This window comes from Phycodurus eques, chromosome 3, assembly GCF_024500275.1.
Source record: "Phycodurus eques isolate BA_2022a chromosome 3, UOR_Pequ_1.1, whole genome shotgun sequence".
NCBI lineage: Eukaryota > Metazoa > Chordata > Actinopteri > Syngnathiformes > Syngnathidae > Phycodurus > Phycodurus eques.
Genome location: NC_084527.1, coordinates 22175641 through 23324933, shown reverse-complemented (window position 1 = coordinate 23324933; position 1149293 = coordinate 22175641). Strand labels below are relative to the sequence as shown.

Genomic DNA, 1149293 nt, shown 5'->3' with positions numbered 1-1149293 from the left:
TATTTTTCTCATTTCCATATTTTCTTTTTTTTTTTTTTTGCAAGAGGCTACCTTTGTCTGAAAGTTATCATGTCGCCAAGCCTCATTCTCCAAATTAATGTTTTGGAAAAGATGAATATTTGCGTATGAGTGCTAATTGTGACATGTTCCACCAGGCCGCTGCGCAGCACCGCTAATTCAAAGGCCAGAGCGATAAAAAAGGGAAAAAGCTTCAAATAAAATCACAGAGGGGATGAAGGGATTGTGAGGCGGAAAAAAAGGAAACATAAAAGAATGTGCGGTTTTATTGCGTGTCGTTAACGCTAAGAATATTGTTGGAATGCATTTTCAAATACTTTGACCGAGTTAGACTCACATTTTCATATGGATGCTGAATGAATTAAATGCATTTGTAAGCCTTTGAGGAAGAGAACAGATACTAATGTTAGTATAGTATAGTATACTCGTGAATTCCGTCATTCTAGATGAGCCAAATATTGATTTTGAATCACATCAAAACTACAGAAAAAAATCTTAAAAATGAATGAAATGAAGGATAGACAAGCACATGACAAATGTCATTCTTGAATTGAATTTTATTGTAGGTGAGCCAAATGTCATTCTTGAATCGAATCATATCTCATAGTTGAGTCAAATGTCATTCTTTAATCATATCACAACTTTGGTTGTTACTGTATAAAGTAGTTGTCTTTGAATTGAATTGTATAGTACAATTTCACTCAAATCCTATTGTTTTCAATACCAAATATCGTTCTTGAATTGAAACATATTGTATTAATCTAGATGAGCCAAATATCGTTGTTGAAACAAATCGGAACTATGGTAAATCGAATTGCATTACAAACAAATCACACAGCATCAGTTTATAGCCAGTAAGCAACTATTTACGAGTCCAAGAATATTGTTCTTGAATCAAATGGCATCGTTGCTGATGAGTCACTTTGGTTTTTGAATCAAATTGGAGCTATTACAAATAAAGGTAAAAAGTTACTGTTTCAATCAGTTGTCCTGAATCGAATCGTATCGTCCTAGATGAGCCAAGTATATTTCTTTAATTAAATGGTATTCTAGTTGAGCCAATTATTGTTCTTGAATGGAATCCTAATATATCGTTCTAGATGACTCAAATATTGCACTTAAATCTATTCTCATATTATTATACAGAAGCCAAATATTGAATTGCGTTGTATTGATCAAGGCCATTCAATTATTTTTTTATTCAAATCAAATTCTATTGTACATAGCCAAATATAATTTTTGAATCCAGTTGTCTTTTTCTAGATGAGCCAATTATCGTTCTTGAGTAAGATCATATTGCATTGTACTCGATGAGGAAATGAATCATATCATATATCATTCGAGAAGAGCAAACTGTCGTTGTTGAATTGAATCAGATTGTATTAATCAAGATGAGTCAAAAGCACTCTTAAATCGAATCATATCATTGTAGCCAAAGATGAGCCAAATATTCTTGAATTAAATCGGAACTATGTACAATCGAATGGATTCATAAAAAGGAAACTCACTGGATATGTTTTTGGCAAAAATAGACAAGTCCAAATCAAACATAATTGTTTCATGGAATAATCAAATCCACTGTATAGACTTCTATGTGAATAATTACTGCTACTCTCCAAATCGAGGGCAAGTGTGCTTTAAAAGTGTTTAAAAAAATAAAAAAACGAAAAAATTCAAAGTCACCTCTGATGCGTCGGTGGTTCGGATTTGATTAATTCACGACGCCACCTTGACAGGCCTAATGAAGGCACATGCATAATAGAAAGGTCCCCCCCCTCTTCATGGCGGGTGGTTTGGCTTCAAAGGAATTAGCGAAGGGGAGGTGTCAAATTACAGCTGTTGTCTCGCTTTGCTCAGACTAAAAGTGGAGCAAATGGGCTTCAAATGTGACAAGCTCCCCAAAGATGGAAAAAAAAGGCTTGAAGTAATGGGAGCGTAATGGCAGAAAACCAGCAGAGGGCCCGAGTGTTGGCTCCCAACTAGTTGGCTGCCTAAATGGGCCACAGAAGAAGTGGAAACAGGAAGTCAATTTGAAGTCCTCAGTGTACTTTTATGTAAACAATGACTGTTTTGTGGTCTTTAACAAACATAACTTACACTTTTTCGTAAATGTCAAAGACAGTTTAGTTTCTGTAACATCAAAGTTAACATCAAAGATTACTAGACTTCATACGGTACATTCTTTTGTACATAAAGACGTCGTCAATGAACTTGCAAATTGTGCTTTTTGTAGACATGAGCAATTAACCTAACGTACATCCATCCATCCATCCATCCATTTTCTGAGCCGCTTCTCCTCACTAGGGTCGCAGGCGTGCTGGAGCCTATCCCAGGTGTCATCGGGCAGGAGGCGGGGTACACCCTGAACTGGTTCCCAGCCAATCGCAGGCTGCCCGACGATAGCTGGGATAGGCTCCAGCACGCCCGCGACCCTTGTGAAGATACAGCGTTACGGAAAATGGATGGATGAGGTTCTTAGAATATGCTAAAATGTCTTTGATGTTGATGAAAATCTAACTAGTGTTGTTTAATGCTTAAAACTGGCGACAATGTTAACTCAAATGTAAATTGTCTTTGACGTTTTCAAAAACAAACGTTAGCTTCATTGAATATGCTAAAATGTCTTTGAAGTTAAAGACAAAACAAGTCAGGGTTGTTGAACACTCCAAGAGGGCTAAAATGTTGAGGCAAAGACGCACCTAATTGGTCTTTGATTTAAAAAAAAAAAAGAAAAACCTTAGGTTCATTGAAGTCTGTATATTGTCTTGGATTTGTAAGCATTTATTTAAAACTGACTAATAGTCTTCGATGGTTGCATAAAGTGCATTGGCTTAATTGAGGACTGCATTATCAGAATCAGAATCATCTTTATTTGTCAAGTATGTCCAAAACACACAAGGAATTTGTCTGAAAAAAAAAATGCTGAAGTACGACAACAGACAGTTTATCTTTGTTTAGAAAAAATGAACACAAAGTTGAATTAAGATTTCTCTTCGTTCTAAGTTCTATGTTTCTGAAAACATATTTGCTATCTCCATTAATAATTTCAATGTAATTGTCTTTGATGTTTCTGAAAACACCTACGTTGGATTCATCGCTAGCTCTGGCAGCGGCAGCAGTAACGAGCGACCGCGTCGGCGATTCGTCAGTTCAGCAGTCAAGTGACCTTTTCTGTGTTGCGTCCGCTCACTCCACGTTGTGTGACAGACTTGTTCGCCACGCAATGCGACAAACATGACAAGTGAATCAAGCTTCCGTCGAGACCTCGGGCGGCGGGAATTTGTGTCACAAGAAAATAAGCCATGAAGTTTGGTTTTGGGCAATCTGACCGCTGACACCGCCAAGCTGCCACCCCGATGCCCTTCCCCTCCATCAAACACCGCCACCCCATCCCGCCGCCACCCCCGCTCGGCACCTAACCGGCACCCACCAGGGCTTTAACGTGCCGGTCCGCCAGCGTGATTGACACCTCGACCGATCTCCTGTAAACACCTTGAGAGCGCGCCTCCTCCGGTGTGGGGAGATCGATAACCTGTCGGCCGGCCGCCCTCCCCCCTCAGGCCGGGGCTCCTCCCGACTTGTCAGCGGGCATAACGAGATGCCGAGTGACTTAGCACCTCTGGAAATGTCAGCCCCCGAGCCGGAGTGAGCGTAGTGAGTGTGGGGCGACTGGCTCAGCTGCTGCTTGTAAAGCCTGCTGGGCCGACACGCGCACTCGACTGGACTCGCAGCAGAAGACGAACACGACCGGGAACGTCCGCTCGCTTCTCTAGACTTAACGTGCATCTGTTGCGGTCCAGCTGCCGCCGCCTGGCTGTGATGATGATGCGGACAAAAGCGGACGCCGGGGTGCGCCTAAGTGCTCCGCCGTTGCTCTGGCGAATCAACTTAAAGCAGACGAGGCGGCAAGGAGACACCCGACAACCGAGGCACGACACGACATGTCAACACCAGCTTATTATGCATGCTGACAAACACTGCAGTTTCCTTTTTATAACACACCCCCAACACACGTTGAAAAACTATGAAATAAAATGTCTTTAATGCTTACAAAAAAAAAACAAGTTAGGGTTGATGACGACTAGAAATTCATGGACGTTCACAAAAAGCTAGATTAATCAAAGACTAAATTGTCTTTTATGGTTACAGAAAAAACTTTTGGTATTTTGGCTGTGTCAGACACTAAATTGTCTTGAAAAAAAAACTTGAAATTACAGCGTTATACAGTCTGTCAACTTAATGTAAGTGTCATCGAAGAATAAATTGTCTTACCTTTTTAGTAAAACGTATGTCAGGTTCTTTGAGCAATTAAAATGGTATTAGATATTTTGCCTTAGATGTCTTTGATGTTTATGTAAAAACCTTAAGTTTGACTAGAAATAGTCTTTACTGTTTATGAAAAGGTGCATTAGAACGTTGATAACAAAACTATCCAAAAAAAAAAGTTTTTTAAATGTACCGGCATTACCAGATAACTAGCAACAGTTTATTGCTCAGTGACTGTTTTTCTCAATGCCTTTATGTCTCAAAAGTGTTATCTGTCAATTGACTGTCTGTTGTCGTACTAAAGCGCCTCCAACTATCGGAGACAAATTCCTTGTGTTTTTTGGACACTACTTGGCAAATGAAGATGATTCTGATCTTTGATGTTTACAGAAAACGTACGTTAGGTTTGTTGAAGATGTGGGGGTGAACCTCAGGGGCCTATGATTGCGCCGGTAAATCAACTTAAAGGTGGCAAGCGACAACAACAAAATCACAGTCAACACACACACACGCACTTGTCATGCTGTACTTATTAAGCATGCTGACAAACACATTCTCTTACACTGCACCCCCACCCTTCGCCTGGGGAAAGACGTGGATGTATAACGCGACATATTTAGCATCACAGCTTTGCAGAAGTCAAGCAGAAAGTCGGAGCGCTGGAGCAGAGAGCATTCTGGGAATTTTCTAATGGGCTGTTTATCGGTCGCCTGCTGGGATTGCTGTCCGCCACATTGACTCCTGATTCTTTTTAATTCACGGCGACGCACACGCGTCTCACTTTAATCAAGCTCGTTCCCAACACACACGCGCGTGCACCCCCCGCATTAATGGTGACAAAGTGTAATCGGTTCGGTGACAGACGACGTTTTTAGCACATGATGTGTGAGGAGCACATTTTCAAAATGGCCCGTCGATGTTCCGGAGTCGCTGGGATGGAAATCAACAACACGAGTGCGCGTGTGGATGAATGACTGCAATCTGAAGCCTTTCCTAACAAGACAACACGAGATGGTTTATGATTTTTATAGCCGATCGTTAGTCGCTTAGCAGTATGACACAAAACACGACTTAAGCAGTTCATGCAAAACTTTGTGTAAGCGTAGCGTAGGGGTGAAGGAAGACACAATTTTTGGGAGCAGATCTGGTGACTTTGAATGGGAGTGCGCGTTTCATAATCATCTATGACAATTTATCGTTCTTTTATTTTTTTTTCACAAACCTGAAAAATATGTTTTCGAAAACATCAAAGGCAATTTAAATTTAAAAAATGTACAACGTTATCGTATGTTTTTCCCATAAACATCAAAGACAAATGAGTGTCCCATTAAGCTAACGTACAGTATGTGTAACACAAACAAAGAGTCTCCAACAAACCTAACCCACATTTTTTGGTAAACATCAGAGACATTAAAACATATTTGATGCACCTAACATATGTTTTTGACAACAAAGAAAATGTGGAGTCATCAAAGACGTCAAGATACATTTTTTCCTAAACACTGAGGACTTTTCAGGTATGTTTTCTGTAAACATGAAAGACACCAGTTTTTTATGAAGCCAAGGCAGACTTTATGCAAACATTGAGGAATTACAGTACAGTATTTATTCTTTCAGACAAACTAAGCTTACGTAATAGTTGAAATGTTTGCATTTCCGACAAAACTAACGTATGTAAAACATCAAAGACGATTTAGTTTGCAAGACAAGTTATCTAAGTTAACTGTCCATTTTCAATTATGTGTCACCCGTGTATTACACCAAATATTAGTGACCGTTTAAAACTCTCCAACAAAGTAAAGTCAATGATTTAAACTAAAAAGTTAAGTCAGTGAGTGATTGATTTTGATATTGTGTTGGGTGTACATCAGCAGAGTTGGTCCAGTGGATGATGAAAGGTTGGCTTACTCGCCTCAGGCTCTGTGTCATATGCTGCTTTGCGCTCTGGGGAGGAGGATGATGGAGGCTATGATGCGGGGGATGATGGGGGATCCCAGTTGTTCTCTAATGGAATCCATCCTCCTCCGTGACATGCTTGTCACTATAGGACGTCGCCTGGAATTGGAAAAGCGTTGTCGCCAGGGTACGTACTGAGTGCCGTTTGATTGACTGGTCACCTCGTCGTGGAGACAGTTGTCAAGCGGGGGATCCCCGGGGTCCCCAGGAAAGAGACTACTTGTTTTAGTAAAAAAAAAAAAAAAAAAAGAAATGACTGATTTGGTCGCTGAACACTAAATTTACTTTGTTGTTTACAAAATGTTAGCATAGTCTAAATAGTCTTTGATTTAAAAAAACAAAAAAACCAAACAAAACAACATTTAGTTCATTGAAGACTATGGGTTGTGTTTTTGTGAGCGGCATAAATCGGGCTCGGTCGGCAGCATTAATCTGTGCGGAGGCGGGTTAGACCAGGAGTTGGCAATTTTGCAGACGGCGCAAGCTGGCGTCTCTAAAAGGGAAGTCTGCGCCGCTGTGAACACAGCCGACTTCAATCATGTCCAATCAAAGTGGCTCCTCTCATTCCCTTTAAAGGCGACACACCAGTCGCACACTGTGAGTCTTTGACATGGCGGAGCACAAGACAAGCGCGTATACACATTAGCTTCATGAAGGAGTAAAAAATTGGTGATGTTTTGAAAAATGTATGCTATATTTGTCGAAGACTAATTTGGCTTTGATGTTTTAATAAACACGAATGTTAGGTTCCTTGGCGACACAAAATTGCGTTTGATGTTGATGAAAATGTAAGTCAATTTTGTTGGAAGACATTGATAGTTTTGTGACCGTGTCAATCAGTCCAGTTTGTGCGTGTTACTTGCTTGCTGTTCAGCTGGAATCTGATCGTTAATTGCGTCTAATGAAAGCGCTCATTAGTCATAACAAAACGCCACCGCTTTGTTTGTGACCTTTCTCTTCACGCTGGCTGTCGAGTCTCCTGCTCAGTCGGACGCCCCACCACGCCATCTTTGATGCCCCCTTTAATTGGGAATGATTTGAGCTTTTTCTTCGCCTTTTGTTGCCCGTTAAATTCAGCGAGGAGCTAATGGCAAATGTCACCAGGAATTGGTCAGAAAGAGGCAGAGCATATCATTCCGCTAATATCCCGGCATCACTGGAGCGGACCTTGGGAAGGCCTCATTAACGGGGGGCTCCCTTGGAAGCAAAAGGGAGGACAGTGTCAGGAAGCGGGATGACCGCAACTTTCCTCTAATGAACAACAACAATTGGTAAAAAAAATATAAAGATTAAAAAGAAATTCAGATCCAATTAAGTGTGTACACCTAATAACAATGTGACATTTGGTGGGAAAAGGTCAAGAGAATTCCCCTGACTTAATCCATGGAAAAGCTGCCACTTCCTGCCATTCTGATTGGATAGAAGCAAACTTTGACTTTCCTTTTGTTTTTACTTTACCTTTTTCCCTGACTCTGTTTTCAGACCCATTGGATGGTCTGTTCCATTCAATGAAGACACTAACTTGTCTTTGATGTTTTCGAAAACTTATGTTTGGCCCGGTGAAGGCTGGAAATTGTCTTTTGAAGTTTTCGAAAAATGTGTGGGTGTCCTGAGTGTTCAAACTTCTAGATGCAAAGGAAAGACTGATGTCTTTGGTGTTTATAAAAAAACCACAACATACCTTTGGGAAATTGTCATTGGTTTATTAAGAAAATGTTTTTGGGAAGATAGACACATAAGACCTGAGGTTAATTAGGCTTTGTGAAGATGCTAAATGGTCTTTGATGTTTCTAGAACTAGATACAGTGATACTTTGACAAATGAACACACTCATATATCAAATTCATTTTCCCTATTGAAATAAATTGAAATTCCTTTAAACAGTCATCACATTTTTTGTCAGGTTTTAGATAAAGAAAAATAACACTGTATTGTAAACTACATATATAACAGAGAGAGTATGGGGATTGCAACAGCAAAATAAGATGGTGGACATAGGCAGAGAAAATGTGGCAAATTATTCATTGGTGCAACCTACTCACACAGCTTGATTGCTCCTCCCACAAATGCATGTTCCTTACAAATGTGGCACCATTTTAAAGGGCTTTTCAACGGTACAATATTCCTTCCCAAGAAGCGTTGTAACAATAAAGAAATAATCTACCAAATTCAAAATTTGTGCATTTTGTGCTATGGAAAAATAGTACTATAACCTACAGAACACTAAAAACAACAAAGAAACTACACAGGTACTTTGACTTCAAAGTGCCCCAACTTTCAGGTTGTCAGAGTTATTGCACTCAGTCAAATGGTGACTGTAGAGACGCTTCTCCCGGCTGTTCTTTTCTTCATTAATCCATTGCTCGATTTGGTCTTCCAACTCGGGCCACCTCGCCTTGTTTCCACGGAAACTCAGCTTCGTCTGCTTCACTTGGCAAAGCTCGTTTTCCTGCTTCCTCCACTTGCGAACCATGGATTCGTCTGCTCGATTCCCATGTTCCTCCTCCGCGTAACTGATAGCTTGGAGTTTAAACTGTGCTTCGTAAGCGTGTCTCTTCGTAGGTGCCATTTTCGGGCGTCCTTAGCCAAACCGATGCACATACCGGAACTATATACCTACTGGGGGCGTGTCTTTAGCGTCCTCTGTCACGCGCACCCTTCCCCCTTTACGTCCGCATGCTGTCCTCAGTCATGTCCACCTTTCCTCTATATAAGCAGCGTGTCGGAAGGAAATGCTCCCAGTCAGTCAAGCTGAGCGCTCATTAAAGTCACACAACAACGTTTAGAGATTTTGGAACTCGGTGCACACATAAGGCGCACCGCATTATAAGGCGCCCCGTCCATTTTGGGGAACATTTAAGACTTTTAAGTGCGCCTTATGGTCGTGAAATACGGTATTCAAAGTTACCTGGCCCTGTGGGAAAAAGTAATGGCCCGCTAAACCTAATACTGTAAATGGTTGGGCCACCCAAGTTCTTTCTATAACTGGGAATGAGCCTTTTACATCTCTGTGGAGATATTTTGGCCCACTCTTCCGAGCAGAATTGTTTTAATTCAGAAACACTGCAGCGGTTTTTAGCAATAGCAACATTTTTAAGTTCACGTCACTGCATTTCAACCAGATTCAGGTCTGCACTTTGACGAGGCTACTCCATAACCTTTTTTTTTTTTTTTTAAAGCCATCGAGAAGTTGACTTGCTTGTGTGTTTTGGATTGTTGTCCAACTGCAGATCCCGAGTGCGCTTCAGCTTTAGGTCCCAAATTGATGCCAGAACATTCTCCATCAGGATTTTCTGGAACAGAATTATCAAGCAGCCCAAGACTATCACACTACCACCACCATGTTTGACTGTTGGCATGATGTTCTCTTTCTGAAATATTGTGTTACAATTCCGCCAGATGTTAGAGACACACAACTTCCAAGAATTTTAACTTTTATCTCATCAGTCCATAGAATACAGTTTTCTCCCAAAAGTCTTAGGAATCATCCCGATGTTTTTATTTTGCAAAAGTAAGACGAGCCGTTATGTTCTTTTTGGTCAGCAGTGGTTTTCGCCTTGAAACTGTCATGGATGCCATTTTTGCCCAGTCTCTTCCTTATTGTTGTGTCATGAACTGACCTTTTTTATGATTTTTAGAAAATGCATTTCATGTTTAGTGTGTTACCTTTGTCTGATATTTACTTTATGTTTGATGAACGTAAACATTGAAGTGGGGAAACTATGCAAATAAATAAGAATTGAAGGTGGTAAAAACTTTAGCACACTTCATAAAAACAGTTTATTGCTTTACATTCTCTTTTATTATGTTTAGTTACATTTTCTATTTTAAAAGTCAGTGCTATTTTTCTGCATTGCAAATACAGTTGTTTGTTTCCATTCAAATTTCAGTTCCTGGAGCCAACGTGAGTGACATCATGCACGATGTGTTCGAGATTACAATTCCAGCAACACGGCATCTTCATACTGGTCAGTACAGACTTCGGTCTTGTTCCTCTCTCTCATCTACAACTTCATACAACATGTAGACTGCGCAACAAGAGGGAATCAAACTCTGGACCTCCTGTATCTAGTGTATTGTGAAGAAAAAAAAAAAAAAAAAAAAGTCATAAATAAAATGTAAAAGTGCATAAGAAAGATGCATAATGGACTAAAAATTACGTACTACACCACAATTTATCATGTTTAGGGATGAGGAAGGAGGGTCACACGGGGTGATGGTGATGGAGGGTGAGGGTGAGGGGGTAGGCACACAGAAGTTGGCATATGGTCACACGAGAGGCACGACGAGCTGCCCGAGAGCCAAAAAGCGTAGCGTGTGATGATACGCAGGGCGGCCATAAACACGGATGGCGTGTTTCTGAAGGTTGTACGCACGGCTGGTTGCAGGGTGGAGGAGGGATGGCGGACGGTGTGTGGGGTGGGGGGTTGGGGTGGAGGGTGGAGGCCTGAATCTAAAAGAGCCACCTTTTGATTTTGGACCGAGGCTCGGCTGGCTGGCAGCACGGGGCCGGGCCATAAGGCGGGGCGGGGCCCCGGGATAATGGCGGCAGACGGGGGAAGAGGAGGCGGACAGCTGGCGCATTCCGCCCCAATATGTTTCCATCAAAGAGGCGAGGACGTTTCACAAGATGGCCCTGCACCACCACCACCACCACCACGAGAGAGAGACAGAAAAAAGAGATTAAAAATAAAATTAGCCGACATCTTGCCCATTTCACCCCGCGATGCACATTTTGGCACAAGATGGACAGGGGGAGGAAGAAGGGGTGGTGGGTGGGGGGGGGGGGGGGGGGTGCGATGCAAAGGGGGGTGCGTCCTCATTGTGATGTGCAAAAATGAATTAGTCATGCGCCACCTCCCCGAGCTCGTCACAGATGTGGCCTCAAGTGTTTGAAGATACTTTCTTTTTAGAAATGCAGCGCATATTGTATCATGCAAATGGCTGCCGGACCGCCTCCCATTACCTCAGCCCCCCTCCTCTGCCGCCAATCAGATTGTTGCTAATGAGGTGTAAAATATTTGCAGTGATGACCAATCAGTGGTGATGCTACAGTATAATGATTGACATGTAGCCCGACCAATCATTGCATGAACAGTGACTGAAAACACTAGGTGGTCTTACGACCAATCAGTAATGCCGCTAAAATGATTGACATGTAGATTGACCACTGACCGGTGACGATGCTACTTGTGTACGTTGATCTGACCCCCGTTTGTTTCTGAAATAAAGTTTTTGAAAGAAAAAAATAAAATAAAACAATCAAGTTAGACTGACCAATGATTCCATGAACAGTGACTGAAAAAACTGAGCGCCGTCACGACCAATCAATGCTACTACTATAATGTTTGACATGTAGACCGACCAATGATAACATGAACGGTGACTGAAAACACCGAGTGACGTCACGATCAATCTGCTCATAATGATTGCCATGTAGACCAGCAAATATTCGACCGAGTATTAGTCAGCTCCCGGAGCTCGTCACAGTTGTGGTCTCAAATGTTTGAAGACAATGCACTTTCTGCTTCGAAACACCGCGCACATTGTAACATGCGAATAAATGCCAAACCCCCCGTTCCTCGATCCCCTCCTCTTCTAGTGCCAATCAGCGTGCAGCTAATGAGGTGTAAAATATGTGCATTAGCCGCACAAAATTTATTTAGATCAGGGGGTGGGGAGACTTAATTGGTTATAATCAGGGACTACATCCATCTGCTTAGCGCCGATCGATTACTTCTGCCTGACGCCTCCCGAGGTGGGAGAGCTCATGCACGTAGCAAATACATAATTCTTTTTTTCTCATTTGTTTTGATGAAATTCAAATTAAAAAGTCAGCCCCTCAAAAAACTGCCCTTTCTGTCTGTCTGTGCTTGGCCACATTGCAGGACAAATAATGATGATGATTGACAGGTACAATGACCAAAGCTTGCATGAACAGTGACTGAAAACACTGAGTGACATCACGACCAATCAGTGGTGCTGCCAAAATTATTGACTAGCAGATCAACCAATGATTACATACAGTAAATACAGTGAACCCCCATTTATAGGTGGGGGGGAAAAATCTGCAATATAGAGAGAATATATATTGTCAGATTATTATTTTTTTTTTTAAGCATTAACCCTCCAACCAGCTTCAAACATATTTAAACTAATTAAAACACACTTAAACTGTAAAAAGTAAATAACTGAACAGTTTTTGCATCATGATTTCATGCTTTCATTCAATGGACATTGTGCTGCTCTTTCTGGTGTGCGCGCCATTGCCATCAGGGGGCAGTGTAATATATACATTCATACAACACGCAGATTCGATGACAACACAAAAGAATAACGTCACAACTAAGCTGCAGTAATATTTGTCATTTTTCGCACATAATAAAGAATATACGCCTGTGAGTATTGTCTGTCTGCATGTGCTGCTACCGTTTGTGTAAAAATGTAAGTTGTTAAAAGATTTAAACTCCCGCAATATCAATGCTAGTTTTTTTTTTTTTTTTTGCTTGTCTATGGCATTTCCCATCATGTGTTAGCATTGAGCTAGCACACTTATCCAAAGTTACAACATGTGTAATTCTCATTCTTTTATGTATATTTTTAACGTAAACTTCAACTGCAGGTTTTTGTAAAGTTCGCTGCCACCATCTGAGCGCTCGTGTCTCAAATTTAAAAAAAGAAAAAAAAAAAAAACCTTGTGAGTCGGGTCATTCTTAAGTTTAGGTGCCACTGTATTAAAAAACATGTTTTGACTCATACAGAAGTGTTCGTGTCCGAGACGTTCGTAAGGCGAATGTTCCTAAGTAGTAATACAAATCTATGATATAGTGAAGGATGAACCACGTTACAGTGGCGGAACACTGTAGTGACTAATATTCTATTAGAAGCAGAGTCTCGTTGTCCGTCTAAAAAGCGGTGTTAATGAACCCCGGGGGGAGTTTTGATGCCGCATTGTTGCCGGTTCGAAGGGCCCGGTCCTGTCTCTGTCCGTCTCCCCCCCCCTAAAGATGACGGTGCCATCTGTCCTTGCTGAGTCTGCGTCCAAAGGAGCATGTTTTCTGGATCTTGTTTTCTGGATCTTGTTTCCGAGGTGCCCGGTGCCAAGGACTAAAATGTGTGAAGTGCGAGCCTGTTCATCATCTCGAGTGGCTATCAGATGCTTGGAAACAAAACGCCGGCCGGAGATGCTTCTGTGCCACCAATTGTTGTTGGGGATGTTGCCAACACCACAAGTTACTCAGTGCTAATGTCAGTACTTACTTTTTTTATAATTATAGCTTTATTGATTTAAATATGGAGGTTGGGAAAAAATAGCCTTAAAAAAATCACATCTTTTGCTTCATGCTTCACTTGTAATATAATGTATAATGATTAATATACTTTTTGAGAATTACATTCTAAAATGAATAAACATTTTTATGATGCACAGATAAAGTGACCAAACATGTGACAAGTTTAAATTTGTTTTTAAAAAGTAAAAATGATTGAGGTCTAGTTTTACTGTTTCAATTTCAAATAAATTAAATCATTTAATTACAAATAAATTACATCTTCATTTAATTTCGAATGAATTAAATAGAAACAGTAAATGAATATTGACTATCCACTATTTCGTTTTTATTCAATTCCAAATTAAAGTGCCGTTTAAATTTAAAATGCTCTGATTTTTGTTTATTTTTGATATTTTTATTTCAAATTCAATTGAAATAAAATAATATGACATTTAATTTGGTTTGCTGTCATGGTTTTGCTTTAGTGGTCTATTTTTTAATGACTTTTAGATTTATTTTCAAATCAATTAAAAGATAGATTATTTTTTAAAATACAAGCAATTTCTATAAAAGATAATAAAAGTAAAAAAAAAAGATAAATCAGTGGCCCCGGCACGGTGGATGGTGGCTGGTTGGCACATCTGCCTAACAGTTCTGGGGACCGGGGTTCAAATCCCAGCCCCGCCTGTGTGGAGTTTGCATGATCTTCCCGTGCCTGGCTGGGTTTTCTCTGGGCGCTCCGGTTTCCTTCCACATCCCCAAAACATGCGCGGTAGATTGAAGTTGATTGAAGACTCTAAATTGCCCATAGGTGTGAATGTGCGTGTGAATGGTTGTTTGTTTATATGTGCCCTGTGATTGGCTGGCGAGCGGTTCAGGGTGTACCCCGCCTCCCGCCCGAAGATAGCTGGGATAGGCACCAGCAGCCCGCGACCCTAGTGAGGAGAAGCAGTAAAAGAAGGATGGATGGATGGATAAATCAGTGGCTTTGCCTAAATGACTGATGTCTATTTTTATTAATGTGTTTCTATTTAAAAATCTATATAAATTTAAATTATACCATTTGTAAACATTAATTTAATTAATTCATTCATTCATCTTCTGTTCCACTTATCATCACTAGGGTCGCGGGCCTGCTGGAGCCTATTAATTTCAAATTAAAATTAAAATTAAAAAAACAGTCAGTGGTTCTGCTAGATAGATTCAAATATATTTTAAATTAATAGATGAATGTAAATTTAAAACATATATAGGTTTGATGTTTGTTTTTGATATTTTCTTGTATTCAAAAAAAATATTTTAAACTGAGTTGCATTACATTTAAATAAATAACAAGAAGTAAAATAATGAAAACCCCAATGAGTGGCTCTGCTATAATGATTGGCATCAATTTCATCCAATGATTTATCAACACTGACTCATATGCCAACCAATGACACTGCAACGCTGCGACGCAAGCGTGTGTTTGGTAAGCAGTACTGTAGTCTACAGCTGCTTTTCCCTCACCAGCGTCGTTAATCGTTAGCATTTGGCTATCTAGGTGGGACATTTGGGGGTGGGGGGCGTCCTAATGTGCCCCCATGATTCATAGTGTCACTTGCAAAGGAGTCTATCTTCATGAAGACAGTGAGCCCCTAATGGCGCCCATTTGTCAATTCAAATCCAAACTCCACCACAAGGAGGCTCATCAGTGTGATTCGCTATACCTCTTTTCAGCCAGCATCGTTATCAACCATCCATCCATTTTCTTCTACCGCTTAAACTCGCAATGGTCGCGGGAGTGCTGGAGCCTATCCCAGCTATCTTCTGGCGGGGGGCGGGGTACCCCCTGAACTGGTCGCCAGCCAATCGCAGGGCACACAAACAACCATTAGCACACACATTCACACTTACGGGCAATCTAGAGTCTTCAATCAACCTACCATGCATGTTTTTGGGATGTGTAACACCCGTTCCCCAGAACTGCCGTTATCAACAAGTTTTTTTTGTAAATAAACGACATTGATCTTAGTCTTGTTTAACTAGTGTGGTCCATTTGAGTCCATTTGCTTGATGTCTGGGAAGGAGTGAAAATGTGGACTGCTATGTTAGCTTTTTGTGCCGATACTGATCAAAACAAAGGACGTTGAGTTCAATCTTCTGTGACTGGTGTGGTGCATTTGAGTCCATTTTGTTGATGTTTGATTAAAAGGAGCACTTGAGTGCTCATGTAGATTGCTATATTAGGGTTTTTGCACACCCATATTTAGCTGCTTTTTGGGATATAGCTCCTTGATTTTGATGCAACACTCTGGCAGGGGATGTTGGGCAAGAAAGAGCATTGAGTGAAGATGTATAGTGCGTCAGTATTTAGCAGCTTTTTGTCAACAATTTAGATCTTCTGTGACCGGTGTGTTGCGTTTGAGTCCATCTGTTTGTGATGTTTCACAAGACGGCGCATTTGAGCGAAGATGTAGACGCCCACATAAGCTTTTTGACGGTATTGAGCAGCTTTTTGCGAACAAAGGATTGATTTTGATCTTGTGTGAACGGTATGGTGCATTTGAGAGGACCTGCTTCTTATCTTTGACCACATAGTAAAGCTATAGACTGCTACCATAGCTTTTAACTTTTTAAAATTTTGTGTCACCCATTTGTCTAATGCTAACATGTAGCCACCTAGCATGGTGATTTATGGGTGAGCGCATGTGATGAACCCAGGAACTCTCCGTTTGTGTCGTGACTTGGCAATTAGGATGACCTAAGCATATTTTGCCAAACTAGCGAGCAGCGTCCATATTGTACCTCGGCTAATTTGTAAGCGGAGTCAAAATGTCTCCCTCCATGTCGACACTACGTGAGCGTTCAGTTTGACTGACAGTTCTAACTGCGCTTATTTGATGAATTGATCGTTAACGAAACCCCTCCATCGCACCAATTTGATGTGTACACTGAGAGCTCAGAAACAGTATGAGAGCGCTACTGATAATTATCTGTCGCACTCACACAACACAATGAAGCAAAACTCAAGCTAATTGGCATGCTGGGACTTTTCTATTTTAGCTTCCTGAGACTCTTTTTGTGGGTCTACTCAAACTTGACATGCCTACCAAATTTCATGTTGCTAAGTGAAAAATTGACTTTGGGGGGTGAATTTTCAAACTTTTTGAAGGACCCCTGAGTTTTTTTCACGCATGGCTTCTTGAGGCTGTCAATCATGGGTGTGACGCCACCCATGATTGACATGCCTACCAAATCTCATGTCTTTAGGGGCAAGAATTTTAAAATCAATTCTTGTGGTTGTTTTTACATGGCAAATCATCAAACCTTACCACCACGCTCTGCCTATACGTAATGATGAAAATGTAAAAAAATTCAGAATTTAGTGTCGTCCATTTAGTGTACGTGTTTCAAATCTGGTCGCAATTGGTCAAAATATCTGAGCAGAGTCCAATTTTAAAGCACCACTCAAAATGATCCTAAAATGTCTGCTTCAGACCAAAATTGCAGACTTCCTGTGTCAGGGCTTCTCAAAACAAGTGCAGAGGCTTTGTCTCATTATTTTTGATGTGCCGCTCGCGCTTGTGTCAACACGCCAGGCGCGATGCAGCTGGACCCGAGCGAAGGCGTCCACTCACACAGCATTAATGCGCTCCTGCCAGAGTGCTGCATGATGGGAAGCGAGAAAAGCACTGAGGCTGTAAAAAACCACAGTGGACTTTTACATCTGTCTGCCCTCATTGCTGTGCACCAAGCAGCCGCCCCCCTCCTTCCCGCACGCACGCACGCACGCACACACACACACACACACACACACACACACACACACACACACACACACACACACACACACACACACACACACACACACTATCCCATGCCCTCTCCACTCCACCGCGGGGGGTGTGTGGAGCACATTGGCTACGCCGCCTGGCTGACAGATTCCCGCCTGGGCCACTCGGAAAAAGAGGCCTGCCAGCAGCAGCTGTCCGGTAGCATCGGGAATGCTAATCTGCGCCTTGACAAAGACGGAAGGGGAGTGAGCGTCAACAACACTTTGGACCCGCAGCCCTAGTTGAGTTTTTTATTTATATATATTTTTTTGCCTTAAAAATGCTACGCTAATTTCGAGTCTCTCAGACTGCAGGCAGTGGTATCAAAATGCAGGGATGCCGATGCTCTGAGGATGCAAGAAAGTTATGTTGGAATCATGTGTTTACTAAAACGACTTAAATAGAAATCAACACTTTTGGAGTCAAACTGTCATCATACAATCGTCAAATTAATAACATTAAACATTTGAATTGTTTCGCTTTAAAATTTCCCATTTTTAAACTTCATATTCTTTATTTTTTATTTGTTTATTATTTTTGGGCACTTTTCAAATGTTCAATATTTTAATTGATTTTCAAACATTACGTTGTTTTAATTTGTTAGTTTGTTTTTAACTAAATTTTTACTTAATTTGGACTTGATTTAATTTCCATTTAATTTGGATAATTTTAGAATTAGAATTATTTCAGTTTTTATTTTAAAATTATTTTTGTACTTTTAAAATTGCAATTATTTTAATTTTGTAATAACAAAAAAAAATTCTACTTTTTTTAAGGTTTTAAAGTTTTGATTCTGTTTTAATTTAATTTTTGTAATGTATTGATTTTATTCATTCATTTTCCATACTGCTTACCTCACGAGGGTCGCAGGGGTGCTGGAGCCTACCCCAGCTATCTTCGGCGAGAGGCGGGGTACACCCTGAACTGGTTGCCAGCCAATCGCAGGGCAAAACAACAATTTGCACGCACATGCACACCTACGGGCAATTTAGAGTCTTCAATTAACCTTCCATGCATGTTTTGGGGATGTGGGAGGAAACCGGAGTACCCGGAGAAAACCCATGCAGGCACGGGGAAAACATGCAAACTACACACACAGGCAAGGCCGGATTTGAACCCGGGTCCTCAGAACTGTGAGGAGGATATGCTAAACAGTCGTCCACCATGCCTAAATCGTCGTCGTTAGTATACCAGTGCAATCCCCATTGATGGTGGGCTTCACCTGGTTCCGTTTAGGGTTAGATTAGGAACTGTAGGGACACCACAGGACACACGGAAGGAGAAAATGGCTGCCGTCACCATGGTGATTCAATGACGGATTCCTCATCTTCCTGATCCTGTGCAGAACATTCAGTCAATCACATGACTACAGAAAGCCGGTTGAGCATATCATCCTTAAAACGTTTGTAAGTTTAAATTGTATTTATTTATTTACTAATTAGTCATGTTTATTGTTACTTTTCTATTTGATTAATTTTTATTGATTGTTTTTGGTTGGATTTATTTTATGTCTGTCATTGAATAATGAATACAAAATTGAAATAAAAATAATAATAATAATAATCTCCGGGGTAAAATCTGTCATTATCTTAACTGACATGACTAATAAAAATTGTACTTTTTAAAATGATGTATTAAGTATTCCTTTAGTTTTTATTCACTAATGCATGTGATCATTATTTAATAACAAATAAAGAACATAGAAACAATCCATTCCAGGTTCAAATTGTTGCCGTCACACTACTAATTACTCATTATTTCATTTTACTTATTTAATTTAATTCAGTGTGTAGTTATGCAAGCGATAAAATTAATTGTGTAATTTATTATTATGATTATTGACAACAACAAACGAAATAATATAAGAAAGCATATAATCTTTTTCTTCTCGAAAATAATTACATACAGTATATATCATATCATTTTCCTTTCCATTCTTTCCTATGGGCAAATGCATTCAGTGGTTGTGAAGTGCAGCAAGCCATAAGGTAAAAACAAGCGCACTGATTTCTCTGTGCGCCCACAATGCAACGTTCCGTCATGCATATTTCCAATGGGCACCCTGCTGTGTCATTTTAATTGGTGGAAGATCTTGGGCAGACCAAGACGGAGGCATCCCTCTGTCATCGCTCCTGACACGTGCACTCTGGCTTTCACTGGAGCGCACTCCGTGTTGTCGTTTTGGAGGGAAAGCGGGAGGATGCAACCCAACTTATCCGATTACCCACGATTCATCACGCCTTGCGCGAGGGGGGTGCTTGTAAACAAAACTTGACTGACATGGAGGCAGACGCTTGGTGAGGCTCAGCTGAAGATGGCTGCCACACGGCAGGGAGACTTCATCACAACATCCTGACCGGTTGCGTTTGCCTTACTGATAACAGCTGAACTCGACACAGCTGACGCACCCTGTGTCCTCACACTTACTGTTTCTTTTTCGATCATGGCTCCCTGAGACTTTTTTATGGGTCTACTCAACACAGACACGCCTTCCAGATTGTGAAATTGGCTTCGAGGACTGAACTTTCAAACAATTTGAAGATCTGCTCGAAATGGCCAGAATTATCCTAAAATGAAAAACCAAAACCAAAATAGCGCACTTTCCTTGTCTATTACATCATATCTTCACAAGAATTTGGTGGTTTTGCGCAACACAGCCTACCTAATTCCATGTTTCCAAACCAAACCAAAGGGCAGTCTTGCTGTGTCTTTTCGGCCGTGGCTTCTTGTGACTTTTTTTATGGGTCCGCTCATGATAGACACGCTTACCGAATTTCATGTTGCCAAGTGAAGCTGTTGTTGGGGGCTGAATTTTCAAACAATTTGAAAGACCCATGGAAATGGCCCAAATGATTCTAAAAGACACCTTACCAAAAAGTCATATTTTGCATGCTTTTAACATTCTGACAGTGTTGTTGCAGCCCCAAAGCAAAGAACTATATGTGCAGCAACACATTGAGTCAGACAATATAATAATACTCACAGGCTTCCTTATTAAACTCTGCGAAGAACGAGTAATACTACTGCAGATTACTGAGTCACAGGCGTTATGAAACACTTCCTTTTTTGACTGTATTATACTGACCCCAGTGGCCAAGTCGCACTCACCAGAAAGAGTCACAAGGAATTAATCAAGATGCACAAACTGTTTAATTCTTTACATTCCATTGAATTATGTTATGTCTTTTTTTTTTTTTGCAATACATAGTACAATTATTGAGTGTTATTTCCTTGATTTAAAAACCAGATATTTTATTGATTTATTTTAAGCCTGGAACAGATTAATGACAATGAGGGAAGATGATTTGAGATACAAGTGTCTTTAGTTACGTCCTTTTAGTCCTTTCAAGCATTTCACAAGCGACACAGTGATGTTGTGGCGCCCGTTTGAGGCGGTCACAAAACATATTGCATTTTAGTTCAGGACACACAACCGCCCTAAATAAATAAAGAAATAAATAGCGCTTGGGGCGACCCGTGTTAGCCGTTAGCATCCGTTAGCAGCCATCATCTCAATTTGCATTGCATATGTTTGGGGAAAGAAAGGAGCCCCGCCTGCAGTAAAGCGAGCTGATAAGGGGCTGCATGAATATGCAGACAGTCGATTTGGCTAAAAGCTCCAACATGACCTACATGACAAGGTTGGCCACGCGACATGCTGTTAGCCATGTTAGCTTCGTTAGCGGTGGAGTGGAACACTGCAACGTGAACCAGGGTGACCACTCTCATTAGATGATCATAAGGGGGTGTTTGTGACAACATGGATTGAAGCCCTAATTTGAAACCCTCACACCGTCTTGAAGGCTTAATATGAAATCCTAACTTGAAAATGTAATGTGGAATCTTAATCCTGAAACATTTGAAATTTGAAACACTAACCCTGGCTTGAAACCTTAATTTGAAACCATAACTTGAAAACCAAACCCTGTCAAAAAAGACTAATTTGAAACCTAAATCAGGCTAGTAGAAACCCAAATGTGCAAATTTGAAACACTAACCCTGGCTTGAAACCATAACTTGAAAACCAAACCCTGTCAAAAAAACCTAGTTTGAAACCTAAATCAGGCTAGTAGAAACCCAAATGTGCAACCTCTAACTGTTGTTTGTATCCCTAATTGTATCTTGAAACCCTAATTTGAAACCTTGACATCTTAATTTGAAAACCTTCCTCAGACTTGAAACCTTAAATTCAAAACTAAACACAATTTTGATAGCCTAATTTGAAACCCTACCCCTTGTTTGAAACCCTAATTTGAAACCTTAATCCAGGCTTGAGCCCTGAATTTAAATCCCAAACCGTTCCTTGAAACCATAAACCTGTATTGAAACTGTAATTTGAAACATTAAATGTCTTAAAACCATAATATACCTTACTGGAAAACATAATTCAGCCTCGAAACCCTCACCCTGCTTTGAAACCCTAATTTGAAATCTGACACGGGTTTGAAACCCAAATATGCAACCACTAGCCATTGTTTGAAACCTTAACTGTGGTTTGATATGCTAATTGGAAACCCATTTTATGAATAAACTAACCTGACAACCTATTTAGTTTGAAGTCATAACTCAGACTTGAAACTCTAACCCTTGTTTGAAACCCTAATTTGAAACCCTAACCTTTGCTTGAACCCCTAATTTGAAGCCCGAATCATTGTTTGAAACACAAACCCAGGCTTGAAACACTACCTCTGCCTTGAAACCCTAATCAGGGCTTGAAACCCCAACCCTGTATTCAAACCCTAAAGTGAAACCCTAACCCTATAACAGTCTTTTTACCTCAAAAACAAGCATTGACTCTCATTGGCTGAAGCCTGGTGACATCACAGGCTCCTCCAGCTGGCAGCCTCTGTTCAGGTTTGTGAGGTATGGCGCAAACATTACGGCGTGCCAGCAGCAGAAATGAAGCGCCGCTCATCCAAAGTCATTTGCGGCCGAGTCCATTAGCGTCATGAGCGGAGCTGATGAATTCCCCTTCGCCGTTATGGTGTGCTCACGCTACTAATGACATTCTGCACTCCTTGGCAGCGGCTTCGCGTCGCGTCACACACGACTCACAACAGCAGCCAGCCACTGAGTCACACTGAGCGCTCTTACTTGAAACCCCAACGATTCCTTGAAACCCTATTTATACCATTGCTTGAAATCCTAATATTGTCGTAAAACCCTAATTTGAAACTCTAACCTTTGCTTCAAACATAAAACTGAAACTCTTGAAATCTTGAAATACTAACCCTTGTTTGAAACCCCAACTAAGGTTCAAAACCCTAATTTAAAACCATAACCCAATCTTGAAACCCTAATATTGTTGTGAAAGTCTAATTGGAAACCCTAATTTACCTAAACCCTAACTTGGAACCTTAATTTGAAACCCCAACACTGGCTTGAAAGGCTAAACTGAAACCATAACGATGAATCCTGAACCTTGGTTTGAAACACTTTTGACATCCTGATATTGGCGTGAAACGTTAATTTGAAACCATAACACAAAACGCTAACCATGGATTGAAACCCCAATTTGAAACCCTAAAACTATCCTGAAACCCAATTTAAAATCCTTAACACAAAATCCTAACCTGGCCTTGAAACTCTAACCTTGTTTTGGAACCATAATTTGAAACTCCAATTCCTGTTTGAAATCTTAAACCAGGCTTGAAACTCTATTTTAAAAGCCTAATCTTTGTTTGAAACCGCTTCATGGCTTCAAAGCTTAAATTGAAATCTTAACCCTTTTTTGAAACTCGTATTTGAAAATCCTAGACGAGGCTTGAAATACTAATTTGAAACCGTAATGCTGTCTTAAAATGCTAACTTTAAAGCCTAACCCTTGTTTGAAACCATAATCCTAGGTTCAAACTCTAAATTGAAACCCTAAACATGGCTTGAAAACTCAAATTTGAAACCATAACTCTTGATTGAATCCCTAACCGGGCTCAAAACACTAAATAAACCTTACCCTAGTTTGTGAACCTAATTTTTAAACCCTACCTAAACCATTTCAAACCCTAACTTTGGCTTCAAACCCAAATTTGAAACCCTAACCCTGTCTAGAAACACTAACTCAGGCTTGAAACCCTAACCTTATTTTGGAAACCTAATTGGGAAACCCTGCCAAACCCAAATTTGAAACAGTGACCCTGGTTTGAAACCCCATCCCTGTCTTCAAACCATAATTTGAAACTCTAACCCTTGTTGCTAACCCTTAAAAACTGTTAGACCTGACGGACTTCCTTGGTTCAGATCCGGAAGCAGTCTTTGCTCTTCACAGCCCATCAGCCATTTTCCAGTTCCGTCCAAAAAGCCCCACCCTCTTTCCCTCTGTCCTGATGATGTAATTACTTGCCAGCAGCACCTGGGAGGGGGTTTGGGAGAAGGTGTGTGTGTGTGTGTGGGGGGGGGGGGGCATCAATGGCCGCCAAGCGTGCAGATGTTTCTAATTGCTTTCCATTAGCAAGAATAACAGCTGTTTATATCCATCAGCACATCACTCAGCAGACTTAGTGGCTAACATCTCCCACCTGGTCAGCATCAGCCGGCCTCACAAAAGACCACCCTCGAACCCCCACCCGCCACTGTTCTCGTGCCAAACATCGCAGGCTGACTGAGAGTCACCTTCAGGTTCACGTGTAAAATTGGGATATTTAGCTCTATAGTGTGTAGATTTGGAGCACCTCGATCAATAGATCATTTCATGTGCTAAGTAAGGCTGCATTTGGTTATTTATTTGGTCAGCAAGCAGTTGGTTTGTCATTTGGTAGTCAATCAGTCAGTCAGTTGTGGTTGGTTGGTTAGTTGTAAGTTTGTTTGGTAGATCGTTAGTTATTTTGTTAGTCAGGCAAGCAGTCGTTATTGGATGGCCAGATTATTTGCTTGTTAATTAGGTGGTGTTCAGTTGATAAATTGTGTTGGGTTGGTTGGTTGTGAGATCAGCTAGTAGTTGGTTTGTTGTTAATTTAGTCAGTCAGCCAGTGAGCTAATCGGTTAGTCTCTTGGTGGGTCAGTTCTGGTTGGTTGGTTGGCATTCCTTTGGTTGATTAGTCACTCAATTGTGATTGTTTTGTAATGAATTAGATTGATAAATTAGTTTGTTGGTAGGTAGCCAGTTTAGCTAGTTAGTAAGCCAGCAGTGTGGTTGATTGTTTTTCTATTTTGATAGTTAGTTTTTTGACCGTCCCACAGTTCTTTAGTCAGCCGGTTCATTGGTTAGTAGGTTGGTTGATCAGTGAGTGAGTTAGTTAGTTGTTTGGTGGGTCTGCCAGTCAGTCACTTAGTTGTCCTGCCAGTTAGTTAGCAGCTTTGTCAGCCTGTATGCTTGAATGATGATGATTGGTCGCTCGGTTAGCTGGTTAATAAGATTATGCAAAAACAACAACTAATTTCATCAATGAAGAACACATTAAGTTTTTGTGTGAAGGAATTATGTTCTTTTGCTCAAAAGAACTTGGAGTCTTAGGTTGTAGCGCCACCTGTTGCTTTGGCATTTACTTGAAGCGTGCGTCTGTGTGTGCGTGTGTGTGTGTATGCGTGCATGCATATGTGTGCGTGTGTGTGTGTGTGTGTGATTAAAGAGTTTCTGTAGTGAAGTGAATGAGTGTGACACGGCTGGCACGGTGCACCTGACAGGTGCGAGCTGACAAAGCTGTCAGACTCGGCAGCGGCGAGCATCTGCGGCCTCAACTTGTCCGTTTGTTTCCGTTGCATTCCGCCATTGCGGGGTAAAGAATGAGGATATTATTCCCTGCCAAAAGTCCGAAGTGTAAAGAAATGCTGCGAAAGTGTTCCGTCTCCAAATGTCTGAGCGTCACACAAGCACATCCTCCCACAGAGCAGGACAGCAGACATTTGTTGTGGTGATAATTAATTCTGTCTTACAAACCACACACACATGCAGGAGATCTGTTGCTATCTTCCAGAATGTTCCCAAGAACACAAAGATGCTTGGGCATACACATAAAATAAATACTGAAACTGTAAAAACTTAGTCTAAAGGGCTGTTGGTTGTGTAGTGCTGCACATTGATGACTCTCATGCAGCTGACTCTGGCTCAGTTAACCCTAAATCTAACTTCAACCCCAAAATTAATCCTAACCCCTACCCTAAACTTAACACTATTACCCCTACTTAAGCTAATACCTTGACACTAAACAATAGTCTTAACCTAATCCTGTCCCTAACTCTAGCCCTAACCCCAACACTTATTTCAATCCCAAAAGCTAACTTTAACCCTAAATAAACAAAGACCAACCGTAAACCCTGGATGAAAAAAACATATTTTCCTTCAACTTTAAGGTCAAACGAAGACCTTGGTTGCTGTGGTGTAAAGGTAACGTCAGTCATGCCTCTAACTCCATTTCCACATGGACCCACTGACCCTTTGTCTCCCCCCATTACAAACAAGAGCGTGGAGACCCCCAACCGCTCGGTGGCTGCGAGTGGAAGACCGTGACTGTGCGCATACATCAAGGCAAAGACCCCCGCTGCGTTGCGCTCATCAGCTGTAAATACCAGCGATCAACACAAGTGCATTGTGGGACATTCTGGGCTCACTTGTGTGAGGTGGCAGCTCGCGAAGCTTTAAGAAGGTCCCCAAATGTGAAGGTCACACCGAGGATAAACGTAAATGCATCCTGACTTTAACGACACACACAATTACCAAAAAAACATGCTCAACTTTACACAATACATTGATTTACTGTTACATTGTTATATAAACCCTATTCAAACAACTCAAGATTCTGCTTTTAAGATAAAAATGTACCTGAACGCTCGAATTGAGTTAAAAACAGGGGCTCTATTTTCGTAGACAGCGAATCTGCGGCGGGGCGCAAATGTCGCTATATACTAAATCTTGTGCAAGCGCAGGGCTCGCTTGAGTGTTTGCCAATTTGGCAGACCGGTTTGCACCACGCTGGGTGTTCTGGAGCAGTGAGGGTGTTTCCTTGGTCATGTGCTCTGGTGGAGTAATAATTTGGTGGCAGAAAGTCAGTCTAAATTTACACCTGTTCAGACCATGTCCAAATACACTGCATTCCAAACTATGTTTGTATTATGCAAATTATATTTTTCTCTGATTCTCCTAAATAGTTGATTCAAATGATAGTCAGCATAATTTTCAAGTCATCAACCTTCAGAATATACTTGAAATGTTGAGCAATTAGCCAACATCCCAATGATAACAGTATTTTTTGGGAAATATAAAATTTCAAACTGCACTGTTCCAAATGATTATGCACAACAGAGTTTCAAGACATTTGACAGGTTGTAAAGGACTGAAAATAGTAATTTATTGAATTTTCAGCATTAGGAAGTCATATTTATTGAAATCAAAAGCTATTTCAATCAAAACATCATCATAACAAGTCAAGTTACATTTTTATGTAGGACCCCTTATTTGATAGCAGCTTCACAACTCTTCCATCCATTAAACTGACTGATTGACTGAGTTTTTGGAGAGTTTCTGCTTGAATTTCTTTGAGATGGTACATTGTCATGCTTGAAGAAGATTTTTGCTAATGAAAGCATGGTTCTTCTTCTGGTACCACTGAAGAAAATGGTCAGTCAGAAACTCCACATACTTTTCAGAGATCATTTTCACACCTTCGGGGACCCTAAAGGGTCTGACAAGATCCCTCCCCAACATGTTTCCGGAAAACTACCTGACTCCGCCAGTCCGCCACCTCCTTGCTGACGCTGAAGCCTTGTTGGGACACGGGGGCCTTCCACTGACCATCCACTACTCCATCTGTCTGGACCATTAAGGCTTTCACGACATGCAACAAGATATACCGCTACATCATTTGCTGCTATGCATAAAAATAGAGAATGTTGTGGCCCCAATCCTCCCCTGACCTCAACCCTAGTGAGAACCTTTGGAGCATCGTTGCGGGTCATAGCCAATTGACGTCCAAACAGCAGCCCAGGGAGGTTATTCTGACATCCTGCAAAGAAATTAAAGCAGAAACTCTCCATGAACTCACATTGTACATTTTGTATTGGACCGAAAACCAGCCGAGGAGAGAGCTTGTCGGCCCCTTTAGGGTCCCTGAAGGTGTGGAAATGTCCTCTGAAAGGTTTATGGGGTTTCTGACTGACCACTATCTTCCATAGTACCAAAGGAAGACTCGTGCTTTCATTGACAAAATCATTGTAAGCATGACAATGCTTAAATCTCAAATCTCTTAAATCCCATCTCAAAGAAATTCAAGATGAAACTCCCCTTTTTTCCAGCTATTTCAGAGAAGACAGCCGCTCCCCACCAAAACATTACGTTTGCGCCTGGGCATTGGCGGCCGGGGCGGTGCCGGCAGCCCCTGGGGCGGATGGGCGAGCGGCAGAGAATATCCGTCACAACGCATGAACCTGAGGGCCGGCGGGCGGGCGGCGGCGTGGCGGGATACGCTGATGCCGCCTGGCGTACCTGTCACCCAAAGCTGCGAGCCCAGCTTCAAAAACGAGGTGGCTGGTGTCACATTAGTCTGCCCAGGGGTGCGCGGGCATCGAGGGGAGGGGTGATGAACGCCAGCACAGTGGTGCGTCACTCGGTCAGCACTTTCTAGTCCTTACATGCCTTTGCTGCTTTGTGTCTGCAATGGAAATTTACCAGAAATACAAGAGAGACCAGTGACACAATATTTTGGCTATCCAGCAGCCACTGTGTACATATGCTATGCTACGCTATTCATTGTGCCTGTATAAATGCTGAATTTTGGCTCGTGCCCTGCGTTCAGGACATCAGCTACGTGCCCCCAGCTGGCCCCCTGAGATGAAAAACAATATTAATAATTGAAGTCAAACAACAACAAAAAAAAAAACCAACATGAATCCAAGTAGCGGTTGCAGATGGTCCGCTGGTCCTTTTTTATAATAACTAAATCTGCTTTTGTGTTATTTAAAAAATTATAATAACCTTTCCGCTAATCCCGCCCGATTTAGGGCCTCGTACACCTGGATTTAAAGTCTGCACGTAACTCCCTCTAAAGCTCCCCCCGCCTTCCCAATCTCTACATATTAGGATTATATGCTCCTTTAATAAATATTTGAGATCTGTTTAATTTCAACTGCGGGATTAGAACGCGCCATCATGCTAACATCTGCGCAACTATTCATCAAAGGAGGAGAGTTAGGAGCGAGCAGTCGCTGCGTAAATAACAGAAAGCCTAATTGGTTGAGCATCTGTTCTATATGGCGTCATGTTAGTGTGGTATGCTAAATGCGTAGTGGTTCATGGGTTGTGGCCACATGAAAGCACAAAGTTGATTTTAAAGGGGTCAGACATACTGTATTTGCTTTATTCACTGAAATGACTTCATGAAGAAGCTGTTTGCTGACCAGACTTAGTGATTGTGTGTGCGAGTGCATGTGTGACACCACAGGATAGGGCTAATGCTGCCATATGCACTGCCAAGACAACAATAGAAACATCTGCAATTTACCGCAAGGTTTTTTCTCAAGTTAGAAATGGGCTGAAATATCCAAGTATGGGCAGTAACAATTGAAGAGCTGCATGACAATGCTGCTGTTTTTGGGAGTCTGTAAAGTAAACACACTCGTGCAGCTGTTTTTTTGTTTTTTTTTCCCACCACAAAATGAGTCATTTTGATTGGCTCGCTAAGGCTAAGTGATGTTATGTGACATGACTGTGGTCACGTGACTGCCTTGTGTCATCTGATTGGTGAATTGGAGTCAAATAACTAGTGATCACTTTGGATTGGGGCACTGGGTGCCCTATGCGGAACTCGAAGCTAGAATCTAAAAATGGACGCGCACACGCAAGAATGGATAAATAAAAGTAGCGAACGGCATGTCAATCACTGAGTAAAAGTATCGATCCTTCTACACATACTGTGAATATTCAAGTAAAAGGTACGGTGCATTTAAAATACTCTGACAAGTACAGTTTATCGAAAATGTTACTTGAGTAAATGTAGCGCATTACTACCCACCTCTGGCTATTTGTATGAAGAACACTTCAGAAATATAAAATAGTCCAATGAAAAACTAAGTACGGAACTGACGGTGCCTTCTCGTGCCATGTGACCACGTATTTTTATGCCACTGTGCAAACTGGTTAATTGAGTGCCATTTTTAAACCTCGAAACATCGTATCTTGGTACCGTCGACCTGTGCACGACCCACCCATTATGGGTCCACGACCCACTTTGGTGTCACGAGCCACCAGTTGACAATCACCCCACTTTACTATTCCATATTATCCTCTGCCTTCCCATGGCAAGGCAATAGGTCAAATCTACACATAGCTAAGGTGGTTTATGTTTTGTTTAGTATGTAAGGCTATGCTGTGCTAAGTTACTCTACACTGTGATATGCTAGGCTAGGTCCAATCAGCATACTTTACACCTCTCAACAGCCACCATTTCCACGCCACGCTATGCTAGGCCATGTTACGCTATCTTGGGGTTAAGCTATGATTTGCAATGCTATGGTAGGCAAGGCAAAGCTAGACTAGTTCATGTTCTGGGTCATTTTAGTACACATTTAGTCATCATTTGGCTCCTGCTGAGACCACCTTCAATGAAGCATGACTTGACCATGAGGTCTGACTTCACACCCTACTCTCTGATGGTGACGTCACCACCCCCACACACCTTATGTATATGTGTAGCTCGCGTGTTAGCTACGTAGCGATGCACCTGCATGTTAGCAAGGCCCCGACAGATGGTCGTCACCCTTTGGTGAGCGCACGCTCCATCACCTGGGACACGCGGGTACACGCACATAGCAGTGAGCATAGCGACTCGCGTATGCTTATATAAATATATATAAATAAAACAACACAAATTAACTCTTTGACTGTTCGTGTCTGTTAGCACGTCTGCTAGCATTGGTTGTCTTCTGATTATCATTTTTAGAAAACATAAGAATTATGAGATACACTAAAGTATGTTTCATTACATTATAGTATGTAAGGCTATGATATGCTAGGCTAGGTTAAGTTAGGTTATCTTGTTTTTATAATGTTATGCCAAGCTTGGCTCGGCTAGCTAAGTTCAAAGATAGACTAAAATCTTGAGGTTAAGTGTTGACTTTTTCAAGTGATTTTGCAAGGAATTGTAAAAGTTGGAAATATTTCGATAAAGTTTAGCAATGTTAATTGTTGTTATTATGTTTTGGGATCATAGTTTGGGGTATTTTTAGGGTTTGAATGATCAACATGCACAAATTATTGCTATTCGCAATGGTGTTAAGTTAAATGTCGCATAAGAAACTACTTGTAAAATATTTTTGAAATATATCGATTTTTTTTAACTTGTCAATGCAAAAAGCATTTGTACTTTGTCGATGTGGCCAAGACGCTTGAGGTCATCTGAGAAACGACGTCTTTATCCTTGGCCTGTCATAAATATTTTGACAAACTGGACTGCACTTTTTTTGTTCCGCCTTTCCGGGGCGTTTAATGAAACCTCATAGGATGTTTATTCAACAACGTCAAACGTTAAATCAAGTCAAGTCAAGGGAATGCGGTGGTAAATCCCAGGAAGAAAGCGCTAATGCGTCCTTACACTTTAAACTTTAATCACGCCGCTAAGAATCACTCTCACCGCGACTCTCTTTCAGGTGCAAGACCTTCACTCCTGTCCCACATCAATCACCCTCATGGATGCTTTTTTCATTTTCCCCCACGGCGCGACCAGACCTTGCCTCGCTTATTTTTTTTATGTTTGCTACACACTTAACCGAGCAGCTGCTTTGAGCACAGCCACACGTGCTATATGAAGCTTACAAAATGGACTGCTGGGACACTTGTATTTTTAGGATTTGTTTTTTTTTTGTGAAGAAAAAAATACAAGAAAATAATATTATGACGTATAAGTAATATTTTACAAGGTAAAAACTCATATTTTATCAAGATAATAATTAATGTTTTAACAAGTCATATTTTAAAAATATCTTTAATAGAAATATTTTTGAGAAATAAGCCTTTTAAGTTATTATTTATTTTCCCCTCGAATATATATTTTTTTCAATTGAAAAACACAGAACATTATACTATGACGTGAATATTGTATTTTTATTAGATATAAAGTAATATTTTTAAGGAAGGGTTTTTGTAATTGTTCATTTCCCCCCAAAAAGTTTATTTTATTAAAATATACAACAAATACATTGCAATATAAGAATATGATTTATCTTTCAAGAGAAAACAACATATTTATTTAAAAATAAAAATCAGATTTATATAGAAAAGTAATCCACAAAAAGGTTATTTTTAATGGTATATTCTTCAAAAATGAAAAAACAATAAAAAAAATAAGAAAGATTTACAATGTCGTGAGAATAACATATATTTTGTACATTAAAAAGGCATATTTTTTTGAGAAAAAACATTTTTACTCTCATAATATTAAAAGAATAAAGATGTATTTTTCAAGATATAAACTCGTATTACAGAAAAAAGGCATATAAAAAATACAGCCAGATTTGTTATTTTTATTACATTACAATCGTGTTGTGTTTTTTTTAATGGAGCCACACAAATGGTTGTAGTATTAGAATAATAAAATGGCATTTTTCCTTATCTGGGGCTTTATGCCCCTGGTAGGGTCACCCATGGCAAACAGCTCCTAGGTGAGGGATCAGACAAAGCAGGGCACGAAGACCCACTATGATATATATGAACATTGGGAGACGTTTTCCCTCATCCAGACGTGGGTCACCGGGCCCCCCCTCCGGAGCCAGGCACAGCCGAAGAGGCAACGTGGGTCCCCCTTCCCATAGGCTCACCACCTCTGGGAGAGGCCAAGGGGGTCAGGTGTGTAGAGAGCTGGGAGGTGGCCAAAGGCAAGGACCGTGGCGATCCGATCTTCGGCTGCAGAAGCTGTCTTTAGAGACGTGAAATGTCACCTCTGCGGCAGGGAAGGAGCCTGGGCTTGTGTGCGAAGTTCCAACTCGATATAGTTGTGCTCTGGTACCGGTCCTCTTGAGAGGGCTTGGCCTATGTTCCACTCTGCAGTTCCCCACGGTGAGAGTTGCCGAGCATGTGTGCGCATACTTTCCGCCCTCTGGCTCAGTGCCTGTACATTGGGGTTCACCCAGGTGGACAAAATAATAGCCTCCCTGTGCCTTCGGAAGAGGGGACAGGTCCTGCCTGTTTTTTTTCTGCCTATGCACTAAACAGAAGCTCAGAGTACCCACCCTCTTTGGAGTACTTGGAAGGGGTGCTGGAGAGCACTCCCATTTGGGACTCCTCTTGTTCTTGTGGGGGACTTCAATGCTCATGTGGGAAATGTCAGGGAGACCTGGAGGGGCCTGATTGGGAGGAAGTGCCCCCTTGATCAGAACCCGAGCGTGTGTGGTGTTCTGTTATTGGACTTCTGTGCTCATCACGGATTGTCCATAACGAACATCCTGTTCAAACTTAAGGGTGTCGATATTTGCACTTGGCACCAGGATACCAGGATACCCTTGGCCACGTTTTATTTTTATTTTTTGAAGAGGAAGAAAAGTTAGAATATTATGAGCGGAAATGTGCAATTTAACAAGGAAAACGTAGGCCTATTTCTTAAAAAATAAGACTTGTCTGTACATTAAAACATTATGCTCGGAGTATTTATTTATTTCTTGTTTTACATCCTAGGTTTTGTGAAGTAATGCCTCATTGTGACTCATAAGGCTTGAGTTCTGTGAGCATCAAAGTATTAGCTCTGCAATGACTCACCGTATTACTCCTTCGCTATGCGTCAACACCAGAGGATTTTGCAAATTTTTACTGCTGGCTTTTTTTCCACACTGGAGACTTTAACCTCACATTACCCCTTAACACATGACATTATCCTACATTCTGTTGTTTTTACACGAGAGTAACTTCCTGTTTTTCATGCCGTCGCCACTATTAAAACCTGATCTTCACTGACCTCCCGAAAGGCTTAAAATTCTGAAATGCAATATCTTTTCCAAGGTGGTCTTTAGATTGGATTACGCGACTGACTGTCCATCCAATCAGCATGGTTATGTATTTTTTCTTTTTGGGGTGATGATGATGGAATTAGATAAGGACGTGATGAGGGAACAAACAGATTTGGGGAAAATGACATTGCCAAACGTCACAGCGAAACATGTGGAGAGTTCGCAAAGGTTAAAAAAGCAACATGTCTGATAAAATCAGGATATGATCAGAGTAAAGTTGTATTTTAAAAAGAAAAAAGGCGAACTGTTACAAGAATAATAAATTACAAATTCATAATATTCAATTAATCTGAATCTTGCAAAAAATATATAATACTTTCAAAATTATATTTCTTGAGATATTAAGGATTATTAGAATAATAATAATAATTAGAATAAACATGCATCTTTCGAGACACAAGTTTTTTTTTTTTTTTTTGAGAAAAAGTCAGAATATTAAAAAGTCCGAGTATTACAAGAATAATGTTGTAAAGCGGAGACTAAAAATTGGTTGGGCAAAACAAAGGTTGTACTATACTATATATACATAACATAGATATAACTAATATACTATACACTATTGATATATTTTGAGATGAAGTTATATTTTACAAGACAAAAGTCATAAATGGGTGGAACGGCGGACGACTGGTTAGCACATCTGCCTCACAGTTCTGAGGACTGGGGTTCAAATCCCGTCCCCGCCTGTGTGGAGTTTGCATGTTTTCTCCGTGCCTGTGTGGGTTTTCTCCGGGCACTCCGGTTTCCTCCCACATCCCAAAAACATGCATGGTAGGTTGATTGAAGACTCTGAATTGCCCCCAATGTGTGAATGTGTGCGTGAATGGTTGTTTGTTTATATGTGCCCTGTGATTGGCTGGCGACCAGTTCAGGGTATACCCCGCCTGTCTATATACCTAGTGAGGATAAAGCGGTACAGAAGATGAATGGATGGAAGTCATAAAGGACAAGAATAAATTATTTCAAAAGCTATACATTGTGATTATTTTTCAGAAATTATTTTGTCACTTTACACAATTAATTTTTTTCTACATAAAAATGCATTTTTAAGAAAACAAAGTAGAGAGAAAAATAATGAATTTGTATTTTTCAAGATAAAAAGTATTTTCTTCTCCAAAAAAGAATAAAGATAAAATATAAAGTTGGAATATTACGATAGTTGGGACTTTTGCCTCAATAGGGTCACTGAATATTATTTTGGGGGGGAAAAACATGAATATAAGTCACTGATGGAGTAGTGGTACATTTGCCTGACTTCAGTGCAGGCACCGTGGCTTCAGTTCCGACTCAGTGACGGTGTGAATGTGAGTGCGAATGGTTGTCCGTCTCTATATGAGCCCTGCGACTAACTGGCATTTTTCAATAAAGTTTTATTTAAAAATTGCCCACTGCTGACTTGATAAAAAACGTCCAATCTTTTCGCAAGATATTGTAGTTTTTCAAGAAAGAAGTTCTATTACGAGCATGAAGTAAAAAAGGTCATATTGTATAAAGAATAAGTCTTTTTCAATATGTAGTAGCATTTTCCCCACTAAAAAAGTCATACTGTTACAAGAGTAAAGCTTCATTTTCAGAGTTAAAAAGATTTTCCAGAAAAAAGTTCTACTATTACGAGAATAAAGTACAATAAAGGGTACAAAAAAGTCATAAATCACCAAGAATAAAGTTGTAATTTTATAAGCTAAATGGTCCTTTTCCCCCCGATTATTTTACTTGAAAAAAAGAGATGAAAGATTGAATTTAACCAAGAAAACATCTTTGAATTTTAATCTTCTGCTATCCTTGGTGCCATTTAGCATCTGTTATTAGCAGCTAGCACTAACTCTCACATTGAAATCAAGGTGTTAGCATGTTGTTGTGCCAAATGTTAGCACACTAAAGGATTTAGCGAAGACTCATCGTAGTAAAGCGAGACCTCTGCGTGTGCCTGTTAAAAAGACGATCATTCTTTCTTTACGTAATTATTCTGTGATGTTTTATAAGAGCTCATTGATATGCGCACACGCCACACTAACACCAACATGTCTCTTTAACCCCACATTACCATCCTTAATTGCATGCGTGCCGTTTGATTTAACGCCTCTTAAAAAAAATGTTTTTATTTGCCCATATTTCTTTTTTATGTTTGTTTAGTTCCTGTTTGAAGATCTCTTTACAGCATTTCATATGATGGTTTTAAGACAATGTTAGGGTTTGAAGTCTGTCTGGGTGATGTTTTAAACAATTATTAGGGTTAGTTTCAAATTATAGTAAAGTTGGAAGCCACGGTTAAGGTTTCAGATTAGGGTTTCAAGCCTATGTTAAGGTTTCCAATTATGGTTTTAAATCTGGGTTAGAGTTTCAAGATAGTGTCAGGATTTAAAAGTCTGGTTTAAAGTTTCAAACAAGGTTTATGGTTTGTTTAGAATTAGGTTTTCAAGACAGGATTAGGTCTTTAAATTAGGGTTTTAAGCCTGGGATAGGGTTTCAAGATAGTGTCAGGGTTTCAGGACGGGGTTAGGTTTTCAAATTAAGGTTTTGCCAAGCCAATTTTGGGGTTTCAAATTTGGGTTTCAAGCCACTGTTAGCTTTGAAGTTGGAGTTTCAGGGGAATGTTAGGCTTTCAAATTAGTTTTGCAAACCGGGGTTAGGTTTTAAAAGAGGTTGTCAGGGTTTAATAAGGTGTCAAATTAGGGTTTCAAAAGCAGGGTTAGGGTCTAAATTTAGGTTTTAAGATGGAGTTTCTAAATAAGGTTTAGGCCTTGGTCAAATTGGGGTTCAGGGCAGGATTCAGGCTTCAAATTAGGGTTTCAAAATGGGGTTATGGTAAATTAAGAGTTTCACGTTGAGGGTTGAAGCCAAGGTTCGAGTTTAAAATGAGGGTTGAGATTTTGGGTTAGGGTTTCAAATTAGGGTTTTTAATTAGGGCTTTGACATCTGTTGATGATGATGATGAAAGGTGCTGCTGCTGCTGCTGATGATGATGATGATGATGACAATGTCATTGTTGGTGTTGGGTGTTAGTGTTGCTATTATATTAATCTGATGACCCTTAACTAAAGTGATGTTTGAGCTCTTAATCCGTGCTGCGCCTGCTCGGTAAGTGAAACCAGAAATCGGATTTTTGCATTCACAGACAATAGGAGAGATCACTTTAATGGGGCGCATGGTGTTGGGGGGGTTCAATGGAGGGGACATGGGGGCGGTGAAGGAGGTGTAGGGTTGAGGGAAATAGGCTAGGACACATTTGTTTGTAATAAAATGAGCAGCGATCCCGTTTTATGGACGTCTTCACGTGTGGAATTTAAATTCTCTGTCTGGATCTTCAGAAACATATCAAATGTGAGCTTGAACAAGAGTAAGGGGTTCAAGGGGGGATAAGGGTTAATTTTTTTTTTTTTTTTGAACAAGGTTTAATGTTTTAGGTTTGTGTACCAAGGTTTGTGTAAAGCCTGGGTTAGTGTACCAAATTAGGGTTTTAAGACAAAATTAGGGTTTCAAATGACGCTTTCAATTCAGGATTCCAAACCAGTTAGGGTTTCAAATTAGCGTTTCAAGCCAAGTTTAGGGTTTCACATTAAAGTTTAAAGCCGAGGTTAGTGTTTCAGATGAGGGGTTTAAATTAGGTGTCTCGAGGCTGTTTTAGGTTTTGAAATCAGGGTTGAAATCTTGGGTTGGGATTTCAAACATTGGTTGGGGTCTCAAATTAGGGTTTCAAACCTGGTTAGGGTTTCAAACCAGGGGTTCGAGTTTCAGATTAGATGTAGTGCATTCTGTGCTCATCTTTGCAATAGCGCCTCTTCCTCTAACTAGAGCATATGTAAAGTAGATGTCTCGCATTTGCCTGATCCCTAAATCTCCAAAAGTAGGTGACCATTAATTCATTTGAAATAATTATGTTGGGATTTGGGGGGGTCATGCTCTTGATATTTGGGGGTCTTGGAGACATATTTGCATTTTGGGATTATTGCTTCTTGATGATGTGACAGATGTTTGCAGGCTGGAAGTAAACACAAGGTCAAAGGGCGTAAGGAAATTCACAAACTTCTCCATTAGGTGTTGCAATTAAACTCTTAAGTGTACGTTTACACAACCACAAACTTTTAAAACCCGAATCCTGATTTTGAATAACTAAACCGTTATTAACAGATTTAAAGCAGATTGTTTTTTCAAATTAAAATTAAAAATCCAAAATTAGGAATAGGACTGATTCTTCTCAGATTCTTTTGAATTACATTTCTTGAAAATCCCGATTTTGAAAAATGTGGCTTTTATGAACAGATTTAAAGCAGAATCAACAACAACAACAACAACAACAAAAAACAATCGGTATAAACCAAAAATACAGATTTTTGTTCACGATAAATCAGGTCATCACGAACAGGCTTTAAGGTCCCTTATTTTTGCGATTTACACCTCCGTAGAGTGACTGCCTAATATGGATTTAGTATAAAAGTGTCAATTTAATATCAAAGAACACCTTGGTTTTGTCATACCAGTGTCCAGAAAAGGCTCCTCTGACCAAATTTGTTGCAGGACCAAAAATCCACATTTTTGAAAATTCAGCTGTTACAAACAGACTTTAAAAAACAAACCAGCTATTTGAGCTATGTCTCTCAAAGATAGGTACGGGGAAAAATATCTATATTTTTCAAATTTGGCCCCAAAACCAATCTTTTGAGTCACAGCTCACATAACCAATACGCAAGAAGAAGAAAAATCCAGTTGGACCTATTTAGCCATTATGAACAGATTCAAAGCAATCGTTTTCTTGTGAAGAAAAGATTTAGGAAGGATAGTCCAGATTCCTTTTTTTCAATTTAGCCAATTACAAATAGCCTCAAAGCACAACCGACATTTTCAGCCATATTGCGTGAAAAGTTTGGCGAAAATTGTGTCTGTGACAAACATATAATGCAGGACTGATCTTTTTTCTCCCAAAAATCTAACGAAAATCCAGAGATTTTTTTTTTTATTTTTTAGATACATTTCCTAAAACAAAGTGCGGGGACAAAAATCCAGATTTTGAAAAATGTGGCCATTCCAATCTTTTATCTGTTAGCAAGCCACATCTCACAAAAAAAGCTAGGCCCAGGAACTAAAATCAAGTTTTGAAAGAACAAATGATGATGTTTTGAGACTCGGCAAACCTGATGACATGCCATAAAACCCAAAACTCTCCAAGAGTGTTTTTCAGCAAATGAAGCACCTGATGCTCATTTCACTTATCAGCATGGAATTTGGTAAACATGTTCATCTAGAGTAAACCCACCAAAAAAGTCTCAAGAAGCTTTGTCTGAAAAGATGCAGCAAATCAAGCATTTTGCTTTAAAGCAGACGATCATTGCGAACTGTGGGCCTGTGAAGCCCTTTGAGACTCTTGTGATGCAGGGCTATACAAATAAACTCGAGTTGAGATTTTGGCCATGTACAAACATAGTGAAAAGAAATACAATAAAAGTAGCAAAACATAAAACATCAAATGAAATGGCAAATGATATGGGAAATGTTAAAGTGAATAGGCAGTCCGAAATAGGTGTGTCTTATTATATTAGGATATGATGAGGGTTAAAGGGTCAGTGTTTCGCAGGTCAGGTGGTAGTGAGTTCCATTGACGGGTAGAAGACCTGTGAGAGCGGGACAGTACGGCAACGTGAAGGAGGACAGCAAGATATGGTCGGGCGAGACTATTGATTGGAGACAGGTAGAGCTGTAATTTACTCTCAATGAGCCATGCTCTAAAACACGTGAGGTCTGCCATTTTGGGTTTGAAGCAGCCATTTTAGGGTATTTTTGGCCTTTTCCAGAGGTCCTTCAAAGTATTCCTCCCTGAGAATTTTTGAAAATTCATTCCCCGAAGCCTGTTTTATTTAGCAACATGACATTTGCTAGGCATGTCTATCACCAAGAGACGCAATAAAAAGTCTCAAAGTCCATGCTCAAAAAGACACAAGCGGTCTGCCATTTTGGTTTGAAGCGGCTATTTTACCATCAACTTGACCATTTCGAGGTATCCTTAAGATGGATATGAGAGATTGTTACCAAATTTGAACCATCTAAAGCAGACATTGTTAGCTGCGTAAGAAGGCAAATGCTCCCCCGGCGAAGCTCATCAAACTGCCAATTGAGACGATTGTCTTTATCAGAGTACTTTGAGCCACCAACTTTGACTCCTCCGCATATCTCCAATGTCATCCCGTCCGCTCGGGAGCTCGCTTCTCATTGGCCGCCGTCCCCGACATCAACATCAATCTGCCCCGACTGCTGCTTAAATGACTGTGTAACCTTTACGGCACCGTTAAAGAAAGATGTATCATTTCTGCGTATAAAAAAATAGAAAGGATGGGGAAAAAAATGTCGTAAAAACCCAGCAGTCTTTATGGGGGGTGTTTTTAATACCCGGTCAAAGAGCGGCGGCCTCCGGAGTCACTTTGTAAAAAGACTCGCTGATATTTTACACGCACATTAAGATATTCACTGAATTTGAACAGATTTCAAAATGGCTGACAACAACAACAGACTGAGAGGCATAAAGACAGTGGAATAAAGCCTTTTTTTTTTTTTTTTTTTTTTTTTTTACGACGACCCGCTGACATTCTGCGCATAATGGAAATATTTAACAATGCCTTCCCCCATTTATGGAGCTCTGGTGGCTGTAAATTACAGTGTGGAAGACACATCATCATCATCACGGCCGTCGGCATTAACTGCCTTATATTAAAAAGCTTTCCAGAGGGGAAGGAAGGGACTCGCCATGAAGAGGACCCCAGCAAAACTCAATCTGCTGCCATGTTTAATGCCACCTTTTTTATTATCTTGTCAGCATATGTCGGAAGGGCTACACAGGAGAATGCGAGCTCCTGGCCAGCCAATGAATTGAAAATTCAGCTCACGAAGACAACGTGACTTAGCAAATGAAATTTGGTGGGCATGTCTATGATGAGTTAACCCACAAAAAGACTCAAAAAGCCATGCTTAAAAATACACAGAATGTCTGCCGTTTTGGTTCAAAGCCGCTATTTTTGGGTCAAGTTGGTCAATTCCAGGGGTCCAACTTAAGACAGACCTCAACTGGAGAATTTTGGAAAATTCAGCCCGTGAATCCAGTTTCACCTTACAGCAAAAAAATTGGAAGTTAGGTCAATCATGAGTAGACCCACAAAAAAAGTCTGAAGATGCCATCGTACAAAAGATGCCATTTAAGGAGGTCATTATGTCCATTTCCAGGGGGCATTGGTGGAAAATTCAGTCCCGAAGCCAGTTTCAGTAAGTAACATGAAATTTGGCAAGCATATCTATCATGAGAAAACCCACAACAAGTCTCAAGTAGCAATTGCCGATAAGACACAGGAAAGCTGCCATTTTAGTTCAAAGCACCCATTTTAGGTGTTTTTGTTTGTTTGTTCCATTTCCATACATTTCCTTCAAATTGTTTCAAAATTCAGCCCCTGAACCAATTTCCTCTTAGCAGCATGGCAGTTGGTAGGCATATCTATCTTGCGTAGACTCACAAAAAAGTCTCAAGGAGCCATTTTGGTTTGAAATGGGCGATGTAGTCGGTCCTTTTGAGCATTTCCAGGAGTTCTTCAATTTGTTTTCAAAATTCGGCCCCTGAGCCTAGTTTCACAAAGCAATATGTATAGAATTTGGTAGACATGTCTCTCCATGTAGACCACCAAAAACGTCTCAAGAATCCATGCTCAGGAAGATGCAGGAGCTTTACCGATTCGGTTTGAAACAGCCATTTTAAACAGCCCGGGGTACTCCCTGTACATAAGACGAACTCCTTCTGGAGAGTCTTTGAAAATGAACGCCCCAAAGCTAGTTTAACGTAGCTGCATAAAATGTGCTAGGCGTGTCTATCACGATTATACCCACAAAAAAAGTCTCAAGAAGCCATTCCAGAAAAGACACAGCAAGTCTGCCATTTTGGTTTGCAACATCTATTTTAGAGACAAGTTGACCATTTCCGGGGGTCCTACATAAGACAAACTCGGAGTGGAGACATTTTCTAAAATAAACCCCCAAAGCCAGTTTAAATTAGCAACATAAAATGTGTTAGGCCTACAAAAAAAGTCTTAAGAAGCCATCCCAGAAAAGACGCAGGAAGTCTGGCGTTTTGATTTGAAGCGACTATTTCTAGGTCATCATGTGCATTTCCAGGTGTCCTCCAAAGAGGGACCACTCCCGGGTGGTCTCTGTCAAGGAAAGACAGAAGCTAGCATCATTGAGCTAGCTGGCCAGCGGCACCAACAAATATGCAATGCTGCCATTTTTCCTCCCCTTATTGTCCGAGATGGGAAATACTTTGGAAAACTTTTGCCCGGAGGGTTTCTTTGTGATGCTGAACTCAGCAACAACGCTTGATGGCGCCACCTTAGCTGAGCATATGCCACATTGTGTTTTAGGGACAGCGTGCTTGTGTGGCACAACATGCCGACGAGGATGTCACTGGACATGCGTGACCTGTCCGAAAGTGCAAGGTAAGCAAAAACACGCAAACAAGGCCTCCATGCAAGTATGCAAGTTCACCTCCCCCTCAATGTGACTCATTGTTTCAACTAGACACATAGTAAGGCTGGGACAAAAAAAAAATTAAGAAATTCAAATCACAATTATGACATGTTAAATGGTCAAGGTTATCTGAATTATGGCAATATTGTGAAAAGAAATGTCATGGATTTGATCATTGGAGCGGCACGAGGCAAAATAATAGGTACACATGCAAAATCTAAGGGGAGCCGAAGTAATAATGCTCCAAATGTTATGGGAAAAAAAATACAGTTCTATTCGACAAACATCCATCCATCCATCCAATTGATCCTCACTAGGGTCACATGTATGCTGGACCCTATCACAGATGACTTTGGGTGAGAGGCTGAGGTGACCTGGTTAATGGCCAATTGCAGAAAAAACTATAGACAAACAACTATTCATACTCACATTCACAACCACAGACAGTTTCGAGTCTTCAATTAACCTACCATGCATATTTTGGGAATGTGGGAGGAAACTGGATTACTTGGCGAAAACTCAGGCAGGCACAGACAGGGAGAACATACAAACTCCATTGAGCTGGAGCCTGGATTTGAACCCACCACCCTGAACTGTGAGGCAGACATGCTAATCACCCTTAAGGCCATCCACTGCCTTAGAGAAACATTAAGAAAAATACAAAAATGCTGCATCAAAAAGACAAGAAATACAAAAATATTAGACAAAAAATGAAAAAGAATACTACATGAAAATTAGTATAATAAATAAATAAATCAAATAAAATGATTCTAGTTCTAGACAGAAATACAATATTATATGAAAAATATAAAATAATACAGACATGGTAAGGAAAATAGAAAAATGCCAGAGAAAAATACAACAAAATAAAATAATGTTATTCCCGCAACCCTTGTGAGGATAAGAGGCTCAGAAAGTGGATGGAAAATAATGTTATGACAAAAATGCAAAACAAAAACTGATTGAAAAATACACAAATACTAGACAACAAAAACAAAAATATTATTTAAAAATAACCAAAATATAAGATACAGTATTTCACAAAAATAACCAAGTATGATTTAAAAAGAACATACATATGAGGGAAAATACTAGGCAAAAGAAATACAAAATACTCGAAACAAATATTCAAATATTTTAAAAAACTAAAATATTAGACCATAGACATTAGATACAAAGAGGCAAAATTATTATAAAATGATGCTAAGTATGAAATATAAAAATAAAATACTACATGAAAAATATATGAAAATGTATTCGAAGAAATACAGAAATATTAGAAGAAACGGAAAAATATTAAAGAAAAGCTTTAAAAATATACAAGTATGTTACAACAAAAATAATATTTAAAAAAAAAAAGCACAAACCTTATGACAAAAATATTATTAAAAAAAGCCATAATGTAGGAGGAAAAAATATCAGAAAAAAAATACGAGACAAAAACCACAAATAGAATAAACAAAAAATACACAACTATCATTAAAAAATGCAACATTTTTGACAAAAATATTTAAAATAATTATAGAAAATGCAAACAGATAATAGAACAAAGAATATATTGGGAAAATATATAAAACATGGAAAACGTAAATAGAAAAAAAGGAAAAGAAACAGGAAGCAAAATGTTAGATGAAAAATAGCCCAAAAAATATTAGACAAAATTACAGTGAAAAATATTGTCAAAATCTGGCCGGCTTCTGCCATAGTTAGAGGGAGGCAGAAAAACTGATCTTTTTAGCTGGCTTAATGTTAGTTGCAAGAATGCGTATATGCGCCACACATACTACCTGCCAGCCCACCTGGCTTCCCAGTTATTCTGTGTCACTAGACAACGGACTCTGAAGAATGAACTGGAGTAAACAGTTTTACAAGACGTGCAGGCGGTATGGCGGTGCATCTGCCCGCAGCAGAAATATTGACAGACATATTTCCCACAGCGCTGTGTCACACCCGGATCATCACACATGATTAGGGCGAGGGGGGGGGGCTTGGCTAGATCGGCTGTCGGTGACATCTGTCGCCGAGGTGATACAAGCTGTGACAAGGATGGGCCCAGACACGAAATCTTGAGCAGCTTATGAGCCACGCTGACCGAGCGAGCTTCCGCGATACTCCATCTGCTTCCTCGAGTTGCCACGCAGCACTCGGGACACGACTCCTCAAAATGTTGGCATCCACGTTGCTTAGTTACACAACACGCAAAAGTGTACAGAGTTGGAAGGAAATTGGGTTTGTTTTTGGAGGACACCTCCAAATGGACAGAATGACCCTAAAATGGCTGCGTCAAATCAAAATCAGGCTTTGTGTAGCTTTTCAGGCATGGCTTGTAGAGCCTTTTTTGTGGGTCTATTCATGACAGACATGCCTACCAAATTTTATACTGCTAAGAGGAAATAGCTTCAGGGGCTGCATTTTTAAACAATTTGAAAGACTCCTGGAAAAGGACAAAATGGCTGCTTTGAACTTAAATGGCAGCCTTCTTCCTCTTATGTCTTTTGGCTTTTTGGCCTGAGGCTTTTTTTGTGGATCTACTTATGATAGACCTGCTTACAAAATTGCATGTTGCTCCGTGAAACTGGCTTTAGGGGCAGAATTATCAAAACGGTTTGTCTTAATGATAACGATACCTACCAAATTTCACCTTGTTCAGTGAAGCTGGCTTCAGCGGATGAATCTTCCGAAAATATTAATAAGAGATTCAAAAAAGCGCTTTGAACCAAAAAGTGGTTGATTGATAAGAGATTCAAAAAAGCGCTTTGAACCAAAAAGTCAAACTTCCGACATCTTTTCAGGCAGTAACTGTAACCACTCCCCCCACCCCACCCTTCAATGCTAATGAGCGGTGCCACAGCCCGCAGCCACAGAGACCACCCACATTGTGCAGGGACCCCCGCTCCGGGGAAACTGCAGGATGACATCCCTGGGGGCAGAGCGAACGCACCTCCCAGTGAGGAGGCTCCCATCAGGAGACACTGGAGTAAAACTTAAAACACTAAAAGACAATATGACAGGACAATAAGAGCTACGATAAAATAGGAATAAAACAAATTTAAACAAGGGATAAATTGATAAAATAAAAAAGAAATATAGAAATCAATAAGCAAATAAGTAGATAAATAATTGTTGAAATGAATAATAAAGAAATCAGTTTAAAGTTAAACCAAACAGGTGAGTCTTGAGCCTCCTTTTAAAAGCATCAATAGACTCTGCGTTCCTGATGCCCTCTGATAGGCTGTTCGAGAGGCACAGGCCATAATGGCTGAATGCAGCCTCTCCATCGATTTTTGTTCTATCCATCCATCCATTTCCGTACCGCTTCTCCTCACTAGGGTCGCGGGCATGCTGGAGCCTGTCCCAGCTATCTACGGGCGAGAGGCGGGGTACACCCTGAACTGGTCGCCAACCAATCGCAGGCCACAGAAACAAACATTCACACTTGCATACCTACGGACAATTTAGAGTTTTCAATTAACCTACCTTGCATGTTTTTGGGATGTGGGAGGAAACCAGAGTACCCGGAGAAACCCCACGCAGGCACGGGGAGAACATGCAAACGCCTCACAGGTGAGGCTTGATTTGAACCCGGGTCCTCAGAACTGTGAGGCTGACGCTCTAACCAGTCGTGTACCGTGCCGCCGAATTTTGTTATAGTTTTTGGAATAATTAAAAGGCCGGTTCCGGAGGACCTCGGGACCTGCTAGGGTTGAAATGATAAAAGCATATCTGATAGATATGATGGCCCAAGACCATTAAGACGTTTAAAAACTAGTAAAATAACCTTAAAATCCATCCTAAGACATCTTAAAGGGACACCACAGACCCCGTCCCACCTCTGATACTACTTCAAAATCCAGAGAGTTTACGGGTCAAGAGCGCCCGCGTCACTCTGACTCGGTGAGTGAAAGTCGACGTAATCCACTGATGTCGCGTCTGCTACTACAAGCAGCTTGAAAAAAATGGATTATTCATCCCAGCGTATGTAATTACATGGCTCGTCACAATGAGACGCGGATTAAGGAATTCATCACAGCGGCAAGAGATGAAAATCATTTCACCAATATGGAGATTCCCCCCCCCCGCGCGAACATAAATCCTTCATTTCATCTTGGAGATTGCAAGCGCATCCTTAAACATATGGCTTAGATTGCAAGTAATAGCTGGGTGGAGGCCTGAACTCTGTTTTTGTTGCGAGGTCCATCTTTGATTAAATGTCTTGATCTTTATCACTGGGATTTTCCAGTATAAATTGTTTTACTTTTTACAATGATGGACAAGTGCTGGGTGAGTTACTGTACAATGCTGTTGTCTCTGATCTGGAATTTTTTTCCCCCAAAGTATGACATTTACCGTAACTTAATTCATTGCTGGCGGCACGGTGGACGACTAGTTAGAGCGTGTGCTTCACAATTGTGAGGACCGGGGTTCAATCCCCGGCCCCGCCTGTGTGGAGTTTGCATGTTCTCCCCGTGCCTGCGTGGGTTTTCTCGGGCACTCTGGTTTCCTCCCACATCCCCAAAATATGCATGGTAGGTTCATTGAAGTCTCTAAATTGCCCGTAGGCATGACTGTGAGTGTGAATGGTTGTTTGTTTATGTGTGCCCTGCGATTGGCTGGGAACCAGTTCAGGGTGTACCCCGCCTCCTGCCCGATGATAGCTGGGATAGGCTCCAGCACTCCCGCGACCCTTGTGAGGAGAAGCGGCTCAGAAAATGGATGGATAATACATCGCTCCCATGCACTAGTCACATGGAATGACCAAAACGTGTACTTTTCACCATTTAGCGTCAAATACAGTATTTGTCTCTTATGCTGTATTGGGGTCAAATTTGGTAGCAATGAGACAAAATCTCTGGGACGTGTCTGCTTTTGAAGGACACCTAGAAACATGTAAAATGGCCGTTAAATGGCTCCTTTGAGACAAAATGGCAGACTTCCTATGTACTTTCAGGCATGGCTTCCTGAGACATTTTTGTGGATCTACTCATGATCATGATGTCTACTAAATTTCACATTGCTGAGTGAAACTGGCTTTGGGGGCTGAATTTTCAAAGAGTCTCCAGAACAACTCGTCCTTGAAGGACCACCGGAAAATTCAGAACTCTCCCTAAAATGCCCACCTCTCACCAAAATGGCCGACTTCCTGTGTCTTTTGAGCAATGACTTATTGAGACTTTTTTTTGTGGGTCTGCTTTTAATATGCATGTCTTCCAAATGTCATGTTGTTAAGTAACACTGGCTTCTGGGATGAATTTTCCAAAACTGTCGAGAACAACTCGTCTTTGAAGGACCACTGGAAACTTCCCAATTCTCCCTAAAATGGACACTTCAGACCAAAATGGCTGACTTTCTGTGTCCTTTGAAGCATGGGTTATTGAGCCTTTTTTGGGTCTACTCATGATAGACATGTCAACCAGATTTCACATTACTAAGTTGAAACTGGCTTCGGGGACTAAATGTTCAAAAACGGTCAAGATGAGCTTTTGTACTTTTTTACAAAATCAAACATCAACCATTAGATGTTTTTATGCCTTTTGTGATGAATGTAATGTCACAGGGACATCACGACCAATCAGGAGTTGATTTTGTCGAACGGCGTCCCAGCAGCCGCTGAAAAGTCAGCCAATGGCGGTACAGAAAGGCAGGACATACAATATTGTACCATGGATGCTAAGCATTTAGGTGGTCTGGCTTGTGTCTGTTTATCCTTATAGATCATTTTGAGTGTGTGGCGGGGTTGCGCAGCCCGCTGAAATCAGTGCGCGAGGCCTTCCGTCTTTGTCACCAAACATGGCGTAGCAAACAATTTATGACTGTTAAGCGTGTCAGCACATATTATGACAAACAACACATGCTCTGTTATGCCAGCTGGTGTAATGATGTGGTAATGCCGGATTCATTAACTCGGCACACACTTTACGGCGGCCTTCTTTTTTTTATTGCAGCGGAATTAATTGATTCACACATGCATTAAAGGCAAAATAAGTGGAATGGAAATGCAGGCCTCTAATTTGTCATAAACACTCATTCAACGGCAACCCATCATTCATGCAAACGGCCGCTCATATACTGTATATTTGTACAGTATACACAGAAACAAGCATTCACTGTGAAACACTTACACTTTCATCAAAGAAAGAATCATTATTGTTTGTCCTGATTTATACCGGTACAGTTTTATTTGTTTGTTCATCTGTGCTGATGAACTCTGTCATCATTTATTTGATATGAACTGCTAAATGTAAGAGATTGATTTGTATATATCACGTGTGGGGAGTAGCTGGACCCAAGAGCAGGCGGAGGCAGATGTAAAATGATTAACGGTTCATTGAGCAAAAGGTTACGGAGGTGGTCCTGGATGTGTTGGCAGGCGGCGGCGTTGACAGGGGGCAGGAATGACGTGGGTCAGGAACACAGGGGAGCACTGGGAACGAGGAGACACAAGAGTTAACAAGGGGTCGAGGCGTTAAGTGGCTTACTTGAGTACGGTGGGCCGTGGTACCGCCAGGAGAGGCTGCAATACTTTGGCGAGGATTTCCTGGAACAAGCAGGCTTAAATACCGGTGGTGATGAGGCTGATTGAAGACAGGTGCTGAAAACAGAGAGGGGAGGGGGGAAGAGAGAGAGAGGACGCAGAGAGTCCTCCAGGCTACTATAATGGAACTGCAGGGCAGCATATGACAGTATATACAGTATATCTCTCAGGCTCTGGATGACTGTCTTCTTTGCTTGAAATTTCTGGAATCCAAGATTTTTTATGGCGTCATCAACTTTGGTTGCCATGCCTCATCCACAAGTAAGGACAAAATATCAACATTTTCCCGATTTATTGTCATCCATCTGTCTACTGTATGTGATGCAAATTTGGTAAGAATGAGGCAAAGATACCGGAGGACACCCAGAAATGGCCAAAATGGTCACCTAAGATGGCCGCTTCAAACCAAAATTGCAGACACCCTGTCTTTTCTTGAGACTTATTTGTGGCCTACCAATTATCATGTTGCTTAGTAAAACAGGCTTTGGGGGATTTCCAAAAACTCCCTTGGCTTTTTGAGCATGCCTTCTTGAGAGTTTTCCTCATGTTGGACATAGCTACCATCCATCCATCCATTTTCTGAGCCGCTTCTCCTCACTAGGGTCGCGCACCCTGAACTGGTTGCCAGCCAATCGCAGGGACATAGCTACCAAATTTCAAATTGCTACGCATCTAGCCCATTTTTGGGGGTGCTGAATAGGGGTGGGAATCGAAAACCGGTTCCGACTTAGAACCGTTTCTGTTAGCTGACGTTTTTTTTTCGAGCTTGTAAACGATTCAGTAGGTCAAAAAGAGCGGCATTGTCCACTCTTTGAATTGGAATGAGAGTTAGTTGTACATGTGATAATATTAAAGCCAAAGCGCTACTGAATAGCTTACTGATTGGCATTGATGTTTGTACCTCTAAACCGCTTATCCTAGCGTCTCCCCCGTTGCTATGTGAAACATGTTTCAGGTCCTGAATTTTCAAAAACTCCTTTGAAGCAGTTTTTCTTTGAAGGACCACTGGAAACAACATGACCCCCGAAATAGCCACCTTCTTGTGCCTTTTTGGGGATGGCTTCTTCAGACTTTTTTGTGGGTCTGATCATCATGGACAGATCTGCCAAATATCTTGTTGCTAAGTGAAACAGGCTTCAAAATCAGAATTTTCAAAATCTCCTTTGAAGGAGTTTTTCTTTGAAGAACCAATATAAACGGCCAAAATGACCCCTGAAACGGCCGCTTCAAACCATACTGTCAGACTCCCTGTGTTTTTTGGGAATGGCTTCTTGAGACTTTTTTGTGGGTCTGTTCATGATAGACATGTCTACCAAATTTCACATTGCTAAGTATAACTGGCTTTGGGGGGTGAATTTTCCAATACTCCCACAGATTTTGTCTTTGAAGGACCAATGGGAAATGGCCAAAATGACCCCTGAAATGACACATAATTGCCCAGAATTGCTGCATTCGTGTATCTTTTGGGGACTGGCTTTCTGAGACTTTTTTGTGGGTTTGCTCATGACGGACGTGTCTCCCAAAGTTCGTGCTGCTAAGTGAAACAGGCTTCGGGGGCTGATTTTTTGTTTTCGTTTACAGCGTAGTGAGGGAGGGAGGGTGACGATGATGACGACGATGTCTTCTCTGAAGGCGTTGTTACCAGCTAATAAAAATAAGATAGTTTGTGCGGGCTCTTCTGTGAAGACGATGTTGCTGTGTTACAAGATGTGTCACGCTGCGTGATGGCTTCAATCAGCACAGCGCATTCAAACAATCAACAAGACTTTGCGCTAACGGCCTCCGTGCCTGATTTACACCCTCGTTAAGGAGATGACTTTCAGCCCTTTGTCACTACTCTGGCATCCATTAATTTTCCTTTTTTAATCATCCCAAGTCATACAGACCTCAATAACAGCATTAATAGAAAAGCTAACTATGTCTGTACATGCCTCTAATGTAGCATATTTATACAATATTGAATGTCTATGATTTCGATTGTAAAATATTTGCACATGATTTAATGGTCAGTGATCTGTAATGCACATGTGTCCATCATACTTAATCGTTTATGATCTTTGATGTATGTTTACATCATATTTAATGTTCCACACACCTCTAATTTAACATATTTACATCATAGGTAATTATTGAAAGGTCTATGGTCTGTAATGTACGTTTACATAAATGTTTATGCCCTCTTGTGTACATGTTGACATTCTATGTAATGCTCTCATGTACCATATTTACATCGTATTTAATAGTCAATAATGTCTAATGAACAATATTTGCATCGTATTGATGGTCTCTAATGATGTCTGATTTGTAATGTACGTGTTTACGCCCTATTCGTGGAAATCCAGCCATGTTGTTTGAACAATTAGAGAGCCTTGTTTCTTGTTATGTTTTTTGTTTTGGTTTCGTTTGTTTCTGTATATTAATCTCCATAAATGGCAGTGCTAATAGCTATGCTAACAGCTGGGACCGCTAAGGGAGCAGGTGACTCTGGCACACACACACACACACACACACACACACACACACACTGCTACAGAAATTGCTCCGTGAGGAGTCTTCATAAATAATCTTGCAGCAATCTGCCTCTCGCCGTACTCTCTTATTATTAATTACTTTTACGGCCAAAATCAAACATCTGTCATGCTAGAATATACAAATTAATTATGCAGCTTCTCCCCATCAACACCCATATAACCTTGGAGTTTGCTCCTCAATGCCCCGCAGCCGCCTCAAGAGGGGACAGGGGGGCTACGAGGCAGCAAGTACGCTGCGTTGGATTAAATAAGAAATTTAAAACATACTTCACCAAATTAGGATTAACTGCTAACTAACACAAGTTTTTTTCCCCCCCCCACAAACTTTAAATCGCTCTGTTACAAAATGAGCAAAATGGAATTAGTCCATACTAGCGCTCAGTGGCTCACAACACGATCGAGCCTCTTAATAATCTGTAGAGTAAAATAAAAGTCCACGGCATGCACAGGTACTGTGCATACGTGTGAATATTTGATCCAATTTGAATGCGATCACTTATTTCCACTCGCCGGCTATTAAAGCTAACAGCCACCTTGCACAATGGCAAGAAACAACTACAAATAAAAATACAAAATAAAAATCCACGGCATGCTTGGTCATGTGCGCACACAATTTTTGCGTCCTAAAATTAATATGATGGCTGCTCTTAATAGTTATTCATAGCCAGTGTTGCCACAGTTACCTTGAAAAAGTAACTTAGTTACTTTACTGATTACTTGAGCTTAAAAGTAACTGAGCTACTTTACTGATTACTTAATTTCAAAAGTGACTAAATTCGAAAGCAGCTGCCAAGTGGCAGGAATATCACTTATCCACAGTACAAAAAAAAAGCATTAACTCCACCGTATTATTATACGGTGGAGTAACTCCACCGTACCCATTGCTTGGAAATGTACGCGACGTCAGCCGTGCAGCACGTTAAACCACCTCACAGAAATGGAAAGTTATCACTTTTCATTGTAAGTGTTATTTAAGATAAGTATTGTAAGTCCTTCAGTGAGTCGGTCCTTATCGTACCGCGCTCTTCGGTATGAATAAATAAACCACAATGCGTTGCGCGTTTAACACGCCAGTAACACTGTAGTAATACTGTGTAAATAAAAAAGTAACAACAATCAAATCCACTTTTTACTCAAGAAAATAACATAAATAGTGTGGCGATAGTGACATCGTGTATTTCTTTGCACTTTTATGGTACGGTACCGTTACTGTGCATTGTACAATAAACAATCACCTCCCCATCGCTTTCTCCTGTGAGTTGAGAAATGTGTGAACTGTTTCAGAATCAGAATCAGAATCAGAATCATCTTTATCTTTATTTGCCAAGTATGTCCAAAACACACAAGGAATTTGTCTCCGGTAGTTGGAGCCGCTCTAGTACAACAAACAGTCAATTTACAGAACACTTTGGGGACATAAAGACATTGACAAAAAACAATTGTCCAAAAAGATGCAGAGTCCTCTAGCACTTAGAGCAGTTCAAACGACTAATATTGCAATAGTCCGGTGCAATGACCATTGTGCAAAGGGCGCCGAGACTTCAAGGAGTGTATGCGGTTTAAAGTGACGAGTAGTGCGATCATCTGGGACAATGTCGGTTGTGCAAATGTTACAGATACTCCTCAATCAGTGTGCAAATGGAGCAGATGCTACTCTGGCATGAGTGGCCAGTATATGCAAATAGTGCAGCATGGCGAGACAACTACAGTGAGTGCACGAGTAATACATAATTGGCCCCACAGAAATGTGACAACGAACTCAAGTCAAAAAATTGCCAGCTTGTTGTAATGGAATGATAGGTTAGGCGTTTAAGAAGTTGATCGCAAGAGGGAAGAAGCTGTTGGAATGTCTACTAGTTCTAGTTTGCGTTGATCGGTAGCGCCTACCTGAGGGAAGGAGCCGGAAGAGCCGGTGACCGGGGTGCAGACGGTCCGAGAGGATTTTGCACGCCCTTGACTTAGTTCTGGCAGCGTGCAAGTCCTCAATGGTGGGTAGGGGGGTACCGACAATCCTTTCAGCAGTTTTGATTGTCCGTTGCAGTCGGAGTTTGTCCTTTTTTGTAGCAGCACCAAACCAGACTGTGATGGAAGAACACAGGATGATTAATGCTATTGAATAGTCGGACTGCGTTTTGTTCGAATCACAAGCCACAAATTAACGCTTGATGAGAGACACTGATGACTCGAAAGAAACTGTTGCTGGTTTGAAGAAGTAACTGTAGTCTAATTACTTTTCCCAAGAAAAGTAAAGCGTTACTTTGCTCGGTACTCAAAATGGCGGCATTCTGGAGAACGTCACCACTGTTCATCAATCATTTTATACTTGAGACTGTGTGAGTCCCGGGCTAATGAGTCCCAACCCGGTAACAATGAGTCCCTGCAACTTAACATCACGTAAGCGATATCGCGATTCTTCCTTTGCAGTCCCGCTATATTGCAAATTTTTTTATTACAGTTGTTACTCTTTTTTTTATACTGTTTGTACAATGTTTGTGCTATCCATTGCTCTTGCAAACAATATAACAAATTGTGAAAGACATTTGCATTTCAGAAAACAAATCAACAAAAGTCAAAAGGAATTTACATTTCAGAAAAAAATATAACAAAAGTCGTAACACTTTTCACTTTCTGAAAACAAATGAATAAAAGCCGAAACAAATGTACATTTCAGAAAAAAATGAACAAAGGCCGAAACAAATTTGCATTTAAGAAAACAAATTGACAAAAGGCGAAACTCTTTTACATTTCAGAAAACAAATTAACGAAAACCGAAACACTTACATTTCAGAAAAAATAAATAAATTGTTTTGCACTTCCCAGCCACCATAGTTTTGGCCTGTCAGTATAGCACATTTTTCTGGGACGGTATATTTTCCCAAAAACTATCACGACAAACGATAGTATAGTTGATGACTTATTTATGCCACTGATATAATGATATTAGAGCACAATAATGCAAGTACATCCTTTTAAGAACAATTACTTTTAATTCTAAGAATAGTGAACATTGACATTGTAATGTGGAAGAATAAATAAAGTATCTTGGATAAAAAATGTAAATAAAACAGACTCAGGCTCTGCTCACAAAAATTGCATTTCAACAAATGAAATGAAACATTTGGCACAGAGGTATAAACAGTCATGAATCCCTTAACGGCAATGTACTGCCAATCAAGTGTCAAGTTGGTTAACAAAAAGTGCAAATTATAGCAAGATTAACAACAGCACAAGTAATTCAAAACAACCTGTTTGATGCCAATTTGTACTACTTTTTAAAAGTCTGCATCCTTTCTTTAAATGCTGCTTGGGTGACACGGTCAATGCTATACTGTATATAATGTGAGCATGCGTGCAACATATACGCTGTCACCTTTTTATTTGCATTGTTAAGCAAAGGGTTCCATGACTGCAAGCTGACGGGAAACTGGAAATGTCCCACCGTGTTTTTTTGTTCCCAGCTGACGAAATTGGGTGGGGATGGTTGGGTTTAAAATGGATTTTGCCACTTTGAGGTTTTAAGTTGTGTTGTTGTGTTTCGATTTTATACAAATGAGACGTTGGCGTTAGCGGGACGGCTGCGTTCATCTGGCTTGAATCCAAGATGTTCCCACATCGTCGCGGTGGAACTAATTCAATTTATGCCGCTCAACTTTCTGCAACTGCAGCTACCGGCTTAACGTCGCGTACGCTTAAACTTAACGTCGCGTACGTGAGCGCCCGCATTTCAAACGCACACAGACATGCGCGGGGCCAATCGGACGGAGGCTCTTCGCCATCGCTGATTGGTTTAGAGACCGTGATGATGAAACCCATCCTGCGTCTGCTTTCAAGTTGCAAAAAAAAGAAATGGTCTTCCTCAAATGACCGGGCAGCCTCTCTTTTGTTTTAAAAAAAAATAATCATAATAATTTATACACCGGATTTCCAGCACCATGCCAGAGTACTAAGCCATAGCTCTACATCCTAAAACGCAGATTGAACGTACTTCATGCGGCCCTGCTAATTTTTGTGCATCTCAGACGCGCGCGACGCACATCAAACGAGATCCCTGGTTATTCATGATCGCCACCACTGTGCACAAAAGAAATAACAACAAGGACTACAAATAATCCACATTCACTGTTAGTGCTTCTATGCGGACGCCTGCAGAAGCGACGATGTCGTCGCTGGGCTGACAGCCGACATCTGTCCGCCCGTCCTCCGTGTCAGTATGCAGGTCAGGGCCCCGGAGGAGAGGCGCCATTCGGTACCGGTTAGTGAACGGCAGTGGGGCCGCCCCGCCCTCCCCGTCCCCCGCTCTTCCGTAGGTCCGGTCATTCAAGGTAACGAGGACCGGGGAGACCGGGAAGCACGTAATGACTTTGAGAGTTGTCCCGGTTGGGACAAAACGAAACGCGCCGCATGACCGGAAAGGACGCTGACTGCAATGAATGAAGAAGAAGAACAGACAATTTACAGATTGATTTTTTTTAGCATTTTTAAAAAAAAAAACTGGAACCCAGGCAAGAAACCTAACATTTGAAACCCTGAACTCAGCTTTACACCCACATTTAAAACGATAACCCTTCTTTGAAGCCCTAAGCACATTTGGAAATGTTCATTTGAAACTTTAAACTAACCCTAATCTCATCCTAATTTGAACCCCTTTTTGTTGTTTGAAACCCTAACTCAGGCTTAAAACCCTAACCTCGGTGTAATCTTACAACAATAAAAAAACAAGCTCCGTTTCAAAGTTGTTGAGCCAAAAGTGAATTGCCGTCCAAGTGGAGCAGAGTTGACTTCAAAGCGAGCGTGTCGTCCAAACCGCAGCGACTGAACGAGCGAGCGAGGGGCCCGCGTGTCTCCTCGGATCCATTACGGCATCGAAACTTTGACGGTGATGAAAGCGCTGGAAGCTTTTGTAGTAATTTCCCTTCCGTCTGTCCCTGGTCTGCGTCTCATATGTAATTAAAGTGCTGCAGCATATTCTCTAATCCTAAAGGCTATTACACATTCATGCACATTGTCTCAGCGCCACAATGCACTCTTACATGTCCTTAAATGGGTAGATAAAGCTCGGCTAAGCCTTTTAAATCGGCCCCACTACTAATGGGAGTGCTACGGTACGCGCGCTTACGGGACGGGACGAGAAAGAGAGAGAGAGAGAGAGAGAGAGAGAGACCGGCTTAGGATGGGACGGACGCCGCCGTAATTAGAATGCATTCAACTTCTCATCCCTGACATATTTCCGAGTCGAAAAAACGTCAGGGAGTGCTTGTGATGGTGGCGGGACAGGATTAAAGAGAATGAAAGTGTTCCACATTTCAGAAGAGAACAGTGTGATTAAATAGGAGGTCTCGCCGTGGACCCACGCGTCCAAACCATATCAATACTTTACTTCAGTGCCACCTTTGGTCATTATTCTCTCTTTCATGGAGAAGAACAAAGATATATATATATATAGGGTCCCAGTTGTCGGTGGGGCCGGCGGACCGCCCTGGGCCCCTCGGTGTGGGACGTGTCCCGTCCGCCGGGCTGCTCTCGGGTGGACCCCGGGCCCGATCCCGCCGGGCCCGATCGGGATGTGGGAGGAAACCGGAGTGCCCGGAGTAAACCCACGCGGGCACGGGGAGAACATGCAAACTCCACACAGGCGGGGACGGGGATCGAACCCGGGTCCTCACAACTGTGAGGCTGACGCTCTAGCCGGTCGTCTACCGTGCCGGCGTCTACAATTTTGAATCACCAATAACTTTTCAAAAGTAGGACTTTAAGTGTGTCTGTTTCAGTATGGGAGACATTTACCAATATAAAACCAAGGCGGTGTTTTTTTTTTAAATTAGATTTATTTTTTAGAAGTGTCTTTACCATTCTTGATCAAATTGTATGAAAATAACCCAATAACACTTGATAAAGAGTCTGATTTAGGGCAATGGTAAAGTTTCACATTTTTAAAATAGCAATAAAATCAAAACTTTACAAGAATGAAGTAGATTTTTTGTGGCTAAAAACAAAACAGAATAAAGTCATACTTTTTGTAAGAAAAGAAATTACTCTGAAGAATACAATCTTATGTTAAGAATAAAAAACATCTTTTCAAGAAATACTGTCAGTCAGGTATTTACAATAAAGATATTTTGCATGTTGCTATCTGTCAGATATTTACAACAAAAAAGTAATATTTAAAAGAAATAGCTTTATTTCCCCCCCAAAATTGAGGAAAACTATTTTAATCTGTTGAGAATAAAGTTGTATTTTTTTCAACAAACAAATTGGGTTTACAAAAAATAGGATTTCGTAAAAAAAGTGTTCTTTTAGGAGGTAAAACGATCGTATTTTTAGTGTAAAAAAAACGTATTTATTAAAGAAAAACGTAATGTACTGTTTTCAAAGGGATGGTTACATATGACATAAAAAGAGTCAAAAAGTCTGTTTTTTTAAAGAAAACAAATCCGGTGTTCTGCAACTTTGAATCTTACAAGAATAAAGTTGTTTAAAAAAAAATGATAATCTTACGTATTGCAATATTTGATGTCCATGCATCAAATTCCCAAACCAGTCCAATTTTCCAATTAAAAAAACCCCACACATTTGTGACCCTTAATTAATATGTAACGTGAGTGCTTCCATATCATTCTGCTTTGAATCTACCGTCTTCTCTCTCTGACTTGCCCCACGTGCTTCCGCCTATTTTCCAAAAGTAATTATCCCGACGCGTTTGTCAGATGTGCGACGAGCGGGAACGCGGGAAACAAGAGGAGGTCAGTGGCTTCTGAGGTGTTGGCACGCGGCCGGATGTCACCCCCCGCCCCACCATCACCCCCCCCCCCCCCCCCCATCTCCCTTTAAGTGATGATGAATGTTCCCCTTGAACATGATGTCAATATGTTGACGTGTGGCCGCCCGCATCAATACACCACACCGCCGCGAACAAGTCCTGCTGTGAGCATCAATAATGAGAGCGGGGCAGGTGGCCAAAAGACCACCCCGACCCCCCCCCCCCCCCCCCACTCCCCCAAAAAAGAAAGTAAAAGGAACCATCTGTTCTCCACAGGGGGAGCGAAGAAACACTTGAACATACGTTATGAAATACACGCTTAATAATTTAGCCGCAAGAAGCGCAAAAAAAAAAAGATGCGCTCGCTCGATTGTCACGCGAGTTTCTTACTTTGACGTGCAGCGACTTGACTCACAAATTCTTCCTCTTGGGAGATGAGTTGGATTATTTTTTTTAAGAAAATAAACGTCTGATATTTAAATTTCAAATTCTAGATTTAAAACAAAATATGTTTTATTTTCTAAAGATTTGGGGGTGTTTTTTTCAAAAAAATATTTTGAAAAAATCTGAATATTCCAAGAATAAAGTCAGATTTTTTATTTTCCTTTTTTTTTTTTTTTAAGTAAGTGCTGACACTTCACTTTTCAAAGTAGGGTTTGAAGCCAAGGCTAAGGTGTCAAGCCAAAGTTATGGTTACAAAGTAGGGTTCTAAGACAGGTTTAGGGTTTAAAATTAAGATTTCAAGTCATGTTTAGGGATCTAAATTAGAGCTCTAAGCCTGTTTTAAACAATTGTTAGGGTTTCAAGCCAAGGTTACAGTCTCAAAGTAAGGTTCCAAGGCAGGGTTTAGGTTTCAAATTAGGTTTTGAAGCCACGATAAAAGTTTCCAACATTCAAGTTATAGTTTTAAGACAGGCTCAACTTTTCAAATTAGTGTCTTAAGGCTGTGTTAGGGTTTGAACCTGAAGTTATGATTACAAATTCGGGTTCTAAGATAGGGTAAGGGTTTCAAATTTGAGTATTAAGCCTTTTTCAGTGTTTGAAGCCAAAGTAGGGGTTTAAAATTTGGGTTTGAAGACTGGGATAGCGTTACAAATTAGAGTTCTAAGTCAGGGTTAGGGTTTCAAATAAGGGATAGGGTTTAAAATGTGTGTCTGAATCCAAATTCAGGGCTTGAAAGTAAGGTTTTGAGACAGGTGTAAAGATACAAACAAGAGTTTAGGTTTCATATTAGGGGTTGAAACCAGAGTTGGGGTTTGAAATTAAGGGGGCAAGTCTGTGTTAAGGTTTCAAACTGGGGCTAGTGTTTCAAATGAAGGATTACCTTTTCATATTAGGGTTTGAGGTCAAAATCAGGGTTAGAAATCTTGGTTCGGGGTTTCGGATTTGCTTGCTGTATTGGCAATTCAGTAAGAAGTCAGTAACATTATTATCAACGTTATTAAAAGTTGTATTGAGTGTCATCATGTGTTGAGTTTATGATGACTTCATTAGTATGCAAATGAGCATCTTCGCAACAACGCCTCATCTTTCTTCTTCCTTTGTTTATCCTTCAACAATCGCCATCATTTTGTGCTTTTGTTCTCGCCAAGTCAATAATTCTGTAACTCGCACGCCCGCACATCTGCAGCGAAACAGCCCACCGCTCGCCGGTCGGCTGTGATTGACAACCCGCGGAGGTCTCGGGCGTTTACTTAAGAGCTAACGAGCTAAGTGCTGCTTTCTAACACTTCACTTGAATCACATTCTGTTTTTTTTTTTTTTTAAGGGAAATTATACACAGCTGCAAATCACAAGCAGACAGAAATGTCAAGAAAAAGCTTCAATACGATGAATTCATTGGACCATCTTTCAAACCCAGAGGGATGAATGCGGGGTAGGGTTTCAAATTAGGGTTTCAAACCAGGGTTGTGGTAGCAAAATAGGATTTCAGACCAAGGTTAGGGTAACAAATTAGCATTCAATGTCAGGGTTAGGGTTTTGGGCTTTAAAGCCAGGGTTACGGCGTCAAGGCTAGGGTTAGGTTTCCGACATTGTCAGTTGAGCCACTGAGAACGAGAGTGGATTAAGTCCAATTGAACATGTTTTAAGTTATGTTAACTTCCAGTTTTGACATACAGGGGGCAGTTCATGATTGCCTTCAGCACTTTTCCTGATTCATCAGCACAACACTGAGCCATCTCCCGATTCCAAAGAATCCACAATTATCTGCACCATGAAATAAAACATGGAAAATATGCTTTACCAAAGGATCCAAATTAGGATGAACGACTAATTACAAATTCTTTGTTTTTGATGCTTGTTAATTTATTAACGGAAGTATGCAACAAAAAATGCCTCAACTGACACTGTCAAATGAGAACTCGAAAATTAAGAGTAGGCGAACTCCTTTGTACCATTTTTAAATTCAGTGCTCAGTTAAATTCCAATGTTGACATATAGGGGGCAGTCCTTTGTTGGTCTCGGCACTTTTTCGGATGCATCAGCGCAACACGGGGTCAACTCCACTTTCCGAGACAACCGCACCCACCCCAGTAATTCGTCATAACCGCCGCACGGCACAATAGAAACAAACAAAAAAAAAAACACGAGAAAATAATCCACTGAGAAAAAAAAGTAGCGAGGCTAACATTATTCCTGCTAAGAGGCAGTGCGTTTCCTGCGAGGGAGACGAGAGCAAACGAGAGAGCTAAGGCGGGCCGTCAGACATTTATTAGGTGTCATAATTTATCCCACGCGCCCCCAAAAGTGTTCCTTAATTAACTGTGCACCTTAATGAATTTTTTAATTTGATCCCTGTAAGTACTTTGCCATGCTAATTGCAATAATCCACAAATTACTTATCCGTCATTGCCCTTGGCTACGCGCTGTCAGTGAGAAGGGTCCCTCGCCATCTGATAACCCCCCCCCCACACACACACACGTTCCCCCTGTGTCTTATCTTTGCAACATGGCCGCCACGGTGCAATAATCTAGTGAGCTATTTTGCGTGACGGATGCTACGGCACTGTTAGCGGCGCTATCGCTAGCCGGCAGCCTCATATTGTTGCCGCAATTTATCTATTTGTAATAATAATAATAACAGCGGGCTGATGAGTTTATTCATCAAGAGCAATTAGCGTAGCAGCGGTGGCTTGTCCTTTCCGTGACTTCTCGCTTGCTCGCTCGCACGGGAGAGAGTTAGCGAGCAGAAGCAGGAAATCTGTTATCTTAGCAACGTAGCCCGCAAATGCTACGACAAGAGAAATGACAGCAAAGACAATAACATGGATGAGCAACACATACTACGTAAATGTCTGTCTGTCCCTTCACGTACCAGCATGCAAAGTAAACATTTGCTCATCCGTTCACATGTCATTTAAACATACGTCTCTCAACTCACATGGAGGAAACGTGTCTGGCCGGTCAGACACTAACACACAAAGTGAACATCTCTCTGTAAATTCACATTTATATAAAGTATAATTCCAACGGCAGTCTGTCATTCCATTACATATCATGTAAAGACAGCTATGGCTATTCACATGTACAGTGTTCCCTCGCTATATCGCGGTTCACCCGTTTTTGTTTTTTTTCATATTCTTATCACGCATAATGTTTCACTAAATTAAATAAATTGCCACTGTGGATGCTGTAATTTTTTGGGTGGTAAAATAAACACTTCCTTGCCTCAAACATTCAAACTGGGCGGAAAAAATACCATGACAATGAATAAAATGCGTACATAGCGTACAATACTACCGTGCAATAGTATATGTTTAAGAGTGAAAGAGGTGTTTGAGTATGGAAAGTGTTTCTAAGCGTACGGTCGAGGTTAATACGACTGCGGCGGTCTGTAGGATTCAAACAGCTTTCAAATATGAAGAAATAATCCCCCCAAAATGTTTGGACGCTAACCCCTGTGATCAAAATGAGGAATTACAGGCAACATTTACAGTGAAGACATCTGTATGTCTGTTTGCATAGAATGTAAGTATCTGTCTGTCTGGGCGGCACGGTGTGCGACTGGTTAGCACATGTGCCTCGCAGTTCTGAGGACTGGGGTTCAAATCTGTCTGGAATTTGCATGTTCTCCCCGTGCCTGGGTGGGTTTTCGCCGGGCACTCCGGTTTCCTCCCACATCCCAAAAACATGCGCGGAAGGTTGATTGAAGACTCTAAATTGCCCGTAGTGTTGAATGTGAGTGCAAATGCTTGTTTGTTTATATGTGCGCCCTGCGATTGGCTGGCGACCAGTTCAGCGTGTACCCCGCCTCTCACCCGAAGATAGCTGGGATGGGCTCCAGGACGCCCGTGACCCTAGTGAGGATGAGCGGCTCATATAATGGACGGATGGATCTGTCTGTCCATTCGCATACACATATGTAAACTGTCAGTTCAAGTACTAACACACAAAACATTTGCCTGTCATATACATACGCGCATGATATTAATGTGTATGTCCATTCACATGTACACACATAGAAGCTAAGCTCTTTGGAAACAAAAGGCCATTAGCACGCACAAGTCGTGACATCCCAGCCCTTAATGGCAACTGTTCTGACGGGTAATTCGCCAGCATATGAAGAAAGACGTGGGGAAAAAATCTGTCGCTGTTATCCCGCCGCCGCCTGCGCCATTGTCACGGAGCATCTGGGCGGGGGGGGGAAAAAAAAGCATTTTGATATTCTCCGACATTAGCCGTGCACGCTAATCCCGGCTAAGATTAAGTAAAATGTAGGCTGCCGCTATTGTTGACGTAAAATCCTCGGTTTATTGTTACACTTTCCATCTTCACTTAGCTGCGAGGCTAAGCTAAATATGCATTAGACTCCATCTTGTGTCGGGATAAAAGCAGAAGGTGGCGCTTAATACCACATTTCCTTCTCGGTCGTCGTCGTTAGCTTTTCCCTGGGGTGGCGGTGTTTACTTTCGACAGGATGCACGAGAGGAACATCTGCAAGCGTTCGTTTGTTATCAGCTGACAGATGTTTTGATGATTCATCTCTGCACAGGCGAGGCCCCTGCGCTGGACATGCAAAAAAAAAAAAAAAAAAAAAAAAAGCTTTTATACTCGTAATATCTGTTTGTCCATTCAGATACACAATAACTTTAACTGCAAGTTGTCTATTCAAGTAAATTCATAATTAGGGCCCCACAGATAAGGATTTTTTCAGGCTGCATAACATTTCGATAACCTATTAGTATGGCGATTCATTCCAGAAATAGGTTTTACATAAATGCTGAAACTTAGCGAAAACTTGGTATTGTTGTTTGTTTGAATGTCATTGTCCTTGTCGCACGTTGTAATGTGCTAATGTGTAAAAAAAAAAAAAATTGGGCTGATATCAAAAGGGCTAATATGTGCCGTTTAAACGGTCTGGACTATTAATCGATCTGGCCCCTATTCATAATATAAACATCGATCTTTCTTTTAACATACACGCATGCACAAACTATAAACTTCTGTCTGTCCATTCACATACACACGTCATGTACAGTCAATGTCAGTCTGCCAATTTGCATAAAAGCATGGCGTCAACATCTATCTGTGCACATCCATGCATTACGTAAAAAATCATTCACAAACATTAAGCCCGTACTGTATCGAGTACACGACATAAATGTTTTGTGCACGCGTCGACGCTACCGGTCGTCTGCTCGTCTGTCGACCGAACACCCGAGATGTAAATCCCACCGCAGACGTCCTATCAAATGCGACGGACGGACGGGTGTCGTCCGCACTCCGGGCAGCCATTAAGATAATGAGCATGGCGAGGGTTACGCTCATCAACGTCTGATTAGCGTCCAATCAGTTGAACGTCCGCGTGCCGTCATGTCGATACTTCCGGTGCGTGACTAGCGCGCCGCATTGAAAGGGGATGAGAGGAACCGCTTTGATTGGACATTGGACACGAAGTCGGCTGTGATCAGTCCCGCAGCGGCGCAGACGTTCCTCTTTTAGATTCGCCGGGCTGCACGGGGCCACGAGATTACCAACAGCGGGACTAACCCGCCCCCGCGCAAAGTTACGAAAATAGGGCTTATCATGTCAAATTTATTGGGACGCTTCCTTGTCAGGCTGGTTGGTCGCCTCCGCCTCAAGAAGATGAAGCCTAGCGAGTGCCCCGCCCTAACAAATGGCGTTAGCGGCATAATGAGCCGCGAGCGCTAACAATTATGAATGTTTTTTACATTTTTACGGCCTTCAAAACAAAACGCTCGTTATCATTAATGAGGAATCATAAATAGAGGCTAATTAACCCCGCCCCCTCCTTCCTCCATCACAAATGCTAATGGTCTAGTTGCACGCTAACATTAACGGGCGTTGAGTGATGTGACTTCCTGTTTATCATTTGTCAAAGAACGCCAGCGTCAAAAGTTTATCTTCATTAGCGACAGACGCCGCCCCCACCTTCCTGACACGCCGCATTCACAGACGTTGCTTTTTATTGCACAGTTGTCTGTCCATTCACATATCATCGCTTTGTTCATTTGCACACACACACACAATCAAAACACGCCCCTACCGCCAGCACCTCATAAAAGTGCACAAATAAGCACTGGCTTTTATTCTTTTTTGTGCAATTGTCTGTCCATTCCTGTCCGATATCAGTTTGTCCAATCACCCATACGTAGGGTGAGGGACGGGGTGGCAATTGGGAAATTGGGGACAACTCCAACTCCACAACGGCCGATTCATTCCAGCCCGACGTCCTGGCCCACCATTTATTTTTTGTCTATTTTTTTTTCAGGCTGTAATTCCGATATTTTGCCAAGACACAGTCGCCCGCTTTTAACAAAACGTAATTACAGACTACTATTCAACAAATGAAAGAGGAGTTATACAATAGGGTAGCCTGGCTCATGTCAAGCAAGCCAAAGCTGCCGCCGCGGCGGTCCGAGCGGCCCGGCCAGCGTATCGGAAAGTGTCAGGCTGTAACGTGTGTTTATGCTCGTGGCGCGACCAACAATGGAGGCAGCGGACTTTACAAGCCCGAAGCGCGTCGCAAAATCGCACTCGCTGCTCATTGGTTAGCGCCATGCCTCTCCATCTCCAATCCCCGGGCTGAATTTCAGGCCCAGCACGGCGCTGCGCATGATATATAAACACGTCTTCCCGTTTCCGCCGCATTACAAGCGGATACATAAGCGCTGGCTTTTCTTGTTTCGCAAACAAAAGAGGTTTATCTTGGGCGGCATATCGCCACTCACCTCTGTATGGAGTGTAACCTCCATTTTGAAATGCGCTAATCCCCATTTAAAGCCAGTCGTGTGTCCTTAACATGGGGGGTGCAGTGTGAAGGGGTGGGGTGGGGGCCCCTCTGCTTATCCGTGTTTGCATGCTGAGCGACCACCAATTTACCGGCGGCCTGCTTAAGCAGCTGAGAGCCATCCTACCGTCACGCGACAAAACCGATATCACAACGTTAAGGAGGGAATTGAGATCGCATGGTCATTCTACTAAATGCTTGTCGGCATACTGATGGGGAAGTCGGAAATTTGTGTTTGTTATTTTTGTCGGGAGAAAAATCACAATATTTTCGCACGTAAAATGTATGGGTCAGGGTTTCAGGTAACGGTTTGCAGACAGGATTAACTTTAAAGTCATGTTTCAAATAAGGCTTTTAGGCCAGAGTTAGGCTTTCAGGACAATACTTTGGGTTCAAATTAATGTTTCAAGGCTGGGCTGTGGTTTCAAACAACCATTAGGGTTTAAAATTCAATTTAAAACTAGGGTTAGGTTTTCAAATTAGGGTTGTTATGCACATGGGTAAAGGTTTTAATAAAGGCTTCAAGACAGGTTTAGTGTTTGAAATGAAGGTTTTAAAACAGGGTTAAGGTTTCAAAGTAGGGTTTGAAGACAGGGTAATGGTTTAAAAGTAGGGTTTCAATATACTTTTTGGGTTTTACACAAGGGTTAGTGTTTCAAAATAGGGGTTGAAGCCCGAGTAAGATTTAAAATAATTGTTACAGTGTTAAATTCAGTGTAAAACCAGGGTCGGCGTTTAAAATTAGGATTTCAAGACAGGGCTAGGTTTAAGGGTTTTAAAAAAGGGTTTCAAGACAGGTTTTGGCTTTTAAGACAGGTTTAGGGTTCCAATGTAGGGTTTTAAATGAGAGTTTCAGAATTGGGCTTTCAAAGACGGGTTTTAAAGTAGGGTTTCAAATTAGGGGTTGAAGAGATATAGTGCATACTGTAGTTTGACCCAGAATGTAGACAAAGCTTGAGTCTTTGTAGATTATTGATTTATTCACAAAAATCCCTTTTTAATACGAGTTATTTGTCGAGATTTCACGTCGGTTAGTCCTTAATCTAGATGACGTAGATTAAAAGCACTCACCATTAGGATTAGAATTGTTGGTATTTAAGGTGGTCCAGCATGAGGACGTTCATTTGGGTTATTGTTCGGACGCATGCACGTGCATTTTTTATTCAGTTTATCGTCATTATGACGATGATGATCATTCATACACGTGGATTACATTCGGCATGCTCCGTCCATTCAAGGATTAAGATTATAATACTTTAATATTCCTATGTATTTACATTTGCGTGTGTGACGTATGCCGTGTGCGTAATTTGGTGCCTGATGAACGCTTGCGGCAATTCAACTTTTAGAATTGAATGAATCGTTCCTAATCATTCTTACTCTGCGGGCGCTCAGGGGCAGAGGGAGCCCTCTGTTGACCATCGCCGGTACTCCCGTTCCATTCTTCCCTCGCTCTTCCCAAGATACTTGAACTCCTCCACTCGGGGCGGGGATCTCATCCCCGACCTGGAGAGGGCACGCCCCCCTTTTCCACCTGAGAACCACGGTCTCAGATTTGGAGGTGGCGATTCTCATCCGAAGGGCTTCGCACTCGGCCGCCGACCGCTCCAGTAACCTCACCACGATTAGGTGATGGCTCAAGGAGGGGTTCATTCATTTCATACTCAAAATGATCTCTTGCTATTTATCATGTCACATTAAAAATGACGTCATACTATCCATAAAAAAGGATTTTTCTTCATGTCAATCAAAATGATGCCTTATGCTACATTGTGTCTGGTAACATTTTGACATTTTGGTAACATATAACATATAAATATATGTCACATATAAATCGTGTCTTACATCATGTCAAATTGAAAATATTTTACTACACGTCATTTAAATTCATGGTTGTCGTTTCAAATTTGGGTTTGAAGCAAACCTTTCGGTTTAAAACAAGGGGTAGGGTTCCGAGCCACGGTTCGAGTTTCACATTAGGGTTTCAAGCCCGGGATAAGGTTTTTATGTTGGGGTTTGAAGCAAAAGTTGGGGTTTCGGAACATGGTTAGGGTTTCAAATCAGAGTTCAGGTTTAAAATTAGGATTAAAACAACGGTTACAGTTTCAAAAAAGCGTATCAAAGTATGGTTTCAAATGACAGTGATCATTTTTTATGATGACGGCGAAACCTTTGAAAAATGCAAAGAGAACATTTTCATGACTTCATCATAGAGAAAACTGAAAGCTTAATTTTGATATTGTGGATACTGACATGAATGAAATAGGGTGTGGCGCAAACATGCACAGTTTTTCTGCATTTCTTCCAATAAAAAATGAGTCTGGTACGCATGCGTGAAAAAAGGCTAACATCTGTTGATCAATCAGCGCATCCCAGCCCCTTAACCTGACGCTACGAGGCATAGCGTCAAGACTGTCGGCCATTACAAATTGTCTGTGAAAGTAATTAGTTGTGTTGCTAATTGTCGCCGCCGCCGCCATTAATTAATTCCACGCTTGAATAATTCAGGACGCCTGCCTTCACGGTCTGAGAGTCAGGGAACATTTGTTGCATTCATTTAGCATCTCCCCCCCCCCCCCCCCCCCCAAAGTTGTTTCATTAAAATGTATTAATTAATTTTTGTTGTAGTTTATCTCATTATAATTAGTTAACTGAATTATTGCAAATAATGCATTTTGTTAATATTAGTAAAATAAACTAGTTTATAAATTGTAGTATTCAGATAGACTTTTACATTTCTGACATGTATATATGGTGTCACGGTGACCGACTGGTTAGCACGTCTGCCGCACAGTCCTGAGGACCGGGGTTCAAATCCCGGCCCCGCCTGTGTGGAGTTTGCATGTTCTCCCCGTGCCTGCGTGGGTTTTCTCCGGGTACTCCGGTTTCCTCCCCCATCCCAAAAACATGCATGCGAGGTGAATTGAAGATTCTAAATTGCCCGTAGGAGTGAACGTGTGCGGGAATGGCTGTTTGTTTCTATGTGCCCTGCGATTGGCTGGCGACCAGTTCAGGGTGTACTTCGCCTCTCGCCCAAAGATAGCTGGGATAGTCTCCAGCACACCCGTGACCCGCGTGATGATAAGCGGTATGGAAAATGGATGGATGGAAATGTATATCTTCATTTTTTCATGAATGTCGCTCATAAAATTTCTTGATTGATTGATTGTAAATCATAAAAAATATTGGTGAAATCAACAATTTGTCATATACATGCTTTAAATTTTGTATTTACTTTATTAAATCATTGCTTAATTAGTTATCATGACCATTAATTGAAAATGCCTGAAATATGACATGCTATTATTTTATGATTATATTTTTACATATTCTACAGTTATTTATTACGGTGGCCTGTAAGTGCAAAACAATCTAAAAAATCGTGAAACACTTTTACATTTCAGAAAACAAATTAACAAAAGCAGAAACACTTTTACAAAAGCCGAAACACCCGGAAATGGAACGTCGCATTTCACAGACATTCTTAGAAATCACCGCTGCGTTACAATCTGAAACGTATCAGGTTCGTTGCAGGCAGGATGGCCGGGTAGTCGCATTTAAGCGCCCCTGCGCCGGTGTACCTAATGAGGTGGACAAAGGGAATGAAGGAATTTAATTGTCGTAGTGAATCTCGTGTCATAGATAGGCACTCCAGACTACACACACTCACAGTCAAATAATTCATGACTTTTTTTTAATATAGGTACATCTCAGTAAATTAGAATATAGTTGAAAAGTTTTTCTTCAGTACTCATAGCGCGATTAAACACTGAAGTACTTTTCAGAGGGCAAATGCCAGCTTAATTTCTACATTAAAAATCACTTTTTTTCTTGAATTAATTCACTATTTCGTTTGACGTTATATTTTAGTTTCTCAATATGGGGAATTTGTTTTTATTTGCTATGTGCTATAATCATCAAAATAATACATATTTTAAATATGAAATACTTCACTCTGAGTGTGTGCAGTTCATCTCTATAATTTTGCTTTTTTAATTGAACGACCTAAGAAAAGATTTACGCTATTCACGTGTGAGCATAATCGATGTGTGCGTGAGCATGATTGACATGCACTCGTGAATGCCAGTGATGTGTGCGAGAATGTGATTGACGTGCTCGCGTAAACGCATTTGAGTAGTGTTAATGAGAGTCTTTGAGTAGTGTGAATGAGAGTGTTTGAGTAGTCCTTTTGAGAGCAAGAGTCGTGCGTATGAGAGTGTTTGAGTAGTCCTTATGAGAGTAAGACTACTGCATATCAGAGTGCGTGAGTCGTGTTAAAGAGTTTTGAGTATTGTTAATGAGAGTGTTTGAGTAGTGTTACTGAGAGTGTTTTAGTTGTGTAAACGAGAGCAAGACTCGTGCGTATGAGAGTGTTTGAGTAGTCCTTATGAGAGTAAGACTACTGCATATCAGAGTGCGTGAGTCGTGTTAAAGAGTTTTGAGTATTGTTAATGAGAGTGTTTGAGTAGTGTTACTGAGAGTGTTTTAGTTGTGTAAACGAGAGCAAGACTCGTGCGTATGAGAGTGTTTGAGTTGTGTTTATCAGAGCCTTTCAGTAGTTTGTGTGTGTGTGAAAGCGTTTGAATAGTAAAGGCTTCTTTATACCCGCGCGGACGACGACCGCGCTGACGTCATTGAAAATGTACTTCAGTTCTCCTCCAAGTCGGGGGTGTCGCTACGGCTAGTATTGGCTAGGGCACCGCAGGGTGACTCCTTTGCATTTTTGGGCCATTTCCGGTAGCCGTTTTTCCTTTCCTTTCAGTAACAAGGAACAAAGCAACAACAATGGCGACCAGTGGATCAAATGGACCTAAATGACCAGATGATACGTTGAATTATGCTGCAAAATCAATCGAGAAGTTGGCGGTGTAGATGGTATGTAGAACCAAGGGGCACGCTGAGCACGTCATCACAGCATGTGACTAAAATGGACCAATCACGAGAGATGATCTCTGCGGTGTTCGACGCGCAGCAACTATTTTTGTCGTGAGCGCGGCAAGCTACGCATAGGTGCTGCGCAGGGCAATTCGTCGTGATGCAATGCGGGCGTTGTCGGCCGCGCGACCGCGGGAGTATGAAGCGGACTTAAGTGTGAGCGCTAATCCTGAATAATGTCCCTAGCGGCCCCTCATACCTATCCCAGCTGACTTCGGGCGAAAGGCGGACTACACCCTGAACTGGTCGCCAGTCAGTCGCAGGGCCCATATAGACACGGACAACCATTTGCACTCGCATTCACACCCTCACTGAGTGGGAACTGAACCCACGCTGCCCGCACCAGTCAGGCGGGTGCACCACTACACCATCAGTGACCAAGAAAGAATTAGTTTTATAAAATGGAAAATTTGTAAAATAAACAATTTTATTTATATATGTACCATTTTTTTATTTTATTTTTCTTAAATATTTGGTGAATTAAAGTCTCTTTTTAAAAGTGTTTTCAATAGTTGGTTGATTGTAAATAATGACTATTACAATAAATGATTATCGTAAATATTGAAACAGAAAAACACAAAAATAAATTACAAATAAAACCTGTCAAAAAGAGAAATAATTTTACATCTACATCTAACATTTTCTTATTCATTTTATGACATCATTTGTTACTTTTAAATAATAACATTTAAAAACAAGAATGCTTATTATTATACATTTATTTTAAAACATTTCGACATACAAATTTCATTTTATTTTATTGTGCAAAGCTCAATTACAAGTGTCCCTTAAAAAAAAAAAAAAAAACAATATATATATATATATATATATGTATATTGTTGAACACAAAAATGTACATTGATATACATCATCATCATCATCATCATCATCATCATCATTTCCACTGGCTTTGATCAATTATTTAAAGAAGCCATCAGCGACATGCGGCGTGGGCCACCAGGAGGTCCGGGCCCCAGCGGAGGTTCAGGTTCAGGCGACGGCGATGTCGCGTCGCCGTACCTTCAAGCTGTCACTCGTAATATAAGCCCACCTTTAATGCTCCCTCGATGGCGCTAGTGCTACTTCCCCGTTAAAGCGAAAGTGAATTAGCGCGTCTCTGAGGAAATCGCGTTAGACACTGCCGCCTGTCTGACAAACGGGCCATATCAGAAGCGCTCGGGTGGAACAGACGCTCGGCTAGCGATAGCGGGCGCAATGGAGCCTTAACGCCCGATATGAGAGATTGTCTTTTAAATGTTTTATGTACAGTATAACTAGTACAAAAACACAACAACAACATGAGAAAATAAATGGATGAAACAATCTTTATTATTAAGTTTGGTCTCGACTGATACTTCCTCCCAATTTACCACCACATTATTAGTTAATAATCTGTAATGTACATATTTACAAGCTGTTTTATGTTCCAGTCATTATATTTACATCATATTTAATGGTCTATGATCTCTCATCCATGTACATATTTAATCATCTCTGATAGCTAAAACACATTGACATCATATTTAATGATGTATGTCATGTTGTTGATATTTACTTCATATTTGATCTCTACTGTACATGTTCATGTATTTAATAGTCAATAACCTCGAATGTATTATGTCTACATCATATTTCATTTGATCTTGAATGTACATATTTAATGTTCTATCATCTCTAATGCATGTTTGCATGACATTATTATATTATATTTGAACATCTATGTCTAATGCAAATATTTCCATCATATTTATTGTTTTTATGAAGGCCTACGATCTCAAATGTACTGTACATAGTCTATGATGATCTCTAATGTATATTTTGAATGGTTTGTTATCTCAAATGTAAATATTTGTCAGCAATCTCGAATATACATATTTATACATGTTCACATGATGTGGTATGCTTTGGATAACAGGCACGCAGCGTGTACGAATACTTTCTGAAATCACACGTCTCCAACCGTCTGACATTTTCCGTGAGTATGCCAAAGGCCTCGAAAACAGCGGTGCCTTTTTTTTTATGGGAGAGGAGCGTGGCGGCGGCGGGGGAGAAGCGGGCGTGCTAATCGCCGCAGCGACGACCCGGATGCCGGCCAGCTGTTTCCTTCAATGTTTCATGCTCTCAGCTCAGCACAGCTGCTGCACAAATGAGAGTTAATATTGCAGGGGGCGCCGTCCACCCGGGGTCCGGGCCTTGTCGCATGCTCTCAATGTCAACGGTGCGGCCCCTCAGCGGGGTGACGCCAAAGGACCGCGCAGAAGATGAGGACGACGATGAAGAAGATGATGAGGACGACGTGCCTTCCTTGCCCGCCTCGTCGCATCTTCCTCACGCCGGGATGACATGTTCATTTTTTTATGGATTCGCATGAAGACGCCGTGTCACTCACTGGCGTGCCAATACTGCGCTGGTGTTAAACATCAGCACATGTTTACAACGAAGTGTGCGGTTAGGATGCTGTTGCCATGGCAACAGGCGAGCAAAACACTAAATCACACGCAGAGAGAGATTCTAGTTGGCACGGGAAACAAAATGTTTCCCGTGCCAATGCAAAATAGCACATTTTCTTATTGTTATAATTTTGCATAAAATAATACTTTTATTATTTTGAAAATATATATATATTACTGTATAATTTATTTCTTACTTATTTTTTATTGTCATAGCATATTAAAAAAAAGTACACATAAAACCAAACATCCTCACGTGGCAACACGTCAAGAAAAGTATTTGTCATAAAAAAACATTTATGAATACAACAGTACTCCGGTTTCCTCCCACATCCCGAAAACATGCATGCTAGGTTCATTGAAGACTCTAAGTTGCCCGTAGGTGTGAATGTGAATGTGAATGGTTGTTTGTGTATATGTGCCCTGCGATTGGCTGGCGACCAGTTCAGGGTGTACCCCGCCTCTTACCTGAAGATAGCTGCGATAGGCTCCAGCATGCCCGCGACCCTAGTGAGGAGAAGCGGGACAGAAAATGGATGGATGTTATCATGTTCAAAATTTATAATAACTAAGTATATACACACACACACACACACACACACACACAACCCCACTTCCAATGAAGTTGGGAAATTGTGTTAAACATAAATAAAAACAGAATACAATGATTTGCAAATCATGTTCACCCTATATCTAATCGAATACACTACAAAGACAAGATATTTAATGTTCAAACTGATAAACTTGATTGTTTTGAGCAAATAATCGTTAACTTTGAATTTTATGGCTGCAACATGTTCCAAAAAAAGATGGGAAAGTTGAGGAATGCTCTTCAAGCAGCCCACAGGTGAACAGGCTAATTGGGAACAGGTGGGTGCCATGATTGGGTAGAAAAGGAGCTTCCCTGAATTTACAAGCGAAGATGGGGCGAGGTTCACCTCTTTGTGAACAAGTGCGTGAGAAAATAGTCGAACGGTTTAAGGACAATGTTCCTCGACGTACAGTTGCAAGGAATTGAGGGATTTCATCATCTACGGTCCAGAATATCATCAAAAGGTGCTGAGATGCTATTCATTGATTCGTTCATCTTCCGTTCCGCTTCTCCTCACGCGGGTCACGGGCGTGCTGGAGCCTATCCCAGCTATCTTTGGGCGAGAGGCAGGTTACATGCGGAACTGGTCGCCAGCCAATCGCAGGGCACATAGAAGCAAACCACCAGTCGCAGTTGCATTCCCACCTACGGTCAATTTAGAGTCTTCAATCAACCTAGCTCGCATGTTTTTGGGATGTGGGAGGAAACCGGAGTGCCCGGCGAAAACCCACGCAGGCACGGGGAGAACATGCAAACGCCACACAGACAAGGCCGGATTTGAACCTGGGTCCACAGAACTGTGAGGCGGACGTGCTAACCAGCTTTTTTCAAGCTTCTTTAGTCATTTATTTATTTTACAAGAACTTCGTACTGTACTGGGTGTTTTTAGGCGTTGAAAAAAGTGTTTCGAATGAACAGACAAACAGCTTCAACTGACGACGCCTCTCCCCTAATGAGCGAGTTCATTTGAGGTTTCGCTGTGTTTGTCCAATTGTCTTCTAATATTTTGCTATTTTTCATCAAACTGCTCTCGTCGGCTTATGCGGGTGTACCTCATGTTTTGACGGCGAAAGAAAAGATCGGGGGAGGTGAAAGGATGATGGACGTCTTTTCATTGTGTCACAGCCTTCACACATCATTCTTCCTCCACCGCCGCTTTGGAGTCACGTTGCTAATTAATAATGTCCTTCAGGTCCTAAACTTCATTATTACGCCTATATATTGTGTAAAGGTAACCATCTGCTGACTCCACACAATTACAAAATGCGTGTCGTGGTATGATTTCATGTTGGTTTTTTTTTTTGATTGATAGAAGTTGTCTCCCTGAGGTGTATTGAAAAAAAAAGTGTTCATATTTTTAATGATGTCTTTTAATGGTCGCTTGTTTTAGCCCAAAGCGTGGAGGCGAAAATATTTTGACACCTAAATGAGCCGCTTCAAGCTGCATTACGTTATTATTATGAAACATACCCATTGTTCACCGCAGGGTATCATTAACATTGAACACTTTAATCAGGACTCTCTTTTGGGGACTACCGTATAAGCGCCTCTATTGTGGATAGATTAAACTTGAAATTTCTAAATAAAAATGAATACAGAATGTTACAAAAATAAGTTTGATTAATTACCAAAATATAAATGAAGTCACAAAACTAACTTTAAAAAAATATACCACACTCATTATGGCTGATTATGGTGTTAATATACTGTACCGTATGCTGTATTATATATATATATATATATATATATATATATATATATATATATATATATATATATATACACACACACATACAAACCCATCCATCCATTTTCCGTACCGTTTATCCTCACGAGGGTCGCAGGCGTGCTAGTGCCAAGCTCAGCTGACGTACAGTCTATTTCTACAACAAATCAAATTATAGTTTCTGTTCTGCATTCTATCATTTATTGTTATCTTTTTATTATTATCTAATGGATGTGAGGTATTATAGATGGCAAATATTGCAAACACGTACTGAATTGTCCAAATGAAATCATGTCAAAATTGCTAAAAAGACAACATGCTAGCAGAATAAATCAAATCAAACATATCATAGCAGATCATTTTTGGGGTCTATTTTCCTGAAAAATAACGAGTGAAATAATCTACTATACCTGGGCTTGTGTGTGTTTTGTTTCTGTATCCATATGAACTATTAACCAATTGTTTGTGATCTTTTTGTGACATTAGAATTTTTTTACTTAAAAAAAATAATAAAATAAAAAAACGGGATCCTCGCTTTACAATCAAATTTTAAGATGACTGATTTTAATGTTATTTTTAAAAATTATTTTCTCCCTCTGGCTTTTTTCCTGCTAAGCCTCCAAAACTTCTCGCTAATCCTCCACGGCGGAATCTCCTTTGGACAAACAGGATCATAAAACATCGTCTCAATTATGATGCAAAGATCAAATATGATTGTTTGAACAAAGACAAAGAAAGGGTGCCCACATGGCGGGATTTAGCCCAAATGTTTTCCCATTGTGTGTGTGTGTGCATGTGTATATGTGCCACATACAGTATTTATGATGGATGGAATATGTGTCCCAATAAATATTTTCAAAACAAACAAAAATGTAATGTTTACTTATGATGAAAGAATACCTTACTTGGCTTGAGGGTTTTGATGTAGAGGTACAAAGTCAGAAGGAGCTGCATTTTGACTGATTATCGGCTCGGCCGATTATCAACGTTAATATTCGGCATTTATTGATTTATGTATTTCAGGATTGCCCCTTGAGATGCATTATCTCACTTTCGAGGGGTCCTTTCACCACATACAAATAATAACCACTATACAAAATTATAATTAAAGATCAATTCAGAACATAACACAGGTAAATAAGATCAGTGTGCATTATGCTACGAATTAGAAACTGTTTCAAGTATGGAAGGAGAATCAAGGTAAAAACATTTTAAAATAAATAACAACCAATGAAATTTCATTCTGGTCTTGGGAGCTAGCCACTTCAAGGACTCGTACATTGTACAGCGGTGGGTCCTATAAGTACACTTAAGAATGAATCTTCACAAACTATTGTATAAGATGAAAACGTGTTTCTGAGGTGCTCCAATATATAATGTCAGCATCGTCAAGCATTGGGAGCAATAGGTCAGCAATGTCACAATTATTTTCCATATTGGCAAAGAAAAACATTCAACTGAACAGTAGAGTAACTTTAAACGACTACGTATTTTACTTGAGATTGTGTTAATATGAGATTTAAAAGATCGATGGGAATCCAGCCAAAGGCCTAAATATTTCAATTCATCTACTTTTTCTAGTTCTGTTCCATCACAGAAATGAGTATACCGGTTGTGTGGCAAAGACAAATCTGGTCGAGAACAAAACACCATGAAATATGATTGTTCTGTTATTCAGTAGAAGCTTATTGTGACATTGTTATTGTTGTTAACTTGATTAAAAAGCGGATTGCAATGTTTGTTGAATTTGCGTAATGTCTGAACTAGAGAAGTATAATACTGTATCATCAGAAAATAAATGACTTTGACAGTCAGAACAGACTCGTGGGAGGTCATTAATAAAGATAGAGAATAATAGAGGACCTAAAGATGAATCTTGCAGTATACCTTTATTGATAATCTTAAACGTTTGACTGGCTGCTCTGAACGAAAACACATGGACTTCTTTGATTAAGAAAATAATTGAAAAATAATAAAGAGTTGGTCGAGAGACCAATGGCATATAATTTGTCTAAAAGGAGATAATGATCAACCATTTCAAATGCTTTATCAAGATCAATGAATATAGCACCTGCAGACATATTGTTATCCGATGCAGATGCATTTTGATGCACATCACCAGTCGCCCTTTTTGCTGCTGACCCTGGAAACTCCCTGCACTTTTTGTTTTTGTTTGAACTTAACAAAAATAACTGACAATGTATATTTAAATTTGGAAAGAATTTAATATACGGTAGAAAACTTTGGGGAGCTATTTATTTGTTTAAGTTTGTCTCATTCAAAACATTTTGATGCCAATATTTTCCCTTTAACATCAGATGACTATCTGCTCCAAATATCAGTTATCAGCCTCCTTGACGACTACTAATGGATATAAAAACATATCTCTAGTGTCTTTGTAGATTTTGAGAAAGCCTATGACAGGGTACCCACACTTTGTCTAAATAGGTTTTTAGGAAAGAAGGAAATAAGGTCAATACCAATTTTAAAAAAAATATTTACGAAGCAAGGAAATTACGTAAAATAAAATAACAAATAATTTTAATACATACTTACAAGGTAACGAAATTGTATCGAATCAAACATTGATATATTAAACATTTACTTACAATATTATTTTTAAATAGCTATCTATCATAAAAGGAAAGTATGTAAAAACATACTTTGTACTTATGATAGAAGGACATTATGTACAAAATGAATACAAAATACATATTCAAATGTTTACTGATTATAAAAGTACGTTATTTAAAAATACTTTTTAAATTCAACCATGATATGAGAAAAATATTAACTTTTTTATGAGAAAATCAATTCCTTTAAATATTTATTTATAACGGAAGGAAATGATACATTCAAAAACTACATTACTTTGGAAATGATGATAAGAATTCATTTTAATACACTCATGATGGAGGTATATCATGTTTAAAAAAAGTTTTTTTTAATTTACAAAGTCTTTTTAATATGTACTTATGGAGGTAAAAAAAAAAAAAGTTCCTTGGAATATGTTGCAACCTATATAAAATACAGAACTAACATGATTTATTAAACTTTTGAGGCCACGTTCATACACTCGACAGTATATCTTATACTGCCCCAAAGTGCAAGGTGTAACAACTAAAAAAGTCAACATGATTTAACAATGTCAAGTGTACTTCACAACTCCAAGATCCATTTAAAGACGTCAAAAAAGTGTCGAGTGCCGAGTTGTCTGTCAAGATTGATGGGCGACATTGGGCCAAATGAAAACGATTACAGAACGCCTTTAAGATGCGCGGGCTCGTTAAAAGGTCCCACTCAATTAAAAATGACCAGCAGAGGCAGCAATTATTAAAGACACGACATATAAAAGCGTAAAGAGGAGCGATTGTTAAAGACATTAGAAGCAGAAAAGTAACTCAGGTGACCTTGTGGGAAGGAAGGTTTCGGAAACGCTGACACCTCCGCTGCCTCACTGAGCTACATCGCTATGTTGCTAAGCTATATTGCTATGCCGCTAATCCATGTTACAAAGCTATGTTGCAAAGCCATGCCACTAAGCGGCATCACAAAACCACATCGATACATCGCTAAGCTAATGTATGTTGCAAAGCTAGGTCAATAAGAATCAGAATCAGAATCATCTTTATTTGCCAAGTATGTCCAAAAAACACACAAGGAATTTGTCTCCGGTAATTGGAGTCGTTCTAGTACGACAACAGACAGTCAATTGACAGGGAACACTTCACTGACAGAAAAAACAGTCACTGAGCAATAAAGGGTTGCTAGTTATCTAGTAATGCCAGTACATTTATTATTATTTTTCAAAAAGATGCACAGTCCTCTAGCACTTAGAGCAGTTCGAATGACTAATATTGCAATATTATTGTGCAAAGGGCGCCGAGACTTCAAGCGAGTAGTGCAATAATCTGGGACAATGTTGATTGTGCAAATGTTGCAGATACTCCTCTGATACTCTGGCATGATTGGCCAGTATTGGTCAACAACAGATATGCAAATAGTGCAGCATGGCGAGACAACTACAGTGAGTGCACGAGTCATGTATAATTTGCCCGACAGCAATGTGACAACAAACTCAAGACAAACAAATTGCCAGCATGTTGCAATGGAATAGCAGGTTAGCTGTTTAAGTAGTTGATTGCAAGAGGGAAGAAGCTGTTGGAATGTCTGCTAGTTCTAGTTTGCACTGATCGGTAGCGGCGACCTGAGGGAAGGAGCTGAAAGAGCTGGAGGGTCCGAGAGGATTTTGCATGCTCTTGTGTTAGTTCTGGCAGCATGCAAGTCCTCAAGGGTGGGTAGGTGGTTACCAGTAATTTTTTCGTCAGCCTTGGCTGTCTGTTGCATTCTGATTTTGTCTTTCTTTGTGGCAGGACCACATTGGACTGGGATGGATGAACACAGAACCAATTCAATGACAGCTGTGTAACAGCTCCTGTGGTAGGCCGTGCTTCCTTAGATGCCGCAGGAAGTACATCCTCTGGTGGGCCTTTTTGAGGATAGAGTCGATGTTGGTCTCCCACTTCCGGTCCTGAGAGACTGTAATTCCCAAGAACTTGAAGGTCTTGATGGTTGACACAGGGCAGTTGACAGCGTGAGGGGCAGCTGTGGCGAAGGATGTTTCCTGAAGTCCACGATCATCTCTACCGTCTTGAGCGTGTTCAGCTCCAGGTTGTGTCGGCCGCACCACAGCTCCAGCCGCTCCGCTTCCTGTCGATATGCAGACTCGTCACCGTCCTTGATGAGGCCGATGACAGTGGTGTCATCTGCAAACTTCAGGAGTTTGACAGTCGGCTGCGTTGAAGTGCAGTCGTTCGTGTAGAGAGAGAAGAGCAGCGGAGAGAGGACACAACCTTGGGGCGCCCCAGTGCTGATGGTGCGTGTGGATGAGGTGGCCTCTCCCAGCCTCACCTGCTATGTCCTGCCGTCAGAAAGCTGTAAATCCACTGGCATATGGCAGGCGAGACGCTGAGCTGGAGAAGCTTGGAGGAGAGTAGTTCGGGGATGATGGTGTTGAACGCGGAGCTGAAGTCCACGAACAGGATCCTCGCGTAGGTCCCCGTACCGTCGAGGTGTTCTAGGATGAAGTGCACTCCCATGTTGACTGCATCATCCGCAGATCTGTTCCTGGTCTATGTCTAAATTATGTCACTAAGCGACATCCCTCAGCTATCTCACTATGTCGCTAAGCTATGTCGCCACGCTATTGCGCCACGTCACTAAGGTATGTCGCTAAGCTAAATGTGATTAAACAGCATGGAAAAAATGAATTAATCCTATTAGCTTGTTTATTTAGCTTGTTTCACTGACTGATTATTTAGCTTGTTTCACAATGCCAGTCAATAACACAAGTGAGTGTTATTGACTGGCATACTGATTTTTATTTTTTTATTTGAAGAATTTATCTGTCCCTGGGTCAAATTGTGGCCATTATCCAAAAATCCTATTAATGGTACAGGCAATGATTTAAGTCACATATTTACATCAGGGTTCACATGGTCATGAAAAACCTGGAAAAGTTATGGAACTTGAAAATGCATTTTCCAGGTCCTGGAAAAGTTATGGACTTTTTATTTATTTTATTTTTTTAAATAAAAAGTTTTGGAAAAGTCATGAAAATATTGCGTGGCTAATATTTAAGATACGTAAAACATAAATAAAATGGTGGAACGTGCGATTAAAATTAAAATGATTACAATTCAAATTGAAAGCGCAACGGAAGCGCAACGTTGCACAGCGGTGTTCGCTGCCATACAGGAAATGCGACAGTTCACGACATTGGCGAGAGTTCACAATTAATGTTTCCCGGCAGCAAGATAGCGAGTAGGTTTGTGTGTGGTGAGAGAAAGTCCAATTGCGTGTACACATATGAGCGCGCCCCATATTTTAAGAAGCTGCTACTGAAAGAAGTGTCGCAATAAACACGCGTATGCAGTTTTATTATATAGTTTATCAATAATTTCCTGTGGTCTGACTGAAATGTGCAAATGTTTCGGTGTTGGAAATAAAGGGAAAGGTTTTAGAAAAGTCATAATACAACCCCAATTCCAATGAAGTTGGGACGTTGTGTTAAACATAAATAAAAACAGAAAACAATGATTTGCAAATAATGTTCAATATATGTATATATACAATATATATATTATATTTAATCGAATACACTACAAAGACAATATATTTAATGTTCAAACTGATAAGCTTTATTGTTTTTAGCAAATAATCATTAACTTAGAATTTTATGGCTGCAACACATTCCAAAAAAGATGGGAAAGGGTCATGTTTACCAATGTGTTACATCACCTTTTCTTTTAACAACATTCAATAAACGTTTGAGAACTGAGGACACTGATTGTTGAAGCTTTGTAGGTGGAATTCTTTCCCATTCTTGCTTGATGTACAGCTTCAGCTGTGCAACAGTCCACGGTCTCCGTTGTCATATTTTACGCTTCATAATCCGCCACACATTTTCAATGGGAGACAGGTCTGGACTGCAGGCAGGCCAGTCTAGTACCACGTGTTACCACGCTGTTGTAACACGTGCAGAATGTGGTTTGGCATTGTCTTGCTGAAATAAGCAGGGGCGTCCATGAAAAAGACGTTCCTTGGATGGCAGCATATGTTTCTCCAAAACCTGTATGTACCTTTCACCATTAATGGCGGCTTCACAGATGTGTCAGTTACCCATGCCATTGGCACTAACACAGCCCCATACCATCACAGATGCTGGCTTTTTTTTTATTACATTAACAAACATCCAGTCCGGATGGTTCTTTTCCTCTTTGGCCCGGAGGACACGACGCCCATAATTTCCAAAAACAATTGGAAATGTGGACTCGTCGGACCCCAGAACACTTTTCCACTTTGCATCAGTCCATCTTAGATGAGCTCGGGCCCAAAGAAGCCGGCGGCGTTTCTGGGTGTTGTTGATAAATGGCTTTTGCTTTGCATAGTAGAGTTTTGAGTTGCACTTACGGATGTTGCGCCGGACTGTATTTACTGACATTGGTTTTCTGAAGAGTTCCTGAGCCCACGTGGTGATGTCCTTTACACATTGATATGGGTTTTTGATGCAGTGCCGCCTGAGGGATCGAAGGTCACGGGCATTCAATGTTGGTTTTCGGCCTTGCCGCTTACATGCAGTGATTTCTCCAGATTCTCTGAACCTTTTGATGATATTATGGACCGTAGATGATGAAATCCCTAAATTTCTTGCCCAGCTTTTTTGGAACGTGTTGCAGCTATAAAATTCTAAGTTAATGATTATTTGCTAAACACAATAAAGTTTATCAGTTTGTTTTTATGTATGTTTAACACAACATCCCAACTTCATTGGAATTGGTGTTGTAATAATAGTCAAACTATTGCTAAAAAAAAAAAAAAAAACCTGTTACATGCTTATTAACAGTTATACAAGTGTAAAAAACAAATGCAAACATAAAGAATAAAAATATATGTGGTGTAATAAAACTAAAATAAAGTAAGACTACGAACAAGCCAAAATTGCAGCTTTTGTCATGTTTCAAAATCTGGTAACCTCCCAATAATTATCTTTTATTTTTAAAAGTTTAAATTATCATACTTTAAAAGATATTACATTAACAAACATGTGAAACGTTTTACTTGTAAAAAAGATGAATTGATGAAGTACAGAGAAGGTCAGAAGGAGGTACATTGTGTCTCTGTAGATCTAGAGAAAGCCTATGACAGAGTACCCCAGAGGGGAACTGTGGTACTGCATGCGGAGGTCTGGCGTGGCAGAGAAGTATGTTAGAATAATACAGGACATGTACGAGGGCAGCAGAACAGTGGTGAGGTGTGCTGTAGGTGTGACAGAGGACTTTGAGGTGGAAGGTGGGACTGCATCAGGGATTAGCCCTGAGCCCCTTCCTCTTTGCAGTGGTGATGGATAGGCTGACAGATGAGGTTAGACTGGAATCCCTGTGGACCATGATGTTCGCAGATGACATTGTGATCTGCAGTGAAAGCAGGGAGCAGGCGGAGGCATGCACTGGAATGGAGAGGAATGAAGATTAGCCGAAGTAAGACAATATATGTGCATGAATGAGAGGGGTGGTGGGGGGAGAGTGAGGCTATAGGGAGAAGAGAAAGCAAGGGTGGAGGACTTTAAATACTTGGGGTCAACAGTCTATAGCAATGGTGGGTGTGGTCAGGAAGTGAAGAAACGAGTCCAAGCAGCTTGGAACGGGTGAAGGAAGGTGTCAGGTGTGATATGTGACAGAAGAGTCTCTGCTAGGATGAAGGGCAAAGTTCATAAAACAGTGGTGAGGCCAGCCATGATGTACGGATTAGAGACAGTGGCACTGAAGAGACAACAGGAAGCAGAGCTGGAGGTGGCGGAGATGAAGATGCTGAGGTTCGCTCTCGGAGTGACCAGGTTGGATCAAATTAGAAATGAGCTCATCAGAGGGACGGCCAAGGTTCGATGTTTTGGAGACAAAGTTAGAGAGGGTAGACTTAGATGGTTTGGACATGTCCAGAGGAGAAATAGTGAGTATATTGGTAGAAGGATGATGAGGATGGAGCTGCCAGGCAAGAGAGCTAAAGGAAGACCAAAGAGAAGGTTGATGGATGTCGTGAGGGAAGACATGAGGGCAGTTGGTGTTCGAGAGGAGGATGCAGGAGATCGGCTGAAATGGAAAAGGATGACGCGCTGTGGCGACCCCTAAAGGGACAAGCCGAAAGGAAAAGAAGAAGCAAAGCAAAGTAAACCAAATCGTGCCTAACCTGCCATTCATCTAATGAATTAATAATGAATTAAAGATGAAAATTACAATTGTTTTTATTTATGCAAAATAATTTATTTAAAAAATGACAAAATCCAATTCTATATTTTTTTTAGGGCAATGTGTTTTGTTTCACTTTTACAGTGAAACAAAACACTTTTACAGGTCAAACAAAACACATTTACAGGTCAAATGTAATCATTCTAATCATTTTTAAAACTGTCGCCTTCATTCATTAAGCCTTTAAGTCTGTAATTAAACAATCCAAATTCTAACATTTCACACCTTTTCATCCACAAACATGTTTTTGCCCGTAAAGCTTTGTTTCTTTTGGTTGTTCAAACATGTTGATGTCCATTTTTATAATCAGTCCACATGCTAGCAAGTGCCGCTAACGGCTAGTGGTCGGATTAACCAGTTGGAGGTGGGTGGACACTTTCGCTAGTCATTGGAGGCATGGCTTTTGTGGACCAATCGGAGGGTGGCATAGCTCGCCACCTTTAACCTATGTTGCCCTTCACTGCGGCTCAAGCGTCGTTAATCTGTGGAATTTATTTTTCATCTGGCAAAAACAGCTTGGAGCCATCACCAAATTGCGTCAGCATACGGAAATTATTTAAATATATTATATTTACTCAACGGCAAAGTAGCACCACAACACATCGGAAACTACTCATGAAAGCCAACATGTCTACCAATTTTCATATTGCGAAGTGAAGTTGACTTTGGAGACAACATTTTCAAAAATTTGGGGTATTTTTCTTTGAAGGACCCTTCAAAGTCATTGTAAAATGGTCGCTTTGAACCCAAATGGCAGCCTTTCTGTGTATTTTTGGTAGTAATGCACCAAAATGAAACTGAGGGACCCAAGGCCTAAAACCAAAAGTTGAAACGCTGAAAGAAATTATCAATCAATCAATGAAACTTTATTTGTAAGCGCTTTTCATACAAAAAAATGCAATAAAGCGCTTCACATTAATTAAAATATACATTAAAAAAAATCAAACCAACCACTTATTAATTATAAAACTATGCCAATTACTAGCAAAATTGCATTTATGGCAATGACTGGAGAGCTGCCAATTTGAATTTCCAATTTCCTGACAAATATTATGTCAAGAACATTACCGCGGGACAGTTATTGCAGTATGTTATGTAATAGAAATAAAAAATTCTGCATACTGTTCAATTTCACAACATAATCATTACCCTATAATCATAATCGTTAACAAATGATGGCTTCAATATTTGACATTTTGAAGTATTTATTGCATCAACCTGGCAGTTGCATTTGCAGCCAAATGTCTTCTCTCGAAAACTCTTTTTGTATTTCCTGTATCCACTATTGCTGCTGAAAAGATGCAAATTTCCACATTGTTGGACTAATAAAGGTTATCTTAATGTGCTTTTAAATTACAGGGTGATTGTGACGTAGCAGCGGGGACATATTCATTTCCGGTTTTTGGTCCCTGTATGTATGTCGATGTCTAGCGTTATCGTATACATATTTCAGTGTTTCCCTCTATAAACACATATAAATTTGTCTGCTACATTGCTCTTCAAAATTGGCTAATCTCTGCTATAACGCCGTTCCAGCCAGATCAATGTGACAAGTATACTGTACCACCCAATTACTTATTTTGGTGTCTCGCGATTTCATGTGATAACATTGCGATTAGCATGGTTTCCCCGTCTCTTGTCTTATCGTCCGCCCTTTGTTATTACAATTCCTGTCTAAAAAGTGTAGTTTATTTTCTGTCATGGAGGCGATGATTCGTGACTTATGCTGCGTTGACAACGGAGGCGAGGCGCACGTTCGCCTCTGTGGCTCAGCATCGTATTTAGCCGCGTTAGTTGCAGCTCGTAGGTAGCTGGGGCGGCTGCCTCAAAATAGCCTGCAACATGCATTCCCCTTTGTTGAATGTACAGTATGTGCTAGTTAACATTTATGCTTATTTGACATTTATGCTTGATTTATGGCAGTATGGCACTATGTCATTATCAAACCGTGAGTGTAGCGCGTCTATAATATATAATATTGGCATTTTATTTTCCCATTGTTGTCACCCATTCATCTCACACTAGTAGCCAGCTGCAGCTTCCACCCTACACTCAAAAACAAGAGGCAAAACTTGTTGCTTGAATGTTTTTGTTTTTTTAAATAGGGAATTAAAATCAAAACAGCACTTTTGTCCTTAATGTGGAAACAAAAACATGCAACACAGTATGACAGGAATGATGGTGAAAAGATATTGATCACTACATTCCCAGGAGCTTTGGCTGACTATTTTAACATCTAGCCATATTACAAAACAGATTCCATATTATGACAGTGTGATCATAGAGTGTTTTAACTAACCATTCAAATACAAATAACAATTTTCCTGAGAAAAGAACAGATTCTCTCCCATTTACGGAGTGTCCCTGAATGCACCTCGCTCATGTAAAGGTGAATGGCGGCCGCACTGAATCGGTTGCCAAACACGGAGTTTATTCCCCGGTATATGGAGGCTTTTGTCCTGGAAGTTCAAAACAAAACCTGGCACTCTTGAATGAAAATGAACTTTCATTCGAAAACCGTTCACAGATGCCAGAGTGCGCACGTCCTCAATAACGTTCGTCAGGCAGAAATGAACTAAGTTCAGTTCACATTCGCCCAAAATATGAATTAGTTCATGAACTTTTTTTCATTGAACTGGTGAGCAACATGTGACATGTTATCTATGAGACATGTTATTTTGGTAGTTTTATTTCGATGCAAAAAGTATTTCCGTCCGAAACCGAAAATCCACATTTTGGGCTATTTTTGGCAGAAACAATTCAGCGACATCACTAATTTTTGGGCGTGACTTCTTGAGACTTCTTTGTGGGTCTACTCATGATAGACAACGCGACCGAATTTCATGTTGTTAAGTAAAACTGGCTTCTGTGACATAATTTTCCAAAAAGGCTGGTGGTTAAAATGTTTACCTACAGCTATATAAATGTCCACATTTCTTTCTTGCTACTTGCTTTTCATTGGCTAATGACAACAGGCTGAAAATTGTCTTGTTTTTATTTGAGCTCTGCTCACAATCGGTTTCCCCCACTGCCCATCGTGGCGACAGCATGCTCACATTAGCGCCATTTCCAAACATCTGCTGACCGAGTCAGAAGTGATCTGATGCCCCTCGCGTCATGCCAACGTGACATCAGCTGCAGCAGCAACACCTCCGGACACGCTCCCCCTTCGCCTTCATTAAAGCCTCATGCGGAGCGCTTCCGGCAAGGTGACGAGCCCTATGCCTATTCCGACCATTTCCCGCCGCGCTATTGGGTCACACGCCCATCCGTCAGCTCAGCAGCCTGTTCGGTTCAGCCCGGGTTCAGATCGGCAGCGGAAGCACAAACGAGGTGTGCCGACGTACAGGAACATGATGTAAGGGGTATGGAAAATGGATGGCTGGACGGATTCACAAAACAACCAGTTTGACTGTGACATAAATAAGTGGATACTGGACAATGCAGATGAAATTTCCTAAATTCATGTTGTTTCTTGTAAGGGAATCGGGTAGAAATTAATTATGGATATAATAGCCAAACAAGTAAACAAAAATAACTGGGAAACCAACATTAATTCAGGTTGAATTAACAGTACGTTTACCTGTGACATCTGCTGTTGTTTTTCTACATCGAAATAATACAAATACAAAATCCATCCATCCGTTTGCTACACCGCCTATCCTCCCTAGGGTCGCGGGTACGATCTTATCCCAACTAACTGCAGGTAGGCAGCGGGGTTCACTCTGAACTGGTTGCCAGACAATCACAGGGCACATATAAGCAAACAATCATTCAATTAACCTACCGTGCATGTTTTGGGGTTGTTGGAGGAAACCGGAGTACCCAGAGAAAACCCAAGCAGGCACGGGGGCGAACATGTAAACTCCACACAGGAGAGGCCGAATTTGAACTCGAGTCCTCAGAACTGTGAGGCGGATGTCCTAACCAGTCGTGCAGCCACAAATACAACATTAATATAAAAAATAACCAACATTTCTGCAGGTTAAACCAGGAATGGTCAACACAGTACTAAAAACACAGACACCGTTTAGAAAGGGGAATTAAGGGTAGCTCAAGTTTTTCAGCTCAGTAGTGGAGGCATACATGCAAACATCAAAGCCATGAAAAAGGTGACCAAAAAAAAAACTGCAGAGATGTTTTGATTTTAATATAAATTAAGCATTCTGGAAGACTTTGAAGAGTACAATAAGGCAAAATAAACAAGCAGAAAAACATTTATTTACACCGCTCACGTACATGTTGATGTACGAATTTAAGATTAAAATTAAATTTGCCTCATTTCTTTGCTTTTTTTGTTTTGGCCTCCAACTTGAGCCAGGCCCATCTCCACCCTCCACCTGCTTCAAGCTGTGCCACATGAATAGCATCCTCCTCTTTAAGCACTCTCATTTTGGAAAAGAATTGACTAAAATCATTGTCTGTTTCACTTCATTTATTACTATTACAAACTTCAAAGGCTAATCCCAAATGCATCCTCCAGGAAAATATTAAGTACAATATTCCCTAACATCGCTCCGTCGCTTAAAACATTTAATCATTAACATCCGTAAACTAATTAGATAATTGTAGCTGCGTTTCCAAATTAATACAAGATGTACTTCCGGATCAGCTCTTGTTGCCGATGTTACGTGTACTTCGCGGTTCCGCTGGGACCACAACCAGTGTGCCACTACCTGCGGCACCTCAACGTGAATATACAAAAGACCAGTGGAACAAATACGACGCTGGCTGATCTGATGAGCAAAAATGTTGCTTAAACGTAAGAGTAGCAATAGAGGATGTCCGCTCCAGAGGTGGGTATGGTAGCCAAATATTGTATTCAAGTAGGAGTACTGATACTTGACAATAATGTGACTCAAGTAAAAGTAAAAAGTAGTCCTCCAAAAAATTACTTGAGTAAGAGTAAAAAGTATACAGTGAAATAATTACTCAAGTACTGAGTAAATAGTAACTTCTGATTTTTTTAACCACAGCATGAACATCAAAAAATAATAATAAAATAAAATGTGAATGTGCAAATCATGATGTGTGTGTGAGTGTGTGCATGCGTGGGCGTGTGTGTATGCACAGCCAAAACTACAACAAAACATTTGCAATTTACTGAAAGGTGTTCTTCTCAAGTTATAAGTGGGCTGAAATATCCACGTTTGGGCAGACAGTGCCAGACAAATACTACAATACATGAAAGTTGTTGTTTTTGTTCGTCTAAATGTAAACAAGAGCATTGCGCCGTTGCCTTCATGGTAACCACGACCTTCCCAACATGGCCGCCACGTAGGCACGACGATCAGCCGGGCTGGTTTATCTAGTGGTAATACCTATGCCCGGGAAGGCCAATAGAAGACGTTGTGTGAGGTCGTGTGATTTTCTTTGATTGGTGGACTAACCTTAAACGTCACTAGCGTCAAACATTGGATTGGAGCAAACAGCGCCTAATGCGGAAGTTGTAGTCTCGCGAACGAAATAGTTTATAATAAGCAATAATTGATCAATAAAAGTAGCAAGCGACATTTTGATCATTGTAATGGAATTAAAGTACCGTTACTTCTTAACAGCAGAAGCGTGTTTTTTCTGGTCTCGTCAACTCCCGTGACTTATCCAAACCAGGTCCCGAGTGCACAGGCGGAACCTCAGGGTGATGCGCTCGCATATTAATCCGCTGCGGCGCAATATTCAGAAATTACATCTCTGTGTGGATGGTGGATGTGTGGAATGGATCTAGCTGCCAGCGTTCAAGGAGTACGAAACAGCCTATGATGACGGCGATGGCGACCCCCCTGCCCCCCCCAGGAAAAACTCCTCGAATCTATACGATTCACGTAAATGGCCTATTTTGAGTTCATAACGGCGAATTTCGCTGAAAGCTAACTTATTTGCATGTATGTAGAGGATAAAGTGTTTTGGGTTCGTACTGACATCTAGACATACTATTGAGTAAAAAGTGAGAGTACTTTTCTGCTGCTGTTGTTCTGAAAGTCACGTTCCCCACATAAAAACAATGCCGTTGTCATATTTGAGGCAATAATTTGAAGCGAAAATGTTTTTTTACCTTGAGGTGGGTGGGTTGCAAGAGGTGGCAAGGGTGGCAAGAATTGTGAAATTCCCATGGCGCCTTCGTATAGTAGATGGTTGGCGAAAAAGCGAGCATGAAAATTTCCGTCTTTGCAAAAGGCAAAGTGTTTTTGTCTGTCGGCCTCATCGACAGGTCAACTTTCAAGCCATTGTTTACCATTTTAAACAATTTTTCAATCAATTGATGTTGTCCGGGAGGTCAACTTGCCGAGCACAGATCAATGTAGCTGGAACGTAGCGATATAAATTGATACAGTGATGTAGCGAATGAATCGTTACACCACTACTAACAAACCAACAGATTAAGAGACTGACCGACTGACAGATTGACAGACAGAGAGACTAACCTACAGTAATACAGACAGGCCGAAAGATGAATCGTTAGACAGATAAGACTGACCAACCGAAAAACCCGACAGACGGATACATAGATACACTACTAGACAGATAATTATGTTATTAATCCCAAAGGAAATTGTGACCTCGTGTTCGTAGCATAACGTTAGCATTTCAGCCATCAAGCTAACAGCATGCCATTTTATTTACAGACAATAAAAGCGCAGGGCTAGTCTTGTTAGCTAACTTGCTTAAGATTGCCAGTGACCACAGATAGTAATTAGGTGTTGAATTAGTAGCATAACATTAGCATTTTGTAAATGAGCGAAGACCATACTATTGTTTTACAGATAATACGAACATGGAGCTAGTCTTGTTAGCTTAGCTGGCTAAGATTTGGCTGGTTGATGGATGGCTAGATTTTCCAGTACAGCTTGCGTCTCATCTCTTAACGAGCTGGATGATGGTGTGTCCCTCTGCCTTGGGGGAGGTTCGCCAAGTATGGTTTTCCCACCGGCACCTGTTCAAACGAGGGCAACCCGGCGAGCCAGACGGCTCGGGCGGGCGGGAGGAATCGTGAGCATCGCGCTGTCAAAACACAACCTTGTGGCACGAGCTCAGCAGCGGATTTAGCGGCTAGCTGTTAGCTGCCGCGCCGCCTGCGTCGCCTTGAAAATAGACGGAGACAAAGACCACCCTCATGTCCCGCTTCGCTTCCAGGCTGGTAAACACTGACACACTTTTACGGAATTCTACCACATATAGCGAACATATAGGCAAACAATGGACTGGTGGGCAGTCAATTTCAAACCTTCATTTGAAACCCAAATTTAAAAAAAGATACCTTGAATGGCGGCAGGGTTGATGACTGGTTAGCACATCCGCCTCACAATTCTGAGGACCCGGGTTCAAATCCGGCCTCGCCTTTGTGGAGTTTGCATGTTCTCCCTGGTCTCCATGTGTTTTCTCCGGGTACTCCGGTTTCCTCCAACATTCCAAAAACATGCATAGTAGGCTAATTGAAGACTAAATTGCCCGTAGTAGTGAATGGTTGTTTGTTTATATGTGCCCTGCAATTGGCTGGCGACCAGTTCAGGGTGTGACCTGCCTCTCGCCCAAAGATAGCTGGGATAGGCTCCAACACGCCCGCGACCCTCGTGAGGCTAAGCGGTATGGAAAATGGATGGATAAATACCTTGAAACTCTAACCCTGTCTTAAAACCCTAATTTGGAACTCTAACTCCACACAACCACACACCCACAACCATGATACGCACACACACCCCCACAAAGAGAACCACCTCACACACACAGACGACCCCTACACAAACCCACACACAGACATATACATAAACACAAACACACACACACAAAACCATCACATGCACATTCTTCCCCACTCAACACCACACACAGTTACACAAATCACCACACACACACACACACACACAATCTCCACACATAACCTCACACCAGACACACAAGCACCACAACCGAACACACAGTACCTCAAACACATACACAACCACACTCACCCATCCACTTACACATGCACACATGTACACAACCCCCACACAAACACCCACATGCAACCACACAACACCACACAAACAAACAACCACACAAACACACACATGCATGCACACAGCTACCACACACACACACAAACCCCACACACAACTTCCATACACACAACCACCACCACACACACACACACACACACACACACACATCATGTAAATGTGGATAAAGCAGAAGGTGCACGAGTGCATATTTTTTTCTAAATGCGAGACCTGATTTTTGAGGCGATGAAGACCTCGGAGGGATCGTAGGTGCATATGTGTGTGTGTGTGTGTGTGTGTGTGTGTGTGTGTGTGTGTGAGAGCATGCCACCCCTCCGGTGACTGGACAGGCGGAGAAGTTGCACACTGTCCACGCTGTCCAAACACACACACACGAACATGCCCAGACACACACACAAAGACAGCAGCGTATAATGGCGGTCCCTGTCGGGCCGCATAAATCTGTGAGGGCCCAATTAAAGATCCCCTTTAGCGTGTTCACCACCAGCACACACGTGTTCAGACGGACACAACACAAACAACAAAAAACACATCCATACACAACTCACTTTACATTCAGTATGTATTTGACTTCGAAACATAGCTGTTTTTTTTTTCCCAAAATGAATATTTGTAAAAGTGTGCTTTGAAGACAAACTGTAAAATCTGCATCTTTGGTAACGCTTTTAAACATGTCATAATATAATTTTTAAAAAGCTTAATAGAATAGAACATTATTTTAATACAAAGGAAAACATTATTTTGTCATAAAATATTGTAATATATTTTTTAAAGCTGGTCTTATGAAGACATGACATGAAGTTTAATTTAAAAAAAACATTTCTAATAAGGTCATCAAATAATTCAAAATGAATATTTGTAAAAGTGTGCTTTGAAGACAAACTGGAAAATCTGCATCTTTGGTAACGCTTTTAAACATGTCATAATATAATTTTTAAAAAGCTTAACATTATTTTTAATAATACATATATATATAATGTATAAATAATACATAATAATACATTTTAATACATTTCTAATAAGGTCATAAAATAATTTGTAATTTTGCATCGTATTTTGTATTTATACATTTTTGGGACAATGGACAAAATGTGGGTCGTAAAAGACGTACGTGTCGGTAGTGGCTTGGTGAGTTGGGAACAAAACATTATTAGAATGGTATAAACGCTACAATACCATTTCAATATCCATAAGTAAAAAAAAAAAAGAAATAAAAATGAAAAAACATTTTATAATTGAGGTCGAGACAAATTTGTCACATTTAAAGAGACATTGAGTTGTACATTTAAAAAAATGCATTTTTTTGTTTTATTTTACTTTTTTTTTTAACACCACCATATATTTTTACAAAATGCTTGCAACAATTAGTGAAATAATCTGTGAATAATTTTTTTGTAATTTTTTTTTTTTTTTTACAAACCAAAACATTTTGCTCCCAAAATAATTTTCTTATTTGAACGTTTCAATTAAAAAAATATCATCTTCGGTGGCTAAAATATTTAGAAAAATGCTATATTAATGAAAGAAAAATATGTACGAAGGGCAATAAAATAAAAATGAAAAGTCTTTTTTTTTTAAAGTACACTTAGTTACAAAAAACTTTTTATACGAAAAAAATTGTCAAAATAACTGCTTTGAATGTGAACTGTACAATTTTAAAGATATGTCAGGTTTTATTTCAAAAAGGCTAAAAATAATGCCATAAAATTACATGAAACAATAATCTATAACTTTGGAACATTTGTATGTATTTTGTAACAAATGTTGTAACAAATGTATACCTTTTTGGTGAAAATAGACCAAATGTCTATCGTCGAAGACGTCTTTGTTCGCCACTTGACGAGTGGCGAACAAAGGAATAATAATTAGACGGGTACGTCTGCATTGACGGCGCTTGTACTTATTTTTGGTGTCATGCACGTCAGGCGGGCGAGCGGGCGGGCAGCCGCCACCTGGTCACTGTCCATAGCGCTTGCCGTCAAAGGGGCGGTGGCCTTGTCAGCTTTTCCACTCCAATTTCCACGTGGCCGAATCGCAAAGTGACTGCGTCGTTCCATCCTTTTTCTTCACACAGCGAAGAAGAAACAACAAGGACACCCGCCCCCCGCACACACCCCGTCATTTGGGAAAAGCAAAAATAGGCTACATGATTTCTGGAAATGAACAATACTTATCCGTCCGTCGCATCCGTTGCTTTGGGTTTGCGTTTGGGGTGGTGGACATGCTGGACAAGGCGTGGCCCTTTTTTTTTTTTTGGTCTATTATCAGTCATTCAGGTCATAGGAATCGGCAAAAGTTAAATGGAGGCAAATGAACGCATTTTGGTTGTGGAAGACGTTTCAATTCCAAAAGGCTTTTTCAGTTCTAAATGTATTGTTGAATTGTAAATGAACTTCAAAATGGAAGCAAAAAAGACTTTAAGGTTTAAAGTTGAAACGTCAACAATCGAGAAGAGCCCAGTTATAATAAAGTCATACCACAATTGGCAATAATAAATAAAGCTTCATAGATGATAACCCTGACTACTTAAAAGGTCAACATATTTTGTAAATAATGATGAAAAAAATTAATGAAAATTAAATGATTGTCAAAAAATTACTTGTACAACAATTAAAAATGTTCACAATAAAAAATGTCATAAAATACATAATTTTATTTTTCTTAACTGTAATTAAAGAAAATCATCTAATATTAAAAAATACCCTTAATGCTGATGTCATAAACTGTACTTTTCTATAAAAAATAACATTTATATCAATATGTATATATTTGTTTTATCTTAAAAACTAATTTTGTCTAAAAATGGCATGAAATCAATAATTTTGTTTTTGTAAAGTGATTTAAAAAAATATCTAATTAATGTTAAGTTATTGCATTTTTAATGCTTATGTCATAAAATAAGTTGTATTTTTCAATAAAAATAATATTTGTTTATATTAAATTCCCAAATTTTATGTTTTAAATTGTAACTCAAAGAAATCCAAAAATATTAAAATGTAACTTTTTCATGCAATTTTTTTTGTATATATATATATATATATATATATATATATATATATATATATATTTTTTTTTTTTTACTGCTCATGAAGTCATAACATTAAAAGCAGTAGTCCGGCTACCATTCAACTTTTTATTGGTCGTTATCTTTCCTAACTGAGTGGAGATTTTAACCCAGAATCTCAACTCTGAGGCAGACATGCTAACCACAATTTCATTGTGCTGCCTTACACTGTTTTTTAAAAAAAAAATTTTTTTTTTGCATTTTAAAAATTATTCCTGGGTTGTTGTGATCATTGCAAATAAATAAATACATAAATTTACATAAAAAATAAAAACAATCTTTTCCCTCTTTCTATTTTCTTGTGTCTTGACCAAATAATAGAGAATTCGGAAAGTCACTGCTTTTTTTTTTTTTTTACATTTCAGGTTTTGACCACAATATGGTTTTAACGACTGAATAATCCACATGTAAATATAAAAATATACTTAATAACATAATTGACTTTAATTCAAGTATAATTCTGGTTATGAATATTTTTCCTATCGCACATGCCCCCATTTTTCAGCGACGGGTCACTTCACGGGCGGTTTTAATTATTTTAATGAACATTTCCGATGCTCTTTGTTGTCCTAAAAAAAAGTTCATGCCTTGCCGAGCACCAGCACACGTCAAGCAAATTCAAGGCATCAATCCTTCAAAATGCCAACCATCAGTCCGTCCGTTCATACGTTGCTCTGCCCGCCCGGGCCCCGCGGTGGAAATACGCTCTATTAATTTCCTGACATCAAACAGGGACGTGTCTCGGGATGTCTTGTCTTAAAACACATTAAAACATTTTATTTAATATTATTATTATTATTATTTGTTTTGTCCAAACAAGTGTGATTTAACAAATGAAAATAGTATAATAAGAATGATTGGTTATTTTGTAAGATTATAAAATTAAAAAAACGTTCAAAAATGTATGTAAATACAAGTGTGCATGACATTTTTGGGGGAATTTTTAAAGAAAATGAAAAATTAAAATGGTTATAATAATGTAATGAATCTATAATTAATTTTTTTTTTTTTTATTATCAGTGTCACTGATGGTGTAGTGGTACGCTCGCCTGACTTTGGGGCGGGCAGCGTGGGTTCAGTTTCCACTCAGTGACGGTGTGAATGTGAGTGCGGATGGTTGTTCGTGTCTATATGTGACCTGCGAGTGACTGGGGACCACTTCAGGGTGTAGTCCACCTTTCGCCCGAAATCAGCCTGGATAGGCTCCAGTGCCCCGCGACCCTCATCAGCATAAGCGGTGTTGAAAATGGATGGATGAAATGGATGGGTAGAACAAAACATTTTTGGTCCAAACGAGTGTGCTTTGAATATACAAACTGTCCGCAGAGACGTCACAATGTTTTGTAAAAACCACAAATGAAGATGTTATGGAGTAGTTTTGAATTAAAAATGTTTTTGGAAAAAAAACAAAAAAACTTATATAACAAGTTTCATTAAAAAGTGTCATAAAATCTCACATTTAGGTTATGTGGTAACATTATATATTATAAAAAATAATAATAAGTACTTTGAATAATTGTGCTTTGAATACAAGTTGTACTTGGAGACATAATATTTTGCAAATATACACTTATAATTATGTCATAAAATAGAAATTAAAAACAACTGGAAAAATATAAAAATTTTTTAAATAAAATATTTTTTCTGTTTTTATAATGATTATGTATTATAATTATTAATTACATATTCTAAAAATAAATTTCTTTGTAAATACTTTGACGGCATACAGTATGCTTTGAATGCCAGCTGTTCTTAAAGGGACATCATAATGCTGTGTAAAACAAACAAACAAAAACAATTTATTCATAAAAATTAGAAATGTAATTAAAAAATGTGTAATGTAAAAAAAATAAAAATGGTGAATCAAAAACCTTTCAGCGGCACGGTGGACGACTGCTTATCACATCTGCCTCACAGTTCTGAGGACTGGGGTTCAAATCCCGGCCCCGCCTGTGTGGAGTTTGCATGTTCGCCCTGTGCCTGCGTGGGTTTTCTCCGGGTACTGCGGTTTCCTCCCACATCCCCAAAAACATGCATGGTAGGTTAATTGAAGACTCTAAATTGCCTTAGGTGTGAATGTGCGCGCGAATGGTTGTTTGTTTACATGTGACCTGTGATTGGCTGGCGACCAGTTCAGGGTGTACCGCGCCTCTCGCCCGAAGATACCTGGGATAGGCTCCAGCACACCCGAGACCCTTGTGAGGAGAAAGCGGTACAGAAAATGGATGGATGGAAAAATATTTCACAGTCATTTTCTTTAATTATAATCATGCCATAAAATATTTAATTCAATACTTCCGGAGATTATTTTATAATGTAAAAAATGACTTAAAAGAAAGTAAATAAGCCTATTTATTTTGAAAATATTTTTATGGCAAAACCGTAATAAAAATGTAAAACGCTGTTAATGTCATAAAACAATAGCGAATGCTCATTTGAATGGCATTTAAATTATGTGTAAGATGACTTAGCTGAATGTGCCAAAGTGAATACAAAAAACATTCAGTATTTGGCTAAAATATTTAAAAACAAAAAAAAGCAAAATATGTACAAAGTGCATTATTCATTTATTTTATATGAAGTGAAATTAGTTTTGGATGATGGACAAAACTAATAAAAATAATGAGACGGGTTTGGCCGCTCGCTTTGTGTGGTGGCGATACGCTCTATTAATTCCCTGACGTCGGACGGGAAGGTGTCTCGGGAAGGGCAGTCTTGCCGGGGTCCGAATAAACCTCGGGGGCGTCCGTCCTGTCCGCCGGCCGTCACGCGTGAAAAAAAGAAAAAAGAAAACAAAAAAGGGACGCCGGTGGGTGGGCGAGTTCCACGTTGACGAGACGTCGCCGAGAGGAAGACGGTCGGGATTGTCGGGAGGGCCCCCACTACCCCCACTGGAATTGTTCTGACAGACTCTTGTTTTTCCTTCAATATGCTTGTGATGTGTTCAGGGTCCGGGAATGATTGTGGGATAATATTGACAAAAAGCGCCGGGAAAAAAGTAAGAGTAAACATAAATATCGAAAAAAAAAAAGTCTGAAATTCTTCTCTGGTCCATGGCGGCGAGCCTCTGGCGATGTCGTCGTCATCTTCTAACGCCGAACACGGTTAAAATTTACGCAGCGACCCTAAAAGCAACACAAACAAATGAAACACATTTCATTCACATGGTTAAAAATAAAATTTTTATTACATAGGAGAGACAAAATTATTATTATCATGTCAATATTACTATTAAATAATGTGAATTATAAAAAAGAACATAGAATAAAAATTTAATATTATTGTAAACAGTAAAATCTAAACTACAAATACAATATTATTCATTCATTCATTTTCCATACCACGGTCGTGCTGGAGCCTATCCCAACTGACTCTGGGCGAGTCCTGAACTGGTCGCCAGCCAATCGCAGGGCAATAGAAAGAAACAACCATTCGCACTCACATACAATATTATTCCAATAATAAATTACAAACTGCTACACAAACTTGCTAAGTAAGTAAATAAATAAATCTATATAACACTGACATATAGAAATCACACAATTTTATGAATGAATAATGGTTTTAATACATTTTTAAATATTTGATTAAAAAACAATTTCTCCATTATGTCCATTAAAGTCCATAAAATACAATTTTATACATTTATTATTATGGCTATGATTATGATTTATTATTATTAGTGCTAGGATTATGATAATTACTATCATGTTTATTGTAATTATTATGATTTCACATCATATTACAATATTAAAATATCTATAGTTGCATTTAAAAATAATTTGAGGTGATAAATAACTCATATCTGTAATACATTTTTAAAGAATAGTAAAAAATGTATAATGTCAAAAACACATTTTAAAAAAGGATATTTGTTAAAAAAAATTATTGTCCATCATACATTTGAATGATAAAGCTAACTCAGGAATTACAAAATGTATTTGGAAAATATTATAAATACATTACGTCTGTCATACATTCTAATAGTATTTGATAAAAATAATATTTCAACAAATAACGCCTATAAAAAGCTAATTTGAGCTATAAAAACAAAATAGTAAATATGTTTACAATACATTTGATCTATAAAGTTAATTTTTAATATAAAATAAAACAAAAAAAGACAAAATATTAACAAATAATGAATAATATTTAACAATATTGGGAAAAAAACCCACAAAGTAAAGTCAAAAGGTCCAATTTCACAATCTCTTCATTTCGTCCGTGTGCACACAATGCGTGTGCGCGTGTGTATTGTGTGTGCTCGCCAACAGTTGTCAAGCTGACACCAAGAGGGAGCTCTCACACTGCGAATCCCTCAACAGCATGTCGGCAACCGCGCGCGCGCACACACACACACACACACGCGCGCACGCACGCGCACACACACACACACACACACACACACACAAATGAAACTAGGCATGTAATACTTGTAAAACAAAACGTGCGGTACTGGGTCACATAGCTGACATTTTGCGTTGCAAATGTAGAATCAGTTCCAGTGTTGGAAAGTCACAAATACTTCATTACCTAAGTAGATTTTTCAAGGTTATGTACATTACTAGAGTATTTAGATGACTTTTTACCTTCCCTCTCTTTATTAGAAAACAATATCTATAGTTTACTTAAATATTTATTCAGGGTGTAACGATTCATTCATTATATCAATGTATTGATTTTTTTTTTTTACCTACGATCCAACTGCATCGATCACTGCTCAGCAAGTTAGCCTTCCGGACAAATATATATCGATTTAAATCGTTTTAAAAGGTAATCAATCAGTTGTATCGATATTAGGAAATAACGCGTTGGATTTATGCACGGCAGACTTTATGGGGAGGTGTGTATGTGTTGTATTTCCAAGAAAAACATTTGTAATTCCTTTTGCTTCGCTTTCTTTTTCAGTTAGCACACAGCAGTTAGGACAACGCTACCTTCTTCTACCTCTCTTCCTTGTATCCCATCTATGATTCTCCATCTTGACACTAGTTACTAAAACGAATCGTTGGACCCCTAGTATCTTCTTTTTATTTCTGTACTTTCTACTCCTTTGTAGAAAATTTTTTTTCCATTTTCGCAGATGACAACATAAAAAAGTAAAGAAAGTAAATAGAAAGAAAGCTAATGTACAATATTATTCAGGTTTGTTTTTTTATTTAAAAAAAAGTTAAAGAAATGGTTGGTGTTTAATGGGGGCTTGAATGGATTAATAGCCCCCTTTCCTCTGATTGGTTGCCTCCGTATAGAAAACCCACTTGTGAGAGCCCACGTTTGTTATGTTTGACAGCGCTTGCTCGGGAACGGAAAGGGAAGGCGGAAATCTTAGCTAGTGACATAGATTTCAGGTCTCTTGGCAGAAATACGTCTGGAACTCAGGAAGGCGTTAATTATTTTAATTCACATTTCACATGTTTACTGAAGCACCACAGAGACAATATTACAATTCAAATACTAGAAAAAGTTGGTTTGTCAAAATATGTCCCCTTTAATAAAGGTTATCTTATCTTACAAGCTACTTTAGCCTTTTTTGTTAGCCAGTTTACAACGTTAAAAAAGTTATGGAAAGAAACAGACAGAAAATGCAGAGAAGGACCCCAACTAAGCTCCAGTAATGTAAATTGTCCTTCCCACAGTCTCGTTCCATGTTCTGATTGTATGTGCTGTTGCTCCGTGGGTGTTAAGTAAGAATTGTTTCCAGATTTACAATTACCGTAATATCAATGCTAATTACCGTTAGCCGTGTATGGCGTTTCACATTATATGTTAGCATTAAGCGAGCTGACTTTCATTAGACCAAATTATATAGTTTGGTTGAAAATGTTGTTGATTAAACTGAAAAAAAAAAAAAAATAGGACGGGTCAGCCTTAGAGGAGGCTTTAGGCAAGCTTCGTAATCTTGCACGGCTGGCTCACTATTTGCCAGGTCATAGGTCAATAAATAAGGCAAATCAGATGCCATCCGAGTTATTTTTTTTGCTCCACAGCCACCTCTCCGAGATGCTTCCATACCTACACCGGTATGTCGTCAGGACCAAATGCCTTTCCAAAATATACAAACCCTTTCCAAAAAAATTCTCATATCATGGAAAAGTTAGTTTATTTCCATAATTCAATTCAAAAAGTTAGACTTTCATTGATGATAGATTCAGGACCCACAATTTAAACAGTTTCAAGTATTTATTTGTTTATTTTTACATAATTAGGGCTTCCAGCTCATAAAACCCACGAAATCAGGAATTAAAATAAATTGAAAAATTTGAATACAGTGAAGAAATTACCATTTACTTCTCAGTTTTTGTTGAACAAAAGAAAGAAATTAGAGTCGCATTAAATCAATCAAAATATTCCACTTTCAAAACGATATGTTAATCTTCAATACTTGGTTGGGAACCATCCATCCATCCATTTTCTGAGCCGCTTATCCTCACTCGGGTCGCGGGCGTACTGGAGCCGATCCCAGCTGTCATCGGGCAGGAGGCGGGGTACACCCTGAACTGGTTGCCAGCCAATCGCAGGGCAGATACAAACAGACAACCATTCGCACTCACAGTCACACCTACGGGGAATTTAGAGTCTCCAATTTATGCATGTTTTTGGGATGTGGGAGGAAACCGGAGTGCCCGGAGAAAACCCACGCAGGCACGGGGAGAACATGCAAACTCCACACAGTCGGGGCCGGGGATTGAACCCTGGTCCTCAGAACTTTGAGGCTGACGCTCTTACCAGTCGGCCACCGTGCCGCTGGTTGGGAACCACTTTGCTTTAATCACTGCCTCGATGCGCGGTGGCATTGAGGCAATCAGCCTGTGGCATTGCCTGGGAGTTATGGAAGCCCAGATTTCCTTGATGCTTGCTGCCAGTTCTTCTTTGCTTTTGGCTCTGGTGCTGCTCATTTTCCTCTTGATAATACCCCATAGATTCTCAATGGGGTTTAGATCCGGCAAGTTGGCTGGCCAGTCAAGCGTTGTAATGGCATGGAGATCAAACCGGGTTTTGGTGCTTCTGGCGGTATGGGCAGGGGCCAGGTCCTGCTGGAAGATGAAATCTGCATCTCCATACAGATCCTAAGCAGAAGGAATCATGAAGTCCTTCAAAAAATTAATGTAGACTGTTGCGGTGACCTTGGATTCAAGAAAGCAGAGTTTACCAACACTTGCACTGGACATTGCACCCCAAATCATGACTGGCTGTGGATATTTCACACTGGACCTCAAGCAGCTTGGGTTCTGTTCTTCACCAGTCTTCCTCCAAACCCTTGGACCTTGATTCCCAAATGAAAGGCACACTTTACTTTCATCAGAAAAGAGGACCTTGGACCACTGGCCAACAGTCCAGTCCTTCTTCTCCTTGGCCCAGTTGAGACGCTTCCTACGTTTGCTCAGGCTCAGAAGTAGCTTGACCCGAGGAACCCGACCGTTGTAGCCCATCTCCGGGATGCGTCTGAATGTGGTGGTTTTTGAAGATGTGACTCTCGCCTCATTCCACTCTTTCTGGATCTCTGCTAGGCTCTTGAATCTTTTGTTTGATAATCCACCCACGGTCATCTCTTTTGCTGGTGCATCTTCTCCTGCCACATTTTGTCCTTACACTAGACCTTCCATTGATATGCTTGGACACAGCACTCTGTGAACAGCCAGCCTCTTAGCTATGAACCTTTGTGGCTTACCCATCCTATGGAAGATATCAATGATGGTCTTCTGGCCAGTTGTCAAGTCTGCAGTCTTCCTCATATTGAACCCAACTGAAGCAATTTAATGATACCTGGGGAAACCTGTGCAGGTGCTTTGAGTTGATTAGTGTGTGACACTCAGTTTCAAACATTTATGGCCTGCAAAATTTGGGCAGATTTCTTCATAGTATTAACATTTTTTGAATTCCTGATTTTGTGGGTTTTATGAGCTGGAAGCCCAAATTATGTAAAAATAAACAAATAAATACTTGAAATTGTTTAAATTGTGGGCCCTGAATCTATAATCTATGAAAGTCTAACGTTTTGAATGGAATTATGGAAATAAATAAACTTTTCCATGATATAAAATTTTTTTGAAAAGGGTCTGTAAATATTTCCCAAAAATATACAGTATAAAGCAGTGGTCTCCAACCTTGTTTCAGTGATGGACCGGTTCAAGGATGGACATGTCTTTTGCGGACCGCCAAACATCCGGCGACAGAGGGGGTGACGAAGGGGGGTGCCAAGAAATCCCAGAAACTAGTTTCTTTACAGATAGCACTAGTAATAGAGAATGTAAAGTCACACTGACCACTTTGGGGAGATTCTCAACCAATGGCAGTCATTTCCCAGAAGTCTTTACAGTCAAAAATGTGATATTGAACAAATAATAATAACACTGTAGTAATACTTCAGTTTTCATAACACTGTAGTAATACTTCAGTTTTCTTTTTTAATAAATCTGCAAAAATTTAAACAATTCCGTTTTTTTCTATCAATATGGGGTGCTGTGTGTACAGTAATGAGGCAAAAATAAATGATTTTAGCAAAGTGCTGCTATATAACAAATAGTGAACAATTGAAGACTTTCCGTGCCCACTGTAAATTAATAATGACGTAAATATGAAGTATAATCACCTGATGACATGATTAATAAATTAATTATGATGATTATTATTAATTATTTGATTACTGGGAAGATGTTTTTGTCAAATTCTGTTTGGTTAGTCAGTTACTTTCCTTGCATGGTTTAGTAAATAATGAACAAATCCAGCCTGATCTACAAATCAAAGAAAAAGTACAAAACGTAAATTAGCCAGCCATGTGTTGCTTTTTGCACAGACAGCTTGATGGCGAATTAGACACCATCCAAAAGCTTTTTTTCTTTTCTTATTGGCTTCTCGTATGAACTGATGGATGACTTACTTCTACTAAACAGATCACAAAACAGAGTTAGACGGAATCATCTAGGAACAATCGTCCATCTGCAGTGTGGAAAAAGTCGACGTGTAATCCAGTGGCAAGATGTTTATTTTGCACTGATAAGCTGCTGTCTTAAGAAGATTTCAGCAAGTACTACTGATACTTTTCAACTTTGCTAATCAGGGATTTAGCGAGTCCGACTGAAACGTTCTGACTAAACGCACTCTTCGTTTCATTCTTTTTGCGGTATTAGGGGCGGTACAGACATAAAGACAACTGGGCTGTTTTTTTGTCACGATTTTGCTGCTTCCCGACCAAGCACGTCAAACTATTTCATATTATAAAAGATTACCCTATAAATTCCTCCTTAGGTCTGAGTTGTGTTAAGAGGGGCTTTGTCCCGATAATAGGGTTCCACATGGGTCAGGGCCGACAATCTCCAAATAAAAATCTTAATATGTGTGGGGAAAGCCGAAGTCTCCCCGAGTCATGATGCTGTGAAATGTGACATGAAACAGAATGTAGTCAATCAAAGAAGCACCCTGACTCACAAGACAGGAAGGCTACCATTTTGGATTAAAGTGGCCATTTTGGACATTTCGAGTGGTCTTTCAAAGACAAACTCCTCCAAGAGTTTTTCAAAATTCAGCCCCCTAAGCTAGTTTGACTTAGCAACATGAAATGTGGAAGGCATGTCTGTTACGAGCCAACCTACACAAGTCTCAAGAAGCTACCCTGTATGTCTGAAAAGCCACAGGAAGTCTGCCATGTTGTTTTAAAGGAGCGATTTTAGGGTTGTTTTTGGTCTTAAAAATCAAATTTGGAGGCAGCAACACCGCAGCTGCAAAGGACAAAGTGTGTGAGCAATCCTCCCTCGTCCACAAGACTGCTGGCCATCTTGACGCTAGCCCCTCATACACGCACACACACGCTGCCCACACAGTGCTGCCATCTGGCCTGCTGGGAAATGGCAGCCACCTGAGACTCGGCCAAACGCGTGATCACCAACCACTCGGACATTTCTTCTCTTTAAAGATTGATGTTGCTTCACGTGGACGGCAACAGTTACGTAACATAAAATACAAGAAATGATAGAATGCTAACATGCTAATGGGAAAATGTGCCATCATAAAGCTAGATAATCTTAGTAGAAAAAGTGCTAAATCGTATCAATAAGCATTCAAGATCATGCCATGATAACTAATAAAATGTTAACAAGCTAACAGTTGATATGCTAAACTATAGTAACAGAAGAACAAAAAGCATGAAGGCAGATTGAAGAGTTTGCTGTGCCGCCAAAGGCATATTGCTTGCTGTGACGTCCGCCATCCAAAGTGCTAAGCTGCACTGTATTTATTTACAGAGAAAGTAGTGGCTAGAGAACAAGGAAACTAGGATTCGTGTAGGAATTGAGTACACCTCTGTACAGTGCCGAAAAAAAAATAAAATAAATAAAATAGGAAAACATGTACCGTAATTTCTTATGTATGACACGCTCTCAAGTATAATGCGCCCCCCCCCCCCCCCCCCAAAATCAGGAAAACACTTCTTCTTATGTATAATGTACACCAATGACTTTCTATCCAATGACACGTATATTTATATGCAATAAATGTTAGTGGTGATCCCCTCCGAATTTCCATCCATCCATTTTCTGTAGCACGTATCCTCACTAGGGTCGCGAGTGTGCCTGTGCCTATCCCAGCTATCTTCGGGCGAGAGGCGAGGTACATCCTGAACTGGTCGCCAGCCAGTCACAGGGCACATATAAACAAACAACCATTCACACTCACATTCACACCTATGGGCAATTTAGAGTCTTCAATTAACCTACCATGCATGTTTTTGGGACGTGGGAGGAAACCGGAGTACCCGGAGAAAACCTACACAGGCACAGGGAGAACATGCAAACTCCACACAGGCGAGGCCGAATTTGAACCCGGGTCCTCAGAACTGTGAGGCAGATTTTTCTAACCACCGTGCCGCCCCCTCCGAATTTGTTTTTCTCATTAAGTCAACGCATTACTATTAATACTAAGGTTTACTTGTTCTTTAGTAATTTATATATTACTGTGCCAGACGCTAGTGTTTAGCCTAAACATTGCGGCTTTGCGGAGGTATTTTCCACCTCCCACGTGAGTGACCACTGGCATAACAGCCGGCTTACACAATGTACTAAAAGGTAGAGAGGTCATGTGCCCAGATAACACGTTCACTCCTGGTGCAAGATGATAAGAAAACAGTTAAGACACAAATAAAGCTGTGGAGGGGGAATAACCACACATAAACTCGATTAACATTCACATTATTGCAACTATTTCTGGGATTACGGGACGAACTGATTTAAAACAGCATTTTAACAACTCTGTTGACTGTTGAAGATTTTTTGCGCATTATACACAAGAAATTACAGTAATTTATTTTATTACCTGTCCGCAAAATGGGTACGTGGCCCTCTTTTGGCTCCCGATCCACCAGTTGAGAATCACTGGTCTAGATTATGCTCTTAAATCATGTAAACTTTCTAATGAGAACTGATCAAATGCTAACATGGGAAGAGTTGATAGAAACCTGAATGCAAAAAAAAGTGCTGAGTTTGACCAATAAGGTTTTAACATCTTACCCTGTAGTTGGGTCCTATTTCTCGTGAGAATTGATAAAATGCTAACCAATGTTAGCATTTTATCAATTCTCATGAGTATTTTCAATGGGACCTTGTGTCAGTCATTCGTGAGTTAGCGTTATGCTAAACAGATAAGTCCACAAACAGATAGCGCTGATGCAGGCACCAGAGTTAGCAGCACAATTTACGGGAGGGTATTAAACCGTCTGCCTATGATGCAGTGCTTGAGTATCAAACACTCCGAACGGGGGAAGCTGACAGAGCGGAATGTCGCCATCGGAGCTGTAATCAGTTGACCCAGGGATCAGCCGCGACAGCTTGTGCTAAAAAGTTAGCAAACGGCCGCAACATATGCCTGGAAGTCTGGAAGAAGCATCTCTGAACTTGAGCGTCTGCACCAATAAGTCTCTCATGGTGCACTTTTTATTTATTTTTATTTTTTTAATTTACCCACAAGAGAAGATGTCAGCCAGTTTTGCTTAGCAACATAACATTTGGTAGACATGTCGATCATGGGGTGGAACAGTGGACGACTGGTTAGCACATCTGCCTCACAATTCTGAGGACTGGGGTTCAAACCTCGCCTTGCCTGTGTGGCGTTTGCATGTTCTCCCTGTGCTTGCATGGGTTTTCTCCAGGTACTCTGTTGTCCTTCCACAGCCGAAAAACATGCATGGTAGGTTAATTGAAGACTCTAAATTGTCCATAGGTGTGAATGTGAGTGTGAATGGTTGTTTGGTGTCAAACTCAAGGCCTGGGGGCCAGATGCAACCCGCCACATCGTTTTATGTGGCCCGCGAAAGCAAATCATGCTCGTCAACGTCCGTGATTTTTACTAAAATCTATACCCAAATTCCAAATTGTCATAATAAACAATAATGTTGAGATATTGCATTTTTGTTACCAAACCCTTCTTCTACAGTAACGTAAACAATACTTGAACAAACTATTATTCTTGTCTTCTGATTTCAAAACTAGTTATCCCTCAATTTGTTGTGTAATGGTAATAACGATTTCTCTGAGGGAAATCCTAACTACAATGCGGCCGAGACAAAAATTAGCTTGACACCCCTGCTCTAAATTGTCCATAGGTGTGAATGTGAGCGTGAATGATTGTTTGTCCCTGGCAACCAGTTCCGGGTGTATCCCACCTCTCGCTCAGTGTTAGCTGAGTTAGGTGCCAGCACGCCTGTGACCCTAGTGAGGATAAGCGGTACAGAAAATGGATGGATGGATGTCTATCATGAGTAGACCCACAAAAAGTCATTTCGAGTGGTCGTTCAATCTATCGTAGGGCCAAATCGTTGGCCGTGGATTATGTCACACTGCAAGACGTTTTGTCGTTCGTGACTTGGAAAATTGCCTACGATAGCTAATTGGGGCTAAAATCCTGTAATCTGATCTACGCATTAGCTACATGACATTTGGTTAAAAAACAAACAAAAACAAAAACAAACAAAAACTCTCAAGAAGCCATGCCCAAAAAGACAGAGGAAGTCTGCCATCTTCGCTCAAAGTGACCATATTAGGTTCATTATGGACGGTTACATTGGTCCTACAAAGACGAACTCCTCCTGTAAAGTTGTTTAAAATTCAGCCCCCGAAGCCAGTTTCACTTAGAAATGTGAAATCTGGTAGACTTGCCTATCATTAGCAAACCCACACAAAAATTCTCTGTAGGACATGCTCTAGAAGACACACAAAGTCTGCTATTTTGGTTTGAAGTGGCCCCAAAACTCAGAAAAAAAGTCAGCCCCCAGAGCCAGTTTCACTTAGCAATATGAAATTGAAATTGAGACCGTGGACATCTGCCATTTTGGTTTGAAGTGTCCAGTTTATGCTTATTTTGGCCATTTCCTGTGGCTCCAAAAAAGTCAAACTCCTTCTCACAAAGAGTTTTTGAAAATTCAGTCCCCTAACCCAGTTTTAATCAGCAGCATGAAATGTGAAAGACAGGTCTATTATAGGTACACTAACAGAAAACTCTCAATAAGCCATGTTCCAAAAAGACAAAGAAAGTCGGTTTGCAGCGGTCATTTTGGCTGTTTTCTCTGGCCCCGGAAATGTCAAACACCTCCTCCTGCAGTTTTAAAAATTCAGCATAGGAAACCAGTTTCATTCAGCAACATGACATTTGGTAGTCATGTAAATCATGAGTTGACCCACAAAAAAGTCTCAAAAAGCCATTTTTCTTTGAAGTCAGTTATGATTCGAATGAGAACTATTTAAATGCTAAGTGCTGAGTACAAATCAATGGTGTTTACCTCTTGCCTTGTAGCCATTTTGTAGTGGTTGCAGATGTTTGGTGCCCATCTGCTTCCCTGGAGTTGAAGCCTTCTCCTCTCCCTCCTTTTTTGTGTGTGTGTGCGAATAAGTACACATCATTGGCAGCAAAGTGCTCTCGGCATCGTCCCTGCGCTTGTTCCAGAGAAATGCCAATGGTTTTGGCACGGGTGGCGGGGCCCTCACAGACGGCGCGGGGACGGCACAGATGGCGCTAATGGACGAATGGGATCCAACCGAGGGGACCCGGGTGGAGCCGCCCCGCCGCAACATCCAAATCGTTGCGCGGTGTGTACGCCGCATAGGGCCAACGTGGATGCTCCCACTTCGCTAGCCGCAGAGGCGCGCATCAAGAATTTAGGAGTATGAAATAGTTCGAAGCGGTGTGGAGCCAGGCCAATGCACAGAAGAGATTGGTCTGCTTCGTACAAGTAGCTTAGTGGCTAATTGACTGGCTATCAAATGTATATTAGCGCTATACATATACAGTAAACTTTAATCTTGCTGATTAAAAATTACTTCGAGTTAAATAAAAAATTAACTAATTTTGCGAGATTCAAGTTACATTTCGAGAAATAAGTCATTGTTTTAACAGAATTTGGTCATTATTGCGAGAAAAAACAATTTTCTAAAAATAAAATAAAAATAAAAATCATATGGGATTTAAATTGGGAATATGAAAAAAAACAACGGTAATTTTATGAGAGTGAAGTTGCATTATTACAAGTAAAAACTACATTTTGTTTGAATAAAGTCGTATTGCGAAAGAAGGCACAATATTACGATAAAACGATTTTTAGAAGTTGTAACGTAAGGAAACTTTAGAATCATGTCTTACACCTTTTTCTAATTATATTAGTGTATTTGAATTAATTATAAATCTGAAAGAAATTAAATTTTGTAATATGAGGAAAAAGTGGTAATTTTATGAGAATAAGAATTGCAATTTTATGAGAATAAAAATCAGAATTTTGCTAGAATGAAGTTGTAATATTGTGAGAGAAAAAGAAAAAATGCTGTCTGCTTCACCACTCGCTCTCTTCATTCACTCTCTACCTCCCTCTACCAGCTAATGCTACAGCATGCTGTAAACTGCTTTGCTGCTTACCGACATAGCAGCGCTGTCCCAGACACAACAGTGAAGTGGAATTAACTGTACTAGTATTCCCACATTGAATGAACTCAGAGCAAATGAGAGCCGAGAACTGACGGCAAACAGCTGAGGCATTGTTAGCCGTTTCTTCCCAAGTCGCTAACCATGGATTGTGGATTTGTTGTCAATGTGGGTGTACAGTAACTTGTCTCAAACTGTCTTAATTTGATCAAAACAACCTTACTGAACTTTAACAGCTAATTTTACTTTATCTTAACACTTCTGACTTTTCTTTTCCTATCTGAAATATTTAAATAGAAGGAAAAAAAATCTTAAAATGTATAAATGCCCAGGGGGCCCCCTGTAACGTGTACCCCCACTTCGACACCCTTGTATGCACACAGACACACACACACAATATATATATATATATATATATATATATATATATATACACATTTACAGACATACACACATACACATAGAAGAGTTGTAATATTACGAGAAAATAATTGTAATTGTAAAAGAATAAAGTCATGATATCATTTTATGAAAATGAATGCGTAATATGAGAATAATGTTTTCATAATACATTGAAAAAAGTCAGGATTTTACAAGTAAAATTGTAATACTACATGAAAATAATTTTATGAAAATGAAGTTGTAATAATGTGAAAGTTATTTTTTTATAAGACTAAAGTTGCAATATTACAAAAAAAACTATTTAAGAAGATAAAGTTGTAATATGACAAAATACTACATTTTAAAATTTCTTTAGTATATAAAAGTCATAAGAGTATGACAAAGGTGTAATATAAGAATAAAGTTGTAATATTGTGTAATTTTAACAGATTAAAGGTACAATTTTACAAGAAAATAGTCATCATTTTTATGAGAATTAAGTCATAAAATTTTACTTTAAACAATCACCTTACAGGTAATAAAATGCTTAACGATGGCAACACCATGAAACCGATCATTTGTCAACCGTCGAGACCTTCAAGTTCCTGGGAATTACAGTCTCTCAGGACCTGAAGTGGACGATCAACTTCAACTCCGTCCTCAAAAAGGCCCAGCAGAGGATGTACTTCCTGCGGCTTCTGAGAAAGCACGGCCTGCCACGGGAGCTGCTGAGGCAGTTCTACACAGCGGTCATCGAATCAGCCCTGTGTTCTTCTATCACAGTCTGGTTTGGTGCTGCTACAAAAAAGGAGATACTCTGACTGCAACGGACAATCAAAACTGCTGAAAGGATTGTCGGTACCCTCCTACCCACCCTTGAGGACCAGAACTAAGACAAGAGCGTGCAAAATCCTCTCGGACCCTCCACATCCCGGTCACCGGCTCTTCCGGCTCCTTCCCTCAGGTAAGCGCTACCGATCAATGCAAACTAGAACTAGCAGACATTCCAACAGCTTCTTCCCTCTTGCAATCAACTTCTTAAACACCTAACCTACAATTCCATTGCAACATGCTGGCAATTGTTTGTCTTTTTGTCTTGAGTTTGTTGTCACATTTCTGTCGGCCCAATTATATATTACTCGTGCACTCACTGTAGTAGTCTCACCACGCTGCACTATTTGCATATCTGTTGTTGACCAATACTTGCCACTCACGCCAGAGTAGCATCTGCTCCATTTGCACAATGACTGAAGAGTATCTGCAACATTTGCACAAACAACATTGTCCCAGACTATAGTACTACTCGCTTGAAGTCTCGGCGCCCTTTGCACAATGGTCATTGCACTGGCCTATTGCAATATTAGTCATTCGAACTGCTCTAAGTGCTAGAGGACTTTTGCACAATTGTCCAAAAAAATAAAGTAAAAAAAAATTGTACCGGCATTACCAGATAACTAGCAACCCTTTATTGCTCAGTGACTGTTTTTCTCAATGTCTTTATGTCTCAAAAGTGTTACCTGTCAACTGACTGTCTGTTGTCGTACTAGAGCGGCTCCAATTACCGGGGACAAATTCCTTGTGTGTTTTTTGGACATATTTAGCAAATAAGGATGATTCTGATTTCTACCTTCACGTTTTTTTTCCATTTGTATGAAAGTTAAGTATATTCAAATGAGTTTTCAAATCATTGCCTCTACAGTTTAGTCTTCAGTAGAATAAAAAAATAATGTCAACATTCAGGGAAAAAAAGCCATGCTGTCTGCAAAACACAAGTCCAAACAACCACCACAAACGAAAAACTGAGGCGGCGTACTTTTTGTTAATTTCCCCTGTGTGTGTCAGGACGTATCAGCGTCCTATCAGCGTCAGTGTGTGTGTGTGTGTGTGTGTGTGTGTGCGTGTGTATGTGTGTGTGTGTGTGGTGGGGGGCCATCAGGCTCATGTGTACTTTGAAATTATGCGTGGGCTTCACAAAGCGGCCCCACCGGAGATGTCACAAACACTTCCAAAATGCAGCAAAAAAACATAAGCTTGCATGTCTGCAGGCGGACACGTACCAACACCCTCAACGCGTCCCCATATAAGTCTTTTTAATGGTGTGCTAATAAATACACATAATTCAGCATGATGAGCACTTTTACAAGGAATTGCAGCTGTTTAACACTAAGTTGCATTCATCCTGCTCATACAGCTAAAAGGAGCAGGCACATACTATATTGTATGACATAAAATTCTATTTACAAATACAATAAAATAAGACTAAATAAGCTTGTCACCCTAATGTGCAATTAAAAAAAAAAGTAAAATGCAATCGTGTAAATATGACCCCAACTTACTTTTATAAATCAAATAATTAAAATGATAGTGATGACAGAACATTCTATTGTTATTTCAATGTACAAAAATGACAGTTAGTGTGCGACTTATAGTTATTGTTATTAAATATTTTCCAAAAACATTTTTTAAACACATAACTGATAAGCAATATTGTGATGTAGTATTGACTTAATATAAGCAGATTGTGGATATATATATATATGGTGAAAAAGTAATGATAACAATTATTTTGATTGATATCGAAATCGTGTCTAATAAACATGATTAATCATTGATTTCAAAACGTTGTATTTATTTGACTACCAATACTCAACTTTAAATATAAATTAATAAAACAGCCAGAAAATAAATTACTAACAAGTAAAATACTAATATATTAAAAAATAGAAATAAAAACAAAATAATAAAAATAAATACAGCCATAGCTAAAAACAAAGGAACGCCTGGGGTGACTGTTCTGAAGTGTTCCTGAGCCCATGTGGTGATATCCTGTAGACATTGATGTCGGTTTTTGATGCAGTGCCGCCTGAGGGATCGAAGGTCACGGGCATTCAATGTTGGTTTTTGGCCTTGCCGCTTACATGCAGTGATTTCTCCATATTCTCTGAACTTTTTGATGATATTATGGACTGTAGCTGATGAAATCCCTAAATTCCTTGCAATTGTACTAATTGTAAACTGTTCGACTACTTTGCCACGCACTTGTTCTCAAAGAGGTGAAACTCGCCCCATCTTTGCTTGCGAATGACTGAGCAATTCAGGGAAGCTCCTTTTATACCCAATCATGACACCCACCTGTTCCCAATTAGCCTGTTCACCTGTGGGGTGTTCCAAACAGGTGTTTGATGAGCATTCCTCAACTTTCTCAGTCTTTTTTGCCACCTGTCCCAGCCTTTTTGGAACGTGTTGCAGCCATGAAATTCTAAGTTAATGATTACTTGCTAAAAACAATAAAGTTGATCAGTTTGAACATTAAATATCTTGTTTTTGTAGTGTATTCAATTAAATATAAGTTGAACATGATTTGCAAATCATTGTATTGTTTTTATTTGTTTACAACTTCATTGGAATTGTGGTTGTAAAAGTAAGTTTGTTTTACCTTAATGCTCCAAATCGTGAGATGCCTAACTGATTTTCATTATTCTTGTGACAGTGACAATTAAGTTCTTTTCTATTTTAATTCTGTTAGAGATATTTTCTTCTTATTATTATTATTATTACTATTGTTATTATTTAAAAATGTGTTCATAGAGTACATAAAATGAAATATAGAAAATTAATGAACCATGTGGTAGGAAATATTTATTATAAACAACAATACGAAACAGCGAATGAAAAAATATGAGACCCTCACCTTTAGGAACTGCACATACCCATTAACTGCCAGACAATTTTTTAAAAAAAGCAAGCAATTTATAGTGGTAACATTCATTTGAAACAAGATGGAATCTCGGAAATGCAAAGAAGTCTGCCAGCAGAGGGCAAGGAGTGATGACGTGGCAGTATTCAAGTGTCGTCTGAATTCCTAAGGCCATTATCTGAACCTTAACCTCTGTTTGGCGGGTCAGGATGAAGGGGTATGACATAGAAGAAGGGGTAGAACTGGGATTGGCCCTTAGATTCGGTGGTGAAGCTCGGCTTGCTGTGTCGATTATGAGGGAGAGAAATGACAACACATTGGAAGTCGGACAAGTTTAGACACCTCAAACTTGAACAGAGTATGTACGTATATGTATGGTATAAAGAGAGCTTGTGTTACGGTAGGTTGTAGAAATTGTGTGTCGCGATTTTGAGAAAAGACGAGACAGTTCATGGAGTGAATGACGAACGCCATGTAAAAAAGTCACAGACATTCAACTTGAGCCCTGCGTCGCTCACGGTGAGTTTCTTAGTTGTATATCTGCAAATAAATTATTTTGGCATCAAAAGCCTTTTTTCAGACTTGTTTTTGTTGTTTTATAGTTTGAGGTGTTAAAATAACAACAAATATTCGTGCCAAAGTCACCATTCTGCTTGTCATGTTTCTTTTCACAAAAAGCTTGTTTCCTCTGCGCTTTGGTCAGAAACCGGTTTTGGTTAAACCAACCCATGTTTTACTGCTGATTACTCAAGAACGGAAAAAGTTAGAAACAAACTTTGAGAGTCTACTCTTTCCTTTGGTAGGTCCCGTTCTTGCATTGCTATAAAACACAATACTGTATTCTATGAGTCTTGAAACATCGGTCAAAATGTTCTATAACGGCTGCAAATTTATAGGGAGCTTTGAAAACTGCTACAAATGAATGAGTTAATAATGCGCTCTGAAATCATTCTATTTACACATACATATAATTGTATTGTATTTCTGTTAGTATTTCTGAAAATTAGTTTTCAAAGGCTAGTTTTAAACAATACAGTGTTGCCTCGCTAAATGGCGGTTGACCTATTGAGGAATCATTGCACTGCCATTTTTTTCCCCCCATATTCATATTACAGATAAGGCGGCATAGAGCGTCTGCCTCACAGTTTTGAGGACCGGTGTTCAATCCCTGGCCCCGCCTGTGTTTAGTTTGCATGTTCTCCCCGTGCCTGCGTGGGTTTTCCGGTTTCCTCCCACATCCCAAAAACATGCGTGGTAGGTTAATTGAAGACTCTAAATTACCCGTAGGTGTGAATGTGAGTGCGAATGGTTGTTTGTTTGTATGTGCCCTGCGATTGGCTGGCAACCAGTTCAAGGTGTACCCCCCCTCCTGCCCCATGATAGCTGGGATAGGCTCCAACACGCCCGCGACCCACGTGAGGATAAGCGGCTCAGATAATGGATGGATGGATGGATATTACAGATAATTCACCATATCGTGGGATATCGAGTGCATACTGTAACATTTTGTAGGGTATAATTCTGTCAATGCTCCCTAACCTGAAACATTAAAACCATTTTTTTTTAAAAATCATTTGAACACAATAAAAGGAATAAAATATACAGTACGTAGTGTACAGTACTACTGTGGATTACTGTATGTTTAAGCATTTCAAAGCAGTTTAAGAGTATAGAAAGTGTTTATAAGAGAATTGTAGCTGTTAATAGGAGTGTGGGAAAGAATAAGAGTCTGGGGAGGTTCATACAACTTTAAAATATGGATAGATAATCGAAACAATTTGTTGCTGCTACTTCAGGGTTTTCACCTATGGCGGGGGTGGTCCGGAACCTAACCCCCACAATAAACAAGGGATTACCGTACTGTGTATGTTCCAGGGTGACACTAGTTGATAACCTCTGGAGTTTAAAAACAACAACAACAAAAAGTATTATTTTACTGTATTAAATGCATAATATGACCCAAATTAAAATGAGTTCTCCAGTGAGTCAAGCAGGGCAAAACAAGTCGCATAAAAACGTGTTCTGTAGAGTGAAAAACTGCGGCGACACTCACCGGCTGATGGGCTAACTTGCTAAAGACGACGAATAGAGGACTGTATCCGTCGTGGGTGACCTGATTTTGCCGCGTAAGCTTTTTGACGACAAACTGGAGGAGGAGAGGTCGCCGTGACGACGGCGGCGAGAGTGCTTAATTAAAAGTGTATCATCTTTAATTAAGTCCCAGACAAGCTATCAATGGTAAAAGATCACCTTGTCATTAAGGTTAATAAGCTGGTTTATTAACTAACTCCACCAGTATCCATCAAAGCCAAAAAAGACAGCGAATGCAGGGAATTAAAGTCGAAATGCGGCGTTTTAGTGTGTGTGTGTGTGTAGGGGTGTGGGGGGGGGGGGGGGGTTAAGACAAGCACATCTGGAAGGACTCCAAGAGTGTTTTAAACAACGGTCGCGCCAACTATTGTCACATCTGCATCTTTTTTCCATCATCAATTATGGAAGGCGGTGATTTATTCATAAGAAGAGATACATCCTTCAAAACGACATCTGCTACGGCATCCAGTCTCCACATCGACAAGGTTGTTTTCTATAAATAAAAGCGCTGACCTACGAGCTACGGGACGAGAGCAGAACACAAGTGGCGTTACGTGTAGCATTAACTGTCAAATACTCAGAAAAACATGGCTTCTTGAGACTTTTCGGGGGTTTACTCATAAGTCAAGTCCATAACAAGTCCATAAAATTTCATGTAGTTAACTGAAACAAGATTCCTGGCTGAATTTTCAAAATGTCTCAAGCAGGAAAACTAGAAATAGCCAACATTAACCCAAAATTCAAATCAAAATGGCCGACTTCCTGCTTCTTTTAGGGCATGGTTTTAAGAGACTTTTTTGTTGCTCTACTAAGGAGAAACATGGCTACCAAATTTCATATTGCTGAGTCAAACAGCCTTCGGGAGGCAGAATCTTTAAAAAACATGCAGAATTTTATCTTTGCAGGAAAACTGGAAATGGCCAACATTACCCCCAAATTCAAAACAAAATGGCAGACTTCCTGTGTCTTTTCAGGCATGGCTTCTTGATACTTTTTTGTGGGTCTACTCATGGTAGACAAGCCAACCAAATTTTATGTTGCTACGTGAAACGGGCTACGGGGGCTGAATTTTCGAGAACAAGCTAGCAGTTTTTCTTCAAAGGACCATTTTGAAATGGCCAAAATGTCTGCTTTAATCTAATATGGCAGCCTTCCTTTTCAAGCATGGCTTATTGACACTTTTTTGTGGGATAACCCGTGATAGACCTACCAAATTTCATACTGCTATCTGGAACTGGTTTCAAGGGCTGAACATTCCACATCTCTCTAAGAGTTTATCTTTGTAGGACCACTGCATGTGGCCACAATGCCAAAATGGCAGCTTTCCAGTCTTGGCGAGCATGACTTCCTGAGACGTTTTGTGGGTCTATTCATGATAGACATGACTACCAAACCTGAAGCAGGATTTGGGGGCTGATTTTCTAGAACTTTGTAGGAGGAGTTTGTCTTTGAAAGACCGCTAGAAATAGTCAAGATTACAGATTGCCTGTGTGTTTTTTAAGCATGGCTTCCTGAGACGTTTGTGTGTGTCTGTTCATAATAGACATATCCCAATTTCAGGTTGCTAAGTGAAACGGGCTTCGGGGGCTCAATAAAAAAAATAAAAACAATAAAAAAATCTTCGGGAGAACTCTATTCATTTCGGCCTTTTGGCTTTCTGCTTGTAGAAGGTAATGAACGCAACATGTTGACGTCCGCATGTGTATTCATAACGCGGTGGCGGTGTTCGAAACGCTTTTTGCGTGCATGCGAGGGCCCTTCACTCCGCATTAGGTAGGGCGGCCACCTTGTTACATTCATGTATACAAAATAAGCACGCACTCATTGAATATTCACTGTGAACATATTCCCCGCATAACATGACGTCCCCGCTTCCACCCTTTTAAAAATTCAAATCAACGCAGGAGAGCATTAGAATACATTACGGAGAGGATGTGTGACACATCCCCTTTGGTCACCCCCTCTCCTTCTCCTCATCCTTTATAGGTCTGTCAGGAAGTAAAGGAGAAAGAGGAGGAGGAAGGCAGAGCGCATGAGCCCAAGTCGGCCCCTGCGACGCTGACGTTAACAATAATGTAATTTAATTAAAGCCAAGATCCCGCCGCCTCTCCTTCTCGTTTTGATTTTAATAGGCGATGAAGAAAAGAAGCCAAAAGAGGAGCGGCGGGAACATCAGGTCAGATTGGATCAGGCTGGGGGGCCGCCAAACTAGCCCCCCGACCACCCTCCCCTCGCCTTTGTCCGAGGTGCGGGTACCAGCCCAAACCACCCAGATACCACATGAGCCATCAGTTAATGGAGAGGAAAGAGGAGTGGCATCCAGGGGTCGACAAAAGACCACAACAACCATGGCGAGAAGGCCAAAAACATATTTGGGATTAAGTCTTTCAGCGAGGGATGAGATTTAAGAGAAGTAATCCCAAACTTCATGAGAGGGGATCACAAATACATTACATTAAATCTAGATAACCGTTGACATTTAACACAGGATACCGTTAAACTTGTTTTTCTTCCAAACTTAAAAAACATTTGTTAAACTCCACAAAATCAAGAATATTTTGAACAAATATTGTTACAAGAGGGCAATAATTTAAGACATATAGTAAAGATGCAAAGCTCACAATAAAATACACAAAATTTAGAAAACACCTGGGAATAACAAATCTTGAGAGCAAATGCAAATTCAAGAAAGAGGAAATCGAAGAATTTAAAATTGTTTATTTTATTTTAATGTAGTAATTAAAACCATTTAGATTTTAATGTCATTTGTCAGATATATTTTGGGTCTAAGTTTGTCTGTTATTTCATTCTAATTTCAAATGTTTTATTTCATTTAAATTTAATTGGATTTGTTATTTTAAATTAATTGTATTTATTGTTCAGCTGTTTTCATGTTTAGTTTTTTTATTTAAATGTTTTTTTAATCTCATTCTAAAAAATAATTTGATTTTGATTGATTGATTTATTTTGTGATGAAATTTGAATTTGGTTTTAATTTCAATTACATTTTTAATTTAACTCTGTCTTTATCTTCATTTTACTTATTTTTAATTCAATTTGATTTTCATTTTATTTGTCCTTTTATTTGAATTCATTGTATTTTGAATTTCAACGTTTAGTTTATTTAAATTTTACTGTAAAGTTTAAATTTATTTTCCACGTTATTTACTTTATTTAATTCTATTTTTTGTAATCTAGAACATAGAATTTAATCTTGATCTGATTTCTTTTCGTTTCATTTTTAAATCCTTTTAATTTGTAACATTTTTAAAAGTTTTACTTTTAAATGTGTCTTACAAATTTTCATTTCTACCTGTGAAAATGCACATTTACTCAATGAAACCATTAAAACATTTTTTTTTTTAAATAACTATGTACTGTATGCAGAGTAGATTTGATTCCAAGCGACAGGATGAAACATGTTTCCAAATCATAGCTAGCCAGTGTTAAAAGAGCGACCTGATTTGATTCGGTACAAAATAGCTGCTAGCACTAACATTAATTAGCATGAGTGCTAACGTCTTGTGGGCTTTTTGTTTAGGAGTATTATTTTAATTTGCTACACTAAGCTTTGTCACGTCGTCCAATCGGCATTCAACAATAACAAGAGGCTTCCTGCTTTATGAGGTTAATCCTGTTACCAGTCAGGTCCGGAGCAGGAGAGGAGGCAGGCCGGGAGTGTGGGGTGGGATTAACATGGCGGTCATTATCAAGTTTACAACCAGTCACACAGACATCTGCCCTACTTTTGCTAGCTTAATGTAAAAAGAAGTCATCTGGTTAAGAGAGAACGGTCGTCGCTCGTACATGGTTGCTTGCTATTTCCACCATGGTTAAAGCTGTCATGACACAGGCAGGAGGGGGCACGGGAGGGGGACGGAATGGAGCTGTCAGCTGGCTACTTGTTAGCGGTAACAAGGACATCCACTGATAGAACTAATGAGGCCCAGCTCCACTCAAAGAACTAATGAGGCCCAGGGCTTGCCGCACTGCTAGCAAACCGCAGTGATAGAGCTAGTCGGTCAAGCTGCATTATTGGGTGGCGATGAGAACGGGAGTGAAGGCTCAAACACATTTTACCTTCTTTCTAAATTAGCGATTTGTGGTTTGCTCACAGCAGCTTTAATGAAGACACATTTAAAGATGTTCGTTCGTTCTGTGACCACTCAAATCACTCGTATCTCAAATCAACTTTCACCTTTGAAATGAATGGAAATGCCGTTAATCTGTTCCAGAACACTCAAATTTCACACGAAAATTAAACGTTTTTTTTTTTAATAATACAAATATCACTCTAAAGTATTATACTTCATAAAAAGACATGGTAATAACAATGTAAGCAACTTTAAAAATCTAACAGTTTTTGAAACACAGTCTCTTGCTTCAAATCAACGGACATTGTGGTACTCCTTTGTACTTTGGCCACCAGGGGGCAGTATAGTATACGGTATACATATAATACACAGATTTGATTATGAAACATGAAAAAGACCGTCGCAACTAAGCTGCAGTAATATTATAGCTGTTTTTCACAGAGGAAAATTAATATATGCCTGTGTTACTTGTTAAATTGTTAGCCTGATAGCATAATTGCCCAGGTCATTTTTAACTTACTTACTTACTTATGTCACAATAAATACCAATGTGCTTCCTGAAACTTTTTTTTTTCTTTATGTATGTGTACATTCTTGGTCATCCAGCTCATGGTAATCCACAAAGGTTGAATCAAGGCAACTGGACTCTTCTTCGTTGTTAAATTTGTTGTGTTTTTTTCTGATTTTAGAAAAAGATTTAGATACGATTGAGGCAACTATGCTATTGTGGTAACAATATGCTCTGGCTGCATGTGGTGCTGCATCAACTGTCTTCCAATATTAGTGGTTTGAAGGTTTTTAATGACCGCAATATGGATGCTGGTTTTGCTAGCTCGTCTATGGCGCTTCTCATGATCTGTTAGCAGTGGCGGGTGGTACAATTCTGACGTAAGCCTTCATTCAGTACCCCACCACCCTCCGACCCCCTTTTGTTGACGAATGTACTTCGATGGGGAAAACCTTACAATCTAAAATTGTGGCTGGTCAAAATGTAAAGTGGCTAGTTACTCTTAAAAACCTGTAGCCACAGTGACCTAAACAGTTCATGTCAAGCCCTGTATATCTTCTATTACAATATTAAACTCTGTCGCGAGCCTACCAGACTAATTAATTATACTGTCATTATTTGAAATTGTATAAAACGGCGCCAGACGCTGCCAATAGCGGCAAATGACCAGTATAGTTGCTTAGACACTGCTGCCGGACTACATTTTAAAGGCAGTTAATTAGGCGAAAAAGAATGTGTACACTTTTAGCCTGACAGTTGCAGTTCCTACCGATCCATCCATCCATTCATTTTCTAGAGCGCTTACCCTCACAGGGTTGCGTGCGTGCTGGAGCAATTTAGAGTCCTCAATTAACCTACCATGCATGTTTTTGGGATGTGGGGCGAAACTGGAGTAGCCGGAGAAAACCACGCAGGCACAGGGAGAACATGCAAACTCCACACAGGTGTGGCCAAATTTGAACCTGGGTCCTCAGAACTGTGAGGCAGATGTGCTAACCAGTCGTCTACTGTGCCGACTCCTACCAATCCATTTTTAATAAACCAGGCTTACTCAAGTCAAGCGTGCTTATTTTAGCAGGCAAAAGTGCTACTGTGATTCTGATGCCACATTTTTACACTAAAGTAGAGCAGTTCACGATCATTATTTATCTAATAACATGACAAAAACCTAAACATTTTCTATAAAACACACCATACTCACCAGAGATGTGTATTATTTATACACAAACTCCATCCACTTTTACTAGCTAGTGGTGGGACTGCTGTGTAGTTGTTTAAGTGACAAATAAATCCTTGATCGGGTTATCTAGGATTTATTTGATCAAGGATTTATTAAAATCAAGGATTTATTAAACCAGCCAGCTACAAGCATTGTCTGACTTACTGTCACAATTGTCTTGAAAAGTACGCCTTTAAAATAAATTTTTAACCATTATTTCCGTCATGCTCGTCCTCTTGCTCAGCTGCCGGCTTCACGTAATCCACTCGAGTAGCTCTAAACTAATCAGAGGACGGAAAAATTGTAACGTCACCGAGGACCTGCTCTCTGGCAATGTTTATTGAATATGAAATGGCAAAGGTTTTTGGGCAAGAATATGTTGTTTGTTCCCCAACTAGTCTAAACACTGTATACTGATTAATATTGTGTTTGTGGAATAAGAATTAAACATTAATTCATCAATCGCACCGATCCCAGAGGGCAGCCCTGTTGGGCAATATAACCCTCTGCTGTCAATTGAAATTAACGTCACAAGTGCCCTTGCACTTGTTTTGTGAACGTCTGACTAGACCCGGAAAGCAGGCTCCGGTGTTTGGTGCGATAACTTGCAGAAATCTTTTGATTTTAGCTGTTTAATTCTTATTCCACGATTTATCAGAATACTGTGTTTTTAGACTAGAGGGGGCACATACAACATATTCTTACCCAAAAAATGTTTGTGTTTCCTTCCACTTTAAAAACTCATTGAAAATACATTTAATCTTGTCCTAAGGTTTCACATTGTTTCATTGTTTTCTCTTATTGCCATGAAATCCCTATTCTGCATTCTTGCATTCTTTACATGTTTCTGTCTGTAGTATTTCTAGATTTTCTGCAAATCCATTAATTTACATTTGATATGATTTTGTGAGGCGGCACGGTGGCCGACTGGTTAGAGCGTCAGCCTCACAGTTCTGAGGACCAGCATCTGTATAGTATGGGGCTGTGTTAGTGCCAATGGAATGGGTAACTTAAACATCTGTGAAGGCACCATTAATGCTGAAAGGTACATACAGGTTATGGAGAAACATATGCCCGCATCCAAGCAACATCCTTTTTCATGGACGCCCCTGCTTATTTCAGCAAGACAATGCCAAACCACGTTCTGCACGTGTTACAACAGCATGGCTTTGTAGTAAAAGAGTGCGGGTACTCGACTGGCCTGCCTGCAGTCCAGACATGTCTTCCATTGAAAATGTGTGGCGCATTATGAAGCGTAAAATACGACAACGGAGACCCCGGACTGTTGAACAGCTGAAGCTGTATATCAAGCAAGAAAGGAAAAGAATTCCACCTAGAAAGCTTCAACAATTAGTGTCCTCAGCTCCCTAACGTTTATTGAATGTTGTTAAAAGAGAAGGTGATGTAACACAGTGGTAAGCATGACCCTGTCCCAGCTTTTTTGGAACGTGTTGTAGCCATGAAATTCTAAGTTAATGATTATTTGCTAAAAACAATCAGGTTTATCAGTTTGAACATCAAATATCTTGTCTTTGTAGTGTATTGAATTAAATATAGGTTGAACATGATTTGCAAATCATTGTATTCTGTTTTTATTTATGTTTAACACAACGTCCTAACTTCATTGGAATTGGGGTTGTATGATAAGTGGAAATCAGATGCATCTGAGCTTAAGTTTGAGTGTCATTGCAAAGGGTGTGAATACTTGTTGAATGTTGTTAAATGTTGGAACTTCATTGGAATTGGGGTTGCACTAATACTAATAATCATAATACTACTACTACAACTACTACTACTAATAGCCTCTGAATATTACAAGCGCTACTTCACACCTGGATATAAATTATCCCAACTCCAAAGGCAAACATTTGCTGGCTACTCTACTGTTAGCACCAAGCGCTAACGGATGCAGCAGGCATTTCACGCCTTTTGTCTTGGCGTGTGACAACAGTGCTACTAAAAGGGGCTATTGTTCCAAAAGACACATCTTAAAGGTTTCAATCACGACTTTAGCTAGCTAGCTACACGTGTAAGGAGACAATATGCTAATGCAGCGCTAATTTATGCTCAAAGAAAGAGTTGACGTACAACAAAAACACAAGAGATGGCCGCAATGGTGGTGAGATGTTTAGTACACGCACCTCTGTATGACGCCCACATCGCACTAATTTCCCAATAAAAGGCTTTTAATGGAAAGTAAACAAGCCAGCTTATCATGCGCCTCCGGATCAGCGACCGTGATATTCCGTAATTAATGTGTCTAATTGCTACTAAACTGCAGCGGTGCGGCTAATAAAGCGTCTGGAGACCACAGACCAGGCCAGAGTGGTGGAAAATGTGAAAAAATAAATAAAAAGAACGTCATCACAAACTTACAATTGTTGACTTGTAACCGTAGGCAATGAACCATATGCTGCTTCGCCATGTTTTAGGCAAATATATGATAATCTAATCACATGGCACAGCCTATTCTGGTAAATTTCCTGTTCTCGTTTTTGGTCATGGTTAAGGGTTCTGGTCCTGGGTTTATGCCCTTAAGCTCCATATGTCCTGGTCTAGCTCTTCATCCAGGCAACGGACCAGATTCATTTGTAGGCCATGGGTCTGTTCTATGCTTTTACCGGGTCTAGATCCTGTTCCCACTCTATGTAACGTAGGTCAGCCGTGACCCGATGGTTAAGATCATTGCCTGCCACCGTGGGGGACCCATGTTCAAGACCCCGAGTGGACCATCCACTAACATCCTCCGGACTCACGGCTGTGGTGTCCTTGAGCAAGACACCGATACCCCGAACTGCTCCCCGGGATCTTAAGTTGCCCCCTGCTCCAGTGTGTTCCACTAACAAGTGTGTGTGTTCACTGTGATGGGTAAAATGCAGAGAACAAATTTCGTGTAAATGCATGCATGGTCATGACAATAAAGATGATTCTAACGGTTATTGGCCTTGGTGCTGCTCTAGCCCCCTAGGTCCTGATCTACGTCATTGGTCTTGGTCCACTTCTACACCCTGATACAGTGCTAGGCCACTGGTCAATTTCTAGGCCTTGGTCCATTTCTAGACCATGGCCATGGTCTAGATCCTCCGGGTCCCGATCAAGAACGTGGTCTGTTTGTAGGTAAGGACACAAAGACAACGCACTAGCCCAGGACATTAAGGCAAGAGTAGCACCAAGATAAAGACCAAGATTAAGACCATGACCTTGATCAGGAGCAAGGAAATGGACCAGGACCTCGTATAGGACCACTGCATAGATATGGACTAGGGCCGAGCTCACGACCAAAGCTGCTAGACTGGGAGCAAAACAAAATGACCTAGATCTTGATTGTGACATGACTGATTTATCTATTCAATGACATTTTTATTGACTGATTAAATGTTGTTATTTCAGATGACATTTAACAATGCAACTAATTAGTGAAAGATCTAATGAATGATTTCAAATTTGAATAAAATATCAACTCCTATTTTATATCTCAGCACTGTCAGGCGGAAACCCCATATAGTGGACCCCCGCTCTAGGATGGATGTGGACTGGGCCGGACTGCGAATGGCGAAAATCCGTGGATAATTGACGGCCATTATAATTGCATTGTAAAAAAATATATATATGTATATAGAGCGGCTAGAATGAGGATTTAAGACTACCTTTTTTCTCACTAAATATACTTTCAAAGGTGCTATTGATCTAAAAATTTCACCAGATGTTGGGAACAACACATTTAATCCATACGTACAAAGAAAGTAGAACAAATAAGATCAGAAATTAAGTTGTGTGTAAAAATGTGAAACGACACAGCAAAAAGGCATGGAAAGCCAAGACAGCACCTAAAATCTATCAATAATCAAACAGCAATCCAGCCCCTTGTCAATGCAAATGAATATCAGCTGGTTCAGTCCTAATTGTTGGCCTACAAAAAGGTCTCATTGCCAAGGTGTGGGTCAAGACACATCTCATGATCGGTAAGACCAGACAGCTGTCTCAAGACCATCACAAACTAATTGTTGCAAAACATAATGATGGCATTGGTTACAGGAGCATAACTAAGTTTCTGAAAGTTCCCGTAAAAAGTGGAAAGGCAATCATACCACCATATATTTGCCTCGATATGGTTCTCCTCTCAAGATTTCTGACAGAGGAGTGCAAGGAATAATCAGAAGTGTTGTCCAAGAGCCAAGGACCACTTGTGGAGAGCTTCAAAAAGACCTGGAACTAGCAGGTACTGTTGTCACAAGGTAAACAGTGAGTAAAGTACTTCGCCGCCATGGCCTGTATGCACAATCACCACGTAAGACCCCATTGCTGAAAAAAAAAAGCATGTCAAAGCTCGTTCAAAGTTTGCTGAACAACATTTGGGCAAGCTAGTTAAATACTGGGAGAATAGAGTCTGGTTGGAGGAGAGCAAAATTTTACTGTTTGGATGCCATAATGCAAATCACATTTGGAGGAGAAATGGCACTGCACATCACCCAAAAAACACCATACCAACAGTGAAGCTTGGAGGTGGGAACATGATGGTGCAGGCTGCTTTCCAGAAAATGTTACTGGTAAACTTCACATTATTGAAGGAAGGCTGAATGGCCAAATGTAGAGAGACATTCTTGACAAAAATCTGCTGCCATCTACGGGGATGACGAAAATGAAACGAGGGTGTCCAATTCAGCAGGATAATGATCCAAAACATAGTGCCAAGGAAATTCTCAATTGGTTTCAAAGAAAAAAAATAAAGCTGCTAGAATGGCCCAGCCAATCACCTGATTTGAACCCAATTGAAAATCTACGGAAAGAACTGAAACTCAAGGTCCATAAAAGAAGCCAACGGAACCTTCAAGATTTGAAGACTGCTTGTGTGGAGAAATGGGTCAAAATCACCCCAGACCAATGCATGCAAGTAGTTTCTCCATACCAGCGGCGCCTTGAAGCTGGCATTGCAAACAAAGGCTTTTGCACAAAGTATTAAATAAATACCAGTTGGCGTGTTCAATTCTTTCCCCCTGTGTCATTTCACATTATTACCCACAACTCAATTTCTGAGCTTATTTGTTCTGCTTTCTTTGTATGTATGGATTACTTGGGTTGGTCCCAACATCTGGTTAAATTTTCATGTCAATAGTACCTTTAGAAATCTATTTAATGAGAAAAATGGTGAAGTGTTGAATACTTATTTCAGCCACTGTACATACATATATATATATATATGTGTGTATATATATATATATATGTATATAGGTATATATATATATATATATATATATATTTATATATATATATACCTATATAGACAGGTGTGTGTCATTCCAAATGATGTTCAATCAACTGAATTTACCACAGGTGGACTCCATTCAAGTTGTAGAAGCATCTCAAGTACAACCCCAATTCCATATATATATATATATATGGTAAATGGGCACACACACAGTCCCCTTCAAAAGTATTAGAACAGCTAGGTCAATCCCTTTTGTTTTTTGTTGTATACTAAAGATATTTGGGTTTTAGATCAAATGATGAATATGAGACAAAAAGTCTACATGATATATATATATATATATATATATATATATATATATATATATATATATATATATATATATTATTGTTTTTATTTAAACCGCCCCAAAAACTTATTTCTTATTTTAAACCGCCCCAAAAACTAGAAAATCTTAAAACTTATTCAAAATCTTGAATAAGTGGGGATTAATCACCAATAAGCGTTATCGAAGTTGGTCCGCCCCAAACAAAAACAGTATAAATATTTTCTGCTTTTAATTTGACAAAATCTGCAAATAGGTGAATCTGCTGATGCAATACCACGAGTATGCGGGTGTCAACTGTATGCCCAAAATGTTAAATTTAAAAAAATAATAATTTATTTGTCTGTCCCCACGTCGTCTGTTATTTTTATGCATTATTAACCAATTAAAAGTGTTGAAAAAAGCTTCTGAACAAATCTATTAACTGTCTTGGACACTTGAGGTGTCGCAAAACTCTGCCTCTTCCCTCACTCTGTGGAAGCCGTGTGGCATTATGTCACCTGAAAGTCAGGATGTAGAGTTGCGATTGAACATGATTTTTGGGTGGTGTTATGTTGCTGTTGGTGCACAACAGTACATGATATCAATTAAAGATACACAGTAATACCAACAAAGTAGTCATTCTGGAGATGTGCGGACTCCACCTGACAGCAATGAGACATTATTTCTCAACTTTATTTAATTTGGGCACCAGAAAGCCCCCCCTAACCAGCATCGTGTTGGTAGTGAATTATTTACCTGTACAACCTTATTAAAAAAATATGTTCTACAGGGGAAGAAAAACAAAAAATGATTAAGATATTGTGATCGCACAAGTGCGACACTCTTAAAATAGGGATGCGGCTGTGTTCAGGATTAACTAATCACATTCTAACTCAAATTGGAGTCAGCACACACCTGCCACCAGTTAAAGTGCCTCTGATTAACCCCAAATAAAGTTAATCTGTTATAGTAGGCTTTTCCTTACATTTTTGTAGTCACATCTGGCAGCACGAGTCATAGTCTTTTGCTAGAGAGCATGAAAAACATCAGGAAAAGACAACTAGAACCTCTGAACTTTTTGGGGGGTTATTCCAAATCCAGTGCATTTTTTTTTAGAATCAAATCACCTGTAAGCCTTGTATTTTTAAGGGTAAAGCTATAAGATGAGTTTGAAATGGTTTTAACATGTTTTGAGATCATATCTATTAATATAGGCAACTACTGTATAACCATCAATTACTCACAGTTTTTCACTATTTTGGTCACTATAATGATGATGTGAAACTTTCACACCGTCTCATCTCTACTTAACAAACCACGCAGAGCAACCGCAAAAAAAAAAAATTATTAAAAAAAATAAAAACAAAGCATACAAAAATAAGACCTGATGAGTACTACTTTAGTAAAAAGACTATTACATAAAGATGTTTCCCACATACAGACACTAATGCACACACAAAAAAACAACATTTTAGCATCATGGAGGTCCGGCAGCTCGTACCGTTAACCTCCACCAGCACTCAGCCTACTCGTTCCCCTGGTGAGGAACAGATGCGAAGCGAGAGGAACAAATGGAAATCCAACTGGAAGCCCACACACACACAAACATACACACACCAGCAGAACAAGTCCGCCTGTTTCGTCGCAGCTCGCCTACTCGCGCCTGGCTTCCTGTCAGACGCCGTTGGGGGGGGGCTGCTATGTTTGAACGCACAGCTGCTGGGGGGGCTGCTAGAATAAGGATGCCCTCCCTCCCCCATCCCGCCATCTTGCTCTACCTGCCGTCCCCAGCCGATCCCAGGAAAAACTTGGCGGCAGATGTTGCGAGCATCAAGTTGGCTCTGAAGTGCCTCCCCGGTTCCCAGCTCTTGCCCGACAACACAGTCAAAACGCATCAAATCTCTTTATTTGCGCCCGGGGCGAGTTCGGCACCGCAGCTGTGGATGCCCCCCGCCCCGCTGCTGCCTACCTTTGGTGTCGAAGGCCCTCAGGCGCTAAATGTGAGACCCCCAGAAACATTTTCCCTCTCATTTACTGTCTTGCTCGTCGTCTGCATCTACTGGAACATGCAGCAGTGGCTCAGGGCAGTGGCACGGAATTCGACTGTGTGAGTGAGTGCATGTGGGGGGCAAAAGAGGGAACGGTGGGGTGTTCATACCGCCGTGCGACCGGTTGGAGGACTGTGACCCGTGCCGAACAGATGTTGGTGACAACCTGCTTCCTTACACCTGTACGAATACCCCAGGAAACATTCGCTGAATGATTCATGACCCGGGAGAGTTCCTGTCCGCCATCAAAAGCAGCCCCCCAGTCGCACTTTTGACAGCCACCTGCAAAGGGACGCTTTGGAATCGTCATGTTGAAGTGAAAAACTAAAAAACTAACCAAAACTAACCAACTGATATTCTGTGAAACTTCCTCAGAAGACCGTGTTATATTTTGAGGCAGTTCATGCTGGGCTTTTACAGTCCATTTTCATTAGAACCAAGTGGGCCCCACCCTATCCAGTAATGGATCTTCAACGTACGAGTACCCAAGAACTTGAAACCTTCACGAACCAGGAGGGTTCCTGTTCGCCATCAAAACATGCTCTCACCAACAACACCTGGTACCACCCGATACACACCATCAACTATAGGAGTGTGGGTGGGAGGGGGCGGGTAAAGGTTTCATACCATTGTGGGACCGGTTGGAGGGCGGCGACACAGATGCTGAACAGATGTCGGTGACAACCTGCTTTCTTATATCTGTACGAGTAATAGGGATGGAATTGATAAGAATTTAATTATTCGATTCCATTATCGATACTGCCTATCTATCCGATTCCTTCATACCGCCGGAGGACCGGTTGGAGGCCGGTGACATGTGCCGAACAGATGTTGGTGACAAACTGCTTTCTGACATCTGTACGAGTACTAGTGAGGGGAATTGAAAATAATTTAATAATTTTGATTCCATTATGATTGAAGACTCCAAATTGCCCGTAGGTGTAAATGTGAGTGCGGATGGTTGTTTGTTTCTATGTGCCCTGCGATTGGCTGGCGACCGGTTCAGGGTGTACCCCGCCTCCCGCCCGAAGATAGCTGGGATAGGCTCCAGCAGCCTGCGACCCTAGTGAGGATAAGCGGTAAAGAAAATGGATACTATCTACTATCTATGCGATTCCTTATTGATTTTCTCATTGGGTGAGGGAATGAAATAATACAAATGGGTTTGTTTGCTCTCTTGCGCTTGCTCCGCTCCATCGGTCAAATCATACCTTAGAACCAGGCGCGTTAAGTGGCCTTACCAGCAGCCGAGCCCCTGTCAGGTTATATTTTGTCCTTAAAGTACAATTACTTGTTCACAAAATACTATATTAGACTACAATTTCACACTAAAAAGCTATATTTCACCAATAAAATTAAGGATTTTTGCCGTAAAGGGCTAGTTTCAGGTGTTTTTTGTTTTGTTCAAAGAGGCTAGTTTTCGGTGTGAATGAGAAATTTAGTCACGTTTGTTAAGAAAAAGATTATACTGTATCAGACTGTGATTTTTATTGTCTTTAAAACACGACATTTGTTCACAAAAACCCCATCAACATTATATTTTGCCATTAAAATTAGGGATGTCACGATCCAATTTTTTCACTTCCGATCCGATACCAATATTGCAGCCTTAAGTTTTGACTGATACTGATATTGGTCTGATCACATATCAGCAATAATCATAAAAACTTTACTTCATTGCTAATTTTCGTTAGCTCGTCAATGGTGTTTTTCATTCATTGTATGTTAGCTTTGAGCTAGCAATTTTTGTGAACAAAAACGAAGAGGACTCTGTGATGTATTTGAACATTCACTAGGTGTAATTCCTTTGTTATGTGAGTTTAGTTTTACAGTGAACTTCAACTGGAATGTCAATAAATGTCTTAAACCAAACAACATTCACTCTTACTGCTTGCTACTATGTTAGGACTTTAGCAACCTGTTCTGATCACATGGGCTCTGCATGCCATCCGGGCGCTGCTGGATTGAAGTGCTGGAGCGGAGCATGGAATGGATAGCTTGTATAAAAGTGGTCAAATCTGAGATTTTTCATCCATTCCAATGTAATTCGATACTGTTTTTTTTTTTTTTTTTTTTTTTTGCTGACATCGGACCAATTTCCAATGTCAAAGATTGGATCGTGACAGCCCTAATTAAAATGATGGTGTCAAAATGAGTGTGAATAGTTGTTTATATTCGCCAATGCGATTTGCTGGCGAACAGTTCAGGGTGTATCTAGCCTGTCGCCCTAAGTCAGCTGGGATAGGCACCAGCACACCCTAGTGAGGATAAGTGGTTCATAGAACAGATGGATGGATGATGGATTTCTGCAGCTACTATTTTCTGGTGTAAATTTTATATTTTTGCTATTAAGACACTACATTTGCTCACAAAGTGACTACATTAGACTGGAAAACATATTTTGACTTTAAAACATATTTTGACTTTAAAACATATTCTTTAGGGAAAAAAGATGGAAGCAGACACTGTGGTTTGTTTGTTTAACGTCTCCGTCGGTTTCTGTGGTTTGTTTTTTGTTGCTCCAATATCCTCTGTTGACCACAATCACAGTAGAGTCCCGCTATTCCGTTCACATTACTGCCTCTTTTTAACCTCTCCTGTTATGCTTTGGGACAAATTAACAATTGTAGTTTAGAACTGTTGTTCTTTGCTTTTTATTGTCTCTCATTTTTTTTAATGGTTACACATGGAGCAGGTCAGACTAAAGCCATTTTTGGTTAAGCTCACCCAGCTTCACTTGTGTGGAATTTACTGCTGTGGTTCAGCCACACACCTGACTGACTCATTACCCTCTGGCTCTTTTTGTGTTAAAAATAAATAAATTAAGAAATAAAAAACAGGGTAGTCTCCAGGTAAATGTGAGTTGTTTTTTGTTTTTTTTTTTGCCATAAAAACACTTTCTTCACAAAAAGGCTACATTAGACCATAAAAATTAGACTACATTACATTAGCCTGCAAAGGCTACATTAGACCATAAAAATTAGACTACATTACATTAGCCTACAAAGGCTAAATTAGACCATTTAAAGTTCATATTTTGCCATTAAAATTGTTTTCATTTGCTCAAACAGGCTAATTGCAGTGTAAATGTTATAATTTGCTATTAAAACATTTGTTCACAAAATGGCTGTATTTGACCACAAAACCATTATATTGTGCGATTAAAATGAATTTTTTTCTTAAACGCTTATTTCCAGTGAAAATGTGATTTGAAAGTCATTATAACACTTGTTCACAAAAAGGTTGTATTAGATCACAAAAACATTCTCAATTTGCCTTGAAAGACAATATTTTATCATAATATGATTTTCATTTTTGCTGAAATGACAGAGCGAGTTTGGAGAGAATACACCAGAAAAGTTGGAAAGGATTTTAATAATCAATTGGACATCAACTGTGACAGGTCTTTGGAATCAAAGCCAGCATTCACTGCAGTTAAGGGCAATTACTTCACACTTCACAATCAAGGGGGTCAGGCTTTGAAGATAGCTTGATCTTGGCCCAGACGATGCATCCATCCATCCATTTTCTGAGCAGCTTCTCCTCACTAGGGTCGCGGGCGGGCTGGAGCCTACCCCAGCTGTCATCGGGCAGGAGGCGGGGTACACCCAGAACTGGTTGCCAGCTAATCGCAGGGCACATATAAACAAACAACCATTCGCACTCACATTCATAACTACGGGCAATTTAGAGTTGCCAATTAACCTACCATGCATGTTTCTGGGATGTGGGAGGAAATAGGAGTGCCCGGAGAAAACCCACGCAGGCACGGGGAGGACATGCCAACTCCACAAAGGCGGGGCCGGGGATTGAATCCAGGTCCTCAGAACTGTGAGGCTGACGCTCTTACCAGTCGCCCACCGTGCCGCCCAGACGATGCAATGGTATGTAATTTACAGATAGCTTGTCGGAAATGCTCAGATTTCACTGTTACCTTAATCCACGACACCAGAAAAGAGAAAACGGGAAACTCACACTGAGTTGACCTTGTAGCAGAATCAGAGATTTAGCATATTTGGCTCTAGGTCATAAAAGAAGGCTGGTCCAACAGCCACAGCAACAGGGAACCTTGAGCTAGCAGAATTTCCTGGCGCAGGCGAAATTCAGAAGGCTGGCCAGCCAGCCAGCCAACAGGAACAGACAAATTTGAGAACTGCCGGTCATGGACAGTTACCATTCTCGCGTCTTGCACGGAAGCTCATATGATACTCTGACAATGATTGCATCATCAACCTGGCCTTAAATAGGGAGGTGTCACTGACTCTGGCTAATAGCACGTGATTGTTTGAACTGAAATCTTAAAATGGTAAATAGTATATGGTGTGTATATATATATATATATATATATATATATATATATATATATATATATATAGGCTATATTGCCTTTTAAGGCAAAAAATGTTTTTGTGGTCAAATATATCCTTTTTGTGGTCAAATATATCCTTTTTGTGAACAAATAGTTTCAATAGCAAAATATGACATTCATACCAGACACTAACCTGTTTGAGCAAAAATATAATTTGAATGGCAAAATGTAGCCTATAAAGGTAAAATGTAATGTTTTTGTGGTCAAACAGTCTTTCTGTGAAAATATATCGTGTTTTAATGGCAAAATATCACAGGAAATTTGACTTTAAGCTAAAATCTAAAATTCTAAGGACAAAGTATAGCCTTTCAAGGCAAATATAATGTTTTTGTGGCCAAATATACCCTTTTTGTGAACAAATGTAATGTTTTAATGGCAATTTTTTTTTTATTTCATACCACAAACTACGCTATTTGAGCTACAATAAAATTTTTAATGGCATCGTATAACCGTTTAAGACAAAATATGTTACTGGAGGACCCAACAAGCATCTTCAACGGAATAATGCTGAAAATCAATAAATTCACTGATAAAATCTCAAAGGCTTTTACTCCGAAATACCTTATCAGCAGAGGTGGGCCTCAGGAGGGATACTCGATCGTACTGCCGTCGCAATAAAGCCCACAAAGCGTCCAGGCGACCCTGATAGAGCAAAACATTAATTGCTTAACTCTTGTGTGCCTGTGAATATTCACAATTATCCACTTCATTTCATTCTCAGGGCATTGACTCAATCTCTGTTTGTCTTAGAAGATGTTTTGCCTCTCATCTGAGCAGGCTTCATCAGTTCACGCAACAAGGCTAAGTTAGGATGCACTAGCCAATGTTTGTGTGGAAAACTCAACTACTTATGTCCAATTTAGAGGCATGCCCCACACCACATATTTGATCACTCTTTTGGAATGCAAAAAGGAGGAGAGCTGTTAAGCGTCTTGGCCGAGAGGCCATTGTCAGTCCACCAGAGTCGTTGGGTGGAAACTCCCTCATTAATTTTACATTCAGTTGTGAAGTGGTCGTGGAGTTACCTGACGGTCAAGGAGGTCGTGCTGTTTGCTGCAGGTAGAATTATTGAGGTTCTTTGGAATGGACGAAAGGACAGCTCTCCTCCTTTTTGCATTCCAAAAGAGTGATCAAATATGTGGTGTGGGGCATGCCTCTAAATTGGAGCATACAGAAGCGTTTTCCACATAAACACTGTCTAGTGCATCCTAACTAAGCCTTGTTGCATGAACTGATGAAGCCTGCTCGGGTGACCGGCGAAACATAATCTCAGACAAAACAGTCCAGTTGCAATCAATTCAATGCACTGGGAACTTAACTCGAATAGTTCTGTTCCAAAAGCTTAAAAAAAACACAAGTAAAGATGGTTCACCTTAATGGGCGTGTACCACTTGTTGTCCCTGCGGTGGAAGGAGGAGGCATCGGGTTTGGGAGTGGGCCGCTTCACCATAGGCTCCTCGGCATCCTCCGGCATGGACACTACAGCGTTCTTGGCCTTTTCCAAACGGGCGCCCTCTTCTGTGGAACCCTTCTCACCCCAGCGCACCTGCAGGTAAGAGCTAAGGCACTCAGAACCCTTTCAGTTTTACATTTGAGTGAAGCAGTACTACATTTACCCAGTCTATTTGTGCACAAAAATGTGTATTTGACCATAAAAAGTTGTATATTAGCACAAAAAGTAATATGCTGTCTTCAGAACATAATACTTTGTCACAAAAAGCTATATCAAACTATGGATATTATATTGTGTTTTGCCTTGAAGTAAAAAAGCATTTGATTAAAAAGGCTTTATTAGAGCACTTTGAGATTCATATCACTGTATGAAAAGTGCTCTATAAATAAACTTTGATTGACTGATTGATTGATATAGCACCAAAACTCTATATTTTGACTTGTCATCTTACATTGGCTACCTTTCAATTATCGGTACAGCCAAAGCTGTTTTTTTGGCGAAATACAATCTTTTTGTGGTGTAATGTAACCTTTTTGTAAAAAAATTGTTTGTGAACGACAGTTTCCGTGATTTCTCGTGTATAATGCCCATTTTATCCCCCAAAAAATTGTCAAAAAACTTTCACACATCTAGAGGTTATAAAAAAAGCTGTACCCTTTCATTCTAATATGCCACCGCCTCCTAGAGGTTATGCGAAAGGTGTACACTTTCATTCTAATATGCCACCGCCACCAAGAGGTTATTAACAAGGTGTAGCCTACACTTTCATTCTAATATGACAGGGGTACATATGACTGCATATTTGTACAGTTGTGCTCATAAGTTAATATACCATGGCAGAATTTGTGAGATATTGTTTTATTTGTTTTTTTAAATATGACTAATGACTGAACAACAACCATCATTAATGTCTTTATGGTTATGTCTTGCAGGGAAGTTAAGACACCGTGCAATGGAGATTATAATTTTGAATCGTGTCAAAACCAGTGGCCGACCAATCTGCCGCTCAAGGAAACAGTTGCTAAACCACGCACACTGCGCCATAGTTCAGTCGAGTTTGGCGGCGGGCGGTGCTCAGTGTGCGCCAGCATTAACCACCATAATCCTAACCTTAACTCATCCTAAACTGCATTAAACCCAACTCTAGTCCTAAACCTAACCATAATAAACTTCTAAGGTTTTTTTGTTTTTTTTAATTTATATTTGGGGGGGACATCTCGTTACATCTGCGTAGCCTACCCTTCCCGCGATCCAGGAGCCAATCATGTTGAAGCAGGGCAGGTCTTGCCGAGAAAGGGCGTGGGATTTCTCAGAATGTCTGTGAAATGGGACGTTCCCTTTCCGGGTTGTCTCAATTGTAATTTGTTTCGTCTTTTGTAAAAGTGTTTTCCTCTTTTGTTAATGTGTTTTCTGAAATGTAAAAGTGTTTCAGTTTTTGTCAATTTGTTTTCGGAAATGTAAAAATGTTTCGGTTTTTGTTAATTTGTTTTGAACTTCCAGGCCACCGTATACACAGGTAGAAGGGTTTTCCAGAATTTTGAGGTCAACTTCGGGGGTGGGTATTATACATGGGTGCGCATTACACACGAGAAATTACGGTACATAAAAATCTACCTTGTCGCAGCAAAAAACTAAAATTGTATTGTCAAAAAGTAAAATTTTAATGATAAATATTATGTTGTATGTTCTGCCTTTACTGCCTTTTTGTGAACGTACTTAGTGTTTCAGTGGTAAGACAAAACATTTAACTAGACTGTACGACTAGACTGTATAACTGAAAACAAAACTAAAACATTATGGCGAAAAATCTAATATGACAGTCTTTTCTTAACAAGTGTTTTTCAATGTCAGTGTTTTGCAAAACACTGATATTTTTAAAGCCTTTTTATGACCAAATATAATGGCTTAAAGCAAAATATTAATTTTTTTTGGTGCCAAATACAAGATTTTGTGTTCAACCTTTGCATTCTTGTGAAAAAATATATATTCTTTTGTGGCAAAGAATAGCGTTGCTAAAAGACTGATTAGGCAGGGATGCCTTTTTGTGACCAAACCCAGTGTTTCAATGGCATGGAAAACTAGCTTGTTTGAGCTCAAACCTATTTTTTTAATGACAAAATATAGCCTGTAAGGCAATATATAATGTTTTGTGTTCTAATATAGCCTTTTTCACAAATATTCTACTTTTGAAAACATAGTTTTTCAAAGACAAAATATTTCCTTTTGTGGTCCAATAGATCTTTTTTTAAAACAGATAGTGTTTTACTGGCAAAATTTTACTTTTACAAAGGAGGCCAGCATGTTTGACCAAAAATATAGCATTTTAAGGCAAACATAAAGCCAAATACAGTGTCGCAAAACAAAATTGCATTTTTGTGGACAAATAGTGTTTCAATTACAAAATATAGCTTTTAATGCAAAATGTAACTTTTGTAGTCCAGTACAACCTATATTAGAAAAAATAGCCTGTTAGACCAAAAATATATTAAGATGAAAATGAAGCCTGATATATGTTGTAAAGCCTTTCTGTGAACAAGTAATATTTTTAGATGGAAGACATAACATTTTCATAGCCTTTTTGTGACAAAATATCATGTTTTGATGGCAACATATACCAAAATATAAATTTGTGTGCACAAATATTGCACTTTTGTGAACAAATATACCATCATTATGCGAAACAGCATTGTTATACTTTAAAGGATGTTTAATGTTTGAGACCTTAGTGGTGGGATTGTTCCATTAGAAGCGAGGACGTGACCTGACAAGACTAATCAAGACGCTATGCTAAGACTAAGGGCGAGGTATCGAGCGCTCCCTGCTCCGGCGTGCTCGCGGGGGAAATGAGCGAAGAGGTACCCACTCCCCGAGGATGCTGGGAAATCCCTGTGATGACTTACAGATGATGGGGAAGAGGAGGAGGAGGCGGACACGTTGACAGCGGACATGACGTGACGGCATTGCGACGGAAGGATGAAGGACAGCCTGTCACGTCAAAGTTGTCAACATGCAGATTGACGGACGGACAGAGGGCAGTCGGAAAAAACAAGCGTAAGCGCTTTTCTGTTGACCCGCATTTGGTTTTCACGACAACACCCCTGACTTCAAAACCAGAACATGACTTTTAGATGAGGTCACTTCTTTGAAGATGTTTTACTGGTCAAACATCTGATTGGGCGGTTGAAGGAAGAGAAGGAAGAGGAAGAGTCGAAAGAAGAACAATGAGAAGTGGAGAAGGAAGAAGAAGAGGAAGAATGAGAAGAGGAGGAAATGCAGGAGGAAAATGAGGAGAACAAAATGTAGGATACAGTGGAGGAAGATGCGAAGGAAGAATAGGTGGGTGGAGGGAAAATGGCAGAGAAGGGGGAAGAGGGGAATGACCATGAAGAAGAGCAAGAGGAGGAGGAAGAGGAGGAAGAGAAAGGAGAAAAGGAGGAAGTGGATAATAGGGAGGAAGAGAAGTAGGAAGAAGAGAATGAGGAAGATGAAGAGGATGAGCAAGTGAAGGAGGAAGAGGATGAAGAAGGAGGATGAACAAGAGGAGGCAGAAAGACAAAAAGGAGTAAGAAGAGGAGGTTGGAGAATGAGGAAGAAGGAGACGAGGAGGAAAACAGAAGACGAGGAAGAAGAGGAAAGAGCAACAGGAGAAGGCAGAGGAGGATGAGAAGGAGGTGGAGATAGAAGAAAGAGAAAGGAGGACTGAATGATGGAGAGGAAGAGAAGTAGGAAGAAGAGGAAAATGAAGAGGTGGAGGAAGAGGAAGGGAAGGAGGAAGAGGAGGAAGAAGCAGAATGAAGAGAGAGGCGAAAGAGAATGAGGAATACGAGGAGGAAGAGCAACAGGAGAAGGAGGAAGAGGAGGAAGAAAAGGAGGCAGGAAAATAAGGAAGATTGGATGAAAAGGAAGAGGCAGAGTGGGGTAAGAAGAAGTAACGGGAGAGGAGGAAGAGAGGAAAATCAGGAAGAGGAGGATGATGAGGACATGGAGGAAAAAGAAGATGAAGACAGGAAGAGCAATAGGAGAAGAAGGAACATGAGGAAGAGGGGTTTGAGGAGCAAGAAAGGGGGATGAGAAATAAGAGGAAGAGAGATGAAGATGAGTATATCTTGATGCACTGTATACTGTAGCTGTATTTTCTAGTGTCTGACCTCCATGCGTTTGATGCCTCCCGCTCCTCGTCCTCCATAGTAAGATGCATCCACAGTCGGCCATTTCTTCTTGCCCACTGGCTCGGGCTCCTGAAATGGAGTCGTTACACATATTTACATCATCTTCTTATTATAGGATGGAACACAGGCTTCAAATCCTTTTTAAAAACCTAACCCTTGTGTGAAAGCTTTACCCTGACTTGAAACCCTAACTTAACTTCAAACCCTAATTTGAAAATCTAACTCTGACTCAAAACCTATCTTGAAAACAAAATTTGAAGTCCTCACCTTGTCTCAAAACCTTACTTTGAAACCATAACCCTTGCTCGTAATCCTAACTGTCTCGAAACCTAAAATAGTCTTGAAAAGATCATTTGAAAATCTTATCTTGGCTGTAAATCTGAATTTGAAACCCTAACCCTTGCTTGAAAACATGACACTTCTCCTCACCTCATCTAAAAACCTTACATTGAAATCGTAATCGCTGTTTCAAACCCTAAACCAGAGTTGAAATGCTAATTTCAAACCCTAACCCATGTTTGAACTGTCTTGAATCCCTAACTTGAAAACCAACCCTTAACCCTTGTTTGAAACACTAACACTGGCTTTAAACCCTAATTTGAAACCCTAACCCTTGCTTGTAGTATTAACCCTGTCTTGAAACCCTAATCCTTGTTTCAAACCCTAACCCAGGCCAGGAAAACAAATTCTAAACCCCAACACAGGTTTACACCCAAACTTGAAATCCTAACTTTGGCTTTAAACTCTAATTTGATTCCCAAACCCTTGCTTGCGACTATACACCGATCTGTTCGACTTGATCGGTATTGTCTGATAATTAGCATTTTATGCTGATCGGCTTTAATGTCATAATTCGACCAATCCGATTCATTGATCGGCTCCACAAAAGACATTTACTCTGCGTCACCATCGTGAAGAGTATATTTAGAAAAAAAAGAGAGTTTATTTTTAGCCTTGTTGCGTGTCTTTTGATGTACTACTATAAATATTTGACCGCTATGTTATTTAAAAAAAATTAAAATAAAAATGTTAGCGTTGTGGGACAGACAACACGTCTGAGACAGACGTAATGCGTAGATCAGACTACAAGACAAATTAAATTTGGTCTTTCATGACTGCACTATGTCAGACTACTGCAACAAAATCTTGTATTCCGATACCACCGCATCCCGTCTTTTACGATCACTGGGCTTTATCTTGTCAACTCAAACACGACTGGATACACCCGTTACCATGGCGACAACAACAACAATTGATCGGGCAAATTTATTGTGTGTGGGTGGGGGGATAAGGGAAAACGGGTGGTGGTCATCACTGGTGCTCGCGAGAGGATGTTCATTCACGGATTGCTTGAGGTATGTTTACGTACTTTTAATACGATACGGCTCGCAAGCAGGCAACAAAACGTTCTCTAGCCTAGGAAGCTAGTGCTAGCACTAACGGTTGTTCGTAAACATGCCACCATTCTGTCGAATCATGCTCTAAAGTTTCAGTGTGTGCGAAGTAATTTAATTTCACTAAGTTAGCACCCATTATTTCTGTCATGTTGTAATGTTGGTTTGACCTGACTGAAAACTTAAACTTATATCAGTGGCCAATCCTTGAATACCCCCTAGAGGTCATTAATGTTTTACCTGTTGTCTAAAATGCTAGAGAATAATTTTGAAGATACTCAGTATACAGCACACAGGTATATACAGTAAATGAACAAGTCATTTAAATAGACACATTGCTCCATCTTGTGATCGAATCGGTGAGGTTTTTTTTTTTTTTTTTTTAAATAAATCCCATAAATCCTGATTGTGTAAAGTCTACTTGAAACCCTAACACTTGTTTGCAACCCTAATTTGAAGCCCTAACCTCTGCTTGAAACCCTACTTTTGAAAGCATACAATGTCACTCACAGGTGGTGGAGGTCTTGATGGGGGAAGTGGTGGCGGTGGGTCTTTGATGACCTGGATAAACAGGAAGAGAAAAAAAAAAAGTGACACATTTCACCAGAAAGTCTGTCAGGAGATAATGTCCACTGACGTTGTGACGGAGGCTTGATGGCTGACAGGCCACTGAGTCAAAAAAGAGCACCCCCTGCACTCCCACCCCCCTTCACTGCTGACTCTGATTAGTGTTCTTGTAGAGCAACATGAGGGCCCCTCATGAAAAATGAACAATCAACTTGTTGACGTGGGGAAGACTCTTAAATTAATTGGACGAGGTTCAGCGCATTCGAGCAGACCAATGTCCTGACGAGTTAATTAACTCCAATAAGATGGGAGACCAACAGCAGGATGAAGAGGAGGAGGAGGACAAGGGGAAGGATAAGGAGCAAGAAGGGGGAGGAAGAGGAAAAGGAGGAAGAAGATGAGAATGCCTCGAGGATGAAGAGGGAGAATGAGGATGAGGAAGAATTTGATAGTGAAGAAGAGGAAGAGGGGATTGAGCAGGAAGAGGGAAAGGAGGAGTAGAAGGATAAGAAGAAAGGAAGGAAAGGGAGGATAATGAAGAGGAAGAGCAGGATTTAAAAGGAAATGAAGAATGAAGGAGGGTGAGTAGGGAAAGAAAGAAGGAGGAAAAGAGGATGAGGAAGAAGAGGAAAGAAAGAGGAGGAAGAAGATATGGAGAGAAAAAAGAGGATAATGATTACAAGGATGAGGAAGAAGATAAGGAGGAAGACGGGGAGAAAAAGGAAATAAGCATGAGGATGAGGCAGAAGGGAAGGATGAAGACGAGGAGGAAGAGGAGGACGAGTACGAAGAGAAAGGAAGAGTCGTTATATTTTGGTATCTTTAAATTATTTGTGTCATATTTTTCCTTTTTTATTAGTATATTATAGTTACTAGTTTAATCGTGTGTGTAATATATATATACATATATGGCATGGTGGAAGACTGGTAAGCACGTCTGCCTCACAGTTCTGAGGACCGGGGTTCAAATCCCAGCCCCGCCTGTGTGGAGTTTGCATGTTCTCTCCGTGCCTGCGTGGGTTTTCTCCGGGCACTCCGGTTTCCTCCCACATCCCAAAAACATGCATGGTTGGTTGATATAAGACTCTCAGTTGCCCTTAAGTGTGAATGTGTGCCTGAATGGTTGTTTGTTTGTATGTGCCCTGCGATTGGCTGGCGAGCAGTTCAGGGTGTACCCCGCCTCTCGCCCGAAGATAGCTGGGATAAGGTCCAGCAGGCCCACGATCCTTGCGAGGATAAAGCGGTACAGGAAGTGGATGGAGATATATATATATATATATATATATATATATACACACTTCTTTTTTAAATTCTAATATTTTTATTTATTTATTTTTATTTGAATACTGTTTGTTTTCTTATATTCTTACTTCTTAATTTGTAATGTAATTTTTGCATGTAATAATTTTCAATTTAAACATTTGAACATATAAAGAGATTATTTTTATAACATAGTTTTCATTTAATATTTTTCTATTTTTTAGTAGTATATATGTTTTTTCTATTATTTATGTATTTTACGTTCATTTATTTATTTTCACGACAGGGGACACAACAGAGTTCCATTCCTACGACAGCGACTGCCTTATAACCCTACTTTGAAACATTAACCCTGACTTGAAAGCCTAATTTGAAATGCTAACCCAGCCTTAAAACCCTATCACAGAAATTTTAAACCCTAACCCCATCTTGAAAGCACAACCATGGCTTGAAACACCAACCCTCTCTTGAAGCCCTACTTTCAACAATGTAAGCATTACCTTGTGCTGCCTGATGAAGTCTTCTGCTAAAACGCTACCCCGTGTTCATCTGGAGGACATCCATTGTGTAACATCCGCACTCTGCCCTGTCATGGGGCAGCCATTTTGAGTGCTCTGCATTTAATTGGTGAAGACGCTTCGTGTAAGGCATACCTTTTGTCCGTAATTCACCTTAGATGGAGCATTACGGCATTTACTAGATGCATTTCTGCAGGAGAGGAAATAAATTATAGACCGCCTACTATAGACACTAACAGCTGTTCCTCACACCACATTACCATCAGCATAATGAAATAAAATTAAGGTTAATTAATTCCTCTTTGACATGCTCGTCTAACCCAGACTTGAAACCCTAACCTTAGCTTTAAACCCTACTCCCAGCTTGAAACCTGAACTTGAAATCCTAAACTTGTTTTGAAACCCTATGACACTTTTAAAACACTGTCTTGAAACCCTAATTTGAAAACTAAACCATTGTTTGAAACGCTAACACTCTCTTGAAACCCTACATTGAAACCGTAACCGTAACATTGGACATAAACCCTAATTTAAAACCCTAACTTGAACCCCCTAACCCAAGCTTGAAAATGTAACACCGGCTTGAGACACCAGCTCTGGTGTGAAACTCTACTTTGAAACCGTAATCCTCAAAGGTTGATCAAGGCAACTGGACTGTTCTTGTTTGTTGAAAACCTTGAATCCAGAAAGCATCTTCAGTTCAAAATTTCCAGTGTGGAGTCCCTCTATTTATGCCACAGGAGTGTGTTCTTTGGGAGTGGTCAACATTAGGGAGTTGCTGTTGTTGCCCAGTGCGATTAAACGACTGTCCTGCCAGTGTCCTATCGTTCACACGTCTCGTGGCAAAACAGCTCGTTAGGGCCACTCTTCCCTTTGAATGAGGCGATCTTTGAGGCAGAGATGTCAGGACTTTGTAATACGCAGGTGAAAGATGAAGCCTCAAATCTCCTCCTCTCTTCAGAGACTCCATTTGTAGTTCAACATAGATAGCTTCTTTGACACCTTTTTCAAACCAGCGGCCCTCCCTATCCAGAATTTGAAAATTGTTGTCCTCGGAGGAATGTCCTTTCTTCTTGAGATGCAAATGAACCGCTAAATGTAGACCTGAAGCAGCAGGCCGCCGGTGCTGCACCATGCACCTGTGCAGCAACTGCTTAGTCTCTCCAATGTAGAGATCAGAATCAGAATCAGAATCATCTTTATTTGTCAAGTATGTCCAAAACACACAAGGAATTTGTCTCCGGTAGTTGGAGCCGCTCTAGTACGACAACAGACAGTCAATTTACAGAACACTTTGGAGACATAAAGACATTGACACAAAAAAAAAAAAAAAAAAAAAAAAAAAAAAAACAGTCACTGAGCAGTAAAGGGTTGCAAGTTATCTGGTAATGCCGGTACTTTTTTTTTTTTGACAATTGTGCAAAAAAATGCAGAGTCCTCTAGCACTTAGAGCAGTTCGAATGAACATTAGGGACCACCATACGAAGCCTCCCATTTCAAGCTTGAGGCTCGGGCGGAGGAGCTCTTCTTCTCTTGGTGGATTCAACAAAGGTCCGCTTTGGATACCCACAGTTAGTAAGAGCCTTCCTGATGTGAGTCTGCTACTTCTGTTGTCTGTTGTCAGTGGAGGGAATTTCCTCTGCTCTGTCCTCGAGGTTTCTGATAACCCCCGGCTTGTGTTCCAGTGGGTGATGGGATTCAAAGAGAAGGTACTGGTCAGTGTGGTGAAGTTTTCTACAGACCTCAATATTGAGGTTTCCACCCTTCCTTGCCCACACCTCACAGTCCGAAAACGGCAACCTGTACTCTGTGATGTCTTCTCGAGTGAAACGGATGTTTCTGTCCACAGAGTTTGTGAGTTCAGTAAAGAAAATAATAATTTGCAGACTTAGGTCTTAGCCCATGTATCGTCTGTATACCTGAACCACTGGCTGAGTTTAGTTCCTCTGGGGGAGTCCAGTGTTTTCCCCTATTGTTGACCATCCTCAGGGAACACACCCACCCAGTCCTACATAGAGGGACTCCACACCAAAAATTTTGAACTGAAGAAATATTTTGGATTAAAGGTGAAATCTCTTCAACAAACAAGAACAGTCCAGTTGCCTGACATCAACATTTGCGGATTACCATGACCAAGATGACTAAGAATCTACACAGGCATATATATTGAAACCATGAACCTCACTTGAAACCTTAATTTGAAACTCTAACCTTGTTTGGAAACCCAACATGGGCTTCAAACGCTTCTTTGAAACCCTAAACCTAACTTAAACCCTATTTTAAAAGCTGAACCCTCGCTTGAAACCCAAATTTGAAAACCTAATCCTGTCTTGAAACCCTAACATGGGCTTCAAAACCATTCTTCGAAACCCTTCTTCTTCTTGAAACAGAATTTTCTGCAGAGTGGGAAAAAAAGTATTGACAACCTACCATAGACGCTAACAGCCGTTTCCCACACTCTGTTTAAAACATAGGGCTGGTGTGGTCATTAGCGTAATGAAAGAAAGTAATCAATTAGTGTTAATTAATTCCTCTTTGACACGCTCGTCAGCAAATCCTGTGACCTCTCCATACGCTGCCCGGCGTCATTCCCACCGCCACCGTACGCTCGCCGGATTAGCTCCTCCCGAGTAATTACCGAAGCAGATTTTCAGGACATATTGCAGGATAAATAGAGGGGACTTTGTCCCAGCTATTCTTGTTGGACAGATGTGATGCCGAATTAAAATCCAATGAAAAAAAGACTACAGACACGCAACCATGACGGGGTAAGCATCCTCATTTGAAAATGGAATGAATTAATTTTTTCGCGTCAAAATTCTAAAAGTCTCTAAAAGTGAAGCTATATGAATAATTTCCAGATGCACTGCTTCCACATTTTGTTGTGTTCCAACAAAAAAAAAAAACCTGCTTTGGTCTTAACCAAAACGTGTTTTCACACTGAGGCCGAAATTGGATGCGATCTGTATTAACAGGGAGTTAAAAGATGCTTGTTTGAAGACACTTTTAAAAGTATTCCTTAGTGCCTGTTCTTACTCATTCGCTCTCAAAGAAATGGGAGACTATCGTTTAACATCGCTTTGAGGAAATGAAAAGACTCTTGCTTGCATATACTTCTCCAAAAAAGAATGCGCAGCTCTTTCTTCATCACTCCCAAGTTTACTGTAAAACTGCTGCATTAAACAATACTGACAGGATGGAATAGAGTAGAATTTATTTCCACTGTAACAGGAACAATGAAAACCAGTTGAGCATCTCAATCTGCAGCGCTGAGGTAAAAAATAAATAAATAAATGAGTACACAATTATCCAAAGATACTGAAAGAACAAACAATTGGTCATATTTGTGAGAATGACATTATTGCATGTAGTTCAATAATTATTTATAGATAGGTATTGCACATTTTTTTTCCAGATGGTATTACACGGTTCTTGTTCATTATTTTGCACTTGCGTGTAAAATGGAGTTGGTGGGTGGGTGGGAATTACTGGTTTTTACTGCGGGGGTTAGGGCATTTCACAGCTTGGTGGTAGAAGCTGTTTTTGAGCCTCGTGATTGTAGACTTTAATGTCCTGTGGCGTTTTCCAGTGGGAAGGGGGCAGAAAAGTGAGTGTCCAGAGTGGGAGGGATCCTTTATTTCCTTAGTGGTCTGACAGCGTAGGTGTCCCTGAGGGTGTGCACCCAATCACCCAGTCTGCTGTTTTCACTACCCGTTGCAGGTCCCTCCTGTCCTTTGCAGTACAGTCTCAAAACTAAAAATTGCGATATTCTGAAGACATGAACTTTTAAATGGCAGAACCGCGACACACGCTTTCCAACTCAGTTTGTGCTGCCAATCCAGATTTAGCCATGCGGGCTCATAGTGCTACCAAACTCAATATAATTCACATTAATATTATTATTATATACTATTATTATCCATTTACATCCATACCGGTCACCCTTGATGAATTTTTCCCCCTCATCCTTCTCACCCCGCGAGGCTGAGACTAGACTGCATAGACTGCACATTGTGCGCATTTGTGTCAGCGCAGCGAGGGTGTGCCCTTGGAGATGTGCTTGGCGGAACGAGATCTTTGTGCACAGAAAGTCTGTCTTAACTTAGGCCTGCTCATACCACGCCTAACTTGTGGAGCAGGGATCTAACACGATATTGGTGAATCTGATCGGTGTACATGCAGGCATACAGAAGGTCCTCGGACGTGTGTGGTGGATAACAGACTTATTATTAACAGACTTATTAACAAACCGCTTAATCATTGTAGAAATCAATTCATTGAATGCATTAATATTACCATCATCATTCTTATATTTTTTTTTAATCCATGGACTAAATCCCAGCTATGGGGGTCTGGGTGGAAACGAACAATCGTTGGAGGGGATATACCGTAGATCAATGAGGTCAGCAGACACATTTCAGTGACCAACGATTTTATAACGCTAAAATTCAATACTCCAGTACCGCACGGGTCACTGAGTCCCCTTCCGCATACATAACGTCACCATGCGAGACTATTTGTGCTGCTTTTAAAGGATTGAAGCCAGCTGTGGTGACACCAACACGAGCACAGACGTCCCATTTTAAATAAGCTGGGCGTGCACAAGGTCCGTAAAAGTACCAAAACCGGGTCTAGCCCGCCTCCTCGCAGAATGGGCAAACATACACGAGGTCCGCAGACATGGGGGTGGATCAGGCATATTTCATTCATAAATATGTGAACAGCGGAACTCGAACCTTCTGAATCATTGTACTTGTAGAAAGCTGTTCATGAAACGCGTCATCATCGTCATTATTAAAATAATAATAATTTCTTTAAATCACCCCACTGGCCAGCCAGCAGCTATGGGGGTGAGGAGGATCACATGCACGAACGATCGTGCATGGGTGGGGATAGATTCATGAGGTCCACGGACTTATTAAAGTCCCCTGCGGTTTTGACCAGCTCTTTTCAGCTGTCTTTTGCCACACAGTCCAAGTGACAATTCTCCAGTCACGCTTGGTGTCTCTCCCTGCCGTCTCCATGCATGCGAGACTGTCATTGCACCTCACCTAAAGGGAATGAATGAATTAATTGGTGGCGAATAAAGTCCGCTGTGTTTGTGCTCACCGGCGGAGATAGCCCCTTTTGTTAAATACGCCAGCTGCGTGCATCTGCAAGATTATGACAACCCGGTTTAACCTGCCCCCTCACAGAGTTACAGCACGTGCCGTGCTGGATATGCGCTCGTTAGGAAAATAGAGCCCCTGGTTTCAGCTGTATTTAAGTATTCTTGTAAAACACAATATATGTATGGTTTATATATTGTATTTGTATGGCTTGGCAGTGACTGCCCAGATGGGTTGCTCACTGAAAATCCGGAGATGCACATCCAGCAGTGTGTAAGAGCTTAAGTTTATGAAGTCAGTCTCCATGAAATGTGCATGAACACAGCAAAAGTCTGGTTCCGAAATGCTTAGGAATTTCCCCAACAATAAATTGAAGGTTGGTGGCACGGTGGTTATCATATCTGCTTCACAATTCTGATGACAAGGGTTCAAATCCCGCCTTGCCTGTGTGTGGAGGAAAAAAATTGTTTGCTTAAAGCGGAAGTCTGGAGGGAAAAACTTCCTGTTATATTGTAAATGTCCATATTTTCTTTATCAGATGCAGGTTACTTAAATCTACTAAGTACTTCATCCATCCATCCATTTTCTGAGCCGCTTCTCCTCACTAGGGTCGCGGGCGTGCTGGAGCCTATCCCAGCTGTCATCGGGCAGGAGGCGGGGTACACCCTGAACTGGTTACCAGCCAATCGCAGGGCACATAGAAAAACAAACAACCATTCGCACTCACAGTCATGCCTACGGGCAATTTAGAGTCTCCAATAAATGCATGTTTTTGGGATGTGGGAGGAAACCGGAGTGCCCGGAGAAAACCCACGCAGGCACGGGGAGAACATGCAAACTCCACACAGGCGGGGCCAGGGATTTAACCCGGGTCCTCAGAACTAACGCTCTAGAACTGACGCTCAAACCAGTCGGCCACCGTGCCTACTAAGTACTTATTCTAAAAAATACTTTTAAAACACTGGATGGTAAGTCACCATTTTTACATCATTTCATGTGCAGAGGTCGTAAGAAAGTGACATCACAGCTAATGTACCTACTAGCTAGCACGTTCCCTTACATTTGAGCAAGCCTACTATGTTAAAAATGGATTGGTAAGAACTGCAATTGTGTCAGGCTGTCAGCCTAAACTGTCTCAGAAAAGTAGTCTCCTGGCTGTCGTGAGCCTACTGGGCACTCATGTAGCTCGCTGCTAGCCGTTAACGTCGGCGAGCTAGCGCCTTATTCTACCATTTAATCAGTGACAGTGTAGTAAATTTAGCATATTAAATTAGCGATTGAACTTGATTTCGGGATGGTGTTGTGTTGATGTTGGTGTCAACAGTATATATATAAATATAAACTGCAGTCAAGACAGCATCCAGTCTAGGAGTTCAGGGCCGGGGATGCTGCTTATGGCCAACTTCAAAATAAAAGTGACAATTCTCAGGGCATTGAATCTATGACAACTGGACTGCTCTGTTTGTCCAGTTAGGATCGATTAAATGCCATTATAATGAAATGACCTGGATGAATGAGAATATTCACAAACAAAAGCCTTACAAGGCATTGATGTCCAACTTTGGAGCTTTTATTTTCAAGTTGGCAGTTGACCTCTGTGGCGAACTGTTGATGTCCGGCGTGTTGCCATTGTGCTTTTGTTTTTTTTGTTTTTGTTTTTAATGCCTTGGTTCTTAATATGAACAACCTTGTTGCAGGTGGCTTGATTTCGACTCTTTGACTGGAGGCAGAGGTTGATTACATGATGGTTTGAACTCAAACTTGCTAGAATATTCTCCAAACCATCATGTAATCAACCTGTATTTCTGCTAGTTATTGCAGCAAACGGGAGCCCAATATCCTGACTGCTGGGTTTGGTCACGTGACGTTATCGAGGGCATCTGTGACGTTAATTTCAGTCGACAGCAGAGGGCGACATTGCCCCACATGGCCGCCTCCAGGAATAGTTGAAAATTGATGAATTTACTGGATCTGTTTAAATCTTATACCACAAACACAACACAGAATTCCGTGTTTAGACTAATGTGGGGACACGGTGGACGACTGGCTAGCACATCTGCCTCACTGAGGACACGGGTTCATATCCGGCCTCGCCTGTGTGGAGATTGCATTTTCTTCCCATGTCTGCGTGGGTTTTCTCCAGGTACTACGGTTTCATCCCACATCCCAAAAACATCCATGGTTGGTTAATTAAAGTCTTAAAATTGTCCGTAGGTGTGAATGTGAGCGCGAATGGTTGTTTGTTTACATGTGCCCTGCGATTGGCGACCATTTCAGGGTGTACCCCGCCACTAGCCCGAAGATAGCTGGGATAGACTCCAGCACGCCTGCGACCCTGGTGAGGATAAGCAGTATGGACAATTGATGGATGGATGGACTAATGCAGGCACATACAACATACTCTTGCCCAAAATCTTTGTCGTTTTCCTTCCGCTTTAAAAATGAACTATATAGAGGGGGTTCATTGTTACTACCGTTAGCAACACATCAATCGGGAGGCAAATGTGTCCAAATGTGGCTCCAATTGATCTCCGATTGCACTGGGCCTTTGATGCCGGCGCCATTTTGCGTTTCATTTCCACAAATAAACGCCAGACAAAAGAAAATCAACACTACGCAGCTTGTGTGTGTGTGTGTGCGTGTGTGCGTGTGTGTGTGTGTGTGTTTGTGAGACCACTCCGCTGGCTCTGCGCCGAGCCGGGAATTTGCGCCTCATTCCAACTTGCCGCAGACTGGCAAGGGGTATAAAGGAGGCTGGAGGGGGGCGGAGGGGGGGGTTTAAATATTAACAAGGCACACATGGCCCTCCTCTTGTGCCGCGTTCCCCGGGTGCGGGTGCGAGGCGACAGCAGCTCCCCGCACCAAGACAAACACAGCGGCGGCCAGACATGCTGCAGGGGGTTTACATTTTAATGCCTTTGTTGCCACTCCAAAATATGCTTCCGTCTCATGCTGGACGCCGACCCTGCAGGTTCCACCCATGCCAGGTAACGTATTTCTGGTGAAGGGGGCAAGAGGGGGTTTGCGTTCATGGCTAGAAAAAGCAGGGACACGGGGAAAAAGAGCGCCATCTGTGCCCCCCATAATCTGTTGTGGATTTTTCTAAAGTGGCTGCGAGTGTTTTCCAAAGGGCTTGAGGGTACACTGAATTTACTCTAGCACAAAGTACAAGCGGCTCTCAAAGAGAACAATGGAGGAGGTCGGACTCTCACACAAATTGCAACTACAGAAGTGATAAGAAAAAGAAACTGAGGGGCCGCGAGTCGTAACTTTGAGATCGGCAAAAAGGTCCTTTGGGTGGGACGGTACCTGGTGTCGGTATGCTCTGCATGGTACCGCAGTTTTTCAGTCTTTGTGTGGACGCTACATGTGGGCATGCCTGTTGCAGTATCGTAGTTTCAGAGTATTATGGCACTGCAATTACAGCTATAAAATTTCTTATTTTAAATGTTTTAAACTGTAAAAACCTTTTCTAATGAGCACGCTCTGCAGGTACATACAGTCGCCACCAAAGGTATTGGAACGGCAAGGTCAATTCCTTTGTTTTTGGCTATACTGAAGACATTTGGGTTTCAGATCAAAAGATGAATATGAGACAAAACTTCAGAATTCCAGCTTTTATTTCATTGTATTTACATCTCGATGTGTTAAACAACTCAGGACAGAGCACCATTTTTCTGAAGCCATCCACTTTTAAAGTGAGCAAAAGTATTGGAACATGTGACTGACGGGAGTTTCTCGTTCACAGCTTCACATCTCGCACGTTTCTGTTATCAACTGCTGTTGATACCCTTCGCCGAGCTGTTCGATGTCTATTGCTCACTACACCAGTAGTGTCTTTCTTTTCCAGGACATTCTAAATTGTTGTCTTGGCTATGCCCAATGTTTGTGCAATAACTCTGATCGATTTTCCCCTCTTCTCTCAGCTTCAAAATCGTTTGGTTTTCTCCCATAGATAGCTCTCTGGTCTTCATGTTTGCTTAACAGCAAATGCAGTTTTCACAGGTGAAACCCAAAGCCAAAAACAAGCAACATCTAATGTTTAAGCAATCAATCTAAAAGGCAACACCTGAACAACTAGAAACACCCATCAGTCACATGTTCCAATACTTTTGCTAACTTTAAAAGTGGGTGGCTCCAAACAACGTGTGCTGTCCTGAGTTGTTTAACACATTTAGATGTAAATACCATAAATAAAAGCTGGAATTCTGAACTTTTGTCTCATATTCCTTTTGATTTGAAACCCAAATGTCTTAAGACTACAACAAAAACAAAGGAATTGATCTTGCCGTTCGAATACATTTGGAGGGGACTGTACACTATTGTCATCTTTATTATTTTTGTACTCCATGTGCACATTAAAGTGCAAATACTGTATGTATTTCCAGTTTATTTGCTGAAGAAATGTGACATGACATATGATACATATGTTTTACACAGCATCAAAAATAAATATTTCAAAATTGACAAAATTCACTCGTTTGTGTATTTCTACTTCTTACGGAATCAGTATCAGAGAATTAAAAATCGATATCGAATCGCAACCTAAAGAATCAAATTTTAATCGACTCATGAGGTTCTTAACAATGCCCAGCCCTTAACAGTAAAAGTACTTATTTCTCAGAAAATTATTAGCTATTTCTTTGCTTTTCTCCTCTTTGTGAGTTAACGTTAGAGCACAAACAAACTTTTGTTGCCCAAGCTAGTTATTGTATGTAGTTACCTGCCTCGGTAGTAAGTCTTTATTAGTAAGTATTTATTTCATCAACTGTAGACGTGCTGACTCTTGTAGCTGGTTGCAAATGTTTATTTCAAGACAGCATTACAATAATATCTTAATGTTATCTTGGAATTTGTTGGAGATTGATGAGTGGCACTCCTAAATGTGATTTTGTCTTGGAAGAATTACACATTTTGTGTATCTTGTCTCTACCAAGATAAAAAAAAGTACCCAAAAATCCCAAAAGAGACAACTAATATAAGGGGAAAAGTTGTCTGACTCACTGACTGCTCGCACCAAAGACAAGAGGGAGAGGGGTCGTGTCACTTTGCCTGCAATTACCCAAAAACAGCTCATACCGCTGATGGAAAGTTTAGTTTTTTTTTATAACTGTAGTATACCTTTAAACCGGCAATAGGGCTATGACTACACTCGACCCACTTTATGTTAAGCTTGGGTCAATTGATCATGCCCGCAGAGCGAGGTGCAAAGCATGACCAATCGACCCACGTTTAATCCAATTATTTAACAGGTATTGTTTTTCTTTTACATTTTTGTATTTGTGATATATATTTGATACTACTCTAGTGTCACGTGTATACAATTAGTCTCGTAGTAAGATGCAGTTTACCATTTGAAAGACGTGTTTAAATAACGGATAACTTGAAATAGGTTATTTATTCTGTGCAGTAAAAAATGTAATTTATGCTGACAAGCTAAATAAAGGCAATGTTGAGAGATAAAAAAGTTGATGTCTTTATGCACAAAACACATACTGAAAATGTACTAACCCGTCACCCAAAAAAACATGTCACAGACCGCACCGTGGGTTACCTGTACCATAACCGGTAACTCTATAATAGTATTCTCATTTAGTATCTGTGTGTTTCACAGTTTGAGCCGTTCAATAAACTGCTCTCAGTGCATGGGGGGCTGTGGCTCTCCTTGCCCACATGCAAGAGCATTACAGTACCTTAATAACTCCATTTTTGTTTTCACTTGACTGGAGCTGCGGCATATCTGAAGTTTCCTCATAACTAAAATTTTGGCTCGCAATACAAAGCGAGGGCAGACTTGCGTATTTTGAAAGTGAACTTGCCACCAGTCTTAATTTTAGTGAAAAGGTTTTGCACCGACCAACCAATTTTAGTGAGGCATCCGTGTTGTTTAATGTGTTGTGATCTGTAGTGAAAGCAAAGAGCGGGTGGAAGAATATTTAGAAAGGTGGAGGCATGCGCAGGAAAGGAGAGGAATGAAGATTAGCCAAAATAAGACAGACTATATATGCAAGAATGAAAGGGGTGGAGGGGGGAGCGTAGGACTACATGGATAAGAGATAGCGAGGGTGGAGGACTTCAAATACTTAGGGTCAACAGTCCAGAGCAATGGTGAATGTGGTAAGGATGTGAAGAAACAGGTCCAATCAAGTTGTAACATGTGGAGGGAAGTGTCAGGTGTGTTATTTGACAGAAGAGTCTCTGCTAGGATGAAGGGCAAAGTTTATAAGACAGTGGTAAGGCCAGCCATGATGTATGGCTCAGAGATAGTGGCACTGACAGACAACAGGAAGCACAGCTGGAGGTGGCGGAAATAAAGACGTTGAGGTTCTATCTCGGAGTGACCAGGTTGGATAGGATTCGAAATTAGCTCAACAGAGGGACAGCCAACCTTTGATATTTTGGAGACAAAGTTAGAGAGAGCAGACTTCGAGGGTTTGGACACGTCCAGAGGAGAGAGAGTGAGTATATTGGTAGAAGGATGATGAGGGTGGAGCTGCCAGGCAAGCATGCTTGAGGAAGACCAACGAGAAGTTTGACAGATGTAGTGAGGGAAGACATGAGGGCAGTCGGTGCTAGAGAGGAACATGCAGGAGAAAGGCTTAGATGGAAAAGGATGACACGCTGTGGCGACCCCTCACGGGACAAGCCCAATGGAAACAAAGAAGAAGGCGCTTTATTTATTTATTTTTTTGCTAAACATTTCATTGAAAATCGAGGGTGCATATTACATAGTACATACTGAGAATGAAAATTACCCAAATTAGGTAGCCTTAAGATGAAGAAAACCAATGCATTAAATTTCCCTGCAACTACCTCTACATTGTATAGACGTATACCAGTACCTACGGATGTTTGACGTAATACAGCATGGGATTTAGCGTCTTAGTTTACAAAAGACGGCAGAAACACTCACCCATGAATTTCTAATATATCTTGCACACATGCAATTAAAATTCCTGAGACTAACTAACTGCCCCCTCCTTGAGCCGTCACCTTATCGTGGTGGAGGGGTTTGTGTGTCCCAATGATCCTAGGAGCTAAGTTGTCGGGGGCTTCCCTGGTAGGGTCACCCATGGCAAACAGGTCCTAGGTGAGGGACCAGACAAAGCACAGCTCCCAAAACCCCTATGATGAATACAATAAATGGAAATAGGTTTCCTTTGCCCATACGCGAGTCACCGGGGCGCCCCTCTGGGGCCAGGCCTGGAGGTGGGGCTCGAAAGCGAGCACCTGGTGGCCGGGCCTGCACCCATGGGGCCCGGCCGGGCACAGCCCGAAAGGGTAACGTGGGTCCCCCTTCCCATGTGCTCACCACCTGTGGGAGGGGCCATGGGGGTTGGGTGCTTTGTGAGCTGCGTGGTGAACGAAGGCAGGGACCTTGGCGATCCGATCCCCAGCTACAGAAGGTGGCTCTAGGGACGTGGAACGTCACCTCTCTGGCAGGGAAAGAGCTGAGTTGGTGTGTGAGTTTGAGAAGTTCCGACGAGATATAGTCAGGCTCGCCTCCACACACAGCTTGGGCTCTGGTATCAGTCCTCTTGAGAGAGGTTGGACTCTCTTCCACTCTGGAGTTGCCCATTGTGAGAGGCGCCAAGCAGGTGTAGGTATACTTATTGCCCCCCGGCTCGGCGCATCTACGTTGGGGTTCACCCCAGTGGACGGGAGGGTAGCCTCCCTCCGCCTTCGGGTGGGGGGGGACGGGTCCTGATTGTTGTTTGTGCCTATGCACCAAACAGCAGTTCAGAGTACCCACCCTTTTAGGAGTGGGGTGGGGGTGCTTTAAAAAGTTTCCACTGGGGACTCCGTCGTTCTGCTGGGGGACTTCAATGCTCATGTGGGCAATGACAGTGAGACCTGGAAGGGTGTGATTGGGAGGAACGCAACCCCCCCCCCAATCAGAACCCGAGTGGTGTTCTGTTATTGGACTTGTGTGCTCACCGTAGATTGTCCATAACGAACATCATGTTCAAGCATAAGGGTGTCCACACATACACTTGGCACCAGGACATCCTATGTCAAAGTTCGATGATCGACTTTGTGGTCGTGTCATCAGACCATCGGAGAACGATTTCCGGACAGCTTTGAGGAAATTCTGGTCCACCATCCAGTGTATCAGGAGGGGAAAGCAGTGCACCATCAACACTGTGTACAGTGAGTGTTGGATAACACTTAAATTTTTGAGCATGGTCCATCCTAGCAATTTTGGGGTATGTATATGAAGAAGGAAAATTCAGCTTTTGTGAAAGAGCGGCTTTGGGGATGGGTATTATGGATCGGATTATTACGAGTGTATTATATGAGAAATTACGGTAATTGACTTCTAGCTATAATTGTCATTCCAGTGGTAAACTAGTCATTCCAACCCCATCATCTTGTGTTTTCTATGCCTCTGACACAATCTCGAAAGCCAAGAATTTGCCAGGCTGCATTTTCTCCAAGAAAATACACAAAGGACACAAGCAGAATTAATTCTTTGCTCGCTGAACTTCGCTTTTATCCCAAATTTTGGTTAGGAATTTGGCACAAGACAAACATAACAACCACATCAAAACACCTCAAAGGAAAGAAAATGGCCTCTCTTGTTGGGAAACTGTGTTAAGAGCACAGAGCAACCTATGGACCTCAGCCGGCTGCCCGCTAATGTCGCCTAGCAACGGCACACAAAGAAGCTCAAAAAGGAAGCAAAGATGGTGACCAAAAGATGGCAGCCGCCTGCCGGTGACAGATTGCATGAAAGTGAACAAAATCTTTTGTTTGAGCGGCACCGGCATCACGGCACTACCTGGGGGACCGACGTCATTAATAATAAGCGCAGAGATTGATGGCGCTTTTTGTCGGATTTGCAGCCGTTGCTATGCTGTTCTGTTATCAGTGTGTTTGCTAATCCCGTCATTCGCACTGTTTCAGTCACAATGATTGGAAGACAGAAACAAAAGAACCGTTTACGCTGCTTGTAAAAACAGTCACTGACCAACTGTCATCCTATTGTATTAAAATCAGTTGTCATGTTCTGTGTGAAAAGAACCGACAATGCTGGGACCAACGTGACCCAGCGAAAACCCGCTTTTACACTGTGTAGAACATTCTTCTGTCGTTTTTCCAAGCGTCACTGTTCTGTTTAAAAGGTCGGTAGATTGGGGGTACAAAGTTGATCCAGCAATTGTAAACTGACTGTCTTCCTGTTGCGTTGAACGCAGTTCCCTTTTCTCTGTGTGGAATGGTAGGTATAATGCGACCCAGAAAAAGCCGCTTTCAGACTGCCTGTAAAAGCTGGCATTTTTCCAGCGTCGCTGTTCCGAGTAAAAGCCACCAACATTGAAAGGGGGCCATGAAGTCGACCCACAAATTGTTATTGACAGTCATCCTGCAGTTATTCCTTTCTATGTGAAAGGTGGGACTGATGTGACCCATCATAATCCCCTTTTACGTTGCCTGAAAAAGATGGAATTTTTCCCTGGAATCATTGTTTCTGTATTAACAGCATCGACGTGGAATGGTGGGTGGACCCGGCAATTTTCCGCTTTTGGGGATACTAGTAGAGGCGGGATAGTATTCCTGTGTAAGGGGCCGCCGGGAAGGCGGGACACGAATGTTGAGTTCCACATTCGACACTCAAATCTCCTGCCCTGTTGTGTTGAAAGTGGTTGTTGCTGTTCTGTATGAGAGCCACAGACATGTGGGACAAATGCAACCTAGCAAAAAAAAATAAAAACAATTTTAAAAAAAGCTTCACACACCACCTGTAAAAGCTGGAATTTTTCCAGTGTCACTGTTCTTTATAAACGTCACTAGCGTAGAATAGGGGTATGAAGTCAACCCAGCAAAAATCCATGTAAAAAAAACAGATTTTTCCCAGCCTGTGTCTGTGTGAAAAAGTATTATTCTTCAATGCCGGAACCAGGTTGTTACCTTTACCACTCCATACTCACTTCCTCCACAAAGTTGTTGTTCTGCGTGAAAGGCATCTACACAGAACTAGGAATAATGGAACAAGGCAGAAAGTCCCTTTCACACTGCCTGTAAAAGCTGTTATTTTGTATTGTTTTTTCTGTGTTTTTGCTCTATATACACATCACTGACGTCAACTCAACAATTTTTCGCCTTTGGCGGTATTTTCAGAGGCAGGATTGATATGATTGCAGGATACCAGGTCCCTTTGCCCTTTTTACGCAGTCAGTCTAGAATTGTGTGCTTTAATAGACTCACCACAGTGCAACATAGGGGCCAGAACCACCACATGAGGGCCAGAGCCACCAGAGCAAGAAGCACCAGGAACACGATGGCCACCACCAGACCGTTGGACTGCAAACATGTCTTCATTATTGTCAATGTCTCTTGTCTTATCACAAATTAACAGATTGGCACTTTTTGACTTACAAATGCCCTGACTTACCAGCTGTTGCTTGCACAATTTGTCTTTGTGTTGTGAGCCAAAATATGAGAATTGAGTGAGCTGGATGGAGTAAGCAGTAATTTGTATCTGATGCGGTACTTAGTGGAAAGCGTGTTTTGCGATCGTGAGAAAAGATGGAGTGAATAGCTAACACCATGTAAAGAGGCAGATGAAGTTCAACTCCAGCCATGCGGTGAGTAAACATCGCTCATGGCGTGTTTCTTCGAAGTTTTTTAAACATTATATATCTTTAATACATTATTATTTTGCCATCGAAGCCCTTTGTCAGTCTTGTTTCTGTTGTTTTACAGTTTGATGTGTCACAAAAGCCCAAAACATGCGCATCAAAGTCATAGTTCTGCTTGAAATGCTTCATTTCGCAAAAAAATTGCGAAAAATGGAAATTGAGTTGCTATGCGAGTAATTTGAGTTAAGGAACCAATTCAACTCGTAAGTCAAGGTAACCACTGTATTTGTATTCAAATAAAAAAACTCACACAAGTAGAGGCGGTGATGGTGTACGCACTGGAGATGAACGACTTGCCATTGTTCAAGCTGATGAGTACATCCATGGTCCTGGGAACAAACAAATGAGTCAATTTTGCTTTATTTGATGCTTGGAGAAAAAAACTAAAATCAGCAAAAAATAAATAGTTATGACTTTCCTGACAGCTGTCTATTCGACGGGAGATGTTTATTTATTCATTTATGGAAAAATCACTTCCATTATTTGTCACACCAAGTTGAAATTTATTGTAAAACTGTTGCATAAAACAAAAGACAATTCAATTATTGTATATTTAAACACTAAAATGTTCAACCGAACCATATCATTTAATCTGATGAAAGTCTGCACGCTGAATTCTAACATATGATGGAACAAGGCGTAGACATTCTAACACAAGCATCAATATTACATTAATTCTAAACCTTCACAATTGCTAATTTAACACAAATGGACCACCAACACATGCAAACACAGCATACAACAATACTCACAGGCAAATATTCTCCCTGTTCTGTGGGGGAAAAAAGCTATTAATGGATCTGGAATGTGGTACTACACTGAAGGGGCACAACTCTAAACTCGGACTTGCGAAAGTATTTAACTAACAGAATATTTTTAAGTAGTATTAAAAATCTACAGTATATTGGGGTCGCAAACAATGAACCACAGCAAAGTGATCAAACAGTGTAAAATGAAAACAATTTCCCCCCCTGGCTAATTTAACAGTATTAAGCGAGAGGGGAGGCATCAACAAGTTGCGCAAAAATCGTCATCAGAGTGCAGTCGGAAGTGGAGGGGTGCTGTGGGGAGGGGGTCGGGATGCCGTGCGCTGCTTAAATATTTAGCGTGTAAATAAGGGGTAAGGTGCCAAGGCAGCAGAATATTTATGGGGGGCGTAATGGACACACGGTCTGCTCGTTCATCTGTTGAGATCCACGGGAGGATTGGCCGCCTCAGGCCAAATCCAAAAGCAAAGAGACCTCTCCTTGTTAGTATTCTGCACTCCAGGCCGGGGCCTCGCCATTCGGCAACACGCCTCCTTTCTCCTCTCCTCCTCCTTCTTCTTCTTCTACACCTTTTTTGTCAGGCAGAGGATTTGAGGCGTTTCCGAGCTATCCTGAATTCTCATTAAGGCAACGGTAACGGAGTGTAATAGACATATGGAAATTGCGGTGCCGTTCATCATTAGGGTTTTAATTGCGGGCCATTACGCACCGCAACCCACGCCGCCCACCTAAATAAGTCATAGTACTTTGTGAGGCTTGCTACCGCACACCAGCTCAACATTCAGTGATTTTGCCACACTTGGCTATGCAAATGAAAATATATCAAATAAACTACCGGTACTTCAATCACTTGAAAAAACGAAAAAACGATGGCATCACCATCATCACTGAGTATATTTACAATATTATTAATATTAAACCTCTCAAACTTGGACGTATTACATACACGTGATGGTAGGCTATTTAAAATCTAGAAAAAATATTTTTCAAAATTGAAAAAAATATATAGTGAGAAAAGTTTTTTTTTTACTATACATATATAATTTTTATTATAAGTATCATTTATAATAACACTCGCTTTATGTTGCAAGTCAAACTAACCTCTTAAAGTTTACAATTTTTGAAACATATTGCCTAGTGAGGATAAGCGGTAGAGATAATGGATGGATGGACTGATGTTTTAATGTTAAAAATAATATGTGGCAAAAAATTTGAAAATCTTAATGTATAGACAGTGGAATCTCAGGTTACGAACGCCTGTGTTTACGAATAATCCGGGTCATATACCAAATTCCCGTACAAAAATTACCTCTAGTTATGTATTATTTTCAGCTTGCGAACAGACTTAGTATGGATGAACAGAAGGATCTATGTTGTGATTCTACTCGTGCCACATGACGATCACTGACTGTGCATAACGCTTGGAGCCTTGGATGTATGCTGAAAACTAGTTGTCTGCTCCGCGGCGCAAGGCGGAAATCGGTTCTTGGCTGACATTCCGCCTCAACATCCTTGATCATCCAATCACAAATCTAATAGCGTTTGTGATTGACATCGTAAAAAACATCCAGAAATCATTTTATTTTCATCAAAAAATACAATTAACAGTATGTATGTTGTTTAATCAATTGTAGCATCTCTTTAATTCAAACAACAACTGGTTAATGTTGGCGTAATCATGTCAAAATAAAATAGCCCGCGTTGGCTGAGCGGAAGTTCCGCCTATATGCACATTCAGCCAATCAGATGCGACCAGCAGCCGCCACATTACAAAAGAGGAAAGAGGTGCGCTATTGTTGCATGGCATTTCTTCCAAATAAAACCCCTTTGTTGGGGTTATTTTGCTCTTTATTCCACTGACAATAATGAGAACGCGCTCGCTGAGTGAGCGAGGCAATTTAAAAAAAAAATTATATATATATATATATATATATATATATATATATATATCAAAAGAAATTTGCTGCAAATTGGCCAACAGAGCAATACATCTTTTAAATGACAATGTGGCGTCCCACTTTAAGATTTTTTTTTTTATAACAGAAAAAGAAAAGTTTCCCTGGATCAGTCTTTTGTGCCACAATCAACCAATGAATTGGAAAAGAAACAGACAAATGAAAAACGACCTGAATCAGAATTTTCTCGTGTTATTATGGAAGAAGGGTCTTCTTCAATGAGAAGCGATAATCCTCCTCCTCTTTCACCTCCCTAGTTAAAGTTAATGCGCAATAAACTGCGATCATATTTCTTTATAATACTGTATTTTCACTTATTTCTATATTGCGCTATATTTTTAACCACACACTGATCAAAAAAGGTAAGCATTATTTAATTTGGGGGGATGGGAAAAATTACGTTGGTTTAAGAACGTTTCGGGTTACAAGTGAGGTCACGGAAGCAATTAAGATCGTAACCTGAGGTTCCACTGTATAAGGTGCGAATGGTTGTTTTTTTTTGTATGTGCCCTGCGATTGGCTGGCAACCAGAGGTGTTCCATGCATGTCCCACCGGGAGGAGACCCCGGGGACGACCCAAGACACGCTGGAGAGACTATGTCTCCCGGCTGGCCTGTGAACGCCTCGGGATCCCCCCAGGAAGAGCTTGATGAAGTGGCTGGGGAGAGGGAAGTCTGGGCTTCCCGGGGAAAGCTACTGCTCCCGCGACCCGACCTCGGATAAGCGGAAGAAAATGGATCGATGGGCGGATGGGAATGACTATGCTGATGGCCGCCTATGCCGAGATCAGACTACAGGATTTTATCCACGATATTGGCCCGATTAGTTATCGCGGGCGATTTCTTCGATCAGGTCCAACATATTTTGTCGGTAACGACAAAAGCTTTGTTTAGTGTGACATAAGACACGATTTGACCCAACAATAGCCCTATGACGCCAAAATAAAAAGTCTGTTTTAGATTTTTGGGATATATTCTGTGTAGTCTGCGATTGGCTGGCAACCAGTTCAGGGTGTACCCCGCCTCCTGCCGGATGATAGCTGGGATAGGCTCCAGCAGGCCCGCGACCCTAGTAAGGAGAAGCGGCTCAGAAAATGGATGGATGGATGGATGTCTCAAAAGTATTCTCTGTCAATTGACTGTCTGTTGTCGTACGAGAGCAGCTCCAACTACCGGAGACAAATTGTTAACATACTTGGCAAATGCAGATGATTCTGATTCTGATACTGTAACACGTCACATTATTAAACCTCTTATTATGTTGTGGGTCAAATTTACCTCAAAGTTTAAAAATGTTGAAATATATATATATATATATACCATCCATATGTAGATGATATATTAAATACGGGAACATAACTGACTATTGACCAGTAACGTCTCTAATGACTCTACTGTTTGTTATGGGTCAAATTGACCTGCAGTTAAAAATATATATATATATAAATATATATATATATTTCTTGATAGGAAAAATGTCTTCCGATGTTTTTTTTATTATTATTACACATATTTCTGAAATTATTATGTATTTTATTTTTCTTTCACCATCTTGTCATGCTCCCGGTCAAACAAGTAGTGTTCAAAAGAATCAAGGATAAAACCTGCTCTGCTGGCGTTATGTTTATACTTTTCTTCTTTTTAGTAGATTTTATTATTATTATTATATTTTTTTTATTTTAGAATTGGCCAGCACCACCATGCTCCCACACCCCCATACAGGGCATATTAAAGAGTGCAGAATGTGTCCATCCCTTTGTGGCATGCAAAGGAAATCTGAACTCTCCGTGTTTGATGTGACAGCAGAAGTTCATTAAGCCAATTAATTTAACCTGAATTGGTGATAATGGCGGGCAGGTTATTAACCAGACAGGAGGGCTCCCATGTGAGAAACACTGATGAATGCCCCCCACCCCCACCCTCACCTCAACTAAATCCCACCACCTCCTGACACAGCTGGACATCCCAAACGCAAGCATCACCAGCAATCTTTTTTCCCATTTACCTCATGAGCTGCAGTACATGGTTTATGATAGTCATTTTTAATATTTGGACTTGCTCGTTTACGGTGCGTTTAATGATTCTATTAGACCAGCAGCCAATGTCACATTTATGCCCTTAATCAACAGCATTAGTGATAATAAAAATTATTTTCTCGAATATTAATGCACTAGTATGAATGTACACCCTCTTTGACCAAAATTCATGGGGCCCAACTATAGTAACTGTTATAAATTTATTTTCAGATTTACTGTTCAACAAAAAAATGAAATAGACTTATTTCTTTACGAATAATGTACTGTATGAGAGCACCCATCAAAAACTAGAAGCGAGCCCATCCAGGATTGTGAAGTGATTTAATGCAGATTATTTCAAATTCTGTGAGCGTCAATACGGACTCTTTCTATTTAGGCGAGCTTTAGCACGAACAGTTTCCAAATTTGGTGAGCTTTACCACTGACTTTTTCCAAATTTGGTGAGCTTTAATGTGAACTCTTACAAATATCGGTGAGCTTTAATCTGAACTCTTTCTGTTTCTGTGAGCTTTAATAAGTACTGTTTTGACTTCCAAAAGCTTTAATGCATACTTTTTCCAAATTCAAGTAGCTTTAATTAAAACTCTTAATATAGGTTATCTTTAATGCAAACTCTTTGATTTCTGTCAGTTTTAACATGGACTGTTTCGATTTAAGTCTGTTTTAAAGTGGACTGAATTTTGGCAATCTTTAGTCAATGTAGTTTAATGTGGACTCTTTCTATTTTTATGAGATTTAATGCAGACTCATTCCAATTTCAGGGAGCTCTGATGCAATCTCAACTTTGGTGAGCTTTAATGTGGACTCTTTAGATTTTCCATTCAGCCATTTTCTGAGCCGCTTATCCTCACAAGGTGTCGCGGGAGTGCTGGAGCCAATCCCAGCTATCATTGGGCAGGAGGCGGAGTACACCCTGAACTGGTTGTCTTTAGATTTTGCTGAGCTTTAAAGCGGCCTCTTGGGATTTAATGTGGACTGTTTTGAGTTCAATCAGTTTTAATGTGAACTTTTTCAAATTTTGGCAAGCTTTATTCTGTGAGGTTTAATGTGGACTCTTTCCAATTTCGGTGAGCTTTAATGCAACCTATTTTAAGGTCAGCGAGCTTTAACGTAGACTCCAATTATCGGTGAACTTTAATGCAGACTTTGTGTGGCTCAGGTGGTAGAGTGGTCATCTCCCAACCCGATGGTTGTGCGTTCGACTTTGAGCCCCAGTAACCATGTCGAAGTATCCTTGTGCAAGATACTGAACCTCCAGCTGCTCCTGAAGCTCCGTCATCAGCAGGTGAATGAGGAGACAGTGTTAAACCCAAAGCCCATTTGGGTGTTTATTTTATTTCGGGCACTTTTGATTTTTGTTTTTCTCAAAAATAAAATGTCACAAACACTATATATACCTACCTTACCTTAATTGTCATCTTCTGTGACTCAGAATCTGTTCATGTCCATATTTAATATATTTAGTTCATGTCCATGATTTAAGATATATTTTTTTTAATTTGGTCTTTTTGTCAGATACCCTCGAGAAATGCCATTACCGCCACAATGGCATATTGATTAAAATTTTATTAATCTTGTGATGATGTGATGGTAATGACATTTCAAAGTTTTTAGCTAACTGTCCTATGCTGGTAGAGTTATCTGAAATTGTTCTTTTAGCTAGCTAGTCCTGTACAACATTTTATATGATTATCAAGTTTTTACAGAAAAATCTTTAAACATATTAACACTATAAGTCGTTTGGTCATGACATGCAATAAAAATATTGTGACTTCTGGGTACAAATGAGGAAAAATGTCTGACTTCTCTCTGCCCTAGCATGTGCTTGAGTGACAAGACAAAATTACACAGGGAATTAAAGAATCAGATTTTGAATAAACTTGATTGATCTGAAAATGGTCAATGTGGCGGTAATGACAGCAACTTTAAGGGACAGACATATTTTAGTCAAATAAAAGAGAATTTGAAATGTTTTGTATATATGATGAGAAATCATTAATTCTATTATATTTTAAGGAATTTATGGTAAAAGTTACAGCATTTTAGCATTTTTTAGTAGAATGATAGAGCTTCATATATCCAAACCCTGTGCTAGGGACAGGGTGAAAACTGTAAAATACCACCATAAAATCGCTCGAAAATGTCAAAATATACTAATATTAACATGAAATTTTAGACAACACTTATAATTAGGCACGTCCACTGCTGGTTATTGAAAAAAATCTATTCAAATATATTTTTTCTTTAAATTTTACATCAAGGACACAAAAAGGCCCGTAATCAAATAAACACCCATTTACCAATTACTCTTTCGATTTCTGTGAGCTGTATTGCAGACTCTTTCCGTTGTGCTTTAACGGGACTGTTTGGATATCAGTGAGACACATCTGTGACCAGGGTCCAAAATTAACACTCGCCAGTTGCCAAATGCAACTAAATTAACCGTTTGGCGAGAGAATCTCAGAGTGCTACTCGCCCCATGGCGAGTGAATGTTTGTACCCACGTCCATAAACATACATGCACAAATCATAGTGCAGCAGCCTTTGTTCTGGAGCCAGTAATATTGGAGCAGGGCATGTCCTGCCAGGAAAGTGCGAGTAATTCCTAATAACGCCGATCTCAGTTATCAGTTGTGTGCGTATTTCCTCGATCTAACTTGATGGGATGTGCGTGACAACAGCCAATCAGAGATGTCCTTTTCCTACTCCACTTCCGTTTGCAAGTAGGGGGAGTAAAAAGAAACCGCGCCTCCTAGGCTAGCTCGCTGCCTTGCCCTGTACCGAGATCAAAATGCTGCCTTAGCTGTCCTCGGAGCCTGCTGAGTTGGGGGCCACCCGTCCTCGCCCTGGCGACATGTCAGACGTCGGTTGTGTGGTGGCGTCTCCAAAGCGACATGGAGAAATGCTGTTAACCTGCGGATGTGTAAGGTATGTCTGCGCCCTCAAAAACGGACAACGCTGTTTATTCATTTGAAGAAGTACCACCCAAGTGATTATGTGGAAAGCAAAAAAAAAATTAAAAAAAATACAAAAATAAATTGTGATTGCAGTCAGTACAGCCTGTCACTCTCTGTTGCTCGCACAAGTAGCATTCAGAGTTATCCACTACTAGCGGTGAGGCCACCAGTCCAAAGCAACAACAATTAATCATGTCATCATTATTCAGGTGGTTTGTAAAATGTCAAAACTAGTTATTCTGTATTGATATTAAATATGATGTACATTTGAAAGTGACAATAATTTTAACAGGGTATGTAGCATCATAAATGGAGAATGATAATGTTTACAATTCAAGGTATTTTCACTATCCCTGAGGGGGCAGTTTGTTTATTTTGTATCTTGTACCTCCAAAAAATACTCAGAACTTCAAACTAGCGTTATAGTTTTCAACATTAGCTGCACTGTTTAGTGAAAATGTTTCTTATATTTTTGTACATGTGTTTTATTTTCTTAGTAAGTATGCTAATATCATGGGGTTAGTGTTATAATTATTGACTATAAGGAGTGTTTTTAACAAAAGGCGTTAATAAAATGTTGAACTACTTCTTTACTTCTATTCCATTTCAATACAGGCTATTTAAAAAACGTTTTAAAAAATTGTGATAATAATCGAGAAAAAATTAATCATGATCTTTTGCCAGACCGAACAACCCTACAACAAACACATAGGTTTGACAATACAAGCTAAAAACATTAAAATAATGTCATAATACAACAATCAATAGTTTTACAAACCAAAATCCAAACTCTTTAAAACCAAATTAAATGAAACATCGACAGCCTGATGTTTCAGCCTCCTAGCTGCTAAAAATTTCTTAAAAAGTGTTCAATGATGACAAATTAAACCAACACACACGTGCCAGCGAGTATGATCCCACGAAGGCTGTAATGCTGTCGCACGAGGACTGTGTGAGGCTAAACTTTATGGAGCTTAAGTAAAACATCCATTTGTCCATTTTCTTCCGCTTATCCGAGTTCGGGTCGCGGGGGCAGTAGCTTTAGCAGGGAACCCCAGACTTCCTTTTCCACAGCCACTTCCTCCAGCTCTTCCGAAGGGATCCCGAGGCGTTCCCAGCCAAGCCGAGAGAAGTAGTCTCTCCAGCGTATCCTGGGTTCTCCCTGTGGTCTCCTCCCAGTGGGACGTGCCCGGAACACTTCACCAGGGAGGCGTCCTGGAGGCATCCTAAACAGATGCCCGAGCCACCTCATTTGGCTCCTCTCAATGTGGAGGAGCAGCGGCTGTACTCTGAGCCCGTCCCGGATGAGCGAGCTTCTCACCCTCTCTCTAAGGGAGAGCCCGGACACCCTGCGAATGAAACTCATTTTGGCCGCTTGGATCCGGGACCTTGTTATTTCGGTCACGACCCACAGCTTGTGACGATAGATAAGGGTAGGAACGTAGATCGACCCATAAATTGAGAGCTTTGCCTTTCGGTTTAGCTCCTTCTTCACCACAACGATATAAAGTCTGCATCACTGCAGACGCTGCACCGATCCGCCTGTCAATCTTCCGTTCCATTCTTCCCTCACTCGTGAACGAGACCCAAGATATTTGAAGTCCTCCACTAAAGCAAGGATCACATCCCCGACCTGGAGAGAGCACTCCACCCTTTTCCGACAGAGGACCATGGTCTCAGAATTAGAGTTGCTGATTCTCATCCCAGCCGCTTCACACTCGGCTGCGAACCGCTCCAGTGAGAGTTGGAGACCACGGCCTGATGAAGCCAACAAAACCACATCTGCTGTTTGGTGCATAGGCACAAAAAACAGTCAGGACCGTTCCCCCCACGCGAAGAAGAAGGGAGGCTACCCTCTCGTCCACCGAGGTGAACCCCAACGTACAGGCACCGAGCCAGGGGGCAATAAGTATACCCCCACTGGCTCAGCGCCTCTCACCATGGGCAACTCCAGAGTGGAAAAGAGTCCAACCCCTCTCAAGAGGACTGGTACCAGACCCGAAGCCGTGCGTGGAGGCAAGCCCGACTATATCGAGTCGGAACTTCTCAACCTCACCAGTTCGGACTCCTTCCTGCCAGAGAGGTGATGTTCTATGTCCCGAGAGCCAGTTTCTGTAGCCGGGGATCAGATCGGCAAGGTCCCCGCCTTCGGCCACCGCCCAGCTCACACTGCACCCGACCCCTATGGCCCCTCCCAGAGGTGGTGAGCCCATGGGAAGGGGGATCAACTTTACCCTTTCGGGCTGTGCCCGGCCGGGCCCCATGGGTGCAGGGTTAGGGTTAGGCTTCGAGCCCCACCTCCAGGCCTGGGTCCAGAGGGGCGCCCCGGTGACCCGCGTCCGGGCAAGGGAAACCTAGATCCATTTGATTTATTCTTCATAGGGGTTTTTGGAGCCGTGCTTTCACACACATACCCATATTGCATGTGCCATTTGGCTGGTAAAAAATATGCTAGGCCAGTGGATTTTTTCATCTACCAGCCAACTTAGCCGGTGAGTCAAAAAGTTAACTTCAGCCCTGTTTGTGAACCATATCACCTGCGCATTACATTGTTGTCATTTAAGTTAAGATCAAGTGTTTTATAATTTTTTTTATGTTGTAATATTAACAGAGGTAAACGTCTTTCATTTATATGAAAGTTACAAATGCAACATAAGTACATTGCCTATAAGTTTTTTTTTTTTTTTATATATATTTTGATGCTTTTTATAAAAACGTGACAATAATTGAGAGTGGCCCGAGAAAGGCATTGCAGCTGTTTGGAGTCTCCGAGGTTGCATTCTTGAGCGACGGCTACCCGAGGGGGCAGCGAGTCGGCTCGTCGAAGGATCTGTCAAGAACGCGACAGAAGATGATCCGGATGCCACGGAAGACGCTAAGCTTTGCCGATGCCGTACATCTGGACGTGACGGCAAGGGATTCAGGACGCGCTAATGGCTTTCAAACTTTCCCGTAAAGACAGGAATATGGAGGAGGCTGAATAATTGACGGCGGAGCATATGCGAGAGCTGTCAGCAGGCATCACTCTGCTGAGACTTCTGCTGACAGCGGAGTGAACCTCCAGAATGTTACGGAATGACAGACGTGCACGTTGGACTCCTGACAGATGATACAGAATTCATAAGTATTTTACATGCGACACACTTTGAGTGCCTTAGCTTCAAATAGGAAAAATTACTTGGAATGCAAAATTTACAGGATCATTAGCTCTGGATAAGCTATGCAGGATAAAGCAATGCGGGATAAAGCTATGTGGGCAAAAGCTGTCCAGTATAAAGCTATGCAATCATCTGCATAGTCACTTGTCTTTGGATAAAGCTTTGTGGGATAAAGCTATGTAGTATACAGCTATGCTGTCATAAGCATTGTCATTTGGCTATGGATAAAACTATGACCAGCTACAAGTGGACATGGTGTACATTGGCTCAGGATAGGTCATTCGCATAGTAATTTTTTAAGCCATTTGCGATGTGGTCGTTAGCATTAATATTTGTCACCAGATAAAACTATGTGGTCATCTGCATAGTCATTTGGCAGCGGATAAAACAACATATAGCTGTGCAGCGGTCACCATCATCACTTGGCTCCAGATAAAGCCATGCAGCTTTCCACATAGTTATTTAGTGCTGGAAAAAACTATGTGGTTGTCTAGATATTCATTTGGCTCCAAATAAAGCTATAAAGATATGATATCATCCGCAAAGTTGTCAAGGCTCCACAAAAAGCTATGTGGTTGTCCGTAGTCTTTTTGGCAATTTAAAGAAAAATGCATCCAAACTAATCGGGAGAAGCCTCATCTCATCATACAACAAGACAATGACCCAAAACACACTCCCAACACAACAAAGGACTTCATTGGGGAAAAAGTGGAAGGTCTTAGACTGGCCAAGTCAATTATCGGACCTTAACCAAATGGAGCATACATTTTACCTCCTGAAGAGGACACTGAAGGGAGAAACTCTCAGGAAAGGGAAGCAGTGCACCATCAACACTGTGTAAGGTGGGGATGGGCACTGCTCAATTCCACCAACACACCTTACCATGAGGAAGCAGAGTCTGGGATCTCTGAGGCGGGCTCTCCTATCTCCGGGGTTGAGGTCATCGAGGTGGATAAAAGGTCCTGGGTGGCAAGGTCCCGGGGGTGGTTGAGATTCACCGGGAGTTTCTAAGGCTCTTGATGTTGTGGGGCTGTCCTGCTTGACACACCTCTGCAATATCACGTGGACATTGGGGACAGTGCCTCTGGATTGGCAGATTGGGGTGGTGGTCCCCCTTTTTAAGAAGGGGGACCAAAGTGTGTCTTCCAACTACAGGGGTATCACACTCCTCAGCCTCTTTGGTAAGGTCTATTCAGGGGTGCTGGAGAGGAAGGTCCGTCGGGACCTTCTCGGATCCAGGAGGAGCAGTGTGGTTTTCATCCCGACCGTGGAACAGTGGACCAACTCTACCCTCTCAGCAGGGTCCTCGAGGATTCATGGGAGTTCGCCCAACCAGTCTACATGTATTTTTGTGGACTTGGAGAAAAGTGTTGGACTCCGCCAGGGCTGCCCTTTGTCACCAATTAAGTTCATAACTTACGGACAAAATAAGCGTGGCCAAGGTGCTAGAGGCGGACCGAAAGAACAAGATCCTGGATCTAACCGGTCGAAATGAGTTTCCTCCTCAGGGTGTCCGGGCAGAGAACCTCGGTCATCCAGTAGGGACTCAGAGTAGAGCCGCTGCTCCTTCACATTGAAAGGAGCCACATGAGGTGGCTTGGCCATCTCATTAGGATGCCTCCTGGACGCCTCCCTGTTGAGGTGTTCCATGCATGTCCCACCGGGAGGAGACCCCGGGGACGACCCAAGACACGCTGGAGAGACTATGTCTCCCGGCTGGCCTGTGAACGCCTCGGGATCCCCCCAGGAAGAGCTTGATGAAGTGGCTGGGGAGAGGGAAGTCTGGGCTTCCCGGGTAAAGCTACTGCTCCCGCGACCCGACCTCGGATAAGTGGAAGAAAATGGATCGATGGCCGGATGGGAATGACTATGCTGATGGCCGCGTATGCCGAGATCAGACTACAGGATTTTATCCACGATATTGGCCCGATTAGCTATCGCGGGCGATTTCTTAGATCAGGTCCAACATATTTTGTCGGTAACGACAAAAGCTTTGTTTAGTGTGACATAAGACACGATTTGACCCAACAATAGCCCTATGACGCCAAAATAAAAAGTCTATTTTAGATTTTTGGGATATATTCTGTGTAGTCTGCGATTGGCTGGCAACCAGTTCAGGGTGTACCCCGCCCGCCTCCTGCCCGATGATAGCTGGGATAGGCTCCAGCACGCCCGCGACCCTAGTAAGGAGAAGTGGCTCAGAATATAGATGGATATTCTGTGTAGTGTGACAAGTCAACAACAAGTCTCCTACAGCACACCTTGACGTCGACCAATAGGACTGCGTATTGTGACCAGCGCATCGACTCCCATGCATGTACAAACCAATGTTTACCGACGCTTTAGAGCATTATTACACAGCACAACGCCGGCATGTTTATGTACAAGGATTTGTGCAGCACTAGCTTGCCAGGCTACATAACATATTGTTACCTGCTTGCGAACCATATCGTATTAAAAGTACATGAGCATACCTTAAGTAATCCTTGAACGGATAGCCCAAAATGTCATCTGTTGAGCACCCGGTGACACTGCATGTTTTTGTCCTCTATTTGTTCTTTTTTTTCCCCCCCAACAATGCCGCAGCGATCAATTGTTTGACAATAACTTGTCGTTGCCATGGTAATGGTTTTATCCGGTTGTGGTGAAGGGTGACACGTTTTCTGGTCACGCCTCCCCAACAGTGTTTGATTTGACAAGATGAAGCCCAGTGATCGTAAAAGACAGGATACAGTGGTATCGGAATACATGTCGTGTAGTGTTGCCACTGTCTCACCGAGATACAGCAAGATTTTATGGCAGTTGTCTGACATAGTGCAATTGTGAAAGACCGAAATTGTCTTTTAGTCCGATCCAGGCATTAGCTTTTGGATCGCTTTTGGGTAATTTTGCATAGCTTTATCCAGAGCCAAATGAAAGACCACAGATTTGACTGCATAGCCAGTATATCCTGAGATGAATGAGTATGCAGATGGCCACATAGCTTTTCTCCAGAGCCTAATGATTATGTGGACAACCGCATTGTTTTATCCGGAGTCAAATTGTGGATAGTCCCATAGCTTTGCATAGCTTTATCCGGCACAAAATGACTATGCATACTGCCACATAGCTTTGTCTGGAGAAAAAAACGACTTTTCAAACGGCTAAGCTAATGAGGCTACGTAGGTGCTCCTGTAGCTGTCTTTTTCATTTAATCCTAGCGAGAAACAGTCAAAGTTGCACACGCTAATGTTCTCATGAAAACAAAGGAGCGCACAAAAACAGGAAATGTCTTCACATAGCAGATGGGAGCAACTGCCCCCACAACACCACCAGTCTTAATAATTGACAAGCTTTAGCATTAGCACTAGCATCAAACCCGCAAGTGTCAACGGGGCTCCTCTGTTATCTTTTAACCCTCCACCCCCATTGGGAAAACACCAGGTAAGGAGATGACAGTGAGGGGCCCCTCCCAACATGCGTCCAGGCATGGGTCCCCGAATGGGGAGTTGGGGGTTGAAGCAGATGCCAGTATTAAGGGGACGACGCCCCAGCTGTAGGGCCAGATGATGCCGCCAAAGTGACGCCAAGATGTGGGGGACCTTCCCGAAACGCGAGCCCCCACCCGAGTGTGACGGAACATGCGGAAAAAGGGCGGGGGAGAAAACGCTGTTCCCTTAAATGACTGCAGTCGGAGTTTCCAGGCACGGGTTGCGCCCGGGCCGACAGATGGGGAGCAGAGCACAGGCGGCAGGAGTGGCAGGAGGGTCCCACTGCCGGGATTGTCAGAGTGGTGAATTATTTAGAGAACACGGGGGGGCTGGCATCTGTCACGTACCATTTCTAAAAGGTAACCCTAACGCAGCATATATGTTTATTCCACTGACTAGATAGCTCTGCAGCATAGTCATTTGTCTGAACATAGTCATGGATTAAGGTATGTGGTCGTCCGCATAGTTATTAGATCAGTATAACACTATGTGGTCGTCCGCATTTGGCTCTAGCTAAAGCTATGTGGTAGTCGAGATAGTCTATGTGGTTGTCCCCATAGTCTTTTGACTCTGGATAAAGCTATGTGGTCATCCGCATAGTAGAGGTTGAAACAGTTTGTTGATTAATCGACACGTCAACTTTTCCAGTGCGCAATGATGGTTATCGCTTGTGGTTGACTAAGGTTGACTAATTGCCACTGACATGTTTTGGACATGGACACCTAGCTGACAGGTGTTAGGTTCATGTAGCAAACTAGCAACGGTGCCTCAAGCATGTGGCAATATTTGATTAAAAATGAGACTGGTAAGCAAGGTCACCTGCAAAATGTGCAAGTCTATCCTGAAATATAAGAAAAGCATAAGTGCTGCCTGTATGCACGCCCTTTTTAAAAGGCTAATGCGAAAACTAGCTGATGAGCTGTAAATCCTCACCACCAAACACCCTCCTGTAACAGTAAAAAGACAGACAATATACTCTAGCGTCTGCTTACACAATGACACGGAGGCAAGCCATGGGAGATTAATAACCTCTTATTCTGCGGGCCAGCCAAGGAGGTGCGGTTTCTGTTTACTTCCACAACTTGCAAACAGAAGTGGAGCAGCAAAAGGACGACTCCGACCAGCATTTGTCACGCACATTCCTGCCATGTTAGTTTGAGGAAATACGCACACAGCTTATCGAAGAGATCAATGGGAAATTTATCAAAATCTCTAATCGCGATCATATAATCAGCCAGCCTTACGTTAAAGGTACCTGAATGTGATTGGATGAACAAGTCGGGGGTGGGGTGTTAAGGTCATTGGAGCAGCCAGAGAGTGAGAGAGTGAGGGAGGGAGCCTTTGCAGAGCAATTATTTTTATTTTATTATGTTTTCACATTGGCGCACACAGTGAGTTCAGAAAAATATAAATGATGTCATCAATTAGTCGATGATGACTGAACTATAATCACCTTAGCATTAACTACAGAAAAATGGTACATCAAGCAAGAATGGGAAAGAATTTCACCTTCAAAGCTTCAACAATTAGTGTCCTCAGTTCCCAAACATTTATTGAATGTTGTTAAAAGTAAAAGGTGATGTAACACAGTGGTAAACATGACCCTGTCCCAGCTTTTTTGGAACGTGTTGCAGCCATCAAATTCTAAATTAATGATTATTTGCTAAAAACAATAAAGTTTATCAGTTTGAACATTAAATATCTTGTCTTTGTAGTGTATTCAATTAAATATAGATCGAACATAATTTGCAAATCATTGTATTCTGTTTTTATTTATGTTTAACTTCATTGGAATTGGGGTTGAAGTCTAAGTGGTTGTCTGCATAGTCAATTGGCTACAGATAAAGCTATGCAGTCGTTTGCATAGTCAGTTCATTCTGCATAAAGCTATGTGGTCATCCACATAGTCATTTAGCGCTGGATAAAGTTTTGTGGTCGTCTGCATAGTCATTTGGCTTGAGATAAAACTGTCCAAATTTGGCTCTGGATACAGCTATTTGGTTATCCAAATAGTCTACAGTGGAACCTCAATTTAACGGACCCCAATTTAACAGACTTCAGATTTAACAGCAAATAGTGTCCAGTTGGAACTCAAGATCAACCCTTTCATGCACCAGTGAGGTAAGTTTGGCTAAGCTATAAAAGCTTTCAAATATTTTAAAGCTTTTTTATATTTATTTACAATAACTTTGAACTCTACTGGTGTTTTTAGGCCACCAAGAAAGTGCTTCAATTTAACTGACACTCTGATTTAACGGACCCTCGTCCTATTGGTCCGTTACATCAAGGTTCCACTGTATGTTGCTGTTTGAATAGTCATTCGGCTCTGGATAAAGCTATGTGGTCGTCCACATAATCTTTAGCTCTGGATAAAGCTATGTGGTTGTCTGCATAGTCATTTGGTTTAGGATAAAGCTCTGCGGTCATCTGCATTTTGCTCTGGATAAATAAAGCTATGTGGTTGCCTGCATTGGCTTCAGCTAAAGTTATGCGTTCGTCCACATAGGCTATAAGATTGTCCACATTGTCATGTGGCTCCAGATGAAGCTATGTGGTTGCTCGCATTGACCTCCGGAAAAAGCTATGTGGCTAACCATGAGTTTGTCCCCATAGACATTTAGCTTTTGATAAAGCTATACAGTTGCCTGCATTTGACTCCGGAAAAATCTACGTGGATGTCTACGTGTGGCTCAGAATAAAGCTGTGTTGCTCTCAGGATAAAGCTATGCAGTCATCCACAGTCCAAGCCGTTGTCTCCATAGTTATTCGGCTCCACATAAAACTGTGTGGTGGTCCACATAGTTATTCGTCCCTGGATAAAGCTATGCTGGTATACATCCGTGGTTAGCATCTGTGGCACTAACAAGCTAATTTAGAGAATGCAGGGAGGAAAAAAACGGTTGGGAGACAGCCTGGCAAGCTGTCTCCCAACCGTTTTCAAACCCTCCAGCAGATGTGTTTACCACCAGTCCCCCGACTAGTTAACTTCTTAATGGGGCTGGCAAGCGTTAATTAAGCGCTGGGCCTCGGCGTGGCAGGAAAATGCAGCTTTACAGATGTCAGCGCTCTACGAAAAAAAAAAAAAGTTTACGGCATACTTGGCAAGCGAAGAGAATCGGACGCTTGCGGCGGCAGATGTTCATTTCCTACTTTAATGGCCCACAGCATCGACATTCGACGAAGCTCCTAAACGTGTACTTACCCAATGTGCATGTGTGAACGAGACCACATCCTAGGAAAAATAGTGACCTTTACTTACGCCTTTTTGCTCCAGTTTTATTCCTTCAAATTTGTGTTTCTGAATTTTATTTCAAATCCCTTACACCCCAATTGAGGGAATTATTATGTATAGACTTTGTTTACTTACTTATGTGTTTAAATATTTATATTAAACTAATTTATTTTCATTATATATATATATATATATATATATATATATATATATATATATATATATACACACACACACACACATACAATATGTATGCATGTTTGTATATAACAAAATAACGTGAAATATCCATCCATCCATCCATTTTCTGAGCTGCTTCTCTTCTTTAGGGTCGCGGGCGTGCTGGAGCCTATCCCAGCTATAATCGGGCAGGAGGCGGGATACACCCTGAACTGGTTGCCAGCCAATCACAGGGCACATACAAACAAACAACCATTCACACTCACATTCACACCTACGGGCAATTTAGAGTTGTCAATTAACCTACCATGCATCTTTTGGGGATGTGGGAGGAAACCGGAGTGCCCGGAGAAACATTTTATTTTTTTCAATATTTTATAGTATATTTGTCCTATTTATTTTTTCATATAGCTCTATAAAGTTAATACATCTGAATAATAATATAAAAATGTCTAAATAAATAGCAATAATTATTGTATTTAAGTAATGCAGATTTCATTTTTGTAGGTAATATCTTACAATGACACACATGCATCCAGGCGTATGATCAGGTGTACAAAGATAAATTTGTCATATGTACTCTAATACATTTGTCATAACACTTGAATAATAAAACAAAGCTATTGTTTTTGTGTTCCATGTTCATATCTAAATACCAAACAAACATATTCCAAATAAAAGTGTAACGTGTTTTCTAAACGCAAAGCAAATATCATTGCTGCTATAAATCCCATTTATTCAAATCATATTTCTTCTAATTAGATGGCCTTAAAATCAGAGGATTATAGCATATGTAGCCTACTGTAAGTATACTAAGTATGACAATAATTCTGCATTCCTGCTCACAGTCATACGTGTTTGACTGGATTGCAGGCAAATGTTTGCGCTGTGTTTGGGGATCATCACGGAAGATGACAACCACGCCAGCACAAAAATATGTCTACTTACGGTTCATTTTGCAGCTTTGCAGATAATATCACTACATTCTTACTGTACATGTATAATGTTTATCTTTTTATTAAAATAGTTAATGGACACGAAAATTCAGGAATGTCACAATAAATATATTTATTATGTTTATTGTTAACCCTCTTGTAATGTCCAAGATTAAGATTAGCAATAGAGGATGTCCACTCCAGACGTGGGTAGAGTAGCCAAACATTGTACTCAAGTAAGAGTACTGTTACAATAATGTGACTCAAGTAAAAGTAAAAAGTAGTCCTCCAAAAAATTACTTAAGAGTAAAAAGTACACAGTGAAACAATTACTCAAGTACTGAGGAATAGTGAGTAACTTCGGATTTTTTTTTTAACCACAGCATGAACATCAATAAAAGAAATTACTAAATAAAATGTGACTGTGCAAATTCTGATGTTGCTGTGTGTGCGTCTGTGTGTGTGCCAAAACCACAACAAAACATCTGCAATTTACTGCACTGTTTTCTAAAGTTATAGGTGAGCTGAAATATCCACATTTGGGCAGACAGGACCAGACAAATACCACAACAAAACATTTGCAATTTACTGCAAGGTGTTCTTCTCAAGTTATAAGTGGGCTGAAATATCCACGTTTGGGCAGACAGTGCCAGACAAATACTACAATAAATGAAAGTTGTTGTTTTTGTTCGTCTAAATGTAAACAAGAGCATCGCGCCGTTGCCTTTATCGTAACGACGACCTTCCCAAAATAGTGGCCACTTAAGCACGACGATCAGCCGGGCTGGCTTATCTAGTTTTAATACCTATGCCCGGAAAGCCCAATAGAAGATGATGTGTTAGGTCATGTGACTTTCTTGTGTCGTTTGATTGGTGAACTACACTTAAACGTCACGAGCACTTAAATTGGATTGGCACAAACAGTGCCTAATGCGGAGGTCATAGTCTCGCACACGAAATAGTTGATAAATAAGCAATAATTGATCAATAAAAGTAGTGAGCGACATTTAGATCATTGTAACAGAATAAAAGTACCGTTACTTCTTAACAGCAGAAGCGGTGGAAGTGTTTTTTCTGGTCTCGTCAACTCCTGTGACTAATCCAAAGCAGGTCCCGAGCGCACAGGCGGAACCTCAGGCCGATGCGCTTGCATATTAGTCCGCCGCGGAGTAATATTCACAATTACAATCTGTCTGTGAATGGTGGATGTGTGGAATGGATCTAGGTGCCAGTCTTCAAGGAGTATGAAACAGCCTATGACGACAGCGACGGCGACCCCCCTCTGCCCCCGCCCCACAGGAAAAACTCATCAGATCTATACGATTCACATAAATTACCTATTTTAAGTTCAAAAACAGAAAAAAAATATATTTTTCTTTAAATATAATCAAAAAACATGATTTTACCAGCAACATCACTAGAGTGTTAATAGCAGTACATAGATCATTTTACACTTGAGACTATGTGAGTCCCAGGATGCACATGTCTGGAAACAATGAGTCCCAGTCCCACAACAATGAGTCCGTGCAACTTATCATCACTGAGTACAGAACAGTAATCCTCCGTTATATAACGGTTGTTGCTTCGCGGTGCCGCTATACTGCAGATTTTTTTTGTACAATTTGTACAATATTTTCGTGTTATCAATAACTCTCTCGGTCAATATATTATGTTTCAGCCTTCAAATTTTTTGGGACAATATATTTTCCCAAAAACTATCACGATAAACGATAGCATTGTTGATGTTTTTTTTTAGCCACTGATATAATGATATTATAGAGCATAATATTTCAAGTACATCTTTTTTAAGAAAATTAACTTTCAATTCTAAAGAACAATGGCATTGTAATGTAGAACAATAAATACCTCAGCTAAATAAAAAATATGAATAAATCAGACTCTGTCTGCAAAACTTGCACTTAAACAAATATTAAACATTTGGCACATAGGTATAGAGGCATTAACCTACTAAAGAAGCCCAAAAATAATGTCTTAATCCCTGCCAAATTGGAATGAATTAAAACAAAAAAAACAAAAAAAACAAAACAAAACAAAACAAAAAAAAAACTGTATAATTTCTGCTCCCTGTATAATTTCTGCTGCCTCTTGGGTTTTGAAAAAGAAATTTTATCACAAAATAAGGTTTTACCTGGTTAAATAAAGGATAAATAAAATGTAATATAATGTCCGCTCTCGAGCTGCTGGACTGTGATGTGTGTCAATCCAATGACACTCAAAATGAGTTCACTGAAGTCAACTACTGCCTGAATATTGATATTGTGTGCCACTGTGGGTATGGTTTATAAACAGTTAACTTTCCCGTGTATGTGTGTGTGTGTGTGTGAGAGAGAGAGAGTGTGTGTGTGTGTTATGTGGAGAACACGAACACACGCACACAATTAAACATGCAGCGAGTCATATTGACCCACAAATATTTCCGCTGTAGCTAGGGCTGGGCGAGATGGCCTTCAAATAAAATCTGCGATTTTTCCCAAAAATCCCATTTAGGATTTTAATCATTATATTTCCTCTTCAATAAAAAAAATATTAAATGACAATGACATCATTTAAAAAAAAAAAAAAGAAGGTGGCCCTTTAAACACAACCATTAAACGGTACAGAACATGGATGGATGGATTATCTTTAAGAATAAAATGTAACAATAAAACTGTCATTAAAAATAATATGAATAATCAACTTTTTGATTGCCTTAGATCAGGTGAAGTGGTCAATCTTTGTCAAATGTGGGCCTATGAAGCTCTTTGAGACTTTTGTAATTCAGGGCTATACAAATGAACTTGATTTGACTTAAACGTTGTAGGGCTGCAACAATGAATCAAATGCAATGCAAAAACCACTGTGCACGCCTTGACCTCTTCAGGTTGCCGCACACCAAGCGATGCGGCTGAAACTGACTGAGCTGTCTCGCAGCGTGCCTGGTTTGCCAACTGTTTTCATGAATGGCCGATCAGTCTGTCACTGGTGCGGCAAAACCATTCAAAATTTTAATCGCCGGCGTACAATATCGCACATCGCAGCTTACAGCCAATCAAAATGCACATAGGCTATAGGCTGTCTATTTTAACGGGAAATGTCAGATTTTTACATGATGATGTCATTAATAATGACGTTCACAGTCTGTTTATCACTCACATATTCACCAAGCTTTAACGCCAAATATTAAAATGATTACTTATTAATTGGCGATAAGCACAAGCATATTACAGTACTTACTGTCCCACGTCGTAGAGCTTGGGCGCAGGACAGAGCAGGTAGTCGTTACGCACGGCGCTTGGCTTGTGATCTGGAGGGAGAGAAAAAGTGTTCACGTTAAAACTTATATGCGATTCATTGTTCATTGGTTGTTGTCCTCATAGAGCAGAGACTACTGTATAAGCCTGTGAGTATTGTATGCTCTGTTTGTATGTGCCATAAAGAAATAAACTGGTTTTATAAAGTGTAATTACTGTACATTGGGACAAGCAGAAAGTCACAACAACAGCAAAATTGTTGTTGCCTTAAGGGGTGTGGCCTATCATCAGGGCTCCTGGGAAGTGTTCTCATTTTGTGTCTTTGACTGTTAGTCCATCCATCTATCCATCCATCCATTTTCTTCCGCTTATCTGAGGTTGGGTCGCGGGGGCATTAGCTTCAGCAGGGAAGCCCAGAGTTCCCTCTCCACAGCCACTTCATCCAGCTCTTCCGGGGGGATCCCGAGGCATTACCAGGCCAGCTGATAGACGTAGTCTCTCCAGCGTGTCCGGAGTTGTCCCCGGGATCTCCTCCCGGTGGGACATGCCCGGAACACCTCACCAGGGAGGCGTCCAGGAGGCATCCTAATCAGAAGCCCGAGCCACCTCATCGGGCTCCTCTCAATGTGGAGGAGCAGCGGCTCTACTCTGTGCCCCTCCCGAATGACCGAGCTTCTCACCCTATCTCTAAGGGGGAGCCTGGACACCCTGCAGAGGAAACTAATTTTGGCTGATTGTATCCGGGATCTTGTTCTTTCAGTCACGACCAACAGCTTGTGACCATAGGTGAGGGTAGGAAAGTAGATCGATCGGTAAATTGAGAGCTTCGCCTTATAAAGTCCGCATCACTGCAGACACTACACTGATCCACCTGTCAATATCCCGTTCCATTCTTCCATCACTCCTGAACAAGACCCCAAGATACTTGAACCCCTCCACTTGGGCCAGGATCTCATCCCTGACTTGGAGAGGGCACGCCACCCTTTTCCGACTGAGGACCATGGTCTCAGATTTGGAGGTGCTGATTTTCATCCCAGCCGCTTCACACTCAGCTTCATCAAGCCGTGATCTCCAACTCTCACTGGAGCGGTTTGCAGCAAACAGAACCACATCATCTACAAAAAGCAGAGATGCAATACTGAGGCCAAAAACCAGACCCCGTCTACGCCTCGTCTGCGCCTAGAAAGTCTGTCCGTAAAAGTTATGAACAAATTCAAAAGGGCAGCCTTGGCGGAGTCCAACCCTCACCGGAAACGAGTCCGACTTGCTGCCACCAATGCGACCTTGAACACTGTTCTTACAGGGACTGAAAAGCCTGTATCAGGGGGTTTGGTACCCATACTCCCGAAGCACCCCTCACAGGACTCCCTGAGGGACATGGTCGAACACCTTCTCCAAGTCAAAGCACATGCAGACCGGTGGGGCGAACAACCATGCACACTCAAGGACCCTGCCGAGGGTGTAAAGCTGGTCCACTGTTCCATGGCCAGGACGAAAACCATACTGCTCCTCCTGAATCTGAGATTCAACTTTCCGACGGACCTTCCTCTTCAGCACCCCTGAATAGACCTTACCAGGGAGCTGAGGAGTGTGATCCACCTGTAGTGAGAACACACCCTCCGGTGCCCCTACTTAAAAATGGGGACCACCACCCCAGTCTGCCAATCCAGAGGTACTATCCCCGATGTCCATGCGATGTTGCAGAGGCGTGTCAACCAGGACAGCCCCACAACATTCAGAGCCTTTAGGAACTCCAGGCGAATCAGCATTTTAACCACCTCGGTGACCTCAACCCAAGAGATAGGAGAGCCCGCCTCAAAGACCCCAGACTCTCCTTCCTTATAGGAAGGCGTGTCGGTGGAATTGAGGAGGTCTTCGAAATATTCTCCCCACCTACTCATAACGTCCCGATTCGAGGTCAGTAGTGCCCATCCCCACTATACACAGTGTTGATGGTACACTGCTTCCCCCTCTCGAGACGCAGGATGGTGGACCAGAATTTCCTCTAAGCCGTCAGAAAGTCGTTCTCCATGGCCTCACCGAACTGCTCCCATGCCCTGGTTTTTGCCACAGTGACCACCAAAGCTGCATTCCGCTTGGCCAGCAGGTACCCATTAGATGTCGCAGGAGTCCCACAAGCCAAAAAGGCTTGTGGGACTAACCCTAGGACTCCTTCTTCAGCTTGACGGCATCCCTCACCGCTGGTGTACACCGACGGGTTCGGGGGGTTGCTGCCAGGACAGGCACCGAAAATCTTACGGCCACAGCCCAGGTTGCCCGCCTCAGCAATGTTTGTCACATTCAATTAACTGCTAAAAGTGCATGGGAGACTGTTGCCCACATGCTAGGTCATTGCTCCATTTTTTTCTTTTTTTAACCTTACTGGACCGACGGCGCAGATGAATCTCACTCTAAATCAAAAATTTGGCTCACAACACAACCCCCCCCCACACCAAATACATATATACACATTTACACACACACACACACGTGTGTGTGTGTGTGAGCTCCAGAGATGCAGTCGTTTTACACACACACACGTGTGTGTGTGTGTAAAATATATATATATATGTGTGTAAAACACACATATATATATATATATATACACACACACACACACACACACACACACACACAACACACATACAGGGTACGGAAATTATTCAGATCAGTATTCACTCTTTGTTATATTGCAGCCATTTGATAAAATCATTTAAGTTCATTTTTTTCCCACATTAATGCACACACAGCACCCCATATTGACAGAAAAAAACTTAATTGTTGACATTTTTGCAGATTTATTAAAAAAGAAAAACTGAACTATCACACAGTCATAAGTATTCAGACCCTTTGCTCAGTATTTAGTAGAAGCAACCTTTTGAGGTAATACAGCCCATGAGTCTTTTTGGGAATGATGCAGTTTTTCACACCTGGATTTGGGGATCATCTGCCATTCCTCCTTGCAGATCCTCTCCAGTTCTGTCAGGTTGGATGGTGAATGTTGGTGGCAGCCATTTTCAGGTCTCTCCAGAGATGCTCAATTCTTTTTAAGTCAGGGTTCCTGCTGGGCTATTCAAAAACAGTCACAGAGTTCTTCAGAAGCCACTCCTGTATTTTAGCTGTGTGTTTAGGGTCATTGTCTTTTCTGAAGGTGAACCTTCGGCCCAGTCTGGGGCTCTGAGCACTCTGGAGAAGGCTTTTGTCCAGGGTATCCCTGTACTTGGCCGCATTCATCTTTTCTCCGATTGCAACCAGTCTACCTGTCCTTGGAGCTGAAAAACACCCCCATAGCATGATGCTGCCACCACCATGCTTCACTGTTGGGACTGTATTGGACAGGTGATGAGCAGTGCCTGGTTTTCTCCACACATGCCACTTACTAGAATTAAGGCCAACAATTTCTGTCTTGGTCTCATCAGACCAGAGAATCTTATTTCTCACCATCTTGGAGTCCTTCAGGTGTATTTTAGCAAATTCCATGCGGGCTTTCATGTGTCTTGCACTGAGGAGAGGCTTCCGTTGGGCCACTCTGCCATAAAGCTGCGACTGGTGGAGGGCTGCATTGACTTTCAAGAACTTTCGCCCATCTCCCGACTGCATCTCTGGAGCTCAGCCACAGTGATCTTTGGGTTCTTCTTCACCTCTCTCATCAAGGCTCTTCTCCCCAATTTGCTCAGTTTGGCCAGATGGCCAGCTCTAGGAAGGGTGCTGATCATCCCAAACGTCTTCCATTTCAGGATTACGTAGGCCACTGTGCTCTTAGGAACCTTAAGTGCATCAGAAATGTTTTTGTAACCTTGGCCAGATCTGTGCCTCGCCACAATTCTGTCTCTGAGCTCTTCAGGCAGTTCCTTTGACCTCATTATTCTCATTTAGTCTGACATGCATTGTGAGCTGTAAGGTCTTATATAGACAGGTGTGTGGCTTTCAAGTCCAATCAGTATAATCAAACACAGTTGGACTCCAATGAAGGTGTAGAACCATCTCAAGGATGATCAGAAGAAATGGACAGCACCCAAGTTAAATATGAGTGTCACAGCAAAGGGTCTGAATACTTATGGCTGTGTAATATTTCAGTTTTTCTTATTTAATAAATCTGCAAAAATTTCAACAATTCAATTTTTTTTCTGTCAATATGGGGTGCTGTGTTTACATTAATGTGGAAAAAAATGAACTTAAATGATTTTAGCAAATGGCTGCAATATTAAAAGGAGTGAAAATTTTAAGGGGGTCTGAATACTTTCCGTACCCACTGTATATAGGAGGAGACAGCCCGTAACTCTCATAAGTTGGGGTCACTCACAAGTCAAGGTACTACATTACTATACTTTAGAAAGTGTCTTTTAATAAGTTAAAAACATGTTTACCATGTGTGTAAAGGGGAAAACAAATGCAAAAAAATAATAATAATAAATAAATTTTTACATCGTCTCTTTATCGTGGATGTTCACCTACTGAGAGTGTGTCTGGAATGTCTCCCTAGTGATAAAAGGGGATTCACTGTATTTAAAGGCACACAACATGTAATGTAATCGTAATAGTCGATATGAAACAGACTCATTTAAGGTGCATAAATAGTACAGAATCACAGTATTTTACCTATTTAGGGTTAGGTCTAGATTCATGTGTGTGTGTGTGTGTGTGTGTGTGTGTGTGTGTGTGTGTGTGTGTGTGTGTGTGTGTGCGTGCGTGCGTCCGTGCGTGTGTCCGTGCGTATGTGTTCTAGTCTCCGGCCACTGAGGTCGTTTGTTTGGCCCTCCAACTGCCGAGGTGACAGACAAGACGGTGGCATCTGTCCGGCATATGTGGCAAATGTTCGAGAGCCGTCGAGACACCCCTCCCTTCCCCGCTACACCAACCGTCCGTAATTAAAAACGTGGCCCCCGCCATCAAAAAGGTCGTCAGAAACACATGCGGGGGAGCCAAAAAAAAAGAGGGAATGGCGGGCCTTTCCCCAAGTGGGCGGCGGAACTGAGAAAGGACACGCACGAGGACATCTGCTGATGACAAGTTGAATCTTTATATAAATAAATTTTAAAAAACACACCAAAAAAAAACTGAAAATATGCTGCACAAGTATTTCAGTCAACAGTCAGAAAATAACTTTTTGGCATTGGCACATGCCAAACGGGTGTTCGAGAATATAAGCTCTGAAGAGCCAAACGTGGTGGAAACAGACTGCAGCCCAAAATAAGAAGCATGCTGACCCACACAGAAGCTACATATTGTACTTCATCATATCTTATTTTGTTTTTTTTGAACAATGATGGACAACACATTGCATTCTATAGCGCTTTTTACATTTGAAACCAGATGTTTACATACACGAAATAAAGACATATGCCTTTTTCACTGCCTGACATGAAATCTTTTCACCATCAAGTGGTGGGGTTGTTTCGGTGCAGGAGAGACTGGTGCACTTCACAAAACAGATGGCATCATGAGGAAAGAACATTATGTCAAAATACTGAAGCAACATCTCAAGACACCATCCAGGAAGTTAAAGCTTGGGTCTTCCAAATGGACAATGATCCAAAGCATACTGCCAAACTAGTTGCAAAGTGTCACAAGAATTACAAAGTCAATGGGCCTCATTCACTAATAAATGCATAGAAATATTGTCAGCGTGCGCACAAATTGAGCATATTGTAAGAAGCTTGTGGAAGAATATCCAAAACATTTGACCCAAGTCATACAGTTTAAAGGCATTGGTACCAAATACTAATAAAAGGTATGTAAACTTCTAACTTTGACTCAAGTAATGAAAAACTGTCAAAAGAAAATCTTTCATTATTCTGGGATTTATACATTAAAATGCAACACAAAGTACTTTACAGAGATCAAACAGACAATTAAAATGGAACGAAATATACAACAACCCACCCCTTCGTCCCCATATGTATCCATCCTTCTTCTGCTAATCCGAGGTCGGATCGCGGGGGCAGTAGCTTTAGCAGGGACACCCAGACTTCCCTACCCCCAGCCACTTCATCCAGTTCTTCCGGGGGGATCCCGAGGCACGCCAAGGCCAGATGGGAGACATAGTCTCTCCAGCGTGTCCTGGGTCGTCCCCCACCTCATCAGGAAGGTGTCCGGGAGGCATCCGAATCAGATGCACGAGCCACCTCATCTGGCTCCTCTCAATGTGGAGGAGCAGTGGCTCTACTCTGAGCTCCTCCCGGATGACCGAGCTTCTCACCCCATTTCTAAGGTAGAGCCCGGACACCCTACCGAGGAAACTAATTTCGGCCGCTTGTATCCGGGATCTTGTTCTTTCAGTCACGACCCACAGCTCGTGACCATAGGTATGGGTAGGAATGTAGCTCGACCGGTAAATTGAGAGCTTCACCTTTCATCTTAGCTCCTTCTTTACCACAACGGACCGATAGAAAGTCTGCATCACTGCAGACGCTGCACCGATCTGCCGCTCGATCTCCTGTTCTATTTTTCCCTCACTCGTGAACAAGACCCCAAGATGCTTGAACTCCTCCACTTGGAGCAGGATCTCAGCCCTGACCTGGAGAGGGCACGCCACCCTTTTCCGAATGAGGACCATGGTCTCAGATTTGGAGGTGCTGATTTTCATCGCAGCCGCTTCAGTGAGAGTCGAACCGCTCCAGTGAGAGTTGGAGATCACGGCTTGATGAAGCCAACGGAACATCATCATCTGACAAAAGAAGAGATGCAGTACTCAGGCCACCAAACCGGACCCCCTCTACACCTCGGCTGCGCCTAGAAATTCTGTCGATAAAAGTTACGGACAGAATCAGTGACAAAGGGCAGACTTGGCAGAGTCCAACCCGCACCAGAAACGAGTCCGACTTACTGCTGGCAATGTGGACCAAACTCTTGACAGCGGTCGTACAGGGAATGACCAGCCCGTATCAGGGGGTTCAGTACCCCATACTCCCGAAGCACCCCCCACAAGACACCACGATGGACACGGTGCATCCATGCACCCACGAGGACCCTGCAGAGGGTGTAGAGCTGGTCCACTTTTAAACCACGCTGCTCCTCCTGAATCTGAGATTCAACTTTCCGACAGGCCCTCCTCTCCAGCACCCCTGAATAGAGCTTACCAGGGAGGCTGAGAAGTGTGAGCCTCCTGTAGTGAGAACACACCCGCTGGTCCCCCTTCTTAAAAAGGGGGACCACCACCCCAGTCTGCCAATCCAGAGGCACTGTCCCCGATGTCCATGCGATGTTGCAGAGGCGTGTCAACTGGGACAGCCCCAAAACATCCAGACCCTTTCGGAACTCCGGGCGAATTTCATCCACCCCCAGGGCCTTGCCACCAAAGAGTTTTTTAACCCCCTCGGTGACCTCAACCCCAGAGATAGGAGAGCCCGCCTCAGAGACCCCAGACTCTGCTTCCTCATGGGAAGGCATGTCAGTGGAACTGAGGAGGTCTTCGAAGTATTCTCCCCACCGACTCACGATGTCCCGAGTCCAGGTCAGAAGCACCCCATCCCCACTATACACAGTGTTGATGGTGCACTGCTTCCCCCTCCTGAGATGCCGGATGGTGGAACAGAATTTCCTCGAAGCCGTCCTGAAGTCTTTCTCCATGGCCTCACCGAACTCCTCCCAGGCCCGAATTTTTGCTTCAGCGACCACCAAAGCTGCATTCAGTTGGCCAGCCGATACCCATCAGCTGCATCAGGAGTCGCACATGCCAAAAAGGCCTGATAGGACTTCTTCTTCAGCTTGATGCCATCCCTCACCTTTGGTGTCCACCAACGGGTTCGGGGATTGCTGCCACGACAGGCACCTTACGGCCATAGCTCTGGTCGTCCGCCTCAGCAATGGCTATCCTCTCGTCGACTTGGGCGAACCCCAACGTACATCCGCCGAGCCAGGGGGAAATGAGTATATCCAACACCTGCTCGGCACCTCTCACTGTGGGCAACTCCACAGTGGAAGAGAGTCCAACCCTTCTTAAGAGGACTGGTACCAGAGCCCAAGCCGTGCGTGGAGGCGAGCCCAACTATATCTCGTCGTAACTTCTTGACCTCACACACCAGATCGGGCTCCTTCCCTGCCATAGAGGTGATATTCCACGTCCCTAGAGTCAGCTTCTGTAGCCGGGTATCGGATCGCCAAGGTACCTGCCTTCGGCCACCGCGCAGCTCACACTGCACCCGACCCCTATGGCCCCTCCCACACATGGTGAGCCCATGGGAAGGGGGACCCTTGTTACCCTTTCGGGCTGTGCCTGGCCCGGCCACCAGGCGCTCGTCTTCGAGCCCCACCTCCAGGCCTGGCTCCAGAGGGGGGCCCCGGTGACCCGCGTCCGGCCAAGGGAAACCTTAATTCATTAATATTTTTCATCATAGGGGTAATTTAGCCGTGCTTTGTGTGGTCCCTCACCTAGGACCTGTTTGCCATGGGTGACCCTACCTGAAGCCCCAGACAACTTAACTCAGAGGATCATTGGGACACACAAACCCCTACACCACGATAAGGTGACGGCTTCCAGGATTCGTCCCCATATATAAATGCAAAACACACGGACAAACACGTCCGCCCGTACACACACACCCACACACGCACGCACACGCACACACAACAAATATTGGTTATTAGTGTCGAGACATGGCAAGGCACTGAGGATCAGAATTTGGAAGATATAAATAATTTTAGTAATCCGAATTGACCTAAAACAGTAAAGGTTTAGTCCGATTTCATGTCCCACAATGAGAAAAAAATAAAGCTCATGTGTCTTTATATAGTGTATCTAAGCATCTGGTTTCGTTCTAGTTTAGTATGGTGTGGTAAGATGTTACGGTATTTTGCGGACACATAGGCTACAGACACTTACTGAAGGTTTGCTGGTCCACGATGAAGCTGCACACCACACTCTCGCTGCTGCGGCCCAGGGCGAAGCCATTCCCGCGCAGCACAATGTCGAAGGATTCTGGAGTGGAAACAGTTTGGAGATTTTAGGAGCGCTTTAGGACTTATTTGGGCTGATTCCTTCGTTGGAATCAATCAAAGTAAGAGGCCTGGAATAGCCCCAAAGGGCCCCTCCAAACCAAAATGGCCAACTTCCTGTTCAATTTCGGGCATGGTTCCTTGAGACTTTTTTTATCTGTCCTGTTATGATCGACACATGCAAAAATTGTCACGTCCATCTGTTGGGGGCTGATTTTTATTAACGTATAATAAGTCTTTTAACAGGCTGAATGTTTTTTTTTACTTTCCACGGGTGTGCTGCCCCCTTTCCAAAACTTGCCAGCAATTTTTTTCCTAAACATACTAGTTACCTGCCCTTCCTTGAGCATGCCAGTATCCCCCCTTTTCCTACACTTACCAGCAACGTCCCCCCCCCCCCCTTCCTAAACATACCAGCGACTCGAACTTTCCTAAAGATAACAGCAAACCCTGCCTTACCTAAATTTAGCAGCACCGTGTCCTTCCCCAGCAATTCCCCCTTTTTCTACACATACTGCAAATCTTCCTTTTCCTAAATTTACCATCAATCTTCCGTTTCCTAAATGTACCAGCAAACCCTGCCTTTCCTAAACCTACCAACAAACCACCTTTTCCAAAGCTTAAACAGCAATTGCCCTTTCTTAAACTTACCAGCAATCCAACTTATCCTAAACATACCAAAAAAAAAACACTTTCTTAAATGTACTAGACACCCATCCTTCACTCAACATGCCATTATTCCCCCCATTCCTTATTCCTTACCAGCAATCTCCCCTTTCCTAAACATACCACCAACATACACTTTCCTAACCGATTCAGTGAACCGCGCCTTTTCTAAACTTGCAAGCATCCCGCCCTTTCCTAAATATCTGTAAAATCATCAAAATTTAACAGGCTGAATTTTTCCAATTTTCCAGGGCTGCTACTGAGTTATGGGCACCAACACTTGGTTCAAATCCACTCACCGTTGACACAGACACTTGAGGGCTCCACACTCAGGATCTCTGTACAGGATCTTTTCAATATCTGCACACAAAGAAAGACGCCAGTGACACATTATCATCATGGTTGTGGTTGGTTATCGACTGTGTCAGTTTTGAAAACTGATTAAGGTGCAACACCTGAGAAACGTCTCCGGTCTGACTTGGGGTGGGGGGGGGTGGTCTACTCTTGCTTTTATGGGGAAATTATGCGAGGCGATTACATCCGAGGCTTGTATTTCGAAAAAAATATCTGTGGATGCCACATTAACATTTAAAGAGGCTTGTGAGGGTCCCACTGCCTGGATTCAATAAATCAACAAAGGACAACGTATGCAAATGGTGCGTGGTTAAAAAGAAGCATATTAAGCCAGCGTAGCACGCGCTTGCACTTTTCATCCCAGGTTGGTCGCAGCTTCCATCTGACAAGTGAGATGTATTTATTGCCAAGTGTATGAAATAAATGTGACAGCGGGCTTTGGAAGCATTAAAAAAAGACAAGGGTGCATGGAGGGATGCTACAGGAAAAAGGAAGTGTGGCATTTATTCCCAGATAATGACTTCCTTGGCAGAGTGGAGATAAAGACCAAAGATGTCGGGATTGTTTGCCTTCACCAATCAGTCCGATCGAAGCGTCCCACTGCATTTGTCAGGAATACTTAGCATCTACCCCCTCTTTCTGTAACGTACCAACTATGCCCACATCTCTAAACTTCCCCTCCCCCTTCCTAAACTTTCCAGCAATATTTTGGCCAGGACTCCCTTGCAAAAGAGATTCTGAATCTCAATGGGACTATTCCTGGTTAAATAGAGGTTACATTTAAAAAATAATAAAAAAAAATTAAAAATGACCTGCCTTTTTTTTTTTTTATCTGCCTTTCCTAAACATACCAGCAAGCCACTTTCCTAATCATCTAATAATATCACATTTACAAAATCTACCAGTCATCTCATCTTTCATACATGCGCCAGCAATACCACCGCTCCTAATAATAATAATTATTATAATTATAATAATAATAATTTCCTTTATTTAACCTGGTAAGGCAATTGAGATCAGTCTCATTTACAACGCTGACCTGAAGGCAATTTAAGGTTCAGTGTCTTCCCCAAGGACACTTCGACTGCGTAGAGTCTGAGTCGGCTTTCAAACGACCGAGCCTTTTTGGTCAGTGGACCAGCCTAATCTTACAAGTAACCTCCCCTTTCGTAAATTTACCAGCAATAACCCTGCCCTAAATTTTTCAGCAATCCCCCCTTTCATCAATATACCAGAAAACCCCCCATTCCTAAACTTACCAGCAACCTATTTCCTAAACTTTCCAGCAATCTCTTTCCTAAACATATAAGCAACCCATTTTTCCTAAATCTGCCAGCAACCCCCCTTTCTGAAATTTACAATCAATCACCTTTTCTAAACTGACCAGCAACACCTCCTTCCCTAAATTTACCAGATTAAATTCGAACCAACCAAATTAATGTACTTTAATAATATTAAAGGTTAAAAAGAAATTGTTTTAAATAAATACAAAAATATTGAATAATGAAATGAAATCTAAACAGATTTGTACATGTTTCAACATTTAAAAATATGACAGGATGCGATTCACCTCCATATCTTTGTCATTTGTCATTAAAGTTTAGACTATTTTTATTATTATTTTTAATATTAACACTATTCAAAAAAAAACATTTTAGACTTGTATCAACATTTAACAAATGGGTTATGTCAATGACTTTGCCCCAAACCGTTGGGATTAAAGTTAAGACAGTGATTTGTTATTACGTCTGGTTAAATAGTTTTACATATTTTTTTTTACTTTTATGTCTGACATTTCCCATACAGCATCACAGTGTCCACCTCGGAACAAATTATTTCCATCCCGATTATTTCCTATGGGAAAAATAGTTTAGCAATCCAATCAATTGCGAGGTCGACAAATTGTGTTAACAAAAACAACTGTTTTGGTCTTGCGACCGGCCCGGCTGCACACGTGGCAGCTCCGTGTTTGCCTAAAAACAGCTGGAACATCTCAAGCAGATGTTCCTTCTGGCCTCGCCTTCAACACATCATGCAAACAAATTTTCCATGTGTGTGTGTGCTTGAGCTCCAAATGCAGTTGCGCTCTGTATTTTATTGCACCCCAATTCGCTCTCACAAAAGCGCTCACATTCATTACTGAAAATATGATTAGCCCATACACACTACTGAACACTCTCAGCCACATTAGCAAAAATTCTGTCGCTCTCTTTTACAAAAAATGTATCTACTCATATACACTGTTTAAATGTTCTCACTCATTACCGAAAGATTATCTGCTTACAAAAAAAACCACTCAGTCACACACACTTATGAAAATTATCTCACAAACACACTACTGAAATAAGCACTACCAATACTAAAACGCTCACAAACACATGAAACACTCAAGCACTTCTGAAATGCTGACAAACACACCCACTACTGAAACACTGTCACATATTACTGAAAATGACTGTAGCAAACACGCACACTGCTAAAATAACAAAACTCACAATTAAAATGCTCACACTACTGAAAGGCTCTCACACTAACGCTGAAACACTCACATACAGTATAACTGAAACTCTCACACTCACTACTGAAAAATTATCCGCCCAGAAACACTGCTACAACGCTTTCACACGCATTACTGAAAAACTATCTGTTCACACAAACTACTGAAAGACTCTCACACACTCACACACTAATGAATCACTCTCACAATCACTACTGAAATATTCTCCCATTCACACGACTGAATCACTCCCACATCATACTAAAACATTCATATACAATTCGTACACACACACACACACACACACACACACCACTGAAACGCTCACACACAATATTGAAACGCTCACACAGACACACTTCTGGAAAGGTCTCACACCTACTGGAACGCTCTCACACCCACACAAATACATACACACCACTGAAAAGCTGTCACACATCACTGAAACGCTCTCACACACGCACTGTGTGTGTAAGTGTGCGTGTGTGAGTTTGACGCCTCACTCAGGCTTTCTCTTTAGCAGCGTGGGTGAAGTTGGGTACAGGAAATAAGCAGTTTCCTACTTTTAAATAAAACACCAGAAATGTGAGAGTGGAAGAGAGACAGCGAGAGAGAGAGAGAGAGAGAGAGAGAAAGTGTGAGAGAGAGAGAGAGAGAGAGAGAGAGAGAGAGAGAGAGAAAGAGAGAACGAGACGACGAAGGCCCCACTTACGGAATTAACGATCCCTTTGAGCGCGTGGAAGCCATCTTTGACAGGAAACACCTGGTCCCTGGTGTCAGCGATGTCGGCGAGCTGCGGAAGGGGTAGAAAAGGTTTGAGAACGGCGTGGTCCGGGTTGGACTGAGCCTTCACTTTTGAGCGAGTCGGGGGCAGGCGACGGAGCAGATGGTCCAACTGTGGCAAATGCTCGATGGTGGTGCAAAGGCAGACTAATGTTTCCTTTGTTTCGGACTTAACAGGCGCGGGATGGTTACCAATGGTTGCCATGGTTACCGAGGGGGGAACAGGACACTGTATTGGAGCCAGTGCGCATGAAATCCTGACGGTGGCCAAATGTGGCCTACAGGGTTTGCTCCTCCTTAAACTGCTGCTAGTGAATGAATCTGTCTTTTTTTTTAATTGGTGAAAAAATTATATATTTGAAATGAAACCGAGCATAACAATAAGCTGATTTGACCTTAGGGCCTGGTCACCATAAAACATTTTAAAACATATATCTTGGGTTAGCTATGAGGTAAAATCAATGGGAGTCTTGCTCATAAATAATGTCTGTATATTTGAAAATTGTAGGTGGAGGTTGCGTTCAGTCAGTCGGTTGGTTGGTCATTAAGTAGGTTGATAGGTAGGTCGATGATAGTAAGATAGGGCAGATGGTTAGTTGGGAAGTAGATAGATAGGTGGGATAGCTGATCAGTTGTTAAGTAGATAGGTTAGTTGTTCGATCAGTACGTAGTAGGAGAGTAACAATTCGTTTTAACAATAATTCGATTCGTATCACAATTCGTGGTCGGTTCAAGGACTATGGCTGTGTTCCGACGTGAGCGCAGTATGGACGCTCACGTGGCGCGCATCCGACCTGTACTGTCAGTCATCAAAAGGCGACAAATGTCACAACTGTTTGACAAAACAGACACGCCACAAAACGGCAATGGCGGACGAAGGAGCAGAAAACAATCAGTGGCGAAAATAATACGCTTTAGAACTGATAAATATTAGAAAATGTTAGTTACAGTTGCACAAAATCGCAAAAAATACGTCATAACGAGAGCCACGAGAGGGGCGATGTTTACTTCCGTCAACACAGTGATTCGTGTTTGCACGCATGCGCAATGTGACGTCCTGTTTTGTGTCAATGTGTGTGATGTCACGGACACATTCCTTCCACAGCAGAAACCGCATGTGTTTTTGTAATGTAAACGACTACATTAAAAGATCGGATTAAACAAAAAAATCCAAAGTGGTGATCTTTGTCAACGTAGCCATGATTGGTTCATTTAGATTGACACAATCCAAAACGATTTAGTGGCTTGAAATAGATTCAGAAACTTTTTAGACATAAATTTGACCAGTTTGACTGTGAAATAAATACCTGAATACTAGACAGTGCAGTGGAAATTTCCTGGATTCCTTTTGTTTGTTTTAACGGAATCAGGTAAAATTAATTATAGCTATAATAAACAACTATTAATGGCAAATGCAGTCACACTTTATTAAAATAAAGTTCAACTAACATCTCTTCAGGTTGAATTAAAATTACATTCACCTGCTAGTTCTGATTTTGTTTTTCAACATACAATTAATGTTAGATCCAAGTGTTCTAAATTGATACATTGATGTAGTGAATGAATCATTACACACCTAGTAGGTAGGTATTTTGATGGGTCAAAGGTAGTAAAAGGTAGTTAGATGGGTGGGTACGTCGGTTGGTCGGTCAGTAGGTGGACAGGCAAGTTGGGCAGTTGGTCGGTCAGTAATTAGATAGGTAAAAAGGTACAGTAGGTCAATGGGTCAGTAGGTAGGTAATTAGTTAGGTGGGTGGTTGGCAGGTCAGTAGGTATTTTAGTGGGTAGGTAGGTCAGTAGCTAGGTAGCTACAATATGTAGCTAGGTAGGTCAGTAGTTACAAGGGTAGGTAAGAATTGTCAGAAGGTTGGTCAATCATTAATTAGTTAGGAAGGCAGATAAATGGGTGGGTAGTTTGGTCGGTAGGTAGTTTGATAACTAGGTAGGTAGGTAGGTCAGGCAGTTGGTTTGCCAGTAAGTAGATAGGTAAGTATGTAAGACAGCTGTTCGATCAGTAGGTACTGTAGGTAGTTTGAAATGTCGGTTGGTCAGTTGGGTATTAAAGAAGGTCGGTTTGTTGGAAGGAAGCAACGTAGCTAAGTAAGTAGGTCGGTTGATTGGTCGGTAGTAGAAATGTAACAAATCAATTATGAACATCTGGAACAACCACTCAGTTGTTGTGTGAGAAAATCTAGGATTTCACACCATCCTTGAAGGCACTGCCTGACTTAATGAGTGAATGAAACCTTGATGTCTCTCCTCGTCTGTGTGTTCTCCCGGTGGGACGCCACAAAAGCAACCCTTAATGGTTTCACATGACATCCTGTAATTTTGGCCCATTTAGACCAGGGCGGGGTGCATGAAAGTGGGTCAGGGGATTCACTCAAGCGGCAAGGGACACTGGAGGCTCTTTTTTTCATACCCCTTTTCACACAGAGCTGGTGCCAGTGCTGGTTCCACTCCAAAAGCAGCCATTTTGTGTCAAGAAGCAAGCCCACTGTGTCCAGTGTTCCATTGCCTGTGAATATTGTTGTATGATCTGTTTGTATGTGTTGCTGTTCCGTGTCTGTAAAGTAACAGTTGTCTGACGGTTTAGAATAACCGTGACATCAATGTTCATTTCTGTTAGCCTGTCGATGGCGTATTGCATTATGTTAGCATTAAGCAAACTATTCTCTCACCTGCTGCTCGTCAAAGTCCTTGATGCCCACGCAGTAGACACGAGCGCCGTACTTCCTTGCTTCCTCTGCCTGCAGGAACCCCGAAAACAAAACAAGAAATGTGAAATCCAGAAAACCGCCGGGAAAAAGATGATGAGGACGGCACCTGTTTGACGGTGAGCTCGTGAACAAACACTTCCAGCTTCCCGTCCGTCAGTGCCAGGATGATGCTGGACGACTTGATGGTCTGCTCCTGGATCTGATCCGTGGCCTGCAGGGTGGAATGAGGGAAAAAGTAAGACCAATTTCCCGCAGCTGTTACGACTCTGATAAAGTATCTCCACGTTAAAGGGTGGCACTCACCTTTTTGATGCCTTCGTGCATGTAAGTCTCGCCAGCTGGATTGACGGCACGCAGCTTCTCCAGGCCTTCTTCGATCTCATACCTTAAAATACAAAAATAGTTGTCGTGTTTTTGTATCCTAAGATACTGCACTGTTTTTTTCTTTGAAGAAAATTGGATAAAAACTGTCTCGTTTTTATCATTTTAGAGCTTTAAATGCTAACATGCTAGCACAAGAACAATAACTTACCGATCCCCGGTAAGCGGAAGGAGAACGTGAGCTTGGGCCGAGAACACAATGAACGACACTCGCATTCTGGGACTGAAGGGTATAAAAAAAAAAAAAAAAAAAAAAAAAAAAAACAATGGCATTATTAATAAGATTGTGTACTAACTTTAGCTCATAATAACATAAGCTAAATAGCATTTTTGCGATCACAACGGATGGCTATGAAGCAGAAATTTTCAAGATGTGGTGTTAACATTTTGTTAGCGTGTCTTAGGGTTAGGTGATTAATTGAATTCATCAATTAATTCATATCTATGGCTCAGGCGAATTTTTGCGAGAAAAAAAGATTTTGGGGGGACAATTTCTTAGAGGAAAAACTTTGTGGGGGAAATTTTCTGAGGATGAAAAGATTTTCTGAAGGGGTGAAAATATTTTTAGAGTGGGAACGAGATTTATTGTGGGGGCAAGGATTTTCTTGGGGCAATAATTTTTAGGGATGAAATAAAGATTTTGAGGAACATTTTAGGGAGGAGAATATTTGTGGGATGATATTATTTTGGGGGCAAATAACATTTTCTGGAGGGGTGGAGTATTTTTTTTAGTGGGAACAAGATTTTCTGGGGGTGAAATATTTTCTGGGGGGTGAAGATTTGGGGCGATCTTTGGGAGGAACTATATCGTGAGAATTTATTTTTAGGGGAGATATTTTTTTAGGGGAAAAAATATTTGTGGGGAAACAAGATTTTTTTGGAGAGGGGGTTTAGTTTTTAGCTGGGACTAGATTTTCTGGGAGTGGGTAAATATTCTCAAGGGAGTCGGGAAAAAGATTTTGACAGGGAAATATTTTGTTGGGGGAATTATGGTGGAAGAATTTCTGGGAGAGGAATATTTTTTCAAAATAAAGATTTTGTGGGGAAAGAAATTGGGGGTGATTTTTTTTAAGAAAAAGATTTTGTGGGGATATTTTATTTATTTATTTATATATAAATTATTTATTTGGGGAGAAGAGTTTTGGGTTGAAAGATATTTTTGGGGTACCTTTTTATTTTGAGGGGGGGAGATTTTAGGGGTAGAGATTTTTTTTGGAGGAAGGTTTTTGGGAGAAAAAGATTTGTTTTATTTTCTACACCTGATGTAAGCATAATACTAAATTTAGCATTTTATTTATTTATTTATTTATTTTTAAACGCAGCTTCTGTGCACCCAAAGGAAGTCACAGTTAACATGTTGCTGCGATATGAATCACATCATGCAGAGCGCAAATATGTACACAAATCTGTATCTCACACTTTTAACGCCACACCGGACAAAGTTAGCTGCATTTGATGACTCACTGTATAAATTTAAATCTCAATATCGAGAGACAAAGTCACGCATGTATACATGCATATACTCAATTTTTACCGCTTTTAAAAGGACATTCACACGCTGAAAAGTGACAAATGGTGTGTTCTGTTTGGAAAGAGGATCTTAGTTTTTCGCCAAATTAAGCTCATGCAGCTAAAGTTGTTCCGACACCTTTTCCACGATCAACTTTCAGCATTTCCGCGACCTTACATATGTAAACGACATTTATTTTAAAATATGTACCGAAACAATATCAGTGATAATATTTGTACTTGAAGTAGTACAAAGAAAGCGTTAAAGCCATATAGAATCAATGTATTAAACACTAACATTCTGCATAACGGTGCACACTGTAGATAATACACTTTATATGGTAATGTCGCGGCACGGTGGACGACTGGTTGCGTCTGCTTCACAGTTCTGAGGACTGGAGTTCAATCCCTGGCCCCGCCTGTGTGGAGTTTGCATGTTCTCCTCGTCCGTGCCTGCGTGGGTTTTCTCCGGGCACTCCGGTTTCCTCCCACATCCCCAAAACATGCATGGTAGGTTGATTGAAAACTCTAAATTGCCCATGGGTGTGAATGTGAGTGCGAATGGTTGTTTGTTTGTATGTGCCCTGTGATTGGCTGGCAACCAGTTCAGGGTGTACCCCGCCTCCTGCCCGATGATAGCTGGGATAGGCTCCAGTACGCCCGCGACCCTAGTGAGGAGAAGCGGCTCAGAAAGTGGATGGATGGATGGTAATGTCTATTTACACTGGAAAATCGTATTTTATACATTACATATTTTATATTTTTGTTCTTTTAAAGCTTAATTGAAGTTTATTTCGACTCTAAATTGCCCGTAGGCATGACTGTGAGTGCGAATGGTTGTTTGTTCCTATGTGCCCTGCGATTGGCTGGCAACCAGTTCAGGGTGTACCCCGCCTCCTGCCCAATGACAGCTGGGATAGGCTCCAGCACGCCCGCGACCCTAGTGAGGAGAAGCGGCTCAGAAAATGGATGGATGGATGGATGGATGGATGTAGTTTATTTCATTACAGTTAACATCCCTATTTCATGTTAATAACACCATATAATTTTATTTATTAATTTATTTGGATGGATTGGCGGCACAGTGGACAATTGGTTAGCACATCTGCCTCACAGTTCTGAGGGTGTATCCCACCTCCCACCCGAAGTCAGTTGAGATAGGCACCACCACACCCTAGTGAGGATAAGCGGTTCAGAAAATTTATATTTATTTGGATGTTTAAAATCTATATTTATTTAGTTCTATTTAGGATATCTGCTCGTTGAAGGAAGCCAGATTTTTTCAACAAAGATCATGTCGGTCAAATTTAAGATCACAACGAGCAGGTTATGTGGGCCTCAATATTATATCACAATATTTGTCATTTTTAAGAAATGCTGTCCTATTTTTGGTTGTATATTTCTAACGAAAATATAGCAAAGTTGTGCATTTTTAAGATCGTAGAATGGCAGATTTCAGGAATAAAAGTGTCACTTTTTAAAGGAGAAATAATCATCTTGGAGATGTTTGAATGTAGCGGCCAGTTTGTATGTTTTGTTCCCTTTGTGTTAAAAGTGTAAAATGGAATTGTAAATGAGGACATATTGGGTGGAAAGACAAAATGTGCCACTTTCACTTTGCCGGGCGTGAAGTTGCAAATCACACCGGCCAACTTCCAGCATTCCCACAGGCCTTTGTGGGAGCATAAGGTACAGATACTTGGCACCGTATTTTACTTTTTAAACTTGTTCCATTTTAAGTTTTGATATTTATGTTTTGTGTTGTTTTTTTTTATATCCTATTTTTGATAAACCATCCTGACAACACAATGATTGTTGCTTTAACGATTAATGTGACATTTTAAAGGCTAAATAAGGCCTTCATTTTGGAATACCACATGTAAAAACTTACGGACTTTTTCAGCAGCAAAAAATAAGTGTCTATTGACTCAAGAGATTACGATTTAAAAAATACTTCTTACCTTGGAATTTTCTTTGGGAAAAAAATTTGCTTTTAATCTCGAAAAATATTTGTTATTTTACCTTGGTATGTTGATTTAATAATCAATATTTTGTCTAATATATATATTATGTATATATGACTACTAAGGTGAGATCACATTCTATTAAAAAATGCTTTTTTTTATCTCAAAAAATATATAATTTTACTTTGAAAAAAAAATACATTTATATCTGATGAAAACTGTGAACGAAAATATTTGTTTTCACCAATTTTATACTTCAGATTTCTAATACAATTTTATAAGACTACTGTCGTAAAATTAAGACTTTATTTTAGAAAAATTACTTCATTATGATGACTACTTATTCTATTTAAAAAGGTTTTATTTTAAAAAAAAGTAACATTTAACAAAGAGTATGTAACAAATGATCAGAAAAAGAATGTTGTCTTTAAAAACGAACACTTTACCTTGTAAAAGAATAACACTTTCTTCTGTAAGAGTAATATATATATATATATATATATATATATTATATATTTTAAAAAACATCTTGTTTCATCCAGAAACAGACAAAAATTTATTTTTTTTGTCTTGAAAACTTTTTAAAATGTATATTTTTTTTCCATTTTTATGTTGAAAAAATACACACTTTTGTCTAGAAAAATAATTTGGTTATCTCCAAGAATAAACATTTAATCTCGAAGAATATGACTTTATTCGCGTAAAAGTACGACTTTAAAATAAAAACTTTTTTCGCAAAAAAAAAAAAAAAAAAAAAAGACTTTTTAATCAATATTTTCAAATAAAACATAGGAGCGTTACTCATACATTTCAAAGGCTTTTGAGCAACAGCAAGGCCTTCATTTTATATAGCAAGGCCTTCGTTTTATAATTTTACATGAACACCCTGACTATTTTGTGTTAATTTCTCCTAAATTGCTCTTTAATTATAACAGGGGACATATTGGGTGGAAAGAGAAAGACAAGTGTTTTGAACTGAGCATCTGGCCAGAAACAATCAGAATTTGGCTTAAAGTTGCACACGGATGCTGTCCAATGCAGCCACTTTAACTTGGAATTCATCCACAAAACGGCCACAGTGTACATCCATGTAATGACCTCGGCGATTGTATACATGAAGTTACGCCAAAACGCACAGCGGGGGGGGTTGGATGACTTCCTGTCGGGATTGGTCAGACGTAGTGTAGCCATTAGCCACACATGGTGGAACAGAAGCGTTCCTGGTGTGCGGCAATCTTCAACAGATTGTCCTCGTCGCCTTCCAGCTGTATTAGTGTACATCGTGTACATTTTGGTGCAGTGGGAGGGGGTCTTGGGGGGAGGGCTGGGGGTGGGCTTAATGGCTTCTTGCTTTAACACACAACAATGTACACTGAGTTTTTCTCAGTAGAAAAGTGCTTAACGAGTGACAAGGAACATGTCTTTTATAAAGGTATCCTTAGTCATAAAGAATTTGATATTGTTCAAAGTTACTACAGTTCTTGCTCCAATAAAGGACAAAAAAATTGTTGGTGAATGTTACCGAATTCATAACTGGGGAAAAACCGTAATCTTTTCAGAATTAAGTCATGTTTTAATAGGAGACAAAAGTGGCAAAAAAAAGCTGTATTTGCTGTATGTATTTGTATTTGTATTATTTTTTCAATTAATCGATCAATCGGGTAAAAAAATTTTTTAAATGTCCATCCCTTTATTCAAAAGCAGGATTATTTCAAATTGACAGTGCAGAAAATGCAAAAACAAATTGGGATAGGCTCCAGCAGCCTGCGACCCTAGTGAGGTTAAGCAGTGAAGAAAATGGAAATTGATTATGATTGAGTTACTGGTTTAAAGGCAAAATGTTGGTCATTGTTTTCCAAAGTAAAAGCAGATGTTTGCATGTCTTATTTTGATTCAACACAAAGATACTGTAATTTCTCGTGCATTTTCTCTTCAAAAAATTGTCGAAAGTCAATACTGCCCATTATACATGGGTATTAGGGGAAAATGGGAAAAACTTTCACATTTTATAAATGTGTGATCAGAATCAGAATCATCTTTATTTGCCAAGTATGTCCAAAACACACAAGGAATTTGTCTCCGGTAGTTGGAGCCGCTCTAGTACAACAAACAGTCAATTTACAGAACACTTTGGGGACATAAAGACATTGACAAAAAACAATTGTGAAAAAAGATGCAGAGTCCTCTAGCACTTAGAGCAGTTCGAATGACTAATATTGCAATAGTCCGGTGCAATGACCATTGTGCAAAGGGCGCTGAGACTTCAAGGAGTGTATGCGGTTTAAAGTGACGAGTATTGCGATCATCTGGGACAATGTCGGTTGTGCAAATGTTACAGATACTCCTCAATCAGTGTGCAAATGGAGCAGATGCTACTCTGGCATGAGTGGCCAGTATATGCAAATAGTGCAGCATGGCGAGACAACTACAGTGAGTGCACGAGTAATACATAATTGGCCCCACAGAAATGTGACAACGAACTCAAGTCAAAAAATTGCCAGCTTGTTGTAATGGAATTATAGGTTAGGTGTTTAAGAAGTTGATCGCTATCTAGAGGTTATGAAAAAGGTGTCGCCTACACTTTCATTCCAATTTGACAGGGGTACGTATGACTGCATATATGTACAGTTGTGCTCATAAGTTTACATACCGTGGGAGAATTTGTGAAAAATTATTCATTTATTTTGAAATACGACTGCCGACTGTGCCCTGCGACTGACTGGCGACCAGTTCAGGGTGTAGTCCGCCTTTCGCTCGAAGTCAGCTGGGGTAGGCTCCAGCGCCCCGCGGCCCTAATCAGGATAAAGCGGTGTTGAAAATGGATCGAAATGGACTGACAACTGAACAACAACCATCAATTTCTTTATGGTTATGTTTTGTTTAATGATAATACTTTTCTGAAATGGTTAACAGTTTAATTTGAATCCCATTAAAATAAAATTAAATGTCTTTCGCCTGGCCCATCATGTTTTCTTTAAAGAATTGTGCCCATCTTACAAATTCTTCCTGGGTAATCAAAATTACAAGCACAACTGTGTGCTTTCTCATTTACTAAATAAAAGAAGGGCTGTGAATTTCAAAATAAGAGCAAGTAAATAAAAAAGCAAGTATTACATGTTCAAATAAAGTGCTCAATTTCAGAATTATTATTTGAAAAAAAACAAACAAAGTACAGATAATACTTCATTTTGATCATATGGGAAGAAGCAAAAACATGCATTGTAAAAATGCATTATACATAGGAAGAAGGGTCGTCCAGAATTTTTAGGACAATTTTGGGGATGCGTATTATACATGGGTGCGCATTATACACGAAAAATTACGGTAATCTGTCTGCTCGAGGACTACAGATATCTCAGAAAATTTACTCTTGAGAGGCTGAAATTCCAAGGATTAGGACAACTTTAAATTAAACAAGATCTTTAAACAATTATTTGATCATCAAAAGAGTTGTTGATTAATTTGATGATTCATTGTCAATTAATTGATTGTTGCACCTCGAACTGGAATCCTAGAAGACTATATTTTTAGATTAAAAAGTCGCAGTTATTCAAGAAACAAATTAGAATCTGACGAGAATATAACGAAACTTTTAGAGAAAATGTTTTCGCAAATTAGATTTTAAAGTTAGAAATAAAATTGTCCTACATTTTTTTGTCAACTAAATATCTTTGTCTGTGAAAAGTCATATTTTGAGAAATATTTTGTATTAATATTTTGTCAAGAAACAGTAACATTTCCAAGATCTTTTTTTTTTAAAGCTGTTTTTAGCGGAGAAAAAAGTTGCAAACCTCTTGGAGGTCTTCATTTGTTTATCAAATAATTTCTAATAATAATTTTGAAGAGGAAAAAAGATACTTTATAATCTGACAAGAATGGACTTTTTTTAGAAAGGAAAACTAAGGAAAAAATATGTACTTTGAAAGGAAAGCTTTGCATAAAGAAATATACTTTAAAAAAATTTTTAAGGTTTTATCATGTCTAGAAATAAGTTGTTTTCAGTGAAACAGTAGTAATGTTTTTTTAGAAGGCGAATTTTGAGGGGAAAGGAGTCGTATTGTTATGATAATATAGATATATTTGTTTAAAAAAAACATTTTGAGGGAATGGTGTATTTTATTTAACAAAGTTGTATTTTTACAAAGTTTTTTTCAAATCATCTCATGAGACTGTTTTTCCCGATGAAAATAATTTTTTTGAGAAAAACTGTGGAATTTTATTGGAAAAAAAGTACTATTTTTCAAGAAAAGTCACAATCTTGTAAGAATGAAAAGAAAAGTGTGATATTTTTCAAAAGAAAGTAATCTTACGAGACTATACATTTTATCTCAGGGCACTGAATCAATTGCAACTGGACTGTTCAGACCAGAACAGTCGAGTTGCAAATCAATTGAATGCCTTGAGAATGAAATGACCTGGATGAATGAGAATATTCACAGGCAGAGATATTTTTGGGTGATTTTTTTTTTAATCGTGTCTTATTTAAAGAATAATTAAATTTATAAGTAAACTTACGAGAAAAAATACTTTTTTTAGTAAAAGTTGTATTTAAAAAGTTAGCATGTCCAGTAGGTTCTGTCAATCGGAGACGATATGGTGGAAGTCAAGAGAGTGTGTGTGCGTGTGTGTGTGTGTGTGTGTGTGTGTGTGTGTGTGTGTGTGTGTGTGTGTGTGTGAAGGCGGGGTAGCAGGATTGGCAGTGGGGGGGGGACGTGTTGCGGCCACTCCCGTGGCAAATGGCCGTTCTCACAGCACAGAAGAGTGCCCGACTCCGCCACCCACTCCCACCTGCTGCCTTTGCTATTTTTTTCAAGCGAGCGAGCAAGCAAGCGAACAAGCGAGCGAGCAGCGCTACTGGCGAGGCCGCCGCCGTCTGTCCTTTAGCTGAGCTGGCAGCCGGCGGCAGCGTTAACACTTTGAGTCGGACAATTTTTGGGTCTGAAGAGGACGTGTGGCCTAGTCGTCCATAAGTCAGGAGGGGAGCCGCAAGTGTTTTTCAGAGGCCCGCGCCAGCAGCAGGCAAATGTGAAAAAAACGTGACAGGATTTCAACCAGGAACAAAACTACTGGATTATGCAGGACATCCATCCTCGTATTGTTTACTCCATATTGTATGTAGTTTTAGAAAAGTTACCAATAAAGTCATATTTTTCTTAAGGGGACAAAGCCGGAATCTTGAGGGAATATTTTTATTACCAGTTGTAATTCTACGCAATTTCTTTTCCTTATAATAATCCTTATATTAGAAGTATAAAATCATATTTCTTTAAGAAAAAAAAGAGTAATATGTTTTTAATATTTTAAAATTGTTATCATTTAATTATTTTATACATTTCTTTTTTTTTTTAAATGTTGATGTAATTTCTAGGGGGTGAAAAAAGTTTGTAAGGGGGAAATGTAAAATGTTTTCCCCCCCAAAAAGAAGTTGTAGTCTCATTCAATTTAAGTTAAATATTTCCAGTAATTTATGTATTCTAAACAAAAAGTAGCATTTTGTTTAAGTTGTAAATTTTAATGAAAATTTTGAAATTAAAAAAAATATATATTTTAATATTACACGAGTATCAAATCCAAACAACCTTGAGTAAAAATAAGCACTTTTTTAAATAAAGTACTATTTTTCAAGAAAAAAAAACAATTGCATTTTTACCCCAAAAAAACTGGAATAGAAAGGCTAAGAGCTAAATCTCTGGATATTCAAACAGACTGAAGTGTCATACCTAAAGTGAAACAACATAATTCTTGTAGAGAGTGATTACAACGTGTTATTGTGTTCAACTTTTCGTTCCAAAAATTTTCCTTTTCGTGATGTGTCTTCTAATTTTTACTTCCCATTTTGATTTGAGTTGTTGCTACATACGTAGCTGTGACTTGTGTTGTCATCATCGTCATTAGCACTCATGATCATTATCATTATCAATAACATCATTATTATTATGATTATTATTGGAGCAGATTGTAGCTGTTTGTGGCCTGGAGTTTAGGGACATAATCCGTGAAAGCGTGCAAATTTAGCCACTTTGGACGCTTGCCACTTACCTCACAAATCTGTCAGTTAGATTCCTGACAAAAGAGTAAATCTCAAACCAGTCGGCGGCGACGCTTCCCGACCTGAAAGGAGACAAAAACGCTGCTGCTCATCTTGTGGCATATACTGTATCACCAAAAACCAATAGCATTCTTGCTCTGCTGTACAGCAAAAGTTAAATCGCTGAAAGATCGTGGAAGTGTGACTAGGCTGAAATTCACCACACAGGAAGCATCAATGAATTTGACATCATGTTATCTTTTGGTTTGGTGGCTTTTGGGTTGGTGGCTCATTGCCTGTGGTTATTCTCTTATGCTCTATTTGAAGTAAATTAGTAGAACAGTGGCAGAGAAAATATCAAAGTAGAATTTGTTTTCAAGAAAATTTGCCATTTTACGAGAAAAAAATCGTGTTTTTTCAAGAAAGATTTGCAGTTTTTAAATTAACGGAATCATGCACAAATACAGACATTTTTAGAGAAAAGGTCACAGTTTGTCAAGAAACATTTTATTTTATAAGGATAAGGATATTTTTAAAGAACAATTCTGAGAAAAAAGTAATTTCACATTAAGGCACATTTTGAGAGGAAAAAATATCAAATAAAAATTATTTGTACTATTTCAGTGAAAAGTCGTATTTTGAGACAAACAAAAAACCTTTTTTTTTTTTCAAAGAAAAGTTGCAATTTTACCAGGAAACAAATGTTATTTTATGAAAAACTTGTAAACTATTTTCCAAGAAAAAAAATCTTTTTTTTTCTTTAAATTAAATTGGCATCCTACAATAAATATTTTTTTTAGGTCACACTTACTTTTTCAAGAATATTTCTTTACCTTACAAGCATTTTTACCTTACATGAAACATTTTTTAATAGAAAGAGTTAATTTTTTTTAACAAAAACTCATATATTTACAGAAATAAAGACATTTTGAGAAGAAAATCCTCCATTTTAGAAATAGTGTTATTTTTCACAAAACTTTAATATTTTTTTCTGTGAAAAGTAGTATTTTGGGAAAATACTTTTTTTCCAAGAAAATGTGGAAGCATAGAGTAAACATTTTTTTCGAGAAAAAGTCACAATGTTACAAAATTAAAGTCAGATTTATTTTTATAATTATTTTTCGAGAAAAAGTCATAATTGTTATAGAAATCGTTTTTTTTAAAAAATTGAATTTGAATAAATTAATTAAAAAACTTCATTTTGCCATGATAAATTTCAGAATTTCACAAGAGTAATGTTATTTAGCCATTCACATAAATAGGGTTGGGAAAAGAAATATTTTAAGAATTCTATCCATCTTGTATCTAGAAATCTACAAACCCCAATTCCAATAAAGTTGGGACATTGTTTAAAACGTAAATAAATGAATACAATGATTTTCCACCTATATTCAATTTAAAACACTACATAGACAAGATAGTTAATGCTCAAACTGATAAACTTTTTTTTTTTTACAAATATTCACTCATTTTGAATTCGATTGCCTGGAACACATTCCAAAAACCTCGGACAGCTGAGGACACTAATTGTTGAAGCTTTGAATTCTTTCCCATTCTTCATGGATGTGCAACTTCAGTTGCTAACAGTCCAGGTGCTCCATTGCTGTATTTTGGACTTCATAATACGCCACACATTTTCAATAGGAGACAGGTCTGGACTGCTGGCAGGCCAGTCTAGTACTTGCACTCTTTTACTACGAAGCCATGCTGTGGTAAGATGTGCACAGTGAGGCATTTTCTTTCTGAAATAAGCAGGGATGTCCCTGAAAAAGATGTTGCTTGGATGGCAGCATGTGTTGCTCCAAAACCTGTATGTACCTTTCAGTATTAATGGTGCCTTCACAGTGTACAAGTTACCCATGCCATGGGCACTAACACACCCCCATACCATCGCAGATGCGGGCTTTTGAACTTCGCGCTGATAACTTTCCCGATAGTCTTTTTCCATGATTTCTCCAAACAATTTGAAACTCATCAGACCACAGCACACGTTTACACTTCCGCGTCAGTCCATCCCAGATGAGTTCATGCCCAGAGAATCCGGCGGTGTTTCTGGGTGTTGTTCAGGTATGGCTTTCACTTTGTATGGTAGAGTTTTAACTTGCGATTATAGCTGCAGCGGCGAGCTGTGTTAACTGACAAAGGTTTTCCGAAGTGGTCCTGAGCCCACGTGACAATATCCCTTACACAATAATGCCGTTTTTTAATGCAGTGCCGCTTGAGGGATCGAAGATCGCGGGCATTCAATGGTGGGTTTCCTCCTTACAGCTTACATGCGGAGATTTCTCCAGATTCTCTGAATACTTTGATGATGTTATGGATCGTAGACAATGAAACCCCTAAAATTCCTTGCAACTGTACATTGACAAATTTTGTTCTTAAAATGTTGGACTATTTTCTCACGCAGTTAGTTATTCACAAAGTGGTGAGTCTCGCCCCATCCTTGCTTGTGAACAACTGAGCCTTTCCGGAATGCTCCTTTTATACCTAATTATGACAATCAACTGACTCCAATTAACCTGTTCAACTTTGGAATGTTCCAAACAGGTGGGTTTTTTTTTTAGCATTCTTCAACTTTTGTTGCCTTTGTCCCAGCTTTTTTGGAACGTGTTGCAGGCATCAAATTCAAAATATTTGCAATACATGAGAGAATATTTGCAAAAAAACAATAATGTTCATCAGTCTCAACATTAAATAACTTGTCTTTGTAGTGAATTTAATTGATTATAAATTGAAAAAGATTTGCAAATCATTGTATTTTGTTTTTATTTACGTTTTACATAAAATCCCAGCTTCATTGAAACTGAGGTTTATATATGAATTTAGACGTCATCCTAAAGCCGCACAAAAATCAAACTTGACGCCATCTTACAAACATTGATGAAACAGGCTGACTAAAATGTCCAGCAATGGCATCAGCATTCAGTCCTTTTACAGGAGGGAGAGGCGCTGGCTCAAAAATGGCTCAACGGGAGCGACACTGACACAGGAAGTTGAGCGTTTGCTATGTGATGATGCAACTCTTTCTTCCTGTGTTTGCATCAACCCCACAAAGGGAACACATGAAGTTGTTTTGGGTTAGAAGTAAGATGACATCCAACAGAAACATGTGGCCCGGAACCGATCCCCATCGAGTGTCCATCCATGTCATGATGTGGACGGATGCCAGCTGGCGGTCCGGCTGGAACGCCAACAATGTTCCAACTTTTTTCTTTAAACCTCACAAACTTACTGTGTCTTTGGACTAATTATTAAGTATTGCTTTTGTATTGCTTATTTCAAGGAACAAGGCCCAATTCCAACGAGCACAACACTTTTTTTTAGGAGGAAAAAAAGATTGGAGAATAAAGTTTTCTTTCTAGAAAATAGTCACTTTTTTCAAGAAACAAAGTTGGAAAGTTGCATGAATAACATTTGGGGGAAAGAGTTAGAATCTTAGAGTACAATAAATCAAGAAAAAAAGTTTTAATCTTACAAGAATTCAGTGAAAATAAAGTTAAATCTTAGTTAAATTTTAAAGTAAAACTGTGTGTTTTAATTCCGTATTCTCAAGAATAAAATTTGGATTATTCATTAATACAATTTGTAATATTACAAGATTAAAGCTGTATTTGTATATAATTTTTAAAAATTCGATTTTTCAAAATCATATTTTTAAGAGAAAAATATCAGAATTTCGGTGGAACAGTGGACAACTGGTTAGCACATCTGCCTCACAGTTCTGAGGGCCGGGGTTCAAATCCCCTCGCCTGTGTGGAGTTTGCGTGTTCTCCCCGTGCCTGCGTGGGTTTTTCCGGGTACTCCAATTTCCTCCTACATCCCAAAAACATGCACAGTAGGTTGATTGAAGACTCTAAATTGCCCGTAGGTGTGAATGTGAGTGTGAATGGTTGTCTGTTTATATGTGCCATGAGATTGGCTGGCGACCAGTTCAGGGTGTAACCTGCGTCTCGCCCGAAGATAGCTGGGATCGGATCCAGCATACCTGCGACCCTAGTGAGGATAAGCGGTACAGAAAATGGATGGATGGATATCAGAATTTCACAAGAATAAAGTAATTTTGTTTGTAAAAGGACTAGAATCAAGTTGCATTTTTTCGAGGAAAATTTTACTGTAGCCTACATGTATGTGCTGCACGCACACGTCTGCTCGCGAAAGCATTTGGTTCCACTTTGACTTACGGCCTCAAAACTCAATGATGCTTGACTTTTGGGATTTTAACAGTTGCTCTGAGTTTGAGGGACTATACAAAACCGGCACAATGTTAGTACTCAGAAAAGCCACATTTTACGTCTTCTTTGGCGTCATATAAGGATTTCCACAGCGACAATCGATCTTTTCATTTCGTCTGCTACTCGGTAAAACACTTCCCCGACATTTCAGTGAAAAAAAATCCATCATTAACCTCATTATGGAGGATTATAGAGGGATTTTAAGTTCTCATTCCATGTTTTTTTATAGACTTAACACCGATCTGATCGGCCTGATCGGTATCGGCCGATTATTAGCATTTTATGCTGATCGGCTTTAATGTCATAATTTGCCGATCCGATCACTGACTCCACAAAAGACATTCACTCCATGTCGTCGTCGTGTACAGTATATTCGAATCATAAATCTAGTTTATTTTTAGCCTTGTTGCGTGTCTTTTGACGTAGTACTGTAACATGTGACCACCAATAAAGTTTTTAAAAATTTTTTTTTTTTTTTTTTTTTTTAAACGTGGGCGGTGTGGGACAGACAACGGGTAATGCCCGGATCAGACTACAAGACAAATTTGGTCTTTCACAATTGCACTAAGTCAGACTACTGCCATAAAATCTTGTATTCCGATACCACCGCATCACATTTTTTGCGATCACTGGGCTTCATCTTGTCAACTCAAACGCGACCAGGTACACTCGTTACCATGGTGACAACAACAATAATGGATCACACCATGTGTTTATAAGAACAAAATGGCGAAAAACGTGTGTCGGTGGTCACCGGTGCTCGGAAGAGGACGTTCGTTTAAGGCTTGCTTGAGGTATATTCACGTACTTTTAATACGATACGGCTTGCAAGCAGTCAACAAAACGTTGTGTAGTCTAGCAAGCTAGTGCTAGCACTAACTGTTGTAAGTAAACATGCAGGCGTTCTGTCAAATCATGCTCTAAAGTTTTGGTGTGCGTGAAGTAATTTAATTGCTATAAAGTAATTTAATTACAGTAAGTTAGCACCCATTATTTCTATCATGTTGTAATGTTGGTTTGACCTGACTGATTAGAATACACGATCTGACTAGAGCAGTGCTTTCCAACCTTTATGGAGCCAAGGCACATATTTTACAATTGAAAAATCTCACGGCACGCCAACAAACAAAAATGTCACAAAAGGTGGATACATTATTTACTGTATGTACTTCCTGCCATCTAATAGAAGAACATTCATTTGTTCTGTCTGTCACTGTGCCTCACTGGCATAAATAGATGAACAAAGATACATTATTTATATTGTAAATATAATTTTTGGAGCAATTAAGTCCACAAGTATATCCAGTAAATGAACGAGTCATTTAAATAGACACATTGCTCCATCTTGTGATTGGATTGGTGGCCAGTTATCGGTTTATTAAACTCGCTGATCGGTGATTGGCCCCAAAAATCCTGATCGTGTAAAGCCTAGTTTTTTAGAACATTCCACCAAGATGGCGACCACTTGTCACGTTGCTAATCAAAGAACACAAATTAGCTTGTCCAGGAAAGGTGTGCTGTTACTTTTCGGAGTCTACTTATTAGAACGAAAATATTGGACTTATTTTCTGTAAAAAAAAAAAAAATTAAAAAAAAAAGTTTACTAAAAGCCTATTGTTATGCCATATACAGTATTTAATAATGTCACACTGCCCACGCCAACAGGGGGACATATTTGAAAAGCATCTGGAGTTGTCATGACATGTATAACCATCCATTTATTTCTTGTTAGGTAAGTCTTAATTCTCATGCAAATTGACATTTATCGCATAATAGCATCTCTATCTCTTAATGGATTCGAATGCAATCGAGTAGAAAATGTACAGCTCGTCCGGGACAGATGTGCTATTACACTACATATTCCAATGATTTAACAGAATTTAAATATGTCTTTTACAAAAAAAAATCATTATTATTATTATTAAGCCATCTACAGCATTTAATATTGTCAAGCTGCCCACAGCCACTCGTATATGCATGTCACCTAGGATTACTACTGTATGATATATGCTGAGTCAACTGTCAGTGATTTTCTTCTTTGGGCAGTTAATCTAAGACAGTGATTCTCAACTAGTGGTTGGGGACCCAAAAGTGGGCCGTGGACCCATTTTGGGTGGGTCGTGGATGGCTATTAAAAATGTACATGTATTCGTATTTAGATTTTTTTCTGGATTGTACAGAGGCGTACCAAGTTCCCACATGGAACGTACTTGGTAAGGGAAATGAAATGCTGTTCACTTGTGCTCTCGTCACAAGTTTACTCCGCAAACAAATACTGTACAGTGCAGCTCAGCCTGTGGCTAGCGGGCATCATGGCTAGCAATATGCCTTTGTCGGTATGTCAAACTCATTTGAAATGGTGTTTCAAAATATAATATACTTTCCATGTGTTTTCAGAGGCTTTTTCTAAACAAAACAAAATAATCTTTATTGTTCTTAAGTGGGCACGGTGGACGACTGGTTAGCACATCTGCCTCACAGTTCTGAGGACCGGGGTTCACATCCGGCCTCGCCTGTGTGGAGTTTGCATGTTCTCCCCGTGCCTGCATGGGTTTTCTCCGGGTACTCCAGTTTCCTTCCGCATCCCACAAACGTGCATGCTAGTTTCAATGAATACTCTAAATTGCCCGTAGGTGTGAATGTGAGCGCGGATGGTTGTTTTTTTATATGTGCCCTGCGATTGGTTGGCGACCAGTTCAGGGTGTACCCCGCCTCTTGCCAGAAGATAGCTGGGATAGGCGCCAGCACGCCCGCGACCCTAGTGAGGAGAAGCAGTACGGAAAATGAATGAATTAATGTTCTTAAGTGGGTCGTGACTTTGCAACAATAGGAAATTGCGGGTCCCAGGGTGACAACAGTTGGGCACTGCTAGTCTAAGAAGTAACATTTTACGTTCAAACGCAATTTCACATTTAGCATCTCCATCGTTTAATGCATAGGTGTCAAACTCAAGGCCCGGGGCCAGATGCGGCCCGCCACATCATTTTATGTGGCCCGCAAAAGCAAATCATGGTCGTCAACTTCCGTGATTTTTGCTCAAATCTGTACCCAAATTCCAAATTGTCATAATAATAAACAATAAGGTTGAGATATTGCATTTTTCTGTTGCCAAACCCTTCTTCTACAGTAACTTAAACAATACTTGAACAAACTATTATCCTTGTCTTCTGATTTCAAAACTAGTTATCCCTCAATTTGTTGTGTCATGGTAATAATATGATTTGGTGATGAAACATTTCACTGTTCTAACGGCCCTCTGAGGGAAATCATAACCTACAACGCTGCCCGAGACAAAAATGAGTTTGACACCCCTGGTTTAACTAATTCAAACCCAATCGAGGATCAAATGTACAGTTTGTCCAGGACAGGTGTGCCATTGCTTTTGGAGTTCAAACACTTATCACGATAAGCCATATTGTTATGCCATCTACAGCTGGCCACAGCTACTCGGGGGAATATTTACATGGTACCCGGGGTTGTTATGGTAAACTGTGATGCTATTAGCGCTATCAGCATTTCTTTTTATTTTTATTATTATTATTATTATTTTTCCACAGTATAGCTGATTTCTCAGCATTCCCACGCGAGAGACATGATTAAAAGAAGTACGACTTACTTGTCCAGGACGAAGTAGAGGTCGTAAGCGCCGTGGCAGGATGTTTCCTCCGCCCAGCCCGTCGAGGCTAAAACACCCAGCAGCAGCACAGCGAGGGCGGCCACACGCCACCAATGCTGCCCGGGGATAAGTTGACTCGCCGGGGAGATGTGAAGCGACTTTTTGGACATTTTCGAACGTTTATCTCGAGACATTTGCGTGGAAGAAGCAGGCGGCTAGTGACAAGCTACATGTCAGAACACCACATTAAAGTCCTCAGCGACATGTGAAATAGAGGAAATTACCGCTGAGACGTCATCGTTGTTGGCTCAGAGTAAGCTCACTAGCATCACCGCTAAACTCCAAACGAACTCCATGATTCGCGTGGAAGTCACTTTGGAGGAAAATGTGAGAAAAAGCGGCGTGACGGTATGACACAACTAAACTTTGTCGAAGTCGAACTCCTGAAGTTGTGATGCGTTCAGGTGAAGCTCGTATTTTTGAACTTCTAACTACAAGGAAGCTAGGGGGGGGGAATTGTAAAATCTTAATACAGTTTATAATAACAACAATAATAACTGCTGTGTGTACAGCGTCTTTTCAGGGAGCAAAGTAAGCTTATTACAATGAATATTTATGAAAATTATTCAATGTTGGTGTTTTAAAAATAAACTATGTATCCAGGAAAAACAGCAGAATCAGAAGAATAAAATACTTTTTTTCAAAATCAAAATTGTCAAAGAAACACTACTAATAATAAAACGAGCATAAAATATTTTTGAGGGAAAACAGTCGGATTTTTTTTTTTAGTAAAAACACAAGAACCCTTCAAAGAAAAATCTACAATTTTTTTCAAGAAGGAAAAGTTGTAATATTAAAAAATAAACAGTAGATTTTCTTTTTGGGAAAAAAAGTTACAGTCCAACAAGAATAATATGTATATATAATATGTATAAAAAAAAAAACATTTAAAAAATATTCAGAAAAAGTTGTATTTATTCGAGAAAAACAGTCAGAATCTTACATCGTTTAAGTCATATTTACAAGGAAACTGTTGTATTTCATGGGGCAACGCCATAATCTTAAGAAAATGAAGTTGTCTTTTTTTTAAAATATATTTCAGGAAAACGGTTCTATTTCCTTTTTTTAAAGTTGTACTCACACACACACACACACACATATCATGTATTTTATGAGAATAAAGTCATATTTTCTCAGGAAATGTTGCATTTTTGTTCTAGGCAAGGCAAGGCAAATTTATTTGTATAGCACATTTCATACACCAGGTTACTCAATGTTAAAAACAAAGAGCAAAAGACATTTCAAAACAAAGTACAGAAAAATAAAAGACAGCTTACTGAAATTACTAAAAACATACAGTGCAATCATTAGCATAAGAAAAAGGAATAGTTTTTAACTTGGACGTAAAAAGATTCACACTTGAGGCTGATTTCACATCTGTTGGCAGCTTATTCCATATATGTGCAGCATAACAGCTAGATGCTGCTTCACCATGTTTGGTTTCAACTCTGGGCCCCACTATCTGACCTGAGTTTGTAAATCTCAGAACCTTACTAGGTTTATAGTCCATCAGCATTTCTTCCATGTATTCTTGACCTAAACCATTTAGTAATTTATAGACCAGTAGCAGAACTGTAAAGTTCATTATAAAGCTGACTGGGAGCCAGTGTAAAGACTTTAGAATTGGGGTAATAAGCTCTGATCTCTCTGTACTGGCCAGAACCCGAGTTGCAGGGTTCTGAATGAGATGCAGCTGTTTAATGCGCTTTTGGGTGAGCCCTGTCAGAAGAACATTGGAATAGTTAAGTTTACTGGACATAAAAGCATGGATGAGCTCCTCCTGGTCTGCTTAGAACATGTAACCCTTCACTTTGGATATGTTCTTCAGCTGGTAGAAGGGTGTTTTAATGATTGATTTGATATGACTGCTGAAAGTAGATTGGAATCTATCAGCACTCCTAAGTTTTGGACTTGGTCTGTGGTTTTTCAAGAGAGTGATTCCAGGTATTTACTAACAGCAATCTTTTCTTTACTTCCAAAACAATTACCTCGGTTTTTGTGGTGGTTAAACTGTAGGAAATTCTGGTTTATACAGATATTTATTTGTTTTAGACAGTGACACCACACCTCAAATTAACTGTGGTCATCTGCAGACACCGCTAGATATAACTGTGGATCATCTGCATAGCTATCATAGTCAACATTAAGGAATTTGTAACATACAGGCTCAACAAAAAGGGTCCGAGAACGTATCCTTGAGATACCCCATGTCATTACCATTTGATGAGACTGAAAACCTACAATGATACCGAAATAACTCCTTTCATTCATGTCGGACCTGAAGCATTTAAGAACTGTTCGACTAAGTCCTACCCACATTTCCAACCTGTTCAAGAACAAAAAAGTAAGACAATAAAATCATATTATCTTCATGAAAAAAAAACCTTAAGTAGACATAAACATTAACATAAGTAAATATTTTTTTCAAGACAAATTTCAGAATCCTATGACATTTAAGACGTTTTCACTGAGAAAAACGTGGATTTTTGAGGTGATAAAATGTTTTTTTCTTCTGATACTAGGTCATATATGTTTTTGACAAAGAAGTCATAATCAATCCATCCATTTCCTGTACCGCTTATCCTCACTACGGTCGCATGCATGCTGGAGCCTATCCCAGCCACTGCGGGCAGGAGGCGGGGTACACCCTGAACTGGTTGCCACCCAATCGCAGGGCACATACAAACGAAAAAGCCATTTGCGCTCACATTCACATCTACGGGCAATTTAGACTCTTCAATTAACCTACCATGCATGTTTTTGGGATGTGGGAGGAAACCGGAGTACATGGAGAAAACCCACACAGGCACGGGGAGAACATGCAAACTCCACACAGGCGAGGCCGAGATGTGAACCCCAGTCCTCAGAACTGTGAGACAGATGTGCTAACCAGTCGTCCGCCGTGCCGCCAAGAAGTCATAATATTAAAGGAAAATGTATATATTTTCAAAATAATCTTATGAGAACGAAGACCCATTTTTGACAATTGTTTTTTCTATTTATTCAAAAAAGACAAAGAAAATTAGTCACAAGGAATATGCTTTGTGTAGTTTTCAAGACATCGCCATCTAAGTGTTTATAACAGTAATCTTTTAAACATCCCCTCAGGTTGACTACAAGATACCTTTCCTGACAAGGTGTTTTCCGGGACAAACAGGAAATTCCAGGAACATTATCACTCGTCCGTCTTGTTCAAAGAAGAGTTGGCAACGTGGATGGAAGAAGACATGATTCCGGGCTGTGAAATTAAAACACGGATTGCAACATATAGTACCTGTCACGTACTGAAAGTCAAAGATATGAAGTGTGAAGTGAAGATAAGCGGTACGGATGAATGGATGGAATTAAACCACAATCTACCTACATTACTATTAGAATGCAATATTGCTTTCAATATAAATTGTCAGGTGGCTGGAAGGGGAAGTGAAACATCACAGTTTGTTTGTTGTTTGACTGACACACACATTAGCAAAATTGTCGGATTTCGTAACATTTGAGAGTGAAATCCACTGCAGACGAAAATCTTTTTTCCCTAAAAAATGTTCACATTTGTTCACAAGCATTGAATTTTTTCGAGAAAAAAGTGATACCGTCAGAGACTATGTATGATGCCAAACTTCTTTGTTTTTAATGTTAACAGTTAGCCAAACTTCTTTTAGCACTTAACACTTTACTAGAGATTCCGTCTTCTCGGCTACACCTGAGTTCTCTCTCTCTCTCTCTCTCTCTCTCACTCACTCACTCACACATACACACACCCACGTATACACGCGTACCTCCACCCCTGCTAATTACGGCAAACAGACCTCATCAAATGTGAACATCAACACAGCAGTATAATTATCTGGCAAATCAAAGTCTAATTGGATGTTAATTACAATGTGAATTCGTCTGCACGCCGTTTGCTTTTGACGGAATATGACGCCATACAAACTAGTCTCGCTCTGCATGTGTGTGTGTGTGTGTGTGTGTTTCTTACGGTTGTTACTAATTCCCGCAAGCGCTGAGGCGATTAAACTCATTGAGAAAGAAAAACAACAGAAAAAGTCAACAAAAACAAAAGAAAAGCATGGTAGCGTGTCACTCAATTGGCAGAAGATGATCACCAGCAAAATGAATTGGAATGAAGTTGAAATTCTAGCAAAATCTTCGCTTTTTTAAAGTTGTTTGGTTGTCGTCAAAAGCGCTGTCAAAGGTCAAGTGCCTCCAGTTTATTGCAGCTTTAGCCATATCAGACTGAGCAACTCGGACATATTATCTTTTTTATTATTGTTTATATTTATTGTATCATTACGAGAGTAAATTAATTAATTTAATTAGTTAAATTAAGGCGGCACGGTGGTGACTGGTTAGAGCGTCAACCTCACAGTTCTGAGGACCCGGGTTCAATCCCCGGCCCCGACTGTGTGGAGTTTGCATGTTCTCCCCGTGTCTGAGTGGGTTTTCTCCGGGCACTCCAGTTTCCTCCCACGTCGCAAAAACATGCATTCATTGGAGACTCTAAATTGCCCGTAGGCATGACTGTGAGTGCGAATGGTTGTTTGTTTGTTTGTATGTGCCCTGCGATTGGCTGGCAAACATTTCAGGGTGTACCCCGCCTCCTGCCCGATGACAGCTGGGATAGGCTCCAGCACGCCCGGCTCAGAAAATGGATGGATGCGATAGTTAAATTAATGTTTTCAATCAAAAATGTTTAGATTTTTTAAAGGCAAAAAATGTCAGAATCCTACGAGAATTAAGAAGAACAAACATCCATCCATCTATCTTCCTCCGCTGATCCGAGGTCGGGTCGCAAGGGCAGTTGCTTTCGCAGGGATGTCCAGACTTCCCTCTCCCCAGCCACTTCATCCAGCTCTTCCGGGGGGATCCTGAGGCGTTTCCAGGGCAGCCGGGAGACATAGTCTCTCCAGCGTGTCCTGGGTCGTCTCCGGGGTCTCCTCCCGGTGGGACGTGCCCAGAACACCTCACCGGGGAGGCGTCCAGGTGGTATCCGAATCAGATGCCCCAGCCTCGATGTGGAGGAGCAGCGGCTCTACTCTGCGATCCTCCCGGATGACCGAGCTTCTCACCTTATCTCTAAGGGAGAGCCCGGACACCCTGCGGAGGAAACAAATTTCCGCCGCTTGTATCCGGGATCTTGTTCTTTCGGTCACGACCCACAGCTCGTGACCATAGGTGAGGGTAGGAACGTAGATCGACTGGTAAATTGAGAGCTTCGCCTTTCAGTTTAGCTCCTTCTGCAGCACAACGGATCGATACAAAGTCCGCATCACTGCAGATGCTGCACCGATCCGCCTGTCGATCTCCCGTTCCATTCTTCCCTCACTTGTGAACAAGACCCCAAGATGCTTGAACTCCTCCAGTTGGGGCAGGATCTCATCCCCCGACCTGGAGAAGGCACGCCACCCTCATTCATTAAAAAAAATAGCACTTCAACATTTTTCTTTCAAGAAAAAACTCACTGTTTTTAGAACCGAAGTCGTAACATCATCAGAATTTAACCACTAAAAAAGTGATTCCCAAAAATACGTATAATTCTTAAAATTATTATTTGAAAAAAGTAATGATCAAATGTCTTAAGCCACACTCTTCACATCCTGACATTGTTGTTCGCGGCCTTTACGACCACAGCAGACCTAATGAGTGGGGGGAAAATGGCCTAATTGGACAACGCAACATATAGACACTCACGCACACAGACCCCCTTTCACGCACGCGCGCGCACACACACACACACACAAACTTGCAGAGGCACACACAGTCATGATGGATTGATGGCGTTTATGTGTGGACTCTGCTCTTCTGTTTTAACTAGACACATCGTTAGCACGCGATAACAGTTTTCCTCGAAGGAGCTTCTAAAATAACAGCCACTCAGCTAATTATGAATTATGGAAGTTATTAAAGTTTGTCCTCAGCACTGATAATTGTTTTGCGACTCCTCGGCATTTGTGAACCCATAGCTTTTTGTCACCTGGGTAAAGAACTGCTATTGTCAACATACAAGAGTAAATCAGAGCTACAGTCTTGTTGGACACACAGATGAGCTAACACTACTCAATAAGCATTATTTAATAACCAGCACGCAATATGTAATGCTCAAAATATGACCAAAAATTAAAATATGTAAAATATTAGACCAAAAATACACAAATATTAGGAATTAAAACAAATATTGGGGATAAAATCTAAAAAATATTTGATATAAATACACAAAAGTAATACCACAAATACAAAAATCTCCAAAAAAAATATTTATAATATTTTTGAGAAACAATAAGGAAATAATATACAGTAAAAAAAATTAAACAAAAGAATACAACAAAATATAAAAAATAACAAATATCCATCCATCCATCCATTCTCAACACCACTTAACTCGTTCAGGGTCGCGGGGCGCTGGTGCCTATCCCAGCTGACTTCAGGCGAAAGGCAGACTACACCCCGAACCGGTCGCCAGTCAGTCGCAGGGCACATCCATTCACATTCACACTGTCACTGAGTGGGAACTGAACCCACGCTGCCCGGACCAAAGTCCCACTGCAACATCAGAGACTCAAATATTCTAATAGAAATACAAAATGTTGGATGAAAACAAAATAAAAAATAGAAAATAGTGTATTAACAATATTGTAAAATACTACACAAAACTACTACAACAAAAAATACAAATGTATGTTTTATTTTTTTATTTTATTTTTTTTTTTAATTCCAAAAATGCTAACTGAAAACAAAAAAAACAAACAAACAAAAAAGATAAGTTCAATCCAAAATTGTGGAAACAAAAAAAAAAAGATTAGATAAAAGCAATTACAACAAAACAGTAACAATAGGATGAAAAAAATTCCAAGAAGAATAAAAAAAAATATTACATAAAAAAATACAAAAATAATAGCCGAAAATGACAGTGGAACGGTGGACGACTGGTTAGCACATCTGCCTCACAGTCCTGAGGACCCGGGTTTAAATTCGGCCTTGCCTGTGTGGAGTTTCTATGTTCTACGGGTACTCTGGTTTCCTCCCACATTCCAAAAACATGCTTGGTAGGTTAATTGAAGACTCCAAATTGCTCGTAGGTGTGAGTGTAAGTGTGAATGGTTGTTTGTTTATTAGTGTCCTACGATTGGCTGGCGACCAGTTCAGGGTGTACCCCGCCTCTCGCCCAAAGATAGCTGGGATGGGCTCCAGGACACCCGCCACCCTAGTGAGGATAAGTGGTATGGAAAATGAATGAATGAATGAGCCAAAAATGATGAAAAACTAAATTAATATGATAAAAATATTCGATGAAATATAAAGGGATAAATAAAAAAGATTAAACAAGACAAAAATATTTGATGAAAAATACTAAATGAATCCAATAACAGAAGATGAAAAAATATAAAAATAGTAGACAAAACCAAATAATTCAAGGCACATTTAAAAAATATGAGATTTGATTATTTGATGAAAAAAAAAATATATATATATACTTTTAAAATTACAACAAAAGAATATGATGGAAAAATACAAAGACTAAAAATAGCAGACAAAAAGCGAAGATGTTATGTAAAAACAATACACACGTTTTGGAAAGGAAATGTCAAAATACTGTTTAAAATTACTGTAAATTTAGGCAAAAATATCAGTAACGAAGTGTAAAATTATTAGGGGGGAAAAATGGCAAGTGACCAATTCAACGACATCTTGTTTTGTCTGTCGGATTCATTGGCACACCCCACAGTAGAGGGTGACGGGGTGAGCAGTCAAGTCTGCCCCCACAAAGCGAGCTGATTGGAGGATGAAAAATGTGCCGTAATTCTTCCTCCTTGTGCTGTTTTGACCCCGGAAGACACATTGGAATTGTTTTAATTCGCGGGGAAAATGGACTAAAACGGCATCCATTAAAGTCCCCGTTTGACGTCGCCGCCGTCCCCCCGAATAATTGCTCTTGATTCCCCCTTTGTGTTTCACGCTCGAATCCCCCCCGACATCGCGGCGTATGAAGATGGGAGCGCTCGCTGACAGGTCTCCTCGTGATGAACAAATTAAGGATGGACTTCGCCTTAATCTGTCTGGAAGCTTCCTTTTGCGGCCCGACGTCTTCACCGGTGGCAGCCACGCTTGCCATAAATTGGACATGAGAGAAGTCGGCGGCATTTAATACGAGACGAGGGCGGAGGGAGGAGGGTGGAGGGGGGAGGGGCGGTTGGGGGAACAGGTGATGAAGTCGTCGGCAAATTACCGTCTTCTTGTTGCCTTGGTGACTGATTAAGTGAAACATTCAAACTCGCGCATTAACAATTTTCTTGGATTTTATCTGTCCAGAAGCTTCCTAAAAGGTCTCTGAAATAAAACTAAAATCAAACAAAAGCGAATAAAAAAAATAAAATAATAATAATATATATATATATATATATATATATACCCATCCATTTTCTGTGCCGCTTATCCTCACTAGGGTCGCGGGAGTGCTGGAGCCTATCCCAGCTATCTTCGGGCGAAAGACGGGAGACACCCTGAACTGGTCGCCATCCAATCGTAGGGCACATATAATAAACCAAGTAACCATTCATACTCACATTCACACCTCAGAGCAATTTAGAGTCTTCAATTAACCTACCATGCATGTTTTGGGGAGGAAACCGGAATACCCACGCAGAAAACCCACACAGGCACGGGGAGAACATGCAAACACCACACAGGCCTGGCCAGGATTTGAACACCGAGGACGAGGGTGAGAGGATAGCTCCAGCAGATGCCAGGAACAACAACAACGACATCTCCATCAACAAGAGTACGATACTTCTAACAGCTAAGATCCTGCGCAGAACCGTCAAAACTCCCAGGCCTCTGGTAGAGGACCTGAGCTTTAAGGAGATACTGGCTAGGTGGGCAAGAATTGTTTTTTTTCTTAATCCAAAAATACAAATGAACGTGACAAAATAATTCAAAAGAATTTCTCTCCCCTTTTTTTTTTTACATTTTATTAAATTCTTGATGGCGGCACGGTGGACGACTGGTTAGAGCGTCAGCCTCACAGTTGTGAGGACCCGGGTTCAATCCCCGTCCCCGCCTGTGTGGAGTTTGCATGTTCTCCCCGTGCCTGCGTGGGTTTTCTCCGGGCACTCCGGTTTCCTCCCACATCCCAGAAACATGCATCAATTGGAGACTCTAAATTGCCCGTAGGCGTGACTGTGAGTGCGAATGGTTGTTCGTTTGTATGTGCCCTGCGATTGGCTGGCAACCAGTTCAAGGTGTACCCCGTCTCCTGCCCGATGACAGCTGGGATTGGCTCCAGCGCGCCCGCGACCCTAGTGAGGAGAAGCGGCTCAGAAAATGGATGGATGAATGGATAAATTGTTGATTATTTCCTTTTTTTGTTTATTATTGTGAAATGTTTTTGTTACTATCATACCCAAATGTCATTCTCCTTATAACTTCATTAACTACATTCCAAATTCTGTTGACTTTTAATTGACACATCAAATCTGTTTCTAATATTTGGATCCCCTGGTGTTGATAAATTTGATATACTGAGTATTATCTTGTAATTTTCCTAACATGCAGCAACATGGCTTTTTCCCCGAGGCGGGAAAGTCGCTTATTCCTCAACGGCCCTGAAGTTGGTGAGCAGAGACACACGAAGGGAAGACTTTGGAGCGCGCTTTGTAAACGCAAATGTGTGTTTGACTGAATGAGTACGGAGGAGTCGGCGGGCAGAAAAAAAGCGGATGAGCTGTGGCTTCACGTGTCAAGAAAGCGCCACGCTGATGGCGGCTGATTGCTGAGGAGGCCCACCACCGCCCCCTTCTGTCCCCTGGGGGGCCCAGAAGACTTTTTTTTTTTTTTTTTTTGAAAGAGAAGCAGGAAGTCTCAGTCGCTCGAATGGGCAGCAAAGAATCCTCAGAAGCTCGTCACCTCCAGTGCGAGAGCCTCGGGCCAGCTTCATCTTGCCGATGTTTTTGCCAGCCTGTCACCGAGTAGGAATCACTGCATTTTTCTTCACTTGGCTGACCTCGCATTCAACTTCAACTATGTTGCACTTAACTAAACACATGCAGGAACACTAAGTGAAATTTAAATGGAGCTAAAAGACACAGGAAGTCGGCCATTGTGCTTTGTAGCAGCCATTTTAGACTCATTTTGGCCATTTCCAAGGGGTCCTTCAAAGACTGACTAGACAGTTTTTGAAAATTCAGCTCCAAAAAGCTAGTTCGACTGAGCAACGTGAAACGTGGTAGGCATGACTATCGCAGGTCGACCTACAAAAATGTATCAAGACACCATGCCCTAAGGGACACAGGAAGTCTGCTATTTTGGTCTGAATCAGCCAAGTTCATGAACATTCCCATGGGGCCTCCAAAGACAGACGATCCCTAGGATTGTTTTGAAAATTCAGCCCCCGAAGCCAGTTTTGCACCATGACGTTTGTTAGGCATGTCGTCAGTAGACCAACAAAAAAGTCTCAAGAAGCCACACCCAAAAAGACACAGGGAGTCTGCCATTTTGGTCTTAAGTGGCCATGTTAGGCTTGTTTTGGTCATTTCCAAGGGTCCTTCAAAGACAGATGACTCCTAGAGATTTTTTTAAAATTCATGCTACGAAGGTTGTTTCACGAAGATGCATGAAATTTGGTAGGCTTGTCTATCATGAGTTGACCCAGAAAAAAGCCTCAAGAAGCCATGCTGGGAAAGACACATAGTCTTACATTTTCCTTTGAGGCGACAATTTTAGGGTCATTTTGGCCATTTACAGGTGTCCTTCGAAGACAAACTTGTCCTAAAGAGTTTTTGAAATTCAAGCCTGTCTCACTGAAATTAAATTTGGGGGCAATGTCTATCATGCAGGGGCTGTTTCTGATATGGGCGATATAGGCAGCCACCCAGGGCCCCCGTTGATGATTGGTCAGGGAGGAGCACAGGGTGTGCTTTAACATCGAACTGCTAAACTTTGCCACCTTCGTTAGGCTAAAGAGGACAGAGCCCTGTACAATCAGGCCAGAAACAAGCTGACAAAAGAAATCAACATCCATCCATTTTCTGAGCCGCTTCTCCTCACTAGGGTCGCGGGCGTGCTGGAGCCTATCCCAGCTGTCATCGGGCAGGAGGCGGGGTACACCCTGAACTGGTTGCCAGCCAATTGCAGGGCACATACAGACAGACAACCATTCGCACTCACATGCACACCTACGGGCAATTTAGAGTCTCCAATTGATGCATGTTTTTGGGATGTGGGAGGAAACCGGAGTGCCCGGAGAAAACCCACGCAGGCACGGGGAGAACATGCAAACTCCTCACAGTCGGGGCCGGGGATTGAACCCGGGTCCTCAGAACTGTGAGGCTGACGCTCTAACCAGTCGGCCACCGTGCCGCAAAATCAACTTTGCAAAGAGAAATTATGCAGAAAATCTGAAAAACCTGTTTGCTGCTAACGACTTTCCATCAGTATGGCAAGGATTACAATCACTGCGAGCGATCACCCCCCCAAGCAGAGAACAATAAATGACTGGCTGTCGATTTGAATACCTACTACTGCAGATTTGAAAAGGACACTTTCACTCCCCACACCAACTCCGCCGCACCACCAACGACCACCATCTCTGACTCCCCCCCTCCGCATTGACCGTTCATGAACAGGACGTGAAACGTGTCTTTAAACAACAAAAGACCAACAAAGCACCAGGCCCGGAAAGTGTGTTCCCCTCCTGCTTGAAAAACCTGTGCGGGCTGGCTTGCTACAGTTTTCATACAGATCTTTGGAACTGTGTGAAGTCCCATCCTGCCTCAAACGTGCCACCGTCATCCCAGTCTTCAAGAAACCTGCAATTTCTGGACTCAATGACTACAGACATGTCACCCTGACATCTGTGGCCATGAAGTCCTTTGAACGCCTTGTGTTGGACCACCTCAAGAGCGTCACGGGACCCCTGCTGGACCCCCTGCAGTTTGCCTATCAAGCAAACTGGTCTCTGGATGATGCAGTCCACATGGGACTGCACTTCATCCTGGAAGACGTCGACGGCGCAGGAACCTAAAACGCGGATGTTGTTCGTGGACTTCAGCTCTGCGTTCAACACCATCATCCCCAACCTCCTCTCCTCCAAGCTCCTCCAGCTCAACATCTCCCCTGCCATCTGCCAGTGGATTTACAGCTTCCTGACAAGCAGGACACAGCAGGTGAGGCTGGGGGACACCACCTAGTCCACACGCAACGTCAGCATCGGGGCCCCCCAAGGATGTGTCCTCTCTCTGCTGCTCTTCTCTCTCTACATGAACGACTTCACCTCAATGCACCCGGCTGTCAAATTGTCATGTAAATGTAAAAATGTCTTACATCTTAATTAAAAAAAAAATAGAGTTATTTTTTCAACAGCCCACATTTTTCTCTATAGATATAAAAAAATGTAATAATTGTTTTAATAAATCCAATTACAATGCTTTTAATCATGTAAAGCACATTGAGTTACCATGTGTATGAAATGCGCAATATAAATACATTTGCTTTGGTTTGCTTTGCTTACTCTTCTCTGTGGTGTGTCAAATTTACATGCGATTTTTTTTGGGCCTGCTTAGTGTCACTTTAAACAGTTGACTTGCAATTTCATTGTAACATGCTCCCAATTTTGCACATCTCTGTCAGGACACTTCTACATAATTCGTGTACTTACTGTTTTTATTACGTGGCACTATTTGCGTACTGTTGTTGATTACTACTACCCACTTATGTGTTTTGAGAACTGTCTGCACCATTTGCACAATCCCCACACTACCAGATCATTGCACTATTATTCATTTTAAATTGCTCTAAATTGCTTGAGGACTGCATAATTTGCGCAATTGCCATTATGTCAGCATCACTACACTAGTGGTACACTTCAGTGCACCCCCCGAGGCCACGGCGCACCTACCATTTGCTAATGTTGCCCTAAGGGTGGGCCAGCCCTGGATACAAGAGGTCAGCCATTTTGGTTCAAAGTTACCATTTTAGGGTCATTTTTGGCCATTTACAGGTGTCCTTCGCAGATTAACTTTTTTAAGAATTTTTGAAAATTCAGTCCCTGATGCCAGTTTCACTCAGCAACATGAAATGTGGTAGCCATGTCTATCGTGAGTAAACCAAGAAAAAAAAGGCTCAAGAAGCCAGACAGGACAAAGCTCAATTGCAAATATTTAGGGTTTCCGTAATCGCGAATCAATACAGCAAGGTGGCAAAGTTTGACAAATCACGATAAAATACTAAAGTCCATACTTCCACTGATACTAAAACATTGAGTCACATTATGATGACAAACACAGCATTTTTTACCTTAACTCATTCAGGGTCAGCCCTCCCAGTTAACATGGATATTTGACTTCTAAAGCAGTCAGTGGCACTGAATGTGTTAATGGAACAAGGTGTTCCAAAACGTATCTTGGGCAAAAGAGCCACATGCTGCTTCACCAAGTCTAAAGACAGACAGAAATGCCTGAGGAAGTTGGACTTCGGGAAGTAGCAAATGCTTCCACAACACACTTCGCACACTATACCACACTACACACGTTACCCCCACCCCCTGGTTGTAGTGGAGTGGCATTTGTCGTTGAGCTAACGCGATTTGAGTGTGCGGTGTGGCAGCTCAACGTCCAGCAAAATATTGCTGAGATTGGCCCAGGCGTGCTGGTACCGTTAAGTGCGGCCATTAATCCCTCACATGGGCCAACCCATCAGCACTGTCGCAGACCCTTAATGTGACATTAGCGAGCCTTTGGAGACGAGAGCAGGACCAGCCAACGAAGGGGGGCACAGAGTGGCGAGTGAGCACCCATCCTTTATCCAGCATCCACCCATCCATCCAAAGCTCTTATGTTGGCTTTTGGGAAAACGGACGCCGGGGCCGCCTTGGCCTCGTGTCAGCCCCGGTGGCGCGTAATCGAATTAAAAGTTGACTGAGATGGGACAAAACTGAGCGAGGTCGGACAGGAGGAAGCTCGTTAGCTGATGAAGGACAATCGGGAGACAAGTGAGCGTCCGACAGCGTCCAACTTTAGCATTCGCAAGTCTCGTCTCTCCGATATATAGCAGGAGCTTTTCTAAATGTTTGTACATAAATAGGTATTCATTGGTCAGTTTATTAGGTTACAGAGTTTGAAAACATCCTTGACTAAACTAGAAACTTTGAAGTTGTAACACATTTTTGCCAGGACGTTGGTCGAACTAGATTTTGAAACAATTTTGCCCATAGGAAATGGGCACAGCAGAAATTGAGTGGAACCGACAAATTTGAACGCGGTTAAGGTTGAACAATTGTCAACATTTTCAAGAAATATGAGCAAAAGTTACACAAAGCGCTGACTTCCTTTGTCTTCAGGCATGACTGATGTCGAACAAATTTCCTATTGCTAAGTGAACCTCATATATGATGGCGAGTCATCCAAATTCGCCGCCAGGCTTCAACCCCACGTAATGATTCGTCAAAATATTTCACAATTTAGCATCATCAATCTGTCAATTATGCTCGCTTCAAATTTGGTCGCAATCAGACTAAATCTCAATGACAAGTCCATCTTTGAAACGGCCAAAATGAGCCTAAATTGGCCACTTCAAAGCAACATAGCTCACTTCCTGTGTCTTTCTTCGAGATTTTTGATTTGATGTACTCAGACATGTCTATCAAATGTAATGCTGCTAAGTGAAACCAATTGTCTACCAAATATCATGTTGCTAAGTGCAACCAGCTTCAGGGGCTATTTTTTTGAAGACCCCTGGAAACAGCCAAAATGAGCCGAAAATGGTCGATTTGAAGCGAGATGGCAGACTTCCTGTGCCTTTTCTGCATGGCATGTCTTCTTTCAACTTTTTTGGGGGTCTATTCGTAATAGATATGTCTACCAAATTACATGTTGGTAAGTGAAAATGGCTTTGGGGGACTGAGTTTTTCAAAACATCATGTGGTTGAGTTAGTGTTTCGTGTTTTATGGTGAGTCAACCGAATTTGCCGCCACATGCAAATTTGAAAACTCAAAAATATGTTCACAATTTAGTCCATCTGAGATGTAAACGTGTTTCAAATCCGCTGCATGTGGAACGTCAGGTGACCAATGCGGAACACGGAATAGCTGACTTTGTGTGTATACTATGCTCATGAGCCGAACTTGATTTGATAACATTATTGTTTGAAGCCGAACTTGTTGAAGTTGTATTTTCTTCATGGCTGGTGTCTTCGGACAAAAGTTAAATACATGTATATCATTTCTTTATACAAATGTTACATTATACATGTAATCACAAATGAAGCCGAAAAATCTTCTGTCGTCATCTTTGGTGGCTCTGTGGCGACATCTTGTGTTTAAAAAAGACATGGTTACCAAATTTCATGTTGCTAAGTAAAAACTGGCTTCGGAAGCAAAATAAAAAAAAAAAAATACTTTTGAAGTTCCATTGGATGTGGCCAAAATGACCCTAAAATGGCGACATAAAACAGAGAGGGCAGACTTTTTTTGTATGGATCTTGCCATGATCGACATCCTTACTAAATTCCATGTTGCGAAGTTAAACCTGCTCCAGGGGCACACATTTTTTTCAGATGTCATTGTCGAACAATTATTATAACATGCGAAACAAATTTCACAAATTAAAACAGATCGTCATCACATCTCCCGCCTCACTCGTTCACTCCCATGCGTCCCTTCTTGACGCACTTCCCTTGGAGGAGGCCGAGAATATGGGGATGATTAAAAGCGGGAGCAAGTCCCGGAGTTTGGCAGCCTTCCTGCTAACACATCTTTCGCCACACTGCGCCTCATTTAGCAGGACAAAGGAGATGGCAGGGTGGCATGGCGGGAGGCGGCACGGCGGCACGTGAGGTAAATCTGCTGTGAAATCTGTCCAGGAATGAGGTCGCGGTGGTCCGGAGCGCCCGGATCCCCGGAGGGTCCCGAGTGCCGGAGGGCTATTGCGGGGTTCGTTAAGACTTGGGGGGGAGGGGGCGGGGTCACTCAGGACCAGGACCATCCCGACACACACACACGCACGCACGCACACACACACACACGCTCCAAGAAGAAAAGGGGGTGGGAATTGACAGCGATTATCATCAGATGCTGCTATCCATGTCGGCCAGGGTCAGAAGTTAAAGGATCCCTGGTGACTGCCGGCATGTCCCGGACTGGGGAGCGCGCACCCCCCGTGCCACCTAACCTACCTCGCCTCCATTAAAGCAACCCCGACACCCCCAAATCCCTCAGGATTGACTCGCGTTCTATTAAAAGCATTCAAATCCCATCGACCGTGTGCCTGACGGGAAAGTATGTCAGCTCACAATTCTGGCCCTGAACTAACACTAAGCCAATTCAAGATTCAACAAATAATATAGTCCTTTTTTTTTTACTGGCTAATAAAACATATTTTTAACAAAGTACAATGGCTCCGAATGGAAAGTATATTATATTAACCATAAGCTTATTAAAGTTGATTTTATGACGTGCTAAAATGATAACCGATCAATATACCCCACACCACAGGATAATCTATCTTCAAGCACCCCTCCCCAAACCACACGGAAATCAATCATATCACACCTCACACTTTAGGATAATCAACCTTAACGCACCCCTGTGCAAACCACAGGATAATCCGTTTTAAAGCACGCCACACCACACGTTCATTGATCAACATACACCACAGGATAATTGCTCGCGATCGTCTTTCGAGACATTCGGCGGGCATGGACAAAATCATTGGTCTCATAGAAAAATCTTTTCATTGGTTTGGCGAATCTGATTGTTGGTAAAAAAAAAAAAAAGTCAAAACGACGATAAATACGACAGCTATGAAAAATGTCATGTAAAGTGGTTGAATGGAAACATGTGGAGCGCAATGGACAAATAAAACGTGTCAGCACATCCACAATTAGCGTGCTAACTTGGTCCCACTTGCAGCAGTATGACTCACATTGACCACGCTAACACAGCTCTGTGCGCGCGTGTGTGTTTGTGCACATATGCATGTGTGTGTTGACATCTGAAGAATGATGTGGGCCCTCAGTGAACTAAGCATTTCTGTCAAAACGAGTCCTGAATGTTCCCGTGCAAAAGCTTAACACAAAGCTGAGGATGCGTCACTTTTTACAAGAACCTCCCTGATGACTTTTTTTGTTGTTGTTTTTCTTTTACTTTTAATCATTTTTTTTATTCACTGTCACACTATTTTTCTGAGTCTCTCTTTGTGATCAAATTTGCTGACATGCTTGTGGGAGGACGAGGCCTGCCCAGCCCAGGGAGGCTGGGAGGAGACACGCACGCACGCACGCACGCACGCACGCATGCCTTGCATTTATACGCATACAAAAACATATTTGTCTCACACACACACATGCACAAACACACGCACACACTAACACACTTTGCATATCTATCTATACATTCATTATCAACACCGCTTATCCTGGTTAGGGTCGCGGGGCACTGGAGCCTATTCCAGCTGATTTCGGGCGAAAGGCGGACGACACCCTGAACTGGTCGCCAGTCAGTTGCAGGGCACACACACATATACAAAAACGCATTATGTGTACACACAGAATTGCACGAAGACAATGATTCGGCGACGCATCGGAATTTTCTTTCCTGCAATACAATATCGATTCTGCAAATCTGCTGAATCGATTCACCTTATGTCCACTACGAGGCGCTGTGCGTGCGGTTCGCGTGGTCTGGACGGAAGCCAAACACAATGGCTACTTTTAAATCTGCCATTTGGGGTCATTTTGGATTCCCCTGTAAATCCAGAACACAGAAATGAGCAAAAGACACTCAACCACAACACGCAATTTCAACACGAAAACACACCAAAAGGCGCCATCCCTGAACTGTACACGGCGTTAAGACAGTTTTGGAGTCATTGAAGTCGACAGAAAGAGCGACTGACCGCTACGTACGTAACTATCACTTCTCATTTCCTTTCTAACAAGGGGGAATTCGTTTCAAATGTTCTGCAGACTGGAGCCCCATACACAGAAGCCGCACAGGCAGGGAGCGATATACTGTCGCTAACTTGCTGACCGACGCTATAAATAAATGGGCTTTGACTAGCGATGTTACGAGATGCGCCGAGTCTTCCAAGCGTGTGTCGGGTAATGGAAGGGGCGTTTCCGTAAAGCGCATATCGAGCCTTGCTTCGTTTAGGGGAGGAGGTTTGACAGCAAGATAAACCCTTCGTGCGGCCTCCATTCGTGGATCGATCGATCGATCGATCGATCGATCGATAGATAGATTTGCAATCAGCTCAGAGTTTGGGTAAATATTTTATAGTTTGTATAAGCTACCGGTTTGGAGAATGTTTCTAGTGTTTATTGAGTTTGGAGATGGCTTGGACAGTGGAGAGCGCGGGCAAATGTACGGTATTCAACGTATTACAGCTCGGCGGTGCCCGACGTCATGCAGGCGGGACTGTTCAGGATGAATAACGATCATTACTTCAGATGTGTTAATTAGGTTTGTTTATCAAGAACTTTGATTTTTCACCAGTTCTTATTTTTATTCAAAGGTGAGGTGTTGACTGTGTTCCAAAGAAGTAGGGTACAATAAACACCTTATTGGGAGAGGGAAAAATTACTGTTCCCCAATTGCTATAATCCTGCGGTTTAATGAATCCCCTAAAACAATAACAACAAAAACTGTTGAGAAACTATTATTTCTGAATTTTTAAAAAACTTGACAATATCTCCCATTCCTTACGCCATTGTCAAAGTTACACCAACAAAGGCAGTGCCTTCTTCCTGGTTCCACAAGCACTTTCACAATCTTCTGTCTGCTTAACGTGACGGAAAAAAACACACGATACCACCTGACATATGATACTACCATTGTGGAAACAAAATACGCGCACAGAACACGTTCAAACCTTCTATATTATACAATCTGAACCTGATGTTAATGAAGGTTTCAGTGTGTCTAATGCAACTGTTGCACATTGTGGCAATGTCTGTCCCTTGTGAGAAAACTTTCTCCCAAAAAAGGAGACGGCAAATAATAGCCGACAGAAGAAACCGGATCAGCACGTCAAAGCTGAGGCACTTGCTTTCTCAATGCCAATCTTAACTATCGGTAAGTTATCTTAATGCCAATATTTTTATTTTTATTTTTGTTTTACATATTCTAATTTATATTTTCTTGTGTTGTGGTTTTTTTGCAGTGATTCTGCGTCGCTTAAAATATTTATTAGTGCAATTGTGAATTGTTTGTTTTTGTATTTTATTGTAATGCAGCACCATGTAGAGTGAATAAATAAAGGTATATTGTTATAATAAATAATAATAATATATAAAAATATAATGCATTTTTTTCTCCATTAGTATGCATAATTTTACATTATTTTTCTGTGATAAATTAATTTAAAGGACAAAAAATTCTCAAGAGCCGTTCGGGAGCTGAAAGAGTCAATTCTCTAAGAAGAGCCAGAATTCCCATCACTAACTAGCTTGTCTCACAATGCTGCAGGTATTACTTAAATACCCTGCAAATAATAATAGCAGATCAAATAAGTAAAGAAATATTGTTTAAGTATACCTATATTTTACTTTTGCAATACAGAGCTGTCAACTCATTTTAACTTTTGCACTCCATATGAACAAATACCTTTTTTATTCTGCATTTTTTATGACACTTTCTAAGAGGAAGTAAACCTATTTGAAGTTCACGTGCACTTTACCTTTTCACTGTTTATAACACAACTGCAGTATTTTTTTTTTTTTACTTATGTACTTCATATATCCAAATACGTTATGCAATTTTTTACTTTCATATGATTTATTGCTTTAAATATGTGATGTGACATACGACATATTTTTACACGGCATCAAAAACAAATCTTTTCAAACTTGTCAACATCTACTCTTCATCCTTTGTGTATTCCTACTTCTTACTGAATCAATGTCGGAACATTAAAATCAATATGGAATCCAATTGCAACCCTACCGCATCAAAATCGAATCGAATCGAATCGTGTGGGTCTTAACAATGCCCGGCCCGAATACACAAACACATTTTACATGGATGCAAACACACATACAAAAACACATTTTAGATGCTAACTCACACGCAATCACCTGCGTACAGATGCCTTTACACACACACTCGCATTTTACAGACACACAAACATAGGTCTCCTGATGCATGTCACACACACGTAAAGACACGTTTTGAATACAAACACACAAACACATTTTTCACATTTGTGCAGTAGACACACAAGCATTTACGCGTGTACCAAAAAGAACAGCACAAACAATCACATACATGCAGATACACACACTGATGCATTGGAACACACACGTGCACAAACAGCTGCACAAAGATGTATTAACTGTACACACACACACACACAAACACAGTGCAACACAGCGCGCGTGTGTGCTGGCTTTGATTTGTTGTTTTCCCGCAGCGGTCGCAGGATGTGCGCGGCGGGTTCGAACGAGGTGTTAGGCTACCAGGGGCGGAGGGGCACTACGGCGGCTGATGTTGTTGTTGAACGTGCGACGTGTCTGGGGCAGGGAGCCGACAGCCCCTCCCGAGGGCCCGGCCGGCTCCTGGCACGTCAGGCGCGGCCCGGCACCACATCAAAACGAGCCCTGGCGCGTCGGACCTGCCGGACACGTTCAAACAAACTTTGGTCATGAAAATGAGCGACGTGAAGCGCGACACTCAACGTGCAAAAGCCTGAGTGTTGCCGAGCAGACCGGGAGGCTCGTTAATAAACACTTTTTTATAAAAATGTGCATTGCGTTATCACCTTCCGTACGCCGTCAAGCGACTTAGAAAGAGGTAAAGGTGATTTAAAATGTTATTTTATGTACTTCATTTGTCATTTCTATTTCTTTCACATTGCTATCTGTCCATCAAATTATTATTCTCTATAAAACATATTCATATTTTAGCATTCATTTGATTTACATTAGTTCCTATGGGGATTATTACTTTGGTTTTCACATGATTCCGTTTTAGTCAGACTTTCTAGAAGGGATAAATCACAAAAACTGGAGTTACACTGTACTTTAAAAAAAAATAAAAAATAAAAAATCAATGTACAGTAACTATAAGTATTTGTACTTGGTTACTTACCCCCCCACTGGTGTCGGCCTGCCCTTAGGAGACATCGAAGAAGAAACTTTGAAACGCAGTCGGAGCCGATCGGCCCACTTGTGCCAGACGAGTTGACGGCAGTGATGGGCGGGGCGGTCCTGACATAGGCAGACGTGCACATTTTGCGTGTGCGCGTGTTTTTGTGTGTTTTATGGAGGACGCCCTGAGGCGAGACAGGGTTGGAGACATTAAGTGTTGCCACGGCGCCTCAGTGGACCCCTCAGCCTTGAGCCGCTCTGGCAGCTGGACTGGGAAAGAAGGGACGGAGGCTCAGGTTTAGGAAACAAAAAAAGGAAGTCAAAAAGGGATGTTTTTCTTTTTCTTTTTTTTTTTAACCCTAAAGGAGGACCTGATATGTATTATAAACTATATTGTCTGTATCCATCCATCCATCCGGTACACACTCATTTGGTAAAACCTGCTGAACTAATGTCATATGTTCGTTCATATTTTTCTGATTCAAACAAAATCTATTTCAGCCAGTCGTGTTTGTTATATAATTTTGTGGATTTTCACTATGTAAAGGCAACATTTTTTTTACATGTCAAATTATTTCAGTCATCTACCTTATTTCCGAGAAGAACATTCTTTTAAATCTGTGTGTCTTTGTGCGAGTGTCGTACGAATGTGTTGTAGGTTTGTGTTGCATGAATGTGTGTATGCTTTTTTTTGCATGCAATGTGTGTTCTGCATGTGTGAGTGTTATGCAGTAGATATTTGGGTCATGTGCGTGTAATGGGTGTTGTACGATATGTGTATGTGTGTTTTGGATGTGCTGTACTGTGTATAATGTGTGCTTCAAGTGTGTGTGCATTGTGTGTTGCATGTGTACGTGTGTGTGTGTGTGTGTGTGTGTGTGTGTGTGTGTGTCTATTGTACAGTATATAGCCTGTATGGACGTTTTCTTTTTTTGCGCCTTAATCTTTACAGTGGTCAACTTCCTATAAAACACGTATGGTGTCAGTTTGACACTGGAACAGATTCAAGCCATTTCCATATTATTTTCTATGGGGGGAAAAAAAGGATTCCAAACGCAAAGTGGCTGGAAGTGGACGGATTGTCGCGTTCCTGGTGTGTAGGTTGGTGGCCCACGATGTAACCATCTTTCATTCCCCACCCCACCCCTTTCCTATCTTCTTCTTCTGGTTCTTCTTCTGTGGTGATATGAACCCTCGCCAGCCTTCCTCACTCCTCAAGCATCTTCCTCCCCCTCCCGTGCTGGGGCCTGGCTGTGTTTTTGGCAGTTGCCGCTGACCATCACGGACGTCATTGCCAATTTTAGTGAAAAGTGGCACATATGGCAGCTGAAGTGCCATATGTGCCCTACACAATATTTCTTGGCCGCGTTCCCCCTTTGGATAAATCGCCGGTTTAAACGGAGAAAAAAAGTGGCTCATTATTAATTCATCTTTTTTGAAATCCCCTTTTTTTCCCTCCCCTCTGAGGTATTTATGTTATTTGCCTCATGATGACTGCCAGTCACGATTGATGGGTTTATCTTGTTTGTGCACGCAACAAAAGCAACCATTTGCTTTTAAATCCTTTATATGAACACGGAACTCATTGATCGATAATTACACAACATCGTAGGATGGAAGAACGAGAATCATGACATTATGGTTCAATTAGTCCTCATCTGAATGACTGTGTAAGGCCTCTAAGGCAGTGTTGTTGTGTGTGTTGTATGTTTGTATGCATGTTTTATGCTGTATACAGTATGTGTATGTGTTGCATATGTATATGCATTCTATGTGTTTATGTTTTGTGTGTCTGGGTTAGGGTTAAGTCTGTTATATTTGAATATGTATTGTATTGCAAGTGTGTGTGCGTGCGTGTGTGTGTGTGTCTATGTCTGTGTGTGTCTTATTATATACTGTATACATGTGTTGTTTTATGTAATGTGTGTATACGTTTTAAGTGTTGTGCTGTATTTTGTGGTGTGCGCGAGTGTGTTATATGTTGGCATATTAAAGAAGAATGTGTTGTGTGTGTTGTATGCATGTTTATGTGTGTATGTGCTGCGTGTGTGTGTGTTTTGTGTTGTATTAATGTGTTTTAAATGCATGTGTGTGTCGCTTGTTTGCTCGTGTTGTATATGCGCATACACTATGTATATACGTGTTGCAACTGTTGTGTTGTATGTCATTGTACAGTATGTGAGTGTGTTGTAAATGTGTATGTGTCTTTTATGTGTGAATCTGTGTATTGTAAATGTATGTGTTTATGTGCACATATGATATGTTTTTATGTATACGTGCGTCTGTGTATATGTTTGTTTTAAGTATTGTGCTGTATGTAGTTGCGATTTGTGTGTTATGCATTTGGACGTGTGTTCTGCGTGTATTATGAATGTGTTTTATTTGCATATATATTTTATGTTTTTGATGTATATGTGCACCTATGTTCAATGTGTCTGTTTTCCATTTGTGTTGTATAAACGTGGGTGTTGTGAGAGTTGTTGTACATGTGTGTATGTAATGTTTGTGTATTTCAGAATCAAAACCATCATGTATTACATGTATGTTGTTTTTGTTTTATGTGTTTGTTTTATAAGTGTGTGTGTGTGTGTGTGTGTGTTGAATGTGTCTTTGTATGCAAGTTGTATATGCATGTTGCTAATGTGTGCGATGTATGTTCGGTATCTATTTTATTTGTGTATGTTCATGTAGCTTGTGTGTGCGTGTGTGTGAATTGTATGGGTTGAATGTGTTTTGTGTGTCTGTAGTACGTGTGTTAAATGTGTGTATGTTATACATGTGCGTTATTATTAAGAATATGTAACATTATATCTCCAATCTATCTTCTATGTTTGCTCTTTTCAAAACCCCAAAGGCCAGGGTGATGATAATCAAAATAAAATTGTCATGGCTAACAGGGACAATTTTACTATTTGATATAACAACAAAAACATAAACAGAATCTTGGTAAATGAACTGGGATTTTTTTTTTTTTTTTTTTTTAATAGTATGACAGCTCTCCTCGGCCAGCACAGTTTTGTTTTTATATAGATATAATTAAAACCACATCGAGCAGCTTTCCGGTGCATTCTGTTTGTTTGGCCAATTTTGATTTATTTAGAATAATCCAAAAAGATGAAGGTCTTATTTGTTTATGCGCCGCCGCCATTGATCTGATGGATTTATGATGCAGCACAAGGGCAAACACCTAAAAGGACGAGACATCTTCAAATTGTGTCATTAGTCGCCTCAAGTGGATCTTGAGTGGAAATTATTGAGCTAAAAAAGTGTGTGATTACACTTTAATACCGTCATCAATTTGTCATCATATTCCTGCCTTTAAAAGTGCTTATGAATCATGCACTTGACATCAAGGTAAAAAAAATAAATCAATCAATCAATAAATAAATAAAAAAAAGCCTCCCTCGTCTCACACAGCCACGAGCATTATACGCTGGCGCCCCCTGAGCGCGCCTCGGGGTATTGCCGGAGAGTTGACCACCGCCCACATCACTCCGCCGGGACGCTGAGCCAGGCAAAGCCGCATTGGGAGCCTCCTGAGTCGGCCGCGTTTCGCGGGCGGGCCCGGGGCTCGGAGGTGGAGGCTGCAGAGGGACAGGGTTGTGTAGCAATTCGAGCGCGGATGTGTGTAACAATAAAGGTAATGAGCGCTCAATTCTGGTTAATATTTACGATGATATATGAATATGAATCAAGATAGACCACCATAAACTGTCGGGATGCAGAGCCGAGCGAGGCCGTCTGAGGAGTCTCCCGGGTCGGCTCCTGTTCGCGGAGCGGACTGGTGTTCTGGGGGTAGGGAAGGTCCGCTCAAGTTGCAACTTGAGCGGAACACAAAATACATTGAGGTCAATGATATATGAATTAGTGTAGAGGACCAACAAAAGCCGACTGGGATGTGGAGACGTTCCTGATCCGGCTGGTGCGCAGGGCTTGACTGTGGACATGGTTGTGACGTCAAGCAAATTGAGCATAATAGAATGTCAATTTGGGTCTTCATTCATGAATATGTATGAGAATAAATGAACGGCACAGGATAGTAGACCACCAACCATCACAACTGAGCCACGTGGGCCGCTTGAGGCGTCTGTTGACCCGGCTACTGCTCACGAAATGGACCGATATTCGGAGACGGAACTCGGTAGGTAGAGAATTAGGCGAACCGGGCCGGCCGAGAAGCCACCTGAGCCGGCTTCCGGTGCACGGAGGCGGAACCTGCGTGTGGAGTTGAAGCTCGCTGCAACTGGGGCAAAGGTCGACTCGGCTCTGTATTCATTCATTCATTCTGATCGCGTATGTATGGAAATCAATAGGAGCGATAAGACTTCATTCGACTGAACATTTGATTTACCCAAAGTGGGTTAGTGAGCATCAAGGCTTTTGATGAGAATTACAATAATAATGAGGAGGGCGAGTGGGGGGGGGGGGGGGGGTTGATGGGTTCGTGGTGGTGGTGGGGTGGGGTGGGGTGGGCCGGGCTTGAGTGCCGTCAAGCGGCGGTCGGCCAGTGAAGAGTTAAAAGGAGGAGACGCGGACTGACACGCCTCATCGGAGAGATGATGTGCGGCCAACAAAACGCGCGTGTCGCCCCGCGAGTCTTCCACAGCCCTGGAACACGTCGTCTCGTGCGCGAGCGCCACGAGGCCGGAGCCGGACGGGTCCTGGTTCTCGTACACTGAGGAAGCCCCGCAACCTTCCCCTCTCGCTTTTTTGACTGCTTTTTCTTCGTTCGTATTCGTCGGTTTTTGTGGCTCCAGGTTGTGGATTACTTGGTTCCGATTCTGCACAAGAGGTAGGGGCTGAAAACACACTATGGGGGGTGTTTATGGGGGGTCGTGGGGGGGGAGGGGAGGGGGGGGGGGGTCGGCAGATCGGCACCGAGCACGCCGAGACCGATGAAGCCGGGTGAAGCAACCCGAGGTCCCGTGCCAAGTCCTTCCTTATTTGCAATTGCAAATCTTTCCATTTGTCGGCAAAGCTGCTGAAAAGTGTCACTTTCGTGATTAGCATTTGCAAGCGTCGTTTCATTTCACAACGAATCTATTTTAACTGCACGTCGTTTCTATCGAATTGAGCATTCTGCAGGTACCGAAATCCTCTCAAAACTGCAAAATTCTAATCGTGTTTACACGTACACACAAACAAGCCACCATTTCTGCACTTGTCACGCGATTCAAATGCCTTTTATTTCATTTAAAATAACAGTTTATTCAATAAAGCATCATTTTTGTTTAGTTTAAAATGTTAAAAATCCCTTAAGTGTTTTTTGTTTTGTTTTAATTATTACGCGCGTCAAGTGCGAGTTTAAGCGAGGATCTTCGCGAAAGGGGGAGAGAGAGCAAAAGAAAAAAGAAAAAAAAAAGAAAGAAAGAAATCATCATCACAATAATGAAGCGCTTGTGCTGCTTTAATTACTCTCTCCCGCGCCGGGTGGAAAGTGGCGGATTATGCAAATGAGGCTGCTATATAAAGCGTGTAAAAGAGGATAAAAAGAGAATGGATGACTTTATGACGGGATCAGGATTAAGATTATTTTGATTATTATTACAGAATTAAGACTCCTTTTTGTGACTCCTGCTTTCGTATAACTCCACGTAGCCCCGCATATATTATGTTACACCCATATTAAAAAATAATTTTACGAAAAGGATGAAGGATTTTTTTGAAGTTGTTTTAAAATCGTTTTCTTCACTTACAGCGATGTCAATAATTGCAATTATACGCCATTTCTTTGCCATTTTACGATGTAATAATGTAATGCAATCATTACATTTGTATTAAACTGTAGAATATTGTCTTGAATACAGTAGAAAAAAAACCTCCGTACGGTGCGTGGGACCCCAAATCTACACGCACAATAATTAGTACGAACAATTGTTAGTAGTAATAATAATAATATCATCATTTTATTTATAACTCATTTTACACGTGAAGCAAATCTCAGTAAGAGTAATTGAAGTATACAAATGTGAATATGGAAGTATGATGAAGTGACGTGTAAACGTGTGAAACGAGAAGCAATAATAATAATATTAATAATGAGCATGAGTGTTCTTAATACCGTTAGCGGCCAATATTATTGTTTCAAAAGAGACGATATTTTTGTTCTTTCATTCATGTCAGCGCTTATAAAAACAGGTTGATGTCGTAATGAGGTCGAAATTGCAGTGACGTATTTTTTTTTTTTTTTGCCTTAACATGTAAAAAAGCGTCTTGAGAAACACTTTAAAGGTGTTATTTATATAATCTTAGTTTTTTTTTTTATTTAACCACGTAGAGAAATAAACCAGTTTTCAGTTGCTTCGGCGTACAAGAACTGATTTATTTCCCCTTCTGCGAGCATTGTGCATTTATTTTGATTTGTTTTGCTGCGAGCTACGTTTTGCTCCTAAATGCGCATAAATATGACCTGATGCGTTGTATGTCACCCAGAGGCCGGCCATGGAGGAGTCGAGCTCGCACCACAAGGCGCAGCTGTGGGACGGCGACGCCAAGGCGGTGCAACAGTGTCTGACGGACATCTTCACCAGCGTCTACACCACCTGCGACGTGCCCGAGAGCGCCATCTTCGGGCCGTGCGTGCTCAGCCACACGTCCATGTACGACAGCATCGCCTTCATCGCGCTCAAGGCCACCGACAAGCGCACCGCACCCTACATATTCCGGGTAAAGGCACGACTCCGCATTCCCCACCCACCCTTATTTTATCGCTATTTTGATATTTCATCAGCGATGATATCATGATGCAGTGACAAGTAATATATTCGGTCGGGGGGGAATAAAATAAAAGTCAGGATTTGTAAATCTCGTCTCACGATATTTGGATATTTTGCCAACATTACTATCATGGTACTGCAATAATCTCATAACAGGGGGGTGAAAGAAATCTATAATACACAATACGATGGAACTGAAAGGAAGGAACAATTCAATTTAAATCATTCAATAATAGGTGAGAAAATCACAGTATAACTCGTGATATTGCAATATTTTGAAGGGGAAAAAGACATTAAATGCACATCATGATATTGATGAAATTTAACTTCACTTTAATATCACGATACAGCGATACACTTTTTGGGTGGGGAGGGGGGCATCAAAGGCATATTGTGATACATGTTAAACATCATTTTTTTTACAACAATCAACAACAGCAAAAAAAAAAAAAACGTGAATGCAAAAATTGTGTTGTATCTGTGAACACAAAAAACGACATAAACGTCAGTATCAAAATCTGATATTGGTCACGACTCCGGAGTTGTCAGAAACCGAAATGGACCACAAAGAACAAAATCCGCTTTCAATGTGAATTAGCAATTTGAACACAAATAGGAATCTAATCTGTTTCATTTTTTTAAATGACTACTGTATTCATTATAATATTGTCTGGAGTCTGTGTACCATTCCAATAACCCACCAAGATCACCTTGAAATGTGGTCTCAATTCAGATCGATTAACTTGTGCAATGAGCACACAAAGTGTTCCACATTGATTTGATTGAATTTTGACCAATCAGAACCAAAAGTAGATCACAGATATCGTTTTGAAATTTTCAATTTTGCAAAATCTCTTCCGCGACCCTACTGAGGAGAAGCGGTAAAAGAACATGGATGGGTGGATGGATGAAAAATCTCTTTTTGAAATTGACAAAATGTGAACGCAAAAATAATTAAATCATTTGTCTCTTTAACCCACTTTTTTTTTTGTATCTGCTATTGTCACATGCAAAAAAACAATTTATTTTAAAGCCTACATTTTTAGTTTACTCTAAATGTAATCTCTATATTTTGTAGTTTGAGTTCAAATAGAAAAAAACTTTGCTGAAAATTAGATGTTTTCTTTTCTATGTATGCATATATATTTAAATGCATCAAAATGATTTAAAAATGTCGATCCTTTCCTAAAATGTCAACATGTATGTTTGAGGATTTGTTTTTAAAAATGTGTTTTTAAAAAAAAAAAAAAAGATTTGTAATAGTGAATGACCAAAAACCCATGAGTAATTGAGGCTCCCTTATAATTGCCACGATCCTTTTTTTTTCGAGAAAAAAACCCCAAGAACAAGCAGGGGATAGGGTCAGAAAAATGCAAGAAAGCAGGGGTTTCTGCAAATAGGCAGGGGATCGGGAAGCGCAAATAACATGGATTGGTTCCAAAAAAATCTACACAAAGGTGACTTTGCAAATGCCGAACTGCGAATATGCAGGCGTCCATTGTAGCGAATGGGCACCGTTACTAATGATCACGTGCATTTGATGCCTTTGACAGGTGGACACATCCGCGGCCAACAGCACGTCGGAGGGCCTGACGTGGCTTCGTCTGGTGCAGTCGGCCCGCGACAAGGACGAGCAGAACCTGGAGGCGTACGTGAAGAACGGCCAACTCTTCTACCGCTCGCTTAGGCGCATCGAGAAGGACGAGGAGCTGCTGGTGTGGTACGGGAAGGACCTGGTGGAACTGCTGTTGCTCACTGCCGCCAGGGTGTCGGCCAAGAGCAAAGGTGACTCTCAGGTTTACGGTAGCTTCGGAATGCGGGGAGGTTGCTGCTACAGTGCCTTTTGGAGGTCTTCTCTTGTAAAAGAAGAGTTTCTCGTGTTTGTGGTCACCACATTACATTAGTGAGGTTGCTACAACACATCTGGAAGGTCGTAATTTAGTATCTAGGCTTTGTGGTCACCAGTTTGTAGTGTTTATACATTTGGGAGGTCTTCTCACAAAAGAGCTTGATATAGAGTTTCTAGTTTTTGTCGTCACCAGTTCCAAGGGTTTGTGGCAGCTACAGTACTGTATGTTGAGGAGGTATTCAATGACAAAAGATAATTTTAATCTAGCTTCTAGTGTTTGCAATCACAACAGTAGATATGGGGGGTGGGGGGTGGGGGGGGTCTTCTCTTGCAAAAAAACAAACGTTTAAGCGAGAGTTTTGTTGCAAGCAAATCTGAAGATAAATGACTAGTTTGGTCTGTGAAAGTATGACGTATCATTAGAAATTAATGTTTGTGTCTTTCTCCCAAAAAAGGTTCATCCCACCACTCGTGCCCGGACTGCAGTCAGAGGTTCCAGTTCGAGTTCCCGTTTTTGGCGCACCTCCGCTTCCGCTGCACCAAAAGACTGCAGAGCCTGACGGGGGCGGACGAGGAGCCCAGCAGGGAGCGCAGCCCGGACCGTCCCAACGCGACGCCCACCAGGAGCAGCCCCAAGCACGGCCGCTCTGAGGGCGACGGAAGCAAACCCTCCACGGACTTTCACAACCTGGCTCGGGACATGGAAAACAACCGGACCGGAAGCCCGCTGCGCGACAGAGAGGCAGAGGTGTGCAGCGAGAGCTCGGGTAAGAGGAAGTTCTCCGCGGTGGAGGACCGGGAGTGCCGACGACCCGGCCTGCCGCAGTCCAAGTCCAAGGAGGAGCTGGCGACGTCGGCGCAGAACTACCGGGGAGTGTACGGCTTAGAGGAGAATCACCGGTCACTTTCCTCTTCCAGTTCCTCGGAGACCAAGTGCAGCGCCTTCACCGAAGTCAAGAAGTCGGTTCAGACTCTCAAGAACCACGGCGGCGGCAAAAGCCCGTCGGCCGCCAACTCTGAGAACAAAGACCGTCCCAGCAGCAGCCCCTCGGAGAAGCACCCGAACATCCGGCAGGTTCTGTCAGAGACGCAGCCGCCCCAAACCCCACCCATGGGGAGCGCCTTCACCTCGGTGAGCCAGGGAGGCAGCGGCAGCGAGAGGAAGAGCGCCTTCAGTCAACCGGCTCGATCCACCTACTCCCAGATCTCCCCGCTGGTGTTGCCGCCAAAGCTGCTGGACTGCCACCCTGCGGTGGGCGACACCATCTCGTCCAGTCGTCTCTACCAGGCCGACCACCTGGCCGCCAAGCTGCAGGGCGCCGAGCTGGGCGCTAACTGCCCTGTGCCGGGCGGCGTTGCCAAGCAGAGCCCCTTTGTGTACGCTGCCGCCGCCGCAGCAGCTGCCTCTTTCTGGCCCAAGAACTCAGGCGCCGTCCAGTTGCAGATGCCCTCGGCGCTCACACTCCTGCCGCCCTCCTTCACGTCTCTGTGCCTGCCGGCGCAGAACTGGTGCGCCAAGTGCAACGCCTCATTCCGCATGACTTCGGACCTGGTGTACCACATGCGCTCGCACCACAAGAAGGAGTACGCCATGGAGCCCCTGGTCAAGCGGCGGCGCGAGGAGAAGCTCAAATGTCCCATCTGTAACGAGTCCTTCCGAGAGCGCCACCACCTGTCACGTCACATGACCTCGCACAATTGACTTGAGGGCCCCGGACCTGGCGCTGGGGGAGCTGTCAGGAATTAGGTGGATTAAGGGGGCCCTGCCCCTTCAGTGCCGCAAAATAACTAAAATCTTTAAGGTCCCCCGTCAGTCATGTGCTCTTTGAGTAGGGGTTCTCAAACTATATTTTTTTTTTACGACGACAACATTTGATTTGATTTCGAAAAAATACACCCTAAGTGTGTGTGTATGTACATCCAGCAAATACTCTTTGTAAGCTTCTCTTACTAACAACACAGGCTAAACCGAGCTCCTACCAGACATACAAGGCTTATCTATCAATTGAAATGTATTACTTCAATATACTTCTTTGGAGCAATTACCGCACTACTTTTTTTTTTTTTTTTTTTTTTTTTTACATAGACAGGTCTTCAGTTCTATATTGTGGCATCTTGGGTTGTTTCAAAAATAGCAACAACAAAAAAAAAAAAATAGTGACTAGACGAATGCGGAAATTGCTGTGTCTTTTCAGTAATGGCTTCTTGAGACTTTTCGGTGGGTCTACTCATGCGACACTCCTGCAAAAGTTCATGTTACTAAGTATAACTGGCTTCTGTGGCTGAATTTTGGAAGACTCTCTCGGCGGAGTTTGTATTCGAAGGACCCTTGGAAACGATGTGGAAAAAAAAAAAATGGCAGACTTTCTGTCTCTTTGCAATCATGGCTTGCGGAGACTACGGGTCGACTCATTGTAGACATGCTGACCAAATTTCATGTTGCTTAGTGAAACCTTCTCCAAGGACTGACTTTTCAAAAACTCTCTTGGAGCATTTGTCTTAGAAGTAACCCTGAAACAGTCCAAATGAGCCTCAAGTGGCTACTTTGAAGCAAAATGGCAGACTTCCCGTGTCTATTCAGTCATGGCTTCTTGCGACTTTTTTTGTTGGGTCTACTCATGTCTAACAAATTTCATGTTGCTAAATAAAGCTGGCATTGAGGGCTTAATTTTCAAAAACGTTGGAATTTGATACATTTTATGTCGGGGAGGAGCCAAGTTTAGCTTGGGTCGTTAGCAGAAGCCATTGCGGAGAATCAAAAGTTTGAGAACCAATGCCTTAGAATCATCATCACTGACTTCGCCACCCCCCTTGTGGCGCCCCCGTCCCCTTTGCACTCCTTTTCTGGAAGGTTCCTTTTTGTGTCCAAAAAACAAATGTCACGTTTGAAATGAATCTATTTATGAAGCACTTACCCCGTCTCAGAAGGGAAGATGGAAATATGTGTAAATGTACAGTGAGTTGTATTTTATATCCTACATGATTATAGACACAATGTGTGTGAGCGAGTGCATGCACGACTACGGGAAACCATATCCACTCCACATGCAGACCGTGTGTAAATACAAAGGGTTCTGATTTGAAATACAAAGTGTGACAATGGTATTGCTAATAATAATAATAATAATCATATTTTGTGTCTGTGTGTGTGTGTGTGTGTGTGTGTGTGTGTGTGGAGGGGGGTTGGTGTTTTCCGTTTGGGGGGAAATTTTACTACGTACGACAGTTGATCTAATCATGTTGAATGCATTGACAATAAAAATAGCTTTATTTTCAAACGGCACCCTGCTCTTTTGTCCTCTTATTGTACATCAATGTATGTTTATTTCTTTACATTTTTCATAATTTGAAGGAATACAGACACGCTTTATTTAATGAAACCGTTTGTTTATTTTTTATTTTTTTACTCATTGCACCTTCTAATTTTCATTGAAAACAATTGAATTCAATATATTTAATGAGTAAAAATCAGTGAGTGGTTGTTGCCTGTAGATGCAGAATTATAGCTAATTATACTTTACGTCTGCAGGCAGGCCTAATTAAAACATTTTACATTTGATTTTAATTGTTCATTATGTACAATTAGATGTAATTAGACAGCAACAGGCTGTAAAAAGGGTTTTGAGAAATGTATTTCATAAAAAAGGATTGCATTTAAAAATAAATGGGTAAAATATGGTTTTTATTAATAAGTATGATAATTTGGTGCAGTTATACATGTACAAGATGCTACAACTATTTTGAGATGTGGATTATTTAATCTTTGAGAATATTAAATACAATAATATTTCAGAATAATTATACATCTACTACAAGCTGCAAGTGTACTGATTTTTATTTCTTACAAAATATAACCTGTAGACATAAAGATGAAAAAAAATATTCATTTAAAAACACACTTGAAAACATTAAATGCGATTATAATTTTGAAGTAATACAAGTAGGCTGCAACAAACATTTACTGAATGTATTTATTACAAAATCATGAAATAATAATAATAGAAGTACATAAGAAATAGTGTAACTATTAAATGCAATCCTGTAGACAGTAATTGCAATTAATTACCTACACCAACATAGATTTGTACTTAATACAAAATATACAATTAAATATATCAAAAAACAAAAAATATTATTACATGCGATTATAGGTATAATTAAACAGTACAGATTTCTTTCTCGAGACTTAATTATCTACTTAAATCTATACGCGATACGTCGAGGTATAATCTACAAAACACATAAGAGCGTTTTTATCAATTTATCATGAAACGTTTCGAATAAGAAATAACTGCGAGTGAAACATGTCTTTATTATACTATTAAGTAGTATGTTTATTATGTTATGTATTTGTAAAAAATTGCTAAATGTTTCATGCCACATACCCTTTTGAATGCGATACAATCCAATCTGACGCTTGGGATACAATTCTTGTTTTTTGTTTTACTTGATCAAGAAAGCAAGGTGGCATCCTGTAATTGTGATCAACGACGATACCATAAACACATCACGGCGTCAAGACACGGAAAGAAAAAGAAGACATTTTCCTACGCAGTATTTGAAAAACAAAGAGGGTCGACGTACCTGTGTGTGACGAGCTCAGCACAGGAGGGAGAGATTTGGAAAAACAGATCAACAGCACCCCTAAGTGGTAGAAAAAGGAAGCGCCGCCCGAGAGCTGTAAGAAGTCAAATGAAATGTGTAAAAGACATAAATATCTACTTTACATATATACACGACCCATAAAAAGTCCAACTGTTGAATAAAGCAGTACTTTTAGAATTTTTAAATGGGTTTTCACAGAATATTTGCTGACTGCGATGGAAAAACACAACGTCACGTTGCCCATATACTTTTTATTGAACGCTGGGAGATGAGGAATGCACACCAAGTACACTCAAGCAGGAGTTGCTGTAGCCCACAGCTCACACCCGGACGATCACACGTAGACTTGCTGGCGTAAACCGCCGTCTCACCAGGCCCCTCCTCTTAAAGGCACATGCATGTAAACAGACGCTACAATACTGTACGCATTTCCTATACCAGTGATTCGGAACTGGTCGTGGGTTCAAACAGCGTTTAAAAAAATGTAATATATTGTGTTTGTGTTTTCGTAGGCTCTTTTTAAACAAACAAACAAACAAACAAAAAAACATCTTTACTGTTCTTAACGTCTATAAAAGCTGGTTGCGACCTTGCAAAAATAGAAAAATGTGGGTCGTAAGATGACAGCAGTGGACAACCACTGTGCTATACTCTACATTTGTTGATTGATTACAATTTGTATTCTGCAAGATGTTTACCATGTGTTTAATACTTCTCCACTCACTCACTCACTCACTCACTCAAAACACACACACACCGTGTGTGCGTGTGTGTGTGTAGATTTGGTGAAAATGTGTGGGAGGAATAAAACTATATACTGTATGAACAAGGATTGCTATGGTGTTTTGAATATCGCAGATTTTCAGCTCCAGTGAACTCCCGCTATTTGCGCGGGATAGGGGAGTGTTTATACCAGGGGTCACCAATGTGGGGTCAAGTAGCCCCCAACCGCCACATGATTAGCCCATGGGCCTGTTCTCAAAATAGCTCGCCAGTGATGGGACATTGTGATTTCCGAGCAATGTTGGAGAAGTGATCATTTGAAAATGTAAACACGAGCAGAGATTTAGAGAAACAAAGGGTTTCCTTAATATTGCGAGAAATGATTAACAAGATCAGTGTCTCCACATAAATTCACCTAATATATTAAATGTAATTTGAACACATTTGTTATTTCAGAGGTGTGTATCAAACTGGTAGCCCCTCACATTAAATCGGTACAGTACCCAAAGTTGGTGACCCCTGGTTTATAATGTACTGCAAATGCCTATAGCTGCCGGATGCGCTATGGAGTATTTTTGTTTAAATGAAGTTCCTCAACTCACTTCAAATAGTTTCCTTGGCATCAAGGTGCCACCAGATTGCACCATAGCAATACAGTAAACCCCCACTATCTTGCGGTTCACCGATCGCGCTCCCGCTGGGTTATTACAGCAGTTACTGTCCTGTTCTATCTTGTCCTGCTACAGCCCCATGCGACACTCATATTTAATGTTTCATTGTTGTCCATAATGTAATGATTCACTTCTCTCATCCTGTTTACAATTAGTGCTTTGTCTTTTGTCTTTGCTTCTCTCTCTCTCCCTTCTAGAAACTTTGTCGTGTTCGACGAATCAAGTCCGATTCTCAATAAACCTTAATTACAATACTAAGAAACCAAAGCGGAAGCTTAAAAACTCCACTGTGACACAGTAAAACTGTTCCGGCATAAAAGGGATACAGATTTTCCATTCTGCTTGACCTAACAGCCGAACAGGACCAAAAAAAAAAAAAATTAATTAAAATCACTATTTTTTTTATACTATTTGTATAATATTTTGTATTATCCATTGTTCTTGCTCTCTCTTAGTATATTATATACGTTTGAATGGGTTTGTATAGTTTTAAAGATCTTTAAAAAAAGTTGGAAGTGCTGTTAATGCTGTTAATGCCACCTTTGGCAGTCGCGAGCGACACATCTGGGGGAAGGAGATAAGAGGCCAGTGGAGAAGATATGAGGCCTGGCCGTGGCGGTCACGGAGTGATGAATTACTGCAGTGGTGGGCACGTCGCTGCGGTTGCATCTCATTTCACATCAACACGTGCCAAGCAGCACACACACGCACACACTTCCAAACGTAAGCACATTAACACACGTTGCACTCACACACACTCCTGCACACGTTTTTTAGTGACCTCATACAGCTGACACACACACTCGAAACCACACACACACACAAAATTACACACACGCATATGCACCAGTGATATTTAGTGACCTCATGCTTCCTCGCTTGTGTCATGGTGCCCCTCCCCGCCAACACGAGGAGGACACTTTATGTGTGTGCTAAGCTGGCACTTCCATTTGGCCCCCGGCCCCGGTGGTCACACGACATTTTTACCCGCATTTTGTTGACAGGGCCCAGCGGCTCCAATCCAGCAGGTAGCCAGGCCCCAAAACAACACTCCATGCCTTCATCTGTAATCATTAAGGATCCTGCAATGCGGTTGGTCAAATTGATTCGTAGTAAAGTCGAGCTATGCTATCATGTTATGCTACGATGTCACACTGGTGTCACAGCATGAAGTCATGCTGTCAGACAATGATGTCATAGTATGATGTCACGTGTTTGTGATGTCATGATGTCTATTCGGTATGAAACTTGATCTGTTAGTAATCGAAACAACATTTGTTTTGTTTTGGTTTTTTCGTTTCTGACACTTTTGGGTCATTATTAAACATGCATTGGGCCAAATTGACCTATTTTAAAGTTCAACAAAAATATAAATAAAAAGGTTTAAAGTAGTTTTATGTATGAAACTTCATCCGCAATTGATATAACAAGTCTAAACAATAATTCGAATGTCTTTTTTTTTTTTTATATTAACAAGGAGAATAAATGTCAAAATAAACGTGAATTAATGTGGTTGCATAAGTGTGCACACCCTCCTATACCTGGGGATGTGACTGAGCACAGAATCAAACAATCACATTCAAACTCATGTTAAATGGGTGTCAACACACACCTGCCACCATTTAAAGGGCCTCTGATTAACTCCCAAAGCTCATAAAGTTCAGGTGTTCAAGTAGGCTTTTCCAGACCTCAGGGTTTTGTGCTGTTGTACTGTTCATAATCCCCCATTTAATTCTTTCCCCATTTTTTTTCAATTATTCATACAGGTTATAGGCCACATTAATAGTGGAAATGTTTTGAAATGACTTATCTTGGTCTCATTTATTTTTACATCACAAAAACCTGGTATTTGAATAGGGGTATGTAGACTATATCCACTGTTTTTGGCTCAATAATGAGATGAAAACAACGTTTATTAGGATTTGTTGTTGTTTGTGACACCGTTGGATAAACCTAACATGCTCTGGTTCAAATTGACCCATTAAAAAAATTATATAGTTCATTTTTTGGTTTGAAATTTTACGTAATAATGAGATTTAAACCTTATTTGTTTGTATTTTCTTTCCCATTTAAGACACTTTTGAATCAAAACACGCTCTGGGTCAAATTGGCCCATTTTAAGAAAAAAAAGAACAAAAAGTTAAATGTAATTTTTGGTGTATTACACTGCCACATTTGTTGCGATTTTCTTTAAGTTAAAAGTAATTTTGGGGGGAGTGAAACCTATTCTGCTTGGGTTAATAATTATGTAATAAACAATGTTTATTTGGATGTTTTTTTTTTGTTTGTTTCTGACAATTTTGGATGATTAAACAAAAACTGTACAGTAGCTTTACGGTATGGAACCTCTGCTGCGTTTACAGTCATAGTGAGAGATCAACAATTATTGGTTTTAATGGGATATTTCTCCCTTTTGCTTTAAATAAACGACGTCTTCTTTCTTTGAAGTAAAAATAGACGGGCCGTGTTCTATTTTTAGATGCTGAACTGTAGCTCAGATGTAGCCATCATGCCCGAGTGGCGCGAATGCTACCTGTCTTCGCAGCACTTCCTGCTCCGGAATTCCCGGCGCGTGGGAGATTTATGTCACAGCTGTTTCCTCCGAGCCCGGCAGAACTCGACAACCCTCGGACAAGGACGTTTTTATAATTAAGACAGAGCAGGGGAAGAGGTGTGCTAACTGGGAGAAAAAACAAAGCACATGCAGAGAAATATCTTTTGAGCCTAGCAACTGCAAGATTCTTCAATAGGATACTCAAAATAAAAAAGCTCCCTTGGGAGGATTATTCCGCAAAATCAATAGGGTTCCCGTTCATGTGATAGAACAATATTCCCCCCAAGAGTTCTCAAAAATCACTCGGTCTCCCTCCGTGTGAGAAGACAATATTTTCCAAGAGGTCTTCCATTTTGATGTGATAGAACAATATTCCCTTTGAGTTCTTGACAATCAATAGGATTCTTGTTCAAGTGCTTGAACAATATTGCGTAGGAGTTCTTCAAAATCAGTAGAGTGCTTGTTCAAGTGATGTGACAATATTCCCAAAGAGTTCTTGAAAATTGTCACCTTGCTCATGCGATCAAATAATATTCCTCAAGAGTTTTTTGAAACATAAATAGGGTTCTTGTTCATGTGACGTAACAATAGAACCCAAGTGTTACTAAAAATAAGTTGGTTCGCGTTCATGTTATCAAACAATAATCAGGAACAGTTCTTCAACTTCAATAGGAGCCCTTACACATCCATCCATCCATCAATTCATTTTCTGAGCCGCTTATCCTCACAAGGGCCCCGTGAGTGGCGGAGCCTATCTCGGCTATCAACGGGCAGGAGGCAGGGTACACCCTCAACTGGTTGCCAGCCAATCGCATGACAACTCAATATTCCTAGGAGTTGTTCATAATCAATAGTGTTTTTGTTCATGTGACAGAACAACATTCTCCAAGAGTTGTCAATATCAATAGGATTATTTTCACATGATACAGCAACATTCCCAGTTTTTCAAAATCAAGTGTTCTTGGTCAGGTGATTGAACAAAATTCTCCTAAAGAGTTTTTTTTTTTTGGTTTGGTTTGGTTTGGTTTATTCAATTAGCTTTCAGTCAGTTACAAAATAATTTCAGAAAACCAACAACGGATGGACCCAACTGAAAAGGTGTAGGGTAAAGCCATGGCTTATTTAGCCTATGCCGAGCTTTTACAAAAACATAGTTCGGCAAAAAAATTAATTAAAAAAAACACAAAAACTAATTTCAACATCTTACAGAGTGAAATTGCATAAAATAAACAAAAGACTTATTTTAAATAAACGAACAACAAGAGTTGCACAAGTTTGTTCCAAAAGTCAACAAACAAAAATTACGAGATTTATGCAAGTTCTTTGTTTACACCTGAGTCGTATACTTTTCCAGTACTTTAGATTTAAACATACATTTAAAAAGTGTATGTGAACCAAACATTTTCAGGTCATTGTCATAGTCCTTCCACATTGTAACAGCTCCAACAGAGTAAGGCGTTAGGGACATTATTCAGGATTAGCTCTCAGACTTACTATTCAAATGCTTTCACACACACACAAACTACTGAAAGGCTCTCATAAACACAACTCAAACACTCTAATACGCACGAGTCTTGCTCTCATAAAGACTACTCAAACTTTGAAATGTATTATTACGGTAGATACGCTTTCTATATCAATGGAATGTGATTTTAACCTGTTTTATTTGTTTCGTGCCAAAAAATGATAACTTTGTTTTGTTTCAATTTAGTGATAAATTATTTATATCAAAACAGTTTTTCAGTGTTTAGTTAATTTTCCATGGTATTCAAAAGCTCTTGCAGGTTCTTGTCTGAGTCGTGGAGAGCTGAATCATCAGCAAATAAGAAATGTAAGTACTTTAGAGACATTTCAGATATCAATGATATATAATATGAATAAGTTAGAGGCGAATACAGACCCTTGGGGAACCCCATAACTGACCTCAAGTAGTATGGATCTTACATTGTTAACTTGCACGTCTTGATATTGATCATCCAAATAACTTTTCATCCACTTATGTGGCAAACAAACCTCTTATACCATATCTCTCCAGTTTTCCCATTAATATACCATGACCAAGAGTGTCAAATGCTTTTTTTCAGACCTAAAAAAACTCCAACAGAAAATTCTTTATTATCTATACGACTACATATTCTTTCCGCAAATTCCATCATAGCCACTGAGGTGGTCCTTTTTGCTCTAAAGCCATATCGATTTTCAAAGAGAAGATTGTTTCTTGATAAATGTATCGCCTTGATGCAAGTAACTTCTCTAAACTGTTTCGCAACTGTGGAAGTAGAGATATCGGTCTCTAGTTAGTAAATTGATGTTTTACTCCACTTTTATAGATGGGAATTACTTTGAAAGGGAATATACCAGTTTGAAAAGATAAATTACAGATGTGAACGGTTTCACTATGTTCTCTATAATACTTTTTACTTAGACCATATCAATATCAAAGTTTTTACAAGATCTAGAATTTATGGCATTTACAAACAATGAGTTTTTAAAATACATTTATTATACTATTAAATGCATTGGCTATGTCTCAAATGTTTTCAACAATGACATTTATAAAAGATTCAGGATAATTATTTTTTTTGGAACCACAATTATACTATTGAATACTTTCCAGATTTCTTGTGTATTGCTCTTGTTTTGCTCTAGTTGCTTGTAAGCATGTTCTTATGATATCTAGTCATTTGTACTTTATTTCAACTTTTTGCATCCTAAACTTTATGACTCTTTTATAGAAAATATTTGTCTTTTTGCATGCATCTTCTACCCTTTCGTAATCCATGGTTTATTGATACAACACGGTTTCCTGGTTAAAAAAAAGAAAAAATGAAATCAAATAAAATATTTTTGTTAAAAAAGGGCAATGAGTCTCATTGAATTGGATTATATTCGACAGGAATGCATCATATGCATGGTTGGGGTTTTCGTTTCCATAAACCTCATTCCAATTTTGAGAGGTAGCAGCGGATATTTGTTGTCCAACTCTTCTGAATTCTGACGCGCAAGTGTTTTGATGTATGTTTTTCTCAAAGGAATTCTGAAAAATCGCAAATACAGGAAGATGATCCTTTGTCATTTATGAGAAGTCCACTCACAACCGCGACCCCAACCAGCATAAGCGGTGTTGAAAATGGATGGATGCCTGCATCACACTGCTCTATGCACATACATAGCAACACCACCCCTTTTTGTATTCTTCCTGTGCATTGTAAATAATTCATATCCATCTAATCCCATATCACATGCTTTCACTTTGTCAAACCAGGTTGCTCCGTTTGCAATGAGATGCCACTTTTTGAATTCATTCAGCTATTCTTTCATTTGAGAGATATTTGTATGCAGGCTTCTGCTATGAATTTAAGTGTACGATAGAAACTGAATTTCCCATCTGACATCTTACTGTATAGTCCACGTTATCAGAGATTTGGATGGGATTTTTGATGTGTGTCCTCCTTGACAGTTTCAGTCTCTAATTTGCTTTTGGCTTAGGCTTCTGAATGGAAACACGTAATCCTCATCCAGGCTCGTTGTTTGCGTTGCTGTTTTCAATGTCTGCATTTGTTGGCTGTCACCATGTGTCGTAACATTTGCTTGTCCATTTTCCGTGATATCCACTGTTAACGCAGTCATAATCAGTCATCCATAAGCATTACACGTTTTATTAATATTGTTCTAGGCCTTTGAGTTCTCTTATTACGACTATTGCGTCCTTGCCCCATTCACTCATATTAAAACTTTTCAATTCCTCGTCCGTGTCACCTGTATCTTGCTTTGTTTTAGGCTGTGTGCTTGTCTTGTAATTTCAACATTGTTTTTTCGTTACATCTTCATTTAAATGCACACCGGTTCTCTTTCATTTCTTGGCCTGTCTCAATAGCTCGGCCTTGCTCTTGCGGCTCACAAGCCCAACTGCAATTGTCGGCTTTATCCTGGTGTCTCTTCTGGGAAGTAGGGTCGAACAGCTTGAACTGTTCTGACTGTGGATATTTACGTTGTGTGTGTGGAGAAAGTTTCAAACTTGTTGCTCAAGTGTTAGCTCTTCTGGTGGAGCATCTTCACCATCCCGACATCCACAAGTAGCTCTGGCATACAGGATGTTGTGCGTAGCCTCCAAGTTTATAATTATATCGTCAATTCGTGTGTATTGTTCCAAGGTCTTCAATTCGCTGCCTCAAAGTTTCTATTTTTTTTTTTTTATCTCCCTCTTTTATCAGGTTATTTAGTTGTCTTATCCATCAGTTTGAGCAGCATATTCGGTTGTTTGGCCACGCTGCTCAGTTTGTCAGACATGTAATCAGTGATGCCGGTAATGTGTTACTCCAAAATGTCGCCATTTTGAGTAACGAGCAAAGTAACGCATTACTTTCCCCGGGTAAGTAGTCAGACTACATTTACTTCTTCGAAACGACAACTTCCTTTTGAGTCATCAATATTTTTCGCCAAGTACTAATTTATGGCTAGTGATTTGTACAAAGAGCAGTCCATCTGTTCAAAAATATTATACCTATCAGGCAGCCAGCTCATTACTCAATAAACACAACAAAGTTATTGGGACGTGATTGTTTATAGTTTGTTTACAGTACCAGAAAAGTGCAAAGACAATGCACGATTTCACTTTCACCACACTATTTTTGTTATATTCCTTAGTAAAAACTGTATTTGACTGTTGTTACTTTTTTATTTACACTTCAGAATACAGTTTTACTGTCGTGTTCAGCTCGCAATACATTGTGGGTTAAATGTGCGGTCATAAATCGTCATACAATAAGGACTGACTTACAATACTTATCTTAAATATTATTACAATGAAAAGTGAGAAGTTTCAAGTTCGTATGTCGTCCGGATTGTGAGTTGCTTTAACGCGCTTCATGGCTGACGTCACGCAAGTAAGTGCTTCTCCGCCGTCAATCACCCACAGCTATGCGAGTTAAACAGTGGCATAATTTTGCCATATTTTCTCACTCTTTGCAGCAGAATTACGATGGTGGTAGCAATGATGTGTGTGTGTGTATATATATATACGCCCAATATACACGCACGTACACGCAAACACACACAGTTCTTGCCTTCATGGACCACAATCGGCATCTATCGAGAGTATCTATCAGTGAAGAGAATACTGAGAATGGTGTGCTTGATTACACGTTTATGTACTTACTGTATTTGGCATGTCAAGTCTGCACTAAGTTGCTGATTTAATGTAGCTTCAACTACACTAATATTAAAGTTATTGGTTCATGTTGAATGACATCATTCTGCAACTTGTGTGGCGTATTTGACCAAATAATGGATTTGGTTAAGCTGATGCTTTTTTTGTACTGTGGATAAGTGATATTCCTCCCACTTGGTAGTTGCTGGAAGTTACTAAAATGTTACTTTTTTTTTTTTTTTTTTTTTAAACTTAGTTACTTTTGAAATCAAGTAATCAGTAACTAAGTTACTTTTTCAAGGTAACTGTGGCAACACTGCATGTAAGTTAGCGATTTCTTGATCTCCTCCAACTCTCCCTCAACTCCAGATATGACTTTGTTTGGCATTTTTGGGATCCTTGACGTCGTGGAAACACGTGGCAGCGTGGAGGCGGGTGGAAAAGCGGAAGCGCGGTTTCCGCCTCTGGCGGTTCTAGGCGCCGTTGGCGGTGCTAGCCGCCTCTGCTGGTGCTCCCTGCTGGCGTATCCCTCGATGTGATAGAACAATAGTCCCCGAAAGCTCTTTAAAATCAGTAGGGTTGTTGCTCATGGGACAGAATATCCCCCCACAATCCTTCAAAAATCAACACGATTATTGTTCACATCATGAAGCAATATTCCCAGTTCTTCAAAATCAGTAGCTTTCTCGTTCATGTGACAAAGCAATCGTCCCCTAAAATTCTTCAAAATCAAGAGGATTCTCACGCACATGATAGAAGAATGTTTACCAAGATTTCAAAATCAGTAAGAATCTTTTTATTCTAATAGAACGCTTATCCCCAAGAGTTCTTTGAAATCCATCAGGTTGTTGTCCGTGTAGTAGACCAATAATCCTTACGAGTTAAAAATCAATAGGGTTCTTGTTCATGTAAAGAAAAAGAAAAAAAAGATTCCTCAAGAGTTCATCAAAATCAATAAGATTCCTGTTCATTCATCCAGACATTGAGAAATACTGTATTCTCGAAACCGTCTTCAAAGGCAATGGAGTACTTGACAGTCTCGCTGACACGAGCCTTCTACAATAGCCTTACAACAGTAATACAACGACAAAGCCAAGGAAAAAGCAAAATGAAGCTCCATCGTCATCTCTGGGCTCAGATGCAGAACCAGGCGGCGGGGGTGTTAAAAGCCAGGATCACGCGGGGACGCCGCTCCTTGTTTATACGGCTGGGCAGGGATTAGCTCGTCGGCTAACGGGATGCCGCTACGTTAGGAACAGTGGCGCGCTGTTTACACAGCGGCGACGCCGGCCCTGCCCGAATGGCAGGCTCGAGCTCGGCTGGCTGCAGACAATTAGCTTAGTTTTGCGGCTCGTAATCCGCTGCAGGGAGGGGTGGGTAGGTTTGGGAGACTGAAACATGGCTGACAACAATGAAAGCGCTGATGTGACCCACTTTGAAGAACACGTGGCACTACATTTTGTCTTGTCTCTTAAGGCAACAAAAACATGTTTTTGGGTGATTGTGTCCTCATATGCGGTGTTATTTCCAAAATAATGACAGATCCACAAAGCATTCGTCATTGTTTTTAGTTTGAGATATGACTTGATGTGGTTTGTCACATTTGTTTTTAACTCTTCACGCCGATGTTGCATGGCACCCATGAACTGCTATTCCAGCCCCTGGACCATTGGACTATAATATCCACAATCATTTTTATACTGCTATTATTCTAAACACTAAACCAGGGAGTGAACCGTTTTTTTTTTTTTTTTTTAGAGCTGCTTCACATCTGTGTTGTAGGGAGTCAATGTATCTACGTACCCAGCTGTGCTGTCTTACAAACTCATTTACTGTTGAAAGGGTATAACGTGAGAAGGTTTTGCTTTCCTGTGAGCTAATATTTAGTTGCATAAGGACTGCTTCAAAGCCGTGTTGATGGAGCACTTTGTGCTTCCTTACAAACTCAAACAATATTTGCATAAAGTGAAAAATGTGTGTAGATTTAGTATTCCTGTGAACTAATATTTAGTCGTACAGTCTTTTCTGACAACATGCTTCACACCTTTGTTGCATGGAGTCAATTTATCAACTTGGGCTTTTTCACAAACGCAAACATTTTACTGCTGAAATTGAAACAATGTTGTTTCTTTTGTTTATGCTTTAGTGGGACTCACTGAACCCATATTTAATCATATAACCACAGTTTCTTTGAAGTACTTCACACCTGTGCTGTATGGCACCTACAAGCTGCTATTGCAGCTCCAGGACATTTGGGTTCAGGCATTTAGTGTAGAACGTGAAAAATACTTGCTTTTCCGCGAACTACTATTTAGTTGCATAAGGCAGTTTCGGACAACCGCTTTATACCTTTGTTGCATGACACCTGTAAACTGATATTGCAGTCCCAAGACAATTGGATTCCATTTTTTAATGTACAAAGCGAAAAATGCTAAAAGATGTGGATTTCCTGTGAACTATAATATTTAGCAGTTTATGGTAACTTCTTCACACCTTTGTTTCATTGAGTCCATCTAGCCATGTGACCACAAATTCTTTACAAACTCTTTATGATACAAACTGAGAAATGCTCAAAGATGACATTTTTCTTGAACTAATATTTAGTTGTAAAATTAACGTTTCTTACATCTGCTTTACTATACAGAGAACAATTCTTGAGAATGTTGCTTTCTTTAACTAATAAGTTGTAAGACACACTTTTTGAAAACTGCTTCACACCTATGTTGGATAGAGCAAATGTATCAATTATACTTATAAACGGAAGCATTTAAGAAATTGAAAAATCATTGAAGATTCAACTTTCCTGCAAAACTAATATGTACTCATTTTAGCACCGTTGATTACAATTGCTTCGCACCTGTGTTGCATGAAGTCAATTTGTCCACTTGAGCTTCCTCTGAATTTCTAACGTTTATTGCTGACATTGAAAAATGCTTCAAGATTGTTGCCTCCTTGTGAACTATTTAGTTGTATCAGGACCTTCTCTGACAATTGCTGCACACCTGTGTTCCATGGCGTCTGGAGTTGTTTGTTACGGTATACACTTTATAGGTAACGCATCACACCCGGAGGAGTGGACAAATTGAACAGAGTGATTTCGTCGCCTTCTCACTGGTGTGTGCGTAAAACGCGCTCTGCGTGCGTCCGGGCTGGCGCGCGGGACCTTGGCTTCAGACGCGCGGCGTGCGTCGCTCCAGCGGCCGCCGGTGATGGTGGTGGTCGCGATCCGGGAGTGAGGACGGAGGCATGCCCGGAGCGGTGAGATCATCGGCGGTATAAATATCCTGTGGCGGCTCGGCAAGTGCGTGCATACTAGCGTGCGTATAGAATTTCAAATGGGAATGTGAGTGGTTCGACTGGCGGGTGGTCGAGCATGAACGTCCCGCTTTACCTGCTCACCGTCGTGCACTTGGTGGCCGCGGCGCGTCGCAACGGTGAGGCGGCGGCGGAGAAGCAGGAGGTCCGCTCGGGGCGCAGGACGTGCCGGCTCTACTGCAGAGTGGGCATCGGCTTCCACCTCCAGCTCCACCCGGACGGCAGAGTCAACGGCAGCCATGAGGCCGACCGGCTGAGTAAGTTGACGTCTTCGTCCCTAACCTCCGTGTGTGTTACGCGCAGCGTGCGTGCACGCGCATCGACTCGCGTGGGTTGCACCCACGTGGTTTTCCGACGTGCAGGCGTGTTTTTGTTTTTGTGCTTGAAACCCTATTTGTGAAGTCTTGAAACTCTACTTTTAAGCCTTAACCCTGCCTTGTAACCTACATTTGAATCATTAACTCTTTTATGAACAGCTAAACCAGGCTTGAAACCCTACTTTCAAAGCCCTTACCCTGTCTTGAAACCTTAAATTGGAACCCGAATAATTTATACCGGTCCAACTTTATTAACTGGACAGGCAATGTTTTAAGTCAAATTTGAGCATTCGTCCCCATCATACAAGTGTAACGAGACGGTAATTTGTGTAATCAAATAGAAACAGCAAGATCATGGCAGAGCCATGTGGTAAGCCAACATATATGATTCATTTCCGAGGGGAAAAAAAATCACGATGGATGAACATTATCAAATTATGTATTTTTTTTTTTTTTTTCAGTTTTCAATTTGAGATTTGCTTACATTTCGCATGACTTCATTATAGTTATGCAAATCCACCAAGTGATGGCTGTACAATATGACATCGTAACAACCCGGAAGTGAGCGAGGGGTTCAAAATAATCACCTGCCAATCAATCAGTTGTTCGTATTTGTGTTTGCAGGTGTTCTGGAGCTGTTTGCCGTGTCCCAGGGCGTGATCGGAATCCGCGGAGTCTACAGTAACAGATTTCTGGCCATGAATAAGAGAGGACGCCTCCATACCACTGTGAGTGCCAACCACCGTGCTATGCTAATATGCTCCATATAGATAGTACAGTGAACCCTGCAATATTCAGGGTTAGGCATTGGTGAATTTGCATTTTTATTTTGGCGCCCATCTTCCGTTCTTCGCTGAAAACACATCAGGACATCAGTTTGTGTCGTTATGTTATTTAGGCTCGTGGGCTAGCGAATACGTTCGCCATCTTGTGGCGTCTGAATCCAATTAGAAACCCATTTTAGGGAGTGTCAGTTGTTTGCAGATTTTCGCTATTCACGGAGGTCTTGGTCCCTATGCTTTGGTATTAACATGTTAAGTAAACATGGTCCAATGCACCGTTGCGGAAGAGCTGCATGAAGTGGCTGGGGAGAGGGAAGTCTGGGCGTCCCTGCTAAAGCTACTGCCCCCGCGACCCGACCTCAGATAAGCGGTAGAAAATGGATGGATGGATGGATGGATGGATGGATGGATGGAACCTTGTTGAAATTCCTAGTTCTGTCTTTAAACCCTAATTTGAAGCCCTAACTCTGGCCTGAAACTTTACTTTGAAACCCTCACCATGGCTTGAAGTTGAAAGCCTAATTGAAAAGTCTAACTCTGGCTTGAAACCCTTTTTGTAATGCTAATCGAGGCTTGAAACCCTAACACTGACTTGAAAGCTTACCCCTTGTTTGAAACCATAACCCAGGGTAGACCTTAATTTTAAACTCTAACCCAATATTAAAACCCTAATTTGATACCTGAATCCGATCTTGAAACCCAAATTTGAAATCTAATCCTTGTTTAAATACCATAACAAAGGTTTAAATTCTAATTTGAAACCTTAACCCTTGTTTCAAACCTTAATATAAAAACCTAAACCTTGTTTGAATCCCTACTCCAGGCGTAAAAGCCTAACTGACTTGAAAGCCTACCCCTTGTTTAAGACCCTAACCCAGGCTTCAAACCCTAATTTGATACCTGAACCCTATCTTGAAACCCAAGTTTGAAAACTGAACCCTGTCTTGAAATCCTTTATTGAAACTCTAACCCTGACTTGAAACGCTACTTCGACGCCCTAACTGGTCTGAAACGCTACTCAAAAACCCTAACCTTGTTTTAAAGTTGAAACCTTAACCCTGGTTTGAAACCAAATCGAAGCGCTAACCCCAACTTCAAATGATAATTGGAAAACTTAACATGAAAACCTAATTTAACACCAAATGCTGAATCATCATGTTGAATTGATCAATGTTTATGGTTCTATCTTTAGCCACAGAGCGAGCGGTCCTCCATTTAGTGCGTATTACCGGGCAAGGCAGATTACGTCCTGTCTGGGATGGTTGATAGCACACAGCTGAAGTGGAAATCAATACGCGGCGAATAAAAGCGATTAGGGGGCCCCCCAGGATCCCTTCCGAGGACCCCGCTTTTGTTCCGACAAATCCTGCCAGCTGGGAGCTAAGCGGCCACTTCAAAGGCGACATGTATTAAAGTCATTTAGTGACAATTCAAAGTCATCAGTTCAGTCAACTAAATGGTGAATTGCAGGACATGTCCATTTGGGCAAATTTCATGGAAGCAAATTCAAACTTTCTTGCTACACCCTTGCTTTATTTTATGCCGTTTTTCAAATTTAAAAAAGACAACATTAATCTTCCAATAGCTTGAGTTTAAAAAAAATAAACAATTTTATGATCGTCTATGACATTTTTTTTCTGACCAAATCTGACTTTAAAGTGGTGATTAAATGGAAATTTTCTCCCCCCAAAATCCTGTCACATTACAATTTATTTCCCTTCAAATACAAGTTATTGTACTCTTATTTTTCTCCAAAAATATCAAGCTTTAATTTTGTAATATTTTGTTATTTTTCTAAAACAAATATAATTTTATTGTGTAAAATTCCCCCCCAAAAATAAATAACCCTCTTGTAATATTAGTCCTAGCCCTAACCCTAACACAACCCTTAAAAATTATTCAACTTTCATAATAGTACCACTTCTTTAATCGATATACGACTTTAATCTTGTGTTTTTCAAATCCTTTGCAATTTACTTAAAATGTTTTGTTATAAATTCAACATAAATATATTTTATAGAAAACAGGAATTTGATCTTCAAATATTATGGACTTTTTAATTATTACAAAATATGACATTGATCTTCAAATATTATGCATCTTTCGACTAAAAAGTTAACTTTAACCTTGAAATATTATGTCTGTTTTTATTTCAAATGTTGCTCTTGTAATAATACATTTTTATATAATTTTATGACTTTTTTCTGAAAAAAAGAAAACACCTGATTAATTTCTTTGTAAAAGTACCACTTCTTTATTAAAATACAATTGTAATCTTACATTTTAGTGTTTTTAATGTTTTAAAATCTATTTTAATTTGTTTACATTTTAAATTCAAGATTATTTTATATCATGAATTTTTTAAATATTAGGCTTTTTTATGAAAGAAAAGTCCAATTTAATCTTTTTTATTTAGAATAATCTTGTTGATTAATAGTCCAACCTTTTCCCTAAAAAACAACTAATATCATCTTCTAACATTGTCTTTTTTTCTGAAAAAAAAATTAAACCTTCACAATATTTTTTACTTTTTTATTAAAATAGGATTTTGTTTGTTTTCATTCATTTAATTTTTTCCAATTTATTTCAAATTTTTCACGAGACTTTGATCTTGGAATATTATGCATTTTTTAAACTAAGAAATCTTGAAATATTAAAGAAATAATAATTACAAATTTAATCATCTAATATTAAAATTTTTAAAACAAAAGCAACACAAAACTTGTAATATTAAAACTTTATCTAAAAAATAAGACTTTAATTTGTAAGAATATTTGTAGTTTTTTAATCAATAAAATTTTGTAAATTTACTTATTTTCTAAGGTTCAATGCAACTAATCTTATGAATATTGTATATTGAATATTGAAAAATACAACTAATACTGTAATGTTCCCATTTAAATTTATGACTTCACTCTACTGCATTTTTTCCCTAAAAATTACACAACCTTAATCTTTTTTTCTCTGAAAAATAACGTTTTCTGTAATTCTAAAAAAATAAAAACATATATTTTTCAAACGTTAACTACAACTTTATTCTTGGACTATTTTTCGATATCAAATAAATAGAACTCAATAGATAGATCTGTTATAATTATTGAGTTCAAAGCTAGTTCTCATGTGACGGCCATGTTTACTCTCAGCCGTCATGGCTTCAGTTTCTGCTACGCTGCACATGAGCGCCAAACGTTTGTTTTGTTTGGGAACGGCGGCACAAAACAGCAAGAACACACACAGTTTGGTTTGGTTCCCACCGGAGCTATTTTTAGCCTCCAAACAAGGAACACGTAGCGAACATTAGCGTGTGGCCAAATGATTCTTACAGTTTGTGTTAGCGGTTAGCACATGTTAGCATCAAATAGGTGCGAGAGTAACTCACCGACATGTCCCAGTGTGCAATTAGCTTCAGTTTACGATCCAAGATAATTAGGCTAATGTGGGCTAATAACGTGGGAAATGTTTGTGAGTGTGTCTGGTAGCTTTCAGACTCTTCCTCGTAAATTTGACGGTCATGACATCGTCTTTCCCTGACTTCATAGCAATTAGCTAAACACTGAGTTTACATGAAGATGAGAACAAAAATTTGGAAAGTCCCATCCATCCATCCACCCATCCACTTTCTGTACCGCTTACCCTCACCAGGGTCGCGAGCGTGCTGGAGCCAATCCCAGCTGACTCTGGACGAGAGGCCGGATACACCCTGAACCGGTCGCCGGCCAATACCGAGGGCACATAGAAACAAACAACCATTCCCACTCACATTCACACCGAAGGGCAGTTTAGACTCTGCAATTCACCTACCATGCATGTTTTTGGAATGTGGGAGGAAGCCGGAGTACCCGGAGTTAACCCACGCAGGCACGGGGAGAACATGCAAACTCCACACAGGTGAGGCCGGATTTGAACCCGGAACCTCGGAACTGTGAAGCAGATGCTAACAGATGTCTTCCAGTCTTCCGTGCCACCAATATGGAAAGTTGCATTTTTTAAAAGAAAAAAATGTTGTAATATTACAACCAAGTAATAGGGAAAAGTCATAATATTACAAAACTTAATTCATGATTTTTCACAGTGAAAAATTAGTTATATTACAAGATTAAAGTTGTATTTCTTTAGAGAAATAAAGTCAGAATATTACACTATTTAAAATGTAATTTTTCACAATGAAAACAATTTATAATATTACACAAAGTTGCATTTCTTTTGGGAAAAAAGTCAGAAAAAAAGGTTGTAAATACTACAAAGTAAAAGTTGACATTGGCGTATTGGTTAGTTTACATTGGCGTATTGTTTAATTTGAGTGTATATATATATATATATATATATATATATATATATTCTATATTTAATTATTTTTTTTGGGGGGGGGGGGAGTCAGACCATTACAAGATTAGTCGTATTTTCTGACAAAAAACTCCTTGTATCACAAGACGAAAGTCTATTTTAAAAAAAAAACGTTATAAATATTTCAATGTCGAAAATACAAATAAAAGTTGTATATTTGTAGAAAGTCCTAGTATTACTTGTCATTTATTAATCACATTTTATGACTAATAAAACATTATTATTTTTTTTTTTTAAAGTCTGAATTTTACATGATTAGAGTCATTTTTGTCTTACAAGGTGGGTTTTATTTGAAAGAAAAAAGTTAGAATATTATACAACTAAAGGAACTTTTTTTCTTTTTAGAAAAATATTACTTGTTAAATGTAATTGTTTAAACCCCACTTACATTACAAGGAAAAATCTTTTTTCTTCCCCCCAAATGTTTTTCTTGAAAACTATGACTAATCCTCTAATATTACAACTTTTTAAAAAATATATAATTTTATTTTCCCTTAAGAATTCAACTTTAATCTTGTAATACTGAAGACTTTTTTCTTGAATAAGTGGAACTGATCTTTTTCTATGATATTTTTTTCCTCTTATAAAAAATATGACTTTTATCTTGTCATAGTAATACCAGTAAATTTGACACTTATTTTGTTTTCCTCCATAGGAGTCATTTACGGATGACTGCAAGTTCCGCGAGCGTTTCCAGGAGAACAGTTACAATACGTACGCCTCCGTGGTCCATTGGAACCGCCGGACTGGTCGCCAGTGGTTCGTGGCCCTCAACAAACGAGGCAAAGCAAAGATGGGCTCCAGCCCGCGAGTCAAAGCCCAGCACATCTCCACGCACTTCCTGCCCAGAGTCGGCTTCGGCACAGACGGGGGCAGCGAGCGTGGGTTCGCTGTCACGGACGGGAAAGGCGACGAGCGGCGGGAAACGCCACCCAAGCCGCCTCCCTCTCCAGAGAAACCAAAGGTCCGGGACGGGACGCGGCCCAGACAGGTCAAGTACTGGCCCAAGTATCGCTTTGGATAGAACACGCAGCTTCAGAAAAACTTCCGAGCATTCCCGACATGATTAACCTTCGACTAAAGACTCAAAGGTTTCGGAAAAAGTTATTTTGGGTTGACCATTTCTGATGACACTAGCTCTTAACGTTGAGTGTTCTGCTACATTTTTTATCTCTGATTGTAAAAATTAGGGATGAGCGAGGACCGGAACAATCATACCAGGTACCAGGTATCGGTATCAGGCCGATAATGGTATTATTTCAAGGAATTGGGTACTCGTGAAAGTTTCCCACATCATCCAGCGTTACTTAAGGCAAAAACAAATCTGACATCGAGTAAGTCCTCCTGGCCAGTACTCAGTGCTACACTGCGGCGGCTTGACACATCTGCAAATCGTTATTTGCATTAGAAAGAAAGAAAGAAAGAAAGAGAAAGAAAGAAAGCTCTTGTACACAATTATATATTATGGTGTTAATTGAAATTTTAGTTATCAAAAGTACTAGTGGTATCGGTACTCTGTATCGTTATTGGTGAGTAGTCAAGAGTGAATACTTGTACTGGTATCGGTCTGAAAAAAGTAGTACATTTTTTCTTGAAGACTTTATTCTTGTAATACTACAATGTTTTTTTTCCTTGAATATGTGACTACTCCTGTAATCTGACTTTTTTCTCAGAAAAAAATACAATTTTAATCTTGTAATTTGATTGTTTTGTAATATTAGAAAATAAATTCTCAAAAATACAACTTTAGTCTTATCCCCAAAAATGCATCGAGTAATTTGAATATTTCCTTAAAATAAAAAACACATCTAAAAACAAATCTTGGATTCTAATGCCTTTTTTAAAATAATATATAATTTTTTTTTTACTGGCAAAATATGGCTTTGGTCTTCTAATATTACATCTCAATTTCTCACAGATAATACAACTTTAAACTTGTAATATCACGACTTCAAACATTCCCAACATCCATGACCTTCGACTAACGAGTAAACGTTTCAGAAAAAGTTGCTTTGGATTTATGATTTACAATGTCTAAATGCTGGCTACCATATGTCCTTTGAGAATTTTGCTGCATTTCAGGAAACTGCCAAGTTGGAAAAGTTCTGATCGCTGATTGGAAAAGCAGACAATTATTACTAATGAACCAATAACTTATAAACTAATCGCTTATTACAACTTTTTTTCAGAACAAAACAAAATGTATCTGACTTTAATCTTAAAACGTTAGGTCCTTTTCTAAAAACAATTACCACTTTCTCGTTAGAAAAAAAAAACTAGCATTATTACTACTTTTTCCTGATAAAATAAAAATTGAATCTTGTAGTATAACACCTTTCCCTGAAGTTTGCATGTTCGCCCCGTGCCTGTGTGGGTTTTTTTCCCGGGTACTCGGATTTCCTCCCACATTCCAAAAACATGCATGGTAGGTTAATTGAAGACTCTAAATTACCCACAGGTGTGAACATGAGTGGGAATGAATGGTTGTTTGTTTATATGCGCCCTGCGATTGGCTGACGACCAGTTCAGGGTGTACACCGCCTCTCCCTCAGGGTCAGCTGGGATGGGCACCAGCATGCCCGCGACCCAAGTGAGGATACGGTACAGAAAATGGATTGATTTTAATCTAATAAGAATACGGATCGAAAAAACAACTATTTTAATCTTGTAATTTCCATTTATTTTATAAAAAAGTTCATTTTAATCCTGTAATATCATAAGAGTAAAGCTGTATTTGTCCAAGACAAAATAATATGACAAGATTCAACCAAATTAACTTAACTTAAGGCGTTTATCGTTTAATTCCGATTTCTCGGCATTTGGGAAAGATCAGAGGACAATTGCGTCGAAACGTAGCTCTGAGTGCAAGCAGGTCGGGTTGAAAAAGTGTTACACTGATTCCACAATAAGATACAGTGTTATTTGTGTGTATCATCTACGAATGTTTTATGTTAGTATTTCCATTGCTAAACTGAGTGTAAAAATGTAAAAAGTGTGCAATCATTTTCAAAATATTGTATACTGTCTTTACGGCTCCATGACATCACCCACCTCCACAAAACAGCTGCAGGGGGCTCAAGAAGAATACCGTCCATCAAAACTATCATTTTAACCAGCGGCTGTCCCCCGCCAATGATCCTGAGTCACGACCTTGCCGAATTCCACGCAGAAGGCGCAACGCCAGGATAAAGAGGCCAATGAGGTATCGAGCTGTCGCTGGATCGGGTGGCAAACAGCCGGGAAAGACTCCCGGGGTGGGAAAAGCGGAACAATCAAGAAAAGTAAGTCGGAATCTCACGAAAGAAGTCGGATTTTGCCCGAGGGGAAAAAAAATGATTTTACAGGACTAAGCTTTCGTGTTATTTGGGATTACTAGAGTAAAAAAGTGATTTTTGCAAGGGGAAAGGGTGTAATACGACAAAACTGAAGTTGTATTTTTTTCAGCAAACAATTTGAATATTACTAAATTAAAATCTTCATCTTTTTAACCATAATATTACAGGAAGCATTAAAGTCGTATTTTTGCGGTGGGATGTGGTCGTTGAAATACTACGAGATTATAGTCATTTTTTTGAGAAAAAGTCATAGTACTAGATTTTCATTTTATTGTTATTATTTTAAATCATAATGCCACCAGATTGAAGTTAGATTTTTGCTGTGGCAAAAGTTTTAATACTACAAGATTCAAGTATGATTTTAGCAGATGGAAACGTAATACTACAAAATTGTCTTTTTTTCCCAGGAAAATGTAGTACTATCGACGAGATCAAAAACCTTTTTTTAAGTAGTTATTGAGGATGAAAGTAGTGTATTTGCGGCGACTTGTCCCATTAGGGGTCGGCACAGCGTGTCATCCTTTTCCATGTCTCTCTCTAACTTTGCCTCCAAAACCTCTCACCTTGGCCGTCCCTCTGATGAGCTCATTTCTAATTTGATCCAACCTGGTCACTCCGAGAGCGAACCTCAGCATCTTCATCTCCGCCACCTCCAGCTCGGCTTCCTGTTGTCTCTTCAGTGCCACTGTCTCTAATCCGTACATCATGGCTGGCCTCACCACTGTCTGATGAACTTTGCCCTTCATCCTAGCAGAGACTCTTCTGTCACATAACACACCTGACACCTTCCTCCACCCGTTCCAACCTGCTTGAACCCGTTTCTTCACTTCCTGACCACACTCACCATTGCTCTGGACGGTTGACCCCAAGTATTTAAAGTCCTCCACTCTTGCTATCTCTTCTCCCCGTAGCCTCACTCTTGCCCCTCCACCCCTCTCATTCATGCACATATATTCTGTCTTATTTAGGCTAATCTTCATTCCTCTGCTTTCCAGTGCATGCCTCCACCTTCCTAACTGTTCCTCCACCTGCTCCCTACTTCCACTGTAGATCACAATGTCATCTGCAAACATCATGGTCCACGGGGATTCCAGTCTAACCTCATCTGTCAGCCTATCCATCACCACTGCAAACAGGAAGGGGCTCAGGACTGATCCGCGAAGCAGTCCCACCTCCACTTTAAATTCGTCTGTCACACCGACAGCACACCTCTCCACTGTTCAGCTGCCCTCGTACATGTCCTGTATTATTCTAACATACTTCTCTGCCACTCCAGACCTCCGCATGCAGTACCACAGTTCCTCTCTAGGTACTCTGTCATAGGCTTTCTCTAAATCTACAAAGACACAAAGTAGCTCCTTCTGACCTTCTTCTGCACTTTTCCATCAACATCCTCAAGGCAAATAATGCATCTGTGGTACTCTTTCTAGGCATAAAACCATACTGTTGCTCACAAATACTCACTTCTGTCCTGAGTGTAGCCTCCACTACTCTTTCCCATAACTTCCTTGTGTGGCTCATCAACTTTATTCCTCTATAGTTCCCACAGTTGTGCACATCACCCTTGTTCTTAAAAATGGGCACCAGCACACCTTTCCTCCATTCCTCAGGCGTCTTCTCACCCACTAGAATTCTGTTCAACAAGCTGATCAAAAACTCCAAAGCCACCTCTCCTAGATGCTTCCATACCTCCACAGGAATGCCATCAGAACCAACTGCCTTTCCATTTTTCATCCTCTTTAATGCCTTTCTAACTTCCCCCTTACTAATCATTGCCACTTCCTCTTCCACCACACTACTCGAAGTATTCTTTCAAGCTATCTAGCACACTGCTGGCACCAGTCAACACATTTCCATCTCTATCCTTAATCACCCTAACCTGCTGCACATCCTTCCCATCTCTATCCCTCTGTCTGTACTGTGAGGTTCCACCACCAAGTCTGCTTCTCTCCTTTCCTGCCACCAAGTACTCTCCCCTGCCTGTCTCTCTGATGACCTTGGCTGTAGTGGTCCAGTCTTCTGGAAGCTCCTCCTGTCCACCGAGAGCCTGTCTCACCTCTTCCCGAAAAGCAGAGGAACACTCTTCCTTTCTCAGCTTCCACCACATGGTTCTCTGCTTTGCCTTTGTCTTCTTAATTTTCCTCCCCACCACCAGTGTCATCTTACATAACACCGTCTACCCACCATGCTGTCGAGCCACACTCTCCCCTACCACAACTTTACAGTCAGTAACCTCCTTCAGATTACATCGTCTGCACAAGATGTAATCCACCTTCATGCTTCTACCTCCGCTTTTGTAGGTCACCCTATGTTCCTGCCTCTTCTGGAAAAAAGTGTTCACTATAGCCATTTGCATCCTTTTTGCCAAGTCTACAACCATCTGTCCCTCCAAGTTCCTTTCCTGGATGCCATACTTACCCATCCCTTCTTCATCACCCCCGTTTCCTTCACCAACATGTCCATTACAGTCTGCACAACCACTACTCTCTCTCTCTCTCTCTCTCTCTCGCTCTCTCTCTCTCTCTCTCTCTCTGTGTGTGTGTGTGGGATGCTCAGAACTACTTCGTCTAACTCCTTCAAAAATTTCTCTTTCACCTCTAGGTCACACCCTACCTGTGGGGCATATCCACTAATCACATTATACACAACACCCTCAATTTAAAGTTTCAGCCTCATCACTCGATCTGATACTCTTTTCACCTCCAATACATTCTTAACTCTTCTTTTAAAATAACCCCGACTCCATTTCTCTTCCCATTTACACCATATTAAAATAATTTAAACCCTGCCCCTAAACTTCTCGCCTTACTGCCTTTCCACCTGGTCTCCTGGACACACAATATATCAACCTTTCTCCTAATCATCATGTCAACCAACTACTGAGCTTTTCCTGTCATAGTCCCAACATTCAAAGTCCCCACATTCAATTCTAGGCTCTGTGCTCCCTCTTCACTTTCTGCCTAAGAACCCGCTTTCCAGCTTACCTTCGTCATCGACCCACAGTAGCTGAATTTCTACAGGCGCCGGTTAATGGTGCCGGGGGCGGACGTTGTTAACCCGGGCCACGACCGATCAGGTATGGAATTCTTTAGATGAACGCTCATATTTGTTTGGCAAAGTTTTAAGCCGGATGCCCTTCCTGATGCAACCCTCTGCATTCATCCAGGCTTGGGATCGATCTACAGTTTGCACTGGCTTGTGCCCCCCATAGGGCTGCATTATGTATTTGCGGAGTAATACTACACAATATAAGTTGTATTTATTTCAGGAAAAAAAGTTGTAATATCACTAAACATATTTATTATTTTTTTAGAAAACTATTGCAAGGTTAATTTTTTCTAGAATTTATTTTGTAATATCACAAGATTAAAGTAAATACAATTTTATAATCACAATCAATTTTGAATTAACGTTTTTTATTTGATTCTCTGCAGCACTTTAAGATATGTGTATGTAAAGTGCAATACAATTAAAATGTATTATTATTATCATTACTTTTTTTAGGGGGGGGGGAAAGAGTAATATGACATGATTAAAGTACTGTTTTATTGAAAAAACTGTCAGAATAGATTAAAGTCATATTTTTAAAGGGGAAAAGTTGTTAACTTAGGAGAAAAAAATATCTTTTTTCAGGAAAAAAGTTCATTTTACTCAATTAAAATCTGTCTCTTTTTAAAAAGTCATCATAATACAAGATTAAAGTTGTGAATTTTTTGATAATGAATTTTTATTATTAATTTTTAATATTCTATTCAGTTCTGAGGACCCGGGTTCAAATCCGGCCTCGCCTGTGTGGAGTTTGTATGTTCTCAACGTGCCTGGGTGGGTTTTCTCCGGGCACTCCGGTTTCCTCCCACATTCCAAAACATGCATGGTAGGTTAACTGAAGAGACTAAATTGCCCGTAGGTGTGCATGTGAGTGCGAATGGTTGTTTATTTTATATGTGCCCTGCGATTGGCTGGCGACCAGTTCAAGGTGTACCCCGCCTCTCGCCCAGAGTCAGCTGGGATAGTCTCCAGCACGCCCGCGACCCTACTGAGGATAAGCGGTATACAAAATGGATTGATGGATGGATATTACAGCATAAGTTGTATTTTCTCAGTTGTATTACACAATATATTTTCAATAAAAAATAATAATGTAACAATGTTGTATTATTTTCAAGAAAAAAAAGTCTAATAGTAATATTTTCTTGGAAAGAATTATGTGAAAAATATGACCAAAATCATTATCTTGACTTTCCCTCTCAAAACATACTTTTCTTAAAAAAAAATACAACTTTATGTGTATATAAATATTGTAATATTACTACTTTTTTCTCGTAGTATAATTGTATTCTGTCTTTCTCATGGCCTAATACTCCTTTATACAAAACCTGTAAAAATGTCTGACTTTGAAAGGTTGTTTCCTTTTTAGATCTTCTATATTTCAAAGTGTAAATCTGACTGTCTGCCATGATGTTAACACATTATGATTGCACGTGAGATTTCTTTGTACTGCAATTTTATAACAAAAGCTTGCAATGTATGCATGAAGGAGAGTTTATATGACATTTATTTTACAAATAAAGACTTTAAAATGATGCTGTCTTTGATCAAAAGAAATCTAAGACATCTTTGGTTTGCCATGCATAGTGGCCAAGACTTCTGCGATAAAATCAACCCCAAAAAATTTTCCATCCGCTAAAATCATACTTTAATCTTGTAGTATTAAATGAGCATCAATATGCAAATGCTTCCCACAGAACAATCAACAGCTGGCCCAAATTAAGTGTGATGTATAATAGAATGTGATGACTTGGTATCCAGAAATGTAGATTTCTGTTACAGGATGGTGTGTAATGTACCACGAACCTACAGTGCAGCCATGCACTCGCCAAAGTTGAACATTTGGGCTCAGGCTATGGAGGAGGAAATGGATTCCCTTCAGGAAAATAACACATTCACATTGACCACACTGCCAGAGGGTAAACATGGGGGGTGCAGGTGGGTTTACACAATCAAAGAGAAACCAGATGAGACTGAAACATAGAAGGCTCGATGTGTGGCAAAAGGATACAATCGGGTGGAAGGAATAGATTGCAAGGAGACATTTTCTCCAACTGTAAACATGACATCTGTACGTACTTTGATGATCAGGTGGGTGTTAAAACAACAATAAACCCTATTTGCATGCTCTTATTGATTGAGAGATGTATATAGAGCAACCCAAAGGATTTGAAACCAAATGCGACGAAGGTGGGAGAATAGTTTGGAAACTGAACAAGTCATTATATGGATTGAAACAATCCGGAAGAAATTGGAATAGGATGATAGAATAGGATAAGAAGGTTGTTCTTGAGTATTGTTCAACCACAGACATGGTGGCAGATGTTCTCACAAAGCCTATTACAAAAATGCAAGATTGAAACAGTTATTTGTTTGGAATGTGAAGTATTAGCATCTCCACTGGTACAGTACAGTGTAAGAACAAGTGGGGGGTGTTAGGATTCTTGGACGCTCTTACACTGAAAGGGTCTGATTGAATTCATATTCAGTGTGCGAGTGCGTCAACGACTTGTTTTCTTCAAAGCGAAGCTGTTTTAAATGCACTGCAGCTTTGCTTTTCGCCAGGAGAGGTCGCTGTAACTGAAGTTTCAAGAAATGAACCCATTTTCGAAACAATTGGTTGAAGTTATTTCCAGAAGCTTCATTTGCCCATCATTATACATCAAGATAAATTGAATACGTCTAGGAATCCACATTATATGAAAAGGAAATGTTTAATTCAACTTACCAAGCATATTATTTCAAGGGAGCGTTTTTCAAAGCGCCCATCCATGACGGGGCCTCCTGATTTGTCCAGCTGAGTGCAACTTCCGCTTCATTTCAAAGTGTCGCAAAAAAAGAAGTCCCGTGGTTGCCACGGCAACCTCACAACACACCGGCAAAATGGAGTCTCGCCAAACGAATCATTTACGAGACCCGGTGAGCTGCTTTAAGGACTACGAGGATTATTTGGACTCCAAAGTCACGCCGATGGATTTGTTTTTCCTCAAAGTGAGAGACGTTGTCTTCGTCGTGTTAAAGTAGCCACGTGTGCACCTGTTTAATGTCGGTTTGCTTCGCCAAAACTAGACCGAGGGATAAAGATCAATTTTCACACACCGAATGTTCATTCGATTGAAACGAATGGGGCAACTATAAATACGCTTTTCAAGTCAGGCATCAATTGTAAAAGTAACTGTGAGCTACTTATTTGTCTTTCAATTAACTTATATTTGTCTTTCAATTAACTTTTACAGAGTATGATAGAATGGTTTTATTGTTACACGGCAAGTCTCTTAAACGTTACAAATTTGGACGCAAACGTAAAATCGCCGAAATTCTTCAAGGAATCTGGCTGCGAGCCTGTTTTGTTGATGTAGTTATTGAAGTCGCACGCTAGAGGGAAGCAACGCGCAAGTGACACCCAAAAGAGCAAAAGAACGGTATTGAATGGTTCCTCTGTTGGACATTGAGCCCCAATTCCACTAGATGGCACACTCGTGGATGATATAGTGGTACACTTTGTTTTAACACCTGTGTCCACACAGGGCACCGACGGGCAATAGCCGACCTGCTAATCAGCTGTCGTCAATCACTGTTTAACTGGCTCGGGTCGGGCCGGGTCACCACCGCCACGACGAATGCCCGAGACTCTGATAAGTCGCCCCGCTGCCCAGACCTGTTTTTCCTGGCCGCTGCTGTTTGGGGCTTTTCAGATGGTGGGAGAGGTCACGTTACAAAGTCATCACCTCGGCCGCCAGGGTGGATGTTGCGGGTATGCATCCAGCATAAAGAGAAGGCGCTTCGGTGCCAATTTTGGGACTGGGGGATCGTTTCTGCCGAGCTGCATCAAAAGAGCGGTGGGAGGGTGGGCGGCGGGGTCTGGAGTTTCCGGACATGAGGCGGCGAGCTGACAGGCTGCAGTGGACGAACTGACAGCTCGGTTTGCACTTTGGACGCCGACGTCAATGACGCTTCGGCTCCAAGAACACCTGCACGAAAAGGCTAACAAAGCGCTCCGTTCAAGATTTGAAAGTACACTTTGTGCAAAATATCGCGCTATTAGTGCTTGTATTCTGAAGAAAAAAAACCAACTTTTTTTGTAAACATCCATAAATGTATCTGAAAATGTCTGAATGTTTTCTAATATAGGTTCAAATGTGACAATGGTCAACTCACCCGGACTGAAACGGTGCTTTAGGAACCAGAACAATCTAGCGAACAACGTGAGCTCTAAAGTACGAAAACGAGCGCTACTAAGCGTTGTTCTCTGGGGAAAAAAGATGTATTCACATTTTTTTTAATCAAACTTTGTTTTTGTAAATCTCAATCCTGATTTAGCAACGCGAGTTTGTCCTTGCTAAAACGCACACCCGTAGCTCAGTAACGCGCTGAAAACTGCCAAATGTTTTCCACTGATGACGGTGCAAACTTGGTTTGCAGGTTGGACTCTTGATTTGCTACCCAAACTTTTGACCAAAGAAGGTGTGTGCGAAAACACTAAAAAACACACTTTAAAAAAAAAAACTCAATCCAAGGGTAAACATTTTTGTAAAATCAAGGCGTTTAGCAGATCTATAAAATTAGCTGAAAAAAACTGAATGTTTTCCAGAATATAATTCCAATGTGACAACACTCAACTATCAAACTTTGTTTGCAGTTTGGATGCAGACGGAAGGAACAATCGACATAAGAACGTGTAAAAAAATAGCTAACAAAAGCTGTGTTCAGGATTTGAAAGTACGGTTTGTAAGGAAGAGCAAAGCAAATGTGTTTATATAGCGCATTTCATCCACAAGGTAACCTTTACATGATTAAAAGCATTTAAAAAACAAAGCGAAAAACAGCTCATAAGCATTCAAATCAAAGAGAAAAATCAAAATTCAATAAAAACGGCATACAGTGCAAGAAAGATCATTTAAAAATCGAATTGCTCTAAAAAGCATGAGAACAAAGAAGTTTTCTAGACTTAAAAACATTCACACTTTGGGTTGACGCCGCTTCTGTTGGCAACCTATTCCATCTGTGTGCAGCATAGTTTATACAAAAACTAGTACTGTTAACGTTTTGTTTTCCCAAAAAAAAAAAAAAAGTTTTAAAGTCCTTTCTTGGTAAAACTTGAGCAACATGTGTTTAGTCTGTCTAAAATATAGCTAAACATGACAAAATGTTTTCAGAAATGTTTTTCCGCCGTGACGATATTTGACAATACCTACAATGCTTGAATTTCGGTCCTGTACCTGAACGATGCTTTCGCAACTGGAACAATCATCCAAAGAACGTGTGTACGAAATTGCTAAAAGTGCTCTGTTCAGGATTTGAAAGTACTGTTTGTTAAAAAACAAAGTGCTATTACTGTTTTTACTCTGTTTGTAAAACCCAATCAACGTGTGTTGAGCACATCTATAAAATTAGCTGAAAACAGCAAAATGTTTTCCAAAACAAGTTTATTTAGTGAGTTACTTACTTAGTTACTCTGTTGATCAGTAATTGTTTTTTAGTGAGCAAAATTACTCAATAACTGAGTAAAAGATTAATTTATGAGATGAGATGTAGTTGTGTTTGAGTTGATTTGTTAGCTTGTCATTTACAGTGTTGGGGAGCAACTGTACATTTAACTACATTAAATAATTTAAAAAATTATGCTATTGTAATCCATTACTTTGCTGTGAGAAAATGTGTAATTAAATTTATTACTTTTGGAAATTTCCATAATTACAATTTTAGTTACAGTTGAAAAATATCTGCTGAAGCTCAGATTTTTATTTTTTATTTATTTTTTTTCATATCACTTACGGCTTCTCAAGCCAATAGTTGTGATTGGCTCTCTCTGGTCATGTGCCATTCTGCCTTAGTCCCCACCATAACACATTTTTTCCAAATATGACCTCGAAGCGCCACCTTGTGGTGCAGTCTATTAGTTCGTCTGAGATTTGAAAAGGTTTCCCAAAAACATGCATTAATTGGAGACTCTAAATTGCCCGTAGGCATGACTGTGAGTGCGAATGGTTGTTTGTTTCTATGTGGCCTGCGATTGGCTGGCAACCAGTTCAGGGTGTACCCCGCCTCCTGCCCGATGACAGCTGGGATAGGCTCCGGCACGCCCGCGACCCTAGTGAGGAGAAGCGGCTCAGAAGATGGATGGATGGATGGATGATTAATAATTACACTTTTGAACACATAAAAGTATTCAAAAGTGTAAAAACATTGCTTTCTAGCAGTTTCATCTTGATAATTTAAGACTTTTTTTTTAAATGGAAGATTCACTAATCTGTTATGTCGTATGAAGTGATATTGTCTAAATCAGGGGTCCCCAAACATTTTCCTGTGAGGGCCAAATAATTTTTCCTTTCTCTGATGGGGGGCAGTTTGTAACAGAGAAAGTGTGACGATCGCAGGGGGTGCCTAAAGGTAAACATATGTTGTTTTCGAGAAAAGCCACACATTACCAAATATCAATAACCCTTTCCGGGATCTTTACAGAAACAAAAGTCAGGGAATACGTTCAAATGTATTCTGCTGAGAAAGTGTGACGATCGCAGGGGTGCCTAAAGGTAAACATATGTTGTTTTCGAGAAAAGCCACACATTACCAAATATCAATAACCCTTTCCGGGATCTTTACAGAAACAAAAGTCAGGGAATACGTTCAAATGTATTCTGCTGAGCTAACAGTCCACTTTTTAGCTTTGAGAGTTTGTCTGCTCACATTTGGCCTTGAAAGCTATCATACATGTCTTTGTGACATCATACATGTCTTTGTGACCGCATTATCATACATGTCTTTGTGACATCATACATGTCTTTGTGACCGCATTCATAGTGTCGGTACAGATTGTATTCTTTGAATACCGCCACTGCCTCTCGACAGATGAGACAAACAGCTTTTGCATTGAACAACGAAATTATCGTTTGTCCACTGCAGGTTAAATACCGCCCACCTAATCTTTTTGCCATTATTCCTGTCAGGGGCGAGTCTAGGATTTTTTTTTTCTGAGGGGGAGGTTGCAGATAGGGGCACAGACTGCAGAAGGGTGGAATAGAATGTCACGTTCTATGCGTGTATTAGTCTCGATCGTGTGGCCAGACTGAAAAAAAAAAAAAAATCATAACGCGTCTCTGGTATTGTTCAGGGGCCCGGGCCAAATGTGGAGCAGGGCCGTATCCGGCTTGCGGGCCGTAGTTTGGGGACCACTGGTCTAAATTGTCCACATTTGTAGTTAGGTCAACATGGTATCATATTTTCAAGATGCTGTACAGATACAAAGCGATGAACACATTTTTATTATGTATTTACCTTTCATCATGTTTTGCGTAAAGAACAAACGTGGTTACTTCCAAAATAATGAGCTATGGTTTTAATATACATTCTTAGCAGAACCGTCCAAGGATCCTGAGGATGCATTCATTCAAAATTAAGAAAAGTAATTCAAATGTAAAAAAATAAATAAATAAACAAAAAAAAAAAACCAACTCAAATGTATATTACTTCAAGAAAGTAATTGAAATAGTTACACTACTGTTACATTTTCAACAGGGTAACTTGTAATTGTAACCAACTACATTTCCAGAGTTGTCTGCACCACACAGGTCACTTAGATAGCAGAATTATTCAACAACTGAAGAACAGATTTTTTTTACCACGTGATTATATTCCCAGTTTGTACGTTAGTTAGTTAGCTAGTTAGTTGAGTTTCCTCGGTAAGCTGACGCGGGGTTTCCTCTTGTGAAACAAAAACAAAAGTCGAAAGCTGGTGGTAGTGTCCAGCATGTCACTTATAACACACAATAACCCAATAAAACCTGAATCTTTTTTGTCACCGGTAGTTCTGACTTTAGCTTCAATGGAATCACTTTACATTTTTTTTTTTTTTTTTTTTTTTAGCATTTTAGTAAGTACACATCCAAAATGGACACTGTTGTGCTCTTCCAGAAAAAGGAGTCGGCCCGCAAGCTGGTGGAGCACGGACACAAGGGCACTGTGCTGAGTCTGCAGGAATTTGAGCAGCGGAAAGCAGCATCGCCATCGGCGACCCGCCACCACCAGAACCAGACTACGTGAGTTTTACTCTGCTCGGAGGCGTTGCCCGCCTTCTGACTAACGCTCAGAAAACCAGCCGCGACATATCTGGAAGCACTTTCACGCTCTGAAATCTTTATGCGGCTGTGGCTGACTTTTTCTGTGTGTGTGTGTGTGTGTACAGGAAGCTGCCGGGTATCAGTTTCCGCAACGGTTTCACTTCCAAATCCTGTCGCACGACATGAAACGTACAAAATGATTTTGACACAAATGCAAAATATCCCAAAATACTCTTGGACTGTGGACCTTTTGTATGAACTATCAGTTAGTCAGTTAGTTTACTCCATTTTACATCCAGTCAGTCAGTCAGTCAGACAGTTCAATAGCAAAGTTATCCAAAGACTACAGATTATTTCCCATTTAATGTTTTTCACAGTTAGTTAGTCAGTTAGTGCGTTCGTTATCCATTCAGTCAATGATCCAGTTAGGCCAGGTACACACATAAAGAAAATCAGGTGGTTTTTTTTGTGTTTTTTTTCAAATTTTGCCCCCTCCTGACCAAGGACGTCTAACAGCAGACTATCTTATGTCTTAAAAGTAGAGGTGGCACTTTAATGCGTTAATTATGCTTAAATTACGAACAAATAAATTTGTGGTGGAACGGTGGACGGCTGGTTAGGACATCTGCCTCACAGTTCTGAGGACCTGGGTTCAAATCCGGCCTCACCTGTGTGGAGTTTGCATGTTCTCCCTGTGCCTGCGTGGGTTTCCTCCTGGTACTCCGGTTTCCTCCCACATCTCAAAAACATTCATCCATCCATCCATCCATCCATTTTCAACACCGCTTATCCTGGTTAGGGTCGCGGGACGCTGGAGCCAATCCCAGCTGACTTCGGGCGAAAGGCGGACTACACCCTGAACTGGTCGCCAGTCAGTCGCAGGGCACATATACACACGGACAACCATTTGCACTCAAAAACATTCATGGTAGGTTAATTGAAGACTCTCTTGCCTGAGTGCGAATGGTTGTTTGTCTTGCGATTGGCTGGCGACCATTTCAGGGTGTACTCCCTCTCGCCCAAAGATAGCTGGGATAGGCTCCAGCACGCCCGCGACCCTAGTGAGGATAAGTGGTGTGGAAAATGGAGGGATGAAAATTAATTTGTTTTAAAAATTAACACATTTTAATCGCAGAACCTTTGTCAGTGCATGATTTCCTGGTGCACCAATTACATGTCAGAGCTAGGCAACCAAAATGGAGGCAGACAGACAGTTAGTCAACGGAAATATTCAAATTCTGCTTTTGCGACATGAGAGGTGGTTTTCATTTGCAATTAGTAAGTTCGCGGTTAGTTTGTAAATTGACTCTGCCGGTTAGTTGTTTAGTTAGGTTGTTAAACAAACTTCCATTTGGTCATCTGTCATAATGTGGCATGAGAAGCTTACTTTGCAGTCTCCACTCAGCGCTCCTCATCAAACATCGCAATCAATTGTACTCAAATTCCAGTCATGCAAAATCCAAATCAAGGTTGTTTGTTTATAAAAAGCATCTGAGAGTCTTATCACGCTAACAGTTGTCTGCATTGATGCGATTTGAAGCTAACGTCCTCCACAATGCATTGCGTCCGGTCCGTGACTGTAATCAGGCTGATGAAGCGCCAGATGCTCGCTCTAGTCACAGGAAGTCAATTTATTGCTTCTTTAATCAGCACGATGGTTTACAGCTGCACCTTAACCATCAATTAGTCTTTATTGCCGTTTGTTCAACAAGAGCCGCCATGATGCTCCTTCCCCGTGCTGTGACGCTCTCTCGCGCCAGTTTGCCATCACTTTTTGCGGGTTTTCATTGAACCACACAAAGACAAGTGGGCACTGTCTTGTCACGAACGTATGTCACTGTTATGTCTTAACGGGGTAATATTTGTAGTTCTTCTGTTTACAGCGCTACATATCAGAGTTCATCGTTCACTTCCGGTATTTACTGACGGAAGCCTCTCCTCAGTGCAAGACGCATAACCCTGCCATAAAGCCCCGACTGGTGGAGGGCTGCAGTGATGGTTGACATTCTAGAACTTTCTCCCATTTCCCAACTGCATCTCTGGAGCTCAGCCACGGTGATCTTTGGGTTCTTCTTTACCTCCCTCACCAAGGCTATTCTCCCTCAATTGCTCAGTTTGGCCGGACGGCCAGCTCTAGGAAGGGTTCTGGTCGTCCCAAACGTCTACCATTTAAGGATTATGAAGGCCATTGTGCTCTTAGGAACCTTAAGTGCAGCAGAAATTGTTTTGTAACCTTGGCCAGATCTGTGCCTTGCTACAATTCTGTCTCTGAGCTCTTCAGGCAGTTCCTTTGACCTCATGATTCTCATTTGCTCTGACAAGCACTGTGAGCTCTAAGGTCTTATATAGACAGGTGTGTGGCTTTCCTAATCAAGTCCGATCAGTATAATCAAACACTGCGGGACTCCAATGAAGGTGTAGAACCATCTCAAGGATGATCAGAAGAAATGGACAGCACCTGACTTAAATATATGAGTGTCAGAGCAAAGGGTCTGAATACTGAGGGCTGTGTGACATTTCAGTTTTTCCTTTTTAATAAAACTGCAAAAAATGCAATAATTCAGTTTTTTTTCTGTCAGTATGGGGTGCTGTGTGTACATTTAATGAGGAAACAAAAGAACTTAAATGATTTTAGCATATGGCTGCACTACAACAAAGAGCGAAAATTTTAAGGAGGTCTGAATACCTTCCGTACTCACTGTAAGTACAGTGGACCGGCCTGGGCCGCGAACTGTAAAAATCTGTGAATAATTGTGTCCATAGAATTGTATTGCAAATAACTAAATATAATAATAATGATAATAATAATAATAATACTTGAATAAGTGGGGATAAACCACCAATGAGCGTTTTCCCATTTGGCTTGCCCTCAAAATAAGAAAAAAAAAAATTAAAAAAAGGAAAATCATTTGGAAAAAAAATAGACAAAAATCCACGAATAGGTGAATCCACTGTACATGTTTGAGCTGTGAAAAGGTATCGGTTTAAAGCCTCCTCTCGTGTTGTGTGTGTACTCGCGGCCGACAATGAGGCGCTCTAAAGCAGCCATACCAGGGCACCCGGTCCGCACGCTGGCTGTCAAATCTTGCTTTCTATTTATCTTTTTTCCCTTCTTTTTCCAGCCTCGCACTTCCGCCTTTCTCACTGTGGTGTGCATGCAGGGCCGGCAATGAGACGCTCTGGAGCAGCCACTCAGGTCCACATTATGGCCGTCAAGTCTGGCTTTTTTTTCCTTCACTTATTTCTTCACACAATTTAATAGAATGTAAAGGCCACTGTATTATACTACCACTAAAAGGTAGTATAATATAGTCATGCAGACACAAAGCTTGAAGCCTCGTTTTTGATGAGTTGTTCACCGATTGCAAAACTGTTGCTTATTGTGACATGAGTTGAATTGAGTTCGCTGCCACCATACAGCACTCGTATCTCAGAACTGAGCTTGCAAGTCAAAGCAAAATAAAACAAAATAAATAAATCGTCCGAATAATAACTCAAAAAAAGTCAAGCCTTTTGTAACTCAAGGCACCACTGTACAAATGCATTGAGTTACGAACATATTAAACGTATTTCAGACGTATAATACAGAACACCCCTGCAATGAATGAAATCTGTGAAGTATCGGACAGGTTTTATAGTAATGTATATATATTAAAGCTCCATGCATCCATTTGATCACCAACCAGCAATACAGTGCAGGTACTATTTTTTTATTTATCGCCATTCACACATTCTACACCATAGTAACTATGACTGTGAATGTGTCTGTTCCTCTAAAGGGCGGGTCTACTCTGTTGAGTGACGTGGAAGTGAACATATGTGGACGTACTTCTGGTCTGCTAGTTCCCTGCTAAAGCATTAGCCACTGTGGTGTACAGTGAGGCATCAGTTGAGGCTACCAGCAGGTGTGCTAAGATTATACATTGGACTGTATTTACTGTATTGCGCTACCATTTGTTTAATAAAGCGATTGAAAGAGCACCGGCGACACAATTCATTCTGTCTAGCGGTGGTAGGCTACTGTATATTCAATCAGCTAACAATGTTTACTTTACCGGAAACATATAGTTGAGTTACTGTATTGTACTGCACAATCGAAGAAATCTGCGATGCACTGAACCTTCAATAAGTGAACCGCGATATAGCGAGGGATGACTGTAGCATAGTTTCACTGTTTTTCTATTGTGCAAGGTGGCAGTTGTCAGGAATAACTGCTGGTTTTTTTAATCACACATCCACCAGCGCTGTCTTGTAGCACCTGCCAAGTGGATCACTAAACACTCCCAACACAAAGACAACTTTTTCCTGATGGATCTGTTCGTCCACATTGTTGTTGTTTCTAAAGCGTTTTGCACCTGCGAACACCAAAGCGCAAACCTTCCCCCCTCCTCCTCGCGCTCCTCCTTCGTCCTGCTGTTCAGGGAACGTCTTTCACCTTCCAGCCTGGTGTCTTTTCTCACCATTCTGTCACTGTTTTTTTCCTACCCCTCCTCCTCCTCCCTTTCCATCCGTCGTGCTCTCCTGGAGACCTTTAGTGCCTGCAGGTGTATAAATAGAGCTGTTTTCAATTAAGCCGGCCCGTAGCGTGCATCTGATCAATGCGTGCTCTCCCCCCTCCACCATCCTTCTTTTTACCCCTGCACCTGTGGTAATAAAATACACGAAGGAGTGGAGACGTTGCCCCGCCGTTGGCCCGACTCGCCTCGCCTCTCCTCTCCTCTCCTCTCCTCTCAAGGACGACGCGCTTTTTTTTTTTTTTTTTTTTTGCTTGCAAGCACTCTAAAGAAAGGAAGAAGAAGAAGAAAGAACAAGAAGAAAAAGACAAAACAGAGAAGCTTCCAGTGCAGTGAAATTCAATAGCAGGGAATGAATGGGATGCTTAGTTGTCGTTGTGTGCTTATTTGGTTAGCAACAAAAAATGAGGAACGGGAGAGCAACGGGAGTCCAATCTTTCGACTCGAGATGGGAGCCCGAAATGGAGGAGAAATTAAAAAATACCACTGACTTTTTATTTAGGCACGTTCAACCTGGAGACCACCTAGCGTGACTGACGTTTCGCATTACTTCCCCAGGAGCTTTTTGCTGTGTAATGGAAATGTAGTACAGCAGGCTGTTGGATGTGATTAGATAATCATGTCTTTAGACAAGTCACTATAAACAATTGTATGTTTGTGATCACGAGGCAGTTCCATGGTTACATGTACGTGTGACAGCAGCTGCAGAATTAGAAGAGCTGCCGTACTGCACATGGCGTGTCCGTGCTTTGCAACTTCTCTTCAATATTTGTGAGGAATAAACGACAACGAGGTTTCAAATGAGGGTTTCAAGCATTGATTAGAGTTTGAAATTGGGGTTTCAAGCAAGGGATAGGGCTTCAAATAGGGGCTAAGTTTCCAAATTCTAGCTTCAAGCCAGAGTTAAAACCTCAAAGTAGAAGCTCAGGCCAGTGTTGGGGTGTCAAACAAGGATGAGGATTCCAAATTAGTGTTTCTAATTAGAGTTAAGTCTGGGATTTTGTTTCAAACTAAGGGTTAGGAGTTCAAACAATGGTTTCAAGCAGGGATTAGGGTGTCAAATTGATGTTAATGTTTCAAATCCAGGTTTCAGATCTGGGATAGGTTATGGTCTCATGTTAGAGTTTCAAACTAGGGTTAGGGTATCAAATTAAAACAGTTTCTCATTCAATAATGGCTAATGTTAGCCCTTCCCTTACTGCTACGCTAGCTGGCGTGCTGTGGTTTGTAAGCTTTCCATCACGACTTCCCCACAAGTCCAAACCACAGGCAAAATGGTTTGTCCGTTTTTCTTTTTCTTCCCATCCACCTCAAAAATTCCTGCTCTCTCCCATTCACCATAATTCATTGCGCCAAGTGAAAGCAGTGGCGTGAACACACAGTGCCTGCACCTTTAGCGGAGACAATTACGACGGCCGACATGATTGACAAAATTGATTTGATTGACGAGATTGATGTGATTGACGAGACTGCCGTGATTGATGTCACGGACAGGAATGTCGTGATTGACAGAACTGATGTGATTGACGTGATGGATGAGACTGACAAAACTGGCATGACTGATTAGACTGATTAGGTCTTTCTTGGGTGGTTGGTTTGGCTTTGTTGGTTTGGTTCATTTGTTGATTGATTTGTTTGGTTGGTCTGTCCAATAATTAGTTGTCGTTATCTATTTTCATTGGTGAGGTTGTTTGGTTGCTTAGATGGTTGGTTTGGTTATCTGGTTGGTTGATTTGGTTGTTGTGTTCAGTTGTTTAGTTGGTTTTATTCAAATGGTTAGGTCTTGGCTGTTTGGGTCTTTAAATTGGTAGGTTGGTTAGTTTGTTGGGTAGGTTGATTGATTGGATTAGATGGTGTTGGTTGGTTCATTTTTGGTTGGTTTGTTAGTTGGTTGGTGTGGTCACTTGGTTGGTCTTCGTTGGGTGAATTGCTTGCTTTTTTTGTTTGTTTGTTTGGTTACTTTTATGGTTCGTTGGATGGCCAGGCTCCAATGGAGGCCGAGTGGGCATCGTTTATCACATTGTATGGTGTATACAAGGTTAGTTAAAACAGCATGTGGGGTGGGGATAAGCGGCAATAAAACAGGCAGTGGTGTAATCAGTGCAGCTTTCCTCATCACCTTTTCCTCAGATCTTGTCCCGGTCGGTCAATGCAAAATCCATACAACAACAGTCTCACTTTGATCATCGCCACCTAGCGCCTAAAAGGAGGAGACGAAGGAGAGAGGAGAAGCGGCAGCAAAACAGGCACTGGTGTAATCAGCCCAGGTTTTTTTGGGAACCCAAGTTGTTATCGTTACAAATCCAAACTGTGACCAAGGATAAATTCTGTAGGGTTCAACTTGATGTTCCACTACAATCCCCAGCAGGCCTGAAAATCTGTCGAAGCTCCCAGAGCAAACTCTCATGATTGACAATACCATATTGAATGGTTGCCAGGATTGTTCCATCTGTGTTTCTTCAGGGTTCTTTGTCATGTTTCCACTTGTCCTTCTCCATTTTTCTCCCCCTCTTTTTCTGTAGTGATTTAGCAGGGATTATTTTTATGACTCTCAAATCCTCCTGCCTCTTAAATCAGCAGAATCCAAAGCCATGGATCCCCCCGCGCCCCCGCGGCAGGCTCAGTGGTCTGGATGAAGGGCAGGAAGTGGTTTCTACATCTTTATAATGGACGAGCAGCCTGCACCCTCTTCTGCATTTCTTCTTTCAAGTGCTGCCGATGGCGTATGACTGATGGGTGCCACATGTAATTATTGCCATCCTGTTGTTTTATTGGTTTTAAAGTGTTGGTGTTTGGGGGCGGGGGGTGATGGTGTTTTGGGGGAGGGGGGGGGGGGGTGACAGGCAATAAAATAGAGGGCTTTTTAATCAAGGTCTAAATGAAATCATGTGCGTCCCCAGATAAGCTGATGAGGAGCAAGACTGGAAAGATAACATCTGTGACGCAGCCTCAAATTTTACATGAATCGACATTACTTTGTCGGGGTTACATTTGAAATCCTGAATTCAAATCATTTAAATCTGGCAGGCTTTTATTTTCTGTCTTTGCTCGCAACAACGTAAGCAAATGGGAAAATCAAAGAAATGTTTACTTTTAAATGTTGGGTTTTTTTTTCAGTCTTAAAAGTAAATGGTAAATGGATTGCACTCATATAGTGCTTTATCTGCAATATCACAGTGCCCAAATCGCTTTACAAAGCCTCACATTCACCCATACACACACATTCATACACCAATGGACGACTCCTACCATGCAAGGCGCTGCCAGGCCCACTGGGAGCAAATTAGGGTTTAGTGTCTTGCCCAAGGACATGCGGACAGTCGGAGCCGGGATGGGAAGCGGCTACCCTTCGGTCACCCCCTCGACCTACTGAGCCACAGCTACCCCCACACAAGTGTGGACTGGACTGTGGATCAGTCGGTTGAGCGGGTCGTCCAGTGACCCACAGGTAGTTGGTTCGAATCCCGGCTCCGACGTTTTGCATGTCGAAGTATCCTTGGGCAAGATACTGAACCCTAATTTGCTCCCAGTGGGCCTGGCAGTACCTTGCAGGGCACCAGCTGTATGAATGTGTGTGTGAGGCTGTGATAGTGTAGATACAGTGCTATATAAGTGCAGTCAATTTACCATTTTATCGAGTCACATATTTTTTGCATGAAGTTGATTTTCCTAAACATGGGAATAAATGTATTGTTTTCATTTGATCCATTTTGTAATCATTTCTTTTAGAATTGGTTGGTTGATTGAATATTAATACAGTTAAATAGATTTCACATGATTGAATATTAATACAGTTAAATACATTTCACGACCATAAGGCGCACTTAAAAGTCTTACATTTTCTCCAAAATGGACGGGGCGCCTTATAATGCGGCGCGCCTTATGTGTACACTGAGTTCCAACATCTATAAATGTTGTGGTGTGATGAGCGCTCCGCTTGAGTTTTTTTTTTTGTTTTTTGACTTTTTTTGACCGCTTGACTGACTGGGAGCATTTCCTGCCAACACGCTGCTTATACAGAGGAAAAGCGGACGTGGCTGAGGACAGCAGCGGACGTTAAAGGGGGACGGGTGCGTGAAGGAGGACGCTAAAGCCAAAGTGAGAAAATCCATATTAAACACAACCATCCCACCCAATTTCTTCACCCGTCAGCTTGCAGTTGTGGAACCCTTTGCCCAACAATGCCAATATAAATGTGGCAGTGTATATGTTGCATGTATGCTCACATTATAAACAGTATAGCGTTACTATTGTAAGAGATGTAGCCATTGAACATGTTGACAAAGCTGCATTTAAACAAAGGCTGCAGACTTTTGAAAAAGTTGTACAAACAGGTTGTTTTGATCTACTTATACTGTTATTAATATTGCTATACGTTGCACTTTTTCTTAACCAGCTGGAAACTTGATTGGCAGTATATTGCCGTTAAGGCATTCATGGCTGTTTAGACTTCTGCGCCAAATGTTTAATGTTTGTTCAGTTAAATTTTTGTGACCGGAGCCTGAGTGTTTTAGTCATATATTTTTTATTTATCTAAGATGTTTTATTGTTCTACATTACAATGCCAATGATCAATATATTATTTGAGTTAATTGTTCTTAAAAAGAGGTACTTGAATTATTATGCTGTAATATCGCGATATCAGTGGCATAAACATCAACAATACTACCGTTTGTCATCCTAAAAAAATTCAAATAAAAAAACTAAACACTTCTCATATATATTGAGAGAGAGAGCAATGGGCAATGGATAACACACAAATATTGTAAAAAAAAAAAAAAAACAGTGTAACAATTGTAATAGAAATCTGCACTATAGCGGGACCGCGATGCAAGAACCGTGATATAGTGTGTGATGATAAGTTGCAGGGACTCATTATTCCAGGGCTGGAACTCATTGTTTCCAGACATGTGCATCCTGGAACTCACATAGTTTCAAGTGTAAAATGATTTATGTATTGGAAGTAGTATTTTATTTTTAGTATTTTATTAACATTACTAAAATAATTTTACATATACATTTTAAATGTTAAAATAATAATAATTTCTTCATGAATCATCATTAAAATAATTTGAAATAACATTTAAAATCTAAAATCTCTTTTTTGTTTAGTTTTTATTCATTCATCGAAGAAATAATTGGTTAACAGATTTATTGTAAATACAATAAAACAATATTTTCAAAGAACCCAATATTTTTTTTTATTCTAATAAATCATTTTAACGATTTCTTTTGACCTCATCTCCAAATGACCTGGCCCATCTGTCCATTTTCAAAATCTAATGTAACGCTCGCGCACAAAAGGTTTGCTCCCCCATCAGTCTAATTGGATGTCATTTTGGCTTCCAAATGTGACGTGGATGGGGCACGTCATGCATATTCCATTTAATTTACTGTATCTTCACATAGACATTACATTTGGGTCTACAAATCAATGACACAAGTATGTCAATAACATTGTGTTCAATAAAAATGGATTGAATGTTAAATTAATATTTTCTTTATTAATAAATGCCAATTAGTATGAATAAAATGAATGCATTGAAAGTCCGCATTCACGTGTGCATTCTCTTTTTTGTGACACTTCTGCGGAAGCGTTACTTGTTGTTTTTTAAGGAATATATGTTCATATCACGATACGTCTTCATTAGCACCTCATAATCCAAGGGAGAAATAAGTAACTTTTTTCAATCTTAGAAGCAGAGTTGTTGATATGTCAGTAATAGAAACTTGTTGATTTTGAAGGGTTTATAAAGGGTTAGGGTTTCAAATTTGGGTTTAAAGCCAGGTTTAGTGTTTCAAATTAGTGTTTAAAGTTGGGGTTTCTATACAAGGTTGGGCTTTCAAACTATGGCTAAGGTTTCAAGCCAAGGTTTCAAGACTCGGAAAGTGATTGAAGCCAGGGTTAGGTTTTCGAGGTGTGATTTCAAGCTAGATTTAGGGTTTCAAAGTTAGGGTTTCCAAAAGGGTTAGCATTTTAAGTTCAGAGTGTGGTTTAAAACGATGGTTATAGTTTCAAAGTAGGGTTTCAAACCTGTGTTAGGGATTCAAACTAGGGTTTTAAGACAGGGTTAGGGCTTCCAGTTAGGGTTACAATCCAGGGTAAGGGTTTCAAACAAGGGGTTAGGGTTTCAAACTACTCAAGTAAGGTTTTGGAGCCTTGCTAAGGGTTTGAAGAATGGATTAGGTTTTCAAAGTATGGTTGCAAACAAGATTTTGAATTTCAAGTCAGGGTTTCAGCCAGGCTTGGGGTTTAAAGAAAAGTTTAGCGTTTATAGTCAAGTTTTGGGTTTCCAATCGGGGTTTCAAGCTTGGCATATGGTTTTAAACAAGCATAAGGGTTTCAAGACAGGACTATTGTTACAAGACAGGGTATGTGGTTTAAAGAATGGTTTCCAGCCAGGATTACAGTTTCAAAGTAGGGTTTCAAGCCTGGGTTAGGGATTCAAACTATGGTTTCAAGACAGGGTATGTCTTTCAAAGTAGGGTTTCAGGCTAGGGTTAGGGTTCCAAATTGGTGTTTCACACTCGTGTTAGCTAGACTATAGACAATGGAAATGACATTGTACAGCAGTGGAAAACTCACTGGCGACACCAACAGGCCCCATGCTGAACAGCGCCTGCACAGTTTTGAACACAAGCAGATGGCATTCACTTCAGTTGACTTAACTTCCCTTTTCCTCCACTCGTAATAATTTCACGGGCCATCTGCTTTGACGGCACGGCGGTGCGAGCTAATTAGCAAGTCGTTAGCTGCTAATAATGCTAATAACAACAAACGGGGCTAAATGAGCCTGGCTGAAGAAGAGACGGAGAAAAAGAAGAGGGTGTTTGTGCTCCAGTGGTGTTCACTGGCCATGTCTTTATGAGTATGTGTTTGTGGGTAACTGGGTAACACCCCCCCCCTCCCCACCCCACCCCTTGCCTCCATAACACCTGTGTTTACTTTGGGGCCGCCGGAGCACCACCCGGCACACCCCCACCCGCCCACATGTGACCCACAACAAGATGGAGTGCGCATGGAGGAGCCTACAACTATGTGCTGCCCTGGCACTTTTTTTTTTTTTTTTTAAATCCTTTTTTTAAAACCAGCCTGAGACTCCCAGCACACTTAAAAACGACACAAATAAATGTAAATCCAAGACCAAATTTTTTGTGTGTGGGGGGGGGGGGGGGGGCGATAAGAAATGTAGAGGATTGGACAATAATCTGTTCCTGTTGAACCTTTATTGGCCATGCAAAATTCCAAGATTGCAGCCCCAAAATCTAAGATGTCTGCCTCTTGTAACATAGCCTTGGGTGACAAACCACATGCTGCGTCATCAGAAGTGTGAGGATGGCGACTAATCAGCTGTTTAGTATCTTAACAATCCTAAGAGAATTGATCAAACGGTAAGATGTTAACTACTTTTTTCCAGGACGCTCGCGAGCTCAGGATGTGATGTCCAGGACAACTTCCTGAGGGCGCTGGCCGAGCGCGAGGAGGCCAACCGCCTGGGGAAAATGACAGTGAGTGCATTCGTATTACAAGGGATGTCCCGCTTCAACTTTTTCAGTTCCGATACAATACCGATATTGCAGCCTTAAGTATTGGCTGATACCGATATGGATCCGATACGATATCGGCACAAATCATACATACTTTTACTTATCATACATACTATTACTTATTATATACAGTCCGAGTCTCCTCACTCATCAAGCACTGGCGTAAGCATTGACCTGATCACTGACCTAATAGCTACCTGCACTACATCTCAGATATCCATCCACACACCATCCACAAAAATAACCTCAATAAAACCAATAAAAACAAAAATATATATTTAAATTGCGACATAACCAGTTTAAATTTAACATAAGCATATTGTACAATTGAATCAATTGAATAAAAAATAAATTAGAAGACCATGACAAATAACCTCAATAAGTCCAATAAATACAAATTATACTTTTAAAGTGCAAAATAACAATTCAAGTTTACGTCAATAATTTTTTTACTGTCAGTATATGGTAGGAACAGCATTTGTTTTCTCCACATGTGCAGCAATACACTTTTGAACTACTTCATGTGTTTGAGATAAAGTTTTATCATGGCCAATAGAAATAATGTAGTAAGGCTTGAGGTACTTGTACTGCCCCTGTCGTGGGAGCGCTGTTCCTACTGTGTGCATCTTGACCACTGAGGGGCAGTGTGGTGCAGAAGTGAGATACACAATTGCAATAACATAAAGAAAGTAGAGGAAGAGAGTCACACTCCAAAACTATTAATGTAACTCATTATTCACAGAGTTTGAAGAATATATGCCTGAGAATATTGTTTGTACAGCATTTGTGTATTAATCATTATTTTTTTGAGAAAGCTAAGCGCCGCAAGTTCGATGTTAATTTTCGTTAGCTCGTCAATAGGGTTTTTCATTGTGTGTTAGCTTTGAGCTGGATATTGTTTTTAACCAAAAAAAAAAACCAAAGTCTGTGATGTATTTGAACGTACAATAGGTGTAATTTTTTGTTATGTGTGTTTAGTTTTACAGTGAAGTTCAACTGGAGTGTCGATAAACAACTTTAAGCAAAAAACATTCACTCTTACTCCTTGCTACTTTGTTAGCACCTAAGCAATCTGTTGTTGTGATCACATGGGTTCTGCGTGGCGTGGACATGGTCCAGGCGCTGCTTGAAAGAAGTGCCGAGAGGAGCTTGGAATGGCCTGCTTGTATAAAACTGCTTATATCTGAGATTTTAGATCCAGTTGGACATAATCCGATAGGCTTCTCATTTTCTCACTGATATCGGACCGGGACACCCCTAAGTATTATTGTTGTCAAATGGACTTTTATGGACTGTGGATAATTTGTAGTCGTTGTTGTAGAGTTACTTAGTTATTATTACTCAGCCCATTTCTACCACTACAGGATGTAGTTAACTAGCTAGCTATATCTACATCCCTAAAATTCATCTACCCTGGATGCCACAATTTACAGAACAGTTCAGTGTTGTAATTTCAATTCCCAAATGAGGAAGTGGAAAGCCCCGCAACGACCCAGTGGGACATACAGTTGTCCCTCATCATATCGCGGTTCAGTTTTTTGTGGTCTCACTGTATCAGATTTTTAAATCATACATATTGAATTTTGTATTGTATATTTCTTGCTATATCACGGCACTTTGCTGTGCTAATTTGTCACGTGTCAAGAGGAAACAGTGTGTAAAAGACAGATAATGTTATGGATCGTTTCACATTTAAAAAAAAAAAAAAAAAGATAAAGGGCAGTGTGTCAACTGCAAAGCAGAACTGGCTTACACAATTGCACGTCTACGGTAAAGTAAACATCGGTAGCCAATTTGATATAGCCTACCGCGGCTAGTTAGAACAAATTGCAATCCGTCCACAGGTGGAATCTCCATCACTTTGTTGAACAAGCCGGAACAAAATGAACATGTAACAAGCACGTTCATTCAATAACTGCACGGCCACAATTTCCATTGAGTTAATCAACATGCAAACTGGCTAACAGGTTAGCCAGGTAACAGCCAGCCTACTCTACACTCTTATTCGCTGACTTCCACGTTCGCCACCCATCACACCAAGCCCCGCCTTTTAAAGCCGCACACAAACTCATAGATACTACAGTTAGAAGTTGAGGATGGTGACCCCAACTGGACAAAAATAATACCTGCATCTCATGTGCATATTTCGCTTTGGTATTATGCATTTTTTCAACATGAGATTACTTGAATAATCAATGGGATGATCGATAAAATAAGTGATTCTAAAAATATTTTAGACTTGGCAGTGGAATGTGTTAGCAGAAGGGAGGCTCTCTCACCAAACCCGCCAATCCCCGTCTCGTGAAAGGAAACGCTTGTGGCGCACCACTGCTGGTGCGCCGCTCTGGATGTCCAGGATGCGTCCAACTGGAGGATAAGCCCCAAACGGAATGTTGGGCGCGAGAGGCTGGGGAGGCGCATATTTCGACGCAGCCAGTAACAACACTGAAAAGCTGCTGTTGAGACAAGGACAAGCCACAGGACGTTCAAGGTTGCCTGCCTCTTATTGGTACTTGCCGCACATTCCGGAAATATTCCCGCGTGTCGGGATATTTCCTGAAGCTTGTAGCTGTCAACCGAGCACGTGAGATTTTCTTTGGCCGGGATGATTTACATGTCTACAGCACATGAACTTTTTTGACTCTGTGGATTATTTGGAGGAATTTCTTTTTTTCCTTTCTGTTCTGCAAGGTGACGTGCATGTAGCAGAGCATGTAGTGGAATAATTGATTGTTTGTAGTAGTGGTGTTTATTTCTATTGTTTTACTCTGTGGATTATATCTAGCATTTGAGTTTCTTTTACTGTACAAAGTGGTGCTTTTTTTGACGGTATTGTAGTCTTTTTTTAATTTCTATTGTGCAAGGTGGCCGTTACCACAGACTTTATTGACTTTGTTGATTATAGCTTGTCGTTTTTTTGTTTTTTTTTCAATTTCGTGCAAGGTGGCAGTTTCCATAGACCTTGGTTGACTGTGAAGATTTTTATTTTAATTTTTTTTTCATTTCTATTCTGCAACATAGTGTTTATCGCAGACTTGTTTTGACTGTGTGAATTATTTCCAGTAGTTTTCATTTCTGTTGTGCAAGGTGGTGTTTACCAAGCACTTTTTTGACTGACTGGATTATTTCTAGTCTTTTTCGCCCTTTTTATTCTGCTAGGCGGCAGTTACAACAGATGCTTTTTGACTGTGTGGATTATATTCACTCTTCTATTATTTACATTGTGCAAAGTGGCGGTTACCATAGACTTTTTTTTGTCTGTGTCGATTATTTCTATTCTTTTTTTTATTATTTCTGTTGTGCAAGGTGGTGTTTATCAAGCACTTTTTGAATGACTGCATTATTACTAATCTTTTTTTAATATATATTTGTATTCTGCAAGGTTGCAGTTATCACAGACATTTTTGGCTGTGTTCATTTTTTCTTTTAATCTTTTTTTTTCCCTCTATTGCTCAAGGTGGCAGATATATGTAATGCACATTTGGCACACTTTCTTTTAACTGTGTTTAACTGTGCATTATTTCTAGTCTTTGTGTTTATATCTATTGTTTTACCCAGTGGAGTTTTTGTAGAGGTTGTGTTTATTTCTGTTGTAAAAACCCCAATTTCAGTGAAGTTGGGACTTTGCGTAAAGTGTAAATAGAAACAAAATACAATCATTTGCAAATCCTTTTCACCCTATATTCAATTGAATACACTACAAAGACAAAATATTTAATGTTCAAATTGATGAGCGGTCTTTTGTTTGTTTTTTTTTTTGTTTTTTTTTGCAAATATGCTCTTATTTTGAATTTGATGCTAGCAACCCAGCTTTTCTGGAACAGAGAGAACAAAAGACTGGCAAATTTGAGGAATGCTCAAAAAACACCTGTTTGGAACATGTCACAGGTGAACAGGTTAATTGAAAACAGGTGAGGGTCATGATTGGGTATAAAAGAAGCATCCCCGAAACGCTCAGTTGTTCATTTCATCATCTACAGTCCATAACACCATGAAATCTGGAGAAATCACTGCACGTAAGCGGCAAGGCCAAAAACCAACATTGAATGCCCGTGACCTTCAGTCCCTCACTGTATTAAAAACCGGCATCATTGTACAAAGTATATGGCCACATGGGCTCAGGAACACTTCAGAAAACCATTGTCAGCTAACACAGTTTGTCGCTACATCTACAAATGCAAGTTAAAACTCTACCATGTAAAACAAATACAATATATCAACAACACCCAGAAACGCCGCTGTATTCTCTTGGACCCGAGCTCATCTGAGATGGACTGACGCACAGTGGTGAAGTGTGCTGTGGTCTGGGAATTCCACATTTCAAATTGTTTTTGCAAATCATGGATGTCGTGTTCTCTGGGCCAAAGAGGAAAAGGATCATTCAGATTGTTATCAGGGCAAAGTTCAAAAGCCAGCAACTGTGATGGTATGGAGGTGTGTTACTGCCCATGGCATGGTTAACTTGAAACATATGCTGGCATCCAAGGAACATCTTTTTCAGAGACATCGCTGCTTATTTCAGCAAGACAATGCCAAACCACATTCTGCACGTGTTATAACAGCGTGGCTTCATAGTAAAAGAGTGTGAGTACTGAGTACTGAGCTGCCAGCAGTGCAGACCTGTCTATCATTGGAAATGTGCAGCACATTATGAAGTGTAAAATACGACAACAGAGACCCCAGACTATTGAGCAACTGAAGTTGTACATCAAGCAAGAATGGGAATTCTTCCACCTACAAAGCTTCAACAATTAGTGTCCTCAGTTCCCAAACGTTTATTGAATGTTGTTAAAAGAAAAGGTGATGTACCACAGTGGTAAACATGACCCTGTCCCAGCTTTTTTGGAACATGTTGCAGCCCTAAAATTCTAAGTTAATGATTATTTTCTAAAAACATTCAAGTTTATCAGTTTGAATATTAAATATCTTGTCTTTGTAGTGTATTCAATTCAATATAGGTTGAACATGATTTGCAAAGCATTGTTATTATGTGCCCTGCAATTGGCTGGCAACCAGTTCAGTGTGTACCCCACCTCCTGCCCGATGAGAGCTGGGATAGGCTCCAGCACTCCCGCGACCCTTGTGAGGATAAGCAGCTTAGAGAATGGATGGATGTATTCTGTTTTTAATTTATGTTTACCACAACGTCCCAACTTCATTGGAATTTGGGTTGTACGTCATGTGTAAACGATGACGTCGCCACGCATTTACGTCGAGACGAAGCACCCGCAGACACCTTTTCCTTCCTCTATTCTGAATGATGGTATACATGACGAAAATTTACTTCTGATCGGTTTGTCAAAAGGAAAATTCCACCCTTGTGAAACGGAATGAAATTCCATTCGGATTCCGCCTGTTTATTCCGATTGAGGTTTCTATATGGAGCATTTTCATACGATTTGGGCTTCTAAACCGACTGTAATCGGAATAGAAGGTTCCATGTAAACCAGCTAGTCTTGCAGCCCTTTGTTAATTTCAGACCCAGGCGGATCCATATCACAGAGTAAAGAAAAAAAAAATTGAGAAAAAAGAAAGGAAGTTATAGTAATAATAACGACAATAATAACAACAACAACAATACTGATTTAAAAGCAATAAATTAAAATAATTAAAAAAGTGCGATTTTAGCCATTTAAAAAATTATTATTATTATTGTTATTATCATGATTATTATCATTGATCTTGATAGTTAGCAGCACGGCGGACGACTGCCTCACAGTTCTGAGGTCCCGGGTTCAAATCCCGGCCCCGCCTGTGTGGAGTTTGCGTGTTCTCCCCGTGCCTGCGTGGGTTTCCTCCGGGCACTCCGGTTTCCTCCCACATCCCAAAAACATGCGTGGTAGGTTGATTGAAGATTCTCAATTGCCCGTAGGTGCGAATGTGAGTGTGAATGGTTGTTTGTTTGTATGTGCCCTGCGATTGGCTGGCAACCAGTTCACAGGATGTACCCCGCCTCTCGCCAGAAGATAGCTGGGATGGGCTCCAGCACGCCCGTAACCCAAGCGAGGATAAGCGGTACAGAAAATGGATGGATGGATGGATATTTCTTGCATTTTCATGTTTACAATTGTTTTCATTTGTCATCATTTTCTATTGTTTTCTTTTTTAATAATTTTCTTTTTCTTAATTTTTTTTTTCTTTTGACATATTATTTGAACCGGGCCACTTTTGTTAACAAAACGGCGAGCGTGTCGAGTGTCCAGTCCATCCGTCACTCTCGGGTATGACAGAGTGAGAAGAAGCTTCCATTTGAGTGCCCACAAAGGACGACTTTGAGGCACAATGATTGTCTTTCCTCGCAGCGGAGGACATTTCCTTTGGGCCGCTGTGTGTCATTCTTTATGCTTTTGTTCCACTGCCTTTCAACAAGCTGTCTTGAAATTACACCTGTCAGTTCACCTGTTGCTTCAGTGCAGCCCCTGCACCCTCTTCCTCGTTCTCCCTAAAAGCTTCATACAAACACAACTACTTAATATGAATGGGCTACCATCTCAACTGTGTATATTGACATCATATTTAATGTTCTATGATCACCAATGTATGCATAAAATCATCTTTAATGTACATATCTTAGCATCATATTTAATGTCTTTGATCTGAAATGGACACGTTGACATCATATTTGATGTTCTATGGTCTCCACTGTTTGAGAAAGTCGCAGACAAAAAAGAAGATGCATCTGGGCAGGATAATTTTTATTAGTGCAAGGTTTGAATACTTTTTTTTTTCTTTTCCACCCTTCTGAAATCAATTCAGTTCGCACCTGCACAAGGCGCCCGAGGGGGCATCCATTGTTGTTGTGAGGTGCGCCTGTGAAACTAAAGGTGTGCTCGCCTACCAGCGGGGGACAGAGCAACACATTCAAAGTTGGTGAGGCTTCACTGAACAGCCTCAGTAAAGTGTAGCCGACATGTAAATTGAGCCCAAACTAGCGGCCTTTCTGTGTCTTTTCGGGAATGGCTTCTTGAAATTTTTTTGTGATGCTTACAGGCTTCGGGGGTGAATTTTCAAAAACTCTCAGAGGAAGAGTTCGTCTTTGAAATACACCTGAATATAGACAAAATTAGCCTGAAATGTTCACATCGAACTGAAATGGAAGACTGTGTCTTTTCGTGCATGGATTCCTGACTTTGTTGTGGGTCTACTCATGGTAGACATTGATATTACATTTCATATTGTGAAATGAAAGTCTCCAGAGGCTGAATTTTCAAAAACTCTCTTGAAGGAGTTTCTTAGGCAATGTTCACACTGCAGCTCAATTCCGATTTATTTATTATTTTGTTTCCCAATGTGACATATAACTGTTTTTTTAATGTCAATGTGAACAGGAAAATTCCGATTTTTTTCATATCCGACTCAAGCACCTTTCATATGTGGATATAAATCGGAATTGTATCTGACGCAAGTGCAATGTGGACGCTCAGGGCATGCTCATCCTACCCATCAAAAGACGACAAGCGACACAATTATTCGACAAAAGCAAACTACAGACAACGGAGCAGAAAACAGTCAGTGGTGAAAAGAAGATCCTTTACAACTAAATAAATACATTTAAAATACATAAATAAATAAATATAAGAAAATGTTGGCTCCAGTTGCACGAAATCCTTGAAATTGCCACAAATTTCGTCCACAGTACAAGCTGCATTATTTTTATGAGAATGACTACATAAAAAGATCAGATTGAACAAAAAATCCAAATTGGGCACCAGTGTGACCATAGGACTGACCTGAGAATGGTGACTTCTTGTCTTGTCAGGCATAGCTTTTTGAGACTTTTTTTTGTGGGTGCATTCTTGATCGACATTTTCTACCAAATTTCTTTGGGGACTGAATTTTCAAGAACTCTCGTGGAGGCGTTTCTCATTGAAGGACCCGTTTGAAATACCTAAAATGACCAAAACTAGACTTCCTGTGGGTTTTTAGATTTTTTTTTGTGTGTGTGTGTGGGTGTACTCATGATAGACCTGCCTACCAAATTTCCTGTTGGTAAGCCGAACTGGCCTTGAGTTATGAAATTTAAAAAATAATAATCTTGGATGGCTTCAGCGTGGTAGAAAACGACAACATTTACACTAAAATGACTGCTCCAAACCAAAATGGCAGACTTCGTGTGTCTTATCTGGCTTGTCTTCTTGAGACTTTTTTTTGGGGTCTACTTGTGATCGAACTCTTCCAAATTTCATGTTGCCAAGTGAATCAGGGTTCTGGGGCTGAATTTTCAAGAACTCTCATGGAGGCGTTCCTTGTTGAAGTACCCCTAGAAATGCCCCAAATGACCAAAAATGGCAGACTTCCTATGTGGCCTCTTGACTTTTTTGTGGGACTACTCATGATAGACATGCCTACCAAATGTCATGCTGCTAAATGAAACTGGCATCTGTGACTGAATTTTCCCAAAAACCCAGGTAGCACTACCAAGTCAATTTTTCTCGAGTTAAAATGACTTCTAGCTTTGTTCACACTCCTGATTATACTATCTGCTCTGACTTTTTGTGTGATTTTTCGTCTCTCGTCGAGGAATTTGTCCGGCGGGCCTGTGCAGGGCGTCCTGTGCCCTGAGGGGACGCGGCGCATAAAGGAAGTGTTTGTCTTTGGGGAAGGCTGTGCGCCCGGCAGCCAGTCGTGTATTGATAAGCTCCTGTCACTATAGATAATAAGCTGCTCGTTCATGCGGCCCACAGATCAAGTGTAGCATTGAAATTAAAGAGGAATTCCCAGCGCTATTGCGTTACACGCTCCTCCGTGTGTGCATGTGTGTGTTCGTCCTTTGTGGTGGCCATGGGCAAAAAAACAATGGCAAGTTTGATTTCAAAGGCCTAAAGGTGCAGGGCTATCATGTGACCTTGACTTGAATGGCATTAAGGAGTCATCCTGGAGAAGGGAGGCAAAAGCTCCACTGGTTGGCATCTCTCAAATTAACATTTTTAAATAATTTTTAGTTTTCATTAATAATTGTACTTTTTGGCGGCACGGTGGGCGACTGGTTAGTACGTGTGCCTCACAGTTCTGAGGACCTGGGTTGAAATCCGGCCTCGCCTTTGTGGAGTTTGCATGTTCTCCCCGTGCCTGCGTGGGTTTTCTCCAGGTACTCCCGTTTCCTCCCACATCGCAAAAACATGCATGGTAGGTTCATTGAAGACTCTGAATTGCCCGTAGGTGTGAATATGAGTGTGAATAGCTGTTTGTTTATATGTGCATTGCGATTGGCTGGTGACTAGTTCAGAGTGTACCCAGCCTCTCGCCCAGAGTTAGCTGGGATAGACTCCAGTACGCCCGCGACCAGTCACGCGGGTCGCTATTATTATTCATTCATGAATGAATGAATAATAGTACTTTTTTTTCTTTCTGCCGTCATTTTTATAATTTTCTTTTGTTTTCAATTTTTGCAATTTTTTATTTGGTTTTGCTTTTTGTTTTTTGTTTTTTTTGTAAATTTCCTGTTTTCATTTTTTAAAATAATGTTCCTGCATTTGACTTTATATTGATTTTAAAAATATATAATTTTATTGTTTTCATTTTTTAATCATTTTCTTATGTTTTCATTTTAAAAATTGTAACATTCCAACATTAACGTTGTATTATTCCCCCCAAAAAATAAATAGAAAATGTATTATTTATTATATTGAGAGAAAATCATACTTTTCCAAGATTTATGTGGCATTTTTGTGAGAAATAACATTTTAAAATCATGTTTGATGAAAAAGATGCAATATTACAAGATTTAAGTCATATTTTTCCAAGAGAAAAGCTGCAATATTTCGAGCCTAAAATCACATATTTTATGTAAAATGCTGTAATATTACTGGATTAAAATCCATTTTTTTAAATTACAGTAATCTGATATTACAGTCATATTTTGTGGGGTAAATTCATTTTACAAAACTAATGTCTGGGGGTCCTGACTGTCGTTTATGCGTATGCACCAAACAGCAGCAACTTTCATCAAATTTGCTGTTGTGTCATCAGACTTGCAGCCGCATGTCTTGGATACTCGGGTGAAGAGAGGGGCGGAGCTGTCAACTGATCACCACCTGGTGGTGTGTTGGCTCCGATGGTGGGGAAGATGCCGGTCCGACCTGGCAGACCCAAAGGTATTGTGAGGGTCTCGATACGATCGTTTGTCGTGATAGTTTTTGGGAAAATATATCGTCCTAAAAGATTTGCTACCATGACAGGCCTGAACACAAAATGTGGGACCGCGACACAAGAACTGTGATATAGTGTAGGATTACTGTATCTGTATTCCGTGATGATAAATTGCAGGGACTCATTGTTCCCGGGTTGGGACTCATTGTTTCCATGACATGTGCATCCCGGGACTCATATAGCCTCAAATGTAAAATGATCTATGTGTGTGTGTGTGTCTGTGTGTGTGTCTGTGTATATATGTATATATAAATATATAAAATAAATAGTTAAAAATGCTAACGTGACTTAAAGCATTGCCTGTACTGTACAGTTAATACAGGTGTTATAATGGCCACAGTTTGACCGTGGATTGAATGAATTTCATTTCCATGATGTCCTATGAGGGGAAAACTGTTTCGTGATTGCGGATTATATGTTTCCACCTTGAGGGATTTCAGTCGACTTGACGTGCATCTGGCCTGGAAGTTCACGTGTCCTGAGGAACTGAAGGGAAAACGGAGGCCTGCCTGCGATGTGTCTTTGGCAGAATGTTTTCCCCGGACTCAAGGTCGCGTGCAGATGTAATCTTGGAGGCTCCGTCGCTGCAATCCATCATCATTTGCGGCTCTCGTTATCTTGAGCGTTCCTTTCATTTACAATCACTTTCAACATGCTATTGATTGGCATATGTCGATAACGATGGTGCTACTTTCATCAACTTTTATGCTTTGGTGCCACTTTAGGCTCCTCGATAAGCCCTCTCCTTGATGTGCTGCTTTGGTGCTCGTGGAAGTGCCACTTTATGCTCCTGGATGCGTCATTTAGCGCTCCTGGATGCATTTCCAGGAGCGCTAAATGATTTGCATTTCTGGATGAGCCCTCTCTTTCATGTGGGCTTTGCACTCCTGAACACACCGCGCGTTTTGGTCTTCTGGACGTGCCACTTTGCAGTCCTTCTCCTTGACGTACTGCTTTGCTCTCCTTCATGGATGTGCCGCTTTGTTCTCGCGTACGCGCCATGTTGCACTCCGAGACCCGCTACTTTGCGCTCCTGGATGCGCTGCTTTTGTGATCCTGGACAGCCCAGTTTGCACTGCTTGATGTGCTATGTTGTGCTCCTGGGCGCGCCACTTTGCACCCTTGGATGTTCCGTTTTGCACTCCTGTCTGAGCCACTTTGCACTCTTGGATTTGCCACTTCACACTCCTGGATCTCCTGGTTGCACCGTTTCCTGAATGTGCCGCTTTGTGTTCCTGGATGACCTTGATTAACAGATTATTTCCACTTACTTAGGAGAATGATTTTTTCAAAATGAAAACAAAATGAGGACAAAGTGAAATAAAGAGTTCATGTAGATAATCATTGCAAAAAATGAAAAAAAAAATGTAACTAACTAAATGAAGGAATGTCTTTTATTGATCAGTGGAGCACGTTACCGTTCATGACAGTGACGCGCAAACACGCCGAGAATCTGAAAGCTAATCCATTAGCTCAAATCCTTGGTATTTCAGCACAAGTGCACTGATATTCACCTGACAGCAGAGTAGCCATCAGTAGCAGCTTTGTGCGTGTGTGTGTGTGTGTGTGTGTCTGAGACTGAGTGAGTGACTGATCAGTGACTTGAGTAAATGAGTACGTGTGTGTGTGTGTGTGTGTGTGTGTACAAGTGAAAGCAATGCTGTGCACTATTTATTCAGGTGGAATACTCCAGTGTGTGTGTGTGGTTATAAAACAAAAGAGGATTCCGAAGAATGCGCTCCATATGTTGTCCACAGTGGATCAGCAGCGGCTTAGGTGGCAGATTGGATGTCAATGTTTTCACCCAAAATTGATTCCTTCATGGGATTCTACTTCCTCAGCCAGCACGGTTCCACTATGAGACCCAAGCACTGGCCATGCTGAAGTGATACTAGGCTAAAACACAGCTAAGAGAGGCTAAAGTGCAATCAAACTCATTTTCGTTTTTGCTTTCTCAATATTTTAAGTGTTTGAAGGTAAGTGTTGAAAATGTGCAAAGACGGAGAACAATATAGTACTGAATTGTTGAGATATGGCGTAAAACTCTTTTTCACCTTCTAAATTTTCCTGATTTTGTGGGCGGAGTTTTTAGCCCCATGACATCACGGGGCTCGGTCCCGTGATGTCATCAGTCCACTCCACTCCACCATATAAACACCAAGCACCCTTATTCCATGCAGTAGACAAGTGACGGACACGAAAGTTCTTTTGAGTGTACTGAATCATTCGAATCATTTTTTTTTTTAAAAGATTTGTTCAAACGATTCATTCACCGAATCGTTCAGTTCTTTTTCACAAAATCATTCAACTGCTTCCTCATTCAGTTAACGATCCATCCCTGAGGTTCACGTTCACTCAACACATTCACCGAAAGACTGTGCGTAGTTGTAACTGTAGTTTTAACAAAAAGAAACAAGCTAAATGATCAACTTGCGATTGGCTGGCCGACCAGTTCAGGGTGTACCCCACCTCTCGCCCCAAGGTAGCTGGGATAGGCTTCAGCACGCCCGCGACCCAAGTGAGGATAAGCGGAACGGAAGATGAATGAATGAATAAATGATCACCTACCTATCGCTTTCTCAGCAAGCTCTCGAACACCTGGCTTTGGTTGTGACTCGTGAACACGTGTGCAGCGAGCTCAGCTACCGAACATCCTTCCGTGTCCACTTACGTCCAGCTAGGCTGTCGCCGGCCGGCGTGCCTTTTCTCCATTCCACCGCGGTGGACAGCATCGCTGACACCAGCCCCCGCCACCCGGGCTTCCTGCTTCTGGTTAGTGGAAAGTGTATTTTGAGTGTTTTGAGAAGCGCTATCAAAGGTTAATGTTTTATTATTATTATTTTTATTATGAAATAAAAAGCTTTAATAATCGCATTAGAGACACAAAGGGAATGAGATGTATGTGTATGTATATACATTTATCATTGATTTACTTTTATTTTAAATATGTGTGCTTGTTTTCGTGTGCTTGACTGACTCAACATTAGCCATTAGCTTGAAGAAACGGCTGCTAGTACGTTCACTCCGTAGTACGTCATTCCTTGCGCAAATGAATCATTCTTCGTACTAGTACATTGTACTTTCCGGATCGCAAACGTAGTTCAACGAATGAATCACTCGTCAATTCTTCAGTACACCAGTTCACTTAAGTCCCTCCCCTGAACGAATCACTCTCCAGTTCTCCAGTACATTCAATTCACTGAAGTCCCTCCCCCGCCTGCGCGGCACTGCCTGATGCTGGCTGCTCATTGGTAATTCGCCAAAGTGAATGACAACGCTGGTGAATCGCAAACCACATGGCAGTACGTTTAATGAATGAAATATTTGCGAACGAAACAACACTACAGTGGACATTCGGCGGAAGTGCACTTCCTCGTTCATAAATAACTTCACCCAGTTCTACCAGTATAGCATGCAATTGGCCATGAAACTATACCCACAACTTGGAAAAAATACATCCTCCCTGAAGTGTAATGTGTTTTGTGTTATTTGGGCAACGCGTCTTGCCGTTTGGCACCCAGGCATAAACAAACAGGATCTGCCAGTGGTTAGAGGTCCAGCATAACAGCATTAGTGCTATTAGCCCCAGAGCCTCGGAGGCTGTAATTCACCCGCGGGATGGGAGCGCATCGCGCAGCTTTAGCCCCTTTATGGAGCACCATTCGGTGGCCACAAAGATCCGCTGAATTTCAAAGGAGGGAAAATTGTCATGGTGCCGCAGTTTATGGTCATTATGCCGTCTCAGAGGATGCTTCTCTGTTTGGTTGCACTTTAAAGAGGCGAGATTAAAGCTAGAAGATGCTAACATTGGATTATACATTGCTAAGAGAGGCAAACACAGGATAGAATAGGGGTGGGTGGGCAAACTTTTTGGCTCAGGGGCCACATTGACTTTTAAAATTTGACAGGCGGGCCAAGCCAGAACCAGATGCTTACATAACAAAAGTAAAAACAATAAAAAGGCATTGTAGTGTTAATACTTAGATTTACTTTTAATGGGAACAGTGTTTTGTTGATGACCTTTTTTTGCCAGTGCATCAAAGTCTGGTGTTAGTTTTGTTGTGATCTGACGTGTTCATCACTCAGCTGGGATCTTTAGGATGTTTTCTTGGTGTTCATCACACTAAAAGTCTGTTCACACACATATGTAGAGCCAAACAACACCAGCATCCTCTGTGCCATTTTCAGGATTTTTGGAAATTTGTCTGCGATGCCAGTTTGAGAGTTGAACTTCTCTTTTAAGACAGCATCACATTGGAGATCAATCAATACCACCTGCAGCTCCCGTGGCGCTGTTTCAGGGTCCTGGGTGACTGAATTTTGGATGACAGTTTGTCAGATAAAGATATTTTGCTGGGCCTGCAAGCCTGATTTTAACTGCTGAGCCGTAGCCATCAGTTCCTGCGTTGATTGCCTGTTAGCATAATCAGTATGCTAGGTAGAAAAGTGACAGCCGATGTTATATTGCTCTAAAACCGCAATGGTTTCTTAACAAATTAGACATACAGCCTTGGACCGGACTTCAGTGAAAAAGTAGTTAGTAGTCCATTCTATATTAAGCACTCGGCACTCACTGTCGACATTTCTTTTCTTTGGCCCACTCATGGTCGAAGAAGGGTTCAGAGCAGTAGCAGAGTAAAACCTACTGCGCTACCTGGTGGAACCACTGAGCATTACAGGACAACCTGGTGGAACCACTCGGCATTACAGAACAAATGAATGTATCCAAATCATGACGATTTGGATATGATTTGGGCGATTCTGTACCAATCTTTGGCGGGTCGGATTTAAATGATCAACGGGCCTGATGTGGCCTGCGGGCCGTAGTTTGCCCACCATTGGGCTAGAACAAAGCTGGGAACATACGTTAAACCAGAGATAAAATAGACCGACTTGGGTCTAGATTGGTTTAAACACAGCTAAGAGGGGTGGACATGGGCTAAAACACAGCTGAGACATTCTAACATGGGCTAAACAAAAGGTGCTATTGACATGAAAATTTCACCAGATGTTGGGAACAACCCAAGGAATCCACACATACAAAGAAAGTAGAACAAATAAGTTCAGAAATTACTTTGTGAGTAATAATGTGTAATGACACAAGGGAAAAAGTATACGAATGGGGGGTGCCCATAGCAGTGGTATATGAATGAATGTGGTTGGATGTTTGGTGGTGGTCAGAGGGGCCACAGTGTTGGGAAAGTTCATTTTCTATGCATACAAGTTCAAAGTTCAGTTCATAGTTTATAATTCAAAATTTTGAACTAAGTTCACGTTCCAAAATGACCAAGTTCTGAGTTATTTTTCTTTTCAGTATGTTGCTGACAGGCTATTACACTCAAAATACTGACGTTACATTTCCTCATTGTTGCTACCCATTCAGTCCACACTAGTAGCCAGCTGCAGCTTCCAGCCTAGTATCTCAAAAACATGACAAAAATCTTGTTGCTTGTGAATATATGAATGTGAGTGCGAATAGTTGTTTGTTTCTATGTGCCCTGCGATTGGCTGGGGACCAGTTCAGGGTCTACCCCGCCTCTCGCCCGAAGATAGCTGGGATAGGCTCCAGCACGCCTGTGACCCTATGAGGATAAGCGGTACAGAATGACATCTTCATGAATGAAAACACTACTCGAGCCCCGTCTACCCCTCTGCCTTTGGTACGCAAATGCGAAGTGACACACTTGAATCTGGTGCGCTTGTCATATTTTCAGTGCGCGTTACCTTGTGTTTAGCCCATTACCCTTTCTCAATGTTTACAGTGTGTTCTGTTTCAGTTATGCAAAAGTTCAGCTAATTAGCCTTTATCAGCCTATCGTAGCTGTGTTTTCATCTGTTTGCCACGTGTTAGCGTTTCTTAGCCATGTTAGCCTCTGTCGTTGTTTGGATTGCGTTTGAGAACAAAAGGACATTCGGCTTACATGTTATCTTTGAAGTAGAGCTGTTTAATGAGCTGAACTTTAATGAGCTGTGAAAAGGGCGGCATAGTGCACGCCTGTATTTGTCAGAGCAACAATGTGTCACCTATTTATCTCGGCTGTCAATACCAAATCATGTGCGAACTCCTTATATTATATCACACAGTGGCGGGCGGTGAGTTTCGCACCTGGGCCTTTCAGTGACCTCTTCACACCATCAAGTCCCAAAAATAATGTACAAAAACTCTACATAACTTTGGGTGGCATTAAAGAAGAGACAGATGCATTTCACATATTTGAGGATGAATACCATTATTACTAAAGCAAGAAACACAGTTAACCTTCATCTTCCAATAGGTCACCTCCAAACAACTCCGAACCTCTACAGAGGTTGTAGTGTCCACTACAATACACCAGTTCACAATCAATATTTATCTACTAACATTACAAAAACATAACTTCAAATAGATGATATTTTGCCTTTCTTTGCTAACTAGCTGCCGTGTTCACACATGCTGATCTGAAAGTGACCAGAAAATCATTTCCCAGGTAGAAACATATTTTTCTTGAAAACTGGTCTTGAAAAATTATTTGTAATCATGTCTGAAGTCTTCCTCCCCAGTAAATAGATCTCATGCACATATTCAGCTCAACCAATCAGAGGGGTCAACAGACTATTTAGCTGAACCAATCAGAGGACGGAAAAATGCCGTTGTTGCTCAGCCGTCGTGGAGGCACAGAGTGGTGAATCTAAAATATGATTTGTTGAAAAAAAGAAACCCCCATTTCACCAATGTGTGTGTGTTTGACACCTGCACTCGGGATTCTGAAAGTCTTGGTTAGATTACATTTACATGTCAACAGGTGAAATCTGGTTGGACAAAAAAAATAAAAATAAAATACATATACTGTACACGACCGGAGCTGGGCATCCAAGACACTCTATGAAATGAAGACAAAACACTTTGGAAATAAATGAATATATATATTATTAGACATACAGTGGAACCTCGATAGAATGGGCTAATAGGGGCGGGGGGTGGGGCCGTCCGATAGAGTCGATTGTCCGTTATATTGAAGCACTTTCTTTTTTTTTTTGAGTCCACATGCACCCATATTACTGTACAGTACAGAATTATAGTTTTTGTTTTTCTTACGTGGCCTATGTACGCCCAGTGCAGTACAAAGTTATTAAAATATTTTTTAAAAAGCTTCAAAATATTTGTACATTTTTAAAAAGCTTCAAAATATTTCACATTTTATCCAAATTCACCACGCTGCTGTGCTTGGTCATCGTGACATTGTTGACGTACAGTACTCATCGTAGGAAAGTCGTTTTCATGCGCTGCTGGGAGTTTGTGTGGTTTCTAGTGCCAAGTCTATTGCCAAAGGTGACCGGTGTGACCAAAAAAAAACTTAAAAAAAAAAAAAACTGTTATTGTCCAAAAAATAGCATGTTCCAGACCCCAAAGACTTGTTTTGTACTCCTTAGAGTTAACACTGAAGCCATCACTCTCTCGCTCTCTCTATCTACAATAGGCAATAGATATAACCATCGTCACATGGCCGCTACGTCAATGCGCCACAGGAGAATCTAGCATTATTGTATATCTGTGACCCAGAAATACTTCAGTCTCATTCTCTGCCTGCAATGCGCCATAGCGCCAGTAAACAGCAGCCAATTCTGGAACTAACAGACTTGTCAACGGCAATTTAAGTGACAAATGGAAAATGTTTTTGGACACATTGTTCTGTTGTTGTTGTTTTGTCTGATATCCGTTTTATCGGGGTCGGTTCTATCAGGGTTCCACTGTATTATATTGTAGGGATGTAGTAAATAACAAGACGAGGACATGAGAACAAGTCAGGTCACTTCACTCTCCACATACAAACGGTGTTTTCACATCAAACAGCCAACCACTCTCTTGGAAGCCAACAACTGTATTTGTTTTTTTCAAATCCCGCCCCTCGCTTGAAAATACATGCACCTGGTGAATGTCTCCATCTTGTGGCTCACCACAATATATGATTTATTATATTTTTTATATATATATATATATATATATATATATAATATTATATTATAAGATAGGCGCCCGCACTCCAGCGGCCCGAGTGAGGATCAGCGCTACGGAAAATGGATGGACGGATAATCAAAAGTAATCATTCATTAATAATTAAATTGGGCTATAATTGTAGGTCAGTGCTTTTGATAGTGTTTAGGCCCTCGCTGTACACCACTGATATCACACTATAATAGACCACAAAAGCATTGTTTCTCTTTGAAAATGATATTTCGCTTGATTTGTGCTATAATGGGCTAGTGTCTGGTTTAAATTGCTATTAAAACAATATATTTGTCCACAAAAGACTATTTGGTCTAAAAGGCTATGTTTGACCACAAAAAAACATATTTTGCCTCACAATATTATGTATTACCATTAAAATGGATATATATATATTTTTTTTAGACTCAAACATGTTAGTTTTCTGTATAAATGTTATAGATGTTCACAAAAGGTCATCTGCAGCCACATAAAAATGAACACATTTGCCATGTTTGCCATTAAAACACTTTATTTGTTCAGAAAAAGGCTATTATTTGGAATTATTATAGTATCCTTTAAAAGGCTGTATTTTTCTATTTAGAATGAATTTCCAGTCCAGCTAGTTTCTGGCATAAATACCAATATTGCCATTTTGTGAACATGTTTGTTCACAAAACGGCTCAATTAGACCACCAAAAAAATATATTTGCATTTGCTGTGTCGACAGTGCGTGTCCAGATGCTCTCATGTGGTGTTTATGGGTTGCTCCAAACACATCCTGTCAGGAATCCTCAAACAGGAAGTCTTGCACCTTGGCGTAATCTTGGACATTTGCATGAATATTTGGACCACTGCTCTAGCCGCTCCTTTGATGTTTCCCCACTTCTGACCCCCAAAAAGTTGCAGCTTTCATTCCACAAGCCACCTGCTGCTCCAGATAAACCTCCAAGCCCCCTCCACTTCTCATCCATCCTACTTCCATCTTGTTTATCAGCGAAGTATGGCCAGCCACCATCTGGGCTCGCTGATAGTGCGACAGTGGCGTCCGTTCACGGTGTGGAAATCCGGACGCTTATCTCACGGCGATGCTCGCCCCGTCCGAACACTGATAGACCAAGAAGGACAAAATGTTTTAAAAATCTGTTTACGCCTTGAAAAACGCGTACGCTTGGTTTCCAAAAAGATGTTAACTGAAGAATCTGAAATGTCTGTGATGGTTACAAAAATGGCTTTTTGGTTCATCAAAGACCAAAATCCACATCAGGGATTACAAAAAACATAAATAGGGTCACTCGAGGAAAAATAACCTTTTTAATGTTTTCAAAAACACATACGAAAAGTTCATTAAGTACTCAAAATTGTCTTTGATGTTCACTAGAAGATGTACATTAGATTCTTTGAAGACACTACATATATTTGATGTTTACAAAAAATGTATGTTGAGTTCTTTGTATAATCTGAATGCATTTTATAAAAAAAACTCTAGATTGTCTTTGATCTGTAAAAAAAATATTAACATTAAAGGTCTTTAATATGGAGGCACGGTTTAATATGGAGGCACGGAGGGTTGCTGGTTAGCACGTCTGCCTCACAGTTATGAAGGCCCGGATTCAAATCTGGCCTGGAGTTTGCATGTTCTCGCCGTGCCTGCGTGGGTTGTCCTCTCACATTCCAAAAACATGCATGGTAGGTTAATTAAAGACTCTAAATTGCCCGTATGTGTGAATGTGACTGCGAGTGGTTGTTTGTTTATATGTGCCCTCCAATTGGCTAGTGACCAGTTCAGGGTGTACCTCGCCTCTCGCCCAGAGTCAGCTGGGATAGGCCACAGGACGCCCGCGACCCGAGTGAGGATAAGCGGTACGGAAAATGGATGGATGGATGGTCTTTAATATTTACAAAAAGATATGTGTTAGGTATGTGTCAAAAAACAATGTACGTTAGGTTGGTAGAATAATATGAATTGTCGATATTTACAAAATGAGGTACTGTACGCATGTTGCCGACTGGAAATTGTCTTTGATGTTTACAAAACACGTATTTTAGGTCAATTGAATGTTCAATGTTTACAAAAAGTAACAAAAACAGGTATGTTAGGTTAGTATGTCTTTAATGTTTACAAAAAATGCTTTGTCATTGATGATTTTTAATTTTTTTTTAGTAGAAATCAGCTGCTTCTTGCCAGGCCAGTAAGCAAGTTCTTATTTGTAGTTTTTGTAAAATCCTTGCATAATGTTCACTTGTGTGCAAGTTTGAACACCAGGCTTTAGATAAAGACACTATCGTCTTCCTGGCTCGCTTACATCTCCATCTTAGATGATACTTTTTTCGGTATCGAGACGTCAACGCGCTGCAGCTAGCAGTCCATGTCCTTTGGCCCATGGAAGGCAAGAGACTGCCGCCCTCCGCAGTCCCCCCTTGGCCATGCGAGGGCGACAATATTTGTCTTGGCAGAGTTCCGGGCGATGAGGCCCTGCTGCAGGCCTCCTGGCACGTCATGCCCTACTGCTCCAGAATAATGCTGATACGTGCTCGGATCCACTGCTCCTTTTTTCATTTATTTTTATTTTTTTTTACTTTGCACATCTCAACTCAGATGATAAGATAGAAAAAAAGTTTGTCAACATCAAAGACCGAAAGTGTCTTCAACCAACCTAAGTGGCTTGTCAACTTCAAAGACAAAACTATGTACACATTTAGTCTTCAGAAAATACATAAACATCAAAGACAATTTTAAACAACATAATTTAGAGACAAAAAAACCTACTGCGCATGTTTTTGGAAACTGACATTTTTTTTGTCAACATCAAAGAGAATTTGGAGTCTTCGGTAAACCTAACATGCGCATTTTCATAAACATCAAAGACGATAGTACTACATAAATCAAACCATGTTTATGTAAAAATCTAATTTTTATGACCAATTTGTAACTAATGAACCCAATATACACAGTCTGCAAACAAAGACAATTCAGAGGTATAAATTAACATAATATACTCGCCTTATATATCAAAGCCAATTGACACGTTTGTAAACATCAAAGACACCCCGAATGTTTTGAAGCCGAAAGCTACAATGTGACTGTTGAAAATTCCTGTGCGTCTGGATTAGCAGACTCTCCCTCATGTTAGTCATCAAAGAGCGACGCTAAGATATGTTGAACAGGCCCACCGCGAAGGCCATGCTTTCCTTCCCGACACACTTGTAGCTGACACTTATTAGCCAGCTCGTAGCCAATCATAAAATGATATTGGATGGCTGGACGGGAGAATTTACGAGGGTGTCGGCGTTGAGTTGAGTCAAGGAGCTCTGCTTTGTGTCACGCTGCAGGGCGGCCATCTTGTGTTTGCTCAAGAGGTGGGACCACTTGACACGGCACCCTAAGGTTAAATCCCCAGAGAATTTTAAGCCGCTCATTATTGGCCGCCGCGCGTTTGTTTACGCTCAGTTTACAGCCGTCCGTCAGTGGACGTCACTCAATGGTTTGAGCAACACTTAGTTGCTTTTCTCATTGATTTGCTCGAGATTCATCACATCGAAAAGGTGATTTTTGTAAACAGCCGCAACAATTTTAAAACACAATTTACAGGGTTTAACAAGCCTAACTAACCTATGCATTTTAAAAAAAAATCAAAGGCCTTTTGTAAACATCAAAGACAATTTTGATTCTTCAACAAGCCTAATATTCATCACAAAGAATCTAGTCTTCAAGTAACCTGTGGTTTTTAAACAAAGACAGTACAGTCTGTAAGCGGTTTTGTAAACATCAAAGATTGTCTAACATGTCTAACGTATGCATTTTGTTAATAAAGACAATTTTTTTAAATATCAAAAATTACTTTGATTCTTCATTAAACCTACCCGACGTGTTTTTGTAAATGTCAAAGATTTTGTTTGTCAAATCTAACTTGCCTTTGATAAACATCAAGAACAGTTTTCAACAAAACGGACGTGCATTTCTTTAAACCTCAAAGACGATTTAGAGTCTTCATTTTTCAATCATCAAGGATGATTTCAGGTCTTGAACAAACCATGAAAGATGACTTTGATTTCTGCAAACCTAGCATACAATTTAGAGTACAAAAATGTCACTAATATGCTTAAAAACCATCAAGCAGGATGAAATACTTTTTACTTTTTCAAATTATTATTATTTTGTTTTACTTTTTACTAGCTCATGTTTTTTCCCCCCTCCCCTGACCCTCAGGCTGCAAGCCGTCACTCGAATGTGCAAATGTTTGTCATTGGCCGCTTTCACTTTTCCCTGTTAACATAAACAAAGGTCCAACACAGCGTCCGGAGAGCTCAAGTTCATTTTCACTCTTGTGGAGCTTGTTACGCAAATGTTTGTTACGCAAATGTTTCCGCTGCAACTTAAGCTCCATGTTAAGAGGGAGCTCATCCAGCCATGTAACATTTTTACTCGGGGTAAGAGGGAGAAGAGGGGGCCCTGTCGGGTAAACACGGCTAATCGTGGCTACTCCAAATAAACACTCCTGCTGGTGCTTTAAAACAAAATGGCGTCAGTTGTCGTAGCTAAAAGGTTAGCTGACTGACCTGAAGTTCGACAAGACACTCATATTACTTTTGTGTGTACTAAAAATTGTGTTTAAAGCACAACATGACTCCCCATACAGGTGTGCAGCAGTGAAAACATCAAAAGTGTTTTTGTGAACATGTAAGTCTTCAATGATCCAATGAATATTTTCAGTAACATCAAAGACAATTTAGGCTTCAATGAACCCAATCTATGTTTTTTGTTAATGTCAAAGACTAAATAAACCTGCTGTCCACATTTTGTAAACGTCAAATGAAACCGATGTGTGTTTTTGTAAATATCAAAGACAGGTTACAGTATTTGATTAATATAACACAGTTTAAGAAGTATCCCCAAAACATCCATCCATCCATTTTCTGAGCCACTTCTCCTCACTAGGGTCGCGGGCGTGCTGGAGCCTATCCCAGCTGTCATCGGGCAGGAGGCGGGGTCCACCCTGAACTGGTTGCCAGCCAATTGCAGGGCACATACAAACAAACAACCATGCGCACTCACGGGCAATTTAGAGTCTCCAATTCATGCATGTTTTTGGGATGTGGGAGGAAACCGGAGTGCCCGGAGAAAACCCACGCAGGCACGGGGAGAACATGCAAACTCCACACAGACGGGGCCGGGGATTGAACCCGGGTCCTCACAACTGTGAGGCTGACGCTCTTACCAGTCGTCCACCGTGCCGCCATCCCCAAAACAATTTTAATTAAATCAACATGTTTTGTGAACATCTAAGACAATTTACAGTCTTCGATGACCCTAACGTGTTTTTGCAAATATCAAAGAAAATTGACAGTCTTAGACCAACCTAACATACGTATTCTTGTAAATATCCCAGATGTTTTTGCAAATGTGTCAGACAAGTGACAGTCTTCGATGAATCCAGCATGTTTTTGAAAATATCAGACAATTTACACTCATCATGAATCTAACAATGTTTTGTATATATCAAAGATACCTTTAAGTCTTTCATGAAAACAAAATTAATTAATTACATTTCGGGCTCTGAATACTTTCCGTACCGTACCCACTGTATAGATAAACAACTATGCACAGTCACGTTCACACCTACGGGCAATTTAGAGCCTCGAATTAATCTACCATGCATGTTTTTTGGATGTGGGAGGAAACCGCAGTACCTGGAGAAAACCCACGCAGGCACGGGGAGAACATGCAAACTCCACACAGGCGGGGACGGGGATTGAACCCGGGTCCTCAGAACTGTGTGGCTGACGCTCTAACCAGTCGGCCACCGTGCCGCCACTTGTTGTAATAGTGTAAGAAAAAACAAACAAAACAAAGCATTATGTGAATACTACAATGTCTCATTGGATTCAAGTTTTATACGGGACAGTAGTGCTACACCCTGTTGGGGAAGAACCGCACAATAAAAGATAGGACAGGACAGGGACAGGAGAAGAGATCAGGAAAATGGTAGTGGACCCAGCAGTCCAACTGGAGTGTGGTGGGAGTGGCTACGTAAATTCTAAACATCGTTAGAAAGGGAGTGCAAGTGAGGTGACATCCCAAGAATTTTGCAAGGTCATAAGTGTTGTTTATAGCAATTAGGGAGTGGCTCCACACCAAGCAACTGAAGACCAAGGGTGTGTGTTTGCGGACAGATGGAAGTGAACTGACACCATGTCGCATGCACAATAAACGTCAGATGTGTCCTGGAATTGCTGTGCCAGGAAGATGGGAACGGAGGACCCCACCCCCCCTAGCCAAGAAGAGAGGGCCCAGGGGCTCACCCGAGAATGGCCTGGCCAATAGGACACCACCCACACCAAGCGATCGAGGGCAGTCCACCAGCTACACCGAAGCACCCTAAAACCGGCCTTCAGGAGGAGAACGCAGGGACCCACCACCACCTCCCTGGCCAACCATCACTCCCGCCCACCTTTAAAGATTTCCTGAGCCTTTAAACGGTCACTCAGTCTGGGTAAGTAGGCTACTCATGGGGAAGACTACTGACATGACAGATGTCCAGAAGACAGTCATCGCCACCCTTCAAAAGGAGGGTCAGTCACAAAAGGTCATTGTTAAAGAATCTGGTTGTTCACAGTGCTGTGTATTAACAGAAAATTAAGTGGAAGGAAAAAAGTGTGGCGGCACGGTGGCCGACCGGTTAGAGCGTCAGCCTCACAGTTCTGAGGACCCGAGTTCAATCCCCGGTCCCGCCTGTGTGAAGTTTGCATGTTCTCCCCGTGCCTGCGTGGGTTTTCTCCGGGCACTCCGGTTTCCTCCCACATCCCAAAAACATGCATGAATTGGAGACTCTAAATTGCCCGTGAGTGCGCATGGTTGTTTGTTTCTATGTGCCCTGCGATTGGCTGGCAACCAGTTCAGGGTGTACCCCGCCTCCTGCCCGATGACAGCTGGGATAGGCTCCAGCACGCCCGCGACTCTAGTGAGGAGAAGCGGCTCAGAAAATGGATGGATGGATGGAAAAAAGTGTGGTCGGAAAAGGTGCATCAGCAACAGGGATAACCGCAGCCTTGAGAGGACTGTCAAGCGAAATCCATTCAAGAATTTGGGGGAGCTTCACAAGTAGTGGACTGAAGCTGGAGTCGGTGCATCAAATGCCACCACGTACAGACAAAATACTAGCCATTGGCTATAAATGCCTGATTCCTCGTGTCAAGCCACTCCTGAATCAGAGTAAACATCAGAAGCATTATGAGAAAACGAACTGGACTGTTGCTCAATGATCCAAAGTCATCTTTTCAGATGAAAGTGAATTTTGAATTTCATTTGGAAATCAAGGTCCCAGGGTCTGGAGGAAGAGCGGAGAGGCACAGAATCCACATTGCTTGAAGTCCATTGTAAAGTTTCCATGCTCAGTGATGATTTGGGATGCCATGTCATCTGATGGTGTTGGTCCATTGTGTTTTCTGAAGTCCATAGTCAATGCAGCCATCTACCAGGAAATTCGAGAGCACTGCATGCTTCCCGCTGCTGACAGGAGCTGTATGGAGATGCTGATTTTATTTTCCAGCAGGACTTGGCACCTACACAAACTGCCAAAGGTTGGTTCATTGACCCGGGTGTTACTGTGCTTGGTTGGCCAGCAAACTCCCCTGAGCTGAACCCCATAGAAAATCTATGGGTTGTTGTCAAGAGGAAGATGAGAGACACCAGACCCAACAATGCAGATTACCTGAAGGTAGCTATCAAAGCAACCTGGGCTTCCATTACACCTACGCAGATCACCTCCATGCCATACCGCATATTTGAAGTAATTCCTGCAAAAGGAGGCCCAACCAAGTATTGAGTGCCTAAAAATGAACATCCAGTACTTTTTTCTGCTTAAAACATAATTTTTTGATTGCTTTTATGTGCTATTCAACTTTTCTGAGACACTGAATTTTAGGTTTTCATTATCTGTAATCCATAATCATCAAAATTACAAGAAATCAAATCTTGAAAAGGTTCAGTCTGTGTAATGAATCTACATAAAATAACTACCATTTTCTGAACTGACACAAACAAAATGTGACATTTTCACAATATTAACATTTTTTTTTAGATGAGCTTGCATGTTCTCCCCGTGCCTCTGTGGGTTTTCTCTGGGTACTGTCCGGTTACAGCGAATGCGAATTACACTATTTGTGCAGTGTACATGTAGACTCAATGCAAAGGTGCAAATTCATGACGGGCAATGTGAAAGACGCGAGCATTCGATACGACGCGAGTTGGACGAACAGGCAAAAATTATCTTCTTCGCTGATTTCGCTAGGTTACTAAGTAAAGTTCACTTCAAGCCACAAATTCGCGTGACACTACATCGCGACAGCCAATCGGTCTCGGAATATACTGTGTCCTGGAGTTTTTGAGTACAACAATGGAGGATGAAATTATCGTCGCTGTTTGTGGACACCTCACACTTTTTGATAAATCCTGCTACCAATACCAGGACCAGGCCTAACGATGCCGAACGATGAAGTTGGCGTATCTGGTAGTATGTTTATTCGTGTTACGAGTTTAGAACTGTCGGTTCTACTTTACTGTGAACCGTGCTAGCCATAGCATTTACCTAAGTTTTAGCACAATCACTGCCCACCAGTGATACCAACACACTGTTTGTCAGACTTGATTGTCTGATTGACTAGTTCATACGGGTTTTTTTCTGTCAAAGGAGATATGTCGCAGAAAGTGAAATGGTCCCTCCTCAACCCCAATTGCGCGTGGTGTGAATGAAGCAAATTCACATTCAGTAGGTTTGTACACAACTCCCACAATCAAGCTTGCCCGAGTAATGTGATGCACAAGCCTAACATGTTTTAGTAAACTTAAAAGACAAGTTTGATTTCAATGAACGTAACGTGCAATTTTGTCTTGAGTGATATTTATAATTTAGTATATTTTTTTGTAAACATTGAAATAGATTTTGCCTCCTATAAGAAGCAGAAGAAGAAGGGCGAGAGGCGGGGTACACCCTGGTCACCAGCCAATCGCAGGGCACACACAGACAAACAACCATTCGCACTCACATTCACAGCATTCAAGTAACCTACCATGCATGTTTTTGGGATGTGGGAAGAAACCGGAGTGCCCGGAGAACATGCAAACTCCACACAGTCGGGGCCAGGATTTGAACCCCAGTCCTCAGAACTGTGAGGCAGATGTGCTAAACAGTCGGTCACCGTCCTGCCTGTTGTAAACATCTAAGACAGTTTTTCATACAAACTGTCTGTCAAAATAAAAGCCTAGCATTGTCTATGAAATATGTTAAGCTAACAAATTAAAAGAACTTTGACCATCAAGTTTGATCCTTAACAAAATACTGCTAACATTAAATATTATTCCAACAATACTGCTAACGTTAAATATTATTCTAACAATGTGACAAAGACTTGCCCCATCTGCAGTTGAGTAAATATACAGCGTGTACCTGGATATAAATAGTCCACATCTTGGTCCAAGTGTGAATGTTTGTCATTGTTGCAACTCGTTTGCTGCGTAACGTCGTTTAGACTAAAGCTAAGACTAAGCCAAAATCATCTGTCAACGCAGGTGCATGCGTCACCATAGCAATGGGTCAAAAGAATTAACCTGAAGCTCAGTGCTTTTGTTTTGAGGCGCCGCCCACACTTGACTTGATTTTGGACAGCTCACTTTGGTATGTTTGACATTTCCTTGTTTGTCCACAAAAGGGACACTTAGCATTCTTTCCCGCTTTGTTTGTTTTTGCACTTTCACCAGTGCCACCGCTCTGCGGGCTGTTTTCCAAAATGCATACCTTTATTTTGAAATTCATATTATTTTGACCAGTGTGACCACAAGTTAGGTTGCAAAAAATGAGGATACATTTTTTCTGAAATAATTTAACTGGGATGACAACATTTTGGTTTTGAAAAATGTGGACGCTTTTAATGTGATATGTTTATCATATTTTGTTTTTTTTTAAAAAATAATGCTTTTACTGTGGAATTATCTCTCCTTTTTTTAAAAAAAAAAAGGGTCACCATATTTTAGAAAAACGAGGATACTTTTATTCTGAAATTCCAATTCTTACCATTGTGATGGCTGTATTTTGTTGTTTAGTTAGTTCATTGTATGTTTTTTTTTCTAAAAACGACACTTTTATTCTGAAAATAAAGGGTAAGTGACTATATTTGAGTTTGAAAAAAAGGACAAATTTTATTTTATTATTAAGTAGACATTTTATGCTGAAAAGAGTATGCCTTTTATTGAAATACTTTATTTTAATAAAGTATTTCCTCTTGTATCCCAAAAACATGCATGGTTGGTTCATTGGAGACTCTAAATTGCCCGTAGGTGTGAATGTGAGTGCGAATGGTTGTTTGTTTAAATCACCCTGCGATTGGCCGTGCGATTGGCTGGCAACCAGTTCAGGGTGTACCCCGCCTCCTGCCCGAAGATAGCTGGGATAGGCTCCAGCACTCCCACGACCCTTGTGAGGATAAGCGGCTCAGAAAATGGATAGATGGATGGATGGATGAAGAAAGTTTCCGCCTGTTGTTTGGAATTCTTGGAACAGTTCATCACGTGTCCTAAAAACATTATTGTTGAATTGTTGTTGTAGGTGGTTAATTCCATGTTGTTCCCCATGTACTAAAATGAAGGGGTATATTATTAATTTTTTCGAAATCTGGATAATGCCAGATAGGGAGGAGCATACTGGGAGCTAATTGAGATCCTGTAGATTCTAAATTCTAGATTCTGTGTAATTAAAAATAATAGAGGCCCATGTTGTACTTCAAAGTAATCGACAGTCAAAACAAAGTGAACTAAAGTCACTAAAGCTTTAAAAGTCTTGACTCACACACAATGCAGTCCAAGACAAAGAAGAGCACCTTGGTGAGCTTTGCAGTGCCCGTGTTTGGAACGGAGGTAAACCACGGTTCAATCGTGGGTCAACTCCTTCCCATCACAGCTGCTGTTTTTTTTTCTCTTTGCTCTTTGCTTCTGTTTTCCACACCTGAGCTCCAGGAAGGATTTTTACACCCTGGCTGCCACCCTCGTGTTGTTGCGCTATTTGTCCTACATTTTCTCACACAAACTGTTGCGGCCCGCCTACAGCGGCCAACATTTTGGAGGCTTTCGCACCTCTGCTACAAGATGGCAAACGCCAAAAAAAAATGCTGTCGTTGTAATAACATAATGTTATCAGAACATCATCATTGTGACGTCCCACAAATGTGCAAGATCATCGTGTTGGAGACATGAATGGTCACAGTGACTAGCAGCCAAGGCTAACACTAACAGTAAACATTGAATCCCCATTTTTCGCGAGGGATACAGTCCGGAGCACTGCGTTAGGTGAAACTAGAGGTGTGTTGTGGTCAAGTAGTTGGCTAAAGTTAATGCTAATCTATGGAATATAGAGCGGTGCACTTTGGTCATGTTAAATGGCTAAAGCTAACTTTGTATTCAAAATAGTTGTACTGTGGTCATGTTAGCTGGCTTCAGCTAACAGTGTTATAGAGTGTTAAATGGCTACAGCTAATGCTAAATTGTATGTAAAATTGAAGTGTGTTGTGATCGTGTTAGCTGGCTAAAGCTAATGCGGTATGTAAACTAGAGGTGCGCTGTGGTTACATTTACTGTTGTGACTAGCAATGCGCTAGTCACAACTCGCAATCCTATTGGTTGACGTCAAGATGTGCTGTCGGAGAGTTGTCATTGATATGTCACACTACACGCAAGATATCCCAAAAAATCAAACATGCTAGACTTTTCATTTTGGGGGTCTAAGCAATATCATACGGCCAAATCTTGAATTTTGTCACATTACAAGAAGTCTTGTCGTTTTCACCAAAATATGTCGGGCCCGATCTGGGAAATCGCGCACGATAGAAAATCACAACAATATCTCGGCTAAAATCCTGTAGTCTGAACTAGGCATGAGCTCTGTTCGTTAGCCGGTTAAAGCTCAAGCTAATGGTAATGCTGTACTGTGCGCGTAGTTGACCAAACCTTCCTGGTTTTTAATTGGATATCTATTATGTGTCATATCCGAACTTAAATTTCGTCATCCCACGATTGACAAACTTCCTGAGTTGCGGTGACTGCTCCCAGATGACATTCCTGATTGGAGTTCCTCACTTGGTGGGTCACCCTTTTAAACAATTCTTGGTCACAGATCGGAATGTGTTTATATTTAAGTTAGCAAGTGTTAGCAGTGTGGCTAACAATCTAGAGGCTATTTGTCTGCCTTGAAACATCTGCTGCTGCAACAACAGGAAGGGAGTGCACTGCTTGAGGTGAGTGTGTGCGTGTGCGTTTGTGCCACCTTGTAATTTGTGCCCCGCTGCATTGTGGGTAAGTGCCACTGATGGCTTTATGAGCATGTTGTCCGCGAGGTGACACTTGACAAGCGCAAAAAACAAGTTATTGCAAGTTAGTTCTTTCTGGAATGTCACCTCAAAAAAGACAGAAAACCAGTAATCTTATTTTGAATATAAAGTCATAAACGACATCGGGATTAAGATTACCAATGACAAGTATATTCATTCTTGTAGGTGAGAGTTGCATGGGAAGGTCACTGATACCAGACAGTGTTGAAAATGATGCTGTCATTAAGAGTAGTTATACAGTATTTTAATAATGTCATAAACAACTTCTAGTTGGTGAGAATAGTTGAGTCACATGGAAACAGACAGCCCTGAAACTAATACAGCTACCTTTAGCATAAGTCAAGGAAAGAATGTGTAGGAAAAGATTTGAAACCCTCACAGGATCAATAAAGTTTGCGAGCCAGGAAAGATGACCGGGGTTCAGTCGTCCTCTCTCTCTCTCGGAGCGACCGTTCCTGTCAACCACGTGTGCTGGGAATTTCAGCCCGTGGATGACGGACGCTTCTGGCAACGTCGTGCTAACAAGTCGCTTTGGAGTTGGCAGTCGCGGGCGGTGAGCCGGCGTCAAACCACAGAGCGACACCTACCTGGCACGCCCCCTTTTTCACACGCGCGTACCACAGTGGAAGCAGCCAGAAAACAGCAATTGTTGCCCGCAAGGTCTTTGAGCATGCCAGAATCTCAGTGTCGAATTTTTTTGAGATAACAAAAACGTAAGCATGAATTAGAAGATTTGTGAGCATGAATTTAGATTAAAAAATTGTGGGGGTGAATTTACATAACTAAAGCTCACAGTTCAGTACGTACCTCGGTTTTGGGGTCACATTCACAAGTTCGGTTCAACAGGAAAACGCAACAAAAAGTTCCAAAAGCATTATTCTAGTTTTTTTTTCAGCAGACAGTAGTTTAAGAAGTAGAAATAGAACATTTTCTAACTACCTGAAATAACTTTACGCACCAGTTAAAGGTAAGCTAAATTCTGTTATTATAGAATTGTGCATTTGAGGACAGTTTCTCATTGACATTTACTGACCTGTCAGCAGACAGCAGGGCGAAACAAGGCAAAATAAGAAAGCAAGTACAAATAAATATAATAAAAACAGATACATACATATATATACAGTACATCAAACTGTACAATGTGATGTAGTTACATATTTACATAAAACATTACATTGGATCATAGCATATGATGAATAAAAGATTCATAGGCTAAAAACGTGCAACAATCAACAATCACGTACAATATTAAGCGATGATATTGGGATGAATGAGGTGAGTTCAGCTTTTGTTCGAAAATAAAAAAAATGGCTTGTCTACATTGTCAGTCGTCAGGGCAGAGTAGTGCAGGCACCTGCTGTTGAGAAAACCCTTTCTTTGGGGACTGAGGTTACAGGTACGGCCAGGTAAAATCTGGTATAATTATACATTTTAAAACTTGCTTTTATTTTGCCTCGTTTTATATTCTGCTGCGTGCAGCTAGGTCAACATTGCTAAAGAGAATCTGTCCTCAATTGTCTTACCTGGATAAATAAAGGTTAAATAAATAAATGGGTAATGTGCCAACATGGCTTGATTTGGATAAACAGACTTATTAGCCTTCCACCCGCAAGGGTTTTGGAATGGACAAAAATGCACTCCTTTGCGCTTGTAAAGGCCAGAAACCACAGAGAGTTTTACGTGCGCCCAGGATGGGACATTTTAACGAGGCTCAAGCGCGTTTAAAAAATACTTAAATGCCGGGTCCTCTACTACTGCATATGGGCACGTCGCTGTTGAAATGTAAATGCCAATAGCTTCGGTAATGTCTTTGACCCTGTCTGATTTCAGATCTAGAAGTGTCTTAAAGCCATTGGGATAAACTGTTGGACTCACATTTTCTTTTGTCTGGCTTAGTGACTAATACAGTATGTAATAGCATGCTCGACGTGTCCATGGACATGCAGCACAGCTAATGAACAGCGCCGACACACTGTCCTCATCCGAGCCACCACTTAAACGCCACCACTCAAACGCCATCGCTGTTGTACTCCAGAGGGAACACCAAATTATCCCACACGGCTGATTTGAATGAAGTGGGTGCTGCAGCTCTATGGGGGCTTAATGCAGCCCTACAAGCCAGTGCAAAATGTAGGCCAGTCCCAAGCCCATATAAATGCAGAGGGTTGCGTCAAGAAGGGCATCCGGCGCAAAAGTTTGCCAAACAAATATGAGCATTCATCCAAAGAATTCCTTACCGGATCAGCCGTGGCCCGGGTTAACAAGGTCTACCACCAGTGACGTTAAGGAGAATAGATAGATATAGATATGTGATGAGGCTGAAACTTGAGGGTTTTATGTCTAATGTAATTAGTGGTTATGCCCCACAGGTAGTTGTACACACCGTGCCGGTCTTACCCGATGTCGTTTTATGTATAAAACTTAGTAAGAAGTAGTTTCCAATGCAAGTCGTTTTTTTGAGAACATCGCCATTTACAAGGCTCTCAGCTCCAGCAACCTTTGGGAACACTCAGGACACATCGGCGCATATCTGGAAGTGTTTCTTCTTCTTAGGTTTTGTGAGATTTTGTGTAATCACGCGAGACTTTGAGATCGGTGATGCAATTGAATCTTTATGTGTGTGGTCTGCTGTGTTGAGATTCTTGGAGCACACTAGAAACATGACGACCAAAATTGTTGAATGCCCCAAAATATATTTTAAGAGTTGGAAAATCATTTTGTGTACCAGGCCTTATAGAGAGCAGACTTTGATGGTTTGGACACGTCTACAGGAGAGATATTGAGTATATTGGTAGAAGAATAATGAGGATGGCGCTGACAGGCAAGAGAGCTGTGTTCATTTTGGTGATGAAGAAATGTTCATCATTGTTATAGTCAACAACCATTTTTTCTGACTAAAACGAGATGATGACGACATAAAACATTCTTGAGGACCAAGACAATTATCAAGTGTATTGACATTTTTGTCAACAAATAAAAATAAGACTGAAATGCCTGCCAATTACGAGATCCAAATCATCACTAATTTTGTTTGAAGAGGCGGGAGAAGTTGACAAGAGAACCAATCAGAACAACATGTTAAGGAAGTAACGCAAGAGCCAGTTTGAGATTGATTCCAGCTGCCACGAGTTGCCGCAAGCATAGAGCTATATAAACATAAACTAACTCCATACATTATCTATGGCCGCTATTGTATTAAAATGCATGTTTAGAAACACAACCAACTGGAAGCGACAATTACAGTCGAGTCATCCTGAAACCCACACACAGGTGCACGTTAAGTAATTAAAAATACGATTTTTATCTATTTTGTGTCGAAGTCTGGTGCCTTTTCTGCTGTTTTGCTAACCCTCCTTTCCATTTTGCATCGGTGTGCGGGAGACATAAATAATTGTTTATCCTGTTCATAAATCAAGTTTATATTGTGTTGCTCTTTGTCCACAGACAACCCACACTTTATTTTTCGTAGTTCTTTTCTGTTGTCTGTTGTGTTGTCTTGTTTCCAGATTGCAATTGAAGGCGTCATTAATGCAGTTTTTCGTGTTTGTGCTTTGAAAGAAACTCTAGTTCAACCATGGCAGCCATGACAAAAAGCGTCAGGATGCGTGTATTTGGACTTCGAAAATAAAGCTTTTGTTAAAAAGGCAACTCTGTAGGCACTCGTGCCTCGGATCTGTTTGTTTGTAGTTATTCAAGAGATGACAGTTCCAGAGACTATATAGCTTATTATTTTTCTTTTTAGACTCATACGTGAGTTTCACTCATTCAGAAACCTTAGACCTGATGGAATTACATCTTATGCACTAAAATGTTTTTATTTTTGCACTAATGGCTCTGCTGATTTTACAATTTTACGTCTCAATATTTTTTTTCCAAATAAGTTAGATCCACTGCGATTGACGGGCGACCAGTTCAGGGTGTACCCCGCCTCTCGCCCGAAGATAGCTGGGATAGGCTCCAGCACACCCGCGACCCTAATAAGGATAAGCGCAACAGAAAATGGATGGATGCATCCAAACTAATCGGGAGAAGCTTCATCATGACAGTGACCCAAAACACACTGCCAACACAACAAAGGACTTCATCAGGGGGGGAAAGACAAGTCAATCACAGGACCTTAACCCAATAGAGCATGCATTTTACCTTGTGAAGAGGAGACTGAAAGGAGAAACTCCCAGAAACAAACAAGAACTGAAAGAGGCTGCAGTAAAGGCCTGGAAAAGCATTTCAAATGAAGAATGCAACAGTCTGGTGAAGTCAATCAGTCGCAGGCTTGATGCAATTATTGCAAGTAAGTGTTATGCCACCAAATATTAAATGTTATTCACTTTGACTGAATTGAATCATGTCTGTTCCAATACTATTGCTCACTTAAAAACTGGGTGGCTTCAAACAAAAGGTACTCTCTCCTGAGTTGTTTAACACGTCTACAAACCCAAATGTTTTCAGTATACAACAAAAACAAAGGAATTGACCTTGCCGTTCCAATACTTTTGGAGGGGACTGTAACTGGAAACAATTGTATGTTTGTTGTCCATGTTTCAAGTATCTTTCAACAGTTGTATGATTCTTGTTCCACATAACTGTAAACATCTATCCATCCAGCCATCCATTTTCAACACCGCTTATCCTCACAGACACGGGCAACCATTCACACCATCAACTGATTGGGAACTGAACCCACGCTGCCCGCACCAAAGTCAGGCGAGTGTACCATCACACCATCAGTGACCAACTGTAAACAATTGGATATTTCTAATACTTGTTTCATGTAGCTGTAAACGTGTGTGTGCGTGTGTGTGCGCGCGTGTGTGTAATCCTTGTTCCACGTAACTGCAAAACAATTGTATATTTGTGATCTTTGTTCCACATAACTGGAAACAATTGTATGTCTGTGTTCCTTCTTCCAAGTAACTGGAAACAATTGTATATTTGTGATCTTTGTTCCACATAACTGTAAAAAAAAAAAAAAATCTGATCCTTGTTCCACGTAACTGCAAACATGTTTCTTATCCATGTTTCTAAGTATCTTTAAATAGTTGTGTTTGTGATTCTTGTTCCGTGTAACTGCAACCAATTGTATGTTTGTGATCCTTGTTCCACGTAACTATAAAAACGTTGTATGATTGTGATCACGAGGCAGTTCCCGTTTAGTCCAAGGCCCTGTTACCTCCAAAAAGTGACCAATTGCGTGTAATTCAATTGGCCTTTGGCAGAGGTATTTGCACTGCATTTTTGTGGCAGACAGATGCGGGACAAAGGCACGGTTCCCGCTTTTTCCGCCGCGTTCAATGGCGAAGGCACAGTCCCGTCACACGTCGGGAAAATCCATTGAAAAAGCTCCACCATAATTCCCTTCCCTTTTTCACGGAGCGGGTATTTTGGTCCCTTGGACTCATAATCGGCTTCCCACTGGTAATTTAAAAGCCAGCGGAATGTGGGAATGATTGTCAGAGGCGGGGGAAAAAAGATACGGTGGCGAATGGCGTAGGACGCATTTGCCCGGACCGCATATGCGCTGGAGTCGCCTACTATTCCCGACGCAGGCATGCCGCACATTTACCGCAGCAAGAACCGTTTTTTCCCTCGTTTTTTCGTTAACAGCATGCTGCATTGGAAACGATGCCACCTGTCAGCCTGACAGCTTATTCGGCAACCCAAAAACACTTGGATGGATTGACCAGGTTATCATATTAATAATTTGTTATGAAGTGGATTTATAAAATGATCATATCTTGTCATGAGTGGATTTACAAGGTTGTCATATCTATTATGTTGTCACCAGTGTTGGGAAGATTACTTTGGAAATGTAGTGGTTTGCAATTACATCCTGTTAACCTGTTAAAAATGTAAAAGTAGTGTAACTATTTCATTTACCTGTACTTTCTCTCAGTCATATAACTAATTGCATTTCATTAACAATTTTGATTACTTTTCATAATTTTGAATGAATGCATCAACAGAACCCTTGGATGTTTCCACTAAAGAAAAGTGGATTAAAACCATAGATCATTATTTTTGATACATTACATATTTGTTCTTTACACAAATAATACACTGATAACAAAAAAATGAATGAAACAAAATGTTCAAATGTGTTTGTTGCGTAAAGCACGTGGAAAACCACCATACGGTACCAGGTTGACCCAATGACAAATGAGCACAATTTGGACAATATCGTTTCATATGACAAGCCAGATAAGTGAATGTTCCAGAAAAAAAAAGTCCCCAATTATCACGATGCAAATGGTTGTTATCATATCGCCATTTTCATAAAGTAGATTTGCAAGATTATTATATGTTGCAATGAAGTTGATTTATGACGTTGTCTTATCAATTATGTTGTCACAAAGTGAACTTACGAAGTTGTCATATTGAATTCTTTTCATTCAGTGGAATTACAAGGTTGTCATATTCATACAAAGTCATAAAGTGGATTTGGAAGGCTATCATATTGATACATTTTCATGAGTGGTTTTACAAGATTACCTATCGTATGTTGTCATAACGTGATTACATCTATTATGTTGTCACAAAGCGGACTTATGTGGTTATCATATTGATATGTTTTCACAAAGTGGAATTACAAGGTTGTCATATCGCGATGCTGTCATGAAGTAGACCGGCAAGGGTTTCACGTTCATTGCCGTGTCATAAAGTGGATTTATGTGTTTGTCATATTAATTAATGCATTGTGTTGTAACCAAGTGGCGGTTATCGCATCTATTATCACGACATGGAATTATGAGGTTGTCATACCTCTATTATGTCATCATTAAGTGGACTTACAAGGTTATTATTGAAATCATGTTGTCTCAAAGCGGAGTCACAACGTTGTCATATCGATGCTGTCATAAAGTGGACCTACATGCTTATCGTATTGATAGGTTGTCTTACAAGATTATCATATTTTGTCATAAAGTGGATTTTCTGAGTTTATCATATCTATTACGTTGAAATAAAGTGGATTCACGAGGTTATCGTAATTGATATGTTGCCATTGTGGACCCACAAAAAAGTGTCATAGGTGAAGCAAAACGTTACAGATGTTTTCATGGAAATTGGGAAGATGAAAAAAAAAAAAAAGGAGTCTTGAAGTTAGTGATTGCAAGTGGCCTGTAATTTGGAGTGCGTGGGTTCAAGCCTCTTATTTTCTGACCGCGACTTCATTGGTCGCTCAAAGGCGAAGACAGAGGCCTGGTCCACCAAAACCCTTTTTGGGTTTGTGCACAGCCCTGAGGCCTAACTAACCTCAGTGGTCGCCATGAGGAGGACACCTGCCCACCATATGGAATGCATCTGTTTGTGCAACCACCCACATGGACAGCATATGAGCTAAACAAGTGCGCTTTCCCCTGAAACACACTAGAACAATGTTTTCATATCTATTATGATGTCATTAAGTGGAATTGCCAAGTTTGTTGACTTTGGATCACAAAAACTTTGATACAAACTTGTAAATATGCATTTACATCAAGACGTGTCAATTTAGATAGCAAAAAGTGATTATAGATAACAAAACAAGTGAGAACTAATTTAGATAAAAACCTGAGCGTGAATTTAGATGAGATAGAGTTTAGATTAAAAACTTGTAAATCCATATTTGCATACCAACAATTTGTGAGGGAGTGTCAATTTAGATACACTTTTTAGCATAAATTTAGATAACAAAGAGTTGCAAGTGCAAATTTAGATGACAAAACTTGTGAACTTAGATTTTTTTTTTACAAGTGTGCATTTAGATAACAAAGACTTGTGAGCATGAATTTAGACTAGAACTTGTGTGTGTGAAAAGATTGTATACATTTAGGCTTATACATTTTAAAAGCTTGTACCTTTAGACTTGTGAGCGTGACTCTTGATTAAAAACTTCAATTTAGATTAAAAAAAAAACTTTACTTTGGACAGCCAAAAAGGGCACCTATTTTCTATATACTGGAAGTGAATTTCAGTGAAAACCTTGGAAATCAAATTCAGATAAAAGAAACTTGAACTTAAGAGTGTGAATTGAGAAAGCAAAACCGTGCGTCAATTTATATGATAAAAACTTAACCCTTAAAAACTATATCAAAAAACATCCATCCATCCATTTTCTGAGCCGCTCATCCTCACTAGGGTGGGGGGCGTGCTGGAGCCTATCCCAGCCGTCATCGGGCAGGAGGCGGGGTACACCCTGAACTGGTCGCCAGCCAATCGCAGGGCACATACAAACAAAACAACATTCACACCCACGTGCAATTTAGAGTCTTCAATCAACCTACCCTGCATGTTTTTGGGATGTGGGAGGAAACCGGAGTACCTGGAGAAAACCCACGCAGGCACGGGGAGAACATGCAAACTCCACACAGGCGAAGGCGGATTTGAACCCAGATCCTCAGAACTGTGAGGCAGATGTGCTAACCAGTCGCCCACCGTGTTAAACAATAAAACCAAAAAACTGAATTGTGAATTTTGATCATGAAAAAACAATTTAGAAAATTATATAAATATTCACAAATGTATCTTAACAAAAGCTTGTGAATTTAGATACAAAATTGAGATAAAAATGACTTTTGGTCTTAAATTTAGACCAAAACTTTGAATCATAAGCGAATTTTGATCAGATCTTTTTTCAAATTTAGATAGCAAAAATTTGTGAGTGTGAATTTAGATTTAACACATTTTTAATTTAGAATACTCAAACTTAACTTGTAAGCACTAATTTAGATTGGAAACGTGTGAATTTAGGTAAGCAAGATAATGACTTGTAAGTAGCAACATTTTGTTAACATCTTCTTCTTTCTTTCTTTCCTTTGGGCTCGTCCCGTTAGGGGATTGGATCAATTCAATTTAGATAACAAGAACTAGGACCAAATTTGGACCTTTGGGCTTAAATTCAGTCAAATATCAGCAATTTTTCATCATATTTTTTTAACTTAGAGAACAAACATTTGTGAGTGCAAATCTAGATTAAACAACTATTATATTACAAAAATGTAACTTGCAAGCACTATTAGATTACAAACTAGTGAATTTAGACAACAAAAGCACGTTAAAGCAAATTTGGCTTGTGAATTCATATGACAGTCGTGAGCTTTGTTTTCGATTAAAAACTTGTTCATTTCGATAAAAATAACATTTAAGGTCCTGTCAATAACCAGTTGTGTTCATGTATTTTTATATTTTCCTTTTCACCACCACATTGAGTGTAAACATCAAAGAAACACATTTGAGTATTTGTATGTAAAAATACGTTTTGCTGTTTTTGTGAGTGCGCGTGAAAGGAAGATAAAACGGTTGGCAACCACAGTGCAGAGAGCAACGAGGTCCTTTTGAAGCATCCATTTTTTCCCCCCGCATTTTTTGTCTCTGCTGCCAAGACATCTGTCTACTGACACACCCTGTAATTACCAATGCCCGGATAAAAATGGCCTCCCATTATTTCCACACTCCCGGCGAGCGCACACAAACGGAATACTTTCGATAAAGTCATTGAAATACTTGATTTTTTTTTTTTTTTTTTCCACATGACCGAAACAATGCAAACCGCATTCTTGGATTTGTTTGTAGATGTAAAAAATAAAAAAACTTGGTTGTACAGTCATGTGGAGGCTAACACAACATTGTGTTGACAAAAGACACACACTGGATTTTAGTGTTGTTTTCCGAGAGAGCTAGCTAGCCCCCTCTCGGCTGTAAGAGGCTGCCCTAGTTTAGATAACAAAAAGTTGTGTGCGTGAATTTTGATCACAAAAGTTGCAGATTTAGATAAGACTTGTGAGTGTTATTTTAGGGGGGAAAGTGTTCATTTAGATACCCAGGTTTAGATAACAAAATGTCAAGAGTGTGAATTTAAATAACAAATGCGTCCAAATTCAGATAACAAAAACCAGTGACCATAAGTGTAGATAACTAAAGGTTGTAAATTTAAATGACAGACGTGAGGGTGATTTTACATAAAAGCTTGTTAATTTAGATGTCCCAAGTTTAGATCAAGTTTTGAGTGTGAATTTTAAGTTTTACAAAAACTTCTGAGCAGTAATTTAGATAGCAAAAAGTTGTGCCTGCAAAAATCTTGTAAATTCAGATAAACACAATTTGTAAATTTAGCTAACAAAAGCATCACCGAGAAATACATACACTTGTGGACATCAATTCACATAAAACGTGATACAAGATTAAAATTTAGCTGCCCAAGTTTAGATTGCAAAAATGTGTCAGTGTGAATTTAGAAAACAAGCATCTAAATTCAGATAACAAAAAGTTGTGAGCACAAATTTAGATAACAAAAAGTTGTGAATTTCAATAAGACTTGTGAGCGTGATTTTAAAGAGTGCGACTTTAGATAACAAAAACTTGCAAGTGTGAATTTAGATAAGCATCCATCCATTTTCTACCGCTTGTCCGAGGTCGGGTCGCGGGGGCATTTGCTTTAGCAGGTTTTTTAGCAAGTTTGAATTTAGAAAATGAAAACTTGTGAGCGCATAGAGAAAACAAAACTTTGTAAATTCTGAAACAAAACTTGGCAATTTAGATAACAACAACAAATAAATTGTGAATCAAGCAGAGTAATTAGCATGAATTAAGATGGAATGTGTGACTACGAATTTAGATGATCAAAACTTGAGCCTGCAAATTTAGATAACACAATCTTGTGAATTCCGATAACCACAACTTGTTGAATTGAGATAACAAAATCATAGATGTGACTTACAGAGACTTATGAACATGACTTTAGATGGAACGTGTGTTTGTTAATTTTGCTAAAAATGTAAATAACAAACGTTATATAGAAGAAGAGAAGAAACATTTTATAAAAATAAAAATTACAAGAAACGTAACGTTATTAGGGTGAATTTAGTAACTTGTAAGTCCAACTTTAGAGAAGAAGTGTGTAACTCCAGATGAGAAAAACTTGTGAGCACAAAATTAGGTAAGAAGAAGTTTGGGAATTTATATAACAGGCTGGAGCATGATTTTAGAATTTTTTGTTTTGTTTATTTCGGTAAGAAAAACTGATCTTAGCTAACAAATACTTGTGTGCACAAATTTGGAAAACAAAAACGTGTAAGTGCAAACTTAGATCACAATCTTATTCATTCAGATCACCAAAACTTAAAAAATCCAAAATGTAAATTTGGATAACAAAGACTTTTTGGGGGAATTTTAGATTACGTGAATTTAGGTGAACCAAACTTGTGCGCAGTGCAAATGTAGATCACAAAACTAAGATAAAGAAGTGAGCGTGAATTGAGACGACAAAAGCAGAAATTTAGAAACAAATTTTAAAGTAGCTTTTCAAGCATGTGAATGTGTTCTTTTTGGGTGGTAATACAAGTGTAAATGTGTATTTATTTTGTATGATGTTCATTTTCGAGCGTGTCATCCATTCCGCAGGCCGAGTGTGTGAAGCGACTTCCATCCATCCATCCATTTTCTGAGCCGCTTCTCCTCACAAGGGTCGCGGCCGTGCTGGAGCCTATCCCAGCCGTCATCGGGCAGGAGGCGGGGTTCACCCCGAACTGGTTGCCAGCCAATCGCAGGGCACATACCAACAAACAACCATTCGCACTCACAGTCACACCTACGGGCAATTTAGAGTCTTCAATTAACCTACCATGCATGTTTTTGGGATGTGGGAGGAAACCGGAGTGCCCGGAGAAAACCCACGCAGGCACGGGGAGAACATGCAAACTCCACACAGGCGGGGCCGGGGATTGAACCCCACTCCTCAAAACTGTGAGGCCGACGCTCTAACCAGTCGTCCACCGTGCCGCCTGAAGCGACTTCCAAGTGAAATAATCATCTGGCACCACCGGCGAGTTTGACACAAGCACACACACACGCGCACGCACACACACACCCCTCCCCCCCCCGGTGTAAACAATGGCGCAGTGTGAGGGCACCGTGCAGGTGTCTGCCGCTCAGCATTTCGCAGTTGGAGCACAATTCAATTACAGTTGTTATATCATATTCTTTTAGCGATGTTATTATTATTATAAGAAATAATCAAATAATTTAAACATTCTTGTATTCTACATTAACTGACAGGAATTAGTAGTAAACACACAATATTTTTATAACAAACTATATTTACATTAAAAATAATTTTGAATGTAGTCTTTATGTAATATTAATTAAAAATATTAAAATGTTAAGCATAATAATGACTGAAAACAAAACAAAAAACGAATATATACACACACATACATATATTGATATATATAATAGTGTATATAATAATCACACTGATCAAGCATGATATTCAAAGTTTTTGTCATGTTAATTTCAAAATTGTATCTAAATTTAGGTTTGTCTTATCTAAATTTACAAGTTTGATCTAAATTTACAAGTTTTAATCTCAATTCATGCTCACAACTTTTCATCTTAAGTAGTCATTATTAGTAGTCTGTTACCTAAATTCACGTTTTGTTATCTAAAATCAGTTTTTGTCATCTAAGTTTGTGTTACGTATAAAATCATACATATCTAAAGTCCCAAGTTATTGTTATTTAAATTTGTGCTCACAACTTTTTGTTATGTAAATTCACAATTTGTAGTGATATAAGTTCATGCTCAAGTTTTTGTTATCCAAATTCACGAGATTTTATCGAAAATCACATCCATACGCGTTTTTCTAAATTCACACCTTTGCATGTACAACAGGTTTTCATTATCTAAATGCGCAAGTTTTTAACAAAAATCTTGTTCACAAGTCTTGTAATCTGAATTCATTTTTGTTTTCTAAATTGTTTGTTATCTTAACGGACACCCATTGCGTTCTTTTAATTCCCACTCACAAGTCAGCAGTGTTCAGTTTTCAGTGTTTGTTTGCGATGTTCCAAGGGGCATGTTGGGCGGGCGGGGACCTTTCCTTTTCTCTCTCGTTTTGGTTTACGTAACCTTCATCTTGAAGGTCACAGCCCCGTGGCGTGTAAGACGAGCGGCCATCTTGTATTGGGTGTCACAAAGAGCAGGAAATCCACCTGGCATCTTCGCCTCAGGAGGGGGGTGTAGGTTGGCGGTGGGGGTCTCTCTGTGAGGTCACTGCACCTGTTTGGGTTAATTGCTGTCAGGTGACGTAAGGCCTGTTGGGGTGGGGGGAACACACTTCAACCTGTTGTTATGGTTTGCAGACCTCAGCCAAGGCTGCGCTTTTATTTGAGGGCCGGTGGGGGTGCAGGGCTTGTTATTTTATTGTCAGGTTATACTGCTAGGCATGAATTTAGTTAACAAAAAGTGTGTAAGCTTGACTGGATAACAAAATATTCAGTGTATGAATGGGATAGACCTGTGAGCAAGAATGTAGATAACAAACACTCGAGTACCAACTTCGATACATTGTGAAATGAGTTCATCAAAACGTGTGATTGCGAATTTAGATTGCAAAAAACTTCTGAGTACTTTCTGTATAAAATCCCCAAACACCCCCACAACACCCGAAAGACATGCTGAAAACACCCCCAAAGGCAACCTCAAACACCCTCATCATCCCCAACTTTTCTCGATTTTTTTTTTTCTCATCTTTATTTGGGGATTTTTTTTTTTTTTTTTTAACGGGAGCGATTACCACGTGGAAGCCGGTGCATATCCCACCCTCGCCATCACATCTGCCGATCGCGTCACAGAGCCCCGCGACATCATCCGTCCGTCTGCCTCCAGACTTTTAAAACAGATGCTAGCTATCAGCTCAGCACACGAACGCACGTATAGACGCTGCCCAGCCGCTCCCGTCTTGAAAAGCAATCAAAGATGATTGAGAAGGATGGGAGTCAACGTTGTCCTGAGGAGCTCGAAACGCCATAAAACATGGTACAAGACTCTAAACTATTATCTCATTACATTTTTGTGAGGAGGTCTTATATAATAATAATCATACTATATATTTATTAGTGTGATCAAATAATGTATTTTTTTTTTTTTTTTTTTTTTTACCTTTGAAACCTAAACCCCGACTTGAAACCCCAACCCTGTTTTGAAACACAAACTTGAAATCCCAACCCTTGTTTCAAACCCTAACCAAGACTTGGAACCCTAATTTGAAACCCTAACTCTTGTTTGAAACCCACGCCCAGGCTTGAAACCCGAACATGAAGCCCCCAACCTTATTTGAAACCCTAATTTGAAAGACAAAGTCAGCCACTGAGAACTAGAGTGGGCTAATTTTACTGGGAAAAGCCCAGTCAGGTTTTCAGTGGCTCAGTTGGAAACCCCAACCCTTGTTTGAAACCCTAACTTAAAACCCTATACAAGGGCTCACCAAGCTTTTTGAAACCGAGAGCTACTTGTCAGGTACTGATTAATGCGAAGGGCTACCAGTTTGACGCGCAGTTGTGTCATTTTAGATTATTGATGTGAAGACACTGATCATGTTAATGTTTTCTCAATTATTATCAACAAAGATTTAACAAGTTAGAAAATGGATAAATATCAATATGCAACACTTTATTTCTACAAATCTCTGCAAGCGTTTGCGTTTTCAAGTGACCACTTCGACAACATTCCAAGGAAATCACAATGTCCTATCAGTGGTGAGCAAATTATTATTATTATTTTTTAGAACAGGCACATGTGCAACTCAGGTGGTTGGTCCTTGGGGGCTACCTGCCCCCACCAGGTTGGTTAACTCCTCCCCTAAACCTTGTTTGAACCTCTAATTCAGGTTTGAAACAAGGATTTGAAAGCCAAAAACGTGAAACCGTGTCCCTGACTTGAAACCGTACCCCTTGTTTGAAGCCCCACCGTGGACTCGAACCCCTTTCCGTCATCCCCGGTCTGGGTCTATGACAGCATCAGTAAATGTGTATTCGGAACTTGGCCAAAAGACTCTTGAAGAGTTTTGCGTTTCCGTCCCCATTTTGTCGACCGACGGGTCTTGTGGGTGTATCGGAATGAATGAAAGGATCTTTTTTCGGCGTCCATCGGGATATTCCACCGTGGGCCCACGCGGGCGACGCTGGCGCTGGCGGTGGGAGCGGGAGTCTTGACCTTGCAGGGTTCCTCTCACATGTGATTAGTAACACAGACACTTCTTTTTTTTTTTTTCTTTTTTTCCTCCCATTTTTCCTCTTTCCTTTTCTCCCACATCTATTAGTTTTTGTCCTTTTCTTTTCCCATCTTTTGTGCTTTTTCATTTTCTTCTCCCGTATCTCTTCTTTTTTGTACTTTCCCTATCCCCGTATTTCTTTTTCTTTTGTCTTTTTCCTTTTTTCCTCCTACATCTCTCTTTTCATTTGCTCCTCATAATCTCACATTTGTCATTTTTTTGTCTTTTCTCCTCCCGTCTTTCTTACTCTTTCATGATTTTCGTCTCGGTCTTTCTTTTATCCCTTTGCGTCTTCCATATCTCTTTTTTATGTTTTTCTCTCATCTTTTAATTTTTCCCTCTTTTCCCATATTTCTTATTTTCTCCATGTTTCGCTTGTCTTTTTTCTTCTTTTAATCTATTGCTTCTCCCGTCTTTTTTCCTTTTTTCTTTTCTTTTCACTTCATGTATTCCTTCTTTTTTGTCCTATTCTTCTCCTTTCTTTTTCATTTCTTCTCCCATCTTTCGTCGTCATATTTCCTTTTCTTGTCCTGTCCTTCTTTCATCCCTTACTTCTCCTTTTGATATTGTCTTCTCTCATCTTCCTCTTTTGTTCTTGTCCTGCGTCTCTGCAGTCGCTGATCTTCATGCGCGATGCTAACACTCTGGGACAGGAAGTGTCTGGCTATATCGACTACGCCCACAGACTGCAGACGCAGGACTTTGCGCCATATTTCAGCGGGAGAAAGAAGCTGGTGCCAGGACCCTCGGATTTATGGTGAGTCCTCCTCGGACACGGCTCTGGGGTCCGCAGAGGCTGGTGGGTGGTGGAGAAGGAAATCTTATTAGTTGGGATTAAATGTGAGGAGAAGTTGAAAAGAACTCTACCGTGAAGGCCTCGACAGGGACGACACTGAGAACTGAGAGCTGTTCCTAATAATTTGACCCTCTTCGTAGCCAACTCCAGTCAAATAATTCTTGAAACTCCAATTTTAAACCCTCCTTTGAAAACTAAAGAACCCTATCTTAGTGGCCTGGAGACTATTTAGCGACCTATTGGCGACTTGAGCCTCCGCTAGTTGCAGGAGGTGACGTCTCCTGGAGTCTCTCCTGGAGACTAGCTGGGTTGCCAAGGAGTCGTGGTGAAATCAAGCATTTGATTTCATTGGGGACCTTTTGGAGTCTCGTGTATACGCTCACTATAGACTGCGATCACTCATCACCACCATTGATGTTGATATCTCTACCTAGCCCACTTCCACCTTTGAAAAGATCAGAACGATTAAGCGTTTTCCTATACAGGGGTGTCAAGACATATTGTGGTTACGGTTTCCCTCAGAGGGCCTTCGTGACTGCAAAACCATGTACATGTTTAATTAGCTCATCATGTTATTACGTACTATGTACACAACTAATTGATGGATAACTAAGTCAGAAGTCAAGGATAATTGTTTGTTCAGTTATTGTTGAAGTTACTGTACAAAGGAGTTTGGTAACCCCAAAAATGCTTTTACAATAGCTTAACATTTATTACATATGACAACAGATTTGTACAAAAATCATGGAGTTGACATGATTTTCTTTCGCGGGCCACGTAAAACGATGTGTTGGGCCGTGTTACAAACGACGCCCTGGCTTGAAGCACTAACTATGTCTTGAAACCCTATTCCAGGCTGGAAACTCGAATTTCAACCCTTTCTTTGAAACCCTAACCCTGTCTTGGAACCAGATTTTACACTTTGAAATTTGTATGAAACCTAAACACCGATTTGAAATCCTACTTTGGAACCCTAAACCTGTCTTGAAACCCTACTTTGAAATCCTAAACCTGTCTTTAAACCATACTTTGAAACCTTAGCCCTGTCCTAGATTCCAGGTTTGAAACCCTAACATTTGTATGAAACCTAAACACTCATTTGAAGTCTCTTTCAACCCTGATTTGAAACCCAAACACTGACTTGAAAGCTTTACCAGTCTATCAAAACCTTCATTTGAAAGCCAAACCCTAAACCGAATCCTCGTTTGAAACCCTAACACTGGCTTGAAACTCTACTCCGAAACCCAAACCTTGTGTGTCGATCTGTACAAGTTCTTTTAATGGAGTCCCATGTGAGTTCATGTTGAGTTCATGGTTGTTTTACATAGTAAAAGCAAAGGAGCACTCGTGTCTCAGCGTGACGTGGTTACCTCATCATGGCTCTCTGCTCTTTTCATTCAAGGAGCTGTGGCAGGTTGCTCGCTTGCACGGAGAGGTCACAGAGTCGTCTGCTTCCAATTTGGTGCTGGGGCACGGCGAGCATTAAAGCTAAGCTGCAGCTAAATAATAAGCGCATGAAACCAAAGAACGGCTCCCATTGCTAAATAAACCCGCCCAAATTTTACAGCCCGCCACTGGATACCTGCTAGGTCGTAGAACCCTACAATGGAACCAAACACACATTTGTTTCAACACCCCCAAAAGCAGCCCCAAATCACCCTGAAATCTCTCCAAAAACATCCTAAGGCACCAGTACAAATACCTCCATAACGCTTTAAAACATCCCCAACGGTCTTTCAAATATACAAAAGACACCCCCAAAATTCTTCCCATCCAGCACAAACAACCCCCAAAACAGAGCAAATTATCTCCGAAAAACATCTACAAATACCCTCACATAACCCTGTAAAACTTCCCCAAACCATCCCTGAAAACACCCCAAAACTTCCAGAAAACATTCATAAAACATCTCCAAAAGCATCCCCAAAAAAACCCTGAAAACAACCCAAAAACATACCCAACACACCAGCCCAAATCCCCCCGCACACCCTAAAATGCCCTCAAACGCAACATCCCATCCAAAACATCCCTGAAAAGACTCCAAACACCACCTGCCAAAATATTCTTAAAACATCTCCAAAAGCATTCCCATCAGACCTCAAAACATCCCTAAAAAACACCCAAAAGTACCAGCACAAAACAAGACATTTCCAAAGAGCCCTCCAAAACTTGCCTGAAAACACCCAGATTACAACACACCGCACCAGCTCCAATACCCCCACCACACCAAACAACATTCCCTAAAACAACCCTATAGCACATCAATAGTGTCCCCAAAACATACCCAAATACACCCCCGCAAATACGCTCAAACACAACATCCCCTAAACACCCGCACAATAGTCCAAAACACCCAAATACATCTCAGAATATCACCAAACTTCGTCGAAAGCAGCGGCCAAAAGCATCCCTGAAAACACCCACAGCCATTGCAAAACATCCCCACATAACCCCAAAATCATCCACAAAACACTTCCGAAAAAATCCCAAACCACCCCAAGACCATTGCCAAAACATCCCTGAAAACAACACTACAGCACACAAGAACATCCTCAAAACACACCCAAATACAATATCCTCAAAAATACCTCCAATGCATCCCCAAAACATCCCTGGAAACATCCCCAAAATCCCCTTAAGCACAACATTCCCAAAGCAAACACATAACAGGCCAAAAAAATAACAAATTCATGCCAAAACACTACAAAGCAGCCTAGAAAAGACCCCCACAATACCTCAAAACAACTCCTAAAACAACCAAAAACAACCATAAACATCCTCAAAAATTCCCCAACACATCCCAAGTTAACATAACCTCACAAATATTCCCAAATTAACCCCAAAACCCCCACAACAAACTTTGGCAACAATGAGGTCCACTGTGTCTGTAAATGAAATCACATGCTGCTCTCTGGACCGCTGCCATCTTGTTTCATCATTTTATCACAATAAGTGTCAAGAAACGAGAAAGAAACAAGAAACAAGTCTCAAGAAAGAATCCCGCCAAAGACAGAAAGTCTGCCATTTTAGTATGAAGCAGATATTTTGAATGGCATTGTTGGCTATTCGCAGAGGTCATACAGACAAAGTCTTCCATGAGAGTTTTTGAAAATTCAGCCCCTGGAGAGAGTTTCATTTAGTTTGATGAAATTTAGTAGGCATATCTACCATGACTAGAGCCACAAAGAAAGTCTTTGAGGGCCACTCCTGAAAAGAAAGGAAGTCTGCGATGTTGGTTTGAAGCAGACATATTACGTACTGTCATTTTGGTCATTTCCCTTCGGCCTACAAAAAAATGTGTCCAATTGCTAGCAAATTTGAAAAATGTATAGTAGACAGATGGACAATGCTAAATTGTAAAAAAAAAAAAAAAAAAAAAAAAAAGAGTTTTTGTCGTATTTTGTTGGTGGAGCGTGGTGGCGGAGCTTGATGACTTGCCATGAAAACACGAAACCCTAACAAGTCCAGTCCACACGGTCAGAGCTTGACCAAATTCCAAGAAAGAAAGAAGAATGCTGACACAGCACGCTGATGCATTAAATTATAACCTAGCAAAGGTTGGCTCAGCCAGTGCACTCGTTCGGGTGGCTTGGGAATAGAATGCTTGCACTGCACTGGCCCAATTGTGGAATACCAATTAAGGTTTTTCCCCTTTAACGAAAATTATATTGTCTGTGACTGGTACACGGATGCACGCATACTTGCACACCGAATCGGAATCTACTAAAATGTCACATTTCTCTGGTGGACTACTTTCATTTTACGGTCAACCACTCGGGCGATCCGAGGCATTTCGATGGACAGGGCGTTGCCATGGCAACCACCGGAACACTCCGGCAGCTGGGCAGCTGGGCAGCGCCACACCCGGCACACATGCACCAGTGAAAACAAGCGTGACGGGACCGATTTGGTGGAAACGATGACGCAGGGGACTCCTGTGCTCTATTGTTTCCATCCTTAGAATGTTTTCATTGCCTATGTCTTGTGTTTTTAGCAGGGTGAATGATTGAAGAAAACTTTTGTATGGTGTCACTCAATTGAATCAGAATTGGAGTCATAAATACTAATATAAAAATACATCAGTTCATATTCCTCAAGTTGTGTTTGACCGGTGCCTTCAAGGCTAATAGTGCAGGGAAATAATTGCCTCGATAATGTAGCAGGCGTGTCTAGCATGAGTAGACCCACAAAAAAGTGTCCAAAATCACACAGGTAGTCTGACATTTTGGTTTGAAGCAGCCATTTTAGAGTTATGCTGGCCTTTTCCCGGCCGTCATGAAAAACAAACTCTTTCTAGACGGATTTTGAAATTTCAGTCCCTGAAGCCATTTTCCTTGAGCAACATGAAATTCGCTAAATGTGTCTACCATGAGTAGACACAACAACAAAAAAAGCTTCAAGAAGCCATGCCTTGAAAAGACACACGATGTCTGCCATTTTGGTTCGAAGTGGCCTTTTTACATCAACCTGGCAATTTCCAGGGGTCCTTTGACTTGTTTGGGAATTCAGTCCCCAAAGACAGTATCACTTATAAACATGAAATTTGGTAGACATGTCTATCATTTATAGACCCACAAAAAGCCTCAGGAAGCCAAGCCTGAAAAGACACAGATGTCCACCATTTCTGTTAGAAATGGGCATTTTACATTAACCTTGGTCATTTAGTGGACCTACAAAGAAAATTCTATTCCCAAAGCTCTTCTCACTTTCGAAAATGAAATTTGGTGGGCATGTCGAGCATGAGTAGATCCACAAAAAAGTCTCAAGAAGCCAGGCCCAAAAAGGACGTCTGCCACTGGTTTGAAGCACTCATTTCAGAGCCTGCTACCCAATTTGAACCTTTGTATACTAGAAAGATAGGCTAAATGACAAAGTTTTTCATTTTTCTCATGGCATGTGGACAGAGCATGGCAGTGAAGTTTGATGACTCGCCTTCAAACACAAAACTCATACACTTCTCCGCATGTGGAATATTTCCACCTCCCCGGCAAATATTTATCAATCCGGGGCCACAAAGTGGGCCACAAGTTCACATTATGCCACGGCACAACGCCAGAGTCCCGCGGGAGCCGGGATCGTTTGCAAAGTTAATGCGACAGGACAGCGGTGCAAATGTTTTCACAGCGCAGAATGAAGCCAGGCACGCAGGTGCACTGTGGCCATGTGCTGTTTGTCAGTGTCCAAGTTTCATGCCGAGAGCAAGCGAGCTGCCTTCCTTCTTTTTTTCCACCCCCTCTCCGATAACTACAGGTGGCAAGAGCACCCCACTCGCTCAAACAACCACTTTTTCCAGTGAGTTTTATGGTTCTTTAACATATTCTTGTTTTAAAAGAACATGCCACCTCTCCTTAAAAATACTTATTTATTATTTATACTTACTTATACTTACTCAGGCGGCACGGTGGACGTCTGGTTAGAGCGTCTACCTCACAGTTCTGAGGACTGGGTTTCAATCCCCGGCCTCGCCTGTGTGGAGTTTGCATGTTCTCCCCGTGCCTGCATGGGTTTTCTCCTGGCACTCCGCTTTCCTCCCACATCCCAAAAACATGCACGGTAGGTTAATTGACAACTCTAAATTGCCCGTAGGTGTGAATGTGAGTGCGAATGTTGTTTGTTTGTATGTGCCCTGCGATTGGCTGGCGAACCAGTTCAGGGTGTACCCCGCCTCCTGCCCGATGATAGCTGGGATGGGCTCCACAGCACTCCCGCGACCCTTGTGAGGAGAAGCAGCTCAGAAAATGGATGGATGGATGGGTGGATGCTTACTCATACTGTTTATACACAATTATTGGTTGTTTTATCATCTCTAAGAAAAAGCCAAAAACAAAACTTTGTCATGCTCCTTTAAGGTGTTTTTTCTGCAAAAAAAAAACAATATTCAAGAAATTGTCAGACACATTGGCAATAGAAAGGAAAATTCGTTGATGGTTTTAGGAGTGACTTCCAACTATTTCTGATACGGAATGCCGCGATCGCAGTTAAAAATAACCCAACTATTGCAATACTGGTGCGATAATAACAGTTTTCATGATGTCAGAGCTTTTAGAGCTGGAAGTGGCCCGAAATTAGACGGAGTAAAGTACAGATACCAGAAAATTCTACTTCAGCACAGCATTACCCTGACTTACAAATGCCCCAACTGACAAGTTTTTGAATTATGAGCCATGACTTGGTCGATTTTTTGCTCTGTGTTCTGAGCCAAAACTTGAGTTATGAGTGAGCCTCAGATATGCCACCTCTTGAAAGAAGCAAAAAAACATGAGCAATTAAGGTACTCGCATTTGGGCAAAAAGAGCCACAATCGTCAATAGTTTTTTTTTCTTACAATCTCTTTTTATTATGTTCTGTTGTTTCTGCACAATAGTCCTATCTTTCTTTGTTGAAAACACCTAACAAAATAATTGTGGTGTTAGGGGGCTGAATTTTCTAAAATTAGAAGGACCCCTGGAAATGACAAAGATGACAGCGAAATGGCCACTTTAAACCAAAAGGACTGCCTTCATGTGTCTTTCCAGGCATGGCTTCTTGAGACTTTTTTTGTGGGGTTACTCATGATAGACATGTCCACCATATTTGATGTTCCTCCAAGAAACTGTCTTCAGGGCCTGAAGGATTTGAAAGACCCTTGGAAATGCCGAGATGACCCCAGAAAGGTCGTTTTAAACCAAAATGGCTGCCTTTTGTCATTTGTCATGTCATTTCTGTCATGGCTTCTTGAGACTTTTTTGTGCGTCTACTCATGTTTGACATGTCTACCAAATGCTATGTTCCTATGAGAAACTCGTGTTGGGGTTTGAATTTTCCAAAGTTTCAAAAGACCCTTGGAAATGGCTAAAGGCTTCTATATACCCGCGGGGGCGGCGACCGCGCTGACGTCACTGCGGCTATCCCGCACGCAGTTTGCCTTTATACTCGAGCGGAACCCACGCGCGCAGTTTTGAAAATGTCCTGCAGTTCTCCTCCAAGTCGGGGGTGTCGCTACGGCTGGTATTGGCTAGGACGCCGCAGGGTGGAGTTTTCTCTGCATTTTTGGCCATTTCCGGTAGCCGTTTTGACGTCTTCCTTTCCGGGACAAGGAACAAAGCAACAACAAATGGACCTAGATGACCAGATGATATGTTTAATTATGCTGCAAAATCGATGAAGAGGGCGGCGGCGTAGATGGTATGTAGAACCAAGGGGAACGCTGAGTACGTGATCACAGCATGTGACTAAAACGGACGAGAGGTGATCTCCGCGTCATTCTACGCGCAGAAACAATTTTTGGAGTGTGCGCGTCAAGTGATGCAGAGGGGCCGCGCGTGCCAAGAGAGAGGCCTTAAGATGACAGCGAAATAGTCTCTTTAAACCAAAATGGCTACCTTCCTGTGTCTTTTCAGGCATGGCTCCTACAGATTTTTTTGTGAGTCAACTCATCTTATACATATGTCCCAAATTTCATGGTCTTTTGTGAAACACCTAACAGAAAATGGTGTTGTTTTTTGGGTGGGCTAGAACGGATTAATGTAGTTTCAATTCATTTCAAAGGGGAAAATTAATTTGATTTCAAAAGTCAAGGTACCACTGTACAGTAACAAATCCTGGTGCCTTCCCACCACTGCTGACAAACCACAGATCCATGGAATCTCAAAGAGCTCGCTTTTCTTTGCTTGCTTGGCGGAATATCTAGCGAGAGACCAAAATACCCGGCGGGGCGATTGTTTGCTCAGAAGGAAATGGTTTTAGGTTTGACGCGACCACGTGGGCGTGACCCACCGCTCACTCGCTGGCTGGCCAGTGGGCAGCGAGCGCATAAACAGATGGTCAGAAAACACCAAAGAGACACTGATGATAGACACATACAAAGTCATTAAAGGCACACTTATGATTGACAGGCTGTTCACAATATGGCTGTGTCTTTGAAGTTACAATGCAAAAAAATAAGATGTTTCATAATTTTGTAAACAAATGACACCTTAGCACTGGATCTCTTTCGTGTCTGTTTCATGAAACAAATAAGTTTGTGGACAAAGTTCTCATTTGGTTTGAAAATGATTTGTTTTGAAAAAAGCTGAACAAATGACTAAAAGAAACACTGTGAGCAAAGGACTGACTTGGATCGGAAGCCGCTGGTCTCGAAAGAAACACTTTTTGTGAGTAAAGGAATTTGCTTTGGATCTGCTTCGATTAGTTCTGAAAGAATCACTTTTTGTGAGCAAAGAACTTTGATTTGCATTTTCTGTAACTAGTTTAGAAAGAAATGCTTTTTTAAACCCTTCCCGACCTTTTGTAAACAAATAACTTTGATTTGGATAAATCAGAACTGGTTTAGAAAGAAACACCTTTTGTAAACAAAGAACTTTGATTTGGATAAATCTGAACTGGTTTTGAAAGAAACACCTTTGTAAACAAAGAACTTTGATTTGGATAAGTCAGAACTGGTTTTGAAATAAACACTTTTTGTTTGCAAAGAACTTTGATTTAGATAAATCAGAACTGGTTTTGAAAGAAACACTGGTTTGTTAACGAATGACTTGCATTTGGACCTTACGTGACTGGTTTTGTGACTGGTTTTGAAAGCAACACTTTTGTCAACAAGGAACTTAAATTAGGTTCGTCCTTCATTGTTTTTTTTTCTAAATGCCTTTTTTAAACAAAGACATTTGATTCGGATTGTCAGCAACTGGTTTTGAAATAATTTTTTGTTAATCAACAAATGACTGTTTTTGATCTTCCATGATTGCTTTTGAAAGAAAAGCTTTTTGTGAACATTTGGATCTCGTGTGACTAGTATGATGCATTTCAGTCCATCTCGTCCGTGACGTTTGACAAGAAGGAGCAATGTGTAAAGATATAATCACTACGTTACCTTCTCACACCAGCCACTTACAATAGAATGCTGAGCATGTGGAGCAGCTTTTTGTAAACAAAGAACTTGGATTCAGAATCCTTTGCGACTGAATTTGTGCATTTGAGTCCCTTGTTTAGTCATATTTAGAGCTACTAAATATTTTGGTAAGTTTATACTACCTGTTGGCTTGAAAAGACTGTCAGTATGAAGTAGCTTTTTGTGGACTACGATTTGGATCTCGTGCGACCGGTGTGGTGCATTTACTGTATGTGCATCTCATCCATGAAATTTGAAAATAAGAAGCACTCAGTTAGCTGCTTACAACAGGACTCATAGCCAGTGTGTTGAGCAGCTTTTTGGAAACAAAGAAATCCATCCATCCATCCATTTTCTGAGCCGCTTCTCCTCACTAGGGTCGCGGGCGTGCTGGAGCCTATCCCAGCTGTCATCGGGCAGGAGGCGGGGTACACCCCGAACTGGTTGCCAGCCAATCGCAGGGCACATAGAAACAAACAACCATTCGCACTCATAGTCATGCCTACGGGCAATTTAGAGTCTCCAATTAAAGCATGTTTTTGGGATGTGGGAGGAAACCTGAGTGCCCGGAGAAAACCCACGCAGACACGGGGAGAACATGCAAACTCCACACAGGCGGGGCCGGGTTTGAACCCGGGTCCTCAGAACTGTGAGGCTGACGCTCTAACCAGTCGTCTACCGTGCCGCCGTAAGCAAAGAAGTTTTATTTAGATATGGGTGATTATTTGGATTCCATCTCGTCAGTGATGTTTGTCAAGAAGGAGCACCTAGTGAAGTCGTAAACCACCACATTAGCTTTACAAGCTAGCCACTTACAATAGACGTCTCAGCCAGTATGTGAAGCAGCTTTTTGTAAACAAAAAAACAAGCCGGTGTGGCTCTTGCTCTGTGTTCTTAGTGGCAGGAGGAGGAGGGACACTATTGCGAGTGCATGTGGTTTAGTGGAGTTGAGTGCAGCGAGTGGGCAGCAGATCCAGCAGCATCTGCTCCCTCTTAGTGGCAACCACACTGCCTGTTATTGTTCCCCACAGAGGAGGAGGGGTACATGGGAGAGATGGAAAGAGGACAGAACACAAGGTGAAGAAGAAGAAATGTTGACTAAACATTTCCCACAATTCCCCTCCGTCAGTACCAATCAAGTTAATCAAATCAACAGAACATTTGAGAAGCTTCCTCAGTCATCTCCACAATCAATTTGGGATGTTCAAATCACGGTCAGGGTTTGAAGACTGCACCAAATTAGGATCTAAAGCCATTGTAAAGGCCTCTGTATACTCTCGCGCCCGCATTGCATCACATGACCGACACATTGGGCCGCGCAGCCCCTATGCGTCACACGGCAAAAATTGTTGCTACGCGTAGAATGCCGCGGAGATCATCTCTCGTGATTGGTCCGGGTTTTCAACCAAGGTTACGGTTTAAAAGTTGGGTTTCAAACTGGGGTAGGGATTCAAATCAGAGTTTAAAGTTAGGGTTTCAAGCCAGGGTTAAAGCATGACATTCAGGCTTCAAGTCCAGGTTTGGGTTTCAAAGTAGGGTTTAAAGGCAGGGTTAGGATTGAAGTTAGTGTTTGAAATTAGGGGTTTAAGCAAAGGTTAGGGTTTCAAATTTGTGCTTTGACTACTTTCCACACTGTAAGTGTTGTAACTACCTGAGATAACATGTTTTACCATGTTGGACAAAAATCAGCAGGGTTCTTGCTTTGCCACAGCGACCTCATCCAAAATCAATAAGAGTTCTGGCTAGTAGCTAACTGCTAACTGTGTACGTTTGCATGTGTGTCGTCTGGCTGAACTCTTGAGCCGCTAACTGGCACTCGACCTCAGTGGGATTTTTAGCAGGTTAGCGAGATGTTGGCTTCGGGCTACTCGTTCCTGTGCGGAATGTGTCGGACGCTTTTTCGCTCAGCCTCCCAAAAAAAGAAAAACAAAAAGACAGAAAAAGATGTTTCGAGCGTTTCGACCTGCCAGGATTTTTTAGCTGACACGTGTGAGGTCAGCAGTTCATGTGTCCTGTGATTGGCCAACTGACACGAGCTTGAACTTGAGTCACTTGCAAGGTTTTAAACTAGGGTTCGGGTCTTCAATTAGGGTTTCAAGTAAGGATTTCAAGTCTGTGTTAGGGTTTCAAACGAATGTTTCAGACCTTTCGAACATGTAAACCTTAAAACGTGTTGTTGTTTTGCTCGACCTTTCAGTTACTATAATTGGACCAATCAGGTTTCAGCTTCCAGCTGCAGCTCAAACTATGAACCGATTTACGACCACCCTGACGGTCTTCTGTTCAGGAGAAAGATGGACAGCAAGATTCTCAATGTGGACCCCAAGGTAAGGGTCACCTTCCCCCTCATGTAAAAACACAGACCACAGCTAACGTTCTTAGCATGAGACTACAGACAAACGGCAAACTGTTCATGGTCTGCATGTCAAGTAATGGGCTCGATGCATGTAAATAACCTGCCTTGCAGAGACACAGGTCGATGTTTTCCGGTTTGGAAAAATTGCGTCTTCTACATGTCATGGAGAAATGACTCACACGTACATCATCGTCTTTGTCAGGCACATGCCCAGACATTTTGGGGGGCAAGTGCGAAAGCCAAAAAAAGGGGGCACCCATCAGCAAAATTATTCATACAATTCAGAAAGAAATAAGTCATATATGGATCATGTATTTTGTATTTATTTCTGTTAACACAATCAACACAGTCAATAATACAACAATTAATAAAGGTGAAGGGAATATGCAGTGGATATATAAAAAGTCCACACACCCCTGTTGAAATTGTAGCTTGTTGGGATGTACACAAATGAAAACAAGATAAATCTTTTTTCTTTTATTCCACTATTACCCTACAACCTGTAAAAATCAAATGCCAAAAAATACAATATATCAGAGGGCCCTCCGGTTTAAGCTGCCCTGAGACCCTGGGCAGGATAAGTGGTGTTGAGAATGGATGGATGGATGGATGGATGGATGGATTTACAATTTGCTTCAAACTATTGACTGGGATCAATGTCTTGTTTATTTTGGCCATAGAGTATTAATTGTATGTGTATTTTAGATTATGTTTCTGTCTTTCATTATTATCTGTTAAATGTCCTGAGCCCCCACCCTATAACCTTTTAAGTACAAACACCAATTCCAATGAAGAGAGGGTGTTGTGTTAATAAGAACAGAATAAAATGATTTCAAAATCCTTTTCAACCTATATTCAATTGATGTACTCCAAAGACAAGATATTTAATGTTCAAACTGATCAACTTAATTGTTTTTTGCAAATATTCATCCATCCTTCCATCCATTTTCAACATCGCTTATCCTGGTTAGGGTCACGAGGCGCTGGAGCCTATCCCAGCTGACTTCGGGCAAAAGGCGGACTACACCCCGAACTGGTCGCCAATCAGTCGCAGGGCACATATAGACACGGACAACCATTCGCACTCACATTCACACCGTCACTGAGTGGGAAATTAACCCACGCTGCCCGCACCACCGTCAGGCGAGTGTACCACTACACCATCAGCGGCCTGCAAATATTCACTCATTTTGAATTTGATGCCTGCAACACGTTACAAAAAAAGCTGGGAGCAACACTCAAGAAGCAATTTTTTTTAGGCTTTGAAGGTGGAATTCTTTTCCATTATTGCTTGATGTACAACTTCAGTTGCTCAACAGTCCGCGCGCTCTGTTGTCATATTTTGCACTTCATAATGAGCCACACATTTTACATTGGTGACAAGCAGCCCAGTCTAGTACTCGCACTCTTTTACTTCGAAGCCACGCTGTTGTAACAAATGCAAAATGTGGCTTGGCATTGTCTAATAAGCAGGGATGTCCCTGAAAAAGATTTGCTTGGATGGCAACACATGTTGCAAAAACCTTTATGTTCCTTTCAGCATTATGGTGCCTTTACATATATGCATGCCATGGGCAGTAACCCACCCCCATACCATCACACATGCTGGCTATTGAACTTTGCGTTGATAACAATTCGGATGTTCCTGTTCCTCTTTGACCCAGAGGACACAACGTCCTTGATTTCCCAAAAACATTTGAAATGTGGACTCATCAGACCACAGCACACTTTTCCACTTTGCGTCGGTCCATCTCAGATAAGCTCGGCCCAAGCTCGGGTGTTGTTGATATATGGCTTTCGCTTTGCATGGTAGAGTTTTGACTTGCATTTGTAGATGTAGTGACAAACTGTGTTAACTGACAATGGTTTTCTGAAGTGTTCTTTAGTCCACGTGACAAGATCCTTTACAAAATGATCCCGGTTTTTAATGCAGTGCCACCTGAGGGATTCAAGGTCACGGGTATTCATTGTTGATTTTCGGCCTTGCAACAATGGTGCAGATTTATCCAGATTTTCAGAAACATTTGATGATATGATGGACCGGAGATGATGAAATCCCTAAATTCCTTGCAACTGTGCATTGAGAAACGTTCTTAAACTGTGGTAGACTATTTGCTCACACAGTTGTTTCCAAAATGGTCCATCTCGCTCCATCCTTGCTTATGAACAACTGAGCCTTTCGGGGATGCTCCATTTATATGCAATCATGACACTCACCTGTTTCCAGTTAACCTGTTCACCTGTGGAATGTTCCAAAAAGCAATTGTTTAAGCATTCTTCAATTTTCCTAGTTTTTTGTTGGCCCTGTCCCAGCTTTTTGGGAAGGTGTTACAGGAGTCAAATTCAAAATGAGAGAATATTTGTAAAAGAAACAACAACGTTCATCGGTTTGAACATTAAATATCTTGTCTTTATAGTGTATTCAATTGAATACGGGTTGAAAGGGATTTGCAAATCACTGTATTCTGTTTTGATTTACGTTTTACAAAACAAAACTTCGTTGGAATTGGGGTTTGGTGCTTCTATAGGGTCTCTTTTCACATGTGTAGTATACCCTGGTGCTGAAGTGTGTGCAGCTGTATGTACTACTTGACGTGAAGTAAAATAAATAACGGCTTTTTTTATGGAGCATTCATTTATCGAGAGCTGCCAAATGTTACGGAACGTCCATATTGACTTGTTATGGGCGTAACACTAATTGTTCCAGATATTGGGAAAAGAAAAAGTCTATCCATCCATTTTCTGTACGGCTTATCCTCACTGGGGTCGCGTCGCAGGGTGTATCTAGCGTATGATATTACCGTCGCATCCACTTAGAACAGCTGCTTGGTGCACGCAATTTTATTACGCCGCGCCGGCTGCCAAGCCTCGGAGGTAAACGTTCTCTTTGCGTCCAGTATCAACGCATTGTTAGTCACTGATCATCGCCTCCATGGTACATGAATCTTTGTAATATATTATTTTTATGTGCTTATTTTGTAATTAACCAGATAATTCCCAGAAGGGGCGGCACGGTGGCCGACTGGTTAGAGCGTCAGCCTCACAGTTCTGAGGACCCGGGTTCAAACCCGGCCCCGCCTGTGTGGAGTTTGCATGTTCTCCCCGTGCCTGCGTGGGTTTTCTCCGGGCACTCCGGTTTCCTCCCACATCCCAAAAACATGCATGAATTGGAGACTCTAAATTGCCCGTAGGCATGACTGTGAGTGCGAATGGTTGTTTGCTTCTTTGTGCCCTGCGATTGGCTGGCAACCAGTTCAGGGTGTACCCCGCCTCCTGCCCGATGACAGCTGGGATAGGCTCTGGATGGATGGATTCCCAGAAGGGTAAATACACTCACTGGCCACTTCATTAGGTACACCTGGTCAAACTAATCTCATATCAAGAAGTCTATCTTTGTATCTTTGTCATCACCAGGCAGCTCCATGTGAAGCATTAGTGTGACTGCATACTGTTACTATACAAAGTCATAATTCCTGCATGTGTGTTGCAGTGCGATCCCGGCGAGGACTTGAGAAGGAGCGTGGTGCAGTCGGGCCTTTACGCGCATGTTGTCATCCTGGACCACGACATGACAAGCGTCTGAGATGTACACACACATACACACACCCTGTAATTTGATGGGGGGAACAAAGGAAAAGGTCCACCCGGGGAGGCAGACATATCACACATGCCATCTGGGCGGAGGCACAGCAACATTCCATTTTTAACTTTGTTATCATCTTAATCATCAACAGTGTTACTTCCACAATGTAAGATGTTATAATCGGCCTGACTTGCCTTTCATCATTTTGCCCTTTTTAGCTCAATTAATCTATTTTGGTCACAATCTGACCCTGTGGAGTTGAGTTGTGTGTTTTTTAGCGAGTCATCAAAGTTCTCCCGTGATGCTGCGCTCACACGCAAGGATGGAAAATGGTTTTTTTTCAGACAATTTAGTGTCATCTGTCTAGAATACATGGTTAAAATTTAGTGGCAATCAGATAAAATCTTTGAAAAATGTTTGTCCTTGAAGGACCCCTGGAATGGATACTTCAAACAAAAAAGGCAGAAAATCCTGTTTCTTTTTGGCAATATGTTTTGAGATTTTTTTGTGGTCTCCTGCTAGACGTGTCTACTAAATTTCATGTTGCTAAGTTAAAATGGCTTTGGGGGCTGAATTTTCAACAACAACAAAAAACATTCAAAGGACCACAGAAAATGGCAAAATTGACCCGGAAATGGCCAATACCAAGAAAAACAGTAGACTTCCAGTATGTTTTCTGGCATGGCTTCTTTGGACTTTTTGGTGGGTCTCCTCGTGGTAGACATGTCTACTAAATGTCATACTGCTGGGTTAAAATGGCTTTGGAGGCTGAATTTTTAAATAATTCGAAGGACCATTGAGAATGGCCAAATTGGCCCCAAAATGACCGCTTCAAACCAAAATGGAAAACTTGCTGTGTGTTTTCAATCATGTCTTCTTGAGACTTTTTTTGTGGGTTTGCTCATGATACACATCTTTAGCAAATTTCATCCATCCATCCATTTTCTTTACCGCTTATCCTCACTAGGGTCGCGGGCTGCTGGAGCCTATCCCAGCTTTCTTCGGGCGGGAGGCGAGGGAAACACCCTGACCCGGTCGCCAGCCAATCGCAGGGCACATATAAACAAACAAGCGAAACATTCACACCTACGGGCAATTTAGAGTTGTCAATCTACCTACCACACATGATTTTTTGGGATGTGGGAGGAAACCGGAGTGCCCAGAGAAAACCCACCCAGACATGGGAAGAACATGCAAACTCCACACAGGCGAGGCCGGGATTTGAACCCCAGTCGCCAGAATTGTGAGGTAGATGTGCGAACCAGTCGACTAGCAAATTTCATGTTCCTGTAATTTTGTGACTTTGGGGTCTGAATTTTCAAACGATCCAAACCTGAAAATGGCCAAATTGACACTATAATGGCCCCTTCAAAGCAAAATGGCTGACTTCCTGTGTCTAGGGTTCTTAATATTCCAAAAGGAATCAAACATACTGAGGGGGTGATAGCTTATATGATGTAAAATCATGCTAGGAGGGTCAACGTCAAAATTGAGTGGTTATTGTGGATTCTAATCATAAAAATAAGCACACAAGTTAACTTACCCTCGTTGTTGGTGACATCATGTACACAGCACCTGACGACAGCGGGACGGTAGGAGGACGCCCAGGTAGTTAGACAGTCGGCACTGCCTCATTCACTAGTCTCAAGTTACCCATGAAGCCATATTGTCTCTGGTGAAAATTTACAAAACTATCTGTCATAAAATGCGCACTGCCGAGTCTGAGGGTGGCGACGTTCAGCTCACCATCTGCTTGTGTCTTTAAAGTCAATCCATCGCTTTTTTTTTTATTTCCTCATTTTTTGGGAGCTTGAAAAAAAGTCACTGAGCTCCTCGGTAAATTGAGGCATCCCGCGAAGACGCATTTTGGGCTTGTAGCCATCGTTTGCTTGCTAACTGCACACTGGAGTGGTAAATGGGCCTTTTTATGGAGGCTAAGCACAGCTACGTCACTCACAACTGAGCAGCAGCCAAATGAAATGACGTTACTTTGTCCTTAATTAGTGGGGGAGGGGACTCGCGCTAAAAAGTGTTTTAGCCCCGCCCACAAAATCAAGAAAATTCCAAACGGTGAAAAAGGTGCTTAAGCTACTGTATATTGTTATAAGTCATCGCATATATTTTCAGCATTTATCTTCAAATATATGTAATGTATTTAGAAACACAGATATCTGCTTAGAGCCTCTTTAAAAAAAAAAAAGAAAAGTGGTTGAGTTGTTAAGAGTTTCAAGTCATCAAATTTCACCACATGCTCGGATCATACGCAATGCCCGAAAAATCACAATCTTGGCAATTTAGTGTTGTACATCTGTCTAGTATATGAGGTTCAAATTTGTTAGCAATTAGACAAAATCGCTCGTAATAGCTGGTATTTGAAAGACCCCTGAAAGACAAATTTTAATATAGCAAGGGGGCATTCAAGAACATAAAGCATACATAAATTAATTGTGGGTGTCATTGGTTTACTTTTTTATTAGAATTATAATGGTTTAATTTTGGTACAAATGCAATTAAAACGAATGCAATCCATACATTCAAAGTATATTTTTTAATACCAACAATTCTAATAAATAACACATTGTGTGTGTCACTGTAGTTTTGCCAGCATAATGTTTCGTCCGTTCCATGTGTCATGTTCTTTCATCCTTGCGAGTTTCGCTGAGTTTATCTAAACAAATTAAAGACGTAAGAGCTTTGTGAGATTGGGTGAAGTGGGAAGGTGGGGGTCCCTCTGCTTTTATGTCCCCACTCACACTCACAAGAAGAAGAAGAAGAACGTTTAATGAGCTTTAAAGCATTCCGCATGTTCCTAGCATGCACTGCGAGGCACATCTAAAGACCTCTGGCATTTAATAGTAGTCACATGTTAATTCTCTGAATTGGAAATGCAAGTTTATTACTGCATTATTACAATCTCGCTTTTGATCGAGTTGTTTCCTGAGTGTGTGTCTGGAACGACTCTCTCTGTCCTTTTTCTGTCTTGTGTGGCAGCAGAACAGCAAAGTTATAGTGACTGTTTTTTTTTGTTTTTTTTTAATGTAGCTAATTCACCTTTGTTCAGTGCATCACATAGTCAGTCAGTCAGTCAGTCAAAGACTCTGTCAAGTCATTTCCGTGATTTGTTTTCTAAATACATGAAATATTTTTGAAGATGACTGCTGAAGTTGTGCAAAGACAACAATTTACTACTGAATTGATGAGCTATAGTGTGAAACATTGTCACCATCTCAAGTTGTACAGATTTTTGGGGTGGGGCTAATAACGAACCCAAGTACACACTTGGGCTTGGGCGTAGGTTCTGGCCATGAGTCGGCCCTCATCCGCTATACAAATACTGAGCGCCGTCATTTCATCAGTGGATGTTGAGCTCGATTGCGAGTTACTAATTAATAATAACTAAATAATAAATAACTAAATTAATAATAACACTAAAGTGTGGGAGTTAGCCATCAAGCTATGCTTACAACCACACACACACACACGGAGGAAGGTGATGGCTAATTGGGGAGCTCCAATGGAAATTGGCCGCTAGTCGCCGGGCAATTTGCGTTGGGGTCTATCTAATACTCCACAGCCTCGCGCCATGCGCCGCACATACAGCCACACAACAAAGACACTTAAGGGAAAGTTAACATTCGTGATCTAACGAGCATGCAAGCTAATGAGCTAACTAGACCTGCGGCAGGCCGTCTGTTACGTCAGCGCCTCGCTTGGTGCAACAGAGACTCTTAAGGGAACGGTAAGTGTTTGTGAAACACAGTAGCGCACGTTATTCAGCCAGTAGCGGCCTACGGTGAACCAAGAAGCTTATTTGATTGACAGGTGAAGGTCGAGCAGGGCGTGTTTTCTTTCCATTCAGTGAACACGCCCAAACCGGGGCTCTATTGTTCATAATTTTGGAGCCTTATTTCATAGAGTAAGTGATTTTTTTTTTTTCCGTCAAAATTTGACAGCCTTGTTAGCAATACTCTTCTCTGTGGTGTGTCAAAAAAAAAATTTGTTACGGTGTCTTTCATCTGTTTGTTTAGTTAGTTAATGAGCTGCTTCATTAGTTTATTAGTCTGCTACTTTATTAGTTCAGTTAGTTATGGCTAGCTCATCGGTTTGTTATTTGGCTCGTTCATTAGTTTGTCAATTAGTTAGCTTGTTTGTCAGTTGGGCAGTCTGTTGGTTAGTTAGCTACTTCATCAGTTACTAAGCTAGTACACCAGTTTGCTTATTTGTTCACGTTAGTTAGGTGGTCGGGTGCGCTAGTTTGTCAGTTACTCAGCTAGTTCGTCAGCTACTTCTTTATGGATTTACGTCATTCTGCTACAGCTAACTATCCACTAGCATTGGATGTGTGACATGATTGGTCTTTCTTCCAGTTGTTTTCTCCTGTGTACTTTGAAGTTTTAAGAAAGGGCTTAGTGCATTCAAAGTTATCTTGATGAACGCGACAAACTGGAGCGACAGGACCGAGTTGTGCGTTTAAATATATCAACACAAAGAACGTGTCTGTGCTCGCATTTCCTGGTCGCTTTTGTAAATCCTGCGCCGGTGGTCTGATTTGGCTAACAAGCGTCAGTGGGTCATCAGCATTGTTAAGTCGGTATCTCGTGAAGAGTGTGTGTCACGCGTGTGTAAATAGTCATGATTGGACAATAAAGTAATTGGCATGTTTTGCTTTTTTTGTCGTACTTTGACCGAGTGACGCAAACGGCACTGACGACAAGATGACAGATAGAGTACACATACAGTACTTTGGCTTCTCAACAAGACAAGCTCAGCTTTTAACTTGATTTTAATTTACTTCAGTGAGTTGTCGAGCTAGCTAATTGGCTACTAAAATAGGTTTTCCAGTTAGTTATTTCTCCGTTCACGAGTTCATCATTTACTCGCTTAGTCATTAAATTTGAGTTAGCTAGTTTTCCAGTCAGTCAGTTACTTCATTAATTCATCAGTTAGGATGTTCATTAGTTGGTTGCATGCATGCATGGAGGGAGGGAGGGAGGGAGGGAGGGATGGATAGATTAGTGCGTCATTTTTAGATAGCTAGTTCATTTGTTTTGTTTGTCATTTGTTTATATAGCAAATCCCATACCTTTAGTTAGCTATTAGTTAGTCATTTGTTTATTATCTAGTTTGTTGGTTCACTAGTGAACTAATTTAGTCATTCTGTTAGCTTGCTAGTTCTTAAGTTCAACAGTTCACTAGTTTGCCAGTTTGTTGGTTGGCTAGCTAGCTAGCTAGTCAGTTGGCTAGTTGGTTAGTTAGCCAGTTTATTAGTTTTATCAGTTGGTTAGTTGACTAATTTGTTAGCCTGCTAGTTCATTAGTTAGGCCATCAGTTTGTCAGTTAGCTAATTGGTAATTATGTCAGTTCACTAGTTAGTTTTCGAGCAAGTTCATCAGTCACTTACATACTGGAGCAAGCTGGTCGATGGTTTGTTAGTCAGTTCACAAGTTAATTTGACAGCCAGTTAGTTAGTTGTATCATTTTTGCGATGAACAATGAAGAACAAAAACAAAAGAATTGCAGAGTTGATGCCTGACGTGTATTTCAGACGTTTTCAGACGACAGGCGCGTTTTCCACGAGTCGAGTGGCTTTCCACTGTTGTACAACATTTACTCTTGAGTTCCTCCAGCTGGACCCCCCTCCAAAGTGCCTTTCCACCCCCTCACCCAAAGACCCCCCATGTGAGGGTCTTAAAACGCGTTCAGTGTGTGGACGACGTTGCATGTTCAAATTATTGCAATCAGATGTCAGAGGCAGAAAAATTTCCTCATCGTTTCCTCCCCGGCGCCCCTGAAAGAGAACGTCAGTCGTGGAGGGGTAGAAAGTGGGGGGTGCACACCATCCGGATGGGAGCATGATGGTACAGGATGTGAGTGCTTAATGCCATTGAGGTGTGCTAAATGGGAGGCCGAGCCTTTAATGCGGACAATAAGCTGTTGCTTTCACACGCGTCAAGAGGGGTTGGCAGACGTGGGGGGGGGCGGCAGACGTTTGTGTCTGGGATTCACTAAAGTGTGTGTGTTGGGGGGGGGGGGGGGGGCAATGAGATGGTGGAGTGTGTGCGGGGTGCACCAATTCTGTCGCCATGTTGCATGGGGTTTGGAAAAAACTACTAAACATTTTTTGAGGGTGTGCGCGGATGATAGGTGGTGTGCCAAATGTTGGAGACAAGGTGGGCCAAAACTGTCAGGATGTTAAAGAGAGTTTGCTAAAGACTGTACTAAGCATTTGTTGTGGGTGTGTGCAGAATAGAGGTGGTGTGCCAAATGTTCTTTGAGCGGCTGTGCACCAACTCTGTCGGGCTGTTTAAGGGAGTTTGCAAAAGACGAGTAAAAAAAATTTTGAGGGTGTGGGTGAATGAAGGGTGGTGCACCGATTGTTGTTTCAGAGAGTGGGCGTGGTGGGGGGGAATTGGGTCCGCCAACTCTGTAAGATGCAGAAGGGAGTTTACCAAAAAACGGGACAAAACGTTCTTTAAGAGTGTGTGCTTATGAGTGGGTGTGCCGAGTAAAAGGGGGGTGCGCCAACTCTTGTCAACCTGTTGAAATGGGTGCACGCTTCAAAGAGGAAGCGCACCCCAGCTCTCCCTGCATAACACCTCAGCAACTTTTTTTTTTTTTTTTTTTTTGCACAACTCTGTGTATGGGGAAGAGGGTGGGCGCCATTTCGTTTCTGCAGAAGAGGGTGCGCATCTTGGAAAGAGTGATGCGTGGAATGTTATTGAATTCAACTAGAGGAATCAGCTGCTTTTTTCCCAGGGTTTGGGCGTGCGTAAAAGTCTCCTGAACAGGAAACTGTTCTCTCTCTCTCTCTCTCTCTCTCTCTCTCTCTCTCTCTCTCTCTCTCCCTCTCTCTCTCATTGGGTGCGTGTGCGTGCGAGAGAGAGAGAATCCCAGCTGGTCCCAGCAGCCTTATAATAGCGAGCTCAACATCCTGGAGCTTCAATGAAAGCTGAGCTAAGCTGTCTGACTGCTTGGTCGGTTTCTCTTCACTTCAGCGCGGAGTTGCCTGGGAGTCGTAGCCGAGCGCCGCGTCTGATTTTTCGGTCACCTTGCACTGGTCTTTGCCGTGCCTCTCGCTGGCTGTGATGGTTCCCCACTCGGGTGATGCTCAGTCCTGCCGGAGGTAGGAAGCGCTTGTGGGAACTTGTGGGAAGCTTCTAAAAAGTCCTTCAGGTCGTCTTCGCGTCCACGTCCAGGATGGCTCTTTTGGTTCTGGTCGTGCTCTCCGCGTGGGTCTGCTGCGCACGCTTCGGATACTGCGCCCTGCTCCGAGCGGAGGCGGATTTTACGCACGATGCCGAGCGGAGGCATGCGGCTCCAGTAGCTCCGGTGGTTGCGGGGGACCGGGAGCGGCTGTCCCAGGACACGGTGACGGAGCACATGCACATGCTCTACGACAAGTACAACAAGGCGGGATTCGCTTACAAGAACGGCAACACGGTGCGCAGCTTCAAGGCGCACTGGGGTACGTACCACAACCTTTATTTTAACGCACAAAAAATGGCTTCTGCAAAATGAACCATTAAAATGTTTTTGTAAAGCTCCACGGATGCTCAAATGCTCAAAAAGTTGACGTTTCTTGTCCTGCACAAACTCGTTACAAATGGACGTAAATCCACCTGTCGCAACATTTTGCCTTCACTACAACTTCATCTTCAGCCAGCAAAGCATGCTGAAATTCTCTTTTCCTCTCATTTTTAGGACAATTTTTTAAATGTCACATCAAATACGCATCATGTTATATCTCCTGCAAAACTGTTATAATTCCTGTTTTGTAGCTTACAATTGACTTAAATGGTGGTATTATTATTATTACTTTGCTATATGGTCTAACAATTTCATGTTTTGTTAAAACGATGAAAGTCAGTCAGTTAAAGCGTGAAGGGTCGCTATGCTTTGGTTTTGTTGTCTTTTGCTACCCCCTGTTGATTGGAACGAGACATGCTTCACAGGTCACTTCATTAGGGACACCTCCAATTATTGAAAATTGTCTTTAATAATTTTGATAATAATTGTATAATTTTGATAATAATTGTAATTGCATTTTTGTTTGTTAAGTTGGTAGGTAGGTAGGTGTTTAGGTCAGTCCAAAAGTCACAGTAACCTTCATTAAATGCTACTGTAGGTAGATAGGATGGTAGGTAGGTCACTAAATGCTACTGTAGGGAGGTAGGTACTAGGTAGGTAAGTAGATAGGTAGACAGGTAGCTAGGTAGGCAGGTAGGTAGGTAGGTAGGTGAATGAGTAGGTAGGTTTGTAGGTAGGTAGGTAGGTAGGTAGTAGGTGATTAGGTAAGTCCATAAGTCGCACTAACCTTTGTTAAATGCAATTGTAGATTGGTAGGAAGGAAGGTACAAATCCCAATTCCAATGAAGTTGTGACATTGTGTAAAACAGTAATAAAACCAGAATACAATAATTTGCAAATTCCTTTTCAACCTATATTCGATTGAATACACTACAAAGACAAATATATTTAATGTTCAACCTGATCCACTTTGGGGTGTTTTGCAAATATTTACTCATTTTGAATTTGAGCACATTCCAATAAAAACTGGGACGGGCATGTTCACTCTGTTACATCACCTTTTAACAACACTCAATAAGCATTTGGGATATGAGGCTTTGTAGGTGGAATTCTTTCCCAATCTTGCATAATGTACATTTTCAGTTGTTCAACAGTCCGGGGTCTCAGTTGTCATAATTAGCGCTTCATAATGCGCCGCAGATTTTCAATGGAAGGCAGGTAGTCTCGTAGTCACACTCTTTTAATAGAAAGTCACACCTTTCTAACACATGCAGAGTCTGGCTTGGCATTGTCTTGCTGAAATAAGCAGGGGCGTCCATGAAAAAGACGTTGCTTGGATGGCAGCATATGTTGCTCCAAAACCTGTAATGTACCTTTCAGCAGTAATGGTGCCTTCACAGATGTGTAAGTTACCCATGCCATGGGCAGTAACACACCCCCAAACCATTGCAGACGCTGGCTTTTGAACTTTGCGCTGATAACAATCCGGATGGTCCTTTTCCTCTTTGGCCCAGAGGACACGATGTCCATGATTTCCCCCAAAAAATTTAAATGTGGACTAGTCACACCACAGCACACTTTTCCACTTCGCATCAGTCCATCTCAGATGAGCTCGGGCCCATATCCATTTCTGGGTGTTGTTGATATATATGGCTTTCGCTTTTTTTACCTTGCATTTGTAAATGTAGCGACAAACTGTGTTAATGTTTCAACTGCGCCTTTCTGGGATGGTCCTTTTATACCCAATCATAACAGTCAGCTGTTTCCAGTGAATCTGTTCACCTGTGGAATGTTCCAAACAGGTGTTTTTTGTTTTTTTTAGCATTCTTTAACTTTCCCAGTCTTTTGTTGTCCCTATCCCAGCTTTTTGAAAAGGTGTTGCGGGCATCAAATTCAAAATGAGAGAATATTTGCAAAAAAAAAAAAAAAAATGTTCATCAGTTTGAACATTGCATATATTGTTTTTGTAGTGTATTCATTTGAATATAGGTTGAAAAATATTTGTAAATCATTGTATTCAGTTTTATTTACATTTTACATAACGTGCAACTTCATTGGAATTGGGGTTTGTAGGTATATGAGTCAGTAGATGGGTTGGTAGGGTCATTAATTGGTAGCTATCTAGGTAGAAAGGTCTATATAGGAGTTTGATTCTTTGGTTGGTCGGTTATGTAGGTCGGTTGGTCGCTTGGTTGGTTGGTCGACAGGGAGGTAGGCCGTCTTGCAGGTGTGCAACACTTTTGAGTAGCTATCTACTGGAAGGCTAACCTGAAAATTTAGCTTTTAAGTTTGTCCCTCGATCCTGGCTGTTGTCTCTTATCCGCGTGTTTGTACTTTCAGGGGTGATCAACAAGAAGCGGCTTCAGATCTTCAACCTCACGTCGCTCACTAAGTCCGAAGATGTCCTTTCTGCCACACTGCACTACTATATCGGGGACCTCCACAATGGCAGCTGGTCCTGCTCCAGACCCCAAGGCTGCGTCTTCCACGGCCCACGCAGGCACAGCCACATCCACATCCACGCCGTCATCTGGAGCTTTGCCCCTGAGGCTGACCAGATGAGGACTCTAGGCCAGTTCCGCATCAATGTGTCCACACACAACCAGGACTTCATCTCCTGGCAGTGGAAGGACATCACCAGGGTGGTCAACCAGGCCAAGGCACATCACCAGCTCCTCATCGGCATCGAGGTGGCCTCGCGGGGACCCCGGCCCTGGAAGGAGCTCCTGGCTGACCGCTCCCCTTACATCCTGGTGTACGCCAATGACTCGGCCATCTCTGAGCCCGAGAGCGTGGTGGCCACCCTCAGGAGGAATCCCTCGGTGGGGGACCCCAAGGTAGGGCAACGTGGGCGGAACGCGACGGAACCGCAGAGGAGCTCTTCCAGGCCCAAGCGTGCCATCAACGTCCTGCTCCCCCTGCAGAACAACGAACTCCCTGGACCTGAGTACCCCTATGAGACAACCGGTTGGGATGAGTCCAGTCCCTATGAGCCCTTCCAGAGCAAGCAGACCCGGCGGCCGTTGCGCAAAAAGAGCCGCAAGAACCCAAGGCACAAGATGCCCCTGCTACAGTTTGATGAGCACACTATCAAGAAGGCCCGGAAGAAGCAGTGGAATGAGCCCCGGAACTGCGCACGCCGCTATCTCAAAGTAGACTTTGCTGACATCGGCTGGAGCGAGTGGATTATTTCGCCAAAGTCTTTTGACGCCTACTACTGCTCCGGATCCTGCCAGTTCCCCATGCCCAAGGTGAGACTTTCTGCCAGTCTTCCTCCAGACCTGTCTGGATTTACCCTCCCTATCTCCAATTTAGTGTGTAAATCTTTTATTAATGCACCTAAAATGCAACTGAACGACTACACACTGGTACAAATACATGTAAACTTCATGGATGACAGTAGGTAGGTAGGGAGGTAGGTGTCTACATAGGGCCAAAGGTTGTGGTAGGTGTCTAGGTAGGTCCTTATATTGCACTCACCCTCGTTAAGAAGATGGGTAGGTATGAGCATGAGTAGCTGGGTAGGTAGTTAGGTACTACCATGACTACTGCTCTCGGTCCTCCTAATTCCCAATGCCAAGGTGAGACGTTCTGCCAGTCCCCCTAGTTGGTATCGTCGTCGTTCTCCGATTTAGTGTCGAGATTAGATTCGGTGTCTAGATTAGATTTACTGGACAGTTTACCAACGATTTCTGATTTTAAGATGTGCCATGCACCGAGAGATGTGGCTAAACAAGACGGGAATGGACAATTGCCAACAAATTTCAGTTGCTGACTGACCCTCCTCCACCTACCAACACATTGCAATGAGAAAAACTGCAAACCCTAGAGTTCTTCTTGACAATAGCGATGTCCCAATTAGTAGATGGCTTTCAATTTGGGTAGACAGCTCGGTAGGTAGGTAGGTAGGTGGTTAGTTAAGTGGTTTGGTTGGTGCTGCGTAGGTAAGTCAAAAATTCCACCAACCCTTCTTAATGCAAATGTAAGAGTAAAATTCAGGAGATTCCTTTCTTTACCTTGCATCACAATGCTAGGTGGCTACATGTTAGCATTACTAACGTCACATAATAGTGGGTGAGATGCATTTGATAGGCTGGTAGGTAGGTGGGTAGCTTGGTAGATAGGTGGGTTGGCCTGCCGTTAAGTAGGTAAATAGGTATTGAAGTGGGTAACGTGAGGTAGTTTGGTCGGTAAGTATAATTTATTTTCTCACTGTTGAGCAGAGCAGCATGGTTGATGTGGCCACTGATCCAGTAGCATGCAGCATCATGCCAACAACCACTTTTCCTCCTATAGATAATGTAGCCCACATTTTGCAAACAGCAAAGATTCTATCAACTTAGTTAAAAGGTCCTTGAAGCCCTCATGTCATGTTTCTATTTAATATACACAAAAAATAATAATAATAAAACTTGCTTCCGATCTAATAAGACGGCAAACTTTCTAAACGTGGCCGGAATGCGCACCACTTAATTCACTCCCACTTGGCATTCCCGGCCTTTGTAGTGCATGCTAATTATTGCCAGGAGCGGCCCGGGGCATCGCGCTCCTCCTCACCTGCAGGGGTTGCTGTTTTAAAAGAGGACACGCCTCCTTTAAAGCTCATTGCTCTGCGAGAAAAGACGCACAGAGATCCACTCGTAGCATTCCACCAAGTTGTCCAACACTTGATTTTAAGAGTGGTAATACTGAGAGGCAAGAAAAAAGAAAAAAAAAAAACTAAACGTTTATAAATTGTTTGTAATAATGTCCCCGTTTTTTTTAGCAGATTGCAACGCAGTCAAGAACAAAATGCGAAATGGTTGCATGACAAATGTGCTATTACTTTTCTCAGTCCTAGCACCCTCACTCACACCCGCATGCACCTCAATTTGAGTTAAAAGTGAAGTTTTGTACAGGAAACTAGGACGACTATTAAACTACTTTAAATTATTTTCAGAGGTCTTATCGTGAAAACATTGAGGAATCAATTTGTTACAAACGTCTTAAACCAGTGTTTTGTGGCTGACTTTTTTTGGGGGGGGGGGGTGCGTTATGCTTTCAGGCGCTGAAGCCATCGAACCACGCCACCATCCAGAGCATTGTGCGGGCGGTGGGTGTGGTGCCCGGCATCCCGGAGCCGTGCTGCGTCCCGGAGAAGATGTCGTCCCTCAGCATCCTCTTCTTCGATGAGGACAAAAACGTGGTTCTCAAGGTGTACCCCAACATGACGGTGGATTCCTGCGCGTGCCGATAGTTCCCTTGGCGCACCCCTCTTTTATCCCCACCGCCTGCTGACTCTCGTCGCCATGGAAGCAAGTCCAGAAAAGATGCGTTCCTCTTCTTATTTTTAAAATTGCTCACATTGACGCCGGACCTGACTGACAGGGCACTCTAAGGGAGTGCGCAATGTGGTTACAGGTGATGGGGGTGCGACAGCAGGAAGTAGTGGTGGTCCTCGAGGAAGATGCTCACATGGAGGAGGAACACTGAAGGATAAATGCCTTTTTAGGGCAAATTTTCACAGTGCTTCAATTTGGACCCATTCTATTTGACGGGCTACACCTCTTCTCATCAGCCATGCTAGTCTTTGTCCAAACTTTTGAAGCCACGCACCTCCTTCCCTACCGAACTTGAGAAGCCACGCACCCCCTTCCATCCGTGAACTTTTTCAACCAGACACCGCCTTGCACATCTGGACAGAGTTGGCACACCCCTCTAAAATGCGCCCTCCCTGCGGAGCACCACAAAAATCAAGACAAAGATCATTTAAAGGCATCATATTTCATCATGTAAACATGATTGAATGGGATTAAAAAGACGCTTGTTCCATACGTACACCCTGGGGTGCGCATACCAAAGTTACCCCTCTGTAAGTCTGTATTTCATCATAATATCATAATATCATCATAACATAACTTCGTAGTATAACATTATGGATTCTAAAGCCAAGCCCGAGTGATGTTTCTAAGGGGGTCCACCTAACCATATCAGCTAAGTCCATCCATCCATTTTCTGAGCCGCTTCTCCTCACGCGGGTCGCGGGCGTGCTGGAGCCTATCCCAGCTATCTTCGGGCGGGAGGCGGGGTACATCCCGAACCGGTCGACAGCCAATCGCAGGGCACATAGAAACAACCAACCATTCGCACTCCCATTCACACCTACGGGCAATTTAGAGTCTTCAATCAACCTACCATGCATGTTTTTGGGATGTGGGAGGAAACCAGAGTGCCCGGAGAAAGCTCCACACAGGCGAGGCCGGGATTTAAACCCCGGTCCTCAGAACTGTGAGGCAGACGTGCTAACCAGTCGTTCACCATGCCGCCCCATTTGGCGATCCCATGACCAATTCATTCAGTTTTACTGTACAACTGTATCAGTTCCAAAAGCTAAACTGTGTTCCTCTTCGTATCACCTTTATCAATCTTTTGAATCCATGCACCCCCAGTTAGCACGCCTCCACTAGCCCTAAAAAGTTACTACAAAAGGTTTAAGCAGGCAAGTGGTGGTGTGCCTCTCATTCTCAGCTTCTTCCCCAAAAACCTTTGAGGCCACGCACCCCCTTCAACATCCTGTTGGTGCATCCCCTCTCTCCCTTAAAAAAGGCAATTTTTTTTTTTTTAAACAAAACAATACATATCCTCAGGTTGTTTTTCTAACTGTTGAGACCACAGCAGCAAAACATCTATTTATGCAGACCAGATACTTCCCGTACGCTTTATATTGTACATTTTTGTGTATATATTGCAGCTGACTGTATGCTGACGACTGTTTGTTGACAAGTGCCTTTTCTTTCCAAATCTTGGGAATCCATTTGTAATAAAAAGCTGTTATTGTGGAATTTATTCTTTAAAAAAAATATATATATACAGTATTTCAAAACTTTTTGATATTTCAGAGATATTTGCTGTATTTTGGGTTAATAGATGTTTTTCTTTTGTTGCAACTTTTATATATTTTGTACTTTTTGTTAGCAATGCATGCCATAGAAACACTGTGGGCCATGTGTTGTCTTTTGTGTGAATGTTAGCTTGAAAAAAAGAATATGCTTGTACAATAAGCTTGGTGAAGTATATTTGTATATGGAAATGTCTTTATTTATTTTTGTCTATCTGGTGAAGGGGGCGGAGCCTGGGAAAGAGGGGCGGGGTCTTCACATGTGACGGACATTTGACCCCTGACCCCTCGACACTGGCAACGCCGCCAACTCACAAAGCATTCAAAGAAATGAATAAAAGTATGCAAAATTCAACAATTTTTGAGATCATGGTTTGGGTTTATGCCTACAGATTTACAAAAAAAACAACAAAATATCATTTATGTAATTTGTTTTTGTGTCATCAATACAACAAAGCAAATACATTTACAATATTTACATTTTATACACAATAGGTGTGCATGAATGACACTAAAAGGGTGAATATAATATAAAAAATCTATGACTAATTGTATAAAGTAGTAAAAAGTAGGAATAAAACATAAACGTAGCAAAGTCAAAAGTAAAAATAAGAAATTTGTTTTTTAGGGAAAAGTAATATCTATGGAAAAAGTGTTTGTTTTTTTTACTGAAAAAAATTAATTTTCTAAAGAAAAAAAAAATTGTTTCTGAAAACAGTGTTTTTGTTTTATTTTTTTTTACATGAAGTCGTATTTCCATCCATTTTCCGTACCGCTGGAGCCTATCACAGCTGACTTTGGACAAGAGGCTGAGTACACCCTGAACTGGTCACCAGCCAATAGCAGGGCACATAAATAAACAACCCTTTGCATTCATATTCACACCTATGGAAAACTTAAGAGTTTGATTAACCTACCACGCATGTTTTTGGACTGGGGGAACAAACCGGAGTACCCGGAAGAAACCTGCATGGAGAGAACATGCAAACTCCACACAGGTAAGGCTGGATTTGAACCCGGGACCTCAGAACTGTGAGGCAGTTTTTCACCGTGCCACCCAAAGGTGTATTGCTCATGGAGAAAAATATTTTCTGAAAAAAAAAATGGGGGCAGCACGGTGGGCGACTGGTTAGAGCGTCTGCCTTACAGTTCTGAGGACCGGGGTTGAATCGCCTGTGTGGAGTTTGCATGTTCTCCCCGCGCCTGAGTGGGTTTTCTCCGGGAACTCCAGTTTCCTCCCATATCCCAAAAACATGCATGGTAGGTTGATTGACAACTCTAAATTGCCTGATTAACAACTCTAAATTGCCCATAAGTGTGAATGTGAGTGCGAATGGTTGTATGTTTGCATGTGCCCTGCGATTGGCTGGCAACCAGTTCAGGGTGTACCCCGCCTCCTGCCCAATGACAGCTGGGATAGGCTCCAGCACGCCCGCAACATTTCTCGGTACTAGCGATACAGCGAATGGATAAATATAATATAAGAGGGGGAAAAAAATATTTTATTATAATAATTATTATTATTTTTAAAAAATACATTGATAAAGTCATATTTCTTAGGGCAAGAAATCTTTTCGGAAGAAAGAAAAATTTTCTGAAAAAAAAAGAAATTTTTGGTGGGTGGTCAATCAAACAATCTGATAAAAGTAGTTTTTTGGGTGAGAGTAAAGTTTTATTTTATCAAGGAAAAAAGTTCATTTCATATTATTACACCTTTTCTTTCTTGAAAACTATTACTATATGACATTTTGACCCCCAAAAAATTATATGAAACTAAATTCTTGGGAAAAAAAACACAACTTGAATCTCGTAATATTATGACAAAAATACTTACGGCCCAAAAATACTTACGGCCAAAAGTGCAGTTATCATATTAAACGTCAAATAAATAAAACTATGAAGTTTACCTCACATAAAAACATTTATTCAAATGTACAGCAATATTTACAAAACAGGACGTTTTTATGGTTTAGCCAGAAGAGCATAAATTAAGAATACAATGTAGTTACACAAAGTTAACAAATTAGAAAGATGCTTCTGCCTGACAGTTGAACAGGACAACAAACAATTCGGCTCAGAAGTCGGCATCCCATCCTGAGAGCTCGTCGGGAGGAATCTTATCATCCGGAGGATAAACGTCGAAGTGGCTGTGGTCCAGAGGGCCCGACACCTGAAAGAAAAAACACAAGGTCAGCTTTTGCTCAGGCGATTTTCTTTCTTGAGATAAGAGCAACATTTGCGTTACGAGCGCTAGTTGATGGCAGCCAACTTCGCAACGAGCAGCACTTTAGCAGAGAGTGAACAGTTTACTGTCAAACTAAACGTAAAACAAAGAATTACAGGGTGAGTATATAACCAAACCACCGAACTTTGCGTTAAAGTCTGCGAGCTTAATGCTAACTCATTATAGGGAACGCCATTGAAGGGCGGATGAAGTTAGCATTGTTATCGTGGTACTACAAGTTATCGTTAGCGTAGTAACTAAATCATTTTTTAACATTTTCGTAACAAGAAGAAAAAAAAAAAAAAAACTAGTACAGCCTAGTTGCCTCGATTCAACCTTTGCCGATTACCATGACTTGGATAACTTACAATCTATGCAAACAGAGAAACAAAAAGCACTCCAGTCACGTGACGCTCTGTGGATCCGAGAGAACTCGTCACGCTTTACCCTCGTCTACTTACATTTTTACATTTTACTTTACCTTTGTTTTTACTTTTTGAGACTACTTTGAATTTTTGAGCGCAGAGTCGCCGGACACCGACGAGGCTCTTCAACTGTCCCACAGACTTCGCCTCCAAAACTCCGACCGTTGTGGACTTGTGCACTACAGTACTTGCACCCTTCTCCTTGAGAGACTTTCCTTGCTAGAGGGACGTGTCTGCCAACAAGAGCAGAGTAGTTTGTTAACTGGAGATGTGACGGGCACACCTGATAGTGTAAGTTGTAGCCCCCCTATTAGGCCCAAGCAGATAGCTGACTGCAGCAAGCCTGTTCAGACGCATAACAGATTCACTTTTTAGCTAGTCCCATTCCTCATCAGTCTACTGGCTCCTGCGCGTTAGTCACGTGACTCCATTACGAGTGACATCATGCTTAAAAACACAGTCACTGTTATGTGTATTCCTGGGGCCAGAGCACCCGACATCAAAGCGAGCCTCAGGGATCTGATTCGCATTAGGCCAAGACGCCAACGTGGGGCTAACAACACGAGCTACTAGATGAGAGGAGTGCTGGGCCGTGACCACCCACACCATTGCTGGCAGTCAACGGCTCCTCGAAAAGAGGTCAATGTTCATTTGTGGCCATTTTTATGATTGTTTTTGTTGAAGCAGTCATTAGTCTATGACTATTTTATGCTATAGAAACACAAAATCATATTTTTAGTGAGCGTTTTACAACTACGCTCCACCCATTGCTCGGCAAAAGGCTTCATTTGCGTCCTGTCATTTCCTGCAACGTCATTTTCGGTGCACCCTAACATGGGCAGCAAGGGAAATGAATCGGGCATTCACTAATTATAAAAAAAATAAACGATTAAAGAACCCAGCAAGATGTTAGAGGAGCTGACATGCGTAATCAGCATTTTGTCATCTCCTCGAGTACTGGCTTGGGCGAAAATATTTTTTTGGGAACAAAACAAAACAAAAGTTGTGGATTTTAGCTTTAAGTACAGATAAAAGATGGCAAACTTACGTGTGTCTTGAGGGGCGACGTCAAGGTCTGAGCCTTTAGCCCCACCCAGTTGAAGCCGTTAAACCACCTGTACATATGCCATCATTAATAATAATAAGAAGAAAGTTGTTTAAGTTGTATTTCCTCAAAAAATAAGGAAAAAGGATATATATATATATATATATATATATATATATATATATATATCTGCGATTGGCTGGCAACCAGGTCAGGGTGTACCCCGCCTCCTGCCCGATGACAGCTGGGATAGGCTCCAGCACGCCCGCGACCCTAGTGAGGAGAAGCGGCTCAGAAAGTGGATGGATGTGTGCGTATATGTCAAAATACTTTTTTTCTCAAAAAAAAAAAAAAAAATTCAATCTCGTAAAATTAAGAATTTTTTCTCAAACAAAATATGAAAACATTTTACTACATACACCTTTTTGGGGGAAAAAACGAAACTTTTTTTCTTGAAAAATTACGAATAATGTGTCTTTTTTTTTTTTTGTATCTTTTTTAATGTGACTTTAAATTTGATGATAATTTTCATTGAACAAATAAACCTTCATAATAATGATAAAATTACCCTTTTTAAAAATCTGATGCTTTTTTTAGGGAGGGGGGAATACAACTTTAATTGTAATGTATGAGACTTTTCAAAAGAAATAATTTTTTCAGAAAAAAATATTACTTTAATATTTGGAGATTGACTTTTCTCTAAAAAATGGTGATTAATTTTATGATATTCCACCCCCACCCTCCTTTTTTTTTAAATACTTTCTTCTTTTACTTTGGGCTTGTCATGTTAAGGGTTGCCACAGTGCATCATCCTTTTCCATGTGAGCCTATCTCCTGCATCCTCCTCTCCAACATCAACTGCCCTCATGTCTTCACTCACGACATCCATCAACCTTCTCTTTGGTCTTCCTCTAGCTCTCTTGCCTGGCAGCTCCATCCTCATCATCCTTCTACCAATATACTCACTATTTCTCCTCTGGCCGTGACCAAACCATCTAAGTCGACTCTCTCTAACTTTGTCTCCAAAACATCGAACCTTGGCTGTCCCTCTGATGTGCTCATTTCTAATCCTGGTCACTCCGAAAGCGAACCTCAAGCATCTTCATCTCCGCCACCTCCAGCTCTTGCTTCCTGTTGTCTCTTCAGTGCCACTGTCTCTAATCCATACATCATGGCTGGCCTTTGCCTTTCATCCTAGCAGAGACTCTTCTTTCACACAACGCACTTGACACCTTCCTCCACCCGTTCCAACCTGCTTGGACCCATTTCTTCACTTCCTGACCACACTCACCATTGCTCTGAATTGTTGACCCCACGTATTTAATGTCCTCCACCCTCGCTACCTCTCCTCCCTGTAGCATCACTCTTCCCCCCCCCCCCCCCCATCCCTCTCAGTTCATGCACATATATTCTGTCATACTTAGGCTAATCTTCAGTCCTTTCCAATGCATGCCTCCATCTTTCTAACTGTTCCTCCACCTGCTCCCTGCTTTCACTGCAGATCATCTGCGAACATCATGGTCCACGGGGATTCCAGTCTAACCTCATCTGTCAGCCTATCCATCACCACTGCAAAAAGGAAGGGGCTCAGGGCTGATCCCTGATGCAGTCCCACCTCCACCTCTGACTCCTCTGTCACACCTACAAAACACCTCACCACTGTTCTGCTGCCCTCGTACGTGTCCTGTATTATTCTGACATACTTCTCTGCCACTCCAGACTTCCGCATGCAGTACCACAGTTCCCCTCTGGGGTCCTCTGTCATAGGCTTTCTCTAGAAAGCTACAAAGATACAAGATAGCTCCTTCTGAACTTCTCTGTACTTTTCCATCCATACTACCCTCAAGGCAAATAATGCGTCTGTGGTACTCTTTCTAGGCATGAAACCATACTGTTACTGGCTAATATTCACTTCTGTCCTGAGTCAACAGTTTCTTACTCAAAAATTAGGTGAAATTACTTTTTACCTCAAAAACTACAACTTTAATCTTGAAATATTGCTGTTTTAATCACTTTATCTCATAATATTACTATTTTTCGCAAAAAACCAAAACTTTATTCCCATGACTTGATGAGTTTTTTTAAATTAGAAAAAAATAAATCCCCCCCCAAACAATAATTTTGTGATGTTTTTCTTTTTCTTCAAACTATTTTTTTTCTAGTAACCCCAGCCCCTTTTCTTTCTCAAAACAATACAACTTTAATCTCTTACTATTACTATTTTCCTCTCACCCTTTTCCCTAAGAAATGTGACATTACTTTTTTCTTTAAAAAACAATTTGAATCCATTCATTTTACTTTTTTTTATACATTATATTACTTTTTCTAAAAAATATATATACAACTTTAATTTTGTTATAGCACTCACTACTTTTTGTCACTTTTTTCTCAAAAAATGCGTGATGTTACTCTTAATTCTAAAAAACCAAAAAAGAAATCCATGTGACCTGTGCTTCTTGATGTCGCCTATCCCCCCTTTCATGTTTCCCAGTCGCTCGGATGGATTTCCCCTGAAGAAGATTGACAAAACAACAACAAAGAGGCTTGTTAAAAATCCTTGTAGATGAGTGAAATTTCCTGATTTCCAAAGCGCCCAAAGAAAAATCTGCACAATAAATGGACCTGCACAGCTTCCGTATGAGGTCCTCGGGCCGCTTGCCGATCTTCTTGGGGAAATCCATCTTGTCCACGCCCTTCAAGATGATCGTGTACGTGGCCATTTGGTCGCTTCCTGTGAAAGGGGGACTGGTCGCCACCGAGCACACCAAGTCAGTTTTTATTTGCATCAAGGGATATTTTTTTTTAGGCATTCACCTGCCAGTCAGAAGCTCAAACACCAGGATGCCCAGGGACCAAAAATCCACGCTGAGATTATGGCCCTTGTTGAGGATGATCTCCGGCGCCACGTACTCGGGGGTCCCACAGAAGGTCCACGTCTTCTGGCCCCCGCGGAGCCTCTTAGCGAAGCCAAAATCCACCTAGGGAAGGAGCGTTGGTCATTGGAACATTAGCCAGTGTCTCCAGAGTCTCCACTTGGCTGCACTTTGCCCTCAGTTTCCTCTTGGATAACAATTTGTCTCTAACCTTTGATGGTCACTCATTGATCAGGCAGATTTATGATTGTGGAAACACATGCTAATGTTAACTTCTTCTGTGGCTTTGCCTTAGCTGTGAACACTATTCCACCATCTCAAATTTGCCCACAGTCTCCTCTTGGATAAAATCTGTCTGGTCCACTCACCAGTTTGACGTAACCCTCAGAGTCCAGCATGAGGTTCTCCGGCTTGAGGTCTCGATAGAGGATTCCTTTGCGGTGCAGGTACTCGAACGCCTCGGTGACGCAGCCTACGCAGAACTTGGCAGTGGTCTCGTTGAAACTCCCCCTATGGAAAACGCCGGAACCGACAGAGTGGAGCAAAGCACCCTCCACCCTCTAAAATAGAACCATCTCCAAACTCACCTGTCTCTAAGAAGACTCCAGACTTCTCCTCCAAGACAAGCCTCCAGCAGCATGTAGACATATTTGTCGTCTCGGAATGTTCGGAACAGTCTACAGCGGAGGAAGCGCAGAGTGAAATTCCGTCAGCTTGCTAAATGACGCAAAATGTTAAAGACACCAAAGACACAGTGTCTTTGATTGGTGTAGGCTAATTTTTTTTAAACGGCCCGTAATAGTACAGTGGTGCCTTGAGATACAAGTGACGCGACTTATTTGTGATACAAGTCGTTCTTTGGCCGATTGTTTGCTTTGAGCGCCGTATGATGGCACTGAATCGCTAAGATACGGCCCATCCTATCTGCTAGTGAGGCAGAGATCATAGTTTACGCATTTGTTTAAGGCTCTCTTCAACTATTGTAACGTGCTGCTTTCTGGTCTTCCTATGTCTAGTATTAAAAGCCTGCAGTTAGCACAAAACTTTTGATGAGGATGAGAAAGTTTGATCATACTACCCTCTTTCTGGCCAACTTGCATTGGCTGCCGGTCTACTTGAGATGTGATTTTAAGGTCCTCTTACTTACTCATAAAATACGACAGGGGTTAGCTCCCTCTTAGCTCGCTGACTTAAATGTACCGTATGATCCGTCCCGAAACCTACGCTCTTAAAACGCTGATCTTTTGGTGACTCCAAGAGACAAAAAGAAATCTGCAGGCTCTTGAACATTTTGTATTGAGGCTCCAGTACTCTGGAATGTCCTACCCGCAGATATGAGAGCTGCTACCTCAGTAGAAGTGTTTCAATCTCGACTTGAGAGTTATTTCTACTCTTTGACATTTAGTTAAATTACATTTAGGCCGGTTTTACTGTCGCTTGTCCTATCTCCTCCCCCCTCGTCTCCTGCTCAGAGAGAGGGCTAGGTGACGTTAACCGAATCTGAGGCTGTTTCTGTTTGGGTTCTGCACCGACCAACTGGGACAAGATCTGAGGTGGACCACTCCCCCTGGATTCGTTGCCATGGAGGACTCTGCTCTGACCGACCGGGCTAGGTCCTGAGGCTAAACCACCGAAGGAGTCTACCCTGCGTTGCCTTTTCTCTTTTAATGGACTCTTATGTCATCTTAATGAACATTGTACAGCGCCAGACTATGTGATAAATGACCTCCACTGCAGCCAGGCCATCCCGGAAGGGAGATCGTCCCCCATCTGCAGTCCCTTCTCAAGGTTTCTTTTTTCTCCAAATGGGGTTTTGAGTTTTTCCTTGCCCAACTGGAGGATTTAAATTGGGGGATGTCATCAATTATTTCCAACTGTGAGCCTGTGATGTGATTAAGGGATAAACAAATAAACTTGAGTTCAGTCAACTCAGGTGGCACGGTGGGCGACTGGTTAGAGCGTCAGCCTCACAGTTCTGAGGACCCGGGTTCAATCACCGGCCCAGCCTGTGTGGAGTTTGCATGTTCTCCCCGTACCTGTGTGGGTTTTCTCCGGGTACTCCTCTTTTCCTCCCACATCCCAAAAACATGCATTCATTGGAGACTCTAAATTGCCCATAGGCATGACTGTGAGTGCGAATGGTTGTTTGTTTCTATGTGCCCTGCGATTGGCTGGCAACCAGTTGAGGGTGTACCCCGCCTCCTGCCCGATGACAGCTGGGATTGCCTCCAGCACGTCCGCGACCCTAGTGAGGAGAAGCGGCTCAGAAAATAGATGGATAAGTCTACTCACTTCACAACAAGTAGCAGGTGGGCAAACCTCATAAATTTGCCTTACTATGCTCTCATATCTTAATGCTGACACACAATATAAAACGCTACAGACAGCCTAACAAAACTAGCATCGATGTTGCGGCGTTATAACCCTTTAAGCGACAGATATTTGAACACAAAACAGTTGAGCAACACGTCGACAGATAACATAACCAACTCACGGGCGTATTTTCTTTCTCCTTTATGATGAAAAAACTGATATCTCTGCGACTGACTGAGGACTTTTGACCGTCTCTATGGATATCCCAATGTTTATATTATACTGCCACCAGTTGGCTAAGGAATGCATGAGAGAAGGAGCAGGACAATGTCCATTGAACTGAAGCAATAAAAAAAATGTGGCAAAAACTGTTAACATTCCATTTAATTATGTCATTACACCTACCCACCTATTGTTCTTATTAAAAACACGTTACAAACATTTGTTGTTGTTTTTTGGGGAAACTGAAAAGGATTGTGGATAGATGATTTAAGATACGAATGTTCTGAATTACAAGGTCACAGAACGAATTAAACTCATATCTCAAGGCACCACTGTATTGTCATTTCTCGACAGATTCGAAGTCAATCAAAGGACAAATTGTCCGTCTGTGTGTGTTTTTCCAGTACTTTTCTTATCAGTTTAGCAGAACTATTGGGAAGATGAAAGGTAAAGCTGGATCTCAGATGTCCCGGCACAGCCAGGCAGGAAGATGGCGGCACCAACCGGACGATGAAGGGTGAGCGCGCCTCAGCGAGAATGCGCCGCTCCGAGTGGATGTGCTCCTGCTGCCGGTTGTCCACCACGTGCTTCTTCTTGATCACCTTCAGCGCGAACGTCACGTCGTCGCCCTTCACCTTCACCTGCCGGTCACCACAGGGGGGAGCCACTTACATATCAAATAACATCAATCCATCCATCCATCCAGCCGCTTCTCCTCATTTGGGTCGCGGGTGTGCTGGAGCCTATCCCAGCTATCATCAGGCAGGAGGCACCCTGAACTGGTTGCCAGCCAATCGGAGGGCACACAACCATTCGCACTCACAGTCACACCTACGGGCAATTTAGAATTGTCAATTAACCTACCAGGCATGTTTTTGGGATGTGGGAGGAAACCGGAGTGCTCGGAGAAAACCCACGCAGGCACGGGGAGAACATGCAAACTCCACACAGGCGGGGCCGGGGATTGAACCCCGGTCCTCAGAACTGTGAGGCTGACGCTCTAACCAGTCGTCCACCGTGCCGCCTATCAAATAACATATTTTTATATTTTAAAATAATTTAATATGATGACACCATTTTTTGTTTGCAATTTCCCCCCAACCTCAAAATACCTCACCCCCCAGAAATATCAGATTTTTTTGTGAAAAAATATTAATTTAATCGTGTCACATCAGTTTTTCCCCAAAAATATTTCTCTCCTAAAAAAAAAAAGAATCTGTCGTTAATTTTTATGATCATGACCTTCTTTGTTAACCTTGTAATATTCTACAAATGACTTTTGTAGAATAAAAATCATCCCTTTTTTTTTCTTCTTAAATTTTTATTGGCAAAACATGACAAGTTTCACAAAACGACCAATTTATTTAAACCTCCGTAGAGTGACATTCCAACAGGGACTTAGTAAACTCCACACAGGCGGGGCTGGGGATTGGACCCGGGTCCACAGAACTGCGAGGCTGACGCTCTAACCAATCACCCACCGTGCCGCCAGCGTAAAAAAAAACACCTTGGTTTTGTCATACGTGTGCAGAAAAGGCCCCTTTGACAGCTACTTCTGTTTGACCCAGTTTTGTATCCACTTTGTCCATATATGGCTAAGACCGCCCCCTTTCCTCTGATTGGTTACCTCCATGGAGAGGACCCACTTTTGAGAGGACACGTGTTCGTGATGTTGACAGCGCTGGTTCGGGAGTGGAAAGGGAAGGCGGAGAGCTTCGCTAGCGACATAGATAAGCTCGAGAAATTCGAATTACTTAATTTGGCCGACTGGTTAGAGCTTCAGCCTCACAGTTCCGAGGACCCGGGTTCAATCCATCCCGCCTGTGTGGAGATTGCATGTTCTCCCCGTTCCTTCGTGGGTTTTCTCCGGGCACTCCGCTTTCCTCCCACATCCCAAAAACATGCATTAATTCCCCGTAGGTGTGAATGAGAGTGCGAATGGTTGTTTGTTTGTATGTGCCCTGCGATTGGCTGGCAACCACTTCAGGGTGGACCCCGCCTCCTGCCCGATGACAGCTGGGATAGGCTCCAGCACGCCCGCGACCCTAGTGAGGAGAAGCGGCTCAGAAAATGGATGGATGGATAATTTCAGGCCTCTCAGTAGAAAAACATCTGGAACTCATGAATGCATGGACGATTTTAGCTCATATTTCGCGTCTACTGAGGAGAGCCAATAATATAGACAATAATACATCCCAAATACTAGAAAAAAGTTGGTTTGGCAAAATACAGGACCTTTAATTGTTTTTTTTTCTGAAAATATGACTAATTTCTTGGTTCGAAATTTTCATGACTAAAATACAATTTGAACTTGTGATATCACATTTTTTTTTAATTTGCCATTTTTCTTGGAAAAAATATTTTCTCCCAAAATAAAAAAAATAAATTGCTTTTTTTGGGGGGTTAAACATTCTAAAAACAGTTCATTAAAAAACTAACTTTAATCTTGCAAATGTTCTTTTTTTTTCTTTACCAGTTCTACTCTTGCGAATCCGCCCACACCGAGCGTGGCGACGATGTCCATGTGGTCCAGCGGTCTGAACGGCGAGAAGGCGGCGGCCAAGTTGCTGAGGCGGACCACGTCGGGGGGCGGCGTGGGACTCTGTGGCCGCGACAACGACGACTTCCTGTGCGAGTCGCAACTGTTACTGAGCGACACGCCTGGTGCGGCGGGCGGGCGAGTGCCATACCTGGCGTGTCGCTGGAGGTCATCCCGGTCCAGCGTAGCCACGTAGCCTCGGAGGGACTTCTGGAGCTCGGCTAAGGTTCCCACCGTCTGATCGAAGGTCCTGCACCAAGACACAATGGAACACTTCAAACTCTAACATAATCGAAGGCCTTCTTTGAAACTTGAAGCCATAATCCAATTTGAAATCCAAATCCTTGTTTGAAACCCAACCCCAGATTTGAAACACTGATTTGAAACCCTATCTTGAAACCCTACCCCAGACTTTGAACCCTAACTCTTGTTTAAAACTCCAACCCCGGCCTGAAAATTTGAAATCCTAACCCAAACATGAAGACCTAACCCATGTTTAAAATCCCTAATCCTAATTTGAAACCCTAACCCTGTCTCAAACCCTATTTAATAAAACCCTAACGCTGTCTTGAAACCCCAAATTTAAACCATAGCCCTTCCTGCCTCTAAACCCCAATTTAAAACTCTAACCCTGGCTTGAAACCCCAACTCTTATTTGAAACCTTAATACTTGCTTGAAACCTTAATTTGAAAACCTAGTCCTGAAAACCTAAACCTGTCTTGAAATCGTAACCCTGTCTCAAACCCTAATTTAAAGCCTTAGCCCTGTCTTGAAACCCCAATTTGAAAATATAACCCTGGACCTAAATCCCAATTTGAAACCCTAACTTTAAATTTAAAAAACTAAACCCTGTTTTACAACCCTAATTTGAATCCCTATTCTCATCTCAAACCCTAATTTGAAACCACTGAACAACCCGGTGCTTGTTGCGTGCATTCACTCACTGTCTGTCCATGAGCAGACACTCGACCCCGTCGTCATCGGCGACGATGTTAGCGGACCTGACGTCGTCACTAGAGCGAACATTAGCATTAGCGCATTATCATTTTAGCACCTAGCAATAAGCATGTTACAGCTAGCTACCTGATGAGCGCCTTCTCTCCGAAGTAGTCGCCCGTGTGCAGTGTGTTGATGATCTGAGGACTCTCGCTGTCCTCCGTGGTCTGGGTCACTTTCACCTGTGGGGTGACAAGCATGCTATTGCTTTTAGTAGAGGTAGGGGCTTTACAGGCAGTTGTAGTTCTGTAGATGCCTTACCGTTCCTCGAGCGATGATGTAGAAAGTGCTGCCCTTCTCGCCCTCGTGGATTACGTAGTCGCCCTTGTTGTAGTATTCCTACAAGGGAGGGAAAGTTAAGGCATCAATAACAACCCAAGTTTGAAAACCTAATCTGGCACCCGTTATAACCCTTGCTTGAAACACAAGGCTGGCTTGAGACCCTAACTTGAAACTATTAACCCATGTTTGGAAGCCTAACCCCGTTGAAGCCCTAACCAAGACTTGAAACTATAACTTGTAAATCTAAACATTGTTTGAAAGCCTAACCCTGGCTTGAAACCCTTGTTTGAAACCCTCACCCTAATTTGAAACACTAATGCTGATTTGAGGACCTAACTTGAAACCTTAACCGTTGTTGTGACCTAACACCTTTGAAGCCCTAACCCAAATTTTAAACTAGAATTTGGAAATCTAATCTAATCATAATCTAATCTAATCATAATCTAATTTGAAAGACTAATCCTGTCTTCAAACCCTACTTTGAAGCCCAAACACAATCTTGAAACCCTCATTTGAAACCCTAACCCTGATTTGAAAGCCAAACCGCTAACTTTAAACCTCGCACTCACATTCACACCTACGGGCAAGTTAGAGTCTAGACGTTTTGGGAGGTGGGAGGAAACCGGAGTGCCTGGAGAAAACCCGCCCAGGCACGGGGAGAGCATGCAAACTCCACATAGGCGGGACCGGGATTTGAACCCCAGTTCCCAGAACCGTGAGGCAGATCTGCTAACCAGTCGTACACCGTGCCGGCCCGGTTTGAAATCCTAATTTAAAACTCTAACCTTTGTGTGAAACCTTTATCCCTGTCTTGAAACCCTAAATCTACAGTTTATGTTAAGGATTCATGCATATGACAAAGATGATGTGAATGCTGAACCTTACCACCTCCAGACAGTCTACAATCTTGCTGAGTTTGTCTTCGGGAAGATTAGCCAGAAGTGACACACTGGTGGGAAAAAAAATACAAAAACATTTGTCAAAACAAATTTAATCCAGATCTGATCCAGATTCGGTCACAATGAAAACGTAACATTTAATTTCCAATTAAACACTTTAGTTAAATCTCTAACTTGAATCGCTAAATTTATTTGAAAACTTTTTTGGAAAGTTTCTTAAAAACATGAATGTTCTCTGCGGCCCTGAGGTACTCCGGCAGGCTGTTCCACAGACGGCGGCCATAAAACTGGAACGTCGCCTCACGCTGTGTATCCTGACATTTGGCCGATGACTAGATGACTAAAACTTCAGTTTTACCCTGATTAAGCTGGACAAACTTCTCTGACATCCAGGGTTTGATGTCTAAAATACAGTTTAGAAAAGTATCAATTGGACTGGTGTCATCATGAGACACTGTGATGTATAGCTGCGTATCATCAGCATAGCTGTGGAAGTGCACGCCATACCTCCTGATAACACCGGCAAGAGGGAGCAGTACCAATTGAGGGGCCAAAATTGATCCCTGTGGCAGATCACGTTATTTCATGGATTTCTGAAGAAATTTTACCATAAAATTTCTGTTGGTGAGGTAGGAAAAGAACCATTTGTGTATAGCGCTAGCGAGGCCAACCAGGTATTTAAGTCTGTTCAAGAGAATAGTGTGGTCTACTGTGTCGAAGGCAGCGCTAAGATCCAGTAAAACCGACAGTTCATTTACGGTTATCAGCACTGACTCTAAAATCATTGAACCTTTTTACGAGGGCCATCTCAGTGCTCTGATTCATCCTAAAACCAGACTGATACTTTTCAACAATATTCAAATTTGCTGAGAAGTCAGTGAGCTGAATAAAAACGACTTTTTTTTCCCTCTAACTTTGGTCGAATACAGGTTCGGTAACTGTTCAAATCATTAAAATCAAAGTTGCTCTTCTTCAGAAAGGGCCTCACCACTGCTGTTTTGAACGCAGTAGGGAAGGTTCCCGTCTGAAGAGAGCAATTTGCAATCTTCAAAAGCTTTTCTCTAAAAAAAAAATCCAGAAGAATGTTTTAAAAATTGTTGGGATTTGGTCTAAAAGACGTGTGGTGGCATTCACTGTGGAGAGAACTTTATCAAGCATCTCAGCATCAGTCGGGACAAAACTGTCCAGTGTTTCCTCAGCTAAAGACAGGCACTCAGATGTGTTTAAAACCATGTTACGATTGGATAAAATGTTACATATGATAGTGTCAAGCTTTCCTCTGAAGTGGAGTGCAAAATCCTCACATAGAGTCAGTTGAGGTTAGAGGGAGGCTATTAAAATCACGATTAAATAAATGCTTTACAGTGGAGAATAAAACTTTGGGGTTATTGATATTGTTTGAAAGGATCGTGGAGAAATATGCATTTCTGGCGTCGTTTACACTGTTGTTATAACGTTTCAATTGTTCACAGAATATTGCAGTTGTTCTCAATTTCCTGTCAACCACACTAAAGCTTCTTTTCATCTTTTTGACCACGTCTGTTTTACACAAGGATTTACTGTAGTTTTTGTTGATGTATGTTTTGTTTTTAGAGGGGCAACAAGGTCCAGGCTTGCCCGAAGTCTGCTGTTAAAATCATCAACAATAACATCACACTGGGTGGGGGACATGTAACAACTTAGATGTTTGCAGCCACTTCAGAGGTAATATAGCGTTTCGACACAGTTCGTATGGAGGCCTCCAGCTGGATAAAACCGGTCGGTGATTTAAAAAAAACACACACAGTGCTCGTCAGAGACACCCAAGTCGACAACAGAAAGCACACTTGTAGATACCCCATGGGTGATAACTAGATCGAAAGTGTGCTCCACGTTGTAATCTTGAAACGCCAACTCTGTCTTTAAAACCTAACTCTGGAAGAAGTGACAAATTGATGGAAACACGACAAAAAAAATGTCAAACCAAGTTCGATCCAGATCTGATCCAGATTAGGCCACAGTGTAAATGTAATTGGAAATTACTAATTGAACACCTTGTTGAAACTGTAAGCCAGAGGAGTCCAAAGTTTTTCCCTGGGGCCCATATACAGAAAAGTCCAAGGAAATTCTTCAACTTTAATGTATTCAATACAGTAAAACTAATCCGTGAGGTAATCATATTTTGTCTTTATACAGTATGTACAGGTCTATATGACTAAAACAGTACAAAACAAATGTGATTCTGATGGAAGGGGAACTTTAACAGGCCATATGCAAATATGTAGCTACTATAGTTTGGCAGATTCCCAGCAAGGACCACCCAAATGTTGACCTTGTGTAGCTGGAGGCAGCAGTTATATACAGTACTATACTGTATGCATATACCAAAAAAATGACTACAGTCAAGCTCTAGTAGGGGGTCATTTCTTAGCTTGACCACATATCTGTCGCAGTGGAGAAAATGCAATATCTTTGATTTTCTTTAATGTCATAATTCAACTCTGTCGTAAAGTTGTGAAACTGCCATTCGTGGAATGTATTTTCTCCCCGGCAATTCGTACTGTCTGTCAAACGTTGGCTTTTCAGCTATATTGAAGGGCAGCATTTCTTTTGCGATGCATTGAACTCCACTTGTGAACGCACACTGATTCGGCTGTTCCGCTTTTTTACATATAGTCAACCTAACGCCGCAGTGAGTGTTTACTTTCGGGATAAAAACTGCATCTCGAGAGGCAGTTTTTTCCTAGCTGGGAAAACTCGGTCAGGTGGTGACGTTAGTGGACTCGCGAGTTTGTTGTGCTGGCACACTTGCCACTACTTTCGAACAAATTCTGCATTCTGGCTGGTCCGTGTTGATGGGCTTGCCTTGCTAATTTGGTTTACAGGCGAAATATTCCCACATCAGGGCTGATATTTGGCTGAGTAACCATCGTTTTTACTCTTAATTTCTGCGTTGCTCCTCGGTGCCTATGTTGTGTGTGTATTAGTGCTGCACGATATTGGAAAAGAATGAAATGAAGAATGAAAAGAATGAAAAATGAAACGTTCACCAGTCCAAAAATAAGTAGCTCATAGTTCTTTTTTTTTTTTTCAATGTTGCTGACGGGCTATTAACCTCAAAATACTGGCATTTCATTTCCCAATTGTTGCCACCCACTTAGTCCACACTAGTCGCCAGCTGCAGCTTTCACCCTACAATCTGAAAAACATGAGGAAAAGCTTGAATGGTGAATTTTAAAAAGGGGAATTAAAACAAAAACAGGACTTTTGTCCTTAACGTGCAAACAAAAAGATGCAACACAGTATTACAGGAACGATGGTGAAAGGACATTAACTTTGCATTCCTCGCAGCTCTGGCTCACTATATTAACAAAATAATGTATTTACTCTTATATTACAAAACAAAATAAATTCCATATTATCATAGTGTGATCGTACAGTGTTATAACTGAAGCATTCTGATACAATTAATAATTGATGACAAATTTTAAACACATTCACTCCCATTCACCCAGTGTCCCTGAACGCACCTCGCGCACTGACGAAGCTGCCCGGTGCCTGCCTCGTTTCATTCTGAAGAGCGAAATAGGAAATGTAGCAAGCGTACATTCTTTCAATGAGCATGTCCAAACAGTGCCCTCTGCTGGTCACTTTTTAATATTACAGTTGATTCATTGTATAGTCCAGAACACCGACATCGCAGCAGACCCTGCGATGCTCAAACAAAATATCGTGCAACCCTAGTGTGTATGCTAGCGGTAAGTTACAGCAGCCCCGCTCCACCATAGCTACAAAGATACGAAATGACTGACAAGGTAATTTCCCCCCCACCCCCCCTTACATTACGCTTTGGAACTAACGCGCCTGGGTGTTTAGATTGATGCACAGAGTGAACCATCTTGTTATCTAGTTTCTTTGGAGGCGACACAAAAGGAAAACAAACACATTTATATCGAGGGCGGGAAAATTTGTCATGGGCCGTGTTCAATGTGATTCTTAGCACATGCCACGGGCCGCAAAAAAATGGACGGTGGGCGACATTTGGCCCATGGCCGTAGTTTGGACACCACTGATAGAAAGCCTAACTCTGTCTCAAAACCCTCCTAAAACCAAATTAAATCGAGATCCGATCCAGATTTGGTTACAATGTAAACATGACACGTAAAACCAACCTGCGCAGGAAGTGTCGGTACTGGTCATGACGCGTCTCGGCCGTTCTCCTCATGATGTTTTGGAACGCCTCGCGCTCCAGAGCCCACGCACACACACGGCTCACAGCTGCCGCGGAAACAACAAAAACACACAAACGTTTTGTGAACAAAGGACATGGATTTGGATATTCTTTTTTCTTTTGGTTAAAAAAAAAAAAAACACTTTTTGCAAGCAAATAACTATAATAATACTTTTGTGAACAAAGCACTTTGACAGAAACAGTTTTGTGAAGAAAGGACTTTGATTTAGACTTTGACTGATTTTGAAAGCAGCAACTTTTGATTTGGATCTTCCATGACTGGTTTTGAAATTAATACTTTTTGTGAACAAATGACTTTCATTTGGTCCTTCATGACTGTTTTTGAAAGAAAGACTTTTTGTGAGCAAATAGATTTGGAGATTCCGTGACTGTTTTTTTTTAACAAAACACATTCTGTGAACCGTGGATTTTGAGTTGAATCTTCCATGATGGTTTTTTTTGGGGGGGGGGGGAAACACTTTGTGAATAAAAGGCTTTGAGGGAAAATTTTTGTGAATTATCAACTTTGATTTAGATCATTGAATGGTTTGAAAAAAAAAATTTTTTGTGAACAAACGATTTTAATTTGGGTCCTTCATTACTGTTTTCAAATGAAACACTTTTTGTGAGCAAATAACTAACTTTGACTTGGACCTTCCGTGACTGGTTTTGGGGGGGGGGGGGAACTCTGTGAACAAAGGGCTTTGACATAAATACTTATTTTGAACATAGGATTTTGATTCGGGTTTTCCCTGTGACTGGGTTTGAAGAGAGGGGGGGAAAACAAAACTTTTTGTGAACAAGTGACTTGAATAAACACTTTTGAAATAGGAGTTTGATAGAAACTTGTTTTGTGAACACAGGACTCTTGTGTGACACCTTTTGAAAGAAACACTTTGTGAACAGAGGCATTTGTGTTGAATCTTGTGTGACTGGTTTTGAAACACTTTGTAAACAAAGGACTTCGATTTGGATCTATCGTGACTGGTTTGTTAGCATTTCATGCTAGCCACTACATAGCCAGCTAGCCGCTAACTAACGCACGTGCCACAGTTGTGTCACTTGGGATCGAAAGGTAAGAGTGGTGTGTTTTTAACATTCTACGTCGGACTCTCGGCTAGTATTGGCAGATTTTTGGAAACAAAGTGCAGTAGACCCTCATTTATGGCAGGGGTTACGTTCCATAAAACCCCTGCAGTAAATGAAATCTATGATATAGAAGCCACATGGCTACTTATGCACCGCTCGTGCATTTTAAGTAATAGTCATTCGTTAGCGAGTCATGCCATTTCAATTCTCCCCGGACATCTGGCCGAGGTGAAGGAATTGCGACTGTTTTTCAGAGTGATTTTAAATGCAAACACATATCACTGCCATCTCCCGTCAGCTTTGAACGGCGTCTATTTGAACTGGGACATTCACACACGTTGTAGTGTGCTGTGGTTTAAATCTAAATTCTAAATATAACAAAGACTTTTGAACAGACTTCCCTATGTTCTTGGCGGATATTATGCCTAATTATGACCGGGTTCTTGTTGTTGGTGTTTGTAATATTCACGTGTTGCCCCATGAACCCAGTAGCGAATGACTTTCTAAACATCATTGAGTCTTTAATCTGTAATTGGGCCTACACATGAACGTGGTCGAACACTTGATTTTCTTTTATCCTATGGTTTGTCTGTTTTTAATATGGAGATCTGTCACGCTTTTTTTCACTGATCATACGCCTTTACTGTTTGAAGCCTCGCGCTACCGCTCGTACTCGTCGAGTTATTGACTCTTCCACTGCTACTTACTTCTTGACTGCCTTCAGTCAAAAATGTGTCATACCTGTAAGCGTGTATAGTGATCCTGAGGCTCTGAACTCTCGGTTCCTCGACACCTGTTACACTGCTATGGACATTGCGGCTCCATTAAAAACTAGAAGGCAAAAAACTAAAACAGAGGCTGAGCGCTGGCTGAATGAAACAAGCCGTGCTTCCAGACAGGCCTATCGAAGAGCTGAGAGAAAGTGGAAAAGGGACAAATTACAAGTGTTTTTCAAATGTTGAGAGACTCCTGGCATCATTACCAATCCACTGTGAAAGACGCTAAGAAAAAAATACTTTTCTCATATTGTCCTGTTAAACTCCCACCAGCCTCGTGTTCTGTTTAAGGTTATCAACTCTGCCTTGAATGCACCGCAGACTGTTGGAATTGAGGGTTTGACGGCTGTGTGTGAAAACTTTCTTCACTTTTTCCTTGATAAAGCCGGAACACTTATTTCACTCCCTAGTTTTGATCCTTTAGTGTTTGTGTTTGTCTATTCCCAGGTTATGGAGTTTATTAATTCAACTTCACTTGAATTAATTAAGTAATTAATTAATTGAGCCTTTCCAATCTGGTTTTAAAACATTGTACAGTAACGCATCAGCGCTATTAAGAGTTTTTAATGACATCTTTTTAGCTACTGACTCTGGTCACTGTTTTGTCTTCGTACTTTTAGATCTGACTTCAGCCTTTGATACTGTGAACCATGCATCCATCCATTTTCTGAGCCGCTTCTCCTCACTCGGGTCGCGGGCGTGCTGGAGCCTATCCCAGCTATCAACAGGCAGGAGGCGGGGTACACCCTGAACTGGTTGCCAGCCAATCGCAGGGCACATACAAATACAACAACCATTCGCACTCACATCCACACCTGCAGGCAATTTAGAGTTGTCAATTAACCTACCGTGCATGTTTTTGGGATGTGGGAGGAAACCGGAGTACCCAGAGAAAACCCACGCAGGCACGGGGAGAACATGCAAACTCCACACAGGCGGGGCCGGGGATTGAACCCGGGTCCTCAGAACTGCGAGGCAGACGCTCTAACCAGTTGTTCAGCGTGCCGCCCAAAATTTCAAATTATTTGTTTGGTTTTGTTTTGTTGCCACACACCTTATTGCAATAACCTGAGCAATAGTTGAACAAACCATTATTCTTGACTTCTGATTTGACAACTAGTTAACCATCATTTTGTTGTGTATATATAATACAATGTGTCAGCTAATGAAACATTGATATGGGTTCACAGTAATGATGGCCCTCTGAGGGAGGCCGTACCAATGTGGCCTGCGACAAAAATGAGTTTGACACCCCTGAGTCTTGAGGATGTTTTTTTTCAAAGTCGAGTTTGCCACCCAGTGGACATCAGTTGAAATGCAGTCTGTCCAATACAGCAGAGTATATAAATAAACAATTATACCTGTATGTTTTTCATCGGTAAAGTATGGTGTCACCGTTTATTTTTTCATGATTTTTATTTATTTATTTATTTATGTTGTAAATAATATTCTTGTAGTGTTTAAAGTCAAAGACTCCCTTCGACGTTTGATAAATGGAGAGTTATGTGCAGAGGTGGCTAGTAACGCGCTACATTTACTCCGTTACATTTACTCAAGTAACATTTTCCGTAAACTGTACTTGTCAGAGTACTTTAAATCCACGGTTGCGCCAATCAAACGGGATCACTAATGTAATTTGACTGGTCCAATTCATCAATCAGACGACACAAGGCAGTCACATGACGAGACACGTAGCCTTCGCGAGCCAATCAAAATGACTCATTATTTGGGGAACAGCCGCACGACTGTTTTTTTTTTTTTTTACAGACTCCAAAAAACAACAGCTTTATCATGCAGCTCTTAACTGGTGACTGCCCAAAAACTTGGATATTTCAGCCCAATTCTAACTGGAGAAAAACACCTTGCGGTAAGTTGCAGATGTTTCTATTGTTGTTTTGGCCGTGGATATGGCAAAATTAGCCCTAACCCTATGGTGTCGCACGCGCACAAGCACACACAATCAATAAGTCTGGTCAGCAAAGAGCTTCTTCATGAAGTCATTTAAGCGAAGAAAGCTTATAGTGTTCCTCTAGGGCCCAATGTACGTGTTGTTGGTTTTTGGGCAGTTCGAAATTGAAATGGTGGCAGGTATGTGTCGACTCCCATATATTATTATTATTTTTATTTTTTTGTATTTGATGTTCATGCTCTGATTAAAATATAATAATAATCATAATTTACTTAAAAAATACTCTTGTAGTTCTTTCATTGAGAAATTTCTTACTCTTATTCAAGTAAATATTTGGATGACTACGTACTTTTTAATTTGACTTGAGTCATATTATTCTAAAGTAACAGTACTCTTACTTGAGTTCAGTATTTGGCTACTCTACCCACTTCTGGGTATCTGAACTTGACTGTGACTCTGTGAATTCAGAAAATGACCAGGATGGGATAAGAGGCATGTTTTTAAATCAAGTGTTTTTACCTTTTAGTTCGACTTTTTCAACAATTTAATGTCCTATAACTAAGATCTAAATGGAATGCATAATAAGAGTGAGAATGTGATTGTTTTGTCACTAGATTCACACAGAGAGATGGTGGTGATGTTACAGGTATGAAAAAAAGCTTGATGTCATCCTCTGACAAAACAATATTTTTAGCAGATATTGTACAGCATCCATTTGTACTGTATGTTTTTGTGTGTTGGCGTGTCCTGTAAAGTTATTTGACCAAAACATTAGGGCTGTGAAAAAATAAATTTAAAAAAATAAGCTAACACCACAAAAATTGGGCGACGCATAAATTTCTGCCTCGAGGCAATAAGAATTATTCATTTTTAAAGGAATGTTTGTACCACCTGGAACCATTCGGTCACTGTCCAGATAAACCCTACGGACTTCTGTTGCAGATGGACGCGCTGTTAGACCAGTGAAAAACATTGCCAAACACGACAAAGGAGCATCTGTAAGTGATTTTTAAGACACTATTAGATGTGTAATATACATGTAACATGATGTATGCGGGAGCTGAATGGTAGGTGGCGTTTTTTTTTTTTTTTACCAAGAATGGTAATCACTAACGCGCTAAAGTTGATCGACACACACTCAGTATGAACATGTGCAGTTTAAGGATAGAAGTCCAACCCTCATGAATGAAAATAAAATGCATGTTAGTTGTTAAAAAAAATAAATATATATATATATATTTTTATTAAATTAAAAAAAAACAAAGGGTTGGTTGGCAATTACTCGAGTAATCAACAAAATATCGATTGGTTAATCAATTCTAAAAACGTTCAATTGTGACAGCCCTATTCAACATTGAGTTGTTGTTTTTTTAATTCATAATTTATTACTTTAAGAGCGCTGGGATTGTCATACACCAACCTACTTGTGACTTTTTTTTCTTGCACCGCCAATAAAAAAAAAAAGTTAACAAAGGGATAGGATTTTTTTTTTTTATCCCATTAATCGAAAAAATAATCACCTTATTCATCAATTATTAAAATAATTGTTAGTTGTTAGTTATGAGTGTGTGCAATAGCTATTCGTACGGAGCCCCCCTGGTGCCAAGGTATGAGGAAAAATAAAATTCATTGATAATCTGTTCCCTCAGTTTAGTAATCCGTTCCCTCAGTTTAGCAAATGTCTGGGGCTCCGTATACCTACGTATATCTGTCAAGTGAAGTAAATTCTATTTGTATGTTATATTCTTACTCGTGTCAATTCTGTGTATAAATTGTCATGTCGTGATATATCCTATATCCCATTTTTTCAACTGAAAGGCAATATTGCTGTAGTTCGAGGGGGTTGATCATTATATAGCAGTACTAGCAGGACTGGCTACAATTAGCCTGCGTGTTTCCTAAACACAGTACTAAATTGAGGGTACGGATTACTGAATTGAGGGTACAGTTTACTAAACTGAGGGTACGGTTTACTAAATTGAGGGAACGGATTATCAATGAATTTTATTTTTCTTATACCTTGGCACCAGGGGGGCTCCGTTTATTTGTCAGGCCAATATTGGTATTTGTGAATTTATTTAAAAAAAAAACTGCTTGTGGCCTGTGTTTTAAATGGATACTCTGTAAGGTTTCTTTATCTGCTAAGATCATTAGCCCAAATTACCTTCTGTGAGTCATTGCTGCCAAATTTAAACCGATTGGCCCAAAACGCTGACTGAATCAAAAATGTTCAGGTGAGTAATTGGACTACACAGACCTTTAAAAAAAATCTGGGATGGACTGAATCCACAATAAATGAACCGCGATATAGCAAGAAATGACTGTACTTTGGAATTGGGATCTGAATCGATGTTGCATGTCACAAGGTTAGCATTAGCATTGGCCAAAATTGAGTTAATTTCATCATCGAGTGAACGTGTTTTTCAAAATGAATCTCAGCCCGTTACCCACAATTCCTCCAAAGTGACACCCAATCTTGCGGCCAAGTTTACCTCGCACTGAAGCGGTGCGCGTGCAGTTGTAGAGGATGGCCAGCTCGCCAAACGCCGTCCATGCAGCCATTGACGACAGCAGCGTGTCCTGCTGAAACACGTCCAACTTTCCATCTGGGTGTGTGTGCATGTGTGAGAGAAAGACATCATAGATTATTGTATTACACAAATACACACACAATCACACATTACATGACAGTATCACACACATCATCATCATCATGTACTGTATTTACAGTATGCAGTGCGTGTGCAAGCCTGTATCTGGGTGTGAAAGAAAGAGGACAGGAGTATTGTATTACGCATACATGCACACATTCACTGATTGAATTACAATATCTCATCATCATCATAATGCCACTTTTATGTAATACAATCACCTTTTGTTACAGCACAGTCTAGAATGGTTGTCATGACAACTGAGAGAATAGGAAGTTGCAAGAAGAGCAAGACAGATGAGTCGTCTTCTTGGTGAGCGTCGCAGGAGTGAGGAGCTAACCGTTAGCGCTTAGCGAGCACATGTGTTTAAGTCAAAAAAGGGTCCGTGGGGCCTGCTGTGGGGTTTTGTCACTGTCTGGTATTGGGGGCGGGTCCACCTCCCGCACTCCAGGGTGGGTAGCGGGTGCTGGATGGAATGAGGTGGACACCCGGGGTTGGTACTGCTGGAGTGGGTATGGCGGCCCTCTGTCCCTGCAAGAGCCATGCCCCTTAATCACTCACTTAGCACACACTCACACCATTCACTGTAAATATTTTTTTCCACTAGTCACTCGGGCACACACACACACACACACACATATTCAGGGTTTCTTGGGAGGCTGGTGTGGGGTCGGAAGACTGCGGGTGTCGGTATGTACAGTCAGTACATCAGTGCTGCTGTTTCCCTGTTTCCTCGACGCCCAAGATTTTAATGCATTACACACATTCATCTCCTTTTTTTTTAATGCACTACTATACACCCATCTCTGGAGGGCAGCCGGTGTCGGACTGGGGGCATAATTATAGGCAATATAGGACAGGACTGGATAGGACGGGGACAGGAGGACAGGGATTCATGGAATCGGATGTACAACTAAAGTGTGGTGGAAGTGGCTATGTAAATGATAAACATCTATAGGACCAGAATGTAAGTGAGGGGATACCCAAAAAATTTGCAGTTTTAAGTTATTTGTCGGTGGCACGGTGGCCGACTGGTTAGAGCGTCAGCCTCACAGTTCTGAGGACTGGGGTTCAATCCCCGGCCCCGCCTGTGTGGAGTTTGCATGTTCTCCCTGTGCCTGCGTGGGTTTTCTCCGGGCACTCCGGTTTCCCCACATCCCAAAATCATGCATGGTAGGTTAATTGACAACTCTAAATTGCCCGTAGGTGTGAATGTGAGTGCGAATGGTTGTTTGTTTCTATGTGCCCTGCGATTGGCTGGCAACCAGTTCAGGGTGTACCCCGCCTCCTGCCCGATGACAGCTGGGATAGGCTCCAGCACGCCCACGACCCTAGTGAGGAGAAGCGGCTCAGAAAATGGATGGTTGGATGGACTTTTATGCTGTCATTGTTATCACTATGTGTTTGTCGGGCCACCAAAAGTTATTGGTAAACCTCACCCCAAACGCGGAAGTGGTGCATTCATAGACTCCATTGCATTCATTAAAGCACCCGTCAGGAATAGGGGCTTTACTGAAGTCACCTGTCCAGAATCAGAATTTTGAGCAAAATCACCTGTCATGAATAAGAAGAGAGTGGTACCTGCCAGGACAAAGAGGTGGTTGCCATGTTCTCCCTGCTGTACGACGTAATCCCCCTCCTGGTAGGTACACAGGTACATGCACTCTACCATGTCTCTGAGCTGCTGCTGCTCCAGACGCTTCAGATACTGGTTCCTATTCAGGGTATCCACCAACTGCTTCTTCACACTGTCTCACACACACACACACAAACACAAAGAACGCTGTTGATTTTCAATCACACCTTCCTATTGATTTGGATGTTTCTTCAACAAACACTCAAACATGGAGGAATTAGGCAGACTTAGTTGGCGATTTCTATTGTTGGCCCTCGTCGGCATGACTCATCATATCGTCGGCAGTGTGAAAAATGTTTCGTCCGCTGTGAAAAGAGATGAGGACACAGCCTACGATACTGAAAAGAAAACCAAATTTAAAAAATTAATAAAATCATCACAGCTGTGGCGAGAAGAAGGTGTCACTTCACGTATGACGTCACTTCCTGTGTGCTAATGACACCTGCATTAACCTGCAGGTGGTCCACTCGCTTGGACGGCAGGAACAAGGACAGGATTTTGCTATAAAGTCTTCCAGGAACTTTGCTAAAGGCTACTGTTTGGAACAGGAATTTGTTCATGTACACTCTCTGTAACAAGGACTGCTAGTCTCATGCCAGGAACAAGAACTTTGCTAAAAGTCTCCTGTCAGGAACAAGGGACACAATAAAGTAACCTGTCTGGAACAGGATCATTGGGGAAGTCGTCTTAGGAACGAGGATTTTGCAAAGGTCTGACAAGAACTTTGTTAAAGTCTACTGTCTGGAACAAGGTTTCTGCCAGGAACAAGAACCTTGCTAAAAGTCTCCTGTCTGGAACAAGTGATACGACTAAGTAACATGTCTGTAATAAGGACTTTGCTAATGTCTCCTATTTGGAACAAAAACTTTGCTAAAGTGCCATGCAGGAAAAAGATCATTGGGGAGTCATTTGTCAGAAACACGGACTTTATACTAAACTCTACAGTCAGGAACAAGAACTATGGTAAAGTCACAGGTCAAGAACAAGAACTTTCCTAAAGTCTCCTGTCTGGAGCAAAGGAAATGATAAAATAACTTGTCTGGAACAATGAATTTGCTAATTTCTACTGTCAAGAACCATACTCGAGTTTCTTGCCAGGAACAAGAACCATGGTAAATTAATCTTTCAGGAACAAGAACTTTGTTTAAGTCAGCTGTCAGGAACAAAAACTCTGCTGAAGCCTACGCTCTGGAAGAGGAACTTTGCTTAAATCCCCTATCAGGAACCAGATTATTGTGCAAGTCATGTCAGGAACAAAGACTTTGCTAAATGTACTGCCTGGAAAAAGAGTGTTGCTAAAATCTCCTGTGTGGCACAAGAACTTATGTAAACCATTCTGGTTCTGCTAATCAATCTGTCAGAGGCATCTCACCTGGACTCTTTGGGTACTCGGGCCTTGTCAAAGGAGAATTTTGGCAGGTGGCTACAGTCGTAGGTTCTGGATGTAGGTTCAGCAGACACTCCGGCTTTGGCTCCCTTCCTCTTATTGAGGGTTTCCTTGACGCAGACCCCCAGTACACTGGCGCTCGTTTGGTCCCTGTTCTGGTTTTTGACGTCATCCTGCTGTTTTTTGCGCAGCTCCTGGCTGAGGTGCGCAAGAGCCTCATCCTGCGTGATGAGCTTCTCCTCAAGAATTTTGAGCAGCTGCTCTTTGGCGGCCAGCTCCTGGTCTTTCCTGCGCACTTCCTGCTCCAGCTCATTTAAACGCACTCTCAGAGGGTCCGGCGAGGGGCGCTTGGAGCGCTTGGCTTTGGCCGAGCTGTTGCCCATCCTTGAAGAGCAGGAACAGAAACGTCGGGATCGGACAAAGCGGAAGAAAAGGAGCTTGGCTGTCATTCATAATTCAGGAGGCAGGAAGTGTTAGGTTACACAATAAATCAGTACTCACCAACACACACACAGATATACAGTACATGCACAAACACACACACAGACACGTTCACAATTAGGGCTGCACGATATATTGTTTGTGTGCGACAGTCTCATCGCAGGGTGCTGTGAAGTTGCTGTGCTGTATTGCTGTGCAGTGAATCAAATATAATAGTAATAATAATAAATGATCAGAAGAGGGACCTGGTTGGACATGCTAATAAGATTAGCACCCATGTAACGGTAAATTATAAGGCATCAAACAACGCAAACAGCACAGCCTTGAGGGTTTAACACACACACACACACACACACATATATATATATATATATATATATATATATATATATATAGTCTTTTAGTTATTTTTGTGTCATGAACACTTACCTTATCTGAGGCTAAAGCTTTAGAAATTGATTTTTTTAACCCTTTCCAGACTGATAGATGTCAATTACTTTATTTCTCGACTATTCTGGAATTTCTTTGAATTTTGACATTTTGTCACCGCTTTTATCGATCTTTTGTCCGCCTTGATTTTGTCATAACAGATTCTTTTTAAGTGATTTCTGGATTGAACAGATCTGGAGGTAATCAGGCTTGGGTGTGATCAGTGAAAAATAACCCAAAATTGTGATTTTGCACAAATAATGAATGACTTAACAAGAGGGGGAGGTGATTACTTTGTCACACATGGCCAGGTATCTGTGAATAGTTTTTTCCTTAATAAATGAAATCACCTTTAAAAACAGCATTCTGAGTTCACTTGGGTTATATTTGTCTGATATTTACATTTGTTTGATGATCTTAAACATTCAAGTGTGGAAGCTTTGAAAAAATATAAGAATTTGAGAAGGGGGCCAATACTTCTCCACGACACTGTATTTATTTTATCACTTAGGTTGCTTAGATAAGCACCAACGTCTGGAAGGAGTGTCCCCTAAATAGAAAGTCAAACTATAAATCTGCACGCTTTTTTAAAAAAAATCAGTGGTGATTTGAAACAACACGAAGGTCTAGTTTGCTCTTGTACTTAATGAATAAAATGTAATTGATTCAAGTTAATTCATTTCAAAATCATGTAATCCAATTCATTACAATTTCGAAAGAAATCCAAGACATTTGAATTTAGTTAAACCATGAATGTTAATATTCATTGCGCTTTTTCGAGTACTTTTGCATTTTCAGTATGTAGGCTGGTGGAAGTGCAAAACAATATAACAAATTGTGAAACACTTTTACACTTCAAAAAAACAAATGAAAAAAAGCTGAAACACTTTAAAATTTCAGAAAACACAATAACAAAAGCAGAAACACTTTTACAAAAGATGAAACACCCGGAAAGGGAACGTCCCATTTCACAGACATTCTTAGAAATCCCACAGCATTTCTCAGCAAGACCCGCCCATACTTCAACATGATTGGCTCCTGCATTCGCGGGACGTTCCGCAGATGTAACGAGATGTCCATCTCGAATATAATAAAAATCAATCAATAAATAAGAAGTTTATTATGGTTACGTTTAGGACTAGGGTTGGGGTTAAGGCAGTTTAGGTTGAGTTCAGGTTAGGATTATGGTGGTTAATGTTGGCGCACACCGAACATTGCCGCCGAACCCGACTGGGCGTGGTTTGCCAACTGTTCGTCCACTCTTTCTCGACTCCACTCTTTCCCTTTCATTCTCGCCAGCATCCTCTCTCTTTAGCCACCTGCTTCTTCCTTAACTTTTATGGTTTAAGAAATGTGACCAAGTACAATATATTGTATGGACAGCATCAAACGCCTATACAGGCTCGCTGTTCAGGGCGTCCATATATACAATCGCTATTTGGGATGGACATCTCGTTACATCTGCCCTCGCCTAACCCTTCCCGCGATGCAGGAGCCAATCATGTTGAACTAACTGCAGCACTACTGGGTACATTTCTCATTCGTGACAGGATCACTTTGAAATAAAGTGGGAAAAAATGTGTTATGACAAAATATAGTCTATGTAGTCTTATATTGTCCCATAGATTATTATATTATCTCATAGCTTTGTGTGATGATTTTATTACTTCAATAGTCCTTTGGTCTTGTGTAGCTAAATAGTTTCTTGTTCCTTTCTGTCATACTGTCTCGGTGGCTGTACCAACCTCCCTTTTCTCTCCTTTACAAGATAAGATAACTTTGTGAATAGGTCTCTGTCTTTCTTTTCCTCATTCCCCTCCCATTTTTAATTCGGCATTGTTTTCGGATATGTGTCGCAGAGACGGGCAGAGACCCAAGCACCTGTAACCTCTCTTGACTCTCTCTCTTTGCGAGGATATTATTAAAACTACAAAAGACAAGATTGTTTTCTGATTTTATTTCCAAAACAAAAGTACGCAGTCGTACTACTGTATGTCTGTATCATTTTTCATAGACTAGCTCAAAACGTTCCATATTGTGGTATATCGTTATATAAAATGGTTCATAGAGTGACAGCTTTTTTTCCACATTGCCCAGCTCTCATCACAGGGTTAAAAAATAAATAAATCAATGTCATCTTTTTCCAATACCGTGCAGCCCTACTGACAAACATCAATACACACACGCACACGCACATGAAGAAAGACACAATGCCACCCACCCAAACACACACACACACGCGCCGACACAGGCACACACAGAAACCCAAACACACACACACGCTCACACAGTCAAACACATATACAAACACAACACAATCACACACAAACACACACACGTTGTTCACACTTAGGCACACACACTACTAAACTTTTACATACACAGAGAGACTTACATACAGAGGCACACAGACACACTGACAAACAGAAGCTGACATACACAAACAAGCACCCAGTCACACACACGCATACACAGAATGCCACAGTAACAATAACGGTCTTGTTCCTCACGGTTTCACGCTTCTCCTCCTGCACGGGACCTTTGTTATGACATCACGCATGTCAAATCAACACCAACGACAACGGAATGACGTCACGAGCAGCCAATTAAAGTGCAGAAAAGTAACAACAGGAACATAATAAGATTGAAACGAGGGGACGCGCACGCACATCCGGAAGCCGCGTCCGATACCTGCAGAGTGACGAGTCCCAGGTCCGAGTCCCGGCCGCTACAGCCCGGCGCGGTCCAACCGCTGCATCACGGCTCTCCTCTCCTCTCCTCTCCTCTTCTGCGCCTCCGCTCGCGCATGCTCGGTGCGTGCCGGGCCTGCCTGAAGGCGCTCCCGCGTGCGCGCGCCCACACGTAGGAGTGGACTGGGTCACGTGCGTTTTAGAACCAATAAAATAACTTCATCAGGAATATTCTAAGAATGTTTCATCAGTTTTGGTCAGTGGTCACTCCAGTTGGTTAGTGTGTGTCTGCTGGATATTCCATCAATGACCACAACAAAGATGGCAGGCGCCCAAAGATGACGTTGCATGTCTACAATCAGGTCAGCAGAGCTCAATCAATACATACGCACGCCACAGGCCAGGAACAAGAACTTAGACAGTCATGTGTCAGGAATTTAGGAAAGTTAGTGCTAAGGAACAAGCACATTGGGAAAGTCATCTGTCAGGAACAACGTCGGTAAAGTCCCCTATCGGGAACAAGAACTTTGTGCAAAAATCACCTGCCATGAACAATAACTTAAGGGAAAGTCGTGGAAGGAAAAAGGATTGTGGGAAAGTCACTGCTCGGGAACAAGAAAGAACTTAGGGAAAATCACCTGTTAGCAACAAGCACATTGCTCAAGTCACCTGTCAGGAACAAACACTGTGTGAATGTTGACGAATGAACTAGAATGCTGGGAAAGTCATCAGTCTGGTAGAAAAAAAAAACCGAATGTAACCTGTGAAGAATAACAACATTGCTAAGGTCACATATCAGGAACCAGAACAATGTAGCATTTAGCATGTAGCGTGTTTGCTATGAAGGTAAAGTGGCATTTAGCACAGGTCATCTGCTAGTCACTTTGAGCATATTAAATGTCATTTAAAAGTTATTTCAAATGTTATTTCTTGTATTTTTTAAAGGTCACATTTCTGGAAGCGTCGTCAGTCAGTGAGACGCTCATCAAACTTTGACCCCTGAAAACCTCCTCCTCCTCTGTGTGCCCAGCTTGTGTTTCCTCCGGGTCACGACCTCCTCAAACTAAATTAGTGCTGCTGTTGGATGATGTCATGATCACCATAGTAACGGTGGGGTCGCAAACTGTGGAAATAGTCTGCTGCAGTGACCCCACGTGGCCTTGTAGGGGGCGCTAAATACCCATTTATCATTCTACACAGCCATGTCTCACTTTCGGTGAAACGGTGGCCGACTGGTTAGAGTCTAACCAGTCGGCCACCGTGCCGCCAACTAAGATCATTTTTACTATATTTTTTCATTATATTATGTCTGTAAAATAATCTTAATACATATAGGTATAAAATTACAGTATAATATAAAAATGACATTCTTAAATGTTTGTTGACAAACAACTATCTTTAGACAGATTTAAACATATTTGGGTATTTTCAATGAGAAACACCAAGTCATTTTGCCTTTTTTTTTTTTATTAACTTGCTCTTGGTGACAACAAAATAATTTTTACATTCGTGAGGATAATAAATGGAAAAATTAGGCATCATGTACACAAAAACATCAAACAAAAGATTCACAGGAATTTTAACGTGAAATCATAATCTCATTGACATCATAATTAAATAAGGTGAATATCGACGTGGGGACTCCACATAAAGACACAAAACTTTCATTACGTAAAGAACGTTTTTTCAACAACTCAACGAGCAGGGGAAAACATGACAATAACAATTAGCATAAAATATGCTAAAGCATGTAGCTTATCCACTGTGTTCAGACGCTAACATGCTAAATTAGCATCCGAGGCGTCATTGAAATGCAGCCCGCGCATTTAGTTTGTCGGAAAAAACGACAAAAAAATAACAGCTAGCTTTAGCTTAGTGACATGGCACGTTTTAGCCAACCAGCAGCTAGCGCATAGCTCCACCTATTCAAAGAGAGCATCGTAGAAAAGGAGACTAGAAAAGTCTTACAAAGAGGTGGAAAAAGCTGCCAATTGCGTCGTAGCAACGTGCGCTAATGCAAAACATAACTTTTGTGGTTTCCTCGCAGACACGGAGGATACTTATTTTTTAAATGTTTTTATTTTTTTCATTTTTATTTTTTTAAGTCTCTTTAGGGACGTCTGGGGTCTTCATGTTGAACGTTTACGCTCGATTTAGCAGCGTGGATCTACACAGATGGAAGAAAAAAAAATTCAGGTAAATTCAACAAATCGATCAATTACTCCAAATTATTAGCAGTGTTTACTATAGTATTAATTGATTTTTTTACAATTATAATATATAGAAATATATATTTAGATTTATCTCTCAACTTTATTTATAGACCACTTAAAAAAGTAAAAATACCAAAGAAATTTAAATTGTGTATTGAGAGACATAAATAGTATATTTAAAACATAAACAGTATATTTAAAACAATAATAATCTAACAAAAGGTTCAAACCATTTTTAACCTGTACATATTTTTTGCATCTTGCGATTTGTAAATATACCTCCTGTAATTGGTAGAAATAAATTTTTATGCTTTCTACTACTTACTTTCGACCAACATAAGTGTCGTAAATGTGTGTGTACATATTTTAAAAAAAGTTAATTCATGCATGTATTGCATTTTATTATATGCTACTGTCATCATTGTATTTGTTTTATACTATCAATTTTATTTTATATAAATAAATGTATTATTTAGTTTCTATATAATTAGATATAAAATCTTACATTTTTTTATAAGTTTATCGAATAATTTGACCATTTAGTTTTAAAAGATGTATATTTAATATAACTAATATATATTATATAATTTCAGTCAATTCAATTGATTGTTTTATGATATATTATCATTAGTATTAAAAGAAATGATTACCTGAGCGACTTCCATCTGTCTTTCTCCATGTTGTTGTCGGGACCTTCGCTCTCGTACGACGCCAGATATAACGCTACAAATAAGAAAACATCATGGAATAAACATGAGCTCACACCTGGCACCATTTCAAGCGCCTCTGAGCAACCCCAAATCAAGTTCAGATGTTCTAGTAGGCTTTTCCTGACAAGTCTTTTTCCAATTCAGCTTATTGGTCACATTAATGGTGAAAATGTTCTGTTAATGATTAAAGGGTCATTTTTTTTGGCGTAAAAAGACCTGGCATTTAAACAGGGTTGTGTAGACATTTTACAGCCACACTGTATGTTTAGACTTGAGGATGCTCCCCATCACCTGCGCTCACAGGCAACGCATCTTTGTCAGGTCTCTGATGAGACGCTGATCGGACGCTTTCGTGTGCTAACCGCGTGTGTGTCCTGCGTACCATCTTCGGTGCAGACGGGCGCAGTCAGCAGATAGTGCAGAATCTTGCGGTCCTTGTCAAAGGGACACTCGACCTTCTTCCAGCTCATGAACTCGCTCACTTGCTTGGCCAATTCCCACAATTTCTACAATAGAGCAAATAAAAACATCGAAGTCACAATTTGCTTTTCGACGTTCATACTTGCATACATATGAATGGCTTCTCCAAATAATAGCACTTTATTTCTGTAAAATAATGACAATTCTTTTATTTATTTATACTTTATGGTTTTGTGTTTTTTCATTTAAAATGACTTTTGTTTGTAAAATTTGGACTTTATTCACAGACTTAAGAGTTTCTCTCTTGTAAAATGACAACCTTTTCTCATATTATGACTCTTGTCATAATTGTAAAATTTAGCTGTAATAGCTATAATATTACTGAAATAAAATGATAACTTGTTCACATACGTTCTTGTGAAATGTCAACTTTCTTTATATAAAATTAGGACTCTCAATTTTAAGATTTTGTCTTGTAGTTACAAATTTATTTTCCATAAAATTAGGACTTTTCTTATAATTTTAAGATTTTGTCTTGAAAATTTTTAACTTTCATAAAATGATGATGACTTCCATAATTGTTAGATCTAAAATATTTTTTTCTCATAAAAATAGGACTTTGACATAATTTTAAGGTCTGTGATATCTTGTAAAATGAGAACTTTGTTTATAATATTTAAGACTTTTGCTCATAATTATGTCTTCATTTTATGAAAAAAAAAAAAAAATTACATTTTTTTTATTATTATTATTATTATTTATTTATTTTTTAATAAAAATGACTTTATGATCCAATTTTACAACTGTCTTAAGAAAATACTCCTCCCCCCAAAAAAACTATTTGGACTTTTGTCTGATAATTTTAAGTCAAGTAAAATCACAACTTTTTCCCCCCAAAAATATGGACTTTCCTAGTAAAGTCATGATTTATTCATCAAATGAATTCCAATGTTTGATTTTTGTGTAATCCCGTTAACATCAACAAACAGGCAGAAGGTAATAAAAATAAAGTGTGACGATGACTATCACAAAATCTCCAAACGAGTGGAAAACACCCAAAGTGTGACTAAACTGTGCGCGTGACTTCTCTTTTCTATTACGAGGCATTCTTTAGGGAAGTTGACATTTCAAGAAACTGGAGTAAACCAGCTAAATAAAAGCCCCATTTTTTTGGCCCGAGTTGGTCACCTGAAAGTTGACGTGTCCGTTGTGCAGCCGGTTGGCGCAGCCTTCGTTCAGAAAATAGATGTCTTTGATGAGCAGGCTGAAGAACGGGATGACGATCTGGAATTGAAAATTGCAATGTATTCATATTGAATTTACATATTGTATTTAATAAAGTGTCCAGCTCAAACACTGAGGTCATTTGTCATCAGTGTCATGGTGTTAGTCACGGCGGCTGTGTCATTCCAGCGAGGTCGTGCGTGTTTGGGATACATGTTGCTGTTATTATTATTATGATTATTATTATTAAGAAAAGCCAGCATGACAGGACAGCATGTTGCGTAACCGCAGCGGACGCCTTGTTGTTGCCGCACGACCAAACCACAAAACAAACCAACAACATAGTGACTGCCAATTATCGTCGTGCAAAGCAACCCTGGTACACATTACAACAACAACACATTAATGATAAGTAACTTTCCTTTGATCCGTTCTTTTTACGCTAAATCAAGCTTTTTCATAGCAATATATAATTTTAAAAAGTATAACAGTACTAAAAGTACATATTTCGCATATAGAAAAAAGAAATATTTTTGAAAAATTAAGATTCATTTTTTTAAATGACTATTAAAACATTTTAAATTAAGACATGACTTAAATGTTAAAACAAAAATATTGAAAATGGAACAATAATCTTTTGTTAAATAATAAATCTAAATCTATTAATGATGTTAACACGCTTAACATCCATCCATTTTCTGTACCGCTTATCCTCGCTGGAGTCTATCCCAGCTATCATCGGGCGAGAGGCGGGGTTACACCCTAACTGCTTGCCAGCCAATCGCAGGGCACGTATAAACAAACAAACATTCACACTCACATTCACGCCTACGGGCAATTTAGATTCTTCAATTAACGTACAATGCATGTTTTTGGGATGTGGGAGGAAACCGGAGTACCCGGAGAAAACCCACACAGGCACAGGGAGAACATGCAAAGTCCACAAAGGGATTTGAACCCGGGTTCTCAGAACGGTGAGGCAGATGTGCTAACCAGTCGCCCACCAACAACATTTCATCATAATAAAATAAACAACACCGTGGAGGTCTGTAGAGAACCAGTAACCCACCCACTCCTCCCTCGGGTGAGAGGTGACAGTAGCAGGCACATACCAGACATGCTGGAACTTTCCACTTGGTGACCCCCGACCTCTCGCCTGCTTGTGTAACCCAATCTCCACAAACAAATCAAACATTCCTCCCAGGGAACTTACGCCGCTTATATAAAAATCTTACTTATGCAACAAGCGAACCGGATCATGTTGCTAACATTCGCTAAGTGATCTGGAGGGAGGCCATGTCTGTTTTTCCAAGACGAAGCAGAGCGTGACCAGTTTACGACTTGGCCACAGCAACCACTCAAAACTTGCGTCACACTTCTGTCCTGGCTTCCCGGACGACAACGATAGCGGCGACGTGACGGACAACGATGCAGTGTCCCAGTCCTCTCCCTCGCACATACCCGCAAAAAAAAAAATAAAAAATGGCGCACCTATATCCTTTTAATCTAAGGGGGTGCGCCAACTGTGTCAGAATATTAAACGGCGTGCGCTGCTTCAAAAGTTAGAGCACACTCTAAAAATACGGAAAAAAAACACAGAGTAGTTTAAAAAAAAAAAAACAGCGAAGTAAAAACAGCAATTATTAACACGAAAGTCAACGAATAAAAACGGTTTTAATATGTTTTGAAAAGAAAATATAATTTAAAAGACAGATGGTACACCTCCTCAAAAAACATTTTTTAAACTAAGCCCAGTTAAAAGACAAAAGTCCAAGAAGGGACGCTCACATTCTAAAAAGAGAAGGAAAAAAAAAAAAAAAGTCAAATTAAAAACTACAATGATTAAAAGGCAGAACACAGTGATGATGCTCCGTTGCACACACCAGCAAAATAAAAGCCCATTTGGACGAAAATTTTAAAAGACAAAATTACAGCCATTTAAAGGCAGAAGTACAAGATGGTGCACCACTTCTTTCCAACACACACCCTAAAAAATGCAAATAAAAATAAAGCCTATTTAAATGCAAAACACAGAGACGGCGCACCCCGTTCCGCAATCACCCGCTAAAAATAAAAATACATTTAAAGGCAGAATATTGAGGTGGTGCACTTTTTCTTCTACCCTAAAAGAATTAAAAAGCCCATGAAACGCAGACGAGCAGGCATACCTCCTCTTCCAAAACACTTTTTTTTTTTTTTTTTTTTTTAATTAAATAAAAGATCATTTGAAAGGCTTAAAACAGCACTGGTGCACCCCCGATCTTTGCACACCCTTAAAAAAGTAATGCCAAAACTCATTTAAAGGCAGAAGAACGAGATGGTGCACCCCTTCATCACACATACCCAATAAAATGTAAAATTGAACAAAAAAAGGTCACTTAAAAGACGAAAGACAAAAATGGCACCCCTCTCTTTTGCACACCCTTCCAAAAAGCAAACAAAAAGGCTATTTAAAGGCAGAAGAATGAGATGGTGCATCCCTTCTCCTTCACACAAACACCCTACAATATGTAAAATTGGGGGAAAAAGCTCATGTAAAAGGCTGAAGGCAAAGATGGCGCAACCCCTTTCCTTTGTACACCCTCAAAAATTGAGGAAAAGAAAAAAGCCATTAAAAGAGACTCCATTGCGACTCCAAGGGGACCAAAAGAATATCTGCAGCTAGCACCGGCAGTTATGTTGAATAATGCAAAATATTTCTTTGTCCGATTATTTGATTAATTGATTAAGTAATCGGTAGAACACTCCAATTGAAACATTTTCAATAGCTGCAGCCCTAAAGTAGACGTTTCTGACACGGCAATGTTTGCGTGAACTGACAAAGGAGGTCCTCACCTTCTCCCTGCTGCTGTTGGCCGTGATGGACCTCTGGGTGGCGCCACGGAGTGCCGTCCTGTAGTTGTAGAAGTTTCCGGAGGGATCCATCTGGTGCTGTGGAGACACATGCATTCCAAAGAAACCATGTGGACAAAAGTATTGGGATGTTGCGTTTATACGGAAAGGAGATGACAAAAATACGGCGTACCTCTAGGATGTCAAACTTTGCCGTCTTAACTTTGCTCCACGTCTTCTTGAGGCGGGACACGGGACTCATGTTCATCCCGGCTGGAACAAAAAAAATGATACAGCCACATCAAAGACATGCAGTCTCCCCATTCGGGCACACAACAACACACCCCCACCTTTACTGCCCAAAGGATAACGGCGTTAAGGTACGCCTCTTCACAATCAGCCGGAGTTAGGTACATAATGAACAATTCTTCAAAAATGAGACTTCAAGCTGTTTAGTTTACAGGCAAACTAAACAGAACAAAATGAAAATTATACGTTGTGTATTTAAAACAACCACAAGTTACAAGCTTACTTAAGTCCACTAGCTTAATGCTAACACACAATTCAAAACTCCATAGAAGGACTAACTAACAGCATCGGTGTTGCAGTGTTATAACCCTTAAAAGGAATGGATACTTGAACATAAAAAGGTAGAACAACATGAAGACAAAACAACAATATTCACAGGCATGTTTTCTTTATCCTCTGCGAAAAACGACTAATATTGCTTTGGCATACTGAACTTAGTTGTGACCGTCTCCAGAAACAGTATATCTGTTTTTATACTGCGCCCCGATGGCCAAGGCGTGCACACCAGAAGGTAGCGGCACAATGTCTATTGAGTTGAGGCAAAACATATGGCATAATGTTTAATTCTTACATTTAACTATGTCATTACTGTATGTATGGATAATGTACAACATTATACACTGCTATTTTTCTAATTAATGGCATTAAAAAAAAATTTTGTTTTTGTTTTTTGGGGGCGGGGGGGGCTGGAATAGATTAACAGCATTTGCATTCATTTCAATGGGGAAAGATATTTAAAGTGTTTTGAATTACAAAGTATAGTCACGGAACAAAAATTTGCATCTCAAGGCACCACTGTATATGCCCAATTCCTTTATAACATATTGTTTTTAACCTCAAAAAAAAAAAAAAACATTTAAAATATGCCTTAAAATGGGGGAAATGATCTGAATGGAAACGTCTTTCCTAAGGTCCGAGAATTACCAGACTTAAGAGCACGCTACCTAACCACTCTCTACGGCCGGGTAGTGCATTTGTAATTTAAAGTGCTCCACTTTCTTTACGAGTTAGTCCGTTTAAAAATAATAATAATAATGACATGTCCTTATCCTACCCCCAAGCACGATGGCTTTATTGGCTTTGGGCATTGGTTTTGACCGAGTAAAAAGTCTGGGAAAAACTGATCTTCACAAATTTTGCTCACCACTGGTTCCCAGGAGACATTTTGTTTGAGTCTCACTCACTCAGTCATTAATTGGCGAACGAACAGCTGTTGTCCAAATGGCCCCGCCTCCACTCAACACCCCCACCCTAAAAAAAAAAAAACATCTTGACCCCTTCTTCCGTGCGATTGGACTTTCTCTGGTCAGTTGACCATCTGCTTTCTTTGTGCACCCCCAACCTATCCTACATAGCGCAGGCTAACCAGATGCCTGCCCGCCCGCCCGCATCCCACCACCACCCACCCACACACACACACACACACACACACACATCGCACCCCCTCCTCCTAAAGCCGGTCAGCACCAATTGTGTGAATCTCATCTTCATACGTTTTCATAATTTTTAATCCCAAATTGTGATGCGCACCATATGGGAATTAACATGTAAAGGAGGACTGGTTAATAATGATATATATATATATTTTTTTTTTCTCAAAAATTAAAAAGCGAGACAGTGCACTGTCGGGATGAGGACAGGGGTGCGAAGTAGATCAACTTACAGATGATGGCCATGAGGGAGTTGAAGTTGCCAATGTTGAAGCATTCACGTGCCACGTCGATGAAGAACTCCACCACCCGTGCACGCTGCTTCTTCTTCACTGGCTGCCAAGAAAACAACACAAAAACACTTTCAGAACAGTTGCTAGTGACGAACATTACCACCAAAGCAATCATCTCAAAGCTAAATGTTTGCTAATGCTAGCCAGGAGTGCTATGTCAATATAGCATTATTAGGATTCCCACAGAGTTTCCAGGCAAGACACACCCCTGCTGAAACATGGCTCCTGCATCACGGCAAGAGCAGGCTACACAGATGTAAAAAGATGGCCATCCCAAACATGAATCATATTTGTACAAAATAAAAACAAATAAGTTTGTTATGGTTAGGTTTAGATGCAAGGGTTGGGGCTTACAGCGGTTTATGGATAGGTTAAGGTTAGGATTAGCCTGGGTTAGGTTTAGTGGGAAACATGTTAAGGCCGCCACACTTTAGTCATAGATTTCTTTTCGTGTCTGGAAGCAGGAGGGCGTGTTGTACCAGGATACAGCAGCCAATCATAGAGCAGCGGCGTGTGTCCTGGAGCCAGTTATATTGGAGTCGGGCGTGTCCTGCCTGGAAGCTATGTGGGAATCCTAATAACGTGTCAATACAAGACACATTTGGGTCAGAAAACAGTCCAATTTTAACTTTTCGGGGTTTTTCAACTACTTAGCAATGAAATTACACCATTACCTTCACCGCTAATGTCTAGAACAGAATGCTAAATACTTGCTACTGCTACTCAGACATTTAAGTGAGTAAAAAGTCAAATTTAAAAGACTTAATGGTTTGTAAAAAATATGCTTTTTAACTAGTTGATGACACAAACGATCATTAGCTCTAAAACTGTTGTGTCAAAGCTGATGCTAAAGGTCTCATACATTTAAGTCTAATTAAAAACACTTGAGGGTTTAAAAAAATTTAAAAAATTAAAATAAAAAAATTTAAAAATCATGCTTTTCAACGACTTAGCGACACAAATGACCATTAGCTCCAAAACTGTTCTGTCAAAGCTGATGCTAAATGTCTGCTAATGTACACCAAAAGTGCTACATTTATCAGACAAATTCTAAAACTTCTAAAGTAAAATTGATTTCGACCACTTAGCGATGAAAATTATCATTTGCTTTGCAGCTAGTGTCTCAAAGCGAATACTAAATGTTTGCCTGTACTTCTCAGAGATTTAAGTGGGTAAAAGGTGAAATTTTAAAAATGTGTTGTTCAACTAGTTGGTGACACAAACAACCATTAGCTCCAAAGCTATTGTTTCAATGCCAATGCTAAATAATTAAATAATAATCATAATAAATGCATTTTCACGCACTTCAGGGTTTTTAAAAAAATGAAGCGTTTTTCAACAGCGATCTCGATTAGCTTTAAAGCTAAGGTCTGATACTTAATGCTAAATGTTTGTTAATGCTAGTCAGGACTGATATGTAAATACAAGAAATTTAAGTGGGAAAAAGATTCATTTTAAAACTTCAGTGTTTGAAAATAAAGCAATTTTCGACAACTGAGCAATGACGATCGCGTATTAGCTTCAAAGCTAATTCTGCAAAGTTTATGCTAATGGTTTGCTAATGCTAACCAGAACTGATATGTCAATACAAGACAAAGCGGGTAAAAAGTCAAACTTAAAACACTTTTGGGTTTGGAAAAATTAAGGTTTTACTTCTTGGCAAAATTAACATCCATTAACGCCAAAGCTAATGCTAAATATTTGCCAACACTAGCCAGAACCGATAGATCAATATAACACATTTAAGCATCAATATAGTCTATTTGGATTTGGGAGGAGGAAAAAAGGTTTTCGATTACTTAGCATTGAAAACAACCATTGGAATTGAGCGCTAACAGCTGTAGCCACTCACCATGCAGATTTCCGTAGCCACTAGGTAGCTGAGCCTGTTAAACCAGTCCACATAGGCCTCCAGGTTAGCGGCCTTCTTGTGGTCACTGAAGCGACTCTGCAACAACAACAACAAAAAGCAACAAATACTTTTGAGTGTCAGTTTAGCTACTTAGCGTAGCATCACTGAGTGTAATCTGAAGAACAATCAAGGCCAGTGTAATTCCTTTGTGTGTGGAATCTTCATGATTTAATTCCGCACATTCCTTTGGCCTTACGCCATTCACCCCATGGAGGGGCCCCCATCCACCTTGGGGGGGACGCCCTCCACTTTCTGGGCCCATTGAAGGTACGAGACCGGCTGCCCCGAGGCACAATGGCAACCTTGCCTCACCCTTCATTACCTTGCATCCCAAAGCAGCCTGTTGCCTAGCAGCTCGAGAGGCTGAACAGACTAGCCCCACACCCCACCCACACCACCTACCCACTGCAGCAAATGTGGTTGCTAAGCAATGCCCGTCTCATTCAAGATCCCGCCGAGATTTGAAGGAAATTGCCGGATGAGAGTGTTTTAGTGTTTTTTTTATATTTTATGAGCTCGGCAGCGGATATTTCTTTTGTCTGTTGGTGTCACCCGACCCCTGCATGAACCAGAGACAGTCGCCCCTACGTTGTGTAAACTCCAAGTCCGTCTGGACCCCGAAAAGTGGGTCAAACCGCAGCCACCACATTGCATAATGGATGCCTTATCTGCTGATTTATTCAGGGAAAGGCTTTCTTTTACCTTGTTGTTGTCCACCGGATCTTTCTGGATGAATGCTTGGACAAACTCCTCGGGGCCGATGTAGCTGAGTCTTTCCTGGGGAAAGGAAGAACAACATCCTAAATCCATAAATAAAACCCACCAAAGTCTTTTTACGAGTTTCTCATTCACTTTCAAGAGTGATTTGCACCGAAACGGGTGATGAACTGATGCAACAGTTATGTGAACTAACGTTTTCACTGTTCATTTCAAGGGTTAGAGTACAAGAGTTATCTTTTTGGAAAGCTCAGTGTCCAAAATGGGGGTTGCGAGGGGCTAGGATATGGTTCCAAATGGGTTAAAAAATCTGGGGTGTTATCAACCTGAGGACAGACAGGAAACAGGGGCGTGTAGGCAAAAAGTTTTTTTTTTCTGATGTTTTCCAGGTCAGGGTCCCCCCCCGCCCCCATTTCAGGCAAAATGTTCCAAACACAGGAACCAAAAACCTAAATTTAATGTCTCTTTATCCGTTTTCTGTTCAGTTTCAAGAGCTATTTGCACAGAAACAGGCGTTAAAAATGATGATTTCAATGTTTGGGGATTAGGGTACTAGAAAGGTGTAGGTTGTCTTGTTGGTAAGCTAGGGAAAATAGGGTTCGTGGGGGGCAGAACCCCTCAAAACACTTTGACCACCAACAAGCCAAAAGTTACAGCTAAAACTACACACAGACAACTGGGATTTGAGGTTTTCAAGGTCCAAGGCACACCAAAAAAATTGTAGCCTCGGAGACAGGAAGACGGGCCAGAAATGAACCTGGTAAGGAGTTCTTTTTGGTGGATTTCCAGGTCAGGAACTACAGGGTCAACTTCAGGACAACCATACAGCCTTTCTGACCACAACAATCTCCCTTAAATTATCCCTTCATTTTTCACTGACTACACAGATCAAATAAAACATTGACACTGATCAGTCTGCATTACTCCAGTTTTGGTTCTCACCAGTTCTATGTGGGTCAGCTGTTGGGCCACGGTGAAAGGGTCGTTACAGATGGACATTATGTCCCTCTGGAGGGCGGGCTGGGGCTTGGCCTTGAGGACGGTAAGACGCTCGGCCACTGTGGCATTGATCTTGACCAGAGCCTCCTCGTATTGGCTGAGAACAGTCAGCCTCCGGATCAAACCCTGGCTCAGCTGGCTCACCGCCTTCCTGTACATCTGCCAGTGGGGGGGAAACACATCCATCAGTTAGGTGATTACATTTTATTCCGGGAATCAGATTATCCACAGAAGAGGATTTGGATGGATTACACAGACAACAGAACCTTTGAAAAAAGATGATGAGTCAATTAAAATGTGTTGCATATAAAAGTTGAATAAGAATTTTTCCTAAATAAAAGTTCAAAAACAAATAGTTCTTAAAGCTTCCATGCAAATGTATCGAATTAAATACAACTGATCTGTGTTTTTTCTTTCAGCTACTACACTTGGAATATCCCTGTTGTAGAATGTTACCTTAGCAACAGACCACAATGAAAGAGCGGCACAGTCGGAGTCAATTTCTGTACTACAGTGTACAATTTAAACTTTTTGGGACCTTCCCTAGGAGCAAAAAAAGGGTACAAGGTACATTCCTGGGCTGTAAAAGTCAAGTGTCAAGGGTACCATGTAGGATACCAACCAAGGACCACAAGAACAACAACTTACTGTCATACTGTTTCACACTAAACAACTGTCACACAGAAATACCAAAATGTTAGTCATATTTACAATCATGTTTTGTAATGATCTTTAACAAGAGTGACATCTTCACTCGTCTGTATCGAGTAAGCATAACCACACTAAGTCAGCAAGCTAACAATTGTAGCAAACTTATATTCAAAATGGTAAAACGTGAAATAAACAAATAGCATTTACAGCAGTGGACAGCAATTATAGATTTCTTTTTATTTAATTTTGACTTGAAAGGAAGTAATGGGATGACCACCGCCAGTGGTGGGGCGGCGCCTTCCTGTCCTCTGTTAGCTAGCCGCCACTGCCCAGGAACCTTCAGAAAATCAGATCGCAGAATACAAGGGTTGAAATTTAATTCGAGGTTTATCTAACCCTTCCCAAAATTAGGAGAAAAAAAATCTACCAACAGATACATTTGGAAATGCTGAACCATGAATATGAAGGAGTTTTTTTTTTAGTAATGTATGGAAGTTTGGTTTTCTGTTAGCGCTGATCTGACTTGATCCAAAACCTTTTTAGCCAGCATCAAGCCTTTCCCCTTTTGGCTCGGCCCAAGTTGTTTTGGACTAATGGCAAAGCCACGGCTCCCTAAAGAAACTTGAGGGCGTTTGTTTTTCACCAGGATACTCTGAGAGCGCTGACATGTGAACCGAGCTGGGCCAAAACCACAAAAACCACTCGTACAACACATCACCGTCTGTGTTTGTGTAACGCAACGGTGTCCTCGGGGTCAGTTATGCAAGCTCCTTCCCGTCGGGATCGGTAAGGCTTCTCCAGTGGACAGATGTACCTTTGACTTCTTGGCTTCGGGGGTTAAAGAGGCTCTGGTGGCCTGGACTCTGTAGAGGCCATGATTAGATAACCATTCCCGCACTGACACACTTAACTTGGTTACATAAAGGGGGGACTAAAAAAAGGGTGGGGGTGCACATATGTTTCACTTTATGGATTTCTCACCACCACATCCTGCACAACTTTAAGCCAGGTCAGGCTTCCAAAGTCTGCAAAAACAAACCCTCGTAACAACGTCAACAACAACCTCCAACAGGGAGGAACAGCCGCAACTCCTTTCAGGGTGTGACCATGTGATGACATTTTGAGCCAATCAGGCGTGGCGAGACTGGATTCCAGTGCCATGAGACAAAACAACCGATGACTTCAAGCTGACCTACAGTGAAAAGAACAACACCCGCTGATTTCCCATCAATCGCAAGACAGTTTAGTCATTGAAAACGGCAAAAAGAGTGAAACGTTAAAATTTCCTAGTAAAAAGTTAACTACTGTTTAAGTCATTTTTTTACTTACGGTCACAATATCAATATGAATGTTTTTTTTGGGGGGGGGGGGGGGGGGGGGGACATGTTATTTGTCTATTTCCGTGTAGATTGTCAGTCATCCAGGTCATTGTAATCCACAGAGGTTGAATCGAGGAAATTTAAGTCTTTTTGTTTTTTTGAATTTGGTGTTTTTTCATGCTTTCTGAAAACTATCAAATTCGACTTAGCCAACTATGCTATTAGAGGCGAACAATGTTGCAGAGAGATAGTTGTAATGGTACGAGAAAAGTATTTTCTGGGAAAACATTTTTTCAAGGGAATAGTTACTATTTTAAAAGATTATGGTTGTATTTTTGTAATGAAAAAAGTCAAAGTATTACAAGATAAAACAGCCAATTTTAAAAATATATTTTTTTAAATATTACAAGAGTAACATTGTATTTTATCAAACAAAAATTGTAATTTACAAAATAAAACTGGCAATATATATAATTTTTTATTTACAAGAAAGTCATTTTACCGAGAACAAAAGCAATTTTAAAAGATAGAACTAGGATTTTGTTTTGAAAAAAGTCGTAGCATTACAATATGAAAATATTTTTTTCAAGGAATTGAAGTTGAGGGAAAAAAAACTTAGAATATTAAAATATTAAAGTTGAATTGTTTTCAAGAAAAAAAACAAGATTGAAGTCACATTTATTTTGTAAAATGTAATATTACAAGATCTTATTTTTGTAAGGAAAAATAAATTACAGTATTAGTCCTTTTTTTTAATAATGTTGCAACAATAAAGTCCTACATTTTATAGAGGAAAAAAGTCTTACTACTATTACAAGATTAAAATTGTATTTATTTTGAAAAAAAAGTTATATGAAAGACAAATATCCAGCCTAATTCTTTTCCCCCCAGGAAGAAAATGCTGTCATATTAAAAGATTAAAATCGTTATTTATTTTTAAATGTTGTAATATTACAATATTAATATTGTATTTTTAATGGTGCATGGAAGTCAAAATATTAAAAGAGTGAAGAAGAAAATCTGTCATAATATTACAAGATTAAAGTCAGATTTATTTATTTTTTTATTTATCGATGGCGAACATTATCGTGTGTTGGTCCTGGAAATCAAAATTAGCCGAAGTATAAAGATTTACGAATTGTTTTGGTTGCGTTGAAAGAAACAAGTGGGAAGCATCTGTTCCATAATTTTAGTAAATAAAAAATAAAAAAAGAAGAAGGAAAAAAAAGCAAGGAGAGACTCATGAAAGGAGGTCCCATTTTGTCCATTTCTCTCTCCATTTATCCCACCACATCCATAATTACAGTCTTACTACTCAAGCAGTGCGGTCTGGATGCACATCCCAGCAGATGTTCTATTCTCGATCCTTCTTTCACCCTCACAAGATGCACAAAATGTTCCAAACAGATAACAACAAAGACAAATGTGATAAGCAGGGTTAGCTCAAGGCCAAGTTTGAACTTTTGTGAGAACTTCTGAGAACTTCACGTGTACGCTGTAAGCATCTTCTAAAAGGATGCTTTATTTTATTCATATTACACTTCTCTTGTGATTACAAAACTTTTTTTAATTTTTTAAAACTACATCCCTTTTCCACAAAAACATGACTAAGGAGCGCACACTGTTTTTGTAGCCATGAATTGCCTGGTCATCGCTGGGATAGGCTCCAGCACTCCCGCGACCCTTGTGGTGATAAGCAGCTCAGAAAATTGATGGATGGAGGGATGAATTAGCTTATTCATTTTCCATTATTCATTGTAAATTTAATTTCTACCATTTGTCACAGTGCTTAAGTATCGTATTAAAAAAATAAAAAAATAAATACAATTAGAAAAGGATATTAAATGATATAAAATATGAATAAAATTGCATCTTTTTTTAATAATTGAAAATATCATTAATTATCAATATCATTAATTATTATCATTATTACTCAATTATATCAAAATAAATGAAGCAACAATTTTGAAAAATTATACAATTGTATGAATATAAGAAAATGAATAAAATTGCATCTATAAAATTTGCAAAAAACACTGTGGAATGTTTTAAAAATTGTGCCAAATCTGGAAAGAAAAAGCTCAACATTTACACATATGTAAAGTAAAATTGTAACTACAAAATCAAACCATTTTAAAATGTTTAAAAAAGATATTAAAATTTTACCAATACAAAACGTTTTTAATGTACAAATAAAAATATGATTACAATTGCATAAATACAATTTGCAATAAATTTAATTGTACCAAAAAAAGTAAAAATATTTTTTTCAGTAAGATATTTAAATTAAAATGACAAATAATACAAATTATATTAAAAATTATAATAATTCTAAAATGTTGGAAGAATTATGACTTCAAATTGTACAAATACAAGACTATTTTTTAAAAAATGTACAAATAAGAGATGACTAAAGTTGCATAAGACAAATTTGCAAAAAAATGCAATGTAATGTCTATATCCAATGTAATGTCTATATGTCCAATGTTTGTTTCTTTTAATTACATTTATTTTAAAAAATTAATTCAAGTTAAATTGTATCGAAAAATTTGAAGTTTTTCTTTTAAATAAAAACAAATGAAAATTGTATAAAACAAACATTTTAAAATTTTAAATATGTATAACCCATTTTAAAAATGGGTTATACATATAAATGAATGAATACAAGAAAGTACAAATACTGTTTTTTTTTTAAATTTATTAAATACATTATTCGACAAAAAGTGACAAATGTATGACTATGTAGTACCAAATGCAAAAGACAAGACTGCCGCATCTGGGAATGAGCGTCCATCTAATGAGGTTGATGTATCACGTGTTGATTTTGAGATGAAAATGGGATCCATACTAATGACGAGTGATGTGAAACCTGCATGGAGTTACACACACCAAGAGTCACACACCTGTGTAAATTATGCTAACTGGTAGCACAATGGTAACAGGTGGTGCTATGCTAACAGATGATGCTTTGCTAATCCAACAATAGAGCTAGAAATTAATTGTATTAAAAGGACTCTAGGCTCAAATCGGTGACACCACAGTCGATGGCACTATTCTATGCTAATCCACATGGACTGAACAAAACAGTTCATTCCACTCCAATCGACTTGACGACTCAAGGTATTAGGTACACTATTCTAACTGCAGACTCGATACTAATAGTTGGCACTATGCTAACTAGTAACAAAGTAATGCTAACTGCTGACTTTATGCCATTAGGGTCGCAGCAAGCTTACCAATGATGCTACGCTAACCAACACAGACACAACAAGGACTGTCGACAACACTACAAATGGCTTGGTGACTCAAGCGCAACAGGGTGACACTGTGATGCTATGCTACCTAGTAGCACTATGCTAACTGGAGACAAAAATAATGCCAACTGCATATTCTGTGCCAGCAGGTGGCACAATGCTAATCGGCGACTCAATGTCAACTGCTGACTATGTCCTAACTCGTAGCTCTACTCAGACTGATGATGCTAGGCTAACGGGCAGCTCTCTGCTCACCGGTGGGTCCACACAAACCGATGACACTATGTCAGTGCTAACAGGTGATGACTGAGTTAACGAATGATTCTGTGCTGCGTTACTGGGAATCCCACTCATGTTCTAGACAGGACACGCCCCACTATAAGATGATTGGCGCCACCATACTGAAGTCACATACTTATTTTCCCATCTGTAAGCAGTAGGGCATGTCCTACCGGGGTACAACCGCTAATCATATTGCAGCGGTGAGTGTCCTGCAGCCAATCATATTGCAGCGGTGAGTGTCCTGCAGCCAATCATATTGGAGCAGGGCGTGTCCTGCAGCCAATCATATTGGAGCAGGGCGTATCCTGCCTAGACCACGAGTCAGATTCCTAATAACGCCTGTTGGATTCCATTACATTTGTTTGGCAACTGGAGGCTAAAAACATTGCTCTGCTAACCAGTAAACCTGTACTAATAGATGGCTAACAGCTACAACTATGCCCGAGCTACGAGGTTTGTTCTATGGCTAAGCGCCATAAATATTCCAAGCAGGCTATTTTAGCATTAGGATCAGGTTTTTACTGTACCCACCTCGTCTCCAGTGGAGAGCCGGTGCGTGAGCTCCTTCAGACTGCGCATCATCCGCTCGTCCCGGAAGTCGTACGGGAAGGTTTCTGTCCACTCAGTCAACAGCTGGAGGATCTTTGGAGCTATCTTCCTGAGTCTTATCTAGAACGGTACCAAAGATCTGTGAGCTGCAGATTAACGCTTAACGGGAACGGTTTAAATCCACAGTCGGGAGTGTGGTGCCCACCTTATCGGCTTGGGGATCCCCAAGTCGTTGCTGCTCCATGCAAAGGTGGCACACTTTGGACATGAGCTCGTACGGGTGGATAAAGAGGCGAGAGCTCAGCAGGAATGTGAAGATGTACGTCCTCTGTGGATGGAGGAAAAAATTCATGCCACGAATGGAGAAAACTGAAGGAGTAAAAGGACACCTGGAAATTATTAAAATGAGCCTAAAATGGCCACTTCAAATCAAAACTGCAGACTTCCTGTGTGTTTTCTGTGTGGCTCCTCTTAAGACTTTTTGCAAGTCAACTTATGATAGTCATGCCTACCAAATGCCATGTTGCTAAGTGGAAACTGGTTTCGGGGGCTGAATTTTCAAAAACTCTCTGGGAACTGTTTTTCTGAAGCACCCATGGAAATGGCCAAAATGAGCCGACAATGGCCACTTTAAAGTAAAATGGAAGACTTCCTGTGTCTTTTCGGGCGTGGCTTCTTGAGACTTTTTTGTGGATCTAGTCATGACAAACATGTCTACCAAATATCATGCTGCTAAGTGAAACTGGATTTGGGGGCTGACTTTTCAAAACATTTTTGGGGTTGAGTTATGAATTTCAAAACGTCTGCTTCAAACCAAAATGGCAGACTTCCCGGGTCTTTTTGGGCATGGCTTCTTGAAACTTTTTTGTGAGTCTACCCATGATCGACATGCCTACCAAATCTCATGCTCCTAAGTATAACGGGCTTCGGGGGCTGACTTTTCAAAACATTTTTGGGGTCGAGTTATAAGAATTTTAAAACGACTCGTTCAAACCAAAATGGCTGACTTCCTGTGCCTTTCAAGGCATATCTTTCTGAAACTTTTTTGGGGTTCATCTCATAGACGTACCTACCAAATTTCATGCTGTAAAGTGAAAGCCGCTTCAGGGCCTGAATCCCCCCCCCAAAAAAAACCCCTTACAGTCAGATAATACTCACATCAGGATAATAGTCGACGGTGGGGAGCAAGTGTCGTATGAGGGCCTCCAAGGATCCGGACACCAGGTTGTTGTCATGGTAGTAGAGTCCAGAGTAGACCTCCTCCTTGGCCTGGTAGAGGTTTTTGTTGTAGCCTCCAGTGCTGCGTGGCGTCTGAGGCATGTTTTTGTTGTCCTGCAAAAGCAAGACAAGCGGGTCAGAACCGCAGACGCTGACGCAGGATGGTCAAAAAATGAACAGCCAGCGTAGACGTTTTTGTTTGGGACGCACAGTGGACAGTTATAAAACAAACTGCCTTTTGGCTTTGCTTTGTTTGGACATGAGCGCTGAAGAGGAAAACCATAGTCTTCAGGATGAGGAACACCACACCAGATTAGAGATTACCCATAATATGCCTCAGAGCCGTCCTGTGAAACTGAACCCTCCACGACCTCGTCGAGAACCGCAGGAAGCTAAACGAGCGTCGGTCGACGCCCCGAAGAAGACAAAACAACTGAGGTGGCTGAAGAAAGACGGGTAATGACAAAAGATTGAAAGTTGAAAACAGTGTTCTTTATAAACAGTGTTTGTTATTTGGTACTGTGGAACTTTTAAACACACATGACGTACAGTTCAGAATGTTTAAAAATGTCTCAAAAGTCATGATTCATATGGCAAAAGAGACAATGTTATTACTCTTTGATTTTTACTTTTTTTCTGCCTAGGTTTGTCCCAAAATCTTCTTAAGGTTTGCAAGAAGTCTTGATCATTAACAAAGTAAACCAAAAAGAATGTCTTCACGCTTCGTAGTAAAAAGTTCGGATGCAAATTAACAGACCAACAAACAATCAGCAAGCCAAAATACTCTGGTTTTGTAAACGTGATTTAGATGGAATTGCATTCAATGTACGATCATAATTTAGTAAATTGATTACAACAGATTTGAGATGAAAACCCCATATGGTTAGTTTCTCGGATTTCATTATTCAAATGTTTGCTGTAGCTCGCAATTGAGAATCAGATGACGTTACGTTAAAATTGCTGTATTTTGAGTTTTGCTTTTTGTTATTTTTTTGACAGCATTTATTACAAAACAAGGAGTAGACTCAACGGCTGGCATAGTGGTTTAAACAGCCAGAGAGAAAATTACCTCAACTTTTTTGCCAAGATTTGTTCTTAAATAAGGGGGGTTGGAAATCATGTTGGTGTAACCGTACTAGCTAACAAAGCAACAAATCGGCGAACAAAGGCAATACCTTGCGTAAAATGTGTAATGTGAAAAGAAAAAAAAAAGTCAAATTTTAGGACAATATACTTAAACAAAAATCAAGGTCCAATGTTTTGACAAAAACAACATACTAACGTGAGCTAGCTAACAATTAAGAAACTAATGATACCTTAAATTTGATAAAAAAACAAAACAAAAAAACCAAAAAAAAACAAACATCCAGCTGTATCTTAGTCTTCGTTACACTTTTTATCACCGGTGTCCTCGACCATGCAGCAACAATAAACCATGTCTGTTATCTGGCGACGCTAACATGCTAAACCTAAAGACTATGATGGAAACAAAGATGGAGTTTGTTTTTTTGTTTTGTTTTTTGCATTCAGTGTTTTTATCAGTCTGTGTGAGCATGGAAGCCACATGGCGCAGCAGATGCTCCCACCGCCCGTTTCTCTTTTCTCATGGAAATGTCCCGTCCTTGTGTTCGTCAATAGCTGAGACGCACGTGGACTTAATGTGTGTCTGTGGTGTGTGTGTATTGGTTTGTTGAATCACGTTGTGTCTGTTCAAATGAGGCATTTATTTCTAGGAGTACTGTACTTGGTTTTTGAAGCAAAATTAATAGTATGGCTGCTTCAAAGAAAAATGGCAGACTTCCTGTGTGTTTGCAGCTATAGCTTCTTGAGACTTTTTTGTGGGTCTCTGTCCTTTGAAAATTCAGCGCCAGATTCTAGTTTCACTTAGCACCATGAAATTTCAAAACATTCAAAGAACTCCTGAAAATGATAATATTGACCCTAAAATAACAACTTAAAACCAAAATGGCAGACAGCAGTGTGTTTTCGGGCATGGTTTCTTGAGACTTTTTGGTGGGGTGCTCATGCTAGACCAGTCTACCAAATTTGATGTAGCGGAGTGAAATAGGCCTTGAAGGCTGAATTTTCAAAAACCAAATCGAAGAACCCCTGAAATGGTCACTTCAAACCAAAACGGCAGACTTCCTGAGTCTTTTTGGGCATGGCTTCTTGAGACTTTTTTGTTGGTCTGCTGATTATCGACATGTTTACCAAATTTCATCTTGCGACATTCATTCATTCATTCATTCATTCATCTTCCATCCCGCTCATCTTCACTAGGGTCACGGGCATGCAGGAGCCTTTCCCAGCTGACTTTGGGCAAGAGGCAGGGTACACCGTGAACTGGTTGCCAGCCAATCGCAGGGCACATATAAACAAACACCCATTTGCACTCACATTCACGCCTACGGGCCATTTAGAGTTGTCAATTAACCTACCATGCATGTTTTGGGGATGTGGGCGCAAACCTGAGTACCTGGAGAAAACCCACGCAGGCACGGGAAGAACATTCAAACTCCACATAGGCGAGGCCGGATTTGAACCCAGGTCCTCAGAACTGTGAGGCCGACGTGCTAATCAGTCGGTCACCGTGGCGCCTATGTTGCTACATGAAACTGGAATTTTTCAAAACATCCTAAGGCCCCATGAAAAATGTACAAAATTGGCCGTAAAATGTCTGCTTCAAACGAAAACGGCAATTTAAAATAATAACAACAATAATAATAACGATGTATGCTTCTAACCAAAATGGCAGACCTCCTGTGGCTTTTCAAGCCTGGCTTCTTGAGAGCTTTGTGTGGATGTACTCATGATAGACACACCAATCAAATCTCATGCTGCCAAGTGAAACTGGCTCCGGGGGCTGAATTTTCTTGGACGTGAATGTTACTGATATGAAGTATCAGGAGCGACATTGCTCACCGCTTGTTTGATCACATCGAGTGGAACTAGCCAAAAGGGAATGTCGTGTGTGACATCACTCTGGAGAACAAACGAGAACAATTCCAAAATGCCGAGGCAGGATGATCTCATCTGAAGATAAAAGTGCTTTTCAGACACGCGTACACCCCCTCCTTGGATTGGATCAGGTGTCGTACTTTGATCTAAAGTATCACAGAGTACAGGTCAATAACGCCGAGCGACGACTACAGCAAGAGTCGCCATTTAATTCAATAGCATCTGATGGATATTTTATACTCATGACAAACTGATGTTATTTCAAAGTATGCCATATACTGTAAGGACAAATAAATATGAAAAATTACAGACCATGTCGGTATGCTCTTGGTCACGCATAAGCTAAAATGGTAGTGAAATCAAATAAATAGCAGTAAGGCAATTAGCATGTGGCTACCAGTTCAGGGGTTGATGGCGGTGTCAGGGGTGGGGGCACAGGGGGTTTTGGGGTGGGCCACATGTCCTCCAGACTGACAAAAGCGGTGTTTTGGCACGCCGCTGTTGATTTTGCATGCTTGCTGGCAGGGTGCCAGCTGAGAGTAAACAAATAAACTAAATGTGTGGGGGGGGGGGGGGGGGGGGGGGGGGGCTTTGTTTACAATTTTTGTGTGAAGCCATCTGGCGACATGATTACAAATATGATACAGTGGGTTGTAGAACATGAATTTGGACTGAATTAAGTTCTTTCAACTCAACTCTTAACTCCGTTTTATTTATAGAGCACTTTAAAAACGACCAACTCTAAAGTGCACAGGCAGCCAGTCTTAAGGATTATGTGCTCCCGCGTAAGTGTTCCAGTTAAGAGGCGAGAAACAGCATTTTGAACCAACTGGTAACGTTTGAGGGAGGACTCATTGTTGGAGCATCCAAATGATGAGTCCAAAATTTTGTGTCGACCATTTAAATTGTCTTTGGGAACCAAAACAGATCTGAAAGTGAAGCGGATCCACTTTCAAAGTCCTTTTCATTTTTTGGTACACATTTTTTTTCTTAGTTTCAAAATAAAAATGAATTATTAAGAAAATAGAAATCAAAATATGATTTGGAATATTTTTCTTAATTGTAAATATGCTTTTTTTAAAATAATTTGAGACACTTTCCATTTTCAGAAACCCTATTACCTTGGACATTGAATATATGTCACGATTTTAAATGCATTTTAATTATTTCTAACATTCTAAATGTTTCAACTACCAAAAATACAAGTGTTTTTCTTATTATTTTTCACTTTGAATAAACTGTTACATTTTTGCTTCAAGAGGATTAATTAGACCATTTTTCTTATAAATTTTATATTTAAAATTTTAAGATTAAATTGGCCATTTCTTTTCGAATTTATTGAAAAACTAATTTCAATTTCGGCGGCAAAGTAGCCGACTGGTTAGAGCGTCTGCCTCACAGTTCTGAGGACTGGGGTTCAATTCCCGGCCCCGCCTGTGTGCAGTTTGCATGTTCTCCCCGTGCCTGCGTGGGTTTTCTCCGGGCACTCCGGTTTCCTCCCACATCCCAAAAACATGCATGAATTGGAGACTCTAAATTGCCCGTAGGCATGACTGTGAGTGCGAATGGTTGTTTGTTTCTATGTGCCCTGCGATTGGCTAGGCAACCAGTTCAGGGTGTCCCCCGCCTCCTGCCCGATGACAGCTGGGATAGGCTCCAGCACGCCCGCGACCCTCGTGAGGAGAAGCGGCTCGGAAAATGGATGGATGGATGGATGAATTTCAAATGTCTCTTAGTTGTAAATGTATTTACATTTGTCTTTAAATTGCAGACGCTCTCATTGTGTTACGTGTTTTAGTTTCACATTCGCAATTGCCAACTGTGCTGCTATTAGCCATTGAGCTTTTATTGATTTGACCTTCTACTTTTCACACGTGAAGGCAGCGCAAGCAAACAGCAGCTAACAGGTCCAACACTACATTAAAGTCGTAAAAAGCCAGCGTGAGAATTCCCAACTTCAGCGTAGCTTGGCATTTCACACCCAGGTGGCGACAACAGCGCCCGCATCAGGCAACGAGACAACATGCGACACTATCGTGGTGGTGACCCACGGTCACATTTCAGCTGCACACAAAAACAAACTACCACGTGCTTTTCAGACGTGAGGACATCTGCATGAAAACCCAATTACAGCGCTACGTTAGCATCCCCAATGCATTTATACAGTCGCATAAATTGATACACTTAAATATTAACAGTATGCTGAACAGGATCTGTGAACCTATTAAAAATTTACAGACAGGCTATTGTTTTGAGGTACACAATACAAGACCCAATACAATAGTCCGGCTAAAGGTCAACATGTTTTAAATGAAAATGTACATTTCATTTCAATTTCAATTTCAGTTCTTAGTTGTAAAGCGTCTTTGCGTGCCTAGAAAAGCCCGATGTAAGTGTAATGCATGATTATTATTGTTATTATTATTTTAATTAAACTGCGATTGGCTGGCAACCAGTTCAGGGTGGACCCCGCCTCCTGCCCGATGACAGCTGGGATAGGCTCCGGCACGCCCGCGACCCGAGTGAGGAGAAGCGGCTCAGAAAATGGATGGATGGATGGATTTTAATGAAAATTTATCAAATGTAAATTTGTTTAGATTATTTGAAATATTTTTTTAATTAACAAAAATACAATTTGAATGAAAATTTACTTTACATTTAAATGTAACATTACAAGTAAGGAACAAAAGAAAATGCAGATTACACTGAAAGTATTTAAAATAGTTTTTAATTCAAATTTGAATGAGAAATACAATTTTAATCGCAATTTACATTTGAAGGTACAATTAAGATTTTAATTCTAACAAAAAAAATTAGATTTTTTTAAAATTCTTATTTTATTTATTATTATTAAGTTATATTATTGATTATATGTATATAATATATATTATTATTATTATATGTATGTTATTATTATTATGTTATTATTATTTATATATATATATATTATTACGTTTTTAATCATTATAAATAAAATAATTTAATTGATGTTTAATTAATGTTTACATAATTTAAAATTAAGTTTACAAACAAAATAATTCATTAAGTCTAAATTTGAAAACAGGTTTATTAAAATATTTTTTAAATGTTTTAAAACAATGTACACTTTAAAATGAAGTTTGAATTACAAAAATAAATTTCAAATGAATCTGTAGCATCTGTAAATTAGAACGTTTATTTTTAATAATAATTTAACAAATGTACATCATATTTAAACATTATAAAAAATAAAGTTTTTAATTTCAATATTTTTAAAGGAATATGTACATTGTATTTAAAATTCAAGTTTTTAAATTAAAATACATTTAAAGTGAAAATGTTATATATTTAAATGTGAAAGTAAACTTGATTAAAATGTTATTAAAAATGAGTACATTTCCACTTCAGCGATCAGAGGAATGAGTATAATAGATCATAAAATAAGAATAATAATACAAATTTGTCCGATTGAAGGCAAATGGGCCATCAAAAAGTCCATCTTGACCCAAAGATAAGTAGAAAAGCAAAGTGGTGGATGAGCACAATGGGTCCCACTTGGCACCCTCCATGTACTACTTAGAATTGATGTACACAGACCACTGGCCACAACGTTAGGCACGCCCCACTGTGCACTCCAATGAGATCCAATACAAAAGTTCTACCTTCACACAAATGATAACTGGAAATGCGTAAAGGTAGACAATCACGTTGTACCCCGTTCAGCATTTTGCAACCATAAAAAATTTAAAGGTGTACAAATCAAGAGGAGGTTAGGGATTAGCTTGATCTTGCAGGAGAAGTGGCGGGAATCCTCTTAGCCAGAAGGCGTGCGTGTGCTTGTCTTTGTGATTCCAAACCCAAACAAACACTAGCATTGAAGACACAGCGCCAGTGACTGAAATCATAGTCAAACTGTGACATTTGTTTGTGAATACAAGTCAATTGCACTTGGCCCAAAGGGGGCCAAAGAGGCACTTAGTCAATAAATGTGCCATTACTGCAGGAAAAAAAAAAAAAAAACAATAAACCTGAAAGAAAGGTGCAAAGCATAAACACACAAATTCTTTGTTTACTATATTTTACATACTTTTATTTCATTCCTCCAGCCTGATTTTTTTTCCATTTATTTGTGTTGTTTTTTTTCACCCGGTACTTGCTAATTATTGTTCATGTTATTTATTAGGGATTATTTTGTTCTTAATTTTCTTGCAATCTGGTACATGCTATTTATTTTGAATTTAGTTTTATTAATTTTTCTACATTTATTTTTATTCTGAATTGTTCTTTATTTTTTTCCCCCTTCACCCTGGTATTTGAAATGTACTGTTTTTTCGCCTTCACACTTGCTATGTATTTTTATTGAATATTTTTTCTCTTCATGGTACTTGCTATGTGTTGCTTCTTTGAGTTTATTCTTTCAAATTTTGATGTTCATTTTAAATTGTCACTATTTTTCCTCCACTCTTGGTATTTATTTTTAGTTATTATTGTATTCTTTTTTTCTCCGTTACATTCCATTTCGTGCATATTTTAGTTTCCTTTGTTTAATCCTAAACTATTTTAAACACAGACGTACTGACGCACACACAAATAAGTGTATTTAGGTTACCTCGGTTCCAGGTGCGCGTGCTTCCTTTCCCCCTTTAAAAAAAAAAAAAAATCCCTCAGTGTCCCTATACCTTTGTCCACCTCCCGTCCGAGTCAAAGCACCAGCGAGGCCGACAATGCAACCAGAAAAACAAACAAACAAAAAACAGACAAATAATCAGAAAAAGATCCAGACAAGTCAGCCGGGTGGCCGCGGCGTGGAAGCCGCGTGAAGGCGCCTGATCTCCGGCGTGAAAAAGTGATATCTCCCGTGCGTCTCTCTGGCTCGATGTGGGTTTTGGAGCGCCGCACGGACTCGCGGCTTTTAAGTGTGAGCCGGGCAGCCAATCAAAGAATAGGAACACCGCCCTGCCACGCCCCCTCTCCTCTCCAATTGGTTTCTGTTTCTTTCTATTGTCTTATTTTCCCCATAGGTTTTTCCAGCACTCTCGCATCACTTCTTCTTTGCGCACGAGTTTCTGTTTCGCAGAAACTGGATTCTGAAAGAATTATTCTACAAAGGATAAACAAATAAAATAAATAAATAGGGAAAATATTTTAAACCATAATCCTAATTTTGACACATTTGATTCCTATTTCAGAGGAGTCAAGTGTTCATGTTATGTAAAGTGCCGATTGAAGTTTTCCCCTTAATCAAAATGACCACGTAGAGTTCACCACGGAAAATCACATGGGCCAGACATAACAACCATAATACTCACACTGTCAGTAAGGACACCTGAAAATGGCCTACAATGAGGTGCTTCAAACCAAAACACGAGACTTCCTGAGTCTTTTCAGATATGGCTTCTTGAGACTGTTTTGTGGGTCTATTCATGAAAGACATGGCAGCAACATTTTTAATTGCTAAGTGAAACTGTCTTCCAGGGTTGGATATTCAAAACACTCAAAGGACCCCTGAAAATTACAAAAATGTGCCTAAAATGGCCACTTCCAAGCAAAAGGGCAGATTTCATGTGGGTTTTTAAGCTTGGCTTCTTCAAACGTTTTTTGTGGGTCTATGCATGAACGATACACCTTCCTAATTACACGTTGCTGAGTGAAACTGGGCACGGTGGACGACTGGTATTTCTGCCTCACAATTCTGAGGACCGGGGTTCAATTCCGGCCTCGCCTGTGTCGAGTTTGCATGTTCACCCCGTGCCTGCGTGGGTTTCCTCCCACATCCGAAAAACATAGATGATGGTTTAAATGAAGACTCTAAATTGCCCGTAGGTGTGAATGTGAGTGCGAATGGTTGTTTGTTTGTATGTGCCCTGCGATTGGCTAGCGACCAGTTCAGGGTGTACCCCGCCTCTCGCCCGAAGATAGCTGGGATAGGCTCCAGCACGCCCGCAACTCTAATGAGGATAAGCGGTATGGAAGATGAATGAATGCGTGAAACAAGTTTTGGAGGCTGAATTTTCAAAAACTCTTTAGGAGTTTGTCTCTGAAGGACCCCTTAAAATGGCCAAAATAACCCTGAAATGGCCACTTGTGGCAGACTTGTCTTTTTGGTTTGTTGTGACTTTTTGTGGGTCTACTCATGATACACGCATCATCCATCCATTTTCTGAGCCGCTTCTCCTCACTCGGGTCTCGGGCGCGCTGGAGCCTATCCCAGCTATCATCGGGCACGAGTCGGGGTACACCCTGAACTGGTTGCCAGCCAATCGCCGCTCATGATACACCTGCCAAATTTAATTTTTTCAAGTCAAACTGACTTTAGGGGTTGAATTTTCAAAAAAGAAAAGGTTTGTTACGGTTTTGGGTTTTGTGGCTAAATTTACCCTAAAATGGCTGGCGACCAGTTCATGATTTATTGAGTTTTTTGTAGGTCTACTGGTGATAGACATGTCTACCAAATTTCAAGTTACTAAGTGGAAGGGGCTTCCAGGTCTGAATCTTAAAAAAGACAGTGTGGTTCAGTTACTAGTTTCTGGTTTCGTGGCCACAACTTCCCTAAAATGGCCACTTCGAACTAAACTGGCATAACTGTTTCAAGAAATTCAGGGGTGACTACATCAATACCTAACCAGCATCAATGTGATTTGATGACTTTTGACAGAAATATACACGGTATCTGATCACCATCAACATGAATTTACATGTTTACATTCCAGAAGTGCAATCCAGATTAAATCCGGATTGAGTTATGATGGCATCACAGCAACAAAACCACAAGCAGTTTAACTTGTTTTTTTTATGTCCATAAAAGTGTTCAAAGGCAAAATTTGAGGTTTTACAAGTGATAAATTACAAATCATATCTTAATTTTCCCCTTTGGTGAATAAGTGATGGAGTTCACTTGACACCTCCGCTGCCCGCCCGCCGGTGGTGGTGGTCACCCCACTTCCGCATTTGCACTGCTGCTCCCTGACCAGACATGTGAGGAGCTCCAGCACCTGGATCTGGTGGTCCATGTGGGCCTTCTCCCGCCTCTCCTCCCTGTCGGCCGCCTCCTGCTGCCTCTGGATCCACTGGCCCAGGAGGTCCTGGTGCCAGGTAGCCTGCTCTTGCCGTTGGCGCTCCAGCTGCGTCAGGAGGGCCCGCGTCTCTGACAGCAGCTGCTGGTAACACTGTGACAGGTGCTGGAGGGCCGGCTCCATGCGGAGACAGGAGTCATCGGGGAGCCGAGCAGAGGCGGGCGCTGCTTCATCGGGTGCGGTCGGAGCAGCCACGATCACCGGTGGAGGAGGAGAGCTGGCAACTTCCAGGGATGGTGCTGCTGTGACACAAGGATACTAAGGTTAGAATGAGTTGAGTTAAACATGTATTTATTAGTCGTTCTGCTTAGGGTTAGGGCTAGGGTTCGGGTCGCGGGGTCAGCAGCTTAAGCAGGCGTTCGAAAACTATATGCCTTTGGACATATCAAATACCTGTATACAGTGGGTACGGAAAGTATTCAGACGCCCTTAAATTTTTCACTCTTTGTTATATTGCAGCCATTTGCTAAAATAATTTAAGTTCATTTTTTTCCTCCTTAATGTACACACAGCACCCCATGTTGACAGAAAAAAAAACAGAATTGCTGAAATTTTTGCTGATTTATTAAAAAAGTAAAACTGAAATATCACACAGCCGTAAGTATTCAGACCCTTTGCTGTGACAGTCATATATTTAACTCGGGTACTGTCCATTTCTTCTGATCATCCCTGAGCTGGTTCTACACCTTAGTTGGAGTGCAGCTGTGTTTGATTATTCTGATTGGACTTAATTAGGAAAGCCACACACCTGTCTATATAAGACCGTACAGCGCATGTCAGAGCAAATGAGAATCATGAGGTCAAAGGAACTGCCTGAAGAGCTCAGAGACATAATTGTGGCAAGGCACAGATCTGGCCAAGGTGACAAAAAACATTCTGCTGCACTTAAGGTTCCTAAGATGGGGTCCTTTGAGTGTTTTGAAAATTGAATCACTTAGCAATTAAAAATTTCATCAAGATCATTAAAGACATTATTCCCATGGGCTCACCACCTGTGGGAGGGGCGATAGGGGTCAGGTGGAATGTGAGCTGGGCGGTGGACCAAGGCAGGGTCCTTGGCGATCCGATCCCCGGCTACAGAAACTGGCTCTAGGGATGTGGAACGTCACCTCTCTGGCAGGGAAGGAGGCCGAGCTGGTGTGCAAGGTTGAGAAGTTCTGACTAGATATAGTCGGACTCTCCTCCACACGGCTTGAGCTATGGTACCAGTCCTCTCGAGAGGGGTTGGACTTTCTTTCACTCTGGAGTTGCCCGCGGTGAGAGGCGCCGAGCAGGTGTGGGTATACTTATTTCCCCCGAGCTCAGTGCCTGTACATTTGGGTTCACCCCGGTGGACGAAAGGGTAGCCTTTTGGGTGCAGGGACGGGTCCTGACTATTGTTTGTGCGTATGCACTAAACAGCAGTTCAGAATACCCACCCTTTTTGGAGTCCTTGGAGGGGGTGCTGGAGAGCGCTCCTGCTGGGGACGCCATCGTTCTGCTGGGGGACTTCAATGCTCACGTGGGCAATGACAGTGAGACCTGGAAGGGCGTGATTGGGAGGAACGGCCCCCCCTGATCAAATTTTTATTTTTTATTTTTGGACTTCTGTGCTCATCACGGATTTCCATAATGAACACCATGTTCAAGCATAAGGGTGTCCCAGATGTGCACTTGGCACCAGGACAGCCTAGACCGCAGTGCGATGATCAACTTTGTGGTCGTGTCATCAGATTTGCAGCCACATGTCTTGGATACTTTGGTGGAGAGAGGGGCGGAGCTGTCAACTGATCACCACCTAGTGGTGTGTTGGCTCCGATGGTGGGGAAGATGCCGGTCCAACATGGCAGGCCCAAACGTATTGTGAGGGTCTGCTGGGAACGTCTGGCAGAAAACCCAGTCAGAAGGAGTTTCAACTCCCACCTCCGGCAGAACTTCACCCACATTCCTGGGGAGGCGGGGGGCATTGAGTCCGAGTGGACTATGTTCGCGCCTCCATTGCTGAAGCGGCCGAGCGGAGCTGTGGCCGTAAGGTGGTCGGTGCCTGTCGTGGTGACAACCCCCGAACCCGTTGGTGGACACCAGGGTTGAGGGATGCCGTCAAGATGGCCTGTGGGACTCCTGAGGCAGCTGATGGGTACCGGATGGCCAAGCGGAATGCAGCTTTGGTGGTCGATGAGGCAAGAACTTGAGCGTGGGAGGAGTTCGGTGAGGCCATGGAGAAAGACTTCATGACTGCTTCAAGGAAATTATGGTCTACCATCCGGCGTCTCAGGAGGGGGAAGCAGTGCACCATCAACACTGTGTATAGTGGCGATGGGGCGCTGCTGAACTCGACTCGAGACGTTGTGAGTCGGTGGGGAGAATACTTTGAAGACCTCCTCAATTCCACCGACTTGCCTTCCCATGAGGAAGAAGAATCTGGGATCTCTAAGGGAGGCTATCCTATCACTGGGGTTGAGGTCACTGAGGTGGTTGAAAAGCTCCTTGGTGGCAAGGCCCCAGGGGTGGATGAGATCCGCCCGGTGTCCCTAAAGGCTCTGGATGTTGTGGGGCTGTTCTCATTGACACACCTCTGCACCATCGCATGGACATCGGGGACAGTGCCTCTGGATTGGCAAACTGGGGTAGTGGTCCCTGTTTTTAAGAAGAGGAACAGGAGGGTGTGTTCCAACTACAGGGGGATCACAGTCCTCAGACTCCCTGGTAAGGTCTATTCAGGGGTGCTAGAGAGGAGGGTCCGTCAGGAAGTCGAATCTCAGATTCAGGATAGGGTTCGATAGGGTTTTCGTCCTGGCCGTGGAACATTGGACCAGCTCTACACCCTCAACAGGGTCTTCGAAGGTGCATGGGAGTTGACCCTACCAGTCTACATGCGGTTTGTGGACTTTGAGAAGTAGTTTGACCGTGTCCCTCGGGGAGTCCTGTGGGGGGTGCTTCGGGAGTATGGGGTACCAAACCCACTGATACGGGCTGTTCGGTCCTTGAACGACCGTGTCAGAGTTTGTCGGATTAATTTATACTGTGGGCTGGACTCAAGCCAAGGCTGCCCATTGTCACCGATTCTGTTCATAACTTTTATGGACAGAATCTCTAGGTGCAGCAGAGACGTAAAGGGGGTCCGGTTTGGTGGCCTCAATATTGGATCTCTGCTTTTTGCAGACGATGTGGTTCTGTTGGGTTCATCAAGCCATGATCTCCAACTCTCACTGGAGCGGTTTGCAGCCGATTGTGAAGCGGTTGGGATGAAAATCAGAGCCCATGGTCCGCAGTCAGAAAAGGTGGAGTGCCCTCTCCCGGTTGGGACCAAGTTGTAGAGTTCAAGTATCTTGGGGGTCTTATTCACGAGTGAGGGAAGAATGGAACGGGAGATCGACAGCCGGATCGGTGCAACACCTACAGTGATGCGGACTTTGTATCGGCCTGTTATGGTGAAGGAGCTAAGCCAAAAGGCGAAGCTCTCAATTTACCGGTCGACCTACGTTCCTACACTCACCTATGGTCACAAGCTGTGGGTCGTGACCGAAAGAACAAGATCTCGGATACAAGCGGCCAAAGTGAGTTTCCGCCGCAGGGTGTCCGGGCTCTCCCTTAGCGATAGGGTGAGAAGCAGGTCAGAGTGGAGCCGCTACTCCTCCGCATTGAGAGAAGCCAGATGAAGTGGCTCGGGCATCTGATTAGGATGCCTCCTGGACACCTGGTGGTGTTCCGGGCACGTCGCACCGGGAAACTAGGGACGACCCAGGACACGCTGGAGAGACTATGTCTCCCGGCTGGCCTGGGAACACCTCAGGATCCCCCCCAGAAGAGGTGGTTGAAGTGGCTGGGGAGAGGGAAGTCTGGGCTTCTCTATTGAAGCTAATGCCCCCGTAACCCGGCCTCGGATAAGCAGATGATGGATGACATTAAGACACTGACAAGTCAATTAAAACTCAACACTCTATTTTACAAACAAATAACATCATTGACAGATTAAATTGGATAGTTTATGCATGGACAATAATTTAAATTCCCATTTTGTCAATGTACTTGTAGAGGTCTTCTCTTGCATCCTATTTATATCATATATTCATATTTTCTATATCCACTATTACTACTGAAAAGATTGTGGGACTAATAAAGGTTATGTTTTCTTATATTACAAATATTTATTATTAATAATAGAACTTTAAACTGACCCTGTTGTCAGATGACATCTCCAGTGATAATTCATTTCCGGTTCAGCGGGCGTCTTTGAGGCTGTGAATTATTTTACGTTTATATCTCCAGACGGGTATTCATTGGCTTGGTATTTTGTTGTTGTAACTTGGTTACTCTTTGCTATAACGCGGTTCCAGCCACACCGATGTGGCAAGTGTACTGTATCACCCAATCACTTATTTTGGTGTTTTGCGGCTTCACGACACATTGCTTAGCAATTAGCATCATGCTTTTCCGTCTTTTGCTACCCACTCCTCGGCCTCCCGTTGTGATAACATAATGCGTAAGAAGCATGGTAAGAAGTGTAGATTATTCGCTGCCATGGAGGCAATGATTAGTCACTTACAATGTGTTGACACTAGACACAAAGAGAACTTTCACCTCCGTGGCTTGGCAGCCAGGGGGCGGAATAAAATAGCATGCCCCCAAGTAGCTACCCCCACCCCCCCACCTTTCTTTTTTTTTACAATATACCGTATTTTCCTGACCATAAGGCGCACTTAAAAGTCTGACATGTTCTCCAAAATGGACGGGCCGCCTTATAATGCGGTGCGCCTTATGTGTGCACTGAGTTCCAAAATCTGTAAATGTTGTTGTGTGACTTTGATGAACGCTCCGCTTGACTGACTGGGATAATTTCCTGCCGACACGCTGCTTATATAGAGGGAAGGCGGACCTGACTGAGGACAGCATACGGACGTTAAAGGGGGAAGGGTACGCGTGAAAGAGGACGCTAAAGTCAAGCCCCCAGTAGGTATATAGCGCCGGTATGTGCATTGTGCAAAACAACATCGGTTTGGCTAAGGACCCCCGGAAATGGCACCTACGAAGAGAAACGGCATCATTGCTGAACAGCCCCGCGGCAACGAGACTGACTCCGACAATGACGAGAGGGAACCCGGCATGCTTGATGGAGAACTTGCCCAGCTGTTCATTTCGGATGCAGAACATGAGGACTTTGATGGATTTTTGGATGAGGATTGATAAAAAAATAACGTGAGTACATTGTTAAATACTTCAATAAAGTACAACCGAACTCAGTTTTGCTAAAAAAATGCTAGCGTATGTTTTAGCGTGCATGCATGCTAGCGTATGTTTTACCATGCCTGCGCCCAATACGGTGCGCCTTGTGTATGTGTTAAATACAGATATAGACCCTGTAACTGAGACTGCACCTTAATACAGTGCGCCTTATGGTCGCGAAAATACGGTAGTTTATTTCATCAAATTAATTTATGAAATTTTCATCACGTTGGCTGGACATAGCGCCACAGTGGCCGGTAATGTCTGACGCTGGATTTTTTGTTAGTTATAACGAGTTAGCGTTGAGTGATTTCCATAACAAAATACGGACATTTCGTAACATTTGACAGCTCTGGTATATAAAGTATGACCTCGCCTAAGGAGAAATAGGCAGACTCTTTGGAGAGCAAAGTGCTTGTTTTGACTCTTGTATTTTTCCTTTGACAGTAGGGAAGCCCAGACTTCCCTCTGCCCAGCCACTTTATCCAGCTCTTCCTGGGGGATCCCGAGGTGTTCCTAAGCCATCCGAGAGACAGTCTCTCCAGTGTATCTTAGGTCTTCCCTGGGGCTATTGTGGATAAATCAGACAAATTAAGACACAGACGGTTGGAGGTTGGACATATTGGCGTTGTCAGCAGGGCAGATATGACGGTTGGAGGGCCTCCTCCTGGTGGGACTTGCCCATAACACCTCACGAGCGAGGTGTCCAGCCGCGACTAAGGCCCCCCCCACCAATGACCGAGCTTTTCTAAGGGAGAACCCGGACACTCTGCGGCAAAATTTCCTCCGCTTGTGTCCGTGATCTCGTTCTTTCGGTCACAACCCACAGCTCGTGACCATAGGAGAGGGTAGGAACGTTGATTGACAGGTAAATCGAAAGCTTGTTTTACGCGACCATTCAACAACAGTTTTAGTCTACATAATAGACAAAGAGTCAATATAAAATAGTTATTACATACCAGCGCTGTTTCCAAGCTTTTTCGCTTTAGCTCTAATCATTTCAGTACTCCTCGGTCTCATCCAGCTTATTATTTGGATATGTTACGGTATTTATAAGGATGATGTGCTCTTTAATTCTTTCCTAAACAGACACGTCATCGCTAAAAAAAACTTGTGACATCATTTGTTATTAACTTCGTCATTGACAATAAAGCCTTGTGACATCTCCTATTCATGAACAAATAATTTCTTATAAGCAAGTTATGTTTTTTTCAACATAACAATAGTAGACCCCCATTCTCAACCTGTGCATGCGCTTTGTGCTTTGGAAACCTCTGGAGTTCTACGTGCCACAGTATCAACTTTACTGTCCTTTGCCCTGAGTCTCTTCCCAGATAAACTGTACCATGCAGGAGGTCACAATCTTAGAGGTAAATACCTTCTCCTTACCCTGTTGCTACGCCGTAGCTCCAGACATTGTTATACTCCACAGTGTGCAATTTGCTGCACTATGCCCTCAGTATCCTCTCAGATAAAACCTTACGATGAGAAAGGCATTCACAAAAAAAAAATACATAATTTAAGACGCATGCCAATGTTAGCTTACCCTGTTGTATTATGCTCCACGGTCTCTGCTTTACTTTATCCAGCTCTCCCCGTGGATAAAATACGTCTCATCACGGAAAAAGGAACATTTTGTTTTTACTTGAAGTAAATACGCGAGTCCTCCCTCAACCTGTTGCTATGCCTTAGCTCCATATACTGCAATGTTATACTCCACTAGGTCCACTTTGCTGCACTATGCCCCCAGATCCCTCTCAAATCTGTCCTTGCGAGCGTTCTCATTTTGTATCTGTGTTTGATTGTATGTTCCATTCAATAAAGGGTTGAAAGTGCATCGGCGACTGTGGCTCTCCTGACACACACATGGAAGGGCATGAGAGTACCTTTAGTTGCTCCATTTTTTTTCCCACTTTACTCAGGCAGCCTATATGACGCTCACTCATAACTAAGACTTTGGCTTGTAACAGCAGAAAAAGAAAAATTGATGAAGCGACAACTCATAATTCAAAGATGAATAATATATATAAACATATTGTAAGGACATAATTAAAAACAATGCAAAGAAATTAAACAGTTTTTGAAACACTTTTTTGCTTCAATTCAATGGACATCGTGCTGCTCTTTTTGGTGTGCGCGCCTCGGCCACCAGGGAGCCGTAGACTACAGACAAACGGATTTACAGCGGCTGAAGTAAGTATTTACCACATCACCATTTTTCTCAATAAATATATTCCCCCCCCTCCTTGAGCCGTCACCTTATCGTGGTGGAGGGGTTTGTGTGTCCCAATGATCCTAGGAGCTAAGTTGTCTGGGGCTTTATGACCCTGGCAGGGTCACCCATGGTAAACAGGTCCTGGGTGAGGGACCAGACAAAGCACGGCTCCAAAAAACCCTATGATATAAAAAAAATAAAAATAAAAAAAATAAATAAAAAATCAGCACACTTGCCCGGACACAGGTCACCAGGGCCCCCCTCTGGAGCGAGGCCTGGAGGCAGGGCTCGAAGGCGAGCGCCTGGTGCCCGGGCCTGCACATATGGGTCCCGGCCAGGCACAGCCCAAAAGGGTAACATAGGTCCCCCTCACCACCTGTGGGAGGGGCCATAGGGCTCGGGTGCAGTGTGAGCTAGGCGGTGGCCGTAGGCAGGGACCTTGGCAATCCGATGCCCGGCTACAGAAGCTGACCCTAGGGACATGGAATGTCACCTCTGGCAGGGAAGGAGCCCGAGCTGGTGTGTGAAGTCGAGAAGTTCCGACTGGATAGATTCGGGCCACCCTCCACACGCTGCTTGGGCTCTGTTACCAGTCCTCTTGAGAGGGGTTGGACTCTCTTCCACTCGAGTTGCCCACGATAAGAGGCGCCGAGCAGGTGTGGGTATAACGGCAAGGTCAATTCCTTTGTTTTTGTTGTATACTGAAGACATTTGGGTTTCAGATCAAAAGATGAATATGCGACAAAAGTTCAGAAATCCAGCATTTATTTCATAGTAATTACATCGAGATGTGTTAAACAACTCAGGACAGAGCACCTTTTGTATGAACCCACCCAGTTTTCAAGTGAGCAAAAGTACTGGAACAGACATTATAAAATGAATTTAAAGTGAATAAGACTTAATATTTGGTGTCATAACCCTTACTTTCAATAACTGCATCAAGCCTGCGACCCATTGACTTTACTAGACTGTTGCATTCTTAATTTGAAATGCTTTTCCAGGCCTTGCTTCTCTGGGGATTTCTGCCTTCAGTCTCCTCTTCAGAAGGTAAAATGCATGCTCTATTGGGTTAAGGTCCGGTGATTGACTTGGCCAGTTTAAGACCTTCCACTTTGTCCCCCTGATGAAGTCCTTTGTTGTGTTTTCAGTGTGTTTTGGGTCATTATCTTGTTGCATGATGAAACTTCTCCCGATTAGTTTGGATGCATTTTTCAGTAAATTGGCAGACAAAATGCTTTTGCAGTCTTCAGAATTCATTCTGCTGCCACCATCATGAGTTACATCATCGATAAAGACTAGTGAGCCCGTTCCAGAAGCAGACATGCAAGCCCAAGCCATGACATTACCTCCACCATGCTACACAGATGAGCTTGTGTGTTTTGGATCATAAGCAGATCCTTTCTTTCTCCATATTTTGGCCTTTCCATCACTTTTGTAGAGGTTAATGTTGGTCTCATCAGTCTGTAAAACTTTGTTCCAAAACTTTTGTGGCTCATCTCTGTACTTCTTTGCAAAATCCAATCTGGCCTTCTGATTCTTTTTGCTGATGATTGTTTGGCATCTTGTGGTATGGCCTGAATATTTCTTCTCTCGAAGTCTTCTATCAACAGTGGCTTGTGATACCTTCACCCCTGCCCTGTAGAGGTTGGCAGTGATGTCATTGACTTCTCTTTGGGTGTTTCTTCAGAGCTCCCACAATGTTTCTGTCATCAACTGCTGTTGATACTCTTAGTCGACCTGTTCAATGTCTGTTGCTCAGTACACCAGTAGTTTCTCTTTTTCAGGACATTCCAAATTGTTGTATTGGCTATGACCAATGTTTGTGCAATAGCTCTGACGGATTTTTCCCCTTCTCTCAGCTTTAAAATTGTTGGCTTTTCTCCCATAGACAGTCACATGTTCCAATACTTTTGCTCACTTGAAAAGTGGGTGGGTTCAAACAAAAGGCGCTCTGTCCTGAGTTGTTTAACACATCTAGATGTAAATACCATGAAATAAAAGCTAGAATTCTGAACCTTTGTATCCTATTCATCGTTTGATCTGAAATCCAAATGTCTTCAGTATACAACAAAAACAAAGGAACTGACCTTGCCGTTCCAACACTGCATATACAAACCATTATTCTTATCCAAAATAGCATCAAACACATGATACTGATACGTGTCATTTTGGACTCACTTATGGAAAAGTGTAGGCTCCACTCATGCGTCTCAGGGTTTAAAACTATTGAATTTCAATTCATTTCAATGGGGAATATTGATTTGATATACAAGTAAAATCAGTTACGAGCTTGGCCACGGAACAGATTTAACTCGTAAGTCAAGGTAGTGCTGTAATTAAATATATTTTTTTTATTTTTATTTTTTTACATAAAAGCCCAGAGAACGTACCAGGAGGCTCAGGATGGACGGTCGATGCCAAATAAACGTCCTTGTGTCTCTCTCGCGGATGTTCCGGGAATCCGGCATCGCTGAACTCAGAATCTTCGCCATTCTCCATCTTGACGTGGAACCCCAACTGCCACGGGTGACGGCCTCCCTTCTCTTCTGAGGAGCTCAACTGGTCTCTTCCCGGGGAGCTGAAAAATTGATCGCTGAATTCTGTGATGGGTGCAGGGAAGCGAGGACCGACTCCCGAGCCATCCGCTGGCCTCCCCAACACTGCGTCCATTTCGTCAAAGTACTTGAAGGTGCACATCTGGGATGCGTCCGACTTCCTCTGGAGTTTGGCCCGGGCGTAGTTGGCCTTTAGGGTTTTGACGCGAAGCCGGCACTGGTGTGGACTCCGGCAGAAGCCCATTTCGCTCATGCGCGCCGACAGGTGCTTGAAGACATGGCGGTTGCGCAAGTTTTCCAACAAACTCTTCTGAACGCGCTGGTCGCTCCAGGCGCAAAGCAGCACCTGTGTCTCCTCCACCGTCCAATTGACCGAGCGCTCAGCTTCACGCTTACCTTCAACACAAAACCACACACCAAACTGTCAAAAATAGGGTTGCAAAATTCCAGGTATTTACTTTCCATGTGAAATAACAGGAATTTATGGGGATAAAGCAATAATTTCCAAATTCCATACAAGTACACCTTGACTTAAAAGTAGGGCTACAGTTATCTAATATTTTTAGAATGAAGTATTCTACCACTTATTCCATAGAGTAATATGATAAAACTTGATTTTGCAGTATTAAACAAAGTGTGTATGTGAGGTAGAGGTATTTTTGTATTTTTTCGTCAGTGCTAGCAGTAGCTTGCTAGGCTACATAACGTTTCGTTGCCTGCTTGCGAGCCGTATCATATTAAAAGTACGGGAACATACCTCAAGCAAGTCTTAAATGAACGTCCTCGCCTGTCTTGAGCACCGGTGACCACTAACACACGTTTCCCCCCATTTTGTCCGTATAATAGAGTCGGCGCGATCCACTCTTGTTCTTGTAGCCACGGTAACGAGTGTATCCGGTCGCATTTGAGTTGGCAAGATAAAACCCAATGATCGTAAAAAAATGGGATGTGGTGGTATCGGAATACAAGATTTTATTGTAGTAGTCTGACAGTGCAATCGCGAAAGAGCAAATTTGTCTTGTAGTCTGATCTGGGCAATAAATGTGGTGTCTGTCTCAGACGTGTTGTCTGTCCCACACCGCCGACCTGTTTTTTTTTTTTTTTAAATAACTTTATTGGCCGTCAAGATATTTACAGTACTACGTCAAAAAACATGCGACAAGGCTAAAAATAAACTAGCTTTTAGATTCAAATATACTGTGCATGATGGCAACGCGGAGTAAATGTCTTTTGCGGAGCCGATCAATTATGTCATTGATCGGCTCCGCAAAAGACGTCATTGATCGGATCGGCGAATTATGACATTAGAGCCAATTATCGGCCGATACCGAACAGACCGATAAAATCGGTGTAAAGTCTAGCTGTAACATTATTCCGTGTTGAAAAATTTTCCCTGCCAAGCTTGGAGTCAAAGATTTTGCTTGTATCTTTTGTGATGAAATGATTCATGTTATTCGATTCAAAGGCTGCAAGCCTTGCAAGGCCCCAATTTACCTTTTGTTTTAGTTAAGAGTCGCCGCTTGACTGATTTATTTGACTTAAGATAAAGCACTATGTGAATCCTCTCTGAGAAGCTATATAAAATAAATGTACTTACTTTTCAGAAGTAAACTAAAGAATGAATACCCTGCGAACTTTACACTACAGTGGAGGAGTTCAAGTATCTTGGGGTCATGTTCACGAGTGAGGGAAGAATGGACCGGGAGCTCAACAGGCGGATCGGTGCAGCGTCCGCAGTGATGCGGACTTTGTATCGGTCCGTTGAGGTGAAGAATGAGCCCTCTGTCAACGGAGGACCCTCTGTCAACGGGGAGGGGCTCAGAGTGGAGCCGCTGCTCCTACTCATTGAGAGGAGCCAGACGAGGTGGCTCGGGCATCTGATTAGGATGCCTCCTGGACGCCTCCCTGGTGAGGTGTTCCGGGCACGTCCCTCCGGGAGGAGACCCCGGGGACGACCCAGGACACACTGGAGAGACTACGTCTCTCGGCTGGCCTGGGAACGCCTCGGGATCCCCTCGGAAGAGCTGGAGAAAGTGGCTGAGGAGAGGGAAGTCGAGGGGTCCCTGCTAAAGCTACTGCCCCCGTGACCCGACATCGGATAAGCTGACAAAAATGGATCGATGGACTTTACACTACACAATGGTCAAAGGTTTAGAGACACGTTCCCACATTAGCCAATGGAAAGCTCTTTCTAAACGTCTGGGACAGCTACATAACGCCTTCAGAAGTAAACTATGGAACAAATACCCTCAAAACATTCAGTCAAAGGTTTAAAGACACGTCCTCACACAATTCAATGGGAAACTAAAGGTTTGACTGAACCTTTTTAAGAAGTAACCCATGGAACGAAAACTTAAAATGTACAGTACACATCTGGTTAAAGGCGCTTTCCCATATTATTTAATGGGAAGGTGTCTCAAACCTTTTGACTAGTGCTGCATTCTCAACTAAAAAAACAACACTATGGTCACATATGGTAACTTAAGTATAGTTTCTACGGTCACAAAGTGAAAGTGGTAGTGTCTTCATTTAATATTTTTTATAATATTAATTATCCAATAATAGAAGTAGAGTACCAGTCCAACGTTTTTAAACACCTCCTCACTGACTAGCATTTGGTCTTTACACCTTTGACTGGTGTGCTTGTCGAGTTACCATATAATTTACAAATCATCTACTATTTACATCTGACACCACTATAAACAATTCTTTTTAAATTGAACTCAGCTCATGTTATTTTATTATTTTTCGATTGCTATATATATTAGAACCTGTTGTACACTGTTTATGCATTTTTCTCTGTTTGTGCCTATTACTACTTTGCTACGAAGTCACCGTTGTGTGTCAAAACTGCGACTCGTGTATGTATACTTTAAATTTACTTTTTTTGTTGTTTTTTTACAACAAAAACACAAAACGTTTATTATCGAATTAGCTTAAAACTGTTAACAACTCCTAGCGAGTTAGCTCATATCGTATGTAATTCCTACAGGAAATGGCCAGTTCAAACACTGGGTCAAATTAGCACTAGACCACGTTTAATCAAACGGTCGATGAATATTAGTCACCAGATGGCGAGAAAACAAGCCTGCAAGTCGCGATGCTAGACGCCAGCTAGCATGCCTAGCTGGCGTCATATAAGCCGGCAGAACAAACAAAGTGTGAGGAGTACAGCTAGGATAATAACGTTATTAATAAAAGAGATTCTTACGTCTGGTGGTGGAGTTGATGGTCGGTAGACTCATTTTTGGAAGTCGAGCTGCGTGGAATGTAAACAGCGCCCCAGCTTCCGGGTTAGGTGACCTCAGATTTTGACATCATCAGCTGTGCGACGGGATCACGAATTCACAAGATGCAAATATTTTGGGTGATTTAAAAAAAAAAAGCGTGTTGTTAGTTTTTATCTAAATAAAATAACTAAAGCAATATGTCATCATTATTTACTTGCTTAAAGTATATTTTACAAACACTAAACTTTAATGTTTTTATTTTTAAATATTTTGTATTATTTAATTGTTAATATATATTGTTTGTATATATAAAGTGGATATATAATATGTATATATTATTCTGCTTTACAACAGCAATTATAGTAAGAAAGTATAACTTCAATGTTTTAATGTATATATATATATAAATATATATATATATATTAATTACAAAATATATATATTAATTACAAAATGCTCCATGACTTAAAATAAATTGTATTTATTTTTATTTTTTTCTCACTGCTGAGAAGCATCTTTGAGTATATATTAAAAAAAGCGCTATATCAACCCAATGTCTCACGAACATGAAATAAATTGTGATTAAAAAATCCATGTATAACTTCCTATATAAATACAGTTTGTTGTAATTAATTGTTGTTCTGTGTATATGCAATGAAGCTGTATGAGAAAATTCATTTTGTTTGTTTGTATTTTGCTTATTTAGCTACACGAGAGGCAGTCAAAATACTAGAAATGCCTCTCAGGAAGGAAATGACTTGCAGTGCAGTGGAGACCAACAACAATGACAGTCGTGTATTTTACATTACTTTTTGTTATTAAGTGTGAAACTATGCCTGCACACACGTCAAAATGTGTTTTGGGATAACAAGAGAGGAAACATGAGGTGTAAACGTCTCCTCCGGGTGTTAACGGCTCATCCCTGGATGTCTGCGACGTGTCCCTCCTGTCTCTGCTGTACTTCCAGGCTGCAACCCCCCCGTCACAGTCCTCCACAGCAAGCCCCTCTTTCCACAAACTTAGTTGGTGGGGAGGTGCATGCATGTCTGAGCTCCTGCTGGAACATTTGCATGTTCACCATTCGGCTTTTGTTCTTTTGGACTATGTGAGTCCATCATCAGCATGAGAATCTTTACTTTAAAAAAATGGGAATATTAAACAGTTTACACGTGCTTAACCAAAGTGCATAAACATTGAAAGTTCAATTATAGGACAACAATACTCAGACAATTATCTTCAGTGGAAGTGATACCACTTGTCAGGCCTATACTTACTTTAAAATGAAAAATAAAAACACAAAAACAGACTTTGAGGACCAGTTGTCTGAGGTCCAGTTGTCCGACAATTCTTTGGGCAGGCAGAGTACAGCCTGAAGTGGGCGCTAGCCAATTGTAGAGCACATATAAACAAACAACTACTCACACCTATGGACAATTTAGTTTTCAATTACCTACCATACATTTTTTTGGAATGTGGGTAGAACAGGCAAATTCAAAACAGGAAGGCTGGAGTCCACATTTGAAAGCAGGACCTCTAAACTGTGAGGTGGTTGTGCTAACCAGTCGATCCCTGTTGCGCCTCAATTAATAAAATAAATAACAAAATTATATATTTTTTTTAAATTAAAAGGAGTATAATGGAAATACATATAAGACAAAACAAATCCATCCATTGATTTTTTGTACCGCTTTATCCTCACAAGGGTCGCGGGCGTCCTGGAGCCTATCGACAGAACAAATAAAAACTAATTTAAAAAAATGCAAATAATATAATGAATTACAAAATAAATACATTAAGTACACATTTCAAAGTAGTACATAAGAAATCCATCCATCCATCCGTTTTCTGAGCCGCTTCTCCTCACAAGGGTCGCGGGCGTGCTGGAGCCTATCCCAGCTATCATCGGGCAGGAGGCGGGGTACACCCTGAACTGGTTGCCAGCCAATCGCAGGGCATACACAAACAAACAACCATTCGCACTCACATTCACACCTATGGGCAATTTAGAGTTGTCAATTAACCTACCATGCATGTTTTTGGGACATGGGAGGAAACCCATATCCCAAAACAGGCACAGGGAGAGCATGCAAACTCCACACAGGCTGGGCCGGGGATTGAACCCTGGTCCTCAGAACTCTGAGGCAGACGCTCTAACCAGTCGCCCACCGTGTCACTTCATAAGAAATAATGTATGAAAATAAAAATAAAACAAATGCACAAGTATAACGTTTATTAAAATATTGGAAAACTAGTGGTTATCGAAGATGTAGTGGTACACTCGCCTGACTTTGGTGCAGGCAGCATTGGTTCAGTACCCACTCAGTAACAGTGTGAATGTGAGTGCAAATGGTTGTCTGTCTACAGGTATATGTGCCCTGTGACCGACTGGCGACCAGTTCAGGGTGTAGTCCGCCTATCACCCGAAGTCAGCTGGGGTAGGCTCCAGCGCCCCGTGACCCTAATTAGGATAAGCGGTGTTGAGAATGGAAAACTAGTATGAGTAAAATAAGAGAAATTTCAATAAAAGAAAGCAAAAATTTAAATAATACATGCACTTGGAAATTGGAGAAAAATATATATTTTTGAAATTACTCAGATAAAATAATTCATACAATAATGCACCCTCACAGTACTCATGGGTACCCTCCATATACACTTGAAATCTTGACAGACAGTGACTCCCATTGGCTCTGTGGCACGGTAGCTCGGCTCGTTCAAATCATGTGCATGTATGGTTAAGCCGCAAAGATACATCTGTAAATACAGTACATCTAGTTCGGTGGTAGAGCATTTACTTGCGGATCAAGAGGTCTCCAGTTCAAATACAGATGTCCTCTTACATACAGTTGTGGTCAGAACTTACTTTGTATCCAGAATTTGTGATATGCCTTTTCTAATGTAAAATATACAGTACAATGTGACTAATAAAGGTTGGAAAACACTGTACTTACCAAACTTGGTTGCGGACCAGGCCAACAAGTCGTCATCGAAGTGATCTGATCCAACTAGTGGTCATCCTAACGCTGATGTAACAACAGGCTAATGGTCTTCTGACCAGACTCTAAAGTCTTTACACTGGCTTCCAATCAGCTTTAGAATAGATTTTAAAGTTCTGCTACTGTTCTATAAATCACTAAACGGTTTAGGTCCTGAATACATGAAAGAAATGCTAATGAAATATAAACCCAGTAGGGCGATGTGATCGACACTCGGATCAAATAGTGGAGCACGGAGTCCAAAGCAAACACGGTGAAGCTATTATGCTGCACACAAATGGAATAAGTGATGTCAGGACCCAAGTGTGCATGTTTTTAAGTCCAGGTTAAAAACTTTTCTTTTTTTCCCATGCTTTTTAAAGCATTTCCACTTTTAAATGATATTTCTTGCACTGTACGCTGTTGTAATTGTCTTTTAATTTTTTTCTCTTTGTTCTATTTTTTTTCTTTGTTTTTAAATGCTTTTAATCGTGTAAAGCACATTGAGTTACCTTGTGTATGAAATGCGCTATATAAATAAATGTATACATATATTCTGCTGGACTTCCAGGCTGTGAGAGTTCCCACACATTTTGCTCCCCTTTGCCACTTTTGAAAGAAACTGTGTACTCTAAGGCGCTAAAGTTGACAATCTGCCGGATTGAGAGAGCCTAGATGCGCTGCAGGAGCTTCAGCAATGCTCTGTAAGGCCTGAAAGAATTCCATGAATGTATTGAGGTCTTAGTATGTGTTTGTTGTGGAAACTAGATCCAAACTGGGCCGGACAGGAGGATGACGGATGATGTAACACAACCTCATCTTTATTTGCTGACCTATAGACAGGAATGATGACAATTAGTTATTTATTGTCCTTTGAGATTACAGGTTTAAAGTGACACAATTTCCTCACTATCTTTCCTTCTCATTCTTCTGGTACTAAACAGGAAGCATAGTCGCAGTTTGGCATTTGAAAATTCAAATATTTGTAGATTCACTCGCGTGGTACATGAAAGAATCACTGAATTAAATGTTCAAACTGTGCCACGTTACAGTTGGTTTAAATGTTTTAAAATCCTATACAGTACATACATTTACAGTTCAGTTGAATTTAACTTTTTAGTAAAATACATTTGCATTTAATCTTTTAGAGCTGTTTTTAAACATTTATTTAGGTACCAAACGGTAGCGCGTCTAACACTATATCAGAAAGGGCTATTTCTTTTGTGGTATTGCACAAAATTTGACTGATGATCAAGTGACGTGTGCTGATACACTATTCTGTATCCAGTCATCAAGAATGCAGTTCTCCCTATTACTAAGATGGGAACTCCCTTATTCAAAGTTGTGTTCCAAGTCAATAAAAATGCCTGAATTCATAGACTCAAGTCAGTAGACTTTAGAAAAGCAACTCCCCCAACAGCTGCAGGAAACTTATCACAAATGTCATGACTGAGGTTATTTTCACACTAGCAACCACGGGGCAACACTTACTGTAAGTTTAAAAGCTGTTGTTTCCTTTGCACCACATAGTTCATGATTCAGTAATTTTGTCCAGATAGCAAGCACAGTGGTAGGTTTCTGAAGCAGGTCTGTGGGAGAAGTGAGTGTCAGGAGTTAAACTTCACACCTACGGTCTGACTGTCCGCTAAAATGATCTGGAGTATAAAACAACAACATTGGAGCTAGTTGGGACAACACTTATCTTGATCCTGACATGACTCAAACATAATTTTCACAACTGGAACCAGATGCACGACAACAACTCCAGAGTGTAATTGTGCTGAGTGTAAGTTGACCGCCAGTGAACTCTATATAAAATACTCGACAGACGGAAGAGTTGACACTGTGTCGTGGGGGTATAGCTTAGTGGTAGAGCATTTGACTGCAGATCAAGAGGTCTCTGGTTTAACTCCAGATACCCCCTTCTCCTGACTTCTGCTCAGAGATGGCATGAATTCAAATTTCAGACAAACTTGAGGAAAAAAGAAATCCCTTCCCAGATGTGAGAAAATTGTCCACTGCTGACTTGTCTAGCTTAAAGTGGCTTAGTTTTTTCTCAAACTGATGCAGTGGGAGGGCATCAGTCAGTGACCTGCAGTTTTTCAGATTAGGTCCCTTACTACTGCACCTATACCTCGACAGAAACCTCTTTCCACAGACTCTGTGGTGCAGCGGTTGCGCGTGTGACTCCAGATCAGAAGGTTTTGTGTTCAAATCACATCAGGGCCATTTGTTTGGACATGACTCAAACATAATTTTCACAACTGGAACCACATGTACAACAACGACTCCAGAGAATAACTGTGCTCAGTGTAAGTTTACCGCCAGTGAACTCTATATAAAATACTCTACATACCGAAGAGTTGACACTGTGTCTTGGGGATATAGCTCAGTGGTAGAGCATTTGACTGCAGACCAAGAGGTCTCTGGTTCAAATCCAGATACCCCCTTCTCCTGACGTCTGTTCAGAAATGGCATGAATTCAGATTTCAGACAAACTTGAGGAGAAAAGAAATCCCCTCCCAGATGTGAGAAAATTGTCCACTGCTGACTTGTCTAGCTTAAAGTGGCTTAGCTTTTTCTCAAACTGATGCAGTGGTCGGGCATCAGTCAGTGACCTGCAGTTTGCCAGGCTGATTAGATACCCTACTACTGCACCTTTACCTCTAAAGAACCTGCTTTCCACAGACTATGTGGCGCAACGGTAGCGCGTCTGACTCCAGATCAGAAGGTTATGTGTTCAATCTACATCAGGTTCATTACTTTGGACATGACTCAAATGTAATTTTCACAACTGGAACCACATGCACAACAACAACAACTTCTCCGGAGTATAACTGTGCTGAGTGTAATTTGACCGCCAGTGAACTCTATATAAAATACTCTACAGACCGAAGAGTTGCCACTGTGTCATGGGGGTATAGCTCAGTGGTAGAGCATTTGACTGCAGATCAAGAGGTCTCTGGTTCAAATCCAGATACCCCCTTCTCCTGACGTCTGTTCAGAAATGGCATGAATTCAGATTTCAGACAAACTTGAGGAGAAAAGAAATCCCCTCCCAGATGTGAGAAAATTGTCCACTGCTGACTTGTCTAGCTTAAAGTGGCTTAGCTTTTTCTCAAACTGATGCAGTGGTCGGGCATCAGTCAGTGACCTGCAGTTTGCCAGGCTGATTAGCTACCCTCCTACTGCACCTATACCTCTAAAGAACCTGCTTTCCACAGACTATGTGGCGCAACGGTAGCGCGTCTGACTCCAGATCAGAAGGTTATGTGTTCATATCACATCAGGTTCATTACTTTGGACATGACTCAAATGTAATTTTCACAACTGGAACCACATGCACAACAACAACAACTTCTCCGGAGAATAACTGTGCTGAGTGTAATTTGACCGCCAGTGAACTCTATATAAAATACTCTACAGACCGAAGAGTTGAGTCTGTGTCATGGGGGTATAGCTCAGTGGTAGAGCATTTGACTGCAGATCAAGAGGTCTCTGGTTCAAATCCAGATACCCCCTTCTCCTGACTTCTGTTCAGAGATGGCATGAATTCAGATTTCAGACAAACTTGAGGAAAAAAGAAATCCCCTCCCAGATGGGAGAAAATTGTCCACTGTTGATTTGTCTAGCTTGTCTAGCTGTCTAGCTCAAACTGATGCAGTGGTCGGGCATCAGTCAGTGACCTGCAGTTTGCCAGGCTGATTTGCTACCCTCCTACTACATCTATACCTCTAAAGAACCTGCAACGGTAGCGCGTCTGACTCCAGATCAGAAGGTTATGTGTTCAAATCACATCAGGGTCATTACTTTGGACATGACTCAAATGTAATTTTCACAACTGGAACCACATGCACAACAACAACGACTCCAGAGAATAACTGTGCTGAGTGTAATTTGCCCGCCAGTGAACTCTATATAAAATACTCTACAGACCGAAGAGTTACCTCTGTGTCATGGGGGTATAGCTCAGTGGTAGAGCGTTTGACTGCAGATCAAGAGGTCTCTGGTTCAAATCCAGATGCCCACTTCTCCTGACTTCTGTTCAGAGATGGCATGAATTCAGATTTCAGACAAACTTGAGGAAAAAAGAAATCCCCTCCCAGATGTGAGAAAATTGTCCACTGTTGACTTGTCTAGCTTAAAGTGGCTTAGCTTTTTCTCAAATTGATGCAGTGGTCGGGCATCAGTCAGTGACCTGCAGTTTGCCAGGCTGATTAGCTACCCTCCTACTACATCTATACCTCTAAAGAACCTGCTTTCCACAGACTCTGTGGCGCAACGGTAGCGCGTCTGACTCCAGATCAGAAGGTTATGTGTTCACATCACATCAGGGTCATTTCTTTGGACATGACTCAAACATAATTTTCACAACTGGAACCACATGCACAACAACGACTCCAGAGAATAACTGTGCTGAGTGTAATTTGACCGCCAGTGAACTCTATATAAAATACTCTACAGACCGAAGAGTTCATACTGTGTCATGGGTGTATAGCTCAGCGGTAGAGCATTTGACTGCAGTTCAAGAGGTCTCTGTTTCAAATCCACATACCCCCTTTCCTGACGTCTATTCAGAGATGGCATGAATTCAGATTTCAGACAAACTTGAGGAAAAAAGAAATCCCCTCCCAGATGTGAGAAAATTGTCCACTGTTGACTTGTCTAGCTTAAAGTGGCTTAGCTTTTTCTCAAACTGATGCAGTGGTCGGGCATCAGTCAGTGACCTGCAGTTTGCCAGGCTGATTAGGTACCCTCCTACTACATCTATACCTCTAAAGAACCTGCTTTCCACAGACTCTGTGGGGCAACGGTAGCGCGTCTGACTCCAGATCAGAAGGTTATGTGTTCAAATCACATCAGGGTCATTTCTTTGGACATGACTCAAATGTAATTTTCACAACTGGAACCACATGCACAACAACAACAACTACTTCTCCGGAGTACAACTGTGCTGAGTGAAATTTGACCGCCAGTGAACTCTATATAAAATACTCTACAGACCAAAGAGTTTATATTGTGTCATGGGGGTATATCTCAGTGGTAGAGCATTTGACTGCAGATCAAGAGGTCTCTGGTTCAAATCCAGATACCCCCTTCTCCTGGCGTCTGTTCAGAGATGGCATGAATTCAGATATCAGACAAACTTGAGGAAAAAAGAAATCCCCTCCCAGATGTGAGAAAATTGTCCACTGCTGACTTGTCTAGCTTAAAGTGGCTTAGCTTTTTCTCAAACTGATGCAGTGGTCGGGCATCAGTCAGTGACCTGCAGTTTGCCAGGCTGATTAGCTACCCTCCTACTACATCTATACCTCTAAAGAACCTGCTTTCCACAGACTCTGTGGCGCAACGGTAGCGCGTCTGACTCCAGATCAGAAGGTTATGTGTTCAAATCACATCAGGGTCATTTCTTTGGACATGACTCAAACGTAATTTTCACAACTGGAACCACATGCACAACAACAACAACGACTCCGGAGAATAACTGTGCTGAGTGTAATTTGACCGCCAGTGAACTCTATATAAAATACTCTACAGACCGAAGAGTTGCCACTGTGTCATGGGGGTATAGCTCAGTGGTAGAGCATTTGACTGCAGATCAAGAGGTCTCTGGTTCAAATCCAGATGCCCCCTTCTCCTGACTTCTGTTCAGAGATGGCATGAATTCAGATTTCAGACAAACTTGAGGGAAAAAGAAATCCCCTCCCAGATGTGAGAAAATTGTCCACTGCTGACTTGTCTAGCTTAAAGTGGCTTAGCTTTTTCTCAAACTGATGCAGTGGTCGGGCATCAGTCAGTGACCTGCAGTTTGCCAGGCTGATTAGCTACCCTCCTACTACATCTATACCTCTAAAGAACCTGCTTTCCACAGACTCTGTGGCGCAACGGTAGCGCGTCTGACTCCAGATCAGAAGGTTATGTGTTCAAATCACATCAGGGTCATTTCTTTGGACATGACTCAAACATAATTTTCACAACTGGAACCACATGTACAACAACAACTCCAGAGAATAACTGTGCTGAGTGTAATTTGACCGCCAGTGAACTCTATATAAAATACTCTACAGACCGATGAGTTGATACTGTGTCATGGGGGTATAGCTCAGTGGTAGAGCATTTGACTGCAGATCAAGAGGTCTCTGGTTCAAATCCAGATGCCCCCTTCTCCTGACTTCTGTTCAGAGATGGCATGAATTCAGATTTCAGACAAACTTGAGGGAAAAAGAAATCCCCTCCCAGATGTGAGAAAATTGTCCACTGCTGACTTGTCTAGCTTAAAGTGGCTTAGCTTTTTCTCAAACTGATGCAGTGGTCGGGCATCAGTCAGTGACCTGCAGTTTGCCAGGCTGATTAGCTACCCTCCTACTGCACCTATACCTCTAAAGAAACCACTTTCCACAGACTCTGTGGCGCAACGGTAGCGCGTCTGACTCCAGATCAGAAGGTTATGTGTTCAAATCACATCAGGGTCATTTCTTTGGACATGACTCAAACGTAATTTTCACAACTGGAACCATATGCACAACAACAACTACTCCGGAGTATAACTGTGCTGAGTGAAATTTGACCGCCAGTGAACTCTATATAAAATACTCTACAGACCGAAGAGTTGCCACTGTGTCATGGGGGTATAGCTCAGTGGTAGAGCATTTGACTGCAGATCAAGAGGTCTCTGGTTCAAATCCAGATGCCCCCTTCTCCTGACTTCTGTTCAGAGATGGCATGAATTCAGATTTCAGACAAACTTGAGGGAACAAGAAATCCCCTCCCAGATGTGAGAAAATTGTCCACTGTTGACTTGTCTAGCTTAAAGTGGCTTAGCTTTTTCTCAAACTGATGCAGTGGTCGGGCATCAGTCAGTGACCTGCAGTTTGCCAGGCTGATTAGCTACCCTCCTACTACATCCTATACCTCTAAAGAACCTGCTTTCCACAGACTCTGTGGCGCAACGGTAGCGCGTCTGACTCCAGATCAGAAGGTTATGTGTTCAAATCACATCAGGGTCATTTCTTTGGACATGACTCAAACGTAATTTTCACAACTGGAACCACATGCACAACAACAACAACTACTCCGGAGTATAACTGTGCTGAGTGAAATTTGACCGCCAGTGAACTCTATATAAAATACTCTACAGACCGAAGAGTTGCCACTGTGTCATGGGGGTATAGCTCAGTGGTAGAGCATTTGACTGCAGATCAAGAGGTCTCTGGTTCAAATCCAGATGCCCCCTTCTCCTGACTTCTGTTCAGAGATGGCATGAATTCAGATTTCAGACAAACTTGAGGGAACAAGAAATCCCCTCCCAGATGTGAGAAAATTGTCCACTGTTGACTTGTCTAGCTTAAAGTGGCTTAGCTTTTTCTCAAACTGATGCAGTGGTCGGGCATCAGTCAGTGACCTGCAGTTTGCCAGGCTGATTAGCTACCCTCCTACTACATCTATACCTCTAAAGAACTTGCTTTCCACAGACTCTGTGGCGCAACGGTAGCGCGTCTGACTCCAGATCAGAAGGTTATGTGTTCAAATCACATCAGGGTCATTTCTTTGGACATGACTCAAACATAATTTTCACAACTGGAACCACATGCACAACAACAACAACTACTCCGGAGTGTAACTGTGCTGAGTGAAATTTGACCGCCAGTGAACTCTATATAAAATACTCTACAGACCGAAGAGTTGCCACTGTGTCATGGGGGTATAGCTCAGTGGTAGAGCATTTGACTGCAGATCAAGAGGTCTCTGGTTCAAATCCAGATGCCCCCTTCTCCTGACTTCTGTTCAGAGATGGCATGAATTCAGATTTCAGACAAACTTGAGGGAAAAAGAAATCCCCTCAAAGATGTGAGAAAATTGTCCACTGCTGACTTGTCTAGCTTAAAGTGGCTTAGCTTTTTCTCAAACTGATGCAGTGGTCGGGCATCAGTCAGTGACCTGCAGTTTGACAGGCTGATTAGCTACCCTCCTACTACATCTATACCTCTAAAGAACCTGCTTTCCACAGACTCTGTGGCGCAACGGTAGCGCGTCTGACTCCAGATCAGAAGGTTATGTGTTCAAATCACATCAGGGTCATTTCTTTGGACATGACTCAAACGTAATTTTCACAACTGGAACCACATGCACAACAACAACAACTACTCCGGAGAATAACTGTGCTGAGTGTAATTTGACCGCCAGTGAACTCTATATAAAATACTCTACAGACCGAAGAGTTGATACTGTGTCATGGGGGTATAGCTCAGTGGTAGAGCATTTGACTGCAGATCAAGAGGTCTCTGGTTCAAATCCAGATGCCCCCTTCTCCTGACTTCTGTTCAGAGATGGCATGAATTCAGATTTCAGACAAACTTGAGGGAAAAAGAAATCCCCTCCCAGATGTGAGAAAATTGTCCACTGCTGACTTGTCTAGCTTAAAGTGGCTTAGCTTTTTCTCAAACTGATGCAGTGGTCGGGCATCAGTCAGTGACCTGCAGTTTGCCAGGCTGATTAGCTACCCTCCTACTACATCTATACCTCTAAAGAACCTGCTTTCCACAGACTCTGTGGCGCAACGGTAGCGCGTCTGACTCCAGATCAGAAGGTTATGTGTTCAAATCACATCAGGGTCATTTCTTTGGACATGACTCAAACATAATTTTCACAACTGGAACCACATGCACAACAACAACAACTACTCCGGAGTATAACTGTGCTGAGTGAAATTTGACCGCCAGTGAACTCTATATAAAATACTCTACAGACCGAAGAGTTGCCACTGTGTCATGGGGGTATAGCTCAGTGGTAGAGCATTTGACTGCAGATCAAGAGGTCTCTGGTTCAACTCCAGATGCCCCCTTCTCCTGACTTCTGTTCAGAGATGGCATGAATTCAGATTTCAGACAAACTTGAGGGAAAAAGAAATCCCCTCCCAGATGTGAGAAAATTGTCCACTGCTGACTTGTCTAGCTTAAAGTGGCTTAGCTTTTTCTCAAACTGATGCAGTGGTCGGGCATCAGTCAGTGACCTGCAGTTTGCCAGGCTGATTAGCTACCCTCCTACTACATCTATACCTCTAAAGAACCTGCTTTCCACAGACTCTGTGGCGCAACGGTAGCGCGTCTGACTCCAGATCAGAAGGTTATGTGTTCAAATCACATCAGGGTCATTTCTTTGGACATGACTCAAACATAATTTTCACAACTGGAACCACATGCACAACAACAACAACTACTCCGGAGTATAACTGTGCTGAGTGTAATTTGACCGCCAGTGAACTCTATATAAAATACTCTACAGACCGAAGAGTTGCCATCTGTGTCATGGGGGTATAGCTCAGTGGTAGAGCATTTGACTGCAGATCAAGAGGTCTCTGGTTCAAATCCAGATGCCCCCTTCTCCTGACTTCTGTTCAGAGATGGCATGAATTCAGATTTCAGACAAACTTGAGGGAAAAAGAAATCCCCTCCCAGATGTGAGAAAATTGTCCACTGCTGACTTGTCTAGCTTAAAGTGGCTTAGCTTTTTCTCAAACTGATGCAGTGGTCGGGCATCAGTCAGTGACCTGCAGTTTGCCAGGCTGATTAGCTACCCTCCTACTACATCTATACCTCTAAAGAACCTGCTTTCCACAGACTCTGTGGCGCAACGGTAGCGCGTCTGACTCCAGATCAGAAGGTTATGTGTTCAAATCACATCAGGGTCATTTACTTTGGACATGACTCAAACTGTAATTTTCACAACTGGAACCACATGCACAACAACAACAACTCTCCGGAGAATAACTGTGCTGAGTGAAATTTGACCGCCAGTGAACTCTATATAAAATACTCTACAGACCGAAGAGTTGCCACTGTGTCATGGGGGTATAGCTCAGTGGTAGAGCATTTGACTGCAGATCAAGAGGTCTCTGGTTCAAATCCAGATGCCCCCTTCTCCTGACTTCTGTTCAGAGATGGCATGAATTCAGATTTCAGACAAACTTGAGGGAAAAAGAAATCCCCTCCCAGATGTGAGAAAATTGTCCACTGTTGACTTGTCTAGCTTAAAGTGGCTTAGCTTTTTCTCAAACTGATGCAGTGGTCGGGCATCAGTCAGTGACCTGCAGTTTGCCAGGCTGATTAGCTACCCTCCTACTACATCTATACCTCTAAAGAACCTGCAACGGTAGCGCGTCTGACTCCAAATCAGAAGGTTATGTGTTCAAATCACATCAGGGTCATTTCTTTGGACATGACTCAAACGTAATTTTCACAACTGGAACCATATGCACAACAACAACTACTCCGGAGTATAACTGTGCTGAGTGAAATTTGACCGCCAGTGAACTCTATATAAAATACTCTACAGACCGAAGAGTTGCCACTGTGTCATGGGGGTATAGCTCAGTGGTAGAGCATTTGACTGCAGATCAAGAGGTCTCTGGTTCAAATCCAGATGCCCCCTTCTCCTGACTTCTGTTCAGAGATGGCATGAATTCAGATTTCAGACAAACTTGAGGGAACAAGAAATCCCCTCCCAGATGTGAGAAAATTGTCCACTGTTGACTTGTCTAGCTTAAAGTGGCTTAGCTTTTTCTCAAACTGATGCAGTGGTCGGGCATCAGTCAGTGACCTGCAGTTTGCCAGGCTGATTAGCTACCCTCCTACTACATCTATACCTCTAAAGAACTTGCTTTCCACAGACTCTGTGGCGCAACGGTAGCGCGTCTGACTCCAGATCAGAAGGTTATGTGTTCAAATCACATCAGGGTCATTTCTTTGGACATGACTCAAACATAATTTTCACAACTGGAACCACATGCACAACAACAACGACTCCAGAGTAATAACTGTGCTGAGTGTAATTTGACCGCCAGTGAACTCTATATAAAATACTCTACAGACCGAAGAGTTGCCACTGTGTCATGGGGGTATAGCTCAGTGGTAGAGCATTTGACTGCAGATCAAGAGGTCTCTGGTTCAAATCCAGATGCCCCCTTCTCCTGACTTCTGTTCAGAGATGGCATGAATTCAGATTTCAGACAAACTTGAGGGAAAAAGAAATCCCCTCCCAGATGTGAGAAAATTGTCCACTGCTGACTTGTCTAGCTTAAAGTGGCTTAGCTTTTTCTCAAACTGATGCAGTGGTCGGGCATCAGTCAGTGACCTGCAGTTTGCCAGGCTGATTAGCTACCCTCCTACTACATCTATACCTCTAAAGAACCTGCTTTCCACAGACTCTGTGGCGCAACGGTAGCGCGTCTGACTCCAGATCAGAAGGTTATGTGTTCAAATCACATCAGGGTCATTTCTTTGGACATGACTCAAACGTAATTTTCACAACTGGAACCACATGCACAACAACAACAACTACTCCGGAGTAATAACTGTGCTGAGTGTAATTTGACCGCCAGTGAACTCTATATAAAATACTCTACAGACCGAAGAGTTGATACTGTGTCATGGGGGTATAGCTCAGTGGTAGAGCATTTGACTGCAGATCAAGAGGTCTCTGGTTCATATCCAGATGCCCCCTTCTCCTGACTTCTGTTCAGAGATGGCATGAATTCAGATTTCAGACAAACTTGAGGGAAAAAGAAATCCCCTCCCAGATGTGAGAAAATTGTCCACTGCTGACTTGTCTAGCTTAAAGTGGCTTAGCTTTTTCTCAAACTGATGCAGTGGTCGGGCATCAGTCAGTGACCTGCAGTTTGCCAGGCTGATTAGCTACCCTCCTACTGCACCTATACCTCTAAAGAAACTGCTTTCCACAGACTCTGTGGCGCAACGTTAGCGCGTTTGACTCCAGATCAGAAGGTTATGTGTTCAAATCACATCAGGGTCATTTCTTTGGACATGACTCAAACGTAATTTTCACAACTGGAACCACATGCACAACAACAACAACTACTCCGGAGTATAACTGTGCTGAGTGAAATTTGACCGCCAGTGAACTCTATATAAAATACTCTACAGACCGAAGAGTTGCCACTGTGTCATGGGGGTATAGCTCAGTGGTAGAGCATTTGACTGCAGATCAAGAGGTCTCTGGTTCAAATCCAGATGCCCCCTTCTCCTGACTTCTGTTCAGAGATGGCATGAATTCAGATTTCAGACAAACTTGAGGGAAAAAGAAATCCCCTCCCAGATGTGAGAAAATTGTCCACTGCTGACTTGTCTAGCTTAAAGTGGCTTAGCTTTTTCTCAAACTGATGCAGTGGTCGGGCATCAGTCAGTGACCTGCAGTTTGCCAGGCTGATTAGCTACCCTCCTACTACATCTATACCTCTAAAGAACCTGCTTTCCACAGACTCTGTGGCGCAACGGTAGCGCGTCTGACTCCAGATCAGAAGGTTATGTGTTCAAATCACATCAGGGTCATTTCTTTGGACATGACTCAAACGTAATTTTCACAACTGGAACCACATGCACAACAACAACTACTCCAGGAGTAATAACTGTGCTGAGTGTAATTTGACCGCCAGTGAACTCTATATAAAATACTCTACAGACCGAAGAGTTGAATCTGTGTCATGGGGGTATAGCTCAGTGGTAGAGCATTTGACTGCAGATCAAGAGGTCTCTGGTTCAAATCCAGATGCCCCCTTCTCCTGACTTCTGTTCAGAGATGGCATGAATTCAGATTTCAGACAAACTTGAGGAAAAAAGAAATCCCCTCCCAGATGTGAGAAAATTGTCCACTGCTTGACTTGTCTAGCTTAAAGTGGCTTAGCTTTTTCTCAAACTGATGCAGTGGTCGGGCATCAGTCAGTGACCTGCAGTTTGCCAGGCTGATTAGCTACCCTCCTACTACATCTATACCTCTAAAGAACCTGCTTTCCACAGACTCTGTGGCGCAACGGTAGCGCGTCTGACTCCAGATCAGAAGGTTATGTGTTCAAATCACATCAGGGTCATTTCTTTGGACATGACTCAAACATAATTTTCACAACTGGAACCACATGCACAACAACAACTTCTCCGGAGTATAACTGGGCTGAGTGTAATTTGACCGCCAGTGAACTCTATATAAAATACTCTACAGACCGAAGAGTTGCCACTGTGTCATGGGGGTATAGCTCAGTGGTAGAGCATTTGACTGCAGATGAAGAGGTCTCTGGTTCAAATCCAGATGCCCCCTTCTCCTGACTTCTGTTCAGAGATGGCATGAATTCAGATTTCAGACAAACTTGAGGGAAAAAGAAATCCCCTCCCAGATGTGAGAAAATTGTCCACTGCTGACTTGTCTAGCTTAAAGTGGCTTAGCTTTTTCTCAAACTGATGCAGTGGTCGGGCATCAGTCAGTGACCTGCAGTTTGCCAGGCTGATTAGCTACCCTCCTACTACATCCTATACCTCTAAAGAAACCACTTTCCACAGACTCTGTGGCGCAACGGTAGCGTGTCTGACTCCAGATCAGAAGGTTATGTGTTCAAATCACATCAGGGTCATTACTTTGGACATGACTCAAACGAAATTTTCACAACTGGAACCACATGCACAACAACAACTTCTCCGGAGGACAACTGTGCTGAGTGTAATTTGACCGCCAGTGAACTCTATATAAAATACTCTACAGACCGAAGAGTTGCCACTGTGTCATGGGGGTATAGCTCAGTGGTAGAGCATTTGACTGCAGATGAAGAGGTCTCTGGTTCAAATCCAGATGCCACCTTCTCCTGACTTCTGTTCAGAGATGGCATGAATTCAGATTTCAGACAAACTTGAGGGAAAAAGAAATCCCGTCCCAGATGTGAGAAAATTGTCCACTGCTGACTTGTCAAGCTTAAAGTGGCTTAGCTTTTTCTCAAGCTGATGCAGTGGTCGGGCATCAGTCAGTGACCTGCAGTTTGCCAGGCTGATTAGCTACCCTCCTACTACATCTATACCTCTAAAGAACCTGCTTTCCACAGACTCTGTGGCGCAACGGTAGCGCGTTTGACTCCAGATCAGAAGGTTATGTGTTCAAATCACATCAGGGTCATTTCTTTGGACATGACTCAAACATAATTTTCACAACTGGAACCACATGCACAACAACAACTTCTCCGGAGTACAACTGTGCTGAGTGTAATTTGACCGCCAGTGAACTCTATATAAAATACTCTACAGACCGAAGAGTTGCCACTGTGTCATGGGGGTATAGCTCAGTGGTAGAGCATTTGACTGCAGATCAAGAGGTCTCTGGTTCAAATCCAGATGCCCCCTTCTCCTGACTTCTGTTCAGAGATGGCATGAATTCAGATTTCAGACAAACTTGAGGGAAAAAGAAATCCCCTCCCAGATGTGAGAAAATTGTCCACTGCTGACTTGTCTAGCTTAAAGTGGCTTAGCTTTTTCTCAAACTGATGCAGTGGTCGGGCATCAGTCAGTGACCTGCAGTTTGCCAGGCTGATTAGCTACCCTCCTACTGCACCTATACCTCTAAAGAAACCTGCTTTCCACAGACTCTGTGGCGCAACGGTAGCGCGTCTGACTCCAGATCAGAAGGTTATGTGTTCAAATCACATCAGGGTCATTTCTTTGGACATGACTCAAACAGTAATTTTCACAACTGGAACCACATGCACAACAACAACGACTCCAGGAGAATAACTGTGCTGAGTGTAATTTGACCGCCAGTGAACTCTATAAAAAATACTCTACAGACCGAAGAGTTGAATCTGTGTCATGGGGGTATAGCTCAGTGGTAGAGCATTTGACTGCAGATCAAGAGGTCTCTGGTTCAAATCCAGATACCCCCTTCTCCTGACTTCTGTTCAGAGATGGCATGAATTCAGATTTCAGACAAACTTGAGGGAAAAAGAAATCCCCTCCCAGATGTGAGAAAATTGTCCACTGCTGACTTGTCTAGCTTAAAGTGGCTTAGCTTTTTCTCAAACTGATGCAGTGGTCGGGCATCAGTCAGTGACCTGCAGTTTGCCAGGCTGATTAGCTACCCTCCTACTACATCTATACCTCTAAAGAACCTGCTTTCCACAGACTCTGTGGCGCAACGGTAGCGCGTCTGACTCCAGATCAGAAGGTTATGTGTTCAAATCACATCAGGGTCATTTCTTTGGACATGACTCAAACATAATTTTCACAACTGGAACCACATGCACAACAACAACTCCAGAGAATAACTGTGCTGAGTGTAATTTGACCGCCAGTGAACTCTATATAAAATACTCTACAGACCGAAGAGTTGATACTGTGTCATGGGGGTATAGCTCAGTGGTAGAGCATTTGACTGCAGATCAAGAGGTCTCTGGTTCAAATCCAGATGCCCCCTTCTCCTGACTTCTGTTCAGAGATGGCATGAATTCAGATTTCAGACAAACTTGAGGGAAAAAGAAATCCCCTCCCAGATGTGAAAAAATTGTCCACTGCTGACTTGTCTAGCTTAAAGTGGCTTAGCTTTTTCTCAAACTGATGCAGTGGTCGGGCATCAGTCAGTGACCTGCAGTTTGCCAGGCTGATTAGCTACCCTCCTACTGCACCTATACCTCTAAAGAACCTGCTTTCCACAGACTCTGTGGCGCAACGGTAGCGCGTCTGACTCCAGATCAGAAGGTTATGTGTTCAAATCACATCAGGGTCATTACTTTGGACATGACTCAAACGTAATTTTCACAACTGGAACCACATGCACAACAACAACAACTACTCCGGAGTAATAACTGTGCTGAGTGTAATTTGACCGCCAGTGAACTCTATATAAAATACTCTACAGACCGAAGAGTTGCCACTGTGTCATGGGGGTATAGCTCAGTGGTAGAGCATTTGACTGCAGATCAAGAGGTCTCTGGTTCAAATCCAGATACCCCCTTCTCCTGACTTCTGTTCAGAGATGGCATGAATTCAGATTTCAGACAAACTTGAGGGAAAAAGAAATCCCCTCCCAGATGTGAGAAAATTGTCCACTGCTGACTTGTCTAGCTTAAAGTGGTTTAGCTTTTTCTCAAACTGATGCAGTGGTCGGGGATCAGTCAGTGACCTGCAGTTTGCCAGGCTGATTAGCTACCCTCCTACTGCACCTATACCTCTAAAGAAACTGCTTTCCACAGACTCTGTGGCGCAACGGTAGCGCGTCTGACTCCAGATCAGAAGGTTATGTGTTCAAATCACATCAGGGTCATTTCTTTGGACATGACTCAAACGTAATTTTCCCAACTGGAACCACATGCACAACAACAACGACTCCAGAGAATAACTGTGCTGAGTGTAATTTGACCGCCAGTGAACTATATATAAAATACTCTACAGACCAAAGAGTTGAAATTGTGTCATGGGGGTATAGCTCAGTGGTAGAGCATTTGACTGCAGATCAAGAGGTCTCTGGTTCAAATCCAGATGCTGACTTCTCCTGACTTCTGTTCAGAGATGGCATGAATTCAGATTTCAGACAAACTTGAGGGAAAAGGAAATCCCCACCCAGATGTGAGAAAATTGTCCACTGCTGACTTGTCTAGCTTAAAGTGGCTTAGCTTTTTCTCAAACTGATGCAGTGGTCGGGCATCAGTCAGTGACCTGCAGTTTGCCAGGCTGATTAGCTACCCTCCTACTGACATCTATACCTCTAAAGAAACCTGCTTTCCACAGACTCTGTGGCGCAACGGTAGCGCGTCTGACTCCAGATCAGAAGGTTATGTGTTCAAATCACATCAGGGTCATTTCTTTGGACATGACTCAAACGTAATTTTCCCAACTGGAACCACATGCACAACAACAACAACTACTCCGGAGTATAACTGTGCTGAGTGAAATTTGACCGCCAGTGAACTCTATATAAAATACTCTACAGACCGAAGAGTTGCCACTGTGTCATGGGGGTATAGCTCAGTGGTAGAGCATTTGACTGCAGATCAAGAGGTCTCTGGTTCAAATCCAGATGCCCCCTTCTCCTGACTTCTGTTCAGAGATGGCATGAATTCAGATTTCAGACAAACTTGAGGGAAAAAGAAATCCCCTCCCAGATGTGAGAAAATTGTCCACTGCTGACTTGTCTAGCTTAAAGTGGCTTAGCTTTTTCTCAAACTGATGCAGTGGTCGGGCATCAGTCAGTGACCTGCAGTTTGACAGGCTGATTAGCTACCCTCCTACTGCACCTATACCTCTAAAGAAACCTGCTTTCCACAGACTCTGTGGCGCAACGGTAGCGCGTCTGACTCCAGATCAGAAGATTATGTGTTCAAATCACATCAGGGTCATTTCTTTGGACATGACTCAAACGTAATTTTCACAACTGGAACCACATGCACAACAACAACTCCAGAGAATAACTGTGCTGAGTGTAATTTGACCGCCAGTGAACTCTATATAAAATACTCTACAGACCGAAGAGTTGCCACTGTGTCATGGGGGTATAGCTCAGTGGTAGAGCATTTGACTGCAGATCAAGAGGTCTCTGGTTCAACTCCAGATGCCCCCTTCTCCTGACTTCTGTTCAGAGATGGCATGAATTCAGATTTCAGACAAACTTGAGGGAAAAAGAAATCCCCTCCCAGATGTGAGAAAATTGTCCACTGCTGACTTGTCTAGCTTAAAGTGGCTTAGCTTTTTCTCAAACTGATGCAGTGGTCGGGCATCAGTCAGTGACCTGCAGTTTGCCAGGCTGATTAGCTACCCTCCTACTACATCTATACCTCTAAAGAACCTGCTTTCCACAGACTCTGTGGCGCAACGGTAGCGCGTCTGACTCCAGATCAGAAGGTTATGTGTTCAAATCACATCAGGGTCATTTCTTTGGACATGACTCAAACGTAATTTTCACAACTGGAACCACATGCACAACAACAACTCTCCGGAGTAATAACTGTGCTGAGTGTAATTTGACCGCCAGTGAACTCTATATAAAATACTCTACAGACCGAAGAGTTGCATCTGTGTCATGGGGGTATAGCTCAGTGGTAGAGCATTTGACTGCAGATCAAGAGGTCTCTGGTTCAAATCCAGATGCCCCCTTCTCCTGACTTCTGTTCAGAGATGGCATGAATTCAGATTTCAGACAAACTTGAGGGAAAAAGAAATCCCCTCCCAGATGTGAGAAAATTGTCCACTGCTGACTTGTCTAGCTTAAAGTGGCTTAGTTTTTTCTCAAACTGATGCAGTGGTCGGGCATCAGTCAGTGACCTGCAGTTTGCCAGGCTGATTAGATACCCTACTACTGCACCTTTACCTCTCCAGAAAACTCATTCCACAAGACTCTGTGATGTAACGGTAGAGCGTCTGACTCCAGATCAGAAGGTTATGTGTTCAAATCACATCAGGGTCATTTCTTTGGACATGACTCAAACGTAATTTTCACAACTGGAACCACATGCACAACAACAACAACTACTCCGGAGTATAACTGTGCTGAGTGTAATTTGACCGCCAGTGAACTCTATATAAAATACTCTACAGACCGAAGAGTTGCCACTGTGTCATGGGGGTATAGCTCAGTGGTAGAGCATTTGACTGCAGATCAAGAGGTCTCTGGTTCAAATCCAGATACCCCCTTCTCCTGACGTCTGTTCAGAAATGGCATGAATTCAGATTTCAGACAAACTTGAGGGAAAAAGAAATCCCCTCCCAGATGTGAGAAAATTGTCCACTGCTGACTTGTCTAGCTTAAAGTGGCTTAGCTTTTTCTCAAACTGATGCAGTGGTCGGGCATCAGTCAGTGACCTGCAGTTTGCCAGGCTGATTAGCTACCCTCCTACTACATCCTATACCTCTAAAGAAACCTGCTTTCCACAGACTCTGTGGCGCAACGGTAGCGCGTCTGACTCCAGATCAGAAGGTTATGTGTTCAAATCACATCAGGGTCATTTCTTTGGACATGACTCAAACAGTAATTTTCACAACTGGAACCACATGCACAACAACAACTACTCCGGAGAATAACTGTGCTGAGTGTAATTTGACCGCCAGTGAACTCTATATAAAATACTCTACAGACCGAAGAGTTGATACTGTGTCATGGGGGTATAGCTCAGTGGTAGAGCATTTGACTGCAGATCAAGAGGTCTCTGGTTCAACTCCAGATACCCCCTTCTCCTGACTTCTGTTCAGAGATTGCATGAATTCAGATTTCAGACAAACTTGAGGGAACAAGAAATCCCCTCCCAGATGTGAGAAAATTGTCCACTGCTGACTTGTCTAGCTTAAAGTGGCTTAGCTTTTTCTCAAATTGATGCAGTGGTCGGGCATCAGTCAGTGACCTGCAGTTTGCCAGGCTGATTAGCTACCCTCCTACTGCACCTATACCTCTAAAGAAACTGCTTTCCACAGACTCTGTGGCGCAACGGTAGCGCGTCTGACTCCAGATCAGAAGGTTATGTGTTCAAATCACATCAGGGTCATTTCTTTGGACATGACTCAAACGTAATTTTCACAACTGGAACCACATGCACAACAACAACAACTACTCCGGAGAATAACTGTGCTGAGTGTAATTTGACCGCCAGTGAACTCTATATAAAATACTCTACAGACCGAAGAGTTGCCACTGTGTCATGGGGGTATAGCTCAGTGGTAGAGCATTTGACTGCAGATCAAGAGGTCTCTGGTTCAAATCCAGATGCCCCCTTCTCCTGACTTCTGTTCAGAGATGGCATGAATTCAGATTTCAGACAAACTTGAGGGAAAAAGAAATCCCCTCCCAGATGTGAGAAAATTGTCCACTGCTGACTTGTCTAGCTTAAAGTGGCTTAGCTTTTTCTCAAACTGATGCAGTGGTCGGGCATCAGTCAGTGACCTGCAGTTTGCCAGGCTGATTAGCTACCCTCCTACTGCACCTATACCTCTAAAGAAACTGCTTTCCACAGACTCTGTGGCGCAACGGTAGCGCGTCTGACTCCAGATCAGAAGGTTATGTGTTCAAATCACATCAGGGTCATTTCTTTGGACATGACTCAAACATAATTTTCACAACTGGAACCACATGCACAACAACAACTCCAGAGAATAACTGTGCTGAGTGTAATTTGACCGCCAGTGAACTCTATATAAAATACTCTACAGACCGAAGAGTTGATACTGTGTCATGGGGGTATAGCTCAGTGGTAGAGCATTTGACTGCAGATCAAGAGGTCTCTGGTTCAAATCCAGATGCCCCCTTCTCCTGACTTCTGTTCAGAGATGGCATGAATTCAGATTTCAGACAAACTTGAGGGAAAAAGAAATCCCCTCCCAGATGTGAGAAAATTGTCCACTGCTGACTTGTCTAGCTTAAAGTGGCTTAGCTTTTTCTCAAACTGATGCAGTGGTCGGGCATCAGTCAGTGACCTGCAGTTTGCCAGGCTGATTACCTACCCTCCTACTGGACCTATACCTCTAAAGAAACTGCTTTCCACAGACTCTGTGGTGCAACGGTAGCGCGTCTGACTCCAGATCAGAAGGTTATGTGTTCAAATCACATCAGGGTCATTTCTTTGGACATGACTCAAACATAATTTTCACAACTGGAACCACATGCACAACAACAACAACAACTACTCCGGAGTATAACTGTGCTGAGTGTAATTTGACCGCCAGTGAACTCTATATAAAATACTCTACAGACCGAAGAGTTGCCACTGTGTCATGGGGGTATAGCTCAGTGGTAGAGCATTTGACTGCAGATCAAGAGGTCTCTGGTTCAACTCCAGATGCCCCCTTCTCCTGACTTCTGTTCAGAGATGGCATGAATTCAGATTTCAGACAAACTTGAGGGAAAAAGAAATCCCCTCCCAGATGTGAGAAAATTGTCCACTGCTGACTTGTCTAGCTTAAAGTGGCTTAGCTTTTTCTCAAACTGATGCAGTGGTCGGGCATCAGTCAGTGACCTGCAGTTTGCCAGGCTGATTAGCTACCCTCCTACTGCACCTATACCTCTAAAGAAACTGCTTTCCACAGACTCTGTGGCGCAACGGTAGCGCGTCTGACTCCAGATCAGAAGGTTATGTGTTCAAATCACATCAGGGTCATTTCTTTGGACATGACTCAAACATAATTTTCACAACTGCAACCACATGCACAACAACGACTCCAGAGAATAACATGTGCTGAGTGTAATTTGACCGCCAGTGAACTCTATATAAAATACTCTACAGACCGAAGAGTTGAATCTGTGTCATGGGGGTATAGCTCAGTGGTAGAGCATTTGACTGCAGATCAAGAGGTCTCTGGTTCAAATCCAGATACCCCCTTCTCCTGACTTCTGTTCAGAGATGGCATGAATTCAGATTTCAGACAAACTTGAGGATAAAAGAAATCCCCTCCCAGATGTGAGAAAATTGTCCACTGCTTGACTTGTCTAGCTTAAAGTGGCTTAGCTTTTTCTCAAACTGATGCAGTGGTCGGGCATCAGTCAGTGACCTGCAGTTTGCCAGGCTGATTAGCTACCCTCCTACTACATCCTATACCTCTAAAGAAACCTGCTTTCCACAGACTCTGTGGCGCAACGGTAGCGCGTCTGACTCCAGATCAGAAGGTTATGTGTTCAAATCACATCAGGGTCATTTCTTTGGACATGACTCAAACATAATTTTCACAACTGGAACCACATGCACAACAACGACTCCAGAGAATAACTGTGCTGAGTGTAATTTGACCGCCAGTGAACTCTATATAAAATACTCTACAGACCGAAGAGTTGCCACTGTGTCATGGGGGTATAGCTCAGTGGTAGAGCATTTGACTGCAGATCAAGAGGTCTCTGGTTCAAATCCAGATGCCCCCTTCTCCTGACTTCTGTTCAGAGATGGCATGAATTCAGATTTCAGACAAACTTGAGGGAAAAAGAAATCCCCTCCCAGATGTGAGAAAATTGTCCACTGCTGACTTGTCTAGCTTAAAGTGGCTTAGCTTTTTCTCAAACTGATGCAGTGGTCGGGCATCAGTCAGTGACCTGCAGTTTGCCAGGCTGATTAGCTACCCTCCTACTGCACCTATACCTCTAAAGAAACTGCTTTCCACAGACTCTGTGGCGCAACGGTAGCGCGTCTGACTCCAGATCAGAAGGTTATGTGTTCAAATCACATCAGGGTCATTTCTTTGGACATGACTCAAACGTAATTTTCCCAACTGGAACCACATGCACAACAACAACAACTACTCCGGAGTATAACTGTGCTGAGTGAAATTTGACCGCCAGTGAACTCTATATAAAATACTCTACAGACCGAAGAGTTGCCACTGTGTCATGGGGGTATAGCTCAGTGGTAGAGCATTTGACTGCAGATCAAGAGGTCTCTGGTTCAACTCCAGATGCCCCCTTCTCCTGACTTCTGTTCAGAGATGGCATGAATTCAGATTTCAGACAAACTTGAGGGAAAAAGAAATCCCCTCCCAGATGTGAAAAAATTGTCCACTGCTGACTTGTCTAGCTTAAAGTGGCTTAGCTTTTTCTCAAACTGATGCAGTGGTCGGGCATCAGTCAGTGACCTGCAGTTTGCCAGGCTGATTAGCTACCCTCCTACTGCACCTATACCTCTAAAGAAACTGCTTTCCACAGACTCTGTGGCGCAACGGTAGCGCGTCTGACTCCAGATCAGAAGGTTATGTGTTCAAATCACATCAGGGTCATTTCTTTGGACATGACTCAAACATAATTTTCACAACTGGAACCACATGCACAACAACGACTCCAGAGAATAACTGTGCTGAGTGTAATTTGACCGCCAGTGAACTCTATATAAAATACTCTACAGACCGAAGAGTTTCCACTGTGTCATGGGGGTATAGCTCAGTGGTAGAGCATTTGACTGCAGATCAAGAGGTCTCTGGTTAAAATCCAGATGCCCCCTTCTCCTGACTTCTGTTCAGAGATGGCATGAATTCAGATTTCAGACAAACTTGAGGGGAAAAAAAATCCCCTCCCAGATGTGAGAAAGTTGTCCACTGCTCACTTGTCTAGCTTAAAGTGGCTTAGCTTTTTCTCAAACTGATGCAGTGGTCGGGCATCAGTCAGTGACCTGCAGTTTGCCAGGCTGATTAGCTACCCTCCTACTACATCTATACCTCTAAAGAACCTGCTTTCCACAGACTCTGTGGCGCAACGGTAGCGCGTCTGACTCCAGATCAGAAGGTTATGTGTTCAAATCACATCAGGGTCATTACTTTGGACATGACTCAAATGTAATTTTCACAACTGGAACCACATGCACAACAACAACTTCTCCGGAGTATAACTGTGCTGAGTGTAATTTGACCGCCAGTGAACTCTATATAAAATACTCTACAGACCGAAGAGCTGAATCTGTGCCATGGGGGTATAGCTCAGTGGTAGAGCATTTGACTGCAGATCAAGAGGTCTCTGGTTCAAATCCAGATGCCCCCTTCTCCTGACTTCTGTTCAGAGATGGCATGAATTCAGATTTCAGACAAACTTGAGGGAAAAAAAAATCCCCTCCCAGATGTGAGAAAATTGTCCACTGCTCACTTGTCTAGCTTAAAGTGGCTTAGCTTTTTCTCAAACTGATGCAGTGGTCGGGCATCAGTCAGTGACCTGCAGTTTCCCAGGCTGATTAGCTACTCTCCTACTGCACCTATACCTCTAAAGAAACCACTTTCCACAGACTCTGTGGCGCAACGGTAGCGTGTCTGACTCCAGATCAGAAGGTTATGTGTTCAAATCACATCAGGGTCATTACTTTGGACATGACTCAAACATAATTTTCACAACTGGAACCACATGCACAACAACAACAACAACTACTCCGGAGTATAACTGTGCTGAGTGAAATTTGACCGCCAGTGAACTCTATATAAAATACTCTACAGACCGAAGAGTTGCCATTGCGTCATGGGGGTATAGCTCAGTGGTAGAGCATTTGACTGCAGATCAAGAGGTCTCTGGTTCAACTCCAGATGCCCCCTTCTCCTGACTTCTGTTCAGAGATGGCATGAATTCAGATTTCAGACAAACTTGAGGGAAAAAGAAATCCCCTCCCAGATGTGAGAAAATTGTCCACTGCTGACTTGTCTAGCTTAAAGTGGCTTAGCTTTTTCTCAAACTGATGCAGTGGTCGGGCATCAGTAAGTGACCTGCAGTTTGCCAGGCTGATTAGCTACCCTCCTACTGCACCTATACCTCTAAAGAAACTGCTTTCCACAGACTCTGTGGCGCAACGGTAGCGCGTCTGACTCCAGATCAGAAGGTTATGTGTTCAAATCACATCAGGGTCATTTCTTTGGACATGATCTCAAACATAATTTTCACAACTGGAACCACATGCACAACAACGACTTCCAGAGAATAACAATGGCTGAGTGTAATTTGACCGCCAGTGAACTCTATATAAAATACTCTACAGACCGAAGAGTTGAATCTGTGTCATGGGGGTATAGCTCAGTGGTAGAGCATTTGACTGCAGATCAAGAGGTCTCTGGTTCAAATCCAGATACCCCCTTCTCCTGACTTCTGTTCAGAGATGGCATGAATTCAGATTTCAGACAAACTTGAGGGAAAAAGAAAACCCCTCCCAGATGTGAGAAAATTGTCCACTGCTGACTTGTCTAGCTTAAAGTGGCTTAGCTTTTTCTCAAACTGATGCAGTGGTCGGGCATCAGTCAGTGACCTGCAGTTTGCCAGGCTGATTAGCTACCCTCCTACTACATCTATACCTCTAAAGAACCTGCTTTCCACAGACTCTGTGGCGCAACGGTAGCGCGTCTGACTCCAGATCAGAAGGTTATGTGTTCAAATCACATCAGGGTCATTTCTTTGGACATGACTCAAACATAATTTTCACAACTGGAACCACATGCACAACAACGACTCCAGAGAATAACTGTGCTGAGTGTAATTTGACCGCCAGTGAACTATATATAAAATACTCTACAGACCAAAGAGTTGAAATTGTGTCATGGGGGTATAGCTCAGTGGTAGAGCATTTGACTGCAGATCAAGAGGTCTCTGGTTCAAATCCAGATACCCCCTTCTCCTGACTTCTGTTCAGAGATGGCATGAATTCAGATTTCAGACAAACTTGAGGGAAAAAGAAATCCCCTCCCAGATGTGAGAAAATTGTCCACTGCTGACTTGTCTAGCTTAAAGTGGCTTAGCTTTTTCTCAAACTGATGCAGTGGTCGGGCATCAGTCAGTGACCTGCAGTTTGCCAGGCTGATTAGCTACCCTCCTACTGCACCTATACCTCTAAAGAAACTGCTTTCCACAGACTCTGTGGCGCAACGGTAGTGCATCTGACTCCAGATCAGAAGATTATGTGTTCAAATCACATCAGGGTCATTTCTTTGGACATGACTCAAACGTAATTTTCCCAACTGGAACCACATGCACAACAACAACGACTCCAGAGAATAACTGTGCTGAGTGTAATTTGACCGCCAGTGAACTATATATAAAATACTCTACAGACCAAAGAGTTGAAATTGTGTCATGGGGGTATAGCTCAGTGGTAGAGCATTTGACTGCAGATCAAGAGGTCTCTGGTTCAAATCCAGATGCCCCCTTCTCCTGACTTCTGTTCAGAGATGGCATGAATTCAGATTTCAGACAAACTTGAGGGAAAAAGAAATCCCCTCCCAGATGTGAGAAAATTGTCCACTGCTGACTTGTCTAGCTTAAAGTGGCTTAGCTTTTTCTCAAACTGATGCAGTGGTCGGGCATCAGTCAGTGACCTGCAGTTTGCCAGGCTGATTAGCTACCCTCCTACTGCACCTATACCTCTAAAGAAACCGCTTTCCACAGACTCTGTGGCGCAACGGTAGCGTGTCTGACTCCAGATCAGAAGGTTATGTGTTCAAATCACATCAGGGTCATTTCTTTGGACATGCCTCAAACGTAATTTTCACAACTGGAACCACATGCACAACAACAACTCCAGAGAATAACAGTGCTGAGTGTAATTTGACCGCCAGTGAACTCTATATAAAATACTCTACAGACCGAAGAGTTGATACTGTGTCATGGGGGTATAGCTCAGTGGTAGAGCATTTGACTGCAGATCAAGAGGTCTCTGGTTCAAATCCAGATGCCCCCTTCTCCTGACTTCTGTTCAGAGATGGCATGAATTCAGATTTCAGACAAACTTGAGGAAAAAAGAAATCCCCTCCCAGATGTGAGAAAATTGTCCACTGCTGACTTTTCTATCTTAAAGTGGCTTAGCTTTTTCTCAAACTGATGCAGTGGTCGGGCATCAGTCAGTGACCTGCAGTTTGCCAGGCTGATTAGCTACCCTCCTACTGCACCTATACCTCTAAAGAAACTGCTTTCCACAGACTCTGTGGTGCAACGGTAGCGCGTCTGACTCCAGATCAGAAGATTATGTGTTCAAATCACATCAGGGTCATTTCTTTGGACATGACTCAAACTGTAATTTTCACAACTGGAACCACATGCACAACAACAACTACTCCAGAGAATAACTGTGCTGAGTGTAATTTGACCGCCAGTGAACTCTATATAAAATACTCTACAGACCGAAGAGTTGCCATCTGTGTCATGGGGGTATAGCTCAGTGGTAGAGCATTTGACTGCAGATCAAGAGGTCTCTGGTTCAAATCCAGATGCCCCCTTCTCCTGACTTCTGTTCAGAGATGGCATGAATTCAGATTTCAGACAAACTTGAGGGAAAAAGAAATCCCCTCCCAGATGTGAGAAAATTGTCCACTGCTGACTTGTCTAGCTTAAAGTGGCTTAGCTTTTTCTCAAACTGATGCAGTGGTCGGGCATCAGTCAGTGACCTGCAGTTTGCCAGGCTGATTAGCTACCCTCCTACTGCACCTATACCTCTAAAGAAACTGCTTTCCACAGACTCTGTGGCGCAACGGTAGCGCGTCTGACTCCAGATCAGAAGATTATGTGTTCAAATCACATCAGGGTCATTTCTTTGGACATGACTCAAACGTAATTTTCACAACTGGAACCACATGCACAACAACAACTACTCCAGGAGAATAACTGTGCTGAGTGTAATTTGACCGCCAGTGAACTCTATATAAAATACTCTACAGACCGAAGAGTTGACACTGTGTCATGGGGGTATAGCTCAGTGGTAGAGCATTTGACTGCAGATCAAGAGGTCTCTGGTTCAACTCCAGATGCCCCCTTCTCCTGACTTCTGTTCAGAGATGGCATGAATTCAGATTTCAGACAAACTTGAGGGAAAAAGAAATCCCCTCCCAGATGTGAGAAAATTGTCCACTGCTCACTTGTCTAGCTTAAAGTGGCTTAGCTTTTTCTCAAACTGATGCAGTGGTCGGGCATCAGTCAGTGACCTGCAGTTTGCCAGGCTGATTATCTACCCTCCTACTGCACCTATACCTCTAAAGAAACCTGCTTTCCACAGACTCTGTGGCGCAACGGTAGCGCGTCTGACTCCAGATCAGAAGGTTATGTGTTCAAATCACATCAGGGTCATTTCTTTGGACATGACTCAAACATAATTTTCACAACTGGAACCACATGCACAACAACGACTCCAGAGAATAACTGTGCTGAGTGTAATTTGACCGCCAGTGAACTCTATATAAAATACTCTACAGACCGAAGAGTTGCATCTGTGTCATGGGGGTATAGCTCAGTGGTAGAGCATTTGACTGCAGATCAAGAGGTCTCTGGTTCATATCCAGATGCCCCCTTCTCCTGACTTCTGTTAAGAGATGGCATGAATTCAGATTTCAGACAAACTTGAGGGAAAAAGAAATCCCCTCCCAGATGTGAGAAAATTGTCCACTGCTGACTTTTCTAGCTTAAAGTGGCTTAGCTTTTTCTCAAACTGATGCAGTGGTCGGCATCAGTCAGTGACCTGCAGTTAGCCAGGCTGATTAGCTACCCTCCTACTGCACCTATACCTCTAAAGAAACCGCTTTCCACAGACTCTGTGGCGCAACGGTAGCGCGTCTGACTCCAGATCAGAAGGTCATGTGTTCAAATCACATCAGGGTCATTTCTTTGGACATGACTCAAACGTAATTTTCACAACTGGAACCACATGCACAACAACAACAACTACTCCGGAGTATAACTGTGCTGAGTGTAATTTGACCGCCAGTGAACTCTATATAAAATACTCTACAGACCGAAGAGTTGCCACTGTGTCATGGGGGTATAGCTCAGTGGTAGAGCATTTGACTGCAGATCAAGAGGTCTCTGGTTCAAATCCAGATGCCCCCTTCTCCTGACTTCTGTTCAGAGATGGCATGAATTCAGATTTCAGACAAACTTGAGGGAAAAAGAAATCCCCTCCCAGATGTGAGAAAATTGTCCACTGCTGACTTGTCTAGCTTAAAGTGGCTTAGCTTTTTCTCAAACTGATGCAGTGGTCGGGCATCAGTCAGTGACCTGCAGTTTGCCAGGCTGATTAGCTACCCTCCTACTGCACCTATACCTCTAAAGAAACTGCTTTCCACAGACTCTGTGGTGCAACGGTAGCGCGTCTGACTCCAGATCAGAAGGTTATGTGTTCAAATCACATCAGGGTCATTTCTTTGGACATGACTCAAACAGTAATTTTCACAACTGGAACCACATGCACAACAACGACTCCAGAGAATAACTGTGCTGAGTGTAATTTGACCGCCAGTGAACTCTATATAAAATACTCTACAGACCGAAGAGTTGCCATCTGTGTCATGGGGGTATAGCTCAGTGGTAGAGCATTTGACTGCAGATCAAGAGGTCTCTGGTTCAAATCCAGATGCCCCCTTCTCCTGACTTCTGTTCAGAGATGGCATGAATTCAGATTTCAGACAAACTTGAGGGAAAAAGAAATCCCCTCAAAGATGTGAGAAAATTGTCCACTGCTGACTTGTCTAGCTTAAAGTGGCTTAGCTTTTTCTCAAACTGATGCAGTGGTCGGGCATCAGTCAGTGACCTGCAGTTTGCCAGGCTGATTAGCTACCCTCCTACTACATCTATACCTCTAAAGAACCTGCTTTCCACAGACTCTGTGGCGCAACGGTAGCGTGTCTGACTCCAGATCAGAAGGTTATGTGTTCAAATCACATCAGGGTCATTTCTTTGGACATGACTCAAACGTAATTTTCACAACTGGAACCACATGCACAACAACAACAACTACTCCGGAGAATAACTGTGCTGAGTGTAATTTGACCGCCAGTGAACTCTATATAAAATACTCTACAGACCGAAGAGTTGCCACTGTGTCATGGGGGTATAGCTCAGTGGTAGAGCATTTGACTGCAGATCAAGAGGTCTCTGGTTCAACTCCAGATGCCCCCTTCTCCTGACTTCTGTTCAGAGATGGCATGAATTCAGATTTCAGACAAACTTGAGGGAAAAAGAAATCCCCTCCCAGATGTGAGAAAATTGTCCACTGCTGACTTGTCTAGCTTAAAGTGGCTTAGCTTTTTCTCAAACTGATGCAGTGGTCGGGCATCAGTCAGTGACCTGCAGTTTGCCAGGCTGATTAGCTACCCTCCTACTGCACCTATACCTCTAAAGAAACTGCTTTCCACAGACTCTGTGGCGCAACGGTAGCGCGTCTGACTCCAGATCAGAAGGTTATGTGTTCAAATCACATCAGGGTCATTTACTTTGGACATGACTCAAACGTAATTTTCACAACTGGAACCACATGCACAACAACAACTACTCCAGGAGTAATAACTGTGCTGAGTGTAATTTGACCGCCAGTGAACTCTATATAAAATACTCTACAGACCGAAGAGTTGACATCTGTGTCATGGGGGTATAGCTCAGTGGTAGAGCATTTGACTGCAGATCAAGAGGTCTCTGGTTCAAATCCAGATGCCCCCTTCTCCTGACTTCTGTTCAGAGATGGCATGAATTCAGATTTCAGACAAACTTGAGGGAAAAAGAAATCCCCTCCCAGATGTGAGAAAATTGTCCACTGCTGACTTGTCTAGCTTAAAGTGGCTTAGCTTTTTCTCAAACTGATGCAGTGGTCGGGCATCAGTCAGTGACCTGCAGTTTGCCAGGCTGATTAGCTACCCTCCTACTGCACCTATACCTCTAAAGAAACTGCTTTCCACAGACTCTGTGGCGCAACGGTAGCGCGTCTGACTCCAGATCAGAAGGTTATGTGTTCAAATCACATCAGGGTCATTTCTTTGGACATGACTCAAACGAAATTTTCACAACTGGAACCACATGCACAACAACAACTACTCCGGAGTAATAACTGTGCTGAGTGTAATTTGACCGCCAGTGAACTCTATATAAAATACTCTACAGACCGAAGAGTTGCCACTGTGTCATGGGGGTATAGCTCAGTGGTAGAGCATTTGACTGCAGATCAAGAGGTCTCTGGTTCAAATCCAGATGCCCCCTTCTCCTGACTTCTGTTCAGAGATGGCATGAATTCAGATTTCAGACAAACTTGAGGGAAAAAGAAATCCCCTCCCAGATGTGAGAAAATTGTCCACTGCTGACTTGTCTAGCTTAAAGTGGCTTAGCTTTTTCTCAAACTGATGCAGTGGTCGGGCATCAGTCAGTGACCTGCAGTTTGCCAGGCTGATTAGCTACCCTCCTACTGCACCTATACCTCTAAAGAAACTGCTTTCCACAGACTCTGTGGCGCAACGGTAGCGCGTCTGACTCCAGATCAGAAGGTTATGTGTTCAAATCACATCAGGGTCAGTTCTTTGGACATGACTCAAACATAATTTTCACAACTGTAACCACATGCACAACAACGACTCCAGAGAATAACTGTGCTGAGTGTAATTTGACCGCCAGTGAACTCTATATAAAATACTCTACAGACCGAAGAGTTTATACTGTGTCATGGGGGTATAGCTCAGTGGTAGAGTATTTGACTGCAGATCAAGAGGTCTCTGGTTCAAATCCAGATGACCCCCTTCTCCTGACTTCTGTTCAGAGATGGCATGAATTCAGATTTCAGACAAACTTGAGGGAAAAAGAAATCCCCTCCCAGATGTGAGAAAATTGTCCACTGCTTGACTTGTCTAGCTTAAAGTGGCTTAGCTTTTTCTCAAACTGATGCAGTGGTCGGGCATCAGTCAGTGACCTGCAGTTTGCCAGGCTGATTAGCTACCCTCCTACTGCACCTATACCTCTAAAGAAACATGCTTTCCACAGACTCTGTGGCGCAACGGTAGCGCGTCTGACTCCAGATCAGAAGGTTATGTGTTCAAATCACATCAGGGTCATTTCTTTGGACATGACTCAAACATAATTTTCACAACTGGAACCACATGCACAACAACAACTTCTCCGGAGTATAACTGTGCTGAGTGTAATTTGACCGCCAGTGAACTCTATATAAAATACTCTACAGACCGAAGAGCTTGAATCTGTGTCCATGGGGGTATAGCTCAGTGGTAGAGCATTTGACTGCAGATCAAGAGGTCTCTGGTTCAAATCCAGGTGCCCCCTTCTCCTGACTTCTGTTCAGAGATGGCATGAATTCACATTTCAGACAAACTTGAGGGAAAAAGAAATCCCCTCCCAGATGTGAGAAAATTGTCCACTGCTGACTTGTCTAGCTTAAAGTGGCTTAGCTTTTTCTCAAACTGATGCAGTGGTCGGGCATCAGTCAGTGACCTGCAGTTTAGCCAGGCTGATTAGCTACCCTCCTACTGCACCTATACCTCTAAAGAAACCGCTTTCCACAGACTCTGTGGCGCAACGGTAGCGCGTCTGACTCCAGATCAGAAGGTCATGTGTTCAAATCACATCAGGGTCATTTCTTTGGACATGACTCAAACGTAATTTTCACAACTGGAACCACATGCACAACAACAACAACTACTCCGGAGTATAACTGTGCTGAGTGAAATTTGACCGCCAGTGAACTCTATATAAAATACTCTACAGACCGAAGAGTTACCACTGTGTCATGGGGGTATAGCTCAGTGGTAGAGCATTTGACTGCAGATCAAGAGGTCTCTGGTTCAAATCCAGATGCCCCCTTCTCCTGACTTCTGTTCAGAGATGGCATGAATTCAGATTTCAGACAAACTTGAGGGAAAAAGAAATCCCCTCCCAGATGTGAGAAAATTGTCCACTGCTGACTTGTCTAGCTTAAAGTGGCTTAGCTTTTTCTCAAACTGATGCAGTGGTCGGGCATCAGTAAGTGACCTGCAGTTTGCCAGGCTGATTAGCTACCCTCCTACTGCACCTATACCTCTAAAGAAACTGCTTTCCACAGACTCTGTGGCGCAACGGTAGCGCGTCTGACTCCAGATCAGAAGGTTATGTGTTCAAATCACATCAGGGTCATTTCTTTGGACATGTACTCAAACATAATTTTCACAACTGCAACCACATGCACAACAACGACTCCAGAGAATAACAATGTGCTGAGTGTAATTTGACCGCCAGTGAACTCTATATAAAATACTCTACAGACCGAAGAGTTGAATCTGTGTCATGGGGGTATAGCTCAGTGGTAGAGCATTTGACTGCAGATCAAGAGGTCTCTGGTTCAAATCCAGATACCCCCTTCTCCTGACTTCTGTTCAGAGATGGCATGAATTCAGATTTCAGACAAACTTGAGGATAAAAGAAATCCCCTCCCAGATGTGAGAAAATTGTCCACTGTTGACTTGTCTAGCTAAGTGCTTAGCTTTCTCAAACTGATGCAGTGGTCGGGCATCAGTCAGTGACCTGCAGTTTGCCAGGCTGATTAGCTACCCTCCTACTACATCTATACCTCTAAAGAACCTGCTTTCCACAGACTCTGTGGCGCAACGGTAGCGTGTCTGACTCCAGATCAGAAGGTTATGTGTTCAAATCACATCAGGGTCATTTCTTTGGACATGACTCAAACGTAATTTTCACAACTGGAACCACATGCACAACAACAACTACTCCGGAGAATAACTGTGCTGAGTGTAATTTGACCGCCAGTGAACTCTATATGAAATACTCTACAGACCGAAGAGTTGCCACTGTGTCATGGGGGTATAGCTCAGTGGTAGAGCATTTGAATGCAGATCAAGAGGTCTCTGGTTCAACTCCAGATGCCCCCTTCTCCTGACTTCTGTTCAGAGATGGCATGAATTCAGATTTCAGACAAACTTGAGGGAAAAAGAAATCCCCTCCCAGATGTGAGAAAATTGTCCACTGCTGACTTGTCTAGCTTAAAGTGGCTTAGCTTTTTCTCAAACTGATGCAGTGGTCGGGCATCAGTCAGTGACCTGCAGTTTCCCAGGCTGATTAGCTACTCTCCTACTGCACCTATACCTCTAAAGAAACTGCTTTCCACAGACTCTGTGGCGCAACGGTAGCGCGTCTGACTCCAGATCAGAAGGTTATGTGTTCAAATCACATCAGGGTCATTACTTTGGACATGACTCAAATGTAATTTTCACAACTGGAACCACATGCACAACAACAACGACTCCAGAGAATAACTGTGCTGAGTGTAATTTGCCCGCCAGTGAACTCTATATAAAATACTCTACAGACCGAAGAGTTACCTCTGTGTCATGTGGGTATAGCTCAGTGGCAGAGCGTTTGACTGCAGATCAAGAGGTCTCTGGTTCAAATCCAGATGCTGACTTCTCCTGACTTCTGTTCAGAGATGGCATGAATTCAGATTTCAGACAAACTTGAGGGAAAAAGAAATCCCCTCCCAGATGTGAGAAAATTGTCCACTGCTGACTTGTCTAGCTTAAAGTGGCTTAGCTTTTTCTCAAACTGATGCAGTGGTCGGGCATCAGTCAGTGACCTGCAGTTTGCCAGGCTGATTAGCTACCCTCCTACTGCACCTATACCTCTAAAGAAACTGCTTTCCACAGACTCTGTGGCGCAACGGTAGCGCGTCTGACTCCAGATCAGAAGGTTATGTGTTCAAATCACATCAGGGTCATTTCTTTGGACATGACTCAAACGTAATTTTCCCAACTGGAACCACATGCACAACAACAACAACTACTCCGGAGTATAACTGTGCTGAGTGTAATTTGACCGCCAGTGAACTCTATATAAAATACTCTACAGACCGAAGAGTTCCACTGTGTCATGGGGGTATAGCTCAGTGGTAGAGCATTTGACTGCAGATCAAGAGGTCTCTGGTTCAACTCCAGATGCCCCCTTCTCCTGACTTCTGTTCAGAGATGGCATGAATTCAGATTTCAGACAAACTTGAGGGAAAAAGAAATCCCTTCCCAGATGTGAAAAAATTGTCCACTGCTGACTTGTCTAGCTTAAAGTGGCTTAGCTTTTTCTCAAACTGATGCAGTGGTCGGGCATCAGTCAGTGACCTGCAGTTTGCCAGGCTGATTAGCTACCCTCCTACTGCACCTATACCTCTAAAGAAACTGCTTTCCACAGACTCTGTGGCGCAACGGTAGCGCGTCTGACTCCAGATCAGAAGGTTATGTGTTCAAATCACATCAGGGTCAGTTCTTTGGACATGACTCAAACATAATTTTCACAACTGTAACCACATGCACAACAACGACTCCAGAGAATAACTGTGCTGAGTGTAATTTGACCGCCAGTGAACTCTATATAAAATACTCTACAGACCGAAGAGTTTATACTGTGTCATGGGGGTAGAGCATTTGATTGCAGATCAAGAGGTCTCTGGTTCAAATCCAGATACCCCCTTCTCCTGACGTCTGTTCAGAAATGGCATGAATTCAGATTTCAGACAAACTTGAGGAAAAAAAAAAAAAGAAATCCCCTCCCAGATGTGAGAAAATTGTCCACTGTTGACTTGTCTAGCTTAAAGTGGCTTAGCTTTTTCTCAAACTGATGCAGTGGTCGGGCATCAGTCAGTGACCTGCAGTTTGACAGGCTGATTAGGTACCCTACTACTGCACCTATACCTCTAAAGAAACAGCTTTCCACAGACTCTGTGGCACAACGGTAGCGCGTCTGACTCCAGATCAGAAGGTTATGTGTTCAAATCACATCAGGGTCATTTCTTTGGACATGACTCAAACATAATTTTCACAACTGGAACCACATGCACAACAACAACAACAACTACTCCGGAGTATAACTGTGCTGAGTGAAATTTGACCGCCAGTGAACTCTATATAAAATACTCTACAGACCGAAGAGTTGCCACTGTGTCATGGGGGTATAGCTCAGTGGTAGAGCATTTGACTGCAGATCAAGAGGTCTCTGGTTCAACTCCAGATGCCCCCTTCTCCTGACTTCTGTTCAGAGATGGCATGAATTCAGATTTCAGACAAACTTGAGGGGAAAAAAAATCCCCTCCCAGATGTGAGAAAGTTGTCCACTGCTCACTTGTCTAGCTTAAAGTGGCTTAGCTTTTTCTCAAACTGATGCAGTGGTCGGGCATCAGTCAGTGACCTGCAGTTTGCCAGGCTGATTAGCTACCCTCCTACTACATCTATACCTCTAAAGAACCTGCTTTCCACAGACTCTGTGGCGCAACGGTAGCGCGTCTGACTCCAGATCAGAAGGTTATGTGTTCAAATCACATCAGGGTCATTACTTTGGACATGACTCAAATGTAATTTTCACAACTGGAACCACATGCACAACAACAACTTCTCCGGAGTATAACTGTGCTGAGTGTAATTTGACCGCCAGTGAACTCTATATAAAATACTCTACAGACCGAAGAGCTGAATCTGTGCCATGGGGGTATAGCTCAGTGGTAGAGCATTTGACTGCAGATCAAGAGGTCTCTGGTTCAAATCCAGGTGCCCCCTTCTCCTGACTTCTGTTCAGAGATGGCATGAATTCAGATTTCAGACAAACTTGAGGGAAAAAGAAATCCCCTCCCAGATGTGAGAAAATTGTCCACTGCTGACTTGTCTAGCTTAAAGTGGCTTAGCTTTTTCTCAAACTGATGCAGTGGTCGGGCATCAGTAAGTGACCTGCAGTTTGCCAGGCTGATTAGCTACCCTCCTACTGCACCTATACCTCTAAAGAAACTGCTTTCCACAGACTCTGTGGCGCAACGGTAGCGCGTCTGACTCCAGATCAGAAGGTTATGTGTTCAAATCACATCAGGGTCATTTCTTTGGACATGTCTCAAACATAATTTTCACAACTGCAACCACATGCACAACAACGACTCCAGAGAATAACAATGCTGAGTGTAATTTGACCGCCAGTGAACTCTATATAAAATACTCTACAGACCGAAGAGTTGAATCTGTGTCATGGGGGTATAGCTCAGTGGTAGAGCATTTGACTGCAGATCAAGAGGTCTCTGGTTCAAATCCAGATACCCCCTTCTCCTGACTTCTGTTCAGAGATGGCATGAATTCAGATTTCAGACAAACTTGAGGATAAAAGAAATCCCCTCCCAGATGGGAGAAAATTGTCCACTGTTGACTTGTCTAGCTAGTGCTAGCTCAAACTGATGCAGTGGTCGGGCATCAGTCAGTGACCTGCAGTTTGCCAGGCTGATTAGCTACCCTCCTACTACATCTATACCTCTAAAGAACCTGCTTTCCACAGACTCTGTGGCGCAACGGTAGCGTGTCTGACTCCAGATCAGAAGGTTATGTGTTCAAATCACATCAGGGTCATTTCTTTGGACATGACTCAAACGTAATTTTCACAACTGGAACCACATGCACAACAACAACAACTACTCCGGAGAATAACTGTGCTGAGTGTAATTTGACCGCCAGTGAACTCTATATGAAATACTCTACAGACCGAAGAGTTGCCACTGTGTCATGGGGGTATAGCTCAGGTGTAGAGCATTTGAATGCAGATCAAGAGGTCTCTGGTTCAACTCCAGATGCCCCCTTCTCCTGACTTCTGTTCAGAGATGGCATGAATTCAGATTTCAGACAAACTTGAGGGAAAAAGAAATCCCCTCCCAGATGTGAGAAAATTGTCCACTGCTGACTTGTCTAGCTTAAAGTGGCTTAGCTTTTTCTCAAACTGATGCAGTGGTCGGGCATCAGTCAGTGACCTGCAGTTTCCCAGGCTGATTAGCTACTCTTCTACTGCACCTATACCTCTAAAGAAACTGCTTTCCACAGACTCTGTGGCGCAACGGTAGCGCGTCTGACTCCAGATCAGAAGGTTATGTGTTCAAATCACATCAGGGTCATTACTTTGGACATGACTCAAATGTAATTTTCACAACTGGAACCACATGCACAACAACAACAACTACTCCGGAGTATAACTGTGCTGAGTGAAATTTGACCGCCAGTGAACTCTATATAAAATACTCTACAGACCGAAGAGTTGCCACTGTGTCATGGGGGTATAGCTCAGTGGTAGAGCATTTGACTGCAGATCAAGAGGTCTCTGGTTCAACTCCAGATGCCCCCTTCTCCTGACTTCTGTTCAGAGATGGCATGAATTCAGATTTCAGACAAACTTGAGGGAAAAAGAAATCCCCTCCCAGATGTGAAAAAATTGTCCACTGCTGACTTGTCTAGCTTAAAGTGGCTTAGCTTTTTCTCAAACTGATGCAGTGGTCGGGCATCAGTCAGTGACCTGCAGTTTGCCAGGCTGATTAGCTACCATCCTACTGCACCTATACCTCTAAAGAAACTGCTTTCCACAGACTCTGTGGCGCAACGGTAGCGCGTCTGACTCCAGATCAGAAGGTTATGTGTTCAAATCACATCAGGGTCAGTTCTTTGGACATGACTCAAACATAATTTTCACAACTGAAACCACATGCACAACAACGACTCCAGAGAATAACTGTGCTGAGTGTAATTTGACCGCCAGTGAACTCTATATAAAATACTCTACAGACCGAAGAGTTTATACTGTGTCATAGGGGTATAGCTCAGTGGTAGAGCATTTGATTGCAGATCAAGAGGTCTCTGGTTCAAATCCAGATACCCCCTTCTCCTGACGTCTGGTCAGAAATTGCATGAATTCAGATTTCAGACAAACTTGAGGAAAAAAGAAATCCCCTCCCAGATGTGAGAAAATTGTCCACTGTTGACTTGTCTAGCTTAAAGTGGCTTAGCTTTTTCTCAAACTGATGCAGTGGTCGGGCATCAGTCAGTGACCTGCAGTTTGACAGGCTGATTAGGTACCCTACTACTGCACCTATACCTCTAAAGAAACAGCTTTCCACAGACTCTGTGGCACAACGGTAGCGCGTCTGACTCCAGATCAGAAGGTTATGTGTTCAAATCACATCAGGGTCATTTCTTTGGACATGACTCAAACATAATTTTCACAACTGGAACCACATGCACAACAACAACAACAACTACTCCGGAGTATAACTGTGCTGAGTGAAATTTGACCGCCAGTGAACTCTATATAAAATACTCTACAGACCGAAGAGTTGCCACTGTGTCATGGGGGTATAGCTCAGTGGTAGAGCATTTGACTGCAGATCAAGAGGTCTCTGGTTCAACTCCAGATGCCCCCTTCTCCTGACTTCTGTTCAGAGATGGCATGAATTCAGATTTCAGACAAACTTGAGGGGAAAAAAAATCCCCTCCCAGATGTGAGAAAGTTGTCCACTGCTCACTTGTCTAGCTTAAAGTGGCTTAGCTTTTTCTCAAACTGATGCAGTGGTCGGGCATCAGTCAGTGACCTGCAGTTTGCCAGGCTGATTAGCTACCCTCCTACTACATCTATACCTCTAAAGAACCTGCTTTCCACAGACTCTGTGGCGCAACGGTAGCGCGTCTGACTCCAGATCAGAAGGTTATGTGTTCAAATCACATCAGGGTCATTACTTTGGACATGACTCAAATGTAATTTTCACAACTGGAACCACATGCACAACAACAACTTCTCCGGAGTATAACTGTGCTGAGTGTAATTTGACCGCCAGTGAACTCTATATAAAATACTCTACAGACCGAAGAGCTGAATCTGTGCCATGGGGGTATAGCTCAGTGGTAGAGCATTTGACTGCAGATCAAGAGGTCTCTGGTTCAAATCCAGATGCCCCCTTCTCCTGACTTCTGTTCAGAGATGGCATGAATTCAGATTTCAGACAAACTTGAGGGAAAAAGAAATCCCCTCCCAGATGTGAGAAAATTGTCCACTGCTGACTTGTCTAGCTTAAAGTGGCTTAGCTTTTTCTCAAACTGATGCAGTGGTCGGGCATCAGTAAGTGACCTGCAGTTTGCCAGGCTGATTAGCTACCCTCCTACTGCACCTATACCTCTAAAGAAACTGCTTTCCACAGACTCTGTGGCGCAACGGTAGCGCGTCTGACTCCAGATCAGAAGGTTATGTGTTCAAATCACATCAGGGTCATTTCTTTGGACATGTCTCAAACATAATTTTCACAACTGCAACCACATGCACAACAACGACTCCAGAGAATAACAATGCTGAGTGTAATTTGACCGCCAGTGAACTCTATATAAAATACTCTACAGACCGAAGAGTTGAATCTGTGTCATGGGGGTATAGCTCAGTGGTAGAGCATTTGACTGCAGATCAAGAGGTCTCTGGTTCAAATCCAGATACCCCCTTCTCCTGACTTCTGTTCAGAGATGGCATGAATTCAGATTTCAGACAAACTTGAGGATAAAAGAAATCCCCTCCCAGATGGGAGAAAATTGTCCACTGTTGACTTGTCTAGCTGTCTAGCTCAAACTGATGCAGTGGTCGGGCATCAGTCAGTGACCTGCAGTTTGCCAGGCTGATTAGCTACCCTCCTACTACATCTATACCTCTAAAGAACCTGCTTTCCACAGACTCTGTGGCGCAACGGTAGCGTGTCTGACTCCAGATCAGAAGGTTATGTGTTCAAATCACATCAGGGTCATTTCTTTGGACATGACTCAAACGTAATTTTCACAACTGGAACCACATGCACAACAACAACAACTACTCCGGAGAATAACTGTGCTGAGTGTAATTTGACCGCCAGTGAACTCTATATGAAATACTCTACAGACCGAAGAGTTGCCACTGTGTCATGGGGGTATAGCTCAGTGGTAGAGCATTTGAATGCAGATCAAGAGGTCTCTGGTTCAACTCCAGATGCCCCCTTCTCCTGACTTCTGTTCAGAGATGGCATGAATTCAGATTTCAGACAAACTTGAGGGAAAAAGAAATCCCCTCCCAGATGTGAGAAAATTGTCCACTGCTGACTTGTCTAGCTTAAAGTGGCTTAGCTTTTTCTCAAACTGATGCAGTGGTCGGGCATCAGTCAGTGACCTGCAGTTTCCCAGGCTGATTAGCTACTCTCCTACTGCACCTATACCTCTAAAGAAACTGCTTTCCACAGACTCTGTGGCGCAACGGTAGCGCGTCTGACTCCAGATCAGAAGGTTATGTGTTCAAATCACATCAGGGTCATTACTTTGGACATGACTCAAATGTAATTTTCACAACTGGAACCACATGCACAACAACAACGACTCCAGAGAATAACTGTGCTGAGTGTAATTTGCCCGCCAGTGAACTCTATATAAAATACTCTACAGACCGAAGAGTTTATACTGTGTCATAGGGGTATAGCTCAGTGGTAGAGCATTTGATTGCAGATCAAGAGGTCTCTGGTTCAAATCCAGATACCCCCTTCTCCTGACGTCTGTTCAGAAATTGCATGAATTCAGATTTCAGACAAACTTGAGGAAAAAAGAAATCCCCACCCAGATGTGAGAAAATTGTCCACTGTTGACTTGTCTAGCTTAAAGTGGCTTAGCTTTTTCTCAAACTGATGCAGTGGTCGGGCATCAGTCAGTGACCTGCAGTTTGACAGGCTGATTAGGTACCCTACTACTGCACCTATACCTCTAAAGAAACAGCTTTCCACAGACTCTGTGGCACAACGGTAGCGCGTCTGACTCCAGATCAGAAGGTTATGTGTTCAAATCACATCAGGGTCATTTCTTTGGACATGACTCAAACATAATTTTCACAACTGGAACCACATGCACAACAACAACAACAACTACTCCGGAGTATAACTGTGCTGAGTGAAATTTGACCGCCAGTGAACTCTATATAAAATACTCTACAGACCGAAGAGTTGCCACTGTGTCATGGGGGTATAGCTCAGTGGTAGAGCATTTGACTGCAGATCAAGAGGTCTCTGGTTCAACTCCAGATGCCCCCTTCTCCTGACTTCTATTCAGAGATGGCATGAATTCAGATTTCAGACAAACTTGAGGGGAAAAAAAATCCCCTCCCAGATGTGAGAAAGTTGTCCACTGCTCACTTGTCTAGCTTAAAGTGGCTTAGCTTTTTCTCAAACTGATGCAGTGGTCGGGCATCAGTCAGTGACCTGCAGTTTGCCAGGCTGATTAGCTACCCTCCTACTACATCTATACCTCTAAAGAACCTGCTTTCCACAGACTCTGTGGCGCAACGGTAGCGCGTCTGACTCCAGATCAGAAGGTTATGTGTTCAAATCACATCAGGGTCATTACTTTGGACATGACTCAAATGTAATTTTCACAACTGGAACCACATGCACAACAACAACTTCTCCGGAGTATAACTGTGCTGAGTGTAATTTGACCGCCAGTGAACTCTATATAAAATACTCTACAGACCGAAGAGCTGAATCTGTGCCATGGGGGTATAGCTCAGTGGTAGAGCATTTGACTGCAGATCAAGAGGTCTCTGGTTCAAATCCAGATACCCCCTTCTCCTGACTTCTGTTCAGAGATGGCATGAATTCAGATTTCAGACAAACTTGAGGATAAAAGAAATCCCCTCCCAGATGGGAGAAAATTGTCCACTGTTGACTTGTCTAGCTGTCTAGCTCAAACTGATGCAGTGGTCGGGCATCAGTCAGTGACCTGCAGTTTCCCAGGCTGATTAGCTACCCTCCTACTGCACCTATACCTCTAAAGAAACTGCTTTCCACAGACTCTGTGGCGCAACGGTAGCGCGTCTGACTCCAGATCAGAAGGTTATGTGTTCAAATCACATCAGGGTCATTTCTTTGGACATGACTCAAACGTAATTTTCACAACTGGAACCACATGCACAACAACAACAACAACTACTCCGGAGAATAACTGTGCTGAGTGAAATTTGACCGCCAGTGAACTCTATATAAAATACTCTACAGACCGAAGAGTTGCCACTGTGTCATGGGGGTATAGCTCAGTGGTAGAGCATTTGATTGCAGATCAAGAGGCCTCTGGTTCAAATCCAGATACCCCCTTCTCCTGACGTCTGTTCAGAAATGGCATGAATTCAGATTTCAGACAAACTTGAGGAAAAAAGAAATCCCCTCCCAGGTGTGAGAAAATTGTCCACTGCTCACTTGTCTAGCTTAAAGTGGCTTAGCTTTTTCTCAAACTGATGCAGTGGTCGGGCATCAGTCAGTGACCTGCAGTTTCCCAGGCTGATTAGCTACTCTCCTACTGCACCTATACCTCTAAAGAAACCACTTTCCACAGACTCTGTGGCGCAACGGTAGCGTGTCTGACTCCAGATCAGAAGGTTATGTGTTCAAATCACATCAGGGTCATTACTTTGGACATGACTCAAACATAATTTTCACAACTGGAACCACATGCACAACAACAACAACAACTACTCCGGAGTATAACTGTGCTGAGTGAAATTTGACCGCCAGTGAACTCTATATAAAATACTCTAAAGACCGAAGAGTTGCCATTGTGTCATGGGGGTATAGCTCAGTGGTAGAGCATTTGACTGCAGATCAAGAGGTCTCTGGTTCAACTCCAGATGCCCCCTTCTCCTGACTTCTGTTCAGAGATGGCATGAATTCAGATTTCAGACAAACTTGAGGGAAAAAGAAATCCCCTCCCAGATGTGAGAAAATTGTCCACTGCTGACTTGTCTAGCTTAAAGTGGCTTAGCTTTTTCTCAAACTGATGCAGTGGTCGGGCATCAGTAAGTGACCTGCAGTTTGCCAGGCTGATTAGCTACCCTCCTACTGCACCTATACCTCTAAAGAACCTGCTTTCCACAGACTCTGTGGCGCAACGGTAGCGCGTCTGACTCCATATCAGAAGGTTATGTGTTCAAATCACATCAGGGTCATTTCTTTGGACATGTCTCAAACATAATTTTCACAACTGCAACCACATGCACAACAACGACTCCAGAGAATAACAATGCTGAGTGTAATTTGACCGCCAGTGAACTCTATATAAAATACTCTACAGACCGAAGAGTTGAATCTGTGTCATGGGGGTATAGCTCAGTGGTAGAGCATTTGACTGCAGATCAAGAGGTCTCTGGTTCAAATCCAGATACCCCCTTCTCCTGACTTCTGTTCAGAGATGGCATGAATTCAGATTTCAGACAAACTTGAGGATAAAAGAAATCCCCTCCCAGATGGGAGAAAATTGTCCACTGTTGACTTGTCTAGCTGTCTAGCTCAAACTGATGCAGTGGTCGGGCATCAGTCAGTGACCTGCAGTTTGCCAGGCTGATTAGCTACCCTCCTACTACATCTATACCTCTAAAGAACCTGCTTTCCACAGACTCTGTGGCGCAACGGTAGCGTGTCTGACTCCAGATCAGAAGGTTATGTGTTCAAATCACATCAGGGTCATTTCTTTGGACATGACTCAAACGTAATTTTCACAACTGGAACCACATGCACAACAACAACAACGACTCCGGAGAATAACTGTGCTGAGTGTAATTTGACCGCCAGTGAACTCTTTATAAAATACTCTACAGACCGAAGAGTTGCCACTGTGTCATGGGGGTATAGCTCAGTGGTAGAGCATTTGACTGCAGATCAAGAGGTCTCTGGTTCAACTCCAGATGCCCCCTTCTCCTGACTTCTGTTCAGAGATGGCATGAATTCAGATTTCAGACAAACTTGAGGGAAAAAGAAATCCCCTCCCAGATGTGAGAAAATTGTCCACTGCTGACTTGTCTAGCTTAAAGTGGCTTAGCTTTTTCTCAAACTGATGCAGTGGTCGGGCATCAGTCAGTGACCTGCAGTTTGCCAGGCTGATTAGCTACCCTCCTACTACATCTATACCTCTAAAGAACCTGCTTTCCACAGACTCTGTGGCGCAACGGTAGCGCGTCTGACTCCAGATCAGAAGGTTATGTGTTCAAATCACATCAGGGTCATTTCTTTGGACATGACTCAAACATAATTTTCACAACTGGAACCACATGCACAACAACAACTCCAGAGAATAACTGTGCTGAGTGTAATTTGACCGCCAGTGAACTCTATATAAAATACTCTACAGACCGAAGAGTTGATACTGTGTCATGGGGGTATAGCTCAGTGGTAGAGCATTTGACTGCAGATCAAGAGGTCTCTGGTTCAAATCCAGATGCCCCTGATTTCTGTTCAGAGATGGCATGAATTCAGATTTCAGACAAACTTGAGGAAAAAAGAAATCCCCTCCCAGATGTGAGAAAATTGTCCACTGCTGGCTTTTCTAGCTTAAAGTGGCTTAGCTTTTTCTCAAACTGATGCAGTGGTCGGGCATCAGTCAGTGACCTGCAGTTTCCCAGGCTGATTAGCTACTCTCCTACTGCACCTATACCTCTAAAGAAACTGCTTTCCACAGACTCTGTGGCGCAATGGTAGCGCGTCTGACTCCAGATCAGGAGGTTATGTGTTCAAATCACATCAGGGTCATTACTTTGGACATGACTCAAATGTAATTTTCACAACTGGAACCACATGCACAACAGCAACGACTCCAGAGAATAACTGTGCTGAGTGTAATTTGCCCGCCAGTGAACTCTATATAAAATACTCTACAGACCGAAGAGTTACCTCTGTGTCATGGGGGTATAGCTCAGTGGCAGAGCGTTTGACTGCAGATCAAGATTTTTGCCAGGCTGATTAGCTACCCTCCTACTACACCTATACCTCTAAAGAAACTGCTTTCCACAGACTCTGTGGCGCAACGGTAGTGCATCTGACTCGTTAGGCGGCACGTAAGATGGCGCCTACCAGTGTGGCCGCCTCGGTAACGCGCTCTCTAGTATTGTCTTTGTTTTTGTGTTTTTCGTCCGTCTTTGGAGACCTTACACGACTCACTTACACAAGGGGAGACCTGCTAACCATCAAGGAGGCTACTCCGGACTTTCTGTCACCAACTTTCGAAAATCCGCTCAGTTTTTTCCCCGAGTTACTCACCGGAGCGGCGTCCGCGGTTTTCGGCGCATGGATGCGGAAGCGGCGCCACAGAGGAAAACGAGCCGGAATTCAGGTGAAACTCCGCAAGAGAGGACACAGATTGGCGTTCCCGTCGATCCACCTCGCGAATGTACGCTCCCTACCCAACAAAATGGACGAGCTTCATCTTCTGTTAAAGACCAGTAAAGACTTCGGACGTTCCGCGGCCATGTGCTTCACGGAGACCTGGCTTTGCGACGCTGTACCCGATGGCGCCGTCACGCTTCCCGGCTTCAACATTCATCGAGCGGACCGCGACATGGAATCATCGGGAAAAACGAAGGGCGGCGGGATATGCCTCCATATAAACGAAAAATGGTGTACGGACGTCACGGTGCTCAGCACACACTGCAGCCCGCATTTGGAGTCGCTGTTTCTGAACTGTAAACCATTTTACGCGCCACGTGAGTTTGCATCGTTTATACTGGCTGGAGTCTATATCACACCGCAAGCTAACACGAGCGCCGCATTGCTAACGCTCGCCGAACAAGTCAACGAAATTGAAAAAAAACACCCTGACTCACCCCTCATTATTCTCGGGGACTTTAACAAAGCTAAACTCAACCACGAACTCCCTAAATACAAGCAGCACATCGACTGTCCTACCAGGGAAAATAATACTTTAGACCACTGCTACACTACGGTAAAAAACGCATACCGTGCTATACCTCGTGCAGCCCTGGGCTCGTCTGATCACTGCTTAATTCACTTAATACCGACGTACAAGCAAGTACTTAAATGTGCGAAGCCTACAGTGAAAACAGTCAAAAAGTGGACCAATGAAGCAAAGATGGAACTTCAAAGCTGTTTAGACTGCACAGACTGGAGTGTCTTTGAAAATTCAGCTGGCAGCCTGGATGAATATACGGACACTGTCACATCCTATATCAGTTTCTGTGAAGAGGTTTGTGTACCAACAAAATCATTTCGGACATTCAACAACAACAAGCCGTGGTTCACTGCTAAACTTAAGCAGCTTCGCCAAGCTAAGGAAGATGCATATCAGAGCGGGGACAGGGCCCTGTATAATCGAGCTAGAAACCAGCTTACTAAAGAAATTAACATTGCAAAGAGGATCTATGCAGCAAAGTTGGAAAAACAGTTTAGCGCGAACGACTCGAAATCAGTCTGGCGTGCATTCCAATCGCTGACTAATTACAAGTGACGATCCCCCCAAGCTGAGAACAATAGCACACTAGCCAACGACTTGAATACCTTCTATTGCAGATTTGAAAAGGACAGTTTCACTCCACACACCCACCCAGCCGCACCCGCGACCACAACCACACCTCTGACTTCTGCGTTAACCATCCATGAACAGGATGTGAGACGCATCTTCAAACAACAGAAGATTAACAAAGCAACAGGACCGGACCATGTGTCCCCATCCTGCCTCAAAGTCTGCGCGGACCAGCTCGCTCCAGTCTTCACTCAGATCTTTAACAGATCTTTGGAAATGTGCGAAGTTCCATCCTGCTTCAAACGCTCCACCATCATTCCAGTTCCCAAGAAACCTGCAATCTCTAGTCTGAATGACTACAGGCCTGTCGCTTTGACATCTGTGGTCATGAAGTCCTTTGAACGTCTCGTGCTGGACCACCTCAAGAGTGTCACAGGTCCCCTGCTGGACCCCCTGCAGTTTGCCTACCAAGCGAACAGGTCTGCGGATGATGCAGTCAACATGGGACTGCACTTCATCCTAGAACACCTCGACAGTGCAGGGACCTATGCGAGGATCCTGTTCGTGGACTTCAGCTCAGCGTTCAACACCATCATCCCTGAACTCCTTTCAACCAAGCTTCTCCAGCTCAGCGTCTCACCTGCCATCTGCCAGTGGATTTACAGCTTTCTGACGGGCAGGACACAGCAGGTCAGGCTGGGGGAGGCCACCTCATCCACACGCAGCATCAGCACTGGGGCGCCCCAAGGTTGTGTCCTCTCTCCGCTGCTCTTCTCTCTCTACACGAACGACTGCACCTCAGCGAACCCGACTGTCAAGCTCCTGAAGTTTGCAGATGACACCACTGTCATCGGCCTCATCAAGGACGGTGACGAGTCTGCATATCGACAGGAAGCGGAGCGGCTGGAGCTGTGGTGCGGGCGACACAACCTGGAGCTGAACACGCTCAAGACGGTAGAGATGATCGTGGACTTCAGGAGGCATCCTTCGCCACAGCTGCCCCTCACGTTGTCCAGCTGCCTTGTGTCAACCGTCGAGACCTTCAAGTTCCTGGGAATTACAATCTCTCAGGACCTGAAGTGGGCGAACAACATCAACTCCGTCCTCAAAAAGGCCCAGCAGAGGATGTACTTCCTGCGGCTTCTGAGAAAGCACGGCCTGCCACCGGAGCTGCTGAGACAGTTCTACACAGCGGTCATCGAATCGGTCCTGTGTTCTTCCATCACAGTCTGGTTTGGTGCTGCTACAAAAAAGGACAAACTCCGACTGCAACGGACAATCAAAACTGCTGAAAGGATTGTCGGTACCCCCCTACCCACCATTGAGGACTTGCACGCTGCCAGAACTAAGACAAGGGCGTGCAAAATCCTCTCGGACCGTCTGCACCCCGGTCACCAGCTCTTCCAGCTCCTTCCCTCAGGTAGGCGCTACCGATCAACGCAAACTAGAACTAGTAGACATTCCAACAGCTTCTTCCCTCTTGCGATCAACTTCTTAAACACCTAACCTATAATTCCATTACAACAAGCTGGCAATTTTTTGACTTGAGTTCGTTGTCACATTTCTGTGGGGCCAATTATGTATTATGTATTACTTGTGCACTCACTGTAGTTGTCTCGCCATGCTGCACTATTTGCATATACTGGCCACTCATGCCAGAGTAGCATCTGCTCCATTTGCACACTGATTGAGGAGTATCTGTAACATTTGCACAACCGACATTGTCCCAGATGATCGCACTACTCGTCACTTTAAACCGCATACACTCCTTGAAGTCTCAGCGCCTTTTGCACAATGGTCATTGCACCGGACTATTGCAATATTAGTCGTTCGAACTGCTCTAAGTGCTAGAGGACTCTGCATCTTTTTGCACAATTGTTTTTTGTCAATGTCTTTATGTCCCCAAAGTGTTCTGTAAATTGACTGTTTGTTGTACTAGAGCGGCTCCAACTACCGGAGACAAATTCCTTGTGTGTTTTGGACATACTTGGCAAATAAAGATGATTCTGATTCTGATTCTGATTCTGAGATCAGAAGATTATGTGTTCAAATCACATCAGGGTCATTTCTTTGGACATGACTCAAACATAATTTTCCCAACTGGAACCACATGCACAACAACAACAACTACTCCGGAGTATAACTGTGCTGAGTGAAATTTGACCGCCAGTGAACTCTATATAAAATACTCTACAGACCGAAGAGTTGCCACTGTGTCATGGGGGTATAGCTCAGTGGTAGAGCATTTGACTGCAGATCAAGAGGTCTCTGGTTCAACTCCAGATGCCCCCTTCTCCTGACTTCTGTTCAGAGATGGCATGAATTCAGATTTCAGACTAACTTGAGGGAAAAAGAAATCCCCTCCCAGATGTGAGAAAATTGTCCACTGCTGACTTGTCTAGCTCAAAGTGGCTTAGCTTTTTCTCAAACTGATGCAGTGGTCGGGCATCAGTCAGTGACCTGCAGTTTGCCAGGCTGATTAGCTACCCTCCTACTGCACCTATACCTCTAAAGAAACTGCTTTCCACAGACTCTGTGGCGCAACGGTAGCGCGTCTGACTCCAGATCAGAAGGTTATGTGTTCAAATCACATCAGGGTCATTTCTTTGGACATGACTCAAACATAATTTTCACAACTGGAACCACATGCACAACAACGACTCCAGAGAATAACTGTGCTGAGTGAAATTTGACCGCCAGTGAACTCTATATAAAATACTCTACAGACCGAAGAGTTGCCACTGTGTCATGGGGGTATAGCTCAGTGGTAGAGCATTTGACTGCAGATCAAGAGGTCTCTGGTTCAAATCCAGATGCCCCCTTCTCCTGACTTCTGTTCAGAGATGGCATGAATTCAGATTTCAGACAAACTTGAGGAAAAAAGAAATCCCCTCCCAGGTGTGAGAAAATTGTCCACTGTTGATTTGTCTAGCTTAAAGTGGCTTAGCTTTTTCTCAAACTGATGCAGTGGTCGGGCATCAGTCAGTGACCTGCAGTTTGACAGGCTGATTAGGTACCCTACTGCTGCACCTATACCTCTAAAGAAACAGCTTTCCACAGACTCTGTGGCGCAACGGTAGCGCGTCTCACTCCAGATCAGAAGGTTATGTGTTCAAATCACATCAGGGTCATTTCTTTGGACATGACTCAAACATAATTTTCAAAACTGGAACCACATGCACAACAACAACTCCAGAGAATAACTGTGCTGAGTGTAATTTGACCGCCAGTGAACTCTATATAAAATACTCTACAGACCGAAGAGTTGATACTGTGTCATTGGGGTATAGCTCAGTGGTAGAGCATTTGACTGCAGATCAAGAGGTCTCTGGTTCAAATCCAGATACCCCCTTCTACTGATGTCTGTTCAGAGATGGCATGAATTCAGATTTCAGACAAACTTGAGGAAAAAAGAAATCCCCTCCCAGATGTGAGAAAATTGTCCACTGTTGACTTGTCTAGCTTAAAGTGGCTTAGCTTTTTCTCAAACTGATGCAGTGGTCGGGCATCAGTCAGTGACCTGCAGTTTGCCAGGCTGATTAGGTACCCTCCTACTACATCTATACCTCTAAAGAACCTGCTTTCCACAGACTCTGTGGCGCAACGGTAGCGCGTCTGACTCCAGATCAGAAGGTTATGTGTTCAAATCACATCAGGGTCATTTCTTTGGACATGACTCAAACATAATTTTCACAACTGGAACCACATGCACAACAACAACAACAACTACTCCGGAGTATAACTGTGCTGAGTGAAATTTGACCGCCAGTGAACTCTATATAAAATACTCTACAGACCGAAGAGTTGCCACTGTGTCATGGGGGTATAGCTCAGTGGTAGAGCATTTGACTGCAGATCAAGAGGTCTCTGGTTCAACTCCAGATGCCCCCTTCTCCTGACTTCTGTTCAGAGATGGCATGAATTCAGATTTCAGACAAACTTGAGGGAAAAAGAAATCCCCTCCCAGATGTGAGAAAATTGTCCACTGCTGACTTGTCTAGCTTAAAGTGGCTTAGCTTTTTCTCAAACTGATGCAGTGGTCGGGCATCAGTAAGTGACCTGCAGTTTGCCAGGCTGATTAGCTACCCTCCTACTGCACCTATACCTCTAAAGAAACTGCTTTCCACAGACTCTGTGGCGCAACGGTAGCGCGTCTGACTCCAGATCAGAAGGTTATGTGTTCAAATCACATCAGGGTCATTTCTTTGGACATGACTCAAACGTAATTTTCACAACTGGAACCACATGCACAACAACGACTCCAGAGAATAACAATGCTGAGTGTAATTTGACCGCCAGTGAACTCTATATAAAATACTCTACAGACCGAAGAGATGATACTGTGTCATGGGGGTATAGCTCAGTGGTAGAGCATTTGACTGCAGATCAAGAGGTCTCTGGTTCAAATCCAGATACCCACCTTCTCCTGACTTCTGTTCAGAGATGGCATGAATTCAGATTTCAGACAAGCTTGAGGATAAAAGAAATCCCCTCCCAGATGGGAGAAAATTGTCCACTGTTGACTTGTCTAGCTGTCTAGCTCAAACTGATGCAGTGGTCGGGCATCAGTCAGTGACCTGCAGTTTGCCAGGCTGATTAGCTACCCTCCTACTACATCTATACCTCTAAAGAACCTGCTTTCCACAGACTCTGTGGCGCAACGGTAGCGTGTCTGACTCCAGATCAGAAGGTTATGTGTTCAAATCACATCAGGGTCATTTCTTTGGACATGACTCAAACATAATTTTCACAACTGGAACCACATGCACAACAACAACTCCAGAGAATAACTGTGCTGAGTGTAATTTGACCGCCAGTGAACTCTATATAAAATACTCTACAGACCGAAGAGTTGATACTGTGTCATGGGGGTATAGCTCAGTGGTAGAGCATTTGACTGCAGATCAAGAGGTCTCTGGTTCATATCCAGATTCCCCCTTCTCCTGACTTCTGTTCAGAGATGGCATGAATTCAGATTTCAGACAAACTTGAGGGAAAAAGAAATCCCCTCCCAGATGTGAGAAAATTGTCCACTGCTGACTTTTCTAGCTTAAAGTGGCTTAGCTTTTTCTCAAACTGATGCAGTGGTCGGGCATCAGTCAGTGACCTGCAGTTTGCCAGGCTGATTAGCTACCCTCCTACTACATCTATACCTCTAAAGAACCTGCTTTCTACAGACTCTGTGGCGCAACGGTAGCGCGTCTGACTCCAGATCAGAAGGTTATGTGTTCAAATCACATCAGGGTCATTTCTTTGGACATGACTCAAACATAATTTTCACAACTGGAACCACATGCACAACAACAACAACAACTACTCCGGAGTATAACTGTGCTGAGTGAAATTTGACCGCCAGTGAACTCTATATAAAATACTCTACAGACCGAAGAGTTGCCACTGTGTCATGGGGGTATAGCTCAGTGGTAGAGCATTTGACTGCAGATCAAGAGGTCTCTGGTTCAACTCCAGATGCCCCCTTCTCCTGACTTCTGTTCAGAGATGGCATGAATTCAGATTTCAGACAAACTTGAGGGAAAAAGAAATCCCCTCCCAGATGTGAGAAAATTGTCCACTGCTGACTTGTCTAGCTTAAAGTGGCTTAGCTTTTTCTCAAACTGATGCAGTGGTCGGGCATCAGTAAGTGACCTGCAGTTTGCCAGGCTGATTAGCTACCCTCCTACTGCACCTATACCTCTAAAGAAACTGCTTTCCACAGACTCTGTGGCGCAACGGTAGCGCGTCTGACTCCAGATCAGAAGGTTATGTGTTCAAATCACATCAGGGTCATTTCTTTGGACATGTCTCAAACATAATTTTCACAACTGCAACCACATGCACAACAACGACTCCAGAGAATAACAATGCTGAGTGTAATTTGACCGCCAGTGAACTCTATATAAAATACTCTACAGACCGAAGACATGATACTGTGTCATGGGGGTATAGCTCAGTGGTAGAGCATTTGACTGCAGATCAAGAGGTCTCTGGTTCAAATCCAGATACCCACCTTCTCCTGACTTCTGTTCAGAGATGGCATGAATTCAGATTTCAGACAAGCTTGAGGATAAAAGAAATCCCCTCCCAGATGGGAGAAAATTGTCCACTGTTGACTTGTCTAGCTGTCTAGCTCAAACTGATGCAGTGGTCGGGCATCAGTCAGTGACCTGCAGTTTGCCAGGCTGATTAGCTACCCTCCTACTACATCTATACCTCTAAAGAACCTGCTTTCCACAGACTCTGTGGCGCAACGGTAGCGTGTCTGACTCCAGATCAGAAGGTTATGTGTTCAAATCACATCAGGGTCATTTCTTTGGACATGACTCAAACATAATTTTCACAACTGGAACCACATGCACAACAACAACTCCAGAGAATAACTGTGCTGAGTGTAATTTGACCGCCAGTGAACTCTATATAAAATACTCTACAGACCGAAGAGTTGATACTGTGTCATGGGGGTATAGCTCAGTGGTAGAGCATTTGACTGCAGATCAAGAGGTCTCTGGTTCATATCCAGATTCCCCCTTCTCCTGACTTCTGTTCAGAGATGGCATGAATTCAGATTTCAGACAAACTTGAGGGAAAAAGAAATCCCCTCCCAGATGTGAGAAAATTGTCCACTGCTGACTTTTCTAGCTTAAAGTGGCTTAGCTTTTTCTCAAACTGATGCAGTGGTCGGCATCAGTCAGTGACCTGCAGTTAGCCAGGCTGATTAGCTACCCTCCTACTGCACCTATACCTCTAAAGAAACCACTTTCCACAGACTCTGTGGTGCAACGGTAGCGCGTCTGACTCCAGATCAGAAGGTCATGTGTTCAAATCACATCAGGGTCATTTCTTTGGACATGACTCAAACGTAATTTTCACAACTGGAATCACATGCACAACAACAACAACTACTCCGGAGTATAGCTGTGCTGAGTGAAATTTGACCGCCAGTGAACTCTATATAAAATACTCTACAGACCGAAGAGTTGCCACTGTGTCATGGGGGTATAGCTCAGTGGTAGAGCATTTGACTGCAGATCAAGAGGTCTCTGGTTCAAATCCAGATGGCCCCTTCTCCTGACTTCTGTTCAGAGATGGCATGAATTCAGATTTCAGACAAACTTGAGGGAAAAAGAAATCCCCTCAAAGATGTGAGAAAATTGTCCACTGCTGACTTGTCTAGCTTAAAGTGGCTTAGCTTTTTCTCAAACTGATGCAGTGGTCGGGCATCAGTCAGTGACCTGCAGTTTGACAGGCTGATTAGCTACCCTCCTACTGCACCTATACCTCTAAAGAAACTGCTTTCCACAGACTCTGTGGCGCAACGGTAGCGAGTCTGACTCCAGATCAGAAGATTATGTGTTCAAATCACATCAGGGTCATTTCTTTGGACATGACTCAAACGTAATTTTCACAACTGGAACCACATGCACAACAACAACTCCAGAGAATAACTGTGCTGAGTGTAATTTGACCGCCAGTGAACTCTATTTAAAATACTCTACAGACCGAAGAGTTACCACTGTGTAATGGGGGTATAGCTCAGTGGTAGAGCATTTGACTGCAGATCAAGAGGTCTCTGGTTCAACTCCAGATGCCCCCTTCTCCTGACTTCTGTTCAGAGATTGCATGAATTCAGATTTCAGACAAACTTGAGGGAACAAAAAATCCCCTCCCAGATGTGAGAACATTGTCCACTGTTGACTTGTCTAGCTTAAAGTGGCTTAGCTTTTTCTCAAATTGATGCAGTGGTCGGGCATCAGTCAGTGACCTGCAGTTTGCCAGGCTGATTAGCTACCCTCCTACTATATCTATACCTCTAAAGAACCTGCTTTCCACAGACTTTGTGGCGCAACGGTAGCGCGTCTGACTCCAGATCAGAAGGTTATGTGTTCAAATCACATCAGGGTCATTTCTTTGGACATGACTCAAACATAATTTTCACAACTGGAACCACATGCACAACAACGACTACTCCGGAGTATAACTGTGCTGAGTGTAATTTGACCGCCAGTGAACTCTATATAAAATACTCTACAGACCGAAGAGTTGCCACTGTGTCATGGGGGTATAGCTCAGTGGTAGAGCATTTGACTGCAGATCAAGAGGTCTCTGGTTCAAATCCAGATGCCCCCTTCTCCTGACTTCTGTTCAGAGATGGCATGAATTCAGATTTCAGACAAACTTGAGGGAAAAAGAAATTCCCTCCCAGATGTGAGAAAATTGTCCACTGCTGACTTGTCTAGCTTAAAGTGGCTTAGCTTTTTCTCAAACTGATGCAGTGGTCGGGCATCAGTCAGTGACCTGCATTTTGCCAGGCTGATTAGCTACCCTCCTACTGCACCTATACCTCTAAAGAAACTGCTTTCCACAGACTCTGTGGCGCAACGGTAGCGCGTCTGACTCCAGATCAGAAGATTATGTGTTCAAATCACATCAGGGTCATTTCTTTGGACATGACTCAAACGTAATTTTCCCAACTGGAACCACATGCACAACAACAACAACTACTCCGGAGTATAACTGTGCTGAGTGAAATTTGACCGCCAGTGAACTCTATATAAAATACTCTACAGACCGAAGAGTTGCCACTGTGTCATGGGGGTATAGCTCAGTGGTAGAGCATTTGACTGCAGATCAAGAGGTCTCTGGTTCAACTCCAGATGCCCCCTTCTCCTGACTTCTGTTCAGAGATTGCATGAATTCTGATTTCAGACAAACTTGAGGGAACAAGAAATCCCCTCCCAGATGTGAGAAAATTGTCCACTGTTGACTTGTCTAGCTTAAAGTGGCTTAGCTTTTTCTCAAACTGATGCAGTGGTCGGGCATCAGTCAGTGACCTGTAGTTTGCCAGGCTGATTAGCTACCCTCCTACTACATCTATACCTCTAAAGAACCTGCTTTCAACAGACTCTGTGGCGCAACGGTAGCGTGTCTGACTCCAGATCAGAAGGTTATGTGTTCATATCACATCAGGGTCATTTCTTTGGACATGACTCAAACGTAATTTTCACAACTGGAACCACATGCACAACAACAACAACTACTCCGGAGAATAACTGTGCTGAGTGAAATTTGACCGCCAGTGAACTCTATATAAAATACTCTACAGACCGAAGAGTTGCCACTGTGTCATGGGGGTATAGCTCAGTGGTAGAGCATTTGACTGCACATCAAGAGGTCTCTGGTTCAAATCCAGATGCCCCCTTCTCCTGACTTCTGTTCAGAGATGGCATGAATTCAGATTTCAGACAAACTTGAGAGAAAAAGAAATCCCCTCAAAGATGTGAGAAAATTGTCCACTGCTGACTTGTCTAGCTTAAAGTGGCTTAGCTTTTTCTCAAACTGATGCAGTGGTCGGGCATCAGTCAGTGACCTGCAGTTTGACAGGCTGATTAGCTACCCTCCTACTGCACCTATACCTCTAAAGAAACTGCTTTCCACAGACTCTGTGGCGCAACGGTAGCGAGTCTGACTCCAGATCAGAAGATTATGTGTTCAAATCACATCAGGGTCATTTCTTTGGACATGACTCAAACGTAATTTTCACAACTGGAACCACATGCACAACAACAACTCCAGAGAATAACTGTGCTGAGTGTAATTTGACCGCCAGTGAACTCTATATAAAATACTCTACAGACCGAAGAGTTGCCACTGTGTCATGGGGGTATAGCTCAGTGGTAGAGCATTTGACTGCAGATCAAGAGGTCTCTGGTTCAACTCCAGATGCCCCCTTCTCCTGACTTCTGTTCAGAGATTGCATGAATTCAGATTTCAGACAAACTTGAGAAAAAAAGAAATCCCCTCCCAGATGTGAGAAAATTGTCCACTGTTGACTTGTCTAGCTTAAAGTGGCTTAGCTTTTTCTCAAATTGATGCAGTGGTCGGGCATCAGTCAGTGACCTGCAGTTTGCCAGGCTGATTAGCTACCCTCCTACTACATCTATACCTCTAAAGAACCTGCTTTCCACAGACTTTGTGGCGCAACGGTAGCGCGTCTGACTCCAGATCAGAAGGTTATGTGTTCAAATCACATCAGGGTCATTTCTTTGGACATGACTCAAACATAATTTTCACAACTGGAACCACATGCACAACAACAACAACAACTACTCCGGAGAATAACTGTGCTGAGTGAAATTTGACCGCCAGTGAACTCTATATAAAATACTCTACAGACCGAAGAGTTGATACGGTGTCATTGGGGTATAGCTCAGTGGTAGAGCATTTGACTGCAGATCAAGAGGTCTCTGGTTCTAATCCAGATGCCCCCTTCTCCTGACTTCTGTTCAGAGATGGCATGAATTCAGATTTCAGACAAACTTGAGGGAAAAAGAAATCCCCTCCCAGATGTGAGAAAATTGTCCACTGCTGACTTTTCTAACTTAAAGTGGCTTAGCTTTTTCTCAAACTGATGCAGTGGTCGGGCATCAGTCAGTGACCTGCAGTTTGCCAGGCTGATTAGCTACCCTCCTACTACATCTATACCTCTAAAGAACCTGCTTTCCACAGACTCTGTGGCGCAACGGTAGCGCGTCTGACTCCAAATCAGAAGGTTATGTGTTCAAATCACATCAGGGTCATTTCTTTGGACATGACTCAAACGTAATTTTCACAACTGGAACCACATGCACAACAACAACAACTGCTCCGGAGAATAACTGTGCTGAGTGAAATTTGACCGCCAGTGAACTCTATATAAAATACTCTACAGACCAAAGAGTTGAAATTGTGTCATGGGGGTATAGCTCAGTGGTAGAGCATTTGATTGCAGATCAAGAGGCCTCTGGTTCAAATCCAGATACCCCCTTCTCCTGACGTCTGTTCAGAAATGGCATGAATTCAGATTTCAGACAAACTTGAGGAAAAAAGAAATCCCCTCCCAGGTGTGAGAAAATTGTCCACTGTTGACTTGTCTAGCTTAAAGTGGCTTAGCTTTCTCTCAAACTGATGCAGTGGTCGGGCATCAGTCAGTGACCTGCAGTTTGACAGGCTGATTAGGTACCCTACTGCTGCACCTATACCTCTAAAGAAACAGCTTTCCACAGACTCTGTGGCGCAACGGTAGCGCGTCTGACTCCAGATCAGAAGGTTATGTGTTCAAATCACATCAGGGTCATTACTTTGGACATGACTCAAACGTAATTTTCACAACTGGAACCACATGCACAACAACGACTCCAGAGAATAACTGTGCTGAGTGTAATTTGACCGCCAGTGAACTATATATAAAATACTCTACAGACCGAAGAGTTGATACTGTGTCATGGGGGTATAGCTCAGTGGTAGAGCATTTGACTGCAGATCAAGAGGTCTCTGGTTCAAATCCAGATGCCCCCTTCTCCTGACTTCTGTTCAGAGATGGCATGAATTCAGATTTCAGACAAACTTGAGGAAAAAAGAAATCCCCTCCCAGATGTGAGAAAATTGTCCACTGCTGACTTTTCTAGCTTAAAGTGGCTTAGCTTTTTCTCAAATTGATGCAGTGGTCGGGCATCAGTCAGTGACCTGCAGTTTGCCAGGCTGATTAGCTACCCTCCTACTACATCTATACCTCTAAAGAACCTGCTTTCCACAGACTTTGTGGCGCAACGGTAGCGCGTCTGACTCCAGATCAGAAGGTTATGTGTTCAAATCACATCAGGGTCATTTCTTTGGACAGGACTCAAACATAATTTTCACAACTGGAACCACATGCACAACAACTACTACTCCGGAGTATCACTGTGCTGAGTGTAATTTGACCGCCAGTGAACTCTATATAAAATACTCTACAGACCGAAGAGTTGCCACTGTGTCATGGGGGTATAGCTCAGTGGTAGAGCATTTGACTGCAGATCAAGAGGTCTCTGGTTCAAATCCAGATGCCCCCTTCTCCTGACTTCTGTTCAGAGATGGCATAAATTCAGATTTCAGACAAACTTGAGGGAAAAAGAAATTCCCTCCCAGATGTGAGAAAATTGTCCACTGCTGACTTGTCTAGCTTAAAGTGGCTTAGCTTTTTCTCAAACTGATGCAGTGGTCGGGCATCAGTCAGTGACCTGCAGTTTGCCAGGCTGATTAGCTACCCTCCTACTGCACCTATACCTCTAAAGAAACTGCTTTCCACAGACTCTGTGGCGCAACGGTAGCGAGTCTGACTCCAGATCAGAAGATTATGTGTTCAAATCACATCAGGGTCATTTCTTTGGACATGACTCAAACGTAATTTTCACAACTGGAACCACATGCACAACAACTCCTCCGGAGAATAACTGTGCTGAGTGTAATTTGACCGCCAGTGAACTCTATATGAAATACTCTACAGACCGAAGAGTTGCCACTATGTCATGGGGGTATAGCTCAGTGGTAGAGCATTTGACTGCAGATCAAGAGGTCTCTGGTTCAACTCCAGATGCCCCCTTCTCCTGACTTCTGTTCAGAGATGGCATGAATTCAGATTTCAGACAAACTTGAGGGAAAAAGAAATCCCCTCCCAGATGTGAGAAAATTGTCCACTGCTGACTTGTCTAGCTTAAAGTGGCTTAGCTTTTTCTCAAACTGATGCAGTGGTCGGGCATCAGTCAGTGACCTGCAGTTTGCCAGGCTGATTAGCTACCCTCCTACTACATCTATACCTCTAAAGAACCTGCTTTCCACAGACTCTGTGGCGCAACGGTAGCGCGTCTGACTCCATATCAGAAGGTTATGTGTTCAAATCACATCAGGGTCATTTCTTTGGACATGACTCAAACATAATTTTCACAACTGGAACCACATGCACAACAACAACTCCAGAGAATAACTGTGCTGAGTGTAATTTGACCGCCAGTGAACTCTATATAAAATACTCTACAGACCGAAGAGTTGATACTGTGTCATGGGGGTATAGCTCAGTGGTAGAGCATTTGACTGCAGATCAAGAGGTCTCTGGTTCATATCCAGATGTCCCCTTCTCCTGACTTCTGTTCAGAGATGGCATGAATTCAGATTTCAGACAAACTTGAGGGAAAAAGAAATCCCCTCCCAGATGTGAGAAAATTGTCCACTGCTGACTTTTCTAGCTTAAAGTGGCTTAGCTTTTTCTCAAACTGATGCAGTGGTCGGCATCAGTCAGTGACCTGCAGTTAGCCAGGCTGATTAGCTACCCTCCTACTGCACCTATACCTCTAAAGAAACCACTTTCCACAGACTCTGTGGCGCAACGGTAGCGCGTCTGACTCCAGATCAGAAGGTCATGTGTTCAAATCACATCAGGGTCATTTCTTCGGACATGACTCAAACATAATTTTCACAACTGGAACCACATGCACAACAACTACTACTCCGGAGTATAACTGTGCTGAGTGTAATTTGACCGCCAGTGAACTCTATATAAAATACTCTACAGACCGAAGAGTTGCCACTGTGTCATGGGGGTATAGCTCAGTGGTAGAGCATTTGACTGCAGATCAAGAGGTCTCTGGTTCAAATCCAGATGCCCCCTTCTCCTGACTTCTGTTCAGAGATGGCATAAATTCAGATTTCAGACAAACTTGAGGGAAAAAGAAATTCCCTCCCAGATGTGAGAAAATTGTCCACTGCTGACTTGTCTAGCTTAAAGTGGCTTAGCTTTTTCTCAAACTGATGCAGTGGTCGGGCATCAGTCAGTGACCTGCAGTTTGCCAGGCTGATTAGCTACCCTCCTACTGCACCTATACCTCTAAAGAAACTGCTTTCCACAGACTCTGTGGCGCAACGGTAGCGAGTCTGACTCCAGATCAGAAGATTATGTGTTCAAATCACATCAGGGTCATTTCTTTGGACATGACTCAAACGTAATTTTCACAACTGGAACCACATGCACAACAACTCCTCCGGAGAATAACTGTGCTGAGTGTAATTTGACCGCCAGTGAACTCTATATGAAATACTCTACAGACCGAAGAGTTGCCACTGTGTCATGGGGGTATAGCTCAGTGGTAGAGCATTTGACTGCAGATCAAGAGGTCTCTGGTTCAACTCCAGATGCCTCCTTCTCCTGACTTCTGTTCAGAGATGGCATGAATTCAGATTTCAGACAAACTTGAGGGAAAAAGAAATCCCCTCCCAGATGTGAGAAAATTGTCCACTGCTGACTTGTCTAGCTTAAAGTGGCTTAGCTTTTTCTCAAACTGATGCAGTGGTCGGGCATCAGTCAGTGACCTGCAGTTTGCCAGGCTGATTAGCTACCCTCCTACTACATCTATACCTCTAAAGAACCTGCTTTCCACAGACTCTGTGGCGCAACGGTAGCGCGTCTGACTCCAGATCAGAAGGTTATGTGTTCAAATCACATCAGGGTCATTTCTTTGGACATGACTCAAACATAATTTTCACAACTGGAACCACATGCACAACAACAACTCCAGAGAATAACTGTGCTGAGTGTAATTTGACCGCCAGTGAACTCTATATAAAATACTCTACAGACCGAAGAGTTGATACTGTGTCATGGGGGTATAGCTCAGTGGTAGAGCATTTGACTGCAGATCAAGAGGTCTCTGGTTCAAATCCAGATGCCCCCTTCTCCTGACTTCTGTTCAGAGATGGCATGAATTCAGATTTCAGACAAACTTGAGGGAAAAAGAAATCCCCTCCCAGATGTGAGAAAATTGTCCACTGCTGACTTTTCTAGCTTAAAGTGGCTTAGCTTTTTCTCAAACTGATGCAGTGGTCGGCATCAGTCAGTGACCTGCAGTTAGCCAGGCTGATTAGCTACCCTCCTATTGCACCTATACCTCTAAAGAAACCACTTTCCACAGACTCTGTGGCGCAACGGTAGCGCGTCTGACTCCAGATCAGAAGGTCATGTGTTCAAATCACATCAGGGTCATTTCTTTGGACATGACTCAAACGTAATTTTCACAACTGGAACCACATGCACAACAACAACAACTACTCCGGAGTATAGCTGTGCTGAGTGAAATTTGACCGCCAGTGAACTCTATATAAAATACTCTACAGACCGAAGAGTTGCCACTGTGTCATGGGGGTATAGCTCAGTGGTAGAGCATTTGACTGCAGATCAAGAGGTCTCTGGTTCAAATCCAGATGCCCTCTTCTCCTGACTTCTGTTCAGAGATGGCATGAATTCAGATTTCAGACAAACTTGAGGGAAAAATAAATCCCCTCAAAGATGTGAGAAAATTGTCCACTGCTGACTTGTCTAGCTTAAAGTGGCTTAGCTTTTTCTCAAACTGATGCAGTGGTCGGGCATCAGTCAGTGACCTGCAGTTTGACAGGCTGATTAGCTACCCTCCTACTGCACCTATACCTCTAAAGAAACTGCTTTCCACAGACTCTGTGGCGCAACGGTAGCGAGTCTGACTCCAGATCAGAAGATTATGTGTTCAAATCACATCAGGGTCATTTCTTTGGACATGACTCAAACGTAATTTTCACAACTGGAACCACATGCACAACAACAACTCCAGAGAATAACTGTGCTGAGTGTAATTTGACCGCCAGTGAACTCTATATAAAATACTCTACAGACCGAAGAGTTGCCACTGTGTAATGGGGGTATAGCTCAGTGGTAGAGCATTTGACTGCAGATCAAGAGGTCTCTGGTTCAACTCCAGATGCCCCCTTCTCCTGACTTCTGTTCAGAGATTGCATGAATTCAGATTTCAGACAAACTTGAGGGAACAAGAAATCCCCTCCCAGATGTGAGAAAATTGTCCACTGTTGACTTATCTAGCTTAAAGTGGCTTAGCTTTTTCTCAAATTGATGCAGTGGTCGGGCATCAGTCAGTGACCTGCAGTTTGCCAGGCTGATTAGCTACCCTCCTACTACATCTATACCTCTAAAGAACCTGCTTTCCACAGACTTTGTGGCGCAACGGTAGCGCGTCTGACTCCAGATCAGAAGGTTATGTGTTCAAATCACATCAGGGTCATTTCTTTGGACATGACTCAAACATAATTTTCACAACTGGAACCACATGCACAACAACTACTACTCCGGAGTATAACTGTGCTGAGTGTAATTTGACCGCCAGTGAACTCTATATAAAATACTCTACAGACCGAAGAGTTGCCACTGTGTCATGGGGGTATAGCTCAGTGGTAGAGCATTTGACTGCAGATCAAGAGGTCTCTGGTTCAAATCCAGATGCCCCCTTCTCCTGACTTCTGTTCAGAGATGGCATAAATTCAGATTTCAGACAAACTTGAGGGAAAAAGAAATTCCCTCCCAGATGTGAGAAAATTGTCCACTGCTGACTTGTCTAGCTTAAAGTGGCTTAGCTTTTTCTCAAACTGATGCAGTGGTCGGGCATCAGTCAGTGACCTGCAGTTTGCCAGGCTGATTAGCTACCCTCCTACTGCACCTATACCTCTAAAGAAACTGCTTTCCACAGACTCTGTGGCGCAACGGTAGCGAGTCTGACTCCAGATCAGAAGATTATGTGTTCAAATCACATCAGGGTCATTTCTTTGGACATGACTCAAACGTAATTTTCACAACTGGAACCACATGCACAACAACAACTCCAGAGAATAACTGTGCTGAGTGTAATTTGACCGCCAGTGAACTCTATATAAAATACTCTACAGACCGAAGAGTTGCCACTGTGTCATGGGGGTATAGCTCAGTGGTAGAGCATTTGACTGCAGATCAAGAGGTCTCTGGTTCAACTCCAGATGCCCCCTTCTCCTGACTTTTGTTCAGAGATTGCATGAATTCAGATTTCAGACAAACTTGAGGGAACAAGAAATCCCCTCCCAGATGTGAGAAAATTGTCCACTGTTGACTTGTCTAGCTTAAAGTGGCTTAGCTTTTTCTCAAACTGATGCAGTGGTCGGGCATCAGTCAGTGACCTGCAGTTTGCCAGGCTGATTAGCTACCCTCCTACTACATCTATACCTCTAAAGAACCTGCTTTCAACAGACTCTGTGGCGCAACGGTAGCGTGTCTGACTCCAGATCAGAAGGTTATGTGTTCAATTCACATGAGGGTCATTTCTTTGGACATGACTCAAATGTAATTTTCACAACTGGAACCACATGCACAACAACAACAACTACTACTCCGGAGAATAACTGTGCTGAGTGAAATTTGACCGCCAGTGAACTCTATATAAAATACTCTACAGACCGAAGAGTTGCCACTGTGTCATGGGGGTATAGCTCAGTGGTAGAGCATTTGACTGCAGATCAAGAGGTTTCTGGTTCAAATCCAGATGCCTCCTTCTCCTGACTTCTGTTCAGAGATGGCATGAATTCAGATTTCAGACAAACTTGAGGAAAAAAGAAATCCCCTCCCAGGTGTGAGAAAATTGTCCACTGTTGACTTGTCTAGCTTAAAGTGGCTTAGCTTTTTCTCAAACTGATGCAGTGGTCGGGCATCAGTCAGTGACCTGCAGTTTGACAGGCTGATTAGGTACCCTACTGCTGCACCTATACCTCTAAAGAAACAGCTTTCCACAGACTCTGTGGCGCAACGGTAGCGCGTCTCACTCCAGATCAGAAGGTTATGTGTTCAAATCACATCAGGGTCATTTCTTTGGACATGACTCAAACATAATTTTCACAACTGGAACCACATGCACAACAACAACTTCTCCGGAGTATAACTGGGCTGAGTGTAATTTGACCGCCAGTGAACTCTATATAAAATACTCTACAGACCGAAGAGTTGCCACTGTGTCATGGGGGTATAGCTCAGTGGTAGAGCATTTGACTGCAGATCAAGAGGTCTCTGGTTCAAATCCAGATACCCCCTTCTCCTGACTTCTGTTCAGAGATGGCATGAATTCAGATTTCAGACAAACTTGAGGAAAAAAGAAATCCCCTCCCAGATGTGAGAAAATTGTCCACTGATACAGTGGTAGGGCATCAGTCAGTGACCTGCAGTGTTTGCCGTTAATTAGGTAACCTACTACTGCACCTAGACCTTTGCAGAAACATCTTTTCTCAGACTCTCTGGCGGAACAGTTGTGTGTCTGACAGAACGCTCGTGCTGGAGGTCTCAGCATCTTTTTGCACAATTGTCAAAAAAAAAAGAAAAAATTACCGGCATTACCAGATAACTCGCAACCCTTGACTGCTCAGTGACTGTTTTTATTTTTTTTTTAATCAATGTCTTTATGTCTCCAAAGTGTTCTGTCAATTGACTGTCTGTTGTCGTACAAGAGCGGCTCCAACTCCCGGAGACAAATTCCTTGTGTGTTTTTTGGACATATTTGGCAAATCAAGATGATTCTGATTCTGATTCTAAATCTGATCAAGTCAGGGTCATTTCTTTGGCATTGTGTTTTGAATCAAAAGATCTGGTTTCAATCCAGATGCTATACACCTTCTCCATAACTTTAGTGAAAGTTTGTAAAAATTTCAGTTTGGATGCTTTTGATACAAGAAACTCCACACAACAGCTGCTAGAAACTTTGACGCTGCTCAGTTTTTATTACTAACCTTGTGTTTTAAGATTTTAAATCCTGTCATGTCTTCACACTTGCAAGTATTTGTCTGCAAAAGAAAGGACCCTGAATGATTTAAACATGCAACCTTCTGATCTGGAGTAAGACGTGCTAAAGTGACACCTCAGAGTTTCTATTTTCTGAAAGTAAATGTGGTAAAAGCACTACAAAAAACCATTAGGTGGGATGTTCTGGTCATCTGCCACATCACAGTAACCGGCTGATTCGGTACCCTTCCATTGCACTTATACTATACCTCCACGGAACTGGTTTGACATAGACTGTGACGCAACACTAGCGCCACTGACTCTACGTGAGACGTTTGCGTGTTCAGCTCATGTCAGGGTCATTTCTCTTCTCATTGAGGTGTAAATCAGAAGTTTTCTGATTAAAATCCAGTACTGTGGAGTTTTGTTTCAAGTTAATGGGAATTCATGATTTCGTTTTGGTTTTTATGAGTGAAGCAACTGACAAAAAAAGCTGCGAGAATCTTTACCAGTGGTCAGTCTTCCTCAGTCAGAGTGTGCTTGCTATATTCACAACTCTCACGACTTCTCACACACACCACTATTAGTCTGCAAAAAGAAATTGAAAAAACTACGAGCCAAGAATAATAAAAAAAAAAAAACACTCGACGATTTGTTAGAATACATAGTATGTAATAAAGATAGCACAGCAAAGAGGCATGTGTATAAAATTCATGAAATTAGTTTTGGAACCGACAGACAAAATATAAGACATGCCACTCGGAGTAATGTCACAAACAAGCCAGCGGCGATGTGTGTGCCTCTGGATCTTTTTAACAGACATTTGTCAACTGTGAGTTTGGAGAAATGTTTGAGATTTGTAGCATGCATATGTACTAGATCCATACGAAAACTGTGAAGCTGGATTAATACACACAAAATAATGTTGCGTGACAACAGCCCCCACAGACAGCGGCAGATACATACATACATACATACATACATACATACATACATACATACATACATACATACATACATACATACAGCATGTGCAAGCACTTGAACAGAACCAGGGTAAAAGTGATGTGATCTTTCCACAGTAATTTAGGGCATTACTCATTAGAAAACACCTGACTGAAGCGTTTATCATTAAAACTATTATTTTGTTTTATAAATGACTAGTATCAATACGTTGTGAATCTTGAGCAAAAGATGGGTTTTGACGTTTTTGTCAAAAGCTGTTCCTTTATTTGCACATACGCATGGTCTGAAGAGGTTCTAAATTTGTTCGCAGAGTATGAACAAAAACAAGTACGAACATATTGATAAATCACAAATTTGTGCTTTTAAATCATTACTGTTGTTATTATTTTTATTGTTTTTATTATCATAATTTCCTTTCTTGTTTCTCTTTTAAAATGTGTTTCTTTACACTGTGATATGATAAAGAGCTGAAAGACTAGCCTGGTTTACATGGAGCCTTCTATTCCGATTATAATAGGTTTAGAAGCCCAAACCGAATGAAAATGCTCAATATAAACACCTCAATCAGAATAAACAGGCCGAATCCAAATGGAATTTCATTCAGTTTCACAATGGTAGAATATTCCTTTTGCCAAAACAATTAAAAGTAAATTTTTGCTCTATACCGTCATTTAGCGCATGCTTCGTCTCGACGTAAATGCACGGTGACGTCATCGTTTACACACAGCGTAAATATGGCAGCTCCCGACGGACATATAAGTATTTTTTATCAAGTGTTTTTTTTTTAAATAAACATAAAAACAATCCCAATTACTGTGCTGAATAGACGACGGACCTCCATCTTGATGAATGACGTGACGTTCATGACGTGCGCATGTCTCAAGGCTGTTCTGATTAAATGTAGTGCATACAATGTATATACCCGATCAGAATAGATCACATCACGTGTCGACAGATGACCAGAAATGTTCAATCTGAATGAGAAAAATGTCTCCATGTAAACCTGCCTACTGTGTGGTTGGTCTGCTGAAGACAAGCCCCTTACTTGTCAATGAAATATCATCCATCCATCCATCCATTTTCAACACCGCTTATCCTGGTTAGGGTCGCGGGACGCTGGAGCCAATCCCAGCTGACTTCGGGCAAAAGGCGGACTACACCCCGAACTGGTCGCCAGTCAGTCGCAGGGCACATATAGACACGGACAACCATTCGCACTCACATTCACACCGTCACTGAGTGGGAACTGAACCCACGCTGCCTGCACCAAAGTCAGGTGAGTGTACCACTACACCATCAGTGACTCCAATGAAATATCAAATCAAATATATGTTTGATTTTATATGTAGCCCACTAGCGGCTATATAATATGGATGTTGATATTCACTGTATTCAACTACAACAAGCTGACTAACGTCTGCCACTGCAGTTATGCTTAATAAACAGTTAATGTTCCCGTGTTTGTGTTAATTGGGGACAAACACTCACAACAACTCGGAAAGGCACTGACATTTTAAAAGCGAGCCGTTTAGCTCCTTAACTCGCTAGCTCGTTAGCTCGCAGGCTACCTCGTTAGCTCGCGGCCGGGCTAGGGACCACAACAAACAGTCAACTTTAGAGAAAGTGTCTCTGTTGTGTGAATCTATGCACTGCACATGGAGCAAGGCTGTGGAGTATTGGACAGAGACAACACCGGCAAGTGTTCCGGCCTGCCGGCGTTCCATGAGCCCACTAGCGGCTAATGACACAGCCGTTCCGACTCTGTTGGCTCACTGTGTGATACGCACGCCAGCTCACCACAACAATGACCATTTATCGAGTCCGGAAAAACTATCGTTGTCCATTTTATTTAGCGAACGATAAGTCGATATAGTAATTATTGTGACAGGCCTAGCATTAGGTGTAAAACTTCACACCCACGGTCTGGTTATCCGCTAGCCCCCTTCACATAGGCACTGGCCCGCCTCTCCTGGTACCTTCAAAGTCAGGAAACCCTCACACATATTAGATCCCATTGAGGAAACATGCTGGCTGTGTATGTCCCCTACTTTCCAGCGAATCACATCATAAAAATGTCCTCTTCCCAGCTGCCAAGCACGTACTGCAGCACCAGAGTGGGATGCCCGACCGCGAGACCTCCACGGAGGAATCCGGCCCCTCTCTAATTTGCCAGCCATTTTTTTATAGCAGCTGCCAATTTACAGAGGCCACTCTAACCAGATGCTAAACTCATGCCATAGCCTCCCAACATCCGCAGAGAGAAGCAAAACACATGGCTGGATAATATAGTCAACCACTTGGAGATGAAGGGCCGTCTGGGAAGGCGTGTGGTGGGTAAGGTCCTAAATGCGCACGTGGTTTTCAGGGTTCAAAGCGACACACTTACTGAATGATTTGGCCGCCGCAAAACACGTTCACTTGACCACAGACAACATCATCTAGGGGCCATCTAATCTACCCAATCGACCTACTAATCTAATTGACCTACCTACCTAGCGATGTAATCTATATATAGTAACTACCTAAACCATGAGAGTTTCAGGTGTTAAACCTTGTCCCATTTCTGTTACTGCTCCATTATTACCTCAGAAGGCAGGAAAACTGCCAGGTAGACTTTGAACCGCCAAGCTGTGTCAGTGATGTTCACTCAGAACTTCCAAGGAAAAAGGTGGGAAATTCCCATCTTTATTAGGCACCGTGAACAGAGCTATAAATACTGTACTGTAGACACACGTCACACACACACGCACACACACACATACACGCACACACAGTTTAGAAGACGACGTAGAGGAATTTCTACTTTGACTTCTCACTTCCTATGCTGCAAACAGGAAGTAAGAGGCTAAAAGTGGAAATAAAAGTTCTAAATTCACACATGCGGACCAGAAACTCGCCATGTTTGGTCTTTGCTTTGGGGGGGAAAAAAGGTGGTTTCTTACATAATAGCTTTTACGTAATGAGGAATGTAGGGCAGACTTCATGCTAATATCACTACACCATTTGTATACTGTGTGGAATGACCTAGAACACAGCACTGGTCCATTATACTATACAGTACATACATCAAGACAAGGTCCTAGACAGGACCAGGGCTATAACCGGGACCAAGGCCTAGACTGGGACCAAAACTTTGCGCAAGCTCAAGGCACGGACGAGAACAAAGGCCTAGACCAGGCCTCAATTTTCAGCCTTAGTTGTTCACATGGTTTCAATCAGCTGTACTCACACTGTTAGCTGCTGATTGACAGCAGTGGTGGGAGGGAGTATGTGGTAAAAAGGGGGTGCGGAGGGGGTCTCCTCGATGTGTGGTCAGGATCAGTTTACCATCAGAAAACAAAACGGGCCAGGGGGACGCCAGACATTTCTCACTCGCCAAAAGGAGGTCGCCACGGTGACCTAGGTGGGACACATTCCTCCCAGTGGGGGTTGGGGGATGTGGGGGGTCTGGCTGGAACCCCACACTGGAAATAATGAGATGTTTTGAAAATTCAGCTTCCCAAACCAGTTTTAATTAGCAACATGAAACTTGGTAGGTGTGTCTGTCATTAGTATATCAACAAAAAAGTTTCAAGAAGCCATGTCTTAAAAACACAGGAAGCCTGTCATTTTGGCCTAAAGCGGCCATTTTAGGTTAAATATGCTAATTTCAGGGGGTCCTTTAAATGTTTTGAAAATTCAGCACCTGAAGGTAGTTTAACTTAGCACCATGAAACTTGGTAGGCATGTCTCGCATAAAAAGACCTCCACAGCCAAAAAGATGCAGGACGTCTGCCATTTTATTTTGGAGCATTGGGTTTAGGTTCAATTTGTCATTTGGAAGGTCGTTCAAATGTTTTCAAAAATTCAGCCCCTGAGGTTGGTTTCACTGAGCAGCATGAAATTTGAGAGGCAACTCTATCATAAGTCGACCCACAAAATGTCCAAAGAAGTCACGCTTGAAAAAACACAGGACATTTGCAATGTCGGGCGATGAACCACATGCTGCTTCACCAAGACATGATCACACGTGGTGGCCTGCTCTGGTCCATTTCCATTGTACTCACCGCTGTACATCATTCGTATTGGTCTAGTGCAGGGGTGTTCAAACTTATTTCTCTGAGGATACGGAAAAATCGAAGGATCTTTGAAATCCTTCAACTTTAAATGATTAAACACGCTAAACCCGCACGAGTCACCGAACCCCGACACCACTGCTGATGACGTGGAACACCTAGTTTTAATCAGGACTTTGAAATTTCTCTTTAGAGCAAGTACACACCTTACAATTCTCGGAGAACATTTCCCAAATTTTAATTTGACAAACCCCCCTCGAAAACTTCAACATTTCCAAATCCATATTGTAATGTGTATTATATATTTTTCCACGCCTCTGCCAAATGTGACGTACATTGGTCGATATGCAGACACATTTTTTGGACCCTCCAGGTCGCTTGTGATATTATTCTGACCCACCATGATGGCTCATATTTTCCGCCGCTTGCAATGCTAACTTAAGGAATTTGATCAACTACAAATGCTTCTTAACTGTGCTCTATTTATTCCTTCCTGTGTATTTGAACAACTTACAGAGTGTTTCTTCATTCTTGAAACTTATTTTTTTAATGTGTGTTTGAGTGCCAAACAAAACCACACATCACCTGACTGCCACCTGCCAACTGTTTGGCTCTTGACCATTATTTTTTTTGTCAACTTTGGCCCTTGGCTTCTCATAATTACTTAAAGTTCATCATTATTATATGTTATCTGTTTCTGCGTTTAGCAAGCTTTCCAACGATACCGCCGTTTTGAAAATAAAATTATTTCTTTTCGTGCAAATTAGGGTTGCGGGCTGTGTTCAATGTTATCTGTAGTACATGCCGCGGGCCACAAAAAAAATGGACGGCGGGCCCTCATGGCTTGCGGAGCACAGTTTGGACACCACTGGTCTAGCGTGTCTGGTGGAGTAATCCTTCATGACCCGAAGCGACTCCGCGGCCTGCCACTGTTGTTACTCATTGTTCTTTAAACATCTCTTTATTGTTTCACATGTCGTTAGCATTTTTTCCAAACATTTTCTCACCTGCTAGCTGCTAGCGCTGGAGCAGGTGGCAAAACGTAATTGACGCATGAACACACACACACACACACAGTCACTGTTTTCTAATTAGTCTGAGCAGCTGTGTTTTGTCGTGTGTTTCTGTGTGTGCATAAGTAAATGTTCATGTTATGTTCACACGGGTGAAGCAGTGGATTTCGCTTGGTGGCCTCACAGCGAGAAGGTGCTGGGTTCAAGTCTGTGTCTATGGGAAACAGCTCAGCATCACAGCTTGTCAACATCAAGTCCGGCGGCGCGCGCACACACGCGCGATTACATAACCTTAAGGTTTTACATAATGGTGAAGGAGGGGAAGCGGGCCAGCGTCCATTTTAGGTCTCCGTGGACCTTCTCAAGAGAGTGGACAAGGAGCACAGACGGTGACCTCATCTGAGGTACTTTCTTTTTCTTCTGACGTCTAAATAGAGCGAAGACGTGGCCGAGCGGTTCAAATTTATAATGGAACACGAGTGTGAAAAAAAAGACAAAATATATCTATGAATATATGAAGTTTGGAACATTCTTTGAAAGGTCCAGTTGGACCTCACGGTGCCACCCAACTAAAATCATCCTCCCATGAAGCCAAATAGTGGAAGTTAATAGAACAAGTCACAATTTCAAATCATAATCTTACGAGAATAGTGTTAATGTGTTTTTTTCTCAAAGGAAAACTAGTATTTCTTATTTTGGGGAGGGAGAAAAAGATCAGGATGTTTGTCTTATTTGTTTGAGAAATAAGTTGAATTTTTAAGGAACATTTTCAATTTTTGAGGAAAAAGATATGGGTTTTTTTTTTTTTTTTTTTTTTTAGTAAACCAGTAAAATACTATTGAGTAAAGAACTACTTTTTGGGAGAAATAAATTGAATATTTGGCGAGAAAAGCTAGGTTTAAAAAGAAAATTGGAGGATCCAGCTGCTTATTCTGCAAGGCTGTTTAAACAATCTCATTTCATGAACGCGACGCACGACTGAATTTGTTTTAAAAATATTTCAAGATGAGTGAGATCTCGGAATGAAATCCTATTTTTATTTTACAGACAACAAGAAGATGGATGGATGGATAATTTGAAAACATTATCTGTAGTAACTCTCAGTCCATTTGTTCCAAAATGATATATTACTTGCAGCTAACAGGAGCTTGTTAGTCATTCGTCTTCCATTTTCTTTGTCTGTCTTGAGACCTAATTTCCATTTTTCTGTCTTTGATGAAGTCATCTTTAATGAGCAAATGTCACACAGGAACATTAAGATATTGCTTCCATGGTGTTACCATGAATTAAAATATTCCAAACAAACCAATAGTGAAAGGCCATAAAACGTCTAAGAAAGATTAACACGCAGCCACTTCCTCGTCCGGTTGCGAATATTATGATATTTTGGGGGAGGGGGCAAAGCACAAATGTTATCATCATCAGAGGACGTTCACGACACATTTTTATTGATTTAAATTATTTTTCTGTCACATTGCCACTTCGCATCAAAGCGAAACGACGTCGCTTATCACGACTGCGCACAAAAGACAAGACACTCGTCCAATTGACGCGTTGAGTAAACGCTTCGGGCGAAGAAGATCAAATTGTCTTTGTGGACGTGTGTGCATGTTTGTGCGAGGGTCATTGTATTGTACAAAAGCCTCATGCTTTATTCATGATGATGAGCCTAGCCTGAGCTTTATTCTTCTTATTTCTATTATCATAACGCTTCGTACAGCAGGATCAACAATATACAAGCCATGGTAGTAGGACTTTATACTGGTGTTACAGTTGTATTTTGGAGAAAAACTGTTGTGTTTTTTTCTTTAAATTTGTTTCTTTTATTTTAAATAATTCATGTTTTTATGAGTTTTCTTTTTCAGATACATTTGGATTTAAGTCTAAAGAAGTGAATAAATATGTAAAATACACAATTTTTACATGAAAAAATGTCTTTCAAATACAAATGTAATCTTTTTAATATATTGTTTCCAAGAAAAAGTCATGGTTTTTTTTAATGTTCACTTCAGAATCTGTTAATATTTTTTTTCCTAAATAAACGTTTTTCGTAGCCGGCATGGTGAACGACTGGTCAGCACATCCGCCTCACAGTTCTGAGGACCGGGGTTCAAATCCCGGCCTCGCCTGTGTGGAGTTTGCATGTTCTCCCCGTGCCTGGGTGGGTTTCCTCCCATGTCAGCTCAGACCAATGAAGCCCAGTGACTTTTCAAACCTGCTAAGTAGATTGAACAACTTTTGATGAAACCATTTTTTTTTTCATTAATCCAACCATGTGACAGCAAGCACAAAACCCGAGCTACGTTAGCATGTTAGCCCGTAGCAATGCAAATGAAATTTGCACGACTGTCGTTTGAAAGTTGAAAGAAGGTCAAACAGCGTCCATAAAGTGCAACAGGACATTTGCGGAATGTGCCGTGTGTGCGTTCTTACAAAAGCGAGTAATAATAAGAATAATGCTCGATATTCATATGCTAAGCCGAGTTTTAATGAGATTAGCACACAGCACGTTATTGAAGTTAATCGGCTTAACGCGGCCGGCCAAATGCGAAGGAAAAAATCACCCAAGCAAATTCATTTCCTGCATGGATTGAGGGAAAGAGAGAGAGAGAGAGAGCGGGGAAGGGACGTCAAATACTATTGGACGAGCCTATTGTTAATCAGGCGGACCACCAAGACCGATTCTACCATGCGCAATTCAAAAAGTAGCATTTAAAAAAATAATAATAATAAAGTCGTAATCTTAAAAGAATCAAATTGGATTTTTTTCGAGAAAGAAAATTGCAATTATGACAAAAGGCTGTATTTTCTTGAGATACAAGGTCGCTATAAAGTTTTCATTAAAAAAAGGAGTACAATTTTACAAGAGAAAAGTTGTATTTCAAGGAAAAATATTAGATATTATACTATAATACAATAAATTCAATTTCTTGCAAAGTTATAAGAATAAAGTAAAATAATTAAGTCTTTTTTTCCCAAGAAAAAAAATTCATATTTGAGAGTCATGGTATTTTTCGAGAGAAAAAGGCATACTTTTTCAAAATACAATAAAATAATATTTTTCAAAGAAAAAGCCATTCTTGTATGAGTATAAAGTCGTACTTTTCAGAGGACCAAAAAAGCTATCTTACGAGTGACACATCCGGTGAGGACATGCCATAAGATAAGATAAGAGAGGACATAAAAAGGCAGGACAGGATGTGGGAAATGAGCAAGGCAGTGCTACTGACGACTGGTGCGGTGGGATTCTTTTTTTAGTGTCGAAACACCTGGAAGAACCTGTGAATTGATACGTTAGTATAACCTGTGTTGTCGTTAGTGATCCCAGCACAAGTAAAGTCTAGGATGTTTCTATCACGTATTGGTGAATGAACACCATCATATCACATGCACGTTAGTCAACGGGTGTACGGAGTTGCTGAGCTGGCACATGGAGGAAGGGCGGGCCACAAGGGGGGCTAAGCCAGCGAGTCATCTTATTCTGAACAGAAAAGTGAAAATCTTTCATGAAAAAAAAAAAAAGTATTTTTAGAGGCAAGCATCTTTTTTTCTTGGAAAAATGTTGTAACATCATGAGACTGAATTTTATCCTCTCAAGAAAAAAGAAATAATCCTAAAAAAAAAATAAGTAATTAAAAATGCATTCACTAATTTAAAAGTGTATTCATTTGAATAATTTAATAAAGGGTAAATAAAAAGATTATAAAAAAGACAAGAAAATCAAAATAAAGGAATATTTACTTAATCAATTAATGAAAATGCATTAATGAAACAGTAATGACAATAGTCATATTTTTTACACCTTTTTGAAAAAGGTCATATTATTTTGAGAATAATGATTTTTTCTTTCAAGAAAAAGTTTCAAGTTTAAAACAAGTCATATTCTTCAAGAAAAAAAGTCATAGTAGCTATTTTATGACAATAGTCTGATTTTTCGAGAAAAAAGACAATATTTTGACAATAAAGTTGTTTAATCTTGAATTAATTTATTCCTTTATCTTCGGAAAAAGTTGTCTTTTTCTAAGGAAAAAGGAAAAAGTAATCACAGTAAAAACACACAACGACATTCCCAGCTGGCTAATTCCGTCCTCGTGCTTCAGTGTTTATGTGCATACACAGTGTACTTCCTTGTTCACACACACTCGGCTTGATGCCATTACATAACGTGTGTGTGTGTGTGTTTTAGCCTCCATCCATCCATTTTCTGAGCCGCTTCTCCTCACGAGGGTCACGGGCGTGCTGGAGCCCATCCCAGCTATCATCGGGCAGGAGGCGGGGTACACCCTGAACTGGTTGCCAGCCAATCGCAGGGCACATACAAACAAACAACCGTTCGCACTCACATTCACATCTATGGCGGGGGTTCACTGTATTGCTATTGCCATTATTTCCCATAGGGGGGAAATCTGAACAAAAAGTGACATTTTGATGTAAGTGCTTACTTATGTAAGTGTGGTGCGTTCGTAAGAGAGTTGATATGGTTTGACATCCTGAGCCGAGAGAGTTGTACATTAGAACCTTTGGGATGCTGAACACATCTGACTGGAAACCACAAAAGTTCCTCAATCACGGGAACCGAGCCCTAAAAATTTGTTTTGGGGTAATTTATCAGGACCAAAAGAACATACGCATTGAATTCATTTTGTGACCACTAGGGCTCTTCACGAATCGGTGGTGACTCGAATTGGCATTCAAGTCGACCAGGAAAAAAAACTAAGGCCAAATCAGAGTTTTCGGGACCGAATCACAACGAATGAAAGAATAACATACTACTTACTTTATTCTGACAAGAGCTGCAACTGCTGCCACACTGCATTTAGTTCATAAGTATTTCACGATATTCAGCCTTTACATATGGTGGACGCCATTTGGACTTAGCGCACATAGTGTTTGCGCGTGCACGCAGTCGTAGTCACAGATATGAAGACGAGGTTTGTCAGCGTGCTGTCGCAGCCCAGTTACGTGGCTACGTGGAGGCCATACGCCACTGTACTTTTCTGATTATGAACATTTTTTTCTCCATGATAACCTTTGGTGAAGCAAATCCACATGTGATTGAGAGATTTATGGATTATTCTGTTCATGCAACTGTCGTCTGACTTTAATACAGCGGGTCATCTTCCGTTTTTCGTCATCCTCTGACACTTTCCCCCCTCATCATTTCATACTCCAGTGACACACACACACACACACACACACACACACGCTACAAATCCACTGGATTGCAATGACGTCTGATGGTTTAGCGCCTGTGCTGTTTCTGGATTACAGCTGTGTGTGTGCATGTATGTTTCTGTGTGCGTGCGTGTGGTAATGTAATGTCCAGCCACTCTAATTCCACGCGAAAACAGCATAACAAACAACAAAAACACAACCTAAGGAGTGGAACGTCAACTCTTAAGATACAATCTTTGCATTCAAAATCCAATATATTAACCGGGAATATTACGAATAAAAATCCCACAAAGGTGAATAATAATAAGAACTAAATCCCACCGAAAAAAAAGGCAATTTTGGTGCGATAGTAATGAAAAGATCTAAACTTTAGATATTCTTATTAATCCACTCACACCACAAAAACAGAATAATAAGAATTAAAGCACCCCAAAAGGTGATTTAGTTCATAGAATAATTTGAATTAAAGCCTACAAAAAGATGATTGGAATATTAACAAATAAAGCACCACAAAGGGTGATCTCGCTGCTGAAATAATAAGAATTAAAGCTCCCCAGGTCAGAATAATAAACCAAATTAAAAATTTGAAAAGGCAATTTATTTGCTGCACTAATAAAAAGAAGTCCACGCAAAAATGTTATTCGGTTGTGGAATAATAAGAAATGAAGTCTCCAAAAAGCTGATGTAGTTGCTTGAAAAATAATATCAAAAGCTCCAAAAAGGAGTTTTAGTTACCAGAATAATACAAAGAATTGCAGACCCCGAAAAGGCAATTTAATTGCCAGAATAATAAGAATTAGAGCCTCCAAAGGGACACAATAACATGGATTAAAGACACCCCATTAACATCACCCCAAAAGGCCAGAATAGTAAGAAATTCACTGTCGTAGTAAGAAGTCCAAAAGGCAATATAGTTGTGGAATAATAAGAATTAAAGCCCCCAAAAAGGCAAATTACTTGCCTGAATAATAAGAATTAAAAACTCCAAAACGGTGATTTAGTTTCTTGAATAGTATTAAAAACAATAACAATGTGTGAATGCCGAATGCACAATGAAAGCCCCCAAAAAGGTTGGTATAACATGTATTAAAGCCCCCCCGCCCCCCATCAAAAATTAAATAAAATAAAAACAGAAAAAAAAGGTGATTTGTCTGCTGTAATAATAAAAATTAAAGCCCGCAAAAGGTGAGTGACTTGAATCATATCAATTTCACTTGTATCCTCCTCAACCAGGATGTGAAACTGAAGCTGCGCCCCATCCCTGCTTCCCAAAAGCCTTCCTGCTCTGACGGGCTCCCGACCGTGTCACCGTGCGGCCCTCGCCATCCGGATCATCTGGTCTTAGCCTCCATTAAAAGTGACTTTTTTGTATGTGTGTGTGTCTGCAGCTGCTTCTTAAGTGCAACGCAGATTAAACAGCAATTAGTAGAGCAGCGTGGACAGATCACAGCTGTCAGGATGACATCATCGCCGAGGCGACCAATCCACAGGGGCCCCTATTCCTCCGAGCTAACGTGCTACGATAACCTCAAAAAGCAACATGATTATGTATTGATTGTTGCTGTGTATTTTTTTTTGTATTAATTTTTTTCCTGACGTTTAGAGTCTGAGTGTCCAGAGAGATCAAATAAATCAAATGCATTATAAAGTTTAAAAAGAGAGAGAGAGAAAACAAGTTGTAACCTTGAAAAATACATTCGCTTTTTCGAAGTTGTATTTTTTGTTATGACGCCATTTTTAATATTGAGACGTCGCATCATATTTAAATGAATCACATGGTCATTATTGTGTGTCTAGTTATTTAAATTATAATATACATATATAAATTATGTAAAAATTCAACTCAATAATTTGTATCGTTCCCTTCTATTTTTTTAAATACATTTGTACACAAAAGATGTCCACTCAGCTAGACCGCTGCCTCTCTCTAGAGGCAGAAAGATGACACTACAACAACATTTTCCTGTTAGTAATGATTAAAAAACAACAACTGATAATTCAATGAGGCTTACTTGTGCTTTTAGTAGATCAAAAAGCTTTTACTTTCACAACTGAGTAATTTTAATCGAGTGCGTGAGACGTCGATCTCGTCGGGAAACTATTTACCATGACGCGCCATTGCTGATGTCTGGCACTTCCGCATCCGATTGCCCCGCCCCCTAAAAGGTTGTTTGCAAACACAGCGGCGGCCCGACGAGCTCCGCGATGGGCCGACACGAAGACGAAGACGACGACCACGCGGCGGAAGAGGAGCAGGGAGAGGAGCGGCCCGCCTCTACTGTCTCCACAGAGAGCCTCCTGGCCGCCTCGGTCGACGTCGAGGAGGAGGGAGCCCACGGAGGCACGCAGTCTTCCCACCGACTGCTGGCCTACAGCGACGCGCTGCTCTCCATCATCGCCACCGTCATGGTAAGACGGCGGAAGACACGCAAATCAATGGCTGGCCGGACAGTTGTTGCGACGGTGACGTAATACAAGTGGGCGGGTCTTGCCAACGGCGGGAAAGTCAAAGACTACAATACAATGGCGGTTCTGCGGGGCCTTAACATGGACCGTAGATGATGAAATCCCTGAATTCTGAACAATTGCACTTTGAGAAACGTCCGTAACTTGTTGGACTATTTGCTCACGCAGTTGTTCACCCAGTGGTGAACCGCACCCCATCTTTGCTTGTGAACAAATGAGCCTTTTGGCGGTGTGCCTCCTGTTTCCAATTAACCTGTTCACCTGTGGAAGGTTCCAAAAAGTTTTTTGTTTGTTTTGTTTTTTGTGTGTGTTTTTTTCCCCCCAAGCATTCCTCAACTTTTCAGTCTTTTATTGGCCCTGTCCCAGCTTTTTTGTAACATGTTGCAGGCATCAAATTCAAAATGAGACAATATTTGCACACACACGCACACAAAAAGTTCATCAGTGTGTAGATTAAATATCTTGTCTTTATAGTGTATTCAATTATTGTATTGTTTTTATTTACATTTCATACGTCAAAAGTGTATTGGAATTGGGGTTTGTAAAATCAAATGTTTTCAAATGTCTTATTTTGATTAAACTCAAAGATAATCATCTGCTTTCATGGAGTACTGCAGAAATCTGAGGATATTTACTGTTGAGAGGCTGAAATTCTGAGGATTTTGGACCATTTTAAGCTAAGGTCTCTAAACAATTATTCCATCCGTCCAATTTGCTGTGCTTATACATAGTTATGATCATTGAGGGACTGGCTAATTAATTGACTTTTCTGATGCACGGATTAACGGCACAAATGTTCTTTTGATGATGAAATGGATAGGGTGCATCGAACTGACGTTCGCTAGCAGGCTAGCCATTATTGTTTTGATAAATTACTAAAAAGACAACCAAAGCAAACATTTTATACATACCTGTGAGAAAATGTCTTTGAGGCAGTCTTGCGATTTTCCCTGTTCAACTCTGCGACATTCACTCAATTTATCCTCCTCACCCACAGTCATTTTAATATTTTTGAAGGCAAAAAAAAAAAAAAAAACCTAAACCCTTTGGGGGTATAAATATGGCTGCACATTCCCAAACACAAAAACATTTTGTCATTGTTTTCAGCATGGCTAAAATGAGGTGTTTTATCATAGCACTATCATTTTATTATTCCTTTGTTATAGCTCAAAATGGCTTATGTGAGATCTTTCTCTGTCTTGATCTTTTTGCGTCCTTTCAGTCCAATATGGCCAACATGAGCAACATTAACGTGTGTGTGGATGTGCGTGTGCGTGCGTGCAGATTCTTCCCGTGGCCCACACCAAGATGGAGGATGAGAAGGTAACACGTGACATGATAATCGTTGTCAAGTGTTGCCGTGGTAACGCAGTCTCCATTTGAAGGAGCTGGACGAGAACCTTCAGCTTCTGCTGGGCACCAAGATGGCCGTATACCTGATGACTTTCCTCATAGTCACTGTGGCCTGGGCGGCGCACATCAGGTGGAGAAGAATAACTACAACATCGTTCTTCTTTTTGGACCGGTCTTGTTCCTGCTCGACTCTTTGTCCTTTATTTTTTTGTAGTTCATATTTGACTTGTATTTTGTTCCAGTTTGAGTTGTTCCTGTTTGATCTGTCTTGTTCCTGTCAAACTATTTGTCACCTTTCATTTCTTATGTGACTTTTTGTGGTTCCTGTTTTGACTTGTTCTTGTTCCTATTTGTGTTGTTCTTGCTCCAGTTTTTCTTTTTCTGGTTCCTTTTTACCCGTTTTTCTCCAACCCAACTACAGTATTTGTGGCATTTTTTTCCTTGTGATTAATTTTTTTTTAGATCCTGTTCTTGTCCCTGTTTAACTCATTCTGTTTCAGTTTGACTTGTTCTTATTCCTTTTTTACCAGTCTTGCTCTTGTCCGACTATTTGTCATCTTTCATTTCTTATGTGACTTGTTCTTGCTCCAGTTTTGTCTCATTCTTGAGCTTTTTTGACCTGACTCGTCAGTACAACTAAAGTATTTGTCCTTTGTGTATTCTTATGTGACATTTTGTAGTTCCTGTTTGACTTGATCTTGTTCCTTTTTTACATGTTCTTGTTACAGGTTATTTCAGGTGATCGTTCGGATCGACGACACTCTGGCCTTGCTTAACCTCGTAAGTAGAGCAATGTGGATAGTGTTCTTGTTCCTGGCATGATATTGCTGTTCCTGATGTGTTCTTGTTCCTGTGTGGTGTTTCAGGCATGCATGATGCTGATCACCCTGCTGCCGTACACGGTCAGTATCCGTCTCGCCATTCATTGACAGACGACATCACTGACGGCATAACAGCAGATGTTTTCTGCTCTGTGCAGTTTTCGCTGATGGCGACCTTTCCTTCGCACATCCTGGGAATTCTTCTATTCTGCGGCTGTGTGATGGTCATCGGCGTCATTCAGGTCTTCCCTTAGCATTAGCATCGGCATCTCCAAGCTTGAGTTGTCACTGACGTTGTTGTTGTTTTTGTTCAGTCGGTGATCGTGTTGTATGCCTTCGGCCGTCCGTTCCTGCTCCAGGATCAGATCAGAGCGAGTGAGGATCACTCGGTGTACAAACGTCACATCCTCAAAGTCCTCCTCAGGGTTCCTCTCATGTGTCTCTTGGCTGGACTTTGCTCATTCTTCTGCTACCAGTTGGTAGGTCCCGCCTCCCTGGCTTGATGTTCTTGTTTCAGAAACAATGTTGTTGTTCCTGGCCTGATATTTCTGTTTGTGAAGTTGCAGATCCTGATAGCATGTAGTTGTTCCTAATATTAGTTTTTTTGTTTTCCTGAGATGAGGTTGTTCCGGGCTTAATGTTGTTGGTCTTTAAGTGATGTTGCCGTTCCTGACTTGATCTTTTTCCCGTCGTGATGTTGCCAATTGTGAGGTTGCAGTTCCTGATGTGATGTAGTTATTTCTGATGTGAGTTTTTTTGTTTTCCTGATATGAGCTTGTTCCTGGCTTGATGTTGTTCTTGATGTGATGTTGCTGTTCATGATTTGATGTTGTCCCAATTGTGCTGTTGACCTTTGTGAGGTTGTGATTCCTGATGAGATGCAGTTGTTCGCCACGTTAGCATGTTCTTCTTCACTTGATGTTGTTGTTCCTGATTTAATTTTGTTGTTACTAACTTAAGGTTGCGTTGTTGCCTGATATATTCTTGTTCCTGATGTCATGTTGTTGTTGCTGTTGTGAGGTTGCTTTTCCTGACATGTTTTTCCTGATGTGAGATTTTTGTTGTTCCTGTCATGAGGCTTTTCTTCCTGACTTGCGTTGTTCATGATGTTGTTCCTGACTTGACGTTGCTATTCCTAATGTGTTGTTGTTCGTGGCGTCATTTTGTTGTTCTTGACGGATGATGTTATTCCTGATGTGATGTTGATATTGTTGTCCCTGATTTGAAGTTTTTCTTCTTGACAAAAATATGCTGTTCCTAATGGCGTATTGCTGTTCTTGACGTGTGGTTGTTGTTCCTGGTGTGATGTTGTTCGACATGTTCTTGACGTGAGGTTGCTGTTCATCTTGGCATTATGTCGGTTTTGTTCCTGACATGAGGTTATTCTTCTTCCTGACATGTTATTGTACCTGACTGGAGGTTGTTGTTCCTGATGTGATGTTTCTGGCATGATTTGGTTGTTCCTTATGATGTTATTCCTGATGCAACGTTGATATTGTTGTTCCTAATTTGAGGTTGCTGTTCCTGACAAAGATACTGTATTTCCTGACTTGATGTTGCTGTTTTTCCTGAAGTGAGGTTGTTGTTCCTGATGTAATATTGTCTCTGATGCCACGCAGTTGTTCCTTATGTGAAGTTCTTATTGTGTTCCTGACTTGTGGTTGGTCTTTTTCCAATGACAATGTTCTTCCTTATGTGACTTTGCAGTACCTCATGTGTTCCTGATGTTGTTCCCGAGGTCCTGTTGTTCTGTATTGTTCCTTTGTCAGCATTAGCGACAGACAAGGCAGTCACTAAGTAGATTTTGTTTGTGTTTGTCAGTCGTACGTGTTGCTGGCTCTGGTCATCTTCCTTCCATACATCTCGCGGGGTGTCCTGTGGTGTCGGGACAAACTCCTCGGTAGGCACCTCCATCTTCATTTCTGCCAACGAGGACTTTTCAAGTAACGTCTAATAATAAATACTAAAAGTGGGTGATTGATTTGGGTGTGGTTTTGAGGTCCTGTGGAGGAGGATCCGGAGCAGGTGATGTTGTACAGCTTCCTGCCCAGTGAGCCGCTCAGTAAGGAGCGTGTGGAGGCCTTCAGTGATGGCGTCTACGCCATCGTGGCCACGCTCCTCATCCTGGATATTTGGTTAGCATCGTCATCCTCACTCAGAAATCTGAAAAATCACATTTTATTTGAAGGCCAGCTACTGTAATTTCTCGTGTATAATGCGCAAAAAAATTAATTTCAGTAGTGTGCATTACACATAAGTATAGTAAAGTTAGCACGTCACGCAATACACCCTACAGAAACGCCTGTGTCAACTCTTTTCTTATCTCATTTGTGATGCAATCAATACAAAATTGAGCAGACGAAACCTGTTTATATATATTCGGAAATGAATCTGCAAGCACTTATGGGATAGCGTTCTTTCCTTAATATGTCACTATTTTCACTCATTATTGGCTTTAAAAAAAATGCCGACTTTCAATATAGGCAAAATGACACTCCAGAAGACAGTAGTTCAACGAGGAAATGGCCTCGCCTGAAGTTGAAGTGTCAGGCCGTGACAGGTTGACATGGGTAATCCACAATCTAAAATACTTCCAGATTTTTAATCTTGCGGCGACATAATGAAGCACGGCTGTGGCAGAGTGAGGGAAGAGATTGAGTTTCACAACACTTAGCAGACCGTGCAAGTGTCCAACAGTCAATAGATGTGTTCTCAAGCTATTTCTAACACTTTAAATTGGTTAGTATAGATAACATTTTCTTGATTTAAATTTGTGGGAAAAAAATTGTAATTTGACCTTATTTGGACAAACAGGGTTTGCGTCCTACAGCGACGACAATAAACACTGATTATGCCACAGCCCTAATTCATTGTTTTGTTTTGCAGTGAGGACAACGTCCCCGAGCCGGCGTCGCTGCAGCAGCGCTTCAACAACAGCCTGGTGGCGGCGCTGGGCTCGTACGGGCCCGAGTACCTAGCTTACCTGGGCTCCTTCGCCACCGTGGGCCTGCTGTGGTTCGCGCACCACTCGCTCTTCCTGCAGGTGTCTCGGGCCACACGCGTGATGGGCCTTCTGAACACGCTGTCTCTGGCATTCGTCGGCGGCCTGCCGCTGGCCTTCCGGTTGACTCACGAGCTCCCTCGCGCCGCGCTCCGTGATGAGCGGCGCGCCGTGCAGGCCAGCTGCGTCCTGGTCTTTGGCGCCGGCGTGTTCCAGCTGGCCACCTGGGTGGCGGCGCTGCAGGGCGGCGGGCGGCAGACGCTGCGGCCGGCCGTGCGCTATGGCGGCCCCGAGCACATCTTCATGCTGGCCAAGCTGGCACTGTACCCGGCAGTGGCCCTTGCCGCCTTCCTGCTCACGTGCGTGTTGAGCCGCTTCAGTGTCACCATCTTCCACCTCATGGAGATCGCCACACCGCTCGCCTTCCTGCTGCTCAGGTTGATGGTGCGAGTCGCCCTCGCCCTGCTCAGACGCCTGTTTTGTCCTCAAAGGAGACAACCGGAAAATGGCGAGGAAAACATCACCTCGAGGGTGCAGTTTAACCCATTGATAATCTAGTTGTTTGAGTACTGTAATTTCTCGTGTAATTTTTTCCCCCCCAAAATTGTCAAAAGTCAGTAGTGCGCTTCTACATAGGTATAGGGGAAAATGAAAAAAACTTGCACATTTTATAAATGTATGCCGCCAACTAGAGGTTATGAAAAAGCTGCACACTTTCATTCCAATATGCCACCACCACCTAGAGGTTATGAGAAAGGTGTAGTCTACACTTTCATCACAATATGACATGGGTACGTATGACTGCATATATGTAGAGTTGTGCTCATAAGTTTACATACCCTGGCAGAATGTTAATTATTATTATTTTTTAATAAGACTAAACAACAACCACCATTAATTTATTTATGGTTATGTTTTGTTTAATGATAATGCTTTTCTGAAATGCCTCTTTAATTTGAATCCCATTAATCTGGCCCCTTGATGTTTTCTTTAAAGAATTGTACCCATCTTCCAAATTCTGCCTGGATAATCAAACATGAGCACAACTGTGTGTTATCTCATTGACTAAATAAAAGTAGTATTTCAAAATAAGAGCAAGTAAATTAATAAGTATTACGTGTTCAAATATAGTGCTCAACTTCAGAATATTTTTTTTGAAAAAAACAACAAAATACAGATAATACTTCATGTTTTGATCATAGGGGAAGAAGCAAAGTCTTGCATTGTAAAAATGCATTATACATAGGTTGAAGGGTTTTCCAGAATTTTTAGGTCAACTTTGACCCCCAAAGTGGGTACGCTTCATACACGAGAAATTACGGTAGTATGACGCGCTATGCATGCCTAATGAATTTAAAACAATGCGCTTTGTAACATTTTGGTGCTGCTAATTGTTGTTTTAACGTTAAGCGGTATCTACGTTAAAACATTTAAATGTTGTCCATTTTCATCACTCCAAGAAAAGTCTTGACAATGGTGAATGGACAAATAAGGCCTAAAACGCTAAAAAGGAAATTTGAGGTGGGAGATTTGTTTTTCATTAAATACGTAAAATATTAGAAACAACTGACTGACGCGCTAGTTAACTTGGGCATGCTAGCTAAATTGAAAACATCAGTCGCTGTAAAATTCGTAACGTTGGGAAATGAAGATAAAAGTAAAAAAATAATAATTCTGACATTAACAAAAAAAAAAAAGGCAGAGAAATCAGTTTTTAAACATTTGCTCAAGCAAACACGACACAGTGCGCCAGTAACTGTTTTAACGCTACACAGTGCCTATGTTAAAAACATTTTAGCAAATCAGGTCAAAGAAAATCTGTTTCGAAAAAGTCATGACAACGATGAATGGCGGGAAAAGATGTAAAACACTCAAATCCCAAAAAACACGCATAAAAAGATCTGTTTTTAAAAATGGTTACACATACATGACTTGACAAGCTTGTTTACATGGCCGTGCTAATAATTTAAGAGACGTTAAAAAACGTTTTAATGATGTCCATTTAGCAGATTCATAAGCCAGAAGAAAGTCACTTCAGGAAAACTTGAAGATAATGAAATGATGTAGAAGGCTTAAAACACTAAAAATGTATTTGTGATGGAAGTATATTGTCCCCCCATAAAATTAAATCCAAAAAATGCTGAGAAAAAAAAATCTGTCTTAAAATACATATTTGAACACAACTAATTGACAGACATTCACAAAAAAAGCATGGAGGAATCAGTTTTTAAACATAGCGGCTGAAGTAAGTATTCAACATGTCAGTATTTTTCTCACTAAATATATTTCCAAAGGTGCTATTGACACCATATGTTGGGAACAACCCAAGTAATCAATGCATACAAAGAAAGTAGAACAAATAAGATAAGAAATTAAATTTTGTGTAATAATGTGAAATAAGGCGACACGGTGACCGACTGGTTAGACCGTCTGCCTCACAGTTCTGAGGACCGGGGTTCAAATCCCGGCCTGTGTGGAGTTTGCATGTTCTCCCCGTGGCTGCGTGGGTTTTCTCCGGGTACTACGATTTCCTCCCACGTCCAAAACCATGCATGATGGGTTAATTGAAAACTCTAAATTGTCCAAAGGTGTGAATGTGAGTGCGAATGGTTGTTCGTTTCTATGTGCCCTGCAATTGGCTGGCGACCAATTAGCTACCTGGGATAGGCTGCAGCATGCCCGCGACCCTAGTGTGGATAAGCGGTACAGAAATGTGAAATAAAACCGGGAAAACGTATTGAACACGCCAACTGGTATTTATTTAAAATACTTTGAACAAAAGGCTTTGTTTGCTATGACAGACTCAAGAGGCCTCCTGTATGGAGAAACTAGTTGCATGCATTGCTCTGGTGTGATTTCGGCCCATTCCTCCACACAAGCAGTCTTCAAATCGAAGGTTCCGTGGGCTTCTTTTATGGACCTTGAGTTTCAGTTCTTTGCCTAGATTTTTGATTGGATTCAAGCCAGTTGATTGGCTGGGCCATTCTAGCGGTTTTATTTATTTTTTCTTTGAAACCAATTGAGAGTTTCCTTGGCAGTATGTTTTGGATCATTATCCTGCTGAATTGTCCACCCTCGTTTCATTTTCATCATCCTCGTAGCCTCGTCTTTTCATGCCTTTTTGCACCTCCCTTCATGTGTTCATTACTTTTCCCTCTGACATTTCACATTATTACACAATTTCTGAACTTATCTGGTCAACTTTCTTTGTATGTATGGATTACTTGGGTTGTTCCCAACATCTGGTGAAAATTTCAGGTCAAGAGCACCTTTGGAAATGTATTGAGTGAGAAAAATGTAGTTTGATTAAACACAAAGATTATGAATTCTGCTTTCATGACCAGGACCAAGATAGATCATTTCAAAAGTTCTTTTCGGTTACTCCCATTTCCTGTTACCAACCTTGTTGGACAGAACATGACACTTGTTAACATCGATGCACCAGTCACCGTCTTGTTTTAAGGCTAGGCTACATTAAAAACATTTTAATGTTGTACATTTTAACCAATCTCAAATCAGAAAAAAGTCACGGCAGTGATAAATGGAGCCTAAAGACATAAACCCCCACATCAGAATTTGTATGAAATTTATGAAAAATCCATAAAAATCTTATTTCTGAAAAATAAAAAAAAACACTTCTATCACACTAACTATCATGTATTACAGCGAGGCTACCCAATTTCATCCCAATTGGTGAACTTGGTATCTTTGCTGGAGAGCCTTTAGAACAAAGTACTAATTAGCCTTGGAATTCACCATAACTAGCCGCTTTAACCAAAAATGGCTTACTTCCTATTCAATTCCGGACCTGGGTCTTTGAGACTCTTTCGTGCGTCTTGTCACAATAGATATGTCCACCAAATTTTGTGTCGATTGGTGAAAATTAAGAATAACTGATACACTGATTAATGAAGTAATAAGAAATATCATTAAGCCATAATAATGTCAAATTGCACTTTTTCTGTTGTTCCAGTTAAATAGACCACAAATGACTCAAGATGTCAAAGAAAGCACTTTAAATATTAGAGTATAGAAGAGTATTCATACTTTTTTATATTATTAAGTCTTCTTTTTTATTGTTGTTACGATTGAGTAGACAATTGTAACGTTAGCTTCAGAAATTTGTGTTTAGGCATCTGGAATGTTCTTCACAATGATTGCGCTGCTTAAGTACGAAAAACCTTTGTGTGTAATTTGTCATTTTCCAAAATGTCTACATTTCATATCTGTATTTTTTCTTTGTTCTGTATAAACATTTTACAACAACACCCAATACAAATGTTTTAAAATGACTTTATTTACCCCGTGTTCATCTCAACCCCTTCATCATCACCATAATAAACATCAAATTAAATATTCACAGAATGATAAATAAAAAGCAACACCACCACTGAATGTTCGTTTTTTTTCCTGAAATAATTATTCTAAAAAACAAAAAAAACAACAGACAGACAGAATAAGAGTTAACTGGCATATGTAACGATGTTACACCCAATCATAATCAATTTCTAATGTGCAAGTCTGTCAAGAGAACAATTGAAATGCACATTATGGGGGTAAATGTTATATAAACATTTTTAAATTTTACAATAATTTACTTTTTGGCTTCAAAGAACCTCCCTAAAACGGTTTCCCAAACTGGGGAAAAAAAATAGAAATAAAAAAATTGGGGAGCAGATTGTCAGTCAAAATTTTTCAAGTTTATGTGTAAATTGTGACGATAAAGAAACAAGGCTGACTGCTGTCACAGTGTTCTGCAACATCTGGACACTTTCCACCATATGTTTATGATGTCATTATCTCACTCTGTGCTTTTTTTCACGCTTGTAACACAAAACACTTGTATCTCAAATCATCTTCCCCCATCAAAATGAATGGAAATACATTGAATCCATTCCAGCCACCAAAACATTTTTTTTTTAAACAAAAACAGCACTAAATAATGTAATTTAAAAACAGATACAGTAATTACAGAATAAAATAGAATGTAAATAGTTTTTTGCAAAGTTATTTGCTTCAATTTAATGTATATTGTGCTGCTCCTTTTGGCCTTGGCCACCTGGGGGTAGTATAACCCATCCATCCATAAATACGGATATACAGTAAATGGTGACGGACGAGATTGTCACAACTCCTTCGTAGGCTGCAGTAATCTTAGTCATTCTTCGCAAAGGATAAAGAATACATGCCTGAGTATTGTTATATTATCTGTCTTCATGTGTTGCAGCCCCGTTTGTGTTCAAATATTCTTTGCTTCAATGGTTATAACACGGCTACACCGACGCCATCTGCTAGCCTGTCTACGGCATTTTTGTTTGTTTGTTGAAAACAAACCACGCAGAGCAAGATAAATGAACAAATCAGCATTGAGATGTGTCGGCCAATTGGCTTCGAGTTGTGAGTCTTGTTTCTTAATTGTCACACCTCGTATCGTTTTGACTTTTTCAAATTTGGGTCTGAAAAGCCTACACCGTATGATTTATATGAATATTGACATATTCAAAATCAAGTGGTGTGCTTTCACAATAAAGCACCCTCGTCTGGTCCCAGTAGAACTTTAAAAATAAATGTCCTGGAGGAAAAAAAACTCGAAGTTCATCTGGAAGAAAGCAGCAGGAAGTAAAAAAAACAAACAAAAAAAAACACGACAACAAAAAAAATGCTTTGGTAAACCTTTTCCCTGTCCATAACATCGCATCGACATTCGGACAAAATTTGCATAAAATATTAACTGCACATCTTTTGCATAAAATATCGTCTTCATGGCAAACTACATTCAAAAACATCCTTAATATATTTGATGTCACGAAATAAAAGCCTCTAGAAAAAAAGTAGCGATCAGTGCGGCTCGCGTCAATTGCGGGTAAGAACATTTAGTTCTTATTCGTCAGTAGTACAATGCTAACGGGTTAGCAATTTCACAGCAGCCAGTCTAGCCTTATGCCACACACACACACATGCTCAAGTGTAGCTGAACAAATGAGTGCTTTGTAGTTTAACGTGACAAACTTGCAGTCAAGAAAATGCTAACTTGCGTAGCATGAGAAACTCTAAAAAAGCGGTGCTGCAAGTCACAGTATTAACTTGTTCATCAGCCAATGACTGAGCGGCTAATGAAGCTAAATTAGGAACACGAGTGACTACTTTTAATTTTTAAAAATAGTGTAATTTTAATTACTGTATATCCTTTTCGCATCTCTGCTAACTGCTAGCATTTTGGGGCGCTCAGTGCGGCTAGCGTCATTAGCGGTAGGAACATTTTAGTGTTTCTTCAACTTCAGTAGTAAATGCTAAAGGGAGAGTTTAGCGTTTTGCAGCCACACACATGCTCAAATGTTGTTAGTAGAATGAGCTAGCACTATTTAGTCAAAACTAGTAACAGCCAAGAAACTGCTAACTTCCCTAGCAGAAGAAACTTGTATTGCGTCTAAAGTTTTGTCGCCTTATGTGTCTTATGCCCCTGTCCAACTACTCATAAATAAAACTATAAAATTTAGCTATGAATTTATAGCCTTTTAGTATCTCTGCTAGTTGCTAGCATTTTCCCACCCTGTGCAGAACATACTCGTTATTATAGCATCTAAAGTTTTGTTAACTTTATGTAATTTGACGCTCTCGTCTAACTACTCTTAAAATATAAAACTTTTTTTCACCTTCTAAACGTTCAAATTTACTAAATGTGTGAATGCTAGTGAGCTACATTGAAATGCTACGTTAGATTTTTGTTGTTGTTGCATATATTATCATGGGTAGCTATATATTAGCTCAACATTTTTTATGCACATTAGCATATAGCAAGTGTGTGGTCTACTTTGGTGACTTGAGTGTGCGGGCTAAAGTGGCCGGTCGTCGGTTAGCACATGCGCTAGTCCGCTAACCAACTTGATTCATTGTTGGATCAGTGCAACGTGGGCTTCGACCACTTCCTGGTCAAAGATGGCGGCTGGATGCAGTGCTCCAAAACCGGCGGAAGACTTTGTTGTTGTTTTCAGTATTTTTGACAGCATTTTTTTTGGTTTGTTTTGTTTTTAGCTAGCGCAGGGTTCCAGTCAGATGAAGAGTCCTCAGTTTGACACACTTGTGTGTTGTTGTTGAGTACATAGTTGTACAATCACACACACTCTCCTGTCGCCACCCCCTCATCACTCCGTGGGGGGCAGCAGCCCTCTGTCCTTCAAGTGCGTGGTGAGCGTGTTGAAGATATTCAGCTGCTGCTCAGGCTGCAGCATCAGAAGCTGCTGCAGGACTTTGCTCGGGTTGGGGCCCCTGGGGCGGAAAACAACAATGGCAAGTTAAGCTTTGAGCCAAAATGGAAGACTTCTGGTGTGTTTTCACGCATGGCTTCTTGAGACTTTTTTTAATGGACTACTTATGATGGACGTCTACCAAATTTCATGTTGCTAAAATAAACTGGTTATGGGGCAGAATTTTCTGAAAATTTATAGGACCATTGGAAATGACCAAAATTAACATTAAATGGCCGCTTCAAACCAAAATAGGTAACGGTCTTTTCAGGTAAAGCTTCTTGAGGCATTTTTGTGAGTCTACTCACGATAGACATGTCTACCAAAATTCATGTAGCTAAGTGACAGCTTTGGGGGTTGAATTTTTAAATACTCTCGAGATGTTCATCTTTTAAATACCCCGGAAATGGCCTTATTGTACAAATGGTTTTGTAGCTTCAAAACCAAACAGCAGGCTTCCCGTATCTATTGGCTAATTTTTCTCTTTTCACCTGATGAAGCTGGCAATGTAGACATGGGTGAAAGTGGCCATCAGGTACTGACAGTCGAAGCGGTCCATGATCCCTCCATGTCCCGGGATGGTGCTGGCGAAGTCCTAGGAGAGAAGCGTGGCAGTTACGTTCAGCACCGTAAAACTTGACACCAAAATAACACTTAACACCGTAACAAGACAATAGTGAGCGAGCGACTGATTCACTTTGATCTTAAAGGCTCGCTTAAAGCCGCTTGCGAAGAAGCCGCCGAAAGGGCCAATGAGCGACGCGAAGGATGACAGGAAGATGCTGTGGATCTGGAACGGGTACAATGTCATCGTTTCCTGAGGAAGAAACCAGCAAACAAAACATATTACCGGTACGTATTCAGAATTCATTAAAATGTGTATGTCTTTTACAACATGTCGTCATGCAGCTGTTTCCCAACATTTTGGCTAAATAATTAAAATACTATTAAATGTTTTAAAATGTGTTCAGGTTTTGTTCATGAACTTATCCCCGTTATTCATAGAAACCTCTGCTTATTCCAGTTGTCTTTGTTTTTTGTTTTGTTTTTTAACCTGATCGTTCTGCTTATTCTTATTTTTTTCTGAATGTTTTTCATGGCAATTATAGGGGAGCATCAAATATTTGTGGTCGGGCTCGGTCCCCCACGCTGTTTTTAATTGTTTGCTCGTAAAAATATTTGGTTTGGTTCCCATTTGTTTTAAATTCAATAAAAAAAAATTACAAAAATTGCTTTTTATTTCATAAAAAAATGCTATATTAAAATATTTCAACCACTTTTATGATGATTTATAATATATATGTATATATACACCTTTTAAATTGTTTTATCTCAAAAATAAAAAACAACTGTTAACTTAGAAGCTAGATTAATTAGAATTAAAAAGTTCAATATTTTAATTGTTTTTATGTTGTACTTAAAACAAAATACATTTTGTTATCTTATTCATTGAAGTATTTTAATTGTTTCATTTAAGTTGAATTAAAAACCTTACTACTTTGTTTTTTACTTTTTTTATTTTTAAAATGTTATGTTAAAATGTTAAAACCTTATGTACTGCTATTTAATAAAATAAAAAATTAAAAGTAGTTGTGTTGTTCGAAACGTTTGGTATTTTATTATTCAATTACATTTTAAAAATATATTTTACATCATTACTGTAGTTCAAAACTGTTTTATGACTCAGCTGTTTTAATATCAGTTACATTACTTTCTATTGCCATTTCCAATATTGGTTACATTACTTTTTTTTAAATTAATCATATCAACTGCATTAATTTAATTTATTTTTAATTTTACAATTCTATTAAATTAAAAAGAAAAAAAATCACATTTTATAAGAAAAATAAATACTCGGATGTTACTAATACAATTGTTACCTTAATTTATTGCAATATATTTTCTAACCTTATTCATTTAAAAAAAAAAAAAAAGACATACGTAATTATTTCAATAAATAAATTACAAAAATATTGAGACCTATTTCAACTATTTGGTTCCCTTATTAATTAAAATTTTAAAAAAATACAAAAATGACCTTCCACCGTATTCATTAATTTCAAAGTATGAGATTTTAAAAAATACCGAGATCTGCTTCCACTATTGTGATAACCTTCTTACTTTAATTTTGTACATCTACAAAAAATGTGTAGGTATGAGATGACGTTTGACACTTACCCAAGGCAGCAAGTTGCGTACAAGTGCTGGCAGTTTGTACTGGTACAGCACAAACAAATCGGACGGCTCGCATTCAACCGTGAACAAGCTGCCGCTCACGCTACTCAGGCCCACCGGACACACGAAGTACTGGAACTGGGACAGCAGCGACGACAACTACACAACAAATAAATGTTATCTGCTAGAAAAGATGGAAAAACTAAAGTTTTCAAGTGTTGAGATTAGAATCAAAAGGTATTTTACCCACATCTTATGATTCAGTCAAGAAAATGACAAGGAATTAAAATGTGTACTTGCCATAGTATGTAGTTGTTAGCTTTGTGTCGATGTTGTGTACATTTTATTGTATGATGACGGAGTTGAAATTTGTTTGTGTGTCATTGTTGTGTAAATTTTAGTTGCATGTCAACATGTACATTTTGTGTGTTTACGTTATATGCATTAGTTTTTCTTTTGTTTACATTCGTTTGTGCGTTGTCGTGTACATGTATTTGTGTCTGTGTTGTATCAGTGTACATGTAAGTTGTGTGTTTATGTGTACATTTTAGCAGAGTGTTAGTGTTGTGTACATTTTAGTTACGTCGTTGTGTACATTTTATTTTGTGTTTATGTAGTGGAGTGTATATTCAGTCATGTGTTGATGTGGTGTACAGTGGGTACGGAAAGTATTCAGACCCCCTTACATTTTTCAGTCTTTTTTATATTGCAGCCTTTTGCTAAAATAATTTAAGTTCATTTTTTCCCCTCATTAATGTACACATAGCACCCCATATTGACAGAACAAAATGGCCATAAGTATTCAGACGCTTTTTTGTGACACTCATATTTAACTCAGGTGCTGTCCATTTTTTCTGATCATCCTTGAGATGGTTCTACACCTTCACTGGAGTCCAGCTGTGTTTGATTATACCGATTGGACTTGATTAGGAAAGCCACACCCCTGTCAATATAAGACCTTACAGTGCATGTCAGAGCAAATGAGAATCATGAGGTCAAAGGAACTGCCTGAAGAGCTCAGAGACAGAATTGTGGCAAGGCACAGATCTGTCCAAGGTTACAAAAATAATTCTGCCACACTTAAGGTTCCTAAGAGCTCAGTGGCCTCCACAAACCTTAAATGGAAGACGTTTGGGACGACCAGAACCTTTCCTAGAGCTGGCCGTCCGGCCAAACTGAGCAATTGGGGGAGAAGAGCCTTGGTGAGAGAGGTAAGGACGCCAAGATCACTGTGGCTGAGCTCCAGAGATGCAGTCGGGAGATGGGAGAAAGTTCTAGAAAGTCAACCATCACTGCAGCCCTCCACCAGTCGGGGCTTTATGGCAGAGTGGGCCGACGGAAACCTCTCCTCAGTGCAAGACACATGAAAGTCCGCATGGAGTTTGCTTTAAAAAAAAAACAAAAAAACAAAAAAAAAAACACATGAAGGACTCCAAGATGGTGAGAAATTAGATTCTCTGATCTGAGAGACCAAGATAGGACTTTTTGGCCTGAATTCTAAGCGGTGTGTGTGAAGAAAACCAGGTACTGCAAATCACCTGTCCAATACAGTCCCAACGGTGAAGCACAGTGGTGGCAGCATCGTGCTGTGGGGGTGTTTTTCAGCTGCAGGGACAGGACGACTGGTTGCAATCGAAGGAAAGGTGAATGCGGTCAAGTACAGGGATATATCCTGGACGAAAACCTTCTCCAGAGTGCTCAGGACCTCAGACTGGGCCGAAGGTTCACCTTCCAACAAGACTAAGGAGTGGGTTCAGAACAACTCCGTGACTGTTTTTGAATGGCCCAGCCAGAGCCCTGACTTAAACACAACTGAGCATCTCTGGAGAGACCTGAAAATGGCTGTTCACCATCCAACTTGACAGAACTGGAGAGGATCTGCAAGGAGGAATGGCAGAGGATCCCCAAATCCAGGTGTGAAAAACTGGTTGCATCATTCCCCAAAAGACTCATGGCTGTATTAGCTCAAAAGGGTGCTTCTACTAAATACTGAGCAAAGGGTTTGAATACTTATGGCTGTGTGATATTTCAGTTTTTCTTTTTTAATAAATCTGCAAAAATTTCAACAATTCAGTTTTTTTCTGTCAATATGGGGTGCTGTGGCTACATTAATGAGGAAAAAAATGAACTTAAATGATTTTAGCAAATGGCTGCAATATAACAAAGAGTGAAAACTTTAAGGGGGTCTGAAGACTTTCCGTACCCACTTTATATGTAGTTGCGTCTACGATGTGTAAAAAAAGTGTTGGTGTACATTTGGTTGTGTGTCCATCTTAAGTTGTGTGTTGATTATGTATAATTTAGGTGGGTGTTGGTCTTGTGTACAGTTTAGGACAGTGTTGTGTAAATTTTAGTTGTGTAGGTGTGTAAATTTTATTGTTTGTTGATGTAGTGTACATGTAGTTGTGTTAGTGTACACTTGGTTGTGCATCCATGTCTAGATGTTAGTTGTGTGTTGATGTTACGTACATTTAGTCACGTGTTGATGTGCACATTTGATAGATGTAGTTTAGAAATGGTGTAGTTTACATGTTGTGGACATTGTGTAGATGTGTTGTGTATCTGCACTCACAATGAATCCAAAGACGACGGTGGAGAAGTAGCCTCCGATGAATCCCTCCCACGTCTTCTTGGGCGAAAGCTGTACACACACACACACACACACACGCACACACAGTAGTTTTCATTGATGTTGATCATGTCTCATGTTCCTGTTAAAACATTACCCTCTTTATCTTTTTTCTGGGCCAAGCTTTATCTTTGCCCTCAAGTTTCCGTTGCACAAACTCATCAATTCAATTGATTGTCTATTGATCATTGTAAGGACACAAACCACTGTTTCTCTCCTTTATTTTAAGTCTGTGTTTCCAAGAAAGGAAGAAGCCGATATTTACACAAGAATATCAGATATAAACATAACGTATGGGATTTTATCCATTTAGAGTTTCACCAAAATTCTTTTGAACTTTTTTTTTTTCATCAAAGCGAGTACCCCATTTATTTTTTTTCCACATATTTCACACCCAAAATGTAGGTTGACAGGTCATTGTCATATAAACAAAACAAAAAACTAAATGAAAATTAGGACCATTTACAACCCCAATTACAATGAAGTTGGGATGTTGTTTGTGTTAAACAAATAAAAACAGAATACAATGATTTGCAAATCATGTTCAACCTATATTTAATTGAATACACTACAAAGAAAATATATTAATTAATTAATAATCATTAACTTATAATTTTATGGCTGCAACACATTCCAAAAAAGCTGGTACAGGGTCATGTTTACCACTGTGTTCCATTACCTTTTCTTTTAACAACATTCAATAAACGTTTGGAAACTGAGGACACTAATTGTTGAAGCTTTGTCGGTGGAATTCTTTCCCATTCTTGCTTGATGTACAGCTTCAGCTGTTCAACAGTCCAGGGTCTCTGAAAATGTGTGGCGCATTATGAAGCGTAAAATACAACAACAATGGGAGACAGGTCTGGACTGCGGGCAGGCCAGTCTTGTACCCGCATTCTTTTATTACGAAGTCACGCTGTTGTAACACGTGCAGAATGTGGTTTGGCATTGTCTTGCTGAAATAAGCAGGCACGTTCATGAAAAAGACGTTGCTTGGATGGCAGCAAGCATATGTTTCTCCAAAACCTGTATGTACCTTTCAGCATTAATGGTGCCATCACAGATGTGTAAGTTACCCATGCCATTGGCACGAACACAGCCCCATACCATCACAGATGCTGGCTTTTCAACTTTGCGTCCATAACAGTCCGGATGGTTCTTTTCCTCTTTGGCCCGGAGGACGACGTCCACAATTTCCCAAAACAACTTGAAATGTGGACTCGTCGGACCACAGAACACTTTTCCACTTTGTATCAGTCCATCTTAGATGAGCTCAGACCCAAAGAAGCCGGCGTTACCCATGCCATTGGCACGAAACATCACAACATTTGGGAACTGAGGACACTAATTGTTGAAGCTTTGTAGGTGGAATTATTTCCCGTTCTTGCTTAATGTACAGCTTCAGGTGTTCAACAGTCTAGGGTCTCCGTTGTCATATTTTACGCTTCATAATGCGCCACACATTTTCAATGGGAGACAGGTCTGGACTGTAGGCAGAAATGTGGACTCATCGGACCACAGAACACTTTTCATCAGTCCATCTTAGATGAGCTCGGGCCCAAAGAAGCCGGCGGCGTTTCTGGGTATTGTTGATAAATGGCTTTTGCTTTGCATAGTAGAGTTTCAAGTACTTACGAATGTAGCACCGAACTGTATTTACTGACATTGATTTTCTTAAGTGTTCCTGTGCCCATGTGGTCCTATCCTTTACACATTGATGTCGGTTTTTGATACAGTGCCGTCCGAGGGATCGAAGGTCATGGGCATTCAATGTTGGTTTTCGGCCTTGCCGCTTACATGCAGTGATTTCTCCAGATTCTCTAAACCTTTTGATGATATTATGGACCGTAGATGATGAAATCCCTAAATTCCTTGCAATTGTACGTTGACGAACATTGTCCTTAAACTGTTTGACTATTTTCTCACGCACTTGTTCACAAAGAGGTGAACAGCGCAAAGACAGCGCTCTGCTCTTACCAATCATGTGTTTTGACTCACACCTTGGCAATGAGACCTTTTTGTAGGCCATCAGTTAGAACTGAACCAGCTGATATTCATTTGCACTGACAAGGGGCTGAATTGCTGTTTGATTATTGATAGATTTTAGGTGTTGTCTTGGCTTTCCATGCCTTTTTGCACCTCTCTTTCTTCATGTGTTCAATACTTTTTCCCTGTGTCATTTCACATTCTTCCACAACTTAATTTCTGATCTTATTTTTCTACTTTCTTTGTATGTATGGATTACTTGGGCTTTAGTGAGAAAAATGGCGACCTGATACTTATTGCAGCCGCTGTGTGTATGGTTTTTTTTTTTTTTTTTTTAAACCTATTCTCTCTCTCTCTCTCTCTCTCTCTCTCTATTTAAAAAAAAACACACAGCGGCTGTAATAAGCATATGTTAAAAGTGTCACTTTTTTGGTTGTGTCATTGAATTTGGTTATTTTATATTCCTATTTATTTTTTTCTTCCATGACTTTCTTCCGGCTTCTGATTTTTATAGCAGTTTTTATAGCACCACCTGTTGCATTTTGCTTGTGAATGTGTTTTCATGTGGATTTTGTATCTAAATTAATGTATGTCACCTTGATGAGTGGGGTTCGTCCAAAGAAAAAGCCGAACAGGTAGGCTCCGATGTCATTGCAGATCACGATGGAGATGGGCACGATGAACCTTAAAACACAATTTCATAAAAATAATTAGAATTATTCAATAACTGGTATGTTCAAGTGATGTACCATAAAGTGCTCGTGTGCATATTTGTATGATGTCACATCAGTTTGTGCTAGCCTGTTATTTAGGCTAGTATGCCAACTATTAATATTGATGCGCCTCATGTGAAGGTGGTTTGTAAGTGTTGAGTAATATAACAACCGAATATAGTCATTTAAGTAACATGGGTATTTGGTTGTGTACATGCTAGATGCATGGTGCTTTATAATACTCTCCATTTTAAGTGCTTTGTCACCATTCTGTGCCATCGATAGGCAATTAGAAACCCCTTTTCGGAGAGATGTTAATTATTGGCAGATATTCACGGCAGGGCTCGATCCCAATTCGCTGAACACAGTAAACATTATGCATGGCTTACCAGATCATTCCTTCAAACAGGTTCTGAATGACAAGGTGTGACTGAGTCACCACAATCAACAGCGTCACATGGGTCCACGCAAACTAGAATGGCAAACACACACCCACACAATCACACACACATTTTTACACACAAAGTGTCACAGAATTGGAATGTGGTGACATGCATTTCAGTCCAATATTTGATTGACAGTGCATCAAAAGCACGACTATATGCAGATTCTTTGTCAATCAATTAGTCGTTGAATAAACAATATGACACAGCTTGTGTATAGCGTTAGTGGTTAGCATTGCTGTTTGTATACACACCATGTAAAACTGCAGGCGGTAATGTTTCTTCACTAAACTCAGCACAAACATGCAGAAACCTACAAAAAAAGAGAAAACGTGCCGTCAACGTCAAAGAGAGAAGACATCAAAATGTCCAAGACGACATGATTAAGGTGACAGGATTCATGATGTATGTTTCTTTCTCATAGAGCCTGTTGTACACGGTACCATGTTTGTAGTCTTATAGGACGAAACACACGATTTGGCTTATGTACAGCCTCAGCTTTAGACAGCGAGCATAATCATAGCACACCACACAATTAATGTTATGACTCCAGCATTCCATTTTTAGAAAAACACCATTAGTGTGTGTTTTCACCATTAACACCATTAGTGTTAGCTTTAGCTAGCTAACACAACCACAGTGCACCTTTATTGTACAAATATTGCATAAGTGTTAGCTTTATCCAGCTAGAATGACCACAACACACAACACTATTAGCATTAGATTTAGCCAGGTAGCTGCAGTGCATTTGTATTTTCCATAAAGTTAGCTTTTGTCAGCTCAACCAACCACAGCACACCTCTATTATACATGAACTGTCAGTGTCAGATTTTGCCAGCTAGCATGACAACAGCGCAGCACACCATTTAAATTAGATTTAGCTAGCGAACCAGAGCGTATATGTATTTGATATAAACCATTACTTTGAGACAGCTACAATGACCACAGCATACCACATTATTAACGTTAGCAAGCTAGCATTACCACAGCATACCTTTAGTTTACATACACGTTAGCTTTAGCAGACTACAGTGCAGCTCAATTTTACAGATACCATAAATTAGGTTCAACCACTTTAACATATTCCTCTTAAGTTTTAGATTTAGCCAAGCAACATGACCACAGCCATCATTTATTTTTCATGCAACATTAGCCAGCTGGCATGACCAGCACGCATTTTACCACCAGTTATATTTAGCCAGCTAACATGACTCCAGCATTCCATTTTAGAAAAACACCATTAGTGTTAATTTAGCTCGCTAAAAAAAGCGCAGCGTACCACGCCATTACCATGAGCATTAGCCAGCCAGCCAGCATAACCACAGCGCACCTCAATTTGACATGTTGCAGATGAGGATTTTAAGTATGAAAAGTGAAAATTGAGTATTAAATTGAACAGTTTAGGTCAGAAAAGTTGCATCAAAACATTGAAGCAGATCTGGGGGTGTGGTGAGTGCTCAAAAGGCACGTGCAGGTTTGCTTACCTGCCAGGTACAAGGCGAACGAGATGAATCTGTGGTAGCGAGACAGGAACTGCAGAGGTTCCTCTCTCCGCACCAGAGCGCCAAAGTAGTCGGCCAGTGTCTCACCGTAGAAGAAGTAGTTGACACACACCAGGAAGTACCTCAACACAACAAAACATACACCTTTAGAATCATATAAATATACCACAAAACTCACACATCAACATTTATAATCATCCCACAGCACACACACACACTTTTATGCAGAGATTTTTTTGTATGTACGTGTTTTTTAAAACACGTACATACGCATTTTATGCTGCAAATTGCTATATGCTGAACGTCACTTGACCAACGCGGAACACATAATAGCTGACTTCCTCTGTGTGCTATGCTAATGATCATAACTGGGAGTGATGAAATGATTGTTTGAAGCCGAACTTGCTACAATGTTTGTTTTCTTTATGGCTGGTGTCTTCAGACAAAAGTAAATACACAATTTATTTATACAAATATGATATCATCCATGGAAACATGTACAAATCCCAAATAACGGATAGTCATCTTTAGTGGCTCTGTGGCGATATCTTGTGTTTAAAAAAAACAAAAACAAAAAGTTCCTACAGGTGCTTTGAAACGATCCCCTTCCCCATTCACCCAAGCGCTGCTGAAGTGCTTTTACGTGATTTTCCAAATGCGGAAGTAGTTTGTGCATATCTCGGACTCTAGGCATTTAGACATACCACAACACAAAAGACACAGATACACTCATGCCACAACAAACAAACATATTTGGTGCTGTGATTTTAAGGATTTAATCAACCCACAACACACACACAATCTGTGATTCCAGGGACTTAATCAGTCCACAACACGTTCACACACATAAGCGCACATGTGGGTTTAAGTTTTTTTTTTCCAAAAATGGGATTTTACACATTTAATCATCCCACAAAACATACATGTGCATGAACGCAAAACTCAACACACGCACACTATGTGGGTGTTCAACGTGAACATCCGTTCACGCTCCTTGACTTCCAACAGAGCAGTGATCTTTGAACCCAGTGCTAGCACTCTACTCTGTGTGTGTGTGTGTGTTGTGTGCCCTCCTCTACTCACCAGCTGAGCGTCCTGAACCAGGGCAAGTCGTAGGAGCGATAGACCTTGTAGCCGATTGTGATGATTTCCTGGAAACACTTGATTTGCACCGTCATCACCTACAACCACAGACAAGTATTTAGTTTATCATTTTAAGCCCAGCATAAAAAGTGATTTAGTCGCTGCAATAGTAAGACTTATTAGCAATTTAATTGCTGGAATGATAGGACCCCCCCCAAATTTCATTTAGTCATTGGAATAATAACAGGAATTAAAGGCTGCCCCAAAGGCAATTCAGTTTAAGGTATAGTAAGAATTAAAGACTCCATTCTCCCAAAAAGCAATTAGGTTTGAATAGTAAAAAAAGCATCATTAAAGCATCCCAAAAGAAAATTTTGTCGAAGAATTAAAGCCTCACAAAAATATGATTTGGTTGCTGGAATATATTTAAGAATTAAAGCTCTTACCAAAAGGTGATTTAATTGCTAGAATAGTAAGAAGAAATAGAGCCCCCCAAATAGAAAATTTAGGGTGTCAGAATAATAGTAAGAGTTAAGGAATCCCAAGAGGGCAATTAAGTAACCAGAAAAGCAATATGAATTGAACTCCCCCCACCCACCCAAAAAAAGACAAATTAGTTGCCAAAATAATAATAATAAACCCTCTCCAACAGGCGACTTAGTCACAGGACTAATAATAATAATTAAAGCTGACAAAATGTTTTTGCTGCCGGAATAATAAGTATTAAAGCCCACAAAAAGACAGTTGACTTGTCATAATAATAATAATAACAACAATTAAAGCCTCTCAAAACCGGCAATTTAGTCACATACTAATAATAATTAAAGCCCATAAAAAGACATTTTATTTTAATAATTTTGTTGCAGGACTAATGATAAAGCCTCCCAAAAAGGTGATTTAGTCAAAGTATGAGGCCTGGAATTCAGCCAAAATGGCTCCTTCAAACCAAAATGGCTGATTTCTGTTCAATTCCGGACATGGTGCTTTGAGACTTTGTTCTGCACCCATTTGTGTGTCGATGGGCCAAACTGGCGTTAGGGTCTCATTTTTTTTTTCCAACTTTCAAGTTTTTACTGAGTTTTGGGGGTTCGAGTTGGGCAACCCTAAAATTTCCACCGGGCTTATAAAAACTGGTATGTTTTAAGGTGTGCTGACCCGAAAAAAAGGAGATTCACTCATTATTGCTGGCGCAGTAATAATAAGAAAGTCCAGTAAAAGAAAAGGATTCATACAATCAAAATGAGAGCGATTGGTCCCAGGTAGATGATGAGAAAGAAGCCAGAAATCATGGCAAGGGACAAAACTCCTCGGATCCAGTAGTTTTTCCATCTGTGGACACAACAACAACATACATTAATTTAGTTACACAATGTTCAAAATATGCAAGACGGAAGGAACAACACAAGCTGATATTTCTGTCCTGAAAACAAATAATAATAGTTCCAGGAATATTTTTGGCTATGTCAGCATGCAAAGCAAAAGCAAAACAAAAATAATGCCAAATAAAGTTTGTTTTGAAAGCGACGCAAAAAGAAAGGAAATGAGTGTTATGTGCATGCCGGGCCTCTAGTTGGCGATGTCACTTTGTGCGTTTTGTTTTCATGCCTTTGGGTTTCCAGGCTAAACATCGAGGTTTTGTACCTTTTTCGGTTAAAAACTGTCTGCCGTTAAGGGCCCCTTCGTGAAAGACCTCCCCCAAGGCAAAATTGACGGCTCGAATTTGCGTTTCTCCATTTGTCTGTTTGCAAAGTGACTGTGCAGAGCTGGGTTGTGTGTAAAAAAGTCAAAAGGCGTACCTCGGGTGCAGTCCCTCTAGAGCCTTGTTGAGACACTGTGGTGTGTTATCAGTGTCTGCCGTGGACGCTGGTACCTCCGCAGCGTCCGCCTTGGTGTCCACGTCGCACTCGCCCTCCATGTCGCCCTGCAGGCCCAACAACCTGTCTTCCTCGCCCTCCTACACACACAAAGCAAACAAATGTTTGAGCGACTGACATTGACAAACGTGAAAGTAAAGAACAGATTAGCAGTGATGGGACTTAATTTCTTATCTTATTTGTTCTACTACTTTGTATGTATGGATTACTTGGGTTGTTCCCAACATCTGCTGAAATTTTCAGGTCAATAGCACCTTTGGAAATATATTTAGTGAGAAAAATGGTGACATGTTAAGTACTTATTTTGTTCATTACAACTTTTTGTCTGAAGAAAAAAAAAAGCAACTTCATTTTGGTAATGTTACAACTACTTATTTCCCTGAGTATGGCATTCCTATGGGGGAAAACAAATCCATGCAATGTTTTCTTCTGCGTTTCCTCTTCCAGGAAGCCTCCACAGCTCTTGTTTATTCATTCCTTCATTCATATATTGGGTTCTTTTCATCACAAAATCAAGAGTGGAAATAATCATTGCTGCTGCCATCATCACATGACATGATCACATTTCAACACAAACAACAATCAGGTGATGAAGTGGCAGAAAGCGCAGCAGCTCTGACCTCCACCAAGGCCCCAAAGACACTGGTATCGGATCAGGAATGTTTCATCAATCCTCCATTTTTTATTCATGCATCAATACGTTTTTTCCAATTAATAGTTCTCATCCTTATTTGAAAATAATGGCATCCGGCAACAGTGCGTCCAATTGTCACGAAATCCGGCATGTTTTCCTCATGACAGGACACACAAAAATCATCATAGCACCTACGCTGTGAAATGCACAAGTAGTCAGCCAGTTTGGTTTGAAGGCGTCATTTTTCAGGGATTTTGGCCATTTTCAGTTTAATATCTAGGTAAACTTTTTTTCGTCTGAATGTTGTTTTCACATGTTAGAAATCTTCCTCACTCGTCCAACTGGTTCCAACCTCAATGAGGCAATCTGGTTCCACCGAGGCCACCACCACACCCTCCGGAGCAAGGTAGAAGCTCAACCCCCGGTATCCCGCCAACTCTTGACCTCGTCTCGCCTGATATTTATTGCACATATTTATCATTACAAATGGAGCTAAATTAACAGCAGAACATAATATAACATATGAACTGAATTGAGGAGAACAGAATAGAATAAGGCGCACAAAGTGGAGATTCAGGTTTTCCAGGAGCACAGTGGCACTTAACAGCCAGCAAAATATATTTATAACACCAGGCTGTACAGGAATAATAAATAGTAGCCTATTTGATATATGTGAATATAAATGGAAAAGTATATTAGATAGAGAGATGTGTGTATGTTAGAATAAAAATGTTTTATTTTAGAATAGTTGTAATAAAAAACAGGACTTTATGCTCTTATGATTAGAACCTTTCTCCCCCCAAAAAATTGTTTTCTTGAAAACTTTTCAAAAAAAATTGATTTAATTCTATTAAAAGGTCTCATGGCATCAGAATCCATTTATTTCCTATAGTTTTATGCATAACATAGGTCAAATGAGTCTGTGACATGGTTTAAATTCTGAAACTATGCAGTTTGTCAACTGAATCCAAAAGACGATAAACGGCTGGCAAAATGACTGCATCAGATTTGTGTGTGTATTTGTGACGTAAAAAGTTAACACGTTATACAAGTGCCTGCCCACGCAACTGAACGGCAAAACGGAATTTCCGGGTTTTAAGCGAGCGAGCCTCAACTGCTACCGAACCAAACAAATGCAGTCGATTAAGTAAACATATATTGTGTTTTACAACAATATTTTGTATTCCCAATGTATGATAAGACATTGGATTAAATTAGCGAAGCTTGCATTCATTGTTGCCCGCGATGACAATCGTGGCAAGTTCAATTTTAATCAATGGGAGCGGATGGTGAGCATAACCTCAAAATACGCCCCTCTCTTTTTATTTTCACCCACCCCCCCTTCCGATTTAGATTTCAAATTCCCTATTAGAGGGCCAACAATCAAACCCACCATTTCTGGGTTTTCAGCAAGCGGGTCTAAGCCATACAAATACAGTCTATAACAATACTTACTTTATTTTTTTATGAAACTGTGGTCCAACAATCCAACGCTTGGTGAATTGTCTTCACAATGACAGTAAGACATTGAAGGATGTCACGCTTGGCTGCCCCCGGCTTCATGGCAGTTTCAATTTGAATGAATTAGAGCTGATGACGTGCCTAACCTCCAAATACTGCACTCTGTTTGAATTTTCACATATGTCCCCTCTCAGCTCACATTCCCAATTTATGGGCCAACAATCCAGCTCTTGGTGACTTGTGCTTCACAATGATAGTAATGGGGGAACGGGCACGCCGCTGGCCGCCGTACAAGGTCGCCGCACATCTTTGACGAACGGGAGCGCGCCAATGACCTGCTGAAGAGGACCGAGGTGGGAGGAGCATATCAATGTGGTGCAAAAGAAGCAAACGCACGTTCAGTGTGTAAAAATAACTCTGCAAGCAAACTTCACTCTTTTTTTTAAAAAAAAAAAAAAAAGGTTTTTTTTCAAAAAAATATGACTATTTGCCTAAGATTAAGACAGTTTCACAAAACTTCATTCTTGTAAATTTCCAATGACTTCACTCCATTTGTTTAACAGTCTCAGAAAAAGTAATATTTTGTCCTTTAAATATTGCAAACTTATTTTTTCTATTGAACTTACTGACAAAAACATTATTTCCTCCCAATATAGACCCTGATTATTATTCTAAGAGTAATCTCTTAGAATGACACAAAAACCCTCATACTTTAGTTTTATAACTTTTGCCTGAAAAAAAACAAAAGAATACTTGTAAGGTTAGTAAGTTATCAGTTTCTTTCTAAACTTTTTTTAAAGCATCTTATTCTCCTAATTGTGACTTTCTAAAGACAATTTCTAAAGATAAAATTACTGTCATAAAATGGCGACTTTAAAAATAAATAAATAAATAATACATTTTGATTTAAAGTGTTTTTGTCTTTTGTTTTCTCTCTTCTTCTTTTTTTTTTTACCACCAACAGTCCACTAGCAGAACATCAGGTGATCAACGTAAAGATTGTGACAGTTTGGTCTAAAGACCCAGGGGACGTGTTTACATGTTACGGACTGGATTTATGTTTTTGAAGAAATACATTGTTGATAGTAGAGAAAATGTTATTTATTATTTTAGTTATTTGTTTATTGTTATTATTTCATTATTGTGTTTAGAGGTGCAACAATTCATCATTTAATTGAAAGCTAATTGATTATCAATGTATTTGACTATTTTGATGATCAATTAATTCTTTTGAGACAATGTTAAACTTAAAATTGTCAACATTTCAGCATCTCAAGAGTAAATATCCTCAGATTTCTGTAGACCTCCATGAAAGTAGTGATTATCTTTGTGTTAAATCGAAAGACATTTTCAAACCTCTGCTTTTACTTCTGAAAACAATGATCAACATTTTGCCTATTTTCTGACATGTTATGGACCAAACAATCGTAATACATTTTTGCTTTGTCTGTTTTCTGCATTGTCATATGGTTGAGTAAAGGGATGGAAATCAAAAGATGTTTTTAAAAAAAAAAATCTGATTTATCAATTAATTGGAAGAATAATCAATTATTAAAATAATTGTTAGTATGCAGCCTTAATAGCCGTTTGTTTTATGAATGATCTTTATGTGCAGCAGCACTTTGTATCAGCTTCAGATATGTTTTTTTTAATAGTTTTTTAAAAAATTTATTATTGTTGTTATTTTTAACTGCACAGTCACACGGAGTCAACTTCAAATATTTTGGGTTGTGTTTCTTGTTTAAAATAAAAACATCTTAGTGTGTGAAAATCTGTAATTTCATGACTAAATGGCGTAATATGTGAGCGTTGAGAGAAGTGTGGAAGTTGTGTTGTAAACACTGAATCAAAGCGAGGGAGACTATTTTTAGACGAGTGGACGGATTAGCCATTTAGCTCGCTAACAAGCTAACAGGCTAATAATTAGCCTCCCGTCGAGTCCCGTCTCGGGTTGACAACCTCTACTCTACCGAGTTGTCCAATCGACGCGGAAGCAAATTTATTTCATTGTTTTATTTTTATTTACCTTATCGCTCATGTTGTCCGTGCTGTCCAGGTCTTCCCCGCCGCCCCCTCGCCGCCGGAGCTCAGTCATGTCGCCTCAGCCGCCGGGACCTTGGAGTAAGCCGCCCCCCGAGGAGAGGTGAGGGGAGCCGGGGAGAGGAGGTTCGCGAGGACGGCCGCTCACTCGCTCTCGCGTCGGTTATTCCTTGAACGCTTGGTCAAACGTCAAAAAAAGCGTCCCCGGTTTCGAAGCGTCAAAGGCCGCGAGCAGCGAGTGAGAGAAGCCAGTGAAAGGAGAGGAGAGCAGCGATAGATGTCCAAAAGCTCCACAGACTGACGTCGCCGTTGGCTGCCTGTTAAGGCTGACTGACTGACTGCGTGTTCGTGTTTATCACTGCAGTCCGCCGTCCAGGTAGCGGCACTGCGAGGAAACCACTTCCTAAGTGGGGACTTTCAAAGTAAAGCAACAGGCGTTACATTACTTAATATTGCCAATAAATTGGTGAGTAAAACGATTTTGCTTCCGGTATGGCGCCCCAAGCGTCATCTTGACGCGCGTTTGCCGCAGTTATTCCCGAGTCCTGACTGCAGATGATGTGTACGCATGCGCGAGACGCTTTCTGACGTCACTTAGCAACCAAAATCAGACTCCGAAATGAATCAAACGTCTCCTTCAGAAGTTGAAATGATTATTTTGTACACATTTATGTATTCATTTTATTATTCATACAGTGTTTTTTTTCAAGAAGAAAAACTTAATATTGTGAAAATAAAGTTGACTTTAAAAAGGTTTTAAGTTTGTGGGGGAAATAGTTATATTTTTTTACAGTAACAAAGTGTAATTTCATGAATACATTTGTATTTTTAGAAAAAAAATTGTAGTTATGCAAATAAAGTAATATTTTCTCTAGAAAAAAGTTGCACCATTACAAGACTAAAGTAGTGTTTTTTTTATATCAGCCCCCCCCCCCCCCCTGAAAATAAGACTTTCTCTATCTTTAAAAGTGAATTGGTTTTCTTTAAAAATGTGACTTTCTTGATCATGTGACTTTTGAAAATGTGACTTCTTGATGTGTTTTTCTTATTAAATCTGACTTTTTCTTGAAAATCTGACTTTTCTTGGGGGGGGGGGTCTCTTATTTTTTAATATGAGCTTTTTTTCTTGAAATGTTTTTAATTTTTTGCTTGAATTCTTCATTCTTAAAAACGTGTTTTTTCCCCTGGAGAAAAAAAACAGTTGAAAATGTGAATTTCTTAAAAAAAGATTTTTTTTTAAATTACTTCTCTTGAAAATTGTACTTAAAAAAACGAACTTATTCTTGAAAAAATGGACTTTTATTGAAATTGTTGACTTTTAAAAAAATCCTGTTTCTTGAAAAAAATGCTTTTTCTTGAACTATTAAACTTTTTTCTTGAAAATTTATGTGACAGACCTTGCTAGTAAACAGCAATTATGCATTGAAAAGGCTTAAGAAAAGGTTTCAGCTCTCTTGCATTATTTTAACATTTTGATTCCATTGATGTTGATGAAGGTATGAGATTTTTTTGTTTAAATTTTCAAGTTCGTGGCATGTGAACACGCACAAGGAGAAACATTCATGTAGCGCAGATTGCGTAGCAGATACTTGCAGTCTTCTAATAGCAGAGAAAGAAGTGACATCTTTGAAAAAAATTGACGGTATTGAAAAATCTTACTTTTTTCTCAAAAATTGACTTATTCTTGATTAATTTGACTTTTTTGTTTTAAAAACACAGCTAATTACCATGGAAAATAATACTTTAAAAATGTGACTCTTGATTCTTGAAAAAAATAGATTTCTTGAAAAATGTCACTTTCCTCAAAAGGTGTCTCCCCCCCTTGAAAGTAAGATTTACTTTTTAAAAAATGTGACAATCGGGTCAAATGCTAACTTTTTCTTGAAATGTGACTTCATTAATTGATTTTTTAAAAACTTTTTTTGTGACTTTTCCTGAAAAATGTCGATTTCTTTCAAACGTTTCCCATAAAAAAGAATTTAAAAAACGTGATTCTTGACAGATGGTAATTTTTCTTGAAAAATCTGACTTGGAAAAAAAAAATTCTGAAGAAATGCGACTTGCTTGAAAAGATGACTTCAAAAACGATCCTTACACTTGAAAGTGACTTGAAAAATGTTGAAATTTTCTTGAAAAATTTGAAAAAAACTTCTGGAGAATGTGAAAGTTTTTTTTTTTTGAAAATTTTGATCATTTTTCTTGAAATGTTTTTACTTTGTCTTTACTTATGTAAATGAACGAGCCATTTGGTGGTAAACAGCAATTTATTGAAAGGCTAAAGAATAAGTATCAGCTCTATTGCATTTTTGTAACATCCTGTTTCCATGACGATGACAAAGGAGTAAGATTTCTTTTTTTTTTACAACATGGTTTGTGGCTTGTGAACACAAACACACAAGAAGAAGAAGAAGAAGAAGAAACATTCATGTAGCACAGATTGCACAGCAGATACTCGCAAAGTCTTCTAATAGCAGAAACCACCCAGAAGCCACACGCTACTGTCTTTTCTTTTTCCACAAGTCCAGCAGGCGGGCAGGTGGTAGTGTCTTCTTGTCCTTGTGAGTGTCGAGTGTGGGGCCCAGCCCACAAAAAAAAGTGTCTTTTACTTGCAAAATGCGACATAAACGCACAAAAAAAAGACGACAATGGCGACAAGAAGAAAGTCTTGTTGTTGTTGATGTTGTGGTACTGATGCACAAAGTCAGTCCGCCGTATTCATGCAACAATCTTCCTTTTTAAAAAACCAAAATGTAAAAGCAGCCATCTTCGCATAAATACTTTGTACATGTGAAATGTCATTAGGAACCACGCTAACATTTCATAGAAAAACTAAAAGTCTACTAAAAAAAAAAAAAAAGCTCTTTGTACACTGCTGATTGACAAGGACGTCCAACACAATGACGTCACCAACAAATGCTGCCACCACAGTGTGCGCGTGAACGTGTGTGTGCGTGGGTCTGAACCTGGCTGCAGCCACCTCATCTTTTCATGGCCGCCAATCAAATCCAATCAAAACCAAGAGGGTTCATGATCTGATAAAGAGCAATGTGTAAAGAGGCTCGAGTGTCACTTGGGATTTGGCGTCCTCTAATGGTCACTTTAAAAAGGACACTTGGAAACGTTACTAGAAGAAAGTTGCATTTGTAGGGAGGGGGAAAAAATTATTGTTATATTTTTTTGTGGGAAAAAATTGTAAAACAACAAGATTTAAGCCAACAACAAAAAAATATAGATTTTCGGGGGTAAGAAATGTAAAGTTAGGAGAAAAAAAGTCAGATTTTCTTTTAATACTTTTTTATTTTTTGAGTAAACGTCTTTTACATAAAAAAACTTTTTTTTCTCGAAGTTGTAATATATGATGAGCCATATTTGTCAAGAAAAAATAAGTATTTTTTGGAGAAACAAACTAATATTCATATTATTACTAACATTCCGCGATTCAAGTTCATATTTTTAAAGAAAAAAAGTGGTAAAATTACAAAAAAATATATATAAAAATCATACTTTCAGGAGGAAAAAAGTTGTAATATTAAGTAAAAAAATCAAGAAACAATATAATTGACTATTCTCGTAATAGCCATTTCCCCCCCAGAAATAACTTGTTATTTTGAGATTCAAGTCTTTTTTTTGGTCTTTTACAAAAAAACATTTTCTCATGAAAATAGTATTTTTTTAAGTCGTAGTATATGATTAGTTATAGTAGTTTTTAAAGAAAAAAAGTTGTAATATTACTTGCATGAGATTAAAGAAAAGAAGTCCAGAAAAAAGTCGTAATATTACAAGAATTAAGTCAGATGTTTTAGGAGTAAAAAGTTTGAATATTACGCTATTAGTAACATTTTTGTGAGAAAAGCATTCATAAAATTATGAGATAAATATATATTATTTTTTTAAATAAAAAAGTTAACATTACAAGGGGGGGGGAAACACTTTTAAAGAAAGAAAAAGGAAATCAATATGGAATTAAAACTGTAATATTACAAGATTAAAATTCAAAACACAATTTGAATATTATAATATTGCAGTCAACTTTTTAGGAGGAAAAAAAGTGTAATATTCCAAGATAAAAGTGACAATTTTCAGAGAAAAGAAATCGTAACATTCCAAATTCAATTTATATATTTTTTCTATAAATATCAACATGACAGACTACGTTTAGGACACATTTTTTCAAGAAGTAAAATTTTCAAAAAAAGGTAAGTTACAAGAAAGAAATTTGGAATATTACGATATTTCCCTAGCAAAAAAAAAACACTCATATTACCCGATTAAAGTCTGTAAAAGTTTCAATATTACGTGAATCAAATTGAAGAAAACTGACTTAGTTCTTTATTGGGGAAAAAAAATCGTCCCAAACAAATGTAGATTTTTTTTCACGATTAATATTTCAATTCATTCATGACATATTCTGTCATTATTTTCAACTGATTTGCATTATTTTTTTGTCTGCAACCAGGTTCAAAACGTAAAAAAAACAAAACAAGTAAAGATGTGTTTAAATGTGTGCACATTCCTGCTGTTTGCAACCTAAACAACATCAAGAAGCATATGGAACAAGTTTGTTTTTTACATGATTAATCAACGTGATGACGATGACGATGATAATCACGCCTGTGGGCACAGTCAACAAATCATATATATTTATATTAAAAAAAAAAAAAAAAAACACATACAAGAAGAAAGTCCCTTTTTGTAGAAAATCCTGTACACTTACTCAAGACTGACCAGACATTATTAATAAAGTTATTTTAAGATATAAGATATGATATTTGAACATGTCCCTCCATCCAGTCTCTTCAGGAAGCAGCAACTCAACAATTTGGCAAAAAAACAAAACGTGGAGACAATTTTGCATAACGAGTGACATTATTATTCATGAGTGACATTCATATCTTTTTCACGTCCGCTATTTTACATTTTACCTTTTTGTGGGTGTGTGGTTGGAGTTAAAAAGGCCGTGGTTACATGTATGTACATTATAAACACCTTGCTGGGTGGGGGTGGGGGTGCGCTCAGTTCTTGTGTTCGTCGTTGGCGGCGGTGTGCTCGTGCTGCAGGTTGTAGTAACAGTTCTGGCACACGCGCACCGGAGACGAAATCTTCAGGCGCTTGATCTCCGACTGGAAGCGACTGCACCTGGAAACAGGAGGTCAAGACAGGCACAGAGGTTCACTTCAGAGCAGGGGAAAGGGGTGTGCCAACTTTGTTTTGTTTTCATCTCTTTCATTATTTTTGTCACGTTTTGTTCACATTTTGAAAGTTTTGTGAGAGCATGTTTTGAGGGTATGTGCAGGGAGACAGTGTGCTGGAAATATTAAATTTTAAATTGAAGGTGTGCGTAAGGGACAGGGGTTGTTCCCACTGGAAAAGAGGCATTTCTGCATTTCTTAGGTTATTTTGTCATGGTTTGAGAAAAATGTACTGTATTTGTGTGAAAACGTATCGTTTTTCTTTCTTTAAAAATGACACTGGAAAATGTGACTCAATTTTTTTTTTTTAGAAAATAAGAATGACAAATATGACATTCTTGAAAAATTACTTTTTTTCTTGAAAAAAAGTGACTCGAAAATTTGACTTTTTTCTGAAGAAATAGGACTCTTGAAAAATGTGACTTTAAAAAAAAAAAAAAAAAAGTGTCTCATCGTTGAAAAATGTGACCTGTTTTTTTTTTTTTTTTTTTAACGAGGCTTACTTAAAAAATGACTTTCTTACAAAAGTTGACTTTTTCTGAAGAAGTTTGACTCTTTCTTAAAACTTTTACCCCCAAATATGTGACTCTTATACAAGACAAAGGTAACTTTGTTTCATTAATTCATTAATCTTCCGTACCGCTTATCCTCACTAGTGTCGCGAGCGTGATGGAGCCTATCCCAAGTATCTTCGGGCGAGAGGCGGGGTACACCCAGAACTGGTCGCCAGCCAATCACAGGGCTAAACCTCGTGCAGCACTGGGCTCGTCTGATCACTGCTTAATTCACTTAATACCGACATACAGGCAAGAACTTAAATGCGCGAAGCCTACAGTGAAAACAGTGAAAAAGTGGACCAATGAAGCACAGATAGAACTTCAAAGCTGTTTAGACTGCACAGACTGGAGTGTCTGAAAATTCAGCTGGCAGCCTGGATGAATATACGGAACACTGTCACATCTTATTAGTTTCTGTGAAGAGGTTTGTCTACCAACAAAGTCATTTCGCACATTCAATAACAACAAGCCGTGGTTCACTGCCAAACTTAAGCAACTTCGCCAAGCTAGGGAGGACGCATATCAAAGCGGGGACAGGGCCCTGTATAATCGCACTAGAAACCAGCTGACTAAGAAAATTAACATTGCAAAGAGAAACTATTCAGCAAAGTTGGAAAAACAGTTTAACGCCAACGACTATAAATCAGTCTGGCATGCATTCCAATCGCTGACCAATTACAAGCGACGATCACCCCAAGCTGAGAACAATAGTACACTAGCAAATGACTTGAATACCTTCTACTGCAGATTGGAAAAGGGCACTTTCACACCCCACATCCACCCAGCCGCACCACTGACCACAATCACACCTCTGACTTCTGCGTTAACCATCCACGAACAGGATGTGAGACGGATCTTCAAACAACAAAAGATTAACAAAGCGGCAGGCCCGGACCATGTGTCCCCATCCTGCCTCAAAGTCTGCGCGGACCAGCTCGCTCCAGTCTTCACTCAGATCTTCAATAGATCTCTGGAACTGTGCGAAGTTCCATCCTGTTTCAAACGCTCCACCATCATTCCAGTCCCCCAGAAACCTCCGATCTCGGGTCCAAATGACTACAGGCCTGTCGCCTTTACATCTGTAGTCAGGAAGTCCTTTGAACGTCTCATGCTGGACCACCTCAAGAGCGTCACAGGACCCCTGCTGGACCACCTGCAGTTTGCCTACCGAGCGAACAGGTCTGCGGATGATGCAGTCAACATGGGACTGCACTTCATCCTAGAACACCTCGACAGTGCAGGGACCTACGCGAGGATCCTGTTCGTGGACTTCAGCTCAGCGTTCAACACCATCATCCCTGAACTCCTTTCATCCAACTTCTCCAACTCAGCGTTTCGCCTGCCATCTGCCAGTGGATTTGCATCAGCACCGAGCGCCCCAAGGTTGTGTCCTCTCTCCGCTGCTCTTCTCTCTCTACACGAACGACTGCACCTCAAAGCACCCGGCTGTCAAACTTCTGAAGTTTGCAGATGACACCACTGTCACCGGCCTCATCAAGGACGGTCTGCATATCGACAGGAAGTGGAGCGGCTGGAGCTGTGGTGCGGCCCGACACAACCTGGAGTTGAACACGCTCAAGACCGTAGAGATGATCGTGGACTTCAGGAGGCATCCTTCGCCACAGCTGCCCCTCACGCTGTCCAACTGCCTTGTGTCAACCGTCGAGACCTTCAAGTTCCTGGGAACTACAGTCTCTCAGGACCTGAAGTGGGCGATCAACATCAACTCCGTCCTCAAAAAGGCCTCACAGAGGATGTACTTCCTGCGGCTTCTGAAAAAGCACGGCCTGCCACGGCAGCTGCTGAGGCAGTTCTACACAGCGGTCATCGAACCTGTCCTATGTTCTTCCACCACAGTCTGGTTTAGTGCTGCTCCAAAAATGACAAACTCCGACTGCAACGGACAATCAAAACTGCTGAAAAGATCGAGAGGACCCCCCCCCTACCCACCCTTGAGGACTTGCACGCTGCCAGAACTAAGACAAGAGCTTGCAAAATCCTCTCGGACCCTCCACATCCCGGTCACCGGCTCCTTCCCTCAGGTAGGCGCTACCGATCAATGCAAACTAGAACGAGCAGACATTCCAACAGCTTCTTCCCTCTTGCAATCAACTTCTTAAACAGCTAACCTACAATTCCATTGGAACATGCTGCCAATTTCTTTTGTCTGAGTTTGTTGTCACATTTCTGTCGGGCCAATTATATACTACTTGTGCACTCACTGTAGTAGCCACGCTGCACTATTTGCATATTTGTTGTTGACCAATACTCGCCACTCATGCCAGAGTAGCATCTGCCCCATTTGCACAGTCACTGAAGAGTATCTGCAACATTTGCACAATCAACATTGTCCCAGATTATTGCGCTACTAGTCACTTTAAACTGCACTCCTTGAAGTCTCGGCGCCCTTTGCACAATGGTCATTGCACCGGACTATTGCAATATTAGCCATTCAAACTGCTCTAAGTGCTAGAGGACTCTGCGTCTTTTTGCACAATTGCCAAAAAAATATATCAATAAATAAATAAATTTTACCGGCATTACCAGATAACTAGCAATCCTTTATTGCCCAGTGACTGTTTTTGTCAATGTCTTTATGTCTCTAAAGTGTTCTCTGTCAATTGACTGTCTGTTGTCGTACTCGAGTGGCTCCAACTACCGGAGACAAATTCCTTGTGTGTTTTTTGGACATACTTGGCAAATAAAATGATTCTGATTATAAAATGTGACTTCCTTGAAAAATCGGGCTTTCTTGGAAAATTGTGACTGTTTTCAAAGACTCTTTCTTGAAAGTGTAACCTTTTGCTCAAGAAAAGTTACTTTTATTCTTGAAAAATGTGATTGTTTTCTTGATGTTTTTTTTTTGATGAAATAAATGTTTTCCAAAGAAATTTGATTTATTCTTTCCTGAAAATCTGACTTTTTTTCTCCCCAATAAAGTGTGACTCATATTCTTGAAAAATGTGACTTGAAAAATTAACTTTTTCCTTTAAAAAATGTGACTTTTTGTTGAACTTTTGCACTTTTTATTCTTACATAAAAATATTTTTTTCCTGAAAAATGTCACTGTTTTGTCAAAACGTTTTTTTCCCCACTTGAAAATATGTCTTACTTAAAAAAAGTGACTTTTGTCTTGGTTGTGGAGCTTCAAAAGTTGGACCATTTTTGACACAGACTTCTGACAAAACCTCTACTTATTTCTTGAAAAATATAACTTTTTTTGCAGCTGTAATTTTTTAGGGGAAAAAATAAATCTTATCCTGTGATTGTTTTCTTGAAAATGTTGACTTTTCCTGAAAAATGTGAAAGAAGTGTTATATTTTCTTTTCACATTTTGATCGTTTGAATGTTGTTGTTTTTTTTTTTTTTAAATCATGTTTTGAGAGTGTGTGCGCCAGAGACAGGGTGCCAAAATTGAGGGTGTGTGAGAGGAAGTATGGCAACTCCTACAAAAATACATTTAAATTATTTTTTTTTGTGTGCATGGGGGGGTCGGCGGGGTGCACAATCTCCTGAAGAAAAAGGCATTTTCGCATTTCTCTGGTTATTTAGTCACATATTTTAATTGTGGGAGAGGTGCACCAACAGAAAAAAAACAACCTTTCGGGCCAAGTGTGAATTACTTTTTTTAATTTTTTTGAAGGCGAAGAGGTGTGCCAACTCTTGGGAAAATTGTTGCATTTTGATGATGTTTTTCTGACTTTTTGAGGGTGCGTGGGGAGGTGTGTCAACTGCTGGGGAAAGACAAACAATTTTGGTCATATTGTGAGAAGGTGAAATTGAAACAAAAGTTTTTGGGTTTTTTTCATCATAATTTCACATTTTGATCATGTTTAAATAACTTTTTGTTAGGGTGTGCGCCTGCGGGCCTGGGATGCGCCAACCCTGTCGGAATGTTGAAGGGGGTGCGCAACTTAAATTTTTTTTAAAATTTTTGATGCAATATCCCGTTGGACTTACTTCTGACAAAACAGCTGTCCACAATTCCGGCAGTGGTGGCGTCTCTCGGTGAGGGAGAATCGCACCGCGCACCCCGAGCAGCTGTCCACCACCTCGTCCTTCACCCAGTGGTCAGCGGCCGAGCGTCCCGGCTGGTCACTCACCGACCAACTGAAGACGCGCCCCTGCCCGTCACCCACCAGGATCTTGCTGTGGTCCCTGATAGGTAAGGAAAGAAGGTAACCGCCGTATGAAAAAACATTTGATCATTTATTTCACATCCATAATATTGAGATACATGTACTACTATGGCTTTTTGTCCTCACTAATAAGACAATTCAGCACACTCGTAGAATGACTAGGGTGTACAAGCAGAATAACTGTCTGTATAACATTTCTGCACATTAATAGGATAATTTTGGCATACTAGGAGAACAACTGTCACTCATGAGGCAAAACTACAAGAGAGCACTTGCTTTGTCCAGGAGGCTACAAGTGTGTGACACATGCTTACTGGTTGGGCCTAGCAGTATTACTTGTCCACCACAATATTTTACTTGTAAGGCTTAATTGTAGGCGGCACGGTGGTCGACAGGTTAGAGCGTCAGCCTCACAGTTCTGAGGACCGGGGTTCAATCCCCGGCCCCGCCTGTGTGGAGTTTGCATGTTCTCCCCGTGCCAGCGTGGGTTTTTTCCGGGCACTCCGGTTTCCTCCCACATCCCAAAAACATGCATGAATTGGAGACTCTAAATTTTTTCGTAGGTGTGAATGTGAGTGCAAATGGTTGTTTGTTTGTATGTGTCCTGCGATTGGCTGGCAACCAGTTCAGGGTGTACCCCGCCTCCTGCCCGATGACGGCTGGGATAGGCTCCAGCACTCCCACGACCCTAGTGAGGAGAAGCGGCTCAGAAAATGGATGGATGGATGGAAGGTTTAATTGTCTACTGATTGGTCAAAAGTGGCATTTGTAGGGGGAAAAAAGCAGTACTTGTAAAACATAGTTGAGCTACTAGTGCACCCTTATGGAAAGACATTTTAAGCATTTATTCAATATCAGCTTAGGGTCCATGTATTATTATGCTCTTTGTCCTCACTAGTAAGACAATGACACTAGTAGAATGACTGTGTCTTACTAGTAGTTATTTCCACTATAGATGCCACTTTGGGCCTACTAGTACACAATTAAACCTTAGTAGTACACTACTGCGCTGCACTAGTAAGACTACTAGGACCAACTAATAGGCATGTGTCACACTCTAGTACAGGGGTAGGCAACCTTTGGCACCATAGTTGGCACTCCGTGGCATAAACACTGACACGCTGGGTGTCATGTCAATCGTCACTTTATGCTTGGTTCGATTTATTGGGCTTGAGTGACAGCTCCTGTACACACAATCCTCGCAGCGCTGTAGACACAGTCCCGCCCACATTCCCAAAGACCCGCGCATTACAGATGTTACCAATGGCAGCGCCGGGTACTAAAAAGGGAAAAACGAGGGCATTCCTGTTTTCATGGACACAAGAGTTGGGTTTTGTATTTATGAAAGAACGCGCTGCGTGCACTTTATGATGGGAGAATGTTGCGTGCCGAATGTTTAAGGGCAGAGGAAGCACAAGAAGACTTTCAAAAACCAAACAGAAAAAGCAGAGTCAATTAATATGGTAAACAAGCTAGGTCCCTCAAAGTCTTTACCACTGTTAAAAATCACGGGACAGAAGCACGCTATCGCATAGCGCATTGCTTTGCAAAGCTAGGGAAGCTGGATGTTTTTGTTTACCACATTAAGGACAGAAGTCCTCTTTTTGTTTTAATTCCTCATTTAAAAACACCTTTCAAGCAACATGTTTTTCCTCATGTTTTTTAGATTGTAGGGTGAAAGCTGCTACTGGGTACTAGTGTGGACTGAATGGGTGGCAACAAATGAAATGCCAGTAATTGAGGGAAATAGTCCGTCAGCAACATCCATCCATTTTCTGAGCCGCTTATCCTGACAAGGGGGAGTTCTGGAGCCCATCCCAGCTATCATGGGGCAGGAGGGGGGTACACCCTGAACTGGTTGCCAACCAATCGCAGGGCACATAGAAACAAACAACCATTCGCCCTCACATTCACACCTACGGGAAATTTAGAGTTGTCAATTAACCTACCATGCATGTTTTTGAGATGTGGGAAGAAACCGGAGTGCTCGGAGAAAACCCACGCAGGCACGGGCAGAACATGCAAAATCCACACAGGCGGGGGCGGGGATTGAACCCCGGTCCTCAGAACTGTGAGGCAGACGCTCTAACCAATCGTCAACTATGCCGCCCGTCAGCAACATACTGAAGAAAAAATAACTATAAACTAGTTTGTTTTTGGACCAGTGAAACTAGTTCAAAATTTAGAATATTGAACTATGAACTGAACTTTTAACTGGTTCACGTAGAAAATGAACTTTCCCAATACTGGTCTTGATATCCAGCTTGAGCTCCATGTACTAGTACGCTCTTTGTCCTCAATAGTAGCAACTTTTCCATACTAATGGGACAATTACATTACTAGCGAGGCAAAATGACTACGAATGACATTATAAAATTCTACTAGCTAATATCTAGCGCTTCACGAGTAGTAACAATAGCACACAGATGTCAGCTAGTGCACAGTTTTGTAGTTGTGCTACTAGTATACCAATGTTGTCTTACTAGTGAGGACAAAAAGCACACTAGTACATGAACCTTAAGCGGCGAGACAAAAAGGCGACACAGAGACAAAATGGCGTCTCACTTGGAGATGGCGAGTGAGCTGATCTCGGCAGGGTGCGCATTGTCCTTGCGGTCGAATGCCGTGTGCATGGTGAGTTTGCTGCGGAAGACCAGCTGTCGCTCCCACCTGTAGCCTGTCAACACATGTTAGCATGCTAGCAGTTAGTAGGCGTACCTCTCCACGTCGGGCGGGTGCACCAGCAAAATTTGGGGAAATCAGAATCAGCACTATTTGCATATCTGTTGTTGACCAATACTGGCCACTCATGCCAGAGTAGCAACTGCACGACTTTCACACTGACTGAGGAGTATCTGCAACATTTGACATTGTCCCAGATCATCGCACTACTAGTCATTTTACATTCCTTGAAGTCTCGGCGCCCTTTGCACAATGGTCATTGCACCGATCTATTGCTATATTAGTCATTCAAACTGCTCTAATTGCTAGAGGACTCTGCATCTTTTTGCACAATTGTCAAATAAATAAATAAATAAATTATACCGGCATTACCAGATTACTAGCAACCTTTTATTGCTCAGCGACTGTTTTTCTCAATGTCTCAAAAGTATTCTCTGTCAATTGACTGTCTGTTGTCGTACTACAGCAGTTCCAACTACGGGAGACAAATTCATTGTGTGGTTTTTTTGGACATGCTTGGCAAAATAAAGATGATTCTGATTAAAATCTAAATAAATAAATATTTTCTTTTCTTCTCTGTGTCGGGGAAGGGGTGCACAAACTCGGTTCGAGTGTTGAAGTCAACATCCGTTTGCAGTTAGCGGGCCAACCCCTGCACGGTTGGCAGATGCGGGAACAAACGTTTGGAAAATATTGTTCTGTGACATCAAATCTACATAGCAATATGATAACAAGATTTCAGACTTTTTATTTGTGGGTTGAGGGAGACAGAGTGAGCCAACTGTGACAGGGTGTTGAAGGAGGTTTGCGGCTTAAAAAGTATTTATATGGTGAATAGGGTTTGTTTCGATTTTTTTCTTCTGTGGGTGGGGGGAGAAAGAGTGTGCAAACTCGTTAGCGTTACGCTTTAGTACACGCACCCAAGGAGTCTACAACAACACCCACCTGCCCTGAGCTGGTTGAAGGCGCGCGCCTCCACGGCAGGCGGGTGCAGAAGCTGAGTGTTGGTGCCGCTGATCCCGTGGGGGTGCATGTGGTGGCGGTGCGCACCCTTGTGTTGGCCATCTGAGTAGTTGACGAACACAAAGCCGTCCTTCTCATCGATGCTCAGGCTGTCCGACCAGCGGTGGGAGTCATCCGAGCCGCTGTCCATTGACCACGACGCACCACCTTGTGCCGATGGACCTGGAAAAAACATTTACGCTCATGCTTTAGTTTCAGGTATTCATAAACTGTGGTGCGCGCTCCCCTAGATGTGCGATTCGTATGTATGATATGGTAAACAGGCTGTGTTTGTATTTTTGTGAGTGGACTATGGTGTGGTGGTGGGTTGGGGTGCCAGAGATATGCGTGTACCAACTCTGTTGGTGTGTTGAAGGGAGTGTGCAGCTTTTGCAGGTTATGGAAATACTGCTACATCGTAAAATCAACATAGCTATAAGCTAGGTTTGTTTTGAATGTTTTCCATTTTGACAGGTTGGAGTTGAGATTGTGGTGTGAGGAAGAGGGGTGCGTTGATATCTGTGGGTTTGTGGAGAGGGAGTATGCCAACTCTGAGGGCTGTATAGCAAAAACATCCTGGGAAAGTTTGCTCTACAACATAAAATCTGTGTTTCTCTAGGCTAAATGTTTTTGTTTTAGTGTGGGGTGGGGGGTAGGAGTGCTGCAGCTAAAACATTTTGGAAACATTTGTTCTGTGACAAAAAAAACAATAAAAAACATCTACATTACTCTAAGTGTTGAAGGGATTGCACAGCTTAAAGAACAGCATAAAATCTATGTTGCTCTGTGTTAAATATGGTTTGTTTTGATTTTTTGTGGGTTTGAGAGTGGGGGTGTGCTTAAAGTGAAAAAATAATCGATTTATCGAAATGCTAAAATTAGCTTTTCCTGCGTGTTACCTCTGGGTCTGTGCACAGCACTGCCTGGCTGGCTGCCTGGCTGACTAGACGGGTTGCGCACTGCTTTGTGTTCATGGCTCAGACTACTTCCTGGTCCTTCTTCTTCATCTACGTCTGATTCGCTGCTGTCCTCATCGCCGCCCTCTGGTGGACCACAGAGAAAATCCCATGAGACTTCCTCACAGGATTTGAACATATATATATATATATATATATATATATATATATATATATAGTGTGTGTGTGTGTGTGTATATGTATGTATGTATATAATTCCTACTCACCAAGTTTGTCGTCTCCACAGCAGTCAGGAACGTCGGGCTCCACGGGTTCGGGAGCAGGGGTTTCTGGGACTTGGAGGAATTCCATCCTCCAGAACTACGACAACAACAAAAGAGCACTCAAGTTTAGCTTCTCACGCTAGCCGGCATGTTTTTATTTTGTTCGTTTGTTTGTTGTTTTTTCTCCTGTTTACCCTGACAACGCCATCCGAATGTCCCGTGACGATGACGTTGTGCGTGTCCCACTCATTCATCTCGGATACGCAGCAGCATGCAATGTTCTGACTGCGTCCGGTGAACGTGTTGGCACTGGCGATGGGGCTGCCGTTGATGCTCCACACGTGGATGTACGTGCCTGCGCACGATACAATGTCACCCTGCGTACACGCAGACAGACAGACAGACAGACACACACACACACACACACACACACACATACCCAAGCTAGCATTAGCATGTTAACTTTCATAGCAGTATTGTGATATAAGCCTTAGTAGTAGTTAACATGCCATCTGCATTAACAACAGTGTCAGCTGTTGGATGTCAGCATTTGTCACAGTAGCATTTTGGGATGTTAGCATTAGCAACAGTAGCGGTTACATCCCCATTAGCAGTTTTGGGAGTTGCAGTTACAGTTGCAGTTACATATGCGCTGTCTACAGTGGCAGTTTTGGCAGGTTAGCATTAGCTGCAGTGGCAGTTTTGGGATGTTAACATTAGCAATTGTAGCAATTTTAGGATATGAATTTTAGTGGCAGTAATAGTTTTTAGATTGTAACGTTAGCAACATTAGCAGCTCCATCTGTATTAGCCACAGTGGCAGTTTTGGGATGCTACCATTAGTCGCAGTTGAGGTTACATAACATCATCATTAGGTCTAAAAGAGATTTTTAAATGTTAGCAGTAGCATTAGCCAAAGTTGTATTTTTTACCGCAATGTTTGTATCAGTGACACAGTTTTGGGATGTTTTTATTATTTCATTGTTACTTTATATATCATCATCATTAGCTTTAATAGCAGGAGCAATATGTGTTAGCATTAGCCAAGTGGACATTCATGTTAGCGGTAGAAATAATTCTTTTTCTACCGCTAAAAAAAATTAGCCACTGTAGCATTTACACATTTTTCCTTTTTTTTTTTTTTTTTTTTTTAGCATTAGTAGCAGTTTCAGTTTTGGGACCCCTCCGTTAAAAGTCTTCTATGGACGAGCATTTTTACTTTATCTAAGACGTATAATACAATGGCTAAGTTATTTTTACACTTTAGGAATGTCACGCAAAGCATTGCCTTTTTGACCCAGGGACAGACTACAGTGGAATATCGGTTCACGAACTTCATTCATTCCGTGACTTGGATTGCACGGTAATGTTTCCCACTGAAATGACCGGAAATGCAATAAATCTGTTTCAGCCACAGAACAAAGTTATGTTTACCTTGTTTTTATTGGGGTGTACTTAGAAATTAATACTGTACAATACAGAAATAAGTGAAAACACTCTTTATTATGAAGAAAGAATTGCCCATTGGCAAATCACTCTTCAACGCCTTTTCATGTACAGTACTGTATGCTTTGGGAAATGCATTGCATGATAGGATTTGACAGCCTTTTTTGATATCAGTATCCATGGTGAACATACCAAAGGATGTGCAGTTGTACAGTTAAAGACGGCATGTTAAAATCAATGAAAGGGAAGGTGATTTAGAAGGAACCATTGGACCATGAAGCCTCACTCACATTATCACCAGCGAGCTCTTGCACAGTGGACAAAGATTCTTTGAAAACTGAGTTGTTGATGAACTGGGGTGTTCGTGAATCGAGATTCCACTGTATTTGTCTTGGCACCCACCGTGAGTTCGTTGATGCACAGCGCAGAGACGGGAGCGCGGTGTCCTCGTAGCTGTGTGACGAAGGAAAGCTTGTTGAGGTCCCACACGATGCAGGTTCTGTCCCGGGAGCCACTCACCACGATGTGGTAGGCAGACGACGCCGTCAGACATGTGACGCCGTCCGTGTGGCCCAGCAGCGCCTGCCAACACACGTGGGAGGGGGTAATAATTATATCATCACAGCATTAAAACAGACGAATATTGCTAAATTCACCTGCTTGAGCGTGAGCGTCTTAGCTCTCTCTTTGGACGTTCCTGTCTCCCAAACGCAAATGGCCGTGCTGGTTCCACCTGTGATCACCAGCTTGGGGTTGGGGCAGATAGCGCACAAGATCTGACCCCATTCGGACAAACACTCATAGACCACCAATGCCTGGAAAAACATGGGTCCCTTATATGAATGTTAAAAAAAAAAAGATTCAACTATGAAAATTTTTTTTTCCTCAGGGCAAAGTGCCCAGTCCTGCTCAGATTATTGCCCGCCCAAGAGGTGTCTCGGCGAGGACACTTATGCTCAGGCAGGCCCTGCAATGATTGGATATTTTTCCTTGCTCTCTTTGATCACTCTCTTCCTTTTTTCTCTATAAATGCAATGGACATACATATATTTTTAGACAGATACTTATTTTTGCTGGGAGGGCTCCAGAGCGAAGTGCATATATATATATATATATATATATATATATATATATATATATATACACACACACACACACACACACACACACACACACACACATACATACATACACACATACATACTGTATGTATAGCTGTATACTTTTTTTTGCTCTTCCTCTATATTGGGTGAGCTCCAGAGCCAAGTGCCCAGGCCTACTCGGATTGTGGTCACCCAAGCACCCAAAATCTGGTTCTTTCGAGGTCTTTAGAGGACCATTACTGACCTTATCAGACTCGTAGTTTGCAAGGCGGCAGCTGAGGTCAGCGTAGCCCCACGCAAACGTCTTGTTCCACGTGGGCGGAGTCAGCACTTTGTTTTGCTCCACGGCCAGGATGCCTTTGTCGGTGCACACGATCTGACCCACCGGCTCCTTCAGCTCTGCAACAAACATAAAAAATTAACATTATGAATTCATGTGTTATTATATCGTGTGTGTGCATGCGCGTGTGTGTACCTTTGACAGGGGCCAGCGAGGGTCTGAGATTGTCCAAATGATAAAAGAAGATCTTGTCGCCAGTGGAGCTTGGCGGAACATTGGCGGAATCACCGTTAGCTTTGCTCCGCACCCGTTTAGGCGGGTGGGGCTTCTTAAACAGCTGAAATACACATCCACACACACCCATGACATTAGCATTAGCTACGTTAGCTGTTATTTTCTTATTATTAGCTGCATTGGCCACTGCCACTATTTAGATTTTAGTATTAGTAGTTTTGTGGTGTCAGCATTAGCACCTGCTTGGGGATCTGCCCAAAGTTGTTGATGAATCCGATGGTGGCAGTCTCCTTGAGGGGGTCGTTTATGTTGTAAATGTCCACCTGGCCTTCGTAGAAGAGATGGTGGAAAACGTTGACGGCCTCCACGGCAGGAGGACCTTGCTGCTTGTAGCCGAATATCAGATCGATCCATTCGTGGAGATGCGCCGACACGTAATCGCACTCCAGTGCCTATACAAAAACACGTGAGAATGAACGCGGGACCACAGACAAAACATAAATATTGAATATAGGACAGGCATTCCCAAACAGTGCAGATGGCACACCCCCCCATGTACGGGGTGTGCGAGATTGAAAATGTCTAACTGGTGGTGGGTTGCCCTCAGCCATTCAAACTCATGGGGGTGTGCAAGATATTTTATAAAACTAGAATACAAGATAATTAAGACTTTCGTTTGTACGTGTGTATTGGGAAGAGTAGTGTGCTAACGCTTTTGGGATGTTGAAGGGGATGCTCAAATTTGAAAGTTTGTAAAAGACTGTACTAAACTTGTTTTCAAAGGGATCGTGCAGGAGAGAGGGGGTGTGTCTACACTTTTGGGATGTTGAAAAGGGTGCGCAACCCCATGAGTTTGGTAAACTGTACGAAATGTTTTTTGGAGAGAGTGTGTGAGAGGGTCAGGGAGTGCACTACCACTTTTGGGACGTTAAATGGAGGGCACGGCTTCAAAAGTTTGGGAAAGACAGCACCAAACATGTTTTTTTCAGAGGGTGTGTATAGGGTAGAGGGGTGTGTTAACACTTTTGGAATGTTAAAGGGGTTGCGTGGCTCCAAAAGTTGGGAATGACACTACTTGATATTTTTTTCAGGATGTCCAAGGGGGTACAAAGCTGAAAGTGAATGCTAACTAACGGCTCACCTCTCTGTGCACCCGGATGAACTCCCGCGGGTCGCCCTTGGCCCACAGAGGCAGGATGACATCACCCAGCTTGGTGCCATTCTGCTTGGCACCTGTTAGCATCAAAGAGGTATCCTTTAGCATCACTGATGTCGTTTGTTGTTATGTTACCATGTTAGCCGCTACTGACCCAGATCAAAGTTGTTGGAGTTGAGCAAGAACTCTGGCAGGTAGAAGAACTCTGGGATGAGCTCCTTGACATCGGCCATGTTGTGCTTGGCAGCGGACAGCCAGGCTTCGCGCACGCTGTGGAACATCCTGTCGGCCAGGTCAAAATGGCCACCCTGGCAGAGGGGCCCGTTACCTTAGCTTGGCATTGTTATCTTGGTTTTATTTTTATCAAGATTTTCTCACCTGTAGTCTGAGGAAAATCTGCGTGAAAGGCTCCATGCGCACCAGGTAGGAGGCGACAATCATGGCAGATGAGTAGTGTGTGCCATAGTGGTAGGCGGGAGTTTCGCCTATGTGAGAAAGTCATTGGTCGGTCTGTCAATCATTCAGTCAGTGCTCATCCAATCATTGATCGGTCACTAATTACCATTGGGGTCCTCCCAGTCCTTATAGCGTTTCTTGTACTGCGTCAGCCTGTCGTCTGTCTGCGCCCCCATGGGCTTGGCGAGATTGCGGAACGTCTTGGGGTTGTTCAGGTCCAGCTCCTTTGCCAAACAATAAACCCAAAACCTGAATCAGCTCGACGATATTCAAAACAGAGGGCCAGTGAATCTTCCGCACTGAATCAGCTCGACGATATTCAAAACAGAGGGCCAGTGAATCTTCCGCACTGCGGAACTCACCTCAGAGTCGAAATCAGCCAGGATCCAGGGGAAGACAGGGTACTGCATCAGGTCATTGTAGGAGCGACCCGCCAGCGTGTTGAGATGCATCAGATACTGGAAGTTACTTATCTCCCCTCGCTGAAAAAAAAAGGAAGTAGAACTTGAGAACCAGGCCAGGACTGAGGATATGGGTCCAACTAGAGACAAGATGGCCGCTTCTTACCTCCCAACGCTGAGTCACAGACTTTTCTCCCACCAAAGTGCTGAGGAGACCAGACCTAGTGACGACATGACAGACACTTAGACTTAGCATTAACGATGATTGCAGTATTTTTATGATGTGACGTTTGCAGTAACCTAAATAGCAGTTTTTCTGATGCTAGAATTAGCGACAGAAGCAGTTTCTCTGTTGTTAGCGTTCAGGGTTGTAGCAGTTTTTCTGATGCTAGCATTAGAGGTTGTAGAGCACAGGTGTCAAACTGGTGGCCCGGGGGCCAGATCCGGCCCGTCACATCATTTTATGTGGCCCGCGAGAGTGTGCATCGACTTTCTGTTTCTTGCCAAAATTGCAAATCGGCTTCACTTTTAAAAATGTTGAGATATTGCAAGCATTTTTTTGTTACCAATCCCCCTTTTAAAATAAAATTGATTCATACTGTAGTCGAACAAACAGTTTTGACTGGCTTCTGATTTCAAAAGTGATTATCCATTAATTTGTGTATATGTAATAATATGAGGCAATCATATGGGTTGTAGCCAGAACGACCTCCGAGTGGAACCATAACTGTGATGTGGCCCGCGACAAAAATTTGTTTGACACCCCTGCTGTAGAGGTTTTATTGATGTTAGCAGTAGCAGTTAACATTTTTCTTTTGTTGTTAGCATTCAAGAATGTAGCAGTTTGTCTGTTCTAAGTATAAGCTGCAGTAGCAGTTTTCCTGATGTTAGCATTAGCAATTGTAGCAGTTTCTTTTACAATAGTGGCAGTAGCAGTTTTGTGAGTTTGCATTGACCAATACATTTTTCTGATGTTAGTATTAGTGACTGCAGATGTTTTTTCTTATGCTATCATTAGCGAAGATAACGGCTTTTTTGCTGTTAGCATTAGCCGCATTTTTTTTTTTTTTTTTTTTTACACAATAGAGAAAGTAGCAGTTTTTCTGTTACTAGCTTTCTACGGGCTTTCGGTTGTTAGCATCAGTCAATAGCTTTATACTGCATTGCTTGCGTACTTGCTCTCTACCATTTCTCCCCTTCTTAGAATGATAAATGAAACACACCCTTGTTCCACGCTGGTGTTTGGCCTCTGTCCCGAAACTGACTCGGAGCTGTCGGCCAGTGAAGGCACCACTGCCAGGAACCTACGGGAATCACTTTTAGAATTAATACAGAGTTCACAGTAGATGAAAAAGGGGGTGTTAATACCTTTGGTAGACTTTGTTGCGCACCCCCTTCTGGAAGGCCAGCAGATAGTTCCTCCCATCAGCGGAGAAAACCTCCACCGCCATTGGCTGCCACACAATAACAACACACTTTTATTTCAAGCCACATATGCCCTTTAACACCCTGATAAAGATGGCGTACCTCTGTCAACACAACTCATCCAAACTCACCCCATGAAGCCAAAGAAAAAGTACCTGCAGCAGGTAGCGTCGCTTGTGCACCTCCTTGATGTCCTCGTAAGCGAAGATGCTGCACGTCCGCTTCAGCTGACTCTGACCCTGGCGCGCACCCCTTGGGATGATGGCCTCGTGCAAGCTGGCACACAACAACAGTCACAGCATTAAGTCCAGCATCATATGGGGAAGAGGTGGTGCGCCAACTGGGTCAGGATGTGGAAAGAAGGTGAATGGTTTTAAAGGTTTTGGTAAGACATCTAAACTTTTTTTCAAAAGATGTGAGCAAGCGAGAGCGTTGTTGCTGACTCTATCAGGATGTTAAAATGGGTGTACCAAATCTTTTGGGATGTTGAAAGGGTTTGGGAAGACTACCAAACTTCCTTTTTTTTTGGGAAAGACTGTACTGAACTTATTTTTGGAGGGTGTGTTTGTTCAGTGGAGAGAGGTGTGTCAACTGTTTGGGGATGCTGAAGGGGTTGTGACAATTCTTTCGGGATGTTGATGGGAGTGTGCCACTTAAGAAGTCTGAGAAAGCGTGCACTAACCTTTTGTTTGATGTTGGAAGGGGGTTCGGGAAAGACTGGACTAGAAGCATTTGGGAAAGAATGGACTAGATTTTGTTTTCTGTGTTCTGTAACGGTAAAGAAGGTGTGCCACCTCTTTTGTGATGCTGAAAGGGGATGGATGGCTTAAAAAGTTAAGTGAAGATAGCGATAAACTGTTTATCTAAGGGTGTACGTGGGGTAGAGGGGTGCATCAACTCTTTAGAGATGTTTAAGAGGGGTGTGAAAACTATTTGGGTATGGTGAAGGTTGGCTTACGTGGCTTAAGAACTTTGGGAAAGACTTTCTTTTAAGGATGTGTGCGGGGTAGAGGGGTTACGGACAACTCTTTTGTGATTTTTGAAAGGGGTTCCTCTTTTAGGAAGTTAAAATGGGTTTTCCTTTTGGGATGTTAAAGGGGGTGCGTGACTTAAAAACCTTGCCAGCGATTGTATGTATTAAACTTTTTTTCTGAAGGTGTTTGCTGGGGAAAGGGGGTGTGCAAACTTTTTTAGAGATGTTAAGTGAGTGCATGGCTTTAAGGGGAAGGAAATGCAAAATTTGGGGGGGCAAGAATATGTTGTATGTGACCTCACGAGGCTAAACACGGTATACTGATTAATATTGCGTTTGTGGAATAAGAATTAAACAGATAAATTCATCAATTTTCACCTATCTCAGGGGAAAGCCATGTTGGGCAACTGAAATTAACGTCACAAGTTGCTTCGTGCTTGCAAATGTCACATGTCCAAACCCTGAAATCAGGATATCGGACTCCCCGTGTTTGCTGCAATAACTAGCACGTTGATTACATGATGGTTTGCACCCAAACTTGCAATCCATAGTTCTGCTAGTTACCGCAGCATACACACGGAGCCCAATGTCCTGATTTGCGCGTTTGGTCCCATGACGTTTGCAAGGGCAATTGTGACGTTAATTTCAGTCGACATCAGAGGGCCATAATGCCCAACATGTCCACCCCCTGAGATTGATGTAAATTGATGAATTTACCTGTGTAATTCTTCCTGGGCGGCACAGTGACCGACTGGTTAGCACATCTGCCTCACAGTTCTGAGGACCGGGGTTCATATCCCAGCCTTGCCTCTGTGGAGTTTGCATATTCTCCCCGTGCCGGCGTGGGCTTTCTCCGGGTACTCCTGTTTCCTCACACATCCCAAAAACATGCCTGGTAGGTTAATTGAATACTCTAAATTGCCCGTAGCTGTGAATGTGAGTGTGAATAGTTGTTTGTTTATGTGCCCTGGGATTGGCTGGCGACCAGTTCAGGATGTAACCCGCCTCTCGCCCGAACATAGCTGGGATAGGCTCCAGCACGCCTGCGACCCTTGTGAGGATATGCGGTACAGAAAATGGATGGATGGATAGATGGATAATATTTATTCCACAAATGCAATATTAATCAGGATACAATGTTTAGACTAGTGGAGCACATACAACATATTCTTGCCCCCCAAAAATGTTGTTTTCCCTTCCTTTTTAAAAAGTTTGGTAAAGATGGTATTACACCTTTTTAATAGACGGTGTGGGTGGAGAAGAGGGAATGTGGCAACTCTTTTGACATGTAAAGTGGGTGCGCCAAATCTTCCCAGCTGTTGAAGGGGTGCGCCAACTATTTGGGGATGTTGAAGGGGGTGTGCCACCTTTTTGGGCCTGTTGATTATGATGTTAATGATGTTGGGGTGTCTACATCTTAAAAATGTTTGGGTAAGACTACTCAACTTTTTTTAGTGCGCCAACTGCTTTGGGATGCTGAAGGGTGGTACGTGGCTTAAAAAGTTTTAGAAAGGCAGTACTAAAGTCTAGACGTACTTGGGAGGAAGCGTGTCGATGTCCCTGATCTCTCTGGACACGGTCATGGTGTACCCATCAATGACATAGAAGTGTTCTTTTCCAAAGAGCAGCAAACCCTCGCTGGTGTCCAGACCCTGAACACGGGCACAGCGGTACATGTGCTGGATCTAAACACATATCACACAAACAAACACCACATCAAAATGTGTATATCTCTTGAGATTTCCGTAGCAACTTTACAAGCGGCTGCCATCTTTGTGGAATTTTATAAAAAACATGGAACGAGCACTTAAAATGCCTCCAAAATCCTCCATAATAAATAAATTTGTGCAAAAAACAATTGATTGCTAAAGTACATGACCTATTCTACTGCCTACACTGCTCTTCTCACCAATAAGGTTCCATTGGTGCTAGTGAAGTTGAGTTTTTAGGGCAAGTGACGCCATTTGAAATATCACAGTAATTTTGACGCATCAACTTCTTGGAATGTGTGTCTGTACGAGCGATTGGTGGATGTGAATTCCCCCACAGGCACGATAAACAAAAGTTGTTTTTTAGGAACTGGTTTAAATAACCCATCCAATCTCCATCATAACGTGAAAACTATATACAAATAATAATACAATTGATAGTTAGAAACAGACAAAAAATGTGGCAACACACAGGTAGCTAAAAATCTCCCATGTTGAAAATAATACTAATAATACTACTACTAATAATAATAATACTAACATAAATACCTTGTTGCCTGCTGCCGCAAAAGAGGGAATTGAAGTGTCCTGAAAACTGAATTTGGTTGTCCTTAAAGGTCCCCTTCCATCAGAATCAATTTTTTCCTACTGTTTCATGCATAATATGAGTCTGTGACATGGTCTAAGATTGACATCCATGCGGTTTGTTGTTTGAAGGCAAAAGCCCTTGGAACCCCAAAACCGCTTGCAAACAACGATTTGAAATCGGCAAAGGTGTGATGTAGTTTTGATAATTATACATATTCATATATTATACCTGACCTCTTTGTGGCTGTTTCCCGCCCACTCAACTCATCTGAACGGCAAGATGGCATTTCTAGGTTTTAAGCAAACGAATCTCAGCTTCTGCAGAGCCATAAAAATACACTCTATAAAATATGCATATGTTGTGTTTTACAACAATAACTAGTATATTTGTAATTTTTAATGGAACTGTGGTGGATGAAATAGCAAGGCTTGCATTCACTGTCGTCAGCGATGGTCATCGCGGCAACTTCAATTCACATGATTGGGACCGAAGTATGAGATCAAAATAGCCCCTCTTTTAAAAAAAAAAAAAAAAAAATTCCTGTTCAGCTGTTAGGCCAAGCAGACTGGAGAATCTGTATCCATTTTATGCAGGAAGAGTTTTACTGTGCAACAGTATAGTTTTTCATAGTGCCGCTGTGTTTTTTTTTGTATTATAATGGATATTTACTTAAGATTTCAGTCAGACAGAGCGAGGTTTTAAATAACAACAAAAGACAGGACATTAGCTGTAAGAAAGCGTTGCATTGTTGGCCAACTAACAGAGAACGTTAGTTGGTTGAGATTGGACGTGTGGGTGACATAAGAGAGGGAGCTATTATGAGCTCTTCTCCCACTCCCATTCATGTGAATTGAACTGGCTGCGAAAAAGGTACGATTTGAAAGTAAAACTATTTTTTCACAAGACAAAAGTGTAAACAATAATTTATTATTTTTTTTCAAGAAATTGTTTTCTATTTCAAGAAGAAAGTTAAAAAAAAATTCTGGAAAAAAGTGGAATTAAAAAAAGGTCATATTTTTACAGGAAAAAAAACCTACTTTTATTAAAAAAAAAAAATTCTAGGATAAAGTGTTTATTTTATTTTATTTTTTGCATTTATGTGTGTACCTTTTCCCCCTCCTCCAGTAGTCGCAGCAATGCTGTGTTGTCAGTGCGTTGCTGCTGCTGCTCCTCCTCTAGCCCACCCGACTCCAGAAGCTGATCCTGGATCTGATCTTGAGCATCCTCGTCGCCGCCATCCGCCGTGGACCGAGAGCGCTTCAGTGGTGCCTTCACCAGACCTGAGGAAAGAAATACTGTTATATATCCAGAAAAATGGAGTAGAAGGCATAATATTGCATGAATAGTTAGTTCTCCAACAGGCAACATTATGTTAAAATAATGTTAGTCGTATTTCAATAAAGTTGTATTTTTTTTCCTACAAAAAAAGTAATGTATTGGGAATAAGTGGTATTTTATTATATTTTTTAATATCACATATATATTATTTTATATAATGTTTCAAGAAAAAAAAGGTAAATATGAGAATTAAGTTATATTTTTCTAGAAAAGAGACATTAAGAATAAAGTGTTATCTTTTTCGAAGAAATGGTAAAATTTGGAAAGAGGCCATGGGGTAATTATACATGCCATATGCCATTTTTTTTTTTTTTTTTTTTTTAGAAAAAAATGCCATTTTATTAGATGAATAATGTTATTTGTCCAAGAAAAATGACAGTTTATGAGAACCCCCCCCCCCCAAAACGTGTAATACTTATTGTAACATGCCTGGAAATTCACCACATTCAACATGGTCACAATGGCCACACGATATTGGGAAAAAAATGACATTGCAATTTCTTTAAACCTGCGATATACTGTATATTGAGATGTGAAATAATACAGGATCAGTGCTGGGAAGGTTCATTTTCTACACGAACTAGTTCAAAGTTCAGTTGATGATTCAAAAATAAAATAGTTAATAATTAAATATTTTGAACTAAGTTCATCGGTCCAAAAATGAACTAGTTTATAGTTCCTCTTTTTTCAATATTGTATGCTGCTGATGACTTATTATCCTCAAAATACTGGCATTTCATTTCCCCATTGTTGCCACCTATTTAGGCCACACTAGTAGCCAGCTGCAGCTTTCACCCTACAATCGCAAAAACGTGTTACTTGAACGGTGTTTTTTTTTTTTTTTTTTTTTAAATGAGGAATTAAAACAAAAACAGTACTGTAGTAAACACGCAACACAGTATGCCTGGAATGATGGTGAAATTATATTGATAACTTTCGATTCCCAGCAGCTCTGGCTAACTATATTAACAAAATATTTTATCTTATCTACTCTTATATTACAAAAAAAAAATGTAGATTCTGGAACTAACAAACTTTGTCGGCGGCAGTTTAAAAGACAAATGGAAAATATTTTTGGACACATTTCTCGATTTAAGCTAGTCCATGGAGGCTCCTCGACGCTCAAGGCTTGCTCCTTCATGTGCATTTAAGACACTTGAGATGCTCCTTAATGTGGTGGCGTTACAACAACTTGCAGGTCGCGTTCAATGTTTTAAGGAGCGAGGAGCTAGGAACATTGCATTTAAGGGACTTGAGATGTACCCATTGTTTGGACCTGACGGTCCATTTTTATCCGATATCCGTTATATCAGGGTCCATTTTACCGAGGTTCCACTGTGTAGCTAGATTAAAAGCACATTTTTATTTTAAAAGAAGCCATCGTACACCAAGATTTCTTTTTTTTATTCTTTCTAGAAAAAAAAGCAGAATATATCAAGAACAAGTTGGTATTTTTCTCTAAAGAAAATGCACAATTTACCAAGCATTAAGTATTTAGGAAAAGTGCAATAGGGGGATTAAAAGTGCAATTGAGGATTAAAAAAAATATTATTTTGAGGGGAATTAAACCACAATATTCCAAGAACAAAGCGGTCATTGGTCAAGTAGCCCCTTCAACCATTTCCTGTCCTGTGTGTGTCACCTTTGACCCTGGCTATGGTGTCCTCTCCGTGCTCAGGTTCGTGCTGGGTGGTCTCGCCCACGCTGCTGTGCTCCACTGAGTGTTGGTACATTCCGGGGTTGCCCGACAGTAGGCGCATGTAGTACTCTTTGCTGTCAGCGCTGATGGCTCGGCGGTAGCGCACTGGCTTCTGCCCCGGGAGGGGGTAAAAAATTTTTATTAAAAAATGGTATTAAAAAAAACAACATTAGTTGAATTTAATTTTAAATATAGATTGTTTTTAATTCTGCATAGCAACAAGTGAATGATTAGGCATGGCTCATTTGTTCAAATTTTCTTTACCGGTTTGTTATTGGGGCTCAAAGAATTCTGGCGAGCAACATGTGGCCAAGTGGGTGTGACTGGTACATGCCAATTGTTTAGTGGTCTTTGGGGCACCAATGATGGTACAAGACAAATTCTTTGTAAAAATTTTTAAAATAATAATAATAATAAAAAAAAAAAAGTTTCATTCCTACTTTTAAGTTTTTTGTTTTAATTAAATATTTTACTTTTTTTTTTTTTTAATTTAATTTTGTATTTAAATATATATATATATATATATTGGCTCTCAAAAAAGTCTGCCTAGCAACAATTGGCCTAATGAGGTGACTAGTATATTGAATTGAATTGAAAATTGTACTGATCTTCGGGACTTATTGAATTCTACCTAGCAATAAGTGACCACATGAGGGGACTGGTATGCCATGTCGATTGTTTTTTAATTAATATTGGGTCTCAAAAATTTCTACCTAGCAACAAGTGGCCCAGTGAGGTTATTAGACCGTTTCTTGGTTTTACAGGACTCTACGCTAACCTTTGCACAAGTCGCGCTGGTGCCAACAACTTCTTCAGTTGGTCGTGCCCTATTTTGACGAGGTAGAGCATGAACATGGCATACCATAGTTAAGTATGAAGTAAAGATTAACAGTGACTTGAGATATGAGATTTGCAAAATATTTTACTATGAACAAGTTTGTCAGCAACAAGCAGTGGCAGTCAAAACAGGTCAATTCAATTAAAAAACAAACAAACAAAGGCTTTTCTTTTATGTGATAATTAGTTTCAGAGGGTCCAGCTCTTATATAGTGAAGGCTCCTAACCCTCTTCCCCTGGGAAAATCACTTAATTACTACAACCAAATGATTGCCATACATTTAAAAATGACTCTCTCTCTCTCTCTCTTTCTGGGAGTGTGCAGGAGGAGGAGATTGCAGTGGAAAATAAGGTGAGTCTCAACCATTAAAACATGGACTTGCGCAAGTGCGACAAGATTAAATTTTTAATCGCACAAGCTGACAAAAAGGTTGCATGTGCGACCAATTTGGTCGAAGTCTCCAGCCCTGCTTTAGATGCACAACTGATGGTGGGTGAGAAATTCTGCCTAGTAACAACGGGCCTAGTGGGCTTGACTCTTATTTTTGCTTTTTTTTTTGTATTGGTCTTGGTGACTCAATAATTCTGCCGTGCAACAAGTGGCCGATTGAAGTGACAAGTATATTAATTTTTTTTATTGGTCTTTGAGACTCAATGAATTCTGCCTAGCGTGCAGATTGGAAAGTTTACTTAAAAGGCATACCTTTGCCGAGTTCATGTTGTTTTCTGTCTCGGGAATGTATGGGTAGTGGATGTAGAACATGTCGTTGCGAACCATCTTCTTGCGCATTCGACACGGGCCCTCCGTCATCTCCAATATGAACTTGTCCAGGTGGGAGCCGATAGGCGGGCCCCAGAGGCCTCGCTCGCGAAGAAGCTCGTACTCGATGGACGCCCACTCCTCCGTCACGTACTTGAGCGCGTTCTGCTGCCGCTGGGAGAAGACAGGAAAAAACACAAACACCACATGTTAGACTTACACATACAGTATTCTGCCTAGCAACCCTGGTTATTATACTTAATGAAAACCAACGAAAAAACGTACCTGCCTACAATACAATGTAAGAAAAAAAAGGCATAATATACAGTATCAGGAATAAAGTGGTACACTATATTGCCATTTGTGAGGTCACACAGTGATGTTGGACGAGAAGGCCTGGCTCTCAGTCTGCACTCTAATTCATCCCAAAGGTGTTCTGTCGGGTTGGTATCAGGACTCAGTACAGGCCAGTCAAGTTCATCCACACCAGACTCTGTCATCCATGTCTTTATGGACCTTACTTTTGTGCAGTGCTATAGCCCTGTTAGAAATGGAAGAACCCTTCCCCCAAAGTTGGGAGCAGGGCTGCAGCTATCGAATATTTTGCTATTTCAGTAGCCTACTAAAGATTTTATTGAATAATCAAGTATTTGGATACATTATATTAATAATAATACTGATAATTATGAATACACAAGAAGAAATAAGCCAGTTCACTTAAAAACGAATGACCAATTGTTTTTCATTTTTAGATTAATCAACTGTTTTATTTCTTAAATTCCCATTGAGCAGCAAACTGCATTTTCCTGTCTAGAAATATTTTCAGTCAGGCACGAAAACACATATATAAATAAATTTCTTTTTAAACTTTTAAAACAAGCATTTTTTTCTTCTTAGCATTTCTTGTAAGCATAAAAAAAACCCATAAGGCATTAATCAAAAAAGGCATAAGGAGGTTGTTGTGCAACTTTACTTGAGCAGCTAGCATTTTATTGGTAGTACATATTCATACAGTAGGTTTGTGGCTGTGTGTTTATTAGCTAAGACCAGACTAACTAAACTAAAATGCAGATGAAAATGAAGGTGCTGAAAAAATTTAGCCTAGCAAAAATTGGCCTGGTGGACGTGAATGGTATATTCCAATTTTGATTGGTCTTAGGGGGCCCAAATGATGGCGCTCAACTAATTTTGCCTAGCAACAAGTGGGGGGGTGACTGGTATATTCTAATTAAGTTTGGGGTATTTAGTGACTTTCTGTGTCATTTTCTAAACTTGTTGTGCTAATAAAGTTTGTTGAAGGCAAAGTAGATACCTCTTGGTGTTCTTTATACTGCATGGCCACCAGGTCTCTCACCACGGCGATGTGCGTGAACATCCACTGGAAAGCTTCCTGTGGTGTCAAAATAAAGTGAGTGACACTACTGACAAATTGCCATTAAGAGCGTGAATTTGTATTTGCACTGGCCTGCGCGGAGAGGCTGTTCTTGTTCAGGCTGTTCTCCTTCTTGTGGCGCCGCACGCCCGTCAGCTTGGACAGGCCGAAACCGCTGCTGACCCGCGACAGTTTGGACTGGGTCGCCATCGCTGGCGCCGCAGCCTCGCCACGGCTAATGTACTTCCTCTCGTGGACTGAAATTAAAGACACTTACGTTGTATGTCTTACTAAGCGGTTTGTCGTTCGTGCCACCACTATATTGCAGATTTTTAAGCGAGCGTTGATTGTGGGATTTTTAAACAATACAGGCAAGTCCGAATTTAGAGTTATGCGTGTTTAGTGTAGTACTACATTGTGCCACAACATGCCAGGGGATTGAACCCAGGTCCTCAGAACTGTGAGGCAGACGCTCTAACCAGTCTCGCACCGTGCTGCCGCTGACCTAATTATTCAACTAATTCAAAGTTTTCCCAGTTTTTATTCAAATTTGGTAGACTGTATTTGGCACTGTAGACGACTGGTTAGCACATCTGCCTCACAGTTCTTGGGACCGGGGTTCAAGTCCCCGCCTGTGTGGAGTTTGCATGTTCTCCCCGTGTCTGGGTAGGTTTTCTCCGGGCACTCCGGTTTCCTCCCACATCCCAAAAACATGCATGGTAGGTTGATTGAAGACTCTAAATTGCCTGTAGGTGTGAATGTGAGTGCTACTATGTGCCCTGCGATTGGCTGGCGATTGGCTGGCAATCTCTCGCCCGAAGATAGCTGGGATAGGCTCCAGCAGCCCGCGACCCTAGTGAGGATAAGCGGTAAAAGAAAATGGCTGGATGGATGGATTTGGTGGTGCACCGAGGTAAATTTAAAATGGTATGTTGCTAAGTTTAAACTGGTTTATTGAAAGTTATACTTTTGTAAAAGTTTTGTTTATTAGATCAAAAGTAGAGTGTTGGCATTCTGCTCTGGATCAATTCATCAATTAATCATACATTAATTAACAACCAATTTACACTACACGACTGAGCGACAATATAAAAATACAGGTTCCAGGAACAGTTCAAAACCACGTTCTTGCACAAAAAGACAAGAAAATGCCACGTTCTTTACCCAGGTGGTTCTGCCAGCTCTTGAGAGCAGGTTCCTCCAAGGCGGGCCGGGCCGTGGTGATGTCCACGTGGCCGCGGTCGTTGCAGGGCAGCGACACCTTGAAGATGTCCTCCAGCATCTGACGCTTGCTGTGCATCAGCTCCGTCCACACGCGGTTCACCGCCTTCAGCAGCAGCTGGCGTCCTGCAAAAGCCCATCCATTCCAATGAAGACCTCCACAAAGGCAAACAATGGTTAAAAAAAACAAATCTGTCTCACCTTCACTGACGTCGTGGTTGTGCGCTGCGTCGCTCTCGTTCTCCGGCGACATCATGACGTGCCACGTGGTCATACGGGCCTCCGCCTCCAAGCCGAAGCCCTCCGTGCTGCTGCACACGCACACGTACACACACACACACACACACACACACACACACACCACAATTAAACCGTAAACCACAGACTGTGTCCTACATGTGCCAACAATCTGCCATATCTTTCTCAAGCCAGCCTTACCTGCCGGTGTGCAGGCAGATGAAGCTGTGCGCCAAGCAGGCCACAAAGTCCTGGTCGTGGTTGCCTGGGCCGAGCACCAGGTTGCGGTTGACGGTGAGAACGCGCAGTGCGTCCAACAGCGCCACCTGCTGTGCCACCGTCTTGTGCGGCCGGCACAGCTGGTAGAGTACTGTGCGGTTCAGGCAGTGGTATACGGCGTCCAGAGATAGACCCTGAGAACGCCTTTTGGCCTGAGGACCAAAAACAAGATTTGCTTAGTATTATTTATAAACACTTCGGCCAAAACCTAACTTTTGGTGGTTCACCATGGCATATTTGTGCACAACTAGGCCAAAAATATCATTTTTCTTACAATACAGTATATAATGTTATAAGTGAGCAAAGGGGAGCATTTTTGCGCCAAAATGCATCTTTTTGTGGTCAAATCATCGTATTTTTATGCACAAATCTTGCATCATTGTGTTTTTTGGGTCCAAAATACAACTTTTTGCTTGCCACCATTGCATTTTGTGCACAAATATTATACTTTTGTGGTGTTTCCATTCAAATATTTTACCTTTGTGTGTTTTGGAGGCAAAGTGAAGCATTTTTGTGCCCAAATACTTATATATGTTTCCTCCCACATCCCCAAAACATGCATTGTAGGTTGATTGAAGACTAAATTGCCCATAGGTGTAAATGTGAGTGTGAATGGTTGTTTGTTTACATGTGGCCCTACAATTGGCACATATGCGACCAGTTCAGGGTGTACCCCGCCTCTCGCCCGCAGATAGCTGGGGTAGGCTCCAGTAGGCCCGCAACCCTAGTGAGGAGAAGCAGCTCAAAAAATGGATGGATGGAATTAGTTTTAGGCATTTTAATGACACTATATTTGGGTTTTGGAGCAAAAGTTTTGTGGTGAATACTTCATTTTTTGCCCACCTTTGTGAAGAAATATAGATTTATACCTCGAGTTTTATTAAATCATGTTCCAATGTGTGTGTGTGTGTGTGTGTGTGTGTGTCTACCTGTCCAATGAGCTGCACGATGAAGTCCATCACCAGCTTGGAGTCCTTGTTGAACATGCCCTGCCAAAGCTTGTCCACCACGCGCTGGCTGAAGTAGAAGACATTGTGCACCAGGATCTGGTAGCTCCCACCACTGCTCAGGGGCAGGGATGAGTCCTCGCCTAGGAGAAGGTGTTTTGGTTACAATATATTTTGTTTTAGTGGCAAAGTGATAATATAAAAAATAAAATAAAACATTTTGTGGTCAACAACAATATACCATTTTGTTGCAAATAAAATTGTATCTTGGGATAAAATATTACTTTTTGTGGTCAATCATTGGAATTCTGTATATATAAATGTTAACCTGTTTGACCAAATATAGCATTTCTTATTTTATAATAGTGTTCTGGGGCAAAGTAAGCAATATTTCTGCCGAAATACTACATTTTGCGAACAACTATTACATTTTTGTGAATAAAGAGTACAGATTTGTGGTCAAATATGGCATTTTTGTTACAGTTTATGGTGTTTGGGGCAAAATATGGTATTTGTGGTCACTCATTAGAATTCTGGACACAAATGCTAACCTTTTGTGGTCAAAATAGCATTTTTGTTAGTGTTTTTGTTACACTATATTGTGTTTTGGGGCAAAGAGAGGGATCTTTATGGCAAAAGATGACTTTTTGTGGTCAACTAGTGTACTTTTTGTGAACAAAGAGTACATAAGAGTCAAATATAGTATTTGTGTCACAATATATGATGATATGTGGGTTAAGTGTATCATTGCTGTGACAAAGTACAACTTTTTGTGGTTTACTACTTGCTATTTGAAGGAACAAACACACTTTCTGTGGCAAAATACAGCACTTTGGTAACAATACAGTATATTATGTTTTGGGGCAAAATAAAGGTTTTTGTGGTCAACCATTCCACAAATATTATACTTTTGTGCTCAAAGATATCATTTTTGTTCCAATATGTAGTGCTTTGGGGACAAAGTGCAGGATTCTTGTGCCAAATTACAACTTTTTGCTGTTAGAGATGATTATTTACTTGCAGCTTGATTAGTGTAAAGATCGCATCTTACCAAGTAAAACATCAGCAGCCAGCAGATGCTCCATAACGCCGTCCAGGATGTTGGACTGGAACTCCTTCTGCTGAGTTCTGGTGGAACGCTCCGGAGACGCCTTTAGATCACAAGATAATGAGAGCACTAAAGAGAATGTAGACAAGTGTAATGGAGAAAATTAATAACTACAAATTGAAATTTCTGTAGAAATTGCGTGTGAATGCAAACGAGCTGATGTGAGACTGAAATGCTAGGGAAGTCATTAAAATGGAAGAAACATTCAACGAGGGACTGAAAAAATTATCATTTAAATGAAAGAGGTATTTCTAAAATGTTTTAATGAATTTTGGCAATTAGTAAAGGAAAATGTAGAATACTGAAAAAAATGTAGGTATTTGGGGGGTGTAATTATTTAGTAAGATATTCTGAATGAGGTGAACATTTTTAAGTTTCAATCAATGAGAAATGTGGAAGAACAAAGTAAATATTTAAAACATGTCTTGATTTGGGAATTACATGTTGACAATGTGGGGATTTGGGGACTGTAGTAAGTAGTTCTGTCTTGAATGAGCTGAATATTTTGAAGTTAGAAGGTTTGAATCAGTCGAGAAATTTCCGAGGAGGAGGACAAGAAGGACATACAATATCTCGTATTCTGGGAATTGTATGGTGCAAATGAGGCAATTTGGGGAATTTTTCTATGTCCTGTATGACCTGAACATTTTGAAGTTTCAAGGTTTGAATTGGCCAAGACATTTTGAATAATAACATGGAATATGTGAAATACTGACAAATTTGTTAATTTTAGGAATGTGATAAACAGTTTGGTATATACTAACTACTGAATCAGCAACACATTTTTTAATTGGAATGGTCAAGGAATGTGGTTACACGTGTATAAATTGACATGGAAAATGTAGAATAAATGATCAATTTTGTAATCTTGTGAATGTTAAAATTAGTTCTGATTATGTCATGAATGAGCTGATCATTTTGAAGTTTGCATTGATGGATAAATGTGGAAGGACAAGGGATTTTTTTGTGCGAAAATGTGGCAATTTTGGGAATGGAATAAGTACTTCCATGTATGCTGAAGATTGGTTTTCGGGGGCATAGAGCTGTGATCAATCACCCTTTGATACGATTTTTAACAAAACAGCCTTACACAAATGTCTCTCACCTCACTGTTTTCACTCGTTATAGTCTGAATTAACATCCTGAGTTTAAATCTTGAGACGACAAGAAAACACAAGTGAGGAAGGGGCAGAGTTTTACGACACTTCTCAGACAGTGGAGCGATCAAGAGAGATAAAAGATTTGTTCTCAAGCTATTTTCAATATTTTTAAATACTTAATAATACATAAAAATAACAGACCGTATTTGGACATACGAGGTTTCCACCTGACAGTGACGATGTGTCAAATATCTGTATTGTTTTGGGAACATTTGGAATCAAAACATAATAATAATAATATATAATAATATAATAAAAAAAACAACAACATAAAACTGGGAATTTAGGGAATGTGAAAAATGAAAAGTTTGAAGTTGGAACGGGAACACCCACCTCGAGCAGCAGGTCAATGACTGGAGTCTGCTTGGTGGCGGGCATGACGCACATGTTGTCCATGATGAGCGCCCTCATGAAGTCAAAGACGTACTTCTTGGCCGGGTGGTTGGTGAGCGACGTCTTGGAGCCTACGTTGCAGTACTCGGACTGGCTGCGGTTCATGCCAGAGTCCGAGCCGAATGCCTTCAGCTCCTCGATGGGCGAGCCTGCCTCGTCGTCCAGGTCGCTCACCTGCTAACCGTCACGCTGTTAGCGCTGGCTGCTACGTGCTAAGAGCGAGGCTACGCTGTTATTACCATTGTGCTTGCATGTGTATAACTTGCTGTTTTAGCATTTACTTAACAATTTAGCGTAGCTGATACACTGCTTTCAATTTTGTGGATTTCAATATTTTAAACGCCAGAAAACACACATATACACAAATAGTAGAAACACAACTCCAACAATCAATCAATTGCAACACACACAGTTGTCACTAGAGCAGTAAGCCACCATGTGTAGTAAAAGGTAAAGTAAAGGGTGTTAAATGTCGCTGTTTGCTTTGAATGTGCGACAGTGTCTCCCTCCGGTGGCCAAATGCAACATTACCATCTCAGAGTAGGGTCTCATGTTAAAGGGGAAGACGGCGGCGGCCAGGGCACACAAGAATTCGGGACTGTGCCACATGGGGGCAAGGTCGGGGACGTTGTGGTACAGGTAGCGGAAGAACTGCATCAGTGTCACCGGGTACTCGCGGAGCCACGATCCCTCCTCCTCGGACTGCCACGGCTGTCGCGAAACACACATTTTTGCCTTCAACCACTGCATTTTGGGGCACAATATGAGGTATTTTTGTGCAAAAATAAAACTTTTTTTGGTGAACTATATTGCATTTTCATGTTTTGGGGAAAATGTTTGTGCACAAAGACTGTACTTTGATGGTTAAATACTTTATTTTTTCTTACAATATTTTGAGTTTTTGGTGATAAAGTTTAGTACTTTTATGGCCAAATATCTGCTTTTTGTCAAAATATTCATAGTGGAACCTCGATACCATAGACTATTAGGGGCGGGGGGTGGTCAGATATTGCTGATTGCTCGTTACATTGAAGCACTTTTGTTTTTGAGGCCATATGCACCCATAGTACTATACAGTACGAAATTATTGTCTGTCTCATTGCCTGTCTCCCATTGAAAATGTGTGGCGCATTATGAAGCGTAAAATACGACAACGGAGACCCCGGACTGTTGAACAGCTGAAGCTGTACATCAAGCAAGAATGGAAACGAATTCCACCTACAAAGCTTCAACAATTGGTGTGCCTCAGTTCCAAAACGTTTATTGAATGCTGTTAAAAGAAAAGGTGATGTAACACAGTGGTAAACATGACCCTGTCCCAGCTTTTCGGGAACGTGTTGCAGCCATAAAATTCTAAGTTAATGATTATTTGCTAAGAACAATAAAGTTTATCATTTTGAACATTAAATATCTTGTCTTTGTAGTGTATTCAATTAAATATAGGTTTAACATGATTTGCAAATCATTGTATTCTGTTTTTATTTATGTTTAACACAACGTCCCAAGGAGGTATGTTTTGTGTGTGTGTGTGTGTATATATATATATATATATATATATATATATATATATATATATATATAAAACAGTAAAACATGTTTGTACACAAATCACTTTTGTGGCCAAATATGCTGTTTTTGTAATAATATATAGTGTTTTGGGGGCAAAGTGCACAAATTACACTTTCGTGGCTCAATATATCATTTTCAATACAAAATAGAACACTTTGCCTTTTTGTGGCCAAATGTAGCATTTGTGTTACAATATTTTGCCGTAACTGATTGTGGACAAACAATACACTTTTGTGCACAGATCTTGCGGTTTATGTCTTACCAGGTTGAGCATGCTACGCAGCATGGCGAGCAGCAGGAAAGCAGCCTCGGTGCAGAAGGTGTGGATGGAGCCCACCACTGTGGCGCTGGACGCCGGCACGCCAAAGATGAACATCCACATGGAATCAAGGTCGAACTGAAACACAAAGCGTTGGGCAATGGTCAACATGAATATTCATGAGGTTAATTAATATTCATGAATATGCAGCGGAGCCTCCAAAGCTGAACACCCTGGGAAGAATAAAGTCGCACGAAACTTCAAAGCCACCCATTGAAGTACTGACTGTTTTTCTTTTTCTTTGGCTTTTTCAGCAACTCTTCTTACTAAGTGCTGAACAGCTTTTTATATGAGATACAATGGTCACAGTTTGACCGAGGAAAACACTATTTCTATTTCCACATGCAGCTGTTATAAATTTTTATTCACAAAGCATAATACTTACCATTTCAGTTTAATTTTATTGTCGGTTAATTATTATCTTGGAACTGTCTGGTTTTGACAATGACAATACCCTAAGTAAAGATTATTTGCTTCAATGTGGAGCCAGAAAAAAAAAAAAAAAAAAAATAATAATTGTACTCAATTCACAAAACAATTGAGATATCTACTTTTGCGTTTCAACTCTCCATTTGTTTTAGTTTGTGTTCAACTTTGGACATTCCACCTAAATTAGTTGTAAAATAATAAAGTAGTATAAAAGGTTTGTGGTACTGACATGTACCTGCAGGCTGTCTGGCAGCTCAGTGACAGGCTGCTGCAGGAAGAGTGCCATCAACAGGAAGTAGAGGTCAGGTACGTTGGTGTGCTTTGGCAGCAGTGTCTGTAGCACCGGGAATCCCGGGAAGTGGCAAGCGTCACGGTTGATCTCTCGCACTGTGGACCGGCCACCGGCGCTGCGCCCCACATTGAAGCCTAGAAACACCACGGAGGGGTTAGCTACTGGCCCCTAGTGGTAACTCTGAGAATGAAAGAGTTGCAAGGTGGTTGGTTAACTAATGATTTTGCCTCTATTTGGGAATAAACTGGCAACATCAAGACAACTTAAGCATTATATTGAGTTAGTGATGGTATCACCGTATCGATAATTGATATCCAGTAATCTCTCATTTATACCGGGGGTTACATTCCGCAACCCCCCGTGATAGATGAAAATTCACAAAGTAGTGATCACATACAGCTATTAACATTCAAATACTGAATATTCACACAAAAACGTCGTAGTAACATACGGACAGTTAATATAACAACACTCACTAGCGTACTGTATATTCTTTCTAATCTGTGAAAAAGGTTATTTAAGTCATAAAGCGACTTTCTTCTTCTACTCTTTTTTTTTTTTTTTTTTTAGCTTACAGAAAATGAGTAGTTCAATGCATGCACCGAACCACACTGCCCATAAGAGACCAAGCCGCGCACAGCAGGAACAACAGATACAGTCATTGAAGACTTTAAATTGCCCGGAGGTGTGAATGTGAGTGCGAATGGTTGTTTGTTTAAATATGCCCTGCGATTGGCTGGCGACCAGTTCAGTGTGTACCTTGCCTCTCGCTTGAAGTCAGTTGAGATAAGCGGCACACCCGTGACCCTAGTGAGGATCAGTGGTTATGAAAATGGATGGATGGATAACAGACAATACAGTCATGGCTAAAAACATAGGCACATTTTTAGCCAGGACTATTTATTTTTCTTTGTTTTATTTTTATTTCTATTATATTAATATCCTGTTATTTTACTTGTTACTAATTTATTTTCTGGTTTTTCTTTTAAGTTATATTTAAAGTTTAGTTTTGTAGTTAAATAACTACAAAGTTTTAAAATAAATGCATAATCATGTTTATTTATCGTGATTTCAATATCAATCAAAATAATCGTCATTATTATTTTTTCCCATAATCACCCAGCCCTTCATACTGCGCAGGCACGGAGCACCTGCAACACAAACCCAAACAAACATGGCGGATCATACAGTATAGCCAATACCACTCACCATAAATAAATAGAAAAATGTACAGCTCATCGATATGAACGATATTGCCACTCATCGATGAGCGATATCAGAATCGGCAGCATAAAAGCCTTATTGGAGCACCCCTACAAATCAGTGACATTAACGTTACTAACCTTACTAACATAACGTTAGCCCTGCTGGCTGCTGAGTGTCTCTGTTAATTATGAGTAGACTTTACACCGATCTGATCGGCTTGATCGGTATCGGACGATAATTAGCATTTTATGCTGAATGGCTTTAATGTCATAATTCGCCGATCTGATCAATGACGTAATTGATCGGCTCTGCAAAAGACATTTACTCCGCGTTGGCATCTTGTACAGTATATTTGAATCCAAATGCTAGTTTATTTTTAGCCTTGTCGTGGGTCTTTTGACGTAGTACTGTAAATAACTGACTGCCAATAAAGTTATTTAAAAGAAAAATGTGAAAAAATGAAAAAGCGATGTGGGACAGACAACACGTAATGCCTGGATCAGACTACAAGACAAATTTGGTCTTTCACGATTGTACTATGTCAGACAACTGCAATAAAATCTTCGCATCCCGTCTTTTACGATCACGGGGCTTTATCTTGTCAACTCAAACACGACCGGATACACTCGTTACCATCGCGACAAGTGTATTATAAGAACAAAATGGAAAAAAACATGTGCTGGTGGTCACCGGTGCTTTGGAGATTATGTTCATTTAAGGATTGCTTGAGCTATGTTCACATACCTTTAATACGATAAGGCTCGCAAGCAGGCAACAAAATGTTATGTAGCCTAGCAAGCTAATGCTAGCACTAACAGTTGTACGTTATGAGGTTATGAAAAAGCTGTAGCCTGCACTTTCATTCCAATATGACAGGGGTACGTAAGACATATATGTACAATTGTGCTCATAAGTTTACATACCCAGGCAGAATTTGTGAAATATTATTATCCATCCATCCATTTTCTGAGCCGCTTCTCCTCACTAGGGTCGCAGGCGTGCTGGAGCCTATCCCAGCTGTCATCGTGCAGGAGGCGGGGTACACCCTGAACTGGTTGCCAGAACAATCGCAGGGCACATAGGAACAAACAACCATTCGCACTCACAGTCATGCCTACGGGCAATTTAGAGTCTCCAATTCATGCATGTTTTTGGGATGTGGGAAGAAACCGGAGTGCCCGGAGAAAACCCACGCAGGCACGGGGAGAACATGCAAACTCCACACAGGCGGGGCCGGGGATTGAACCCGGGTCCTCAGAACTGTGAGGCTGACGCTCTAACCAGTCGGCCACCGTGCCGCGAAATATTATTATTATTTTTATTTATTATTATTTTTTTAAATACGACTGATGACTGAACAACAACCATCATTAATTTCTTTATGGTTACGCTTTGTTTAATGATAATGCTTTTCTGAAATGCTTGACAATTTAATTTGAATCCCATTAAAATAAAACTAAATGTTTCACCTGGTCCTTCATGTTTTCTTTAAAATAATTGTATGCATCTTACAAATTCTGCCTGGGTAATCAAACATATGAGCACAGCTGTGTGTTTTCTCATTTACTAAATAAAAGTAGGGATGGGAATTTCAAAATAAGAGCAAGTAAATAAAAAGAAAGTATTACCTGTTCAAATAAAGTGCTTAACTTCAGAATACAACAAAAAACTAACACAATACAGATAATACATGTTTTGATGATATGGGTAGAAGCAAAATCATCCATTGTAAAAATGCATGATACATAGGTAGAAGGGTTTTCCAGAATTTCTTTTTTTTTTTTTTTCCAACTTTGGGGGTGCGTATTATATTACATGAGTGTGCATTATACACGAAGAATTACGGTTGCAAAACGGCTCGTCAAAAAAATATAGATATATTTCGAGGCTTGATTAATGTTTTTTTTAACACTTGCATGATAATATGCATAATACAAGTACGAAATATGTATGTGATGTCCAGGTATTATTTTTGCCCACTTGGTGTCGCCATCCTCACATTCTACACTTTAGTATCTGTGACTTTATTTTGAAACCATTTGTTCAATAAAGCAACTGAAAGTGCATCAGCAGCTGTGTCTATCCTTGACGATCTGTGGAGAATTAAAATGCATTCTAACTAGCAGTGGTAGGCCGTTTTAAATTAGCTAACGATGTTTACTTTACCGTAGACGTGCAGTTGTGTGAACCAGCTCTGCTTTGCAGTAGACACATAGCAGTTTATCTTCTTTTTTTCAAGTGTGAAATGATCCCCAACTTTGGACATCCTCTGTCTTTTACACACTCTTTCCTCCTGGCTTGCACTTGTTCCTACCTGAGTCTGCAGTAACATTAGTCTGTGTGGAAAAATGATCATCGCAAAATCCTACGATTATAGCAGAAGATCAGTGATATAAAATTTGATATGATTTAAAAATCTGCGATACAGTGATACTGCTGAACCGCGATATGGCATGACATTGTATTGCGATACAGCGATATCATAATATTTTGCTGACACTAACAACCATATAGAGACAAAGGGATATTATCACAGTAATGCGAGAAGATATTTTCACACACATTTGCTAATGATAGTATCACGAAACAGTGAATGGTATCATGGTATTTGGTTGACCGATGTTAAAACTGGTATCGCAACACAATATTATCACAGTATTTTGCTGTCAACGACAGTAAATCGTACTGTGTGTCCAGTTTTGGGGGCTAAAGCAGGATGAAAAGCAACACACAGGGCTCTACAGCGGGACATCAGAGGGTTGAAAAAAGTGACAAACCAACCCTTGGCCGTGCGCCGTACGAACCGGGAACTCAAGGAAGGCCAACTCCGGCTGAAATGGACCCCCGAGACTTTGAAGGGCGCCTCGCACTCACCCAGCACGGTGCCAATCTTGTTGGTGAGCACTGAGTCGGTGTGGTCCAGCCAGCCTCCACCGCATGCGCCCTCCTTGAAGCGATGGAGAACAGCTGGGTTGGACAGAAGCACGGTGAGGATCCATAGAGCCGCTGCCACCGTGCTGGAGTGAAGGTGCTCCTCCATGAACATCAGCAGCCAGTCCATGCCCAGAGTACGAACCAGGTCCTCGCACGCCCTAAAAGGGGAGATGGAGAGCTCAGTTCTTTCATCAGAGTCGCTGGAACAAATCACATTCACAATTGGAGTAAATCGCACTGTAATAGAAGTAAACTGTATTTCATAATTGAATGAGTTGGAGTGGATCGGAATTGGGAGTGAATTGTAAGCTAATTGGAGTGATTCATATTGCTTTGTAATATAAGTGAATCGCATCGTATCATATTTGATGTGAAATGTATCGTATTTAAAATGAATTATAGCATCATCGTTTATTGGAATGCATTGTAAATCATGTTAATTGTCTCGTAGCGTAATTGAAAGTGAATCGTATCCTAATTGGAGTGAATCATACACATCGTAATTCAGGTGAATCACATCGTTTCGTATATGCAGTTAATCAAATTGCATTTTAGTTGTAATGAAGCGTACTTAGAGTTAATCATACCATAATTGGAGTGAATCATATCGGAACAGAAGTGAATAGTACCCTGGTGTAATTGGAGTGTATTGTATCATAATTGGAGTAAATTGTATTGTAATATGAGTGAATCATATCATAATTGGAGCGAATAGTGTTGCAAGTGGAGTCAATGTATACGCTCCTAATAAAGATGACCCAGCCTCTTTTCAAACGCTATTTTCACACTTGCTTAACTTGTCAGCCAATTCTACAATTATCATGGGAGGCGACTTAAACCTCACGCTAAATCCCCTTATAGATCGCTCAAATCTCAAAAATAGCAATCAAACACAAGGTGCTAATATATTAGAGCAGTATATGGACAACTCTGGTCTCGTTGACATATGGAGGCTAAAAAAATTTACAAAAAGAGAATATACATTTCTCTCATCGGTTCACCACTCGTTCTCAAGAATAGATTTTCTCTCTCTCAAGCAATTCGGCAGCTGAGAGAATTACCTCCAAAATACATCCAATCATCATCAGTGAAGAAGCACAAATTTCTCTCTGCCTAAAAATTTTGTCAAATCTGGGACCTCCACCACCATGGTGCTTGAACATGTCCCTATTGAAAGACATGATTCATTAGAAAGGGCCGATTTTTTGAAATCCAATGACTCCCCAACCATATCCCCATCTCTGCTGTGGGAAACCGTGAAATCTGTAATGAGAGGTCGTATCATATCATACTCTGTGTACAAGAAAAAACAAGAATTAAAATTAGAAAATAAAATTGAGGAAAAAATTAAACATCTCACAGAAGAAAATGCAATTAATCTTCAAAAAAAACCTTCAAAAGGCAAAGTAGCAGTAATCAAAAAACTTCAAAAGACAAAACATCCATTAGACATCATCATATCAAAAAGAACTGAATTTCTAGAACAGTTAAGATACACTAACTTTGAGTACAATAATAAATATAATAAAATAAATTTAATAAAATACATTTCTCGCAAACCAACTTTAGCGCAATAAAGCAAAATAATTAATTACAGCCATTCAAGATTCAAAAGGCAGCTGTATACAGTCACCGCTAAAAAGAAATGAAATATTTTACAATTATTATTGCAGCTTATAAGCACCTTCGGGCAAATCAGACCAAAAAGAAATGTAAACTTTTATTAAAGCTCTGAACATTCCTCAATTACAGAAAGTAAAGACAGTCTTGATGCTCCTTTAACCATCACAGAATTATATAATGCGTTAAAAAATATGCAAGAAGGAAACTCTGGTCCTATAGACGTATATAATTTACATAGCCACTCGCACCACACTTTAGTTGTACAACTGGGTTCACGACCATTGTCCTGCATGCTTCCCCTCCTGTCCTTGTCCTGTCCTTCCCTCACAGGGTGTAGCACTACTGCCCCACACAACACTCACGTCTAATGTGTCATTGTTCTAGGTATTATAATGATTTACTTTCCTCATCTTGTTTACAGCTAGTGCTTTGTCGTTTGTTGTCTTATTTTCTCACTCCCCTCTAAAAACCTTGTTCTCTTTAACTGATCGACTTTGATTCTCAATAAATATTGATCAAAATACTAAGAAACCACAGCGGTAACTTAAAAAGTCCACTGTGACACAGTAAAACTGTTCAGGCATAAAAGGGATTCAGACCCTCCTTTATGCTTGACCTAAAAGCCAAACAGGACAAAAAAAAGTGCATTGAATCATAATCAGAGTATATCATATCACACCGGAATTTGAGTGAATTGTATAATAATAGGAGTGAATTGATTAGTGTGGTGAGTATCTTTCGACCTGTACGGTGGTCAGTGCACAGCGTGGGTGGTCTTACTGCGTGTTGACGGCGGTCTTGTCTTTGGTGGTGAAGAGCAGCCTCAGCAGGTTGTCCAGCAGCCTGTTCCTGAGCAGGATGAGGTTGGCGGACAGCAGGCCCCCGAAGTCATCTTCGTTGCCTCCATCCGTCTTCTCCTCATTGTTCAGCTCCATCACCACAAACTTCTCGCACACGGCAAATGTGGGGAGTGTGGACGACAGGAATTGACCAAACCTGCGAGAACCACAATAGGGGTTTCCCTCAAATTTTCTTTGGCTTTTTGAGACTCATACTCTTTCTTTATTTTGGTAAGTAGATTATGTCCTTTTGGCTTGACAAGTCTCTCAGCCGGTATATCATTTGCATCTATTTATTTTTATTATTTTTTATTTTTCATTATATCTTATTTTAAGTCTTTGAATATAAATACAAAAAATATTTTTAGAATTTTAATTTACCTTTAATTTAATTTAATTGAGGTCTTTTCATTTTTTTAATACATAAAAATCAATACACAAAAAGAAAAACATTTTGTGAAGTTTTATTTCTATTTTTATTTTTTAGATAGTCTTTATCTTGTTTTTATCTTGGTTTTTTTTAATAATTTAATCTCATTTTTATTTTTAATGTTTTTTTTGTCTTAAAAAAAAAACTATATATGATCAAAATTTTTATTTTAAAAAACATTTTAACCAGGAAAAAAACTTAAGATCATTTTAAAGGGAACATATTTTGCCAAACCAACTTTTTCTAGAACCAACTTTTCTAGTATTTGGACTGTAATATTGTCTCGATGGTGCCTTGGGAAATTTGTGAAATATGAATTAAAATCATCCACGCATTCCTGAGTGTCAGATGCTTTTCTGCCGAGAGGTCTGAAATCAGGTTGTCTGAATTTGTCAACCTTATCTACGTCACGAGCGAAGATCGCCGCCTTCTTTCCGCACCGAGACAGCGCTATCAACATTTTATCTGTCTGTCTGTCTATTTCATTAAAAAAAAAAAAAAAAATACACCCTCCGGACCCCCTTTTTAAGAAGGGGGACCGGAGGGTGTGTTCTAACTACAGGGGGATCACACTCCTCAGCCTCCCTGGTAAGGTCTATTCAGAGTTGCTGGAGAGGAGGGTCCGTCGGGAAGTCGAATCTCTGATTCAGGAGGAGCAGTGTGGTTTTTGTCCTGGCCGTGGAACAGTGGACCAGCTCTACACCCTCAGCAGGGTCCTCGTGGGTGCGTGGGAGTTCGCCCAACCAGTCTACATGTGTTTTGTGGAATTGGAGAAGCCGTTCGACCGTGTCGCTCGGGGAGTCCTGTGGGGGGTGCTTCGGGAGTATGGGGTACCGAACCCCCTGATACGGGCTGTTCAGTCCATGTACGACAGGAGTCAGAGTTTGGTCCGCATTGCCGGCTGTAAGTCGGACTCGTTCCCGGTGACGGTTGGACTCCGCCAAGGCTGCCCTTTGTCACCAATTCTGTTCATAACTTTAATGGACAGAATTTCTAGGCGCAGCCGAGGCGTAGAGTGGGTCCAGTTTGGTGGCCTCAGAATTGCATCTCTGCTTTTACAGATGATGTGGTTCTGTTCGCTTCATCAAGCCGTGATCTCCAACTCTCACTGGAGCAGTTCGCAGCCGAGTGTGAAGCGGCTGGGATGAGAAACAGCACTTCCAAATCTGAGACCATGGTCCTAAGTCGGAAAAGAAGAAGAATGAGAAGAAGAATCACCTTCGGGTGACGTGCCCGCTCCGGGTCAGGGATGAGATCCTGCCCCAAGTGGAGGAGTTAAAGTATCTTGGGTTCTTGTTCACGAGTGAGGGAAGAATGGAATGGGAGTTCGACAGGCGGATCGGTGCAGCATCTGTAGTGATGCGGACTTTGTATCGGTCCGTTGTGTGACCGAAAGAACAAGATCCTGGTTAAAAGCGGCCGAAATCAGTTTCCTACGCAGGGTGTCCGGGTTCCCACTTAGAGATAGGGGGAGAAGCTCGGTCATCCGGGAGGATCTCAGAATAGAGCCACTGCTCCTCCACATCGAAAGGCACGTCCCACCTGAAGGAGACCCCGGCCCCCACGACCCAGGACACGCTGGAGAGACTACATCTCTCGGCTGGCCTGGGAACGCCTCGAGATCCCCTCGGAAGAGCTGGAGGAAGTGGCTGGGGAGAGGGAAGTCTAGGCGTCCCTGCTAAACTGCCCCCGCGACCCGACATCAGATAAGCGGTAGAAAATGGATGGATGGAATACGTTTTTTTAAAAATAATCTTTTCAAAAAGGTTTTAAATGCCTTATCTCAGTCTCATTTTTTAAACCACAAAAAAATGGCATTAGAACAGGGGTGTGTAGACTTTTTATATCCACTGTATATGCCAATTAATCATAAAATGCCACTCTTACCTGAGCAGGTCATAAGGGTTGGGGAAGCCCTGCAGCAGCAGGCTGAGCACGTTGCTGATGGCGGCCACCGTGGACTGCGACAGCGACGTGTCCCTCAGTGTCAGCAGTAACCTGGGCACCAGCTGGAACTCGCGAAGCAGCCTGGCGTTCTTGGCTGCCTCGCTGTTGGGGGGCCGTTAAATGACTAACGGCAATGCAGATGGTAAATGTTTGGGGAAGAGAGACTCACCTTGACTCGGTCAGAAGCTCGATGAAATGCTCAAAGAGAGAAAGGTGAAGCTCGTAAGGAGCGTGGAGCCAAACCTGAAGAGAAAACATAGACACGACCTTTTAGTTTTTATTTATGAAATAAATCTTTTTTTTTTAAATCAGGTTTTATGTTGTTTTTAGACTTATTTATTTGTTTATTGTTTTAAAACTCATCCATCCATCCATTTTCTGTAACACTTATTCTTGCAGGTGTGCTGTAGCCTATCCCGGCTGACTTTGGGTGAGAGCTGGGGTACACTTTGAACTCGTCGCCAGTTTATCATTGCGCACATACAAACGACTATTCACACTCACATTATCACCTACAGACAATTTAGATTATTTGATTAACCTACCACGCATGTTTTTGGAATGTGGGATTGTTTAAGAGAAACATACTGCATCTTTTTCGGGTTCAATATATTAATTGGCATATACAGTGGATATAAAAAGTCTACACACCCCTGTTCTAATGCCTTAGGCCTGGTACACGCATAAAGACTTTTCAAATCTAAAAAGATTCGATATCTGTGACGGACCCCACACATAAAGACAAAAAAATCTGCCATTTAACAGTTTTGGTCATATTGTGTGTGGTGTGCTCCATTAATATCAACACAACGGCGAAGTTTCCCGAACATTCCCGAAGGTTGCCGGAGCCTTCAGAAATGGTGTTGCCCAAAAAAACAAAATTACTTGCTTTGGAAAATATTTTTTGCAGGCTGGGGAAATACCAAAAAAACGGCATCGCGTAAGACATGCTTATTTTTATTTAGTCGCTTCCTTTTGTTGAGTCAGGGTGCTTCTTGATTGGCTATCTTCTGTTCCACGTCACAATTCTTGGTGTCATGACACGGGAGGAGTCGGCTCTCCTCGCACACGAAGACTTTTCGTCGTAAATATTGAACACGTTCACTATTTAAGATTGTCGGCCCGGACCTGTTTCGGACCCTAAAATCGGGACGAAACCACTCTGAACACACATATGACCTACGTGTGATATGCTTGGTGGGGAAGGGGGAAAATCTGCACAAAAACAGGGCAATTGTCTTTATGTGTGTAACGGGCCTCCGAGATAGGGTGAGAAGCTCGGTCATCTGGGAGCTGTTCAGAGTCGAGCCGCTGCTCCTCTATATCGAAAAGAAGCCAGATGAGGTAGCTTGGGCATCCGGTTAGGACCCAGAACACACTGGAGTGACTACGTCTCCCGGCTGGCCTGGGAACGGCCCGGGATTACCCTAGAAGAGCTGGACGAAGTCGCTGGGGCGAGGGAATTCTGCATTTCCATTAATTTAAATGGGAAACATTACCTCAGTTAACGAACGTTTCGGGTTACAAACAGGGTCATGGAACTAATTAGCTTTGTAACCTGAGGTTCCACTGCAATGATTAATAGATACATACCCTTTCTAAAAAAAATATTATATCTTGTAAAAGCTTATTTATTTCCAAAATTCCATTCAAAAAGTGAAACTTTTCCTTGATTATAGATTCAGGGCCCACAATTTAAACAATTTCAAGTATTTGTTTATTTGTACATAATTTGGGCTTCCAGCTCATAAAACCCACAAAATCAGGAATTCCAAAAATTAGAATACTGTGAAGAAATCACCATCAATTTCTCAGTTTTTGTAGAAAAAAAAAAAGAAATTAGGGTCACATTAAATCAATGGAAGCCCAGATTTCCTTGATGCTTGCTGTCAGTCCTTCTTTGTTTTTGGGTCTGGTGCCCCACATTTTCTGCTTGGTAATACCCCTTAGATTCTCAATGGGGTTTAGATCCAGCGAGTTGGCTGGCCAGTCAAGCACTGTGATGGCATGGGCATAAAACCAGGTTTTGGTGCTGGAAGATGAAATCTGCATCTCCATACAGATCCTCAGCAGAAAACATTCTGGTAGACCTTGGATTTAAGAAAGCAGAGTTTACCAACACCTGCACTGGAAATTGCACCCCAAATCATGAATGACTTTGGATATTTCACACAGGAGCTCAAGCAGCTTGGGTTCTGTTCTTCACCAGTCTTCCTCCAAACCTTTGGACCTTGATTCCCAAATGAAAGGGACACTTTACTTTCGTCGGAAAAGAGGACCTTTGACCAATGGCCAACAGTCCAGTTCTTTTTCTCCTTGGCCCAGTTGAGACGCTTCCTACATTGGCTCAGGCTCCGAAGTGGCTTGACCCGAGGAACCCGACAGTTGTAGCCCATCTCCCGGATGCGTCTGAATGTGGTGTTTTTTGAAGCTGTGACTCTCGTCTCATTCCACTCTTTCTGGATCTCTGTTTGCTAATCCGCTGAAGCCTACGGTCATCTTTTTGCTGGTGCATCTTCTCCTGGGCACAGCACTCTATGAACAGCAAGCCTCCTTAGCTATGAACTTTTGTGGTTTACCCATTCTATGGAGGGTATCAATGACGGTCTTCTGGCAGTTGTCAAGTCTGCAGTCTTCCCCATATCAAACCCAACTGAGACAACTGAACCAAACTGAAGCAATTTAATGACACCTGGGGAAACCTATCCAGGTGCTTTGAGTTTAGTAGATGATTAGTGTGTGACACAACACTTAAAACATTTCCGGCCTGCAAAATGTGGGTAGATTTCTTCACAGTATTCTAATTTTCTCAATGCCTAATTTCATGGGTTTTATGAGCTGGAAGCCCAAATTATGTTTAAAAAACAAACAAAAAAACAAACAAAAAAAACTTTAAATTGTGGGTCCTGAATCTATAATCTATGAAAGTGTAACTTTTTGAATGGAATTACAGAAATAAATGAACTTTTGCATGATATAAAATTTTTTTGGAAAGGGTCTGTACATAGATTTTTTTTATATGTATATCTTATGTTTTTTTTTTCTTTTTTTTACTATTTAAAAGAATGTTGTCTTATGATCTTGTGGAAAGTTGTTGTACGGGACTGACATCAAAGTCACAGAGGAGGTCCTGGAAGGCGGTGGTGTTGGGAATGATGGAGGTCTCGTGGCCGCTGTCCACCGTGCCCACCAGGGAGAAGGTGAGGTGCAGGATGTGGCTGTTGAGCAGAGAGCGCTTCTTCTTCAGCAGCATGGCCAGCAGCTGCAACAAAAGGGGGTAGAGTTTACCATCAGTCATCACGGTGCGTTCCAAAGCCATTTGCTTCTATGCGGGTGTGTCTAGCTCAGTCAGTAAAGTGGGCAGCTATTCAAAAGCTGTGAATCAGTCGCTATTCCAAATCCATTGGCTTGCTGTCAAAGTGGCACATCAGTCACTACTTTGGATGTCTACTCAAAAGCCGTTTACTTCTATATGTAAGTCTCTATGTCAAAGTTACCCATCGGTCGCTACAGTGGACAGCTATTCAACAGCAGTTTTTCTGTATGTATGTATCCCCCTGCACATCAGTCACTACAATTGACAGAGATTCAAAAGCTAAAAGTCTGGATGTTAAAGTTTGTGCATCAGTCACTACAGTGGACAGGGGTCCACACTAAACTTTGCACTGGTGGCACTAGTGCGACCAGCATATGATTTGGTCGCACCCTTTTTTGGTGAGGTACAGCAACACCATGCATCTCATCCCCTCATACTCATACTCATCCCCTTTTTTAATGCACTACATAGCCTGATCTCTGTGTGGCGGAATATATACACATATATACACATACATATATACATATATATATGTATATACATATATATATATATATATATATATATACATATATACATATATATATACATATGTATATATATATATATATACATATATACATATATATATACATATATACACACACATATATATACACACACACATATATATATATATATACACACACACATATATATATATATATATATATATACACATATATATACATGTATATATATATATATATATATATATATATATATATATACATACATGTATATATATATATATATATATATATATATATACATATACACATATATATATATATATACATACATATACATGTGTATATATATATATATATATATATATATATATATACATACATGTATATATATATATATATATATATATATATATATATATATATACATACATATACACATATATATATATATACATACATATACATACATATACACATATATACATATATATTGACGAAGAAGGGATGGCACTTCAGATCACATGTGAGTGAAGGCAGGTGAGCGAATACTTTTAGCAATATAATGTATGAGTCAAGTTGCACATCAGTCACCACAGTGGACAGCTTTTCAAAAGCTATAAATCCGGACATCAAAGCTGTGCATCAGTTACTGTAGTGAATGCTTGTGTATCATCCCCGTACACTGGCACCCAGTCCACTGCAGTGACTGATGTCCATTTTGACATCCAGATTCAGATGGAAACTGTTTTTAAGTAGCTTTTCAACTGTTGTGACTGATGTGCAACTGACAACCACTGTAGTGGCTGATGCAGGTGTGGGGCCCAAACCTGGTATCCCTTGATGCGCTCCATTTCCTTGCTGGCCAGCGGATTGCTCTTGACCACGCAGACCAGGGCCTTGACGGCAGCGTACAAACCCTCCACGTCTGACGCCATGGCAACCAGACCTAAGATGGCAGCCGCCCCGCCTACGTACTGCAGGTTGGTGGCGACTGGCTTGGGAGAGAAGGCGCGCACCCCTTGGAAAAAAGACCACAAATGTTATCACAACAAAAAGCTTGGTTGCTTTTGGTAGCTTTGTCCGTTAGCGTCATAAATTTCATTAGTGTTGTTACCGTCATTGGTATAATTAGCTTCATTAGCTTAGTTAGTTCGGTTGGCTTACCCAAGTAGCCAATAACGGCGGCGCCAATGGTGCGGGCGGGACCATTGAGGTGGCCGGCCGCATTATGGATCAGCTTGACCGGCGTGGCGTTTTCGTGGGAGGACACCGCCAACTACAAAAAGACAAGATGTTCACAAGTAACTAGTGGCTTACGTGAGAAGCTAACGAAGTAGTCTACAATCTCAACAAACATCATATACAGGATGGACACAAGTGCTCAAAACTGGGTGCAGAAGATCCCGATAAAAGTAATTTGTTCACAAAAAGCTGCTGTTGAGTTCTATCAAGCCAAAAGGAAGAAAACACCTAATAAAACAAAACCAGCAAGTGTTAAAAAAAAAAAAAAAGGCTAAACTGGACTTAAATGTAAGAAACCAGTCACATAAGACGCAAATTTAAGTGCTTTGTTCACAAAAAAAACCGCAAACACACACACAAAAAAACACAGCTCCATAGCGTCTGAGAGTCCAACCGCTGCCAACAGGAAGTAGAAACCTATCAAAATAAAAACGGTTTCCGTGTTAAACTTGGCTAAGCATGTACAAAACTCGCACAAAACCCAAATCAAAGTCATTTGTTCACAAAAAGCTGCTGTATATAGGGAGAGAGTCCAACCATGCCAATAGGAAGTACAAACCTATCAAAATAAATGCTTTTATTTTATATCTGCTGTCAACATGGCTAAAAGAAAAAAAAATTAAAACATAAATAAAAAGAGAATAAAATGATTTGCAAATCATGTTAAACCTATATTTAATTGAATACACTACAAAGACAAAATACAAACGGGGTCTCCGTTGTCATATTTTACGCTTCATAATGCGCCACACAGTTTTCAATGGGAGACAGGTCTGGACTGCAGGCAGGCCAGTCTAGTACCCGCACTCTTTTACTACGAAGTCACGCTGTTGTAACACGTCCAGAAGGTGGTTTGGCATTGTCTTGCTGAAATAAGCAGGGGCGTCCATGAAAAAAACGTTGCTTGGATGGCAGCATATGTTTCTCCAAAACCTGTATGTACCTTTCACCATTAATGGTGCCTTCACAGATGTGTAAGTTACCCATGCCATTGGCAATAACACAGCCCCATACCATCACAACATTTGGGAACTGAGGACACTAATTGTTGAAGCTTTGTAGGTGGAATTCTTTCCCATTCTTGCTTAATGTACAGCTTCAGCTGTTCAACAGTCTGGGGTCTCCGTTGTCGTATTTTACGCTTCTTAATGCGACACACATTTTCAATGGGAGACAGGTCTGGACTGTAGGCAAAAATGTGGACTGATCGGACCACAGAAAACTTTTCCACTTTGCATCAGTCCATCTTAGATGAGCTCGGGCCCAGTGAAGCCGGCGGCGTTTCAGGGTTCATAAATGGCTTTTGCTTTGCATAGTAGAGTTTCAAGTTGTACTTACGGATGTAGTGCCAAACTATTTACTGACATTGGTTTTCTGCACTGAGCCCATGTGGTGATATCCTTTACACATTGATGTCGGTTTTTGATGCAGTGCCGCCTGAGGGATCAAAGGTCACGGGCATTCAATGTTGGTTTATGGCCTTGCCGCTTATATGTAGTGATTTCTCCAGATTCTCTGAACCTTCTGATGATATTATGGACCGTACATGATGAAATCCCTCAATTCCTTGCAATTGTCCGTTGAGGAACATTGTCCTTAAACTGTTCGACTATTTCCTCACGCACTTGTTCACAAAGAGGTGAACCTCGCCCCATCTTTGCTTGTGAATGACTGAGCAATTCAGGGAAGCTCCTTTTATACCCAATCATGGCACCCACCTGTTCCCAATTAGCCTGTTCACCTGTGGGATGTTCCAAACAGGAGTTTGATGAGCATTCCTCAACTTTCTCAGTCTTTTTTGGAACTTGTTGCAGCCATAAAATTCTAAGTTAATGATTATTTGCAAAAAACAATAACGTTTATAAGTTTGAACATTAAATATCTTGTCTTTGTATTGTATTCAATTAAATATAGGTTGAACATGATTTTCAAATCATTGTATTCTGTTTTTATTTATGTTTAAAACAATGTCCCAACCTCATCGGAATTGGGGTTGTAGAACGCTACCAAAATAAAACTGATAACAGTGTTAAACGTGGCTAAACTGGACTCAAATGCACAAAACCAGTTGCAGAATACTCAAGTCAAAGTGCTTTGTTCACAAAAAGATGCTCTATACCGACATAGTCCCGTAGCGCCAACAGGAAGTAGAAAGCTACCAAAATAAAAGCGCTAACAGCTGTAAACCAGACATCCAGATCCAAATCCTGTTTGTTGTCACCTGTTTGGCGATGGCCTTGCTGTCCAGCTTGTTGTAGACCTTCCTGATCTTGGCCACAGTCAGCGTGGACACGGAGACGGCGAACAGGCTGAAGGACACCTTCTCCTCGGGCACTAGCGCCACCGGGGCGGCCGGCGCCATCTCCGCCTTGGACTCCTTACCTAAGTCGGGGCAAATGGGTAGATTGTTCAGAAAAAGTGAGCAAGCGGGCGAGCGGGCCGATCCGAAAGCAGTGAGCAGGAGTGGCGCTCACAGGGCAGGTAGACGGCCTGCAGGCTGCCCACGTTGGTGGGGCCAAGCTCGAAGATAGCGGCCACGCTGGAAGCTGGTAGCGCCTCCTCCAGGAAGTGGCATGGCCCCAAACGCCACACCAAGCCTGAGAGCTGGCGCTGGGCGGGTGGTGTGCCCACGTAGCCGTACACCGTGCTGGCCACGGGGGGGTTGGCCGAGCCCGAGCCCCCTGGGACACTATGCACGTAGTGGAGCTGCAACAAAAATAACAAGATTTTTCAAATATTATTATTAAATTGCAAGGTTTTTTTAGGCAAGTTTTGAATTTTATGTTGTTTAAATGTTTATATTTAAAAATCTCTTTAGCTCCTGCACGTCCCATGGCGGTGCATAACTGAACTTCTTGTGATGAGTTTTTTTTCTGTTCTTTGCCTTTATTGTGGTGCTTTGTGTTTTTGTTGTACAACCCCAATTCCAAAAAGCTGGGACAGGGTCATGTTTACCACTGTGTTACATCACCTTTTCTTTGAACAACATTCAATAAACGTTTGGGAACTGAGGACACTGATTGTTGAAGCTTTGTAGGTGGAATTCGTTCCCATTCTTGCTTAATGTACAGCTTCAGCTGTTCAACAGTCCGGGGTCTCCGTTGTCGTATTTTACGCTTCATAATGCGCCACACATTTTCAATGGGAGACAGGTCTGGACTGTAGGCAGGAATGTGGACTCATCGGACCACAGAACACTTTTCCACTTTTCATCAGTCCATCTTAGATGAGCTCGGGCCCAAAGAAGCCGGCGGCGTTTCTGGGTGTTGTTGATAAATGGCTTTTGCTTTGCATAGTAGAGTTTCAAGTTGCACTTACGGATGTTGCGCCGAACTGTATTTACTGGCATTAGTTTTCTGAAGTGTTCCTGAGCCCATGTGGTGATATCCTTTACACATTGATGTCGGTTTTTGATGCAGTGCCGCCTGAGGGATCAAAGGTCACGGGCATTCAATGTTGGTTTTCGGCCTTGCCGCTTACATGCAGTGGTTTCTCCAGATTCTCTGAAACCTTTGATGATATTATGGACCGTAGATGATGAAATCCCTAAATTCCTTGCAATTGTACGTTGAGGAACATTGTCCTTAAACTGTTTGACTATTTTGTCACGCACTTGTTGACAAAGTGGTGAGCCTCGCTCCATCTTTGCTTGTGAATGACTGAGCATTTCAGGGAAGCTCCTTTTATACCCAATCATGGCACCCACCTGTTCCCAATTAGCCGGTTCACCTGCGGGATGTTCCAAACAGGTGTTTGATGAGCATTCCTCAACTTTCTCAGTCTTTTTTGCCACCTGTCCCAGCTTTTTTGGAACGTGTTGCAGCCATAAAATTCTAAGTTAATGATTATTTGCTAAAAACAATAAAGTTTATCAGTTTGAACATTAAATATTTAGTCTATGTAGTGTATTCAATTAAATATAGGTGTAACATGATTTGCAAATCACTGTATTCTGTTTTTATTTATGTTTTACACGTCTCAACTTCATTGAAATTGGGGTTGTATTTCTGTTTTTTTACTTTTTCTTTATTCCTTTATTTTTTCCTTTTTTTGGTTTTGTGCGCTTTTTCTTTTTTTCCTGCTTTTTTGTTTATCTATTTCTTTGCTTTGCCTTCTTTCATTTTTTGTTTTCTTTGTTTGCTTTGCATTTTCAGTGTTTTGTCTTGGTTTTGTTTTCTGTTTTACATGACTATTTTTCTGTTTTTCCCCTTTGCCCACCTTTGCGTTTTGTCTTTGATTAGTTTTTTGTGTTTGTTTTTGGTTTCTTTTGTATGTTGCAACTTTTTCTTTCTATTTTCTGTCTTTCTTGTGTTCTTTGTGCTTTTTTTCTGTTTTAGTTGCTTTTTTCTTTCATTTTTCATTTTTTTTCTTTTTGTTTTTCTTTTAAACTTTCTGTGTAACTGGTTTTCTTTTTTATTTAGTTTGTCTTTATTTTTTACCTTATTCACTTTTTTGTCTTTTAATTAGTTTTCCTGTGTTAGTTGTGATTCGATGTTGTTCTTGCATGTTTTAATTGTATTTATTTTGTTTTTTGTCTTTTCTGTTTTCTTTGTCTTTTTGTGTGTTGTATTTGTCTTTTTACGTCTTTTTTTTTTAGATTTTTTGAAAAACTGAGTTTTATAAGACAATACTAATTATGTTCAAATGAAAAGGTTGGAATATCTCGTCATGAGGGCAGAAAACCCAAGTTGTCAGTAACGTTGCGCTTAGAAAGTTGTTCTTATCAGTTTGTCCTGACAGGAAGCTGATGCTCGCCATTGGTCAGGAAGACAAAAAAAAAGAATGCAGACTCCTTGGTTATCATTTGACAATAGGGCTGTGGCTAGGAATATTCTCATTTATTCAGGACATTTCATTCTCAAGGTCATTGAAGTGATTGCAACTCGGCTATTCACCCTACTCCGATCTGAGGCGAAACATCTAAGACAAACAGAACAGTCCAGTTGCGATCAATTTAATGCCCTGAAAAAGGTACTTTGGGTTCTGGGAATGTACCTTGACGGTGTTGATGAGCTGTCCGTCCAGGTAGAGCGTGGCCATGCTGTTCTTCAGCATGCCTTTGCTCATGACCAACACCAGGTGATGCCATTGGCCCTCGGCGATCAGCTCACTGCAGCGGAAGCGGGCACAGCAGGGAAGGATATCATAGAAAGACGCCTCCTCGCTAGACTCGTCCGCTGGGGGATGAAAAAAAGACAGGGATGGGCAAGGTCACATAATTATTTCTAAGACATTTTGCAATAAAATTGCCTGTAGGTATGAATGTGAGGGTTAGGGTTTATGAATGGTTGTTTGTTTCTATGTGCCCTGCAATTGGCTGGCGACCAGTTCAGGGTGTACACCGCCGCTCGCCCGAAGATAGTGAGGATAAGCGGTATGGAAAATGGCTGGATGGATGTCTACCTAAGTAGCATACTTTGTGTTTACTATGGAGGTTTCCGGATGGCTAAATGCCATTGAATATTAAAACATATCTTGTTTTAAATGCCATTGAAAATTACACAAAATTAAAATACCATTAAATACAACATACAGTAAATAATGTAACACAAATGCCATTAAATAATAAAAAATGCATCGAAAGAAATAAAATTCAATTAGATAAAACTGGGATTGGCTGGCAACCAGTTCATGGTGTACCCCGCTTCCTGCCCGATGATAGCTGGGATAGGTTCCAGCGCTCCCGCAACCCTTGTGAGGATAAGAGGCTCAGAAAATGAATGGATGGATGGAAAACAAAATGAAACTAAAGAAAGAATAATGACCTATTAAACTATATCAATAAAAAGTATTTTAATAATGAAGGAAATGACTGAATAAATAATGCCATTGGATCAATTACAACTATTTTTTAAATGATATTAAACAATTAAAAATGAAAACAATAAATGAACACATAAATATACTAACAAGAAGAAATGCCTTCAATAAAAAAAATCTGAATGATCATTTAAGAAGTCAACTAAAGAACAACACAATCCTCATCATGCCTTGTCCTGTGATTATGGAAGAAAATGTTGACAAACTACTGGAGCCGTGTGAAACTCAAGAGTTCAAGGCACCAGGAGGCATTGCGAACCCTCAAGTGTATGCTCAGCCTCTGGCGATCTATTTCCTACAAATAATAATACTACTAATGATATAAATAACACCAGGTATTTCTGGAAGCGGATTCCCCCGGCAATAAAAGCGGCAAATCCTGAATTAGCAGCGATTTGGACAGTTAGCCAACAAATTTAGCAGTAAGATTTCCCTGGGATCTACACATCTATTGTGGCATACCACTTCAAGAGAGTACGCCACACAGGACCTACGGACACGTGGTGCAAGCGTACACTTAAATTACTGCCAAAGATTTTGCTGCCTTTGTGAGTTACTTGGTGGAAGAGGCCATAAAAGGTGTGGTGAGTCAGGGCTGGCAGGTAGACCCCATGACCAGGATGGTGATCCCTAAAAAAACAGATCCTCCCCCTGTTTCGTTGGTTCCCAACGAGCAGCAGTTGGCCAGACTCACCGACTACAAGGCTTTCCTGAAGAACTGATAACCACAACAACCCTCGTCACCCCTTTTTCCTGATATTTGTGCAGGATCCTCACCGTGTTTTCACTAATCTCTGATTTTTAAAAAAAATATATTGAAAAAACAATTACATATTAAAAATAAAATTAATATATTTAAATGCCATATTAGTATGAAAACTAAACAAATATACTATTAAATAATATAATATCAAATTCATAAAAATGCAGCTAAATACTAAAAAAAGGAAAGCAAATGCCATTAAAAGATTAAAAATGACATAATCAATGAAAAGGCCATTAAATAATTACAAATTAAATACATTCAATAAAAGTACCATTAGGTAGTACAATTAAATTTAAAAAGATACAAAATGCCACGCACATATGAAAATGAAATTATTAAATCAATGAAAATGTCATTAAATACTAAACAACTAAATTAAAATACCAAAAGTAAAAAAAATAAATATAGATACCATCAAATATTGAAAAATAAATGAAAAGAAATGCCATCACATAATAAAAGAATAAATGAATGAAAATGCCATTAAATGATTACAAAGCTAATAAAATCAATAACAATGCCAATAAATGACTAATTAAGTGAATTCAATAAGGCCCATTATATAATAAACAATTAAATGAAATACATAAAAAAATGCCATGCAAGTATGACAATGAAATACATTAAAAATGAAATAATAGATTAAATAGATGAAAATGTCATTAAATACTAAACAAATAAGTTAAAATACCATTTAAGTATTATAAAATGCCATTAAATATTTAAATAATAAATGAAATCAATAAAATCCCATCAACTACAAAAACATTAATGAAAATGCCATTAAATGATAAAAAATGAAACAAAATAATACAAAAATTATAATTAATTACAAATTACATATATTTAATAAAATGGCCTATTAGATAATAATAATGAATTTAAATAACAAAGAATGCCATTCAAGTATGAAAATTAAATAAAAATACCCTTAAATTCTAAAAAAAATACAATTCATGGAACTGATGATTAAAAAATAAAAACAACATTTAAAAGGCGCTATTAGATAACATAAAATGCAATTAAAAATCCCATTAAATTAAAAAAGAAATACAATGCATAAAATGCCATTAAATGCGTAAAGCTAGGCACAAAGGAATAAAGCCTCACAGTAGGTTTGCAGCAGCTCCTCCTTGGTGGAGACGGTGAGCGAGCGGTCTTTGGCCGACAGTACCACGGCCAAGCACACGTAGTGCTGCTCCGATGACGTGGCGCGCCGCACCACCGTCAGCAGGCGCACCGGATGGTTCTGCGACGGCGCGCTGAAGCGCTCCACACAAAACCAGGTGGAGTAGCTCAGACCCGACGGTGGGGGAAACAGCCGCTCCCCTGTATGGTGGGACACACAAACAGCAGGTGGTAGTGACCAATTAAAATATCATCACACTAATAAAGATAGTTACAGTACTACGTCAAAAGACACGCGACAAGGCTAAAAATAAAGTAGCTTTTGGATACAAATGTACTGTGCACGATGGCGACGCAGTCTTTTGCAAGACCGGATCGGCAAATTATGACATTAAAGATGATCAGCCGATCAGCATAAAATGCTAATTATCGGCCGATACCGATCAAGCCGATCAGATCGGTGTAAAGTCTAATCAAAACATATGATAATGACAAATAAATAGAATCTAGACAATTATAGTCATTGCCACATTTTTTGCTTGAATTTAATGGACATTGTGCTGCTGCTTCTGGTGTGCACACCTTGGCCACTTGGGGGCTGTAAAATACATACATATGTACATATACAGATACATCTCAGCTCCTCCATAAGCCGCAGAAGTATTAGTCCTGTTTTGCAGAAGGTAAAGAAAATTCACCTGCAAGCAATGTTAAATTATGTCTACTTATGTTTCTCCATGGCGGCACGGTGGATGACTGGTGAGAGCGTCTGCCTCACAGTTCTGGGGACCGGGGTTCAATCCGGGGAGTTTGCATTTTCTCCCCGTGCCTGCATGGGTTTTCTCCGGGCAGTCCGGTTTCCTCCCACATCACAAAAACCTGCATGGTAGGTTAATTGACGACTCTAAATTGCCCGTAGGTGTGAATGTGAGTGCGAATGGTTGTGTGTTTGTATGTGCCCTGCGATTGGCTGGCAACCAGTTCAGTGTGTACCCCGCCTCCTGCCCAATGATAGCTGGGATAGGCTCCAGCACACCCGCGACCCTAGTGAGGATAAGCGGCTCAGAAAATGGATGGATAGAGGGATGTTTCTCAGTTTGTGTTCAAATATCCGTTGCTTAAAGGGTTATAACACTACAACACAGATGCTCTTTGTTATCTTATCTATGGTGTTTCCCTTTATCTGTTTGCATTAATGTAACAGACTTTAAGAAAAGTTATGTTTATTTTAAATACACAACGATAAAATCGCTTTGTTTTATGTTTAGTTTGACAGTAAACTCTAACTGGGGGTGGCAATAAACAGCTTGAAGCTCGACAGGACGAGCTAGGATAGTTTAGGAAAAGAAAGGAAAGACAACCAAGGGAAACAACAAGAAGGATTCAGCTTTTAAAGAGCCTTGCACATTATTCAGCCAACATTAAGACTTTATATTGAGATTTTCCTTGTTGTCGTTTGATTTTGATCACATTCAAACTACTTGTGATCTTATCAAGGCGCAAAAGTAAAAACATCCTGAAGCTGGAACTCCAGAGGGAGCAGCAATATCAAAGACAACCAAACAAAGCCGATGATGTCATCAAAGAGGAAGCGGCGCAGAGGGCAGGAAAAAAGACAAGAGGAACGCCGCTAACGAGATGATGACATGAGGATAGCGAGAACGTAGAGGAACAAGTACGTAGGAGGACGTGTGGTAAACTTATTGTGAGTGACAGCGAGTGGGAGGGAAAAGGAGACTAGCTAAAAATAAGAACATAGGATACGACAGCTCAGGAAAGAGGAAGACCAAGATGAATTGAGTAAGGAATGACATCTACCACATGAGGAACCACAAGGAGGAAAGAACATGTGAGTGAAAGGGAGGACAGGATGAATGAGAAGAGAGGATAAGGAGATGAAATAGAGGACAGGAAGGAGGAAAGGAGAGGATGGAAAAGAGTGATGAAAATATGGAGGATAGAAAAAGCTAAAGATGATTAATGAGGAGAGATGATAGATGTTAGATATATTGTAGAAGTTATCATTTATTTGCTTAGCTTGCATTAGTATTATGGACAATTTTGAGAAAGAAAGATGTCTCGCCTTCAAGAAGATGACTCAGCAGGAATCATCTGAGAGAAGGACGTGGCCGGGACCTGGCAGGTGTTGGTGCCATGTTTTCTTTCACCTTGAAACCCTACCCTTAGTGTGTTGTGTCTTGTAGCTTAGTACGTTATGTCTTGTAAACTTAGAAACCTCCCTATTTTCAAATAAATGCAGGAGCGACGGGAGAGATTGTTTAGAGCGTGTTGAGAGGCTGTAATCTGAACAATCTCCCATGCGCCCTCCTCATGAGAAAAAGAAACCAGCGTCTTCATTCCTTTTGTGTCTATTTTTTATAATGTTGGGCAAGATAAATCCAACAATAGAGTAGGTGAAGGAAGAGATTAAGGAGAAAAGACAAGAGGTGACTTTGGAGACAGGGGAGATTATGGAGAGAAAAAGATGGAGGAGAAGATAAAAGATAGAGGGTGTGACAAAGGATAGAAGATTGCAGATATGAGGAAGATATGAAGGAGGAGAGAAGAGATGAGAAAATATGGAGGTAAGATGGAGAATGCGATCGAGAGAGGACAGGAGAAGATGGAAAAGCTGATAGTGGAAAGAAAAAGGGGGACAAGATTGAGGAGAGAAGATACACGAGATGATGGACAGAAGACAGGAGGATAAATTAGAGAGAAGAGTAGATAAAGGAGGTGAAGAAGAAAAGAAGACAGGACAACATGGAAGATCTGATGAAGGAGAGAAGATGTGAGGACAAGACTGAGAAGTGAAGATAGAGGAGATTATTCAGATAAAATGGATGAAAAAATGGAAAACATAATGGAGAGTAGATGGACGACAAGATGAAAGAGGAGAGAAAACAGAGGAGATTATGAAGGAGAATGAAAACAGAAAACAAATGGAGAGAAGATTAAAAAGATGATGGAGGCTAGAAGATGTCCACAGGTGTGTTGAATACATCGGCAGGGACCGAAATTAACTTTTTGACTCACTGGGCTAGATGGCCTGTAGATGAAAAAAAAATCCACCGGCCAAGCATATTATTTACTGGCCAAAATATGAAATCATTTTCCACAAAATATCATAAAAAATAAAATAAAAATAAAAACATCATCGCAATAAGTGGATATGGGTGCAGCCCTAATTTTACACATATTTCAATAATACGATATTTGGATGCAAACAAAAAAGTCAGAGCAAAATTAAACAACAGCAATAAGAAACAAATATTTTCATTTAACAGCCATAAAGTCTGGCCTCCCTTTACTGACAAAGTCCTCGTGCCACACAGCATGACAGCCTCCGTGGGATCATACTCCCGAGCACTTATGTGTATGTTAAATTTTTCGTCATTTAACACTTTTAAAGGACTTTCAAGCAGCTTGGAGGCTGAAACTTCAGGCTGTCGCTGTTTCATTTAATTTCGTTTTAAAGAGTTTGGATTTTACTTAGTAAAACTGCTGTGCTGATTGTTGTATTACGAGACTTTCTGAATGTTTTATTTGTTTGTTGTAGCTGTGGGCCATCTGGCAAAAAATCAAAAATATTTGTTTTCATATCATCCGATCTTGATTATTAGCACAATTTTTGTATATTGTTTTTAAACTTTTTAAAATAGCCAGTTTTCAAGCATTTATACTGAAAACTAAAGAAGCTAGAGTAGTTCAATATTTTATTAACGCCTTTTGTCAACAACACTTCTCATAGTCAAGAATTAAAGCAATAACCTCAGCATGATATTAGCATACTGTACTTATTAAGCAAATAAAATACATATAGAAAAGTATAAGAAAACTTTTCACTCAACAGTGAAGAAAATGTAGAAAAATTAAAACTAGTTTGAAGTCCTGAGTATTTTTGGAGGTACAAGACACAAAATAAACAAACTGTTCCCTCTGGGATAATGAAGATTAAATTGTAAACATTATCATCAGTTATGATGCTACACACCCTGTTAGCATTATTGCTAGTTTCAAATGTGCATCATCTTTCATAACAATACAGAAAAACTAGTTTTGTCATTTTAGAAACCACCTGAACAATGATGACACGATTGATTGTTGTTGCTGGTGGCCTCACCGCTAGTAGTGGCTAACTGCTAATACGACTTGTGCTAGCAACAGAGAGTGACAGGCTGTACTGACCGCAATCAGATTTTTTTTTTTTTTTTTTGCTGTCCACTAAATCAATTGAGGGGTACTTCTTCAAACGAATAAACAGTGTTGTCTGTTTTTGAGCACATCAATATACGTTACATATAGGCTGCTCCAATATTACTGGCTGCAGTACACACACTGCTGCACTATGATGTGCGCATGTATGTTTGTGTACATGGGTACAAACATTCATTCGCGACGTGTCGGGTAGTGCTCCGTGATTCACTCAATTAAATTTAGTCGCATTTGGCTCCTGGCGAGCGTTAATTTCAGGTCCTGTGCGTTTGCGGTCGCCGGTTGATAATGTCATCAAGCCGCGACATACCTGTCCCCACGCCGCTGATGACGTCGCCATCGCTGACTCCGGAGCCATTGGTGGTGTTGCTCGGGGCGTTGTGAGGAGCCAAGCTGGGAAGGAACAAACACCTGCACACAAGTACACACGCACACAAGCACACGCGTCAATCAATAACTCAAGCATCTTGTGAGGGTGTGTGTGTGTGTAAGGGAAGAGTGCTATTGCTAATAGCAGAGGAGTGCATAAATATTTCATGTTGACAGATGGGAGAGCTGAAAGTCCTTTTTGTGTGTGTGGGCGCGCGTGTGTGTGCGTGTGTCGCTGTGCCGAAAGTGGGCCAGCGCTGTCATCTCCCCAGTGCTGTGTTGAAATCTTTTCTATTCGGTTGTGACTAAAACATAGACACACACGTAAAGTAGCAACAAAAGCAAACACACACACAGAAAATACACAATCACTAGTAACACACACACACACACACGGACACACACACGCATCTGGAGCTAGACCAAGAAGAACACACAAGCTTAGTTTATTTTACGGAGCTGACTAAGTGTCGCGTGTGCGTGTTTAAGCGCATGTATGAGACATACCCGAATCCCTCTAGCGATGCGTCAAACTCGATGTAAGCAGGCGTGTCGGCGGAGCCGTGCAGTCGTATGTCGTGCGGCGTGGTCATGGAGACGAGACACTTAACACGCGTTAGTGGTACAGTGCTGCCCTCGGCCGAGCGCACCAGGCTGCGGCTGATGCGGTACTGGCCGTTGTACTGCCCGCTATCCTCGGCTGCCGTAGCGAACACGCTGTCGGCCCCGAAGCCCTCCATCGATGTCGTCATGTTACCTGAGGGCAGGGGAAGGGGGAGCGCAACGGTCGACATTTGGATTGAGTTACTAACTTAATGAAGTTAGGTGAAAAAAATATATACAGTACGTAACTGTATTAATAAAGTTGGAACTTGTAATCTCAAGTCAAGAGTTGTTTCTGCCCCAATAATAGTCAAAGTTGTCGAAGTTGTAATTTTAGGATTTTTTTTTTTTTTCGAGTAAAGGTCCAAATCTGGAGAATAAAGTTATACTTTTTTAAAGAATAAAGTAATATTTATTTAAGGAATAAAGTTATTTTGGGAGAATATTTTTTGGGGAGGAGGGGGGGGGGGGGTGGTCGTATTTTTAGTTGAATAAAGTTTTTTTGGGGTGAGAATTACTTTTTTTTTTTTGTAAAGATGTATCTATGTTAGGAAATAAGTGGGTTTAAAAAAGAAAGTTGTATATTTTGGAGAGTAAAGTTGTATTTTTGCAAAATAAAGATTTTGGTTTCAGAAATTTTTATTTTTGGGGGAGAATAACATTGCATTTCTGAAGAATAAAGTCCTATTTTTGGGAGAATAAAGCTGCATTCGTATTTTCTGTATGAATTCATGTAGTTTTTACTGATAATTAATAATGGCATATTTACTCAAGGAACAAAGGTTTTTTTTTAGAGAATAAATTCATACTTTTTCCAGAGAATAAGCTTAGAGCTTTAGAGATTAGTCTTTTTTTTTGGGAGAGAGTAGCATATTTCTTGGAAAATAAAATACATTTAGAGGGTAAAGTTGTATTTTCTTCGAAAAAGTAATAGTTTTGGGAGAATAAAGTCATATTTTTGGTGAATAAAGTGTTGTTTTTTTGGAGGATAACATTGTATTTTTGGAAAATGAAGTTGTATTTGTTTTGGGAGACTAAAGTCATATTTTGTTTGAGAATAAAGCCATATTTTTAGAAAAAAAAAAAAAAAATTTTTTGAAGATAACATTTTTTTAATGTTTAAAGAAATACTACGTTTTTTCAAGAATAAACCATGAAAATTAGGAGACTAAAGGTCTTGATAAAAAAATGATCTTAAAAACGATGAAATGGGAAGAAGTAACTTTTTCAGAAAGAAATATTGCCTGAATAAATCCTATTTTTTCAAGAATGAAGTGAAAATAACTTTTGGGGTGAAAAGAGATCAGATTTTTCGCTATTACTGCCATGCTGAAAAACTAAGTGTGCCAAATGTAATTTCCCTGACAGAAAGACAGATGGCGCTGTAGGCTACAATTTACGCCTCTGCTAATGATCAGTAATTAGCCAGATTTTAATCTCCATTTAGCAGTAGAGAAGTCACAATAGCTGCTTAGCCTACAATTGCTTGTGAAGACACGCTGCCTCCGTAATTACAAACTTCAACAGCTGTTAGCGTTAGCATCTGGCATTTGCTTAATGGAGGCGGCAAGCGGAGTCCAACCGGAGGCCAAGTCTACAAAATGGAGGACACACATCGAGCGCTTGCCTCTCATGTCGGCGTCGTAACTGAGTGAGCTGGGCTTGTGCACGCGGTACTGCTTCAGGAGCTTCTTGTCCCACGCGCCGCAGTTCAGAGGGTTGCCCAAACGCAGGAACTCCCTGTGGACAACACAAAACAGTCAGCGGTCGAGCCACTCTACATGCCAATCCTTAAAAATCCGCCAGGAGTGAGATATCTCAGTATTTGCCTTTCTGTTTGTAAGTACTGCCTTTCTGCACTGTTTGACTGTAGCCATCTTTTTAGGCAACGTTCATGCGGTTATTGGCCAGTCTACATGCCAATACTTTAAAATTATCCAGGATTGCAAGATCTTGGTAGTCATGTTTCTGTTTAACTCCCGGCTTATTGGAATAAATACACTCATTGGTCCGCTTTCGCGTCTCTGTTTGTACAGTCATCGGCCGGCTTTTTAGTCAACCGTCACGTAGTTATTGGCCGGTGTACATGCCAATCCTGTTAAAATCATACAGGATTTTAATACCTCGGTATTAGTGTTTGTGTTTAAGTGTTGCCATACTGCAGGGTATGACTTTACCATCATTACCTGGCTTTTTAGTCAGCGTTCATACAATCGTTGGCCAGTGTACATGCCAATCTTTTTTAAATCATCCATAATTTCAATACCTCAATATTTACACTTCTGTTAATAAGTGCCACTTTTCTGTAAAGTGCAGCTGTATACAGTCAGTCACCTGCTCTTTAGACAACGTAGTCATTGGCCGGTCTTCATGGCAATCCTTTTTTCAATACTATTGCTAAAATAATATTGTATACAATATATTATTCACATTTCTATTGGAGTTCCAATTTCCCATGTGGTCCGATTGTACAGTGGTAGGCTGGATTATTAGTCACCGTTTGTACAGTCATTGGCCAGTCTACATGGCAATCCTTTTAAATCCTCCAGGATTTCATCCATCCATCCATTTTCTGAGCCGCTTCTCCTCACTAGGGTCGCGGGCGAGCTGGAGCCTATCCCAGCTATCTTCGGGCGAGAGGTGGGGTACACCCTGAACTGGTCGCCAGCCAATCGCAGGGCACATATAAACAAACAACCATTCACACCTACGGACAATTTCGAGTCGTCAATTAACCAACCGTGCATGTCTTTGGGATGAGGGAGGAAACCGGAGTGCTCAGAGAAAACCCACGCAGGCACGGGGAGAACATGCAAACTCCACAAAGGCGAGGCCGGGATTTGAACCCGGGTCCTCAGAACTGTGATGTGCTAACCAGGTTTTGAAAATCATTACCCCAGTACTAACTTTAAGTAACGTCGTTGAGAATGACCTGACTGGCCAGCTTTTTTGTCACTGTTTTTATAGTCATTGGCTGGTCTACGTGGAAATATTTCCAGATCATCCAAGATTTCAATATCTCGGTATTCATGTTAAATGCTGCCTTCCTGCACAATCCACAGGGCGACTGTACCATCGTTGGTCGGCTTTTTTAGGTACAGTCATTGGCTAGTCTACACGCCAACCCTTTTAAAACCATCCAGCACGCTGAACAGCGACTCTGGGAAAAAGCTGCCTGTGCGGGACCATGATGCATGTGAGCTGCATACCGACCAGGAAGAGGAAGAGGAGGGTGTTGAGGATGAAGATTGTGAAGAGTTTTGGTCTTTGAGGCGACAGGAAGCAGATTGACAGCCCCTGTCACGCCGTCATTTCCATGTGAAAAGGTGTGCGACGTGTGCATGTCAATGAATTTTCCCGCTGTGACTCCCGTCTCGCAGGGAATGACAGTGGAGAGCGAACTTGGTCGGCTACACAGTCACAGCGCATTACACAGTCAGGTCAGTCCCTAATTTCTCTCACAGGATTAATAAAGTCCGTTAATTAGGTTGTTGTATACAGTATAACAATAGAACCATAGATGACTATCAAGTCAAGATTTGTTTGTGTCTTTTGTTTTCGTCAGTCAATAGGACTGCAATGTTTGTTAATATCGTAATTTCCCATATGTAATATGCATTTTTTTTTTGCCCAAAAATTGTCAAAAGTCAATAGTGCGCATTATACATATGTATAGGAGAAAATGAAAAAGACTTAAACAGACTGCCCCCGCGACTCGACCTCAGATAAGCGGAAGACAATGGATAGATGGATGGATAAAATCAGATGTAATAACAGGTGCAGTAGCATACGTATAATAACATGGGTGAAACAACTAGTGTAATAGCATACGTGTAATAAGACATGGTTTGATAAACATGGGTGTAATAATGCATTTGCATACCTGAGCGCCATGGGCTGTAGCGCCTGCGAGGCAAGCCTTTCGAACATACGCTGCAGCGGCGGGTGCAGCGGGTGATCCTCGTCGCCCAGCGCCTGGCTGCATCGATGCAGCAGACGTTGGTGCAGGGACACCTCGCAAAGGACCTGCTGGTTCCTCTCGGTGTTCACCAGCAGTTGCAGGATGTTGGCCACCGCCAGTTGGAGGTCCAGAGCGTGCTGCAATGGCAAGTAGACCCGCATCACTAGTCAGGTATGAAATCATTGAGTTCACAAAGTAGCAAAGTCAGTGACATTACAACTTCACTAGTCCAGGGAAAGGCGACTTAACATCACCCAGAGTTGTCTTTGACAGTCTATCTAGGCTGCAAACTAACTGGGTATGAATTAATAACAAACATTTACAGCAAACTACTTGATACTCGATTATCACTTTCTTCCGGTTCACCTCGGTTTCAAGCTATATGACAGCCCATCTATGCAACAAACGAGTCGGATATGACTTAATTACCAACATTCACAACAAGCTTTGGTTCACTTTGGTTTCATGCTATGTGACAGACTGTCGAGGCAACAAATTTGTCAGGTATGTATAATTTGTAACATTTACAAAAACTTTACTTGAAAATGTTCATCAAATATCAATCTCTTCCCTCACTCCATCCAATTTACATTATTCTGTTACATTACTACTTGTGACAGCCCATGTATGCGGCAAACTTGACGGGTCTGAATTATTTACAAATAACTTTACTTAAACATGGTCATCAAATACAGTGTTGCCACAGTTACCTTGAAAAAGTAACTGTTACTTTACTGATTACTTGATTTCAAAAGTAACTAAGTTAGAAAAAAGTAACTTTTTAGTTACTTTCAGCCGCTGCCAAGTGGCAGTAATATCACTTATCCACAGTACAAAAAAAGCCTTAGCTTAACTGTACCCATTACTTGGTAATGTACATGACAAGTTACAGAATAATGTCATCAACATGAAGTAATAATTAATTAAATACATTAAATCTGCAATTTAGTGCAGACTTAACATGCCAACACAGTACAGTAAGTACCTAAACGTAAACAAGCACACCATTCTCAGTACACTGCCAATTGCGGTCCATGAAGGCAACTGTGTGTGTGCGCGTGTGAATGTGAGTATGTAAACGTGAAAGTGAGTGACACACACACACACACACACACACACACACACAATATTGCTCCCACCACAGTAATTTTGATGTGAAGAGCGAGAAAACATTTTTTCTTTCTACGTGACATGAGCCGTGCAGCGCATTCAACCAGCTCACAGACGAAGTTGAGAGTTCTCACTTTTCATTGTAAATATTATTTAAGCTAAGTATTGTAAGACCTTCAGTGAGTCAGTCCTGAACCTCCGTGACCAACTTATGACTGCGCACTTCAGTATGAATAATTAACCCACAATGCATTGCGTGTTTAACGCCAGTAAAACTGCATTCTTAATGTGTAAATAAAAATGTAACAACAATCAAAAACATTTTCTATTGAGGAAAAAAACTAAATAGTGTGGCGACAGTGATATTGTGCATTTGTTTGCACTTTTATGGTACTGCACCGTCACTCTGCATAGTGTACCAAACAATCGCTTCCCAATCCCTTTCTTCTATTTGTTGAAAAAAAAAAGTGTGGTCTTGGTTAAATGCTTCTCCACAGCTGGACTGCCCTTTGTTCAAATCACCAGCTCCAAATTAATGTTTGGTGAGAGACATTGATGATGCAAAAGTAACTATTGTTGGATTGAAGAAATAACTGTAGTCAAGCTACTTTCCCGGGAAAAGTAGCGCGTTACTTTGCTTATGACTCAAAATGGCGGATTTTAGAAGTAATGCGTTACCGGCATCAAAGATCAAATATTGTATCTCTTCCTGTTGACTTTGTTTTGAAGCTATATGACAGCCCATATTTGCTGCAAATTAGTCAGGTATGAATTAATCAATTCACGTCATACCACTCTGCGTTGTTCATGTTTCAAACTTTTTCATAGCCCGTTTAGGCAACAAATTAGTTTGGTCTGAATTAATAACAAACATTCACAAAAACTTTATTTTGACTTGAAAATTGTCAACAACATCCCCTTCTCTCCCGTTCATTGTTTTAACCTCTTTGGAAAAACTGTAGCAGCAGTAAAGTACTGTAGTGCGGTATAAATATATTATGTCCCTATGTTGTTGGTATACAGTAAAATTTACGGCAAACTTATTTTTCCTTGAAAATGTTCATAAAACATTCCTGGTTATATTAGTTTCAAGCTATTTAACAGCCTGTTTAGGTGGCAAACCAGTTACAGTATGAATTAATTGCACCCACATGATGATATACAGCAATATTTACAACAAACTGCAACGCCCTCACCTCAGGCTGGCTTTCAGAGGAAACGGAGGGCAACAGGTCCACCATGGCCAGCACGGCGCCTGGGTGGATGACCACCATGTCGCCCCCCAAGGATGACGAAGAGGGGGCTGAATGGACGGGGTTGGAGGCGTGCAGTTTCAGCTCTGTCAGCAGCTTGACGGGCACCGGGGGGCCTGATGAACCGTGGTAGCCGTGCCTGCCAAAAAGGAACAAGTCGGTATAGGCGGGTCGGGTATGAAATAATTACGCTTTACTTAAAAATGGTCAAACATCACACTCTTCCTTTTTATTTTGGTTTAAATCTCATGAACACCCTGTTTAAATGGCAAACTCCGTGGGTCAGTCTGAATTAATTACCAACATCTACAACAAATGTCTTTTTTTTGGGAAAATGCTCATCAAATTACATCCTTGTCTTGTTTAGATGTTGAAAGCTATTTAACAAGCTGTTAAGTTAGCAAACTATCCATCCATCCATTTTCTGAGCCGCTTCTCCTCACTAAGGTCGCGGGCGTGCTGGAGCCTATCCCAGCTATCATCGGACAGGAGACGGGGTTGCCAGCCAATCGCAGGGCACATACAACCATTCGCACTCACATTCACACCTACGGGTAATTTAGTGTCTCCAATTCATGCATGTTTTTGGGATGCGGGAGGAAACCAGAGTGCCTGGAGAAAACCCACGCAGGCACGGGGAGAACATGCAAACTCCACACAGGCGGGGCCGGGGATTGAACCCCGGTCCTCAGAACTCTGAGGCTGACGCTTTAACCAGTCGGCCACCATGCCGCCGTTAGCAAACTAGTCGGGTCTGAATTAATTACCAATATTTATAACAAACTGTTATTTTTTTACAACAAACTGTTAATATTTACAACAAACATCACCCTCACCTTTGTCGAGGCAGCAAACTGTCCAGGTCTGAAATTAATTACACATCCATCCAGCCATCCATTTTCTACAGCTTATCCGAGGTCGGGTCACGGGGGCAGTAGCTTTAGCAGGGAAGCCCAGACTTCCCTCTCCCCAGCCACTTCATCCAGCTCTTCCGGGGGGATCCCGAGACGTTCCCAGGCCAGCCGAAAGACGTAGTCTCTCCAGTGTGTCCTGGGTCGTCCCCAGGGTCTCCTCCCGGTGGGACATGCCCGGAACACCTCAACAGGGAGGCGTCCGGGAGGCATCCGAATCAGATGCCCCAGCCACCTCATCTGGCTCCTCTCGATGTGGAGGAGCAGCGACTCTACTCTGAGATCCTCCCGGATGACCGAGCTTCTCACCCTATCTCTAAGGAAGAGCCCGAACACCCTGCGGAGGAAACTCATTTCGGTCGCTTGTATCCGGGATCTTGTTCTTTCGGTTACGACCCACAGCTCGTGACCATAGGTGAGGGTAGGAACGTAGCTTGACCAGTAAATTGAGAGCTTTGCCTTTTGACTTAGCTCCTTCTTTACCACAACGGACCGATACAAAGTTCGCATCACTGCAGACGCTGCACCATTCCGCCTGTCGATCTCCCATTCCATTCTTTCCAGACTCATGAACAAGACCCCAAAATACAAAAATCACGGCTTAATCAAGCCAACAGAACCACATCATCTGCAGAAAGCAGAGATGCAATATTGAGGCCACCAAATTGGATCACCTCTATGCCTCAGCTGCGCCTTGAAATTCTGCCCATAAAAGTTATGAAAAGAAGAGAATCGGTGACAAAGGGCAGCCTTAGCAGAGTTTAACCCTCACCGGGAACGAGTCCGACTTACTGCCGGATATGCGGACCAAACTCTGACTCCGGTCGTACAGGGATCGAACAGCCCGTATCAGGGGGTTCGGTACCCCATACTCGCGAAGCACCCCCCACAGGATTCACCGAGGGACATGGCCGAACGCCTTCTCCAAGCACACAAAACACATGTAGACTGGTTGGGCGAACTCCCACTGCACCCTCGAGAACCCTGCCGAGGGTGTAGAGGTGGTCCACTGTTCCAGGCCAGGACGAAAACCACACTGTTCCTCCTGAATCTAAGATTCGACTTCAAGACGGACCCTCCTCTCCAGCACCCCTGAATAGACCTTACCAGGGAGGCTGAGGAGTGTGGTCCCCCTGTAGTTGGAACACAACCTACGGTCCCCCTTCTTAAAAAGGGGGACCACCACCCCAGTCTGCCAATCCAGAGGCACTGTCCTCGATGTCCACCCTTTGTTGCAGAGGCGTGTCAACCTAGGACAGCCCCAAAACATCCAGAGCCTTTAGGAACTCCGGGCGAATCTCATCCATCCCCGGGGTCTTGCCAACAAGGAGCTTTTTAAACACCACGGTGACCTCAACCCTAGAGATAGGAGAGCCCGCCTAAGAGAACCCAGACTCTGCTTCCTCATGGGAAGGCGTGTCGGTGGAATTCAGGAGGTCTTCGAAGTATTCTCCCCACCGACTCACAAAGTCCGAAGTCGAGGTCAACAGCGCCCCATCCCCACTATACACAGTGATGGTGCTGCACTGCTTTCCTCTCCTGAGACCGCGGATGGTGGACCAGAATTTCTTCGAAGCCGTCCGGAAGTCTTTCTCCATGGCCTCACCGAACTCCTCCCATACCCAAGTTTTTGCTTCAGCGACCACCAAAGCTGCATTCCGCTTGGCCAGCCGGTACCCATCAGTTGCCTCAGGAGTCCCACTGGCCCAAAAAGCCCGATAGGACTCCTTCTTCAGCTTGACGCCAAGAGAGGCACCGACCACCTTACGGCCACAGCTCTGGTCGGCCGCCTCAGCAACTCCCTCTGACAGGGGATTCTGCCAGATGTTCCCAGCAGACCCTCACACTACGTTTGGGCCTGCCACGTCGGACCGGCATCTTCCCCCACCATCGGAGCCAACTCACCACCAGGTGGTGATCAGTTGACAGCTCCGCCGCTCTCCTCACACGGGTGTCCAAGACATCCGGCCGCAAGTCCGATGACACGACCACAAAGTCGATCGTCGAACTGCGACCTAGTGTGTCCTGGTGCCAAGTGCACGGGTGGACACCCTTATGTTTGAACATGGTGTTCGTTATGGACAATCCATGATGAACACATAAGTCCAATAACAGAACACCGCTCGGGTTCTCATCGGGGGGGGCCATTCCTCCCAATCACGCCCTTCCAGGTCTCACTGTCATTGCCCACGTGAGCATTGAAGTCCCCCAGCAGAACGATGGAGTCCCCACCTGGAGCGCTCTCCAGCACCTCCTCCAAGGACTCCAAAACGGGTGGGTACTCTGAACTGCATAGGCACAAACAACAGTCAGGACCCGTCCCAACAACCAAAGGCGGAGGGAGGTTACCCTCTCGTCCACCGGGGTGAACCCCAACGTACAGGTGCCGAGCCGGGGGGCAATAAGTATACCAACACCTGCTCGGCGCCTCTCACCGTGGGCAACTCCAGAGTGGAAGAGAGTCCACCCCCTCTTGAGCAAGGGAAAACTAAGTCCATCGTTTGTCGTCATCACAAGGGGTCTTCGAGCGGTGCTTTGTCTGGTTCCTCACCTAGCACGTGTTTGTCATGGGTGACCCTGCCAGGGGCATAAAGCCCCAGACAACTTAGCTCCTAGGATCATTGGGACAAACAAACCCCTCCACCACGATAAGGTGACAGCTCAAGGAGGGGATTAGTTACACATTACATTTATAATAGACTTCACTTGTAAATGGTCAACAAATATCATTCTCTTCCAGTTCATTTTGGTGTCAAGCTCTTTGACAGCCCATTTAGGCAGCTTACTCGTCTGGCCTGAATTAATTACCAATTACAACAAGCTTTTTTACCCATACTTGAAAACGGTCACTGGACATCACTCTCAGATCTTTGGTTTCAAGTGCTTGAATTTCCAGCTTGGGCGGCAAACTAATCGTGTCTAATTTTCACTCAGGAGGTAACACGTTTATTGTCGTTTTTTTGCTTGGTGCCAGCCTCTTTTTCACTTTTTTTGGGCCACACGTGCAAAAATTGGAACAATAATGACGATGTAATTGCGGTGCCACCATTTTGTTTCCTTCTTTTTTGCATGTTACAGCAAAATACGCTAATCCATTGACCAAAAACATATCATAATCCCTACTTGAGGATAAACAGCAAATCAGTAGTGAAGGACGAAAGACAAGAATGTGCAAGCTATGTGGCTGAGAGTTAAAAGGGTGAGAAGGAAACGACACAAAAAAGCAGCGGAGCAAAGCAGCTACCTCTTGCGGGCGAGAGCGGGCGTACCCCAGGGCGAGGGCAGCGAAGTCTCGTGAGTCAGGCACGGGGGAACCTGCTCGGCGCGACTGAACACACAAACACACGTAGTGTAGCAGGTGAGGAAGAACAGACAGTTAAAAGAAGAAGAAGAAAGGTTAGTAGTGCACAGAAGAAGAAAAACAAGAGGAAGAACAAAAATACAGACGTGACACATCGTACCTGTCAAAGGAGTCTGTGGCCATTCTGTACAGGTAGATGAACAGCTTGGCACAGTGTCTGAGGGTGGGACACACGCTGTCTCCACCAGGGGCAGCCTCCTCCTCCAGAAGCCTCTGAAAGGGCTCCGAGTTGGACGGGAAGACGGCAGTGGGACCCAGCTTCTTGGTGTCGGAGAAACAGCCCAGCAGCCTGGTGGAGATACAATATACATACAGTATATACTGTGGTTGGCCACAAAACTGAAGTATTTGTGCACAAAAATGAAATAGTTAAACAATACATTGTATTTTGGCACAACCTTTCCTCAATAAAGAACAAATGCTATAATTAGACACAATGTTGTTGCACAAAAATGCAAAATTTTGCCACCAAAAATATATATACCATCACAAAAATGCCATATTGGGACACAAAAGTGCAATATTTGAGCACAAAAGGTTATATTTTGGCACAAAAAATGGTACACTTTCCCCAGAAAACCTGTTTTTTAACAAAAAAATGTCTACCTTTTGCCACAAAAGTACAATATTTGTGCGCAAAAACTGTAATTGTTCACCACAAAAGGTTGTATTTTAACACAGTATGCTATACTTTGGCCTGAAAACACTAAATATTGTAACAAAGATGGTATATTTGGCCATAAAGGTATAATATTTGTGCACATAAAAACGCAATGGTTAAGTACAAAAAGTTGTAGTTTGACAAAACTAAATACTACATATTGCCCCCAAAACAGTATACAGTGGAACCTCGCTAGAACAGAGTAATAAGGGCGGAGGGGTCGTCCGATATAGCCAATTGTCCGTGACATTTAAGCACTTTTTTTTCGGAGGCCATATGCACGCATAGTACAAAATTATTGTTTTGTAGGTGTTTCTCGTGGCCTAAATAAACCCAGTAAAGTACAAAGTTATTGAAAATACATATTACAAAAAGCTTGAATATGTTTGAAAGTTTCACATTTTATCTTAACTTCCCACCGGTGTGCCTCGTCATGGTTACATTGTTGACATACAGTACTCATCATAGGAGAGTTATTTCATGAGCCACAGGGAATAAGTGTGCTTCATAGTTCCAAATCCGTTGCCAAAGGCGAATGGCTTGACAAAGAAAACTGTTACCGGACCAAAAACACCATGTTCCAGACTCCAAAGATTTTTTTGTATTCCTCAGAGTTAACACTGGGGCCATGCCACTGTCCCTATCCCAGCACTCTAAGGACAATAGATATAACCATCATCGCATGGCCGCCACGTCAATGCCCCACATTCAACACGGCCGCCACGTAGACACGGGAGGAATGTCTTTTAAAATTGTATCTATTCATATTATATATCTGTAACCCACAAATACGTCAGTCCCATTCTCTGCCTGCATTACACCACAGCGCCAGTAAACAGACTTTGTCAACGACATTTAAAGTGACAAATGGAAACTATTTTTAGACACATTGTTCAGTCCCTATTAGGATTGGGCATCGTTTGAATTTGAGCAATTCCGGACCCGATTCCGGTTCCTTATTTCGATTCCGCTTCCAAACGATTCTCGATTCTCATTCTTTTAGGGGGTTGGGTCAAAAAAGTTTGCATGGTTTAAATAAAGGGTGTCCAAATTATGAACATCCATTTTCTTAGCAGCATAGACTAAAATTAACATTTGACTCTGGGTTCTTGAAAACCAATCTCAATATCAAACGTATGAACTAAAAGGCAATGTGTGTGGAACTAACCCAATTGACTTAATATTTATTAATTAATGTTTCAGCTAAAAATATATAGCATTTGTTAAAATCGGTATTTGGGGCTGTTTAATCACGTCAAATCGTTTATATGTGCAAGATTTAACTTGACTTCCTGTTTTAAGCCTATAGCCTTTTATTTTGAAGGGTACGCACCAGAACTCAGCATTTTGGCACGAAAAGTAACTTCACACGGCACCGGTGATTTTTTTATTTTTATTCTTTTAATGGATGGAACCAAATGCTATAAAACGTTGATTCCGTTCCTTACCCACATATGAGGCACAAGGTTAGTGTTTGTGATACTGTGAGACGTTTATGTAAATTTTGTTCCAATTCATTGTGATTTAAAGTTGCTAGGGTAAAGTTTTAGCTCAATCTTAATCTTTTATCCTGTAATCGGATCTTACATTGGTTTGAAGACTAAATAAACGCTAAAAACCATCAGTGCAAAAGTGCAACCAACCGGTTACCTTCTTAGCTGTCTCAATGTTGGCATAGACGTATTTTATTGTTTCACTCACCCAATTATTGAGAGTTGACTTCACTGAACCTCTGCGCAGTTTAGGCTGAGGCTCGGAGCAGGAGGGAGCGAGTGCGACGCAACATATCATGAAAGCCTCCTTTGCACAATATAATCTTATTCCAAGTGTTGCACTGAGGTGACTGGTCATTAATTTTAACAAAATTAAGACACACTTTTGTTCGCCACTGCCGCCGTTGGGCTCAAGCACGTCTTTGTGCGCGTTCTTCTTCGTTGGTTTTCGCCACTTGGAACCGAAATTTTTAAATCTGAACGATTCCGGGAGAACCGGAGCGTTAGTCCCAGTTCCAATCAGTTCTCGATTCTCAATGCCCAACCCTAGTCCCAATGGTCCGTTTTATCCGATATCCATTTTATCAAGGTTACACCATATATATTCACAAAAATGCTATATTTGGCCACAAAATGTTCATACTTACTCACAAAGTCCAATATTTGTGCACAAAAATACAATTGTTGACCAAAAACATTTGTATTTGTGCACAAAAGGCTACATTGTCCTCAAAACACTAAATATTGGAACAAACTTATATTTGGGGCCAAAGGTAATATTTGTGCACGAAAAGCTAAAGTTCAGGACAAAATGTTGCATTATGGCAAAAAATGCAATTGTGGAGCACAAACAATTGCGTTTTGGCAGTAAATGTCACAGTTGGCCCCCTAAAGCACTACATATTGTCCCGAAAATGTTCGCTTTTGCCATGCAGTACACAAAACTTGTGTATTTTGATACACAAATGCTACAGTTTGTCTCAAAACACAATATTTGTGTGCTATATTGCCACAAATTTCGCCATTAGTTGCAAAAAAGTACCTGACTGCGTCAGCCAGCTTCTCGTACTGGATCTCTGTGCGGAAGAAGTGTGAGTTGGCAGGCTCGTATCGCATGGCGGCGGTGAGCGTGCAGAAGACGGTGTGCAGTAGCTCAAACACTCTGTTCTGGTTGGGGTTCTGGTGGTTCTGGTGGTGGTGGTGATTGGTGCCGTGCCATCCAGGTCGCGGTGGCTGGCACGGGCACAGGGAGCGCTCCATGGCCACCAGCAGAGATGTCACATACACGAAGCCGCCCACCTTGCGGAATACGGTACGTGTGCGGTGGCTCTCACGCAGCACTGAAAGCAGGGCCTGCGTAAAAGGAAGCCGTAAAAGTTGGTTAGTGTCTCAAACTAAAGTTAGTGGTTCAAAGTAAGGTCACAAGACTATCTGAGGGTTTCAAAGTAGGGTTTTGAGCCTGGGTTAGGGTTTCAAAGTAGGGTTAGTGTTTCAATTTACGGTATCAAGCCAGGGTCGGGTTTCAAACTAGGATTATGGGTTTAAAGTAAGTTTTCAAAAGAGGGGTAAGATTTTAAATTAGGGTTTCAAGCATGGGTTAGGATTTCAAGCTACAGTTAGGGATGGATTAGGGTTTCAAAGGCCCAGGAGTGCACCCGAGAGCGGCCCGGATCAGTGGCCACCTCCCCACTGAGGGATCCAGGTTGGTCCACCGGCCCCACCAAGGCGCCCTGAAAACCGGCCACCCGGAGAAGGCCGCAGGGATCCAACGCCAACCTCCCCAGTCAACCTAGGGTTAGTGTTTCAAGTTAGGATTTCAAGCCAGGGTTAGGGATTCGAGTTAGGGTTTTAACATTAGGATTTTAGGCCTGAGTTAGGGATTCAAGGTAGGTTTTCAAACAAGGGTTAGCGTTTCAAAGCAGGGCTTCAAGTGAAGGATTTCAACGTGTACGTGTGCGCTCACCCTGAGTATGTCGGTCTTGAGCTGTAGTTCGGTGGGTGGTGCCGAGTGCATGAGTCCCAGCAGCGTGCCCATGTCGTCGTCGCCGCTGGGTGACAGCACCAGCTGCTGGATGATGAGCAGCGCGTGCTCGCGACACTGGCGGTACTTCACAATGTTGTGCACGCACCGCGCACCCCCAAACTCCCGGAACAATGCTACGGAGAAGAAGCCGGAACATATCCGCCCACGTCAATACACAAAAACACTCAAACTCACACGTCAGTCAAAAAGATGATTCTGACAAAACCACATCAAGTCATACATCAAGTTAAAGGGTTTGGTTTTTAATTTAAAGGTGGAAATTTGGGGTTTAAAGTTTTTTCTTTTTCAAGTCTATTGCCGTTTGAAGCCAAGGTTAAGGTTTGCAATGAGGGTTTCAATCTACTGTTAGGGTTTCAAACCAGGGTTAGGGTTTTAAATAGGGTTGGGAAATAAAAGTACAGTTTCAAGCCTGGGTTAAGGTTTCAAATTAGGGTTAGGGTTTTAACGTAGATTTCGGGATTTAAAGTAGTTTTTCAAGCCTGGTTCGGGCTAATCCTGTGTGTGTGTGTGTGGGGGTGGGGGGCGTGGGGGGGCGCTTGTGAGTGTGTGTGTGCGTGTTACCCGCGTTGGTGTTCATGGTGTGCGAGCCCTGCAGGAGCACAGTGAGCGTCTCCATGACCAGCCAGGCCAGCTGCTTCGGCTCCTCGGCCACCGTGTTGTTCTTACACTCCGCTGCACACACACAAATAAACAACACAACTCAGTGACACATGTAGAAGTGTAAACTCAGTTCAAAAAGGTCTCTGCCCTAATACATGCTTCACTCCAGTTGCAGTAGAGTAAATAAATGCAAACTATCAAATTATTTGTGGAAATACAACATCTAAATCAGGGAGAAATATATAAATGATGAACTGTAAGGCTCAACTTGTGGTTTCAATGTTGTTTTGATTCTTTTTTGTATGATTACAACTTCTTCATGAAAAAATGACTTTTTTGTCAAGAAAAAATGTGACCAAGAGTTTTTGTTTTATTCGAATAATTTCTTTCTTAGAAGATAGAGAGAGAACTTAAAAATGTACATAAAAAAGGTTTTTGGGGCGGGGAGAAAACTAGTCATTTTTCCAGAGGTATTGAGAAGAAAAAATACTGTTTTCTCTTCTTGCATTATTACAGTATACAGAGGTATACTCCAAATATTATCCCAATGAATCATCAGAAATGTTTAATACTCTTTATGATTTACACTGCCCAATAAGAACACATTGGAGAAATTTGAAAACAAGTCGTAGATGACTAGATGGTGTGAAAGTGGCTGTAAAAAAAGAATCACCTCCATAAAAAGTCTGTAAAAATGAGAAAGAAAGACACAAAAATGAAATATTAGAAGTAAAATAAAAAACTGCCAAATATAATGAGACTCACCAGGAAGGATTATTACAATAATTGGAAAAGCACAAAAATAATACACATGGAAAGTGCTCAATATTAGTATTAAAAAGGGTAGTGGAAAATCCGATTACACTAACCATTTTATAACAAATATTTAATCAATTTTAACCATATCTAAAGAAACAGCTAATGAATTTAATGACTACTTTGTAATTGTGGGCCTTAATTTCTTAAAGGACATTGCAGATCCTTTGCAAAGCGATCGGGTAGCATAAAAAAGCCTTAGATAACAAGGAATATACTGTTGGGGTCTCTCTTCATAGACCTTAGAAAGGCATTTGACACAATTGACCATACTCATACTGATAAGAAAATTGGAAAGATATTGAAGCAGAGGAAGCAGTGTTCAGAGGCTATTCCAATGCAGTCAGTCATTGTGAACGGAGAGTAACATCTATGTTTATGAAAACAAAAACAAATGTGAAACAAGGATGTACAGTATCTCAGTTCAAGAAGTTAACCTGTGTACCAATGTTGATTGTGAATTGAAATTGTGTAGCTCACTAAAGATTTTCGGAAATATGCATAACTGCAAGGTTATAAATAATTAATTATAAAACAGTGGTACACATTATATATAATTACTGCAAACTTCTGATTAAAATCATGTTTTATATTTTATATATATACGAAGAGCTCAAATATTTAGCCAAAAAATGCTAAAGATTGCAATTTCTTCACTTAAGATTTCTAACTTTGTTCTTGTGATATCACTTTTTTTACCTTTTAAGATGACATTTTTTTCTTTTGTGAGTACTACTTTTTGATCACAAGATTAGGATTATTTTCTCATTTTTTAATCATATGATTTTTTTATTCCAATTTTTTTCTCAAAAGATGCCATCTTAAAACAAATTTAAAAACCCACAAAACTACTTTTATTTCTGCAAGATTGCAACTATTTTCTCGAAAAAATTTTCAAACACAAAGCTACATGGCTGACGCCTGTGTTGATTTACCCTGGTCGTTGTCGTGTTGCTGCTGAGCGGCGGGGTCCTTGAGGAGCGCAGCGTACTTGTGCAGCAGGTTGACGAGCACCTCCAGCAGGCCCACCTCCCTCAGCACGTCCCCAAAGACCGGGTCGTGCCGGGCCATCTTCAGCAGGGCGTGCACGGCCGTCACGCTGCAAGCATGCGAGGCGCTGGCCTTGAGCAGCACGCTGACGCTGAACAGCTCCTTGCACGGCACATAGTTGAGGCTAAAGACGACGAAATCCAGTAGCTGAAAGTATTTGACCTGCGCCTCCTCGGGCAGGCGGGCAATGCGTTCGGCGAACTGAGATAGCGTGTGCTGAGACTCCAGGATGAAGTAGTTAGCCGGGTCGGCGGCGTATATGTTGCCCACCGCGTCCAGCAGTGTGCACGCCAGCCGACTGCTCTTGGCCTGCAGAAAGGCGTTCTGCAGCACTGAGAAGGCCTGAATGTTGCGCACCGTCTGACCTGGACAACAGCAAACAACATTTACAGTCAGGACAAAACTCACAACGCTGGACTGCGAGACAGATGTGAACGCATAACCTTAGATTCAAATCCTAATTCAAAACCCTAACTCTTATTTTAAACCCCATCCGTTTTGAAACCTTACAGTAATTTGAAACGCTAACCTTTGTGTGGAACGCTAATCCAAACTTTAAACCCTAATTAGAAACCCTAACCTTAGCTTCAAACCCTAATTTGAGACCCTCAACCTTGTTTGAATCCCTAATTTTAACCCTAGCCTTAACTTCAAACAGTAATTTGAAACTATGACCCTTGTTTGAAACCTTTAATTTGAAACCCTAATCTTAACTTCAAATCCTAATTTGAAAACCTGACTCAAATTTGAAACCCTAATAAGACACCCTAACCCTAGTTTGAAACCCTAAAACTTAACCTAACACAAACCCTGGTCCAAGCTTGAAACTCTCATTTGAAACCTGAACCCAGGCTTCAAACCCTAATTTAAAACTCTAACCTTTTCTGAAACCCTAACCCAAGCTTCAAACCTTTTTTGAAACCCTACCCCTTGTTTGAAACCCCAATCCCGCTTTTCAACCCTAATTTGAAACCCTTCTTTGAAAACTATTCAAACCTTAATCATTGTTTAAAACCCTAACCTTTGTTCGAAACCCTACCCTTGGCTTCAGAGTCTAATTTAAAACCCCAATCATTGCTTCAAACACTAATGCTGGTTTGAAACCATAATTTAAAACCCTAAATTTGGCTTCAAACACTAATCATTGGTTAAAAACCTAGCCTGGGCTTCAAACCATAATTTAAAACCCTAACACTTGGTTGAAACTCTAATTTGAATCCTTAACCTTGGCTTGAAACCATGTTGATTTTTGATGAATTCAAATGACTAGTCTTGTAAGAGAGTTGTACCTTTGCCCGAAGGCTGCGGGAGGACAAATCCAGGCAGCAAGAACGGCGCTCCAGTGGTCAGGCCGGCGGGTTTGAGCTCCGTCACGCCGTAGGTGGTGAGACACGTCACCAAGTTGACAAGATCCTTTAGAGCGTCCCTCGATTCGTCCTCCTTGGCCTGCTCCAGCCTGTTACCCCAGAACAACACAACCTTAAGCCCAAAAAATTTACTACCCTTTGGACACCTTTGTACAAAAACTTTCTCGCTGTCAAGAAAAGGGGAGAATATCGTATAACGCATTTATTTCATCTGGGTTAAAAAAAATAAAATAAAGTGGAGTGGTAGGTACGTGTCACTGGCGAATGGTGACGATTAACTTATGTATCAGCTAAGAAAGTTATTTTCAAAGTGTGATATATTTTGAAAATGGATTCCTATGGCATTCACGTCTCAAGAAAACTCAAGACTTCAATTTGTCACGCCTCCTGGGTTGCACACAAATGAACCACTTACGCACAGTGCGAGTGTCAGAAGTGATTCGAGGAGATTGCACGTACTTTGAAGATGTGCAAGCCAGGTGCGTAAATAACAGACTTAGACGCTAACTGAAAAAAATGGCCCTTAAACATTGTATATCATCGCTGATGGGTGCAAACCTCACATGTCCAAATATGGTCGATTTCATATATTTTTAAAAATCAATGATATTGGTGTGTCCCCACGTTGTCTGTTATTTTCACGCATTACCCAATTTTAAGTGTTGAAAATAGCTTTCAAACAAATACGTTAATGCTCTTGAATGCTCAACTGTCTGAGAGGGGTTGTAAAAAATCTGCGTCTTCCCTCACTCTGCGGGAGCTGTGCGGCATTATGTTGCATAAAGATTAAAAGTCGATGGGTTTTTTTTTTAGACAATAATGTGTGAAAACAGGTTGGATACATTTTAGTGAGCCTGTTTTGTTAACCACGTCAACCACGAAGTAAAATTTGCATGCATATTAATTTCCACCCTGGTCAGCTCATCATTTTTTGTATTGCATCACTAATTGCTCTAAGTAGTGATTTTGGAGATGCAAGGATTCTATCCGACAGCAACAATCTTTTAACAATAGAAAACCACATAATTTCAAGTCAAGTCACATCAAGTCTGCTAATTTAATGCTGACAAATCAGAATCAGAGAATCAGAATCATCTTTATTTGCCAAGTATGTCCAAAAACACACAAGGAATTTGTCTCCGGTAGTTGGAGCCGCTCTAGTACAACAGACAGTCAATTGACAGAGAACATAAATAATATGAAATTCCATATAAGGGCTAACAGAAATTAGCATAGATGTTACATGAATTATATACAAGTGGACCCCTGCATATTTGCAGATCAGGATTCGCAAATTAATCAACTCATAGATTTTTTTTTTTAACCTCACTTCCATTATTAGCAGAAAAACCTTTTGAGATTTGTTTGGGGCAAAACGTTTTTTTTCTCTGGCAAAATACTGTTGACAGTATGTATGATAGTTATTGTATGGTAACGTCTCTTTAATTGAGACAAGGAAAGGTTACTGTCGACCGTAAACATGCCAAAAAAAATAAAAAATAGTTGTCCGTGCAACCAAACTTCCGTGGCAGAAGGCTGTTGTGTCACTCATCCAATCACAAATTTAACAGCAGCTGTGTTGGACTGAAGATGGCATCTGCTTTAGCTCCCGATAGTTGTGCCAAATTAGGACTAAACACCGCATCAAACCCAGTGGAATCTGTAACAAAGAGCTCAGCGGAACATCTATAAACCTGTCTACGGGCACCAGTTCATGTTGTCACTGCATGGATGGCGTGGTTTTGGGCCAGTAAACACCGAAGCGCTAACCAATCTTGTGTGTAAAAGACACTAGATTTAAAGGACATTAAAGGACACTACTGTACCTGAGCATGAGGTTACACAGGAAGTTGTATCCCTGGCACATGCGAAAGTCATCCAGCAGCGTCTGCGACACATCGCTGGAGTCCTTGAGGAAACAGGACAGGCCGGCGAACATCTCCACAATCTCCAGCGGGGAAAGATCGTCAGACTGCTGCATGTTCTGCACGCACGTGGACAGGCATTTCTTCTCTGTGGACAAAGAGGGAGCAATTGATACAGGTTTGCTGCTTAAATGGGCGGCAGAAGAAATCAAACGAAGTACGAGGCGAATGTGCTGATGCTGAGTCGGCAGAGACTTTAGTTTGGGGTATGATCTGAATGGAATACACTTTTTGTCAGCAAGAAAGGGAACAATTAAGTCAGATCCAACTAGTTTAGTTGCTGAATGGGCTGCAGAAAAAAATGGAACTGGAAGTTTTATGATAGTGCGGAGTCAAGCAAGAGTTAAGTTAGCAAGTAAGTGGTTTATGTTTTGAGCTATTACGAGCAGGTTGGTATTCACTACTTGACAGCAACAGAAGCCAGACTCCGCTACTTTGCTGCTTAAACAGGCTACAGAAGAAATTATATAGGAAGTTCAATATTAATGCTGAGTCAAGATAGTGAAGTTTGCCATTTATGTTGTGAGTTATTGCACGCAAAATGGAATGGCAGCAAATTGCAGAGGGCCCAATTAAATCAGACCCGACTAATTTAATCCCTAAACAGACTGCAAAATAAATACAACAGTTCTAAAACCATGGTAATGTGCTGAGTCAAAAGTATTTGTAGGACAAGGCAAGCTATTGCAAGTAGAATGGAAGTGGCTACTTGACACAACCTACCATGGGTGCAATTAATTCAGGACCAACTACTTTGTATGCTGCCAGAAAGCATTGCTAAGGTGACTATGCTGAGTCAAGGGAGTTTATGGAATGTTCAGAATAGCATTCTCTACTTGGCAGCAACAGAAGGAGCAATTACCGTATTTTCATGAGCATAAGGTGCACTTAAAAGTCTTAAATTCTCTCCAAAATGGACGGGGCACCTTATAATGCGGCACGCCTTATGTGTGCATCGTGTTCCAAAATCTGTAAATGTTGTTGTGTGACTTTGATGAGCGCTCCGCTTGACTGACTGGGAGCATTTCCTGCCGACAAGCTGCTTATATAGAGGAAAGGCGGACGTGACTGAATACAGCATGCGGACGTTAAAGGGGGAAGGGTGCGCGTGAAAGAAGACGCTAAAGGCACGCCCCCAGTAGGTATATAGCGCCGGTATGTGCAATGTGCAAAATAACATCGGTTTGGCTAAGGACCCCCGAAAATGGCACCTACGAAGAGACACGCTTACGAAGCACATTTTGAACTGGAAGCTACCAGTTACGCGGAGGAACATGGGAATCCAGCAGCCGCGAGAGAATACAAGATCAACGAATCCATGGTTCGCAAGTGGAGGAAGCAGGAATATGAGCTTCGCCAAGTCAAGAAGACGACGCGCCGGGCGAGTTACGCCACCATATGTCAATGGATTGTGGATGCCTGGGCTAAGGTATCTGCTTTGACTGTTGTCCGAGCTTTCGCGAAAGCCAGCGTCATTGGTGAACAGCCCCCCGGCAACGAGAATGACTCCGACAATGACGAGAGGGAACCTGGCGTGTTTGATGGAGAACTTGCCCAGGTGTTCATTTCTGATACAGAAGATGAGGACTTTGATGGATTTGTGGATGAGGATGGATCAAAAAATAACGTGAGTACATTGTTAAATACTTCAATAAAGTACAATCAAACTCACTTTTGCTCCCACTGCCTTTCTAAAAACATACGCTAGCATGCATGCTAGCGTATGTTTTACCATGCCTGCGCCCAATAATACGGTGCGCCTTATGTATGTGTTAAATACAGAAATAGACCCCGTAAGTGAGACTGCACCTTTTAATACGGTGCGCCTTATGGTCGTGAAAATACGGTAAGTCGTACCGGACTAGTATTATCATTAAAAGGGCTGCTTATGTCATGACATGTCGCCCTCTCTCTCTCCCCTCCCCTCTCTCCTTCCAGCACCTTCCTCGGCCACGCTCCTGTCACCAATCAGCCCTTGTTGCCACCTGCATTTAAGCCTGCCTGATGCCGGAAATCCTCGCCAGAGTAATGCAGCTTCTCCAGTCGTGCAACGGCTCCCCAGTCTCCTAGTAAGCTACGCAAGTCCTCGTCATCATTCTGACCTCTGTGTTTTTTCCTCGTCCTCAGCGTTTCCGCCGTGTCTCTCGCCAAGTGGATTTCTGCCACCTCGCCAGTCCTTGTCACTACCTGCCGCGCATTCTCTGCCTCAACAACCCACCAGTGCATCTCAAGGACCATTCCCATTTCCCTTTTCAATAAATTGTTCATCACAATCTCTCAGCCTCCGTCTGCTCTTGGGTCCAGTCTCTATCTGATCGTGACAGCTGAACAAGTCAAACAGGAAGCATGCTAATATGTTAATTCTAAGTCAAGACAGACTTAAGTTTGCGGGATGTTCTGAACAGAATTGACATTCTGGTAGAGAGAAATTAACTTTCAATTAAAAGTGTTTTAATTAACTTATTTCAGACCCAGCTAGTTCTCTGCCTAAACGGACTTGAGCCCTGGTAGAACGTACCATGTATGTATTTGACCACATTGACGCTGAGTCCGTGTCGCGAGATGGTGGTGAGCACATCTCCCGCGCTCCTCCTCCAGGGCAGGTTGTGAGGCGGACACCAGGATGTGATGGCACTGAAAAGAAGGTGGAGATCGTCCTTCTGGGCCAACTCCTCAGCGGGCGACACGAACGTGCACAACTTCACCAGGATCTGCAACAACAGGAAATCATGCTTAAAACCAAAATGTACAAACCCTAACAGTGGCAGGTATAGCCAGTATAGTATAACTATGGTTTGAGACCCTAACCCTTGTTTGAAATCCTAACCTAGGCTTGAAACCTGAATTTTAAATTAGGGGTGTGCCGATCCGATCTTAGAGATTGGAAATCAATCCAACGTCAGCAAAAATAAAAAATAAAAAAAAAAAAAAATAAAAATAATTAAAAATAAATAAAAAAATAAAAAACAAGATCAGATCTGTCTGAATCTAAAATCTCATATTTTACCACTCTTATCACAAGCGGTCCATTCCACGGTCCGCTCCAGCACTTCTATACAGTAGTGCCCGGATGGCATGCAGAGCCCACGGGATCACAACAGTGCTAATGTGCGAACATAATAGCAAGGAGTAAGCGTGAACGACGCTTGCTTAAAGTCGTTTATTGACACTCCAGTTAAAGTTCACTGTAAAAGTAAACAGTCATGACAAAATAATTATACCTAGTTAATGTTAAAATCCGTCATAGACTTAGTTTCTTTCTTCATTTTTGTTCACAAAAATCGCAAAACACAATGAATGAAAAACACCATCGACAAGCTAACGAAAATTAGTATCGAACTTGTGGCACTGATAGCTCTCAAAATAATTATTGGTACACAAACGCTGTATAAAACATACAAACGGGCAATATAACAATACTCTCTGGCATACATATATTCTTCAAAATCTGTGAAAAACAAGTTATAATAACAATATTCGACCGTGACTTCTACTTTCTTTGTTACTGCAAGTGTGTATCTCATTGCGTGCTGTCGCTCAAAGGTCAAGATGTGCACAGCAGTTATTTCATGTGACCCATTGGTTAATAATACATCGGTCAGTTTCTTTTCATACCTACTGTTACTGATTATTGTTCTCTGAGTAATATCACTTGATCAAGCATTTTCTAACATTCCATATCACAAAATAGGTAAATTGTGTATGATTATTGCTGAAATTAGATCAGACCAATATCAGGATCGGCCAAAACTTAAGGCTGCAATATCGCTATCGGACTGAAAGTGAAAAAGTTGGATTGGGACATCCCTAATTGAAACCTTAACTACAACTTTAAACTCTCATTTGAAATCCTAACCCTTGCTTTGAAAATCTCACCCTTGTTTGAAACCCTAACTTGAAAGCCTAATCTTGTCTTGAAATCCTAATTTGAAATCCTAACCTCTGTTTGAATCAATATTTGAAAGCCTACCTTTTGAGTTCAAACCCAAATTTAAAACATTATTGAAACCCTCATTTAGGTTTGAAACCCTAATTGTAACCCCAAAACCTGGTTTAAAATCCAAATTCAACACTGAAACCCAATTTTGAAACTCCACTGCTTGAAACTCTAATATGAAGGCAAACCTTGTCTTGAAACCTTAAACCAGGCTTGAAACTCTGATTTGAAACAATGAGGTTGACTTCTAACCCTCATTTGAAACCCTAACCTTGGCTCGAAACCCTAATTCAGAAGTGTGAATGCTTTAATTTGTCATGAGCTGCCCTGCAGTACCATTGTTGGAGCCTGGGTGGAGCTTTGCACCCTCTCGCTCCCCTCCCCTCTCTCTTTCCGGCACCTTCCTCGGCTGCTTACCTGTCAGCAATCAGCCCTCGTTACCACCTGCATTTAAGCCTGCCAGATCCCGGAAACTCTTGCCAGACTATTGCGGCTTCTACAGCGGTACCACGGCTTTTCACTCTCTAAGTAAGTCTACTCAATTCCTTGTCGTCGTTCTGACGTTCGTGTCCTTCCTTGTCGTCCGTGTATCCTCCGTGTCCCTCGTCAAGTGGATCTCTGCCACCTCGCCCTCGAGCCAGCCACCCGTCCTTGTCACTCCCTGCCACGCATTCTCTGCCTCAACAACCCGCCAGTGCATCCCAAGGACCACCTACATTTCCCTTTTCGATAAACTGTTAATCACAACCTCTCAGCCTCCGCCTGCTCTTGGGTCCAGTCTCCATCCGATTGTGGCATAATTGTCCATTCAAGTGATTTCTGACCTTCAAAGATCTTCTATTACAGTATGACGTCTGTGCTCTGCTCTTTTACCTGGACAAAGACTTTCTGTAGCAGTGCTCTGCGGTCGGCCAGCGGAAGCTCGGTGAGGTGGCCCGGGCCCAGCGTCTTCTCCTGGGAGGGCGGCGGAGATGTCTGAGGGGGCAGGGGCGGGATTGGAGGGGGCGCGGTGGGGCCCACGGGGGCCTCCGCCATGTGCGGGAGGTCGAAGAACAGGTAGAGACATTTGACCAGTGTGGATGGCACAGACATGGTCGTCATGCAGTCCACTGTTTTCTGAAAGAAAAAAAAACGTGTGTGTGTGTGTGTGTGTGTGTTGGATGAAAGAATACAATATTGCTTAGCGTATGAGTGAGGAAGACTAAGAGGAAGGAAGGCGGCGGTGAAATCGGCCTGAATGTAGGCCAAATGCTGTTTGTCATGCCGACACACATTCAATTGGCACACATGAACACATCCAAAAGATACACTCGCTCCGTCAGACATACTCACAAACACACACTCGGTCGGAAAAACACATACACTCTTGGTCGGACACACACACACACAATCATCAAAAACACACACAGTTTTGGTCAGGAACACATACACAAAATCAGTTTGACACAAACACACACAAACACACACTTGGTCAGACATGTACAAACGCACACACACTCAATGGGTCGGACACACAGACCCAAGCAGACACAGTTGGGGGGACACACACACACACACACAAACAGACGGAGTAAAAGATTGTTGTTCTTCTTTCAAACATTGACCCAGCTGTAAAACCAGGCGCGGTATCACTCCACCATACACATAAATACATGGTGGTGATATGATTAGCAGCTGACCTAAGCTACTTTAGCAATTTTTTGCAGGCCACCTTCAACAACCAAGTGACTTCTCTCACAGATATCTTGCAATACTCATTTAAGCATGGTAGAAGGTTGCACTGACCTGCCCCGAGGAGGCCAACAGGTTGATGGTGGTGAGGAGCATCCAGCCGCGACTGGCCTCCTCACTCTGGTTCACCTCCAAGAATTGAACGATGGCACGGCTGGCCGCCTCTGTCCACACACACATACACACACACGCAAATTTTAATACATGGAGGAGGACATCTCACTGGAGGAAAGGGGGTGTTTAGACAGCTATAAATCATCCTGAAAATGTGATACAAAAAACAGGAGAGTTTTAGCTCCTGGATTTAGCAGTTAAGTTCAAATAAAACAAGATTACATGTCGACAGTGGGTGTCATTTTTAACTGCAATTGGTGTATTATGCCATGCTGACAGGGTCGCAGAAACAGTTGGAAGTTGCTCCTACAACCATCGAAGAAGAAGAGAACAGACGTGCAAACACCAAAGGCATAAAAAAGGTGGCAAAAAAAACATTTTATATATATTTTTTATTTTAAAATAAATTAAGCAATCTGGAAGACACTGAAGAGTACAATAAGGGGGAAAAATATATTTCTTCACGCAGAAAAATATTTATTTACCACGCTCAAGTACATGTTGATGTAGAAATTTAAGATTAAAAATAATTTGCCTCATTTCTTTGCTTTTTTGTTTTGGCCTCCAACCTGAGCCAGGCCCATGTCCACCTACACCTGATGCCTGCTTCAAGCTGTGCCACTATCATTCTGGAAAATAATTGGCTAAAGTCATTGTCTGTTTCATTTCATTTTTCACTACTACCAACTTCAAAGGCTAATCCCAAATGCATCCTCCAGGAAAATATTAAATACATTTTTCTGTTTTTATCGGCCATTTCTGAATTTGAAGTTAGTTCATTCTGTGTTGTGACATAATCCTTAACATCGCTCCGTCGCTTAATACATTTAGCATTAACATGCGTAAACGAGTTAGATAATTGTAGCCACGTTTCGTAATTAATACAAGATCTACTAGCGGATCAACTCTTGTCCCCGATGTTACGTGTGCTTCGCGGTTCCGCTGGAACCGCAACCAGGGCCACGACCCGCAGCACCTCAACGCGAAAATACAAAAGACCAGTGCAACAAATACGACACGGGCTGATCTGATGAGGAAAAATGTTGCTAAAGCGTAAGAGTAGCAATAGAGGACGTCCGTTCCAGAGGTGGGTAGAGGAGACAAACATTGTCTTTAAGTAAGAGTACTGTTACTTGACAATAATGTGACTCAAGTAAAAAGGAGTCATGCCTGCCTGCCATACTGAAACGCCTGTTCTGTGCCTACCTGTGCCTGCAACGGCATTAAAGCTGCTAGACCCAACTCCACTTTCATATCCATTGTGTTCTGATCGACACCCCGAACGGAGTATACTTATATTGAGCCAATCACCTATACAGTCCAACCCTAGTCTCTCCAACATATATACTGCATTCCAAAAACATGCATGTTAGCTTCACTGAACAATCTAAATTGTCCATAGGTTTAAAGGTGAGTGTGAATTATTGTTTGTCTAATGTCTATACAGTATGTGCCCTGTGATTGGGTGGCGACCAGTCTAAGGTGTAACCCACGTCTCACTGACCAGTGGATTTATTGGAGGCCCTGCGTCTGATCTCGGTCACCATCAGGCGGGACACCTGTGTTGTGAACTGCAGCAGGTCCGAGAACTTCTCCGTCATGCTGCTGGGCGCCGCGTTCCCGAACACCTGACAGCAGACACACGTTAAAACAAAACAAAACAAAAAACACAGAAACCATTAATACTTTACGAAAATGTTTTTTAACAGTGCGCAACTGTGATGCGTACGTCATATGGATCTGTTCAAGACAAATATTTGTATAATATAAGGGACAAAAGCATTTTAAAAATTAAAAACATTACTTCATACTCACCAGAGATGCAAATTATTAAATGTATTAAAGTTTGCAGATCGCTACAGGCGTGTTTTGATGGTTGGACAGCTTTGCTCTGACCAACCAATTATTGGATGGAAAAATACTGACATCGTATTCCCTCTGTCTGACCCTGTGAGGAGGAGTTTGAAATCTAATGGGTGAAAGAAATGGTCCCTCTGCTAATATACAGTAATTGAAGCTACATGGGCCAGCGCTACTGATAGTCACGGCCCTGGACTGATTAGATTGATTGGCTGAAATCTGATTGGACAAAATAATTAACACGCAGTACTACAAACCCAGACGCAGTACAACTAAGAGAAACGCTATGAAATGAAGATTATTTAAATGACTTGTTCATTAACTGTATATACTTGTGTACTCCATCTTCAAAAATGTTCTCTAGTCAGGTCATGTATTCTAATCAGTCAGGTCAAACCAACATTACAACATGATAGATATAATGGGTGCTAACTTACTGTAATTAACTTACTTTTTTGTAATTAAATTTACATATTTACTGCATATTTACGTACAACCGATAGTGCTAACACTAGCTCGCTAGGGTACATAATGTTTTGTTGGTTGCTTGTGAGCCGTATCATATGAAAATTATGTGAAAATACCTCAAGCAATCCTTGAACGAACGTCTTCTCCTGAGCACCAGTGACCACCACCACCACCACACGTTTTTCCCCATTTTGTTCTTTTTTGACCAACACAATACACACGCGATCCATTGTTGTTGTCGTGGCCGTGGTAACGAGTGTATCCGGTCCCGTTTGATTTGACAAAGCCCAGTGATTGTAAATGACTTCAAAAGAGACACAACAAGGCTAAAAATAAAGTAGCTATTGGATTCAAATATACTGTATATGACAGCGACGTGAGGTAAATGTCTTTTGCGGAGCGATCAGATCGGCGAATTATGACATTAATGCCAATCAGCATAAAATGCAAATTATCAGCTGATACTGATCAAGCCCATCAGATCGATGTAAAGTCGACATAATAACAATAAAAATTATGCACGTGAGGTGCAGGTATTTTTCTGAAATTACAGCCCCACACCATGCAAGTACAGTTGGCTGTTGTGAGCTCAGGTTAGCGGCTGGCTGTTAACTGGCTAACAATTAGCCAGTCGGGTGGGTGTCAGTTGTGGCCATCATGTATGAATGTTTTTTTGGAAATCTAATTATTTGAGTTATTCGATTAATCGTTGAAGCAGTATTGTCCGCCCGCTACTTTACGTACCCTGTTGAAGACGGGCAGCATCATGTAGAGCTTCTCCTCCTGCTCCTTCTGCGTCATGTGTCTGGGAGGGTGGCAGAGTTCGGAGAAGAGTCGGCGCAGGTGCATCAGGCCCAGGGCGTTGTCCTGGGGGCTGCACTCCTCCTGACGCGGCCGCCCCATGATCCTCTTCACCATGTTCATCTTCAGAGGCTTGCTCAGGACGAAGCTCGCCCTGAACACAACCACATGACGCTACTGAGATTCACGCAAGCTCATCAGAAGGCTATGCAAAACACTCACTGGACACTTCATTAGATGGTGTATCTAATCAATGAATGGGAGCTCTGATGAAGAAATCACACTGAAAAAATCTGAGACATGAAAAGACGTATCATGCTAAAATCATGAGTCATGCCAAGAAAAAAAAAACATGTCACACTAAACAAAGTCATGTTAAAAACATCCCGCGAAAACTATCCGAATTGTGGTAGTTTGCTTGTTTTTTGTGTGTAAGGCACTTCATGCAACATTCTGTGCATAAAAAGAGCTATGTACATAATAAAGTATGATTGATTGAGAGTGTTGTTAGTTATGTGCCGAAATGAAAATTCTTGACTGATACCGAAATACAAAATTGAGGAACGCAGGGCTGAAAACCGAAACAACCGATAGAATTGACAATGACAATTCGTCTGAATTTCCCTATTTTTAAAATTATGTCAAGAAACTTAACCGTGGAACATGTTATTGCAGAATATTATCTAATAGCATAAATAAAAATGCTTACTGTTCAATTGCACAACATAATCATTACTCTATAATCGTGATTGTTAATCAATCATGGCTTTAATATTTGTTATTTTCATGTATTTATTGCATCAACCTTGTAATGGAGGACGCATTTGCAGCCAAATGTCTACTCTTGCACGCTACTTTTGTATTTCCTGTATCCACTATTGCTGCTGAAACAATGTAAATTCCCCCATTGTGGGACTAACAATCATTATCTTATTTGAATATTACATTTATATAATTCAATAGAATAATATGAATGTAGATTTTCTCAAGTGATTAAGGGTACTACCGGTGACATAATAATTCTTTTCTGGTTTCCGGTCCCTGTGTGGTTGTCTAGTGTTATAACATATTACAGTATTGAATTGTCTCTCGACACCTATTTGCCTGCTATTTATTTTGCTCTTCAAAGTTGGTCACTCTATGCCACAGGTGTCAAACTATACTGAACAAAAATATAAACGCAACATTTTTGTTTTTGCTCCCATTTTTCGTGAGCTGGACTCCAGGATCTAAAACTTTTTCTACATACACAAAAGGCCATTTCCCTCAAATATTGTTCACAAATCTGTCTAAATCTGTGTTAGTGAGCATTTCTCCTTTGTCGAGATAATCCATCCCACCTCATAGGTTTGGCATATCAAGATGCTAAAGCTGATGCTAAAGCACTACTTTTATATTAGCAAGGCCTTTGGAGAAGCTCCCCCCCCTCACTTCAACAAAGTTCCTTGGCAGTAAGATGCCACAAAATGGTGCCAAGTCACTACTTTTAAATTAGCCTGTGCTTTGGAGAAGCTCCTTCCCTCACTTTAACTTAGTTCCTTGGCACCAAGATGCTAAAAGATGTCACTAAAGCACTACTTTGGTCTAAATCAGGGGTCTCAAACTCAATTTACCTTGGGGCCGCTGGAGGCAGAGTCAGCCTGAGGATGGGTCGCAGCCTCGCGCACATGCACGCACGCGCAATTTAAATTAAGAAAAAAGAAAAAATCCAATCTTCTCAAACGTCTTTTTTATTTTTTAACACAAAATAAGATAAACAAGGACGCTGACCAGACCAGATCCACGCGAGGGTACGCCACAACCAGACCGAACGCGCCGCAACACCCATCCACTGCCATGCCATTCAAGCGCCTTTTCTTTTTTCCATTTAGCATGGGAGTGGCTGGGGGGCCACGACTCGCGACACGCGGCGCGCTCAGCCCGACTCCAGCCCACACCCACACAGATCTGACCGGACTCAGACCGCAGACCACACCAACGAGTTCCCTAACCATCTTTTATCTCGCCGCGCACGCATCACTTTGATTTATTCAGAGAGAGACATAACCCATATACGTCGTATAATGTCACGCTGGGCAGCAACTTAAACCACTTTTTTTTTGGATGTGTTGTGAACACAGCGCGCTGGGACGAATGTCCGCGTTTGCCTATCCAGCCACAGAAGAAAAATCTCCATGGCAACACTGCTGTCACTTACATTCATTGAAAAATGTTTCTCTGCTTGCATCAAGCCCGGTCGATGTCACGCCCCCGAGAGCCATATACCCCACTGTGATTGTTAGGTTCGTCAGCTCCGGACACAACACTGTAAAAGTGCCATTCATATAAAACTCGAGGGCCGCACTAACATTAAACTTTCATATTAAGGTGGGGGCCACAAAATACCGGCCATTTGCGGACCGCCAGTTTCAGACCCCTGGTCTAAATGAAGCTCTTCAACTCACTTCAACATCGTTCCATGGCACCAAGATGGTACCAATGCACGATTATATTTGCCTGGGAATTGGAAAAACTTCTCCCCAAACTTCAACTTAGTTATTTGAAAACAAGATGCCACAAAATGGTGCCAAAAAACTACTTTTATATTAGACAAAATGGCTTTGGCATCATCTTGTGGTATAGGATAGGTAAAAAACTTGTGAGTAGTAAATCGCAAATATGAGGCGGAACACTTTATTTTTAACTGCTTATTATTGTGTTTGCATTATTGTGTCTCAAATAGCTAAGGTAACCCCTGTTATTTGTAATGTGGGGGAAAAAAACAAACGTTCAGTTCCCAGGGAAAAAAATGATGAGAATCACGTCAAGGATTACTGTTCTTCGATCTAAAGGCTTAGTTGCCCGATGTTCACTCGTTAAATTATGAATAAATTCAATCATCAGATCAATGCACGAGTCCACAGTAGAAAGTTGATGTTCACAAACATGCTCCCGGCCTCTTTGATGTTTTAATAATGTCCACACTCCGCAGTATAGTTTGTCAGTACAGCTTCAGGCTGCCATACTGAGGACTGTTTGCAAGTTAAAGATGCTAGGAGAAGCCATCAAAGCTCAAATTCAGCACAATGAACAGATGAATATCTCTGTGAGTAAAAAATAAATAAATAAATACAATAAATCATGGGAATCAGCAATAATATAACTTGCAGTCAGCATCTGATATCTTGCTAATGTAACAAATATTGCAATAAAACAGGAAACCAGGGGTGGCAGTATTGAGAAATGGTGGCAACCAATGAAATAAGTTTACCACGAACCATTTCTGGATGTTTTTAAAATTGTCTCCATTCCTTCTTATAGATCAACAAGATGTTGACACTAGAAATCGCAAATGTCATTTAATTTGTATAATTGTTTAATTTTCATATGCTAAAAAACATCTACATCTTGCTAAAAAAAAACATGCATTAAAACATTTCAGTCATGCTCATGTTGCACTAAAACCAAAAAAGAATCAGTGTCACACCAAAGACATCGAAATCATGCTAAAATAAAACTATACTTTTTCTTCTTTGAGGAGCAGTTTTGCTGATCATCATTTCCTCATTTGAGGAGCAACTTTCCAATTTTGAGGAATGGAAAATAAAATGTTAATGGAAAAGTGCCATATGATTATGGGAGAGGTTATTGCACTTTTTAGCGTACATGTACAGACCTTTTCCCCAAAATTTGAATTTCATGGAAAAGTATTTTTTTCCCCCCATAATTCCATTAAAAAAGTTAAACTTTCATAGAGTATAGATTGAGGGCCCACAATTTAAACAATTTAAAGTATTTCTTTGTTTATTTTTACATAATTTCGGCTTCCAGATCATAAAACCCACAAAATCAGGAATTCAAAAAATTTGAATACTGTGAAGAAATCACCATTTACGTTTCAATTATTTTAGAAAAAAAAATAGGGTCACATTAAATCAATCAAAATATGGTACTTTCAAAGCTATGTTAAGCTTCAGTACTTGGTTGGTAATCCCTTTGCTTTAATCACTGCCTGGATACGCCGTGCCATTGAGGCAGTCAGTCTGTGGTATTGCCTGGACAGTCATGGAAGCCCAGATTTCCTTGAACCTTGCTGTCAGTTCTTCTTTGTTTTTGGGTCTGGTGCCCCTCATTTTCCTCTTGATAATACCCCATAGATTCTCAATGGGGTTTAGATCCGGCGAGTTGGCTGGCCAGTCAAGCATTGTGATGGCATGGGCATCAAACTAGGTTTTGGTGCTGGAAGATGAAATCTGCATCTCCATACAGATCATCAGCAGAAAGAATCATGAAGTCCTTTAAAACATTCTGGTAGACTGTTGCGGTAACCTTGAATTTAAGAAAGCAGAGTTTATCATCACCTGCACTGGACATTGCTTCCCAAATCATGACTGACTGTGGATATTTCACACTGGAGCGCAAGCAACTTGGATTCTGTTCTTCAACAGTCTTCCTCCAAACCCTTGGACCTTGATTCCCGAAAGAAATGCACACTTTACTTTCATCGGAAAAGAGGACCAACAGTACAGTTCCAGTTGAGACACTTCCTACGTTGGCTAAGGCTCAGAAGCGGCTTGACCCGAGGAACCCGACAGTTGTAGCCCAGCTCCCGGTTGCGTCTGAATGTGATGGATTTTGAAGCTGTGACTCCCGCCTCATTCCACTCTTTCTGGATCTCTGCTAGATTCTTGAATTGTCTCTGTTTGATAATCCGCTGAAGCCCACAGTCATCTCTTTTGCTGGTGCATCTTCTCTTGACATATTTTGTCCTTCCACTAGACTTTCCGTAGATATCCTTGGGCACAGCACTCTGTGAACAGCCAGCCTCCTTAGCTATGAACTTTTGTGGCTTACCCATCCTATGGAGGATATCAATGATGGTGTTCTGGCCAGTTGTCAAGTCTGCAGTCTTCCCCATATTGAACCCAACTGAGACAATTGAACCAAACTGAAGCAATTTAATGACACCTAGGGAAACCTGTGCAGGTGCTTTGAGTTTAGTAGATGATTAGTGTGTGAAAATTTGGGCTGATATCTTCACAGTATTCTAATTTTTAGAATTTCTGATTTTGTGGGTTTCATGAGCTTTGTTTATTATTACACAATTTGGGCAAATTATGTAAAAATAAACAAATAAATACTTAATTTTTTTTAAAATTGTGGGCCCTGAATCTATAATCTTTGAAAGTTTAACTTTTTGAATGGAATTATGGAAATAAACTTTTCCATGATATTTAAACTTTTTGAAAAGTGTCAATATATGTGAAATGAAAGTGGTTGGACATTGTACAATGTTGACAATGAACAAAGAGGCCATTTTGTGTATGTATGTCTTAGGAAAGGTCTACGTGGAGGTCAGCCCATTAAACCAACAGAAGCATCCCTACGTGTCGTCTTAATGCGTATGTCCGCAGTACGACAGTAACAGTTCGAGAGAACAGGAAATGCTCGAAACAGGACGTGAGAAAAAAAATCTGCTGCTGTTGTGATTCGCAGTTCCTCAAATTGAAAAACAGGAATGACTGGCCCATCAAAGACCAACAAAATTTATAAAGTCTCCTTAAGCTTTTATTTATTTCACATTCAGATCCTTCAATCCTAAAAAAAAAAAAAAGAGAAGCTAACCGGCTAAGGAGAGTTAGCATGAGAGAAACCAGACTGTGGCTAAAATAGAAAGTTGGAAAGGCTGCCAGTTTGATACAAATTGTCTGAAAACAATACAGACAATCCTCCGTAAAAATCAGCACGATGCTTCCTGAGTCACTGTCGGAAGAACGTTGCAAGAGGGACAACTGGCGTCACGGCCCCTGGTAAACATGTTAAAAATTGGCACAGATTCAGAGGAAAAAAAAAAAACAACAACTCCAGAATCACACAATCCAAGACATTTCAAGTGACACATCCAATATGGCTGTGTTTACATTCACTGAACACATTAAGCTACATGTATGCACAGACACAAAAACTGCAATTGAATAACTCCACAAGCGTCAACACCGGGCAACGGGCCGGGACCGCAAACTGGGCAGAGCAAATGTTACAGGAGAAGGCAGCATACGGCACACACGGAAAAGGAGAGAGAGAATGATTTTTTTGGGGGGGGGGGGGGGGTTCTGTTTCCAAAAATTAAGCCGTCCATGTGTAAACCTATGTGGACAAAGCTATGTGGACAACACTATGCGGACAACGCTGTGAGGAAAAAGATCTGTAGATGAAGCTACAAAAACGCTATGTGGATAAATACATGCGGACAAAGCATCGCAGACAAAGCTTTATGGACAAATCTATGCCAACAAAGCTGTGTGGTCAAATATGCGGGTAAGACTATACAGACAAATCTACACAACGAAAGCTGTGTGGCTTAAGTTGGACGGCTAAAGCCGTGGGGACAAACCTATGCGGACAAAGCTGTGCAAGTAAAACTGTGAGGCCAAAGCTATCTGGGTAAAGCTTATGTGGACAAAATATACGCAGCTTAGGTTACGTGGGTAAAGCTACTTGGTTAAAACTACGTGGGTAAAGCTACGTGGACAAAGCTGTGCAAGTAAAACTGTACGGCCAAAGCTATGCAGGTAAAGCTGTGCACAAAAAGCTATGCGGATCATTTTACAGTATGTGGACAAAGCTACATGGAAGAAGCTATGCGAGTATCGCTATGCAACTAAATCTATGTGAATGAAGTTATGCACGTAAAGCTATGTGGATAAATACAGTGGGTACGGAAAGTTTTCAGATCCCCTTAAATTTTTCACTCTTTGTTATACTGCAGCTATTTGTTAAAATCATTTAAGTTTATTTTTTTCCTCATTAATGTACACACAGCACCCCATATTGACAGACAAAAAACATAATTGTTGAAATTTCTGCCGATTTATTAAAAAAAGAAAAACTGAAATATCACACACCCATAAGTATTGAGACCATTTGCTGTGACACTCATATATTTAACTCGGGTGCTGCCACACACCTGTCTATATAAGACCTTACAACTCACAGTGCATGTCAGAGCAAATGAGAATCATGAGGTCAAAGGAACTGCCTGAAGAGCTCAGAGACAGAATTGTGGCAAGCCACAGATCTGGCCAAGGTTACAGAAAGATTTCTGCTGCACTTAAGGTTCCTAAGAGCACAGTGGCCTCCATAATCCTGAAATGGAAGACGTTTGGGACTATCAGAACCCTACCTAGAGCTGCCCGTCGGGCCAAAGTGAGCAATCAGGGGAGAAGAGCCTTGGTGAGAGAGGTAAAGAAACCTTCTCCAGAGTGCTCAGAACCTCAGACTGGGCTGAAGGTTCACCTTAAAAAAAGACAATGACCCTAAGCACACAGCTAAAATACCGAAGGACTGGCTTCAGAACAACTCCGTGACTGGTTTTGAATGGCCCAGCCAGAGCCCTGACTTAAACCCCTTTGAGCATCTCTGGAAAGACCTGAAAATGGCTGCCCACCAACGTTCACCATCCAACCTGACAGAACTGGAGAAGATCTGCAAGGAGGAATGGCAGGTGATCCCCACATCCAGGTGTGACAAACTTGTTGCATCATTCCCAAAAAGTCTCATGGTTGTATTAACTCAAAAAGGTGCTACTACTAAATACTGAGCAAAGGGTCTGAATACTTATGACTGTGTGATATTTCAGTTTTTCTTTTTTTAATAAATCTGCAAAAATTTCAACAATTTCTTTTTTTCTGTCAATATTGGGGTGCTGTGTGTACATTAATGTGGAAAAAAATGAACTTAAATTATTTTGGCAAATGGCTGCAATACAAAAAAGAGTGAACATTTTAAGGGCGTCTGAATACTTTCCATACCCACTAGCACGTCGTACTCTCGGCCAGTTTGAAGCAGCTTTTGTGAAAACATAACTTTGATTTGGCTCTTGTGCGACTGTTGTTGTACATTTGAGTCCATTGTTTCTTGACAAGAAAGGACACAGACTGACAATGTAGACTGCTATGTTAATTTGTCACGCAAGCCGCTTGAAATGGGACACTCAGCCAGTCTGGGGCAGCTTTTTGTGAACAAATTACTTTGATTTGGTCCCATTAAAAGTTCTGCAACAATCTAAACATGTCAGCTGAATGCGCCTGTGGAATGTGTACTCCTTAGCGAGCCTCCCGGCGCTGTTCAAAGGGAACGTCAAGTGCGATTGGCGTCTCTCTTAGCGGCAACTTGTGAGGGACATGAAGGCAGCAACGCAACGTCCCGGAAAAGCCCAATGTCTTCAAAGGAGTGCAAGACTGAGCGAGAGAATGGCGTAACTGCAGAAATGTCTCCCACTTTGCCCGGAGAATGTGGATGCCGGGGAGCTCCGGCTCGACAGTGGCGGTTAGATAAGTCTAACCTGAAATACATTTGCACGCCAAGTGCAAACATTTCACTGAGCTGTTGAGTCAAAGCACAATGCAAAATTTCACCAAAATACATTACAAACTGCTGCACAGTGGGCGACTGGTTAGAGCGTCTGCCTCATAGTTCTGAGGACCGGGGTTCAATCCCCGGACCCGCCTGTGTGGAGTTTGCATGTTCTCCCCGAGCCTGCGTGGGCACTCCGGTTAAAACCAGTATGTTGCTTTGTTCCTTGTTACTGAAAGGAAAGTAAAAACGGCTACCGGAAATGGCAAAAAAAAATGCAGAGGAAACTCCACCCTGTGGTGTCCTATCCAATACCAGCCGTAGCGACACCCTCGACTTGGAGGAAAACTGCAGTACACTTTCAAAACAGCGCGCGTGGGTTGCGCTCGAGTATAAAGGCAATCTATGCGTAGGACAGCCGCAGTGACGTCAGTGCGGTCACCGTCCGCGCGAGTATAAAGAAGCCTTAAGTTGAAGCATGAATAGGTGAGTCTTCCACACAAACATTGGCTAGTGCGTTCTTACTAAGCTTTGTTGCATGGTCTGATGAAGCCTGCTCGGATGAGAGGCGAAACGTCTTCTAAGACAAACAGAACAGTCCAGTTGTGATCGATTCAATGCCCTGAGAATGAAATGATCTGGATGAATGAGAATATTCACAACCAGATCAGGGACTGCAGATACTCAAAATCAAGTGACTCGGACTTCAAAAGCATGCATGGTAGGTTATTTGAAGACTCTAAATTGCCTGTAGGTGTGAAAGTGAGTGCAAATGGTTCTTTGTTTATATGTGGCATGTGATTGGCTGGCAACCAGTTCAGGGTGTACCCCGCCTCCTGCCCGCAGTTAGCTGGGATAGGCTCCAGCATGCCCGCGACCCGCGTGAGGAGAAGCGGCTCAGAAAATGGATGGATGGATGAAAACTTCAAAACAATTAACTACTTCAGAGTGTAGCCGTTTCAGATCTGAATCACAATCAAAAGTCATTTCAAAATCTAGAGCATCAAATTTGACTCAAACGGGACAAAAACAAACCCTATATTCGGACTTATCTGGAGGTAGCAACCCCTTTATCAATGATGAGTCAACTCCTCACAGGATCAAGCAGGAAAGAAGATGGGCTACTGGTTTGCATCTCGAGTAAACGGCTGGCATTTGGTGCCACCATTTTACAGCCTTGACTGCAATCTCCGCAACAAACACAATACATGGTTATCTAGGAAACATAGTGAACTGGTTGCTCTTTGCTGTGGGGACTTTAAGCTGGTGCATATCACCATCATCATCATCATCATCATGATGGTTTGTGACTGCTTCCTGCCAGCCGGGGTGCTGATGTGGACAATCTCCCGGGCATCGCTGCATCCATGTTAATGTAGAACCAATGTTAATGGGTGTGGCGGAGGCAAATGGGAGAAGCTAGCCGTTAAAAACAAAAAACATGGCAGACGTACACCGCAACAACAGTCAACACCTCAGTCGCCGCGGAGACAGGCTGTTGTTTTTCCCCTACCTGCTGTTCTCTAGGTGCCCGGCCAGCATCTCGACTCAGGGAAGATTAATGTATACGTTAACTTCCCTTCCTTCCGCAATGTCTTTCTCACGAGGAGAGGCGGCAGTGACAGTGGTGCCATGCCTTCCCCTCGGGGCGTCGTGGGAAGGGGAGAAGCATGGCAGTGCCAGAGGCTTTGTTTGCCAGCCGGCCCACTGTGTGTGTGTGTGTGTGTGTGTGTGTGTGTGTGTGTGTGTGTGTGTGTGTGTGTGTGCGCGCGTGTGCGTGTGTGTGGCCTGCAGGGACTGGTGCAGCTGATCCCCCCCTGACACCGGTGGGGTGCACTCAGCTTTGGAATAAGAACGGGCGGAGGCAAGTGGCCGATGTGCCGAGAGGAACGAGTCATTTAAGTAAGAAAACTGGGAGGCGGACCACTTAAGTGCAGTTTCCACAAAGGAATCTGTGTTTTATTATCAAAAGTGTACCAAAATAACTGTGATGGTCACTCCCAAGAGCAAAATGACCCACAGTATTTACGTAGTTGACATAGCAATCGCCATACCACCAAAGCTCGCAAGACCCATCCGGATTTACTCTTCGAAAATATACTATAATGGCCTTCTACACGCTGGCCTTCTACACGCATACATCACATTAGGCGGCAACACTGAAATGTTTAACCATGCTCATGTCGGTGTCTTGGTGCAAAACAAGGCAAATATTTTACATTATACATGCCGCAACACTGTCATTATGTTACACATCCCTAGCGTCAGGTCGAAACCTCATGACCAAATTTGGTCAATTTCATATTTTTTCACAAATTGATACTATTGGTCAGCCCCCACATGAGTCTGTTATTTTCACAAATTATTGACAAGTCTAAAGGGGTTGAAAATGGCTTGCTCTCTTTGACAATGCAATGTTAATTCCTCAACAAACATGTCGTTTTTGTAGTTTCCTGAAAAGTGATGGTTTTGAAGATACAAGGTTTCCAACTGAACCAATGTACGGTAACTTGTACTTGTCATCATGTTTCTATTACACCTGTAACCTGTTGTTATGTTTCTGTTACATGTGTAACGAGGGCTGCAGGTTTTGAATATTTTTAGAATCAACTATTCTACCAATTATCCCAGTGATTAATCCGAGTAATCGGATAAAATTTACACATAACACACAATAATATGTGCGTGTGAGGTGTATGTATTACTGTTTGTCAACTCGGGGTCACTATCCTCACGTTCTACCATAGTATCTGTGACTTTGAATATATGGCTTTAAAAGTCCCATATTTTACCCAAAAACTTTTTACAATATTTGAGATGTTTTATTACCTCTATGGTGCCTGAGTGAACATGTGACATGAATTAAAATCATCCACACATTCCTGAGTTACACACGTTTTTCTGCCAGGAGGCCTAAAATCAGGTCATTCTAATTTCTCCGTCACTAGCGAAGATCACCGCCTACCTCCGCCTACCTCTACATAGAACCAACCAATCCGAGGAAAATGGGAATGATCTTAGCCAAACATGGACAAAGCGGATACAAAACTGGACACTTGTCTGACAAAACCAAGGTGTTTTTTTTTTTTTTAAATGAAATTGGCACTTTTGTACTAAGTCCATGTTAGGGAGTCACTCTATGAATGCCTATGCGGCCAAAATATGGGACCTTTAAAAGGCGGGGACTGGCCTGGTGAGTGACGGTGTCAGGGAATTAGAGTGTAGAGCTGGCTGGCTGCCTGTGTGTTGAATGACTCTGCTTAGTTATGATCATCAACAGGTTGTGAATGAATGTGCTTATTACCTTTGTTTTCTTATTGTTTGTTCAATAAAGCGATTGTAAGTGCACGGGCGGCTGTGTCTATTTTTGACCACTTGCATGGGCATAACAAAATGTTCTAAATAGCGATGGTAGGCTATATTAAATTAGCTAATTTCATTTCTTTACTAACATGTTGATTTATTAAACATGTAATTGTATGCGTTCGGTGAATGTAATGCATTCAAATTGGCATTCGTCAGAAAAAAAAAAAAATTAAAACCCATAGTGTAATTCCAGACTTGGAATTAGTTACGTTCTCAGCCCTGAGAAGCCCTCGAGCAAGTAAGAAGATACTGTTGCTGCTTTTGTTGGAGCTCTGTCCTTTGTTGGGGTGTCTTTGCCTCTGTCACATAACTCAGATTTCATCCATAACCGCCCTTTACCAGCGGGTGCCTTTAAACCTGGGCCACACCCCTAATCTCGAAGTCCTCGTGGGGAAATATAATCAGAGGATCTTTTGTAATCAGAGGAGCAAACGAGCTCAGACGAACCTTGGCACTCACCTGCTCTTCTATCTCAGTACCAGCAGCATGTTGGATAATAACAATAATGTAATAATTAAAAAAAGAAAAAAAAGCGGGAAACTCCAGAGAAACCAGTTACAAAGCAGGCTGTCTTCTTGTGATTGGAGGTCAAATCTACATTGATTCCAAGACAACCCCAGATTATAGTACAGTGATTCCCAACCACTCTATCCAATTGCACTAAATCAGTCCAAAAAGTATTATTAATTTTCTACCAATATTGTTTCTTTCTTCATGTATCTATCCCATCCACGTATAATGAAAGGAAGAAAAATGTAATGCTATTCCGCTATGTGGCAGAAAGGTTAGATTAATAACATATTTAAATAGAATTAAACAGTGTGCTTCATGATTAATTCACTGTGGCTACTTCTGGTGTATGCCACTTGGCCACCAGAGGGCAGTATAATACAGTCATAGAGACATAAATGAAGACGAGTTTCTCAACTACAGAAAGTGACTCAGTAAGGGACAGTAATCTTCATTGTTTTTCGCAGAGGAATAACGAAGAATAACAAAGAACAAAGAATATATGCTTATGAGTATTGTTAAATGTCTAAATGTGCTGATAGACTGTTTGTCTTCAAATATCAGTCACTGAAAGGGTTATAACACCTTGAAGCTTGAAGCCTCTTTTTTTTTTAAAGAACTGTTCACTTTCTGTCAAACTGCTGGTTGTTGTGAAGAGAGTTCAGTTCACTGCCACAATAAAGCGCACATATGTAAACATTTTGTTCGCAAATAAAAACAAAACAAAACAAAATGGGTTGAACCATGGCTCTTATCTTGAAAAACTTGTTTGGTCACTCATATCTCAAGGCAAACTTTAAGTGATATATCTCAACACAACTCTTTGCATGTCAGAGTGGATCTTCTTTTAGACCGGGTTGTTAGTGCAAGTTACAGAGAGTCTTTGGCGCATGCGCATTTCTGGTGCATATTTTCGAAATCAAATAATCTGTTACCCATTTATTTTCAAGGGTAATGTAAGATGAATTTGAAATGATATCTTAGTGTTTTGGGATCATATCTTTACCGTTAAAACTCTAAATATGGGCAATTAAAAACATTTTCGGTAGGGGTGTTAATTCCTTCTATATTTGTAATGATTTGTTAAAAAAAAAAAAAAAAAGCAGGAGGCTCTGGAGGAACAAGTTACAAAATGGCTGGGGTTGTCATAATCTCAGTAATTAAAATCTTGCAATAAGATTTTGAGCTGGAACCTGCACTGATTCCAACCACCACCCAAAACAACAATATAAACACAACTCATCGTAGCAGCACATTGCAGCAGGGAAGGTAGTTTATTGGTGACGAGCGTGACGAGCTCCCCCAGGCACTAATTATTTCTTTCCCTCTCACATGTTTATGGCCTCCTCTTCTCAAGAAGCACAACAAGCAGCAGTTCACTCACGGCCTAATCGTGTGACTGCACACACACACACACATACACGCGCACACACAAAAGGGAAGTTAGCAACGAGTGTGATGTGTCAACGTAGGTTCACATAATCCAAGATGACACATCTCAAGCAGACGTGTAACCTGTCATTACGTTTCTGTTTGACATGCAACCGGTCATTACATTTCTCTTACACATGCAGCCTGTCATTGTGTTTCTTTTACATGTAACACATATATAATGTCTTGTATGTTTCTGTTACATGTGGAATGCATCCTCCATCCGTCCATTTTCCGTACCACTTCTCCTCACTAGGGTCGAGGGCGTGCTGGAGCCTATCCCAGCTATCTTCGGGCGAGAGGCGGGGTACAGCCAATTGCAGGGCACATATAGGCAAACAACCATTCACACTCACATTCACACCTACGGGCAATTTAGAGTCTTGAATTAACCTACCATGCATGTTTTGGGGATGTGGGAGGAAACCGGAGTACCCGTTGACACTTAGCAATAAGATGGCGATTTCTAAAACGTTTGTGTGTCTTGTATTTAAATATAAAATTACGGTAATTATTTTTGTTGTGGGCCAGGGTTATAATAGTTCTGGATTGTCCATTATAGTTACTTTTTATTTCGTTTTGATTTTTTTTTCAGAATTTAGTTTTAATTAGTTTGGAGAGCAGGTTTGTTAGTTTTTATTATTGCTTTGTTTTTTGTTTTTGTTTTTTCAAAAATGCCTCCTTTTAGTTTAGTTTTTATTAGTTTTTGTATTTTCATACAGGGTATTTGTCGAGAGGGAGATACAAAAAACATTTTTAAATACCATTTTAAAAAAAGGATTAACTTATTAACAGATGAACATCCATCCATTTTTTTTACCGCTTATCCACACTAGGGTCCACAAAAGAAAAAATAGTCTAATAAATGCAGTGCATAATACTGCTTCTAAAGCTAGAGTGGATGCATCACAATGTATGTAAAACCATTCATGAGACACATACCGTAGTATGTTATATTTATAACTTAAATAGCACTCTCTTCATTATTGTAAACAAAATAAAATAAAATAAAAAATCAAGTACTTATTTGCATGATTTCCTTCCTTTGCTGCTAAATTGCAAACTTCCCAAGTGGACTTTCAGATTCGTGTGACAGTCAATTGTCAAAATATCAGACAGACAGACAGACAAAAAATGCTTGTGGTTTATTTAGCCGAAACTTAACCCGGGTTGTACTATGTAATATTTGTTCATATATGAACCAAAAAAATTAGTGCATTTGTTTATTACCTAGTGTCGTGTTTTGGGCTGAGTTGAGTGACACACGAAGGAGAGCCATGTTAAATCTGTCAGCCTGCCACCGACATGCGTCGATGGAGCGCCTTAAAGCGACATTATCGGGCAGCGCCTTTTTATTGGCTGCTGATGACGTACTTCGAGGCGACACACAGTAAAAGAACTACAATCCCAAACGACTGTTCGACCGTCCTTGTTCAGTAATACATTTGAAATAAACCCCAAAAGCTCACGTATGAAATTAATTGAATTAATTTGTAAATGTAAATTCAGTTATCTTTTTTTTTTTTTTTGGGCAGGCGAAACTTTTCGCTGACTTTGAAATTTGTACTAACCCGAGCGGGCCAGTCTCTATACATGGCCCAATGTGATGGCTCGACACAGCGGCATAGTGACCCCAGGCCACTGGTCCACTGTTAATGTCGGCCCATGTTTCGATTACACATCTCGTAAAGTTTCTATGACATATTACATATATGTTTGTGTTACATATATTGCATTGCATGTGTTATTACAGTGTATGAGTAACATCAGAGTATGTTTAAATTACACTTGTTACTACTAATCATGTGATTCTAATAAACGTGAACAAACAATCTGTCATATTTCTGTTACACATGTATCATGTCCTGCGTTTCTAATACATGTAAACTTGCATGTTTCAGTTACACATTGGTGTTAATTGTATAATACTGCACCTTTTATTGCACACAATATTGTGTGCTTATTCATCACATGTAAACAATCCATGACATCTAATACCTCATGTTTGTAGCACAGAACACATGCAACCAAGTTTCTACCACATGTAACACATCATGCGTTTTAATACACATGTAAACAAGCAAGTTTCTGTTACATATGTAACATCATATGGAACTGCCCATGTTTGCAAAGCGCATCTAATCATGTTTCTACCATAGATGTCAAACATCAGTTGTTTTATAACCACACATGTAAACAATCATGTATCTGTTACACATGTACCATCATATGTAACTCCCCATGTTTGTAATGCACATTTAACCATGTTCCTGCCACACATCATCCTGTGTTTCTAATATGCATGTAAACAATCACATGCTTCTGTTACATACGCAACACTATGTGTAACGCCTCGTGTTGGTCATACACATCTGACCATGATTCTATGAAACGTAATCAATTAAATGTATAGTATAGTATAGTGTACATGTCAACAATCAAATGCTTCTGTTACACATGGGTAACTCCCCACGTTTGCTCCACACCATATAACACACGGCGTTTCTAATATCAATGTGAACAATCGTATGTGTCGGTTATACAATACAACATGTTTATGTTACACATATAATGCCTGATATGTGTGTTAGTTTATATCGCACGTGTAACAATGTGTGTGTTCCTAATATAGGATATGTAAACAATCACATGTTTATGTTACACATCAAATGTAACTCCCTATATGTTTGTAATCCATAGCTGACCATGTAACGCATGTGTGTTTCCATTACGGCACACATGTCAACAAGCGTATCTGTCTGTTACACATTAGTGCGCTCCGCACACATTTTCCACCAGACTGGAGCTCGTCGCCGCTACTACGCCAAATAAGCAATCCCGCAGCGAGCCCCACGGCAACTGCGAACCCACCGCACCGAGGCCCGACGTACGCGGACTAAAATGCCAGTCATTTCCTCTGTAACGTCACACTCGAACGGAGCCAGCCACCCCGTACCTTGAACGTAACACCCCCTCCCCCCGTCATGTTTGTCTGACAAATCAAAGAGGCGTCAAGTCACTGCGTGGCTGCTCGCTCGCCTCCGTAGTGGCGACAGTCGGGGCACCGTGAAGACCCAAAACGCCTCCCCAGCCGAGGCAGCTCCGGAGGCGGCGTTCCAGTGCACGGAGGTCCGTTAGCTAGCCACCAGCTGATCCCTCTAGCATCTCCGGCGACACCTTAAAAGTGTCACAATCGCGTCCCCTCCGACATCAAAAAAATAAGATTGTAGGTATCGCAACATGAATAATTGATGTTTCGTCTAAAGACGACGACGGACAAGGTACATTTAGGCCGAAAATGGGTGTGGAAAGTCGCCGTAAGTCGCCCGCTAGCCACTTAGCTTCCCCGCTTAGCCTCCGTTTAGCACGCAGCACTCACCAGCCAAGTAGCGGTCACACCAAAACACTTGGCCCGGAATGAGAGGGGAGGAGTGCGGCGGCGCGTCGATTAGCTCCAGGCGGGCGGCCTCCACGCACATCCATAGGGTTACACGGGACGCCTTGGTCCGCCGCTCCCGCTCCCGACTCTTCACCGGCGGCCGGTTGCCATCCTTTCTTCGCTTCACAGCCACACGCGCACAAACAAAAGCTTAGCGCGGAGATCCTCGTCGTCCCCGCCGGTCGGCGAGCATCCCTCCTGTGGAGCCGAGCGAGCGAGCGCTGAATGAGCGAGTAGCCAGCCAGCCGGGAACGACACACCGAGGAACGAAACTGACATCTGCCGGGGGAAACGAAGAACACAAGTCCCGGCGAGGACATTCACGACCTGACACAAGATGGCGCCTTTGGATCACAGTGAAGACGGCCATCGCCATTTAATCCCATTTAGAAGAACCCTCTGAAATACTGGACAAACTTCTGATCAACGTACCTGAAGAAATTACAGAGGTGCCTTGATTCACGATTTCATTTCGTTCCATGATCATGCTCGTAATTTAAGACACTCTTATCGAAAAAAAAATATCTTTAATGGAAATGCAATAAATCAGTTGCAGCACCACAAAAAAAACAAGAAAAATAGCATTCTGCAGTATTGTACTTTCTGAAAACATTCAAGAATAACATAATCAAACACAATGTAAAGAATAAACCGTTTTTGTAGTATGATTTCATGCTTTAATACCCATTGACATTGTGCTGCTCCTTCTGGTGTGTGCACAGTGCAGACATACGATTTGCAGAGGTTAAACAATATAAACCTGTATTTTTATATTGTCTGTCTTCAGCTCTTCGAGAAGGCTCTCCCTGACATTTTTTTTTCTCCCTTCAAGCTTCTTCTACAAAAGTAAAATGCAGAAAATAAATAAATAAAACTGAAGAAGGAAGGAAGGAAGGTCCAACCAGAACACCTGAACTTGATTTGTGGTTAATCAGAGACACTTTAAATGGTGGCAGGTGTATTCTGACTGCCATTTAACGAGTTTGTATGTGATTGGTTAATAATTATGAACACAGCCACATCCCCAGAGGGTGTGCACACTTGTGCAACCACATTATCGTCATTGTTTATTTTTACTTCCTAATGCTAAAAGATAAAAGAGAGGAAAATAATCTAGTTGAACTGGATCAATTAATGGTGGAAAACGTTTTGAAATTATTTATCTTGATCTCATTTTCTATATGACAAAAACCTGGCAAATGAAAAGGGGTGTGTGGACTTTTTATAACGCTGACTTAGTTATGGACAGGATGCTGCAATAACAAAATATTTACATTCTAGTACAAAATGTTTGTGGTCATGCAGGTTGAAACCCTGAAGAAGAAAAAATTATTTAGGCTTTCACATCAACATAATTAAGATTTTGAATGAAGTAAGACTACTGAACTTGTCTTATTTGTAAAACTGTCTTTACATTTTGTCTGTCTGCTGTACTTGCCTGTTTGTATGTCTCTCCCGCTCTCCATGAATTATACATGGAAAATTGAATGTCAATCAACAGCTAGACAGGACATTTCATTGGTACAAAACGTTGTGGGCTATTGCAGGGTATTGTGGTTCATTTTGCACCAAACAAAAAAAAAAAAAAATCATCTGAAATGAAAGAGGATCATCTTTCATTTCAAAAGATTTTTTTTTTTTTTTTACAACCACGAGCCCCACATGACTCTTCATGTTGCTGCTGATAATGATTGAACTCCCCTTGAGGCACTTTTCAGGCTGATTGTTTCCACTGAACTACAAATACTTCCACTTTGGAGTGATCAAAATTTACTTTCTTTTTAACGGTGACCCTATTGCGCCTCTTTTTTCTCTCTTTCTCTTGAGAAAACAGTTAATTTTCTTTGAAATATTTTTTTTCTCAAAAACAAGTTGGATTGTATATTTTTCGAGAACAAATATTTTGGGAGAAGAAAAATGTACTTGTTCAAGCAAAAAGTTTGATTACTTCTGATATGTTCAGTATTTGCTTACGTTTTTCACGAAGATCTAGTTGCTTGAGCAAAGAGTTCTACTTTTGATAATTCTTGAGAAAAAGGTAGATTTCGTTTAAGATTTTTTTTCTCAAAGAAGGTGAATTTTATTCTATATTTTTGGAAGAAAAAATATTTTCCTGAAAAGTAAGATGCACTTGTTTGCGCAAAACGTTCTATTACTTCTGATATTTTTTTCGAGAAAAAGGTCGAGAGTTTTTTGGGGTGAAGAAAGATGTACTTTTTTTGAGGAAAGTTATATTGCGTCTGATACTTTCTCAAAAAAAAGAAAAAAAAGTGTAGGAATAAACTTCAATTTGTTTGAGAAAAAAAAAATTACAGAAAAAGTAATGTTTTTTAAAATGAGATTTTGGGGGATTTTTTTTGTGAGAATTTTTTTTCTAGAATGTTTCCTGAGATAAAACGTTTTGGGTTTTTGTTTTTTTTAGAACATTTTGTTTTGGGAGATTTTGTTTGTCTTTTAAAAAAAGAGGGTTTTTTTCAAAGAAAAGTTTTTTTTCAATTGAAAAAAGGTGTACTGATTGGAGATTTATTTGTCCTTTTTTCAAGAAAATGTTTTTTACTAGAAAATATGTAATATGGCGGCATGGTGGAGATTGGTTAGCACATCTGCCTCACAGTTCTAAGGACCCAGGTTCAAATCCGACCTCGCATGTGTGGAGTTTGCATGTTCTCGCCGTGCCTGCTTGGTTTTTCTCCGGGCACTCCGGTTTCCTCCCACATCCCCAAAACGTGTGGTAGGTTGATTGAAGACTCTAAATTGCCCATAGGTGTGAATGTGAGTGTGAATGGTTGTTTGTTTCTATGTGTCCTGCGATTGGCTGGCGACCAGTTCAGGGTGTACCCCACCTCTCGCTCGAGGATAGCTGCGGTAGGCTCCAGCATGCCCGCGACCCTAGTGAGGACAGGCAGTCCAGAAAATGAGTGAATGTATGAATATGTAATATTGCGAGGTAACGTGCTATTTTTTGAGAAAAAGTCATTACAAGATGAAACATAATTTTTGTCAAGGAAAAGTGACTAAGTCAATTACATCATCTTTAAGATAGTATAGCATAGCATAGCGCATGTGTGGGGATTCTGAAATTACAGTGGCTACGTAAAGTATTCAGAACTCCTTCAATTTTTCACACAGCACCCCGTATTGACAGGAAAAAAACCAGAAGTGTTGACATTTTTGCAGATTTATTAAAAAAGAAAAACTGAAATATCACACAGCCATAAGTATTCAGACCCTTTGCTCAGTATTTAGTAGAAGCACCCTTTTGAGCTAATACAGCCAAGAGTATTTTTGGGAATGATGCAACAGGTTTTTCTCACCTGGATTTGGGGATCCTCTGCCATTCCTCCTTGCAGATCCTCTCCAGTTTTGTCAGGTTGGATGGTGAACGTTGGTGGGCAGCCATTTTCAGATCTCTCCAGAGATGCTCAATTGGGTTTAAGTCAGGGCCATTCAAGAACAGTCACAGAGTTCTTCTGAAGCCACTCCTTCGTTATTTTAGCTATGTGCTTCGAGTCATTGTCTTTGAAGATGAACCTTCGGCCCAGTCTGAGTTCCTGAGTACATTGAAGAAGGTTTTCGTCCAGGATATTCCTGTACTTGGCCGCATTCCTCTTTCCTTCGATTACAACCAGTCTCCCTGTCCCTGCAACTGAAAAACACTGCCCACAGCATGATGCTGCCACCACCATGCTTCACTGTTGGGACTGTATTGGACAGGTGATGAGCAGTGTCTTATTTTTTTCCACACATACCGCTTAGACCTAAGGCCAAAAAGTTCTATCTTGGTTTCTTCAGACGAGAGAATCTTATTTCTCACCATCTTCGAGTCCTTCAGGTGTTTTTTTTTAGCAAACTCCATGCGGGCTTTCATGTGTCTTGCACTGAGGGGAGGCTTCCGTCGGGCCACTCTGCCATAAAGCCCCGACTGGTGGAGGGCTGCAGTGATGGTTGACTGTCTAGAGCTTTCTCCCATCTCCCGACTGCATCTCTGGAGCTCAGCCACAGTGATCTTTGGGTTCTTCCTTACCTCTCTCACCAAGGCTCTTCTCCCCCAATTGCTCAGTTTGGCCGGACTGGCCAGCTCTAGGAAGGGTGCTGATCGTCCCAAACGTCTTCCATTTCAGGATTATGGAGGCCACTTTGCTCTTAGGAACCTTAAGTGCAGCAGAATTTGTTTTGTAACCTTGGCCAGATCTGTGTCTTGCCGCAGTTCTGTCTTTGAGCTCTTCAGGCAGTTCCTTTGACCTCATGATTCTCATTTGCTCTGACAGAGAGCTGTAAGGTCTTATATAGACAGGTGTGTGGCTTTCCTAATCAAGTCCGGTCAGTATAATCAAACACAGCTGGACTCCAATAAAGGTGTAGAACCATCTCAAGGATGATCAGAAGAAATGGACAGCACCCAAGTTAAATGTGAATGTCACAGCAAAGGGTCTGAATACTTATGGCTGTGCGATATTTCAGTTTTTCTTTTTTAATAAATCAGCAAAAATGTCAACAATTCAGTTTTTTTCTGTCAATATCAGGTGCTGTGTGTACATTAATGAGGAAAAAAAATAAACAAATGATTTTAACAAATGTCTGCAATATAACAGAGGGAAAAATTTAAGGGGGTCTAAAAACTTTCCGCACCCACTGTAACACAATGTTTTTAATCTTGTAATATTATTTTTTCCCAATAACTTTCTTTTGTATTTGCTCATTTTATGCGCCGAAGTGAAAGTAAAAACAACAGATGAAAATCACGCGATTGCCAAAGCAGACCATAGAACCAGACTTTCCTTATCATCCTCATCTTTATTCTTGTTAATGTTTCGAGCTGTTTCATCACACTTGGCAGCCCTATCTTATTTTCCTTCTTCTAACTGGTGATGATTGTTATCAGCGAGGGATGATGAATGCAAGCACAAACCTGCAAATAACCATCCGCACATCTCTGCTTTTTCACAAACAGTAGAGTAGATATAAAACGTCTACACGCCCTGTTCAAATACCATTTTTTTTTGTGATTTAAAAAAAAAGAGACCAAGATACTGTAAATAATTTCAAAACTTTCACTTAATATGACCTATACCCTGTAAAACTCAGTTGAATGCCAAAATGTAACTTTTTTTGAAAGTGGAAGTAAAAATAAACAACTGACAGATGGTGGTTGCAAAAGTGTAAATTACCTCTTATAACTGGGGATGTTGCCACATTAGCGGTAAAATGGCAGACTTCCAGTGTCTCTACAGGCATGGCTTCTTGAGACTTTTTTGTGCCTACCAAATTTCATATTACTAAGTAAAGTAGGCCGCATGGGCTGAATCTTCCAAAACTCTCTAGTTCGTCCTTGAAGTACCCACCTTAAGTGGCAAAATTGACCCTGAAATGGCAGGCTTCCCGTGTATTTCAAGAATAGCTTCCTGAGAATTTTTTGTGGGTTTACTCATGATAGACACGCATACCAAGTGTCTTGTCGCTAAGTGAAACGGGCTACGTGGGCTGAGTTTTCAAAAACTCTCCTGTCTTGTCTTTGAAGGACCTTTGAAATTTACCAAATCGACCCTAAAATGGCCACTTCCGACCACAATGGCAGAATTTTTATGTTTCTTCAGGCAGGGTTTCTTTTATACTTTTTTTGTGGGTCTACCCATGATAGATATGTCAACCAAGTTTCATGTTGCCAAGTGAAACCGGCATCCAATTAAACTCCCAGACATGAAAGGAGTATTTCCAGTGAAGCAATGTTGCCCGCAGGGGAAATCTTCTGGAAAGGAAACATTTTGGCAAGGAGGTGAAAGTGATGCCCACACGCTTCTGTTCCGCTACCGGCGATGAAGAACGCGACTTTCGCTTTCTGTGAGCACCTGCTGTATAAATTCGCCTGTGGACCAGCACACACCGTCACACATCGACACAAGATCCAACCATGGACCCTCGACTTGCTGCTCTGCTCCTCGTGGTGCTCCTCTGCTCTCACCCGGCGGCAGGTAAGACCACTTGCAGACCACCTTGTCCGTGTCCTCCCATTCCTGACGTGCCGTGGTGTTTTTCTTCCCGCAGGTCAGAAGCTGGTGGGCTGTTGTCTGGCGACCAGAAACATGTGCTTCCCTCGCAAAATCGTGGCTAGCTACTTCCACCAGGAAGCCGGCAATGGCTGCAAATACAGTGCCACCGTGTAAGTCTTCACGTGCTGTGTTGGACATATGCCATTTTGTCATCCAGTAGAATTACTTTTCAATTTGTATTGATTCATTTTATTGCTTTCATGTTTTGGTGATTTTTGGTATATATTTGTTTTACTTTTTATTTGAATATTATACATTTTTATAATTTTTTATTATTAAACAATTTAGGGCGGCACGGTGGACGACTGGTTAGAGTGTCTGCCTCACAGTTCTGAGGAGCGGGGTTCAATCCCGGCCCCGCCTGTGTGGAGTTTGCACGTTCTCCCCGTGCCTGCGTGGGTTTTCTCCGGGCACTCCGGTTTCCCCACATCCCAAAAACATGCATGAATTGGAGACTCTAAATTGCCCGTAGGTGTGAATGTGAGTGTGAATGTTTGTTTTGTTTCTATGTGCCCTGCAATTGGCTGGCGACCAGTTCAGGGGTTTCCCCCGCCTCCTGCCCGATGATAGCTGGGATAGGCTCCAGCACGCACGCGACCCTAGTGAGGAGAAGCAGCTCAGAAAATGGATGGATGGATGGATGGATAAACAATTTAGATAGTAAATCATTTTTAAAATACATGATTTTTAAAAATATTTCTTTGTTTGATCATTTTTTTCATTTCTGTTTAGAATTTTAAAAAATTGTAATATTTTTAAATTAGTTTTTAAAATAAAGTGTTTTTATTTATTTAATTTTAATGTTGTTGTCTTTACCCTTCACATCTTGTTTAGATTCATTTTTAAAATATTTAAAAATTTAAACCTTGGCTGTTTTCCCCCAAATAAAAATGTATTATTATTCTTATTATCCATCCATTTTCTTCCACTTATATGGGGTCGGATCACGGGGGCAGCAGCTTAAACAGGGAAGTCCAGACTTTCCTCTCCCCAGCCACTTCACCCAGTTCTTCTGAGGGGATCCCGAGGCGTTTGCAGGTCAACCGGGAGACATAATCTCTCCAGTGTGTCCTGGGTCGTGCCCGGAACACCTTACTAGGGAGGCGTCCAGGAGGCATCCTAATCAGATGCCCGAGCCACCTCATATGGCTCCTCTCAATGAGGAGGAGCAGCGGCTCTACTCCGAGCCCCTCCCAGATGACCGAGCTTCTCACCCTCTCTAAGTGAGAGCCCGGACACCCTGCGGAGGAAACTCATTTCGGCCTGCTTGGATCTGCTATCTCGTTCTTTCAGTCACGACCTACAGCTCTTGACCATAGGTGAGGGTAGGAAAGTAGATCGGTAAATTGAGAAATTCGCCTTAGCTCCTTCTTCTTCACAACAGACCGATAAAGAGTCCGCATCACTGCACCGATCCACCTGTCGATCTCCCGTTCCCTTCCCTCATTATAATTTTTATAATGTGTACAAAAGATTCTTTTCCTCTCCCAAGTTGTCCGTAAATATTTTCTATTCAATACAGAGCATTGATCCAGTTAAAATGCTTATAGTTTTATCTGTGAAGTGAGTTTGTTACTATCATATTTATTTTTCTAATATGGTATTTTATAATTTTTTTTTTTTTTCTAGTTTTCTTTCCAAGGCTGGCAAACAACTTTGTGCCCCACCGCAGTACGAGAGCAAGTGCGTTCAAGAGCTCATTGCCTACCTGGACAACAACAAGCCAGTAAGTGCTAAAAAGTGAAAGAAACACTTCAGAATTTTGTTTTCTGTTGTTATTCATGAATATAATGGTGCGCTTTTTTTTCCCCTCACAGCAAAGGAGAAGAAAACCGATGTTTTAGTCACCATTTAATTTTCTTTTTACATGATTTTTGGCTGCACGTGACAATGCAGTCTTTTACATTTTTTTTCTTTGATGTCTGTTAAATGTTCTTTTTTTATAAGTTTGTCTTTTTAAAAACATATTATTGTGACTGGCTCTTATATATTTAATGTTTTTGTTTATTTTTCATTAATTGGAGACTCTAAATTGCCCGTAGGCATGACTGTGAGTGCGAATGGTTGTCTGTTCGTATGTGCCCTGCGATTGGCTGGCAACCACTTCAGGGTGGACCCCGCCTCCTGCCCGATGACAGCTGGGATAGGCTCCAGCACGCCCGCGACCCTAGTGAGGAGAAGCGGCTCAGAAAATGGATGGATGGATGTTTATTTTTCAAAATAGAGACATTTTTGTGACATTCTGCTGAGGTGTGTCTTCGTTGTTTGTCAATTCCACTGCTCAGTGTTTGTTGTTGACAACAAGTTTAAATAACGTTTTGTTTTTTGTTTTTTTACTTCCTGTTATGACTCAGTAAAGTCATCATTTCGTATAAAATTTTTTTTGTAATCTTGTCTTTGATGTTTGTCAGCGGAATTCAACCAGTTTTGTGCAGCTTTTTTAATCTGTTGTCGACGATGTTTAAAATAAAGTTTTTGTCATCTTTTTAATTACTGTCGTGACTTGACTTGCTTTTATATCTAACGGTGATTTTTTTTTTTTTTAACATTCTGATGATATTTTCTAACTATTAATGCTTCTGTTATTGAAATTATCTTTAAAATTTTGTTTAAAAAAAACATCCAGTTGTAATTAGGTTTTAATATAAAGCTCTCATTTAGAAATGTAGACATTTCTGTGCCATTCTGATGTTTGTCTTTGATGTGTATCAACTTTTATATATTTTTCCATTTCACATTTAGATTTGATCAAATATGCTAATTAAAATTACATTTTGATAAGTGCAATCAAATATTAAGGTGTGATTTTATATTTAATGTATTATTTTAATATATATCCCCAATAAATGTATATTTACATATTTCAGTAATTTATTTGAAATAAATACTTTTACATCTGTATTTAATATTTGCATTTATTTCATTAAATAATTGGCTCATTAATGATAATTTAATTAGGAATGATACAAATCAATAATGATGAACCATTTCACTTATTAAAATAATTTAGTATATATATAGAAAACAAAAGATCAATAGAAATCAAATTTTAAACTTAAATTACCTTGGACATTCAATCACGAAGCATGCGCGACAAACTCATTTTCTCAGGCACGCCATACAATGCTAAGGAAGACCGATTAAAAAGATTAGAGATTAAAAAGATTAAAAAGTTTATAATGTCCGCGCTCAAGATACAACAAGCTACAGTCGACCGGTTCCAGGAAACAGACCACGTCCCATCATTGCAAAGTTTGAACACGTTCAGCAAAAAGTGTGTGTAAAATCCAAAGGTCGGGATCTTAAAGGGATTTCATTTGGAATGAACGACCAGTTCCCCAAAGAGATTCATGAGTTTTGTACCCATTGATGAAGAATTTCCATGACAAAGGCAAACGAGCGTGGTTAGTTGTTGACGGCCAACTGTTTCGTGATGCTCGATAAGTACTTCTTTTGATCTGTTGTCGTTATGAATTGTCAAAAATGCATTGTATTTTCATTCTTTCCACTTTTGCTTAGACAAACAAAAAAACTGAATCACACATGCCACGCATGAATCCTCACTCCTGTCTCTCTGCTTGCTGCCACACACACTAAATGCACAAGTCGGTCAAAACTCTTTTTGCGCACCACAAACCACCACCACCACACACCATATTATATCGCCTTGTGACTGTTTGTTTCCTGGGTTCAGTGTTTACTCGTTAGCCTTAACACCTCACAGAAGAATATGCAATTAATCCGATATACACTTAGAAACCAACTTCTTAAGGAAAAACATCAGTTAGACGTTATCTTATCAAAAAGAAAATATTTTCTACAACAAGATACACTAACTTTGAGTCCAATAATAAATCTGGAAAATTCCTTGCGAACCAACTTCAGCGCAATAAAGAAAAGTCATTAATTCCAGCCATTCAAGATTCAAATGGCAACTACACAGTCACCACTAGAAATAAATGAAATTCTTTGCAATTTTTAGAGCAACTTATACGCATCTTCCAACAACCTAGATAAAAAATAAATTGAAACTTTTATTAAGGATCTAAACATCCCTCAATTAAATACACAAATTAAACACATCCTTGATGTTCCTCTAAGCATCACAGAATTACATAACGCATTAAAATATATGCAACCGGGATGGGCGCCTGGCCCGGACGGAATCCCTGTTGAATTCATGAAAAAATTTTGGCCAATACTAGCGCCTCTATTTTTCAGAACAGTCAATAAGATAAAGGATAAAGGTAGAATTAGTAGCCATATGAACACAGCTTCAATTCAGTTATTACTAAAGCCCCACTCTCCAGGCGAATTATCAGCACTTATCGCTGATTAATGTAGATATCAAGATTATCTCGTCGAAAATCCACTACGACCAGACAGGCTTCATTAAAGGTAGAAGTTCCACAAATAATGTCAGACATCTGTTGAATTTAATAAGCATGTCACAGCGTAAAAATCTAAACGTAATTATCATCTCACTTGACGCAGAGAAAGCTTTCAATAAAGTTAACTGGTCTTTCCTGTTTGCAGTACTTTGCAAATTTGGCTTTGGAGATTCAATTATACATTGGATAGCAACATTATACAATTCGCCGAAAGCGAGAATCACCACAAATAGGATCACTTCACAAAGTTTTACATTACAAAGAGGAACCAGACAAGGATGTCCACTCTCACCAATGCTATTTGCAATATTTATCGAACTTCTTACTGCCGCTATATGTCGGAATGGTAAAGGTATCTGCTCACTAGTGACAGAACACAAACTCAATCTATATGCTGATGATAAACTTCTTGATTTAAAATAATCCAAGTATTCTCTTTAGGCACTCTTCAGTCTCATTAAAACATTTTCACAAATATCAGACTACTGTATTAACTGGACAAAATCAACAATACTGTCAATAACAGCAAACTCATGGACTCCTGCAGCTCAAATCCCAGAGTACCCTATTCCTATAGGAAACATTAAGTATTTAGGTATCAATATTTCGTCAAAACTCACGGAGCTAACCAATCTAAATTACACACCACTTCTGGAAAAAATCTCATCGGATTTAAGGCGCTGGAATAACCTGCCTATATCATTACTGGGAAGAATAGCTACAATAAAAATGAAACCTTACCTCAAATAAATTATTTCTTTTCAATGATTCCATTTAAGACCACATTTAAATGGTTTCAAACATTATTTTTTGAATAAAAATTTATTACAGCAGAATCTAAGAAAAATAGAATCAGTCTATCCACGCTTCAAAAAAGTAAACAGGAGGGAGGCCTAAATGCTCCCAACTTTAAACACTATTATTTAGCTAACCAATTACAATACCGGCGGTACGGCGGACGACTGGTTAGAACTTCTGCCTCACAGTTCTGAGGAGCGGGATTCAATCCCTCGCCCCGCCTGTGTGGAGTTTGCATGTTCTCCCGGTGCCTGGGTCGGTTTTCTGCGGTTACTCCGGTTTCATCCCACATCCCAAAAACATGCGTGCTAGGTTGATTGGCAACTCTAAATTGCCCGTAGGTGTAAATGTGAGTGCGAATGGTTGTTTGTTTGCATGTGCCCTGCGATCGGCTGGCGACCAGTTCAGGGTGTACCCCGCCTCCTGGCCGATGATAGCTGGGATAGGCTCCAGCCCGCCCGCGACCCTAGTGAGGGGAAGCGGCTCAGAAAATGGATGGATGGATTACAATACCTCATCAAATGGTTGCACCACAGTGAGGAGTGTGATTCTTGGCTAGAATTGGAACAAACAGACTGCAACAACATCAAACTCCCATTTATTTCTACTCGTCTTAAACGCCATAAATGTTTCAAGAATCCAATAATCGCATCCACCGTAACGGCTTGGTGGAAAAGTTTAGTATCGACAGGATCTCAATTAGCTCCCAGTATGCTCTCCCCAATCTGGCATAATCCAGATTTCGAAATTAATAATATACCCCTTCATTTTAGTACATGGGGAACAACATGGAATTAACCACCTACAACAACTATTTAACAATAATGTTTTTAGGAGACGTGATGAACTGTTCCAAGAATTCCAAATAACAGCCGGAAACTTTCTTCAATACAATAAATTAAAAGCAGCAATAAAAAAAAGAATACCAACACTCCAGAGAACCCTCGAACTGCCGGTGTTTGTCAAGCAAATAATGAAGCTTCTCCCGCAAATTAATTTTAAATTAATTTCCTGTACTAAATCAATGCATATCCTCGACAACAACGAATATAGAATTCCATTGTTTACTTTCACACTTATGACAATAGCAAGACTATTTTCACAAGTGTGAAAGTAAACATCTGATTGTTGTTGTTTTATTATTATTCTACTCATTTCTTTTTTCACTTTTATTTTCACACATTTTAGATCGGTTTGCATGGACATGCTGTGGGGATCTTCTCCTCTTGTCCCTGTGTTTGCTATTCCGGAATCTGTGTGGGCGGGACTTTTTTTCACTCCTTCCTGACCTCGGGGGAGGGGGGGGGGGGGGGACCACTGAGACGGCCTCCTGGGGAGTAATGGCGGTGTGATGGTCACCCCGCTCTGGCTGCCGGTGGGGCCCCCCAGTCCCTGCTCGGGCCTGCTTCCTCCTCTTCTCTCCCTTCCTTGCGTCCCGCTGCGGTCGCCTCTCCCTCTTCCCGTGGGTTAGCCGGGGCGATCCCCTGTAGGCTGTGGGGGCTGCTGTGGGGTTCTTTTCCCTGCCTGGTTTGGGGGGAGTCCACCTCCCACGATCAGGGGCGGGGTAGTTGGTGCTGCGGTTTGAACAAAAATTCATGCAGCTCTGCAGGCACCAAATTAAAGCTCTATTTATTTCCCGAGTCTTCTATCAATCTCTGAATCTCTCTTTCTGGGGTGCTGGTCCAGTGTTGCACTGAAGAATCAGGGAAATTGCTAAATGCAATAATGGATTGTGGCCTCTATGTCAAAACTGGAATTAAACATTGACTATGCCTTTTCTCTCGAAATGAAAAAAAATTGAGTTAGCACTCTCTAGTTCTCAGTGGCTCCGGTCAGTATCATCTAGGTTACCGGAAAGGAAAAAAAGAACAGATTAGTGCAAACATGCGCCAAATCTATAAATATTTCATGAAAGATGATAAATAATATCCACTTATACAGTACTAACATGCAGATGCACCCAAGATGAAGAACGACTTAATTTCCGAGTCTTCTATCAATCTCTAAACTTCACTTTTTGGAATGTTGGCCCAGTGTTGCACTAAAGAATCAGGAAAAGTGCAGTAATGGACTGCACTCTATATATCAAAATTGGAACTAAACTTGATTTAGACTATCATTTGTCTGAATGTTATGTTATTCTATTCATTTCTACACTTCACTTTAAAATGACAAAAATTGGGGTTAGCCCACTCTAGTGCTCAGTGTTTCCAGACAGAATCATCTCCTGTAGAATGCTGGAAAGAAAAGAAACAAACTAGGATTAGGGGGGAAAAAGACTTTAGTGCTACCTGGAAATAGAATAAAAACATCTTAGTGCAATAGTGGTCCAAACATGTCAAATCTATCAATAGTTCATTAAAGATGTTAAATAACATTCACTTCCACTAACATGCAGATGCACTGTAGACCAAGCTAAAGCATGACATTGAGTCTTCTGTCAATCTGGGAACCTCACTTCTGGGATGAATCAAGAAGTTAGAACTAAACCTTGATTTTGACCACTATCGTATGAAAAGAGATGATATCCTGATTCATTTCTACACTTCAGTTTTAAAAACAGGACAAAATGGTGTTGACCCACTCTAGTTCTCTCAAGAAAAGAAAACCTAGGATTGGAAAAAAACACTTTAGTGACAACTGGGATTAGAAGTGTTTAGTGCAATAGTGATCTAAATCCAAAAGTGGGATCAAATCTATCAGTATTTCATTAAAGATGATGCATAATATTCACTTGATGCACTGGCACCCAAGCTAAAGCTCTACTTACGGTCTGAGTCTTCTATAAATGTTTTAACTCCACTTTCTGTGATTTTATCCCATGATTGCACTGAAGGTTCATGCAAAGTGCTAAGTGCAATAATGGACTGCGTCGTGTATGTCAAAATTGGAACTGAAACTTAAAAATGACAAAAATGGGAGTTAGCTTACTTTAGTTCTCAGCAGCCCATTTCTCTCCTAAAATGCTGCTCAAAATCCAGATTGTGCAAGTGTTCCAGAGTGTCAACATTGAGCTAAAGACGAGATGAAGGCTTCCATGTTTGGGAATGTTTTCCCAGCCACCTCCACACAGAGGCGGAAGCATGCCTACGAGTGTTTCCCTGAGGGCCAGTCTGGTGGGAATCATTGATAAGTGAAAGTGAAAATTGTCGTCAGAGAGGATTTAAAGGATGCCGCAAGCTATTTTGTTTCCAGAAGGTGCACTCATGATTGCAAACGTCTGCCTCGGCTTCCTCGTCCTCTGCTGCTGTTACACAGGTCAGTTTATTAGGGACAATGTTAGTCATTTATTTTAGGGAGTTTTCATAAATGTAAAGACCTATTATGGTAGCTGCAAATTTAGTAAATATGGAGCCCGACAATAAAAATAATATATAATTAAAATGTGAACGAATGAATTGTCTGTTAATTAATTATATTGTCAAACCTAATAACAGTACAGCATATAATTGTAATATTGAACCTGGTCAAAATCATTTATTTTATACACAGAATGACTGCTTTGTAAATTTTCATGAACTTTTTCCTTTTTTCATTTAACTGGATGTTTGTATTAATTTAATGTATTTTTCATTTACTAAATTACATTTAGATTGATTTAGTTAATGTCATTATTTAATTGAGAATAATTCAATTAAGAATTTCAAAAAATTATTTTGTACGGTGGCCTGGAAGTGCAAAACAATATGACAAATTGTGAAACACATTTACGTCAAAACCTCTTTATGGTTTTAAGAAATGTGATCAAGTACAATATATTGTAGCATCAAACGGCTATACAGGCTCGCTGTTCAGGGCGTCCATATATACAATCGCTATATGGGACGTTACATCTGAGTCGCCTACCCTTCCGGTGACGCAGGGGCCAATCATGTTGAAGCGGGGCGGGTCTTGCCGAGAAAGGGCGTGGGATTTCTCAGAATGTCTGTGAAATGGGACATTCCCTTTCCGTGTGTTTCGTCTTTTGTAAAAGTGTTTCAACTTTTGTTAATATGTTTTCTGAAATGTAAAAGTGTTTTGGCTTTTGTTAATTTGATTAAAGAATTGGTAAAATTTTAATTACTGAAGTGACATTTAATAGCATTTTTATTAAACTGAAATTATAATGATTTTATTTCATTTTGATTGAGTGAAATTTGAGTATAATTTTTATTAATTAAACGCACCTTTATTTGTTTGATAGCATTTTCATTTCATTGAAATTGTTTGGTGTTGTGTCTTCCTCAGTGTTGCTCGGGCAGATGCTGAGCAGCTGCTGCTTGTCGGCCTCCAGAGAGGAAATGCCGAGGAGAGCGCTGCTGGTAGACTACCGCCGCCAAGTCGCCGGCTCCGTTTGCCGAATTGAAGCCATTGTGTAAGTTTACCTTTTAGCGACTTGGCGTTACCGTGGCAACCGCATCCTCACGTGCATGCAATGCCGTGGTTCAGTTTTGTGTGCAGAGGCGGAACAAAGCTTTGCATGGCCACCGACGCGTCCAACGTGCGACGCGCCCTGAAACGCGTTGACCGCCTCAGGGAATACTGCGAGAACAGCAAGTACAAGGTGAGCCAGCAACACCAAATGCGAAGAATTAAATGGCTGTTTTTTATTATGTGAACTATAATTGGAAATAGGCGGCACGGTGAACGACTGGTTAGAGCATCAGCCTCACAGTTCTGAGGAGCGGGGTTCAATCCCCGGTCCCGATTGTGCGGAGTTTGCATGTTCTCCCCGTGCCTGCGTGGGTTTTCTCCGGGCACTCCAGTTTCCTCCCACATCCCAAAAACATGCATTAATTGGACACTCTAAATTGCCCGTAGGTGTGAATGTGAGTGCGAATGTTGTTTGTTTGTATGTGCCCTGCGATTGGCTGGCAACCAGTTCAGGGTGAACCCCGCCTCCTGCCCGATGACAGCTGGGATAGGATCCAGCACGCACGCGACCCTAGTGAGGAGAAGCGGCTCAGAAAATGGATGGATGGATAATTGGAAATAAAGTGCCTGAGCTGACCTATATTATTAATAATGTTAATTCATGAATAGGTTAAGAAACATAAAGGCAGTTAATGTATTAAAATGTCCATTGTGAACTATCATCTCAAGCAATGGACTTGAACCCATTTTTTAAAATATTATTAATGCAACCGTATACCTTTATGATTAAATAATGCATCTTTATGTCAAGTAGTATAGTAAATTGTCCAGAATAATAAAATAGGAACTATCATCTGAAATAATGGGCCTGAACTGACTGATTTTATTACATTATTAAACTTTCAATATTTTTTTTTTTTTTTTATTAAGCAAATGAAAATAGTCAGCTAATATCATCTGAAATAATGGGTTTGAACAGATTTATTTCATTACAGTATTAATATAATGTCAAGTAGTATAAAATCATCATTTTATAATAATAATTAAATGTGAAATATCTGTAACAATTGAGTTTGAACCCATGTCAGGCCATCATTAATTATAATGCAATTTTACGGATATGAAGTCGATAAAATTCATGATTTCAATGTCAAATAATATGTTAAATTGTTCATGTATAATCACAATAATAATAAAAATAATAAAATGTGAAATATCTAAATTAAGGGTTTGAACCAATTTATCAGGACAATTTAAAATTAAGTAATTTTACAAATATAAAGTCATTAAAATGATAAAGTTCTATGTCAAGGAGTATACTAAACTGTTCATTATCACTAATAATCTAAAAAAAATGTGAAACATCTGAAATAATGGGTTTGAACTGATTTATTTCAGTACATTATTACCTTATCCTTTAGAGTTTTTCACTAATATAAATTAAACAAATGTATTTATTAGATTGGCCATTGATAATATTTTTTAAAATAATGTGAAATGAAATCTGAAAGAATAGACTAGAACAATTTACATATTTCATGACATTATTAGTCATTTCATAATGTTCATGAGATAACGTGATTAAGTCACTCAAATGAAAATTAAAAACTCAACTTTGCATTGCCAAATAATAACAATATGTGACACATCTTGAAATTAATTAAAAATACCATGAAATTAAAAATTGATAAAACTTTAAAGTGGCATGAATTAATTAGATACATTTTTGTCCTTTCAAGGTACCCTTACTTCCTGGTTTTGTTGCATTTTAGAGCTCAATAACCTTTTCACGAACTAGATTAACAAACAATTTAAACAAATTACACAAAATGGACTTTGTTCTTCGGCGTTTGTGACTTGAAATAAAAAACATTTTTATGTGTTCTTGCGCAGGGTAAACGCTGTTTGGGCGTGAAACATCGGAGAAGCCTCCAACAACATTAAAAATGTGAAATATTCCCCAATGTTCATGATTTTACCAATAAAGTTTTGTCCTCTCAGACCCTCTTCGTTTGTTTGTATGCGTGATTTATTTACCTCCACAAAGCACCAAATTATCAAGCTGTAAGTCTTTTATATTGACATTGAGTTTATTTTTGTCCCAAAATCAAACAAATCCATGAAAGGAATAATTAAAATGGTTGACTAGAAATTAAAATATGGTCATAACTTTAAAGGACTCATTATTTCACAATCTTTTACATGACACTAATAATTTAATAAATGTGCTTATTTAATGACGATAATGTGAATTAAATGACGACTTAAAAACATGTTTTATTCTTATTTATGCAATTTGTTTATTACAATATTAATTTATTGTTAGGTTAAGAATTGCATTGAAACTATCCATTAATTTTTAATTTTTTTTCATGGGTTTTTAATTACTATTATTTTTTTCTTTTTTAACAAATACAATGTAAAATGAATACAAAATGAGAATTCATAATTGAAGCCTTTATTTAAATCATTACACTTTTTATGTATTTATTTATGTTGTGACTTTATTATTTCATAAAAGTCCATGACGTTAATAACTTAAATGTGAAAAGCAATGATGTCAAAGCATTTTCTCACCCCAAAAAAATTGGTGCCATTTTCAGGATTTTCTTTTATCTATCTTTTTGTTACATATTATTGTAATTGTTGTTTCCAAAATAGACTTTTTCCGCAAGATTAACTGGAAGAAAAAAAAAAAAAAAAAGTCATGGCATTGCCTGAAAAACAGCATTTCACAAAGCATCCAACCAGATTTGTGTGATGTCATCCACAAGAGTTTTTACGATGTTTTTATATCCTTATGGCATTACCTCCGCATCAGTTTTACAAAGTATCAGACTTTGTCTCTCAGAAGATGAAAGGAGAGAAAATAAAAAATGTGATGTCATGGAATTGCCTAAATATCATATAATTCAAAAAGTATCCGATCCAATTTTCGTGATGTCCAACAAGAAGGTGCCATTTTCTTTCAGTTAAAAGGTGTTTGTTTACAATGTCTTTCTCACATATCATCCAAAATTTTGCACTTTTTCCACTGAAATACCATGAAAAAACAACAAAAACCCACACGGGAGTCACATGGTCGCATGGTCACAAGAGCACTTTAGTTAGCCACATTAGCCGGTTAGCATCGTACATACATGTAAGAAGAAGAAGGTATTTACAGACAGGAGGTGGGGCCACGACAAAGTCACCAATCACCAACAAGTGTTGCCTTCTACCACTTCCTGAATAATGACATATTTACACTTGAATCCACGTTGGCATTATTTAATAGTTTCAACTGTACAAGGAAGGCAAGCAAATAGGCTAACGTTGTCAATAAAGTGTCCAAACAGTGCAAAAGTCCCTTTTTTATGGAAGCTAGCTCACTAATAATTAGCTCGAGCTGTTACCGTGACAACCGGTTGACCAGTCAGGAGAAGACAGTGGAAACGCCAACGTCAATTTAAGTGAAACAAACTGTCCCTGGGTCAAACTTTCAACTGTGCAATATTTTGGAGTTATGTGTTAGCATTTCACAAGCGTAAAAATAAGAAATGCATTTTAAAAATGTGGAGTAAACATCTAATTTGTTAATGTTCTAAACTGTTAAACGTGTACATAAAACAGGTTAGCTAATGTTGCTAACAATTTTTGAACTTCACGTAACTTCCGGGATTTTCCTCTCCAACCTAAAAAAATTCCCATGACTTTGGTGGCATTTCGACATTAGCGGTTCTGCCTTGTCGCTAAAGCACTAATGTTAATATGCTTGGATGCTAACTTCTGAAGTGCTAAAAACACATTCAAACAATTCTTGAAGAATTGCCAGGTAAATATCTGATACTAGCAATTAGCACCCCACGCCGCCGCAGGTAGCTAGCGCAACAATGTTTTTTGTGAAGCATGCTAAGCTACGTGGGCTGACTCCAGTGAAGTTACAGGAAGTATGTTGTATTGTTATACCAAGTAGGGATGGACATTCTACTATGTTTCCTTGATGGAGCCATTACAATTAATTTCAATTTGACTCCATTGATTCGAGACACGATTAATCGACAACCGCTCAATCTATTGGACGACCATCCCTGCTATAACACTGCTGCGTTCTTTAGTGGCGAGACGGAGTACAGCAGCTTCAGTCTGTAACATCACATGCTGGCCCCTCACACCAACACACACGGAAGTGATTGACAGCAAGTCCAACCTGGTGTATTAATAGTTACAATAATAATAATAGCGGCACCATGACAGGTCCAGTTGGTGTGGGAGTCTCTTTAGGTTTTGGTTATATTTGCATGCTCACGTGTCTCAATGGAGGCTTTGTCTGGAATAGGGTGGTGATCACTTCCTGTTTCCTGTGGAGGGATATTTGATATCAACACTGACCAGAACCACCACCACAATCACAGCCGGCACCGTACTTACCAGCTCCGCAGGCACCACCACCTCCATTAGAGCCGCCACTGCCACTGCAGCCGCCACCCTGGACGATGTCACCATTGCCACTGCAGCCCCTGTCTGAACCACCTTCACCGCCGCCGCAATCCTGGCTCTCCTCCATGCTGCAGAGCGAGACGTAGACGATGGGCACCAGGCCTTGAGAGGCGCCCGTAGAGCAGAGCAGCCATTCTGCATCAGCTTTGCTCAGCACACGCAGGACGTCACCCTTGTTGAAGCTGAGCTGTCCTGCCTCCGTGGCGATGTGGTGGCACAGCGCTCGCACTTCGCTGAGGAAGGAAAACAGGGAGGATGAAAACAAATTCAACCCACTTTCACACTGCATAGGTGCAGACAGTTGACCCGCAATTTTCCTGGCTTCTGAGACAGTAACATAGGTGCAACAGGGGCTGAGTGTGAAGGGATTACAAAGTGCCGGGACAGGGTAACACTAAACGCAGGCTCCGACTGCGAGAACATCCCGTCTTTGCTAGGTTCTGTACGAAAAGTAAAGGCGGAAACGTTATATCTCAAATGACAACTTTCATAAAAAATGGGGTTTGATTATCTTCATACCATGTCAACAATTTGGTTTCAATTTAACGGCAAAGCAGTGCAAAAGCAGCTGTGATAAACTTCTAACCATGTCGAGAGTTTGGTCTAGGTGCGTTGGGTCTCAGTGAGAGAGGTACTGACACGGAATTGGGGGGGGGGGGGGGGGGGGGGTGAAGTCACAAATTTGCCAGTTCCAAGGGCAAAATGGCAACTGCGAGGAAGGGGATTCGTAAAACCAAGAAGGGTATGAAGTTTAACATCCAATACGGGATCTGAATGCAGAAATCTCCCATGTGAAAGGCTAAGGTTATACTCCAACATCTCATATGTTTTCGCGGCAAGATAGCGAGAAAGGTATTTCAAAGATATTCATACCATGTTGAGAATTTGGTCTCGTTGGGTCGGGTCTCATTGGGTGAAGCTGCCACAGTACGAGGGTTGACGGTCACAGGCTCTACCTTTTTCATGCCTCCAGCTCCGATTGTCTGAGCCATCAGGCCCAAAACCGACGAGTCCAGGCCGAGCCAGCCCGACGGCTGCCTGAAAAGTACAACAAACATGCTGTTTGTTAACATGAAAGATCTCTGCCAAGGTTTAAACATCATGGAAATGAGTTTAGCTGGCATATTTGTATTTCTTTTTGGACGTACCTGCTCTTCTGAGCTTTCGCCCTCAGTTCACTCCTGTCTATCTTGGTCGGAGACCCAACACTGGATCCGAAGAGCCGCCCCCAGCGCAGCCCTTGCCTCTGGACAGCACTCTCCGGCCGGTCTTTGATCACCGGATTGCCGCCCACCGTCGCCTCCTGATTGAGGACCGACTCGGGCGGACTTCCCATCCACGAGGGCCGCCCCTCAGATCCAGACTCGGCGCCGTCCACCACACCCTCTCTGGCAAGCGGCAGTCGGCAGGGGCGACGCTCAGCCGACGTCCTGCGCTTGTCTGCCTTGACAAACTTAGAACCCTCTGTGGATTGGTCAATGTAGACTTGGGATGACTGCATGAGCTGGTACCACCACCCAGCCTGACGGTCCTGACGCTGCCGCCCCTCGTCCGTCCTTGTGGGGTCCTTCCCCAGGGAGTCCTTCCCTACGTCTTTTTCCTCAATTCCTTGACCCACTCCTTTCATCCTCTGGCCACCTGTCCCTCTTTCCTTGGACCCGTGACCACCTCCCACAGGGATACTCTCCCTTCTGAAAACTTCTGTCCTGGGCCACGTCCCCTCCCACCCCAGAGGCACCCTCTCCTTCCCGGCTACCATGTCCCCGACGGCAGCGCCCCAACCCCTCATCAGCTCCAGGGTGGAGCGGGTGGTGGACTGTCTCGCTGAACATAGCAGCTCCTTGCGGCGTCTCTGCTGCTCGCGCCCCGTCGCCAGGAGCCGGGGTTCGAACAAGAGGTCCAGATCGAATGGGAGGAGTGAGAGGGGTTGCAGCAAAAGGAGGAGTTCGCTGAACAGCTGCTGACATGCACCCTGAGCCAGTGGGACCAGGCCCCACGCATTGTAGTGGGCGGCTATGATGTCTAAAATGACAATGATACCATATGAGTAAACCACTAGTAGGGCTACTGCAGCAAATTGGCAACTGCGGAGTATAACACAGTCACATTCCAAAACTATTTTCTTACTCGACTCAACTACGACCCCCAACATCTCCATTTTTGCTGCAGTGATCAATTTCGTGGCTGCCCTCAGTCTCCTCTCAGTTAAAAACAGGAGACCCTCATTGTCCTCCATACAGTTATTTAGCATATGTTGGATGACAGGTGCTTTCAACATGACCAAAATCTTATTGCTGTCTTTCTCCACAGGCTCCACTTTGCTGCAGCGGTCTGTTTTCTTGCTGCCCTCAATCTCCTTTTGGATAAACTGTCAAAACAGGGCACTGTAGCAGGTCTCATAACGACTGATGCGTTCAATGCGACAAAGCTTTATCAATTTTTGGGCTATACTATTTTAAAGCGGAAAACCTATCACCACAAAGAAAAACTGTATTTTTGAAAATGATCAGTTTAGGGATGTGACCAATGTTTTGGGTAAAACACGCCTCTAAAGTTTGCAGCAACGTGGAGATTGTGGAGTAAAATATAGTCGCATCCAAAGCTAAGGCACAGCGGTCCATTTTGTGGCTGCCCTCAGTCTTCTCTCAGATAAACTATGTGAAAACAGGAGATCCACGTTCTCCTACATTGTTGTTGTTTGTTAGCTTGTCTCACTCTGACAGATGCTTTCAATGTGACCAACATTTTTAGGAAATATGTCCCTAAAATCGCACCTAGCCTGCAGCAAAGTGGAGACTGCAGAGTATAACACAGTCACATTCAAAGCTAAGACAACTCATCAGCTAACGTTAGAATATGCATTTATTTTTATTGTCATGTATCCTCAACTACTACTCCACAGTCTCCACTTTGATGCAGCAGTCCAATTTGTGGTTTCCCTTCGTCTCTTCTTGGATTAAATATGCAAACCCTCGTTTTCGTTGATGGACGCATTCAATATGACCAACAATTTCAGGAAAATACCCCTTAAAATATCACACATTTTATTGAAGAGGAGACGAAGAGTAGCCACAAAATGGACTGCTGAAGCAAAGTGGAGACTGGGAAGTATGCGCTAACGTTAGCATATGTTTATTTTCCGTGTTTCCTCAAATGTTTTTGGCTGTAACTACTACTCCACAGTCTCCACTTTGATGCAGCGGTCTTTTTCATAGCTGCACTTAGTCTCCACTTGAACAAAAATATGTAAAAACAGAAGATTGTGGCTGTTTGTAAGCAGGTCTTACCTTCATGTGTCAAGAGATGACTGAACCAGAACTCCAAAGACTTGAGGCTGGAAAAGAGTAATCAGGAGATAAACAACAGGCTCCAAATGTCAGTCAACAAACAAAAAGAGGAGGAGGACTTACTTGAGGAGGCCAAAGATGAAGGCATTGAGTCTCATGCTGTGGCTCGTCAGCTCTGAGAACTGGCTCACCTTCGACAGCAGGTTGTGGAGGACACGTGTAGATGGGCCTGAGGGACACAAACACACCACACCATGTTCCTTTCTATTTTGCAAGTTGGCAGTTAGCATGAATAACTGTCAAGGAACTACCACCTTACAGTAATTGTGTGACACGTCTACATTGTTAATGTTCTTTTGCCTGAGCGTGCTTTGTACGTCTTCGAATGGGGATTAGTTCTATAGTCATTGTGTTTATTTCTATTGTGCAAGGTGGTGGTTCTCATTATTTTCTGCAATGCTCAGTTCAGAATGTTGTGTTCTGTGACAGTAAGCACTGAACTCTGCCCCTGACTCTCTTCTTTCACCGGAAAAAAAACCTTTTCTAGCTTTTTCTGTTCTTTTGTAACGAGCAGTAGCAGCATACACTGTTTATATCTTTCATATAGGTATTCTGTTTGAGTGTCAGGTGCCTGAACGTGTTAGCATTTCTCTCCCTCATGAATGATGTGACAAGACTAGATTCACTAACTAATCTTTGTCTTCTATTCAAAAGCTGTGCTGATCTCAAGTCCAAAGTGATGCAACGCTGCCATCTGCAGGCCCCTGTTAGTCACTACAGTGGTTTGCAAACCTGAATTTCACAGACAGGTTGGGTGAGACCCTCTTTCACGCCCACCCGTCGAAAAACGCACTTGACAAATACATATGTTGGTGGCAGTAAACAGTTAGATTACTGGAGTCTAGTTGACGAATAGAAACGTCCATAACAGTGAATAAGTTGATTGCTGGTGAAAAGCTTACCGAGCTGCGTGGAGGCTTCCACCAGGCTCCAGGGCTGACAGCGGCGCTGTCCGATGATCAGGTCCAGCACATAGGCCTTGAGTCCGTCCTGCAAAACCTCGTACAGCGCTGGACATAAGTACTTCAGGATCAGGTGACCCACGTTGGGACTCACCCAGCTGTTGCCGAGTTTAGCCTGGTGTCGCCGAAAACAAAACTTGTGTCAGCGTCGACAGATTGATGGTCAACATGGATGGAGGACGTGATGGACTTACTTTAACATCAGGGTCTCGATTAGTGCCAAAGTGAGCCACGATTAGATCGACTGCTGTGTTGACAGCCTTCACCAATCCTGAAAAAGACAAGATGAGAAGAAAATGCTATTTTCTGTCACAGAAAATGACATACAGTTCCCAGCAAAAGTATTGGAACGGCAAGGTCAATTTCTTTGTTTTTGTTGTAAACTGAAGGCATTTGGTTTGCAGCTCATAATATGAATATGAGACAATAGTTCAGAATGCTAGCTTTTATTTCATGGTATTTACATCGCAATGTGTTCAACAACTCGGGACACAGCACCTTTTGTTTGAAGCCACCCACTTTTCAAGTGAGCAATAGTATTGGAAAATGTGACTGATGGGTGTTTCTGTGTTGCCTTTTAGATTGATGAGTTAGGATTTTGATTTACCTTAATTAATTATTTTGTAAATTGGTGATTATCTATGTGCTGAAAGGACCCTCTTAAAAATGAGAGGATGCATCCCAAGGGGCTATCATTGAAATAAATACAAGTGCATAGACAAATAATTCACAATAGAAAATATTTTTGTATATAAAGGGAGCAATTCCAAAACTATTTACCGCCTTTGACCATTTTTGTGATGTGAAGATATTTTCGGTTATTTACACCATAGAGATTCACAAACGCCTGCCGTATGCCATATTGTGCCACAAGTCCAACAAGTGTTGCGACAGTGCCGTAAAGCGTCATGGTGTTGGTCAGTGAGCGCTGCCTTACTTTTTTGATGAATAAAGTCCTCGTTAGCATACAGTTGTTGTCTGCACATTATTGAACATAAAAATGTGGTGATGAAGCATCACTTTGTGTCGCTATTGTTCCTCACCGCCATTCCGTGGCCCTGTTGCCGCTCATATGAATGTTGAACGTATGAGGCTAGCGGCGTTAGCTATCGTCTTGAGGCTAACCCAAATTTGTGTCCGTTTATCAAGCCAGGCGGTGCAAGTCTCAGTTTCTCCTTGCGTCATCACAACATCCTGTCTTGGATGGGATGTTTTGTTGATAAAAGAATTTCCTACTGACACTGAAAATGCAGTTATGGCAGGTGCAAATTTTTGGCGACTTAGAAATTTTTACTGGCCCGAAGGGCCAGCATCTATACGTAGGTGGTGGCCCGAGACAGCGTCATAGTGGCCCCGGCCACCGTTAATGTCAGACCCTGTATTGTCTTTCTCTCTTTTTACTTGTTGGTTGCTCCTTTCTTTTTGTTGGTGTAATGATGAAGATTGCTGCTCTAATTTCCCTCACGGGATGAATAAGTGCCTGTTTGTCTATCTAGTTGAACAAAAACTATATATTTGGCCACAAAAGTGCCAAATGTGTTGACAAAAATCAAAAGGTTGGGCACAAAAAGTTGTCTTCCTCCCAAAACTGTTAGATGTGATCACAATACTGTTGTATTAGTGCACTAAATCAAATATTTGAGTCCAAAAGGTAGAATTTAGGCACACAAAATGCTATACTTTGACCCATAAAGACTATTTGGCCATAAAAGTGCAAAATTTGTTTGCAAAAATCTAGTGTTTAAGCACAGAAACAACAAAAGTCTATATACCCCCACTATTATGCATTTTGTTGCTGAAACAAGCACATACGTACGTGACATTTTGCCATTAAACGATTACATTAGCTCACAAAAAGCCCGTCAATCCCATGTTATACCTCACCTCTTTTGTGCGTCATGTCGACGCAGATGTGGGACTGTGAGCCGGAGGAAGAGGACAAGGATGAAGCTGTGGAAGCATCAGGAGAGAGGCAGAACTCCTCTGGCGGCCTCTCAGTCAAAGAAAAGTAATCCGGTAAGAAGTTGCCGTAACTCTGCTGCATTTGCCTGACTGATCACACAAAAATACAAAAAAACACTCACAATTACATACAATCAGCAGGAAGTAGTTGGCCACATGATCCTGACCGCAGCATGATGGCGTCCTGGTGGTTAGCTGTTGTTGCATTTTGGCAAAGAAATGCTGCTATTTGCTATTTGTCAATAAAAGTGCCACATTTTGCCCAAAAATCTATGCACAATTACACAGACAAAAACAGGTATTAGACAGTCACATATGCCTCCCCGCACCATGATGGCGTCCTGTCGGTTGGCTGGGGGGAGCCGAAGGGAAATCGAAGACGTTTTTTCGGGGAGGACACTGAGAATCCGACGAAGCAGAGCTAGCTACTCTCTCCCCACCAAGAGGGTTCTGACGTCGGTATTCCCGCCACTTCAGGGCCTGAGGAGAAAGGTGGTATGCTGTCGGGGTGTTCGAGACAAAAAAAGTGATGGGAGGAGGAGGAGGAAGAAGAAGAGTATGAATCAGGAAGGATGTGATCATCAAACGATGGACTTAGATTAAAAGAAAACTGACGAAAACAACGGAAAAGTTCCAAGTCCAATGGTCAGTTAAGTATCGGTTCGGTAGTATGATACGGTTAGGTGTAAGATTTTGAGTTGTGGTTAGGAGTTAGGGTTATGTTTCAGGGTGTGGGTTAGACCCACTGCACAATGCGGTCAAACCCGATTAGACCAGACCATCACAAAAAAAAAAAAAAAAAAAAAAGAAAGTAAAATGACAGTTGGCAACTCACACCTGCACATTGAGCAGTTTGATCTTGGACGGCGAACCTGTAAAGGAAGTCCTCGATTTACAAACGAGTTCCGTTCCTACGCTGGCGACGTAACCCGAATTTCCGCGTAAGTCGGATTTCACCGTTAAAGTCGAAATTTACATCGAAATACTTCTATTACGGGTATTGTCCCATGTGATTGTGCCAGCAAGCTCAGTGTGTGTGGGCGTGTGCGTCGATGTGAGTGAGACGGGACTGTGAAGGAGGAAGAGGTGCACGCAGGTGCGAGTGTGTACAGTGGCAAGTGTAGTGACGGCGACCGGGAAAGAGTAGCGATTAGCGGAGGACCCGTTGCCGTTGAATGTGCAGAGGAGCTAATAAAGCCATTAAAGCTGCAAATCGGTGCTTCGTGCCTTTATTGTTGCCGCCACCCAGCTCAGCTGTGCAACGAGAGAAAGGAGTTAACCCCGAGGAGGACAACCTCGGCACTGGAGAAGGGCGTCTCCCCTGCGTCTCCTGACCACGGTCAGGTCACCGTAGCAGGAAAGGTTAACACTTCGTATAAAGAAACTAAAATACGTTAAAATAAAAAAATAAGATGCTGTACTTACCATTACTGCTGAGAGTGTGAAAAAAGGAGGGTGAAAAAGGCAAAGATGCTCCCGGCGCACAAACACAGACAAGCACTACGCACTAGCTAAGCAGAAACACTATGGTGCTAGGGACAAAATGGCGGCCGAGGCACGGGCGTCGTAAAGTCGAAACGTCGTAGGTCGAGTACGTCGTAACTAGAGGACTTCCTGTATAGGTTTTCAAGGCTGCACATACAGTATATGAACAGTATATTGTACTTTATCACTTTCATTTTGGCAACAGAGATTACAAAGTTTATTTCATCCACACATACATAACAGTGGTGTAACGATTCATTCATTATATCGATGTATCGAGAGGGAAGTCTGGGCTTCCCTGCTAAGGCTTCTGCACCAGTGACTCAACTCCGGATAAGTGAAGGAAAATGGATGGATGAAAGCTTATGTGCATTTTCATTGCCTGCAATCTGCGAGTTGCTACATTGTGCAACGGCAAATCACATTTTGAATCGCCGCAACAACAGTGGCTGAGTGATCGGCCACTCATGAAAATAGTTGCCCAAGCCCGCACACACCGCAAAAGTTCAGACGGGTTTGGCCGCATCGCTCGATGTGTGGCAGACTTTAGGAATTAGGTTTAGTGGTTAGAGATAGGATTAGGTTTAAAAATTGGAAATTTATGGGGTTAGAGATATGGGCTATGGATAGGATTAGTGGTTAAGGGTATGGTTTAGAATTAGGGGTTAGAGTACAGGTTAGTTTGGGTATGGAGTTCAGTTTTTTGGTTTCAGGTTCAGTTTTGAGGTGGGTTTGGATTAGTGGTTAGGTTTCGCGGTTATGTTTAGGATTTAGGTTTAAGGGTTAGGTTTGGCGGTTAGTTTTAGGGGTTGGATACAATTAAAGTCTTAGGGTTAGGAGATGCACTTGGGTTTAAGAGTTTGGATTAGGGTTAAGAGTTTGATCTAGGAATTAGAGAAACTGTAAGGGTTGGGAAGCAGGGTTAGGTTTAAGAGTCTGGTGAGAAGACCAGACGATCACACTGAATCTTGCCTTGGTGGAGGTAATACAGTGAATTAGAGTGATGTGAAAGAAGATAAAAGTTACCATTCTGCATCCGGGCCGCTTTGCTTCCCTCCACGAGGCTCCCAGCCTTGACACACCCCAGTGAGCTAAGAGTGTCCCGGTGCACAGGGGGCAGGGTGGGCGGCATCATCCCCCCTCTTCACACCCAGGCTGGCGGGGGGAGGTGTGTGGGGCGGTAGTGGCCCTGTGTGGGCGGTGCTCTGAGGGCAGCAGGAGAGGTTGTTATGCGCAGGCGGAGGGGGGCTCGGGGTGCATGTGGAGCAGGTCCTGGAGCTGGCGGCCTCCTCTTGAAGGTGCACCGGGGAGTAACTCCCCAGGGGTGATGGGCGTACAGACCCAGGGGGAGCCGCCGCCCTGTTTACACCGCCCTGATGGTGCTCGTTTCCAGCAGCGTCCTCGCTCTCCTCTTCCTCATTGCCGGGGTTGGAGTTGGAGCGTGCCTGCATGCCGGACACGTAGCCAGTCAGCAGGGGGAGCAGAGGCTTGGGCTGGGGGGGCTTGGAGGCCAGCTGGTGGTGGAAGCTGAAGGGCTGGATGGGGAGGGTGGTGGGCCGCTGGTCTTTGCTGTAGCGCACCACGGCTGGATGAATGTCAGACCAGCTGGAGGGGCCACCTGGATAAAGAAGAGAAGGCAGGATTGGTTAAGGGGGTAAGACAATAGACTTGTTTAAAACGAACAAACAAACAAAAAACAACGAAAGGAAAGTTTTTTTTCCTAGTAGAGCGAGTGGGTGTGTGTGAGGGAGGCAAGTGGTTATAAGCCCAAGGAAGAAAGTTCAGTGTAAATTAATAATGCCGTGTGACATTTTTTAACATTAAAGTGAAAGTTTGCAAGGGGAGCAAGTGAGGGTGCTCGAGTCACAGACAGGTGGTGAGGAAGAAAGTTGAGCATAAACAATTTTGTTTTTTGAAACAAAGGGAAAAAAAATTGATCCTCGTCAATCAACTTTTTCGGTGTGTTCGAGGAAGGCAAGCGGTGCAGAAGAAATTTTAGCATAAACCAGTAATGACCACAAAAAACAAAAAAAACATTCTACCTAGCCAATCCATCTGCGATTGGCTGGCAACCAGTTCAGGGTGTACCCCGCCTCCTGCCCGATGATGGCTGGGATAGGCTCCAGCACGCCCGCGACCCTAGTGAGGAGAAGCGGCTCAGAAAATGGATGGATGGATGGATAGCCAATCCATTTTTTCGAGTTGGGCAAGTGGGTGTGTACGAGGCAGACAGGCGGTGAAGAAGAAAGTTTAGCATTAACTGATAATGTTTTTTTAAACAACTAATACAAAGGAAATAAAATTTCACCTACACAATCAACCTTTGCAAGTTGAGCAAGTGGAGTCTAAACATATCATTTCTTGCTTTGGGAAAAGAAAAAAGTGTTGACTCAGAAAATTTGCTTTGCGAGTGGAACAAGTGGGAGCACGAGAGACTGAAGTGGTGAAGAAATTTGACGAAAACCAAATACTGTCGTGTTTTGAAACCACAAAACAAAGGGGAAAAGTTGTTGAATCAATCAGTATTACGAGTGGAGCAAGTGGGCACATGCCGTAAGAAAATCAGCTTTGCGAGTGGAGTAAGTGGGTGCACGTGAGGCAGACAAGCGGTGATGAAGAAAGTTTAGCGTTTACTGATCATTGTTTTTTAAACAACTAATACAAAGGAAATAAAATTCCACCTTGCCAATCAACCTTTGCAAGTGGAGCGAGTAGGTGTAGGAGGCCGGCAATTGGTGAAGAAGGAAGGTTAGCATGAACCAAAATGTTGTATTTTATTTTAATAAGAGATACAAAGGAAATAAATTCCAGCTGGCCAAACTACATTTGGGAGTTGAGCGAGTTGAGTGTCAGTAGATTATTTTCTTGCACATCATTTCTTGCGTTGGAAAAATAAAGTGTTGACTCAGAAAATCATCTTTGCGAGTGGAACGAGTGTGTGCACGGGAGACAGGGAAGTGGTGAAGAAGAAATTTGATGAAAATCAAATACTGTTGTGTTTTGAAACCACAAAACAAAGGGGAAATATTGTTGAATCAATCTGTATTACGATTGGAGCAAGTGGGCATGTGAGGCAGACAAGCGGTGAGGAAGAAAGTTGAGCGTAAACGGACAATGTCGTGCTTCAAAACTAGGTACCACCAAATGAAAAAGCAAGTCAAAGCTGTTTTTCATATAAACTCAGATGGTTTTCATTAGAAATAGGTCGCCAAAAAAGCAAGCCAAGACACTTGCCAGGAGCTAACACAAGACATATTCATTAGCTTAGCTACATTACCTTACTCCACTACATGAAGGTTCGACGTGGTGAAACTGCTGAGAGACACACACACACACACACACACACAGACACACACCTGAAGGACTATCAGAAGAATTTCTGCACCTGTCAATGTTTAGCTTTCCTTTCAATTCAGTGTTACACACACCAGTGCGTGCGTGTTTTTGTGTGTGTGTGAGAGAGAGAGAGAAAAAGAGAGAGCGAGAGAGAGAAAGAGAGAGACACCTCACAGCATTGCGCAAGCTGTTTGTCAGTCTAAAGGCCGAGCTGCTGATATCACTTGGGATGGGTGCAGTGGTGGGGGCTGCCACAGGAGGCGACATTGAGATGTAGTGGAACGGTAGAAGAGAGAAGATGAAAGGAGGATGGATGGAACGGAGAAATGAATAAAGGAGGGAGGAAGCAGAAAAGGAAGGGCCACGAGAGACAGCAAGACTTCCCAGACGAAACTTGGCAGTAACGGTGAAAAACCAGATTAGCAAACCCGAGACTTCCACTTTTTTCCCCTCTTTTTGCGGGCTGATTATTATTGATTACTTTACTCCAATCCCTGCCAATGCCAAGATACCATCGTGGAGGCGCTCAAAGATTTCATCGACATGACTGATTATCTGATTGCAGTATGCAGAGTCAAGAAAGAAAGTCAGGAAAAAGGGAAGGAAGAAATTAAAGAAGACAAGGAAGAACGTCAGGGAAGAGGGAAGGAAGGAATAAAGGGAAAAAGGCAAGGACAGATGGATGGAAAGAAGGAATTAGGGGGAAAAAAGTGAGGAAAGAAATGGTGGGAGGCAGGAATGATGGAAGACAGAAAGAAAGAAAGGAAGAAAGAAAGAAAGAAAGAAAGAAAGAAAGAAAAAGAGGGATAAAGGTAAGAATACATAGAAGGAAGGAAAAGAAAGAAAGCCAGGCAGAAAAGCACAAAAGGTAAAAGGAAGACTGTCAGGGAGGAAAGAAGGGGGAAAGGAATGAAGAAAGGAAGGATGGGAGGCAGGAATAAAGGATGAAGAAAGTAATTAAACAAGAAAGGGAAAAAAAAGGAGGCAGGAGGGAATGACAGAAGAAAGGGAGGAAAAGAAAGAAAAAAAAAACGAATAGAGAAAGGAAGGGACGTGTGGCAGACAAACCTTCTGCGTCGCTCTCCCTGGCTGCATCTTGGCCGCAACAGGCTGCAGTGGGCGCTTTCGAGGCAGCGTTACGCTCGCGGATGGGTGAAAACTCAGTGGAAGAGTAGGGGTCCGCCTTGAGGGACGGTGACCCGCCGTGCCGCCGCTTGCTGCGAGCGATCTCTGCGAAGGAGGTGACCCGAGGCGGGGGCGGCGCGGCCAGGGCGCCGGCCCCCTCACTGAGGCGCACGGGGCAGCTGAGCATGCGCTCCAGCGAGCCGAGGCGGGGCCCCGGCGATTTGTCCAGGTTGCGGTCGTAGCTGCGGGAACGCGGCCGGCCGGCAGCGGCCCCCGGGGCGCCCTGGTTGACCAGTGGGGGAGACATATTGACATACACTTGGCCCTGGAGGAGCACAGGAGGGGCGTCTGGGTCACCGACCGCGTTCTCGTCCTCATCCTCATCATCTTTAGCAGCCAGATGATGCTGGAAGAACACGAAAGGCATTCATGACCATTTGCTGTTCTCCAATCAGCCTGCAGCCCACAAAAATCATATAATATAAATTGGTATATATAAATATATATATATATATATATATATATATATATATATATCAATATAATATACAAATCGGTAGTTAAAAAACACACACACACAACAGCGCTCAATTCATACAGTGTTTTAAAGGCCAGTACCCAAAAAGCCGACAGTCAGCCAATGACTGCCTGTCTTCCGACAAGTTGTGTGCAAGCGACTGTGTGGGAGCCGGAAGAATGAAATTGCTTCAAACTGCGGACAAGTTAGCACACATTAGCGTTACCCACTGGGACGTAACCTCAAAAGTCTGCAGCTCACGAGGGTATGTGAGCAAAGTCACTGTTAGATACAGTGGATTTTCCTGTGCTGTTAAGGAAACTCTGCATTCGATGCGCACGAGACTCAGTGTTACCAGCAGGAGATCGATAGCATCGGTAGCATGAGACGACTTGGCACGGGTGTGTGCAGCAACGAAGCCCAACTTTGAGCGCTCCAACCCAGATACAGGATACACTCGTCGTCGGAGACCACTCTGTAAATCGGGGAGTTCGAGAAGAATGAAAAAAGAACAAAACTAGGAAAGCATGGTATTGTCACTGCCGTTTGGGAGTGGGCTGTCCATTCAAGAAGAGCTTGAGATATGCTCACGTACTTTTAATACAATACGACTCGCAAGCAGGCAACAATGTAGCTGAGCAAGCTAGTACTAGCACTAATGTTTGTATGTAAACAAGCCGCCGTTCTGTCAAATCATAAAGTTTTGGTAAACATTGGGTCATGCGAATGAATAAATGCTGACAACAGCGACCAAGTATGTTGACAACGGCAAACACGGGAGGTAAAGCGCTGGTCACAATACGCAATCCGAATTATGCGCTCTATGAATGTGAAAAAAAATGCACTGTAGGGAACACTGTACATACATTACATAGCCTGGCGAGCTAATATTAGCTAAACGTAATGCTCCAAGATGGGATGCAACTGCAGGGGAGGGCATTTTTGGAAGCTATGATGTATTTTTAATATTGAATTACTTCATGTGCCTATCAAATAAAAAATAAAAAATCTAAAATCTAAACTGGTGGCACGGTGAACAACTGGTTAGCACACCTGCCTCACAGTTCTGGGGACCGGGGTTCAAATCCGGCCCGCCTATGTGGAGTTTGCATGTTCTCCCCGTGCCTCCGTGGGTTTTCTCCGGGTACTCCGGTTTCATCCCACATCCCAAAAACATGCATGGTAGGTTAATTGAATACTCTAAATTGCCCACAGGTGTGAATGTGAGTGAGAAAGGTTGTTTGTTTATATGTGCCCTGCGATTAGGTGGCGACCAGTTCAGGGTGTACCCTACCTCTCGCCCGAAGATAGCTGGGATAGGCTCCAGCATCCCCGCGACCCTGATGAGGATAAGTGGTACAGAAAATGGATGGATGGATGGATGGCCTTTTAGTGCAGAACTAGATGGCCAAAATGACCCTTAAGGGTAGCTTTCTGAACTATATTTAGCAAACATTGTGCCCCCATGAGGAGGAACGGTGGACGACTCGTTAGAGCGTCTGCCTCACAGTTCTGAGCACCGGGGTTCAATCCCCGGCCCCGTCTGTGTAGAGTTTGCATATTCTCCCCGTGCCTGCGTGGATTTTCTCCGAGCACGCAGGTTTCCTCCCACATCCCAAAACCATGCACGGTAAGTTAATTGACGACTCTAAATTGCCGTAGGTGTGAATGTGAGTGCGAATGGTTGTTTGTTTCTACGTGCCCTGCGATTGGCTGGCGACCGGTTCAAGGTGAACCCCCGCCTCTCGCCTGAAGATTGCTGGGATAGGCTCCAGCACGCCCGCTACCTTAGTTAGGATAAGCGGAACAGTAGATGAATGAATTAATGAAAAAAATCTAAACTTAAAAATGGAACATCTGAATCAAAATCCAAAATCCCCTAAAAAAAAATTTTTAAAGTCTGATTACAAATCTGAATCACAATCAAAATAGAAACTTCAAATAAAAAAATCTAATAAAATCTGAATCAAAATATAAAGTAAAAATTTAATAAAAAAATCAACAAAATCGAATCAAAACTGGCAAAAATTTATTTGATTTAATAAGAGATTTATAAAAATAAAATCTGAATAAAAATCGAAAATCTAAAATCAAAATAAAACAAAATCTGAATCAAATTTTTAAATAAAAGAAAATTAATAAAGAAATCTAGAGATATTTTTTTAATCAAATAAAAAATATAGAAAATGTTCTCTTCTTTAGTTCAATAAAAATCTGAATCAAAATTGAAAAGCAAAGTCTGAAACAAAATCCAAATAAAAATGTACATCAAAAATCTCAATCAGAAAGGAAATTCAAATTCAACGTAAAAGAAAATAAAGTAACTTGTTCAACTGTACAAGTAAAACTGACCCTTGTTGACTCTTCATCCTCTCCCTCATCTTCCACTTCCTGGTTGGCTCGCTGCCGGAACAGGAAGTACTCACTGGGCTGCGTGGGGCTGGCGGGGCTGCCCCTGCTATGCTCCTCAGAGCTGCTGTGGACCGACGATCCGGCCGGGCTGGGTGACGACTGGGAAGACAGGTCACAGGTGACCAACTTGTAGTAATTCTGGGTGGCCACCACCAGGCGGGCCTCACTCTGAAGGCAGGACATTGCCCCGCCCGCAGACACGCAAGACGGCGGACAGTAGGAGTTGCAGTTAGCGTCCAGCTCGAGGGCAGCCTGGTGCTCTGCCGAGCAGGAGTTGGCAGAGAAGGCGGAAACTGGAGGCTCTCGGCCGAGTGGGAAGGCTAGCGCAGGCTCTGAGGGCGAGGTGAGGAGGTCCAAATAAAACGCCCCCCCCGTCGGGTCCCGCTGGTCAACCGTCGGGGGGTGCTCGGCTGGGCTGTTCAGGTTGCCTTGCTTCTCAGGGACACTGTTGTTCATCTTGCTGTAAATGGTGCTGAAATTGACCAGCACGCCGTCTGAGCTGTTGCATGATGAATCGCTGCTGTAGCCCTGAGCACCTTTAGGGAAGGTGTTGGGGAAGTCCTGGGGGAAGTCCAGGGAGAGGTTCTGCGCTAGGGTGCAGCAGGAGCAGTGCTGCGCGGATAACCCAGAGGAGTAGGAGCCCGTCTTGCTGCTCCGGGTGCATGGCATGGGATGATCTCCGTCCTCATCGTCCTCCCACTCGTGCTCGCCACAGTCCACCGACATGTTGGAGCCACTGCTGCCGTGCCGGCGGCCCAGCTCCGGTGGGTCCAAGTCCCTGGTCGCGCTGTTCCGATTGCGTGCCTCAGGGGCGAAGCCCAGGTCATGCAAGTGGAAGGACACCGTGGTGGTGTGGCCATGTAGGTGGAAGGAGGAGTCCTCGTGGTAGCCGCTCAGGTTGCCGTCATCATCGTCGTCCTCCTCCTCATCATCGGTCTTGATCAGGAAGGGGTTCCGGCGTAGCGGATGGTGGCTCCTGGTCTTGATACGGGGTAAAGTGTGGGCTGCCACCAGTTGCTCGTCGGAGATGCTGGAAGTGAACGAGGAGTCGTTGCTGGCTATGCTGCCACCACCGCCATCCTGCCTCTCTGGTCCTACGTTGTGGGTGGAAGTCTGGATCAGGCTGCTATAGAGCAACGCTTCCCTCTGGAGGATGTCCCTCTCAGGGAGGGAAGTGGTGCGACTCAGACCCAAGTTCTCCAGGGGGCTAAATGGGTTGGTCCTCTTCAAGGAGCCAGCTCCGACACCGCAGCCCCTCTGCCGCCGCCCCGACACCTGGCAGTGCATCAAGGGGATATGGTGCACAATCAGGGTCTCGCCGGACAGCTTGGGTGGGCCGTCCATGGCTGAGAAGGTACACGGTTGGAACTAAGGTGAGTGCCCAAAGTGTTGACGCTCGGGTTCAACAGTGGCAGGTCGGGTGCAGCTCAGGGGCGGCACCAGGGACTTGGAAGGAGAGGCCAGGGAAGTCGAGGGTGTGGTCAGAGTGGTACACAAAGTCATAGACAGAGTGAGACATCTGTAGACACAAAAATGGACACAAGAAAACATGTGAGTATTCATCCATCCATCCATTTTCTGAGCCGCTTCTCCTCACAAGGGTCGCGGGCCTGCTGGAGCCTATCCCAGCTATCATCGGGCAGGAGGCGGGGTACACCCTGAACTGGTTGCCAGCCAATTGCAGGGCACATACAAACAAACAATCATTCGCACTCACATTCACACCTACGGGCAATTTAGAGTGTCCAATTAATGCATGTTTTGGGGATGTGGGAGGAAACCGGAGTGCCCGGAGAAAACCCACGCAGGCACGGGGAGAACATGCAAACTCCACACAGGCGGGGTCGGGGATTGAACCCCACTCCTCAAAACTGTGAGGCCGACGCTCTAACCAGTCGTCCACCGTGCCGCCCATGTTAGTATTTTTAGATTCAATTTTTCATTTTTTTTCCTCACCTTCAATTTTCAACTAGTCGCACATGTCAACTATTCACATGTATCCACTAGTCATAAAATCATTCAGTCATTCATTCATCTTCCGTTCCGCTTATCCTCATTTGGGTCGCGGGCGTGCTGGAGCCTATCCCAGCTATCTCCGGGCGAGAGGCGGTGTACACCCTGAACCGGTCGCCAGCCAATCGCAGGGCACATGGAAACAAACAACGATTCGCACTCACATTCATACCTATGGGCAATTTAGAGTCTTCAATTAACCTACCACGCATGTTTTTGGGATGTGGGAGAAAACCGGAGTACCCGCAGAAAACCCACCCAGGTACGGGGAGAACATGCAAACTCCACACAGGCGGGGCCGGGATTTGAACCCTGGTCCTCAGAACTGTGAGGCAGATGTGTTAACCAGTCGTCCACCATCATACAACCAATTCCCATTAAATGTATTAGTTTCAGTCTTCATGCAGTTATGACAAAATATGTTTCTTTTAAAAGGAACCGCTCAATCCAGACGAGCACTCACAATTCAATAATCCTCTTATACAATAATAATCCATCCATCCATCCATTTTCTTGATCGTTTATCCTCACTAGGGTCACGGGCGTGCTGGAGTCTATCCCAGCTATCCGGATGAGAGGCAGGGTACACCCTGAACTGGTCGGCAGCCAATCACAGGGCACATAGAAACAAACAACCATTCGCACTCACATTCACACCTTCGGGCAATTTACAGTCTTCAATTAACCTACCACGCATGTTTTTGGGATGTGGGAGGAAACCGGAGTAACCGCAGAAAACCCACCCAGGCACGGGGAGAACATGCAAACTCCACACAGGCGGGGCCGGGATTTAACCCCGGTCCTCAGAACTGTGAGGCAGAAGTGCTAACCAGTCGTCCACCGTTCAGTCGTCATACAATCAATTCCCATTAAATGTATTAGTTTCAGTCTTCATGCAGTTGTGACATAATATGTTTCTTTTAAAAGGAACTGCTCAATCCAGACAAGCGCTCACAATCCAATAATCCTCTCATACAATAATAATCTCTCTGTAATAATAATAATTCCTCTGTGGTACCTGCTTAGTGGAGATATAATCTCACGTGGGTGGATTCAAGGATATTTTAAAGAAAATGTTGAAAGCCTGAAACCTTGCTAATAACCTTCAGCGGATTAAAACTGAATCTTATTACATCAATCTTGAGGATTGTAACACTGGAGGTGTTTTTTTAGACTAGTGTTCATATCCCACATTTAAATGAGGGGAAGCCAAACGATGTGTTAGAACAAAGCACGCAAAGGAAGCTTTCAATGGACTGATTATGTTCTCAGGGCACACACACAAGAACCTGCAGAAAAACATCCATTTCACTGTCAGGAATCAAAATCCCTACACTTCATGCTAACTAACAAACTGTGAGCACCAAAAATTAACATAAAACGTGTGTCATAGGCATCAACTAGCCCCACATCAACTAGTCGAATATATTACCTTGTCGTAAGCGTAAGTAGTTGGACGTCAAATACTGTAGGTCAATGTGTTAATTAGTGTCACTACTCAACAAATTAGAGCAGCGGTGTCAAACGTCTAGGGGTCTCATCCAGCCCACGGGCACTGTTCTGCACATCACTCAAGTTTTAGTTAATTTATATGTATAGACTCTTATTTTGAAACTCATGCTTTTATTTTGACACAACTACAATAGTGAGTCGCATGACGTGACATGCACAAAGCTGAGAGAGAAAAAAGATCGGCGCAGCAGGGCACGCCTCCAATCAATATGCATTAAGAGAGTGAGACTTTGTGTGAAGCACTGCCAATGTATGCATTATATCATGTATTGTTTGTTTTGTAATGTCATGTGCAAATGTGCAGTTAAAAATGAGTTTGTGAAGTTAATTGGGACATGGGTTTATTAAAGCCCAGATAAACATGGTTAGGTTACGTCAGACAAGCAAATCATGTGAGTGGCTCGCTGTAGTGGCGACCCCCTGACAAGGAAAAGCTGGAAGTCACTTCTTTAGTAAGATGAAAGCTACAAGATAATTTGATCCATGCTAATAGTTTAAGTAGCAAATTTGAGTTTCTATTTTGCACTTACTGTGGATATGTAGCAAATACATTTATTTTGTTTTCATTTTTTTGTTTCACTCTGTCAATCTGCCTGTATACTTTTATAACACATATGCAACCATTTTGCTCGCAGTCTCGAGCCCTGACTCATCAACTAGTCACCCAGTCACTCTCATCAACTAGTCTCTCTTGATAACCACTCGCATACATCAACTCATCTCTCGTCAATTAGTCTCTCTGGACAGCCAGTCGACCTTGTGAACTTGTCTTTCTTGTCAACTCGTCTTGGCAACTAGTGTATTGGTCAACCAGTCTCTCTTGTCAACCCGTGTCACTTGTCAACCCGTGTCACTTGTCAACTAGTCACACCTAACGTCAACACACACACAACAATGTGAGCGTCTCTCTGGTCTAAAGATGCCCAACGACCTGAACAGACACCTTCCAAAGGTTGCCAAACCTGATGGTGTATCTAAAGTAGATTATCTTAGTGATGGTTACATAAGTGTTGCCTGCCGTCGTCGCTAGCTATGATAGGCTAGAATCTTGTGTTAGCATCATTGCAGCTAGTGGACAACGGGGCCATCAGGATGACACGCTGCAGCTGTAGGAAACTATTCATAGACACACAAAAGGCCTCAGTGTGATATTAACACACACACACAGAGAAAAACTATGCACATCCGGCCAGTGCAGGCTGCCAGTTACGCAACGTGAGGAGACATGTTCCAAGAGACGAGCAGACACTAAAAACATCTTTGCACTATCTGCAAGATAGACGCAAACCACTTGAAAAGATTCACAGATGACACATCAACTAGTCGCACACGTCAACTAGTTGCACACGTTCACTAGTCAACATCTCGTGATTCGACACTAGTCGTACATGTAAACCAACTGATTGTACTTGTCAAAAAGTAGTCACACTACCTAACACTTCACACTTGTCGATAGTCAACTAGACACACTTGCCAACAACTAATTCCACAATTCACACTCATCATCAACAAGATAGACTCAGCTACTAGTCACTCACCAGCAATGGGTCACACATCTACTATTTGCATGTCTCAGACAGTCAGACTTGACAACTATTCACACAAGTATCACTGGTCAATTAGTCACATGCATTAACTAGTCACAATTCTTGTTCTTGTCAAGCAGGGACACTTGTCAATTAGTCAGACTGTTCTCACCCATCAACTAATCACAGTAATTGACTAGCTGCACTTTTCACGCTCTCGTATACTATTCGCACTGATCACTCTCATCAACTAGCCGCGTGCATCAAATAGTCACTCTCATCAACTAGTTACGCTCATTGATTAGTCACACTGGTCACTCTTGTTGAGTATTCACACGAGTTAATTAGTTGGACTGGTCACTCTCTTCAACTAGTCACTCTTGTCAACTAGTCAGACTGGTCACTCTCACCAATTAGTCTGACTGGTCACTTGTCAACTAATTGTAATGATCAATCTTGTCATCTAGTTTCATTTGTCAACTAGTCGCACTGGTCGGCCTCTTGTCAAGTAGTCATACCGGTTCCAGTCGTCAACTAATCACATTTGTCAGCTTGTCGTACCGTTCACTCTCTTGTCAACTAGTCACACTGGTCAAACAGTCTGACTGGTCGTGCTTGTCAACTGGTCACCCTCATCAACTAGTCGCACTCTTCGCTCCCTCGTCAACTAGTTGGACCGGTCACTCTTGTCAACCAATCACACTCGTCAACTAGTCACACTGGTCACTCTTTGTCAAATAGTCAGACCGGTCACTCTTGTCAACTCATCACACTCATCAGACGGTCACACTGGTGACTCTTCCATCGACTAGTTGCATGTGTCACGCTGGTTAACTTGACACACGAATTTGTCTCATTTGTCAATTAGTTACTCACATCAACTAGTCACACTGGTCAGTGGTCACTCTTGTTGACACTCGTTAATAAGTCGGACTCGTCATTCTCTCGTCAACTAGACCAGTGATTCTCAACCAGTGTGCAGGGGCACATTAGTGTGCCGTGAGCGCTCTTCAGGTGTGCCATGGGAAATTATAAAATTTTATGTAATTGCGCAAAAAAATTATTTACAAGAAATAATGTATCTTTGTTCATCCCTTTGTGCCAGTGAGGCATAGTGACAGACAGATCAAATAAATGGTATTCTATTAGATGCCACGAAGTACATACAGTAATTAATGTATCCACTTTTTGTGACATTTTTGTTTGTTGGTGTGCCGTGAGATTTTTCAATTGTAAAATATGTGCCCCGGCTCCATAAAGGTTGGAAATTACTGAACTAGACACACTCATAGACTAGTCACGTTCATGAACTAGTCACACTGGTTGCTCTCTCTTCAACTAGTGACATTTGTCAACTAGTCACACAGGTCACTCTTGGCAACTTGGTGCACTTGTCAGTTTGTCACACTGGCCACACTTGCCAAATAGTTGCAGTAGTCAAATTGACAACTAGCTACCCGCCTTGTCCACAAGTTGCACTGGTCAACTAGTTGCACAAGTCAGAATTTAGTTTACATAACGAGGGTATGACATAATGCTGCAGTACAGGTGTCCAGGTACACACATCAGCTGGCATTAACCTACATCACACTCCTCTATTTATGTCACACAAGGAACGTATTCATTTTTGTCGAACGTAGAAGTGCGTCCGGCCTGGCTTCAAAATATGGGGGAGAAAAAAAAACAACACAATTATCTAAAGGCTCACATGTCATTTGAAGCTGATTAAATTATATATAATTACATAGTAAATATATCTTTAGTATATTTTGTATCAATAATAGTTGGTAAATGACTGTTAATATACGTTAGAAGCCGGACAATGCTTTTATTTTCACGGATGACAGCGGAAATTGTGTTCATTGCTTCCGTGTACCTTGCTGTCACATCGGGATCAATATGTGATCAAATGGAGTCTCAGGCCTATAGTACGTCATTAATCGAACACTATAATTAAATATAAACCACCAACACGGTATGTTTACGTCTAATCACCAAAACCAAAATATGTTGCTGACGAAACAAGCACAAACGTTCCTTTGTGTCAATGCGAAAAAAAAGAACAAATGAACAAAATGAACGACAATACAGAACCGAACTCTGCTGTCTTTTTATACAGAAACGGACGCCTTCCACGACAAACGTTATTGAATAAAACGAGACGAAAACAAGGTTGAATTGTGGAGAAGGGGACGTTTGAGGAGGAGGCTGAGGGAGGCGTCGTCGGTTCGGTATGACCGAGCTGTCAAGCCGAGGCCGAACCCCCACGAACCGCCACGAACCGCCCCGACGACGACGACGACGACGATACCAAGGGCGGACGAAAGACATTCACCTTGTCCCGGGTGTTGTCCCGGTGTTTTGATGCGGTTGCCCGCGGGACGACGACGACGGAGGTGGTTCTTGACGACTTGGCGGACAACACCAAGCACACTGCGCATGCGCGGGGACGGGAATGCCTGATCTCACCCGCATCATGACATCATATAATATTATTATCATTATTAATAATTATCTGAAGAGAGAGGCGTTTGTTAAAACATACAAGATTCTATATTAAACTAACAATTTCTAGAATGTTCCAGTATGTAACATGTTTAACCATGTTGTCAATAATCTCTGACCTCACGCGGTTCTATTTTTGATGTACTGGCATAAAATAAAAAATAAAAAATCATAAATAAAATTTTAAAAAAGGCGAAGAAATTTGTTGCTAATCTAAATACATGTGTTTGTAAAAGATGCAACGTTTTTGACAACTGACTGGTCACAATTTGGCTTTTTGCCACTAGATAGCGCTCGATGATAGTAAAGCCAAAGTACAACGTAAACAATGGCAGTAATTTAAACACGCGTTGCCTCACTGTTGGGAAGATTACCTTGGAAATGTAGCTGGTTCCACTTACAAGTTACCCTGTTGAATATGTAATAGTAGGGCAAACATTTAAATAAATTTCACAAACTAATACAACAACTGAAATTTGATTGCAGTTTGATTACTTAATCTTGAATGAATGCATGAACATGACCATTGGCCATTGACTCTGAAAAAGTAGTTTAAAACCATATATCATTAATTTGAATTTAACCACATATTTTTTCTTTATATACATTGTAAACTGATCGCAAAACGTGAAACAATGTAAAATCACAATAAAAAATGTGTTGCATTATATGTGTACTGTATGTGGAAAACCTCCATACCATACCATGTTGAGCTAATGACAAATGTGCACAATTTAGACAATAGGGGTTCATATGACAACCTAGATAAGTGAATGTCCCATAAAACATTCAAAAATTATCAAGCTGAAACTGTTCAAAAGTCAATTTGCTTTTACAGTGGATGCCGAAAGTTTTCAGACCCCCTTAAATTTTCCACTCTTTGTTATATTGCAACCATTTGTTAAACTCATTTAAGTTAATTGTTTTCCTCATTAATGTACACACAGCACCCCATGTTGACAGAAAAAAAACGTTGTTGAAATTTTTGCTGATTTATTAAAAAGGACAAATTGAAATATCACACAGCCATTATTCAGACCCTTTGCTCAGTATTTAGTAGAAGCACCCTTTTGAGCTAATACAGCCATGAGTCTTTTTGGGAATGATGCAAGTTTTTCACACCTGGATTTGGGGATCCTCTGCCATTCCTTACAGATCCTCTCCAGTTCTGTCAGGTTGGATGATGAACGTTGGTGGGCAGCCATTTTCCGGTCTCTCCAGAGATGCTCAATTAGGTTTAAGTCAGGGCTCTGGTTGGGTCATTCAAGAACAGTCACAGAGTTGTTCTGAACCCACTCCTTCATTATTTTAGCTGTGTGCTTAGGGTCATTGTCTTGTTAGAAGGTGAACCTTCGGCCCAGTCTGAGGTCCTGAGCACTCTTTGTCCAGGATATCCCTGTACTTGGCTGGATTCATTTTTCCTTCGATTGCAACCAGTCGTCCAGTCCCTGCAGCTGAAAACACCCCCACAGCATGATGCTGCCACCACCATGATTCACTGTTTGGGACTGTGTTGGACTGGTGATGAGAAGTGACTGGTTTTCTCCACACATACCGCTTAGAATTAAGGCCAAAAAGTTCTATCTTGGTTTCTTCAGACCAGAAAATCTCATTTTTCACCATCAGGTGTTTTTCAGCAAACTTCATGCGGGCTTCCATGTGTCTTGCACTGAGCAGAGGCTTCTGTCGGGCCACTCTGCCATAAAGCCCGACTGGTGGAGGGCTGCAGTGATGGTTGACTTTCTAGAACTTTCCCCCATCTCTCGACTGCATCTCTGGAGCTCAGCCACAGTGATCTTTGGATTCTTCTATACCTCTCTCACCAAGGCTCTTCTCCCCCGATTGCTCAGTTTGGCCGGACGGCCAGCTCTAGGAAGGGTTCTGGTCGTCCCGAACGTCTTCCATTTAAGGATTGTGGAGGCCACTCTGCTCTTAGGAACCTTAAGTGGAGCAGAAACCTTTTTTGTAACCTTGGACAGATCTGTGCCTTGACACAATTCTGTCTATGAGCTCTTCAGGCAGTTCCTTTGACCTCATGATTCTCATTTGCTCTGACATGCACTGTGAGCTGTAAGGCTTATAAAGACAGGTTTGTGGCTTTCCTAATCAAGTCCGGTCAGTATAATCAAACACAGCTGGACTCCAATAAAGGTGTTGAACCATCTCAAGGATGATCAGAAGAAATAGACAGCACCCGAGTTAAATATATGAGTGTCACAGCAAAGGTCTGAATACTTACGGCTGTGTGACATTTCAGTTTTTCTTTTTTAATCTGCAAAAATTTCAACAATTCTGTTTTTTTCTGTCAAGATGGGGTGCTGTGTGTACATTAATGAGGAAAAAAATGAACAAATTATTTTAACAAATGGCTGCACTATAACAAAGAGTGAAAAATCTGAATACTCTGAATATTTTCCGTAAACCACTATATATATGTATATATATATATATATATATATATATATATATATATATATATATATATATATATATATATATATATATATATATGATAAGAATAAACTTTTATCTGATTTCACAGTCATAACAGCCCTCTTAGGGAAACCGTAACTACAAAGTGGTCTCCGACAAAAATGAGTTTTACACTCCTGAAAGGTAACTTTATAGGACCATATATGGTAATACTATATAATAATAATATATGGTAAGCAAAAGTCACGGACTTCATACGCATTGGGTCGTATGCATGTATTTAAAAAATGTAAAAAAAAAAAAAAAAAAGTGTACAGCATTGGTATGTAACATTTTTCATCATGATTGTGATTACAAACTTACAATAGTAAATTAATGGAATACAAATTGCATACACGTTGACACTCCAAATCCTGAGCTCTGCACGCTGGGCTTGAACGCAGCACAAGAGCTGCCCAGCTCGGCGGATTTGATCCTCTTTTTTAATCGTTTGTGCGTGCGCGCACACACACACACACTGACAGACAGCTTGTCGTACCTGAAACAACCGACCCACAGCCACAAGAAGAGGGGAATAATGTCCACTTTTTTAGTCCCACTTTCACTCCATGTTGAGTGGCGGGACGCGAACGTGTGTGGAGGCTGCGGATACGAAACACGTGACTGAAGAGGGTGGTGTTGGACCCCCCAAAACACCACACTGCGATGTCGCTGCTGTGTGTCAGAGGTGAGTGTGTTCACCTGTTTTATGTAAACATTATAATGCACTGCTAATTGCTAGTTGTAAGTGTAAAACTCCGATAGTCCTTGAAGTAGTCCACCTGTCCATTTCACTCGTAGTGTAAGGTTGGGTGACTGGTGACTATATTCGTTGTAAAAAGAAAAGAAAAGAGGATGTTGCCTGCATTTGTGTGTGTGTGTGTGTGTGTGTGTTACTATCTAACTGATATATATATATTATACCTATTATTATTATTATTATTATTATTAGAATCCTGGGGAGATGACCATATTTTATAGTAACTGCAGTGAAAGAAATAACAAAGCTGAAAAAATAACAAAGCTTACACGTTTATTTTATATATATATATATATATATATATATATATATATTTAAATTGTTGATTTTTTTCAAACATTTTTATTAAAATTGATTTTTTTTTTTTTTTTTTTTTTTTTTTTTACTTTACTGTAATTTAAAATCACAACTTGGCATCAAACTGAAATATTTCATTTTGGCCAATTTATGTGATTTGCGCATGCATTGCAGACTTGGACAGAAGTAGCGATGTTGACATTGATATGAAAAATTAATAAAGTTAGAATTTTGGTAACGCTCCAGTTTAAAGTCATTTATGTTTTTAACTGTGTATATATTTGACTGGACGGATTCAGCCCTCGCATCTGACATATTATTGTCCGGAGAGTTCTGGCGAAGTAGATGGTAGCCTACTGAGGGCGGAAGGAGCTGCTGCTTAAAGCCTTAAACGTTTATATTTCTCCCAGATAAACCAGAAAGACATCATAAATGTTAAATAGCAAAGGTAAAAACTTTTGCCTTGTATGAAGCTTGCATGAGTGTGCGAATATGTGTGTAAAAATCTTTCAGGTTAAACTTTCAGGATACACTCAATGAATCATTTTCATTGAATCGAAGCTAAAATATTTAATGGGACAGATTACTTCAATTTGTTTTAATTATGTTTATTTTTTTCAGTGTGTAAATAATAATGTGCAACTTTTGTCATTCAAAATGGTCTGCGGCCCCAATGTTTGGGGACCACTGTGCTGTACTATTTACTGTATCTCTGTCTGTTAAAATAATAAACTCAAGATAAAGCACATTTGTGATGGATTTCCATTAGCGTATTTTCCCACCACACCCGACACACAAAACAGGTTTGTAATACTAACTCACACACACACACACACGCACACACACACACACACACACACCCACACGCACACACACACACATACACGAAAAGGAACTGTGTGCTTTCATTGACGCGTAGATGCCACGCATATCATATTTGAACAAACTGATGCTAACATGATTAGCATATTCTAACTACTATTGTGAGAATAACCAAAGATTTCCTATTGGAAAATATGCTATGAAATCCAAACAAATCTGACCAAATTTGCACTTTTTAGAGGTTCTAGTGTTGTTCAAAGGGATATTGACAACATCAGCGTTAGCCGGTGGCGTTTTTTGTTGTCACTTTGTGATCTGTGGACACTTGTTTGATTGACTCCTGAGTGCCCAATCCAGTGCCCAACTTTCCTGTTATACAGTAGGTTGATGAGACTGCAGCTGGGTCTGGTTTTGGATCAATGAAATGTGTGTGTTATGATACACACTGAAAACAAAGATTAAAATTCAAATGTTTCCTTGCAGAGACAAAGAAACTCAATCATGGGAATAACCTAGACAAACCAGAAGAACTGCATCTTAACACTTGATGCTTTTTCTTCCACCATCTCAGGGCCTCCAATTCTGCATTGGGGGTGTTTTCGTTTTTATCAGGGCATCAGGCTTGCATTAGTACCCTTAAAAAAACTTAATAATTAATGAATTAAGCTAAAAAATGAAGTCTGTATGGAGTCACTAAGTTCCTCGACGGGATCCTTGGTTTCTTCTAGCTACTGTATGTCATTATCATGATCTACTAAATCAGGTGTTACCTTTTGGGACAATCTGAAATGGTAGCATTTCTCTAACTAAATGCCATGAATTTTTTAGTTACAGCTACAGGAATATCTGCAAAACCAGGAAGTGGCAGGGATCAAAGGGATGTAGCAGGTAAGAACAGGAAGTGAAGGGTGACAACAGGAAGTGACTGGCAGGAAATGGCAGGTGAGAACAGGAAGTGACCACCAGAAAGCGATGTGTTATTAGGATTCCCACATAGTTTCCAGGCAGGACATATGCACTATAACTGGCTGCTGTATCTCGGTAGAACACTACTTAATTCCAGAAGGGAAAAGAAGTATGTGGCTTAAGTGTGGCATGGTTAATATGTTTCCCACTAACCCTAACCCACCCTAACCCTGTGACCACCAGCAAGTGGAATGTGAGAACAGGAAGTGGCAGGTGACCACCAGTAAGAGGCAGGTGAAAAAAGGAAGTGACCGGTGAGATCTGGAATTGACCGTCAGGAAATGGCACATGAGAACAGGAAGTGAGCACCAGGAAGCGACACGTAAGGACAAGAAGTGACCATCAGGAATTGGCAGGTGAGAATAGGAAATGGGTAGTGACAGATTAAAACAGGAAGTGACAGGTCAGAACAGGAAGTGAGGTCGTAGCAGCATGAAATAAACACCTCCGGAAGGGGCTGAGCGGGTAATCCACTGGCCATCTGTTGCTGTTACTCTTGTGTGTTGTGTGTGTTTTTATGTATGGGTGTGTGTTTATGCATGTTTATATACAGTATGTGTGAGTTGGAATGTAGAGCTCCCATCGGCATGATAATGCCACTTCATGGTCTTGAGGATGTTAATGATAGCAGGTTGCCAAAAGCTGTTGATATAAATAATAGAGTCCCGTCCGCCTGACTTTGTGTCATAACTCTTATAAAAAAAATATTAAATAAGTATTTAATATTGGTATTTAAGTGGGGCAGTAACCCACCAGTCAGCAAATGGTAAAAATGTATCCACCCACTACCAAATGTTGTCTTTCCATCTTTTCTAAATTTAAAGCCTAATCTTTGCATGACTTGCTTAGTGTCGCGTGCACAGGCATGAAAGAATACGGCATCATAATTCTCTGACCATTTAATCCCACGCATGACTCATAACATGGTCAGATTATGGCTATTCCCTCTCATTCCTTTATTTGACAAAGCTCAGTTTTGACGTCAGAAGGTCCATGTTGCCTTTGTTGAACTGGGGGATGTCGCGCAGTTCAACGCAGTCTGCCTGTTAGCATGCTGGTTAGCTTGTCTGTTAGCCTTGATGTGGTTCTTAAAGCATTATCCTGTCAGGATTATCTGTTTGCAGATGCTGGCCCGCTGTCACACAATCACCAGCACATGCACACCCATGACCCGCTTCTACCGTCTTCTCACGACTTCTAATCGCGCCGTGGCCCACAGCCACGCTGACCTGTGACACCCGGGACATGTCTGACCGAACTTTGATGGTTGTAGCCATTGCCACAGGCTCTACCTACCTATCAACCTACATACCTACTTATTTGTACATCCATCCTTCTTACCCATTTCCCTACCAATCCATCAATTTACTGATCAATTTACTTCCCTACATACTTATTTGCCTACCTACCTACTTACTCGGCCACGTACCTACCTACTTAAATGTACCGATTTACCTTAACTTAACCATAACTATTTACGGACCGACAATACCTACCTTTCTAACTATCTACCAACCAAGCTACCTTCAATACCTATCAATTTATCAACTGACTGAGTTCCCGACCTACATTCTGTACCTACCTACCTACCTACCTACCTACCTACCTAGCTACCTTGCTATTTACCTACCTACCTACCGACTGATAGATCCTACCCAGCTACCTACCTACCTACCTACCTACTAAACGGGCTACTTACTGATTGCATCTAAAGCTATGTTTAACCTATTTTTCCGGCTGCCACAGCAGCCCTGTTTGGTAGGAAATGGCATTTTTTTCTCTGGGTTTGTGTTTTGCTCAATTTTCTAACGGTCTTTCACGGTATCCATGACTGGCTGTGGAGTGAAGGGGCTGTTGAGTCAAAGATATGCCTTATTACGTTCTGTCAGTTTTAGTTGCATTCACCCCGTTGTAGTAGTCCTACAAGGTTTTTCATCTACACTGTGACTGCTGCGGCAAATTTTTGGACACTTTAAAAATCTCACTGGGCATCCACAACAGTCATGGCAGTCACGGCCTGTCACTTTTGCTCACCCTGTCCCCTCGCGTTGTCTCATGACAATTAAATTTTGTCCATAATGGCCTGGAATGGGGCTGCTGTGGCCGCCAGGAACATAATGTAAATGTACAGTATCTTAATGGTTGAAAGCTAACTAGAAAAAGAGAACGTATTAGTTCTGTACTTTCCACAATGTCATTTAAGGTGAACTTTGATAGATGTAATGTTCATATTGTCAACAATGTTATGTCTTATTGTAGTTGTCAAATGTTGTAGTCATGGAAGTATAACAGATGTCACAACTTGGCAGCCACCAAGTACTTGCTGCTAAACGGGTTGCAGGAGACATCCAAACTGCAATGGAAACAAAATGTTTTTTTCTCGTCTACTTTTCTCTGTGTGTTCTTCACTTTACGACTGTGATTGAATAAAACGTCAAAGCGGATTTGCATCGAAACCTCATTGAGATAATCACTTTAGCCTCAATTGTCAATTAACTTTTTCTCATTAAAAGTCATTTCACGTTTGCACTGCACAGAAGATGCCTTTGGTTAGCATACCACAATCCTGATCTCACAGTGAGTTTGTTTGACGAAATAACAACACGTGTAATCACATTTTAGTAACATTTGTTTTTGTTTTCTCCACAGTGAAGAAAGCCAAACTTTCCGGGCCTCCAGGTGAGAACTCTGCCCTTGTTTCCTCTTTTTACTTTCTTTGCAGGAAGAGAACCATGATCTCTTGTAGTTTTAGTCGTTCCTCGGGCAGAAGTATTGTAGCCCAGGAGGAAGAGACAGCTTGACAATAGCAATCGGACATTTGACCTCATAGATACATACTTGTAGTATTCACTGCTCAAATTCCACATTATGTGACAAAATTGTGAAGAAACACATATTGATTAGCTGCTGTATGTCTAACCCTCATGTCTAATGTCGCTAAAATTGCAGGGCGTAACCAACATTTAAAGAAAGTTCAAAATCATATTTTTGGTTACCGTGTCATCATATGATAGTATGTTGACAACCTGCTTGCAGATATGTAAAGCGCTCATCGAGGACTTTAATTTGACGTGACTCAAGTAGGCATTACATGATCAGGATTTTTGGGGCCGATCAGCGAGTTAAAAAAATAACGATAACCGATCACCGATACAATCACAAGATGGAGCAATGTGTCTATTTAAATGACCTGTTCATTTACTGTATATACGTGTGTATTTAATTGCTCAAAAAATTATATTTACAATAAATGATGTATCTTTGTTCATCTATTTATGCCAGTGAGGCATAGTGACAGACAGAACAAATGAATGGTCTTCTATTAGATGGCAGGAAATACATACACAAAAAGTTGATACATATATTAATGTATCAACTTTTTGTGACATTTTTATTTGTTGGTGTGCCGTGAGATTTTTCCATTGTAAAATATGTTCCTTGGCTCCATAAAGGTTGGAAATCACTGGTCTAGTCAGATCGTGTATTCGAATCAGTCAGGTCAAACCAACATGACAACATGACAGAAACAATGGGTGCTAACTTACTGTAATTAAATTACTTTATTGTAATTAAATTACTTCACACACCGAAACTTTACAGAATGATTCGACAGAACGGCAGCCTGTTTACATACAACCGTTAGTGCTAGCAGTAGCTTGCTAGGCTAGGCTACATAACCTTTTGTTGCCTGGTTGCAAGCCGTATCGTATTAAAAGTATGTGAACATACATCAAGCAAGCCTTAAACGAACGTCCTCTCCTGTCCTGAGCACCGGTGACCACCAACACACGTTTTTCCCCATTTTGTCCTTATAATACAGTCGGCGTGATACACTCTTGTTGTCGTCGCCACGGTAACGAGTGCATTTGCGTTGACAAGATAAAGCCTAATGATCGTAAAAAATGGGATGCGGTGGTATCCGAATAGAAGATTTTATTGCAGTAGTCTGACATAGTGCAATCGTGAAAGAACAAATTTGTCTTGTAGTCTGATCCGGGCATTATGTGTTGTCTGTCTCAGATGTGTTGTCTGTCCCACACCGCTGACATGTTTTTTTTTTTTATAACTTTATTGGCCGTCAGATATTTACAGTCCTACATCAAAAGACACGTGACAAGGCTAAAAATAAACTAGCTTTTGGATCTAAATATACTGTGCACGATGGCGACGAGGAGTCAATGTCTTTTGCGGAGACGATCAATGACGTCATTGATCCGATCGACGACATTAAAGCCGATCAGCTGATCAGCATATAATGCTAATTATCGGCCGATACCGATCAGGCCGATAAAATCAGTGTAAAGTCTAGACTCAAGGTGGTTTGTTGCAAAGTTTTGGGGAAAAAAACTGTGGAAACATTACCATTTCTGATAGTTGATGTTTGCTGTTGAATGTTGGCAGGATAAATATTAATTAATTGTTATTTTTGATGATTGTTTCCTCTGTGGCAACTCAATGGCCGACTGATTAGCACATCTGCCTCACAGTTCTGAGGACCCAGGTTCAAATCGGGCTTCGCCTGTGTGGAGTTTGCATGTTCTACCCGTGCCTGTGTGGGTTTTATGTGCCCTGCGATTGGCTAGCGACCAGTTCGGGGTGTACCCCGCCTCTTGCCCAGAGCAAGTTGGGATAGGCTCCAGAACGCCCACAACCTTAGTGAGGATATAAGTGGTGTGGAAAATGAATGAATGAATGTTTTCTCTCATGTCGGGTCATACATGATGAGAACACGAAAGAAGAAGAGATGTCCCAGTCTGCTGCTCTACTTTAGTAAACTTGATCTGATTTTTACTAATAAGCGATACATTTGGTCACCTGAGGGGAGCAGACGCTCAAATTCGAGAGGCAGGATGTCCCCGGAGATGTTTGGCCTGGAAAATGTGTTACTTCTTAAATTAGTCTGACAATCACTTTGATTTTGTCTGTCCACTGTTGACGTTGTTCAGTTAATGATGCGTGAACTCCAACTTGTGTTTGGCTTTTGAGGCATCATTTTCAGGAACTTTATTTTGAAAATCTAGCCTCCAAAACAGTTTCACGTAGCGACTTGAAATTTAGCAGCCATGTCTATCATGAGTAGACCCCACAATAAAGTCTCATCGTGCCATGCCTGAAAACACACAGAAAGTCTGACATTTTGGGTTAAAGTGGTCATTTTTATGTCAATTTGGTCATTTCCAGCAGACCTCCGAAGATTAGCTCCTCCAAGAGAGTTTTTTGACAATTGAAAAAAGCCCCCAAAGCCAGTTTCACTTTGCAACACAAAATTCGGTTGGCATGTCAATCTTCAGTTGACCCACAAAAATGTTTCAAGAAGCCATACCCTAAAACATTTTTGTTTAAAGCTACCATTAAGGGTAATTTTGGCCATTTAGTTCTGCACTAAAAGGCTGATTCATATCCATCCATCCATTTTCTGTACCACTTATCCTCAACAGGGTCATGGGCATGCTGGAGCCTATCTCAGCTATCTGCGGCCGAGAGATAGGGTACACCCTGAACTGGTCGTCAGCCAATCGCAAGGCACAGATAAACAAACAACCTTTCTCACTCACATTCACATCTATGGGCAATTTAGAGTCTTCAATTAACCTACCATGCATGTTTTTGGGATGTGGGAAGAAGTACCTGGAGAAAACCCACACAGGCACGGATGGGGAAAACATGCAAACTCCACACAGGCAAAGCCAGATTTCAACCCGAGTCCTCAGAACTCTGAGGCAGATGTGCTAACCAATTGTCAACCGTGCCGCACTCATTCATATCCAGTAAATATAAATTCATCTGAAGATTCTCCCCCAACCCTCCGCGGCCTTCCATCACTGCTAATAGAGCATTTGCTACCCAATGGGCGCCAACTAAATGTCATCTCGGCGGGCCGCGCTGCACACGTCCATGTGTGACCGAAATATAACTTATTTATTTTCACAAATGGTTGACACATAATTATAAATGACTCACGCCGCTCCCCCCTAGAGAGGCCTGCTGCATGCTGCTCATTGGAGAAAAAGTGCGTATTAGTAAAATACATAAATAAGGACAAAATGAAATGATGTGTCAAGATATAGTGACTCACTAAGGGAATGATAGATGATTTGTCAATAAACCTTTCACCCAACAATCACCAGCTTTTGACATTTTATTCTAATTTTTACAGGAACCAGGTGTAGTGAAAATATGAAATATGATCTCTTCTCCTAGTTTTAGTCTGTCATGGGTGTGTGTTCCGGGTTTTGTCTTCCCCCCTGTTTCACACACACCTGCTCCTGTGAGCATCTTCACCACCTGTGCCTCGTTCACCCTAATTACCTATTGTATTTGTATTTATTGTATTTATTTCTCATTCCCTCTCGTTGCCAGTTCGTTGTACCTTGTCGTTGCATTCCTTGTTTCCACGTCACAGACTCACAGTAAGATTTGACCCTATTCCGATTATCGACCTTGCCTCTTTGCCGCATGTTTTTGGATACTGTTGCCTTTCTTGGATTGCCTGCCTGTGTACCGACCTATGCCCGTCTATTAAACCTCTCTTTTTGGAAACTGTCCATTTGTTTTGGAGTCGTGCATTTTTGGGTCCTGTCCTCTGTTCCGTTCATGACATTGTCAGCACTCGAGCAGCAGACTTCTGGTCTTTAGACACGTAACAACATGTATACTATAGTTTAACATACTTAAAAAACAAAAACAAATATGATCTTTTCTACTTTTAGTTGACACTCGGGCAGTAGAATTGTGGTATTTACACACCTAATAGCAAGTATACTCTACTGAACAAATGGTACTTAAAAAAAACAAATATGATCTTTTCGAGTTCTAGTCAGTACTCGAGCAGTAGAATTCCAGCCCAGCTGAGAGAGCCTTTGGCTTTTACACTTGTCCTTTGGCAAATTTAGATTTATTGTAATTTTTAAAAATGATTTTCTTATTTCTTTTGTCTTTACAGATAAGTTCAACGCTTATGTAACGCTAAAGGTTCAGAATGTGAAGAGTACGACCATAGCGGTGCGCGGCAACCAGCCGTGCTGGGAACAAGACTTCATGTTGTGAGTAGAAAATGGATGTTAAATACTAACGGGAGCAGCTAACGTGCCACTTCTCCTTATGATTTTTGTTGAAACTCATTCAGACAGCTTCCAGTTGAAGTTGACGAAGTGAGCCAATGGTTTTGCTCCGAGGCCAACTGCGGCTGAATGATGCTAACATGCTAATTAGTGACCTTTTTTTTTCATTAGCGGCAGTCGGGCGCAACGGGGGTGGCTGGCGGCTGGTGGGTTTTTTTGTGAGTTGCCCCTTCCAGATGACGTGTCAGTCACACATGGCAACAACAACCCAGAGTGTTGTGTGTGTGCGCGTGTGTGCGCGTGTGTGTGTGTGTGTGTGTGTGTGCGCGTGCGCGTGCGCGCGTGCGTGCAGTGAACAGTTGACCTAACCCTACCCTACCCTACCCCACCCCACCCACCTACCTTTGTGGGTGGTGTGGCGTAGATGGTAAGTGTACACCCTGCAACCGGAGGGTTGCCAGTTTGTATCCCCGCCTGAGCGCATGTCATTGTTGTGTCCCTGGGCAAGCCATTTGATCCACATTGCCCACGAATGAATGTGGTTGGTTGTTTGGTGGTGTCGTAGGCGCAGAATGGCAGCCACGCTTCCTTCAGACTGCCTCAGGGCAGCTGTGTCTACACAAGTAGCTTACTACCACTAGGGATTTTATGGGCGTAGTGAGCGCCTATGGAGGAGGAACATGTTTAACATCCATAAAATCCAATATATTGGGCCCATCATTCTGATATTTTCAGAGGTTGGACTGGGCATAAATAGAGTTGTCCACATACATTTTTCCGACAATTGATGGCAGTTTTCAGTGCACAAATAAAAAATAAACTTTGATCGCTTTTTCGAGTTCTAGTCCTCACTTAAGCAGTAGAATTCTGGTCTGTGTGTGTTTTTTGTGTGTGTGCATGTGGCAGCGTTCAATATGAGGTCACTTGACCATGTGATCCTGTTGACCGCAAGAGTGGCGTGGTCGACTTTCTGCTGCTTATCTGCTTAACACGCACACATACACACACACCCACACGTGCATGCACACAGACGCACGCACACACCAGCTGTGATGACTGACAGCTAAAGTGAGACAACGTGAGCATCATGAATACAGTGTGCAAATGAGGAGACAGTCGGGATGCTGGTTCTGTCCTTTCTCAGTTTCACCTTGTATTTTGTTGCACAACTTTCACAAAAATGCAATGGTTGCGCACCAGAAGTTAGATTTTTAGGACAATATGCTGCACTTCTGCCATTAAATGCCATTAAAACTCATCCATCCATCCATTTCCTGTACTGCTGCTCCTCACTAGGGTCGCAGGTGTGATGGCGCCTATCTCAAATGACTTTGGGCAAGAGGCGGGGTACACCCTGAACTGGTCGCCAGCCAATCGCATGGCACATATAGACAATCATTCACACCTACAGACAATTTAGAGTCATCAATCATCCTACCATGCATGTTTTTGGAATGTGGGAGGAAACCGGAGTACCTGAAGAAAATCCACACAGGCACAGGGAGAACATGGAAACTCCACCCTTAGCGAGGCCAGATTAGAACCCGGATCCTCAGAACTGTGTGGCAGCTGTGCTAATCAGTCGTCCACCGTGCCGCCCATTAAAACACATTTTACACAATATTACAAAAAGGCTTTATTAGACCACAAAATATTGGTTTGCAAAAAGGCTATATTTGACATCTGAACATAATTTTACACAAAAAGGAAATATTTTGCCAAAAAAATAGAGATATATAATCTATATTCTCATGAAATAAACCTCATAGATAAATCTCATAAATGAGATATTTTTCCATTTAAACACCATGTATATTCACAAGTCTTTAATTTGCCATTAAGATGATATATTTTCATTTTAACAGTTCAGTTTGTCATGTAAATGTGATATTTGTATGATGCACTGCAAAAGTAGTAGACTTACTATGATGCTGAATGCAAAGATGGATGCGTTATTTTTTTCTGCTCTAAGTTGCCGAAAGAATATGCCTTTGGGGAAAAAGCGCAAATGGACACGTGGACAGTCCAAGATGCAAGACAAAGTTTCAACTTCAAATCCAGCCTCGCCTGTGTGGAGTTTGCTTGTTCTCCCCGTGCCTGCATGGGTTTTCTCCGGGTACTGCGTTTTATAATAAATAGCTCTCTAAAGTTTTCGACAGTAATTAATGTTTTCTAAAATATGAATATAACTGAAACATTAATCTGTCACTTATCTTTAAGTTTGACCAAAAACAAAAACTGCAAGGAGTTCCCAGGGTCAGCAGCATCTCTTATAAAGTTAACTGAAAATTTAAATAAATAAATTCTTCCCTGAAGTTTATTCATTTTTAAATTGATCTCTTTTTGGCTGTCGGTTTTAGAAAAAAAAGGCAGATATGTGTCAAAATCCCAAATCTGGGCCGAAATAATTATTATAATTATCGGCTGGGACGATAATTGGTGTTTCCCCAACCACCATATTAGTTTTTGTGTTTGTTGTGTAGTGAGATCGGTCATCGGGATTCCGGCCTGGTGGCAGAATTATGGAACAAGGGTTTAATTTGGGACACTTTGATTGGCACGGCCCTCCTGCCGCTCGACGCTATTCGACAATCCAACGAGGTAACACATGCTTGCACACACACACACACACACACACACACACACACACGCACACGCGCACACAGTCCTCAATGTGTTGCTTGTGTTTCAGGAGGGTCCCGGAGAGTGGACTTGTCTGGACTCGGAAGTTCTAATGAAGGAAGACGAGATCTTCGAAACTACCAAGCCGACTTCTCACCAAGTGCTGCTTGACGCACGCTTTGAGCTGCCTTTTGGTCAGTTATACTTACAGTACGTGCATGTTGGATTTGAAATTAGCGTTTCAAGACATGGTTAGTGTTTAAAATGTAAGCTTTTGAGCCAGATTGAGGTTTTCAAGACAGAGTAAGGTTTCCAAATTAGGGTTTGAAGGAAAGGTTAGGGGTTTAAAGTTGGGTTGCAAACCAGGGTTAGGGTTTTAAGCCTGGATAAGGGTTTCAAAGTAGAGTTTGAAGCCTGGGTTAGGGTTTTAAACTTGAGTTTCAAGCCTGTGTTAGGGTTTGAAACAAGGGGTTAGAGTTTCCATTCATCCATCCATTTTCAACACCGTTTATCCTGGTGAGGTTCACAGGGCACTGGAGCCTATCCCAGCTGACTTCAGGCAAAAGGCGACTACACCCTGAACTGGTCGCCAGTCAGTCGCAGGGCACATAGACACGGACAGCCATTCGCACTCACATTCACACCGTCACTGAGTGGAAACTGAACCCACGCTGCCCGCACCAAAGTCAGGCGAGTGTACCACTACACCATCAGTGGCTCTGGTTAGAGTTTCAAAGTCAAATTTCAAGCCTTGGGTAGAGTTTTAAATCTGGGTTTTAAAACAGATTTGTGGATCCAAATTGGGGTTTCAATCAAAAGTCAGGATTTTAAATGGGGGTTTCAAATAAGGGTTAGGGTTTCAGGTTAGTGTTTCAATTGAGGGTTATGGTTCCAAGTGAAAGTTAGGGTTCAAAATAAGGGTTTCAAGTCTGGGTTATGGTTTCAATGAAAGGTTAAGTTTTAAAATTAGGGTTTAAATCCTGAGTTAGGGTGTCAAATTAGGGTTTTCGGGCCAGGTTTTGAATTTCAAATTAGGGCTTCAAAACAGGGTTTCAAACCAAAGTTCGGTTTTCAAAGTAGGGTTTCAACACAGGGTTGGGGTTTTTAGCCTGATTTAGGGTTTCAAAGTAGAGTTTGAAGCTTGAGTTAGAGTTTTAAATTATGGTATCAAGTCCAAATTAGGGTTTCAAATTTGGGTTTAAAGACAGGGTTAGGATTTGAAATGAGGGTTTCAAGCCTGGGTTTCCCTTTGTTAGGGTTATAAATTTGCTTTAAATCCTCGGTCAAATTATGGTGTCAAGACAGGATTGAGGTTCAAAATTAGTGTTACTAGTTGACGTCAGATTTGTAAATTTTGGTTACAAGCTTGTGTTAAGGTTTTAAATATGGGTTTAAGGCCAAAGTCTGGGTTTCAAGTTTAGATTTCAAGCCTGGGTTAGGGTTTCAATTTACAGTTTCAAGACAGGTTTAAGGTTACAAATTAGGGTTTAATGAAAGGGTTGCAAACCAAAGTCCAGGTTTTCAAGTAGGGTTTCAAGACACGATTAGTGCTACAAATTATGGTATGAAACAAAGGTTAGGGTTTCAAACCAATGTCAGGTTTTCACAGTCAGGTTTAAAACCAGGCTTATGGTTTCAAATTAGGGTTTGAAAAAGGTTAGTGCAGTAGTAGTTTGGGTTTGTTGTTTTTGTACATTTGTCACTTGGTTTGTACATAAAGAGAAACATCATCATATTCCTATACTGTATATAATAATATACATACTGTACATGTTTGTTTGTTTTGTGTTACAGACATTCCAGAGGGCGAAGCTCAATATTGGACTCGTAAGCTGGATCGCATAAACAACATGAGCATTCACGACCAGGATGTGAGTTCACTTCTCCTTTCATGCATTCTGCTGACACCTAGAGGCAGACACTGCTCATTACCGTTATTAATATGTAGCGTATGTACAGTACAGTATTTAAGTATTAACATGAAATATGACTGTGTCAGTATTCCCCGCGCGACGATGCAGTCCACAGGGGACGAATGGCGTCCGTGCCCTCGCAATGCTGTAAGTAGCAAACTTCCATGTTCAATCATTCATTTTCACTCATCAGCCAGTTCATTTGGTACTCCACCCTATGAGATCCAATACAATTCATGTAATAATATGTTTACTGTTGTGTTTGTTGAAATTATTTTAAACATCCGCGAGTGCATGCATTATTTACATATATATGTACTGTATATGTGGGTGTGTGTTGTTTTTGTAAATGTTCAAATCTATTACATCATTGATTTCGTTTCTCACCATCGCCCTGTTCATCTTCTTATAAATTTAAAAGTAAATGTAAAAACAAAATAAAATAAAATTTAAAAAAAAGTTAAGCACGGTTAATAGTGATCTTTCATTGCTCAATTGAGGTCTGGTGCGCTCCCTCTGGTCATTGAAATCTATTCAATATTATCCCTGAAGATAATATTTGTAGATTGTACAAGATGTGTGACTTAAATGAGATGAAAAGTGAATCTCCTTGTCTCTTATATTGTACACTTTATGATGATCTAAGTGAGGGTCTGTTTAATGATACTATATACAACATATATCTATTGGTCAGATGAGAAAAGGTTTAAGTGGCTGTTTGATTTGGATGTTTTTCTAAAGCTTGGAAAAGAAGACAAGAAAGACTGCTTTTGACATGACTTTTTGTTGCATTTTGGTCCTGGTGCTGGATAATTTGGTGTTTTATAAAGCCATGTGGGCTGAGCGTACAGTTGTATGCGTAACGTGATCATAAAATTTCATTTATTCATTCAGTAAACTTCTTTGCTGCTTTTAGTGCGAGTCACACCTGGGTTAAGGTTTCAAATTTAGGGTTTGATGCTTGCTTTGGCTGTCAAATTAGGGTTTCAATATAGGCTTAGGGTTTCAAATTAAGGCTTCAAACTCGGTTTAGGGTTTCAAATAAGGGTAGGATTTTAAATTAAGATTTCTAAACAGGGTTAGTCTTTCAAATTAGGTTTTGAAGACAGGGTTAAGGTTTCAAACAAGGGTTACGGTTTCAAATTAGGATCTCAGTCAGGGTTAGGGTTACAAATGAGGGTTAGCGTTTCAAATTAAGGTTTCGAGCCTGAGTTGTGATGTCAAATAATGGTTATGGTAACAGGGTTACTGTTTGAAATTAGGGTTTCAAACCAGAGTTAGGGTTTCAAATGAGATTTTCAAACTTGGGTTAGTGCTTCAAGATCGAGTTAAGGTTTTAAAGTACAGTTCCAAGACAGGGTTGTGAGCCAGACGAGGTATAGGCTTCCAAATTATGGTTTTAAACATGGGAAAAGGGTCTTTCAAATAGGCATGTTTGTCCTGGATTACGGTTTCAAATTAAGGTTTCAAGTCAGGGTTGGCGTTTTAAATTAGAGTTTTAACTGTCACAGTCGAGTAAAAAAAAAAAGTTCAGCGCTGTTTTGATAGAATGAACGCACAGAATGATATTCCTGTGTATCTTTTTCTCTTGCTTTTGGAGCGAGTCTTGCAAAAAAGCCAAAGAAAAATCATCATCATCATCATTATCATCATCTTCCTCGGTGGTGTTTATTTCCCGGAGTGACTTTTCTTCTTCTTGTTCTTGTGGTTTTCCTGCTTGCTGGCCACCAGGCAATTGGACTTATTTTGGATGGACTGACCAGCAAAGTATGCGTACGTAAATAGAACAAAATAGAACAAAATATTCAAACATTGCATGCTGGAGGGTCTATTTCAATATCAATATATATCACAATAGACATGATCAATATCAATAGAAAATACATTTGATAAAATGTTTGATAGAAAAAAAATCTTGAAAAAAAACATGTTGATGACGCGAGGCTTCAACAGAGGCTTCGGGGCTCTTCTGATTTCGGGTCGGTGTCGATGTACTGTAATACTGTACGAAGGAGGTAGAAGCTAGGAAGAGACTTGAGATCCACCCTCAGCCGCTCGACCTAACATGGCGCAGTTAAGCAAATTTGGTTACACCCATATGAAAACATAGACAATATGAATTGCCAAAAATAATTTGAGTAATAATTGTAATAATACTAATAACTGATTTGCTCAGCGCTGAACCAAGCATGTGATTGTACTTGTGAACCATGCCACGTTAGGTTGACGGACAAAAGACATTAGCATTTTTTTAATGGAGCAGGCAGCCGTGTGGGAGCGCTGGAAAAAAAATGAGAAAATGCGTGTTCCCTCGGAAGAAACGACGGGAGACACAAGCCTCAACTGGTGACATCTTTGACAAGAAAGGCTCAAAATTTTGGTTTGATTTATTTTGCTTTTGTAAAGTCTGACAAGAAACAAAGTAGCATGCACTACAAATTGCGTCGCGTGTATGTTCACGCAAAGTCAGAGAATACCACCAATGTTTTTTTACCACCAGAAGCGGTGCCACTCACTAGCGCACGGTCCATGCAACACTTTATTATTCCAATTCGGAGCAAGAGCTAACCCCGCCGAAAACAACAAACAAATTCTATCGCAAAAGACATGCTGCCAGTAAGCACAGTTGAAAAAAAGTGATTCAAGTAAGATTAAAGTAATGGACCCTCTTTACCAGTTCCCTGGGCGTAAATTGTAACTGGAAAACTTGAAAGCTTTTACATGGTCAGATTATACTCATATATATTCATAAATGTACACGTTTTATTTGTCTGACACAGTTGTATAATGTTCCATGTCATGTTCAGCTTTTGACAGAAAATAAATATTTAAATCAAAAGGTTAAGTGTAACGCAGCATTTAAGATTGAAAAAATAGTGATTTGTTTTATTTCGTGATATATATCAATATCGACTGATATAAAAACAAATCGTGATGGGTTCCCCCCACATTGCCCAGCCTCAAAACAAGGATTATGGTTTTGAATTAAGGGTTTCAAGCTAGTTTTTGGTTTCAAATGCGGCTTTCAAGACAGTGTATGATTTCAAACAAGCGTTAGGTTGTCAAGTCTTCAGTAGGTTTTCAAATTAGGTTTTTCATTCTGGGTTATGGTTTCAAATTAGGGTTTTAAGCCTGGGTTGAGGTTTCAAGGGAGGGTTTTGGTTTCAAAATTAGCATTTCAAGCAAGGGTTAGGATTTCAAATTAGGTTTTGAAGCTGAGGTTAGGGTTTCAAGGCTGGTTTTGGGATTCAAAATAAGATTTCAAATTAGGGTTTTATGTCTCAGTTTGGGTTTGAACGTTTCAAGCCTTGATTATGGCTTCAAACTAAGATAAGTCTTCAAAATAGGGGGTGTGGGTTTCAAATTGTGTTTCAAACCATGTTTAGAGTTTAATGTTTTCAAATGAGGGTTTCAAGCCTGAGTTATGGCTTGAAGCAAGGATTAGGGTTTAAAATGGGGGTTTAAAGGCTGGGCAAGAGTTTTTGTTTCTTTTTTTTTTTTTTTTTTTTTTTAAATAGTTGCAATACACGTTTTTACCAGCAGAGAGAAGCATTTCTCCAAAATAAGTTTTCATCTGTGCGTGCTCAGTAGTCTGCATCCTTACCCAGGACCAGTTTGACTGATTTAGAGTATTTAGCAACACTTGAGAAGTTGATGAGAAAAACGAAGACGATTGTGACTCTGTGACCTCTGTCCAAAAGTGTTTGATAGGTGTGCCGTCTGGTCGTTTTAACGCAGCTTTAGACGATCATGACAGCGCGATGGACGACCACGACAGTGAAGCGGGCGTCCGCGCGCCGCCTCCACGCTACCACAACACCGCACAGACCAACTCGTCTGCACACCAGTATCCCATCGGGATCCGGGTCCAGCACCAGCAGTTCTCAAGGGACTCTGACTCAGTGCACAGCTTTGAGAACGGTTACCTGGACCTGCGGGGTTCCAGGTAAACTCGAACCACCATAACAGTTTTTTTCCTTCATTTGCTGCTTTGTTGTCTGTCTTCTGTTTTAACACTTTTTCTTTGCTTTGTGTCGTCTCTCATTGCTGTTGCACTTTTTCTTTTACTTTGCATTTCCGCCCAGGCGGTCAAGCAGTAGGCGCAGCGTAAGAATAGTTCCGGTGGATTCGGGCATGGGTGTGGAGGACTGGGAGGGCAGGTATAAATTTCCTGACTCAGGAGTCCTGGATGACTACTTGGACCAGGAGCAGAAGATGTGGGAGGACGAGGACAAGAGCATCATTTACCGCCTCGCTGACACACCGCCAACAACACTGCCTGAGTCCAGAGGCACCAGGTTCTACCAGACGGTAGAGTGCGATTCCCTTTCACCCGAGGACCGCCAGGCACACCACCAGCTGCCTGGTTTCGGCACCGGAGACGTCCGCTTGGTTTACCGGGAAGCTGGCAACTTTGAGGGCGAGACGTCTCCTCCGGAGATTGACATAATCCCATCCGTCAAACGCCTCCAACAGCATGTTGACCGGGAAGGTCTGCTCTTCAAAACCAGATTGTGGGCCAAGACCGCATTGGAGGACAGCTATGCAGCATTCTGCGAGGAAGAGGCGGCCCGAGAGGCAGCTAGGATCAGGAGCGAATTCGGATCAGTTGGTTCCGACGAAATGCAGTACTCCTTCGGATCGGACGAGGAACTGGAGGACCTGATGTTCACAGAGGCAGATACCACATATGAGTACGAGTTGTACAACTATCCTGGCAGGTATGCACCCCTTCTTGGAGGGTCCAGAATGGGACCAGACCCCAGCCTTTTGCCTGAGGAGGAGCCCTGTGAGGACTACATCGACCCGATGGATGAACTGAAGTGCTTAGTTGACTCTGTTTCTCATTACCTGGCTGTAAAAGAGGAGGAGCTCAACAGCTATGAGTCAGAGCAGAAATCGGTAAGGCGAAAACTGCCATCACTACCAGTTGTGCCGCCTGAGGACAGTAAAAGTGAGGATGTCAAAGCAGAGGACATCAAAGCCGATGATGTCAAAACTGAGGACGTCAAAGCTGAGGACGTCAAAGCTGAGGACAAAGCTGGTGTTAAAAACGTCATGACGTCATTGTTCAATACAATTACCGGAACCAAAACCAACACAGATGTAGAGGCTTTGGCGCCTCCCAAGGTTCCCGCAGCTGACTCCGGTATCTTCAAACTGCTTTCCATAATCCCAAAAAGTAGCCCTGAAGCCACAGAAACAGCCGGGGTGACGACAAGGTATCCGCCATCCTCCGTGGCGACCTCCCAGCCAGAGTCTGGGATTTCCAAGCTGCTTTCTTTCATTCCCAAAAGTGGCGGCACAACCCCCCCGGTGGCCATCGTTCCCCCTGCCTGCCAGGAGCCCCCCACTGAGAAGACGTTCTCACTGCAATCTCTCATGCCTTTCCAATCATCAGAATCCACTCGGCAAGCTGAAGCTAGTCAGACATCTAATAGCGCAGAGGCACAAGGTGCTAACCAAACCACTTCTGGTTTAGAATCTGTGCTCGGGAGGCTTAGTACTATGAGGTTGTTTTCCAGTGCACCCCCACCAAGAGAACCATCCCCGTCAAGAGAGCCATCCCCTCAAGCATCAGAACAACAAAGTACATCAGCCACCAGCAATGACTCAGTAGCCCCAGTCCCTAGTCCTAATAATAGTTCACAAATAGAACTAAGACCAGATTCTGGGAGTGAATCCGTTGAGCTCTTTCCGGACACAGGAAGTGGATCAGTAGAGATTCTTCCAGAGACTGAATCGTCTGGCGAACTACCGGATATTCAGCAAAGAATTCAGATGTTACCTGAACCAAAACCTGAAACCACCGCGGAAGTTACAGGCTTGTTCAGTCCTTTTAGGAAATCTCTCTCCAGTTTGATTTCTACAAATCCTCATGAAAACTCCACAACAAGCCCCAAACCGCCAGAGGAATCATTTTTAAGTGGCAAACTCAAGATCCCGTTCTTCTCTTCTGAAGATCCTCCCACTGCAAGCCAAGCAAAACCAGAAGGAGGGGTTCTGTCTGGGTTTCTTAAGTTTGCCACCGGGGAGGATACCAGTGTGCCACAAAGGAGTCCATCCACGAGTGCCACAAGAACACCCTTGCCGAGCCGCACTGCACTACTTGAAAGCACCCCAAAAGGAAACACTGAAACAGGCTGGTTTTCAAACCTGTTCAAGGTGGCTCAAAGTGAACCGGCTAAGGATCTTGCAAAATCTCCAGTGACTCCCAGTGTGACACTCACCAAACCTAGTAGCCGAACGGACCCACATACTGAGCACTCAGAGTGTACTGCCGGCGAAATAGAAATATTATCAGACAATGCCTCTCAGAGTGAGACTGAGGTCCAAACAAAGGATCAACCGGAATCCCTACCAGAAACTCCACAGCCTCAGGGGTTTCTGTCCGGGTTGTTGAAAATCGGGCCTACAGAAGAGTCTAAGCAGACCCAAGGAGGGGACAGTCAGCCTCAACAAGGAGGCCTCTTTTCAGGCATGTTTTCCTCACCCTCCCCACCTTTTTGTCAAACACAGAATCCTGCAGCTCAACCATCGACGGGAATCTTATCTGGATTCTTAAAATTCACCTCTGACAACATGTCAGCTCCTACAACTCAGCCACCAGCAACTGGGCCACAAAGCCGATCTGGCCAAGTACCTGGTCAAGGACAAGCTGCAGGTGCACAACCCCCAATTGGTGGACTGCTATCTGGTCTTTTTAAAAAAGCCACAGACTCTGTTACTCACTCTAGTAAGGAAGTCAAAACAGATGTAATGAACCAAATGACCAGAATAAATAAAAATGAACAGAACTTAACTCAAGGGACACCTCGGTCAGGGGTTCCGTCGGGAGAAATCAAATTAGGTTCCTTGGGAAGTTCTCCCCGTGACAAGCTGGACCAGCAAATAGAAGTCACCTCAGATCAACAACAAAACTTACCACCAAAAACTATAGCTACGACACCACAGCCACAGAAAGCACCTTCAGCTACCCAAGCTGCACAGTCAGCAAATCAACAGTCGAGCAATTTGTTGTCTGGACTTTTTAACAAAATTGTAGAACCTACCACTGCATCATCTCAGCCACAGTCAGCACCCCCTCAGCAAGGGGGCTTCCTCTCAGGCCTCTTTGGAACTGGGAGCCAAGACCTAGCCCCTGCTAATTCACAGAACCAGCAACAAAGTGGCCCACCGGGGCCGCAACTGTCTCAGCAACCAAGCATCAGACCAAATTTATATAGGCAAAAGCAAATTCCCCCACAGCAGCTGCCCCCAAGCAGTCCTGTGGGGATGTTCACTGGATTCTTAAGCAAAATTGCAGAAGCAAAGGCCCCGCCGACTGACACTCCATCAGATAGTCAACAAGACCAGCAAAAAGCACAAATGGCAGGTTCTAAGACAACCCAGCAACCCCTCAATCAACAAGGAGGTTTCCTGTCTGGACTCTTTTCATCAGGTCCTCCTACTCCAGCGCAGCAAAAGCAGTCACAGCAGCCACCTGTGAGTCCTTCCAACAGGCAGCCACTGCAAAGACAAAGCCAAATACCCCAACAATCTGCTGCCCCTGCGGCCGAGCCGCAGCAAGGCGGGCTATTGTCAGGGCTGTTCAGTAGATTAACCACCGATAACCCACCGCAACAATCGATCCCGCATGCAGAGTTTCAACAGGGGGCTAAATCAAACGCTGCTCGATCTCAGCAAAATGCAGGTCCACTTGGTCAACAGGGAGGTTTCCTGTCTGGGCTGTTTAGTCAAACACCGTCTCCACAGCAGCAAGTGCTGGGAAAAAGTCCTCAACATACCACGACAGAACAACCCAGTCAAGGCGGAGGCTTACTCTCAGGCTTTCTGAAGCTTGCATCTGGTGAGAGTGCATCTCAGGAAGAGCAGACACCCAAAACCCAGGGTGGTCAACCGGGCCAATGTCCAGCCCCATCTGAATCAGGTGGGATATACACTGACCTGCTTAACAAAATTTCCGTTAATGTGGAGCAAACATCGTGTCCAGCTGACCAGGCAAACCAAAAAACAATACAGCAACAGCCACTACGTGCGGGACAAGGACGTCCGCAGATTCAGAGAACAAAACCAGTGGAAATTCATTCCGCACCTGATGCAGCGGGAGAGAAGGACTCAAAAGATCACAAGGGCTTCCTCTCAGGTCTGTTTAGTGCCAAGGAGGAGTCATCCTCAAAGACCTCCATCCTCGGAAAGGGCGAAACAAAACCAACCAGCATGAGTAACACAGCTCCTGGTCTGTTGTCGAGCATTTTTAAAACTGCCCCCAGTAACAACACCGCTTCTGCTCAGGAAAAAGAACCGGAAAAAGGCCTCATTAACCATTTCCTGCCTAAGACGAAGGAGGATACACCTTCTTGGACAGCACCAATTACGTCTTCTTCCATTACAGTTTCTACAGGTGACAACCTCTCAGAAGAATTACTGCCACAAATTTGGAACGCTCCTACGGTGTCACCCACCCAGCGTTACCTCGAAGAAATTCATCGTCTCTTGTATGGGACAGCAGGAGAGTATGGCTACAAGGACCTTCTGTACAACTTCACAGAGCATGGCGTGATTCCGCCCGAGCTTTACGAGCACCAATCTCTCATCGAGGCGCTCCTGTGGCAACAGCTCAATGACTATGCTCTTGCAGAGGCTCTTTCCGCTCAAGCTCAGGAAGGCTACCGTGATTGCCGAGGATCTTTGACAGCTGCAGCCAGACCGCCCCAGTGGGGTGGTAATGTATGGCCGAATCCTAAGGAAATTGATATCAGTCATTTTAACGTGCCATTGCATCCGTGGAGGGATCCTTCCGCCCAACTTTTTGAGAGCAGAAATTGCTTCCTGGAACCGGGTGAAGACCTGGTTTTGTTTGATATGACCTGTAGACACAAGATGCCCTGGACCAGCTGTGACCACTTGGATGAACTTGGCAGAAAACGACAACCCTGGGATACGGAGGGCGGGGGTCTAAATCTGTCTAGCGAAAAGTCAAAGACCAGACTACAGCGATGTCAGTCTCTCACAGAATTCAACTACTTAGCGGAGAAGACAGGGGCTTTAAAAGAGGTAACTGTCGATGACTTTAGTTTGAAGTCAGCTACAGACTTTTTAAAACAACTCACTACCAAAAAAGGTCCAGTGGATCTAAGGCACGGTGCTATGGATTTAAGCAGATCAGCCGTGGCCGTGGGGCTCAGCGATGACAAAATGCTCTTCGAGGACTCAGAATGGTACCAACAGTGGCTGTCACTGTTGGATCAAGGGCTGTGGTGGCCAGCAGAAGCTGGAGATTGTGGATATTACGTGTACACCAATGGAGACTTTATTTATTCTCTTTTAACCGACAGAGCTGGTAGACACCTCTATGCTTGCGCCGCACCGGAAGACCAACAGACGCTTAGCAATATTACAGAAAACATTGCAAACATTCTGACCCAGAAAGAAAAGGAAAAAGTAACCTTGTGTGGATTTAAAATCCCACTCTGCCCGAAAGAAAAAGCTCCTTGGTTTCCAGAGCAGCCGCATACCATATCAGGGCTACCGGATGCTCCGGAGGATCTCAGCTCTGCCCTACATAAAGGTGAAAAAATCATGAACATGAACTTGGAAAGCTTCTCTCAGATGTTTCAGGAGTCCCTGGTCTCACAAGCGGAAGCCCCCGTGGACTTCACGGTTTATAAGATGAAAAAGATCATGGTGGGAGCAGCAGAAAACCTTCCAAGCTGCTGTGAGCCTCCAATGAAACCCGCCGATCTGACACTAAACTCGCTTAAAGCAGCTCACGGAAGACCTTACTGGATGAATCAAGAGGTAAAAGACATACCAACATCCCCCACTCCAACTTCTCCAAGATCCTACAAGCCAATATCTCCCAAGAAATATCACCCAATCCCTGAAATTAGGATTCGGACATGCGGATGATGCACATGTAGACCAATCGCAACAAAAAACGAGCTCTGTAGTTTCAGGAGGAGACTTTTCCAAGTCAACTGATGGTGATCTGAAAAAATCTCATTCACTTCCGGCCTCAACAACTGCGTCACCTCGGAAACTGTCCTCGGATGTTTCCAGGAACCTTCCCCAAACCCCATCAGCATCAAAGATACCTGAACTCATGCAAAGGAAATTTCCACCTTCAACAAACGTTACTCCAATCCCTTCAGCTCCTTCATCACCAACAGCTTCAGTTGCTTCGACCACCATGCCTTCCTCTCTGAGACCTCGACTACCAAGGCAACAATCTCAGGCAGACAAGCCCAGAGAATCACCGCAAACTACCAAGACTGCAGTCTCTGAGATTTGCAATGCAGGCAAAATACCCTTTGCAGATCCACCATCTCCCATGCCAAAAGATTTCCACAAAGAACCGCCACAGTTACACATCCTGAATCCCTGCGCACATGATGACGCCAAACTTTACAAAAGAAACCCTTACATTGGCTTGTCGACTGGCCCTGAGTCAGGTCACAAAGTATTGGATTTTTCCGCTTCAAGTGATAAGAACAAGCCTTCAACTGAGAAGGATCTCCAAACAGAAGCTGTGAAACAAAACTCGGAGGTTGTTGACTTTTCCAAACCCAAGTTTAAAAGATTTAAGGAATCTGAAGAAAATGTGGTCTTCACGAACAAGGTGGCTGTCGATCTTACCAAACAGACGCAGGAGGAGAAAGAGGTGGAGTGGCATGTTTCAGATACTGCGACTATTTTGAGAGCCTTGGAGACCACCTACGCAACAGTTGATCAACGTTCCACACGTGAAGGACGATCATCCAGTCCTCAGACGAACGTCCGAAGACCGTCTGCATCCAAAAGTCCTACAGTACCACCGGGTGCACATAATAACAAAACATCTTCTGCCAGGAAAGAGACAAATCAAGTGGATTGTTTCACCCGGGCACCAAAATCTGGATCAGTGCAAACCATACCGTCTTCTCCTCAAATGGACCCAGTTCAAAATCAAGTCTGCATTAAAGAACAGCAACCAAATTACGCTGTAAACGTTCAATTGCAACAGCAGGTATGCTTAGTTGCTGACTGGTCGTCACAGCAGACTCGTGTCGACAGCAGAAGAGAAACCTTTACGTCCACTTCCGGTCAATATAATGAAAACCATGAGATCACCGCACCAGCAAACTTGTTCAAAGTCGTACTAGATATGTCTGTGAAGACAACAACCCAGCCAAAATTGCAAAGTAAAGAGAGAAATCAAGTGGGATGTTTCGCCGCAGCTGGATCAATATCATTAGCATCCCCTCCTCAAATGAGCCCTGTTCCAAAGCAAGTCCACATTGAAAAACGGCAACTGAATTATGCTAACGTTCAGAGGCAACTACATGGACCCTTAGATTCAGACTGTTTGGCACACCAGACTCGTGTCAACAACAGAAGAGCCTCGTTTACAACCACTTCATATCAGTCTCTTAAAAACCAGGAGAAGAAAAAAACAGTCAGTCCCGAGAGAAAACACACAAGTCCAACTCATCAGGAGTCTCTTGACTTGTCATATAGAGAAGTAACAAATGTCTTGGGACATTCTCTCCCTGTTGATTCTCATGAAAATAATGAAAAAGAGTTAGTTAGGAGAGAGGATATTCAAAGAGAACACGACAGGGTCCTGTCACATCCATGGTGTTCTTTTGACCAAACCCCAGAGCAAGCTTCAGCACCAGCCAATTCCGTCAAGGCTGCGCTTGATATGTCTTCGAAACCAACCGACTTAAAAACAGTCGTACCCGATACAAGAACGGACGACACTCTGACCAAAGGAATTCCCTTAACCAGAGGAAAACAGACCGCCCGCCAGCTGGCACGAAATCGTTCCATTGGCATTGCACTTGTCAAAGACCTTCCCTCTCAAGAATCCCACGAGTGGATTCAGTATCAAGAACAGTCTCAACAAAGTACAGCTTTCATCCCACCCCAGTTCAGTTATTCAGACTCCATATCACCAGCCATGGCTCTAGCATCCACTTTAGTAAATCCCACCATGGGAGCTCCACTGGATATGTCACCCAAACCACCCCAGAACACACCGATAAAAGACCCAGCATCTCCTGCTCTTCTTGAAGCAGTTTCACTCATTAATAAGCCAAGTGCAAGAATGATGGCAAGGAAAGACTCTGTCGGCCTTCCACTCATAGTCCAGCTAGAATCTCCATGCCATAAAATACCTCCTGCTGCACCTAAGCAAGGAATGAGCCCCCTCACTGGACTCAACAGAGCAGAGACCCTGCACAGGCAGATATCCAACTGCCATACTAATGAATTTCTGTCCTCCACATACAAGCAAGTCCAGCAAGCAAACAAACCAGTGGACTTCTCTGCAAAAGAAAGCGTAAACAAAACAAACATTTCCAGTATTTACACCGAACCAGAAGCTGGACTCCCCTTAAATTTCACTAATCTCAATGAAAGGAAAGAATCTTTTCAAACAGAGCAATCTGGGAGGCAAAGCAAAAAGATGATCCAAGGTTTAGTGGACCTGACCGTGGATCCTCAAAGTATTACCACAAATAGTCCAAGTCAGAGTGTGAACGATCTTACCTTGCCTGCTTTGTATCAAAGCTGCCTTTACCAGCAACAGGAGTACAGAACAGCCAACACCGCTCAAGAAATCTTTAAATACTCACACCATGATCACACTACCACTCTGACTGACCTTTCAGGAACACAACTTCAATTTGTATCAAAGTCTGGCATTCAAGCTACGCAAGACGGCTCATCTTCAAACAGCACATATCAGCAGGCCCGTACAGGAGGTTTTGAATCCCAGAAAGGTAATCAAATGCTTCCAAATGGAACACAAATCAGTCTTGAAGGCTACAGGACACCTATAAATTCAATAGATTCCCTACCTATGGTGAGAATGTTGCACACACAAGATCAAAGTGTTCCTGCAAAATCCAAAACTCTAATGAAGCAGCCCACTGTGGGAAGCTTGGAAGAAAGACCCATGCAAAGTGTAACAGGAAGTCCTCAAAAGCAACCCCTTACCCATCAACAATATATTCCAGAAACTATCAAGATCTCTCAGCCTTTGAATAGTCAACTGTCCCCTTTATCAGTTGTTATTCAAGGATCTGAAAAACAAAGACTCGATAATTCCATCAACTCTGTGAATACTCAATCTTTGGGGACAATTACACCCCCTCAACTATCAACACAGCCTGATTCGGGACGATGCTCCTTCACTGCACACCAAAGTAATGTACCAAATGTACTTTCAATTTCTACCAGTTCTACTCATTTTGCACCAGGATTTACAGCATTTGTCTCACAACCAACGGCTGCAAAACACGAGCCTTTAAAGCAAACAAAGGAACATGGTTTTAGACCTGATCTTAAAACAGGTGAAGAGGGTATCAGACCAGAACTACAAAGACAGGAAGGGACACCTTCACCCCAATCGGGATCCTCTTCTGTCAAGGGGTTGGTTTCATTGTTTAGTGGCCTCGGTTCCCAGCCTCATGTCAGTGGAAAACCAGCAAAAGGAACACCAGGTCCCACTATAAACAGGTCTACACTCGTGGTTGTAAAATCTCAGGGCACACCCATGGAGATTCTTAATGCTGGCCATGTTGCACATTCTCCTGATGTGAGAGTGTCATCGGTAGTTAGTACCTTACCATCTCAACCTGTAACCCCACAGACTGACTTGCCTCCTCTATCATCACTCATTTCTGAATCACACCACAATGTCGACATTTTAGCATCCAGTGGCTCAAGCTATCAAGGATCCATGACATCATCATCCAATGTCATGGTTCAGCTAGCCCAGAAAAAACAACAATCAAGCCTACCAAGTTCAGAATCTTTACTGTACAAACTAGGCAATAACATGCCTTCCGAAGTTCCTCTCAATGAAGGCACTTTAGTGGAACCCTCATGTAAATCTTCTGAAGACTCATCTGAAGCTCTACCAGAGGAACCCACCAAAGAATCTTTCAATCTAATTACTGGAAGTGACCAATCGCAGGACAAAATGAGCCTACCCAGGTCTATCTACATTGGCATTAATGCTACGGACATGTCACCTGTTGATAAACTGATGGATCCAAGTGAGCCAAGACCATATGTCAGACTACCCCATATATTTATCTCGGCCGCTAGTTCACCAGAAGACGAGTTGACTGAAGAATCCAAAGAAGCCAGCACTGATGAAGTTGCCACTGCAACTGCTGTAACCCCCACAGTGTGTCGGAAGTATTTTGAACCTACTGATGAAAATATATCTTTGGATGATGGAGCTACAGATGTCATTAGCACAGAGACCACACCCTACTTATCTGAGAGGTTACCACAAACTACAATAAACGATTTTACTGCAGATGACCAGAGCCAAGGAAAGGAACATTCCCTCACAGTAGCCTCTGTCTCAGAAGCTGATCTCAAGGCAGAGAGCCTTGCTGTTTGTGAACCACTTGCTGAGAAACCTGTTACACATTTGGAAGAAGATAGATCACCTAGTGAATTGACAGCAGCATCCCAAGAACCAGAAAAAGGTACACAACCTCCAAGTGAGGGCAAAAGAATAACTTCAGAAGTTGAATCTGATGAGTCTCTCAATAAATTGACAGAACCACCGTCGGATATAAAACCTTCTGAAGAAGTCTCAGAACTTGATGACATAAGGAGAAAGGATGTTCCTTTTCCTGCTTCTCAAGTAAATGTTGTCAAAGAAACTTCCAACGAAGATAGTCCAGCTGCCAAGCTTGATCAACCGCCCAATGAAGAACAAGGAACGAGTTTGTATTCCATGTTTGGCAGCTCTACTGCAAGCCAAGAGCAGACCGCTTCCCAGTCTGGGCAGTCCACACTTGGAAGTACTCTTCCCACTTCAACTTCCAAAGATCAAGCTGGTACTGGATTACTCTCAATGTTTGGTGGGTCAAGTTCCCCAGTGTCCCCTGAAACCAAAGGACCGTTGCCTCAGTCAATCCAACAAGAGCCACAAGGAAAAGGTCTACTCTCAATGTTTGGTGGGTCAAATGTTCCTTCTCCTGAAACCAAAGGATCAACGACTTCTTCAGCCTTACAAGAACCACAAGGGAAAAGGGTTACTCTCAATGTTTAGTGGGTCAAATGCCTCAGTGTCCCCTGAAACCAAAGGACCATTACCTCAGTCAACCCCACAAGAGCCACAAGGAAAAGGTCTACGCTCAATGTTTGGTGGGTCAAACATCCCAGCATCCCCTAGAACCAAAGGACTGACACCCGCTTCAACCCCACAAGAACCACAAGGAAAAGGTTTACTGTCAATGTTTGGGGGGTCAAATGTTCCAGTCTCCATTGGAACCAAAGAACCATCTCCTTCTTCAACCCCACAAGAATCACAAGGAAAAGGTTTATTCTCATTGTTTGGTGGCTCCAGTACTAATTCACCAGCTGGAACAAGAAGCCCAACTGCAGGAAGTGTCCCACCAAAGGGTCCTCCACCTAAAGAACCTCAAGGAAAAACCTTGTTTTCTATGTTTGGCGGACCTGCACCCCAGCAGGGGCCAAGTCCAAGAGGTCCTCCTCCAGCTAGGGCTGGATCTGCTATATTCGGCAGCATCCTCCAAGGTACTTCTTCCAGTAAAGAAAGCCCAGGTACAGGTCTGTTCTCCAAGCTTGGAGGTACCAGTGCCCCAGGTCAAAGTGGACCAAGAATACCTGTAGCAGGACAAACAGCACCAGCAGGACTCAGAGCTTCAGAGCCCTCTGGAAAAGGACTGTTCTCAATGTTTGGTGGGCAAATCCAGCAAACTCAGACACCTGAATCTGAGAGCGTTTTTAAAGTTTCTTCTGTGTTCTCGCTCGGTGGGAGCTCTGACGGAAACAAAACCAAAACTGGGTTTGGGATGTTTGGAATGTCTTTCACAGAGGAGTCCAAAAAGGAGCCACAATCAGTTGTTCTTGGGAAGGAAGCTAGCAGCACAAGTGCAGATGTAAAACCCCCAGAAACTAAAGAGGCTCACCTGACGGAGCCTAGCCCAAGTGAAGACGAAAACCCCCCAGAAATGAAAGAGGCTGTTGAGACAGAGCCTAGCCCAAGTGAAGATGTAAAACTCCCAGAAACTAAAGAGGCTCACCTGACGGAGCCTAGCCCAAGTGAAGACGAAAACCCCCCAGAAACGAAAGAGGCTCACCAGACGGAGCCGAGCCCAAGTGAAGACGAAAACCCCCCAGAAACGAAAGAGGCTGTCGAGACAGAGCCTAGCCCAAGTGAAGATGTAAAAACCCCTGAGACCACAGATAAGTCAGACCTTAAGCCTTCCCTTTCACATCCAGATGACATTGCAGCTGAAAAAGAATGTGAAGAAACCCAAGACTGCACCAAACAAACATTTGACAGTACTGTTCAGTTAAGAGGAGAGGACACAACTGATAAAATTTCACCGTGTGCTGAAAATGACTCTGGTGTAGGGTCAGATACACAAAAGATGATCAGTTTACCAGAAAGTGACACTGTACACGATAAAGTCATGACTGCGTACAATCAATCGGACAACCAATTGACTGGAGAAGGTGACAAAGATGTTGGTGAATCAGACATGAAAGACGGTATACAAAAATCTGAAACGGTTATGGATCCCCGTCATGATGATGCCAAACCCGACATAATTGTGGTGGAGCATTTACTACCCAGTATTGAAGACATACCAATTTCTGAGCAAGAGAAAAAACTGGACCCTGAAGGAGCCCCAGAGATTCTCGGTGAAGATGAAGAACCCCACATAGAGCAATCAAATTTGAATGCAAAAATTATTGGCGTGGAAAAAACAACAAGTAAATCATCTGAAGTTACTGGTGATAATGGTGTTACAGAGCTTGAGGAAGCAACTGTAGCCAAAGCAGAGGAACCCACTACAGAACCAATTACTCCACTCCCACCCTTAGAAAAATCAGAACCTGCACAGGAATCAATTAAGGAAGAACCTTTAGTAGAACCACCACTGGGACTAGGGCAACTCTCTAATACTTTTGTTCCTGTGGTCTCGACAAAAGATGAGGCCCGAGGTCATGGAACCAACCCACCAAAAATCATGTCTGCAGATATGGTACACATTGAGGCTCCACCATTGGGTCCTGATTTACCTCCACCACAGCCCACACCCAGGCCTCTTTCAGATAGAACACCCGCCCCACCAAGACAAAGAATGGGAGCACCAAGAATGGGAGGTCCACTACAGATTGGGGGACCGAGAATGCCCGGGCCCAGACCACCGGGACCTCATAAGCCCTCTGAGTCCACTCCGTTTTCGGGCTTCATGTCAATGTTCTCTAACTCGCCCAGCACGCCTAGTAAACCGGCAACTGTTGGAGGATTCTTCTCGACCTCACCAGGTTCCCTCTTTGGCTCTTCTGCTCCTCGTCAATCTCAAAAACCCCAACAAGCACAAAAAAGCTCATTTTTTGGGCTCCCGAGTAGCATTGCTCCAGAATCACTTACAGGAGACATTCTCGGTATATTGAAGGGTCCCGAAGCAGTGAAAACTGAGGAACCTCAACTTTCATCTGAGAAGACTGAAGAACGGGTGAAGACCAGAAAGGACTCCATCCCTGAGAAGATTTTAGTGGAGGAAGCAGAACTGGCAGAAAAGAAAGATGGCAAGGAAAGTCTAACCCCTGAACAAGAAGTGGAAGTGAAACTTGTAGAACATGAAGAACACTCTGAGGTGTCTGAAAAAGCAGCGTCACTTCCTCCTCCTGAAGCCCAGGACCCTGCACCTGAGACCAAAACCACCTTTGAAATACCAAACCTATCTGCACCTAAATTTGGCTTTTTATCCATCGCTGCTGAAGGAACATCATCAATCGGATCCTTCTTCTCGTCCTCTGCATCTTCAACCATGGACGCAAAACAATCTCAGCCCCTACAGACAGAGGGGGGTCTCCTCTCTGGGTTTAAATGTTTCTCGGCAGGCATTTTCCAGGATGAGAAGCAGCCAGGAAAGGAAGAACCATCATCGGTTTTTGACATGAAACTTGGTTCGATGTTCAGAACCTTTGATCCTCCCAAGTCTGCTGTTGAGGTCACTGTCCAACCGCAGCCCCAAAGTCCGAAATCCGCCAGTGAAGTAGACAAACTCTCCCAAGGTTCAAGAGACACAGAGAGTGACACAGAGAGTGACACAGAGAGTGACACAGAAGGACCGAGCGGGACTTTCAAAACCGGAGGTTCCGACAGCCTAGCCGAGTCACCGCAGACGGAACTTGCTTCCGATTCTGTGTCCCTGGCAGAACATTCGGATGAACCTCAGGTACGAGTCATCCCGTGTGAGGAAGAGGGCAGTGTGGCTACACCGCTGAACAGCGAACCTCTGAAGAACTTCCTGACGCAAGAAGCTACTCCAAGGCTAGTAGTGATCATCATAATGCTAATGCTAGCTTTCCCCCTTCTTTTTGTTTCATTTCCTACGCTTCTTGACTTACTCCATGTTTGAATGTCCATGTGTTTAAACATTCACCTCACAACCATGAACGAACGAGCATGCCACTTGGTAGAGACCAGACCACCACCAAGGCCAGAAATTCAACATAGCAAGTTTTCATAAACATCATGGACTAGTTAGCCTTCAAATAAGCAAATCAACAATTTTTAGGCTTCAACCAAACAAATGTACTATACTAACGTACGTATTTAGAGAATCAAAGACAATTTACAGTCATCAGTGACTCTAATGTGCATTTCTTTGGAAACACTGAAGACAATTTACAGCCTACAACAAACCGAACATACAATTGAAGACAATTAAAAGGCTTCACCGAACCTAACATGTTTTGTAAACCTGGTTATAGTCTTCAACTTACCTAACACCACAGTGGACTCTATTTTGCTGGGCATACCTTTCAGACCTGATAAGTAGGTGAAAATCTGCCATATAATGAAACCATATAAAAAAAATTCTTACATAGTTTTACCCCTCCCACACGCTTTAAAGAGATTTAAACATTTTAAAACACAATTTTTAATGTATTCCTTAGCATCTCTTCTGACTCTCTCGCTAACACGAAATTGGAGTGTCATAAGGTCAACGAAGACTCTCTTACTCGAACAGTTCTCTAAATAAGAGCAAAGCATGTTTGCTTTAAGCTGTTTCTTTGTCACTCCCAGTTGAAGTTTACCGAAAAACTGACACATGTAGCAGAAGATTAAACATTGAATATTTAAACACCAAAATGTTCAACCAAACCATGTGATTTTGTCTACCGAAAGTCCACTATCTTAATACTGACATATAATGCGTAATTCCATAGACCATCTAACAGCAAGTAGCAATGATGTCACTGTATTCCTAACTCGTCAAACAGCTGCTACTTTAACATGCACAGAGCAGCAACACGTACAAACAGAACTTACAACAATGCTTACAGGCATCGGGCCTGCTGTAAAAACCCATAAGAAATAATCTCTTAAAAATCACTTCACTGTACTTGTGTTGTAAACATTAAACAACTTAGTCTTTCATGAACTAACAAACGTATGTATTTTTGTAAATACTGAAGACGATTTCGAGGCTAACATATACAGTATGAGCTTTAGTAAAGAGTTAGCTGGTCAAAGCCTTTGCAAATGAAGATTGCAAGTGAGAACCCCTGCCACGAAACCTCTCAGCATTCTGTGTTCAGCTACAACAGTTAACGCCTGCGTAACAGTGTTACAGCTTTCTTGACAGAGACGAAGAAGCAGAGGATCTTTTTATTTGTGAGGTGTGCATAATTCGCCCTATGTGCACCTCTCTGAATGATGCTCACAGTCACGGTCTATTTCTTATATAAATCTATGCAGGTAAGATAGATTCACAATAGCGTGGTGTTGCAGACGGGAATGAAAGGAGTTGCGGGAGAGGCTTTTTGGAGCACAGCCAAGATGGACTAAATCACCGCCACTTTCCTCGTTAGCCGTCAGCATCGCAGAGCCGCCTCGCAGACGTCTGCGGGGTTTCACCTCTAAAGCTTCACTTCCAACATTCAAATAGTCAGCAAGTATACAGTAGTCTACATTGAGACATTTTCAAAATTCAGTACCCAAAACCAGTTTCACTTAGCAATAATGGAATTTCGTAGGCATGTCTATCATGTGGAATCCCATGAAAAAGTCTCAAGAAGCCATGCCTGAAAAGAATCAGGAAGTCTCACATTTGTGGCCACATAGTAAAGTTGATTTCCAGGTAGACCTGTCACAATAATTACTGTATTGATTTATTGTTTGACAAATAAAAGGGACATGATAGTTTTTCTGGACTCGATAAGTTGTCATTGTTGTGGTGAGCCGGCGTGTGTATCACACAGTTAGCCGACTGAGTTGAACGGCTGTGTCATTAGTTGCTAGTGGGCTTATGGAACGCCGGCGGACCGGTACACTCGTCGGTGTTAGCTCCGTCCAAAAGTCAACAGCCTTGGTCCATGTGCAGCGCATAGATTCACACAACAGTGACACTTAAGGAAAACTTAACTGCTTGTTGTGTTCGCTAGCCTGCGATTTAACGAGCTAGCTCGTGAGCAAACAACCGAGCCTGCAAGCTAAGGAGCTAGCAAGTTAAGGAGCTAAACAGCTTTGCTCTGACTTGTTGTGTGTGTTAGTACCCAATAAAAAAACTCACGGGAAAGTTAACTGTTTATTATGTTGGCTAGCCTGCGAGCTAATGAGCTAAGGAGCTAAACAACTTGCCCCGCCGTGGTGAAGTCGTTTAAAATATCAGCGCCTCTCCGAGTTGTTGTGTATGTTAGTCCCCAATTAACACAAACATAGGAAACTCAGTCGCACACGGAGGCGTACGCAGTCTAACAACAATAATAAAACAATACTGATTTAAAATAAAAAAATTAAATAATAAAAAAATAGTAAGGGCGGGTCTTATTTTTCATGATTTCAGAGGCATTAAAAAACAACATTATTGTCATTATAGGGACAAAATCACTTTCCATTCCAACCTCCAATAGAAGCCCCTCACCCCCATCATACTTGCCTAGGTCCCTGTATTTGGTACCTATTTGAATAATACATGTTAATATACGGAATATGATTGAACATTTTACTAAACAACATGATCCCCGCTCTCCAACAGTCCGGCTCACAGCAGCCGCTTGGACTCTTCGGACAACCTTAGCCTGAGCAGCTCCCAGCTCGGCTCTGAACCCGAGTCGGGCTATCCTTCGAGGGGACACCTCCACGTCCCTCTCCGGAGCATCCAGCCGCCCACGTGGGACCAAGACAGGGCGGACACCACTGAGTTGAGGGACACCTCGGTCCAGGCATCCAAAACCGTCTGGGACAACGACGATAACAAGACCAGGACAGATATCAAGTATGTCAGCAGAACTAGTGGTGTGAAATGTTGCAATATTGTGTCAACAATAATACAACGAATATGTGATCCTGGAAGAAAATGAGCAAGGATATGTCACAATATCTTGGCGTGTATCAATAGATGATGTCCCTCTATCAATACTATCATGTAAAAGATAACACTCATAATTAAAAGATAAAAGACACTCATAATTAATGTATTAGAACAAAAACCGCTATGATACATCACAATCATATCTGTTTATCAATACTTGACATTGCTGTATTGACATTATACTGTGAGAGATATTTAAACGATATCATTTTGATATTTTGCCAACGATAATAACAATTGTGTGAAAATTGATATCTTGGAAGAAAGTCACCGAGGATACCACGCTCTATGAGTGAATCGGTATCTGATGTTGCCGTATCGATACTGTACTATGAAAACTAACGATACGATATCATTGCAATATTTTTCTAATGATAATACAACGATTATGAGTTTGGTAGAAGAAAATAAGATAAAATATGCCACGATATCTATTGTGTATTGACGCCGGATGTCGGATGAACATTGCCATATCGATATAATCCTGTAAGAGATAACGATAATATATCATCGCATTATTCGATGAACGATATTACAACACTCATAATAGAAGGATTAGGGGAAAAACACAGCGCAATATGTATGAGCATATCAGTACTTGATTTTGGCTTATCAATACTTTACCATGCGAAAGAATGATACAATATCAGACTTTGCCAATTATAATAACAACAATTACATACAACAACATAATCGTTGTATTGGGATATTATAGTTAGCAAATAATCAGATTATTATATTATATTGTTATCTCTCAAGGTACATTATCAATACGGCAACATCAGGTACCAATATACTCATAGATCATGATGTATCGTAACTGATATTCTTCCAAAATATAGATTATTGCCTTAATAATCACTATAAATCACTAAATGGTTTAGGTCCTGAATACATGAAAGAAATGCTAATGGAATGTAAACCCAGTAGGGCTATGAGATCTACAGACTCAGGTCAAATAGTGGAGCACAGAGTTCAAAGCAAACATGGTGAAGCTGCATTTAGCAATTATGCTGCACACAAATGGAATAAGTTGCCAAGAGAAGTGACGTCAGACCCAAGTGTGAATATTTTTAAGTCCAGGTTAAATACTCTTCTCTCGTTTTTTGAGCATTTCCACTTTGATATGATATTTCTTGCACTGCACAGTGTTTTAATTGTACTTTTTTCTCTTTGTTTTAAATGTTTATAAGCTGTTTTTTTTCTTTGTTTTTAGATGATTTTAATCATGTAAAGCACATTGAGTTACCTTGTGTATGAAATCCGCTAGATACATAAATTTGATTTGCTTTTTGCTAATGTTGGTAAAATATTGTTATGATATCATATCGTTACCTCTCGGTACAGTACGAATATGCCAACATCAGGTTTCAATATGCTCTTCGATAATGTGATGTGTGGTTGCTGATTTTCTTCTAATATATCGATTATAGCATTATATCGTGACATCGGCAAAATCACACCGTATCAGTCCGGCAAAGTGTTAAATAATGTTATTTTTTCCTCCTGGTCAGCGTGTTAGTGGACGATCCTCCTCTGTGTTCTCCCTCAAAGATCCGCTGGCTCAAAGCATACTACAAAGTCAGGTCCAAGCACTTCCAGGTAGGACGCCCTTACTCTGTCCTTTTTGTCCCCACTACCCGATCTCACTTTTATCCTATCTTCCCTACGGCTTGGTTGACTTTCTGCTCCTGATTCGCACACATTTAATCATTGTTGGTCTGCATGTGTGCGGGTAGTTTCTGGCTTTATTCCGGATTGTTGACCTGTAAGTGTATGGATAATTCCAGACTTTAATGCTGATTGTTGTGCTGCAAGTGTACGGATAGTTCTAGGTTCTAATACTAACGTTATGCTGTAACTGAGTGGATCGTTCCAATTTAATGGATTCTCCTGCAAGTGTGCTGATTGTTCGAGGCTTTAATGGTGATTGTTGTGCTCTAAGTGTATGGATAGTTCTAGGCATTAATGCTGATTGTTATGCTACAATGTGGATAGTTACAGGCTTTACTGCTGATTGTTGTTCTGAAAATTTGTGGATCATTCTAGGCTTTAATGCTGATCGCTGTGCTGCAAGTCTGTGGATAGTCCCAGGCCTTTATTCTGATTGTTGTGCTAAAAGTGTATGCATAGTTACGTACTTGAATGCTGATTGTTGTGCTGTAGCTGTGGATCGTTCCAGGCTTTAATGCTGTTCTTTAATGCTCTAATTGTTAGCTGCGAGTGTGGTGTAGTTCTGGCTTTAATGCGGGTTGTTATCCCGTAAATTTGCAGAAACTTGCAGGTTTTAATGCTGATTGTAATGCTGCAAGTGTGTGGATAGCTCTAGACTTTAATGCTGATAACTACAGTATGTCAAAAGTGTGGGTGTAGTTAAAACTCTAATGTTGATAGTTCCAGGCTTTAATGCTGATTGCAGCAAGTTTGTGCTCTTCGCTGTAATTTTCCTGTCATTTTTCACAAGTTTTTGTAATGCATTAAAATCATAATTAAGTGGCTTCCCCCCAGCAGGATCAGAAATAGTCTTTTTTTTCGGATTCCTTGGTCAGTATTGGCATGGCAACCGTGTGACATTTCTATGGCGACGCCACCGTCTATTTGTTTATGATGTGCACAGGCTCTCTTTATACTTTTATTCTCCTCACTATTATGTTCTTAGTTGCTGTCTATTGTACAGGAGGAGTGATCACATTGAATAATATGGCAAGTACTTGTGCCTGCATGTGACAGGTGTGCATTGGACCTTTTAGGGGGACTTTGTAGATAATTTCTAGTCATTCTTTTTATTTCTATTGTGCAATTTGGAGTTTAAACCATCATCATTCTCATGCATAACATCAACAACAACATCTCATGTTCTAGAACCATAGAACAGGAAATGCATGCAATGAAAGTTACTATAACAAATCTTGTTATTACCAATGCCAAAGTGTTTTCAGTTTTTTTGCGTGTGTATTGTCAGGAATGACACAATAATTCATTCATTCATTTTCCATACCACTTATCTGGTCGCGGATGTGCTGGACCCTATTCCAGCTGACTCTGGGCGAGAGGTGGGGTACACCCTGAACTGGTTCTCCAGTCAATCACAGGGTACATATAAACAAACAAGCACTCACATTCACAACTAAGGGCAATTTAAAGTCTTCAATTAACCTACCATGCATGTTTTTGGGATGTGTTAGGAAACCGGAGTACCTGGAGCAAACACACACAAAAATTACTTTACTAATTTCCGGAATAACTTTTAGGCAGGAGAAAAGTGGGGGTGTGGGGTGCGGTGGGAGGCTGGGGCTGGAGAGGTTCAAGGAAGAAGCCATTACATTTTGATGCGGAGCCAATCTTTTTTATTTCCACCTTTGTTCACTTTTTTTCCTCTTGGCAGACATCTGCAGTACATGGCTGAGTGCTCTCCTTTTAAATAAGTCATTTTACTGGATGGATGGATGGATGGATGGATGGATGGATGGATGGGCGGGTGGATGGATGGATGATGGATGGACAGAAGGATGGATGGATGGACAGATGGATGTATTCTTTCTTTTAGGGGGCAGTGGGAATCTTTGTAGCAGATGACTTAATTGTAGATAGGTGGATGGGTGGATGCAAGAATGGATGGATTGATGAACAGATGAATTTATTCTTTTGGGGGTAGTAGAGTCTTTGTAGCACACATCATTTTTAATGGATGATTGGAATGGATGGATGCACAGATGGATGCATAAAGGAAGGAAGGAAGGAAGGAAAGAAGGAAGGAAGGAAGGAAGGAAGGATGGGCAGATGGATTGAGGAGTAGAGGAGAGAATAGATAGATGCATTCCTCCTTTTATGAGGGTGGCATGGAGCCTTTGAAGCACATTTGATTTGATGAATGGATGGATGGATGGGTGACTGAAAGAATGGATGGACAGGGAAAGGAAAGAATGGATAGACTGATTAAGGAAAGATTGAATGGCTAGATGGAGGAAAGAATGGATGGATCAATGACAAAGAGGAATGGATGGATATATGTATTACTTTTGTATTACTGATGGGATGGAGCCTTGTAGATTTCATTTTAGATGGACAGAAGGTTGGATGGATGGATGGACGGACAGAGGGAAGTTTGGATGGTTTATTTCTAATTTGCACTTTGGTGGTTGTAATGAATAACTGCCAAGAGTACATCAAGTCATCATCACACACAGATGTGTGTGCCCAGGTGTGCTTTGGACATTTTTTTTACTTTGCATATTATTTCTATAGTCATTGTTTTTATTTCTATTGTGCAGTATGGTGGTTTTCATGAACAAACTTACAAGGAATGAGCACATTATTGTAAGTGTAGGACAAGTCTATAATGCTCATGCAGGCATCTCGTGGAGGTTTTTTGTGGATTATTTCAAGTCTTTTTTGGATAGTCTACGAAGACGTTTTGAGGAGGAGCAGAGCCGTGAAAAGCATATGTGAGGCCGGCAGGCAGGAGTGGGTAAGGAGGAAGAGGGAAGGCAAGAGTGAAAGGGGGCTGGAGGGGGAGGGGGAAATAGAGAGGGGAAAGGAGGGAATGAGAGAGCCTGGGTGAGCGAGAGAGAGTTATGAGACGAAAGAATGATGAGCGAGAGAGAGAGGGGGAAAGAGGGACACAGAGGGAGAGAGATGGATAAAGTACGTGAAATAGGAAGACAAAAAGGGAGAAAAGAAGGATAGAGAGGTGGGGAGAGAGGACAAGAGAGAGAGTGGGAAGTAGGATTATGAGAGAGACAAAGATGGAGAGTAACAGAGAAAGGGATAGGGAGAGAAAGAGAGAGAGATGGAAAGAGACAGTTGGAGATAATGGGAGAGAGAGAGAGAGAGAGTGCAAGAGAGAGAGAGCGTATTGGGCAACAAGCTGCGAGGAGGGAGAGAGGCGAGTGGTGCGAGTACTGAGCGGCTCTATCAGTGATGTGAAGGAAGAGGAGGAGGAAAGACCCTGATGAAGATGATGATGAGGATGATGACGATGCTGATGATAACGGCAATTGCTGTGATCTGATTGGACATACAAACACCTTCAAATGGATTTGACTGACAGCCCAGTGAAAACATGACAGAAAAATCTACTTTTTTTTTTTTAAGGATTTTTGCAGGAACTCTGCCCCACTCTTGGTGCTCCAGGTAAGTGCATGGCGTCCATTTATTTATTCATTAGGGGAGAGGAGACATTTGATTAATGAGCAAATCAAACAAGTTCCATGTCCTTACGGGCCCCCCAAGAGCTTTTCCAGGAGACCCCCCCCCCCCCCCCCTTTTGCTTTCTATTTTTAACCAATCACCATGCACTTTCACCCCCTAAATCCCATCACTCACTTTAGCAGCAGAGTGTGCGTTCCTGGCAGGATCTTTGTCCGCCGGCTTGGGAACGTGCCAGAGGATACGACTTGTGACTCACGACGGACGGTTCGATTACCAGCGGCTAGCTTTGACGAAACGGTTCCAAAAAGTGATGATGAACAGAAAGTCAAGTGGAGGTTGGGGGCGGGGTTTAGACCTCTAGCAAGGCTTTTAGCAGGTGCTAATAGGACTACATTTCCTTCGGGAAGCAACCGATCAGGAAGCCGCAATAGGAAATCATGGAAATAACTTTAACCACATTTAGACACTAGTTCCCACAGTACAAACCAGTTCCTCTAAAATTTCCTAGAACTTTGTTCGTACTTGTCGGTACTTAGAGTTTGTGGAACTAAAATCAGATATGTGAAGACCCAAATGTTCCTGGATTTCTTAAAAGTACTACTCTGCCAGCAGTGTATTTTTTTAGCCTCGATAAACTTTCCTGGAACAAAATTCAAACAACAGTTCCTGCGAAACAAACAAACAATGGTGCTCCTAAACTTCCCAGCTCATCCTTAAGTTCCTGGCTCTTTTAATTGTTGGTACTTGTATTTTCTGGAACTAAAAGGTTCAAATCAGATACAGTAGCCATTTTTAAGGACTACTACTCCTTTTGGGAAGCAGCCAATCAGGAAGTGGCCAATGGAAATAATGGAAATAACTTCCAAACAACGTCCTCTAAAGGTTTCTAGAAGCTTAAGTTATTGATACTTAGAGTTGCTGGGACTAAAATCAAACATACTGTATGTGTAGACCTAAAGGTTCCTGGACCTTTTTAAAGTATTAGATTCGCCACAGGAGTAGGGCTGGGCGATTAATCAAAATGTAATTGTGATTTACATTTTGGCTTTTCACGATCATAAAAACATTATAATGGGAGAAAAACAATTAATGTTACTCATGGCACTCCTGCATTTTAAAAGCACCCTGAATGCACTTGTGTTGCTTCCGGGAGCATGTTAGTAAATGAAGCCCAATGAGATTTATGCAGAAAGAACCAAGCCAAAAGGTGAACCTATTAGGCCTCTCTTTTGATAGATTACTGTGCACTAGTTGACATCTGCGAACAACTAGTACTACTAGTGAAGTGCTAGATGTTAATTACTACCATTTTATGTCCCTAGTTGTCATCAACTAGTGCACAGTTTTACCTCACTTGTAACATTTTGTTGTCCTACTAGTATGCCAAAGTTGTCCAACTAGTGAGGCCAAGGGTGTACTAGTACATGAACCTCAACTTGAATATCAAGGATATGAAATAAAAGCTAAGTGAAGTGTTGTTGTCCCATGTTGAGAGGAAGCTAAAGTAGTTAGCAGGAGGAGGCTAACAGTTCTCATTCACTAGAGTGGCAGGAAGAGGGAGAAGAGGCTGATTGGATTAAACTTCCCAGAATGCACGCTTGAGGGACACGCCTTGTGTTTGTGTGTGCGTGTGTGTGTGTGTATTTGTTGACTTCCTGTCAGGCGGCGGCCAATCCTGCAAGACAATCAGCCAGCCATTCAACACATTCTTTTTATGATTACGACGAACAAATGTTAATTAAGCCACATTTCCACCTGTAATTCCAGGAATTTTTAGTTCTAGGTACCCCGCCGGAACTAAAAGGTTGCTGTCAGATGTGTATGGGGAGAGATTTGTCTCGGAATTTACACAAATACATCCACGATTTACACGTGTTTTTCGGATCCACAAATACATCCACGATTTACACGTGTTTTTTAATGTGTGTGCATTTATCATGACTTATCATTTGTAAATATTTAGTTCTGCTTGGCTGGCACAGTGGTCGACTGGTTATCACATCTGCCTCGCAGTTCTGGACACCGGGGTTCAAATGTTCTCTCCCGTGCCTGGATCCGTTTTGTCCGGGCACTCCGGTTTCCTCCCACATCCCAAAAACATGCGTGGTAGGTTGATTGAAGACTCTAAATTGACCGTAGGTGTGAATGTGAGCGCGAATGGTTGTTTGTTTCAATGTGCCCTGCGATTGGTTGGCGACCGGTTCAGGGTGTACCCCTCAACTCATGTATCTTGTAGATTTAGTACACACATCGTACGTAAATTGTATAAATTGTAACCATGGAGGTTTGGATTTGCTTTCCGGTATATTATGACATGTGGTTGCTCCACAATGTTGTGTGCTGTACATCCAAAGAGGAGTTGTATACCACTTTTTTTCACCTATATGTATCACCCTGTTGTGTGCATCCATATTATATTGTAGAAGAGCTGCATTACTTGTTAGTTTCGCAAAGTCTGCCTTGTTGACGTTCTCTGAATTTTACCATCATGGTTCCTTTTCTTCAGTAGACTGTGACATGTGCTCACACCACAGTGTTGTGTGCGTCCATGCTTATGTTGTGAAGCCATTTACTAGTTTTGTGTAATCTGCCTAGATTCTTTCCGCTTTTGCTGCTTTTCTCCGTAATTTATTCATTTATTCATCTTCCGTTCATCTTATCCCCACTTGGGTCGCGGGCGTGCTGGAGCCTATCCCAGCTATCTGGGATAGGCTCCAGCACGCAGCAGGCGAGAGGCGGGCTACACCCTGAACTGATTGCCAGCCAATCGCAGGGCACATATGAACAAACCACCATTCGCACTCACATTCACAATTCAGAGTCATCAATTAACCTACCCTGTATGTTTTTGGGGATGTAGGAGGAAACCGGAGTACCCGGAGAAAACCCACACAGCCACGGGGAGAACATGCAAACTCCACCCAGGCGGGGCCGGGATTTGAACCCCGGTCCTCAGAACTGTGAGGCGGATATGCTAACCAGTCGATTACCGTTCCGCCCCTTTTCTCCTTAATAATCCTTTTTTTCTGGTTATCTCTGACATGTAGTCACTTCATGATGTTGTGTCATTGTCATCGAAGGCTGTTTTTGTATCCGTTCAAGGTGAGCAGAGGACGTTGTCATATTGACGTCTGTCCTGTTTCATACACAGTCTTTTCTTTATAGCCTCGCAACAGAAAAAGTTTGATTGATTGTGTTAAAGCTCTCACATTTATCGTCTCTGCGTGGAACGGTCAGAAGAGCACGGCCGTCGTTTAGTGACAATCAATAGCCTCTTCGGAAGGAGGAAATCTTGGGAAGAGGCAGATTAGAGAGTCAATTTCAATGCATTTGTCTGTCAAAATGTTGGTGGGTTGTTTTTTCCCCCTCCAGCTGAATTTTGTGTACATTAAAAGACGGAAATGTCACAAGAGCGTGACAGCCTAACAAGCTGGTAGTGGACCCAAATGTCAAAACATAGCTGTTTTATTGTCATGTTTAGTCACTCAACAAAATTACAAATTAAACCTTTACAGAGATATGGATATAGTATGCATGTATATTGCAATTGTGCTGTGCTTAAAGTTAAATACAACTGAACTGTACCTAACAAATGTACTGTACTGGTATAAAAACAAGTTTAAGCCGCTGTAACATTATGCACAGTTCGAAAATTTTTAATTGAGTGATTCTTTTACGTAACGCTAGAGGGTACACCACACTTTGACAAAATAATAATAATAATAATTAGTGCTTTCAGTCAAAGTGCTGTACAGATAAGTACAAAGGTACAAATAAAATACCAACAACGAAAAAAAAAATTTATGAGACAAAGTAAAGAGAAAGCATTAGAAAAACAGAATGCTGAAAACATTTTATACTAAACTTATTCACTTCTGTGGAAATTTATATATACATTTATTTATATATATACCGTATTTTCACGGCCATGAGGTGCACCGTATTAAAAGGCGCAGTCTCAGTTACGGGGTCTATTTGTGTATTTAACACATACGTAAGGCGTATTATTATTACGTATTATAATAATAATACATACGTATTATTGGGCGCAGGCGTGGTAAAACATACGCTAGCTTAAAACATACGGTAGCATGCATGCATGCTAAAGCATTGTTTTTAAAAAGGCAGCGGGAGCAAAACTGAGTTTGGTTGTACTTTATTGAAGTACTTAACAATGTACTCACGTTATTTTTTTATCAATCCTCATCCACAAATCCATCAAAGTCCTCATGTTCTGTATCCGAAATTAACAGCTGGGCAAGTTCTCCATCAAACACGCCAGGTTCCCTCCTGTCATTGTCGGAGTCAGTCTCGTTGCCGTGCGGCTCCTCAGAAATGATGCCGGCTTTTACGAAAGCTTGAACAACAGTGCAAGCAGATACGTTAGCCCAAGCATCCACAATCCATTCACAAATTGTGGCGTATCTCGCCCGGCGCTGCCACCTCGTCTTAGTAAAGCTGTGTTCACCATCTGTCATCCATCGCTCCCACGCCACTCGCAACTTCACTTTGAATGCCCTGTTTACACTGATGTCCAGCGGTTGGAGTTCCTTCTTCAAGCCTCTTGCACTCAGTCGAATGGTGACTGTAGAGGCGCTTCTCCCGGCTGTTCTTTGCTCATTAAACCATTGCTCGATTTGGTCTTCCAACTCGGGCCACCTCGCCAAGTTTCCGCGGAAACTCAGCTTCGTCTTCTTGACTTGGCGAAGCTCATTTTTCTGCTTCCTCCACTTGCGAACCATGGATTCGTTGAGCTTGAATACTTTCGCAGCTGCTCGATTCCCAGGTTCCTCCGCGTAACTAATAGCTTGCAGTTTAAACTGTGCTTCGTAAGCGTGTCTCTTCGTAGGTGCCATTTTCGGGGGTCCTTAGCCAAACCGATGCACATACCGGAACTATATACCTACTGGGGGCGTGCCTTTAGCGTCCTCTGTCACGCGCACCCTTCCCCCTTTAACGTCCGCATGCTGTCCTCAGTCACGTCCGCCTTTCCTCTATATAAGCAGCCTGTTGGCAGGAAATGCTCCCAGTCAGTCAAGCGGAGCGTTCATTAAAGCCACACAACAACCTTTACAGATTTTGGAACTCGGTGCAGAGATAAGACGCGCCACATTATAAGGCACCCCATCCATTTTGGAGAAAATGTAAGACTTTTAAGTGCGCCTTATGGTTGTGAAAATACGGTATGTATATATTCATGAAGCACGTTTTTCAATGGGCTGGCATGGAAGAGGTTCTCGCCCAAATTGTCTGTCAAATTCAGGTTTGTGAACCACTGTAATGACTAATAGATCCCTGTGGATGGCGCCGTTGCATCAGTTTGCATTTGAGATCAGGACAGCTTTTGAGTAGAAGGTAAAGTTGGGCGGTGAATCTTACCTTGTAATCTCAGTTACGTTGGAAGGGGGAGAGGTTTATGCACCTCACACCCGAACATAGTATGTGTGGGATAAACAGAGTTATGTGTCACTGTAGTGAGTAGAAATTGTGTTTTGCCATCGTTAGAAAAGATGACGCTGTTAATGGAATGAATGGTGAACGTCATGTAAAAAGGTTTCTTAGTTGTATATATGTAAATGATTACTTTGCTATCAAAAGCCCTTTTCAGTCTTGTTTTTTGTTGTTTTTATAGTTTAAGGTGTCACAAAAAATAAAAAATAACATCAGTCTGTTTCTTTTTTACAAAAAGCTAATTTTCTCCACATTTTGGTCAGAAACCTGTGTTTTTGGTTTGGTTGTTCTACTACTGGTTACTAAAGAACGCAAAAAGCCAGAAACAACCTTTTTTTCTGGTGAAAAAAAGAGAGCCTGCTATTTCTTTTGGTAGACTCAATACTTATATTGTCACAGAACACAATATTCTGTGGGTCTTGACAGATGAGTCAAAATGTTCTAAAACGGGGAACTCTGCTTTCAAAATGGCTGGCAGTGAATGAGTTAAGCATTGTTACAACCCGATAGATGGTGCACCACCTTTCCCCCGCACTCACCTTGAAAAAAAGTCAAAACACAACTTAGCTTAACTGCTAATATACTGTAATACATTGGAGAAGCAGCCAAAGTAAAGTGGCCTCTGAGTGTGCCTATAAATGTATAGACATATCAAAGTTAAGAGTGAATCCAAGAGAGCTGAATCGCCTTGGGTGCCAGATGGAACAAATTGAAATATTCCCAAACGTTGGGAGATGAAAGGAGAGTCAAGTATGGATATGAAAATGTATTTCAACTGGAATCAAACTTAGCCTGAAGGTAACACTAGTCAGCATATTAATGCACTTATGGACATGCTTAAAGATGTCAAAGTGCTTTGACATGAAAGGAGCGATGAAGCTGTTGAACCCCTTAACCGGAAAAAGTGTGAGTGTTACGCCCAAAGTTGGGTGCGATGCCACAGGGAGCAGTGAGCGTTAAACCCTTTTACCCAGAAAGGCACCACCCCACCCAGCGAAAAGCATGGCTGTAGAACCCTTCAACCGGGAAAAGTGCGGGTGTTTAACCTTTTTCGCTGGGAATAGTGTTGGTGTTGTACCTCCCCGCCCCCACCCCTCACCCCACGGATACAACACCCCTGGGAACAGAGTGTGTTGAACGATTTCACCGGGAAAGGTGTGGGTGTGACACCAACCATATTCGCTGCGAGTGGGGGCCGCCCTAATAAAGCATCAGTATTCAACCCTTTAACTAGGAGTAGTTTGAGTATTGAACCTTTTAACCAGGAAAAGAGTTGGTGTTGAACAGCTTTTGCCAGAAAAAGTGTGGGTGTTGAACCCTTACACCAGTAAAAATGTGGGTGTTGCAACACCCACATCCCACAAGGGTCTGATGCCCCCGAACAAAAGGTAGTGTTAAACTTTTTATATGAAATTAGTGTTATAACTAAAATGTGGGTTGTGTTTCTTGTCAGGTGCTGAGCATCTAGCTCAGCTTCTTTCTTGAAGGGGGACGTTACGGATTTGGCGTCTGCTGAACAACAACTGGTGTGATTTACATTCGTCCTGTTTTGACAGCAAAGGACTTTAGCGCACTTCCAGGACACTGTCATCCAATCAATGTGTCTGTCAATGAATATAATTAAGAGTATTGTGCGAGGGCCGTAAGTCAACAGACATAAATAGTCGTGAAATATTCTCAATGTTCCCTCCTTGGGTGTCACTGTGACATTCAGAACCTTTCAGCAATTAAATGAAATAAAATCAATTATTTGATTTTATTTTTTAAAAAAAATAATTATTTTTACCCACAAAAAAATGTATCGTACATGTGACCATTTATTGTAGAAAACTGGCTCGTTGACCAATGGATTCATATACTGGAATCTACCTCTAGTCTAGATTTACACTCGATCAATTTTAGATTCAACACAATCCAATAATCAAAAGCTCTACCTTTATAAATTAATAACTCACTTTTTTGATTGACATTGTTAACACAAGTGTAAAGAAAAGCAGGTTAGTAAGAGATTTTCCTGGTTTTCGTTAAGTAGTTTGGGCCGAATTACAGAAACAAACGGCGAAAAGTTTAACCACTCGCCACATTCAATTTGAGTTCAGTGACGGTGCAACTGCTAAATTTTGAGTGTTGACAAAAAGTGAACAAACAAATTATCTTTCGTCATTTGTTTACTACCTCTGTTAGCTTAGTTTAGGGGTATCTCAACTTTTTCCTCCAAGGGAAGCATTCAGAAAAATTTATAGGATGCCAGGGCTACTTTAAAATTCCATCCATCCATCCGTTTTCGCTTATCCTCACTAGGCGAGAGGCGGGGTACACCCTGAACTGGTTGCCAGCTAATCACAGGACACACCATCATTACCTATAACTTGTATAACTCAATTGACAAATTAAAAGGAAATCTTTGGGAAGTAAAAATAAGCAGGTGAGATAAGGTGGTAGCAGAAGGTTGCACACCCTCTTATAAGTAACTGTGTTTTTTTTCCCCTAAAATTGACTTTTACAGCTTATAGTAGGGCTCGGCATTGTTAAGAACCTCACAATTGGATTCAATTTTAATTATTTAAGTTGAGATTTGATTGAATATTGATTTAAATATTTCGCTATCGATTCCGTAAGAAATAGAAATACACAAATAATTTAAAGTAAATTTTGACAATTTTGAAATATAAATTTTTGATGCCATGAAAATATGTTGCATGTCACAATCACGTCACATTGTTTAAGCAATTAAACATCTAAAAATAAAAAAAATGGTCATAACTTGATGATAGTTGTGTATAAACACTGAAGAGGTAAAATGCATGTAAGATTAAATGTTTATTTTCTCTTAGAAATTGTAATTTAAAAAATTGTGCACAATAACGTATTTGTGCATTTGGAGTTCAAAGGTAAACGTATTGAAAAAGTAAAGTGCATGTATACTTATACAATATTTCTTATTAGGGTTAGAGTTTACTATTATTACGTATTTGCAGGGTTTTTAAGTAATACCCAATTAAGTAGCAAGTTTGCTACATTGTGACAATTGCTGTGTCAAACCCCATTAATTTATTGCCTTGTCCCAGCAACAAGTTTTCAATATTGCTCCCTCCCGGTGTGGCTTCTGTGCAAGGCTCTAGTCTGCAGAACATTTGACACTAATTCCCACTCGTTAGACATGAAATGAGAAGTGATAGTTAGGTATGTAGGGGTCAGTCGCTCCTTCAGCTGACTTCAACGACACCAAAACCACTTTCTTAATTCTTTGTACTGCTTCAGGGTGGCAAATTCTGACTTGTTTTCGTGTTGGTATTGCGTATCGTAGTTCAAGTGACTTTTATCCATTTCCTGTGTTCCAAGTTTATAGGGGAATCCAAAATGAACGTCAGATTTAAAAGTAGAAGTTGCTCGCTTCACACTGCTGTTTCCGCATCCCGCTTGCTTTAGTCGCCATTTTATCGTTGTTTGGTCGAGTGCAGGTACCGTCCACGCAACACGAATCACACGCAAAGTGCCTCTCACTGGCCTGGATGTAAATCAATTCAGAGGATTTGGTGAATCAATATTGAATTGCTGGGAGAAGTATTGCAATGCATTAATTATTCAATATTCTTATGCACCCCTAGTTTATAGGTCACATTAATGGTGAAAAAAGTTTTGAAATAATTTATCTTGGTCTAATTTTTTCTATCACAAAAAAATGGCCTTTGAACAGGGGTGTATAGACTTTTTTATATTCACTGTACATCATAGCTTTCTGTTAAAGGTGATAAAGCAACTAGCTGTAGGATTTTTCAGGATTTTGAGGTGGCCCGCGGCCCTGTATCCCACGAGAAAAGAGCCGCCTCTGCACTGACCAGCGCTCCATATTGAGAAACAAAAACAGTTTAATCTCTAGAAAGTTGACAATTTTTAAAGCAGTCACTGTCATTGAGGATAATTTTATATGTTCACAAATTGAACCTTGACACAGAGGAGAAAGTGGAGGAAACCTTTTTTTTTTTAAAATAGTGTAATAAAAATAAAAGTTAACAGGAGTGTCCATTTGTTTGTTAGCTATTGGGCTTCTTGGTTCACAGCGAATGAATATATATATATATATATATATATATATATATATATATATATATATATATATATATATATATATATACAGTGGATACGGACAGTATTCAGACCCCCTTAAATTTTTCACTCTTTGTTATATTGCAGCCATTTCCTAAAATCATTTAAGTTCATTTTCCCCACATTAATCTACATACAGCACCCCATTTCGACAGAAAAAAAAAACGGAATTGTTGAAATTTTGGCAGATTTAGTAAAAAAGAAAAACTAAAATATCACACAGCCATAAGAATTCAGACCCTTTGCTCAGTATTTAGTAGAAGCACCCTTTTGAGCTAATACAGCCATAAGTCTTTTTGGGAATGATGTTTTTCACACCTGGATTTGGGGATCCTCTGCCATTCCTCCTTGCAGATCCTCCCCATTTCTGTCAGGTTGGATTGTGAACGTTGGTTGACAGCCATTTTCAGGTCTCTCCAGAGATGGTCAACTGGGTTTAAGTCAGGGCTCTGGCTGGGCCATTCAAGAACAGTCACAGAGTTGTTCTGAAGCCACTTCTTTGTTATTTTAGCTGTGTGCTTAGGGTCATTGTCTTGTTGGAAGGTGAACCTTCGACCCAGTCCGAGGTTCTGAGCACTCTGGAGAAGGGTTGCGTCCAGGATATCCCTGTACTTGACCACATTCATCTTTTTCTATGATTGCAACCAGTCTCCCTGTCCCTGCAGCTGAAAAACACCCTCACAGCATGATGCTGCCACCACCATGCTTCACTGTTGGGACTGTATTGGAAAGGTGATTAGCAGTGCCTGGTTTTCTCCACACATACCAGTTAGAATTAAGGCCAAAAAGTTCGATTTTGGTCTCATCAGACCACAGAATCTTATTTCTCACCATCTTGGAGTCCTTCAGGTGCTTTTTTTTTTTTTTTAGCAAACTCCATGCGGGCTTTCATGTATCTTGCACTGAGGAGAGGCTTCTGTTGGGCCACTCTGCCATAAAGCCCCGACTGGTGGAGGGCTGCAGTCCCAAACATCTTCCATTTAAGGATTATGGAGGCCACTGTGCTCTTAGGAACCTTAAGGGCAGCAGATTTTCTTTGGTAACCTTCTTACAGACAGGTGTGTGGCTTTCATAATCAAGTCCAATCGGTATAATCGCACAGCCGTGGTAAAGACCTGAACCTGCCACCGAGGGGGATCTAGGTTCAAGACCCCCCGACCGGACCATCCGCCAACATCCCCTGGATTCACAGCTGCGGTGTCCTCGGGCAAGACACTGATACCCCAAACCACTCCCTGGGCGCTTCAGCTGCCCCCTGCTCCAGTGTGTTCCACTAAGAAGTGTGTGTGTGTGTGTGTGTGTGTGTGTGTGTGTTCACGTTCACTGTGATGGTCAAAATGCAGAGAGAAAATTTCGTGTGCATACATGTTCATGTTCTTCTTCAAACACAGCTGGACTCCAATGAAGGTGTAGAACCATCTCAAGGATGATCAGAAGAAATGGACAGCACCCGAGTTAAATATGAGTGTCACAGCAAAGGGTCTGAATACTTATGGCTGTGTGGTAGTTCAGTTTTTCTTTTTTTAATAAATCTGCAAAAATTTTAACAATTCAATATTGGGGTGCTGTGTGTACTTTAATGAGGGGGGGAAATAACTTAAATGATTTTAGCAAATGGCTGCAATATAACAAAGAGTCAAATATTTAAGGGGGTCTGAATACTTTCCGTACCCACTGTCTATGCACTTATAATAAGTGTTCCCAGTAGAAACTTCCCAGTTAGAAGTACAAACAAAAATGACACTGATCATTCCATTTTAAGCACCATTTGTTCCAAATGTTGTCTTGCTTTATCGGTCATTTTCTGATCTTTCGCTGTCTTTCACTCAACTTTTTTTGGGGCTATGGTGTGGGTTCGTATGGGACTGTTTCTGGGTCCGGAAGCGGACTCCAGTCTGCCAGTTCGTGACCTGTTTTTTTTTTTGTGACCTGTTCGCTCTATCGTCTCCACGATAGAGCGAACCAGAGCAAGCTGTTTAGCTCCTTATTAAAGAAAACGTAATCAATAGTTAACTTTCCCTAAAGTGTCCCAGTTGTGCGCATCTACAGTTCCGCCAGCCGTTCGCTGTGTCGTGAGCTGAAAATTTATGGAGTTCGGAAATAAGTTTCGGTTGTATTTTGGACTGATAACCTGCCCTCCTCTGCCTCTGATTGGCTAGCACCAAGACAGGACTCATACTTTCAGTGGATAATGATTCACCGAAGCACCTCAGCAACACACACACGTACAGTAGGTAAGTAATGCTGTACGCCTGTGTGTCGATGGACACACATTGAACGTTTTATGCGTCCCTACTTATTTTTATGCGTCTCAGACGCAGGACGCAAATCAAACGAGATCCCTGCTTATTTGACCATCTGTTTGTTAGCTATTCGACTACTTCCTAGTTTGCAGCAAATTATGTACAATAATGCGAATGGACAATTTATTATTAAAAGCATCGCTTGTGTTTGTGAGCTCGTAGGCTACTTCTTTGTTCCTGGTGAAACAGAATGTGGTTCATTATCCAAGGCTACACCTGTGCGCTCAATTCCAAGTAAATAATCAGGAGGTGGCGTAAACTTGACAGGAGAAGACCTTGTCTTCTGTATTCCATGCATCTGTGCATATACATGTACAATTTCGCCTCGTTCTTTGCAAGTAATAATCTAGAAAGACTTTCCATTCCAATTATATTATTGCAAGGAGGTTCATCAGGACAATCATTTCTCAAATGTTTCACTTATTCTCATTTGTTTTGTCAAGATCTTTACTGCATTTACTAATGTTTTGTGTTTTTCATCCCAGTTACGGTGCCCTGACTTGTCGGGATAAAAAAATACCTCCTGCAAGTATGATTAGCAGAACAATGGCAGCTGCCTTTTGAGGACAATGCGGGGAAGACCATAACAAACATGTTCTCCAGGAATCGCTCCAGTGGGCCACATGCAGCCAGCGTGCCCCCTAAGGGAGCCACTAAGAACAAGAAGCGATCCCCCAACCCGAAGGTAGCCTTGGTCATCCGGGGGAAAATCCATCGGTTGCTGCAAGGGTCCGTGGACCACCACGTGTCCGATCCCCAGCATTATCACAAGGAAGCTGAGGACGAAAAACATGGAAAGGATAACAGACAGATCTATCCAAAGATGGGATCCAGGGATGAAGCCTGCTCCTCGGCCATCGTATCAAATGGTAAAGGAAATGCTGGACCACCAGGATCGCCATCTCTTGGTGAAGTTGAGCTGACTCGGGAAGGGTGTTTACGAATACCCTGCACTGTGCAGCGTAAAAGCGGAAAATCTCCTGCTAATCGGAAGCGGATCTCCTTCGAGGGTTTGCTCCCATTGTCTCCGGAGCAGCCACCGACCACCACCCCACTCTCTAGTTCCGCCAGACCCGACTGGAATGGCATCTCAGTCGCTTCCCCTCGTGCTCGACCAAAGAGACCCTACTCTGCTGGGGATACCTTGGATTATGACTTCACCACCGCTCCCCCGGGACCACCGGGGCCAGAAGAGGAGGAAGGCCGTCTGGGAGAGGAGGATTCCAGCGCCATCATCGATCACATTCTTAAAGAGCTGCGGGGCATCAACAAGATCCAGGAGGAGATCTCAGACCTCAGGGATTACCTCACCTCGGTGAAGGGCTCCGTGGAGGAGGTGTCATCCTGCGTGGATGCTGTGTTGCTGGAAATCGAGGGCATTCGCTCCAGTGGGGGGGGGGAGCAAGGGCAGGGTGCGCGAGCCGGTACCTGGTCTGGGGTGGTGCGCACGGATGGGCCTTCCGCTCGCAGGAGGCCGGCTAGCGCGTACGACAGTTTAGGGAGGGTAGCGCCAAAGTCCAACCATTTTCCTGATGTTCTCAAAGGGAAATTACGACTGAGGGCGGAGGACTACTCGGTATCTCCAATTGCAGAATCGGCCCATCATCTGGACCCAGAGGAACTTGAGGATGCATCGGACCTCAGCTCGGACATCCCAGAAGGTGCACTAGCCCGAAAGCTGAGCTTTGGCCAAGACTGCCTGAGCACCAGTTCTTTGTCTTCTCAAAGTTCCAAGTCCGAGTTGGATTTGGAGAGACCTACTAATCAGACAAAGGAACAGTGGAAAACCACCAAACCGCCGCATGAGACTGCTGGTGAGCGTTTATGGGACGGGGAACCTTCCTACCTGGAGGATCATAAAGCAGAGGCTTGCTATGACGCAGTGGTCAGTTGGGATCACTACACTACCAGGATCTCTCCAGATCGTGGCTTTGTTCGATGCACGGAGCATTACTCCAGCTCACCTGCGAGGACATCCTCACGTCGGGAGGACTGGCAAACGCGGAGATCCAAATCCCAGCCTGGATTTCAGACGGACCTCGGAAACTACACCTCAGATTGTTCCTACCCTAAAACTTCTGGTTACCATTCTTTTGATGGACATTATGTATCCTCCAATGGGTTCAACTGCGACCAGTCAAACAATCAGACTGTTAGTTATGAGGGAACTTATTTGCCATATGAAAACTCCACATCTGGGCTGTGGACTTCGCAAGAGAAATCCTTTGTACCAAAGACCGAAAACCGAATCCCTCATCCGAGTCAGGAAGATCTCCAAAAAGGCTTCAACGTCAGGCGTATAAGTCGAGTCGTTTCCGACTTCAGTTCTGCTTTGCGAGGTGCACTTCGCAAACTTGAGGTCCCCCCGAACGAGGATCCGGAAAATGCGATGGACTTTGACGTATCCACGCTTTCTGACATGCCTCCAAAATCTTTTAGCTGGGACCTCGTGAGCCAAACCACTCCCTTTGAAGAAGCTGAAGACGAGTTTGTAGCCACCAGCCAGCATTACCCAAGTTTGGAACTTGTAGCCTACCCCAAGTCCATGTCCACCAGTTTACCAGACCACATAGTTGTTCCTGAGGAGTGGCCTCCAGATCGGAAAGTCAAGAGCCAGCTGTCTCAAGGCACTACCACGGAATCCTTGTCAATTGCAGAACCAGAGGAACAAGGAGAAGACATCGAAGGCAAGTCAGACATCCAAGCTGAGGAGCCAAACCTAGAGATAACCCAGATGGACAAACACAAGCTGAAATATGTTAGGAGTTTCCAGCAGATCCTGCGGGAGAAGCGAGAGATGAGGCGCAACCTGGCCAGCACGTCCACCACCTCTCAGGAGGGCTTTGAAGCAGGTAGTCGTCAATAGTAAACCCTCTCATCTTCATTGCATGCTTCCATCAAACCAAAGTTCCAAATATTCTTAGAAGGGAAACAACCACTGTCTATACAGTATATGGCTTGGGATTGTCTGGCGACCAGTCTAGGGTATACCCCACTTCTTACCCAAAGTCAGATGAGATAGACTCCCGCTCACATGTGTCCCAAATGAGGAAAATGAAGCTTGTTATGCTGGAATCTTTTGAAAGTTAAGATCACAAAGCTTGTTTCACTGATCAACATGAAATTTGGTAGACATGTCTATGATGAGGCGGCACGGTGGACGACTGGTTAGAGCGTCAGCCTCACAGTTCTGAGGACCCGGTTTCAATCCCCGGCCCCCCTGTGTGGAGTTTGCATTTTCTCCCCGTGCCTGCGTGGGTTTTCTCCGGGTACTCCGGTTTCCTCCCACATCCCAAAAACATGCATCAATTGGAGACTCTAAATTGCCCGTAGGCATGACTGTTAGTGCAAATGCTTGTTTGTTTCTATGTGCGCTGCGATTGGCTGGCAACCAGTTCAGGGTGTACCCCGCCTCCTGCCCGATGACAGCTGGGATAGGCTCCAGCACGCCCGCGACCCTAGTGAGGAGAAGCGGCTCAGAAAATGGATGGATGGATGTCTATGATGAGTCAAGTCATGCTTGAAAATACATTTTAGGGTTAATTTGGATATAAGAGGGGGATCGGAGGGTTTGTTACAACTACAGGGGGATCAGACTCCTCAGCCTCCCTTGTAAGGTCTATTCAGGGCTTCTGAAGAGCAGGGTCTGTCGGGAAGTCAAATCTCAGATTCAGGTGGAGCAGTGTGGTTTTTGTCCTGGCCGTGAAACAATGGACCAGCGCTACACCCTCGGCAGGGTCCTCGATGGTGCACGAGAGTTCGCCCAACCAGTCTACATTTGTTTTGTGGACTTGGTAAATGTGTTCGTCCATGTCCCTCGGGGAGTCCTGTGGAAGGTGCTCCGGGAGTATGGGCAACCAGACCCACTAGTAACCAGTATCAGTGTTTGGTCTGCATTGCCAGCAGTAAGTCGGATTTGTTTCCAGTGAGGATTGGACTTCTGCCAAGGCTGCCCTTTGTCACCGATTTTGTTCATAAATTTTACTGATTGCTGTTAAAACTTTACAGCTTTGAACAACTGACAAATAAATTGTGTAACTTAGCAATGCAAACTAGAAAGACAATGAAAAGGAACAGCTATCCCTGAGAATCTATGGATTTGTGCATCAATCTTATCCCAACTTAAATTCTGCCAAAGATTTGTTGATCGAACCCTTTGACAGAGCAAATGGCGGTGGCCAACTGAAATACACTTCTTGCGTTACGGTAAAGACAAAAAGTGCATAATGATAAAGACATAAACAGCTTAATAAACATCATGTGAGGAGCACAATTTACGTGTTGCTCTTCACAATTTATTTTGCTGTCTGCTATTGTATGAATGCAAAATGGCTGTCTCATCCTGCCACTTCAGATCCCTCTGGTGTATAGCAACAGCATACAAGTCTCTCTCTCCAGTGGCATTAACGGTAGAGACAGCTTGAGGGCAAAGGACTGTTTGTAAAAGAACCAAAAAAAGGAACTCTGAAGACACTAAGATGCATTTGTGCTATTTTTCATGGAAAAGGTGTATTGGGTAGTTGGAGAAAAATCCTATAAATCCAAAAATGTAATTAGCATCTTCAGAAAACATGAAGTCATGAAACTTCATTTGGGACACTTTAGAATGTTTTTTTTCTTAGAAACAATTATGACATTTTGATGTATAACAAATGCCAGTAATTCAAATACTCATCAGTACAATTTATTAATGTTCAAGAGAAAATTCAGTTGGGCATGTCTTTACTGTTACTGATCAAATTATATCAAAATGACCTATATACTAGACAGAGGGGCAACACTAAATAGCGAACGTAAATAGTGCAGGGGGCGGTTATTATGCAAATTAGCCTCACTCTGATGCCACAATTCTGCAAAATTGAGGGTGGCTGGCTAACACATTTAGTAAAAATGGGCAGCTCACAAAGGAGTTGTTTAATTTCACACTTGATGGGTTGACAGGCACTTCAGACAAACAGCTATTATTACAAGACATTAAAAGTGAATTTGACATAGAATATCCCCTTAAGACAAAATTAACAAAATGCTCAGTCATAACATTAACACCAAATAACAAACTTGATCAAATTCTGAATTTCTGTACTTGTTTTATGTTTCAAAACACCTCTATGGAGTGTGGCTGCCATTAAAACATTAGCTCTAATATCAATTTGACGGCATCTGTCTTGACGGCTCCGCTAAAGATTTTCATACTCCCAAGAGCGTCATCCATCCATCATCTGCCAATTGCCAGGCCTTCGCTCCAGCTGCGGTAGCCATTTGCTGAATTAGAAGGCATGAATTATCTCTTGGGGTAGAGGGAGATATCAGTTTTTTTTTTTTGTTTTTTTTTAATAGCCGAATGGACGTGTTAATGAACACTGATGAGATCACTCGTATGTTGGTGCTTAAGCTTAAACATGTGTTGACACTTTGCCGTATCTCTTGTGCTCTCTTGCAGGTGGAAGTCAAGATGGAGATCAGGTTTCTGACTGTGTGGTTTCTCTGCCTCCCGACATTACTAACATTGCATTCCCCCAAGAATTTGTTCATGTGTAATTTAATGGAATGTTTCTTTGGTGTCCTATTGCATTCACTCTGCTGCATTAGCATTCTTGTTTATTAGAACCTGAGCATGCAGTGTGAAGGCCCTCTTAAAAGTGTTTTCATTTTCTTATTCATTCTGAGAAAATTCAGCCGCCAAAGCCATTTTCACTTAGCAGCATGATATTTGGGAAACATTTTTTATCATAAGTAGACCCACAAAAAAAGTCTCAAGAAACCATGCCTGAAAAGTCAGAGGTAGTCTGCAATTGTGGTTCGAAGTGCACCCTCTGGCCAATTTCAATGGTCCTACTAAGACAAACTCTTCCTAGAGAGCGTTTGAAAATCCAGCCCCCGCAGCCAGTTTCACTTAACATGAAATTTGGTAGACACGGGTAGACCCACTAAAAAGTCTCAAGAAGTCATGCCAGAAAAGCTGCGTGAATTTAGCCATTTTAGGGCCAATTTGGACATTTCCAGGGGTATTTCAAAGATGAAGTTGTCCTACAGATTTTTTTCTTAAATTCAGCCCTCGAAAGAAGCTTGATGTAGCTACATGAAATTTGGTTGGCATTTCTATCATTAGTTTACCCACAAAAAAGTTTCAAGATGCCATTCCTGAAAAGACACAGAAAGTCTGCCGTGCATTCATTTTAGGGCTTATTTTGGCCATTTCCATCAGCTGTTTAAAAGCAAATTACAACTACAAGATTGTGCGATTGCTACCAAATTGGAAGCAAATATAATGAATAGATGGGCAACACTAAATTGCAAATATTTAGAGTTTTGGTCATTGCGCGTGGTTCAAGCATGAGTTTGATGACTCGGCATAAAGCAGGAAACTTAAATTGTTCTTTTCCTTAGTCCGACCTTTTGTTGCGGTGCTATCGCTAGCATGCTGTGCTGAAAGTCAACCAAGCCGTCTCAGTCCCAACCCGCATCCATGTGCATGCCCGTTGTGGCATCCATAAACCCGTAAAATGTATCCATCTCCCTTGAAATCTGTGACATTTTACTTTGTCTTTCAGGGCCAAGATGGCAAACCCGGCAGGAAGCTATGGACCAAGCCAGGGTCAGGGAACACTTTGCAGTACTCGGGAATATCCCAGTGTCACCTGTTTACATACTAATCTGAGTATTTGCATGTTTGTGTGTAGGGAAAACACACCGTTCGGCATTGACAGCACGCCAGACCTCCGAAAAAGGAGGCCCATTCCCCTTGTTAGTGAAGTGGTGAGTTCAAATCTTTTTTATTTTTATTTTTTTATTTTTATTTTTTTTAAATAGCCTTAAAAACACACAAATTTCATCATTTTCCAATATAAATACAGTACATGTAAATTAAAAAATTAATAATCTCACAGAATTAACAAGACTACACTTCCCTTATTTCTATGCCTATGAATATATATATTTTTTAATATATATTTAAGGTGTGACACTGGATCCAGAAGACATGTAATCAATTGCATAAATACAGTGAATTCATGATTTTAAAAAGTAAAAGTAATTCCACAAAATTAATGAGACTACAAAAATATATTTGAATTACTTTTCAATTATTTCTGTGCCTATTGAAATATACATATTGTGAAATATATATATAATATAAATAAATATATATATATATATATATATATATATATATATATATATATAAAGTGTGACATTATAACCAGAATAAAACATAATAAACAAACAAATATGAAGAGTCACGGATAAAACTATAAAATAAATGATCCCACTAAATTAATCAGGTCACACAATTTCATATTTCACTTATTTTTCAGCCTGTCAAAATATTTTTAAACATATTTAAACCCGACACTGGAATGACAAACGACTGAATTTTATATTTACATCTTTTTTTCATTGTAGATGTCAACTCGATGTGTAAATTTATCATTAAAATTAAAGTACAATTATAGTCCCACAAAATTAAAAGGTATAGTACATTTTTTTTGTCTGTCTTATTTGTAATATGTGTTTTAAATCCAACAGTGGAACTAATTGTCATACAAATAAATAAATTAATAATGCCACAAAATGTTATATTTCACCCATTACTCTGTGGCAATGCTAATAGCAAATAGCTAAAGCAAAAAGGTAGAATCACCTTGGAAAGATTTCAAAATATGATAAAATACTATTAAAATCATGTAAGCCGGTTTTTAGCTGGTTGCTCATCTGTAACCTTTTATTTTCTTCCTCCTCCACCCCCTCTTCTTGCTTCCAGGCTATGGTGAGTAACACACACAAACAGTAATTGTTGTGTTTTGAATGATGTGGGACGAGCTCGCACACTTTTTGCGTCCTTTTGATTTTTCTAATATTCACCGTAGAGACACCCACACCTGTGCTCTCTCTTGGAGCAACGCTTCTCGCAAACAAAATGAAATCATAGTAAATCATAAAGGGAAGTCCTTGCACTTGTTTTCAAGGAGATTTCCCCACTGTTGACTGATGGTTGAAGAGCTCTGATCCAGTCATTTTTATGCAAGGTTATACTATGATCCCAGTGGCGACGCCAGCACACGACGTAGTGGGGTGAGGGATTTGGGCCGTTTGTTTCCTCTGTATTCAAGTCTTGCAACGTTTTTATCGCGGTCTATCCGTGACAGGTCGTAAATAGAGGGAAATACAGTAACTATGCTTCCTGTCCAACTACAGGCCGCTTCTACGTTTTGTTACGCCCTCTTACATACTGTCGCATTTTGTTGTATTCACCCCATTTTACTACGGCTGACTAGCTTTCTCATCTGCATCGTGACTGCCCTGGCATATCTTTTCATAGTCTAAAAATCTAGTGCGCCATCCACGGCAATCACAGCCTGTCATGTTTGCCTCATTGTCCTATGTCCATCCCGTTTTGTCCCCGGTGGCCTGAAAGGTGACTACCAGAAACATAATGTAACTGCAGCATTAGATGAAGTTCAACGAAGAGTGGAGTTTGCATGTTCTCCCCATGCCTGCGTGGGTTTTCTCCGGGCACTCCGTTTTCCTCCCGCATCCCAAAAACATGCATGGTAGGTTCATTGAAGACTCTAAATTGTCCGTAGGTGTGAATGTGAGTGCGGATGGTGGTTTGTTTATATGTGCCCACCAATTGGCTGGCAAACAGTTCAGGGGGGGTACCCCGCGTCCTGCCCGAAGATAGCTGGGATAGGCTCCAGCACTCCCGCGACCCTTGTGAGGATAAGCGGCTCAGAAAATGGATGGATGGATGCTGTGCAATAGTCAGTTTATACACCGAAAACATTTTTTCGCTTGGTGTGCGTGCTGCTGGACCAGCCAGGTCATGGTTGCACAACTTGGCCAAGCGGATAAAACCTTTTTCCCGTTCTGGACCCACTACAGCAGCGGGTTTTGTGTGGTGGGAATTTTTTAAAAATCTGACCTCTTCACATGCGCTTTAGTGGAGAATTATTCTCCACTCTTCTTTCACTTTTATACTGCGGGCCGAGATGTGAAACAAAGTCATGCTTGAGTCTGGCTTTTTTTCCGCCTTTACTGGTTCTACCATGCTTACCAAAGCTGCACATTCAGAAATAGATGACAAGTTAAATCCATTAAGGTGATGGACGATTCGCTACTAGTCGACATTACGCTCTAAACATCATTGTGGTGAGCAAATTCGACAAATCATCGAAACCACTAGTCCGTTCAACCCCGAGTTTTTCGTGTGTGTGTTTGTATGTGTGTGGTAAGGCAACTGAGAACAGATTCTCATTTGTAATGCTTACCTGGCTGCAGACAGCAGAGTCAAACAAAGCAAATACAAATTAACACATACTACACATCCTGTACAATGCGGTATAGTTACATATTTATATACTATGTTCCATTACATCATAGCATGGGGGCACGGTGGACGACTGGTTAGCACATTTGCCTCACAGTTCTGAGGACTGTGTGGAGTTTGCATGTTCTCCCCGTACCTGTGTGGGTTTTCTCCGGGCACTGCGGTTTCCTCCCACATCCCAAAAACATGCATGTAGGTTGATTGGAAACTCTGAATTGCCCTTAGGTGTGAACGTGAGCGCAAATGGTTGTTTCTATGTGGCTTGTGATTGGCTAGCGACCAGTTCAGGGTGTACCCCGCCTCTCACCCGAAGATAGCTGGGATAGACTCCAGCGACCCTAGTGAGGATAAGCGGTAAAAGAAAATGGATGGATGGATGGACATCATAGCATATGATGAATAAAAGGTTCATAACAGGCTAAAGACAGGTGCAGTGATCATGTGCAGTATCCGTCGCTAACTTTTTAAACGATGATATTGGGATGAATGAGGTGAGTTCTATTATTTGTTGTGAAGTTTTCCTGTCATTTTGTTCAGAAAAATGAAAAGATTGACCAAAAGTACTGCAGACGTTCGAAACGAAGAGGTTAATAAAACTGCTGGAATGGAGAGTGTGGGTGGTGGCATGCATGGTGAGCAGAGAGCATTATGGTGGGGTCTTGCCAATGAGTGTTTTATAGATAAACACGGACCAGTGAATTTGTCTGCGTGAGTGAAGAGAGGGCCAATTAACCAGGTAGTATACTGTAGATCACAGTGGTGGGTGGGGGAGCACTGGCGACAAAGCGAAAGACAACGTGGTATTCGGTGTCTAGCTTTTTGGGGGAGAGTTTTTGAAGCTGATATGTATATACTGTAGTACAGCTCCATAATCTAGTATTGAGAGTACAGTCATTAACAAAAAGCAATTTAGAAGAACATTTTAGTGAGGATTTATTTTGTGACAGAGAGCCGAATCTGTTTTTAACTTTCGAGAGAAGCGTAATGAGGTGAGTTTCAAATGTAAGTGAACATTCAAGTCAGATTCCTAGATATTTGTAGCAAGTGATGAACTGAACAGCAGACCCATTAAAAGTCAAAATATTGCTGGGGTTCTTGATTCATGTGAGGTTACTGTTGAAGATCATATGTTTAGTTTTTCTTGAGTTCAGTGAAAACTGTAGACTGGTAAGACCATTTTGAATGTCAGTAAAACTCATCTGAAACAGACAGAGCAGCGTGGAGGCTAGAAGTATAAATAATTGTGTCGTCGGCATACAAACGGGTGAAATGTGAGTGTGAATGGTTGTTTGTTTATATGCGACCTGCGATAGGGCTGGGATAGGCTACAAGCACCCCCGCGACCCTAGTGAGGATAAGCGGTATGGAAAATGGATGGATAGAAATTCCTTCGCCAGAGCCACAAAAACAGCAGCACAATATTCTGTTGTCTATGGCACCTACAATGTCCTTTACCAGTTTTACCGTGGCAGACGTACAGCTGTGTCCTGATGTAAAGCCCAACTGCAGAGGGCTAAAGGCATTAAGGGTCTCTACATGTTCTATCAGCTTGCAGTTGATTATTTTTTCAAAAAATGTGTTGTGTGAGGATACAACAACATCTCGACACTTTCCAGACCATGATCCAGTCCAGGAAGGCCGGCCTGTCCCAGACGTTGGCCACGCGGACCTCCCTCAAGGACAAAGAGCTTGTGAGTCTAGTTATCTAGTTGTGTCGTGATGTAGCATAACACATGAGTGCAACTGTAGATTTTTGATCGCTTGGATTTTTGCCAAATTGGCTGCAAATGAAGTTGAGTTCCTATTCTGGGTGCGTCTGGAACATAACCCCACCCCACCCACACACACACACACAATAAACGGGCGTTCACCGTATTTCACTGGTGCTTGTTCGGTGTTTTCCAACAGAAGTGCCACGTGTACAAAAAGACGCTTCAGGCTCTCATCTACCCCATCTCCTGCACCACGCCGCACAACTTTGAGGTGTGGACCGCCACCACGCCCACCTACTGTTACGAGTGCGAGGGGCTGCTGTGGGGCATCGCCCGGCAAGGCATGCGCTGCGCCGAGTGCGGCGTCAAAGTCCACGAGAAGTGTCAGGACCTGCTCAACGCCGACTGCCTGCAGCGTGAGTGGAAGAGCTTCTTCATCCAAAATCCAATTCAAGATTTCACATCAAAAGCTTCACCCTTTTTCCATCGTCTTCCTCAGGAGCGGCCGAGAAGAGCTCCAAGACGGGAGCGGAGGACCGGACGCAGCACATCATCATGGCCATGAAGGACAGGATGAAGATTCGCGAGAAGAACAAGCCGGAGATCTTTGAGGAGATCCGCCGGGTGTTCGACATGTCCAGGACGCTGCACGGACAGCACATGAAGAGCATCAAGCAGAACATCCTGGCCGGAACCTCCAAGTGGTCAGCCAAGATCAACATCAACGGTATGTTCTCGTTCATTGTCCTCCAGGACATTACTGCACTGTGGTCACTGCAATTCAAGTTCGACAAGGGTCACTGCACACAAGTGTCAATCAATCAATAAAGACATGCCCCAATGAATTTCTTTTTGAGAATCAATACATTTTACTGATATGATGATATTTGAGGCGGCACGGTGTACGAATGATTAGAGCGTCTGCCTCACAGTTCTGAGGACCGGGGTTCAACCCTGGCCCCGCCTGTGTGGAGTTTGCATGTTCTCCCTGTGCCTGCGTGGGTTTTCTCCGGGCACTCCGGTTTCCTCCCATATCCCAAAAACATGCATCCCCGTCCATCTAGGAGAACATTTAAGACTTTTAAGTGCGCCTTATGGTCGTGAAAATACGGTGTTTTCAGCGTTGAATGGATCAAAACATTTCCTGGTTCAGTACAGAGGTATTTGATTGACAGTTGACAGCTGAGCGGATTCAGCAGACACCCCCAGCATCTGAGATCGGAGAGAACGGCTCGATTTTTCACAATTTTGAAGCCTAACTTCATATACTTGGCAACGTTAATTTGACTGCAGAAGCCACTGCATCTGTGTTAAAGAAACATTTGTCACTGCAAGCATCACTGCAGGCCAATTTCACTGCATGTGACAGCCACTGCATGAGTGTCAAAAACAACCTTAGCTGGAGTTGCACTCGCTGCGCTCCATGGCATAAACGTGTCACAGCACAGGAGTGCAGTGCCGCTCGGCTCTCAACTGTGGAACACGTAAGAGGGCGCACGTAGCTCCTATTCTGGGCTCCTTGGCAAAAGGGCCGTTGGAGAATTTGTCACTGCAAACATCACTAACTTCACCTCACTGCTAACAGACCACTGCCTCCCGCGCACCCAAGGTGCCAATGTTACCACAGCAACCTAACACATGGCAGCGTGCTGTGGCAGCGGTTGTTGCCATGGTAGCCATCACACCTTGTCTCTGAGGTCCATCAAAGGCAGAGACATCATTCAGACTCCGGCTTTTCTCTTTTTTTCTTTTTTTTAATGCTGAGATTTAACGCTGGAGTGATGTTGAAATATAGTTGCATAAGTTGGACCCGGAAGTAGTCACATCCTTTGTGTTTGAAAATAGTGGATATTACGTATTATGTTAGTCACGAGAGTGTTATTTTCCATATTGTGTGTGTGGTGTGTGGAGTAGGTGTTTGTTATGCAATTTGAATAGTCATGTGCTTCCTCTGGTGCATGTGTGATAGTCGTAAGTGCGCAGGGTCTACAGGCCAAGGACCGTACCGGTTCCAGTGACCCATACGTCACCATCCAAGTGGGCAAGACCAAGAAGAGGACAAAGACCATCTACGGGAACTTGAACCCGGTCTGGGAGGAGAAGTTCAGCTTGTAAGTTCCCCCTCTCACATTGATGTTTTAATTTTGACGATTTCTTAACTCGCCGTGGTCTTTTCCAGTGAGTGCCATAACTCGTCGGACCGCGTGAAATTGCGTGTGTGGGACGAGGACGACGACATCAAGTCGAGGGTGAAGCAGCGGCTCAAGAGGGAGTCGGACGACTTCCTGGGCCAATGCATCATTGAGGTCCGCATGCTCAGCGGCGAGATGGACGTCTGGTATAACCTGGGTACGCGACACTACATCGGGGGGATCACTACATTTTTTGTAGTCGACACTAAGGTGATGTTTGTCGAGTTGACGTCGATTAATCAATGACTTCATCGATATTCTCATCAGTTGTCAAGTCGCTATGCGCGCTTTCACAGGCTCGCTCACTCACTTTCCCCACCGTCCTCGATTGCACTGGCCAACCCCCCAACTCATTCATCCAATCACATTCAATCCCTTGCTCGTCCAGTCACATTCATTCAGATACCTTCACAGTCGAAAATTGGAGTCTAACTCCAAATCACACTGTAACAGAACTGTTGGGTCGCTACTCGCGACAGTATATAATAATAGTAGTATCTAATGCTAGAAAATTACCGGAGGAGGAAATGCTTTGCAATATGTATTGAAGCAAACCTGCAGTTGTTACGTTGACTGTTTCAAGAGTTTTATACGATCTGATTGTCTGTGAGGTAGTGCAGTGGTCTGAGTGTGATTTGTAATTGGATGGGTGAGCGAAACACTAGTCGTTGGCAACATTAACCATTTTCACAATAAAGACGACGTTGATTGACCACCGGTCATCCTCATTTCATCGTCGAAGCAAACCCTACACTATGTTATCTTCTTGTCATTTCACTGTTCCAAAATGTCGTTTGGTAGATTGTCCCATAGTTGACGTGAGGATTTAGGCAGTTCCTTAGCTAGTGCTTGCGGATGCCGTTTCAGATGGGCATTGATAACACTTTTGTTATATTTGAGGTAAGACTTGCTTACTGTGCTACCGGTCGCATTTTTAATAAAATAGTTCCACACGCTGGAGGCCCCACTGCTATTTGCACACCAACATGAACACAACACCACCCCAAGAATCATAATCGCTGATTTAATGCCCTAAAAAAATTAAATAAATACAATGATTGTGCTTCATTGATTTAAAATGATAGGTGCATGTCAAAGTCTGCGCTTGTACCACCGACCCCTCGGCCGGACAAAAGCCTTTTATACTTCACAATAGCAAATGACTGCAGTTACGTCATGTTCCCAAACTCCTTCTCAAAGATCTTTGAGCCACGAGTGATGCAATAAATAAAACGATGAGCTTACTAAACTCTTTAATGGGTGGAAATTAATCCGTATGCAACTTCCCTTCGTGGCTGACCACTTCCTTTAGCGCCGAAGTATTACATCGATCCATTTTTAACAAAAAAAGCTCATTCAAATGGATCTCACCTCACTATTTTCACTGGTTGTCTAAAAAAAGGTCTTTGTCTTGAGGTGACATAATGCCGCACAGCTCCCGCCGAGTGAGTAAAGAGGCAAGAACACTTCTCAGACAGTTTGAGTGTTTAAGAGAGTTAATAGATTTGTTCTCAAGCTATTTTCAACACTTTCAATTGGTTAATAATGCGGACAAGACAATGTACACGATCCCCGTTCCAGATGTACTTCCCTCACTGCACGCTAGGGCGAGCACTAACTGCTTCAGCCATTAGCTTGAGATTGACTGCAAGTTGTGCGTTGTTTTTCTTATTCTTTTTTTTTTTTTTTGCACTTGCAGAAAAGCGAACCGACAAGTCAGCGGTGTCGGGCGCCGTTCGACTTCAGATCAGCGTGGAGATCGAAGGCGAGGAAAAGGTGGCACCATACCATATGCAGTACACCTGTCTTCATGAGGTAAGGTGTTGGGTACCCTTTTGGTTAGGGATTACGTGGAAAATATACCTAAAGGACAGTTGTGGTCTGGTCCGGTAGAACATTTTCCACTTGGTGACGGATGTGGAGGGCGCCGGCATGGTCAAGTTCCCGGCGGCGCAGGGCGACGACGCCTGGAAGGTTTACTTTGACGAGGTGCAGCAGGAAGTAGTGGATGAGTTCGCCATGCGCTACGGCGTCGAGTCTATCTACCAGGCGATGACGTAAGGCTGCCGTCAATCATTCACGTTACATGGAAAGGGTTGGACATTGCAGTAAATGAAGAATACAGTACCAGTTAAGGTTGTGGAAGGTGTTAAACTGAATTGCAAGAAAAATTGTCAGATTAAAAAAATAATAATAATCCAGAAAATATTAAAAGATAATAAATTTTACTTTTAGAGTAATAAAAACACACCGTGAAGGCACACTTAATTAATAGTTTTGTACAAAATACTAATTTATGCAAATTTAAGTTTATAACTATTTTATGGGAATTACTATTTATTTAATTGTTTCATATTACTTAAGGACAGTTTTATTTACTTAATTATATTTATTCATTTATTTAATATGTTTAATTATTTAATTATTTTCCTTTTTATTATCATTTAAAAATAATTATTTTTGTTTTGAGTTGCGAGCAAAAAATAGAGTTACGTGCGCTAGATGGCAGCAGCGAACTTCACAACAAGTAGCGGTTTAGCAGATAGTAACCAATTCTTAAAAAAAGAGGCCAGATGCTTGCTTCAAGCTTTTTATTACCACTGTGAAACTTCCATCCATCCATTTTCTGAGCCGCTTCTCCTCACTAGGGTCGCGGGCGTGCTGGAGCCTATCCCAGCTGTCATCGGGCAGGAGGCGGGGTACACCCTGAACTGGTTGCCAGCTAATCGCAGGGCACCTAGAAACAAACAACCATTCACACTCACAGTCATGCCTACGGGCAATTTAGAGTCTCCAATTCATGCATGTTTTTGGGATGTGGGAGGAAACCGGAGTGCCCGGAGAAAACCCACGCAGGCACGGGAAGAACATGCAAACTCCACACAGGCGGGGACGGGGCTTGAACCCCGCACCTCAGAACTGTGAGGCTGACGCTCTAACCAGTCGGCCACCATGCCGCCCACTGTGAAACTTAACATAATAAAAATACATTGTGTATCTAACCAAACCACTTACGATAGTCACTAGCTTAATAATATTACTCATGAGGGGCTAACGAAACTAGCATTGATGGTGTGGTAATTGTAAGTCTTTAAACAATATACAGTATATTTTAACCTAAGATACTCATGCAGAGCAGACAAACATACTCACTAATACTACTGCAGCTGACTGTAAAGTTGTGACTGTCTTTTTCATCTATATACTGTACATAAATATATATTATACTGCTCCCCGTTGGCCAGTATAATATATGCAACCTGTATAATGTATACAACTTGTAAGTCAAGGCGCCACTGTACGTCACATTGTAATGAATTGTTTCTTGTGTGTCTGGTCAGCCACTTCTCGTGCCTGTCGTCCAAGTACATGCTGCCGAGTGTGCCGGCCGTAATGAGCACCCTGCTGGCCAACATTAATGCCTTCTACGCGCATCCCAGCGCCACCACCACCAAGGTCTCCTCACCCACCAGGTTTGCTGCCTCCAACTTTGGGGTAAGTGACACTCGCGTAAAATTTCCGTACCAGACCTGTAACAGACGCTCCGCCTTTTACACTATGACAGTGACATTTGCTTTCGACAGATTAGGGTTGGTGTCAAAACTTTTACACTTTAACGTTTTAAAACTAAAGATTTTCCATAAAAAGTCAGACTTTATTCTCGCGAGATTAACCATTTTTTTTTAAATCATACAACTTTACTGTCACAATATTGAGATTTTTTTTCTCACAAATAATTTTGTCTGCCGTTGCCCCCAAAATCTGATTTTATTCAGATTACAACTCCCCCCCAAAAAACATATATTATTCCCGTAAGATTGTGAATTTATTATATGCCAAAAAAGCACAATTTTATTTTCATAAAGAAACTATTTGTCCAAAAAATAAACATGACAAGGAAATATCCCTATTCAGTAAGATTAAGACTTTTTCTCAAAGAAATCTGACTTTTTTTCTCACATATATTTTTTCTAAATAAAAAATATACAAATTTATTCTCCTAAAACTGTGACTTTTCACACAAAAATAATTTTATTTTCATAAATTTATGAATATTTTTAAAAAGAAGTAACAAAATGAACCCATTCTGTAAGAGTAGGATTTTTTTTCCCCAAAAAAAACATGACTTTTGTCATAAGATTGTGATTTTCATTGATAAATTCTCGTAAAACTGCAACTTTTTTCACAAATGAACTTTTTTTCTTGTGAGATGCACAAAAATCTGATATTCTCATCAGATTATGACTTCTTATTGTTTTATTCTTTTTTTATTTTCCTGGCACCTTTATTCTGGTAATATGGCTATTTTTGTCATGAAGAAAATACTACTTTTTTACTGGTAAAGTTGCTTTTCTTCATGGGAAAATACAATTTTAGTTGGGTAAAACAATGACTTTTTTCACAAGAAAATATGACTTTCTTCTGGTATGATTGCAATATATTTCATGAAAAATAATACAATTTTATTCTGTTAAGATTGTAATTTTTTTAAATGAAAAATTACAACTTTACTGTGGTAGTTGTTGTAATTATTTTTTTTAAGGAAATTATACAACTTTATTCTCATAAAATGTGGCTTGGTTCCGCCCCCAAAAAATATATCCTTAAACTTTTATTTTTTTTTTCATGAAAAAAAATACACCTTTTATGCTGCTCATTTTTTCACAAGGAAATACAGCTTTAGTTAAGATTGTGATTTTATTTTCATTAAATAATAATATTTAATCATTAATAGTAATAATATAATAATAATAATAATTCTAGTAAGCGTGTGATTCTTTTTCACCATATGCACCAGAGCCTGAACAGAAGATCCGTCATGTCTTCACCTTTTACTCAAGAGCCCATAGATGATTTGCATTTGCATGAAAGTAGACTAGTGTAGAGGTTGCAGTTAAGGCGGAATGACAGAGGGGTCCCGCTGGGGACATGGAGCCCTGCCGACCGTTTGTAGTCCAATTACCTGCCCACCCATAACCTAGTTGTCTGAAGTCTAGCAAGTAAAAATTGTAAAATTGCACCATCCCGCTGAGATTATTAGCGAGCCGCTGCTCTGGAAACAAACCTTCAAAGTCCATCAGATGCTGGAGAATGGCAGCAGGACTGCTGGAGACCACCGCCAAGCAGTCCTGACGCTGACCCGGCGTTGACGCGGTCCCTTTGCGGTCCCCATGTGGCCCCCAAGAAAAGGTGATGGCACTTTTTTAATGAGGGCGTGTACCAGTTCCACAACATGGATATTTGACCGTCCTGCTGATTTGACGTTCAGTTGGCCATTTCCAGGAGTCCTTCAAAGACAAACTACTCAGATGGATTTGATCAGATTTCTAATAACCCTGGATACCAGAAAGATGGATCACACTAAATTGTGAATATTATGGGGTTTGAACTGAACTGGTTGCCAGCCAATTGCAGGGCACATATAAATAATTCACACTCACATTCACACCTGCGGGCAATTTAGAGTCTTCAATTAACCCTCTATGCATGTTTTTTGGAATGTGGGAGGAAACCCACACAGGCATGAGGAGAACATGCAAATGCCCATGCCCAAAAAGATTTTGCGCATTGGTTCAAAGCAGCCATTTTAGGGACAGTCTTCTCATTTCCAGGTGATCTTCAAAAACAAAGTTGTTCTGAAGTTGTTGTTTTTTTAAATCAGGCCTCAAAGACATTTTCACTTAGAAACATTAAATTTGGTGGCCGTGTTTATTATTAGTAGACCTGTAAAAAAAATTTCAAAAAGCCATGCCCAAAAAGATACAGGATGTCTACATCTTTGCTTTGAAGCTATGTTTTAGGGTCAATTATCTCACCTGATATTACCATACACATTGAGTTTATGCTCGTTCATGTGTGCGTGTATGCCTCAAGTTGTGTGCCTCATGCAGGCATGCACACTCAAAGAGGAAGAATTTCAAGAGTTTGGCCGATTAGTTGGTCCGTAATGCCAGGTAACGTTGCCGTCACGATTGTTCTATCCTGACATGAAAAGAAAGGGGAAAACCTCTCCAGCTTGTCGCTAAGCAACCAGCCAGCCGTTTGCCAGCCAATCAAAAGTGAGATGTGATCGTTAAAGGCAATAGTGAAAAACACTAAGAATTCTATTTGTTTTCTTCCAAATAAAAGTGGGAGAATTTGTGCTTCTGACTGACATTTTGGCTTTTTTTCTTTCCAACAGAGAGATCGTTTTGTCAAACTTCTGGATCAGCTGCACAATTCCCTGAGGATCGACCTCTCCATGTACAGAGTGAGTGTCCAAACAACAAGAATAATGTTGAACTCTAACACAGGAAGTTTTTTGCTGGAATACAAATCAAACACGACATATAAATCTATAAATGCTTAATGCGTGTGTGTGTGTGTGTGTGTGCGTGCGTGTGTGTGTGTGTGTGTGTCCTCAGAACAACTTTCCCGGCAGCTGCAAGCCCCGCCTCCAGGACCTCAAATCCACAGTGGACCTCCTCACCAGCATCACCTTCTTCAGGATGAAGGTACAAACCTGATTGGACGCCCTTACCACATGGCATTTTCTTGCATTGTTCTCGCTAACATGCTAACAAGCTAACAGGCTAAGTAGACTTCCTCAGTTTATTCATTTATTATACAGTGGGACCTTGACTTGCGAGTTAAATATTTTCCGCGACCAAGCTCACAACTCAATTTACTCGTGTACTGTTGACATTCATTCACATCACTCACCAGGTCAGGCTCCACCTTTTAAAGCCACACACAGACAGATACTACAATGTAGAGCGTGACGATGGCAATCCCAAGTGGACAAAAAAAAAATAATAATAATACCTGCACCTCCCATGTACTCTGTGATTGTACTATCTGTTGGTGTTGTTGTTTGATAACAGAATACATTTTTAGCCGTTTAATCTATAGGATAACTGCTAAAATAATGGGTTGTGAAGATTTTTGTATTGTGCATGTTTTCCATTGAAACAAGTTGCGTTGGAGATGTTCCCACAACAACTGAATTGATAGGAATGACATGTTCTTAACCACGTGGTCCCGGTTCAGGTCCTAGAGCTGCCAAGCCCCCCCAGGGCATCGGCGGTGGTCCGTGACTGCGTCAAGGCCTGCCTCAACTCCACCTACGAGTACATCTTCAACAACTGCCTGGAGCTCTTCAACCGCCAGTTCCAGACCACCCCCGCCGTCAGTAAACGCCTTACCCTTATATACTGTTCATTTTACTTGCTTGCGTAGTGTGTTCCGGGAAAAGAATATATACTCATAATCACTGTCTATATCAAATTATGAGCTCCAAATCTTTTCAAAATGTATTACTAGCTTGACTTGTGTTCCTGTTGTTTAGTATGTTGGTAATTTCGAGATTCCCCCGTGACTCTTCAAAGACCAACAGGGGTATGTTTCTGTCTATGCAAATGTGGTGGAAACACAGACAGTTCTCAGGTCTGTTTCAAACGCCCCGAAGAACATTATCCCCCACTGTCCCATAAAATTATCTCTCTCTCCCGTGACCCTTCAATGATCAAAAGCTGCATATTTTTCCAGGAACCTGTGCAAATGTGGCGGGAACAGACAGTTCTTGGGACTGTGTCTGACTCCCCTTTGAACACCCTTCCCCCCTGAAAATTTCAACATAAGCATGACTTGGACTCGTTGACTGTTTTGAGATTGCCCCATGACTCCGTAAAAGACCAACAGGGAACCTGTGCAAATGTGGTGGAAAAACAGAAAGTTCTTGGGACTGTTTCAAACTCTCCCGTGAACATCACTTAAGGAAAACTCATCACATTTCAGTATGAAAGAATTACTTTTACGGTATTTTTGCTGAGGTTTTTACATAAAAACGGGTCAGATTTGATCCAACAGTACAGTATGTAAGGGTTAAAGTTACTACTAGAGAACTCAAAGTCTATGCTTTGCTCTTTGTTGTCCTTCTTACAGCTTGAGCCAGAGAAGAAGAAGGAAAAAGTAGAGGGTGATGAGGAGGAGGAAGAGGAGAAAGAGGAGAGCCAGCCTCCCGAAGACCAAGGGCCGAGCATCCAGAATTTGGACTTCTGGCCCAAACTCATCACGCTCATCGTGTCAATCATTGAGGAGGATAATATTTCGTACACGCCCATCATCAACCAGTCAGTGTTCTTCTACTTTATAAATTATTGTTTAGAAAATTGAGCCCCTGTCGACAAGAGATATTTTTTCTCAAGAAAAGTCAGGTTCTCTTTTTATTTTTAAAGGATTTAAGAAATTTGTTTTACTTTATCAAGAAGAAAATATATTTTTTCCAAAAAGTATTTTTTGAGTGAAAAGAAAAGCTTTTTTTCAAGATTTTCTTTATTGGATTATGTTTGAGGGGAAAAAAATTTTTATCGACAAGTTGAGACAAAGTTTTTTTTATTGTTCCCATAAGATTGCTTTTTTTAAAAATATGACTCGATGAAAAATAGTTTTCGAGAATCTTTTTTTACTATTATCTGAACATTTTTCTGAATATTTAACAAAATTAAAACTCTAAGATGATAGGCCAAAGGCATCGCTATCATGAGTAGATCCCCCCCAAAATGTGTCAAGAAGCCATGCCTGAAAAAACACAGGAAGTCTGTCATTTTGGTTCAAAAGCTGCCATTTTAGTACAATTTTGGCCATTTTCCAGCAGCCTTCAAAGACAAATATATCTGAGAGATTTTTTTTTAATTCTGCCACTGAAGCCAGTTTTACTTGGCAACATGAAATGTAATTGCCATGTCTATCATGAGTGGACCCACAAAAAAGTCTCAAGAAGTCATGACACAACACAGGAAGTCTGTCATTTTGGCTCAAAGTAGGGCTGCACAATTACTCTAATTATAATCGTAATCACGTGTTTCACTGGCAGCATTAAATAAGCCTCATCATCGGCAATGTTTTTACATTTAAAATGCGGGCATTAATACATATGAAAAGTGCTTCATTTGCAGCAGTGTTCTCAAAATAGTCAACCAGCCACCAGGGGGCAAACGGATGGTTAAGACTTCATTAAATTCATTGCCACTGACGGCTTTAGAAGTCAAATATCCATGTTAACTGGCAGTGAATGAGTTAAGCTCCGCTCAACTTCAAAATAAAAGCTGAAAATGCCATTGATGTCCAATGTAGTAATATATGAAGCTTATACTTTGAAGTTGGCCCTCTCAGCACGTTGGCAGAGAGCCGGCATGTGGTAAGACACTATATCGTTGTAGCGGCTGCCTTGACTTCAACTTTTCAACTGGGATGACCGCATCGAAAAAACGCTGGGAGTAAATAGAGAGGGAAATCACAACTGTCGAGTTCTTTGCAGTTGTGACCATGCACGACTGACCAATGGTCAAGCAGAACAGTGGAGACCATCCATTTTCTTTGCCGCTTATCCTCACTAGGGTCGCGGGCGCGCTGGAGCCTATCCCAGCTATCTTCGAACGAGAGGCGGGGTACTCCCTGAACTGGTCGCCAGCCAATCGCAGGGCACATATAAACAAACAACCATTCGCACTCACATTCACACCCAGGGGCAATTTAGAGTCTTCAATCAACCTACCACGCATGTTTTGGGGATGTGGGAGGAAACCGGAGTGCCCGGAGAAAACCCACGCAGGCACAGGGAGAACATGCAAACTCCACACAGGTGGGGCCGGGATTTGAACGCCGGTCTCCAGAACTGTGAAGCAGATGTGCTTACCAGTCGCCCATCGTGCCGGCCAGAGACGTACCCTTCGCTGACAATTCACTATATTGACAGCGGGGATTTTCAAATGGGCGGCACGGTGGGCGACTGGTTAGAGCGTCAGCCTCACAGTTCTGAGGAACCGGGTTCAATCCCCAGCCCCGCCTGTGTGGGGTTTGCATGTTCTCCCCGTGCCTGCGTGGGTTTTCTCCGGGCACTCCGGTTTCCTCCCACATCCCAAAAACATGCATGAATTGGAGACTCTAAATTGCCCGTAGGGGTGAATGTGAGTACGAATGGTTGTTTGTTTGTGTGTGCCCTGCGATTGGCTGGCAACCAGTTGAGGGTGTACCCCGCCTCCTGCCCGATGACAGCTGGGATTGGCTCCAGCGCGCCCGCGACCCTAGTGAGGAGAAGCGGCTCAGAAAATGGATGGATGGATGGATTTTCAAATGAAAAGTCGGTGCTTACAGCTTAATTTTACTGTGTTTTATGCATTAACTGTATTTGTATTGTAGTTGTGATTGCATTTACTAATAGCATATTTATTCAGCCCTTGGTAAAGTAGAATTTTTTTAGGTACATTTATTTGTCATTATTATTATTTATTAAATACATATTATATATGTTTTTATATATATTATATTATATACTATTTACTTATTTAAATATTCCTTTTGCATTTTAAATATTCATTTTGCACTGAAAACTGTTACATATTGTTTGTTGAAAAGTAGTGCAATAAAAATATTTTTTGCCTAACATGAAGAATAATCGTGGCAAGTTATCGTTATTACAGTATTGGTCAAAATAATCGCGATTATTATTTTGGCCATAATCATGCAGCCCTAGCTCAAAACCATTTTGGCCAAAACTCATTTTGGCCATTTCCACTGGTCCTTTAGAGACAAACTACCCCTAGAGATTTAGTCCAATTGCTACCAAATTTGAACCATTTATACTAAACATATGGTGAACGCTAAATTGTAAAACTGTGGAGGTTTTTTCATTGTGTGTGGGTCAAACATGAATGAATCGCCATGAAACAAAAAACACATGTTCTCCCCCTTCAGGTTTCCTCAGGAACTCAATGTGGGGAAAGTCAGTGCTGAGGTGATGTGGACGCTGTTCGCTCAGGACGTCAAGTACGCTCTGCAGGGTATGATTTTGTGTGCGTGGGTTCCTGTGGGTGCGTGTTTGTCGTTTTATTCCATCTACTGTAGTTCTTTTTTTCGTATTCACTAAGTTAGTTATTTTCTTTGATCATTTTTGATGTTCCTCCAGTTTTGGTTAAAGGAAATCGTTACCGCAGGAACGTTGGTAAGCATTGGTTGCTAGCATTGTTAGCATATTAGCCGTCACGTGATCGTCTCTGGAACATATTCTTAGCCTTTACTAGAAAACAGTCGTCTAGACTGCGGTGTCCGTTTTTTTTTTTTTTTTTTTTTTCAGATTTGAAAAAGTTTACTTTTTTACTTTCATAAGTATAAAAAGAAGTTAACAGTTTATTTTAAACCATAACCACAATCAGTTTACCAACTATTAGCATGTTAGCAATAGGTCAATTCTTATTTGATAGGATACCCGACCAAAAGGCAGGATGTAAAATACTTATCGAGATATCAAGCTTGTCGAGGTTGCTATCTTGCCGTATGCGAGCATTCCAATTGTTAGCATAATAGCTTTTGATCTTCTCACATTTGAAACAATACCCACTGCTTAAAGGGCGTTATATATGCTTTTTAATGTATAATCAAACTGCCAACTCAGGATGCTGCCTTGCCATATGTCCACATACCAAATGTACTGTAGGCATGTTAGTATTCCATCTCTGTCGACTTACTTTTTGCTTTCCATTAGCATTTTTCATGAGAGGTTCCCACATTGACATTGCGGAATTTCCATTTTGTTGGAATCCCCAACAAATGTGTCACAAATTTTTCAGGTTTTGTTGTATTATCCAGTGGTGAGCCTTTATTTTTATACTTGTATGGCAGTTAATAATGCGGGGTAGTCTTTGTGTTAAATTTGTGTTTGTGTGTTTGAGGCTGCGTTTGGAGCGTAGCAATCCATCATCGTAGCTTTTTCCCTGAGTCACCGCTTTCTCCACAAAGTGTATCATCATCATCATCTTCTTCCTCCTTTTTATCTTTGCTGTCATTGTTTTTTGTTTTTGTATTTTTTATTTATTTATTTTTTATTTTTTGCTATTGCATCACCATGGCAGCAGCAGCTCCCAGCACCTTCCGGATCCGCAGAATAGACTTCCAGGATGGTAAAACAACAGAATCTAGAATAAAGGATTATTCATTGTTGTAGTTGGATCAAAGGAAAGGAAAGGGGGGTTGCTGGCAAGTTTAGTAGAGGGGGGAGTGGGGATGATGCTTGTTAGTTTAAGAAAGGGGGTTGGTGGTTGATTCAGGAAAGGGGTTGCTGATAAAGTTAGGAAAGTAGGGATTGTTGGTAAATTTAGCAAAGTAGGAGTTGCTGCTTAGTTTAGGAAGGGATGGTTGCTGCTAAATTAAGGAAAAGCAGCATTCATTCATCTTCCACTCTGCTTATTCTCACTAGGGTCGCGGGCGTGCTGGAGCCTATCCCAACTATCATCGGGCGAGAGGCGGGGTACACCCTGAACTGGTCGCCATCCAATCGCAGGGCACATACAAACAAACAACCATTCGCGCTCACATTCACACCTACGGGCAATTTAGAGTGTTCAATTAACCTACCCTGCATGTTTTTGGGATGCGGGAGGAAACCGGAGTGCCCGGAGAAAACCCACGCAGGCATGGGGAAAACATGCAAACTCCACAGAGGCAGGGCCGGGATTTGAACCCCGGTCCTCAGAACTGCGAGGCAGATGTGCTAACCAATCGTACACCGTTCCACCGGAAAAGCAGTATTGCGAGCAAATTTAGGGAAGAGGGTATTACTGAACACTGAAACGTGGTGATCACTGCTAAGTGAAGGGAAGGTGATTGCTGGTAAAATTAGGGAAAAGGGTTGCTGGCAAGTTAAAGAAAGTGGGGTTGCTGGCATGTTTAAGAAAGGTGAGTGGTGGTAAATTTAGGATATTAGATAAGTTTGATGTTAATTTGTGTTCCCCAGAGCACGATCATCATCGTCTGTGTAAGCCTTCCGACTACATGAATCTTCACTTCAAGGTCAAGTGGCTCTACAATGAGTACGTCTCGGATCTTCCGGCCTTCGCCGACAGCGTTCCCGAGTATCCTGCGTAAGACGCAGTCTTCCTCATGCGGATCCATCACATCCATGTTCAGAACATGTTGCGCATTCGACGGGTTGTTGTTTTGCTGTTAATGTTGTTCTAGGTGGTTCCTGCAGTTCGTCCTGGCCTGGCTGGCTGAGAATGAAGACGTGTCCATGGAGTTTATGCACGGAGCACTGGAGAGGGACAAGAGGGAAGGAGTGAGTCAAAACACACACACACACTGTTCCTTTCCGACACATACTGTACCAGCAATCTCCCTTTACTGAACACTCTTTCCTAAATTTACCAGCAATCTCACATTCCTGATACTGACAAGCTTCCCTCCCCAAAACCTACCAACAATCTCTCTTTCTGAAATCATAAATTTGCCAGAAATTGATTCTTTTCGAAATTTATTTGCCATCTCACTTTGCTAAACATATTAGGAATCTCCTAAAATTACCCACAACCCTTCTTTCTTAAACATTCCAGCAATTCCCCTTTCCTAAATTCACCAGCAACGCCCATTTCCTTAACCCTTCTTTTCTAAACTTGGCAGCAATCTCCTTTTTCAAAATGTAGCAACAATTCTGATCCAATCTCCATTCCTAACTGACCAGCCAACCCCTTTTCTAAACCCTTCTTTCTTCAATTTACCAGCAATTCCCCAATCCCCAAATTTATCAATAATCTCCCATTTTCCTAACCTTAACCTTGAGCAAAGAGAAAACATGACCCCTTTCACACTGTCCATCAAAGTTGACCTTTTCGCAAGTCATGTGAAAAAAACCTTCCCGTTATTTATATTCCCACGTCCACAGTTCCAGTCGACATCGGAGCATGCGTTGTTCTCCTGCTCGGTGGTGGACATTTTCACACAGCTCAACCAAAGCTTCGGGATCATCCGCAAGCTGGACTGCCCCGACCCCACTGTGCTGGCTCACTACAACAGACGATTCGCCAAGGTGACGTCATTAGCCGTGACACCGCACTACATATGCTCAAACTCTATTGCCAGAACAACCAAGTCACGAACTGAACACGACCATTAGCTTCTAGCTCTGCGGGTCTCTCCCTCCTCGTTCCCACACTTGAGCCGAGCGATGCGTTCAAAAACACTTGGAAATAGCAGTGCTCAGCGTAACAGAACATGACATGCTCGCCACAACCCCTCAACAGTAACACACAACGAAAACACACATTGCCAAGTTCGTTACAGTACTGTAGTGTCTTCAATGACCACAGGAGACCCTAGTTTGTTTATCTTAGGGTTAATTGTGAAACAGCAAAACGCAGCTACTGTGGGCAGTAGCCAACACCAGAAATGACATAAATACTTGAGTAGGTTGATAGATCCAAATTTGCAATAGTGGTTGACAGTTCAAAGGATTATCATAATTGTAGATGTTAGATCAAAGGATTCATATCATCGTAGGCCGCTGTATCTAAAATGATCGCAGTGGTTGCCGATGTCGATTATTGTCATCGTAGTTGCAGGCTCAAATGATTATTATCATAGTTTATAGTAGTTGTCTGATTAAAGGATTGTTATCATTCTTTGATTTTAATTAAAGTACTTTGATGGTCTCAAATCTCCCATGATGCTTTCTTGCGTGACCTGGCAGCCGGCAATGCTAATGTTCTTAGCCAAAAGAGATTTTTGCCTGTTTGCTTGTTATTGTTTGTTCAGACCATCAGCAAAGTCCTGCTGCAGTATTGCGCCCTGCTGGCCAAATCCTTTCCATCCTACTGCGACAAAGAGAAGATTGTCAGTACACAAATACCACCGACATCATTATAAATCAACAAGGTCTTCGGAGTAGCGTGCTTCATGCTGTGTTGTTTTTCTGTTGTTGCGTAGCCGTGCGTGCTGATGAACAATATCCAGCAGATGAGAGTCCTTCTGGAGAGGATGTTTGAGTCCATGGGAGCAAAGCAGGTCAGTCAGCTACAACGCGGGTGTCCATTGTGGACTCTTCACTTTTTTCCTTTTCTTATTTTTTCACAATTAGTGCCACTTTTGGCCTACTAGTATGCACTTAAACCTTACTGTGGTACACAAGTAACACTACTAGGCGTAACTAATGGTGTGTCACACACTAGTAATCTACTTTTACTACCTCCTGGGGCCTCATGTACAAAGACTTGCGTGGATTTCCTACTGAAACATGGCGTACGCTCAAATCCAGAAAACGTCGTACGCACAAAAATATCCGTATGAATCTGTGCGTACGCATGAATCCAAGCACATTTCCTTCGTACATCCCAATCAATGTAGAATTGAGCGCACATGTTGGAGTAGCTGACCCCTCCCTGTCCACGCCCACATTTAAATATGCAAATCATATTTAAATGAACCCTGCACCTGAGATGCCGATCTCTACATGATCAGAAAAAAAGGAAAATGAGCAAGATAATGAAGAAAGAGAATTTTTCTGAATGTGAAGTTGGTCAATAAAGTGGAGGCGCGCAAGAAAATCCTCTTTGGCACGCTGTCCTACGGCGTTAACAACACGCGAAAGAGGAGCGAATGGGACAGCGTGTGTGCGGCTGTCAATGCTGTGGGGTCGGAACAGCGCACAGACGCTGAACTAAAACAGTAGTGGTCAGACAGTAAAGTGGACGTGAAGCGGAGGACAGCTGCCCACCGCCAAAGTGTGGCCAAAACAGGCGGAGGAACGGGCGCGCAGGGCCTCACCCCGTTCGAGTAGAGAGTCGCTGCATCATGGGTGACGCTGCTCTCTCAGGGTTGGTGGGAGCACATGTGGCTGACTATGATCACCCCACAAGGTTAATACCATGTATTTTTAGAACTCACAACAAATGTGTTTATACAGTAACCTACACTTAGCCATGTGAGATAAAGGTTCATGCGTAAATGTTGTATGTGTGGTATTTGTAATAAATCTTTTGAATTCAAATAGAATCACATCAGCATATCAAAGAGGATATCAAAAATGTTGACCCCTGTTTGATTACACAATTATTTTAATACACAGGCGAGGACAAGCAATCGCAGCCACGTGTTACATTTTCGGGAGATTCGTCCACCGTCCCCGATGTCTCGAGTGCAGTGATTCTCAGCCAGTGTGCCAGGGCACATGAGTGAGCCGTGACCACTCTTCAGGTCTGCCGTGGGAAATTATAAACTTTTACGTAATTGCTCCAAAAAATATTTGTTTACAAGAAATAATATACCTGTTCAACTATTTATGCCAGTGAAGCATAGTGGGAGACAGATAAATGCTCTTCTATTAGATGGCAGGAAGTACATGCAGTAATTAATGTATCCACTTTTTTTGACATTTTTGTTGGTGTGCCGAAAGATTTTTCAATTGTAAAATATGTGCCTTGGCTCCACAAAGGTTGGAAATCACTGCTCTAGTGTCACAGACGCGGAGGATTCGTCCCCCTGTTCCCCCCCAGCGTCGCAATTACAATTGCAATTACACTCCCACAACCGGCTGCTGCTGCCGCCCGACTGGCCGTGTCCTCACCCGTGCATGTGTTGGAGTCACGAGGACATTGTGAGGGCAATAGGTGGCATGAATGATCAGCTTGATCAATTAATAGGTGTCCTCACAAATATCAGTGATTCATTAAATACACTGGTTAACAAGTGAATTCGGAGTCCTTGCATCTTTTAAATTGTTGAAATCAAATGCTGTCGGGCATTAATTCTTTATCAGTACTAATTGTTCATGTGTCGCTGATGTGCAGATTTATTATAAGTTTCCCAGCATCACCTCTAAGTGTTGCCAAAGCACCAACCGCTGCAGAAACGTGCGTACGCCAGCCATGAAGTTGGCGTGAGGCACCGCACATTTCCACGGCCATGTCACTCTTGATACATCTGACCTTTGCCGTGAAAAAGAACGAACGCCACGTTTTTGTGCGTACGCACCTTTTGTACATGAGGCCCCTGGTCCCTACTACTAAATTTACCACGAGTAGTTTAAGACACCAGTAGTACAATAGGTTACAACAACTTTGGCATACTAGTAGGACAATAACATGATACTAGCTAGGCAAAACTGTGGACTAGTTGACAACTGTGTGCTACTTGTAGTTAACATGTAGCACTTACAACTAACAGCTGAAAGGCTGTACTTGTTGGCCAAAAATGGCACTTAACGTTACTAGTAAGACACAGTTGTTCTACTAGTACACTGAATTGTCTTACTAGTGACGATAAAACGCATACAAGTTGAAGACCTTAAGGTGGATATCAAAGATGTGGAATAAACGCTGAAAGGATGACAGCCAGAATGTGCAGTATGATCAAGGATGTCCACTTTTGATGCTTTTCAATCTGGTTCAAAGACGGTTTTGTTGATTTTTCAGTGTTTTTGTTTTTGGCAGTTTACCGTTGAGGAGGAGAGGGTATGTCGCCTCTCAGACCCCCCAAGCCCTGCCTTATTTTCCCTCTCTTGAGCCTAATCATATTTATTCATGATAAATGCAGTAAATGTTATGGTTATTGTCAAACCAGATGTGCATACCTTGGTGATGAAACAATGTTTCCCCAGGCTTTAGCCAGCCAATATCCCCACTTTCCTAAATTTGCTTGCAACCCCACTTTCCTTGGTTTACAAGTGAACCTGGTCTCTTAAATTTACTGTAGCTCCCTTGTCCTAAAGTTATAGCAGTCCCACTTATCTAAATTTACAACAATCACCTTTTTCCTAATTTACCAACAATCTTACTTTCCTAAATTTACCAGCATTTATGCATTCCTTAAATGATCAGAAATCCACACATTCCTGAATTTACAAGCAATCCCCCTTTCCTAAATTCACAATAATACCCTTTTCATTAATTACCAGCAATTCCACTTCCCTTAATTCATCACCAACCCCCCCTTTCCTAAACGTATTAGCAATTTCCCTTTCCTTAACTCACCAGTAACTCCCCTTTTGTAATCTTACCCAAATTTACCAACAATCACTTCTGTCTTTCATCTGATTCATTTGCTGTTGAATATTGTTGCTTCTTTGTAAGTTGGATAGTGAAGAAGAGGAGTTTGATGAAGAGGTGGGTGTATCTGTCTCATGATGACACGATCACATGACCTTGGTAGATTGGTTCAAAGTTCAGTTTTTTTTTTTGTTTTTGTTTTTTTGCTCACCTCGCCCCCTGCAGGCCAACAATGACAATGAAGGCTGTGATGATGATGATGACGTGGTGGGTATTATATGCTAGTTAGCTATTGATATATTTATTGTTTCTTTTTTATAAATTATATCTTCATTTGTGACTCAGTCGGGCTGTTCGGATTCAGGAGGCTCGGAGGTAAGCGGCGGCCATATTTTAGCATTAGCATGCTTAGCATTTACCCCTGGCAATGACAAGGTCAAAAACGAAATTCAATTCCTGTTTTTCACTTCCTGTCCTATCTCTGTTCACGTACATGCTCAGATGGACAACAAAGACAAGGAGGACAAGGTCCCACTTTGTGTGTGTGTGTGTGTGTATGTGTGTGTGTGTGTTTCTCTTGTGAACACTGAGGTTACGTATGTGTGTGTGTGTTGAAGTAGTGTCAGAGTAAGTTAGTGTGTGTGTGTGTGTGTGTGTGTGTGTGTGTGTGTGTGTGTGTGTGTGTGTGTGGTGGGGGGGTGGGTTGGATGGGTTCTCGTGTAAACATTGAGGTTAATGTTTTTTTCTATTTTTCTTTTTTGTTGTTGTTGTTTTGTTGTCATCCAAAAGATTGAAGAGGAAAAGGTGACCCACCACAACAAACATTTGACAATAAATACTGTTAGATTTTACATTTTAATATATATATATTTTTAAAATAATTTATATATTTTTTTAACTGTCATACAAATAATATACATTCTTGTCATTCATCTTTTTGTCTTGTTTTTGTACAGTTGAAATTTGACAAGGAAAAGGTCTGTGTCTTTGTGTATGCGTGTTATTGTTTGTGTGTGTGTTTTAAATGTTGAACATTCATCCTGACATTACATAACACATTTTTGTTGTGTGGTTCTATTTTTTTTATTTTCACATTTGGACAGTTGGAATCTGAGGAAAAGGTGTGTGTGTGTGTGTATGTGTGCGTGCGTGTGTTTGCATAGCTAGTCTATATGTGTGTATATCTATATTTGTGTATGTGTATATTTATACGTGTGTCTCTGTTTACCTGTACATGTGTTAACGTGTGTGTGAATTTGTTTGTTCATAATTGTGTATATGTAGTTTTTTTGTGTATCTATGTTGTGTGTGTTTTTCTCTGATTCGTGTATGTATGCATGTTTAAGTGCATTTGTAATTCTTTGTGTATCTATTTGTATGTTTGTTTCTGAATGCTATCAATGTGTGTGTTTGCGTGAGTGTAAGCGTGTTTTTGATGTTATATTCATACACATAAATAACAAACTACATTAACCACATACTGATGAGTGATCAAAGTAGTGTAATTCACATCAGTGTGAGGATTGTGTGTGTGTTGTGTTTCAGGCTGAGAAGAAAGACAAAGAGAAGCAGGTTGGTTGGTTTCTTCTCTACATTAGCTCTTTTGCTTTAGCCTCCTCTTCTTCAAAGCAGATTGAAAAGCCTCAGGAAAGTCGTAAAACTGGTGGTAGACCAGATGTATCATACCTGGCATCCTTTATCATACAACTAAACAGTTCCAATGCTTCGAGCGCTGTCGACCCCACCCCCAAGGTCCCTGGTCCCTCCCGAGTACTTCCTAGAAGGGTCCTTTTTTGGCCCCAATTACCACAGAACTCAATTTAGTGTGTGTGTTGTAGTTGGACACGGAGGCTGCCGACATCCTCAACGAGCTACAAATGAAACTCAGTGGCATGCTCGACAACTTCAGTGCCGTCTTTGCCAAAAGGTACGCGCGCGCATACACACACGCGCACTGTTAAATGCAATAGTAACACTATTAAAACACGTACACTAGTTCATACATGCCAATTAAGTTATTATAGTGGTTCCCAACGTTCAAGGTGAAATGTAGCACACACACGTGACAAACTAGTAAGCACAGTTTAAAATTTACACACACATACACATTTAGTAGCACACTAAACACACGGGTGTACACACACACGCACTCATTGTAACAAACGAACAATTTCACCCACAGTCAATTTATTTTTCAACCATCATGTTGACTGACAGATTGCGTTTTTCTTCTTCTGCTTGCCCTTCATTCAGCTTTCAGATGCGCATCAATGCCTGCATGCATCAGATGTCCGAGCTTCTGTACCAGATGAGGGGCCCCCCCAACCCCAACACGGCCGAGGGGGATGCCGACACCATGTTGAGACCGCTCATGGAATTCCTGGACGCCAAGTACATATGCACTTTACGTACTTTATCATCCTTTTTACTTACATCATCATCAACTTGGTCTCATTATTTCCTCTGTGTGCGTGCGTGTAGACTAAGCGTGTTTGCAGACGTATGTGAGAAGGCAGTCCTGAAGAAGATCCTGAAGGACTTGTGGAAGGCGGTCCTTTGTGGTCTGGAGAAGAACATCGTGCTGCCGAACTGTAACGACAGCCTGGTAACAAAATAATAACCAACTTCTAACCCATTGAAAGCCTAACCCTAGTTTGATACCTTACTTTGAAACCCATACTCAAAGGCCCAATTGAAAATTCTTGCCGTTGTTTGAAATTACAACCCCAGCCTCGTTATTTGAAACCATAACTATTTTGAAACCCTAATCCTTGTTTAAAGTCCTAATTTAAAACCGTCACCTTGGTATGAAACCCTCATTTGAAATTACAAGTCTTGAAAACACCTTCTTTGAAACCCCAATTCTACCTTGAAACCCTAATTTGAAACGGTAACCTTGTCTTCAAACCCTATTTTAAAATTGTAACCCTGGTTTGACACCTTACTTTGAAACCCCAATTTGTAAAAGTGAACCAGGCTTTAACCCCTAATTTGAAATCCTAACCCAGGTTTAAAACCCTTATTTGAAACCATAACCCCGCCTTGAAACCCTAATCCTTGTTTGACACCCTAATTTAAAACCCTATAACTCTACATTGAAAACCTACTTTGAAACTGTAACACTAGCTCAAAAACCTAATTTAAAACCATAACCCTGGCTTGAACCCCTACTTTTAAATTGTAACCCGGGCTTGAAATCTCAATTAAAACCCTAAACCTCCTTGTAACGCAAATTCTAAACCCGAACCCTTGTTTGAAACGCCAAACCAGGCTTCAAAACCCTAAATTTGTAACCGTAACCCTGTCAGTGCTTCTTCACTGAAGTCCTCCTTAACTTTGTATACGCGCTACTACCGTTATATGGTCGTGCAGTAGAAGCGCTTTGCTGCCATCTGCTGGTAGCTAGTAAAACCTGTTGTTTCAAACCCGTCTGAAATATGGCATAAAACAAAAATAATTAGGGCCTGAATGATATGGATTTTTTTAAGCCGATGCCGATTCCGATATTTGGTAAAATAAAATTCTGATAACTGATCAATTGGTCAAATAATTAATAAAATAACGTATTTTTGGGTCCGTTACAACAATGAAGATATGAATTACAGGCATAACATTTGACTGTTTTACAATATTTTGTATTGTATTTGTTTGACTTTACAACAGTTACAACAATCTGAAAAAAAAAAAGAAAAATCAGCCGATATTTGTTCGATTTGAAAAGAGCTAATGTCGGCCGATTACAGCGGCCATCCGATTAATCGGTCGGGCCTTAATAATAATAATAGTAATAACGTACTATGTATAATAATTACAGGGTGCTCAGATCCTTACTGCTGCCAAAGGACTGTCCAACCTCAAGGTAACTAACATATCTTATTGTTATTATGATGATTAGTATTATGATTATGACCACATGTTTGTCTTTTAGGGTGGCGGCGGAGGTGAGGCAAAAATGCTGACGCCCAAGCAGTGCACCGTGGTGGATGCCAGCCTGGAGAGCCTCAAGGTAGGTGGAGCCATTGAGTCACATGACTAAGCCTAAAGTAGGGTTCGGATTAAAATTTTAAACCTGGGTTTGGTTTTCAAGTTAAACCACAGTTAAAGTTTAAAATTTGGGCTTTGAACAAAGGTCATGGTTTCAAGACACGATTAGGATTTCAATTTAGTATTTCAGGCAGTTGAAGTTTTAAAACATGGTTTAGGGATTTAAGACAGGGTTAGGGTTCCAAATGAGGGTTAGGGTTTCAAAATCAGGTTTCAAGCCAGGATTAGAGTTTCAAACAAGGATTAAGGTTTATATTACAGTTTTAGGGTTTCAAGACAAGATTAGGGTTTTAAAGTAAAGGTAGGATTTCAAGACAGGGTTAGGGTTTCTAACAAGGATTCAAGTTTTACATTTGAGTTATAAATGGCTTTGATCTTGGGTTAGGGTTGTAGATTAGGGGTTGGGTTTCAAATTGGGGCTTCAAGCAAAGGTTAGGGCTTCAAATTAGAATTTCAAGCCTGGGTTAGGGTTTTCAGGTAGGTTTTGGTTACAAAATAGGGTTTCAAGCCACTTAGTGTTTCAAGTCCAGGTCAGGGTTATAAAGTAGGGTTTCGAGCCCTTATTACAGTTTCAAAGTAGGGTCTCAAAGCTGCCTGCTTTAGGTTTCCAAACAAGCACTTTCAAGTGCTTTGAACATTTCGCCACTTAGGCTAAATATGAGATTGCGCAATCTGGCTTCTCGTGGTTTAGCATCTTTTCTTCCTCGAGCTAAGGAACTTTATTCAATTAAATATAATCAACTTGCCCTGCGATTGGCTGGCGGCCAGTTCAGGGTGTACCCTGCCTCTGGCCCAGAGTCAGCTGAGATAGGCCCCAGCACGCCCGCAAACCTCGTGAGGATAAGCGGTATGGTAAATGAATGAATGATTAATCAACTTAATATAATTGTGTTGTTGTTGTAGCAATATTTCCACGCTGGAGGAAACGGCCTGAAGAAATCTTTTGTGGAGAAAAGTCCCGAGTTGTCATCGCTGAGTTACGCTTTATCGCTTTACTCTCAGAGCACGGACGCCCTCATTAGGACTTTCGTCAGCACGCAACGCCAACAAGGTGACGACCATAACACTACACACACACACGCGCACCTAGCACTCATCAAATCGCATGCTTATTGTGTGTGTGCGTCTGTGTGTAGTGCACAGCGGCACGGGCATTCGAATCACGGCCAATGAGAAGACTCGACCTGATCGAGGTGAGCTCTTAAGCCCCGCCCCCTGAATGATGTCATCTGTTCATCTTGAATTTTCGTCATTTTGTCTTGTATCAAGTGAAAGTGATTCTTCAGTGAAGGTACGAGTATCTTAACAGAAAATAACTTTGGTAGAAGGTAAAGAAACCTTGTAGTAATATTAATGAGTAGTGAAAGATGGTTAGGGGAAATATATCAGAGTACAAGTATACATTTTACTGAGGGAATGTTGTGGAGTATGCCAGAAATAAAAATAACAAAGATGTGAACATTCTACTTAAGGACAGTAACGAGGAAATTGTACTCCGTTACGTAAGACTGGGTTGACATTATCGAATTAGAGTTTCAAGTCAGAGTGAGAGTTTCTAATTAGGGTTGCAAGCAAGGGCTAGGGTTTCAAAGTAAGTTTCAAACAATACTTGTGTTTTCAATTAGTTTTAAGTCAGAGTTATGGTTTCATGTTAAGATTTCAATCCAAGGGTTGGCGTTTCAATAAGGATTTCTGCATTAGGGTTTTAAACAAGGGTTTCAAGCTTTGGTTAGAGTTTCAAAGGGTAAGGGTTTTGAATCAGAGTTACGGATTTGGGGTTACGGTTTTCAACCTGGTTTTGGGTTTCAAACATGCCAAGGTTTCAAGTTAAAGCCTCAACCCACAGTTAGGGTTTCAACCCTGCATTAGAGTTTCAAATAATGGTTAGGGTTTCAAGATAGGGTTCTGAGCCAGGGTTAGGGTTCCAAATTTGGGTTTCAAGCTGGGGTTAGGGTTTCAGGACAGTGTTAGTGTTTTGAATCAGGGTTAGGGTTTTAAACAAGGGTTAATGTTTCAAAGTTAGGTTTTGAGCTAGGGATAGGGTTTCAAAGTAAGGTTTTGAGTCAGGGCTAGGGTTTCAAACAAGTCTTAGGCTTACAAAATAGGTTTAGAGTTTCAAGCTTGGTTTAGGCTTTTAGATCAGGGTTAGAGTTTGAAATCTGGGTTGGGGTTTGGAACCTGGGTTAGGTTTCAAACATGCGTTAAAGCAGGGGTTAAAAACATACGGCCCACGGGCCCAAACCGCCCCAGTAGGGAGTACAATCCGGCCCGCAGAAGGAATTTGAAAGTGAACAAAAATACATAAGAGGCATAAGGGGCCGTGGGGAATAGGGACAATTTTGAGAATTAACATATAACAAATGTAACTAACCCTTTTCTCAAGAAATTTGAGATGTTTTTTTTTTTTTATGTAATCATTTAAAGATTTTCTTTGTGTACTTGTTTTGTGTTAAATCAAAGGGAAAAAAACTTACTGTTAATTATGAATATATTACGTGTGGTATGATTTTAGTGGCCTGTTTGACATCAAATTGGGCTTTATGTGGCCCCTGAACTACGATGTGTTTGACAACCCTGAGTTAGGGTTTCAAATTAGGGTTCCAAGTCAGGGTTAGGGTTTCAACTTAGTTGGAGCGTTGAGTCAGAGTTAGGGTTTCAAAGTAAGGTTTGCAGCCAGGGCTACAGTGTCAAATTATGGTTTCAACCCAAGGTTTTGGTTTGAATTGAGAGTGTTGTGTTCTAATGTGCGTGATACAGCACTTCCAGTAGTAATCAGCGTTGATGCCAAAAGTGACTTTTTGTGTTTTTGCGTTTGAGGTTCTGGAGTGGAGAAACCAATTGGCGAAGTCGTCTTACAGGTGGACGTCCTCACCAAGGACCGCAAAGTCAACGTCAAAGGTAGTGATGGACAAAATCGTGCCGAGCAACCCCGGGAGTAATTTCAGAAGCGCGTATCGAAGCAGGATTTGTTGTAGGCAAATCATGTCGATGCTTACGTATGAAACCTCAGTGTTTTGATAAGTCGTTCACGTGTTGGCATGATTTATGAAAGGATGAGGAAAACAGCGTAGTGGATCCATGGAGGGCTGCTTAGCCAACTTCACGTTTTTTCTTATAGTCTGCTAAAAAAAAAAATTCCCATGTATGACAACGCTTTGAGTAGATCTCGCCAAATAAGATATCGCACGTTATTTGCCATGTAATGTGTTATGAGTAGTAACATATTTCATGACTTACTACTATAATTCAGAAGCTTTTTCTTTTTTTTCTTATTCCAAGTTTTTGTTGTTTTCCAATTCAGTTTTGAGTTCTGCGCTTCCCCCCCTCAGGAAGCAAACTGGTTCGATTTAGAAGTTCAGCGACACCGCACAGTACCAAACATTGCCAAATATTTTATTATGAGTGTAGCAAATTGAAATTAAATACAAAAATAATTGATGATCCCCTTCACTAGTTTATTTGTATCGCTCTTTATCACAAGTCTCCAAGGGCTTCACAATGATTGACGTCTTAACCACACATTAATCATAAATACATTACATTAATGATATAATAATATAATATATCAAATATAATTATGGTGTTTTAATTTCACGGATTATTCCCCATGCGGATACTGTTTCAAGACTGCAAAAAAGCCATCACACATAGTTCAAATGACAATCAGGATTTGGCCAGCAGGGGAATTTGTGCACACATGAACCACACAAGATGAACCTTTTTGTGAATCAATTAAATGGAAAGTTTCAAGTCGGAACCAACCCCGAAAATGCATATTGGCGGTGTATCCCATCCTATTCAAGAATTCTTGGGGTTAAAACATTTTTTTTTTTTTTTTTTTTACCAATGCGTTAACACTGGGGAATACAATTTTTGTTGAGTTTGGTCTGACAGCTGTTTTTAACAAATTTTTGGGTGTGGAATCCAAAACTGATCTCAGTTTTTCTCTATCACATCAAGTTTTTGAACTATATATCCCTGTTTTCTTAAAAAAATATGAAAAATACTGTACTCAACAGATTTTTGCTTGCTCTATAAAACGTTTTAAATATTGACATACAATGAAATATGAAAGAAACAGGCATGAATGCAATGTTTATTTAACACTATTATGTTTTACAAAGGATACGGCACAAATCCTTAATTCCTACTATGCTAGCTTTCTGTTTGCAGATATTGATAGTACTGACCTATTGGGAGCTGCACAAACAGGTTGCCACGTAGTTGTAGATGAGTCCAATCGTTATCAGCTGGCAAGTCTTACTACAGCTAATCAGTGGAATTTTGCTTATCTGGAAAGTAAGCTGTGGAGAAAAAAAACTTGCCGTGCTAGAAAATAACTGACTGGAATTCTTTAATCAGCATGCCAAGTAGTCTAACTCAACATAATTTTTTTTTCTAATTGTTCCCCGGTGTAATGGGCCTCAATTATTCACGGATTTTCGCTATTCACGGTCCAGCCCAGTTCCTATCCCTGAGAATAGCGAGGTCCACTGTACTTGTCAGGAAATAACATGTTAGCTTACTAGTTAGTTACAGTGGGTACACCCACTTAAAATTTTCACTCTTTGTGATATTGAAGCCATTTGTTAAAATCATTTAAGTTCATTTTTTTCCTCATTAATGTACACACAACAGCCCATATTGACGAAATTGTTGCTGATTTATTAAAAAAGAAAAACTGAAATATCACACAGCCGTCAGTATTCAGACCCTTTGCTGTGACACTCACATTTAACTCGGGTGCTGTCCGTTTCTTCTGATCATCCTTGAGATGGTTCTACACCTTCATTGGAGTCCCGCTGTGTTTGATTATACTGATTGGACTTGATTAGGAAAGCCACATCCCTCTCTATATAAGACCTTACAGCTCACAGTGCTTGTCAGAGCAAATGAGAATCATGAGGTCAAAGGAACTGCCTGAAGAGCTCAGAGACAGAATTGTGGCAAGGCACAGATCTGGCCAAGATTACCAAAACAATTCTTCTGCACTTAAGGTTCCTAAGAGCAAAGTGGCCTCCATAATCCTTACATGGAAGAAGTTTGGGACGATCAGACCCCTTCGTAGAGCTGGCCGTCCGGCCAAACTGAGCAATTGGGGGAGAAGAGCCTTGGTGAGAGAGGTAAAGAAGGACCTAAAGATCACCGTGGCTGAGCTCCAGAGATGCAGTTGGGAAATGGGAGAAAGTTCTAGAAAGTCAACCATCACTGCAGCCCTCCACCAGTCGGGGCTTTATGGCAGAGTGGCCCGACGGAAGCCTCTCCTCAGTGCAAGACACATGGAAGCCCGCACGTGTTCTACTAAACACTGAGCAAAGGGTCTGAATACTTATGGCTGTGTGATATTTCAGTTTTTCTTTTTTAATAAATCTGCAAAAATTTCAACAATTCCGTTTTTTTCTGTCAATATGGGGTGCTGTGGCTACATTAATGAGGAAAAAAATGAACTTAAATGATTTTAGCAAATGGCTGCAATATAAAAAAGACTGAAAATTTAAGGAGTCTGAATACTTTCCGTACCCACTGTGTAAAATTGGTCGTAGAGTAACGTGTTACGATACTGTAGCATCACTGACCACCACTTCCTGTATTTATATTTACCACAATTCATGAAATTAGAGTTGCTGAGTTATTGTGTTCCCGTCCATCAGTGATCAGCGTGAACGACATTCGCTGGCAGACATCCGGAATGTTCCGTCCGTTCGTGGAGGTTTCCCTGCTGGGACCGGCGCTGGCAGACAAGAAGCGCAAGTTCACCACCAAGTCCAAGAACAACTGCTGGAGCGCCAAGTTCAACGAGAGCTTCCAATTGTGAGGCACACAATCACACACACATACATTACATTATATTATATATGTACATTTCGAGCCTGCGTTAGGGTTTCAAATTAGGATTTTAAATGGGGATTTGTATTTCAAATTGGGGTATTAAGTCTGGGCTGTTTTGAACAAGAGTTAGATTTTCAAATTCGGTTTTCAAGCCATCACTGATGGTGTAGTGGTACACTCGCCTGACTTTGCTGCAGGCAGCGTGGGTTCAGTTCCCACTCAGTGACGGCGTGAATGTGAGTGCGAATGGTTGTCTGTGTCTATTTGTCCCCTGCGACTGCCTGGCAACCAGTTCAGGGTGCAGTCTGCCTTTCGCCCGAAGTCAGCTGAGGTAGGCTCCAGTGCCCCGTGACCCTGAACAGGATAAGTGGTGTTGAGAATGGATGGATGGGTTTTCAAGCCATGTGTATGTGGTGAAGGGGATCAGAGTTAGGGTTTCATGTTAGAGGTTTGAGCCTGCGTGAAGGTTTTAAACAAGGGTTAGGATTTCAAAAGGAGAAGGATTTCAAGACAGGGTTATGGTTTCAAAGTAGGGTTTCCAGCCTGGGTCAAATTACGGTTTTAAACAAGGGTTGGGGTTTCAGATGAAGGTTTGAAGGCAGCATTAATAGCACTTCAACCTAGGGTTCATTCCTGGTTGGGGGTTTTAAGCAAGGGTTAAGGTTTTAAATCAGGGTCAGGATTTCAGACCAGGATAAGGTTTTCAAATTAGGCCTTTAAATCTGCTTTATAGTTATAAAGTAAGGTTTTCAGCTAGGCTTTCAAGTTTAGTTCAGAGTTAAGAGTTAGGGTTTCAAATTAGGTTAAGAATTACAAGACAGGGTTATGGTTTCAAAGTAGGGTTTCCAGCCTGGGTCAAATTACGGTTTTAAACAAGGGTTGGGGTTTCAGATGAAGGTTTGAAGGCAGCATTAATAGCACTTCAACCTAGGGTTCATTCCTGGTTGGGGGTTTTAAGCAAGGGTTAAGGTTTTAAATCAGGGTCAGGATTTCAGACCAGGATAAGGTTTTAAAATTAGGCCTTTAAATCTGCTTTATAGTTATAAAGTAAGGTTTTCAGCTAGGCTTTCAAGTTTAGTTCAGAGTTAAGAGTTAGGGTTTCAAATTAGGTTAAGAATTACAAGACAGGGTTATGGTTTCAAAGTAGGGTTTTCAGTCTGTGTTGGGGTTTCAAATTAGGGTGTTGAGCAAGGTTTAGGATTTCAAAGTAGGTTTCATGTCAGCCTTAGACTTTCAAGCTATGGTTTCGAGTCTGGGTTTGTGTTTTAAACAAAGTATTGCTTTTCAAAATATGGTTTGAAACAGGTTATGGTTTGAAGCTAAGGTTATAAACAAGGATTAGGGTTTCAAATTAAGGTTTCAAGCCAGGGTTATAGTCTTAAACCATGGTTAGGATTTATAATTGTTTTGTCAAACAAGCCATCATGGTTTCAAAGTAGTGTTTCGAGTCTTGGTGAAGGTTTTAAACATGGTTCAGGGTTTCACTTTTGGTTTTTAAATGAGGGTTAGAGTTTCAAACCATGATTAGAATTTAAAATTAGGGTGTTAAACCAGCATTACGATTTCAATGTAGGGTTTCAAGATAGGCTTTCAAGTCAGGGTTAGGGTTAGAAATGAGAGTTTTGAACCTGAAACAAGGGTTAGGGTTCAAAGTGAGGGTTTCATCCAAAGGTTGAGGTTTCAAGACAGAGCAGGGTCTTAAACCAGAGTATGGGATGAAAGTGCTGTTTCAAGTTAGGGTTAAGAGATACAATGAAATAACAATAAATATTAGGGTTTCAAGACAGTTAGGGTTTCAAAGTAGAGTTTTGAGCCTGGGTTTGGGTTTCAAACAAGGATTAGGTTTTTAACTATCCATCAATCCATCCATTTTCTACTGCTTATCCGAGGTTGGGTCGCAGGGGCAGTAGCTTTAGCAGGGACGCCCAGACTTCCCTCTCCCCAGCCACTTCATCCATCTCTTCCGAGGAGATCCCGAGGCGTTCCCAGGCCAGTCGAAAGACGTAGCAGTCTCTCCAGCGTGTCCTGTTCGTGCCCGGGGTCTCCTCCCGGTGGGACGTGCCCGGCACACCTCACCAGGGAGGCGTCCGGGAAGCATCCGAATCAGATGCCCCAGCCACCTCATCTGGCTCCTCTCGTTGTGGAGTAGCAGCGGCTCTACTCTGTGCCCCTCCCGGATAACCGAGCTTCTCACCCTCTCTCTAAGGGAGAGCCAGGTCACCCTGCAGAGGAAACTCATTTCGGCCGCTTGTAGCCGGGATCTCGTTCTTTCGGTCACGACCCACAGCTCGTGACCATAGGTGAGGGTAGGAACGTAGATCGACCGGTAAATTGAGAGCTTCGCCTCTCGGCTTAGTTCCTTCTTTACCACAACGGACCGATACAAATTCCGCATCACTGCGGACGCCGCACCGATCCGGCAGTCGATCTCTCGTTCCATTCTTCCCTCACTCGTGAACAAGACCCCAAGATACTTGAACTCCTCCACTTGGGGCAGGATCTCATCCCCGACCCGGAGAGGGCACGCCACCCTTTTCCGACCGAGGACCATGGTCTCAGATTTGGAGGTGCTGATTCTCATCCCAGCCGCTTCACACTCGGCTGCGGACTGCTCCAGTGAGAGTTGGACGTCACGGCTTGATGAAGCCAACAGAACCACATCATCTGCAAAAAGCAGAGATGCAATACTGAGGCCACCAAACCGGACCTTGGCTGCACCTACAAATTCTGTCCATAAAAGTTATGAACAGAATCGGCGACAAAGGGCAGCCTTGGCGGAGTCCAACTCTCACTGGAAACGAATCCGACATACTGCCGGATATGCGGACCAAACTGTGACTCCTATCGTACATGGACCGAACAGCCCGTATCAGGGGGTTCGGTACCCCATACACCCGAAGCACCCCCCAGAGGACCCCCTGAGGGACACGTCAAACGCCTTCTCCAAGTCCACAAAAGACATGTAGACTGGTTGGGCAAACTGCCATGGCACCCTCGAGGACCCTGCCGAGGGTGGAGAGCTGGTCCATTGTTCCAAGGCCAGGATGAAAACCACACTACTCCTCCTGGATCTACGATTCGACTTACTGATGGACGCTCCTCTCCAGCACCCCTGAATAGACCTTACCAGGGAGGCTGAGGAGTGTGATCCCCCTGTAGTTGGAACACATCCTCCGGTCCCCCTTCTTAAAAACACACACAGGCCTTCTGGATTGGCAGACTGGGGTGGTGGTCCCCCTACTTAAAAAGGAGGACCACCACCCCAGTCTGCCAATCCAGAAGCACTGTTCATGCGATGTTGCAGAGGCGTGTCAACCAGGACAGCCCCACAACATCCAGAGCCTTTAGGAACTCCGGGCGAATCTCATCCACCCCCGGGGCCCTGCCACCGAGGAGCTTTTTAACGACCTCGGTGACCTCAAACCCAGAGATAGGAGAGCCCGTCTCAGAGAACCCAGACTCTGCTCCCTCATGGAAGGCGTGTCGGTGGAATTGAGGAGGTCTTCGAAGTATTCTCCCCACCGGCTCACAACGTCCCGAGTCGAGGTCAGCAGAGCCCCAGCCCCACTATACACAGTGTTGGTGGTGCACTGCTTCCCCCTCCTGAGACGCCGGCTGGTGGACCAGAATTTATGTCTGTGTTGGGCTTCAGAAACAGAAATTCTGGTTTTTAAAACGGTGTTATGGGTTCAAAGTAGGGTTTGAAGCTAGACTTTTGAGTCTAGGTTAGGGTTAGAAATGAGGGTATTGAGCCTGAAACAAGAGTGACTGGGTTTTGAGCCTGGTTAGGGTTTGAGGTGGAAAGTTTGCCACTTTTATGGAACTGGGCATTAGTGTATTCTATAGGTTTTCCATTAGTTAAAAAGTATTTGTTTAATGTAATTCTTCTGTACATTTAAATACATTATATAAAATTACTTTTTGTGTGTGTTTATGTAAAATGGAAGGCTGCAACTAACATTTTAATAATTTATTAATCTGTCAATTATTTTTTTTTATTGATCGCTGAATAGATAAAAAAAAAAAGACTTAAAATGTCTATCCCTTTATTCAAAACAGGGCATTATTTCAAATTGACAATGCAGAAAATGAACAAACAAGTTGATTATAATTCAGTTCCTGGTTCGGTCCATAACATCAGTCAGAAAATCGGCCCAAATGTTGAGCAATGATTTCTAAAATAAAAGCTGATGTTTGCAAATGTCTTATTTTGGTTAAACATAAAAGATAAATCAGTCTGCTTTCACGGAGTACGACAGAAATCGGAGAATATATACTGTTGAGAGGCTGAAATTCCAATGGATTTGGACAATTTTAAGTTATGCAAGGTCTCTAAACGATTAATCGATTATCAAAATAGTTAATTTGATAATTGATTAAATGTCGATGAATCAATTAATTGTAGCATCTCTAGTCAAATGTGTCCATTAACACCGTGTTTCCTTCCTTGTCAGCGTTTTGGGCAAAGAGGGTTGGGAGTGCTGTGAGCTGCACGCGTCAGTCAAGGACTACTGCTTTGGCCGCGCCGACCGTGTGGTGGGCGTGGCCGTGCTGCAGCTACGAGACGTGGCCGAGCGCCGCGCCTGCGTCTGCTGGTGCCCCCTGGGTCCCGGCACCGCCACAGACCAGACCGGTACCACCGTCATGCGCATCCTGGCCCAGAGGCCCAACGACGACATCGCCAAGGAGTTCGTCAAGATCAAGTCGGAGACACGGCCCGCCGAGGAGGGCAGGTGAACGCGGCCCTCGCTTTATCCCGGAACGAGGGACTTTAGGAACACTATTTTGTGTGGTTCCGGCAACCGGGAGTACCAAAAACTAAAAGATCCTGGAACTTCAGGCAGCATTGGAGGACCTTGGTGTTTGGACCGCAGGAATTATTGCCTAAATGTAGTTCTGGGTAACTTATTGGGACCAAAAGAAGACCTTAGTATGGGGGCAGTACTTCGGAGGTGGCCAGAACTTTTGGTTCGCTAACAAATCTGACTGGTATGTATTACAAGAATTCAATGTTCCTGGAACTTTCAGTAGCTTTGAAAGACCATTGTGTGTTTGGACCGCAGGAATTATTGCCTAATTGTTGTTCTAGGCTAATTTATCGGGGCCAGAAGAAGACGCTGGTAGTGGGCTAGTACGTTAGAGAGGTCCAACAACTACAAGTACCAAGAACTAAAGATTCCAGGAACTTTAGGTGGAATTTGCAACTTTTAGAGGACTACTGTGTATTTGGACCATTTAAACCATTTAAAAGTTGGTTACAGGGTAGTTTACCAGGGCTAAAAAAAAATTACCTTCCAACACTACAATTACCAAGAACTAAAAGTTCCTGGAACTTTAGTCTGCAAATGTGTTTTGGAAAGACCATCATCCAGGTCCATGAACCTCGAGGGCGGGCTCTGAACATATGCGAGTAGAACAGTTTAGTTCCAAGAACGACAAGTACCAAGAAATATATGTTCCAGGAACCTTAGGTGAAACTAGGAACTTTTGGAGGCCCTTTGTGTGTTTGGGCTGCAAGAATTATTGTCTACACTTATATCTGGAGTAATGTATCGAAGCCGAAAGAAGACCTGGATAAGGGCAAGGTAGTACTTTTGAGAGGTCCAGAACCTTTGTGCAGCTCTAAAGACCAGGAACTGCAATTACCAAGAACTAAAAGTACCTGTAACTTTAGGTTGAGTGAAACTAGCAACTTTTAGAGGATTGTCTAAATTTAGTTTAGTAATTTACCAGAGGCCAAAAGAAGACCTTGCTGTGGGGGTAGTACTTCCCAGAGGTCCAAGAACCTTTGGGGAGACACACACACTTATGATTAGAACTTTTCACTTCCAGGAACTAGAGGTTCCAAGAAGTAAAAGGTCCTGGAACTTAAGCATATGTTAGAACTGCAGGAAATATTGTCCCAAAAATATGTTCTGAACTAGTTCTTTGGGACCAAAAGAAGAGTCTGCTAAGGGGGGTAGTACTTTCAAGAAGTCCAGGAACCTTTAGGGTAGGCTTTGACCGTGCCCAGTTGAAACCGGGAACTACAATTACCAAGAACTAAAAGTTCTAGGAAATTTAGGTGGAGCTTACCTATTGTCTAAATTTAGTTCTAGGGTAATTTATCTCAGCAGAAAGACTATTCTGCTAGAGAGGTAGTACTTTTAAGTCCAGGAACTACAAGTACCAACAACCAACTACTGGATCTATTGTCTACATTTAGTTCTGCAGTAATTTATCGGGGCCAAAATTACACATTCCTCCTAAATTACCATCCTGATGTTTACAAACATTTTGATTTCCGAGTTATTAGAAGATACATGCTAGCTTGTTAGCTTCAACCTGTGCTCTTACGTAGTGAACTTTTAACAGCAACCATTTTGCAGCTCTTTCCCTCCATTTGTTGGTGGAAAATAATGCAAAATAAGCGCATTTAAATGTCATTTGAAAGCCTTTTAGAAATAATCATCATATATTATCATTAAGTGTAAAAAGAACGGCCGTAATGACGATACGAGTTAGCTTCCGGTGGGTCGTTTTGAATACCTTTCTTCGCTTGGTGTCCTTAAAACTGGTGCTTGACGACAACACTCGTGGATTTAAAAAGGAGAAAAGCAACGGATATAAAACGACATCCTCATTTTCATTCTGCCTTAGATCCAAACTGCGACGACCGCTGCCAAAGTGAGGACAAACCTTTACCTGACTTTTAAGTGTCTCAGCTGAACATTTTGAATTGGAGTTCAATGCGTTAAGTGCCAGCAAAATCACATTAGATAGCCAAACTGTTTGTTAATGATGCCGAGTGTGTTTACAATGTGGCAAGAAATCTGAGCTCCTCTTGTATACATGTACATAAGATGATAATTAAAAGCATGTATTTGAACAAAGTGTACAAAATAACTGTTTAAATTGTGAACCATTTTGCCATGTATGTAATGTGACATATGGAGACAGACCAAATATGTAATAGTCATTCAATCAATCGTGTGATGTAATGGTGTAATACATTTTTTTACATAAAATATTTATGAAGGTAGTGTGGTCTAATTTTTTCTTGGATAAGTTATTTAAAAATTATATTCAATTTGTACGGTGGTATCTTGAGCTATGACTAATTTGTTCTGTGACCATGCTCATCACTCAAAACATCTTTCCCCATTGGAACGAATGGAAATGCCATTAATCAGTTGCAGCCTCCCAAAGCACTTCCAAAAATATTTGTAATGTTTTGTGACGAGAAAAATGGCACTATAATAGTGTACTTTATATAAAAATACATAAAGATTTAAATCGTTTTGGCTAAAAATGTTTTTTTTTTCACTTCAATGTATACTGTGCTGCTCGTTCTGGTGTGTGCGCTTTGGCCACTGGGGTTTGGGGGGCGTATAATACAAAAATAGTTTTATTGTGCATGGAGCCAGTCTCAGCTAATCGCCGTAATATTAGTCATTCTTCACAGAGGATAAAGAACATATGCCTGAGAGTATCTGTCTACATGTTTCTCCAGTTTGTGTTGCTTAAAGTGTTATACAGACATGCAAACACCAAAGGTGACAAAAAAAATAATTGGGGGGGGGGGGGTCTGGGAGGATTACTCCCCCTCCCCCTCCCGCAGAGAATGTTTTTGATTTTAACATAAATTAAGCAATCTGGAAGACTCTGAATAGTACAATAAGGCAAAATTAGCACATTTTCTTCATGCAGAAAAAGAATTTACTAAAACCATTTGTCTGTTTCACTTCATTTTTCAAAATTACCAACTTCAAAGGCCAATCCCAAATGCATCCTGCAGGAGAATATTAAATACTATATTTTTCAGTTTTTATTGGCCATTGCTAAATTTGAAGTTCGTTAGTTCATTCTGTGTTGTGACATAATCCCCTAAAATCGCTCCTTCGCTTAATACATTTAACATCCGTAAACTAATTAGATAAATGTAGGCGCATTTCCTAATACAAGATGTACTAGCGGATCAACTCTCGTCGCCGATGTTACGTGTGGTTCGCGGTTCCGATGGGACCACAACCAGGACCCGCAGCACCTCTAAGCGAAAATACAAAAGATTGTACCGTTAATGTCTTACTCGAACTAGTGTTTCATGTTTTCATTGCTGGTGTAATGCGTGTTTCTTAACTTGACAAATTTAAAAGGATTTATGTTATAACAGGTCAACAAGCAAACTTGTTTTTTTCTTTTACATCTAAGTAAATGCATATGTAATATTTGTAACTTGAATAAGTAATAGCCTTATTTAACATTAAGGAGTACATTTATGGCGGCACTGGAGCACCCGGAGAAAAGGGGAGAACATACAAACTCCACAGAGGCGAGGCCGGATTTGAACGCGGGTCCTCAGAACTGTGAGGCAGATGTGCTAGCCCGTCGTCCACCATCAAACAGTCAACCATTTGGCTGATGTGGCCCTCTGTGAAAATGAGTTTGCCGCCGTGGTTGAAAGTGAAAACACCGGACATGTATATTAAATGAATGTGATGCTTATTAAAGTGAACTCCCGTAATTATTTTTTTAATAAATATATATTGGCGCTAGGTGTGGTCACGGTTCTACTCCCGCAGTTTCCGGTGTGGTCCGGAAGTGCTGTTCGCTTGTTTACATTCTTTCGCATTAGGTAACAGCGCCAGCAAAACAATGGCTGACAGTTAACCGGGTCCGTATAAAAACCTCTTGAAACCGCTTTTACCTCTCCGCTGTCGGACTGGACCACCATGGCGTCCCCGCTGCTCGTGCTTCTGTGGTCGGGGCTGGTGCTGCCTTTCGCGGCGGCGGCTCCGGCTCGTCCGCGGGTCGCCGTGGTGGAGGTGTACGCGCAGCAGCGGCTTAGCGGCACTCTTCTCCGCGGGGAGGTGGTGACCGCTAGCCGAGTAAAGAGTAACGAGGGCCCCGACGATGAACCGGAGAGCCTGGAGGGAGAACTAGTTCTGGTCCGTGGAACACATTTACGGTTGTATGAGGATTATTACCTAATGTGCATGGATTAAAGACCATTTTTTGTTAGATTAAGGACTCGGAGCCGCAGGTGAGCGGAGATGACAAGGAGGAGGGGGAGATTTGGATCGGCGTGATGCCCGTGGAGGACCACCAAGTGTCCGCGGGGAGCCGGCAGCAGGAGTCCTTCACCGAGGCTGTGGTCAGCAGGGTAAGGCCTTTTGTCACATTATAGTCATACAAGAGAGTGCAATTTCTTCAGAATGTCCTTGTGAGTGCTGAAGACGAAATAAAATGCTGTGGAATTAATGCAAAGGTTGAAATGTATAATGCGGCACTTTTAAGTTGGAATGGTTTGAAGAAAGTAAGTGACGTTATGAAAATTGATTATTTTCTCAGCACGCGCTTCACTCCAGAAAAGAGAGAAATCCTGGAGCCGTGCCTGTTGTCAAATATGGTCAAGAAATTTGGGAGGAGGATGTACAGTTCCTTGCAAAAGTATTGGAATGGCAAGGTCAGTTCCTTTGTTTTTGTTTTGTTGTTTTCTGAAGACATTTGGGTTTCGGATCAAGATATGTGACAAAAGTTCAGAATTCCAGCTGCTTTTATTTCATGGTATTTATCTCTAGCTCTGCACCTTTTGTTTGAAGCCACCCACTTTTCAAGTGAGCAAAAGTATTGAAACAGTTTACAACAACAACAACATTAAATTAACACATTAATAAAAATTAAAGTGAATAACTTATTTGGTAGCAAAACCCTTACTTGCAATAACTGAATGAAGCCTGCGACCCATTGACTTCACCAAATTGTTGCATTCTTCATTTGAAATGGTTTTCCAGGCCTCTACTACAGCCTCTTTCAGTTCTGGTGGTTTCTCCCTTCAGTCTCCTCTTCAGGAGGTAAAATGCATGCGCTATTGGGTTCAGGTTCAGGTGATTGACTTGGCCAGTCTAAGACTTCCACTTTTTCTCCCTGATGAAGTCCTTTGTTGTGTTTTCAGTGTTTTGGGTCATTGTCTTGTTGCAGGATGAAGCTTCTCCCAATTAGTTTGGATACTTTTTTCTGCAAATTGCCAGAAAAAATGGTTTTGTAGACTTCAGAATTCATTCTGCTGCTACCATCATGAGTTACACCATGAATAAAGACTAGTGAGCCCGTTCCAGAAGCAGCCATGGAAGCCCAAGCCATGACATTACCTACACCAGCCTTCACAGATGAGCTTGTTTGTTTGGAATCATAAGCAGATCCTCTCTTTCTTTATACTTTGGCCTTTCTATCACTTTGGTAGAGGTTAATCTTGGTCTCATCAGTCCATAAAACCTTGTTCCAAAACCTTTGTGGCTCATCTCTGTACTTCTTTACAAAATCCAATCTGGCCTTCCGATTCTTTTTGCTGATGAGTGGTTTGCATCTTGTGGTATGCCCTGTATATTTCTTCCCTCCAAGTCTTCTTTGAACTGTGGATTCTGATGCCTTCATCCCTGCCCTGTGGAGCTTGGCAATGATGTCACAGACTGTTGTGTATCTTTACAGCTCTCACAATGCTTCTGTCATCAACTGCTGTTGACACCCTTGGCCAACCTGTTCGATGTCTGTTTCTCAGTACACCAGTCGTATCTTTCTTTTCAGGGACATTCCAAATTGTTGTATTGGCTTTGCCCAATGTATGTGCAATAGCTCCGATCGATTTTCCCTCTTCTCTCAGCTTCAAAACGGCTTGCTTTTCCCCCACACACTAGCTCTCTGGTCTTCATGTTTGCTTAACAGCAAATGCAGTTTTCACTAGACTTTACACTGATCTGATCGGCCTGATCGGTATCGCCCGATAATTAGCATTTTATGCTGATCAGCTGATCGTTTTAAATGTCATAATTCGCCGATCCGATCAATGTCATTGATAGACTGCAAAAGACATTTACTCCACGTCTTGTCATGTACAGTACATTCAAATCCAAAGCTAGTTTATTTTTAGCCTTGCCGCATGTCTTCTGACGTAGTACTGTAAATATTTGAACACCAATAAAGTTATGTTTAAAAAAAATCAACACGTCTGAGACAGACAACATGTAATGCATGGATCAGACTACAAGATACATTTGGTCTTTCACGATTGCACTATGTCTGACTACTGCAATAAAATCTTGTATTCTGTAGTCTGTATTCGCATCCTGTTTTTTACGATCACTGGGCTTTATCTTCTCAACTCAAACGTGACCGCATACGCTCGTTACTATGGCGACAATGATAATAATGGATTGCGTCAGAGAATAACAAAATGGGGGAAAACGTGTTGGTGGTCACCAGTGCTCGGGAGAGGACGTTCGTTTAAGGCTTGCTTGAGGTATGGTCACGTACTTTAAATACGATACTGCTCGCAAGCAGGCAACAAAACGTTATGTAGCCTAGCAAGCTACTGCTAGCACTAACGGTTGTAAGCAACATGCAGGCGTTCTGTCGAATCATGCTCTAAAGTTTTGATGTGTGTGAAGTAATTTAATTACAATAATTACAATTCTTTCTGTCATGTTGTAATGTTGGTTTGACCTGACTGACTATAAATTGCAGTATCAGTGAAAAAGTGTGATTTATAGTCTGGAAAATACAGTTCATCTAGTATAGTACTGTATTTTCCGGATTATAAACTGGTCCGGAGTAACAATCGCATTAGTCACAAAAGAGTCAGGAAGAGGGGCATGCAACTGGCAGCTTTCCACCGGAAATGGATTAGAATTCTCCTTCTTGAGTTTGATTGGCGGTTGGCAAACTAGTTAGGTGCATTACCGCTACCTACCGGACTGGAGTGTGGATTGGTCAAATGGCATTATTTAGAGCAGTGATTTCCAACCTTTATGGAGCCAAGGCACATATTTTACAAATGAAAAATCTTACAGCACACCAACAAACAAAAATGTCACATTAATTACTGTATTTACTTCCTGCCCTATAATAGAAGACCATTAATTTGTTCTGTCTGTCACTATGCCTCACTGGCATAAATAGATGGACAAAGATACATTTATTGTAAATATATTTTTTGGAGCAATTAAGTACACAAGTATATACAGTAAATGAACAAGTCATTTAAATAAACACATTACTCCATCTTGTGATCAGATATGTGATCGTTTTTTTTAACTCACTGATCGGCCCCCAAAATCCTGATCGTGTAAAGCCTAGTTTTCACAGGTGAAACCCAAAGCCAAAAACAAGCACTATGTTTAAGCAATCAATCTAAAAGGCAACACCTGAGGAACTACAAACACCCATCAGTCACATGTTCTAATACTTTTGCTCACTTGAAAAGTGGATGGCTTCAAACAAAAGGTCCTCTGTCCTGAGGTGTTTAACATCTTATGATCTAATTTTTGAATCTCTGATTTTGTGGGTTTTAGGAGCTGGAAACCCAAATTATGTACAAAATAAACAAATACTTGACATTGTTATAATTGCGTGCTCTGAATCTATTAAAGAGTAACTTTTTGAATGGACTTATGGAAATCAAAAAAACTTTTCCATACCATCGATTTTTTTGGAAAGGGTCTGTCGATGTAAATACCATGAAATAAAAGCTGGAATTCTGAACTTTTGTCTCATAGACATCTTTTGATTTGAACCCCAAATGTCTTCAGTATCCAACAAAAACAAAGGAATTGACCTTGCCGTTCCAATACTTTTGGAGGGGACTGTAAATCTGGAAAATGTCTATTAATTTAGCAATGCTGTACCTTGTTTTGGAAAATGTGGATTAATGGGGAAACAATGTGAATTGGGGGGAGGGGGGGGTGGGGTGATACAGTTCCTAAATTGTCCTTTATCAGTTGGAGAAGCATGCAAGAGTAGTGTGGGAAATGTTAGTAGAATGATAAGATTTAAATTTTTTGGGGTGCAGAATACCATTTTGTGTGTTCATTAACAAAAACTACGTATTGTCCATTTTTGTCACGTAGATGAAGCGGGCATTGGTGCTCGGAGCATCCGCGCTCATCATCCTGGCTCTCAACCAAAACACAGTCAGAGAAGTATGAAAAAAAGTGTGTGTGTCCATTAGAAGAGAATAACTTAAAATAAAAATGATGATGGTTTGTTTATGTTGTGGGTTAGATGGATCTGTCGCCGGTTCTTTCCAAACCTGTCATCGTGATCCAGACGTCGGAGAACGTCACCAGGCTCCTGGGAGCATTGCTCAGGTAGGCTAATGTGCTAAAATAGTAGCATGATAATATGCTGAGATGCTTCATGGTCACATAAAAACATGCTAATTTAGTCAAATGCTTCGTGGTAACATGCTTGTCTGGGGCAGGCCATTATTGTAGCAAAACCATTTGCAAATGCTTATTTCAATCCACAAATTTGTAAACAAAATCAGCATCTTTAACCAGAGTCACAAATGTGTCAAATGAATCTGCGTAATTAGTAGTGTTGTAACACTTGAGTACACATTTTGAAGGGCTTGGTCGTGTCTGGGACTCTACTCCCAAAAGTCTTGGTCTTGTCTCAGTATTCGACTGGCCGGACTGTGGATTTTCCGTCAAGACCAGCACTGATCTGCAATTCCTCAACTTTATTAATTTGATAATAAGGACACACACTTGGTAAAAAAACAAATGCCTTCAATTCATGAGTTACTAAGCCCCCACAACTCCCGTAATTAACGACTGCAACCGGTTGTGCTTTGGAAAGAGTTGGAGACAGCAACTTGATTATTAACTGGATGTAGAGACGCTAGCATCATAAATGTTTCAAAAGCTTCAGTGATGATACTATTTGTGTGAACATTTTCTAATTATTACCATCTTTTTTCGAGCAACTATTCCAGTTTTAATGTTAACTAAATGGTACTTGCCCATGGGTCAATAGAAGATCCATCCATGTTCTTCCTGGTCTCCGAAATACAGAAAGATGTCAAGGGCCTGGTGAGCGTAGACAATATTATTGGTTCTTGTACCCCCTGCTGATGTGTTGTGTGTAGTTACAGAGGCGCACACATTTGAAAATCGCCTCATGAATTTGTGAGTAATCGGCGGCAGGAATCTACACTCTTGTACACAAGTCACGTGTAAGAATACATCCAATCCAGAAGCCCAATATTCACAGATCACAAATTGTACACACTTGTGACTGTAGTTACACATTTGTGAGAAGTTACATATTTGTGGCTCTTGTTGCATATATATGACTCTATGCATTTATGCAAAATTTGTGACTGACTACATATAGACTGTGGATTGAAATATGCATTTGCCAATGGTTTTGCTAGAATAATGGCCCCATATGCTTGATGCTAAAATGTTTACGTATTGTGTGGTGTGTTCCTCAGGGGCCTCCATGCGACTGCTAAGATTACCTTCGGCAACATCCTACCAGACAACCTGGTGAGTGTTGGATATAGCACCCCCTGGAGGACAGTCAGTAGCTGACCGTGTGTGTGTGTGTTGTGGGACAGGGCGCCACACTGACACTGTGGTCGAGCTGCGGGCGCTCCAGAGGGGGGCGCTATGGTGAGTGGCAGGGCGTCATCTGCACGGGGGAGACCAACTCGCAGGTGCAGGTACATATAGCACAGTACATATTAACAGTGAACCACATGAATTCAATTCGTACTATATCCTACGAGGGCTGGAAAAAAAGGTCCATCCTGTGTGTGCTTGTGACAGAAGTACCTGCAGCGGTTGTGGGACACCGTCCTATGGGTGGCGCTTTTCCTCAGCACCGGTGTCATCCTGCAGGCCCGCTGGCAGAACCACGACCGCCAGATCAACGGCAACATGGAGGTAAATCCATGTGGATTTGACAGCTGTCAGTTGATCACTAATGACCAACCCTCTTCATCAGTCTCTCCCTAAACAGGACGTTCAGAGGACCATCTCGTCCCTCCGGACCAAAACCTATCGAAGGCCCAAAGTGCGGCGCGACGAGACAGACAACTGTGCAGTCTGTCTGGAGGCCTTTAACCACAACCAGGTAAGAAAGACAACCTACTTGAATATGCAAATGAGACTGGTGACACGCCAACGTTCACAGTGTCTTCGTGTGTTGCCGTGTCGACACGAGTACCACCAGGACTGTGTGGACCCCTGGCTGCTGCTGCATCACACCTGCCCACTGTGCAAGCGCAGCATCCTCGGTGAGTGCTACAAAATATTTGCATTCGGCACGTGTGTTTCTCATGATAGGACACACGTAAATCAAATAAGAACCTATGCTGTGAAATGCACTGGTAATCTGCATCTTTGGTTTGAAGGTGTTGTTTTTTTTAAATTAATATTAGCATCCAGCACCAGTGCGTCCAATCACACGAAATCAGTTCTTCACGACAATTTTACACCACATTTTTGCCAGATACAGCGGATATCAAAAGTCAACATCTGTTCAAATGTCAGCTTTCTGTGATACAAAGAAATGAGACCAAGATAATTTCAAAAATTTTTCCACCATCGTGGCCTATAACCTTTCCAACTCAACTGAAAAAAGAACAGATCTTTGAGCGGGCAAGCTAAATAAACTGCAATAGTGTGGTGGAGGATCCATAATGCTGTGACCCTGCTTTGCTTCATCTGGTACTGGAAAAAAAAAATAAACTTATCAAGAAATCTTAGAAAGAGATGTCTTACTCAGTGTAATCAAACTTTGAGGTAAAGCTCTTTGTCTTGCTGTCCTCCAGCAAGACAAAGACCCAAAGCACACAGGAATAGTTTAAAAGGAAAAAAAAGACTTAAAATGGCCGGCAATGCGTCCTGATCTCAATCCAATTGAAAATCTTTGGACTGAGCTGAACTCTACCATATGGGAAAAGAACGCTGCAAATGTTCCAAGAGATTGAACAAATTGCAAAGGAAGAGTGGGAGAAAATACTACCTGAGAAATGTAGAAAGCTTATAGATGGATACAAGAAATGTTTGCAGTCTGCAATTGTTGTAATTAAGCCACACTGGAGGGTTTTTTAGCATGAACTGCCTTTTTAAGGTCAGGTTAGGACTTTGACTAGGCCACTCCAAAGTCTTAATTTGGTTTTTCTTCAGCCATTCAAAGGTGGACTTGCAGGTGTGTTTTGGATCGCTGTCCTGCTGCAGAACCCAAGTCCATTTTAGCTTGAGGTCAAGAACAGACGGCCAGACTTTCGCCTTCATGATTTGGTAGACAGCTGAATTAATGGTTCCATTTATCACAGGAAGTCTTCCTGAAGCAGCAAAATAGCCCCAGAGCCTCACACAATCACCACCATATTTTACTCTAGGGATGATGATCTTTTTCTGAAATGCGGTGTTACTTTTACGCCAGATGTAATGGGACACACACCTTCGTCACATTAGACCACAAAGTATTTTCCCAAAAGTCTTGAGGATCATCAAGATATCTTCTGGAAAATTTGAGATGAGCCTTCATGTTCTTTTTCCTCAGCAGTGGTTTTCATTTTGGAACTCTGCCATGCAGGCCATTTTTGCCCACTCTCTTTCTTATGGTGGAGTCAATGAACACTGATCTTAACTGAGGCAAGTAAGGGCTGCAGTTCTTTGGATGATGTTGTGGGGTCTTTTGTAACCGCTTGGATGAGTCGTCGCTGCGCTCTTGGAGTAATTTTCTGCTTCTGAGGAAGAACGGCCTGCCACAGGAGCTGTTGAGGCAGTTATACACAGCAATCATCGAATCAGTCCCATGTTCTTCCATCACAGTCTGGTTTGAAGCTGCTACAAAAAAGGACAAACTCCGACTGCAACAGATTGCCTGTACCCCCCTACCCACCCTTGAGGACTTTTACGCTCCCAGAACTAAGACAAGAGCATGCAAAATCCTCCTGGACCCTCCACATCCTGGTCACCACCTCTTCCAGCTCGTTCCCTCAGGTAGGCACTACCGATCAATGCCAACTAAAACAAGCAGACATTCCAACAGCTTCTTCCCCCTTGCCATTGACATCTTAAACAGTTAATTTACAATCCCATTGCAGCATGCTGCCAATTTTGTCTCAAGTTCATTGTCACATCTCTGTCGGGCCAATTATACATTACTCGTGCACTCACTGTAATAGTCTCGAACACGCTACACTATTTGAATATCTGTTGTTGACCAATACTGTTCCACTCATGTGCCTGAGTAGCATCTGCAACATTTGCACAATCAACATTGTCCCAGATTATCACACTACCAGTCACTTTGAACTGCACACATTTCTGCGCTCATTGCACAACGGACTATTGTTCTATTAGTCATTTCAAACTGCTATACTTGCTAGTGGACTGCATCTTTTTGCACATTATCAAAAAAAAAAATTTTTTTTATTTTTTTTAATTGTACCGGCATTACATTACTGGTAACCTTTTATTGCTCAGTGACTGTGTTTTTTATGTCTTTATTTCTCAAAAGTATTCTCTTGTCAATTGAATGTTGTCGTACTAGAGTGGATACAACTACCAGACAAATTCCTTGTGTGTTTTTGACATACTTTGGAAATAAAGATGATTCTGATTACTTTCTCTCTCATTTGTTCCTAAATTTCTTTAAATCTCAGTATGATGTCTAGCTTTTGAGGATCTTTTGGTCTACTTTACTTTGTCAAGCAGGTCCTATTTAAATTGTTTCTTGATTGAGAACCAGTGTAGTAGTATCAGGCCTGGATGTGGCTAGAGAAATTTAACTGGTATGATAAACCAGTTATGTTTTAACAGGATTGACTGGCGACCAGTTCCGGGTGTACCCAGTCTCTTGTCCAGAGTTGGCTGGGATTGGCTCCACCGTGCCCATGACCCTAGTGAGAAAACGCGGTACGGAATATGGATGCAAGTTTTATCCAAAAACTGGATTTCGTGTTTGTGTTTTCTTTGACTAATATTTAAATTTGTTTGATGATGGGAAACATTTAAGTGTGAAAAACAAGCAAAAAAATAAATCAGGAAGGGGGCAAACACTTTTACACCAATGAAGCTGCAAAAGGTGGACCGACGTCATACTGAACCCTATGCATTAGAAATGGGATGTCACTTTCATATGTGAGTCAAGGCAGGTGAACAAATACTTTCGGCAATGTAGTGTATGTAAACACGAACGAAGCCTAAACATTGAATATTGTCCTCTTTGGTGACATCTTGTCTTTAAAAAAAACCCACTATAGACGTTTAAAGTTCCTACAGTTGCATTGTCATGCCCCACTTCGCCATTCACCTGAACTGGAGGACATGCTTGGACCCGTTTTGCTGACTGCGCAAGTAGGTTGCGCATATACAGAGCTGTACAGGTTATGGCGTCACAGTGGTTGAAGAAGTTTTTAAATGATTAGTCTTGGTTTCATTTTTTTAATATCACAGAAACCTGGCATTTGAACAAGGATGTGTAAACATTTTATTTCCACTGTATACTAGACAAATGGGTGACACTTTTATTGCAGAAGTTGTGACTCTTCATCCTAAAATGTGAGCGTTTGATGATTCGCCATGAAAAACAAAACATCCCCGGAGCAATTTAGAAAATATTTGCATCCAGCACCAGTGTGTCAGATTTACACCAAATTTGGCACTTGTGTTGATCACGACAGGACGCATGAAAATCAATGTAGAACTTATGCTGTGAAAAGCACAGGTATTCGGCCATTTCTGAAGTTCGTCCGATTTACTAACTTGTTTCCTCCTTAGGCACCATCCGCAGTGGCAATTAGTGGTCATCGTGGGAACACTCCAAATTATTAGTATTTTTTACCCTTTTGTTATAAGGACCTGGATCAGAAACTGTTGCGTGTCCACAGCGATTCTTCTGGGAATTTTTCCCACAACCAGGACAGTGGTTTTGACACTGCTTTTTCATCTGCCACCACGGAAATCTCAGCAGGTAAATTTGGCACTGGCCGGTCCCAAATTTTGTCAACACACTGTCAAATTAAAACATCAACTGTGTTTTAGATGTTAAAAGTATGAATCAGGTTTGAGACCTTATTCAAGTATTTATTCTAAGCATTTTCATGTGCTGTGGTTACAAAGTGCTAACAGATCAGGTCCATGTACAAAAACTGGTGAGTTGTGGTTTGTGATTTGAAGGCGCAAACTGGACGACAAGGTCAATGCAATAAACGTCTACTTCCAAATGTTAGTTTTTGCTTTGTCTTTTTTTTCGTTAAACATCTTTTGACTTTGGTTTCCAATCAAATAAATTATTTGTCCAAAGAAAGCGTCAGTCATTAAAAAACAGCAGTCCTCTTTTTCTTCTTTTCCCATCACGAGGGGATCATACCTTTGTTCCTCTTGCGGTCAGCCATGTTGCGGCGGTTGTGGTTGGCCCCGCGGCCCTTGTTGGCCTCCTTCTTGCGTCTGTCAAGGAATGTGTCCAATGTCTGCCCCTGGCCTTTGGGACAGCCCACCACGTGGCTGGGACGCTCCGGCCGGATGCTGAGGCGGATCGGTCGGTGTTTAATAAAATAAATGTCTCTGTTGGCGAGAGTTCCTCTGCGAGGGCCTTACCCTTTCCTTTGCTGCATGGCGGCTCGTTTGGCTTCGACTCGCTCCCTCAGCAGTGCGGGGTCCTGAATAAACTGGTCTCTGTTCATGTTGCTCTGCGGAACAAAACTAATTAGGGTTTGAAGCCTGGGCTACAGTTTTAAACAACGGTTAAGGTTTCAAGCCTGGGTTCAAAGCCAGGGTTAGGGTTTCATACAATAGTCAGGGTTTCAAATCAAGGTTTAAAGTCTTTACGGTCTCAAATTGGAGTTTCAAGTCTGGGTTAGGACTTCAAACAAGGGATAGAGTTTCAAATTAAGGTTCAAAGCAGGGTTAACGTTTCAAGTTTTGGTTTTAAGCCTGGGTTAGGGTTTATAAAAAAAAAAAAAAAGGGTTTGGGGTTTCAAGTTAACATTTCAAACAAGGGTTTGTGTTTCAAGTCAGAGTTTTAAGCCTGGGTTAGGTTTTCAAATTGGGGTGTCAAACCTGGGTTACTTTTTCCAAACAAGGGTTAGGATTTTAAGCCCGTGTTTCAAGCCACTCCCTGAGCCGTCACCTTATCGTGGTGGAGGGACTTGTGTGAAGTTACTTTGCATGCCAAAATGCTGAGTTTTGGTGTATATCCTTCAAAATAAAAGGCTACAAGCTTAAAACAGAAAGTCAAGTTAAAACATGCACATATAAATCATTTGACGTGATGAAACAAACACAAATAACGATTTTAATAATGCTATATTTAACTTTTACCTGAAACAATTAATATTAATTTCCATTCAGTTCATAGGTTTGATATTGATACTGGTTATAAAGAACCCCGAGTCAAATGTTCATTTTAGTCTATGCGGGCTGCTAAGAAAATGGATGTTCATAATTTGGATACACTATTTAAACCATGCAAACATTTTTGACCCAACCACTAAAAGAATCTGAATCGAGAATCGTTTGGAACCAGAATAAGGAACCAGAATCCCTCAAATTCAAACGATGCCCAAACCCTCACACCAAGACACCTAGCCCGCAGTTCGATGATCAACTTTGTGGTCATGTCATCGGACTTGTGGCCGCATGTCTTGGACACTCGGGTGAAGAGGGGGCGGAGCCGTCAACCGATCCCCACCTGGTGGTGTGTTGGCTCCGATGGTGGGGGAACATGCCGGTCAGACCTGGCAGGCCCAAACGTATCGTGAGGGTCTGCTGGGAACGTCTGGCAGAATCCAGTTAGAAGGAGTTTTAACCCTACCTCCGGCAGAACTTCACCCACGTCCCGGGGAAGGTGGGCACATTGAGTCCAAGTTGACCATATTCCGCACCTCCATTTCCGAGGTGGGCAACCGGAGGTGTGGCTGTAAGGTGGTCTGTGCCTGTCGTGGCGGCAACCCCCGAACCTGTTCGTGGACACCAGTGGTGAGTGATAACGTCAAGGAGAAGGAGGGGTCCTATCGCGCAATTTTGGCCTGTGGGACTCCTGAGGCAGATGATGGGTAACGGCTGGCCAAGCGGAGCGCAGCTTTGGTGGTCACTGAGGCAAAAACCCAGGCGTGGGAGGAGTTTGGTGAGGGCATGGAGAAAGACTTTGAGGACATTCTGGTCCACCAGCCGGCGTCTCTGGAGGAGGAAGCAGTCTACCATCAACACTGTGTATAGTGGGGATGGGGCGTTGCTGACCTCGACTTGGGACGTTGCGAGTCGGTGGGGAGAATACTTCAAAGATCTTCTCAATTCCACCAACACGCCTTCCCATGAGGAGGCAGAGTCTGAGGCGGGCTCTCCTATCTCCGGGGTTGAGGACACAGAGGTGGTAAAAAAGCTGGTCGGTGGCAAGGGCCTGGGGGCGGATGAGATTCGCCCGCAGCTCCTAAAGGCTCTACATGTTGACCATGTCCCTCGGGGAGTCCTGTGGGGGGCACTTCAGGAGTATGGGGTACCGAACCCCCTGATACGGGCTGTTCGGGCCCTGTACGACAGGTGTCAAAATTTGGTCCGCATTGTCGGCAGTAAGTCTGATTCGTTTCCGGTGAGGGTTGGACTCCGCCAAGGCTGCCCTTTGTCACAGATTCTGTACATAACGTTGATGGGCAGAATTTCTAGGCGCAGCCAAGGCATAGAGGGGGTTCGGTTTGTGGCTTTGGTATTGCAGCTCTGCTTTTTGCAGATGTGGTGCTGTTGACTTCATCAAACCATGATCTCCAACTCTCAATGGAGCGATTCGCAGCCGAGTGTGAAGCAGTTGGGATGAAAATCAGCACCTCCAAATCCGAGACCATGGTCCTCAGTCAGAAAAGGGTTGAGTGCCCTCTCCAGGTGAGATTGTGCCTTAAGAGAAGGAGTTCAAGTATCTTGGGGTCTTGTTCAGGAGTGAGGGAAGAATGGAACAGGAGCTCGACAGATGGATCGGTGCAGCGTCTGCAGTGATGCGGACTTTGTATCGGTCCGTTGTGGTGAAGAAGGAACTAAGCCGAAAGGCGAAGCTTTCACTTTACCGGTCTATTCACATTCCTACCCTCACCTATGGTCACGAGCTGTGTGGGTTGTTGAAGAACAAGATCCCGCATGCGAGCAGCCCTCCACAGGGTGTCCGGGCTCTCCCTTAGAGATTGAGAGGAACCAGATGAGGCGGCTTGGGCATCTGATTAGGATGGTGAGGTGTTCCGGTCACGTCCCACCGGGAGAAGGCCATGTGGACGATCCACCTGGACGAAGTGGCTGGGGAGAAGGAAATCTGGTTTTCCCTGCTAAAGCTACTGCCCCCGTGACCCAACCTCAGATGAGGGGAAGAAAATGGATGGATGGATGGTTTCAAGCCACGGTCTGGGTTTTAAATCTAAAGTTCTTAAGGGCTCCAAACAAGGGCTAGGGTCTCAAGCCAAGATTAGTCTTTCTCATTAAAGTGTCAAATAAGGGTTTTATGGGCTTTTAAACCATGGTTAGGGTTTCAAACAAGGGCTAGACTTCCAAGTTTGCGTTTCAAGCCTGGGTTAGGGTTTCAAATTAAGTTTCCAATTCAGAGTTGGTTTTTCAAGATTTGGGTTTAATAGTAAGATTTCAAACAAGGGTTTGGGTTTCAAGTACCAGCAAATGGTTTGACATACCTGCTCGAGAATCTCAAACTACCTTATGTGAATTTTGACATTAAGACTTAAAAACCCACAAAACATGCGAGGACTTCCTCTCCAGACGTCCTGCTGAACACATACCTGCAGTCCTTGGTCTTTGTCGTGGTATTCTTCATCCTCTGCTTCCTCAGCTTTGTTGGCTCTCTGCAGGACTCTGGGCAGCGTGAAGGGTCTGAAGAGGAAACTTATCATCAGTAAGCATCTGAGTCTAAATCAGAGGTGAGAAGTAATGACGTACAAATTCATCATTACTGTACTTCTGGCATCTGTAATCTACAACCCCAATTCCAAAGAAGTTGGGACGTTGTGTTAAACAAATAACATAATACAATTATTTGCAAATCATGTTCAACCTATTTTTAATTTAATACACTACAAATACAAGATATTTAATGTTCAAACTGATAAACTTGATTGTTAGAGCAAATAATAATTAACTTGGAATTTTATGGCTGCAACACGTTCCAAAAAAGCTGGGACAGGTGGCAAAAAAGACTGAGAAAGTTGAGGAATGCTCATCAAACACCTGTTTGGAACATCCCACAGGTGAACAGGCTAATTGGGAACAGGTGGGTGCCATGATTGGGTATAAAAGGAGCTTCCCTGAATTGCTCAGTCATTCACAAGCAATGATGGGGCGAGGTTCACCTCTTTGTGAACAAGTGCGTGAGAAAATAGTCAAACAATTTAAGGACAATGTTCCTCAACGTACAATTTCAAGGAATTTAGGGATTTCATCATATACAGTCCATAATATCATCAAAAGGTTCAGAGAATCTGGAGAAATCACTGCATATAAGCGGCAAGGCCGAAAACCAACATTGAATGCCCGTGAACTTCAATCCCTCAGGCGGCACTGCATCAAAAACTGACATCAATGTGTAAAGGATATCACCACATGGGCTCAGGAACACTTCAGAAAACCAATATCAGTAAATACATTTACATCCGTAAGTGCAACTTGAAATCTCTACTATGCAAAGCAAAAGCCATTTATCAACAATACCCAGAAACGCCGCCGACTTCTCTGGGCCCGAGCTCATCTAAGATGGACAGATGCGAAGTGGAAAAGTGTTCTGTGGTCCGACAAGTCCACATTTCAAATAGTTTTTGGAAATCGTGTCCTCCGGGCCAAAGACGAAAAGAACTATCCGGACTGTTATGGACACAAAGTTAAAAAAACAGCATCTGTGATGGTATGGGGCTGTGTTAGTGCCAATGGCTTGGGTAACTTACACAACTGTGAAGGCACCATTAATGCTGAAAGGTACATACAGGCTTTGGAGAAACATCTGCTGCCATCCAAGGAAAGTCTTTTTCATGGACGCACCTGCTTATTTCAGCAAGACAACGCCAAACCACATTCTGCACGTGTTACAACAGCGTGGCTTAGTAGTAAAAGAGTGTGGGTACTAGACTGGCCCTGCCTGCAGTCCAGACCTGTCTTCATTGAAAATGTATGGCGCATTATGAAGCGTAAATACGACAACGGAGACCCCGGACTGTTGAACAGATGAAGCTGTACATCAAGCAAGAATGGGAAATAATTCCACCTACAAAGCTTCAACAATTAGTGTCCTCAGTTCCCAAACATTTATTGAATGTTGTTAAAAGAAAAGGTGATGTAACAAAATATCAGAAAAAAAACTACACTATAATTGTCTTTAGATGACACATGATGGCAGCAAAATACTGTCAAACTGTCTTACGGAGGACAGATTCAAAATTTTCTTTGCGAACGGCGAAAATGTGGGGGATCATTGTACTGTACCTCCTGTTCAGCAGGCTGTCTCCGTCCAGGTCGTTGGCTCCCACTTGGTTCATGTCGTATGTGTCGTCGTACTCGTCGTCGTACTGGTCGCCCATGCCGTAGCTAGCTGACGCGCCCGCTGCGCCTCCTGCCACGTCTTCCGCCTGCAGCTCGACCTCGTCCACCACAGTCTGGTAGGCCTGGTAGCGGGCGCGTTGCTCAGATATATGCTGTTTGTCGTTCAGCAGCTCCTCCACGCTCTCGCCTTTTCTGAGGGAGTGTTTGCACAATCATGTAGGGCAGTGTTCCCAGACCTTTTTTTCTGCCACGGACCAGTTCATGGAAGTATATCCATCTCCCACTCCTGAAGCTCATCGCTGAAGGCTCATTGACACGCGAGTCTCCCGATGTCAAGCAAATCGTCGACGGAAAAGGGGGGGGAACGGAGTCTCCCCAACTTATTTGGGTGGGGGTATTAAGTTTAGGTGGAGCAGTGACTTCTTCCCGACTTGTCCTTCCAAAGTGGAAAATAAGTACAACGGCGCCAGTCTCTTTTTAGTAGTGGTGTAACGATTAATTAATTATATCAATGTATCGATTTATATTCCTGCAATCCAACTGGATCGCTCTCTGCTCGACAAGTTAGCCTTCAGAACGAAAATATATCGGTTTGAATCGTTTTAAAAGGTAATCAATCGATTGTATTGATACTAGGAAATAACGCACTGGATTTGCACACGGCAGATTTTATACGGAAGTATGTTGTATTTCCAAGAAAAACGCTTGTGATTCTATTTACTTCGTTTTATTGTTCAGTTTGCACACACCAGTTAACACAACGCTACTTTCTTCTTTGCCTCTTCTTCCCCGTTTTCTTTTGTCCACCCCACATCTAGCCACCCCTCTATGTAGTGTCCCTAGTGGTTGGACGAGAAACCACAGTATGTGTGGTTGTTGCTTTTTAAGCACTTTTATTGACATTTAAGACATTTCTGTCTTTCAGTCTGGGGCATGGCAGATGAGAAGGCGGCGAGCGAGAAACGTGTGTGAACCGCGGCACTCCCCGTGCACGAAGCCTTTTAAGCTTGCTAGCTTAGTTTAGCTACTTTGTGGCACAAAACAGAAGAACGAGCGACATCAACTACTGGGCGCTCTTTCCAAGGTTCAGAATTGTTCTACAAAAAGCAGGTTTGTTCATTTATTTAACTCCTACATATTATTAACACAAGTCCTAACGCATTTTCCTTGTGAAAACCTTAGTGCTTTTTTTTTTTCTACCCATTAGTATTTGACTGTTTAGAGCAGGGATTCTTAAACTTTGGGTCCAGCCAGGACTCCTTACATTGGATAAATTTTTCCAAGGACCCCCTTATAATTGTAACACCAATTCAACTGACCAAATAAGTAAAATCATACCTGAAATGATATAAATAATAAATTGCCATTTACCCTTTATTTTATTGCAAAGCAATACAAGTTAATCAGGAAAACCTTTATATTTAACAACCATAATTAATTTTATCTGATTCCCTTACAAGAAACAACGGGAATATAGGAAATTTCACCTGTACTGTCCAGTATGCAGGCATTTTTATTTTACAGTCAAACTGGTTGAATTTTTGGATAAAAAGTTACTGAATCAATTTCCAACCACTTCATCGATTCGGATTGTATTGCTGCAATTGGCTGGCGACCATTTCAGGGTGTACCCTGCCTCTCGCCCGAAGATAGCTAGGATAGGCTTCCAGCACGTTCGTGACCCTAGTGAGGATAAGCGGTTCAGAAAATGGATGGATGGATGGATTGTATTGTTCTAAATAAAACAATATCGTCCTTGAATCGAATCGGCAACCAAGAATCATGATACAAATCGAATCACTGCTAAAATGTACGATTATCTAGATAGTAAAGCCGTTGTAAAATAAGGGGTAGATTATACCTACACTACCTATATCACAACAATAATGTGTGACCGAGAAAAATGAAAATCTACCAAAAAGCCATCTGTCTACACTCCAATGTGCGACAGGTGCACGCCGCACTAATTGACTGATGTGTCATCAGCGCGGCATGACTCAGATCAGGGATGGGGAACTAGCGGCCCCGCAAGATTACTTTTGGGTTTCTTTTTTTTATTAAGCAATTGGTAGAGGAAACGTGGAGGGATAAAATATAAAAAATTCTAAGTTTCCTCTACCGTAACAGAGCAGTTTGAAGTTGTAACAACACGATTCACCGCTAGATAGCACACATTGCTTACTATGGCACCAGACCTCCATCAGAGAAGAAGAGTGGTGACGCCACGATGAAAATCAGCAGAAAGAGAGAATAATGATGCAATGGCTAAAAGCTGAGGGAAGCGAAAAGTCGACCAAGAAAATCACAGTGCCACGTGGGCCCCCTTGTAGTGCAGACAAAAAAAAAGCCCCTGCCATCAATTAAGTTGCTCAGATGGTAGCGTGGCCGACTCCCAACCTGAAAGTTGCAGGATCGATTAATGAGTTGTTAACATATAGGCGGCAGAACAACTTGTGGAGTAGGGGAGCACAGAACTCAGGGGGCATGCGTGTTTGTTTTTTCACGGTGGGCGACTGGTTAGAGCGTCAGCCTCACAGTTCTGAAGACCCGGGTTCAATCCCCGGCCCCGCCTGTGTGGAGTTTGCATGTTCTCCCCGTGCCTGCATGGGTTTTCTCCGGGCACTCCGGTTTCCTCCCACATCCCAAAAACATGCATTAATTGGAGACTCTAAATTGCCCGTAGGCATGACTGTGAGTGCGAATGGTTGTTTGTTTCTATGTGCCCTGCGATTGGCTGGCTACCAGTTCAGGGTGTACCCCGCCTCCTGCCCGATGACAGCTGGGATAGGCTCCAGCACGCCCGCGACCCTAGTGAGGAGAAGCGGCTCAGAAAATGGATGGATGGATGAATGAGCCGTTGAACGGTAGGCAGGTGTGGATCCCACATTCCGTCCACGGCAGTTTCGCCAGATTCAATATGCAAAATGGCGTTGCCCATCGGTGACCATTGATCACTTTCTAATTGGCTGATAGCTAGTGAATCAGCATGACAAACGCAAACAAACGGCACAGAATAAGGCATTATCTTGTGAAACAAGCTTGGCTAAATGTTGATCATTACTTAGATTTGTTTCTGCTTGTATTAGGAGTTGTCAGGCAAGGTTAGGAGGCTATGGACACTGTATGGAATGTTTTCATAAAACCGTGGCTCTGGATTGTATGGTAAACAATGACATCTCGGCCAGGTTTACTGGATTGCAAGGAAACATGGTTTTCAAGTGCAGAAGGTGCACACGTGGGTGTCTTTCTGATTGGTAGCATAGCTTTTACTGCCAAGTCATTTGATTCGACAATTGCTTTGAGTAACTTGATGTTATCAATGTGATCAGACTTGATCATTGAAATAAATGAAGGAGCAAAATAAGAGGAAAGATAAAATGCAGTGGGCACGTGCCCCCCTCTGCTACGCTGGCTGAAGAATGCAATCAGAAACATGATGTAAACTTTACCCAATTTATGAAGGTATTTCATAGCTACTGATATAAGGTACTCTTTACCGAAAACATATGATTTAAATTCACCAAATTAAAGTGGTTGCAAATGTTTACCCTACATTTCTTAGGTTAATTCTATATGTTTGTTTTTGTTTATTTTTAAAGTGTTTGAAACCCAGATTAGGGTTTCAAATTAGGGTTCCAAGATAGGTTTAGGGTATTAAAGAAGGGTTCGGTTTTCAAACAAGAGCTAGAGTTTCAGAGTTGTAAGTCAAAGTTAGGGTTTCAAATGACAGTTGAAAGCCGGAGCTAGGGTAAGTTTTCAAATTAGGATTTCAAGTCAGAGTTAGGGTTTTAACCAGAAGGTTGTGGTTTTCATCGTGGCGTCACCACTCTTCTTCTCTGATGAAGGTCATCAAGTGATCTCTCACCTCCTTCCCTTCCAAACACGTGTCATGTCCACACGATCCCTGCGGAAGACGTCAAACTCGTCGTCGTCAAAGACGTTGTATCTGCTGCACAGGACGCCAGGGAGCGTTTCTTTCACCGGCCTCAAAACACACAAACAGAAAAAACTCAAATTAACAATGCGCACATAAACACATTCCAACCAGATTTAATACTTTAAAGCACTTTTATTGAAATCTGAGACATTTTTAGCATGTTTCATTTAAATGTAAGACTTTTTTTCTTTGCATACTGATATTTAATTCGAATTCAAGAATTTTAAGTCAATCAAATTAAAAGATTTTAAAGCACTTCATTCAAATTTAAAACTTTTCAACACACATTATCAAATTTAGACTTTACAGGCATACATCATTCATATTAGTAATGTGTAAAGCACATACAATAAAAAATTTAAGACTTTAAACACACTTTAAAGACTTTATATTGGGAGGTGAGTGGGACGGGGTTTTGCCTAAAAAAAGGTTAAAAGGTGCCAGAAGTTGGTGGATTCCATGCAACACAGATGTGAAGCAGTTGCCAGAAAGTGTATTTCTTATTAATTCTTCAATTTTAAATTTCTTTAGATATTTTTTTAATTTTTTAATGCGGGGGGGGGGGGGTTATAATGTGTATTTTGAGCTTTACCCACATTTTTCTAAACCCTCCTGTTATGTTGCTGGTCAAATCCAGTGTACGCGCAAACTACTTTAGCATTCGCCAAATCAGGTAAAAGCACTTCCGCCTCGCTCAGGTGAATGGGGAAGGGGACCATTTCAAAGTACCTGTAGGAACTTAAAACATCTGCAAATGTCACCACAGAGCCACCAAAGATGACTATAAAAAGTGTTTAGGCTTCGTACGTGTTGACATACATGATGATATATTTGTATAAATTGATGACATACATTAGGGCTGCACGATATATTGTTTGAGCATAGTCATCTCATCGCGATGTAGGTGTGCGCAATAGTCGATGTGAATCAACTGAAATATTAAAAGTGACCAGCAAGGAGACCCGTTTGGACATGCTAATAAGATTAGCACCCATGTTATCAGAATCAGAATCATCTTTATTTGCCAAGTATGTCCAAAAAAACACACAAGGAATTTGTCTCCGGTAATTGGAGCCACTCTAGTACGACAACAGACAGTCAATTGACAGGGAACACTTTTGAGATAAAGACATTGAGAAATCAGTCACTGAGCAATAAAGGGTTGCTAGTTATCTGGTAATGCTGGTACATTTTTATTTATTTATTTATTTTAAATGGTAAATTATAACACTTCAAACAACACACGGAGCAGCCCAAAGTACTTGTATACTTATCTCCTTGTATGATAACTTGTTTTAATGCCTCATTCAGAAAAAAAAAAACATTCAAGCAACACATTTTTCCTCATGTTTTTGAGATTTCAGGGTGAAATCTGCAGCTGGCTACTATTGTGGACTGAATGACTGGCAACAATCGGGAAATAAAATGCCAGTATTTTTAGGGTAATAGCCCGTCAGCAACATACAGTATTGGGGGGAAAAAAAGAACTATGAAGTAGTTCATTTTTGGAACACTGAACTTAGTTAAAACATTTTTTATTATGAACTATGATCTGAACTACCGTATTTTCACGACCATAAGGCGCACTTAAAAGTCCTAAATTTTCTCCAAAATAGACTGGGCGCCTTATAATGCAGCGTGCCTTATGTGTGAACCGAGTTCCAAATTCTATAGTTGTTGTGTGATGAGCGGTCCGCTTGACTGAATGGGAGCATTTCCTGTAGACACGCTGCTTATATAGAAAAAAGGCGGACGTAGAGGGGGAAGGGTGAGCGTGAAGGAGGCCACTAAAGGCACGCCCCTAGTAGGTATATAGTGCCGGTATGTGCATTGTGCAAAACAACACCGGTTTGGCTAAGGACCCCCGAAAATGGCACCTACGAAGAGACACGCTTACGAAGCACAGTTTAAACTGCAAGCTGTCAGTTACACGGAGGAACATGGGAATCGAGCAGCTGCGAGAAAATTCAAGATCAACGAATCCATGGTTTGCAAGTGGAGGAAGCAGGAAAACAAGCTTCGCCAAGTCAAGAAGACGAAGCTGAGGTGGTCCGAGTTCGAAGACCAACGCAAGCAATGGATTAATGATCAAAGAACAGCCGGGAGAAGCGTCTCTACAGTCCCCATTCGACTGAGGGCAATAACGCTTGCAGAAGAAATTAAAATCGAACATTTTCAAGGAGGTCCGTCTTGGTGCTTTCGTTTTATGAAACGGCGCCATCTATCCATCCGGGCAAGGACTACCGTGGCGCAGCTACTTCCGGCGGATTACAAGGAAAAGCTGGCCATTTTCCGCTCCTATTGCAGTGAAAAGATTGCCGATAAACACATCCAGCCCAACCACATCAACATGGACGAGGTGCCGCTCACTTTCGACATCCCGGTGAACCACACTGTAGAGAATAAGGGAACCACCAAGGTAGCGATACGCACAATGCGGCACAAAATTATAATTTTGTATTGCAAAAGTCATATGGGTGCATATGACCTTATAAAAAAGGGGGCTTCAAAGTAACGAACAATCAGCTATATTGGACGACACCCCGCTCCTATTTGTCTGTTCTTTAGAGGTGCCACTGTGTATATAAAGGTTATCGTCTGGTTATTGTATAATGTTTTTTGCATCTGGGCACCTGGGCATGCCGCGGTCCAACGCGTCCAGGCCGGGCGCCAGTTGCCCCTCCAGGATGTTGTTGATGACCACCTCTGAGTCATAGCCGTACTCCTGTAGGCACGCTATCAGGAAGCCCTCGCCCAAATCGGGCAGCAGGTCCCGGATGCACGTCAGCAGTGACTCCAGCTCAGCCTCGCTCACCGGACAAATGGCACCCTGGGAAGAGAAACAAAAAAACAGCCAATCAAGATTTCTTAGTGATCTTGTGACCAATAGAGCTTTCTGAAGGACTTACGTTGCTTCCTTTACGGGGGGCATCCAACATGGCCTCAGCCCCCTTGGGGCTCTCTCTGACACCTTCTGCTTCTCTCACATCCTGACCAATGGAGATTGAAGCCCCATACATTATTTCCTGATTGGCCAATTGCGACGACGACACCGTAGGTTGCGGTTTGCATCTGCCCATGCTGTCCCAGGCACTGTGGACGCCGTGGAGGAGGTAGGATGTCCTGGTCTCATCGCTGAGGCACACAAGTTAAGATTTCTACGAAATTTGTACAGTGAATCCCCTTTCTGGAACTTTTGTGAAGTTCCTGGACCTCTTAAAAGTACTACCCTCTGCTAGCAGGGTCTTCTTTAGACCCTAGAAACATATTTTATCCATTAACAACAATCGCGCCAACATTGGAAGCTGCTAATATTCTAACTTACTGTAGCTTTAACTTTAGCGGTAGCATAGGAAGCTAACTTAAGAAGTTAACATTCAAAGCCAATTGTGAAACTAACGTCACAAGTTAATGTTGGTCTTCCTTTGGTATAACTGAGCACAAATGTTTGAAGCCAACTTCAGAAACTAGCATCGGCAGCTTCTGTTAAAGCTAACATGAGCAATGTCGGAAGCTAACAGTCATGCTTCACTCTCACGTAAGAGGTAACATTGGAAGCTAATATACAATGCCACCGGAAAGTATTCACACCCCTTCACTTTTTACACATTTTGCTATGTAACAGACGTATTCTAAAGCTGATTTGAGTATAGTTTTTAAAAGAAAATCTACATAAAATATCCCATAATGACAAAGTAAAAACATTTTCAGACAGTTGTGCAAATGTATTGAAAATGTAAACATTTAAACATAATAGGTACATAAGTATTCACACCCTTGGCTTAATATTTTGTTGAAGCACCTTTGGCAGCAATCACAGTCTCAAGTCTTCTTGTGTATGTCTCTACGAGCTTGGCACACCTGTTTTGGGGCATTTTCTCCCATTCTTGTTCACCTCTCTGACCAAGGCCCTTCTTCCCCAGCTACTCAGCTTGTTCGGACGGCCAGATCGAGGAAGGGTCCTAGTGGTTCCAAACTTCTTCCAGTTCCGAATAATCAAGACCACTGTGCTTTTTGGGGACCTTCAATGTTGCTGAAATTCTTTTGTATCCTTCCCCAGATTTGTGCCATGACACAATACAGCCTTAGACTTCATTGCTTGGTTTCTGCTCTGATATGCACTGCCAACTATGAGACCTTATATAGACAAGTTTGCGCCATTCCAAATAATGTTCAATCAACTGAATTTACCACAGGTGGACTCCATTCAAGTTGTAGAAGCATCTCAAGGAAGATCACTGGAAATCAGATGCACCCGAGCTTAAGTTTGCGTGTCGTAGCAAAAGATGTGAATACTTATGTACCTTTTATGATTGAATGTTTACATATTTTATAAATTTACACAAATGTCTGAAAATATGTTTTTACTTTGTCATTATGGGATATTTTGTGGAGATTTTTTTAAAAAGAAAACTATACTAAAATCAGCTTTAGAAACATCTGTGACAGCAAAATGTGGAAAACGTGAAGGGGTGTTTTTGATGGCACTGTAAAAAGCTAAAACTGGAAGTTAACATTAGCAGTCACATTGGAACCTAGCATTGAAGCTAACTTTGGGAGATAATGTTCTTCCTTAGCTTCCAATGTAATCCCTAACATTAGAGCTAACGGAAGCAGGGATGTCCTGAAAATAAGGTCACTGAAAGGTTTTGGCCGTAAATGGCCCAAAACTGCATTTTCTTGTTTTCAGCCAAAACAGTTCTGTCACTGAAACAACACGGTCGAAAAAGGATTTTGTGATGGCCAGTGCATAGTTGTGTACACTATACAATATTTTAAAAAAATATTTTTAAAACGGCACATTGCCCGAGTGGCCTATGAGCTACGGCTGGCGAGCTATGATACAGAGGTGAAGGTTCGCTTCGTGTCCGGTGTCAACGCAGTTTAAGTCACGAATCATCGCCTCCATGGCAGCGAAAAACCTACACTTCTGACAAGTATTGGTATCACGTTATACGGTGTAGGTAACGTTGGAAGCCAACTTCAAGAAGCGAACACTGGAAGTTAAAATCAGCTATAATTTGGAAGCTAACTTCAGAATTTTACAAAGCTAACTTTGGAAGCTAACGTCGGCTTTCTTTAGTTCTTATGTTAGAGATAACATTAAAAGCTAAAATAAGAAGCTAACATTGAAGCTAACAGTCATTTTTAAAATTACTGTTTTGTTTGCAATGTGGACAATGAAAGGACACATGACCGGAAGTGCTTGTTGGAGGAGGCTGACGTCTTCTGCGATGGGAAACAGCTTGTCGTAGTCGCACAAGAACCTATGAGGACAACCAAAACGTGATAACGGTATACAGCAATCCTGAGACGCGACGTAAACTGAGGAAGTGCTAATGGTGCTTTGCTTTCACCTTTTCTCAGACAGAAACGACGTGAAGTGTTGCAGCAGCTCTTCAGCAAATATTTGCATGTTTTCTACCCTGCAGGAGGAAATGGGTTATTAGTATTAGGATGTGTATGCTATGGCGAGGCAGCCTCACCCCTCCAGAATGGGCTGCAGGCAGGTGTGGTGCAGCAGCAGGTGAGCCGTCTCCAGCATCCTGCGACACGAGTGGGACAACCTCCGCCACGCATCCTCCCGGAGACTGCACAAAGAGGTTTTTGACATTAAGTCGCTTGTGTGTGACAGATTCTTGCATATGGCACGTTTGCAAACATCAATAATAAAATCTCTAGGACAAGTCCACCTTTAAAGAACCCACGGGAAATGCCAAATTTACCATAAAATGGCCCCTTAATATCCATTTTCTACCGCTTATCCAAGGTCGGGTCGTGGGGCAGTAGCTTTAGCAGGGACGCCCAGACTTCCCTCTCCCCAGCCACTTCATCCAACTCTTCTGGGGGGATCCCGAGGCGTTCCCAGGCCAGCCGAAATACGTAATCTCTCCAGCGTGTCCTGGGTCGTCCCCGGGGTCTCCTACCGGTGCGACGTGCCCGGAACACATCACCATGGAGGCGTCCGGGACCCATCCGAATCAGATGCCCCAGCCACTTCATCTGGCTCCTCTCGATGTGGAGGAGCAGCGGCTCTACTCTGAGATCCTCCCGGATGACCGAGCTTCTCACTCTATCTCTAAGGGAGAGCCCGGACACCATGCGGAGGAAACTCATTTCGGCCGCTTGTATCCGGGATCTTGTTCTTTCGATCACGACCCACAGCTCGTGACCATAGGTGAGGGTAGCAACATAGATCGACCGGTAAATTGAGAGCTTCGCATTTCGGCTTAGCTCCTTCTTTACCGCAATGGACCGATACAAAGTCCACATCACTGCAGGAGCTGCACCGATCTGCCTGTCTATCTCCCGTTGCATTCTTCCCTCACTTGTGAACAAGACCCCAAGATACTTGAACTCCTCCACTTGACATCAAAACAGCCAACTTCCCATGTCTATTCAGGCATGGCTTCTTCAGACTATTTTGGTGGGCCTTATTTTATAGACATGCCCGTCCAATTTCTTGACGCGAAATGAATTTACAAACATTCAAAGGACCACTGAAAATGGCCAAAATGGCCCTAAAATGTCTGCTTCAGAGAAAAATGGCAGGCTTTCTGTGTTTTTTTTTTTTCTCACATGGCGTCTTGAAACTTTTTTTGTGTGCGTACTCGCGATAGACATACTGACCAAATTTCATGTCGATAGTAAAACTAGTTTTGTGGGCTGCATTTTTAAAACATTCTAGAAACCCCTGAAAATGAACAAAATGACCATTTCAAATCAAAATGACAGTCTTCTTGTGTCTTTTTGGGTATAGGTCCTTAGGGGCTTTCCCACCTCAGGAACCTTTGCAAGAACTTCCCGCTCTGTCCCAACCGAAAAAAACTACAAGGGTACGGAAGGTTCCTGGATTATTTCGTTCGTCTTGGCAGATAGGGTCGTCCTAGAGCTACCAGGAACTCTTTGAGGGGCCGGGCTGTGCTGACGAACACTCATTGGTTGACAGACCTCTGTGGGAGTTTAATTTTTCATCCAGAGAGCTTCCATTATGCAGTGTTACACAAGGCTCAAAACAGGATTAAAATTAATTGAAAAGCAAAACTTCGAATCAGCGATCGAGCGTGGCGGTGGCGGACCTTTGCTCGGTGGACCTCGCGGCAAGATCTGCCACCGTCCCAGTAGCAAGGTCCGCCGCTGGCAGACTCGATTCCGCTAAGCAGCGGAGGTCCGAGCCTGTGCGCGTTTGCCTCGGCCAAGGCTGAAGGGCGTGAGGCTTCCAAACACCGATCTTTACAATTTCCTGGTGAGTCGCTCTTCGTGGATAAGGAGCAGGTTGGACAAAATGTGCTTTCCAAGCTTATGTCTCCACTTTGGCATGGCCATAAGCCACAGGCTCAGCGGCAAGATCCGCAGCAAGGTCCACTGCTGGGCGACTCAGTCCCACTAAAGAGCAGAGGTCTGAGCCCAAGCAGGCGTGTGAGTCTCTGGCCAGGCCAGAGGAGAAACGAACACCGGCGTGAGGCTGGCTGGTGGGGATGCTCTAATGGTCTAGTCCAGTCAGTCGTGGGGAAAATAAAAAATAAAAAACCTTCCATTCACAAATAAATATTTACAATGTACAGTCTCTTTTTTTTTTTTTTTTTCTATGCAAAGAACTACAGATACCAAATACTTCACAGTGCTGCATTTAAAAATTGACAAAGAGCTGTCCATAAGTCATGGATTTTATTTATTTGTTGAACCTTATCCAGGTAAGGTATTTGCAACGCCAACCTGGCTGCAGACAGCAGAGTAAAACAAAGCTAACTAGAAGCAAATACATATACAAACTGTAGTATGTGATATAGTAACTAGATTTTATCGGGCTGATCGGTATCAGCCGATAGTTAGCATTTTATGCTGATCGGCTCTAAGTCATAATTTTCCGATCCGATCAATGACATCATCGATCGGCTCCGCAAAAGAAATTTACTCGCCATCGTGCACAGTATATATGAATCCAAAAGCGAATTTTTTTTTAGCCTTGTCACGCATCTTTTGACGTAGTATTGGAAATATCTGACGGCCAATAAAGTTATTTAAAAAAAAAAAAAAAAAAAAAAAAAAAAACATGTCGGCGGTGTGGAACAGACAACACGTCTGAGAGAGACAACACTTAATGCTACAGGCTACAAGACAAATTTGCTCTTTCACGATTGCACTATGTCAGACGACTGCAATAAAATCTTGTATTCCGATACCACCGCATCCCATTTTTTACAATCATTGGGCTTTATCTTGTCAACTCAAATGGGACCGGATACACTCGTTGCCGTGGCGACAACAAGAGTGGAGCGCGCCGACATTGTATTATAAGGACAAAATGGGGAAAAACGTGTGTTGGTGGTGACCGGTGCTCAGGACAGGAGAGGACGTTCGTTTAAGGCTTGCTTGAGGTATGTTCCCGTACTTTGAATACGATGCGGCTCGCAAGAAGGCAACAAAAACGTTATGTAGCCTAGCAAGCTAGTGGTACCATGAACGGTTGGACGTAAACATACCACAGTTCAGTCGAATAATGCTCTAAAGTTTCGGTGTGGGTGAAGTAATTTAAATAAAAATAAAGTAATTTAATTACAGTAAGTTAGCGCGCATTATTTCTGTCATGTAATGTTGGTTTGATCTGACTAGAGCAGTGATTTGCAACCTTTATGGAGCCAAGGAACATATTTAACAATTGAAAAATCTCACGGAACATCAACAAACAAAAATGTCACAAAAAGTGGATACATTAATTACTGTATGTACTTCCTGCCATCTAATAGAAGACCATTAATTTGTTCTGTCTGTCACTATGCCTCACTGGCATAAATAGATGAACAAAGATACATTATTTATTGTAAATATATTTTTTGGAGCAATTAAGTACACAAGTATATACAGTAAATGAACAGGTCATTTAAATAGACACATTCCTCCATCTTGTGATTGGATCGGTGATCGTTTTTTTCAACTCGTTGGTGATTGGCCCCAAAAATCCTGATCGTGTAAAGGCTAATGGTAACAAGTTAAATATTACATTACATCATAGGACATGATGAATAAAAGGTCCATAAAAGGCATGTGAGCGGATAGTCTCTAAAGCTGGAGAACTTGCATGAGAAAAAATGTATGAATGCCAAGACATTAGAAAACCCTTTTTTTAAATATATATATATATATAATGTAGAAGCCTGCAGATGAATATTGAGGTGATTTATTGTTCTCAAATTTGTAGTGGAAGTGTGTAAGGATTCAGGCTCATTGCTATTGTGCTCAGTGCTATGCTAAATGCTATTGCATTTTCCAGCTGAGAAATCCCATCTATTGTCATCTGCAAGTTTCTGTTGCACAATGTATTTGGGTATGTCATCTCAATAAAATAGAATATATTCTAATTTATTGACATGTAGCTGTATATAATAAAAATCCCTACCTCAAAGACTGTGCAGCTAGGTTGGCATTGCAAATGTGAATCAGTTTTCAATTGCCTCACCTGGATAAAGGGTTAGGTTTTAAAGGTACCAAAAATATTTGAAATTTACATTATGATATAAAATAAGACATTGAACGCTTGGAATACCAGGATTTTTCAGATACAGTCGGTGTCAGTAATGGGCAACATCAGCCTCATTTGCTTGAGCTACCCTGAATTAATTAGTGCGACGGAAACATAAATCACATGGGCCACAGGAAACCTTTTGCTACCAGGAACTCATAGTTCCTGGGCTGGTTGGTGGATAAGCCCCTGGAGACTTTTTTATGAGTCTACTCATGATAGACATTGCCTTACAATTTCATGTTAAGTGAAACTGGCTCTGGGGGCCAAGTTTACCAAAAAATCTCGGGGTACCTTCGAGTCAATTTTAACCTAGTTTTTGACTATGGAAAAGCCCTGAAGCAAACAATCCTGCATCCTAAACACTCACCTCTTATCCTCAAAGTTCCTCTTCTTCAAAGCCTTTTCCAGGTCAGGCACAACGCTTTCGTAAAAAGAGGTCAGTCTGCAGCGAGACGAAAGTGCCAAATAGATGTAGTTAGCATGGACGTATGGAGTCTAGTGGCCTAAAGTGGCCTGTAGTACAATTTGACTGACATACGTCTACCTGCAGAGGAAGCTGTGCGAGTGGAAGGTGGCACAGGCGGCAGGGAAGACATTCAGGAAGGCGTGCAAGGTACTGCTGGTGTCACACAGGTACAAAACAATGTCCACAAAGTCCTACAAAGAAAAAAAAATGTAAATCACAAGTCACGTCTAGCAGCCTTTAAACCGGTATATGCGGAACGTCATGTGACCAAACCCAGAAAACAGATCAGGAGACCTCCTGTGTGTGCTTGGGCAACTACTGGCTGACGACATGATAGTTTGACGCCAAATTAATAAAATGTTTTATTCTCTATCGCTGCCGTTTTTGGACAAATGTTAAATACATGTACAGGGATCTTGTTTGACGTGCGTCCCACATCTGAGACACACAAAAATTAGCAGGGACGCATTAAGCATATTCAACCTGCGTCCATATATGCGTGGTTTAAGAGCCGCCCTACGCATGTACGCGTTAGTGAAGAGCTTCCACACACAGTCAATTAAAAGTACAAATTCTGTCTTGGTCCTAGCCAATCAGAGGCAGAGTAGGGTGGCTTATCGTTCCATAAATACAATATAATACAACACAGGAGTTTTTTCTGGACTCAATAAATTTTCATTGTTGTCGTAACACCCGCCGCGCCACTCACAATGCAGCAAGCCGCTGGCAGAACGACGTTTGCGCCATCGATGCACACAACTGGGACAAAGGGAAACTTAACTGTTCATTACATTTGCTAGCCTGCGAGCTAAGGGATGGAGCTAAAAAGCTCTCTCGACCACGGCGACACTGTTAAAACATCAGCGCTCGGAGTTGTGCGTTTGTTCCTCACATAAAACACACACACACTAAAGTTAACTGTTTATCAACCATAACTACACTCGCGCACATCATTTTTATTTATTTTTTGGGCTGTTCGGCCAAACCGAAAGAAGAACCTGTATCCCTTTTATGCCGAACAGTTTTAGTTTGCCACAGTGGAGTTTTTAAGAGAGCACTGTGGTTCTTTGTATTCTGATGGATTTTTTGTGAAAATTTCAGTCAGACAGAACAAAGTTTTAAAGGGGAGTGACAGAAAAAATAAAGGGGAGAGACAGTAAAAAGATCACTAAGTAATATAGGAAGAGACGACAACAAAAGACAACATAAGCTGTAATAAAGATGAGGAAAGCAAATCAATATATGTCTAGTACACCGTCACCTTCGTAATAAACAAACCCACACACGGTGTTGGGCTAGTTCATTTTCTACGCAAACTAGTTCAAAGTTCAGTTCACCGTTCCAAAAATGCCAGCTTTCACCCAACAATCTTAAAAATGTGAGGAAAAACTTCTTGCTTGAATAGTCTTTTTTTAAATGAGGAATTAAAACAAAAACAGGACTTATGACCTTAATGTGCAACAAAAACACGGAACACAGTATGACAGGAACAATGGTCAAAGGACATTGACAACTTTGCATTCCTAGCAGCTCTGGCTGACTATATTAACAAAACATTTTATCTCATCTAATCTTATATCACAAGATGCAGCCATATGGGGGGCACAGGCCAGTGCAGACTGGAGGTCAGTCCTAAACCCCAATAAATACAAAGGGTTTAGTCGGGAAGGGCATCCGGCTTAAAACTTTTCCAAACAAATATGAGCCTTCATCTAAAGAATTCCATACTGCATCGGTCGTGGCCAGGCACCGTTAACCTACAGGGCGCCGGTGGAAATTCAGCTACTGTGGGTCGAAGACGAAGGAGAGGTGAAAAGCGGGTTCTTTGGCAGAAAGAGAAAAGGAAAGCACAGAGCCTAAAACTGAATGTGGGGACTTTGAATTTTGGGACTATGACAAGAAAAGCTCGGGAGTTGGTTGACATGATGATTCGGAGAAACGTTGACATAGCGTGTGTCCGCGAGAGCAGGTGGAAAGGCAGTAAGGCTAGAAATTCAGGGGCAGGGTTCAAATTATTTTTTATTATTCAGATGGGAGCGGCACGGTGTACGACTGGTTAGCACATCTGCCTCACATTTCTGAGGACCGGGGTTCAAATCCCAGCCTCGCCTGTGTGGAGTTTGGATGTTTCCTCCCACACCCCAAAAACATGCGTGGTAGGTTAATTGAAGACTCTATATTGTCCATAGGTGTGAATGTGAGTGTGAATGATTGTTTGTTTATATGTGCGCCCTGGGATTGGCTGGCGACCAGTTCAGGGTGTACCCCGCCTCTCGCCCGAAGACAGCTGGGATAGGCTCCGTGGGGATAAGCGGTACAGAAAATGGATGGATTTAGGTGAGAAAAGAAATGGAGTAAGGGTTGTTTTAAGGGAAGAGTTAGCTAAGAATGTCTTGGAGGTGAAAAGAGTATCAGATCAAGTGATGAGGCTGAAACTTGCAGTTGAGGGTGTTATGTATAGACCCTTTCCAAAAAACTTTAATATCATGGAAAGTTTATTTATTTCCATAATTCCATTCAAAAAGTTAAACTTTCATAGATTATAGATTTAATGCCCACAATTGAAAAAAATCAAGTATTTATTTGTTTATTTTTACATAATTTGGGCTTCTAGCTCATGTAACCCACAAAATCAGGAATTCAAAAAAACGTTAATACTGTGAAGAAATAAATAACCATTTACTTCTCAGTTTTTGTAGGGGGAAAAAAAGAAAAATTAGGGTCACATTGAATCAATCAAAATATGGTACTTTCAAAACAATATGTTAATCTTCAATACTTGTTTGGGAATCCCTTTGCTTTAATCACTGCCGAGATGCGCTGTGGCATTGAGGCAATCAGTCTGTGGCATTGCCTGAGAGTTATGGAAGCCCAGATTTCCTTGATGCTTGCTGTCAATTGTTCTTTGTTTTTAGGTTTGGTGCCCGTCATGTTCCTCTTGATAATACTCCATAGACTCTCAATGCGGGGGAGATCCGACGAGTTGGCTGGCCAGTCAAGCACTGTGATGGCATGGGCATCAAACCAGGTTTTGGTGCTTCTGGCGGTCCAGCTGGAAGATGAAATCTGCATCGCCATACAGATCCTCAGCAGAAGGAATCATGAAGTCCTCTAAAACATTCTGGTAGACTGTTGCGCTGACCTTGGATTTAAGAAAGCAGAGTTTACCAACACCTGCACTGGACATTGCACCCCAAATCATGACTGACTGTGGATATTTCACACTGGAGCTCAAGCAGCTTGGGTTCTGTTCGTCACCAGTCTTCCTCCAAATCCTTGGACCTTGATTCCGGAATGAAAGGCACAATTTACTTTCATCGGGAAAGAGGACCTCGGACCACTGGCCAACAGTCCAGTCCTTCTTTTCCTTGGCCCAGTTGAGACGATTACTACGTTGGCTCAGGCTTAGAAGCGGCTTGACCCGAGGAACCCGACAGTTGTAGCCCATCTCCCGGATGCGTCTCATGTTGGTTTGTGAAGCTGTGCCTCCTGGTTTATTCCACTCTTTCTGGATCTCTGCTAGATTCCTGAATCTTCTTTGTTTGATAATAAGCTAAAGTCCACGGTCATCTCTTTTGCTGGTACATCTTCTCCTGCCACATTTTGTCCTTCCACTAGACTTTCCATTGATATGCTTGGACACAGCACTCTGTGAACAGCCAGTCTCCTTAGCTATGAACTTTTGTGGCTTACCCATCCCATGGAGGGTATCAATGATGGTCTTCTAGCCAGTTGTCAAGTCTGCAGTCTTCCTCATATTGAGACAATTGAACCAAACTGATGCAATTTAATGAACACCTGGGGAAACCTGTGTAGGTGCTTTGAATTTAGTTGATGATTAGTGTGTGACACTCAATTTATAACATTTATGGCCTGCAAAATTTGGGCTGATTTATTCACAGTATTAAAAATTTTTAATTCCTGATTTTGTGAGTTTTATGAGCTGGAAGCCCATATGTAAAAATAAACAAATATATACTTGAAATTGTGGGCCCTGAATCTATAATGCATTAAAGTTTAACTTTTTGAATGGAATTATGGAAATGAACTTTTCCATGATATTCTAATTTTTGGAAAGGGTCTGTATAATGTGGTTAGCGGCTATGCCCCACAAGCAGGATGTGACCTAGAGGTGAAAGAGAAATTCTGGAAGGAGCTAGACGAAGTAGTTCTGAGCATCCCACACAGAGAGAGAGAGAGTCGTGGTTGTGCAGACTGTAATGGACATGTTGGTGAAGGAAACAGGGGTGATGAAGAAGTGATGGGTAAGTACGGCATCCAGGAAGGGAACTTGGAGGGACAGATGGTGGTAGACTTTGCAAAAAAGGATGGAAATAGTTGTACTGAACACTTTCTTCCAGAAGAGGCAGGAACATAGGGTGACCTACAAGACCGGAGGTGGAAGCACAGAGGTGGATTAAATTTTGTGCAGACGATGTAATCTGAAGGAGGTTACTGACGAAGGAAGAGGCAGGGGAGAGTGTGGCTAGATAGCATAGGGTGGTGGTGTGTAAGATGACTCTGATGCTGGGGAGGAAGATTAATAAGACAAAAGCAGAGCAGCGAACCATGTGGTGGAAGCTGAGAAAGGAAGAGTGTTGTGCGGCTTTTCGGGAAGATATGAGACAGGCTCTTAGTGGACAGGAGGAGCTTCCAGAAGACTGGACCACAACAGCCAAGGTGATCAGCAAACTCGCAAACTGCAATGCGAGACTGCTTAATTCGAGCCTTGCATTGTAGACGTTTGATATTTTTTACATGTGCTTTGTCCTGGTCTAGAGTCATCGGGTTGCGCCAGGAAGGAAGTGCTTCGACCTGTTTTGCCGAATGCGGAGGTTGGTTGGACGTCCCTTATAAACCCTATGTGGTGGTCTTACCTGCTGAGTCATGCTGATAGCAGTGAGCTGCTTGCGGGCGTTGAGCTTCATCGGCTGGGCGGCGGCAGCAGCGTCGCAGTGGAGGCCACACTTCCCCTCGATGGTATCAAACACCTGACGGGCGACACATTTACCAATGTGCCAATAATCACTGTACAAATACACTCGACACTTAAATCTAACAAAACGACATACTTAAAAATAAGAAAAAATTAAAAACAAAGTATTTACTTTTTTTTTTTTTTTTAAACATATTACTCCATGTGAAAAGGACTTGTGTATCAACACCGGGTATGGTCTCACCTCCAAAATGGTGGGCACAGTGTCGTCCAGGTCTCTGTAATAGGACGGCTGCTGGGTGAAGATGTTCTCTGCACATAAGCAAGTTCAGTAGGATACGAATTAATCCGCAGAGTGTACAAAATTCGTCTTCAGCTATGTGAGGTGACTCCCACCAATCATCTTGTGCAGCAGCTGAGCGTTGCCCTTCCCGAATAGCATGCACAGGTCCATCATTTTGGGAACGTCAAACAGGTAGTTCTCGTACAGGACCTCCCCAAACACAGCAGGTGTAATGAAGCTCTCCTGAAGAATATCAACACTGTGTTGTTGTTTTTCCAGGACGCAACTACCTATACAGTGATTTTTTGGGTGGATGGGATTTGTCAGCTTTTTACATTTACATAAATACTATATTGTATTGAAAACAAATATTGATTGAAATGCAGTACAAGGTCAATATTTATATAAAATTAAAGCAGTCTCGCTATATTTTTCTATCTTGGGCTCTGATTGATCACCCATTCTTGGGTATAAAATTTTCAGTTTGGTTTTTAGCCTATGATACCCCCCAAGTGTCAATAATAATAATAATAATAATAAATATCCTAATTCCTGGATATGCTTCGGGAAGGGTGGAGTTAGGCAGCTGTTGTATTAAGAATGCAAGACAAGAACACATGGTTGGTGTCATTCTCAGCATAAACTGCTGAGTAATTCCATACGTTAAGCATTACTGCCACCTACGGGTATTCACAACCAGATTTGCAAAGTGGTGGAAAATTTCCAGGAAGTTCCTGGTAAATTTACATAAGATGTGAAATTTTGGAAATACAGTGGTGCATTGAGATATGAGTTTAATTAATTCCATGTGGGTGCCAAACGGTAAAGCCCTCAACTTTCCCTATTGAAATGAATGAAAACGACAATCCATTCCAGCCAAGCAGGAAAAAAAAAAAAATATATATATATATATATATATATTTTTTTTTTAAATCACAAAAATATCACTATAATATTTGAGTTTAGAAAAACAGTCATAATACAATTTGAAAAGAAGAATGTAAAGAATTCAATAATTCTTGCCACTTTTTTTGCTTCTATTCAATGGCCATTGTGCTGCGCCTTTTGGTGTGCGGGCTATGGCCACCTGGGGGCAGTATAATACAGACATAAGGATAAACTGTACATGGAGATGGTCTCAATTCCTCAGTATGTCAGTAATATCAGTCATTATTTGCAGAGGATAAAGAAAATATGCTGCGAGGATTGTTATATTGAAGACTCTAAATTGCCCGTAGGTTTTAATGTGAGCATGAATGGTTGTTTGTTTCTATGTGTCCTGTGACTGGCTGGCGACCAGTTCAGGGTGTACCCCGCCTCTCGCCCGAAGATAGCTGGGATGGGCTCCAGCACGCCCGCGACAATCTTTTATTTATTCATCAGTTTCTCTATAGCTCAGACATGCAAACACCAAAGGGATGACTTTTTTTTATTTTAACATAAATTAAGCAATCTGGAAGACTGAAGAGTACAATAAGGGAAAAAAATTAAAATAAAAAAAAAAGAAATCTTCACGCAGAAAAACTTATTTACACCGCTCAAGTACATGTTGATGTACACATTTATGATTAAAATTAAATTTGCCTAATTTCTTTGGCTTTTTGTTCTGGCCTCCAACTTGAGCCAGATGTCGCCGATGTTACGTGTGCTTCGCGGTTCGCTGGGACCACAACCAGGGCCACGACCCGCAGCACCTCAACACGAAAATACAAAAGACCAGTCCAACAAATACGACACTGGCTGATCTGATGAGCAAAAATGTTGCTTAAACGTAAGAATAGCAATAGAGTATGTCCGATCCAGAGGTGGGTAGAGTAGACAAATATTGTACCTAAGTAAGAGTACTGTTTCTTGTTTTTATTGGCCATTTCTGAATTTGAAGTTAGTTCATTCTGTGTTGTAACGTAATCCTTAACAGTGCTTAATACATTTAACATTAACATGAGTAAATTAATTAGATAATTAGTGCGTAATTAATAGGTGTCCTCGCAAATATCAGTCGTTCATTAAATACACTGGTTAACAAATGAATTCTCAGTCCTTGCCTCAATTGCATTGTTGAAATCAAATGTTGCCGGGCATGAATTGTTCATCGGTGCTAATTATTCATGTGTCTCTGGTGTGCAGATTTATGAGAACAGTTTCCCAGCATCACCTCTAAGTGTTGCTAAAGCACAAAAAGCTGCAGAAATGTGCATACGCCAGAAATGCAGTTGGCGTGAGGCACCGCACATTTCCACGGTCATGTCGCTCTTTATACATCTGAACTTTGCCATGAAAAAGAACGGACGCCACGTTTTTGTGCGTATGCACCTTTTGTACATGAGGCCCCTGCACAACAAATAACAGACTGGCTGATCTGATGAGCAAAAATGTTGCTTAAACGTAACAGGACAAATAGAGGATGTCCGCTCCAGAGGTGGGTAGAGTAACCAAACTTTGTCCTCAAGTCAGAGTACTGTTACTTGACAATAATGTGACTCAAGTAAATAGTTGTCCTCCAAAAAATTACTTGAGTAAGAGTACAAAGTACACAGTGAGATTATTACTCAAGTACTGAGTAAATAGTGAGGAACTTCAGATTTTTTTTTAACCACAGAATGAACATCAATAAAAAAAATTACAAAATAAAATGTGAATGTACAAATTCTGATGTTGCTGCTAAACAAGTGTTGGGCGCCGTTGCCTTCATGGAAATGATGACCTTCCCAACATGGCCTCCACATACGCACGACTTTCAGCGGGACACGCTTATCTAATTTGAATACCTATGTCCGGGAAGCCCAATGGAAGACTATGTGTGAGGTCATGTGACTTTCTTGTGTCGTTGATTGGTGAACTAGACAAACGTCACTAGCGCTTGAATTGGACAGAGCGCCCGATGCGGAAGTCGCAGTCGGAGTCTCTCGCACGAAATAGTTGATAAATAAGCAATAATTGATAAATAAAAGTAGCGGCGACATTTAGATCATTGTAACGAAGTAAAAGTACCGTGACTTATTAACAGCAGAAGCGGCGGAGGTTTTTTTCTGGTCTTGTCAACTCCTGTGACTTCGAGTGCACAGGCGGAACCTCAGGGCGCATATTAGTCCGCCGCGGAGTAATATTCACAATTACATCTGTGTGTGGGTGGTGGATGTGTGGAATGGATCTGGTTGCCAGCATTCAAGGAGTACAAAACAGCCTATCACATCAGTGACAGCGACCTCCCCCCCTTCCAGGAAAAACTCATTGGATCTATACGAATTACGTAAATGGCCTATTTTGAGTTCAAAACAGCAAATTTCGCCGAAAGGCGACAAATTTGCATGTATGATAGCTTGGATTTTCACTTATTGCTGGTGGGTACAGAATGTAAACCCCTCTCTGATAAATGGGGGTTCACTGTATTTCATTTAATGTTGGTCCTACCGTGGACTCCTTGTGAGTGGCCATCCTGAGGAAGGCAAAGAAGACAGCACGGTGGAGCGCACGTTGACTTTCTGCCGCCACCGGAGACAAGGGCACAGGGGCCAGATCGAGGCCGCGAGGGGCATGATGGACGTACGAATCCAAGCATTTCTGCAGCGATGTGTCAAACACAACCTGGGAGAAGGATCACGACAGATCGGTAGTCACATTTTTATTTTGACGCTGGGATGGAACCCATCATTGCTGTACAACAAAAATCCTTTATCAACCCAAATTTTGGAGGTCGGTTTTTGTAGGATAAGAAAAAAAAAAAAATAAAGCAGGTATCGACAATGGTGTTTTTGTGAGTTAGCTGTTTTATGTTAGATACCAAAGAGTCAGTCACTCAAAATTGTGTGTTCTTTTTCTGATGAACTAATATTTTTTATTTGAGTTTCAGATTAAAAAAAAAAAAAAAAAAAAAAAGGGGGGGGGGGGCGCGACTAAATTTTGAGACCCTGGCTTTTGTTAGACACCAAAACAAGCGGATGTCCAAATACTGTACTTTTTTATTTGAAAAACAACAAATATTTGTTTTTTATAAAAATAAAAAGAAACTTTAAAACATTTGGGAAAATATGGCAACACACTCCTTTTGTTGGACAATAAAAAGCATGTACAGTGGTGCCTCGAGATACGAGTGACACACCTTTGACTGGCCGAATTTTTGCTTTGACTTGTGAGGCCAAACTTGAGAAACGAGTGCTGTATGACAGCAGGAAGCTCCATTCACTTGAAAAAAAAGCAGCACTTTGTCTGATATAATTCAATCTAATCTCAATATAATCTTCAAAAAAAGAGGCTTCAAACTGTACATTGCCACTGCCAGTTGGCGTTAACTTGAAAACCATATTTGAAAAAAAAATAAAAAATTAAAAAATTAAAAAATTAAAAAAACAGCCTCGATCACACATACGATGGAAAACACCACAGCTGGCCACACGGGCTGATAATAAACACAAAAATAAAATACAATAACGCCAGCCTGGTGTTTAAAACATTTTTTTTTTTTTTTAAACCTGTCCTGTTCAGCTGCATGGCCTTGCAGAATGGTACATCTGTATGCCTTTGTGCTGGAACAGTTTTGCTGTGCAACAGGGGAGTTTTAAATATTCCCTCTGCTTATTTTTTTATTATTATTCTGATGTTTATTGATAGCACCCGGACAGAAAAGGGTTTTAGGGGACAGACAGAGGGACAGAGTGCACAAGGGGACTAGGGGTGAGAACCACAGCAGAACAATAGTGAGACAGTCTAGATATTTGAACACAAGTAACATTACAACAGTCATTTGTAGATGGGGGGGGACACCCGGTGAGGACATGCAATAACTAACCAAGAGAAGAAGAGAGGACCGAAAAGGACAGGATGTGGGGAAATGAGCAAGGCAGTGCTACTGATGAGTAGTGCGGTAGGATTATTTTTTTAGTGTCTAAACACCTGTAAGAACCTGTGTTGTTTTTAGTGATCCCAGCACAAGTAATTAAAACCGATAGTGCGTCTATCGAACTTATTAGTGAATGAACACCATATCACATGCATGTTTGTCAACTGGTGTACAGAGTTGCTGAGCCGGCACATCGAGGAAGGGTGAGCCCGGTGCCCCCCACCCACAAGTGGGGGGCCGAGTCAGCGAGCCCGTCCAGCAGGGGACCCAATCACAGGGAAACCAATGACCACCCCCAGGTCCCAGGGAGGTCCTGAGCCCGACCGAAGCACTTCGATCGGTCACAAAGGGAGGGGCACGGGCACCGGACCACCACCCCCTAAAGACGGCAATGGAATTTTTTAACGGGGATGGGTGGGGGAGGGTCTTGTGCAGTTTGTCTGTGATCGTCAAGCCTCTGGATAACTGCAATCAGGAATGGGACCCTGTAGAGGGCAACAATGCTTTGAAGTGAACGTCCCTCCCTCAGATTGACGAGGAGGTTGAAGGAGGAGACAATGAGAAGAGGCAAGCATAATGGTGGAAAAGAGAGAAAACAAAATGAAAAATATCCCAAAAAAGAAAAAAGGTTTCGGTCCTAGAAATTTATTGCACCAAGGCAAGAAAAATATTCCTGCGACCGACAGGAATGACGCCTTCGATCATGCAAGGGAATAAAGGATGACGCTCTGAACAGATCCCTTTGTTGCAAAGCTATTGCTCAAAATGCCGGGCCATATGGCGAGATGCTCTCGGCCGCTTGCCAGCTGATTGTCGACCGACCAGGATTTGAGTAAATGGGATGCGGAATTGTCAGATGAGTGAACTCCCTCTGGGTCGTCTGGAAGCAGCCGAGCTTCATCACGAGCTTCCTCCGGATGATAATGGAGATAAAGGTAACTTGTTTCCAGCTCGTGTCAGTTACATTTAACGATCAAACACGTCCCACTACAGCAATTCTAACAATGCATTTTTATAGTAATAGTTATATTTCTAAACTGTATAGGTGTCTAATGTAAATAGTTGATATGAAATAGTTGATAAATAAGCAATAATTGATAAATAAAAGTAGCAGGCGACATTTAGATCATTGTAACGGAGTAAAAGTACCGTGACTTATTAACAGCAGAAGCGGCGGAAGTTTTTTTCTGGTCTTGTCAACTCCTGTGACTTCGAGTGCACAGGCGGAACCTCAGGGCGCATATTAGTCCGCCACGGAGTAATATTCATAATTACATCTGTGTGTGGGTGGTGGATGTGTGGAATGGATCTAGCTGCCAGCGTTCAAGGAGGACGAAACAGCCTATGACGTCAGTGACAGCAAAACCCCCTCCTCCCCTCCAGGAAAAACTCATTGGCTCTATACGATTCACGTCAATGGCCTATTTTGAGTTCAAAATGTCAAATTTCGCCAAAAGGCGACTGATTTGCATGTATGAAATTAAAATAAAAAACAAATATAAATCAAAATAATAATTGTTAGCTGCAGCTCTAATGTTAGCAATTAAGCTTGTTGACTTTCGTGAGACAAAGTTAATGTGGTTTGGTTAAATAGACAAAATATAAATCCCCTGAGGGACGACTTTTATCTCGAAAAACTCTTAAGTCTGGTCACTCCTATGTCAAGGTACCACTGTGCTCTGAGGGGACAACTAAAACACCTCTCACCTGACACCAAAATTTGTCATGTGGCAGCGTGAGTAGCCATTCCAGATCCTCCAGGATGAATCTGCCGCGCTCTAGGAACTCCTCCACCTCTGCCGGAGAGGGGTCCGCTGACAGAGGCAGGTAAGGCATGAAGAAGCGCTCCTCCTTCCTGTCGGGGTGCTGAACAAAGAGAGACGGTGACAGCAAGCACATCACTAATGAGAAGGAGTGGATAGCAACTCACCAGAGCGGGCAGCGAGCGCTCCTTGCCCAGCGCGTCTCGCTCAGTCACCTGCTGCTCGTCCAGCGGTACCCGGGCGCAGGCCATGACTTCGCCTTGGAAAATACCGCAAACAAAAATCAATGACTTATGGAACACTTTACACCTCTTAATTGTTTTTACATTTTCACATTATACAATATATATGCTGCTTCTGTTTTTTGTTGGAAAACATAAAGCATGACCTTCCACATATTGTGTCTTTTTCAAAAGTAAATCTGAAGACCACAGAAAATATTTCTGAGTTTAAACTAAAGTAAAAAACTAAATTGGTGTTACGTCCTTTTTCGGGGGGTAGACGAGAAAAAGAAATTGAAAAGAAATCTCGAAATTGTGTTTTTTTTTTTTTTATCTGGGTTTGTGTTTCAGCAAAAAATATAACTAAGGAATATTTTGGGTAATACCTGCTTTTTTGGGGGGGGGGCAACAAAAAGCATGTATTTCCCAATTTTATTTTATTTTTAAATCTGGAAAAATAATTACTTTCAAAAAAATTTTTTAAATACTTTTAGAGATACCTGCTTTTTGTTGCACAGTAAAAAGCATTTCTCAAAATTTTATATATACATTTTTTTAAATCTGGAGTAACAACTGTGTTTCAGATAAAAATACAATACTTTTCAAATACAGTACTTTAAGATACATGCTTTTTTGTTGGACAAACCATGTAAATTCAAACTGTATATGGTTTTAAAACAAAACAAAAAAACCTTTCAGATCAAAATAAGATGGAAAAAAATATATGGTAATACCCGTTTTTGTTTGATAACAAAAAGCATGTACGGTATATGCAAATTGTATGTTGTTGTTTTTTTTTAATCTGGAAAAAAATTCCACATATTTTTCGGTGTGTGTAAGATTAACAAAAACCATGCATCTCCAAATGTTTGTTTCCGGAAAAAAACATGAATGGTGATCCATAAGCGGCCAAAGCCGCACCATGCGCTCCCGTACCCGACTTTAAACTGGGTCTAGGTGATATCACAAAATAACGGGGAGGGAGATGCAGCATTCAGGGACATCAAGGAGATAATAGAATACATCTCAAATGTATCACATTTGTTTAATCAGTCACTTCAAACTACTCCTTACAATCAGCATCACGAATGGGAGTGTTTGCCGTGTCGTCACCCGATGGTCAAAGCCTATGGAAGTCAATAGCCGACCACGGTTATTGGGTTATTCATGCATATTTCTCATAACTATTAATGGTAGGCGGCACGGTGGACGACTGGGTTGCACATCTGCCTCACAGTTCTGAGGACCGGGGTTCAAATCCCGGGCCCCGCGTGTGTGGAGTTTGCATGTTCTCCCTGTTCTCCTCCATTTTCTGTACCGCTTATCCTCACTAGGGTCACGGGCGTGCTGGAGCCTATCCGAGCTATCTTTGGGCGAGAGGCTAGGTACACCTTGAACTGGTCCCCAGCCAATCATGGGCACATATAAACAATGTACCATTCACACTCACATTCACACCTACGGGCAATTTAGAGTCTTCAATCAACTTAACATGCATGTTTTTGGGATGTGGAGAGGATGCCGGAGTTCTATAATAACTTGTTTTACAATACATTACAATATTAGATATATTGTTTATATTTAATTATATTTGGCACAACAAAGACAAACTTCATGTTAGCTAATAACTTGCGTCTCACTCTTAAATACTTGATGCCTTTGTTACATTTTGTGATTATTTTACCTCTTAAGTAGGCCTATTACTGCTTTCTCTTTTCTTGGAATACTGGTTTAAAAATGATATTGTATTGGTAATCAATTATTTAATCGGGATGGTCTTCTTCTCACGTATGAAGAATACTTATCAGAATATAATATCCATGTCACACCTGCAGATTATGCCAAGGTCTTTGGTGCAATTTCCTCTGGAATCTGTATGTTATTTAAGTCTGAACAAAGATTTACTGCTCAACAGGTGCCCCGGTTATCCCCAACAGACACTCTCGTTAGTAAGCTATGTTTTTCAGGTCATCTTCGTCACAACAATTCTATAAGAGCTTTATTCCAAAAAGATATTACTACATTGCCACGTGTAATTTCATATTGGAATCAATTTATGGGAAATATTACATGGAAAAAATGCCTGGTTGTTACCTAATAGATACTTGATTACAAATAAAATTAAAGAAATCTCTTAAAATCATCCACTGATTCTATACAACAAAAAACAAAAGATTAAAAAAGGACATAGATGGAAATTGTAGTTTCTGTAAGGAGTACCCTGAGACTGTTGTTCACTTATTTTGGTATTGCCCTATTGTTAAAAGATTAGGGCAGAGCTTATGTGATTTTGTTTGTGACCATACTGGTGGTGATTTGGTTTAGTGTAGAAGGATGCAGTGGTGGGTCTCTTTGAAAATGATCATACACAGTACAAAATGCACATATAGTATTAATGTTATTCTTATAATGGCCAAATTTCATATTCATGGCTGTGAGTTCATGAAGAAACCTCAGTTTGTTACCTTTGATAATGTGGTCAGACAATACATACAGTCGATCCAATACTCTGAAAAATCCTGAATCAATTAGAACTATCACTACTTGCACTGTTAAAAGTATTTTTGTAACTACTGAATCATTGTACTATGTACCCCCTAACATTGTTCTATTATGTTCATGTAGCATTATCTTTTTACTTTTCAATTTACTGTCTACTGTGTATCTGCTACATATGACTTTAAATAAAGCTTTTTTTTTTTTTTTTAATGTGAAGTCACAAATAAAATTGGTACAAATAAAATATTATTTGTACCAATAAAAATATTGGTACAAATAACATATTAGGTTAATTACAGTTAATACCGCTCTCTGCAGGTGTAATTTTCGCCTCCACGCAAGTAGAGTTACTATCATTGAAGGTTTTACACGCGTCTGGATGAGAACGTTGCGTAGCACATAGCTAGGCTAAACAGGTGAAAATTACCTTGGATGACAGCGCGTCAATCAACCACGGCAGCTAAGCGTTAGCATAACGTCGCCAAACACAGTAAACTTTGCCGTGTCGCCAAGGGGGTAATAAATCAACCCACCTCCTTACCGTCAGCGTCTGCCACTCTCCGAAGGCATCCTCGTGGAAGTGTCGCCGCTTTTATGACCTCTTTTCACTTTCAATTATTATTTTTTTCTTAATTTCTGTCCGGTGTTTCTAGCTGGGTAGAGCACGCGTGCGCAGTGAGACTGACTCGCAACTCCGAGTTTGTTCTTCGAAAATGAGTGTGGCAACACAGTTGCTCGTTTTTGTTTATCGCTCCCTAGTGGGCACTAGGTAGAGTGCAGCAGCGTGTGGTCCACTATGGAAATAAAATAAATCACGATTTAAAAAATGTTTAAAGATGAAAAAAAAACACTGTACATTCTGAGTGGTAAGTTATATAGAAATTTAAATTAAAAATACAAAACTGACAGTAAAAAAAATTAATGTTACACTTTAAAAATTATATAATCAAAACAATATTTTTCGCTATTTATGGGTACTTAGTCCGGTGGCCTTGAAGTGCAAAACAATATAACAAATTGTGAAACACTTTTACATTTCAGAAAACAAATTAACAAAAGTCAAAATACTTTTACATTTCAGAAAAAAAATTAACAAAGGCCAAAACACTTATATTTCAGAAAACAAATTAACAAATTGTGAAACACTTTTACATTTCAGAAAACACATTAACAAAAGCCAAAACACTTTTACATTTCAGGAAACAAATAAAAGCAGAAACACTTTTACAAAAGACGAAAAATTTAAATTGAGGGAACGTCCCATTTCACAGACATTCTTAAATCCCAAGCCCTTCCTCGGCAAGACCCACCACGCTTCAACATGTTTGGCTCCTGAATCGTGGGAAGGGTAGGCTACGCAGATGTAACGAGATGTCCATTCCAAATATATATATATTTTTAAACGAAGAAGTTTATTATCGTTAGGTTTAGGACTAGCGTTGGGGTTGAGGCAGTTTCGGATCAGTTAAGGTTAAAGCAAAGCAAAGCAAATTTATTTATATAGCGCATTTCATACACAAGGTAAATCAGTGTGCTTTACACGATTAAAGGCTGATAGTCAAAATTAAAGTTCTGAAGAATTTGACCCAAGGGTAGCATGTAAAACTGACCAGGAGGGGTCCAAGAACTGACCCCTGAGGGACACCATAGGTCATTGCCATTCGATTCTGCCAGTGGTTACAAAATAACTCCTTTCCTCCAGGTAGGACCTAAAGCATTTAAAGACTGTTCCATTTAGTCCTACCCACGTTTCCAACCTGTTCAGCAGTGATCTACCGTATCAAAAGCTGCAATGAGGTCCAACAGGACCAGAATTTGACACCTTCCCCGAGTCAGTATTCAACCTCATATCATTTAGCACTTTGATAAGAGCAGATTCTGTACTGTGATGAGTTCGGAAACTGGAATTGAAATTTGTCAAAAAGTCAACCACAGAAAATAGAGTGTGAATGTTATTGAGGTCCTTACTGATGATTTCAGAAAAATGTTGCTGTCTAGCCCTGATTAACTCTTGGTTAAAATTACAAAGACTTTGCCTGTAGAGGTCATCGTCAATTAATTAAAAATGTATTTTGTTTTTCTCCACTTACGTTCTGCTTTCCTACACTTTGATTTAGAGGTCTTTACCACCATTGTGCTCCTCCACAGTGTTCTCGGTCACCTCAAGATTGTTTTATAAATTTGATTGTTTTAAAACAAAAATTTACTGGTGAAATTATCCCAAAATTATCTCAGCATTCACAGTTTGTGGCACAGCTACGGTCTCCATAAACTTAGTGGCCGTACTTTCATTTATTCATTCATTCATTTATGTACCTTTTCTTAATAGACATAGAGATTGTCTGAACTTTTGAAAGAATCTGTAATTCAAAGAATACACAAAAATGGTCAGAAATAGCCATGTCCTTAATGTCATTTGATAGAATTTCAACATCCTTAGAGATGTCCAGGTCTAAGATGTGACCTTCAGTTGAGAGAGGTCAAATGTGTCTAGTATAGTAGAGAGTTATTTAGATTTTTTTCCATGTTATTGTCAACATGAATGTTAAAGTCTCCTGTTATGACAAAATAGTTGTCGTCAGTACAAATAACTGACAGCAGTTCTGAAAAATCCTGCATAAAAAAGCCTATACAGGCTCGCTGTTCAGAGCGTCCATAGCTCAACGTGCAGGGATGCGTCGGCAACTCTTATTTTTATGCGATGGTTCGGTCCAATCGGGTTAGACCACGTTGCACAGTGTTGTGATAGGATGAACAACACTGGTCCGTCAGCACAGTGCCGAGTGCACAAGAGTGAAACCCTGTATTGGTGCGCGTATCGCTTTAAGAAAAAAATCATGTGACCAATCCAGGAAGTGTGTCATTTGGATGTGCCGCGCCAAATTGTGTATATAAGGAAACAAACTGTGTTGACATGTTGTGGATTTGTTGGATGGAGTTTTGCTTGCCCTCACATTGCTCTACTGACTTCATGGATCGTTCCAAGAAGTTCTCCCCAGTCTGAATAATTTTGATCTTGTGACGCCAAATAAGGTCAATCATTTTCTCCTTCGGGCATTGTTTACTGTTATTTTTTTAATTAATATGTTTGTACTCTTTTCTGGTCAGAGGTTTGAATTGTTTTCAGATAAATGAAATTTTTATTTTATTGTAGGTGAAGTGTCGGCTCTTCTCTACAGCGCTATCTTACATCAATAAGAGCACTTCATCAATGCTGAGGCATTATAGAGCTCGGCATGGCATTGAAGAATTGGCAGATACTCGTGTGAGTACCCCAGGTATGTTGAAATTCTCACCAAAAAAAAATAATTTTCAAAAATAGTTTATTACACACAAAAGGCTTTGTGTGACTCTGTAATATTGTTTGTAAAAATTAGTCCTTAAATGCATTTTTAACAAAATATTTCCTTTTGGCTTGCAGTTCCTAACAAGCAAGCAGTGGCTGAGGCTGTCAGCCACTCACCATTGTTGAAAATGAGGGATTCAGGGAGCTCCTAAAACTTATCAACTCTCTCTTAAATTTTTATGCTCACCATCTTCATCTGTACGCTGTGAAAGAGTTTTTTTCTAAGGCAGGGGAACTGGTGTCTAAGAGGAGAAATCGCCTTGGAGCAAAGACACTTCAAAAACTTTTGTTCCTCAATAAAAATGCATAAATTAATAAATTTTTAGTCTTTTATTTCATATGACTGAACACTTAAGTTAACAAAATTCCATACATAAGTTAAAAAGTTAACAGAATTTTATTAGACACATTTGCTATATTTTACATAACAAATTTTAGCATTTACACAAACAAGGTTTGATGCAAATTTGAAACTCTTCTCAAAAAACACTCAGCAAACAAATTGAGTAACTGAAATTATACAATCATGAGAGGATATGTTAAGTAAAAGACAAGCGATTAAATATTTCACAGGCTGATGTTGGGTTTGGAGCATGTAATCGTTTCCATTTTATTTTCATTTTGCTGATCTGCAATGATTTTAGAATTACTGCAAGGGTCACTATTGAGTGACCAACAGTGTCAATACAGTGCCGACACAGTTTGTGTAGTGTGTCAATACACTCCTTGAGGTCAATACACTCCATGAGGTATCATCATCCCATCACTCTGCATTAGAGTTGTTTGCTCCAAACACAAAATTATTTCAGAGGGGGAAACATTTGATATGAATACAAACTTAATATTGAAATAAACCCAAAGATTATAGAAATAATTACAGAGAGACCGTTTTCCTTTTTGTCAACACCTAGTAAGAAAGAATGGCTAACTTTAAAAGTAGATATTGTATATAATCAAGCTCTTACAGAAAAGCCTACAACTTATCTAGGATTTGTGCTTCCCTTTTATGCTAAATCCGTCTTTAAGACGTACTGGTGATAAGTGTTTAATTTTACTCAGTAATGTAATTCTCAGGTCATCATAAATTGATAAAGAAATATTGCCAATGACCATATAGTATGCAGTACGGATGAGACAGTATGGTAGATTGCTAACGGTTATTAGCTGCTAAATTGTTGATAAACTGCCTGTGCACTTCTAACAAGTTCCTAGCATAATGTTACAACATTACTAATTCCTACTACAGCATTGACAACATGTATGATAGATATTTGCACTTCCCTGAGATGATCAAAAATTGAATCTCGCCGCTGGCTCTGCTCAGTGTGACACGGTAAAAAAAAAAAAAAAGTCACATCTGGGCGTATTAGCTGTCGCTTAAAACGAATTAGCCAATGAGGACGCATTCCTCATAAAGCCCGCCCACCCAGTCCATTTTAGATGAGCTTGGGCCCAGAAAAGCCGGCGGCGTTTCTGGGTGTTGTTCATAAATGGCTTTTGCTTTGCATAGTAGAGTTGCACTTACGGATGTAACTGTATTTACTAACATTCGTTTTCTAAAGTATTCCTGAGCCCATGTGGTGATATCCTTTACACACTGATGTCGGTTTTTGATGCAGTGCTGCCTGAGGGATCGAAGGTCACGGGCATTCAATGTTGGTTTTCGGCCTTGCCGCTTGCATGCAGTGATTTCTCCAGATTCTCTGAACCTTTTGATTATACTAGGGACCATAGATGATGAAATCCCGACTGGTTAGCACATCAGCGTCACAGTCCTGAGGACCGGGGTTCAAATCCTGGCCTCGCCTGTGTGGAGTTTGCATGTTCTCTCCATGCCTGCGTGGGCTTTCTCCTGGCACTCCTGTTTCTTCCCACATTCCAAAAACATGCATGGTAGGTTAATTGAAGACTCTAAATTGCCTATAAATGTGAATTTGAGTGCAAATAGTTGTTTGTTTATATGTGCCCTACAATTGGCTGGCGATCAGTTCAGGGTGTACCCCGCCTCCCGCCCGAAAATAGCTGGGATAGGCTCCAGCACGCCCGCGACCCTTGTAAGGATAAGCAGTACAGAAAATGGACAGATGGATGGATGAGAGACATTCATGGAAAATCTTTTATTGTTCAAGTATAAAGTCATCTTATAGCACACAGTAATGATTTTCTTGAAAAATTTATATTTTATTCGTATCTAGAAAACTCAAAAAGAATTGGGGGGGGGGGGGGGGGCACACCGAAAGGTTTGGTGTCTTCTAAATGTTGCATGGTCACAAATGTGAACAATCAATTCAGTTGATTGGAAGTCACAGTAACACCATCAAAGTGTGTGGCAGGCCTGCTTACACACGACGTTTTGAAACATTTCAACATTATTACAGGATACAAAAAAAATAAGAGAGAATGTCCTGCTTACATGGCTGTTGTAGAAAGCATAAAAGAAGCAATAAGTAATCTCCCATGAACACTTTCCGTGTCAAGCAGCAGCAAAGATAGCACTGAGCTTATCATCCATTTACTACCTTAATGCCACTTTCCATGCTGATAAATCATACTGCATCTTCTTCACATGATATAAATATGTTATGCTGCAGCTAAAGTATGTAACGGCATCAGTAACTCTCTGGAAATAAACCTTGTCAATGACACAGGCCAGTAAACACTGAACGAACAAAAAAATTACATAAAAGTGACAAAAAAGTGTGTCTTCGCATCGAGTCTAAGTCCAATAAATACATAATTTGAAGAATTTGAATTGAAGATTCTAAATTGCCCGTATGTGTGAATGTGAATGATTGTTTGTCGATGTGTGCTCTGCAATTGGCTGGCAACCAGTCAGGGTGTACCCCACCTCTTGCCCAAAGTCAGCTGAGTTAGGCGCCAACACACCCGCGACCCTAGTGAGGATAAGCAGGTCAGAAAATGGATGGATGGAAAGCATTTGAACCATTTGGCCACTGTCCATGTTTACCAGACGGACATTTATTGAAGACGGACGCAATGTTGGTCCACTGATAAACCTTACCAAAAATGACAGAGGAGCGTATGTAAGTGATTTTAAGACACTCTTAGATGTGTAATGTACATATAAAATGATGTATGCTGAATGGTAGTTAAGAGGTGTTACCTAAAATGTTAATCGGTAGCGAGCTAATGCAAATCACGAATGCTAACCGTTTAGCAAAGGCTGATTTTGTTGTCTCAAATTCTGTGCAGTTTATACCATACACTCAGTACCAACATATGCAGTTTAAGGACAGAAGTCCAGCCCTCATAAATGAGAATAAAATGCATGTTTGTAGTTAAAAAAATAAATAAATTAAAACTCATTTCGTCGACAAAATATCTAGAGGATAATCGATTGCAAAAAGATGCGATCATGACAGCTCTACTGATATATTTTCCAAATTAATTTCTATGGCATTCACATCGAAGGAAAACGCCACGCTCCAGGAAATAGAGTGACATTGGTTGTGTCACAGTTTAGAAGTCATTACAGGAGAATACGCGTCACTTGAAGGTATGAAAGCCAGGCGCATGCAAAAAAAGGACTTGGCCCCAAATGAATGTGCACCTCACATGAGTTCAAATTTTAATTCATTCATTAATAACGTAATGGGTGTAAACTAATTACATAAATGTGATGATATTAAATTGTCTATTATCATTATTGTCTGTTTAAAATCATATGAATTATAAAGTATTATATTAATTACAATGAGGTAATATATTTCATTTTCACAATAATCATAAATTAACTGATATTTACAACAGAATTATTAATACAAATGAATTAAGTCATTTTGTAATTTAGTAAATTGTCCATTATCAGTTTATAATATAATACACATTATTAATCAATAATTGTGATGATTATCAATTAGAATTAATATAAAAATATTCCTGTATATTGTAAATTGTCTATTAACAAACAAAGAGAGAAAAAGTTTTAGTGTAGTTTTAGCAATGGGAGAGGAGCTGATGTCACGTAGGGGGGGAAAAAAGGCCTATTTGGTTTGATTTGAAACCCAAGACGAAAAAGAAAAGAAGAACTTAGCAGTAACCAGACCGTTTGCTCTCGTCACTTTCTGAAAGTTTGCCATTGTCAGTTAGTCACATGACATCGGTGAGCCAAAATAGCGGCTAAACCAGCTGGATCTCTCCAGAGTAGGTGGTGAGCAGCAGCATGATGGCGAAGCCCGTCAACAGGCCGGCGTTTTGGATGGCGAACGTGAGCAGGAAGCTGCTGCCACCGGCGTCTTCCTCCTCGCGACTCACCTCGTTCATCTCGGGGAACTGCGGGGAAAAAAAACACAAATTCACTCGTTTGGAGTGACTGGATGATTTTGTTTTTCTCTTTTTCTGAGTGAGTGGATTATTTTGTCTACACTGTTTCCAGGTGTAACTCTGGATTAGTCTGACTACACCCTTTTTATTTCAGAGCAACTGGGTTATTCTTTCTAGGTATGACTGGATTATTTAAATTTTTAGGAGTGACTCCGGATTATTTTGACTTTACTTTATTCTTTTAGAAGACCCTTTTTTCCTGAGTGACTGATTTAGTTTGTCTTCCCCGTTCCTGTGTTTTATTTTGTGAACACTCTTTCAAGGAGTGAATCTGGATTATTTGGTCTAATATCTTTGTTGGAGTGACTCTGTACACTTTTTCCAGGTGTGACTCTGGATCGTATACACTCTTTCTGGAAAAGACTATTATTTTGTCGACACTGCTTCAAGAAATTATTGCAGGATTTAGTCTACAATCTTTCCAGGTCTGACTCAGTATTTTCACGACCATACGGCGCACCGTATTAAAAGGCGCAGTCTCAGTTACGAGTCTATTTCTGTGTTTAAAACATACATAAGGCGCACCGTATTATTAGGTGCAGGCATGGTAAAACATACGCTATCTTAAAACATCTGGTTGCATGCATGCCGCTAAAACAATGTTTTTAAATAGGCAGCGGAAACAAAACTGAGTTGGGTTGTACTTTATTGAAGTATTTAACAATGTACTCACGTTATTTTTTTATCAATCCTCATCCACAAATCCATCAAAGTCCTCATGTTCTGTATCCGAAATGAACAGCTGTTCTCCATCAAACACGCCAGGTTTCCCTCTCATCATTGTCAGAGTCAGTCTCGTTGCCGTGCGACTCCTCAGAAATGATGCCGGCTTTTACGAAAGTTCGAAACAACAGCGCAAGCAGACACGTCAGCCCAAGCATCCACAATCCAGTCACAAATTGTGGCGTAACTCGTCCGGCGCTGCCACCTAGTCTTAGTAAAGCTGTGTTCGCCATCTGCCATCCATGGCTCCCATGCCGCTCGCAACTTCACTTTGAACGCCCTGTTTACATCAATGCCCAGCGGTTGGAGTTCATTAATCCATTGCTCGAGTTGGTCTTCCAACTCGGGCCACCTCGCCTAGTTTCCGCGGAAACTCAGCTTCGTCTTCTTGACTTGGCGAAGCTCGTTTTCCTGCTTCCTCCACTTGCAAACCATTCGTTGATCTTGAATTCTCTCGCGGCTGCTCAATTCCCATGTTCCTCCGCGTAACTGATAACTTGCAGTTTAAACTGTGCTTCTTTAGCATGTCTCTTCGTAGGAGCCGTTTTCGACTGCGGTCAAGCCAGCCGCCCCTAATCTTGTTCATACTAGGCATTACAGTAATAGGTCGCCAACCCGAGGCGAAAATCACCTTCAAAATAAAAGCTTCGCAATAATTATTATAAGGCACCCCGTCCATTTTTTTTTAAGAAGATTTAAGACTTTTAAGTGCGCCTTATGGTCGTGAACATGCGGTACACTCATTTTCAGGTGTGTCTCCTGATTATATATATATATATATATATATATATAATTTTTTATTTTTTATATAGAAGTGACACTGGATTAGTTGTTCGACAATCTTAGTTAACAATATCTCTGGGCAATTTTGTCTATGCTCTTTCCAGGTATGTATAAATTATTTCATCTACACCCTTTTTTAAGGTTAGATTTTAAATTTCAGATTCAGACTTTGTTAGAGTGACTGGATTATTTAGTCTACTCTCTCTCTAGGAACAACAGTGGATTATTTCCTACTACACATTTTTTAGAAGTGACTGTATATATATTTTTTTGTCTCCAGTGTTTCAAGATGGGACTATCTAGTCAAGTCTACCCCATTTCTTTTATAGCAGTGACTCTGGATTGTTCCATCAACAGAGAGCAGAGATGATTACAAAAATCTGTGAAATCGGTACTGACCATGTCCGCCAGAGAAATGTAGAGGAACATCCCCCCCGCCAAGGCGAAGATCCAGTTGGGGGAGAAGCTGTTTCCGGCCAGGATGCCAAAGGCCATCCCCAGGTAGCAGCAGCAAGCCGACACAAAGTTGAAGAAGAGCGCCTGCTGGATGCTCATGCCAGCATTCAACAGGATTACAAAATCACCTGGAGGACGGTGAGAGTATGCCTCAAAATTGGCAAAAACAGTTATAATGAAGTGATTTTAATCTATTCCGATTTAGATGCAGCTCAAAGCTGGTCTAAATCAACAAATTGGAAATAGCATCTGAAAAATGTTTGTTATACAACAGGGGGTTTTGATGTATGCAGTATTACCGTTGCTGATAAAATAGTCCCAGATTTGACCGAGGTATGGAATCTTTTTAAAACGGAGCTACTGAACTACTGAAAAAGTGCATCTGAAAGTGTGTCTTTTTACAAGAAGATTGCCTGTTTTTTTGTATAAACTAACTCATGTAGACTTAATCTTCAACCCTTAGTTCATCGCCGGATTGTGTTTGTTCTGGTAAAATATTCTTATTTTAGCTGAACTTCGCTCAGTTTTTAAAATTTACAGTATATTATTGTCATCATTGCAGTCATCATGGAAGTCCGGCTGATGTAGATATGGTTGTTGTTGTGCCCATTGTTCTCTTGTCCTTCTGGTGGCTCAATCCCTCTCTTGTTTTCTCTCTCCAGCTACCCAGCTTCCCTCAAATTTGTCTCTCTAACTCAACCCAACCGACCGAGACAGACTGTCACCCCACAGAGCCTATGTTCTGCTCCAGGTTTCTATCTTGGAGGGAATTTTTCCTTGCCTCTATTGAGATTCAAGATTTAATTTACTAAATTAGACATTAGGAGCTTTTTTCTCAGTAACATAGTAGTTCCATTTTGGAATAATCTGAGCAGTGATATTGTTAATGGTCCCTCACATGCGCAATTCTTTGAGGCTACATGGCTCAACTGGCTTTAATCAAATGCATGAGGTTGAATGTTAGTCCAGATAATGGCCCACCTTAATCCTCGCTGGTCAATCCGTAATGTTACTCACCAAGCTCGTGGGGAAACTCCTCGCACAAAATTGCCACAGATGTGCTGATGCCCTGAAAGACTGAGGCAGTGAAGGAGGCGCCGATGGCCAGGCCATCGATGAAGTTGTGCAGACCATCACTCAACGTGACCATCCAGGCTAGTGTGCCAATGTCAGAGTACGGCGTTCCTTTAAGCCAATAGCAGCTGCCGGCGCTCCTGCTGGCCCGCCCCCCGCCACCATCCACACTCTGCGAGTCCTGAAAATGAGGGATTAAAAGAAGCAGTTTAAAAAGAGTGACGGTGGTGTGATTGTTGATTGTTTGGTCTAAACTCTTTATGAGTGACTCTGGATAACGATCTACTATTTCTAGGACTGATTGAATTATTTTGTCTTCACTTTTTTTTTAGGAGGGACTGGATTATTTTTAGGAATGACCCTGGATCTGGACCGACATGGATGCAACTCTGGATTATATCATCTCCATTCTTTAAAAAAAAAAAAAAAATCTCCGGTCTATTTGGTCTACACTTTCTTCGGGTGTCACTCAGGATTATTTCAACTACCCGGCCACCCTGTTTGTGTCTGAATTATTTGTCTACACTTCTTCCAAGGGGGATTTGAGATCTATTTTTCTACACTCTAGTCGTGACTGAATTATTTTTTTCCTACACTTTCTAGGAATTACCCTGGATTATTTCCTCTACACATTTTCTAGAAGTGACTCTGGATTATTTGGTCTACATTATTTCCAGGAGTCATTCTGGATTATTTTGTCTACTATTTTACTTGCTGTGACTAGGCAACATTTCATCCTTAGTATTTCCATGAGTAATTTTTTATTATTTGGTTCCAGGAGTGACTGGTCTTTTTTTGTGTACACTCTTTCCATGAGTGACTCGAAATTATTTGTCTACACTCTTTATGGAAGTGACTCTGTATTTTATTTATTTTTTTCAGTGACTGGATTATTATAGATTTGTTTTAGGAGTGAGTGAATGGATTATTTTGTCTGCACTAGGGAAAGCCTGAGAGAAAGCACAAATTGTAGAATTTGAACCGGTACCTGCGGTGTCTGTGAGGGCCTCAGCATGAGCTCGCCCTCACCGGCGTCCATTTTGCCCACAGCATGGCTGCCGCTCATCTCCCCATTCTGCTGCACCTTCTCACCCTCCTCCACGTCTCTGTCGGGTGCAGAGTAGTGCTCAGCGCTGGAGTAATGGCTGTGGCCGTGACCCTGATAGGCGGACAATCAGTCATCAGACAAGAGAAGAACCTCCGTTAATCTGGATTATTTCATTTACACTCTTAAAATTTGACTCTCAATTATTTTGTCTAGACTGTGATTCTGGATTCTTCCATCTACACTCTATCTGTGCCTGGATTACTTTGTTCCAGAATCTTATTATTGCAAGGCTCGAAGTATTTTTTTTTCTTTGGGGAGCAGTTTTCCTTATCATTTCTTCATTTGAGGAGTCACTTTCTAATTTTGAAGAGCAATTTTTTTGCAGGCTAATCGCACAAGGACTCGAAGCAAGGGTTTTATTAAACAATAAAAATATGACAATATTACAGGGGAGTTGACTAGGGTTGCAGCTATCGAATACTTTCATACTTGAGTATCCTACTGAAAATTCTATCGAACAATCGACTATTTGGATAAACTATTTTTGCTAGGTTAAAGACCAATTATAATAAACAAAAGATAAAATTAGACTTTTCACTTAATAATGTATGACTAACTGGTTTCATTTTTTATATAATAAATGTTTATTTCTTAAATTCACATTGTGCATGAAAGATAAGGCATTAATAATTTTTTTAAAAACTAACAGCCTTTGTGCATCTCCACATAAGCAGCTAGGATTTTAGCATTTTGAGACATATTACTATGTTATTACGTAGTACGTTCATTGCTTTGCATTTATGATCAGCTGACTCGGAATGAGACAAATATTCTTTCTACTACTACAAGTTTTGGAAGTGTTAATATTTTTCAAACTAAAATGAAGAAACCTCGAGTGAGAGAAAACAAATACTTTCCATCATCTGACTTCACCAAAGCCCTCCTCGGTTTGGAGAAATATTTCATTTTCCTTTTATTCCTCTCTGGCCATATTTGCTACGTTTTTCACCGACTTCACTCAAAGTTTGCCACTTAAAGTTAATCAGATAGTAGTATATTGGCCATATCTGTCATACAGTGAGTGCATTGAGCAAAAGCACCCTGTATGTAACGTTATGTGTACTTGTCACCTTCATAATAAGAAAGCCACACATTAGACGGTACTCTTAATTAACAGAGACTCCCCGAAGGTAGGGTTGGGCATCGAGAATTAAGAACCAATTGGAACCGGGATTAAACATTCTGGTTCTCCCTGAATCGTTCAAATTAAAAAAGTTTCAAGTTTCAAAGCCTGCAGTCCGCCGACTCCCAAAGAAGAAGAAAGTGGTGAAAACCAACGTAGGAGCGGTGAAAACCAACGAAGAATAACGCGCACGAAGACGTGCTTGTGCGCAATGGCACCGGTGAACGAACGTGTTAACTATGTTAAAATAAATGACCAGTCACTTCAGTGCAACACGTGTATTAAGATTATATTGTGCAAAGGAGGCTTTCACGATGTGTAGAAGTCTGACGCACTTGCTCCCGCTCTAAGCCTCAACATACAGCGTGCGGAACTTCAGTCAAGTCAATTGGGTGAGTGAAACAATAAAATATGACTATGACAACATTGAGGCAGCTAACATGTTAAACGCTGGGTTGCACTCTTGCAGTGATGAGTTTTAGTGTTTATTTTAGTCTTCAAACCAACGTAAGAGCTGATGACAGATACAAAACTAAAATATAAATGACTTCACCATACTGAAAAGAAAGTAGAAACAGTCGCATCAGAAGCTTAACATTGAGCTAAAACCGAAAAGGTCAAACTAGCAACTTTACATCACAATGAATTGGGACAAAATTCACAAAAACGTTGTCTCACAGTATCACATACACTAACCTTGTGTTTCATCAGTGGGTAGGTAAAGGAATCAACGTTTTACAGAGCATTTGGTTCCATTGATCACTCTTTTTCTTGCGTTTAATTTTTACCGGTGTCATGTGAAGTTATTTTTTGTGCCAAAATGCTGAGTTCCAGTTCATGCCCTTCAAAATAATGCTTGCACATAAACCATTTGACCTGATAAAAGAGTCGCAAAGAGCTATTTTAACAATGCTATGTGTCATATATGCCCCTGCGTGCGTACGTGCGTCTCCACGACAGTCTCCGCGGTGAAACTGTGATTCGCAGTTTTGCTTTACAACGTGTTTTTTGAAGCGTAAAATGAGAATTTTAACTCACAAACCCCGGTGCAAGACCGCTTAATTCAACCTCTGTATTAAGGTGAGATGTTCACATTGTCGTGTCCTGTCTCTTGCCCTAAACTAGCTGGGATTGGCTCCGGCTCACCTGCCACCCTAATGAGCACAAGCGCTACGGAAAATGTACTCGGAGAAACATAGGCCAAACACAAAACTAGAACCCAGAACCTGCAAACTGCGAGGCCGACGTGCTAACCACTGTACAACTTGTGCAGCCTCTAAATGACTGTTATCCAGTAAATATAACTTAACATCACTCACCGTGTGCTTCTGCTTGAGGAGCATCTTGAGGATCTTCTCGGTGAAGAAGAAGAGGTAAAAGCCTCCAAACACCATCGCAGACTTCGACACGTAGAAGTTGACCATAGGATCAAAGCCAAAGGCCTGACATACGGAAAGAAAAACAAAAAGCGTATTGTCAACACGCCAACACCACGCATTTGGTGACAAGCTAAAGTGACTCCAGTGTGATGTAGGACAATTGTCACGGCCACTACTCTTTCAAAGCTACGTGACTATCTTTAAACAACTGTGAACGAGTATTATTCATCCTGCTAAATTTTGTCTAAAGCCACTAAGAGGTACAGTACAGTTCAGTTCAGTTGGTCATGGTATGTTGTGAGACTGACTCCAGGCCATTCAAACCGTGCCGGGCAGCCACCTACTATTCTCACACTGCTCTAAAAGCATTGGTGTGCCCTCATTTTATTATAAAAAGATGGATTACTGCAACTTTCCTGAATTTGAGAATTATTTCTGGCCGTGCTGTTTCGTTCTTTTGTGCAAGTTGGAGGTTTTCATTAATAATTGGTGAGAGAAGCAGTCGCATTAATTACATGACACTCAACGTTGCATGTATGCGTGCCACTGAGTGACATGGACTTTAGGTTTAATTTGTGGAACATTTTGAGTCATTCTGCTTATTTATCTTGTGTGATATGGCGTTCATAATGAATAGCTGGCGAGAGGCGTGACTGTATTATATGACATTGCAGGCAGTTATGTGCCTGTGTGTGAACGAGCATGCTGTGAACTTTTTAAACTTGTCGATTATTTTGAGTCGTTCTGTTAAATAGTGTGTAAGGTGGTCATCTCCTGCTGTGGACATTTATACTCGTCAACTGGAATTTAACCGTTTACTGTCACCAATGAATATATTCAGACTTTTTTCAACTGGCAGTTATGGAATAGGGTCTCGCCCAGCTTGTCTGTGAAATTCCGGTTTGTAAACAACTGTAATGAGTAACAGATCCCTGTAGTTGGAGACATTGGATCACTTTGGATTTGAGATCAGCACAGCTTTTAGTTGAAGATAAAGATTATGCAGTGAATCTATGCTTCTCACATCGATTATGGGGAATAGAAATCAACACGGAGGTCGGACAATTTTAGGCATCTCACTCTCGAACACAGTATGTACATTATATGTATGATATAAACAGTGTTTGTGTCGGTAGGGTGTAGAAAGTATGTGTCATGATTGGCGAACGCCATGTAAAAATGCCACTGACGGTATTTCTTACTTCTGTATCTGTAAATAAATTATTTTACCATCAAAATCCCTTTTTCAGGCTTTTTTTGTTTGTTTGTTTTTTTTAACTGTGAAGTGTCACAAAAGCAAAAATATAAGCGTCAAAGTTACTGCTCTGTTTCACATGGTTCTTTTCACACAATGTTTTCACCGCTTTTTTGGTCAGAAACCAGTGCATGTTCAACTGCTAATTATGAAACAACGAAAAAACTGGAATAACTTTTCTGATGAAAAAAATAATAATAATTCTTTTGGTAGTTTGGGTGTTCATATTGTCACAGAACACAATATTCTATGGGTCTTGAAAAATCAGTCAAGATGCTCTAAAATGGCTGGCGCTAAGATAACCTTTATTAAGATGGGCAATATGGGGGGAAAAAAACGCTTTGAAAACGGCTGGCAATGATTGAGTTAATAACCATTGCATTAATTACATTGCACATATAAACTGCACACAAGAGTTAAACAACTAACGATTTTTTTGTAATTGACTACAATGTGATGAAAGTTGAGTCGAAGTTGATTAATTGATTACGCATTGATATTTTTGGGTGAGTCCTCCGTAAAATGCCGACTTGGAAGACCAGAGATCAAAAACACGTGATTGACGGTTAGGCGATTTCAAGCTTTAAATGCCGATGCGAAGTAGTAAACGCCGACTAAGCGATTCAACCCCTAGTTCACACGCAAGTGCCCTCTGCGTGACGTGTCTTTTTTTGTCTTTAGAATATTTATGTTGTGTTTTTCTGTCACCAAAACACTGTATGAAACAGATTCTTTTGGGGGGGAGGAAACATCAGAACTTTGTGTACTGTACCAAAAGATACCAAATGGTACTCCTTGACGGAAATGGGGCTAACTCTTCTTCCACTAGCTGTACTATTAGATTAGCACTGAATGAAGGCTGAGAGCTCAGTTGGTTCTGGTAATCAACTACCTCTGGGATGAGCTGGAAAAGGGCGTTTGAGTACAGCGTGCCGATGGCCAGCGCAATGAAGAATAGTAGCAGACGCTTGTAAAAGGTTTTCTTCATGAAGGGCACCACGCAGGCCCCCAACAGCGAGCACAGCGAGATGAGCGTCACACTCAGGAATCCATAGCCCCACACTGAGCGGCAACCAGAGCAGATGAGACGAGATGGAGAGGAAAAGGCGAGAGAGGAGAGAGACAGAGGGGTCATTAGTCGAGTAACTTATGTGATTGAATTGGATGAACCCACCACCTTGAGGGGAAACGAGAACAGTGACGGCGGGCAAGTAAACGAGCGACCTTCGCATCCTCAGAGACACAGCAGGCTTGTTGACCTCTCATTTTGTTTCAACCCTGCTCATTTATGCTGCTACCAAGGAAAGGAAGGTAAAATTAAACACACACACAGTAGCCCCCTTCACACTGAATCTCAAACAGCGAATGGGGGTTGACATGGGCACAAAAAAAAATTACAACATTTAAAAAAAAAATTCCTAGCTCGGACCGGTTACCGGTTTTAAGGTATAATGCGGTGTTTAAAAGTCACAGTTTAAAAACCACTAAACGTTCCATCGGCGGTATGAGCCGTTTTATTTTTTATTTTTAGGGCAGGTGGGTCATCAGTGCAGACAAATTGACACAATCCCTTCCCCCTTTCGTCGCTGGTGCGAGCAGTCAGTAAGCCCGATTACTTTTCCCCTTGTTTTGGGAATGTTTCGGGTAGCGCGGCTTGGTAGAGGAACGATATGCAAATTTGGATACGAAAAAATGGCTGCTGGAGGAGGCGATACGTCCATTAAGATTACAAGAGCAGCAGCAATCACTCTTTCACAAATACAAGGTAACGTTAATATATTGCCATAACACGTTTGCAACCAGCTACAGGTAGTAAACTCATCTAAAACTGGTGAATTAGGGGTGTTAAATTATTGCAGTGATTGCGATTAATTAATTACAATCATATTTAGTGTTATATTTTTTAATCGTGTTAATCTACTTTTTAATCTATTTACTGTTTACCTGTAGGTAAGCAAATTGTCCCGTGAGAGTCTGCTTGTATTTGTGCTGCTTTGCCTCCTTCTGCTGGCATTTTAGGGGGATTATTTTCGTGTTAAACAAGTCTTCTCTGTGAATGGTAGATTTGCTTCCATACGAAGCAGGTTCCACACTAATGCCTGCACAGGTACCACACCAATGCCTGCACAGCTAACGTTAGCAGGAAAGATGCAGCAAGTCATCGCAGAAGGCTAATGAAGACTTTTTGATGATGAACTGTTTTTTTTTTTCATGTGCTAATTTACAGCAATGTAATTGATATTTTATACATATCTGAAACAGAAGGAAAGCAACAAGGTTCAGTCTTCAGTGCTTGTATATTGCTTAGAAAAGTGTTCTTACCGTTTTGAATGTATTAAATTTAGCACGTGATGTATAATTTTATTTTAATTTTCTAATCATGTGGAGATTGACAAAGGAACAATACTGTATTTCTCCTGGTGGTGGAAACTAAAGTTTAACACTAGTCTGAAATGCAGTGGAATGTACCGTAAATGGATAGGACTCCATCTGTTTAAATCTGTTAAAAACAATAAATTACATCATAAAAGTCTTTTTGTTTTGGTTATATTTATCAATCTTTGGATCTGCCACAATAATATAATCATTTTAATTGAAATTATCTTGAGTTGAGGGCCATTTTAGGTGAGATTAAAAAAAGATTGATTGATTAATTATGATCTGTAATTGAACTAATTTATTTTGTTCTAATTGCTTGACAGCACTAAAATAAATAATATAGACTCGCTACCGAGGCAGATAACTAGCTAACTAGCATGGCTAACTTCAGCTTGTTTCCGCTCTGACGTTACACTTCATGAAGTGAAGAAGAGCAGAGAAATAGCTATACTCATTTTCAGAGAAATAAGTACGTTTAGTGTTGTAGTACATTTTGATTTTAGAAAAATTCTATTGTCTTATTTTACATTTACAAATGTACTCAATATTCTATATCGTTGAAAAATATAACAGATTGTGTTAAATTGAATAAAGTTATTTACCCAAACATTTAATAAATAATACATTTTAGCACTGTAATTGGAATACCATGATAGCGAGCTCGGTGATCAGCTGTGTGCATATTTCCTTAATCTACCATGGTGGCAATGTGCGTGATAACAGCCAATCAGAGCAGTTCTTTTCCTGCTCCACTTCCATTTGAAAGTTGTGGGAGTAAAGGCCCGCCGCCCTGTAGTGAAATAGAGACTCCCCGTGCGACTCAACTGTCCTAACAAGGAGTTCCCGACGTCGATTGTGTGGCGGTGTCTCTAAAGCAACATTGAACAACGCTATTAACTAGCCGATGTGAAAGGTATATCAGCGCACTAAAAAATGTGTTTATTCATTTGAAGTAGTACCACTCAAGTGATTAGATGGAAAGCACAATCTGTCAGTCACTGCTGCCACCACACGTAGCATTTGCAGTTAGCCACTGCTAGCGGCGAGGCCACCAGACCAAAGCATCAATCAATCATATATACAGACATGCAAACAACAAAGGCATGAAAAAGGTGACAAAAAAACATTGTTGGGCCCCTGCAGAGACTTTTTTTAATTTTAACATAAACTAAGCAATTTGGAAGACTGAAGAGTACAATAAAGCAAAAAAAAATAATGCAGAAAAACTTATTTACACCGCTCAAGTTCATGGTGATGTACAAATTTAAGATTAAAATTAAATTTGCCTAATTTCTTTGCTTTTTTGTTTTGGCCTTCAACTTGCCTGCTTCAAGCTGTGCCACATGAATAGCATCCTCCTATTTAAGCACTCATTCTGGAAAATAATTGACTAAAATCAGTCTGTTTCAGTTCATTTTTCACTATTGCCATCCAGGAAAATAAGTACAATATTTTTCTGTTTTTATTGGCCATTTCTGAATTTTGTTCATTCTGTGTTGAGACATAATCCCTAAAATCCCTCTGTTGCTTAATACATTTAACATTAACCTCCGAAAACTAATTAGATAATTGTAGGTGGGTTTTCTAATTAATACAAGATGTACTAGTGGATCAGCTCTTGTCGCCGATGTTATGTGTGCATCATGGTTCCACTGGGACCGCAACCAGGGCCGTGACCCACATAACATCAAAGCGAAAATACAAAAGACCAGCGCAACAAATACAATACTGGCTGATCTGATCAGCAAAAATGTTGCTTGAACGTTAAGAGTAGCAATAGAGGATGTCCGCTCCAGAGGTGGGTAGAGTAGCCAAACATTGTACTCAAGTCAGAGTACTGTTACTTGACAATAATGTGACTCAAGTAAAAGTAAAAAGTAGTCGTCCAAAAAATTACTTAAGTGTAAAAAGTACACAGTGAAATAATTACTCAAGTACTGAGTAAATAGTGAGTAATTTCTGATTTTTTTTAAACCACAGCATTAATTCAATTTTAAAATAATTACAAAATAAAATGTGAATGTGCAAATTCTGATGCTTTGTGTGTGTATGCAATTTACTGCACAGTGTTTTCTCAAGTTATAAGTGAGATGAAATATCCACATTTAGGCAGACAGTGCCAGACAAACACGACAATACATGAAAGCTGTTGACTTTCTCAACATGGCCACCACTTAGGCACAACGATCAGCCAAGCTGGCTTGTCAAGTTTTAATACCTATGCCCGGGAAGCCCAATAGAAGACGTTTTGTGAGGTCATGTGACTTTCTTGTGTCATTTGATTGGTGAACTTGACATCACTAGCGCTTAAATGGGATTGGCGCAAACAGCGCCCAATGCGGAAGTCAGTCTTTTTTTGCTCTGTGTAAAGGGGGCTACTGACACACACACACACACACACACACACACACACACACACGCACACACACACACGCACACACACAGTGATGCTTTTGTCAATTTAGTTGTTTGCACCATGCTCTGACCTTAGGCTCTGTAAACAAAAAGGTGAGGTGAATTAACCTTAATTACATACTCAAGAGCAGAGAGACACAGAGTTCCATTCATGCTCAAATCAAGAACCCAGTGGTTTTTCACACGACACAGTAGCAGGAGAAAGAGGGAATACCCGTGCACCAAGACACCACTGAGGAAAATAAGACAGGAAGGAAAAAGCGTGGCCTGAGGGAAGGCTGAGAGAGGTGAGTGACTTTGTGTGAAGCTGTCCAGCATTTTGTGTAATTTAGTGGTGTGACGTGGGATGCGGATGGGCGAGGGGTTAGAGAGTCAAACCTCCGGCAGCAGCTGCAGGACGGCAGTGGAGTACAGCGTGCCGATGGCAAGCGCGATGGAAAAGGTGAAGATATGCTTCATGTGGCGCGTCTTCATCACGGGCACCATGAAGACTCCGGTGAGGGCGAAGACATTGACCACAGACACGCTCAGGAAAGAAAAGCCCCAGACTGGGGAAGGGGGCAGGGTGTGATTGCATAAAGGCATTGAATTGTCAACACAAACTATACTGGTTTATTTAAGTTAGAGCCTGTAAAAAGAGTTAGATGAGGAGAATTTCTGCAACAAATAACATGTAAGACAAAGAGACCCCCCCGATTTTCCAGTGTGAGACTGGGAAGAAAACCTTGTATCAGACCAAGTGTGAGACTTAATATTGCTTAATATCACTGTCCAGAGAAAATAAACCATATATCTCCTGGAAAAGGTCAAAAGATGACACCAAACATGAAATTTGGAGATATGTGGCTTTCATTGGTCACCAATAAGCGACATAACATCACATATACCGCAAGAATGAGACTTAACGGTAATATCACTGTCCAGTGAAAACCATGTATCACCTATTTGTTGTTGTTGTTGTTTACTTTTTATCCCTCCAAAACATAAAATACATGTTTTTGTTTTGGATTTAAATAGAAGACAAAAAAAAACACATTTGGAAATATCGTTTTCATTGGACGGCAACAAGTGAAAAACTGTGTTTGAGGCCTTAACATGAAACCACATGTAAAACCTAGAATGAGAATATGTAGCAGAAGCATGAGACATAATATTGTCACTGTTCAATGAAAACCAGGTATCTCCAATTTATTTTTTTATACCCCCAAAAACAGGAAATTTGGATAAATCTGTTTTTAACTGGATAATGAGTTGTATATACTGTGTGTGTGTATATTACCATGTAGACAAACATTGTTGCTGTCCAATAAAAGCTGCATTTACATTTGTTTTGTTTGTGTTTTTACTTTAAATTTCTCTTGGCCCCACAAAGAGAAAGGAATGTATATTGAGTAAAAATATTAATAACAATAATAACAAAATCATTTTTTAGATGTGGTTTTCCACTACTTGCAGTTAAGTCAAATTCATCCATATCAAACTCGCTCATCCATGTCTTTATGAACCTTGATTTGTGCACTGCTGCACAGTCATGTTGGAACAGGAAGGGGCCATCTCCAAACTGTTGCCAGAAAGTTGGAAATGTCCAAAATATTAGCCCCTGAGCTTCAGTGAAAGGAATTCTGGATGCTTCAGCATACCAAGAGATTATAGACAGTCAAACAGTTTGGGGATTAGACCTTCCGGTTCCAACATGGCGTTTACTCATTCACAGACAACTGGTAGTGGCAATGTACAGCTTGAAGCCCCCTTTTTGTAAATAATATTTAATTATATCAGACAAACTGCTGCTTGTTGTCAATTGAACATGAGGAGCCTCGTTTCTCAAGTTTGGACTTGCAAGTCGAAGCAAAAACTTGGCCCATCGATGGCTCGTATCTCGAAAAATTCGTAACCAGGTCACTCGTATCTCAAAGTACCACTGTATGACATAATACTGTGGCTGTCCAATGAAAACCATGTTATTTCCTAATTTAACTGATTGATTAACACCTGTATTCATATGTTGTACCTTCACCATCAGTTGGTCTTGGCGAGGCATCGCTGCTCAGCTCGTCTTGATTGTGGGCGTGGCACGCACCGGCATCCAACTGCTGCAGCATGGTGGGGCACAACTCCTGCAAGTCCCGCCCATCGAGACGAGACTGCTCATCCATCCTGTAGATGGCCTAAGGTATCCTCTGGCAAGCACTGGAAAATGCAAAAAAGAAAGAAACAAAAAAACCAACAACATGGAATCACTTAATCTGACTGTGATGGATGATCATAGGAGGGCCTGAAGTCATGTGAACTGTGAGTACCCTACAAACTGATCACTTTGTGTTCTTGGCAGTACATTAAAGGCTCAAGATCATCAAGCTAGCTGGGCAGTCCTCCGTGACGTTAAATGGGAGAACTATGTGGCTACTTGTGCTTTTTCCTGTACGAGCTGAAGCTGCTATTAAGGGAGTGGAACTCCATGTCTGTGGGTGAGTGCTAACTTGAGTCAATGAGCCAAATTATCTGGATATGTGGTGTTTCCAGTGAGTACACTAACTCAAGATACTGAATCAAATAATCTGAGTCCACAGTGATTCAGTGAGTCTGCCAATTCGAGTCACTTCAATCAGTGTTTCAGGTGAGACCTTTTACTAGAGTCAGTGCACCAAATTACATGAGTCTGCGGCGTCTGCGGTGAGTCACTTTGAACCAAATCAGTAAAGTCTGTGGTGTTTCTGGTGAGTCCTCCAACTCGAGTCACTGAACCAAATCATGTGAGTCTGTGCCACTTCCTTTGAGCCAGTGTTTCTGTTGAGTCCACTAACTTGAATCCCTAAAAGAAATAGGTTTGTTTCTAGTGAGCAAATTGAGTGAGTGGTTTTGGTTAGTCGGTGAAAACCAAATCATCCGAGCCCGCATGCATTTCTGAGATTCTGCTAATTCAGGTCAGTGAACTGAATCTGCGATATATCTGGTGAGTCTGCTAATTCAAGTCAGTGAACCAAATCATGTAGGTCTGAGGTGTTTCCAGTAAGACGACCGAGTCAGAATTTCTGGTGAGTCAGTTAACTCGAATCAGTAAACACAAATTATCAGAGTCCACAGGTGTTTGTCGTGAATCTTTCTATCCAAGTCAGTGAATTTAGTCTACTGTGCTTCTGGTGGGTCACTTGAGTCAGTGTTTATGGAAAACCCACCAATATGAGTCAGGTGAAACAAATCGTCTGTGCTTGTAGTGTTTCCCGTCAGTCGTCTAAACTCGAGTCGGTGAACCAAATCATCTGAGTCTGCCGTGTTACGGGTGAATTCTCAAAGTAGAGTCACTTGAGTCAGTGTTTATGGTGAGTCCGCTAAGTCGAGCCAGTGAACCAAATCCTCAGTTTGCTCTTTCCAGTGAGTCCACTACAAAATCATCAAATTCTGCAGTCTTTCCTGTGACTATATAACCAAATATTCCAAGCCTGCAGTGTTTCCAGTGAGTTACTTGAGTCAGTGGTTCTGGTGGGTCTGCTTACTCGAGTCAGTGAACCTATTCATCAAAGTCTTCAGTGTTTTGGGTGAGTTGTTTGAGTTACAGTTTCTGTGGGTCCACTAACTCGAGTCTGGGAATCAAATCATCTGAGTCTGCTCATTTTCTGGTGAATCCGCTAACCGGTGTCAGTCAACCAAATCATCGGAGTCCTCAGTAATAATCCAGCGAGTCTCTTGTGTCAGGTTTTTCCGGTAAGTCCAAATCCCATGAGTCCGCTGTCCCTTGTTTACTTAGTTGCAGTCAGTCAGAGGTCTCATAGAAACCTAAAACAGATGTCGGACTGGTGATTCACGATTCAGTATGAACCTTCGATTCATGAACTCTGGTATTTTAGAAACCAACCCGTTCTTCTTTCCTCTCACCTTGGATTTGTTCAGTTTGGGGGGCGTTGTCGTGATGGTCACATCCTGGTGTCCCACGTGGGCCTGGCCGTCGCTTTGGCCCTGGCTCAGAAGGGCCAGTAGGGAGCGCAGCTGTGGCACAGTGATAGTGCTGTTGTCTCCATGGCGGGCCAACAGGTCCTTGAGCACCTGGGCAGGGGACTGGGTCTGAACGTCCTCCTGAGCCGCTACTTCACAAAACAGCAGCGCCAAGACCAAGATGAGCGGTGACCAAAGGATGCTGGAAGCTGTGTGGCTATGACGGCAGAAGTTCAACATGGCTGTTGCACTGGGGGGAATTCTATCTGTCGATAAGAAGGCGAACATTAGAAGAGATGCAGTGTCTCACAAAAGTGAGAACAGTAGACCTTTGTTTATCGAGAGACAAAAATCTGCGAAGTAGCGACCATATATTTTATTATTTATATATATTTCAAAGCTTTATGTATAATACCAATACAAAATACGCATGTGAGGTGCAGGTACTATTTTTGGAATCGCCAAACTTGGAATCGCCATCATCACATTCTACAATGTGGTACCTATGACCTTTAATGTGTGCGACTTTAAAAGGCGGGGCCTGCCTGTTGAGTGATGTGGGAGTCAGCGAATGAGTGTAGAGTTGGCTGTTGTTGGCTCAGATTGAGTGTCTCTGGTACAGCATCAGTTATGACTGTGCAGCTAGTGTATGAATGTGCTTGTTACGTTTATTTTGTTACTATTTGATCAGTAATTTGATTGAAAGTACACCGGCAGCAGTGTCTATCCTTGAACCGCCTGTGGACGGATTACAATTTATTCTAAGTAGCGGTGGTAGGGTATATTAAATTAGCTAACAATGTTTACTTTACTCGTAGACATGCAGGTGTTGAAGCCAGTTCTGTTATCCAGTAGACACATTGCACTTTAGCTTCTTTTTTTAAGTGTCGAATAGGGGTGCATCGTTTAGGGTTTTATGATGCCGATTCTGATACCAATCATCCATAAGTGAGATCTGCCAATCACTGCCTTTGAATATTCTCATTCATCCAGGTCATTTCATTCTCAGGCCATTGAATCGATCACAACTAGACTGTTCTGTTTGTCTCAGAAGACATTTCGCCTCTCATCTGAGTAGCCTTCATCAGTTCATGCAACAAGGCTTTGTTAGGACAGACTATCCAGTGTTTGTGTGGAAAACTCAACTTTTTGAGTCATCCACATATCTCTACCAATGACTTGGAGTTGTTCCCTTAAAGAAGTTCAGAGCTCCCCTTTCCATGTCCTCCATGTACAGACAGACCACAAATGCAGAAAAGCAATCTGGTGTATGCGGTCAAGTGCGGTGAGGAATGAACAGATACATACATTGGGGAAACATGAAGAACCAGGCAAAACACTTAATTGTATTTTAATGGGATTCAAATTAAACTGTCAAGCATTTCAGAAAAGCATTATCATTGAACAAAACAATCATGAATAAATTAATCATGGTTGTTTTTCACTCAGTTGTATTAAAAAACAAAAACAAAACAATATTTCACAAATTCTCCCTGGGTATGTAAACTTATGAGCACAATTGTACATATATGCAGTCATTTGTACCCCTGTCATATTGGAATGAAAGTGTAGTCTACACCTTTTTCATAACCTCTCGGTGGCAAACTAGAAGGAAAGTGTACAAATTTTTCATTACCTCTAGGTGGCGACATACATTAATAAAATGTGAAAGTCTTTCATTTTCTCCTATACCTATGTATAATGCGCACTATTGACTTTTTACAATTTTTGGGGATAAAAAATGTGCATTACACAGAAGAAATTACGGTACTTGCAGTAACAAAGAAAGCAGAAGTAGTCATGATGGAATATTGTTATCATAACTTGTTTTTCACAGAGTTTGAAGAATGTATGCCAGAGAGTATTGTTATATTGTATGCGTTTATACAGCGTTTGTGTATCGATATTCACTATTTTGATAGATAAGTGCCGTGAGTTTGATGCAAATGTTTTTTAGCTCATTGGTGGGAGTTTTCTTTCATTGTGTGTTAGATTTGAGCTAGCGATTTTTGTGTACAAAAACGAAGAAAGAAAAGTCTGTGATGTACTTGACCATTGACTAGCTGTAATTGTTTTATGTCTGTTTTAATATTACAGTGAATTTCAACTGGAGTGTCAAACGACTAAGCAAGAAAAATTCACTCTTACTCCTTGCTACTATGTTTGCACCTTAGCAACCTACTGTTGCGATCACATGGGCTCTGCATGCCATCCGCGTAGTGCTGGATAGAAGTGCTGTAGCGGAGATTGGAATGGACTGCTTGAATAAGAGTGGTAAAAGCAGAGATTGGATCCAGTCCGATCCAATACTTGTTTTTTTGCTGACATCGGACCGACTTCTAATCTCAAAGATCGGATCGGGACACCCCTGTGTGTGTCTAAAAATACTTTCATTATTCTGGCATTTAACAAATACAAATATTTTTTCTAATCCTAATTGACCTGAAACAGGAAAGGTTTAGTCTGATTTCATGTCACAATCAGGGGGGAAAAAAAAAAAAAAAAAAAAAAAAAAAAGGAAAAAAAAATGTCTGTCCTTGGCGTCTTAGGGGCGGTGCGGTGCATGCATAGAGCTAATCATTTACTGTAAAATAAAAGAATTAAAACAGTATAAAGGTCTCGTTATACTCCCACGGCCGACAGCACCCACATTGCATCACATGACCGACACATAGAACCACGCAGCCCCAATGCGGCACTTGACGCACACGGTATGAATTGTCGCCGCGCGCAAAATCCCGCGGAGATAATCTCTCGTGATTGGTCCGTTTTAGTCACATGCTGTGATGACATGCTCAGCTTTCCCCTTGATTCCACATACCACCTACGCCACTGCCTTCTTGATCGATTTTGCAGTATAATTAAACGTGTCATCCAGGTCCATTTGTTCTGTTTTCTCGGTCGCAATTGTTGTGGCTTTGGGCCTCTCAGGTGAGTCCTAACATTAATAGGCCAACAAATGAAGTGCTACAAGAAGACTTCTACACTCAAGACTAAAAGCTACCACTTATAATTAGAGTGCAGTACACCAATTTCTTGTGTCTGATAATCAAATCATCTGAGTCTGGGGTGTTTCCTCTGAATCTGAAAACTCAGTGATCAAATTTTGGTGAGTGTGCGGTATTTTCAGTGCTAACCATATCCGTTTTCTTCCTGTGAATTACTAGAGTGAGTGTTTCTCGTAAATCCGCTAATTTGCGTCAGTGAACCTCAGTGAACCAAGTCACAATTCTCTGGCTTTTCACCTGAGACTGAACACAACTCAGCTCACCAATGAAGTGCTACAGGAATAGTTCTAGACTCAAGACTCAGAACTACCACTTAAAATTACAATGCTGTATAAGCAAGTATATGCACTTGACAGCATGACTTGAGTGACATGGGTGGGAGGAACAATTGTTGATCTTTCCGAACACCTTACCACTTCATAAAAGCACATATCCAAATTGGGTACATGCCAAAATGTAATGGACACCAAGCACACAGATGTATGCTCACTTTAAACATACGCAACATTGATTCAGGCTGAACAAATGGGCTCATTCAGGCCCAGGCAAGAGTCTCACCGTTTCAGCTGGGTGGACCAGGTGGGACACAGGACACAAAAGGTACCACTCACTGGTGAGTCGACAAGGACGTCGGCTGAAGCAGAACGACGACTATCCGCTTGGCTCAGGCAACAAAGTCGAGCACAGAGTCAAAGCTCCTCCTCTGCAACCACATCGGAGCATTCCTTGGCCATTTTGAGGACATTTATAGAGCACAGGGACACATGTTGCATTTTTGGGACTATGCATTTCTTCAGAGACGTGCTGCGTTTTGATTACTCGGCACCAGTGCAAATTGTGCCGCTAAAAACAAACAAAAAGCATGGTGGTACCAGGCATTTTGAGCTCTTCAAAGAAAACCATCAAACCTCAATTGCAATTACCATAATCCAAACTAAACACAGCTGAAGAGCCTGGAAGTGTGAAAAAATATGTTGCGGTTTGCAGATGTTCTGCATAACAAGGATGGGCAAATATTGATTGTTAAGGTCAATTGTTGGGTACTTCATCAGTTGTCGCATAGGCCAAGTCATATTAGGTGCAACTAATCTAGACCAAGCCTTTCTTTCTTAATTTTATTCCTAAACGGGCTGCGATCGATTTGAAATGTATTATTTTTTTATGATTACAGAGAATTTGATGCAATCAGTCAATCAATGTTGTCATGTAAGTCTTAATTTCCCGCCTAAATAGGCTGCCAAAAAACTTAAATGTTTTGATAAATGATTCTAAGGATTTTTTTTTTTGTCAACTGAGGAAACTTATTAATGCAACCAGTTATTGTGTAGAGCAAGTCTTACTTCTGTTGTTGCCTAAATGGGCTGCTCAAAAAAAGGTTAATAGGCCAACTGTTATTCTACGTGTATTTTGACTTTGCTTAGTTGCACTTGACTTGTTTATTACAATATGAGGATGTTTAGCGCTGAGCCTCGGGTGTTTTTTTTTTTTGTTTAAACAAGACAGATGATAAACAAGGTATTGTGACTAGACTGGTAGACTTCTCGTCTTTTCAGGTGTGGCTTCTTAAAAGACACGCCTACCAAATGTAATGCTGCCATGTAAAACTGGTTCTGGTTTCTGAATTTTCAAAAAACCTTCCACATAACCTCAGTCTCAACGGTCTCTTCTAAAACTTCCATAATTCTTCCCACAGAAATGCGCTATTTTATCATAGTTATCATAATCTCACAGAAAGCTGCAGGAGTCTGAACTTTGATGTGCTTACAGCTGGATAAGAAAATCCCTCCTAGGAACTGAGAATGAAGTAGAGCATTGGGATAAACTCACAAGACACAATAGATGGTGAATGTGTCCCTAATCACAAATACCATTAAAGATGCAGAAATCCAGAAACGTGTTTCTAAAGGGATGAGGCCCGACCGCGAATAGTGAAAATCCACTAGTAATTGACGGCCATTTTTACATTGAAAAAAAATTTATTTTAACTAAAAAATAATCTTGAATAAGCGGCGATATACCACCAATAAGCGTTTCCATGAAAAACGGGGGTTGCTCCCCCCCAAAAAAAGAAAACAAAAATGGATGAATGGGTGAATCTGGGGGTGCCAAACTGCAAGTATGCGGGGGTTCATTGTATACATGTTTGAAGATAATTGCTAAAAACATGCGTTATCTGGCGCAGTTGCGATATGCAGTTAACCAACTAGCTATTCCTATGCCCCGAAAAGGTATCGTCCCTTCAGATAGTGGGCTGGCATAGCCGCTTAGAGCGCCTCGTTGTCAGCTGTGAGTGCGCACAAGTCCCGCAGAGAAAGCCGGAAAAGCGAAGAATGGGAATTTATTTATTTATTTTTTGACAGCCAGCATGTGGACTGGGGCTTCCCTGCAGACAAGTCCACCATCAACCAGCTTGGATTTTTTTGCTGGTGTAAGCTGGTTAATGCTGGTTTGTGCTGGTCAGATGGTGGTGTAGTGGTGGACCAGCATGGTAATGCTGGTCAAGCTATTGGACCAGCATAGGATTTTAGTAGACCAGCATGGGATGCTCGTGGACCAGCATGGGATGTTGCTGGACCAGCATGGGATGTTGCTGGACCAGTACGGGATGTTGCTGGACCAGTACGGGATGTTGCTGCACCAGCATGGGATGTTGCTGGACCAGTACGGGATGTTGCTGGACCAGCATGGGATGTAGAGTGGTACAGTATGGGATGCTGATCAAGCAGATTTACCACCACAGTTGTTCCCATGTTACTGAATGGGTCCACAATGCCATCATATTCAACCAACTGGGTCATCTTAAAGGTTTGAGATTTTGATGTCTTGAGGCAATCCTTACCATAAGACCACACCTCACAGGTACGACTGCTCTCCAGGGAAGGGCCGTAGCACCAAATCCTGGGCTCCCATACATAAGACTCTTGAAGGGTTCCCCCACCTCACCGAAAACTCACCTCCACTGCGTCCTATACACACACTGTAGTCTATCCTTTACTTATTTTATTATGTTTTGTGACTTGTGTTTTAAGTTTGAGCTCACAATATTGTATATCAAGGCTGGCCCAGGAGTGTGCAAAGGGTGGGTCGAACGGTGCAGTAGCCTCAGGTCATCCACCTTGGGCATCCAAACGGGTTGGGGTGAGCATCGATGTAACCCCCGCCCACCACCGCTGACATTTATTTTTCAAGGGGGAAAATCTTCGATCCGTGCTGTTTAACGTAACCGCTGTGAAACAATCATTAAAAAAAATTATATTGATCTAATTCACCAATCCCTCACTTCATTCGCTCCACCACAGCTAACACAACACCATCCTGTATGCTCGCTGCTTATTGATGGAGCAACTCCCCTCAATCTGTCTGGATCTTTTTACACATGACGGTGAGCAGGGGCGGTTTCTGATATGAGCGACACGGGCCAGGGCGGGATTCTGTGGGGGGTGGCCAATTTGCCAGAAAAATGCGTCAGACTCATGATGGTAGCAGCAGAATTAATTCTGAAGTCTACAAAACCATTTTGTCTGGCAATTTACAGAGAAATGCATCCAAACTAATCGGGAGAAGCTTCATCATGCAACAAGACAATGACCCAAAACACACTGCCAACACAACAAAGGACTTCATCAGGGGGAAAAAGTGGAAGGTCTTAGATTGACCAAGTCAATCACTGGACCTTAACCTAATAGAGAATGCATTTTACCTCCTGAAGAGGAGACTGAAATATTATTATATAAATAATGAATAATAATGAAAAAATCTCTAAATTCGCTTTACAGGGTCTTCAAAATAAGTGGAAAGCTTTCACCTACCTGGGAAGCAATGTAGATAAATAAGGAAGGGTATGAGGAGAATGACTGAGTCATATTTAAATTGTATTTTATTGAGATTAAAAAAAACGTTTTTTTTTAAACATTTTTCAACAAAAACAAAAGTTGTAATATTTGTAATAAAAATTATTGTAAAAATATAATGTAATCTTATGGGTCTAACATTGTATTAAGTTGTATATTCCAAGATGGCGCCTACCAGTGTGGTCGCCTCGGTAACGCGCTCTCTAGTATTGTCTTTGTTTTTGTGTTTTTCGTCCGTCTTTGGAGACCTTACACGACTCACTTACACAAGGGGAGACCTGCTAACCATCAAGGAGGCTACTCCGGACTTTCTGTCACCAACTTTCGAAAATCCGCTCAGTTTTTTCCCCCGAGTTACTCACCGAAGCGGCGTCCGCGGTTTTCGGCGGAAGCGGCGCCACAGAGGGAAACGAGCCGGCATTCAGGTGAAACTCCGCAAGAGAGGACACAGATTGGCGTTCCCGTCGATCCACCTCGCGAATGTACGCTCCCTACCCGACAAAATGGACGAGCTTCATCTTCTGCTAAAGGCCAGTAAAGACTTCGGACGTTCCGCGGCCATGCGCTTCACGGAGACCTGGCTTTGCGACGCTGTACCCGATGGCGCCGTCATGCTTCCCGGCTTCAACATTCATCGAGCGGACCGCGACATGGAACCATCGGGGAAAACAAAGGGCGGCGGGATATGCCTCCATATCAACGAAAAATGGTGTACGGACGTCACGGTGCTCAGCACACACTGCAGCCCGCATTTGGAGTCGCTGTTTTGAACTGTAAACCATTCTACTCGCCACGTGAGTTTGCATCGTTTATACTGGCTGGAGTCTATATTACACCTCAAGCTAACACGAACGCCGTATTGCTAACGCTCGCCGAACAAGTCAACGAAATTGAAAAAAAAACACCCGGACTCACCCCTCATTATTCTCGGGGACTTTAACAAAGCTAAACTCAACCACGAACTCCCTAAATACAAGCAGCACATCGACTGTCCTACCAGGGAAATACTTTAGACCACTGCTACACTACGGTAAAAAACGCATACCGTGCTATACCTCGTGCAGCCCTGGGCTCGTCTGATCACTGCTTAATTCACTTAATACCGACGTACAAGCAAGAACTTAAATGTGCGAAGCTTACAGTGAAAACAGTCAAAAAGTGGACCAATGAAGCCAAGATGGAACTTCAAAGCTGTTTAGACTGCACAGACTGGAGTGTCTTTGAAAATTCAGCTGGCAGCCTGGATGAATATACGGACACTGTCACATCCTATATCAGTTTCTGTGAAGAGGTTTGTGTACCAACAAAATCATTTCGGACATTCAACAACAACAAGCCGTGGTTCACTGCTAAACTTAAGCAGCTTCGCCAAGCTAAGGAAGATGCATATCAGAGCGGGGACAGGGCCCTGTATAATCGAGCTAGAAACCAGCTTACTAAAGAAATTAACATTGCAAAGAGGATCTATGCAGCAAAGTTGGAAAAACAGTTTAGCGCGAACGACTCTAAATCAGTCTGGCATGCATTCCAATCGCTGACTAATTACAAGCGACGATCCCCCCAAGCTGAGAACAATAGCACACTAGCCAACGACTTGAATACCTTCTACTGCAGATTTGAAAAGCACAGTTTCACTCCACACACCCACCCGGCCGCACCCGCGACCACAACCACACCTCTGACTTCTGCGTTAACCATCCATGAACAGGATGTGAAACGCATCTTCAAACAACAGAAGATTAACAAAGCGGCAGGACCGGACCATGTGTCCCCATCCTGCCTCAAAGTCTGCGCGGACCAGCTCGCTCCAGTCTTCACTCAGATCTTCAACAGATCTTTGGAAATGTGCGAAGTTCCATCCTGTTTCAAACGCTCCACCATCATTCCAGTCCCCAAGAAACCTGCAATCTCTGGTCTGAATGACTACAGGCCTTTCGCTTTGACATCTGTGGTCATGAAGTCCTTTGAACGTCTCGTGCTGGACTACCTCAAGAGTGTCACAGGTCCCCTGCTGGACCCCCTGCAGTTTGCCTACCAAGCGAACAGGTCTGCGGATGATGCAGTCAACATGGGACTGCACTTCATCCTAGAACACGTCGACAGTGCAGGGACCTACGCGAGGATCCTGTTCGTGGACTTCAGCTCAGCGTTCAACACCATCATCCCTGAACTCGTTTCAACCAAGCTTCTCGAGCTCAGCGTCTCACCTGCCATCTGCCAGTGGATTCACAGCTTTCTGACAGGCAGGACACAGCAGGTCAGACTGGGGGAGGCCACCTCATCCACACGCAGCATCAACACTGGGGCGCCCCAAGGTTGTGTCCTCTCTCCGCTGCTCTTCTCTCTCTACACGAACGACTGCACCTCAGCGAACCCGACTGTCAAGCTCCTGAAGTTTGCAGATGACACCACTGTCATCGGCCTCATCAAGGACGGTGACGAGTCTGCATATCGACAGGAAGCGGAGCGGCTGGAGCTGTGGTGCGGCCGACACAACCTGGAGCTGAACACGCTCAAGACTGTAGAGATGATCGTGGACTTCAGGAGGCATCCTTCGCCACAGCTGCCCCTCACGTTGTCCCACCATTGAGGACTTGCACGCTGCCAGAACTAAGACAAGGGCGTGCAAAATCCTCTCGGACCGTCTGCACCCCGGTCACCAGCTCTTCCAGCTCCTTCCCTCAGGTAGGCGCTACCGATCAACGCAAACTAGAACTAGTAGACATTCCAACAGCTTCTTCCCTCTTGCGATCAACTTCTTAAACACCTAACTTATAATTCCATTACAACAAGCTGGACATTTTTTGACTTGAGTTCGTTGTCATATTTCTGTGGGGCCAATTATGTATTACTCGTGCACTCACTGTAGTTGTCTCCCCATGCTGCACTATTTGCATATACTGGCCACTCATGCCAGAGTAGCATCTGCTCCATTTGCACACTGATTGAGGAGTATCTGTAACATTTGCACAACCAACATTGTCCCAGATGATCGCACTACTCGTCACTTTAAACCGCATACACTCCTTGAAGTCTCAGCGCCCTTTGCACAATGGTCATTGCACCGGACTATTGCAATATTAGTCATTCGAACTGCTCTAAGTGCTAGAGGACTCTGCATCTTTTTGCACAATTGTTTTTTGTCAATGTCTTTATGTCCCCAAAGTGTTCTGTAAATTGACTGTCTGTTGTACTAGATCGGCTCCAACTACCGGAGACAAATTCCTTGTGTGTTTTGGACATACTTGGCAAATAAAGATGATTCTGATTCTGATTTTTTTTTAAGAAAGGTTGAAATAACAGAAAAGGGTTAGGTACTATGTGAACAAATTAGTAATATTTTGAGAAAGGAAAATCCAATTCTAACCATTATGAGACTAAAGGCATATTGTCAGAATAAAATCAAAATCTTGAGAATTAAAAACTTAAAATTACAAGGCATATTTATTTCCAAGTAATTCTAGAGAAAAAAGTCATAACATTGCGAGAATAATATTTTTTCCCCACAAAAAGACAGATTAGTCGCATTTGAGGAAAAATTCAGAATATTACAAAAATAGCCTTTTTTTAAAAGAAAAAGTCAAATTATGACAGTCATTTTTTGTACTTTTTTACTTTACTTTTTAGTATAGAACTTAAATCAAAAGTTCTACTTTTACCAGTTTTTTTTCCACTTCAGTATCTTTTATTTAAGGATATTGTGAGTACTTTTGCCACCTGTCGCCAGTCAATTATAATGAGACAGATAAATATCAGACATCACACATGGAGAAGTGCAGGGAAACAGCAGATGTTTGCCTTTGAATCACCGTTTGATCAACAATAACGATATGCCATGAATGTCAGCGGCACTGTCAGCATGCCCGCTTGCATGCGACCGTTCAAGAGTCCAAGGCCTGTGCGGAGCAGCGCAGCAGATAACAAGGACGCTGATGGTAGACTGGTAGTCGTCAATGTTCAGATACCAGACCTAAGCAACAACACAACACTTTTAGGAGACACACCGGGAAGCTCAAAGCCTAATAATACCCCTCACTGTGTTAGGTTACAAAAAAATACAAATGCCTCAAAACTACCAACAAGCAGCATTTTATATATATATATATATATATATATATATATATATATATTTATTTTTTTTATGTATATGTAAAATAAGTTAAATAGTTTAGTTTAATAATAAAATCATTCACAACGTCACATTTTTTCAGAGAAGAAAGGTTGTACCATTTTTTACATGTCATACTATTTTTGAAAAACAATGAGTCATATATTTCCTCAAGAAAAAGTCATAATGTCAGGAGAATTAAGTCATTTTGTAAACTTTTTTTGGGGGGGAAAAAAAGTGGTTTTTTTTGGGGGGGAACCAAGAATAAATAATAAATTTAAGACATTTAATACACTAAAAAGTCCATTTTTTTTTAAATGAAGCGTAAAATCTTTGGAGATAAAGAGAATCAAATTGTAATCTTATGACAATAAAGTCCTACTTTTCATCAAGATATAAGAAATTAAGTCAATTGTTTTTTCAAGCCAAATGTCAGCTTTTTAAATAATAAAATAAAATAATTTACGGAGCTAAAATATTTTTCAAGAGTACAGCAGTACTTTGGGAATTAAATTGTAATTTTATGAAAATAAAGTCAGACTTTCATTACGATAACGAGAGACTGGATTTCTTTTCAAGCAAAAAAAGTTTGATTTTTTTTTTTTTTTTTTTTAAATAAAAATGGGTGTTCTTGTTATTTTAACTAATTTATGAGGCAAAAAAAATCTGAAAATGTTTTTTTAGATGGTTGTAATATTACAGGGATTTAGTTGTAATCTTAAAAAAATAAAGTCAGACTTTTCATTGAGATAGTAATGTTTTTTATTAAACAATACAATTGTGTTACAAGAATTAAGTGTTGTTTTTAAGTAAAAGTGTTTTTTAAGGCAAAACCCTTCAAGAATAAATCATAAATATAAAATTTATTAAGCTAAAAATTATGAATTCTTTTTAGATAAAAAGGTCATATTTTTCACAAAACTGCGGGAATTTTGAGATAGTTGTATTTCATTAAAGAAAGATTTTATGTTTTTTAGATAAAATGTATATATGTTTAAAAATCATACTTTGTTTATAAGAAACTAATAAGGAGAATAAAGTCATAATCTTCGGAGAAAAGGTATTTTTCACTGAGATTCTAATATTTTTTTGAGGTGGGACTTTAATGTCTTAATCACAATTAATTAATTACAACAATTAATTAGTTGGAAAAATTAATGCATGTTGATCGCATTTTGTGTTCCATACAATGCGGAACCTTTGTCAGAGCACAATTTCCTGGTAGCCAATTACACTGATGAACATGTCAGAGCTCGGATGCCGCACTTTTAGGGATAAAACATATTTTTCAGGATAAAAGTTGCAATACTACAGGAATTTGGTTGTAAGCTTACGAAAATAAAGTCTTACTATCATCGACAAAACGAGATAAAGTCTGGATTTTTTTTTCCCAAACAAAAAGTCGCAGTGTTACAAGAATAGTGACTTTTTTTAAAAAAGAATTTCAGAAAAAAGTCACACTACTACTAGATGAAATTAGTATCTAGTAGGGGGGGGGGGAAATCTATGTATTTGATTAAGCAGTATTATGGGGATAAAAATTAACTTGGAAGTCAATCTTGGGAAGGATTGCATCCTTTACCATCATTGCCTTCTGACAAGAAGAATATTTGGGAGAATGTGACCGCAGTCCACCCTACCTTGGGTTTTGGCGCCGAGTCGAGTCGCTCTGGATGCGTGGAATTCAATGTGACGCAGGCGAGAAATAATCATGTTAAACTGGGAATGTTTGCTGTCCAACAAGTTCTAAGAATACATCATACAGGAGTGTCAGCTCTTAATCTCATTTTTTTCTTGGTGGACTGCCAGGTGATTGAGTGACACCCCCTTAACTATTGCAGTCATCTCTGCAGTCATCATCAGCAGGAGTGTCATTACCCACCACTCCGCTTCAGCAAACACATTGTCATCCCCACAAAGGAATACTCATGGGTAAATGAGAGGGTATTAGACACCACCATCACCTCAGGGGACCACAGGTAAAATGTCGAATGAAGACTTTAGGGGCCATTTAAGATCATATTTGGTAAAACAATGATAAAACCGGGTCATTTGGGTCGTTTCCAAAATGACAACTGTGTATTTGGGGCCTGAAAACACAAAAAGATGTCTCAAAATGTGTTTTCTTTGTAACAATAGTTTCCGTTTCTTTAAGATGGCCCACCAAGCATATTTACATTATCAAGACTCCTGAAATATTTGTTGAACTTAGCTGTTTTTTTCCCTACAATTGGTAAATCAACGCGTATTTTTTGTATTCATTTATCTCATTAAAGAATTATGTATACATAATTAAAAAAACTAAAATGTACTATTCTATGAACCGGCCCCACCGAGCATTTAGATTGTAGACTCCTGCAATATTTGTTGCATTAATTTAGCATCCCAATCCCAAATTTGATTAATATCTTTTTTATTTATCTTATTAAAGAATTGGTTAATATTTTTATTGCAAATAAAATACATAAATATAAAAATAAACAATTTGAATTACCGGTATACAATTAACATTTTCAGCACACCCGCAGCCCTTGCAAGTAAGGATAAGCGGTATAGAAGATGGATGGAAGATGGATCTTCATAATACAATAAAAAATTGAGAATGAATTATTCTTTTGTTATTATTAAAATAAACAGTTTTACATATTTTATATACCAATTTTAACTATTTCATTATCAATTTTACTAAACAAGTGGTTATTTACTTGTCAATACTGTACATCTGTGCTCATAAAAATGCTCCGATACTACGACACGACTACTCCACCTGAGTGAGATACTTTAAAGTAAACGATTTAATTCCACATTTGATTTTGATCTACAAATGGCACATCTGTCCATTTGAGCACAATAGTTTGCCCGACCCTGGTCTAAAGCCTTGAAAAAGAAAACAATCCCATGGGAACACCATTTCTCCATCAAAGTTGCACAATAACCCTCAGTCATGTTACACCAAAGTCCTCCCATCCATCAATCCATTTTCTACCGCTTAGCCGAGGTCGGGTCGCGGGGGCAGTAGCTTTAGCAGGGACGCCCAGACTTCGCTACCCCCAGCCACTTCATCCAGTTCTTCCGGGGGGATCCCGAGGCACGCCTAGGCCAGATGGGAGACATAGTCTCTCCAGCGTGTCCTGCGTCGTCCCTGTGGGTCTCCCCCCGGTGGGACGTGCCCGGAACACCTCACCCGGGAGGCGTTCGGGAGGCATCCGAAACAGATGCCCCAGCTACCTCATCGGACTCCTCTCAATGTGGAGGAGCAACGGCGCTACTCTGAGCTCCTCCCGGATGACTAAGCTTCTCACCTTATCCCTAAGGGAGAGCCCGGACACCCCGCAGAAGCAACTCATTTCGGCCGCTTGTATCCGGGATCGTCTTCTTTCGGTCACGACCCACAGCTCTTGACCGTAGGTAGGAACGTAGATCGACCGGTGAATTCGGCTTAGCTCCTTCTTTACCACAAAAGGAGCAATACAAAGTAGGTATCCGGTATTACCAGATTACGAGCAACCATTTATTGCTCAGTGACTGTTTTTCTCTATGTCTGTATGTCTCAAAAGTATTCTCTGTCAATTGACTATCTGTTGTCGTACTAGAGCGGCTCCAACTACCGGAGACTAATTCCTTTGTGTTTTTGACATACTTGGCAAAATAAAGATGATTCTGATATTATTGGGTCATTTAAAGGTCCCATATTTTGTCTGTTTAGACCTCCGTAGAGTGAGTTTTGGATGTGTGTCCATATTTGGCTAAAACCGCCCCCTTTCCACTGATTGTTTGCCTACTTGGAGAAGACCCACTTGTAAGCGCACACGTGCAGAGAGGAAGGCGGAGATGTTTTTCTAGTGACATAGATAAACTCGAGAAATTCGAATGACTTAATTTCAGGCCTCTCATCAGAAAACCGTCTGGAATTTTAATTCATATTTCACGTTTACTGAGGTACCATCGAGACAATATATCCCAAATACTAGGAAAGGTTGGTTTAGCAAAATACAGGACCTTTAATAGAAGACAAAAAAATAAGTTTACTTATTAATGACAATAGCAAGTAGCATTTTTTGAATCCCAATGTTATAGTTTGATGAATATTAACGACCATGAACTGATCTAGACTTCAAAGTAATGACTTCATGGACCAAAAGGAACGCATTTAAAAGAGTCGTCGCTGCGTGAACTACAATCACGACTAATTAATTGTTGCTTTTCAGACACGTCGTCTTAAAAAGACATTAGTTTCAGTTAACAAGCCCCCTCGGTGGCGTTGTGTGGCTAGGTTAGCGAGCAGGTAGCGTGCATTAGCTCCCCTACCTTAACCACGGATGCTGCCACAAAAGCAGCCTTGACTTCAGCTCCAGTCCACGGCAGCCGTACCTCTGACACGCAGCGATATCACATTCAGTCGCAGGCGAAGGGTGGCTCAGTGTGTCATCAGATAGCAGTAATTGTATAGGTCCGCCGTTTCATTTTGTTAGTTGTTCTTCCCATTGATAACAAAACGCAAAGAGACGCCTGGTGGACAACACGGGAGTCATGTTCCATCTTGACGTCACACGTACGCCACGCGCGATTCAAAAGGGTACTGCAACATCCGTCACCAGTTTAAGAAAAAGTAACTTCGTTAGTGTAACTTATGAGTACATATTTTATAATCACTCAGAAAGTGAATATTATATCGTTTTTGTTTTCGCGCCCTCCCAAAAAAATGCGCGCCAAACAAAAGCTGGGCTCGTCCGGGATTTGAACCCGGGACCTCTCGCACCCAAAGCGAGAATCATACCCCTAGACCAACGAGCCACAGACACAATTTTGAAGTCATACTATTATAATTTTTAACATATTGATACTTTTACCGGTTTTCAATACTGATCACGATTTCTTACGATCAGAGATGGGTAGTGTAGCCACAAGTTGTACTCAAGTGGAGTTGGCAACTATTTTGATGATCGATTAATTGTTGAGAAAAATCGTCCAAATCCACTGATTTCAGCCTCTCAACAGTAAATATTGCGATGGTAAAGATGAGAAAGAGACACTGTGGCTTTGATGAAGAAGACCTTTTACTACAAAGCGCAACAGCAGACACTGGTCACACACCTGGGACTGTCACTGCTGGTGCCAAAATAACAGCAAAGAAACAACAATGAGGAGAAGTGGGGAAATGAACACAAAGTCTATTAAACACTACTAGGGTATAACAAACACTAACACTAACTAACTGCGATTTGCAGTCAGGTGTTGTGGTTGAAGCTGCTGCTTTTATTCCACAGAACATTACATTTTGCAAACGCAAAACAAGACAGCTTCTTGTCTGTTTCTCAAGTTCTAAGTGGAGTTCCTGTAGGCTGAAATGCCGACATTTTAGGCCGACAAGCTGCAGCGTAGCTGTTCTTTTTCGTAATGCATCCATTTACAGTACAGTGGATCCCCGCTATTTGTGGGGTATAGGGACCGGGCCGGACTGTGAATAACCAAAATCCCTGAAAAATTGCTGCCCATTAAAAAAATAAGCGTTTTGGGGTTGGTACCCATAAAAATAGAAAAGGGGTGAAAAAATGGAAGGAATTGAAAAAGTAGTTGGTGGACGAGTAGGTGAATCCACAGGTGTCGAACCGCAAGTATGTAGGGGACTAATGTATTTTATATATTGCGTATCCTCAGATGGGTCACGAGTGAGCTGGAGCATAGCTGTTCGGTAAGTATAGATTCACGTAAATTAGTCACTTAGAAAACTTTGCTTATGTGTAGGGCAGCGCCACCACGGAGACTAAAAAGGGGTAGCCGCCCCAGAATGTCTCTCTGCGGCCCGTGTGAGTGTCTCTTCCCGCTTAGCAGGAGCCATAAGATGAGGCACGTCTTTCATTGACAGCTGACAGCTGAAAGTTGCGGGGAGGTGGGATTTGGAGAGCATTTGGTGAAAAAGCTACACAACATCTGGAAGCTGAAAGAATGTCTCCATTTTTGACCATTTGGAAGCCCGATTTTACATACTTTGCATTTTTTAAAATCTATTCATTCATTCGCCGGCTTGTTAACAACACTCTTTTCTGTGATGTGTCAATTTTACAATACTTTTTTTTTTTGGTCCATTTGTTTGCACTTCAATTTGTCAGCGTTAGATTTTAACTTAGTTTGGCGCTTCCTGGCCACCATAGGAATTCACCTTCTAAAGAATACTTGTAGTGTTTAAAGTTAAAACATAGTTAACATTTTTGAAGTCCGAAGCAAAAATTCTCTTCGACGCTATAGTTGGCTCCACAGTCGCGCTGTATTCAACTCTGAGTTTCACCTTTAAAGATTGAAATTGCAAGTTTTCGCCTGTAGATCCCAATGTTTGCCACAGTTTTGCATGGGTATACAGACATGCTGGTTTTCTCAGCCTAGTTAAAAAAAATAACAAATTAAAAAAAAAAAAAAAAGATTTTAACTTGCTGCTAATGCCACATAATTAAAAATGTGGCATTTCTTACCTGTTTTACACTCTACTGTATCCCAGCTTTCAAATGAAAAATCCGATTGGCAAAATGTGGAATAATTTTGGTTCAAAATGTCTTACCAGTTGCAACAGTTAACTTATGAGCTCATCGTTGATTTTGATTGGCTCCCATTGCCACAAAAACAAAATGGCATTGAGTTTCTCAAATGTCTAACCCTTTACACCATCCCATCTTTCAAATGATACCTCTTATGAAAAATCAGTTTGACAAAACGTGGAATAATTTTGGTTCAAAAAGTCTACCTGTTGCATTTTCACTGCCAAGATGGTTCACTTTGAGGTCATTGCTGATTTTGATGGGCGCCCATTGCCACAAAGACAAAATGGCGTTGAGTTTCTCACTTGTTTCACACTAGTCTACATCCTTCCACCATCACAATCCTGCATCTTCATCTCTAACAACAACTGCCCTCATGTCTTCCCTCACTACAGCTATCAACCTTCTTCTTGGTCTACCTCTAGCTCTCTTAGCTCTCTTGCCTGGCCACTCCATCCTCATCCTTCTACCAATATAGTCACTCTCACTCCTCTGGATGTGTCCAAACCATCGAAGTCTGTTCTCTCCAACTTTGTCTCCAAAACCTCTCACCGTGGCCGTCCCTCTGATGAGCTAATTTCTAATCCTATCCAACCTGGTCACTCCTAGAGAGAACCTCAACGTCTTCGTTTCCGCCACCTCCAGCTCTGCTTCCTGTTGTCTCTTCAGTGCCACTGCCTCTAATTCGTACATCACGGCTGGTCTTACCACTGTCTTATAAACTTTGCCCTTCATCCAAGGAGTGACTCTTCTTTCACACAACACACCTGACACCATCCTCCACCCGGTTCCAACCTGCTTGGACCCGTTTCTTCACTTTCTTACCACATTCACCATTGCTCTGGATTGTTGACCTCCACCATCGCTCTCTCTTCTCCCTGTAGCCTCACTCTTCCCCCTCCACCCCTCTCATTCATGCACATAAATTTTGTTTTACTTTGGCTAACCTTCATTCCTCTCCTTTGCAGTGCATGCCTCCACCTTTCTAACTGTTCCTCCACCTGCTCCCCGCTTTCACTGCAGATCACACAATGTCATCTGCGAACATCATGGTCCACTGTGATTCTAGTCTAAACTCATCTGTCAGCCTAGCCATCACCACTCCAAACAAGAAGGGGCTCAGGGCTGATTCCTGATGCAGTCCCACCTGCACCATAAAATCCTCTGTCGCACATACAGCACACCTCACCGCTGTTCTGCTGACCTCATACATGTCTTGTACTATTCCAACATACTTCTCCGCCACTCCAGATTTCCGGATGCAGTACCACAGTTACTCTCTTGGTACTCTGTCATAGGTTTTCTCTAGTTCTACAAAGACACAATGGAGCTCCTTCTGACCTTCTCTGTACTTGTCCATCAACATCCTCAAGGCAAATAATGCATCTGTGGTACACTACGGATGAAACCATACTATTGCTGTCCTGAGTGTAGCCTCCACTACTCTTTCCCATAACTTCATTGTGTGGATCATCAACTTTATTCCTCTAAAGTTCCCACAGCTCTTCACATAACCCTTGTTCTTAAAAATGGGCACCAGCACACCTTTCCTCCATTCCTCAGGCGTCTTCTCACCCACTAGAATTCTGTTCAACAAGCTGGTCAAAAACTCCACAGCCACCTCTCCTAGATGTTTCCATACCGCCACAGGTATGTCATCAGGACCAACTGCCTTTCCATTTTTCATCCTCTTTAGTGCCTTTCTAACTTCCCCCTTACTCATCATTGCCACTTCCTGGTCCACCACACTTGTCTCTTCTACACTTCCTTCTCTCCCATTTTCCTCATTTATCAACTCCTCAAAGTATTCCTTCCATCTATCCAGCACATGGCTGGCACCAGTCAACACATTTCCATCTCTATCCTTAACCACCCTAACTTGCTGCACATCCTTCCCATCTCTATCACCTCTGTCTGCCCAACCTGTGTAGATCTTTTCCTCCTTCTTTAGTGTCCAACCTGGGATACATGTCATATGCCCACCTTTTCCACCTCATCCTGTCCACCGAAGAGCCTGTCTCATCTCTTCTTGAAAAGCCGCACAACACTTCCTTTGTCAGCTTCCACCACATGGTTCTCTACTCTGCCTTTGTCTTCTTAATCTTCCTTCCCACCACCAGAGTCATTTTACACACCAACATCCTATGCTGTCTAGCCACACTCTCCCCTACCACTACCTTATAGTCAGTAACCTCATTCAGATTACATCATCTGCACAAGATGTAATCCACCTGCGTGCTTCTACCGCCGCTCTTGTAGGTCACCCTACGTTCCTGCCTTTTCTGGAAGAAACTGTTCACTACAGCCATTTCCATCCTTTTTGCAAAGTCTACCACCATCTGTCCCTCCAAGTTCCTTTCCTAGATGCCATACTTACCCATCACTTCTTTTCACCCCTGTTTCCTTCACTAATATGTCCATTACAATCTGCACCAATCACGACTCTCTCTGTCTGAGATGCTCTGAACTACTTTGTCTAGCTCCTTCCAGAATTTCTCTTTCACCTCTATGTCAAATCATACTTGTGGGGCAGAGCCACTAATCACATTGTAAATACCACCTTCAAATTCAAGTTTCAACCTCACTCGATCTGATACTCTTTTCACCTCCAAGACATTCTTAGTGAACTCTTCCTTTAAATTAACTCCATTTATCTTCCCATCTACGCCATGGTGAAAAAATTGGGACCCTGCCCAGAAAATTCTAGCCTTACTGCCTTTCCACCTACACACACACAATATATCAACCTTTCTCCAAATCATCATGTCAACCAATTCCCAAGCTTTTCTTGTCATAGTCCCCACATTCAGTTCCAGGGTCTGTGCTTTCCTTTTCTCTTTCTGCCTTAGAATCAATTTTCCACCTCTCCTTTGTCTTCGACCCACAGTAGCTGAATTTTCCTGCAAGTTAATGGCGACGGTGGTGGACGTTGGCCATGACCGATCCGGTATGGAATTGTTTGGATGAACGCCCATATTTGTTTGCCAAAGTTTTATGCCGGATGCACATCCTGACGCAAACCACTGCATTTTTCCGGGCTTGGGACCGACCTACAGTTGGAACTGTGGCCATCTACAACGCCATCTTCAGGCGAAAAAAGCCGCAATTGCAATCTTTTACGGTGGAACGCAGAGTTGCATATACGGGGGCGCGACCGTGAAGCCAACTTCAGCGTCGTAAATTCTCTACTCTAGGAGAGCCGTTTTAAAGGCAACACTGAAACGATAAAGAACGATAAAACGCTGCTTCCGTGTGGTGGACGCCATTTTTGTCTTCCTCGACTTGGCCTCATCACCCCCCACGTGATGGTGCGTATTCCGGAAGTCGATGTGATTGCGGAAGTGTTCGGATGTTGTAGGCTAAGTTGCTTCAGCGATCTGGTTTGCGATTCTGGAATCAGATCTCGATTTGGTTTAGATATATGTAGGTGCTCCATTTTACACCGCGACCAGGTAAGAAATTCGTCACGGGACCTGCGCGCCAGTTTTGTGCCGCGTTCCTGTCCGTTTATGTCGAAGAAATAGCCTGGATTAGCTACATGCGGCTAACGCGTAATCGACAGCATGCAGTCATTTGACTGTTTTAAATTAGTCATTTCGCAGCACGATGAGAGAGAAAAGTATCAAATCTCAATAACGGACGCATCCATAGTAGTTCGATTAGTGTGATGTCACTAAATGACGTTTAAAGTAACCTTGAGTCGTATGTCACATACAAAAAGTTCCCAAATAAATTAAACCTTGGCTCTAGATATGTTCTCACACTTCCAGCGGTGGAAAAGTACCATATAAGGTCTGTTATAAACGCTTTAGCTGTCCAATAGAATAGATAAATTTCCCATTGAGCCTTGCCTCACATTTTACATTACAAAAATCTCACAACTCACACATTTCCTTACTTAATGTGTAATCTGGACCTGTTCACTTGAACACAAGGCTATTATTCGATTTTATCAATGGCAACAGGTGGAAACAGGTTAATTGTACTTTCTGCCATATTGTAGAAGAGTATTTAATTGTTCTGCCTGCTACTACATGTTGCTGGCATAGATAGATGAACAAAGATATATTATTTGCCGTAAATAAAGGGTTTTCAGACCAATGTAGTAAAACTGGATAACTTCCCTCACTATATGATCTCTTGCAGCGCATTAGTCACTGGACTAGATTTACTGTGGTGTCACCTATATCAGGGTTTTGAAACTGGAGTTTGGGGACCCGCTGTGCTCTGCGAGCTGCAGCTTGGGGTTCCGCAAAATAATTTTCCATACATTTTTATGTCATGTCATTTCAAACCGGAACTGGCAGCAAATGAAACCAACATAATAAACCAATTAGTCCTCCCTGCTTTTGCTTTGGGCCATTATGAGGACATCCCTGAAGAACAAATGGCATGTTATTACAGCAAAAAAGTTTTTGTTTTTTTTCTGAGAGCAGAAGATGTATTTTTTTGAGAATATAATGTAATGGACATAAAGTTTTATTTTTGAAATTCACTTGTTAAAATGACTTTTTACCTTTTTTTTTTTTTTTTTTTTTTTTTAAACTTATGGCTATTGTCTGTAACTTTTGGACTCCAAAGCTTGAATTCAGCATTACAACAATAGAACAGAGCTGTCACTTCAATATGATGTAAGCAATGCATGTTATGTCCAAGTATGATTATAATTCTATAATAAAAAAATCTATAATAAGTATAATTCTACGACAGTTTTATTATGTTTTGACGGACTGACGGTAGGGGAAAAAAAGATGGAATCTTTGGAAGAAGTAATTTTTGTAAATTCCCTATCATTGCTGCGTTTTGTGGCTGCATTGTTCAGTGCTGAATTTCATTTATTTTACGTCAGGCACCTCGTTGGTCACCGAAGGCCTCGAAAAGACTCGCAGCAATTATTTTCAATTTAGTTAGTGTCGTTGTTTACACAGTAATTATTACATGATTATTTTCTGCTACAGAAACGCAAAATGATAATGTTTAGTGAGCTTTTTACAACCGTGCTTTGCCCATTGCTGGGTCAAATGCGTAATTTCCATGCCCTCATTTCCATTACGTCATTTGCAGTGCACCACCCACTGAGCCAGTGCGGGAAATTAATTGAGTATTCACTAAATATAAAATTGAAAAATACAGCAAGTTGTTAGAGGAGCTGACAGACTTAATCAGCATTGTCATCCCCTTTAGTAGTAGCTTGGGTGAAAATGACTTTTGTTTTATTGACAAAACAAGGTAGTGGATTGCAGATTTGAATATCGTAACATTCCAACTTTATTCTCCTAACATAAAAAAAAGTATTCATTTGTTATCATAACATAACAACAACTATTTTCCCCTCTAAACAGGCACCTTTATATTTCCTATGGCATCTAGTGGTACATGGTAAAATCCTCCCTAGTAAGGGGTCCCTGGACCCAGAATGTTTGAGAAACCTGGTCCTATGTAAATGCTCAGTTTTTAATGTGTCAGGTAGGGCTGCAGCTATCAAATATTTTTGGAATCATGTATTCTACCGATTCTCCCATTGATTAATCGCGTAATTGGATAAAAACTGATTTTTAATTTGCTTTGTTCTACATTATAACATCTGCGTGTGAGGTGCAAGTATTATTTTCATCTACTTGGGGTCACCATCTTCACGTTCCACTTTAGTATCTGTGACTTTGAATGTGTATGGCTTTAAAAGGTAAGTGACGTGGGCGACAGGGAGTCTATAGTCCATCAGTGATCCCTGCAAGGCTTTGAGGCAGAGATTAAACATGTCATAACATTTTTCGAGTTATTCAGTTAATCGTTGCAGCCCTAGTTTCATGTTTGTAGTGTTCCAAGTTGGGCTGTGGAAATGGTGGACCACAGTGACGTCAGTCTACCGCCAGAGGAGCGCGTCCGCATCCTCACCAAGAAGGGGAGCTCGGTTGACATCAGTGATGAGGTGCCACCGCGCCGCTACTTCCGCTCGGGCGTGGAGATGATCCGCATGGCCAACGTCTATGCGGAGGAGGGAAACATTGAGTGGGCCTTCGTCCTCTACAACAAGTACATCACGTAAGAGATGCTGCTCCAGGCGTTTGTGCAGATGTTCTTGGGGAGTCTGACCTTATTGTTGCCCCCACCCCACCGCACCCGAAGGCTCTTCATAGAAAAGCTTCCCAAGCATCGGGATTACAAAACGGCTAATATTCCAGAGAAGAAAGACAACCTTAAGGTACGTGCAGAATGTTTCCTGGCTCTTTTTATTTTTCCTTCTAATTTGTTTTATCCTCCAGAAATTGAAGGATGTGGCTTTTCCTCAAGCTGAAGTCCTGAAGAAAGCACTTCTCAAGAGATTTGAACAAGACTATGCTCAGTATTGTGTCAAGAAGGTAAGCACGACTTGTATACCAAACTGCAAAATAAAAGGAGATTAATGGTTGGCAAAACAATCACCTTGAGCAGCCACATTCCACATCTTAGCAGGCTGGATTTACACCATACGGTTCAAGTGATGTGAAATTTTATCTAAATATCAGTGGCGATGTTGTATTCTGTACTCGTACATGGAAATATCCTCCGATACTATAACAGCAACACCACTTTACCCGCCTGACTTTACGATTGTGCTCTCCCAAAACACAACACAAAACAAAGAGAATTACACAGTTTATTTAAACACACACCTTCCTCGTAAAAAAAAAAAAATCCCCTAGTTTAATGCTAACAAAGTATGTGACGCGCCATATACAGGCTATAGACTCAATATGGCACGTTTGAGGTGGACATACATTAAATATAATGTAACTATGTACAGTATAGAACATTATATATGACACTGTGACCCTTCCAGAAAGCGGAAGAGGAGGCTCAGGTTCTGCAGCGGGCACTGAACGCCGAACGGGAGCGTGTGGCCGAGATGCAGCGGCGGCAGCAGGAGCAGGAACAGTTCAGTGCCTTTGAGGAGATGATCCGACGCCAGGACTTGGAGCGAGAGCGCCAACGTGTTCTCCTGGAGTTCGCCGAGCCCTCCGCACCTTCCCCGGACACACTGCTCATCCCGGGCATCCAGGGCCCGCCTGTCATCTCACCCACCCCACCGCACAGCCCCTGGGATCCGTCTGGGAACCGTCCTCCATCCTCCGTAGCCCCGCCCAGCTTCGACCGCTCCCTTAAACCCGGGTCGCTGGTCAGCCCCGGGAACAACGGTAAGTTTGTGGGATGTAAAGCTGAGATGATTTCTGTGGAGCCCCATACATGGGGGAAAAAAAATATTGTGGCCACAATATAGATTTGACATCCGCACAATATGCTAAATTGTAACCACGCAAAACAAATTTGTGGCCACGAAGTAGGTATAATGTGTGCACAAAATACAAATTGTTAATCTAATTCCTGAACACTTCCTGGAGCCCACTTTCTCGAGAAACCGGAAGGTAGAGAGGAAATTCCGTTCATTTTATCATACATGCTTGGTGCATTTATTACAGGGATATATTCTAGACCAGGGGTGTCAAACTCCTTTTTGTTGCAGGCTACATCGTAGTTATAGGTTCCCTCGGAGGCCCGTTATGACTGAACCCGTACACAGTGGGTACGGAAAGTATTCAGACTCCCTTAAAACTTTCAGTTATATTGCAGCAATTTGCTAAAGTCATTTAAGTATTTTTTTTTCCTCAATGTATAGAAAGCAACCCATATTGACAAAAAAAAAACTGAATTGTTGACATTTTTGCAGATTTATTAAAAAAGAAAAACTTAAATATCACAGAGCCATAAGTATTTAGACCCTTTGATGTGACACTCATATATTTAACTCTGGTGCTGTCCATTTCTTCTGATCATCCTTGAGATGGTGCTACACCTTCATTGGAATCGATCTGTGTTTGATTATACTGACTTGATTAGGAAAGCCACACACCTGTCTATATAAGCCCTTACAACTCACAGTGCATGTCAGAGCAAATGAGAATCATGAGGTCAAGGGAACTGCCTGAAGAGCTCAGAGAGAGAATTGTGGCAAGACACAGATCTGGCCAAGGTTATAAAAACATTCTGCTGCACTTAAGGTTCCTAAGAGCACAGTGGCCTCCATAATCCTTAAATGGAAGACGTTTAGGGCGACCAGAAGAGCTGAGCTTTGTGAGAGAGGTAAAGAAGAACCCAAAAATCATTGTGGCTGAGGTCCAGAGATGCAGTCTGGAGATGGAAGAAAGTTCAAGAAAGTCAACCATCACTGCAGCCCTCCACCAGTCGGGGCTTTATGGCAGAGTGGCCCAACGGAAGCCTCTCCTCGGTACAAGACACATGAAAGCCCCCATGGAGTTTGCTAGAAAACACCTCAAGGACTCGAAGATGGTGAGAAATAAGATTTTCTGGTCTGATGAGACCAATATACAACTTTATTTACCTTAATTCTAAGCGGTATGCAGGGAGAAAACCAGGCACTGCTCATCACCTGTCCAATACAGTCCCAACAGTGAAGCATGGTGGTGGCAGCATGTGGGGGTGTTTTTCAGCTGCAGGGACAGAACGACTGGTTGCAATCGAAGCAAAGATGAATGCGGCCAAGTACAGGGATATCCTGGATGAAAACCTTCTCCAGAGTGCTTAGGACCTCAGACTAGGCCAAAGGTTCACCTTCAAACAAGACAATGACCCTAAGTACACAGCTAAAATAACGAGGGAGTGGCTTCAGAACAACTCCGTGACTGTTTTTGAATGGCCCAGGCAGAGCCCTGACTTAAACCCAATGGAGGATCTCTGGAGAGACCTGAAAATGGCTGTCCACCAACGTTCACCATCGAACCTGACAGAACTGGAGAGGATCTGCAAGGAGGAATTCCAGAGGATCCCCAAATCCAGGTGTGAAAAACTTGTTGGATCATTAGCAAATTGCTGCACTATAACAAGGAGTGAAAAATGTAAGGGGGTCTGACTACTTTCCGTACCCACTGTAAATGTATGGTTGCCTCATATTATTACACGTACACAAAAAAAAATTTGATGGATAACATCAATCCATTTTCATCCGCTTCTCCTCACTAGGGTCGTGGGCGTGCTGGAGCCTATCCCAGCTATCATCTGGCAGGAGGCGGGGTACACCCTGAACTGGTTGCCAGCCAATCGCAGGGCACATACAAACAAACGACCATTTGCATTCACATTCACACCTACGGGCAATTTAGAGTCGTCAATAAAAACCTACCATGCATGTTTTTGGGATGTGGGAGGAAACTGGAGTGCCCGGAGAAAACCCACGCAGGCACGGGGAGAACATGCAAACCCCACACAGGCGTGGTCGGGTATTGAACCCCGGTCCTCAGAACTGTGAGGCAGACGCTCAAACCAGTCGTACACCGTGCCGTTGATGGATAAAAAAATTTTTAAATCATAAGGCAGTAAAATAGTTGTTTGTTCAATTATTATTCATTTTATTTTGAAAGGGAGATTGGTGACAAAAAATGCTTACAATATCGCAAAGTTACTAAAAGTGAAGACAATTAGTAGTTTTGGTTTTCAAGCAAGAAACATGAATCGTTGCACGATTTGCTTTCGCTGGCCACATAAAATTATGTAGCGGGCCGGATTTGGCCTGTGGGCCTTGAGTTTTACACCTGTGTTCTTGACCTCAGGTCAAAATTTGTGATTTAAAGACCAGATTCAAAATATATGTATAGTTTTACTCCTCCAATGCTGAGAAAAGAAGACTCACTCGCAGACGCGTAGTTGTCCAAATATGACACATAGAGGAAAATTTAACCGTGTATATTTAAAGACCAGAATGTTAAACCAAACTATCGTTTCGACTCATGAAAGTGTGCAAGCTTAATGCTAACATATAATACGAAACGTCATAGACGGGCTAACAGAAATGAGCCGAGATGTTATAGTAATTCTAAAACTTCAAACAACTGCTACTTTGACACACATGGACGACGAGCAACAGAACATGAACGCACAAGCATATTTTCTCTCTGCTCTGTGGGAACATCATCTACTACTGGAGTTTTGTTGGGGGCCTTCTCTGCCTCTTCTTCTTGCTTTTAATTGTGCTGCATCTCTTCCAGTAGACTTGAGTGCTGCCTGGCAGTTTGTAGCATAAAGTGTAAATTTGGACTTGCCCTGACAGTATACAGTACTGTAAAAACCCATACGAGCAATCGCTTAAAAATCTGGAATATAGCAGGGGCACGAAAGGTGAACCACGATGTAGCGGGGGTTCACTGTATTGTATTGTAACCCTATTTCCATTTGCCTACCCAAACGTCCAGAGACATTCATGTGAATGACCCACAAATTGGTATTTCATGCATGTTATGCCTATTTCGTGGCCACAAATTAGCATTTTTTGCTCACATTATTGTGGCCACAGTTAAAAAAGGCCTGTGTCATGTGTAAGGCCATGTCATGTCGTAATTTTCTTCTTCCCGCTGTCGGCAGATCTGACGGTGGATCCCCTCCGTCAGCTGTTGGTGCCGTTGGAACTGTGTCAGAGTTTCCTGCGGCTGGCCGAGGCAAACACCAGCCGGGCTGTTGAAACCTGTGGCATCCTCTGCGGGAAACTGGTAAAACCTGATATCATACTACAGTGGTGCCTCGACTTAGGAGTTTGAAACACTTATATTCCAAATCATATTTCCTCATTGAAATTAATGGAAATACTAATAAATCTATTTACCAACCTCAAAAAAAAGATTTTTTTTTTTTAACTTTTTAAAAATATGATAGCACTCTACAGTATTCAGGGCTCGACAGTAACTTTTGCACTGGTAGCACTGTTGCAACCAACTTTTTCAGTTGGTCGCACCAGCACATGATTTAGTCACACCCTTTTTTTGGGATGTACAGCGTGGACATGCATGCTGATGAATAGTTGTCTTAATTGGCATACCGTAGTTTTATAAAGTAAAGATTGACAGTGACTCGAGATATGATATTTGCTAAATATTTTCTTGGGAACAAGAAGTTTGTCTGCAACAAGCAGTGGCTGACAACACAGGTCAATTATGTTATATAAAGGGGGAATTCATATTTGAAATCATGGCTAAACTATAAAGATTTGTTAACAAAATGCCTACCTGATCAACACTAGTCATACAACCCTAATTCCAATGAAGTTGGGACGTAGTGTTAAACATAAATAAAAACAGAATACAATGATTTGAAAATCATCTTCAACCTATATTTAATTGAATACACTACAAAGACAAGATATTTAATGTTCAAACTGATAAATGTTACTGTTTTTAGCAAATAATCATTAACTTGGAATTTTATGGCTCCAACATGTTCCAAAAAAGCTGGGACAGGTGGCAAAAAAGACTGAGAAAGTTGAGGAATGCTAATCAAACACCTGTTTGGAACATCCCACAGGTGAACAGGCTAATTGGGAACAGGCTGGGTGCCATGATTGGGTATAAAAGGAGCTTCCCTGAATTGCTCAGTCATTCACAAGCATAGATGGGGCGAGGTGCACCTCTTTGTGTGTGAGAAAATAGTCGAACAGTTTAAGGACAATGTTCCTCAATGTACAATTGCAAGGAATTTAGGGATTTCATCATCTACGGTCCATAATATCATCAAAAGGTTCAGAGAATCTGGAGAAATCACTGCATGGAGGCGGCAAGGCCGAAAACCAACATCGAATGCCCGTGACCTTTGATCCCTCAGGTGGCACTGCATCAAAAACCAACATCAAAGGATATCACCACATGGGCTCAGGAACACTTCAGAAAACCAATGTCAGTAAATACAGTTCGGCGATACATCCGTAAGTGCAACTTGAAACTCTTCTATGCAAAGCAAAAGCCATTTATCAACAACACCCAGAAACGCCGCTGGGTTCTCTGGGCCCGAGCTGATCTAAGATGGACTGATGCAAAGTGGAAAAGTGTTCTGTGGTCCGACGAGTCCACATTTCAAATTGTTTTTGGAAATTGTGGACGTCGTGTCCTTTGGGCCAAAGACGAAAAGAACCATCCGGACTGTTATGGACGCAAATTTAAAAGCCAGCATGTGGATGGTATGGGGCTGTGTTAGTGCCAATGGCATGGGTAACTTACACATCGGTGAAGGCACCATTAATGGTGAAAGGTACATACAGGTTTTGGAGAAACATATGCTGCCTTCCAAGGAATGTATTTTTCATGGACGCCCCTGCTTATTTCAGCAAGACAATGCCAAACCACATTCTGCACGTGTTACAACAGCGTGGCTTCGTAGTAAAAGAGTGTGGGTACTAGACTGGCCCTGCCTGCAGTCCAGACCTGTCTTCATTGAAAATGTGTGGCGCATTATGAAGCGTAAAATACGATAACGGAGACCCCGGACTGTTGAACAGCTGAAGCTGTACATCAAGCAAGAATGGGAAAGAATTCCACCTACAAAGCTTCAACAATTAGTGTCCTCAGTTCCCAAACGTTTATTGAATGTTGTTAAAAGTAAAAGGTGATGTAACACAATTGTAAACATGACCCTGTCCCAGCTTTTTTGGAACGTGTTGCAGACATAAAATTCTAAGTTAATGATTTTTTTCTAAAAACAATAAGGTTTATCAGTTTGAACATTAAATATCTTGTCTTTGTAGTGTATTCAACTAAATATAGGTTTAACATTATTTGCAAATCATTGTGTTCTGTTTTTATTTATGTTTAACACAACGTCCGAACTTCATTGGAATTTGGGTTGTGCATGATGAAACTCTTATTTGTCTGGAATGCCAATCACCTTGGTAAAACTTGATTCCAATTACAAACTACATTTTATTTTTTACATTTGTCTATGAACTGAGGATAAGGAATATATGCCTGTGAGTGTTGTTATATTGTCTTGACTGCATGTGTTGCTACTGTTTGTGTTCAAATTTTGTGATTTTAAACAGGGACAGTTTAAACAGGAACAGTTGCTTCCAACAGAAATTCTGCCTTTTACAGCTCTATTATATGAAAAATATTTTTTCCTATAAACAATATAATCTCTCATAATATAAAAATCTTAAGAAATACAACTTCTGTAAAATAAATAATAATTATATATATATATATATATATATATATGTGTGTGTGTGTGTGTGTGTATATATATATATATATATATATATATATATATATATATATATATACATATATATATATATATATATATATATATATATATATATGTATATATATATACATATATATATATATATATGTATATATATATATATATGTATATATATATATATGTATATATATATATATATGTATATATATATATATATATATATATATATATATATTTAAAAAATCACTTCAAATCTGATTTCACTTTTGGAAAAATAAGACTATTGTAAAAAAATTTTCATGTATTTATGAAATGCATCTGTGACGCAAATCTTTGACTTACACCCTTGCCATTCAACACTGAAGGCAGCATGTTTTGTTGTTTTTACATGTCAAAATTTACAGTAGTTATCATCTTTTAAAATTTTTATGACCAGTAAGAACTTTACTGTTAATGTTTTTGTGTGTTAAAATCACATCTCTGTTGCAAATCTTGACATTACACCTCTGCTACAAGTCAATAAATTTCAGTCAATATGTTTTGGTATTGTTACATTTCAATGTTAACAGTTTTACTATGTTTTGAAGGATACGTGTCATTTCTGTGCCATCATTTCTGTGCTGTCATTTCTGTGCCGTCATTTACAGTGTGCCACCAACCGGGCACGGGAGAAATGAATAGGGCATTCCCTCAATATAAAAAAATATGTAATGACAAATACAGCAAGATGTTAGAGGAGCTGAATGGCGTAATCAGCATTGTGTCATCTCCTGTAGAAGTGGCTTGGGTGAAAAATACTTTTTTATTTTTTATGTATTTATTTATTTTTTGTTTTGTTTTAAATAAGCCCAAAAACTTGTGGATTATATCTTGTTATAAATGAGATTTGAATGGTATTGGTGGAAAAAGTCTGACCAAGTATTCCTGATTTGTAACTTTCTAGACCAGAAATACATTCACAGTGACACACGTCATCGTTCCCAAGCAGTCTGGTGGTCACGACTATTGCGACACGGAGAACGAGGAGGAGCTCTTCCTCATACAGGACCAGTATGATCTCATCACCTTGGGCTGGATCCATGTGAGTCAGTTAATCTCCCAGTCAGAAGCATCTCTCAGTGCAGTTGTACGCCAATGCAAACTTTAAAAACCTGTCGCGCTGATGTTAGCGTTAGCCTTGTGACGCACGCCGCACAATCATTCAGTTTGACATCGGAGGAGGAGGTGTGGAGCAGCCAAGCTAAGCTGCTTCCTATCACTCATGTGGGAGTCCAGCGATGATACATTATAGCCAAAACATTCAAACACGATTCACAGAAATTAAAGTCCTTTGTTCCAAGAAGTTGGTGAGTAATATTTGGTGCAGCTGACATCAAGCTAATGGGAATGGCAGCAAAACCGGAAGTAGAACCCTATCAAAACAACAAGTAACTGGCAGAGTTAAACATCAACATTGTAGAAAGTCAAACCCTTCCAAAAATAAAAGCAGCAGCCAAGCTAGGTATCAACATTAGAGGAAGTCAAAGCCTACCACAATAAAACCTGTAAACATTGGAGGAAGTCACAGTCTACCAAATGAAAACCAGTAATAGGTAGAGCTGTACATCACTATAAGAGGAAGTCGATATCTACCAAAAAAAAAGACAGCAAACATCATTAGCCGAAGTCAAAATCTACCAAAATAAAACCAGTAACAGCGCTGAATGTCAACATCAACGCAATCTACTCGAACAAAACTAGTAACAGTGCAAACATCAACATTAGCCAAAGTCAAAACCTACCAAAATAAAACCGATAACAGCCCTAAACATCAACACTGGAGGAAGTCAAAACTTATCACAATAAAATAATAAATGGCGCCAAACATCGAGATTGGGAGGAAGTCGACACCAAGCCACAAAAAAAGCAGCTAACATCAACATTGGAGAAAGTAAAAAAAATAAAACCATTAACAGTACTGAACATCAACACTGGAGGAAGCTGAAACCTATCAATTTAAAACCAGAAACCGCTAAACATCAGCATTGGCAGGAAGTTGAAACCTACCAAAACAAAAACAGCTAATATCAACATTGTAAGAAGGCGAAACCCACCAAAATGAAATTGGTAAAAGCGCTAAACATCAACACTGGAGGAGCTTGAAACCTATCAATATAAAACCAGAAATGGCACTAAAAATCAGGATTAGGAATAGTGATGCACTGCAATTTCTGCAAATTCAGCGGCCAAAATAAGATCAAAAGTGCAATTTCAGTTTTGGACTATTTTGTCACCAAAATAAATCGGCCAAAATAACGTTGATGCTGCTAACTCATAGCTTTTCTGCGGCCAATATGAATATATATACAATATGACTAGATCTAATTCTAAAAGATGTGCATCCCGTGCCTACGTGGTGGCCATAATGAATGTGGGGCATTGATATGGCGGCCATATAATGATGGTTTTATCTATTGTCTATTGTGACGTAGAGCACAGAGAGAGAGAAGAGAGAGAAAGAAAGAAAGAAAGAGAAAGAGAGGCATGGTGGCTGTGTTAACTCTAAGGAATAGAAAACAAGACTCTGGAGTCAGGAAAATGCTATTTTTGGGAAAGTAAACTTTTTTTTTGTCAAGCTGTATGCCTTTGGCATCGGATTTGGAACTAAGAAGCACACTAATTCCTTGCGGCTCACGAAAGCAACTCACCTAGGATGAGTACTGTCCGTCACCATGAACAAGCACACCGGCGTGGTAAGTTTGGATAAAATGTGAAACTTTAAAACATTTTCAAGTTTTTCCTACTTATTTCCAATAACTTTGTACTGTATTGGACTATTTAGGCCACGAAAAACTACAAAACAATAATTTTGTAGTGTATAGTAGTATGGGTGCATATGAGCTCAAAAAAAGTGCTTTAATGTAACGGACAATCTGCTATATCCGACCACCCTCCCGCCTCTTATTAATCCATTCTATCAAGGTTCCACTGTACTGAATTATATGATAACTTTAGACAGCTACATAAACACAGGAGCATTTTGAGCAGGAGCACAAAAAGAGCATTCAAGAGAAGCCATTTGGCTGCAAATCCGTCCACAGATTGACGCAATTAATACATTAAAATAACAAATATTTAAGTACTATTACTATATTGACTATATATTTTTATATTGAAGAACTATTACAATTATAGAGTAATGATTATGTTGTGAAACTGAACAGTACGTAGAATTATTTTGCACGTGTTACAACAGCGTGGCTTCGTAGTAAAAGAGTGCGGGTACTAGACTGGCCTTCCTGCAGTCCAGACCTGTCTCCCATTGAAAATGTGTGGCGCATTATGAAGCGTAAAATACGATAACGGAGACCCCAGACTGTTGAACAGCTGAAGCTGTACATCAAGCAAGAATGGGAAAGAATTCCACCTACAAAGCTTCAACAATTAGTGTCATCAGTTCCCAAACGTTAATTGAAGGTGATGTAACACAGTGGTAAACATGACCCTGTCCCAGCTTTTTTGGAACGTGTTGCAGACATAAAATTCTAAGTTAATGATTATTTTCTAAAAACAATAATGTTTATCAGTTTGAACATTAAATATCTTGTCTTTGTAGTGTATTCAACTAAATATAGGTTTAACATGATTTGCAAATCATTGTAATCTGTTTTTATTTATGTTTAACACAACGTCCGAACTTCATTGGAATTTGGGTTGTGCATGAGGAAACTCTTATTTGTCTGGAATGCCAATCACCTTGGTCAAACTTGATGCCAATTGCAAACTACGTTTTATTTTTTTACATTTGTCTAACTGAGGATACGGAATATATGCCTGTGAGTGTTGTTATATTGTCTTGACTGCTTGTGTTGCTACCGTTTGTGTTCAAATTTTGTGATTTTAAACAGGGACAGTTTAAACAAGGACAGTTGCTTCCAACAGAAATTCTGCCTTTTACAGTTCTATTATATGAAAAATATTTTAACAAATTCAGTTGAATTGATAAGTTCTTTCAGTGTTTCGGTTTTCGGCCTTGGCCTTGACCCCCCCCCCCCCCCAAAGTTTCGGTTTCGGGCAAGAACTTACCATTCGGCGCATCACTAATTACGAGGAAGTCGAAATCTACCAAAATACACATTTTATTTTATTGTTTCTTTTGTGTTTTGTTTTTTGGTCAATTTGTATTGCTTTTTAATTATGCATTATTATTTATCATATTCATTTTAGTTATTTGAATTTGTTTTTTCCTTTCATCTTCATAGACTCACCCAACCCAGACGGCATTCCTGTCCAGTGTGGACCTGCACACACACTGCTCGTACCAGATGATGCTGCCTGAAGCCATCGCCATCGTCTGCTCGCCCAAGTTCAACGAGTGAGTTCTGCCTGTTGACAAAAGAACAAATTGGTGCTGTCGACAAAAATAAATAACAAAATGGTTGTCTATTTTTTCCCAGGATTGGTTACTTCAGACTGACAGATCGGGGAACGAATGAGATCTCCTCGTGTAAGCAGAAGGGCTTTCACCCTCACAGTAAAGACCCACCTCTATTTACAGTGAGTACATTTCACTACACAAACCTAGAAAATACAGGTACATCTCAATACATTACAATAATGTCAAAAGCTTAATTTAGTTAGGCAGTTCAATTAAAAAAGTAAGACTCATAGAGATGCACTACATGCACTCAGAGTAAGATATTTCATAAATATTTGTATAATTTGGATGATTATTGCTTACAAAAAATAAAAACCCAAAATTCACAATCTTTAGAAACTAGACTATGTATTACAATAAAGAAACAATGAAAATTATTTTTTATGTAGAAATTAGGTAGGAATTTGCTGTTACAGACTTATTGTAAAGCTGATTTGAGTATAGTTTTCTTTAAAAGAAAATCAACAGAAAATATTCCAGAAGGACGAAGTAAAAACATATTTTCAGACAGTTATGCAAATTTATTGAAAATGTAAACATTTAAACATCATAGGTAGATAAATATTCACACCCTTGCCTTAATATTTTGTTGAAGCACCTTTGGGAGCAATCACAGCCTCAAGTCTCTTCGATCTTGGCACACCTGTTTTGGGCATTTTCTTCCATTCTTCTCTACCGATCCTCTCAAGGTCAGTCAGGTTGGACAGGCAGCGTTGGTTGACAGCCATTTTTAGGTCTTTCCGGAGATGTTCGATTGGATTCAATTCCGGGCTCTACCTGGGCCACAAGTCGCCCAGTTCCTGCAGCAGAAAAACATCCCCACACCATGATGCTGCCACCACTATGCTTTACAGTAGGGATGGTGTTAGCCAGGTGATGAGCACTTCCTCTTTTTCTCCAGATATGACACTTGCAATTCAGGCCAAAAAGTTCTATATTGGTTTCATCAGACCAGAGAATTTTGTTTCTGAAGGTCTGAGAATCCTTAAGGGCACAAATATCGATCAGGCCGATAAAATCGGTCTAAAGTCTAATGATCAGTGGAAATCAGATGCATCTGAGCTTAAGTTTGAATGTCATAGCAAAAGGTGTGACCTATTATGTTTGAATGTTTACATTTTTTTTTAATTGACACAAATATCTGAAAATATTTTTACTTTGTCGTTATGGGATATTCTATGTAGAATGTTTAATTTTTTGATTTTATTTTTTTAAAAGAAAACTATGCTCAAATCAGGTCTAAAATAAGTCTATACCATAGCAAAATGTGGAAAACATGAAGGGGTGTGAATACTTTCTGTACTTGTTGTGGATCATTTTGTCGAACCCTAAGTTAAGTTAGTCTTTAGTGAGGACTATTTTCGTTTCACTGACTGACAAGCTCACAATGAGTTTGCTGGTTCACAATGCATGCAAAATTAATGTGATAGAAAAATTTCGCCACTAATCCCATGGGCTACTCATCAAATCCATTGACACTAGTTTTAAAAGAGGTGGTAAGCGAAACACATCTTGGAATTTGTTATTGCTTGTGTAGTAACTGGTTAATATTTAGCAATTGACTATACAGTCCAAATCTCATAAATAAAGGTAGTTATCATGCTGGGGAGATAATTGTTGTAACAAAAACATTGGTCTTTTAGGTTTATTTAGATTTTTGCAATATCAGATTGCACGGGGCGATCTCACACAGGGCGCCATTCAAGCCAGCAACGCCACTGAGTGGTTTTATAGTATCAGTGAATTTTTAGTAACAGTATCGATACCGATAGTTGGTATCAGTGCATCCCAAGTTGAAACCTACCAAGTGAAACCATGAAAAACACAAAACATCAACATCGGGAGGATGTGGAAATGTACCGATCGCACAATCCCTGTGTTGAGATTTTCACGTTGTAAATATGTCTATAATTCATTATCTTTAGGGTATTTTGATGAGAGCATGCCACAGACATGTTATAATGATCCTATTAATTGTTTTAAATTGTGTGAAGAAAAGCTTAATATTTCTCCCTGAAATGAAATAAATTTGTGTCTTCTTGAACGCAGCACGCCGACCACATCACCATCTCCAATGACGCTGTCTCTGTGATGGATTTGCGGTGATTTTAGGATTTTATTTTATTTTTTTCCTTCTACCGGTCCTCCTCACGCTCCTTCTCCGTCGAGGACACTCAGACTGTTTTATCACATCATCATATTTGTTTTAAGGACGTGTGTTCATCTCGTTCTGCGGATTAGAAGTGTTTTCCAAGGGAACATAAAAAAAAAAAAAAAAAAAAAGAACACTATCGTCATTATCGCACTTTTATCCACTTTGTTGTCTGCGTTCTGAATGTGTGTGTGTTCTTCTACAAGTTTCCTCCTGACATATTCAAGTGCCAAGGGTGACGATGTGGCTAACATTGGTTGTTCAGACAGCAGATTTGATATTGTTAAAGGCGGTTGGAACTCAGGTGAAAACACATCAAACATGAACTTTTTTTAAAGGGCATTGGTAGAAGCTTGTGATCCTTGTGTGTCCTTGCTTCAGAGAGCGTGAATGTATAACTCCACTAACTTCCCCACTCCTTGTTTTCTCCTCTCAAGGATTGTTTTGCGACCCTCGTGTTGAGATCATTGTGAAGAATTATACCCCTCCATGTGCATATGCAAATATCTTGCGTCGATGAAATGCCAAGAGGAAATAAACGTAACTGTATATGATTTTGGCATGTTTGTCTCCTTTCCTCTGTCATCAACAGCGTGAATGACAATGTTTACATTTAACACCAATTTTTGTTTGTTTGTTTTTTTGTGTAAAAAGATATACTGAATATACAATTTTTGTTTTGTATCAAAGAAAAAGTCACTCAATTTGGACCTGTTCTTTGATGTAATGATTACCATGTGCCTTGTTTATTTAAAATGTATACTAATTCATGGTGTGCTTTAATAATAAAATGTATGCAGTTCAAAGTGACTTGTAGTGTGATAGTCTGGACCAATGTCAATTGTGCAAATGGTGCAGATACTTCTCAGGCACGTGAGTGACCAGTATTGGGCAACAAAAGATATGTAAGTAGTGTAGATTGTTGAAACTACTACTGTGAGTGCAAGAATAATGTCTAATTGGCCTGACAGAGATGTGACTACAATCTCAAGACAAATTTTGCAGCATGTTACAATGGAATTGTAAGTTAACCGTTTAGGACGTTAATGGCAAGAGGGAAGAACATGTTGAAATGTCTGCTAGTTCTAGTTTGCATTGTTCAATAGCACATACCTGTACATGTACAAAGATTTGCGTGGATTTCGTACTGAAGCATGGCGTACGCTCAAATCCAGAAAACGTACGCACAAAAATATTCAGATGTGTGAACCTGTGCGTACGCATGAACCCAAGCACATTTCCTTCATACATCCCAACCAATGTGGAATGAGCGCACATGTTGGAGTAGCTGACCCCTCCCTGTCCACGCCCACATTTAAATATGCAAATCATATTTAAATTAACCCTGCACCTGAGATGCCGATCTCTGCATGATCAGAAAAAAAGGAAAATGAGCAAGATAATGAAGAAAGAGAGAATTTTTCTGAATGTGAAGTTGATCAATAAAGTGGAGGCGCGCAAGAAAATCCTCTTTGGCACGCTGTCCTACGGCGTTAACAACACGCGAAAGAGGAGCGAATGGGACAGCGTGTGTGCGGCTGTCAATGCTGTGGAGTCCGAATAGTGTGCACACGCTGAACTAAAAAAGAAGTGATCAGACATGAAGGTGGATGTGAAGCGGATGACAGCTGCCCACCGCCAAAGTGTGGCCACAAAAAGGCGGACGAACCGGCGCGGAGGGCCTCAAGCCCCGTTCGAGGAGAGAATCGCTGCGATCATGGGTGACGCTGCTCTCTCAGGGGTGGTGGGAGGACATGTGGCTGACTATGATCACCCCACAAGGTTAAGACCATGTATTTTTAGAACTCATAACAAATGTGTTCGTACAGTAACCTACACTTATCCATGTGAGATAAAGGTTCATGCGTAAATGTTGTATGTGTGGTATTTGTAATCTTTTACATTCAAATAGGAGCACATCAACATATCAAAGAAGATATCAAAAACTTTTGACTCCTTTTGATTATTCAATTGATTATTTTAATACACATACACAGGAGAGGACACGCACACTGACAAAAAAATCATGTTTTTTTTTTAGGAGAAGAGGGGTAAATTATGTCAATTTAAACACATTTTTATCATGTGCAACCGATGTACATGTTCAAATGAAGTAAATTCAAAGGCCTCTTTTTTTCAGTGCATGTGCTGGAGTCACGAAGCGATTGTGAGGGCAACAGGCGGCATAAATGATCGCCTTGATCAATTAGTAGGTGTCCTCACAAATATCAGTGGTTGATTAAATACACTGGTTAACAAATTAATTCTCAGTCCTTGCCTCAATTGCATTGTTGAAATCAAATGTTGCCGGGCATATATATATATATATATATATATATATATATATATATATATATATATAATAGGACTCCAAATAATTTCAGACAAAGATGAGATTTGAAGATTTTCACGACCGTAATCATACTTGAAAGGATTTATTAGAAATGCTGCACTATAATGAATACACACTGTAAAAGTACTGTACGTATATTTGTCTCATTTTTAGTTTGTAATTTGTAATAATATTTGAAATTACTTCATACAAATAGGAGGTTTAAAATATTACAATTATTAACGTACTTAAAATGATTAAAACTAGATTTCACACGATAATAAATTGTACACATACTACAGAAATACTTAATTTGCAACATTAGAATTATGTACTTCGTACAGTATGAGATGGAAAATAATAACAATTATTAATGTACTTAAATTATTAAAAATACGTTTTGCGCTGTTGTAAATTGTACACATAATCGTAATTAAATGCTTTACAATATTAATCAGAGGTGGGACTAAATCATTGTATTGCAAGTCACAAGTAGTCTCAAGTTTTTGCCTTCAACTCCCGAGTCTAGACAGGCAAGTCCCGTGTCAAGTTGCAAGTCCTGGACTTTGAAACTCAAAGTCAAGTCGCAACTCCAGTTTTAGGACTTGGGACTTGACTCGGAACTTGAGAGCAAAGACTTGAGACTGACTTGTGACTTGCAAAGCAATGACTTGGTCCCACCTCTGTCATAAGTATGTCATCTATTTCATACAAAGATGAGAATGACGGTCATGATAATTTGAATGTATCTAAGAAATTTAGTTTGTGTACTGCAAAAGAAATTACCTATATTATAGTAGTGCTTAAAATAATTTTCAATGTTAATTAAATTTTGTTTTAAAGTTTTTCAGCTTCGTTCTACTGGGTAAATTGTAATAACGTTTGCATGTAGAGGGCGCTCCAGCGCCCTTCTGGTAAAGCGACGATTGTGAAGAAGAAGCACGTCAACATACGGGTTGTCTGTGGTTAACTAAGCAGCATTCCCCGTAAAAGCATTATTATTATTTGAAAGACGCAAACATGGGGAAGCGGCAGCACCAAAAGGACAAAATGTAAGTTTAACCTTCACATAAGTATGCGACAGAATCATCTCACAGCTTAAACGCGCCTGTTTTTGTTGTTTTTAGCATCAGTGGCTAATGCTAGCAGGCTAACTATTACGAACTGTCTTAATTTTGCCAATTCAGACGTATTTAACAGTTATTTCATCGCCTGTTTACCTCCATTAAAGCATAATTTTCCTTATTCTTCAACACAGGTACATTACGTGTACAGAGTATACCAACTTCTATGGAGGCAAGAGGGCAGGTAAATTGTATGAGCCAGATGTGGGTTCAAGTACATTTTTAAAAGAATAAAATATTTGTTAGCCATTGCTTCATCTGCGGGTGTAATGAACATTGAACTACTTTAATACTACCCTGGATATCTGCTTTAACTGCAATTAAGCGAAATTTTCTACATATACAGAGAAATACTCATATTAGATGGATGGATATTTTATTAATCCAAAGGGATTTTGCAGAATATTTTTGTTTTTAAATCAATGAATAGTATGAAGCAATTAAGAAGGAAATGGCTGTGGTAAATTACCAATGATTATAATATAGGTACACACTGGAGAGTTAAAATAAATGATTATACTACAAAACAAAAGTTGTAATATTATGAAAAAAAATAAAAAAAATTTCAGGAGTAATTTACATTGTTAGTTACATTGATTTTTTTTCTAAATAAAATATTACTTTAGTTTTGTTACATTAAAAGAAATCTCCAATAAAATCAAACTTTATTCTCGTTGCAGTGTTTACGACTTACATAAAAAAATGACTTTATTCTTATATAATGCACTTTTTTCTTGTAATTTGTAACAGTGACAAAAAAAGTCGAGAAAAATATATTTTGTAATAAATGTCTATGTCATGCTAACATTTTCCCTCAGCTGTGATATTCCACCTTTGCCCATACACATGTATATACAGTATATTTGAATTAAAGTCTATTATGCTGAATATGTAACTATTTAGTGTTGTGTTTGTCAACATTGGTTTTGCCTGGCTGTCAGAAATCCCGCAGGCCAACTTCAGACGTCTTCCGTTCGACCACTGCAGGTGCGCCATTTTGTTAACTGGCTTTCTGTTGAATGAAATCTTCAGTAAACATTGAAACTCACTCGTACACTCAAACCATTAACCATGTTTTCTACTTCCTCAGTTTGTCCCTTCAGCCGTTTTCTTATCCCGTGTGCACTGCAGATGGCGTCGTCTTTGACCTGCTGTGAGTACATTCACATTTGATCACAAGCAGATTTTATCAAATATATTTAGATGTGCCCTTTCTGTCTTTTAGGAGCATTATTCCATGGATCAAGAAGTATGCAACTAATCCCATATCTGGAGAGGTAACATGAACATGGAGACTTAAAAAAGAAAAAGACCATGTACTCAGTAGTGGTGGAACGTTGTTTTGAAAACTGTCCAAACGGTTTGGTTCAACTGTTTCGGTTTGGTCCCCATGTGTCCTGCGCTATACAAGTGAAAGCCCATTTACTATTTACTTCAACAACCTGAGGATACGCGATGGTAGCATGCAGCTAGCCAGCACCTTTAAAAAGTGAAAGGCATATACACAAATGGTTAAAAATTTTTACACTCTTTACCTGATTTGGATGTGTATGCCCTAAAGGTCAAAGCCTAAAGCACATTTAGTTTGTTTTGTTTCAAATCAATTGTGGTGCTGAGAGACAAAAAGATAAGATTAGTGTCCATGTGCCATGAATGGAGAGATGTAGAAGTTCATGGAGTGAACTTTATGCATAAGCTGCACTCATTCACAATGATTATCATCAGGTAGATACAGTGGCGTGAAAAAGTATTGCCCCCCTTCTGAAATTCGTATATGTTTTGCATAGTTTCCTGACTTTAAGATCATCAGACTAATGTAAATATCAGACAAATATAACCCAAGTGAATTCAAAATGGTGTTTCGAAATGGTGATTTCATTTATTAAGGAAAAAAAAAACTATTCAATGTTACCTGGCTCTATGTGAAAAAGTAATGGCCCCTTGAACCTAATAACTGGTTTGGCAATCCTCAGCAGCAACAACTGAAACCAAGCGTTTTCTGTAACTGGCAATGAGTCTTTCACATCTCTCTGGGGATATTTTGGTCCACTCACAGAATTGTTTGAATTCACCAAAAATGGAAGGTTTTCGAGCATGAACGGCCTTTTAAAGGTTATGCCGCTGCATTTAATTCAGATTCAAGTATGGACTTTGACTAGGCCACTCCAAAACATTGATTTTGTTTGTTTAAGCCATTCAGAAGTTGACTTGCTGGTGTATTTTGGGTCGTTATTCTGCTGCAGAACCCAAGTGCACTTCAGCTTGAGGTCACAAACCGATGGTCCATATAATATTCTTCCAAAAGTCTTTGGAATAATTCAGATTTTGTTTTTGTTTTTTTGTTTTCCCCCCAAAAGTAATATGAGCCTTTATGTTCTTTTGGTCAGCAATGGTTTTGGCCTTGGAACTCTGCCATGGATACCATTTTTGCCCAGTCTCTTCCTTTTTGTTGTGTCCTTAACACTGACCTTAACTGAGGAAAAGGGAGGCCTGCAGTTCTTTGGAAGTTGTCCTGAGTTCCTTTGTTGCCTCATGGATGAGTTATTGCTGTTCTTATGGGTTAATCTTTGTAGGTCGGCCACTCCTGGGAAGGTTCACCATTGTTCCATGTTTTCTCCATATGAGGATAATGTCTCTCCCTATGGTTCACCGGAATCCTAAAGCTTTAAAAATGGCTTTTGTAACCCTCTCCAGACTGATAGATGTCAATTACTTTATTTCTTGACAGCTCGATTATTCTGTAATTTCTTTAGATCATGTAATTTTGTTGAATCTTTTTTAGATCTTTTGTCTGACTTGACTCTGACTTGGTGTGACTGTGAGTACGAATATTTGTTTGTTTATATGTGCCCTGTGATTGACTGGCGACCAGTTCAGGGTGGACCCAGCCTCTCGCCCGAAGATAGCTGGGATAGGCTCTAGCACACCCGGGACCCCAGTGAGGATAAGTGGTACAGAAAAAGAATGAATGAATGAAAACCACTGACTTCCTTCCCGGAATATTGTCACTTTTCTCTTGAAAAAGATGTGATTTCCAACTCGTAGTATTAACAATAACGTTGAAAAATAACTTTTTTTGAAGAGTGTACAACTTCTGACTCATTATATTACCAAAAAGTTATGAAATAATACTATATTTCTCTAAATAACTTTTAACAAACACGATCAGAAAAAATCTTGAAAAAATAGTTTTCTAAAAAATTACAACTTAAAAAAAAGCCTGACTTTAAACTTCTAATTTTGATCAAAATATATTTTTGAAAATAAAATAATTATTATAACTAGGAACAACTTTGTTCTCATAATATTATGACTTTTTTTTAATCCGAAAGTACAACTTCAAACAAGTTATTGTAACACATAAAACAATACAATGCAATAAAAAAAATACAACTCAAGTCTCATAATATTGTCACTTTTTTAAAAAAAGACTTTGGATTCATGGTATTAACAGAAAAATATTGGTAAAAACTGCATTTAAAAAAAACCAAAACGTCATATTAACAATAAATGATTGAAAAAAATATTGAAAAATTACATATGGTTTCTCTCTTAAAAATGACTAAATTTGTAATATTAAAAAAAATAAACTTTATCTCAATACAAATTACTTTGTTCTCGTAGTATTGTGATTCTCAACTCGTATTTATGAACAACTATCCCCCCCAAAATCTTGAACATAATAAAACTTTAAATGTGTTATGTTGACAAATGTCATATTATGCATTTTTTCTTAAATATGACTTTAAACTTTTGTTACTAACCAAAAATTACATACAAAATAAAAACATTTAAATGTGATGACTTTTTTAAAATATGACTTTAAACAATGAATATTCAAAAATAAATTACTAAAAAAAAAAACTTTTGATTCTTAAAAAAAATGGATCATGTAAATATAAATGTATCACTGGGACCAGGGAGGTTTACAGAGGTATTGCTGGAAACCAACATTGCAATAATTTCCTGTTCCATGGTTTTCATCCTGCGTGGAACGGTGATTGGTTAACAAATAGGACTCACAATTCTGAGGTCGTTGGTTCAAATCCAGCCTCTGGCTTTCCTGTGTCGAATTTGCATGTTCTCCCCTTGCCTATGTGGGTTTTCTCCGAGTATTCCAGTTTCCTCTCAAATTCCCAAAATATGCATGGTACAGTCCCCTCCAAAAGTATTGGAACAGCTAGGTCAGTTCCTTTGTACAGGCTAAAAATAAACTAGCTTTTTGATTCAAATATACTGTGCACGATGGCGACCCAGAGTCAATGTCTTTTGCGAAGCCGATCAATGCAGTCATTGATCTGATTGGCGAATTATGACATTAAAGCCGATCAGACGATCAGCATAAAATGCTAATTATTGGGCCGATACCGATCAGGCTGATAAAGTCGGTGTAAAGTCTAATCTGGCCTTCCGATTCTTTTTGCTGATGAGTGGTTTCCATCTTGTGATAATGCCTGTATAGTTCTTCTCTCAGTCTTTTTCGAACTGTGGATTGTGATACCTTCACACCTGCCCTGTGGAGGTTGGCAATGATGTCACTGACTGTTGTCTTTGGGTGTTTCTTCCCAGCTCTCACAATGTTTATGTCATCTACTGTTGATACCCTTGGCCAACCTTTTCGATGTCTGCTGCTCAGTTCACCAGTCGTTTCTTTCTTTTTCAGAACATTATTTGTTATTATTATTAGCCAATTATTTGGCTATGCCCAATGTTTTTGCCATAGCGCTGATCAATTTTCCTTCTTCTCTCAGCTTCAAAATGGTTTGCTTTTCTCCCATAGACAGCTCTCTGGTCTCTGTTTGCTTAACAGCAAATGCAGTTTTCACAGGTGAAAGCCAAAAACAAGCACTATCTAATGTTTAAACAATCTAAAAGGCAGCACCTGAGGAATAGAAACAACCATCAGTCAAATGTTCTAATACTTTTGCTCACTTGAAAAGTGTGTGGGTTCAAACAAAAGGTGCTCTGTCCTGAGTTGTCCAACACATCTAGATTTGAAATAAATGCATGAAATAAATGCAGGAATTATGAACTTTTGTCTCATATTCATCTTTTGATCTGAAACCCAAATTATTTCAGTGTACAACAAAAACAAAGGAATTGACCTTGCCATTCCAATACTTTTGGAGGGGACTGTAGGTGAATTCAAGACTCCAAAATTGTCCTTAGGTGTGAATGGTGTGAATTTTTGTCTATATGTGCCCTGCGATTGGGTGGTGACCACTTCAGGGTGCACTGTGCCTCTCAGCTGAGATAAGCTCCAGCACACCCGCAAACCTAGTTAGGCTAAGCTGTACAGAGAAAGGATCAATGGTTATCATCGTACTAATCCTCTTTGCCATCACTCGTTCGATTGATCATAGTTTAAACTTTTTAAAAATATTTTTCAAGAATGTTTTGGTTGAAATGTTGCCACTTGAAAGATATTTTCTGTTGTAGCTTGACTTTTTTTTTTTTTTTTCTGTGAAGAAACTCGAAGCCAAGTCGCTCGTCAAGCTCAACTTTTTCAAGAACAATGAAGGTAATCGTCAATAATTAAATATATTATATATTAATATATGTATGTTGTTGTTTTTTTGCCTCAAGGTGCTCCACTGCTTCGTAATGAATTCATTAGACAACGAATTTTCCTTATTTTTTTTTTTTTTCAGGCAAATACCACTGTCCCGTTCTGTACTCTGTCTTCACAAACAACTCTCACATTGTCGCAAACAAAGTCACCGGCAATGTCTTCTCCTATGAGGTTGGTCAACAATAAAACACACGCACGCGTTCACACATTCAAACACACACACACACACACACACACACACACACACACTCAAGAGATTAATATTAGAATGTTACAGAAAAAATACAAGTATTCAGGAAAAAAATAGAAAAAGTAGAAAAACATTAAGAATTAATACAAAGCAATTACACAAAATAGCCAATTATTAAAAAGAGGTATAAGGGATTAATATAAAATGTTTAATGGAAAAATACCTGGCCATCCATCCATCCATTTTTCGTACGGCTTATCCTCACTAGGGTCGCGGGCGTGCTGGAGCCTATCCCTGCTGGTTCGGGGCGAGAGGCGGGGTACACCTTGGATTGGTCGCCAGCCAGTCGCAGGGCATATATAAACAAACAACCATTCGCACTCACATTCACACCTACGGGCAATTTAGAGTCTTCATTTAACCTATTATGCATGTTTAGAAAATACTAGGAAGAAAAACACAAAAGGAAAAATAAAGTATTCAGACAAAAATATTTGATTAAATGAACACAGGACAACTGGACAATTATTATAAATGTAAGAAAAAAGACCACATACAGTCGCTCAACCATTATAGGTGTCAAAAATATTCAATTAATATACAGCTATGTTGATCATGCATCCATTCATCCATTTTTCTACCGGTTATCTGAGTCCTCATGTTCTGTATTCGAAATGAACAGCTGGGCGAGTTCTCAATCAAACACGCCAGGTTCGAGTCAGTGCGAAAGCTCGAACAACAGTGCAAGCAGACACGTTAGCCCAGCATCGACAATCCATTCACAAATTGTGACATAATTTGCCTGCCGCTGCCTCCTAGTCTTAGTAAAGCTGTCTTCGCCATCTGTCATCCATCGCTTCCACGCTGCTCACAACTTCACTTTGAACGCCCTGTTTACACCGATGTCCAGCGGTTCGTCAAGCCTCCCGGAATGATGGCAAGCCCCGATTTATTCTTTGCTCATTAATCCATTGCTCGAGTTGGTCTTCCAACTCGGGCCACCTCGCCTTGTTTCCGCATTTTGTTTTTCTTTTTTTCCCGCGAAAACCCATCTTCGTCTTCTTGACTTGGCGAAGCTCGTTTTCCTGCTTCCTCCACTTGCGAACCATGTATTCGTTGATCTTGAATTCTCTTGCGGCTGCTCGGGGGTCCTTAGCCAAACCGATGTTGTTTTGATGCACACCCCGGAAATGCTCCCAGTCAATAAAGCGTCAAAAAAAGAAGAAGTAGCCCTTCACAGTTATCAGTCTCTGTTTCAAAAACGTTGGTGAGTATAACATTACTCCCTCTCATGCTACAATAATCAGTTGATAAAAAGTAACTGGGAAAAAATTATTTTGCAATAAACTTTAATGCAAAATATATTTTAATCCAATTATTCAATTAATCAATGGAATAATCGATTCTAAAAATATTCAATAGCGACAGCCCTACTCGCCATATCTTTATTCACTTTTTGCGGCTTCACTGAATTACATATTTTTATATCATACATATAATATATGTATAATATAAGATTTTATTAGTACCACAATGGAGAAATTTGCAATATCACTACAATATCTAATTTTATTGCAGATATTTTTCAATATATTGCAGGATTTTGCAGTGATTATTTTTCCAACAGATTGTTAAAGCAGAAGCTGGAGGAAAGAGTACATTAAAGACAGAATGTCCGAAGTCAAAATATATATGATTAGTATAATCAATATATGGTCACTAGTTTGTCTTTCGCGGGGATCGTCTGGAGTGTTATTCCCGCAATAAACGAGGGATTACTGTATTAGAAAAAAAAATATGGAGATAAAAATATTAGACAAAAATAAAGGAAATAATGGACAAATATTAGATGAAAAATACAGAAATATTGAAGAAAAAAAAATTAAGCTAAACAAAAATATAAGATGAAACAATACCAAAATTTTTGATGATAATTCAATGTTAAAATATGGAATCTTAGATTACAAAAACAAAATTATTGAAAATAACAGAAATGATACTGCATTTTTTGTGTAATATTTTTGTATGACCAATCCAGAAATATTATATGGAACAAATTGTAAAACATTTAAAAATACTGAACGAAAAATAAAAAAATATTGGAAGTCTATATTCAAGAATACGTACTACTCTCAGAGATGCTTAATTCCGCTAGCGCTAATTATCTGCGTGTCTCTGTCTGCTGTGTACGTGTGTTCAGGCAGTGGAGCAGCTCAACATCAAGACCAAAAGTTTCAAAGATCTGCTGACTGATGAAAATTTTACCAGAAAAGATATCATCACACTTCAAGTTGTTTTTTTTTAATATGTCATTTGAAATACTAACCAACTAGAAACTTGATACTCATTAATTTCTCCCTGCTAGGATCCAACAAACCTGGACAAGTTCAACGTCTCCAACTTTTTCCACGTGAAGAACGACCTCAAAGTGCTGGATCCAGGTCAGATGTCCATCAGACCTTTGCTTCTTGTATGTTTATTTACAAATAATGTGTTTGTTTGATCCAGACGAGGAGAAGGCCAAGCAGGATCCATTGTACCACCTGAATACCACCAACCTGGAGACCCGGGAAACCCTGGCCGAGCTGTACAAAGACTACAAGGGGGATCAGCTACTGGCTGCCACCATGAAGGAGCCCGAGGCCAAGAAAACGGACAAGCTCAACATGGTAAGGAAGTGCAGTAGACATTGAAAATTGGTTGAATTCAGATTTCCGACTTTAAAGAGCCAGTATTTACACGAGGCTGCCATGTCTATGTAATGGCCCCCTAAACTTAATATCTGGTTGGACCATCCTCCAACAACTGAAATCAAGCCTTTTCTATAACTGCCAATGAGTCTTTCACATCTCATTGGAGATATTTTGGCCCACTCTTCCTTGCAGAATTGTTGGAATTCAGAACATGAAGGGCCTTTTTAAGGTCATGCCACTGCATTTCAATCGGATTTGAGTCTGGGCTTTAACTAGGCCACTCCAAAATGTTCATTTTGTTTTTTTAAGCCATTCAGAAGTTGACTTTCTTGTGTGTTTTGGATCATTATCCTGCTGCAGAACCCAAGCGTTCTTCAGCTTGAGCTCACAAACTGATAGCTGAACATTCTCCTTCAGGATTTTGTGTTAGAGCAGAACTCATGGTTCCATCAATCACAGCAATTTGTCCAGGTCCTGAACGAGCAAAGCAGCCCAAGACCATCACACTACCACCACCATGTTTGACTGTTGGTATGATATTCTTTTTCTGAAATGCTGTGCTACGTTTACGCCACATGTAACGAGACACACACCTTCCAAAAAGCACTATTTTCATCATTCCATGTAATATTCTCCCTAAAAGTCTTGGGAATCATTCAGATGTTTTTTTTGCAAAAGTAAAATGAGCCTTTATGTTATTTTTGGTTAGCAGTGGTTTTTGCCTTAGAACTCTGCTATGGATGCCATTTTTGCCCAGTCTCTTCCTTATTGTTGTGTCATGAACACTGACCTTAACTGAGGCAAGGGAGGCCTGCAGTTCTTTAGAAGTTGTCCTGAGTTCCTATCTGGCCTCCTCCAGTCATTGCTGTTCTCTTGGGGTAATCTTTGTAGGCCTCTCACTCCTGGGAAGGTTCACCACTGTTCCATGTTTTCTCCGTGTGATTGTAATGGCTCTCTCTCCCTATGGTTTGCTGGAATCCTAAAGCTTTAGAAATGGCTTTTGTAATCCTTTCCAGGCTGATAGATCTCAATTACTTTATTACTTGACTGCTCGACTATTCTGTAATTTCTTTGGATCGTGTTATTTTGTTGCAGCTTTTCTAGATCTTTTGTCCGACTTGATTTTGTTGCGACAGATTGTGTTTAATTGATTTCTTGATTGAATAGGTCTGGAGGTAATCAGGCGCGTGATCAGTGAAAATTAACCAAAAATTGTGATTTGCCATAATTAAATAATGATTTAACGAGGGAGGTAATTACTTTTTCACACAGGTAACTGAATATTTTTATATATTTAAAAAAAAATGAAATCACCATTTTAAAAAAAACAGCATTTTAAGTTGACTTGGGTTATATTTGTCTGATATTTACATTTGTTTAATGATCTTCAACATTAAAGTGCAGAAACTATGCAAAAATAAAAGAATTTGAGAAGGGGGCCAATACTTTTTCACTGCACCGTATTACCAAATTAGAGAATGCAAATATAGAGACATTTTAATGCACATCTAAAAATTACACAAATATGAAATTGTTTTTTTGAAATGATGTAAAACCACCAAATATTAGAAGACAAATAAAATTACATGAATATATAATGTAAATCTACAAGTATTTGATAAAACAATACAAAATTAGGGTAAAATACAAAAATGTTTACACAAAACAAAAAATAGATTAAAATATACATTTAGAAAAAATACAAATACTTTTGAAGAAAATACACAAATATTTGGTAAGAATGTAAAACAAATTATGAAAAACTTACAAAGCTGTAATGTGAAATGTATATAAAAAATGCAAATATAGTAGACAAAACAAGTGATGCGTACAAAACACACAATATACATCATTATTTAAAAGAAAAACAGACAAAACAATTAAGTTAATTGGAACACTTGCTAAAATATCTGAAAAAATAGATGTTTAGACGAAAACAAAAAAATAAGTTCGATATAAAATACACAATTATTTTAAAATATTAGACCAAAAAAACTTGGATAATAGGAAAACTTACTAAAATAGAAAACAATACAAAGCTATGAAGCAAAAGAATCAAGACAAACAAGAAATCACCCTTTTTGACAAATGATGATGCGACTTGATTTCTATCACAGAGTTGCAAAGAGAAATTAACCAATTTTAACAGTCAAAAGAACATGCCAAATTGATATTTTATAATAAATATTTATATTTTTTAGCAAAGCTTTTCTATGGGTGTGCTCTCTTTCATTCATGATAAAAATAAATAAAATATAGTATATGTCTGCTGTGTTAGCACCCCCCATCTATATGCCCACTTAACTGCAGAGGTGCAGCCGTGTCTCGTTTGGCGGAGGAAGTGGAAAAGAATATAGGTCAGACGGTGCAGCGTGAGCTAATGTCTGCACGACAACTAGACCATGTTTCTACTTATCAATGATGACGATGCTGATAATGACCTCGCAGTGTTTTCATGGAGGGTTTATGAGGATTTGTCATACTTACTAGTCATAAAGAGTGTCGAATCCATCCATCCATCCATTTTCTACACCGCTTATCCTCACTAGGGTCGCGGGTATGTTGGAGCCTAGCCCAGCTAACTACAGACAGAGGTTTCCTTTATGTGCAGACTGTGCATTTAGGTCGACCTAATGACATACATAACTCAGGAAACTTAACAGTAATTATTCCAAAGTAAAGAACAATGTCACCGCCTTGCTGTTTTGTCCTTCAGGCACACTACTCGACGGGCAGGGTCGCTGCCTCCTTCACGTCCACGGCCATGACGCCAGCCACCACCAACCAAGCAGGCAAGTCAACTAAACCACTCTGTTAACACAGGTGGAAGAAGCGCTCACAAATACAGATACTTGTGTTAAAAAAAAAAAAAAAATCAGGCTTAAAAATCCAGACTTTGAATGTGAGGGAGAAACACTGTGGCAGCAGGGAAACATCTACTGGTGCTTTGTCACAAACACTGGGCAGAGCCAATACAACAATTTGGAATCTCCAGAAATATAAAGCAATGACTGGTGTACTCAGCAACAGACATTGAACAGATTGGCCAAGGGTATCAACAGGAGTTGATGATAGCTGTAAAGAAACACCCAAAGATGACAATCGGCATCTGCTGTAAAGAGCCAGGGCTGGAAGTTACCGATTTCTTTTTAAATTCTTTTAAATTAGTGAACAGATAAGTTCTCAATGGACAGTTTTGTTATTGTGAGAATAGCATGATTATTGCTGAAGCAATAATAGCCTCTTGGAGGTACTGTATACGAATGTAAACATTGGATGGATGGGGATAGAAGTGCACGGTAATATATAATGTTTTTCTAACAAAAACCTGTGGGAAAACCGACAGAAACTACTCACGGCTGTTGAGAAGGACTCTGCGAGCACAGAAAATAGTTTTTTCGGTATTCCTGCTTTCACCTCTTCGCACCACCGTCAACCGTCCCTAAAAAGTTAACTTCGAGGCCTGAGAGCTCTGTTTAATTTCCACTCCTGACTGCACACTGGAGTCACCAGGTTAAATAAGCATGTCCTCTGAGATACTGTCACTCTCTCCATCAAAGACGATGTCCAATTTAACCGAGTATTTGTGGTCCATGATTGGCGAGTGTGCTTGTCATTGTGCAGCTGCAGGGGACATGCACAGCTCTGTCTGAGTGGATAAATCGGACATAAGTGGTGAATGCTGTACACTTAGTACTTTATCACATTTATTAAATCATAAAATAGATAGATTAATAGTGAAAGAAGAAGCGGCTCGCTAAATAGAGATGATGTGGGCGAGAAAAAAAAAAGCGAGTGTCTATTTTAAATGATTCTCGCTGACTCCATTAATTTTTATGTACTCTGGGTACATTTTGGTCACAAGCTTTGCTTTTTCATCCACAGGCACATTATACATTATGATTATAGTTAAATATTGATGTAAAACAATATTTGATGCTTTATATACAATTTATATTGCTTCAGAGTCAGAATCATCTTTATTTGCCAAGTATGTCCAAAAAACACACAAGGAATTTGTCTCCGGTAGTTGGAGCCTCGCTTGGGTGGCGTAGTGACACGGCTTCCTTAAAAAAAGGAAATGTTTTCATGATTGAAAGCTTCTGTGCATTTAGATAGGCTGTAAGCCGCAATGGTGTTTGCCAATGATTAAAATTATGCAGCAAAAGAAGTGGTAGACTGATCGGCCATTCATGAAAACAGTTGCCAAACCACGCATACTGCGCACACATGCTATGATATGGACCAATCAGGGTCAAGCTTTTTTCCATATTTAAATTGGGAAAGACGACCGATCTATTCAAAGCAAAGCTCATTTACATGTAACATAATAGAGTAATCCGACCCACTGAAATGCCAGGCGGAATAGACCAAATTGAATAGCTTGAAAAATTGACATATTAGGCATTTTCATCCAAAATGATCATGCAAACCCAAAAAAAGGCCATCACAGATGATAAACATTCAATAGATAAGCAGTGATGGAAGGTGATATTTAAAAGGGTATTTGATGCATGGGTTTTCTCCAGGCACTGCGGTTTCCTCCCACATCCCAAAAACATGCATGGTAGGTTGATTGAGGACTCTAATTTGCCTGTATGTTTGAATGTGAGTGCAAATGGTTGTTTGTTTATATGTGCTCTGCGATTGGCTGGTGACCAGTTTAGGCGGTACGGATTTGAACATGGGTCCCCAGAACTGTGAGGCAGATCTGCTAACCACCGTGCTGCCTGTGTGAAAATGTGCCGCAAAATTTTGATGTAGCCTCTCTTCACTCGTCCCTCGCCCCTCAAGTCTCTGACCAAAGCCACACCCTCAGTAACGTGCACGAGCATGATTCTCAAACATGGCCAATCATCATGGCATGTGATTGTGATTGTGCGTAGTCGTGATATTGTAAATAGAGAATGCACATCCAGCTTTAACAAAATAGCACTGGTAGCAATACTAAATGATTATTAACACTGTAAACAGTTTGACATAAGCCATGGCTGCTATGTTGATAGCATGACTTCTTAATGGCGTGTTAGTATAACACTAAATATTAGCAGTTTGAAGTTTTATTTTTTGGGGGAATATTCAGTAAATCAAAAAGAGGTGATAAACGTACCTGTCGAGGAGAAATTTTGTTAATTCCATGTTGCTTCTGAATACTTCGAACTGCCTCAAGTCCCTTTGCTCTGCTTCTGTTTGCTTGTCTTGTCCAGTTGTGAGCAAACAAGAGATGGTAATTTTTTTTCCCTGCCAGACATCATTATGAATCTCCTGAAGCGTAAGCCACCAGGTTAGAGCAAGGCTGTGTGCGCGAAAATGCATGGCAAATGATTGACACCTCGTCAGTCACGCCTTTTGACTCTGATAGGTTGTTCTTTCTCGGACACGGTGGTTCCTTTAAAAAAAAAAAAAGTTAAAAGAAAATACAAACTCCCCTTTTAATAAAAAAAAAGTAGACTTTTTACTGTCAATTATATACTGTACCTGCTCAAGAACTTAGCATAAAAAACAATGTTTTTCTTTATTTATTTTAGACAATTTAAATGAAAAATAATAAAGAAACAAGAAATATTTATACTACTAACTTCAGGTTACCGCTATCTACAGGCCTTGAGTGGAACTTGTCTTGCATGACAACTTGTCCGTCAAACAAATCAGACTGATGTTCGTCTACCAATGAAATTTATATTGATATCTCAGGGCTCTACACTCACTTTTGCACTGGTAGCACTGGTGCAGCCACCTTTTTCAGGTGGTCGAACATTTTCACGTCCAAACATTTTATCAACAAATGTCTACTTGATCAACGCTAGTCATACATGATGAAACTTGGAATGCTAATCATCCACCAAAACCTCATGCCAATTGCAAAATATCTTTTAATTTAACATTTGGGTATAAACTGTATTTTAAAGAACACATTTTACATAAATAAAAAAAATAATGTAAACTGTACATGAAAGTCACTTTTTAAATAATGGAAGTAGTAGTATTTGGATTTCCCTACAGTCCATACAGCATAAAAACGTATTCATATATGATAAAACACTGTAATTGGTTTTTGTTTTGTATTTTTTTATGAACAATACAACAGGCACCGCACACAGCTGGCAACATGTTTTTAAGGAACTTTGCCCCCGCTGCACACTGTAAAAAATTTGGTGTTGAATGAAAGTTAAAAAACGAAAAGATGTAACTATTTCCACGGATGTTTTGAAGGTATGTATTTCAATTCAGCTAGTGTTGAGTACATGCCACAATAATTATGTAGCTAAATAGAGATAAAGTTACAAGTATCTGTGTAAATTGTTACTTTGTTTTTAAGTTGAGCAAACACCTCATGTTTTACAGTGTGGGTAGTGAGACTTATGACGCGATGCGGCAATGGTGTGTCCAACTTCCACTTTGAGTCGGAATTTATAAAACTTGCGACACGTAAAGCCAGAGTTGTGTGCTCCCCGCACTTATCAGCCTTAAAAACGAACAACAAAACATCAGAATCAGAATCAGAATCATCTTTATTTGCCAAGTATGTCCAAAACACACAAGGAATTTGTCTCCATGTAACTATCTATACAGCTAGTGTTTTACGTGAGAAGCAGATGGGATGAGTTCCATGTCGGGCTTGTGAGTTTCATCTCCCTTGCCGAGTTGGAGATCCGACTTCAGGAAGATGAGGTGATTAAAAAAAGTGGGGTGGATGGCTTGATGTCATGTCATTATGAATCTGTGTGAGTAATCAGCACTATCTGCGCCCTTTTCAGCGGCACGTCCTTGCCCGACAAAGCAGGGGATAGCTCCGCCACGCGAGGGGGGGGAGGGGGCTGAATCTACACGTGTGCGGGCGCCCGTTGGCAGTTCATAACAACAAGAAGCCGCTCTTTCAACCACCAAAAAGATGGCGACTTTCAACCACCCCGTCTTATATAGTGAGACCGTGTAAAGGAAGCATTAAAACATGCACTCGCAAAAGTGCGACCACATGAAATTTTGACTCCCACACGTATGCGACTGTTTTGATTGCAGTCTCCAGCCATGTATCTTCTATTTTGAGGTTTCCACATAATTAAATAAGCTATCTATATTATTAGAACACCTCTGTGTGTGGTACGGGGCGCTTATTAGTTGTCGCGGACTACCAGACAATGACGTTATGTTATCCTAAAATGCGTGGGAGTTGCAGTGGAGCACGAGCGCACACATCTGACTTGTTCGTTGTGTCGTAGACGCCATCGCTGACGACACTGTGCGCTACAGCTACATCAAGAAGAAAGGCTACGTCCGCCTGCACACCAACAAAGGAGACCTCAATGTGGAGCTACACTGTGACAAGGTATGTTTCTTTTTACGATTGGTCATCACCTCAGCCAATCAGAATGATGCAGACTCCCTTTCCCCTTCTCCCCTCCTGCTCCTCCAATGCTTCCACAGTGCTCTATTTGTGTCCTGCTGTTTAGGAATTGATGAGCGGCACTTGCATGTCGCATACACTCTCCATCACACAAATCCTCAGCTTACCTTCCTTCGCATGTCTCTGACCCCCGCCCCACCGCACACCCCACCCTGCAGAAAGGACGTGAGAGCCAGCGCGATGCTCATTGCACACGCTGTTACCATCAATGTTACTGTGGATACTCGTCAACTGACTGTGATAAAATAGCATTTGAGAGGTTATTCTGGGTGACAAACAACACTAATGTAGCCTGACATTATTGTCATGTTTCAGTTTAGGGGAATAATTAATATTTTTCCATACGGACTGGACTAGAATGCATCTGCAGTAATCCTCCGCTATGAGACAGAAGCCGAGCCCTGCCGCGAATAGCAAAAACCTAGTAATTGATATCTTCCTTAAATGTATTTAATTAATATAATTTCAGACTCTCATTAGATTATCCTTAAAAATAAACACCTTACATACCACTGTAATGACTAACATATTCCTGTAGATGCCAGGATTGCATCGCTTTGGATTTGAGATCAACACAGCTTTTGAGTAGTAAATAAAGATTAGTAGGTGAATCTCGGCTTGTCACGTCAGTTATGAGGGAGTGTAACAAGTCGGACAAGTTTAGGCCCCTCACACTTGTACAGTGTGTGTGTGTGTGTATATACTGTAAGTATGATATAAACACAGAATCTAGTGAGTAAGTGAGTAAAAAGTGTGTGTTGCGATTGTAAGAAAAGATAATGCAGTTCATGGAGTGAATGGCAAACGGCAAGTAAAAAAGCCACTAGCATTCAATTAGAGCCATGTGGTGAGTCACTGTTGCTCACGGAACGTTTCATAGTTGTATAACTGCAAAAGAAAGTTTTATTATATTACAAAAGCCCTTTCTAAATCTTTTTTGTTGTTTTATAGTTTAAGGTGTCAAAAAAGCAAAAGTCATTGCTATCTAATTCAATGTTTGGCTTGACGTTTCTTTCTGAAGAAGCTTGTTTTCTGTTTTTGGATAAAAAACTGACGGTTTTGGTGTAACCAACACACATTGTATAGCTCTATTCCTAAATAACAGAAAAATGGTGAAAGAAGAGATTTGACTCTTTCTCTTGGTAGGTTTTCTGCCTATTGTTGCAGAACACAAATATCTGTGGATTCTTGAAATATCAGTCAAAATGCTCTAAAATGGCTAACGGAAAAATATAGGGAACCCTGCTTTGAAAATGTCTGTCAGTGAATGAGCTAAGGACTGTCCCCTATATGTCAAAATTGGAACTAAACCTTGATGTATGCATATATTTTCTCTATTAATTTCTGCACTTAAAAATGAAGAAAAAATAGTGAGCCCACTCTAGATTTCTGTGGCTCGTGTGTGTAGCATGATCCCAAAGTGTGAAGATCGTTTGGAGGAGTTGCAATTGTTGTTGTTGTTTTGTGTTACTAGCCTAAAGATAGTTCAAGTGAGAGAGCCTTTAGGCATGTGAACGGTCGCCGCGGCTAACTTTGTTCCCACGTTGACATTGCCGATCGCAATGCAGAGCCTCTCGGCAGCACATATAAAAAATTATATTGCTGAGCATTCTGGAGCTTAAACTCTCACAAAGACACACACACACAGTCATGTTAAGGCTGTCAGTGTGGAGTTTTCTTAACCTGGATGTGCGCTTTTGAGATGAACAAAAGACGTTTTTGTCACATTGCTTTGATGCCTCTGGCAGCGCCAAATGTGACATGACTGACGTCAGTGCTGCTTGTTCTTTGGGAAGGAAGCTTCTGTTTCTGTAACACACACACTTGACCTTGTTGGAAAGATAAAAGGTCCTTTAACACTAAATTAAAATGTCTCGACAACTTTATTAAACCAGTGATTGTTAAGTGGTGGGTCAGGGCCCAAAATTGGTGTGTAGGTTGCAAACAAAAAATCAGTATAATCAAACACAGCTGGACTCCAATGAAGGTGTAGAACCAGCTCAAGGATGATCAGAAGAAATGGACAGAGCCCGAGTTAAATATGAGTGTCGCAGCAAAGGGTCTGAGTACTTATGGCTGTGTGATAGTTCAGTTTTTCTTGAATAAATACAAAAATGTCAACAATTCATTTTTTTCTGTCAATATGGGATGCTGTGTGTACATTGAGGGGAAAACAATGAACTTAAATGAGTTTTGCAAATGGCTGCAATATAACAGAGTGACAAATTTAAGGGGGTCTGAATACTTTCCGTACCCACTGTACGTGCTTCTGATCAGCAGCAGCTAACACTGTTTGCTAATGCTAATCTGTGCGTTAAACACAACTCAATGCAGCTCTGCCTATCTTTTGGCTTTGACATGACCTTTGTTTCACACAGTGCAGTCCAGTTGTGACTGTAAAATTGTGGATCCTCACCCAGCCTTGCTGCCAAATCATGGGTGGAGAAAGTCTATGTGGGGGCATAATTATGTAAATTAGCCCAAATTATGACGTCACAATGCATTAAAACTCAGAAGGGCTCGTTGACACATTTTTAGAAATAACAAAATAATATATAATAAAATAAATAACTAAATATTTACTTGGTTCTTTAATTTCACATTTGATAGGCAGTCAGAATGTTAGTATACATTTTATTAACATGTATGTCATTCAAATTCATGAAAAATTCACTGAGAAATGAAAGACAATGCATTCCACTCTCAATGTTAGTAAAATTAATATAGCGTTTACATGCAGCATGTACCATTCAACATTCAGTGTTTTCCTTGTGCTTCCTCAGATTCCCAAAGCAGGGGAGAACTTCGTCGGCCTTTGTAAAAAAGGCTACTACGACGGCACAGTCTTCCACAGGTCCATCCGGAATTTCATGGTAAGAACAAAACAATTGATTTGCTCTTCTAAATTTCCCACGATGCACTGCATCAATGAGCTCAGCAATCAGGGGATTGAATTAACCTTAAAACACATTTGTTTGGATTCCAAAGCTGTCTTCTCTCGTGTCAAACTGTTCCGTAAGTGTGAACTGATAAAACATTAAAGCCTACATGCTCAAAATAAACCAAATGTATATTTTGGAAACTTTGATGAGATGCTCACTTTTGATTGACACTTTCAATCAACGATGCTTGAAAAAAATGCTAGTGTAGATGCATTTTGAATGTGGTTTTATGCTTGATGAAACTGTAATGTACCAGTATTTCCACGAGGTAGTGTGCATTTTGAATGTGGTTTTATGCTTGATGAAACTGTAATGCACCAGTATTCCCACGAGGTAGCGCTACTACACGCTAACAACAGCTGGGCAAGTTCTCCATGAAACACGGCAGCTTCCTTCTCGTCATTGTCAGAGTCAGTCTCGTTGCCGTGCGACTCCTCAGAAATTATGCCGGCTTTTACGAGAGCTCGAACAACAGTGCAAGCAGACACGTTAGCCCAAGCATCCATAATCCATTCACAAATTGTGGTGTAACTCGCCCGGCGCTGCCACCTAGTCTTAGTAAAGCTGTGTTCGCCATCTGTCATCCATCACTCCCACGCCACTCGCAACTTCACTTTGAATGCCCTGTTTACACTGATGTCCAGCGGTTGGAGTTCCTTCGTCAAGCCTCCCGGAATGATATCAAGCTCCGAGTTCTTGCACTCAGTCGAATGGTGACTGTAGAGGCGCTTCTCCCGGCTGTTCTTTGCTCATTAATCCATTGCTCAATTTGGTCTTCCAACTTGGGCCACCTCGCCTTGTTTCCGTGGAAACTCAGCTTCGTCTTCTTGACTTGGCGAAGCTCGTTTTCCTGCTTCCTCCTCTTGCGAACCATGCATTTGTTGATCTTGAATTCTCTCGCGGTTGCTCGATTCCCATGTTCCTCTGCGTAACTAATAGCTTGCACTTTAAACTGTGCTTCGTAAGCGTGTCTCTTCGTAGGTGCCATTTTCAGGGGTCTTTAGCCAAACCAATATTGTTTTGCAAAATGCACACCCTGGCGCTATATACCTACTGGGGGCATGCCTTTAGCGTCCTCTGTCACGCGCACCCTTCCCCCTTTAACGTCCGCATGCTGTCCTCAGTCACGTCCGCCTTTCCTCTCTATAAGCAGCCTGTCGGCAGGAAATGCTCCCAGTCAGTCAAGCGAAGTCACACAACAACATTTACAGATTTTGGAACGCTGTGCACACATAAGGCGCGCCGCCCCGTCCAATTTAGAGAACATTTAAGACTTAAGTGCGCCTTATGGTCGTGAAAATATGATAATTAATTCATCCATCCATTTTCCTCCCCTTATTGTAAATATATTTTAAAATGTATTAAAATAAAGGAAAATTGTCTTATTAATTGGTTAATTCAATTTAAAGTAATACATTTAAAATTAGTGAATTATTTTAATGTTAAAATAAACTGAAATTAATTAATTAAATAAATAAAGTTAATAGAATTTTGTAAATACCCAAAATACTGTTAAAATAATCAATTTTAATCAGTTTTCATTTTTTAAATGTATTTAATTTAATGACTGGTAAATTGTTATATTTTGTTAGAAAATATTCAAATAAGCAAATATAAAAACTGCATTAAATTTGTTGATTAAAATTAAAGTAATATAAATTACATTTTAAAACTAGAATTATTTCAATATAACAATCAATTTAGCTAGCGCACATTGTGTGGTTGTAAAGTAATGCGCTTCAGGCTTTTACAGATAAAAGCTGCTCTGTTTTTATGGCGTGTACAGAAAAAAAATGAGGCAGTCAAGTCTTTTATGATCTTCTGACTGACTCAATGTACAATGTGTAAGAAGTAGGAGGCAAGCTCTTATGGTCAACAGACCAGCTGTGTTGCGTCAAAGCTGAAAAGGTGCTTTAAACATGCAGCAAAATTTCTCACATTTTTAAAAAATTTTCTCTTCCAGATTCAAGGAGGCGATCCGACTGGCACGGGCACAGGTACTGTCAGCCGCACACTTAAATCCTTGCATAACACACAGTCTGTGTTCAATTATTGATAGCTCCTTTTTAGGAGTGTGTAAACACAGAGGCCACATGTAAGTGGAGGGCACGTCTAAATTTATTCCGGAGAAAAGAGGCACTCAAGGCACGTGACCCAAAGGGAGGAAGGGTGCGGTGTGAGCCCGGCTGACATGCAGGGTGTGTCTTTTTTTTTTTTCTCTTAAAGCCGTCAAGTTGAAAGGGCAGCCAGCGACACAAAGTGTGTCTGTCCTCACATAAACGCTGGCACAATGACAGATTTATGAAGGTGCTGAGTTCCAGACCAGTGCCTGGCATTCTCCTCGTCACCTGGTCACAATGTCCACACCCGGCAAAAGATGAACATGTTAATTGTTGCCAGACATGCAACATGTAGCAAGCAGCAGCTGTAACAGTAAACCGCTTCCACTGCAACTTTTTTCCATCGTTGCTAACGTCATCATTTGGGCGAAAAAAAGCCCTAATTTAAATGTTTGCCTGGCAGTTTTTTTTTTAGTTCAAATACAAGAGAACCTCTAAAGCAGTGGCTCTCGACTGGTGGGTCGGGACCCATTTGGGTAGGTCTAAAACAGCGAATAAAAAAATTGCATCTGTTTTGTTATGAATTTTTATTTTTTATTTTTTAATTATTTTTTTTTAAATATAGTACAGAGGTGTGCTAAGGTCCCACATGGAACTCAGTAGGAAAGTGACAAGAAATGTTGCTTGCTTTCTAGACCCCAGCTTAAACTGTAAAATACTTTGCAGCTCAGCTTCTGGCTGACGGACGTCATGGCAAGCAATATGCCTTTGGCGGTACAGCAAACAAATTTAAATTATATTTAAAAATATATATACAAATATATATAGGCGGCATGGGGGACGACTGGTTAGCTGCCTCACAGTTCTGAGGACTGGGGGGGAGTTTCCATGTTCTCCCCGTGCCTGCGTGGGTTTTCTCCGGGTACTCCGGTTTCCTCCCACATCCCAAAAACATGCATGGTAGGTTGATTGGAGACTCTAAATTGCCCGTAGGTGTGAATGTGAGTGTGAATGGTTGTTTGTTTATACAGTTGTGCTCATAAGTTTACATACCCTGGCAGAATTTATGATTTCTTGGCCATTTTTCAGAGAATATGAATGATAACACACAATGACAGGTCGACTTGGCTTTGTGTTTTGAATCATTATCATGTTGGAATATCCAAGTATGTACCATGCGCAGTTTCCGGGCTGATGAGTGCAAATTTTCCTCTAGTATTTTTTGATAACATGCTGCATTCATCTTGCAAGTATCCCGTGCCTTTGTAGCTCACACATCCCCAAAACATCAGTGGTCCACCTCCATGTTTCACAGTAGGAATGGTGTACCTTTTATCAGAGGCCTTCTCGACTCCTCTCCAAATGTAACGTTTATGGTAGTGGCCCAAAATTTCAATTTTGGTCTCATCACTCCAAATGATTTTGTTCCAGAAGTTTTGAGGCTTGTCTCTGTGCTGTTTGGCATATTGTAAGCATGATTTTTTTTGTGGCATTGGCGTAGTAATGGCTTTCTTCTGGCGACTCCACCATGGAGCCCATTTTTCTTCAAGCGTTCTCGGGTAAAAATAATTGAACCACTGTGAATAGTAAACAGTTCCTGGACCTTCTGTAAGTACTACTCAGACCTGTAAATTGATTGTTATGTAAAAACCTGGCCGCCTCACTTTCTATACGTCAACCAAGGGGAATTTCATTATCAGAGGAAATGATCACCTACTGAGGTTGTTTATCTCCTTCCTGACACGTGAAGGTGAAATGTCAGCCATCTGATCAATTATGTACAAATGTCACCTGTCTTGTTAGCCCCTGACTGCTGGGTTTACATTTCCATTCACACTTACTGTCTTCCTGTTTAATCCTAATGGGGATTATTAAGGTTGACTGTTAGCAGCAACTAGTTTTTCTGAACAATAGTTTTGCTCATGGCTATTATACTGTCAGAATCTGATACCGGCCCATGCCTACGGAAGACATAATGATACCACGCAGCACGTTTTAAATAATTTGTCCCACTTCTCCTTTATATCCCTGGTGTCGGGCCGAAACCTTGTATGTCAAAAATTTGGTCAATTTCACATTTTTCCAAAAATCGATACTGCTGGTGAGTCACGTGGGTATGTTAATTATTATTATTATTGACCAATATAAAGGTTTGATTATGGCTTGCTCTCTTTGACGATGCAATGTTAATGGCTCAACAAGCATCTCATTTTTTTGGTTCCTGAGAAGTGATGGTTTGGGAGATGCAAGGTTTCTTCCTGACTGCAGCGATATGGGAAAATAGCCTTGAATCAATTGAATAATCCAGCAAGGGTTGGGCTAGGTCCCTTAAATCTTAATTGTTCATTTTATTAATCTGATGGGAGCAGGGCAGTTGTTTTTCAAGAGTGGAGAAGTGCAAACTCCACATTTTCTTCACTTTTCACTTCCTGTAGAAGTCCCAATACTTTAGTTTCTATGACTCCAACTGTATGTCAAGTGTCATCGTACATTTATTTTGTTGTTCCAGGTGGAGAATCCTTCTGGGGAAAACCTTTCAAAGATGAGTTCCGACCCAACCTGTCCCACACAGGCCGGGGGATTCTGAGCATGGCCAACTCTGGTCCAAACACCAACAAGTCCCAGTTGTAAGACATTACGGAATATTTACTGATAATGCCATTGTTTTTTTTTGTACTTGTTTTCACATTTTCTGTAAAGATATATATTTTAAATATCTACATTAATGGAATGTTTGCTTCTGTTTTCCATCAGCTTCATCACATTCCGCTCCTGTGCCTACCTGGACAGGAAACACACAGTGTTTGGAAGGTAAAAGCGTGCCTACACTTGATTTTTAAAGCATTTCCACACAAGACATATTGTTTTTTGTACTGCTTATTTTGAAAATTCAATTAAATTCAAATTCAGTTTCACCTAGCAGCATGACATTTACTATAATTTCTCATGTATAATGTGCATTTTTTACCCCCAAAAATTGTCAAAAGCCAATAGTGCGCATTATACATGAGTATAGGAGAAAATGAAAAAGACTCACATTTGATCAATGCATGCCGCCATCTAGAGGTTATGAAAAAGCTGTACACTTTCATTCCACTATGCCACCGCCACCTAGAGGTTATGAAAAAGGTGTAGACTACACTTTCATTCCAATATGACAGGGGTACATATGACTGCATATATCTACAATTGTGCTCATAAGTTTAAACACCCAGGGAGAATTTGTGAAATATTGTTTTGTTTTTGTTTTTTAATACGACTGATGACTGAACAACAACCATCATTAATTTATTCATGGTTATGTTTTGTTTAATGATAATGCTTTTCTGAAATGTTTGACAGCTTAATTTGAATCCCATTAAAATAAAATTAAATGTGTTTCGCCTAGCCCTTCATGTTTTTTTAAAAGAATTGTACACATCTTACAAATCCTGCCTGGGTAATCAAACAAATGAGCACAACTATGTGTGTTTTCTCATTCACTAAGTAAACGTAGGACTGTGAATTTCAAAATAAGAGGAAGTAATAAATAAACTATTGTGTGCTCATCTTCAGAATAATTATTTGAAAAAACTAACAAAATAAAGATAATACTTCGTTTTGATCATATGGGTAGAAGCAAAACCATGCATTGTCAAAATACATTATTCATAAGTAGAAGGGTTTTCCAGAATTTTGAGATCAACTTTGGGGGTGCGCATTATACACGAGAAAATACAGAAATCATGTCTATCATGAGAAGACCCACAAACAAGTCTCAAGGAGCCATGCCCGAAAAACACACAGGAAGTCATTTTAGCCATTTTAAGTCATATCGGCCATTTCCATGTTTTAATGGCCACTCCTAGAGGTTTTGTCTGATTGCTACCAAATTTGAACATCTTCCGCTGAACAACTGGATGATTATAAATTGTTAACCTTTTTAGTTTTTGTCATTGCGTGTGGACAGAACATGGAAGTGAAGTTTGGTGACATGCTGCAAAACATGAAACGCAAAGAATTCACACACAAGGCATCTTGTTTCTTGTACTGCTTATTTAGACAAATCAGCCCCCCAATGACAGTTTCACTGAGCAGCCTGAAATTTGGTAGGCATGTCTGTCATGAGTAGACCCACAAAAAAATCTCAAGAAGCCATGCCTGAAAAGACTTCCTGTGTCAGTCAATTTGGTTTGAAGCAGCCATTTTAAGGTCATTTCCACATTTTCTCATTAAACAGGGTTGTCGGTGGGTTTGAAACGTTGACGGCCATGGAGAATGTGGAGAGTGACACCAAAACCGACAAACCAAAGGTAAAGAGCAAATTTTTCTAGACTCGTTCAATAAAAAAAGCTTTGTTGGAAGAATGTAACAGTTTGTTGGACTTCATGCAACATTGATGTGAAGCAGTTGTCAAAAACAGTGCTTATACAACAAAAAAATAGTCTAGTAGTACACAGGAAAGCAAAATTCAAGCATTTTCCCCTTTTCAGAGTAAATGGTTGAGTTTATATATTTTGTGTTTTCTTAAATGTGTATTTGTCTGTTCGACAGTCTGAGATCAAGATCCTAAGCGCAACCGTGTTCGTGGACCCATACGAAGAGGCCGACGCCGAGGTTTGTTCATGTTTACTTCAGCGGTGTCCTCGAAGCGTTAGAAAATGGAGCATGATTGGAAAAAAAAACATTTTGTGTTTCAGATCGCGGCCGAGCGTGAGAAGGAGCTTCAAAAGAAGATGGAGGAGGAGCAGCAGGCCAGTGCCTCCCTGAGGAAGGCCAAGGAAGAGCAGCCACCCAAGGCCTTCAAGCAAGGCGTGGGCAAATACATCAACCCCAGTGCGGCGTAAGTAAAACAGGGAGCGTGGCGGCGGGTGGGTGGCGAGCAAACAAGCGTGGTGGTGGGGCGCGAGCATGGTTCCGAGCGTGGCGGTTGAGCGGACGCGTAGGGCGAGCGGGCGTGGCAGCGACGACAGTGGCTTTGGCGGAGGGCTGAGCGAGTGAGCAAACGATGCGCCGGGCGGGAGGGCGGACGAGCGTACCGCTATTGTTTCGTGACAGGAGCGCAGCCCGCTTGGCCAGAGCACAGCGGGCTCGAGAAACTCTGCTTGCCGGACGGCCCGCCACCACAACTGATGGGACGCCCACCTCCATCGTCGCCCGAGTGGAGTTCATCATGCATTTTGCAGAGCTTATTTTGCAGTTGGCTATAGTGTTGTAGTCCGTGTTTACCTGCAAGTATCTCCACACAGCTAACATGGCTCCTACTCCACCTACTTGGAAAGTATATGTCAGGCTGGTAAAGTGGTATCGGTGATGTTGTATCAGAGTATTTTTATTAGTCGTAGTATTGGTGCATTCCTAACCCTAGTCTCTAACCTAAGACTAACTCGATCTAACCCTACCTAAAACCCCTGCCTCGAACCTGACCCTACAAGTAGCATTACACTAACCCTAATCCGATCACTGACCCCAACCATAACTGTACCCTCAAAGCCAGTGATTCTTAACTGTTACCCCCAAAAGTGGGTAATGAAGCCATTTTGGGTTGGCCGTGGACAGGTAATCAAAAATACACGGTGGGGTTGGTTTACAATGGTGCATTTCAAGGTTACAGTTGGCATAAAAATACATTTTCAAACGCCACGGGAAGTAGAATACAAATATTTACTGTAATTGTGCTTTTAGGACTGTGTTAGTGTTGGTAAAGTGATAGATTATGGCGTGTTCCAACTTGGGGTTACGTCCTCTCCAGCAGTGAAATATTTAATGTACTGTAGATCCCAGGTCAGACTTTCCTTTTATTTGGAAAATAACAATTTAACAGGAATGTGTCAGAAACATAATTACTTGGGGCATTTAAACATCTCAAGAATGCCATTGTTATTATCACGGCATCATTCAGACTGTTGAAACGGTTTACGGTTTGGTCAGCATCCTTCATTTCCTACAAAGTGATCAGTGCCAAAATACTCAAATTTGTACATGTGGTTGTCATGTTCACCCACAGTTTGTGATGAGGTCCTCAGAAAGGGACTTTGAACATGTAAACATTTGTAGTTATGGTTAGAAAAATGATACACGTGTTTTCAAAGGCTGTTTTGGAACAATTATTCTTTACTTCTATAAAAGTGGGTCGCGACTGAGCGACAGTAGGAAACTGCCGATCCCAGGGTGGCAGCAGTTCAGAACCACTGGTCTAAGCCAGAACTCTACCACAAACTTGGGTTCATCCAAAATTTAGATTAGACCAGTGTATCTTGTTTCAAATAAAATCATGAATGCGCCACATATGACATTTGTCTTGTTGTCCTCCAGGAAACGTACGACCACAGAAGAAGAAAGCGGACCTTCTACCAGCAGCGCCGCTGCCGCCAAGAAGCCAAAAGGAAAGAGCACCTTTGGCGACTTTAGCTCCTGGTAGCAGCGATATCGTCTTCCTAACAACCTCAATTCTATAGTTTTTACTTTTACTATCATAGTAGCTTTGTCAAATAATAAATACACGTTTCTTTTTATGTCCACTCAGCACTTACTTTATTTCACATATTTATAACAGTAATGTAAATAAATCAAATGAAAAAAGGGCTATCAACAGCACTTTAAAGCTGAAATTGACTTTTTTATCCTAACGGAGCTTAAATTGAGAATATGGATCAGGTTTGAGCTCCTGTTATCATTGAACTGTTCCTTCAAAGAAAGCAAGACAAATACTGTGCGCATGAAAAAGAAACAGGCTGTCGTTTCTTGCATTCAAAAAAGGCCAAGATGAAAGTGTGACACCGTATCTCTAAATGAGACTATTGTGAAACCGTAATCAAAAGCATCATGGGCGTAAGCAGACACCAATCATGAGGTCTTTCTGCAAGTGATGAACTTTTTTTTGTGGCTTAGTAGCCATACAACACTGACACTCACTCCCAGTGGTTTGTTTTATTAAGTTGAATAATTCTTGTTAAAAAATATATTTATTTATTAAAATGCATTAGTTTTTAACTATTTTTCCATTAATAAACTAGGGTGTTTCAAAATATTTTTAAATACTTTTAAGAAAATGTTATCAAGCATAAAATAGTTTACTAAATAAAGCTGTTAACAGCTAAGCATTTTTTTAAAATTAAAGTCAGATTCACTTCGTGTGTTTTTAACTAAATTATTGAATGGAATGAAATAATAGTCAATTTTGTAATTAATTGACAGTCATTTTAAAAATATTGACTCACTTTTTGTTTTCAAATATCTTTTGATCTAATTAAACCTGAGGGTCAACTTTTTATGAGTAATTCACCGACCCACCATAGCAGATGCGGTGCTGCTGTCGCCATGGCGACGATGAATGCTACTGGCTCTCATTACATCACAGCTGAGGCAGAATCAAAACATGGCCTCAGCTTCTTGTGTGTTATGTTGGCGTCACCAGAACATAAACCCCCCCCCCCCCCCCCCAGCTGTGACTCACCAATATCGGGCTTGGGGCCCGGCCCCTCCCAATCATACGTCACACACATCCTGAAATAGCAGTATCTTTTGGAGCAGTCAGGTGGGTTTAAAGGGTTTTTACAAGGTTTTCAGATGAGGCAGTTGAGGGAACGAGATGGGCAATCACCGTCGTCATGGTGACAGCATCAATGCGTGAACAGGGATCACATAATCAAGATTCAATGACATGGAAACAACATGAGTCTTTCATATAATCCCTGTGGGTTCATTGAAATACTTGAAAGACCATGTTTTTATTTTGTGACAGTTAGAAAATATATTTTTCAGTCAGTTTTTCACAAGTTAAATTACTATGGAAAAAAGTGTTTTTTTTTAAGGAATAAAGTAGGAAGTTCCGATTTTCACAAATGACTTTTATTTGTAATAGTATTTTTTCAAGAAAAGGGAGCGATATTTTTTCCTTGAAAAGCTTTTCTAGACAAATTCTAGACTTAAACAAATTGTGAAGTTTAATTTGGAGGAGAGAGTTTTTTTTTCCCCACAGAAGTGTTTGGGGGGAGTGTTTTGCTTAGGTGTTGTTTTTAAAATAAAAGTAAAAAAAAAAAGAATTCAACAAGTTGTCACTTCCTACTTTTTAAGAATGTTTTTTCTAACTTGAGAATGTTCTTTCTAGAATTTAAAAAATGTGTAGAAAAACAATTCATATTTTTCAAGACTTCAAAATGACTTCCTCTTTTTAAGAATTATTTGTGGTGTTGTGCAACGGTGGCCGACTGGTGAGCACGTACCTCAACAGTTCTGAGGACCTGGGTTCAAATTTGGCCTCACCTGTGCGCATGTGCTCCCTGTGACTGTGGGTTTCCTCACACATCCCAAAAACATACATGGATAGGTTAATTGAAGACTCTAAAATTCCCTGTAGGTGTGAATGTCAGTGCGAATGGTTGTTTGTTTATATATGTGCCCTGCGATTGGCTGGTGACCAGTTCAGGGTGTACCGCGCCTCTCGTTGGTACACCCTGAACTGGTCGCCAGCCAATCACAGGTGAGATATACAACATGCAAACTCCACACAGGCAAGGCAAGATTTGAACCTAGGTCCTCTGAACTGTGAGGCAGATGTGCTAACCAGTCAGCTACCATGCCGAGAATTTTTTTTTAGGAAGTTTAAATTTCCTCAACTTGTTTGGGAAAAAAGTACAAACTTTATTGGAAATGTAATCAAATTAAAACGGTGAAGTGAATAGCATTGAAAATTTTATTGTGATATCAAGATAGTTTACACGAGTGAAAAGAGACGTCTACTGAGGCAGAATGCAGACCAAATAAAAATCAGCATCAGAATAATCCCAAACATTTTCAATGAGAAACAGAACAGGCACAGAATAGAATAGAATAAAAATAATAGTCATTCTATGAATACATGCTGTCCACCTCAATTCACCAGCATTAAAGAGGCGCTCACCAGTGTCACATGACATCAGATAAGTTGGCAAAAACTCTCTCCCCCCCCCTCTCCACAAACCTCCCTTCTGCTGTCAAAACAAAAATATCATTCCACACTTTTTGGGATTTTGCAATTGGACAAGACTCCCTTTTTTTTTTTTTTTTTTTTTGGTAGTCACTGATGGTGGCCGCCGAGATGGAGGCCCTAAATTCAACAGACGACAAGCCAGCTTGTTGTCGGGATGCCAGGATGAACTAAACATTCCCGTAACATTAAGTCTACACAAGCCAGTCAGAAGTATCGATACGATGTACCGAGGCAGTTGGTAACTTTTACGCCAACACGTGAACACACCATGGACTGATTGGAGAACTGGCTCGTTGGGGGACGCCAACAAATAAAACAAATACTCTTCCTGTGATACAACTCAAGAAGCCAGTATAGATGTGTTTTGTGGCAGTTTGACTTTATGTGAGTAATTGAACGCACCGTTGGCGGTTTGGAGAGCTGTGGCTCGACTGGGGGTGTCAGGGTGTACAAAAACAAACGCTCCTCCTGTGCCCTCAGCTTTTTTTTGGGTGGGGGTGGGGTCATAAATAGGAGCTTCAACACAACATTGTCACTTTTCCCAACTTTATCAGAGTACTTGAACGCACCGCTGGCTGTTTGGAAAGCTGCTGCTCAGGTGCTGGGGGCAAAGGGGACGCCAGGGTAAATGAAACAAACACTTCTCTTGTCCGTGAAGCTATTTTAGAGAAGAAGCCAGTCACAAGCGTAAACATCAAAGTCATATGATACTTTTCAAATTTACGTGAGCGCCTGAACATACCGTTAATTGACTGGAAAGCTGCAGCTTGTGTGTGTGTGTGTGTGTGGTGGGGGAGAACAAAACAAACACTTCTCTTGTCCAGTCAGTCACAGGTGTAAACATTCAAGTCATGTGATAGTTCCTGACTTTACGTGAACAGATGTGACAGATTGGTAAACTGCATCTCTGTGGGGGGTGCCAGAGTGGGAAAAAACAAATGCTTCAAAGCTTTTTGGGGGCGGATGAATATACAGTCCCCTCCAAAAGTATTGGAACAGCAAGGTCATTTCCTGTTTTTGTTGTATACTGAAGACATTTGGATTCCAGATCAAAAAATGAATGAGACAAAAGTTCAGAAATCCAGCCTTTATTTCATGGTATTTACATCTAGATGTGTTGAACAACTCAGGACGGAGCACATTTTGTTTGAAGCCACCCACTTATCAAGTGAGCAAAAGTATTAGAACATGTGACTGCTGGTTGTTTCGAGTTCCTCAGGTGTTGCCTTTTAGATTGATTGCTTAAAAGTGAAAGGGCTTAGACTGGCCAAGTCAATCACCGGACCTTAACCCTACAGAGCATGCAGTCTACCTCCTAAAGAGGAGACTGAAGGGAGAAACCCTCAGAAACAAACAAGAACTGAAAGAAGGTGCAGTAAAGGCCTGGAAAACCATTTGAAATGAAGAATGCAACAGTCTGGTGAAGTCAATAGGTCGCACGCTTGATGTTGTTATTGCAAGTAAGGGTTATGCCACCAAATATGAAATGTTATTGACTTGAAGCTAATTTAATCATGACTGTTCCAATACCTTTGCTCACTTGAAAAGTGGGTGGCTTCAAACAAAAGGTGCTCTGTCTTCAGTTGTTTAACACGCAAATATAATTAAATAAAAGCTGGAATTTCTGAACTTTTGTCTCATATTCATCTTTTGATCTGATACCCAAATGTCTTCAGTATACAATAAAAACAAAGGAATTGACTTTGTTGATCCAACACTTCCAAGGGGACTGTAGTTCTAACTGGGACGTTGTAATTTCCAGACTTTAACACGAGCATCAAATGCACTGTTAATTGATTACAGAATACGCCCGAGTGAACAAAATAAAAGTTATTAAGTTGTCTGATCACACTGCCACATCCAGCTTCCTGCCACTGTTGCACATTTCATCACAGCTGCAAACAATACAAGTCCATGTGGTGTTTCCAAATTTTTATCGGCAAGCACCTGAACACACCATTGCCTGATTGGAAAGACTGCAGCAGACAGGACACTACAGCAGACAAAACTAACGCCACCCCACCAGTCCAGTACGTTACCTTTTGGCGACAACAAGGTCATGTTGTTTCCCACTTTATTGAACACACCATTGACTGATTCGAAGTTGCAGCTCGGTGGGGATGCCAGGTGCCCAGTTAGTTACAGGTGTAAACAACCAGGTCATGTGATAATTCCAGACATTATCTGAGTGCTCGAATCCACCACTGACTCATTGCAAAGTCGTGGCTCGGTGAAATTGCCAGGGTGAACAAAACAAACGCTTCCCCTGTCCAGCCAGTCACAGATGTAAATGTCCAAATTATGTGGTAATTTCCAACTTTACACAAAGTCTTGAATCCACCAAGAACAGTGTGAGAAAACTGCAGCTCAGGTGAGACGCCAGGGTGAGTAAAACGAACGCTTTGCTCGTCCGTGAAGCATTTTTTGGGCATGTCAGTCACGGGTGTAAACATCCAAGTCGTGATAGTTCCTCGTTTTATGTGAGCACTTGAACGAACCGTCCACTTAAGGGAAAGCTGCATCTCAGTTGACAGAGGAGAAAGGGAGGAGAAAGAAAAGGGGGGAAAAAAAAAAAAAAAAAAAAAAAAAAAAAGCTTCTAGAGTCCGGTAAGATTTTTTGGGGAGTCTTAACATAAGGTGTGAGACATTTCTGAAGTTTGCATGAGTGCTTGAATGCACCATTTGAGTCATTGTAAAGCTGCAGCTCAGTATCCGAAACAAACGCCCACGATGACGAATGTCATTTTAATGACCACGTTAACATAAAGATCTCAAGTCACAGATGTAAACAATGAGGCCATGTGACAGTTCCTGACTCTACGCTAGCACTTGAATGCACCTTCACGGTGTAGAAAGCTACAGCTCAAGCAGGGATGCCAGGGTGAACAAAACAGACACTTCTCCTTTCCAGAAAGCTCTCTTTTTTTCTTTTTTTTTTAAAGATGATTTAAAAACAAAAACAGCAAGGAGCCCTGATTTGGGATCCAACAACTGCTAAGGCCAGCAAGATGCTAATAAATAACAGGAAATACAATCAAGTGTGCAGCCTTAAAAAAAAAAAAAAAAAACATCAACAAAATACTTGGACCTCCAAAATGGCTGGTGGGGCAAGATGATGGCGGGAGATTCCAGCTCGCCCTCGATGTCCAAACACGCCACTAAATAAACAGGCTAAGCAAACAAAAGTGGCCTAGCTTCATACACACAGTCACACTCACACACAAAAGTGCTTCAAGTTGGGGACAACAGAAAAGCTGGTAGAAATATACATATAAAAAGCTTAAATATGATGTCACCTTATGTACAAAAAAGGGGGACAATTTCTCCGCAATTTGTTGTTCAAGTAGAGTTGCTAATGGTAAACGCTAACATTTCTTTTTTTTTTATTTGAGGAGGAAAATAAGCGTGATTGGAATGTGCTTCGCCGGCAAAGTAATCAATCACTTTTCTCTCATCCCGCCAAATGTGCACAAGTTTGATGTAGCGTGGTTCCTTTTCCTTTTTCATTCAAGGAGGGCGGAATTATGCGCTGCACAACGTACATTTTTTTTTTGCGGAGCCGTGTGATTGGGTGCAGCTTGGAGGCCAGAGACGCTCAAAACATTGAGATTGTAAAGTGCACTAAAACCTGTTCGTAATCACAGAAGTTAAATGAGAAAACGTCAGAACAGAAAACATGAGAAAATGTTATAAACATCCATTACACAAGCAAAAACGGAAAAAAATGTAGTGTCTGTCGTCACGGAAATAAACTTAAAACTAGGAAGCTGTCCCAAGTGTCCAATGAAAAAGTCAGAACTGTCCAACAATGAAAAAAATTTAACAGTCCATTGTTAGTAAAACAAGAAAGTCAGAACTGAATGTCATTAAAAAAAGACACCCTAATTGCAGTTATCACAGAAATAAAGCAAAAAGAGAAAATGTAGTAACTATTCATGATCATGAAAAATAGGAATATGTAATTGTCCATCACTGCAGAAGTCACAAGAGCAAAATAATAAACTGACTTGATGATTATTGTATTAAAAAAAAAAAGGAAATGTAATTGTCGATCACCACATAAGTAAACCCAAAAACATTTTTCGACTGACAATCAACGAGTAAAACAGGAAAACGTCAGAGCAGTCATCACAGCGAACGAAAACAGGTGAAAATTTCAAAACGGTCATCATACAAGTAAAATGTAGTTACTGTCCATCTTTTCAGAAATAAAATTTAAAACGAGGAAATGTCGTAACTGTCGTCACCAGAGAAGTAAAACAAGAAAATAATTGTCGAGCATACACGTAAAACGAGTAAATATCTTAACTGTCACTAATGAGAGATATAAAAAAGAGAAAATGTAACTATCAGAAAAAAAACAACGGGAAAAGGTAACTAAATCATCACAGACCTGAAAACTAAACTACTAAAAAGAAAATTCCAAAACTCTCTTTCACTTAAGCCAAATGAGAAAATGTCGTGACTCAAAAAACACAGGAACAAGTCGTAACTCTCTACCACAGAAACAAATTTAAAAAGGAGAACATTTTGGAAATGTCCAATCATCACATAAGTGAAAAACAAGAAAAATATCCAATCGATAGGGTTGGGCATCGAGAATCGATTGGGACCGGGACTAACGTTGTGGTTCTCCCGGAGTCGCGCAAATTTAGAAATTTCGGTTCCCAGTTTCGATGCATAGTCCACCAACCCTGAAGAAATAGTGGCAAAACCCAACGAAGCGGTGAAAACCAACAAAGAAGAACACACACGAAGACATGCTTGTGCCCAGTGGCGGCGAACAAAGGTGTGTCTTAACTTTGATAACATTAATGACCAGTCGCCTCAGTATAATTTTACTTGGAATAAGATTATATTGTGCAAAGGAGATTTTCATGATGGGTAGTGTCTGACACGCTCCAAGCCTCAGCCTACACCACATGGAGCTTCAGTGAAGTCAACTCTCAATCAACTGGGTGAGTAAAACAATAAAATAAGACTATGTTAACAAGGTAAACGGTTGGTTGCCCTTATGCACTGATGGTTTTTAGCATTTACTTCAAACCAACGTAAGTGCTGATGACAGAAAAGAAAAAGCTTCATATCGAGTAAAACTTCACCAAAGCAACTTTACATCACAATGAATTGGGACAGAATTCACATCAACGTCGTCTCACAAACACTAAACTTGTGCCTCATTGGTGGCTTAGGAACGGAATCAACGTTTTTTTTAGCATTTGGTTCCATCCATTTATTTATTTATTTTTTTAATCACCGGTGCCGTGTGAAGTTACTTTTCGTGCCTTAAGTCTGAGTTCCGGTGTGTACCCTTCAATATAAAAGACTATAAGCTTAAAACAGGAAGTCAGGTTAAAACTTGCACATATAAACCATTTGACGTGATAAAACAGTCCCAAATAACGATTTTAACAAAGTTATATTTTCTACTATTCATAATTTGGACACACTTTATTTAAACCATGCAAACTTTTTTTGACCCAGCCCCCTAAAAAGAATCTCAATCGAAATAAGGAACCGGAATCGCTCAAATTCAAACGATGCCCAACCTTACCAATTGTCCATTATTACTAAAACAAGTCTTGACTGTCTCAAAAAGGGAAAATGTCGTAGCTGTCTATCCTTATTAAAATGAGACAATTGTGATAAAGAAGCAAAACAAGAAATTGTCTGTCAGAACTATCCATGATCAAAGGAAACATAAAAAAAAACGAGAAAATGTCCGAACGTTATTGTGGTTTGACCTCCAAGCTGACGTTAAGCAGATGACTCCGCAAAGTGCAGAAAACAGTTGCACGTCATAATGCAAATACACACGTGTGCATGAGAGCGAACAACAGTGAGTGCATATAATTATATATATATATATATATAATTATAAATGTATGTATAACATCCACGTACTAAATAACTTCTCTTTCTAAGGATCTGCAATCAGTTTCTCAAATGGGACCAGCCACTCTCGTATTAACCAAACACTACTACTATCTTCATATATATATTTAAATATCAATATATTCATAATTTCATATATTTATGGTGGAGAAATACTGCTATGATGGTTTTTTTGTAACATGATCTGAAACCTGGGAAAGAAAACACCAAAGAAGAAACCAAAAAGGGGAAATATCGTAAATAAAATCAGAAATTAGCATGCTAACTCTCCAACTTTCTAGCTTGCTAACGATCTGATACTTTGGAAAGAAAAAAAAAAAGAAACCAAAATAAGGGTAAAGATTGTTACGAAAGGGGCACACTTGTTCGCCAACTTGTTAGCTCAGCAACATGCTAGCTCGCTGAATTGTTCGGTTTCCGCTGCCGTATTAGTTCAGCGCAGCTAGCTGTGAGCAGCGCAACTAACCTGTGAGCTTGCTTACATGCTAGCTCCTTCGCCAATGCTACATTATTTTATCAAAACGACGTCCGTATCAGCAGCGCGTCACATTAAAATAAAAGAAAAAAAGCGAGTCGATGCTAACCGCTTATCCACTAACGTAAAGAAGTGGTCCATCGCTGTCCAGCAAGAGGTCACCACGACAAGTCAGTTGAAAGCATGGTCGCCTCCCTGTGGCGTGATGTCACAGACGACGTGGAGAGGGTGGGGGGGGCTGGGATTGGGAGGGTGGGGGGGTCCACTTGTCACAGTTTGACAAGCCAGCGCCCAAGTTAGAGCGTTGAGAGTCACTCCCATCCGTTGTCTTTGATCATGTGAGCCAGCTCGATGATGAACTTTCCCTCTTTGTACTTCTGACTGCTCTCAAAGGCGTGCTCCTGAAAGAGACAGACACACACACATATATATTAGTTTAGCTACACTAGCAAGCTTTGTTTGTTTTTGTTTTTTTTTTTAATTACTATTTTAACAATTTGTTTTTAACTAAAAAAAAAAAAAAAGCTCCTGAAAAACATACATGCTAATGTTAGCTGAGACACACTAGCAAGGTTTTATTCTTCAAATCCTAACCTCGCAGACGGTGTTAATCCTAAACATGCCTTGAAACCCTAACCTCTGTCTTGAAACCCAAATTTGAAAGCCAACCCCTGTCTTGAAACACTAATTCTATCTGAAAACCCTAACTTCAAAGGTTTGTAGTTGTCGTCGTCAGCAAAGCGACCTGCAGTAGTAATAATTCAACAAAAAGTGTCCATTATATAAAGCGTGTGTGACAACGCACATATTTCCAGCCCAGCGTGGTTTTGCAGTTTTCACAGTAGATGTCGGCCACGGCGTGAAGACCCGTGAGGAGAACCCGCTCCTCGGCCGGACCGCAGCCGACGTTCACCCTGTGCCGCCACATAGGAAGTACACCACACGGCATGTCAATCGACATACACGCAAGTACAACAGCAAGTACAGGTCGAGTGTTGGGAAATTGACAAATTGAACCTAAGAAGGTGGCTTTGAGCCAAAATGACAGCCTTCCTGTGGCTTTTCTTTATTTTTTTGTGGGTCGACTCATCATAGACATGCTTACCAAATTTCAAGTTGCTAAGTGCACCTGGCTTTCAGGGCCGACTTGAAAATAAAAAAGAAAGAAAACGGCGAGTAATGTTCGTCGCTTTGAAGGACCCTGCAAATGAGTCTAAAATAGCCACTGTGAACAAATATGGCTGTCTTCCTGTGTATTTTCAGGTGTTGCTTCTTAAGACCTTTTTGTGAGTCTACTTATGATAAACATAATTACTGAATTTCATGGTGCTCAGTGAAACTGGACTCAGGGGCTGAATTTTGGAAACCGCTCGAGTAGGACTGAAGTTCGTATTTGAAATGTCTGGTATTGTTCCTGGTTAGGGAAAGGAAAGGAAAAACGGCTACCGGAAATGCCCCAAAAATGCAGAGGAAACTCCACCCTGTGCCGTCCTAGCCAATACCAGTCGTAGCGACACCCCCGACTTGGAGGAGAACTGCAGGACATTTTCAAAACTGCTCGGGTATAAAGGCAAACTGCGCGTGGGAAAGCCGCAGCCCCCGCGAGTATAAAGAAGCCTTTAGCCTACAATGCAGACTTTGTGTCTTTTCAGCCATGGCATCTTTTTTGTGGGTTTGTTTATTCATGATGGACATGTCTACCAAATTTCATGTTGCTCAGTGAAAGTGAGTTTGGGGGCAGAATTGTTGATGGATGTGAATGGGTGTGAGACTTACACAGAGTTAAAAAGATAAGCTCTTCCTTGGCTGCCCTGAAAGGACTGAAAGCAGACAGAAGACAAAGAGAAGACAGTCACGTTAACGTCTCCCTCGTTAGTCCCGCTCGGCCCGTTTTCCCGGTTTACCCGGAGGCGGGTTCGAATGACATAGAGCAGGGGTGTCAAACTCATTTTCGTCACATGCCACATCGTACTTATGACTCCCCCCGGAGGGCCGCTACAACTGTGAACTCATATAAATGAAAGATTACCTCCTATACTGTAATTACATACAGTATACACAACACATTGATGATGAATAGCCAGTTTGGAAATCACAAGCCTATAAAAACATGTTTTTCAACCATTACATTTCTTTTCATTGGAAACAAAAAAATGCTTGCAAAGATCTCAAATGGCATTACACACCAAAACACCATGAGAAATTTTGACTTGCTTTCGCGGGCCACATCAAATGATGTGGCGGGCCGGATCTGGCCCCCGGGCCACCAGTTTGACACCGGTGACAGAGCGTGTGTGTGTGTTGTGACGGGGCTGACACGCAAACACAATGCTGACACAAAAACTAAATGACACACTGATATACAAACACACTTGAACTGTGATACTTGTACACATGCACACACATCCTCATAAGAGCATCATCCCTACAACCTTGCTCCCCCATTGAAACCCTAACCCTGGTTTGAAATCATAATTTAAAAACCCCAACTATTGATTAAAACCATAACCCAGAATTGAAATCCTAACCCCAGATCAAAACCCCCAATTTGGAGGCCTAAGCCTGTCTTCAAACCGTACTTTGAAGGACCAACCATTGTATAAAACCCTAACGCAGGTTTGAAACTCTCCTAACACTGACTTCAAACCTTAATTTGAAACCCTACTTTGAAAGCCTAAAGGCTCTTTCACACTACACTTGGCAAAGCGCTTGACGCCGTCGACCTTCCCATTGATTGTGTGTGCCGGAGGGGCATCGGTGGGTTTTGAAGTGACGCTGTGCGTCGCGTCACCGGATAGAAAACATTTCTATTTTCAAGCGTTGACGCCGTGATGTCAAAAAGCTCCTCCAATGGGAGCAAAGCTCGCGGCGTGATTTCGGACTGCTATTTTGGTGGACTTGTACTGTAAACGGAAATGGAGGAGGTCATAATAATTGCGGTGTCACACTATCCTGAACTTTGGGCGAATTTGAGCTTTCAATGCTCCCTGCTCAGCCTGAAATACACCTCGAAAACTACAAAACTACTACAGAAAGGTTTGAACTCTGAATTGCTGCCGTGAAATTAGTATTGTAGTGAATGGGAAAGTCGAGGGGGTCAGGCGCTTTGCCAAGTGCAGTGCGAAAAGGCCACAGCCCTGGCTCGTAACCCCAATTTGAACCCCTAATGGGCTTGAAACCCAACCCTTGTTTAGAACACCTGGCTCACCCCAATTTGAAACCCTAAACCTTGACTTGAAATCCTAACAAAGGCTTGAAGCCCTTAACTTGTCTTAAAAGTAACTTTGAAACGGTTCCCCTGGTGAAGCTTGCCATTTTTCCACACGTGCCAAACGGGCAAAAAATACCTTGGAGATGAGCTCGTCGTGGTTGGCCAGGTGCGCTCTGCAGTGTATGCAGCTGTACGTGCGGTGGCAGCTGGGCAGGTAGGCCTGGAAGGTCTTAGACTTGGTCATCTTGACCATGTCCGAGGGCCGGAGCTCCTCGCCGGCGCGGCCGTCCGCTCCGGACGGGTTGCAACTCTGCTGGACTTGCTGACAGAACAAACACTGGAGGATGCAAGCCAGGGCCGTCGTGGTGCCGGTGGGCTCGGGCGTGTGGCAGCTCCACACCGACGCCGCGCCAGGAAATCACACCTGCCGCCCGACAGGAAAGACGAAAGGACCGTGTGACACCCTCATTCGCTTCGGCGTGATGCACCGTGTCGTCGCAAAGCGGCGCAACATCGGCAACATCACAAACCGCGACAACGCTTGCTTTACGAAACACGTTCCGTGCCCCAGTGAGCTCGTAAACTACAGGCACTTTGAGTACCGGGTTCCAGGAACTACAGAACTAAAAAAAAAATACCTGGAACTTTCTTTGGGTAGTGCTGAACAAATCTGATTGGAACCTTCTTAGTTCCACAGCTACAAATTAAAGGTCCCTGGAACATTAATAAAAAAACACGGCAAACGTAATTTTACGTCCGTGGCACTAAACGGATGGGTTTATGAGGACGTAGTAGTACGTCCGTGGCATTAAACGAGTTAAGTGAAACTACGAACTTAGAGTGTGTTTAGACAGCAGACACTTGTCTAAATTTAGTTCATTTAGTTTTTTGGGTCCGTTTTACTGCCCCTTCTCCTCCTCCTGTTCTTGGACCACAGGAACCATTGTGTACATTTAGTGCTGGGGTAATTAAAAGGGCCGAAGAAGACAACGCTGAGGTGTAGTGGTTTTGAGAGGTTCAAAAATTTTACTTTTGGTGAAACTATAAACTTTGAGCCTGCTTTTGGATGGCAGGAATGATTGTCTAAATTGAGTTGCAGGGCAATTTATCAGGGTCAAAAGAGAATCTTTGGGTAGTGCTAATCTATTGAATGACAGGCAGTCTATAGGGGGAAAAAATGATGTCACAACAACCAAGCAGCCACAGCGAGGGTTTTATGGACCTGCTGTCAATCAAACTGGACGGGGGCGGGACTATGAGGTCTTCTGTTGTTGATTGGAGTTTGGCCGTCTACAGGGGGCGCCGTTTCCTCCCCCTAGCCTTTTGTGTATTTACCCATGTGAAAACATATTTTTATGGACAAGAGACAGATGTGAACGTCGCAATTTGTTAATCTAGTGAAAATCTGACTTTAGGATGGAAAGGTTTTCTGTTTTTTTTGGGGTGAACAAAAAAAAAAAACAACCTGTTGCTTTTAATGCAGAAAGTACTTTTTTTTTTTTTTAGTCACATCGTTGTTTTCCGTGAAAACACACACACACACACACCTTTACAGTAAAGTCACAATGTTTTTGCACAGGAGAGAAAAAGCAAGGCAGCAAACAGAGCTCAACAGGAAGGAGACGTTTCGTTCACGTGCACACGCACGCGTGCGTGTTTAGTGCGCATGTGTCAGACAGCTTTCATCGCCTCATCTAATTAGCCCACTTTAATTAAGCCTCTCGCACTCCTGCTCACCGTATGTGATTGCAAAAGCTGCTGCGCATGCGCAATCCCACTCGACACCAACTGCACGAAACTCAAGTAAAAAAAAAATAAAGAGTCCGTGCGACATTTTTGACGGCTCGTTCGACACCGAACATGTTTGTAAAACAAGTCTGCCGTTGTTTTGTTGTCTACAGAGCCGCAGGCGTCGTTTTTTCATCGGGTACGTGAAGGCACCGCGTCACCACACACCACCTTTGTTGGTTTTCTTTCAAATTCTGTCTCGCCTCACTCTTGCGCAGGTGAGAAGAAAATTAGGAACTACGCTGCTAAAGTGGGAACAAAAGCTACACACATTGCTTCCACCCCCCCACCCCACAGTTCGGGCACCTGAAACTACCACGACCTCGGTGCACCTTTGATTTGTTTAACTTAAGTGAGCACAATTAAGAATGTCATCAAGAAATAGGAATTTTGTCACATTAAGTCAACGTGGGTCTCAAATTCACCAACAAACCGCTATGCTAATTTGTCTGGTGGCACAGGTGATAAAAAAAGAACACTAAGAACAAGAGACGGTGAGCTGCTAAAGTGACAACAAAGCTGAATGCTTTTTCCGAGCGTGGTTCGAACATCTGAAGCAACCACGACCCCAACACTACCTTTATTGTCGAGTTTTATAAAGTTTTTGTCACACTTCAATTGCTTGCATTGTGCTAACAAAAGTCAGTTTGTCAAGTTGTACAAACGTCGACGTCGAACAATGCTCATGTTTTAAAACCGAATATTGTTTTCCCTTTTGTTTGGTTGCACAGGTGAGAAAAGCAAAGCAAAGAGGAAGTAAGCAGATCAAGTGCAAACAAAGAAACACATACAAAACGGGAAGTGCAGACATAAGCCTTGCTGCCTTCTCAACACAAAACAATATTTTTAACCGAACTGGCGTGTTTTCGACCAAATTAAACGCTTACTGGTTCTTTTGTGTCAATTCTTCGCCGACAACTCAGCTCGGAGCAACAGCGTGGCCGTTTTTCCCACCTTGCGTTCTGACCCATGAAGTCACCACGACAGCACGTACATTTACTTGTTTATTGGATGATTTTACTAAAATGTTTGCACGAAAATCATTTATTAAAAAAAGTGTTGTCACGCACCTGAATGTTTGTTGTGACGGACGACAGCCTGTCGAGCACGTAAACACACCCAAACGCACCACAACACAAGCTCCTTGTTGTCGTCACAATCTCCTCGTAAAAGTCATCGTGTTCGCTTCCAGTCCATGTGTGCAAGTGTGCCGGGTCAGTGACGAAGTGTTAGGCCAGCGACGGCTCGCATTTTGTCCCCCACGCGAGCTTTTGTTGTCTCGCACTGGGCTGCCCGCTTTGGCACGGAAACGTCACCCACGTGGGAGGGTGCTGCAAAGATGATTGACGGCCGCGTTGGCCAATCAGCGACGGCGCTGCCTTCAAGGTCCCTGGGAAAGATGGGAAAATACGGCTCGAGATGTTTTTGTCAACATGTTCTGCTTTTTTTTTTGTTGCAAAAATAAAGACTACCAAGCAACTATGATCACTTTAAATGTAGCTCGTTTTGACGAGTATTTAGTAGTATTTATTTATTTTCAACTACTTTTATAAAATAGACGTGCACAATAGTCATAATGATTATCGCAGTTGCTATGATTAGTCCGATTAACCACGGTTTTTGTTTGACAGATTATAGATAGGTAGATCGATAGATAGACAATATATGCACTAAAACAAACACACAACACTACCTGCGATGATGATCAAGATTTTGTGACACAATAGACATCTAATCATTGTTCTAAACAGACAATTCAGTCACAGTGAGATTTTAGAGCATTCCAAATCGTCGTGTTTACTGGCAGGATTATTTCCCATGTGACATGAACGCGCCAAACGAGCAGGGGAGGGGGGAGGCAGGCACATCCCCGGATGTGTAAATAAATACAAGACGAGAATATGAATTTCACGTGCAAAAACAAAACAAACCAAAAAAAAAAACACACACACCACAACAACACACGATTAATGTTACTTTTTACTGCCTCGTGTGGTTTCATGATAAAGTCACAGCTCGTCATTTAAGTCACAAAAACTAATTCAAGCTGGAAAAGATTTAACGTTATTGCATTAAAAAAAAGGCTAGTATAGGCTGTCATATTTAATCTGGTAAGAGCTGAGCTGGCTGAGGTCACTTTAAAGTCACGCGCGCACACACACGGTTAATTTTAGAAAGGCTCAATCAATAAAACGTCTCCTGCCAAAGAGGTTTGGACAAGTGATTCGATTAAACCAATAAAAAATAAAAAAAATAAACAGCTGAGCTCGGTGGCGATGACATCACTATTGTACGGACACGCGCACACGTTTTTTTTTTTTAATGCAGCTGGCTGGCTGACTTCAACGAAAACAACATCAGTGGCGAGAAGGACGAGCCGCACTTAAACACAACGTCGCAGAGACAGCATCGGGCTGTTTTAGCTGAAAAAACGTCCAAAAAGAAAAACAGTAAAGCGACCTCCCTTGTGGCATTAAAGTGTCTTTGATGTTAACATTTAAAATGATTGTCCCTAACCAAAACAAGCAGTAATTATTAAACTGAACCAAAACGAGCTGAAATCATAACGAGACGTTTAAGGACCAGCCAAGTGTGTCCTCCAAAGCAGGTCACTCACCCCCAAAAACACTCGCTGAGTCCTGGGGAGCCCGCACGGAGGATCACTGTCCCATGCGGACCGCAGCAGCCCGTCTTGGCCGACTGGGCGGCCTGGCGGTGGGAGGATACTCGGTTACCTGGTGGATGCTCGCGGGCATGCGGGGGCTTGTCAGGCTGGACGAGGGCGCCTCTCTTACGGCCATCAGCTGCCACACAGTCCGCGGGCCTCCTTTGCTTTCTGCCCGGGTCTTTGGTGATCAATAATTCAGAGAAACAGCAACGAGGCGCATCGTGACAGCGGCGAGGACTTAGAATAAAATAAAATAACACGAAGGTTGCGGTGCAAAACTTGGCGGAAAAGTGCAAATAAAACAGCTTTTCTTCCAATGCTCGTGCTGCCTTTAAGTGCCGTGGGGATTTGTAGGTTTTAAATCACTAACTCGTAATGCGGAAAAATAAACTTTTATTCGATGCCAAATGAAATGTAGTGCTCTAGTCGCTTTAAACTAACTTACTTGTATATTACGTATTACGGGTACATTACGGGTATATTACGTATTTAAGTAACCTAACTTTAGCCACCATTCCTCACAACTGCTTCTTGTGTTTCAAACGTAGAGATAAACACATTTTTGGCACGAATCAAACGTCACAGGATCATCATGTGTTCGTTATGTACTTAATATAATAAATGCGCAAAGGTTTGTTTTCCTTTCTAATTATGACGACAGAACGACAATCTCCGAGTTCTGTCGAGGACCATGATGGCAGCAGTAGCCTAGCTACTAAAGCGCGGCTACAAATAGCGTCCAATCCGCGAAGAGCACAATGGCAGCCGGACCAATTGGCGGCCTGATAAGGCGGGGCTGGAGGGAGAGAGCCAATCGAAGGCGGAGAAGGGAAAGCCAAGAAGCCTGGCTCCATTGCGCATGGGCGAAGCGTCACTACCACGTGGACGGGTCTCAAGTAAACAAAATCTGCCATTCGAGAGACGTCATCGTTTTAATCACAGTTTATCGTTTGTGTGTCGCCCTTAAAATCACATGATCTTTGGGGCTTTCACGGTCGTTTAATCTGAATTAAATTATCTATTTTAAGATTCACAACTAATTTGAATGGCATATTACGTCAAATAACTGGATTTTAAACAGGTATTGTTACGATTGTGACGTCATTTTATTTGTTATTTAATTTATATATTGTTAACAAGTCACAAAACTGAAACTACGAATGCGACACTGGTATTACAATGGGACTAAAGCTCCGCCTACTGGAAATAAATAATACAACAAGGTGACAGCGATAATATGAAACAATTTAATGTATCCCACACGCCTGCTTGTGGATTTTAAACTTTTTTAAAATAATGGTCATGGCAGCCATTTGCTGTATAGTTAATTTTATTGTACGCATGGGTTTTTTTTTTAAACGATAATGAGAACAATGACATTCTTTTAAATTTTGCAAGATTTGCACATTTGAAAATGTCCCCAAAAAGTAAAAAAGAAAACTAATTCCAGCATGAGTTTTATCTGATTTTTTTTCAAAACAATTTTCAGTTTCACTTAAAAGGAAAACAATGTTTATTTTTACATTTTTACTTTTGGTTGATTCTTCAATGGAACCAGTTGCTTTACAGTGTTGTTATTTAATTTTATCTCACACATGGTTTTTCTATTAAATAATGAGTACCTCACAGATTCCTTAAATTTTTTTGAAATTTGGTTTGAACTGTGAACATCACTAATCATGTTATTTTGTGGGTCAAATTGACCTGTTTAAATAAATATAAAAAAATATATATAAATATGAATTAAAAACGTTGACCTGTGAAATATGTAAAACTATTTTATTTAAATTATTCTTTTACTAATATTCTATATCGTCGAGTTAGTCAGCTGCTTTAAAGTGTACTGTATAGTTTATTTAGTACCAGAGGTGGGTAATAACCCGCTACAGTTACTCTGTTACATTTCAGTCTACGAAAAACTGCAGCTTGAACATGCAGCGTAGTTTTGTTACTGCCCAAATTTGGATATTTCAGCCCACTTCTAACTTGAGAAAACACCTTGCGGTAAGTTGATGTTTTTGCTGTTGTTGTGGCTGTGCATATGGCAACATTAGCCATATTTCATGGTCACAAGTAACTGTAAAACAGACATCTTTTGGCATACATTCTGTTCTCTCTCTCTCGCTTTCTCTCACACACACACACACACACTATCAATGTCAGGTCAGCAAACAGCTTCTTAATTCAGTCATTTTAGTGGCTAAAGCAAATGTTTCTGTAAGGCTGAGGTTGTATGTTTTCATTCAATGGTGGACACAATAATAATAATAATAAAAAAATCAATAGTAGACATGCATGAACATTTTGGGGGAAAACACTTTTATTGATTTTCTAATTTAATACATTTAGAATTGGTTGCTCCAAAGAAAGAAAGTTATTTGGCAATTGTGTATGTGTTGATTGTTGAGAGCGGTCCAGTCACTTCAATACTGATTGTTGACTTTTCTTTGTTAGTGTGTCTTTTTCTTCTTATTGGCTTGAAAAAGACCATTTCATTATTCACTTTTTAAAAACAGTCTTCAACAATAAGAGCAAATCTTTTCACAACGACAAAATAAAACTGACCCAAAAAACCCAACAACAATGTCAAGGCAGACACCTTAAAAAACACAAGGTGGACATTTTTTTCATTTTTAAATCATTTTTCTTTCTTCACAATTAATCAAAACACAGGAAGTGAAGCAACAAGATCATTTAGTGTCTGATAGAAAGAAAACATTCATCGGACAAAAATATCTGCACAAAAAGGGGGAAAGAAAGGGAAAAATAGAAATGCTTTTCTTCACAAATCGCGCACGCACAGACACACAACGGTGGCAACAAGTCTTTTAAAATGTACAAAGCTCTTTTTTTTTTAACTTGATTTGATCACATTAGAAGCTGCACACGGAATCGTCAAAGAAGGCACAAACAGACACAAAAGAATGAAGCACAAGCGCTAATCAGCACACAAACCGCGCTGCTGCTTCCCGGTGCCTATGAACGCCTCCCCCAAACAAGTATGCGTATATTTCCGTATATGTCTACAGGCCGCCGCCACCGCAGGAGCGTTTGATGATTTGTAGTTATTTTTGTTTTAAATATCTGCTCAGCTAACAAAGTGCTAAATGAGTCATTTTAAGTTGATTGTTCCTTTAACAACTGGCTAGGACACACCTACTTAATTGAAGCAATTACTTGTCAATTAAGTGTTGTTAAAAAACACTTTTGAGTTGAGTTTGTTGGTACTCATGCTGCATTCATGTTTGTGGGTCATAGCAGCATCAGAATTTTTTTCTTCTTCTTGAGTTTAATTTAGTGGTCGTTGTGCTGCATTCTTCTTTGTGGGGAAAAGCAGCGCCCACAAAAAACTAATTACTTTCCAGTCTAGTTTGCTGGTCTTTGTACTGCATTCACCAGTTTAGGGGAAAAAGCCACGTCAAATAGCGAAAGGAGTGCCTGTATGCTAGTTAGTTAGCTGGCTGCTAATTACAAGTACGTGTTGCTAACACATTTTTGAGTTGAGTTTGTTGGTCTTCATGCTGTATTCATGTTTGTGGGTGGGGGGGGGAACACAGCTTCCAAAAATAAAATGACTTTCCAGTCTAGCTTGTTGGAAAAAGCAGCATCCCACAAAACAAAATTACTTGGGAGTTGAACTTGTTGGTGCTGCAATCATGTTTTTTTGGGGAAAAGCGGCATCCCAAATAGATGAGCATTGAGGAGGGGAGCTCTAATCAATTGCGAGCTAGTTGAGCCACGGAGAACTCGAGTGAGTGTGCCAACTCCACTTTTGTCATGTAAGTGCAGAATAGAGAAAAGGCATATCTTTCAGATGTACACTGGTCTAAATCAATGTTGATATTTAGGGGGAATTTCTTTATTGCACTCTTGATTTTTCAGCGCAACAACTGGGCCATTTTCAAGAAGGCCGCACCCATTAAAAAACAGGCTTTTGGTGTAGGTCTACTTGTTTATTTATTTTTTTTGTTCAATTTTGCAAGTGTGATCCAAGACCAAAATGTCAAAACCTGAGGAAAAAGCACAACTTCTGTAAAAACAAGTATCTAGAAGTAATCATTGCCATATAAATAAAGAAATAAAGCTGATAGATCGTCATCGTCATGAAATTAAACTCTCCTGCAAAATGCCCAAAATGGAGTTAGCCCCCTCAAGTTTGCCGTGGCTCAATTCCAAGAATCCATAGCCAAAAAAATAACTTTCGAGTCAAATTAGTTTGTCTTCCTTTTTATTTAATTCTTGATGGAAAACACAGCATTTCAAGAAATAAAAGTACTTTTGAGTCGAGTTTATTGAACTTTTCACGTTCGTGGGGGTGGGGTGGGGAGCATCATCCCAAACTATCCTTGCAGATTCTCAAACAGATAAGCAAGCAGCTAAGTTGAAGTGTTTAAATATTGAACAGACCACTGGCTTTTTGAAAGTTGTCGTGCTGCATTCACTCCTATAAGCCAAAGCAGTGTCCTCGCACAGCTTGTTAGTTAGATGCCAGCTACTTGGAGCTTAAGTGCTGCGTTTATAAAGTGGACTAGAACCTTTTTTAAGAGTTATCGAATTGCATTCACGGACACCAGAAAGCGGAATTTCAAGCTCTCGTAGGAGCTACTCGTGTGACGCAATTGGTCGCGGGCGGACGACGGCCGAGCTAAATTAAAAAAAGAAAAAACAAGTCAAAATGAGGACGCTGAAGCACCGTGTTGGAGGCGGAACGGTAAAGGCCCGTGTGGCACTTGACATGCTCTTTGTATACACAGCTGCTAACAGTCATGCAGAGGGGCACACGTCTTCTCAGCAGGCCACGCACACATGCACGCACACGAGGAAAATATAGTCAGTTTCCCAACACAAACATATTTTTACTATTTAGAAAGGATAAACAATGGGGGGTGTTTTTCTTTCTTTCCCTTTCAAACACATTAAGACTGTCCCGTGCTGACCCCGCAAAGGCTAAAATAGAAGCTTCATGTACAATAAAAGGACGATTCTAGAGGAGAACCGCAAGAACCATGGCTTTTTTTGTGGCTGATGAAGTCGACTCTTTGCATAAATTGCTCGGTTTTTTTCGGGGGGCTGCATGATGAGCAGGCGACGACAAAAAAGCCTTTTAAAGGAGGGGGCTGGGGTGGGGGCGAGATGAAAAATCACTCTCCCTCATCCCGGAACCACAGACTGATTGATTCCTGACGCCATTCCTGAGCAAAGTGGACTTGACAAGCGACAGCTGAGGATTCTGGGAACCAAAACCGAAGAATAATATTTTTTTTTTTTTTTTTTTTTTTTAAAAAGCACAAAAAACAGCAACAACAGCGTGTAGGAGCCAGGGGTTAGGGGGGATTCCGTTGGCGGCGAATCATCTGTAGGACAAAAAAGAAAAAAGAAAAAGTCGTTACACTTTTCATTTTTAATTCTTAATAGCAGGGCCCGATCGATTAGTCAGTCGATATAAGCCCTTTTCAAATCGGAAAAAAAAATGGCCGATTTGTATTTTGTATTTTTTTTTTAAACTTTTTTTTGTTTGTTTGTTTTTACACAGTTGACACATTACAACATAAGACAAAGATAATGACATTCAAATAAACAAAAATCAGTTTATGTCTCTTGTAAAGTAAAATACTATAGGACAAAGTATTGTAAAACAGTCAAATGTTCTGCCTGTCATTCATGTTTATTGTTGTAAACATTAAGGACACAAGGCATTTTTTATTCATTATATATTTTTTTTAAATAATGGTCCAATTAATCAGTTATCGGAATTTGACTTTGCCAAATATCGGAATTGGCATTGGCCTAAAAAAAAAGTCCAAATCGGATGGGCCCGAGTTAATAGTGCCACAATTTTGCAATAGAGCGGCTAGTTATTCAAAGGACAAGCCATCTAAAATGTCCACTTGGTTGAGGCGCTACATTCAAGGGACCTGGGATTTTGATAGACGACTCGCATCTAACTGATCGCCGATTCTTTTTTGGGGATTTTTACAGGGCATTTGACTGCAGAACATGAGTTCATCTACAAAGCATTCAATTATTTTAGGTTTGGTGAGAGGCTTAAGGAAATGGTACAAACTATATACAAAGGTATTAATAGCAACATTGGTCATTCTGAAGGTTCCTACCAGAGATTTTAACTTAAACAAGGTATCAGACAGGGTTGTCCAATTTCTCCCCTTTTGTGTTTAGTTGGTGCTGAGATGTTGAATCTATACACTCTAAATTATAGTCACACAAAAGGAGTTAGTATTGGAGACCACACATTATTCATCAAATCAACTAGCATATGGCACATGCATTTTCCTCATGATAAACAGGTCCCAGTAGTCTTGGAGGGATTGAAGGCCTTTTCAACCGCTTCTGCTTTGGTCATTAATACAAAGACGTGTGAAATAATGTTTATTCATGAAACAAACAAACACAAAAAAACAATCCGTTTGTGGAATTACTGTTAAGAATTCTCAGATATCTAGGAATTACAATGAATAACTCTGCGAGTGACCGACTGACTGAAAACCTTTCTACAAATGTACAAAAAGCAAAATCTGTGTTCAACTGTTGTCTTCAAAGCGACCTCACTTTACAGGCACGGCTAATGCTCTCCAAGGCTGATGGGATTTCTAAAATGGTTTATCCTGCCCTCTCTTTATGTGTTGATAACACCCTCTGCAATAAATTCCACACCGTTTAAATTCATATAGAAAAACAAAAGAGATTATGTCAAAAGGACTACAATGATTAGAAACTGCTCTGAAGGACGGTTCAATGCTATTGACTTTGAAACTCAAAATCAAATGGCTCCAAAGGTGTCTGTGTCATGAAAGTCCTTGGTTTGTTTTCCCCAACATCCTATTTGAAAAATGTGAAGGCCTCAAGTCTTTATTAATTTGTGATTTTCAAATGTTCCAAGTTACCAATTAAGTTGTCTCATTTCCATAAACAGGCATTAGATCCATGGAAGTTGGCTTACTAATGCCTGGATCAGGCGACTAGACAAATTTGGTCAAATTCAGACTACTGCCATGAAATCTTGCCGTATCTGGGTCAAACAGTGGCAACACTACACGAGTAGTCTAGCAAGCTAGTGCTAGCACTATCGGCTGTACGTAAACATACCGGCGTTCTGTCGAATCATGCTCTAAAGCTTCGGTAAACATTGGCTTGTGCGCGTGAATAAATGTTAGGAACGGTGTGCAAGTATCTTGACAATGGCAAGCACGGGAGGTGATGCGCCAGTCACAATACGCAATCCTATTGGTTGACGTCAAGGTGCGCTGTCGGAGAGTTGTCGTTGATACGTCACACTACACAGAAGACACATTTTTTATTTTATTTTTATTTTTTAAATACTCAAACATGCTAGACTTTTCTCAGGACTATCGTTGGTCGTGGATTATGTCACACTACAAGAAATCTTGTCGTTCCCGACTAAATATGTTGGGCCTGCTCTAGGAAATCGGGCCAATATCAGGACTAAAATCCTGTAGTCTCATCTAGGCATAACAACTTTTCACAGCACAAATGGATTGTCTGGAATAATCAATATATCTTACATAGAAACAAGACCATGCTCTACAATCTGTGGAAAACTATCATTTTTTTCCCTCTCATTTCTTTGAGGGATTTGGTACACCATTTGACTATGATACATTTGTTCACAAAATTTCATTGATCTTACTGATTTTGAAAGTGTGATCAATGGAATCCCAGTCCAGCTTCTTCATCTCTTTAAATGCTCTCTCCAGCGTGGACAGATGGAGAAAGGTGGTTCAAGACCAATGGTAGGTGGAAGAGACTTTTTGGATCGTAAATGTGACAATAAACACATAAGGAAAGCACTAAATTTAGCCACCAAAAGCAGTTGCGTTGTGGAGAAAGTCTTTGGGTTGAGCACAGCAAATTTCTGGTTCCAAACCAAGTTAAAGAATTACTTATCAAAACCACTCACAGGCTCTACCCTGCAACTCGTTTCTGTCCAAATTCAAAGGAGTTTCATCAGAATGTTCTTTGTGTAAAATCAAAACTGAACAACAACTCATTTTATGAATATCCCATCGTTCGATTATTTTGGACTGAGGTTTCGATTTTATTCTTTAATACTTATAATACAACCCCAATGAAGATGGGACGTTGTGTTAAACAGAATGCAATGATTTGCAAATCATGTTCAACCTATATTTAATTGAATACAATACAAAGACAAGATATTTTATGTTCAAATTGACAAAACTTTATTGTTTTTAGCAAAGAATCATTAACTTAGAATTTTATGGCTGCAAAATCCATCCATCCATTATCTGAGCCGCTTATCTTCACAAGGGTCGCGGGAGCGCTGGAGCCTATCCCAGCTATCATCGGGCAGGAGGCGGGGTACACCCTGAACTGGTTACCAGCCAATCGCAGGGCACACACAAACAAACAACCGTTCGCACTCACATTCACACCTACAGGCAATTTAGAGTCTTCAATTAACCTACCATGCATGTTTCTGGGATGTGGGAGGAAACCGGAGTGCCCGGAGAAAACCCAAGCAGGCATGGGGAGAACATGCAAACTCCACACTGGCGGGGCCGGGATTTGAACCCTGGTCCTCAGAACTGTGAGGCAGATGCTGTAACCAGTCGTTCACCGTGCCCCCTGGCTGCAACATGTTCCAAAAAAGCTGGGACAGGTGGCAAAAAGTTAATTGGGAACAGCTGGGTGCCACGATTGGGTATAAAAGGAGCTTCCCTGAATTGCTCAGTCATTCACAAGCAAAGATGGGGCGAGGTGCACCTCTTTGTGAACAAGTGCGTGAGAAAATAGTCGAACAGTTTAAGGACAATGTTACTCATCTATGGTCCATAATGTCATCAAAAGGTTCAGAGAATCTGGAGAAATCACTGCATGTAAGCGGCGAGGCCGAACATTGAATGCCCGTGACCTTCGATCCCCCCAGCGGCACTGCATCAAAAACAGACATCAATGTGTAAATTATATCACCACATGGGCTCAGGAACACTTCAGAAAACCAATGTCAGTAAATACAGTTACATCCGTAAGTGCAACTTACTATGCAAAACAAAAGCCATTTATCAACAACACCCAGAAACGCCGCTGGCTTCTCTGGGCCCGAGCTCATCTAAGTGGAAAAGTGTTCTGTAGTCCGACGAGTCCACATTTCAAACTGTTTTTGGAAATTGTGGACGTCGTGTCCTTCGGCCCAAAGAGGAAAAGAACCATCCAGACTGTTATGGACGCAAAGTTCAAAAGCCAGCATCTGTGATGGTATGGGGCTGTGTTAGTGCCAATGGCATGGGTAACTTGCATATCTGTGAAGGCACCATTAATGCTGCAAAGTACATACAGGTTTTGGAGAAACATATGCTGCCATCCAAGGAACGTCTTTTTCATGGACGCCCCCTGCTTATTTCAGCAAGACAATAATAAACCACATTCTGCATGTGTTACAACTGCGTGGCTTCGTAGTAAAAGAGTGCGGGTACTAGACTGGCCTGCCTGCCGTCCAGACCTTTCTCCCATTGAAAATGTGTGGCGCATTATGAAGCGTAGAATACGACAACGGAGACCCCGGACTGTTGAACAGCTGAAGCTGTACAACAAGCAAGAATGGGAAAGAATTCCACCTACAAAGTTCCCAACTGTTTATTGAATGTTAAAAGAAAAGGTGATGTAACATAGTGGTAAACATGACCCTGTCCCAGCTTTTTTGGAACGTGTTGCAGACATAAAATTGTAAGTTAATGATTATTTGCTAAAAACAAAGTTTATCGGTTTGAAGATTAAATATCTTGTCTTTGTAGTGTATTCAATTAAATATAGGTCGAACATGATTTGCAAATCATTGCATTGTTTGTATTTATGTTTAACACAACATCCCAACTTCATTGTACACTAATTGATATTAAAGAAGAAATGGTCTTGTTCCTGCAGGGTAACCATAATAGAGAATTGGAGAATGCTGTAAGACTTATTTACTAGGCAAATTTCATATTCACAAATTTGCCAAATATTCACCTTTTATTCTGAACTAAACATTGTGTTGAACTTGTTGAAATCTTACCTCATGTGCATTCTCCCGTCAACTTAAGCATGTGCGTCAGAGGCTGTTTGTTGTAATTCAAGCACCCCAGGAAGGTTAAACATATTGCAGCTGAGGTTTGGATGCAGTTACAATATGAATATGAGCCACATTTACTAGTAATATTGTGAAAGAGATTTTCAGAACGCTATCCAAAATATTTCAACTTGCACTATCACAAAGTTCGATCTTTTTATTTTTATTTTATTTTTTCTTACTGCAGTCTTAAGCAGTATGCCAACGTTGACTTGGGACCGAACAAAAAAAAATATAGTGTTGAACAAGGAGGTGCTGTGAGTTGGTGATTAGAGGATTTTAGTTGTGATATTTATGGCAAGGAATACTGGCACTAGCTGACTTTTTTGCTCGTCCTTTTTTGTTTTGTTTTAATTGATGGACATCCAAACACACATCGAGTCAACAGCACAGTATTTTTTAAATGCTCATATAGAATTTAAAATAAAAAACAACAAAAAACACGCTCTTCTTCCAAGTCTAAGTGTAGCCACCAGCCAGAGCACTCCGCACGTCCCAACTGTCCGACTACACATCTGCTGCTGTAAGGTATTTTCAAGTTTTATGTTTTTGTGCAGTGGGTGCATCAGAAGTCTAGACAGAAGAAGAATATGTATAGCCGTAGATGAAAAGTACGCAAGCCCAGGCGCGTAAAAAAAAGGACTTAAGCATAAACTGGAGAATATGGTCATTAACCCATGAACATTTTGGGTCTAGCAAAGAACCAAACTACACGAGGGTACAAGGACGATGAGGGCATTAAAAGCCGTTTGACTGACCTGGTGTGAGGTGTTAGGATCGAAACCCGGGCTGGAAACGTGCAGTCTCCTCAAAGATGAGCTCCTTCAGCGTCTCCTTGGGGAGGTCATCCAGCTCCATGTCAAACTTGAACGGCGCCTCGGCGACAGGCTGCGGCAAAAACGCAAACGTCAACACCGAGGAGAACGCGATTTTGATTGGTCGCCGAGGCGTCACTCACCTCGTCGGTGGGGTCGTAGTATTGCTCCAAGTAGGGGTGTGCCAGGGCCTCCTCCACCTCAATCCTTTTGTGTGGGTTGAAGGTGAGCATCTTGTCCAGCAGATCCAATGCTGACCACACACAAAACACAACATGAAAACATCTGCAATGTAGCAAACTGTCCACTAGAGGGAGCTATACCTTGGTTGGTAGGTTGGTTTGGAAACTTGAGCTGGTTTGTGTTCACACTCGAGCTACAGCTATGGAATATTTTTACAATCGAGTATTCTACCGATTATCCCATTGGTTAATTGGATAAAGAGATTTTGCACTATTAAACAATAACTTGCGCAAGTGAGGTGCAGGTATTGTTGTTGTCCATTTAGGGTCGCCATCCTCATGTTTTACTTTAGTGTCTGTGACTGAGTGTGTATGGCTTTAAAAGGTGGGGCCTGACCCGGTGAGTGACATGGATGTCAGCGAATGAGAGTGTAGAGCCGGCTAGCGTTTAACTCTGTGTGTTAAGTGACTCTGCTTTTGTTGCGCTCTCTGGCAGCTCGTGTATGAATGTGCATATTCCGTTTTAGTTTTCTTACTGTTTGTTGAGTAAATGTACGAAAGTGCTCCGGCGGATGAGTCGATCATTGACCACTTGCAGGGGCATTATAATACTTTCTAACTAGCGAGGGTAGGCTATATTAAATTAGCTAACGTCGCTATGTTACCTTGTGTTGGCGATCGTAGACATGGTGTTGTGGTCCACATTGCACTTTATAGTCCTTGGTAATTGTAAAACAAACTTTGGACATTATCTTTTATGGACTCCCGCCTCCTGGTTTACCGCCATCACGCAAACGTATTTCTACACAGAGTGGTGGGTGCGGAAAAATGCTTTGACCTTTTTGTAATCGAACTATTCGAGTTATTTGATTATTCGTTGTAGCTATTGTTCGCACGTGGTAAAGAAAAAATTGAAGCACTCCAAAATCGTCACAACCAACCACGTGACACCGCTATGTCCTCTTATTGGTTGCAAGCGAATGTAAACAATGTAATGTGTCCATGCATGACCAAGAGCGCCGTGAGCTTTTGCGTTTTTTGACCTAGTTGACTATTTCTAGTCAGTTTCTCTTTTTATTGTGCAAGGTGGCAGTTATGAATAACTGACGAGAGGAGCCATCACAATATGACATGTACATTGTGAGCAGGCATCGAGCGTTTCATGGACTTTTCTCCTCTGTTTACTATGTGGATTATCTTCTATAGGTTCAGACCTTTGGCATCAGCATTGGGGAAGAGGCGGTTCCAGGGCACTTTGCAGCGCAGCGGCAGAGACAGTAAATAGTTCCTCGCTTTGACGTTGATGATGCAGTTGAGGTCCTCCTGGGAAGGAGAACCCAAGATACCTGAAGGAGGATAAGATTCACGTGTTACGATAGGAGATTACACGTCAAGCTGAAGGTTAAAACAACAACATGGTTTTACCCAGAATGTGATTGAGCTGATCCAGGTAGTGCTTCCCAGGAAAGATGGGCCGGTTCGACAACATCTCAGCCAGGATGCAGCCAACTGACCAGATGTCTATGGACTTGGTGTAGCCCTGAAAGCCAACCCGGAGACATGAGGATTATTAATTATGCAGAAGGCCACATTTGTGGTTTGTGGTTTTAAACATAACATATCTCTAAAGTAGGGGTGGCCACATTTGATTTGTAAAAACAGACAGATGGGCCTCATTGTTTGTAGATCAGGGGGAGAAAAAAAAGGTAAAAAGACAATGTTAAAACTTAAAAGTTTATTCTAACTCAGACATTTTCAAAGCAGAGTTTCCCATATTGTCAGCTGTTTTGGAGAAATTTGATCGCTCTTACAAGACAATACAGTATTATGTTCTGTGACAGTATAAACATACCAAAAGGAAGAGTAGACTTTCTTCTTGGAATGCACAAGTAATAAAAATTGAATTGTGATCGTGATTTTGGCTGCCATGATTAAATCGGCCTGATTGTCGGCGATTTTTTTACATTCAAAATGCGGGCACTGCTGCATATGAAAAGTGATTCATTTGCAGCAGTGCCAGCAAGACACTTAAGAATCTGCTGCCTTGACTTCATCTTTTAGGCTGGCCTGACCGCAATGAAAAAACACCGGGAGTAAATAGAGAGGGAAATCAAAAGCGTCGAGTTCTTTGCAGTTTGCGATCAACGGTCAAGCAGAACAACGGAGACGTATCCGCTCTTCACAATTCACTATACCAATGGGAATTTTCAAATGAAAAGCCCGTGCTTACTGTCATGGTCTGTGTTTTGGTTTGGATTGGATTGTTTGGTCTTGTTTCATGTTTTCCTGTGTCCCATGTTTTTTATGTCTTGTGTGCTCATTTAAGCTCCCTCCAGCCACTCGTTTCTTGTCCAAGTGTTCCTCGTTGTCTTATCAATTAGTTTGTATTTAGTTCCCTGGTTTCTTTCAGTTCATTGTCATTGGCACTGTCTGTCATGCCACTCAGTTATTTCACCAGTCATGTCTTGTTCCCAGTTTTAGATTTATTCAAGTGTTTCTTTGATACTTTGTGGTTAGATTTTGGTAGTGGTGGGCAAGTGAAGCGTCATGAAGCACTGAGGCTTTCCTAACAATTGTGCAAAAAAAGACTCAAAATGTTCAAAACTTCAGTGACTGTGACATCTGGTGGACAACTGAAGCCATAGCAACCTTGAAAGAGCACGACTGAAGCACTGGCACTGTTTTGGCACTGTTTCCCATGACAGCAATAAAAGTTCAGAAAAGTCTGTATGGTCATTCATGTTTTGTTCACTCATACCAAATAATGATTATATCTTCATTACAATAAAATATGCAGATGCTCCCCCCATACTCTAAAACACATTCCAGATTAACCCAAAGAATAAATGCAAATTATATTAAGGGTTAGATGTTGGTTGGTTGTCATTGGCTCAGAACGCGTTGAAATGCCATGAGTCGATGACACACACTGAAAGACTATGAGCCTATGAAAAGCTTCGAAACATTTTGAAGGAATGAAGTGCGAACCGAAACAGGGATGACGTTCGAAGCTTTGAACGTCATCGGTCACGTGACACAGGTGTTTTGATACAAGCTCTGTTTCGAATCACTCTGCTTCAGGAAGAGTGACAAGCTTTAGATTTTTTATTTTTTTTTATTAAAACACTTTTTCATGCTCCTGCACTCCTGCCTTGCCTTAAAAAACAAACAAACAAGGACCCAGCGGGATGCACACGGCGTCACCCTCCACGCCACCAGTCTACCTCCCAGCGCCCTCAGCCTGCCGACCATATCTACCCTCCTCCAATAAGCCCATTGTTTTTTCTTGTCTGTCCTTTTCACCAGTGTCCCCCACTCGTCTTAGCTATTCACCCTACCATATTACCGCCATGTTTTTTTAGATTTCGATTTTTCAGATTGTGAAGATGGCCCGATTTAGTTAACTTCCTTTCTGATTCTGACACCGATTTAGAATTTCCGGTTCTTTCCCTAGTTTTTCTCGTCCTAGTCAGGTTCTGTCACGTTTTCCCTTTTACAACCTCTGCGAGTCCTTTTCCTCTGAACTTTACTTGGGCACACGTTTGGCCATCTATCTGGGACCGCCGCGTGGTGGCCAACGGAGGCGCCCAAGTAAAGGTCAAATTTTATCGTCCTGTTTTTATGCCCGTTTCCTAGCCACTTAATTTTTCACCAGTTTCCACACCTTGTTCCACGCCTCCAACTAAGTCACGTCCATCCAAACCTGTCCCCAAGTCACCTTGTTCTGTGCCTTTTTCGTCACCTTGTCTCGTACCACCTGTTTTTCCTAGTTCACCTTCCCCGAGATCCTGCGCACTTTGCCCCTGTTGTTTCCTGTGTGCCCGAACTTCAACGGCTGAGGGTTGAACTGTCATGGTCTGTGTTTTGGTTTGGATTGTGTTTGATTTTGTTTCATGTTTTACTGTGTCCACCTGTTCTCGTCAACCTTCTACCTTGTGTCGACCAATCAGCTCCCTCCAGCCACTTGTGTCTTGTCCAGGTGTTCCTCGTTGTCTTGTCAATTTGTTTGTATTTAGTTCTCTGGGCCGGCACAGTGACCGACTGGTTAGCATATCTGCCTCACAGTTCTGGAGACCGGCATTCAAATCCCGCCCCCGCCTGTGTGGAGTTTGCATGTTGTCCCAGTGCCTGGTTGGGTTTTCTCCGGGCACCCCGGTTTCCTCCCTCATCCCCAAAAAATGCGTGGTAGGTTAATTGAAGACTCTAAATTGCCCGGAGGTGTGAGTGTGAATGGTTGTTTGTTTCTATGTGCCCTGCGATTTGCTGGCGACCAGGGTTTGTCAAGTGTTTCGCTGCATATTCGTGATTCTCTATTCACAAATTCACTTATTTGTGGACTTTTTTTTTTTTTTTACTTCTACTCTTATTCAATGAGGAAAATTGTATTCCTCTGGAACCATCTTGTGGCATCTATGGGCAATTAGAAACCATTTTAGGGCATCAATTACCGGCAGAATTTCGCTATTCATGGAAGGGCTCAGTCCATACAATGTATACCGGATTTATGCATGTGGCTGATACAGCAGAACAATCATCAAACACACTTTTCCCCCCATGTAAACCACTTATCAGAACCTCAAACTGATAGCGCTGTTAGCTAATGGTAATTTGTGCTAAAACTGGAGCTCTGCTTAGCTTTTGTCTTTGACATAGTTTGGTCTAGTCACTTGAAAATGGTGGATCTTGGATCAGCCGAGCTGCCAAATCATGGGCATAAAAACTCATCGTGTGGGCGGGATTATGCGAGTTGGCCGCACTGTTATGTAAAATTTTGTATTAAACATTGTAAAAGTCACTTTTTACATAATGTTTTCCTTTTCATTAGATTAGAAACAAGCACACCTTAGAGTTGAGCATGATCTCGGGCGCTCGGTACCAGCGTGTGGCCACATACTCCGTCAGGAAGCCGGTGTGGTCGTGGTCTGGGTCGGCCACGCGAGCCAGACCAAAGTCACAAATCTGAGGACAAGGAGACGACGGCGTTGAGGACACAAAAACACATAAAAATAGACAAGAGACTGGACGCTGGGTCGTACCTTGAGATCACAAGTTGTGTTGAGAAGGAGGTTGGAGGGCTTGAGGTCACGGTGCAGAACGTTGGCAGAGTGGATATACTTGAGGCCTCGCAGGATCTGGTACAAGAAGTAGCAGATGTGGTCGTTGCTCAAGTGCTGGGTCTTCAGCAGCTTGTACAGGTCCGTCTCCATCAGGTCCTGCACGATGTAACTAAGCAATGTCATAGTTAAGGAAAAAGTCACACACTTTGGAACGTTTGCGGAAGGACACTTAAAGAAAAGTGCTGAGTCGTCAATGAGAGTTTCGTGGTAGGTCGGTCTGTGTGTGTCTGCAAAGACCTGTGCGCTTAAGTCAAATGGAGTTTCGTGTGGGAAAGTAGTTCATGTTTTGTGTTATCTGTCAAGACCTGCGAGTTTCAGTTATTGCACAACACACAGCTGAGAACTTCAGTTCCATGTACGGTGGATTATTTCTAGTTGTGTTAATTTCTATTGTGCAAAGTGGCTGTTATCATGACTCTCTCTCTCTCGAGGAGCAATCCCATTTGTCATTATGACACATTAATTGCGTTCAGATAGACTTTTTTTTATTTCTAGTTATTCTATTTCCATTGTTCAAGGTGGCAGTTTCATTGATAACCAACAAGAAACAATAGCACTACAGTCGTTGAATGGCACGTCTTTGTTGTTAGTGTGCATGTCCCCATGTGTGGGTGTTTACCTTTTTTTTTTTTACTATGGATTATTTCTGGTCAATGTTTTCTTTTGATCGTGCAAGGTGGTGGTTAAGATAACCAATTCATCTTAGAAAAAAAACGCATAAAATAACTTTTTTTTGTCCTTTAACGCTTATGCCAATAAAGAAACGAATTAGAGGCAGAATATTTGACTGTTTTACAATACTTTGTCCTTTAGTAGCACATCTGCCTCTCAGTTCTGAGGACCGGGGTTCAAATCCCGGCCCCGCCTGTGTGGAGTTTGCATGTTCTCCCCGTGCCTGTGTGGGTTTTCTCCGGGTACTCCGGTTTGCTCCCACATCCCAAAAACATATACAGTAGGTTAAGTGAAGACTCTAAATTGCTCATAGGTGTGAATGTGAGTGTGAATGGTTGTTTGTTTATGTGCCCTGCGATTGGCTGGCAACCAGTTCAGGTGTACCCCGCCTCTCGCCCGAAGATAGCTGGGAGAGGCTCCAGCACGCCCGCGACCCTAGTGAGGATAAGTGGTACAGACAATGGATGGATGGGTGTCCTTTCGTATTTGTTGAACTTTACAACAGAGGACATTTCAAGTACAAAAACATGCATAAAAACATTAACTGATCAATTAATCTTTAGATTTAGGCCATAGATGTACTGTATACATGACATAACGAGTGAAGTTACTGGCAAAACATCATTCATGCATAATGCCCTTTAAGGTTAAATCACATCATTTTTACTCAATTATCTTCTTTCCCATGAAGCGACGACTTCAGCATGGCTCAGGTGGTAGAGTGTTCATCTCCGAACCAGAAGATTGTGGGTTCGACCCTCAGCCCTTGTGACCATCATGAAGTGTCCTTAAGCAACAGACTGAACCCCAAGTTGCTCCTGATGCTACATTATCAGGAGGTGAATGAGGAAACAGTGTTAAAGCGCTTTGACTACGTTGAAGGTAGAAAAGCACTATACAGGTGAAAGTCCATTTACTTCGAAATAAAAAGCAGGAATATCTTTCTCAGATGTCAAAACATGTCGTCTTTGACAAAATGTATGATGTACAGAGAGTTAAGATAAAACCGGACCCAATCGTTTTATTATTCATTTTTTAAAGGGTTTCCCGCAAAATAGGTTTCCTCATCAAGAAATGTGTGTGTCCACAGCCATGCAAATGCTGAAACTTTGAGCAATACCATGCTCCGGAGCTTCTGCAACACGAACATGACACAATAATCCACCATTGTTGTTAGCAATAATGGCCACATGAGAACTGGGACATCCACTGCATTGTCTCAGGAAAAAATGCTTATTTGGACTGAATGGTGCTTAATATTGTGGACAAAAAAGGCCATCCTTCTGCGTGACTCAAAGTGTTACAGTAACACCATTTATAGTTTCATGAGTATATTGGAGTTTAATTGGCAAAACTCTGGCCGATTATAATGACATTGAAAAGGGCCAATATCGGCAGATAAAATTAGTCAACCCATGAATCGCTCGGGCCCTTATTATTTTTGTCCATTTCTACTGTGTAAGGTGGCAGGTATTATTAATATCTGATAAGACGAGTGATGGTAGTGATCGTGACATACCGTAGTTTTTAAGTGTATAATGCGCACCCATGTACAACCCCAATTTCAATGAAGTTGGGATGTTGTGTTAAACAAATAAAAACAGAATACAATGATTTGCAAATAATGTTCGACCTATGTTGGGACTGTATTGGACAGGTGAAAAGCAGTGCCTATTTTTTTCCACACATGCCACTTAGAATTAAGGCCAACAATTTCTATCTTGGTCTCATCAGATCAGAGAATCTTATTTCTCACCGTCTTGGAGTCCTTCAGGTGTTTTTTAGCAAACTCCATGCAGGCTTTCATGTGTCTTGCACTGAGGAGAGGCTTCCGTCGGGCCACTCTGCCATAAAGCCCCGACTGGTGGAGGGCTGCAGTGGCCCCCTATGTATGACCTGTATACCATGCGGTATATGCAGTCATACGTACCCCTGTCATATTGGAATGAAAGTGTAGGATACACCTTTTTCATAACCTCTAAATGGCGGTGGCATATTAGAATGAAAGTGTACACCTTTCTCATAACCTCTAGATGGCGGCATAAGTTTATAAAGTTTTCTTCATTTTCTCCTATACCCATGTATAACGCGCACCATTGACTTTTGACATTTTTGGGGGGGAATGTGCATTATACATGAGAAATTACAGTACATTGCTCGTGCATGGATTATTTCTAGTTCTGTTCATTTCTATTGTACAAAGTGGCGTAATTAATAAGATGGAACACAAGAAGCAGCATGCTAGTGCAAAGTAAAAACATGCGTAGAAAACAAGCAAAAGCATAGAGTGTAAAGGATACACATCCTTCATCTGGTCGATGGTGGGCGTGCGTATGATGTCATTGATTCCGATGATGTTTTCGTGCTTGAAGCGCAGCAGGATCTTGATTTCGCGCAGTGTGCGCTGGCAGTACGTCTGGTGCTCGAAGGGACTGATCTTCTTGATGGCCACGCGAAGCTTGTTGTCGCGGTCGTATGCCGAACTGGAAAAAAACACCAAAGAAGCAGTCACCCAAAAAAAAGCAAAAACCACGCTATATCGCCGTTCATCATTTGTGTCTCAGCTTTACATCGAGAATTTTTTTGCAATTGTTGTTGTTTTTTATTTATTTTTACAGTGCACAGCGAAGTACGCCTTTAGAGTTGTGCTATAATAACAATAATCACAGAAAAAGGGAAAAGTTACAAAATAAAAAAGACTTTTCTCTCATCATTTAACCACAAAAATGAAGTCACTTCTGTGAATTTGCGTGAGATTTGTTGCATTAATTCAGCCGTTTCTTTTTCACCTAAAATTGTTTCATTAAAATGTATTTTAAAATTAAGTTATCCTTAAATCCTTGAATTGGTTAATGGATTAAAAAAAAAAATTGTTTGTCCTTTTTGGCTGTCAGGTCAAGCAGAAAGGAGGATCCGAATCCCTTTTATGCTGGAATGGTTTTACTGTGCCACAGTGGAGTGTTTAAGCTGCCAGTGTGATTATTTTTATTCTGATTGATTTTTATTGAAAATTCAGTTGGACAGAACAAGGTTTTAAAGGGGAGTGACAGAACAAAAAAGGGAGAGACAGTGAAAAGATAACTAAATAATATAGGAAGAGAACAAAAGACAGGACATTAGCTGTAATAAAGCTGAGGAAAGTAAATCATTATATGGCTAGTACAATGACATTAGATTCTAGTGTTGTATTGGGGAGTAGTGCTACACCCGGTGAAGGAAGGACAGGACGATATAGGACAAGGACTAGAAGGGAACCACGCAGCACAGAGGTAGTGGATTTAATTTAAATCATAAAATAAAAATATTAGTAAGAGACTTACATATATTTAATACAATAATAATAATAATACAGTTAATATAATAAAATTAGCTTTAAAAAAATTTTTAAAGCTAGGCTAACCTATACAAATTAACTTCCAGAACAATTCATTCAAATTTGTTTGCATTTCCATATTTTCAAAATGTTGTCAAGAACATTACCGTGCGACAGTCATAATCATAATCATTAATAAATTATGGCTTCAATATTTGTCATTTAAATGTTTTTAAGACATCAACGTTGTAATGGCGGACGCAGTTGCACCCGGAATCAAAGTACCAGTATATGAGATTTCGACATTCCATCATCAAAAACATTTGTGTGTATTTGCCTTTGCCAATTCTGTTTACAACCCTGGTCAGACACACACAAAAAAAAGCAAGTCTATTGAACCAGATTAATCAGATAACAAACGTCAAAATGGAAACTCAGACTCTATTTTGCGAACAAACAAATTTTGCTGATTCATTGAATTGGATAGTTTATGTATGGGCAATAGTTTTGATTTCTATTTGGTGCAAGGTACTTCTTGTATGGCTTCACTAGCATGCTATTTATATTACAAAATACGGGTGGTTACGTAACATTTGGCTGCTCTGAACAAGAAAAAAAATATTAAAACTTAATAAAATAATTCACATTTTAAATATTACTTATTTAAATCAACCAGTTTACATACACATTTTACCTTTTTCTCCCCCCTCAACTACGAATGACCTGGTCTATCTGTCCCTCTGAAAAATCAAACACGTTCCTTGAGCACAAAACTTCGCCCATCATGCACTGCAAATCCCTCTACAAACTCATGCAAATTGTCGCATTTTTGCACAGCTGAGCCCAACAACAAACAAAACGGTGGCCTTGTTCCAATCGCGCATGGGTATGTCTGATTTTATCGGTCTTCCACGACCCGATATAAGCGTCAATGAGCAATATGTGAGCACTCTGATGTAATAAGAACAGAGACAAATACGACTACTATTACTACGACTGCTGTGGGTTTCTCTGCCCCCCCCCCGCCGCTGTGTAGTGACTTTTGGACGCCGCAGAGAGCGAAGAACACCCACATTGTGTGATAGAAGAAAAGCGATTGCCATGGTGACGGCCAAATGTAAACAGCTGTGTGCCAGCCTTCTGCCAGGGAAATGTGACTGACCTTCCTTTCCACTTGGCTGTGAGGAATGTGTGTGTGTGTGTGTGTGTGGGAGGAAGCGACTGCGTGCGTGTGTGTGGGAAGCAGAGTTGCAAGATACTGACGGCCGCTTGTGTAGCACTCACTCAGCATGACACTAACATGCTCATCATTTTAATGTATTTATACATGCCTAAAATGTAAATGATAGGTGCACAGGCGGGATGTTCAATACCACTTTTTTCACACCAATACCAGTGAGTATTCACTCGAGTACTCACCGATACAGAGTACCAACGCCTTCAGCACTTCTGATACATAAAATTTCAATTAACACAATGACAGAGTAATTGTGACCTCTTTCTTTCATTCTGGAGCACATGAGTCACCAGTGTGAAAACATCGCGGTGTAGCGCCATCTACTGGCGAGGAGGACTTTATGTCAGATTGTTTCGCCACAAGTATCGATGGCTGGTATCGGCAGCCTTCGCGAGTACACGAAACTTTGGAAGAAGGCCGGTATCGGCCGATACGATACCTAGTATCGGTACTCGCTCATCCCTAGTTTACAGTGAATTCCCTTTTATCGCATGGGCTACGTTCCCGACCCACCCATAACAGGTGAACATCTGTGAAATAGACCAGAAAGAGAACAGTTACAAAAACACAAATTTGAACATTTTTCATAGCGTTACATCAAGTGAACAGTTTTTAGATGACTAAATTTAATTCAAATCACCCATGTAATGTTGATATAAATGAGACTATGCTGTGTCATCACTAAAGCAACTGAGGTATCATTTCATTCATTAGCTGCAACCAGAAGAGTTTGGCATTATTTCAGGCCTGACTAGTTTGGTTAAATATAAACAGGCAGTTGGGTGCAGGACAATTATGAAGTAAAAATAACACTACTACCTTGTAATTTGTAAATATGTCAATATGGCAGTAGGGTTAGGAGAAGAAGTGCTTCTTCCATGACTGAAAAATACATGTTTTTGTCTTGTGGGTGCCCCCCCACACTTTGGGCTCCACTTCCGCCAGTAGAAGCCACTTGCCTCGTTCAACTCCCTGAGCTCTGTCCCCGGTCATCATGGTAACAAAATTCTGACTCGCTGTTGGCCCTGCAGTAGTATTTGTATGTACATTTGTTCGTGTGTTGCTGTAGTGGACAATTCAGTTGTGTGTTGATGCTGTGTACAAATGGTTGCGTGTTGGCGTGTACATTTGCGTCCGTGTTGTTGTCTACATTTCAGTTGTGTGTTGATGCAGTGTTGTGGGCATTTTGGTGTCAAAGTTGTGCACATCTTAGTTGTGTGATGTTCACATTTTGTTGTGTTCTTATTTACATTTTAGTTGTGTGTTAAATGTACTCAATTAATGTTTGCGTGTGTGTTGATATACATTTGTGTGTTTAATTTCTTTTTGTGTACTGATGTAGTACAGTGTATATTTAGTTGTGTGTTGATGTGTATATTTTGTCTATTACAGTAATGTGGTGTTGACATGTTAAATGTGTGTACATTTTACGCACATCTTAGTTGTGTGTTTATGTATATATTTGGTTGTGTATTGATGTACACATTTGTGTCCATGTACTGTACATTTTAGCGTTGCTCAATTCCATGTGTGTCCATTTGTGTTAATTTTGCCTGTTGTTTGTGTGTTGTTTTAGTCTACAGTATATTTACAGGCGTGTCTGTATATTTTTTTTTGTGTGTTACAGTAATGTTGACATGTGTGTTGATGTTGGGCATATTAGTCTGTTTATGTATCACACGTTAGTTGTGTGTTTGGTTGTATGTCTGTGTAGTACACAATTTAGTTGTGTGTATTTAACAAATTTTTTTTTGTGCGTTGATGTTCACATTTGGTTATGTCTATGTTGTTTACATGTTATTGTTGTTTAAATTGTCTTCATTTGGTTGTGTGATGATGTGCATGTTAGTTTTGTGTCAATGTAGCATATATTTTATTGTGTGTTGATGCAGTGCAGTGAGTTGATGTGTACATTTATTCGGGTGTGTTGTGAACATTTAACTGTGTGTGTTGCTGTAGTGTACATTTCGCTGTTTTTAATGTTGTGCACACTTTAGTTGTGTGTTGCTGTTGTGTAGATATTGTAGACATTGCGTAGGTGCTTTGTATATCCGCACTCCCAATGAATACAAAGCAGACAGAGGAGAAGCAACATGATTTTTTCCCCCACATTTTGGTCCCCACTTCCACCAATAAAGCTACTTGCCTCATCCAACCACTGGTCATCATGGTGACAGAATTGGGACTTGCAATTGGCCCCACAGTAGAGGGGGGACAAGGTACAGTTTCTCAGTTTATTGACACAGGGGTGCCCCCACATAACAAGCAAAATTCAGCAAGGAATATGTTCTCAAGAGACTAAATAGAGTGTGTAAACGAAAAATGTGAATAGGTGAAACCTCTAGTCACAATCACATCAGAGCTTTTAACTGGCCCAAAGCTAAGGTAGGGAGGACAAACTTTCTAATTTTCTGCCAAACAACAATGACAGTCATGTCGCATTTCCTGCTTTTTCGTCCTGATTTTTTTGGCGGTGTTGCCACGGAGACAAGAATGCAAAGCTTTCACGCCGCATCTTCCGCCATGTTATATAACACCGCTGTAACCATGACGATGTGAAAAAAATAAAAATAAAAAGGGAGGGCAGGGTGTCAAAAGGTCGGCGGAAGCAGCTCGCCATGCTTCAAGGGCAACAAGGGGACACCAAGGAGGCCGATGTGGCAAAGTCCCGTGCTGTGCGGAAGATTTGATTGCAACATTCCGACACATTGTTTCCACCATGAGCTTGTGTGTTAACTGAAATAAAATGACAACAAACTACTACAGTTGTGACCCCTGCTGTGTTGGGAACCACTCACTATCACTGTTTAGTGCCCTATACAGTGAATAGACCATTTTGTAGTGCTCTTCGAATGTGTAATGACTATACTTTACACCCTATAGAGTGCCCTCCACGTATCCCACAATGCCTCTTGAAAAGCCGTGAGCAACGATAGTTGCTAGAGTATAAAACATACTGTCAATCCACGCATATTTCGTGGTTTGGCATTCGCAAATTCCCAATTACAGATTTTTTAGGGGGAGAACCTATACCCCGTTATTTGCCGTTTTTGTGCGCAGGCCAATCGAGGAGCTTCATTTAGACAAAAGGAATGTTTTGCCACTATCTTGTGGCATTTTCGTGCCAAGGAACTATGTTGAATAGAGTTCAACAGCTGCATTTAGTTAGCAGTAGTGCTTTGCAGCCATTTGATGGCATCTTGGTGCCAAGGAACTACTGTATGCTGAAGTTAGTTGAGGAGCTTCATTTAGATAAAAGTAGTGCTTTGTCGCCAAGTTGTGACATGATAATGGAAATGAACTATGCTGAAGTGATTTGAGGAGCTTCAATTAGAGAAAAGCAGTGCTTTGCCGCCACCTTGTGGCATTTTAATATCCAGGAACTATGTTGAAGTAAGATGAGGAGCTTCATATTACGGCTGTCACTATTGAATATTTTATTAGAATCCAATGCTCCATCGATTAATCAGATAAAACATTTTGCATTAAAGTTTATTACAAAATATTTTTCCCTGATTACTGTTTACTAACTGATTATTGTTGTTGATTTGGTATTGCTTAATGATTAAACAAAACCAAATTATCAACAATTAAGAAATATCACACAAGACAGTGATGTACTCACCAACCTTTCTGAAACTGGGCGCTACTTCTTGGCTACTGAATAATGCAAAGGGTGACCATTTGATATGCACTTCTGAAGCTGCTTCAGGTTCAACTACGGCGGCATATAACGTTTATTCTCGTATTACAATCAACTGACCATTATTTTCTTTCATAAAGTCATTATGATTCAGGTACTGGTTTGGTCTGTAGCACGTCAGGAAATAGGAAAAAATGTTGATCATTGTTTTCCAAAATAAAAGCAGATGTTTGCAAATGTCTTATGTTGATTAAACTCAAAGATAATCAGTCTGCTTGGAGGACTACAGTAATCAAATAATATTTACAGAAAGGCTGAAATTAAAGGATTTGGACAACTTTAAGTTAAATAATGGGTCAAAAAGATTAACCAATTATCAAAATAGTTGTTGATTAATTTGATGATCTATTAGTTGTCGATTAATGGATTAACTGTGACAACTCTACTTCCTATAGACAAAAGTAGTGATTTGCCACCATCTTGGTGCCAAGGATCTACTGTATGTTGATTCGAGTTGAGCGCTTCATTTTGACAACACTAGTGTTTTGCCACCATCAAAACTATTCTTCATTTTACTGATGCATCAATTATATAGTCCTCTATATTTATTTATATTAAAAAAACAAACAAACAAAAAAAACCTTTACAGTAATTAGGGAGTAGGTAATGATTATGTATGAATGGTTTTTTCCCCCTCTCTCTTTCTTGTCTTGTGGAGTGCAATCAGAAACAACATCTCTTCAGCCTTCTAAATCTTTTCCATTGGCTGTGAGGGTAGGGGAGTGGGTTGCTTCTGATGTCACAGGCAGAGGAGTTGCTACGGAGACAAGCGCCACAATGGTGTTTCAAGAGGACAGGAAACAAGATGACGTTCAGACTTTGCTTTGAGCTTTAAGAAGGCACCAAAGTGACATTTTTGTAGTGGAAAATGCATTTAAATGTGGCTTAACGCTTCTGTGCAGCCAACAACACTGCTACTCTACTTAGCAAAAAGGCTTCGACATGAGTGCTTCTTTGTGGTCCATCTGTCACTTGGGAACAAATCCATGGAAAGAAAATAAATGACTTGTTGGATGTACTGCCAAATTGTCTGAAACGCCTTTAGAGACGACTTATGGTAGAGAAATGAACATTCAATTCACGGGCAACAGCTCTGGTGGACATTCCTGCAGTCAGCATGCCAAATGCATGCTCCCTCAGTACTTGCGACATCTGTGGCATTGTGCTGTGTGATAAAACGGCCCATTTCAGAGTGGCCTTTTATTGTGGTCAGCCTATGGCACACCTGTGCAATAATCATGCTGTCCAATCAGCATCTTGATATGTCACACCTGTGAGATGGGATGGATTATCTCGACAAAGGAGAAATGCTCACTAATAGATTTAGACAGATTTGTGAACAATATTTGAGGGAAATGGGCTTTTGTGTATGTACAAAAAGTTTTAGATCTTGGAGTCCAGCTCACGAAAACGGTTTCGTTTATATTTTTGTTCAGTATATAAAACTATGCCAATTCTAGCTAAAACTGCATACATGTCTATGACTGCAGAGCTGCCAACCAATAGAAAGTCACTTCCAGAACAATGTCTGAATTTCCATATTTTTAAAATTATGTCAAGAACATTACCGTGGGACAATTATTGCAGTATATCTTCTTTTCCTTTTGGCTTGTCCCGTTAGGGGTCGCCACAGCGTGTCATCCTTTTCCATGTAAGCCTATCTCCTGCATCCTCCTCTCTAACACCACCAACTGCCCTCATGTCTTCCCTCACAACATCCATCAACCTTTTCTTTGGTCCTCTTTTAGCTCTTTTGCCTGGCAGGTCCTCATCGCCCTTCTAGCAATATACTCACTCTCTCTCCTCTGGACGTGTCCAAACCATCAAAGTCTGCTCTTTCTAACGTTGTCTCCAAAACATCTAACCTTGGCCCGTCCCTCTGAGGAGCTCATTTCTAATCCTATCCAACCTGCTCACTCCCAGACAGAACCTCAACATCTTCATTTCCGCCACCTCCAGCTCTGCTTCCAATAGTCTCTTCAGTGCCACTGTCTCTAATCCATACATCATGGCTGGCCTCACCACTGTTATATAAACTTTGCACTTCATCCTAGCAGAGACGCTTCTGTCACATAAAACACCTGTCACCTTCCTCCACCCGTTCCAAGGTGCTTGGAGCCGTTTGTTCACTTCCTGACCACACTCACCATTGCTGTGGATGGTTGATGGTTGGTTAAAGTTCTCCACCCTCGCTATCTCTTCTCCCTGTAGCCTCACTCTTCTCCCTCCACCTCTCTCATTTATACACATATATTCTGTTTTACTTCAGCTAATCTTCATTCCTCTCCTTTACAGTACATGCCTCCACCTTTCTAACTGTTCCTCCACCTGTTCCCTGCTTTCACTGCAGATCTCAATGTCATCTGCGAACATCATGTGGTCCATGGGCATACCCGTCTAACCTCTAGACTTTACATCGATCTGATCGGGCGGCAAATCCGACACAAACTCTGGACAACACCCGTCCATATAGCATATAAGCATGTCATTAACGTAAAGTAATGAGTAATTTAAAGTAAGTAATTTAATTGCAATAAAGTAATTTTATTACAGTAAGTTTGCACCCATTATTTATGTCATGTTGTAATGTTGATTTGACCTAAACTTATGTCAGTGGCTAATCCTTGAATGCCCCCCAGAGGTCATTGATGTTTTAAATTCTAAAATGCTAGAGAATCATTTTAAAGATACATACTCAGTATCCAATAAATGAACATGTAAATAGACATTGCTTCATCTTGTGATCGGATTGGTGATCAGTTATCGTTTATTTATTTTTTTAAACTTGCTGATCGGTCCCAAAAATCCTGATCGTGTAAAGCCTACTAACCTCATCTGTCAGGCTATCCATTACCACTGCAAACAGGAAGGGGCTCAGGGCTGATCCCTGATGCAGCGCCACCTCGACCTTAAATTCCTCTGTCACACCTATAGCACACCTCATCACTGTTCTGCTGCCCTCATATGCATGTCCTGTATTATTCTAACATTCTTCTCTGCCACTCCAGACTTCTGCATGCAGTGCCACAGTTTCTCTCTGGGTACTCTGCCATAGGCTTTCTCTAGATCTACAAACCCACAATGGAGGTCCTTCTGACCTTGTCTGTACTTTTCCATCAACATTCTCAAGGCAAATAATGCATCTGTAGTACTCTTTCTCAGCATGAAACCAGACTGTTGCTAACAAATACATCTGTCCTGATTATAGTCTCCATTACTCTTTTCCATAACTTCATTGTGTGGCTCATCAACTTTATTCCTCTATAGTTAACACAGCTCTGCACATCACCCTTGTTCTTAAAAATGGGCACCAGCATACCTTTCCTCCATTCCTCCGGCATCTTCTCACCGGCGAGAATTCTGTCGAACAAGCTGGTCAAACACTACACAGCCACGCTTCCATACCTCCACAGGAATGTCATCAGGACCAACTGGCTTTCCATTTTTTATACTCTTAAATGCCTTTCTAACTTCCCCCTTACTAATCATTGCCACTTCCTGGTCCACCACACTTGCCTCTTCTACGCTTCCTTCTCTCTCATTTTCCTCATTCATCAACTTCTCAAAAGTATTCTTTCCATCCATCCAGCAAACTACTGGCGTCAACCCATTTCCATCTCTATCCTTAATCACCCTAACCTGTTGCACATCCTTCCCATCTCTATTCCTCTGTGTGGCTAACCTGTATAGATCCCTTTCTCCTTCTTTAGTGTCCAACCTGGCATATATGTCATCATATGCCTCGTTGGCCTTTGCCACCTCTATTTTTGCCCTACGTTACATCTCCATGTATTCGTTTCTCCTCTGCTTGGTCCTGTCAGTGTTCCACTTCTTCTTAGATAACCTCTTTACTTGTACGAGTTCCTGTACTTTGAGGTTCCACCACCAAGTCTCCTTCTCCCCTTCCTTACGAGAAGATACACGAAGTACTCTCCTGTCTTTCACGCTGATCACCTTTGCTGTAGAGGTCCAGTATTCTGGAAGCTCCTCCTGTCCACCGAGAGCCTGTCTCATCTCTTCTCGAAAAGCCGCACAACTCTTCCTTTCTCAGGTTCTACCACATGGTTCTCTGCTCTGCCTTTGCCTTTTTAATCTTCATCCCCACCACCAGAGTGATCTTACACACCACCATGCAATGCTGTCGAGTTGCCAATTAATGCTGTTTGAGTTGCCAATTAACCTACCATGCATGTTTTTGGGATGTAGGAGGAAACCAGAGTGCCTGGAGAAAACCCACGCAGGCACGGGGAGAAAATGCAAACTCCACACAGGCGGGGCCGGGGATTGAACACCAGTCCTCAGAACTGTGAGGCAGACGCTCTAACCAGTCGTCCACCGCCGCAATAATACTAGTAAGAGATTTGTAATGGCTGCAATTTATGAAACGATATGGAAACATAAAACCAAATTTACAAGTGAAAATTATTATTTTAGTAGTCAAACTGCATTTTTGACAGTTCTCTGTTAAAAATCATTCACTGTCAAACCTATGCAAACTGTAATTTATTTATTTCTTGGCGCTAGCACCAAAAATGAAAACACTTAGCAGTGGCGTTTAAATCACTTTTTCTCAAGGAAATCTGTTGATTATGCGAAGGGTTCAACTAACTAAAACATGTCTTCTTAATCTTCCTCCCCACCCCCAGAGTGATTTTACACACCACCATCCTATGCTGTTGAGCCACACTCTCCCCTAATACTACTTTACAGTCAGTAACCTGCTACAGATTACATCGTCTGCACAAGATGTAATCCACCTGCATGCTTCTACCTCCGCTCTTGCAGGTCACCCTATGTTCCTGTCTCTTCTGGAAGAAAGTGTTCACTACAGCCATTTCCATACTTTTTGCAAAGTCTACCACCATCTGTCCATCCGAGTTCATTTCCTGGAGGCCAAATTTACCCATCACTTCTTCATCACCCCGGTTTCCTTCACTAACATGTCCACTACAATCTGCAGAAACGCGAATCTCTCTCTCTCACTCTCTCTGTGGGATGCTCAGAACTACTTCGTCTAGCTCCTTCCAGAATTTCTCTTTCACCTCTAGGTCACATCCTACCTGTGGGGCATAGCCACTAATCATATTACACATAACACCCTCAATTTCAAGATTCAGCCTCATCACTGGATCTGATACTCTTTTCACCCCAAAGACATTCTTAGCTAACTCTTCCTTTAAAATAACTCCTACTCCATTTCTCTTCCCATCTACAACCCCAATTCCAATGAAGTTGGGACGTTGTGTTAAATAAAAAAAAGAATACAATGATTTACAAATCATGTTCAACCTATATTTAATTGAATATACTACAAATACAAGATATTTAATGTTCAAACTAATAAACTATTGTTTTTAGCAAATAATCATTAACTTAAAATTTTATGGCTGCGACACATTCCAAAAAAGCTGGGACAGGTGGCAAAAAAGACTGAGAAAGTTGAGGAATGCTCATCAAACACCTATTTGGAACATCCCACAGGTGAACAGGCTAATTGGGAACAGCTGGGTGCCATGATTGGGTATAAAAGGAGCTTCCCTGAATTGCTCAGTCTTTCACAAGCAAAGATGGGGCGATGTTCACCTCTTTGTGAACAAGTGCGTGAGAAAATAGTCGAACAGTTTAAGGACAATGTTCCTCAACGGACAATTGCAAGGAATTTAGGGATTTCATCATCTACGGTCCATAAGATCTTCAAAAGGTTCAGAGAATCTGGAGAAATCACTGCATGTAAGCGAGGAGGCCGAAAACAAACATTGGAATGCCCGTAACCTTCGATCCCTCCGGCGGCACTGCATCCAAAACCGACATCAATGTGTAAAGGATATCACCACATGAGGTCAGGAACACTTCAGAAAACCAATGTCAGTAAATACACTTCGGCAATACATCCGTAAGTGCAACTTGAAACTCTCTGCAAAGCAAAAGCCATTTATCAACAACACTCAGAAATGCCGCCGGCTTCTCTGGGCCCGAGCTCATCTAAGATGGACTGATGCAAAGTGAAAAAGTGTTCTGTGGTCTGACGACTCCACATTTCAAATTGTTTTTGGAAATTGTGGACGTCGTGTCCTTCGGGCCAAAGAGGAAACGAACCATCTGGACTGTTATGGACACAAAGTTCAAAAGCCAGCATCTGTGATGGTATGGGGCTGTGTTAGTGCCAATGGGATGGGTAACTTACACATCTGTGAAGGCACCATTAATGCTGCAAGGTACATACAGGTTTTGGAGAAACAGATGCTGCCATCCAAGCAACGTCTTTTTCACGGACGCCCCTGCTTATTTCAGAAAGACAATGGCAAACCACCTTCTGGACGTGTTACAACAGCGTGACTTCATAGTAAAAGAGTACGAGAACTAGACTGGCCTGCCTGCAGTCCAGACCTGTCTCCCATTGAAAATGTGTGGCGCATTATGAAGCGTAAACTACGACAACGGAGACCCCGGACTTATGAACAGCTGAAGCTGTACATCAAGCAAGAAAGGGAAAGAATTCCACCTACAAAGCTTCAACAATTAAGGCCTCTTTACACTCCCATGGTCGCGCGGCCGACAATACTCGCATTGTATCACGTGACCGACGAATTGCCCCGCGCATCACCTCTGCGTAGCTTGCCACACACTCGACACAAATAGTTGCTGCGTGTCCAACGCCGCGGAGATCATCTCTCGTGATTGGTCCGATTTAGTCACATGCTATGATGATGTACTCAGCGTGCCCTTTGGTTCTGCATACCATCTACGCCGCTGCCTTCTCGATCGATTTTGCTGCATAATTAAACGCATCATCTGGTTATGTAGGTCCATTTGTTCTAGCAGACACTGTCGCGGTCGCCATTGTTGTTGCTTTGTTCCTTGTTACTGAAATAAAAATAAAAACGGCTACCGGAACTGGCCAAAAAATGCAGAGGAACCCACCCTGTGGTGTCCTAGCTAATACCAGCAGTAGCGACACCTTCGACTTGGAGGTGAACTGCAGTACATTTTCAAAAATGCGCTCGTGCGTTGTGCTAGAGTATGAAGGCAAACTACGCGCCGGATAGCCGCAGTGACGCCAGCGTGGTCGCCGTCCGCGCAAGTATCTAGAAGCCTTTATTGTCCTCAATTCCCAAAGGTTTATTGAACGTTGTTAAAAGAAAACGTGATGTAACACAGTGGTAAACATGACCCTGTCCCATCCTTTTTGGAACGTGTTGCAGCCATAAAATTCTAAGTTAATGATTATTTGCTGAAAACAATAAAGTTTCAGTTTGAACATTAAATCTTGTCTTTGTAGTGTATTCAATTAAATATAGGTTGAACATTATTTGCAAATCATTTTATTCTGTTTTTATTTATGTTTAACACAATGTCCCAACTTCATTGGAATTGGGGTTATACAACGTAGTAAATTATATATAATATATATTATTGATATAATATATATAATATTAAATATATGCACACGGTTCAATGTCACAACATAATCATTACTATATAATCGTAAACGTTAATAAATTATGGCTTCAATATCTTTTATTTTAAAGTATTTATTGCATCAACCTTGGAATGGTGGATGCATTTTCAGCCAAATGTCTTCTCTTGCATACTATTTTTGTATTTCCTGTATCCACTATTGCTGCTAAAGTGATGCAAATTTCCTCATTTTGGGACTAATAAAGTTATAATAATAAAGATTTATTTTATAGGTACATTTTCTCAAGCGACGTAGCGGCGGTGATATACTAATTTCTTTCCGGTCCCTGTTATGGCTGTCTAGCCAGATCAATGTGACAGGTTTTAAAAAGTAATTTCAACAAAAAGTCAATCTTACCAGAATAGTCATACATTTAAGATTTATAGAGGATTATTTTTATATATTTTTGTTTTTTCCCTCTAATACACTTGTATTTATATTTTCCCATTTTTGTGTATTTCTTGACTAATATTTTTTTGTTTTTATTTGAGCATTTTTCCGAAAAAAATATTTTTTTTATAATTGTGTATTCTTTTCCTAACATTTTTCTACATTTAATTTTTTTTTCTAATTTGTGTATTTTTTGTCCAATATTTAATTTTGGAACTTTTTCAGCATATCGTTGCTTTGGGTCTCATTTTGTTTGTGCAAGTTAACCTTATGTTTTGACTTGCGCCACTTCCATTAGCCAATCCTTGAAGCAAGCACTCACACATTACAGATAATTAAGTGAGACTGTTTTAGCCTTTTTACCTTCTATGATTAACGCTTGAAAGGCACTGCGACATCACAAAGAACAGACAGAACATTTTAAACTTTTGACCTTTGTGTGTGTGTGTGAGAGAGACCCTGGAACTAACTATTTCCCATTAATTCCAATAGTGGAGAAACGGTTTTCAAAAAACAAGAAAATCTAACATTTCTTCCTAGAAAGTTAAGTTATAAAAGTGTGGGATTAATCAAGGATTATTATCTGAATCCTAACTCTTCTCAAAATAATAAGAAAAAAAGACGAGTAGTGCGGTTTTGCTGAAAATAGGAGCTACAAGAGTACAATTACGTCACTGTTACATTTGAGTGTTTTAAAGCAGCAGCGCACATCGAACAGCTCTACAACTACATCTTTACGGGAATGTGTGTGGGAGTGAGTGTGTGCTTTGGGCAGGTTTGGCATCTTCAAGCGTTGCTCAAAGCGCCCGCGACAAATAAAACCACACACGAGAATGCTTGAATTATATAATGTGAGCTCATACAATCAGTAGGCCACAATCAGAGGAAGCAAAAGTAGTCACACTATATACTTTAGAAGTACAGATATTTGTGTAAAAAAAAATAATAATAATAAAAAAACTCTTGTTCTAAGAAAAAAAAAAAAAAAAAAAGTACAGACTGAAATGACCTCAGGCAGAAACGTAAAAATATATTTTTACTGGCAATTATGTACAATACCATTTTTAATAATTTGGCACGATGAAAAAAAATATTTCTCTGGACAGAAAATATTATTCCCGCCAAGTATTTGGACTTCACTTCCCATTACTGCCCACAATACACAAAGATAACAGATCAGAGCTATAGGCTATTGATTAAGTTTATCAATCGAGTTTATTTGACAGGTTGACAGTTTTCTTATTTTTATAATTCATTGCAGCTTCTGTAGGTCAAGGCGCATCTCCGCTGATGTGCACTCCTTACACTAACAACATGGCTGCACACAATCTAGACCAAATTTACAAAATCCCAGTCAGTGTTGACAATTTGGCCACCGACTTTTTTTTTTTTTTTTTAAAGCAAGTGACTTTATTTTCTATTAAGATAGACAAAATGAACTTTGTTGCCATATGAGAAGAAATCACAGAATCACTTGCACTGAAAATTGACATGGCGCCGATTTATACGTTGCAAAATCAGTTACTAATTAACATGTCAGAAACTTATGACCCGAGGTAGGTGCTTTGAAGACGCAAATATTTTGTCGAGGTCACCTTGCATCACCTGTACAACTCTACATGAGAAAAGGGAAAGGGTTGGATGGAAAGCGCACTTTTTTCCTCTCATATCGATATTTGACATCCAGATGTATCCATGGATAATTGACACATCATGTGAAAACATGGAGAGAAATTAGAGAAACACTTGAATAGTAATAAAAAAAATCCACTTTTCTCTTACAATTTAACCGGCAAATTAAAAACTTGGGTTGAAAACTGACACATCAGACAGCGACGATATCCACATTGGACCACTTGTATCGATGATTTACTGTAAGCGATAGTGATACTTGATGTCATATTTGATCCAATCATATCACAATCAATACTAGACATCGCAGGAAAATGGAACTAAGAATATGAATCGAAAACAATCTCTCATATAGATATTTGATCCAAGAGTATCAATATTGATACGCGACACGTCGCTGGACAACATGGACATATTTTAAGAGAAAATACTATTTTTCCTCACAATGTAACCACCATAACTAAAAAGTCAGACACAAATCATAAATAATATCACGATTCAATTTACTTGTATCCATAATACTAGTAAGAGAGTTGCAATGGGTGCAATTGATGACACGATATGGAAACATAACACCACATTTACAAGTGAAAATGATTATTTTAGTAGCCAAACTGCATTTTTGACAGTTCTCTGTTCAAAATCATTCACTGTCAAAGCGATATAAGCTGTAATTCATTTCTTTCTTGGCGCTAGCACCAAAAATGAAAGCACTTAGCAGCGGCGTTTAAATCACTTTCTCAAGGAAATCTGTTGATTACGCAAAGGGTTCAACTAACTAAAACGCGTTTAGGTTTAAATAAAGTCACGTTGAGTGTTTGCTATGTCCGGATGAAGATATAAATACGCCAAAATTTGTGTCATTTAGCAGAATAAATAGTTAAAATTGACGGGTTTTGACACGGTCGTGGCGGCGGCGAGCAAACGAAACACAGCGTTAGCCGTGTGGCTAAGCTAACTTGCTAACTGGAGGTGTGTTCCGGCGGCGGCGGATCCCTGGCTTTTGCAAGGCGGCTTCGTGGTGCTCGGCGCGCGGCCTCACTCACCACACCATCCCGTAGGCTCCCTCGCCGATGTACGACAGGTTGCTGTAGCGAGGCCCGACGTCGAACGCCTGCCCGCGCACCAGCTCGGTCCCCGGGCTGGGGCCACCGGCCGGGGCAGACACCGCCGCTGTCGCCATGATAAGCGCTGGCTTGGCTTTTTCTGTTTTTCCCCCCGAGTGGGTCCAACAAAAAAGGGGGAGGGAAAATGGACGACTTTTGAGTCCGTGTGAAGCTCGACGGAGGCCTGCGGGGCGAGCGAGTCCGAGGAGGAGGGAGCGCAGCGCCGTGGAGGAGCTGCGAGTGGCGGCCAGGCAGCGCAAGTTAGTGCAGCAGGAAATAACCACAGTCATGTGATCCAGTCCACTCCATTTTTTTTTTTTGCCTTACCTTTTTCCTGCTTCTGACAACCTGTAGAGCCTTCTGCGTGGGGTTAAAAAAAGATACAGCGTATTATGAATATTTGACATTTGCTAAAGTGGGCGTTTATTTACTCAACTGCAGTGGTAACACCATCAATTCATCATGCATATTTACAGATGTCATTTTGTTTCGCCGGTCGTCATGTTAACAGAAAAAACAGCAAATCGGAGACTAATATGTACAGACCCTTTCCCAAAAGTTAGAGTATCATGAAAAAGTTTATCATCTATTAATCCATCAAACATATATTATTAGACTAATAACATAATTGCCTTGGTCATTTTTTTTTTATGTTTTCAGAATACTAGATAGTTGTCCGTGTCCATATGTGCCCTGTGACTGACTGGCGACCAGTTCAGGGTGTAGTCCGCCTTTCGCCCGAAGTCAGCTGGGATAGGCTCCAGCGTCCCGCGACCCTAACCAGGATAAGCGGTGTTGAAAATGGATGGATTTCAGAATATAAGAAAAAAACACAAGGCCAGTTGCCTCGCTTCAACCTTTTCAGATTACCATGACCTGGATGACTGACAATCTACACTGACAAAGAACAAACACTTTTTCACAAGAACATTGATATTTTCTAATTTAATATTGTGACAGTAAGTTCAAAAATACCTGTTTAACGATCTATAATATAACAATTACAAATAAAATATGCAATTTATAGTATGGGTGGCACAGTGTACAACTGGTTAGCACATCTGTCTCACAGTTCTGAGGACCCGGGTTCAAATCCGGCCTCACCTGCGTGGAGTTTGCATGTTCTCCCCATGCCTGCGTGGGTTTTCTCCAGGTACTCCGGTTTCCTCCCACATCCCCAAAACATGCATGGCAGGTTAATTGAAAACACTAAATTGCCCGCAGGTGCGAATAGATGTTTGTTTCTATGTGCCCTGCGATTGGCAGGCGACCAGTTGAGGGTGTACCCCGCTCTCGCCCGAAGATAGCTGGGACAGGATTCAGTGAGGATAAGCAGTACCGCTTTTCCTCACTAGGGCACAACAAACTTAAATTTAAGGGGTGCATATTATGTGAAAGGGAGTTTTTAATGTCTTCTATACAAATAGTTGTGTCTGCAGTGCCTGTGTTTCTCTGCCCATGACTTGACTGCATTGACTTCATTTTTAAGCGACTACAGTGAAGCACTATTAGGACACGTAAGAACTCTAAAAGGTGAAAACATGGCATATCTATTCATATGAAAAAAATGCTTTAGACAACAGCGAAGGAGTAGATTTTTATTGTTTAGAGGTGTTACAAATGTCATTCTCTATAACTTTAGGTAAATACAAGCTTTGTTATGATACAATACTCTTTTTAGAATTTCTAATAGTGAAACACAAAAAGCCGAGGGAAGGCGAGTCGTGTGCATAGCTTATAACCACCCATCCTCCGGACAAAACCATCATCGAATAAAAGTAGAAAAAAGAATATAAATAAATGTTTTTTAAAAAACAAAGAGTAAAAGTATAATAGGTGGTGTAAACCTGACAAATTAGTGGTTCATCCCCAAAACGTCGACTAAATCTAACCATGCATGTGTTTTTTAGACAGAAAGTAGCGTGACAAAAATCTTTGTGTGAAGAGAATAAAAAAAAAAAAAATAATAATAATAATTGTATTTATTGTCACAGTTTGTGGAAAACATTCAAAAATCATCCCTAAAGTTAAAGGAAATGACTAAAACAAATGAAAACAAAAGGGAAAGTTGCAAGCAGCCAGCTGTTTGTAAACATTCCTTTGCTGTTTCTCAAGCCTTTTGTTTGCAATGTTGGCTGTAACACGTGTTGCTTCACCAGGGGGCAGCTGAGCTCCTTTTGATGGAGGTACTACAGAAGAGGTTTTGAAACTCAAACAACAGACTTTAAAGATGGCAGAAAAAAAAATAAACAAAATGGACGCCTTTTCTCTCTTCGCCGTCACCAGCGTTCTCGCTCAAGGCCGAGACGCTTTAGGTTCATCAAGAGAAACAGGCTAAAAAAACTCAGAAGTGGTTCACTTTGGGTTCCCCGATCCACAGGGACCTTTCCTGGTTTTATGGTCTCCTGGCATGTTCAGTAGCCTCTTTCACACTCATTGTCTTGTATCTAAGTTACGGAAAAAGGAGCGGGGAGTTGAAGTCGACCCGCAAATTTGACGGTTATGACGTCGTATCAGATTTGGGATTTACTGGCCATGTGCTTTAGTGTCGAAAGCAATTGCCACAATGCATCTAATTATCTCAATGTGTGAAGCACACACTTCATAGAGAACTCTTGATGCCATCTAATTATCTGATTGCGTTAAACCGTGACGGCGCTCTAGTTAACGTCATCTAATTATCTGAACGCATTAAGCCACAACAGCACTTCAAATGATGTTATCTATCTGAATGAGTTAAGCCGCAAGGGCACTTATGATGAGGTCATCTAATCTGAATGCTTTAAGCCGCAACGGCACTTCGGGTGACATCATCTGAGTATCTGAATGCGTTAAACCACAACAGCATTTCAGATGACGTCATCTAATTAACTGAATGTGGTAAGCTGTAAGGGAACTTCAGAAGACATCATCTGAATGAGTGAAGCGGCAACAGCACTTTGTGTGAGTTCATCTAATTATCTGAATGTGATAAGCCGCAATGGCACGTCAGATGTCGTTATCTAGTTATCTGAATGCATTAGTGCCAGCGTTTGGGGGACAGAAACAATTGCTTTCGACGCAAAGGGGCTATTCTCAGATGTTACATTTACACACGGGTGACGTTCCCATGATACGCCATACTGCATCCGCAGCCATGGGAACCCCCATTTTGTTTTGGTACCTGACACACAGGACAGTGAACTCGGATAAAAACTGAAAACGGTGGCCGGCGTGAAAGGTGCTAGGGCTTCCCTGGAAGTTCATACACTCAAATGAACTGCAGGTGCTTTTAACTGGACTAAACGTTTGCCTGCTGAAACACAAACACAACCAACATATGTGATTCATGTTAAGAAATAACACAGTTAAAGTCATCCTGGTGTCCTCAGGGAAGTCATGCTTTGCTTTCCCACGCCAAGACCGCACCTTGAAGTCAACCGTCCACATGCAGCTTTGCTAGACTAAACGCGCTTCAACAGTTAAAATGTCACTTCATTAGCGTTGGGAATAGCAGTTAAGATATCGCAATATTTTCATTATTTTCCAATGATATCGACAGTATCTCGTTACAGACATAATCAATGTGTTAAAAGGGAAAACTACAATGCACTTTACAACATATTAAAAAGCCAAAGTGTCACATTGGTCTGGGATTATGTCCATATCTATCAATATGTCACGATATTGGTGTTTAAGAAATTAAATTGTCTCATAATTTAACTGTGAAATTAATTTCCGATGACAAACTGTCATATCAAACAGCGACGATATCAATATCTGATCCCATTGTATCGATAAGTTCATATTTGTGCAATTAAGAAAAAACTAAATATATTGGGACAACGGAGCACCATAAGGCCAATATCTGATCCGCGCGTATCATTAATGTATCATAAGCGATAACGATACATATAAATGATACCTGTATAACCGAGAAAGAGAAACATGTTGAAATGAAATAAGTGAATCGAAAGTCATAATACAGTGGTGCCTTGAGAGTGAGATAAGAGTGAAACGTTTCTCTTATAACATCGACATTTGATCCAGTTGTATCGATACTGTATCACCATATTTGGTTCCACTCTACCCTCCATTTTGTGACCGTGACGACACTGAGGACACCAGGAGGATCTCGGCGTCCTAAACAAGATGGCGAGTGGTGGTTAAAGTGCTAACTGATGTCTTTTTCCCACTGTGCTGTCTTCAGACCAGCTGCAGCTAGTGGGAAAAAAAAGGATCCCTCCCGTCTAGTGGCTCTCGACGACCACGGGCTCGTAGCCACCGGCCGACACCCTGAGGGGACACAGCGACCAGTCAGCACTTTATCAATGACGCGAGATGTTGGAAGCGACGCAAGGAGCCACCGACTCACCTGTTGCCCAGCCGGATGGCGCTGAGCGCGGTGCTGCCGTCTCGGTTGATGAACAGACGCAGGTTGCTGTCTGCATGGGAGGGAGATAAAACGGATGCTCAACATTAGCGTAGCACATAAGAAGGTATCATCATGGTGACAGATGCTAAACATGCAATTTGTATTTATTGTATATATTAAAATGTATTTTTGAAAAAAAATAGTTTAGTAAATAATTCACTATTTGAAAATTGCATTGTTTATAATTATTGCTAGTTAACCGTTTTCTTATACACACACACACAAATATATATCACATACAGCAAGTGGTAATCGTTCCAACACAATATTTCTGGTGGATAAAACAAACCACTTTATACACCAGAGAAAATGCGTTGGAAAGATACAGACTCACTACGCTGATCCCGCGTTCTTCTGGAATATTATGCTAGTAATGAAGGATACTCAAAATAGTATCTGGTGCCAGTCGCCAATGTCTTTAAGGACCTGGTGGGCGTAGAGATTGTTCACAGAAATAAAAGGAAAAAAGGAAATAGTACAAAAAGTGCACTGCAACTAAAGCCCAGTACACAAACAGCTGACAGTCAGCCAATGACTGCTTGTCTTCCGACAAATTGTGTGCGCGTGTCTGTGTGGGAGCCAGGAGAATGAATTGAATGTCGTGGCTCTGTATGCAATGAATAAAAGTACTGCACTGAGTGGGTGCACAATGTATTGTTTACAATGGGAGAACTCAAATGCAGTCAAATACAAGAATACTGCACACTAAAACCTTGAATCGAAAGCTTGAAAAACACAGTATTAAGTATGAGTAAAGTAGTAAATATAGAAATTATTTATGTAGTCATGGAAAAGAAAATATTCCCCTTGTTCCTTCAATGTTTTTGTTAATTTTTAATGCCATGTGCAACTAACAGTACATTTGTTTGGACAACTATAATGATGACAATGAAAATAGCTCATAACAGTTTCATATAAGAGCTGAAATCTAGCTCTAGCCATTTTCCATGGTTTTCTTGATAATAACCACAATTATATTTAACAAGCTTTTCTATTATTCAGGTAAAATGCCTTGAGTGGTACTAGGTATTATAATGAACAAGAAATTGTAGAAACAAGGATGGTCTAATATATTGTATACTGTATATATACTGTATACTGTATATGTACTGTATAAATCATACATATACTGTATATAGATGTACAATATTTGTCATACAATATATATATATGATAATGCAGGAATTTATCTATTTAAAAATGACTAAAGTTAAGAATGGGATAATTCAAACATTACTTAATTTTTCAAGTTTATAGTAATGTTTTGATTTAATAAAAAAATAAAAATAAAAGTATTTGAAGTTGCTTTGTCAGTTTTCATTCCACTGCTTTTACTGATGCTTTAGATTCATGCCGTTTTAGTATCTGTATCGAGGTACTTTATGCAGGTCTTGTATCGAAGTCAGAATTTTCATATACTGACACCACTCTTATATAATAAATTATTAACAATATGTTTTTAGTTCTTGTATGTGTTAATATATTAAAAAATCTATAAATAAAATCATCTTTTTTTTTAGTGTTTATAGATAATTCAATTATCTATAAAATGAAATAAAATTAAGATAGCTGGGATAGGCTGCAGCACCCCCTTGTTAGGATAAGCGGTACAGAAAATGGATGGATAGTTTTTTTTTTTAAATACAGATCTAAAATTGTATATTTTACTATTTTAATGTAATCATTAACAAATAAAGTACGAACTATTTATATCAGTATATTTTTATTTTTTTTTGTATATATTAAAACAATAGGTTCTCTTCTTAATTAAATTATTATTTTAAGTAGTAAAAATTAATTCTCATTTTATGTATAAAGTATTTTTTTATTTTATGTATTAAGCTAATTCATGATTTTAATAAAATGGTTAATTAATTATAATTACATGCATTATAAATAAAAACATATAATAAAGAAGCATGTATTATTATTTGATGAGATATTATTTTTACCAGTCACATTTTCACCTACAAACGACCTGGCCCGTCGTCCGTTTTCATAAAGTTATGTTCACCTTGTATAGTAAAGACTGAGTTTTCTTCAAATAATAATAGCGTCTTGTATTTTTCGGCTTTAGGCGGCCCACCTTCAGTGTTGCTGACGTCCTCAAAGTTTTGACTCTGGACAATCTTCTCCACAATGTCGTCAGCGTCCATGCGGGTGTCGTTCACCCAAGATGGCTGACTCTCCACAGTGTCCTGCTTTCTCCTGCACTCAACACAAAAAACATGATTGGAGGTCAAAAATGGAGTGTGGCTATGTACTTGGGAGGCCTGTGGGTTCACTTTTTTTGTGCTCAGGTTTTTTGCTGTCAAAATTCCCACTCACAAGATTGTCTAAATTTGCACTCAACATTTTTGTGATCTAAACTTTTTTTAATCAAAATTTGCTCGGACTAGATATCAAAACTTCCACTTACAACTTTTTGCTCTCTAAATTTTTATTTTATGAAATGAAGTTTTTGTTATCTAAATTTGCCAAGAGAGATTTTTGTCTAAATTTCCCCCCAGAATTTTGTTAACTCATTACAAGCTCATTAGTTTTTGTTTTCTAAATTTCCGCACAAGTTTTTATCATCTAAATTTGTGGGAAAAAAATTGGCAATTTGTACTTACTTTTTTGTAATGTAAATTGCCGCTTACAATTTTTTCTAATCTAAATTTGCGCTTACCAGTTTTTATCTATATTCACACTTAATTTCTTCCGTTAACTACAATTGCTTGCTCTATGTTTGCTTTAGTAGTAGTGAGGTTCCTACTAAAGGGAAAAAATTCCTTGTGTGTAACGTACTTGCCAGATAAAGATGATTCTGATTTGTGCTCAAAAGTTGGTGCTATCTAAATTTTTCTATTTTCTAAAGTCCCACTTACATGTTTTTATTTTTTCAATTCGAGCTAACAAGTTTTTTTAACCAGATTTGTGCTCAAAAGTTTGTTTTCTCAAAATTCACAGTTTAAGATATTACCTAAATTCACGCTCACAAGTTTTGTTATCTAAAATTGTGTTCAAAAGTTTTTCTCTAAGTTCACACTTAAGTTTGTGGTCAAAAGTTATCTAAACTCACGCTCAATATTTGTGTTATCTAAACTCACATTTTCAAGTTTCTGGGATAAAAAAAGGCACGTTATTGTGATATAAATGTGCTTTCACAAGTTTTTGTTATCTAAATTGGTCAAATTTAGTCTCTTTCGATGGCTAAAATGGAGGGCGCGTGTGTACCTGGGGGGCCTATTGGTGGGGAGGAGAGGCCTGGGAGGCCGGGGGGGTCTCTCAGAGCGCCCCACTTCTCTTTCAGCGTCTGTGGGGATGTCGGTAGCGAAGCCCCCCAGGCCCCCTGAGGCGCTGCTACCGGTGGAGGTGTTTCTGCGGTGGGTCAGGTCCGATAGGCTGGAGGAGCAAGAGTGCTCCGTGCTGTAGCCTGCGGGACATGGCAGGAGTAAGATAAAGCTCCATGCTAAGCTAAAGGCTAGTTCATGTTTAGGAAGCAAAACAAACCTGAGATTTTGCTCTGCTGGCTGGCGTAGCTAGAGTTACGAGAATGTCCAGACTGGAAAATTTCTCCGGGAGCAATACCTTCAGGGTCTTCCAGAAGACCTGACCACAAGAACACAAATTTGGAAATTATAGACAAAATGTGTGTTGACATTTTATTTAGCTAAATTTGCACTGACAATTTTTTCATGTAAATTTGTGCTTTCAATATTTTTGTCCTTTAAAGTTTTCCGTTTTCTAAATTGGTGCCTAGACCTATTGTGTTCACTAAATTTGCACGCAATATTTTTGTTATCTAAAAACTTACCTTCAAGTTGTTTTAATCTAATTTTGCACTGACAAATTTTTGTCATCTAAATTAGAGCTTTCAGAATTTTTGTAATCTAGAGTTTTTGTTCTCAAAATTTGCGCGGAAATTTTTTTTTCTAAATTTGTGCATAAACGATTTTCTGATTGAAATTCACATGCACAAGATCTAAACTCATATTCACAAGTTTTTGGTAATCAAATTTATATTAAAAAAAAAATCGTACTTCAGTGTTTTTCTTATTATCTAAATTTGACAGATTTTCATATACTGTATGTGCTGACAAGTTATTGATCATCTATATTTAAGCTTACAAGTTTTGGTTATATAAACTGATAAACTTTGTGATTTAAATTTGGGCTTGGAAGTTTTTCTTAACTAGATTTGCACTTAAAAAAATTGTTAGATAAATTTTTTTATCTAAATTCGCAAAAATTCTGTTATGTAATCTATGCTCAATATTTTTATTTTCTAAATTTATGCACACAAGTTGTGTTATGTAAATTTAAGGTTACAAAGTTTTTTGTGTAACGTTGCAAACACATTACGAAAATCTACATCACAGGTTTTTTATTTAAATTTAATTGTTTTCTAAATTAGCACTTAGGATTCATGTATTAGTTATAGTATTAGCTCAAGTACTAGATGTAGTATCAGTTCAAGTATTAGTTGTAGTATTAATGTATACCTGAGCTAATGATGGAGGGTCGATGTTTGGGCGTCCGGCCCAGTGAAATAACTCCAGCGGGTCCAGGTTCTGACTTGGTTCCCTCACCCTTGCAGTCCAGCTGCAGGGTGTGCTCACGTCCCGGGATGGAGATGCTCTTGGCCGTACTGGCCGGACTAAATGGAGGAATACAAAACAAAACAAAACAAACAAAACAACACTCATCAGGATAAAAACATCTTAATCTCATGAGAATAAAGTGATTTTTCCCAGAATAAATTCACATTTCGTTATAAAAAGTCACCTTTTTTTCCCCAAGGAAAAAGGTGAGAGTTTAAATAAACAAACAAAAAAATAGCTGTATTTTTCAAGACAAAAAACTATTTTTACGAGAAAAACTTGGGAGAATAAAGTTGTGGTTTTTTTTTTTCAAGCAAAAGAGTCTGAATATTATGAGAACACAGTAAAACTATTACAAAACAATGCTGTAATTTTCGAGAACAAATGCTCAACCTTATGAGGATTAAAGGGGAACTAAACCCCAACCTTTTTAAAACAAGAATACATTGCATGTGGCCACACTTGTAAAACCACAGTACTCTGATTAATATTGAGTTCGTGGAATAAGAATTGAATGGAATTTTTTATGGGATTTAGGTCTGGAGGCCGGCTAGGCCACTCCATGACCTTAACGAGCTTCTTCTTTAGCCACTCTTTGATTTCCTTGCCTATGTGCTTTTTTGGGTGCTTTTTGGGTCATCATCCTGCTGTAAGCCTCATCCACGACCCTTTTAAGTTTTTTGGCTGAGAGAAGGAGGTTGTCAACCAGGATTTCACAGTACAATGCTCCATCCATATTTCCCTCGATGTGGTGTGATTTTTCACACAGGGCCAAGTAACTTTGAATAGTTTTTTTTTCCTTAATAAAAAAAAAAATATTTAAAAACACAATTTTAAGTTCACTTGGGTTATATTTGTCTAATATTTACATTTGTTTGACGATCTTAAACAAAGTGGGGAAACAATGAAAAAATATAAGAATTTGAGAATGGGGACAATACTTTTTCACAGCACTTTATTTGTGAGGTTACACGCTGATATTGGAAGAGAAGGTCTGCCTCTCAGTCTCCGCCCTAATTCATCGAAAAGTGTTCTGTAGGGTTGAGGTCATGATTGTGCAGGCCAGTCAAATTCATCCACATCAATTTCTATCATCCGTGTCTTGAGGAACCTTGATTTGTGCATTGATGCACAGACATGGTGGAACAGGAAGGGGCCATCTCCAAATTGTTCCCTCAAAGTTGGAAATGTCCAAAATCTGGTCATCTCGTATGCTGAAGCATTTAGAGTTCCTTTCACCAGAGCTCAGGGGCTATTATTTTGTCTAGTCATGTCTCACTGAGATTAAACAGTGGATGTCCTGTAACTTTTTGCTCCTTAACCCTGAGAACACTGAGCTGTTGCTTATTGACCCTGCTGAACATAGCCACTTGTTTAAGGACACCATTGAGTTTTGACAAAAGCACCAATAGTCTCACGATACTATACCTGCATAAAGTACCTCAATACCGGTACTGAAGTGACACCACGGCAAAAATCGCAAACATTAGTAAAAGCAATGGAATAAAAACTGACAAAACAACTCCAAATACTTTTATATTTTTATTAATTCAAATAATGTTGATAAACTTAACAAAATATATAAGTAGCACATTCATCATCATCATCAGTCAAAAAAAAGATCAATGCCTCTATACAGTGTGTGTGTATATATAATGAATGTGTGTTTGTATATATCCATCCATCCATTTTCTGAGCCGCTTCTCCTCACTAGGGTCGCGGGAGTGCTGGAGCCTATCCCAGCCGTCATCGGGCAGGAGGCGGGGTACACCCTGAACTGGTTGCCAGCCAATCGCAGGGCAGATAGAAACAAATAACCATTCTCACTCGCAGTCATGCCTACGGGCAATTTAGAGTCTCCAATTCATGCATGTTTTTGGGATGTGGGAGGAAACCGGAGTGCCTGGAGAAATCCCACGCAGGCACGGGGAGAACATGCAAACTCCACACAGGCGGGGACGGGGATTGAACCCGGGTCCTCAGAACTGTGAGGCTGACGCTCTAACCAGTCGGCCACCGTGCCGCCGGGTAAAATTCAGTGAGGCAAAATAAATCCTACATTACATGACGCAGGCAACAAAGAGCCGGTCTAATGCGCCTATTTCTCGAGAAAAAAGTACAACTTTCTAAATAAAGAAGAAGAACTCACGTTTTAAAACAGGGATCTCCAGACAGGAGGGTCATCCCGATGATTACCTATAAAAAGCACACACACACAAGCAGTGAGCAAACAGCTCCATGATACTAAGGGATGCTAAGAGACTAACCTTCAGTATGGAGTTGTCCTGTCGCATGTTCTTGGTGTCGTAGCCCTCCAGCAGGCAGCAGCGCACCGTGGAACCAGAGCCAGCAAACTCCGCCATGTTCAGGTCTGCGAAGCCCAGCTGAGGAGGGATGCAGAGACATGAAGGAGTCGCAATTCACAATTGTACTGCTACAAAGTATTACCAAACTGAGCTGATAAATGACTACCAATTAGGAATACATTTTGATTACTGTGCTGAACAAATCTGACCTAGCAGTTCCAGGAACTATACACTAGTACCGAGAGTTAAGAGTAACTCGAAATGTAGAAGAGTAAATCTAACCTTTTAGTTCTAGGAACTACAAACAACAAAGGTTACAGGGACTTTTAGTCAATGGTAGTTGTAAGGCAAGGAAGGCAAGTTTCTTTATATAGACATTTCATACAGAAGGTAACTCGATGTGCTTTACATGATTAAAAGCATTTAAAAACAAAGAACAAAAGATTTTAAAACAAACTACAGAAAAATAAAGAAAACTTACTAAAATCACTCAAATAACAAAGTGCAAAACAGATTTAAAAAATGCTCAATCATAGGCATGAGAAAAAATAATAGTTTTTAACTTCGACTTAAACAAATTCACTCTTGGGGCTCTGACTTCACTTCTGTTGGCAACTTATTCCATTTGCGTGCAGCATAACAGCCTAACTAGAGTTGCGGGCGCGCTTATGCCTATCCTAGCCGACTTTCAGAGGTTTAGCAAACTCGCCTGACTGAAGTGAATCTTTAATTTGCTGCAAATCAGCTAGCACAGACTTCGCAATAGTCTTGAAAAAGTCAAATGGTATTGAGTCAAAACAACAACGTGATGGTTTCGGCTGCTGCACCGTTTTCTCTGCAGTTGTTTGGTCAACTGTATCATTTTGGCAAGGTCATAGAATTATTCTTGGGTGGTTTTAGGTGCTTCATTATTTTATCATTTTGAAGATTTGTGCTGATATTTATTATAGTGAGTAACTGATCGTGGAGTGGTACATTCGCCTGACTTCGGTGCCTGCAGGCAGCGTGGGTTCAGTTCCCACTCAGTCATGGTGTTTTTCCGTGTCTATATGTACCCTGCGACTGACTGGCAACCAGTTCAGGGTGTAGTCCACCTTTCGCCCGAAGTCAGCTGGGATAGGCTCCAGCAGTCCGCTACACAGAACAGGATAAGTGGTATTGAGAATGGATGAATTTAATATAGTAGTATTATTGTAGTTCCTAGAGCTAAAAGGTTCCAAACAAATATGTTTGCAGTTGCAAAGTTCTTGGGCTTTAAGTATTTTTTGTTGTCTAAATTTAAGCTTACAAGTTTTTTTGTTATCCAAATTCATGCTTAAAAGTCTTCGCAGTATTTGCGCTGCCCATTTGCCACCTCGCCAATGGCAAGACAACGATGTTGCGAAGCGAACATTACCCAAGTTAGCCACGGTGGCAAATCAAAATTGACTGCATCAAAAGCACATCCTGACAAAAGTTAAGTTGAGCGCTCTAATTCTGCTGTGTGTTAACAGTGTTTGTGGTTTAGCCACATACACACACATAATGATGTGGCTAAGTACACACAAGTGTGGCTACAAGATTTTAATAAGGTTTAGCCACATTGGCTAAGAGGTTTCATGACCCCAGTGTCAGCCCTGCTTCTGTAATCTAAATTAACGCTCAATTTGCAGTCACATTGTTTCTTTAACTTGGCAGGACTCCCGAGCGAAAGGTCCCCATTCTTCTTTTTCAAAGTCTCTTGATTTTTCCAACAGCTTCTGTTTTTCTTCGAGGTGCATGCGAGGAAGCTTCACTTCCAAGGAGGGAAGTGGGCTAAATATAGCGTTTTAGAGGAAACAACACGCAGGATTTTGGAATATCGGAGGTGTCGGCAGGATGCCGGACAAATGAGTTATTCCCGTATTTAGGGTCACCGACCATCAGTGAGTCTCTTACCTTCGTGTATGCTTTCCCGCCTTTCAGCTCCTGCGGGAAAAAACAGGAAGGACACGTAAACCAAATGAGCCCACATTAGACCTCACATTAGGAAGCCTCTTTCAAATGCACAGCCTCCAAAATGAACGCAGCACAACTGTAATAATGTTTTAACATAGGGACACAAGTATGCTTATTTTCATAAGGAACTGACTATAATAGAAGATCTGGCATTTAACAGTAGCATTCACACAGAACCCAGCGAAGCAGAATATTGCGCAGCGTGGCATCCCGCAATCAGATAATTAGATGACGGTGTCTGGTGTGACGTATTAAATAGTCATACACAATTGCAACCAATGTTTACATACAAAAAAAAAAACACCTACACTAATCCCTTGTTTATTGCTGGGGTTAAGTTCTGGCCCACCCCCACAATAGGTGAAATCTGCAAAGTAGTGACCACATACCCTTTTTTTTAAAGAAATACATAGTTTAAAGCTTTGTGAACCTCCCCAGACTCTTATTACTCTTCCCCACACCTCTATTTACCTCTACCATACACTTAAAAACACGTTCTACACTTAAACACCTTTTAAACTCAAAACATATAGTAATGCACACTAGCACTGTACACTATGTACATTTTCTTCCTTCGGGCAAGAGCCGGGGTATACCCTGAACTTGTCGCCAGCCAATCGCAGGGCGCATAGCAAGAAACAACCATTCACACTCACATTCACACCTATGGGCAATTTAGAGTCTTTTATTTACCTTCCTGACAGACACCCGGCAGACCGACGGGTCCAGCACGCCTGTGTGCGGGTTTGCGCTCATCTTGGACACGAAGGAGAACCTCTTCCTCCATCGTACGCAGTTCTCACGCACTTCCTCCCTGCACACACACAGACACAGTTGAAAATGACAATGATGGGGGAAGCTGTAAAAACAAGCAAGAAATAAATGTATATTTTGTGAAAAATCCAGTCCCTGAAGCCAGTTTGGCTTAGCAACATGAAAATTGGCATAGCCATCATGAGTTGACCCACAAAAACTCTCAAAAGGTGATGCCCAGAGAGACAGCAACACAGCCAATTTGGTTTGAACAGGCTCAAAGATTACCATGTCCTACAGATGAAAAAAAAACAATAAAAAACAATTTTAAAAAAAATATTCACTTAGCACCAACAAATTTGGTAATCATATCTATCATAAGTTGACCTACAAAAAAAAGTCTCAAGAGGCCATGTGCAGAAAGACAAAGGAAGTCAGCCATTTTTATTTGAACAGGCCATTTCAGGCTCAAAGATGAACTTGTCCTACAGATTTTTGTTTTTGCTAAATTCAGCCCCTGAAACCCATTACACTTAGCAACAACAAATTTGGTATTCATGTCCATCAAAGAAACTCACCAAAAAGTCTCAAAAGGCCATGCTCAATAAGACAGAGGAAGTCAGCCATTTTGGTTTGAACAGGCCATTTTAGGCTCATTTTGGCCAATTCTAGGTTGACACAAGGAAGCCTGCCATTTTGGTTTCAAGCGGCCATTGACTTGCTGTAAAACCTGTAACACTAATAAGCTCAACCAAATGTCTTTAATTATGATGATTATCATTGTAGCTCAGAAGCGCGCTAATAAAATGCAACCTTTCCTCAAAGAAAGCTCATAAAGTAGACCAGACAGCTGCAAGCACTCTGTCGTGTTATTTCGGGGATAATTACTGCCGTCTGTAAATGCTATATGAGGAAAACATGAGAGAGGCAATTTGCTGGAAATGACAAGTTTTCTTGGAAAGCCAACGCGCTCATTAGGGACCATTCCGAAACGTCCTGTCAGTTGCTTCAAGTTGCACACAGTACAGTGAACCCCTGCTACACTGCGGTTCACCTTTCGCATCACCGATACATCCTCTTCTTTTCCTTTCGGCTTGTCCCTTTAGGGGTCGCATAGCGCGTCAGGCTTTTTCATGTAAGCCTATCTCCTGCAACCTCCTCTCGAACACCAACTGCCCTCATGTCTTCCCTCACGACATCCATCAACCTTCTCTTTGGTCTTCCTCTAGCTCTATTGCATGGCAGCTCCATCCTCATCGTCCTTCTACCAATATACTCACTTCTGTCCTGAGTCTAGCCTCCACTACTCTTTCCCATAACTTCATTGTGTGGCTCATCAACTTTATTCCTCTATAGTTCCCACAGCTCTGCACATCACCCTTGTTCTTAAAAATGGGCACCAGGACACTTTTCCTCCATTCCTCAGGCATCTTCTCACATGCTAGAATTCTATTGAACAAGCTGGTCAAAAACTCCACAGCCACCTCTCCCAGATGCTTCCATACCTCCACAGGAATGTCATCAGGACCAACTGCCTTTCCATTTTACATCCTCTGTAATGCCTTTCTAACTTCCCCCCTTACTAATCATTGCCACTTCCTGGTCCACCACACTTGCCTCTTCTACTCTCCCTTCTCTCTCATTTTCCTCATTCATCAACTCCTCAAAAGTATTCTTTCCATCTATCTAGCACACTACTGGCACCAGTCAACATATTTCCATCTTTATCCTTAATCACCCTAACCTGCTGCACATCCTTCCCATCTCTATCCCTCTGTCTGGCCAGCCTGTATAGATCCCCGATACATCACAGTTTCTTAAGTGTCTTAAATAATTCATAATTGTTTTTTACAGTACTGTATACTCTTTAGCCAAGTCCAAATTTAGAGTTGCGTGCCTTCAGTGTCGTACCACGTTTTGCTTCAACATGCCAGACTGAGGTCTACTGGAAGGCATGCGGCATGATCAAAGAGAAACTCCCAATTAAACTTCAGTCACCGTTACCGTTACCACAGGGCACGGAGTCGAGTATTGTTGGATGCTCTGTTTGTACGTGTTGCTGCTCCATGTGTTAAAGTAGCAGTTGCAAGGTTTATAATTACTGTATTATCGATGCTAATTTCCGGGAGCCCATCTGTGGTGCTTCGCATTATATGTCAGCATTAAGCTAACAGACTTTGGCGAAAATGTGATTTGCTTGAACATTTTGGTCTTTACAGATACAACCCCAATTCCAATGAAGTTGGGACGTTGTGTTAAACATGGATAAAAACAGAATACAATGATTTGCAAATCATGTTCAACCTATATTTAATTGAATACACTACAAAGACAAGATATTTAATGGTCAAACTGATAAACTTGATTGTCTTTAGCAAATAATCATTAACTTAGAATTTTATGGCTTCAACACGTTCCAAAAAAGCTGGGACAGGTGGAAAAAAAAGATTGAGAAAGTTGAGGAATGCTCATCAAACACCTGTTTGGCTAATTGGCAACAGGTGAGTGCCATGATTGGGTATAAAAGGAGCTTCCCTGAATTGCTCAGTCATTCACAAGCAAAGATGCAGCGAAGTTCACCTCTTTGTGAGCAAGCGTGTGAGAAAATAGTCAAACAGTTTAAGGACAATGTTCCTCAACGTACAATTGCAAGGGATTTCATAATCTACGGTCCATCATATCATCAAAATGTTCAGAGAATATAGAAAAATCACTACATGTAAGCGGCAAGGCCGAAACCCAACATTGTATGCCCGTGACCTTCGATCCCTCAGGCGGCGCTGCCTCAAAAACCATTGAAAATGTGTGGTGCGTCTGAAGCGTAAAATACGACAACGGAGACCCCGGACCGTTGAACAGCTAAAGCTGTACATCAAGCAAGAAAGGAAAATAATTCTACCTACAAAGCTTCAACAATTAGTGTCCTCAGTTCCCAAACATTTATTGAATGTTGTTAAAAGTAAAAGGTGATGGAACACAGTTGTAAACATGACCCTGTCGCAGCTTTTTTGGAACATGTTGCAGCCATAAAATTCTAAGTTAATGATTATTTGCTAAAAACAATAAATTTTTATCAGTTTGAACATTAAATGTATTGTCTTTGTAGTGTATTCAATTAAATATAGGTTGAACATGATTTGCAAATCATTGTATTCTGTTTTTATTCATGTTTAACAGAACGTCCCAACTTCATTGGAATTGGGGTTGTACTAATGTTAACTGCTATTTTGTCTTAAGGGTGGGTTTTACAGTATACTATCTCTGATACTGTACGTCAGTATCGGTACTTAAAACGGTGCCAAGACATTCAATACTGTATGAAGCGATCATCATCAACAGCCTGACATACACGTTCTGGGTAGGATCCCTGTCAGTATGTGTGTGGTGGACAAGGATGACAACACTTTTAGAACAGGTGCTAAGGAATACTTTAAACTAGGGCTCCAATGATTAATCGATAAAATCGATAATTAAAAGTGTTGGCAACAAATTTCATTGTCAATTCATTGTGTCGCATGATTATTATGTCAGCCACCAGTTGCATTGCGCCATTATAATTTGGATTGTGTCAGCACTTCTGGTTAATGATTGGATCCTGATTAACCAATCAGAATAAAGTCCTGACGCTTTCAATGCGCACAGACAATGACTGCCTATAATCCGAGTCAATGTAAGTGATCTTTTTTTATCAAAAATACATACTTATGCTCATGCGAGCCAAACGTACTTATTCTCAGTATAAATTTAAGTCTGACAAGTGACAGTATTCAAAGATATTTTGAAAATATATCGTAATTACCAAAGAAGATTTTCTTCCAAGTCGCATGTGCCACCCAGTGGACATCCGTGGAAAGGCAGGGTAGCATCACTCATCTGTTTGTGAGTCTATTAACAAAACACGTATGTTTTTCATAGGTAAAGTACAACATCACCGTTTATTTATTAATGATTATAATTTGTTGTTACTTATTTTGTACAGAGACTTTCTTAAACATTTGGTAAATTAAAAGTTATCTGGACTTGATTCCTTGAATTCAAAAAATGAGTAGCATGATAAGAGATACATTTTGTAATTGTGTTTTTTTACTTCTTAGAGCTGAATCAAATGCATAAGAGGTTGAAGAGTGAGAATGTGATTGTGTTGTTACTAGATTCACAGAGATGGTGGTGAGGTTATAGGTAGGCATGAAAATCTTTATGTGGCAGTTGAGACTGAGACAGACAGACATTGTAGTGACAGAGGATGACAAAAACAATATTTTTACTATTTTATATTTTGTATGTTTTGTGTGGTTGGTCCATGGCATATTGTAAAGTTATTAGAACTCAAGATTTATTTTGTTTTTCCAAATATCAAATATAGTAGGAAATGACGGCACGGAATGTCACGTACGTGGTTAGGGCAAGGCCGAGTAACGCAAGGCAAGAACATGGTGGACCCAATTGCAGGGAAGCAGGGAGGCAAGGCAGGAGTGCGGGAGTCTCAAAATAATAATATTTAATCTTCAAAAAGGGAAAACTGAACAAAGTCCCACAACAGATACCAATCAAATCAAAGTAACAAAGAAACACTTGAATATCGAAAACTGGAAACAAACTATGACCTGTGAGTAAGACGTGGAATAGAAAGAGAAAATGACACCTGACAATGACATACCACAATGATAAAGACAACTGGCGACTATGACATGGCAAAGACATGTGACAACGACAATGAACTGACAAGAACTGAAAGAAACCAGGGAACTAAACACAAACAGATTGACGAGACAACGAGGAACACCTGGACAAGACACGAGTGGCTGGAGAGAGCTGATTGGTCGACAAAGTAGACGAGAACAGGTGGACACAACAACCTAATGAGCACACGACAAACATGGAACACAGGAAAACATGGAACAAAACTAAACACAACCCAAACCAAAACACAGACCATGACACGGAAATGCGGCATTTTGCAGAGCAATGAGCGGAGCGTAGTTGTAAAATGCTCACAATAATATGATTTTGCATTTCTGTAGCATAAAATAGTCATACACTAATTACTGTGTAAACAAAACAAAAAAATCATAAAAATTGCCACAAATGAACATGTACCTCTTTTCAAGGAGCCGTTGCCTGCCAGCAGCGGTGTGGGTGGTCACATGGTTATGACCCAGCACTCATCTCATCCCTACTGATCTGTTTTTATTGCTTTTGTTGATCTCATTACTTTTAACGTGTATGTGTGTAAGTTAACTTTCCAGTGACCCAGTGATGTGGTTTGCGAGAACTTTTATCCGCTTGATTATAACTTCGAGTGTCGTAACGCTGCTGCCACTTCAGCGCCCGCCATGACGTGGAGAGGTTCTCCCAGCCGGTTGCCACGACTTCCTGAATCTCCCTACGGACATTGATCAGCTGAGGTCCGGGGACGTGACACGAAAAGCATTGTCGAGATGAAAAAAGAGGAAGAAGAGCAGGACGACAGGCTGAAAATGTCTTCCAGGTCCGCACACAAAGCCAAGTCGACCTGTCATTGGCGACAGCAGAATAAAGTGAAGGTTCTGGAGTGGCCATCTCAGTCTCCTGACCTCAATATCATTGAGCCACTCTGGAGAGATCTCAAGCGTGCCGTTCATACAAGACAGCCCAAGAATTTACAGGAACTGGAGGCCTTTTGCCTAGAAGAATTGGGCAGCTTAAACATCAGAGAAAATAAAGAGCCTCATCCACAACTACCACAAAAGACTCCAAGCTGTCATTGATGCTAAAGGGGACAATACATGGTATTAAAAACTGGGGTATGTTAACTTTTAATCAGGGTCATTTGTATAGTTTCTGTTGTCATTATGATTTAAAAAGAGTAAACAAGGTTGTTTGATAATAAATGGCTTCACCCAAGCACTAACCATGAATGAAAGGTGTTATCATTCATATTCTCGGAAAAACGCCCAACAAATCATAAATTCTCCCAGGATATGTAAACTTATGAGCACAACTGTATGTGCATGTATCCACATTAACAGTTACTGTAACACCGAAATGGTTAGAGAATGTATTTGTACGCTGGATATTGAACTATTGACAATTTCTCTCGCCTGTTTTATTTGCCTCGCAGGTTTCAACAGCTCTATTATACGCTACGTTGGTTTCTATTCACCCGTGAGGAATTGGGACAGGCGGAGAGACAGGGAACAGTTGGACACCATACGTCATCTCGAACGGATGTACCGCTTTGTTGTAATGTTGAATTCCATCAGTAGGGGGCACCAAAAATCATGGATTACAGTTTTTAAGAGCAAAGTGATGTTTAGACAGCAACCGTTTTGTGTACTTAATGGACTGCCAATTTGAAATGTCTTTTGCATAAAGGGATGGAAATTTAAAACAGGACAAGTTTTTTGTCTGATTCATCAAATAAATAAACAGATGAATCAATTATTAAAATAACTGTTAGTTGCAGCCCTAATTTAAACACACATCTACTTTTTAAACACTCTTTTTAAGGTGTGTACGAAAGTAATGTATACGGTCTCTCTATCGCGGGTGGCTCATTGAAATCTAAAAGAAGATTAATCAACAAAACACCACAACTCCGGCTCGTCACTGTGGCTTGTATCGCACAAGCAGAGTTGCTGATAGGCAAGACGTCGCCATGGCGACCACTTTTAGTTAAAGGCTTGAACATGACTAGAAATCTAAACACACACATACGGTGTATACTGGTGGTGGCAGCTGCTTCTCACACTCACTCCCTCCCCCCTCTGCCGCCGCCATTGTTCAACATGGCCCCCGCGACCAACCGTGTGATTTCTACCACTTGCTCACTTGTCTCCATGCTTTGCTCTTCCTGAGGTGGGACAACACTCACCATGGTACTAAAAAAGTCTACCTATAGTTGAATCTCTTGGTAATTGGGAAAAAAAATTCCCATGGGAAATAATGGAAACAGAAATAATCTGTTCCCGGGTCAAAGTATGGCCATCATGAAAATATTATTAATGACAGTTTTGCCTTAAGAGATGCTTAATGACCCGACTTAGGAGTATTTTGAGATAGGAGCTGTCATTTGGCCGATTTTTTTGCTTTCACTTCTGAGGAAAAACGAGGTACAAGCACTATATGGTGGCAGGGAACTCAACTCAAATCACCGCCTCACAGTTCTGGGGACCGGGGTTCAAATCCTGGCCCCGCCTCTGTGGAGTTTGCATGTTCTCCCAATGCCTGAGTGAGTTTTCTCCGGGCACTCCGGTTACCTCCCACATCCCAAAAACATGCGTGGTAGGTTGATTGAAGACTCTAAATTGCCCGTAGGTGTGAACGTGAGTGTGACTGGTTGTTTGTTTCTATGCGCCCTGCGATTGACTGGCGACCGGTTCAGGGTGTACCGCCCAAAGATTGCTGGGATAGACTCCAACAGCCCGTGACCCTAATGAGGATAAGTGGTAATGAAAATGGATGGATGTATGTTTTGGGAGGCTGGAACAGATTGATGGAATATCCATTCATTTCAATGGGACGATTTGAGATATGAGTATTGTGAGTTACGAGCGTTGTCACGGAACGATATATCTGTATTGCTTCAGGTGCTACTTTGTGGCATCTCGGGGCCAAGGAACTGCGTTGATGTGAGTGGAGGAGCTTCATTTAGTAATTTGGGCGGCTGTGGCTCAGTAGGTAGAGGGGGTCGTCCAGTGACCGAAGGGTAGCTGGTTCGAATCCGACTGTCCACATGTCGAGGTGTCCTTGGGCAAGACATTGAACCCTAATTTGCTCCGCCAATTACTCTCAAATAGCGGTGTAACACTAGTAGTAGCTACAAGTACCAATAAAAAGGGGCTGAAAGATCGTATTAGAAACTAACAGTACTCAAAGTACCTGGAATCTCTGGATGAAAGAAATGTCTAAAGACACAAAATAAATCAGGTACTAGTTGGATTTGTTCCGTCCTTGAAATCCTGTGAGCTCGTGGGAAGCTTCTGGTGAGGCATTCTTATCAGCAGCGACCCGGGTGGTCAACCAGAGTGAGAAAAGAGGAAGGACAACATTCCTAAGCAGCATCAGCTTTGTTGGGTCTCTGGGGAGACGTGGCAGTGTGACGCTCGATAGTCCAGAGCTCAGTTGTGGTTGGTCTCTTCAATTTGTTTGGAAGGTCACGCTTCTTGTTCTCCTAACTTTTCGAACTTTCTAAATATTTGTTCCTCAAATAACATCATCACCAGTACTAACTCATCAACTGGAGGGTTTGTTTCTCTTTTTCACAAACAACAGCAAACATTCAAACATCACAGAATGTGTCCACCAATCAGTTCCAGCCAGGAAGTCGGCCTTGTGAGTGCACCTGTCAATCATTTCTTCTAGAACAGGGGTGTCATATAAACGGTGGGCCAAATTAAAAAAATCGGGACAATGTCGCGGGCCAAACTCAATATTTAATGAAAAATCACTGCATGTTTCCCTTTTCTGCAGAAATGTAGCGTTAAAGTTTATCGTATGACAACAAACTTCAAGACATCAGTGGTATTTGTTTGTTGTTTTGTATTTAAATAGATAACATGAATTCTTCTGTCGCTCCATCTTCTATATATCTATCTCCAACTATCTTTCTTTTTTATGTAAATCTTTCTTCAAAGGCCAACAACAAAACAACCCCCAAAAATAAGAATGTTCTTCAATAAAAAGCCAAAACATCAAACTTTTAACAGCCCCTGCCTAGGAGTTGATAAAGGGAATTAAAAAAACGATTCAATTATGTTATATTCTTTGTTACAGCCACGTTGCTGCGCACACAACAAATAGGTCTGTCTTTTACTTTAGTGAACAGATAATCTGCCTCCCACCTGTCTTGGAAGTTAACTGTTTTCCATCTTTCGTTTGGCCGTTTTTGAGAAAGGGAAGTGTAAATTTGCCCGAGGAGACTAGTAGCATGGTTGCTAACGACAGCAACAGAAAAGGAAGGGGCACTCGCCGGTCTAGACTGATGGGCCAACACACTAGCAAAGCATTCTGGGATTTGTAATATTAGTGGCGCATGTGTATATACGGGCGGGCCAGCTCTAATTCACACTCGATATGGTCTTGCGGGCCAAATATAATTTCATCGTGGGCCAAATTTGGCTACCTGAATTACCAGAACAAAAATCTGGGGGGGAAATCTGCTATTTAAAAAATAAAATAAAAAGAAAATATTAAATTCAAATTATTTATATATATATATATATATATATATATATATATATAAACAAATTTATTGTTGTTTTTTTTTTAAATGAGTTCAAATATTGTTTTGTACTCAGGCCCCCACCAAAATAGGCATTTTTTCCCAAAAATAAATAAAACATTGGCAAAATATATCCACGATTGGCACGTGTTTTCAAATCCACAAATAATTTGCACGTTTTTCAAATCCACTAATATATCCGCAATTTACGTGTTTTTTAATGTTGTGCGACTTATCATTTGTAAATATTAAATTTTTCTTGTGACTCTTTGAAGGTGGGTTTGTGGATTAGCGGGCACGCGCATTTAAATCGTGAATATATTCTCCTATGTGAGGGACCAGACAGAGCATGACTCAAAGATCCCCAATGACGATTACAAACATTGGGTACATTACACCCTCGCCCAGATGCAAGTCACCGGGGACCCCCTCTGGAGCCAGGCCTCGAGGTGGGACTCGATGGGGAGTGTCTAGTGACCGGGCCTGCACCCAAGGGGCCTGGTCGGGCACAGCCTTAAGAGAAAACATAGGACCCTCTTCCCATGGGCTCACCACCTGTGTGAGGGGCCAAGAGAGTCGGACGCGCAGAGAGCTGGGTGGCGGCCGAAGGTGGGGAACGTGGCGAGTTGATCCTCGGCTACAGAAGCTGGCGCTTGGAATGTGGAATGTCACCTCTCTGGCAGGGAACGAGTCTGACCTGGTGTTTGAGGTTGAGAAATCCCGACTAGATATAGTCGGGCTTACCTTGACACACAGCTTGGGCTCTGATACCTGTGCACTACAGCAAGCAGAGCTGGTGAGCAAGCCCAAGTGGACAGAAATGAAAAGACTTCAACTGACAGCCCAACTGATTTTCAAAACTTGTAACGCGCTTCATGTCACATACCACACACTGCAGCGTGTATATTGCCGAATTGACCATGTCTGGCTCCACGTATGCATGTGAGCCGTCGTTCTCATATTTAAAAAACATCTAGACCAACCTATGATCACGTTTAACGGATGGAAGCCTCAATGCCTGCATGAAGCTTAACCTCACCATGTATCAACCATACTACAAAGACCATGCCGCACCAGAAGTCGCATTAACAGTCAGCAGCATTTTATTTATTATTGGTTAGCTTCAGTATAATAATGTTATTAAAGAGTACATTATTATAGTCTAAAGTTGTTGGTCTTGCTTAAAAGATGCACACATTAGTTGCATAAAGTGTTAAAAAATATGATATGGCTCTCACGGAAATGTATTTCAAAATATGTAGCTTTCATGACTCTCTTGGACAAAAAGGTTCCCGACCCCTTCCTTAGAGAAAGGATGAGAAGCTCGGTCATCCGGGAGGGGCTCAGAGTCGAGCCGCTGCTACTCTGCAAAGAGAGGAGCCAGATGAGGTGGCTCGGGCATCTGATTAGGATGCCTCCCTGGTGAGGTGTTCCAGGCACATCCCACCGGGGAGGAGGCCCAGGGGACGACCCAGGGCACGCTGGAGAGACTATGTCTCCAAGCTGGCCTGGGAACGCCTCGGGATCCCCCTGGAAGAGCAGGACGAAGTGGCTGGCGAGAGGGAAGCCTGGGCTTTCCCGCTTAAGTTGCAACACGACCTTGGAAAAGTGGAAGAGAATGAATGAATGAAGTTTAAGTGTTGGTATTCTGCTTTGGACCAAAATAAGGATTATAAGGATTTTATTTTAAAAATTCCAAGTTTATTTTATGTGTTTGATGCTGTAGTTTCCCCCCCACCCCCCCAAAAAAATATATACAATGCAGACATTAGGTCTGGTTCACATTGTCATTTTTATGATGGGATCAAAGGATGCCCGCAAAAAAGCAAAGCTTGTCAACTACCATATCTTTTAGTTACCCTAGTTAGTTTAGTTTATTCTACATTTAGACAGAGTAGCAGGCTGTTAACAAATAGGAAAAACTAGTTGGTTTTATAAAGATGTCAGCCGGATTATTTCTAATCTAAACTTCCTAAAAATTGAGGCTTAGACAAACACACACAGATGTGGACATAGACTGTTATCTTCCACAGTGAGGTCTACTGGTCAGAAACACAAACACGCCACGTCCAGGCCGGGTCACAAGGAGAAACATCAGATACACAAGTGCTGAGGAAGCAGACACGGACATGACGTCAGGACGGGCCCGAGGGTGGCAGCTCGGGTCGAATCATGCGCAAAAAAAACAACAAAAAAAACAAATGGAATTGTTTGGCCGGGAAGTGAACAGGATCACTTTTGCTCATGTTGCGAAAGACAAAACCATGGGACAGCAGACACTGATAGTCAGAAGTCCTACCTCACTGTAATGCTTTACCAATAAACTGTGATAATATTACTGTATTCCCTTTTTCATTAGCGTTACTACCATATTTGGTGTATGAGAGTTGTAATTTTCTTACGGGTTCTCCAATTTCGTGCAACAAAAAAACCAACAGACAAAAGAGAAGATGCAAACTGGAGAAGGATGCATATATTACAGTGCATGCAAATATGGCAGAAGGTAGCCCATGTGATATTTTTTCATTGATTTTTTTTCATTTTCCAATATTCAATATTATTGTAAATATTTAAATAAATATGTAAATATGTTTTGTTACAATTTCCAATATTTTGTTCAAATATTTGTATATTTATTAACTAAGATTTTTTTTTACATTTTATATTTACTTTTGTTTTTGGCATATGTTTTTACTTTTATATTTCCAATATGTGCATTTTTATCTATTTTTTAATTTCATCAGTTTAAGTTGTTTTTGTTTTTTGTTTTCTTTTGCATATTTTTATTTTATTGCAAATGTCATTTTTCAGCATATTTCTCCCATTTTCTATTTTCCAATATTTTGTCATCAGATTTTTAGATTTCTTACCTTTTTTTCCAATATTCTTATATTTTGTCATTTTTCTCTAGTGTTTGTTTTTGTCTACAAGACTTTTTCACGCACAGTAATACTTTTGTATAAACTTCTGTATCATTTTCTAATTTGTCTTTGTTTGGTTTATATGTTTTGTTACAATCTTTGTGTACTTTCTACATGTAATATTTTGCATTTGTAATTTTTTTTCTCATATCTATCTATTTTTTCCTCATATTTGTGTGTGTATCTTGTGTTTTGAGTATATCGGTCACTTAGTAGCTAAATTAAATGAAATGACAGCTCCCTCCACTAGGGTGCATCTTCATCGTGCTGGAGCATTTGTACCTTGGACAATATAAGAATTCATCTTGTTTCAATAAAGATGTTTCTTCACTCTCGAATCACCAAACACACACACACTCACACACACACACACACACACACACACACACACAGACACACACAAACTCCCACTATGCAAATGAAACTAAAATCAAGCTGAAAACAGGAAGCAGCTGTTGAAAAGCCGCTGCTACAGGCCAATCTCTCGCTCATCTGCAGACTTACCCTCGTTCAACCTCGCACGCACGCTCTTTACACACCAGTTCACTATCTTGCTGACAGTCACCTTTATCCTTTATGTCCACAGATTTAGCACAGCTAGCGCTAAACCTGACTGCATGTGGGCCAAAATTGTAAAAGTTCAACTGTGACTTTCACATAGAGCACAATGAAGCGGGACCATAAAATGGTTGTAAGGCATTGGAAATTGATTGCTTTTGACACCACAGGGCGGGAGAAGCGATTGTCTGGTGTTAAAATTTAAAGTACGGCAGTATCAGATGCGGGATGGAATTACAAGACAAAATAATGGGGGCTGCAACAACAAATCGATAAAATCGATAATTACATCATTATCGATTCGTTGTGTCGCGTGTTTAAAATGTCACTCACCCGCTCCGTTGCGTGTCTATATATCAGTCACCCATTCAAAATGTTTAAACATGGCAGCTGTCCGGTCGACAGGCATTGTTTATATGTTCCAGAGATGCAAGGGATTCTGGCAAACGTAGTGTATGGGGGCGCAGTAACCAGAGAGATCCACCCCCTTTCATCAACTCTCAGGAACATTCTGGATATTTTGTCAGGAACATTTTTATTTTGTAAGGAATATTTGCATCTGAGCCAAATTGAGGAAATATGAAAAAAGTCCCCCGTCTGTGTGGAGTTTGCATGTTCTCCCCGTGCCTGCGTGGGTTTTCTCCGGGCACTCCAGTTTCCTCCCACATCCCAAAAACATGCATGGTAGGTTAATTGACGACTCTAAATTACCCGTAGGTGTGACTGTGAGAGCGAATGGTTGTTTGTTTCTATGTGCCCTGCGATTGGCTGGCAACCAGTTCAGGGTGTACCCCGCCTCCTGCCCGATGGCAGCTGGGATAGGCTCCAGCACTCCCGCGACCCTAGTGAGGAGAAGCGGCTCAGAAAATGGATGGATGGATGAAAAAAGTCATTTGTATTGTACAAATGCTATTCAAAAATAACATTGTTGATATTATAACACATCAGGGATCTCGTTTGATGTGTGTCCCGCATCTAAGACTGCGCAAAAATGAGCAGGGACGCATAAAGTCAGATCAATCTGCGTCCGAGGACGCAAATCTATGGATTAAAGTATTCCAGACAGGTGCTGGAAACCTAGCGTATGAATGTTTTGATAAGACAGGGCTCTGGAGTGCAACTAATTTGGTCACATATGCAAAACAAAAATATTAGAAAAAAAGTACAAACATATTAGACAAGCAATACAAAACTATTATCAAAAAATGCAAAACTATGAGAAAATAATATGGAAATATTAGCCAGAAATCCAACAAGTAGTAGCCCATCGCACAGTGGCCGTCAAAGGTGGCCCCACATGAGACGCCATCTGCTTCTCAGGAGATCCATTGGGGTCGTCACAAGAAAAACAAGGTCTGACCCGAGAGATCCCAGGGAACAAAAGTGAAGATCGGGCGGCCCGGAAAAAGGATCCCACGAGCCTCCACTACACGCCAATGTAATCATCCGCTTGGGAGCGCACGGGCTCAGCAATAAGCGTGCACATATGCACAACATGTGAGCTGACGTGGAGCTCAACAACATCCAGTAGCTGTAAAAAGACAATTTTGGTCTTTGCGTGTGGACTCATTCATCACGTTCATTTGTTTAGTATTTAATAAATATGTACTTTTATGTAATTTTCCCTTTTCATCCTGCTCTATTGATTTTGTTTGTATTCTATTAAGACTTAAAAATCAGCAAAAATGTGTTTACTATAAATTATAAAAGTTTTATTTTACTCTTATTTATGATTAAAAAATGTAAATTAAACATTACCTTTTAAAATGATTTATGATTATGTTTTTTTCTCTGCTGTAGACTTAACCGCAATTCATCAAAATTAAAATATAATTTTTTAATGTTTTTTTTTATTTTTGGATACTTTAAAATATGTTCATCTACTCTACACAACTTTGTAATTTTTATTTTTTTACTGAAAAAATTTTCTTAATTCAACATTTCTCTCTTTTGAGGTTAATGTTATTTCATTCATTATTTTTTGACATTTATTTTTTCTCTTCTATTTCATTCATAAAAATTATGTGACGTATGTTTATTTTTATCTTTTTATTTATTATTTTATCAAATATGAATTTTATGTACTTTTTCCTTTTATTTTTTTATTCATTTGGTATTTTAGGTAGACTTCAAAATTACTTTTTTTTTTAGGTTTTAATTCCTATATACTGTACTCAACTTTAGTTTTATTTTACTTTTATTTTTTTGATTGAAAAGAATATTTTTTAGTTTTTGTGTTTTTTATTATTTCCTGCTATAGACTAACACACAACTCTGCAAAATTGTGTAACATAACTTTACCAGTTTCTTTTATTTTTATAAATGATTTAATGAAATATGCATTTTTACAACTACTGTAAATTGAATTAGCTTAATAGTTTAACTTCTTAAATGAAAAACGTCTACTCTACACCATTTTATTTGTATTAATCATTTAATTGAATTTTTTAAAAATTCATTTTAAGTAAATCTTAATTATTATATTTGTATTTATCGTTTTTAGACGACATTATTATTTAATCACATGCACTTTTTTTTTTTTTTTTTTTTTACATATTTTACTTACATTATCACATCTTAACATATATTTAGATTATTATAGTGGATTCGAGGAGCTTTGCTTTTGCATCAGGTTGAGTAGGACTCTTCTTTCCAGTTGGAAGTTTACAATATTTGACATCCACCCAAAACTTTCCTGCTACTCTTGAGACCTACCGACCAATGAACTAATCTGACCGGATTCTCCCATCCATCCGTTTTCTGAGCCGCTTCTCCTCACAAGGGTCACGGGAGCGCTGGAGCCTATACCAGCTGTCATCGGGTAGGAGGCGGGGTATACCCTGAACTGGTTTCCAGCCAATCGCAGGGCACATACAAACAAAGAACCATTCGCACTCACATTCACACCTACGGGCAATTTAGAGTCTTCAATTAACCAAGCATGCATGTTTTTGGGATGTGGGAGGAAACCGGAGTGCCCGGAGAAAACCCACGCAGGCACGGGGAGAACATGCAAACTCCACACAGGCGGGGCCGGGGATTGAACCCCGGTCCTCAGAACTGTGAGGCTGACGCTCTAACAAGTCGGACACCGTGCCGCCCCGGAATCTCCCCTCAGTAGGAAAAGAGCACAGCGGTTGGACCACAATTTGACTCCGCTTTCAACTGATTTACACGGTTACCCCGCTATATCAAGGTTCATCATTCGCACCCCCGGTATATTGCAGCTTTTTAAGCAATTGTTTATATGTGTTTGTACAGTATACGGGCAAGTCTGAATTTAAGGTTACACGCCATCAGTTAGGGCTGCACAATATTGGAAAGAAACGACACTGCGATTTTCTTTAACCTTGAGACATATATATATTTGAATGTTAAAAAATACTGGATAACATACATGTAACGTGGAAAGCCAGCACACAATTCTCTTTTTCAGTCTCTTGAAAAACTATGCTCAGTAGAGCGTTATTTGTATGATGGCTACCTGTATTTACCCTAATTTCTCGTGTACAATGCGCACCCATCTATAATATGCACCTCCCAAAGTTGACCGCAAAATTCTGGAAAACCCTTTTACATATGTATAATGCAGTTTTACAATGCACAATTTTGCTTCTATCCATATGATAAAAACAAAGTATTATCTGTATTTTGTTACTTTTTTCAAATAATTGTTCTGACGTTAAGCACTTTATTTGAACACGTAATACTTTTGTTTTATTTACTTGCTCTTATTTTGAAATTCACAGCCTTACTTTTATTTAGTAAGTGACTAACAAGTGCCTGTGTCAACCATTGAGACCAAGTTCCTGGGAATTAAAAGTCTCGCAGGACCTGAAATTGGAGATCAACATCAACTCCATCTTCAAAAAGGCCCAGCAGAGGATGTACTTTCTGCGGCTTCTGAGGAAGCACGGCCTGCCACAGGAGTTGTTGAGGCAGTTCTACACAGCAGTCATCGAATCAGTCCTCTGTTCATCAATCCCAGTCTGGTTTGGTGCTGCCACAAAAAAGGACAAACTCCGACTGTAACGGACAATCAAAACTGCTGAAAAAAATTGTCCGTACCCACTTACCCGCCCTTGAGGACTTGCACGCTACCAGAACTAAGACATGAGCATGCAAAATCCTCCTGGACCAACCACATGTTGGCCACCACCTCTTCCGTGCCGCCGCCATTAACTTCTTAAATAGTTAATTTACAATTCCATTGTAACATGCTACCAATTTTGTCTTGAGATTGTTGTCACATCTGTGTTGGGCCATTTATACATTATTCGTGCACACACGGTAGCAGTCTCGTCACTCTGCACTATTTGCATATCTATTGTTGACCAATACTGGCCACTTGTGCTTGAGAGCTATCTGCACCATTTGCACAGTTGTCACCGTTTCAGATTATCGCACTACTAGTCACTTTAAACTGCTAAAAAATATTGGTAGTCTCTGCATGATTTGCACAATTGTCAAAAAAATATATATATATCAGCATTACCACATTACCATTGCGTGTTTTTGGCATACTAGGCATAGAAAGATGATTCTGATTCTGAACAGATACAGATGATCTGTTATTCTTTGTTGTACATGGTATTGTGGTACTACCTGTGGTCCATCACCATACAATCAGTCTACCAGTGCTGTGTGCTTACACCATACCGGTTTCGTGTTGGCGTGCCACTCACCTGGCTACCGCTGCTTGGATCACTCAGGCTGTTCACCAGGTGGACTTACAAATCTGCTGCGAAATTTATGCTCGTTTAGATTGTCCTCTCATTTCTATCAAATCCATTTTCGGCGATCATCCAGTACTTGTGTACTGAGCTCCTCCAACTCCGATCTCTCATGATTATCCCGCCGCCAATATTGCACCACTGCCCGGACATCGGTCGCTTCCCTCAATGGAAATACATCCATCATGGAGCCAGAAGACGCTACCATACTCACGACTCCACTGCCATAAACTCCATCTGGTCCACATCTCATCGTCCTCTGACAACACCGGGAAAAGTCTTCACTGCAGTGTTTTAGCTAGCATAGCCACTCCAACAAGTATGACTCTCTTTGTCTAACAAAGACTTGAAAACAACCCAATTCATTTTCCCAGCTGAACGATTCCACTTCACCTAGGTTTGTTTATATCTGTTAGTCTCATCTCACAGGCAGAGGAGGTCTCACGATAGTTTACCACAAGACATGTAAAGTCTCGCCAGTCACAATGCCACTCTCTCAATCCTTCGAATCAGTGGCTCTCCAACTGAATGATCCTACTCCAACTGTTTCAGCAACTATTTACCGCCCACCCAAACCTAACAAGGATTTTATTAATGAGTTTACTGCTTTTCTCACCCACATCTGCTCACTCTCCGCCAATGTAATTTTATGGGAGGATTTTAATATACATATGGACAATATTAACCATACCCTTACTAAGGAATTGACCTGATGCCTTGATAGTTTCTTGGTCTACAACAACACATCAACTTCCCTACGTGCTTTAAAGGTCATATCCTGGACTTAACCTGTTGCTCTGGTGTCTCTCCTGTTAACTGTTATGCTGCTGACCTTCCCAGTTCCGATCACATGCTCATTCAATGTGAGGCTGACACTATCCATAACAACCACGTCTTATTTCTTTCTGTAACATCAAAAATATTGATTTAACTGCTCTCATATCAGGTATTGACAGTCTCCCCACTATCAGCCACGCATGTTCCCCAGATCAACTAGTTTCATTTTACAATGACGGTCTTCACACTCTACTAAACGCACTTGCTTCTTTAAAAACCCAGACTGTATCATTCTGCATCCTGGTTTTCAACTCAGCTACGCCAACTCAAGGCTAAAGGACGCCAACTGGAGCGGCTTTTTAAAAAAAAAAAAAATAAATAAAAAGAAAACGACTTACTGTTCATAAGCAAATGTTCCATGCCCGCATTCAGCTTTTTAAAGACTCCCTCTCCTCAGTCAAATACCAATATTATGCTGAACTCATCAGTGATTGTCATGGGAACACTAAGGCCCTGTTTGCATTGGTTAAAAACAGACTCCCTCTACACTTCTATTCCACTGCTAACTAATTCCCTCATGACATTTTTCAGCACAACAACAGACAATATCCATCTGCAGCTGAACCACTACAATTCCAGTCATTCATCTTCCGCAGTTCTCCAGATCCCTCTTTCTGAACACCTCTCTTGTTTCCAACTTCTCTCCGCTGCAGACCAATTTTAAGTCATTCAGAAATCCAAGCTGTCTTCCTGCCAACTTGACCCTGTGCCATCTTCTCTGGTCATAGCCTGCCTTCCCTCTCTGTTACCCATGATAACTGCCATTATTCATTCCTCCCTCACCTCTAATTCTGTTCAGTCATCTCTCAAGTCTGCCGTAGTAACACAAATACTCACAAAATCTGGATCAGACCCCAACAACTTCAATAACCTTTTTCCTATCTTCAACTTGCCATTTTTCTCAAAAAATCTGGAAAACAAGTGACAGCACAGGCCCATTCTCATGTCTCTTGCAATAATCTATATGAACAGTTCCAGTCCGGCTTCCGTCCAACCTCTTAAAAATCACCAACGACCTCCTGATGACAGCTGATTCTGGACTTATCCATCCTCATCGTCCGAGACCTGAGCGTGGCCTTCGACACCATTTCCCACACCATCCTCATCACCAGACTGGCTACAATTGGTTTACCTGACACACCCTTTAACAGGTTCAAATCATACAGCGGGTACGGAAAGTATTCAGACCCCTTCAATTTTTCAATCTGTTATATTGCAGCCATTTGCTAAAATCATTTAAGTAAATTTTTTCCTCATTAATGTACACACAGCACATATTGACTGAAAAAAACAGAATTGTTGACATTTTTGCAGATTTATTAAAAACAAAAACTGAAATATATATATATATATATAAATATATCATATGTATTCAGACCCTGTTCCACTCATATTTAACTCAGGTGCTGTCCATTTCTTCTGATCATCCTTGAGATGGTTCTACACCTTCATTGGAGTCCCGCTGTGTTTGATTATACTGATTGGACTTGATTAGGAAAGCCACACACCTGTCTATATAAGACCTTACAGCTCTCTGTCAGAGCAAATGAGAATCATGAGGTCAAAGGAACTGACTGAAGAGGTCAGAGACAGAACTATGGCAAGGCACAGATCTGGTAATGGTTATTAAAAAAAATTCTGCTGCACTTAAGGTTCCTAAGAGCACAGTGGCCTCCATAATCTTTAAATGGAAGATGTTTGGGACGACCAGAACCCTTCCTAGAGCTGGCCGTCCGGAGTCTGAATATGTTCTGTACACACTGTATATCTCTGACCATACTCAATTCATTCAGATGACAACTTTCTCTTCCCATCCACAGCCCTCTCGTCTGGTGTTCCCCAGGGTTCAGTCCGTCTTCCCATTTCATTATTTATCCCCACCCCGCTTGGCCATATATTCTGCAAATACAACATTCACTGCCCCTGTTATGCAGATGACACCCAGATCTACTTTCCATCCAAACCCACTTGCACCTTCCCACCTTCATACCTTTGCGCCTGTCTCTACAAACCAAATCCTGGTTCTCCCACATTTTCCTCAAACTAAACAGTGACAAAACTGAGATTGTCCTTATTGGCCCCAAATCCATCCTCGCTAAACATCCCATCTTTACCCTTACTACTGACAACACCTCCATTTCCCCTCATGTTAAGAGTCTAGGTTTCATCCCGGACAGCACCTTGTCATTCCAAACTCACATTAATATCATTATCCGGTCTGCATGTTTCCATCTCCACAATACCAACTGCCTCAGTCCATCACTCAACCCAAACAGTGCCATCGTATTGGTCCACTCACTGGTAGCATCGCGTATGGATTATTGTACCGTATTTTCACGACCATAAGGCACACTTAAAAGTCTTAAATTTTCTCCAAAATGGACTGGGCGCCTCATAATGCGGCGCGCCTTATGTGTGCACTGAGTTCCAAAATCTGTAAATGTTGTTGTGTGACTTTGATGAGCGCTCCGTCTGACTGACTGTGAGTATTTCCTGCCGACACGCTGCTTATATAGAGGAAAGGCGGACGTGAGGGGGAAGGGTGCGTGTGAAAGAGGAAGCTAAAGGCACACCCCCAGTAGGTATATGTTGGCTAAGGACCCCCGAAAATGGCACCTACGAAGAGACGCGCTTACAAAGCACAGTTTAAACTGCAAGCTATCAGTTACGCGGAGGAACAGTCGCGAGAGAATTCAAGATCAACGGATCCATGGTTCGCAAGTGGATGCCTGGGCTAAGGTATCTGCTTTGACCGTTGTCCGAGCTTTCGCAAAAGCCGGCATCATTGTGGAACAGCCCCCCGGCAACAATACTGACTCCGACCGACAACGACGAGAGGAACCGTGCATGTTTGATGGCAAAATTGCCCAGCTGTTCATTTCGGATACAGAAGATGAGGACTTTGATGGATTTGTGGATGAGAATTGATCCAAAAAATTACTTGAGTACATTGTTAAATACTTCAATAAAGTACAACCGAACTCACTGTTTACATTGTTAAATACTTAAATAAAGTACAACCGAACTCAGTTTTGCTCCCGCTGCCTTTTTAAAAACATACGCTAGCATGCATGCTAGCGTATGTTTTAGCGTGCATGCATGCTACCATATGTTTTAAGATGGCGTATGTTTTACTATGCCTGCGCCCAATAATACAGTGCACCTTATGTATGTGTTAAATACAGAAATAGACCCCGTAACTGAGACTACGCCTTTTAATACGGTGCGCCTTTCTCTCCTCTTTGGTCTTACCCATAAACTCATCCAAACAACTCATTCATATACTCCAACGGGTCCAGAACACTGCTGCCCACATCATTACCAGAACACCATCCACTAATCATATCTAACCTACTCTCGAGCAACTCTACTGGGTCACAATTAAACAGCACATTGACTATAAAATTCTTCTCTATACATTCAAGGCCATCCATAACATGACTCCTTCATATCTGTCTGATCTCCTCGACGTCAACAATCCCACTCCAACTCTTAGGTCTGCCTGCTCCCTCACCCTCATCATTCTTCCAGCCCATCTGTCCACCATGGGGTCCAGGGCCTTCGGCCGCTTGGCTCCTCAGCTCTGGAACTCCCTCCCTCCTGACATTAGGAACATGGACTCGATCTAGTTTAAAAACCCGCCTGAAAACTCTCCTTTTAAGACAGGCCTATTAACTGCGATTGTTCTTCCAAGTTATTCTGCTGCAATTGTATATACTTTTACTGTATATTTGTAAAAGTATATTACTGTGTTTGATTTGGACGGTCCTCCATGAGCCTAAAAGGCGCCTTTATTTTTTTTAATTATGAGTAGTATTTCACATCAAAAACTATATCGCAGGTTAAAAAATAATAATAATAATTTTAAAAAAATTAAAATCGCAATGTCATTTTTTTCCCAATATCGTGCAGCTGTAGTGCTAATCTTATTAGCATGTCCAACCAGGTCCCTCTGCTGGTCACTTATCAATATTACAGTTGATTGAATATATATATATAATTGCGCAGGACACTGCGACGTGACTATTGCGCACACGAACATTACGATGACAATGCTCAATCGATATATCGTGCAGTCATATTGTCAGTGTACTACAAAGTACAAACTAAAAACTTGACACACTTTTTGTAAAAATAAACATGTCAAACAGAACAGTGACTTTGAAGCAAATATTTTTTGCTTTTGTGACACCTCAAACTATAAAGCAACAAAACAAGACTGAGAAAGAGCTTTTGATGGCAACCAAGAAACATGAGCAACCCTGAAGCACCACATGGTTCAAGTGTGGCTTTTTTTCCCCATTTGCCATTTACCCCATGATCTGTGTCTTTTTTCCCCCAGGATTGTGACACACTTTCTACTAACTTCCCCAACACATACTGTTTATACCATAAATACACAAATATCAGGTATAGATGAATAAATAAATAGATAGCTGGGATGGTCTAGGTTCCAGCACGCCCACGACCCCAGTGAGGATAAGCGGTAAAGAAAATGGATGGATGGATGGATGTATGTATGGTCTCGCTACATAATGGATTTTCAGCGATTGCAGGTGGGTCTTGAAAAGATTTCTGCGATAAACACGGTGTCACTGTATTCCCAAACGTGCTGTTTTTCCCCCATATCAAACTAGTTTGGATTAGCTAATAGTGCAATGGAACTCCCCTTCAGTGTTCTTGTTTGCTTTCTTGGCTCTTCCCAGAAAGCCCGTGGTCTCTCGGCAGAGCAAGGATGCAGACATCAAATGTTTGGAATCAAATGTCCAGATTTTAACGCTGTATAGTCTAAACTTAAAAGGAGAAGCTAAAAAAACAAAAGAGAGCATGTGCAGGACACTGCAGCTGCAAGCAATCACATTTGGTCCTCTTTTCACCCCAATTACTCTTAAAAAAAAAAAAATCTGCTTCGTTTATAGCCTATGTGGAAAACGCATTGCATGCAGGATGTACAAAAGCAGGACATTTACAAATCACCATTCTGTTTCAACCGTGTCAATTCCAATTCAAAAATTCAAGCATGAAGCACTGAAACTGTCAAGTTGGAATTCCGAGAAGAAATGTTTTAATGTCAGTGTCTGTGATTGATTAACAGGTGCTTCAATAATGTATCATGTGTATCAGTATTGGGTGTGATTGATTGACATATTGGAAGGGGTTTTAGTGTCCCTATTTGATTGGTAGGTGCTGGAAGGGGTGTGTGTGATTGACTGACAGGTGATGCGTAAGTTTGACATTGCTTATGATTGACTGATAGCTGCTACATCAGTGCATCAGTGTTCATGAATGACAGCTTCTAGATGCTTGTTTCAGTGTCCTTGTTTGACAGTTGAGCATTGGGTTGATTGACAGCTACTGGATGGGCATGTCAGCGTCTACGATTGGTTGACATGTGATGGAAGGGGTTTCAGTTTGATTGACAGGCAGTGCATGTGCGTGGCTACAGTTGTTTGATTGACAGTTATTGCATGTATGTGTCAGTGTCCATGTTTGATTGGCACCCATTGCATAGACATGTCAGTGGCTACGATTGATTGATAGGTGATTGCTGGAAGGGGTGTCAGTGTCCAAAGTGGCTTCACTGCTACTCTAGGGGAATCTCAAGTGGATATTTGAGTAAAAGTTGCGGCATGGGCGTGTTTGTATTTGATTGACACTGCTGAGACAAAATTATGATGTCATCAAGTCGCGGTGGACTGGCAGCGAGCACACCAGGACCAGAGGGTCACATTTGCCGCATGTGACATGGGGAGGGAGAGGGTACCGTACAAAGACATGGATTGTCACATGGGTGACATAATGCTAATCTGACTGGACGAGGACAACAGAGACAGAGAGACAGAGCGAGAGAGAGAGAATTGTTTGAATGTGTGGATATGATAACTGAGAAGTGGGGTGGGTCAGTTATGTAACATCCAGAAAGGTGGGGGCTCAGAGAGGGGAGATGTAGGGAGGTCTTGCAAGGACAAATATTTGCGTCATGCAAACAACAGCAATCGAATAAAAAGCACGATGGCGTTGTTAAAAACATTGTAGTACACATAGGCACATGTACCGCACAAACATACAAGAGTCATCGGGAGACTTTTACGAGGTGCACCTTTACTTAATGAATATGATTAAGGGCCATGACACCAGTGTTAATTTTGACAGCAAATCTTGATTTAGTTTGTCTACTTTTAGTTCATGAAATACAAGTTTATGGTCGACGAAAACTCTACTAGATTTAGTCCACTTAAAAAAAAATAATAAGAAGAAAATAAAAATAATAAAATAAAAATTAAAAAAAAAAAAAAAAAAAAAAAAAAAAGGAATTTGTCTCTGGTAGTTAGAGCCGCTCTAGTACGACAACAGGCAGCGATTTGACAGAAAATACTTTTGAGACCTTGACTTAGGAGCAAGGAAGCGACTGTAAATAAAAACAAACATGTCTTACCTGATGTCGTTTTTTTTGTATAAGAGTGGGTTCTTCAGACGGCAAGAAGTATTATTCAAAGCAAGTTTTTTTTTTCATGACATCGCCATTTTAGAATGCTTCCCCCTCCACTCCCTTCAGAAACACTCAGCAAACATCGCCGCAATTGTGGTAATGTCTTCAGGTCTTTGTTTTTGTGAAATGAGAGTTTTGTGCCTCTGAGGACTTGTTTCGAGATCCTAGGAAGAACAGAATGTTTGTGTGTTTGGTGCCGTGTTGAAATTATCGGAGCACACCACACACAATCCGACCCAAACTGTTAAATGTCCGATTTTCGTATCTTCATGTGTGAGGTCTGTCAATGATAAAAAAATAAAATAAAAAATACAAATCTTTTAAGACTGGAACAATTCTTGTGTGTGTGCACCGGGCCTAAAGTACAGTGCCGCTGATGTCTTGGTCATCAGGTTCTTATTATCTGTTTGCTTCACTCAAAATCAAAATTGTCTTTTTATCTCTTACTGTTTAAAAAGTGAATGAAAACAACAACACTGAATGACAATTAGGACCGACCCGACTGAAATTTTTGAAACCCTCGCATTTACTTCAAATCCTAACCCGGTCTTCAACCCTATTTTGAAACCCCACTTCAGGCTGAAAATCCTCACCCCATCTTCATTTGAAACCCTAACTGTGGCTTGAAACTCAGGGCTCGAGACTGTGACAAAATTGGTTGCACATGCGACCTTTTGTTCACCTTGCGCGATTAAAATTTTTATCTTGTTGCACTTGCGCCAGTCCCTGTTTTAATGGATGAAAGTCGCCTTTTTTTTCAACTGCAATCTCCTTAGACACAAACAAAATCTATTTTAAACACAACCACCCCAACCAACTTTCACGCTCTCCGAGAGAGAGAGAAAGAGAGGGCGAGATAGAACTCGAGAGAGAGTGCGAGAGACATATTTTACCAAAACAACTTTTTCTAGTGTTTGGGATGTAACATTGGCTCTATTGTGCCTCAGTAAAGCTGTGAAATACGAATTATAATTGTTCACGCACTCCTGAGTTCCTGACGTTTTTGTACAGAGAGGCCTGAAATCAGGTGATTCAAATTTCGCAAGCTTCTCTACGTCACTACCTCTCCGCCCCCAGGCCACAGCGCTGTCAACATAACAAACACGTATGTCTCAAACGTGGGGCTTCTACATGGAGGCAACCAATCAGAGGAAAGCCAAATATGGACAAAGCGGATACAAAACTGGGTCAAACAGACGCAGCTGTCAGAGGTGCCTTTTCTGGACACTCGTATGATAAAAGCAAGGTGTTTCTTGAAATGATATTGACACGTTTATAATAAGTCCATGTTAGAGAGTCACTCCATGGAGGTCTAAATAGCCAAAATATGGGACCTTTAAATGACACGTGTGAGCCGACAACTCCTCTTGACTACTGAGCAAGCTAGCTAGCCTGCAACTACCTTGTAAAGTCCGGTAAGTCGGTAAACTCCTCCCACCGCAAGTCACCTACAGCTTTTCTTTTTACACACAACATTAACAATGCTGCTACATTTGTCACGGGAATAAAACCAAAAGTTGCTAAGATAACAAATCTATCTATACCCTGTTTATAGCACAGACTTATGAAGATACAGTATATGCAAAGCCCAGACTCCTTTAAACAGAATTGTTTAAAAAATAAAAATACAAAAAATAAATAAAAACTATCATTAAAATAAAGTGCACTAGTTCCAAGGCTCTCAATGTGTGCCCCACGTCTGAGACGCACAAAAATTAGCAGGGACGCATAAAGTACGATCAATCTGTGTCTTCTAACGCAGAGCTATGGCTTAGTACTGTGGTGTGGTGCTGGAAATTAGCGATGGTGAAGAGCCGGGACCCTCCGTCTGATTGGCTGTTTGCATGTCTGCACGCACGTGTGTGTGTGTGTGGGCACGTTTGAAATGCGGGCACTCGCATACACAAAGTTTTTTGACGGCGAGCCGGTAGCTGCAGTTACAGAAATTTGAGCGGCATAAATGGAACTAGTTCCAAAGCCAAACACCCCCGCGACGATGTGGCAACATTTTGGATTCAACTGCAACCAGATGAATGCGGCCGTCCCGCTAACACCAACAAGCTGGTATATCTAATTTGTATGAAGTCGCAACAAAGACAACACAACTTAAAACCTCAAAGTGACAAAATCAATTTTAAACACAACCACCCCAAACAATTTCTTCAGCTGGGAACAAAAAAACACAGTGGTACATTCCCCGTTTCCTGTCAGCTTGCAATTATGGAACCCTTTACACAACAATGCAAATACAAACGTGAATATGGCGCACGTATACTCACATTATATACAGTATAGCGTTACTATTGTAAGAGATGCAGCCATTGAACATTGGCAAGCCAATTTTTTCCATCCATCCATCCATTTTCTACCGCTTATCCGGGTCGGGTCACCTCATCTGGCTCCTCTCAATGCGGAGGAGCAGCGGCTCTACTCTGAGATCCTCCCGGATGACCGAGCTTCTCACCCTATCTCTAAGGGAGAGCCCGGACACCCTGCGGAGGAAACTCATTTCGGCCGCTTGTATCCGGGATCTTGTTCTTTCGGTCACGACCCGCAGCTCATGACCATAGGTGAGGGTAGGAACGAAGATCGACCGGTAAATCCAATTTTTTTTATCGAAGACATTTTATTTATTGTGCTACATTACAATGTCAGTGTTCATTATTCTTACAATTAGAATGAAAAGTAAATTATTCTTAAAAAGGATGTAATGGTAAATGGACTGCACTTATAGTTGAATTATTATGCTCTACTATCATTATATCAGTGGCATAAAAAACATTTTGGGAAAATATATTGTCCAAAAAAATTGCCATCATGATAGGCCTAAACACATGATATACTGAGAGAGATCAAAAGCGATGGATAACACAAAAACATTGTACAAACCGTATAAAAAAATAAGGTAACAACAGTAATAAAAATCTCCAATATTGTGGGACCGCAAAGCAAGAACCGTGCTGCAGCGGAGGATTACTGTGATCTGTATTCCGTGACGATAAATTGTTGTGACTCATTGTTCCCGGGTTGGGACTCATTGTATCCATCACATGTGCATCCCGGGACTCACATAGTCTCAAGTGTAAAATTATCGATGTAGCAACGATTTATCCATGTTCTGTTTGGGACTATGATTGTAAATAGGTAAATTTGTATGTTTTTCTTGTAAATAATTTGCAAAATAATGTGAATAAGCATTATACTTTGATATGGTGGTGGTGGTAAACTTATGCGAACGTTTTTAAATGATTTTTTTCAATCATATCCCTAGCTTCTAACCCTAATTTGTAGCCCTCACATTTGCTTGAAACCCTAACCCTGTCTTGAAGCCCTACTCCAGGCTTCAAACCCTAACCCTGTATGAATCTGAAACCCCAACTGTGCCTCAAGTTGAAAGCCTCACCTTTGCTTGAAATGCTTGAACCATGGCTTGAAATGCTTGAACCATGGCTTGAAACCGTACCAGGGGGGGGTGAAACCTTCAAATCTACTTACTTCGAAAGCATAACGATGAATTAAAATCCTCAACTTTGCTTGTGTGTGTGCACCGGGCCTAAAGTAGAGTGCCGCTGATGTCTTGGTCATCGGGTTCTTATTATTATTGACAGCCCAACTCTGTTTTGAAGCAGGACTTTGAAACAAAAACAAGGTAGGAATAGCGAAGAACAGAGCTGTGTTTTGTGTTCAGTGACCTGGAGGAGGAAGCGACGAAGTCTCCGTCCATCAGGCGAACTTTGCAGAAGAGAACTCCGTTGACGAAAGGCACCGCGCTCAGCTCCTCCAGCGTCAGATACGTCTGGAACTTGAATTTCTTCTTTTTCGCGAAGAAAGCCATTCTGTTGTTGTCCTCTGCCGACGCTTCACTCGCGTTAAAAACAAAAACAAAACAACAACGGAACTTAATGGTGTTTTATTCCAGGTTTGGCCGAGAAGCAGCCCGCTCCTCTTCCTTCGCCGGCGACGACTCAATGCAGAAATCTGAAAACAAACCACAACATCGTGTAAAAATCAACATTTGACATCAAAGTATTGGGCAAGAAAAAAAAAGTGAAGCGAGAAGACCCACCTGGAGACATTTGTGCTCCCGGACACGGTTCCCCCAAACAAATGACACAAAAGAGCACTTTTTTTCCTCTTCGAACAGGATTAGCCCAGTCAGCTCGGGGCTAGCATCAAGCTCATTCAGCATTGTGGCTACATTCCGGTTAATATTTTACAAACTAAAAAAATATATATATTGTTCATCAAGCCGCCAAACAAAACAAAATCACGTTAAGATTATGTAAAAACCTTGATATAAAATTACACATACCTTTATTAAAGCTCCATGAGTGCGGTGATTTTTATTATTATACGGAAATTTTACAGTTGTCGAATCAGGCGTCGTTTATTTTTAAGGACTAATCATACAAATTCCGGTTTTTTGCGTAGTAACGCTGTCTTACTTGATTTTCAAGCTTCCCGTTGACTGACAATCAGAAGCAAAGCGCGGCTTCAAGGCGGTAAAACAGTGTCCTCTAGCGGCTGACGTCGGCATGTGCTATTTTTAACGAGCCACGACGAATGCAAAACTCAAACTGCATTTATTTGGTACTGCAACTCATTCAAAACCTTCGCCTTTGCTAAACATAACGATAGGATTGAGACCCTGATTTGAAACCCTAAACCTAGTTTTAAACCCAACTTGAAACCCTCACATTTGCGAGAAATCCTATTAAACTGTCTTCAAAGCCTAATTTGATTGAAACCATCGCATTTGGTTGATAGTCTAACCTTTTCTTGAAGCCCTGCTTTGAAAACCTACACCAGGTTTGAATCTAGAACCCTTGAAATCCCAACCTACACTTGCGGTGTCTTGAAGATGATCGCCCTATCAAAAATTTTGCAAGTCCCTGGTGGTCTAGTGGTTAGGATTCGGCGCTCTCACCGCCGCGGCCCGGGTTCGATTCCCGGTCAGGGAACATTAATTTTAGTCTGCTTCTGTGACCTCGATCACCCCAGCTTTATCCTCGAGCAACACAAGTAAATACATAATTATGATTATGCAACAAGAATAGTCAGTCGTATTATATCTATCAAAAAACAACCATAAACGTATCCATAAATAGTATATATGACAAAATATATAATAAATAAACTGAATAGTATACCATATCTGTAGAAAATATGAACTAAAAGCCGCAAGAATAGTAAGCAGTGCTGTGCGATGAAACAAACAACTATATTTTACATGTAACAACTGTGTAACAAAACAGAATACAATGTATGTGCTTAAAACATTTATGTGCATCAATGGTCTATTGTAATTAACACCAGCCAGCATTTTTAACAGATGTAAACAGAATTCAAACAAGAGTAGTCAGCAGCAATTTATGCTGCAAAACAACAACTACACTCTCATAAGTCTAGACTCTAGTATAATAAACACCAACAGTCTTAACAGATGTAGACAGAATCCTACACTATACTGAAAAAAAAAGTCCTTCAAATTTACTTAAAGGTCCCATATTTTGGTTCTTTAGACATCCATAGAGTGACCCGCAGTGCAGCAAACAGAAAGCAGCAATAATAGTCAGCAACATTGTATGTAACGCCTACATGTAACTGAAATCACCACAGTCGTGATGCCATTGTGTAGTCGATGCTGGAGGGAAGTAATTACTCTTTTATATGCTGCTAATATAGAGTATAGAGTATTTATTGATCCAATTATGGTTGTTTTTTTCCTACATACAATACTGCTGACTATTCTTGCTGTGCTTCACATTCATTTGTGTAAATAAAAGGATCTAGTTTGTCTAGTTCACATCCGTATATACAGTATAATACAGTGTCTATCATCCATGTACAGTTGCTGCATAAATTGCTGAAGTTGTAAATATTATGTAGATAGTTGGGGGATTTCTTTCATTCTTTAATGCCATTATTTTTGTGTGCTGCTACTGTCTACTCTGTTGTCACAAAGGTGACATTTCCCCATTGTGGTAGTAATAAAGGCTAATTCTGCCATGTACTTCCCTGCAGTACCATCATTGACAAATTCTATTCTATGATGATTGAAAAGCACATTATAAAGGTACACACTGTTTTACAAACATATGTTAATGTTGTCATTCATTATCTCAAGTGTTGGCCACTAGAACACTTTGTTGTTGACATCTTGTCTCAGCATTAACCAGCACAAAAACATCATAGTTTCCTGTTCCCCGTCAAAACAAAACGTGCTATGCCAAACACTGCCCCCTCCCCCTATCTCCCCACCTGTATCGTGGTGTTTGTTCAATTCTGTAGGCTAAAGTCCAACCATTGCAGTCATATGACGCGACTGAAACGTCAACAACAAAACGGTTACTGTGACACAACACATCTGATGAATCAGGGACCTCTCAGGGCTCAACACATTTAATCGAAGTACAAGTAGTATACATATAACTTGTTATTTGAATTCTATAATACAAAAAATAAAAACGTATAAAAGACAGTATAGAAATATGTAGCACACAGGTGTCAAATTCGAGGCCTGGGGGCCAGATCCGGCCCCCCACATCATTGTACGTGGCCCGCAAAGGCAAATTATGTGCGTCGACTTCCTTGGATTCATGCTAAAATACCAAATTGTCTTCACTTTTAATAATGTTGAGATATTGCAAGCATTTTCGGTTTTCAATCCCCCTTTTATAATAAATTGAAAAATTGTTGTTGAACAATTTTTCTATTGGCTTCTGATTTCAAAACTAGTTTTCCATCAATTTGTTGTGCATATGTGATATGAGGCGATCATACATTTATATGGGTTCACAGTCATAACGGCCACCTGAGAGAAACCATAACTACGATGTGGCCCGCGACAAAAATGAGTTTGATACCCCTGATGTAATGTACTCATGTATTACATAAAATAAACTATTTGACATACTGTGTTTTCATACAGATTTGCAACTCTCTCTCGCTCTTTTGTTATCTGATCTATAATTGTCTTGTCCCATGCGTCTGTTTTAAAACTCAAATGTGGCCAGCATTAGGGCCACGAAATGTCACAAACAAGTTATTAGGACACCTGGGAACTCTTTTAAATTGTGGAATTTATTTTTCAAATCTGTCGCCTAAAAATCGCATTGCCACAGCCTACATTGCAACAGTGTTTTTTGCTCAGGATACTGGGATAATTCAAGGGATTTCGGTCGTTTAATTTGCCTGGTTAAGTTTTTCCCCGTCTATATTTTGAAACCTGTCACATTTCATTACATAAGTGTCACCCTAGAGTACTTGTTCTCTACTGTTTTGATGAATAATTGTAATTTGCGATGCATGCACACTATGTTCTCAAGTATTTATTTGCATGTTTGTAACGCCATAAATGTTCTTGTCTTGTTTGGATCACTCGATGGGACAAACCAGCATGGTACTGCTGTTTAATTTGGTGAAACAAATCTTTAACAGTTTCACAGAAAACATTGCATAGTAACAGGGATAAATGAGTGAATGACCTCAGCATGTGAGTCTTCATCAATGTGAAGTAACAGCACTTTGCTCTGTGCTTTTTTTATCCTTCCGACGCACTAAGACATGTTGCCAACACAACCAGCCAAGTGACATAACATGCCATGGATAATTAAATCAATTAAAAGGTCCAGACTAGAATTGCTGAGACAAAAGAGGAGAACACGTTCGCACACTTTTTACCGATTTTTGACGATTCGTTTTTGGGAAAGGAGCGGTAAAATTGTGCCCCCCGAAGTACTGTGCGCTTTCCCACTCCAAAGGTTGCTGCCGTTGGTTGTTATCTCACGTTTATGTAACTTTGCAGAATCATGAAATATTGGTCATTTGGGGGAAAATAAATAGGGAAAATTTCATTATTTTCTTCATTATTATGTTTTGTTTAATGATTGTGCTATTCTGAAATGCCTTATTACTACTATTTGACAACTGAATTGAAGATGAATGATGAGTTTCTACCTAACGACCTCTCCTTGATTAATTCTTACTCTCCTTTGGGGGCCGTGACTCTTTCCGTACCGCCACGCAGCCACCTGGGCAGCTTCTGGCAGCGTTTGAATGAAAGGACACATCTGATTGGTTCATTTTGACACCCTGGACCGAAGCGAGCACGGGATTGGTTCATAACCAGCAGTTCCTGATGCGACTTTAAGGCGGGACCAAGCAGAGTCTGTTAAAGAACAAGCCTCCCGATTGGCCAGTAGTAAAAAGACGTAGCGCGAGTAGGGGGTAGGCCGATAAAGCCAATGACGGCCCAGTATTACTGGAAGGGGCGTGGCGTCACTACATTCTTTAGAAGCTGGCTTCTGGTGGTCTACCGGCATTTCAGTCGTCCATAGGGAGGCGGTAGCTCGCACTCCTCTATTTATTTATTTATTGTAGTTTAATTTGCAGTTGACGGAACGAATCATGCTCGCCCTGTGCCTTTACGTCCCCATCTCCAACTCCGACCCGGTGGAAGTGGACTACTTCGAGTCCAACGGGCTTCCCACCGAGCTCAATTCGCTCTTCAGCAAACTGAGCGTGGTCCTGCCGTCTCAGGAGTTTTCCACCTATCAACGATGGCGAAAAGTAAGAAATAGTCCCACCAATTCAATTGCTATCGTGTTACGTGTTTATGTTTAAGCGTTTTATAGTACGTACATGCCCTAAATCCACTCGGTTTACCGTCGTTCGTTGTGTCTGGGCGCCGGGCTTCGTTTAGTGTCGCTGAGGGTTAGCATGAAGCCTCACGACAAGGCCGCAAAGCTTACCGCGGTCCTGGTGCCACGAGATTGTCGCGGTTTCCCCTCACAAATACATATTTGTACCAAGGTCGTGGTTTTTGTAACGCTATGGCAACAGTACAATTATAGTGGTTACCCGTCCTGTTTAAAGGCGTTCAGAAGCGAGGGCAGGAGACGCCACCCTTCCGAGGAAGTCACTGAGAACTTCTCATTTGTGACGTCGAAATGGCTTCACTGAGAACTTCTCATTTGTGACGTCGAAATGGATTCGGGCACGAAACGCTACTTGTCTGTAGTGAAATTAATTAATTTAGTTTTGTCTGAGTAGAATTGTGTTCTTATATACTGTGACGTTAAAAATATGCTGAATTAAAGCCAAACTCTCAATCTTGCCACCTGCACATACAAAGCACGCATTTCCATATCAAATCATATTTTGGAAGGAAAAAAAAGTGTCTGTGCACTTCTGTTGCCATTGCAGCAGCTGCACACTTTGCCAGCAGCTGCCTTTCTTGCTTAAATGTTGACATTAATCCTCCCTGTGCGTGTGATTACTGCCTGACAAGTCGAGCCAGGTCTGGTGTCGTGGTCCTGCGTCAAAGTGCAGGCGACCTGCTCTCAATTTAGTTCAGACAGGATTACCGGCGTTGGCCTTCAGGTCAAAGATAGAGCAGTCGTTGCGTCACTCAAGGCCGGACAAATGGGTCATGGTGGGAGTGTTTGACTTTAAATGGACAAAATTGGACATCAGACTCTGATATCCATCATATTACACACTTTCCTCATTGCCTGAATGTGACCTGCAGAAAACCCTAAGGAGGGAGCCCGACGTGTCTGACGACCAGCTGGACTTTGAGGAGTTTGTGCACTACCTGCACGACTATGAGAAAGACCTGAAGCTGGTGGTCAAGAGTCTGGACAGGAGAAATGCAGGTGAGCGCCTCACCTTTTGCCCTCAGACTCCTCATGTGTCACTCGTTTTTTTATAAACTCGCTTTCATTCTCCTCAAGGCCGAGTGGACACAAAGGAGTTCATCCAGGCTCTCCAGGACATCAGCGTGCACGTTTCACATCATCTTGCCGAGAAAGCCCTTAAGAGGTGATTCAGTAGAGTGAATTCTATAGTTTTTTTTATGTCTTTGGATCAGGTGCTGAATTTGTTCATTTTTGTCTTGTAGTATGGACAAGAACGGCATTATAACCATCAGCAGTAAAGAATGGAGCAAGTACTCCATGGTGGAGGAGACGGAGAGCATTCCTGAGATCATCCTATATTGGAAGCGCTCTACGGTCAGTTGCACAATTGGTCTTTTAAGGCTGTGTCTGCATATGCAAGGGTTTCTCAGTAAGACATACTTTTTGATACATTCTGGCCCGTTGCCCTTGAAAACTGAACTTTTGCAAAACATTTCTCAATATCGTTGGGCTTTAGATTGGCCCGAAATGTGCGTGGGCCAACAAATGTGAGGATGTGCATAATTTTTTTTTTTTAAAATTTTTTTTAACAACAATGTAACAAAACGCCAAAACATTTTTTTCTTTTTAGTACTAGTATTTATAAAATAAAATGAAAAAAAAAAGCCAGAACTGTATTGCTGACCCAATTTAGCCTTTTTACACCAGAGCAAGGGATTTATCTGACCTGATATAAAGTAAAAAATAAAATAAAAAGTAGAACAATATTTTTTAACCCCAAAGATAAGAAAATCGACCTTTTTATCTGTGATCTCAGCCATAACCTTTATCATCACGAGCAGACTTGGGCCCCCCCCCACACCTTTTTAAAAAATATTTTTCTGTTTATTTGTTTTAAATAAATCACGCCCTATTTTGGAATGATTAGTCAGTCTTTATTGGCTCCAAAGTACACCTTCCTGTCTTTGCTAAATGGGCCAATTAGGTGGCAGGCACATTCCCCGAGAAGGAACCTGTCCAGTGCGTCAGCGCGCAAGTTGAGGATTATCTGCTGGTTATGTAAACGCATCAAAGTAGTCGCTGGTAAAGAGAGCAGCTGATGACTGGGAAAAGGCTCCCCTGGGTAGTGCAAGTGTACCATTTTAACATGAATACACACACTGCGCCTGCATTTGCAAAATACATTTCAGAGCTCTTCAAGCAATTGAAAACTACTTTAATTATTCAATTCAAATGTATTGAGCATAAAAGATAAATAAAAGTTGTACCCAAATCACAAACAATTTGAAATGCAAACGTATTGCACCTAAAAGCTACTTGACAAATGTACTGGACAAAAAAAAAAGGTTTAAGCCACTGTAACATTTACACAATTGGAGCATTTCATTTGCTGTTCTTTTGCACCACACTTTGAGACTCACTGGTATAAAATACATAGATAATTGGAATAAACTGCAGTAAAACGTGAAGATGCTAGCCTGCTATGTTTCTTGTGCTGCCCCTTCAAAATAAAAGTATTTCGAAGAATAAATTCCAATATGGTATTCATCTTTAACGAACTTTAGAAATAATGCCATTTAGTCATCATTTAATAATGATGCCCGTTTGTTTGTGCAGATCTTCGACGTGGGCGAGAACCTGATGGTCCCTGATGACTTCAGCAACGAGGAGAAGCAAAGCGGCATGTGGTGGCGGCACCTGGTGGCAGGAGGCGGGGCTGGTGCCGTATCCAGGACGTGCACGGCACCTCTGGACCGTGTCAAAGTCATGATGCAGGTAAGGCATCATGTTGGATAACGGTGGGGAAGTGAAGCGTCTCATCGGACCTTGGCATTGGCACGTTAGAAGTTGCGAAAGTGGTTTTATCTCAAACTATAAAACTAAGTTAATATTTAAGTCAGGCGATGGTGGGTGGCACAGAGTCCGAGGTCTAAGCACCGCGGTGTGAACTCAGCCACCTGCGTCATCCCCGGGCTGAAGGTTGTGCACCTGTGTCAGTGGCTTCCATTTGACGTCTCCAGGTCAACTTTCACCCACTTTTCACGTTTGGGCTGTCACATCGAGTAGCCAACATTGCCCCTACTTCAGGGGACTGCTATTGGTTGTCAAGATGAGCACCAGTCACTACAGAGGACAACTTTTCAAAAGCCATCCCATATGTGCTCAAACCTTTTGATGTCCAAGTTGTGCATCAGTCACTGAAGTTGACTGCTATTCAACATTGCTGTACTTGAATCTTTGTCAAAGTTGCACTCTTAGGTTATGTTCACACTGCAGGTCGTTTTTTTGGTTGTTTTTTTTTGTGACGCATCTGATTTTTTTTTTTTTTTTTCATGTCAATGTGAACAGTAAGAGTCCCATCTGTATTCCTTCCCACCCTCCATATCTGACCCAGGCATCTTTCACATGTGACTATAAATCGGATATGTATTTGACCCATATGCAGTATGGAAGCTCACAGCATGCTCATCCAACCCATGTCATCAAAAGGCAACAATTGTTTGAAAAAACAGACTTGCGACAAAAGCAAATGGCAGACAGAGCAGCAGAAAACAGTCTGTGGTGAAAAGATGTTTTACAACTGATAAATATAAGAAATTGTTGGCTGTGGTGGCACCAAATCAGTTGAACTGAACAAAAAAACCTGAATTGAGCATCATGCCCTGTAGTATGAGCATAGCCTTATACTTTAGTGACTGACGTGTAACTTTGACATCAACCCCGTGCATACAGAAGCTTTTGAATATCGGTCCTCTATAGTGGGTGATGCGCAAGACTTATGCAAATAGACAAACGGCTTTTGAATTGCTGTATATTGTAGTGACCGATGTGCAACTTTGACAAGAGGACTCGTGCAAATAAGTTTTAAATTTCTGTCCATTGTGCAGTACTGACTGATGCACAACTTTGACATGAAAACTCAAGCATATATAATAAGACATTTTTTGAGTGGTCGTCTAGTGATTGATTCACAATGGAAAGAGTCAGTTGTAGTGCCTGATGCGTGTCATCATTGTCCCCTACCTGCGCATATTAATGAGGTAGTGTTCCTGCTCCATTTTGCTAGGTGTACGGCTCCAGAAGCAACAACATGTGCATCATGAGCGGCCTGACGCAGATGGTCAAAGAGGGCGGCGTGCGCTCACTATGGCGAGGGAACGGCGTCAACATAATCAAGATCGCGCCCGAGTCGGCCCTCAAGTTCATGGCGTATGAGCAGGTATGTACGGTACGCCTCCCACATATCCACGTACGTGAAACGTGAGCTCAATAACGTTTCCGATTCCCCACCGTAGATCAAACACTTGATCGGCAGTGACAAGCAGACGCTGAACATCTCTGAGCGCTTCGTGGCCGGATCGCTGGCCGGGGTTATCGCCCAGAGCGCCATCTACCCCATGGAGGTGAGCCACCATCGCAGGAGGAGAAATGGATTTCAGTTAATATATATTAAGGTTGATACAAGTAGCAGTTTATGTAATACAAGCAACTGTATTGTTCAAGTCAAGGCTTTCGAGGGAGTTGTTTACGCCATGAGTGTAGCGCCAGTATTGGCGATACCCATACAAGTACTTATGTATTGCTAAGTTTGAATAACTTTTCATGGGTTTTTTTCCCCCTCCAAATCGTTTCAATTGATAAAAACACAAGTTTCCGCCATCCAATGTCATGTTTGAATTTTTTCTTAAAATGCACAAGGTGCATCTTTTTTTTTTTTTTAGATAATGTTCAAATCGGTGTACAAAATACCCCCCAAAGCTAAATTCCTCTGTTCGGTGCACTTTTACCCACCGGGTGGGGGCTTACTGTGAATAATGTAAAAATGGCATAACTGTGAATTATTTTTTTATTTTTTTAAAATAACACTTCAGGTGCTGAAAACACGGCTGGCTCTGAGAAAGACAGGCCAGTACGCTGGCATCTCCGACTGTGCCAAGCAGATCTTCCGGCGAGAAGGCCTGGCGGCGTTCTACAGGGGTTACATGCCCAACATGCTGGGTATCATTCCCTACGCCGGCATCGACCTGGCCGTGTATGAGGTGAGTTCCGCTACTTCCCCCTCAACCTTTTCTTTTCCATCTGTTCCTACGCCAACTTCCTTATGTGATGCCCGCCAGACCTTGAAGAACAGCTACCTGCAGCAGTACGGCACCGCCAGCGACCCTGGCATCTTGGTGCTGCTGGCGTGCGGCACAGTGTCCAGCACCTGCGGCCAGCTCGCCAGCTACCCGCTTGCTCTTGTGAGGACGCGCATGCAAGCGCAAGGTGAGGCCACTATACTGATTTCACGTCAGGGTTGATTTAGAATTTTATTTTTTTAAATTGGAAAACTCTTGACTTTTTTTTTTTTTTTTTTTTCCTGAATCTAAAAACTTTTTTAAATAAATAAAACAATCTAAATTTGGTTTATCCAAAATTAAATTTTCCCATACTTTGGCTATTTAGACCTCCATAGAGTGACTCTAACATGGACTTAAGTGTAAAAGTGTCATTCATTTATATATATATAAAAAAAAGAAAAACTCCTTGGTTTTGTCATAAGAGTCTCCAGAAAAGGCCCCTCTGACAGCTACCTCTGTTTGACCCAGTTTTTTATTTGCTTTGTCCGTATTTGGATAAGACTCCCCCACTTTCCTCTGATTGGTTGCCTCTGTGTAGAAGACCCATTTTTGAGACCACACGTGTTATGTTGACAGCGCTGGCTCGGTAGTGGAAAGGGAAGGCGAAGCTGTATGGTGACAGTATTACATCTCAAATACTCGAAAAAGTTGGTTTGGGAAAATGTCCCCTTTTTAAATATAAAAATAAATTATTCCTACATTTTGTGATACAAGAAAAAAAATCTAATTTTACAATTTAGATAAATTGTCAAATTTTAATTTATTTCAATTTTCACATATATTAAAATCTGATTTAAAAAAATTTTCCAAACAATCTGATTTTGCTTCAAAAGTTTTGATTTAAAAATTTCATTTATATTCCATCAGTTTTTAATCCAAAATGTGATTTATAAATCGATTTTTTATAGCATTTTTCTCAAATAAACCTTTTATTAAAAAAAATAATTTTTATCTAGAAAAATCTGATAAATCTAATTTTTCATTTTTTTAAAACTGACTTACACAGTTGTTCATGCATACACGCGACACATCCTATGTATTTTTAATGGGCACTATAATTGTTTTTTAGAGACTATCACATTTAATGCTAAGTATTTTTAATGGGTTAGCTTTTGCGAATATAAAACATTTAAACTTTGCGATATTTATCATCACGACTAAAGGAAATTTTCCATAATACAAGAATACCACCGAGAGGATGGTTAGTATTAGTTAAACACAGATGAAAGATCTTTCTGAATTGGGAGTTTTTAAATGAATGAAATCATGTTTCTATTGGTTGTGATTTCATCCAAAAATGATTTTCCTTTTGCAGCTGCAACAGGCAGCGGCCAGCAGGCAACCATGACTGCGCTCTTCCATCAGATCCTGCGGGCCGAGGGTCCGACTGGCCTCTACCGGGGCCTGGCGCCCAACTTCCTGAAGGTCATCCCCGCCGTCAGCATCAGCTACGTGGTGTATGAGCACATGAAGACGCAGCTGGGCGTCACCTCGCGCTGACCACCAATCACCCAACACCCACTCTCCTTCCTGCCAGGGAATCCCACCTTCTCAAAGGGGGGTTCGTGAAGCTCGATCTCATTCTGTGAATGTCATCAGACGAAAGAGGAGGTCGTCCGTCTTGGACCGCTGCTATATGTTATTACAGTTGCATAAGCGACTGCAACTTGAGGACCAAATATTTGTGGACTGTTGGAAGGCGCGATTGTATTCGAGTTTTTGGGCAGATTGCTCTCTGTTGCCACACACTATTTATTTCCATCTGCTATTTATTGGTTTTATATCCAGCGGGATGTAAACTATTCGTTGTGTGTTCAAGAGCCAAATTGTGCTTCTTAAACAGCAGCCTTAATGAATAGTGAGACACTATCAGGGTGTTGGACTTATGACTGTGGTTAATTTGCAAACAAAATGGTCCTAATGTTCACTACAGGTTAAGGGAGTAGGCACACGTAAGTGTTAGGACTTTTTTTTTTTTTTTTGTGGTGTATCAAGGGCTTTGAAAAGGAAAAAAAAAAATTAGTAACTCATTGCACTTTAAACCTTGCTGGAAAAGCCTCTGTCACAGCAGTCCAGGTATTACAGAGGTTAGGTTTTTTTGTTTTTGTTTTTTGTTTTTTAAGTATTTTAAAGACAGGTTTTCATACAAATAAATGCAAATTTGTTTTTAAAAAATTTGCCCCTCGTCCTTGAGTCCTGCTGCTTAAACACTCACGATAGCACCTCTTAATAAAACAACCTCCCAAAGCTCACTTGCATAACTTCCTACTACAAAAGTCATGAAAATTAACCCCCAGGATTGATTAAAAGACAGTGGTGCCTTGACTTATGAGTTTAACCTCTTCTCTGACCATTCTTGTAACTCAAAACACTCAGCACTCCCCACTGAAATGTAATGCCATTAAATAAACCTATAAGACTTGGAAAAGGCGTGACATTGCTCCGCAAACACATTTTTCTTTTCTTGCCGTTAAAACATAATTTTTATTTTAGTTTCATGTGGTTACCAGGAGCAAAACTAAAGCAGACGTCAAGCCAGCCTCCCACTTACTGACAATTTGTTTCTACTGTACTCGGCAATACAGAGTGTTGCGAAGTTATCACGCAACTATTCCAGTTCTGGGAGATACTAGATCAGAGATGTCAAATTAATTTTAGTTTGCGGGCCACATTCACCCCGATTTGATTTTAAGTGGGCTGAACAAGTATACGGATGGTGTAATAAGTTATGAATAACAACTAATCCATATTTTTCCATTGTCTGCAAATAATTACACTTACTCATTGTGTTGCTAATCATATTAGCAAGCTGAAATTTCTTAAAAACGATTGCAATTTCAGCAGTATTGAATATTTTTTTTCATATAGATGTGCTTACAGAACAAAATGGCTCTATATGTACAATTTATAAAACAATTTGTTAAGCTCTAGAAATCATTTTCAATTCCCAAATTCCTGCATCTAATAATCTTGACAACCTCAACTGACTCGTCATAACACCATAAAAACTCAAGTTGAAACTATTCTGAAAGAGCAATAAGTTATCTGCCTCCCTTTTAAATGTACACATAAAATACAAGTTGTGACAGTGCATGAAAAAAAAAAACAGTTGCACCAACCAACCCCTTTTGAACTGATGCTGTTGATTGACATTTTGGAATATTTGTATGAAAACATTTCTATATACAGTATTATTTCATTTTAACAGAACTGTAGAGCAAAGGTGTCACAGCATTTAATATGAAGTAGGCTTTCTTTCCTACTGAAACTCGCCAGTGCATCGATATCAGATGTCAAATCGTGAGTAGCAGTTAATGTCAGAATGTCATTGAAGTGATTGTTAGTCCACCCTCCAGTAGACAAAATTAACTATTATTTACATTTGACACATCTGTCTTATATTGTCAGTAAATACAGCAGTCCCTCATTTATCATGATTTTTGCCACTTGGGGGTCACCATCCTCACGTTCTACACTGCAGTATGAATGTGTGTGGGTTCAAAAGGCAGGGACTGGCCTGTTGAGTGACGTGGTCGGTGGGAGTCAGCAAATAAGAGTGTACAGTTAGCGGACTGTTAACTGGCTAACAGTTACCCACGAGTCTGCGTGTTTTGAGTGCCTCTGGGTTACCGTCTGCTCAATAAAGCCATTAAAAGTGCACTGGCGACTGTTTGTATTCTCGACCTACTGTGGAGGCTTTACAATTCGTTCCAACTAGCGGTGGCAGGCTAGAATAAGTTAGCTAGCTATTAGCTACTAGATATGTACGATTTAAAATCCGCAATACTGCGAGACCGCGAAAAGTGACCCGCCATGTGGCGAGCGACGACTGCAATGTGATTGTGGCATAACATGAAGCTCAAAGTGAAAGTGTTTTTATTGTGCGACGTTGCTTATGTACTGCATGTACAGTGGGTACGAAAAGTATTCAGACCCCCTTAAATGTTTCACTCTTTGTTATCGTGCAGCCATTTCCTAAAATCATTTAAGTTCTTAAAAAAAAAGAAAAGAAAAGAAAATGGGCATTTTACTTTAAGTCATCAATTACAAATCAGTACATGATTTGTAGACAAATAAATGCAAACATAAACTGATGAAACAGAATAATATTCCTGAAGTGGGTGCCGATAACTGTTGTGAAGAAGGTCCAGGCTGTGGCTCGTCAACACTTTTGACTTGGGCCAAAATGTCAGCAGTGTGACTAAGTGGAAATTGTTGCACTCCAGGCACAGATGTACACAACTTCAAATTCTCATCAAAGAAGTGACAGGTGACAGCAACGTAAGCCTCCATGTTCGCAGATGTCCGTACGTCAGCTGCTATACTTACTGCCACAGCTTGCTGTGCTCCCATTTCACTCGTTCTTCTTCCTCATATTGTTGGCCCCATTTCTTTGACAGTCTGAAAATCAAACCAAGTCAAACCAAAAGCAAATCGATATACAGTGGTGGCTTGAGATATGAGCGACCCCACTTCGCAGTTTCTCAAGATCTAAGCTGTCGTTTTGCTTTGACTTGCAAGCAAAACTTTGAGATACAAGTGCTATATGGTGGCAGTGAACTCAACTCACTTCACAAGCAGCAGTTTGGCAAATGAACAAAAGAATGAACGAATGAATTTCGCCAACCCCAGTTGAAGTTAACTATCAAACTAAACATAATAAACAGGGAATTACACGTGTATATAACAACTGTAGGGACTTTCCCACCGACAAGGAAATGAAGCCCGGCTTTTGTCTGTCTTTGTACGTGCACAAATATTTGCAATATACAATCTGTTTTCGTTTTTCTCATCCAAACATGTACAGATGCCAAATACTTCAGACTGCTGTATTTAAAAACTCACCAAGAGCTTTCCATTGAGCCGTATATTTTTTATTTTTTCAGTGAACCTTATCCGGGTATTTGCAATTCCGACCTGGTTGCAGACAGCAGAGTGAAACAAAGCAAAATAAAAGCAAATACATATACAAACTGTACAATGTGATAAAGGAACAAGTCACATATTACATTACATCATAGCACATGGTGAATAACATTTCCATAAAAGGCATGTGAACGGCTGTTCTCTGAAGCTGGAGAACTTGCATTAAAAAAATGTCCTCGCCTGAATTCCAAGACAGAACAACTTTTCTTAATGAAGTAATGGATGAATAAATACATACATAAATGTAGAAGCCGGCAGATGAATATAGATGTGATTTATTGTTCTCAAATTTGTAGTGGAACTGTGTGAGGCTTACGGCTCATCTTACAGCTAATAAATCACATCCATAGATATCTGCAGGCTTCTGTTGCACAATCTATTTAGGTATGTCATCTCAATAAATTACAAATATATTCTATCATCTCAGTAAATTAGAACATATCCTAGACCTTCACTTTTTTGCAAGTCCTTTTATATATTCTAATGTATTGAGATGTACCTCTATACAACAAAGCTCTGCCTCAAAGACTGTCTGCAGCCAGGTTAGCATCGCAAATGCGAATCAGTTCTCAATCGCCTCACCTGGATAAATAAAGGGTTAGGTTTCAAAGATATTTTAAACTTAGATTAAGATATAAAATAAGACATTAACTTGAAGATATAAAATAAGATTAACTTGAAAGCCAGCCCTTCTTTTAGATCCAGTTGGTGACAGTAATGAGCAACATCAGCCGTATTTGCTTAAGCTACACGGAACTAATAAGCGCGATGGAAACACAAACCACATGGGCCACAGGAACCTTTTGCTCCCAGGAACTCAAAATTCCTGGGCTGGTTGGTGGAAAAGTCCCTGTAGGTGTGCATTGGGAAAGCTAACAAATGCTAACACACAATGCAAAACCCCATAGACGGGCTACAGATAGCATCACTGTCGTGTGATAACTCTTTAGAGGCGCGCACACTAGAAAGAGTAGTACAATGTCCATTAAATTAAAGCATAAAACGGGGCAAAAATTGGTAAATTCGTTACATTCTATTTAATCATGTCATTACTGTGTGTTTTTTTGTAAAGTACAATATCATATAGGGATATTTTTATTATTAATAAACTAATTACAATTTAATAAACATTACAAAAATTGTCGTTGGGTTTTTGGGGAGGATGGAACAGACACAGAAGGCTTTAAATTTCTCAATGCACCACTGTGTTTAAATTCAATATTAAATGAATTAAAGATACTATGTCTGAATATTTCCTATACAAACCTTTCTGGTTGGCAAAACATACGATGGCTCAAGAGCCTGAAGCAGTTCCCTGAACGCCTCACTCTCGACAATGCTGAGGGGTTGGGACTCCTTGATAATGAAATTGAGCACTGCCTGGTCCAACGCATGTTTCCTGGAAGCTTGATGATGAAAAATGAAATTAAAAAAATAGGTATTCATTATTAATGCAGCGCCCATGAGGATGTTGTAGAATGTCCGTATACCTGTGCTTATTCTAGGTGTAATTGTGACCACCTCATTTTCATGCCTCGCTCTGTAATGCCTCAGCATTGATGAGGTGCTTTTATTTATGTAGGAGAGTTCAGTCGAACAAATGCGACATTTAACCTGTAGAAAACAAAAGGAATAATTTCAATTGAGAGTCAATTTCAAATGGGTTTCCAATCTGTTAGACCAGTAGCTGTCAAACTTTACACTAGGTACCACCCCAAAAAAGAAATCTCTCTCTACGTACCACTATAATGACCAACATTAAAACACTGGGGCATAGTAGGCCTAATAAATAACGTCATAATAATATTGAGGGGGGGGGGGGGGGGGGGCAGCGGGGGGGCTAATTTTGTGTATGACAAAGTTTTGATATTATAGGAAAAAGACCACCAGTGTTTACAGGAATAAAGTCAAAATATTACCCAAAACAAATCTGAGACCAAACAGAATACTGCAAGAAATATCAAAAACTTTCACGAGAAAATGAATCTAGATTAAACAACAATAAAGTCGTTTCATGAAATACATTTGTCATTTATGACAAAGTCAAAATATTTTAAAAAATTTAATTTACAGGAATAAAGTCAAATTGTTATCAGCAAAAACTGAAGAATTGTAAGAAAAAAAATGTACAAATGAACTGCACTTTGGCAGTGATGCTTTCGCTTACCACTAGAGGGAGGCCGCACTGAAAATCACTGTTAGATTAATCAGAAACTGGCAGGAACAAGCTATATATCGGAAATGGAAGAAAAAAAAATACCTTAATTGAGGATATAAGATCAAAATGGTCCCACACGGCGGAAACCTTTCTTTTTCTTTCGGGGTCCATCTCACAATGGCTTGGAGGGAAGAACTGTGCTTCAAAAGACTTTGGAGTCTTTTCGCAGGGCGCCTCGGCAATGTGGAAAACAGCAGCTGTATCGGACACGGGACTTTGACTTAAAGCGAGAGGCGCATCAACACTGGGCTTCGCTCTGTAAGCTCGACACATGCGTCGACGCATCGGTGGCACCGCCCCCGTTGCTTGTTCGTCCATGTCGTCGTCGCTGTCTGACAGTGGAGCTAAGATGTTGTGCGGTGGTGGCCCTCCACGGTGGTCACCACTTGGACTGTCACGGTGAAGCTCGGGTGCTTCGTCTTCATTCTGCATAGAGACACCGGTCAGTGGCAAGTCGCTGATGTCAAATCCCTCCTCTTCCTCCTTAACGTGGGGTGGCTCTGGATCCTTTTCCTCTTTAACACGAGAGGTCTGTCGCTCCTCCTCTTCCTCTTCCTCTTTAACATGGGGGCGCTGTGCATCATCCCAGTCCAAACTGGAGCTCCCTGCCTTTTGCTGAAAGGAAGGTTCTTCCTGACGACCAATCAGCGGCTGGACGTCTGCAGGAGACACGCAACATAAACACAGTTGACCTTACGTGGGTCAAATATCATTTGGTTTTGTGACAAAAATCTTTCTTCTGTGGAGTAATTTTTGTATTTTAAACAAGGCTACAAATCTCGCCCAGAGTCGGCTGGGATAGGCGCCTGCACGCCCCCGACCCTAGTGAGGATAACCAATCCGGAAAGTGGATGGTTGGATTACAACACTACTTGTCACAAAAGTGATCATATTTTATCTTTTACACATGTATTTAAAATGAACTTGTATCACTTAGAGTGATAATATTTACACTGTTTAAATGAACATGTAAAAAGTGATCATGTCCTATTTAGACATTCCGATTGTGCCGTGTTGTGAAAGCAGACACCTTTAAGTTACTTTTTGCGAGTCCCTTTAGAAAAATCTAAATGTTGTAAATATATGAAGTAGAAGCTTCACGAAGACACACCTTCGTTGCGCATGACAACTTGATTGTTGCAATCAGCTTCCAATTGTCGTCGGTGTCTCTCGCTCTCCTCCCTCGCCCGACAAAGTTGCTCCTCGTACGACGCTATCGTTCTTTCGAACAGTCTGAAGATTTCGTCGGCGGCCGCAATGAGTCGCTCCCTTACCAACTCTTTCAACATCTTGACGTTAAAGAAGGTTCAACGAGCACAGCCAAGACAACACTTCAACCTCGCCCTTTGTTCACGTGAGGCGATGCAAGTGCTTTTTCCCCCTTCTTTCTTTCTTCTTCTTCTTTTTCTTCTTCTTCTTCTGCTTCTTCTTCTTCTTCTTTGTCTATCCGACGTGCATACGTGGCGGCCATGTTGGGGAGGTCGTCTTCCCTGTGGAAGGCAATGGGTGCACGTTCCTAGCGCCTCAAAACATTGAACGCGACCCGGAAGTTATTGTCACAGCGCCATATTTAGGAGCGTCTTAATTTTCTAAACGGCGTTATAAGTGATACATTTGGAAATCACTCCGGGAACATTCGGAAACTCAGAGCGTTGTTCCGTTCGGTTATTCAGAGCGCCACACCCTGGGAGTGGCGATCCGGTCCCCTTGCTCCCTCCCTTGGGGGCTGGTCGGGGCGCTTCTGTTGGGCTGGGGAACCACTCTGGGTCTTGGGAATTGGGTGGCGTCCCCCTGGCTGATTCCCCCACGGGATGTGTGTGCTGGCTCGCCCCCCCCCCGTGTCAGCCTTGTACTCTGTGTTCTCACAAACCATAGCAAATACATCATCCAAAATTTTCTCGAGGCTCTTCTTTCTAAGATTTGCCACCCAGTAATAAAACCTCAAATTTGGGAGTCTGATCTCGGCCTTTGTAGAAATTGCCTCCGTATCCTGGGTGGCCTCTTGTCCGAAACAAAATGCACTTAAAGAAGGCCTGAGCTAGGAAGATCTAAAGACATTGAAAGAGATAAAGAAATTTAGGAATTGTGTTAATCTTAATAGAGTTGACCCTTGCGATCATCAAAAGCTGAAGCAGAGACCAGCGTTCAAAATCCTCTCTAGTACGCGTCAAGAGTGGTATGAAGTTTGCCTGAAAAAGATCATCAGATTCATCGGTGTCATGCAGCCCGAGGTAGGTGAATTGACCGTTGGAGCGTAGTTAGAATAGTAGGGATAGACAGTAGACACCGGGAGATCCGGGACATGTAACAGCAGGTCGTTAGCATATAGTGACAGTTTATGCTCATGCCCGTATCTGACTATCCCCCTTAATCCGAGTTTGTGAGTGCAACGAAATTGCAAGGGGCTGTATGGGAAGGGCAAACAACAAGGACTCAAGGGGGAGCCTTGGCGCGTTGACCGCTGTAGAGGGAAATAGTCTGCGTAAGTGTTGTTGGTCCTAACCGACGCTTGCGGCGCTGAATACAGAAATGTAACCCACGTAATGAATTTGGGGCCAAATCCAAATTTATTTAAGGCGTAGAAAAGAAATCGCCACCCCACCCGATCGAACGCTTTCTCTGTGTCGGGTACACCCTGAACTGGTTGCCAGCCAATCGCAGGGCACACATAGACAAACAACCATTCGCACACACATTCACACTTAAGGGCAATTTAGAGTCTTCAATTAACCCAGCATGCATGTTTTTGGGATGTGGAAGAAAACCGGAGTACCCGGAGAAAACCCACGCAGGCACGGGGAGAACATGCAAACTCCAAACAGCCGAGGCCGGATTTGAACTAGTGTCCTTAGAACTGTCAGGCAGACGTGCAAACCAGTCATCCACCTATTATTATTATTATCATCTTGGTTTTATTTCAAATCATGTATAGACGGACCAAAATCATAAAAAAAAACTCACTTTTCAAATAGTGTACTACTTCGTCTTTATTGGCTCTTATTTTTTAAGCGTCCTCAACAGCGCCGCAACCTTGCAGCTGTGCGTTGCCACGGTAACTGCTGCTATAGACCCACCAGCGAAGAAGAAAAAGGCGGAAGTCCGCGTGGCTTCAAGACAACACAAAGACAGTGCGACGGCGACCAGGTGAAATCGAGTCGATACTCATTAGAAAAGTTCGAATAGTTGGTAGAGGAGTGACTAATAACATATTCCAACTGTTTATCAGAACAATGGCGTCGTACGAGGCGAACATGCGACAAGGAAAACAACTGGAAGCTGATGGCGAAAATCACGTCGTGTTGTACAGCAAAGGTCTGTCCAAATGCCCGTTAGTCTTCTACTTTTAATATTTGCAATTAAAGTAAAGGAACTCTCAGTGGAGGGATTAATATCCACAGCAAAACAACAGCAATACTTTAGTGAATAAAATGTACATAATACATGCGGATTAGAAACGTTTCAAAGACTGATCAAAGTATGTTAGCCCTTCTCTCTCTCTCTCTCTCTCTCTCTCTCTCTCTCTCTCTCTCTCTCTCTCTCTCTCTCCCCCTGCTAGGGTTCAATTTCTATGAGGCTAATGAGACTAGCTGTCTCATTAGCCTCAGCTGCCAACGACCAATGAGACTAGCTGTCTCATTAGCCTCAGCTGCCAACGACCAATGGCTTTATATGGGGAAAAAATTAACTTAAACCGGGAAATAGAAAAAGAAAAAATCTGCAATAAATATTAGGATTTTTGGAACCGATCAGCGAGTTAAAAAAAAAACAAACAAAAAAACGATAACCAGTCCGATCACAATATGGAAGAATGTGTCTATTTAAATGACCTGTTCATTTACTGTATGTACTTGTGTACTTAATTGCTCCAAAAAATATATTTACAATAAATGTATCCATTTATACCAGTACGGGATAGTGACAGACAGAACAAATGAATGGTCTTCTATTAGATGGCAGGAAGTAACGTATCCACTTTTTGTGACAGTTTTGTTTGTTGGTGTGCCGCGAGATTTTTCAATTGTAAAATATGTTCCTTGGCTCCATAAAGGTTGGAAACCACCGCTCTAGTCAGATTGTGTATTCTCATCAGTCAGGTCCAACCAACATTACGTAACAGAAATAATAAATGCTAACTTACTGTAATTAAATTACTTTATTGTAATTAAATTACTTTACCCACACCGAAACTTTAGAGCATGATTCGACATAACGGCGGCATATTTACGCACAACCGTCAGTGCTAACATTACTTTGCTAGGCTACATAACGTTTTTGTTGCCTGCTTGTGAGCTGTATCATATTTGAAAGTATGTGAACATACCTCAAGCAAGCCTCTCCTGTCCTGAGCACCGGTGGCCACCAACACGCGTTTTTCCCCATTTTGTCCTTATAATACACTCGGGACGATCCACTCTTGTTGTCGTCGCCACAGTACCGAGTGTATCCGGTCGCATTTGAGTTGACAAGATAAAGCCCAATGATCGTAAAACGGGATGCGGTGGTGTCGGAATACATGATTTTATTGCAGTAGTCTGACAGTGCAGTCGTGAGAGAGCAACTTTGTGATGTAGTCTGATCCGGCATTACCTGTTGTCTGTCCCACACCGGCAACATTTTTATTTTAAATAACTTCATTGGCCATCAGATATTTACAGTACTATGTTAAAAGATTAAAAATAAACTAGCATTTTGATTCAACTATACTGTGCACGACGGGGACGCGGACTCTGTGCCCACTCTGCATAATTGGTTCACTTAATAGTGTTTTTTCAGTGTAATCTTTACCTTTAGTTTCTATTTTGTATTAATAATTGCTTTTTAATCAACCAAAGATATAGTTTATCCAAGTACTCGATTGTTTGATAGAATTTTCAGTCGGCTTCCCGAGTACTAAAATATTTGTTAACTGCAGCCCTGCATTCAACTCCCCCATTATATCATCAGATTTTTATTGTTTAATGAAACCCTTGCTTTGGGTCGCTGTGCGATTAACCTGCAAAAAATTGTTCTTCAAAATTAAAAGTTGGTTCTCAAATGAATAAAGGATAAGCAAAAAGTGCTGCTTAAAGAAAACAAATATTTCGAGCCTTGCATATCATATATATATATATATATATATATATCAATAAATGATACACATGTACTCTCCAGGCATGACTAATTGATATACACTCAATCCAACTATTAAACAAATGTTACAGTTGGATTAAACCGTAACCGGCCCATGCCTAGTGACAAGTGTGACTTTAGATGCCCTTCACCTCAGACGCTATACTCACAATGACTCGTTTATACTCGTTTACGTCACTGCTAGAGGAGCATGGATGTCAACTACACTATACACTAGACTACTTTATGTACACAACAACAGTATATATTTCTTGACATATGGTTGTACTACTAGATACTTTGAATTGTATTTTACCACTATTTGTTTTATTGTATTTTAATTTTTTTTTTAAATTTCTATAAGTTTTGATACTACATGGGGAAACCATATGAGAGAGTTGCATTTGAACAATTACAGAATGTAGTGTTATCGCGATATAAAATGTTCCCCATATCACACAGCACTAACTGCAGCCCTAGCTAACAAACAGTGTCTGCACTTGTCATGTACACCAATATGTTTCAAAGTTTTACTACATTTCACATTGATAGTTGTTTTTGCTCGGAAATTTTTCAACTGTATGACAGTAGGGATAGTAACCTGATTGGTTTCCTTGTGCCCTGTAGACATCCAGGATTTGATTGGTGATCAAGAAGAAATTCCTTCTCAGCCGCACTGGCGGGGCTCCAATTTGGAGTTGGAGGATCCACAGATCCCGCACATGAAAGAGGAAGAAGAGGATCCACAGCATCCACTTATTAAAGAGGAAGAGAAAGTGTTTGATGTCAGCAAGTTGCCACGGACTGCTGTCTCTGTTAAGAGTGAAGACGATCATGAAGAGTTTTCACAGCTTCATCATCGCAGTCCATGTGGTGGAGACCACTTTGGAGAACCACCACCAGACAAACTCTTAGCCCCACTGTCAGACAGTGATGACATGGAAGAACCTTTGAGGAGTGACACAGACTGTGAGGGTGACCACAATCCATTGACATTTTTTGAAAAGAGGACAACTCTTGGCAACAAGGAAACCTCCCAAATGCGTAAACATGTTACCTGCTCAGTTTGTGGTAAAGGTTTTGTTACAAATCATATGATTAGACACATGAGAACACATAAAGGAGAAAACACCTTTATTTGTTCATTGTGTGGTAAAACATTCACTCTGAAGTCAAACATGGTATCACACATGAGAATACACACAGGAGAAAAACCCTTTTGTTGCCCAATTTGTGGAAAGAATTTCACTCTAAAGCCAAACATGGTAAAACACAAGAGAACACACACAGGAGAAAACCCCTTTCATTGCTCAGTATGTGATAAAACATTCTCTCATAAATCATACATGGTATCACACATGAGAACGCACACAGGAGAAAAACCCTTCTGTTGCTCAATATGTGGTAAAACGGTGACGCTAAAGTCAGACATGGTTAAACACATGCGAACACACACAGGAGAAAAACCTTTTCGTTGCTCGTTGTGCGATAAAACATTCTCTCAAACATCTCACATGGGCACACACATGAAAATACACACAGGAGAAAAAACATTTTGCTGCTCAATTTGTGGTAAAACGTTCACTCAAAAGCGACTCATGGTGGCACACATGAGAACACACACAGGAGAAAAACCATTTAGTTGTTTAGTTTGTGGTAAAGCATTCTCTCAAAAGCCAAACATGGTAGCACACATGAGAACACACACAGGAGAAAAACCTTTCAGTTGTTCAGTTTGTGATAAAACATTCTCTCAAAAACAAAATCTGGTCTCACACATGAGGATACACAAAGGAGAAAGACCTTTTAGTTGTTCAGTTTGTGGGCAAACATTCTCTTTAAAACAGAATCGTGAAACACACATGAGAACGCACACAGGTGAAAAACCATTTAGTTGCTCATCGTGTGCTAAAACGTTCTCTCAAAAGGCAGGCATGATAGCACACATGAGAGCACACACGGGAGAAAAAGCTTTTCGTTGCTCAGTTTGTGGTCAGTCATTCTCTTTAAAACACAATCTAGTGACACACGTGAGAATACACACAGGAGAAAAACCATTTAGTTGCTCAGTGTGTGGCGAAAACTATGCTCATAGGACCAGTTTGACTGTACACATGCGGACACACAACAACTGAGAATAAAACATTTGCAGTAGTGTCCCCACAATATTGCGGCAACCAGATAACATATTGTTTGAATCTTATTCTTCCAAAGAGCAAATGTAAATGTTCTCAAATGTTAATATCCCCCCCCCCCCCCCCCCCCAAATTTTTTAAATATAATTTCAAACTCACCTTACAACTTTACCCTATAAAAGTAACTTCACAGATGTTTTTGTAAAATGCATCAGAAAAAACAGTCACATGCATGGAAGACTCTCCGTAACTTCTGCTAATAACCCAGCCTAAACTTAGTGCTCCCCTGCCCACCTTACAACGATCTTTATCTCTCAGTCAAATGCAACACCTCCTTAACAACATCTTGTGCATGTGTGTAAGGGTTCAAAAGTGATATAATACATGATTTGTTTGTGTATGCTCAATTCTTTGCTATAAAGAAGATTTGTAAAACTGATCTCTTTACAGCTGTTTTTCGTCCTCAATTTCCTCCTCATCATGAGCTGACTTCAGTACCGCCGCAAAATCGCAGAATCAACATCATGGATTCTTTGCCCTTAGTGACAGTGAATAACAGTATAACCTGTAAACTTTATAACTCAATGGGAAAAAAAACAACTATGATGTAAGTAAAAGCTATTTGAACACCTGAACTTTATTTGGGGTCGATCAGAGGCCTTTAAATAGTGGCAAATGTGTGCTGACTCCCATTTAACATGAGTTTAAGGATTAGTGCGAAACATTAACATCGTTTTCAGGGTCTGAAAGCAGTAGAGCGTGTTCTATAGGGATACAACAGCCAATTATAGTGCAGCGGCGAGTGTCCTGAAGCCAGTAATATTGGAGCAGGGCGTGTCTTACCTAGAAATATTGAGGGTATCCTAATAACGCCACTAGGAGTGATCAGGTTGGATAGGATTAGAAATGAGCTCATCAAAGGGACAGCCAAGGTTAGATGCTTGTTTTATTTATATTTAATACATGCAGGTTTGATTTTACTTCCTGTTTTAAGCAATTGAGCTTTTATTTTGAAAGGTACGCACCGAAACCTAGTCCATAAAACAAACGGTAACTTGCAACGGTAAAACAAAAGTTAGGAGACCAGCCGGCAACGGTAAGCAAAAGCATGACTAATGAAATCAAATGGGCTGTGCAACATATTTATTCCTTTAGCTGTCCTTCGATGAGGCAAAAGCTCTTACAACTGGTTTGAAATTTGGAAAAAAAAAAAATTACGAATAAAAAAAATATATATGTGCAACAGTCAGACCATCTTTTGGTGGGGCATGGCTACAATAAAAATGGAGAAATGTGCCGTTTTTGACGAGCTTTTCTGGACATTTCCGCCTGAATCACTTTCCGAATCCTGCTTCGTCTTTCTCGGCTCTTTTCTTGACGCCCTTTTAACGCCCGCTTGACGCCCGCTGCAAGATGGCAGCCGTCCGTTGCCATGAGCACCGCTGCCGTAAAACCACCATCGAAGAAGGAAAACGCGGAAGTTAGCGTGCCTTCAAGGCAACAACAAAACAGCACTACGGCTACCAGGTGAAATCGAGTGAAAATTTCATAAAAAATATGTAACTGCTGGCCCTGTATTGACTAATACTAAAATAACATACTGTGACTGTTTAACAGAACAATGGCGTCGCACGAGGAGAACGAGCGTCAAGGAAAACAACTGGAAGCTGATGGCGAAAATCACATCGTGTTGTACATCCAAGGTCTGTCCAAATGTCCGTTAGTCTTCTACTTTTAATATGTTTAACATTGGTATCAATCATGAAATCATGGGAGGAGCTAGCATGTAAGCAGAGGAGGTAGGACCGAGGAAGTCTCAAATATAGAAATGAGATGTACCCTATGTGTTTTCTCATTTCTCTATTTGGAACTTCCTCGGTCCTAGCTCCTCCAACTAGAAATTCCATAGTGGAGCGAGGATATTGACAGAAGAGCGATGCAGGAGGAGGTAGGAATGTTGGGAAATAAGCGTTACTCGATGACGTCATTTGAGACGGCTATAAAAGATGACATACCGTCATAGAAGACTTTCACAAATGACCCGTCTGCGTGGCTAGATAATTACCAACACCACAAATGTTCACTTAATGCTTTAATATTAAGAGGGATTACTTTAAAATCAAATATAATCAACACCGTTACACTTTACAACATTGCAGATGCAAAGATGATCATGATTAGTCAATCCCCATCCCGTGCTCTCCTACATCCCCCCCCCCCACCCCCCCCACCCCGCTTGTACTGTGCTATTTTTTTTTTACATCATAATACCATACCATTTACTTGGTGTAACACTAATGTATGTTGCTTATGTATTACGTTCAATGCAACAGTTTAATGGGTGGTTGGTTAGGCGTATACCAACGATGAGCCAGAGTAATTAAGTCATTTTAGTATTAAATACTGCCCCAAATACAACAGACACTCAGCAAAATATGTTCAGAATAAAATAATCAAGGAATGACAAAACCAGAAGATTTGCTATTTAACTTAAGGTTCTGCTCCATTCACGATCATGCTGGTGCACGCCCATTTTCATACAGTGCGTCACCATCAAGGAGCTATGAGAGTTCCGCAGAGGATACATCAGACGTCCTTCGATTTAAGATAGCCCATGGAGGCTCCTCGATGCTCGATCATCACTCCTCCATGCGTGTTTAAGACAATTGAGACTCTCCTTAATACGGCGGCGTAAAAACAACTGTTCGCCCGTGTCAGAAAATGGTGAATTACTTAAAGGTGATCAGGGAGGAACAAAATCTCATTCCATCTATTACTGGCATCAATTTGCAATGAGGGTGATAAGACTGAACATTTGTCAAGGAAAAGGAGATTGATGCTTACACGAATCAGCCTAGATACACAGTCCATATATCCGTTTGTTCGGAACGCTTCGTTGAAGGTTAAAGTTTAGCAACGTTAAAAAAAAAACGTTACATACTGTTCGTGCAGTACATACCATTTTCAATGTACATATTTTAGTCATGATCAGAATCACCTTTATTGGCCATGTATGTTACGAGACTCACAAGGAATTTGTCTCAGTTAGTTGGAGCCACTCTAGTATGACAACAAACAGCCACTATGACAAAATATACATTTAGGACATAAAAAAATATGAGTATGGAGAGTTGTTGAGCAATGAAAGTGTACCAGTAGTATGTGAAGAACGAGGCACCGATTTGTTGCTCAGTGCCTTCATGGGCCAAGTTGTCAAAAGTCACTCCTTTTGCATTTGCTTTTCCACTAGCGATCCAATTACAGCAATGAAAGATGTAGCACCGTGAGGCGTAACCTCTTTCATACATACATTTTACTGTGGAATTTGCGAGTACAGTATGTCTGCTCTCTTCTGGCTCTGTGTGCGCTGCTCACTACTGATACTGCTGCAAAATTGCAGGAGATACAATCATTTTTGTCTGTCTTTAGCAAGACAAAAGTAGTAATAGGAGTTGTAGTTCATAGTTTTAGGTTACATGTTACAGATGTTCCACAGTTGATACTTAAATGGGCTTAAATGGGCTTAGTTTTGGTGCCAAGAGTTGGATTTAACAAACAACCAGTGTGTGACTATGCTTTGGCTGTCCACCAATATGTCTGAAAGCTTAGTACATCACACATTAACGACAATGTTGTTTTTGCTAGAAAAATTGTTGACTGCATTGCAGTAGTTACAGTAACATCATTGGCTCGCTTGTGTGCTGCAGATGTCCAGCAGCTGATTGTTCATCAGGAAAAACTTTTCATCCAGTCGAATGGAGGGCACGCCAGTTTCGAGCATGAGGATCCACAGACACCCCATGTTACAGACAAAGAGGTGGATCCAAAGCCTCCAACCGTTAAAGAGGAAGTGAATGAGTTCGATATCAGTGAGTTGCCACTGATTGATGTCTCTATGAAGAGTGAAGACAAAGACGAACCACTTCAGTGGTCACAGCTTCATCGTCACAGTCCAAGTGGAGACCACTGTGGAGGACCACCACCAGTCAACATTTTAGCGCCACTGTCAGACAGCGACGGCATGGAGAGCGACTCAAACTTTGAAGGTGACAACAAAGAGTCGAAGTGCTGTAAAAACAACAAGGAAATGTCACAAACATGTAAAAAACGTTTTAGCTGCTCAGTTTGTGGTAAATGTTTCACCAGAAAAACATATGTCAGACACATGAGAACACACAGTAGTGAAAAACTCTTCCGTTGCTCACTGTGTGATAAAACATTCTCTCATGAGTCAAAAGTGGCGCAACACATGAGAACACACACAGGAGAAAAACCCTTTAATTGCTCATCGTGTGCTAAAACATTCACTCTGAAGTCAAACATGCTATCACACATGAGAATACACACAGGAGAAAAAAAATGTTGTTGCTCAACTTGTGGTAAAACATTCTCTCATAAGTCAAACATGATAAAACACATGAGAACACACACAGGAGAAAAACCCTATAGTTGCTCAATGTGCGATAAAACATTCTCTCAAACGTCACATTTGGTATCACACATGAAAATACACACAGGAGTAAAGTCTTTTTGTTGCTCAATTTGTGGTAAAAGATTCACTCTAAAGCGAAATATGGTGGCACACATGAGAACACACACAGGAGAAAAACCTTTTAGTTGTTTAGTTTGTGGTAAAACATTCTCTCAAAAACGACAACTAGTACGACACATGAGCACACACACGGGGGAAAAACCCTTTAATTGTTCTATTTGTGGTAAAACGTTCTCTCTAAAGCGAGCCATGGTAGCACACATGAGAACACACACTGGTGAAAAACCTTTTCGTTGCTCGGTTTGTAGTAAAACATTCTCACATAAGTCCAACATGGTAAAACACATGAGAACACACACAGGAGAAAAACCCTTTCAATGCTCATTGTGTGAAAAAACATTTTCTCAAACGTCACACATGGCATCACACATGAAAATACACACAGGAGAAAAACCTTTTTGTTGCTCAATTTGTGGTAAAAGATTCACTATAAAGCGAACCATGACATCACACATGAGAATACACACTGGTGAAAAACCATTTTGCTGTTCACTGTGTGGTAAAAGATTCAGTCAAAAGCAAAGCATGGTAAAACACGTAAAAACACACACAGGGGAAAAACCCTTTTGTTGCTCATTTTGTGGTAAAACATTCTCCCAAAAGTCACACATGGGATCACACTTGAAAATACACACAGGAGAAAAACCCTTTCGTTGCTTAGTTTGTCGTCAGACATTCATTCAAAAACACAATCTGGTATCACACACGAGAACACACACAGGGGAGAAACCCTTTCGTTGCTCAATGTGCGATAAAACATTTTCTCATAAGTCATACGTGGCATCACACATTAAAATACACACAGGAGAAAAATCCTTTAGTTGCTCAGTTTGTGGTCAAACATTCATTCAGAAGCACAGTCTTGTATCACACATGAGAACGCACACGGGAGAAAAACCGTTTAGTTGCTCAACTTGTGCCAAATCCTTCTCTCGAAAAGACAGTATGGAAACACACATGAGAACACACACGGGTGAAAAACCTTTTTGTTGCTCATTTTGTGGTAAAACATTTGCTCTGAAGTCAAACATGGTAAAACATAGAAGAAAACACACAAGAACAAAACCCTTTGGGCCAGTTTGATTGCATACTTGAGGACACAAAACAACTGAGAATGAATGTTCAACTGTAGTCCCCTGCAGTACTGCTGTATCCGAAGCAGACCACACATTGTCTTTACTGAAAGTTATTCTTCTGAAGATCTGTAAATGTTTTATTTAGTTGTGTAGTACACTACGTTCATTGTTGTCCTCCTCTTTGTACTCCACATCTGAGTCATCATTGTTGATGGAGACGAAGCAGACCACCATTCTTTTCTCCTGCCTGTCTGTGTAAGCTATAGCTCATACAAGCTGCTCTGAAAGTGCCCCAAAATCCTTTTCCGTATTGAAAACAACCCGACCTTGCCATGCAAAGTCGAGTATTATTTTAAAAGTGGCCTTGTAAATGAATTTTTAATAATGTCCCAAAATCGTCCTCTTCAGTAAATCAATTCTCATGCACATATTCAGCTGAACCAATCGGAGGACTATTTAGCTGAACCAATCAGAGGATGGGAAAAATACCAACATGAGTCATCTTGCGTGCAGGAATGGTAAATCTAAAATCTGATTGGTTAGACCATTTCAACTATGTGCGTGTGTTTGACTTGGTTGATGCCACCACTTAGGAATCTGAAGGTTTGGGCAGATTATATTTACATGGCAACACATAGAAGCACATGCACACATGCTATGAAATGAAGACAAAAGACCATTGGAAACAAATAACTATATACTGTATTATTATATACATATTGTATTATATTATAATAAATATAAATAAATAATTACGTTGTAATTGTAGGTCAGTTTCATAGTGTTACGGGTTAGGGTTAGGGGTTAAGGTTAGGGTCAGGGTCAGCAGAGAAGGCTCTGAAGGCCGTCACGGAGGGAATATGATCATGATGTTTGGTGTGGACTTTTCTACTCTGTCTGTCAAAGCACTTTGTGTACATGTGTTTTTAAAGCTGCTATATAAATAAAGTCATAAGTGCAAACCCAGGACACGCTGGAGAGACTACGTCCTTCGGCTGGCCCGGGAACGCCTCGGGATCCCCCCGGAAGAGCTGGATGAAGTGGCTGGGAAGACGGAAGTCTGCGCGTCCCTGGTAAAGCTACTGCCCCCGCGACCCGACCCGGATAAGCGGTAGAAAATGGATGGATGGATAAGTGCAAAAAAAAAAAACCTCAGGGTGCACAGTCCTCTGTTTCTATGAAGGTGAATGTGAATAGGCTAGTCTTCGCTGTGATAGACTCGAGGTTTGACCTCACTTAACGTGAGTCTTGTGAGACAGATGGGCACTTCTTAGAAATTCTAAAGTTCCTAATTCAAATTCGGCAGCAAGAAAAATATGATTCATCACTTAGATCAGCCCTATCTAACAGGTCTATGACACAGCTGAGAAATGGTGGCCATTTTGAATTTTCAATTATCCAAAAGACAATAACAAGTACTATGTATGGTCAAAATTCAAGTAATTTTGTCTTTATATCATATTGTATTCATATTGCTGTCAGCCATTTTGAAAAATGGGTGCCATGTTGAAAGTTCATGATTCCTCCATATCCAATTGTTTTGGGAATAGCTTTGGGCATAATTGTAACAAATTTCACGCTTTTAGCACAAACTGAACAATTCTTTTATATTTTTAGCTAAGGTGCTCCACTACTACTACATTGGTTTGATATATTTTTGAAATAGAACCTTAAATACCTTCAGATTAAAGGTGAAAGTCGACACTTCAATTCCATCTTGGTTGTTTTATTTAAAGTCCAATGTGGATAGCTCGACAAAAATCTTTTTTAAACCATTGCAACTTTTCAAATGCTACTTGGACTTTCTCGGCTCTCATCTGCAAGCCTCTTTAATACCGCCGCAAGATGGCAGCCATGCGTTGCCATGGACAATGCTGCCGTAAAGCCACAATCGAAGAGAAAAAGGCGGAAGCTGGCGGAGCTTCGAGACGACACAAAGACGTCCAGACGGCCATCAGGTGAAATCGAATAGCAAACCCACCAAAAAGTGCAAAAAGATGGTGCGGGAGCGACTAAAAACATTCTGAATGTTTAACAGAATAATGGCGTCATACGAGGAGAACGAACGACAACAAAAGCAACTGGAAGCGGATGGCGAGAATCGTGTCATGTTGAGCATCCAAGGTCTGTGCACATGTCCACTAATCTTCGACTTTTACCGCTTTTAGCAAATTAATACAGCAAAGATATTCATATTGATAGTAAAATGACAGCAATGCAATAAGGACTAAAAGAAAATATGTGATGTGGATAAGCGGCTTGCTCTGTCATTATGTATGTAAGACCTTTCAAAGGTTGGCCAAACTGCGATTTACATGGAGTCCAAACTCAATGAAAAATGCTCCATATAATCGTTTACGCAAAAGAAACATGGCGGCTTCCTACCAGAGCAGGGGGTTATTCCAGCAAGCAGGTTCAAAATGCTCTTAAATCTAAACCTGAGTTGTGACTTGACGTCCCCGAAACTCAAATACTGGTGCTGTGTCTGAAATCGTTCAGTACTCCCTACTCCCCATTTAGTGTAGCACAATTTAGTGAGCTCATTCATAAGAGCTTTCGGACATTCCACAGCTCTCTAATGACGTCACAATTGTCGCACAATAACAAAGTAGGCTGTTGTGCTCGGTGAAAGAAAAATAAACCATTGCTGCATGTTATTAAAACGAGAGGATTTTGTAAACAAATAAGTGTCATGTTTTGTTTTTCTTTGTTGAAACGTTACTGACATTTAAACGAAGAATTCACTCCCTCCGTCTGTCTCCGTCTGTGATAGAAATTAACAGCTGCACACTTGCACAACACTGCATGCACGTTTCGTTTGCCACATTCCATTACAGATACAAACCCAGCTCTTCTCACAAAGATACAGTTGCATTATATGTACACATGTACATATATTAGACTTAGCTGTGCAAAATAACAATCGCACAATATATCAACACAGGGTACGTTGGGAAATTCACTCCAAGCACGCTCTATGAGCTCTGGAACGTTGGGAGAGTCGGAGCGCACGCCCGCCGCTCTCACTGAGGAGGCAAAGCGGCCGGAACGTCGGGCAGGACGAAGTGTTTACAGGCACAATTAACACATTCAATATGGCGGACGGGCTTACGTACAGTAGCCTGCCAATGGCCGACACGCTCGTTCGTTAATTCATAGAAAATGGAGCCCGCTCTGTCTCTCTGAACACTGCACTCTCAGAGTGTGGTGGGAACGTCAGACTATTTCCGAACGTACCCGGACACCGAAGCGAAGCTAGGATTGGTCCGCGACTGCATGGACGCAGTCTCTCCACTATAAAAGATTCGCGACCAAAGACTTCCGGGGTCTTTTCTGCCCGCAGCTGATCGAGCTGCGTGTGGAAGACTTCAGCGCTGAACCTTTACCAACCTTATATATTTGACTTCCTTCCTTTGTTCTTCGACTACTACTTCTTCTCTGATGACACAATGTATTATGTTATGTCACGACTCGGTGAGTGAACTTCGGTTGCTCACTAGTTTTTGCTATGCTTTGTGGGAAATTTTGAGTGCACTCCATAGGACACTGAATTTGATCACTAAGCATTCGGACACCACTACAAAATGTTCACGGTCACCACCAAAAGACATCATCAATGCAGCCCCGACATGTCAGTTCACCATGGAAACCGATAGAAACATGTCAAGTTACGTCCCCTTTGGAATTTGAGCTGCTAATGCAGGCTTTTATCCATCCATCCATCCATCCATCCATTTTCCGAGCCGCTTCTCCTCACTAGGGTCGCGGGCGTGCTGGAGCCTATCCCAGCTATCATCGGGCAGGAGGCGGGGTACACCCTGAACTGGTTGCCAGCCAATCGCGGGGCACATACAAACAAACAACCATTCGCACTCACAGTCATGCCTACGGGCATTTTAGAGTCTCCAATTCACGGGGAGAACATGCAAACTCCACACAGGCGGGGGCCGGGATTGAACCCGGGTCCTCAGAACTGTGAGGCTGACGCTCTAACCAGTCGTCCACCGTGCCGCTGCAGGCTTTTAGTGATATGAAAATATAGTCCATAAAAAAAATAAAGTAACACTGCTAAGGCAGTGAAGGAAAGAGAAGCGATTGGTGGACGAGTGAATGTGGAGTTTCATGCAGTCCGAATTTATTCATACTAATTGACATTTATTAATAAAGTATTCACTTATGTCTGCAAAGTATTTTACTGTGAATACGAAGTTTGTCTGCAACAAGCAGTGGCTGACTAAACAGGTGATTTCTTTTATAATTTGAAAAGACAATGCAAACATGCATGTTCAGAGAAAAGCAAAGCATAACAACAGGTACGCATGTGTTTACATGTATTCTACATATCTATTTTATTTTATTTTTGGTTTGTTTTAACTTTTCATGAATTATGGACTTAACACAACAGCATCATAACTTTAACTTCATATCAACATACAGTTTGAATTAAGGGGGAAAAAAACAATGGGTGATTTGAATATAAAACGTTTATTTGGGGGCATCCAAACCAGATGCCCGAGCCACCTCATCTGGCTCCTCTCAATGCGGAGGAGCAGTGGCTCGACTCTCAGCCCCTCCCGGATGACAGAGCTTCTCACCCTACATCTAAGGGAGAGCCCAGACACCCTGCGGAGGAAACTAATGTTGTCCGCTTCTATCCTCGACCTTGTTCTTTCGGTCACGACCCGCAGCTCGTGACCATAGGTGAGGGTAGGAACGTAGATCGACCTCTCGTCCATCGGGTTAAACCCCAACGTACAGCCACCAAGTCAGGGGTCAATATGCCTACACCTGCTCGGCGCCTTTCACCGTGGGCAACTCCAGAGTAGAAAATAATCCAACCCTTTTAAAGAAGAGTGGTACCGGAGCCCAAGCTGTGTGTGGAGGTGAGCCCGACTAGGTCTAGTCGGAACGTCTCAACCTCGCACACCAGCTCGGGCTCGTTCCCTGGCAGAGGTGACATTCCAGGTCCCTAGAGCCAGCTTCTGTAGCTGGGGATCGGACCGCCACCCAGCTCACTACGCATCTGACCCTCTTGGCCCCTCCCACGGGTGGTGAGCTCATGGGAAAGGGGAACTACGTTGTCTCTTCGGGCTGTGCCGGGAGGGCCCCATTGGTGTAGGCCCAGCCACCAGGTGCTCGGCTTCAATCCCCACCTCCAGGCCAGGCACCAGATGGGGGCCCCGGTGACCCGCATCTGGGCAAGGGAAACTTAGGTCCCTTTATTTTTATCATCATAAGTGTTAATTGGAGCCGTGCTTTGATGATCCCTCACCCGGGACCTGTTTGCCATGAGGGACCCTACCAGGGGCGGAAAACCCCAGACAATTTATAAACCCAATTCCAATGAAGTTGGGACATTGCGTTAAACATAAATAAAAACAGAATACAATGATTTGGAAATCATGTTCAACCTATATTTAATTGAATACACTACAAAGACAATATATTTAATGTTGTTTTTAGCAAATAATCATTAACTTAGAATTTTATGGCTGCAACATGTTCCAAAAAAGCTGCGACAGGGTCATGTTTACCACTGTGTTACATCACCTTTTCTTTTAACAACATCCAATAAACGTTTGGGAACTGAGGACACCAATTGTTGAAGCTTTGTAGGTGGAATTCTTTCCCATTCTTGCTTCAGCTGTTCAACAGTTCGGGGTCTCCATTGTCGTATTTTACGCTTCATAATGCGCCACACGTTTTCAATGGGAGACAGGTCTGGACTGCAGGCAGGCCAGTCTAGTACCCGCACTCTTTTACGACAAAGCCACGTTGTTGTAACACCTGCAGAATGTGGTTTGGCATTGTCTTGCTATAATAAGCACGGGTGTCCATGAAAAAGGCGTTGCTTGGATGGCAGCATATGTTTCTCCAAAACCTGTATTTACCTTTCAGCATTAATGGTGCCTTCACAGATGTGTAAGTTACCCACGCCATTGGCACTAACACAGCCCCATAACATCACAGATGCAGGCTTTTGAACTTTACGTCCGTAACAGTCTGGATGGTTCTTTTCGTCTTTGGCCCGGAGGACACGACGTCCACAATTTCCCAAAACAATTTGAAATGTGGACTTGTCTGAAAGTTTACAGCACTACATCACACAACCAAAGTGTTGCTACTGCCAGAAAAAATGTCGACTGCATGGCATTAGTTAGTTAACCTTGTTGGCTGTCTTGTCATACATGCAAATCAGTCACAATGACATTTAAGTCTAGTTCACCAATTAAACGACACAAGAAAGTCACATGACCTCACACGTCTTCTATTGGGCTTCCCGGGCATAGGTATTAACACTAGATAAGCCAGCCCGGCTGATTGTCGTGGCTACGTGGCCACCATGTTGGGAAGGTCGTCGGTGACCATGAAGGCAACGGCAAAATTCTCATGTTTACATTTAGACGAACAAAAACAACAGCTTTCATGTATTGTCGTACTTATCTGGCACTGTATGCCCAAACGTGGATATTTCAGCTCACTTATAACTTGAGAAAACACCTTGGAGTAAATTTCAGATGTTTTGTTGTCGTTTTGGCTGTTCAAACACACACACACACACACACGCACGCACACAGCAACATCAGAATTTGCATGTTCACATTTTATTTTATTGTTATTTTGTTGATGTTCATGCTGTGGTTAAAAAAAATCAGAAGTTACTCACTATTTACTCAGTACTTGAGTAATTATTTCACTGTGTACTTTTTACACCTAAGTAATTTTTTGGCGGACTCCTTTTTACTTGAGTCACATTATTGTCAAGTAATGGTACTCTTACTTGAATACAATATTTGTCGACTGTACCCACCTCTGGAGCAGACATCCTCGACTGCTACTCTTACGTTTAAGCAACATTTTTGCTCATCAGATCAGCCAGAGTCGTATTTGTTGCACTGGTCTTTTGTATTTTGGCGTTGAAGGGTGCTCTGGGTCGTGGCTCTGGTTGTGGTCCCACCGGAACAGCGAAGCGCACGTAACACTGGCGACAAGTGCTGTTCCGCTAGTACAATTTGTATTAATTAGGAAACGCGCCTACGATTATCTGATTAGTTTATGGGTGTTAATGTTAAATGTATTAAGCGACGGAGCGATGTTAAGGATTATGTCGCAACACAGAATGAACTAACTTCAAATTGGATGCATTTGGGATCAGTCTTGGGATCATGTGGCACAGCTAGAAGCAGGCATCAGGTGCAGGTTGAGATGGGCCTGGCTCAAGTTGGAGGCCAAAACAAATAAGCGAAGAAATTAGTCAAATTTAATTTTAATCTTCAATTTATACATCATCATGTACTGAAGCGGTGTAAATAAATGCTTTTCTGCTTGAAGAATTTTGCCTTATTGTATTCTTTTTCAGATTGCTGAATTTATGTTAAAATCGAAAAAATTCTCTGCAGAGGCCCCGGGGATCCCCCCCAGAGCCGCCCTACGATGTTTTTTTTTTTGTCACCTTTTTCATGCCTTTGGTGTTTGCACGTCTGTCTTGTGCCCTGCAGACATCCAACAACTGATTGTTCATCAGAGAGAATTTGCCTCTCAGTCACCTGGGGGGAGCTCCAGTTTTGAGCACGAGGAGCCACAGCCTCCCCACATTAAAGAGGAAGATGAGGAGTTTGACGACAGCAAGTTGCCACCGACTGGTGTCTCTGTAAAGAGTGAAGACGACGAAGACAAACAACCCGAGCGGTCACAGTTTCATCAGCACAGTCTGAGTGGAGACCATTGTGACAACCTCTTAGCTCCACTGTCAGACAGTGACGACACGGAAGAACCTTTAAGGAGGGACAAAGACTACAAAGGTGACAACAAACAGCTGCAAAGCTCCAAAAAAGAGAAAAGTCTTGGAAAAAAGGAAACATCACAAACGCGTAAAATATTTTTTACCTGCTCAGTTTGTGGTAAACGTTTTGCTAAAAAAGCATATATTAGACACGTGAGAACACACAGAGATGACAAAGGCTTTCGTTGCTCATTGTGTGCTAAAACATTCTCTCATAAGTCATCTGTGGTACAACACATGAGAACACACACAGGACAAAAACCTTTCTGTTGCTCAATTTGTGGTAAAAGTTTCACTCGAAAAAAGAACATGTCACAACACATGAAGACACATACAGGAGAAAAACCCTTTTGTTGCGCAAGTTGTGGTGAACGATTCGCTCTAAAGTCAAATATGGTAAAACATATGAGAACACACACAGGAGACAAACCGTTTGCCTGCTCCATTTGTGGAAACACATTCTCTCGAAAGTCAAACATGGTATACCACATGAGAACACACACAGGAGAAAAACCGTTTTGTTGCTCCATTTGTGGTGCAAGATTCACTGCTAAGCGAACCATGACAGAACACATGAAAACACACACCGGAGAAAAACCCTTTTGTTGTTTGGTTTGTGGTAAGACATTCTCACAGAAACGACATCTGGTAAGACACACGATAACACACACAGGAGAAAAACGCTTTAGTTGCTCAACCTGTGGTAAAACCTTCTCTCGAAAAGACATAATGGAAACACACGTGAAAAAACACACAGGGGAAGCTCCCTTTAGTTGCTCAAATTGTGGTAAAATGTTCTTTAGAAAGGACAAAATGGAAACACACATGAGAAAACACACAGAAGAAAGAAACTTTAGTTGTTCCGTCTGTGGTCAAAAATTCATTACAAAACAAAATCTGGTGTCACACATGACAACACACACAGGAGAAAAACTCTTTTGTTGCTCAACTTGTGGTAAAACCTACTGTAGAAAAGATTATTTGGAAACACACATGCGAACACACACAGGAGAAAAACCATTTTGTTGCTCTACTTGTGGTAAAAGGTTTACTCAAAAGTCAGTTATGGTTAGACACATGAAAACGCACACAGGAGAAAAACCCTTTAGTTGCTTAATGTGTCATAAAACATTCTCTCATAAATCACACGTGGTATCACACATGAGAACACACACAGGAGGAAAACCCTTTTTTTGCTCAATTTGTGGTAAAGGTTTCACTCAAAAGTCAGTTATGGTTAGACACATGAAAATACACACAGGAGAAAAACCCTTTAGTTGCTCAACTTGTGATAAAACGTACTCTCGAAAAGACTATTTGGAAACACACATGAAAACACACACAGGAAAATTAATCCCCCGAAATACCGCGGCATCCGAAGCAGACCCCATATTGTTTTTATAGCATTTTATTCTACGGAGGAGCTGTGTAATACACTACATGTCATTGTTGTCATCCTCATCAGCCTGCATTTAAGCATCATCATCATATTAGTTCAATTTTCAATGTTCAGTTTCGATTCACAGTCATCTCTTTTGCACGGTATAGGGACTAAGCCCAGTCGTGAATCCAGAAAAACTATGAGTAATTGACATCCCCCTAAAATGTTTTTAAAATCCTATATTAATATTGAGAGCTGTAAATATAGCACAATCAAGGTTCCAAAAGCAATTTACTCTGGTACATTGACTTTTGTATTATCTTCTGTGGACCACACTTGTAACGAAAATCAGTCACATCTCAAATCACCTGTGCCCATTGAAAATGAGTAGAAAGGATGGTAATCTCAAGTGGACAAATAAAATACCAAGCACCTCTCTGAAATGCAGTTAACTTAAATTGGCATTGAATTGTGTTTATGGAACTAATAAATCTGTATAGTAATTAGCGCTGAAATCTCTCTTCATTGAAGCACAACAAGTTTAAAATACCATCTCAAAGCAAAATGGAGTATTATTTTTTTGTGCATTTGGCCCCTGGGATTATTTGTGATTTATCAGTCCATCCATCCATTTTCTGAGCCGCTTATCCTCACAGCCCTAATAGTAATATAATAAATAAGTGGTTGCTACTTTGTGGATTTAATTTACTGTGGGGACTTTCTGGAACGTAACCTCCGCGATAAACGAGGGTTTACGTTATAGTATATTATGTGTATAATATCAGCAATGTTTGTTTGCACAATAGAGTGCTGAGGTCTTTTACATAAATAAATAAATTACATCAATATTTTTATTGTAGTTTTGCATTCGTACATTATAATGGGCAATTTTTGTACACAAGCTCCAATACAAATATATCCATACATTGTGCACATTTACTGTACATCACTAGACATACATAAGTACGTCTTCACCTTAACGAGCACCAGCATGATCATCTACATGGGTAATCATGCACATATGTATTTAAACAAATACATGTACACGCATTTACACATTAAACCCACATAATCACAACCACCATATACATGAATAGCAAAGCAAAGCAAATTTATTTATATAGCGCATTTCATACTCAAGGCAACTCAATGTGCTTTATATGATTAAAAGCGTTTAAAAACAAAGGAAAATAAACAGCTTCTAAACATTTAAAACAAAGAGAAAACAATAAAAGTACAATTAAAACATGTTAGAGTCTATGCATTCTTGCATTCTGAGAGTGCTGAGTTTTGATTTTGACTTTTGAGATCTGCACCATAAATCTTCCGTATCATATTTTACATATATTTTCCCCTCAATTTAGCTTTGCTAAAGGATCATGCAACCTGTTATTCTGTAAATGAAACTCACTATATAGTTTTATATTTAGCAATTTAGCACCAAGACCTCGTACTGAATAAATCAAAACTGAAATAAAACCAAAAAAAATCCATATATTGTCACTCAGCTATTCAAAGAAAGAAAATCTAATACATTTATAAATAAAAAGATAAAATATTAATGTTGTTCTGGTTTTTCTTGTGTCGTGTGTTTGTTTTGCCTGACAAAAATCTACATGTTCCTGACAAGTGTGTTACTAGGTTTAGACGTTTCTGGTGGCATGGGGGGGATTATTGTAGGTTGCCAGGTACACTGCTGGTGTAAAACCACCATCGAAGAAGAAAAAGACGGAGGTTGGTAGTATATGTAACTTTGTATTTGTAAAGTGTGTCACTTTTCAATAAAGCTACGATTGTTGGCTTTTATAGCAATGTACAGTAAAACCATCTTGTTTTAAAATTGTGCAATTTGTATTGATTTTCTTATTTTCTGACATAATTCACAGAGCACCGTGTGTTGTCCAAAAGCTGATATGAAGAAGCTCACTATATAGTCCACTACAGTATATAGTGCAACCCTTATACGGGGAGTAGGAAATCACTCACCACCATATAGTGCACTATATACTGGTTACGCCATTTTGTAGTTGTGTCCAAATGCTTAGTAAACAAATTCAGTGCCCTCCATATATTCACTCAAAATTTCCCACAAAGCACAGCAAAAAAGTAGTGACCAACCGATGGTCACTCACCAAGTCATGATAAACAAGAACAAGGCTGTGTCCGAAATCATTCACTTCGCTTCCTACTCCCCATGTCGTGTTGCACTATATAGTGAACTATATAGTGAGCTCATTCATAACAGCTTTTGGACACTACACGGTGCTCTGTTCATGGCGTCACAGCTGTCCCACATTACATCCACTGCCATTGACGGCTGTCGAATTCAAATATCCATGTTAACATGTCGGACTGGCAGTGAATGAGTTAACAATTTAGTTTGCTGCAGTGGGTGAAAAAAAATAATAAAAAATGGCACATTATTAAAACGAGATGATTTGACTGTACATTGCTATAAAAATGTCAACAAGTGAAGCTTTGTTAAAAAGTTACATTTATACGAAAAATTCACTCCCTCCGTCTGCGACCCATCAAGTCCCGTTGTTCACTGCTTTTTGCAATGCTTTGTGGGAAATTTTAAGTGCACTACATAGGGCACTAAATTGATCGGTACCGAACAATGCAAACTAAAACAAGCAGCCATTCCAACAGCTTCTTCCCTCTTGTCATTAACTTCTTCAACAGTTAACTTACAATTCCACTGCAACATGCTGCCAATTTTGTCTCGAGTTTGTTGTCACATCTCTGTCGGTCCAGTTATACATGACTCGTGCACTCACTGTAGTAGTCTCGCCACGCTGCACAATTTGCATATCTGCTGTTGACCAATGCTGGCCACTCATATGCCTGAGTAGCATCTGCACCATTTGCACAATCGACTGAGTAGTATCTGCAACATTTGCACAACCGACATTTGTCCCAGATTATCGCACTACGAGTCACTTTAAACTGCGTACATTTCTTGAATTCTCTGCGCCCTTTGCACAACGGTCATTGCACCTGACTATTGTTCTATTAGTCATTTCAAACTGCTCTAATTGCTAGAGGACTCTGCATCTTTTTGCACAATTAATAAATAAATAAATTATCGCCATTACCACATTACCGGTAACTTTTTCTTTTGCTCAGTGACTGTGTTTTTTTTTTTTCGTCTTTATGTTTCAGAAGTATTCTCTGTCAATTGACTGTCTGTTGTCGTACTAGAGAGGCTCCAACTACCGGGGACAAATTTCTTGTGTTTTTGACATACTTGGCAAATAAAGATGATTCAGATTCTGATTGTTATCACTATGCGTTTGGCCAAGTAACCGTCAGTATGCCTCCTCACTCCAAGTGCACAAGTGCATACATGCTGCGAGTTCCTAATGTTCAGTGACTTAAGAATGTATTGTTAAAATAGTCACGGCAACTGTTTTATTACATTTCGTTTTATACGTGCAAAATTCAGTTTTACTTCCTGTTTTAAGTGTATGGCTTTTATTTTGAAAGGTAGGTATCTGAGCTCACCTCTGAGCACGAATGATTACTTACAACGGCAAACAAAGGTAACGAAACGGCGAGGAGAAGAGAAGAGTGACTAATGAAACCAAATGGCATGTGAAATATATTCATTTCTCGAGCTACCCTCTGATGAGGCCCAAGCTCTGACATTAGTTCGAAAACCTTTAAAATCATCAGAATAAAGGTCAACATCGACACTTCAATTGAATCCTGTTTGTTTTACTTCAAATCCAATACGGATAGTCAGAGAAAATTATTTTTTAAACTGGCAACTTTTCAAACACGACTTGTCGCTTTCGGCTCCCATCCAATTGTCTTTAATGCCGCCGCAAGATAGAAGCAGTGCGTTGCCATGGACACTTCCGCCGTAAAACCACCATCGAAGAAGAAAAAGCCGGAAGTTGGCGTGGCCTCGACTCCGAGACGCCGCAAAGACGTCGCGCCGCGAAAGCCACAAGGTGAAGTCGAGCGGAAAAATGGTAACGGGAGCGACTAATAACGTATTCTGAATGTTTAACAGGACAATGGCGTCGTACGAGGAGAACGAAAACAAGTGGAAGCAGAAGGCAAGAATCACATCTTCTACATCCAAGGTCTGGCCACGTCCACCAATCTTCTACTTTAAAAAAAAAAAAAGTTTAAACATTAATGAACAGAGTAATTAGATTCATATTGATGGTGAAATAACAGCAATGCAAGTAGGACTAAAAGATGATAAGCGGCTTGCTCTGGCGTTATGTAAGTAAAACGTTTCAAAGACTGGCTAAAGTAGACATGTTACTGAAATTTCCAAAATACTATTATGTCGATATCATTAGATAGAGGAGTGTTGCACAAATGAAATAAGCCCTGGTTTGGAAGAATCGGATAAGGATTAAGGTTTTTTTTTTTTTTGCCACATCATATGTCGAAAATTTGCCAAGATGTTCTGCCCAGAAATCAATATAAATCATTAACAAATGTGTGCCCGCAAATATAGATAAATGCCCGGATGTTTCTAAGAGTTGACATGGAAATGTGATGTTTAAACACACTATTTTCAGATTTTTCAATGGCATCCGCTCGAGCCTTCTCGTTTTTAGGGTCAAACTGAGAGCATTTGCTTCACCATAATTGCTTCAAACCTCACAGGAAACAAAAATAATAAAAATAGTGAATCAAGGATGTAGCGTTCTCTCGAGGAGGAATCTTACGAGCGTGCGTTTTTTTTTTTTTACGCCGAAATCGAGGAACACTTATTTTTACCAGAACCACAGAAAATCTCAATCTATTTGGAATATTCAATAACGAGGCGGTAAAGGGTTTTCCCAACAGCATAATCTGAAAGGAACAAGTACCTTACATTGCATGAAACAGTGAGAAAACGCAATTTTGGGTGGACCATCGCTAAATTCACGTGCCTGAAATGTGGCACAGGGAAATAGGAAGAACATGGCAGCCGCATTTCTGGACGTAGTAACATACCTATGTAAAGCATGTTCACCTTTCTGTCTTCCTGTTCACTTTCCTTTTTTTGTGTGGCTAAAGGGACTGGCGGTTAACAATTGATTAATGGATTGCTTTAAGGACCTGTCTTAATACCTGAGAAAAATGTTGACATGTTAAATACTTATTTCAGATGCTGTATGTGCATGAATGAGAGCGGTGGAGAAGGAAAATTGAGGCTACAGGAAGAAGAGATAGCGAGGGTGGAGTACTTTAAATACTTGGGTCAAGGAGGAGGCAAACCTTTGAGGAAATCTTGTCCGAAAGGACGAGAAGAATCGCATTTTAATCGTATGACAATATTTGTCCTAAAAAGCAACATGGTTTCATTTAATGGATTTTATTGGACGACCAAATCAGATTATTGACACAGAAGGGTATATTGTTAACTCTGGATAGAAAAATTTAATTGCATTTTAATACAAAGCAGTAGAATATCCATCCATCCATCCATTTTCTGAGCCGCTTCTCCTCACTAGGGTCGCGGGCGTGCTGGAGCCTATCCCAGCTGTCATCGGGCAGGAGGCGGGGTACACCCTGAACTGGTTGCCAGCCAATCGCAGGGCACATACAAACAAACAACCATTCGCACTCACATTCACACCTACGGGCAATCTAGAGTCTCCAATTCATGCATGTTTTTGGGATGTGGGAGGAAACCGGAGTGCCCGGAGAAAACCCACGCAGGCACGGGGAGAACATGCAAACTCCACACAGGCGGGGGCGGGAATTGAACCCGCGTCTTCAGAACTGTGAGGCTAACGCTCTAACCAGTCGCCCACCGTGCCGCCTGTTTCATCCAATTCCTCCATTTTGGTAGCCGAGCTCCGAGGTGTGCATCTGTGTAATCAGTGTACCAGAAAATCGTGTTCTGACAAAGGTTCCGCATTGTGTGGAACACAAAATGTGATTCAAATGTATTCATTTAAAGATACTAATTAATTAATTGTGATTAATGCATTTAAGTCCCATCCCTATTAATTATGCACTGTTTTTTTTGCTTTTGCACCGGCAGACCTCGCTCCAGTGCTGAACAAGGATATCAGCTTTGTGTTCCACTAAACTGGCCCAGGTTTCACATTGAGTGAGTATATATAAAGTGAGAGACAAACTTGTCACGATATAAATGGTTTTAAGCCTCGGTGTTTTCCATCCATCCATTTTCTGAGCCGCTTATCCCCCATTTTCATTGGATGGTGTGTCGTGCAAGTTTTTGTCTGTCAAAGGTGTGCCAGGCCTCCAAAAAGTTTGAAAGGCACTGGTATACCACATGTACCGTGTGCCCTGAACTGCAGCCCGAGCTAACAAACAAACAGTTTATGACTGTGCTTGGGCTTTCTACCAATATGTCTGATATATATTTTTCCCCCACTACACCCCAGGATGATTGATGTTGTTTTTGGTAGAAAAATTGTCTACTATTTGGCGGTAGTTATTGTAACATCATTGACTTGCTTGTGTCCTGCAGACATTCAGCAGCTGATTAGTCATCAGAAAACTTGCCCCTCAATCGCATGAGGGGAGCTCCATCTTGGAACACGACGATCCACTGCCCCCTCACATAGAGAGGAACAGAAGCAGCCACAGCCTCCCCACGTAACAGAGGAAGAGGAGGATCCTCAGCTCTCCCCGTTGAAAGAGGAAGAGGAGGTTTTTGATGTCAGCAAGTTGCCACCGACTGGTGTCTCCATGAAGAGTGAAGACAATGAAGACGAACCACCCAAGCGGTCACAGTTTAATCAGCAAGGTCCGAGCAGAGACCGCTGTAGAGGACCGCTACCAGACAACCGCTTGGGTCCACTGTCACACAGCGACGACAAGGAAGAACCTTTAATGAGGAACAAAGACTCTAAAGGTGACAACGAACCGCTCAAAAGCTCAGAAAAGGACAAAAATCTTTGCAATAATGAAACGTCGGCAACACGAAAAAGTTTTTTTACCTGCTCAGTTTGTGGTAAGCATTTTACTGAGAAAGCATATATTAGACACATGAGAACCCATAGGGATGAAAATTGCTTTCGTTGCTCATGGTGTGCTAAAATATTCTGTCACAAGTCATCCGTGGTACCACACATGAGAACACACACAGGAGAAAAACCCTTCTGTTGCCCAAGTTGTGGGAAAAGATTTACTCTAAAGTCAAACATGGTAAAACACATGCGAACGCACACAGGAGAAAAACCCTTTAGTTGCTCAACTTGTGGTAAAACATTCTCTCGAAAGTCAAACATGGTGAAACACATGAGGACACACACAGGAGAAAAACCCTTTAGTTGCTCCATCTGTGGTGTAAGATTCACTGTAAAGAAAACCATGGCAGAACACATGAAAACACACACAGGGGAAAAACCCTTTTGTTGTTCAATTTGTGGTAAAACATTCTCTCAAAAAAGACATCTGGTAAAACACATGATAACACACACAGGAGAAAAACGCTTCAGTTGCTCGACGTGTGGTAGAACCTTCTCCAGAAAGGACAAAATGGAAACTCACTTGAAAACGCACACAGGAGAAAAACCCTTTAGTTGCTCAACTTGTGGTAAGACTTACTCCAGAAAAGACTATTTGGAAACACACATGCGAACACACACAGGAAAAAAACCGTTTTGTTGCTCAATTTGTGGTAAAAGCTATGCTCAAAGAGCCAGTTTGACTGCACACTTTCGGACACATCAAAACTGAGAATAAATGATCTACAGTATTCCCCCGCAATACCGCGGCATCCGAATCAGACCACATATTGTTTTTATAGAATTTTATCCTACGAAAGAGCTATAAATATTCTGCGTGGCTGTGTAATACACCACAAGTCATTGTTGTCATAGTCATCATACTGCACAGTTAAAGGACCTCTCTAACGCTGTGAACATTGGCACCTAACTAACTGTAATCCATAGTTCTGGACTTAAAAAAAAAAATCCCCTGCAAAGAGACTGAGTAGTAATTTTAGGCTTGTGTTCTGAAGACAAATTCAATTTTCAGTTGACTTTAGGCAAGCCCACATTTGACGTCGGGGCGGAAGGCGAGCACATTTCCTTATAGAAGTAGTACGTGTTCTGGGGCGTAATTGCTGCCTATCTTGAAAGTCTGCATGTTGTTTTAGACAATTACGACTCAGAATATTGAGGTTGTATACATTAGGTAGGCTGGTTCTGTTAAAATCGATCGCTGAATGCTTCGTTTCAGATGGAAGGCACCCACGAGTTAAGTGCGTGCATATTAATTTCCACCTATATAAATGGATTTTGTCAGCTCATCATGATGATGAAGATGATGCTACACTGCTCCTGCAGAGTGAGAGGAGATGTGTTACGACTTTTCAGACAGCTGAGTATTCAAGAGAATTATTCGATTTGTTCTCACTCTATTTTCAACACTTTAAACTGCCAGGTAATGAGTAGATATAATATATAATATATCAGACGACGGAGGGAAAGACTAATAGTAACGATTTGTGAAAAGATGTGAAATTGAACATTTTTGTATATACGAGGTTTCCACCTGACAGCAACGATGCATATGCCACCTGGTCATATACCTCAATGTTTAATTGTTTCCACTTGTGGCATAAATTGACTCGTTTTTGTAAGGTAAAATTTGTGAATTGTTCGGTCGAGACCTGGATGTTGCCAGCCAACTTTCAGGCGAACACGCAATTGGTATTTTGTGCGACACAAACTCACAGAGACATTCCTTTGTGATTGAATGTAGTTTTACATACTATGGGAGTCACTACAGCAGGGGCGTCGCTAGGTTTTGATGTTTGGGGTGGCCCAGCCCCTCCCATAGATTCGCGGGGCATTTTGTTTTGGTTTTAGGGGGGCTAGGAATATAAACCTTGGCCATGAACACATACTGACAGATATTTGAGGCTTGACAAGTTTTTAGGGGGGCTTCGGCCCCCATAAAATAGGCCTAGCAATGCCGCTGCACTACAAGATACATGCATACCACACTACTGGAAGTGGTTAGATAAAAAGCAATAAGACTGTGTGACTTTACGAGAATACACTCTGGTGACGTGGGTAATACATTCGGATAAGCTGTAGTACAGATTGTATGTAGTCGTTGATCACAATAGCCATATCCGCCATTGACGTGGACCATTGTGTGGATAAATGATTGCTTTTGCAACGTATAAACGGGCCTTATGTCTTTGACCACGTTCGGCCCTTTTGTTGCTCACCAAGCACTTATTCTGGTGTTTCTTGACTACATGTCATTACATTAGCTTGGCTTCCGGTCCTCATTTAGTGATAACAATACTTGCCAGGATTGCTGCTTATTTGTGGCCATGGAGGTGAGGATGACTAACTGCACTGTGCAATGACGGCGTTTAGCTGCACTAGCTATGCAGCTGCAGCTTGTTGGTAGCTGGTGTGGGACAAGATAGCGCCGAACATTCCCACGGTCATCCCTGAGCAGCGGAGAAGGGAAGGAGGGTTGATTGCTGTTCGACTTGGACACACTTTTTTTAAACATGTTCGGAGCTGGTTAAATCAAACATTGCTCGGCAGCTCCTGCTCCGTGGTCAGATGTACTTGAGGTCATTTTACACTAAGGAAGATACGACAATGTTGTCAACAAGCGTACTCATTAAGACTGCAACTAATGATTATTTTAATAATCGATTAATTGGTCGGCGGCACATTGGTCGACTGGTTAGCACATCTGCCTCACACTTCTGAGGACCCTGATTCAAATCTGGCCTCCCCTGTGTGGAGTTTGCATGTTCTCCCTGTCCTTGTGTGGGTTTTCTCCTCCCATATCACAAAAACATGCTTGTTAGGTTCATTGAAGACTCGAAATTGCCTGTCGGTGTGAACATGAGTGCGAATGATTGTTTGTCTGTATGTACCCTGCAATCGGCTGGCGACCAGTTCCGGGTGTAGCCCACCTCTTGCCCAGTGGCAGCCGGGATAGGCTCCAGCAGGCCTGCGACGCGAGTGAGGATAAATGGTACGGCAAATGAATGGATGTTTTGTTTGGAGGCTGGTTTCACCACAGCAATTAACATCACAATGTGCAAGATTTTGTAGTTTCAGCCACAAAGTACTCAAATTCTATTTGAAAATGATGTTACAATTCAAAATACAATCAAAAGACATTGATTACTCTTAGACCCGGAAGCTCTGGCTTTGAGTGTAAAACACTTTCGATAGTTCCAAGCAGCAATTCGATGAGGCGTCTTCACTTAGCGTCCACTTTTCCACATCCAATATGGCGGCGGCGTCGACGCATGGGCTGAAAATTGCCGTCAAGGCTGCTGCCGTCGTAAAACCACCATCGAAGAACAAGGCGGGAGTGGACATCGAGAAGTGTACGTGCAGGCTTTGAAATATAGGCGGCACGGTGGCCGACTGGTTAGAGCGTCAGCCTCACAGTTCTGAGGACCCGGTTCAATCTTTATTAATTTATACAATTATTTATCTACTCATTTATTCAATTATTTCTTTTTTATTCTAACCGTGTATCTGTTTTATTGTATCTCATTGTCCTGCTGTTTTTTTCCTGTGCTATTGTCTCAGTCTTTTTTAAGTTTTTTAAGTAAGGGAGGTGTGTTCCGTCTGCCTGTGGGGAGTCCCCCCCGGTCTATCCTGGTAGTGGTGGTCAGACTAATAATCACATTTTATTTATATTGCACTTTTCATACATGAAAACTGCAACCCAAAGTTCTTCACAGAGATAAAAGCAGACACACCCATACGAACACACGCACAGAAACAGAACACCTGTTGACTAATAGTATAGAGACATGGCAAGGCACTGGGGATTCTGGGTGAAGAACGACAACCTGAGGAAGCCATCCACACCAAGAGGTGCCGCAGCCACAGAGGATCCCGCCAGAGACCACCGCTACCAGGATAGACCGGGGGGGACTCCCCACAGGCAGACCGTCATGAAATCTTTTTTTTCTTATTCCCGGTGAGTACGTTTTGCAGCTGGTATTGGTAATAGTTTTTAAATAAGTAAAGCAGTGGGTAATCGGTGATGGGATAGTGAGATATTGACTTCCGATGCGGCCATAATGCTATGCTAGCTAGCGCCTCCATTAGGCTCACCAGCAGTCGGGATGACTTTGACAGCGCAGTTGTCTTTGTTAATGTTATTCAAAATGAATAAATCCTCAGAGAATATAAGATCGAAACAGCGCCGTCCTGTGCCCATTCTCTTCGTTTCACTTTTAAACTGGCCACGTTTGGGAAGGCAGCATGGACATCGAGTGGCCTGTTTCATTTTCCTGTTGGCCAACAAAAAAAACTAGCCATACTTTGAGGTCCATCGTTTCAATTCACCCACTTGTAAGCTGCTAAACTACTGAGAAGGTTGGCGGAGTCGGCCCACCAGTTTGAGAGCGAGAGTTTATTTTGCTTGCCACTGAGTCATGTGACTGAATCATGATTCGGCGAATGAGGACTTTATAGGTCAGAGGACAAAGATGTTAAATGTTTTCTTGATAACTCTAGAACGTCTGTACAAACTACATCTGCCATTTCAAAGTGATTATATATCAGATATACAGACGTTAAATCGATAAATATGATGCAGAATGCGCCGTCTGCTTTTTGCATCCAGTTCCTTCCGGTCTTCGGCTCTGTGACGTCACATGAGGCAAACAGCCTGTTCAGTCGGCATTGTGTGCTGCTATTCCATGCTGTTGTTCCCGTCCTTGTATATTTGTTGTCGTATGATTTAGCGATGTCACGATGGTTTATTCCAAGTGAAAAAGGAATACGTGAGCAGTGGATAGGGAAAGTCAATCGACAGGGGACGAAACATGGTCAGCTATGGGTGCCTAGCAAGCATTCCAAACTCTGTGCTGCTCACTTCGAACCGGCGTGTTTGGAGAAAGACTGAGCAGAAAGCATTGGATACAGAGGTAGAGGCTAAAACCAGCTGCGGTGCCAACTATTTTTCCTACGGCCATCGGGACCTCAACCGCCAGCAAGAGAACTAAATCTCGCTGCCGCCACGGCGAAGCGGCGCAGACGAGGTGAGGATTTCCTTGTATATACTTACGACTCTATTATGGTTACTATGCACTGGGCAGTAGGAAAAAAAGACCCACGCAGTACTTGTCAGTACTGTCGTCCGTACTTCTGCCTATATGGCAAGGCAAAGACTTTCTGTGCTGCGTGCTATAACGGTACTCGAGCGAGGGGCACACAATATATAGTAATACTGCATACTATGTAAAAGCTTGCGAAACCAAACCACATTCTGCACGTGTTACAACAGAGTGGCTTCGTAGTAAAAGAGTGCGGGTACTAGACTGGCTTGCCTGCAGTCCAGACCCGTCTCGGATTGAAAATGTGTGGTGCATTACGACAACGGAGACCCCGGACGGTTGAACAGCTGAAGCTGTACATTAAGCAAGAATGGGAACGAATTCCACCTACAAAGCTTCAACAATTAGTGTCCTCAGTTCCCAAAGGTTTATTGAATGTTAAAAGAAAAGGTGATGTAACACAGCGGTAAACATGACCCTGTCCCAGCTTTTTTCAAACGTGTTGCAGCCATAAAATTCAAAGTTAATGATTATTTGCTAAATCCATCCATTTTCTGTCGCTTATCCGAGGTCGGGTCTCGGGGGCAGTAGCTTTAGCAGGGACGCCCAGACTTCCCTCTCCCCAGCCACTTCATCCAGCCCTTCTGAGGGGATCCCGAGGCGTTCCCAGGCCAGCCGAAAGACGTAGTCTCTCCAGCGTGTCCTGGGTTGTCCCCGGGGTCTCCTCCCGGTGGGATGTGCCCGGAACACCTCACCAGCCATTTACTATTTTATTTTAAATTTAAGCCAAGTGTCTATTTTCAGTTTAAAAAAAAATTGTTAGATGCAGAAATAAAAGTTTGAGCTCTTTTTAGCAGATCATTGATTTCATAAAAGCAACATACTAGAGTTTTTTTATGCGGTTGTGTGCGGTCATGTGACTGCCTTGTGCCGTCTGATTGGTGAATTGGAGTCAAATGACACTAGTGATCACGTTGGATTGGCCGCAACGGCGCCCTATGCGGAGGTCGAAGATGAAGTCTAAAAATAGATCGTGTACGCAAGAATGGATAAATAAAAGTAGCAAGCGGCATGTCGATCATTGTAACTGAGTAAAAGTATGGATTCTTCTTCACATAAATCCATCCAAAACCATTTTCTGTACCGCTTCTCCTCACAAGGGTCGCGGGCGTGCTGGAGCCTATCCCAGCTACATTTGGGCAGGAGGCGGGGTACACCTTGAACTGGTTGCCAGCCAATCGCAGGGCACATTTAAACAAACAACCATTGACACTCACATTCACACCTACGGCCAATTTAGAGTCTTCAGTTAACCGACCATGCATGTTTTTGGGATGTGGGAGGAAACCGGAGTGCCCGGAGAAAACCCACCCAGGCACGGGGAGAACATGCAAATGCCACACAGGCGGGGCCGGGATTTGAATCCTGGGGCCTCATGTACAAAGACTTGCGTGGATTTCCTCCAAAAACACGGCGTACGCTCAAATCCAGAAAACGTCGTACGCACAAAAATATTCAGATGTATGAAACTCTGCGTACTCATGAATCCAAGCACATTTCCTTCGTACATTCCAATCAACGTGGAAATGAGTGCAAATGTTGGAGTAGCCGACTCCTCCCTGTCCACGGCCACATTTGAATATGCAAATCATATTTAAATGAACCCTGCACCTGGGATGCCGATCTCTGCATGATTAGAAAAAAAGGTAAATGAGCAAGGTAATGAAGAAAAATAATTTTGCTGAATGTGAAGTTGATCAATGAAGTGGAGGCGCGCAAGAAAATCCTCTTTGGCACGCTGTCCTACGGCGTTAACAACACGCGAAAGAGGAGCGAATGGGACAGCGTGTGTTCGGCTGTCAATGCTGCGGAGTCCGAATAGTGTGCACACGCTGAACTAAAAAAGAAGTGGTCAGACATGAAGGTGGGTGTGAAGCGGATGACAGCTGCCCACCGCCAAAGTGTGGCCACAAAAAGGCGGAAGAACCGGCGCGGAGGGCCTCAAGCCCCGTTCGAGGAGAGAATCGCTGCGATCATGGGTGACGCTGCTCTCTCAGGGGTGGTGGGAGGACATGTGGCTGACTATGATCACCCCACAAGGTTAAGACCATGTATTTTTAGAACTCGTAACAAATGTGTTCGTACAGTAACCTACACTTATCCATGTGAGATAAAGGTTCATGCGTAAATGTTGTATGTGTGTTATTTGTAATCTTTTACATTCAAATAGAAGCACATCAACATATCAAAGAGGATATGAAAACTTTTGACTCCTTTTGATTATTCAATTGATTATTTTAATACACGGGAGAGGACACGCACACTGAAAAAAAAAATCCTGTTTTTTTTAGGAGAAGAGGGGTAAATTATGTCAATTTAAACACATTTTTATCATGTGCAACCGATGTACATGTTCAAATGAAGTAAATTCAAAGGCCTCTTTTTTTCAGTGCATGTGCTGGAGTCACGAAGCGATTGTGAGGGCAACAGGCGGCATAAACGATCGCCTTGATCAATTAGTAGATGTCCTCACAAATATCAGTGGTTGATTAAATACACTGGTTAACAAATGAATTCTCAGTCCTTGCCTCAATTGCATTGTTGAAACCAAATGTCGCCGGGCATGAATTGTTCATGTGTCTGGTGTGCAGATTTATAAGAACAGTTTCCCAGCATCACCTCTAAGTGTTGCCAAAGCACGAAAAGCTGCAGAAACGTGCGTACGCCAGAAATGCAGTTGGCGTGAGGCACCGCACATTTCCACGGTCATGTCGCTCTTGATACATCTGAACTTTGCCGTGAAAAAGAACGGACGCCACGTTTTTGTGCGTAAGCACCTTTTGTACATGAGGCCCCTGGTCCTCAGAACTGTGTGGCAGACGCTCTAACCCGTCGTCCGCCCTGCCGCTCTTCACATAAATACGCTTGTAAAAGAAAAAAAAAAAGCATGATTCATTCATACTAAAGTAAAATATATCCATAATGTTACTTCAGTGAATGTAACGGAGTAAATGTCGCGTGTTACTTACCCACCTCTGGTGCCGCTTCTGATACAGTAGACCACACCGTTCTTGTAAATAGACTAAAATATCTGTATGGCCTCTCGTGCTGTACACCAATGGTTTTTATTCTTCCTCGCTGAGAGAACTTTTATGGTACAGTTAGATACTTGGTTAGATACACGTAAGCTTTGATACAGCTCATTGAGTTGGTGTTTCCTCACCTGGATGCTCTGTACTCAGCCTTTGATCCTTCGGTCATTACATCGTTATCTTTTAATTTCAACCTGGATGTGGGCGTGTGTGTCTACTCTGTGTCCTTGTGGACGAGTGGCAGGAGTCTTATTTTTTTTTCATCATTTTCATGTAAACCACTTCGAAGCCTCTTTAATACCGCCGCAAGATGGCAGCAATACGTTGCCATGGACACTCTGCTGCCCTAAAACCACCATAGAAGAAAAAAAAAAAAAAAAGCGGAAGTCGGCGTGGCTTCGGGACGACACAAAAAGCAGCGACATGGCCAGGTAAAATGGAGTGGAAGAAATTATCAAAACGTGCAAAAAGTTGGTACGGGAGCGGCTAATAAAATATTGTAACTGTTTAACAGAACACTGCCGAAGTACGAGAAGAACGAGGCCCAACGAAATCAACTGCATGCTTATGACGAGAATTACATCGTGTACATCCAAGGTGAAGGTTTGTCCACATGTCTGCTAATCTTCCACCTTTACTGTTTTTAAACATTATGAAATGCATTATTATGATTAATGTTGATAGTAAGACAACATTAATGCGATTAGAGCTAACACAACACGTCAATAAGCGGCTTGGTCACTCATGTATGTAAAACGTTTCAAAGACTAAACTGTTCGCCTTTTCTAATGGCACTAACGGCTAGCATTGCTTTATTCAAACACAAACAGAAAAACTAAATCTAACGATATGTAAAATATGAAAAAACTGGCAATGAAAATATTATTTAGTACAGTTTACATATGTAAAAAAAAAAAGTTGTCCTAGTCGGTCTCAAATTAGGTTTTAACTTATACACATTAATACTGTAATAAATAGTTATGTTATAACTTTGATCCACCTGCATATCAAAATACAGGAAATGATTAGGTTGAGATTTGAAACACAAATAAAAGGACCCCTAACCCTATGAATCGGTTAAGCTTTTATGCTAGTTTTAATGTCATGAATTGGCCCAAATTGAATTGTTCAGAGATGAATGTACCGTTTGTCTTGAAAGTATTCATAGTGCTTCACTTTTTAACATTTTCTAATGTTACAGCCTCATTCCAAAATGGAATGATTTTTTTTTTTCCTGAAAAAAATCCACACAACATACCCCCTAATGAAAAAGTGGAAAATATGTTTTATGAAATGTTTGCAAATTTATTAAAAATATAAAAAACTAAGAAATCACATGTAGCTGTACATAAGTATTCACAGCCGTTGCCTCGAAGCTCTAAATTGAGCTCAGGTGCATCATGCTTCCACTGATCATCCTTGCAAAGTTCTTACAGCTTAATTGGAGTCCACTTGTGGTAAATTTAGTTGATTGGACATGAGTTAGAAAGGCACACACCTGTCTATATATGGCACTACAGGTGACACAAACAACCATGAAGTCAAAGTACTTATCAGGATTGTCTCGAGGCACAAATCTGGGGAAGGGTACAGAAAAATTTCTGCTTTGAAGTTTCCAAATAGCACAATGGCCTCTCTGATCCATGAGGAAAAGACAATTTCTGGTCTGATGAGACAACGATAGAACTCTAGGGTGAATTCCAGACGTCATGTTTGGAGGAAACCAGGCACCGGTCATCACCTGACCAATACCACCCCCACAGGAAAGCATGGTGGTGGGAGCATCATGCTGTGGGGATGTTTTTCAGCGGTAGGAACTGGGAGACTAGTCAGGATTGAGGGAAAGATGAATGCAGCAATGTACAGAGACATCTTGTATGAAAACCTGTTCCAGAGTGCCCAGGATCTCAGAATGGGGCAAAGGTTTACCTTCCAACAGGGCAACGACCCAAAGCACATAGCCAAGACAGCAAAAGAGGAAAAAACTCTGTGGATGTCCTTGAGTGGCCCAGCCAGACCCCAGACTTGAATCCAATCGAACATCTCTGGAGAGATCTGAAAATGGCTGTGCACCAATGCTCCCCATCCAACCGGATGAAGCGTGAGAGGTGCTGAAAAGCGTAATGGGCGAAACTGCTCAAAGATAGGTGTGCCAAGCTTGTGGCATCATATTCACTTGAGGCTATAATTACTGCCAAAGGTGCATCAACAAAGTATTGGAGAAAGAGCTGGCGCATTTTGTGGCTCCGGCATAAGGTCTTGGCTCCTCGCAGCATAAGACACTTCACTTCCGGCTCGCGGTGGCTCACAGTGGCTCAACCGCAGGCTGCTGGATCACCCGTTAGCTCACCCGGTGGCTCACAGCCTCCTCACCACTGGCTCACCCGGTTTGGCTCAACACTGGCTTGCAGTGGCTCAACACTGGCTTGCAGTGGCTCACCACTGGCTCGTGGTGGCTCACAGCCTGCTCACACTGGCTCATCACCTGCTCATCTTGGCATATCGAGGCTTAGCCGACTTGCTGTTCATTCCACGACATCATATGTGCTTAGAAACTGCTTGTTGTTTTTAATAATGGTGAATATACAGTACTGTTCATTAATACGTGTAAGTGCAATCCACATCTTAATATGCGCGTCAATCAAATAAAACATCGTAGCCTCTTTGCTCTTTGCGGCATAATGATGTCACTTGTGGCTCACGCCTGCTCATCTCGGCATATTCGACTTGCTGCGCAGTCTACGACATCGTATGTGCTTTGAAACGGCTTGTTGTTTATAACGGTCATAGAACTACGATCATCCAAAATACCTGCTGTTGACCCATATGATAAAACTTTATTTCGTAACTATATCAGATGTGTCAAAACCTATGGCCCGCGGGCCAGAACCGGCCCGTCAATGTGGCCCGCGGGCCATATTGACAGAACTAATCATTGCCACTTCCTGGTCCACCACACTTGCCTCTTCTACTCTCCCTTCTCTCTCATTTTCCTCATTCATCAACTCTTCAAAGTATTCCTTCCATCTATCCAGCACACAACTGGCACCAGTCAACATTTTTTCATATTTTCTATCCTTAATCACCCTGACCTGCTGCACATCCTTCCCATCTCTATCGCTCTGTCTGGCCAACCTGTATAGATAATTTACTCCTTCTTTAGTGTCCAACCTGGCATACATGTCATCATATGCCTCTTGTTTGGCCTTTGCCCTATGTTGCATCTCAATGTATTCCTTTCGCCTCTCCTCAGTCCTCTCAGTGTCCCACTACTTCTTAGCTAACCTTTTTCCTTGTATGATTTACAGTACTGTGAGGTTCCACCCCCAAGTCTCCTTTTCTCCTTTCCTGCCAGAAGATACACCAAGTACTCTCCTGCCTGGCTCTCTGATCACCTTGGCTGTAGTGGTCCAGTCTTCTGGCAGCTCCTCGTGTCCACCGAGAGCCTGTATCACCTCTTCCAGAAAAGCTGCACAACACTCGTCCTGTCTCAGCTTCCACCAAATGGTTCTCTGCTCTGCCTTTGTCTTTCTAATCTTCCTCCCCACCACCAGAGTCATCTTACACACCACCATCTTATGCTGTCTAGCCACACTTTCCCCTACCACTCAACCTTTCTCCTAATCATCATGTCAACCAACTCCTGAGATTTTCCTGTCACAGTCCCAACAGTCAAAGTCCCCACATTCAGTTCTAGGCTCTGCTTTCCTTTTCTCTTTCTGCCGAAGAACCCGCTTTCCACCTCTTTGTCTTTGACCCACAGTAGCTGAATTTCCACCGGCGCCCTGTAGGTTGACGGCGCCGGTGGCGGACGTTGTTAACCCGGGCCACGACCGATCCGGTATGGAATTCTTTGAATGAACGCTCACATTTGTTTGCCAAAGTTTTAAAAAACATTAGGAGCATAAACTCTATTACCATGTGTTCTTGGGCCAGTTGTGCAACATGGTAGTTAAAAAAAAAAAAAAAAATCCCCAGCATATGCCTCGATATGAACATATGAGCAGGCGGTGAGCCACAAGTGACGTCGTCATGCCGCGAGGAGCCAAGACGTTACAATGTTTAATTGACTGACGCATGTATTAAGATGTGGATGGCACTTACACATATTAATGTACTGTATATTCACCATTATCAAAAACAACAACCCGTTTCTAAGCAAATACGATGTCGTGGAATGAGCAGCAAGTCGAATATGCCTTGATATGCCGAGATGAGCAGGTGGTGAGCCACCGCGAAACAGTGGTGAGCAGGCTGTGAGCCACTGGGTGGTGATCCAGCGGGTGAGCCACTGTGAGCCAACGGATGCGCCACTGTGAACCAACGGGTGAGCCACTGTGAGCCAGCGGTGAGCCGGAAGTGACGAGTCTTGTGCCGCGAGGAGCCAAGACCTTATGCCAGAGCCACAAAATGAGTTAGCCCTTGCTGAAGTATTGAGCAAAGGGTGCGAATACTTATGTACATTTGATGTGTCAGTTTTTTATCCATCCATCCAACCATTTTCTGAGCTGCTTCTCCTCACTAGGGTCGCGGGCGTGTTGGCCTATCCCCGCTATCATCTGGCAGGAGGCGGGGTACACCTTGAACTGGTTGCCAGCCAATCGCAGGGCACATACACCAACCAACCAACCATTCACACTCACATTCACACCTATGGGCAATTTAGAGTCTCCAATTCATGCATGTTTTTTGGGATGTGGGAGGAAACCGGAGTGCCCGGAGAAAACCCACGCAGGCACGGGGAGAACATGCAAACTCCACACAGGCGGGGCCGGGGATGCTCTAACCAGTTGGCCACCGTACCGCCTCAGTTTTTTTATTTTTGATACATTTGCAAACATTTCAAAAATACTTTTATCACGTTCTCATTATGGGGTGTTGTGTGTAGAAGTTTGAGGGGAAAAAATGATTTTATTCCATTCTGGGATGAGGCTGTAACATAACAAAATGTGGAAAAAGTGAAACGCTGTGAATACTTTCTGGAGGCACGCTAAATTAATAGAAAAGCTGTGACCGAAACCTTGATTCTTTGGTAGAAAAGGCCTGTATGTTTCTTATTAGTTGAAAATGTGACGTATAAACAGGCCAATTTCAGATTTTTCAATGGCGGCGTCCACTCGAGCCATCTCATTGCTGAGCTTGTCGTGAGCAAACTAATCACCAGATTTACATCAAACTTCACAGAAACAATATAATAGTTTATCACGTCGACCTACCTTTCAACCGTGTCGAAATCCTATGAACGTGTGATTTTGGGTGCCCAAATCGAGGAGCATTTTCATGTTTGTCAGAAGTTCCGAACCACAGAAAATCTCAACCGAATTGAACATTTAAAAAATGAGGTGGTACATGATTTCCCAACAATGTAATCGACCAATTGAACAAGAATTTCCTTGCGTGAAACAATGAGAAACATGATTGTGGTGAATCTCCGCTAAATCAAAGTTTGGGAAATCCGGCACTGCAAAATGGAAAGAAAATAGTGGACAATGAGATGGATAAGTTATTAATATTCAATATACTACAGTATGTTATATAAACATAGTTAAATATTGGGACCATAAATATGCGTCCATTAAATGTGCTATAAAGCTCAAATATGGAGCATTGTCTACATATATTCAAATAAATACATCACCAGTGCCATAATTGAGACTAGGGCTGCAGCAATTGAATAATGTAGTATTCAGCTATTCTGGTATTCCACTGAAAATTCCATTGAGTAATTGGCGAAAATATGTTTTTGCTTTTTAACAGATTATTCCTGTATGAAGTCACGTTATTGTCGTGGCCTCGTCAAGGAATAACGAGACCGCTGTTGTTGATTGGTTTGCCTATATTAATTCACTCCTAAAGCACGAACATACGTATTCCACCATGACACTCTGCCCATCTAACAACGACGAGAGCCACTCAGCTTCTCCCCCTAATATAGAGATAATTTTAATCACAAAGATATTATACTTCCTTGATACTTGTTACCACTGTAAACTACAAATCTGACAGTAGTCATAATTAACAGAAACCTAGCCCTCCACACTGCTAAACATTATGTAGTAAGGTACAGTACATTAACGTTGCGCTCACTGATTAGCGCTATGTTAATTTTACCACGTCTCGGGTCCTACACTCTATTCTGGGTGGCGGAGATGTTGCAACATATTTTTTTTTTTTAACCTGTTCTGTTCAGCTGCATGGTCTTGCAGAATGGTGGCTCTGTATGCCTTTGTGCTGGAACAGTTTTGCTGTGCAACAAGGAAGTTTGCAATACTCCCTCTGCTTATTTTTCAATTATTCTGATGTTTATTGAAAATGCAGCCCGACAGAAAAGGGTTTTAGGGAACAGACAGCGTGTACAAGGGGACTAGGGGTGAGAACCACAGCAGAACTATAGTGAGACAGTCTAGATATTTGAGCACAAGTAACATTACAACAGTCAAATCGTGTTCAAATCGAATGTCCTTCCCCACCCTACAGCTAATTCTGAGACCCCCTCCCCACACCTCACCTCGCAGGTCCCGAAGGATAGTGGTGCTTGCAAGTGACCCAATGGCGTGCAGAGGGGTCTAAAATGACTGTATGATTTAGTCTCATTACATTGCATTACACATTACATTTGTGAATGACATTCATTTCCAGACAAATGGAATCAAGCATTAAGGTTCACCAGTTTAATGAAAGGTGACCAACTTTTCTTAAAGTTATCAAGTTGCTTATTACATTTGGGAGTGGTATTTTCTCGTGTTTTATACTCTGACAAGATTTTGCCATTGTTGTTGTTTATTTTTCCAGTTTAACAGTATTGTTTTTTTTTTTTAGCAATAGCTAGAATTACAAGTATTGGTTGAGCATGTTTATTTGGAAGATCTGTACCTTTTAAATCACCCAGCAGACAAAGATTAGGAAAATTAAGAATCCTACAGTTCGAAACTGAAGTTTCGGTGTAACTAGTGACCAGAAGCGCTTTACGGGTGTACAATGCCAAAGAGCATGCAAATAAGTGTCTGGGGCGTTTTCAGTGCAATAAGTGCATATGTTTGGTTTTGAATAGCCCATTTTATGCATACTATATTGTAGGCTTTACACGATCGTTTTTTAAAACTTGCTGATTGGTGATCGGCCCCAAAAATCCCGATCACAAGATGGAGCAATGTGTCCATTTACATGACTTTTTCATTTATTGTATCTACATGTGTACTTTATGACTTGTTCATTTATTGTAAATACTTGTATATACTGAGTACTGTACCCATCTATCCATTTTCTGTACCGCTTATCCTCATTGAGGTCGCTGGCGTGCTGGAACCCATCCCAGCTCAAAATTATTCTCTAGCATTTTAGACAAAAGATAAAACATCAATGATATCTAGGGGGCATTCAAGGATTGGCCAGAAATAATGGGTGCTAACTTACTGTAATTAAATTAATTTATTGCAATTAAAGTACTTTAATAAATACTGTTAATGACATGCTTACTCTGACTTTCTCACTCTCACGGCGATATGGGCGGGTGTTGTCCAGAGTTTGCCCGTTTGGCTTTTCCTTTTTTTTTTTTTTTTTTTTTTTTTTTACACTACGTTGCTTGAACGCGGCATGCTCCTCCTTGTGTACATTCTTCAGGTGCCCGATAAAATTAGTTGTGTTGAAGCATTTAGATTACGTTCCCCACAACGTACTTCAGTTGTGCACAGACTGCAAATAACTTATGTGTTGTTTGTCTGAGACACCGCAAAATAGTCCCACACAGACGACGGGTTTTTTCACCGATAAGATTGCAAACATTATTATATCTCTTGAGGTTAAAAACTGTTTGACGTGATGCATTGGGTTCTTGTAAATAAAGAACGACATCTGCGTAAAGATTGATTTTGTGTTCTGACACAGGAGATCTGTATTGCTATTGCCAGTGGTTCGATAAATAGTGTGAATAGGCGGGGCGAGAGTGGGCATCCTTGTCTCGTTCCTCTTTGTATCGTGACCCCATTTGTGTTGACAGTTGCTTTTGGTGAGTTGTATAATGTTGCGATCCAGTAAATATGAGTCACATAAGCCAAATTTGTGAAGTACATCAAAAGGAAAAGACCAGTTAACTTTGTCAAAAGCTTTTTCTGCATCTAGTGACAAGAAAATTGTTTAGATTATTATGTTGAGACACACTTATTACGTTAATCAGTCGCCTGACTTTGGTGGAGCTCCGTCATTTAATGAAACCTATTTGGTCAGAATTTATTGTCGACGGGAGAAGTTTTTTCTAGTCTGTTGGCTAAAGCCTTGGAAATGATTTTGATGTCCGTAATAATTAGTGACAGAGGTTGGTAATTAGCTGGATGAGTGGGGCCTTTCCCTGATTTCTGTAGTAGTTTATTGCGGCTGTATTCATATGGCTTCTAAATAGCCCTTTATCTTTTATCTCTATCACCATTCAGAAAAATAGTGGTTCTTGTATGCACCAGAAATGTTGATAGAACTCTGTAGAAAACCCAACATTACCTGAAGCTCTACCTTTTGGCATGGAGGCCTTCTGTAACTCTGTGAGGGTTAATGGGGTGTCTTTTGACGTAGTACTGTAAATATCTGCCCACCAATAAAGTAATTAAAAAAAAAAAAAAAAAACATGGCCGTGGTGTCAAAACAAATTTGGTCTTTCACAATTGCACTATGTCAGACTACTCCAGTAAAAGCTTGTATTCCAATACCACTGCATCCCAGTCTTTTACGATCACTGAGCTTTATCTTGTCAACTCAAACGCGACTGGATACACTCGTGACCATGGCGACGACAACAACAATGGATCGCGTCGTGTGTATTATAAGAACAAAATGGGGGAAAACGTGCTGGTGTTCACCGGTGCTCGGGAGAGGACTTTAATTCAAGGATTGCTTGAGGTATGTTCACATACTTTTAATACGACATCGCTCGCAAGCAGGCAACAAAACGTTATGTAGGCTAACAAGCTAGTGGTAGCACTAACAATTGTACGTAAACATGCCGGCGTTCTGTCGAATCATGCTCTAAAGTTTCAGTGTGTGTGAAGAAATTTAATTACAGTGAAGAAATTTAATTACAGTAAGTTAGCATCCATTATTTGTCATGTAATGTTGGTTTGACCTGACTGATTAGAATACATGACCTGAATAGAAAATACTTTTGAAGATACTCAGAACACAGTGCCCAAGTATATACAGTAAATTAACAAGTCATTTAAATAGACACAATAGAGGACTTTAAATACTTGGGGTCAACCGTCCAGAGCAATGGTGAGTGTGGTCAGGAAGTGAAGAAACGGGTGCAAGCAGGTTGGAACGGGTGGAGGAAGGTGTCAGGTGTGTTATGTGACAGAAGAGTCTCTGCTAGGATGAAGGGCAAAGTTTATAAAACAGTAGTGAGGCCAGCCATGATGTATGGATTAGAGACAGTGGCACTGAAGAGACAACAGGAAGCAGAGCTGGAGGTGGCGGAAATGAAGATGTTAAGGTTCGCTCTTGGAGTGACCAGGTTGGATAAAATTAGAAATGAACTCATTAGAGGGACAGCCAAGGCTGTCCCTCTAATGCTGAAGCGCCGGGGGAGCATTTCGGGGTATCAGTGTCTTGCTCAAGGACACCACAGCCGTGAGTCTGGGGGATGTTGACGGATGGTCCAGTCGGGGTCATGAACCTAGGTCCCCCATGGTGGCAGGCGATGATCTTAACCATTGGGCCACGGCTGTAGTGAGTATATTGGTAGAAGGATGATGAGGATGGAGCTGCCAGGCAAGAGAGGTAGAGGAAGACCAAAGAGAAGGTTGACGGATGTCGCGAGGGAAGACATGAGGGCAGTTGGTGTTCGAGAGGAGGATGCAGGAGATAGGATGACGCGCTGTGGCGACCCCTAAAGGGACAAGCCGAATGGAAAAGAAGATTTAAATAGACGCATTGCTAAATCTTGGTATCGATCGGTTATTGTTTTTTTTTTTTAAATCGGTGATCGGCCCCAAAACTCCTGATCGTGTAAAGCCTAGTTGTAAGTATGCTGGAACAGTGTTAGAACGATTACATCATGGGGTTCCCCTGGTCGTTCACTCTGAAATGCTCCCACATTTTTGACAGCTTCTGTCTCTTCTCGCATTTTTCTACTTTCCTCGTAGTAATCTTTCTGCTCGTTCAATTATAGTCGTGGTCATCCACCTCCTTCTTCACTATACACGGGTGGAACTTCGGAAAAGCCATCCGCTAACGCTAACTGATGAACAGCCTAAGTCCCCACTTTCAGCTTTTACAAATGGCTGCCCAGAACAGAGAAAACGTGGAGAATATAGTCGTGTCTGCCTTGACGATGAAATGAGGACGAGCGTTGGCTTAAAAAAGATATTGCTGTAGCGAATAGCGCCCCTGCAGTTGTATTACATTAATTGGCGTTAGACTATTGAATTTTCCGATTTCTGCGAGGGACTGAATGTGTGGCTGAATGTGTTTGGATAGGGGGCTGCATACAGGGTCAGCGGGTAGCATATGTCAGTGGCATGGTAGGGCTGGTCGATCTAAAAGAACAGCGGGGAAAGCAAGGAGGATTGGTGACTCTTCAACATGGATGTACTTTTCTTTTTTCTTACTGGGTCACAGCTGGTCTTCCAATTAATCGCGATTAATCGGAAGATTCCAAATCTATAGTGTTGGCTAAATTTATACCGCATATACTGCGCACCCCTAGCTGCAGCCCAAGCTAAAACTGTCTGACTGTACTGGGGCTGTCTACCAATATGTATATGTCTGAAAATTTTCACCACCCAATAACATTATTTTTACGAGAAAAATGTTTGACTATTTGACAGTAGTTATCGTAACATCATTGACTTGCTTGTGTCCTGCAGACATCCAGCAGTTGATGAGTGATGAGGAAGAACTTCTCCCTCAATCACATGGAGGGTGCTCCAATTTGGAGCTTGAGGATCCACTGCCCCCCCACATTAAAGAGGAACAGAAGCATCCACAGCTTCTCCATGTAAAAGATGAGGAGGATCCACAGTTGCCCCACATTAAAAAGGAAGAGGAGGATCCACAGTTGCCCCACGTTACAAACGAAAAGGAGGATCCACAGTTGCCTCACGTTAAAGTAGAAGAGGAATATCCACAGCTCCCACACATTAAGGAGGAAGAGTTTGATCCAAAACTCCCCAACATTAAAGAGGAACAGAAGCATCCACAGCCTGCCCACATTCACGAGGAAGAGGAGGATCCACAACTCCCCCACATTAAGGAGGAAGAGGAGGAGTTTGATGTCAGTAAATTGCCACTGACTGGTGGCTCTGTGAAGAGTATAGAAGAGAAACCACCCGAGGGGTCAGAGCTTCATCATCACTGTCTGAGTGAAGAGCACTGTGGAGGACCACCACCAGACATCCTCATGTCTCCACTGTCAGACAGTGACAAAGTACCTTTGACGAGGGAAAAAGATTGTAAAGGTGACAACAAACAATTCAAAAACGCAGAAAAGGAGACGACTCGTAACAATAAGGAAACCTCACAAAAGCTTAAAAAAAAAGTAAAGCACATAGCACATGGGAATACACAGAGATGAAACACACAGAGATGAAAAATGCTTTCGTTGCTCATTGTTTGCTAAAAGTCATTTGTGGTAACACACTTTGAAAAGCCTTCTAGTTGCTCAACCTGTGGTGTAAGGTTCTGGTTAGACACATTAACACACACAGGAGAGCAGGAAACTCTAGTGACAAAGTACCTGTAGGAACTTTAAATGTCTACAATCTTACCCTGTTTAACATTAAATGTCACCAAAGATGTCTGATGTTATGTCAATATCTGATGTTTAGACTTCGTTAATGTTTACGTATTCCATATTTATATAAATAAATGACACATATTTAACTTTAAAGAAAATATTTTTGCAAGTTTGGCTTCAAGCAATCATGTCATCAACCCATATTTATGCACGTTAGCACGCCATACACAGAAAGTCCACTAACCTGTTTTCCGGGTTTGGTCACATGACCTGCGTACAGCGGATTGACGTCCCCCAAAGTCTTTGCAGTGCCCATATTAATAGTTTGAAGCCATATGAAAATCTAAGATACAAAAACAATTTACAGTGGTGCATTGCCTTACAAGTTTAATTTGCTCCATGACCATACTCGTAACTCAAAATACATGTACAGGTGGAACTTGGGTCTTTGAACGACCCGGTATGACCTGTCCTTTAGGGCTGTGGAGTGTCACCTCTCTGGCAGGGAAACAGCCTGAGCTTGTGTGTGAGGTCAAGAAATTCCGACTGGACATTGTTGGGCTCACATCAACAAACAGCTTGAGCTCCGGTATCAGTCTGATCGGGAGGGGTTGGACTCTCGTCCCACTATGGAGTTGCCCACGGTGAGTGCTGCCGTGCAGGTGTGAGCATACTGTTTGTCCCCCAGCTCGGTGCCTGTATATTGGGGTTCTCTCCACTTGACGAGAGGTTAGCCTCCCTCTGCCTTCGGGTGGGGGGGATGGGTCCTGAATGTTGTTTGTGCCTTTGCACGAACCAGCAGCTCAAGAGTACCGACTCTTTTTGGAGTCCTTGGTGGGGGTGCTGGAGAGCGCTTCTGCTGGGGACTCCCTCGTTCTGCAGGGGGACTAATACGCTCACATGACCAATGACAGTTAAACCTGGAGGGGCGTGATTGGGAAGAACCCCCCCCTCCCATCAGAACCCGAGCGATGTTCTGTTATTGGAGTTCTGTGCTTGTCACGGACTGTCCATAACGAACACCATGTTCAGACATAAGGGTGTCCACATGGTGCACTCGGCGCCAGGACACTCTAGGCCGTAGTTTGATGATCGACTTTGTGGTCATGTCATCGGACTTGCGGGCGCATGTCTTGGACATTCGGATAAGGGGGGAGCGGGGGAAAGGGGTCAATCAATCACCATCTGGTGGTGAGTTGGCTCCAATGGTGGGGGAAGATGATGGTCTGACCTTATGCCGGTCTGCTGGGGACGTCTGGCAGTCTCTCCCATCAGAAGTTTAAACAACCACCTCCGACAGAACTTTGCCCCTTTCTTGCGGGGGACGTTGTGTCAGAGTGGACCATGTTTTGAGCCTCCATTGTTGAGGTGGCCGAACGGAGCTGTGGCCTTCAAGGTGGTCTGTGCCCCTCGTGGCGGCTATCCCTGAACCCACTGGTCTATGCCAGCAGTAAGGGTTGCCATCGAGCTTAAGAAGGAGTTTTTGGCTTGTGGAACACTGGAGGCACCTGATGGGTACCGGCTGTCTATGGAACAGTGGACCAGCTCTACACCCTCAGCAGGGTCCTCGAGGGTGCATAGTGTCTTTGTGGACTTGGAGAAGGCGTTCAACCATGTCCCTCGGGTATTCCAGGAGTATGGGATACCGTACCCACTACGGGCTGTTCGGTCCCCGTATGACCGGTAGTTTGGTCCGCATTGCTGACAGTAAGTCAAACTCGTCGCCATGCCCTAAGTCACCGATTTTGTTCATTACCTTCATGGACAGAATTTCTCAGCGCAGCTGAGGTGTTGAGGGTGTCCGGTTTGGCGACGTCAGTATTACGTCTCTGCTTTTTGCATCTGATGGATGCATCACGCAGGGATCTTAAGCTACCACTGGAGGGGTTCGCAGCTGGGTGTGACGCGGAAATCTGCACCTCCAAATCTGAGACCATGGTCCTCAGTCGGAAAAGGGTGGACGAAGAGATCCTGCCCTAAGTGGAGGAGTTGGTATCTCTGGGTCTTCTTCACAAGTGAGGGAATGATGGAGCAGAAGATCGACCGGTGGTTCGCTGCAGCATTTGCAGTGATGCGGACTCTGTATCAGTTTGTCGTGGTGAAGGAGCAGCTGAGCCAAAAGGCAAAACTCTGTTTACCGGTCAAGCTACGTTCCTACCTTAATCTATGGTCATGAGCTCTGAGTCGTGACCGAAAGAACAAGATACAAACGGGGTGTCCGTGGTCGCCCCTAGAAATAAGGTGAGAAGCTCTGTCATCCAGGATTGGCTCAAAGTCTAGCCGCTGCTGCTCCGCATCGAGAGGAGCCAGATGAGTGAGTTCGGGCATCTCGTTGGGATTCTTCCCAGACGCCTCACTGGTGAGGTCTTCTGGGCACATCCCACCGGGAGGAGACCCAGAGGATGACCCAGGACATGCATGGAGAGACGACTTCTCTCGGCTGGCCTAGGAACGCCTTGGGATCCCCCCCCCCCGGAAGAGCTGGGCGAATTTGTTGGCGAGCGGGAAGTCTGGACTTTCCCTGCTTACAATTCTTCCCCCATGACCTGACCCCGGATAAGCGCAAGTAAATGGATGGATGGATGGACACACAAAAAAGCTAAACACTTCTCAAGCCTCCAAAACATATTTTCTGCTTATCATAGTTTGCATTTCAAAATAGCGCTTTTTTTTCTCTGCAAAAAAACACAATAATCTGACAGTCATCTGACAAAGTCACGTTTGTTAGTTAAAATTTTGCCATTAAAAATTACGCTCAATAGATTAATTGGCCAGCATGTGCCACCTGGCCAAACAGCTTAATGTTTAATTAACACTTCAATCTGTGCAAGTTTCTTCTGTTTGTACTTTGAGTCTGGGGATGTTTGGTCATACTATAATGGTTTTGTATTTCATGATAGGATTTATAATGGCTACAAGGAGTAGCAGGAGGAAACCACCATTACAGGATGCGAAAGAGCATGCAGTGAAGGCACTGGACAAGACGGAAGAATTGGAAGTACAATTCATGAACTCGTTGAAAGGTACTGTTTGTTTACTGTACACATTTCGGGTCAAAAATTTACAACCAGACAAATGCAAGAACATGACCTTGCTTGTGTAGAGAATATAATATACTCATTGAGGTTTGAATCCGGCGGCACGGTGGCCGACTGGTTAGAGCGTCAGCCTCACAGTTCTGAGGACCGGGGTTCTAATCCCCGGCCCCGTCTGTGTGGAGTTTGCATGTTCTCCCCGTGCCTGCGTGGGTTTTCTCCGGGCACTCCGGTTTCCTCCCACATCCCAAAAACATGCATGAATTGGAGACTCTAAATTGCCCGTAGGTGTGAATGTGAGTGCGAATGGTTGTTTGTTTGTATGTGCCATGCGATTGGCTGGCAACCAGTTCAGGGTGTACCCCGCCTCCTGCCCGATGACAGCTGGGATAGGCTCCAGCACGCCCGCAACCCTAGTGAGGAGAAGCGGCTCAGAAAATGGGTGGATGGGATGGATGGTTTGAATCCATTAATTGTGTCAATCGCCCTTCATCAGGATGACTACGGTAATCACAGAAATTTGCCAGTCTAAAATATTTTCATCTCAGTTAGTTGGGAAGAAATTGACAGTGTTTATAGTCCAGGGGGGTCAACCAAATTTTTGTTGTGGGCCATATTGTAGTTATGTTTTCCCTCAGAGGGCCGTTATGACAGGGAAACCATATAAATGTGTAATCGATTCATATTTCAAAGGTGCTCAAAAATATTGGCACCCCAGCTCTTCCTATATCAAGAGATGTTTTGTTTTTTTCTTGACTGTCTGGCATGAAATCAGACTAAACCTTTCCTATTTTAGGTGAGTTAGGCTTCCCAAAACTATTATATTTGCTAAATGCCAGAATAGTGACAGGATTTTTTTTTAGTCGACTATATATAATATACAATACAGTCATGCTAAAAAATATTGGCACCCCTTATACACTAAATGTGAAAAATTTATGGATAATTTGTTTAGAAATCAAAAGTCAAGGAAAATAGTTTGTTCAACTGTTATTGAATGTATTTCAAAAAGGGGTGAGGTAACAAAAATGCTCTCAGTATCTCAATGTTATTAAAAGCGAAGCCAATTTTATATTGGTCCAAATTTAACCAAGAAACATGAAGTGGATAATCTGCTTTTAGCAGGTCACATAAAATATGACGGCCCGTGTTTGACACCTTTGTTATAGTCATTTGATTAAAAATATAGGTATTAAAAGAATTAACCTGTTTAATAGCAAATTACTCTTACAACCCCAATTCCAATGAAGTTGGGACGTTGTTAAACTTAAATAAAAACAGAATACAATTATTTGCAAATCATGTTCAACCTATATTTAATTAAATACACTACAAAGACAAGATATTTAATGTTCAAACTGATAAACTTTGTTTTTAGCAAATAATCATTAAGTTAGAATTTTATGCCTGCAATACATTCCACAAAACATGGGACAGGTGGCAAAAACGACTGAGAAAGTTGGGGAATGCTCATCAAACACCTGTTTGGAACATCCCACAGGTGGACAGGCTAATTGGAAACAGGTGGGTGCCATGATTGGGTATAAAAGGAGCTTCCCTGAATTGCTCAGTCATTCACAAGCAAAGCTGGGGCGAGGTTCACCTCTTTAAACAAGTGCGTGAGAAAATAGTGATAGTTTAAGGACAATGTTCCTCATTGTACAATTGCATAGAATTTCGGGATTTCATTCCATGAAATCATCAAAAGGTTCAGAGAATCTGGAAGAATCACTGCATATAAGCGGCATGGCCGAAAACCAACATTGAATGCCCGTGACCTTCGATCACTCGGGCAGCACTGCATCAAAAACCGACATCAATTAGTAAAGGATATCACTACATGGGCTCAGGAACACTTCAGAAAACCAATGTCAGTAAATACAGTTAGGTGCTACATCCGTAAGCGCATTATGAAGCGTAAAATACGACAACGGAGACCCCGGACTGTTGAGCAGCTGAAGCTGTACATTAAGCAACAATGGGAACAAATTCCACCTACAAAGCTTCAACCATTAGTGTCCTCAGTTCCCAAACGTTTATTGAATGTTGTTAAAAGAAAAGGTGATGTAACACAGTGGTAAACATGACCCTGTCCCAGCTTTTTTGGAACGTGTTGCAGCCATAAAATTCAAAGTTAATGATTATGTGCTAAAAACAATAAGGTTTATCAGTTTGAACATGAAATATCTTGTTAATTAAATATAGGTTGAACATGATTTTCAAATCATTGTATTCTGTTTTTATTTATGTTTAACACAACGTCCCAACGCCTACAGTGGTTTCCACAGCGAGCTGTTTTCAAAGCAAGTTTCCCAATAGTGCCCGCCATTTTGGGCATTTCGACTGATCTTTCAAAATCCTGAGAATATTGTATGCTGTGATTAATAGCTTTTTCTGTTCTTCAGTAACTAGTAGTAGAACATGGGTTGGTTTCACCCAAAACACAAGTTTCTGACCAAGAAGCAGAGGTCTTCGCCATTCACTTAATGAACTGCGTCCTCTTTTCTCGCAATCATGACATACACTTTCTACAACCGACCATGACATGTTCTCTGTTTATATCGTGCATGTACATACTCTGTTCATGTGTCAGGAACCTAAACTTGTCCAACTCCCTAACGTGTTGGCACTTCTCACCCTGATCGATTTTACAAGGTGCGATTTACTGCCCAATTCTTGTCTTCCACTGAAAAGCTGTGTTGATCTCAGATACAAAGCGATGCAGCACCACTATCTACAGTGATCTGGTCATCATTACAGTGGTTTACAAACCTGAATTTCACACAAAAGCTGGCAAGACCCTATTTATAGCCTACCCATAGAAAAATTTACTTGACGAATATAAACATCCGTGGCATTAAACGGTTAGATTCCAGTTGACGACTAGAAATGTCCGTGCCAGTCAATGTGTTAATCAAATAATAATAATAATAATAATTGTATATACAAAATTAGCTTCACTGGTAAATTGTAAGTCATTAATAAATTACATCTGTGACACTTTTTTCTAGGTCGAGGGGTGTTTGCAAAAGCCTGTTTCCGAAAAGGAGACTTTGTGGTGGAGTACAGAGGAGAGTTAATTAATTCTGAAGAATCGAAAAGGAGAAGGATGACCTATCACAAAGCAAGTGCTGTCTTCATGTTTGACTTCTGTTGGAAAGGAGATCTATGGTGGTAAGGTTTGATTGAATGGTACATTTATGCACAGTTTTATGTATTTATGTTTTGGAGTTATTACTAATTGGAGTAATAGCTAGTTAGAAGGGGTCATTTATTTTGATCAAAGCTTAGTAGTTAATTTCTCTTCTTTTGCCAGTATTGATGCATCCGTGTATGATGGCAGCCTTGGTCGACTCGTCAACGCTGACTACAAGCATCCAAATTGCCCAAATGAAGAGGGTCATAGCAAAGGACAAACCGCACCTCTGTTTATTTGCTTTGAGGGACATTCAGCCAGGGGAAGAAATAACATGTGACCTGGGAGGAAAGGCTGGACCACAGACGAAACAGGTTTGTGACGTGATTGTTAGTAAGAATTCAGAATCAAAATCATCTTTATTTGCCAAGTATGTCCAAAAAACACAAAAGGAATGTGTCTCCGGTAGTTGGAGCTGCTCTAGTACGACAACAGTCAATTGGCAGAGAAATGTTTTGAGACATAAAGACATTGAGAACAACAGTCACTGGTACAATTATTATTATTATTTTTTTTGTGCAAAAAGATGCAAGTCCTCTAGCACATTGAATGACTAATATAGCAATAGTCCAGTGCAATGACCATTGTGCAAAGGGCGCTAAGACTTCAAGGAGTGTATGCACAAGGAGTGTATGCAATTTAAAGTGACTAGTAGCTTGATAATCTGGGACAATATCGATTGTGCAAATGTTGCAGATACTCCTCAGTCAGTGTGCAAGTGGTGCAGATGCTACTCTGGCATGAGTGGCCAGTATTGGTCAACAACAGATATGCAAATAGTGCAGCGTGGCTAGACTACTACAGTGAGTGCACGAGTAGACAGAAATGTGACAACAAAGTCAAGACAAAAAAATAAAAAAATAAAATTGCCAGCATGTTGCAATGGAATTGTATGTTAGCTGTTTAAGAAGTTGATGGCAAGAGGGAAGAAGCTGTTGGAATGTGAAGCACGAGAAATTTTATTTTTTTTCTTAGTTTCAATACTGCTGTTTCTCCCTCTGATCAGATTTAGCAAGTTAGATAAAATCTCTATATTATGTGGTCTTGTATGACTTATTAAAGTAACAAGCACAGGTTTTCCTGATTCAAACGTTGGGTTATCTCGTGTTAATGTTTGCATCCTAAATTTGTTGTATATTATATAACTTCCTCACTATTTCTAGGACTTGGATGAGTCAGAAGTTCTTTCATCAGACAAAGTTGGAATCATCCCTCCGCCTCATCTTGTAGAGTCAGATTCGAATGAATCTCAGAATCCATGTACCAGTTCTTCCCAGCTAAATGGCAACAGCCAGGTGCTTTGAATTTAAATATAGTATTGAACAGATATTTTTGGATTCTCCCGTTGGATTTTGTACATTGGGGAAAATTTAAATGGAATTGATTTTGGACATCATAGACATGGAGTCTAATTTTGGAATCTGTTTTTGTTTTGTTTTTTTCCCCTTTAGAAGACAAAAGAGCAGATGGAATTGGATTCCGATAAACTCCTTGATCCCAGCTTGGACGGCAGTCGTAAAGAATACATTACTAAGCGTGGTGAAAATCCTTCTTCTGGTGATGCAAACACCAGAAACATTAATGTCTCAATTGACCAGAAACGAAAGATGCAAAGATTTCCAAATGTAGAGAACAGTGATGGGTGTCCATCACTGCAAGAACGTGACGCCGCTTTGAAGCCTACTCTTAAGAGAGGTTGCTCCCCTATCAGAACCAAAAGTCCCTTTGGTAAGAGAAAGAGATGTAGTGTATCCTGCCCAAAAACAGACACAAGTAGTGGTAACGCCACAAAAGAGAGAGAAGGGGGAGACACTGGATCTCTGTCGAAAGATTCAGCACCTGACATGGAGGAATATCTACCAGACAGGTCCGCTTCCCTGGATAAAGTGTCTGTGGATTTACCTTGCGTACCTGCTGTTTGTAAAAAAGAGGATGGATCAAGAATTTACAACAAAAAACAGTATTGTTTGTACTGCAAGACAGGGTTTGTAAAAATATCGAGACACCTAGAGCGTGCTACATAGAGACAAGCCAGAGGTGGCAAGGGCTCTCTCCTTTGCAAAACGCTCAAAGGGAAGAAGCATGTGTTTAGAACGTTTAAGAAACCAGGGCAACTTTACCCACAATGTTGAAGTTTTAAATTCTGGCATTGGAACTCCCGTGCCTCGCAAACGACCAAAAGACAAATCTCAAGTCCATAATTTTTTACACTGTACATTTTGTCAAGGCTTTTTTTTAAAACATGCTCTTTGGAAGCACATGAAGTTCTGCAAATTCAAACCGAGTAATCCGCCAAATTCTGGCAAAATGCGCATTCAGGCTCTTTGTGGATTTACTGCACCTCCACCACCTGGAGTTAAGGAACAGCTTTGGAAACTGATAAACAGGATGATTATGGATGATGTTTATGAAGCTGTAAAGTCTGATCCCTGGATCATGGAGTATGGCCAACATTTGTACAACAGGCATGGGCATGATGCCACCAAACACGAGTACATCCGGCAACAAATGAGAGCGTTGGGAAGGCTGCTTGTATGTTCCAGAAAAAACACTCCAATGAAAACAATAAAAGATCATATGCGACCGTCAAATTTCATGCGTGTTGTCCAGGCTGCGAAGGACACTGCAGGTTACAATTGTGAAACGCATACATACAAAAGCCCAAGTTTGGCGCTCAAAATTGGATACAGCTTGGAAAGGATTTCAAAGTTGGTTGAAAGTCATGCGAATGTCCGACGCAACGACAGTACTTTAAAAGATGCGAAGACGTTCCGCACAGTGTATAAAACCAGGTGGAACAAAATGATATCATCTGCATCACTCAAAACATTGAAGGCGTCCAAGTGGAATGCTCCTCAGTTACTTCCCTTCACTGAAGATGTGCAGACTCTCCATTCATTTTTAGATACTCAGCAACAAGATCTTTTCAGAAAACTATCCCCGGAATCCTCCCCCATGACATATGCAGAACTGACAAAGGTCATTTTGACCCAAATCATTTTGTTCAACAGACCAAGAGCTGGAGAAGTCTCAAAAATTCCACTTTCTGCCTATTTGTCTTCCACGCAATCAGACCCTCAGGAGGATGTGAACTTTGCACTGTCAGATCTGGAGAAGAGACTCTTTCAGCATTTCTGGAGAATAGAAATAAGAGGTAAAGCGGACAGAAAGGTTCCTGTACTTTTGACCCCAGTGATGCACCAGACATTGGACCTCCTTGTCCGAAAAAGGAAGGAATGTGGGATTTTACCAGAAAACACTTACCTATTTGCGAGACCATCCAGTTTGATTTGCTACCGTGGATCTGACACTCTTCGTAATTTCGCCAAAGTCTGTGGAGCAAAGAGGCCAGAAAGTCTGAGCTCAAAAAAATTACACAAACAAATGGGAGCCTTGTCACAGGTCCTTAATCTCACTAATACCGAGCTGGATCAACTCGCTAATTTTCTGGGACATGATGTAACCTTGCAACAAGAGTTTTACCGACTTCCTGAGGGCATACTCCAGCTAGCGAAAATTAGCAAAGTCCTCATGGCTCGAGAACAAGGACGTCTGGCTCAATTCAAGGGCAGGTCTCTCGATGACGTCAACATTGATCCTGCGGGTACCAAATATTTGTTTGACTTATAAATACAATCTGCATATTTGGACTCATTAGTTTTGGCATTATTTGAGAATGTGATGCAGTTTTTCCACTTGGGTCATTTTCAACCCTATGTTCTCATTCTCTACAGAGGATGTGCATATATACAGCGACCAGGATCGAGACCCAGAGGAACCAGGTGACGCTGAGCCGGCCTATGAGTCAGACTCACTGGGTAAGTGTTCCTGCATAGGTATAGAATACAGTGGTGCCTTGTACAGTAGCCAACAAAAGCAAATTTGCTGCAAACAGCCAGGCTATCCAGAAGGCACATTCATTTTGTAGTCAGAGTTCTTCCCACCGGGTTCATCGGATGTTTGGTTGAACTTAGGGCATGTCTTTGATTTTGAAGTGCTGCTTAATGTTAATAAAGCCATGGTCTCTCAACATATGAGACGCAACTGTTTTTAGCTTCTGGAAGAATAGAAAAGTACTGGTCCATCTATTCCTTTTTAACTTAGTTAACTTTCCTTTTGAACAGACAATACAGCGTCCCGCTTCTTTTAAGTCCACAGGTCTCTTTCGATAAACAAACTATTTGATCGGCTCATTATGGTCACGTGATCACAAGAAGTACCATAATACTGAATATAGACCGTCTGTTACAGCGGCATTCGTGAGGAAAAAATGGCCGTGTGGCAGTACAGATACCTGAAAAATCTCCCCAAGTACAGTAATGAAATACTTGTACTTCATTACTTGACACCTTCGCTCATGTATATCCGTATGTCAGTTTTATACTGCCCCCAGGTGGCCAAGGTGGACACACCCGAAGGAGCACCACAATGTCCCTTGAATTGAAGAAAAAAATGTGGCAAAAACTTTCATTCTTTACATTTTATTGAATCATGTCATTTTTCAATTGTTTTAAGTATGATATTATAGAATGCTATATTTCTTATTAAAAAAGCAGTTTAGTTTTTTTTATATATGCTGGATCAAATGAATGGCATTTCCATTCATTTCAGTGGTGAATGATGATTTAAGATATGAGCATTTTTCATTGCAGTAGCTACAAAATTCATACAAATCATTGCCAGTAACGATTTTACACTATCTCTATCACTTTTGTTTAACATGCAATGTCTCAAAACAAGTAACTACCTACCTGATTACCTTGGCAATAGTAAGCAACAGCTGGAAATCTGTTCAGTTTGGTCAGTCACTGCCTCAAACTACAGTATATACAAACCATTCCTATTATGTCTAGATGAAAAATAAAATGTGTACACTCTAAACATACATTCATGGATAGGAGTGGAGCCAGGTAAACGCCAACATACAGGGTGCTCATTAATTCTCATTGCAGTTTTAAAATGTCATTACAAAGAACCATGATACACATTGTGCCTTCTCTTGAGGAATAGCCATTTCTTAGGGATTCATTCGAAAGGACGCCACTTCAATCAACAGGATGCCTGAAACACAATAATGCAAAGCGATTTAAAAACTTGGATAACCACTGTGTACAGTGGAACAAGTCAAAGTAATATCTTTTTCATTTCCTTTGCACTTAAATGTTAAAACTGTAAAGAGACTTTACCAACACGCTGTATGACTCAGTCCTACATTCTGACTTCCATATCGGTAATTCCATTGTCTCTTTCTTAATTTTTTTACTTATTTCTAAAACAGTGAATCCGGTCACAACAAGGCGCTCTGTGTCACTTCCAAATTCCAAGAATCATCACAAACCTCTAAGGATAAAAGGTAAAGTTATAAAAAATTGAATTTCAACATCAAAATATGAAGTCATTTAATCAAAGCTACTTTTTTTATCTATGTGTATAGTGCGACAGCATTGCAAGAGAAAGAAATGGGAGAAAGAAGAAGTAGATGCCGTTGAAAGGCATTTGATGTCGTTCATCACATCAAGCCAACTTCCAGGAAAACGCGACTGCGACAAGTGCCTTATGTTGGAGAAGACGGCCCTGAGCAGTAGAACCTGGCTGTCCATTAAATTTTATGTTAAGAATCGTATCATGGCTCGTAAGAAGAAAGTTTAATGCTGTCGAGGCACTTTTAGTTTTTTTGGTTTTGTGTATTTACACATGGAAAAAATGTTGGTGAACCCTTTGTTAATTAAAGAAAACCACAATGAGTCAGACATTGATTTTAAATTGTGTTTCAATAGAATTATTTGAAAAACAGGCCCGGATACAAAATTATGGTGTCCTTACTATTTTGTTACGCAACCTTTTTAGGCATCACTACAATCAAACGATGTCTGTAACTGTCCTGGCTGCTGCATCAGTCTATGCATGCTGCACATTTATCTCCAGAATTCATTGAAACAGTAGTCTTGAGATTTCATTATACCCTGCACAGATTGAAGACACCCTGTGCCAGAGCCTCCATGCCTTGAGAAGAACATGCTTAGAGATGAACAGTGTTTTTCTCTTGGCATGCTTTATTTTTGTATCTGTCAACAAGAGTAGATGTGCCTTTTCAGAACGCTCGAGTCAAATCTCAACTGTCCAACAGACCATCTCCCATGAGCTCTGTGACATGTCACCATGCATTATGGAATTGGTCAACTCGTTTTTTTTGTAATAGTCCGTGTAGAAAAAATATACTTGAGCTGTAAGCAGGCCACATAATGAGAATAATAGGAATCAAACAAACCTTAAGGCAGCGATTTTTTTTTTTTTTTTTTATTTTTTGTGTTTATTTTTTTATTTTTTGTGCTAATCATGCAGTTTCTGTAATTTCTCCTGTATTATGTGCCTTTTTTTCCTCCCAAAAATGTCAAAAATCAATGATGCGCATTATACATAGGGGAAAATGAAAAAAACTTTCCCGTTTTATAAATGTATGCCGCCATCTAGAGGTTATGAAAAAGCGGTACACCATTTCAATATGCCTCCGCCACCTCGAGGTTAAGAGAGAGGTGTACACGTTCATTGTAATATGCCAGCGCCACCCAGAGGCTATGAAAAATGATTAGCTTCCACTTTCATTCCAATATGCCAGGGGTACGTATGACTGCATATATTCAGTTGTGCTCCTAAATTTACATACCCTGGCAGAATTTGTGAAATTATTATTATTTTTTTTGTACGACCAATGACTGAGCATCAACCATCATTAATTTTTTTGATGGTTATGTTTTGTTTGATGATAATTTTGGCAAGTTGTAATGTTGGTTTGACCTGACTGATTAGAATACATGACCTGAACAGAGAATACTTTTGAAGATACTCCGTACACAGTACACAAGTATATACAGTAAATAAACAAGTCGACACATTGCTCCATCTTGTGATGGATCGGTTATCCGTTTTTTTAAACTTGCTGATCGGTGATTGGCCCCAAAACTCCTGATCGTGTAAAGCCTAGTTGTAAGTATGCTGGAACAGTGTTAGAACGATTACATCATGGGGTTCCGCTTGCCGTTCACTCTCAAATGCTCCCACATTTTTGACAGCTTCTGTCTCTTCTCGCATTTTTCTTCTTTCCTCGTAATAATCTTTCCGCTCCTTCAATTATAGTCGTCTTCCACCTCCTTCTTCACTATACACGGTTGGGCCTTCGAAAAAGCCATCCGCTTACGCTAACTGATGAACAGCCTAAGTCCCCACTTTCAGCTGTCAATTAGTGAATTTACAAATGCCCGCCAAGAACAGTGAAAACGCAGAGAATATATTGTAGTCTGCTTTGACGATGAAATGGTGACGAGCGTTGGCTTAACAAAAGATATTGCTGGAAGCGACCCTGCAGTTGTATTACATTAATTGCCGTTGGAGTTTTGCATGTTCCGATTTCTGCGAAGGACTAAAGGTGTGGCTGAATGTGTTTGGATCGGTGAGTGGGGCCGGGGGGCTACATACAGGGTCAGGGGGTAGCATATGTCAGTGGCATGGTAGGGCTGGTCGATCTAAAAGAACAGCCGGGAAAGCAAGGAGGATAGGTGACTCTTCAACAAGGATGCACGTTTCTTTTTTTAAAATTTATTTATTTTTTTTTAAATACTGGGTCACAGCTGGTTAAATCAAACTTTACTGGCAGATACTCCATCTCCATAGTCAGGTGTGCTTGAAGTCATTTTATACTGAGGCAGATACAGTGACGTCATCAACAAGCGTTATCGCGATTAATCGGAAGGGTCCAAATCTATAGTGTTGGCTAAATTTATATATATATATATATATGTGTATATATATATGTATATGTATATATGTATATATATATATGTGTATATATATATGTATATATGTGTATATATATATATATATATATATATATGTATATATGTGTATATATATATGTATATGTATATATGTGTATATATGTATATATATGTATGTATGTATGTATATATGTATATTTATATATATATGTATATATATGTGTGTATATATATGTATATATATATATATATATATATATATATATATGTATATATATATAGATAAATTTTCTCCACCCAATAACATTATTTGTACTAGAAAATGTGTCGACTATTTGGCAGTAGTTATCATAACATCACTGACTTGCTTGTGTCATGCAGACATCCAGCAGCTGATTCGTGATGAGAAAGAACTACCCCCTCAATTGCATACGGGGTGCTCCAGTTTGGAGCATGAGGATCCACTGCCCCCCCACATTAAAGAGGAAGAGGAGGATCCACAGCCTCCACACATTAAGGAGGAAGCGATCAATCCAAACCTCCCCAACATTAAAGAGGAACAGAAGCACCCACAGCCGGCCGACATTAAAGAGAATGAGGAGGATCCAAAAAAAACCCACGTTAAAGAGGAAGAGGATCCACAGCTCCCCCACATTAAAGAGGAGGAGGAAGAGTTTGATCTCAGTAAGTTGCCACTGACTGGTGGCTCTGTGAAGAGTAAAGAGGAACCACCCGAGGGGTCAGAGCTTCATCATCACAGTCCGAGTGTAGACCACTGTGGAGGACCACCACCAGACAACCTCATGGCTTCACTGTCAGACAGTGACAAAGTACCTTTGACGAGGGACAAAGATTGTAAAGGTGACAACCAACAGTTCAAAAACTCAGAAAAGGAGACCACTCTTAACAATAAGGAAACCTCATAAAAGCTTTATTTTTTATATTTTATATTTATATTTTTATATTATATTTTTTAAAATATTTTTTTAATTATCTGCTCAATTTGTTGCAAACATTTAGCTAAAAAAAAGCACATATTGGACACATGGGAACACACAGTGATGAAAAACAGTTTGATTGCTCATTGTTTGCGAAAACATTCATAAGTCATTTGTGGTAGCACATTTTGAAAAGCCTTCTAGTTGCTCAACTTGTGGTGCAAGGTTCTCTCAAATGTTATTTATGGTTTGTCACATTAACACACACACAGGAGAGCAGGAGACTGGGACAAAGTACCTGTCGGAACATTAAATGTCTCCAATCTTAGCCTGTTTAACATTAAATGTCACTACAGAGTTACCAAAGATGACAAGATGACCAAATATTTTTTTTTACTTATAAATACAATCTGCATATTTGGTCTCATTAGTTTTGGCATTATTTGAGAATGTGATGCAGTTTTTCCACTTGGGTCATTTACAACCCTATGTTCTCATTCTCTACAGAGGATGTGCATATGTACAGCGACCAGGATCGAGACCTTGAGGAACCAGGTGACGCTGAGCCAGCCTATGAGTCAGACTCACTGGGTAAGTTTTCCTGAATAGGTATAGAATACAGTGGTGCCTTGTACAGTGGCCGACAGGGGCAAATGCGCTGCAAACGGCCAGGCTACCCAGAAGGCACATTCATTTGCTATTCAGAGTTCTCACCACCTGGTTCATCGGATATGTTCATGTTTCGTTGAATTTAGGGTATGTCTTTGATTTTGAAGTGCTGCTTGATGTTAATAAAGCCATGGTCTCGCAAACATATGAGACGCAACAGTTTTTAGCTGGCTTCTGGAAGAACAGAAAAGTACTGGTCCATCCATTCCTTGTTAACTTTCCTTTTGAACAGGCAATACAGCGTCCCGCTTCTTTTAAGTCCACAAGTCTCTTTCGGAAAACAAACTATTTGATTGGCTCATTATGGTCACGTAGATGGTCTGTTACAGCGGCATACGTGAGGAAAAAATGGCCGCGTGACAATGACCATTGTATAGAAATGAAGGGATTATGTCACAACACAGAATGACCTAACTTCAAATACAGAAATGGCCAATAAAAACACAAAAATATTGTACTTAATATTTTCCTGGAGGATGCATTTAGGATTAGCCTTTGAAGTTGGTAATAGTGAAAAATGAAGTGAAACAAACAGATTTTAGTCAATTCTTTTTAAGAATGAGAGTGCTTCAAGAGGAGGATGCTATTAATGGTGCAGGTGGAGATGGGCCTGGTTCAAGTTGGAGGCCAAAACAAAAAAGCAAAGAAATGAGGAAAATATTATTTTCATCTAAAATTTGTACATCAACATGCACTTGAGTGGTGTAAATAAAAAAATTTCTGCGTGAAGAAAATGTATTTTGCCTTATCGTTTTCTTCAGTCTTCCAGATTGCTTAATTTATGTTAAAATAAACACGGGGGCCCCAGAACCCCCTACAATGTTTTTGGGTTTTTTGTCACCTTTTTCATACCTTTGGTGTTTGCATGTCTGATTAATATCCTGTGGTGATTGAGTAAATTTCCCATTTGAATAGGGTTAGGTTTAATTTGTTTTTTCTTTCTTGAAGTTGGTTTGCGAGAAATTTTCCCGATTTATTGTTGTGCTCGAAATTAGTGTATCTTAGCTCTTGTAGTAGGAACTCTGCTTTTTATTAATTTGCAATCAAGTTGTTTAGCATTATAAAGTTGGTTCCTAAGTAGGTCTGTTGGATTCATTGCGTATTGTTCTGAGTTGTTCGATTTCCATCTCCAATTTGCTTAAACAAAAAAAAAGATTTCTTGTAGGAAGCGTATGAAAAGCTTTTGCCTCTAATTACCACTTTCTCTGTTTCCCAAAGTAAGGATGGGGATATAGTTGTGGCATCATTCCTGTCTAAAAAATCTAGCTCCAGCCCAAGCTAAAACTGTCTGTCTGTGCTGGGGCTGTCTACCAATATGTATATTTATATTTTTATACATATATATAATTTTTTCTCTACCCAATAACATTACTTTTACGAGTGGTTATCGTAACATAACTAACTTGCTTGTGTCCTGCAGACATCCAACAGCTGATTAGTGATGAGGAAGAACTTCACCCTCAATTGCATGGGGGGTGCTCCAGTTTGGAGCATGAGGAGCCACTGCCCCCTCGCATTAAAGGAGAACAGAAGCATCCACAGCTTCCCCACGTAAAAGAAGAGGAAGATCCACATTTACCCCACGTTAAAAAGGAACAGGAGGATCCACAGTTGGCTTACGTTAAAGTAGAAAAGGAGGATCCAAAGCTCCCCAACATTAAGGAGGAACAGAAGCATCCACAGCCTGCCCACATTCACGAGGAAGAGGAGGATCCACAACTCCCCCACATTAAGGAGGAAGAGGAGGAGTTTGATGTCAGTAAATTGCCACTGACTGGTGGCTCTGTGAAGAGTATAGAAGAGAAACCACCCGAGGGGTCAGAGCTTCATCATCACTGTCTGAGTGAAGACCACTGTGGAGGACCACCACCAGACAACCTCATGGCTCCACTGTCAGACAGTGACAAAGTACCTTTGACGAGGGACAAAGATTGTAAAGGTATGACAACCAACACTTCGAAAACGCAGAAAAGGAGATTACTCTTAACAATAAGGAAACCTCTCTCAAAAGCTTAAAAAACATTTTTTTTAATTACCTGCTCAATTTGTTGCAAAGGTTTAGCTAAAAAAAAGCACATTGGACCCATGGAAACACACAGAGATAAACAGTTTGGTTGCTCATTGTTTTTTTCATGTCATTTGTGGTAACACACTTTGAAAAGCCTTCTAGTTGCTCAACTTGTTGTGCAAGGTTCTCTCAAAAATTATTTATGATTAGACACTTAAACACACGCAGGAGAGCAGGAAACTGGGACAAAGTACCTGTAGGAACTTTAAATGTCTACAAGTTTAGCCTGTTTAACATTAAGTCACCACAGAGCTACTAAAGATGACAATATCTGATGTTTAGGCTTCGTTCATGTTTACGTATACCATATTTATATAAATAAATTACACATTTAACTTTAAAGAAAATATTTGTGCAAGTTTGGCTTCAAACAATCATGTCATCAACCCGTAGTTATGCACGTAAGCACAGCATACACAGAAAGTCCACTAACCTGTTTTCTGGGTTTGGTCACATGACCTTCCGCATACAGCGGATTGACGTCACCCAAAATGTTTGCAGTGCCAATATTAATAGTTTGGAGCCATATATATATGAAAATATAAGATACAAAAAACAATTTACAGTGGTGCATTGACTTACAAGTTTAATTTGTTCCATGACCATACTCATAACTCAAAACACACGTACAGTGGACCCTAGGTCTTTGAACGACCCGTTACGACCTGTCCTTTAGGGATGTGTAGTGTCACCTCTCTGGCAGGGAAACAGCCTGAGCTTATGTGTGAGATCAAGAAATTCCGACTGGACATAGTCCAGCCGCTGCTCCTCCGCATCGAGAGGAGCCGGATGAGTTAGCTCGGGTATCTCGTTAGGAAGCTTCCCAGACGCCTCCCTGGTGAGGTGTTCTGGGCACATCCCACCGGGAGGAGGCCCAGACGATGACCCAGGACACGCTGGAGAGACTACGTCTCTCGGCTGGCCTAGGAATGCCTTGGGATCTCCCCCCCCCCCCCCCCCCCGGAAGAGCTGGACGAATTTGTTGGCGAGAGGGAAGTCAGGACTTTCCCTGCTTAAGCTGCTGCCCCCATGACCTGATCCCGGATAAGCACAAGTAAATGGATGGATGGATGGACACAAAAAAGCTAAACACTACTCAAGCCTCCGAAACACATTTTCCGCTTACCACAGTTTGTATTTCAAAATGGCACGTTTTAAATGCACAGATGTTTCTCTGCAAAAAAACACGATCTGACAAAAGTCACGTTTATTTAACATTTTGCCATTAAAAGTTATGCTAAATAAGTTAATTGGCCAGTACGTTCCACCTGGCCAAACACCTTAATGTTTCATTAACAATCTGTGCTGCAAGTTTCTTCTGTTTATACTTTGAGTCTGGGGATGTTTGGTCATACTATAATGGTTTTGCATTTCGTGATAGGATTTATAATGGCTACAAAGAGTAGCAGGAGGAAACCACCATTACAGGATGCGAAAGAGCATGCAGTGAAGGCACTGGACAAGACGGAAGAATTGGAAGTACAATTCATGAACTCGTTGAAAGGTACTGTTTGTTTACAGTACACATTTCGGGTCCAAAATTACAACCAGACAAATACAAGAACATGACCTTGCTTGTGTAGAGTATATAATATACTCATTGAGGTTTGAATCCATTAATTGTGCCAATCGCCCTTCATCAGGATGACTACGGTAGTCACAGAAATTTGCCAGTCTAAAATATTTTTCATCTCAGTTACTTGGGAAGAAATTGACAGTGTTTATATAGTCCAGGGGTGTCAACCAAATTTTGTAATGGGCCATATTGTAGTTATGTTTTCCCTCAGAGGGCCGCTATGACAGGGAAACCGTATAAATGTGTGATCGATTCATATTTCAATGGTGCTCAAAAATATTGGCACCCCAGGGCTGCTTATATCAAGAGACTTTTTTTTTTTTCTTGACTGTCTGGCATGAAATCAGATTAGGTCACTATTTTAGGTGAGTAAGGCTTACCAAAATTATTATATTTGCTAAATGCCAGAATTGTGTGAGGATTTTTTCGACGACCAAATATAATAGACAATGAAGTCATGCTAAAAAATATTGGCACCCCTTATACATACATCCATCCATCCATTTTCTGAGCCGCTTCTCCTCACTAGGGTCGCGGGCGTGCTGGAGCCTATCCCAGGCTATCATCGGGCAGGAGGCGGGGTACACCCTGAACTGGTTGTCAGCCAATCGCATGGCACATACAAACAAACAACCATTCGCACTCACATTCACACCTACGGGCAATCTAGAGGCTCCAATTCATGCATGTTTTTGGGATGTGGGAGGAAACCGGAGTGCCCGGAGAAAACCCACGCAGGCACGGGGAGAACATGCAAACTCCACACAGGCGGGGCCAGGGATTGAACCCGGGTCCTCAGAACTGTGAGGCTGAGGGCTCTAACCAGTCGCCCACTGTGCCGCCCCCATATACACTAAATGCAAAATATTGATGGATAATTTGTTTAGAAATCAAAAGTCAAGGAAAATAGTTTAACTGTTATTGAATGTATTTCAAAAAGGGGTTAGGTAACAAAAATGCTTGCAGGATCTCAATTTTATTAAAAGCGAAGCCAATTTTATATTGGTCCAGATTTAACCAAGAAACACGAAGTACATAATCTGCTTTTAACGGGTCACATAAAATGATATGATGGGCCGGATCTGGCCTCCGGGCCTTGTTTCACACCTTTGTTATGGTCTGTTGTTTAAAAATCTAGGTATGAAAAGAATTCAACTGTTTAATAACAAATTACTGTTAATAGAGGATAGGAAAAAGAAGCAGAGAAAACAAGATTTTTGTGATAAACGTGTCAAGCAGAACAGTGACAATTTTTTTACTTTTGTGACAGCTCAAACTAATACGACAAAAATGAGACGGAGAAAGGGCTTTTGAAGGCAAAATAAAAATTTACAGAGATACAAATAAAAAAATACGCCTGAGCAACGCTGACTCACCACATAACTCGAGTTGAACATCCGTGACTTTTTTATTTATTTATTTTTTATTTATTTTTTTTTTTTACTACATGGTCTTCGCCATTCACTCAATGAATTGCGTCCTCTTTTCTTCGCGATCATGACATACACTTTCTACAACCTACCATGACACGTACTCTATTTATATCGGACATATACATACTCTGTTCATGTGTCAGGTACCTAAACTTGTCCAACTCCCTAACGTGTTTGCACTTCTCACCCTCATCTATTTTAAAAGGTGCGATTTACCGCCGAATTCTTGTCTTCCACTGAAAAGCTGTGCTGATCTCAGATACAAAGCGATGCAGCGCCACTATCTGCAGTGATCTGGTCATCATTACAGTGGTTTACAAACCTAAATTTCACACAAAAGCTGGCAAAGACCCTATTTATAACCTAGCCATAGAAACATGTACTTGACGAATATATACATCGGTGGCATTAAACGGTTGGATTCCAGTTGACGAATAGAAATGTCCATGCCAGTCAATGTGTTAATCAAAAAATAAGAATAATAATGATTTCTATATAAAATTAGCTTAACTGGTTAATTGTAAGTCATTAATAAAATACATTTGTTACACTTTTGTCTAGGTCGAGGAGTGTTTGCCAAAACCTGTTTCCGAAAAGGAGACTTTGTGGTCGAGTACAGAGGAGAGTTAATTAATTCTGAAGAATCGAAATGGAGAAGGATGGACCTATCACAAAGCAAGTGCTGTCTTCATGTTTGACTTCTGTTGGAAAGAAGATCTATGGTGGTAAGGTTTGATTGAATGGTACATTTATGCACAGTTTTATGTGTTTATGTTTTGGATTTATAACTAATCGTAGTAATAGCAAGTTAGAAGGGGTCATTTATTTTGTTCAAAGCTTAGTATTTCGTTTCTCTTCTTTTGCCAGTATTGATGCATCCGTGTATGATGGCAGCCTTGGACGACTCGTCAATGCTGACTACAAGCATCCAAATTGCCAAATGAAGAGGGTCATAGCAAAGGACAAACCGCACCTCTGTTTATTTGCTTTGAGGGACATTCAGCCAGGAGAAGAAATAACATGTGACCTGGGAGGAAAGGCTGGACCACAGACGAAACAGGTTTGCGATGTGATTGTTAGTAAGAATTGACAAAGAAGTAGAAATATGTCTTAAATTTAGTAGTAGTAATAGTTTCAATACTGCTGTTTCTCCCTCTGATCAGATTTAGCAAATTAGAGAAAATCTCCATATTATGTGGTCTTGTATGACTTATTAAAGTAACAAGCACAGGTTTTCCTGATTCATATGTTGGATTATCTCATGTGTTTATGTTTACATCCTAAATGAGTTGTATTTTATATAACTTCCTCACTATTTCTAGGACTTGGATGAGCCAGAAGTTCTTTCATTAGACAAAGTTGGAATCATCCCTCCGCCTCATCTTGTAACGTTGTCAGATTCAAATGAATGTCAGAATCTATGTACCAGTTCTTCCCAGCTGAATGGCAACAGCCAGGTACTTTGAATTTAAATATAGTGTTGAACAGATATTTTGGGATTATCCTGTTGGATTTTGTACATTGGGGAAAATGTAAATGGAATTTCTTTTGGACATCATAGACATGGAGTCTAATTTTGGAATCTGTTTTTGTTTTATTTTTTCCCCTTTAGAAGACAAAAGAGCAGATGGAATTGGATTCCGATAAACTCCTTGATCCCATCTTGGACGGCAGTAGTAAAGAATACATTACTAAGCATGGTGAAGATCCTTCTTCTGTTGATACAAACTCGAGTAACATTAATGTCTCAATTGACCAGAAATGAAAGATGCAGAGATTTCTAAATGTGGAGAACAGTGATGGGTGTCCATCACTGCAAGAACGTAACGCCGCTTTGAAGCCTACTCTTAAGAGAGGGTGATCCCCTATCAGAAACAAAAGTCCCTCTGGTAAGAGAAAGAGATGTAGTGTATCCTGCCCAAAAACAGACACAAGTAGTGGTAACGCCACAAAAGAGAGAGAAGGGGGAGACACTGGATCTCTGTCGGAAGATTCAGCACCTGACATGGAGGAATATCTACCAGACAGGTCCCCTTCCCTGGATAAAGTGTCTGTGGATTTACCTTGCGTACCTGCTGTTTGTAAAAAAGAGGATGGATCAAGAATTTACAACAAAAAACAGTATTGTTTGTACTGCAAGACAGGGTTTGTAAAAATATCGAGACACCTAGAGCGTGCACATAGAGACAAGCCAGAGGTGGGACGGGCTCTCTCCTTTGCAGAAGGCTCAAATGGAAGAAGTACGTGTTTAGAACGTTTAAGAAACCAGGGCAACTTTTCCCACAATTTGAAGTTTTAAATTCTGGCGTTGGAACTCCCATGTCTCGCAAACGATCCAAAAGACAAATCCCAAGTCCATAATTTTTTACACTGTACATTTTGTCAAGGCTTTTTAAAAAAAAAAAAAAAAAAACATGCCCTTTGGAAGCGCATGAAGGTCTGCAAATTAAAATCTAGTAATCTGGCAAATTTTGGCAAAATGCGCATTCAGCCTCTTTGTGGATTTACTGCATCTCCACCACCTGGAGTTAAGGAACAGCTTTGGAAACTGATAAACAGGCATGATTATGGATGATGTTTATGAATCTGTAAAATCTGATCCCTGGATCGTGGAGTATGGCCAACATTTGTACAACAGGCATGGGCATGATGCCACCAAACACGAGTACATCCGGCAACAAATGAGAGCGTTGGGAAGGCTGCTCGTATTTTCCAGAAAAAACACTCCTATGAAAATAATAAACGATCATATGCGACCGTCAAATTTCATGCATGTTGTCCAGGCTGCGAAGGACACGGCAGGGTACAATTGTGAAACGCGTACATACAAAAGCCTGAGTTTGGCGCTCAAAATTGGATGCAGCTTGGAAAGGATTTCAAAGTTTGTTGAAAGTAATGCGAATGTCCGACGCAACGACAGTACTTTAAAAGATGCGAAGGCATTCCGTACAGTGTATAAAACCAGGTGGAATGAACTGATATCATCTGCATCACTCAACATTAGTCGTCCAAGTGGAATGCTCCTCAGTTACTTCCCTTTACTAAAGATGTGCAGACTCTCCATTCATATTTAGATACTCAGCAACAAGATCTTTTCAGAAAACTAGCCCCAGAATCCTTCCCCATGACATATGCAGAACTGACAAAGGTCATTTTGACCCAAATCATTTTGTTCAACAGACCAAGAGCTGGAGAAGTCTCAAAAATTCCACTTTCTGCCTATTTGTCTTCCACGCAATCAGACCCTCAGGAGGATGTGAACTTTGCACTGTCATATCTGGAGAAGAGACTCTTTCAGCATTTCTGGAGAACAGAAATAAGAGGTAAAGCGGACAGAAAGGTTCCTGTACTTTTGACCCCAGTGATGCACCAGACATTGGACCTCCTTGTCTGAAAAAGGAACGAATGTGGAATTTTACCAGAAAACACTTTCCTATTTGCAAGACCATCCAGTTTGATTTGCTAACGTGGATCTGACACTCTTCATAACTTTGCCAAACTCTGTGGAGCAAAGAGGCCAGAAAGTCTGAGCTAAAACAAATGACACAAACAAATGGGAACCTTGTCACAGGTCCTTAATCTCACTAATACCGAGCTGGATCAACTCGCTAATTTTCTGGGACATGATGTAACCTTGCAACAAGAGTTTTACCGACTTCCTGAGGGCATACTCCAGCTAGCGAAAATTAGCAAAGTCCTCATGGCTCGAGAACAAGGACGTCTGGCTCAATTCAAGGGCAGGTCTCTCGATGACGTCAACATTGATCCTGCGGGGACCAAATATTTTTTGGACTTATAAATACAATCTGCATATTTGGTCTCATTAGTTTTGGCATTATTTGAGAATGTGATGCAGGTTTTCCACTTGGGTCATTTTCAACCCTATGTTCTCATTCTCTACAGAAGATGTGCATATGTACAGCGACCAGGATCGAGACCCTGAGGAACCAGGTGACGCTGAGCCAGCCTATGAGTCAGACTCACTGGGTAAGTGTTCCTGAATAGGTATAGAATACAGTGGTGCCTTGTACAGGGGCAAATTTTCTGCAAACGGCCAGGCTATCCAGAAGGCACATTCATTTGCTATTCAGAGTTCTCAGCACCTGGTTCATCGGATATGTTCATGTTTTGTTGCATTTAGGGTATGTCTTTGATTTTGAAGTGCTGCTTAATGTTAATAAAGCCATGGTCTCGCAAACATATGAGACGCAACAGTTTTTAGCTGGCTTCTGGAAGAACAGAAAAGTACTGGTCCATGCATTCCTTTTTATCTTGAAGTTAACTTTCCTTTTGAACAGGCAATACAGCCGTCCCGCTTCTTTTAAGTCCACAGGTCTCTTTCGGTAAAGAAATTATTTGATTGGCTCATTATGGTCACGTGATCACAAGAAGTACCATAATACTGAATATAGACGGTCTGTTACGGCGGCATACATGAGGAAAAAATGGCTGCGTGACAATGACCATTTTATAGAAATTAAGGGTTTATGTCACAACACAGAATGACCTAACTTCAAATTCAGAAATGGCCAAAAAAAACAGAAAAATATTGTATTTAATATTTTCCTGGAGGATGCATTTAGGATTAGCCTTTGAAGTTGGTAATAGTGCAAAATGAAGTGAAACAGACTGATTTTAGTCAATTATTTTTGAGAATGAGAGTGCTTAAAGAAGAGGATGCTATTCATGTGGCACATCTTGAAGCAGGCTTCAGGTGCAGGTTGAGAAAGGTCTGGTTCAAGTTGGAGGCGAAAACAAAAAAGCAAAAAAATGAAGCAAATTTTATTTTCATCTAAAATTTGTACATCAACATCTACTTGAGCGGTGTAAATAAATGTTTTTCAGCATGAAGAAAATTCAAATAAGAAGAAATTTATTTTGGCTTATTGTTCTCTTCAGTCTTCCAGATTGCTTAATTAATGTAAAATTTATAGTGATTAATCGGAAGGGTCCAAATCTATAGTATTGGCTAAGTTTATACAGTCAACCGCATATACTGCGCACCCCTAGCTGCAGCCCAAGCTAAAACTGTCTGACTGTGCTGGGGCTGTGTGTGTGTGTGTGTTTCTTCTCCACTCAATAACATTATTTTTACTAGAAAATGTGTAGACTATTTGGCAGTAGTTATCGTAACATTACTGACTTGCTTGTGTCCTGCAGACATCCAGCAGCTGATTATTGATGAGGAAGAACTTCACCCTCAATTGCATGGGGGGTGCTCCAGTTTGGAGCTTGAGGATCCACTGCCCCCCCACATTAAAGAGGAACGGAAGCACCCACAGCTTCCCAACGTAAAAGAAGAGGAGGATCCACAGTTGCCTTACGTTAAAGTAGAAGAGGAGGATCCACAGCATCCACAGCCCCCACTCATTAAGGAGGGAGAGATCGATCCAAAGCTCCCCAACATTAAGGAGGCACAGAAGCATCCACAGCCTCCCCACATTAAGGAGGAAGAGGAGGATTCACAACTCCCCCACGTTAAAGAGGAAGAGGAGGACTTTGGTGTCAGTAAGTTGCCACTGACTGATGGCTCTGTGAAGAGTAAAGAAGAGAAACCACTCGAGGGGTCAGAGCTTCATCATCACTGTCTGAGTGAAGACCACTGTGGAGGACCACCACCAGACAACCTCATGGCTCCACTGTCAGACAGTGACAAAGTACCTTTGACGAGGGACATAGATTGTAAAGGTGACAACCAACACTTCGAAAAGGAGAATTACTCTTAATAAGGAAACCTCACAAAAGCTTAAAAAGCTTTTTTTTTTTAATTACGTGCTCAATTTTTTGCAAACGTTTAGCTAAAAAAAACATATTGGACACAGAGATAAACAGTTTGGTTGCTCATTGTTTGCAAAAACTTTCATAAGTCCTTTGTGGTAACACACTTTGAAAAGCCTTCTAGTTGCTCAACTTGTGGTGCAAGGTTCTCTCAAAAGTCATTTATGGTTAGACACAAAAACACACACAGGAGAGCAGGAGACTGGGACAAATTACCTGGAGGAACTTTAAATGTCTCCAAGCTTAGCCTGTTTAACATTAAATGTCACCACAGAGCTACCAAAGATGACGATATATGATGTTTAGGCTTCGTTCATGTTTACGTATAGCATATTTATATAAATAAATTACACATTTAAATTAAAAAAAAATAATATTTGTGCAAGTTTGGCTTCAAACAATCATCTCATCAACCCGTAGTCATGCACGTTAGCACCGCATACAGAGAAAGTCCACGAACCTGTTTTCTGGGTTTGGTCACATGACCTTCCGCATACAGCGGATTGACGTCTCCCAAAATGTTTGCAGTGCCTATATTAATAGTTTGGAGCTATATATATATATATATATATATATATATATATATATATATATATATATTATATGAAAATCTAAGATACAAAAAACAATTTACAGTGGTGCCTTGACTTACAAGTTTATGTTCCATGACCATACTCGTTACTCAAAACAGACATACAGTGGAATCTAGGTCTTTGAACGACCCGGTACGACCTGTCCTTTAGGGATGTGGAGTGTCACCTCTCTGGTTGTACGTAAACACGCCGGCGTTCTGTCGAATCATGCTCTAAAGTTTCAGTGTGTGTGAAGTAATTTAATTCCAGTAAGTTAGCACCCATTGTTTGTCATGTTGTAATGTTGGTTTGACCTGACTGATTAGAATACATGACCTGAATAGAGAATACATTCGAAGATACTCAGTATACAGTACACAAGTATATACAGTAAATGACACGTTGCTTCAATATTGTGATCGATCGGTTATCGTTTTTTTAAACTAGCTGATCGGTGATCGGGCCCAAAACTGATCGTGTAAAGCCTAGTTGTAAGTAAGCTGCAACAGTGTTAGAACGATTACATCATGGGGTTCCGCTTGCCGTTCACGCTGAAATGCTCCAACATTTTGAAAGCTTCTGTCTCTTCTCGCATTTTTTCTTCTTTCCTCGTAGTAATCTTTCCGCTCCTTCAATTATCGTCGTCGTCTTCCACCTCCTTCTTCACTATACACGGGTGGACCTTCGGAAAAGCCATCCGCTAACGCTAACTGATGAACAGCTTAAGTCCCCACTTTCAGCTGTCAATTAGTGAATGTACAAATGCCCGCCAAGAACAGAGAAAACGCAGAGACTATATTGTAGTCTGCTTTGACGATGAAATGGGGACGAGCGTTGGCTTAAAAAAAGATATTGCTGTAGCGAGTTGCGACCCTGCAGTTGTGTTACATTAATTGGCTTTTGCATTTTCCGATTTCTGCGAGGGACTGAAGGTGTGGCTGAATGTGTTTGGATAGGTGAGTGGGGGCGGGGGGCTACATACAGGGTCAGCGGGTAGCACATGTCAGTGGCATGGTAGGGCTGGTCGATCTAAAAGAAGAGCGGGGAAATTAAGGAGGATGGGTGACTCTTGAACATGGATGCAGTTTTCTTTTTTCTTACTGGGTCAGAGCTGGTTAAATCAAACATTACTGGCAGATCCTCCAGCTCCATAGTCAGGCGTGCTTGAAGTCATTTTATACTGAGGCAGATACAGTGAAGTCATCAACAAGCATCGTGATTAATCGGAAGGGCCCAAATCTATAGTGTTGGCTAAATTTATACAGTCAACCGCAAATACTGCGCACCCCTAGCTGCAGCCCAAGCTAAAACTGTCTGACTGTGCTGCGGCTGTCTACCAAAATGTATATTTATATTTTTATATATATAATTTTTTCTCCACCCAATAACATTATTTTTACAAGAAAATTTTTCGACTATTTGGCAGTAGTTATCGTAACATCACTGACTTGCTTGTGTCCTGCAGACATCCAGCAGCTGATTAGTGATGAGGAAAAACTTCCCCCTCAATTGCATGAGGGGTGCTCCAGTTTGGAGCATGAGGATCCACTCCCCCCCCACATTAAAGAGGAACAGAAGCATCCACAGCTTCCCCACATAAAAGAAGAGGAGGATTCACAGTTGTCCGACATTAAAAAGGAAGAGGAGGATCCACAGTTGCCTTACGTTAAAGTAGAAGAGGAGCCCCCACACATTAAGGAGGAACAGAAGCATCCACAGCCTGCCCACATTCACGAGGAAGAGGAGGATCCACAACTCCCCCACATTAAGGAGGAAGAGGAGGAGTTTGATGTCAGTAAATTGCCACTGACTGGTGGCTCTGTGAAGAGTATAGAAGAGAAACCACCCGAGGGGTCAGAGCTTCATCATCACTGTCTGAGTGAAGACCACTGTGGAGGACCACCACCAGACAACCTCATAGCTCCACTGTCAGACAGTGACAAAGTACCTTTGACGAGGGACAAAGATTGTAAAGGTATGACAACCAATACTTTGAAAACGCAGAAAAGGAGATTACTCTTAACAATAAGTAAACCTCCCAAAAGCTTGAACTTTTTTTTTATTTAATTACCTGCTCAATTTGTTGCAAATGTTTAGCTAAAAAAAAAAAACACATTGGACACACAGAGATAAAAAGTTTGGTTGCTCATTGTTCGCGAAAACTTTCATAAGTCATTTGTGGTAACACACTTTGAAAAGCCTTCTAGTTGCTCAACTTGTGGTGCAAGGTTCTCTCAAAAGTAATTTATGGTTAGACACATAAACACACACAGGAGAGCAGGAGACTGGGACAAAGTACCTGTAGGAACTTTAAATGTCTACAAGCTTAGCCTGTTTAACATTAAATGTCACCACAGAGCTACCAAAGATGACAATATCTGATGTTTAGGCTTCGTTCATGTTTACGTATACCATCTTCTTCTTCTTTTCCTTTCGGCTTGTCCCGTTAGGGGTCGCCACAGCGCGTCATCCTTTTCCATTTCAGCCTATCTCCTGCATCCTCCTCTCGAACACCAACTGCCATCATGTCTTCCCTCACGACATCCATCAACCTTCTCTTTGGTCTTCCTCTAGTTCTCTTGCCTGGCAGCTCCATCCTCATCATCCTTCTACCAATATACTCACTATTTCTCCTCTGGACGTATCCAAACCATTGAAGTCTGCTCTCTCTAACTTTGTCTCCAAAACATCGAACCTTGGCTTTCCCTCTGATGAGCTAATTTCTAATTTTATCCAACCTGGTCACTCCGAGAGCGAACCTCAAGATCTTCATTTCCGCCACCTCCAGCTCTGCTTCCTGTTGTCTCTTCAGTGCCACTGTCTGTAATCCATACATCATGGCTGGCCTCACCACTGTTTTATAAACTTTGCCCTTCATCCTAGCAGAGACTCTTCTGTCACATAACACACCTGACATCCTTCCTCCACCCGTTCCAACCTGCTTGGACCCGTTTCTTCACTTCCTGACCACACTCACCATTGCTCTGGACGGTTGACCCCAAGTATTTAAAGTCCTCCACCATTGCTATCTCTTCTCCCTGTAGCCTCATTCTTCCCCCACCACCCCTCTCATTCATGCACATATATTTTGTTTTACTTCGGCTAATCTTCATTTCTCTTCTTTCCAGTGCATGCCTCCATCTTTCTAACTGTTCCTCCAGCTGCTCTGTGCTTTCACTGCAGATCACAATGTCATCTGCAAACATCATGGTCCACGGGGATTCCAGTCTAACCTCATCTGTCAGCCTATCCATCACCACTGCAAAAAGGAAGGGGCTCAGGGCTGAACCCTGATGCAGTCCCACGTCCACCTTAAATTCCTCTGTCACACCTACAGCACACCTCACCGCTGTTCTGCTGCCCTCGTACATGTCCTGTATTATTCTAACATACTTCTCTGCCACTCCAGACTTCTGCATGCAGTACCACAGTTCCTCTCTGGGTACTCTGTCATAGGCTTTCTCTAGATCTACAAAGTCACAATGTAGCTCCTTCTGACCTTCTCTGTACTTTTCCATCAACATCCTCAAGGCAAATAGTGCATCTGTGGTACTCTTTCTTGGCATGAAACCATACTGTTGCTCGCAAATACTCACTTCTGTCCTGAGTCGAGCATCCACTACTCTTTCCCATAACTTCATTCTGTGGCTCATCAACTTTATTCCTCTATAGTTGCCACAGCTCTGCACATCACCTTTGTTCTTAAAAATGGGCACCAGTACACTTTTCCTCCATTCCTCAGGCATCTTCTCACTCACTAGAATTCTATTGAACAAGCTGGTCAAAAACTCCACAGCCACCTCTCCTAGATGCTTCCATACCTCCACAGGAATGTCATCAGGACCAACTGCCTTTCCATTTTTCATTCTCTTTTATGCCTTTCTAACTTCCCCCTTACTAATCATTGCCACTTCCTGGTCTACCACACTTGGCTCTTCTACTCTCCCTTCTCTATCATTTTCCTCATTCATCAACTCCTCGAAGTATTCTTCCTATCTAGCTAGCACACTGCTGGCACCAGTCAACATATTTCCATCTCTATCCTTAATCACCCTAACCTGCTGCACATCCTTCCCATCTCTATCCCTCTGTCTGGCCAGCCTATATAGATCCTTTTCTCCTTCTTTAGTGTCCAACCTGCCATACATGTCATCATATGCCTCTTGTTTTGCCTTTTCTACCTCTACCTTTCCCCTGTGTCGCATCTCAATGTATTCCTTTCGCCTCTCCTCGGTCCTCTGTGTCCCACTTCTTCTTAGCTAACCTTTTTCCTTGTATGATTTCCTGTACTGTGAGGTTCCACCACCAAGTCTCCTTCGCTCCTTTCCTGCCAGAAGATACACCAAGTACTCTCCTGCCTGCCTCTCTGATCACCTTGGCTGCAGTGGTCCAGTCTTCTGGAAGCTCCTCCCGTCCACCGAGAGCCTGTCTCACCTCTTCCCGAAAAGCTGCACAAACTCGTCCTGTCTCAGCTTCCACCACATGGTTCTCTTCTCTGCCTTTGTCTTCCTAATTTTCCTCCCCACCACCAGAGTCATCTTACACACCACCGTCCTATGCTGTCTAGCCACTCTCCCCCCTACCACTATCTTACAGTTGGTAACCTCCTTCAGATTACATCGTCTGCACAAGATGTAATCCACTTGTGTGCTTCTACCTCCGCTCTTGTAGGTCACCCTATGTTCGTGCCTCTTCTGGAAAAAAGTGTTCACTACAGCCATTTGGATCCTTGTTGCAAAGTCGACCACCATCTGTCCCTCCAAGTTCCTTTCCTGGATGCCGTACTTACCAATCACTTCTTCATCACCCCTATTACCTTCACCAACATGTCCATTACAATCTGCACCAATTACGACTCTCTCTCTGTCTGGGATGCTCAGAACTACTTCATCTAGCTCCTTCCAGAATTTCTCTTTCACCTCTAGGTCACATCCTACCTGTGGGGCATAGCCACTAATCACATTACACATAACACCCTCAATTTCAGCCTCATCACTCGATCTGATACTCTTTTCACCTCCAAGACATTCTTAGCCAACTCTTCTTTTAAAATAACCCCGATTCCATTTCTCTTCCCATCTACACCATGGTAAAATCATTTAAACCCTGCCCCTAAACTTCTAGCCTTTCTGCCTTTCCACCTGGACACACAATATATCAACCTTTCTCCTCATCATCATGTCAACCAACTCCCGAGATTTTCCTGTCATAGTCCCAACATTCAAAGTCCCCACATTCAGTACTAGGCTCTGTGTTTTCCTCTTCTCTTTCTGCTGAAGAACCCGCTTTCCACCTCTTCTTCTTCTTCTTTGACTTCGACCCACAGTAGCTGAATTTCCAACGGCGCCCCGCAGGTTGACTGCGCCGGTGGCGGACGTTGTTAACCCGGGCCACGACCGATCCGGTATGGAATTCTTTGGATGAACGCTCATATTTGTTTGGCAAGGTTTTAAGCCGGATGCCCTTCCTGACGCAAATTACACATATTTAAATTTAAAGAAAATAATATTTTTGCAAGTTTGGCTTCGAACAATCACGTCACCAACCCGTAGTTATGCACGTTAGCACCGCATACAGAGAAAGTCCACAAACCTGTTTACTGGGTTTGGTCACATTCCTCATACAGTGTATTGAAGTCTCCCAACATTTTTGCAGTGCCTACATTAATAGTTTGGAGATATGTGTATATGGATATGTATATATGTATATGGATATGTATATATGTATATGTATGTATATATATGTATATGTGTATATGTATATGTGTGTATATATATATGTATGTATATATATGTATGTATATATGTATATGTATGTATATATGTATATATATATGTATATATATATATATATATGTATGTATATATATATGTATATATATGTATATATATGTATGTATATATGTATATGTATATATATATGTATATATATGTATGTATATATATGTATGTATATATGTATACGTATATATATATATGTATATGTATATGTGTGTATATATATACTGGTGGTGGGGCTCGAAGGCGAGCACATGGTGGCCGGGCCTGCACCCATGGGGCCCGGCCACCGCCCGAAAGGGTAACGTGGGTCCCCCTTCCCATGGGCTCACCACCTGTGGGAGGGGCCATAGGGGTCGGGTGCAGTGTGAGATGGGCGGTGGCCGAAGGCGGGGACCTTGGCGATCCGATCCCCGGCTACAGAAGCTGGCTCTAGGGACGTGGAATGTCACCTCTGTGGCAGGGAAGGAGCCCGAGCTGGTGTGTGAGGTCGAGAAGTTCCGACTAGATATAGTCGGACTCGCCTCCACACACAGCTTGGGCTCTGGTACCAGTCCTCTCGAGAGGGGTTGGACTCTCTTCCACTCTGGAGTTGCCCACGGTGAGAGGCGCTGAGCAGGTGTGGGTATACTTATTGCCCCCCGGCTTGGAACCTGTACGTTGGGGTTCACCCCGGTGGACGAGAGGGTAGCCTCCTTCCGCCTTCGGGTGGGGGGACGGGCCCTGACTGTTGTTTGTGCCTATGCACCAAACAGCAGTTCAGAGTACCCACCCTTTTTGGAGTCCTTGGAGGGGGTGCTGGAGAGCGCTCCCGCTGGGGATTCCATTGTTCTGTTGGGGGACTTCAATGCTCACGTGGGCAATGACAGTGAGACCTGGAAGGGCGTGATTGGGAGGAACGGCCCCCCCCGATCAGAACCCGAGCGGTGTTCTGTTATTGGACTTCTGTGCTCGTCATGGATTGTCCATAACGAACACCATGTTCAAGCATAAGGGTGTCCACACGTGCACTTGGCACCAGGACACCCTAGGTCGCAGTTCGATGATCGACTTTGTGGTCGTGTCATCGGACTTGCGGCCACATGTCTTGGACACTCTGGTGAAGAGAGGGGCGGAGCTGTCAACTGATCACCACCTGGTGGTGAGTTGGCTCCGATGGTGGGGGAAGATGCCGGTCCGACGTGGCAGGCCCAAACGTATTGTGAGGGTCTGCTGGGAACGTCTGGCAGAATCCCCCGTCAGAAGGAGTTTCAACTCCCACCTCCGACAGAACTTTGCTCATGTTCCGGGGGAGGCTGGGGACATCGAGTCCGAGTGGACCATGTTCCACGCCTCCATTGCTGAGGCGGCCGACCGGAGCTGTGGTCGGTGCCTGTTGTGGCGGCAATCCCCGAACCCGTTGGTGGACACCAACGGTGAGGGATGCAGTCAAGCTGAAGAAGGAGTCCTATTGGGCCTTTTTGGCCTGTGGGACTCCTGAGGCAGCTGATGGCCAAGCGGAATGCAGCTCTGGTGGTCGTTGAAGCAAAAACTCTGGTATGGGAGGAGTTCGGTGAGGCCATGGAGAAAGACTTCCGGACGGCTTCGAGGAAATTCTGGTCCACCATCCGACGTCTCAGGAGAGGAAAGCAGTGCACCACCAACACTGTGTATAGTGGGGATGGGGCGCTGCTGACCTCGACTCGGGACGTTGTGAGTCGGTGGGGAGAATCCTTCGAAGACCTCCTCAATTCCACCGACACGCCTTCCCATGAGGAAGCAGAGTGTGGGTTCTCTGAGGCGGGCTCTCCTATCTCTGGGTTTGAGGTCACCGAGGTAGTTAAAAAGCTCCTCGGTGGCAGGGCCCCGGGGGTGGATGAGATTCGCCCGGAGTTCCTAAAGGCTCTGGATGTAGTGGGGCTGTCCTGGTTGACACGCCTCTGCAACATCGCGTGGACATCGGGGACAGTGCCTCTGGATTGGCAGACTGGGGTGGTGGTCCCCCTTTTTAAGAAGGGGGACCGGAGGGTGTGTTCCAACTACAGGGGGATCACACTGCTCAGCCTCCCTGGTAAGGTCTATTCAGGGGTGCTGGAGAGGAGGGTCCGTCGGGAAGTCGAATCTCAGATTCAGGAGGAGCAGTGTGGTTTTCTTCCTGGCCGTGGAACAGTAGACCAGCTCTACACCCTCGGCAGGGTCTTCGAGGGTGCATGGGAGTTCGCCCAACCAGTCTACATGTGTTTTGTGGACTTGGAGAAGGCGTTCGACCGTGTCCCTCGGGGAGTCCTGTGGAGGGTGCTTCAGGAGTATGGGGTACCGAACCCCCTGATACGGGCTGTTCGGTCCCTGTACGACCGGAGTCAGAGTTTGGTCCGCATATCCGGCAGTAAGTCGGACTCCTACCCGGTGAGGGTTGGACTCTGCCAAGGCTGCCCTTTGTCGCCGATTCTGTTCATAACTTTTATGGACAGAATTTCTAGGCGCAGCCAAGGCGTAGAGGGGACTCCGGTTTGGTGGCCTCAGTATTGCATCTCTGCTTTTTGCTGATGATGTGGTTCTGTTGGCTTCATCAAACCGTGAGCTCCAACTCTCACTGGAGCAGTTCGCAGCCGAGTGTGAAGCGGCTGGGATGAGAATCAGCACCTCCAAATCTGAGACCATGGTCCTCGGTCGGAAAAGGGTGGCATGCCCTCTCCAGGTCGGGGATGAGATCCTGCCCCAAGTGGAGGAGTTCATGTATCTTGGGGTCTTGTTCACGAGTGAGGGAAGAATGGAACGGGAGATCGACAGACGGATCGGTGCAGCGTCTGCAGTGATGTGGACATGGTATCGGTCCGTTGTGGTAAAGAAGGAGCTAAGCCGAAAGGCGAAGCTCTCAATTTACCGGTCGATCTTCGTTCCTACCCTCACCTATGGTCATGAGCTGTGGGTCGTGACCGAAAGAACGAGATCCCGGATACAAGCGGCCGAAATGATTTTCCTCCGCAGGGTGTCCGGGCTCTCCCTTAGCGATAGGGTGAGAAGCTCGGTCATCCGGGAGGATCTCAGAGTCTAGCCGCTGCTCCTCCGCATTGAGAGGAGCCAGATGAGGTGGCTGGGGCATCTGATTCGGATGCCTCCCGGACGCCTGCCTGGTGAGGTGTTCCGGGCACGTCCCACCGGAAGGAGACCCCGGGGACGACCCAGGACACGCTGGAGAGACTATGTCCTTCGGCTGGCCTGGGAACGCCTCGGGATCCCTCCGGAAGAGCTGGATGAAGTGGCTGGGGAGAGGGAAGTCTGGGCGTCCCTGCTAAAGCTACTGCCCCCGCGACCCGACCCGGATAAGCGGTAGAAAATGGATGGATATGTGTGTATATAATGTTTTTCTCCACCCAATAACATTATTTTTACTAGAAAATTTGTCGACTATTTGGCAGTAGTTATCGCAACATCACTGACTTGCTTGTGTCCTGCAGACATCCAGCAGCTGATTAGTGATGAGGAAGAACTTCCCCCTCAATTGCATGGGGGGTGCTGCAGTTTGGAGCATGAGGATCCACTGCCCCCCCACATTAAAGAGGAACAGAAGCAGCTTCCCCACGTAAAAGAAGAGGAGGATCCACAGCATCCACAGCCCCCACACATTAAGGAGGAAGAGATCGATCCAAAGCTCCCCAACATTAAGGAGGCACAGAAGCATCCACAGCCTCCCAACATTCAAGAGGAAGAGGAGGATCCACAACTCCCCCACGTTAAAGAGGAAGAGGAGGAGTTTGGTGTCAGTAAGTTGCCACTGACTGGTGGCTCTGTGAAGAGTAGAGAAGAGAAACCACCCGAGGGGTCAGAGCTTCATCATCACAGTCCGAGTGAAGACCACTGTGGAGGACCACCACCAGACAACCTCATGGCTTCACTGTCAGACAGTGACAAAGTACATTTGACGAGGGACAAAGATTGTAAAGGTATGACAACTAACACTTACGAAAACGCAGAAAAGGAGATTACTCTTAACAATAAGGAAACCTCACAAAAGCTTAAAAAACATTTGCAATGTGTTGCAAAAAAAGCACATATTGGACCCATGGAAACACAGACAGATAAACAGTTTGGTTGCTCGTTGTTTGCAAAAACTTTCATAAGTCATTTGTGGTAACACACTTTTAAAAGCCTTCTAGTTGCTCAACTTGTGGTGCAAGATTCTCTCTCTTTACATAAACCATATTTATATAAATAAATTACACATTTAAATTTTAAGAAAATAATAATTTTGCAAGTTTGGCTTCAAACATGTCATCAACCCGTAGTTATGCACGTTAGCACCGCATACAGAGAAAGTCCACAAATCTGTTTTCTGGGTTTGGTCACATGACCTTCCGCATACAGCGGATTGACCGTCCCCCTAAACTTTTGCAGTGCCTATATTAATAGTTTGAAGCCACATATATATATATATTTGTATATAATATATATATATATATATTTGTATATAATATATATATATATATATATATATATATATATGTATATATATATTATATAATATATATGTATATATATATATATATATATATATGTATATATATATTATATAATATATATGTATATATATATATATATATATATATATATATATATATATATCCCGGACGAGCTGGGCGAATTTGTTGGCGAGAGGGAAGTCTGGACTTTCCCTGCTTAAGCTGCTGCCCCTGTGACCTGACCCCGGATAAGCGCAAGTAAATGGATGGATGGACACAAAAAAGCTAAACACTACTCAAGCCTCCAAAACACATTTTCCACTTATCGCAGTTTGTATTTCAAAATGGCACTTTTTAAATCCACAAATGTTTCTCTGCAAAAAAACACAAAAGTCACGTTTGGTATTTAAAATTTTGACATTAAAAGTTATGCTAAATAAGTTAATTGGCCAGTACGTGCCACCTGGCCAAACACCTTAATGTTGAATTGTTAACACTTCAATCTGTGCTAGTTTCTTCTGTTCATACTTGAGTCTGGGGATGTTTGGTCATATTATAATGGTTTTGTATTTCGTGATAGGATTTATAATGGCTACAAGGAGTTGCAGGAGGAAACCACCATTACAGGATGCGAAAGAGCATGCAGTGAAGGCACTGGACAAGACGGAAGAATTGGAAGTACAATTCATGAACTCGTTGAAAGGTACTGTTTGTTTACAGTACACATTTCGGGTCCAAAATTACAACCAGACAAATACAAGAACATGACCTTGCTTGTGTAGAGTATATAATATACTCATTGAGGTTTGAATCCATTAATTGTGCCAATCGCCCTTCATCAGGATGACTACGGTAGTCACAGAAATTTGCCAGTCTAAAATATTTTTCATCTCAGTTACTTGGGAAGAAATTGACAGTGTTTATAGTCCAGGGGTGTCAGCCAAATTTTTGTAATGGGCCATATTGTAGTTATGTTTTCCCTCAGAGGGCCGCTATGACAGGGAAACCGTATAAATGTGTGATCGATTCATATTACAATGGTGCTCAAAAATATTTGCACCCCAGGGCTGGCCTATATCAAGAGACTTTTTTTTTTTCTTGACTGTCTGGCATGAAATCAGATTAGATCACTATGTTCAACTATTATTGAATGTATTTCAAAAAGGGGTTAGGTAACAAAAATGCTTGTAGTATTTCAATGTTATTAAAAGCAACGCCAATTTTATATCGGTCCAGATTTAACCAAGAAACATGAAGTACATAATCTGCTTTTAGCGGGTCACATAAAATGATATGATGGGCCGGATCTGGCCTCCGGGCCTTGTTTCACACCTTTGTTATGGTCTGTTGTTTAAAAATCTAGGTATGAAAAGAATTCAACTGTTTAATAACAAATTACTGTTAGAAAAAGAAGCAGAGAAAACAAGCTTTTTGTGATAAACGTGTCAAGCAGAACAGTGACTATTTTTTAATTTTGTGACAGCTCAAACTAATACGACAAAAATGAGACGGAGAAAGGGCTTTTGAAGGCAAAATAAAAATTTACATAGATACAAATAAGAAATACGCCTGAGCAACGGTGACTCACCACATGACTTTTTTTTTTTTTACATGGTCTTCGCCATTCACTCAATGAATTGCGTCCTCTTTTCTCGCGATCATGACATACACTTTCTACAACCTACCATGACACGTACTCTGTTTATATCAGGACATATACATACTCTGTTCATGTGTCAGGTACCTAAACTTGTCCAACTCCCTAACGTGTTTGCACTTCTCACCCTCATCTATTTTAAAAGGTGCGATTTGTCTTCCACTGAAAAGCTGTGCTGATCTCTCAGATACAAAGCGATGCAGCGCCACTATCTGCAGTGATCTGGTCATCATTACAGTGGTTTACAAACCTAAATTTCACACAAAAGCTGGCAAAGACCCTATTTATAACCTAGCCATAGAAACATGTACTTGACGAATATATACATCGGTGGCATTAAACGGTTGGATTCCAGTTGACGAATAGAAATGTCCATGCCAGTCAATGTGTTAATCAAATAATAATAATAATTTCTATATAAAATTAGCTTAACTGGTAAATTGTAAGTCATTAATAAATTACATCTGTGACACTTTTTTCTAGGTCGAGGGGTGTTTGCAAAAGCCTTTTTCCGAAAAGGAGACTTTGTGGTGGAGTACAGAGGAGAGTTAATTAATTCTGTAAGAATCGAAAAGGAGAAGGATGACCTATCACAAAGCAAGTGCTGTCTTCATGTTTGACTTCTGTTGGAAAGGAGATCTATGGTGGTAAGGTTTGATTGAATGGTACATTTATGCACAGTTTTGTGTGTTTATGTTTTGGATTTATAACTAATCGTAGTAATAGCAAGTTAGAAGGGGTCATTTATTTTGTTCAAAGCTTAGTATTTCGTTTCTCTTCTTTTGCCAGTATTGATGCATCCGTGTATGATGGCAGCCTTGGACGACTCGTCAATGCTGACTACAAGCATCCAAATTGCCAAATGAAGAGGGTCATAGCAAAGGACAAACCGCACCTCTGTTTATTTGCTTTGAGGGACATTCAGCCAGGAGAAGAAATAACATGTGACCTGGGAGGAAAGGCTGGACCACAGACGAAACAGGTTTGTGACGTGATTGTT

The 1149293-nt window shown here is 41.3% G+C and overlaps 30 protein-coding genes, 2 long non-coding RNA genes, 160 other non-coding genes and 1 pseudogene across 217 annotated transcripts in view; 178 read left to right on the top strand and 15 right to left on the bottom strand.

Moving 5' to 3' along the window:
* Positions 1 to 96653: 96653 nt before the first annotated feature.
* On the bottom strand, positions 96654 to 214371 carry antxr2a (ANTXR cell adhesion molecule 2a). Of its 3 annotated transcripts, XM_061673539.1 has the most exons (18): positions 214207 to 214371; positions 213923 to 214137; positions 206086 to 206157; positions 196725 to 196796; positions 196496 to 196577; positions 196299 to 196403; positions 196154 to 196222; positions 193402 to 193482; positions 190138 to 190198; positions 189060 to 189155; positions 180222 to 180291; positions 158549 to 158627; positions 157865 to 157960; positions 140716 to 140766; positions 138791 to 138880; positions 134562 to 134735; positions 133751 to 133831; positions 96654 to 97499 (listed from the first exon to the last, which is right to left on the bottom strand). In XM_061673539.1, the coding sequence occupies exons 2-18, from the start codon at positions 214114 to 214116 to the stop codon at positions 97464 to 97466; spliced, it is 1509 nt and encodes a 502-aa protein (XP_061529523.1). In that variant the 5' UTR covers positions 214117 to 214137; positions 214207 to 214371; the 3' UTR covers positions 96654 to 97463. The 3 variants fall into 3 exon arrangements, with proteins under 3 accessions (XP_061529523.1, XP_061529522.1, XP_061529524.1); XM_061673538.1 differs by having other exon boundaries at positions 213923 to 214371; XM_061673540.1 differs by lacking the exon at positions 196725 to 196796 and having other exon boundaries at positions 213923 to 214371.
* A 19369-nt stretch (positions 214372 to 233740) lies between these two features.
* Positions 233741 to 275250, bottom strand: LOC133400273 (uncharacterized). 2 transcript variants are annotated; one of them, XR_009768323.1, is made up of 4 exons: positions 275192 to 275250; positions 248205 to 248298; positions 235057 to 235325; positions 233741 to 234580 (listed from the first exon to the last, which is right to left on the bottom strand). It is a non-coding gene; the product is annotated as an uncharacterized LOC133400273 (long non-coding RNA). The 2 variants fall into 2 exon arrangements; XR_009768322.1 differs by lacking the exons at positions 233741 to 234580; positions 235057 to 235325 and adding an exon at positions 242104 to 242249.
* On the top strand, positions 239543 to 246897 carry prdm8b (PR domain containing 8b). The gene is made up of 4 exons (XM_061672734.1): positions 239543 to 239847; positions 241488 to 241721; positions 243325 to 243556; positions 244076 to 246897. The coding sequence occupies exons 2-4, from the start codon at positions 241497 to 241499 to the stop codon at positions 245320 to 245322; spliced, it is 1704 nt and encodes a 567-aa protein (XP_061528718.1). The 5' UTR covers positions 239543 to 239847; positions 241488 to 241496; the 3' UTR covers positions 245323 to 246897.
* Positions 260696 to 267104, top strand: fgf5 (fibroblast growth factor 5). Its single transcript, XM_061672735.1, has 3 exons — positions 260696 to 260894; positions 261579 to 261682; positions 266736 to 267104. The coding sequence occupies exons 1-3, from the start codon at positions 260696 to 260698 to the stop codon at positions 267102 to 267104; spliced, it is 672 nt and encodes a 223-aa protein (XP_061528719.1).
* Positions 275251 to 275324: 74 nt separating the features above from the next.
* On the top strand, positions 275325 to 354111 carry cfap299 (cilia and flagella associated protein 299). Its single transcript, XM_061672733.1, has 6 exons — positions 275325 to 275454; positions 280375 to 280499; positions 292453 to 292543; positions 338709 to 338851; positions 349954 to 350083; positions 353603 to 354111. The coding sequence occupies exons 1-6, from the start codon at positions 275347 to 275349 to the stop codon at positions 353693 to 353695; spliced, it is 690 nt and encodes a 229-aa protein (XP_061528717.1). The 5' UTR covers positions 275325 to 275346; the 3' UTR covers positions 353696 to 354111.
* A 5622-nt stretch (positions 354112 to 359733) lies between these two features.
* Positions 359734 to 368450, top strand: bmp3 (bone morphogenetic protein 3). Its single transcript, XM_061672732.1, has 4 exons — positions 359734 to 360818; positions 360892 to 361160; positions 363563 to 364473; positions 366267 to 368450. The coding sequence occupies exons 1-4, from the start codon at positions 360781 to 360783 to the stop codon at positions 366456 to 366458; spliced, it is 1410 nt and encodes a 469-aa protein (XP_061528716.1). The 5' UTR covers positions 359734 to 360780; the 3' UTR covers positions 366459 to 368450.
* A 1270-nt stretch (positions 368451 to 369720) lies between these two features.
* prkg2 (protein kinase cGMP-dependent 2) lies at positions 369721 to 399253 on the bottom strand. Of its 2 annotated transcripts, XR_009768321.1 has the most exons (20): positions 399138 to 399253; positions 395562 to 395960; positions 394135 to 394301; positions 392395 to 392508; positions 386070 to 386175; positions 381905 to 381968; positions 380999 to 381076; positions 380825 to 380919; positions 380686 to 380754; positions 379892 to 379990; positions 379675 to 379828; positions 377706 to 377842; positions 375254 to 375343; positions 375035 to 375176; positions 374608 to 374771; positions 374416 to 374538; positions 374241 to 374303; positions 371797 to 371863; positions 370805 to 370981; positions 370182 to 370269 (listed from the first exon to the last, which is right to left on the bottom strand). XR_009768321.1 is itself a non-coding variant. In XM_061672730.1 (19 exons), exons 2-19 carry the CDS (start codon positions 395957 to 395959, stop codon positions 370174 to 370176), a joined length of 2226 nt encoding a protein of 741 aa, XP_061528714.1. In that variant the 5' UTR covers position 395960; positions 399138 to 399253; the 3' UTR covers positions 369721 to 370173. The 2 variants fall into 2 exon arrangements, 1 of the variants encoding a protein (XP_061528714.1); XM_061672730.1 differs by lacking the exon at positions 370805 to 370981 and having other exon boundaries at positions 369721 to 370269.
* Positions 399254 to 400595: 1342 nt separating this feature from the next.
* Positions 400596 to 428234, bottom strand: rasgef1ba (RasGEF domain family, member 1Ba). The gene is made up of 14 exons (XM_061672729.1): positions 427015 to 428234; positions 419409 to 419582; positions 418456 to 418578; positions 418233 to 418370; positions 412139 to 412354; positions 411182 to 411256; positions 410420 to 410515; positions 408508 to 408610; positions 406729 to 406808; positions 406539 to 406634; positions 403668 to 403763; positions 402442 to 402565; positions 402000 to 402072; positions 400596 to 401303 (listed from the first exon to the last, which is right to left on the bottom strand). Exons 2-14 carry the CDS (start codon positions 419568 to 419570, stop codon positions 401279 to 401281), a joined length of 1407 nt encoding a protein of 468 aa, XP_061528713.1. The 5' UTR covers positions 419571 to 419582; positions 427015 to 428234; the 3' UTR covers positions 400596 to 401278.
* Positions 428235 to 428677: 443 nt separating this feature from the next.
* Positions 428678 to 442742, bottom strand: LOC133400669 (uncharacterized). Of its 2 annotated transcripts, none has more exons than XM_061673536.1 (3): positions 442662 to 442742; positions 439286 to 439846; positions 428678 to 429720 (listed from the first exon to the last, which is right to left on the bottom strand). In XM_061673536.1, exons 1-3 carry the CDS (start codon positions 442693 to 442695, stop codon positions 429263 to 429265), a joined length of 1053 nt encoding a protein of 350 aa, XP_061529520.1. In that variant the 5' UTR covers positions 442696 to 442742; the 3' UTR covers positions 428678 to 429262. The 2 variants fall into 2 exon arrangements, with proteins under 2 accessions (XP_061529520.1, XP_061529521.1); XM_061673537.1 differs by having other exon boundaries at positions 428678 to 429717.
* A 5827-nt stretch (positions 442743 to 448569) lies between these two features.
* trnac-gca (transfer RNA cysteine (anticodon GCA)) lies at positions 448570 to 448641 on the top strand. Its single transcript has one exon. It is a non-coding gene; the product is annotated as a tRNA-Cys (tRNA).
* Positions 448642 to 449105: 464 nt separating this feature from the next.
* Positions 449106 to 449177, top strand: trnac-gca (transfer RNA cysteine (anticodon GCA)). Its single transcript has one exon. It is a non-coding gene; the product is annotated as a tRNA-Cys (tRNA).
* Positions 449178 to 450990: 1813 nt separating this feature from the next.
* Positions 450991 to 451062, top strand: trnaw-cca (transfer RNA tryptophan (anticodon CCA)). The gene has a single exon. It is a non-coding gene; the product is annotated as a tRNA-Trp (tRNA).
* A 155-nt stretch (positions 451063 to 451217) lies between these two features.
* On the top strand, positions 451218 to 451289 carry trnac-gca (transfer RNA cysteine (anticodon GCA)). The gene has a single exon. It is a non-coding gene; the product is annotated as a tRNA-Cys (tRNA).
* Positions 451290 to 451526: 237 nt separating this feature from the next.
* trnaw-cca (transfer RNA tryptophan (anticodon CCA)) lies at positions 451527 to 451598 on the top strand. Its single transcript has one exon. It is a non-coding gene; the product is annotated as a tRNA-Trp (tRNA).
* Positions 451599 to 451747: 149 nt separating this feature from the next.
* On the top strand, positions 451748 to 451819 carry trnac-gca (transfer RNA cysteine (anticodon GCA)). The gene has a single exon. It is a non-coding gene; the product is annotated as a tRNA-Cys (tRNA).
* Positions 451820 to 452056: 237 nt separating this feature from the next.
* On the top strand, positions 452057 to 452128 carry trnaw-cca (transfer RNA tryptophan (anticodon CCA)). The gene has a single exon. It is a non-coding gene; the product is annotated as a tRNA-Trp (tRNA).
* Positions 452129 to 452280: 152 nt separating this feature from the next.
* On the top strand, positions 452281 to 452352 carry trnac-gca (transfer RNA cysteine (anticodon GCA)). The gene has a single exon. It is a non-coding gene; the product is annotated as a tRNA-Cys (tRNA).
* Positions 452353 to 452590: 238 nt separating this feature from the next.
* On the top strand, positions 452591 to 452662 carry trnaw-cca (transfer RNA tryptophan (anticodon CCA)). The gene has a single exon. It is a non-coding gene; the product is annotated as a tRNA-Trp (tRNA).
* Positions 452663 to 452817: 155 nt separating this feature from the next.
* trnac-gca (transfer RNA cysteine (anticodon GCA)) lies at positions 452818 to 452889 on the top strand. Its single transcript has one exon. It is a non-coding gene; the product is annotated as a tRNA-Cys (tRNA).
* Positions 452890 to 453126: 237 nt separating this feature from the next.
* Positions 453127 to 453198, top strand: trnaw-cca (transfer RNA tryptophan (anticodon CCA)). Its single transcript has one exon. It is a non-coding gene; the product is annotated as a tRNA-Trp (tRNA).
* Positions 453199 to 453353: 155 nt separating this feature from the next.
* On the top strand, positions 453354 to 453425 carry trnac-gca (transfer RNA cysteine (anticodon GCA)). Its single transcript has one exon. It is a non-coding gene; the product is annotated as a tRNA-Cys (tRNA).
* Positions 453426 to 453662: 237 nt separating this feature from the next.
* On the top strand, positions 453663 to 453734 carry trnaw-cca (transfer RNA tryptophan (anticodon CCA)). Its single transcript has one exon. It is a non-coding gene; the product is annotated as a tRNA-Trp (tRNA).
* A 155-nt stretch (positions 453735 to 453889) lies between these two features.
* Positions 453890 to 453961, top strand: trnac-gca (transfer RNA cysteine (anticodon GCA)). The gene has a single exon. It is a non-coding gene; the product is annotated as a tRNA-Cys (tRNA).
* A 237-nt stretch (positions 453962 to 454198) lies between these two features.
* On the top strand, positions 454199 to 454270 carry trnaw-cca (transfer RNA tryptophan (anticodon CCA)). The gene has a single exon. It is a non-coding gene; the product is annotated as a tRNA-Trp (tRNA).
* Positions 454271 to 454425: 155 nt separating this feature from the next.
* trnac-gca (transfer RNA cysteine (anticodon GCA)) lies at positions 454426 to 454497 on the top strand. The gene has a single exon. It is a non-coding gene; the product is annotated as a tRNA-Cys (tRNA).
* A 237-nt stretch (positions 454498 to 454734) lies between these two features.
* Positions 454735 to 454806, top strand: trnaw-cca (transfer RNA tryptophan (anticodon CCA)). Its single transcript has one exon. It is a non-coding gene; the product is annotated as a tRNA-Trp (tRNA).
* A 156-nt stretch (positions 454807 to 454962) lies between these two features.
* Positions 454963 to 455034, top strand: trnac-gca (transfer RNA cysteine (anticodon GCA)). Its single transcript has one exon. It is a non-coding gene; the product is annotated as a tRNA-Cys (tRNA).
* Positions 455035 to 455271: 237 nt separating this feature from the next.
* On the top strand, positions 455272 to 455343 carry trnaw-cca (transfer RNA tryptophan (anticodon CCA)). The gene has a single exon. It is a non-coding gene; the product is annotated as a tRNA-Trp (tRNA).
* Positions 455344 to 455499: 156 nt separating this feature from the next.
* On the top strand, positions 455500 to 455571 carry trnac-gca (transfer RNA cysteine (anticodon GCA)). The gene has a single exon. It is a non-coding gene; the product is annotated as a tRNA-Cys (tRNA).
* A 440-nt stretch (positions 455572 to 456011) lies between these two features.
* On the top strand, positions 456012 to 456083 carry trnac-gca (transfer RNA cysteine (anticodon GCA)). Its single transcript has one exon. It is a non-coding gene; the product is annotated as a tRNA-Cys (tRNA).
* A 237-nt stretch (positions 456084 to 456320) lies between these two features.
* On the top strand, positions 456321 to 456392 carry trnaw-cca (transfer RNA tryptophan (anticodon CCA)). Its single transcript has one exon. It is a non-coding gene; the product is annotated as a tRNA-Trp (tRNA).
* A 153-nt stretch (positions 456393 to 456545) lies between these two features.
* Positions 456546 to 456617, top strand: trnac-gca (transfer RNA cysteine (anticodon GCA)). Its single transcript has one exon. It is a non-coding gene; the product is annotated as a tRNA-Cys (tRNA).
* Positions 456618 to 456854: 237 nt separating this feature from the next.
* Positions 456855 to 456926, top strand: trnaw-cca (transfer RNA tryptophan (anticodon CCA)). Its single transcript has one exon. It is a non-coding gene; the product is annotated as a tRNA-Trp (tRNA).
* A 692-nt stretch (positions 456927 to 457618) lies between these two features.
* On the top strand, positions 457619 to 457690 carry trnac-gca (transfer RNA cysteine (anticodon GCA)). Its single transcript has one exon. It is a non-coding gene; the product is annotated as a tRNA-Cys (tRNA).
* A 237-nt stretch (positions 457691 to 457927) lies between these two features.
* Positions 457928 to 457999, top strand: trnaw-cca (transfer RNA tryptophan (anticodon CCA)). Its single transcript has one exon. It is a non-coding gene; the product is annotated as a tRNA-Trp (tRNA).
* Positions 458000 to 458153: 154 nt separating this feature from the next.
* Positions 458154 to 458225, top strand: trnac-gca (transfer RNA cysteine (anticodon GCA)). The gene has a single exon. It is a non-coding gene; the product is annotated as a tRNA-Cys (tRNA).
* Positions 458226 to 458463: 238 nt separating this feature from the next.
* Positions 458464 to 458535, top strand: trnaw-cca (transfer RNA tryptophan (anticodon CCA)). The gene has a single exon. It is a non-coding gene; the product is annotated as a tRNA-Trp (tRNA).
* A 462-nt stretch (positions 458536 to 458997) lies between these two features.
* trnaw-cca (transfer RNA tryptophan (anticodon CCA)) lies at positions 458998 to 459069 on the top strand. Its single transcript has one exon. It is a non-coding gene; the product is annotated as a tRNA-Trp (tRNA).
* A 685-nt stretch (positions 459070 to 459754) lies between these two features.
* trnac-gca (transfer RNA cysteine (anticodon GCA)) lies at positions 459755 to 459826 on the top strand. The gene has a single exon. It is a non-coding gene; the product is annotated as a tRNA-Cys (tRNA).
* A 238-nt stretch (positions 459827 to 460064) lies between these two features.
* trnaw-cca (transfer RNA tryptophan (anticodon CCA)) lies at positions 460065 to 460136 on the top strand. The gene has a single exon. It is a non-coding gene; the product is annotated as a tRNA-Trp (tRNA).
* A 154-nt stretch (positions 460137 to 460290) lies between these two features.
* trnac-gca (transfer RNA cysteine (anticodon GCA)) lies at positions 460291 to 460362 on the top strand. Its single transcript has one exon. It is a non-coding gene; the product is annotated as a tRNA-Cys (tRNA).
* A 237-nt stretch (positions 460363 to 460599) lies between these two features.
* trnaw-cca (transfer RNA tryptophan (anticodon CCA)) lies at positions 460600 to 460671 on the top strand. The gene has a single exon. It is a non-coding gene; the product is annotated as a tRNA-Trp (tRNA).
* A 149-nt stretch (positions 460672 to 460820) lies between these two features.
* Positions 460821 to 460892, top strand: trnac-gca (transfer RNA cysteine (anticodon GCA)). Its single transcript has one exon. It is a non-coding gene; the product is annotated as a tRNA-Cys (tRNA).
* A 237-nt stretch (positions 460893 to 461129) lies between these two features.
* On the top strand, positions 461130 to 461201 carry trnaw-cca (transfer RNA tryptophan (anticodon CCA)). Its single transcript has one exon. It is a non-coding gene; the product is annotated as a tRNA-Trp (tRNA).
* A 156-nt stretch (positions 461202 to 461357) lies between these two features.
* trnac-gca (transfer RNA cysteine (anticodon GCA)) lies at positions 461358 to 461429 on the top strand. The gene has a single exon. It is a non-coding gene; the product is annotated as a tRNA-Cys (tRNA).
* Positions 461430 to 461666: 237 nt separating this feature from the next.
* On the top strand, positions 461667 to 461738 carry trnaw-cca (transfer RNA tryptophan (anticodon CCA)). The gene has a single exon. It is a non-coding gene; the product is annotated as a tRNA-Trp (tRNA).
* Positions 461739 to 462201: 463 nt separating this feature from the next.
* Positions 462202 to 462273, top strand: trnaw-cca (transfer RNA tryptophan (anticodon CCA)). The gene has a single exon. It is a non-coding gene; the product is annotated as a tRNA-Trp (tRNA).
* A 155-nt stretch (positions 462274 to 462428) lies between these two features.
* Positions 462429 to 462500, top strand: trnac-gca (transfer RNA cysteine (anticodon GCA)). The gene has a single exon. It is a non-coding gene; the product is annotated as a tRNA-Cys (tRNA).
* A 459-nt stretch (positions 462501 to 462959) lies between these two features.
* Positions 462960 to 463031, top strand: trnac-gca (transfer RNA cysteine (anticodon GCA)). Its single transcript has one exon. It is a non-coding gene; the product is annotated as a tRNA-Cys (tRNA).
* Positions 463032 to 463268: 237 nt separating this feature from the next.
* On the top strand, positions 463269 to 463340 carry trnaw-cca (transfer RNA tryptophan (anticodon CCA)). Its single transcript has one exon. It is a non-coding gene; the product is annotated as a tRNA-Trp (tRNA).
* Positions 463341 to 463492: 152 nt separating this feature from the next.
* trnac-gca (transfer RNA cysteine (anticodon GCA)) lies at positions 463493 to 463564 on the top strand. The gene has a single exon. It is a non-coding gene; the product is annotated as a tRNA-Cys (tRNA).
* A 465-nt stretch (positions 463565 to 464029) lies between these two features.
* On the top strand, positions 464030 to 464101 carry trnac-gca (transfer RNA cysteine (anticodon GCA)). The gene has a single exon. It is a non-coding gene; the product is annotated as a tRNA-Cys (tRNA).
* Positions 464102 to 464340: 239 nt separating this feature from the next.
* trnaw-cca (transfer RNA tryptophan (anticodon CCA)) lies at positions 464341 to 464412 on the top strand. Its single transcript has one exon. It is a non-coding gene; the product is annotated as a tRNA-Trp (tRNA).
* Positions 464413 to 464565: 153 nt separating this feature from the next.
* Positions 464566 to 464637, top strand: trnac-gca (transfer RNA cysteine (anticodon GCA)). The gene has a single exon. It is a non-coding gene; the product is annotated as a tRNA-Cys (tRNA).
* A 237-nt stretch (positions 464638 to 464874) lies between these two features.
* Positions 464875 to 464946, top strand: trnaw-cca (transfer RNA tryptophan (anticodon CCA)). Its single transcript has one exon. It is a non-coding gene; the product is annotated as a tRNA-Trp (tRNA).
* Positions 464947 to 465101: 155 nt separating this feature from the next.
* Positions 465102 to 465173, top strand: trnac-gca (transfer RNA cysteine (anticodon GCA)). The gene has a single exon. It is a non-coding gene; the product is annotated as a tRNA-Cys (tRNA).
* Positions 465174 to 465410: 237 nt separating this feature from the next.
* trnaw-cca (transfer RNA tryptophan (anticodon CCA)) lies at positions 465411 to 465482 on the top strand. The gene has a single exon. It is a non-coding gene; the product is annotated as a tRNA-Trp (tRNA).
* Positions 465483 to 465631: 149 nt separating this feature from the next.
* trnac-gca (transfer RNA cysteine (anticodon GCA)) lies at positions 465632 to 465703 on the top strand. Its single transcript has one exon. It is a non-coding gene; the product is annotated as a tRNA-Cys (tRNA).
* A 467-nt stretch (positions 465704 to 466170) lies between these two features.
* trnac-gca (transfer RNA cysteine (anticodon GCA)) lies at positions 466171 to 466242 on the top strand. Its single transcript has one exon. It is a non-coding gene; the product is annotated as a tRNA-Cys (tRNA).
* Positions 466243 to 466479: 237 nt separating this feature from the next.
* trnaw-cca (transfer RNA tryptophan (anticodon CCA)) lies at positions 466480 to 466551 on the top strand. Its single transcript has one exon. It is a non-coding gene; the product is annotated as a tRNA-Trp (tRNA).
* A 150-nt stretch (positions 466552 to 466701) lies between these two features.
* trnac-gca (transfer RNA cysteine (anticodon GCA)) lies at positions 466702 to 466773 on the top strand. Its single transcript has one exon. It is a non-coding gene; the product is annotated as a tRNA-Cys (tRNA).
* Positions 466774 to 467013: 240 nt separating this feature from the next.
* trnaw-cca (transfer RNA tryptophan (anticodon CCA)) lies at positions 467014 to 467085 on the top strand. The gene has a single exon. It is a non-coding gene; the product is annotated as a tRNA-Trp (tRNA).
* A 149-nt stretch (positions 467086 to 467234) lies between these two features.
* Positions 467235 to 467306, top strand: trnac-gca (transfer RNA cysteine (anticodon GCA)). The gene has a single exon. It is a non-coding gene; the product is annotated as a tRNA-Cys (tRNA).
* A 237-nt stretch (positions 467307 to 467543) lies between these two features.
* On the top strand, positions 467544 to 467615 carry trnaw-cca (transfer RNA tryptophan (anticodon CCA)). Its single transcript has one exon. It is a non-coding gene; the product is annotated as a tRNA-Trp (tRNA).
* A 155-nt stretch (positions 467616 to 467770) lies between these two features.
* Positions 467771 to 467842, top strand: trnac-gca (transfer RNA cysteine (anticodon GCA)). The gene has a single exon. It is a non-coding gene; the product is annotated as a tRNA-Cys (tRNA).
* Positions 467843 to 468079: 237 nt separating this feature from the next.
* On the top strand, positions 468080 to 468151 carry trnaw-cca (transfer RNA tryptophan (anticodon CCA)). Its single transcript has one exon. It is a non-coding gene; the product is annotated as a tRNA-Trp (tRNA).
* Positions 468152 to 468609: 458 nt separating this feature from the next.
* On the top strand, positions 468610 to 468681 carry trnaw-cca (transfer RNA tryptophan (anticodon CCA)). Its single transcript has one exon. It is a non-coding gene; the product is annotated as a tRNA-Trp (tRNA).
* Positions 468682 to 468833: 152 nt separating this feature from the next.
* trnac-gca (transfer RNA cysteine (anticodon GCA)) lies at positions 468834 to 468905 on the top strand. Its single transcript has one exon. It is a non-coding gene; the product is annotated as a tRNA-Cys (tRNA).
* A 237-nt stretch (positions 468906 to 469142) lies between these two features.
* On the top strand, positions 469143 to 469214 carry trnaw-cca (transfer RNA tryptophan (anticodon CCA)). Its single transcript has one exon. It is a non-coding gene; the product is annotated as a tRNA-Trp (tRNA).
* Positions 469215 to 469372: 158 nt separating this feature from the next.
* On the top strand, positions 469373 to 469444 carry trnac-gca (transfer RNA cysteine (anticodon GCA)). The gene has a single exon. It is a non-coding gene; the product is annotated as a tRNA-Cys (tRNA).
* Positions 469445 to 469681: 237 nt separating this feature from the next.
* trnaw-cca (transfer RNA tryptophan (anticodon CCA)) lies at positions 469682 to 469753 on the top strand. The gene has a single exon. It is a non-coding gene; the product is annotated as a tRNA-Trp (tRNA).
* Positions 469754 to 469905: 152 nt separating this feature from the next.
* On the top strand, positions 469906 to 469977 carry trnac-gca (transfer RNA cysteine (anticodon GCA)). The gene has a single exon. It is a non-coding gene; the product is annotated as a tRNA-Cys (tRNA).
* A 237-nt stretch (positions 469978 to 470214) lies between these two features.
* On the top strand, positions 470215 to 470286 carry trnaw-cca (transfer RNA tryptophan (anticodon CCA)). Its single transcript has one exon. It is a non-coding gene; the product is annotated as a tRNA-Trp (tRNA).
* Positions 470287 to 470435: 149 nt separating this feature from the next.
* trnac-gca (transfer RNA cysteine (anticodon GCA)) lies at positions 470436 to 470507 on the top strand. The gene has a single exon. It is a non-coding gene; the product is annotated as a tRNA-Cys (tRNA).
* A 461-nt stretch (positions 470508 to 470968) lies between these two features.
* Positions 470969 to 471040, top strand: trnac-gca (transfer RNA cysteine (anticodon GCA)). Its single transcript has one exon. It is a non-coding gene; the product is annotated as a tRNA-Cys (tRNA).
* Positions 471041 to 471277: 237 nt separating this feature from the next.
* On the top strand, positions 471278 to 471349 carry trnaw-cca (transfer RNA tryptophan (anticodon CCA)). The gene has a single exon. It is a non-coding gene; the product is annotated as a tRNA-Trp (tRNA).
* A 149-nt stretch (positions 471350 to 471498) lies between these two features.
* Positions 471499 to 471570, top strand: trnac-gca (transfer RNA cysteine (anticodon GCA)). The gene has a single exon. It is a non-coding gene; the product is annotated as a tRNA-Cys (tRNA).
* Positions 471571 to 472033: 463 nt separating this feature from the next.
* On the top strand, positions 472034 to 472105 carry trnac-gca (transfer RNA cysteine (anticodon GCA)). Its single transcript has one exon. It is a non-coding gene; the product is annotated as a tRNA-Cys (tRNA).
* Positions 472106 to 472567: 462 nt separating this feature from the next.
* On the top strand, positions 472568 to 472639 carry trnac-gca (transfer RNA cysteine (anticodon GCA)). The gene has a single exon. It is a non-coding gene; the product is annotated as a tRNA-Cys (tRNA).
* Positions 472640 to 472877: 238 nt separating this feature from the next.
* On the top strand, positions 472878 to 472949 carry trnaw-cca (transfer RNA tryptophan (anticodon CCA)). Its single transcript has one exon. It is a non-coding gene; the product is annotated as a tRNA-Trp (tRNA).
* A 457-nt stretch (positions 472950 to 473406) lies between these two features.
* On the top strand, positions 473407 to 473478 carry trnaw-cca (transfer RNA tryptophan (anticodon CCA)). Its single transcript has one exon. It is a non-coding gene; the product is annotated as a tRNA-Trp (tRNA).
* A 155-nt stretch (positions 473479 to 473633) lies between these two features.
* trnac-gca (transfer RNA cysteine (anticodon GCA)) lies at positions 473634 to 473705 on the top strand. The gene has a single exon. It is a non-coding gene; the product is annotated as a tRNA-Cys (tRNA).
* A 460-nt stretch (positions 473706 to 474165) lies between these two features.
* trnac-gca (transfer RNA cysteine (anticodon GCA)) lies at positions 474166 to 474237 on the top strand. The gene has a single exon. It is a non-coding gene; the product is annotated as a tRNA-Cys (tRNA).
* Positions 474238 to 474474: 237 nt separating this feature from the next.
* Positions 474475 to 474546, top strand: trnaw-cca (transfer RNA tryptophan (anticodon CCA)). Its single transcript has one exon. It is a non-coding gene; the product is annotated as a tRNA-Trp (tRNA).
* Positions 474547 to 474701: 155 nt separating this feature from the next.
* On the top strand, positions 474702 to 474773 carry trnac-gca (transfer RNA cysteine (anticodon GCA)). Its single transcript has one exon. It is a non-coding gene; the product is annotated as a tRNA-Cys (tRNA).
* A 237-nt stretch (positions 474774 to 475010) lies between these two features.
* trnaw-cca (transfer RNA tryptophan (anticodon CCA)) lies at positions 475011 to 475082 on the top strand. The gene has a single exon. It is a non-coding gene; the product is annotated as a tRNA-Trp (tRNA).
* A 156-nt stretch (positions 475083 to 475238) lies between these two features.
* On the top strand, positions 475239 to 475310 carry trnac-gca (transfer RNA cysteine (anticodon GCA)). The gene has a single exon. It is a non-coding gene; the product is annotated as a tRNA-Cys (tRNA).
* Positions 475311 to 475547: 237 nt separating this feature from the next.
* On the top strand, positions 475548 to 475619 carry trnaw-cca (transfer RNA tryptophan (anticodon CCA)). Its single transcript has one exon. It is a non-coding gene; the product is annotated as a tRNA-Trp (tRNA).
* Positions 475620 to 475772: 153 nt separating this feature from the next.
* On the top strand, positions 475773 to 475844 carry trnac-gca (transfer RNA cysteine (anticodon GCA)). The gene has a single exon. It is a non-coding gene; the product is annotated as a tRNA-Cys (tRNA).
* A 237-nt stretch (positions 475845 to 476081) lies between these two features.
* trnaw-cca (transfer RNA tryptophan (anticodon CCA)) lies at positions 476082 to 476153 on the top strand. Its single transcript has one exon. It is a non-coding gene; the product is annotated as a tRNA-Trp (tRNA).
* A 461-nt stretch (positions 476154 to 476614) lies between these two features.
* trnaw-cca (transfer RNA tryptophan (anticodon CCA)) lies at positions 476615 to 476686 on the top strand. Its single transcript has one exon. It is a non-coding gene; the product is annotated as a tRNA-Trp (tRNA).
* A 154-nt stretch (positions 476687 to 476840) lies between these two features.
* Positions 476841 to 476912, top strand: trnac-gca (transfer RNA cysteine (anticodon GCA)). The gene has a single exon. It is a non-coding gene; the product is annotated as a tRNA-Cys (tRNA).
* A 238-nt stretch (positions 476913 to 477150) lies between these two features.
* Positions 477151 to 477222, top strand: trnaw-cca (transfer RNA tryptophan (anticodon CCA)). The gene has a single exon. It is a non-coding gene; the product is annotated as a tRNA-Trp (tRNA).
* A 155-nt stretch (positions 477223 to 477377) lies between these two features.
* On the top strand, positions 477378 to 477449 carry trnac-gca (transfer RNA cysteine (anticodon GCA)). The gene has a single exon. It is a non-coding gene; the product is annotated as a tRNA-Cys (tRNA).
* A 237-nt stretch (positions 477450 to 477686) lies between these two features.
* On the top strand, positions 477687 to 477758 carry trnaw-cca (transfer RNA tryptophan (anticodon CCA)). Its single transcript has one exon. It is a non-coding gene; the product is annotated as a tRNA-Trp (tRNA).
* Positions 477759 to 477910: 152 nt separating this feature from the next.
* On the top strand, positions 477911 to 477982 carry trnac-gca (transfer RNA cysteine (anticodon GCA)). The gene has a single exon. It is a non-coding gene; the product is annotated as a tRNA-Cys (tRNA).
* Positions 477983 to 478214: 232 nt separating this feature from the next.
* Positions 478215 to 478286, top strand: trnaw-cca (transfer RNA tryptophan (anticodon CCA)). Its single transcript has one exon. It is a non-coding gene; the product is annotated as a tRNA-Trp (tRNA).
* A 461-nt stretch (positions 478287 to 478747) lies between these two features.
* On the top strand, positions 478748 to 478819 carry trnaw-cca (transfer RNA tryptophan (anticodon CCA)). The gene has a single exon. It is a non-coding gene; the product is annotated as a tRNA-Trp (tRNA).
* Positions 478820 to 479280: 461 nt separating this feature from the next.
* On the top strand, positions 479281 to 479352 carry trnaw-cca (transfer RNA tryptophan (anticodon CCA)). The gene has a single exon. It is a non-coding gene; the product is annotated as a tRNA-Trp (tRNA).
* A 154-nt stretch (positions 479353 to 479506) lies between these two features.
* Positions 479507 to 479578, top strand: trnac-gca (transfer RNA cysteine (anticodon GCA)). The gene has a single exon. It is a non-coding gene; the product is annotated as a tRNA-Cys (tRNA).
* Positions 479579 to 479815: 237 nt separating this feature from the next.
* Positions 479816 to 479887, top strand: trnaw-cca (transfer RNA tryptophan (anticodon CCA)). Its single transcript has one exon. It is a non-coding gene; the product is annotated as a tRNA-Trp (tRNA).
* A 682-nt stretch (positions 479888 to 480569) lies between these two features.
* On the top strand, positions 480570 to 480641 carry trnac-gca (transfer RNA cysteine (anticodon GCA)). Its single transcript has one exon. It is a non-coding gene; the product is annotated as a tRNA-Cys (tRNA).
* Positions 480642 to 480878: 237 nt separating this feature from the next.
* Positions 480879 to 480950, top strand: trnaw-cca (transfer RNA tryptophan (anticodon CCA)). The gene has a single exon. It is a non-coding gene; the product is annotated as a tRNA-Trp (tRNA).
* Positions 480951 to 481102: 152 nt separating this feature from the next.
* trnac-gca (transfer RNA cysteine (anticodon GCA)) lies at positions 481103 to 481174 on the top strand. Its single transcript has one exon. It is a non-coding gene; the product is annotated as a tRNA-Cys (tRNA).
* Positions 481175 to 481411: 237 nt separating this feature from the next.
* Positions 481412 to 481483, top strand: trnaw-cca (transfer RNA tryptophan (anticodon CCA)). The gene has a single exon. It is a non-coding gene; the product is annotated as a tRNA-Trp (tRNA).
* Positions 481484 to 481632: 149 nt separating this feature from the next.
* trnac-gca (transfer RNA cysteine (anticodon GCA)) lies at positions 481633 to 481704 on the top strand. The gene has a single exon. It is a non-coding gene; the product is annotated as a tRNA-Cys (tRNA).
* Positions 481705 to 481930: 226 nt separating this feature from the next.
* trnaw-cca (transfer RNA tryptophan (anticodon CCA)) lies at positions 481931 to 482002 on the top strand. The gene has a single exon. It is a non-coding gene; the product is annotated as a tRNA-Trp (tRNA).
* Positions 482003 to 482466: 464 nt separating this feature from the next.
* Positions 482467 to 482538, top strand: trnaw-cca (transfer RNA tryptophan (anticodon CCA)). Its single transcript has one exon. It is a non-coding gene; the product is annotated as a tRNA-Trp (tRNA).
* A 155-nt stretch (positions 482539 to 482693) lies between these two features.
* On the top strand, positions 482694 to 482765 carry trnac-gca (transfer RNA cysteine (anticodon GCA)). The gene has a single exon. It is a non-coding gene; the product is annotated as a tRNA-Cys (tRNA).
* Positions 482766 to 483002: 237 nt separating this feature from the next.
* Positions 483003 to 483074, top strand: trnaw-cca (transfer RNA tryptophan (anticodon CCA)). Its single transcript has one exon. It is a non-coding gene; the product is annotated as a tRNA-Trp (tRNA).
* A 688-nt stretch (positions 483075 to 483762) lies between these two features.
* Positions 483763 to 483834, top strand: trnac-gca (transfer RNA cysteine (anticodon GCA)). The gene has a single exon. It is a non-coding gene; the product is annotated as a tRNA-Cys (tRNA).
* A 237-nt stretch (positions 483835 to 484071) lies between these two features.
* On the top strand, positions 484072 to 484143 carry trnaw-cca (transfer RNA tryptophan (anticodon CCA)). The gene has a single exon. It is a non-coding gene; the product is annotated as a tRNA-Trp (tRNA).
* Positions 484144 to 484295: 152 nt separating this feature from the next.
* Positions 484296 to 484367, top strand: trnac-gca (transfer RNA cysteine (anticodon GCA)). The gene has a single exon. It is a non-coding gene; the product is annotated as a tRNA-Cys (tRNA).
* A 237-nt stretch (positions 484368 to 484604) lies between these two features.
* trnaw-cca (transfer RNA tryptophan (anticodon CCA)) lies at positions 484605 to 484676 on the top strand. The gene has a single exon. It is a non-coding gene; the product is annotated as a tRNA-Trp (tRNA).
* Positions 484677 to 484825: 149 nt separating this feature from the next.
* Positions 484826 to 484897, top strand: trnac-gca (transfer RNA cysteine (anticodon GCA)). The gene has a single exon. It is a non-coding gene; the product is annotated as a tRNA-Cys (tRNA).
* A 224-nt stretch (positions 484898 to 485121) lies between these two features.
* trnaw-cca (transfer RNA tryptophan (anticodon CCA)) lies at positions 485122 to 485193 on the top strand. The gene has a single exon. It is a non-coding gene; the product is annotated as a tRNA-Trp (tRNA).
* Positions 485194 to 485657: 464 nt separating this feature from the next.
* Positions 485658 to 485729, top strand: trnaw-cca (transfer RNA tryptophan (anticodon CCA)). The gene has a single exon. It is a non-coding gene; the product is annotated as a tRNA-Trp (tRNA).
* A 691-nt stretch (positions 485730 to 486420) lies between these two features.
* trnac-gca (transfer RNA cysteine (anticodon GCA)) lies at positions 486421 to 486492 on the top strand. Its single transcript has one exon. It is a non-coding gene; the product is annotated as a tRNA-Cys (tRNA).
* Positions 486493 to 486729: 237 nt separating this feature from the next.
* Positions 486730 to 486801, top strand: trnaw-cca (transfer RNA tryptophan (anticodon CCA)). Its single transcript has one exon. It is a non-coding gene; the product is annotated as a tRNA-Trp (tRNA).
* Positions 486802 to 486953: 152 nt separating this feature from the next.
* Positions 486954 to 487025, top strand: trnac-gca (transfer RNA cysteine (anticodon GCA)). The gene has a single exon. It is a non-coding gene; the product is annotated as a tRNA-Cys (tRNA).
* Positions 487026 to 487249: 224 nt separating this feature from the next.
* On the top strand, positions 487250 to 487321 carry trnaw-cca (transfer RNA tryptophan (anticodon CCA)). The gene has a single exon. It is a non-coding gene; the product is annotated as a tRNA-Trp (tRNA).
* A 158-nt stretch (positions 487322 to 487479) lies between these two features.
* trnac-gca (transfer RNA cysteine (anticodon GCA)) lies at positions 487480 to 487551 on the top strand. The gene has a single exon. It is a non-coding gene; the product is annotated as a tRNA-Cys (tRNA).
* Positions 487552 to 487788: 237 nt separating this feature from the next.
* Positions 487789 to 487860, top strand: trnaw-cca (transfer RNA tryptophan (anticodon CCA)). Its single transcript has one exon. It is a non-coding gene; the product is annotated as a tRNA-Trp (tRNA).
* A 158-nt stretch (positions 487861 to 488018) lies between these two features.
* Positions 488019 to 488090, top strand: trnac-gca (transfer RNA cysteine (anticodon GCA)). The gene has a single exon. It is a non-coding gene; the product is annotated as a tRNA-Cys (tRNA).
* Positions 488091 to 488548: 458 nt separating this feature from the next.
* Positions 488549 to 488620, top strand: trnac-gca (transfer RNA cysteine (anticodon GCA)). The gene has a single exon. It is a non-coding gene; the product is annotated as a tRNA-Cys (tRNA).
* Positions 488621 to 488844: 224 nt separating this feature from the next.
* Positions 488845 to 488916, top strand: trnaw-cca (transfer RNA tryptophan (anticodon CCA)). The gene has a single exon. It is a non-coding gene; the product is annotated as a tRNA-Trp (tRNA).
* Positions 488917 to 489071: 155 nt separating this feature from the next.
* Positions 489072 to 489143, top strand: trnac-gca (transfer RNA cysteine (anticodon GCA)). Its single transcript has one exon. It is a non-coding gene; the product is annotated as a tRNA-Cys (tRNA).
* Positions 489144 to 489380: 237 nt separating this feature from the next.
* On the top strand, positions 489381 to 489452 carry trnaw-cca (transfer RNA tryptophan (anticodon CCA)). The gene has a single exon. It is a non-coding gene; the product is annotated as a tRNA-Trp (tRNA).
* A 451-nt stretch (positions 489453 to 489903) lies between these two features.
* Positions 489904 to 489975, top strand: trnaw-cca (transfer RNA tryptophan (anticodon CCA)). Its single transcript has one exon. It is a non-coding gene; the product is annotated as a tRNA-Trp (tRNA).
* Positions 489976 to 493921: 3946 nt separating this feature from the next.
* On the top strand, positions 493922 to 493993 carry trnac-gca (transfer RNA cysteine (anticodon GCA)). Its single transcript has one exon. It is a non-coding gene; the product is annotated as a tRNA-Cys (tRNA).
* A 237-nt stretch (positions 493994 to 494230) lies between these two features.
* Positions 494231 to 494302, top strand: trnaw-cca (transfer RNA tryptophan (anticodon CCA)). Its single transcript has one exon. It is a non-coding gene; the product is annotated as a tRNA-Trp (tRNA).
* A 149-nt stretch (positions 494303 to 494451) lies between these two features.
* trnac-gca (transfer RNA cysteine (anticodon GCA)) lies at positions 494452 to 494523 on the top strand. Its single transcript has one exon. It is a non-coding gene; the product is annotated as a tRNA-Cys (tRNA).
* Positions 494524 to 495290: 767 nt separating this feature from the next.
* On the top strand, positions 495291 to 495362 carry trnaw-cca (transfer RNA tryptophan (anticodon CCA)). Its single transcript has one exon. It is a non-coding gene; the product is annotated as a tRNA-Trp (tRNA).
* A 158-nt stretch (positions 495363 to 495520) lies between these two features.
* Positions 495521 to 495592, top strand: trnac-gca (transfer RNA cysteine (anticodon GCA)). The gene has a single exon. It is a non-coding gene; the product is annotated as a tRNA-Cys (tRNA).
* Positions 495593 to 495829: 237 nt separating this feature from the next.
* trnaw-cca (transfer RNA tryptophan (anticodon CCA)) lies at positions 495830 to 495901 on the top strand. Its single transcript has one exon. It is a non-coding gene; the product is annotated as a tRNA-Trp (tRNA).
* Positions 495902 to 496347: 446 nt separating this feature from the next.
* Positions 496348 to 496419, top strand: trnaw-cca (transfer RNA tryptophan (anticodon CCA)). Its single transcript has one exon. It is a non-coding gene; the product is annotated as a tRNA-Trp (tRNA).
* A 458-nt stretch (positions 496420 to 496877) lies between these two features.
* trnaw-cca (transfer RNA tryptophan (anticodon CCA)) lies at positions 496878 to 496949 on the top strand. Its single transcript has one exon. It is a non-coding gene; the product is annotated as a tRNA-Trp (tRNA).
* Positions 496950 to 497107: 158 nt separating this feature from the next.
* On the top strand, positions 497108 to 497179 carry trnac-gca (transfer RNA cysteine (anticodon GCA)). Its single transcript has one exon. It is a non-coding gene; the product is annotated as a tRNA-Cys (tRNA).
* Positions 497180 to 497416: 237 nt separating this feature from the next.
* trnaw-cca (transfer RNA tryptophan (anticodon CCA)) lies at positions 497417 to 497488 on the top strand. Its single transcript has one exon. It is a non-coding gene; the product is annotated as a tRNA-Trp (tRNA).
* Positions 497489 to 497934: 446 nt separating this feature from the next.
* On the top strand, positions 497935 to 498006 carry trnaw-cca (transfer RNA tryptophan (anticodon CCA)). Its single transcript has one exon. It is a non-coding gene; the product is annotated as a tRNA-Trp (tRNA).
* A 457-nt stretch (positions 498007 to 498463) lies between these two features.
* trnaw-cca (transfer RNA tryptophan (anticodon CCA)) lies at positions 498464 to 498535 on the top strand. Its single transcript has one exon. It is a non-coding gene; the product is annotated as a tRNA-Trp (tRNA).
* Positions 498536 to 499220: 685 nt separating this feature from the next.
* trnac-gca (transfer RNA cysteine (anticodon GCA)) lies at positions 499221 to 499292 on the top strand. Its single transcript has one exon. It is a non-coding gene; the product is annotated as a tRNA-Cys (tRNA).
* A 237-nt stretch (positions 499293 to 499529) lies between these two features.
* Positions 499530 to 499601, top strand: trnaw-cca (transfer RNA tryptophan (anticodon CCA)). Its single transcript has one exon. It is a non-coding gene; the product is annotated as a tRNA-Trp (tRNA).
* A 152-nt stretch (positions 499602 to 499753) lies between these two features.
* On the top strand, positions 499754 to 499825 carry trnac-gca (transfer RNA cysteine (anticodon GCA)). Its single transcript has one exon. It is a non-coding gene; the product is annotated as a tRNA-Cys (tRNA).
* A 237-nt stretch (positions 499826 to 500062) lies between these two features.
* Positions 500063 to 500134, top strand: trnaw-cca (transfer RNA tryptophan (anticodon CCA)). Its single transcript has one exon. It is a non-coding gene; the product is annotated as a tRNA-Trp (tRNA).
* Positions 500135 to 500289: 155 nt separating this feature from the next.
* Positions 500290 to 500361, top strand: trnac-gca (transfer RNA cysteine (anticodon GCA)). Its single transcript has one exon. It is a non-coding gene; the product is annotated as a tRNA-Cys (tRNA).
* Positions 500362 to 501355: 994 nt separating this feature from the next.
* On the top strand, positions 501356 to 501427 carry trnac-gca (transfer RNA cysteine (anticodon GCA)). Its single transcript has one exon. It is a non-coding gene; the product is annotated as a tRNA-Cys (tRNA).
* Positions 501428 to 501664: 237 nt separating this feature from the next.
* On the top strand, positions 501665 to 501736 carry trnaw-cca (transfer RNA tryptophan (anticodon CCA)). The gene has a single exon. It is a non-coding gene; the product is annotated as a tRNA-Trp (tRNA).
* Positions 501737 to 502203: 467 nt separating this feature from the next.
* On the top strand, positions 502204 to 502275 carry trnaw-cca (transfer RNA tryptophan (anticodon CCA)). The gene has a single exon. It is a non-coding gene; the product is annotated as a tRNA-Trp (tRNA).
* A 155-nt stretch (positions 502276 to 502430) lies between these two features.
* On the top strand, positions 502431 to 502502 carry trnac-gca (transfer RNA cysteine (anticodon GCA)). Its single transcript has one exon. It is a non-coding gene; the product is annotated as a tRNA-Cys (tRNA).
* A 237-nt stretch (positions 502503 to 502739) lies between these two features.
* Positions 502740 to 502811, top strand: trnaw-cca (transfer RNA tryptophan (anticodon CCA)). Its single transcript has one exon. It is a non-coding gene; the product is annotated as a tRNA-Trp (tRNA).
* Positions 502812 to 502960: 149 nt separating this feature from the next.
* On the top strand, positions 502961 to 503032 carry trnac-gca (transfer RNA cysteine (anticodon GCA)). The gene has a single exon. It is a non-coding gene; the product is annotated as a tRNA-Cys (tRNA).
* A 237-nt stretch (positions 503033 to 503269) lies between these two features.
* Positions 503270 to 503341, top strand: trnaw-cca (transfer RNA tryptophan (anticodon CCA)). The gene has a single exon. It is a non-coding gene; the product is annotated as a tRNA-Trp (tRNA).
* A 152-nt stretch (positions 503342 to 503493) lies between these two features.
* On the top strand, positions 503494 to 503565 carry trnac-gca (transfer RNA cysteine (anticodon GCA)). Its single transcript has one exon. It is a non-coding gene; the product is annotated as a tRNA-Cys (tRNA).
* A 458-nt stretch (positions 503566 to 504023) lies between these two features.
* trnac-gca (transfer RNA cysteine (anticodon GCA)) lies at positions 504024 to 504095 on the top strand. The gene has a single exon. It is a non-coding gene; the product is annotated as a tRNA-Cys (tRNA).
* A 766-nt stretch (positions 504096 to 504861) lies between these two features.
* Positions 504862 to 504933, top strand: trnaw-cca (transfer RNA tryptophan (anticodon CCA)). The gene has a single exon. It is a non-coding gene; the product is annotated as a tRNA-Trp (tRNA).
* A 152-nt stretch (positions 504934 to 505085) lies between these two features.
* On the top strand, positions 505086 to 505157 carry trnac-gca (transfer RNA cysteine (anticodon GCA)). Its single transcript has one exon. It is a non-coding gene; the product is annotated as a tRNA-Cys (tRNA).
* A 767-nt stretch (positions 505158 to 505924) lies between these two features.
* Positions 505925 to 505996, top strand: trnaw-cca (transfer RNA tryptophan (anticodon CCA)). The gene has a single exon. It is a non-coding gene; the product is annotated as a tRNA-Trp (tRNA).
* A 149-nt stretch (positions 505997 to 506145) lies between these two features.
* trnac-gca (transfer RNA cysteine (anticodon GCA)) lies at positions 506146 to 506217 on the top strand. The gene has a single exon. It is a non-coding gene; the product is annotated as a tRNA-Cys (tRNA).
* A 236-nt stretch (positions 506218 to 506453) lies between these two features.
* On the top strand, positions 506454 to 506525 carry trnaw-cca (transfer RNA tryptophan (anticodon CCA)). Its single transcript has one exon. It is a non-coding gene; the product is annotated as a tRNA-Trp (tRNA).
* Positions 506526 to 506680: 155 nt separating this feature from the next.
* trnac-gca (transfer RNA cysteine (anticodon GCA)) lies at positions 506681 to 506752 on the top strand. The gene has a single exon. It is a non-coding gene; the product is annotated as a tRNA-Cys (tRNA).
* A 458-nt stretch (positions 506753 to 507210) lies between these two features.
* Positions 507211 to 507282, top strand: trnac-gca (transfer RNA cysteine (anticodon GCA)). The gene has a single exon. It is a non-coding gene; the product is annotated as a tRNA-Cys (tRNA).
* A 237-nt stretch (positions 507283 to 507519) lies between these two features.
* trnaw-cca (transfer RNA tryptophan (anticodon CCA)) lies at positions 507520 to 507591 on the top strand. Its single transcript has one exon. It is a non-coding gene; the product is annotated as a tRNA-Trp (tRNA).
* A 152-nt stretch (positions 507592 to 507743) lies between these two features.
* trnac-gca (transfer RNA cysteine (anticodon GCA)) lies at positions 507744 to 507815 on the top strand. Its single transcript has one exon. It is a non-coding gene; the product is annotated as a tRNA-Cys (tRNA).
* Positions 507816 to 508273: 458 nt separating this feature from the next.
* On the top strand, positions 508274 to 508345 carry trnac-gca (transfer RNA cysteine (anticodon GCA)). Its single transcript has one exon. It is a non-coding gene; the product is annotated as a tRNA-Cys (tRNA).
* A 467-nt stretch (positions 508346 to 508812) lies between these two features.
* trnac-gca (transfer RNA cysteine (anticodon GCA)) lies at positions 508813 to 508884 on the top strand. The gene has a single exon. It is a non-coding gene; the product is annotated as a tRNA-Cys (tRNA).
* A 461-nt stretch (positions 508885 to 509345) lies between these two features.
* Positions 509346 to 509417, top strand: trnac-gca (transfer RNA cysteine (anticodon GCA)). The gene has a single exon. It is a non-coding gene; the product is annotated as a tRNA-Cys (tRNA).
* Positions 509418 to 523465: 14048 nt separating this feature from the next.
* On the top strand, positions 523466 to 533338 carry tmem175 (transmembrane protein 175). The gene is made up of 10 exons (XM_061672727.1): positions 523466 to 523716; positions 525058 to 525096; positions 525159 to 525256; positions 525855 to 525906; positions 525993 to 526028; positions 526106 to 526189; positions 526262 to 526426; positions 527769 to 527847; positions 527947 to 528082; positions 528834 to 533338. Exons 1-10 carry the CDS (start codon positions 523513 to 523515, stop codon positions 529504 to 529506), a joined length of 1566 nt encoding a protein of 521 aa, XP_061528711.1. The 5' UTR covers positions 523466 to 523512; the 3' UTR covers positions 529507 to 533338.
* Positions 533226 to 553095, bottom strand: cds1 (CDP-diacylglycerol synthase (phosphatidate cytidylyltransferase) 1). The gene is made up of 13 exons (XM_061672728.1): positions 552719 to 553095; positions 548520 to 548677; positions 547956 to 548052; positions 546724 to 546821; positions 545623 to 545762; positions 544393 to 544451; positions 544085 to 544167; positions 543579 to 543666; positions 540940 to 541008; positions 538371 to 538526; positions 536890 to 537009; positions 536684 to 536787; positions 533226 to 536214 (listed from the first exon to the last, which is right to left on the bottom strand). Exons 1-13 carry the CDS (start codon positions 552785 to 552787, stop codon positions 536091 to 536093), a joined length of 1365 nt encoding a protein of 454 aa, XP_061528712.1. The 5' UTR covers positions 552788 to 553095; the 3' UTR covers positions 533226 to 536090.
* Positions 553096 to 554977: 1882 nt separating this feature from the next.
* Positions 554978 to 664959, bottom strand: wdfy3 (WD repeat and FYVE domain containing 3). Of its 2 annotated transcripts, XM_061672726.1 has the most exons (66): positions 664647 to 664959; positions 647570 to 647780; positions 646002 to 646125; positions 644438 to 644547; positions 643526 to 643768; positions 641234 to 641426; positions 638617 to 638803; positions 636713 to 636879; positions 635309 to 635788; positions 633519 to 633629; positions 632877 to 633070; positions 631956 to 632266; positions 628860 to 629048; positions 628643 to 628726; positions 624431 to 624626; positions 622047 to 622261; positions 619791 to 619903; positions 618068 to 618317; positions 617502 to 617602; positions 612959 to 613177; positions 610258 to 610439; positions 607737 to 607968; positions 607484 to 607644; positions 605185 to 605296; positions 604848 to 605038; positions 603302 to 603454; positions 600362 to 600435; positions 600133 to 600294; positions 597757 to 597972; positions 595294 to 595511; positions 591151 to 591347; positions 590436 to 590570; positions 589136 to 589315; positions 588545 to 588778; positions 586995 to 587094; positions 585926 to 586086; positions 584919 to 585148; positions 584682 to 584791; positions 584424 to 584606; positions 583353 to 583516; positions 583200 to 583277; positions 581831 to 582061; positions 580234 to 580399; positions 578361 to 578533; positions 576492 to 576640; positions 574138 to 574258; positions 573926 to 574011; positions 573781 to 573861; positions 572724 to 572778; positions 572519 to 572638; positions 572263 to 572380; positions 572079 to 572185; positions 571855 to 572008; positions 571686 to 571777; positions 570784 to 570996; positions 570506 to 570647; positions 570275 to 570429; positions 569584 to 569742; positions 569330 to 569509; positions 567676 to 567858; positions 567485 to 567578; positions 567201 to 567344; positions 566245 to 566484; positions 565183 to 565294; positions 562439 to 562636; positions 554978 to 557868 (listed from the first exon to the last, which is right to left on the bottom strand). In XM_061672726.1, exons 2-66 carry the CDS (start codon positions 647747 to 647749, stop codon positions 557745 to 557747), a joined length of 10737 nt encoding a protein of 3578 aa, XP_061528710.1. In that variant the 5' UTR covers positions 647750 to 647780; positions 664647 to 664959; the 3' UTR covers positions 554978 to 557744. The 2 variants fall into 2 exon arrangements, with proteins under 2 accessions (XP_061528710.1, XP_061528709.1); XM_061672725.1 differs by lacking the exon at positions 664647 to 664959 and having other exon boundaries at positions 580234 to 580402; positions 583200 to 583273; positions 583349 to 583516; positions 647570 to 647778.
* Positions 611249 to 611804, top strand: LOC133400261 (COP9 signalosome complex subunit 8-like; annotated as a pseudogene).
* On the top strand, positions 664232 to 673248 carry LOC133400262 (C-C motif chemokine 3-like 1). Its single transcript, XM_061672724.1, has 5 exons — positions 664232 to 665155; positions 670443 to 670675; positions 670749 to 670863; positions 672383 to 672479; positions 672571 to 673248. Exons 2-5 carry the CDS (start codon positions 670615 to 670617, stop codon positions 672595 to 672597), a joined length of 300 nt encoding a protein of 99 aa, XP_061528708.1. The 5' UTR covers positions 664232 to 665155; positions 670443 to 670614; the 3' UTR covers positions 672598 to 673248.
* Positions 673249 to 683377: 10129 nt separating this feature from the next.
* Positions 683378 to 707396, bottom strand: LOC133400260 (AP-4 complex accessory subunit RUSC2-like). Its single transcript, XM_061672723.1, is given in 16 exon segments — positions 683378 to 684635; positions 684706 to 685007; positions 685648 to 685812; positions 685923 to 686796; positions 688062 to 688108; positions 688185 to 688290; positions 689024 to 689198; positions 689278 to 689354; positions 690968 to 691135; positions 691375 to 691545; positions 693557 to 693668; positions 693670 to 694148; positions 696935 to 697397; positions 697864 to 697983; positions 699861 to 701439; positions 707307 to 707396. Coding segments are annotated over 15 exon segments (4677 nt in total). The 5' UTR covers positions 701265 to 701439; positions 707307 to 707396; the 3' UTR covers positions 683378 to 684621.
* A 3019-nt stretch (positions 707397 to 710415) lies between these two features.
* On the top strand, positions 710416 to 734301 carry LOC133400259 (uncharacterized). 4 transcript variants are annotated; one of them, XM_061672719.1, is made up of 10 exons: positions 710416 to 710636; positions 715443 to 715472; positions 719737 to 719836; positions 722338 to 722455; positions 722547 to 722670; positions 724271 to 724347; positions 724476 to 724536; positions 726121 to 726156; positions 728128 to 728335; positions 728475 to 734301. In XM_061672719.1, exons 1-10 carry the CDS (start codon positions 710615 to 710617, stop codon positions 734299 to 734301), a joined length of 6603 nt encoding a protein of 2200 aa, XP_061528703.1. In that variant the 5' UTR covers positions 710416 to 710614. The 4 variants fall into 4 exon arrangements, with proteins under 4 accessions (XP_061528703.1, XP_061528704.1, XP_061528702.1 ...); XM_061672720.1 differs by having other exon boundaries at positions 726121 to 726162; positions 728487 to 734301; XM_061672718.1 differs by having other exon boundaries at positions 726121 to 726162.
* A 6-nt stretch (positions 734302 to 734307) lies between these two features.
* LOC133400257 (protein unc-13 homolog A-like) lies at positions 734308 to 810690 on the top strand. 2 transcript variants are annotated; one of them, XM_061672716.1, is made up of 42 exons: positions 734308 to 742717; positions 745431 to 745670; positions 747281 to 747368; positions 769330 to 769373; positions 769459 to 769534; positions 773720 to 773794; positions 774012 to 774231; positions 774315 to 774542; positions 775785 to 775926; positions 775995 to 776164; positions 777707 to 777822; positions 777901 to 778064; positions 779349 to 779502; positions 782189 to 782257; positions 782412 to 782501; positions 783037 to 783174; positions 783931 to 784118; positions 786742 to 786827; positions 788777 to 788903; positions 789001 to 789097; positions 789701 to 789844; positions 790570 to 790647; positions 790741 to 790818; positions 793242 to 793262; positions 793881 to 793913; positions 794022 to 794063; positions 794142 to 794171; positions 794298 to 794324; positions 794586 to 794600; positions 794753 to 794773; positions 794900 to 794917; positions 795342 to 795368; positions 795635 to 795723; positions 796050 to 796187; positions 796278 to 796401; positions 797611 to 797655; positions 797725 to 797802; positions 798744 to 798891; positions 798977 to 799033; positions 800658 to 800738; positions 803492 to 803651; positions 808124 to 810690. In XM_061672716.1, exons 1-42 carry the CDS (start codon positions 739047 to 739049, stop codon positions 808404 to 808406), a joined length of 7920 nt encoding a protein of 2639 aa, XP_061528700.1. In that variant the 5' UTR covers positions 734308 to 739046; the 3' UTR covers positions 808407 to 810690. The 2 variants fall into 2 exon arrangements, with proteins under 2 accessions (XP_061528700.1, XP_061528701.1); XM_061672717.1 differs by lacking the exon at positions 794900 to 794917.
* Positions 810691 to 812260: 1570 nt separating this feature from the next.
* rnf215 (ring finger protein 215) lies at positions 812261 to 822666 on the top strand. 2 transcript variants are annotated; one of them, XM_061672715.1, is made up of 10 exons: positions 812261 to 812596; positions 812671 to 812811; positions 816551 to 816622; positions 816705 to 816790; positions 817921 to 817975; positions 818047 to 818151; positions 818258 to 818374; positions 818451 to 818564; positions 818625 to 818727; positions 820274 to 822666. In XM_061672715.1, exons 1-10 carry the CDS (start codon positions 812381 to 812383, stop codon positions 820528 to 820530), a joined length of 1266 nt encoding a protein of 421 aa, XP_061528699.1. In that variant the 5' UTR covers positions 812261 to 812380; the 3' UTR covers positions 820531 to 822666. The 2 variants fall into 2 exon arrangements, with proteins under 2 accessions (XP_061528699.1, XP_061528698.1); XM_061672714.1 differs by having other exon boundaries at positions 818436 to 818564.
* ascc2 (activating signal cointegrator 1 complex subunit 2) lies at positions 821856 to 857114 on the bottom strand. 2 transcript variants are annotated; one of them, XM_061672712.1, is made up of 19 exons: positions 856961 to 857114; positions 853875 to 853966; positions 853652 to 853810; positions 850519 to 850692; positions 847221 to 847350; positions 847069 to 847136; positions 846766 to 846879; positions 841967 to 842079; positions 841790 to 841864; positions 837386 to 837490; positions 837257 to 837325; positions 837092 to 837166; positions 834809 to 835034; positions 834533 to 834729; positions 831828 to 831947; positions 827906 to 828154; positions 826216 to 826306; positions 823046 to 823137; positions 821856 to 822973 (listed from the first exon to the last, which is right to left on the bottom strand). In XM_061672712.1, exons 2-19 carry the CDS (start codon positions 853956 to 853958, stop codon positions 822802 to 822804), a joined length of 2313 nt encoding a protein of 770 aa, XP_061528696.1. In that variant the 5' UTR covers positions 853959 to 853966; positions 856961 to 857114; the 3' UTR covers positions 821856 to 822801. The 2 variants fall into 2 exon arrangements, with proteins under 2 accessions (XP_061528696.1, XP_061528697.1); XM_061672713.1 differs by having other exon boundaries at positions 856969 to 857114.
* A 2176-nt stretch (positions 857115 to 859290) lies between these two features.
* On the top strand, positions 859291 to 860582 carry LOC133400254 (uncharacterized). Its single transcript, XR_009768320.1, has 3 exons — positions 859291 to 859460; positions 859582 to 859705; positions 859849 to 860582. It is a non-coding gene; the product is annotated as an uncharacterized LOC133400254 (long non-coding RNA).
* A 1286-nt stretch (positions 860583 to 861868) lies between these two features.
* On the bottom strand, positions 861869 to 893391 carry slc39a14 (solute carrier family 39 member 14). The gene is given in 10 exon segments (XM_061672711.1): positions 861869 to 864066; positions 866023 to 866207; positions 867097 to 867334; positions 868142 to 868312; positions 870704 to 870826; positions 872911 to 873080; positions 878824 to 878980; positions 878982 to 879002; positions 880686 to 881008; positions 893350 to 893391. Coding segments are annotated over 9 exon segments (1515 nt in total). The 5' UTR covers positions 880983 to 881008; positions 893350 to 893391; the 3' UTR covers positions 861869 to 863913.
* Positions 893392 to 896431: 3040 nt separating this feature from the next.
* trnap-ugg (transfer RNA proline (anticodon UGG)) lies at positions 896432 to 896503 on the bottom strand. Its single transcript has one exon. It is a non-coding gene; the product is annotated as a tRNA-Pro (tRNA).
* A 5064-nt stretch (positions 896504 to 901567) lies between these two features.
* LOC133400668 (STAM-binding protein-like A) lies at positions 901568 to 918745 on the top strand. 2 transcript variants are annotated; one of them, XR_009768370.1, is made up of 11 exons: positions 901568 to 901691; positions 904057 to 904281; positions 904366 to 904441; positions 904503 to 904598; positions 905060 to 905414; positions 908650 to 908774; positions 912197 to 912334; positions 915495 to 915607; positions 915690 to 915789; positions 916360 to 916543; positions 917720 to 917800. XR_009768370.1 is itself a non-coding variant. In XM_061673534.1 (10 exons), the coding sequence occupies exons 2-10, from the start codon at positions 904079 to 904081 to the stop codon at positions 917774 to 917776; spliced, it is 1263 nt and encodes a 420-aa protein (XP_061529518.1). In that variant the 5' UTR covers positions 901568 to 901691; positions 904057 to 904078; the 3' UTR covers positions 917777 to 918745. The 2 variants fall into 2 exon arrangements, 1 of the variants encoding a protein (XP_061529518.1); XM_061673534.1 differs by lacking the exon at positions 916360 to 916543 and having other exon boundaries at positions 917720 to 918745.
* A 2338-nt stretch (positions 918746 to 921083) lies between these two features.
* On the top strand, positions 921084 to 948640 carry ppil2 (peptidylprolyl isomerase (cyclophilin)-like 2). The gene is made up of 20 exons (XM_061672710.1): positions 921084 to 921206; positions 921413 to 921462; positions 922220 to 922265; positions 922369 to 922431; positions 922504 to 922555; positions 926748 to 926799; positions 926930 to 927021; positions 929241 to 929330; positions 929406 to 929481; positions 929549 to 929709; positions 932450 to 932525; positions 936954 to 937060; positions 939922 to 940011; positions 942044 to 942077; positions 944650 to 944767; positions 944895 to 944951; positions 946360 to 946432; positions 946674 to 946736; positions 946820 to 946962; positions 948435 to 948640. Exons 1-20 carry the CDS (start codon positions 921175 to 921177, stop codon positions 948538 to 948540), a joined length of 1581 nt encoding a protein of 526 aa, XP_061528694.1. The 5' UTR covers positions 921084 to 921174; the 3' UTR covers positions 948541 to 948640.
* Positions 948641 to 950621: 1981 nt separating this feature from the next.
* Positions 950622 to 961089, bottom strand: LOC133400251 (protein yippee-like 1). The gene is made up of 4 exons (XM_061672708.1): positions 960808 to 961089; positions 959237 to 959280; positions 958266 to 958374; positions 950622 to 957861 (listed from the first exon to the last, which is right to left on the bottom strand). The coding sequence occupies exons 1-4, from the start codon at positions 960922 to 960924 to the stop codon at positions 957772 to 957774; spliced, it is 360 nt and encodes a 119-aa protein (XP_061528692.1). The 5' UTR covers positions 960925 to 961089; the 3' UTR covers positions 950622 to 957771.
* A 6340-nt stretch (positions 961090 to 967429) lies between these two features.
* mapk1 (mitogen-activated protein kinase 1) lies at positions 967430 to 1001148 on the bottom strand. Its single transcript, XM_061672707.1, has 9 exons — positions 1000799 to 1001148; positions 984319 to 984501; positions 981266 to 981455; positions 981072 to 981188; positions 977655 to 977769; positions 977444 to 977575; positions 976191 to 976300; positions 975991 to 976120; positions 967430 to 970481 (listed from the first exon to the last, which is right to left on the bottom strand). The coding sequence occupies exons 1-8, from the start codon at positions 1001146 to 1001148 to the stop codon at positions 976004 to 976006; spliced, it is 1314 nt and encodes a 437-aa protein (XP_061528691.1). The 3' UTR covers positions 967430 to 970481; positions 975991 to 976003.
* Positions 1001149 to 1002440: 1292 nt separating this feature from the next.
* LOC133400249 (early estrogen-induced gene 1 protein-like) lies at positions 1002441 to 1044063 on the bottom strand. 2 transcript variants are annotated; one of them, XM_061672705.1, is made up of 12 exons: positions 1043702 to 1044063; positions 1043328 to 1043613; positions 1014835 to 1014955; positions 1014082 to 1014111; positions 1012126 to 1012242; positions 1012008 to 1012054; positions 1009760 to 1009914; positions 1008768 to 1008866; positions 1008492 to 1008690; positions 1007359 to 1007480; positions 1005213 to 1005282; positions 1002441 to 1005133 (listed from the first exon to the last, which is right to left on the bottom strand). In XM_061672705.1, the coding sequence occupies exons 2-12, from the start codon at positions 1043468 to 1043470 to the stop codon at positions 1005088 to 1005090; spliced, it is 1149 nt and encodes a 382-aa protein (XP_061528689.1). In that variant the 5' UTR covers positions 1043471 to 1043613; positions 1043702 to 1044063; the 3' UTR covers positions 1002441 to 1005087. The 2 variants fall into 2 exon arrangements, with proteins under 2 accessions (XP_061528689.1, XP_061528690.1); XM_061672706.1 differs by lacking the exon at positions 1043702 to 1044063 and adding an exon at positions 1018694 to 1018779 and having other exon boundaries at positions 1043328 to 1043410.
* A 461-nt stretch (positions 1044064 to 1044524) lies between these two features.
* Positions 1044525 to 1044596, top strand: trnae-cuc (transfer RNA glutamic acid (anticodon CUC)). Its single transcript has one exon. It is a non-coding gene; the product is annotated as a tRNA-Glu (tRNA).
* Positions 1044597 to 1047942: 3346 nt separating this feature from the next.
* Positions 1047943 to 1057047, top strand: LOC133400247 (calcium-binding mitochondrial carrier protein SCaMC-2-A-like). Its single transcript, XM_061672703.1, has 10 exons — positions 1047943 to 1048206; positions 1049168 to 1049294; positions 1049373 to 1049460; positions 1049540 to 1049651; positions 1050894 to 1051052; positions 1052344 to 1052496; positions 1052573 to 1052680; positions 1053149 to 1053316; positions 1053395 to 1053542; positions 1054713 to 1057047. The coding sequence occupies exons 1-10, from the start codon at positions 1048045 to 1048047 to the stop codon at positions 1054895 to 1054897; spliced, it is 1410 nt and encodes a 469-aa protein (XP_061528687.1). The 5' UTR covers positions 1047943 to 1048044; the 3' UTR covers positions 1054898 to 1057047.
* Positions 1057048 to 1057410: 363 nt separating this feature from the next.
* LOC133400248 (uncharacterized) lies at positions 1057411 to 1062012 on the bottom strand. Its single transcript, XM_061672704.1, has 5 exons — positions 1061653 to 1062012; positions 1060584 to 1061200; positions 1059814 to 1059937; positions 1059590 to 1059729; positions 1057411 to 1057798 (listed from the first exon to the last, which is right to left on the bottom strand). The coding sequence occupies exons 1-5, from the start codon at positions 1061828 to 1061830 to the stop codon at positions 1057769 to 1057771; spliced, it is 1089 nt and encodes a 362-aa protein (XP_061528688.1). The 5' UTR covers positions 1061831 to 1062012; the 3' UTR covers positions 1057411 to 1057768.
* A 556-nt stretch (positions 1062013 to 1062568) lies between these two features.
* Positions 1062569 to 1068154, top strand: LOC133400170 (gastrula zinc finger protein XlCGF57.1-like). Of its 2 annotated transcripts, none has more exons than XM_061672547.1 (4): positions 1062569 to 1062772; positions 1063563 to 1063685; positions 1063768 to 1063853; positions 1066278 to 1068154. In XM_061672547.1, exons 3-4 carry the CDS (start codon positions 1063772 to 1063774, stop codon positions 1067783 to 1067785), a joined length of 1590 nt encoding a protein of 529 aa, XP_061528531.1. In that variant the 5' UTR covers positions 1062569 to 1062772; positions 1063563 to 1063685; positions 1063768 to 1063771; the 3' UTR covers positions 1067786 to 1068154. The 2 variants fall into 2 exon arrangements, with proteins under 2 accessions (XP_061528531.1, XP_061528530.1); XM_061672546.1 differs by having other exon boundaries at positions 1063551 to 1063685.
* Positions 1068155 to 1068847: 693 nt separating this feature from the next.
* Positions 1068848 to 1075241, top strand: LOC133400158 (zinc finger protein 260-like). 2 transcript variants are annotated; one of them, XM_061672481.1, is made up of 4 exons: positions 1068848 to 1068881; positions 1069199 to 1069312; positions 1069403 to 1069488; positions 1071493 to 1075241. In XM_061672481.1, exons 2-4 carry the CDS (start codon positions 1069218 to 1069220, stop codon positions 1073418 to 1073420), a joined length of 2109 nt encoding a protein of 702 aa, XP_061528465.1. In that variant the 5' UTR covers positions 1068848 to 1068881; positions 1069199 to 1069217; the 3' UTR covers positions 1073421 to 1075241. The 2 variants fall into 2 exon arrangements, with proteins under 2 accessions (XP_061528465.1, XP_061528466.1); XM_061672482.1 differs by having other exon boundaries at positions 1068869 to 1069312.
* A 25-nt stretch (positions 1075242 to 1075266) lies between these two features.
* Positions 1075267 to 1083085, top strand: LOC133400161 (gastrula zinc finger protein XlCGF57.1-like). The gene is made up of 3 exons (XM_061672484.1): positions 1075267 to 1075371; positions 1075452 to 1075537; positions 1080913 to 1083085. Exons 1-3 carry the CDS (start codon positions 1075268 to 1075270, stop codon positions 1082598 to 1082600), a joined length of 1878 nt encoding a protein of 625 aa, XP_061528468.1. The 5' UTR covers position 1075267; the 3' UTR covers positions 1082601 to 1083085.
* Positions 1083086 to 1086117: 3032 nt separating this feature from the next.
* On the top strand, positions 1086118 to 1093418 carry LOC133400211 (gastrula zinc finger protein XlCGF8.2DB-like). 3 transcript variants are annotated; one of them, XM_061672638.1, is made up of 4 exons: positions 1086118 to 1086536; positions 1086599 to 1086671; positions 1088579 to 1088647; positions 1089032 to 1093418. In XM_061672638.1, the coding sequence occupies exon 4, from the start codon at positions 1089253 to 1089255 to the stop codon at positions 1090243 to 1090245; it is 993 nt and encodes a 330-aa protein (XP_061528622.1). In that variant the 5' UTR covers positions 1086118 to 1086536; positions 1086599 to 1086671; positions 1088579 to 1088647; positions 1089032 to 1089252; the 3' UTR covers positions 1090246 to 1093418. The 3 variants fall into 3 exon arrangements, with proteins under 3 accessions (XP_061528622.1, XP_061528623.1, XP_061528624.1); XM_061672639.1 differs by having other exon boundaries at positions 1088579 to 1088662; XM_061672640.1 differs by having other exon boundaries at positions 1089032 to 1089245.
* A 23363-nt stretch (positions 1093419 to 1116781) lies between these two features.
* LOC133400140 (involucrin-like) overlaps positions 1116782 to 1149293 on the top strand; it is a 36184-nt gene continuing 3672 nt past the window's right edge. The window contains exons 1-11 of one of the 8 annotated variants that reach the window (XM_061672443.1): positions 1116782 to 1116909; positions 1117066 to 1119218; positions 1119349 to 1119432; positions 1120893 to 1120967; positions 1121049 to 1121246; positions 1123768 to 1124247; positions 1124832 to 1124915; positions 1126414 to 1126932; positions 1128443 to 1128565; positions 1130632 to 1130795; positions 1130938 to 1131028. In XM_061672443.1, coding sequence (XP_061528427.1) covers positions 1117697 to 1119218; positions 1119349 to 1119432; positions 1120893 to 1120967; positions 1121049 to 1121246; positions 1123768 to 1124247; positions 1124832 to 1124915; positions 1126414 to 1126932; positions 1128443 to 1128565; positions 1130632 to 1130768 — 3222 coding nt within the window. In that variant the 5' untranslated portion in view covers positions 1116782 to 1116909; positions 1117066 to 1117696 and the 3' untranslated portion in view covers positions 1130769 to 1130795; positions 1130938 to 1131028. Of the gene's footprint in view, positions 1116910 to 1117065; positions 1119219 to 1119348; positions 1119433 to 1120892; positions 1120968 to 1121048; positions 1123059 to 1123767; positions 1124248 to 1124831; positions 1124916 to 1126413; positions 1126933 to 1128442; positions 1128566 to 1130631; positions 1130796 to 1130937; positions 1131131 to 1131392; positions 1131528 to 1131682; positions 1131771 to 1133250; positions 1133394 to 1133973; positions 1134058 to 1135230; positions 1135759 to 1137885; positions 1138396 to 1145634; positions 1146121 to 1147216; positions 1147340 to 1148776; positions 1148941 to 1149082; positions 1149276 to 1149293 lie in introns of those variants that run through there. The other 7 variants (XM_061672447.1, XM_061672446.1, XM_061672444.1 and 4 more) reach the window with 7 other exon arrangements.

What these genes read in the sequence shown, in the direction of transcription:
- antxr2a (XM_061673538.1), bottom strand. Translation starts at nt 214,116, where the DNA reads ATGTCTCGAGATAAACGTTCGAAAATGTCCAAAAAGTCGCTTCACATC. An exon ending in TCAAAGGGATCGTTAATTCC is followed by an intron (nt 190,199 to 193,401) that starts GTAAGTGGGGCC and finishes CTTTGTGTGCAG; the next exon opens with ATATTGAAAAGATCCTGTAC. An exon ending in AGTGGTACACGCCCATTAAG is followed by an intron (nt 133,832 to 134,561) that starts GTGAACCATCTT and finishes TTGCTCTATCAG; the next exon opens with GGTCGCCTGGACGCTTTGTG.
- prdm8b (XM_061672734.1), top strand. Translation starts at nt 241,497, where the DNA reads ATGGAGGAGTCGAGCTCGCACCACAAGGCGCAGCTGTGGGACGGCGAC. An exon ending in CCGCACCCTACATATTCCGG is followed by an intron (nt 241,722 to 243,324) that starts GTAAAGGCACGA and finishes TGCCTTTGACAG; the next exon opens with GTGGACACATCCGCGGCCAA. An exon ending in GGTGTCGGCCAAGAGCAAAG is followed by an intron (nt 243,557 to 244,075) that starts GTGACTCTCAGG and finishes CTCCCAAAAAAG; the next exon opens with GTTCATCCCACCACTCGTGC.
- fgf5 (XM_061672735.1), top strand. Translation starts at nt 260,696, where the DNA reads ATGAACGTCCCGCTTTACCTGCTCACCGTCGTGCACTTGGTGGCCGCG. An exon ending in CCATGAGGCCGACCGGCTGA is followed by an intron (nt 260,895 to 261,578) that starts GTAAGTTGACGT and finishes TTGTGTTTGCAG; the next exon opens with GTGTTCTGGAGCTGTTTGCC. An exon ending in GAGGACGCCTCCATACCACT is followed by an intron (nt 261,683 to 266,735) that starts GTGAGTGCCAAC and finishes TTTCCTCCATAG; the next exon opens with GAGTCATTTACGGATGACTG.
- cfap299 (XM_061672733.1), top strand. Translation starts at nt 275,347, where the DNA reads ATGGAGTCTCGCCAAACGAATCATTTACGAGACCCGGTGAGCTGCTTT. An exon ending in CACCACCAGAACCAGACTAC is followed by an intron (nt 280,500 to 292,452) that starts GTGAGTTTTACT and finishes ACTTTTTTCCAG; the next exon opens with GACGCTCGCGAGCTCAGGAT. An exon ending in ACCGCCTGGGGAAAATGACA is followed by an intron (nt 292,544 to 338,708) that starts GTGAGTGCATTC and finishes GCGTCTCTGCAG; the next exon opens with TCGCTGATCTTCATGCGCGA.
- bmp3 (XM_061672732.1), top strand. Translation starts at nt 360,781, where the DNA reads ATGGTTCCCCACTCGGGTGATGCTCAGTCCTGCCGGAG. An exon ending in GATGCTCAGTCCTGCCGGAG is followed by an intron (nt 360,819 to 360,891) that starts GTAGGAAGCGCT and finishes GTCCACGTCCAG; the next exon opens with GATGGCTCTTTTGGTTCTGG. An exon ending in GCCAGTTCCCCATGCCCAAG is followed by an intron (nt 364,474 to 366,266) that starts GTGAGACTTTCT and finishes TTATGCTTTCAG; the next exon opens with GCGCTGAAGCCATCGAACCA.
- prkg2 (XM_061672730.1), bottom strand. Translation starts at nt 395,959, where the DNA reads ATGGGCAACAGCTCGGCCAAAGCCAAGCGCTCCAAGCGCCCCTCGCCG. An exon ending in GCGCACCGCTTCAGTGCGAG is followed by an intron (nt 386,176 to 392,394) that starts GTAAACTTGGCC and finishes TTTCCGCGGCAG; the next exon opens with CTGTGAGCCGTGTGTGTGCG. An exon ending in TGTCTGCTCATGGACAGACA is followed by an intron (nt 379,991 to 380,685) that starts GTGAGTGAATGC and finishes GTCTTGGTGCAG; the next exon opens with GACCTTCGATCAGACGGTGG.
- rasgef1ba (XM_061672729.1), bottom strand. Translation starts at nt 419,570, where the DNA reads ATGCCTCAGACGCCACGCAGCACTGGAGGCTACAACAAAAACCTCTAC. An exon ending in GGGATCCCCAAGCCGATAAG is followed by an intron (nt 418,371 to 418,455) that starts GTGGGCACCACA and finishes GTACCGTTCTAG; the next exon opens with ATAAGACTCAGGAAGATAGC. An exon ending in GGCTCTCCACTGGAGACGAG is followed by an intron (nt 412,355 to 418,232) that starts GTGGGTACAGTA and finishes CCCCACTGGCAG; the next exon opens with ATGTACAGGAAGGCGGTGAG.
- LOC133400669 (XM_061673536.1), bottom strand. Translation starts at nt 442,695, where the DNA reads ATGAGTCTACCGACCATCAACTCCACCACCAGAC. An exon ending in CATCAACTCCACCACCAGAC is followed by an intron (nt 439,847 to 442,661) that starts GTAAGAATCTCT and finishes TTTGTGTTGAAG; the next exon opens with GTAAGCGTGAAGCTGAGCGC. An exon ending in CGTCCATCCTGAGCCTCCTG is followed by an intron (nt 429,721 to 439,285) that starts GTACGTTCTCTG and finishes CTTGTGTCACAG; the next exon opens with CAGCACCATCCCTGGAAGTT.
- tmem175 (XM_061672727.1), top strand. Translation starts at nt 523,513, where the DNA reads ATGGGCCGACACGAAGACGAAGACGACGACCACGCGGCGGAAGAGGAG. An exon ending in CCATCATCGCCACCGTCATG is followed by an intron (nt 523,717 to 525,057) that starts GTAAGACGGCGG and finishes GCGTGCGTGCAG; the next exon opens with ATTCTTCCCGTGGCCCACAC. An exon ending in CCAAGATGGAGGATGAGAAG is followed by an intron (nt 525,097 to 525,158) that starts GTAACACGTGAC and finishes CTCCATTTGAAG; the next exon opens with GAGCTGGACGAGAACCTTCA.
- cds1 (XM_061672728.1), bottom strand. Translation starts at nt 552,787, where the DNA reads ATGACTGAGCTCCGGCGGCGAGGGGGCGGCGGGGAAGACCTGGACAGC. An exon ending in CTAGAGGGACTGCACCCGAG is followed by an intron (nt 548,053 to 548,519) that starts GTACGCCTTTTG and finishes TTGTGTCCACAG; the next exon opens with ATGGAAAAACTACTGGATCC. An exon ending in ACCGCCTGCAGTTTTACATG is followed by an intron (nt 544,168 to 544,392) that starts GTGTGTATACAA and finishes TTGCCATTCTAG; the next exon opens with TTTGCGTGGACCCATGTGAC.
- wdfy3 (XM_061672725.1), bottom strand. Translation starts at nt 647,749, where the DNA reads ATGAACATGGTGAAGAGGATCATGGGGCGGCCGCGTCAGGAGGAGTGC. An exon ending in CTGTGTAACCTCATGCTCAG is followed by an intron (nt 636,880 to 638,616) that starts GTACAGTAGTGT and finishes CTGGGGTAACAG; the next exon opens with GCTGGAGCAGGCCAAGGAGG. An exon ending in AGCGACGCTACCTGCTGCAG is followed by an intron (nt 574,012 to 574,137) that starts GTACTTTTTCTT and finishes ATTGTGTGGCAG; the next exon opens with CCAATGGCGGTGGAGGTTTT.
- LOC133400262 (XM_061672724.1), top strand. Translation starts at nt 670,615, where the DNA reads ATGGACCCTCGACTTGCTGCTCTGCTCCTCGTGGTGCTCCTCTGCTCT. An exon ending in TGCAAATACAGTGCCACCGT is followed by an intron (nt 670,864 to 672,382) that starts GTAAGTCTTCAC and finishes TTTTTTTTCTAG; the next exon opens with TTTTCTTTCCAAGGCTGGCA. An exon ending in ACCTGGACAACAACAAGCCA is followed by an intron (nt 672,480 to 672,570) that starts GTAAGTGCTAAA and finishes TTCCCCTCACAG; the next exon opens with CAAAGGAGAAGAAAACCGAT.
- LOC133400259 (XM_061672718.1), top strand. Translation starts at nt 710,615, where the DNA reads ATGTCGCTGCTGTGTGTCAGAG. An exon ending in CAAACTTTCCGGGCCTCCAG is followed by an intron (nt 715,473 to 719,736) that starts GTGAGAACTCTG and finishes TTGTCTTTACAG; the next exon opens with ATAAGTTCAACGCTTATGTA. An exon ending in TGGGAACAAGACTTCATGTT is followed by an intron (nt 719,837 to 722,337) that starts GTGAGTAGAAAA and finishes TTTGTTGTGTAG; the next exon opens with TGAGATCGGTCATCGGGATT.
- LOC133400257 (XM_061672716.1), top strand. Translation starts at nt 739,047, where the DNA reads ATGTTGTCAAAGAAACTTCCAACGAAGATAGTCCAGCTGCCAAGCTTG. An exon ending in AGTCCATGGGAGCAAAGCAG is followed by an intron (nt 790,819 to 793,241) that starts GTCAGTCAGCTA and finishes TGTTTTTGGCAG; the next exon opens with TTTACCGTTGAGGAGGAGAG. An exon ending in CAGCACGCAACGCCAACAAG is followed by an intron (nt 798,892 to 798,976) that starts GTGACGACCATA and finishes GTCTGTGTGTAG; the next exon opens with TGCACAGCGGCACGGGCATT.
- rnf215 (XM_061672714.1), top strand. Translation starts at nt 812,381, where the DNA reads ATGGCGTCCCCGCTGCTCGTGCTTCTGTGGTCGGGGCTGGTGCTGCCT. An exon ending in ACCAAAACACAGTCAGAGAA is followed by an intron (nt 816,623 to 816,704) that starts GTATGAAAAAAA and finishes GTTGTGGGTTAG; the next exon opens with ATGGATCTGTCGCCGGTTCT. An exon ending in ACATCCTACCAGACAACCTG is followed by an intron (nt 817,976 to 818,046) that starts GTGAGTGTTGGA and finishes GTTGTGGGACAG; the next exon opens with GGCGCCACACTGACACTGTG.
- ascc2 (XM_061672712.1), bottom strand. Translation starts at nt 853,958, where the DNA reads ATGGCCTGCGCCCGGGTACCGCTGGACGAGCAGCAGGTGACTGAGCGA. An exon ending in GCTGCTGCACAAGATGATTG is followed by an intron (nt 847,137 to 847,220) that starts GTGGGAGTCACC and finishes GCTTATGTGCAG; the next exon opens with AGAACATCTTCACCCAGCAG. An exon ending in TCGTTTCTGTCTGAGAAAAG is followed by an intron (nt 837,167 to 837,256) that starts GTGAAAGCAAAG and finishes TTGTCCTCATAG; the next exon opens with GTTCTTGTGCGACTACGACA.
- LOC133400668 (XM_061673534.1), top strand. Translation starts at nt 904,079, where the DNA reads ATGGTGGACCACAGTGACGTCAGTCTACCGCCAGAGGAGCGCGTCCGC. An exon ending in GGTCAGCCCCGGGAACAACG is followed by an intron (nt 905,415 to 908,649) that starts GTAAGTTTGTGG and finishes CGCTGTCGGCAG; the next exon opens with ATCTGACGGTGGATCCCCTC. An exon ending in TGCTCGCCCAAGTTCAACGA is followed by an intron (nt 915,608 to 915,689) that starts GTGAGTTCTGCC and finishes ATTTTTTCCCAG; the next exon opens with GATTGGTTACTTCAGACTGA.
- ppil2 (XM_061672710.1), top strand. Translation starts at nt 921,175, where the DNA reads ATGGGGAAGCGGCAGCACCAAAAGGACAAAAT. An exon ending in CTTTTTCAAGAACAATGAAG is followed by an intron (nt 926,800 to 926,929) that starts GTAATCGTCAAT and finishes TTTTTTTTTCAG; the next exon opens with GCAAATACCACTGTCCCGTT. An exon ending in AAACGGACAAGCTCAACATG is followed by an intron (nt 929,710 to 932,449) that starts GTAAGGAAGTGC and finishes TTTGTCCTTCAG; the next exon opens with GCACACTACTCGACGGGCAG.
- LOC133400251 (XM_061672708.1), bottom strand. Translation starts at nt 960,924, where the DNA reads ATGGTCAAGATGACCAAGTCTAAGACCTTCCAGGCCTACCTGCCCAGC. An exon ending in ACGACGAGCTCATCTCCAAG is followed by an intron (nt 959,281 to 960,807) that starts GTATTTTTTGCC and finishes GTCTGCTTTCAG; the next exon opens with TCCTTTCAGGGCAGCCAAGG. An exon ending in GCTTATCTTTTTAACTCTGT is followed by an intron (nt 958,375 to 959,236) that starts GTAAGTCTCACA and finishes GTGGCGGCACAG; the next exon opens with GGTGAACGTCGGCTGCGGTC.
- mapk1 (XM_061672707.1), bottom strand. Translation starts at nt 1,001,148, where the DNA reads ATGACTGTGGTTATTTCCTGCTGCACTAACTTGCGCTGCCTGGCCGCC. An exon ending in TCAGCTCAATCACATTCTGG is followed by an intron (nt 977,576 to 977,654) that starts GTAAAACCATGT and finishes ATCCTCCTTCAG; the next exon opens with GTATCTTGGGTTCTCCTTCC. An exon ending in ACTACGACCCCACCGACGAG is followed by an intron (nt 976,121 to 976,190) that starts GTGAGTGACGCC and finishes TTTTTGCCGCAG; the next exon opens with CCTGTCGCCGAGGCGCCGTT.
- LOC133400249 (XM_061672705.1), bottom strand. Translation starts at nt 1,043,470, where the DNA reads ATGGCTTTCTTCGCGAAAAAGAAGAAATTCAAGTTCCAGACGTATCTG. An exon ending in GGAGATCCCTGTTTTAAAAC is followed by an intron (nt 1,009,915 to 1,012,007) that starts GTGAGTTCTTCT and finishes TCCTCCATTTAG; the next exon opens with TCCGGCCAGTACGGCCAAGA. An exon ending in GCCATCCGGCTGGGCAACAG is followed by an intron (nt 1,005,134 to 1,005,212) that starts GTGAGTCGGTGG and finishes GTGTCCCCTCAG; the next exon opens with GGTGTCGGCCGGTGGCTACG.
- LOC133400247 (XM_061672703.1), top strand. Translation starts at nt 1,048,045, where the DNA reads ATGCTCGCCCTGTGCCTTTACGTCCCCATCTCCAACTCCGACCCGGTG. An exon ending in CCTATCAACGATGGCGAAAA is followed by an intron (nt 1,048,207 to 1,049,167) that starts GTAAGAAATAGT and finishes TGTGACCTGCAG; the next exon opens with AAAACCCTAAGGAGGGAGCC. An exon ending in TATATTGGAAGCGCTCTACG is followed by an intron (nt 1,049,652 to 1,050,893) that starts GTCAGTTGCACA and finishes TTGTTTGTGCAG; the next exon opens with ATCTTCGACGTGGGCGAGAA.
- LOC133400248 (XM_061672704.1), bottom strand. Translation starts at nt 1,061,830, where the DNA reads ATGTTGAAAGAGTTGGTAAGGGAGCGACTCATTGCGGCCGCCGACGAA. An exon ending in AGTTGTCATGCGCAACGAAG is followed by an intron (nt 1,061,201 to 1,061,652) that starts GTGTGTCTTCGT and finishes TGTCTCCTGCAG; the next exon opens with ACGTCCAGCCGCTGATTGGT. An exon ending in ATGTTTTGCCAACCAGAAAG is followed by an intron (nt 1,057,799 to 1,059,589) that starts GTTTGTATAGGA and finishes TTTGATTTTCAG; the next exon opens with ACTGTCAAAGAAATGGGGCC.
- LOC133400170 (XM_061672547.1), top strand. Translation starts at nt 1,063,772, where the DNA reads ATGGCGTCGTACGAGGCGAACATGCGACAAGGAAAACAACTGGAAGCT. An exon ending in CGTCGTGTTGTACAGCAAAG is followed by an intron (nt 1,063,854 to 1,066,277) that starts GTCTGTCCAAAT and finishes TGTGCCCTGTAG; the next exon opens with ACATCCAGGATTTGATTGGT.
- LOC133400158 (XM_061672481.1), top strand. Translation starts at nt 1,069,218, where the DNA reads ATGAGCACCGCTGCCGTAAAACCACCATCGAAGAAGGAAAACGCGGAA. An exon ending in AACAGCACTACGGCTACCAG is followed by an intron (nt 1,069,313 to 1,069,402) that starts GTGAAATCGAGT and finishes ACTGTTTAACAG; the next exon opens with AACAATGGCGTCGCACGAGG. An exon ending in CATCGTGTTGTACATCCAAG is followed by an intron (nt 1,069,489 to 1,071,492) that starts GTCTGTCCAAAT and finishes TGTGTGCTGCAG; the next exon opens with ATGTCCAGCAGCTGATTGTT.
- LOC133400161 (XM_061672484.1), top strand. Translation starts at nt 1,075,268, where the DNA reads ATGCGTTGCCATGGACAATGCTGCCGTAAAGCCACAATCGAAGAGAAA. An exon ending in GACGTCCAGACGGCCATCAG is followed by an intron (nt 1,075,372 to 1,075,451) that starts GTGAAATCGAAT and finishes AATGTTTAACAG; the next exon opens with AATAATGGCGTCATACGAGG. An exon ending in TGTCATGTTGAGCATCCAAG is followed by an intron (nt 1,075,538 to 1,080,912) that starts GTCTGTGCACAT and finishes TGTGCCCTGCAG; the next exon opens with ACATCCAACAACTGATTGTT.
- LOC133400211 (XM_061672638.1), top strand. Translation starts at nt 1,089,253, where the DNA reads ATGAAGAGTGAAGACAATGAAGACGAACCACCCAAGCGGTCACAGTTT.